Source organism: Agelaius phoeniceus, chromosome 5, assembly GCF_051311805.1.
Source record: "Agelaius phoeniceus isolate bAgePho1 chromosome 5, bAgePho1.hap1, whole genome shotgun sequence".
Taxonomy (NCBI): domain Eukaryota; kingdom Metazoa; phylum Chordata; class Aves; order Passeriformes; family Icteridae; genus Agelaius; species Agelaius phoeniceus.
Genome location: NC_135269.1, coordinates 70,654,826 through 71,808,258, shown reverse-complemented (window position 1 = coordinate 71,808,258; position 1,153,433 = coordinate 70,654,826). Strand labels below are relative to the sequence as shown.

Genomic DNA, 1,153,433 nt, shown 5'->3' with positions numbered 1-1,153,433 from the left:
CCAAAATCACATCCCATGTTCATTCCTGTCAAAACACCCATTCTGCTGAAACGTGGAAGTTTTTGTCTGGCCACAGACAAAACAAAAAGACAAACAGAGCCTAGAGAAGTAACAAAGGTTAGGCTGGATTAAAAGCCCAAAGCTTTACCCTGAACCTTCAGAGCCAAGTGTGGGATCACCCTGCACAAATTCAGGCACAGCCAACAGTTTGTAGCTGTAACCAGACAAAACTGGGACAAACTTGTGTGAATGGGGCAAGGCAGAGATACAGGGAAAGAACATGGGGGAAAGGGAGGAAACAGAGGCAATAATCAAACAAACCCCAGGTTAATGAGGCAGTGAAGATTTACCCCAGGGATAAACAGGCAGTGCTCTGCCCTAAACATATTTGTTCATCCTCTCTCCCTAACAATTCCCACCTTCCCAATATTCCCAGACTTAAACACCAATTCTTAATTCTGCCTCATCACCACTGAGGGTTTAAGCTGTTAATTCCAGCCCTGCTTCAGCTGAAACCCAGGTTTGTGCCCCAGATGTGAGTGGAAGGGGAACAGGGAGGGTGTGCAGGTGTTAATGTGACTCCACAGCACGAGGACAAACCCAGCAGAACCGAGTCCTTGATTAAGGCCTGAATGAAACCATCAGGGCCCATCAAGCACCCTGCTGATGAGCAGCTATTTGGCCACACACAGAGCTGTGATTTCCATCCACTTTAATAATCAGGGAGTTGGGGTTTACCGTTAATGTGACATTGATGAAGAGAAATGACGCTAATGTGACATTGATGAACCGGAATGACAGTTCAGCCTTGATTAAAATGAGCCCCAGTTCCTCAGCACAGGACCAACCAGGAGGGCTTGACACATAACTCAGATCTTCCAGAGAGGGTGAAACAAAGGCCAAGGTGAGGGGAAAGGAGTAGAAAGGTGCTGAAAAAGCCAACAAATATTCTCTGATGAAATCCAGGATGATTCAACAAGGTTCAGCATCTCAAATCTTCCCCTGCTCAATTCCCTGAATCCACAGACAAAAGAGTCAGAGTTGAAACTTAAGTGGAGGGCAGAAAGTGCCCACCTGGCTCATCCTCACCTTTTCAACACTGGGCACCAAAGTTTTGCTTTAGCAGGTTCACAGTGATGCCTCAGGGTACAGCTTTTATATTTTTCCCATTCTGTGCTGCTTTGGTGTGTGGGTCTGAGCTCCATATTATGGGATGGTGAGCTCTGTGCACAGAGCAGGGAGACAAAACAATTCCTGCTCCAGCTGGGCACCAAGGACAAATGCCCCAAATCTCAGCCCAGGAGCACAAACCCCGTGGGCTGGAGAGAGAAAAACAAGCAGGGTGGGACTGCAGGGGCTAAAGCTGGGATGGGACAATGAACTGCAAGATGCAAATGGAGCAGAACTGATCCCAGGGAGAGACCCCGGGAGCGCTGGTGCATTTTGGGGCCATTTTGGTTCATCTTGGGTGCAGCCCTGGCTGGGCTCTGGTGCTGCCCAAGGTGGACCCATGGAGGAGATCCTTTGAATGAATCCCCGCTTTATTCTTTAATTTTGTCTGGTCTCTGTTCTAGCTCAGCCTTCTCAAAGCACCAACAGAATCTCAGGATGTTTTAGGTTGGAAAGAACTGTAAAGATCATCTTGTTCCACACCTTCTACTTGAGCAAAGCTCACTAAGCCAAGGCTGAAAGTCCAAGGCATGGAGACTCCTCAGGAGCCCCAGGGGAAGCCAGCATTGGATGTGGAATCAGCACAGAGCAGTTCTGCTTGAGAATCAGGAAAATAAAGCTGTGACATTAAATAAGCCAAGCCCAGGCCTTCAAAATCAGAGCTGTAACAGCAAACAGCAAATCCTGTTTCTATAGGGAAATGCACAGTGGCTCAGCAAAACTGTCTGAAGGATATTCTGAGAATGCTAAGAAAAAAAATTAAGGAAAAATATCAAGATACAACTGCTCAAGTCTGGATTCTGTTCACCAGAACATGTTCATAAGGTTTGCACTTACAATGGCCCCTTCATGTATTTCACCATAAAGTTCATCTTAAACTCTCTCCACAGGGAAGTTCCTGAATGCTGGAAATACTCACAGGATAAGAGCCTTGTTCAAACCCCTCTAGAGCAGCTCAGAGCAGCCAGCACTCACACAGGAGTCAACAGCAATCACCCAGGTTTTCCTTCCAGCTGTGAATGAGTTGAAATGGCCCCAACCTTCTGTAGTTACACTGCTTGTTCCTTTTATAAACAGAAATATTCTTTCATTCATGATATAATTTCCTAGATTATCCATTATTAAAATTCCCCCTCTCCAAAACGAATTTACATCTGAGTTATCTCATTACTTCTGAACAAGCCAATTATTGCCTCTAGTGAACAAAATAATTAGACTTGTGCTCCCTGCATTTGAGATCTTCTCCAGCAGTCCCAGAACACAGGAGTACACAATGCAAAAATACAAATACACAGAACACATCAATGGAGCAGCTTTTTTTCCCTCCTGAGCATTGTTTACCAACTGAATAGGTTCATTTTTTTTTAATATATACACTCAGGTATTGAGAGCCCGACACAGAAGTGAAATTTAAACTCTGCCCTTCAGTCAGGTCTGAAAGAGCAGAGAACTCCCCTTGGTTGGTTTTTCCACCACTGGAGTCAGAAGTCTTCCCTCTCCTATGACATCGGTGTGGCCAAAAAAATCATAAAACACTGCCCAAAGCTGGGAAATGTTTCCTAGAGGTTGGTGGTGGGATTCATGGAATCTCAGGATGGTGTGGGTTGGAAGAGACCTTAAATCTCATCCAGTGCCACTCCCAACAGGGGCAGGGACACCTTCCACCATTCCAGGTTGCTCCAAGCCCCGTTCAGCCTGGCATAACTGGGCACTGCCAGGGATCCAGGGACAGCCACAGCTGCTCTGGGTACCCTGTGCCAGGGTTTCCCCACCCTCACAGCCAGGAATTCCTTCCCAATATCCCATCTAACCCTGCCCTCTGGCAGGGGGAATGCATTCCTCCTTCTACTGCCCCTCCAGGCCTTTGTCCAAAGTCCCTCTCCAGCTCTTTTGGAGCCCCTTGTCTTGGTTGAAGACAACTTAAAGAGGTGGACACTCTAAAATAAATAAAGTTACCTCCACTTAAATTCAACCAATCCCCTTCCACCAACAAGCAATGATTACTAATTGATATAAGTGAAAAAACAACAAGTGAAAAGGCAACAGGCAAAAATGGAAAAGTAAACAATCATTAGGTACAAAATCACTAAATCTCAGGAACTCCAGGGGAACAAAGAGACCCCAAAATGGCAGCAAGGCCCTTCCCAAGATGGCGCCCACGTGTAGGGAGACAAAGGGGAAATGGCAGCAGGGCCCCTCCCCAAGATGGGGGCGTTCCCTGGCAACCACAGGGCTCTAAGTGATGCCTGTTGGAATTCAGGACATCCCTCTGGCTGTTCTGGATTGCCCAAACCCCTGCCAGGGGGATCAGGGACCCTGGCACAGAGCCCAAGACACCCCTGTGACTTTGGTTATGACCCATGGAAAAAATTACCAACCTTATATGAGGATCTGCAAGCCATGAAAGTCTAAGTAGAAGAATAATTAGTTTGTCTTGGGGTGAAAAATGGGGTTTTTAGAACGGGGGTTCAGGGGGCAAGATGGAAGAATCTGGGCATGTCCAGCCTTTCTCCTTCTTCTTCTTGGCCTCCATCTTCTGGGTGATGGTGGCACTTTTGGATTGGTTTAGAGTAGAAGCTCAGTGTCTAACATAGGGGATAGGTATTGGGAAGTTATGGTAAATAATGTACATGTAGTTTTTAGTATAAAAAGATAACACTGCCCCAAGGTGGTCAGTGTGCCTGGAACTGTCCTGCTGAACAGACCTCAGCAGGCCAGAGATAAATTTTATAGATAAGAAACAATGAACAACCTTGAGAGTGAGAACAGATGAATCCTGAACCTTCTTTGACTGCTGGGCTGGGAAAAGAGACTTTCTGACACATCTCAGGGTCACTCTGAGCAGCACAAGTCCCAAGAATGCCTTAGGATTTTAGCTTTTCTATTTTTCATGTATTTGTAATCCTGCAGTTCTTTAGTGTATAACTCCAAACTCCACACACAGTGTCAGCTGCTGCTTTCTCATTTTGGGCAGACACAACAATTCCTCTCCAGGCCTGGCAATCAAGGACACCTCACTGCCTCAGGCCCTGAGAGATGGAAACACAAGGACATTGAGGGGGAGTAAACTTGGGGTAAATTACTTCATTACCTGAAGCTGCAACTGAAACATTAACCCCCAATATGCAAATGGAACAAACTTATAAAAGTGTGAAAACCTGTGACCCGTGGTCCATTTTTTGGGTGTAGGCCTGGGGTGGGTTTCATCTGCTCTAAATGTACCTGAAGGCCCTTAAAAAAAAAAAAAAATATATATATATATATAAAATAAATAAACCCACTTTTTATTCCCTTAATTTTGCCTGGCCTCTGTTTTTAGGTAGTCCCAGAAGGACAACAGGGAAATTGCATCAGCTCTCTCCCTCAGGAGAAAACATGGCTGACTATATTTTTCCCCCCAACCGTGTGGGCTGGGAGATAAAGGGAAAAAAGATGGTGGCCAAAAGAGCCCTCACAGTAAGGCTGGGGATGGAGAGAAGTTCCAGTGGCAGATAAAGCCTCACCAGGGCATGTGGGGTCAGCACTTCCTCTGGTTACCAGGACAAAACGCATCCCAAAGGGGAAAGAACACAAGGGACAGAGAAAAACAAGGCAGGACATGCCATAAAACATGTCCACTGCTCACACAAATCCTGGGAGAGAGGTATAAAACATCTCCTGTCTGAAGGAGTGTGCTGCTCCCAGATGAGGACAAGAGGAATTTTCCCAATTTCCACATCTCGTTGCCCTGGAGGAGGAAGGGGAGAGATGCTGCAGCAGCCCAGCTCACAATTCCATTAAGGACTCTCTGCCAGCTGTCAGGATGAACCCATGGCCTTACCCTCAAGAATTTCTGAAGCAAAAAAGATTCATTTTAATCTTCTGTATATGAGTTAACAAGCAGAGAAAATCAGATCCCTCACATCTGCTTCTGAGGCCTCTTGGATACTTCAGCGATTCCCTGCATGAGCTCGAGCAGGAATTTCTCCTGCCACTGAGCATTAACAGCACAGCAGAAAACATATTGAGGGCAATAAAAACAATGCAACCCTCATTTATCAGCTTGAGGAGAAGCTGTCGAGGCAACCAGCTGAGAGGGACCCACCAGCAAAGTCAGAAACACAAGATGAAGACGTTTGGGGTTTTGCCCTTTGGTTGGAAATGATGCTCAACTCCAGCACGAAGCGCAGAGAATTGAGGGAAAGCTTTGCCTCCCCTTCCTTCCCTCTATCCCCAGCACTGTTTATGTGCAGTGTTTGACAGGACTTCATGGACTGATTTTGCTGCCAAGTGAGGTTTGAACTTCTCTCCTTGGCTTGTGCCCTCCCCTGCACAATCCACAGCCTAATGCATTGCATTTCCCAATACATATTTATATATATTTTTAATGTACTATGTTTTTCGATAAGTATATTTTTAATTAATGAGCTATTTCAAATGGAAGATGAAAAGCAAAATCTCCTTTTCTTTTTGGAAGGGTGATCCACTAACACTGACAGTACCAGATGGCTTCCTCCTCAGAAAGCCAGACAAAGCAAATGCATCCATAAATGTCCAGAATGTCAGAAGCAGGCATCAAATAGAAAAGGTCCAAGTAAATACACACAGCTCTTGCTTCTCAGAAACCAGGAACATTTGCCAGTCCTGTCAAAGAACAGATTTATTATTTTTTAATAGTACTTCCCTTCTCCAATACACTGAAATTTCTGAGCAGGGCTGAAAGCATGGAGGGGCTTTGGTCTCACTGGGGAAATAGTTCTGCACAGCTGGTTTGGTTTGAAGGAAAACCTTCACCCAACAGCAGCAGCTGTGCTCAAAAAGCAGAGGATTTCTCTGTAAAAACCCAGCACTAACCATCTCATGTTAAAAACCCTAAAAATCCCCAACACCTTTAATTTGTGGTGTGGAGAAAAGCCAAGATCATGCTCAAGCAGTGAATCCAAGTTTAGGGTTATGGACTGGGAGCACAAAACACCAGCAGGTTCTTAATTTATCTCCATGGATTAGGTTATTCCTAATCCATCTCCATGGATCAGGTTAATCCTAAATAGTTCAGGTGCTCCTGGAGAACCAAAACCATTCCAGAGCAAGGCAGGCACCTGTGTCACTGCCATCTAAACCATCTCTACCTCCTGACTTAATTAGCTGTGAATACAGATGAGTTTTGTTGAGTTTTCCTGAGTAACCCCTAACAGCAATATCCACTCAATTTAATCTGAAACCCATGTTCTGGGAAGAAATCTGGTTTTGCCTAGGGGCACTTTTAGGGAAGAGCAGAACAGACCCCACAGGTGTGAAAGGCTTGTGCTCCATGACCTGCCAGCCCAACAGCCTCCTCTTCTCCTCCCTTGCTCTAAAGTACCTATTTCTTGTCCCCAAATATTTCTTTCCCTGAAATACCTATTTCTTTCCCAAAACCATAAATTTCGTGCCCCAAAATACGTATTTCTCTGCTGTCTCCACTTCTCCCTTGTGAATGCTGACCTAAACTTATTAAAAGCATATTTATGTGTTTTGTATAAAACTTTTTTTAGGTAAAAAGTTGTAACATTACCCTGGATTTTGAGCAAATTTCTACAGAAAGCAAGGCAGATGCAATTCCATTTATTGAGGCTCCTCAGTCTCCAAAGTCTGTCAATCCCAACAAATTCTGGGTCCTCAAAAAAATGATGAGATCTCCAGGACATGAAGTTGCATGAAAGACTTGAGCACTCCTTCACCCAGGGAAATTCAGAGCCTGTCCCTGTATTTCTTAAAAGATCAGGCACCACAATTGGAATAAAATTCTTTTTCCCCAATTTTGAGGGCTCAGCCCAAGCTGAACACAAATATCCCAGCTTAAGAGCTGGTTTAGGATATTTCTAAGACACTGAGGAGAAATGGAAGCATTTTTAAGCAAAATAGGTCAATTAAGTGACTTTGAAATTCAAATTCCACTTTAAATGAAGAAATGACACCTCCAAGTATGCACCCAAATTTTCAGGATTTGTTCACTTTCTCCAAGTGCCTCTGCAGCTCTCCTGGAGCCCCTTTATGCCCTGGAAGGGCCTCTGAGCTCTCCCTGGAGTTTTCTCTTCTCCAGGCTGAAAACTCTTGGGGAAAAAGGGAGGGAATGAGGGAAACAAGGGAAAGGAGGAAGCTTAGCAACAAATAAAATAAAAAAGACCACACTGGTCTGGAAGGCAAGCAGAGCCTTTTTCTCCACCTGAATATTTCAAATTAAAACCCTGCTCTGCTCTCCATGGGAACATCAGCAACTGGACACTGAGTGTGCCATATGTGGCTATTATCAAATTAAAAACAAAATCCCTTTTTCTGGAAAAAAAAAAAGAAAAGAAAAGAAAAAAAAAATGAAGTTTAAACACTTCCATCCTCTGGTTTTCTGCATAAGCACGATCCAAAAACATTAAGTGGGTTAAACACATTAAATAACTGTAATAATCTGCTCTCAGAGTGCAGAGTAATGGAAATCTTGCAGCAAGGCTTGGAATTAACCTGCTTAATTTCCCTGGTATTACATCCACCACATCCATCCCCTCATTCTGCTTCACAACTGCATCATTAACTTCCCATCCAGACATCCCAACCTCTCACTCCAACTTGCCACTTCTTCATCCAAATGTATTATAATTTGCTTATCCACTGCCATTTCCATCAAGTTCCTATTAAAACAGAGAGAAAGAGGTTTAAATCTTCTTCCTCCACATTTAATTCAATTGTCTGGCATGACTCTGTTGTAATGACTCAGTGCACGAGACGTGGTTTATGCTTGGCTTGGACTAATTTAGAAGTTTCTACATCCAGTAAGGGGGAAAAAAGACTGAAAAAGTAAAGATGAAATGAAGCATTTTTGTTCCTGGCATTTATGGCTGTACCCCACACAAGTGATTTCCTACAAGCTGAGAAGGAACTGGCTAATGCATCATCCAACACACCAACCCAACAGGGCTTTGCTCAGAACATTGCCAAGAAAACCTCCCAGACCAGTAAAAATCCAGGAAATCAGCCTGGATTGATGTGGATTTCCTTTATTCCAGTGGGGAAGGAGGGAAATTCATTCCTACTTTCCTTGTGTGATTTAATTCTATGTGATTTTATGGGTTCCATGCTCATGCCAGGGGTTGGAACTTGATGATCTTTAAGGTTGCTTCCAACCCAAACCTTTCCATGGTTCTCTCTCTGACTTTTTGTAGCTACTAAATGCAGAGTTAACAAACAACATTTAAAAAAAAAAGCAAAACCAAAACCCAACACAATCACTGTGGTTCCCACCTAAAGCAGATTTTGTGCAGCCCTGAGAGATCAGATTCAATTAGTAAACCAGGCCAGAAAGGCAACTTGGGGCTGATTTTTACTAATGAAAAGATGGTAAACCAAGTGTCCCCTGGATAAATTACACTAATTACATTTTAAGATGTTTTTTAAAGTGATAGGGATTGTGCTATTACAGCATGGAATTAAAAAATACAAAAGAAATGAAAGAAATTTTCAACTAAAATCTATTTTCTTTGGTCTTTTACGAGTGTGTTCACAGTGCACTATTAAACTAGGAGAACATAATATCCCAATTAACTTGGTTTTAATCACTCCTGGCTGAGGAGAATGTGAACAGAGTCAATAAAAGAGGAGGTATCAGAAATGGCACCTTGGATGGATGATGAAGCTTTACCTACCACACTCCAAATGCTTCAAAATTCCCTTGAGATGTCTCTCAAGGCTGGGAATTTTTTCCCTGGGACAGATGCATCCTCACCCATGGCAGAGATCCCCTATCCAGAGCAAACCCTGAGCAATTTGCTGGCAGTGTGTTAAATCCATCCTAATGAGATCCTCACTGTTAATTCCCTTAAACTGTTGTCCACTGAGGGGGGGGTCTGCCTTGTCCTTTTGGTCCCTGTGGAAATCATTCCAAATCGATTCCAACTCCATTTCCCTTGGGCTGTTTCATCCACAGAGTACAAGAGTAAACCCTAAATGCCAATTCCCATTTTTATAAATTCGGATTGTGTCATTTTTGGTGGATACCTTTGATGGTGATTCTTTGAGTGAGCAAAAAACCACTCCTTCATGACAGATGCTTAAACAACTACAAATAATTTTTTACTATTTTACCAAGTTTTCTATGCAAGGACTCCAGTTTTCCTAAGGAGTCAAAGCAGAGGCAGAGAAGGACACAATTCTGAACCCTGGAATTCCTTAATCTCCCTTTTTGTAGCAACTTTTAACTGGGAATGGGTGTCACAGACATATTTTCTGAAAAATCCTTTCATTAGGATCTTTTCTCCTGAGAAGCTGGGAAGCTTCAGCTTCTCCCTGTTTTGCTGCTTTGGAATGTGATTTGGAGAATTCTTTACCCAGGATGTGGAATTGTTTTTGCTTGATGACCAATGACAGCCACGTGTGTGGAGGCTGTGAGCAGCCACAAGATTTTATCATCATTCCATTCTTTTCTTTGCCAGCCTTCTGATGAAATCCTTTCTTCTATTCTTTTAGTATAGTTTTAATATAATATATATCATAAAATAATAAATCAGCCTGCTGAAACATGGAGTCAAGACTCTCATCTCTTCCCTCATCCTGGGACCCCTGTGAACACCACCACAAATGGGAATGGAGCATTTGCTCCTCAAGTTCCCAGACAAGAGATTCCCATATTTTTTCCTGCCCCAAGCAGGTTTTATCTCTGTATTTCAGATCTCTATCACCACTCAACAGAAGGAAAAATAAAGTCATTCTCCCCTTCCTGCTTTGTAGCTGCAGCACCTGAAATAGGAAAAGCATCTTTTGTCATTCAAAGGTAAAGGCCAAGCTCCAGCAGGTGACTTTTTGTTAAATTCCTAAATTGGATCCTCCAGTTACAAAAGTCATAAAAATAAAGCCTTTAGAGACACAAACACTTCATAGCTGCAGGCAACCAGGTGGATCTGAGGTGTGCAGGTGGCACAGGACCATTTTTACCCAGTCCAGTGGCTCAGGGCACCCCCAGCCCAAAATCCCCGTGAAAATCCCCAATGAAAACACAAAGCCTGAAGAGTTCAGACACACAAATGTGTGAACTGGTCAAAAATTCTGGATAAAAATCATAGGCTCTGATAAAGAATTATGGAATAATCAATAAAATCAATTATATAAACTTATATAAATGAAATGAGTTCTTGAAACAAAAAGAAGCGTAAGGAACTATAAATATTTGAATAAACCCCACCCCTGGCTTTTCTCTGTAATACTCTATTCTATATTCCAGAGAGGCTCTGGGGGAATATTCCAGCAGCAAGGCAGGATATAATGACAGAGACAATGGGAGAGCAGAGAGAAGTTTTGCTGGGATTGATGGAATAATGCCAAACCAATCCATTGAAACTCCAAGTGAGACCTGAGGTGTTTGTGAGAGGAGCTCGTCCAGGCTCCTACTCATACCTCTGAACAAACATTTGGCTTCTTCACTTATCAAGCAAGGAAGGGCCTTTTGTTGAGGCTTTTTCCCCCAGAGCCATAAAATACCAGAAGCCCCACCAAATTCCTCAATTAGGGTTAAGAGACATGAATTAAATGTCAGATATTTACATGGAAATGCATCTTGCAAAGCATCATCTCCTCTTTACACACACACACACGCCCCAGCCATTACCACTAATAGAGTTCAAAGCACTTTCCTCTTCCAGGGAACTAATTAGGAAGTAAAGATTGCAAGGAATTCATTTTTATCCACATTTTAGTGTGAAAGTTGCAGTTAGGAATATCTTGAGGTTGGTTTAAGACAGAGAAGGGAATAATGTAAGAAGTTGGTGGTGGTAAATTATTTTTGTTTTCTGCACCAAAATGCTTCACTTACAAATTAACTCACATGGAAAAATAATAAAGATGGAAACAATGTATAGAACAGCAGAGTCTGTTACTCCAGAGGTGGAATCCCAGGATGGGTGAGGTTGGAAAGGACCCCAGTGGGTCACTGGCCCCACTCCCTGCCCCAGCAGGGCCATCTCAGGGCACAGGGCAGTGTCCAGGTGCCCCTGGAATGTCCCCAGGGAGGAGACTCCAGCCCCACTCTGGGCTCTGCTCAGGGCTGGGCCCCTCAGTCTGGGGAGGACATTCAGATGCTGGAGCACATCCAGAGGAGGGTGAGAGGCTGGGAACACAAAGCCTGAGAGGAGCCCCTGAGGGAGCTGGGGGTGCTCAGCCTGCAGCAAAGGAGACTCAGGGCTGCCCCCATCGCTCTCTGCAGCTCCTGAAAGGTGCCTGGGCTCAGCTGCCCTTGGGCTCTTTCTCCAGCAGCACTGACACAACCAGAGCACACAGCCTCCAGCTGTGCCAAGGGAAATTCAGGCTGGAGAGCAGGAGAAAGCTTTTCCAGCAAGGGGGATAAAGTTCTGCAATGGCTGCCCGGGGAGGGGGTGCAGTCCCCATCCCTGGGTGTGTTTGACAGCCTGGATGTGGCACTGGGGGCCAGGGGCTGGGCTGGACTCCATGGCCTTGAGGGTCCCTCCCAACCTGGTCATTCTGTGAAGTTCTTCCCCACATCCAGGGGGAATTCCTGAGCTCAGTCCCTGCCCCTTCCCCTGGTGCTACCCTGCCCCTGGAGTAGAGCCTGGTCCATCCTTTGGGAGCTCCTGTGCCCATGGATCCCCATGGATGGGTTCCTGTGCCCATGGATCCCCATGGATGGGTCCCTGTGCCCGTGGATCCCCATGGATGGGTCCCTGTGCCCGTGGATCCCCATGGATGGGCTCCTGTGCCCGTGGATCCCCATGGATGGGCTCCTGTGCCCGTGGATCCCCATGGATGGGCTCCTGTGCCCGTGGATCCCCATGGATGGGCTCCCTTGGCCATGGATGCCCATGGATGGGCTCCTGTGCCCATGGAGCCCCATGGATGGGTCTCTCAGCCATGGATCCCCATGGATGGGCTCCTGTGCCCATGGATCCCCATGGATGGGCTCCTGTGCCCATGGATCCCCATGGATGGGCTCCTGTGCCCGTGGATCCCCATGGATGGGCTTCCTGTGCCCATGGATCCCCATGGATGAGCTCCTGTGCCCATGGATCCCCATGGATGGCTCCCTCAGCCGTGTCCCCCTGCCCTGAGCAGCCCCAGCTCCCTCAGCCTCTCCTGAGCATGGAGATGCTCCAAGGCTTTTCAGCACCTTGGTGGCCTTGGCAGTTCTGGAGGAACACTTGGACTTGATGACCTTTGAGGGCTTTTCCAAGTTTATGGTTCCATTTCGCATCACAGCTCCTGAACTCTTTAAGACTTTAAATTTTGTCTGCTTACAGTTCCAATAACTTGAAGCCAACCCCAGATAAATCCTCACGTTCCACAGCAGCTAAAAAGGCACCCACATTGATTTCTGTACAGCCATCCACTGGGGTCAGGCCACATGGGCATCTCCCCTTGCTGAGGGCACAGCCCTGAGTGTTGTAAATCCCTTTTTACTGGAATTACAGCTTCAGGCCACCACATGAACACATCCCCCATTTTGGAAGTGTTTCCATAGTCCTCCCTGTGTGAGGGAAGAGGCCGTTTGAAATCATTCATTAAGCAGACAAAGGAAGTGCCATTTGTTGCCACAAAAATCCCATTCCTCGATGCCATGGAGGTGCAGTGAATGCAGGCCTTGCAGGGAGCTCATCCAATAACTCCTGATGACAATTAAGTCAAACACAACCACATGATCAGTGCAATTAAAATCCCCAAAGAGGAGCACAGATGTACTCCAGGCCCCCAGTCACTTACAGGATTTTTTTGATATTATGTAAAAATCCAGCTACTGAGCAGCAAGGCTTTGGTATTATATTATTAAGTAATTACAATGAGATATGAAAACACTAATGAGATCTGTGGTGAGGATTTGCTGCACCCAATGTTTTGAGGGAAAATGAATCAGTCTGGCTTTCTCCAGCACGCTTGGAACAACCTCCTGCAGGCAGCTGCATGAGTTTTATGTGGAGAAAACACAGAAAAATATGGTTTCAACAACTTCCCCGCCTTTGTGGTGACTGCAAGGCTCAAAAGACTGGCAAAGGAAGCGAGAAAATTTGGGAAATTGATATCCAGAACATGAATTTAAATGCAGGCCTGGTGTGCACATTGATGTGGGGAATGCAAACACCACTTGGAACAGGGAACACCCTCCCTGTCCTCTTTGCTTTAGGAAATGACACAAATGTGGCACATTAATGACTATACAGGGTGACCAATCTCTGCCTGGTGTATGATCAGATGAATTCTTGGGGAGGAGGCTTCACAGGAGCCCTCCTCACCCAAATTGAGCCAATTAATGTGATCCTGGTCACCACTGGAGACACAAACCCCAAGGACTCTGTGACAGCACCAGACATTCGCTGAAACTCTGAAACCACTGATGAAAAGAGACCCCTTGTCATAAGGAAAAGGGGCCTCATAATTTTAGGAGGAGAGAGGAAATATCCACAGGAGAAAATCCCTGTCAAGGCAACAATCCTGGGACTCCCAAGAAGCCCTAAAACTCAAAAATGCTCTGGGAAACTGAGGCAGAAAAATGTCCCTCATATTGCCCAAAATCACATTTTCTGGTGACAGTTAATTGGGAAAGAACAACCCTAGAACCCTTCCAAGGCACCCTTCCCTCCTGCTTCAGCCAGCCCAGGTCCTCTCGGGAGCCAACTGCCAACTCCAATAATTTATCAGGTTCAAAAATAACCTTTGAGGCCTGGAATAACTCAAATGGATCCCAAAGCCCAGCCTTGCCCTTTGGGGAAGAACATGGACTCACCCAGGCCATGTCCCAAAGGAGTTGACCACAAGGATCACCCCATGGAGCCTCCACTCCTAACATCATTATTATTATTATTATTATTACTATTATTCATCTGGAGAGGTACTCAGGGCCAGTTGGAGAGAGAGGTTCTGTTTTCCCAGTGCTAGGTGGTCCACTCCAAAGTTTTTCAATTAATGCATCCAAGTTCACACCTCTTAGGCCGTCTAAATTGGAACAATCATCAAAATGAGCCCCTTTAAAGATGGATTCAACATGCACATGATGTCCTTCTATGACTTCACCTGGAGGACCTATAAATAGAATTTTAATCATGCCATCCCATACCATCATAGGGAACCACTCACTCTGGAATAGACAATTCCATTCAAGCTTCAAAACCAACAAAAATCCAGGAGATAAAAGATTTAAAAACCCATTTTAAACCTCAGGAGGATTCAAAGCTCAGGGAAAAAAAAATCTTTTCCTTGAGGGTGGTGAGGTCTTGGCACAGGGTGCCCACAGAAGCTGTGGCTGCTCCTGGAAGTGTCCAAGGCCAGGCTGGACATGGCTTGGAGCAGCCTGGGACAGTGGAAGGTGTCCCTGCCCATGGCAGGGGTGGCACTGGATGATTTCAAGGTCCCTTCCAACCCAAACCAGTCTCTGATTCCATGATTCTCACAGGCATTGCTTTTCTCCACCCTCCAGCCTCCATAAAAACACCCTTTTCCCTGCCCATCTCCTCACATTATTACTGGATGTAAAATCCAGTCCAAGGAAACTCTCCTCACCTGGAAAACATCCATATTTCTGTGTTCTGAAAAGAAAATACTCTAACACTATTCCATGATCTATTAAACAAATACTCCAACAGCAGTTGATGCACTTGGCTCACAGAGCCCTTGAGAATTTGTCAGCTTTTGTATCTTCAGACCCCTAAATCACATCCCTTCATTGATTAAAGTTCCATCTTCATCCTGCAGAAGAGAATCACCTCCTCAGCAAACATTTATCTCCACACAAAAGGCAGGGAATAATGGATCCATGAAAGCTGTTGCCTTTTTTTTGGCAGTGATTTCTCATCTATGACACACACATGGAAACACGGGAGAGCAACACCTCCAATTCCTGGGCGTGTAACATGGATAACAACCAACATTAAATCAAACATGTAGCATTTTGATCCTTTAATTAGGTAAAAAAATCACTTTCTCCCCAACAGTTTTTCCTTATAAGGAAAAAACTCAAGACATCTACAGATCCTCCAACTGTTATTCCAACTCGAAGCCACAAAAGTCTTTGGAGCATCTGGCGTGTTTTGTGCTCCGTGGCAGCCTCGTTCTGTGTGAATTGAGTGATTTATTACCACCTAACCCCAGCCTCTGATGAGATTATGCTGCCAATTTGTGCCTCCTTTTTGGAGAGAGGGCTCTGCAACCTGGGCTTTGGGCTGAGCGTGGCGAATCTCAATTAAAGGCTGACCTTTACAAGGCGAGGGAAATGTTAATTCATGCTCACCTAAATGGCTTCAGCCCTCTTTAAAAGCAGAATTTTTCTGAGCCTGCCCACTCCTCTGCCACTGTTGAGTTCCATTTCAACATTATGAAGATAAAAACCTCTTGGCTGCAAGGGAAAAAAACCCCCAAATGCTAATACAGCTGTCTGGGGTGCATTTGTTATGCTCCTTGAAAAACAACGGTGTCGCATTTTGAAGGGATTTCAGACACAGATTAGAGGCAGCAGAGTGACAGGGCCAGAGATTAAACACTTCTTTACCCCCTGAACAGGTACAAGAGCAGCAGCAGCTCCCTCCATGCTCACCCCCAAGGTCTCTGCTGGAATTTGCCATCCCCTGTGATGTGGAATTACTTCCTGGAGAAGCCCCAGCTTGAAAGGGATAAAATTTGCAGAAGAGGCAAGAAAGCGGCTCAGCCCCCACAGATAATTGCATTGGGCTGCTTTTTAAATTAGGATTATACACTCCATCAAATGGGAGAAAGAAAAGGCATGTTTCAGCAATGTATTTATCAAGGGCTTGCTAAGCAAGCTGGTGAAAACAAAGAAAATTGACCTGCAAAAACGTGGAGAAACTTCAAGATGAAAAGAAAAATTTGATGAAAAATTCCAATGTCAGCAAGATTTCAATAGAAAACATAAACATCCATGAGCATCTCAGGACTCTACACTGTCTAAAAGGCCAGAAGAAACAAAAGAAAAAAATATACAGTGTCAATTACTGTAGAAAGAAGATGGAATCACAGAATGTCCTCAGGTGGAAGGGGCCCACAAGGATCAGAGTCCAAATATATTGTATGTGTATATCTATATTATATAACTCTTCCCAACACAATGTATAAGGGAAATGTAATGCAGTTTTGGCCAGTCTGGTGACTCAAGATCTCAAAAAAAAAAGAAAAAAATCAGGATTAACTGTTCAACATCCACCAGGTTGAATTCAGACCCAGCTGATCTGAACTCCCATGGATATTTTATTCCTCATTTCACATCCTAACTCTGTGCTGTTTAAATAAATGGTTCACTACTGACATTTAGGCAAAGGCACAAATTCCATGGCTCAGTACTTCCAAAAGCACGTTCCTCCTGGAAAAAACTCCAGTAATTGATATAAAGCAGGGTATTATAATTCACAGGCATAAACATTCCCCACCTATTCTGTTCTAATCTGCATAATACAAGATAATTCCATGTTGTCTTTGTAAATTCACCACAAAGCCCTCAAATGCTTCACTAATCCAGATTCAAAGCCGGAAAAGAGCTGTAAATAAGTGCCTTGAAAATCAAGGATTGCTTTGTAAACAAGGCAAAGGGACACAGCGAGTCCCAACTGTAACAACACAACCCAACCAGTCCTGCTGGAGCAGCTTCCAGCAGAATCACTGAGAATGGAGAATTTCAGGGATTTTCATACAAGGAGGATGGTGCTTCCTCACATCAACAGGGGAGAGAAGCATGGCAGAGGTGGGAGAGTTGTGAGGATGGAGAACCCAGGCTGGTAACAGAAATCAAAGCTGATTCTGATGCCCTGTGCAGGCTGAGCTAGAGCAGAGGCTGGGCAGAGTTCCAGAATAAAGCAGGGATTTATTCCAAGCATCTCCTCCATGGATGCACCTTGGGCAGCACAAGAGCCCAGCCAGGGCTGCACCCAAGATGAACCAAAATGGCCCCAAAATGCACCAGCGCTCCCGGGGTCTCTCCCTGGGATCAGTTCTGCTCCATTTGCATCTTGCAGTTCATTGTCCCATTCCAGCTTTAGCCCCTGCACTCCCACCCTGCTTGTTTTTCTCTCTCCAGCCCACGGGGTTTGTGCTCCTGGGCTGAGATTTGGCTCATTTGTCCTTGGTGCCCAGCTGGAGCAGGAATTGTTTTGTCTCCCTGCTCTGTGCACAGAGCTCACCATCCCATAATATGCAGCCCAGACCCACACACCAAAGCAGCACAGAATGTGAAAAATACAAAACCTAAACCCTGAGGCATCATTCCAGCATTGATTCTCCACCTCTATTTGAGAAGCTCCTCTCCTCTTACACCACCTTGATGCCCATATTTTGGTTTTCCTGTTCCAAAAGGACCATGTGGCACCTGAGGGCTGTTTGGGCTCTGAACAGTGCAAGGGTTAAAGACTCAAGAAGAGGATCCTGAGGTCAAGACCCAGGTGGGGAGGCCCAGAGCAGGTGTGGCCTGAAGGGGCTCCAGGAGAGCTGCAGAGGGACTGGGGCCAAGGCCTGCAGGGACAGCACCCAGGGAATGGCTCCCAGTGCCAGAGGGCAGCCAGGGATGGGATCTTGGCAATGAGGAATTCCTGGCTGGGCTGGGATTGCCAGAGTAGCTGGGGCTGCCCCTGCATCCCTGCAATGCCCAAGGCCAGGCTGGACACTGGGGCTGGAGCAGCCTGGGACAGTGGGAGGTGTCCCTGCCATGGCACTGGGGTTGGAACTGAACTGGGTGATCTTTAAGGTCCTTCCCAACCCAAACCATTCCATGACAGTGATGCTCCTGGTGTTCCCTGGCACCAAACATCACCCTGACACCAAAATTCCTCCTCCTGCCTTACCTTGCTCAAAATCCCCGACACAAAGCAGAGATTTCACAGCCCCAGCCTGACTTTCAACACCTCCCAGATCCCTGAGAAGTGACAAGAATTAAGTGGGAAATTCAACCCCCCCAAATGTTCTCCAGGATTAACAGAGATGCCCTGATCCTTTTTCACAGACTCGACTGCTGGCTGAGGTCAGCCTTTAATAAGCAGCAATACACACATTTAGACACCTGGAAGGGATCAAAAACATTGTTGAAAAGGAAAGAAACAAACCCACATGGATGGGAAAAGGAGGGCTGACCCCACCCAGCAATGGGAACCTGTTGCTGTAGATGAAATGCCAAATGTGCTCTCCCCAACACCGGGAGCTCTTTGCACTGACAAAGCAAAGGGACCCTCCTGCCTCCTTTTTTTAGGCATCTCCTTCTGAACTGTTGTGGTTTTAATAACAATCTCTGAGGAAAAATCAAGAAACAAACGATTTCCTTACACATAATCCCCCTTTTGCTGTCAAGGGCCTGACCCCAGTTTGATAATCTCATTTCCCGAGAATCAAAACGCTGGAAATTTAAGCTTCCTAGAGTGTTAATTGCAACCCTGCTCCATTGCTAATCAAAAAATTGGATGGTTTGCATGAAAATGCTGCCCTAATTAATTCTCAGTCATAAAGCAGGCTGGTTTTAATAACCCCTCCTTGATTGGGCAGCCTTTGAAGAGGCCATGGCTCTAATCGGCTACACCGGGACCAACACACGCCGAGGAAATCAGGGGTGCATTTCCAGGGGCTGGGGGAGCTGATGATGGCTTCAGAGCTGGCAAAACCCTGAAAATCCCTGCTCTCCCCTCTCCCCAAGCTCAAAGCCAGCTGTGATGCTGCTCATCATGAGACAAAAGCAGTGGTGTGACAGGGAATTCAGGATATCACATCATCACATGATTTTTTCCCCCCGGTTTATTCCCCGTCCTTCCTTCAGGAATATTTTTCAACCAGCACAGGCCACTTGTCACCACATTTCCTTTAACCAGACATGAATCCTGCTCCCTCTCCCCCTCCACAGCAACCTCTGACTGACAACACATTATCATCCCCATCTCGCAGAGGTGCTGAACCGAATTTTCATTATCCCAAATGTCAGCTTTGGTTTCTGTCACCGCTGAGCACAGCTGGCTCCCTGCAGCAGCCCCTGGGTGAATCCAAATGGAACAAGGCACCTACAAATAACTGCATTTTCCCTGGACCTGGCCTTACATGGTGCCCTTGTCATAGCAGATCCTCTCTGCCTCTGCTGCTAATCTTAATTAGCAGAGTTTCTCATTGGGTTTTTTTTTGTAATTGCTTAAAACCTTATGGTAAGGAATTTTTCAGGCTTGGGTGGAAAGTGGATGAGTAGCAGAGTGGGGAGTAACACAAACCCACTTCCCAAATTTAGATTTGGGTCTGAGGGGTATTCAAGGCTTTCCATTTATCACCCAGGCAGCAAGAAAAAAAATCAGTGGATTTTTTAATTCTAAAAATTATTCACTATAATTTATTGTGTTATTATACCAGAGCTTTGTTTTACTGCCACATTTTTCATCCTTTCCCAGAGGTGAGCAACCTGCAAGTTTCCTAAAATCCCAGATTGGTTTGGGTTGTGATTAAAATCATCCAGTGCCATCCCTGCCATGGCAGGGACACCTCCCAGTGTCCCAGGCTGCTCCAGCCCCAGGGTCCAGCCTGGCCTTGGACATTGCAGGGATGCAGGGGCAGCCCCAGGTGCTCTGGCAATTCCAGCCCAGCCAGGAATTCCTCATTGCCAAGATCCCATCCCTGGCTGCCCTCTGGCACTGGGAGCCATTCCCTGGGTGCTGTCCCTGCAGGCCTTGGCCCCAGTCCCTCTGCAGCTCTCCTGGAGCCCCTGCAGGCCTGCAATGTGCTGGAAGCTCTCCCTGGAGCCTTCCCTTCTCCAGGGGAACATTCCCAGCTCTCCCAGGCTGGCTCCAGAGCAGGATCCATCCTCTCCTCACTCTCACCTGCTGCTCTAGGTTCACATGTGAGACCATGAGCTTGGTTTGAGCCAGAGGTGCAGAGTTTAGGATCACACTGCAGGAAAAAGGCAGCCTCTTGATTGATTGATTCTGAGGTTGGTGAAAACTGGCACCTATTTATTTGGATTATTTATAAATTGGCACCAGGCTTGGGCCATAGTTTTCTTGATCTTGCTTTACCTTAGCCCTGGTGCTGCCCCTCTGGTCAGAGCTCAGCTCTGGCACTGGGAGCCATTCCCTGGGTGCTGTCCCTGCAGGCCTTGGCCCCAGTCCCTCTGCAGCTCTCCTGGAGCCCCTTCAAGCCTGCAATGTGCTGGAAGCTCTCCCTGGATCCTTCTCCCCTCCAGGGGAGCACCCCCAGCTCTCCCAGGCTGTACCAGTCCTGAAGGAAATATTTCACTTCTGTACTTGCCCCCAGCTTTATTTTTTAATGACAGTTGTCAGAGAACTTGTGTGGCCAACTTCAAGGGGAAAACACATCACCAAAGCCTTTCTCCTGCAATTTCAGTGGAAGGAAACAGAAGAATTCCAGCTCTAAACCACTTGCAGCAGGTCCCTTTCTCCCACTGAGGGATAATGTGAGCCTCATGCTCTGCACTATTTCAGTCCAAATCAAAGGGGTTAATGACAAAGCATCACTCTGATCTTCACACATTTTTAAGGCTATTTAAATTAAATTCTTATGTCGAAAAGTTAGCGTGAGCTAAACTTTTATAAATTCCTTTCTTTTCATGCATATGTTTCTTTGAAGATCTTTTCAGGAAAAAAGATTCCCTCACAAGTCACCCTCCCCCTGCTGCCACTGAAAAATCATCCCTGTGGATAAGGCTGTTGGGAACAGAAACTGTGCAGTGTTCACAGAAGACAGAGTGTCACATGCCTGCTTTCCACTAACCTGATTGAACAATTAAATTGTATTTCTCTTTAAAAGGGATAAAAAAAATTATATATATATATATATATAAAAAATCCAAATGCAGATCTTGCTGTGGTCTGGGATTCAGGAAGATTAATGAGCAACCTAAAAGGGAACAGCAGCTCATAATAGAGACAGAGGTTACTGCATTTTTAACGTCAAGTTCAAAAGGAAACTTTTCTTGATGGTTCAACTGCAAAGAATCTCAGCAAAGTCATCTCATCTATTGTCCCCACTGCCTCCCCACACTGACTTTTTGTCACCTATTGCATCATGTCCAGGCTCTTCCAATTGAGCTGCAAAGGGCAGCAGCACCTTGGCCCTCTCCACATTAATTCCTCTTTTGTCCTTTACTTCTTTGTCAGCTCCTGGGCTTTGTTCTTGCCCAGCCAGGCTCTCTGAGCAGCTCTGCTGCATCCTTCTCTCCTGGAAATGCTCCCACTGTCCTGCTCATCCCAAATGCTGCCCCAAGATTTGTCTTGTATTCCTATGGAATCACTCTTCCATCAAATCTGGCTCTGAATGAGCTCCAAACCCAGGACCCTCCTTAAAACCCTGCCTGTAATAGAAATAGCCACAAATATAGAAATAATAGAATAGTGTAATAAAAATAACCACAAAAATCCCCCAAATCTCAGCCACGAGGCACCTGGAGGAGGACACAGGTATGGAGAAGGTCAGTTCTGCTCTCTGCTTGTTTTTAAAGCCATGTGGACAATTAGGAATGACAGAATGCAACAGGACTCATCCCAAAGGGATGGGAAATTCTGGAGCAAGTGCTGCAGGCTCCCTGATGGCCCTAAAAAGCTCAAAACGCTCAATGGCTGCAAAATTCTTGGCTTTGAGCCCACACTTGTCCCACACAGTTTGTAACAGGGAGCTCATAACTATGGGGAAGGACCTGAAATACTCCAGGAATCAAAGCTGGTTATGGGATGGAACCCTAACCTCATCCCCCTGAGCTGGGGGACACCTCCCAGCCAGTCCTGGCCATGGGACACTTTGGAAGGGGAGAGCCTGAACCCCAAAAGGCAGAGAGCTGTGAGCTCCACACCTGCCAGGTGTGTGAGAGGTGAGATCCCAGTTTAGCTGGCAGGTACCTCCACACCTCTTCATCCCCACAGGCTGTGGGGTCAGGGGGTGGGAGCTGTCACCTGTCACCAGGATATTGGGTGAAAAATCCTTTTGTTAGGATCTTTATCTCCTGAGAAGCTGAGAGGCCTCAGAAATGAACAATAAACAATGATATCTGCTGCTGTGGAATGCAACAGGGGCAGCGTTGATAGGTCTCATGGGGTTGTTTTTAATTAATAGCCAATCACAGTCCAGCTGTCTCTGGTCAGTCACAAGATTTTATTATCATCCCATTCTTTTCTATTCCTTTCTTTGCAAGCCTTCTGATGAAATCCTTTCTTCTATTCTTTAGTGTAGTTTTAATATATCATTTTCTTTTACTATAATATATATCATAAAATAATAAATCAGCCTTCTGAAACATGGAGTCAAGATTCTCATCTCTTCCCTCATCCTGGAACCCCCTGCAAACACCACCACAATCACCCTCAGGTTTTTCCTTCTCAGTCCACCCAAAAGGATCTCAGAATTCACCACAGAGCCACTACACCCCTGCTCATCAGTGCTGAGATCACCGCTGTCACTGCCATATTTTCTGAAAAATCCCTTGGCCAGGATTTCTTCTCCTGGGAAGCTTCAGCTTCTCCATGTTTTGCTCCTCTGGAACGTGATTTGGAGAACTGTTTACCCAGCACGTGAATTGTTTTTAATTAATGACCAATCCCAGTCCAGCTGTGTCAGGACTCTGGTCAGTCATGAGTTTTTATTATCATTATTTTCTAGCTTTCTGATATCCCCTTTCTCTTTCTTTAGTATAGTTTTAATATATCATTTTATTTTCATATAATATAATAAATCAGCCTTCTGAGAACTTGGAGTCAATTCTCACCTCTCACCTCATCCTGGGACCCCAAAAACCCCCAAACAATTAATAACCACACACCCCTGCAGTCACCCAAGTGCCTCAAGCTGTCCCAAGAACAATCTCTGCCTCTCAAGGCTTTTTTCCACACCCTTGTGGGCTTAAGTTGTCCCTGAGGACAGGTCATGAAAGAAGGAAGGGAACACAAAGGCATCCAAAAATTCTCTAGCAAATTATAAAATATTCTCAATTAACAGCCAGCTGAAAATTGTCATGGACAAGAGTTCCAGGAGAAATTCTGCCCTTGGTCATCACTGTAATATTTGAAGAACAGGAATTATTTTCCTCCTATGATTAGCCCAGGGAGAAACTGGAATAGATGACACAAAAGAATTTGTCTTAGGATATTCCCTTGATTCTGCTGCCAAACCCAACCACTGGATCATCCAGGAAAAAACAAGGGAAATGAAGCCATGCCTGGAGCAGGGAACACTTCCCTGGGCACACACAGCACCTGCCATGGGCAATATAAACCAGCAAAAGCAGCCCAAGTGCCCAGGTTCACCATCTGCAAACCCTGTGAAGCTCCTCAGGTGCACAGAACACAAAGAATTGGTCACTTTAGTCCATCCAGCTTCAAATTGGAGCTGCCTGAGCTCAGCTCCCAAAGCAATGCAGGGTAAGTATCACAGTAAGGAAATAAACTGCAGCAAAATATCCCAGGTAGCTCCAACAGCCAAACCCAGTGCTCAAGGTGAGGTTGTTTATATTCCACCTTTTGTTTTAGGAATATTTTTAAGACCTTGACCTCCAGCTGAAAATGCTGAGAGAATAAAGAGGAACCCTTCACAACCTCATAATAAACAAGAGCTTAAATCCTGGAGAGATTCAGGGCAGAGATCAATACCTGCCAGAGGCTGGGCAGGATATTCCAGCTCCTGCAGGAGGGAATTATCCAATTGCCAAGGATCCTTTTGCTTACCTTGCAGCTCCCCACTCCTGCTGTACAGCTCCCTCCTCTGCTCCCTCAGGTAGGCACTCATGCTGATGGCATGGGAGGAGGATTCAAACCTGGAATTCAAAGGAATTCAGTCAGTTTCAGGCACTGGAAGCACCCTGCAGCTCTTAATAATAGGAAAATATAAGCACCCTTCAGCTCTTAATAATATATAAAATTAAAATATAAAAGGTATTATTTATGAAATTGTATATAATATAAATATAAATATTATATATATTTATATATTATATAATATATATTATATATTATATAATAATATATATTATTATACTATATCATATAATATATATTATATAATATATATAATATATATTATATATAATATATATTATATATACTATATACTATATATAATATAAACAAAATTTTAATATAAATATAATATAAATAAAATATAAATATAATGTTAATATAAATATAATATTGATATAACTAAATATAAATAAAATATTAAATGTATTATTTCTAAAACTAAAATATAAAATGTGTATTATTAAAATATAAAATGTAAAATATAAGCACCCTTCAGGTATTAATAATAGGAAAATGTTCTCCTGGAAATTAGGGACCAATCAATTATTATTTATTGTATGGCTCTAATAATCCACAAGGACCAATCCAAATGTTTTCCAACCATTTCTGCCCCATCAAGAGGATTGTTGGCAGTTATAGTAACAGAAGCTGGTCCTTCTTCTTTACCTTCTTCATAAGTTTGGGTGGTTTTGTATAATTGGATAAAAAAGTCCCCATTTGGGTGGTTTTGTGTAATTAGATAAAAAAGTCCCCTTTACAAGCCACAAGTAGTTAGTTATTGGGTTAAAAGTAAAAATAATTTAAGTGACATTTCTTAATTAGACAGCTTATCCTTAAAAAACCTTGTAGAAAGAGATACATCATCATTTTTTAGCTTATTAAAATTAAGGGCTACAAAACTCACAGCTTGTGAGACTGTAATACAGATAACAAATAATAAACATCTGAGTGCAATAAGAAATACTGTCTCACACATTTCATCCCAACCTTAGCAGAAAAAAGAAGCAAAAATTCCATTTCCTGGGAGTGCCTGGATGGGCTCTGGGGACCAGAGAGAAGGGAGCTCGTGGTGGGGACAGAGCACCTTCAAACAGCCCCAGTGGACAAAATGCCTTGGGAATCTGAGCTAGGACAGAGGCTGGGCAGAGTCCCAGAATAAAGCAGGGATTCATTCCAAGGATCTCCTCCATGGATGCACCTTGGGCAGCACCAGAGCCCAGCCAGGGCTGCACCCAAGATGAACCAAAATGGCCCCAAAATGCACCAGCGCTCCCGGGGTCTCTCCCTGGGATCAGTTCTGCTCCATTTGCATCTTGCAGTTCATTGTCCCATTCCAGCTTTAGCCCCTGCAGTCCCACCCTGCTTGTTTTTCTCTCTCCAGCCCACGGGGTTTGTGCTCCTGGGCTGAGATTTGGATCATTTGTCCTTGGTGCCCAGCTGGAGCAGGAATTGTTTTGTCTCCCTGCTCTGTGCACAGAGCTCAGCATCCCATAATATGGAGCCCAGACCCACACACTAAAGCAGCACAGAATGGGAAAAATATAAAAGCTAAACCTGAGGCATCACAAGCACCAGGCTTGGAAAGGAAACTTCTGTCACAAGAAGACCTGGAGATGTTGAGGATTTGCTGTAGCACTCCTCATTCCCTCCCCAATCCCACAGCTCAGGAAGGTGGAATCAGCCTCAGAGGAACACTGGGAACGTGAGCATCACACCAGGGACAGGAGGAAAGCATTTCACAGCTTTCCTGGGCACTAGTGTTAAGATTATTACTATTAATGAGGCTTTTCTGCTTTTATTTGGACTCTGAGTGTTGGTGCTATTGCAACTGAACTAATAACGATTTATCAAAATACAACAAACCCTTCTGATTTTAATTAAAAGAGCTGTAAATTCTTGGCTCTGTGCTCCCCACGTGCTCCTTTCTGTCATCAGTGAGACAATAAGAGCAGCATTATCCCACAGCTCTTCCAGGCACCAAACCCAGACCTCATCCCTTCCTTTTCCACAGCCATCCTCCAGCTTTTCTCCCCTATTTCCCCCCTTCTTTTCCACACCCATATCCAGCTTTTCTCCCTTATTTCCCTCCTTCTTTTCCACACCCATATCCAGCTTTTCTCCCCATTTCCCTCCTTCTTTTCCACACCCATCCAGCTTTTCTCCCCTATTTTCCCCCTTCTTTTCCACACCCATCCAGCTTTTCTCCCCTATTTCCCCCCTTCTTTTCCACAACCCATCCAGCTTTTCTCCCCTATTTCCCCCCTTCTTTTCCACAACCCATCCAGCTTTTCTCCCCTATTTCCCCCCTTCTTTTCCACAACCCATCCAGCTTTTCTCCCCTATTTCCCCCCTTCTTTTCCACAACCCATCCAGCTTTTCTCCCCTATTTCCCCCCTTCTTTTCCACAACCCATCCAGCTTTTCTCCCCTATTTCCCCCCTTCTTTTCCACAACCCATCCAGCTTTTCTCCCCTATTTCCCCCCTTCTTTTCCACAACCCATCCAGCTTTTCTCCCCTATTTCCCCCCTTCTTTTCCACAACCCATCCAGCTTTTCTCCCCTATTTCCCCCCTTCTTTTCCACAACCCATCCAGCTTTTCTCCCCTATTTCCCCCCTTCTTTTCCACAACCCATCCAGCTTTTCTCCCCTATTTCCCCCCTTCTTTTCCACAACCCATCCAGCTTTTCTCCCCTATTTCCCCCCTTCTTTTCCACAACCCATCCAGCTTTTCTCCCCTATTTCCCCCCTTCTTTTCCACAACCCATCCAGCTTTTCTCCCCTATTTCCCCCCTTCTTTTCCACAACCCATCCAGCTTTTCTCCCCTATTTCCCCCCTTCTTTTCCACAACCCATCCAGCTTTTCTCCCCTATTTCCCCCCTTCTTTTCCACAACCCATCCAGCTTTTCTCCCCTATTTCCCCCCTTCTTTTCCACAACCCATCCAGCTTTTCTCCCCTATTTCCCCCCTTCTTTTCCACAACCATCCAGCTTTTCTCCCCTCTTTCCCTTCCTCTGCCACCTCCTTGAGCTCCCCCTTCCCCACATTCCTGTTCCCACTCAAGTCCTTGTAACTCCCTTCCCAATGCTGATCCTCCCACAGTGCTTTCAAAACATTTTTGTTTTCCTTAGAATTACACAGAATTACAGCCAAGTCTGGGACTGATTTATTGGGTGTTCAACTCTTGCCTGTACAATTCACTCCTGTCTTATTTCCTGATTTCCATCTTGGAAATCTGAGCTAGCAACCTGAGCATGCCCTTGGCTACTTTTGGGAAGAGAAAAAAGTAAAAAAAAAAAAAGTTTATCATGGCATAAATTATCCAAATTCCCCTTCATCTGAAGCTTTCCTTTTCAAGCCAACATTGCAACTAAATAAATATTTTTTTATTATACCCATTTTAAAGGAAATAAGGATTGTGAGTTTCTTCTAAATACCAGCTCCTGATTTCCAGAGAGCAGGACATGACTTCCCTCTATTCCTTGAGGACATAACTAGGAGAAATATTTAATATTAATTAAATTAGCTCCGTATTTAATATTAATTAAATGAGCTCACAGCTACCACAGGACACAGCACCAACACCTGCATCCCCCAGTGAGCAAAACACGAGGTGGAGCCCTGCCCTAAGAAACTGCTGAGGAATGAAATGCAGATTTTGTGGTGACAAGAGGAGAGATTTGGACAGAGCTAATGGAAAGGCAGGGAAAGGAGCCTGGCACAGAAAGCACTGAAGATGGGAGGGGAGACAAGAATAACACTCCATCAAACACGTACAAACCTCAGTGGGCTGAGAAATTCCATTTCAAGGGAGATTTCCATAGATATGGTGACAGCTGACAGATAACCAAATGAGAGATCCCAATAAGTGCTGCTGTCACTGCAGGGATGGCATCACTCAGTGACAGCACCAGGAGTGGGGAGAGATGCTGCTCCCACGAGGTGATTCACCTTCCCTTGAACAATTAGAGCCACCTCCTCTCTGCTGACAAACTCTACCCAGCCTCAGCCTGCTCCAGGTGAGCCACAGCATCCTCATCCCTCCAGCTTTAATCCCAAACTCAGGCCTCAAACCCCAAACTTGGGGCCTTGTGCACCCAGGGACAGACATGGGATGAGCTCCAATATCCATCTGCAGGTCAGAGTAAATTCCAAGTGGAGTTCTCAGCCCAAAACAGCCATAGAGGGGTTAAAAAAAAAAAAAGAGTGAGGGGTAATAATCATTGCTTGACAGGGGAAGGAGACAACACTTAACCTCTAATAACAGGAGGTTGTAGGAGAGCTCATCCTGGGAGAGTAAAGAAGACTTGGATTTCTAACCAGGATCTCAGGTACTATGAGAGGACATCTGCTCTTTTGGGACACCCACTCATTTTGGGAGCACAAAACAGCACTTTTAGGTCCTCTCCAAAATCCTTAAGAGGCCAAGAGGATGGCCAGCACAGGCAGGTGGTGGAAGAGAAGAAAATTCCAGCACAGCTCCCCCAAATCCAGGTGTGAATCTCCTCTCCCACCAGCGCTGCTCAGCAACTCCTCACTCCTTACTGCTGCACAAATTTCCTCTCCCAAATCCTTCCCTTGGCCACCCAGCCTCTCTCATCCTCCTCTCCCTTACACTCTCCTCCCAACCACTTAATTCTTTGCAGCCTGACCACTGAATTAAAGGAGTTAGTGACAGGATTAAGTGCTTAGTCTATGCAGTAATTACACAGTTATCTTAATTCCCTTTGTCCAGTGCCCTTTATCGCTCCCTCTAACAGCTCCTGAATTTACCATGGACAAAGAGAGGCAGAATGGATCACTCCATGCTCTGCAGCAGCTCCTGTAATGGGATTCCCAGCCCTGGAATGAGCCCAGCTCTAAAACCCAGCGCTGAATCCGTAACAGATCTTCAGCTCCGGGCATTAAATCCCCATCCAGGAATTTCCACACCTCTCACACTGTGAAACTGCCATTACCAGCAGCACTCCAGGCACCAAAGGCAGCTTAGCACAGCTTTAAAAACCCCAGCACTTACTTGAAGAGAGGGTTCTTGGGCCTCTGGGGCTTCTTCTTGGCGAAGAAGGCGGCGAACTCGCGGCCGGAGCTGGCGTAGCTGAGCTGGGCCGAGGGCTCCGAGGCCGCGCGCGTGTTCTTCATGTCCAGGTACTCGGTCAGCAGCATCTGGGGGAGGGACAGAGCTCAGCAAGGCTGCAGGCCAAGGGCACCATGCACACAGCACCACCAGGCAGCTCCAGAAGGCTGGAAGCAGCCCCCCACACAGAGTAACACCAGGGCACTTCAGAGGGCCACAAACATCTACCCTTGGTGTGGTTTAGGCCAGCCTTTTATCCCCTCACGTTCATGCAGTGCACCTGTGTGCCCTCTGCTCCCTCTGGGGATGGTCAGTGCCCCTGGGCACCTCATGGCTCATTAATTAACCCTTAATGCTGGTCACCTGCTTTAGCTAATTAGGGATGAGGCTGGGCTGCAGCCCAACTCCCAATCACCACAAACCCTGTGCCTACACCATCCTTCCATCCCTCCCTCCAGTCACAGCAGAGACAGCCACCACACCCAGAGCGTCACCACACAATATCAGAGGAATTCAACCCATACACAGTAACATCATGTCACTTCAGAAGGCTGCAAGCAACTGCCCTTCTTGTCCTTCAGCCCAACCTTTTATCCCCTCATGTTCATGCATGGCACCTGAGTGCCCTCTGTTCCCTTTGGTGATTGCTCAGCACACCTGGGCACCCCACGGCTCATTGCTGTCAGTGCTGCTCACCTGCTTCTCACAGCTGAGGCCAATTAGGGATGAGGCTGGGCCAGCTCCACTCCCAATTACCACAAACTCTGTGCCTACAACCTTCCCACCCAACCATTCCATCATGAGGTTGAAGCACGTTCTGGTGATGCCTTAGAATTTTGGCTTTCATATTTTTCAAATCCTGCACTGCATTATTGTCACAGCACACGTCACAGCAGAGACAGCCACCACACCCAGAGTGCCACCATACAACATCAGAAAGCTTCACCCCATACACAGTAACACCACCCCACATCAGAAGGCTGCAAGCATCTGCCCCTCTTGTTCTTTAGCCCAACCTTTTATCCCCTCATGTTCATGCATTGATCCTGTGTGCCCTCTGTGGTGCTCAGCACACCTGGGCACTCCATGGCTCATTGTTGTTCACCTGCTTCTCACAGCTGGAGCCAACTGAGCTTCAGCCCCGCTCCCAATCACCACAAACTGTACCTACACCTTCCCACCCAACTATTCCATCACGAGGTTGAAGCACATTCTGGTGATGCCTTAGAATTTTAGCTTTCATATTTTTCAAATCCTGCACTGCATTATTGTCACAGCACATGTCACATTTGAGATGACCACAACACACAGAGTGTCACCATATGGTTGCTCAGCACACCATGGCTCATTGTTGTTCACCTGCTTCTCACAGCTGGAGCCAACTGAGCTTCAGCCACCACCCCACTCCCAATCACCACAAACTGTACCTACACCTTCCCACCCAACCATTCCATCACGAGGTTGAAGCACATTCTGGTGATGCCTTAGAATTTTAGCTTTTATATTTTTCAAATCCTGCACTGCATTAGTGCTGCAGTACATGTCACAGCTGAGATGGCCACAACACAGTGTGTCACCATACAATATCAAAAAGCTTTACCCCACACACAGTAACACCAAACCACTCCAGAAGGCTTCAAACCTTGGCCCTTCTTGTTCTTTAGCCCAGCCTTTTATCCCCTCATGTTCATGCATTGATCCTGTGTTCCCTTTGTGGTTGCTCAGCACACCTGGGCACTCCAAGGCTCATTGCCATCAATGCTGTTCACCTGCTTTCCACAGCTGTCACCCACTGGGGATGAGGCAACCCCACTCCCAATTATCACCAACTCTCTGCCTACAGGAGAGAGCTCAGCAGCTGGGCTAAAACAGCCTCAGTGTGTCGCTGGAATTTTTAGGTTCTCTGTAGGAAAATGACCAATATTCACAAAAATTCTAAGTGACAGAAACACAGCTTTATTTTAAAAAAAAATATATCCTGAGGACTGGCTCAAATTTCATAAAAAATTAATTGATATTCCTAAGAATGGTTTGGGTTGGGAAGGATCTTCAAGATCAGTCCCACCCCTTGCCATGACCATGTTCCAAGTCCTGTCCAGCCTGGCCCTGGACAATTCCAGGGCTGGGGTTTTTGACCAACTCAATCTGCTCCAGGTCCCAAAAGGAACCTGCAAAAAGTTCCCAAAAGTGATTCCATCCATGGCAGCCATGGGAAGAGGGTGGGTGAGTTCATACACTGATTATAAATATAATTAATGCTCTTAAAAACAAAGGGTTGCAATAGTGAGCAATGCAGTTAAAATACCTTGGCTTATAAATGTATTTATTTAAAATACCTCGGCTTAGAAATGTATTGATGTGCTTAAATACTTCCAACATGTTTATATAGAGAAATAGGAAACATCCATGTGTGTGCTGGGGGTCCCACGTGATGGAAAATACCCTGGACAGCTGCAAAAATTGTCCTTTAACAGCTCCCAACCCAAACATGCCTCTTTCATCATCAAAAATATGAATTTTCATCATCAAAAATATGAATTCCCACAGCTGCCAGTGGAGTTTAGGATTGGTTTTCCAACCCCAAATCACTCAGTGAGGGGCTGGGGGCTCCCTTGGTGTCATCTTCCCCCCTGGGAAACCTTTGCAACCCAATATTTGATATTATTCAAGGTGCAGAAGTAAAACCAGACTCCAAGTGATTCCATTTTCATTTCCTTGTGTCTGAAGATGAAACGAAAGCCCTTGAAAATGAACTTTTGTCAGTGAATTTCAGAAGGCTGTTTATTTTCAGGAATTTTTACCTACTCACAGGCTGTTGGGAATGTGTTCCATGTGAATAATTAGCCAGTCAAAGCCCATCAAAGAGAGTTGGAGGTAATGAAAAGAATTCATCACTCCTGTGCTGCCTAAGTTGAAACAAATTACACAGGAATAAATATCCAGGCAAATGGAATCGTGCCCCTAATTAGAAACAATTTGGGATGGCTTGGAAAAAAAAAAATACAAACACACAGAGAAAAGTCTGATTCCTAAACCATCTCAATTAAAACTTTACCTGAGCACAGGCTTTGAAAATTTGTGTTTATTGGTAAAAATAATCACTGTGCTAATTTTTGACACTAATTTAGCAAACCCGTTTGTATTCACCTATTTGCATTTCATCTTCTCCACTTAAATTAACAACCCGAAAATCGCCACGAAAATCTAATTAAACCCTCAAACTTAATCAAGTTGGGGGAAAAAAAAGGAAAAAAATTAAGCAATTTGTTCTTCCATTATGGATGAAACCTACTTATGATGGATTCCACGACTCTGGTGTCACTTTGTATCCAGGAGTGGGGAATATTAAGTGTGAAATCCAGGACTACAATAAGCCAAGAGGGGTTTGGGTTGGGAGCAGAATGAATTATCCCTGTGGGTAAAAGGTGAGACAAAGAATTGGGATATGAGTTTGCTCTAAGATATTCAGAAAATGCCAAAAATTGGGAAAAATGAGAGAAAAAAATTAATTTGCTGTTAATTTACTCGATGAAACGATTTACTACACAAGGCTATGAAAAAGTCAGAAGCTGTAAAAGATGATTTTGATAATTATCCTCAAAATTCATCAGATTCCAGAATGGTTTGGGTTGGAAGGGACCTTAAAGCCCCTCCAGTGCCACCCCTGCCATGGCAGGGACACCTCCCACTGTCCCAGGCTGCTCCAACCCCAATGTCCAGCCTGGCCTTGGACATTGCAGGGATGTGGGCACCTCTGAGAAGATGAAATCAGGGAAACAGGAATTGGGAGTTCATTTTTCACTTAAAAATTTCAAGTGTAGCAGAAACTGGGCCAGGCAGATCAAAGCTCTTTCTGCTCCAGTGCCCTGAATTCAACAGTTCCACAAATTCTTTGGGATGAAGGAATTAACGGGAAATGTGGCTGAGCAGTGACAGGACACAGGCAAGGGGACAGGAGAGATCTCCAGGGAGGATTCAGGGAACCTCAGGGCCTGCAGGGGCTCCAGGAGAGCTGCAGAGGGACTGGGGCCAAGGCCTGCAGGGACAGCACCCAGGGAATGGCTCCCAGTGCCAGAGGGCAGCCAGGGATGGGATCTTGGCAATGAGGAATTCCTGGCTGGGCTGGGATTGCCAGAGCAGCTGGGGCTGCCCCTGCATCCCTGCAATGTCCAAGGAAGGATTGGAGCAGCCTGGGATGGTGGGATTGCAATGGGATTGAAGGTCCCTTCCCAACCAAACCATTCCAGGATTCTGGGATCAAGGAGGCTTTTTATGGAAGGGCTTTTATGCAAGTTGGGGATGGAAAAGGGGAGGGAGACCCTTCCTGGAGTCCTGAGATTCCCAGTGAAGCCCCCAGATCCCAAAATCCCTTCCTAGAGAGGAGTCGGGGTGGGGATGGATCCAATCACAGACTGGAGGAGCTGGAAAGGGAGGGAATTTCCTGGAGAGGGAGACTGGGGTGGGATTTTGGGAAGGGATTCCCAGAGCAGCTGGGGCTGCCCCTGATCCCTGCAATGTCCAAGGCCAGGCTGGACACTGGGGCTGGAGCAGCCTGGGACAATGGGAGGTGGCCCTGCCATGGCAGGAACATGGAATGGGATGAGCTTTAAGGTCTCTTCCCACCCAAAACCATTCCATGATCCAACACAGCATATTTGGCTTCAAACTGCAGCAGAAAATTGAAATCCTTTCTCATTTTTCAGCCATATTCACTCATGGGCCAGGCTGAATATCCCAGCAGCTCTTGGCCTCCAAAAGCAGCCTCAGGTTTCCCTTTCTCCCTGCCCTGAGACATCCCTGGTGCTCCCAGGAATCTCCATGGGTTCCCTGAGTCTGGCCAGCCCCAGCTCCCCTCTTGTGCTGCTCTCCTCATCCTCATGGAGCATTTTAATCCATCTCACATTCCAGTGTTCCAAGTTGTGCTCTGGCCCTGTACTTATTAAAAACCACAGCAAGACACAACCTGAAAATCCACTTTAAAGGCAAGAAAAACCCAGATATTAAAAATATCCACTTAAAAACCACCCAAACCAGGCCCTTCCTGCCTGTTTAAGCCAAAGGAACTTTCCAGAAGCAGCCAAGTAAGGGATTTCCTGATTTGATCCCACAACACCTGCTTAGGAATTGCTGAGGCATCAACCCAAAACCTCGTTAGACATTAATCACGTGGCTGCACAGCAAGATTTATGAGGGACTGTGGAGTTTGCAGCATCCCACTCATCTGGAACAAGGATTTGGAGTTTGTGCTCCCTGGCTGAATCCTGCCATCCTTGGGCTGTGTTTACATCCCTTAAACAAATAAAGCTGTGCATAAATGCAGGGCAACAGAGCACCCTGCATCCAACTGCTCTCTGGGAATGAAAAATAATAACAAGTGGTTTATTAAAAAAGGATTTTTTATGGATTTGGAGGTGTAATTAAATTTAGAAATTCTGAGAGGTCGGGGCAGTGTGTGTGGCCTGGCTGTCACATTGAGCTGGTGACACTGGCTCTGCTCTGTCCTCCTGCAACAGTGGCACAAGGACAAATCTGCTCCTGGGACACTCCACACCCTCATTTGTGGGAAATGGATTTGTAGAGAATTCTCAAAGCCTGACAGAGAGCTCACATCTGCATGCAAACGTTGAGATGAGAAATGCTGAGTTAGAAATGCCCTGGAATGGGACAGACATTGCTGAGAGAGAAATGGAACTGGAACCAAGTTCCAAAGGGTGGCCTTGCAAATAAGACTGGATACTTTGGAGAAACAGAACTGTCAAAGATGCATTGCAGTGGGACCCACCAGGGGCAATTTTAGATGATTGACTTTAAGGCATTTACAGCATGGTGTGGCTAAAGCTGACAGACCAAGAAACACTTATAATGTATTTAACACTTAAAATGTATTACAATGTAATTAGAAAATAGTTGGTAACAGTAATAGTAACAGTAATTATTAATTTACTCTGTACATATAAGGTAGTTACAATTCCACTTTTTTTTTCTGATTGTGATGGGGTGAATTAGAACATCTGTATTGTCTCACCCTTCACATGAGACTGAAAATGGAATAAAAGTTTTTAAAACACCTCTCAGGTTTTTTTTTCTCTCTGAATCAGATAAGGGACTAATCCAACACACATTTTCCTTCCTTGGCTGGGCCCAGGATAAGCTGGATAGGTTTTTATGCCTTTATACCCAAGATTGACCTGAACAAAGTAAAACACACCTGGCCAGGGTGACACATAAATTCATTCAGTTTTTTTGTACCTTTTGTGAGGTTTTAGACAGGAGGGCTGAGCTCTGAATAAATTCTATTCTATAAATTAAAAGCTTTCATTGGTATCTCACACCTCACTTCCCCTGAGTTCAGATGGAAGCTGCAGTGTGGACACTCTGCTCCATCACCAAACCAGTTTCAAACTCCACCCCATAAACCCTGATTTTCCTCATCCTTTCTGTACTTGGGGGGTCCAGAAAATCCAAGGAAAACCAACACACCACCAATTTTTCAAGGGTGAATGAGAAGCCCAGGTAATTACTGGCCTCTCCACCTCATATTGATCAGGGGCAATATCACAGAACACAAGATAGAAGAGTCTATTAAAAAAGAATTAAGGGGGAATAATAGAATTCATGTCCAGCAACAGGGATTTCCAGAAGATGAAAAGGTCCTGGTTAAATTATTCTTATGATGGTGACAAATTCAGCTTTAAACAAACAGAAAGAGATAAAGATTTGTGTCCACCAAGGATGTGACAAAAGCCAAAACACCACAAGCCAACAAGGAAATCCAGGCAGGTGCAGGACAATGTTCAACCAGAAATGAGAAAATCACTGACACTGGATTTTACAAGAAATCTTAATTCCTCTTTTTGCCCTCTGTATTCCAAGAGAAATCCCAGATTATTCCAGCCTCCTTTTCTTTTGTTGGATGGAAACCTTCTGATTTTCAGTCTCAATTCTCATTTTCAGTTTAAAAACAGCAGTAATTGGAAGGTGATCAATGATAGCACATGCAAAGAGCTTTTCCCAGAGCAGCTGTGGCTGCCCCTGGATCCCTGGAAATGTCCAAGGGCAGTTTGGATGGGGCTTGGGGCACCCTGGGATAATGCTGAGGTTGGAACTGGATGATCTTTCCAACCCAAACCATTCCATGATTCTTTAAATGTGGCTTTAAATGTTAATTAAACTTAAATTCTTTAAATGTTAAATTTATTTAAATGTTCTTTAAATTCTTTAAATTTAAATTATTTAAATTATTTAAATTCAAATTTGTTAAATGTTGCTTCAGTCCCTTTCTGGATTGAATGGACCTGGCTCACATTCCTATGGAAAATTACTAGAGAATGGTTATTATTATAATGTTTGGTTATAAATTATAATGTTTGGGTTATAAATTATAATGTTTGGGGATTAAAATTTATAATTTATAATTTACAATTATAAATTATAATGTTTACAGTGAACACAGCAAATCACATCTCCTGTTAGTGCTTTTTATTCCTATTTTCAATAATATAATCAATGTACTGGGAGGATTTCAATGTCAGTAGAGGGAAACTTCTACTCCTGCAGAAGTAGAAATTTTCTGTAGAAAGTTTCTGTAGAAAATTTCTATAGAAAGTAAAGGAAGTCTTGATCTGTGGGATTATTGTGTAAAGTTGAGTTTGGAAAATTTAGGGATATTAAAGGTAATGGTAATTAATCAGTTCACTGGAAATGGCTGCAAAGAGCAAAGCTTTGATCTCACATCTGCAATACCAAATCAAACCCTGGCATGACTGTCACAGACATATTTAATGAAAAATCCTTTCCTTAGGATCCTTTCTCCTGAGAAGCTGAGAGGAACAAAATGTAACCAATGGTTATCTGCTGCTGTGGAATGCAACAGGTGCAGCTGGGATTGGGCTCATGTGGTTGTTTCTAATTAATGGCCAATCACAGCCCAGCTGGCTCGGACTCTGGTCAGTCACAAGATTTTATTTTCATTCCATTCTTTTCTATTCCTTTCAAGCCTTCTGATGAAATCCTTTCTTCTATTCTTTTAGTATAGTTTTAGTATATCATTTTCATATAGTATAATATCATATCATATCATATCATAAAAAATTAAATCAGCCTTCTGAAACATGGAGTCAAGATTCTCATCTCTTCCCTTGTTCTGGGACCCCTGCAAACACCACCACCCATGACAAACCAAGAAATCAGGGAAAAGAGATGGAAGGTGCACAAGAGCACTCTGGAAATTTAATATTAAATCCCATTAAATGGTGGCTTCAGTCACCAGCCTGACCCACAGGGGGTCAGGTCTATTCTGACACTGGCAGTGGTTTGCTCTCTTTTCTGTACTATTGCATTTCTATTTTTAATTTTCCTATTAAAGAACTTATTCCTATTCCCATATCTTTAGCTGAGAGCCCCTTCATTTCAAAATGATAACAATTCAGAGGGAGGGGGTTTGCATTTTCCATTTTTTGGGAGGCTCCTGCCTTCCTCAGCAGACACCTGGCTTTCCAAACCAAGACACAAGCTCTGGAAACAGGAGAGCTGTTCACAAAGTGCCAGAACCAGGCAAGAAAAGCTCAGTGAGGCAGCAGTCTGTAGCTAATTACCAGTAATTTGCTGTATCAAAAGTCTTGATAATTGAAATGCTGCAGGAATTGTGGCATTTCAATAAAAAAAAAAGAGGAAGAGTTAATTGAATTGGAAGGGCTCTGAGCTTCCTGTGTCAGTTTTATCACATGGAGAACATGGGCTGAGCACACAGCTGGCAAACACACCAAAGGGGAAGCAAGAAGGGAAGGCTGGAGGAATAAAATTTAAAATTTTTAGGGGCTGTGAACACCTGTAATGCAGCTCAACCTGCTTTATCTAATCTTCTTGCTGCTCCTCTAATTCATTTAACTGAAATATAATAATAAAATCCCTTCCAGAATTAATTCTTTAAAGGCACCTCACAATTCTACTCCTGTAGAAGAAGAATTCTTTTTTTTTTTATTTTTGGGAAAGAGTAAAAAAAAATCCCTCCCAAACTCTGCAGATAATGCTATCAGTGCTCCCCTCATTATCAATGCTAATTGGGAATTACTGCAGACCTGGGAATTTTCATTTCCCTCCAGGGAGGAAGGAAGGGAAGGAATAAACCCCAAAATTACTTGAAAAGCACAACTTTCACCCAAACTGCCACAGCAGCTCCCACAGAAGGGACCCTGGCTCAGTAACAAGTGCCCGGTCTAAGGATTTAAATTGAGGTGGTTTTGGTGGTTTTTAAGTGGATATTTTTAATATCTGGGTTTTTCTTGCCTGTAAAGTGGATTTTCAGGTTGTGTCTTGCTGTGGTTTTTAATAAGCACAGGGCCAGAGCACAACCTGGAACGCTGGAATGTGAGATGGATTAAAATGCTCCATGAGGATGAGGAGAGCAGCACAAGAGGGGAGCTGGGGCTGGCCAGACACAGGGAACCCATGGAGATTCCTGGGGAGCACCAGGGATGTCTCAGGGCAGGGAGAAAGGGAAACCTGAGGCTGCTTTTGGAGGCCAAGAGCTGCTGGGATATTCAGCCTGGCCCATGAGTGAATATGGCTGAAAAATGAGAAAGGATTTCAATTTTCTGCTGCAGTTTGAATTTTTTTTAATTTTTTTTTTTAATTTTCTGTGCTGTGTTGAATCATGGAATGGTTTTGGGTGAGAAAAGGGACCTTAAAGCTCATCCCATTCCACTTGCCATGGCAGGGACACCTCCCATTGTCCCAGGCTGCTCCACACCCCACCCAACCTGGTCTCTACAAATGGGAACAAGATCTGAGCTGTCCTTTTTTCCCCCCATCCTTCCCAGGAGTTCTGCTGGTTTATTTATATATTTTAATAAAAGAGAAACAAACACTGGTGACAAATTTATTTCAGCTACCAATAGTCAATTTGACTAACTGGGTCATAAAACAATTGGACAGCATTTATTTGTCTCCAGGCACCTCAGCTGTTCTGCAAACACAGATTACAGTGGCAGAAACCATCCAAGTAACAAGGCCACTTCCTCATTTTGCTATCAGCCTCTTGGCACCCAAACAAAACACAAAACAAATAAAGAAAAATAAATCCTTTTGGAATTCTTGACAAATGAGCCCAGTCAGCTTCAGGGTGGCAGCTTGTAATTGCTGTGGTTTTGATGACCAAATAAAAATATCTTTGTGTGTGTTTGAGTGCGTGTTTTTACATCTTATGGCTGCACATACATTTACACAAAAGGAGGAGAGATTTAGATGGGATATTAGGAAGGAATTCCTGGCTGAGAGGTTGGGAAAGGGCTGGAATAGAATTCCCAGAGCAGCTGTGGCTGCCCATGGATCCCTGGAAGTGCCCAAGGCCAGGCTGGACATTGGGGCTTGGAGCAGCCTGGGATGGTGGAAGGTGTCCCTGTCCATGGCAGGGGGTTGGAATGATGATTTTTAAAGTCCTTTCCAACACAAACCATTTGAGATGATTTTTGAAGTCCTTCCCAACCCAAGCCATTCCATGATTCTACAATTCCAGTCCATGTATCTCTTTAGCACACGGTCCTTCTTGTGTGAGTGATAACTTGGTGAAATAAATCTGGTCCAGCTACGAGCCAAATGCAGCCTAAAATGCACCAAAACAAGGAATTTGACCAAAAAGGTGATATCACCACCTGCTTTGTAGATGGCACAAAATAAAGCATTTCCCTGAAGGATTCAATGCCCCTCTCAGTTTGACTGGACTTCCTTTTGCTCATGCAGCACACAAAAAGGTCAAGGAGGAGTGGAAAGAGTTGAACAAGTAATTGAGTAGAGATTTCTGCCCTGCAATTATAATTTAGCCAAGCTCCAGTGGCTCTGCACAATTTGGAGGTGGGAAAGAAGATGCTCCTAAGTGAAGTAAAGTTAAACATTTTTATATCACAAAGAAAGGAGCTTCCTCCACTCGTGTTTAGTACCATCCACCTTGCAGGGAAGAATTCTAATGCACAGCAAACCCAGGGCTGTGCTGGACCCAGCTGAGCTGAGCTTCTGCAGCTCAAACTGCCACAGAAAATCCAGCAAAGAGAAGGCAAAAATTAAATAAAATAAAAAAAAAAAAAGGCAGCATGTTGCTTAAATACCAAGCATGTTCAGTGCTGGGTAATACAGCACACTTTGTGTATTCCATGCCTTCAGCTAATTGCTGAAGACATCCTGCTCCAGTGTGGATGGTAACAGTAATGTGCCCTCAGTCTTCATTAAATGCCAGCTCTTAATAACAGACTCCACAAGGGCTTTAATTGCATTTAGTGGCAGCTTCTGAACTTTAAAAGTTGTTAATCAGATTTCTATGGAAATGGGATGACGAGGAAAGGTTAAGTACAGGTTTCTGAAATTTCAGCAGTTGCAGACGTATTGCCCTTAACAGGAAAGAGAAACTACCAACCTTGACAGGAACTAAACATCTTAATTAAATACTCACAAGTACAGTACTTATTTCTGCGTGAAGTTCTATTTTCAAATGTCAAACTTAATCAGGCACTTGACAAAAACATGTGATATCCCTCCAGCACAGGGGAACAAAAATACCTGGGGCTGCTTCCCTCAGGAAACACCTGCACATCTCCCAGCTCTGAGCTGCTCGTCCCAAACACCAGGAATTCAGGTTTTATGGCTCTGGAAGTGCAGGATTCCAGGGGAGAAACAGGATCTCCCATTTTTCAGCCTGTCAGCTCTCCCTGCTCGCTCCATTTATCCCTGGAACAAGGCTCACGCTGCCAAACAAACATAAGGGTCCTCATAAATCTGACTCGCAGAGATTTATGCCCCTCCAGGGCACAGCCCATCAATTAGCACCAGTCAAAAGTACACAAACTTCTCCAGCAGGAGGAAATTTAGTGTGTCTGCAGCAGGCTTTGGTGCCAGACACTCCTGAGAGCAGCCAGAGTGCTGCTTGCTGCTCCCAGCATGGTGGGCTGGGGTCTCTGTACAAATCACACAGCCATTTCACACAGACCTCTCCCTGCTGGATTTTCCCCTTAAAAGAGACGTGTAGTCCATTAAAAGGCCAGATATTAATTAAATCTCAACTTATTTCACCTCCTTCTATCTTTGTTTTATAAGTTTTTTTGATTTCTAACCCACCAGCCATCCTTCAAAGGTATAAACATCTGCTGGACCATCCTGGCCTCTTACTCAGAAGCTCTGCAGTCATTCCTGCAATAATTCCTACAGTAATTCCAAAAGTAAGCCTTGAGCTGGCTCCAGACAGGAATTCCTTTGGAGATCACTATGGGGGTCTGTGAACAAATCACAAATGGGACAGGACTGCTGGGAACGTGCCTTGAGCTATTTTATTTTCCAGCATCAGTTTTATTACATGATTATGACAATGGGAAGATGTCAGAACCCAGGACATCCCTCTGGCTGTCCAGGATGGCCCAGACCCTGCCAGGGGGCTCAGAGACCCTGGCACAGAGCCCAAGACCCCTGTGGTTTTCATTATGACCCATGGAGCAAATTACCAACCTTAGATGAAGATCTGCAGGCCATGACAGTTAAGTAGAATGATAGTGAAGTTATAATGGGGTGAAAAAATAGATTTTGGGGTTTTTAGCATGAGGGTTCAGGGGGCAAGATGGAAGAATCTGGGCATATCCAGCCTTTCTCCTTCTTCTTCTTCTTGGCCTCCATCTTCTGTGTGATGGTGGCACTTTTGGATTGGTTTAGAGTAGAAGCTCACTGTCTAGCATAAGTGATAGGTATTAAAAAGTAATTGTAAACATTGTAAACGTAATTTTTAGTATAAAAAGATAACACAGCCCCAGGGGCAGGCAGAGTGCCTCTGTCTGACCTGCTGAGCAGACCTCAGCTGGACAGGAGAAAAAATTTTATAGATAAGAAACAATGAACAACCTTGAGAATGAGAAATGAAGAGCTCTGACTCCTTCTTTGAGCGCCAGGCTGAGAAAAGAGACTTTAACACATCTCAGGGTCACTGTGAGCATAGAGACCCCGAGAGGAAGATGCCCTCAGCTCACATCCCAGGCAGCAGACACAGAACTCAATGTCACAACTCACTTTAGCAGTTTTGTGACCAATCCCACAAAGCAGAAGCACATTGTCAGTGGTTCCATCCAACCACTCTAAGCACAGGTACCTTTGGTTAAACAATGCCTGCTTATTTCAAATCCAAACCTGCTTGTGAGCCTTCAAACACAATGCACAGAGCTCTGCTATTAACTCAGATTAACTCCCTCATATCTCACCAGATGAACTTTTCTGCAGCTTAGGGAGTTATTCTAGCCAAGCATTAATACACAGACCATTGTCCTATTTGTCCTTGCTTTTCTACTCCTTACATAATTTTTCTGCTGCCCAATCTCATGGCTGCTGCTCAGCTCTAATCACAGTTCTGCTGTCTCTGAGGCTGCCTTTTGCAGCTTTCCCAAAACCCTCTGAATTTATGGATTCCCTCACCCAGCTCCAGCCCTGAGCCACCCACGATGCTCCCAGTGACCACTTCAAGCCCTGGGCTCCCTCCCTCGTGCTGATGATTTATTGGATTTGCACATTTATAACCTCCAGACATCCTAGAACCAATATAAAACCTGAACCAACAGAAAAACTGAATAACCTCCAGACCTGCTAGAACCAATATAAAAACTGACTCCTGCACTCAGACAGGAGTCCAAGCCCTTTTTTAAATCTAAGTTAAGATTTATTCTCTTGAACTGTGAGGGTTTCAGTCTCTGATTTCAACTCACTGGCAGGAACATGTGGATTTTATTATCACATCCTGCCCTCCCCTGCAGGGCTGTCCAGCAGCCACCACAGCTGTGGGATCCACCAAGGATGCTTCATGGCAAAATGTTGTAAAATAAATATTTTGTTCCAATTCTAATCTGAGGGAAGAGCAGCTGCACCTGGGATTAGCTGACAGGCTGAGCAAGGGATTTGAGGAGTAGAGACTTTGGCCTTGGCATAGCAAATAGTGAGAAAAGAGTGTAAATAGAGAGAAAATAGTGAGAAAGAAATGGTGGAAGGACAATGAAAGTTAATTAAAGTGAGCAAGAGAATTACAGAGCCACCAGTTGCTTCATCTTCCTCCAGATCAATTAAAAACATCATCAGAGTGACTTGAAAAAAGGAAGATGAGCAGGGAAACTTCCACCCCAGGAAACTCCCACCCACCTCTTCCTAATCTGCTGCTGTAACAGGAGACATCACCCAAAAAGGGATTTACAAACTGGTGTGAATGAGGAAAAGTGGAGGAAAAAAAGGAAATCTGCTACAGTTAAACTCAGGGTTGTTGCCTCATTATCTAGAAAAGGTTTTTAAACAGATGTCACAGGAAGGGCTGTGATTCTGCATTTGGAAAATCCCACATTTTGTAGATTCCTATTTCATCTCTTGCATGTCAGAACTGACTTTCAGATCTCTCCCCCTTTTCAGATTTAAGAGCCTGGCACCCACCATCCCCCTCCAACCAACCCCAAAATGCTTTCCTGACCCCTTTTAAACCCACACTGGCATTTTGTAATTGCCCAAACCCTCTAAGATCCAACCACATCTGAACTCACAAGGAAAAGCACCTAAAAGAGAGACACGGCCCCAAAAATCAGAGGCATGAAGAGTTCCTACAAAAGAACAGCAAAATTCCAGGGCAGGAATGGAGGTTTCTGTAGAATGAGCCCAGTGCCACCAAGAGGTTGATGAAAGGCCACATTCCCCTTTGACACCAACCCAGCAGCCACCATTTCAAGCCCAGCTTTAAGGCCACTGAGGTCTTTGAAATGAGAGCAGAACTACAGAACCTCTTTGTCAAACCTACAATAGCCATGGCTTTGTATCCATCCCCTGCCCAAACGGGTGGGAGGTGCAGCAGTGCTGGCAGCAGGCTGGTTTTGGAGGTTTAAAAATCACTTTTGAACGAGGAAAGTGCCCCTGAGCTCGTTGCAGAAATATCTGTAAGGCTTTGGGGTCTTTGACATTATTCCAAATACTCTGGAGCCAGAGGGGGGAGCTCACAGCATAGACAAAATTCCCATTTTCAGGCTTGGAGGGGAAAAAAAAAAACCCAATAAAAATTTCCAGCTGTTTCCAGCTGCTGTGCACGAGGCATTGCAGCTTTTAAAGCATCCATCAGGATTGCTCCCTTCTGCCTTTTATGCTGCTCTCTAAAGGTGCAGCACCAAAATGCCAGTGTTAAGCAGATTATAATGTTTGTGAACATGTTCCATTCCAGCAGATCCCTGAATGCCTTTCTGCATCAGGGAGCCTTTTCCTCCCCCTTTCATCAGCTTATCAAATGAAGCTCAACAGTACCAGCTCCATCTAATGATACCAGGGGCCTTGTAATGGGATTAGGAAAAACACCATCATTACTCTCAAGGAGGAATGTGACCTTCAAGACACTTCTGACTCCTTTAAAGGGATGGAGTAGGAACAATGAAATTAATTCCTACATAGGGATGAGGAATGGGCAGGGAGAAGCAAGAGGCTTTCAGTTCCCAGGTAGAGATTATCCTTCCTCCTCTATTGTTGGCAGGTAAAAAAACCCAATTGATTATCAGAAGGCAACTGAGAAGGAAAATGCAGAGCTGGGGGTGCTCACCTGGAGAAGGGAAGGCTCCAGGGAGAGCTTCCAGCACATTCCAGGGCCTGAAGGGGCTCCAGGAGAGCTGCAGAGGGACTGGGGCCAAGGCCTGCAGGGACAGCACCCAGGGAATGGCTCCCAGTGCCAGAGGGCAGCCAGGGATGGGATCTTGGCAATGAGGAATTCCTGGCTGGGCTGGGATTGCCAGAGCAGCTGGGGCTGCCTCAGCTGAGCCTCCAGCTGAACCCTCCACTTCAATTCCCAAGCACTCCCCAGCCCTGAGAACACTCTTTGCCCTGCTGGAGCCCACTGGATTCAGCAAGTGTTCAAATGATTTTAGATAAAATTTCTGCAGCCAGAGCTGCAGCCATCACTCTGTTTGCCCAGGAGAGTGTAAGTGCTGCTGGATTCACTCTGTGGCCTCCCACACCCAGCCCAACCACACATGTCATTGCTCCCTTCAGTAAAAACAGTCCCTCAGACTGCCAAGGGGAAGTGTAAATGCACTTGCAACAGGAATCCACTTTAAAGCTGAAAGCCTCACACAAAATCCCTCCACTCTGTGTTCTTAGAGGATTTCAGCCATGTATTGGTGCTGCTGCTCAGGAAGAGCCTCTCCTGAACAGCAGCCTGACATCTGCATCCTGCCTTTCACTGCAGAACACCTCTGTCATTGTTTGAGGTGTCAATTCACCCAGATTGTCCCCCCTGCCTGGCCCTTCCTGCTGGAATTCCACACAGGCCAATTTTAATGATGATCTTTGCTTCCACTGCAATTGCACGAGAGGGGTGGGGACAGGTTTGGTTTGGGAACTGAAGAAAAAGAGGTAAAATGTTTCATGTCAGCAACTAACGTGGGCCAGAAGGCTGGATATTTGAATTCAGGTTCCAACAGCCCTGAATATTCATTTTCTTGGTGCATGGCACTGAACAACAAAGACAGGAATGGGTAATTCCAGAATGGATCATTCCAAAAATGGATAAATTCCAAACAGAACTGACCCTGCCTGGGACAGGAGCAGGAAAACTCAGTGCATGTGTTTAACACCTCAGCCCTTACAAAACACCAAATCCTGCACTGGCAAGGTCTAGGTGGATGCAGAATTCCTTGGAATGTGTGTGCCACTGGCAGGGGAATGCCACAGGGTGGAGCCAGGACAAAGCAGATGGCTGAGCATCCACTCCTGCACTCTGCCAGTCTTCCAAGCACTGAAGTGCTGCTTGCTCAGAAGAAAAGCTGCCACTGCCACGGCAAATTCCATCCTTTGAGGTCCAGCCACTCCCCCTGCACCAGCTCCCTCCTGCTCTGAAATTTCTGAGGTTAAAAGTGCATTTATTTACTCACCCATCACTTCAAGCTACCCGCAATTACACAAAAAAACCCCTTCTTGTATCCCTTGTAAGTCAAAAAAAAAACTAAAAATCAAGAGGCCTGTCAGTCCATCAGTGTACATGTCCAGTTGTGTCACGGTACATTTAACATATATAAATACAACTTCAGCAAAAAAAAAGCTAATTACTACATGGCTGCTAACCATGAACAAGAATTAGAAGAGACAAACCTACATTAACTTGTCTCCATTTCAGATAATTACTTGTGAGGTTTTTTAAGACATTTGTGACTCACGAGGGAGTCTGTGAATTTACTGTCTCCTGCAATCTAATAATGTTGGCAGCCAGGAGAGTCACCTATTTATTGGTGTGTGACACCAATCCCTTCCCATGGATTAATAAAAGCTCTTAGTTAGGAGTTCTCCATCCCCCTCCCAGCAAATTATTCAGAATTGTTTCAAATCAAATAAATAAATTTAAAAAAATCAGTTAAAAATCCCCACAGCATGGATGTTGAGAGAGAAGAGAAGGAAGGAAGAAGTTCCATTACTCAGCTGGACAACAGGACAGGGAGATTTGTCACTTTTATTTACAAGGGATAAAAGGAACAGGCTTAGGAGAGACCACACAGAGTGGAACAAAGCTCCAGGCCCAGGAATCCAAGAGATCCAGAGTGCATTCATGAATATCTCAGAGATTCAAATAAAAATGGCATCGAGAAGAGAAGGATCCAAGAAAGGGCAAAAAAAAATAATAAAATAAATCCAGGTCCACAGGTTGCAGCCAGACAAAGGAAAGGCAACAGGCACATCCTCAACACTCTGAGCACTTGGAAATCCTGCAGACACACAAATCACTGTCAAGGATGAGCCAGCAGCTCCCAAGTGCTGCCTTTATTCCCTTCCATTAGTCTGCTGCAGCTCCCCCGCTCCTATCAGTCAGAAATGCAGCACTAATATCCACCTTTATTTTCCAAAAGTTTCAATGCATTACAGCCCAAGTGTAAATAATTGATAAATCAAGGCAAGTAGGATGCTGGGGCATGGCTGCAGTGAGGATAAAGCTTTCAAGAGGAGGAGGATGGGTGCAGATCCATATAAAACCACACAATTCCCCTCTGCCAACGGGGAGTTTGCAGGGAAACCACCCCCTCCCCTCCTCCTTCAGCTTCCCTTGATTTTAATATTGGCCCTTCAACCAAAAGCTCATTTTAATCCAATTTTAATGTCACTTGAGTTCTTACAAATAAGGAGACCACACAGGGAGCTGATGATTTTAATTCTGGCACTTAAATCACGAGTGTGAAGTTAAATGCAACACATCCCTTCCCCCTCCTGTAATTCCACATTTAATTGCCACGTTCCTCCCAGTCCCAACCTGCAGGAATTGAATCCCACAGGAAAAGTTGCAGAGCTCTGGCACCCCTGAGCTGGTGGATTGGCTCTCTGGTGTTTCACCCATACCTGTGGGTGGTGGGGCTGTTATCCCAGAGATTTTCCAGGAATCACAAAAAATTGGAAGAGACCTCAGGAGATCACCCAGTCCATCCCCAACACTTCCCAGGAATGTTGTCCTGTCTCAGAGAAGGTTGGAAGTTCTTAAGAGGGATACAGAAGCACAATAAACATCCCAAAATCACTCCCTCCTTACACACAATCTCCATTGGGACAGACAGGAAAAAAGGAAAACATTGAGTTTTTTAAACTTAAATCAAAAAGCTTTTCCTGTGTGGCATTCACATTCTCTGAAAAATCCCTTTGCCCAGGATTATTCTCCTGGGAAGCTGAGAAGCCTCAGAGAAAAGGGAAACAATTCTTATCTCATTTGCTTCTCCTGTGTTGTGCTCACATGTGGAATGTGTTTGGAGATTGTTTACCCACAGGTGATTGTTCCATTGGATTCTGCTGTGAGGTGTTTTCACTCTTTGGCCAATCAGGGCCAAGCTGTGTCAGGACTCTGGAGAGAGTCAGGAGTTTTCATTATTATCTTTTTAGCTTTCTCTAAGTATCCTTTCTGTATCCTTTAGTATAGTATAGTATAGTTTAATACTCTTTAATATAATATATTATTATAAAATAATAAATGAGCCTTCTGAGAACATGGAGTCAGATTCATCATTCCTCCCTGCCACAAGGGTCCCTACAAATACAATATTCCTGTTGGCTGAAAACAAAGCCAACCAAAGATACAGGGATGCACCAAGTGGCCTCAATAAAATGACAACTCCCCAAACAAGAGTATCAAACCTCCTCAAATCAGGCTGCAGAAGAGATTTTAAACTGTCTTCTCAATCTCAGGAAGCCCAAACCTTCCTGTGGTATTTTCTGAGTCCCCCATTGTAGGGAGGAATGATGAATCTGATTCCATGTTCTTAGAAGGCTAATTTATTATTTTATGATACTATATTATATTAAAGAATGCTATAATAAACTATACCAAAGAGTACAGAAAGGATACAGACAGAAGGCTAAAAAGATAATAATGAAAAACTCCTTTAATATATTAATATATTTAATATATTTATAAATATATAGATATAAAATATATTTTATTAAATACATTTATATATTTCTAAATATTCTATTTAAATATTTCTAAATATTTATATATATAAAAATATATATTTATATATAAAAATATATTTATATATTTATAAATATATATTTTTTCTATATTTTTACATAAAAGAGTGCTATAATTATCAATGGAGGTTTCATAATATTTTCTTCAGATTTTTCCAACTTTTCAGCTTATTTTGATTCCCTCAGACCTGACCTCATTTCTGGAACCACAGAGAGGGAGAGGAGTGTGACAGCCCATAACAAAATTCTCTGCAAGAGGAAACAAAACCCACAGAGAAGCATCTAAACCCCACGGATTTGATTTATCTCCTTAAATCTGACATTTGTCAGGCAGAGCAGACAAGGAGTTTCATTCACTTCACCTGTAAATCTGCCCATAATTCATGTGAAACACAGATTTTTGGAATGCATTTCATGCCTGAACATCTTCCCACTTCAGTCCATTTCTAGTAGTAAATTTTAAACGCATGCAGAGACAGTAAATGATGAAGAAATGGTGGAGTCACCATCCCTGGAAGTGTCCAAAAAAACGTGTGGATGTGGCATTTAAGGGCATATTTTAGTGGTGACCATGGTGGTGGTGATGCTTGGACTTGGTGATCTCCAAGTTCTTTTCCAAGAACATGGAGCTGGGTACAGGGAGTTTGGTTCAAGCAGCAGCTCCTCCACTCAGCTGCAGTCCCAAAAACCTTCCCCCACCCCTTCCCTGCCCCCCAGCCCTGCTGATGGCCTCTGTCCCACCCTGCCAGTGTCCAAGGCCAGGCTGGACAAGGCTTGGAGCACCCTGGGATGGTGGAAGGTGTCCCATGGACTGGGTGGGAACTGGATGGGCTTTAAGGCCCCCTCCAACCCCAGTTATTCTGTAATTCTGGGTCTTGGAGCAGGAAGAAGCAGGAATTGCCACTTCCCCTTCCCACCCATGATTTTATCATTCCTCCTCATCTGTTCTCTTCCTAAGGGAATCCAACCCAACTTTTCCAGCCTCTCTTCCCAGGGCAGAAGGTTGTCCTAAGATATTTGTGTGTTCTATCCTCATCTGTCAGAGCTGGGGCAGTTCTCTCTGCTCATGGGGCAGTTTTTTCTTTCTCTCTCCCACAGCCAATCCTCCCTGCAGGAGATCTCTGCTGTCCATGGCCACTGAGTGTCCCTGCAGGGCTGATCCAATCCCAGCATCCCATGGGGAGATGCTGCATTGCCCAGGGGAGGAGCCAAGCATTCCTACCTGGATCCAATCTGAGCCTGGGCACAGCCCAGCAGCCTTTGCCCAGTGCATTGGCAGAGGAGCAGCTTCTGCTGCCCTGCATGGCCAGAGGGAGCCCAGGCCCATCTGCAGCAGCCCTGGAGCTGCAGAGGAAAACTCCCCCCTTGTGCAGGATCCCTGCTCCAGCAGAGCCACAGCTGGCACTGCAGGAGGGCTGAGCCCCCATGGGATGGGGCTGTGCCACCCCCTGACACACAGGGGGCAGGGACTGCTCTCACTCTGGCAGTGGGTTGGTTTCTTGTTTGTACCATTGCATTTGCATTTTGAATTTTCCTAATAAAGAACTGTTATTCCTATTCCCATATCTTTGCCTGAGAGCCCCTTCATTTCAAATTCATAACAATTCAGAGGGAGAGGGTTTGCATTCTACATTTCTGGGGAGGCTCCTGCCTTCCTTAGCAGACACCTGTCTGTGCAAACCAAGACAGATTGCCACCAATACCCTGACCCACAGGCTGTCAGGTAATTTCTGCCTCTGTCAGTGTTTTTTTTGTACTAATATATTTGTATTTTAATCTTCCTAGTAAACTCTTATTCCTGTTCCCATATCTTTGCCTGAGAGCCCCTTCATTTCAAATTATAACAATTCAGAGGGAGGGGTTTATATTTTCCATTTCAGGGGAGGCTCCTGCCTTCCTTATCAGACACCTGGCTTTTCAAACCCAGACAAAGGTGAATGTGTTCCAAACACCCCTTGCCCCAATCCTAATCCCTTCCTGTCCTGCAATATCCTTCAGGATGAGCCCAGACAATTCCTGGCAGACACCAGTGAGGCTGCCAGCATTGCTTTGTATAAAATAATATAAAATTTCCTTGGATATCCATCCTTTACACTCCCCACCATCTCCCAGTGTGGATCACACTTTGCACATTCACAGCAGCTGCCACTGAGCCTCCTAAAAATGACACTTTCCTGCCTTTGCCTCTTTCAGAACCATGGAATCTCCACAAATAATTTTATTTTCCCCCTCAGTGCACTTATGTAAACATCTCACAGATCCATCAGACCCTTCCTGTCCCAAATAACACAGAAGATTTTGTGGCAGGCATCAAAATTTGCTGACACTCCTGCTGCCACAGCCCTTTTTGAAGCCCTGCTCAGCACCACAAGGATCATCACCAAACCAGAATTAACCTTTCTTCCTTCCTTTATGATAATTTTCCATCAATTCTTAAGTTTACATCTCCTGGCCAGGTTTTTTTTGTCAATTAAAAACAAAACAAAACACAAAAAAAAAAAAAAAAAAAAGAACCCAGCAACCAATAAAATAACCCCACTGCAAAGTTCTTTATCCATTTCAAGTGCTCTGAGTGATTAAATAAATAAATAAACCTCACAAGAGCCAATTTTTCCACTACATAAATAATTTGCAGGCTCTTTTGTAGATGTAAATAAGACATTTCTGCTTGTTCTCCAATCCTCAGCTGGAGGCTTTAAGGAGAGGCTGCTGATTTTTCCTGGCTCCTCAGTGACTTCAGACTCCTCCTTCCTAAAAAACTCTTCTGACATCGTGCCTTGGAGCTTAAATTCATTTTTGAGTTCTTTCTAAAGGCTCCAGCTCTGCCTGGGTGTTTTTATTATCAGAAGGGAAACTCTTATTTAAAAGAGTTTCTGGGTTGTTTCCTCGTCTACGCTCTCACAACTCCAGACTGGTTTCAAAGAAATCATTTCTCTTTCCCATAATGTTGATTTTTTTTTTTTTCTCCTTTTTTAACACAAAATCTTGTGCAATTCAACAAACCCACGATGCCTTCTGCAGGTGTCTTGTTTTTAAGGGTCTAAAGATCCATCAAATAGATTTGCTCCACAAAACCCACAACACTCATCTTCCCTCCTACAGCCTTGTCTCAAAAATATCTCAGCTTATCAGCTCTCCTGGGGCTCCATTTCTACATTTAAAGTTATTTGTGCAAATAAACACAGCTCCAGCCTTGGCAGCTGCAGTGTTTGTGTGTTTGGTGCTTTCCTTTCTCCCCAAAGCCAAGGTCATTCCAAGACTGGAAAACTGAGAAGCAGCAGCCAGTGAGGAATTTTGCCTGTTTAGGACTTTGGAATTTGGGTTTTTTGCTTTACCTCCTTTGCTGTTAATTTTATTAATTGATACTCAGCCTGCTCTTCTGGATGTTTAATCACAGAATATCCTGAGTGGGAAGGGACTCATCCAGTCCAAACACCCTAAAATCCCACCCTGAGAGCATTGTCCAAACATTTTTGGGAATGTGCCCATTCCCTGGGGAAACTGTTCAGTACCCACCAAAAATCCAACCAAAATCTCCTGACACAGCTTCATTCCATTAAAAGGAAAAATTCCACTCCATTCCCACTCCATGATCCCCAGACAGAATTCCTGCCTACACCCTCCAGTTACTACAGCACAGTTTTTTTTTTTGGTTTTTTTCTTTGTTTTTTTTTTTTTTTTAAATTTTTTTAAATTTATTTTTATTTATTTTTATTTTATTTTTTACTTTTTTTTCCCTGGATGTGGCCCCCTCTTAGTCTGAATTTTTCTCTCCCTAGACAGAGGAATTCTTTAAATAAAGGCATGTTCCCCCACCTCCTACAACAAGTCTGTCTTCCCTGCCTGGTCTGCAAACAGCTTTACAGATTCCCACTGACATTTGTCATCTCACCACCTTTGCATAATGCACTCTATAATTTGGCTTTCTCCATCACAAGGGAATCCATCCACCTCGTTTTTATTTAACTTTTAAGGTTTATTCAGTGTCTCCTTTTCATTCAGTGGCTTCATCTTTAATTCTTATGCCATTTTGTTCCTCCTCCTTGCAATATGGTGTTGTTTGCAAGCCATTTGCTCACTGATGGGGACAGGTAGATGGCAAATATTTACTTTACCACCCAGGACAAATATTTGACATCTATCACCACCCAGCTTTCAGATGGATAAGAAAATGGTCCCTTCTTGAATTATCATGACAACAAGATGCAGCCACATAATATCCCTTCATCCACCTGTGACTGAAGAGCCATCACGGATTTTAGGCATTTCCATTTGTAAAGATAAAACTGCAGAAAGTGTTTTCTTTGTCACTGTCTTACTACTTTTAAGATCTCTTATTTAAGTTATGTTTGCAGAAAGGGCCTATTATTCATTTTTGCTCTCTTAAAAGAAACAAAACAAAAACAAAACAAAAAAACCCCAAAACCACCACTTGTTCTCTCTGAAAAATAATCAGTAAAAAATCTCCTTTACTCTGTGCCCTGAAGCTGCTGGGTCACTGAGCTGTCTTGGATTTTATTAGCAAGAAGGTGTCTCCTGCCTTCTCTAATTGCTCCCTGCACTCTGCACAACTTCTCTGCAAAAAGTTCCACTTGAATCCAATTCTCTCAACCCAGGGCAGGGTTTGGAACTGAGGATTTCAGAAGTGCCTGAAACACGAATTTCACGGGAGCTGAGCAAGCTCTGGACTCAAAAAACTCTTCTCTTTTTTGGGGAAGTTCATGAGTTTGGAGAACCAGGGAAGGAAAAAAAACCCACGCAACCAAAAGCCCAAAACTTTTCTACTTTTCCCACATGCTCTGATGAGAGAGGTTGAGGGTTGGACAAGATGATTCTGTGATTTAACTGGAGCTGTAAATCAATCTGTAACTCTATTTAGGGTTGGGATTTCTTGGGAATCTGTTCAGCAGGTCAGAAATGGAGTTTCAAAGGTTTTAATGAGGACAGTGCAGGAATGCAGAACACTCCAGTTCTTGGAGCAATTAGGTGCCCTGTCTTTAAAAAAATGTCAATTCCCCATTTTCAGTGCAGGGCAATTTCCCCATTTTCCCTTTTTCAACAAGGAGAAAATGTTTTTATCCATTCCCACATGGAAACACAACAGCCCTGACACAGGTGCCTGGCTCCTGCAGTACATCCAACCCCTCTACTTCAGGAGAAATGACATTTTTAATCCCCAACGTGACAGATTTTGTTAAGTAAATAATGAACTGTTATCCCCAGATCCCCCTGTTTGCAGGTTGACAAACAGCAGAATACAAATGACAACTTTATTTCCTTATCCTCCCGGTCCAGAAGTGCCAGAGATACTCAATAAAACACACTTGATATTCCATAAAACACACTCTGAACCTTGGGAGATTCAGGCTGGGCTATTTCCCAGTAAAGATATGAAAATGAGCTGCCACTACCTTCTAGAAAAGGCTGGACTTGTGCTTATTTATTATAAAATTTTTATAATAATCACAGAATATCCTGAGTGGGAAGGGACCCATCAGGATCATCCAGTCCAACTCCTGACCGTGTTCACACACCTTAAAATCTCTAAGATTTTAGGGATTTTATAAAATTCAAATTACATAAAATTCGAATTATATAAAATTCAAATTACATAAAATTCAAATTACATAAAATATAGAATTAAATAAAATAGAATATATAAAATATAATAATTAAAACTAAATATAACTTATAAAAATATGGCCTTTATCCTGCAGGGTGCTGGGCAGCCTGGCCAGGAGCCAGCAGAGCCCTCAGCCCTCCATCAGCCCATCCCATTAATTGCTCCTCTGGATCAGGGCCAGAGCTCCCCACCCCATAGATCAAACCTCCCTGAAAACCCTGCAAATTCAGGAAAACCCAGCTCTTACATCAGATAGGAACAGGTGATTTCTAAACTCTTGGCTCTATCCTGGAAATAGAACATTTTGCAAGAAGCTGTTCCAATTCTGACAGATTATGCTGGATTATTCACCTCTCCCAACAATTCACATCTTGCAGGGCAATATTGGAAATAAATCTCCCTCCACCTCAAAATGCTCTTTTTCCCTGAAGTCCCCACAAGATTGATCTGACAGTGACTAAACTGATTTTTTTTGCTGTTTTTTGCTCTCAGTAAAAAGTTTGGAGAGCCCCAAATTGGAATATGAAATTTAATTCATAAGTTTTTTTAAACTTCAATGAAAAAGCTTTTCCTGCTGGCTGAAAACAAAGCCAGCCAAAGGGACAGGGATGCACCAAGTGGCCTTAATAAAATGACAATTCCCCTAACAAGAGTAGCAAACCTCCTCAAATCAGGCTGCAGAAGAGATTTTCAACAATCTTCTCAATCTTAGGGAGCCCAAACCCTTCTCTGAGCAAATGACTTCCAATTCCTCACAACTGTGCTCAGCAGAGGAAATCACCCCCAACACACACAATCAATAGGAAATATTGCAGACAATAATGCAGCAGAAAGGAAGGAGCAGAGCAGGAAATTCAGGGAAAATGGGAATTTGGGGAATGAGGAAAAGACACCAGGCAAGCAGTGAAGAGCTCCTGAAAATCCACTCCAAAATAACCCAGCCTGTTCCATCAACCAGATCACAGGAGAAGGATCTGAGAGGATATTACAGCACCAAAAGAAAACAAGATTTAAATCCAGGATGTTTTCAATCTGTGCAGGAAAGCAGCAGCATCAAGTTGTACAAATTGTATTTAAAATTTATGTATTTATAGAGGAGAACCTCACCCTCCAGTGAAACACAGCAACATGGAGAGGGAAATAACTAAAATATGAACAGATTATCCCAGCAAAAGTGATCCTAATCTGAAGCCTCAGGTTTTAGCTTTTATATTCCTCACATTCTGAGCTGCTTTAGTGTGTGGGTCTGAGCTCCATATTATGGGATGGTGAGCTCTGTGCACAGAGCAGGGAGACAAAACAATTCCTGCTCCAGCTGGGCACCAAGGACAAATTGTCACTGTCACATTTTCTGAAAAATCCCTTTGCCCAGGATTCTTCTCCTGGGAAGCTGAGAAGCCTCAGAGAAAAAGGAAAACAATATTATCTGATTTGCTTCTCCTGTGTTTGGCTGCTTTGGAATGTGGTTGGAGATTGTTTATCCAACAGGTGATTGTTTCATTGGCTTCATGGGAATTGTTTTGACTTAATGACCAATCACAATCAGGCTGTGTTGGGACTCTGGAAGGAGTCACAAGTTTTCATTATTAACTTGTAGCTTTCTGTCTGTATCCTTTCTGTATTCTTTGGTACAGTTTATTATAGCATTCTTTAATATAATATCATAAAATAATAAATTAGCCTTCTGAGAACATGGAGTCAGATTCATCATTTCCTCCTTCATCCTGGGGACCCAGCAAATACCACAACAAATGACCCAAATCTCAGCCCAGGAGCACAAACCCCGTGGGCTGGAGAGAGAAAAACAAGCAGGGTGGGACTGCAGGGGCTAAAGCTGGAATGGGACAATGAACTGCAAGATGCAAATGGAGCAGAACTGATCCCAGGGAGAGACCCCGGGAGCGCTGGTGCATTTTGGGGCCATTTTGGTTCATCTTGGGTGCAGCCCTGGCTGGGCTCTGGTGCTGCCCAAGGTGGATCCATGCTTTCCATAAATCCCTGCTTTATTCTGGAACTCTGCCCAGCCTCTGTTCTAGCTCAGATTTACAAGGCACCAACCCAAGGCTGGGATGGTTCAGAAGCTGAGGGAGAAGCCAGCAGGAGTTTGGGTGAGTGCAGAGGCCACACCTGGAGCATCCAGCACTAGGCACAGCCTGGAGAAGAGAAGGCTCAAAACTTACCAAAAGTGTGCCCAAATCACCCATTCTATGATTCTGTAAAAATACAGATACAAAATGAGGCAGATAAAGCTAAAAATTAATGTTTTCACCCCAAAGTCTCCTTTAAAACAAACACAACTACCCAGGGCTGCTCTAAAGGAACAAGTCAGCTCTGCTTAAGGGAAATTCTAATTTGGGCCCAACTTCTTTGCTCCAAAGGGATGGTCAGGCTCCCAGCAATTAATGAGCCATTTTCAGGATTGCAGAAATAAGCTGAGGTTCAGCAAATACTGAGGTGGAAATGATTTCAGATTCATTAAAGTGCATGGGCTCTGTTGTGCCAAGCCAGCACATCTCTGCAGTCAAGTCTCCCAGGCAGCCTCACTGGCCTCCCTTGCAAACCCAAATTAAGCAGGTGCAGAAATGCCAACATCATCAGGATCCTCCCGAGGTGCTGGGCCTGGGGTTATTTTGACACAGCCAAGCTATTTAGCAAGGCAAAAAACCCTGCAAATACAAATCAATTACAGCCCAAAAAAGATCAATTTTTTCCTTACAATGGAAAAGCCATTGCTTCTTTTTTTTTTGTTTCTTAATGCCACATTAGCACAACATCCCCAAAACCCCAGAAAATGGCACTGTGAAGCTTAAAAGGACCAACAACCCCTGCAACCACATTTTCACTGGGCAGCTCTTTCAACATCATGCAGAGCCTTTTCAAGCAGACACCCAAAAAACTCCAAAAGTTTCAGTTCTCTGCTCACAAAGGTATTTTAAACACTCTCCACACCCTCAGGAAGTTTTGCCTTTCCAACATCTCAGCCAGGACTACAGTGGAAAGACTTTTGGAAAGATAAAGACTTTTTCAGGAATTCATGGACACTGGATGACAGGGAAAGTGGAAGTGTGGAAGAGCCTCCTGTGTGTTCCTCAAATAGAAAAAAAAAATTCCAAATTACTGAATTCCCCCTAAATTTAACTGTATTGCCCTGCCCTGGATGTGTTTGCTCACTGTGCTAGCCCTGTTTGCCAGCATCTACTCCTTCAGCAGACACTGAGTTACAATTTTGAGGGGGCTGTAGCTTGGAAATGTCAAAGGGATTCACATTCCTTCTACAGCACCTTTCAAAATAAAGCCAAAAGCCCTCAGGATCATGAATACAGCACAAAATTATGCATCCAAAAGAACAATTCCCTACCAGATCACACAATAATCCTACACAGGCCATGAGGAAATATCACAGGAGGCTGTTTTTAGACCATCAATTAATCTGTGAACCCTCAAGTTGATCTTTAAGGAAATGGGTAATTTTATAGCTCCCAGCAAAACGAAATGTAAAAGGGAAGAATGTTTAAGCAAACCTTCAGTTTGAACTCCTGGCCTTAAAAAAGCACTGCCAGAAAATGCCAAGGCTGGCACCTCCCAGGGGGCTGAGCAGCACACGAAGAATGCACCCAATAAAGATTCCTGGAAAGGCAGAGCACATTTTGGTGACCTTGGGGATAAATATTGTAAAATCTCAACCTGCAGAATTCTCTGTTTGATGTTGGGATTTTCCTGCAAGTGACTTTGCAGCCAATGTCCAAGGGTGTTTGAGTGGGTTGTGAGCACCCAAAATCGTTCTGCTGCTGCTGTGGGAGCACAAAGCACACTGTCAGTGCTAAAATTCAGATTAACATCTGGCTGGCTCTCAGAAAACACAGCTAAGAGAGAAAGCAAAGGGAGCAGAGGCAAACCAGCAGATATGAGGCACAAGAAACAAAGAACAGAGCTCAAACTCAGTCTCTGAAGAATATTAAACCAAAGAACATTATGCTGAAAGAATCATTGCTAAGGAAAGAGGGATTTGGGAATAGCAGGATCAAATTCTAACCTGCTTTAAACAACCTGCAACCTCAGAGAATTCAAGGAATCACACAGGTTGCCATTAAGGGAAGGCTGACTGTACAAATTCCTGCAAATCACATCCTCTGATCTGCATAAACCCAGATGCACTCAGGTGCCTGTTGCACAAAGATCAGAAAATCACTGAAAGGGCTGGGAGGGGACCTTAAAATAATCCAGTTCCAACCCCCTCATCCTTCCAAACAGCTCCAAAAGAATAGGATCTGAAAATGACAAATTAATAATTAACAGAAAGAGTCACAGTTCTGCTCCAGGCAAATGAAGGAGTTGCTGCTGTGACAGCCCAGTCCTGAGCCACACATGAAGGCAGGGATGGAATTCTCTCTCCTTCCATCCCACTCCCCACTAAAAACTGGTCACAATTACAATTGTATTTGTAACCAATTCCAATCAGTGTAATTGGGTTTTTTTAATTTTTTTTTTAAATCCCTGGATCAGGATGCTCAAATTTTTCTTGCAGTGTGATGTTTTCCAGGGTTTTGGCCTGTTTGAAGAAGCAAAACCTCACCATGCTATGGAAATCATTTTCACAAATGTTGCCATCCTCTGGAATCTGTTTTTTCCCACTGTTCTTCTGAGTGTCACAGCAAAGGTGAAAATTTCCTGAGAAATACTTTCAAATCTCTGTTTTCTAAATGCCCAAGCAGTCCTGGTGAGCACTGAAGAACTGCAAGGCAGGCAGGACACTGAAAAATCAGGGTGGGCTTGGCAGAGATGAACCCTCACAAATCCACACTTCAAAACTGGTGCCACTAAAAAGAAAAGGGTCCTGTGGGAGAGCTGCAATCCCCCTGAAATGCAGGGTCTGATTCTGAGTTTGGTTCTGTTTTATTGCAATTGTTATATGTTTTTATGTATAGATATTGAATGGTTGGAAAGGTTTATACAATATATTTATTATATAAATATAATAATATTATATTTAATTTTTATTTATTTAAATAAAATTTATATAAAAATTAAAAATAAAAATATATAAATATATAAAATTTATATAAATTTTATTTATATTTTTGTAAATATATATTTACAAAAACTTTAATATATTTATTAAAGTTTTTGTAAATATATATTTTGTATCTATAAATAGTATATTTTATATATATAACATATATTATTTATATATACAATGTACAATATATATATATTTTGTATATTTTATATATATTGCAAACATATATAATATATTTAATAAAGTTTATGTATTGATAAAAGAAAATTAATTGTTTTGTTTTTGGGAGTTGTATGTTTTGTATTTTGAGTATTAATTAATAAATTGTTTAATGTGAGAGAAATGGTATAAGATTGCTTATTTAGTTAGCTCAATTGATTTAATTGTTTTAAGGTTGTTTTGAAGTAGTTTGAGGTAAAAAGAAGGTTGTAATTAAAAAAAATTAAATTTAAAGTCATTATTATAATTAGGTTTATATTGATTGATGAACTTTTTTATGTTTAAATTTTTTTATTTATTTTATGTAAGAGGAAGGAATCAGCATCACTTTTCCTGAGAGATCACAAAGTTTTGGGAACATTCTTCACCACAGCTGTCACATCCACAGAAATCTCTGGGAACATCTTCATTTTTTTTCATTTTTTCCACCTTAGGACCACGATGGGCTCTGAGGGAAAGTCACCCTCCTGAATTAAAGCAAATCATCAGGAGAGGAACAATTCAGAGGCACCATCATTTATCACCCTGGCAGGAAAAGGGGCTGGAAAATGCAATTTTTCTAGGAGGGCACCACCCTGATTAAGCAGTGAGGGAATGAGCACCAAATGACTGTAATAAAGTGAGATCATCCCTTTCCTGTGTCCCAGATAATTCTGTGTTGTTCCAGTGTCCTTTGTCAGTAAAACCAGACAGATTCTGGGTATTACACTTAAGGGACAGCTCTGATTTATTTATTTACTGACCTGCTGGGAGGTGTAACTAATTTGGATTATTCTCCCTGCCACAGGCAGCAAATTCCAACTGTTTGAGCCCAGGAGAGAAAATTAATGACACAATTAACCTCTGTGCAATTGGAGTGCATCAGACAAGAGTTTTCATCTCAGGTGTTGCACAGGTCAGCCCTTGGAAAAGGCAGCACCCAGCTCATCCATCCAACCTCCTGCTCCAAGCCTTTTCCAAAAGAGCTTCAACACAGGAGAGTTGGCCTGAAAAACAGCTCTACTGTCTGCTAAAAAAAGGAAAATATTACACCAAATGTTATTTTTCTTGGAGGTTTACCTTCCTTTAAAATCATGTTATTATAATATAAAATTAGATCTGGGATTTTCCAAAGAATCCAAAGTAATTAGTTGTCCAATTCCCACAAGATTGCCAAGGGAGTTAGATCCTAAATGCCTTTGGCTCTTTTTGGAAAACCTCATCCATCACAGAAATTCATAGGGTGGCTCACCAGAAACTGCAGAAAAGCAAGGTCTGAGTTAAAACACTGAGAATTAATTTTATAGCACTTTCCAGGGCCCCTCAGTCAATGCTGCACTGGGAATAGTGGGCACCACCACCACCACATTTTCCACTGGAAAATAACATTTCACCCACAGGAGCTGTGGCAAGAAGTGATCAGTGACATTCCAGGGCTCTGGAGCACTAAAAATAAAAGGCAAAGCTCCACTCAATAAAAGCATTGGGCCCATAGAGTAGAGCACACAGGGGTTTTTCCTTCTTTCCTTTAATATTTTGGTTTGTTTTTTTTTTTCCAAGCCAGTGCAAAGCAGAGGGAGTGCAGCTTTTCTGACTGGAAAATATGGATTAACAATGCACCACTGTTGTTTTTTAATCAGATTGCAGCTCCCAGCTTCACCCTGGGCACACCCACAGCCACAATTCTTCAGTCTCTGCCAGTAAATGAAGACCCCAAAGAGGTTTCCAAGGAATTTCAATTTCCAAACATTTTCCTTGGAGATAAACTCCTCTCTCCCATTTTCAGGAATTTGCCTGCATGGATCCCTCAGAGGAGGAATCCCTGCAGGGAGGACATGAGGAGTTTTTGGCCTTTTTCCTTTCACAGTGGTTTGATGGTGCTGGGAAGGGAAATAACGCCTCAGGTTTTAGTTTGTATATTTTTCACATTCTGTGCTGTTTCAGTGTGTGGGTCTGGGCTTCATATTATGGGATGGTGAGCTCTGTGCACAGAGCAGGGAGACAAAACAATTCCTGCTCCAGCTGGGCACCAAGGACAAATTGTCACTGTCATATTTTCTGAAAAATCCATTTGCCATGATTTCTTCTCCTGGGAAGCTGAGAAGCCTCAGAGAAAAAGGAAAACAATATTATCTCATTTTGCTTCCCCTGTGTTTTGCTGGTTTGGAATGTGGTTGGAGATTGTTTATCCAACAGGTGATTGTTTCATTGGTTTCATGGGAATTGTTTTGACTTAATGACCAATCACGATCAGGCTGTGTTGGGACTCTGGAAGGAGTCACAAGTTTTCATTATTATCTTTTTAGCCTTCTGTAAGTATCTGTATTCTTTAGTATAGTTTAGTATAGCAGTCTTTAATATAATATAATATCATAAAATAATAAATTAGCCTTCTGAGAACATGGAGTCAGATTCATCATTTCCTCCTTCATCCTGGAGACCCAGCAAATACCACAACAAATGCCCCAAATCTCAGCCCAGGAGCACAAACCCCGTGGGCTGGAGAGAGAAAAACAAGCAGGGTGGGACTGCAGGGGCTAAAGCTGGAATGGGACAATGAACTGCAAGGTGCAAATGGAGCAGAACTGATCCCAGGGAGAGACCCCGGGAGCGCTGGTGCATTTTGGGGCCATTTTGGTTCATCTTGGGTGCAGCCCTGGCTGGGCTCTGGTGCTGCCCCAGGTGGATCCATGGAGGAGATCCTTGGAATGAATCCCTGCTTTATTCTGGAACTCTGCCCAGCCTCTGTCCTAGCTCAGCCTGCACAAGGCTTTAGAACCAGTCACTGCCTTTAAAGCACTCACAGAGGGACAGAGTATGAGCTCAGCACATCAAAAGAGGTTTATAGTCCTATAAAACATGTCCACAAATGCTGATGAACTCCTTGTAGCACCTCCTAATTCCAGCTGACAGCAGGGATGAAGTGCAGGAGACACTGACAGAAAACAGAGGGGACTAAAATCCACATCAGAGCTGACAAAACTGTTCAAAAATGGTGAAAATAAAAGATACAGTGCAAATTTGCAGCAGAATTTCCATTTTTTTCACATCATCCCAATATTTATCAGCTCCAAGATGCTGAAGGCTAACAAGCCCTGTACAGGGTGGGAATTCTGCATCCTTTATTTCCAAAACTCATGTTCCTCTTGGAATCACAGAGTCTCATCAGGTGTGATGGTCACTTCACACCCCTGTTAGTCCTTGTCAGAAAATCTTCCAACTTGAGAAAGAAAAGCTTCCAAGTGGCATCACTGGGAAAAAAAAAAAAAAGCTGGAAAAAATTCTGTGTTCTCAAGCTGTATCAATTAAAAATGATTTAATGATGGCCCAGGGTTCACAAGGTACAGGTTTTGTGCCAACTGCCAAATATCAAAGTAGGGAATGTGTCATTCCCTATCCTGCTTTCCCAACCTTTTCCTCTCAGCCTAACACCCAGCAGAGCTGACTTTGACTTTCACAACTCCACCAAACAGCTTTTTGAAATTATTTCTCTCTCCAAGAATTTGGGCACCTTTTTCAGCACCTTCAGCAGAGTTGAAGTTGCTTTTAACTCACATGGATTGAGTTACATGAATATTTAGGCATAAACTCTAAAAACCCATTTAAATCTATAATAAAACTAAATATGATGAACAATTAAAAGGAAAATCCACCTTAAATGAAGTTCAGAGCAGCTTGGTGCTCTACAGCATGGAACAAAGATGATGAATTTGTTTCCTTGCTCATAAATCAGCAAATATTTCATTAAAAAAGTTAATATTTTTTAAAATCTCCCCCAAAAGCCCACTGACCTCCTCTACAATGAGCTGCACAAGTGACTGTGCATTGTTCAAACAAATAATTTTCATTCTGGGCTTGATTTCTTTGAACTTCAGCATAAATGTTGGTGTTTATGAAATGCATTGGATCAACAGCTCCAGGATAAGAAGTGTCCAAACAAAAGCTGTTAATGCAGGAGTATGGGAGAAAAATTCTGCTTTGTCACCCTGCTAACAGAATATCAAGTAAAATATGGCACAGCTTGGTCAACAAGGGCCATCCCTGGGAAAGAAAAGAATCCAATGCCTGCAGCCAGCTCAGCTCTGGAGCTCATCCAGGTACCTGTTACCACATAATTCAGTTTGTTTTGAGCAGAGCTCAGCCAGGATCATCCTGTCAAAGAGAAAACACATCAATCTGGGCCATTTCTACTTCATAGCCTCTGTTTTTAAAAGGCCAGGATGCCATTGCCATCTCCTGTTGATTCCATGATATTTCTCTGCACTTCCTGACACATTTTTTCACCTTTATCCAGACCATTTCCGCCATCCCAAATTCCAATTGCATCTTCTTAACAGCTTAAATAAATTACCAACTTACTTGCTGTTTGAAATTGCAAAAAGACCTGAAATTTTTAGGTAAATTGGAGCAAATCTAGAAAACATTTTAATAGAGGGGGGAGGCAGGACATTACAAACCTTCTTGGAAGGCCAAAATTTAAAAAAAATACCTTCCTGCAAAATTAGCTGGTCCCTTCTTAGATCCAGAAAGATGAAACTCTTCTTGGGCCATGAATTTCCCCAGAAATTCTCATGTTCTTAGCAGCACATATTTGCAGAAAACACTGTAACACCCTGCTGGATTTATTCCTGCATGTGCTGAGCTCATGTCAAATAACAGAGGGGGAGGGAAAAGTATCAAGTGACCTACTCTAATTATTTAAATTCCATTTTTAAATATCAGCATTCTGAGGAGTGGAATTCTCCCTCCTCACTGTCTCCTGCTGGAGCCTGAGTGAAGCTGTGTTTGTTTTTTAAGGCTGCAGACAAATCCCTTTTATGACCAATGTTCTCTCAAGGAGATGAGCATTAATGAGCCAAACCAGTCCAAGGGCAGCAGCTCCACACACTTCAGACCATTTAAAAAGAACCACAAAGACTGTCAGACCCATTATTTGGAGGGTGACCACAAAGCCATTAAATATCTGTGGAGCCACTTTGTGCAAAATAACTGCTCTGGGTATAAACCATCACCTGGTGAACTTCCCAGAGGCAGCAGCAATTTCAGAGATTGCTCTGGCATCCCAGCCAGGATTTATGGCACATTAACAGCTCTCATGCAAAGAGCTGATTTGACTTTCTGAGTACCAGCTGTGGCACAAACATGCTTTTAAATGCAAAGGTTCAGACCTGTGCTGAGCCACCCAGCAAAAACCACTTGGGTTTTCCATGAGCAGCTCCAAGGAGCAGCTTCAGCTGAAGGAAAAACCCTTCCCTTGCCAGGAAAAAACCTTTTCCCTTCCCTTTTCCACGGTGCCTTCCCTCCCTCGCCTGCTCCTGTGCCAGTCCTGCCACAGTTCAGGGACCTGAGCGAGCAGAAAAAGCAGCCAGGAGCAAACCTTGGCCAAATCAACTCCTTCAAATCAGATTCCTGACAGGAGAATCCTGCCAGAGCAAGGAGAACATCCTGGGCTGGGGAAAGGAGCAGTGGGATGGCAGAGGTGGGATGGAGCTGGAACCTCTCCACACCTTTCCCACCGAGTAACTGAGGCTGCCCTGGTGCTTCAGGGTTTAACTTTTCTATTTTTCACATTCTGTGCTGCTTTAGTGTGTGGGTCTGGGCTTCATATTATGGGGTGGTGAGCTCTGTGCACAGAGCAGGGAGACAAAACAATGGAGGAAATACTTTTAATAAATCCCTGCTTTATTCTGTGACTCTGCCCAGCCTCTGTTCTAGGTCAGATTTACAAGGCACCAACCCAAGGCTGGGATGGTTCAGAAGCTGAGGGAGAAGCCAGCAGGAGTTTGGGTGAGTGCAGAGGCCACACCTGGAGCATCCAGCACTAGGCACAGCCTGGAGCAGAGAAGGCTCAAAACTTACAAATGTGTGCCAAAATCACCCATTCTGTGATTCTGTAAAAATTCAGTTTTCTGGGCTACTTGTTGAAATCAGGTCTTGTGTCAAGTGGAAGTGATTCCTCAGGTTACAGCTTTTATATTTTCCACATTCTGAGCTGCTTTAGTGTGTGGGTCTGGCCTTCATATTATGGGATGGTGAGCTCTGTGCACAGAGCAGGGAGACAAAACAATTCCTGCTCCAGCTGGGCACCAAGGACAAATTGTCACTGTCATATTTTCTGAAAAATCCATTCGCCCAAGATTCTTCTCCTGGGAAGCTGAGAAGCCTCAGAGAAAAAGGAAAACAATATTATCTGATTTGCTTCTCCTGTGTTTTGCTGCTTTGGAATGTGGTTGGAGATTGTTTATCCAACAGGTGATTGTTTCATTGGTGTCATGGGAATTGTTTTGACTTAATGACCAATCACAGTCAGGCTGTGTTGGGACTCTGGAAGGAGTCACAAGTTTTCATTATTAACTTGTAGCTTTCTGTCTGTATCCTTTCTGTATTCTTTGGTACAGTTTATTATAGCATTCTTTAATATAATATCATAAAATAATAAATGAGCCTTCTGAGAACATGGAGTCAGATTCATCATTTCCTCCTTCATCCTGGGGACCCAGCAAATACCACAACAAATGCCCCAAATCTCAGCCCAGGAGCACAAACCCCGTGGGCTGGAGAGAGAAAAACAAGCAGGGTGGGACTGCAGGGGCTAAAGCTGGAATGGGACAATGAACTGCAAGATGCAAATGGAGCAGAACTGATCCCAGGGAGAGAGCCCGGGAGCGCTGGTGCATTTTGGGGCCATTTTGGTTCATCTTGGGTGCAGCCCTGGCTGGGCTCTGGTGCTGCCCAAGGTGCATCCATGGAGGAGATCCTTTGAATAAATCCCTACTTTATTCTGGGACTCTGCCCAGCCTCTGTCCTAGCTCAGAACTGAACTCACCTGGGTGCCCAAGGGAACCAGGATTTTATGCCATTCATTCCCTTACAAACCAGACAACTACTCAGATTCCCACAGCAGAGCTTTGAAATTCATCTCCAAATGCTCTCCCAGAACTCTTGGCCAAGTGTGACCCAGCAACTGCAATTTAAATGCAGCTTTTCTGCAAGATCACTCCACTGCACAGCACCATGCCCAGAATTGGGGCACAAAATGATCCCAGTTCCCTGCTCCCTCCTGCTTCCTCTGGATAAGGAAGGATATGGGGATGGTGGAGCATCCTTAGGAGAGGTTTCTCAAGGCTCAGTGTCTGCTATCCCCAGCTCTGCAGTAGCACAACAGGAGTGTGTGGGCAGAGAGGAGGCTTCAGTTCCTCCTTCCCCAGTTTCCTTATGGTTTCAGCAATGTTTGGGCTGCTAAATGACACCAATTTTGGAAAACACAGGAAAGCATTAGACAGAAAAACCCCCAAAAAAGGAACATATTAATTGTCAGTGTCTTCTCAGCAGACAGCTCACCAGAGAGCCTGCTAAAGAATTATGTCCCAGAGAAAATACGTGTGGGAGGGAGAAAAATATAGACCCCAAAAATTGGGACTCATCAACTACAAATTCACCACTAAGAAAGGAGTGAAGATTTCCTTATTGGAGGCAAACAGCTCCAGCCTGAGCCGTTAACTGCTCATGTCACCAACAGAACAAATCACTGGTGGCTTCTCCTGCAGCAGGGTCCCAGTGTGCTGTCCCTGCAGGCCTTGGCCCCAGTCCCTCTGCAGCTCTCCTGGAGCCCCTGCAGGCCTGCAATGTGCTGGAAGCTCTCCCTGGAGCCTTCCCTTCTCCAGGGGAACATTCCCAGCTCTCCCAGCCTGACATTGGATCCATCTCCTCTCCAAGACATTCATGGACCCAGGGCCTTCACTTGGAATCTCAGCAAACCATGAAGGGTCTCCCTTCCCTTCTCCTCTCTTTTCTCTCCCCATTTTCCATAAAAATCCCTCAGGATGGATTCTGAGTGTCCCAAATCCCAGAATCCCAGAGCAGTTTGGGTGGGAAGGGACCTCCAAGCTCATTCCAGGGACACCTCCCCTATCCCAGGCTGCTCCAATCCTTCCTTGGACATTGCAGGGATGCAGGGGCAGCCCCAGCTGCTCTGGCAATCCCAGCCCAGCCAGGAATTCCTCATTGCCAAGATCCCATCCCTGGCTGCCCTCTGGCACTGGGAGCCATTCCCTGGGTGCTGTCCCTGCAGGCCTTGGCCCCAGTCCCTCTGCAGCTCTCCTGGAGCCCCTGCAGGCCTGCAATGTGCTGGAAGCTCTCCCTGGAGCCTTCCCTTCTCCAGGGGAACATTCCCAGCTCTCCCAGCCTGGTTCCAGAGCAGAAGGACTCCAAGATTCCTCTATGATCCAGCACAGACACTGAATTGTCCAAGGAACCCTCAGAATTCCCTCACTCTTCATCCTGACCCAAGCACTGACACCAGCACGTGGCTCTCAGCTCTCTCCAGCCTGATCCTACATTCATGAGGATTTTCAGGAGGATGTTCCACCCCCTCCTGCACTGAAGAGCCCTGTGGTGGTGTTTGGGGGTGCCCAGGATGAGGGAAGAGATGAGAATCTTGACTCCATGTTTCAGAAGGCTGATATATTATATATTATATTATATTATATTATATTATATTATATTATATTATATTATATTATATTATATTATATTATATTATATTATATGAAAATGATATATTAAAACTATACTAAAGAATAGAAGAAAGGATTTCATCAGAAAGCTAGAAAAGAAAGGAATGGAAAAAAAAAATCTTGTGACTGCTCACAGCCTTGACACAGGTGGACCTGTGATTGGTCATTAAGGAAAAATAATTTCACATGCTGGGTAAACAATTCTCCAAATCACATTCCAAAGTAGCAAAACATGGAGAAGCTGAGGCTTCTCAGCTTCTCAGGAGAAAAAATCCTGGCAAAAGGATTTTTCATAAAATATGTCAGCGACAGAGCTCAATTAGCTCCACACAAAATGCCAAACTTTAAGCTAAAATTTAACAAATTTCCCCGTTCTCCCATTGATGGAACAACATGACCAAGGGCTATGCTGGCTGTGAGACAAGGGAATAACTTCAAATGGTGTTTTCCTGAACAAGGCTGCTCTAATATTTTGACAAACTGCTTTTGTTTGTTTGTTTTCTGGCACTCCCCTACCAACTGGAAAAGGTCACTCTGTCTTCTGTGTTACTCCTCCATTCTCAAAGAAAGTCAAAAATATTTCATATCTGCATGTTCTGTACCTCAGCACTGCTCAATGCTGAGAAACCTCTCACACTACACCAGAGTGCCTGGTACAGTTATTAGGGAGAAATCCAGAAATCCAGTTCCAAAATCGAGCTGCAGAAAACAACATCTCCCCCACAAACCCCGATTTGCAGCCCAGCATGAGCTCCTGTTATTTGGTGAAGACATGGAGAGATAACCCTGCTGTAATCTGAATTTTCCTCAATTTCACATGCAGAGATGCACAATGCACAGGTACAGAACATTTTCCCTGGGAACTGCACTTGTATGAGATTGTTCTGCTGTGCTGACTGAATTCCATTCATTGGGATTTGAAGGAATTGCATCCCTTGCATTTAAAGGAATCCTATTCATTGGGATTTGAAGGAATTGCATCACTTGCATTTGAAGAAATTCCATTCATTGGGATTTGAAGGAATTGCATCATTGGGATTCGAAGTAATTGCATCACTTGCATTTGAAGGAATTGCATTCATTGGGATTTGAAGGAATTGCATCACTTGCATTTGAAGGAATTGCATTCATTGGGATTTGAGGGATTGCATCAACAACTCCTACTCCACAAACCCCAATTTGCAGCCCACCACAAGCTCCTGTTACTTGGTGAAGACATGGAGAGATAACCCTGCTGTAACTGTAAGATAACCCTGAATTTTCCTGAATTTCACATGCAGAGATGCACAGTGCACAGGTACAGAACATTTTCCCTGGGAACTGCAACTTGTATGAGGTTGTTCTGCTGTGCTGACTGAATTCCATTCATTGGGATTTGAAGGAATCCCATTCATTGGGATTTGAAGGAATTGCATCACTTGCATTTGAAGAAATTGCATTCATTGGGATTTGAAGGAATTGCATCACTTGCATTTAAAGGAATCCCATTCATTGGGATTTGAAGGAATTGCATCACTTGCATTTGAAGGAATCCCATTCATTGGGATTTGAGGGATTGCATCAACAACTCCTATTCCACAAACCCCAATTTGCAGCCCACCACAAGCTCCTGTTACTTGGTGAAGACATGGAGAGATAACCCTGCTGTAACCTGAATTTTCCTGAATTTCACATGCAGAGATGCACAATGCACACATACAGAACATTTTCCCTGGGAACTGCACTTGTATGAGGTTGTTCTGCTGTGCTGACTGAATTCCATTCATTGGGATTTGAAGGAATTGCATCCCTTGCATTTGAAGGAATGCCATTCATTGGGATTTGAAGGAATTGCATTCATTGGTATTTGAGGAATTGCATCACTTGCATTTGAAGGAATGCCATTCACTGGGATTTGAAGGAATTGCATTCATTGGTATTTGAGGAATTGCATCAACTACTCCCCCCCACAACCCCCAATTTGCAGCCCACCACGAGCTCCTGTTATTTGGTGAAGACATGGAGAGATAACCCTGCTGTAACCTGAATTTTCCTGAAGTTCACATGCAGAGATGCACAATGCACACGTACAGAACATTTTCCCTGGGAACTGCACTTGTATGAGGTTGTTCTGACTAAATTCCATTCATTGGGATTTGAAGGAATTGCATCACTTCCCTGAGCAACCTCCTCCCAGTTTTCAGCCTCCCCCATCAGCTTTAAACACTTTTAAAACTGAGTTTTCTGCTCCCTCTGCTGCAAATGTAAGATCTCCTCTCCAAAAATTATCCTTACACAGAAAAGCAGGTTAGAGATAATTTAGGCTTTGGGATCAAAGGTTTTCTTACACTCTGAGGTAAAAATATTTTAAGCCACTCCAGTGGAACTAAGGTACAAACACCAACAAGATTTTGAACAAAGAAATGCAGCATTTCCTCCCTTTCATGCCAGTCAATGCTCATCTCTTACCTTAAACCAGCAAGAGATTATGGATCTTAAAGTGCTGCTTTTATGCATTGTAAAAGCTCTTCTGGAAGCTTTTCTAACTCCCCCTGGCACCCAGGAACAATGAAACCTTTCCAAGGGGGTTGGTTTTGTTTTTCTTGGAACACTTTTCCAATGGATCTTGGTCAGACATTGTCTGCCCAGCACAAAAAGCACTTTGAGTGCTCACACCTCCACAGGTTTGAGTTCTAGCAATGCTGCTCAGGAACAGCCAATAGAAATCACTCCAAATTTCACCACACACCAGGGCTGAACCCATCCCAAACTCCCACAGAGGACAGGAATATCCAGCCTTGATGTTCTGCTGCGCTGAAGGAACTGACTCAGGAGTGTTCTTACTCCAAGGTTTTGTCTTTCTGGAACAAAATCTGCAGAACTCCAACCTCAAAGTTTTTCTGGGCCTCATGGATCACAGGAAGATGGCTGCAGATTCCCCATCCCAAACCTATTCCACATATCCTTAAATTTAATTCTTCTCTTTTATTCTTCCCTTATTTATTCCCACTTCAGTTCTGTGATTTTTGTTGTTCAGAAAAGCCCTCCTGAACCTCTGGCTGGACATTTCCAAGCAAATTTTTGTAAGAACAGTATCTCAAACTGCACCAAGGGAAATTCAGGTTGGAGAGCAGGAAAAAGCTTTTCCAGCAAGGGGGATAAAGTTCTGCAATGGCTGCCCAGGGAGGTGGTGCAGTCCCCATCCCTGGGTGTGTTTGACAGCCTGGATGTGGCACTGGGGGCCAGGGGCTGGGCTGGACTCCATGGCCTTGAAGGTCTCTCCCAACCCAGGGATTCTGGGAATTCTGTGAAATTCTGTAAATTCTGTGAATTCTGTGAAAGGAGCTGCAAGTTTGTGGCACAGGGAAAAGTGATGGAGATTCCTTTGATAATAATTCCTCTAGAAAGACAAACATGTGGGTAAGGAGTCAGTGAAGGGGATTGAAGACCCATACCTTATCATGTCCAAGTATTTAAAGTCATTGGGATATTTGGGTAAGGAAAAAAACTGCATCACTGCACAGTCGAACAATCCTGCAGAGCAACAGCTACAAAGCAGCCCAAAACTGAAAAAGTGAGTTAGGACATGAGGCAGAGAGCATTTTCCATCACCAGCCCAGAGCTGAAATGACCAACATAAATCCTTCCACCTCCTGTAAATAATGCCAGGCTCACTTCTGTGACCTCCTGTTGTATTCATTGGGATTCTCGTGGCAGGAAGGAATGATGAATCTGACTCCATATTCTCAGCAGGCTAATTTATTATTTTATGATACTATATTATATTTAAAATAATATTTAAAAATGCTATACTAAACTATACTAAAGAATACAGAAAAGATACTTATAAAAGGTTAAAAAAATAATAATGAAAAGTCATGACTCTCCTTCCAGAGCCCCAACACAACTTAATACTCATTAGCCATTGAATCAAAACATTCACACCAAAACTCTAATGAAACAATCACCTGTCAGTAAACAATTTCTAAACACATTCCAAAAAAACAAAACACAAGAAAAGTAAATCAGATAATATTGTCTTCCTTTTTCTCTGAAGCTTCTCAGCTTCCCAAGAGAAAAATCCTAAGCGAAGGGATTTTTCCAGAAAATGTGAATGCCACAACCTCCTCTATCACATGGCAGGTGAAGTTCCACATCTGTGCGCTATGTATAGAGGTAATCTCCAAATAAATAAATTCAAAAAGAAACCTAAACATGTGTTTAGTGTACCACAAAACATACAACACAGCAAGAATGAGAGAACAGAGATGTGACAGATGAGAGCTCTGCTGCTTGAGAGAGCCTCAGATCCCTGGGTGAGAGGCACAGCACCTGAATGAAGCCTAAGCAAGGCACAGCTTTGGTCTCTTGCAGTTAAGAGGAAGAATCAAATAAGAATTTGCTGCAAACACGCCGGCAGCAAGTGTCTGAGCTGCCTAAAGCCAGCCATAATGACAGCAGAAGACAAGCCATTAGAGCTGTGACACTTTATGAGACAGGCATGACATGGTAACACAGAACAAAAATGTCACTTTGAAAGCTGCTGATAAATCACTTGCTAGGCAAAAAGGAATCAACCTTTCCAAACACCATAAGGAAGAATCCACGGGATTTTTTTTTTTTTTTTGCTGATATTTAAGCTCTTTGGAGTTTTACAATCTGTTGTAAATGTGGCCACTTACCAAAAAAACCCAAAGATAAATCCCAGCACTGCTGAGTGTTGAGCACTACAGGTATTCTCTGGCACGGTTCTGAAGGGGTTTTGTATTTTTTTTGTATTTTATGGGGGTTTTTTTGGTATTATTTTGTATTTGTTATGGCTGCAAGGTGAAAATGTGCCCACCTGAGGGATTCTTACCTGTCAGGACCCAGGACATTCCTCTGACTGCCCTGGAGGACTTGAGACCCTGGCAGGGGGCTCAGAGACTTTTGCACAGAGTCAAAAACACCTGTGCCTTTGATTTTAGCCCATGGAAACAATTCCCAACTTTGTGTAAGATTTACAAGCCACAAGAGTTTGAGTAGAATGATAGTAATTTGTCACAGGGTGAAAATGTAGAATTTCGGGGTTTTAGAATGGGGGTTCAAGAGGCAAGATGGAGGAATCTGGGCATGTCCTGTCCTTCTCCTTCTTCTTGTCCTCCATCTTCTGCTGGGATGGTGACACTTTTGGATTGGTTTAGAGTAGAGCCAGACTGTCTAACATAGGTGATAGATATTGGGAAATTATTGTAAATAAAGTACATGCAGTTCTTAGTATAAAAAGCCAACACCATGTTCCAGGTTGCAAGGCAAGATGTATTCTATTACCATCTGGATGGCAGCTGTCTTTTGTCATGTAGGCAGTTTGCTTTATCTCTTCCACAATCACTCCTCCCTCTGGGGAGACATCTGCTGATAACAGCTATTGAATGTCACTGCATGGCTGATAAGAACTACAGCATCCCACTGGGAGATGTGAGCCCAGAGGGAGGAGCCAAGCATTCCTACCTGGATATAATCTGGAGCTTCTGGAACACCAGCACGGCTTCTGCACTGGATTGCCCAGAGGAACAGCAGCTGCCTCTTCTTCCACTGGACCTTCAGAGGAAGAGACTGCACCCTTCTACAGGATCCCTGCTCCAGCAGAACCAGCCCTGGCACTGCAGGAGGGCTGAGCCACAATTCCAATGGGACTGCTGCCAACACCCTGACCCACAGGGTGTCAGGCTGGGTTCTGACTCTGTCACTGTTGTTTTGGTTTACTGCATTGTTTATTTTATCCTTTTATTTTCTTCCCTATTAAAGAACTGTCATTCCCTGCTCCCATATTTTTTTCCTGAGAGCCCCTAATTTAAAATGTAAAGGAATTTGGAGTGGTGGGGAGGGTTTACATTCTCCATTTCAGGAGAGGCTCCTGCCTTCCTTGGCAGACACCTGGCTTTCCAAACCAAGACACACCACCCCAAGGGCAGGGACTGTGCCACAACCCAACCTGCTGGACAGATCTCAGCAGGTCAGAGAAAGAATGTCATAGATAAGAGAAAATAAACAACCCTGAAAAGCAGAACCAAGGAATCTTGACTTCTTCTTCGGTCACAGGGCTGGGAAAAAAGATTTTTAATACCTCGGGGTCATCTCAACCACAGAAACCCGAGCCTTACCTGCAGGACATCCTGGATCTTCACCCACACGTCCACCATGTCGTAGAGCTTGATGTCCCCATCGTGCTGGCTGCAGGGGGAGGCCACAGTCTGCTGCAGGTGGCCCAGCACCACGGCGTGCGCGGCGGCCACCGCGTTGAACTTGTCAAAGAGCAGCTCCAGCAGCTCCAGCAGCAACCTGGCAAGACAGAAACACTCTGCTCAGCTTCTGGAACGTTCCACAGGCTCACAGCAGGGCAGGGGGACAGGGCACTGTGGGTTCATGTCCTGTTTTGTGACATCCTGAGGTCACCTCTCTGTGGTATTGTATTTTTGGGGTACCTCCGTGGCAGGAAGGAATGATGAATCTGACTCCCTGTTCTCAGAAGGCTAATTTATTATTTTATGATATTATAATACATAAAGAATATTAAACTATGCTATACTAAAGAATACAGAAAGGATACAGACAGAAGGCTAAAAGATAATAATGAAAACTCGTGACTCCTTCCAGAGTCCTGACACAGCCTGACCATGGTTGGTCATTAATTAAAACAATTCACATGAAACCAATGAAACAATCACCTGTGGGTAAACAATCTCCAAACACATTCCAAAGCAGCAAAACACAGGAGAAGCAAATGAGATAATATTGTTTTCCTTTTCCTCTGAGGCTTCTCAGCTTCCCAGCGGAAAAATCCTGGCAAAGGGATTTTTCAGAAAATATGAATGTGACAGGGACTCACTTCAGCTCAGCTTTGGTATCTGAAAATTCTTGAGGATTTTTCTCCTCACTCCCTTCCCTATATCAACATTGCTCACTTGAAAAGTGTCCTGTTTAGGGCTACAGGGAAGACAAAACCCATTAGTAATTCCACAGTAATTAAACTGGACTAACACAATATTAGAGCCCTTGTGAGAGCCCAGGCAGGAAGAGGAAGGGAAACAACCTGCTCTCCCCCCAGAAAAAAGTATGACTCCCAGGGCAATAAAAACTGACTTACCCACACAACCAGGATAAAAGGAATTCTTTTTGAGTTATTAAATTAATATGGCAGGTTTCAAATGACAGGAAATATCAGAAAGCTAAAATATTCAATCCTCATCACTTTTATTTTACTCCTATTGTACTCCTATATAGCTGGTATTGTTTTACTCCTATTTCTTAGAGCTATAACATCATCTAAATGCACTGCACTGTACCTGCTCCTATAGTTCCCTACTGCCCAATTATCATAATTAAAGCACCTTTGCAAAGTCCTGAACAGTTTGTGATGAGGCAGCACTGTCGCATTCACATTCTCTGGAAAAATCCCTTCACCCAGGATTTTCTCCTGGAAAGCTGAGAAGCCTCAGAGAAAAAGGAAAACAATAATTATCTGATTTGCTTCTCCTGTGTTTTACTGCTTTGGAATGTGGTTGGAGATTGTTTACCCACAGGTGATTGTTTCATTGGTTTAATGTGAATTATTTTGACTTATTGGCCAATCAGGGACAAGCTGTGTTGGTACTCTGGAAAGAGTCACAAGTTTTCATTATTATCTTTTTAGCCTTCTGTAAGTATCCTTTCTGTATAATATTATATCATATATCATATATTATCTAAGATAATCTAATATAATATCATATCATATCATACCATATCATACCATATAATAAAATAATAAATTAACCTTCTAAAATCATGGAGTCAAATTCATCATTCCTCCCTGCCACAGAGCACCCTGCAAATACAATACAGCACCATCACATTTTTTCCTGGTGGAGAGCAGCAAAATCCTGCTGGAGCTCCCTGACGTTTAATGAGCAACTCGAGTCCCCACATAACCCCACCAAAACGTGGAGATAACACTTCCCAAATCCATATGTTAGGCACTTGTAGCTCTGACAGACAGGCTCCATCTCATTTCCTGCAGCAGCTTTGGAGCCACCACATGCTCTGTGAGTCTGCCCAGCAGGAGCTGTGAGCCCCAGGGCAGGGCAGGAGCTGCTGCCACTCCTTCTGCAGCAACCCCAGTGCTCCCAGGAACAGGGAATGGGATTGGGGACACCCTCAGGATCATCCCTGAGCACTGTCCCAGGCTGCTCCAAGCCCCAGTGTCCAGCCTGGCCTTGGACATTGCAGGGATGCAGGGGCAGCCCCAGCTGCTCTGGCAATTCCAGCCCAGCCAGGAATTCCTCATTGCCAAGATCCCATCCCTCCCTGAGGATCTGAGTGAGCACTCAAAGAGTCATCACAAACCAGAAAAATCTGGAGTTTAAAAATCTGGGCGCAATTAACAATATTTTTATACACAAATGTAAAAGATGGCAGCACAAAGCTACCTGGAAAAGCTTATTAAGGAAGGAAGGGAAAGAGAATTAAATTTAAGAAGTAACAAGAATGAGACCAGCAGTGGCTGTTATCAGATCTGCAGCTTTTCTGGCCAGGTTCTACAAATCATTTCTGTCTTGTACAACCAGAGGGGCTCTAAATCATTGCTGCATGGGGTCTCAAAGGGAATTACACCACAGTTTCCCCAAGCAGATCCTCAGCCTCATCCTTGGTCACTGAATGGTTTGGGTTGGAAGGGACTTTAGGGATCATCTGACAGCCTAATGAACAGTTCAGCAGTTCTGGGCACTGCACTGAGCTCAAATTTGGGGTTTTACAGAGCTCTGTTGAAGCAGCAGGGCCTTGTTGTTCTGATTTATTTTTCCCATGACAGTAGGAAAGTCTCTGAGCTTTGATTTAAAAGTGAAGCTAATTTAAGGGGTGGGGACACCTTTCCATCCTGTAATTTATTCTTTTCAATATAAATGAATTCACCTGCTTGCTGTAAATTTCAGGTGTGATTTAGGTTTAGAACCAGTTCTAATTATGTCTGTACTGCACAAGAATTCAGGACACTTTCCATGAGCATCTTAAAGGCTCACACTCTGCAACAGATGCCAAAACCCATTAAACCTTTGTGTGCCTCACTCAACCCTCTGGGCAGGTTAATGGCATTGATATATGACCTGATCCAATTTATCAATTCCAACAGACAACCAGGAGCCACACAACTCTCCAGACTGGTTCATAAAACAAGTATCAAGAATATGTTCCACTTGTGGCATCAGAAACTAAAATTCTGTCTTCTGACCCATCTAAAAAAAATCTAATTTTCGCTGAGTTATCAGCACTGTAACTCTACAAAGTCTTCAAAGCAGACTTGTTTCCCCAGCAGTGCTAATGAGAGGAATTAAAAAAGAAGTTTTTATCAAGCTGATGTTTTCCTTGGGAGTGATTTTCCACTACAAATATTGCACATAATGAAGATACACACTTTACTTTTCTGCCATTAATTCCCTTTGGACAATGATCACAACAATGTGGAGATGAATATTTCAGTTGGAAGAGATTCCTGCTAGAATCCTTTAGTTCCAAAGGCCACTTCCAGTGAATTCTGAGGAGCAGCACAAACACAGCGCCCAGCTGGCTCCCACACCTTGCTATTAATGTAAAACAATTAGAGACTTGGCCATACATTTGTGATGGAATTAGTTCCATACATGATTTCAAAGCTTTGCACCTGCATCAGCTTAATTGGACTCTGCTACACTCGAAATCACCGAGCTGAATTTTCTCATTTCAAGCCATATTAGCAATTAAGACTTTTTCTTTTTTTTTTTTCCTTTGCAGCAATCAAGGGCTGGGAGTTGAAATCTCCTTACCTAGGCTGATTTTCCTGGGAAATGTTCTCCCCTCTCTGGTAGCCATTGTCAGCCACCTGAGTGGTGGAGCGCTTCACAATCTGCTTGAGCTCCTGTTCCAAGCGGTCCTGGATGGCTTTCACTGTTTCTGGGATCTTCTTCAGCTTGGCCAGCCCCTTGATGAGGATTCCCATGAAGACAGCACTGTTCTCCTCTGGATCCAGCTCTGTGTCCTCTTTGATTTCCAGCAGGCTCGAGTCTCGCACTGGAAGAGATTTTCATTTTAATTTTAGCAAGAACCCAACATCAGCACCCTGAAGAAGCAGCACAGGAGCTCCTCTGGCTCCACAGAACCCCCAGCACATGGAGGAACCAAGGATGAACAAGGAAACCAGAAACACTTGAATTTTGGGGGAAGCAGTGATGTTTCTGTTTGCTTGGGGGCTTCCCTGGACATAAACACAACAGCCTGCACATTGGATTGATTTAGGAATGTTGTCATCAATTGTTGTGGTGTTATTGTGATGGTCCCCAGGATGAGGTGAGAGATGAGAATTGACTCCAAGTTCTCAGAAGGCTGATTTATATTATATTATATTATATTATATTATATTATATTATATTATATTATATTATATTATATTGTATGGAATTATATTGTATGGAATTATATTGTATGGAATTATATTGTATGGAATTATATGGAATTATATTATATTATATGAAATTATATTCTATGAAAATGATATGCTAAAACTATATTAAAGAAAGAGAAAGGAGACATCAGAAGGCTAGAAAAGAATGAATAGCAAAAACTCGTGACAGACTCAGAGAGCTGGACACAGCTGGACTGTGATTGGCCATTAAATAAAAACAATTCACATGTTGGGTAAACAGTTCTCCAAATCACATTCCAGAGGAGCAAAACATGGAGAAGCTGAAGCTTCCCAGCTTCCCAGGAGAAGAAATCCTGGCAAAGGGATTTTTCAGAAAATATGACAGTGACATAGGAACAATTCATGGTGTAAATTCTGTGTTAGAAAATAAAGGAAGTCTGGTGCAATCATAGATATTCATAAATGAGAAGGTACAACAACCCTACAAATCCCCTGAATGTGTTTCAAGGAGCTACAGCCCCCTCAGTTTCCTCCCCAGCTGGTTTTCCTTGCTCTTTTCTTCACAGCAGAGGAATTTTCATTACAAACACTATCAAGCTTAAGAGACTGCTGATGAATTCAGCAAAGTTTACACTGCCCAAGTGACTGATTGTTTGATTTTATCTTTTTCTGCTTTATTACGTCTGTCAAGGGGTTGATGAAGTTCCTCAAATCTTCCAGCAAGGCTTCTGGAAGGGTAAAGTGAGAAGAATTAGAGAGGATATTGCAGATATGGTCCTGAAGTAACAGGGATTGCACAGGGAGAAATCCTGTTGCTAAGAGACAGGGGATGGGGAAGCAAGAGAGACTCTGCTTGTTTTAAGTAGGTTCATTAAGCAACATTTCTTAATTTACAGATAACACCCAGCAACAACAAAAGCATGGCTCTGTTAAAGACTGGGTGAAACATTTAATAAATATATTTAAACACTTCTGTGAAGTAAGTGTCTTCAAGGCAAACTGAATTAAAAGCATCTTGGAAGATCTACAGCCACTCTGTGCCATCCACCACTCCAGATCCTTGGATCAAAATTAAAACCCAAAAGCTGTTTTATCTGACTGGGGCTGAGCTCTGAAAAGGCTGCTGGGTGACAGATGACTCCCATGGTTTCAACTCCTCACCAGATTTTTTTTATTTTGAAACCTTTCCAGGAAGCTGAAGAAATGTCAAAAGAAGCAGCAGAAGGGTGGAAGGAACGTGGCAGGAGTGAGGAATGGCTGCCTGAAGCTGAGCTCTGACCAGAGGGACAGCACCAGGGCTAAGGTAAAGCAAGATCAAGAAAACGATGGCCCAAGCCTGGTGCCAATTTATAAATCATCCAAATAAATAGGTGCCAGTTTTCACCAACCTCAGAATCAATCAATCAAGAGGCTGCTTTTTTCCTGCAGTGTGATCCTAAACTCTGCACCTCTGGCTCAAACCAAGCTCATGGCTCACATGGTCTCACATGTGAACCCAGAGCAGCAGGGCAGAGTGAGGAGAGGATGGATCCTGCTCTGGAGCCAGGCTGGGAGAGCTGGGAATGTTCCCCTGGAGAAGGGAAGGCTCCAGGGAGAGCTTCCAGCACATTGCAGGCCTGCAGGGGCTCCAGGAGAGCTGCAGAGGGACTGGGGCCAAGGCCTGCAGGGACAGCACCCAGGGAATGGCTCCCAGTGCCAGAGGGCAGCCAGGGATGGGATCTTGGCAATGAGGAATTCCTGGCTGGGCTGGGATTGCCAGAGCAGCTGGGGCTGCCCTTGCATCCCTGCAATGTCCAAGGCCAGGCTGGACAGGACTTGGAGCAGCCTGGGAAGGTGTCCCTGCCATGGCAGGAGGGTTGGACTGGATGACCTTTAAAAAGACCCTTCCAACTCCAAACTATTCCATGATCCTCAGACAATGAACACCAGGAAGATCAAACAGTGCTTGTTTCTCTCTCACACACTCTTCTTTCAATTAAATGTGAACAAGTTGCAGGACAAGCAACTAGAAACACCCAGAATGCAGTAATTAATAATAAAAAAAACCCCAAACATCAAAAAAAGCAAAGATAAAATAAAGACATTTCAAACACCAATTGGAATTTAACAACTGGATGCAGAACTGTTCCTGCTCAAAGCTCTGCTCCATCTCAGACCTTTCACCTCACAGAGCTGCCAAGGACTTCGTGGCTGCAGGCCTGGTCTCTGCCCACTCTGTTATTGTAATTTGTTATTCTCCAAAACCCACAGCAGAACTCAGGCACAGACACAGAAAATGAGCTCTTTGGAACCAGAGCTGTGAAAAAACACTGGAAATGCTACAGGAGGAAAGGGTTAGACTTTAATTTTTTTTTTAAACCCCTAAGTATCTTGTTCCTCTGAGTTCAATGCAGATATTTCCCAGCCTCTCAGAGGACGGGTCCTGTCATGAGGCTGCACCCTCTCTGTAAGCAGCTTGTAAATTATTCTTAATATCACACAATGAACACCCAAGAGGGAGGAAATGGAGCTGTAGCCAAATGTGAGGACAGCATTTAGGAGGAGTAAAAGCAGCAATCTTGCTGAGAACTCTGCCAGCACACTGAGACAAACTCTTCCATTTTCCAAAGAGCAAACCAATTTCCAGCATCCTCAAATAGTCAGGACATTGATTTACATCTCTCACAAACAAGAGCAAAGTGAGCAATTCGATATCTGGGAGCTGCACATGGCTCTGGAGGCTCTGTCAGATCTGGGGGTTTGATAAAACAGTGGGAACACTGCAAACACTGTTTTCAGTGTGTTCCCTGCACATTGTCCCATTAAACAGAAGCCCTGGGCAGCTTTGGGGGCCCATCCATCTGTGAGATCTGACAAGATCCCAACCCTGGGTAACTGTGCTGTCCTTTTCTCATGTCTTTCACACTTCAAACATCCTCTCCTGCCATTTAATGTCATTAAGGGGATGTTTGATCACAAAGCTTTGGCCCAGGAACAAGATCCTCCTGTCCCCTTCCTTATTGTATTTGCTGGAAAATGTCCTGATGAAGGCAGGAATGATGAATCTGACTCCATGTTCTCAGAAGGCTCATTTATTATTTTATGATACTATATTATATTAAGAATACTATACTAAAGAATACAGAAAGAATACTTACAGAAGGCTAAAAAGATAATAATGAAAACTTGTGACTCTCTCCAGAGTCCTGACACAGCCTGGTTGTGATTGGCCAAAGAGTCAAAACAACTCACACCAGAATCCTGTGGGTAAACAATATCCAAACACATTCCACATGTGAGCACAACACAGGAGAAGCAAATGAGATAAGAATTGTTTTCCTTTTCTCTGAGCCTTCTCAGCTTCCCAGGAGAAAAATCCTGGGTGAAGGGATTTTTCAGAGAATGTGAATGCCACACTTCTTCCAGGAAGGCATCAAAGCACCCAGGCATTTATTAGAGAGTTCACCTGGAAAACTGCAGCCCCACATGCTGTTCCTTGTGGGCAGAGGAGTCCATGGGTGAGGAAAGCTGTCCCTGGAGATCAGCTCTCAGAAGGGAGAACTGTGTCTGTATTTACCCCTGAACTGGGAATATGAATAACTTTATTATTCTTTGGGATGGAGAAGTTATTCCTAGCTTTGATTCTTGGAAGGAAGTGGGGGGAGAGCAGATCTGCCACCTTGGAGTGTCAGAAGGCAGATTGGTCCTGCCCAGGAGCCTGGCTGAGACTCCCTTGGGAGCCTCTCCTAAAGGGCAGAGGAGTCCAGGAAGGCTGGACATCCTCCAAGAAGGAAATCCTAAAGGCACAGGAGGAGCCAGTCCCAGTGAGCCACGGCAGGAAAAAGACCAGCCTGGCTGGACAGAGAGCTTGGACTGGAATTCAGGGAAAAAGGAGAGTTCCTGGCCTTTGGAAGAAGCAGAAGGTAGCTCAGGAGGAATAGAAAGATGTTGTGAGGTTATGAAAGGAGAAAATGAGAAGGGCCAAAGCCCAGCTTGAATTTAACCTGGTTATTGCTGCAAAGGACAATAAAAATATTTCTACAAATACATCAGCAAGCAAAGGTGGGCCAAGGAGAATCTCCATCCTTTGCTGGATGCGGTGGAAATACTGACAAAAGGAAGAGGCTGAGGCACCAAATGCTTTCTCTGTCCAGTCTTCCACAGCAAAACCCTGTTCTCAGGGCAGCCAGGGGAAGGCAGGGGTGGGGAGCAGAATGAAGGCCCAAAATCCAAGGGAAATGGGCAGCCCATACCATCTGGACACTCACAGGTGCCTGGGGCAGATGGGATCCACCCAAGGGCTCTGCAGAGTTTTCCAAGCCTCCATGGCCTGGGTTGTAAGATGTGGCTGGGGGTGTTTATTCTATTATTATCTGTCAGAGCTGGGGCAGTTCTCTCTGTTCATGGGGCAGTTTTTTCTTTATCTCTCCCACAGCCAACCCTCCCTGCAGGAGATCTCTGCTGTCCATGGCCACTGAGTGTCCCTGCAGGGCTGATCCAATCCCAGCATCCCATGGGGAGATGCTGCATTGCCCAGGGGAGGAGCCAAGCATTCCTACCTGGATCCAATCTGAGCCTGGGCACAGCACAGCAGCCTTTGCCCAGTGCATTGCCAGAGGAGCAGCTTCTGCTGCCCTGCATGGCCAGAGGGAGCCCAGGCCCATCTCCAGCAGCCCTGGAGCTGCAGAGGAAAACTCCCCCCTTGTGCAGGATCCCTGCTCCAGCAGAGCCACAGCTGGCACTGCAGGAGGGCTGAGCCCCCATGGGATGGGGCTGGGCCACCCCCTGACACACAGGGGGCAGCTCCTGCTCTCACTCTGACAGTGGGTTTGTTTTCTTTTTTGTACCATTGCATTTGTATTTTAATTTTCCTATTAAAGAACTGCTATTCCTACTCCCATATCTTTGCCCGAGAGCCCCTAATTTCAAAAATTACAATAATTCAGAGGGAGGGGGTTTGCATTTTACATTTTCTGTTTCTGGGAAGGCTCCTGCCTCCCTCAGCAGACACCTGCCTTTTCAAACCAAAACACTCCAGCAGATCAACTCCCACCCAACCCAGTGTCACTGCTGGGAGTGCCCTGGATCCCTTCACCCAGGTCACTGATGAAGGTTAAACAGCTTTTCCAGGAGAATGTTCTGGGAAACAAAGGCTTGACCAAAGTCTGGGTAGACCTGCCACATCCCCAGCCCTTCCCTCATCCTCCAAGGGGTCACTTTGTGCACAGAAGATCAGGCTGGCCAAGCAGGACCAATCACCTGTGGCTAAACAATCTCCAAACACATTCCAGATGAGCAAAACACAGGAGAAGCAAATGAGATAATTCATGTTTTCCTTTTTCTCTGAGGCTCCTCAGCTTCCCAGGAGAAGAATCCTTGCCTTTCCTGAACCCACTCTGACTGGGCTGATCCTCTTGTCCTAACAAAGCCTGCAAACCTCTCGTGAAGCAGAACATTTAAATGCATCTCATCAAAAGCCTTTTAAGACAGCAGCTTGAAGGAATGATGATTTTGCCACATTCTCTAATAAAATTGCAGCCACTCTCACAAATTTTTCATCACCAAACCATTTCTCATCTGAAAATGCTCAACTCTGTGTTCAAGCAGGCAAAAGCTGAGCTGTGGCTTAAACCCTAAAAGCTGAACCATGTCCAGAGTTACAGAGGGGGGAGTTTCCTGATCCCTGCTCTGATGATGCCCTAGCAAAACCTCTGTTCCACCTGGGATTCATTTGCTCAATGCTGCCATTTCCCAAGGAACCACCCTGCTGCAAGGAGCTCTTTAACAGCTCCGTTCTGATCCCTAAAAAGCCAACTTTGGGAACTCATTTAAGCAAAGCAGCTGAAAAAAAGGCTCTTGGGTCTTGTTTTTCATTCCAGTGAACAGCCAAAATTTGCTGCTCCTCATTATGAAGGTTTCATTATCCACGAGCTTTTATGGGAGTCTTGTAAAATGTAATGTACTATTTTCCATGATTTATGTCCTTCTGGTGCTATCCTTTGTACCTTCAATCCTTCCAGAGAAAAGCACATGAGTTCCTGGTGGCCCAAAGGCATAATTGCAGATTTGAAGGAACATCACCTGCTAATTCCTGGTGCTGAATCCTTGTTCTGACATGTTCATGGAGCTACAAATGGGCAGTTCCTGCAGAAATGGGTCCTTGGAAGATTTTGGGAATTTTCTGCTCTGCATCACTACCAAACCCAGCAGAAAACTCACTTTAAAATCCTCCTAATCTATACAAGCATCAAAATTAAATCTCCAAATAAAAAAATAAGTGGACTGTAGCCAGTTATTTGATGTTGGGACCACACAGAGGAACAACTCTTGAAATTACACAGAACGAGCAATTATGTGTTACTTTCCTGGCTTTCACCACATGGATCTAAAAATCTCCTTGATTTTCCCTTTCCTTCCTCAAACACATCCCCAGATCATTCGATTCTAAGAAAAAAAATGATAAAGGCAATTTACCCAGGCCATAAGAAGAGAAGAAATCTTCTGAAGATTTATTGAGCACGTTTGGAGTAGAGGCACCTGTGACAATGAACTGGCACAAAGGCATTTTTTAGATTCACCTTGAAAACTGGATATTCCAAACTCTGGCTCCTGCAGGGATTCTGCAGGAGCAGCTTTGGAGGTCTCCACATGTGGAGAAGTCTCTGGTTCTTGAAGAAAAAGAACCAGGAGCAGTTTTTAGACCTGGCCTTAGAACCACCACATTGCCTGCCCATATAAAATCTTTTTGCTCCAAAAACCATTATAAATAAATATAAATAAATAAATAACATTTAATCAGCAAATAAATTAGCAATTCAACATAAGATCTACATATCCCACCCACAGCATTATTTATTGTCCCTGCCAGCTTATCTTCTGCTGGATTTCTAAGAATTCTTGTCCCAGATTTCCCAGGAAAAGGCACTCTTGGGTTTGTGAGCACCTTTTAGAGTTCCAGGAAGAGCCTGGCAAAGCAAGAACCTTTCTAAATACCCTTCAGAGTACAGAAAGTTCAAGCAGAGAAATATAAATTCATTTCTCTGAACTGGCATGAAGGGAAAGTGTTACTGGTGAGCTGCCACATCTCCAATCCTCAGGTGAGCATTTCCAAAGGATTTGTTTGTTTTACGTGCAGCAGGAACAGCTTTAATTTCCTTATAAAGATTCTACAGCACAAGGTAACATCTCCTCTGGGAAGGGAGAGCAGGAAGGACTCCAAATTTTGGCATCTTGGCTGGGATGGGATGAATGAGTCAGAGCTTTAGAATGACACCCATTAATATGCACAGACACTTTGTTTCATCAATAAAAAGCCAAAGAACTTAAGTGACTACAGGCAGAAACAGCTTTTGTTATGCATAGGCATAAGTTTGAAATTCTCTGCTAGTTGTGCAGTCCTGGAAAAGGCTACCTTTAAATAAAATTACAGGGAAAAAAAAATCTACATAAGTACATTGTGCACTTGAAGCAGAAGCATATGCATATTTTATGCAGATCAAATGTTTTCTGTTAAAATCCACATCTTTGCCAGGCTGAGGGACACTCGCCCAGCACTTCAGTGAGTGATGCAGAGCACAAGGAGGAGCCAAGGAAGAGATTTTCTGGTGCACTAGGTGAGAAGTGCAAGAAGAGATCTGCTAAAAAAAACCAAGATCAGGAGGGGCATCTCCTGCTCTGCTCCCCAGCTGTGAGGTGGGAGATCCCCATCAGCCCCAGAACTTCAGACCTTTTGGGATTTATTACTCTACAGAAGAGCAATATTTTAGGGGGAGAAAGTAGCAGACACTATAAATAGCACTGAAAAATGAGTATTTTAACATTTAGAGGGGCTGGAACTAGATGGTCTTTTAGATCCCTTCCAACCCAAACTATTCTATTTCCAGTGAGGCTGGCATTCAGGTTTTTGTGAACAGTTCCTCAAAATCCTGTGATCTTTTGCAAGAAAACTGAACTAAACTTCCCACTGATCACGGAGCAGAACAGGAATTCTTGAGTTTTTCCCTCAGAGTTTTCATATTTTCAATTTTCATTTTCTCTTCCAGATTTTGAGTGAGCAGGCTGCAGTTTCCAGCTCTGGAAGTTTGTGACTCCTCACAAACCTCCAGGACACAGAAAAACAGCCCCAGGCTCCAAGAACCAGCCTGGCAGGAGCAGAGCTGAAGAACAAAAGCCCTCCAGGAGTAGAAGATAAGAATAATCAGACAGAACAATCTGGGAGGCAAGTGTGACAAAACTAGAAACAAAAGGACAAAAGAATTAATAAGGCTGAAAAGAGAAGGAAATATTCTCTGCATTTGAGGAATACTGAAATAGGCAGGTTTGAAAGGGGGAAGAGACTGGAGGTCACTTCTGTATTATTCATCAAGGACAACCCCACTTATGAATCTCCTGAAACAATACAAAGATTAATTTCCCCTCTCTGCAGCCCTTCCAAAAGCTCAGACAAAAGCCCCCAGTGAAAAGAGTTTTCCTTGCTGTTTGTTTCAGTAACAGGAATAAAAGATCAGCCCCAGATTATTCCTGTGTACAGCCAGACCTTTAGTCAAAGTTACAAAGCTCCCACAAGGAACAGATTTGACCTTTTGGCTCCCACACAATAAAGAAACTTCAGTAATATCTACACAAACCTGGCTGCCTGCAGTAAATAATGCTGAGGAAACCACACAGAATGAACTCACTGCAAATCTCTGCTGCTCAAGAGATCAAGAACACGATCAAGGGGAGAACAGGCACAGGAAACTGAGTGCATTTAAGAAGCTGGAGAGGGAAAAGATGATGTTTCATGAGGAAAAAAAGCCAGGTTCTGGCAATGGACACAGCACCCACCCGTTTTGTGACACTGCAAAATCACCTCAAAGGTTTTTGTCTCCCCTGAGCCATGAGGGGATGATTTGTCTCCTCCTGCTCCAGCAAAATCAGCTGGAGATCTACAAATGAATATACATGGCTTAAATACTCACTGCTGGAGCCTCCAGGAGTACTGAACTGGGAAGTCTCGAGGAATTTCCGAGGTGTGGATAAATTGGTGACATCCATCAGAGGCACAGGAGAGGAGTCTTTCACAAGGGACCTGCAGGAGGGGGAAGAATTAAAGCAAAGAGATTATTATTATTTACAATATTTGTTCCCAACAAATATCCACTTACTCCTAACATGGTAAGCCTAAGAAACAGATTAAGCCTAACAGATGTTCCCATTTCCAGGCCTTCTGTTAACTTCTAATCCTCCAAACTTCTTTATTCCCTCCAGAAACCTCCACCCTTTTTTCCTGCCCTTCACACTCATGTTTTGAGCCCACCCATGTACATCATTTCCCAAATGAACCTCCTTACTCAAAAATTAAAACATTTTAAAAATTCACACTGTATCACTTGACCAACTGTGTCCCACTGCCCCAGCTGCTGGACGTGGCAGGGGGACACAAGCAAGAAATCATTTTTAGGAGAAAGAAATGTGGAAGGCTCCTACAATGGAGCTCAGGATGTTTGCTTAGAGGTCCAAATGCTCATGGAAATGTGAAAAAGCAAGGGTTAGGATTGGAATCCTGCATAAGAACCACCCAAAGCAAGCAGCCACCCTTGTTGCAAGAGCTGCTGTTATCAAATATCCACAATGTGCATCAGGGGAAGTGAAAAAAAAGAGAATCCAGAGTAAGAGAAAGGTGCCTGTAGCAGCCCCACAGAAGTGCAGTTAATTAGCAGCCCACCAGTCTGTGGCTGTTTTTAATTAAGATGAGTAAGGAAGAGACTGATGACTTGCTAGCAACCCTCCTTCCTAGAAATTTCCATTTCAACCAATTCTTTCTTTCATAAATTCATTTAATGCAACTGGCTACCTTGCCTTGCATTTTTGGCAAGCAGATTTTTATTCATTCTCACAATAAAATGCTGATTTATCTTTTCTCTGCATCTCTATTAAGTGCTGGCTCCCCTTTTGCTCCCCACCACTCCTACTGTGCAAAAATTATCTCCCAACCCAGTGTCTCTCTCTTTTCGAGCCACTTTTTTCCTTCCCTGAAACAACTCAGAATTAGGAAATTCAGGGGAAAATGGCCTATACTGTATAAATTTCCACTGACCACAAGCACCAACCAGGTAAGAAGCTTGAACCCCTTTAAAACACCTTGGAACACATCAAAACCAACAGATTTCAGCTCAGACACTGGAGTACTGTGGCCTCCATCTCGTCACCTTATGGTTGGGGGGGAGGCTTTAAAAACTTGGATATTTCCTACAAAATGAGCAGCTTTTCCCTGACCTGAGCCTCATGAGCATGACATTTGCAGGAGAGGGATAAGACCAGGGAAGGGAGAGAATGCACAAAGGAGATGTGGGAAGCAGCAAAACCCCAAGAGAGGAACAGAAAAAAGTGAAAAGAACGTGAACAGGCTCGGAGGTGCATCAACAAATCTGAATTTTCTGCTCTCCAAAGCAAAACTGCTGAGGGATCTGCATGTGTCTTGATTTGGAAATGGGGGTGTGTGTTCTATCCCCATCTGTCAGAGCTGGGGCAGTTCTCTCTGTTCATGGGGCAGTTTTTTCTTTCTCTCTCCCACAGCCAATCCTCCCTGCAGGAGATCTCTGCTGTCCATGGCCACTGAGTGTCCCTGCAGGGCTGATCCAATCCCAGCATCCCATGGGGAGATGCTGCATTGCCCAGGGGAGGAGCCAAGCATTCCTACCTGGATCCAATCTGAGCCTGGCACAGCCCAGCAGCCTTTGCCCAGTGCATTGCCAGAGGAGCAGCTTCTGCTGCCCTGCATGGCCAGAGGGAGCCCAGGCCCATCTCCAGCAGCCCTGGAGCTGCAGAGGAAAACTCCCCCCTTGTGCAGGATCCCTGCTCCAGCAGAGCCACAGCTGGCACTGCAGGAGGGCTGAGCCACATTTCTCCTCACAGAGAAAAGCAAGGCACAATTCTTCCCAAGAATATTTCTGGGTTTCACATTCTCTGAACCTCAGAGAAAGGAAAAACAATTCTTATCATTTGCTGTGCCTGTGTTGTGCCAAAGCAGAATGCAATATGGAGATGGTTTACCCAAAGTGATGGTGTTTTGTTTCCTTGGCCTATCAGATGTGTGTGTGTGTGTCAGGACTGTCAGGACAGTCATGAGATTCTGTGCAGTGTGTGCAGAGTTGAGTGCTTGGCAGATTCAGTTTAGATGTAATGTAATATAAGATAAAATAATAAAGTAATTAATTAGCCTTCTGATATCCATGGAGTCCTCCTCATCATTCTCTCCCCTTGATGGGAGTTCCCTCTAAATTTGATAGAGGAGGGCTGCAGCCACCATGGGATGGGACTGTGCCACCACCCTGACACACAGGGTGTCAGCTCCTGCTCTCACTCTGGCAGTGTTGTTTTGTACTATTACATTTGTGTTTTTATATTTTCTTTTAGTTTTTTTTTCCTAATAAAGAATTGTTATTCCTGCTCCCATATCTTTGCCTGAGAGCCCCTTCATTTCAAATTCATAACAATGCAGAGGGAGGGGGTTTGCATTCTACATTTCTGGGGAGGCTCCTGCCTTCCTTAGCAGACACCTGTCTGTTCAAACCAAGACAGATTGCCACCAATACCCTGACCCACAAGGTGTCAGGTAATTTCTGCCTCTGTCAGTGGTTTTTTGTACTATTATATTTATATTTTAATTTTCCTAGTAAAGAACTGTTATTCCTGCTCCCGTATCTTTGCCTGAGAGCCCCTTTAACAATTCGGAGGGAGGGCTTTGCATTCTCCATTTCAGGGGAGGCTCCTGCCTTCCTTAGCAGACACCTGGCTTTCCAAACCAAGACAGCATGGCAGAGATGCAGTGTGGGGTGCAGGGGTGTCAGGGAGGGGCAGCTGTCCCACCCGAGGCGGGCTCTGTCCCTGCCGCGCTGCCCCACGCGGTTGGTGGAGCGGATGTAGAGGTGCCGGTGCAGCTCGTCGATCAGCACCAGGTGCAGATTCATCTTCTTGCTGTGCAGCTCCAGCCTCAGGTCGCTCAGCCCCTCCACCTGCAGGAGGGGACCCTCCAGGGAATCCACTGCTGACACCTGGGGGGAAAACAGGGGACAGTTTTTACACTCTCGCCATCAATTCATTCAGTTTTGCAATTTTCTGTGACAATCATATTTTCTGAAAAATCCCTTTGCCCAAGAGTCTTCTGAGAAGCTGAGAAGCCTCAGAGAAAAAGGAAAACAATTTAATCTCATTTGCTTCTCCTGTGTTTTGCTGCTTTGGAATGTGGTTGGAGATTGTTTATCCAACAGGTGATTGTTTCATTGGTGTCATGTGAATTGTTTTCCCTCTTTGGCCAATCAGGGCCAAGCTGTGTCAGGACTCTGGAAAGAATCACGAGTTTTCATTATTATCTTTTTAGCTTTCTGTAAGTATCCTTTCTGTATTCCTTAGTATAGTTTAGTTTAGTATTCTTTAATATAATATAGTATCATAAAATAATAAATTAGCCTTCAAGAACATGGAGTCAGATTCATCATTCCTCCCTTTGTCTGAGAACCCTGCAAATACAATAATTTTCCTCTTGGATTAGGGAATGTGTGAACCCCAGGATTATTCTAGACTTAAAACCCTTCTAAAGCAGAAAATCTTGAAGTAATATTTCTTTATTTCTACTCCCAAATAAATTATATAGGAGGGTCAGACATCCAAATAATTCAGATTTAATGCGCAGCCTTCAAATATTAAGCATACGTATAAAACAAGTTAGTGAAAACACAGTTCTTAAATAAAAATCAAAGCACAGTTTATCCCCAAATAAGAGGATTATTAAGTAGAAAAGTGTTAGAAGAAGATAGTGACAATGCTGTTTGATGGTTGCTATTCTTTCCATTACAGAAACACCAAAAATACCCATTCTTCCAAATTCTGCAAATGGGGAGAAAATGGCTTAAATTTAATTTGTTTAAACTCATGACTAAAAAAGCTTAAGAGGCCTCATCCTTTAGTCTGCACAAGGGCTATGTCCTGTGGCTACACCATTTGAATATCTGAAATAATGACCAGCTGACATCCCATGGGCGCCGAAATTCCCTAATTTTCTTTTCTATCCTAAAAATAAATGTGGGCAAAACCCAAACACAGACAAACCCCACCAGGAATGACAAATCAGTGCCTAAAAGCAACACTCTCACTGTGCATCCCTCCCAGTTGGTTTTCTATTTAACAGAGATTTCCAGTTACTAATAAATAAATGATGGCATCCCTCTGCAGCTTCCAAACTCTCAGTGCTGATGTTGTAAGAAACTGGAAAGAGCATGTTTGGCATGCAGAGGTTTAAAATAAAATTTAAAAACCCATTCCCTGCTAACTGAGGATGCTGTCAGTGAAATAAGACATTTGCTTGGACTTCAGGATCTGGGTTCAGAACAAACCTGTCAGCCAAACATTAAAAATTAAAAGCCAAGATGCAGTGAGCAGCCAGCCCAGCCAAGGGCTGCTCCCTCAGTACCAGTAAATATTAACTCTGCTGAAAGAACATCCATCACCAGAGTATTCCTTTGCTGGCCTCCAAGCCCAGAAAAACTTGGAATATCCATAGGACAGCCAGGCTTTTTATATTAATTTTTAAGTCTCCTCACTTGCCACACTATACTGTCCATCCTCTGCCTTCCCAGTATCCATCTGGAAACAGTTGGGAAAGTTTGGCCATCACACACCATAAAACTACCCCAAAAATGAAGGAAAAACCCAATTTCCTTCTCTCCAGAGGAGGTGGCAGAGCTCACCCAAGTGGAGGAGCTCAGCACGTGGGAAACTCAGGCAGAAGTGGAAATGTTCATTCCTCTGCTCTTCCTTTGGAATTATTCCCCAAATTTCCCCATCCCAAAGGCACTCTACTAAAAGAACATCCATCACCAGAGAATTCCTTTGCTGGTCTCCAAGCCCAGGACAAAATTGGGATATCCATGGGACTGCCAGGCTTTTAAAATTAATTTTTTAATCTCCTCACCGTCCATCCTCTGCCTTCCCAGTATCCATCTGATAATAGTTAGGGAAGTTTGGCCATCACACACGATAAAACCACCCCACAAATGATGGAAAACCCAATTTCCTTCTCCCCAGAGGAGGTGGCAGAGCTCACCCAAGTGGAGGAGCTCAGCAGACACCATGTGGGAAACTCAGGCAGAAGTGGAAATGTTCATTTCTCTGCTCTTCCTTTGGTATTATTCCCCAAATTTCCCCATCCCAAAGGCACTCTACTAAAAGAACATCCATCACCAGAGTATTCCTTTGCTGGTCTCCAAGCCCAGGACAAAATTGGGATATCCATGGGACAGCCAGGCTTTTAAAATTAATTTTTTAATCTCCTCACTGTCTATCCTCTGCCTTCCCAGTATCCATCTGACAATAGGTGGGGAAGTTTGGCCATCACACACCATAAAACCACCCCAAAAATGATGGAAAACCCAATTTCCTTCTCCCCAGAGGAGGTGGCAGAGCTCACCCAAGTGGAGGAGCTCAGCAGACAACACATGGGAAACTCAGGCAGAAGTGGAAATGTTCATTCCTCTCCTCTTCCTTTGGTATTATTCCCCAAATTTCCCCATTCCAGAGGCACTCTACTAAAGGAACATCCATCACCAGAGTATTCCTTTGTGGCTTCCAAGCCCAGGACAAAATTGGGATATCCATGGGACAGCCAGGCTTTTAAAATTAATTTTTTAATCTCCTCAGTATCCATCCTCTGCCTTCCCAGTATCCATCTGGAAACAGTTGGGGAAGTTTGGCCATCACACACGATAAAACCACCCCACAAATGATGGAAAACCCAATTTCCTTCTCTCCAGAGGAGGTGGCAGAGCTCACCCAAGTGGAGGAGCTCAGCACGGGGGAAACTCAGGCAGAAGTGGAAATGTTCATTCCTCTTCTTCCTTTGGCAGGTGGAGCTTTTATCCCCAAATTTCCCCATCCCAAAGGCACCTGAATCCCCCCCAGTTGTTTCAGGGAAGCTACAACTGCCCTGAGAGTGGACCAAAAATCCCACCAGAGCAAGGAGCAGGAGCAATTTATCACATTTTAAACATTTGTCATACTGAGAAAATGAGAGATGAAAAAGCAATCAGAAAAGAAGTGAAAAGTGACATTAAAAAAACCCCAAGACATCCAGGAAGAGTTTTCTCTGACACACAAAGAATGGGAATTTAAACTTCCCACTCAGCTCTGGTTTTGTCTTGTCAGTTCCTAAAGAGTTCATTGCTCATGAAAAATATTAAGGTCAAAATACAGCTCTAAAGGACATCTTAAAAAAAATAAAATTGAACATTCAACCATTTACTCATGTTCATGGAAGTCAAAGGAAGGTTGGTTTAGATGACAATAGAAATATTATGCTAAAACCCAAACTAAATATTTTTCCTTTCTGCAGTTTGGCTCACAGAAAGATGATTTAGGTCCTGGCAATAAAGCAGCACCCAAGATTATATTCCACAATAAAAAATTTGAGATGAAAACCTTTGTATGCTGGATAAACCAGCCCAGAACTGCATAAGTGACCAAAAGGAAGCAAAGCCATCAATAAAAAAATGCACAAAATTAAATATACACTAAAGCCAGATCGACAGTGGAACTCTAGAAGGAACTTTTCTGACTTTATGGCCCCACTCAGCTCCTAACACACCAAAATTTGGATTATGCAAGAGATGCCAATCAGCTTTCCCCAATTTTTAACACTCCCAGCAGCTGCTGGCTGAGTCCAAAAGCCCTAAAAGATGTGGGATTGGATAGAGAGAGGAAGAGTTATCCTGCAAGACTCCAGTTAACACTGATAAGGGAAAAGCAGCCCAAGAAAACCTGGAAATGAGATGTCCAGAAGGACTAGAAGTAGTTCCAGGCTCCAGAAAAAGCAGCTGATGGTCACTCCTGGCTCTTCTTTCTACACACACAGCTCAGTTAAATAGAAATAAAGTTATTTTTTTGTTTGTTTTTCTGCAGGGGGATCCCAGCATTGTGTTAGACTGGCTGGACACAAAAGATAAGGACAGGTAAAAGAGCTCCCCCACATGAATCTTTTGGCAGGGGTGCAGAGAGAAGCCACAGCCACACAGAGCAGCTGGAAAAGGACTCAACAATAAACAAGTTGTTATTCTTGTGGAAAAAAACTGCTTTACAATGAGTAAATTGTACCAAAAGAATGGGCAGTGCCCAGCAGCACCTCCTTTAATTCCTGAATTCAGCTCTCTCTCCCATTGAAAGCTGCTCATGAACACACAATAAGGGTAATTTAGTCAAACACTAATTAAAATATTGGCCTGGATTAGCAGAGAATTTGGCTTAGATGATCTGATAGTAATTCCTTATGTTCAAATCTCCTTATCTCTCTCTACTTATTAGTACCTACAATGAGCAAAGACCCTTTAGGAAACAGAGATGAAATAAGGCTGAAAAAAGAGCTGTGCTTTGTAGAAGCTAAAAATTGCAAGTTGATAGAAAATAACCATGGCACCAGCACCATTAGGCAGCTTGTTTAAAGGTCACAGGCAGTTTAGAGCAGGACTTAATTGCCTTAAAAAGAAAACACAGCTAAACACTTGCTTAGTGTAAGAGGAAATTTGGAAGGGTTTAATTCAGCATTTTACAACAAATGAGAACCTAAGTGTTAACAAGGTATTTGTCAAAATTCTTCCTTTCCTGACTTCAGCCAAAGTTTCCCAATCTGCTTACAGTGGAATCTCTTTATTCCCTCAAGGGTTCTGCTGAACCCCCACAGGCCTGGAAGTCAGCAGAGATAAAGAGAAAAGTCTCAATTTTTTTTTTCAGGGTGGGGAAAATAACCAAAATAATGATAGAATTGTAAAATCATGGAATTATGGAATGCTTTGGGTTGGAAGGGACATTAAAGTTCACCCAGTCCCCATGGGCAGGGACACTTTCTGCTGTCCCAGGTTGCTCCAAGCCTCATCTAACCTGGCCTTGGACACTTCCAGGGATCAGGAATCCACAGCTTCCCTGGGCAAGCTGTGCCAGGGCCTCACCACCCTCACAGGGAAGAATTCCTCCCTCAATTATTAATTGTTTTACTAGAAAACCAAATCCTTTCTGGCTGGGAAACCAGTCTGTTCTGAATTTGGACAATGGATATAAAAACATGAACACAGAACTGAGAAAGGTTTAGAGGAAACAATGTGGTGGGTCATAATTTGAGATAAAAAAAAAAGTTGTACATAAACACAATCTGAGAAAAGGGAAAAAGCTGAGCCCTCAGAATAAAAGAGTAAATAAATAAGCAACAACCCAGAAGGTTGCAGCTGCCTCGCTGGTGAATACAACAATGCTGACATTTAAAAGGAGAATTGATCTGCTGCCTTTACAAGGGACTCACTTTCACAAGGTACAGGAAAAGAAAATGACTAAAAACCAGCTGAAATAAGTGTAGGCAGATCTAAACAAGCAGGTCACTGAAATTCATTTGCAGGAGATAAGGACTGAGCCTGCAAACTGCTGTGGAACAGCAAAGTCCTCACCCTGCAGCTCTGGGGACCTGGCAGGGGGCAGAGAGACACAAGAGCCACAAATTCCCTCTCTTCTCTGGAACAGAATTCCCAGAGCAGCCCCTGGGTCCCTGGAAGTGTCCAAAACCAGGCTGGACAGAGCTTGGAGCAGCCTGGGATGGCAGAAGGTCCATGGCAGGGGTGACACTGGATGGGCTTTAGGTCCCTTCCCAAACCTGTGAACCAAAGTGCTGTGATGTTGGATTAAGCCCTTTTCTGACCCACAGATGGGGCAACTAAAATAACTTATTAAATAAGTTATTAATAATTAAAGTTATTAATTAATAATCAGTGTTATTATTATAGTAACATTGATTGTTATAGTGACAATATTAGGGATAGTGCTGTATGTACTTCACTGTGCACAACAAACAATAAACAAAACCATCAAAGAAGTTTTTTCTGTTGAAGAGAGAGGGGGAAATGTGGGAAGTGGATTTGTAGAGAGTTCTCAAAGCCTGACAGAGAGCTCACATCTGTATGCAAACGTTGAGATGAGAAATGCTGAGTTAGAAATGCCCTGGAATGGGACAGACATTGCTGAGAGAGAAATGGAACTGGAAACAAGTTCCAAAAGGTGGCTTTGCAAATAAGACTGGATACTTTGGAGAAATAGAACCATGAAACATGCATTGGGGTGGGACCCACCTGGGGTAATTTTAGATTATTGACATTTAAAGCATTTACAGCAAGATGATACCAAGAAACACTTATAATGTATTGGAATTAAGAAATAATTGGCTTCTGATTGTGATGGGGTGAATTATAACATCTGCATTGTCTCACCCTTCACATGAGAATCAAAAGGGAATAAAAGTTTTTAAAACCTCTCAGCTGCCCCATCTCTGAATCAGAAAAGGCTCAATCCAACACTGTGAGAGGCAGAACAGCAGCAAGAAACACTCCCAGGTGCCACCCCATCCCTGTGCCACCCACTGCCTGGCACAGGAGCCTGACAGATGGAGCAAAAGCCATGGAAAAAACAACTTGAGAAATGGGAGGGGAATGAATAAAGCTGTTGGACCTGAGTTGTACCTGGAGAGCAGTGAGAAAATGTTTACTTCAGCAGGGTTTGTGTGTGTTCTCTATTTTTACCCACCTCGAACCTCCAAATCACTCCTAAGTCTATTAGCAATAAAATAAGCAAGGAGCTCCTGAATTTAAGGCTGCAAAATTCCCACTTTTTTGATGGACAATGCAGGGAATCACAGAATTCCAAAACCCAAAAGCCTGTGAAGCACTCACAGCCTCCACTGCTGGCAACACTTAACAAGCACATGATTAAACTTGCTTTAAACTGCATTTATATCTTTTAATACCAACCTTGACAAGTTTTATCAAGGCTGTGTTTTTAATTCCAATATCTTTTGGATATAATGGTTTTCAATTCCAGTATCTTTTGGATATATCTTTTGGATTTAATATCTTTTAATTCCAACCTTGACACAAGTTTTATCAAGGCTATCAAGTTTTTATCAAGGCTGTGTTTCATCTGTAGATTTGTTGCAGTATTTTGGTTGCAAGGTGAATCAGGATGAAGCTGAAAAGTGATGGCCTTTGAGGATGGGCCAGCCAAATGATGGGATACAAGGAAAACTTTGAAAATAATAAATCCAAGGCTTGGGAATTGTCTGCTACCAAATTGCCAGAGCACAGTGTGAGGTGGCATCCAAACAAATCAGTGAATAGGAATTATTAAGATGAGCCTGAACTTAAAAACCACCCTGGTGATCCTAAAGCAGAGAGTCTTCAGGTAAAATCATGGAAAACAGGAAAAGCACCAGAGATGAGTGATGATATTCCTGAAAATTCCTGATATTCCTAAAAACAGGGAAAGGAGCAAAGGAACCCAGGGGATGAGGATTAATGAGGAGCTGATGGACAGCACTGGGTGGATATTCAGGTGAGGAAAGAAATTGCTCCCAATTTTGTTGACCTTTCAAAATCTTGTAAGGCTCAACAAGCAAAAAGCAAAGAAAGAGCTGTAAATTATGATTATGGTTCCTTTGCAATATTTTGGGAAGAGCTGAACTGACTCCCCTCCATGGCATGAAAGGATTTGTGAGCAAATGAAGCACAAAAAGGGGGGGGACTGACACAGATGACTGAAGCTGAGAGGGTTGGAAAATCACTTGGAAAGATTCTTTGCTACACACACAAAAAAAGGGCTCAGTTTGCAGGAAAACAGCTCATCCTGGGACAAGCAAACTGATCTGAAGGGGGAAAGGAGAGAAAAAAATATACAAACAAAAGTAAAAGGGTGATTTTGGACAGACCTGGCTGAAACACCTTAACACAAAGGACAAACAGCTTTTATTTCTCTGAAGTGTTCCAATGGCAATGACCAAACACTGTTTTCCCTCTGCCAACTTTTAAATATTTATAAAATTATGTTCCTCACTTGCTGTCCTTTCCTCAAGCTAGAGAAATTTAATTCTTTTGCATTTGCCTCAGTCACCCATCAATCATTCTCCTTCCTCCTCCACTCCTGTAATTCATCAATGTCTTTCTAGCAACAAAGTGCTGGAACCAAAAGTGGAGCTCAAGGAAGAGAGGGGCTAAAAACAAGAGGTTTATCCAACTGCTCACTTGGACCTGAACACAAATTCTGCAATTTCTCCACCACTATGGACAAATGACTTCCCTGAAATGGCAGAATTATCCACTGGCATGACAGAATTACCCAAGACTTTTTCCTTTCACTTCTCATTTCCATTTTCATCCCAAATGTTTCAAATGCTTTAGTGAAAACTGAATTTATTACACCTTTCTGCCAGCTTTAAAGCTGCATTTTCAAAGCAGTTCAATCAGATTTATTTCTCCAGATTTATTCAATCTGGATTATTTTATAGTGTCCCATAACCCTTCAACAAGTTTTTCATGGTGTTGCTGCAATGTTTTATTGGGGATAAAATTCTCTTCTCCATCCCAGAGTTTAAAAAAGAATTCCTGGACAGCCCAATGGCTGCTGGAAAAGCATCCTCTGTATTCCAACTCTGCTCCACCTCCACCACAGCCTGATTTCTGATTAAATTTGTTAATAAATAAGCTTTTACCAGCTGAAATGAGGGGTTGTTATTAGCAGAGCCAAGAGCCCCCTGGTGATGCTCTGAGGAGGGCTGGGGTCAAGCATGTGGCCATGAAAATCAGCTTTAGGTACTAAAACTTCCTGCAAGAGACTGCCCTGATAAAGCAAATTACAGCAGTAAAGAGTGAGAGCAAGTCATTGAAACTATGTCCAGGGGAAATAAAATTAAAATGTTTTTAAGGGACAGAAATTCCATGTTCTAATGTGTTTAAAACTAGCCTAAAGTTTATTAAAAAATAATCAAAGCAGTACTTAAGGAAAGAAAAAATAAAAAAAATTCTTAAATATTAAAAAAATTTCTTAAATTTAAGGAAAAAACAGGAAAAAATAGAGAAGTGAGGTGAAAAGTGATCTAAGAATAAAAACCCAAATCCTTCTGCATAAAGAACTTATCAGTATTCTATCCAACTCAACTCAGATCCTCCTTGGGTGGCCCCAGACCTTTCAGACACACAAAGCCCACGATTTCTGTGGTTTTTGGAATCACCAGAACATATTCCAGGTCCACAGGGAATTAATAAAATTCACAAAAAACAAGGTGCCTCTTCCTCACCTTAAGAAATCAGATTTGCCAATCATTACCGATGAACAGAAACCTCACATGAAATGAGAGAGCTCTCACTTCTCAAAAGAGAATTTCAAAGCAGAGCCAAGATTTAAATTTACCTATAAAAACTCAGGATGCTCTGGATTTCTACAGGTAAATTTAAATAGGTTTCATTTCTGCAGGATCCCAAACAAACCCAGCTCTCTTATCCCCACTTAATTCCAAAATATCAAATTCTTCCACGGCAGCACCTGAATCCCAGAGCTGCACTAAGGAATGCAGGAACCAAATCAAAGTGGTTTTATTGATTTTCCTTGTTCCAGCTGAAAGGCAGGCAGTAAATAAAATGCAGGCTGAGAACTGCATTGTTATTTTTATTTATTTCATTATTCCAGGCTACTGCAAGTGTAAGAACTCTGCTCACTACAAGGCATTTTCAATTGAAAGGCTCTCCTTGTGCCATCCTGAGGACAGCCACAGGTGGCAGCTGCAGCCAGGGAATAAAAATGAGATTTTTACATCTCAGCCATGCCCAGGGCTACAAACAGCCAGTTTTGCAAGGAGATGTGGGCACTCCAAAGGATTTTCCAGAGGATTAACATGGAATGCAGAGGAGGTTCTTGAGGAGGACACAGAATCAGAATTTGGGTTGTTAAACCTCATCCATGGCAGGGCCACCTCCCACTGTCCCAGGCTGCTCCAGCCTGGCCTTGGACACTGCAGGGATGCAGGGGCAGCCCCAGCAGCTCTGGAATGAGATGCTCATTATGGGATGAGTAAATATTTTGCACACAGAGCAGAAACATTTCAATATTTTAAAGCCCTTGTTTGACTCCCTCTTCCCACAGCAACTGGGGCTCCTTGTCCTCACTGCTCTCCAGGCTGTCCCTGCCTTGATAAATTTCTCCTCTATCTCCTTTTCCTGTGCCACCTTCATTTGTTTCCCACAGCAGCTGGGGCTGCCCCTGGATCCCTGGAATGTCCCAGGAAGGATTGGAGCAGCCTGGGATAGGGGAGGTGGCCCTGGAATGAGCTTGGAGGTCCCTTCCCACCCAAACTGCTCTGGGATTCTGGGATTTGGGACACTCAGAATCCATCCCGAGGGATTTTTATGGAAGTTGGGGATGGAAAAGGGAAGGGAGACCCTTCCTGGAGTCCTGAGATTCCCAGTGAAGTCCCCGGATCCCAAAATCCCTTCCTAGAGAGGAGTCGGGGTGGGGATGGATCCAATCCCAGGCTGGGAGAGCTGGGAATGGAGGGAATTCCCTGGAGAGGGAGATTGGGGTGTGGGATTTTGGGAAGGGATTCCCAGAGCAGCTGGGGCTGCCCTGATCCCTGCAATGTCCAAGGCCAGGCTGGAGCAGCCTGGGACAATGGGAGGTGTCCCTGCCATGGATGGGATGGGATTTAAGGTCCCTTCCAACCCAAACCATTCTGGAATTCCATGATTTCTGCACAGCATTTCCACTTTTTAACAGCCCTTCCTGTTCTGCCCCTGCTGTCCCCCAGTCACTCAGCTGTGTTGTAAAGTCCTGCCTTTAAAAACACAAACCCACTTTTTTTGTAAAATGCAAAATGTGCAGGGAGAAAGTGATCAGCTCCAAAAAGTCCTCCTGCTATTACTCACATCACAAAGCAGAGCAGATATATATAAAAATATAATTAATTTCCTGACATTAAAAACCTAAAGTTTAGGTCTTTAACACTGGAAAAGAACGAAAAGGAGGTGCTGGAGCATTCCCTGCTTCTGGAGAAAGAAAATACTGACAGCTTTTTATTTCCTGGGAAAAAGACACGGGAGAAGGATGAGCCCATGAGGAAAACACCAATTCCTCACTCTGCAACACAAGGGTGGGGAAAGTGAAGTGAAGAATAATCAAAAAGCTCCATCCTTCCTTCTTCCCACCTTCATTCTTCCTAATAAAAAAAATTCAGGTGGAAATAGCAAAGATCCTCCCTCTTATCCCATGGATAGATTTCTGCAGTTTCAGTGTTTATTACCTGCCTCAAGGGCAAATCCAGACACAAAACCAAAGCAGCCTAAAGAGTTTTGTTCAATTCTATGACATGACCTTAAATTGCTTTATTCAACAATATTTCTTCACGGTTTTCAGCATTTCAGCACTTAAATTATAGAAACAAATGGCAAATATTAAGTTTTCCCTATGGGGACCTCATGGGTCAACAGTGGAATCAGAAGAATTAAAGCTACAGCACAGATCTCCACGATCTTGAGCTAATTAATTTATTAATTACTATGCAGAGCATAATCAGTGCACAGCCCAGTGCTGGGGAGATTGGACATGAAACTGTTTCCTGCAAGGGTGAATCCCCTGTCCTGGCCACTGCTGATCTCTGCTCTGGCTTCTGGTGCTGTGGAGCACTTCCAGAGCTTCTCCTCTGCAAGAACTTGGATTCCTCATGCCAGCAGCCAAGCCCAGGCTCCCAGGGAAGTGACATCAGTGTCCCTGATGTGACAGTGGGAAGTGACAGTGTCCCTGCCCCTGCTCACTCCCCTCCCTGCAGACTGTCCTCAGGAAGCTCCTCCTGGTTCAGAATTTGCCCTCAGTAGCAGATCACAGAATTATGGAATGATTGCGGTTGGAAAAGAGCTCTCAGATCATGGAGTCCAACCATTCCCAGCACTGCCAAGGCCACCACTGCCCCATGTCCCCAAGTGCCATGTGCACATGGCTTCAAATCCCTCCAGGGATGGGGACTCCATCACCACTGCTCTTTCCATGAAGAAATTCTCCCCAAAATCCCCCCTGAGGCTCCCCTGGCCCAGCTTGAGGCCATTTCCTCCTCCTGTCCCCTCTTGTCAGGGACTTGTGCAGAGCCAGGAGGTCCCCCCTGAACCCTTCTCTTGTTTTATATTAAACAAAAACCACCCACAAATGGCTGTACGTGCACTGAAGTGCCCCATAAAAGTGAATACTGCTGGCAGTAATTCAGTGTGTGAAAAAGCAGCTCCATTTCAGGCAAATGTACAAACTCACTCTATCAAAAAGGCACATAAAGAAATGGAAAATAAGTATAATGCATTCCAGCTCCAATAGGCATTTTAGCTGTTTCAGACATTCCCAAATTCTCCAAAGCTTCACAATTCAAAGGATGCTGGAAATGGGTTCTTTTAGACACCCTGTAATGTGCAATTATAGGACAGCAAACCTGATCCTACTGCCTGTGCTCCTGGAATTATCAAGATGCTGGAGGAACACACAACAGGAACACCTGATATTTGTGTGCTGCTCTGGCTGGATACAGAATCAGAAAGGAAAAAAAAAAGCTGTCACTTAAAAAAATTAACTTCATACAAATGTAAGCTGTCACAAAGTACCTCTGCATTGTGTTTATCCAACTGGGAAAAGCTGCCAGTCTTTTATTAACAATCCTTGCCTGCATTACTCAGTCACTGCACATTAGAACCAGCAGCTGGAGAGTTTTGAGTGATAATGAAACCTGTAACAAGCCATCCTCAGCCTTCTTTTCCAAACAATAAGGGAATTAAAATTTCAATTTAAATGCAGAGGTTTGAAACACGCTTCAGTGGCAAAATTACTTCAATTAATGTGAGTGGAATACAAAGAGCAGGCTGCAGGGATGGGATGCAGCAGGCTGGAATGATGCAAAGGTCTGATTCCTACTGCATGGATCACAGGGCTACAGGAACAGCATCAATCAGGGCTGCAAGTGCAGGGGGAGGGCTGCAAACTCCTGCTCAGAGCACTCTGGGCTTCTCCTGAGCCACCAGCAGCTGTTTACCTTGAGGGATGAAACCAAAGGACAGGCAGATCTATGGACACTGTGCCTCCCTGACAGATCAGCAATGATTTTACATAATGTTCCTATCATATCAAAGGAGAAGGGAATTATCCCCAGCCAGTGAGTGATTACAACATCACAGCTCTGTTAACACAAGATGGCAAAAGCCAATGAGCCTGCAGTGATTTTTGGCCAGGGAAAAGCTCCAAATGCAGGTGAATTACTGTTTCTTTATACAGGCACATTTGTCTTCAAATGAGAATTGCAAGTGTCAATGAGTGGCTGAAATTGAGTGTTCAATTTCCACTTGAGGTTTCTCTGCATTCCTTGATATATATTCAAAAAAGCTCATGAACTAACAGCTGCTTTTTATATCATTACTATTTGATTTATTAGAAAATATTTGCCATGCTGAAAACAAAAAAACAACCAGAGCAGCAGCAGAAATGCTGCAGAGGTCTATAAATCAGAGAGATCTAATGCTGTCTCTCCCTCATAGCCACAGGCAACTTTACTCAAGCACACATATTTATATACACAGAAGTGTTTATATTTAAAATAACCATATACAAAACATTGCAAAGCAGTAAATATCAAATACACAGGTTGAAAACCATTTCTAAAGCATAATGTATGAGAAATCTTAAGCAAGGTTATTTTTCTTTTTACATTTCCTAACACGGATTTCCAATAGGAAATAGATTATTTGTTCTGGCATTTTGAAAAGAATATTTTTAAATCAAAAAGGAACCCACAAAAAAACAAACAAAAAACCAACCAAACAAACAAAAAATAAAAAAAAAAACAAAAAAAACAAAAAAACAACCCAAAAAGCAACCAAACCAAACAAACTGATGAAAAAAGCACCAACATTTCAACTCATACTGATGGCAACTGTGAGTATCATGTTTTGGTACCTACACTGGACACCCTTAATTTCCACCTCCTTTTTCCCACCTGACAATTGAAAATATCAGGCAAACACCACACTTGGATTCTCTCATTTCTGGAGCTGCTCAGGGCCAGGCTGGGCAGGGGTTGGAGCAGCCTGGGACAGTGGGAGGTGTCCCTGCCATGGCAGGGGTGGCACTGGATGGGATTTCAGGTCCTTTCCAACCCAAACCATTCCAGGATCCTGTGACTGCAGCAGGGCTGGCACAGGAGAAGAGGAGGAACAGAAAAACAAAAGGAAGGAGGTGGCAGAATGGAAGCAGACATGAGGATGTGACAGAAACAACAAAAACCAGGTGGGTTCCACAGGCCATGGGATGGGAGTGGCCTCCAGCTGTGGGAAATCCAGCACAGAGAACAAGGTAAGGTTTACAAAATCATGTTTAAGGTGAAAGAAGATGAAGCAACAAAGGAGGAAATTAAAGCTCAGGGTGACAATTTTCAGTTCTTTCTCCTGTTGGGTAATGATTTATTAAAAAGACGTGAAGAGGCACAGCTAAGAGAGACAACAAAGGGCAGTGAAGGGGAAAAAAAAAACCAAAATATGGCAATGAAAAGATGGCCTTAAAGGCATTGTCTGGCAAAGAGGAGTAAGAAACAGAGACAGCACTTTTGCCTCTACTTTTTGTGGTTCAGGATGGAAAGGACCTGTGGAGAATATCAAATCCACTTCCCTGCCCAAGCACGGGCACCTAGAGCCATGTCCAGCCTGGATTTGGAAATTTTCCACACAGGGAGACTCCAAAACCTCTCTGGGTCTATGGAGCTTGAACTTCTTCAAGTGCTCAACCATCCCTACAGTAAAAAAGGCTGGTTTAGGGTCAAACTATTCCTTGTGTTACAGGTTGTGCCCATTCCTCTTCTCCCATCCCTGGGCACCATAAAGGAGAGTCTGGCCCTGTTTTCTTTGCACCCTCCCATGAAACCATAATAACCATCAAAAACATCTCCCTGAGGGTTCTCTCAGCCTCTCTCCACGTGTGAGATGCTCCTTAACCATCCCTGTAATCCCCCACTGGCCTGGAGCCAGGAACTCCACCTGTCTTTACTGGAGAGGCCAGGACTGGACTGAGCATTCCACATGTCAGGACTGAGAAGAGAAAAATCACCTCTCTTGTTTTTAATTCCTAAAGACAGTTCCAGGAAAGGAAGGACTGGAGCCTGGTCAGGAAATGTGCTTGTTAAGTTGAGAAAAAGAAAGATTGTTATTAGAGAAGTCCAGGAAACTCCTGGACTGTGGCATTCAAATTCTCTGAACAGAGAGACATAATTCTCTCTCTCAAAGTTTTTTGTTTCTAGAGAAGCACAGAGAGAAGAAGAGAGAAACAATTTTTTTCTCTATTTTCTGCTCCTGTTGTTTTTGCACATGTGGAATGTGTTAGGAAGATTGTTTACCTGAAGTGATTTGTCAATTGGATTCTGCTTAGAATTATTTTGCTTCCTTGACCAATTGGAAAAAGCTGTGTCCTGACTATCATGAGTTTTCTTTAGTATTTTTTGTAGTATAGTATCTCTTTAATGTACTGTAGTATAATGTAATATAATAAAGTTTTAATAAAGCAATTGTTCAGCATTCTGAATCACTGGAGTCAGATGCCAACCATTCCTTCATCAGGGGCACCCTGATTTTACTGTACTGGACAAGAATGGAACTGTAAGGCAAGCTAATAAAAGAGATGGAACTGAAGAAAAAAAACACTTGAAGGAAGGGAGAAAAAGAGATTAACCAGGAGCTGGAAGTAAGCAGAAAAGAAATCACAAAGTCACAAATCCAATTAGGTTGGAAAAGATGTGTGAGATGTCAAATCCAACCTATGGCAAATCCCCACTGAGTGCCACATCCAGAATTCCATGTACACCTCCAGGAGTGGGGACTCCAAACCCCTCCTGGCAGTTCATTCCCACCTCTGACCACCCTTATGGTGAAGAAATTCCTCCTCATACCCAACCTAAACCTTCAGACTTTGTCCTCTCATGCAGCCAATGAGGCAAACCCACCTAAACTGTGCAAGAACCTCCCCTGTGAATAATGCCCAAAGCTGTGAGTGCATTCTGGGGATGGAAGAGAGGGACACAGGACAGTTCCTTCTATTATAAAAATGAGTTTGAAATAATTGGTAAGATTTTAAGAAAAATGATGATCTAGGCAGGGGTCTGGAAAATTAATTTTGAAATAAAGCATAAGACTGCAAAAGAAGGAGGTGGGAGGGAAAAGGGGCCGAAAGGGGGCAAAAAGGGGATGGAAAGGGGGCAAAAAAGAGGTGGAAAGGGGGCAAAAAGGGAGCAGAAAGGGGGCAGAAAGGGACAAAAAAGGGGTGGAAAGAGGGCAAAAAAGGGGATGAAAAGAGGGCAAAAAGGGGATGGAAAGGGGGAAAAAGGGGATGGAAAAGGGATGGAAAGGGGGCAAAAAAGGGGTGGAAAGGGGGCAAAAAAGGGGTGGAAAGAGGGCAAAAAAGGGGATGAAAAGAGGGCAAAAAGGGGATGGAAAGAGGGCAAAAAGGGGATGGAAAAGGGATGGAAAGGGGGCAAAAAAGGTGGAAAGGGGGCAAAAAAGGAGCAAAAAGGGGATGGAAAGGGGACAAAAAAGGAGCGGAAAGGGGGTAAAAGGGGGACAAAAAAAGGGGATGACCAAAAAAGGAGGGACAGAAAAAGAGGGGGGGCAAAAAAAGGGGGGGAGGACAAAAATGGGGGACAGAAAAGGGGGGGACAAAAACGGGGGGCCAAAAAGGGGGGGCCAAAAAAGGGGGGGGGGGACAAAAACAGGGGGACAAAAAGGGGGATGGAAAGGGGGAGAAAAGGGGGAGAAAAGGGGGGACAAAAAAGGGGGGGGACAAAAAAGGGGGGGGGACAAAAAAGGGGGGGGGACAAAAAAAGGGGGGGGACAAAAAAAGGGGGGGACAAAAAAGGGGGGGAAAGAGGGCAAAAAGGGGATGGAGGAGGGACAAAAAGGGGAGGGAAAAAGAGGGGGAAAAAAAAGGGGGGACAAAAAGAGGGGATCAAAAAGGGGATGGAAAGGTGGCAAACAGGGGATGGAGGGGGGGACAAAAACGGGGGCAAAAAAAAGAGGGGCCAAAAAACGGGGGCCAAAGGGAGGGGACAAAAAAGGGTGACAAAAAAGGGTGCCAAAAAAGGTGCCAAAAAAGGAGTACCAGCATGTCAGTGGCGTTGAGGTAGCGCTTGCTGGCCATGCACTGCTCCAGCTTCTGAGGGACCTGCTTGATGTTCTCAATCTCATCCAGGAGGTTCAGGACGTGCTTGTGCTCGATGCCCTCGATCCACAGCTTGCGCAGCTCGTCCCGCTTGCAGTGCAGCAGCATCTTGCAGGACAGCAGGTTCTCCTTCACCTGCAGCAGCACAGCAAGGGTTAATGACATCTGGCCCTGCAACTGAGAGCAGCCCTTCCCCACTTTGGTTTCATTAGGAATTCCAAATTTACTTTATTAGGAATTCCAGAAATATCACCGGGGTAAAAGTAAATTTGGTTTTCTTCGTGCTGTCTTGGCTGAGGGGAACTTTCCAGACCCTAAAAACTGAACTTCTTTCACAGTGAAATGTTCTTCAATGTGAAAATTTAGCTGAAGTACCACAATCCAAACCCATTTCCCAAAAATCAATTCAGTATTTTGGCAAACAGCAAGAATCTAATTTTCTATGGAAGCAAATAAGCCACCACTAATTTTTCTGCTGCAAACATTTTCCATCTGCCTATTAAATCTTTTGGCAGTCTCCTCCTTTCTTCAAGTTTGGTGTTTTTTCTCTGAAACAAGACCAGCTAAGAGTAAAATCATTTTCCCAATAACTTGAGTAATACCAGGTTTTTTTAGAAGAGAAGTTTCAATCAGAACATTTATGAGCTCAAATCAGCATTTCCATTATTTATCAAGCCATTACAAACCCTTTCGTGCTGCCATGCAGTTTGGTTCTGAGCCTCATGCCATCATCCAAGTGACAAACTATTTAATTTTTCTCCATTTAGGCAATACCAAGAGTTTTCCTTCTCCATTCCCTCAGCTCACAGCATTCCCTGCTTTCAGATTCTCCCTGGTAAGGTCAGTGTAACCTAGCTTTTCCTGCTTAATGCAAATCAACAATCCATACTAAAATGTGGAAGCAATTAGCAGCACAGCTTCACACATTGCCTTCACACCACTCTTGTTTTGTGATAAGTTATGAATACTTGGGGCCCAACCTTTTCTCAGGCTGAACTCTCACTGAATTACACATGAAGAGAGACACTCAGAAGGAGCCCTTCAATTTATTTTTAAATAATGAGCCTTTAAAGCACTCCACAAATCCCACTTCAACTGCACTTTCTTCTACCTTGTTCACCTGAAAGCAGTTTAAAAAAAAAAATCTATGTGAAAAACACATCAGTGGACCAATACTGGACACTGGTAAATAAAAACTGCTCCATAAAACAGCCTCTGTCCAGAGGCAGGAGAGTTTGAGATTTCTAAACTGCACTCCAAAATGTCCTTCTGAAAAAGAGAAGCATGGAAAAATCCTCAGCCAACAAAAAACCCTCATCTAGGAGGGTCCTAAAAAGCAGAGGCAAAGAGAAACACACACTGAGATCATTTCACATCTAATCCCTGTTCAATACATTAATTGGAAATGTTCCACTGGCCTGGCACAGCTTCACCAGTGGACTGCTGCTACAGAGAGCCAAATTAGGTCAGCAAACAACCGTGGGGCCAGGAGGAATCTCAGCAGACATTCCTGCTCCTGTCCTTGCAAGAAAGATCAGCAACTCCATCCACATCTGGGTGTGGGAATCCATAAATTCAGAGGGTTTTGGGAAAGCTGCAAAAGGCAGCCTCAGAGACAGCAGAACTGTGATTAGAGCTGAGCAGCAGCCATGAGATTGGGCAGCAGAAAAATTATGTAAGGAGTAGAAAAGCAAGGACAAATAGGACAATGGTCTGTGTATTAATGCTTGGCTAGAATAACTCCCTAAGCTGCAGAAAAGTTTATCTGGTGAGATATGAGGGAGTTCTGAGTTAATAACAGAGCTCTGTGCATTGTGTTTGAAGGCTCACAAGCAGGTTTGGGTTTGAAATAAGCAGGCATTGTTTAACCAAAGGTACCTGTATTGTTTAACCAAAGGTACCTGTGCCTATAGTGGTTGGATGGAACCACTGACAATGTGCTTCTGCTTTGTGGGATTGGTCAAAAATCTGTTAAAGTGAGTTGTGACATTGAGTTCTTGGTCTGCTGCCTGGGATGTGAGCTGAGGGCATCTCCCCATTGTCACAGCCATGGAATGAGGCTGATGCTGGAAAATCAAACAGCTCAAGGCACGTTCCCAGCAGCCCTGTCCTGTTTGTGATTTGTACAGAGACCCCAGCCCGTGATACTGGAAGCAGAGCAAGGAATGAACAGCAGATCCTAAAAAAAATACCTCCAAAAAATACCTCCCCTTGTGAGCCCAAACTGGTTCTGCTTCATAATTCACTTTTTCAGAGGCAACACCTCTATAGCTAAACCCAAAACTAAGCCTTTCCCACCAGGAGTCCACACAAGAATTGACTACAGAAGGCAAATCCCCAGATGTCAGAAGCCAGGACATCCCTCTGGCTGTCCTGGATGGCTCAAGCCCCTGCCAGGGGGCTCAGAGACCTTGGCACAGAGCCCAAGACACCTGTGACTTTGATTTTGATGAATAGAGCAAATTACCACCTTTATATGAAGAATTACAAGCCAAGAGAGTTTATGTAGAATAATAGTTTGTCATGGGGTGAAAAATAGATTTTTGGGGTTTTTAGAATGGGGTCCCAAAATGGAGGAATTTGGGTGTACCCTGTCCTTCTTCCTAGCCTCCATCTTCTGTGTGATGGTGGCACTTTTGGATTGGTTTAAGGCAGAAGCTCACTGTCTAACATAGGTGATAGGTATTGGGAAGTTATGGTAAATAATGTACACATGGTTTTTAGTACAAAAAGATAACACTGCCCCAGGGGCAGGCAGAGTGCCTCAGTCTGACCTGCTGGACAGACCTCAGCAGGCCAGAGAAAGAATGTTATAGATAAGAAACAATGAACAACCTTGAGAATGAGAACAGAAGAGCTCTGACTCCTTCTCCAGCTGCTGGGCTGGGAAAAAGAGACTTTCTAACACATCTCAGGGTCACTGTGAGCAGCAGAGATTCTGAGCCCCAGAAGGATCTGGAATATCTGTCCCTTGTACAACTCCCACCTTGCACAGAGGGGAACATGAAGAGCAAGGCTGGGAGTGTAACACAGATTGATGACAAACCAGATCTGGGGCCTCCTGTGAGATCAGGTCAAAACCACTTCAATACATATTGACCAAAACCAATAAGCAAACTTAAATACCAAAAGGTGCCTCACCCTCACAGTCATTCTTGTAGGTGGGACCCTAAGGTCACACCACTCTCTGCTTGTGCTGACCTCTGCAAAGCTTTGCACACTGTGTGAAACCAGAACACTGCCTACAGTTGATTTCAAATGTAGTGGAATTGATCTCTGCTTTCAGAGTGCTGAGCTTTGTCCATAAATCCTGGGATGAACTCTTACCCTTGGAAAGCAGCAGAATGCTCTCATTTTCTTTGAAAATGTTAAATGAATTTTCAAAGCCAGAAGGGTCAGTGTGTAACCCACCAAGGGTAAAAATTTGGTTCTCCTAAAGCACTTCTGGGAAAGGTTTTAAGCTGAGACTGCCACAGAGCCAGGAAGCAAATTAAAGTAAGAAAAATTCAGTGCCTGTTTTGCAAAGTTTAGGTACAGCAAACTGCACAGGAAGTGCAAAATAGGAGCCCAAAGAACTCTGCTCTGCTGCAGGGACAGAGCAGCTCAAACAAGTCCCCAGCCACGAGTGCCAGAGTTATTTACTGGCACCATACCCTAAAGTGTGAGCACTCAAAATGCAGAAAGATTCAGGGGCACAGAGTTCATGGGCATTCACACAACACAGCTGAGCTTGGAAATAGCATCAAAATTCATATTCTGTGAGCAAAAAGCAAGATGATGAATCACCCAGACTATTCAGGAGGTGGCTGAAGGCCAAGATAGCAAAACATGAAAAGAGGAGATGGAAAGGTGTGAGCTCAGCAGCCCTGGAGACTTCAAAAACCTGAGAGCAACATGCCCAGACAATAAATGAACAGGGGCACTGCAGAGCTTTGTGCTTCACATCCACCTCTCAGTTTGACTTTTAACAACTTCTGTTCTCAGGGAGATCCTGCTGAAAGTGCTGCCAGTAAGACACAGCTTGGGACAATGGTGGGACTGGAAAGTCCTGCAGTGACAGAGTCACTGCTATTCAGGCCTGGCTTACAATTAGAGTCATGCCAAGATGTGGGGCTGAAAACTTAAAAATCATCTTTCAACCCCTGCCATGGGCAGGGACACCTCCCAGTGTCCCAGGCTGCTCCAGCCCCAGTGTCCAGCCTGGCCTTGGACACTGCCAGGGATGCAGGGGCAGCCCCAGCTGCTCTGGCAATCCCAGCCCAGCCAGGAATTCCTCATTCCCAAGATCCCATCCATGTCACTATGATATTTTCTGAAAAATCCCTTTGCCAGGATTTTTCTCCTGAGAAGCTGAGAAGCCTCAGAGGAAAAGAAAAACAATGATTATCTGCTGCTGTGGAATGCAACAGGTGCATCTGGGATTGGTCCAGCTTGGTTGCTTTTAATTAATGGCCAATCACAGTCAGCTGGCTTGGACTCTCTGGTCAGTCCCAAGATTTTATTATCATTCCATTCCTCTTCTTTCCTTTCAAGCCTTTTGATGAAATCATTTCTTCCATTCTTTTAATATAGTTTTAATAGATCATTTTCTTTTAATATAATATAATTTCATTAAATAATAAATCAGCTTTCTGAAACATGGAGTCAAGATTTTCATCTCTTCCCTCATCCTGGGACCCCTGCAAACACCACCACACATCCATGGCTGCCCTCTGGCAGTGGGAGCCATTCCCTGGGTGCTGTCCCTGCAGGCCTTGGCCCCAGTCCCTCTGCAGCTCTCCTGGAGCCCCTTCAGGCCTGCAATGTGCTGGAAGCTCTCCCTGGAGCCTTCCCTTCTCCAGGGGAACATTCCCAGCTCTCCCAGCCTGGCTCCAGAGCAGAGGGGCTCCAGCCCTGCAGCAGCTCTGGGGCCTCCTCTGGACCTGTTCAACAGGGTTGGACACAATATTCCAGGTGGGAATTTAGCAGGAATTTAGTGGTAACAGAAGTTTCTCAACTCAATTTTCATTCCATTGAAAATGATGCTGAGAAGCTGGAAAAACAGAGGGAGAAACAAAAGCATAAAACAGGACATTGGAGCTTCCATCACTGGTGGTTACTGGTGGCAAAACCACTACTAAAACAGCAGCCAGGAAAAATGAAGATTTGCAGCTGGAGCACAGCCTGTGGAGCTCATACATGTTGGATTATGGTCTTTTCTGACCCACAGATGGGGCAGCTGAGAGGTGTTCTAAAAACTTTTATTCCATTTTCAGTCTCATGTGAAGGGTGTGACAATACAGATGTTATAATTGACACCATCAGAAGCCAATTATTTCTTAATTCCAATACATTTTAGGTGTTTCTTGGTCTGTCAGCTTTAGCCACACCATGCTGTAAATGCCTTAAAGCCAATCATCTAAAATTACCCCAGGTGGGTCCCACTGCAATGCATCTTTGACAGTTCTGTTTCTCCAAAGTATCCAGTCTTATTTGCAAAGCAACCTTTTGGAACTCATTTCCAGTTCCATTTCTCTCTCAGCAATGTCTGTCCCATTCCAGGGCATTTCTAACTCAGCATTTCTCATCTCAACGTTTGCATGCAGATGTGAGCTCTCTGTCAGGCTTTGAGAACTCTCTACAAATCCACTTCCTACATTTCCCCCTCTCTCAAAGGGAAAAAACTTCTTTGATGGTTTTGCTCATCAATTGTTGTGTACAGTGGTTGAAAGACATGGCAGAGGGTGTGTATTCTGTCCCCATCTGTCAGAGCTGGGGCAGTTCTCTCTGCTCATGGGGCAGTTTTTTCTTTATCTCTCCCACAGCCAATCCTCCCTGCAGGAGATCTCTGCTGTCCATGGCCACTGAGTGTCCCTGCAGGGCTGATCCAATCCCAGCATCCCATGGGGAGATGCTGCATTGCCCAGGGGAGGAGCCAAGCATTCCTACCTGGATCCAATGGGAGCCTGGGCACAGCCCAGCAGCCTTTGCCCAGTGCATTGCCAGAGGAGCAGCTTCTGCTGCCCTGCATGGCCAGAGGGAGCCCAGGCCCATCTCCAGCAGCCCTGGAGCTGCAGAGGAAAACTCCCCCCTTGTGCAGGATCCCTGCTCCAGCAGAGCCACAGCTGGCACTGCAGGAGGGCTGAGCCCCCATGGGATGGGGCTGTGCCACCCCCTGACACACAGGGGGCAGCTCCTGCTCTCACTCTGACAGTGGGTTGGTTTGTACTATTGCATTTGTATTTTTCATTTTCCTAGTAAAGAACTGTTATTCCTATTCCCAGATCTTTTCCTAGTAAAGAACTATTCCCATTCCCACATATTTCCCTAATAAAGAACTGTTATTCTTATTCCCATATCTTTTCCTAGTAAAGAACTATTCCCATTCCCACATATTTCCCTAATAAAGAACTGTTATTCTTATTCCCATATCTTTTCCTAGTAAAGAACTATTCCCATTCCCATATATTTCCCTAATGAAGAACCGTTATTCCTATTCCCATATCTTTGCCTGAGAGCCCCTTCATTTCAAAATTACAACAATTCAGAGGGAGGGTTTTATTTACATTTTCCATTTCTGGGGAGGCTCCTGCCTTCCTCAGCAGACACCTGGCTTTCCAAACCAAGACACAACATATCTAAACTCCCCAAATCCATATCCCACGTGCCAAAGAGAGGACCCTGAGGGCTGGCACCTGCTTGATCTTGTTGCGGGAGTTGGTGATGCGCTCGGTGATGCTCTGGTAGGTGCGGATGGCCGTGGTCAGCTCCGTGTAGTGCTGCACGATCAGCTCGTCCAGGTCGCGGTCGCACTTCTCGTACGCCTCCTCCAGCCGCCCCTTCTCGTTCTCCCTGTCCTCCACGTCATCGCTGGTGGATAAAGTCCTGAGGGCACCAAGATGGCAAAAGTTATTTGGAGTTGATATGCACTGTGAGAAAATAAAACCCATCAAAGCTGTGGTTTGTTACTCTGACAGTTTTCAAACCCTTCATATTATCATCGTCGCCGCTTGTAATGAAGGGATGGTGTCACAAACATATTTTCTGAAAAATCCTTTTGCCAGGATCTTTTCTCTTGAGAAGCTGGGAAGCTTCAGCTTCTCCATGTTTTGCTGCTTTGGAATGTGATTTGGAGAATTCTTTACCCAGCATGTGAAATTGTTTTTGTTTGATGACCAATGACAGCCACCTGTGTGGAGGCTGTGAGCAGCCACAAGATTTTGTTATCATTCCATTCCTTTCTTCTATTCTTTAGTGTAGTTTTAGTATATAATTTTCTTTTAATATAATATATATAGTAAAATAATAAATCAGCCTGCTGAAACATGGAGTCAAGGTTCTCATCTCTTCCCTCGTCCTGGGACCCCTGTGAACACCACCACAGGATGGGACCATTTTGGGGCTGAAAACAATTTATTGCTCACATAAACATCAGTCTGAGAGGCTTTGAGATTTTAAAGGAACGAGCCATAGATCAAGAGTAGTCACAAATTTCTTTGTTACAAGGCAATATAGAACTTTCTAAACCAACAGACAATTGCTACAGGCTTTATTTTGCTTTTCTAACCTATCACCTACACTTACTTCTGTACTGCAGATACTTTTGTCTAATAGGCTTCTGTCTCACATGCACAAATATAATTCTATTATAACTTCTAAACTCTCAGCTTATTCTATACAACCACACCCCTAAACTTTTCACTATTTTATCAATATAGTTTCTCACTTATTTAAGGCATATTCTTACTTACAACTATAGAAACTTAAGTTTATTATTTTTCTGCTTAATATCTGTGCCTTGTATTTCTACATCAATCCAAGCTTCTCCCAAGGCTGCAAATCAAACCCTTCCATGTCTGTGGAAGTTTCTATTTTTCTGATTCCCACCCCTTCAGAGCTTTTCTTTTCCCTTTTCAGGGAAACTTCTCTGTTGATTATCACATTGCCAGACAGTCATTAATACAGGCACAATGTAACATCTGAAATAATTCTTGATTTATTATTTATGAAGAGCTATAAGGGAAAAATCCTGACTTTGGTCTTCGGAATCAGTACAACTTGTGCAACGTTGCAGTTCCTGTAACTTATCTGCCAAAGGTAAGGGATGGCACAGGGACACAGAGAAATCCATCACAAATCTATCCAGGTCTTCCATCAGTCAGTTTTCAAACATGTAGCAATACAACAAGAAAAGGCCCCATGACCCTATTTCCCCCCCTCAATTATTTTAACCTCTAACATCATGTAGTAAGATTATTTTTATTGAGATCAATTAAATTGGAGATTGCAACAAAACTGCTGAAAACTCTGTGAAACTGGACATAACTCAAAACTGCCTGATGTCACTCCAATCTTCTATCCAAGAATCAATGCAATCTTCTCCTTCTCCCTTTGAGAGGATAAAAATCCCAGAAAGAGCAGCCAAGAACCTTTTCCTGATATCCAACCTCAGCCTCCCCTGACACAGCCCCAGGTACCTCTAAAGCACCTGCAGATAATTGAAATGAAGTCCCTCAGGACCTGTCCCTGTCACAGAGAGCACAGATCAGAGCTGCCCCTCCTGAAGAAGCTGCAGCCCCCCATGAGTGTCCCCTCAAAGCAGCTTCTTCCAGACCATAAAACTCACTGCATTTCATGTTCCATGCTGCATGGTAGCTACAGAAACAGGAATCCTTTCTCATGCTACTACATTAATATTCTACTCCCAAGTCTTTTAATTTTGTCTTAAATCAGCTTTTCACAAAACAAAATTAAATTACATTTTAGCCAAAGCTCTTTAAAAAGGCTCTGAGAAGTAGGAACACTAGACAAGGTTGCTCAGGGCCCATAAAATATTAATTTTAGTGAAAGGCTCCCTGCCCATGATCATCTTGAAGTCCCTTCCAATCCAAACCATTGCAAGACTAAAATGAAAATCACGTGCAAGGCTGGCATAAAGTCATCCTCTGTTAAGAGCTCCTGCAGATAAATCCATTTTCTTTGTCAAGAACTGCTTATTTCTGCTGGAACAATGTTCTTCAGCGTGGCTACACTGGACACAAGGAATATCCAGCTCAGGAATTGCCATTTTGTTTGAGTTTGGAGCTGCCTGTCCCAGCAGTTAATGAAAACATCCATCCTCAGTGACCTGCAGCACAGAGCACAGGAGATCCTGCACAGAGACAGACAAGGGAGCAGCACAGACCCAGAGCACAGACTAGGAAAGTTGGTAGTTTTCATCAAACCAAATTCAATTTCCCAAGTCTGGATTTGCCACAGAATCCATCTGCAGTGCCAGCAGTTGGTTACAAAAGCTGAAGATCTCTCTCCAAAGCTAAGACCACATTGATGTCAGAGGATGCCATGAGGATTCCACTGCTCCAGCAAATTCCCATCCAACCCAGGCTTCCTAACAAATCCCAGCCATATTTTTAAAGCAGATTTATATTGTGTTGCCCAGTCTTTTTGTCCTTGCATTTGAATTTAGCTTGTCCTGTCTATAGGAAAAATCCATTTTGCTGAAAACATCTGCCCAGCAAAGCAGAGCTGCTTGGGAAGCCTGAGAGGTCCCAGCAGTTCCCATCTCAGAAACCCCAAAAGTGGCAGAAGGACAAGGCCAGGACAGCTGGAAATCAGAGACATTGGAGATCCCACCAGATGATTCCTACTGAGATCAAAAATGAGCATGCACAGCTCTGGTCTCCTCTCACCCTTGAAAGGGCAACTAAACCAAGATGAACCAAAGTTTCAGGCTCAGTCAATTGTCACACTCCAGGATTTCCAGCTGCCTCTGGTGGATGCAGAATAAACAGCTCTATTGGGAAGATCCTGCTTTTAATTCTTATTACTCCTTCTTTTAGTTACTATTAATAAATTTATCTTTATACACTTTTAAAATTTTAAACCTACTTTACCTTTCTTCTAATCCTATCTCACAACAAAAAATAAGTACATTAGTAATTAACCAACACCAAACCCAACACACTAATTAGTACATTAACCAAGAAATCTAAAAAGTAATGAAATCTCAAATTAACAAACCAAAACCACTACACTTAATTACCTGGGTTGGGAATATACTGTGGGAACAACCACCACTAAAAATACCACACTCACATTCTGACCAAAAATCTTGTCTTTATTTACAGTCCTTTAATCTGTTCTGGTTCAAAACACCACAGAATTATTAAGGTTGGAAAAGACCTCTAAGATCATGGAGCCCAACCATTAACCCAGCAATGTCAAGGTCATCACTAAATAATGTTCCCAGGCACCACATCCTACACCAAAAAGGATAAAAACTTCCACACAACAACAAATTTCCCCCAACAGGTTTTTTCTTAGCTCTCCACTCGCTTGAATTTGCCTTAAACACCTTAAATACCTTAATTTGTAGATTATTTCCTCGCAGACAGGGTAAGAGTTTAAACCAAAACCCAAGACCCAAATGGAAAAAAGTAACAGAGATTTTTTTTTTCCCCTTCATTTTACTGAAAAACACAGTAAGTTTTAGAAATGTGAGGTTTTGGGTTTAAGATTTGGTTATTTCCACTGGTAATGAGTCTGGATTAATCACTTGGAATTTGAAACTCTGTACACCTGAATTTCTCATCTAAGTCTCATGGTACAGGAGCCATTTCTTTTTCTTGCTCTGTACAAAAAAAAGAAGAGAAAAGCAAGGAATACTTAATATTCTTGAGCTTATCCATGCTCCTGCTAACACTGCAGAAAAGTAAGCCAAGGGCATCTCTGCTTATTTTAGTCCTATTAAAATGTGTTGCAAGGAAGAAGAAAAGTCAACACAGTGTTTGTCAAACAGAAAGGATCCAAATTGTTTGAGAAAGGAACTTTGCAGGAAGAACTTTGAAGGGGGAATCACAAAACAGGACAGGATTATGAAACAATGATAAATATACATCAGCATTTCAGAACTCCCTGAAAAATATTCCACACACAGGAGAAACAGAAGGAAAATCAGTTTAGATCCCTAGTAGCAGATGATGAACTCAGTGGGGGTTTCCAGGAGGGATTCCTGAGCACTTCACTTGTTTGTTGTGTTTTTTTTTTTTAATTTTGATTTTTTCCAAATGAGAATCCTCCTCCTCCTCCTCTGTAAGATACCTGGAATTTGTACTTGGCAGCTGGATGGCTGCAGATGCCTGTCTCATTAGCAAGAGCTCACCAGGATTACAATAATTCCAACTGGCTCTGAGTCTGCTGAGAGCCATTTTTATGCTACGGTGAAAGAGAAATTCATTGAGCCAAAACTCACAGACTTCTGATTTTACATAGTTAAAAATACAGATTACACAAAAGCAAAATGCTTCATTCACTGGAGTCACTCCTACAGATGGAAGACAGGATAGAGGAGATGATCAGACACAATCCTGAAATGTTTTTATCATGGGATGAACAGCACTTTCCTCAGGAGAAAATAAATGAACCTTGTTATTTCCCTGAGGTCACTGAATTTACACTGGAATTAGATTAATAAAAAAAGTCCTTTGGGACTATTCATTTTAGTAGAAGTTGATCTGTAGGTCACAAGCATTTTTCATCTCCTATTTCCAGCATCCAACCCAATGAGCAGAGGGAGGAGATGGAAAGATTTTTTCAGGAGTCCTGAAGCCTTGACATTGTGCAAACACCCAAAGCCTTCAAGTGCTTCCTCCAACAGCTCACATGAAAGCCAAGAATAGCTCATTTCCAAAGGTAAATACACAGGAAAAAGTACTGTTTTTATATATATATAACTGCCAGCCATACCACTTCTCCATGAAGCTGCACCTCTCTAAAAACCTGAATGAACTCCAAGCTCTCCAAGAATCTTCCTGCTTCAGCATCTCAGGTGAAGGGACAAAGTGCCACAACCCAGAAGTCTGAATTCACTCTCACCTGTCCTCTTAAAGCACCTCCACAGACTGTAACCATCAAAAGCTAGAGGGTAATCCACTTTTTAGTGAAGAGAAAGGCAAGATTTCTGATTTATGTACTTATTATAAATGCTCAACTAAGTACTCAGAAGCAGTTGAAAAACCCACTTGTGGTATTAAAGACTTCCCCTGCACAGACCTCAGAATTCTCCTCTGAGGAGCAAAATGAAATGGTTCTGTCAGTAAAATGCTTGGTTTTGAGAAGACAGGCTGGGAGAGCTGGGGGTGCTCACCTGGAGAGGGGAAGGATCCAGGGAGAGCTTCCAGCACATTCCAGGGGCTCCAGGAGAGCTGCAGAGGGACTGGGGCCAAGGCCTGCAGGGACAGCACCCAGGGAATGGCTCCCAGTGCCAGAGGGCAGCCAGGGATGGGATCTTGGCAATGAGGAATTCCTGGCTGGGCTGGGATTGCCAGAGCAGCTGGGGCTGCCCCTGCATCCCTGCAGTGTCCAAGGCCAGGCTGGACACTGGGGCTTGGAGCTCCTGGAAGGTGTCCCAGCCCACTGAACTGGATGGGCTTTGAGGGCCCTTTCAATCCCAGCTGTTCTGTGTCTCTTGAAGGAAGTCACACCATGTCTCATTTTTATAAGGTATAAAATTGTGGTGTGTACTTACCACAGAAATTCAGACAAGAGCTTCAAAAATGCCATGCATTCTACAGGGATAAAAGAATTTTTCTCTACAAACCAATGTAATTTATCTGGTCCCAGCAACATCTAACACCAGCACACTCCATACACTCTGCAGGAAATTATTTCACACTACAGGCAGTGTTGGATAGCTCTTTGTGCCTTTACAAATCAATGCTTTCCATAGATCTGGCCCAGATGTTCATGTGCCCAATGAACAACTACCATCTAGTCTCATCTTCTGTCCAAAATTACTCCCACACTGTGATGAATTAATTTGGGGAGGAAAGGAAGAAAAAGAAACCTCTCCAGCATTCAAACAACACAAGAGAACAACAGGCAGATGCTGTAAAAGGACAGAAAATAAGTTATCATTTCTCCACAAGCTAATACACTTCTATTATTGTTGGGAGCTGAGAGAACATGATGTTTACTGAGCTAGTCAGCAGCAAAAGGAAACAAACACCATTGTACCACTCATCATGTGGCACAACAGATAAATCCAGGAGCACAGCAATGCTAGAGGCATGATCAGCTGCAGAACTACGAAACCACTCACCTCCCTCTGTAAAAATGCTATTTTCCAGCCTCAAAAGCATCCCAGCCTCAAAACAAGATTTAACATTGTCAATCCCACCAGAAAACACACATCACACACAGGTTAATCTTTATTCTGTGTATCACTCCTGCTCCCACAAATGTGGGCAGCTTATCTGCACCAAACTCCTACAAAAAGAGCTTTGATGTGGATGAAATGCACACCAGATTTGTCTGCTCAGTCCCCAGACCAAGAAGCTCAGCACAAAGTGGGAAAACAGGAAATTGTATGAAGTTTAGTAAGTCCAAGTGCCCAGTGCTGCACTTTGGCCACAACAACCCCTGCAGTGCCACAGGCTGGGGATGGTGTGGCTGGGGCAGTGCCAGGCACAGAGGGACCTGGTGGGCAGCAGGACAGGAGCCCTGGTGTGCCCTGGTGGCCAAGGAGCCAATGGCACCTGGCAGTGTCAGCAGTGAGGGGCAGCACAGCAGGGAGGTCACTGTGCCCTGGCAGTGTCAGCAGTGAGGGGCAGCACAGCAGGGAGGTCACTGTGCCCTGGCAGTGTCAGGAGTGAGGGCAGCACAGCAGGGAGGTCACTGTGCCCTGGCAGTGTCAGGGATGAGGGCAGCACAGCAGGGAGGTCACTGTGCCCTGGCAGTGCCAGGGATGAGGGCAGCACAGCAGGGAGGTCACTGTGCCCTGGCAGTGTCAGCAGTGAGGGCAGCACAGCAGGGAGGTCACTGTGCCCTGCCCTGGGCACTGGGAGGGCTCAGCTCCAGGGCTGTGCCCAGCTCTGGCCCCTCAGCCTGGGAAGGGCCTGGGGACACTGAGCGGGGCCAGAGGGGCAGCGAGGCTGGAGAGGGGCTGGGAACACAAAGCCTGAGAGGAGCCCCTGAGGCAGCTGGGGGTGCTCAGCCTGCAGCAAAGGAGACTCAGGGCTGCCCCCATCGCTCTCTGCAGCTCCTGGAAGGTGCCTGTGCTCAGCTGCCCTTGGGCTCTTTCTCCAGCAGCACTGACACAACCAGAGCACACAGCCTCGAGCTGTGCCAAGGGAAACTCAGGCTGGAGAGCAGGAAAATGTTGTCATTATAGTGCAAGAGCTCTGTTGTCTTTACATTGGAAGGGTTCCATATTGCCAGAGTTTTGTACCTCCTTGATGGTTCTTGTAGGCAGCTCCTCTAGGCACTGACTCTTCCTCATCCTCACAGCAGCCAACTGACTCCAGTTCCCACCAATCCACTCTTTTATAACACTGTTCTTATTGGCTACAAGTGTGGCCTGTTAACATTAGGCCTGCTCCTAATCTTTAGTAATTGGTTCAGCTGCAACTCTTTAGGGGCTAAGAATACATTCTATACCACCTCCATTTACCCATGCTGTATCCCCCTACAGGAAAAAGCTTTTCCAGCAAGGGGGATCAAGTTCTGCAATGGCTGCCCAGGGAGCTGGTGCAGTCCCCATCCCTGGGTGTGTTTGACAAGCCTGGATGTGGCACTGGGTGCCAGGGGCTGGGCTGGACTCCATGGCCTTGAAGGTCTCTCCCAACCTGGTCATTCTGTGCATTCTGTGCAATGCTTTTCCTGGCACCATGGCAGGTCCCACAGGCAGTCACAGGCCCAGAGAGCTCAGCTGGTGCTGCCAAACTACAAAGCTTCCAGAGGATGGAGTGTTTTGTTCACAGAGATGTCCACAGCAAATGTGGAAAAAAACAGGTTCCTAAACAAATCTGGATTCTCCTCCACCTCTGTTTGCAAGCCTATCTCCTGTTTGATGGGGGAGATTCAGTTTTAGCACACAGCACCCTGTGGATGTACCTCAGACTGAAGCAGCTCTATTGCCGTGGGAAGGGACCTTACAGCCCCTCCAGTGCCACCCCATCCATGGCAGGGACACCTCCCAGTGTCCCAGGCTGCTCCAGCCCCAGTGTCCAGCCTGGCCTTGGACATTGCAGGGATGCAGGGGCAGCCCCAGCTGCTCTGGCAATTCCAGCCCATCCCCTCCCCACCCTCCCAGCCAAGAATTTCTTCTTTAAACCTCATCTAAATCCAACCTCCTCCACCTTAGAGCCATTCTCCTTTGTCCCATTTTCCCCTCTCTTTTATTCTACAAGGGTCAACAACAAAAATAGCTCAGGTAGAGACAAACCCATGAATTTTCAAGCTCCAAATGCCCACAATCCATCTCCATTTAGGTTTGGAAGGTGCTGAATACCTTTGGAGCATGCACAACCCAGTGTTGTGAACCTGAATTTGCAGTGCCATCCACACCCCCCCTACTGCATCTCATCCCCTGTCACTTCATTCCCTTCACAGGAGTATTTTTGCCACCAAATCCTGCATTTGCTGCCCCCCACCCCCTTTTATTTTGCACCGTGGCAAAAAATTCAGCTACAACCTTTAAGATGATCCATTTACAGGCATCAGCTTCACAATTACACTTTGAACAGCAATCAGATTTGAGATTCAGCAAGAATGTCTCTTTACACTGAGGACTCATTTTCCCCCACACAGTTTATATTATATTTTTTCTCTGTTTTCTAGTGCAGATGAGCAATTCCTTTTGCCAGCCCGCTGTCAGCTTCCTACCTGCCCAATAAAACACCAAGAAAATTAGATTATGTCAATTTTTAAGAGAAAACTGTTAACATTAATGAATAATAAACGTTTCATTTCTGTAAATTTGCTTTTCCTGATGCCTCCAGCCAGGCTGGGTGGATAACTGCCTGCCTATTTTACCTGCCCTAGGGCCAGCCCTGTTAAGTGTGATTACTGCTAAGCTATGGATGGCAAACTGAGGCTTAATTATCCATTTCCTGACTAGAAAATTTGTTTCACAGGAAGAACATTGCAGTAACAGTATGTGGGCATTATGCTTCTGCAGATTCTTTTTTATGAAGCAAAATTGAAGGAACAGATAATGCAAATACAAGGTTTAGGAAATTAATGCTCAGTTAGGACCAGATAATTCTTACAGGAAAAGAGGGTAGAAGACCCTGCTGGTTTTGTCCACAACTGTGGGTGTTCAGTGTCTTTGTGTCCCTATAAAAGCCTTTTTTCTTCTGCTCCCCAACATCTGAGCAGACTTATGTAAATATTTGTGGTTAAAGGCAGAAAAGAGTATTACAGGATGCACAGGTGCAGCTTGGAACTCCAGGAATAATCCTCTTTTCCTTCTGGATCAGGTTTCTTTGAGCGTGCAATTCACTTTTCTTCACTCACACTCGCTCATTGAAATGAAAATACTCATTAAAGACAGTGGGAAACACCACCAAAAAAAAAGAAAAGGCAAGGGGATCAAATTTAAATAGTTCTCATCTGATCAGGGAAAAGAACATTTTAGTGAAGTGCAATTGAACTGAGTGCTGAATCAGTGGGGGGGAATCAAACAAAGCTCCAGTTTTCACAGGAATCCACAGTAAACTTGCCACCACCTGTTCCAGGTGCTCTGTGCTGTATCACACACCTTGTTGAGGCTCCCAGTTCCTCACTTTCAAACACCTTTGAAGCTCCAAACACACAGTTTGTGGTACCAACTGCTCAAAGCAGCGTGGCTGAAAGCTTGTCCTGCTCAAAGCTCCAGCTGCTTTCATGTGTGGCCAAGGCAGGACTCACTGATGTACTGACCTGTTCCTCCAGCAAAAACACCAAAAATCTGTTCAACATCAGCAGCCCTGGGCAAAATCCAGAATTTCTGGGATACACAAGATCCGTTCCTCCCAAAGAAATTGGGTGAGATTTTCACTGTTTTATGGTTTGGGTGAGAGTTAAAGGATAATTCTTTTACTGCTCACTCAGAAATCTGCAGGAAATGAATGCTGGGGAGGTACCACACAAAAGTATTGTAAAACTCTGCTGAATATGTTTCACAATTTATCACATTAAGGCTGGAAAAGATCCATAAATTCATCAAGTCAAACTGTTTCTCCAGCACTGCCAAGGCCACCATTGACCCACATCCCCAAATGCCACATCCACAGGGTTATTTAATTAATTCCTGGAGGGATTTAATGTCCTCCTGGACAGTCCTTCACAGAAGGAATTGTTCCTGTTATCAAAATCTAAACCTGCCCTGGCCCAGCCTGAGGCCGTTCCCTCTGCTCCTGTCCCTGTTCCCGGCTGTGCCCTCCTGGCAGGGACTTGTGCAGAGCCACAAGGGCCCCCTGAGCCTCCTTTGCTCCAGGCTCAGCCCCTGCCCAGCTCCCTCAGCCCCTCCTGGTTCTCCAGACCCTTCCCAGCTCCCTCAGCCCCTCCTGGTTCTCCAGACCCTTCCCAGCTCCCTCACAGCCCCTCCTGGCTCTCCAGACCCTTCCCAGCTCCCTCAGCCCCTCCTGGTTCTCCAGACCCTGCCCAGCTCCCTCAGCCCCTCGTGGTTCTCCAGACCCTTCCCAGCTCCATTCTGGATCTGCTCCAGCCCCTCAATGCCCTTCTTATCACAAAGGGCTCAAAATTGCCCTCAGGATTTGAGATGGGACCTCAGCAGTGCCCAGCACAGGGGGATTCATGTTATATGTATAACATAAATATCATACACACACCAGTCCTTATAATAGAATATACAGTACAGCATTAAAACTATCAAAATCACCCCTCAGGAAACAAAATTAAGGGGATTATTTTGTCTTGTTATTCTCCATGTTACACCACACCAAAGACCTGAAATACAAACCAGAGTACAACAAGGTACAGAAAAGTACAGCCTTAGCCAAAAGACAATTGAGAACAACAAAGGATTTGTGGAGTTAAACAAAGGAAGCAGTTGCTAGAAGCAACAAATAATAATTTCAGCAGAGCATTGTGGATGTCTAGAAAGCTCAGTCTCCTCTCTGCGGGAAACAGCTGCAATGTGCCAAGGAAACTTCAGTATTAAAAAGTAGGAGGAAAAAAAAAGCAGAGTAAAAAGAAACCTAACAGAATGCAGTTACTCCCATTGCTCACGGCCATGGCCACACAGCAATTCCAGCATTTGTTTTTTCATTTGGGTTCGAGCCCTTGTGATCGCTGGAGCATTTGTGGTGCTCCGACAGCCGAGGCCGAGCACAGCCACGGGAGAGAGCAGCACAGAGCCCGAGGGTTCCGCCAGGCGGGAACGCCGAGAGCCGGGAACGGCGCCGGGGAAGGGAGGAGAGGTCAGCATGTGAGGGGGGGAACAAAATACCCGAGATGAGAGGAGAGGTCAGTGTGTGAGGGGGGAACAAGGTACCCGAAAAGGCAGGAGAGGTCAGCGTGTGAGGGGGGAACAAGGTACCCGAAAAGGGAGGAGAGGTCAGCGTGTTAGGGGGGAACAAGGTACCTGAAAAGGGAGGAGAGGTCAGCATGTGAGGGGAATAAGGTACATGAGAAGGGAAGAGAGGTCAGCGTGTGAGGGGCGGCAGGAACAAGGTACCCGAAAAAGGAGGAGAAGTCAGTGTGTGAGGGGAACAAGGTACCCGAGAAGGGAGGAGAGGTCAGTGTGTGAGGGGAACAAGGTACCTGAGAAGGAAGGAGAGGTCAGCGTGCGAGGGGGGAACAAAATACCCAAAATGAGAGGAGAGGTCAGCATGTGAGGGGAACAAGGTACCTGAGAAGGGAAGAGAGGTCAGCGTGTGAGGGGGGGAACAAAACAGCCGAGAAGGTGTGAGGGGAGGAACAAGGTACCCGAGAAGGGAGGAGAGGCCAGCGTGTCAGGGAGAGGAATAAAACACCTGAGAAGGAAGGAGAAGTCAGCCTGTGAGGGGGGGAACAAAACACCTGAGGAGAGAGGAGAGGTCAGGATGTGAGGGGAGGAACAAGGTACCTGAGAAAGGAGGAGAGGTCAGCCTGTGAGGGAGGGGAACAAAATAACCGAGAAGGGAGGAGAGGTCAGCCTGTGAGGAATAAATACCTGAGAAGGAAGGAGAGGTCAGTGTGTGAGGAACAAAATACCCGAGGATGGAGGTCAGCGTGGGAGGGGGGAACAAGGTACCTGAGATGAGAGGAGAGGTCAGTGTGTGAGGGGAGGAACAAGGTACCTGAGATGAGAGGAGAGGTCAGCCTGTAAGGGGAGGAACAAGGTAACTGAGAAGGAAGGTCAGTGTGTGAGCAACAAAATACCCAAGAAGGGAGGAGAGATCAGCGAGTATGGGGGGAACAAGGTAGCTGAGAAGGGAGGAGACAAGGTACCCCAGAAAGAAGGAGAGGTCAGCGTGTGAGGAGGGGAACAAAACACTGAGAAGGGAGGAGAGGTCAGCGTGCAAGGGGAACAAGGTATTTGAGAATGGAGGAGAGGTCAGCGTGTGAGGGGGAAAACAAAATACCCGAGAAGGGAAGGAAAGGTCAGCGTGTAAGGAACAAGGTACCCAAGAAGGGAGGAGAGGTCAGTGTGTGAGGAACAAAGTACCCAAGAAGGGAGGAGAGGTCAGTGTGTGAGGAACAAGGTACCCAACAAGGGAGGTCAGTGTGTGAGGGGAGGAACAAGGCACCCAAGAAGAGAGGAGAGGTCAGCGTGTGAGGGAGAACAAGGCACCTGAGATGAGAGGAGAGGTCAGTGTGTGAGGGGAGGAACAAGGCACCCAAGAAGAGAGGAGAGGTCAGCGTGTGAGGGGGAACGAGGTACCCAAGATGAGAGGAGAGGTCAGCGTGTGAGGGGAGGAACAAGGTACCCAAGATGAGAGGAGAGGTCAGCGTGTGAGGGAGAACAAGGCACCCAAGATGAGAGGAGAGGTCAGCGTGTGAGGGGGAACGAGGTACCCAAGATGAGAGGCATCATCTCCCACATTCACTGCCCAGCACACGCTGCCGTGGGCCAGAGCTCCACAGGCACTGTCAAGCTGAAAATGATCCCAGGAATTGCTGCAGTGAGGGAGTCTGAAGTGCAAGTTGTTGGGAGGATTGAGTGTTAACTTCCCAGAGGTGTGGAAGATGCGTTTAAGTGCTCTGCAAGCAATAACCCGTGACAAATGCACTCATTTGTTACTGCCTTCCCCCTCAAAGCTGGAAACACAACATCACGCAGTGGCTTTGACACTGAGCATTTCAAGGACTGGGCCTTGCCGTGAAAATGTCAAGCAACACCTGAGATCAAAGAAACATTTTGAACATGTTTACCTTGTCACTATTTAAGTCCCTGTGTTAATCAGAATAAAATGCATAAGTGAGGAAATAATAAAATCTGCTCCTTTCTGAAATTCAGGGGTTTATTCAAACTTCCCCCTGCTTCCAACCTTCTTTTTACGGGTGTAAAAAAAGAGCCTGTCCAGAGCAGTTCAGCACAAATTCTTCCTCCTGACTGCCCTTACACCCCACAAGACATCACAAGCAGCTCCATTTCAAGAGATCACATCGAAATTGTTTTAGAAAGCTCCCTGGGACAAGAACAACTCTACTTCAACCCACTGTGTCTCCACTGAGCTACAAATTTCCACAGGTTCATTAAACTAAATGGACTTATTTCAATTTTATAATTGAAAACTGTTGTCTTAAAGACAAGTCCCAAATGGGGTGATCTACAGCTTCCAGCACTATTTAACCTCAAAGTGTATAATCTGATAATTCATGTTTTGAAACCTCTCCAGAGGCTCATGGAAACCAATGTAAAAGTTGGGTCCTTATAAAACAAAGCCAGACAGAAGGAAAAAAAATAAGACTCCAAAAGGTATTTAACAATTTAACTTGGCAGCAACATATTGAATGTTTTCTCATTATTTTCATAGGTTAATGGATTGTTCCTGTGAAATTCTGGATTTGTGGAAATGAATTAAGGCATTCAGGAAAGATATTTCTTCTCAGAGACCATGAGGTGCTGGAAAGCAGGTAATCAAAAGCTGTGGAGTCCAAGTCAATGGGCATGGGGAATGTATTCTAAAAACTGATTGAACAATTATAAATAATAAATTTAAAAAGAAGTGAAATCCTGAGGCCAGCACCTTCCACCCTCACCAAGGGGAACAAAGGTACAGCCTGCAGGGAACTCCCTCTCCCTTGAGCAAAGAAATAACTCACTACAAGAACAGCAGCACCAAGTCTGTTCACAATCCTGTTAAGCACCCAGAGCAAACAGAGCATTTTAAAACATTTTCCTCCTCTACTTACATTCCATTAATCTTTCATGCTGTTTACACAGTTGGTTAGAGCATTTTCAACAGAAGCTGGTGATCTTTTTATCATTGAGGACTTGCAGATGGGTACAGGAGAAATGCAGCAAAAAGGCTGAGCAGCCTCCAGCCATCTAAATAAACACTAGCAGGGAATTCTTTATTTTGCTAAATTAATCAACCTTTAATCAAATTTCCTCACCCCAATGCAAACAATGCCAGGGGAGTGAGTGATCAGCTGGTTTCTGAAACAAAGACTGGACTGCAGTGGCTTTAACAGAATTCCCCTCCTTCAGATGGCTCCAACAGCAGCACAGGAAGAGTTTCAATCCCCCACACAGGAAAAGCCCAGGAACACCAAGCAGCTGCATATTTCCCAGGTAGGAACAGGGATGGAGGCTGCAGACAGCCCCAGGAGATGCCACTTACACCTCCAGGCACAAACAGAGGGACTCAGCTGCCACTCCACTGGGTGAGACCCTGTCCAGGACAGGAAGCCACAGGGACCAGCTCTTCTTTTGGCAATTAATTTTAGATCCAAAAATTAAATCAGCCATTCCGTGTATTACCACATTCCCAGGAGAAAGGCAAAGCCCTGAGGATCATCATTTCCAGATCTGCAAGAGCAGAGGCTGGACAGTGCTGCTCAGACCTGTCCCCTGGATAACTGAAGCATAAAGAGTATTTTGGGAGCTGTCATGGTTTAACACTGGCACAATGCCAGTGCCCCCATGAAGATACCTTCTCCCTGGTTTCTGCTGTGAGATGTGACCAGGAATAAGCAAAGCAGGCTCCTACTTAGGGAAAAAAGAACCAGAACTTTATTAACTACTCTACAACTACAGATAAAAAGGAACACACACACAGGGAAAATGAGAACCTCACAAATGCATTTCCTCCTCCCCCCACCAAATTTCCACACAATACATTTGTTTCTCAGATCACCAACTCTCGGTCCAGCACCACCCTTCAAACAATCAATCCTCAGTTCATCAAGAGGAGAGGAGTCCTTCTTGTGCCATGGGCTTCCCCTGGAAACACAATCGAAGCCTCATGTGTTCCTGTGTCACTTGTGGCACCGCCCGGAGTACATCTGCCGTCGTGACTTCTTCCTTTTCATGTCCAGTGCTCTCACCACTGAACACGGACCAGAACTGCTTCTAGGGTTGTCTTTTAAGGATGCTCTCTCGGCCACATGGCTTTTCCCCTCCCCCTGCCCACCCAGCAGCTGGGCCGGGGGAGAGACCCGAACTCTTTCCTGCCGGAAACCCAAGAGGGCCCTCCCAGGGGAGAGCTCTGCTTTTAACCCCGTGTTCTCAGAGGCGTGTCCATGTCCCAATGGCCAGGTTAAATGCCAATATTAAAGTCTGAATATCCATTGGCCAAAAACACAGCATCCCAAAAAACACATTTCCTGTCAAACCACCACAGGAGCCACTCCCCACGCTGCACCATGAACCCATCCTTGGGATCACACCTGCAGCAGGAGGCTGGGGGAATTTCATCATCCACCTGAAGGTTTCAAACCTGCACCACAACCAAGAGCTGTTGAAGGCAACACCTCTGAAAGAGTTAAAAGCACAATCATTTCCTAACAAAACCCAGTATTTCCACTTCCTGCTTTTGCCAGGGTGGGTTCAACTGCAGCTCTGCACTGGCTAAAGCTAAAATAAGAGCTGAAAAATAAAGTACTTGGAGCTTTTAACTTGCCACAGTCACACCTCTTGTCCTTTTCTATGTGGTTGTGTATTCACATTTACTCATTTTTAAATGCAACCAAGGGTCTGTATCAATCTACAGCCCAACACTTGCAAAATACCTAAACATTTTACACAAGTGCCTGGAGATCATTTCAAGGAAATTTATAGTTTACAACCACACTCTGCCATATACAATTTATTTTCAGGGAATTTCTGAAGTATTTTTCTCATACAAGAACTGCTACCTTTATAACATTGGAAAACACCATTTGCAATAAAAGTGGTTTTAAGAGACCATTACAGATCAGAATAACTCGAGTTTATTCCTTGTAGCAGCTATTTCTCAAATGCAACAGCTCCACATCCCTATTCCTCACTCTCCATCACAAACTGGCAACTCAGCTCTACTGTTTTAGACATAGAAAAGACCAAATGCCAGGTCATTAGCAAAAATCCATTCAGCAAGTTCACTTATAATAAAAATAATGGCCACAAGCACTAAAGAAAAAGAATCCCACTTGTGAAAAATAAAGCATGGTCAAGGTTTTTTGCCTGCAATCTCAACCTCTGCAGAGATCTGTTGGGTGCATCTGCTTCTGTGAAAGCTCAGCACAAAAATTTCACTGAGGTCTTATGGAGTCACTGTAAAGTTTGTTTTCCCCCAATTAAAGAAGCTGTTAAAGGCCAGTTTTAAAAAATAGCAACCTTTAATTGGGAAGAAAACCACTCAACAATAAATAAAAAGCAGACACATTCACCAATTAAAAATCTGACAAGATCTCTCTGTCTTAAAAAAAAAAAAAGCATTTGCTAAATGCCAGGTTGCTTGTTTCAGAATACAAAAGCTGCTTCAACCAGCTACCAACAAAACAAAAGGTTAAGAAAAATCAATATACAAACACATGTTAGTCCTCTGAGTGATAAAAGAAAATATTGCCTGAGTTGTCCTCCAGCAGGAGACCCAAATTTGCTCCATTATCTGCATTGTTTTTAAAAAGCCATTGCCAAAGCCCCTGGCATCAGCAGGGAATCTCTGTGCCAGCATCTTGACCTTACAAAGTAGCTTTTATTGAAGGAAATTGAGGATTTTTCTCCTCCACGAAGGAATGAGCAGGTTTTGGAGGTGGGTGTGCTGAGGAATGAGCAGAGTGCAGCAGCACAGGGATAGAAGCTGTAAAGCCCTGATATCCAATATCCACTCTGGAAGTCACAATCCCAGAAACTGTTTACTTGTAGCAAATAATGCTCATTTCTTCTCAGCACTCTGAGGACAAGAACAAATTGAAGCTACTTCCAAATTAAAGCTACTGCCAGCTGTGAAGGCACAGGGAAAAGAAGGAAAGGTCCCTGGAGCTGCAGCCAAAGTGGGAATTTAAGGGCAGACTTTGCAAACACTCATCAAGCTTCCCAGACATTCTTTATTTCCTAAAGATTTATTGTTGTGGACAATCCCTTTATTTCTCTTTTGGGAGAAACAAAGAGGGGAACTGGCCAAGAACTCAGTGTGACCCCAGCACTGCTGGGGGTGGAACTACACCTTCCTAAATCTGGGAATTCCCTGGGAGCTTCTGGCTTTTATTATGGCATTGATCAGTCCTGTCCTGGGACAGCTGCACACTCCTGACAGCTCCAAATTACTCCATCCTTGAGGCTGCCTTTAGTCTCTGTTCTTGGCAACAACCAGAAAACCAAGGTGAATTCCATGAGTGCAGGAATCCTCCTACAGGAAACAACTCACAAAGAGCAAATGTGTTCCCTGACACAACAGGAAAAAGTGACACTTCACAGGGACAGAAAGGGATCACAGGTGGGACTCTCTTCCCTGTTGGGTTTTCCTTCATCTCAGAGCTTTCTGTATTCAGAGCTGCTGAAAGCAGCACCACAGAAAGCAGGGATAACTTAAAATTCCCAAACCAGAGCCCATACAATTCCATTTCTGACTGGATTTTAGTGCTGCTATGCAAGGTAAACTTGGTCATGGATCTCACCCCAAACATTCTCCTTGGAAGTGAGACACTTCCTCCTGGCAAGTCCAGTCACAGAACTGCAAGAATCCCTAAATCTGGGATCACAGAAAAGGGAATTATTCAGTCTCTTGTGAGTAAGAGCTGCTGAGCTCAAGTAAATATCAGAAATTATCCCTTCATTAACAGAATAATTTCTGTTTACAGAAAGCCTTTCAGCTTCACCCTTCAAAGCGTTTCACAGACAATATGAAGAGATTTTGCAGACCTAAACAATGTTTATTTTTTGGAAAACATCCCTGTCTTTGCTATAACCAAGTAAAACATCAATACTTAAAGAAGCTCCTCTGGTTTTGTTTGTTTACAGCAGAAAAACGCAGTCAAAGTTTTGCTGTTTTTCATCCACTGCTCCCTTTATGGACCTTTCACACAGCAACAAGGGAGAAATAAACAGCCTACATAAACAGGGACATGCAAGAGTAAAACCACAAGGATTGGCAGAAGCCTCTATTATGCATAAATGTTTTGGAAATAAAGCCATCAACAAAAGGAAACTCAGCCACATTTCAAACCAACAGCTCGCTGTTAAGATTTGTAATATTTTTCTGAAGCTGAGTAAAATTACATTTAAGCCACACAGGCTTAGATTTGTCTGCAGTGGTATTTTATGACCATGCAAACCACTAAAAAATTCACCTGTTGCTTGGCAAGTGCATCCTCACCTGAGCTCCTACACAAAAACAACGTCTGGAGAAAAGTGATTTAAATTCCTTTTCACACCATTTGCTTTCTGCATTTGGTTAAGCCTAAGAAACATCAATATTATTACCACAACACTTTTTCCTTCCTCTGCAATCAGTTCTACCCTCAGGTTTTCATGGTCTGGCTCAACCTGCCATGTCAAGCTCTGCAGAGAATCTCTACATCCAAACCAAGTTCTAATTAAATTCTGGAAGTTTAGTTATCAGGCTGTTCTACTGAATAACTTTAATTTCATCAAGTCAATAACTCAATGTTGTGTCTAAAAACTGGTCCTAAACTAGCCAAGGTATCAGTGCCTGGAAGCCAAAGATTGTAAGACAAACATTTCTTTTATTTGGAGAACAGCGCACTGTGAGCTCACTCTTCTGGTTTTTAATAAATTTAATAAGCCTGGATTTATTAAAATACAGGTACAAAAAGAAGACCTTAAAATACTCCTGGAAATTACAGGAAACAGGGAAAAAGATGATTACAACAGGAAATGCTGCACAACCAGTGCATGTTTATTATTCTTCCACAGACAGTGGCACCAGCTGGTTTTTTTTTTTTTAATAGAAACAACATCTCCTTCAAGTTCTGCAAGATTTCAAAGGCCAGAGTGATGAAAAAATAATTGAATTTTGTCCTAAACATTATAATTTACAGAGGATATTTAAATCATAACTTTTCCTAGATACAAAACTAGTGCAACAATAACTTCTCCAAAGCAACAAAATGAATGCAGCTTCTCTCCAAGACATTGGAGTAGGAGCCAAAGTTTGGGAGCTCATTACAACTGCCAGCATCCTGCTGGTGTGACTGCAGCTGCCCACACCCACTGTGTGAGAACATCCAAAACATGTGAGAAGATTCAAAACATGTGAGAACATCCAAAAGCTTCAGCGTGGGCAATCAGCTGCCAATCCTCTGGGTTTAAGCAGCACAGAAAAGATTTACAAGCAGTTACAGAAAGTACTGGGGGGGAAACAGTGAATTCACTTCCAGGTCTATCACAGAACCATCCTCCAGCAGAACCAAGTTCAGGAATGTGGGCAGACAAAAATCAGTGGCTAAACAGGACTGGACACAACTTTATTTTCAATGCCCACAGGACAGACATGGAAGCAGCAGCACTTTGCCCACTCTGGCAGTCCCACACAGGATGGAGTCCCCCCACTGGACTTGCTGGTCCTCCAGATTTCTGGCCAGATGAATTTTACTCAGTTTGAAGGTGGAAGTCACTTATGGACCCCACAGCAACAACATGACAGTGCCCTGGCCTTCATGAATGGCATTAAACCATCAGTGAGTTTGGAAAAGATCTCCAAGACCATTGAGTCCAACCTGTGACAGAACCTCACCAGAGCACTGAGTGTCAAGTCCAGCATTTCTTCAAGACCTCCAAGGGATGGGGGTCCACCACTGCTCCTGGAGTGACAGAGTCCCTACAGTGTTTGAAGACCGTTCTTGTGTAGAAATTTCTCCTAAAATCCACCCTGAGGCCTTCCCTCTGCTCCTGTCCCTGTTCCCTGGAGCACAGCCCGACCCCCCCGGCTGTGCCCTCCTGGCAGGGACTTGTGCAGAGCCACAAGGGCCCCCTGAGCCTCCTTTGCTCCAGGCTCAGCCCCTGCCCAGCTCCCTCAGCCCCTCCTGGGGCTCCAGACCCTTCCCAGCTCCCTCAGCCCCTCCTGGGGCTCCAGACCCTTCCCAGCTCCATCCCCTGGACGCTCTCCAGCCCCTCAATATCCTCTGAGTCAAGGAGCCCAGAAGAGGACGCAGCACCCGAGGTGGGACCTCACCAATGCCCAGAACAGGTGAAAATAACTTCCCCGCTCCTGTGGTCACACAAACTCTGACACAGACCAAGTACCATTGTCCTTCTTACCCACCTGGGCTCGTGTTCAGCCACTGTCAGGCAGCACCCCCAGGTCCTGTCCTGCTGCACAAACCCCCAGCCCCTCTGCCCCAGGCTGGAGCAGTGCCGGGGGTTCCTGTGGCCAAAACACAGCACCAGGCACTTGGCCTGGCTGAACCTCACCCCGCTGGTCTCAGCCCCTCCATCAGCCTGTCCAGATCCCTCTGACCCCAGCATGAAACAAAACAGGAGGAAGAGCGCCGGGCAGGGCGGCAGGACAGCGGGACAGCCCTCAGGACAAGGCTTCCTCCAGCCCTGCAGCCTCCCAAGCACTCCAGGGCCAGCAGGGACCAAGCCTGGGTTCACCCCATGCCCAGGACAGACCCCACATCCCGGAAGCCCGAGCCGGGCAGGCCTCCCCAGCGCAGCAGAGCCCGCACCCGGCCCTGGGGCACCCTCAGAGGCCCGGAGGATGCAGAGCGAGGCCACCCCTACCTGATAACCGAGATGAGCAGCCCCGAGGGGTCCTTACTCCTGCCCACAGTACTGCGGTACCTCCCAACCGCGTCGCCCGCCGCCATCTTGCACCCCCTCAAACACGGCGCAGACACACGTGCTAGCACGCCGCAGCCAATCATAAGCGAGGAGAGTGGGCTGCCACCCAATAGAAAGCGAGGAGGGCGGGGCACGCGACATCAAGGCGGGGTGCTCCGCCGCGGAGTCTTCTGGGAGTTGTAGTTTTTGTGGCGGCGGCGATACAGATTCCCACGCAAACCTTCGACAGGTGGTTAAAAATGAGTAAAAGGTTAAAAAATTATCGACCTGACAAGATACACCTGCAAAGACACCTGTGCCCAAAAGCCGTCATTCACCCTGGGAGAGGCAGGAAACGGGGTGGGGGTATACAGCACCAAAGCATCCTCTCAGAGCCTTCACGGAGCAGGGTTGGTTGAACATTGAGGGATTTAAATGTTTAGAGTTAAAAGTGGGTAAAATGCGTGAAGTATTTAAATTAACGTGTTCTACGAATTAGTAATGCTAAATACTCACAGTGTGTCATAGCCTGAACGAGTCTGATCACAAATACACCCACAAGAGTTGCTGGCACTTCCCTGAATTTAATGTCCTTAAGCTATAATATTATTAAGAATAATTTCCCCCAGTTTTCCATGGGAAGGCAGTGAGGTGACCAAAGATGAGCCAGCCCAGGTGGTCCTTGAAGTGAGCTCTGGAAGCAAACTGGAGCGTTTGGCACAGGAATTGTGGTTTTGGAGCAGATGGAGGTGACGGATTGGAATCTGTTCACAACCTCAAAAATGCTGTGACACCCAACCCTTGCTGTGTGAGTCTCTTCCAACACTGGATATTCTGTGATCCTATAATGCTGGCATTCCATGATACTGAACAGCAACCTCCTTGCCCACAGTCCTTGCTTTACCATGGACCCACTCCATCCCTTGCCACAGGATCACCTTTGGGAAAAGGAAAGGTGCATGTGACCCTGTCCAGGGCTGGAAATCCAAAGCTTGTTTTTCACCAAACATCAAACAAACCTCTCCCAAGAGCTGCCTCGCTTTCCCCATTTCTAGGACACTTTCCCAGTCACATCCTTGTGTTAAAAAACACTGTACAAACCCCAGCATTGTTGTTGCAGAGGCGGAATTCCTTAGGAAAGGCAGGAACAACCATCATTTGCATCACTTGGAGCTGCTGGGTGTTTTCTAACCCAGGTTCATTCTATCATGTCAAACACGCTGCTCTTCCAGAAGTGGTTTTACTGCCCAAAGCTGCACCTTAACGATTTAATTGCATGGAAATTGCTGAAATCTGTAGGTGAGTCAAGAGTACTCATTTATACGAGCTGTATTTGAAACACGAGGTAATTAGAAGCATGATAATTCCTTACTTACAAGGGGAAGGATTCCACAGTAGCTGTTGAGGAAGAGCCTCTATTTATTACAATCAACAGCTGTATCTGTGATCGATCATTAGCAGAAGGGCAGAGTAAGAGCACGGGCACTTTAATTCTGAAATAAAAGACACTTTATTCCTGAATAAGCAATGTGTTTTCAGAACAGAAGAATTACTCCAAAGTAAAGTGATTTTTATCTCCAGGCAGGGTGTGCACTTCAGTGTGTTCCTGTGTAGCTGTTTTGCCACATTTCCCCTGTGCAGACGAGCTCTCAGCCCCACAATTTCCTATGCAGCTATGCCAAAATAAAAATCTCATTTTCTGTTTTTCTGAGCAGGTTTGCCAATGCCTTTGCCCAAGGACGGTGATTTGAATGGCAAGAGATTTGTGCACTGGCTGGAGGGAGTTTTTCCTCAAACTGCCGACTTGCCAATATTGTTTTTGTTAATTGGCAATTCCCATTGACTGCTCTGGACCAGCAGGGCCTGGAGCCTGCAGAGGGGGTGAAATCGATGGGTCCCACCTTTTCATCCCTGACAGTTGCAATAATCACCTCATTTAGGAGGAACTTCATCAGGACAAACAGCAGCAAATCTGCCTCAGAACTGTGACCTGGCTGCCTTTCAATCCTGGGCTCTAATTGCTAAACCACTGCCTGCTTTCATTGAGCAACCCTTTCCCTTCACTCCTCACCCAAGCAAAGCCGCAGGTGGGAATTTATGTTTTCTTTAAATGAAAGGGGAGAAATCGACAGAGGCCTGGCTGGTGCAGCATGTGAAGGCTGAGGTCTTTCTTGATTAATAATATATGATAAAATGAGGCTGAAGTGTCTTGAGAACATCATTTTTCCTTACACAATTTACAATGAAGGGTCTCAATCTGAAAACTGATGGAAGGAAAAACAGACTAAAGATTTTTTTTTTTTCACATTCCTTTCACATAGTATTTTATTGCTCTGAGGTGTATTGGGTAAAATGGGTGGTTCCTGGATTACTGAAACCAAAGAAAGTCCAAACTGACAAACAAAATGCTCGTGATGATGAATGAATCCTTGTCACAACTTGTCAACAGAGATCAGATTAGCTCAGTAGAGGATCCCCCATTCAGAAGGGACTGGGAATCACAGATGGTTTCACTCATCCTTCCCATCCATCCTCCCTTCAATAATAAAAAAGGAAAGGAGGGGTGAGCTTGTACTGAGCTATTCCTCATCAGCTGGGCCATTTTCCCCCATAGTGCAGAGATCTGCCAAAGAGAATTCTGAAGAGGCACAGGCAGAGCAGTTCTTTGGGAAATATGGTTTATTCCCTTGGGATGATGCCTTGTGAAGGAGCAGAGGCTGGGCAGAGTTCCAGAATAAAGCAGGGATTTATTAAAAAATCCTCCATGGATGCACCTGGGGCAGCACAAGAGCCCAGCCAGGGCTGCACCCAAGATGAACCAAAATGGCCCCAAAATGCACCAGCGCTCCCGGGGTCTCTCCCTGGGATCAGTTCTGCTCCATTTGCACCTTGCAGTTCATTGTCCCATTCCAGCTTTAGCCCCTGCAGTCCCACCCTGCTTGTTTTTCTCTCTCCAGCCCACGGGGTTTGTGCTCCTGGGCTGAGATTTGGGTCATTTGTCCTTGGTGCCCAGCTGGAGCAGGAATTGTTTTGTCTCCCTGCTCTGTGCACAGAGCTCGCCATCCCATAATGTGAAGCTCAGAACTGCACACCAAACCAGCACAGAATGTGAAAAATATAAAAGCCAAACCCTGAGGCATCGTGGGAAGTGTTTTACAAACTCCACTGGCCAGAGTTCTGTTCCCCATGTGACTTGTGTGACACTAAGGGATTGCTTCCCTCCTTTCCTGAGGTAATTTCACCTGCAATCCCTTTCCACAGTTTATCCTCTGATATTTTCTAAGTGTTTCCTGGGAATTCTTGGGAATTCCTAACCCTAATAGATTTAGGGCTGATGTACACATGGGGTCTCTCAACCACAGCTTTACCATTTGAAAAAAATACCACAAATGCTTTGTTATTTCATTTCAACCATTAGTGAAAATGTCAGACCAAAGGGTTCAGCCCACACCACCTTCTTACAGGTGCAATTGCCTTGAGTGTAATGCTTTAATATTGGTTATAAAGAAATCCCCTTTGACTTCCAGCAGTGTAGATGGGGGCAGAGTGAAGGCCAGAATTTCCTTCTAAGCTGTAGGAGCAGTTCTGCCTGTAGAAAGTGAGCCTAATCCTGTTGGCATCTCTCAGTCAGTTTAATAAAAATGATTTTACCCTTCTTCAGGAGTTGGTCACCCCCACATCAGCTGCACTAAGCTGAAATTGGTGCATGGGTAAAGAATCAGGTTCCAGCCACTCTCTTCTTCCAAATAATTCTGGTTTTCTTATGAAGCTTTCCCGAGCTTTGCCAAACTGCCTGAGTAAAGAATAGAGTACAAGTGTGCTGAAACATCAGGATTTGGCTCTAGGATTAGTCACACATCTGGATGACCTTGTTATTCCTCTTTACCATTGAATAAGTGTGAACTAAAGCTGGTTTATGTTGTTTTTTGGATTTTCTGCACAGCCACGATCAGTTTCTCTTTCCAGCACGTAGCTGCCATCAATTCTTTTTGTCTCTGTGAATAAGGAGAAACTCCTGGGGCAGGAGGAGAAGTTGCCTGGCTCAATGCTGGGAATCAAGGCAGAGATATGATTCAAATGTCTCCTTATTGTTTTTTGCCTCCTGACATTTCCCACGTTGCACTGTGTTCTGCTGCTGCAGAGAAGTAATAGCTAAGATTAAGTTAAGTGGAAAAATACTGCTGCTTTTCCAGTGTCAAAGCCACAGAACCTCTGGTAATGCAGTCCCTGAAGGAAAGCAGAGCAGGTGTGAGGCGTTCTCTTCACAGGCAGGTAAAATGCTGTAAGAGAGGATGTTCACCTCCTCTTAACCATTAAAAAAAAAAATCCAGTTATTTGGTTTATTTTTCCCCTTTATTTTACTTATCCTCACTCAGGGAATGTTGTTTTTACCATTGTCCAGAGGCATTTTCCAAGTCCTCAGGTTAATAGGTGTGGGCTGCTTGTTGGCTTCTTGAAATTAAAATCCTTAAGCCTTAATCTTCCTTTGGAACCATGAAAAACCTTGGGTATACAAGAAACATAGAAAACAACTCCCATTCCAACTCTCCCATGTTTAATTATAGCTTTTCCCCCCTTCTGTAAAGAAATTTTTAAATCCCACCCACAAACTTCTTCTTTTAACCCAGCTCCATTAAGTTCCTCATGACTTGAAGATTTGTTGGGCATCAGCTCTTGCCTCAGCTGATATCCAAGCCTAAATTCCTACAGTTTGGGGGAAAACAGGTGGCTGGATAGAAAAGGAAGTCCCAGAAGTCCTGCTGGCACTGAGCTGGAACCACTTGGATCATCTATCCCAGCAAATCAGTTTGGGAGGAAGAATTAATGGATGCCCAACCCCAGGAAAAACCCTCAGATCAGAGCTCCACCTTCTTAAACCACAGGCAGCTGAGCACAACAAATGCTGGAGATAAGGCTTCAGAAATTCCAGTGCTCACAGGAATATTTAATGCAGCTTTGGATATTTTCTGGTTTGTGTAAGTAGAAGCTCCAGGCAAGAGCAACAACAAGAACTTGAAGCGAAGTGAGTAAAAGTCCCGGTAGCAGCAACGCGCTCTTGTATTTCCAGGGGAAGCAGCGGTGGTATCAATCCTCCTGAAATGAGACATCAGCCAGCCAATTTCAAGGCTTGTCTTGCAGAAAATGGGGCACAAGATGCAGCAGCTGAACAGTCCTGCTGGCCTCAAATTTAATTTGCTCCGAGGTGATATAAGAGCAGGATAATACGATGGTTGTTGTACTTCTAGAGAGATTTTGACAAAGTAAATCTATCACTGACAGGCACCACCACCCCTGTTTCACAGGAGGAACTGTGGCCCACAGATGCTAAAATCAAGCACACAACAACAGTCCCCACTTACCTGGCAATCTCAAGGATTTGCTGCCAAGAGGGGTAGAAACTGGAATGATCTGTGCTCGGTTGGCAGTTCAACACAGGAATTTTGATGGATATTCCAAGGACCAATTGCCTGGTCAAGCTCTGCTCCCAGGGAACAAGTGATGGGATGAGAGGAAACAGCCTCAAGCTGCACCAGGGAACATTCAATGTGGACATCAGGAGGAATTTTTTCATGGAAAGGGTTGTCAAGCATTGGAATGAGTGCTCAGGGAGGTGGTGGAGTCTCCATCCCTGGATGTGCCCAAGGAAGGCCTGGAGGTGGCACTCAGAGTGGGGAACAAGGTGGGGATCAGTCACAGGTTGGACTCCATGGTTTTAGAGGTCTTTCCCAACCCAAATGATTCTATGATTTTACAGAGAATGAGAAGTGCCTTTGAAAGGGCTTCCCACACTGCTGTTAGAAATCTGAGCCACTGTTTGACCAGCACCTTCTTGTCCTTCATTTTCACTAAAAAATAAAAATCAGGCAGAAAAGGGATTTTTTTGGGGGAGTTTCTTTAAGAAAAAGCCCTTCAGACCTTCTGTACTGTAATATCCCACTCTGAGCTTCAATGATCCTGTGTCTGTCACATGTGGCTGATGGTTTTTGGCTCTGTTTCTTTTGATGGTGCCAGTTAAATTCACCCTGAGCACTGTTGTGATCCCTCCCCCTGCCCATGCCTGGGACAGCATGAGGTCAGGACGAGAGGAAACGGCCTCAAGTTGTGCCAGAGGAGGTTTATATTGGATATTAGGATTTTTTTTTTTTTCATGGGAAAGATTGTGAAGAATTAGAGCAGGCTGCCCAGGCCAATGGTGGAGTGACCATCCCTGGAAATGTTCAAAAAATGTGAGAATGGGGAACTTGAGGGCACAGTTTAATGAGGAACATGGTGGTGCTGAGTTTACAGTTGGACTTGATGCTCTCAAAGATCTTTTCCAACCTTAACAATTCCATGATTTTATGTGCCCAGACTCAGCTCTTCAGCTTAGGTGATGGAGAAGGGTTTTACTTTCCCCTCACCCAAAAACTTCATGATGCATCACGTTGGAATGATTCCAGTTTGGTGGGGAAGATGAGCCCTGAACTGCCTTGACTCTCAGGCTGGGCAAATCTAAAATTTCTGGACAAACCCATCAGGCATCCTCAACCTGGAACCTGTTGAGCAGCAACCAATCTGCAAGAGCTCAGTGATGGCAATTCCCAAATATTTGATGGTGTGAAGGGTTTGTGGGCAGAGTGAGGATGCTCAGAGAGCTGCAGGCTTTGAAAGCCTTGTGATAAAGGGCCAAGTGAAGCACCAAATCTACAGGAACAGACTTAAATCAACTTTATTGCACAGCAGCGTTCTGTGGGCACTGAATAAGGCTGAAGACTGATGCCTTCAATTTATTCTGTCAGCAAGAAGGACAAAATCAGCAAGACAGATCCTTGCAGGTGAACCCCATGACTCCTTCACCACTGCAGGGTTGGAGACACAGCAGAGTGGGAGATTTTGGGTTGTTTCACCCATAATCTTTCAGTCACCAAAAGATCTGACAGTGCTTTAAAAGATGTCAGTGGAGCAGAGGTGACCTTTGAGGTCCACATGACCTTTGGAACACAAGAAAGATGAGTCTCTTGCGAGATTCACTTGGAATTAGAGGAATTTAAGCTGTCAGGGCACCTGAAAAGTTCCCAGAGGTGGTGGTGTATCCAAATGATTCAGCAGAGGTTTTGTGATTCCCATTGAAAATCTGGTCAGGCAATAGTAAATGCTCAGCAAGAAAATGAAGTATTACCTGCTGTACATCTATAAAATGAAATGTAATGTGATAAAATGAACTAAAAGGTCTCCTCATCTCTGCATTAAAAACGGCATTGGTGTGACTGCTGTTGCTGTGTAACAATTCCCCTTCAGGAAAGGCAATTCCTACAATGTAGGATCATTTTTTTTTTCCTTGTGATCTTTATGGGTTTGGGAAAGAAAAACATTTCAAGGAGTACCCAGCTGCAGGGGTCTGGTGAAAAATTAGATCAGCACAAGTAACAGGTATTTCCCACAAACTGAGAGGTGTCTGTCAGAGCAGGTGCTGGAGATGACTGGGCACTGAAGGACATTCAGCTGCTCCTTTTGCTGCCTTTCATCACCCCTTCACTGCCACCCTCCATTCCCCATCCTTCCCCAAATCATCTCCTGCTTCCCACTGTGTCCCCTCTTCCTTCATCTTCACGTCTTCCACTAAACAGCACTGATATTTTTAAAATTGTAGTGGCACAACCTAAATTTTGCAAATCACTGTGCTGCTGGTTCCTGTGTTAGATCTTTCTCCTTAACTCATGTGCCTCATCTATTTGAATTATAAACTCATCAGGGCAGAGGCCACATTTTAACTGTGGCATAGTGGAGATTTATGTAGCATAATTAAGCAGCATAATAAAATACACCTCAGTGAAGGCTGAAATGGAAATTGTGGAACCCACGTTTGTTTCATTGCTCTTAAAGTGAACATGTGATGACTTTTTTCTTACTTCTTTCATAATTTAGGTGAAGGGACTTGATGCAGTGAAATTGTCACTGAGAAAGATCTGCTGGTGGGCTGCTCACCCAGTCATAACCTGTCCCAAAAGAAATTGTTCTTCTGACTGAAGCTGTGTCCCATGTGTCCTGTTTTACCTTCCTCAGGCCTTCAGCCATTTCCTGGGCCTGCAAGAGAACTGGAGAGGGACTTTGGACAGGGGTATGGAGTGTTAGAACAAGGGGGAATGGATTTACTCTGCCAGAGGGCAGGGATGGATGGGATATTGGGAGGGAATTCCTGGCTGGGCTGGAATTGCCAGAGCAGCTGTGGCTGCCCCTGCATCCCTGGAAGTGTCCAAGGCCAGGCTGGATGGGGCTTGGAGCAGCCTGGGATGGTGGAAGATGTCTCTGCCCATGGTAGGGGGTGGCACTGGATGGGCTTTGAGGCCCCTTCCAAACCATTGCATGATTCTGTGATTTGGTGCCACTGTGGCAGAAGATCCCCAGACTTCTCCACCTTCTTCTGTCCCAGTGCTTGTGACACCCTCATGAAACTGAGGTCAGCATCTTTCTTGTGTCAGGGGCTACAGAACCTGGAATGTGATAACAACAAATACCCGTGCTAGATTTGTGCTCTCCTGAATTTCTCTGTATTGGCAGCAAGATTCCCTCATGGATCACAGGGAGCAGAGTGGTCCCACCCAACTGTGCTCATGGCATTAAACAGGGCAGCCATGGATTCAGGCAGACAAGGAGAGTTGAAAAGTGCAGCACAGAGCACAGCCTTGGCTGTGTGCTTTTCACACCAAGGCAAAAAGGAACCAGAGGACATAAACACAGCCTCACTTTCATTTTTCCAAGGGAAGAAGCAATAAGTTTGTAGCCTTGGGTTATGAACTTCTTGGTCTCTCAATCACTGTCTTGGCAACCAGCTGTGGTCATTATGAGTTCAGTAAATTTTGGGAGCTTTGCAAAATGCTGCAGCCTCTTCAGCAAGAAGCTGTTTGTCTGAAGTGGGTTTAGTTCAGTGAGTACAGACGTTGCAGGAAAAGCCATGGGGGTAGGGATGCTCCTTAGTGTAATTTTTCAAAGTTAATGCTCCCCTGCTTCCATGGAATAAGAAGGGGCTGGAATATCTATGAGAACTTTATTCCCACCACAGCTGGAAATATAAATCAACATGCTGCAGAAGGAAAACAAAATCCAGAGATTATTTTCCCTTGTTTGGGTTCCTTCTTTCCTCAGTGTCTCCACGTGCTCAGCTCTCCCTGAGCTGGGAGAGAGCAGGGAATACACAGAGGAGCCTGGAGCCACCAAGGATCACAGCAAAGGGAGCAGCTGGGCTGGCACACACCTGGAACCTCTGGGTCCAGCTCTCTCCTCTGGAAGGTGTCCATGACAATGGATCTTGGGAATGCAGCAAAATTCTTTTTTTTTAATCCCTGCATGTGGTGGTGTTCACAGGGGGTCCCAAGACGAGGGAAGAGACGAGAATCTTGACTCCATGTTTCAGAAGGCTGATTTATTATTTTATGATATATATTATATTAAAAATAAATGATATACTAAAACTACACTAAAAGAATAGAAGAAAGGATTTCATCAGAAGGCTGGCAAGCAATAGAAAGGAATATGGAATGATAATAAAATCTTGTGACTGACAGTCTGAGACAGCCAGACTGTGATTGGCCATTAATTAGAAACAACCAACCCGGACCAATCACAGATGCACCTGTTGCATTCCACATCAGCAGATAATCATTGCTTTGCTTTTCCTCTGAGGCCTCTCAGCTTCTCAAGATTAAAATCCTGGCAAAGGGATTTTTCAGAAAATATCATGGCTACACCTGCAGGCTCTCTAAATGCCAACATTTTCACCAACAACCATCCCTTGAGACAGAAAGTTTTCATTCTGCTACTCAGAAGCCTCTTTACCCCAGCAGAGCTGCTCACTGCCCTTGTTCTCAGCCAGAATGAGGCAAGTCCTGTCCCCCACTTCAAAAAATCTGGTTTTGTCACCCTTTTCTCATCCAATACACACAAAGATAACACAGCTCACTGTCTGAACCCCTGTCACAGGAAGGAGTGGCCTCCTGTGGTGGGATTAGAGCACTCATCCAACCTTGAACAGTTCTTCTCACCTCTCCCCTCTTGGGGACCACACAACCCCACACTGAAATCAGTAAGGCTCCTGCAGTCCCAGGCTGAAGTTCTTCGAATTGCAAAACCCACCCAAAATGAGTGGAAAATGAGCAAAACAAATTTTAAAAAATGAAAGAAAAATTTGAGGTCTGGCATTAAGCCAGGTAAAATTGAAGCGTTTCAGACTCATGCAGGTATCAAAGGAAAAGGGAGACAACCCAGGCTGAGAATGAGAAGCCTCTTTACCCCAGCAGAGCTGCTCACTGCCCTTGTTCTCAGCCAGTATGAGGCAAGTCCTGTCCCCCACTTCAAAAATCTGGTTTTGTCACCCTTTTCTCATCCAATACACACAAAGATAACACAGCTCACTGTCTGAACCCCTGTCACAGGAAGGAGTGGCCTCCTGTGGTGGGATTAGAGCACTCATCCAACCTTGAGCAGTTCTTCTCACCCCTCCCCTCCTGGGGACCACACAACCCCACACTGAAATCAGTAAGGCTCCTGTAGTCCCAGGCTGAAGTTCTTCAAATTGCAAAACCCACCCAAAAGGTGAAAATGAGCAAAACAAATTTTAAAAAATGAAAGAAAAATTTGAGGTGTGGCATTAAGCCAGATAAAATTGAAGTGTTCCAAATTCATGCAGGTATCAAAGGAAAGGGGAAACAATTGAGGCTGAGAATGAGGGGTGCAGAAAGCCCTGATTAGGAGAGTGGCACCATGGGCCTGATGAAGAAATGAGAGGGGACAGCTTGGAGTTAAACATCAAAGTACAAACAGGTGAGATCATAACAGAATGAAAGCCAAGCATGGACTAATGTTCTGCTGGGAATTGTTCTACTGTGCTGCAAGGAGCAAATTTCCCATTGTCTCTGCTTGAAAATCCTCTGTGCAAAGAAGACCTTTGGCAACTCGGACCTGGACTTGGCATAGCAAAACAACATTAATCCTCAGCAATTACAAAGTGTTTTCAGGCTGACCTTCTCCTGCCACATGGAAGCCGGGCAGGAGGAAGAGCCAGGGGTTTGGAATGTGTCTCTGAGGCTTGGATCATAACGAAAACATTCATGCTGCAATCAGAGAGTGGCTGCAGACCATGTGGATGTGCCTGGGAGAGCTTTAAAAGCTGTTTGGGGAGGCAGAGAGAAGGGCAGCATCCACAATGTGATGCTCAGAGCCAGCTGCAAGCCCTGCCTGAGACACAGCAGAAATGAGTGTTTAGCTCAGCATCCCTCTAATTAGTGCTGCCGGTAATTGGCTCTATGGGTTAAAATGGAGCCTGGCAGCTGGGCTTCTTTGAAGGCCATGACCCAGGTGAACCCAAAAATCAGCTGGCAGCAAAAAGTGGGGTCCTTAGGTGGAGGTATCCACGTGTGGTTGCACTTCCCAGGACACACTGGCCCATGTGGGGACTTGGAGCTGCCTCAAGTGGCCTGAGGTGTGGGAACCCTTGGAGAAGAGATGGATCCACAAAAACGCTGATGGATCAGCAAGTTAGGACAAGTGCTTGGCTGATTTAGTGAGGAAGAAGGGAGATTGTGATGTAGGGGAAGACTCAGCCTGGATTCTGGAATGTTCCATGGATGATTCCCTGCTGTGTTGAGGGAAAGAGCCAGCAGCCATTCCAGGAGACCCAACTCTCATCTTTTAGGACTTGGCTTAGCCTTCCTCCCAGTGACTGGCCAAAACCCAATGGGAATGGGGCTCTGTGGGGCAGGGGAACACATGGCAGAGTGAGATTTCTTAGGGCAGTTTGAGTTATTAAGGAGTATCTCCAACAACAAGTGGCTGTGTTCCTCTCCCACCTTCCTTCTACTCACTTCCAGATGGGTAGCTCAAGAAATTCCTGTGTTTTCCTTATTGTCAGCACTGGGTGCTGAATCAGGAGAAAGTTCCCTGAAGCATTTGCCCAGCTACTCACCGCACTCAGGTCCCAAAATGACTTGGGCCAACAGAGGGAATTCAGGATTTTAATGAGCTATCTGATCCTGAGGTTGTAGTAGAACTACACCAGCAGCAAATCCTATTTGCTGTCCCATTCCATGCTCGAGGGCGCTGACACACTGCTCACTTCTACTGGAGAAAAGTCTTTTTGTGCTGAGAATAATGAATGGCCTGAGCCAGAGTGTGGCCAGATGGTCCCAATCAGCAGTTGTTTATAGCCAGACCTGGGAGAACAGGTCAGGCAAACCCCCTGACCCTAATGCTGTCTGTAGAAAAATAATCAATTTACAAGGCCAGGCAGAGCGACCTGTGAGCCCTGTTTGTTGATCCAAGACATAACGGCTCAATAGCTTTAATTATTAAAGCCAGAACAGACAACCATTGATCCTCCCATTTAGTGCCATCTCTGCAGCCTCAGGGCCAGGGATTTAGAGCAGGGGAATTTGCAGGGAAAGAGAGAGAACCAACTTTGAAAGGCTGATCCACTGGATCACCAAAATTTTGGACCCTGATTTTGAAATCTGGCTCCCACCTGTCCATCCATTCCAGTACCTCAGAGCAACCAAGTGATGACCCTTCCCTGAGAACACAAGTTCCTACTTTTCAGCTTAACAAGGCATTGAAAAAGTCATTTATAGAGTTGACCCAGATCATCTTTTCTCTCCAACAGTTCACAAAGCAATCGGTGTAAAGGACATTAATCAAGTTGGCGCCAAGAGGTAATTGAAGACAGTAATTACTCAGTTTTTATAGAGCTGGAAATGTAATAAGGATTTTAAGAAAGTAATAAGTGAAGCTTTCTGCTGAGAGATCCCCTGGTGCACACAGTTTAGCCAAGGGCCCATCTTTTTGAAAATACATTTTCGTGTAGTTATTACATCACTGTCTTGCTGGGACATCTCTCCTGAGCTTTTGTAAATGTAATGGGCTTTGCTGAATCTGAATCCATCATCTCTGCATCCCGAATTTCCGTGGCAGATTGACACCTCTAATGCAGCAATAATGCAGGAAGCAGCAAACACACATTTTTGTGCTTTACCTTCTCCCAGCTCCTGCCTTCCCTGCTCCAACCTGGTGGATTTCTGTCAGGCACCCAATTTTTCGCTCTGCTTTGGAAGCCATGACAAAAAGGATCTGATTAAATTCCCAAAGGCACATTCAGCTCATGCAGCAGCTCTGAGGCTTTTTGTGGTCAGAAGTGGAGGCAAATTTTCCTGGCAGGCTCAAAGGCCATTTCATCTGCTTCAATCACAAGATTCCTCAACAGAAAGAAAAACTTGGATGAAACGGGAAATTTACCTTCACTTAAACCTGATGAAAACTGATAAAAACTCCTTGTTTATGCAGAATACCCTGAGTTCAGTGAGATGCTGGTCCAGTCATTCCCTGAGTGGGGAATCCATCCCACTCCTGAGTCCTCTCCTTACCTGGTATTGGTTCCTTACGGGCTCTGAAGCACAAACCTAAACTGCTCCATGCCTTTGTTTCTCCACCTTTGCTTACTTTGCTCTGAATTCCATCCTTAATTCTTTGGAAATTCAATCCCTGCTTGCTGGGCACCTCTTTTGTCCAGACTTGTCCCTTGAGTTACTGATGGGGACTGTAAACTCTTCAAGGCAAACAGCAAATACACTTTAATTTGCTTATTTGCAAATTGGTTTGCACAGCGTGGTGGCACAAGCAGGTGCTGCTGGAATAGGAAGCCTCAGTCTTGGCTAAATGGGTTAATTAGGGGGAGGTGACAAAAAGCTCAGGGGATGTCCCAGGCCCACACACTCAACCTCAAAATTTCTACCACATTTGCTACTAAGGCTTGACATGACCCTGGTTCTTTTAAAATGATTTTAACATAAGTTCCAGCTACATCTGCATTCAAACACTCTGGGCTGGGAGCACACATTCCATCACTCCAGCAGGTAGCTGCAAGAGGAAAGCTCAAGTTGAAGAATTATTTGGGATATGTCTGGTTCTGTCTCTCCTCCAAGGGCAGACAGCTCATTACTAGCAAAGCACTTCTGTCCTACAGGGTTTTGTGGCTTTCTGGCTCTGATCTTTGATGAAATTTCATTTCATGACAGGTCTATTCACAATATCTCCTCCCTAACAAGGACCACTCCCTCTGGAGGGAGAAATCTTCCCTGATGTTGCTGGGATGGGATCCACCTGGCTCTGCTTCAACCTCTCCCCTGCCTCGCAGCCAGCAAAGTCCTCTGAAGCTCCAGGAGGAAAAAACTGGGCTTGAATTAATCACCTGTGGTTCTAGATGCATTTGCTGCATTGCACAACTCATCTCTGCATTCACTTGTTGGTCTCATTAGGTTTGATTAAAATTTGGTAGAGAATTCTAGGACCTTCCAGTGACCCATTGTGGTGTCTGCTGGAAATTTATTCAGGTCAATTAGACATCTGCCACGTTCAGCCTCAAAGGCCATGACACATGTTTGCTCAACAGGGTATGGCAACAAGGAGAAATTGAATTTGCATGCCGAGCAAGGTGCCACGACGGTGTATCAATATCGGTTTTTAATGAGATGTGCTGGCTTTCACAGGCAGCAAAAAGTGTAAATTCATGCTAAAGTGTCAACAAATGCCAGTCAAAGGAATCTCTCTGTGGTGCCTGAATGCAAAAGACACAGAGGGATAGGAGGAGTCATTTGGATCAGCTTGTGGACTCCAAGAATTGAATCAACTTGGATTTATTTGGCTGCACTTGCACAAGGTAAAATCCCCTCAAAACCTGGGGGGCTGTTTTGAGCCCCTCGTGACCAGAAAGCCACTGAGGGGCTGGAGCATGTCCAGGGAAGGGTCTGGAGAGCCAGGAGGGGCTGAGGGAGCTGGGAAGGGTCTGGAGAACCAGGAGAGGCTGAGGGAGCTGGGAAGGGTGTGGAGAACCAGGAGGGGCTGAGGGAGCTGGGAAGGGTCTGGAGAACCAGGAGGGGCTGAGGGAGCTGGGAAGGGTCTGGAGAACCAGGAGGGGCTGAGGGAGCTGGGCAGGGGCTGAGCCTGGAGCAAAGGAGGCTCAGGGGGCCCTTGTGGCTCTGCACAAGTCCCTGCCAGGAGGGCACAGCCGGGGGGGGTCGGGCTGTGCCCCAGGGAACAGGGACAGGAGCAGAGGGAACGGCCTCAGGCTGGGCCAGGGCAGGTTTAGGTTGGACATTAGGAAAGATTTCATCCCTGAAAGGATTGTCCAGCCCTGGCACAGCTGCCCAGGCAGTGGTGGAGTCCCCATCCCTGGAAGTGTTAAAAAAACCCATAGAAGTGGCACTTTGTGATATGGTTTAGTGGGCATTCAAGTGAAGGTTGGACTTGATCTTTTGAAGAGGGTGATGATTGATCATTTGAAGACCTCTTGAAGGTCTTTTCCAGCCTCACTAATTCCATGGTTCTGACTTTCCCAAGCCAAGGGTGGTTGCAGAGCCAGGAAGAGAATCCAGAATTCCTGAGTGTCCGATGACACCAGACTAACAGGGACCCTCCCACTTACTGCCATGTGTAAAGTGAGTGCAAACACAGACACAGCCTGCAGCCAGGCATGTTCAAATGTAAAAATGTGTAACTTATTAATGCAGCTCCCTCAAAAACACATGTCTGGTTCACTCAAAGAATCCCAGAATATTTTGGGGTGAGAGACCTTAAAGATCATCTCATTCCAACCCCCTGCCATGGGCAGGGACACCTTCCACCAGACCAGGCTGCTCAAATACTGAATTTTGGGCACTCAGGATACTGACCAGAGGCCACTGATTGATTTGAATGTTTCCTTTATTTCCAATTTCTTTGGTCTAAAAAGTAACTTCACCAGTTTAGCTGAGTAGCTGCTCCCTGCCAGTTGTCCCAAATGGAGAGTATTGTACACATTTTCCATAATTAGCTAATTTAACCAGCTAATTTAACATCAGTAGCAAATCTGTGAGTTGAACACCAGCAAATGAACTCATTAAAGAGAAAAAGACTAGTGCTTTCTCCTTTCTTGATCTTTTTTTTTTCTTGTTCCCTCTAGTTTTGCACTTTTAGCAAGATGCTCTGGGGAAATCAGGATTTCAGGGAAATTTGGATGATCAAATAAAGAGGGATTTATCGATGAATTAAAAAGGATGCATTGGAATGTCAAAAAGCTTTTTCAGGAAGATGCCAGCATTGTCTGTCTTGTTTAGGAGGGACCCAAGGCTAGAGGACCCCACATGGGCTTCTTTTAATTTGTTCTTCTCAGCCTCCTCAAGTGCTGCACCCTCAGAGTGTCCTCTCCAGCCCTGGGGCTTGCTGTGAACACTGATTATTTCAGAGATAAATCTGAGGACTTTAGAACACATTATTGTGGCTTTCACATTAGTGTGGCCCAGGACACAGGGATTTAATTGTCTTCTCACCCAAAGGCTTCCACCAATCCTTCACTACTTCAGATACTGCAGTTGGACCAGATGACATCCAGAGGTCTCTTCCCACCTCAGTCATTCTGTTTCCTTCTTTTTTGCTGCTGTCTGTTTGTAAAATTTTGGTGCTAATCCAAGGCACGAGTGTACTCGGGTAAAATGTTACAATACTCGAGTAGCCCACCCATGAGAGTGTGAAAATTCTGTTATCTCCAGACACCTGTGGCTAGAGATAACCTCTGTGTTATCTCCAGGTACCAGCTCTGCTCCTGATCTGTGCCTGGACAGACCCTGCAGCTGTGCTCAGGTGCAGGTGTGTTTCTACTGAGGGTCTGAGGCACACCAGAAAGTGCCTTGGGTGAGAAAGTATGTGGGAGGTTCAGGGAGCAGGAGGAGTTTAGGATGGACATTGGAAAACATTTCTTCACCAGAGGGTGATCAAGCATGGAACTGGCTGTGGTGGAGTCGCCAGAGAATTAGAATCATGGAATGGTTTGGGTTGGAAGGCACCTTAAAGCTCATCTCATTCCAACCCCCTGCCATGGCAGGGACACCTTCCACTATCCCAGGCTGCTCCAAGCCCATCCAGCCTGGCCTTGGACACTGCCAGGGATCCAGGAACAGCCACAGCTTCTCTGAGCACTCTCTGCCAGGGTCTCACCACCTTCACAGACAGGAAGTTTTTCCTAATACGCAATCTAAACCTACTCTCTTTCTGTTTTAAGCCATTCCCCCTTGTCCTGTCTCTCCATCCCTTGTAAACAGTCCTTCCCCATCTTGTTGCCTCCTTCAGGTCCTGGAAGGCCACAGTGAGGTCACCCCAAAGCTTCTCAGCTTTGTCTCCAGGCTGAACAATCCCAGCTGTGCCAGCCTTTCCTCCCAGCAGAGCTGCTCCATCCCTCTGCTCATCCTGGTGCCTCCTCTGGACTCTCTCCAACATCTCAAGGTCCTGTTTGTGCTGGGAGCAGAGCTGGAGGCAACTCTGCAGGCGGGTCCTCGCCTGAATGAGCAGAAGGATCCCACAGGAAGGGTTTAAAAGCCTTGTGGCACTTGGGGACATGGATTAGGGGTGGGCATGGCAGTGCTGGGGGCATGGTTGGATTCTATGATCTTGGAGGGTTTTCCCAACCTCAATGATTCCATGATTCGGTGATGGGCAGGAGGGTTGGCAGGAGAGGGCAGCTCCTCACCCCACCACAAGGTTAACAAAGCACAGTCACACCCACAGCTTCCAGAAAAACAGCTCAGGGAATTGCTCCAGGAACAACTGGATGTGATCTGGTGTGGCTGACAAGGTGAGGATCAAAGGTTGGACTCGATCTTGGAGATCTTTTCCAACCTCAGTGATTCCATGATTTCATGATGAGACGTTGGGCAGGAGGGTTGGCAGGAGAGGACAGCTCCTTCTCACCCTGTACGGGGTTAACAAAGCACAGTCACACCCACAACTTCCAGAAAAACACCTCAGGGAATTGTTCCAGGAACAACTGGACATGCTCTGGTGTGGCTGACAAGGTGGGGATCAAAGGTTGGAGTCGATCTTGGAGATCTTTTCCACCCTCAGTGATTCCATGATTCCATGATGAGACGTTGGACAGGAGGGTTGGCAGGAGAGGACAGCTCCTTCTCACCCTGTCACAGGGTTAACAAAGCACAGTCACACCCACAGCTTCCAGAAAAGCAGCTCAGGGAATTGCTCCAGGAACAACTGGATGTGATCTGGTGTGGCTGATAAGGTGAGGATCAAAGTTCGACTCAATCTTGGAGATCTTTTCCAACCTCAGTGATTCCATGATTTCATGATGAGACGTTGGGCAGGAGGGTTGGCAGGAGAGGGCAGCTCCTTCTCACCCTGTACGGGGTTAACAAAGCACAGTCACACCCACAGCTTCCAGAAAAGCAGCTCAGGGAATTGTTCCAGGAACAACTGGACATGCTCTGGTGTGGCTGACAAGGTGGGGATCAAAGGTTGGACTCGATCTTGGAGATCTTTTCCACCCTCAGTGATCCTGCGATTCATCCAGCGGGATGCAGCACCTGGAAGTGATCTCAGCCCTGCTCCTCTCCAAAGCTGACCCAGCTCCCACCCTGTTCCTTCAGCTGGAGATTCCACTCTTGGCTTGGACAGATTGGAACATCCTTGCACAACTTTGAAGCCCCATTAATCCTCCCCCCAGAGCGTGTGTGTATGAATAATAGATTTTCCGTGCTAAAACTATCAAAGCTCCTGCAGCAGCTGCTCGGCTCCCTTGGGCAAATATCCTGGGAAGGAGCTGCAGCAGCAGAGCAGATTTGCATGTTTGATGCATTGCTGTGTCTCAGTTTCAAAGCACACAATCTGTTGGCTCTCAGCTCCTTGCACACTTGTTGAAGCCAAGGTGCTGGACTGCAGCACAGTAGAAAGTGTGGATTTTTTTTTTTTTTTTTTTTGAGACACTGAGAAGTTTCTCCCTCCCAGGAGTGCAATTTATATCTTGATTAATCTAAAAGTTTGAGGCTTTTATGCTGAGGGGTACAAGGGGACTTTTTTTAAGGAGTGTGGGTAAGAGTAAAGAGGAAAGGAAGGCGTGTGTGGAGTTGCTTTCATCCTGGAAAATCAGCTATGCTGGAGGCAAATGCTGTGCCTCAGTGGAGCAGAGACAATTTCAGGTAATTAATGTTCTTCCTTTACCAGCACTGGGAAAATCAGGGATTTTAGTGGGAGATTTATACAACTTTATGTCAAAGCTTAGAGCAGCTGTGGAGAGGGGCTGATTCATAAGGGAAGGTTCAGAATCTGCACACAGGAGCTCAGCCCTGAGTCAAGGATGCTGGGTTGGAGCTGAGGAGGTTTAAGCCACTTTCTTCCATAGCTAGTGAGTTTTTCCAGTCATTTTTCTTATCCTGATTCAGGCATTCCCCTAAAAAACCCACATTTGGCAAATAAAGAGGCAGTAAATCCCTCACACCCCCATAGAGTAGGGAAGAAAACCCCCACAAACACAAGCTGACAGCAGTGCAAAAAGAGATTTTTAGCAGCTCTCTGGACAGCTTGACCAGCCAAGAAAGTTTCATCGTGGAGTTTAGAAAGCAAGAACTGCCAAAAATCGAGCTGACATAAAACCACTCATGGACATGAACCCTAATATCAAAAAGTCCCTATGAAGAGGCCTTGCTGTGGCATAAGGATGAGGACTTAGAGTGAAGATTAGCAAGATTTTGATCACAAAATCCTCTTTCAACCAGCCTGACCCACCACAGCTCCCTGTGGGTGTTTGCATCTGATTTCATTTCAGAACTGCCCACCCAGACACAGCTGCCAGTCCATGGTGAGCATTTGGCTCTGCTCAAGTGTGGGATGGGGTCATCCTTGAACTCTTCTCCCATGTGCAAAGTCTTTGGCCTCACAAAGTCCTTGGACCTACAAAGAATCCTCCAGAAATGTCCTGCTAGAAGTGCAGAAAAAGGCAGAAAAAAATCAACATTGTGGTTTCTACACCCTCCCCGGTTCTAATACAAACAATTTAATTCCCAGACTCTAATATAAAGAATTTAATTCCTGTCTTCCACCTTCTAATGTGTTATCTGTCCTACATTTGATTATGTGGGATTAGAGTGAGAAGATATTATCTTTATCCTTAACAAGAGGAGAAGAGGAAAATATTTACTTTTGTGGCTCATGTATCATCAGCTGGAAGAGCTGTGAAGGTGCCTATTGATATTCAGAGGTGACTCCTCTACTCTTAAAGGCAACCCTGAATGTGAGAAACCTCTTCCTCCAGGTTGTAGCTCCACTCCCAAGTTGCCTGACCTTTGGATTTGCATTTCTGGGAGTGCAATCAGTGCCTCAGCCCAGGAGTTGTGAGGGTGCCCTGAGAGCAGCACAGAGACCTTTCACTCCTGGTTTTCATGCCTGAAGATGATGCCTCAGGTTTTAGCTTTTATATTTTTCACATTCTGTGCTGCTTTAGTGCATGGGTCTGAGCTTCATATTATGGGATGGTGAGCTCTGTGCACAGAGCAGGGAGACAAAACAATTCCTGCTCCAGCTGGGCACCAAGGACAAATTGTGACTGTCATATTTTCTGAAAAATCCCTTCACCAGGATTTCTTTTCCTGGGAAGCTGAGAAGCCTCAGAGAAAAAGGAAAACAATATTATCTCATTTGCTTCTCCTGTGTTTTGCTGCTTTGGAATGTGGTTGGAGATTGTTTATCCCACAGGTGATTGTTTCATTGGTTTCATGGGAATTGTTTTGACTCTTTGGCCAATCAGTGCCAAGCTGTGTCATGACTCTGGAAAGAGGCACGAGTTTTCATTATTATCTTTTAACCTTCTGTCTGTATCCTTTCTGTATTCTTTAGTATAGTTTAGTATAGCATAATATAATATAATATAATATAATATAATATAATATAATATAATATAATATAATAATAAATTAGCCTTCTAAGATTATGAAGTCAGATTCATCATTTCCTCCTTCATCCTGGGCACCCAGCAAATACCACAACAAATGCCCCAAATCTCAGCCCAGGAGCACAAACCCCGTGGGCTGGAGAGAGAAAAACAAGCAGGGTGGGACTGCAGGGGCTAAAGCTGGAATGGGACAATGAACTGCAAGATGCAAATGGAGCAGAACTGATCCCAGGGAGAGACCCCGGGAGCGCTGGTGCATTTTGGGGCCATTTTGGTTCATCTTGGGTGCAGCCCTGGCTGGGCTCTGGTGCTGCCCAAGGTGCATCCATGGAGGAGATGCTTTGAATAAATCCCTGCTTTATTCTGGGACTCTGCCCAGCCTCTGTCCTAGCTCAGTCTTCTCAAGGCATCAAAGATCTCACTGCTCCCCTAAAAAGCAATTTGCACTCCCTTCCCTGGCAACACCTCAGAGCAGCAGGGAGGATCTGGCTCTCCAGGGGCACAGAAGATGGTTTTGTGCAGGGTGAGATCCTACAGGCAGCAGAAGGATGAACCAAAACCTGAGGCAGAGACTTCTCCCCTTTACCACCTGCAATTTGCAAAGCCATTGCTGGGGGCAGCCAACAAAGCCCAAACAAATCCCAAGTGCCTCCCAAACAAAAGGCTAATTTAATTTCAAATTGATTTGCGCTCTCGGTACAAGACACTTGATTTTGTACCTCTCAGCAGTAGCACAAAAATAAAAAGAGCATCTAACAGTGATTAACATCTGAGTCATGGCTTGCTGGGTATGTCACACCAGCTGAATTCGAGTGTTCCACTGGCACAGGAACTTCCAGACAACATTAAACTTTCCTGGCGGAATTGAGCAGCCCTCCTTCATTTGTGCATCTGCTCAGCACATGGTCCCTGGGCTCACAGGCTGGCTTTGCCATCTATAAAAGGCTGCTGACTTCCCATCAATAAGATGCACGTTGCTGTTTGACAAGAACAATGTGCTCAAAGAACGGGCTCACAATAGCTCCTATCAATCAGGCGCTCTGTGGAAAATCAAAGATGACAATGAAACCCACAGCATTAAATAACCCACGGTGCTGGAAATTAATCAGGAATCCTGGGTGCTTGAAAAACAAATGTGTTTTTAATAAATTGGATTTGAGCATCACTTAGAAGCCCTGGATTACCAGCTGAGTGGAGACTGGTTTGATTTGCACTGATAAACTCCAGGGGAGCTGGTGCCTCTCTATATCCAAGCCATTGATGTCACCCTGAGCCTGCTGGGCTTGGTGACATTTAAGCAATGTGGACACAATTCTTTTTAATACATACAGAATAGGTTTTATGAAAAAAACCCCAACCCAGGGCTCTGATCCTGCTCTCAGCAATCCCCAAACAATCCAGGGGTTAATAAGAACCTCTGAGCAGAATTTCAGTAACAGTTCACTCTTTGATGAAAGAGAATGAAGAGTGTGTGACATAAATTGGAGAGGGACATTGGAAAAGGCCTGCAGGGACAGCACCCAGGGAATGGCTCCCAGTGCCAGAGGGCAGCCAGGGATGGGATCTTGGCAATGAGGAATTCCTGGCTGGGCTGGGATTGCCAGAGCAGCTGGGGCTGCCCCTGCATCCCTGCAATGTCCAAGGCCAGGCTGGACACTGGGGCTGGAGCAGCCTGGGACACTGGGAGGTGTCCCTGCCATGGCAGGGCTGGCACTGGATGATCTTGATGATCCCTTCCAACCCAAACCATTCCATGATTCCATGATTCTATAAATCAGTGGTGTCACTGTCTGAATGATTTACCTCTGTTTTCATTGCTTTTCCTTCCTGCCTCAAAATTTCCTAAGTCCAAAAACAGAAAAGATCTTTCCATTATTTTCCAACAGACTCTTTCACTCCTTTCCTCCACCCTTTCATTCCAAGAAAACCAGATTAGTTCAGAGAGTCCCTTGCTTACCAGACTATGGACTGAGTACCCCCTCCCATATCCTGGGTCAAACAAAACACTATCCAAGGTCAGGGAAACACTGAATATAATTCCTGCATTTGGTTTTTGAAATTAACACCTGAAAGAAGATTTTCATCTGCCAAGGACATTAATAGCACAAAACAGAGGAATTTAGCCTGGAATTTGGGGAAGACTTGAGTTCCTTATCTATTTCACAGAGTGATGTCTCCTCCTAGGTGACTGAAAATGCAGAAGAGAACTGTACCTCAGAATTTTAATTATTTAATTGACAGAAATGTGCAAGAAAAAAGGAAATTTATGAAGAGCAGAGTGAGACAACGGTGAAACAAAGCTGAGAGGTGATAAATTCAAAGTTAATGTAAAAAGATATTTTATCAAAGATTGCTTAATTAATCTGCAAATCTCACTGTCCCAAAATAACGCTGAGGCTTGGAGACTTGAAGGACTGAAAGCAAAGGTGTGGATGCTATTTTGTCAAATTCAAACAGGCAGTTTAAACAATTTCAAAAGAGCTCAGAACAGACAAAATACTGCCAAGCTTCAAGGTATAAACCACATCTGGACTCTCAGAGGCTGGGGACAAATTCTTCCCAAGACACAGAGCAGGGAAGAGCTGAGCCAGCTGGGAGTCAAGTGGCAATGGCTGCCCTCAAAAGCAGCACCAGGAATTCCACAGCCACTGCTCTGGTCATCCATGGACATCCCCACGTGCCTATCAAAGCCTTCTTATCTGAACAGGAAACTCCTTGTTTGCCAGGACCAGCATCTCCAGCATCATTAGATGCAAAAATGGGAACATTATCTGAGTGGGTCTCATCTGTAACCAAATTCCCGTTGATTTCAGTGGGAACTATCACTCTAATCCACACAGGATTAGCAGACTTCAAAAAATATTTGAAAGCACAAAGCTTGAGTGTTTAAATCCCACTGATCTCAGCTGGAGCTGGGAGCAGATCCAAGGAGAAAGTGCTGAACCCCTCACTTGTGTGGCTTCTTGTCCAGCCCAGCCAATCTCATCCCTCTTGGACTCTTCCCTGCAATTAAACTGATAATTAAGAAATAATAGCATAATATAAATGGAGAGTCGCTGGCTAGCACGGTTAACATCAGGGATAAATTGAGCAGTAATCTGCAAAGGATGTTATTGCCATTATAAAAATAAAGATCTGTCTCCCCAGCCAATCAATTCAGCAGATATATACCAACAATCAAATTGTTAAAAATGACTTCTATAAATTACCCAGTGCTCCATCTAATGGAGCCAGAAACATCTGTGAGACAATTTAGAGCTGACATAACCATACGTCGGGAGTGCTTTTTCATCCTGCTGCCTTTCTGTTCTCTTCAGAGCTGCAGCAGGCAGCTTTGTTTAATGCCCCCCTGTGAAAGCAGCCTGGATTTTCACACCACAGTCAGTTTGGCTTGGAGAAACCTCCAGAATATATATGCATTTAATATGGGCGGAATAATTCCATTTCCTCAGTATTATTTCGGCTATGCAGTTACAATCTCCTTAATTCTTCATTAAACCCTCTGGGCTCGGGGTTGTTGCTGGGTTTTTATGATCAGCCATAGTTCTTTTGAATGAGTGTGGAAAGACACACAGAGGAGCAGTCCTGGTCATGTATTTTTTAGTCAGATATAGTGGTGATTTCAGATAAATCTGAGTGATTTAGCACCTTGCTTTGGCCAGGGAAGCCCTAGATAGGGCCCAAGTAGGGTCTCTGAGAACTTGGTCTAGTGGAAGGTGTCCCTGCTCATGGCAGGGGCTTGGAATGAGGTGATTTTTAAGGTCTCTTCCAACCCAAACCATCCTATGATTCTATGCTTATATGGCTGCTCAATCCCAGAAAGGATAAAGGGATTTAAAGGTGGAATGTTCTTCCTTTTGCAGCTTTGTCCTGCCCATGCCCCAGCCCAGCCCTCTCCAGCTGGAATCCACCAAGTGGCACCACTGAAAGCCACCAAGTGGAACCATTGAAAGCCACCAAGTGGCACCATTGAAAGCCACTGAGTGGCACCATTGGGAGCCACCAAGTGGCACCATTGGAAGCCACTGAGTGGCACCTCTGTGCCTGCAGGCTCCTACCAGGGTGTGAATTTTGGGAAGGGACAGGGTGAAATGAGTGATGTCCATGCTGGCTCCTGGACTGAGCTGTTACTGAAAGAAATCAGGAGAATCCTGGCTAGGAAGGGTGTCGTAGTTGAGACAGAGACAATACAGAGCAACACACTCCATCTCTAGAAGATTTCAAACTGGTTTTATTCCAGCATTCATGCTTTTTATACATTCTCACACAATTCATCAGTTTGCACTTTAATCATGGGTCACAAGAGACAAACAAGGTGCTCATTGGAACAGGCAGTTGCAGTTTCTCTGATTTATCCTTCTTTCTGTCTTGGGTTCTGTGTCAATGACCTGGGGAGGAAATTCTTTCAGGGGTAAACATGGATCCTCTTATCAAACATGGATCCTGTTATCAAACATGGATCCTCTTCATATCAAACATGGATCCTCTCCTTATCAACCACGGATCCTATTATCAAACATGGATCTTCTTCTCAAACACGGATCCTCTTCTCAAACATGGATCCTCTTATCAAACATGGATCCTCCTATCAAACATGGATCCTCCTATCAAACTTCTCTCTGGCTTACAGAATTTCCTGTAAAACCTTTTCCACAGAAGGGTGGAGATGTTGTTGTTTCCCATGTGGGGTGATTTCAGGGTCAGGACTCACACCTCAGGCAATCCTGTGAGCTGCAGGAGCGGAGCTGGTTTTTCCCAGTCCATAGAAAGTTTGGACACTGTTGTCCAAGAATCCCTCAGTAACCTTTGCTCTGCATCAGGAATTAAATCCCTGCCTGGCTTCCCAAGGCCCTGCTTCTCCACAGCTGTCAAACCAGCGCTGGTTTTTAATGCAGACAGCAGAGGAGAGCTCATTTCTCTGTCTGGGCACTATGTGTGATAATCCAGGCTCTGTAAATTAAATTTGGGCTGCAATTTAAGTACGCAGGGATTTGGCAAGGCCCAGAGCTGCCAGCAAGCAGACGTTGCCATGATCAGCTCAGTGCAGAGCGGACATGGAAGGGGAATAAAGCTGGGAACAGTTGGGTCTAAAATCTCATCTGTGTGCAAATGTGGCTGCTCCTAATTTTTCAAATAGGACATGCACAGGCGGGACCTGCTCCTTCTGAAGCTTTGCAGCTCTCGTGTTGGTTTAAATTAATTTTGCATGAAACTCACTTTCAAATCTTAAAATTAGCTCCAACTTCCCTGGCTCCCTCTCGTCTGCTCTACGGGCATTTTCTTCTCCCTTTCATACTTTAATTCCCCTTTCAAAAACACTCTCCCCTGCACAAAACACACTCTTCTAGAATCTTCTGTGATTCCAGTTATTGTCCCATCTCTTTTCACTTCTTTTATCCGTGTATCTCTCTTACATTCATTTTTTCCCCTCTCCATTCACCTTCTTCCACGCAGCATCATCTGTCTCCATGGAAACCAGTTTGTAATGATTCCTACCTGAACAAGTGGCCAAACCTTGCTTTATTTTTATCCCCCATTGTGATCTTTCCCTTCGAGTTCTTCCTTTCTCTTGCCTCTCATGGTTTAGTGGCGCTGTCATCTCTGTGGATATTCCCTGAGTATTTCTCTCTCTGCAGCCATCCCCTCCTTCCTCCCATTTTCCCCTGTATTTTGGAATCCTCTGGGGTTTTGTACCCCAGTGAGTGGTAGTTTCAATGCAAGGCAGGTGTGAAACTCTCCTGTTCATCAATGGCTTGCAGGGATCTGCCTTCTATTCTCCAGTCCATCTCTTCTGATTTGCATCTTCCCCCACTTTCCCGAGGGCTCAATTTGCATATTCTTTCATCTGGGGAGCACAAATTAGGTGACATTAATCTGCTTTGCCTGACCTCACTTGATATTCAGGATCTTGTTTATCCCATCATTCATTTTCACCTTCCACTCATCTGCAGTTGTTTACAGCTTTATCTGAATTTCCACTGGGGCACTCCAGGAGCTGCAGAATTCAGCTCCAGCTTCCCAAAGGAGTCACTTCCCTCTAAACTCCTTCTATTACCTCTGTTAACTAAACACACTTAATAACACCATTCTTCTTCTTGCCTTCTGGCTGATGAAACCCAAGATCATGTTTGACTTCTCTTTTCTCCCCTTTCCTACCGAATATTGCGAAAATCCACCCCTCCCTTATTTGTCCTGACAGCTAAATTACCTTCCCACCTTTCCTAAATCAATATGCCACTGTCTATCTCTGCTTCATCAATCCCTAAAATGTTGCTCCTGTGGCACTGATGACAAGGCACTGCTTCTCCTTGAGACGCACAACTGGTGCTCAGTGACTCCTGAGGCCCTGGCACAGGTTTTCCAGGGAAATTGTGGCTGCTGTGGATCCCTGGAAGTGTCCAAGACTGGGTTGGATGTGGCTTGGAGCACCCTGGGACGGTGGGAGGTGTCCCTGTGAATGACAGGGGGTGGCACTGGATGATCTTTAAGGTCCCTTCCAACTCAACCCACACCAATCTCAAACATTGTGAGACTCTGTGTTTAATAACTGATAGACATCCCAGCCTGTGCCCCATTTTCCCCAGACTCTCCAGACATGCTGAGATGCCTCACTTGCTTTTTGTGCTTCCTGAGAAGGGAGAAGTTCACAGAGCAGGTTAATAAATGCTTAATTTTCTTCTTAATTGCTTGGTATCCTCAGCCAGGTGTTGCAGTGTTGAGGGTCCTCAGGATGAGGTGAGAGATGAGAATTGACTCCAAGTTCTCAGAAGGCTGATATTATATTATATTATATTATATTATATTATATTATATTATATTATATTATATTATATTATATTATATTATATTATATTATATTATATTATATTATATTATATTATATTATATTATATTATATTATATTATATTATATTATATTATTATATTATATTATATTATATTATATTATTACATTATGCTATATTATGCTATATTATGCTATATTATACTATACTATACTATACTATACTATACTATACTATATTATATCATATCATATCATATGCTATACTAAAACTATACTAATCTATAGAGAAAGGAGACATCAGAAGGCTGGACAAGAATGAAAAATAAAAACCCATGACTGACCAGAGAGTCTGACACAGCTGGAGTGGGATTGGTCATTGAGTAAAAACAATTCACATGCTGGGAAAAAATTTCTCCAAATCACATTCCAGAGCAGCAAACACAGGAGAAGCTGAGGCTTCTCATCTTCCCAGGAGAAGAAATCCTGGCAAAAGGATTTTTCAGAAAATGTCACAGTGACAGCCAGGGAGAACCCATCCTGTAGTGGGCTGATTTCATGGCAAGGTGCATCTCTTTTATGCCAAACTCTGTACCTCGTTTTCTGGCTGGTAGAGTGACAAATAGCAGCAAGAATAATTCCAAACATCAACAGGCAGAGAGCCCTTGCTCCTCCACACCCTCAGTCCCCACACAGTTGCTTATCCCCAAGCACAGGGGGTGTTCCCATCCTTCTCTGTGTTATTCCCAGCATGGAATTTGCTGCTTGCACCAGCAGGCAGTGGCAGCAATGCTGATGTAACCACAGCAATCTGCCTTGGATTGTTTGTGTGGAAGGGCCCACAGGTGGTCTGTGAGTCACAAAGAGTTGGAGAAGCTGATAAGAGTCACCTTTGCCCCTGAAGGGAGTCCTACCAAGGCCATCAGCATGGAAATGGAGAAGAAGAGATAAACAAGGGCCCTGCAGTTGGATTTTGGTGGAAAACAGTGGTGGAAATCACCCTGCACCGTCCATTATGTTGATTTATTGTGGCCAGGGAATAGGTATAAACTTTGTGAGGGGGTACAAAAAGACAGCATGCTGCTAAAATGAACAAAGGAGAGAAGTTCTTACATACATGGTGTTCTTCTGTTTGTTACAACCATCTCAAGGACACATTTGAACCTGAAATCCCAACTTTTTGCACACATCTGCTGCCCATCTGAGCTGTCCTGGGAGCAGCTGGAGTGGATCCAGGGGGTCAGAGGGTTCCTGCACAGCACAGCAGGGCTGCCCTACATGCTTGAGATATCCAGAGAAGCAGCAGGGGCACCGTGCCTGAGCTTTGCATTTCTGCAGCAGCACAGCAGCTCAGACACCCAGAATAATGACAGTAGGATGATGAGCTGGGTGGGGTGAGGAGAGGGAGGAGGAGGACCCACAGCACTGCAGCTTCTTGCATTGGTACTGAGACATGGGAATGCTGGTTTAGGATCATATTTGATAATGCTGCATGTCCAAATGCTGCAAAGCCCACTGCTGTGAGTGTTCGTGCACTATTCATTATGGAGACAGCCTGGGAGAGCTGGGGGTGCTCACATGGAGAAGGGAAGGGTCTGGGGAGACCTTACAGCCCCTTCCAGGGCCTAAAGGGGGCTTCCAAAAAGGAGGCAGAGGGACATTTTATACAGGCAGATAGTGCCAGGACAGAGGGAGTGGTCTCAAACTGACAGAGAGCAGTTTAAAACCACTGAGACATATTGTATTAGGAATAAATTCTTTATTCAGAGCGTGGTCAAGCACTAGAACAGGGTGCCCAGAGAAGCTGTGGCTGCCCCTGGAAGTGGCCAAGGCCAGGTTGGAGAGGGCTTGGAGCAATGTGGGATAGTGGAAGGTGTCCCTGCCCATGGCAGGAGGTTGGAATGGGATGAGCCTTAAAGTCCCTTCCCATTAAATTTGTTTTTGTGGTTCTCTGGTGTACATTGGCTGATTTGTCTCTGCAGGCAATGGAGAGAGACTGGAGCTGCTCCAAGGGCATTGCTGAGCAGAAGGTTAAGACAGGTGAAACAGGGAACATCTCCTGCCCAGGACAAACCAAAGATGAACTCCCCAGCTAGTTTGGTTCAAAGTGGAGATGCAGATCCCTCACAAGGAATCTCTGTTGATCCCACCACCACCCTGAGTCTGGTCTGGCTGGAGATGTGTCTGTGTGCAAAGCTGAGCACTCCAGGGTGGGATGAAGCACTTTCTGTGATAACCTGTCCTGTTAAACACCTGTGGGAGCCAGGCTGATGTGATCCAGCCCAGCAGAGTGTGTTCCCCTCGTGTTACAGGCTGGGAATACATGCAATATGTCAGAGCACTTAGGCAAGGCAGTGATAACAATAAAACAAAACTCAGCTGTTCTCTTAGCATCTATTTCATTTTCCCATCTGCAGTCACAATTGGGGAATAACTAATTCAAATCAGAACATCCCCAGCATGGATTTAGCACTGCTGCTAAATTCCATGTCGTGCTACCACCACTTTCAAACCCCAGAATGAAAACACCAAGTGAAATCACCTTTGGGAGGAAAAGACAAATGAAGCATTTCCTAGACAGAGGAACACATCACATCAAGAACCAGAGGTCTGCATCAGATGCACCACGACAGTTCCCCTTCAGAAAACATCCCAGTGGTTCTGTTACTCCAATTCATGCTGTGAATTGTGGATTTGCTTCCAGATGAAATGAAAGTTGCCAGGTCTCCATTTAAAGCAGACACAGAAAATAGGGAAAAATTGGGTCATTCCACTGGGGGGAAAAAAATGCAGGCAGGCCTGACCTCTTCTTTAATTTAAGGACCTGAATTTTACAAATTCACTGACAGGAACATAAGAAAAATATCCCAGCTCACCCCAAAGGTGTATCTTGTTCAGTGTCCTGCTCAAACACCCAAACAGACTTGCTTGGTGTGCTCTCCCAGCCTCCAGGAATTTGTAGATAATGAATTTTGTATGTCTTAATTGCCATTTTAGTGTTTAATAACTTTTGGGGCTTTATCCACTCATGTTTCTCTGAGCTGCTTGGGACATTTCAGCCCCCACCTCTTGCAGTAGGGAGGCCTTTCCTTCTCTGCTCTGAACCAACCACCTCCTCATTTCATTGATGTTCCCTTAATTCTTGGCTTCAAAAACCGGTGAACAACTGTTCAAATTCACTTTCTCCAGGACCTTCATTTTTTTATAGATTTCTAACATAATTCTCCCTTTCCTCTTATTTTTTCCCCATTTTCCCTGTGGTACCTCTATGACCATTCCTGCTGTGGGAGCCACCCCACTGATCCCCAACCTTCCCATATATAATTTTCCTTCCCATGTATCCTTTTCCTTCCCATATAACATTTTCCTTCCCATATAAACTTTTCCTTCCCATGTATCCTTTTCCTTCCCATATAACATTTTCCTTCCCATATAAACTTTTCCTTCCCATATAACCTTTTCCTTCCCATGCATCCTTTTCCTTCCCATATAACCTTTTCCTTCCCATATAACCTTTTCCTTCCCATGCATCCTTTTCCTTCCCATATAAGCTTTTCCAGCTCCACTTTATCCTTCCCAAGACCAGGAACCCAGTGTTACACACAGTGCTCATGGCACACACAAAACCCAAGGAAATATTGGCAAAATCAGAGCTGTCTTGACCTTCTGTGGCTGGCTGCCCAAAGAAATGAAGGAGAGGGAATGGTGATAAATTGATCAAGAAAAAAAAAAGTTGGAAAACACAGACAAGGGCTGAGGGCCCCCAGCTTCTCAAAAGATGATGAAAAATCATAAAGAAGCAGCAAAGCATCCCAAAATTTGTCTCCTAGGGAGGAATCAGTTCTCCTGATTAAGGACATTGCCTTGCCAGGCCCCATACAGGCATTTAGTGTGAATTAGGATGTCTCTGGTGTTATTGCAGAAGGCAGGAAAACCTTCAGCACCTGGTCATTCATTTGCCAAATGTTCAGGGATTTGCAGAGGTTAAACAGACTCCATAAATGTCAGATGTCGACAGCACCACTTTCAGCAATAATAAACTTGAAGCAGAAGAAAGTTCCCTTAAAATATCAACCTTTCACCCAGCAGGGCTCCTTCCAGGCTTTAAAGATGCTGCACATTACTGGCCCATAAATATTGGTAATGAAAAGGTCAAGCAACCTGTTAGGAAAATCTCACTGCTCGGTGAATGAGCTTGGGAAATCACAACTGGTGTGAAAATCCAGTGTTATAGCCCTGGTTCTTTTGTGTCCAGCCTGTCCTAATTCACAGAGCTAAACCCTGTCCTTGCTCTGAAATGATCTTGAAGTTGCAGTGGCCGCACCATGTGCCAGAATTGGCTCAGGCTGAACTTTTAACCAGTTTTTCCTGATGAGCTTAGCAATGTCTTTCAGAAGAAAGTTTTGGTATTTAAAATAGCTTTTTCTTTCATGGGAAATTTTCAGAAGTTTTTTTTTAAACAAATATTTTATCTAGAGGCAAAAAAAAAAAAAATAACCAAACCAAAAAACAGCCAAGAAAGGATATAAGAAAAATGTAGTAAGGAGGATGCAGTACATGCAAGGTCAGGCTCTGCTCCCAGGGAACAGGGACAGGAGGAGAGGGAACAGCCTCAAGCTGGGCCAGGGGAAGCTCAGGGTGGATTTTGGGAAAATTCCTTCCCAAAGGGGTTGTTCAGCCCTGGCACAGCTGCCCAGGGCAGTGATGGAAACCTCTGAAAATGTTCAAAAAATGTGTGGATGTGGCACTTGAGGACATGATTTAATGGTGACCACGGTGTTCGGTTGACAGTTGGACTCAATGATCTTTTCCAAGAGTTCTATGATTCTATAAATAAAAAATATTACTCAATACAGATCACCCAATATATTTTTCCCAACGCTGCCAGAAAGCAGCATCTCTTTTTTTCCCCTGTTTCCAAACACTGAACATCCCTGGGAAAACAAGAAGGGAATTTACAGCAGGTTTTTTATTTTCCCCGCGTTAGATTGCAATAAAGATTAGGTCGGTCAGCTCTGTGCTGCTCAAAAGTTTATTTACTTCCCACTGTGATTTCTCCTTGAAAGAGTAAGGGCAGGGTAACCTTTGGATCTTCAAAAGCTCTGTCACTGCTGTGATTACTCCAAGAGAAATTTGTGTATTGTTGGGTTGGCAGCGAGCGCTCGATGCCGCCGGAGATTCCCGTTAACAGCTCAGGTGAGCCCAGAGGAGCCGCAGCTCCTTGGATGTTTCTATCCTGCATCTCATTAATTAATCTACTCCAGCCAGCTCTTCCTGATCCATTGTACATTCCCTGCTTATGCAGCCTTATCGACCCGACCCTGGGGAAAATCAATTCTTGTAATCTATCTTATTACATTTAAATATATGTACAGAGCTTGATACGCTACAGCAGCAGCGGGGCTTGGGAGAGGCAGGGGAAAAAAAGGCTGGGAAGGAGGAGGAAAAGCCCTGCAGAGCTGCCCCAATTTAGGGTTTTTCCAAGTTCAGGCCAATACAAACTAAGAAAAAGGATTTAGGGGAAGGGGTCACTTTCATCTCAGGTGAGGGCAGGCGCAACCTGGGATGTAAATTCCCAGAAATCCATGGTGGGGTTCCCAAGGCTGCCAGAGCCCAGGAGCATTGGACAATGCTCCCAGGGACAGGGTGGGATTGTTGGGGTGCCTGTGTCTCGGGATCTTTGGTTGCTGTGACCCTGAGAGATGTTAAAAGTCTCTTTTCCCAGCCCTAGTGCTTGAAGAATGAGTCAGAGCTCTTCATTTCTCGGTCTCAAGGTTGTTTATTGCCTCTTATCTATAAAAAATTTTCTCCTGCCCTGCCAAGGTCCATCCAGCAGGACACTTCCAGGCACTCTGCCTGCCCCTGGGGTGGTGTAGTGTCTTTATACTAAAAAATTCTGTACACAATGTTTACAATTGCTTTCTAACACCTATCCCCTATGTTAGACAGTGAGCTTCTACTCTAAACCAATCTGTGAGTGCCACCATCACAGCAGGAGATGGAGGCCAAGAAGAAGAAGGAGAAAGGCTGGACATGCCCAGATTCCTCCATCTTGCCTCCTGAACCCCCATTCCAGAAACCCCAAATTCTGCTTTTCCACCCTGTGATAACTTCACTATTATTCTACCTAAACTGTTGTGGCTTGCTGGTCTTCACATAAGGTTGGTAATTTGCTCCACAGGTCATAATCAAAACCACAGATGCTTTGGGCTCTGTGCCAGGGTCTCTGAGCCCCCTGGCAGAGGTCTTGGCCATCCAGGAGAGCCAGAGGGATGTCCTGGGTTCCCACACCTCTGCAGGGCCAGGAGCTGGATCCTTGTTGATCCCTTCTACCTCAATGTATTCCATGATTCCATAAAAAGCCCTCAGAGTTCATGCTTTTAACTCTGGATGTCCCTGCTATTTTAATCAAAATACAAAATCTTAAAAAGCAAACCCATTTTTATTCATCAGTCCAACAAAAACTGTATCATTATCCTCCTTTTGTTGTTATTAAAACTATTTTCATATTTAAGTAGACTTGATAGATAAGGTGACCTGAGTTTCCTCAGAGGTTGCTGTCCACAGAAGCTGGGGCTGCCCCTGATCCCTGGAAGTGTCCCAGGCCAGGTTGAGCACTGGGGCTTGGAGCAACCTGGGATAATGGAGGGTGTCCCTGTCCATGGCAGGGGGTGGCTCTGGATGATCTTTCAGGTCCCCTCCCACCCAAACCATTCCACGATTCTGTGATTAGGATGATAAAAAATATAAAAGGCCAAGAAAAAATGATCTGGGGATGTAAATGACTCAGATCCCTGGAAAAACCCTGGTGAGATTCTTGTAATGCATCCTTGGGGACAAGAAGGAGATTAAACAAGAAGGAAGGGCTGGCATGGATTTACCAAGCATAAATCATTCCTGACCAGTTTAACCAGGCTCTTCATGGTGATGCTTTGTGGGAGTGATGCCTCAGATTTTAGCTTTTATATTTTTCACATTATGTGCTGCTTTGGTGTGTGGGTCTGAGCTCCATATTATGGGATGGTGAGCTCTGTGCACAGAGCAGGGAGACAAAACAATTCCTGCTCCAGCTGGGTACCAAGGACAAATGACCCAAATCTCAGCCCAGGAGCACAAACCCCGTGGGCTGGAGAGAGAAAAACAAGCAGGGTGGGACTGCAGGGGCTAAAGCTGGAATGGGACAATGAACTGCAAGATGCAAATGGAGCAGAACTGATCCCAGGGAGAGACCCCGGGAGCGCTGGTGCATTTTGGGGCCATTTTGGTTCATCTTGGGTGCAGCCCTGGCTGGGCTCTGGTGCTGCCCAAGGTGCATCCATGGAGGAGATCCTTGGAATGAATCCCTGCTTTATTCTGGAACTCTGCCCAGCCTCTGCTCTAGCTCAGCCTTCTCAAGGCATCAGGAGGACTTGGAGAGAGTGGACACTGAAGCAGGAGAGGTTCAGACTGGAAAAAAGGACAAATTTTTCTATGAGACTGATCAGGAATTGGCAGAAGTTTCCCAGCTTTGTTCACTGCTGTCCAGGACAAAAGAATGATGTGAGGATAACTGAAAGCAGGAATTACATCCAGAAGGGAAATGATTGATTCTATTTTCTTTATTTTGACTTCCAATAAGTGAGAAGCAGAATAGAGCCATCAAGGAATCAGAAGTTGATATGCAGACACAAAACCCCTCCTAAGACAGAGGGTGGGTACATTGAAGCTGATTTGTAGAACAGATGGAGCTGTTGATGTGAGCTAATTTTTTGTTAAAAAGAAATGAATGCCTTTAGAAGTGGCCAATAAAAGCCCTGGGGATTATCCACCTAAGGAAAGGCAGCACAGAGTGCTGTGTCTGGTGTTGTTCCATTTTTCCTATCTACTCATTTGAGACTGAAAATGGGTGAGATTGCTGAATCCAGAACATCCTTCCTGTGACCCAGAACTGTTGAGTTTTATTTTCTTTTTATTCTAGAGTTGGGATTCAATGTGTGAGATGATATTTCTTGTTTGGATTTAGATGTTTATTAGTTCTTATTTATATTATAGCTTTACAAACTATGAGTTTTACAGTACTTCACTCTAATAAGTTAAAAATGGAGCTGTATCTCTCTCTCCACAAGGTCTTTTAAGGATAAACTGTCTTATTAAAAAAATGACACTTAATTTTACTTTTAACTTAATAACTAACTACTTGTGGTTTATAATGTGGACTTTTTTATTTAATTACAAAATACTAAAACTTATGAAGAAGAAGGTGAAGAAGAAGAAGGATTAGTTACTGCTCTAAAACTTCTATTTTGTTATATATATATTACTATATCTTAAACCCTTAAACTTTAGGTTTTCTACTATGTGATATTACACATTTCTATTCAAACTTCACACTCATAATCTTAGTTCTATTATTCAATTTTGGAAGCCCTCTCTACAGCCTCAGGTCAATGCAGTGTTCTCTTGGGGGTCAGTGTTAGCACAGAAAGTCTAAAATTTTCAGTAACCTGGGTTAAAACACAGAACCATCCAGGCATGGACAGAAATGGGTGCATGTACACCAAAAATATTGTAAAAATGGTGTTTTTTAATGGAAATCTGCAGGGCCTTCTCCTTTTTTGCCCCTCTCCTTTGTTTTTTCTAAGCCGACTTGAGAGAGAAGGGACAGAGGATGTGAAGCCTTGCTCTGGCTGCCTTCCCTCTGACAACAGAGGCAATGACAAACCCGAGATGCTGCCAGCCCTCCTTCAAGGGCTGGATTGATGTCCCTGCCTTGTGCTCAGACCCAGCTGGGAGAAGGGGAATTAGGCCTTGTCTTTCAATTACTGCTGTTTTGCTCAGGGCCGCACATTGAAGCCTCCCAGCGGAGAAGTCCCTCTTACCGCTTATCATCTCCGCATTGTATTTGAAAATAAAGCTTTTAATTAAAACTGGCATTTCTCAGCTTCCCACTGGCAGCCAACATCTGCCTGAGAAGGAATATCTTTTGTGACACTGGCAGTACAGAAGCCCAGTGTTAAAGAGAGTAAATAATTCACCCCTCTCCTGCCAGCAGAGGATTCGAGCTCCTCCGCACTTCGGGCCATGAAAGACCCCTCGGCACTTCCCAGCAGCCAGGGGGTTAATCCAGTGACCTGGCTGGATTCCAGCTCGAGTGATCTCTGTCTCAAATCCCCCACCCTGCAGTTCCACAGTGAAATAATCCCCTGCCCCTGTTCTGTCATTATAGAATCAGAGGATCATGGAATATCCAGAGCTGGAAGAGACCATGAGGTTCATCCAGTCAGGCTCCTGCACAGACACCCCAAGAATCCCACCCTGTGTGTCCCTGGGCTCCAAATGCTCCTGGAGCAGCCTTGGGAATGTGGCCATTCCCTGGGGAATGCCCAGCACCCTCTGGGGAAAGAACCTTTCCCTAAAATCCAGCCTGACCCAGTTCCACAGGAGCTGTCTGAATTCCCCCACCCTGCAGTTCCACAGTGAAATAATCCCCTGCCCCTGTTCTGTCATTACAGAATCAGAGGATCATGGAATATCCAGAGCTGGAAGGGACCATGAGGTTCATCCAGTCCAGCTCCTGCACAGACACCCCAGCAATCCCACCCTGTGCATCCCTGGGAGTGCTGTGGGAATGGGAATTTCTTGGGAATGTGGCCATTTCCCTGGGCAGAGCCCAGCACCCTCTAAGGGAAGAAGCTTTCCCTAAAACCCAGCCTGACCCAGCTCCACAGGAGCTGTTGATGCTCAGAGTTAAACAGACCTCGGCTGGCTCATGCACAACAGCATTTCCTAGCTGGGCTCTTCCCCAAAATCATGCCAAGGCATCTTTTCCCAACCCCAAGATGCTGCTCCTGCTCTGAAGACAAACCTTGTGAAGAAAGTCACCCCCAAAGCAATATTTTGGCAGAGTTTTCAGCAGCTGACAGGGACCATCTCAAACGCTGCAACCTCAGTAATGCCACAACACTGCCTGCATTATCTCACTTAATTAACACCCAAGGATGAAGAGAGTCTTAACAATTTTGGCAAAGCTCTTTAAGGGCTTGAACTGCACAATGACACAATTGAATCCTCTCCTGACATCTTTTAAATGTGATGTGGATCTTTTTGTGTTCAAAGTGAGGATCCTGACATGTAAGTTAATTTTATTATGCCTCTCCTGAGGGCAAGGGTTTTTCCTCTGCTCACAGTTGCATATTCTGATGTAGGGCAATCATCTCTCATCCTCCTCCCTGCACTTCAGGCACTTTCTGTACCAAATCTGTCATGTTCAGAATAATCCTGGTGAAGGAGAATGGGGAGAGGGCAGATGGGAATGACTTCTGGACAAAATCTCTGATGGTCATGTTAGAGGTCTGTGCTCTGACTTCTACAAGTTTCACGATATTCTAGAATTCCACCAACAAAAAAAAAAAAAAAAGAAAGAAAAAAACCCCAAACCCAGGTGGGAAATGGTGATGATACAATACCAGACAATAAAAATCAACATCAATTATCCTCCAGCACTGGCAACCCTGGAGTCATGAAAGTCAGGGAAAAACAATAAATAGAAAACAAATGTGGCCTCAGGAGCTTGTTCATAAATTTCCATGGCAATAGCTCTGCATGTTCCCAAACCTGGAATAGCCTCAACTCAGATATTAAAGCTCAGAATCACCTCTGCTAATGCACCATTTCTGTCTGACACAACTGACATCACCCTGCAAATGCTTTATGGTTTTAGCAGCTTTTCCCCTCCCATCATTGAATATATAACAGTTCTAATTTACCATTGGGTTATTTTGGCTGAGTTGTTCATGGACTGAACTGTACAGATCAGAGGAAATTATCAGTCACACGTTGAGGAATGACATTTTGTGTTTCCATCTCCAATCCCTGTTATCCCACAACCTCTTCTATCAAGGTTGGGGCTGCCCCTGCATCCCTGCAATGTCCAAGGCCAGGCTGGACACTGGGGCTGGAGCAGCCTGGCACAGTGGGAGGTGTCCCTGCCATGGCAGGGGTGGCACTGGATGGGATTTAAGGTCCCTTCAACCCAAACCTTTCCATGAATCTGTGATTTAGCTTTTCCATCTCTTCTGCTGACTGGATACATTTGCAAAAGAGAAAATGTTCTTCCAAACCCAACTGTAGCAGAACGTGGCCTTTGGTATTTTTGGGGTTCCCCAGATGGAGGAGGAATTGAGAATCTGACTCCATGTTTTTAGAGGGTTAATTTATTATTTTATGATATTATATTATATTAAAGAATACTGTACTAAAACTATACCAAAGAATAGAGAAAGGATATTTACAGAAGGTTTAACAAGATATTAATGAAAAACTCATGACCCTTTTCAGAATCTGACACAGCCTGACTGTGATTGGTCATTGAGTCAAAACAATTCCCATGAAACCAATGAAACAATCACCTGTTGGATAAACAATCTCCAACCACATTCCAAAGCAGCAAAACACAGGAGAAGCAAATGAGATAATATTGTTTTCCTTTTTCTTTGAGGATTCTCAGCTTCCCAGGAGAAGAATCCTGGGCAAAGGGATTTTTCAGAAAATATGATAGTGACAGTGGCCTGTGGCCCATTTTTGGGACAATCCTGACAAAAAAAAAAATAAATATCTGCTTTGGACACTTCCCAAAAGGAGTTGAAAGAAAAAGAATTGCATTCTCCACAGGGTCTTTTGAAAAATCTCACCCTTAAAGCATTTTAGGCCCTGGAAGAACAAATGTGACAGAAGTGGGCATTTCCCTGTGGATGTGAGGCCTCAGGCCCTGGCTGCCTTTCAGGGAGGGTCATTTAATTAATCCAGCCCCTCTCCAGAGCAGGGCCCTGCCACGGCTGCTCCGTGCTGGGCAACCATTAAAAGATAAGAACTGCAATCCAAATTTGTATAAAGATCTGAATAGACAGGGCCCAAGTTGCATGAAAGAAAGAAAAGCACAATCAGCATTTGTGCTGCTGAAAAAAAAGAAAAGCAGGCACGGGGTCTGAGTCTTTGCACAGGCTCGGTCATCTGTGGATGTGGCACTTCTGCAAGTTCCCTGATTGACTGGCAGTGAAAATCAGAGCTGAGGAATGGCCTGAACCTGCTTTGTGAGGTGGAAAATGGATGTTGGAGTAAAACTTGTCAAATACTTTGGTTACAAGGGAGTAGGAACAAATCACTCTTATATTTCTTCCTATTTACAAGTAGAAAATCTCTGCAAAACTCCCTGCAGGAAAGATGTGCTTACGAGACTAGACTGCAAAATGAGCAGAGACCTGAAACAGATCTTGGATCTTCATCAAAATTTACATTTTTTTATTTGAAAATTGAACCTCCAGACCCAAACCTGCCAGTGGTTCAGAGGCTGGGCTGAAACTGCAGCCTGGTAAAGGGGATTTTGGCCATCACTTGCAGAAGTCTGTGGACTGATCCAACACCAAAAGGTCTCAGGACAGCTCTGGACTTGCTGAGCTGGGTATCTCTGTGACCACAAATGTCCCCTGAAGAAGGGCCTTGTGTCTGAGCTCATCTCTGGGGACACCCCCATGGCCACTGCCCAGTAAAACCCAGCCCTGGGTGGGGACAGGAGGATGGACACACCCCTGGGGACACCCAGGAGAGAGGAGAAGAAACCCCCCTGTGGACATCACACCCCTGACAGGGAAGAAGAGCTCAGGGTGGTGGCAACCCCCCACACCAGAGTGTGGAAGGAGAACAAGGAGTTCTGCATTGCTGTTATCTCAGGGCTGAGATCTCAGGGAGCTCTGTCCCTTTTCCCTTGGAGAATAATTCCCAGCTCTGGTTTGGGTTTGGATTTTGCCAGGTACAGATCAAGGGTATCTCAGAGCATCTGTCCTCGGCTTGGCTGAATCAGAAATATCAGACCCTCATCTTGCTGAGCAGAATTTTCTATTATAGGCAGGAGTGTTATTAAGAAAATGTTCACCTCCTGATATTCCCAAGGGAATGAACCACCTCTCTCACCTCTCTCACATCTCAGCAGCCCCGCAGGCTGAAGAGATGCAGGAATTTTACTGCCCTTGGGAACAATCTTTCCCTGAGAACAAAACCCAACAAACTGTAATTTGGCAGCCAATGTCATCTTCAGCATAATCAAGTATTGACTTAATTAGAAACCCTTTAAAGTGATGCATTGGGAGAAAAACACTTTTTTTTTTTCAAAGTATTCCTCATTTGTAATTATTATTTCACTTGTGAATCTTCCACACTCCATTGAAAATGCCATATGGAAAACAAATTAGTTTGCTACAGTGACTAATGTTTATTGCCTCTGCTGCTCTGAAGTTTTGGGCCAAGTTTTTAAATCACCAGTGCTTTCTCTGGCAAAAGTGCCCGAGAAATTGGTGTGGATGAGCAAAGTGTGGAGAGGAGTAGGAGCAAGACTCCAGGGAGCAGCAGCATGTCCCACCTGGGCACTGGGAGAAATCCAGGAATTTCAGAGCAGGCAGCTCTTTATTTCAGCAGCTGCCTGAAGATGTTGGATGTGCTGAATAGGAGAGAACTGAAATGCTGCTGCTTTCTCTGAGAGAGGGATGATATCCCTGGGATGCTGGTTTTGGGAAGGTTCTTCTGAGCTGCATGGCTGTGCAAGGCCTTTGCACCTTTCTTTAGATGAGTCTTTCCACTTGGAATAATATAATAAATATAATGTAGCATAATATTATATGATACTATTGTATTAAATATATATTATTGTCTATTATATATATATAATATATTATAGGATTGTATTAAATATAATAGGCTGTAGTATATTATATAATAATATATTATATTATGATGTAAAATGATATTATATAGTATAATGTAATGTAATGTAATATAATATAATATAATATAATACAATCTAATACATTATATATGATATATATGATAAATAAGATATTATATATTATATATTATATATTATATGTTATATATTATATATATTATGTACATAATGTATTACATATATTTTATATATTATATGAATAATATATTATATGTTATATATGTTATATATGTTATATATATTATATTATAGGTAATATAATGCATTTTGCTTGTACTGCACCTGCCATTCCAGGCTCAAGTGTCTCCATTTCACTTGGCTCTCCTCTGATCCTTCAGTGCTTTTTTTCCTCACTCTATTCTTCCCCTTCATTAAGGGCAGGCATTGCTTTTACAGCACAGTCCCTTCCAGGGTTATCCTGCTTCCCTCTTTTGAAGCCTGTCCACAAGCTGGACTCTGTCCCACCTTCTGCTGCATTTTCCATGTGCTCTGTCCTCTTTCCAAACAGGAACATAAGAAGCTCCTTTGTTGGGCATGTTTGGCCTTGCACCACTCACTCACTCACTCACTCAGGTAGAAATCACTGGCTCTCCTTCCAGCCATGTCCAGGTTATTGTAACAACCATAAAAGATGGGATTTCACTTTGTCTTTCCAATCCTTCCCCTGGAGCTGGGAGGGACCATCTGGATCTGAGTGCTCAAAGCCGGCGAGAGTTTTTTGACTCCCATGCTGTGGGAATTTAATGGAAGCTCTGATCAGTTTCCATGGCAGAGTCCTGCATGAGCAAGCTCTGTTCCTGACAGCCATATGGAATTCCCACAGGAGAGGTGGCATCTGGAGGATGCCCACAGGACGTGTGTTCATAAAAGTGAGTATTGGGAACGTGGATCAAGCAAAACAACTCTGGCATCCAAAGGCAGGAGCACAAAGTCTTGGAGAGTGTGGGAGTTGCTCAGGACTAAGGACTCCAGGGTTTGGGCTGTTTGTATCATCATTAGGTATTATTTATTACTAATAATATATTAATCACTGCTTGGAGGACAGGACAGTTGGCAGCAGTGACTCTATTAGCCAAAATTATGAGTGTTTCAAAACACCATCTGTTGCTGGTTACCTCGAAGCCACGAAAATAGAAACTCAATTTACATACTGGACTCTGCTGAGGACACACTGCTGGGCACAGGCTCCGTGATTGAGGAGGAAATTGCCTCTTGCTGTTCCCATCCGTGTCTGTCTGGACCTCCCGCCTCCCTCTTCCAATGGATTCCGATGCTCTTGTCAGCTTCTGCATCTCTGAGCTGTGGAATCATTTATTTACTAACCCTAGATAGAAATACAGGACAAAAATCTTCTCAGTTATCACAGGCCACCACATCATCTGGAGGGAAAAGCACTCTGCTGCTGTTACCTCAGAAATCTTTGGAATAAAAGGACATGTATAAATTTAAGCTTCCCATTCAGGACTCAAATCCTGCATTAAAAACATACAGGACACAGCACACGTCCTTTAACAGGAAACCCTGTTAATGTGGCAAAGTAAAGCACTTGAAAATTAGGGAATGCCAGATTGATTGTTGCCATGGAGAAGTCCTTGAGAGCATTAATCACTGCCTGGAGAGCTGGGATTGAAGAGTGTGCAGAAAAGGAAAATGTGGGGCCACACACAGCTCCAGGGTGTGGAAACAAACCCTCCCATGGCTGGTGATCAGAGCCACCCTGTTATCCCAGCAGGGAAGGGATGTGTCCTACAGGGGAATCCCTGTGAGATGGGGTGTTTGGCATTCCTGCAGCAGGGAAGGGATGTGTCCTGCAGGAGAATCCCTGTGGGATGGGGTGTTTGACATTCCTGCAGCAGGGAAGGGATGTGTCCTGCAGGAGAGTCCCTGTGGGATGGGGTGTTTGGCATTCCTGCAGCAGGGAAGGGATGTGTCCTGCAGGAGAATCCCTGTGGGATGGGGTGTTTGACATTCCTGCAGCAGGGAAGGGATGTGTCCTGCAGGAGAATCCCTGAGGGATGGGGTGTTGGACATTCCTGCAGCAGGGAAGGGATGTGTCCTGCAGGAGGAATCCCTGTGGGGTGGGGTGTTTGACATTCCTGCAGCAGGGAAGGGATGTGGATCCACAGAGTGGATCCTGGTATATTAAATACATATTATATATATTTGTATATGTATTATATATATTTATATTTAGTGGATCCAGAGTGAAAACCCTGAGGAGCTCTCAGCTCTGCCAGGGCTGTGTGATCCCAAGCCAGACACTCTCCTGCTCTGCACCTGTAAAATAGGGATAGAAGTGCTTCACTTGCCAAATGCCTTTGTGAGCAAAATGTTATTCAATATAAATTAACAATTTATACATTATATATTACATATTATATATTACATATATTATATAATATATAATATACAATATATAATACATTACATAATATATAATATATTATACATTATATATAAAATATATAGTAGATAGTAGATAGTAGATAGTATATAATAGATAATAGATAGTATATTACATATTACATATTACATATTATATATTATTGATATCTTATTCTGATATCTGATATAATATCATATATTATGTATTATGTATTATGTATTATATATTATGTATTATGTATTATATATTATATATTATATATTGCATGGGTGCATTTTTCAATGTAAATTAAAGCTTTTTGAAACAATAACCATAGAAATACAGAATAGTTTGTGTTGGAAGGGAACTTAAAGCACTTTTAATTCCAATCCCCTGCCATAGCAGGGACCCTTCCACCATCCCAGGGGGCTCCCAGCCCTGTCCAGCCTGGCCTTGGGCACTTCCAGGGATCCAGGGGCAGCCACAGCCTTTAAAGATGAGGGATAGAAGAGATTGGAGATGGAAACACAAAATGTCCTTCCTCAGTGTGTGACTGATAATTTCCTCTCATCTGCACAGTTCAGTCCATGGCCCAAACAGCTCAGCCAGAGCAACCCAATAGTAATTTACAACTCTTAAATATTCAGTGATTGGAGGGGAAAAGCTGCTAAAACCAGAAAGTATTTACAGAGTGATGTCAGTTGTGTCAGACAGAAATGGTGAATTAGCAGAGGTGATTCTGAGCCCCAGATCTGGGCACAGCACCGAAGGTGGGGTCACAAAACTGCATTTTGGGGGCCTGTCTTTGTTTCCTCTCCCTGCTTTGTTACTTCTCCCCTATTGCAGCTGATTAAAAAAGATCTGTCTCTTTCACTGCCCTTTGATGTGAGCATTGGCTGCCCTTTACTCACCACTCAGGTTTAATATTCCCAAATTTTATTAACCAGCTATTTACAAACTGCCAAATCAAACAGATTAGCAAGCAAGACCGAAAACAAGACAAAAGATCCTGTGTTAGTGTCTGACTGAGTAAATAATCTGCCTGGGTCATGCATAATTAATCAGTTTGCTGTTTCACCATTCCTGATCATCCTGGCAAATAACACACAACTCTGGGTTTTGCTTGGATTGCCTCTGTTGCACACACAGGCAGTTGGCTGCATGATTTCTTCCAGAAAGGAAAAGAGCAAATTTCACAGAACAAACCTCTGGAGAAGCTGGCGACCTCCCCACACTAACCTGAGAGCTCTGGGCTGTGTGAGTGCAGCATTAGAGATAAAATCCTTCTCCAGAAAGGGATCAAACATCTGCAGAAATGTGGCATGATCCACCTTTCCCCAGTATCTGGCCACAACAGCTGCCACAGACAGAAATATTCATATTAGGTTGGTTTATTGTATCTTAACAAGAATCTGATTAGGAAAAAATCAGGAAAATGTTTAGTTTTAATCTGTTAGATCTGCTGAGGTACCAGCAAAGGCAGGAGGTCCTTGTCAAGGCTGTGCCAAAGGAAAGGACAACCAAAGTTCTTTTCCACTTTGATTCCTACAATCCTTTTTTATGCTGTTTCCCATTTCAAGCTCATCATGGAAGGCCCACTGCTCCCTCCCTGCCAGAGTGAGGCAAACTCAGCCCTGGAGCAGAGATTTCATCCAGCTCACACTGAAAGCTCTGGCCTCACTGGCAGGAATGTACTGGGCAAAAATTGGAGTGGCAGGATGGCTCAGTGAGGCTCAGCCAGCTCCCATTTCTGGGGATCACAGAATCCCAGGATGGTTTGGGTTGAAGGGACCTCAAAGCCCATCCAGTGCCATGGGCAGGGACACCTTCCACTGTCCCAGGGTGCTCCAAGCCCTGCCCAGCCTGGTCTGGGACACTTCCAGTGACCCAGGGGCAGCCACAGCTGCTCTGGGCACCCTGTGCAGTGTCACCACCTTCATAGTAAAGAATTTCTTCCTAAAATCACCATCTTCAGCAGACTCAGGTGTCTGACACTGGCAGTAAGATGGGGCAGTCCCCCCAAACTGCCCCTGCTGTCCCCAACCCAACCTGAGCAGACACCTGAGTTTTCAGAGCAGTGTAAGGGTCTGTTCCTCACCTTGATCTTCCACGTGCCCACAAGAGCAGATTAAAGCTCCAGGGACAGGATTTTTAACACCATTTAATCCACTTTGCCCTCCTGCCACATTTCCTTCCCTTGCCAACGCTCCTGAAGGAGAACCTGCTCCAGGCACCCAGGGTGGACACAGGGGATTTACTTTTCCTTCAGCTTTGTCCCAAATCCTTGCAGATCTGTCTCATAAAATGTATTTCTCCTCCTTTAACACCCACCCTCTGTTAGAATTCCTCCTGAGAGGTTGAAAAGCTCCAATATTTGCTCCTTGTGGAAGTGTTTCAGCTCTGTAATCAAATAACCCATCAGTCATCTTTCAGTCAAGGCACAAACACTGAACTCCCTGACTCACTGTGCAGCTTTATTTCCACCCCTGAGTTGTTTCCTGGGCTCAAATCCACAGTGCACCAACCCCTGGAATACATTTTTGGGGCAGAATGTCATCACTGGTGTCCCTCATGCTGCATTCAGAGGGAAATGCACCTCTTTCAATTAGTCACTGTTCTCCTGAATTGTTTAATCTCCTCTTTAATTATTATGGCACTTTAACAACGGAGCTGTCAGCCTGTTGGAAAATTTACTCCTGGAAAAGCAAACAGTGCCAGTGGAGTAACCTGGATGGCAAATAAAGGACTTTTCCCTGCTGATTCCCACAGACTGGGTCTTGTTTAAAGCTCCTATAATGAGCTGAAGGAAATACAGGCACATTTCAATTAAAGAACCACAATCTCCCTGGGGAAAGCTCTCCAAGAAAATTGTGTAAAGAAACAATCTGACTGCTCTCCATTTTGGGTTTGGATACACGGAATTAAGGTCTCTAGAAGAATAAAATATTTTATTAGGCAGTGTGGAGCAAAGTGATGCTGATCCATTTTCCTCTAATAAACTTTAGGCCACTGGATTGAATCAAGGGTTTCTCTTTCCCCCAAAGATCAAACCTAAGATTGAGGCTTGAATTTCCCTGTAGAAATTGAGGGGTTTCAATGAATGCATATCCAGGACTGCTAAGAATTGCTTTTTCTTTTGAACAGTAAACTACCAAAAACACTGAAGGATTTTACATGAATCCTACTCCATTTTAAACTGTATCCTATGCAATTTTAAAGTTGCATCCTTCACCATTTTTAAGTTTCTTACTTAGTTTGAGCTGCTGTTTCACATGATGTTGGATATTGGATAAGCTCTATTACAGAAAAAAAGTCTATTTTAGTGGCAGTGGAGGTGATGTCCCAGCATGGGATGATTCTTTTCATGTCTGCTGGAAGGACTGGAATGGGATTCAGGACAAGGGCAGTGTGGAAGTAGAAGGATCTCACCCATAAATAAAGAGACAAGGCACAGAAAATTTAATTCCAGGATGGTGAAGACTGTTGTGTTTGTATCCAAGAAAGTGTTTGAATCCTGATTTTTTTATCTTTTATTACTGGGGGACAGTAAAGACCTCCCCATCCTCTGTGACTTTGGAGCTTTTACCCACATGCTCCTTCAAGGAGATTTCTCTCACATTGGAAAATTAATTCCTCTTCTAATTCTTCCTGACTCTTCTTTCCCTCTTGAGCCTTTTTCCTGGTGGCCAGACCACCCCCAGGCTGAGGCTGAGCTCCTCAGCAATCCCCACATCCCCATGGACACCCAGTGACCCTTCCATGTTTCCATGGAGCTCCCCATGACCACTCTGCTCCTTCCCCTGGGCTCCCTGTGCACACCAGGCCTGGTCTTCCTTGTGGAAGAGGCTTTAAAGCCACTTCTGTGAGCCAGAGAGAAGGTTGGGAAGAGGATCCATGTTTGATAGGAGGATCCATGTTTGATAAGAGGATCCATGTTTGATAAGGGGATCCATGTTTGAGAAGAGGATCCATGTTTGAGAAGAGGATCCATGTTTGATAAGGGGATCCATGTTTGAGAAAAGGATCCATGTTTGAGAAGAGGATCCATGTTTGATAAGGGGATCCATGTTTGAGAAGAGGATCCATGTTGGATAAGAAGAGGATCCATGTTTGAGAAGGGGATCCATGTTTGATAGGAGGATCCATGTTTGAGAAGAGGATCCATGTTTGATATGAAGAGGATCCATGTTTGATAAGAGGATCCATGTTTGATAGGAGGATCCATGTTTGGTAAGAGGATCCATGTTTGATATGAAGAGGATCCATGTTTGATAAGAGGATCCATGTTTACCCCTGAAAGAATTTCCTACGCAGGTCATTGACACAGAACCCAAGACAGAAAGAAGGATAAATCAGAGAAACTGCAACTGCCTGTTCCAATGAGCACCTTGTTTGTCTCTTGTGACCCATGATTAAAGTGCAAACTGAAGAGTTGTGTAAGAATGTATAAAAAGCATGAATGCTGGAATAAAACCAGTTTGAAATCTTCTGGAAATGGAGTGTGTTGCTTTGTATTGTGGCTGTCTCAAGCACAGCACTTCCTGGCTGCTGAGGAAGCACAAACAATAAACAGAGATATCAGATAATGTTTTCCAGAGAGAAATTCTGCAGTTCAGCCCCCACAAAAATAAAAAAAACCAACAAGGGAGGGAGAGAGGGAGGGAGATGTTTAATGATGCAGTGAAAAAAGTGAATATTAACAGAGAGAACTTCAAATCTCTCTCTCTCTCTTCAGAGAAAGCAGAAAGGACAAAGAATGATCAAAACCCTGATGGTGAAAGCTCAGCTCCCAGGCCTTGTGACTCAACACCAGCAGCTCTCTCCATGTGTAGGAGCGTTGGAGGGTAGGACGGTCGGGATGGACGGAGACAAGAGATCTCTGAAGCCAGGTTGTGGAACTTGGGGTTTATTGCACAGGGCCTGGGTGCAGGGGCCTTTTGGGATTTGGGGTTTATTGCACAGGGCCTGGGTGCAGGGGCCTTTTGGGATTTGGGGTTTATTGCACAGGGCCTGGATGCAGGGGCCTTTTGGGATTTGGGGTTTATTGCACAGGGCCTGGGTGCAGGGGCCTTTTGGGATTTGGGGTTTATTGCAAAGGGCCTGGGTGCAGGGGCCTGCTGGGATTTGGGATTTATTGCACAGGGCCTGGGTGCAGGGGCCTTTTGGGATTTGGGATTTATTGCACAGGGCCTGGGTGCAGGGGCCTGCTGGGATTTGGGGTTTATTGCACAGGGCCTGGGTGCAGGGCCCTGCTGGGAGCTGCCAGCCACAGCTCAGAGCAGGCCTGAGAGAAGAGAGGGGCAGAGAGGATGAGAGGGTAAGAGAGTAAGGGAGTAAAAAAGGGTAAGAGGGCAAGGCTCCCGTTCCAATACCATAAATCTTCTTCTGTGTTGAATATTTTAATTCTCACTAACCAATCTCATACAATACACAAATCCTATAGCATTTCCATACAGCCTATAAGAATCATTACATTACCACACTGTGTTACATTTTAAACCCTACAAACTCCTCTTTGGGCCCCTTCTGCCAAGCTGTAGGGTCTGCTCTGCCCCTTGGGCCTGCCTGCAAGCAGAGGGAGTTGTTCCATCAAAAGGGGATCACCTTCAGCCAGCCATGCCATTGTTTCCCAGTTGTTCAGTAACTGAGGGATCTAAAGCTTGCTTTCATTTCAATCTCACTTATAGTTTCCATATTCTCAAAATCTCTTGCCAGGCAATCATATTCATAAGGCTTTCCTGTTTCATCTTCCCCAACATCCATGGAAGTCCCAAGCCCTTGATGCTCCCTGCAGGAGGCTCTGGGATGTGGCCTGGATGATGCCCCAGCCCAGCCAAGTTCTCTGATGAAAAACTCCACAGGAGGCAGAGCCTGGTGAAGGTCAGGGAACATTGGGGCTGGCATTGATGTTAAACATGAAATCCTCCTGCTTTTGTACCCAAGCAGCTGGATCCCTGTGGATGTGGCACTTGGGGACATGGCTCAGTAGTGCTTGGCAATGTTGGGGAATTGTCAGACTTTATCCTAAAGGGCTTTTCCAAACTTTTCTGTGATTCCCTGATTTGATGTTCCTGCTTGTTTTCCAGATGCTCAATTCAATACCTGGAGTTTGCCAGTTTGAGGTGGATTTTCTGCTTACACACATCTGAAGTGGGTTCAGATCAATCACCATCAGAAGCAATTAATAGATGGATTTTGATTGCTACACTTTTATTTGCCATTCTGCTTTTTTTGTTGCCTTTTTGCCTGGTAGAAATGCACTCTCTGCTAACCACTGAAGGGAACTCCTACAATCCCATGTACCACCAATTACACCAGTCCTGAAATGAGCCCATTATTTATGTGAACATATAAAATGTTCCACTTTTACACAGCCCAACTTCCCTTTCTGTTTGCAGATTGCTCCTGAGAGTTGTGAGCTGGACAGGAGTTTATTTGCCAGTAGTTAACAAATGATTTTTGAACTGCAAATTTGTGTTCAGCCCTGCCCTCCTGGATTTAGCCAGGCACAGGAGACCACCCCAGACAGGCAATCCCTGTCCTCAGGGATCACCTGAACCCATGGAGCTCCTTGTGGCATCCACTCCATCACTCTGCTGGAAACAGCCACTTTAAAATTCATTTTTGAAGTCCCTTGGTCATTTCTGTCTGTTAACAAGACAAAAACCCCAATACACAACATGCTCTATGTGACCACAACCATCTTAATTTATATTTTATTTGTACTGAGGAATGGATAAAAAGTTATCCCTAAAGTTCAGGTTTTGGGTGCTGGAGTGAAGCTTAATTTAGATTAGAGGAGCTTTATGCATGCTTGGGAATTCTGGATTATTCACACAGAGATTGCTTGGAATGAATCAAATCAGGTCCTTTTTTTTGGTCACTCATTCAGTAATTAGGCCTGAGTTCATCAGCTGAAGAGAAAACACAGATAAGAAATGTTTGGGAAAGAATTTTTATTGCTCCTAAGATTTAATATTCAGACATTATAGACTTGAGTAAATTCTAATTGTGTTTCTAACTCTTCATTTAATAAATGGACCATGGAAAAGGAAAGAAGAAAAAAAAGTCTGTGAGCAGTGGGAGGAAAAAGCAGGAAATGAGACCATGAATCAAATGTGGACTTGGAGATGACAGTCGGGCTGGCTACAAATCCCACAGCTCACTTGCTGCTGATGGGAACCACACCAGTCAGATAAAAGGATATCAACATAAATTATCACAGATTAATGTGACATTATGTTAATACATCACACTTTGAAGTCCACAGGTAAATCCGAGGGTCCTGCATGTAACACATCAAGCACTGAAATCAGCTTTTCTTTTTATTTTTTTTTGCTCAGAAAAAGAAAAATTCATCATTGATCAGAGTGTGAAACTGACAGGAACTGAAATTTGTGCCAAAAGCACCAACAGCACCAGGGTTTGGCACAGCAGGGCTGGAGGCCAAGGTCCTGCACAAGGGTCAGGGCAACCCAAGCACAAATCCAGGCTGGGGGGACAATGGCAGGAGAGTCCTGGCAGAAGGACTTGGGGGCATTGGTGGGTGAGAGCTGGACATGCCCTGGTGGGCACTGGGAGCCACAAAACCCCGTGGACAGCAGGGGAGGGAGGGGGATTCTGCCCCTCTCAGGTGAGACCCCACCTGCAGAGCTGCCCCCAGTCCAGCATCAGCAGCACCTGGAGCTGCTGGAGAGATTCCAGAGGAACCCATGGAGCTGCTCCAGGGCTGGAGCCAGGCTGGGAGAGCTGGGAATGTTCCCCTGGAGAAGGGAAGGCTCCAGGGAGAGCTTCCAGCACATTGCAGGCCTGCAGGGGCTCCAGGAGAGCTGCAGAGGGACTGGGGCCAAGGCCTGCAGGGACAGCACCCAGGGAATGGCTCCCAGTGCCAGAGGGCAGCCAGGGATGGGATCTTGGCAATGAGGAATTCCTGGCTGGGCTGGGATTGCCAGAGCAGCTGGGGCTGCCCCTGCATCCCTGCAATGCCCAAGGCCAGGCTGGACACTGGGGCTGGAGCAGCCTGGGACACTGGGAGGTGGCCCTGCCATGGCAGGGGTGGCACTGCAGGGGCTCTGAGGTCCCTTCCAACCCAAATAATTCCTGATTGTCTGCATGTCCTGAAGATACAATCCATGATTTACTCATTGTGATGCCTTGAGCTTTAGCTTTCCTATTTTCCAGATTCTGCATTAGTGTGTGACTCTGAACTCCATATAAAGTGTCAGCAAGTTCTCCTCACAGCTCAGTCACACAGAACAATCCTTTTCTAGCTTGAAAACCAAGGACACCACTGCAGCTTTAGGCTCAAGCAATAAAAACAGCAGTGAATTGAGGAGAGCAACCTGGGAGGATGGGACTGCATAACCTGGAGCTGGAATTGGACAATTAACCCCAATATGGAAATGAACTAAAACTTATAAAAGTGTGAAAACTCGTGACTCACCAGCCATCTTGGCTCCATCTTGGCTCCATCCATGGCTGGGCTCTTGCACTGCCCAAGGTGTATCCTGTGAGGGCCTTTGATAAATATCTTTATTCCTTTAACTCTTCTAGCCTCTGTTCCAGGCAGCCTCTCCAGGCTTCAGTGGTATCCCTGTTGAGTTTGTGAGGTCCCCAGGATGAGATGAGAGTTGAAAATCTGACTCCATGTTCCAGAAGGCTGATATGATATGATATGATATTATATTATATTATGCTATACTAAAACTATACTAAAGAAAGAGAAAGGATACAGACAGAAGGCTTAACAAGAATGAACAATAAAACTTGTGACTGACGCCTCAGAGTCCAACACAGCTGATGGTGATTGGTCATTAATTAAAAACAATTCACATGTTTGGACCACAGACCACATTCCAGAGCAGCAAACACAGGAGAAGCCGAGGCTTCTCATCTTCCCAGGAGAAGAAATCCTGGCCAAGGGATTTTTCAGAAAATATGGCAGTGAGAGGATCCCATTGCCAGCAGAAGGCTCTGTGTTCTGTGCCACAGCAAAGAGCTGTTTCCATGCTCTGAGACCTGGCAGATGTTGCTGTGACATTCAGTGGCTGCTGAGGAGGAGCTGAGGAACAATCCCAGCCCTTCCACACTGAACACTTCCATGGGGCACACAGGACTGACGGGGTCTCTGGTGTTGAGATGACCCTGAGGTGTTGGAAAGTCTCTTTTTCCCAGCCCCGAGACCCAAGAAGAACACAGGATTCCTTGGCTCTTGTTCTCAAGGTTGTTTATTTTCTCTTACCTAATACATTGTCTGTCTGACCTGCTGAGATCTGTCCAGCAGGTTGGGTTGTGGCACAGTCCCTGCCCTTGGGGTGGTGTTGGCTTTTTATACTAAGAACTGCCTGTACTTTATTTACAATAATTTTCCAATACCCATCACCTATGTTAGACAGTCTGGCTCTACTCTAAACCAATCCAGAAGTGTCACCATCACAGCAGAAGATGGAGGACAAGAAGAAGAAGGAGAAGAAGGACAGGGCACACCCAGATTCCTCCATCTTGCCTCTTGAACCCCCATTCTAAATCCCCAAAATTCTACTTTTTCACCCTGTGACAAATTCACTATCATTCTGCTCAAACTCTTGTGGCTTGTAACTCCTCACACAAAGTTGGGAATTGTTCCATGGGCTAAAATCAAAGGCACAGGTGTTTGTGACTCTGTGCCAAGGTCTCTGAGCCCCCTGCCAGGGTCTGGAATCACCCAGGGCAGTCAGAGCAATGTCCTGGGTCTCGACAGGGACCACCAAGGGACACCTGGCAAAGTCACTCAGTGTGACAGTGACTGAGCAGGAGATGCTCCACAGAGCAGAACCTGACAGCAGGAGTGCAATGAGCCATGAGCACCTCACCCATCCAGGGTTCCCATGGCATTTTAAAATTCCTCACACAAGAGCCTGAATTTTAATAGTCATTTGTTCCTGGGCTCATTAGGATTTATTTGGGAATGCCTGGCAAGGCTGTCCTTCAGTACTGGTTGAGTACATCAGAAAAATCGAGTATTGAGTGGTGGAAGAAATATTTCTGCCTCAATGGAATATGTTCAGACAAGGACAAACAGGACAAACTGGACAAGAGCGTTGTGATTTAACAAAGAATCAGGCATTTATAACCTGGCCATAAAAATGGAAAATGTGGAAAAGCACATGGCAGAACAAAAAGGGAAAGCTTTTAACCTAAAAATAAAATAATAATAATAATGACAACCTAATCATTTTCTGGGCACTGCTGAGGCCCCACCTCTGTCACTGTTATATGTTCTAGAAAAATTTCTTCACCAGGATTTCTTTTCTTGAGAAGCTGAGAAGCCTCAGAGAAAAATGAAAACAATAATTATCTACTTGCTTCTCCTGTGTTTTGATGCTTTGGAATGTGTTTGGAGATTGTTTATCCAACAGGTGATTGTTTCATTGTTTTCATGTGAATTGATTTGACTTAATGACCAATCACAGTCAGGCTGGGTCCAGGCTCTGGAAGGAGTCACCAGTTTTAATTAGTATCTTGTTAAGCCTTCTGTAAGTATCCTTTCTCTATTCTTTAGTATAGTTTTAATGTAACATTCTTTAATATAATAATATCATAAAATAATAAATTAACCTTCTAAAAAAATAAAGACAGATTCATCTTTCCTCCCCATGACAAAAGACCCCAAAAATTCCACACACCTCAATTCCCGTGTTCAGTTTTGGGACCCTCGTGACAAGAAGGACCTGGAGAGGCTGGAGCAGGTCCAGGGAAGGGAACGGAGCTGGGGAGGGTCTGGAGAACCAGGAGGGGCTGAGGGAGCTGGGAAGGGTCTGGAGAACCAGGAGGGGCTGAGGGAGCTGGGAAGGGTCTGGAGAACCAGGAGGGGCTGAGGGAGCTGGGAAGGGTCTGGAGAACCAGGAGAGGCTGAGGGAGCTGGGAAGGGTCTGGAGAACCAGGAGGGGCTGAGGGAGCTGGGAAGGGTCTGGAGAACCAGGAGAGGCTGAGGGAGCTGGGAAGGGTCTGGAGAACCAGGAGGGGCTGAGGGAGCTGGGAAGGGTCTGGAGAACCAGGAGGGGCTGAGGGAGCTGGGCAGGGGCTGAGCCTGGAGCAAAGGAGGCTCAGGGGGCCCTTGTGGCTCTGCACAAGTCCCTGCCAGGAGGGCACAGCAGGGAACAGGGACAGGAGCAGAGGGAACGGCCTCAGGCTGGGCCAGGGCAGCTCAGGGGGGATTTTGGGACAATTCCTTCCCAAAGGGCTTGTCCAGCCCTGGCAGAGCTGCCCAGGGCAGGGGCAGAGTCCCCATCCCTGCAGGGATTTCAGAGCCCTGTGGATGTGGCACTTGGGGACATGGGTGGCCTTGGCAGGGCTAGGAATGGTCAGACTTTATCCTAAAGGGCTTTTCCAAACTTTTCTGTGATTCTCTGATCTAAAGTTCCTGCTTGTTTTCCAGATGCTCAATTCAATACCTGGAGTTTGCCAGTTTGAGTTTTGCTTACACACATCTGAAGTGGGTTCAGATCAATCACCATCAGAAGCAATTAATAGATGGATTTTGATTGCTACACTTTTATTTGCCATTCTGCTTTTTTGTTGTCTTTTTGCCTGGTAGAAATGCACTCTCTGCTAACCACTGAAGGGAACTCCTAGAATCCCATGTACCACAATTACACCAGTCCTGAAATGAGCCCATTATTTATGTGAACATATAAAATGTTCCACTTTTACACAGCCCAACTTCCCTTTCTGTTTGCAGATTGCTCCTGAGAGTTGTGAGCTGGACAGGAGTTTATTTGCCAGTAGTTAACAAATGATTTTTGGACTGTAAATTTGTTGTAGCTTTTTCCAACATTAATTTCTAACAGTATTTTATTTTATTTTTTTTTCTCCATCTAGCAATACCCTCCAAAGAGCTCTCCAATGGGCCTGACAGCCCACAGAGAGAAGCTCCTGACATATAGATAGCCCTGGCCTGCAGCAAAGACTCTTTCATTTCCACCTATTAGAGGGGAGCCATAAATTCTGGGGTACCTCAGTCCTGCTCTTTCCACTGCCACTGAACTTCCCAGACACAGCAAAATCACCCAAAGCCATTTTGAGATTTAATTCTGCCCATTTGTCCCTTTTTTTTAACCCTCCTGCTGAAATCTCTGCATATGTTCTGTAATTTCCAGCCATAGAAAACAATCATAAAAAGCCCCTGGTAGGAAAGAGCTGTTGTTAAAACCTTAATTCCTAAATATAAATCTTCCTGTTCAGTGAGGCAAGGGTTGTGTCTGGACTCTGCCAAATAAATTGGGAAGAGCTGCTTCTGATTTGGAGCTGAGCGTTTCCACAAGTGCCATCACTCACTGAATAAACACAATTTGACCCTTTAAAAACATTCCCAGAGGAGAAAAATAAAGAAAACTCATTGCCATCAGTTTGTTGGTGCTCAAAATAAAGACAGAGAGATCCACATTTATTCTGTGAAAATAAAACAGTTCCAGGGATGGTGAATTCTTAACAGTGCTCAGAATGAAGACAGAGATCCACATTTATTCTGTGAAAAAAAAAACCAGTTTCAGGGATGGTGAATTCTTAACAGTGCCCCCTCATAGAAAGTGGTTTAACATCTATAAAAACAGCCCATAAACATCACATCACACCCCTCAGGAGAACAGCTTTGTGCCCTTGAAATATTCCCCAGCAATTTTTATTTGGTAGCAAAGTGGCCATCAGCAAGATCTTAAGCCCCAAGGAAGGCAGCCAGTGCTGCAATGGTGGCTGACAGACACTTTATATCCAAATAAAAACGGACTGGAAATGGATCAAGGAGGCAGGAGCAGCTCTATTGATGCTGGTGGTGGTGTGGGGACAGAGAACTGAGATGTGGCAGCTCACAAAGGCTGCAAAAAGCTGCTGGGATTGTGCAAAACCCACCTTGGGACAAAGGGGAGGGGAAGGTTTTGGGATCACTTTGGTGCAAATAGCCTTTCCCTCCTTGAGCCAAGAAATGAAGGACTTGGAAGGGGAAAAGAAGCAAAGAGGAAGTTTCCCAAATATCATGGTTGTTGGTGTTTGGTAGCATTTGACCAGCAGAAGATTTGGGACTTCAGGAGGAAAGAGAGGTTCCCAGAATGGCCAGAGCCAGATGCAGTTTATCTTGCAGGCTGAAAAGACAATTCATTAATAACATTATTAATCTGCTGGAAAGGAAATGACATGCCCAAAGGGACGGTGCTAATGGGAATTTCATGTGGAAAAGGGAATGAGGCACCAGCCCAGGCCCAGGGTGCAGCAAGGCCCTGGAGCTCTCACCCCTCAGCACAGCAGGGAACCCTGTGTGAAAAACACCAATCATTTGGTTTTAGAGTTTTAAAAGTTTAAGAGTAATAAAATGGTTGTAAAAATAGCAATATAATTAGAGTAATAATAATTTTGGACAATTTGGATTAGGACAATACGAGACAATAAAAACAAAGAGTTATGGATGTCTGGGTACCTTTTCTGGGCAAAATAAGCCTGAAAAAGGACACAGTTAACAGAGGATTAACCCTTAAAAACAACAACCTGTTGCATATTCATACACCTCATCCATGATGCATAAATTCCATTCAAACACAGGATTCTGTCTGGGCAGGGTCAGCTTCTTCCTCTTAATCCTAACCAGCTTCTTCATGGCTGAGCAAGGCAAGAGGAAGTTCATTTCTCCTGATAATGGAGCAATAAATTCTCTTTCTCTGAAAGATTCAGGTGTCCTGTGGCTGCTATTTGGTGTGAGTCCTTTCTTTAGGAAAAAACTATCCTACATAGCATAGTTTCTATTTTAACCTTAGGTTATAACCTAAAATTGTATTTAACACACTACTTAAGAAAATTACTACAGCATAACTTTCTAACAGAATACATATAATATTCATTGGAATATTTGAGAAAAGCCAATCATAAAATAGGCATTTTCCACACGTGGAATGGTTTAGGCTGGAAAAGCCTTCCCAGAGCATCGAGTCCAACCATTCCCAGCCCTGCCAAGGCCAACACTGACCATGTCCCCAAGTGCCACATCCCCAGGGCTTTGAATCCCTGCAGGGATGGGGACTCTGCCCCTGCCCTGGGCAGCTGTGCCATGGCTGGACAGCCCTTTCAGGGATGAAATCTTTCCTAATATCCAACCTAAACCTGCCCTGGCCCAGCCTGAGGCCATTCCCTCTGCTCCTGTCCCTGTTCCCTGGAGCACAGCCCGACCCCCCCGGCTGTGCCCTCCTGGCAGGGACTTGTGCAGAGCCACAAGGGTCCCCCTGAGCCTCCTTTGTTCCAGGCTCAGCCCCTTCCCAGCTCCCTCAGCCGCTCCTCAGAGGATTTTCAGCACCCCGGAGGTGCTGGCAAGAGCTCGGATACCGCGCAGTTCAGGGACGGCCATGACTACATTACCCAGCGCGCACCGCGCGATGGGCACGCCCCTCCCGCTTCCTCCCTCCGCGGAGCATCACGGGACTTGTAGTCCTCGCGCCCCACGTGAAGTTCGCCCCGAAAAACTTCCCGCACCTTTCCGGGTACCTGTCTCTCCCCGGCAGGGGCGGGCCGCGCCGTTTCTATAGCGACGCGCCGGCTCAGCCAATAGGGAGCGGCGTTCTACGGGCGGGGCGGCTCGCCTGGCCAATGGGGAGCGGCGTTGCTGCGGGGCGCGCTGGCAGCGTGCTCGCCGAGTCTCCTTGGGGCCGTCCGTGTGTCCGCGGGCCGAGATGGGTGGTGGCGGCAGCACCCGGCGCGTCACCTTCGAGGCGGACGAGAATGAGAATATCACCGTGGTCAAGGGCGTGCGGGTGAGCGCGGGGCCGGCCCGGGGCTCGCCGCAGCGCTGCGGGCTCGGCCTGCCCACGGCTCCCCTTCCCACTGTCCCTCCCCCGTGTCCCAATGGCTGCCCCCGCTCGCTTCCCGCTGCCCTCAGGGATTTCCCCTCTCGGGGGGGATAAGGAGCGTGTGGGCCGTTCTGGGGGCTCCGTGCGGCTGCAGGAGCTGCGTTTGTCTTTGCCTGACCTCCACACGGAGCTCCTCCCTTTGCCATGTCCTGCCCTGCACGCCTTGGATCCACCTTCACTGTGTGTGCCACCGCTCACTGCCCGGCTGGCCTTGCGAGGACATTAAAGTGCCACCCCTGCCATGGCAGGGACAGCTGCCACTGTCTCAGGCTGCTCCAAACCCTGTCCAGCCTGGATTTGGACATTTTAGGGATCCAGGGGCAGCCGCGTCCAGCTCCAGGGCAGGTGGCAGCAATGCCACCCCTGCTGTCTGTAACGCCCCTGGACCCCTGGGATGTCCCGTGTGAAAAATGCCTATTTTATGATTGGCTTTTCACAAATATTCCAATCAATATTATATGTATTGTGTTAGAAAGTTATGCTGTAGTAATTCTCTTAAGTAGTGTGTTAAATATAGTTTTAGGTTATAAAAAATGTTAAAATAGAAACTATGCTGTGTAGGATACTTTTTTTAAAGAAAGGACTTGCAGCGAGACAGCAGCCACAGGACACCCGAATCTTTCACAGAAAAAGAATTTATTGCCCTCTTATCAAAAGAAATTAACTTCTTCCTGCCTCGAGGGCACTTTTAGGATTCAGAGGAAGAAGCTGACCCTGCCCAGACAGAATCCTGTGTTTGAATGGAATTTATGCATCATGGATGAGGTGTATGAATATGCAACAGGCTGTTGCTTTTAAGGGTTAATCCTCTGTTAACTGTGTCCTTTTTTGGGCTTATTTTGCTCAGAAAAGGTACCCGGACTGTCCATAACTCTGTTTTTATTATCTCCTATTGTCCTAATCCAAATTGTCCAAAATTATTATTACTCTAATTATATTGCTATTTTTATAACCATTTTATTACTCTTGAACTTTTAAAACTCTAAAACCAAATGATTGGCGTTTTTCACATCCAAGGAAGGATTGGGGCACCCCAGAACTTGTGACACAACAAACTTCAGGAATTCCTGCAGCTTAGGAGTTGTTTCCATGTCAGACACTGTGTGGCCCCTTGCAGGAGTGATAATAATTTATCATTTATTGCTGCTTTTTAGGGAGGAGAGATGCAGGAGGAGCCCTGAGAGTTCATTCTGTTTCAGCAATCTGATGTTTTCCATTTCTGGTCATTTAATGCTCTTGAGTAAATAGGTGACAGGGATATAAATGTAATAAAATTTATATATTCTGCACAGTGGGGTTCATGTGCTCTGAAATGTGGCACAGCCTGCTCAGAGCAGCTGGGGCTGCCCCTGGATCCCTGGAAATGCCCAAGGACAGGGCTTGGAGCACCCTGGGACAGTGAAATACGTCCCTGCCCTGGCAGGGAATGGAATTCAAACTCTTTAAGGTCTCTTCCAACCTAAATAATTCTGTGCTTGGATGACAGAAGTTGGAATCCAGAAGTTCTTATGCTAATAATTCTTTCCCTTTTGTTAATGTTGTCCATGGGCTTCCATAGATGTGGAATTGGAGGCTGCTCTTACCCTGATGGGTTCTGCACCATTTGAATATTTTTCTGTGCTTGTGTCAACATCAGAATGAACTTTGTGTTCCACTGTGACACCTGTGTTGCACAAGTCCTTGCAGGGCTTTCCCAGGATGAAATTCTTCCTGGGTTGAGTGCTCTGCATCTCAGAAAGGCAAATTAAATCACAGAGAAAGGCAAAACCACTGATTAATTACCAGCAACACACCCAAAAGTGTTTTATTTCCTTTACTCTTCCCTGTGTCCTCTTTGAGCACCAAAATCATTTTATTCTGCTTTTTTTGTGAGGGGAGTGCTCTGAACAATGAAGGGCACTGTTTATGTCGGGGGTTGAATTGGAGCAGCTGCCATGTGTTGCAGAGAGGCTGCAGGCTGTGTTTTTATGGGGTTTTCCTCCATTTGGAGGGGAAATGGGGACAGGAAGGAGCTGAAGTTTCCTTGCTTGTGTTTTGCAGCTCTCCGACAGCGTCATCGATCGCATGAAGGAGCCCTCCTCAGGCAGTGGCAGACAGCACCGAGGGGCAGGTGAGCTTGGCTCCTCCTTCTCAGCTTTTCATGGCAAAAAACAAATCAGATTTGCCCTTCAGAGCATCACAATGAACTCATTGCCCTTTCACAGAGATGGGGTTTATTTGACATTAATTTTTCGGCTCATCTTTAGCTTGTGGACTGATGGAGGAGTTAATTCCTCTTGGTTTTTTTTTTTTTCTGCCTGATATTCAAGTGTAAAACACAAATTAGAGTTGGTTTTCCACACTGTTATCCGTTGTTAAAGACTTTAAAAACTCCAAAACAGCCCAGAACATGCAAATATCCAAATATGTCTTGAAGGGAAAGGGAATTTTCCCTTCCCTTCTGAAGGGAATTTTCTTGGTCCTTTAATCAAAACTGACTTTTAGTTTGGGAAGTGTTGGAATCCTACATGCCCTGGGTCCCTGGAATGTCCCAGGAAGGATTGGAGCAGCCTGGGACAGGGGAGGTGTCCCTGGAATGAGCTTGGAGGTCCCTTCCCATCCAAAGTGCTCTGGGATTCTGGGATTTGGGACACTCAGAATCCACCCTGAGGGATTTTGTGGAAGTTGGGGATGGAAAAGGGAAGGGAGACCCTTCCTGGAGTCCTGAGGTTCCCAATGAAGCCCCCAGATCCCAAAATCCCTTCCTAGAGAGGAGTCGGGGTGGGGATGGATCCAATCCCAGGCTGGGGGAGCTGGGAATGGAGGGAATTCCCTGGAGAGGGAGACTGGGCTGGGATTTTGGGAAGGGATTCCCAGAGCAGCTGGGGCTGCCCCTGATCCCTGCAATGTCCAAGGTTGGACCCTGGGGCTGGAGCAGCCTGGGACAGGGGGAGGTGGCCCTGCCATGGCAGGGGTGGAATTAAAAGCCCTTTAAGGTCCCTTCCAACCCAAACCATTCTGGAATTCCATGAATTGCTGGACCTTCCCAAGCTTAGAAAACTTTAAATGTGTTTTTCCTTGAAGAACTTGTGATTTTGGGGAAGTGCTTCTGTATCCCAGACAAATAACACTTTCCAAAAATAAGAAAAGATGTCTGGAGGGAGAAACAGTAAAATTCTTAAACCCAGCCCTTTCTTCCAGGCAACCTCTGGTAGCTTTTGGTGGAGGAATAATGGATTAAGTTCCATGGAAGAATGTGTGTCTTGTTGCTTGCCAATAATGATGAATTTATTGACTTCAGTTTGGGGTCAGAAATGAAATTACATCCACTTACATCTAAAGACAATGTCTGAAAGCATCTCAGCTTGCTTGGCTCACTTGCTGGCTTCTGAGTAATATTAAATGCACTAAAATATTTAACAAGTGTAAAATCTTTCAAGTCTGTCTGTGATTCCTAAAGCAATATTGATGGAAAGTAATTTGGTCAGGCAGCAAGGTTTAATTTTTTTTTTTTTTCTGGGTGTGTATTATACCTAAAGCTTCAGACAGAGGGAATGCTTTAATTCATTTTAGCTTAGTACATATTGGAAAAACTAATAGTTTATTAGGGGAAAAAAAGAAGAAAAAATGCTTAAATTATCAAGAGTGTCACTAGCTCAGACAGTAATTTTTTTCCCCTTTGCAGAAACAGATTCTATTAAGGACACAGAGGATTTTTCTCCTTTTTTTCACTGTATTTATTATTATGTCTTCATTAAATAAATGAGCCAAGGCTGATTTATATCACAAAATCTTGTGTAGGGGTGAAGTGAAATAAGCCCTGCTGGTGCCTCTCAGGAGCTGGGTCACACCTTGCTGGTTTTCATGGATGAATTTTTGTAGTTTGGTTTCTTTTTTTGTGTTGCTGTCTGGTTTTGGGTGGAGTTTCAGTGGATACCTTGTGTCAGAAACATCTAAAGATATTATTGGGATGTGAGGATTTCAAGTCTTGGGTTCCAATTGGAGACAAACCCAGGATTTAAGTGAACTTTAGGAGAACAAACTTCATCTTTTGGTTGTGAGGTCACATAGGAGAAAGCTTTCAGGGACACATTTGGGGAAAGGGGGAGATCCTTAAGGACATCCTATTCCTGCACATCCCAGTCCTCAGAAAAATCAGGATTATGAATTTTAAATTTAATGTATTTGAAGAGTTGCAGCATGTCCTGATGATATTAGTAATTCTGGATAGCTGGATACTGCATGGAAAACTGAATTTAAAACTGGAATGTCTGAGGAGAAGTGACAGGGAGGCTCTGCAGTATTGCTTGTGAGAATTACTTTGTGTTTCCAGTTTTTGGGAGCACCTGGAAGTTTAGAGAATTGGGCTGAATTTCTGCCAGTTAAGCAAGACTCCTCTGCAAATAAACCCTGGCAGTTCTTTGCCCTTTCATGTATTAATTGCTTCCATCCACCTTTTTTGTTCCAGCAGCACTTTTTCTCTGCATGAACTGAAAGATGAAATAAACTGACATTTGTGATGTTACTTTCTAGAACTCCTCTTATTTTTAGAACAGGAAAAAACCCAGAAGTTTGGCAGTGCTTGGGTTGATTCCCTTTGCTGTGAGACACCTGGGAAGCTCAGAAGTTCCTGATGTGGATTTTCCACCTTTTTTTCTGCAGCAGGAGCCAGGAGAGCTTGGGCTTTGCATTTGTGTTTATTTGCCCTCCTCTATTTACAGCTCTGGGAATTCTTCCTAAATTGTGTTTTAAACTTGTACTGGAAACCTGAAATAAATGGAGTAGAAGCCTCAGGCAACACTCAGATTGTGGATCACTGATAGCCTGAAAGGCCATTATTTTCTTGATATAAATTCATATTACTATTATTAATAATAATATCCATAATAAGAATAATAAAGAATAAAAATATAATATTATATTTATCTATATTTATGTATCATTATATATTATTAATATTATTATTTATATATTATATATTAATATATTACAATATCCCTATATAATATTATATTCTGTATTATTACATTACATATAAATATATATCTATAATACATGATAATATATATTTATTTGTATATTGTATATTTATAATCTTTTTAATAATAATATTATATTACAATATAATAGTATAATAGATTCTAATAATAATAAAATATTATAGTATTATAATAGTATAATATATTTCAATATTACAATATTATAATAGTATAAATTATTATTATTATTATTATTATTATTATTATTATTATTATTATTATTATTATTATTATTTTAATACTATTATTAATAATAATAATATTCCTTTTCAGAGAGGTGCCTTGATATCTTTTGGGTTAAAGGAAGTGGTTTATTATGCCAAAGGTGAAATGTTTTGTAACTCACCAGGTTGCTAAAGGTGCCAAAGTTGCAGTGCTGGCAGTGGAACAGCAGATTTTTAGTGGAGTTGACATTCCTGTTATTGGATTGCAGGAGAATAGGGAGGATGGAATTCTGCATTGGAGATGGAGGAAGTGCTGCTGGAATTAAAGTTTTTGCTGTCCTGGTGATGTGCAGGGTGTGCTGTGGGTGCTTTCAGGTGGCTGGGTAAGCCCTTGTCAAATGGTGCTGGAATTCCAGGGAAAAACTGGCAAATCAGGGAATTGAATATGGGAAATATCCATAATTGTGTAACAGGAATGTGCCCCTGGATCCCTGGCAGTGTCCAAGGCCAGGGTGGACAGGGCTGGAGCAGCCTGGGACAGTGGGAGGTGGCCCTGCTGTGTCAGGGGGTGGCACTGGATGGGATTTAAGGTCTCTTCTAGCCCAAACTATTCCATGAACATCCAGAACCTGGTGAATTTTCATCTTGCAAGGCATCAATGAAAAAGCTGGTCCTGTATTCCCAACATCTGTCTCATTCCCAAGCAGCATTTTGAATCTGCTGTTGGGATTTCAGCAGCCCTGCACCTCTGGGCTGCCTGGTTTTGGTGTTTTCTGAGTGCTGAGACATCCTCTGCAATGAGGGATTTTACACTAAAGGCAAGCAGGAATAAAAGGCAAAAGGTGTTGGAACATCTCCTGCAAATGTGATATTTTAACCTCTAATTGATGTTACAATGAACCTCATCTGCTCATTATCCTAACGTGGTGTGCAGTGATTTAATTCACCAGAAACTCCCCACCAGAACAGCTTAAATATAAATAAATATAATAAATATAAATATAACATAATATATAATTATATATTTTATATTTCTATTTACTATATTTAATTTTATATTTATTATGTTTATATGATTATATATTATATTAATATCTAACTTTCTGAGTGCTGGGACATCCCCTGCAATGAGGGATTTTACACTAAAGGCAAGCAGGAATAAAAGGCAAAAGGTGTTGGAACATCCCCTGCAAATGTGATATTTTAACCTCTGATTTATGTCACAATGAACCTCATCTGCTCATTATCCTAACGTGGTGTGCAGTGATTTAATCCACCAGAAACTCCCCACCAGAACAGCTTAAATATATAATTATATATTATGTTATAGTTATATTTATTATATTTATTTATATTTTATATTTATATTTATATTTACTATATTTAATTTTATATTTATTATGTTTATATGATTATATATCATATTAATATCTAACTTTCTGAGTGCTGGGACATCCCCTGCAATGAGGGATTTTACACTGAAGGCGAGCAGGAATAAAAGGCAAAAGGTGTTGGAACATCCCCTGCAAATGTGATATTTTAACCTCTGATTTATGTCACAATGAACCTCATCTGCTCATTATCCTAACTGTAGCCATGATATTTTCTGAAATAAACTTTCCTGAGGATTTTTTCTCCTGAGAAGCTGAGAGGCCTCAGGAACAAAATGTAAGCAATGGTTATCTGCTGCTGTGGAATGCAACAGGTGCATCTGGGATTGGGCTCATGGGGTTGTTTCTAATTCATGGCAAATCACAGCCCAGCTGGCTCAGACTCTCTGGTCAGTCACAAGATTTTGTTTTCATTCCTTTTCTATTCTTAGCCAGCCTTCTGATGAAATCCTTTCTTCTATTCTTTTAGTATAGTTTTAATATAATATATATCATAAAATAATAACTCAGCCTTCTGAACCATGGAGTCAGATCCTCATCTCTTCCCTCATCCTCAGACCCCTGTGGACAGCACCAGGATCCTAACGTGGTGTGCAGTGATTTAAACCACCCACAACTCCCCACCAGAGCAGCTTAAATACAGAATTAAATAGATTTAAACATGCTCCAAGAAATGCCACTTGTGTTAACATGAACCCAGAGTTTGACATGATACAGATTTGGATTGAAGGAGGTTTTTTCCAGTGAGGGTGGGGAGTTCTGGCAAAGGAGGGAAGTTGTGCCTGGCTCTGGCTTCCCTGGAGGTGCCCAAGGCCAGGCTGGAACCCCCTGAAGTGAAAGTTGTCCCTGGCAGGGGGGACTGGACCAGCTGAAAACTGCAAAATCCATCCCAACCCATTCTGAAATTCTGTGTTTGTGCCACTGTGCAGTTTGGCCAAGCTAAATGTAGCATGGATTTCTCTGTCTGCCCCTTCCTCTTTTTGTTTCTTTCCTTGGAATTTTATCATCCTGCTCGACTCTGTATGGGAAAAGTGGCCCCTGTGTGGGCTGGAATTGCACTGAGTGATTCCCAGCCCCCCTTCTGCTCCCACTGTTGCTTTATTGGTTGTTATTCAGTGTTGGAAAGGGAACTAAAGGAACAAATTCTGAGTTTCCAAGGGTTCTGCAAATGGAGGAATTCAGTATTTCAATCTGTGGCCTTGGGCTGTGGTTTTGTTTTCTTTCCCTAAAAGACTGCCAGGGTGCAAGCCAATTTATCCCATGCCTATTGTCAGATATCAGGGGGGCATTTAATTGAGTTAATGGTTTCTTATTTTACAACTAATGGAAAACTTGGGCTATTCCAGATAAAATTTCAAGGAAATTGAAATTTCCTGAGATGGCCCTGAATGTGCCAGGTCCTGTCCTCATATGTGGAAGTAAATAGGTCTCAGGCACACTCATTGCACTGACAGCCACTTTCTTTTGTAGTTTTTTGCCTTTTACAAATGATTTTCTGTGTGTGGCTTCTTGCAGAGAGGCAGAATTTATTTTTCAAGGAGCCTTCATTTATAAATGTCGCTTTTTGTTTCCATCTATTCTTAGAAACAGGTAATTTTTATGTACTGCCTTCCATGTGCTTTTTGGGTCTCTGGTGGATTTGGGGAAATTAAATTTCATGCTATTCTGCTTTAGGCTGCCTGTGCTCTATTAGGGTTTGCTGAGTGCAGACATTGCCTCTCCAAATCTTGTGTAGCACACAAATAAAGGGATTTTTGTCATAGCTGCTGTTTAACAAGCACATCCAAAGTATTTGCTTAGCAATGGCTTGTGAGTTAAAAGTTAAAACCTTCTGCTTTTTCATGTGGGAGCACGAGATTTGTGCTTGTTAAAGCCTCATCTTCCAGTGCTTAGCAGGAAAATAATTTTGGGAAACAGCTGTTGTGGCTGCTGTGTGATTTTTGTATTAATTTCTAGTGTGATTTTTGTATTAATTTCTAGTGTGAATTTTGTATTAATTTCTAGTGTGATTTTTGTATTAATTTCTAGTGTGAATTTTGTATGAATTTCTAGTGTGAATTTTGTATGAATTTCTAGTGTAATTTTTGTATTAATTTCTAGTGTGAATTTTGTATTAATTTCTAGTGTGATTTTTGTATTAATTTCTGCTAAGCTCAATTCAGGAGGAAGAGTTAAGTTCATGAAGCCCTTTGCAAAACATCAGGAAATAATGAGTTTTAAGGATTAGATCTTGATGCATTTATGGATGGAAGTGGTGCCATTGCATTTTACTAGTTCTGAGTAAATTGTTTTTGTAGTTAAATCCTGGCAAAGCTTTAGGACTTTGAGCCCAGCCTTAGGCTGAGCTTGCTGAAAATGCAGCCAGAGTTTATCTCCTGTTTATGAGCCAGACTTGCATGGTGGGGTTTTTGAGTTTGGGGGTTTTTATGTATGTTAACATTAATTAAAAACCTATTTAACAACATGGTTTGGGGTTTTTTTTTTCTTTCATTTTTCCTTAGTTTTAAAAACCTATCTAACAATATGTTTTGAGGTTTTTTTTTTTTTTTCTTTCATTTCTCCTTAGTTTTGGTTACTTCATGCATTAAAAATCAGAAAATGCCTTTTTGGGACCCATTTGTCTTTGTCAGAAATGTGCCACGTGTGTTCTTGCAGAATTGTCTGTGTTCTGTCCTATTCCTCCTTTGTCCTTCAGAGACCTTCCTGGGATTATAGGTCAGAAAGCCCAGATAGTTGGCTCAGATAAAGAGCTTTGTAATTTAAGGGATTGTTGGAATAGAAGTCATTTCGAGCAGTTTGAATGATTTTTTTTTTAATCTTCAAGAACAAAATAAAAACCATTGACCATTTGAAGGAGATAAACCCAATGAGTAAATTAGAGCTGTTTGATTTTACCAACACCAGTCTTGATAGCACCAAGCAAGGAAATTGTCATTCAGCTCTGTAGAATCCTCTCTGGTTTTATAGCACACCAGATATTCTTATCCAAATTTATCTCTGCACTGACTGAGGAGCAGAGGAGTTTAAGTGCATTTGTTTCTTGTGTATTATTGAAAAATAGCACTTGTTAGCTATAACACCCCTTCAGCAGCACGAGGAGACCTCCACCTACTAAAACCTTTAGGTTTAATAGTAAATTGCTACTTTTCTTCCCATCTCAGTTTATTTACAGCCAGAGAGACTCCTCAGTGTGGTAGAAAAAAACCCTTTAAATGGACGATTTAATCGCATTAAGATGAAAAGAAAAGCTTTGTTTTATATTCTTTCATCTTCAGGCTGCAGCAAAGTGTTCCTAAAGCTCTTCATCACTTGTCAGCTGAGGCAGGTTAAGTGTTTTGTTGGTGCTGCTGCTTGAAAGCTTTGTGCAGTTGTTTTTTAGTTAAACAGCAGGTACCACTTAGAGATCCTTTTCCTCAGCCTCAAGGGAATGGGAAAAACTTTTCTTGCCACAGTTTTTTCCCCCCCATCCTGCTTTGCTTGTGTTCTGAACTCTTTGACTTTCAATGATATCATATGAAAGTTTTGGCCAACACCAGGCTGAAAATTGGGCTTCAGATATTCCTACCTGTTGGTTGAAATAGAAATTTAAGGAGTAAGGAAAGGACATTTCTTCCCTTTTCTTGTTTTTTTGCAAGGTTTATTGTGTGCCTCTGGCAATGCTTCACAGAGCCAATTTATCAGATTCTCATTTTTAGCTTCATTAACCACGTTTGATTTCACCTCATGTTAATCACATAAAAACAAGCATTTAATCTCAGCTGCTTTTTTAGGGTGGGAGATGGTTCCTTCCCAGAAAGGTTCTGCTTCTCCTTTTATCTCTGGAACTTTTCACTGAAGGAGTTGAAGGTTTGTCCAAGATGCTTCACTTTTGGTTTCCTCCTCTTTTCCTCCTTTCCTCTTCCTTCCTTTCCTCTTCCTCCTTTTCCTTCTTTTCCTCCTTTTCCTTTTCCTCCTTTTCCTTTTCCTCCTTTTCCTTTTCTCCTTTTCCTTTTCCTCCTTTTCCTTTTCCTCCTTTTCCTTTCTTTCCTTTTCCTTTCTTTCCTTTTCCTTTCTTTCCTTTTCCTTTCTTTCCTTTTCCTTTCTTTCCTTTTCCTTTCTTTCCTTTTCCTTTTCTCCTTTTCCTTTTTCTCCTTTTCCTTTTCTCCTTTTCCTTTTCTCCTTTTACTTTCTTTCCTTTTCCTTTCTTTCCTTTTCCTTTCTTTCCTTTTCCTTTTCTCCTTTTCCTTTCTTTCCTTTTCCTTTCTTTCCTTTTCCTTTCTTTCCTTTTCCTTTTCTCCTTTTCCTTTTCTCCTTTTCCTTTTCTCCTTTTCCTTTTTTTCCTTTTCCTTTTCTCCTTTTCCTTTCTTTCCTTTTCCTTTTCTCCTTTTCCTTTCTTTCCTTTTCTCCTTTTCCTTTCTTTCCTTTTCCTTTCTTTCCTTTTCCTTTTCTCCTTTTCCTTTTCTCCTTTTCCTTTTCTCCTTTTCCTTTCTTTCCTTTCCCTTTCTTTCCTTTTCCTTTTCTCCTTTTCCTTTTCCTCCTTTTCCTTTTCCTCCTTTTCATTTTCCTCCTTTTCCTTTTCTCCTTTTCCTTTCTTTCCTTTTCCTTTCTTTCCTTTTCCTTTCTTTCCTTTTCCTTTCTTTCCTTTTCCTTTCTTTCCTTTTCTTTTCCTTTTCTCCTTTTCCTTTTCTCCTTTTCCTTTCTTTCCTTTTCCTCCTTTTCCTTTCTTTCCTTTTCCTTTCTTTCCTTTTCCTTTCTTTCCTTTTCCTTTCTTTCCTTTTCCTTTCTTTCCTTTTCCTTTCTTTCCTTTTCCTTTTCTCCTTTTCCTTTCTTTCCTTTTCCTTTCTTTCCTTTTCCTTTCTTTCCTTTTCCTTTCTTTCCTTTTCCTTTCTTTCCTTTTCCTTTCTTTCCTTTTCCTTTCTTTCCTTTTCCTTTTCTCCTTTTCCTTTTCTCCTTTTCCTTTTTTTCCTTTTCCTTTTTTCCTTTTCCTTTCTTTCCTTTTCCTTTCTTTCCTTTTCCTTTCTTTCCTTTTCCTTTCTTTCCTTTTCTCCTTTTCCTTTCTTTCCTTTTCCTTTTCTCCTTTTCCTTTCTTTCCTTTCCCTTTCTTTCCTTTTCCTTTTCCTCCTTTTCCTTTTCTCCTTTTCCTTTTCTCCTTTTCCTTTTCCTCCTTTTCATTTTCCTCCTTTTCCTTTTCTCCTTTTCCTTTCTTTCCTTTTCCTTTCTTTCCTTTTCCTTTTCTCCTTTTCCTTTTCTCCTTTTCCTTTCTTTCCTTTTCCTTTCTTTCCTTTTCCTTTCTTTCCTTTTCCTTTTCTCCTTTTCCTTTTCTCCTTTTCCTTTTTTCCTTTTCCTTTTCTCCTTTTCCTTTTCTCCTTTTCCTTTCTTTCCTTTTCCTTTTCTCCTTTTCCTTTCTTTCCTTTTCCTTTCTTTCCTTTTCCTTTCTTTCCTTTTCTTCCTTTTCCTTTTCCTTTCTTTCCTTTTCTTCCTTTTCCTTTTCTTCCTTTTCCTTTTCCTTTCTTTCCTTTTCTCCTTTTCCTTTTCTCCTTTTCCTTTCTTTCCTTTTCCTTTTCTCCTTTTCCTTTCTTTCCTTTTCCTTTCTTTCCTTTTCCTTTCTTTCCTTTTCCTTTTCTCCTTTTCCTTTCTTTCCTTTTCCTTTCTTTCCTTTTCTTCCTTTTCCTTTTCCTTTTCCTTTTCCTTTTCCTTTTCCTTTTCCTTTCTTTCCTTTTCCTTGTCTCCTTTTCCTTGTCTCCTTTTCCTTTTCCTCCTTTTCCTTTCTTTCCTTTTCCTCCTTTTCCTTTTCCTCCTTTTCCTTTTCCTCCTTTTCCTTTCTTTCCTTTTCCTTTCTTTCCTTTTCCTTTCTTTCCTTTTCCTCCTTTTCCTTTTCCTCCTTTTCCTTTCTTTCCTTTTCCTTTCTTTCCTTTTCCCCCTCCTTTTTCCCCTCTCCTTTTCCCCCATCCAGGAGAGGGAAGCAGTTTATCCTTGATCAAAATCTCCATTATCCCTGATCCTACTGATTGACATTTCTCCACAAGGGGACATGGCACCAACTTAGGAAATTTAAGGAGGAAAAAAAATATATCAGGAGAAATGGGTAGGAAGAATTAAAAGGCAGTGGCTATTCAGAAGAGTGATTTTGGTGTTAAGCAGAAACCTAAGGAAGCTGGAATTTTGGGAGGAGCACCACTGATACCAGATCATGTTGGTCAGAACTCGGTGATTTTGTGTTTCTGTGCCTGTGTTGAACACATTTATTTTTGCTTTTATTCTACTCTGTTGGCAGAAGAAAACAGAATGTTCTACTCAAAGTGAACCTTAGTAATTCCTGAATTATCTGGGAGCATCTTTGTGATAATCAAATTATTCTTTCTCCTTAAGATTTTCATATTTCAACTCTTCAGCCTCTTTTTTTCCCCTGTAGTACCTTGGTTTTCTTCCTGCTTACAATTTGTAGCACTAAAAAACCACCATTTTTAGTAAGTATTTCATCAACTGAGACCAGTCATTGGCACAAGTGATTTTGATTAGCAGATCTCATTGCAGATCATTAAAAATGCAGGTGTTGGATTAATGATGTTGTGAGAACTTCAAGCATTTCAGCATTATCTTTTATTTTTATACCGTTTCTGAATAATGAAAATAACCATAAACATCATAATTACATATTGTTTGCAGCCTGTTTTCAGTTATTATTAAAAGCAGCAATACAGGCCTGCATATTGGGCTGAAAACACACATTTCAAAGTTGACAATGCTGTAGCTGTGTGCTGATAATTCAATAAAAAAAGCTGCTTTGGCTGGAGTTGGAGAAAAAGCATCACAAAGTGTATAAATCACCTCCAGTTTCCTTGGGAGAAATAAATCCTTTCTAGGAGTTCCTTGAGGGTGCAGATATTTGAAATGTGAATATTGGCTATTTCCAAGCTGACTTCTTGGCTCCTGTTGTTAATATTACATGAAATAAATGTTTTTTCCCACTTGCTCACTGAATTCACTTCCAGATTATTCTCCAAAACAAGCTGCTCTGTGGGCTGTTGGACTATGGAAATCTTGTCTTCAAGGCAAGAAATTCTTGAAAATTCTCCTTTTTAAAAGCGATTCTCATGTCCAGGACGTTGTACAAATGTTTAAATTCTTTCCCTCATCCCTTTTCCAGTCAGCAATCCCAAACCTGAACGTGCTGCACTTTCCATCAGAGCTGAATAAACAAATGGTACAATTCTGCTTTGCTCTGCTCTGCTGGATCCTTTGTAGCAGCCTCTTGTTATCAGCTGACTGAATGAACAGGAGATGAGATTTGAGCACGCCACAACAGCTCCTAAAGATCCACTTATTTCTCACTGCTGCTTTCTTTGTCCCCAGTTTGAGATGCAGTGATTGCTTTCAGAATTTGTGCAGCCTTTTGGTGCCCCTGTCATCGATAAATGAAATTAGGACTTGATATGGAGATAGTCACCTGTTTTACTTTTCTCAATATTCACCTTCTACTGGGAACATTTTTTAAATCCCTTTAAAATTTAGTGTTAAATGGCTTTAAATGTACAATGTGGAAGCTTGATATCCTGATTTATCTTGCCATGCAACTCCAACCACTGAGAAATCTGTTTAATGGGATCAGCAGAGCTATTGATGAGTGTTATCTTCTTTTTTCTTTCATTAACCTTTACCTGTAAGGACACTTCCACTGCTTGTTTTTTTTTCACAAAAAAAAAAAAAAAAAAAGGATTATGGACTCTTATGTTTTTCTCCCCCAGAATAGCTTTGAAAGTTATTAAGCAGTTTTAGCCACAGAGGTAGATATGACAAGGATAATTCATTAACAATTACAATTGTTATTAACAATTACAATATATTAACAATTACAATATATTAACAATTACAATTTATTAACAATCACAATATATTAACAATTACAATTATTAACAGTTACAATTTATTACAATGAATTTATTGACATGTTTTTTGCTATCTTGGGAATGGTGCCAGTGGCACTGTTGCAGAGTTTTGTGGCATTCCTAAAACCTTCCTCAGAGGAATGTGCTTAGGACAGATGGGGAAAAATCATACTGGATGTGGATCTGCTGCAGAATGGTTACAAAACCTCTCTCAAAGCACCTTTTCCACCATTCTTGTTCACTTTCTTTTTCCATCATTCTTGTCTTTTCCTGGTTTAATTGTAGATTTGCTTCTCTGAGTCTCACCGCTTCCCCTTCCACCTTACCAACGCTTTTAAAATTCTGCATTATTCTTTCCATCCTCCTTCTTGCTGGATTTCCTCACTCATTTAGGTAGGAAAAGACCCTTAAGATAACAGAATTATGGACTGGTTTGGCTTAGAAGGACTTTAATAATTATTTTGTGCCATGGGCAGGGACACCTTTCACTGTCCCAGGTTGCTCCAAGCCCTGTCCAGCCTGGCCTTGGACATTCCAGGGATGCAGGACCTTCTCTGGGCCAATGTCCCCACTTTAAAAAAAGAATTAATGTCACACACATTTGATCTATGGCATCAAGGAACAACTTAATGAATGGCTTTAATTAACATGAGTCAAAATGAGTGCTGGGTGCAGGTTTGGGGTGTGCTGATCTATAAAAGCAGAGCCACCTGTCCCACAAAGAGCTGGAATGTGAATAGTTTTCAATAAAATTCCATGCTTGGAGCCAGTGTTTCTGCCCATGGAAAGGTATAAAAATGTCTCTATGAGTGAGTGATGAGCAGCTCTGTGATCTCCTTTTTCCTGCCCAAAGTGGCTCCAGGCCAGAGCTGAAAGGGGCCAAGGATGACTTTTCAATGCCACCGCTGGTGCACAATCCCAGCTGGAGATTCCTCCTTAGAGATGATGGTGGCAGATGAGCTGAACATCAAAATTTGCTATTTTTGTAGCCCTGGCAGTGCAGGGCTATTTGGGAATGTTGGACTGAGCAGGAGTGGTTGGCATTAGTTGTGATTTCTAAGAGATGTTTCAGTTAAAAAACCAGTTTTTTACTTATCTGCTACGTGTAAAAATCCGTAATTATTTCCCTGTTCTCTGCAGTGGTAGAAGGAGTTTGTTGAAATACACGTGAAAGAATTTAAAACAGATTTTTTTTCCAAGAAGACGAAAAGAACACCAGTAAATTTCCCTGCACTGTCAGATAAAATAGCTTTACAATAAACTTCTGAACCATAGAGATCAGGAAGTGGACAACTTAAACTGTCCTGAAAGGACACCACATGCTTAATCCTCTTGAAAGCAGAATCATCAAATCCTTCTTATCATTGCTTACAATATGATGATTATTTTTTTAATGTTGAATTACGGAATCCTGATGCTTTTATCCATTGTGTTCCACAAGAAAAGCCTTCCTCTGTGTGTGGAGCAGGGATTACTGAAACAGGTGAAATGGGAATTTTCTCCACTGCTGTATTCACTTGAAGGCAGGGATGATATTTTAAAGGTGTCTGATACTTCTGTTTCATTATTTTTATTAATTATTTTAAATTAACAGGAGGGCAAAATGACTTCAAATAACAAGTTATTATCTCTATATTTGATTACAGAGTTGGGAGTTATGAAGAAGTTTTGGTTGAAATAATTCCCTCCCTTCCAGAGGCATCGAGAAAAATTGAAAAAGTCACGTTAAAACTCCACACAATCATTTATCCACACAGCAGGAGTTCCTGCAGAAACTAAAAATTAGGGGAATTTATATTAACTGGCTTTTTTTAACTCACTGCACTTACTGGTGGGAAATACCTGATTTTATGGGCTCTCCCATATTTTGAGTTGTATTGAACATATTTCATGTTTTTTCTCTTGCACAACATCCCTGTGTCTGTCACCTGTTTATCAAATTCAACTCTTCCAAGACAGGATATTTCAAACTATCAAAAATATGTCAAACCCACATATTTTTGGTGGAGTCAATCTCAGAAACAAATTGTTTTTATAAAACAGAGCTGTTAGCACAGGCAGGTAGAACCTAATTCAAGGAGTCACAGGGGAAAACCTCCTCATCCTGTTTTTTCCAGCCCCCTCAGAAATCCAGTGTATTTTGCTTTATCCCAACATTAATGGGATATTGAAAGGAGAATATTCCAAATATAATAAGAACTGACTTTGTTTTGTTTCTTCTAGACCATGCACTGTCTTGTTTCTAATTGAAATTAGTATAAATTGATTGATACCCACATTTACATTGGAAAATAGGGAATGTAATCTATGCAAGAGCGCCTTTGGAAAGTAAAATATTAAATATTTTTAAATTATGTGCACTTAATTGCATTGTTTTTGTATTTCATTAGCCTATGAGCTCGTCTGAAATATTCCTGCACATTACCAATATTTAACAGTTCATAAAAATTTCTGTCCTTGGAGGGGAGCTGTGTTTGTACTGAATTCCTGATTGGAGGAAGTGCCTGGAATTGGGAATTTCAGTGGAAAAGTTGCTGGGTGTGTTGGTAGTTAAAATTGTATGAATCTGAAAGTAGAGTTTATTCTTGAGAATGCTCTTTAAAAATAATAATATTTAAGGAAGCCCACAGCAGGTTAAATGCTGGGTTTTAAAGCACAGAAATTACTTTTTTAGTGGTTTTAGGGTTTTCTTTCTGCTGGTGCACTGAAGGAATGGTTCATTATTGTTTCATTGAGTGCAAGGCTAATTTGGGTTATTTATAAGGTTAAAGATCAGGTACAGCAGTATTTGAAACCCACTAAATTTTTTAAAAATAATTTCCTATTTTCTCCTCTATGCTGCTCCCAGCAAATCCAGTCCTCTTTGAGAACTAAAAATTAAGGAAAGCAGGGTAGATTTCATGGTGGTGTTGTCTTCCCACCTGATTTAAACACAACAAATACATTTCCTACAGCTTTCATTGACATTGAAATTATCTCTTCCCCTATCCCAGGGTGCTCCAAGCTCCATCCAACTCAACCTTGGACAATTCCAGGGATGGGGCAGCCACAGCTTCCCTGGGCAGTGTCTGAGGGAAAAAATTCCTTCTGTTCTTACTGAAGATTTTTGGCCTGTGGAATTTAGATCTGGATCAAACCAGAGCTTTTATTAGGCAGAAAGAATAAATCAAGGCTATTTGCATATTATAATATTTGAATTGTACACATCTGGAGTTGAAATGTGGGTGGGAAATGGTTTTAATTGTGGAAGAGCCCTGATGTGTGTGAGCTGGGAAGGCACCAGGCACGTGAGGTTCCTGATCCAATATTTCTGAGCCTTAAGGTACAATCAGGAATTTTCCTGGTGATATTTTCATGAATTCCCTCACTGTGCCAGCAGCTGAGGCAGATGATGGGGCTGAAGGCAGCCCTGAGGTGCCCTGTCCCAAATATTCCTACTTCAAGGGATGGGAGAGCTTCCCCTTGGATGGATCCATGGTTTGACTGCCCTGATGTTGGTTTTCATATTCCTACTTCGAGGGATGGGAGAACTTCCCCTTGGATGGATCCATGGTTTCACTGCCCAGATGTTGGTTTTCATAATCCTACTTCAAGGGATGGGAGAACTTCCCCTTGGATGGATCCATGGTTTGACTGCCCAGATGTTGGTTTTCATAATCCTACTTCAAGGGATGGGAGAACTTCCCCTTGGATGGATCCATGGTTTGACTGCCCTGATGTTGGTTTTCATATTCCTACTTCGAGGGATGGGAGAACTTCCCCTTGGATGGATCCATGGTTTGACTGCCCAGATGTTGGTTTTCAGTGCCAGAGGGGAAAGGCAGAAACTGCAGGAATTCACTGGGATTTGGTTTTTGCAGCACAAAAAGGAGTTTTCCCATGGTTGGGAGGGACCTTGGAGCTGTGTTCTCTGTTTGGGGAGTGTTCCAAAGGGATTGTTGGGTTAAGTCCATGAATTTTGGTGGAAGTGAAAGAGATTTTAGCCAAGTTTATCCTGGCTTGGGGTGTGGCTGATTGAACACGGTGGAGGTGCCTCATTTCTGACTAATATTTCATATTCTTTAATTCTTTACACCCTCTCTTTCCCTTTAACCTTCTTCCTTCTGGAGGAATCTTCCAGAAACCACCCCCAGAGCTTCATATTATGGGATGGTGAGCTCTCTTCCCAGAGCAGGGAGCCAAAACAATTCCTTCTCCAGCTGGGGACCAAGGACAAATGATCCAACTTCTGTTGGATAAGTCCAGAGGAGGGCACGAATTTAATAAAGGGACTGGAGCACCTCTCCTACAAAGAGAGGCTGAGAAAGTTGGGGCTGTTCAACCTGGAGAAGAAACAAAGATTATGTGGAGAACTTGGAACAACCTCCCAGTGTCCTGTTCACTGGACAGCCTTTTTCTTTTAAATAGCCAAGCTTAACTAGAAGGAAAAACAGAACTTAGGCATTTTTTGTGTGGTGTTTTTTGTTTTAATTCATTATCTGAACATTACCTAGCTAAGTATTTTCTAAAAGACATTTGATTGTACCAAAGCTAAGTGTCTCTTCATTAATAACTTAATGCACCTGCCCTTTCCAGAGAATTTAGTGAAGGTGCCTGCCCACTAAATGCTGTTTGCATTAATGTTTTTTTTTTCCAAATGTAGGGCTAATGGGCAGATTCCCAGCTCTGCAGGCTGGAAGTTATTTGAATAATTTGTTCATCTCACATTGCTGATTTCTCAGGCTAACATTTCTGAGGCTGCAGGTGTCTGCTTTCCCTGAGGTTTGTTGTTTACTGCTCGGGGTGTAATCCTGCCATCCTGCTGATTGTTTCTTTGCTGCTTTAGAGAGAGAGGAAAAAGGTATGGATTTGGATCTTGTGATAAACAAAGGCTGAGGAGTTGGAGTCAAATACTTCAAGAGTTGTAAAAATCTTTCTGTGCCAAGCTGTTGTAGATGTGGAGGAGAAAACTGCTGATGGTTCCTCAAGAATTGGCATCATGTGAAGCTTTGCTCCCATCCTGCTCATGGGTGGCCTTTGGAATTCCAAAGCAAAGCACATTTTATGCATCTGAAACATCAGGAACTGATGGGAAGTGAGAAATGCTTCAGTCCCTTCTGCTCCTCTGTCAGTTGTCCTTGCAACTGCCCAAAAACCTTTTGGATCCTGTGGAATATCTTGGTTTTCTGGTTCTTTATTTGTCTGATTTTGAAGCACGAGTGGGCTTCAGATTAATAAAAATTAAATATTGAATAAATATTCAATAAATATTTATAAAAATAAATACAAAGGGTTAAGCAAATGGCTTGGCACACTCATACAAAGGGTTAAGCAAATGGCTTGGCACACTCGTACAAAGGGTTAAGCAAATGGCGTTGTAAACTCCTTATAAATATATTTTTAGTAGAAATCAGGGCTTGTGGCAGTTTAAAAAGATGGTGGGATGAGCCTTTCTCAGGTTTGCCAAAGGATGTTGGATGGATGGAATGTTGGGCTCTGGAGCAGACTGAATGGAGAAGTGTTGAAATCTGCTTTTCCACAAGGGCACAGGACAAGGAGGAATGGCCTTAAGCTGAAGGAGGATGGGTCTAGGTTTGATTTTAGGAAGAAATTGTCCTTCAAACTTTGCCTGAAGAATTAGTGGACAAATAAGAAAAGTCAGGGTGTTTCCCAGAGGCCACCAAAATGGCAAAAATTCCTTGTGCCTGGACAGTCCCTGCTTGGTCTGCCCAGATCCTGGCAGGAGCTTGCTGGATTTTATCACTGTTGACCCTGTGTGGATCCAGACTCCCACCAAAGCTTCTCCCTCAGTGCCCTCCACAGCTGGGAGGGGAGAGAAAATAAATTTAATGGAATTCCCATGGAATCTCCTGGGAATGTCAGCTCTGGAGCAGCTCCTGGGTTTCTGCAGGGGGTTCCTCTCATATTCTCGCTCCATTCTGCTCTGTCCAGGTGCACAATACTTTTTCTTTCTTTTAAAATCCGTTATCCCAGAGGCATCACCACCATTCCTGGCTGGCCCAGCCTGGTGGGCCCATCCTGGAATTGGCTCTGGATGTGGCGGGAGCTCCCAGAAACCACCCCCAACCCCAAACCCTGCCCACACAAACCCAGCACAAACATTCTGTGTCTGGGAGCACTTTGGTGCCTCTCAGAGCACTGTGCTGATGCCTCAGGTTCAGCTTTTCTATTTTTCCCATTCTGTGCTGCTTTAGTGTGTGGGTCTGGGCTTCATATTATGGGATGGTGAGCTCTGTGCACAGAGCAGGGAGACAAAACAATTCCTGCTCCAGCTGGGCACCAAGGACAAATGCCCCAAATCTCAGCCCAGGAGCACAAACCCCGTGGGCTGGAGAGAGAAAAACAAGCAGGGTGGGACTGCAGGGGCTAAAGCTGGAATGGGACAATGAACTGCAAGATGCAAATGGAGCAGAACTGATCCCAGGGAGAGACCCCGGGAGCGCTGGTGCATTTTGGGGCCATTTTGGTTCATCTTGAACCCTTGAGTGCATCCAGAGGGGCAGCGAGGCTGGAGAGGGGCCGGGAACACAAAGCCTGAGAGGAGCCCCTGAGGGAGCTGGGGGTGCTCAGCCTGCAGCAAAGGAGACTCAGGGCTGCCCCCATCGCTCTCTGCAGCTCCTGAAAGGTGCCTGTGCTCAGCTGCCCTTGGGCTCTTTCTCCAGCAGCACTGACACAACCAGAGCACACAGCCTCCAGCTGTGCCAAGGGAAATCCAGGCTGGAGAGCAGGAAAAAGCTTTTCCAGCAAGGGGGATCAAGTTCTGCAATGGCTGCCCAGGGAGGTGGTGCAGTCCCCAGCCCTGGGTGTGTTTGACAGCCTGGATGTGGCACTGGGGGCCAGGGGCTGGGCTGGGCTCCATGGCCTTGAAGGTCTCTCCCAAACCCAGGGATTCTGGGAATTCTGTGAATCTGCCCAAGGTGCATCCATGGAGGAGACCCTTTTCATCAATCCCTGCTTTATTCTGGAACTCTGCCCAGCCTCTGTTCCAGCTCAGCCTTCTCAAGGCATCTCTGCAGTCTCTTTGGGGTGCCCATCCCCATTATCCCAGTGTTTTTCCATCCCCATTATCCCAGGAGAACTCTGCCCATCAAACACCCGTCCCTGGCTGTGCTGAGGGGCCAGAGCAGCTGTTCCTGGTGTTTGCAGTGTGTTCCCTTCACTGCCCAGCTCACAGATGGGTTTGTGATGGGAGCTGTGCACTCTCACACTCACCTCACACTTTGGTTTGTCCTCCTGGAGGAGCAGGGGAAGCCCTGGGGTGCAGGTGTGACCTTGTAAATGTACCTGAAAATCTTCCCACTTTGCTCTGGGATGAAGCTGACACTGGTTTCAGCATCCTGAGGAACTTCTAGTGTTAAAGGGGGTGGTGGTGGGAATGGCTATGCAATAATAATTTAATGTTTAATAGAATATTAATATATTAATATTTTTGCAGTCTTGCACCCCCCAGGTTTAATATTATCTAGTATTTCAGTGGTCAGCTCTATGTTTTTAATGCCCTGTTGTGTGAGCAGAGATGGCCATCAGAAATGTTATTTAACATTTAATGTTAAACACTCTTTTCCTGATCCTCTCTCAAAGAAATTCCCTTTTCTTTTTTTAAATGCTTTTTCCCCTAGAACAAATCCCTCCTCCTTGTAGAACTACAATTTTTAATTTTTTTTTTTTTTTTTTTTTTGTAACTGAAATATCATAAAGCTCCCATTTGGGAGCTACCCAATTACATCTTACAATAATTCCATTGAATGATCTATAGCTCCACTTTTATTCCCTATTAGTATTTGCCTGATCGATGGGCAGCCTAATTGATTGTTCAGGTCAAATGTCTTTATTGGCTGCTGCCTGAATCCCTCCTCATTATGACATAAACCATCCTCTGGTCTCTTGGAGTTCTTGGACTCATTTTTGTACATCAGAACCATAAATTTCATTCTGTAGATGCTGGTGAACAAGATAATTAATGTTTGTAATAGTAATGTTTGTTAATAGTTAATGATAATTAATGTTATGTCAATCAAGGTAATCCCAATAAAATGGGGGTTTCCTTTTTCACCCAGCTTTTTGCTAGAGATCTGTGGAAAGGTTCATATTTCCCTTGGAATTTTAATTTTAAAATATTTTTTAGGCTGGGGTCTCACTGGTAATTTCGAAGTTTGCCCCCACTTTTCCCTCTGTTTCTGTGATCTCAGCATTTCCTGGGCCTGGCACGATGGATATCGATTCCTGCTGCTTTTCCAAAGATATTTCTAACTGGATTAGTTGGCCAAAACTCCCATAAAATTGATGAAGCTGCTTCATTCATTCATAAAACCCTTTTGTGAGGCTGCTTTAGCATGAGCAGAATTGCAGGGAGGCTGAACTAGAACAGAAATGTGGGAATAATGATTTTGGATAATCTTTGCAGATAAACCCAGCTCCTGGACATGAGGTCACAGAGACCCTCCAGAGCCTAAAAATGAATTTGAATTTCCCTGGGCTTGATTTTCCTGTGCAGGGTTTTTATGGCCCTTTTTGGGGTTCAGCAGTTCTGTTTTCCTGGGTGTTTTGGGGTGGGATCCCACCCTGGAGCTCTGGGCTTCCATGGAGGGGGATCTGAGGCGGGAGTGAGGGAATTTTCTGGAAATCCAGAGCATGGCACAGCTTCAGTTTGGTGTAGGTTGGGCTTTATTCCAGGCAGGATTAGGATTAAGATGGATTTTGGTGGTTTTGGAGATGTCTTTCAGCCTTGCAGGATTGGTGGCTCTCCCTCTTTTCTCCCTCCGTTTGTATTCTTGAAGAAGTTGCTTCCCTGGTTTTTTTGTTGTTTAGCAGAGTTTCACTGATTCATCTGACAGAATCTAAGTGAAGGAAATGTTCTTTCCAGATCTTGATTAAAATCAGGAGAATTTGGGGCAAAATCTTTCTGTAGGATCTAGAGATATGAATATTTAGGGTGTTGTAAGAGCTTTGTTGTGTAAAATGCATCTGATAATACTTGATTTGTTACACAAAGATACTTATTTTGGTTCTATATGAATAAAAAGCTTCATTTTATGGCTTTACTGTTTATGTCTCTGTGTCATCCCCATGGTTTTACTTTACAAAGCCATATTTCTGAAGAAAATATTTAATTTAATGTACAGTCCATGTTGTTTAATTTTTGAGAGATTGCACTAATTGAAAAGCTGTTTAATAAGAAAGTTTTTTAAAGGCTCACTGGTGTGCTAAAATTTCAAAGATGGTTAAACCACAAGAAAGCAACTCTGACTGCTCTGAGGAAAAAAAAGCAAATAAACAATTGAGGGCACTGTATTACGCAGTTGTTTCTGTAATTGGGGATGAGTTGTGTTCTGTTAACATTTCACTGAATTTTCTTTTAATTGCAGTTAGTGATGAAGAGCTGAAGAAAAGAATAGCTGAGGAACTGGCACTGGAACGAGCCAGGAGAGACTCTGAAGCTCAGAAGAGAAGGTTGGTTCATTAATAATAACAATATTTCAAACAAGCTTGCCTTTAATGCTTTTATTTTATTTATCTGCTTACTGGAAATAACTGAATTTTGTGCACAAACTGCCTGTGAGGGCTCAGGGGACTGCAGCAGGTTTGGATATTAAATCCATGTTCAACAACAAATGAGCTGGAATTTCCTTGTAAGAGCTGATCCAAACTGTTGCTCTAAATCCCCTTTGACCTCTGGAGCTTGGCTTTTTTTGCTGCCTTTTAAGCTCAATTTTGCTGATTTCTCTGGAGCCCAAATAATCACTTTGAGCTGCACAGACAGAACAGGGTGGGGTCCCTGTGACCCCAGGGCTTGAGCAAAAGTACCTTGAAATGGGAATTCTGGAGTTTTCTGGGAATTCTGGAATGCCCAGGATGTTTTGAGGTACTTTGAATATGTAAAATACTGTATTAAACCAGTTCACACCAGTAAAACTCTTTTGGTTCCTTTCTGTATATTGAAATATTCCTTTCTTAGGCATGTTTTATTCTTAGAGGTTGCAGTGATTCTGAAAGCCTGATCAGAGCCATTATTAATAATTAAAAATTCCTCTTTAAATTTAGAAATTTTGGTATCTGCTGAACTTCTGTGTTGATTTCTCCTTTCAGTGATTGTTGTAAATAGATAACACAAACACACTCAGTACAAATACAAATATTCCACACTGTCCTCCACTGAGAATGGGAAGAAAGGCTCATTATGATGGATTAAAAAAAATTAGGCTGTAATTAGTACTACTTCAACTGTCTGCATAGATCTCAGTTGTTTCCTACCCAGCATTCTGTTATTTAATTGAGTTAGGTTGATGGAGTATATAATTAGATAGGACTGTATTAATGTCTCAGGGAAAAAAAAAAAAATCAGGCTTTTCTGTTTTTTTTTTGCATCAGCAATAAAGGAAATCAATAACTTCCAGTGAAATCCCCCCTCTCCTCAACTGGGCTTTGGAAGGAAAACTTGGGTTATTTTGGAGCTTTTTGAATGCTCAAGACTTCAGCTAAATGGGATTAAAATCTGGAAATATTTGGTTTGCAACTTCAGCATTTTCTAATGTGACACTTCCAGTACCTTCCAGAATTCTCCTTGCAGGGGCTGTGCCTTGGTCTGTGAAAGGGAGGGAGCAGATGGGGTAAAATATCAAAGTAAATTAATGATGATGATGATAAAGAAAGGAAAAAGATCCAAATTTGTTAACAGCTTCAATTCTTTTCCAGTTCTGATTTATTTAATTCATTGGTTTTGGTTGTTTTATTATCATTTTTACACAGTATTTGCAATTATAAAAATCTGGTTTTAACAGAGCATGGAGGTTTTTTTGTCTTGGATGAAACAACTGTAAAAGATGCAGATGTTTTTCTATAAGTAAAGCTTAAAGTCTTTATGGGCTGAATTCTGGTGGAGGTTTGTGTTTTAAAAGCATTCAGGAAACTCACATTATTCATGTAAATTCTTTGTCTTTGATGTGCAGAATGTTCCAGCTAATAGAAACACGGAATATAAGCTGTAGTAATTTGTGATATAAATCCAAACACATTGATGCTGTTTTGGAAAACAGAACAAAACCCTCAGCTCTACATTTAAGCTTCTTGACCTTGCACTTGTGATTTATTAACAATTTCATTTCATAACCTGCTAATTTTAAGAGAAATCCTGTTGGGATGCAACATAAAAATTAACTTTTTTACCTCCATATTAATCTCATGGATTGTTTTACCATGGATGGTATATTTTACATATTTATATTCTCACTTCTTTCTCTAAACCAGGGTTTTTTCTCCAATATTTCAATGAAATAACATTTCAACATAAAAAATATCTGAAACTTTGGGCTGTTTGTTTGTCTGATTCCAACTGCCTAATAGCTGATTTTGGTGCTGTTCTGTGAGCAGTGGATGAGCACATTTGGGTTGGATTGCAAAATGTCTTTTACTCATTTCAGACTGTGAAGGGAAGAAATCTTAATTTGAACTTCCAGCTAAATTATTTATTCACACATCCCTACACAGTACAGATGGGCTGCTATATAAAGTTACAATCTGTGCTTATTTTGGGGATCAGAGCTGAAGAATGACTCTTAAATTGTATTTTAATGCCATCAACTCTCTAACAATATATGAATTACAGCTTCTATTTAACAGAACTTGGAATAATTAATAAAATAATGATTTAGACCCACCCTGGAATATATTTCCAAAATTCTGCATTGATTCCCCTTTACTCTTCCTTTTACTCAACCCAACTGTTGTTCCTCACTTTGGGTTTTTTAACATTTTGAAATGTTTCATCTGGAAAGCGTTTTCATTTTGGAAAGTTCATTTAGAAAATTGCTGATCATTGATTTACAACAGAATTTGTAGAGTTTGCAACAGTAACTGGGAGCAGTTAATGTGGCAGAGCTGCAGTCTTAGGGTGATACTCAAGGGAACATAAAAATGAGAGGATGGACACAAAAACTTAAACCTGACAGTGGTGACAGGTAATAAATGATAATTAAGAGAAGAATTCTGAATAATAAATAAGAGAAATCCACACAACTCAATGGACCAGTGGGTGATAATTTCAATTTTGCCTTTTCTCTGCTTATTCTAGACAAGCTCAGCAAATGTTTAGCATTTTTTTCTAATTTCCCTAGAAAATGAGGAAATTTTTAATGTCATGGCTTTGAGAACAGGCATTGGGGAAATAACTAAATTTCCTTCTCCCATCAGAGAGCAGAATTTATCCACTCCATCCATTAACTTTGTCCTTGGATACAAAGCTGTTCATTTGTTGGGCTCCACCATACTGATGGTGCTCAGTAAAATCTGTTTTTCAAGTTTGCTTTAAATGAAAAGTGCAGGCAAAGTAAAAAGTATTTTGAGGCAGCAAAAAGAACAACTTCTATCATCAGCATAATGATAAAATTTTAGATACTGCCAAGCTCATCAGAGTGCTGGATTCCTCCACTAAAATATACAAACCACTGCTTCAGAGGCAAGTGATGGATGTGATTTCCCATGGAAATTGAACGTTCCTGAATGATGACTTGCCTTTTTTTCCACCCCTGAAAATCAGAGAAATTTCAGACTTTTTATTTTGCTAATCATTTAGCTGAGGCTAATGATATTTGGGCGGGGTTCAGTTTCTTGCTTGGTGAGTGTTTCCCAGCTTCCACTTTTTCAATATGATTTGGCACAGGGCAAATATTAATTATATGTAGACTGAGGTGGTTTTGCAAGCTGCTGTGGCATGGTAGTGCCTTCAATCTTCAGTACATTCATCCCTGGAATGGTGTTGGTGTGCCAGAAATCTGTCCCTGCACTTTGGTTGGGAATGTCCTGTGACGTGCTCTGATTCCAGGGCTTCTTTCTTAGAGGAAAACTCCTGCTGGAAGGAGGAATTTTAAGGCAGGAAAAGGCTTAGAAATAGACTTTGGTTTGTTTTGGTGGTCCTACAGTAATTCTGCTGCCAGCTCTGCTCTAGAAGTGTTTAAGGTATGACAGAGGAGGAGAGGAGAAGGCTCCAGGGAGAGCTTCCAGCACATTGCAGGGCCTGAAGGGGCTCCAGGAGAGCTGCAGAGGGACTGGGGCCAAGGCCTGCAGGGACAGCAGCCAGGGAATGGCTCCCAGTGCCAGAGGGCAGCCAGGGATGGGATCTTGGCAATGAGGAATTCCTGGCTGGGCTGGGATTGCCAGAGCAGCTGGGGCTGCCCCTGCATCCCTGGCAGTGCCCCAGGCCAGGCTGGACACTGGGGCTGGAGCAGCCTGGGACACTGGGAGGTGGCCCTGCCATGGATGGGGTGGCACTGGAGGGGCTTTAAGCTCCTTCCCACTCAAACCATTCCAGGATTCTCTGGTGGCTTTTGATAACTGAGTTTTTTGTGTGTATCTGCCATCTCATCAACTGTGAGCAGGTGGTCAAACTTGGGTAACTTTTCTCTTGAAAAATCCTTTCCTTGAGTAATGCAGACGAGAGCTCATTGAGCATTGTGTCTTGGTTTGCACAGACAGGTGTCTGCTGAGGAAGGCAGGAGCCTCCCCTGAAATGGAAAATGCAAACCCCCTCCCTCTGAATTGTTATAAATTTGAAATGAAGGGGCTCTCAGGCAAAGATATGGGAATAGGAATAAGAGTTATTTACGAGGAAAACTAAAAATTCAAATGCAACAGTACAAACAAGAAACCAAGCCACTGTCAGAGTGAGAGCAGGAGCTGCCCCCTGTGTGTCAGGGGGTGGCCCAGCCCCATCCCATGGGGGCTCAGCCCTCCTGCAGTGCCAGCTGTGGCTCTGCTGGAGCAGGGATCCTGCACAAGGGGGGAGTTTTCCTCTGCAGCTCCAGGGCTGCTGGAGATGGGCCTGGGCTCCCTTTGGCAATGCAGGGCAGCAGAAGCTGCTCCTCTGGCAATGCACTGGGCAAAGGCTGCTGGGCTGTGCCCAGGCTCAGATTGGATCCAGGTAGGAATGCTTGGCTCCTCCCCTGGGCAATGCAGCATCTCCCCATGGGATGATGGGATTGGATCAGCCCTGCAGGGACACTCAGTGGCCATGGACAGCAGAGATCTCCTGCAGGGAGGATTGGCTGTGGGAGAGATAAAGAAAAAACTGCCCCATGAGCAGAGAGAACTGCCCCAGCTCTGACAGATGGGGATGGAACACACACCCCCAGCCACATCTTTCAACCTAAGACACATTCCCTGGGAATGAAGTGCTGGGTTTTGTTCTCTGTGGCTCTCTGGGCTCCAGAGGATGTGACATTTTATCTGTCACCAGCTGGACAGCTGATTGCAGCCTCTATTTTTGCCATGCTCATCTGTTTGGAGGAATCTTTTTAAACTGTAAATGAGCTTTGACTCCGCCCTGGTGCACGGAGTTGCTCTGTGATGGGTTATTAAAGTTGTAGCCATGAGATTTTTTTATTTGCTGTTTTGTTGTTGTGCTTCAAGGAGGGTCTGGAGATAACTGCTCATCACTCTGGGGTTTCATTGATGCTCTCAGTGCCTCCCCCCAACCTTTTTTTTTGTCGTGTCTCAGCAGTACATTGCATAAATGATGAGCTCTTAGTAAACCTGGAGTAGAGTGTTGGTGCAGAACAAATTCAGCAGTGAAATGTAAAGCGAGAGAAGAATGAAGAAGAGTATTGGACAAGAAACCTTTGGGAAACTGCAAACCAAAATTGTTATATTAAAATCAATACTGGGGCTTGACCTTTCTGTGCTAGTGGATACTCTAAAACTTCCTATTGATTTCTGGTGTAATGACATGTTTATTCCAGTTTCCTGGCACAGGTGTGGAGAACAAGGGGGAAAATAAAATTATGGATTTCTTTACAATATTAATTTTATATTTCAGTGAGTTAAAGATATGAGGAGCATCTTAATGCATCTTTAGTTCATATGGGGAGCTAATTAATTGTGATGAAAATTTCTTCAAAGCATTCTTTTCCTCCTAAATGATATTTTTTTTTTTTCCCAAGTAATCAACTATGTTGAATTGGGAAACCTGCTTTTTCCTGGAGGATTGTCCTCAGGGGGAGCAAAAAATTCCTTTTTAGGAAATAGCTGTTATTTTGTGTTCTGCCACAGGGACCTGTTGGTATTGTTTGGATTAAGTGGGGAAAGAGTCTGGGAAACTCCATCTTCTCTGCTGCTGGCAGTCAGAGGAAAAGCTGGGAATACTCCAAAGCAGTAAAAGTGATGATAATTGTTTTGACATAGGATAGCTCAAAAATAAGAGTTTAATATCTCCTGGTAAGAGTAGCTGCACTGGTTTGGTCAAACCAGAGATCCCAGTTGATAATCACATCAAGGAATGCCAAGGGGATTTTTATTTTATAAAACTGGTTTTATAAAAACTTAAAATCAACCCTTTTTCCTTGTGCTGGAGTTCTGGCTGCTGAGAATTGGAGATTTCTGTGCTGCCAGGCACTGACCCCCAGGAGAACCCTGCACTGCCCTGAGGCCTGGAGAAGCTTCCAGAATGGAATGATGGAACTGGAATTGTGGGGGTGCAGTTTGGACAGGAGTGTGTGAGATCACAGGGGGGAAACTCAGAGTTTAAGGGTTTAGAATGCAGTAATGGATATAAAGCCAAGATAGAAGTTTTAGGTCAGTGCTGGTCCTTCTTCTTCACCTTCTTCTCCATGGGTTTGGGTGGTATTTTGTAATTAGACAGAAAAATCTGCATTGCAGACTCCCAGTGAATAGTTATTAAGTTAAAAGTGAAAATAATTTAAGTATAATTTCTTAATTAAATAATTTAACCTTAAAAGACCCTATAACAAAAGATTGTTAATCATTTTGTACCTTACTAATGAAGAACTGCAGAACTCACTACCTATAAAACTATAACATAAATAAAAATAATAAACACCTAAATCTAAACACAAACTAAGGTCTCAAATACCTTCAATCCCAACCTCAACAAAAGACAAAAAAACCAGTTCAACAAAAGAAGAAAAAAATCCAAAAACCAACATTTAATGGATTGTGTGAGGATAACAACAACAACAACAACAGCAGCAATAATAATAATAATAATAATAATAATAATAATAATAATAATAATAAAATTAAATATAAGATTATATAGTCTTATGATACGATATTATTTTAATAATAACAGCAGCAACAACAATAATAGTAGTAATATTAATAATAATAGTAATAACAAGAATAATATAGTTAGGAGGAACCTAACTATAATAATAACTTTGAAACTTGAAATTAAAAAAAACAAAAACCCTTGGAGTGCCAAAGGGCCCCTTCAGCCTCAGGGCTGGGAAGATTTTGGCTTCACATCCCACCTTGAGTTCCTCCCCCCTCTCTCAGCAGACACTTCCCTTGTCTGATCTCACACTCAGCAAAAGATTTGGATTCAGATGTTTCTTAGGTCTTATTTATATTGCACTCTTTATAATTTGTGTGTTCTGTAGTATTTAAGTCTAATAATTTAAAATGGAGATGTATTTCATTTTTTATAAGGTTTTTTTAAGGATAAATTAAGAAATGATACTTAAATTATTTTTACTTTTAACTTAATAATTAATAATATGAGACACTTAATACTTGTGTCTCGTAATGTGGATTTTTTTATTTAATTATACAATATTATTTAAACTCATGAAGAAGGTGAAAAAGAAGGTAAAGAAGGACTAGTTTTATTTTAAAACTTCCATCTTGTTTTATATATATTATTATACTCTAAAACTTTAAGTTTTTTTATAAGGTCATATTATACACTTTTATTTAAACAATTCACTCATAATTTTAATTTTATCATTCAATTTTGCAAGCTTTTTTTACAGTTTTAGGTCAAATGCAGTGTTCTCTTGAGGGCCAGTGTCTGTCAGTATAGAAAATCTAAAATTTTCAGCAGTCAGGGTTCCAACAGGAGCCTTTTTGGGCAGGCAGTTCTTCAAAGCAGGGAAGTTTAGTGTGTGATTTTTACCTGCAAAATGCCAAGGAAGCATCAAAGTGTTTATCAAGTTGGGAAGTATCAAACTGCCTTAGAAGCCCGTTGAAGTTTTATTGTTTTCAGTAAAAAAATGCATTGTTTTCAGAAGAAAAAAAGGTGTTTGGCAATGGCAGAGTTACTCTCCAAGGTTTCCTGCTCTGATTCTCCATTAATACCATTATGTCTGGCTCTCAGGATATGGAGAGATGAATCTTGGAGATGGGAGGTGAAAATTGGAGAAAGCAGAGCTATAATTCACTCCTGCCTTTATAAACCCCAATTTTCAAGGGCTTATTTTTCACATGGATTTTAAAACCTGCCATCTCAGCTGACAACTTGGATACCGAGCTTCATCTTGATCAGTTTATTTCTAGGAGAGATGGGAAAATGACTTGGAGCATTGGTGAGAGAGCAGCCACAAAAATAATCCTGCTTCATAGTTTCAGATTCAGGTAGGAAAGAGGAAAACTATTTCCCCCCCTGGCAATTTTAAACAAACCTTTGCTTTCAAACTGCTGAGCTCTTTCATTTTGAAAAGCAGCAAATGAGCAGCAGAGAAACACTTAAAAATAGTAATAATAATAATAATGATACTAATAAAAATTTTTCTAACTGTCACTTCATTTTAATGGATAATTAATGTTGTCATAATTCCAGGACTGCTGTTGCAGATCCCAAGGGGAAGGATATTAAGTTGGAAAGTAATTTCAAGTGGAGTTATGTGGCTAGCTAAACATACACAAATTATGTAAAGCAGTTTTACTATTCTAACTCAGGTTCTCTGTGTCCCTCAGGCATAAAAGTGGGAATTTGCTCATCTATTTTGTCTCTGTATAATACTGATCTAAATGCACCTATTTTAAAAGCAATGGCTTTATGAAGTGTAATTAAAAATCCCCTCAGACAACCTGACCCCCTTCCTACTCACCCCTCCTCCTTCCAACACCAAACACTGCCCCAAAAACACTCCCACAACTCAGGAATCTCCAAGAAAACTCAACCACTGACAAGAGTCACTGTCCTTGTTGCTCTGAGTGTTCACAAGCTGTCCATGGAAGTGCTGCTGATAAATTGAATTAATTGGAGTGAGTTGAGGAGATAACTGAGATTTGAAACGAGTCTTGGATCTCCTGATCAAGGCCTGGCACATAAAACCACGTGGTCATTAGCAGGGATTTCTCCTTTGACAGATGTTAGGCTGGGGTTGGAAGGCAGCTGGGAAAGGGAGAGGGATAATGAGGGGGTTCTGCTGGATGGTGTGGCTTGGATTGAGAGTTTGGGTGATGTGACAAGTCTGGTGTTTGAAATAGGGTGACTGAGGCAGGGATGGTTATGTGGGACAAGGTGGAAAATAACCTTAAAATTATATTTTCAGTGTTGGCTTGGGTTTGAGAACAGACATCATGGAATCATAGAATCATGGGATGGTTTGGGTTGAGAGGGACCTTCAAGATCATCTCATTCCATAGGAGCAGGGACACCTCCCCCTGTCCCAGGCTGCTCCAGCCCCAGTGTCCAGCCTGGCCTTGGGCATTGCAGGGATGCAGGGGCAGCCCCAGCTGCTCTGGCAATTCCAGCCCAGCCAGGAATTCCTCATTGCCAAGATCCCATCCCTGGCTGCCCTCTGGCACTGGGAGCCATTCCCTGGGTGCTGTCCCTGCAGGCCTTGGCCCCAGTCCCTCTGCAGCTCTCCTGGAGCCCCTGCAGGCCTGCAATGTGCTGGAAGCTCTCCCTGGAGCCTTCCCTTCTCCAGGGGAACATTCCCAGCTCTCCCAGCCTGGCTCCAGCCCTGGAGAAGCTCCATGGATTCCTCCAGATTTGCTTCAGCAGCTCCAGGTGCTGCTGCTGCTGCTGCTGCTGAGGGTCCCAGAGCTGGACACAGAACTCCAGGTAGGAGTTCAGCCTAAAGAAGGAACAGAATCCCCTGCTCTCCTTGTTGCTGCTGTGGAACATGTCCCAAACTCGTGTGGGAGTTGTGTGACAGTGTGGGATGGACCAGGAATGAGGGAGGATTTATTGGGATGGACCAAAGGTGAGGGAGGAGTTACTGGGATGGGAAAAGGTCAGTGCCAGCTCAGGGATCAGTGCTGGAATCACTTCCCTGTTCTCAGCACTGTGTATCATGAGTTAAGAGCTAATTTATATTCATGTATGGCAAATGTTAAGGAGGAGCAGTCACCCTGAGGAAGAAGTGGATATGGAATAAAGAGATGGAGTTCTCATTAAATTTAATCATGAGAAGTTCAAGCATAACTACTCAGAAGGGTGATCCCTTCCCTCTTCTGCCTGTGCCAGAGTTGTGAGAGCTCCTGGTCACTTGTGATGGATTTGTCAGAGGGTTTTAATGGTGCTGGGTCTGGTGGGTAAAGTGGGGCCAATTTGGGTCTCTGTCATCACATTTGACTGGTTTTGCACTCATGAAATGATGATAAATCTGGGTTTGATGAGATGTGTGAACCTTTTTGAGTTCAGATATTCCCATGATTTTAAAGCTTCAGCATTTTGGATTTGGATTTGGAATCTTGAAATCATGGAATCTATGAGGCTGGAAATTCCTTTAAGATGAAGTTCAACCATTAATCCAGCACTGCCAAGCCACCACTAAAACAAGTCCCAAGGTGCCACATCTTCAAGTTGTTTAAATCCCTCCAGGGATGGGGACTCCAGCACTCCCTGGGCAGATGTGCCTGGGCTGGACAACCCTCTCCATGAAGAAATTTTCCCAATATCCAAGCTAAACCTCCTCTGGCACAGCTTGAGGCTGCTCCCTCTCCTCCTGTTCCTGTTCCCTGGGGTTAGATCCCAAATCCTCTCCCAGCTGTCCCCTCCTGGCAGGGAGTTGTGGAGAGCCACAAGGTCCCTCCTGAGCCTCCTTTTCTCCAGGCTGAGCAGTAGGAGCACCAAAAATTTGAAAGCAAAATGTCCTTTCGACACCACGGCTTTCATGTGCAGAAAAATGATATTTTCTGTTAATATTTGCATGATTTGAAAGGTTTAAAAGTGAAATTTTAGAACAGTTGTTAAGAATGTCATTGCTACTAATGTTAGGAACAGCTCCTGTCGCTTGTGCTGTGCAAAGTCTTATGTGAGTGGAGAATAATGTTTTTAATGAGCAAGCAGTGGTAGAAACTTCAGTTTTGAACAACTTCTTTGTGTTTTCTGTGCCTTGACCTCCCAGATAATTTGTTTCCCTCTCTCTGTCCTTCGTTAGGTGTTTGTAAAATCAGAAAAACTTGAGGTAATTTCCCCGACTTTGCAGACAGGTGAGATGGAGGCAGAGCAATCTCCATTTCACACCTCTCAGGGCTCAGCTCAGCTTGGAGATGTTTTCCTGACGTCTCTCGCATCCTTTCAAATCCCTGGGCAGCTTCGCCGGTTTCCAGCCGTGGCTTTCCTTGGCGCATCCCGCTCATGAAATATTGAAACTCAGCCCTCACAGACATCACTCTCTCATTAATATTGCAGCCTGCCCTAAACACATTGCTCCAAACATTTTGGGATCTTCTCTGATGTCGGGTTCGGCTGTCTGTCTCTGCCCCGACACGGGCAGGGTGGTTCTTGGGTGGCACGCGATGCAAAGGACGAGTCTGGACTCTTCAGCTTTTCCATCTTCAGATTGTTTATTATTTCTTATCTGCAAAATTTTCTGTCTGTCCAACAGAGGTCTGATCTGCAAGCAGTCACAGGCACTCTCTGACCACCCACGGGGCGGTCATGTCTTTTTATACTAAAATCTACGTACACAATATTTACCTTTATTTCCCAATGCTTTTCACCCATGTTGGCAAGTGCACCTTCACCATAAACCAATCCCCAAGTGCCAACATCACCACAGGAGATGGAGGACAAGAAGAAGAAAGAAGAAGGACAAGACACGCCCTGATCCCTCCATCTTGTCTCCATAACCCCCCTGTACCAAAAACCCCAAAGTTTATATTTCACCCTCTAAATGTGTCTCTTTTACACCTTTTACTCTAAAGTGATTCTCTTGTCCTCAAACTCTTGTCACTTCTGTGGATGGATCAAAATCAAGCCACCAAACACTCTTGGCAACATTCCAGGATTTCTGAGACCCCCAGGGGTTCTCCTGGCATCTCTGGACATCGGGAACGATGTGCTGAGATCCCACACTCTGAGTCCATCAGGTGCAATTAAGGAGCTTGTTGAGGTCCAAGAAAGCAGAAAACCTCATGAATGTTCCTCATATTGTACCATCTCCAGCTGGAGTGAGTTTTTGGGTTCCATATTGAATGATACCTCATTACATTTTTCCCTGATTCATAGAGGATAGGATGATTTTCCTGACAGTGGACTTTGGAAGGGGGAATATTTTGATTTTTGCTTGCTTGGAAGTAGTGAAAAATGACACCGTTCATGCTTTAGGCTTGAGTGAGTTTATGGTGGAACGTCACAGATCCATCAGATTGTGTAGCTTGGAGACTGTAATAAAGATAAAACAACTGGCAAGTAATCACTGCCCTGAAAAAATAGCAAAAAGGAAATGCTTAGGCTTTGATAGTGTAATAAATTTCCAATATCTGAAAATAAGGGTTGGAAATGACAAATCACTGCATTTCTCTAAGAGTATTGTTTGCCAGTTTTGGGTTTCTGTGGATTCTTGATTAATGGAGAATAAACTGTGAAGTGGCCATCAAAGCACAAAACTAATATTTTTCAGCTTTTCTCAGTGTGCTGCTGTTGTCTCTGAATTAAAAGGTGCTTTTTCCTTAATTAACATCTGCAGGTGTTTTTCAAGAACAACAGAAATGGATATTTTGAAGTAAACAAAAGAGGGAACTCTTGTGGATTTAGAATTAAATTACTCATCTTGTTATTGTGGCTAACAGGGGTCATGCTGGGCATGAGGAGAATCCTGGGCCATAAATCCACATGGCAAAATTAACAATTTGCTTTTCTTGAACTTAATTAAAAACTAGATATGAAAAGGATGGAAACCACTTGGAGTGCAGCAAAGTTTTATCAGTTTTTTTTTTTTTCAGAGTGTATTTTTGTTTTTCTTGTGATACAGAAAACTCCTTGGCCCTCAGAGATGATTTCTTGTTTGGGTCTTAAATTTCTATTTCTGTGTTTCAAATTCTAATTTCTAATTGGAAAGTGGAGCCAGTTTTATATTTCTGCTTCTCTTACCCTGTTTGACTTTATATGATGGTTGTCAGTTATTAATTTTAGGTTGTGATTTAATTGAGAAATTAGCTTTCCTCTTGTTTTGCCTTGTGTTACTATGTTGTTATTACTTGATTTTAAGGGATGTGGGTTAAGTGTTTCAGTCTGTTTTAGATCATGCACTGAAATATTTGATAAATTCACAGGTAAATTCTCTTGTGCTTAATCTTGCATGTAGGACGTTCATAGTTGAAAAGCTGTGCAATAACAAATGCCATTAAAATCCCATATTTCCTGCTCTTCCAGAAAAAAAAAAAGAGTGGAATAAAAAGATGGAATGCAGAAGCAGAAATGTTTTTTTGGTGAAGTATTTTCCCTTTGGTCTGAAGCTCTGCTGGAGAGGAGGTTGGAATGGGTGGTTTGATCACATGGATTTGATTTCTGCACCTTCTGCCCATATCTCAGAAAATCAAAGTTAACAAAACCCGGCTTTTTATTTATTTCTATTTTAAATATATTAAACTTTTTATATTTATGTATTTTTTATATCTGGGAGTGTCTTCCAGAATTCTTTTTGCTTGTTGTTGTGTGATTGCTCCTCGAGGTGATGTGGTGGCTTTTGTGTTCAACGTGAGCCAAATCTGATTTAGAGGTGGAATGTACTGCAAACATTATTTTGATTAAAGTGACTTCAGGACTAAAACAGTCCAAAATTTGTCTTACAGTGGAGCCTGAATATGACAATGTGATAACAAAAATACTCAAATTCTTGTTATGCTTCTCTGACAGGAATAAATCTTCTGAGATCCCTAAATCCTGCGTGATTGGTTTGTCAGGATTTACCCATCCTCTTACAAAAAAATACAGATATATAAATTTTCTTCACAGCATTAAGTTAAGAGTGTTGAAGTTTTCAATGACAGTGCTGGGGAAAGGCAGGAATTGTTGCTTTTTTTGTGTTAGTTGTGTGCTATAAAGCAGTTGAGAAATGAAATATTGTGAAGTGTTAACGCAGACTTTAACTGGAGCTGCTTCTTAATGCTTGATGTGTGTTTTCCAATAGCACCATGAGAAGTGATTGCCTTGCATGCCACACTTCATTAAATCAGCCACTCCACACTTCTTAAAGCAGTATTTCATAATTATTTCGAAGGATTTTATTCAAAAAGATATCAATTGTGTGGGGAAAATGTATAGCCAGCAGCCTTTTCTGCTGCTTCAGCAGCTTTTTTAACATCCTTTCTGTATAAATGATCAGTGTAACGCTCTCTGTTGTCTGGAGTTCTGTGCTCAAACACAAGAACCATTAACTTGAGCCTTTATTTCTGCTGTAATTAAAAATGCCACTTGAAAAATTCCTGTGGAATTCCTGGAGTAGTGACAAGTTTATATATATATACTTGTATATGTATATAAACTTGTATACTTTATATATATATACTTTTTTAAATTTTATTTTTTTATTTTACTTTTGCCTAGCTAATATAACTTATAGATAATAATATCATTTATTACTGTAAATCCAGCTGATGTTTGCCTTTATTTGGTACATGCTGAATGCCAGGAAAATGAATTTGTAATGCCAAGGAAAAAAAACCCTACTGGAGGTTGATGCAGGCGAATGTTTGCCATCAGCAGGATCTGCAGAATGTTTGTTTCATTAAGCTCCTACAAGCCACCCAATTATGGAACTCAAATAAATGAAAATGACTTCAAAATCCCGCTTATTTGTTAAAAACTCTGCTGAATTTCAATCAGTTGAGATGGCAGTTTAGGATATTGTTTTGGGAGTAAAAACTGCCCTAAATTAAAGTTTTTTTGAGGAATTTAACTCGTTGCGTTGTGTGATCCTGGTCACAGAAATGAGGGTGAGAGTTGATAAAAAAAGAGTTGAAATTTTTGCTTGAAGGTGCTGCCAGAAGCAGTGTTGGGCATGAAAAAGTTCCTTTTTGGCCTAAATTGTAAAAAATTTGATCATGAAATAGTGTCATTTTCTTTTATGGTAGAACACCCTGCAAGGAAAGGGAAAGGAAGGAAAAAACCAAACAGTAAAATGCATTTTTTTTCACTGAGGTGACTTGAGTGTTTTGATCTAGATTTAAATGAGAGATTAGGAAGAAGATCTAATTTGATAAAAAGAAGAATTAAATGTAAATATCTTAATGTTGGGGGGTTGCTTTATATTGGGCTTTTTTGGAGGGTTTTTTTTTTGTTCATGAGGGGTTTTTGGTTTTTAATTTTTCATAGTTTCGAATATTGAAACTTTTGACTGGGTTTTTCTGCTATTTTATATGTAAAATAAGTTTCATATCTTTTAATTACTCTGCTGTGTACAGCAGCATAAAGAAGAGACATTTTTAATGGAAAACCTCTTTTAGGAGGTCAAATCCAAGAAGAATGAGGAAGGATCTTCCTTCAGTCTTGGAAAGCATTAAATGCTCTTTATTGCTCACCAGAAAAAGGTGCTGAGACTACTATTTTGACACTTTTTTTCCTTTTTAGGCAAAACATGATTTCTCCAATCCAAAAGACAACCAGCATGTTTTGACTGAGCTGTGTGAAGGATTGTTATGATTGTATGAAGGATTTGTTATATCAATCCTGATGGAGTAATTTAGGGGACCTTGGGAAATCACTTAATGGAATTTGGTCCATGTCTGCATAATCTGACTTTTTTATTTTTTTTTTTTTTTAGCTGGAGTAATTGAAGATGCAGCTTAATAAACTTTTATAAAGATTCCCAGTTGGTAGCTGCATTTCAGAGGCTTTGGAGCTGAGCACTGAAGTAATACATCTTGTAATTGTCTTTTTTCCTCCCTACCTCACTTAAATGTATTCCCTGGGGAAGAATCTAATGTACTCTAATGCTGGTACCTTTTACAAAGTGACCCGACTCATTAGGATTTGTTCTCCAGAGCTCCCTTGACAACAGATAAATGCACTGAGAATATTGAAGCTTCCTCTCCATCACTCTTTCAAACAACAACAACAACAAAAAAAAATCTATTTGAAACCCAGTGTTTCATAGCTCCATTACTGCTCTGAGTTCCGTGCTTGGTGTCACAGCACACAGGTTTTATTCACTGAGTGTTCCCATGAAAATGAGACACGGTGTGCTTGTCTCAAGCACTCCATTGAAGGTTTCAAATCTATTTATGGCTCGTGACATAGAAACATTGAGAATTTTCTGGGCCTGAAGTTGCCTTTATTAACTCTGTTGCAACAAGTTCAATAACTTATTTTCTCTGCTCCTCTTAGGTGGCTGGGAAAGGTTGATGATGGTTCTTCGATCTTCGTGGAGCTTGGGAAATGGATGAAGTCCTTGGGTTTATGGTGTGTTTAGGGAGGAAAGCACTTCCCCAGTGCAGGAAAGCTTTTAGGTGGAAATTGAGTGCCTGCTGGCTGCTGGGAAAAGGATTTTCCCAGAAAAATGGTTCCATAAAACCAGACAAAAACCCAGCCAACCAACAGAGTTCTCTGCATCTTACTTAAAAATATATTTATTGAATCAGTTTTAATTTATATGATTTAACAAACAATTGTGTCAAAACTTGTAGCTTTTGTGTATTCAGATTTTGATACTTCAATTAGAAATAAACTTCTGGATTCTTTCAGTGAATATTTCTATTTAAGTGTCTTAAGAAGCCAAGAGTAAAAAGCATTGCTGTGACAGCTTTTAAAGCGACTTACCTGCTTTGAAACAACACTTGGAAAGCAGATTTTGTATTTTCCCTCAGCCTAAATCTCCCTGCACCTCCTGCAGGTTGAAACAAGAGCAAATGTACGTTCGGGATGAGTTTGGCAAGCTGCTGGAACGGGAGAGGATCTCCTCAAACGAGCACCTGACTCGAGCCATCCTTCGCGAGAGAGCGGCCACCGAGGAGGAGCGGCAGAAGGCTCAGCGCTTTGTGAGTCCTCACGTGCTGGGAGGGATGGGAGTGGGGCAGGAAAGTCTCACAGATGTGTGTGTGTGCTTGGCAGAAAGGTCTGTGAATGGAGAATTTGAGAGTGACATAGAGGTGGAAGCAAGGTTTGGTATAAAAGAATAGTGGATGTGTAAATTGAGGATTGCTCAGCCAGTCTTGCTGGACAACGGAGAAAGCAAAGGTTGTGTCGTGTCTCTGAATGTGGAATTTGAGAATGAAATAGAGATGGAAGCAAGTTTTGATATAGAAGAATAGTAGATGTGTAAATTAAGGTTTGCTGAGTCTGATTTATTAAAAATACGGATATTGATCTAGTACCGATATCCAGCTGTGGTGGACAAAAGCTCCCTAACAGTTTAGAGTTAGAAAGTGTGTGTTTATTGTGGGATAGCTCCCAAATACACACCACAATTCACAGGTGATTCCAGAGTCCTTTTATCTGTACAAGTATTGAGTACCCAAAATACAAATCCATATTCATATCTATGGTTCATCCCATTCCCAGATCCAGATCAATAAGGATATTGATCTAGTACCAATATCCAAAAACTCCCTAACAGTTCAGAGTTAGAAAGTGTGTGTTTATTGTGGGATAGCTCCCAAATACACACCACAATTCACAGGTGATTCCAGAGTCCTTTTATCTGTACAAGTATTGAATACCCAAAATACAAATCCGTATTCATAACTTTGGTACATCCCATTCCCAGATCTAGATCAATAAGGATATTGATCTAGTACCAATATCCAAAAACTCCCTAACTGTTCAGAGTTAGAAAGTGTGTGTTTATTGTGGGATAGCTCCCAAATACACACCACAATTCACAGGTGATTCCAGAGTCCTTTTATCTGTACAAGTATTGAGTACCCAAAATACAAATCCATATCCATAACTTTGGTACATCCCATTCCCAGATCCAGATCAATATGGATATTGATCTAGTACCAATATCCACAAACTCCCTAACAATTCAGAGTTAGAAAGTCTGTGTTTATTGTGGGATAACTCCCAAATACACACCACAATTTACAGGTGATTCCAGAGTCCTTTTATCTGTACAAGTATTGAATACCCAAAATACAAATCCGTATTCATAACTTTGGTACATCCCATTCCCAGATCTAGATCAATAAGGATATTGATCTAGTACCAATATCCAAAAACTCCCTAACTGTTCAGAGTTAGAAAGTGTGTGTTTATTGTGGGATAGCTCCCAAATACACACCACAATTCACAGGTGATTCCAGAGTCCTTTTATCTGTACAAGTATTGAGTACCCAAAATACAAATCCATATCCATAACTTTGGTACATCCCATTCCCAGATCCAGATCAATATGGATATTGATCCAGTACCAATATCCACAAACTCCCTAACAGTTCAGAGTTAGAAAGTTCAGAGTTATTGTGGGATAGCTCCCAAATACGCACCACAATTCACAGGTGATTCCAGAGTCCTTTTATCTGTACAAGTATTGAATACCCAAAATACAACTCCGTATTCATAACTTTGGTACATCCCATTCCGTGCTCCGTGTGGTAATTAGTTCAAAAGCTGTTAAGCATTTGTTCCTTGAAATGGGTCCGTGGTCCCTTTCATGGGGAGGGGTCCCAAAATGAGGAAGTAAATGAAGTCTTCCTCATTCTGACCTTTCTACCTTTTCAATGCAAATCTGACAAATGAACCTTTGATGGAACTCCCATTCCCTGTCTTCAATTGGTTTCAGAACAGAGGAGGCCACAATTGTCTTATGTTCCTAAAAGCCATTTATCAGTTTCTGTGTTCTTCATTATAAACCCAGCTAACCAAACATTGTGCTGACAAGCAATCAATTATTAGTTAACTACTAACTCTTAACTTCATCAAGGACTACCCATTTATTTTAATTAACTCCAATAAAGCTGATCTCTAACTAAAATCTTAGCTCCTCTAAAATCTCTAAATTCCTTAAAGTTTATGTCTCAAGTCTTGCTGGACAACTAAGAAAGCAAAGGTTAAGTTGAGTCTCTGAATGTAGAATTTGAGAATGGAATAGAGATGGAAGCAAGTTTTGATATAGAAGAATAGTAGATGTTATTTCCTGTATCAAAGCTGAATTCAAAATCTGTACCACAGGGAAATGCATTTCTGTGTATCCTTTGTCAGGATGCTTGAGAAATTCCATATTATGGATATGAAAGTCCTTTATTTAGTTATTTGGCTGGTTAATTATCACTTGCTTCAGAATATCAAAGTTAGCAGTTGTGTCATCTGGGTTTTGATCAATCTTCCTGGTTCCATCTGGGAAATTTGGAATTTGGAAATAGCTGGTGCTTCTTGGGTTCAGGTTTGTTATCACCACTGCAGATTTGCCATTTCCACTGTAGCCTGTTCATTCTTTGAAGTGGGTGCTCTAAGATTAGAAAATAGCAATAAAGTTTTGTTTATTTCCTTAAAAATGAAAATACTGAGTAATTCTCACCTTCCTGTAAGCCTGCTCTTTATTTTCCTTCAATTAATTTAATAAATTGAGGATTGCTCAGCCAGTCTTGCTGGACAACCAAGGAAGCAAAGGTTATGTCGAGTTGGAAAGAGGTTCTGTGACTTAGAGCAAAGAATAAGCTGACCACAAACAAAAAGATGTTTATACCAAGCAGAAAGATTCCACAGGCAAACAAGACATGTCCATGTGGCAAGTAGAAAAAAGTTTAGTTATCTGGCTGGGTAATTTTTAATTTTCACTTGTTTCAGAATATCAAAGTTAGCAGTTGTGTCATCTTGGTTTTGCTCAATCTTCCTGGTTCTATTTGTGAAATTTGGAAATACCTGGTGCTTCTTGGGTGCAGCTTTGTTATCACCAGATATTTTCCATTTCTACTTGTTCATTCTTTGATGGGTGTACTCTAAGATTGCAAAGTAGAAATTAAAGAATTTTCCACTGCAAGAAAACTGAAAAGCAACTTGAAGCTTAAACTGTGACATACTAACTCACGTGGTTGGACAGCATTGACCATAACATGGTAATTACAGTAGTTATGACAGGCTATAGGTAAAAGTAAAGGTATTGGTTGGTTCTTATGGATTAAGATGCTCAGCAAAGAAAAATTTATAATGCAATGTAACTAAAATTTAAGGGTCTTCAGGCCTGCCTGCAGCTGTAGTGTGCCTCTGTCACCAACCCTGGACTGTTGTAACATCTTGGATACAATAGAAACTGCATTTTGAAGACCCCATGAAGGCTGTTACTCTCAAATATTTGCAGAAATCACAGATATTCCAAGCACCTTTCTCCTCTGGCCTATTGGTAGAAGAGGAGAGCAGATCTCTTATTTTATTTCTTTTTTCATGACTAGGTAGCAGCATGTCATTTTATTTTGGTTAAATATCCCTCTTTTAAGGGGTTTTGCTGCTTGTTTCCAACTTTGGAAGCAGCTCAGTGAAAAATTCTGTTTAAAAGATTCATCTCTTGTTAGAGCTGATGTATTTAACCTTCCTGACAAGGAAATTGGAACATATGGTTGGCTGTTTTCCTCAGAAAACTGACATTATACAGTTCAGTCCATTTCAAATGTCTGCCAGATTTATAACTTCCTCTATGGAGTGTTTGCTTGCTGTAGTGAGTCTCTATTGACTCTTCTTTCTAACAATAATCATTATTGTATGAGGTGGGAATATGCTTTAAAAATACAAATATACTTGAGGGTGAATACTAAAGAAATCATTATTTTCAAGGCAAAAAGTTGAAAATACTTAATGTGAGCGTTGCTGTGAAAATAAATGGGAATGACTTATGTCAGCTGCAACATAAATATTTGTTGGGCTCTCTAAATCTGGAGTAAAATCCAAAGGTTTTGAGGTTTATGGGTTGGTATCTTAGTAATCAATCACTTCAATAAGCAATAGCTTTGTCTGTGCTGTGGGATTTAAAATCTGATATTCATGTTATTTTTCCAAATCCTGATTTTAAACCAAACCAATTCCACCTCAGTGCTGATATCTTTTCCAGCAATTTCTGGATTCTTTTTCACCTCTGTGCTAATGTTATTGTTGAAGAATAATTTCAGTGTTGTAAACAAATGTTTAATATTTTGTCATTGTAAAACATGGGAACAAAGGAGAATGGAAAGGAATTATGACCAAGGTACAGCATCAGTTATGTGCCTTAAATCCTTGGATTCTTAATGTTGTGTGGGAGAGATAAGGGTTTTGTGGCCTGGAGCTAATGAGGAGCTGAAGATTTATAATGGAGACTATTATTTGCATAATTACTGGGGGTTTGCATCTTTTTCTCCCTGTTGTGGTGATTTTGGGAAGCACAAGCTGGATTTCTCCTCAGCCAGAAGCTCAAGAAATTCCTTATTATGGATATGGAACTGCTTTATTTAGTTATTTGGCTGGTTAATTTTCACTTACTTCAGAATAAGATATATAATTTTATATATATATATAAATATATATATATATATAAAGTTAGCATATATATATATAAAGTTAGTTATATATATATAAAGTTAGTTTATGTCTTCTTGGTTTTGCTTAGTCTTCCTGGTTCCATTTGGGAAATTTGGAAATACCTGGTGGTTCTTGGCTGCAGGTTTGTTATCACCAAACAGATATTTTCCATTTCCCCTGTGGCTTGTTTGAAGTGTATACTCTTAATATTGCAAAATAGCAATAAGGTTTTGTCTGTTTCCTTAAAACTGAAAATAATGAGTAATTCTCACCTTCCTGTAAGTCAGCTCCTTTATTTTCCTTTAATTGGTCAGATTTTATTCCTTTGGCTTCATTGCTTACCCTAACCTGTGCATTTATTTCGTGTAACAGAGCAGAATTCCAAATCTGTACCAAAGGAAAATGCATTTCTGTGTATGCTTTGCCAGGTACTGTGAAGAATTCTGTGTTTTAGTAAACTGCTCCAGCAGGTTTGTATTTTATGGAGCCCAGATTTGATTTGTCAGACTCTTTTTGGAGAAAAACAAAAGTGTTCCTGAAGTGTCAGTAGCAAAATAAATTCCTTTGCTGCTGCTAAATTGTTTAAATAGTGCAAAGGAAAAGAAATTATGGTGAAGAAGGAAGAATTTGATTTTTCCTTTGTAAAGGGTGCTAATTCAGGTTTTATTAAATAGATGCAAAATGAAGTCACATTTCCCATTCTTGAAGAATAAATTTATAGTGTTATCCCAAAAGTTTAGAATTAGCTTTTTATACAAATGAGGGAATAAAAAAGGATGAAATGATGTGTTAATACCTGAAATACTTTTGTGCTGTGACATGTCCCAGGAAGTGCCCTCAGTTCAGGGGTTGGCAGGTGGCTGCTGGGATGTCAGCTCCTGCAAAAACACATTTTGGGCTAATCCAAAGGCTTGCCAAGCAGTAATTCTGACATTTGTGCCAGCAAAAGTAGAAATTATTGTTCAGAGTGGCATTTCCAAACCCTGGAAATCCCTTGTGGGGTTAGTGTGAGGATTTAATCAACTCTTGGTGCTTAACTCAGCAGAAATTAAGGCAGCTGCTGTCTGTTCCTGGAGCAGTCCTTGAAATGCCACTGGCTGGGAGCATTTTGGACACAGCCTGGGTTTGCTTATCCCACAGATTTGGGATTTTGTTATCCCACAGAATTGGGCTTTCCTTATGCCACAGATTTTGGGCTTTCCTTATCGCACAGATTTGGGATTTTGTTATCCCACAGAATTGGGCTTTCCTTGTCCCACAGATTTGGGATTTCCTTATCCCACAGATTTGGGCTTTCCTTATCCCACAGATTTGGGATTTCCTTATCCCCCAGATTTGGGCTTTCCTTATGGCACAGATTTGGGATTCCCTTACATCACAGATTTTGGATTTTCTTATCCCACAGATTTGGGCTTTCCTTGTCCCACAGATCTGGGATTTCCTTATCCCACAGATTTGGGATTTTCTAATCCCACAGATTTGGGACTCCCTTATCCCACAGATTGGGATTCCCTTACGTCACAGATTTTGGATTTTCTTATCCCACAGATTTGGGCTTTCCATACCCCACAGGTTTGGGCTTTCCTTGTCCCATAGATTTGGTCTTTCCTTATCCCACAGATTTGGTATTTCCTTGGCTCCCAGCACACCAGGGTTGGGTGCTTTGATGGTGAAGAATTTATTTTCTTCTTTTCTGTCATGTCAGTGCAGATAGGAGCTGAAGCAAATTCTTCACAAACCCATCCTGCAGCCCTCCCTAAATGCAGCCAATCTGCTTTATAACAACTCCAAAAGCAGCTCCATTGAGGAAATTGCAGAGTCTGTGTGCAGGGCAATTGTCAGGGGGGCAAAACGAGAACTGCTTGAAGTGGCCTTGCCACCAAACGAGGTGGTTTTGTACCTTTAGCTTTACTCACTTTGGAATTGTGACATTTGCAAAGCATCTCAGTGTGATTTCACCAAAGGACAAAGTGCATTGTGTGCTGGAAGTCAAGAACTGCAGCTGGTTAAAAATACTTCTTTTTTCCACACACTCTTAACATGGATATGATGTTTTTTTCTGCCCATTCCTCTTGAAAAAGAGCTTCGGAATAAATCAAATCTTTTATTTCAGCCCAGCCATAAAGAATTTTGATGTTGGTGTGGTTCTCTGCAGCAAAGGGTGAAGCTGAATGTCCTTATGATGGCTCCAAGAGTACTTGAATTATATTTCATCACTTAGACCTGTTCTCTGCCATATTTATTATTGGAGATTTTTGCTGCAAATCTCAAACTTGGGCCTGGTTGAGTTGGGCACAGCCTTGTAGAGTGGCTTTCAATGTGGTGGCTTTGCCATAAATAGTTTATTGATGTTCCATCACTTGAGTCATTATGAAAGTCAGGGTGAGATGAGGAGAATATGGAGTAGAAAATCAATAGTTATCCAAAGTGCAGAGGACCTGTTGTATTTCCATCTCCTAATAATGACCTGGAGTGTACTGTGAACACATTTGCTCCTCTGTCTGGACTGAAACGAGTTGTCATTAGAAGCCTTTATGTTAGAAAATGGTTTTATTGAGCTGCCAATGACATTAAAGTCTCATTTCCCTTTGAAGAGGCACAGAAATATTGTTCTGTTCATGTGCTGTAACCAGAACATTAAAATTTGATTATTGCTATCATTAGAAGTCTGTATCCATACTAATGCAATTACATCTATTTGCCCATGTGTTGTTCCAGGCTTTCATTGAAGCACCTGGTTGAGAGTGAAATCTGCTGGTGCTGAGGAATCTCATTGTTTTGTAAATTACTTTCTGCACAAGAAGTTCTATCAAAAAATTCCTCGCTCAGAAAAAAAAAAATCAATCTGGTAGAAGTATCTTTATATTAAAAAGCACTTTTTTTTTGCACTTTAGGTCACTGTGATAATCAGATTATTGGAGATTTTTTTTTTCCCTGGCAAAATCCTATTTGAGATGTGAAGTTCTTTTACTTGTCTGAGCCCTGAGATCAATAGACAAAATACATTCCTGGCCATATCAGAGCTGAAGTGTGTTGAGTTCTGTGAGGAGGAAATCTGACCTGTTGTCATAATTGAATACAGGTTGTTAAAATGGAGTCTTCTGCTCCTCTGGGCCTGAACTGGTTTGGTGTTTTCCCCATCACCCTGGGGTGACTGGTCCCAGTCAGTGCTGGGCAATGACCTCCCCTTTGGGCTGCATTTATTTTTCCTGTCCTCAATTCATTAACTCTGGCATGAGGACGTTTCCTATTTTCCATAAACAGATTAAATCCTGACCCTTCCTGCTCTTTCCAACCAGGCCTGGACAAACCATATTTTAAGGATGACTTCACTAGGAAATACCAGGGGGAAGAATTAAATGAGTTAAGGCATTAGTTCTCAGGAGAAGAGTCTGTTTACAAACCTGCAGTATTTATTACATACCTCATTTAGCTCATTCATCATTTTAATAGAAAAATGAATCTTTTTAGATGATTCTGAAATAATTTGAGGTAAACTACACAGCCTGAGGCAAAACAGGATTGCTTGGTGCAGGGAGGGCTTTTGGAGAAGTAAGCACGAGCAGAGACTGTAATTCACAATTTATGGCAGTAAAAATATTAAAGGCTCATATTTGAACATGAGATTTAAGGTTTGGGAAGCACATGGTATAAAATTAAATCTACTGACAGTTGTTTTGTCTCTCGTTCCTCAGTTTTATAATTTAGCAAGTAGAAATTTTTCATGAAACCTTGTTGAAAGTGGAGATTTGGGGAGATTCACTCATAAAACCTTATTTAGTCCTACACACATGGGGGTTTTTTTTGATGTTTTTATGGCTTGGAAGTGGCAGTTTTGTTGCAGCAAAAACTCTGTTTCCTATGGGCAAACCTGGATTTGGTTGTTCCTGTCATAGAAGACAGGAGGAAGAAGGTATTTTGGAATATTGAGGATGGGATTTGTCATTTTTTTTGTGTGTTTTGTTTTGGGGGAAAGAAGTTTGGTTTTTAGGGAAGGAAGTGAGCTACAGTGAGCAAGACATTTATATTTGGAATATACACAATTCTACTGCACTGACTGCACTCCTATTCCTTGGAATAAACAGAATGTTGCTCCTTTAGTTTATGTCTCTCCTGGCACACATTCCTTCTTCCTCTCCCTCTTTTTTAGTATTTCTACTGCAGCACTAAAATGTTTGGGATAGAAACTCAGGTTTTTGGGGTGGGTCTTTTAGGGGATCTTAAAACAGGTGATGTGAAACTACTGTGGGAGCAAGAAGCTCTTGCTAAGCAAATAAAGTTGATCATTTTCTCCCAAATAAGAAAAGGGGCTGCCTGTCACATATTTGCAAATCATGAGTGATTTTCTTATCTGGCCTTGAAGAAGTGAAGGCCCATTTGATTAAAATTAATTAATGAATTAATTAATAAGTGAACAGTTTTCCTTCCACCTTGATGGAGGAAAAGAGTAAAAAGAATTTCAAATAGCCTGTGAGTGGTGCTGGAGTTGGAATCCCAGTGTAATTTGTCACATAAACTGGTAAATAAATGTTTTATTTCCTCTCTGAAATTGCCATGAAGGGCCTGGGAACCAGAAGTTGCCTTTTCCTGGGTCTCTCTTCTGTCCCTTTACAACATCCATGCTGACATTCAAAATATTTGTTTCAGTGGAACAATAGAAATAATTTTCTCCTTCCTTCAGCTTTTCACTTGGCAACATGTTATAGATGTATTTTTTATAATTTTTCTGTGTAACAGTTAATGGCTTTTTTTTTTACTCTGTGTCAAAGTTTGACAGACAGGAAAACCACGGTAAAATGAGAATTTTGAAGGCAAGCAAAGTACAGAAAAGGAGCATTTATTCTCTTTAAGCTTTCTTTTTGAATGGTGAATGTGTTTTGATAGTCAAGCAGCATTTAAAGCATGTTATTTTTTAATTCCTATATAGCAAACCCCAAGATATTTGACTGAAGCAAAATTAATCAGTGTTATTTCAGCATTCAGATGAAGATCTAGTGCTTTACAAAGCCTGCTGCTCCATCAATTTGTTCTTTGGGTTGAATTCAAATTGAGTTCATTTTTATAGATTCACTGCATAATACTCTGCTCTCTCCTCCCTCATTCATTAACCAATTTGTTCGTGCTACTCCCTTTTTATTGAACGGGAACAAAATTGCCCTGCTATCTCCCCAAATGAATATCATCATTCCTTGTCATGCATGGGCAAAAAGTAAGGCTAATAATCCCTTTTTCTACACACCTTCCCTCTTGCAGGGACAAGTCTTCCTTCTGCCCTGGAGGTAGCATGAGAAGAACACTTAAAATCCTGTTCTTTGTCTATAAATATTCCAAGCCAGGCTCTGTCACCATCACATTTTCTGAAAAATCCTCTCTGCTCAGAATTTCTCTCCTGGGAAGCTGAGAATCCTCAGAGGAAAAGGAAAACAATATTATCTCATTTGCTTCTCCTGTGTTTTGCTGTGTTGTAATGTGTTTGGAGATTGTTTATCCAACATGTGAATTGTTTTTAGTTATTGGCCAATTATGGCCAAGCTGTGTTGGACTCTGAAGAGAGAGTCACAAGTTTTTCATTAGTATTTTTTTTAGCCTTCTGTAAGTATCCTTTCTGTGTTCTTTAGTATAGTTTAATATAGCATTCTCTAATATAATATAGTATCATAAAATGATAAATCAGCCTTCTGAGAACATGGAGTCAGATTCATCATTCCTCTCCACAACAGGGGATCCCAGAAAATACCACAAGGCTCCTTTTGATTACTCGTGGGCCTTTGGAGCGTGTACACCCTGCCAGTTGTGTGACACAACAGAAACCACATCAAAGCCTTGTCAGGGCTGCTCCTTGTACATGACAGGCTACAAATCCAGGGGAGGCATTAAAATGTGTTTGTTTGACACTGCGCTCGAAGCGTGACGCGGGCAAGGCTCCTCTGCTCAACAAAACCACTGAATCACAGAAGAATCCCAGAATGATGAGGTTGGAAGAGACCTCTCAGATCATTGAGTCCAACCCATGCCCCAACACCTCAACCAGACTATAGCACCCAGTGCCACGGCCAGTCTTTTTCTAAACACATCCAGAGATGGTGATTCTGCCACCTCCCTGGGAAGAGCATTCCAGTGCTTTGTTATTCTTTCAGTGAAAAACTTTTCCCTAATATCCAACCTGTCCCTTCCCTGCTGTAGCTGGAGGCTGTGTCCTCTGGTTCTGTCAGGGACCGACCCCACCTGTCTGCAGCCTCCCTTCAGGAAGGTGTAGAGAGCAATAAGGGCACCCCTGAGCCTCCTCTTCTCCAGGATAAACAGCCCCAGCTCCTTCAAACGTTCCTCACAGGGTTTGTGTTCCCAGCCCCTCACCAGCCTTGTTGCCCCCTCTGGACGTGCTCAAGCATCTCAACATCCTTCCCAAACTGAGGGGCCAGGACTGGACACAGCACTCGAGGTGTGGCCTCACCAGTGCCAAGTGCAGGGGAGGAACGACCTCCCTGGGCCTGGGCCTCTCTTCCTCTCACTTTTATTCAATATTTCCTTGCTCTCACATTAAGCTGGTTTTTTGGGTAGGGATATTCGCTTTAGAGTGCTCTGGTTGTCCTCATTTTGGGTTGAATTACCAGATTTTGGGTTGAATTACCAGATTTAGGGGTTTTGAGGGACAGAGGGATGGAAGTCATAGGGCGGTTTGTTTTAGGGCTGTTTTCAGGAGTGGCTGAGGTCACTTGGTGTTGAGTTTTTATCTTCTTTTTGCCAGGGTTGGGGCTAAATATGTGAGATGATATTTCTTGTTTGGATTCAGATGTTTATTAGTTCTTACCTATGTCACAGTCTCACAAACCCTGAGTTCTACAGCACTTCAATATCAAACTAAAAATGGAGCCCCATCTCTCTCTCTCTCTACAAGGCCTTTTAAGGATAAACTGTCCAATTAGGAAATGACACCTGAATTATTTTCACTTTTAACCCAATAACCAACCACCCATGCCTGCAATGGGGACTTTTTAATCCAATGACACAAAACCACCCAAACCCATGGAGAAGAAGGTGAAGAAGGACCAGCACTGCCCCAAAACCTCCATCTTGCTTTATATCTATTCCTGCATTCTAAACCCTCAAACTCTGAGTTTCCCCCCTGTGATCTCACACACTCCTGTCCAAACTGCACACCCACAGTCCCAGTTCCATCATTCCATTCTGGAAGCTTCTCCAGACCTCAGGGCAGTGCAGGGTTCTCCTGGGGGTCAGTGCCTGGCAGCACAGAAATCTCCAATTCTCAGCACCCAGGGTTCCAACAACTTGATTTGCTCAGCTTGGAGAAGAGCCTGAGGGAAGTCCTTTTTAGATGTAATTTCAAGTTTTTAAGGGTTTTTTAATATCTTTTTAATATCCTTTCCTATCACTGGCTGTCTGGAATATATTGAGTTGCTCCAGTGTTGTAGCAATAGGTGCCAATACAGCTAAAGCAGGTGTACACAAATCAATTAATATTTCAGGGAGAGGATGAGGAAAAATGTGGAATGTCATGGTGAAGTCTATAGGTTTTGAGGGATTTTATACAAATTTTAGGAAATTTTTCAGTCCTATCAAGTGTTATATAATCTGTTCTCTGGTAGCTGTACCATGATGTGCCTAGAGGAAAAACTACTCTGCCTTCTTGTTTTTTAAAGAAAGGAAGAGTTTAATGTAAGGCTTAATAAATTTGGGGATGTTAAAACACCTGTTTAGTTCAGTAATAAGAATAAATCTCCTGATAGCCCAATCTTCTTAAGGCTGAGGGTCTTTGATTGCACTCAGCCCTGCAAAGTGCAGGGGAATTTGGAGCTGGGAATTCAACCTCCTGCCAGGAACTGTGGTGCTGAGGGTGTTTGTGTGTACAGTTGGGTGTTTGGGGAATCTGACACAGTATTGCAAATGGAAAACAAAAATAAACTTGGAATAATGTAAATAATAGAAAGATTTTAAGACAAAGAGGCTCCTTCTGATGCCTTATGAAGGCTGAGCTAGAGCAGAGGCTGGGCAGAGTTCCAGAACAAAGCAGGGATTTATGGAAAGCATCTCCTCCATGGATGCACCTTGGGCAGCACCAGAGCCCAGCCAGGGCTGCACCCAAGATGAACCAAAATGGCCCCAAAATGCACCAGCGCTCCCGGGGTCTCTCCCTGGGATCAGTTCTGCTCCATTTGCATCTTGCAGTTCATTGTCCCATCCCAGCTTTAGCCCCTGCAGTCCCACCCTGCTTGTTTTTCTCTCTCCAGCCCACGGGGTTTGTGCTCCTGGGCTGAGATTTGGGTCATTTGTCCTTGGTGCCCAGCTGGAGCAGGAATTGTTTTGTCTCCCTGCTCTGTGCACAGAGCTCACCATCCCATAATATGATGCTCAGACCCACACACTAAAGCAGCACAGAATGTGAAAAATAGAAAAGCCAAACCTGAGACATCACTTTGACTTCACACAAGACCTGATTTCAACAAGTAGCCATCAGAACTTTAATTTTGAAAGCAGAAATTGGTTTCAGCTGTCAGTGCTGTAAAAAGTTTCACACAGGAGTGATCTGGGAGAAGTTTGTCAACATAAATTTGGGGTGGCTGAACCAAAAGAAGATGATAATATTTCTTGTCTCATTACTTTCAGTAATTTAGTTGAGTTTGGAAAACCCACCCCTCTGATCACATAACAAGATGCTGCAGTGTCTTTTTTTTCGAGATATTTGAACTCAAATCACGCTTCTAAATAAATAAATAAACCTCATTATTTCTCATTTTCCTAATTATCATGCAGATAAACAGTGGGAATCGTGACATTAGGATAAGTAAGTGGCTTATGATTTTGCTTCAGAGGAAGAAAGTCTTGCTGTTCCCCCTTTTCCTCCCTTGGGCCACACAGGAGTAATAAATGAGCAAACCCAGAGTAGTTTCTGATGGATGCTTAATGGGGCTGTGCTGGAGCCAAGGGCTGCTTTCTGCAGCAGCTGTCACAATTCCGAGTCATTAACACACCTTGAATGCTTGCATTCCAAAATCAGGGCATGTCAAAGCCATAAAGGCACAAAGCCATGACTTTGAGGAAGGACTTTGGGCTGCAGGCTGAGGGAAGTATTGGAGTTGTGGGGCATGAGGAGTGTGAGTGTGAATTAAAACAATTCAAGTCATTTTGGAGGTTACAGGTTGACTTTTAAAGTTTATTTATGTCTTTAAGCCTGTGAAGAACCCATTGAGGGACTTTTGCATCCTTTTTGGTGGTTCCTGCCTTTGGAGCCAGAAAATCTTGAAAATTTTCTTGAATTTCTTGAAAATCTTCTGTGAGGGAAGAGGATTATTGTGTGCAGCAATAACAAGTCATTTCCAGTGTGTAAAACAACTGAAATATTCAAATATCCCAAATATTCAAGTCATGCCAGCAGACTCACAGCAATGGCTTCATGTACATAATATTTTGGAGTGAGGAAATACTTCTGTGGAATAACTATCAGGTTTTCTTGTAATGCTCTGGAAAGAAGGATAATTAGTGGGGGTTGTTTCTGCCTTCATAAAGGGACATCTAAGAAGTGCTCAGATAAAGAGGTCAGCTGGATCTTTGTTTTACATCCTAGTAACTCATGTCATATTTTAATTTTCCTGCTTACTTTTATCTGCCTGTTTGAAGCAGGAGAAAAACCCCCAAACGCTTGTAGTTATTCTTTTTCAAAGTAATGATGTGGGAAGGAGATACTGAACTTGAGGAAATCGTTCTTTGAACCAACTACCTGCCAGTGAGGGACTGCACAGCACAAAAATAGCAACCTTTGATAGGTCTGGAAAGTGAATTTGAAATTTTTTTCTATGAACCAACTTGACCTTGAGGAAAATAAGGGGATACTGACCCTCAGCACATCTGCAGGTGACACCAAACTGACAGAGAGGAGGTTTGGCTTGGAGATTAGGGGAAGTTTTTTTCCTTGTGAGGATGAATTAGATGTGGAATATCATGGAAAAAGCTGTTTGTAATTATCTGTTCAGAGTGTTGACAGTCTGGTGCCTGAAAGTGGGTAAAGGTGATAAATAAATGAGAATTAAAGATTACAGAAATACAAAGTTCAGAACTGAAGTTCACCACAGAAGAAATAGCACACAAAGTAACTCCTGAAGTCATGATTTTCCTGTGTTTTGTTGTTTTGGTGTTGCTTGTTTGACAGTAATTTTGTTCTGTTTTAAAAAAAAAACAAATTTTCCTTCTCTTCATCTTTGCAAAGCCCAGAGACATTAATATCATATTTTAGATATCGGGGAGAGTAACAAAACTCTTATTCCATGTGAACTGCTGGACAAACCCAGGACATTCTTTAAATTTTCCAAGTTGTCCTGAAAACAAAAATAGTTTTTACAATTGGAATTGTGACTCAGTGCTGGTTTTGTGTAGGCTCATATCTGAGTTTTAATTTTTCTTTTTAAATGTGGTTATTTCTTTCATAAATTCTGCTCTTAAATTGTTTTTTTTTTTTTGAACATGTTTCTGTCTAAATTTTTTTCAATACCCCACTTCTTCCTCAAATCTGTTTCTTTCCATCTCTGCCAGCTCCTGCTGCTTCCTCCCAGTTCTTCATTTTTGCTTTCTTTTTCTCCAGCTCTCTCCCTTTTTTCCCTCTCTCTATGGAAGAACCACGACATCCTTTTGTCCCTATTTTCAGGACAAAACAAATTTCTGCCTCTTTTCTCTGATGCCTGGGAGTTTTTTCACTCTTTAATTTAATTTTTTCCTCTTGTTCTCTATTGTCTGATGCTGCAATGTTCCAGAGTTGGTGGAAGGAATAATTGCCAGCAGAATTCCCTATAATCCCTGCATTCCTGAGAGGACTTTTTGTGTTCTACAAAGCTCTGGAGATCTCTGGGCTCCCTTTTTCTATTTAATTTTATTTTTCCTTAGGGTCTCATGGACATGGTTAAGTTAAATTTGATTTTATTGGAGGTAGAAGGAGGAAATGGCCTGAAACTGTCATGGTGGGCACCTCTATGCTGGCTCTAACCAGATTCCTTGGAAAACTCCATGAATGCTGAAATTTCTCAGCAGGAGAAAATGAAATTCTGTTTATTATTAGTGAAAGGTTTTCTCTCTTCTTGACATGGATGAAATGAATTTGGCTTAGGCCCTCAGAAAAGGTGGAGATGAAGCGTGGAGCATCTTTGACTCTCTCTCGTGCTTCTGGAACTGTAGCTCGAGGGTCTGTGGAGTGGAAAATGAATGGAAAGTAATTTTATTTTATGGAGAGGGTGACACAAGGTTTTTGCACTGCTGGAACAGTAAGGAGACAACAATTTCTATTCCCAGTAGTTTTCAGTGCAAGTCTGATCATAATTTGGAAGGAAAAGAGGGGGTTTTAAAATCAGTTTTACTGTTCACATTTGGTTTTAAGGGTGTGATGGTTAATTATGCAGAGGAATGAAACTAATTATGGGAATCTCCAGTTTATGCTGCCTTAAAAGTTTATATTATTTGGATTTTTTCCTGTGCAGTGGCCTAGCTTTAAAGCTTTATTCCATAGTATCCCTGCAAAGAGAGGAACATTTTCCCTGCCTTCATTTCAGGTGCTTACAGGTGTCATCAGTTGTGCCAGAATTTTTCACCCTCAGATCTCTTTAGTATTAAAGAAAAACAGGTGTTTTCAGAGTGCAGTCTGAGCTGGCTCAGGTGTCAGCTTTCTGATAAAGTGCATTTTCCTGAAGAAGTGTCCATGTCTCTGTAAATGCCTGTCTGGCTTCAGGGCTTCTGGTTGTCTTCCTGTTACATAATTAAGGTGATTAAACTAATATAATTAATTAAGGTGTTAAACTTCTATATTTAAGATGCTTTTCACACAAATGATGTAAATATTATCATGGCCCCCACATCTATGGCACATGAAAGCTGCTGATTATAAATCAGAACCATCCATGTGACAGGACAAGGAGCGGTGGTTTGAAACTGATAGAGGATTTAGGTTGGATTGAAGAAGAAATTTTGTGTGATGAGGATGGGAGGTCCTGGAATAGAATTCCCAGAGCAGCTGTGGCTGCCCCTGGATCCCTGGAATCCAAGGCCAGGTTGGACATTGGGACTTGGAGCACCCTGGGACAGTGGGAGGTGTCCCTGCCCATGGCAAGGGGTTGGAATTAAATGATTCCAAAGGTGCCTTCCAACCCAAACCATTCTAGGATTCCCTCTCAGAACATTTTTTTTTTCCTTTTAATAATTTGTGAAGAATTGAGGAGAAGCAGAGGTTTTCCCTTTTTCCATCATTTGATGTGATGAGAGTGGGAGCTCCTGGAATAGAATTCCCAGAGCAGCTGTGGCTGCCCCTGGATCCCTGGAATCCAAGGCCAGGTTGGACACTGGGACTTGGAGCACCCTGGAACAGTGGAAGGTGTCCCTGCCCATGGCAAGGGGTTGGAATTAAATAATCCCAAAGGTGCCTTCCAACCCAAACCATTCCAGGATTCCTTCTCAGAACATCTTTTTTTCCTTTCAATAATTTGTGAAGAATTTGGGAGAATTGGGGGTTTTCCACTGGGCTCCCTTTTTCCTTTGGGATCTATTGTACACTCCATTGTTCTGTTAATTTAAAGTTTTAACTCTTTGGCCTTAAAATCCCAAATTTGTACTTGTTCCTGCATTCCTTGGGATTGGGGCATGTCCTGCAGGATTAATTATGGATGTTAATAATATTAATTATGGCCACTGGGGGGTGGAAGTGGATTAAACCCCTTCCCCCAGAGGGGTTTTAGTGTTGTGCTGCAGGTTCTCATGCAAGGGCTTCCCTAAATTTCTGGAGGAGCTGCCTGTGCTTTCCTGGGATTTCCTGCTGTGTTCTTGGCAGGGTGCTGTGATAGCACTTTAAGGGAGTAATAAATAGCTTGTGTAAGTTGTTCCTTTAAGTTAGAGTTTCTATAGAACAATTTTACAAATTGTTGCATGTCACAGCTGTAAATGGGTCGAGCACATCGCCGAGTGTGGAGCTGACAACAACAACAAAAAAATCAGGGCTTGTACTGCTCGTGAGAAGAAAAAAAGCTATTTTATACTCCATTAAACTGTTACACATCATAAATAATTTATGCTCAGCCTGCTCTGTTCTGTAGCAAAGATGATAAACTCGACATTTTTGGAGCATTTTAATGGATATCATCATTTCCATGAATTTCTCTGTAACAGAAACCTCGTTCCTGCAGTATTCCCCGGTCATTATAGGGATGGAAGTGGGTTAAATGATCAGAGTACATTCCAAAGTCAGTCCTTGAGTCTTGCTCTGAGTTCCACAAGTACTGGGAATGGATTTAAAATATGTTATAGAATGTATTTGGGTTGAAAAGGACCCTAAAGATTATTTAATTCCAACTCTCCTGTTTTAGGCAGGGATGTCACCCACTTGAGCAGGGTATATATGTAGTGTCTAGATCTAATTTTGCTCATTTTAATTAATGTTCTAATTTTTATTATTTCTATTTCTATTATTTCCAGAAGTCTCTGAACACCTTATGTAATATTATGAGTGTGTCTCTGTTTCCAGACCAGAATATTGATGATTTTTCTACTTTATACTGAACTTTCTGATAATTCATACATTTTCTCAAGCACACAGGAAGGTTTTTAGACTGTTTTATGTTCTTAAATAAGCCTTTTGCTTCGCCAGTGAAAATATCTTAATTTTTTCTTAGTGAAAAACTCTCCAAACAAAACAGCACTGTAAAAATAAAACATGCTTGGAGATTAAAAAAAAATACAACAAAACTGAAGCCTTTTGGACAGCATTTTTTAAAATGTGGAATTTAAAAGCTGACTGAAATGTTCACAGTTGTAGATGAATGCCTGAATGGAGAACTAGTTCTGTTTATGTTGTGGTTTTATTTCTGGAGTCCCATACTGTTGTTATCAGATCTCTAAAGTCCCATACCTCTTTGGTGTGTTCTTATGGCTGCAGATCTTCATAGCACAGACTCCTTCTTCTGCATCTTGCTCTTTCTCAGTTCAGGGCTCCTTCCAGGCTCTCCCTGACTGGTTAACCCACCCCCTTTTATCCCAGTTATCTTCATTGGTCACAGCTGTAGCCCAATTAAGGACATCACAGCTGCAGCCCATCAAGAACAACCGGGACCTTCCAGGGCAAAGCCTCTATACAGATATTCAAGTCCAATACATTTCCTCTACTATATTTCCCCCTTTTCTTTTACTTACAGAGCTAGGTTTTACATACAATACCTCAAGTACAATACATACATTTCCCTTTGACTCAAAGGCCATGTACAACCCACATATTTCTCTATGACTCAAAGGCCATGTACAACACACGTAGCTCTTTGCTCAAAGGCCATACTCTTTCACAGCTCCTTGACCCAAAGGCTATGTTCTTTTGCAGCTCTTGGCTGTCTTATCGTCTACTAACTATCACGTCGGGGTCACCAATGGTTGTTGTTCTATTTCTGGAGTCCCACACCTCCTTGGTGTGTTCTTATGGCTGCAGATCTTCACAGCACAGACTCCTTCTTCTGCATCTTGTTCTTTCTCAGTTCAGGGCTCCTTCCAGGCTCTCCCTGACTGGCTAACCCACCCCCTTTTATCCCAGTCATCTTCATATTGGTCACAGTTGCAGCCCATCAAGGACAACCAGGACCTCCCGGGGCAAAGCCTATGTACAGATATTCAAGTACAATACATTTCCTCTACTATATTTCCCCCTTTTCTTTTACTTACAGAACTAGGTTTTACATACAATACTTCAAGTACAATACATACATTTCCCTAAGACTCAAAAGCCACCTCTACTATATTTTTATGTATACAGGGTTTTGGTGCTTCTGAGTGTGTTCCTGCTGTGTTTTCCTGAGGTGTGGTGCCTGAGCTGAACATCCAAAGGGTTAAAATGGGGCTTCACTTAGAGCTGCCTGATTTTCTTCTGCTAATGAATAGATAAAATGTGATGTGGTATTTTTGGGGTCTTTTGTCATGGGGAGGAAGTGATTGAATCTGACTCCATGTTCTCAGAAGGCCAATTTATTATTTTATGATATGATATTATATAAAAGAATGCTATACTAAACTGTACTAAAGAATAGAGAAAGGATCCTTACAGAAGGCTTAATAAGATAATAATGAAAACTTGTGACTCCTTCCAGAGTCCTGACACAGCTGGACCATGATTGGTCATTAAGTAAAAACAATTCACATTATACAATTCTATATAATACAATAAATTATAATCAGTCTTGGATAAACAATCTCCAACCACATTCCAAAGCAGCAAAACACAGGAGAAGCAAATGAGATAATATTGTTTTCCTTTTTCTCTGAGGCTTCTCAGCTTCCCAGGAGAGAAATCCTGGGCAAAGAGGATTTTTCAGCAAATATCATGGTGACAATGTGATAATGCTGAAAGGGAACTGCTTCATCCAGTGAGTGATGCAGAGGAAGTGTCCAGAATTGATATTTGACTTGGGGTAGCAATGCTGGATTTAAGGGTGAATCCAGAGTGCCATTAATAGAAATTACAGTTCAGGTCCCAGCGTTGGTGGTGGGAGTTCATCCTGAAGTTAGAAATGAGATAACACCAAATTTTTATTTTCCTGTCAAGACTGCAAGCATCCCCCAAGGGAATCTTCTTTTTGACAAATCCGTTTTCATGTTTATACTCCTACACAAAATGCAATCAGTTGGGTTGGAAAAGCCTTTAAGATCCTCTGGTGCAGCCATCCCCCAGCACTTCCAAGGCCACCACTGACCCTGTCCCCAAGTGCCACCTCCACATGGCTTTAAACCCCTCCAGCTCTGAGGGCTCCACCCCTGCCCTGGACACCCTGTCCCAATGCTCATTATTTCACTGATAGTACTGATAAAACACTTGATATTTGTGTTGAACACCATTGTAGTGTTGAATTTTAAATGATGGCAGAGATTTTTTGGGGTTTTGTGTGTGTTCTTTGAAGTATTTTTGTGTAGATTTATAATAGAAATGTCACCTTAAACTTGTTTTGTATTAAAGGAATAATCAAGTAGTTTTGGTCTCTGTGAGAGATTGGGTGTGTAATTACACCTTGAATTTCTCTTTGTTGTTACCTGCTCCTTTAAAACTGCTTAAACCTGGGTAGAATATTGCAGAAAATATTTTCTAGATAATGAAATTCATGGTCCTGTGCCAGGAGATGACTTTGACTGGGGAACTGTCCTCGGACAAATTAGTGATGCTTCCCTTTGTGTAGAACATTGCAGAAACAGCAACAGCCATATTAAATCTTAATCAATAACAATGTTTCACTAATTACAGGAGCGAGTTTGTATATTGGATAAATTGCTGTTTGTAAACGTTGTATTATATTAACTAAACCAGCTAATTACCAGAGCAGAATAAACATAAGGTTTGCTAAAAGCTTCCATCCGTAGCTGGGAGCAGTGGCTGCTGTCTAATATTTCAGTCAATGTGGAAAATAAGGTAATGACATTATAAATACATTTATAACACAGGACGATTTCTTCTGAAATGCATGTAAGTATTATTGCTTTACTATGAAATATGATTTATTTAATGCATTTCAGCCCCCATAATATTAAGATATAATTGAGATGGGGGGAAAAAATTGCATGCAGTCAGAGTCTGCATGAAAGTGAATCACAGTCTAAATTGCTTGTAATTTTAAAAGCACTTAGGGGAATAGTGAAATTTAGCTAATGCAGCCTTTGGTGTAAAAAATGGGAAGAAAACAATTGGCCAGTCTTTCAAGTTTTATTTGACTTCACATGGTGGTGATTTTTTTTTTTTTTTTTTGTATCCTGGTGACTGCCAGTCTGGGAATGAATAAACAGAGCTGCTAAAATTTATCTCTGTCCTGTGGTGAGAAATAGCTGCAGATGCGGGGAGGGATGGACATTTGGGGTGAGCAGTCAGGAGCAGAGCTGGGGGGGAGCTGGCAGTGAATGATAGCACAGAGTGCTGATGATCTGAGATGGGAATTCTGATGGTTATTGCTTTCAAAAGGCTGGAGCTTTCTGGCCTTTATGAGCAGTTGTTGGTGATTTCACTAAATCACAGAGCTCCCACACGGGCACCACCAGCTGAGCTGTGCCAGAGCAATCCCACTTTCCCTGCTAATGGACACCAGCCTGGGCTTAGCTTAACATGAGCTGTCAGCTGGAGAGAGCCTGGCACTGCTCCTTGTCCTCAAGCTGGCTCCAAAGATGGAATAAACAAGTCAGAGTAACCCCTGGGGCTGGGCCATGATCGCTTGGTCTCAGTAGGAGATAAAACGGGTGCTTGTAAAATCGAGCTCATTTTGGCTTTTATGATGAGTAACTTCTGTTGAAGAGATGACTTCCTGCTTTTAAGACATTTGTCATTTCTTGTGTAAAATGTATTAATGATTCCATAAAATATAAATCATGGAATCACAGAGTGCTTTGGGTTGGGAGGGATTTTTAAAGCTCCATTCCATCCCCCTGATCACAGAGAATGAGAGTGTTCACCTAGAGAATCCTGGAATGGTTTGGGTGGGAAGGGACCTTAAAGCCCATCCTGTCCAACTTCCTGCCATGGCAGGGACACCTCCCACTGTCCCAGGGTGCTCCAATCCTTCCTTGGACATTGCAGGGATGCAGGGGCAGCCCCAGCTGCTCTGGCAATCCCAGCCCAGCCAGGAATTCCTCATTGCCAAGATCCCATCCCTGGCTGCCCTCTGGCACTGGGAGCCATTCCCTGGGTGCTGTCCCTGCAGGCCTTGGCCCCAGTCCCTCTGCAGCTCTCCTGGAGCCCCTCCAGGCCTGGAATGTGCTGGAAGCTCTCCCTGGAGCCTTCCCCTCTCCAGGCTGGACACCCCCATCTCTCCCAGCTGGCTCCAGAGGAAATCATCTCCCATTGCCCATAATTTCAGGATTGTTGGCAGGCAGAGCATCACAGGTAGGAGGTGAAACGAGGAGTCATGGGTGGCTCAGCCCCATCATCTCCTGGCTGGACAGACCCTGGGTTTTGGCCAGCACCTTCTCCATCCAGGAATTTCAGTGGAGGAAAAGGAAGCCTCCAGCAGCTCCTCCTGTTCCCCTTGCAGGAGCTGTGTCCCTCACCCTGCAGCCATTCATGCAAACTCTTCCCTGATTTGCTTTAGGTATTATCCCTGTACTGGAAAAGCTGGAATGAATGGTTTGAGCTAATCCCATTCCCTCACTGCTGGGTTGACACAGAACCGTGGCAGTGGGATCAGGAACCTTTGCAGAGGGAGCAGCTGCACCTGCAAGATGATGTTGAATCTCATTTGACCCAAATTAATTTAAATCTCCTGCAATGATTAGTTACTTTGTGAGTAGTACAGACTGGAAAATTCTCTAAGCCTTTCTAATATTAACTCCAGATTACTGGATGTAATCACTTTTTTAATAAAGGAGAACTTGGAGGCTGGCAAACCACATTTTATTTTGTGTGATTAATTAAAAAGCATAGCAAGGATGAATAATAAACATAAAGAATTGGTAGCTCCACTGAAGCACCACGGCTCCCTTGCCTCTGTGTACTTCTGCAGGCCGTTGCCAAGAGATTTTGTGAGAATTGATTAAAATAGTTTGAAATAAGGCACTGTCTATAGAAGTTCAAAGTAATTGGTATAAGTACTTTTATTAATAAAGAGAGCTTCCATAGAATGAATTCTATCTCCAGGGCTCTCAAAGGGCTTTTGCAAGTTAAATATATAATTAAGTACATTATCTCACACTATTCACTGAAATGTTTTTTTTTCCCTGGGATAGAACACAGTAGCAATTTATGGTGTGAAGATCTATGTGAAATTTTGCTGATAAATGAGAAAAACACAGTCCTTGTATTGTTGAAATCCAGTGTACAATGACAACTGAGTGTTAGAACAGAGAGAGCAAGACCAGTACAAGCCCAGCCTAAAATGAATCAGCAGCATGAGCTTAGGGAAGGCTTGGATTGCCTTCAGAGCAGAGGATGTGGAATTAACATCTGCCATGGTCTGCAGCTTTGTGTGGAGCTTTAGTGACTCCTAGGCAAGGACTAAGCTCTGACTGAAGTGGGAATTGGGAGCCTGTTGTTTTTCACCATGAGGCTGCTCAGGGGAGTTGTAAGATGTTGCTCATGGTTGTATTTTTGGGTTAGGTCTGCTCTGGTGCAGCAGCCAGAGTTTATTTGGGACCAGCTTTGTGATACTGATTGGTGAAGCCACAAAATTCCTATTTTGGAGTCAGTGGATTGTTCTGATTGTGAGGGGTCCCCAGGACGAGGTGAGAGATGAGAATCTGACTCCATGTTCTCAGAAGGCTGATTTATTATTTTATGATATGATATGATATTATATTAAAGAATGCTATACTAAAGAAAAAAAAAAGATACAGACAGAAGGTTTAACAAGAATGATCATGAAAAACTCATGACTGACTCCTCAGAGTCCAACACAGCTGATGGTGATTGGTCATTAATTAAAAACAATTCACATGAAACCAATCAAACATTCACCTCTTGGTAAACAATCCCCAGCCACATTCCAAAGCAGCAAAACAGGGAGAAGCAAATGAGATAAGATTGTTCTTTCTCTGAGGCTTCTCAGCTTCCCAGGAGAAGAGATCCTGGCAATGGGATTTTTCAGAAAATACGGCAGTGACAGTGGACATGGCTGGAGCAGTGCCTGAGTGAATGAGGTGGGACCTGGGGCTGCTCCTCCTCCTGCACTTGGGGCCCACCAACCCCATGGAGCTCCACAGGCTGGGCCAGAGGGGCTGGAAATGTCCCTGGAGGTGCTGGTGACAGTGGCTGCACATCCCCAGGTGTGCCCAGGTGTGCCCAGGTGGGCAGGAGGCCGATGGCACCTGGATTTTAGCAGGAATGGAGTGGCTAGCAGGGTCAGGGAAGGGACTGTCCCCTGAGCTGGCACTGCTGAGGGACCCCCTGGAATCTTGGGGTCAGCTCTGAGCTCCTCAGGTCAGGAAGGACCTGCAGGGGCTGGAGAGGGTCCAGGAATGGAGCTGGGAAGGGTCTGGAGAGGCTGAGGGAGCTGGGAAGGGTCTGGAGAGAACCAGGAGGGGCTGAGGGAGCTGGGAAGGGTCTGGAGAGAACCAGGAGGGGCTGAGGGAGCTGGGAAGGGTCTGGAGAACCAGGAGGGGCTGAGGGAGCTGGGAAGGGTCTGGAGAACCAGGAGGGGCTGAGGGAGCTGGGAAGGGTCTGGAGAACCAGGAGGGGCTGAGGGAGCTGGGAAGGGTCTGGAGAACCTGGAGAGGCTGAGGGAGCTGGGAAGGGCCTGGAGAACCAGGAGGGGCTGAGGGAGCTGGGCAGGGTCTGGAGAACCAGGAGGGGCTGAGGGAGCTGGGAAGGGGCTGGGAGAACCAGGAGGGGCTGAGGGAGCTGGGAAGGGTCTGGAGAACCAGGAGGGGCTGAGGGAGCTGGGCAGGGGCTGAGCCTGGAGCAAAGGAGGCTCAGGGGGCCCTTGTGGCTCTGCACAAGTCCCTGCCAGGAGGGCACAGCCGGGAACAGGGATAGGAGCAGAGGGAACGGCCTCAGGCTGGGCCAGGGCAGCTCAGGGGGGATTTTGGGGAAAATTTCTTCCCCATAGGGGTTGTCCATCCCTGGCACAGCCGTCCTGGCAGTGCTGGAGTCCCCATCCCTGCAGGGATTTCAGAAGCGTGTGGAGGTGGCACTTGGGGACATGAGCAGTGATGGCCTTGGTAAAGCTGGGAATGGTTGGACTGGATGATCTTAGAAGGTTTTTCCAACCTGAATGATTCAATGATTCTGTAATGGAATTATTCCAAGGCTTTGATCTAAAATCCTCTTTAAAACACCACTTAGAGTAGTGCAGTGTGTATCAAGTACTGGCCTCAGAAAGATCTCCTTCGAAATGGTAACAAAGTAAAATAAACAGGCATTGACATATAATGATGAAAAAATGGGATTTTTATCCGTGTCTTCTCTCACTTCCCTTGGGCAGTAAATGTTTTTAAACATTTTCATGTTTTTTCACTTTTCATGTGTTTTTCTCTTTGAGAGCAGCTGCCACCTGCGTGCTGGGCTCTGCTGAAGTCTGAGGGATGTTCAAGGGAATACAAAAAGCACAAATTAATGCCCAAATTCTTGGTACCAATCTCAGTTCTAGCAAAAACCGCTTCCTCCTTCCCACCCCCAGATCCACAGCAGTGAAGTCAAACAAAATTTAATTTACTCCAGGAATGAAATTTGGTTTGGTTTAGAGCTCAGGCTTACTCCTAGGTGTGAATAAGTGTGAATTCTTGAAATAATAGTGAAAATATTTAGCATGAAATAGAGATTTACCATGTGTGCTAATGCCCATGCATGCATTTCTGTGTGGGGATGCATTTACGGATGGAAAATTCATATTTAAGTTGACATCTCTGCAAAATAGAAAAGATTCAAATATTGAAAATCAATAAAATTATGGAATTTTTATTATTTTATACTGCTAGAAGCAATTTGCCTGTATAGCTCTGGCTTCAGAGGAGGGGAAAAAAGAGGATATTTTTCTAAAGCTGCTTAGTGAACAACACATTTTCATGTTTGGATTTGTCCTTTTTTAAATGGAAACCCTGAATTTTCCACCTTTTCCCTGCCATCATCCCATGGCTTTTCCCCCTGACTTCCTTTCAAGTCCATTCACTTTGGGATCCCCCATGTGGCAAATCCCTGCAGTGCAGCAACATTCCAGCTTTCATTTCCAGAATTCTTCATTCATGTCTTGAGCCAGAGAAGGCTTTGAGGGGCTGCAAACTGACAGGCTTTGAGAAAAAATAGTTCAAAAAGCAAATAAAATTTTCCCCCCCTTATTAGTTGTCTTTTATTTCTTTTTCTGCTTATGGGGGAATTTATTTTCAAGCTGGAGAGTGTGAAAATAAGCAGAATACAACCGATATTGAGTTAAATATTTAAAAATATTTTTACAGCTTTTTACAGATTTTTATATATTTAAAGATTTTTTTACAGATTTTTATATTACTTAATATATTTACAGATATTTTAGCTATTCTTTATTGTTTTAAAGTATTTCTTCCTTTGAAAATCAAATTGAGTATAATGAAAATGAACATGGCTTAGATCAATAATATGTTGTACTTGAAAAGAAAAGAATAGTTTTAAAGATGTAATTTTTCCCAAAACCCGTAATTTTGGCTGGTTTCATGGATAGCTAAAACCTGTGGATGACAGTTTAGCAATTCCAGCCCTGCACTAACCACTCCATGGAACCCCTTTGTCCCCAGCACAGGTATTTTAGTTTTGGATTATTTTTTAATAAAGTGCCCATGAGGAACTCTACACCTACAGGAATGCATTTTGTGTGTCTGGAAGATTTCTTTATCTTAACACTTCTTGCCAGTCCTTCCAAATGCACAGAATTACCTGAAATTGCAATTTTTTTTTCAGGCTCTTTAACTCAGTGGTTGGCAAAGACCTTTTGTACACAGAATTTCTTCCTTCATTTTATTTTCCAGCATGACCTGTAATGGCTCTTTAATTTCAAAACATGACTCTGTCTAGATCAGCTTGTTTTTACCTCAGCAAAGTTAATATTAAGAGCTGCAGCTAATAATAAAAATTTCTTGGAGGAAAGCAGGCTGGAACTGGAGCTGGTGGGTGCTGATGGGGGCTGAGATAAGGAATAATTTCAGAGAATGAGCTTCATCAAGCTGAGCCTTCCGTCCATAATCATTGTTCCTGCCTTTAATTTCCTTTTACATGACCTTCCCTGATCGTTTGGGTGTCATCCCTGTAACAGTTGTGCCCAGAAAAGATAATAATTAAACACAATTGGAGTGAAAAGAGAGGAATTGTTATGGTTTGGGTGTGCTGGACTTGTCAGCACCATGTCTGCAATATTTCATGGGCACAAAGGTGTAGGTGAGAGGAAGGAATTTTTTATCAAAACTTGTTTTCATTTCAGACAATGATGGAATGGTTTGGGGTTGAAGGACCTTAGAGATCATCCAGTGCCACACCTGCTAAACCTGGCTCAGCTAAAAGGGCTTGGTTTGCCTCAAAATTTGGTTTTAGCAGTCAGAATCCCAGGATGGGTTGGGTTGGAAGGGATCTTTGGGATCATCTCCTTCCACCCCTGTTATTGTCATATTTTTTAAAAATACCTTCACCAGGATTTCTTCTCCTGGGAAGCTTCAGCTTCTCCACGTTTTGCTCCTCTGGAAAGAAATGTTTACCCAGCATGTGAATTGTTTTTAATTAATGGCCAATCACAGCCAGCTGTGTCAGACTCTGGTCAGTCACAGGTTTTTATTATTCATTTTTTTTCTAGCCTTCTGATGTATCCATTCTCTTTCTTTAGTATAATTTTAATGATATGATGTAATGTAATATAATATAATATAATATAATATCAGCCTTCTAAGAACTTGGAGTCAGTTCTCACCTCATACCTCATCCTTAGAGCCACAACACCACCACAACAATTAATAACCACACACCCCTTCCTCCATCCCGGATTGCTCCAAGCCCCATCCAGCCTGGCCTTGGGCACTTCCAGGGATGAGGATATTAAAACAGTGAAAAAAAGTTTAATTCTGAGAAAAAACCCCAGCCAGTAAAACCCAAATAAACCCCAAACCAAATCCAATGAAAACAAAAATGTCTCCCCAAATCTATATTTTGAATTCTGATTTTTTTCTTGGCTTTTGGTGGAAATCTTCACATGATCACCACTAAGAAACTGCTTGGAGCACAGAAAATTAATGAAAATAAGTTTTGAAGAGACCAACTCAAAGTTACCCTGAGGCTGAATTAGCACAAGATTTTAATTTTAATGTGTTTAATACTTTACCTGGCTTGTTTATAAGAGTGAGCATTGATTGCTTTGCATTCCCAGCATCAGTGCTGATCAAAGATTCTATAAAATTATCACTGCCAGTTTTTCTTTCTGGAAATAGAGACTGAAATACAGAGGAATGGATTTAATTAACCCTGCTGTATTAACAGGTGGGAAAATGAAACTCCTGCCCTCTGATTTTTAATTTTAGAACAGAAAAGTTCCTGCTTCTGTTTCTGGATTGATTGAATTCTTAGTCACAGTTGCATTGGAGTTGGGGCAGAATGACACCAGGTACAGCTGATATTTACTGTGCATTCCTCCTTCCACCATGGCTTTCATGGATGTAGTGATTAAAAATAAATTTAGGACAAAATTCTGGAAAAATAAGGATCTGCCACGGTGGGAGAGCACTGTGGAAAATCCTTATTTTTATTTATATTCACCCTTTGACTCTCCTGAACACATTTAATCCTCAGAGCTCTCTGCCCTGCTTTCATTTATTAGGAGTGGTTTTAATTTGAAAGCTTTTTCTGTGACAATGCAGATCAGAGTGACACAGGTTCCCCACAAATGTTCTGCAGCTCTCTCCAGTCCTGGACCTTCAAATAATAAGATTAAATTAATTTGTTCCTGCCTTAGATCTCTCTGTGGGCATGTGGAGCTTGCATGGCCGGATTTTGTTGCATGCTGAGTGCTTGGCTTTTTAATTTTAATATTTTTAATATTTCTACATAAAAATAGACTCCATAGTTCTAAAAAAAAAACAAACAAAAATAAAAACCTCTGTTTATTTAAGGCAGGAAGAATTTGTGCTAACAAGAATAACTCAAAGCTGTTAAATAAGGAGTGTTTGTAACTTGATTATTTGACATAATTTTTGCTCCTCCTGAAGCTTTTAAGGCATTTTGGAAAAGAGGATCCCTTGAATTTGGCTCTTAAGCCAGAAGTGATGCTTGAGACCTGTCCCAAATGTGGGCACTGGTGTCAAATGGAAATAATTTTTCCTAAATAAATCAATGTTTTGGGGAGAAGGGGAGTTAGGGGCAGAGTGGAGCCAGGTTTTATGGTAATGACTTTTATTGATGGAATTCCAGAGTGCTTCCATTAGTGGGAATGGTTCCACAATAAATGGGGATCCAGCCTCCCCCTGCACTGTGCTAAGATGCTTCTGAGCTGGTATTTTTCATAAGCAGATCATTAATTTTTTAAAAATTTAATATTCAGGCAAGTGGGTAAGGTTATAGATGTAATTTCTCCTTTAAATCTAAATTTCCTTGCCATTATGGGTTTATGGCTGTCTAAACCTCAGTGATAAGATAATACAAATTATTAACCTACTCCATTTAACTTATTCTCTTCGATGTTTTTATTCCTTTTTATCCAGAGGGGTTTTTTTTAATTCCAAGGCAATCTTTGAATTGCTTACACGAGTAATTATGAATTTCTGAGCATTCCACACCTGGTTTGTTGGTTTTTTATTTTTTGTACCTCTGGAAATATTAGAAATCATTTTACTGCAGACATCCTGAGAAAAAGAGCAGCAGGATTGTATCTCCCATTCCTCATGCTGTGGGTGCATCTCAATTTTTAAAAATCCATCAATAGCTTAAAAAAAGAAAAAAAAAATCCACCAGAAAAGAAGAAAATTCCTTCTTCCTGCTGCAATTCCCAGGTTTTTTTGGTAAATCAGGTTCTCAAGCCATAATTTGGGATTTTGTCACCTTTTCCAGATCTATCTTTTTTTTCCCCCATTTTATTTTCATTTTTTCCATAATTCTTGCATTTCTGTGTCTTCTGATTGAGCAGTCTTGCTCTGAGAACATCTCAGGAGCAGGAGATGAGCTGTGGTTGGGGTTTTACCATCTCTGCTACCCAACTTTGATGAAATTTTAAATTTTTTTTCCCATGTAAATACATCTGCAAGCAGAGAGGGCAATAAAATCCTTGGCACAATTATTCCTCCTCTAAATAATAGACAGAAAATCTAAATTATACTCAGGGAATAGGAGGATAAAAGTGATTCCTCTCATGGAGCTCAGAGCATGCTGAGGGTCCCTGTGCTTGCACCCTTATCAGGTATTTTGTACAATTTTAAACCTCTAAAGGGTGAATCTTTGTCTTCAGATTTGCTTTTCTGTTGTACAAAAAAATTGAATTTAAAATATTGTTGTCACTTTTGAGCAGTTTGGGAATGTTTGTGTTAAAGCTTTGGAGTTTTTTGAGGAGCTGAGCAAAGAGGAAATCAAATATTCAGGGGTTTTGATACTCCCTGTTATATTAAAAATAAACAAAAAAATCCCTGTAAAAGTATCAATGTCTGGTTTTGGTCCCACAGAATTCAGGGGTAGATTTGTAGTTAGGTAGTAAATTAAGTATAAACATAAATATAAATAATTATATTTATAAATAAAATTTAAAATTATTTAAATGTAAATAAATATAAATAAACAAATAATAAATACATTTATAAATAATGAATACATTTATAAATAATACAAATATATTTATATCTAATCACACACACAGATGGTCAAAATTTTATACTCAGAGTGAGGAAAAAATCCACCTGTGTGCCTAAAGCACACACAAAAAAATTCACCTGTTCTTTTTCCAGCTTAATTTTGGTGGAATTAAGAATTCCAAATTCCTGCCTGCATTTTTATGTCACTTGAGCACAGCTCCATTATTGACTCTCATTTCATTTGAGTATCCTGAGCATTAAATACTTCCATTGAAAATCTGCCTGTTTGCTGCTAGAATATGGATTTAGGAATAAAAATAAAACTATTCCTTGAGTTGTCTGGAGTATTTCTCTGATTTTTAGAGTAATGTAGACTTTGGCAGAAGTAAAAGCACTGAAAGGTGACACCTCTAAACTCCCTGAGAGGAAAAAATCAAACATAATAAAAATAAAATGTCTGGTTTGAATAGGCAGATTTCACTCTGAGCATTGCTCATTGATTTTATCTCAAGTTTTTGGGGTTTTTAGGGTTTTTTTGAGTCTTCATTGATGCAGCAGCTCTGTTTATGTGAAGCACAGACCATGTGCAGCTTGGACTCTTTGGTACAGATTTAGAAAACTGAAAATTCATGTTTCTCTTAAGATTTTGAACCCTCACAGCTTAAATTTCAGGCAAAACTGCTGTGTCTGGTTTTTTCTTAATCAACTCCAGTCAAGTTTCAGGAGATGTGAGGTTTTTCCCCATCATTAAATAAGTTTATTACTCATTCTGTATTACAGATTAAGCTTTCACAGGAGCAAATAAGACACTCTTGAATTTCAGTTTACAGCAGCTGAATTTCTGCACCAGGAGTGATCTTGCACACAGCAGAGATTCCCAGTTCCAGGTCTCCTCTGGAATTTCTGGGAAGGGTTTTTCCCCATCATTAAATAAGATTATTGCTGACTCTGTATTACATATTAAGCTTTCACTGGAGCAAACCTTGAATTTTAGTTTACAGCAGCTGAATTTCTGCACCTGGGGTGATATTGCACATACCAGAGGTTCCTAATTCCAAGTCTCCTCTGGAATTTCTGGGAGCACTGGAAAGGTTGTTCCCCATCATTAAATAAAACAAGGCCCTGTTGAATTTCAGATTGCAGCAGCTGAATTTCTGCACCTGGGGTGATATTCCAGATACCAGAGAGTCCCAATTCCAGCTTTCCTCTGGAATTTCTGGCAGCACTGGAAAGGTTTTTCCCCATCATTAAATAAGATTATTGCTCATTCTGTATTACATATTAAATTTCCACAGGAGCAAATAAGACTCTCTTGAATTTCAGTTTACAGCAGCTGAATTTCTGCACCAGGGATGATATTCCACATACCAGGGAGTCCCAATTCCAGCTTTTCTGGGAGCACTGGCAGGAATGACAATTCTGCTTCTACCAGAGTTTCCTGGTCAGGATCTCAGTGCCCAAACACAATTTAACTTGGGCATGGAAAATACAGCCCTGTCTACCTAGAAATGGGATGGAATGGAGGAAATGCCTGCTAGAGCTCCATGGGATAAAGAAGGGAGTGAAAAATTGTCACTGCCAGGAACTGGCTGGGTTTGGAAAGGTAAAATAGAGATTTTGTCTGTATTTCAAAACAGAGCTGGAGCCTTCTGCCATGGAGAAAACTGGGGGTGCTCCCCTGGAGAGGGGAAGGCTCCAGGGAGAGCTTCCAGCACATTGCAGGCCTGCAGGGGCTCCAGGAGAGCTGCAGAGGGACTGGGGCCAAGGCCTGCAGGGACAGCACCCAGGGAATGGCTCCCAGTGCCAGAGGGCAGCCAGGGATGGGATCTTGGCAATGAGGAATTCCTGGCTGGGCTGGGATTGCCAGAGCAGCTGGGGCTGCCCCTGCATCCCTGCAATGCCCAAGGCCAGGCTGGACACTGGGGCTGGAGCAGCCTGGGACAGTGGGAGGTGGCCCTGCCCATGGATGGGGTGGAATGAGATGAATTTCCAGATCCCTTTCAACTCAAACCTTTCTGTGATTCCATAATTCCAAATGCACCAGAAGATTCCTGTATTTTCCTGCACGTAAATAATTTTTATATCACTTTGGATGGTCAGAGATTGCTACAGAATAAGAAACCAAAGATTGCTACAGAATAAGAAACGAGAAATTATTAATAAAAATAAAAGAAAATTATTTTGAGAAAAGCGGGATTTCTCTTGGAAAACCAGGATTTTTAGCCTCTCCATCCATGGGTATCTGTGTTAATTAAAGCTAGAGTGTCAGGTGAACTTGAATATCTGAGTTACCACGCTGATAGATGGGATAACTTACTGATAGTAGCAAGGCAATTAAATGTAATTATAGCTATATATAAAACATGTAATATAATTTCTTGTTTTCTGTGTTGAAAGAAGTATTTTTTCCCCCTTTTGAAATTTCTTTCTGACATCTCTTAAACCTCCGTTGTATTTGTTACTCCTCTAGCCCTAAAATTATTAAAAAGGAGAATGAATTTCTTTAGAGTGTGGCAGAAGGGAACTTGAAGATCATCCACACAATTCAGAGAATGACCGGGTTGGGAGAGACCTTCAAGCCCATGGAGTCCAGCCCAGCCCCAAGAGCTCAGCCAGCCCCTGGCACCCAGTCTGAGGTGCATCCACAGGGTGCTGTGTGCTAAAACTGAATCTCCCCCATCAAACAGGAAATAGACTTGCAAACAGAGGTGGAGGAGACTCCAGATTTGTTTAGGAACCTGTTTTTTTCCACATTTGCTGTGGACATCTGTGTGAGCAAAACACTCCATCCTCTGGAAGCTTTGTGGTTTGGCAGCACCAGCTGAGCTCTCTGGGCCTGTGACTGCCTGTGGGACCTGCCATGGTGCCAGGAAAAGCATTGCACAGAATGCACAGAATCACAGAATTTCACAGAATTCCCAGAATCCCTGGCTTGGGAGAGACCTTCAAGGCCATGGAGTCCAGCCCAGCCCTGGCACCCAGTGCCACATCCAGGCTGTCAAACACACCCAGGGATGGGGGCTGCACCACCTCCCCGGGCAGCCATTGCAGAACTTGATCCCCCTTGCTGGAAAAGCTTTTTCCTGTAGGGGGATACAGCATGGGTAAATGGAGGTGGTATAGAATGTATTCTTATCCCCTAAAGAGTTGCAGCTGAACCAATTACTAAAGATTAGAAGCAGGCCTGATGTTAACAGGCCACAGCTGTAGCCAATAAGAACAGTGGTATAAAAGAGTGGCTTGGTGGGAACTGGAGTCAGTTGGTTGCTGTGAGGATGAGGAGGAGTCAGTACCTAGAGGAGCTGCCTACAAGAACCATCAAGGAGGTACAAAACTCTGGCAATATGGAACCCTTGCAATGTAAAGACAACAGAGCTCTTGCACTATAATGACAACATTTTCCTGCTCTCCAGCCTGAATTTCCCTTGGCACAGCTGGAGGCTGTGTGCTCTGGTTGTGTCAGTGCTGCTGGAGAAAGAGCCCAAGGGCAGCTGAGCACAGGCACCTTTCAGGAGCTGCAGAGAGCGATGGGGGCAGCCCTGAGTCTCCTTTGCTGCAGGCTGAGCACCCCCAGCTGCCTCAGGGGCTCCTCTCAGGGTTTGTGTTCCCAGCCCCTCTCCAGCCTCACCATCCAGTGCCTCACTATCCATATTTTCCACCTTTATTCATGAAACTACAGAATGGTTTGGGTTGAAAGGGACCTTAAAACCCATCCTGTCTAAACCCCTGCCATGGCAGGGCCACCTCCCAGTGTCCCAGGCTGCTCCAGCCCCAGTGTCCAGCCTGGCCTTGGACATTGCAGGGATGCAGGGGCAGCCCCAGCTGCTCCCCACCCTCCCAGGGAAGAATTCCTTCAGTCCCCACCCAGGTGTTTTTCCTGTTTCATTGCAGAGCCACATCTTGTTGAATAACCTGAATCACTGCAGGGTGTCGTGTACTCTGTTCTAAAGGCTGAATAAACATTTTATGAGCTCTTTTCCTCTATTTATGATCAGTCATGTTTTGTTCTGCACATTTTCTTTCTTCCTCTTAAAGGACAGAGCAAAGTTGTAACTCTTCTATCATTTCCAAATTAATCTAATTTGAACAATTCTTTGCCATTCTCAATTTCATGCAAATACCAGTGCCATTACTTGTGCAAATAGTTGGTGTGTCTCTCCACGTTTAGAAAATTAAGCATTAATTCTCACTGTGGGCTAGGACAGCCTGTGTTGCATGACAAATAGATTGGAGGCATGCAGGAAAAAAAATTACACTTCACAAATCCAGCAGAGAGCTTTGCTTTTGAGCACTCACAGCGCTGGGTAGAAAAAAGAAAGATTGTATAAAAATTGACATGTTTTAGCAACTCCCAAAAGAGGGTGGTGGGGGTTTTTGTCTCCATTATTATAGAAGGGCTTGGCAGCTTCTATTTTCCTGAAGCATCCTATTGACTGGGATGAAACCTCTTTTTTAGAAAGCACTTTTAAGTGTTTGCTTTCCCTTCCAGATGCTCTCACCCACAACAGAAAAAAAAAAAAAAAAGTTAGTGTTAAAATAATGATGTTCCTTTGGAAAATGCAGGGATTGTGGAGCCTCCAAACTCTGCACAGACTGAACTCAGACTCCTGGCAGGTGCCCCTGGGAGCCTGGAAAAGGAAAGGAAGGAAAAGGAAAAAAATGAAAAGGAGGAAAGGAAAGGAAAGGAAAGGGAGGAAAGGAGAGGAGAGGAAAGGAAAGGAGAGGGAAGGAAAGGAAAGAGGAAAGGAGAGGAGAGGAAGGAAAGGAAAGGAAAGAAAGGAAAGGAAAAAAAGACAAGAAATCTTTCCTGAGGCTGCACAAGGAGTTGACCCAAGGGCACAGCTCTCCTCCTGTATGGGATGGTGCTTCCTCAGTTTTGGGGTTATCTTCAGGAGATGCAGGAAGGGCACCATGGATAACCTGGGTGGGGACACCTCCCAGTGTCCCAGGCTGCTCCAGCCCCAGTGTCCAGCCTGGCCTGGGGCATTGCAGGGATGCAGGGGCAGCCCCAGCTGCTCTGGCAATCCCAGCCCAGCCAGGAATTCCTCATTGCCAAGATCCCATCCCTGGCTGCCCTCTGGCACTGGGAGCCATTCCCTGGGTGCTGTCCCTGCAGGCCTTGGCCCCAGTCCCTCTGCAGCTCTCCTGGAGCCCCTTTAGGGGCTCTGAGTTTTCTCTGGGTCCTTCTCCTCTCCCAGAGTGGAAGTGGGAATGGAGAAGCCTGAGGAGCAGCAGTGGTGCTTTCCTTTGGTGAACCTGGGCCATGGAATCCCTGTCCCTGTCTCCCATGTGCTCCTCAGCACTTTTGTTCTTTTTCAGGCTGGAAATTGCTCTTTCTGCTGCCTGGAATTCTTTGGGTTCGGGATGATGAGGCTGATTTTGGGAAATTCACTGAGCAGAGACTTGCTCAAGGCATTGGATGCAGTCAGGGTTTGTGGCTCAGCAGTTTTAAATTCCTCACTAACTCTTTATTTTCCCAGCTGATGAGATTCTGTAGTTTTGTACCTTGAGTTCCATTTCCCAGCAGTTTCTCACCCCCTTTAGCTGCTGCCCCAAACAAGGAGAGGCAGCTCTGCACAAAGCTCTGGGTGTGGATCTGTCATCCCCACATAAATTCTCATCTTGAGTGTGGTATAAAAAGCTGGCAAGGTCAATTTTAAACTTATTTTGTTTTCCTGGCTGTGTAAATACAGCGTCACAGCAGCCGAAAGGGGCTGAAATTTAGGACTCAAATCAGGTTTTTTGTCAGACACCACCTGAAATAAATTAGTTCCTTGGAGTTTCCTTCTGCTGATGATCTCAAATAATTGACACATGCCACATTTCAGTGTTGTTCATTGTTTAAAATAATAATATATTATTAAAGGATGGTTGATGCTTCAAGGAATCCAGAGTCTGAGGCAGTTTAAAGGCAAAAGTGGGTGTTTTCAGAGGTAATACCAACATCTCAACTTTTCAGGTTTTGCTGAGCGATCGGCTTCGCTGATAACTTGTGGCAATGAGTTCTGCAGGTTAATTATGCATTTAATTGGTTTCAAATTTGTTGCTTTTCAATTTCACTGTTCACTGAATATTTCCTCGGTCTTGTATTATGAGAGGGAGTAAATAGGAGAGCCTGGCTCACCTTCTCTGAACATTTAATTATTTTGTGTACCTCTCTCCTGTACACACAGCTCTTCTCAGGGGTTTGCTCTTTATATATCTCCAGCTTTTTCTTTTCCAAAACTTTCTCTGCAGTGACCAGAATATAAATATACAGAGAGTGATCAGAGCTCTGGGAGGATCTGAATTTTATTTCTATCAAATCCTGTGATCTCATTGTGGTGCTGTCTTCTCCTTCCCCTTTTCTTCCTAAATCTCCTCCTGTTTTTATTTTGCTGTTTTAACACACAGGACAAGTTTGCCTTGGCTGTTTCTGTGGGAAAATCAAGGTTTTTTTCTCTAGGGATTTGTATTCAGGATAAAAAAGCTTCACCTGGCTGGTGCTGACTTTTGTTTCCAAGTTATTTTCCACTCATCCTCATTGGATCCACTGCTGGAAATGTCCAAGCCAGACTGGAGAGGGCTTGGAGCAGCCTGGGGTAGTGGAAGGTGTCCCTGCCATGGCAGGGGTGGCACTTCAAGGTCCCTTCCAACCCAAACCCTTCTGGGATTTTACCTGCCATGGAATTCTCTGGTTTGATCTTTTTGGCCATCCCAATGCAGTAATTTTCATGAAAACCTTGAGGATTTCATTGAAGTTCATTATTATTTGCTTTACATTGTTTTGTGCATAAGAATTATGCACAGAGTTAATAGAAATATTTTTCTGTGCTATTGAATTTTTTTTGAATATCCTCTTGGGCAGCTGCTTTATTCTTTCCAGGTGTGACAAAAATCTACACTAAAGTGTATAAACATTTTAGTAGAGCCATGTAGAACCATGTTTTTGGAACAATCCCTGCAGTGTTAAACCCTTTAAATGTTGTGTCAGCAAATGTTCATGACAGGGATGTCAGAGCATGGAATAGAAATGTCAGCATCAGTCCCTCTCTTCCCTGTTTTTCCTGCCTTCAATTACTTAATTATATTCATAACTTTGAGGGTTTGTTCAGTTGCCCATTCCCAAATTCCTGGCACACTCAGACATTCACCATCTGAACAGGGCAAAGTCTTATTAAAACCAAAAATTATTATCATTTATTAAAACCAAAAATTATTGTCGTTTTTTTTTTTTTTACTATGATCTTCACAAAGCTCAAGTCTTTGTTTCCCTTTCTGTCTTGCATTAAATCAGCTTTTCCCATCCAGTTGAATATTTTCAGTGCTTAGAATATTTATTTATTTCTGTTAGAATAACACAAACAGCAGCAGAGCTTGAAGCTTAATTCTGTTAAACACTGCACAGATGTGTAGTGAGTTCCAGGCTGTGCCCTGGAGACTCTGAAGTCAAATGAGAAGAGAAATCAAAGTGCAGTGAGTGGAAGTTGGACACAGGAATTCAATGACACGTGTTATAGGATTATATAAAAGGGAAATGCTCACCAATAATCGATGCATAAATCAATCCCAGCCCCTTTCAGAGCTGTTCTACTCAAGGTAATAATTCTCTGGTGCTTTTATTTCAGAATAAGTTGTTCAATCTTGAAAGAAAATGCTGAAAGACCGGCGTTGTAATTTAGTAATTAAAATACAAAGAGCATTAAATCCTGCTGTGTTCTCCCACTTTCCCAAGGGTTTGCTGGGTCTTTGTTTGTAGGTAGTAATTTAGAGAGTTATGGTAACTACATGGTATTAACTTAGGATTTTCACACTTAGTTAAATATTTTATGGATATAAAGTGAAGAACTGCAAACTATCCTGTTAATTGTTTGAATTGAGTTTTCAGAGTGCTGGAAAAAATGAAACAGAGCAAAAAACTGACTTATTAATTGGGATAAATGTTTAGTTTGATATATGTACACACCACTAGTGCAAATATTTTCTTTACCACATTAATTTTTTGTGAGTCTCAATGCCAAAAGGTCTTTGGGGAATGTTGGACTTTCCAAAAGTTCACCAAAATTATCTTCCCTTGGCAATGCTGAGGCTAATCCCTGAATTTCCCTGTTAAGTCAAATATTCTGTTTAGAGATGAATTTGTTTCTGAGTTACATCTGCAGTCTGAAATTACCTGCTGGTTACGATTCTTTTATTCTCCAGCTGAATAGAAAAATCTCTGGGAAATAAAATGGCTGCATAATTTGAGACTGAATCAATGAGTTTTGATGGTTTGTTTATTACTACATAGAAGAATTCAATTTAACAAGATCAAAATTCCAAAAAACACAGCTAAAATACCTTTAAGACAACAGATACCTTTATTTTTAGTGCCTTTTTGAACATCTAAAGATGAAGGTTCTGCTTGTGTTGTATCTTTCAAACTGAGAAACACCTGATGTAATTACAAGTGGCTCAGTTCTTTGTCTTGAGCAGAAATCAATCCCTTGAATAGCAGAGCAGCAATAAATGTCCTCTTATTTGCTATTCCAAAGTGGATTTCCCTCCTTGGGCATTGTCACTTTTTGCCTTCAGTGGGAATTGGTTCTCAGGATCACAGATTGAGCAATGAGGCACCTTGTGCTGGGAGGGAATGATCTCAATTCATGCAGAGTTTGGGTCACTTGATAGAAGGACTGGGATATTCACAGATGGAAAATAACCCTGGAGAATGGCCCCTGATGCTGAGAGGCCTCTAATAAACACAAAATACAGGAGGATTTCAATGGGATTCCAAATGAGATTGGCTTTGAAGTGCCTTCAATGAGGTGGTGAATTTTTATTGCTTTTATTAATGCTGCATCCCTAAGAATTATTTCACTCTTTCTGTGCATTCCATTGACTCTTCATTTTACAAAGCAGGAGAATTGGGGCTTTTAAAATGATGATAATACAGCATTGTTGATAAATAGTGCTGGAGTTTGGACACAAGAATGAAGAGTCCTAGGTGGAAAGCTTAAATTTACACATTTTCTCTGAATATTTGGGTATGAGGCAACTGAGGTGCAAATTTCTTCTCTCTGGCTTGGTTTTGGATTTCAGTGGTGAATTTTTGGAAGGGCAGTACTTCCTTATGTTTTGCTTTGTTTTACATCGTGTTTGGTTTAAAAACGCATCAAATATTGGCTCACTGTGCTTAGCAATAACTTTTCTTTACCCTTCTGTTGTTTAATCCAGGAATTGAAAAGTATTTCTGTAAAATCATCATTGATACCAATTCTGAACACGGTAAAAAATGGCAAAAATATTTATGGTTTGCTCCAATAGCAGTGGAAGAACAAAGATGGAAGTAGAACACAGTCCTAAATCAGTTTGCTGTCAGTTTTTTCCCTGAATTTTACAGGATAACGGTCCTCTTGCTCTGTTTCATCCACTTTGGCTCATGTGGAGCAGTCTGCTTTTTCAGTTTAGTGAAAAACTCCATATTTGACATATGACTGAAACATCAGAAGCTGTCAGCCACGGTTAGAGACAATATTTGAATTGCTACAAATACCTGGCAGCAGTACAGATAGTCTTTAAAATGTTTGATCTCCTTGGATTGTGTTGGCTGACTGAAAAGCATGGATAGAGTTTCAGGAATAAGTCATGCCTCTCTTTCATTCCCAGTGACACACAGAGATGTAATTCAGATTTTTTTCAGCGTCTCTTTTTCCTTTGAACCATGGTTGGATGGAAACATGAGGCTTTTCTGCCTGTTGCTAATCACTAGAATAGTCATGAGTGTATTTTAATTTTTATTTGCAAGGAAATCAAGTCTTCAGAGTCTGTTGTTTTGAAGCTGAGCTAACCAGATGGTTCATTGGGAGTTTGGTGAGAAGTGGCAGCTTTTCTTTAGTGCTGATATTGTACAAGGATGGGTTGGAGCAACCCGGGCTGGGAGCAACCTGGGCTGGTGGAATGGGTTGGAGTAAGGTGATCTTGGAAGTCTCTTCCACCCCAAATCAGGCTGGGATTCTGTAATTGTTCATTTCTGCTCACTTGGTACAAGTGTGTGATTTTTCTGCCCTTGTTTTGGGGTAGGATCATAAAATAAATCAGGTTGGAAGAACCCGGGGTCCTCTCAAGTGAGTGGTGACTCAGAACTTCCCTCCTGCTGCTTCTGCTCCATGGGCCCTGTCCCTTCATGGGGTCTGAAGGACCTTGCAGATGGAGGAGGCTCAGCAGAGCTTCTCTGTCTCCATGCTGGGAAGTTCTCAAACCCCAGCTGGACGCAGCCCTGGGGATGCAACCTCTGGGGTCTCTCTGGGTGTGTCTGCTCTCCCTAAATCATCCACCTCCTCCTTCTCCAGGGTCCCACGTCCTAGAGGGGCTGCCCAGGGAGGTTTGGAGTCCCCATTCCTGGAGGTGTCCAAGGAATGCCTGGAGGTGGCACTCAGAGCTCTGGGCTGGGGACAAGGTCAGGATTGGGCACAGCTGGGACTGGATGATCTTGGAGGGCTTTTCCAGCCTGAGGGATTCTGAGATTTTCCTTGTTCAGCTTTTTATTCTGGCATAGGAGAAGCTCTTGTTGGTGAGGGTGATGGCTCAGGGTTTAGCTTTTCTATTTTTCCCATTCTGTGCTGTTTTAGTGTGTGGGTCTGAGCATCATATTATGGGATGGTGAGCTCTGTGCACAGAGCAGGGAGACAAAACAATTCCTGCTCCAGCTGGGCACCAAGGACAAATGCCTCAAATCTCAGCCCAGGAGCACAAACCCCGTGGGCTGGAGAGAGAAAAACAAGCAGGGTGGGACTGCAGGGGCTAAAGCTGGAATGGGACAATGAACTGCAAGATGCAAATGGAGCAGAACTGATCCCAGGGAGAGAGCCCGGGAGCGCTGGTGCATTTTGGGGCCATTTTGGTTCATCTTGGGTGCAGCCCTGGCTGGGCTCTGGTGCTGCCCAAGGTGGGTCCATGGAGGAGATGCTTGGAATGAATCCCTGCTTTATTCTGGAACTCTGCCCAGTCTCTGCTCCAGCTCAGCCTCCGCAGGGCATCAGGGGCAACAACCTCAATGAATTTCTGCCTTGGTGGAGAGTGACGTTCCTGTGGGTTTTCCTGTGCATGTTCCCATGACTCACATTTGGATTGGAATCTGTAGCTCTTTTCTTGGCATTTGTACATTTCTGTTTTTCTCCTTTGGTCTATAATGAGATTCAGTAAATGAAGCTTCTTGTCACATCTTCTGTTCTACACTAGATCTTTACTTGTTCATAAATTCAATTTTTTAATTTTCTCCATTAGCCTCCTCCTCTCAATGTGATCTTTTTTATCTGCTCGACTCACTCTTTTAGGACTTCATTATTTTTAGAAAATGTACTGTAGCACATTTAGTGGTAATTACAAAAGCTTGTTTTAATTACACTTGTCAAAGACTCCGTTTTATGATGCATTATTGGTGCTGCCATTTCCAATTCCTAACAATTCTCCACCTTCACAAGTGGAAATGAACATCCCTCTTTTCAAGTGATGTGTCCACATGATTTTTTTGTGCTTAGGGATGATTTTGTGTGTACTGATAATTTAAAAGGAATTCTTTGAGGGGGAAGGGACCAGCATCTGTTCCCAAGAATATCCATAAGTTCCTGGTGTTGCCTGTTCAGTATGATGAGTGTATTTATATGCTGAAACAGAAGGTTAAAAATTAAAACTGGGCCATTAAATTTGGAAATTGGGAGTTATTTTTCTTGGGATACTCCATGCAGTGGAAGAGGAGAGTAGTTTTTCTGATCATAATAATTTATGCAAATAATGAAGCTTTATCTGATTTTATCTGTGCAAACGTGGAGGCACAGGGCCATACCTGGGTGAGTGGGAGAGGAATTCAGTGGATGTCAGATCCCTGGAAACATCCAAGGTCAGGCTGCACAGGGCTCTGAGCAGCCTGATGGAGTTGAAGATGTCTCTGCTTGTTCAAGGGTTTGGGAGATGATCCTTAAGGTCCCTTCCAGCCCAAACCACGATTTATGAAATGCCCCAAAACTGTTTTACAATGTGACACTCACAGCCTGGACCTGAATTCCCAGCTCTGGAATTCACACCTAGCTCTAACCATGAATATGCTCATCCAGCAAACCTCAGGCTGGAAAACACATGGAAAACCTCCAACAACGTGGTGGAGGAAGATCATGTTGTTTTGAGAGGATGATGGTTTGAGAAGATCATGTTTTGAGACAATCATATTTTGAGAAAATCATGTTTTGAGAGGATCATATTTAGAGAAGATGGTGCTTTTGAGAAGATCGTGTTTTGAGAAGATCATGTTTTGAGGCAATCATGTTTTGAGAAGATCATGTTTTGAGAGGATCATATTTGGAGAAGATGGTGCTTTTGAGAAGATCATGTTTTGAGAAGAACATGTTTTGAGAGGATCATGTTTGGAGAAGATGACGCGTTGAGAAGATCATGTTTTGAGAAGAACATGTCTTGAGAAGAACTTGTTTTGAGAAGACAATATTTTGAGAAGATCCTGTTTTGAGAGAATGATGTTTTGAGAAGACAGTATTTTGAGAAGATCATGTTTTGAGAAGATAATGAAGATGATGTTTTGAGATGTCTCTTGTTCCCACCCATCCTGAGCTGCCAGCAGATATCCTGTGGGGTGGTGCTTAGGGAACTGCCACCACTTCCTTTTAAACTTTAATCCATTCATTTTTCCTTCAGGCTCATCCCAAGACCTGCAGACACTCCATGTGGGCTTTCTCAGGAGAGGAGCCCTCATTGCTGTGCTCAGCATTTCCTTTGGAAAATCTTCCCTCACAAACCTGATGTGACAGGAGCTCTTCCAGCCCTCAGCCCCAAAGCCAGGTCTGGAATCCTTGGATGTGCCTTGGGAGGTCACCAGTCCCTTGGTGTCCACCTGCCCCATCCCCTGATGTTTGGTGAGATGAGCCTGAGGCAAGATCTTCAAGGGACTTTCACCTGGCTGATGTTAATTTATAAATTCAAACTGCAGTCTTCTTTTGAGGCAGATTGTTCTTTTCCCAGAACAACCCAAACTGGAGACATCTCAGCAGTTCCACTGTGAATTTTTGGGATATTAATGAATTTGGAGTTTGGACTCTGTGCTGAGGGGCAGCTCCAAACCTGGGACTGCCAAAGGCTTCAGGAGCTGAGTCTGAAATCTGCCTACAAACTTACATGCAACCAGATGATAATGATTTTTTTTTTTTATCTTCACCTTAAATTATAGCCATTTATGACCACACACACTTGGAATCTTGTTGCATCCAGCAGTAGATTCCTTTTTTTAATTTTAAAATTTAATTATTAAACATAAGTTTTCAACTGTTCCTCTGTTCTCCCTCACAGAGGACAAAATAAATGTGTTTTTGTTGTATCCAGTGTGAGCAGAGCTTGGTTTTGTCCCAGATGGCTCTGCCGGTGTCCCTGCAGTCAGGTACAAGGTGATTCCTGGAATTTTTTTGTAGGGAAGAAATCCATTTTTCCAGAGATGGCAACTCCTACCAGAGCTGTCCAAATCCAGGTGCTACCTTTGAAAACAAAACCCAGGTTGGCCTTTAAATCATGGTCCAATTTCCCTGTGATTGTGAGGAACCTGTATTCAGTATTAGTGATCTGGTTTGGGTATTAAATTTGGGTGGTTTTTCTTTAGAAAACACCCAAGCAAAGGTTTTGTCTGTCAGACCTTTTCATGAAGAAACAACCAACCTGTTCCAGTACCTCATTTACACCTGAAGTGCAGCATTCAGCTAATTGAAAACATGGCTGTTCTTAATTATTTTCTTGCAGCTCATTGACATTCACAAGGATCTTGTTGCTGCAGCCCCATAAATATAATATTACTTCACAGGTTTTTATTTTGGCACTCAGTTCTCCTCTATTGGCATATTTATAATCTCCTGTATAAATGAATAATTTTATTTATTATTAATTCATTTGAACTTTGCTGTGTCTGCGTTGCTATACAAGTGTTAGGGGTGGAAGAAACTCTTTTTTGCTGATTTTCTTACTTGCCAACCAAATCTTCCAGTTACTTTCACAAATCAGGGAAGCAAGCCTTTGGATAAACAGATTATTTAGTATTTTATACACTATAAATTACATATATATATATATATATATATATATATATATATACACACATTATATATACTATAAATACTATATATATGTATTGTATATATATATACACTATATATAGTGTATATATATACTATATATACTAGACTATAAATATATTTATATATATAAATATATATTTATATATACTATACTATAAATATATAAATATTTATATATATACTATATATATAAATAATATATATAGTATATATATACTCTATATATATACTATATATAGTGTGTATATACTATAGTGTGTATATATGTATATATATATATATGTGTGTATATATATATATATACTATAAATATACTATAGTATATTTATCAGTGGCAGATCACCACAGTGAGCAGTGTCACTGCAGAGCAGTAAAATCCAGTTGGTTTATGATTATTTTGGGAGGTCCCATGGAACCAAAGCTGAAAATCAACCCAACTTTCCCAAGTTACTCAAATTTCCAGAGCAAAATCTTCCATTCAGAGGAATATCCTTGGAATAAATGTTACTGTGATCAGGGAACACAGCAAGACAGAGGAAAAGGATTAAGCTCAGCTTAAATCCTGGAGGATAAGGATGGGTTTTGTCTCTTCTGTCGTCTCTGTGCCCTTGACCTGTTGTGCTTTACACCCTGCAAAGCTGTGCCCTCGAGAATTGTCAGAAATGGGGTGAGTGAATCCAGTCAGGAGGTTCTCCCCTAGGTTTTATTCCATCCCATTGCCTTTCCAAAGTCAGTTTTAGTTCCAGCTCTTGGATAGAATCATGGGGGACGCGGTTGGAATGTAAGAACTAAACATTAACTGAGTTCTCTTGAGCTTTATGGAATATTCAGTATATATTTTCTTTGTCATTAGCCTGTTTTGAACATCAGGAATATTCTGGAGATCTTCTGTGCTTTGGGGATCATGGGATGGTCAAACATGGAATATTTGCAATGGGTACCCATGAAGATGCCTTGCAGATATGGAATATGAGATCTGGAATTTGAGATATGAAATATGAGATCTGGAATGTGAGATATGGAACATGAGATATGGAATGTGAGATACGGAATATGAGATATGGAACATGAGATATGGAATGTTAGACCTGGAATATGAGATCTGGAAGGTTAGATATGAAATATGAGATCCTGAATGTTAAATCTGGAATGTTAGATATGGAATATGAGATCTGTAGTATGAGATCTGTAATATTAGATATGGAATATGAGATATGGAATGTGAGATATGGGATAATGGAATGTGAGATATGGGATATTTGATATGGAATGTAAGATATGGAATATTAGATATGGAATGTTAGATCTTGAATATGAGATATAGAATGTGAGATATGGAATATGATATCTGGAATATGAGTTAGGGAATGTTAGATCTCTATAATGAGCAATGGCATATTAGAGGTGGAATAAGAGATGTGGAAAATGAGATCTGGAATGTTAGATCTGGAATATGAGATGTAGAATATTAAATCTGGACTATGAGATCTGGAATGTTAGATCTGGAATATGGTATATGGAATGTGAGCTATGGAATGTGAGATATGGAAGATGAGATATGGAATAGTAGATCTGGAATGTGAGATATGGAATATTTGATATGGAATGTAAGATAGGAAACATTAGATCTGGAATGTTAGATCTGGAATATGGTATATGGAATATGAGATATGGAATATTAGATCTGGAATATGAGATAGGAAATATTAGATATGGAATGTTAGATCTGGAATATGAGATTTAGAATATTAGATATGGAATTTGAGATCTAGAAAATGAGATATATAATATGAGATATGAAATATGAGCTATGGAATATTAGATCTGGACTATGAGATCTGGAATATGAGGTGTTCTGGCACAAGTTTCTAGAGAGGCTGTGGCTGTCCCTGGATCCCTGGAAATGTCCAAGGCCAGGCTGGACAGGGCTTGGAGCAGCCTGGGATGGTGGAAGGTGTTGGGGTTGGAATGAGATGATTTTGCAGGTCCCTTCCAACCCAAACCATGGTTCCATGAATCCATATTTGGGAGAGGATGACCTTGGGGGGACACAAAACCTGCAGTGAATTTTAGAGGTTCTATAACCGCTGGATCTGGGGCGTCATCAGAGATTGTCTGTAAGGAGAAACAAACTGTGACCGATACAGAACATGGGAATTTGGCTGTGGAATAATTCATGGGATGAGCTCTGGAAAAGCTGTAATTAATGAGGCAAGGCTGATTTAAATGCTGGGGGACAGGGCACGTGCTCCATGGAATTCTGAGAGGCTGGCAGACGACAGAGTTTAATTCATCCAAAATATGGTTTTTTTAGAGTATTCTTGAGGAAGTTGCACAAAAAACCCCAGCAATTTCCAAGTAGTTTTCTGCATTTTTCCAGATACACCTGAAATGCATGTGGTGGAGTTTTTCTGCATTCTTTCTGTTCACGATGATAAAATAAATTTAATTTGAATTTTAACATTTTTTACATGCTTCAGGACATAGAAGCAAAGGTAAGGAATTGAATGAGGAAACAAGGGAAAATCCAAACTTTTTAATGTATTCCTTGGGTGTTTGCTAAAAAACCCAAAAGATTTGTCTTGACAAGGGGAATCAAATCTTGTATCTGTACAATCTGTGGTGTAATTGTTGTAATGACCTTTATTAGATGATTATTAGTCACTAAGATATTTTATTAAAAATGCTGAACCTGGAAAGTATTTGCACTGATAATTTAGGTGTTAAATCCTTCCTAGCTTGTTAAAAATCACTGGTCTGCTATTTACACTGCAGGACTTAGAGCTTTATATATATTTAACAAATTCCTCTGTGCATGTGTGCTTTTAAAATGTATTTTCTGATTTTTAATGAGTCCCCTTAATCCTGGAAAATGGGAAATACTGCAGATGAAAAGCCAAAAACATCAATTTGCTGGGAGCAGTATCTCTTAAAAGAACACTCAGGTCATATTGGGATTGAAAAGATAAATATTTTAAATTATTCTGTATTATTTTAGATTATTGGACATGGGAGTGATCCCGTGGTATTAGTGAATACTTCAACCACTCTGGGAGTTTCCAGAGGAGTGATTCCTAATTAAACAGAACAGGAGAGTTTTGGATGCACTTTTTAGCAAATATATAAAAGGATTTTGTTTTCCCAAATATCCACCTGTTTAGAATTAGGTTTTATTAAATTCAGAAGTGATTTGCCAAGTTAATTCAAATTAAAACCAAAAATAAATCCCAGCCTGATGCATTCTGGTGATGGTTCCAAATCCATTTGGGCAAACTCGGGCAGAGCTGTTGAGGAGGGGAGGAAAAAGCCCAGAACTATGGATAATATCCTTGATATTTTCAATATTTTTATTATTCTGTTCCTTTTTTTTAGGCCAGGCAGCTGGAAGAGAAGGACAGGGAGCTGAAGAAACATGATGCTTACTACAAAGAGCAGCTGGCTCGGCTGGAAGAGAGGGTAAAACCTTTTTTTTCCCCTTTAATGAACTTTTTTCCCCTTTTTTTTTCCCTTTCTGTTCATTTCTACTCCTGGTTATATTTACAAGATGACTTTTTTAAGGAGAGAAAGATTAAAATTCTGGCCAGAAGGGTTATTTTTGTATTGCTGCTGCTGTTTCTGGCTTAATATTGACAAGGTGGAAGGTTTGATGGGAGAATATTTGTTTTCTTTCCTAACAAAGTTCTCACATTTGCCGTGGGATTTCATCTGTCACGGTAATTACAGACAGAAAAATGAAATAATGAGGTTATTTTATCCCAACGCTGATGAAGAGCCAGTGGAAATGAAGAAGTGTCACCAAGTAAAATAATTTAAATTAAAATAACAACAACAAAAAAAAGTGAAGTGTGAAGGGACATAGCGAATTTCTGCTTTCAGTGGGTGGAATTAGTGACTCCTCCATCAGTACATGGAGAGTTTAATTTTAATTCCAAGTTTATGCCGTGTTTAAAAGGCACTTCTGTGTCTTTATCTCATCACAGACTTGAAATTAAACTGTAGAGAGCAGCTTGGGAAGCTGTGGGACTTGCTTACAGTGGCTTAACATATTGCTGTTAACATTCCTATTCTTTACAGGGTATTATTTTATAGGATGTTAATTTCAAATAATTACTGCTGTCATCATTTCCTGGCTCCCAGGTTGGTTGTAACCTCCAGCCTGAATACATTTGCCTCCTTTACCCCTCTGCCTTCTTCCTGAGCTTATCTATTGGTGATTAATTCCGATTTTTTTGTGTTAGTTGGTTGTGAAAATTGCTAACAAGATTCATATTCATTGATACAGCTTAGCAGGCCAGAAGAAAACTCCTTGTTTTTCTGGATTAGAAGGAAGAACATGTTGCATAAATTATCAGGGTGTGTAATTGGTCTTAATGAATATTTTAAATCAAGGGTACATCCGATAGCGTGTCGGTGTTTTGTCCTCTCTTTGTGAAGATGACATTAATGAAGTCCCATGTTCTTGGCAATGAAAAAGAGCTTGAAAGGATGAGGGAAAATCACTTTAATGATTCTAAATCGGTGCATTATTTAAACATATATTAAAAATATTAAATATATTTTAATTAAAAATTAAGATCCTGCATTAAAAAACTTCACAGGACACTTTCCTTTTTCTCCTATAACTGGCTTGGTGTTAGAGGAAAAACCTTCAGTGGGATTTTATCCAAACTGGATTTTTCTGGGGTCTTAGTGTGGAATAATTCATGGCAAAGGGTGTCTGATAAACCATGGGTCTCGGACAGCTTTTTCTTTCACCTTTTTTTACCTTTTACATCTTTTTAGGTGTTTTTCTTGGTCATTTTTCACATTCATGTAGGTCAGTGGCAGAGTGATTTCACTTGCTCCTGTTGGTGAAGACTCCAGTGTGTGTAAATACATTTTTGTGCTGTGCAAGGGAGATAATGAACTTTAAATAACTTCATTTGAGTTCTGCTGGAGTGCCACCCCCAGGGGATGTGAAATAGGAAATTCTGCCATCTCTTGGTTTGGAAATCCCTGAATTCTTGTTTTATACCATGGGTGATGTTTGCTCTGCATTCAGAGTGGAGTTTCTGTGCTTCCAAGCCTTCTCTTTTCATTCTGACTCCTATTTGTGAGGTAAAATCCTCTGCTTTTCCAAGTTGTCATCCACTTTGTCATCAAGGTAAATTTTCATCTCTCTCCTACACAAAAAAAGTGCTGTTCCAGCTCTGAGAGGAGTGAATTCTGTGTTCCAAATCTGACTTGGAATTTCTTCAGAGAGGTGGAGATTTCAGAGTGAAAACCTGGACAAGCAGAGGGGTCAGAGCTCCTGCAATTCCACCTTCCCTCATGGGGTCACCTGGGAGCCTCAGTGCTGGGAATTTTGAAAATTGGGATGGAAATAGGTGTGGAAATGACAGAGCATGGAAAGAGGCTGGTTTGTTGTTCCTGAACTGGTCCTGATTTCAGTGGAAGGTGCACAGAGACAGAGCATGGGCTGCTCAGCAGAATTGGAATTTCGGAACAGGAGGTGGGGTGGGAGCAAGTGGAGCTCGGAGAATTCGTGTCAGGATGAAGAAATGTTCAATCTGAGTCTGTCACCTGTGACAAAGAATGCTAATTACAATCTCAGATCATTCCCACATCAAATAAGCACACTTTAAAAACACTTCAGTTATGCCTATGTGGTATTTCTGGCTGTTGCATCATGGAGTGTCAGAGCTCATCTCGATGATTAATTGGCTTTTTGATTATTTAGCCTTTTCAATTAGAAGCATCATATTTGTGTTCTTCAGTGCTGCTGAAAAAACAATGCAGACGTTGATAATAAAGGGAGATGACAACAGAACAGATTAGTGTCAGCACAGTGTGCTCCTTATGGAGAAAATTATCCATATTCAGTGCCAGATGAAGCCTGTCAATTATAAAATATTTCAGTGACTGAGGGAAGATGCTCAACCTTTACAGGGTATTAATACAGGACAAAATAACTGTGCACAAGTGACAGCTGCGATAGTAAAACATCAACAATTCTATTCTCAGGGGGAATAACTGTTCATAAATTTGGTTTATGTGCTAAAAATCTTTTGATACTTCCCCAAAACCCAGCAATTCCCCGACCAGCTGCCAGTGTTTCTAGGTCAAAGATAGCACATAAGCTATTAGTTATTACATGCTCCACAGCAGCAGAGCAGGAGCAGAGAGTTGAACAAAGCAGTTAAAGAACAACCTTGCCCTGCTCTGCATCTGACTGGGGTGTGCAGCTGTGATTTAGGTGCTCACACGTGGGGCTTGGAAGGGAATTTGTCTCTGTTTTTCATTGTCCACCCACAGGAGGAAAGTGGTTCTTGACTGCAGTAAAACCCAGACATAAAACAGTGCTGAAGTCACTGAGTTTTTGTGCCCCACACTGTGTTAATTATTTTACTTACAAGTGCAAGGTCCTGCACAGGGGGCAGGGCAGTCTGTTGGGAAGGATGAAAGTTTGACAAGAAGGTCTCACAGATATGGATGCTTAGCAGAAAGATTTTTAAATGTAGAGTCTGATGAAGGAATAGAGATGGAAGCAAGTTTTGATATAGAAGAAAAGAATTGCTGAGCCAGTCTCACTGGCTAACCAAGGAGGCAAAGGGTGTGTTAGTTAGAAGGGGTTTTATGGCTTAGAGCAAAGGATAAACCCACCCCAAACAAGAAGATGTTTTTACCAAGCACAAAGAGAGCAGAGGCAAACAAGGCAGCAAATGGTGCAAGTAGGAAAAAAGTCTCAGAATTTTTCACTGCAAGAAAACTGAAAAACAACTTCTAGCTTAAACTGTAATGTGCTAACTTTGAGTGATTGGAGAACAGTGACATGAATATGGTAATTACAGTAGTTATGACAGGCTGTAGATAACAGTTCAGGTATAGATTGGTTCTACTGCATGAAGATGCTCAGCAAAGAAAAGTCTATAATGCCCTGTAACCAAAACCAAAGGGTCTGCAGGCCTGCCTGCAGCTGGAGCTGACAGCTGTGGGCACAGCTCTGTCACCCACAACCCTGGGCTGCTGTAACACCTTGGATACAATAAACTGCATTTTGGAGAGCCCCTGGAGGCCCACATCTCTCATTCAGGCTCTTATAGCAGTCCAAGCACAAATCCAGGCTGAGGGGTGAAAAGGATGGAGAGCAGCCCTGGGGGAAGGGACCCAGAACCCCCTGTGGGCAGCATGGGAGGGGTGGATTCTGTCCCTGTGCCCCTCTCAGGTGACACCCCCACCTGCAGAGCTGCCCCAGCCCTGGGGACAACAGCAGCAGCAGCACCTGGAGCTGCTGGAGAGAGCCCAGAGGAACCCATGGAGCTGCTCCAGGGCTGGAGCCAGGCTGGGAGAGCTGGGAATGTTCCCCTGGAGAAGGGAAGGCTCCAGGGAGAGCTTCCAGCACATTGCAGGCCTGAAGGGGCTCCAGGAGAGCTGCAGAGGGACTGGGGCCAAGGCCTGCAGGGACAGCACCCAGGGAATGGCTCCCAGTGCCAGAGGGCAGCCAGGGATGGGATCTTGGCAATGAGGAATTCCTGGCTGGGCTGGAATTGCCAGAGCAGCTGGGGCTGCCCCTGCATCCCTGCAATGCCCAAGGCCAGGCTGGACACTGGGGCTGGAGCAGCCTGGGACACTGGGAGGTGGCCCTGCCATGGCAGGGCTGGCACTGAGTGATCCTGGTGGTCTTTTCTAACCCAAGCCATTCTGTGACTCTCTAAGGAGAAATTTTTTTTTTTTTTTAATAAAGAAGAGCCCTTTATTTTTTTTTTTTTTTGGAATAAAGAGTGAAATCAGAGCCCTTTTTCAAGGGACGCCATTCCTACCCTGTGTGCCACATGCATCTCTGTCTGTCCTTACTCATGCACTTCCCTGTAGCTGAAGCTGTTCCATTTCTGGTGTTTATAGGGAAAATTGTTGATATCTTCACTCGCTTGTGTGGCATTCACATTTTCTGGAAAAATCCCTTTGCCCAGGATTTCTCTCCTGGGAAGCTGAGAAGCCTCAGAGAAAAAGGAAAACAATTTAATCTCATTTGCTTCTCCTGTGTTTTGCTGCTTTGGAATGTGGCTGGAGATTGTTTATCCAACAGGTGGTTGTTTCATTGGTTTCATGGGAATTGTTTTGACTCATTGGCCAGTCAGTGCCAAGCTGTGTCAGGACTCTGGAAAGAGTCACAAGTTTTCATTTTTATCTTTTTAGCCTTCTGTCTGTATCCTTTCTCTATTCTTTAGTATAGTTTAGTTTAGCATTCCTTCATATAATACAGTATCATGAAATAATAAATGAGCCTTCTGAGAACATGGAGTCAGATTCATCATTCCTTCTTATGTCTGGGGGCAGCCCAAATACAATACTCTTTGCCCTCTAATTGCAGTGGAGAGGTGCAGTATTTTTGCCTGGTTTCAGTGCCAGTCCCAGTGTCCATAGACTTTATTCATAACCAGCTCTACATCTCCAGTGGCCCCTTTGCTGTGCAGCTTCCATTCCCCATCATCCCTTGCAAACAATCTCCATGCAGAGCAGCTGCCATCCCAGCTTTCCTTCACCCCTTTGCTTTTTGCTTTACAACATTTTTTATGAAGGGCACACGACCCTCTCCTGCTTCTTGCTGTAGTTTTGGCATCACACAGACACTCAGTGAGCTGTGTGTGCTCCTGCTCTGCCTCTGAGACTGATGGGACTCCCCAGTTCCAATTTCCTCCAGCAAACCCAGCTATTTTCATGTTGCACTGCTTCCTAATGCTAATATGCATCATTAGGAGAATCCTGCCCCAAGTCATGGGAGCAGAAGGAAATTAATTTTAATACCCTGCTGTATGACACAACTGCTTAGTTTATCAGTGTGAATGAGCAAGATATGGATCCCCATATTAATCATAATATTTTCTACTGGAGCCAAATTTCTGTGCTCCTAGAAATACTTTTAAGTGTTGAGCAGTTTGGTGTGAAGGTGGATTTGGAGTGAGGTAATAGGATTATCCTGGAGCAGGAATCTGAGGGGTGGCTGAGGGAGCTGGGAAAGGGGCTCAGACTGGAGAAAAGGGAGCTCAGACTGGAAAAAAGGGGCTGAGCCTGGAGCAAAGGAGGCTCAGGGGGCCCTTGTGGCTCTGCACAAGTCCCTGCCAGGAGGGCACAGCCAGGGGGGTCGGGCTGTGCTCCAGGGAACAGGGACAGGAGCAGAGGGAACGGCCTCAGGGTGGGCCAGGGGAGGTTTGGAAATTGGGAAATTCCTTTCCTAAAAGGGCTTGTCCAGCCCTGGCACAGGTGGAGTTCCAATCCCTGCAGGGATTTAGACAACTTGAAGATGTGACACTTGGGGACATGGCTTGCTAGTAGCCTTGATGATCTCAGAGGGCTTTTCCAACCTGAACAATTCCACAATTCTGCCGTTCTGTGGGAATTTGGAGGTTTCAGTGTTACCTTGGATTCAGCACACATTTAACAGCCTAGGACTCACTGCTCTGACAGTCTCAGCCCATTCCACAGCCCCCACACAGCCTTGTGGTGGCTTTTGTGTGGGGACACTGGTGCCCCACAGAGGGCTCAGTGCCAGATCCCAGCCTGGGAATGCAGATATTGAGTTCAGGAAATGTTGATCCACTTCTCTGCACCCGTTTTTCCCCTGCCTTAAACATTGAGGAAGGATTTGCAAATCCCAAGCTCTGCACTTAATTTGGGGATTCTGCTTTCCATGGAGGCTGTCAAGGAGCATTAACCTTAAGGTAAGATGAGCACACAGAGCACAAAGCTCTGAGCTGATGGCACATTCTATCCCAGGTGTTAAATGGTATTATCCATCCTGCTTGCTACAGTAAATAGGATTTTGCTATTATGATGTGTCAGGATTTTCAGAGAAATCAAATTTACTAGACACTAAACTGCCATCCTCACTGCTGAGCAGCTTTATTCTGGGATCTTGTATTCATCCTAATCCTGTTGGTAGGAAATGCTTATACCAATTGTGTGGGGAAATTATAACTTAATGATCTCTTCCTTTTTCTATTCAAGGCTTAGGATGGCCCAACATGCTCTGCAGTGATAGCCCCAGTGCTGAGCTGAGGAGCTGATCTGCAGCTTCCCAGCCAGGAATTGGCTTTTGCTCATCAGCACAAGTGCTCAGGTGCCAGCAATGCCAGCCCCACATTTGTTGAGATGCTTCAGAGCCTTGTTTACCTTTTCAGATCTCAACAACTCAATACTCAGAAGCTGTTTGCTGGGCTTTTTGTAAAGTGGAGTTTGCAAGATGGAGATAACAGAGGGGGGACTGGTACACAGCAGGATAATAACCACAAACACTTTCATTCCCTACAAGGTAATTTAGCAATTTAAAGGGTTTTTTTTTTTCACTTCTATTTGTGTTCAGTCATCAGTGTGTTTACTCTTTGTGATCTCACGTGGCTGTAGCAGGGAGAATTCCATGAGCAGAGGATGATTCTACTCTCACCTCTCAGAGTGTTTAGAAGTCTGTGTTTGCCAGAGCAAACATGTTTACTCTCCCCACATTTGTGTGCATTCCTTCACACGTTCCAAAGCCAACTAGCAGGGATGTAGGTGCATGTTTGGAGACTTGAGGCTGCATCCAGCCAAGTAGGAAATTATTTTGGCTGATGAGCACTTAGGGAAGAGGCAGGGACAGCTCAACAAACCTGGTGTTCTCGTTCCCATGAAAGCATGGAATTACTCCAATATTCCCTAAATATCCGTGGTTTGAAAGAAAATAGGTCCATCATTCCCACTCTGCTCCTATTTTTGAGATTCTCTTGGTATTAGTTTCCTGTTTCTGTTTGCCTGGCTCTATTTCCCTTTCTGTATCAAATAAATAAATGTATATATGCACCCACACACACAGAGTCAATACTTTAACTCTATTTCCAAGCACTTTTCCAATAGAAGCAATAAAATACATTACAGCTTCCATGTGATGAATTCCACTGACTGCCATATCATCTCATTGTTAATGAATTGTGTTATTTCTGTGAAGTTAGTGGGGCCTTTTCCTTTTTAAATGGATATTCAGCTGCCACTGTGACTTCTTGCAGCTCTCCCAAATCGCTGCAGTGGGAGACCTGAGGAGAAAATCAAGATATATTAATTTCTCATTTTGTGCTTGGGCCAAGAGACTTTTCTATGTCTCAGCTCATGTGCTGCACCAGGGAGATAAAAGTAGGAGTTCATCAGACTTTCCCAGTGCTTTGTATTTTCCACATTGCTCCTGAAAAACCACCGTTTTTAGCACTGACCAGAACGTAATGTTTTTGTCAGTTTAGCATAATAAAGCTGTCAACCCAACCAGTGATCTTGCCAACATTAGAAAATTCCTCTTTTCAGATTTCATTCTGTTTGGGGGACAGAGCTTTTGTTGAATTGCTTCTTGCCTGGCAGGTTGAGATTAGGAAACTTGCTACCAATTACAATATCTGAAACCTCCACCTGATTGACAGCCCGGGCTGGAGTGTTGGATTTAATGCTCTGCCTCCATATCTTGCCCAGCCACAATCATTATTCTGAACAATTGGGTCTCAGCCTTGATTTCCTTTTTTTCCTCCTCATAATCTTCTATTTACCCTTTCTGACTAAGTAGCTAAGATGTTTATTATTAAACACACACCTCAGACATGCATTTTTCCCCCTAGTGCACCAAAAATGCAGAGTTTCATGTTTGCCATGAAAAATACCTGCTTCAGTCTCATCTTTCACTATCACATATCCAATCAATAGCAAGGCTGAAATGCTGCTTAATAACAAAATGAGGAGTTGTTCCACGCTGAATAGCAGCTATTGATGTTTCCCTAAATGTTTGTATATAGATTATTTTGCATTATGTATGTGTGTCTTTATAGAGAACAAAAAACCCCTGTGATAACCAATATTCCAGGATTTTTCCTGCTGTGCACTAAGATACCTGATCATTTTAACATGGAACCACAGTTTCATACAGGTTGTTGCAGTTTTTTATTGTGCCAGCATGTGCAAAAAAAAAAAAAAAAAAGGTTCAGAAAGACTTCTGGTTATTCTGTAGTTTCAATTCAGGGAAAAAGATGACTTAATTCCATGTTTTTATTTTGGAACAATTAGCACAAGTCCAAGGAGTGATGGTATCTGGATGGAAACTGATAACTCAGAGCCATGGAGCTGGGATGTGTTTATAGAATCACAGATTAATTTGGGTTGGAAGGCACCTAAAAGCTCATCCAGCTCCACCCCCTGCCATGTGCAGGGACACCTTCCACTGTCCCAGGGTGCTCCAAACCATCTGGGAATGCCCAACCTGGACAAGAGAAGGCTCCAGGGAGAGCTTCCAGCACATTGCAGGCCTGCAGGGGCTCCAGGAGAGCTGCAGAGGGACTGGGGCCAAGGCCTGCAGGGACAGCACCCAGGGAATGGCTCCCAGTGCCAGAGGGCAGCCAGGGATGGGATCTTGGCAATGAGGAATTCCTGGCTGGGCTGGGATTGCCAGAGCAGCTGGGGCTGCCCCTGCATCCCTGCAGTGTCCAAGGCCAGGCTGGACACTGGGGCTGGAGCAGCCTGGGATGATGAAATCCCAGTAAAGCCAAGTTTATCCAGCACCTGTCACTTTTTGAGTCAAAATTCCAGCATTTCCTCAGCCCCCTTGGTGATTGTGGGTGTTTTTTTGAGTGTAGCTTCATCTGAGCTTTTCCCCTTATCCTCCTTACAGAGCAAAAAAAGCTGTCACGAGAGGGAAATGTTTAAAACAGGCAAAAAGGACCAAACGGAAGGAATTTTTTGAATGTTAAAAGCTGTGTTTATCGCTTTACATAGGATATGGCAAAATGTTTTAACATATGGGGAGTTAATGAATAAGCAGCTTTTGCTTCACCCTGCTCTGTTCTCTCCTCCCACCATCTTCCCATCACAAGCTGAAGTTTGGGAACAAATACTGTGCTAAGTTAATGTTGGATTAAAGCAACCCTCAGGGAGGATTTCTTAATTGAGGTAACATAATTAGAAATGATTACAACTCTAAATTGAAGTGACCATTCCCCTGTGCTGGCCCTGCTGAGGGACCTCAGATCAGAGGGGCTGGAGCGGGTCCAGGGAAGGGAACAGAGCAGGAGAGGCTGAAGGAGCTGGGAAAGGTCTGGAGAACCAGGAGGGGCTGAGGGAGCTGGGAAGGGTCTGGAGAACCAGGAGGGGCTGAGGGAGCTGGGAAGGGTCTGGAGAATCAGGAGGGGCTGAGGGAGCTGGGAAGGGTCTGGAGAATCAGGAGGGGCTGAGGGAGCTGGGAAGGGTCTGGAGAACCAGGAGGGGCTGAGGGAGCTGGGCAGGGGCTGAGCCTGGAGCAAAGGAGGCTCAGGGGGCCCTTGTGGCTCTGCAGAAGTCCCTGCCAGGAGGGCACAGCCGGGGGGTCGGGCTGTGCTCCAGGGAACAGGGACAGGAGCAGAGGGAACGGCCTCAGGCTGGGTCAGGGCAGCATCAGGGGGCATTTTGGGGAAATTCCTTCCCAAAAAGGGCTGCCCAACCTGGCAGAGGTGGAGTCCCCATCCCTGGAAGGATTTAAAGCCCAGTGGATGTGGCACTTGGGGACATGGGGCAGTGGTGGCCTTGGAATGGTTGGACTCAATGACTTCAGAGGGGTTTTCCCACCTTAATGGTTTTATGATTAGAGGAAAACAGTCCCTTTTTGCCTGAGCATTAGATAGTAATTATTCTCATCAGAAAGCAATAATGTTTATGAGAAATTATGCTTTTTTTTTAAATTGTAAATAATCCTGCAAACCCAATGGCTGAAATCATGGAATCATAGGAACACTCTTCCTTTATTACAGGAAGACTCGCTGCCTTCATTTTCACTGCTGTCACTCTGAGTGATATTTTAATTTTTCCTGCCCCTAAAAATAGTCCAGTCCCATAACTGATGGACAAATTAAAGAATCCCCAGGAAATGCTGCTCAGAGTTTCTGTTTGCCAGCACAATAAATGCAGAAGGCAATAAATGTCCTCTTACATCAAGAGGAGGCGGGTAATGAGTAAATGATGGGAAAAGGGATTTTGAAAATAAATGATCAATCCACTCTAAGTTGAAAAACAATTTATTAATAGCTTGGCCTTCAGTGAGAGAGAGGGATCTGTGCAGCCAGAGGAGCTGGAGATGGACCACTGACACCTGGCAGCAGGAGATTTTTGGGAAGTCCATTTAGGTTTATGAACAATAAGCTGTGATTTAAACCCAGCTTTTTCCATATGAATTTTGCTGGTTCACTGTTGTGTTATAGGAAAAAAAGAGATTTAATTTTTGTTTCTGTAATTTAAGCACAGAGGATGCTGGCTTTGGGGAGAGCTTTGTGTAAAAGATGCAGCTTTTACAATGCCTGCGTGTAGGGGGATAGAACATAAGTAAATAAAGGTGGTATAGAAAGTAATTTTACCCCCTAAAGAGTTGCAGCTGGGTTAATTATTAAGGATGAGGAGCAGGCCTGATGTTAACAGGCCACACCTGTAGCCAATCAGAAGAGTGTTATAAAAGAGTGGATTGGATGGTTGAGAGGAACTGGAGTCAGTTGGCTGCTGTGAGGATGAGTCAGTGTCTAGAGGAGCTGCCTACAAGAACCATCAAGGAGGTACAAAACTCTGGCAATATGGAACCCTTGCAGTGTAGTGATAACAAACAGTGACCCCGACGTGATTTGGGAGAAATGACCCTGTGGATTTGAGACTAAACTGTATGACCCCATGGATTTGGGGAAACGGGATTTGACTATATTACCCTGTGGATTTGGGGAAAAGGACTTGAATACTAAACTATTGGTAAAATACATCAATCGCAGCTATTAATGTTTGTTAAATATGAGTATAAAAATTTTGAAGATAAGTACTTAGTAAACTGAGAAAAGCTGCAAAACTGAACCAACATTCAGAAATATATATGTATTTGTACTATAATATGTTGTCTGAACAGCTGTATAACTATTGGTTCTGAATGAAATATGTGAATATGTCATAATGTTAATTTATTTGAATATGTACTTCTAGAAATGCTGCAACTCTGTAATTCAAAAGGGGGAATTGTAGGGGGATACAGTATGGGTAAATGAAGGTGTTATAGAAAGTAATTTTACCCCCTAAACAGTTGCAGCTGGATTAATTATTAAGGATGAGGAACAGGCCTGATGTTAACAGGTCACACCTGTAGCCAATCAGAAGAGTGTTATAAAAGAGTGGATTGGTTGGTTGAGGGAAGCTGGAGTCAGTTGGCTGCTGTGAGGATGAGGAAGAGTCAGTGCCTAGAGGAGCTGCCTACAAGAAACATCAGGGGGGTACAAAACTCTGGCAATATGGAACCCTTGCAATGTAGTGATAACAGAACTTGTGCAATATAATGGCAACACTGAGGAAATGTGGGCTCTGCACTGCGTCCTGCTCTGGGTTTATCATTTTTTCACCTCATTTTGTTGTGCTTTTCATGTGCAGAGGTCAAACCCTGCCCAGGAGTGGCTGTGTCCAGTGACAACATCCTTTAAATCAGGGAGAGTCTGGCCACAGTGAGAGCTGAACCAAAATCCTGGGATTGTGGTGCAGAGACAAGAGAGCTGCACCAGCTCTTTCTGACATTGTTTGTGACACAGATCCTGCCTTTGGCCAGGCTTGGCCACACGAATGAAAGTGTAAATAAAGGTTTTTCTTCTGCCTTGAGAATTCACTACAAAAAGCAAAATTCTGTATTTTTCTGTGTTCTGTGGAACTCCCTTGAAACTTAAACAAGGAATTTAAAACTGGGAGAAGGAACTGTCATTAAAGATGATCAGAGGGAGTTGTAGGAAGAAAATAGGAGACGAGAGAAAATCAGAGTAATGGACTTGGTGACAAGCCTAGTGACAACTTTTTTGCAGCCAAATTTTTGCTTTAAAGAGCAAAACCAATTGGTTTTGGGCACTGCAAGTTTCCTTTAAAATCTCTGATCCCCCATTCCTTCAGGAGAGGTGAGATGGCGTCAAGTTTCTGTACTTGTGAGATCCTCCTGGAAAAATAATGTGCCATTTTTACACTCATCCTTACAAGGTGGAATTTTCTTCTCTTTTTTATTCTGATTGAACTTTTTTCCACCCTCTTTGTGGCTTCTGTTTTTGGGTGTGAAATAGGCCCAGCTCTGCTCTGTTGGTCTTGGTTTTAATTGGGCATTTGCCACAGTAGAAGTGGCTGAACCCTCAGAGCTGGGGTTGGGGACAGAAATGACCCTTTGAAATTCAGAAATGCTGGTGGCATGTTCAGCCCCTTCAGTGTGTCAGGGAGGAATGAAAGTGCCCAGATTTCACTCCTTTGGAACCCAAAAGCATTTTCATACCTGAGAGCTGGGGCTGTTCAATGCAGCTCTATTCACATGCATATTGCTGGCCCTCTAAAGGCATTGCCTTTTGAAATGGAGGAGGATAATCATGTGTTTGAAATCAGGAGATGCTCTCCTGCCACTTTAGAAATCTTGATTTTTTTTTTTTTTTTCCCCCCTATGTCAGGGAGTTTAACCCTTTGCAGGCCAGAATCACTAGGGGAATTTGTGCACAGGGAAGCAGCAAAGCAGAGCTGTGGTAATTGGGAAGCAAATCCAAATGAACTCTGGCAGAGGAGTTCAAACATTTGTCTGATTCTCAGAAGAGAGTTATCATTGTTTTCAATGTCTTACTTTTTTCATATCTGGTACCGCTTTAATCCAGTTCAGAGATTTTTTTTCCTGCAACAAAAATTGTCTATTTATTTATCAACTTAAAGCCCAAAGAAGATATTCTGTTTCCCACAGACTGAGACAATAATGCAGAATATTTTCTGTTGTTTGGTACCATATGTGTTTTTAAAAGCACTGCAGATCATTTTTGTTCCATGCCAGCTCTGATATGTGTTCATGCCAAGCTTCCTGTGGGTATCAGGAGTTCAGAGAATCGTGGAATCAGAATGGTTTGGGTTGGAAAAGACCTTAAAGCTCATCCAGTTCCAACCAAGGGACCCTTCCACCATCCCAGGCTGCTCCCAGCCCTGTCCAGCCTGGCCTTGGACACTTCCAGGATCCAGGGGCAGCCACAGCTTTTCTGGGAATTCCATCCCAGGGCTTCATGGAACTGCTTCTGTTTCATCCCTTGGGAAATTCACCATTTTTTCACTTTTCTCACCGTTTTTTCACACTTCTCACCATTTTTTCACTGCCTCACTTTCAGCAGGCAAGAGAAGAGCAGTGGAACCATGCAGATACTGAGTGAATTCTCTGATAAATTCTGTACCAGGAGGCAGCACACAATTCATTATCCAGAGGCATCAGTTAAAATGTGCAATCTTTTCCTGTAACCATTTTATTCAGCAACTTGTGAGGGCGTGATTTTCAATGGTTATTTACTCATTTCTGGCACTCCTTGTCTGCCATGTGTTCATCCTGCTTCCCTTTCTGGATCAGATTCCAGCTTTTAAGATGAGGAATTGTTGTTTTTCATATAGGGCAGCTCCTGTTTTACGTGGATTTGCTGTGCAGGGCAGTGAAACAGCAAAATGCAGTGTACAAAACTGAATATTGGGGACTTTTCTGGGTTGTACTGAAATAACTCCTGCATCAGTTTTCAGCAAATCCTGCTCTGTGGTGTTTGGGGCTGGATGTGTGTGTGGCTTTCTGGGATTACAACAATAATGGGAAGATTTTTCCCTCTTTTTTTCATTCCCATCTCCTGCTGGTTTTGGGTTTCTGGAGCTTTGCATTCAGCAGGTAAAACTGGAAGAGGACACAATGAACCAAAACAAAACTTTTTGGAAGCTCTGGATTGCTTTGTTAAGAGGAAGAGGGGAGGGAATTCTGTCCCTGTGCCCCTCTCAGCTGAGACCCCACCTGCAGAGCTGCCCCAGCCCTGGGGACAGCAGCAGCAGCACCTGGAGCTGCTGGAGAGAGCCCAGAGGAACCCATGGAGCTGTTCCAGGGCTGGAGCCAGGCTGGGAGAGCTGGGAATGTTTCCCTGGAGAAGGGAAGGCTCCAGGGAGAGCTTCCAGCACATTGCAGGCCTGCAGGGGCTCCAGGAGAGCTGCAGAGGGACTGGGGCCAAGGCCTGCAGGGACAGCACCCAGGGAATGGCTCCCAGTGCCAGAGGGCAGCCAGGGATGGGATCTTGGCAATGAGGAATTCCTGGCTGGGCTGGGATTGCCAGAGCAGCTGGGGCTGCCCCTGCATCCCTGCAATGTCCAAGGCCAGGCTGGAGCAGCCTGGGATGGTGGGATTGCAATGGGATGGGATTGAAGGTCCCTTCTCACCCAAACCATCCTGGGATTCTGGTATCAAGGAGGCTCAGAATTCATCCCAAGGAATTTTTATGGAAGTTGGGGATGGAAAAGGGAAGGGAGACCCTTCCTGGAGTCCTGAGATTCCCCGTGAAGCCCCCAGATCCCAAAATTCCTTCTTAGAGAGGAGTTGGGGTGGGGATGGATCCAATCCCAGACTGGGAGAGCTGGGAATGGAGGGAATTCCCTGGGAGAGGGAGACTGGGGTGGGATCTTGGCAATGAGGAATTCCTGGCTGGGCTGGAATTGCCAGAGCAGCTGGGGCTGCCCCTGCATCCCTGCAATGTCCAAGGCCAGGCTGGACACTGGGGCTGGAGCAGCCTGGGACACTGGGAGGTGGCCCTGCCATGGATGGGGTGGAATGGGATGAGCTTTAAGGTCCCTCCCAACCCAACCCATCCTTTCACTCTTTAAAAAGAAAATCAGAGTTGTTTGGAATGAAAGGAGAGCCCCAGTGTGAAATCAGAGCCTTTTTCAGGGAATGCCATTCCCTGTGTGCCAGAGCTCAGTCTGTCCTTACTCTGTCCTTACCCTGTAGCTGAAACTGTTCCATTTGCTGTCTTTAAATGATAACTGTTGATATCTTTTCTCCCATCTCCCTCTAATTCCATGAATAGGTGCTGTATTTTTGACTTTACACTTCCAAATAATTCCTTGGCAGCCAAACACACCCTGAGAAACAAATCCAGCCCAGCCTGTGTTCATTGCACCTCTCCAACAGCTTCCATGAGCCTCCTTCCTTAGAAACTGAAGAGTTTCTGCTGCTCCTGTCACTGCATTTTTTAGAAACTTTCTTTAATTATATGTTTAAAATAATGTGCAGAATGCTGATGGTTTGAGAATCTCTTGTGGCTGAGCAGGCTGGAGTTTTTCAGTGGGATCTCAACTGAGCAAAACAAAACAATTCTGTGTATAGGTGAGATGAGTTATTGGATAATAGTAGAGGTTGGGCTTCCTTTTGTTAGAAACTGTGCAGAAATTGAGGTTTTTTAAAGGGCTTTTAAAAAGCAGTAAATGACCCTTTTAAATTCAAAAAACATCAGTGAATTTTTTGCTTTGAATTGTTGCCATGAACTGACAAGAGATTATTTCAGGTACTTGTAAAATTGAAAGAACTTCATGAAAAACTGAGAAATCCTTACAAGACCTGTGCTTTTATATTGGAAAATCAAGTGTAAAGTGCTGTGTGTGTTTGTACCATGCAGCATGTGGGATGTTTTTGAAGTGGGAGTTTTACCAGTGGTTGACAGAACAAGGATTTAGTGCCAGTGTTTGAGGGGATATTTGATGTCTTTTTCCTGCAGTAGTTGCTGCAATTAAAAGTTTGCAGACATTTGAACCTCCTTTTATGTGACTGAGTTTACTGGCAGTGTTTTACTCCTCTTCTTGCCCAGGCTTAAAGAATTTGAAGACAAAATTACTGGGGAATTTCAGGGTGCAGGTGCCACAAATACAATTCCTGCTGGAAGGAATTCCTGGCCCTGCACAGGACAACCCCAAAAATCCCACCCTGTGCCTGAGAGAGCTGTCCCTATGAGGTAATTCCAGATTTTACAGTAGCAAAAGGGATGTTTCTCCTGTAGCTGCCCAGATTAAAGATGTGGGAGCTTTTGAGAGTCGCTTTTGTACTTGGAGGGAGAAAAAGGAGAAAAAAAATATTGATTATATCAAGTTCATCCTCAATGCTCTCATGCTTTATAAAGCAAAATACAAAAATCCAAATTTACAAGTATTTCCATATGTTATCAGCCAGCTGGGGAATCAATACAGAGATGGAATTTATCCAGCTGGACCTGTTGCTGTGAGGAGTGAAGGAGAATTGCAAATGAAGTGGTTGTGTTTGTGGCTTTTTGAAAAACTACAGCGTGGAATCCTTCTCTCAGCTGGGAGGTGTTATTTGGGCATGGCACAAGTCTGGAACAGAGCATTTGTGGGTCTAAATTCTGGTGTTTTTGTAAATCTCAGAGTGGTTTGGTTTGGGAGGGACTTGAAAGCTCATTTCCATGGCAGGGACACCTTCCATTATCCCAGGGTGCTCCAAGCCCCATCCAACCTGGCCTGGGACACTTCCAGGGGTGAATTCCATCCTAAAAAACAAATCCCAGGATGGGTACAGGGGTTGGCAGACCTCTTATAACCCTACACAGGGAAATGTTGAATTCACAGATTTGACTCCAAGAAATGGTTGCGGTAGAGGGTCAGAGTGTGTGACACAAAGTGAGTTCACAAAAATAGCTGAATGTCTGTTCAGGGAAAAAGGGGAATGTCTGGAGAAATGCAGGTGTGCAGCACAATGGAGCCCTTGGAATGGGAAAGAAAAATAAAAGTTACAGTAGAAAATAATCCAACCTGTAGGACAGAACATCCCTCAAACACCAGGGTGCTCCAAGCCCCATCCATCCTGGCCTGGGACACTTGCAGGGGTGAATTCCATCCTAAAAAACAAATCCCAGCATGGGTACAGGGGTTGGCAGACCTTTTGTAACCCTACACAGGAATTTCCTACAGGGAAATGTTGAATTCACGGATTTGACTCCAAGAAATGGCCGTGGTAGGGGGACACAAAGTGAATTCAGAAAAACAACTGAAAAGTCTGTTCAGGGAAAAAGGGGAATGTCTGGAGAAATGCAGGAGTGCAGCACAATGGAAAACTTGGAATGGGAAGGGAAAATTAAGGTTAGAGTGGGAAAAAAAGTCTGTTTGTAGAACAGAACATGCCCCAAATAGCTGTGGGATGGCTGAAATGCAGAATAACGGCTCTGGCTTCAATGATGCCCTGTGGGAGGGAGATGGAAATGGCCACTGGGAATAAACCAAACTCAGGAAGAATGCAGGAAAAAGGAGCCCAGGAAATGGTGGGAATCACCTTCAGAGGCCACAAAACCCAGTTACAGATGAGGAAGGTTTGTAGGAGTCTGTGTTTGAATTATTTGGCCTCGTGTGTCAGCCAGCTGTAGGAATTTGGTGGGTTTTGCCTCATTGAGAGCAACGCTGTGATTTTTAAACCTCCAGATCAATGTGCTTGGTGCTGATAATTCCACTGTGTCATGCTTTCATTTTCCTAGGTCCTGGATTGATTCTGAGCAGGTTTTTAGGGAGAGCCCAGCTGCCTTAGTTGTGGCTGCTTTTCCTTCAGGAGGCAGCTCCTGAGCTCAGTGGGTCTGCTGGGATCCACTCTGGGAAAAGCACTGCAAAATTCTCCCTTGCCCTTGATTTAAACATGCTCAGAGCTTGTTTCCTTTCTTGCTTCCCTAAATTTAAATTAATTAATTTCCCTAAATTAAATTTGAGCAGAGTTCTCCACCTAATCTGAGTGTAAAATGCAGTTTGCTTGGATTCAGGTGCTTATCACTCATCCAAACAAATACCTACATTATTTTTCAGCAGGGATTTTTTTATATCAGCATTTTTGTTTACTGATTCCTCCTCGCTGCTCTCACCTGGTGTTCAAAGCAGCTGCCAGAGACCATCCTTGAAGTCCTTTAGTTGCTTCAGCATCACCAAAACCTGATACAGATCCATAGATTTTTACAGTTTGGCTTTTGTTGTAGCAGCATCAGCTGTCAGTCACTTGGTATCAGATCCTCTGCCTTTTCTTGTGGCTGTTTTCACTTGGATCTTGAACTTTGCACAATGAAAAAACAGCTCTGCATATTCACCCCCTCTTTGCTCTCCTGCTGATCCCGACCATCAAAATAGCACCTGACAGTGAGACCAAAATTCAGATTATTTGTGGCAGCAACATTCAAAAAAGTTCATTGCTCTGACCAAATTAAAGTGGTTTTGAATATCAAACTCATCCTGTTTGGATGCTGCAGCTCATAATTCCACAAAATGAGAATTTGATAGGCTTGATCAAGCTGGTTCCTGAGGAAAGTTCCCACAAACACCAGCTCAAAAAAAAACACAGACAAAACTTTTTAAAGCAGCGAGAGAAACAGCAACGAGCCTGTGCCATGGCATTGTTTCCAGGGTTGTTGGATTGAGAGAGACAGAATATTTTAGGATTTTTTTTTTCAGGAACTTTATTCATGGTCTGTCTCAGGCTGGCGTGTGAGTGTTATTTGTGCTTTTCAAAAAATGGTAATCTTGCACTCATTATGGCCTGAGGCAGCCAATCTCAGGCAGCAGTGATGGGGGAGATCTAATAAACACAGCTAAACCCAGCTCTTTTCCATTGATTTGAAAGAAGACAGAGCTAATCTGTGATTCTTTCTGTTGGGCTTCTGCCACAAGATGAATTTCACCTCCAGCTGCAGAGCAGATTGCACATCTACAAGCCAAAAGAGATTTTCACTCTGATAGCAGATCTGAATTTCCATATTTATGGAGTTGTTCTGACTGCAGGGGGCCTTGGGAGGTCCAAGCACTTGCTCAGAGCAGGTTGGTGAGGGCTTTGACAGGGGGATTTTTGGGGACCTCCAGGGCTGGAGATACCAAAACCTCTGATGATCCCTGTCCCTCAGCTATCCTTGGAGGAATTATCAAATTATTTTTTTGACCACTTTCACGGGATCTCTGCCTCCAAAAACTGGCCAAAATGAGTTGGAAACAAGTGGTGGTTAAAGGGATTTCCCCAGATTTTCCTTGACTTTGAGATTTCCCCTTAAAATCGTGGCTGCTGTAGGCCATGGAAGGGCTGCCCTGGACTCTGCTGAAGTTTTCCCAAAGGAGCTTCATGGATGACCTCAAATTGTCTTCCTTTGGGTCTGCAACACCTCAGGACTTGGAAGATTTGGAATGGAAGATTTCACCTGAGCTGACTTTGTGCTGCTGTAGCAAAGCTGAGTGTTTGGGAATGATCCATGCAGAATGGACAGCTCTGTCCATGGAATAAAACTCTTGGGATTGCCTGTTTTGTTCCAAAACACTTGGGAATTCCAAACACTTGGAAGTCACAGCCATTCCTGGATGGGACCCTGAGCAACCTGGGCTAGCTGGAGATGTCCCACCCCATGGTAGGAGTTGGAACTGGATCATCTTGAAGGTCCCTTCCATCCCAAACCATTCCAGGATTGTAGAATTTATGCTGATCCTGCTTTGCTTTGAGCTGTGGTTTCCTGTGATGTCATTTTTGTTTTGCATAAGTGGCCACTGGACCAGTATTGAAGAATTAATTCCATAAAAGCAACCAGCACCAGGAATTTAAAATCCTCATTCCTGTGCTGCTGTCTGCACCTGATGCCACCAACAGAAGGGAATTCCCTGCTTAGATTTCTTGGGCATCACCCCTGGCAGCAGCAATTCCCATTCCTGTGTGCCTCAAAGATGTACCACACTCATTTTGGGGGCCGTGGAGAAATAACCCCATTGGGAAAACAGAATTTAAACCATGGAATAGTGACAGGGCTGAGCTGAGAGGGGAAATTGGAAATGGGAATGATCTAAATGAGGCTTCTCATCATCAGGAAGGGCCATAAATACACTTGTGCATTTTCAGGTGCATCTCTAAGCCTGAGCACATTTGTATTAATACCACTACTACAATTACATGCAGATTAGCTGCTTGGCTGAATAGCTGTAAGAGCTTGGAATAGATTTGTCCTTTTCACCAAGGTTTTCATTTTCTTTGGCAGCTCTGAGTGTTAACAAATTAGAGATCGATGTTCTAGCGGGGCAGAAAAGTGAAGTGAGCCATGGCTGGGGAGAAACTTCAGAGCCATTAATAGTTGCAGTTAAAGGTATTAGTTAGTGGTGCCTGAAAAACTGAGTTGGAAATTCAAAAGAAAAGGTCAAAAATCGTTCTCTTTTTCCCCATTTTCTGCTGATAACTGAGTTAAGTATTTTACCCTGCTTGCTGCACTTTGAATATCTTTGACATCTTTGAATATCACTGAAATTTTTGACAAAAACCCATCATGGAATCCAGCAAATACTGGTGGGGAGTGAATTTCCATTCTGCAGGTTGCTCCTTTGTGTTGTGGAATCACAGATTGGTTGGGACCTTAAACTTCACCTCATTCCAACCTGCCACGGGCAGGGACACCTCCCAGGTTGTTGTTTGTGTGGGGGTGTGGCATTCTCAACAACTTTGGGTACTTTTTGGGTTTTATTTCTCTGTAGGAACAGGCACTGGGTGGTTTCAAGTGTCCCAAATCCTCCCTTGAGTCTGTGACAGTTCAGGCACCCCTTTTGTTACAGGCACAGCCTGGTCCTGACCCAGCTTCTCCCAGGACACAGCAGACAACTTCAAAACACAGAAGTTTTGAAGTTCCAAAACTTCACTTGGAAGTTTTCTAAAGGTAGAAGAGAGGGCATTGCACTTAAATTTGAAACAGGGAGCTCTGTGCAATCACCACCAAAATCCTGATAATTGCCTTGATCTCAGCTTCCTTATCTGGGTGTCCTCAATAGGCTCAGTCCCAGGTTCCTTCCTTTGCTTTTTATTTTTTTTCTCTGTGGGGCTTCTCTTTCACTTTGAATTCCCTCTCCCTGCCTTGCAGCCACTTCTCCCACTTGTTGCACATAAGAAATTCTCCTGTGCTGTAAAAGCTCATCCCCTGCTCTGTCCATTCATCTTTAATCCCTGATCTGTCCTGAATTGTGCTGGGAGGGATTTGTTGGGTCCTTCCCCAAAGGCACCTTTGATGCTGTAGTTCAGGATTGGAAAACTGGCTTGCTTTGGGCAGTGACCATTTTTTTTGTGCAAAGATGCTCCATTTGGATAAATTTCATAAAATCCTGATTTTCAGCCCTATGGCAGAGCCACAGAACTTTGCCCAGTGAGGGCAGTCAGTCCCCTCATTAAAAAGGAGCTCCTAATAGGGTTTAAAAACAAGAATAAAAGCCTTAAGTGTTATGTAGGATCTCTGAATGTGGATTTGGACATCCTTAGTTTCATCTCTGGAATAAAAACTGCACCAATTGACTGACTAGAGCAGCTGGATCAAATGAGAGCAGTCAGAACTTGTAGAAAGAATAACTTATCTAAAAATTCAAGCACAGGCCTGATGTGCTGACATTTCAGAAGAAATTCCCTCATCCATAGATCATTTGGAGGCAGAATGAAGATGCAGTGTTACTTGGGAAGCTGTCTGATGTTAAATGCTTGGTTTTCCATAGCTTATTAAAATCAATTCAGGCACAAATAGAGGCTTTAAACTCAAATGAAAATGCCATTGGAATGGTCATATTTATAAAGCTGTAATTTAATGTAATTTGGAACTGGGGTGGAGGCACAAAGCAGCTGATGGCTTTATTGGGTTTTTTTTGGTCTTTTTTTTTTCCCTAATTCCTTCTCTCCTCGCTCACTTGGTGGCAGTTCCAAAGATGAAACATGACTGGAGGTTTTCAAGTTTATTTCTTCTAATCTTGCCTTTCTCTCTGTAGTCCAGAGGAACCCATGGAGCTGCTCCAGGGCTGGAGCCAGGCTGGGAGAGCTGGGAATGTTCCCCTGGAGAAGGGAGGGATCCAGGGAGAGCTTCCAGCACATTGCAGGCCTGCAGGGGCTCCAGAGAGAGAGCTGCAGAGGGACTGGGGCCAAGGCCTGCAGGGACAGCACCCAGGGAATGGCTCCCAGTGCCAGAGGGCAGCCAGGGATGGGATCTTGGCAATGAGGAATTCCTGGCTGGGCTGGGATTGCCAGAGCAGCTGGGGCTGCCCCTGCATCCCTGCAGTGTCCAAGGAAGGACTGGAGCACCCTGGGATAGGGGAGGTGTCCCTGGAATGAGCTTGGAGGTCCCTTCCCCCCCAAACCATTCTGGGATTCTGGGATTTGGGACACTCAGAATCCATCCCGAGGGATTTTTATGGAAAATGGGGAGAGAAAAGAGAGGAGAAGGGAAGGGAGACCCTTCATGGTTTGCTGAGATTCCAAGTGAAGGCCCTGGGTCCATGAATGTCTTGGGGAGGAGATGGATCCAATGCCAGCCTGGGAGAGCTGGGAATGTTCCCCTGGAGAAGGGAGGGATCCAGGGAGAGCTTCCAGCACATTGCAGGCCTGCAGGGGCTCCAGGAGAGCTGCAGAGGGACTGGGGCCAAGGCCTGCAGGGACAGCACCCAGGGAATGGCTCCCAGTGCCAGAGGGCAGCCAGGGATGGGATCTTGGCAATGAGGAATTCCTGGCTGGGCTGGAATTGCCAGAGCAGCTGGGGCTGCCCCTGCATCCCTGGCAGTGCCCAAGGATGGGGCTTGGAGCAGCCCGGGTCAGTCTTGAGTTTGGACTAAAAATAAGTGAAACAATTTCCTTGTGCCTTTGGAAATCTCTTTTGAGGCTCTTCAGATCTCAGGCTCTGTGTCAACAGGATGATTAAAACAAAATGCTCCCTATTATCCACAAATGGCTTTGTTAAAGATCCTGAGATGAAATGGCCACAAGTACAATTAAGGGAGAAAAGGAGCTTAACTGCGGCAGAAACCGATTTTAAAAAGGCACAGAAAACTTCCCAATTTGCCATTCAGGGAACAGGATAATCTTTGCCTGCCGATGCTTTGAGTCTTTTCGTGGGGGAGGATGAGAAGGAGAGCGAAGTCTTTAAATTAAAAATTCTCCCCTGATTCTCAAAGGTGCCAAACAGCCCAAGCCCTTGGTTCCTTTGGTGGGTGGAGCAGGTGCTGAGCTGAGCTGGAGTCAAGCTGGGCTCATTTTTGTCTTTCCCAGCACTGACTTGAAGCAAAGGGCAGATTTGTCTCTTTTGTATGCAAGTCAAAAGTCTTTTTTTTTCTTTGTCCAATCAGCTGTTAACTATGTAACTATTAAATTTAATTTTTAAAAAATTAAATAGATTGCATGAATGTTACTCTCCTAATGAATCTCTTCAGGGCTTTAAGGGCTTAAAAGCAAGAATTCAATGCCAAAATCAGTCGTGGTCTGTCTACAGTAAAAAACAGTTTCACCACATTTTTAATAAAATAGTGCATATAGGTGAAGCATCTCTGGTGAAATTAAATGAGGGATCTCAAGTTCTCCTGGTTCTTTTGATAATCTTTTATCAGCTTGGATGACACAGGATCTCTCAGAACTTTCCCTGCTTGCAAATCTGAAGATTTTCAGCCCAGAGTGAAACGTGTGCTTGTGCTTTGAGTTCCTCCATGCAGACAAAACACTGACCTTCTGAGGGGCTCCAGGGATTTATTTTCTGACACAGACCTTTGAAATCAGAGCTCTTGAGAGAAATAATTCTCCTCTTATTCCTCCAGCTTTAAGGAGCTTCTGCTTCCACTTTTGCTCAGGGAAAATGATTTCAGTGGCAAACGTGGTGAAAACACTTTCACCAGTGGCCACATGTCATTTTTTTCCTCCTGACTTATGGCATTATTTATATTTTCTGTGGCTCTGTGTTTGTATCAGGGCAAATTGGATGGATTTAAAAGTGAAATGGAAATTCTCTTTAACTTCTCATTCAGCCTCTGTTTCTTTCAGTTCACTTGGAGGCAAAAGGCACCACTTGTTACTCATTTTTACTGCAATATCTTCATTATCTTTGGGCCAGAACCTCTGGGTTTGGGTTTGAAGGGGACTTTAAACTCATCCAGTGCCACCCCTGCCATGGCAGGGACACCTCCCACTATCCCAGGCTGCTCCAAGCTTGGACAGGTGGGAAGTGAATTTCCATTCTGCAGGTCACGCCTTCATTTTGTGGAATCACAGACTGGGTTAATAATAAACCAATAATAAATGTCTGCCTTTATCTGGAGATGAGGAAATGATGCTACAGCACCATTTTTAATCTGTATTTAGGGAAATGACCACTGCACTTTTATCTGAAGGATTAGGGAGGACTTGGAAAATGAAACTTCATCTCTGGGTTATGGAGAGTTTTTCTCTAAAAGAGAATCTGAGTGAGTTTCAATAGCAGACCTGAGCCAACAAACAGCACACTTCAGCTAAGATAACAAATGATTTCTTGATAGCTTGTAGGATTAAAACTTCTGGGCATAGAGAGCAGCTCAGTTGATCACTTGAACTGCAATTAAAAAGCAGAACAAGTACACCCCAAATATTGTTTTTATGTCAGAAATGCTCCTTCATGCTTGAAAATGAGAAAAAATTGCAATCGATCCTTACAACTGTTGTGTTCATCTTTATTGACTGGCCCAAAGAAAGATAAATGGCAGCCTCAATAAGATTCCAGTCTGTGCTGGCCTGGGAGGGGACAGGGGGTGATGGAGAACCATTCATCATCTCAGCCCTGCCCTGCCCCGGCCACGCTCGCCCCACCGTGGGCTCGCCCTGATGCCTTGGGAATCTGAGCTAGGACAGAGATTAGATGGAGTTAAAGAATAAAACAGGGATATAGTAAAAGGATCTCCTCAGTTGTGGTGTTTGTGAGGGTCCCCAGGACGAGGTGAGAGATGAGAATTTAACTCCAAGCTCTCACAAGGCTGATTTGTTATTTTATGATGTTATATTATATTAAAGAATGCTATACTAAAACTACACTAAAGAAAGAGAAAGGAGATATCAGAAGGCTAAACAAGAATGAATAATAAAAACCTGTGACTGACTCAGAGTCCAGCACAGCTGATGTGATTGGTCATTAATTAAAAACAATTCACACGTTTGGATAAACAATCTCCAGACCACATTCCAGAGCAGCAAACATGGAGAAGCTGAGGGTTTTCATCTTCCCGGGAGAAAAATCCTGGCCAAGGGATTTTTCAGAAAATATCATGGTAACACTGAATGGATGCACCTTGGGCAGCACAAGAGCCCAGCCAGGGCTGCACCCAAGATGAACCAAAATGGCCCCAAAATGCACCAGCGCTCCCGGGGTCTCTCCCTGGGATCAGTTCTGCTCCATTTGCATCTTGCAGTTCATTGTCCCATCCCAGCTTTAGCCCCTGCAGTCCCACCCTGCTTGTTTTTCTCTCTCCAGCCCACGGGGTTTGTGCTCCTGGGCTGAGATTTGGGGCATTTGTCCTTGGTGCCCAGCTGGAGCAGGAATTGTTTTGTCTCCCTGCTCTGTGCACAGAGCTCACCATCCCATAATATGGAGCTCAGAACTGCACACCAAAGCAGCTCAGAATGTGAAAAATATAAAAGCCAAACCTGAGGCATCACTGTGAACCTGCTAAAGCAAAACATTGGTGCCCAGTGGTGTCCCCATGAGCTGCCAAGGTGAGGATGAGTCAGGTGGGCACTTTCTGCCCTCCACTTTAAATTTCAACTCTGACTCTTTTGTCTGTGGATTCAGGGAATTGAGCAAGGGGAGATTTGAGATGCTGAACCTTGTTGAATTATCCTGGATTTCATCAGAGAATATTTATTGGCTTTTTCAGCACCTTTCTACTCCTTTCCCCTCACCTTGGCCTTTGTTTCACCCTCTCTGGAAGATCTGAGTTCTGTGTCAAGCCCTCCTGGTTGGTCCTGTGCTGAGGAACTGGGGCTCATTTTAATCAAGGCTGAACTGTCATTCTGGCCCCATGCCATGCCATGGATCCCACAGATCCCATCCCACAGATCTCATCCCATCCCACAGATCCCATCTCATGGATCCCGTCCCCTCCCATCCCACAGATCTCATCCCATCTCTTGGATCCCATCCCATATCACAGATCCCATCCCATCCCTTCCCTTCCCATGGATCCCATCCCATCCCATGGATCCCATCCCATATCACAGATCCCATCCCTTCCCTTCCCATGGATCCCATCCCATCCCACGGATCCCATCCCATCCCATGGATCCCATCCCATATCACAGATCCCATCCCTTCCCTTCCCATGGATCCCATCTCATCCCATGGATCCCATCCCATATCACAGATCCCATTCTATCCCACAGATCCCATCCCTTCCTATGGATCCCATCGCATCCCACAAATCCCACCCCACAGATCCCATCCCACAAATTCCATCCCCTCCCACAGATCCCATCCCATATCACAGATCCCTTCCCATGGATCCCATCCCATGGATCCCATCCCATATCACAGATCCCTTCCCTTCCCATGGATCCCATCCCATGGATCCCATCCCATATCACAGATCCCATCCCTTCCCTTCCCATGGATCCCATCCTATCCCACAGATCCCATCCCTTCCTATGGATCCCATCGCATCCCACAAATCCCATCCCACCCCACAGATCCCATCTCATGGGTCCCATCCCATCCCCCTGGGCCTGCCTGGGGTTGCTGAGTGCCAGGGGGTCACTGGTGTGAGGAGAATTTCACTTCCATTTGCTCTCTGGCCAACGATGATTTATGAAAAAATAAATGAGGGTGCGTGGCAAGCTGGGTTTGAGTGCAAATGAGTGATGAGGAGTGGGGCTGGCACTGGGGAGTGCAGCACAGCTCTCTGCTCCTGCTGATCCAGGCCTGACCTTTGCCTGCAGTGCCTCTTACCCAATTTGTTATCATTTGTGAGAAAATATTAGCCCTGCAGTACAATTTTACCCCTGTCTGGAGCTGGCATTTTATTCACTGATTTTGGTACATTTCGAGATTATTGTTTGCAGGGAAGAGGCTTGGTAGATGAAATCTCATAGTGGGAAGGAAAAATGTTTTTCTTTGCAATTTTTCGTAGTTGGTGTTGCCTCTTTTGGAATTTCAGGAAGTGTTTTTGCAGGAGTGATTCCTGCACTGCTCATAAAATGATAAATATTCCTCAGGACATGTTTACTCACCCAGTGACCAAAGACCTGTGTCATCTGTGACTTTTATGGAAGAGTGATCTCTCTACTTACAGCCTTTTCCATTTTTTCCCCCCCTAAAAATGTTTTCATCCTATTTCTTTTCCATACATCAATGTCTTAAGCTAAACTGCTTTATTTTACCCAAAATTAAAATTGGAATGATGCTTCCCATGGACTGGATCGTGGCATCCATATGTGTTATGGAGTCATGGAATGGTTTGGTCCATCCAATGTCACCCCAGCCATGGCAGGGACACCTCCCACTGTCCCAGGGGGCTCCAAACCCTGCCCTTGGGCATTGCAGGGATGCAGGGGCAGCCCCAGCTGCTCTGGCAATCCCAGCCCAGCCAGGAATTCCTCATTGCCAAGATCCCATCCCTGGCTGCCCTCTGGCACTGGGAGCCATTCCCTGGGTGCTGTCCCTGCAGGCCTTGGCCCCAGTCCCTCTGCAGCTCTCCTGGAGCCCCTTCAGGCCTGCAATGTGCTGGAAGCTCTCCCTGGAGCCTTCCCTTCTCCAGGGGAACATTCCCAGCTCTCCCAGCCTGACATTGGATCCATCTCCTCTCCAAGACATTCATGGACCCAGGGCCTTCACTTGGAATTTCAGCAAACCATGAAGGGTCTCCCTTCCCTTTTCCTCTCTTTTCTCTCCCCATTTCCCATAAAAATCCCTTGGGATGGATTCTGAGTGTCCCAAATCCCAGAATCCCAGAGCAGTTTGGGTGGGAAGGGACCTCCAAGCTCATTCCAGGGACACCTCCCCTATCCCAGGCTGCTCCAATCCTTCCTTGGACACTGCAGGGATGCAGGGGCAGCCCCAGCTGCTCTGGCAATTCCAGCCCAGCCAGGAATTCCTCATTGCCAAGATCCCATCCCTGGCTGCCCTCTGGCACTGGGAGCCATTCCCTGGGTGCTGTCCCTGCAGGCCTTGGTCCCAGTTCCTCTGCAGCTCTCCTGGAGCTCTCTCTGAGATCCCCCAGAACATTTTCCTCTCCAGGCTGAACAATCCCAGCTCCCTCAGCCTGACACAAATTAAATATTTGGAAGATGCCAAATCAATATTGAGGCATCAATAACTCCAGAGCACAGGATAAAGTCCAGGTTGTTAAAAGAAGGGTTCAGCTGGTTTTGATGTAATCACACAGTGTGGGATTGTCAGGCTTTTGTTGCCATGTTAACATCACTCCCTGGGATGCCCATGACTCAAAGCCACACCAGAGTTCTTGCAAGTGCCAGCACAACTTTTTTGCTTCTCCATGCCCTGTTGCCAGCAGCACTCCCAGGAAAATGATTTCAGAGGAGTTTGGAGCTGCTCAAACTTTGCTTTCTCCCTCCAGCTGGGCAGCCAGGTGCCTTGGTTATTACAGCTGAGGTCCAGCTGTGCCCAGGCTATAAAAACCTCCTGAAAAATGCCACCTCTGTGTTATTGAGACATGGAGCAAAACAACATCCCAGTGATTTATCTCAGCCTGCAGGGTCACAGAATTCTTCAGGCTGGAAAAGACCTTTGAGGTCATCAAATCCAACCATTCCCAGCACTGCCAAGGCCACCACTGAGCTGTGTCCCCAAGTGCCACCTCCACAGGGCTTTAGATCCCTCCAGGGATGGGGACTCCATCCCTGCAGCTGTTCCAAAGCCTGACCAGCCTTTCCATGAAGGAATTTTCCCAATATCAAAGCTGAGCCTTCCCTGGCACATCATTTTCACACCTAGAAAACTTCTGTGGCTTGGTGAGCATCTCTCACCTGCACTTTGGAAATGAAGGATTTTGGAGAACTGAGTCAAAGCCATGCCTGGGTTTAGGAGAGATGCAAAATCTCTTCTGAAGCTGCCTGGCTTTAAAAACTGAAATTAGCAACTGATGGAAGCAATCTGGGAGTTTGGAATATTCCAGTAAATCCTCAGAGGGGCGTTTTAAAGGCAAAGAGCAAAAGGGAAATTGCAGCCACTGTTAATTTATTGTAGGATTTTGAAGCTTGAATCGAGTGCCACCCCTGAGGCAGGGGGGAGATGTGTGTGAGGAACACAAACAGGGCACTGCAGAGAAGTCCAGAATCACTATTTGGAGTTTAATTTCTAATGAAGAAGTTGCAAAGCCTCCAGGAGCACCTTGTGCTAAATATGGGATTCTTGCCTCATGTCCTTTTACACTTTCTTCCCCAAGAGCCATTCCTTCTGCATAATCAGGACACACTAATTCTAAAAAAAAAACACCTCCAAAAAAAAGTGATTTCTGAAACTCTGTCATTTTATGGTTAAGTTTTGACAGCTTTTTGAAACAACTTAAATCCAAAATCAGCTTTATTGACTAGATCTTAGCATGGCTGTAAATGATGCTAACTGAAATCTGTATTTATTCTGTTTTTCTTTTTTTTTTTCCAGAGTGCCCAGTTCTACAAAGTCACCACTGAGCAATACCAAAAAGCTGCTGATGAAGTCTCAGCTCGCTTCAAGTGAGTCCCCCCTCCTGTTTTCTCCTGGCTGAGTTCTTACCCCATTAAAATGCACAATCATTCCCCTTTCCTCCCTCACAGATCCTATCAGTCCCCCTGGCTGTTGAAAGGAGGGAATTTGGGAGAATTTGGAGGCCAATGTATAGGAACCATGAGCTGCAGAGAAATGGGATGCACACTTTGTACACATTGATTAATTTCTAGTTGATAAGAAGCACGAATTATTCTAAAAATAGATTTGATGGAGCACCAAAAATGAGATTCCAACTTTGCATCACAATGGCACCACGGGAAGGATTTAAATGAGGAATTTCACTCTGCCCTCAACAGTGAAGGTCAGATTAAATAATTTTTATTAGTGCTGAAGAAAGTGAAGTGAAGATCTGGTAATTGATGGATCAAAGTGACAGTGACCCTTGGCCTTGGACCTTCCCTTTGGGCTGCTTCATCCCTCAGGCTCCAGGGTCCATTTATCATTTTAGTGAGGACACAGAACTTTTTACAACCTCAATTCTCTCCTCTAACCAAGAAATGCTGCAGAAAAATGAATTATTCTGCCACGATTTTTGTAGATTTGTGGAGGGATTTTCTTCTGGTTTGTGTTTTGTTTTGGTTTTTCGATGAGCAGGAAGAGAAAAATCCTTTCTGAGCTGCTGATAATGATACAAATATAATTTTAAAGTATAAGAAAAACTCATTTTATCTCTAAACAGCAGGAATTGTTGAATATTCTTGGGTGTATATATAAAAATTTTGTAGTGTTTAATGGTCAGAGTATATTGAGCACTAAATTCATCTGTCCCTTAAACAGGATGACCATTGATCAAGGTCTGATTTAAACATAATTTGCAGGGTTTTCCAGCATGTCTGGAAATCCAGGAAGGTTGGGATGAAATTCCCACCTGGTATCTCCTTCCTCTGTTACAGGGGGATATTTTCAGCTTTCTAAATCAAATTATTTTCTCATTTCACATGCATTATTCCAAAAGAAGCTTTTGGTGGGATTTGAGGTTTTGCTGAAGGGCTCTGGGTGGGTTTAGTGGGCAGAGGTGGGTTTGGGATTGGGTTTTTCCTCCTGATACATAAAGGATTTCCTAAGTAAATCCAATTCTTTGGGTTCCTTTTTGTGCACAAATGGAGCTGATTGATGGAGCAGGGGCCAGTCCTGAGCATCAAAGAAATTTAAGAAAATTTAGAAATTTAAAAAAATTAGGAAAATTATTTTATAGGGTGCAGAAATCAAGGAATATTTACTAAGGAGGATTTGGACAAGGAACCACATTCCTAACCCTTGATGGGATTGGACTTTTCTTAATTTTCCAGAAACTAAAGGTATAAATTGAAGTCATCCATTTGACTGCTCTGTAATAGCAGTACTGCAATCACTGTGCTGTTTTTGCACTTGAAACCAAATTCCCTAAAACTTACTGGGAATTTTTTCATCTGTGGACCTGGTATTGGTCCATTGCCTTCCAAGAAAAAAAAAGGAAAGAAAAAGGTGCCTGAAATATGCACATAAATTGTGGCAGATTTGATGAAGTGCCTGAAACACCAATATTATTTATAATTTAAAGGTTTTTCCTTACATAAAATCCTTTCCAACACTGTGTCTTTTTATTGAAGGTTTCAGTGCAGGAGGTGTTATTTTATCACTGCCTCTTTTATGGAACTTGATGGATAAATGAGGAATGATTTAGTGGGACCTGAAGATGCTCTTTTGGCACTTCTCATGTGCAGTTTAATTGCATGTGAGGATTGAGAGGACAGAGGCTCCAGTGGTGTTTAAAGAGTTGTTTAATTGGCTGTAAAAGAAGAATTAAATAAGGTTGAGCTGCTAAATTTTGTTAATGCATGAAGCCATGTGCTGCCTGTGATTGCAGGTTCCAAGTGCAAGATTAATGGATCTAATTGTGGTATTACTAGCAAATAGTCTGACTTTATTTTAGGCATGTCTAGAATTAGGTACCCAGTTTTAGTGCTATAATTTCAATTTCTTCCACTTTTTAAGCTGCATCACTTCCCAGAGCAAGAAGTGGACGGTGTTGTTATATATTAAATATTTCCTGGATTTTCCTTCCTCCATTTAATCCCTGAAATTACATCAACTGTACCTTCATCAGTCTTTAGGGATAATTAAACTTTATTAAAAGGGGAAAAATACAAATACCCTGCATGGGTTTGGATCAGAGACCTAGCACATCTTGTGTCTGCAGTTCCTATTGCTGCCTGCATTAAACTGATATTCCAAATATCCATGAGGAATGTTTTATCTCCACCAAAGCCCTGATTCACATTGATCAAATTGGGAATTATCAAATGCTTCATCTCTTTACCAGCCTAATTCCCATTGATCAAATCCTAAATGAGCAGGTTCAGGCAGTTCCTGCAGTCCCCAAATCACATTAAAACAACATTACAGGGCCATGCTGCCCCTCCTAAAGCTGGAATTATCTTCCCCCAGTTCCATTATAACCCCAATTATTCCATTATGAACATGGCTCTGTTCTAATGAGGAGTTTACACAAGGAGAGAAGAATGCAACGTTACAGGAAGAGCTGGGCTTTGGGCAAAGATTTGAACTTTTCCTAATCAAATTCTCCCTTTGTTTTGTGGGTTTTTTCCCTTAATTTGGAGGGCTGGGAGCGGGAAATTCGGCAGCTGCAGCGGTGACATTTTATTCCCCCGTGGTGTCTGGAGCCAAGTGACATCTTCATTATTCATTTAAGAAGCAGAGAGGGCAAAGGCAGCCTAAAATAAATGTTTTTATCTTCGGTGGGTTTTGATTTCTGGTGGTGTATTTAGAATTCATAGCTGTGCAGCAGTGCTTTTTCCTAAATATTCTGCCTAAATATTCCTCTCCTGCTCTGCTGTCTTGTGGGCAGCATGGGATTCCTTCTTGCTGCTGGGGTTTTTTGGGAAAAACTTCATTCCCAGCCATCCAGACTGATGGAAACCCCAAATCCTCCTGGGGGATTGACTGAGCAGTTTGGGGTGAGGTTCCCCCCAATACTGGAATGAACTCCCCAAAGTTTGCTTGGACAGTGACAGCTGTGATCCAAAGGATGCAGCTGGAAGTGTTGGGTGTTTATTCTGAATTACAGATCCAGAATAAGTACAGGAAAAGTACAGTTTTGTAGTTAGGTCCCAAGTCTGGGCTCCTCCACTTTTACTGTGGATGTGTGGTGTAAATTTGTGTCAAACTACTTGAGACTGTTTCTTCAAAAACTCTGTTTGTGCAGTTGCAAATAGCTCCTCCACAATTAATCTCAGAGCCCCTCTAAAGGGGCTTTATTCCTTTATTATGAATCTTTTGGACATGATTGTCTCCATCAATTTGCATAAAGTGAATGGGAATAAATGACAAATCACCAATATAATATCTTCCTTTAATTAGGATTTCTCTATCACGAAGCCCAGGTCGTTAATGTTAACTGAAAATAAAATTTAAGGCATTGTTACCATCAGAAAATCACTGAGTGGTTTGGCTGGGAAGGACCTTAAGGATCATCCAGTTCCACCCCCTGCCATGGCCACCTCCCCCATGAAGTTCTGTTTGATGCTCAGCTGGGAATATTTGAGATGTTCCCAATATTTCCTGGGTGTTCTGACTGATGCTGTTGTGAGCTGTGAAGCTGAGAAGGAGCATAATGAAACCACAGTAAATTAATAACAGCAACACTTGGATATTCAGGTATAATTGTCTCACAAAGCAGTGGTGCCAATTCTCTGGATACTGAGAGGGGAAAAAAGCAGGGTAGAGAGAAAATCAGCATTTTATTGATGACTTTGGAGCGAGTCCAGGGAAGTGTGGCTTTATTTCCCTGTCCTCGTTACCCTTCTGATGTTGGGGCACATATGGTGACTTTTGAAGGGCTCTTGCACTGCCTGTAAATTAAAAATGTTGATAGTTTCTTAATGCAAATATCTTCAGTCACCATCCTGGTGCATTCACATAACTCTGTAACATAGAAATTTGTGGTGCAGAGAGCCAGGCAAAGAATTTCTGCTTTATTTCTCCTTGTGCAGAGCCAGACTTCCAGTTTGCACCTTAAATAACCTCATTGATTCCCAAAATGGTTTGGGTTGAAGGGACCTTAAAGCTCATCCCATTCCACCCCCTGCCATGGGCAGGGACACCTTCCCAAGACCAAATTGCTCCATCCTGGCCTTGAATTAAGACCAGCTGCTTTTAAAACCTAAAGTTAAAACTACAAATTACCAGTTATTTATGAAATACCACCTACTGTTTTGTCAATAACAGAAAATAGGAAGCTACAAAAATTCCTGCAGGCTTTGTGCCTTTAGTTCAGCTTTTTTTTTTTTGCTTAGCCAAGGGCAGTGAGCTCTGCACAGAAACCTCCTGAATTAATGTTTTCTTTTACAATTACAGCAAATAGAAGTGATGCTTTGTCAGGAGAGAGAATCACTGCAGGCTTGTTGGCCTTGATGATGCTGTTGCTGGTGGTATCCTTGATTTTTTTTGTCATGTGTTCTGTCTGGGGATGATGGTCCCAAGTTCCTCCTGACATCCCTTAGAGAGGTGTGAGCTGTTTGTAAGTGATGCTGGAAATTACAGAATTAAACACCATAGCTCAGCTCAGCCACCCAGCCTTTCTTAGCAACAGAGGTACCCAAAGGTCTCACTCCTCCTTCTGCTCTTGCCCCTCTTCACACACAGCTGTGCTGCCCCCAGGAGAGGTTTTTGAAGTGCTTCAAGCAGAGGTGTGTGATCTCAAACACATTTCACTCCACCAGCCAGGGGGAGGTGCAGCTTTCCAGCATGGCAGTGATGCTGTCACCCCTGTTAGCTTGAAACCAGCCCAGATTCTGAGTGCACAGAGCTGCTGTGTCACAGACATCTTTCATGAAAAATCCTTTCTTAGGATTTTTCCTTGTGAGAAGCTGCAGTTTCAGCAACCAAAGTAAACAATGGTTATCTGCTGCTGTGGAATGCAACAGGTAGACCCATGATTGGTCTCCTGTGGATGTTTGGATTTCCTGACCACTCATGGCAGAGCTGGCTCTTGCTCTCTGTCTGAGACACAGATCTTTGTTATTCATTCTTTTCTATTCTTACCTTAGCTAGCTTCTGAAGAAACCTTTTCCTTTCTATTTCTTTTTAGTATAGTCTTAATGTAACATATATCATAAAATAATAAATCAAACCTTCTGATCATGGAGTCAACATTCTCGTCTCTTCTTCATCCTGAAAACCCTTGTGACCGCGGTCACACTGCTGCAGCTGGGAAGAGACTTCAATAAATCTTTCCAGCCTCTTGTTTTTCCTGCACATCCCAGTTCCTTTTGAATCAACTCTTTTCTTTGCTCAGTTCTTTCACTCAGGGCTTGGATTCACCTGAGGGCTGCAGGAGGAGAGCTCACTCAAGAAATCTCTTGGACCTTTTGCTGCTTTGTACAAGAGATTGTGCTTTGACCTTTAAAAATCACCCAGTCCCAGTTTAAAGAGTGGGTTTTGGTGGGCTGGGGGCTGCAGGAGCAGAGCTGAAGCTACAGGAGCAGAGCTCACTCAAGAATTCTCTTGGACTTTCTTTTGTACAAGAGCTTGTGCTTTCACCCAGGGACCTTAAAAATCACCCAGTTCCACTTTAGAGAGGGGATTTTGGTGGGCTGGGGGCTACAGGAGCTGAGCGGACTCAAAAAATCTCTCAGAATTTCTCCTACTTTGTACAAGAGATTGTTCTTTAATCCAAGAGCCTTAAAAATCACCCAGTTCCAGTTTAAAGAGTGGATTTTGGTGGGCTGAGGGCTACAGGAGCAGAGCTCACTCAAGAATTCTCTTGGACTTTCTTTTGTACAAGAGATTGTGCTTTGACCCAGGGACCTTAAAAATCACCCAGTTCCAGTTGAAAGAGGGATTTTGGTGGGCTGAGGGCTACAGGAACAAAGCTGAGGGCTACAGGAGCAGGCATCACTCAAGAATTCTCTTGGACCTTCTGCTGCTTTGTACAAGAGATTGTGCTTTGACCCTTAAAAATCACCCAGTTCCAGTTTAGAGAGTGGATTTTGGTGGGCTGAGGGCTACAGGAGCAGAGCTCACTCAAGAATTCTCTTGGACTTTCTTTTGTACAAGAGCTTGTGCTTTGACCCAGGGACCTTAAAAATCACCCAGTTCCAGTTTAAAGAGGGGATTTTGGTGGGCTGGGGGCTACAGGAGCAGAGCTCACTCAAAAAATCTCTCAGAATTTCTCCTTCTTTGTACAAGAGATTGTTCTTTATTTCAAGAGCCTTAAAAATCACCCAGTTCCAGTTGAAAGAGGGATTTTGGTGGGCTGAAGGCTACAGGAGCAGAGCTCACTCAAGAAATCTTTTGGACTTTCTGCTCCTTTGTACAAGAGCTTGTGCTTTGACCCTAAAATCACCCAGTTCCTGTTTAAAGAGGGGATTTTGGTGGGCAGTAGCTGCCCTCTCTCAGTTGCTCTGCACCTCTAAACAAATCAGAGAATCCTTTGCCCTTCTCCAGTGATCCTTTGGATTCTCAGAATTCCCTGAAGGCATTTGCAGTTTGTTTATGTGTGATTGTCGCTTCAGCCATGACAAGTTTGGGTTTCCCTGCAGCCACTCAGGTATTTAACTTTGTTTCTTTGATCACTGCAGTCCATTAGGAGCAAGGGCTGGATAAAACATGAATTGTGCATTTGGGGCTGGAACCAAGGGGAACCTGATGGAATATTTGTGTGTTTGTCTTTCTCAGAGAATCTGGGCATGGGGATGTGTTTTCATCACATCTCTGAGCTCTGATGTGAAATTTCAACGTGCTTGTTTGGTCAGGAGGCAGGATTGAAGCTCTGACAGTGTGCTTGAGAGTTACATTAACTTTTAAAATCCATTATTCAAAATTTAGCACATTAATAAAGAGGGCAAGTCAGTTCTTTCCATCTTTGGCATAATCTTTTTTTTCCCCCTTTCTAGAAATCATGGATACATTCATTAAATCTCCCCTCAGGCTATCCCCAGCTTTTCCCACAGTGAGATCCTTTATTCTCTGTAATGGAGAAAGCAATCTTAAAATTAATGTTTCTAAAGCACCAAGTCAGGAGTAGGATTTTTTATTAAGTTTTCTATGAATTAATATGTAAAATAAAAGATTTTTTGGGAGGGGGGATAGGTAGAACAGGATAATTATTGTAAGATATTGTTATGGGGGGATAACTGAGTAGGATGGAGTGGGATAACTGTGTAGGGTATTGTGGGATAACTCCGTGAGAAAGCAATCTTAAAATGGAGAAAGCAATCTTAAAATTAAGAAAGTAATATTAAAATTACTGTCTGTAAGACACCAAGTCAGGAGTAAATTTTTTTTTAAATTTTATATTAATTAATATGTAAAATAAAAGATTTTATGGGAGGGGGGACAGGTAGAACAGGATAATTATTGTGGGATATTGTTGAGGGGGGATGACTGAGTAGGATGGAGTGGGATAACTGTGTAGGGTATTGTGGGATAACTCTGTGAGAAAGCAATCTTAAAATGAAGAAAACAATCTTAAAATTAAGAAAGTAATATTAAAATTACTGTCTGTAAGACACCAAGTCAGGAGTAGATTTTTAAAAAAATTTTATATTAATTAATATGTAAAATAAAAGATTTTATGGGAGGGGAGACAGGTAGAACAGGATAATAATTGTAGGATATTGTTGTGGGGGGATAACTGTGTAGGATATTGTGGGATAACTCTGTGAGAAAGCAATCTTAAAATGAAGAAAGCAATCTTAAAATTACTGTCTGTAAGACACCAAGTCAGGAGTAGGATTTTTTTTTTAATTTTCTATGAATTAATAGATTTATTTTAAATTAACTGTGTAGGATGGAGTGGGATAACTGTATAGGATATGGTGAGATAACTCTGTGAGAAAGCAATCTAAAAATTAAAAAAGCAATCTTAAAATTAAGAAAGCAATCTGAAAATTAATGTTTGTAAAGCACCAAGTCAGGAGTAGGATTTTTTTTTTCTATGATTTAATATGTGAAATAAAAGATTTTTTGGGAGGGGGGACAGGTAGAAGAGGATAATTATTGTAGGATATTGTTGTGGGGGATAACTGTGTAGGATATTGTGGAATAACTGTGTAGGATATTATGGGATAACTCAGTAGGATGGAATGGGATAACTGTGTAGGATATTGTGGGATAACTGTGTAGGATATTCTGGGATAACTCTGGGGGAAAATTTGCCTGTGGAAGGGGAATTGGAACTGGATGAACTTGATGATCTTTAAGATCTTTTCCAAGCTGAACCACTCTGTGATTTTATGGTGTGCAGGTCCTTTCCCTATTTAGGAGGTCTTTTTCCTGTTCAGGGTGGATGTGTTGGAAAGAGAAATGTGTTCAACCACTGCTGCTTTTCTCCATTTTCTGCTTCTCCATTTTCGAGCATTTTCTGCTTACAGAGAAACACAAAGTCATTTGAAAGACTTCCCTGTGAAAGAAGCAAGTGAAACTCTGCCCTCACACCTTGGTGGTCTCCTAGAATTGGTTCTGATTCTCCTTTGGAGATTTATGTATAAAAGTTTATTTATTCATAAATAAATGAATTATATTAGGAATATAATTTACACTGAGAATTGTACTGGGAATCAGCCCAGTGCTGGGGAAATTCCTGGATGCCCTCACTGGGACAATCCCTGCCCTGGCTGCAGGGTTGGGAGCTGCTCCTGAGTCATGAGCAGCTCCTCCTGGTGTGTTTGGCATTCCAGGGCACATCTGGCTGCCTCCTCCCTGCCCAGGTTTATTCCAAACAAGGAATAAAGCCTCTTGATTTAATACTTTATGCTTTGTTGGGATTTCCTCTGAACACCAGTCACAGATTTCCCAATTACAGCATTAAAGCTGGGAGGTTAAACCCCACAGCAGCTCCTTTTTATTATTAATTTGTTCTGTATTTCCTAATCTTTTGTGGCTGAGATTTACAAATACCTTTTCTAAGGATGTTTTTAATGAGGCCAAGCCATCTGTAGGATCAAATCCTACAAATCTCACTTGGGAGCCTCCAGCACAGACCTGCCTTTGGGGAAGGGAGAATATTTCCCAGAGCTGCTGGTGGGATTTTTTTAAGGAGAATTCACCTGTTCCAGGGTACAGGGTGAAGAATGAATTACAAATTATCTCTGTTACCACATGACATGTGGTTCCCCTCTTTTATTTTAATCTCCTTTCCAGCAGTGCTGGAAAATCAGGGCCAAAAATACACCACAGCCATTCTGCTTGGAGTGCACCTGAGGGAAATCACTGTTTAAAGGCAAAGTGGGCAGTAAATATTTGGGGAAATAATCTCAAATCATGGTTGCAAAGAGCTGTCAGACTCAGCAAATAAGGCTTGTAAAATGAGGATTATGGTTTCTTTAAAGTGGTTAAATCACAGGATCACAGAATGGTTTGGGTGGGAAGGGACCTTAAATCCCATCCTGTCCAACCCCCATCCATGGCAGGGACACCTCCCACTGTCCCAGGGGGCTCCAAACCCTGGCCTTGGACACTCCAGGGATGCAGGGGCAGCCCCAGCTGCTCTGGCAATCCCAGCCCAGCCAGGAATTCCTCATTGCCAAGATCCCATCCCTGGCTGCCCTCTGGCACTGGGAGCCATTCCCTGGGTGCTGTCCCTGCAGGCCTTGGCCCCAGCCCCTCTGCAGCTCTCCTGGAGCCCCTGCAGGCCCTGGAAAATACAAATTAACACAGATCAGGTCCCCCTTCTCCTCCTTCAGAAGGTATGGGTGCCACTGCAATAAGTTTATTAATTCTGTCAGATTTTCAGTTCACTACCTGAATATAAAACCCCTCAGTCCCACAGATTTGTGCTAAAAGAAATTCCTGAAATCCTGATAATTTCCCCTTCCAACTGCAGCTCCTTAAACACAACCCACGTTTTCCTGGGGTCTCTATTTTGTCTATTGTAGCACAATACACATTTTTCAAGGTGGAAGGGGAATAATTTCATCCTGCATGGAAAGAAATGAGAAAAGCAGTTATTCCTTTCAAACTTCCCTTGCCACTTAGCGTGGCTCCCACTTCCAAGGCATTTAGGAGCTCCATTAAGCCCCTGGGTTTGCTCCTGTGCATGCATTAGGAGCAGAGCTGGGGTAATATGGAACAGATTTGCTGTATCATGGACACATTTATGAAGATTGATAACAGCCAGGGCTCGGTGTTAACTTTTATTTTCAAACAGGCTGCAGGAGAAACTGCCTGGTATTGCTTTGAGGCTTTGATTTATGAAAAGGTTTGCTGCATGAAAAAGACATCCCATAAAGCAGCTCTGCTGGCAGGAGCATTATAAAGTAGGGTTGTGAGTAGAGCAAACAATAACTAACTGTAATTATGTTCATTATTGTCTCTATGAACTCCCTGTACCTTTTAAGGGGGGTTTCTGCACTTATTCCCTCCTCAGCTTTTAAGTGGACTCACCTTTCCCATGGAGTGGGATGAAGGTGAGAAAATCCTGCTGGTTTCTAGTGGCAGCACCCCCAGAGAGGCTTTTTCTGTTGGTATGGAATGAAAGAGGTCACTAAAATTATACCTGATTGCACAAATGATGCCAGGAGGAGGAGGAGGAGGAAAGGCCTGTGGTAAAAAATGTTGTTTCTTTTACAATTCCCATCACGGATTCATTTTCCCCTAAATTATGACTGTTCTCTGAGGGTTATTTCAGACTGTTGCACTTAAGCCCCTTCAAAACAAACCCAAAAACCCCAACATGATGGCAAAGATCACCAGGTTGCAGAACTATTTTCCTTCTCTCAAACCATCCTTTGTAACAGGATGAGCCTCAGGAGCAGCAAGATGAATTCTTCACTCAGCAGCAATTAGCAGAAAACTTTAGTGAGAGCAAATTGAAATCAAGGGGCACGACCTAACTGGGAGAAATGTGAGTGGTTAATCTAAAGTTTGTCAAACTTGAGCTGCTTTGACTTAAAAGCATCCCTTTACCAAACCACCTGAAGACCTTGCAAAAAGAAATAGGAGCTTGAAAATTGTGCTGAGGTTATAAAACACAAGGATGACTTTTTTGGAGCAGAGTGAAGCTCTGTTAAATAAGCCAGTGTCTAATTAATGCTGCCAGCACAGGGAGGAGGTGAGGAGAGACCTTGGAAAGGTTTTTGTGAGCTGGCACTGAGCTTTCCATCAGGATCCTCTGCCTTGTCCTCAGACTGTTCCCCTGGTGCCCTCACAGATCCAGGGAATGGTTTGGGTTGGAGGGAACATTCCAGACCATCCAGTGCCATGGCAGGGACACCTCCCACTGTCCCAGGCTGTTCCAGCCCCAGTGTCCAGCCTGGCCCTGGACATTGCAGGGATGCAGGGGCAGCCCCAGCTGCTGTGAGGGGCTGGGAACACAAAGCCTGAGAGGAGCCCCTGAGGGAGCTGGGGGTGCTCAGCCTGCAGAAAAGGAGACTCAGGGCTGCCCCCATCGCTCTCTGCAGCTCCTGAAAGGTGCTGTGGAATTTGCAGGCAACCCCGACAAGGGAAGAGATGAGAAACTTGACTCCATGTTTCAGAAGGCTGATTTATTTTTTTATGATATATATGAAATTAAAACAATATATTAAAACTATACTACAAAAAGAGACAGGAGACATCAGAAAGCTAGAAAGGAATGAATAATAAAATCTTGTGACTGACCAGAGTCAGACACAGCTGGACCTGTGATTGGTCATTAATTAAAAACAATTCACATCCTGGGTAATCAATTCTCCAAATCACTTTCTAAAGTAGCAAAACCTGGAGAAGCTGAAGATTCCCAGCTTCTCAGGAGAAAAAATCCTGGCAAAAGGATTCTTCATAAAATATGTCAGTGACAAGGTGCCTGTGCTCAGCTGCCCTTGGGCTCTTTCTCCAGCAGCACTGACACAACCAGAGCACACAGCCTCGAGCTGTACCAAGGGAAATTCAGGTTGGAGAGCAGGAAAAAGCTTTTCCAGCAAGGGGGATCAAGTTCTGCAATGGCTGCCCGGGGAGGTGGTGCAGTCCCCAGCCCTGGGTGTGTTTGACAGCCTGGATGTGGCACTGGGGGCCAGGGGCTGGGCTGGACTCCATGGCCTTGAAGGTCTCTCCCAGCCTGATCATTCTGTGATTCTGTGATTCTATAGGAATTAATAGATTTTTTTAGTTTGTTTGGGTTATTTCTCTTCTGTCCTCATTGCAATTAGTTCTTTGTTAGTTTGGCTCATCCTCCAGCTCTCACCAAGGTTCTCCTCCTGCAAGCTCCCAACTCCTTGGAGGTTCCTGACTTTGATGGAAGATGTGACCACTGAAGGTCACAGCCCAGTGGTGGCTCTTGAGTCAAGGCTTGGAGAGAAGGGTCCAGTCCCCAACCCTGCCGTGGGCATTTCCTGAGTCACATCCACACCTTGGAGAAGTCCTGGATGGAGTTAGAGCTGTGCTGGCTCTTCCACATCCTCAGTGCACTGCCAGGGGCCCATTCCAGCCCTGAGCAGCTCCAGGCTCTTCCAAGATCCCATCCCTGGCTGCCCTCTGGCACTGGGAGCCATTCCCTGGGTGCTGTCCCTGCAGGCCTTGGCCCCAGTCCCTCTGCAGCTCTCCTGGAGCCCCTTCAGGCCTGCAATGTGCTGGAAGCTCTCCCTGGATCCCTCCCTTCTCCAGGGGAACATTCCCAGCTCTGCCAGGGGCTCCAGCCCTGGAGCATCTTTGCTGTCGTGTCTTACAGCAGCCTGAGGGAAACACCCACCAGCAAGCAGTGAAAAATTACTTGAAAAATAATTTAAATAATGAGAATAATGAAAAAAAAAGTGAGTGTTGTCATTTACAACTCACCCCTCCAGCTCTAATTCCTGACCTGGTCCTGGTATGGGGAACATTTTCTTTTCTTGGGTGCCACAAAGGATGTTGAGGACATTCTGTTTTAATGTTTCTGTAACACATTGTATATTTCTATTAAAGTATGATTTTATTTTTATTTAAAATTACATTTATTATTTTATTATTAAAATAAATTTATTAATAATATTATTATTATTAAAATAGTAACTTTAAACTATTATGCCTTACATAAAATAACTCCAACATCAACACTACTATACCAAGCAGTACTATTTTATTTTTATTAATTTATTAAAATATTTTAATAAAATAATAAAATATATGATTTTATTATTTTATTAAAATATTTTATTTTATTATTATAAATGAATTTATTATTAACATTATTATAATTTTAAAAAATATTAGTTCTAAACTGTCATACCTTAAATAAAATATCTCCACCTTTAAATGCTACTATACCAAACAGTACTATTTTATTTTTATTATTAAAAAGAAATTTATCATTAACATTGTTATTATTTTTTACATATTAACTGTAAAATATCATACCTTAAATAAAATAACTCTACCATTAAACACTAGTATACCAAACAGTACTTGTTTTTATTATTAAAAATAAATTTTTTATTAAAATTATTATTATTAAAAAATAAAGATTAACTATGAACCACCATACCTTGAATAAAATAACTCAACCATCAAACACTACTATAGCAAACATGTTAAAACTCCAATACAAACTAGAATCCAGAACAACAAAATAACAAACCCTTATTAACATTACCAATACATTTTTCTCCATTCCTTTAATACAAACCTCACTTTACTTTTACCTAAAAAAATATACAGTACACCTAAAACCAACCACCCCAAAAATAAAAACACAACCCCACCATCTATCATAAACTGATCCAAACTCCATTAATAAAAAGTAAAACTCCAAAACATCTACAATACATCAATAACATCATTGTGTAGAAAAACACAACAAAAGTATTTTAAAAGAAGAAAAAATCATCCAGGTTTCCTAAGGCTAAAATATATTCTCAGCACCCTCTCAGTGGGATTATTGCTCTTGGTTGGAGTTGATGACAACATCTACAATAAATACATCAATAACATCATTGTGTAGAGAAACACAACAAGAAAAGTATTTAAAAAAAGAAATCTTAAGATTAAGATATCTTAAGACTGAGATATATTAGAGCAAGGTGCAGTGGCCACTGGTTCTCAGCACACTCTCAGTGGGATTATTTCTCTTTGTAGGAGTTGATGACGTTTGATTGTTGAATCATTTGATTGATGAATTTGTTGTTGCAGCCCTGCTGATTCTGTTTTATGAAAAGAGTGGCTCGACCTCATCCCAACCCAAGATTTGTAGAATCACACATGGCCTTTGTGGCTTAGCAGAGTGAATCCAAGCCTGTTTTCTTCAATAACTTCATGGCCAAATGAAAAATTGGCATTTATTTTGTTTTCTCTTAAGATTACAACCTTCAGTTCCCTCAAGTAATCGTCGCCCACGCGAGCGGCGAGGCTCGAAGTGTTTAACTGGTGATTGCTTTTTCTGGACGCTGCTTCTGCCCAAAATATCTTTGATTTTTGTGGTCACTTAACAGGGGTTTGGGGCCTTTTATAGCTGAAGAGAATAGTTAAATATATATTGCTCTGGAGAGTAATATTTGGATAATAATGAGTTAGTGTCTTGTGGTGCTTTGTGTTGAGTGCTGTAGTTGACCTTTGCTAGAGAGGAAAAAAGTGCCTGCTTGTTAGAACATATTATTTAGCACCTTTAGAAAGGCAAAACTGGTTGGTTTGGGGTGGTTTTTTTTTAGTGTGAGGCTCAGTGAAGGTTTTATCACCAGGGTTTGGGGATGATGGTGTGGTGTTAGGCCTTTACAAAGCCTGCAGTGAGTTGTAGCTCTTAGGAAATAAGTGGCAGTAATAAATCCACAGTGTGCTTTGCTGTCCTGCATTTGGTTTATGCTGCTCATTTGGATCTGTCTGGATTTTTTTTTTTTGTGTGTCTGTGCGCTTTACACACACAGTGATGTAAAGTTACTGTGGAAAATTTAATGCAGGGACAGGGAGAACACTAAAATAGATCATTTAAGTGGATGAAACTGTCTTTTTTGCCACCATCATAGAGAAGCAGATTTCAAACTGTTGCAGAATTATTTTTTCCTTTAAAAATTAGAAATATCAAGGTTTAATCTATCCAAGTAATCCTGCAACTGGCATCAGCCACTTCTATGAGAAATAACAGCAAAACATCAGTTCAGTCTCCCAGAGCCTGGATCTGCCTTTCCATGAGCTGGGGCTGGAGCTGAGGAGAGCTTTGATTCCTTTGCTTCCCTAAACCTTCAGAAACCCCCTCCAAATTCCTTATTAGGAGTAAATAGTAAGAAACTCTAGCACATGGTGTTGTTTGCAGTGATGATCCTTGACTTGTGTTCTCCTGAGCAGCCAAGTGGAATCTTGCCAGTCTTCATTAAATAATTCTTTTTTGGGGTGAGTAAGGCTGAGCTCAAGTGATACCACATGCAAGCTCTAAAAATAGTCTGTGATCTGGGTTGACATGAAGAGGTTTGGATGCAAATGTTGGATTGCTGATCATGAAATTGGAGGGGTTGGCTCCATCCCCTGAGCTGATGGGACTCTGGAGCTGGGAAGAGTTTGGATTTTGTCCTCAGCAGTGGTGGGACAGGCTTGGGAATGATCTGGGATCATTTTTTGGCTCTGAGCTTCCCAAAATTAAGAGCTGGGTTTGATCTGTGCAAGGCCAAGAAGTATTTCTCTATATATTTCTATTTATAACATTTAGGTACTACAAAATACTCCACAGAATTAAAACTGCTCCTCCTTGAGTTCCTTCTAATTAAAGCCTGCAGTTGCTAAATTCTCTTTCCTACTTTGTAGCAGCATCCATGCCCCTGTTAAAAGGAATTTGTATCATTGCCATGCATGTGATTGTTTATTTTAGTATCTGCTATTCACTAAAAACTGTCCCTTAAGCTAAAAAGAAAAGTGCATCCTAAATTTGGGTAATTCCAACACTCTGCTCCCTTTGCAGCTGCGGGAACCAGCTGTGGGAGAGGTACATTTGTGCATTAATAGTGGTGTGCTCTGGATTTGAAGAGGGTTTTTCTTCTATTTGAGGGTTTTTCTTCTATTTTTGGAGGGGAGGGGAATTTTATAAACAAATAGTGGTTTGGGATCATGCAAATTGGTTCATATCAGTTTAAATCAAAGTATTCAAACTCATTTTGTCTCTCAGGGTGGATGGGAATCCTGTCTTCATTTGTTAGCTTGCTTCTTGACATATTTGGAATTTAAGCAACCACAGCAGGTCAGATCAGAGTCTCCTGAGCTGGGAGTGGGTTTTTAGGGAATGCTGTAAAAATGAGGGAAGTGTTCAGTGGTACCATTTTGCCTTCAAACAAGGGGTGGTGTGGGGCTTTCCTTTGGCACATCTTGCTTGTAATCTCCTGCTGGGCACCTCACACCTTCCTGTAGAATTCTCTTTGAACTTTTGAACTAAATGTGCTTTTGATAACCCCAGTATGCTCTGACAGTGAGTCCCAGCTTTTCATTGGCTGTTCTTTGGGAAAGGCTTGGATTATTGAGTCCCAGCTTTTCATTAGCTGTTCCTTTTTATTTTTGCATTGTGAACCCACTGCTAGGAAACCTGTCTGTAATCCATTGATGATTTCATCCTGTAATTCATTGATAATTGAGATCCAGCTCTTGCAGTTGTCCTTCTCTGGGCTGAAGAGATCTGCTCCTCATGTGGTGTCCTGAGGGCCTGAAGGTTCTCCTTGGCAACCAGTTCATCCAACAAATTAGGATCCACAACCAGAATATTTTTTCCTGATCCTGATCCTGTTGTCTTCCTCTTCAGTCCTTGCCCGAAAAAGGCTTTAAGGATGTGCATAACTTTCCATGTGCAAATGTGAAATTGCTCAGTCCTGGAATGGTTTGGGTTGGTTGGGACCTTAAAGCCCATCCAGTTCCTTCCCTTTCCCTTTCCCTTTCCCTTTCCCTTTCCCTTTCCCTTTCCTTTTCTTTCCCCTTGCCTCTTTCTCCTTTCCTTTTTCCTTTTCCTCTCCTTTTTCCTCTCCTTTCCTTTCTCCTTCCCTTCCCTATTCCAAAGGCCAGAATGTTTGAAGTAGATCTTTATTTGCTTTTGACAAGGCTGGGTAAGAAATGAAATAATTGAGAGGGTGACAAACATTTGCCTGGGATTTTGGGGTGCAGGGGTTTTTGGAGAAAGGATATGAAATAACACAGGGAAGATTAACATTGGACTTGATTATGAGTAGCACAAAAGGTGGAGTAAGCTGCATTCCAACCTTTAAGTCATTTCTTTAGTATTCCTCTGTAGATTTTACATTCTCAATTGCAGAGCAGAAACCACTGTGGTTCCCTTGCAGCATTTCAGCAGAGATTCATTAGGAAAATTCTTTCTTTGACACCTTTTGGAGAAGTCACACTCAGCACCCGAGTGTAAATAAAAGCAAGAATCAACTCTGCAGTGCTTGATCTTTTGCTGGCAGCACTTCCCACGCAGTGATTGTGAGGGCTGTGTGTGGGCACAGCTTGATTAGGGACCAGCATTTGTAGATATTCAGCAATCAGATCTGTGTTTTTCCTTCCCAAGCACTGGGAGAAGAACTGAACCATTTGGTTTGTGCCTCACACGTTCCGTACCCTGCCTTCGAGTCATCACCTACTGCATGTGCAAAAACAAGCTTCAAAAATAGTTTAATAGAAAGAGTAAATTAATGGAAAAACTAAAAATAATGGTGCAGCAATGAGGACCTTCATTACCATATGCCCTTTTGTCTTTTTTTTCCCTGGGGTCTGTTCTACAATAATTTTCTGTGCTACAAACCCGTCCTGTGGATTCACTCAGCAGTGATGCTGCTGGAGGAGGCTTTTTGGGTGAGGTGATGTTAAAAAAAGAAGAATCCTTTCACCAGCACCTTTTTGGGTGGGGATAAAGAGCACAAGTGCCTTGCTGCTGTTTCAGAGGTGTCCTCCACACTTCAGCTCTGTGCTGCCCTTCCCTCAGGTTCTCCTGAGCTGGGCTCACATTTCTCTTGCTGCCTTCATATGCAAAAATCCCTCCACTGTGGCCTTTCCTGTCCATCTGCTCAGCTAAATCTATCTCTGCTCAGGCTACCAACCTTTATTTTCCTTTGTTTTTCCTCCTGTCCAAAAGAAATGGAATCTTGCCCTGACTGTGTCTGGTGAAAGCAGCGCTGCAGATTTTCCTACCCCAAATTCACATCATCCCCTTTCATCCTGCTGCTGGCTTCCTCACCAGTGTTCTCCAGGAAAAATCACACATCTTCACTTTCCCAGCCCTGCCTGTCCCATTTCTGCTTCCCTGCTGTTTCCAGTTCCCTACTGACCTCTCTCTGAAGCATCTGTGACTCCACCTTTACCCCCCACTCATCCCCATTTCAGTTTCAATCTCATTTCCAAAATTCCCAGAGCAGCTGGGGCTGCCCCTGCATCCCTGCAATGTCCAAGGCCAGGCTGGACACTGGGGCTGGAGCAGCCTGGGACACTGGGAGGTGTCCCTGCCATGGCAGGGGTGGCACTGGATGGGCTTTAAGGTCCCTTCCAACCCAAACCATTCCATGATTCCATGAAACACCTTTTGCTCTTTCTCAGAAGGAATTTCTGCTGGACACAGACAATGTTAATTGATTAAATTCCCACAAATCCCTCTGAAACCACTCTTCATAAAGCACCTGAAAACAATTCAGCTGTTACACACTTCATGGGCTGCCCACGGGTGTGGATTGCCTCTTGTTTCACCATTTGTTGTTCCTTATCCTTGTGTTTATTCTGAGAACACTGAGAAAAGAAGCACCTTCCTTTTTTTGTTGTTTATTTTGCATTCTGCCAGGCCTGGTCACAGCATGGCTCCTCTCCTCCATCAGTAGGACTGAATAAACCAGGTCAGAACATGTCTGCAGCACCCTCCTGTGCTGCTCCTCTGGGGCTCAGTGGGATCACCTTCATTTGTAGGGTTTTGTCTTCAAGTGAAGACTTCCCTGGACTTCCCCAGCACAGCCCCATGCTGGGAACCAGCCCCAGTTTGTGGTTTGGATGTGCTGAGCCACTCTGGGGAGGAGGCACAGCAAGATTTGATCTTAGAGAGCTGCAGGTTGGGCTGGGCTGGGCTGCTTGGACACAGAGCACCAGTGTGGTCTGTTTAATTCACTGCTTCAGAAGTAGCCAAGGGTTACACAAATAAAATCAGCTGCCTTTGATAGGTGTCAGCCCTTTAATGAGGAATTAAATTAAGCCCTGGGTACTCCTGCCCATCTCATGGCACTATTTTTATCTCACGCTCTCCTTTTTTGTTGCTATTTTTTTCCCCCCCATATTTTTTTATGACAATTGCTTGAAGTCCTGATCTGGGGGGGATTATGCCAGATACCTGCACAGCTGGAAACTCATCAGCCATTCAGATTCCTTCAGTGAGAGTGTCAGTTTTAGCACGAAGCTCGCAAAGCTCACTGTGGTGATTTCAAATTTCCTCTTTAGTAGACATTTTGTTTGAATGCCATGAAGGGGCTCCTCTCCCCAAGCCCCCAGGAGCACAATAAGCTATGCTCTTTGAGAGAGCCCAGATGAGTACAAAGTTCCCTTCATTAAATTTTCTTTTCATGCTTTAGCATAGAATATTTCTTTTTAAGACTGTCTCTCTCTCTCTCTCATTTCCTTTTGTGTTTTCATCCTATTACCTTTATGAGGTTGTGATGCATCAGCTCTCTGGAAATGGTGGGTGCACAGCTCCCTCAGAGGTTTATTCCAGCACTGAAAGATTATTCTGGCATGGGAGGTGCTTCAGGAGCAGCTGGAGAAGGGAAAGCAGATCAAGGAATTGCAAACTTAATAAAACCACGCTGTTCCTCACATGCCATGTGGCTGCTGCTCATCTTGACTTGTGCTGAGAAAAGCACAAGCTTGGAGATTTTGGGTGTGTTGGTTCTGTTAAGGAGTTCTGGAGTTGCACTGAGCTGGAGATCTGTCAGCATTCCCTGCCATTCCTGCTGCACTCCCATGGTTTGTGGTTTTCCTTAAGTTTAGTTGTGAAATCCCTGAGCAATTAATTAATTAATGAATTAATTAAATGTGGTGTAGGACACAATGTTGTTTATTTTACAGGGGCAGGTCGTGATAGGATAAGGGGCAAGAGGGAGGATTTAGATGGGATATTGGGAGGTGATTCCTGGCTGGGAAGGCACTGAGGCCTTGGGATGGATTTCCCAGAGAAGCTGTGGCTGCCCCTGGATCCCTGGGGTGTCCAGGGTTGGACATTGGGGCTTGGAGCAGCCTGGGACAGTGGGAGGTGTCCCTGCCATGGCAGGGGTGGCACTGGATGGGCTTTCAGGTCCCTTCCAACCCAGCTCATCCTGTGATACTCTGGTGACACTTTTCCTGCTGCATGTCCCAGAATACAGATCTCTCTCAGGGCATGGGATAGTTCAGCACCTCCTGCTCTGAGATCTCCTGGCCCTGCCTGGCACCAGACCAGGTTGCTTTATCCACTCAGGCATTTAAAACCTCCACATTTTCCCAATAGATTCCACATAATTGCTGAGTTTGCACTATTAACCTTTTCTTCTGAGCTTTTCTCTCAGTCAAACCCCACAGACCCTAAAGTACTTCTGTAAAATGACCTTTATTCATGGGACCACTGAATGGTTTGGGTTGGAAGGGACCTTAAAGCCCATCCAAATCCATCCCCTGCCATGGCAGGGACACCCTCCACTATCCCAGGGTGCTCCAAGCCTGGCCTTGTACACTGCCAGGGATCCAGGGGCAGCCACAGCTGCTCTGGCAATTCCACCCCAGCCAGGAATTCCTTCCCAATATCCCATTTAAGTATTAAATGATGTAATCATAGCAGCTTCAGGATGTTCTCTGTTAGGGAGATACTGCATTCCCCTTTGGAGGAATTTCCTTGCTGTTTTTTCTGACCATCCATCTGTGAGTGAGTCCAGAAATCAATGGGAAACCCTTCAGAGGGGTTCCCATAATGCACAATGGAACCTCCTTTCCCAACAGGAGATTCTGCAGCCTGTGGTTTATGGCCCTCTAATGCCAGGCAGTGATTTCATTTAGTGCTTTCCCAAAAGTGCCAACAGAGCATTAGGGGAGTGGAACAAGCACAGCTGATCAATACACAGACAGTGCTCACCTTCAGATTAATCCAGGAAATGGACCTGGCTGGCTTGGAGGAAGTGGCTGTGTTCTCACAAGGACAGAGCTGAGAGCAGGTTTACAAAAATCCCCCCTGAATGGGGGTAAAAAGTCAGAGTGTGAAAACAAATCACTGAGGGGCAGGAGATGATGTGGCTCACAGGGCTCCCATAGGGTTGGCAATGTACAGAATCCTTTGGAACATTCAAATAAGGAATTTTGGTCACTGATGGTGTGACTCTGGGGAAAACCCCACCATTTTAAAGCTCTTTATCATGGCTTAGAGAGTTCCCCCATTGAAATGGCTTTATTTACATTGACAGAATTTATGCAGCCGTGCTAGAGCAGCCATTCCTTTCTCTCTTCACCTGTGTATAAGAATTCATTTTAAAATCACTTGTGAATAAAGGCACAGCAAGGTTTACTGTGGGTATTTTTAGTTAATTCAGGCTCTCTTGTATTGATTTATCAATTCACACCAGGAGTTTGGGCATTTTAATGGAGCTCTGGTTTAGCTGGACCTAAATCATCACTGCTGGGAGATGTCTACAGAGAACATCCCTGCTGTTTCTGTGTTCCCTGTCCCAGTGCAGACCTTGCCATCCTCCCTCCATGTGCAGCAGTTTGTGGTTGCACATTTTGATGCCTGACATGCCTTTGAAGCACGTGCTGATCTCAGCACAGGGGGGATTAAGGGAAAATCCTCCCCTGTAAGAGTCTGCAGAAGTTTGAACTTGGAGATCATAAAGTGTGGAAGCACCTGGGACTGCATTTAAATTCTGGTTTAGATTTCACAGATTCAGATAATGAATGAAAGGAGGAAGAGATGTTTTATATAGGTACATGCTGTAAAATCAAGGTGACTTAACAATCTCTTTATTTTAGCACCACGTCTTCAGTGATTGTCAAGAAATCAATTCCCTGGAGGAGCAGCGTTTGTGCTTCGTGTTTCATTCCCCTGATGGAGGAAATCTGCCCTGGCCAATCAGCAAAATGAGAATCAGAATCACAGAGTGGGTTGGGTTGGGAGGGATCTTGAGGATCACCCAGTTCCAACTCCATTTCCATGGGCAGGAACAGCTTCAACTCTCCCAGGGTGTTCCAAGCCCTGTCCAGCCCAGCCTTGGACACTTCCAGGGATGGGGGTGATGCCTTGAGAAGGCTGAGCTGGAGCAGAGGCTGGGCAGAGTTCCAGAATAAAGCAGGGATTTATTCCAAGGATCTCCTCCATGGATGCACCTTGGGCAGCACCAGAGCCCAGCCAGGGCTGCACCCAAGATGAACCAAAATGGCCCCAAAATGCACCAGCGCTCCCGGGGTCTCTCCCTGGGATCAGTTCTGCTCCATTTGCATCTTGCAGTTCATTGTCCCATTCCAGCTTTAGCCCCTGCAGTCCCACCCTGCTTGTTTTTCTCTCTCCAGCCCACGGGGTTTGTGCTCCTGGGCTGAGATTTGGGTCATTTGTCCTTGGTGCCCAGCTGGAGCGGGAATTGTTTTGTCTCCCTGCTCTGTGCACAGAGCTCACCATCCCATAATATGGAGCTCAGACCTGCACACTAAAGCAGCACAGAATGTGAAAAATATAAAAGCCAAACCCTGAGGCAACAGGGCAGCCCTGAGCAGTCAGTGCCTGAACCTCACCACCCTCACAGGGATGAATTCTTTCCTCTGGAAGCGTCCAAGGCCAGGTTGGACAGGGCTTGGAGCACCCTGGAAGGTGTCCCTGACCAGGGCAGGGGGTTGAACTGGATGTGCTTTGTACCTTCCCACCCAAACTGATTCAATAATAATAATAATAAAATAATGCAAGTTTTTTGTCTCTCCTGAGATGTTTTTTGAAGGAAACCCTGAAGCTGTTGTCTGTTCCCACAGGAGATACGAGTCCCATCCCATCTGTGGGGAGCTGCAGGATAAAATCCTCCAGTGCTACCGGGAACATGCCCAGGAGACCCTGAGCTGCTCTGCCCTGGCCAGCCAGTACCTGCACTGTGTCAATCATGCCAAACAGGTGAGCTGGGCCTATTCTCACTGAGAAATGATGGAATGATGAGCAGAGGCATTTCTAATTAGTCCTTCCTCTGTGCCTAAGCATTTCCCAGTGTGTGCATTCCCAGAGCTCTGTGGAGACCACTCAGAGTTGATTTAAATGCTCAGGTTTCCATCTCTTCCCCTGGGAAGATGTTGTTTAGTGTAGCAGCTCTTGCTGTTGGCAGATGTTTCCTGTTATCTACAGTTTTAGCAGTAAAACAAGGGGATTAAAATACCTGGTAGTCTTTACCATAAATTTGAGAAACTCATGGATGCCTCAAACTACATCAGTGACCACTTGGAATTCTTGATTTCTTCTGTCTTGTGTTATACAAGACTCTAAAATTGCCCTTTACCTGCTCTTGCCCTCCTCTCCTCCAGTTTTGTAGGGTATGGATGCCACTGCCAATTAAAATCTTTATGCTTTATTAGTGCAGCATGAAGGAAAATGACAGTAATACACAAATCATTAAATTAAAAGGAGCTACAATTTCTCAGTTTTACTCTTTTTCATCAGCTTGCATCTTTCAAATGCAGAAATGCATGCATTGACCTCAATTGTGTTCTTAAACAAACCAGGAAATGCAGGATGTGTAAAAAGTGCTTCAATCAGTCTGTTGATCTTTATTTCTGCCCAAATCTGTGAGTTAATATTTGAGCACGTGAGCACACCCATCTTTATGTGATAGCAGAGACCTGGTGAGTACAGCTGGTGTTTGATCATGGTAATCACCTTCCCTGGGCTTAACTCTGCCTGGGCACAAAATCCCTGAGACTTTGCCTCTGATCCTTCTCTGTGACCTTTTGCTTTCAAATGCTGCAGCCTCGAGCTGGTATTCCCAAAGATCTGCTGGAATTAACACTCCTCGTTGTGCCTCAGTCACTGAGAGCTCCCTGTCCCTTCCAATTCACTTATTTTAATATATCCTTCATTGGTATTTGTTGTGCCATCCCTGCAAGTGTCCAAGGCCAGCTTGGAGCACCCTGGGATGGTGGGAGGTGTCCCTGCCATGGCTGGGGTGGCTCTGGATGGGCTTTAAGGTCCCTTCCCACCCAAACCCTTCTGTGAATTCCATGATTTCTCCTGCTGCTCATTTTGGAATGCACCAACATGAGAATCACAGAATCATTAAGAATCTTTAGCCCATCCAGTCCAGGACAGCCAAGGCCACCACTGACCCTGTCCCCAAGTGCCACAACCACATGGCTTTGGAATCCCCCCAGGAATGGGGACTCCAGCCCTGCCCTGGCTGGACAAGCCTTTGAGTGAAGAAATCTTCCACAATATCCAACCTCAGCCTCCCCTGGTGCAGCTTGAGGCTGTTTCCTCTTGTTCTGTCACTTGTAGCCCTGTTTTGGTTTGTTCTCTAGTGGATTTCCCCATGGCTCTGCAGCATCTGCAGCACTAATTTACTGCATGTATATATTTTTTTAATTATTTGTTTAAAGTAACCAGAAAAAAATGGATTAATTACTTAGACATGTTTAAGCTCTAAGTCGAGTTTGTATCTGATAGGAATTTCTTCGGAAGACTCTGATGGGGATGAATTAATTCATGTTCAGAAGGTGCAGGAAAAGCAAATTGCATAAATATGAGCATTAGGTTTTTGAACCCTTTTAAACACCTTTTTTTTTGTTGAAGATCTTTATCCAAGCCTGTCAAGTAGTTAAAAGTGTTTCCTAAATGTTTCTTATTCTGTTTCACACATGCTTCAAGATGAGAATTCAGAGAGGCTTCTCTCATGATAACAGAGAAGGAGAAGCCTTTTATGATGGAAATATTTGCAAGCAGGAGCAATTGTTTTTCATAATGAACTCCAGCCCATCCTCCACGTGCTGCAGCTGTAATTGTAATTATTTTTACTCACTGTTTGCCCACATGTCCAGACAGTTCCTTTGAAATAATTCTTAAACGCCGCTATAAAATCACTTCAAAATTACCTTCTCTGTGTGCCTGGTTGGGAGCCAGAGGAGGGGGATAAATGGCAGATTCAGAAATGAAAAAGTTAACTGACACTGGCTACAAGAAACAAAGGAAGAAGAAAATTTGCTAGAGGGAATAGAGCAAGATATTGAAAAGCAAATAAGTGAACTAATCCGATTTCCTGGCGGTGAGTCTGGGCACTTGTGCTCAGGCTGAGCACACTCTGTGCTTTTCATAAATTGAATTTATTGACTCCTCTTTCTTCCCTATCTTGCTTATAATTATCTCCCCCTCTCTTCTGTGTGCTCCTTATTTCTCATGCTGTCTGTAATCTCATGTCTCTATCTGTCCTTTTCTCCCCTCTTTAGAAAAGCCCAGAGAGTTGTTAATTCAGAGGGGTTTGACACATTGGTGTATCTTGCCTTCAAATCTCTTCCCAAAGTCATGAGAAGCTGGGGAGATAAATTAAACTCTGTTATTAATGTTTGCATGTTATTATAATGATAATGCCAGTAATGGAGAGGAAAACTTAACCTAATGGAGCCATTAAGGGGAAGATATTTGGATTGTGTCTGGCATTTATTTATGCTGAAGTAACTCCAGCCAGACCATCCAAGGCTTTTTAATCCTTTCTCCTGGTTTTCCAGCCATGGATATGGACTTTTAACTGTTAAAATACACATTTTAGGGGTGTTTTTCTCAATTTTTCTCCCTCCTGGGTTACAAGAAGTTCTGATTCTTACATAAAAACACAACTAGTCCATGGTTTAACAAATCTGTGCAATAATTTCCTGTTAAACCATCGAATTCCAGAAGGATTCAGGCCTCTGCAGGCAGGTGAGGTTTAAGAGTACTTAAAATAACAACACCAGCAGCTGCTGGTGCCTGGCAGCCTGGCTACAAAATGTTATCCTTTAGCCTTGGATAAAGTGTAAATAAATAGTGTAACCACTATTTTCATTTGTTGGATCAAGTGGGTCCTTAATTATGCATCCTAAATAGAATAAAACCAGGATTTTAGCCTCATCTTCCAGTATTTTGATAGCAATTTCCAGTCTAAGAGAAAAATAGATGGAATTTGTGTATCTGGAAACACTGAATTGAAATGAAGCAAAAAGACCTCATCATTTAGCCCTGCCCTCATTGAAGGAAGTTTATTGTGGACCAGCTTCCCTCCATGGGGTTATGTAAAAGAAAATAATAAATTAAATGCACTAATTTTAAAAAGCAAGGAAAAAATGCATTAATTTAAAAAGGGACCAGCTTCCTTCCATGGGCTTAGGTTAAAAAAAAAAAGGAAATATTTTAAATGCATTAATTTAAAAAGACAAGAAAAACACTAAAAACCCCAACATGTAGATAAAGCCAAAGCAAAGCTTGGAACACCCCTGTTTGTCTGAAGGTGAAATTTTGTGGGCAGAAATCTGAATGTGATGAACAAATATCTGCATTTTCTTTCCTTTGGACACTAAACAAAAGTAGACCAATTTTTCTCAGATCCCTTGGGAATTTCCTCTGTTAACTTGTGCACTGTTAAATCAACATAAAGTTAATATTCAGCTCAGAGATGGCTTGGAGTGAGTCTGTAACTCCTGTGCAAAAAGGAATTTTCCAGGTAGAGCTTTCCAGAAATCTCCATGGGGGTGCCATGGATTGGAGGTTTTGGTAACAGATGAAACTTCCCCAGATTTTTGTTTGCACCCAAGGAGCTCAAAACTGACTCCTTTTATTCCTCCAGCCTCTTTTTCTCCTCTTTGGATGCTGCTGGAAGATTTTGTGGGCACAAGGACAGGCACCACCTCTTTGTGTGGATTTCTTGGAGAATTTTTAAGTCAGAATTGTTAAGGTTGGAAAACACCTCCAGGATCATGGAATCCAAGCATTCCCAGCACTGCCAAGGCCACCACTGACCATGGCCCCAAGTGCCACATCCACATTTTAAAGGGTTTTAAATCCCTCCAGGAAGGGGGACTCCACCCCTGCTCCCTGGGCAGCTGGGCCAGGCTGGACAATCCTTTTGGGAAAGACATTTTTCACAAAATCCAGTCTGAGTGCAGCTCTTAACCCTTGCAGGAGCTGGGTGGAATAGCACAGTGTACTGGATTTTTTAGGAATAATATGAGAATTTGGTTGAAGCCAAACCTGACATGGTTTTAATTCCCTTTATTGTTAATTTTCCCTAATTTCCATGACTGTGTCAATGCAGTCCAGACTTCCAAGGTGTGTCAGTGTTGCTCAGACACCCGAATCAGCTGTTTGGAGGATTTCAAGGTTTCAGTTTGGGCTTGTTCCTGACATAAAGCCTCAGAATTATCAAATCTCTTCTTGCCATTTCTTGCGAGGAGAGACTCATAATTAGTCCTTACTCATTTGATGGGTTTTGTGGCAAGAAAAAGGGTTTGGGTTGGAAGGGGCCTTAAAGATCATCTCATTCCAAACCCTGCCATGGGCAGGGACACCTCCCACTATCCCAGGGTGCTCCAAGCCCTGTCCAGTCTGGCCTGGAACATTTCCAGGGACAGGAAACCTGGTCTATTGAAAAGAATTAAATTATTTTTAAGCTCCTTTCCAAGCCAAACCATTCCATGCTCATGAAGCCCACACTGAGTGCAACATGTTGAGACTGTTGGGGTTTGATTCTGACTCAGCACCCAGGAAGGAGCCAGGTGAGGGATACTCAGTGTTGGATGTTTCCAGGATATTTTTCCTCAAGAGTTTAATTGCTGGGAATGGGATTTTTCTTACTCTAAGGTCAGGTGTTTTAATTTCCTTTAATAGCCACAGCACTGAAGCCATGACAGCATGAGGGGAGATGAAAATGGATCATTAGTGAGACTCTTCAGGCCTCCAAACCACTGCCTTGTTGAGTGCTCAAACTGCTTCACTCTGCTTCTGGGACTTGTCTCTGGCGTGATGTGTTTATCAACAATGTTTTTACTCTGCATTTTTACTTTAAAAAATGAAGATTCTAGGGGGAGAATTGTAGCCAAACTTCAGAATAACTTGGAGTTACTGAAATGTGTGTTTCTCCCTGTCTCTCCCCTCCCCTCTGATGGTTTTTGCAGCAGAGAATGCTTGGGAGAGGAGGATAAAGGCATTGTCCGAATCAAGCACAAGACCATCAACTAATTTCAGCAGAAGAGCTTTTTTTTTTTTCCTCCCCAAGAACGACCCAGCAGCCCATTTGCAGGGCAGCCCAATAAAGAGAAGAAGTGGAAGAGCCATTTGAAGGGCAGCATGCTCAGGGCTCAATCAGCAGGAGCGCTCGGGAAGCCAGGCCTGGATCTCCTTCCATCAGAGCTCGCCCGTCCGAGGCCGTATCAAAGCCCACTTATTGCTGATTGAAGGCAGAGAAAGAAAAGAGCCTTTCTCTGACCTCAGAGAGGGGAAATATCCTTCAAATGCTGCTATTTCACTGGAGGATCTCCTCAGAAACATCTCTCTGTCCGAGGCAGGGGTGTAACCCTTGCAGCGCCGGGAGGGACGCGGCCGTTCCTCGGAGCAGCCCCTGGTCCCGCTGTCAGAGTTCTCCTCACAGTGCAGAATTGCAAATTGTGCTTTAACTTATTTCCCAAATGGCCTGGCTTGATGAAGTCTCTCTCTGCAGGCCTTCTGCTGGAATGATGTTTGTGACCCAACACTTTGGGTGCTCCATGGCCTTTGTTCCCATGGGATGGTTCTGTTGTGCTCCTTGCTCGTATCAAGTGCTGACAAGAACACCTCGCTCTGTACCAACAATAAATCTATTTTATGCACAAGATTGATGCTGCAGTCTGTCTCCCTTCCCACTCCTCGGGGGTGGATGGTGTTCCCTCTGCTGTGTCAATCACGCTTTCCCAGCAGATGTTGTTGCTGAAGCTTTTCAAGCACAGACTTTCATGCACAACCAGCCCTGGTGTCAGGAAGGGGGCTTGGATTGAGCTGTTTTCCATCACAGCCACCTAAAAGGATCCCACGTGATGGGAGTGTTGTGATTTATCCAGCAGCACTTCCCTCCTTGGGAAATGCTTGTGAATGGAGCAGCACAAGCTCTCATTGCCTGAGAGGGTGTGGGTTCCCCATCCCTGGCAGTGTCCCAGGCCAGCCTGGATGGGGCTTGGAGCAACCTGGGGTAGTGGAAGGTGTCCCTGCCATGGCAGGGGGGTGGAATGGCAGGGTCTTAAAGTCCCTTCCCACCCAAACCATTCTGGGATTCTGTGAAAGGCCAGAAACCCCCTCCAAAACCTCCAAACCAGCTTTGTGCAAGCACCCAGTTTCCTTTAATTCTTTTTCTTCAGCTAAAAACTGCCACACTCCTTGTCCCAAGCAATCTTAGAAAGGACTTTTTACACAATAGTGAAAGTAATGATGTCAAATGAGCAGCGAGTCTGGAGCCTTCTGCTGTTTATTTACCTGTTCTCCCTCTCTAATTGGCTGTGTTTGAACCTCATCCTCCTGAACAACTGCGGGTGCACCTGTGGATCTCATTAATTATTCATGCAAAATATTACCAGTGACTTTCCTAATTATCAAGATGCTTTGTGAGCACTGTTTAATTAAGGAATTTTTTTTAATGCTGCCCAGAGAAGCTGGAAATTTTTTTTTAAATTTTTTTTACATGCCAAGCAACCGTAATGTTGGTGGGAGGGGAGGATCCAGGAGTTCAACATCAGGTGCCAGGTAAACTGCTCAGGAGAAACAACAGGGACATAAGCACCGTGTTTACACAGTGCCTTGCTGTAGTGTTTACAAATCAGCTAACTCACAAATCCTTCTCTCTAATGTTCTCTTTTGTAACAGAGAGCCAAGAAGTTGGCAGAGCCAGCCTTGCCAGACTCAGAATTGGCAGCAAAATACAGCGTAGAGGAAAAGCAGACGTTTTTTCAGGCCAGATGATGCTGTAAAATCAGGGGAAGAGCTGTGTCGGGAAGGAAGGTCTCTGTTACTGCCAAATGTTTATTGGTTTCTCATCCTGACAGCCTTGAGCAATGAGAGTCAGCCTTGCCTGCTTTGTTCCAACTGTGTTTGAGGTGTTGTGTTCTTTAAACATCTTCTGTGGCATGAGGGCTGGCATCTGCAGCCTGCCGGGCTTGGGCTTGGGCTTGGGCAAGGCTGGTGGCAGCAGCAGGGTAAGGAGTTTAGAAATGGCCCTGGTGGTGGTGTGGGCTGCAGAACTGTCCATGGTGTGGGATTCAGAACTGTCCTTGGTGTGGGCTTTAGAATTGTCCGTGGTGTGGGATTCAGAACTGTCCTTGGTGTGAGATTCAGAACTGTCCTTGGTGTAAACTTTAGAATTGTCCATGGTGTGAGATTCAGAACTGTCCTTGGTGTGGGCTTTAGAATTGTCCATGGTGTGGGATTCAGAACTGTCCTTGGTGTGGGCTTTAGAATTGTCCATGGTGTGGGATTCAGAACTGTCCATGGTGTGGGCTTCAGAACTGTCCATGGTGTGAGATTCAGAACTGTCCATGGTGTGGGCTTTAGAATTGTCCATGGTGTGGGCTTTAGAACTGTCCTTGGTATGGATTTCAGAACTGTCCATGCTGTGGGTTTCAAAACTGTCCATGGTGTAAACTTTAGAACTGTCCACAATGTGGACTTTAGAACTGTCCATGCTGTGGGCTTTAGAACTGTCCTTGGTGTAGGTTCCAGAACTGTCCTTCTTGGTGTGGGCTTCAGAACTATCCATGGTGTAAACTTCAGATCTGTCCATGTTGTGGACTGCAGAACTGTCCATGGTGTGGATTTCAGAACTGTCCAGTGTGGGTTTCAGAACTGTCCATATTGTAGGCTTTAGAACTGTCCATGGTATGGATTTCAGAACTGTCCATGGTGAGAACTGCAGAACTGTCCATGGTATGGATTTCAGAACTGTCCATGTTGTGGATTTCAGAACTGTCCATGTTGTGGATTTTAGAGCTGTCCATGGTGTGGAAAACCTTTGCCTTTAAAGTAGAGCAGTAATTCTGGATATTTCTGGCGTTTCACCACCACCTCTGCTTGTGCCACCTACACCTTCTCCTTTTGTGTACCTGCACCCCTGTCCTGCTGTAGGTGCTTGATTTGATTTTTTCCTCCTCCCCACTTGCTGAAATAATAAAATCTTGGAAGTTTCCTTTTTAGCATGGAAAACCTTTGGAGAAATTTCCCTCCTGTTCATGATTTTAGGATTCTGTGACCTTTTTTAACACCTGCAGATCCCAATCCAACACCAGCTGTTGGTGACAGCAGGAACTGCTGGGACAGAGCAAGGCCAGCCTCCTTCACCACCAGCAGGGACAGAGACAGTGGAGAAGTGCCAGGATTTTTGTCCAGGGTGTCAGATGTGATTTGCAGGACCCAGAAATCATAGATTGTCCTGTGCCAGGTGACAGCACCCTGCAGTTCCCTGCCCGTGGGCAGTCCTGTTCCATCAAAAGCAGACAAGGATTTTGATTTGGGCACAAGCAGCTGCAGATGTGGATTTTGTGACCTGCTCAGTCCGTAATTTGTGGTGGTTTGTGCTGAGCTGACACTCTGGGAGTTGGCTGGAGACACAGGAGGGGACATGGGAGGGGAGAGCAGAACAGGGAGAGGTCCTGCAGCCAGGAGGGTCCTTTCTGTGCCTCTCTTCCCACAAAACCCTCTGGGGCCATGGCCAGCACTGCTGACACCACTCATGTCCCTGCTTTCCAGGAGAGGAGCTGGGGGCTGTTCCCACTGTCACAGCAGAGCTCAGGACAGCAGTGAGTGGCCCCAGGGCAGGATTGCCCTGGGGCAGGGGTGCTGAGCACGCTGCTGCTCTCAGCTCTGGGCTGGCTCTGTCACCTCCCTGGCTGCTCTCACAAGTGTCACCAGGGCCTGGCAGCAAAGGGCAGCTCTGCTTTGATCACCAGAGCTCTGGAGCAGCATCCCTGGGGAGGAGGGACAGGACCTGAGCTCGGCCATGGTGTCAGGGGGGACCTGGGTCTTCAGGTCCTTGAGGGAGGCAGCAAAATTCCAGGGGAACGTGGGGCACTGAGCCAGGGCTCCTCTGCAAGAACGTCAGCTCCATGTGAACAAAGACACTGGGTAATTAGAGAGGTAATTAGTTTGGTAATTACTAAGGTAATTAGTTTGATTCTCTCTCAAGCCAGTAACTGCTGGGAAGTGCTGGAGGGAGCACCTTGAGTTTCAGGCTGCAGCACCCCCTGAGGTTAACCCTTCACCCCCTGCTTGGGAACCTGCAGCTGGCATTGCTGGAAATGGGAAATTTTTGAGGGAAAATAACCCTAAACCCCCAGTTTGTCAGAGGTTTTGTGCCCAAAAACTTCTGAGCCACCTTCTGATGACACCCAGAAGTGCTTGTGCCATGGTGCCATGGTCAGGGCAGGAGTTAAGGCAGATCACCCAGCAGTGGTGTGTTTATTGCAAGGTTTTCTATTTCCTTTAGAATGCTGGGGACACCTTTGGGTGGGGACACTTCCTGGGGAGCTGTTTGGCAGTGTCCCAGTGTCACTGCTGAGGCTGATCCCTCCTCCTTGTGTTGGATCCCCCCCATCCCTTCACCCCTGGGCTGCTTTGCTGCTTCAGCAGAGGCATTCCATGGAACCCCTGACTGCTTTGGGTGGGAAGGTCTCGGGTTTCTGTGGTTGAGATGACCCCTGAGGCATTAAAATCCTTTTTTCCCAGCCCCACAACCAAAGAAGAAGTCGAGATTCCTCAGTTCTGCTTTTCAAGGTTGTTTATTTTCTCTTATCTATGACATTCTTTCTCTGACCTGCTGAGATCTGTCCAGCAGGTTGGGTTGTGGCACAGTCCCTGCCCTTGGCGTGGTGTTGGCTTTTTATACTAAGAACTACCTGTACTTTATTTACAATAATTTCCCAATACCTATCACTTATGTTAGACAGTCTGGCTCTACTCTAAACCAATCCAGAAGTGTCACCATCACAGCAGAAGATGGGGGACAAGAAGAAGAAGAAGAAGGACAGGACACACCCAGATTCCTCCATCTTGCCTCTTGAACCCCCATTCTAAATCCCCAAAATTCTCCTTTTTCACCCTGTGACAAATTCACTATCATTCTACTCAAACTCTTGTGGCTTGTAACTCCTCACACAAAGTTGGGAATTGTTTCCATGGGCTAAAATCAAAGGCACAAAAGGTGTTTTTGACTCTATGCCAAGGTCTCTGAGCCCCTGCCAGGGTCTGCAATCACCCAGGGCAGCCAGAGCAATGTCCTGGGTCCCGACAGGAAGGGACCTTCCAGATCATCTCATCCCACACCCCTGCCTTGGCAGGGACACCTTCCACTGGGCCAAGCTGCTCCGAGCCCCATCCAGCCTGGCCTTGGAGCCATTTCCAGCTTGGGATGCAGCTCAGCACCTGGAGATGAGTTTTTCTGCCTGTGTCCTATGAAACCAGGCATTTTCAGCCCAGGAAAACCATCCCTCCTTCCTCACCACATCCTGTGGGTGGACAGGGCAGTGCAGCTGTCCCTGATGATCCCAAAATGAAGCTCAAACTGCCAGTGCTCATTTGGGAGGCTGGAGCTGCAGGAAGTGGATCTAATTCCCCAGAAAACTGCAAACGAAGCAGATTCTTCCTCGTGTTCATCTGTTGCTGGTACAGAAATAGCAGGGCTGGGAGGGACTTGGCACATGCTGGAGTCCACTATTCCATAAAAACTGATGGAGGAAATTCACAGGTTCCTTCAGCTCCTTGCCATGTTGTTCACAAGTTTGATGGTGGTGGAGGGATCAGATCTGCAAAAGGTTCAGTGGGTGAAGTGTAGTGGGAGCAAGGAGATGAAAGTCCATTAATAGATGAAAATATTTTTGCCAGACATGAGAATTCACTGGGTCTCTCCTGTTTGTCAGGTGGTGAGAATTTTTTCTCCCCCCTTCTCAGTTTTAATGTTATTAACACTTGGCCTGCTTTGAAAAGGTCAAAGTCAGCTTGAATGTCCTCTAGTCTGACTCTTGGTGAAAAGCAGGCAAACAAGAAATCTGCATCCCAGAGCTGCCTTTAAACAGCAGGGCCTGATGAAGGATGAAGGAGTTCGCAGCACTGGGTGAGCTCTGGCTGATAGCCAGGCGGTGTTTGAGGTCAGGGAAAGGGCTCTGAGCTCTGTTCTTGCTGAAAGTCCCACTCCTGGAATTGGGCAGACAAATGAAACCTCTGCTTTTGCCTGAAAAAATTACCTTTGCCATGAGAAGTCTGTGACCAGGAGGCAGCTGCAGGAGCACAGGAAAGGAGCAGAGCAGGAGAGATTTTTGGTTTTACACCGTGGAAGTTGATCCTGTTGATGTTTTTGGGAATACTGTAAAGTGCTGGGAATGGGGAACCTGAGTGAGGCTGGAGCAGGTAGATGGAAATGATTTAGAAAGAAAACCACTTTTTTAGCATCAAACAGAAGGGAAATCTCCCAGCTCCTGTGCCTTGGTCCCAGTTTGGTCTGGGAGGAGCAGCAAGGGAATGTTGTGGCAAATGGGTGCCTGAGTTCTTTGTTCCTGCAGGTCTGGGGTGAAATTGCTGGAGAGAGGAGGTGGGAGAGGGACAACAAGGGATATTAAATACCCTGCAGTAAAAGCAGAGCTGGCTGTGATCCTCTCCAGGCCCTCTGGAGTGGGCATTTTCCTGGGAAGCACCGTGAGGTGTGGGATGTGCCTGTGATCAGAATCATTCACTCCAGCAGTGAACTCCATGTGCTCCTGGGTGTCAGAACCCAGGACATTGCTCTGGCTGCCCTGGGTGATTCCAGACCCTGGCAGGGGCTCAGAGACCTTGGCACAGAGTCACAAACACCTGTGCCTTTGATTTTAGCCCATGGAAACAATTCCCAACTTTGTGTGAGGAGTTACAAGCCACAAGAGTTTGAGTCGATTTAGAATGGGATTTAGAATGGGGGTTCAAGAGGCAAGATGGAGGAATCTGGGCATGTCCTGTCCTTCTTCTCCTTCTTCTTGTCCTCCATCTTCTGCTGTGATGGTGACACTTCTGGATTGGTTTAGAGTAGAGCCAGACTGTCTAACACAGGTGATAGGTATTGGAAAATTATTGTAAATAAAGTACAGGTAGTTCTTAGTATAAAAAGCCAACACCACCCCAAGGGCAGGGACTGTGCCACAACCCAACCTGCTGGACAGATCTCAGCAGGTCAGACAGACAATGTATTAGAGAAGAGCAAATAAACAACCTTGAGAACCAGAGCCAAGGAATCCTGTCTTCTTCTTGGGTCTTGGGGCTGGGAAAAAGAGACTTTCCAACAGCTCAGGGTCATCTCAACACCCTGGGACCTGGTGGCCTTGCAGGTCCTTCCCTTCTGCTGCCCAGAGAGGTTGGAGCTTCCTGCAGGTCCCAAGGGGACCCCGTGCTCAAGGTGAGGTCATGGAATCATCAGGTTGGAAAAGACCTTAACCATCATCAGATCCAACCCTCAGCCCACAGCCACACCATGTCCTTAAGTGCCACCTCCAGGGGTTTTTGGAACATTCCAGGCGGTGGGACTCAAGACAAGGTGGTGTCACCTCCCTTCTTTCCCCAGCTGAACCAACAAGAATTTGAGTTTTGGTCCATGAAAGAGATGCCAAGTGCACCATGGGTGTCACCCACGTTGGGCATCAGGAGGAATTTCTCCATGGAAAGGGTGGTCAGGCCTTGGAAGGGACCTCAGGCAGGTTTGGAGTGCCCATCCCTGGAGGTGTCCCAGGAATTCCTGGAGGTGGCACTCAGAGCTCTGGGCTGGGGACAAGGAGAGCATCGAGCACAGCTTGGGCTTGGTGGTCTCAGAGATCTCCAACGCCAGTGATTCTGTGATCAGGGGATGAGGTTTGTAATTTCAGCATCACTAAATGCATCATTCATCCTTTCCATGCCTCTGTCTCCGGGTGGAAATCACTCTGCCAGGCTGGAGAGCACCCCATGGGCTGGAGGACATGGAATGTGCAATGGACCCACCAGGGTGGGCTCTGGCTGTGTGGGTGGCTGTGTCTCTCCTGTTTCTGAGTTTTTCCTTGGACAAGCTGAATTAAGGAATGGTGTTGGGTCTGTCCTGGGGCTGTGTGGCCACCAAGTCCTCCCTGGGACACCCTGGGCTTGCTGGGAAAGCTGAAATGGTTGGCTCAGCTGGGGAAAGAGGGGAGGTGGCACCCCCTTGTCTTGAGTCCCACCACCTGGAATGTTCAAAAAAGCTGAAATGGTTCAGCAGCTCTGCTCTTGAGCTTGGCAGGTGAGAAACAGCAGAGTCCAAACAACTGCTTTGCCCAAAAAAACCCCAAAAATATCAGATTGTCACTGCTGTCCCCGATGTGGATCACGTGGGGTTTTCTTCCCTTGGATCTCAGCCTGCAACAATCACCTGCTCAAGACCATGAGGTGCTGAGGGCAGGCAAGGGCCCCAAAAGTTGCCTGTAGGAAGTTCATGACCCTCAAACATCAACAACCTTTTATTAAATGTGTTTAATGTTGTTGCATTAAGGGGAAAGCTGCTCTTTTTTTCAATGATTATTTAATTTTTTAGGGGGTGGTGTGATGGTGTTTGCAGGGGTCCAAGGATGAGGGAAGAGATGAGGATCTGACTCCATGTTCAGAAGGCTGATTCATTATTTTAGGATATATATTATATTAAAACTATACTAAAAGAACAGAAGAAAGGATTTCATCAGAAGGCTGGCTAAGAATAGAATAGGAAAGAATGATAACAAAGGCTTGTGGCTCGGACAGAGAGTCTGAGCCAGCTGGGCTGTGATTGGCCATTAATTAGAAACAACCCCATGAGACCAATCCCAGACCCACCTGTTGCATTCCACAGCAGCAGATAACCATTGGTTACATTTTGTTCCTGAGGCCTCTCAGCTTCTCAGGAGGAAAACTCCTAAGGAAAGGATTTTTCAGAAAATATCATGGCTGCAGGGGTGGTGTACAACGTGCCACAATCTGACTTCCAACCAACTAAAGGCAAGCAGCACAAACACCAACCTGGTGTTCTGGGGGTTCAGCCCTTCTCCTGGCTTTGCTCTTCAGTGATCTCTTGCCCCTGCCAGAAGTTATTCTCCACTTGATTTAAGGGATTGCAAACATTCCTTCTGCCCAGCTGCCCCTGGGGATGCCCCAGTTCCCTCCCTGGTGCAGGAAGGAGAAGGCTCAGGATCCCTGAGCGGGCTCCTTAATTTTTAAATGGAGTTTCTGCTCAGAGGTTAAATCATTTCAGCTCTGATCCTCCTTAAAAGTGGTGATTAATCCCCTCACACAGAGCAGGATCATGTACAAAAAACACCAACGTGGCCCTGGGCATTTTTCCCCCTCCAGTAATGAGAGCAATTCATAACCCAGCATCCCTTCAAGATCCCAGTTCCCCTGGAGGAGACAGTGCTGCTCATAAAAACAATCCTGAGATGCTCTGCCCCCCAGTTTCTGGTGGGGAAAAAGTCTGCAGAGAAAAGTAATTGTTGGTTTAAAACTTCAGCCTGCATTCAGCAGCAATCCATCACCTCCCAGCATGTTTGGGAGCTCAGGTTACTCAATATTCAGGCTGGGAATCCTCAGCAGGAAAAAAAAAGGGACTGGGGGCACTGTGAAATATTGCCAGGGAAATTCTCTCTAACCTGCTTGCATTTCACACCCTTCTCTTTGCTGGGCAGGGAGGGAAGAGGCACCAAAGCTCAGTTCTTGTTTCTGTTCCAGCCCTGGGAGAAGCAGCAGGAGTGTGGGGATGTGGAGAGCAGCTCCATGGCTGGGAGTGCAGCTCTGTGCCTGGGATGCTGCAGGGCCCTGGAGCTGCAGAGGGGCTGTGGTGGTGGGCACACAGCTCCTCAACACACCTGGGCTGGGGTTATAGGTGCTAAACACATCTGGGCTGGGGTTTAAGCTGTTAAATACATCTGGGCTGGGGTTTCAGGTGTTCAATACACCTTGGGCTGTGGATTCAGGTGCTAAACACACCTGGGCTGTACTTACAGCTGTTAAACACACCCTGGATGGTGTTGCAGGTGTCCAATCCCCCTGGGCTGTGGCTTCAGGTGTTAAACACACCTGGGCTGGGGTTACAGGTGTTTGATTCACTTTGGGTGTGGTTTCAGCTCCTAAACACACCTGGGCTGGGGTTACAGGTACTAAACACACCTGGGCTGTGGTTTAAGCTGTTAAATACATCTGGGCTGGAGTTTCAGGTGTTAAACACACCTGGGCTGGAGTTTCAGGTGTTCAGTCCCCATGGGCTGGGGTTTCAGGTGTTAAACACACCTTGGGTGTGGTTTCAGGTGTTAAACACACCTGGGCTGTGTTATCATGTGTAAAATGCACCTGGGATGGGATTTCAAGTGTTCAATACACCTGGGCTGTGGTTTTTCATGCTAAACACACCTGGGCTGTGGATTCAGGAGTTAAATACATCTGGGATGCAGTTTCATGTGCTAAACACACCTGGGCTGGGGTTTCAGCTGTTGAAAACAACTGGGTTGGTGTTGCAGATGTTTAACACACCTGGGCAGGGGTGTCAGTTCCTGAACACACCTGGGCTGTGGTTTTTGGTGTTAAATACACCTTGGGTGTGATCTCTCGTGTTGAACACACCTGGGCTGTGGTTTCTGGTGTTGAACACATCTGGGCTGGGGTTTCAGGTGCTAAATACACCTGGGCTGTGGTTTCTGGTGTTGAACACATCTGGGCTGGGGTTTCAGGTGCTAAATACACCTGGGCTGTGGTTTCAGGTGTTGAACACACCTGGGCTGTGGATACAGGTGTTGAACACATCTGGGCTGGGGTTTCAGACCCCTATCAGTGCAGTGGCCTTGTCCCCATCTCCCTTTAAGGCAGACTGGGAGAGAAGCCAAACTGCTGAAGAAGGAAACACAAAGGATTGCTGCCACTCCACATAAATTTACATCACCAAGGCCGTTCCAGGCTCCAGGGAGTCCCTTTGGCTGCAGCTTGATGTTAATTCTCTGTAGTTACAGCCACCTAAGGGGGTCTGAATGCCAAACTTTTCATTCCTTAAGGGTAATTTTTAAAAGCTGTTGTTGATCCGTGCTCAGGGAGGCTGGGGAGGTGTCTGCTCACAGCACTCATGGGGTCACAGTGGGTCTAAAACCAAACCTGACCTTTCCTCGCCAGGGTGTGGGGATAACACAGCAAACCCCACCCCATTTGGATGTAAAACTTCTCCTGAAAGATCCCAGAATGGTTGGGTGGGGTTGGAAGGGACCTTTGAGATCACCTCATTCCCTCAGTGACAGACAAAACTTTATTTCTGACCCAGAGATGTGTTTTAAAATCCTTTATTCCATTTCCAGTCTCATGTGAAGGGTGAGACAATGGAGATGTTATAATTTATGCTATTAAAATCAGAAACCAATTATTTCCTAATTACAACACATGATAAGTGTTTCTTGGTCTGTCAGCTTTTTGTTACTTTATGTTGTAGATGCTTTAAAGCCAGCCATCTAAAACTACTCCTTGTGGGTCTTACTGCAGTGTAAGACAAAATAAATCTACAAATCCACTTCCCACACCTCAGGAGTGTTCACCTTGACAAACCAGCTTCTCACTGGGAGAGGATCTCCTGTGGAGATGCCAGTGCAGGGCTGCCACTGCAAAAACCACCCAGCTCTTCCCTTCCTCCCACCTCCTTCTCCAGCACAGACTGCTGGAAAGGTGAGATGGAGGTGAGCAAGGCCATTTTCCACTCACATTCCTGCTCCATCATCCCACAGCTGGAAACTTTCCTGCTTTGAGACACATTGAGTCTGGATCTGTCCTGGACACTTCTTTACCCAGGGGAAGCTCTCCTTTGGGGTTTGGTACAGTTACCCTAAACCTGTTTGTCTTGAGGGAAGATCACTCAGCAACTCCAAGCTTCTCCTGAGAGATGTCAGAGACACAGGGAAAGAAAACACCAGGATAATTTTATTTCAGGGTTGTACCACCCTCTGTTCATCACCTACAGCTGGAAGCCCTTGAGCCAGTGCCTCTTCTTCCTGCAGCCCCCTCCATCCCTTCCAGAGGGGTTTGGATGCTCCTTTTCCAGCAATGCCATTTTTCTGCACGTGCCTCAGACTCTGAGCTTGGCAAAACCCAGGTGAGGGTGCACAGAAACAAATTTCAGAGTTTTTCTGCACAAAATTAACATCCCTTTGCCCTCAGGGAGGACCTGGGGTGGTTTCCCAAATGCTCCATCCCTGGAATGTCCAAGGCCAGGCTGGACAGGGCTTGGGGCAGCCTGGGACAGGGGGAGATGTCCCTGCCATGGCAGGGGTGGCACTGGGTGGGCTTTAATGTCCTTTCCAAGCCAAACCATGGGTTTCCATATTCATGGAATATCCATATTCATGGGTTTCCATGAATAAGACTTGGATCATTGTTTTGTCCATCCTGCAGCTGATGAACTGGATGCAGATGGAGCCAACTCCTTGTCCTGCTCTGGGACCTCCCTCAGCTCACTCCTCTCTCTGCTGGGAGATGCTGACACTGTTGGATCCCCATCCCAGTGAGTTCTGGACACCCCCCATGGCCCTGCACTCATCCCTGCTGCCCAGAGCTGCCAGCTCCTCTTCCCTTGCCTTGGCCTCCCCTCCTGCTGCAGCCCCAGCCAGGTAATTGATCAATAATGTGTGGCAGGAAGCTGGACTGTAAACCTGAGTGATGGGGCAGATCACAGAGCAGAGGGATTGAAGAGGCCATCCCCTGGGGCATCACAGAGGTTTATGTCTGGTAATATCTTGTGGAATAAAAATAAAACCTGACACAACATGCTGAATGATCCTCTGATGGGGGAGAGGGTTCCTGGCTGGCTGCAGTTGTTGCAGTGATGTCCACAGGGTAATTGTTGGCCATAATTAATTCCCCTGCTGGCAGGCTGAGCATGGAACCTGCTTCTGCATCCCTGACTCCTCTTTTCCCTCAAGCAACAGGATCAAGGCGTGCAGGATGTTCCCAAAAGGAGCAGGGAATTCTTTTTTTGGGTTAATTCAAACCCAGGATGAAGCAGCAACAACAAAGTTTTCACTCAGCTCTTTGTAAAGGGAAGGAAGGGACAAAAGCAGTGTTTCTTACACCCCCACAAGTTGTTTATTGGATGAGATTGACACTTCTGGGAACAACCTGTTTGCACACCAACCCCTCTCTTGTTAAACATCTTCATTAATTAACTCCATCTGGCTCGCCTGCCTTTGGATAGAAAAGCTTTCTTGCTTTGATCATTTGCTGTTTACATCTTTCTTGCCGTTTGGTAAAACACACAATAAATACTGTGTGGCACAAAACAAACAAACAAAAAAAAAAACAACCCTGAAACATGCTGAAAAACTGTCAAACACCAACAAAATGTAGGTTTTCTGATCCTGATCAGATCCTGATCCAGCTCAGTTCCCCTTGAGGACAATGGAGCTCAAAACCACGTGCATGGTTCAAGGTGGGGTTTGCCACCTCCAGGTGTTTTCTGGAGCCCCTCCAAGAGATGATGGTGTGTGATGGTGTGGCCCCAAAATTCCTTTCCTGCAGACCTGGGTCTTGCAAAGACTTGGGAGCAGCTGCTTGAGGTGATGGTGGGGTCTGGATGTCCCATTCGTCCTCCATCCTTCCTTCACCACTTTCCTGGGAAGCACAGTGGGATTTACATGGTTCCCTGTGAACTCCCTGTGAGTTTTGGGGGGTTTTTCTGTGCCCAGGATGGTGCTGGCTGAAGCATGGGGTGGAGAAGGGACCAGGGCTCTGGAGGATGTGATGGATGCCTGAGGACAGCTGCTGCAGGAGGCAATGCTGAGCTGAGCTTTTTTATGGAGTATTTTCCCTGTGCTGCTCTCCTGGTTTTGTGGCAGGTTCCCCATGGTGGGTAACTCCAGAGGATGGGACTAAAGGGAGTTTCCTTGTGAGCCTTTATCACTTTGCAGCACCCTGGACTGGCCCTGTTCCCCCCTGTGTCCCCAGGATGTCCCTGCAGCTCCTCAGGGGTGCCAGCCCTGCCAGGCAGTGCCAGGGCTAAGCAGGGCTCTGTGCCATTCACAGTCCCTGAACTTGAGTCCTTCACCCAGGGGTCTGCTCCTGGGAAGCTGAGAAGCCTTAGAGAAAAAGGAAAACAATATTATCTGATTTGCTTCTCCTGTGTTGTGCTCATGTGGAATGTGTTTGGAGATTGTTTATCCAACAGGTGATTGTTCCATTGGTTTCATGTGAATTGTTTTGACTTAATGACCAATCTGGGTCAGGCTGTGTTGGGACTCTGGAAAGAGTCAGGAGTTTTCATTATTATCTTTTTAGCATTGTGTAAGAGTATTTTCCCTGTCCTGCTCTCCTGGTTTTGTGGCAGATTCCCCATGGTGGGTAAAGCAGGGCTCTGTGCTATTCACATTCCCTGAACTTGATTCCTTCACCCAGGATTTTTCTCCTGTGAAGCTGAGAAGCCTCAGAGAAAAGGAACACAATTCTTATCTCATTTGCTTCTCCTGTGTTGTGCTCACATGTGGAATGTGTTTGGAGATTGTTTATCCCACAGGTGATTGTTTAATTGGATTCTGCTGTGAGTTGTTTTCACTCTTTGGCCAATCAGGGCCAAGCTGTGTCAGGACTCTGCAAAGAGTCACGAGTTTTCATTATTATCTTTTTATCCTTCTGTAAGTTTCCTTTCTGTATTCTTTAGTATAGTTCAGTGTAGCCACATTTCTCTTCCCAGAGAAAAGCAAGGCACAATTCTTCCCAAGAATATTTCTGGGTTTCACATTCTCTGGACCTCAGAGAAAGGAAAAACAATTCTTATCTCATTTGCTGTGCCTGTGTTTGTGCCAAAGCAGAATGCAGTATGGAGATGGTTTACCCACACTGATGGTGTTTTGTTTCCTTGGCCTGTCAGGGCCAGGTGTGTGTGTGTGTGTGTTGGGACTGTCAGGACAGTCACCAGATTCTGTGCAGTGTGTGCAGAGTTGAGTGCTTGGCAGATTCAGTTTAGATGTAATATAATATAGTGTAATATAATTTTGAATAATGTAGTATAATAAAGTAATTAATTAACCTTCTAATATCAGTGAAGTCCTCCTCATCATTCCTCCTTCGCCGAGGCCTTCTCAGCACAGCAATAGTATAGTTTAGTATTCTTTAATATAATACAGTAGAATAAAGTAATAAATTAGCTTTCTGAGAACATGGAGTCAGATGCTTCATTCCTCCCCTCATTGGGCTGCCTGCATTTACAGCAGGGCTCAGTTTGCCCCTTCCTGTGGCTGGGATGTGCAGTCTGACCCTGTCCTGCTCCTGTTCTGCTTCCCCTGTCCACTCCCACCCCAGGTGCTCTCCCAGGGCTCTGTGGCCACCATGAGCATCCCTGGGATGCTGGGGAAGGGGTTTCCATGGTGACAGCACACTGAAAATCTCCCAGCACGTTCCTTTCCTCAGTTTTTCCCCCAGCTTGGGTGGCAGGAGGGGATGGGGTCCCCCCAGGCTCCCCAAACCTGCCCCATCCAGCTGGGTGGGCTCCCTCCCATCCCAGCCATTCCCCCAGAGATGGGAAGGGGCTCCTCCTTCTTCCCATCTCCTCAGGGAAAATGTAAAAGCATCAGGCACTGAAGTTTGAGGTGCAGGGGTGGAGGGGATTGGTTAGAGCTCTCCCAAAGCTCTCCTGAGGCTGAGTGAGGCTTTTCCCTTGGCCAGGAGCTGTGCAGCCAGGGCTGATCTCAGGGTAGGACTCAAGGGCCATGCTGATCCCAGCTTTGGAGCTCCTGGGGAGCAGCCTGGAGTCTGTTTTGGTTTTTTACAGAATTCCTCCTTCAACCCTCTCTGTTTGAACAACTTCCACCCTTGCAGTGTGAGGAGGACTCTGCAATAAAGTGCCATTTCCAGAGCAGAGGGTGCAGAAGAGCCTAGGGCTGTTTGTCCACCACAAATAAAACAGGAAAGAGATCACTCAGCATGGCAAAGCTGTGTTTCCATGATGAAGTTTTCCAGAACAAGGTGACCAAACCCAGTCTGTGTTTTGGGAAGGCCAGGCTGGCCAGGGCTTGGAGTGGGATAGTGGAAAGTGTATGGGAACAAAATGAGCTTTAAGGTCCTTCCCACTCAAATCATTCCACGGTTCAGAGTCCTTTAGCCCAGGGAAGACCTCCCAGTGCCTGGGAGGCTGCTCAGGGTGCTCTGAGGCTGTGACAGAGCTGCCAGAGATAAAAGGATGTGCAATTGTGAGCTGGAGTTTGCTCTGTGCCCTGACCCTGCCTGGTTTGCTGGAACAGATGGAGCTGGGCCTGTCTGCTCCCGGGGAATGGCAACAGCTGGGAGTGACCTGAGGACACATCTGGCCACAGCTGCTGGGCTCTCCCCAGGGGCCACGGGTTAAAAAGGCAAATGTTTATTCTGGTCCTTTTCTGAGTGTTCCTGAGAGGTGAAAGCCATTTAGAAAGTCAGATTTAAGATATAGACAAGAACAGGGGGTTTCTGTAATGGGGATAAGCAGCAAAGGAAGGCTGGGCTGGGGGGAATCAGGGGATCAGCACCCACAGTTTGAGCTGGGGGAGCATGGGGTGCTCAGGGAGGGTTTTGGGGTAACTGCTGGGCACTGCATTGATGGGCACTGGTTTGATGGGCACTGGGTTGATGGACACTGGTTTGGTGGGCACTGGTTTAATGAACACTGGTTTGGTATTCACTGGTTTTCTGTGCCCTGGTTTGATGTTCACTTGTTTGATGTTCTCTGGTTTGTTGGGCACTAGTTTGATATTCACTGCTTTAATGGGCACTGGTTTGTTGTGCCCCTTGTTTGGTGGGCACTGGTTAATGGGCACTGGTTTGTTGTTCACTGGTTTGATGGGCATTGGTTTAGTGGGCACTGGTTTAGTGGGCACTGGTTTGATGTTCTCTGGTTTGATATTCACTGGTTTGCCCTGCACTGGTTTGATGTTCACTGGTTTGATGGGCACTGGTTTGGTATTCACTGGTTTTCTGTGCCCTGGTTTGATGTTCAGTTGTTTGATATTCTCTGATTTGTTGGACACTGGTTGGAAATTCACTGGTTTGATATTCACTAGTTTGTTGGACACTGTTTGATGGGCACTGGTTTGATACTCACTGGTTTGGTGTTCTCTGGTTTGATTTTCTCTGGTTTGAAATTCACCGGTTTGATATTCACTGGTTTGATATTCACCGGTTGGTTGGGCACTGGTTTGATGTTCTCTGGTCTGATGGGCACTGGTTTGATGTTCTCTGGTTTGCCCTGCACTGGTTTTCCCTACTGGCCCTGTGTTGGCAAAAAGAGAAGATCAGCAGGTGAGCCTGGCCATGGTGGGGAGAGGCTGAATGTCTCTGTGAGAATGGGAGCACAGCCCTGTTCTACAGATTTCAGAGCTTCCTGCAATTTCAAATATCCAGTAAAAAAACAAAATCACCTTTTGTTCACACCCAGAGCTGTTGTAATTTCCAATATTGGGGGTCTGGGTGCATTTTCTGTGGGACAAAGAGACCCCTGGGCCTGGCAGTCTGGGGAGGGAGAGGTGTCAGAAGGAGATGTCACAGGAAAGGATTTGGATGCTTTTGGACGAAGCCCCTGTGTTGTTCCAGACAGCTCCAGAAGATCCTTTCCCACCCTGGGGCAGGATGAACTTCACCTCACCCTTCCTGGCAGATGTCTGGCCAGTTTGCACCAGCTCTCATTCTGCCCATTAAAAGGGAATTATTTGGGATCATTGAAGCATCTCTGGTCACGCTTTGGTGGCTGGCACCACATGGGCTGGCACAAAAGCTGCTCCCTAAATCCAAGAGTTTACAGTGCCCTTGATGAGTCCATTTCCCAAACCTTCTGTTTTCACACCAACATTGGTTCAGAAAATGCTGCACTCACAGCCTGGGCTGGGGAATCCAGGAGAAGAGCTGGATCCTGGTTTTGGGGAAAAGGGAGGGATTGATGTCCTCTGCAGCAGGGATTTTATAGGGGCAACAGGGAGCCAGTGCTCCCCAAAAAATGTCTCCTGATCCTTGTAGGGAAGATGGGAATAGCCAGGGGGATGCTTCAAGTTTTCCCTTTTGCTGGATCCCACAGGCATTTGTAGGGTTTCTGCTCCAACCTTGTGAGCTGGGCAATGACCCCAAAATGTTGCAGGTTTAGAAATGAGTTTGTGGTTATAAATCTGAGTTTGACTCTGATTGAATCCTCCCAGTCTCTTTGTATGACCCAGGTGAGCCTTGGGAATGCTCAGAAGAGTGTTTTTTATGGATTTCAGTAGATTTCTGCATTGTGTTTCTGTCCAAGATTCAAACCAGTGGATCTGGGAGCTGCAGGTTGGTCCTGGTGCTTTTCTCTCCAAATTTGGTTAAAGGGAAGAAATTCTTTCTTGGCAGAGGTTTCCCAGAGAAGCTGTGGCTGTCCCTGGATCCCTGGAAGTGTCCAAGGCCAGGCTGGACAGGGCTTGGAGCAACCTGGGATAGTGGAAGGTGTCCCTGCCCATGGCAGGGGGTTGGAACAGGCTGATTTTTAAGATTCCTTCCAACCCAAACCATTCCATGGCTCTGTGATAAATCCAAATGTGTGCACTTCTGCATTTTCCTGGGCAAAGTCAGGTCACAGCCATGACAAAGCAGGGGCAGGCTGGGAGTGCCCACCAGGGTGTGCAGACAGACTGAACCTCTGCAGTGACTTCTGCCAGGTGGGAAAAGTCTCCCTACATGACTCCCACTATTAAAAACCTCCTTGTTAAATCTGATTTTTATAATTTTTTTCCTTGTTTTTAGGCTCTTTGAAACACTTAGATCAGTCTGACAGCCATGCTCTTAATAATAATCTTAAACAAACTGGTGCAGCAGTTGTTTGTTGGGGTGGATTGCTTGGAATTTCCAGGGAGAAGACGACATTTCCCTGTGATATTGCCAAAGTGTTCAGTGTCAGACAAAACTGACCATCCAAGCTCTCAGGAATCCAGCTAAAGCTTCATTTTTATGCCCCCCAAATGATGCTGATCTCTGACAGGGAAAAATAATCAATGTTTGGCTGGGTTTAATAAACTCCAGGCTGTGCCTGTGGGCTGCAGGGAGCTCCATCACCTTCATGAAATGGGGACACAGAGAGGGACAGGAGGTCCCTGGGAGCCTCTTCCAGAGCTAGAAAGAAAAAATGAGGATCTGTGGTTGTGGTCTGGCTTCTAATCCCTCTCTAGAATCCTGGAATGGTTTGGGTTTTAAGGTTAAGGAACCCTAAAGTAGTTTGGGTTTAAGGAACCTTAAAATGGTTTGGGTTTTAACCTTGAAATGGTTTGGGTTTAAGGTTAGGGAACCCTAAAATGGTTTGGGTTTTAAGGTTGAGGAACCTTAAAATGGTTTGGGTTTTAAGGTACCTTAAAATGGTTTGGGTTTAAGGTTAGGGAACCCTAAAATGGTTTGGGTTTAAGGTACCTTAAAACAGTTTGGGTTTTAAGGTTTAAGAACCTTAAAATGGTTTGGGTTTAAGGTTAAGGAACCCTAAAATTGTTTGGGGTTTAAGGCTAAGGAACCTCAAAATTGTTTGGTTTTTAAGGTTAGGGAATCTTAAAATGGTTTGGGTTTTGAGGTTAAGGAACCTTGAAATTCATCTCATTCCAACCCCCTGCCATGGCAGGGACACCTTCCGTCATCCCAGGCTGCTCCAAGCCCCATCCATCCTGGCCATGGACACTGCCAGGGATCCAGGGGCAGCCTCAGCTTCTCTGGCCACCCTGTGCCAGGGCCTCACCACCCTCACAGCCAACAATTCCTCCCCAATATCTTTCCTAACCCAAATTTATTGTTCCTCTCCAAAGCTCAGCCATGGGTAGGATTCATCCCCTCAGTGTCCCTTCCTTAAAGTGGGGCTAAATCCTTTTTTCTTCAGGAAAAATGGTGTGTCCCAATGATGACCCTGAAGGTGACTGGGAAGAATTTTCCTCTTAGTGAAGGAAAAGGGACCTGCCATCCTTTGAATGCCCATCCCAGCCTGCATTAATGCAGCTGCTCCACTGCTCCAAAGCTCTGCCAGCTCGAGTGGATGTGTGCCAGAGTGTGATGGATGTGTTGATTTTCCCTTTCTCTCTGGAGCTCAAACACTCTGCATTGATTTGTGTCCTCGTTTGGGTGCTGGGTGAGCAGCCAGGCTGGGAAGCAGCTCTGCCTGTCGTCCATCAAACCCTCCCAGGGCTTTGTCTTCATTCCCACTCTGCTGCTCCTGCATGGAACTGGGGCTGGGGCCCTGCCAGGCTGTGCTGGGGCTGGAGCTGGGAGCTCTTCACCACAGCCTGGAGAAACTGGGACAGACAAATGGCATTTGGGGTGTTCAAGCCAGCCCTGTGCTCTGTGCTGAGCTCTGCACCCAGGGGCTGGGAAAGCTCCTCTCTGTGGAGAGGGGTGGGTGAGATCCCTGTGATGCCTTGAGCTTTAGCTTTCCTATTTTCCAGATTCTGCATTAGTGTGTGACTCTGAACTCCATATAAAGTGTCAGCAAGTTCTCCTCACAGCTCAGTCACACAGAACAATCCTTTTCCAGCCCCAGAACCAAGGACAGCTTGGGTTTTGGGGAGATTTGTGCCCAAAAAGTGGAAACAACAGCAAATTGAGGAGAGCAAACTGGGAGGATGGGACTGCATAACCTGGAGCTGGAATTGGACAATTAACCCCAATATGGAAATATTGGGGTTATTTATAAAATGTATATATTATATTATATTATATTATATTATATTATATTATATTATATTATATTATATTATATTATATTATATTATATTATATCATATCATATCATATATAATGTAGTATAATATTATTTTAAGATTATGTTATATATAATATTATAATATTATAATGTTATAATATTATAATATTATAATAATATTATAATATATTATAAATTATATTATAAAATATAAAATATAAATATACAATATAATAATATATTCATATAATAATATAATTGATATAATAATATAAATAATATATATTATATATTATTTATATATTATATAATATAAATAATATATATATTATATAATATAAATATAATATAAATATATAAAATATTCTTTATATCAAAAATATATTTAAAATATATTAAATATTATATAACTATAATATTATATATTAATATATATTGTTTATATATATTTACCATAAATAATATGGTAAATAAAATATAATACTACAATAATATATAATATAATATAATATAATATAATATAATATAATATAATATAATATAATATATAAATCTATTATAAAATATATGGAAATATTTGGGTTATATTATAAAAGTGTGAAACTCTCATGACTCAGAGTCCATCTTGGGTCCATCTTGGGTGTAGCCACAGCCAGGCTTCTGCACTGCCCAAGGTGTATCCTCTGGAGACCTTTTAATAAATCCCCACTTTATTCCTTTAACTCTGTCCAGCCTCTGTTCCAGGCAGCCTCTCCAGGCATTACCTGGAGGGTGAGGATGATGCAGGGCATCTCTGGATGGAGCCTTGGCATCCTGGACATGGAGAGATTGATCTCCTCCCTCTTCAGCTCTCTGTGCTGCTGCAGATTGTGCTCCCTGGTTATCCCTGTCTCCATCAAACATGGGACAGAAGCAGGGGGAGCATTGGTCTTTGTGCCTCTAAGGGAATTTTTGGGGGCCATTAATCCCATCTTCAGGATCCTCAGGGAGCTGCTTGCCTGCTGATCCCTGGTCTTTTCTGGAGACAGCAGTTTTCTTTCATGAGACCATTTTTGGTTTTAATTCATTCACAAAAAAAGCTGGACAGGGAGAACCTGGAGCCCTTGGGGCTCATTGGATGCTGGGTTTTTCCTGTCCCTGAGCAGCCTGGCAGGAGCAGGAGGCTCAGATGAGTGACCACAGAATCACAGAATTGTTTGGACTGGAAAAGACCCAGAGGAGTGTGGTGGTGTTCACAGGGGTCCCAGGATGAGGGAAGAGATGAGGATCTGACTCTATGTTTCCAAAGGCTGATTTATTTTATGATATATATTATATTAAAAGAAAATGATATCTTAAAACTATACTAAAAGAATAGAAGAAAGGATTTCATCAGAAGGCTGGCAAGCAAGAAGAAGAATGATAACAAAATCTTGTGTCTGACCGAGAGTCCGAGCCCGCTGGGCTGTGATTGGCCATTAATTAGAAACAACCCCATGAGCCCAATCCCAGCTGCACCTGTTGCATTCCACAGCAGCAGATAACCATTGGTTACATTTTATTCCTCAGGCCCCTCAGCTCCTCAGGAGGAAAAATCCTAAGGAAAGATTTTTCATCAAATGTGTCTGTGACAGAGGGGTTTGTACAGAGGCACCCACTGCTCCCAGTGCTGGTGGCCTTGGCAGAAGAGCCAGGACCTGAATTTCTCAGGAATCTGCTTCTCCTCTTCCTGAGGAGCGCTCAGGCTCTCCCTGCTCACCCAGCTGTGCTGCTCTGGACACAGAAAACATTTGCTGGACACATGAAAAGTTTCTCCAAGGAGAAATACCCCAAAAATGCCCTGCTAGGAGGCACTGAGGTAAACTTTCCCCAGCCAGGCTGTGACATCCCTTAATTGGCCACCAGCCAGTCCAAACCGTGCTCTTAGAAGCACCTTCCAAAGGATGGGGTGGATTTATGGAGCATTAACACCACCAATTCCCAGGAAAACCAATTCCATGGGGTGCTGGGATGTTGGAAAACCTCAGACTGCAGCTGGGACATCCTGGGCTCCCTGCCTTGGCTGGGGGATTGTCACTGTCACATTTTCTGAAAAAATCCCTTCACCAGGACTTCTTCTCCTGGGAAGCTGAGAAGCCTCAGAAAAGAACGTAAATAATAATTATCTGATTAACTTCTCCTGTGTTTGCTGCTTTGGAATGTGGCTTGGACATTGCTTACCAACATGTGAATGTTTGATTGGGTCCATGTGAATTGTTTTTAATTAATGACCAATCACCATCAGCTGTGTTGGACTCTGAGTCAGTCACAGGTTTTTATTATTAATTCTTGTGAAGCCTTCTGATGTCTCCTTCTCTTTCTTTAGTGTAGTCTTAGTATAGCATAATATAATATAATATAATATAATATAATATAATATAATATAATATAATATAATATAATATAATATAATATAATATAATATAATATAATATAATATAATATATACATGGAGTCAGATTCTCATCTCTCACCTCATCCTGGGGACCCTCACAAACTCAACAGCTGGTGTGACACTGGGGCCATCTGTCCACACTGACAAGGCCATAACCAGCCAGAGCCAAACAAAAAGTCAGATTTGTGACCTTGAGTCACTGGAGGGAGAATCAATTCTCCCACTATAATGGTAATTATGAGGTTTATCTTCCCCTCCTACCACCTGGGAAGCTTTATTGGGACTATTGATTAGGTTTTATTCATTAAACAGCAGTGGTGGGAAAAGGAAAAGTTGAGGAAAAGCTCCCACAGCAAAAAACTTGCAGGCAACACCCCCAGGGATCTGCCCTGGCACTGGGGAGACCCCAGGGAGGGTGGGAGGTGAAGGCTCCCAATTTGGCTCTATTGTAACTTCCCCCAGTCAGGGGGTGGGTTTTGTTTGCTTTGCTTGAAATGCTTTTGTTTGTTAGGATTTTTTTAAACTACTTTGATGGTTGAGGGGTTTTCCAGATTAAAATCTTCCCCATTTATTTATTTATTTATTTATTTTGTTTACTTTCAAAGGATGTGCTGGAAGCTTTAAATGGTTGGGAGTTACATAACAAGAGTTCGATTATATTTTTACAGTGAAGAGATAAGCTCTGTAAAGCCTCCATGAGCTTAAAAGACACATCTTCCAACATCCTTGTGTGCTACCCATGCCAGCCAGCCCTGGGCTATCCCTGGATTTTATCCCAGCAGCTGCATTTGCAGCCTTGACTGTGAGGGAAGTGTCTCCTGTGGCTCCCTGTGCACACACAGCCCTCTCCTCACCCCATGGATTTGGGATCTTGGCTTCCCTGAGCTCACCCATCAGCTCCACAGAGCTTAGCAACACCAAATCTGTGTTTGCCAACATTTACACCCCACAGAGAGTGGGAATTTCAGTGTCCCAGTGGCTGTGGGGATGCTGCAGTCAGTGCTGAGCTGTCCTGGCTGTGGGTGATGCCTTGAGAAGGCTGAGCTAGGACAGAGATTAAATGGAGTTCCAGAATAAAGCAGGGATTCATTCCAAGGATCTCCTCCATGGATGCACCTTGGGCAGCACAAGAGCCCAGCCAGGGCTGCACCCAAGATGAACCAAAATGGCCCCAAAATGCACCAGCGCTCCCGGGGTCTCTCCCTGGGATCAGTTCTGCTCCATTTGCATCTTGCAGTTCATTGTCCCATTCCAGCTTTAGCCCCTGCAGTCCCACCCTGCTTGTTTTTCTCTCTCCAGCCCACGGGGTTTGTGCTCCTGGGCTGAGATTTGGGTCATTTGTTGTGGTATTTGCTGGGTCCCCAGGATGAAGGAGGAATGAATGAATCTGACTCCATGTTCTCAGAAGGCTAATTTATTATTTTATGATATGATATTATATTATATTAAAGACTGCTATACTAAACTATACTAAAGAATACAGATACTTACAGAAGGCTAAAAAGATAATAATGAAAACTTGTGACTCCTTCCAGAGTCCCAACACAGCCTGACCATGATTGGTCATTAAGTCAAAACAATTCACATGAAACCAATGAAACAATCACCTGTTGGATAAACAATCTCCAACCACATTCCAAAGCAGCAAAACACAGGAGAAGCAAATGAGATAATATTGTTTCCCTTTTTCTCTGAGGCTTCTCAGCTTCCCAGGAGAAGAAATCATGGCAAAGGGATTTTTCAGAAAATATGACAGTGACAATTTGTCCTTGGTGCCCAGCTGGAGCAGGAATTGTTTTGTCTCCCTGCTCTGTGCACAGAGCTCACCATCCCATAATATGGAGCCCAGACACTAAAGCAGCTCAGAATGTGAAAATATAAAAGCCAAACCTGAGGCATCAGACACCCCTGTCCCCAAGTGCCACAGGCACAGGGCTCTGGAACCCCCCCAGGAATGGGAGCTCCAGCCCTGCCTTGGGCAGCCCAGTGCCATGCCTGGAAACCCTTTCCATGGGGAATTGTCCCCAGGGTCCCCCCTGAAGCTGCCCTGGCCAGCCTGAGGCTGCTCCCTCCTGTCCTGGCCCCTGTCCTGGCCATGGAGCTCCCCAGAGTGACCTCGTGCTCCCTGCGGAGCTCGGCCTTCCCAGCCCCTCTGGGCAGGATCCAGCTGGGCCCAGAGCCAGGCCTGGCCCCAAAGGTTGGATTGTCCCTGGGCCAGGGCTGCTGGGCCAGCCCCACCTGGAGATTCCATGGGCTCCAAGGGGCACACGTGGGATCTGACACAGCAAAACCCACACTTGGACCCTCCTGAGCTTCAGCCCATGGGGTTTGTGCTCCTGGGCTGAGATTTGGGTCATTTGTCCTTGGTGCCCAGCTGGAGCAGGAATTGTTTTGTCTCCCTGCTCTGTGCACAGAGCTCACCATCCCATAATATGAAGCTCATACCCACAGACTAAAGCAGCTCAGAATGTGAAAAATATAAAAGCTGAATCCTGGGGCATTTTGGGTGTTCTCCTGTAAATTTTGGGGACTGCAGCCAGCAGAACAAATCCCAGCTCTGGGGACACCCAGGCTGGCAGGCACAGGTGGGTGTGCAGCTTTCCCAGCACGTGCAGGGAAATCCCAGATTCAGCTCCCTGGGATAGCAGGGAGGCATTTTCCAGCACAAAGAGAAAAAAAAACCCAGCAAACCCACAGTGCAGAACCCTGAGGGGGAACAAGCTCTGACCTATTTTATCTCATGGACTGACTGGAGATGAAGGCTCGACTCCCCAGAGAAAAGCCACCTCTCCAGGCCAAATGTGACTTGTCACATGAGGGAGGACGTGGTTTTCCACTTGGATGTCCCTCCCTGCCTCAGTGCAGCCCAAAATGTTTCTCTGGGTCTGGATTGAAAGCACTTGAGATGGGGTGGCTGCTGCACCTGAATGTTGCTTTTGTGTAAGACACAGCCCACAGTCCAAAGACATTTCTTTGATCACTTTATACCATTTTGGATAAGATATTTGCTGTTAAATCTTTGTCCCATTTGTGCCTCTCTGCACTCAGATTAACTCTTTGGTGGGACATTAAGGAATCAGCAATAGAACAAACAAAATTCTGGAATGGGAGGGATTTTCTGGCTGGGAGGAGTTCCTGGCTGAACTCTGGAGTCGGGACAGGCAGGATTTGAATGTCAGTTATTGGCAACACTTCCTAAAGTGCACTGCAATTTGGGAAACCCTGGGGTTTGCAATCACTGGATGTATAAAAGCTGGATTTCATAGGTTATCCATGTATTTAATCTTTTTTATTCCTTTTTTCCCCCTTCATGTACCACTTTTTCCAAGCTTCAGGTTCCCAGGAAAGGAAAATAAGGTTGGAATAAGCAAAATAAACAGGTCAAGATGAGACAGCTTAGGTGGTTAGTGGAGATTGGATCTTCTATGCACCTAAAAATGGATCTTGTATGCACCTAAAAATGAGTGTGGATGAAAATAATCCTAAACCCAACATCTTTAATCACCTTTTTTTTTTCTTTTTGTTTTCTTTTTATCTTTTTATTTTCAATTTTTCTTTTTATTTTCTTTTTTATTTTCTTTTTTTCTTTTTTCTTTTTTCTTTTTGTTTTCTTTTTCCTTTTTCTTTTTTCTTTCTATTTTCTTTTCTCTTTTTTCCTCTTTTTTCTTTTTTCTTTTTTCTTCTTTCTTCTTTTTTTCTTTTTTTTTCCATTTTCCTTTTTTCTTCCTTTTTATTTTTCTATTTTTTTTAAATAACTGGGATATCAGACTGTTACCATGGGCAAGATGAAAAGCAGAGGGTGGGAAGACAACATGGAAATTACTAATTGCCCCCCAGGAAAAGCATCCATCAGGAATATGCCCAGCAATGGACAGATGGCAACTCTTGAGTGATTTTATCTTTGGATGCTGAACACAAAGTTCCTGCTGAAAGTTTCCTCCAAACCTTCCTGTGGAAACTGTTTGTTTAGAAATATTGGCCTTCTGCACAGAATAACAATGTCAGGGAAAAAGTCCTCCTGGAATATTTGCCATTGATTCCCCTGAGCCTGTGCATTAATCCAGGTACCATGTTCATTTTTATCAGGTTTATTCTTCCCTAGAGGCTGAGCCAAAGAGCTTCCAATTTACCCAGGTCATTAGTGATTTATATGATAATTGGATCTAAGTTGATTTTAACTATTTGCTTTAAATCTCCTGGGATTTGTATTCTTGGACATTTTAATGCCACTGGAAATTTCACTGATTAAGCAAAGACAAGTATATGTACTTAATTAGTCCTGAAACCAATTAGTCCTTTGTCAGTCAAATTAATCTTGCATCTGGACTTTAAATGAGCTCCAAGAATTTTGGGGTTTGACCTTTGTGGGCTCGAGGGTGGAGTTCAGCACATTCCCCTGGGATGCTCAGCTTTGTCCTCCTTTGTTCCTGCTGCCATGGAATGTCTGAAATGCCCTCGTGGGTGACCATCGAAATGGGAAAAGGGACATGGGAATGATGGTGGAGCTGATCTCCTGAGGGTGGAAGGCAATAAGAACATTGGAGGGCTCTGTTGGGGCTTCCTGCCCCCATGGCAATGACCAAGAGGGTCTTTGTAGTGCCAGGACAGACTGACAGGAGTGGTCTGGCTGCAGCCTCCAGGATTAGGAGGCTCATCCTAATAAGGTTAGGCTCTGTAGGAACCTAATCCTGACAAGGATGAGGTTCTACAAATGAGCTATTCAAAAGATTAAAGACACATAAAGCTTTGCTCAACCTCACCTGAGGTGTTGCTTGGGCCACTCCCCCCTTGTGTTGATCTAGAGTGGGTTTTAGAGTGTGGTGTGAATTTTTAATGATTGTCTGACTTGTGGGGGAATAGGGAATTCTAAAAGTGTGGTGAAAACTCTAATCTATTAAAAATGTGGCTATTTTTTGTGCTGTGGATGTAGGAGTTGTTGTTGGTTTTTACTTTTTGGGGGACACTTAATGAAGTAAAAGTTTGTAAAAAATATTGGTAAGTGTGATTGGTCGTTCCCCTTGTGGGTGTAGAGGTAAAAGCTGTACTTGTGTACAGGGTAGGAAATGTGGCCCTCTTCCCATGCAGAGTGCAGGCCAACACCTTCTCCCAGTTTTTTTTTTCATTAGGATTGGGATGGATATCCCAAAATCACAGAATGGGGAAGATTGGGAGCAACAACTGGAGATCACCCAGTCCAGCCTGCTCCAGCAGCGACTCAGGATTGTGTCCAGACAATCTGAGTAATTCCAGGGAAGGAGACCCCACAGCTCCTCTGGGGAGGTCTGTTCCCAGATGATCCCTCCCATCCTTGCAGGACTTCCTGAGGATGGTGATGACCTACCTGAACTTCTGCTCTTGGGCCCACAAGTACTCTGGCAAGGTGAGCATCACACCCCCACTCATCAAACTCACTGTTTTCTTCCATTTGGCTTGATCTGGTTGGCCCACAACCAGGTTTTGGGTGTAGGACACAAACTCTCCAAGAATGTGGCCTGTGGACACAGAGACCAAATCTGACACTTAAGAAATGTCAAAATTTTGGTTCTTTTCCAGGTTTGAGGTGTGCAGCACCACAGGTGGAGGGGCATCAGTAAGATCAATGTCCCCAGAGATGGGGAGAAAGGGCAGAGATGGGGTCTGGATTTATCCTGCCCAGAGGAGGAGAAGAAAATGTGCTGGGGAGGGCTGGGATGTGCTGGTGGAAAAGGTCTGGGAGATGCAGAAGGTGTGGCAGTAAATCTGTACAATTCCTCTTGTTTCCTTGCAGTCCTTCTGAGACTCTGGAAAGGCCAGATTTGGATTTTAGGCTCAATTGCAGCAACACTTGTCCACCCAAATTTATCCTCTACTCTTTGATCCTCCTCCTGCTCTGAGCACAACTGCAGCAGGGAATAGACAGAGGCGGTCATTTGGCCAAGGGTCAGGGAGGAAGTCTGAGATGGAGCCAAGAATAGACCCCTGCTTCATTCAGCTCCCTGTCCTTCTTCCCAGCAGGACAAACAGCTGGACACATCCAGCCTGCTGGCACCAGGAGCTGAGCCAAAGGTCAGAGCTTGGGCACAAAGATGCTTCTGTCTGCAGGGCTCTGATCTGGGCTGAGGCTGGCAGTCAGAGCTGCCTCAGATGCAGATGGGTCTGGGGGCTGGGAGGCTGAGGCAGAGCAGTGAATATCCCAGGGAAAAGAAGCCTGGAGAGAGAGGAGTGTGAGGGGATGGACAGCTGGAGCCTGGGCAAGGTGCAGCCATGGGACAGCTCATCCCAGTGCTGGGGTCAGCAGGAGGAGCCATGGGTGGCTCAGGTGCCCCTCCTGACCCTGACTCTTGATGCCATCTTGTCCCACCTGGGCGGTTTGCACCTCCACAGCCTGAGCTCTCCTCCCTGCAGGTGATCCCACCACAATTCCATCATTTTCAGGAGAGGGCCTGCAGGGCTTTGTGCTGCTGCAGCCTCGTGGTGAGTCCCAGGTCTGAGTGCCCTGGCTGGGCCACAGCTTCCATCCACCCTCTCATTCCTCAGTAATGGGGCTCTTTGTCTTGGAGGAGATGTTCAGGACTGTCCCTCTGACCAGGGAAGGATTTAGAGGGTTCCCTGCAGTTGGGATAATCATTTTTGGAAGGTGAAGAGCACAGCATCCTGATGTAGATCCACCAGAGTGAAAGGCAGGGAGAGCAGACAGGGGAAGGGAGCCAAACCCACCCTCTTGGCTTTGGGGTTTCAGCCAGACTCTCTCTCTGTAGCATCTCTTTAGTGTTTTTAACCACTGAGAGGCCTTAAAACACATGAATTAATGGCTGGCCATTCTTTTCCTCTGATAACCATCCCCACTGTGCAGGACAGGACCTTGCCTTCCTGCCATTCCTGCAGCCTGCCCCATTCTGATCCCAAATCCTTCAGATTCAGTTGTTGCCTCATCCTGTGAATTTACCAGAGGACAGAATTTGGCTGGTGCTGTCTGGTCAGGGGTTTCTGTAACTAAACAGTGGCACCTTTCCCCTCAGGATAAACCTTTTGCAAATCCCAAATGAGTAAATCAGGAATTTAGGAAACTCCTCCTGCAAACATTACCCAGCCTCTCATCCAGCTGGAGAGGAGCTGTCTGCAGGGAGCTGGGGTTTAATTCACTCCTGAGCCTGGATGGATTCTCTGCTCCTCCACTCCAGTTGGAAACCCTTTTCTAAGATGTCTGAGAGCTGTCATTTATTACCCACAGAAACTATAAGCTGAAATCTATAGCTGCAGCTTCACTGAAGGGTAATTCCTGCTGGAGCTGATGCTGTTAAAAGGAGACTCTTCCTGCACAAAGCAGCCCTTTAATGACTCTCAAATGCAGCTCAGACAACAACCACACCACTTACACCCTCTCCAAAGATCCAGGCTCTGCTAAGTGGATTAACTGCTTAGGGAACTCTCCCAGCATGGTGGCCAAGCTCTGACCCTGTAATGGACCAATTAAAAGGTCAGTGTTACTTAGGGCTGCAGGAAGAGCTTCCACACTCCCCTCTCCTACCCAAGGCCAGTATTGACATTTTAATGTGTTAACAACACAATAAATTCATCCTTTGGATTCCTCTTTGCATTTTGGAAGGCACCAAAGAGTTGGGAAGCACAGGCAGCAGGAAAACCTTATTGTCTAAGCTTTGTTGGGAAACTTTCCACGGGGACAGATTCCTTGTCACCTGCTCTGACACTGGCTCCTGTGGCTCAAACTGGAGCCACCTTGGCTTTACGAGCACTTCATGTTGTGCTGGCAGCACAAAGCCACCATGGAGATTATTCCACCCTGGCCATGGGGAGCTTCCCAAGTCCTTGCATGTGTGGTGCCCCCAAATCCATGGCTGGATTTGATGTCCCCTGGCAGGAGAGCCCAGGGCATCCTGCTGTGACCACACCAAACCACCCAAATGAGTGATTCCAGGGCTGCCTGTCTCCCTCCAGGCTGTTTGAGGAAACCCTGCTGAGGATGGGACACAAAATTGTTGGGAAGGATGAAAGTTTGACAAGAAAGTCTCACAGATATGGATGCTTAGCAGAAAGATTTTTAAATGTAGAGTCTGATGAAGGAATAGAGATGGAAGCAAGTTTTGATATAGAGGAAAAGAATTGCTGAGCCAGTCTTACTGGATAACCAAGGAGGCAAAGGGTGTGTTAGTTAGAAGGGGTTTTTATGGCTTAGAGCAAAGGATAAACCCACCCCAAACAAGAAGATGTTTTTACCAAGCACAAAGAGAGCACAGGCAAACAAGGCAGCAAATGGTGCAAGTAGAAAAAAGGTCTCAGAATTTCCCACTGCAAGAAAACTGAAAAACAACTTCTAGCTTAAACTGTAATGTACTGGCTTTTAGTGATTGGAGAACAGTAACATGAATATGGTAATTACAGTAGTTATGACAGGCTGTAGATAACAGTTCAGGTATAGATTGGTTCTACTGCATGAAGATGCTCAGCAAAGAAAAGTCTATAATGCCCTGTAACCAAAACCAAAGGGTCTGCAGGGCTGCCTGCAGCTGGAGCTGACAGCTGTGGGCACAGCTCTGTCACCCACAACCCTGGGCTGCTGTGGCACCTTGGATACAATAAACTGCATTTTGGATACAATAAACTGCATTTTGGAGAGCCCCTGGAGTCCCACATCTCTCATTCAGGCTCTTACACAAAACTTTCCCATCTTTGGAGGCTTCTCCAGCACCTTTTTTTAAAAACATTACTTTGGCAAGCTGGGAGATGGGTGGGGGGGTTAATTCCTAGCAGAAACACTGCAATCCTTCTGCTGTCACCTGCCTGTCTGGTCCCTAACCTTGAATGATGCACCCTGGCATCCCCAGGGACTTCCTCTGATTGATTGATCCCTATCTGAGCTGGCAGATGGAGGAGGATATTTACTGCCCAGCAGAGAACCCTTCAGAAAGATGTTTTATTGAGGCTGCTCAGAGAACAGGAAATGCAATAAAGCACCGAGAGACAAAAGAACAGAGGTAAATACAACCTGCTACCTGCTAGAAAAGAGAAAAATACAGCCTGCTACCTGTTGAAGAAAAGGAAAATATACCCTGCTACCTGTTGGGAGAGAGGAAAATACACCCTGATACCTGTTGAAAAAAAGGAAAATATACCCTGCTATCTGTTGGGAGAGAGGAAAATATACCCTGCTACCTGTTGGGAGAGAGGAAAATATACCCTGCTACCTGTTGGGAGAGAGGAAAATACACCTTGATACCTGTTGGAAAAGAGGAAAATACACCCTGCTATCTGTTGGAAGAGAGGAAAATACACCCTGCTATCTGTTGGAAAAGAGGAAAATAAATACAGGCTGATACCTGTGGAAGAGAGGAAAATGCAGCCTGATACCTGTTGGTAAACAAGGAAAAGAGGAAAAGAGGAAAATACACCCTGCTATCCCTTGGAAAAGAGGAAAATACAGCCTGCTACCTGTTGAAAAATGAGGAAAATAGAAAATACAGCCTACTACCTGTTGGAAAAGAGGAAAATTCACCCTGCTACCTGTTAGAAGAGAGGAAAATGCAGCCTCCTACCTGTTGGAAAAGAGGAAAATACACCTTGATACCTGTTGGTAAATGAGGAGAAGAGGAAAAGAGGAAAATACACCGTGCTATCTCTTGGAAAAGAGGACAATACAGCCTGCTACCTGTTGAAAAATGAGGAAAATAGAAAATACAGCCTACTACTGTTGGAAAAGAGGAAAATTCACCCTGCTACCTGTTGGAAGAGAGGGAAATACAGCCTGCTACCTGTTGGAAAAGAGGAAAATAAATAGAGGCTGATACCTGTTAGAAGAGAGGAAAATGCAGCCTGATACCTGTTGGAAGAGAGGAAAATACACCCTGCTATCTGTTGGAAAAGAGGAAAATAAATATAGCCTGCTACCTGTTGGAAGAGAGGAAAATGCAGCCTCCTACCTGTTGGAAAAGAGGAAAATACACCTTGATACCTGTTGGTAAACGAGGAGAAGAGGAAAAGAGGAAAATACACCATGCTATCTGTTGGAAAAGAGGAAAATACAGCCTGCTACCTGTTGGAAAATGAGGAAAATAGAAAATACAGCCTACTACCTGTTGGAAAAGAGGAAAATATAGCCTGCTACCTGTTGGAAGAGAGGAAAATTCACCCTGCTACCTGTTGGAAGAGAGGGAAATACAGCCTGATACCTGTTGGAAAAGAGGAAAATAAATACAGGCTGCTACCTGTTGGAAGAAAGGAAAATGCAGCCTGATACCTGTTGGAAAAGAGGAAAATACACCTTGATACCTGTTGGTAAACAAGGAAAAGAGGAAAATACACCATGCTGTCTGTTGGAAAAGAGGAAAATACAGCCTGCTACCTGTTGGAAAATGAGGAAAATAGAAAATACAGCCTACTACCTGTTGGAAAAGAGGAAAATTCACCCTGCTACCTGTTAGAAGAGAGGAAAATGCAGCCTGCTACCTGTTGGAAAAGAGGAAAATACACCTTGATACCTGTTGGTAAACAAGGAGAAGAGGAAAAGAGGAAAATACACCGTGCTATCTGTTGGAAAAGAGGAAAATACAGCCTGCTACCTATTGGAAAATGAGGAAAATAGAAAATACAGCCTACTACCTGTTGGAAAAGAGGAAAATATAGCCTGCTACCTGTTAGAAGAGAGGAAAATTCACCCTGCTACCTGTTGGAAGAGAGGGAAATACAGCCTGATATCTGTTGGAAGAGAAGAAAATACAGCCTGCTACCTGTTGGAAAAGAGGAAAAGAAATACAGGCTGATACCTGTTGGAAGAGAGGAAAATGCAGCCTGATACCTGTTGGAAAAGAGAAAATACACCTTGATACCTGTTGGTAAACAAGGAAAAGAGGAAAATACACCATGCTGTCTGTTGGAAAAGAGGAAAATACAGCCTGCTACCTGTTGGAAGAGAGGGAAATACAGCCTGATACCTGTTGGAAGAGAAGAAAATACCCCCTGCTACCTGTTGGAAAAGAGGAAAATGCAGCCTGATACTTGTTGGAAAAGAGGAAAACACCCCCTCCTGCCTTCCAGGCCAGCCCAAGAGCTGGAACAGCCCATCCTGCCCACTGGCACAGGTCACTCTCTGGCCATCACCTGCAGCAAGGGATGGCTGCTGTTTGCCAGCTGATGTATTGAGCCAATAAAAGGCATTATTACATTGCCCATCATCACTGACAGCAGCAGAGTGCTTTGCAGAGAGTGATGGCTCCCTTTGGAGAGGCTCAGAGCAGGAAGAGGTGGGTGTGGATGTGTGTCAGCACGGGAGATTCCTCTGTCTGGAGGGAGCAGGGCTCTCCAAAGACAGCCAGCAGGAACAACTGCTTCATTCTGGAGAGGATTTTGTAGAAAGGGCAATGCAGCTTTCTGTGTTTTAAACTGAAGTGCAGAGCACTTCATGGGAAGGGAGCCAAACCCACCCTCTTGGCTTTGAGGTTTCACTCAGGCTCTCTCTCTGTAGCATCTCTTTAGTGTTTTTAACCACTGAGAGGCCTTAAAACACATGAATTAATGGCTGGCCATTCTTTTCCTCTGATAACCATCCCCACTGTGCAGGACAGGACCTTGCCTTCCTGCCATTCCTGCAGCCTGCCCCATTCTGATCCCAAATCCTTCAGATTCATCTCATCCTGTGAATTACCTGCTGGAAGAGAGGAAAATACCCCCTCCTGCCTTTCAGGCCAGCCCAAGAGCTGGAACAGCCCATCCTGCCCACTCACACGGGTCACACTTAGATCCCAAGGATGGATGCTCACCTGTTGGTTTCAGCAAGGCAGCTCTGAAGTTGTTTTTATCAGCAAAATTGACTGCAGCAATTTTAATTTATTTTATTTTATAAAATTTAATGTAATTTATTAATTAAATAAAAATAATTTTAAATATTTTATTTTATAAAATAAAATAAATAAAATATTTTATTTATTTTATCATTTTTTATAAATACAATATATTTTTTAAAATGCATTATTTATTTTATAAAATATTTCATTTATTTTATAAAATTTAATTTTTTTATAAATTAAAAAAGTAATATTTTAAAATATTTTCTTAATTTTATAAAATAAAATAAATAAAATATTTTCTTTATAATATTTAATAAAATAAGACATATTTTAAAAATATATTGTTTATTTTAGAAAAGATTTTATTTTATAAAATTTATACCATTTAAAAAATATTTTATTTATTGTATAAAATTTAATTTTTTTATTTTATAAAATTTAATTTATTTTCATCAGCAAATGGACTCCTGCAGAAGGTGTGGGGTCAGAAATGTGCTTTTTTGCCAGTCATAGGTGTGCATTTGTGCACCTGCACCCACAGGCACACCCTTCCTCCACAGCACACAAATCCATAGGGGATGTAAGAGTTTCTGGGACTTCTCCTGGGTTTTGCTGTTTGTTTGATCCAGGGGCTCTGTAGTGAAATGCAGGAGCAGCCCAGAGCCCAGAGCAGCTCCTCTCCCTCCCTCGGGTGCTCTGAGCACCCTCAGCAACCCCAGATTTCCTTTTCCCCTGGTCCTGCACTTCTCAGTGAGGCAGCCTGGCACCATTTATGGGCCTGGATTTCACCTTTGTCCTGGTTTTGGGCAAATTTGGGAGAAAACCTCGAAAGAGATTCTTTAGAAAGCAGATTCAAGTGGTCTCTCCCCCAGCTGGTTCAGGAAAATATTTCCTTGGAGAAAAGTGGAAAAAACCAGTTTATTTAAAAAACCTGAAAAGCATTCAGCAGCACAAAAAAGAAAAAAAGAACAAAAAGTTGTGGTTGAGGCCTGACCATAGCTGGTCAATGGGGTCACCTCTGTGTCACTGTCACATTTTCTGGAAAATCCCTTTGCCCAGGATTCTTCTCCTGGGAAGCTGAGAAGCCTCAGAGAAAAAGGAAAACAATTCTTATCTCATTTGCTTCTCCTGTGTTGTGCTCACATGTGGAATGTGGTTGGAGATTGTTTACCCACAGGTGATTGTTCCATTGGATTCTGCTCTGAGTTGTTTTCACTCTTTGGCCAGTCAGGGCCAAGCTGTGTTGAGGCTCTGGAGAGAGTCAGGAATTTTCATTATTATCTTTTTAGCATTCCGTAAGTATCCTTTCTGTGTTCTTTAGTATAGTATAGTATTCTTTAAAATAATATAGTACCTTAAAATAATAAATGAGCCTTCTGAGAGCAAGGAGTCAGACTCATCATTCCCTCCTTCCTTCATCGGGGCACCCCACAAATACAACACCTCTGTTCCATCGCTACAGGGACCCAAAGGTGCCACAGGGCTGGTGGCCCATGGTGGCCTCATTCCTGGAGCTCTGTACCTGGAGTTTGGCCTGAGGAGGCCCCAGCTGTAAGAACACAGCCCTTGGCAGGATAATCCTCCCTTCCTCTCCTGCCACGGGGCCCAGGGACAGCTCCAAGGCAAAGCCCAAGGGGATTATCCGGACTTTGTGGCTTTGTTCCCTGCTCAGGAGGTGCAGGGATTACACAGGCACTGTGGCTGGTGAGTCAGCACTGATTGTCTCATTCACAAAAACAGCTCCTTTGGAACTCCAAAGGGCACAGAGGAGTCTCAGGGAGATACAGAGGGATGCTAAACAATTCCATCCACAGCTTTTGTGCCCAAATGACCTGAAAATGCTAGACAGTTGTAAAACTTGCTGCACATTCCCAACCTGGCAAACACCCCTGTACCTCTCTGTTCAGCTAGGTTTGATTATATAAATATTACATTTGGTTATGTATATAATACATTTATATATAATAAAATAATAAAATAAGTATATATAGTATTAATTTAATATCTATAATTCTATATAATATATAAATTATATATAATATAATTTACTTTAATTATTTATATGTATAATATACATTTAAATATTTAAATATATATATAAAAAGATATATATTTATACATATATATATTTATACATATATATATTTATACACATATAAATATATACATTTAATATGTTCTAAAATATATTTATTTATATATATATACCAAAATATATATAAAATTTAAATATTTAAATATATACAATATATATATATTATATTAAAATATTTAAATATATATAATATGTATTATATATATATCTATATATATGATATATATAATATGTATTTATTTATATATACTATAATAATAAACATTTATTTTTTATAAATAAAAAAAATATTTTACACATATATATATATAAATACATAAAATAAAATAAAATAAAATAAAATAAAATAAAATAAAATAAAATAAAATAAGGGGTATATATATATATATATATATATATATATATATATATATATATATATATAAATAAAATTAAGGTTTATATAATATATATATTACATACACACAGACACACACCGAAAGCAGTTTTAAATTACAAATGGCTTTTCCCTGCCCATAAATCACACAGGAAATTGGCTGTAGCAGCCCCAAAGAAGCCTGCCCTCCCCACTGTGGCTGGAGGCAGAAGACACCCAGGGTGTGCAGCCCCCACTGCTCAGCCAGGGCCCCCTGTCAGTCCCCCTGCCCCAAAAACATTTTCAGCAGAGGTCAGAGCTGGTGCAGCAGCAGCCCCAGGTCATTGCAGATGAGCTCTGGCCGTAACCTGGAGGTGAGGCAGGGAGAGGAGCTGTCAGGGAGGGAGTGTTGATGGAAGTTTCCACTTCTGGATGAAGGCTCCTGGTGGTCTTTAGTTACCCCTGACAAGCCCTCGTGCTGCTGGATGTAAAATAAGTGCCAAAGGCAGGTCACAAACAGGGGGGCTGTGCTTGGGGCTGGTCCCCTCCCAGCACAGGGTCAGGCTGAGGGCTCTGCTCTCCCCCTGTCAGAAGCCAGGACATCCCTCTGGCTGCCCTGGATGGCTCCAGCCCCTGCCAGGGGGCTCAGAGACCCTGGCACAGAGCCCAAGACCCCTGTGCCTTTGATTATGACACATGGAAAAAATTACCAACCTTATATGAGGATCTGCAAGTCATGAAAGTTTAAGTAGAATGACAGTTAGTTTGTCACAGAGTGAAAATGTAGAATTTTGGGGTTTTTAGAATGGGGGCTTGGGGTCCCAAGATGGAGGAATTTGGGCGTGCCCTGCCCTTTTTCCTTCTTCTTCCTGGCCTCCATCTTCTGGGTGATGCTGGCACTTTTGGATTGGTTTAGGGTAGAAACTCATGGTCTAACATAGGTGATAGGTATTGGGAAATAATTGTAAATAATGTACACGTAGTTTTTAGTATAAAAATTCAACACCGCCCTGAGGGTGGGTAGTGTGCCACTGACTGACCTGCTGAACAGACCTCAGCAGGCCAGAGAAAGAATTTTATAGGCAACAGCAAATAAACAACCTTGAAAAGCAGAACAGAAGAATCCTGACTCCTTTGGTTGCCAGGCTGGGAAAAGAGACTCTCTGACACATCTCGGGGTCATCCTGACCACAGAGACCCCCAAGATCCCCCTTTTTCCCTTATTTTCCACCTCATGGTGCCTCTCCAGCTCTCTCCTGTTCCCATGAGAGCTGGGAAGAGGCAGAGCAGCTGCCTCAGGGCTGGTCCCAGGACTGGGACTGTACTGAAGCAAGGGATAGAGAGATGTGGATTAGAATTAATACAGAAAACTCTTAGAGATTATTGTGGTGGCTACATGGAGTAAAAACTGGTAGAAATCAAAGTGGAATGCAGGGCATTGTGAAATGGGATGAGCTTCCCACCAATTCCAACCTGCCCTTCCAGCACTGGGTTTACTGGAGGGCCCGAGAGGGGCTTGGTGTGGCCTTGGTGCTTTGGAAATTCCCCAAGCTTTGCTCTCCAAGTGTCTTGATTTGAAAAGCCAGGTGTCTGCTAAGGAAGGCAGGAGCCTCCCTTAAAGTGGAAAATGTAAACCTAAACCCTCCCTCTGAATTGTTACAAATTTGAAATTAAGGGGCTCTCAGGCAAAGATATGGGAATGGGAATAACAGTTCTTTACTAGGAAAATTAAAAATACAAATGCAATAGTACAAACAACACAACCCACTGTCAGAGTGAGAGCAGGAGCTGCCCCCTGTGTGTCAGGGGGTGGCCCAGCCCCATCCCATGGGGGCTCAGCCCTCCTGCAGTGCCAGCTGTGGCTCTGCTGGAGCAGGGATCCTGCACAAGGGGGGAGTTTTCCTCTGCAGCTCCAGGGCTGCTGCAGATGGGCCTGGGCTCCCTCTGGCCATGCAGGGCAGCAGAAGCTGCTCCTCTGGCAATGCACTGGGCAAAGGCTGCTGGGCTGTGCCCAGGCTCAGATTGGATCCAGGTAGGAATGCTTGGCTCCTCCCCTGGGCAATGCAGCATCTCCCCATGGGATGCTGGGATTGGATCAGCCCTGCAGGGACACTCAGTGGCCATGGACAGCAGAGATCTCCTGCAGGGAGGATTGGCTGTGGGAGAGATAAAGAAAAAACTGCCCCATGAACAGAGAGAACTGCCCCAGCTCTGACAGATGGGGATGGAACACACAGCCCCAGCCACATCCTGCATTTCCAGCCCAAGACACCAAGCCAACCAGGGATGGCTGTGTTGGCAGCTGCCAGCTCTCAGGCCACACTGAGCCAGTGCATCATCACTCTGCTGCATCCTTCTGACAGCAAAAAATACCTCTGACTTTCAAAAAATACCTTGAAGGCTTCATCTTGGCTCATTTCCTTTCCAGGATTTTTTTTTTCCTTAGAGGAAACACCCCCATGTCCTCTAAAGAACTGACATTTTCTCTGAACCTTCTGCCACACCATACTCCTGAGGAAGGAATTTCAATAATGACATATCAGTGTCCCTAAGTCCTGTAAAGTGTTTTAAAAACCAGCCCCAAGGGTTTGATTTACCTGAAGGGACCTCATTCATGCCCCAACAGGTTGGGGATTTTTGTCTTTCCCTCCTAGTTCCCCAACAATTGAACCTGGACTTTTTGTCCATCAAGCCCAGCATAATTAAAAAGCAATTTTTTTGTCTTTTTTCTTTTTCCTTTTTTTTATTTTTACAGTGTCTTGATGATTTATAGACAATGAGATTTTATCAGTAGAGCACCACATTAAGAAAATGCTTGTTAATTATCTTCTGCTTAATATGATAATTTAGCAAAAAAACAACACCTATTAAGAGCTCCTCATTAGGTGAAACGCTTCTCATTTTTTAACACACAAAGTGTCCAAGTTAATGAGGTTCACCTTCGATTTGTAGCTCGCTGGGAGATTAAAAGCTCCCTCCATTTATAACTCCTCACACAGCTCTGTTTCTAAAGGCTCCAACTCCTGGCTGGGGCTCTGCCTCTTCAAAGGCAAGGTGACAAACCCCTCTCTCCTCCCATGAAAGCCTTTCCAGCCTCTCCCACACCCTCCTGCTGCTTCTGTTTCTGTGGGGTTGGTGCTGCTGAGGTGGAAGTTGGACAGGACCAAAGCCAGCCCGTGGTGGCAGGGACAATCCAAAGCCTGTTTGTGTCACTGAGCCCCACCTCTGATCTCTGTGGCACCACTGAAACTGGTGGAGTTTGCCACTTTTCAGGAAAATCACACTTTGGCTGCATGGGGTGGAATTCCCTCCTTTCATTCTGTGTTGGAGGAGAAGCTGTTTCGGGGAGTAAACCTGGTATTTGTGTTTTACCTTAGGGTGGGGGTTATTGAGAAGGAGGGGTCTTGCCTTCTGGAAAAGTGGCTCCCTCATGAGATCCCTCCTTGTGAGTGTCATTTTTACAAATACAAACCAAATTCAGGTGTTGCTTCAACCTTTTATCCCCTTTCTCCTGGATAAGGCCACGTGGCTGTGCTGATGATTCTTCCCACAGGATCACATCATTTTCATGGAAACCTGACCTTTACAGGTGGGACAGGAGGCTGCTGCTACTGTTCAGGAGAGCTTTTGTAATTCCAAGGTACATCTTACCCACTTTGTCCAGCTGGAAAATGCTCTAAAATCCCAGTAAATGCTTCCAAATTCCACCTCAGTGTCTTCCTTTCTCATTGCAGGGCTGGGAGTTGAACTTGAGGGCCCTCCTGGGTCCCTTCTAATTCAGATTATTCTGTGATTTTGGAGCAGATAGTAATTCCATCTGTGTACCAAAAGCAGGCAGCATCCAGCATTTCCATTATAAATGTTTAGGGAAAATATTCGTGACCAGACAAACTCCCTCAAGTTAAGATTTCCTATTTTTCCCCCTCATCGTTTCTCCCAAACTTTGCCACCCACCATGAATATTCAGCCTGGCTTTGTACAAACCAAGAGATGAAAAGAAATTCCTCCATCCTCCCCTTTTACACCCTTCCTTTTCATCCCTCAGCCATTCAAGCCTGGCCTCTCTCCGAGCAGATCAGCCAGTTTAATTTCATAGTGGCCCGTGGATTAACGATGGTATCGAGCCTGTGAAATGCCTGTGAAAATCAGATTGAGAGGACCCACAGTTATCTCCCTTGGCGAGCAGCATCTTAGATAAGCTCCACACTGATGAGAAGGCCTCTTGCTGGTGTGGGGTTTTTTTCTTTTTTTTTTTTCTTTTTCACTCTTGCAAACTCATCCTGAAACGCGAGATGCGAGTTGGGTGCTCTCTGTTTTACAGCACGTCACGAGTAATAAAGGCTCGGCAGCCCAAATGAAGAACTTCTTGACAGCTCTGTAAAATATCCTGTCTTCAAATTATGCCTTTGGGGACCCGTCTCCCACCTCGCTGCTGTCAAGAGCCTGGTGAGTGTGGAGCTGCCTGGAAATGAGTCAACAATTTGAGCGGGCAACTGGAAGGAGTAAAACCCAGCGCGGGCTGTATTTGATTAACGCCGAGGCGATGAGAAGGAAGAGTGGGAAAAAAGCTTCCTTTTGTCACTGCAGTTAACAAATCTGTCTCTGAGCACAGGCAGCAGCTGCAGGAAGAGGGCACTTTATGCATTGCCCTTTTTCAGGACAGATCACTTGAAACACTTTAGTCACGCTGCTTTAATCATCTTCTGCAAAGCCCCAGTAATCGCAGTCTTCTCACGCAAGCCTTGTAAGCGAGCCCCTCCAGGCTGCACGGTCATGTAAATAAATAATTACATCCCAAATTCTGCATTAAAAGGACATTAAGGCCACAAAGATGAAGTTGGGAAGGGACAGGATGCTGGTGGCCTGTGCCCACGTGGGGACAGGCATTAGGAGAAGAGCTCTAATTGCACGAGGGTAAAGGATGGGAAGATGTCACCAAAGCCGCCCCTCATGAGGTGCTCCCGTGGCCTGGAACATCACCTTTGTCACACCTCTGGCTGGTTACATGCTCAGCACTCGTTTCTTTCATATATAGAACGTACAATGGATGCAATTAAATGTGTTTTAATTATGAGAGCTGTGAAATTCTTCAGGGAGAGCAGGAAACGTGGTTTGGGTTATCCCTCCGCAAAGCAAGGCAGTTTTGGTGACGCTTTCCAAAGCTGGGACATTTTTGGATTAGGGCAGTGGATGGACACATCCATGTCATGCAGATGGGATGTGGACAAGGCAATTTATTACTCTGGTGAATCAGGATACATTTATAGCCAGGAACATCCTGAGCAGAGGTAGAAGAGCTCCTGGACAAAAGTGTGTGCCCATGATTGAGGAGCCTTTCCAAGGGAAACCCCTGGATGTGCTGCTTTTGGCTGGTGTAAAGTAAATTTTCATCATAGCAGCTGGAATTGGGCTGTTTTGGATTTGCTAACACAGGGATGTTTGGTTATTGGTGAGCAGCTCTTGCACAGAGCTGAGGCCTCTAAAACTCCTCACCCCACCCAGCCCTGGGGAGGCTGGGGCTCACAAGAGCTTGGGAGGGGACAGCTGACCCCAGTGACCAAAGGGATATTCCAGACCAAGAGTTTGGGAGGGTTCACAGCCAGGACAGCTGACCCCAGTAACAAAAGGGCCATTCCAGACCATGTGGTCAGGATATAAAGCTGGGAGGAGGAGAGGGACGTGGGGATGGTCAGGGTGATGGTGTTTTGTTCCCAAGTCACCATTCCATGTGATGGAGCCTTGCTGTCCTGGCAGTGGCTGTGATGAGAATTGGGCAGTCAATTCCTCGTTTTGCTTTGCTCCTGAGTGGCTTTTGCTTTCCATATCAAAATATCTCCATCCCAGCCCATGAGTTTTGTCACTGTTACCCCTCCTGCTGTCTCCCCATCCCATGGATGTGTAGAGCTGTTTCCAGCTGGGATTTAACCATGACTCAGGATTGTTTCTCTGCTGAACCCACAGCCCAAGGAGATGACCTTGAGCAACCCCATCTGGATTCAGAGCTGATCCAACTTTGCAGCTGGCCTTGCTTTGAGTGGGGAGCTGGGCCAGACACCCCCAGATGTCCCTTCCAGCCCAAGGCATTCTCCAATTTATTCTTTGTTTCTTGCTGACTGCGTGGCATTTTCACTTAAAGCTTCGGGGTTTACCAAATCTCCAGTTTTCTTGACTTATTAAAAGAAGAAAAACAGTCCTAAAGATCCCATTTTTTCTTTTTTTTTAGACAAGATCTGTTTCCTCTATTGCAGAGGATCTGCAAAGGCTGTGGTCTGCAGCTTGATTCAGATCAGGGACTAAATTTTGGCCTAAACTCATTCCAGAAACACAACCTGACCACAACTCAACTTCTTTTTGCCCTCTCATCCTTTGTAGAAGGTCTCAGATTCATTAATGCATTTCAAACATTTAAATCCTGATTAGTAATTTTAAGAATCAAATCTTGATTTTTCATTTCTCCTCCTTCAAAAGAGAATTTTTGGGTTGTGACCAGCCCTATTTCAGCCCTGGCTCTCCCACAAAAGTCTCTTCATCTTGCACACACAGAAAGTAATTTAGACTAAAATCTTCTTTGTTGACCATTCATTGAAACCAAGCAATCCACTTTGTAAAAATGTTGAATAGCTAAAATTGCAGCTAAAACCTAATGGTACCTTAGAGATCTAACAAAGAAAGCTCCAAAAAAGGCTCAGCTTTGGGAAGAAATGAGTTTTTGCAGCTGAAATCAAGCAGCCCTAATGGATGTATGTTTTTTATCTATGTATCAGCTCCAAGAATTTGATGTGAGGATCACACCACAGCTTCATCTCAGGAGAGTGTTTTGAAAGGAAATTCATAATCCCATGGACAGAAGGGATGGGGTCTCCCCCTGAATGACAGGGAGAAACCTGGTGCCTGCCTCTGTAAGAAAGTTGTGTCCTGGGAGCCAAACTCTGCAGACAAAACCCATTCAGCCATGTAATCAGAATTATAATGTAATGGTATATTTGAAAAGGGTTGGATTCAAGTATCCACACTGGCAATTTGGGCCTTTCCTAGGTTTGATTTTAAAACACCTATGTTCATTTTGCTCAGGGTTATAAACACTTTCTTTCTTCTTTTTAGCTTTTCTCCTTTTTTTTTTTAATAAGGAAAAAGGCTGAATTTCCATGAATTGCCCCTCTGTGCCTGCTCTGTTGGTTGTCACCAGGACTCATCTCTGAGATTCATCCTGCAGAGTTGTGCTGAGTGTGATGGGTGCTCTCTGTTGAGCAGCAGGTGAGAGTAGAAAAATCTCATTTCTGTCGCCTGACAGTGGGAAAATTGTGGGATGGGAGCACCAGGCTAGGTCAGTGCTGACAAACATGGGCCAGGATTTGGGCTGGGAGCAGGATTCTTGGAGAGGTTTTGGCCCAAGCCCAACAGTGCATCCCAAAATGATGCCTTGTCATGGTTTGGACAATCAATATGTGTCCTATCAATCCACAGACTCTCAGCCAACACCTGCTCATGTCAAGTTCTTCTCTCTCATTCCTTCTCTGTTCTTTACTCTTGCTGGTGACTGTAAGGAATGTCCTGTGATGGATGTCCAAGGACATGGGTTTGTTTAGTTTGGAGAAAAGGAGGCTGAGGGGCTCTCTACATTTTCCTGAGGATTCAAAGCAGAAAGGGAGGTGCTGATCTCCCTGGTATCCACTGACAGGACATGTGGGAGTGGTTCAAAACTCTGCCAGAGGAGGTTTAAACTGGGTATGAGGAAGAATTTCTTCACTGAAATGCTGGAAAAGGCTTCCTAGAGAGATGATCAATGCCCCAGACCTGTCAGTGTTGAAGAGTCATTTGGACAATGCCCTTAAAAGCAGGCTTGAACTTTTGGACAGCCCTAAACTGGTCAGGCAGTTGGGCAGGATGGTGACTCTAGGGCCTTTCCAACTGAAATGTTCTATTCTATTCTTCTATTCTATTCTATTCTATTCTATTCTATTCTATTCTATTCTATTCTATTCTATTCCATTCCATTCTATTCTATTCTATTCTATTCTATTCTATTCTATTCTATTCCATTCCATTCCATTCCATCCTCCTTTTTTATTCTAAATTCTATATTCCATTCCATTCCTTTCCTCAGTCATTGCCTGGGAAGCCAAAAGGGGCCCAGTTTATGAGTTTATGGAGAAAAATTTTCTTTCTCCAAATTCCTCTCCTAAATAAGAGGGGACCATCACTGGGGTGGGCTATCAAGGCAAACCTTCCAGGGTTTATGCAGCTGCTTTCCTGGATGGGTGAGGGGAAGGAGCATGGCCAGTGCACACAAATGACTCAGGGGATGTGGCCACCATGTACCAACCAGCTTTTCTTGAAAGCTGAAGTTTTTGGAGAATTTTTAACTTAGCAAACACATGGCTCACGGGGAGTGGAAAAAGCCATTTCCCAGGTATCAGAATGACTCCACCTCTTTTTTCTCGTGTCAAAACCCTATTCCAAAGCATGGAAGAGCCAGCCCTGCTCCTCTAGAAAGCTGAATCAATCTTTTCTCATTGTTTGTCCCATACACTTTCACTCGGAATGCGTTGCACTCATTTTGTATTGAAATCTGAGCTCCCTCCCCTCCTCCCTCATTCCGCCTCCTCTGGCAAATAACAACCCAAATAAGCAGGTCCCCAGCATCAGCTGGGCCAATTAAACTTTGGCAAAGTAATGAAGATCAGGAGGCAGGGTGTGAGCAGCCCGGGTGGCCTGACAGCTTTGAGGAGCAGCTGAGGATGGGCCTTGTCATCAGAAAGGGAAAAAAAAAATGAGTCTTCCTCTAACTACCTTAGGGGTCATTAGCTGAGCCTGCTGGTGCCCTCACCTGCTTCTCCTGCTGACCCCCTGACCCCCCAGACATTATGTTACATCCCTGTGCAATGCTGAGCCTGTGGGTGAAGTCTGAATTTTACTTGTGTTGCTCATTCAGCATCATTTAAGCTGCACTTAACTTGAGGCTGCTCCTACCCCTGTGAGTTACTCCACACTTGGTCGCAGTAAATTTCGTATTCTACTCCTCACCTTCTCTGTTAAGATCAGCCTGCAAAATGGTTGTGTCCTCCTGAATGCCAACAACTGCCCTCACTTCATTGTCTCAAAAAAATTCAATGATCTCCCATGTCTGAATCAGTAGTCAAAAAACCAAACATTAGAGGGTGCCAGCCTCAAATTTGGTGATTTGCCCCAGCTGGAGATTTGATGCTTTTCCAGCTCTGCAAAACATCGTTTCAAACTACCTTTGTATGAGCCAAGATTAAAAAAAAAATAATTATAGAATCAGAGTGGTTTTGGTTTGAAAGGACCTTAAAGGCCCTCTTGTTCCAACCCCTCTGCCATGGCAGGGACACCTTCCACTAGGCCAGGTTGCCCAGAACAGCCATGCCTGCATTGCTTCCTTTCTATATTTATATATTTATTTCTCTAAATCTGTATGGATGATGCTGCTATAAACATGCTTCCCTGGTTTCCAGAGGAATGCTTTGCTCCTCACAGGATGTTGCAGCCATGGAGGGTGGTTTCAAACATGAATTTTTATCTAGCAGTGCCACATCATTTTGGCCACAGCCATTCATGGTGTCAGGCTGGCGTCAGGTGTTATGGTTCCTGTTTCTGGGTCCCAAATGAGGTCAGAGGTTTTGCTTTAATCCCTATAAATCCAGGCTGAGGGATCAGCTGCATCCCAAAGACAGACCCTGCTGCTCCCAGCTGGTTTGATGGGAAGTTGTCAGGCCACTGCCTTGCTTTAAATCAGCATGACTTTACCAAGGCTTGGGTTAAGTGTATGACATTTTGGTGCCATCCTCTCAGGTACCTGCAAGGTGTCTGCACATGGTGGTGGCACATATTCAGGGTGAGAAACACTATTTTCTGGAATGATCTCCAAATAAAAGTAGCTTTTTCTTGTGCAGCTACCTCCAAATGACCAGTGCTGTCAATTTGGCATAGTATAACCTGAATACTTTCACAAACCAGAATTATTCAGGGAAGAGCAGTGAGAGGATCAGGGAGCAGGTGTGTAACTCCACTAGGCAATGACAGGCAGGAGCACATCCTACAGCAGGTCCTAAAACACTAAAGACCCCTGAAGTCTGTAAAAATCAGAGAAGGAGGGATATAATGTTGTGCAGTAAACTGGGTTATGACTGGGGAGAGTAGCACTTCAGGCTAAATATCAGAGGCATCAATTCCTGATGGCCAGGGAAAGAAAAATGATAAAACATTCCAACACTTGGGGTATTTAAATGTGTCCTTAACAGGACAGTGCCACAGTGCTGCTGTGATTCTGCCTCTGGCTGGACACCACAGGGGCATTCCCAGCCCTGAACTAATTCCCAATCTGATTTTGGAAAGCCAGCTCACTTCTCTAAGTCTCTTGTTCCCTTTCCACATTTTCTTGACTATTTGAATTTTAAACTCGACAGGGCAGAGATTAAACTTTGAACTTAAACCCTGTTGTGCCTTGCATTGTGGCATTCACATTCTCTGAACAGAGAGAGACAAAACTCACTCTCTCAGGTTTTTTCCTGGAGAAGCACAGGGGGAAAACAGTGTTTATCTCTGCTTACTGGTGTCTTGCACATGTGGAATGTGTTGGGAAAATTGTTTACCTGAAGGAACTTGGTAATTAGATGCTGGTGGAGATTGTTTATGTTAATTAGCCCATCAGGTCCAAGCTGTGTGGACTGTGGGTTTGCAGGCAGTCACGAGTTTTTCAGTAGTATTAAATATGATATTGTATAGTAGTATAGCATCTCTCTTTAATGTAATACAGTATAGTTTTAATAAAGTGAGTATTCAACATTCTGAAGCCTTAGAGTCAGATACCAACCATCACCTTCATCAGAAGTCCTGATTTTACTATATTGCATAAGGTGGCCTTGATTTTTGGGCACTGCTGAAATAAAACCTGAGTTTTCTAAGATGCTCTGAGCAGCAGCCTTGATTTTTGGGCACTGCTGAAAAAAAACCGGGGTTTTCCAAGGTGCTCTGAGCAGCAGCAGCCTTGATTTTTGAGCACTGCTGAAATAAAACCTGAGTTTTCCAAGGTGCTCTGAGCAGCAGCCTTGATTTTTGGGCACTGCTGAAATAAAACCTGAGTTTTCTAAGATGCTCTGAGCAGCAGCCTTGATTTTTGGGCACTGCTGAAATAAAACCTGAGTTTTCCAAGATGTTCTGAGCAGCAGCCTTGATTTTTGGGAACTGCTGAAATAAAACCTGGGTTTTCCAAGGTGCTCTGAGCAGCACCAGCCTTAATTTTTGGGCACTGCTGAAATAAAACCTGTGCTCTCCAAGATGCTATGAGCAGCAGCCTTGATTTTTGGGCGCTGCTGAAAGCTGAAATAAAACCTGTATTTTCCAAGGTGCTCTGAGCAGCAGCCTTGATTTTTGGGCACTGCTGAAATAAAACCTGAGTTTTCCAAGATGCTCTGAGCAGCAGCCCTGCCATGGGCAGCCAGTCTGCCTGCGAGGAGGGTTGGCTTTATGAATACAACACAAAGTTTGCCCTTGGGAACCCTCTGTCTGCTGTTGCTAATGATCAGTGATTTTCCTGCTCATCCTGCTCACCGAAAGCAACAGGGAGAAGCTGTGAGCAGCCCAGCTGCATTATGGATGAGCTGGGATTGAGATGGGCTGCCCTGTGTCACTGGGATGTCACTGAGATGTCACCCTGGCTGCTGGCCCACCCCTGGAAGTGCCACTGGTCACTAATTGGCTCGGTGGGTGTGGAGCTGGCTGGAATGCTGTAGGGATGTGCTCCCTGTGGATGGAGTGACAAAACTGTTGGAACTCAGGACATCCCCCTGGCTGTCCTGGATGGCTCAAGCCCCTGCCAGGGGGCTCAGAGACCCTGGCACAGAGCCCAAGACACCCCTGTGACTTTGATTTTGATCCATGGAGCAAATTAGCACCTTTATATGAAGAATTACAAGTCAAGAGAGTTTAAGTAGAATAATAGTTAGTTTGTCATGGGGTGAAAAATAGATTTTTGGAGTTTTTAGAATGGGGGCTTGGGGTCCCAAGATGGAGGAATCTGGGTGTACCCTGTCGTTCTTCTTTCTTCTTCCTAGCCTCCATCTTCTGGGTGATGTTGGCATTCTTAGATTGGTTTAAAGTAGAAACTCACTGTCTCACATAGGTGATAGGTATTGGGAAGTTATGATAGATAATGTACACGTAGTTTTTAGTATAAAAAGACAACACCACCCTGAGGGCAGTCAGAGTGCCTCTGTCTGACCTGCTGGACAAACCTCAGCAGGCCAGAAAGAGAATGTTACAGATAAAAAATAATAAACAACCTTGAAAACTACAGCCAAAGGATCCTGACTCCTTCTTCGACTGCCAGGCAGGGAAAAGAGACTTGTACCTATCTCAGAGTCACTCTGACCAGCAGAAATGCCAAGGCAAAACAATCTTTTGTGCCTTTAAAAAGGAAATAAGCCCAGATGTTTCTCTCTTCCATTAGGTAAAAAAGGCATCTCATAGGCTTGGGGGACTTCACCTCAAACTAAAGGATGGCCAATTGGACAGGAGCCAAAAAGTCCCATCTGGGCAATTTACTAGAAAAAGAGGAGAACAAAGAAACCAATGGCTTTTGTGAGGTGTTGTACCAGGGGCAGGTGTGTTGTGCCTCTTGCACCTGGGTTGGTTTTTCTCTGTAAAGAGTTTGTTATTTTACCTTCCATTAAAACCTTTTTGCTTCCAACACTTCCACAGAAGCCATCCTGCTGATTTTATGCCTCCAAAAGTAGCTGAGCTGTCTTAGGTCTGAAATAGATCTCCAAGAGCTTATGAGACCTAAAAACTCAAAAAAGCTCCTATTTCAGAATACAGAATGTTCCAGCCCTGGGTCCTGCTCTGTGGGCAGAGGGGTGGGGAAGCAGGGCTGGAAGAAAGGCTGGCCAGCATCACAAGGAGCAAAAAGGAACATCCAGGCTTGGTTTGGATGCAGGGAAAGGTGTGTTTGTGGGAGTTTGAAGCTCTGGTATTGATCAGCACCTAAAAGGAGCCCAGAAACAAAGGCTTCCTCCTCTTTAAAGTTCACTTGCAGAAAATAGTAGGACTTGTTCCTTGGGAGTCAGCTTGCCAGGGAAAGGTTGATGTTCCCACCTTGCACAGGAGGGTGGGAACAACACTTTGTAGCATGGAGGATGAAGCTTGAAAAAAAGGAGAGAGATTTCTCTCTTCAGCCCCTTTCTCCACCTGAATTGAGAGGGAGGGCCAGGGGAGGCCTGAGAGGGGGTGATTATTTCTCTCTAATCACAGAGCATCTGCCTCAGAAATGCTCCACGGTGTGAGGGATTCCCTCACAGAGACTCCCTGTGGGTAAAGCACTTGGCCAACTTCCTTTTGGCCTCTTTGATGGCAAAACCCCCATTCCTCTGCCAGGCTGCTTTCAAATCCTGCATTCTGTGTAAAAAGAAGGCCACAGATGCAAATTCTGCAGTGGGAAGAGGACACCTGGATGTTCTCTATGTTCAGGTACAGGTTACTGTGGAAACAGATTGTCCAGAGAAGCTGTGGATGCCCCTGGATCCCTGGAAGCGTCCAAGGATGGAGCTTGGAGCAAGCTGGAATAGTGGGAGGTGTCCCTGCCCATGGCAGGGGGTTGGATTGGGATCATCTTGAAGGTCCCTTCCAACCCAAACCATTCCATGATTGGAAGCTAAGCCAGTGTTGGAGGTCCCCAAACTGTGAGCGTTGCTACACAAAGCACAAGCAGGGGATGGTTAGAGTTGGATGGAAGGCAAAAAAACAGTGAAGAGAGCATGAAACAAAATCAAGGAGCAGGGAAGGGGCAGAAGCTGGCATCAGGCACTGCATCAGGGAAAGGCTCTGTGCAAGCAGCAGGAACAGCTGAGTTCCTGCTCAGGGACAGGCACCAAGGAGCAGAAGCTTCAGTGAAGAAGGGATACAGGAAAGCCTTATAAATATGATTGTCTGGCAAAAGATTTTGAGAATATGGAAACTATAAGTGAGATTGAAATGAAAGCAAGCTTTGAGATCCCTCAGTTACTGAACAACTGGAAAACAATGGCATGGCTGGCTGAAGGTGATCCCCTTTTGATGGAACAACACCCTCTGCTTGCAGACAGGCCCAAGGGGCAGAGCAGACCCTACAGCTTGGCAGAAGGGGCCCAAAGAGGAGTTTGTAGGGTTTAAAATGTAACACAATATGGTAATGTAGTGATTCTTATAGGCTGTACGGAAATGCTATAGGATTTGTATCTTGTACTAGATTGGTTAGTGAGAATTAAAATATTCAACACAGAAGAAGATTTATGGTATTGTAATGGGAACTTCGTGCTCTTACCCTTTTTACTCTCTGATGCTTTTGCTCTCTTACCCTTTTACTCTCTCACCCTCTCATCCTCTCTGCCCCTCTCTTCTCTCAGGCCTGCTCTGAGCTGTGGCTGGCAGCTCCCAGCAGGGCCCTGCACCCAGGCCCTGTGCAATAAACCCCAAATCCCAAAAGGCCCCTGCACCCAGGCCCTGTGCAATAAACCCCAAATCCCAAAAGGCCCCTGCACCCAGGCCCTGTGCAATAAACCCCAAGTTCCAAGACCTGGCTTCAGAGATCTCTCATCTCTGTCCGTCCTGACCGTCCTACCCCTCGATGCTCCTACAGGGTGGGTTCAGAGCAAGGATTCAAAGCTCAGCACAGCCTTTCAAAGCTGCACATCACAGAGGTGCTTCCCACCTGCTTGGTGTCTGGCTGCTGGGTGTAGCCCTGGTGGGTCTGTCCTGGCTTGGATGGGCAAACAGCATCCCTGTGCCTGCACAAGGACTGGTCCCCAGATTGCTGTGGGGGCTCTGATGAAGCCACATCGTCACACAGTCTGGATTCCACCTCCCAGGGGGGTTGAGAGTGTGTTTTTCAGAGCTGATTTGTTATAGCACTGTGGCCATTTCAATTGTAGGAGTTGTTGATAATTTTTCATAATTCATCATGCCTCCGCCGGGCCTCTCTCCAAGAGCTCTGTGTGGTTTAAGAGGGGATTTTTCTCCATAACAACCCCTTGTCCCCTTCTGCCACTGATCCTGGGGTTTCCCCTCGATGGATTTAATAAAAATGCTCTCCAGGCTTTTCATCAGCTGAGAAAAATGAGCCCTCCTGCCTGGCTGCAGCTCTGCAAACTTTCCAGCTGATTTGGTGACGCTGCGGCCGATCCTGCTGCAGCTCCTCGTGCTGTGCGGAGCTCAGCTTTGAATTCTCTGCATGCTGAGAGCAAACAGGGGCTGGAGAGGAGGTTCCTGTGCACATCCTGGTAACTGCAGCAAGGAATTTATTTAACTGCAGCAAGGATTTCTATTACAGGGGGTTCCTGTGCAGATCCTGGTAAGTGCAGCGAGGATTTTATTTAAATAAAATGCAGGCATGGCACTGTGGCAAAGCTGGCTGGAGCAGATGGAATCCCCCTGGCCTGAGCTGAAGCTGCTCCAATGAGCACTGCATGCCCTACACTGATGACTTCTGATGGATTCTCCCTCCAGCCCAAATAACAGGCCCATAATTCTGTGTCTGAGCTCCAGCTCCAGGGAACAGCTCAGCGTGAGCTGTGGGTTTGCTGGGTTCTTTCCCCCCTAAATGGATCACATTCCAGAGTTTACCCAGGTCTCCTGACAGCTGTGTTTTCTGATTTGGCAGGTTTTAGAAGGGGGTTTGGTGGTGTGGCTCTGGTGCCTTGAGAGGCTGACCTGGAACAGAGGCTGGACAGAGTTAGAGGAATAAAGTGGGGATTTATTAAAGGTCTTCCAAGGATACACCTTGGGCAGTGCAAGAGCCTGGCTCTGACTACACCCAAGATGGACTCTGAGTCACGAGTTTTCACACTTTTATAAGTTTTGGTCCATTTCCATATTGGGGTTAATTGTCCAATTCCAGCTCCAGGTTATGCAGTCCCATCCTCTCAGATTGCTCTCCTCAATTTGCTGTTGTTTGCACTTTTTGGGCCTGAAGCTGCCCAAAACCCAAGCTGTCCTTGGTTCTGGGGCTGGAAAAGGATTGTTCTGTGTGACTGAGCTGTGAGGAGAACTTGCTGACACTTTATATGGAGTTCAGAGTCACACACCAATGCAGAATCTGGAAAATAGGAAAGCTAAAACTCAAGGCATCAGCTCCACTACCTGAAGCTCAATTGATGGTTCTGCCCCAGAAAAAATGCTGGAGAAGGCAGTTCCCTCATGGATCTTCTCCATTGTCTTGGGAAGGAGCTCCTCAGGTGGACAGAGCTGCTGAGCTGCACAGCCACAGCCTTTTGGATGAGGTGGTGCTGTGCCCACCTTGCCCCCTCCAGACTCCCACAACATTTCAGTGTCTGTCAGTGCCCTGGAACCCAACCAAATGGTTTTTCTGCAGCTCAAACCAACAAGTCTGGTGGTCCTTGCACTGGGATCAGCAGGAGGGGAAGAAAGAATTCAGGGCAGATTTGGGGAACTTCCACCCCCTGAGAGCAGCATGGAAATCTGGGGGATTGCCAGGGGAGGAACATGAAGCATTCAGAGATCAGCAGGTTACACCAGGGCAGGGGATGCAGGTGGAGCAATGACTTCAAGGCAGAACTTGGTAGAGATCCGAAGCCATTTCCAACCAAAACTGGTTTTGCTGCAGCTCAAACCAGCAAGTCTGGTGGTCCTTGCACTGGGATCAGTATGAGAGGAAGGATTCAGGGCAGATTTGAGGAACTTCCACCCCCTGAGAGCAGCGTGGGCATCTGGAGGTTGCCAGAGGAGGAGCAGGAAGCATCCAGGGATCAGCAGGTTACACCAGGACAGGTGATGCTGGTTGAGCCAGAACTTGGTGGAGATCCAAAGCCATTTCCAACCCAAACTGGTTTTGCTGAAGCTCAAACCAGCAAGTCTGATGGTCCTTGTGCTGGGATCAGCACGAGGGGAAGGATTTGGGGAACTTCCATCTCCTGAGAGCAGTGTGGAGATCTGGGGGTTGCCAGGAGAGGAACACAAAAGCATCCAGGGCTCAGCAGATTACACCAGGACAGGGGATGGTGGTGGAGCAACAACTTGGAGCCAGAACTTGGTGGAGATCCAAAGCCATTTCCAAACTAAAGCGGTTTTGCTACAGCTCAGCAAGTCTGGTGGTCCTTGCACAGGGATCAGCACGAGGGGAAGGATTCAGGGCAGATCTGGGGAACTTTCACGCCCTGAGAGCAGCGTGGGAGTCTGGGGGTTGCCAGAGAAGGAACACGAAGCATCCAGGGATCAGGACAGGGGATGCAGGTGGAGCAATGACTTGGAGCCAGAGCCTGGTGGAGATCCAAAGCCGTTTCCTCCCTGCAGGTCCCCAGTCCCCTGCAGTGACACGGGGACACTCGGGTGTGACCGTGCAAGGAGCTGAGCCCAGGTGACAATCTGTTCCCAGGGAGCCAAGATGTGCCTGCTGCTTGCCCAGCCTTGGAGCCTCTGGCAGGCTGCCTGCTCCACGTGGAGATGGGAGCAGAGTTAACTCCACCATTGCCACCAAGGAGGTGCACAAAGAGGGCTTGGAAGTGCCCGTGCTCCTCCTGTCTCATTCTGGCTCTTCCTGAATGGTCAGGGCCTGATGCCAGCTTCTGCCCCTTCCCTGCTCCTTGATTTTTTGGTTCATGCCTTCTTCACTGTTTTTTTGCCTTCTTCACTGTTTTTTTGCCTTCTTCACTGTTTTTTTGACTTCTTCACTGTTTTTTTGCCTTCCATCCAACTCTAACCATCCCCTGCTTATGCTTTGTGCAGCAACAGTCACAATTTGGGGACCTCCAACACTGGCTTAGAGTCCAATCACAGAACCATGGAAGGTTTGGTCTGAAGGGCTGAGAAGGATTTTAGGGGTGTTAAATAGGGTCTGGCCTGGCTGTCCCCTGTCCTTGGGGTTCAGTGGTCCCCACAAACACGTGGTTGTCTCCCGAGCCACCAAGGCAAAGAACAGCAGGAACTTTGCACCTCCTGGGTTACAGGAACAAAGTTATTTCCTACTTTATTCCACCTTCCAAGGTGATTCCAATCCCAATTCTTCCCCATCTATAATTTCTTTAAATTCATTCTGCAATGCAAAGAAAAGGTACTATTTATCTGAATTTCAGGCTGTGTCTGATTCTTTTCCCCTTAATTTATGGTCTCTACTGCCTGTCCTGTGTTGCAGGTTTTCTCTTTGTACCTCCCTTCCCACTCTCTCCATGTTGTGTGTCCCACCTATGACTGCTGGATTAAGAGAAATGGTTTTCCCTAAATATAATGGGGAATTTTCAGCCCTGAAAATACTGGAACAGCCCTGAAGAGAAGTATTTGTGTACATACAGACATATATATTAAATATACTTTTGAATATTTAATATTTTAATGTGCTTTAATTTTTTATATATATATTTTAATCTATCCATTTGGTCTCTTCTGCTCTTTAGGGCTAAGAACCAAATCTGCCTTGTGGTTTCTGGCCATATGAAGCTTTTGGCAGAAGCTTGTAAGATTTTATCTTTCCCTTTCAAGGCCATGCAGACAATGTCTTTTGTACATACTTTAGCTCTTCCCTGGTCAAAAGTGAATATAAAAATCCTAATGTAAAAGTTAAGCCAAAAGTGGATCTTCTTTGATGGCTCATCCCTGACAAATCAAAGGGAAGTGTGCCTGGCACTCCCATTCTGTGCAAATTTTCCCTCGTTTTTCTGTCTGTTTCTAAGAAATAGTTTTTCTAAGGAAGTGTTTTATTATGAAAAAGCCACTTGAGACTGGTGGCAACCCCTCCTGTGGTCTGGCTGAGCCCTTTCCAGAGGGCAGCACTATTTTTATGTGTGTATCCACCCCAATTTGCAGCCACCCTATAGTCCAGGATCAAACCTCCTCTTCTCTGGCAGGAGCTCCTTACTCCTCCAACTGACAAATTTGTCTTTTATCTTGTCTGTGCTTTCAAGAACTGAGACTAATGGTGATCTCAGGCTTATAAATCTCTGTCCATACTGCAAAGCACTAAGATTTGCTGTAGGACACACGGGTTTATCCATCCAGAGCGTGTAGGAAATGAGGAAATGTCCCTTTAAAGCTGCAATGTGAATTTGGGCATTAGAAAACATAATGATTTCTTGGGTAGGCATCTGTCCAGCCCAGTATCCACAGTTTTGCCATCTCCTTTAGGGATCATAGAATCATGCAATCATTAGGTTGGGAAAACCCTCTAAGATCATCAAATCCAACCATTCCCCAGCACTGCCAAGGTCACCACTGACCATGTCCCCAAGTGCCACATCCACATGGATTTAAATCCCTCCAGGGATGGTGATTCTGTTACCTGGAACAGCTGTGCCAGGGCTGGACAACCCTTTCAGGGAAGAAATTTTTCCCCAGTATCCAGCAGAAACCTCCCTTGGTGTAACTTGAGGCCATTTCATCCTGTCCCTGTTCCCTGGAGCACAGCCCGACCCCCCCGGCTGTCCCCTCCTGGCAGGGACTTGTGCAGAGCCACAAGGGCCCCCTGAGCCTCCTTTGCTCCAGGCTCAGCCCCTGCCCAGCTCCCTCAGCCCTCCTGGTTCTCCAGACCCTTCCCAGCTCCCTCAGCCCCTCCTGGTTCTCCAGACCCTTCCCAGCTCCCTCAGCCCCTCCTGGTTCTCCAGACCCTTCCCAGCTCCCTCAGCCTCTCCTGGTTCTCCAGACCCTTCCCAGCTCCCTCAGCCCCTTCTGGTTCTCCAGACCCTTCCCAGCTCTGTTCCCTTCCCTGGACATGCTCCAGCTCCTCAATGTCTGTCACGACCCCAGCACTGGACACAGGGCTGACCAGCTGAAGGATGGCCAGAGCAAATGGGTGACATCACCTGGGTTCTGTTCCCAGGCTGGCAGGGTGTCAGGACCCAGGACATTCCTCTGACTGCCCTGGAGGACTCAAGACCCTGGCAGGGGACTCAGAGACCTTGGCACAGAGTCACAAACACCTGTGCCTTCAATTTTAGCCCATGGAAACAATTACCAACTTTGTGTGAGGAGTCACAAGCCAAAACAGTTTGAGTATAATGATAGTGAATTTGTCACAGAGTGAAAAAGTAGAATTTTGGGGTTTTAGAATGGGGGTTCAAGAGGCAAGATGGAGGAATCTGGGTGTGTCCTGTCCTTCTTCTCCTTCTTGTCCCCCATCTTCTGCTGTGATGGTGACACTTCTGGATTGGTTTAGAGTAGAGCCAGACTGTCTAACACAGGTGATAGGTATTGGAAAATTATTGTAAATAAAGTACAGGTAGTTCTTGGTATAAAAAGCCAACACCACCCCAAGGGCAGGGACTGTGCCACAACCCAACCTGCTGGACAGACCTCAGCAGGTCAGAGAAAGAATGGAATAGATAAGAGAAAATAAACAACCTTGAAAAGCAGAACCAAGGAATCTCGACTTCTTCTTCGGTTGTGGGGCTGGGAGAAAAAAGACTTTTAATGCCTCAGGGGTCATCTCAGCCACAGAAACCCGAGAGCAGGGATTTGAATGTCAGCAGGACTCAGCACCTCTGGCTTCACCTGAGCCAGGTGGGTACGGGCCAGCTCCCAGCAGCTGGTGGCTACTGGGGGGGCATTGCTGTGCTGGGCTGGTGTGACCCAGCAGTCATGGAGTCATTGTGCCTGTCCCATGGGGAGGGGGACAACGGGTCCCAGTCAGGTCTGTCTGCCTCCATCCCTGCCCTTGGAAGCTGAGCACTCTCCGTGGAAGGACAAGACAAAGAAAACAGAGGGGGATGCTTCTTATAATGGAAGCTGTGCTCCCCTCCCCTTATTTCCAGTAAGTGAGCAGGAAGGCCAGCCCTGGCCACCAGAGAGTATTTAGGAGTAATTGAATCACTGGATTAGCTAATGCAGCATCCATTAGGAGTCCATGCCATCCCCAGAGGACTCAGCAGACATAAAGGAGCTGCAGGAAGCCGTGAGCATTCCATGTATGTACATAAACCTCCTGCTTCCAGACTATAACTTTCTTCCTGGCTGACAACACCAAGGTGCTGCTGGCCCTCCTCCATCCCCCTCGGCACCAGGTCTGAGCTTGTCCAGATGGCCCTGGAAGGTAGAGAGAAGCCCAGGCAGTCACTCAGTGCTGCTACAGCTGATGTGGGGGTAGGGGGAATGGCAGCAGGGCTCCCAACTTGGCTCCTCTGGGTGTGGAGAGGAGCAGTTGGGAGTGCTCGGGCGGATCCAGGCTGGGGAAGGTTCTGCCGGGAGAAGCAGCCGGCTCCAGACTTGGCCCGGGGCACGGCGTGCCTGGCAGATGGCAGGGAGGGGTGGGTGAGCGGTGTGAGGCAAGATTTCAACACAGAAGGCCAAAACACTGCTCACCCAGCCAGGGGGAATGTGCCATGCCCGGGGTGCGCTGGCAGCCGTCCCCGCGCTGTGGCCAGAGCTGGTGCGAGCCCACGGTGAAATAAACGCGGGCAGGAGACCTTTCTCCTTTTTAATGCCTTTATTGAAGGTGATCAGCTCGGGTGGGTGTTGGGGAAGATGAAACAGGAAAGCCTTATAAACATGATTGTCTGGCAAAAGATTTTGGGAATATGGAAACTATAAGTGAGATTGAAATGAAAGCAAGCTTTGAGATGCCTCAGTTACTGAACAACTGGAAAACGATGGCATGGCCAGCTGAAGGTGATCCACTTTTGATGGAACAACACCCTCTGCTTGCAGACAGCTCCAAAGGTCAGAGCAGACCCTACTAGCTTAGCAGAAGGGGCCCAAAGAGGAGTTTTTAGGGTTTAAAATGTAACACAGTATGGTAATGTAATGATTCTTATAGGCTGTATGGAAATGCTATAGGATTTGTATCTTGTACTAGTTTGGTTAGTGAGAATCAGAATATTCAACACAGAAGAAGATTTATGGTATTGTAATGGGAACCTTGCCCTCTTACCCTTTTTTACTCCTCTTACCCCTTTTACTCTCTTGCCCTTTTTACTGTCTTACCTTTTTTACTCCCTTACTCTCTTAACCCTCTCATCCTCTCTACCCCTCTCTTCTCTCGGGCCTGCTCTGAGCTGCAGCTGGCAGCTCCAAGCAGGGCCCTGCACCCAGACCCTCTGCAATAAACCACGAGTTCCATGACCTGGCTTCAGAGACCTCTTGACTCAGTGTGTCTGTCCTGATCATCCTACCCCCGCAACGCTTCTACACGTGGGAAGAACCGACGGGTCCACGCTCATGACGCCGTCCACGCTCATGACGCCGCTGCTCCTAGGAGTGACTCTGAAGAGAGGAGAAAGAGTGCAGCTTTGCCCACTGGTCTGTGGGCAGAGCTGGGGATTCCATCCTCACCAGAACATATGAAAATTCCCATATTTTGCATTTAACATTTGAGCTCCTCTGGCTAGCCAACATCCTTCGGTTCGGGTGAGGGGTAAAAAGGGTCTTAGCAGATACTAGATTCTGTTCCTCGTGTCTAGTCATCACTTTGATTCATCAATTTTGTGTTGGCTTGTTGTTTTTAGGGGTTTTTGGCTAGGTTTGGTGAGGGGTCTCTCCCATTGCATGCTGGATCCAATGTCATTTGCATGCTGACTCAATGTCCCTTCCCCTTCACTGTCTGGGTGCCATCCTCCAGGGAGCAGCAGGGTGTCACTGACAAAAGGGGGAATTCTTAACCATCAACGACAGGTAGTTAATGAAAACAACAGGTGATTACAACAACAAACAGTTAGAACTCCACCCTGGCAGCAACTGGCCCAACCTGTGAACTCTGCAACCTTTTAAACAAAATGGGCAGCTGTTCTAGTCATAACACACAGTGTTTGTGGGCACCCAAGCTGGGCTGGGCATTTTCTGTGTGTGTTTGGAGCTGCTTCTCCTCCTTAAGGATGTTAGGAAAATTAATCTACAAACACCAGAGGTTTATGTCCAAAAAGGAGACAGAGGAGTCCTTTTACTTTATTGGAATAAAGGGAGAGGCCATGGGGCATTCCCCTGGGATCTCAGATTTTTGGAGGATGCAGCCTCCTTTTTATCCCAATTTCCCAGCCGCATTTCCCTTCTCTCTTTCCCCATTGGCTGAGGTACTTGAGAGGTTCAGACTTCCCAAAATGCCTGATACCAGAGATTTCCCTCTAATGTACAACCCTCCCTTTTCATTTTTAATTCTTGTGGAATTTAAGGAAGTTTTTCTTCCCCATTGTTTCTTTCATCTTTCAATGTCTAATTTCATTTATCAGCGACCCTAAGGCTTATTTGCAAAAGCAAATATCTTTTTCCATTCATCAATCAGTGGAATCCTTCCCATTGTTTCTTTTATCTCCCAGTGCTGGTTTTATCCATCAGCAGACTCAGAGCTTGTTTCTAAAGACAAATCCACTATTCCTCTCAAGGAGCAGCAACACCCTCCAGATGCTGCAAAGTTAAAATGTGTGTGCTCTGAATTCTGGAGGAGGGAAAGGAGGAGCTGGCCTGGGTGATGGAGCAGGGATTGGAGTGCTGCAGGTGGGTCTGAAGCTTCACTTCCTTCCAGCTGGGCCCACTGGGTTCAGGGTGCATAAAATTGCTTTAAACAGCATGGATTTCATGCTAAGCTTTCCAAAGAGAGAAGCACAAGTCCCACTACGTGAGAGGCTTAAATCTCAGCAAAAACAACACATGGGGCTGGTAATCCTAATTCACTTACACAAGCTGCTCCATCCTTTCTCCCACTTTGAAGTGTCCTTATTTAACAGGCAAAATAGCTGGAAGTTTGCATGATGGAGCCTTTCCCAAACTGGGTGAGCTGTTTCCCTGTCTGTCTCTCCCATGGTGACCAGTTCACACGTTTTTGTGGGAAGGGGAGGCCCTGTGGCAACCTAAATATAGATGCACAAAAGGAAACAAATGCTACCCCCTGTAAATTTTGCCATCAGCAGCTGGAGTGGGACACACCATTGCTTAGCAGGAGATTAGTTTTGCAGGCTCCGTGTGTCTAAAGGGAGAATCATCTATTGTTTGCCATTTAAGATTTATGGCATCTCCGTTCAGACTGAATAATTTATCCTGAATGAGCCCTGAAACCCTTTGGCAGTTGCAGGGAGGAAAAAAACACACCCCAGAAAAAAAAAAAAAAAAAGTTTCACCCTAATAGGAAAAAATCAGCAGGCATTTGGAGAGGGGGGAGGAGGGGGTGGTGAAGGCTTGGTTGCACTGCTGGAGACCTCGGTGGTTCTGTATCCTTTGTCATTACTTTATAATGATGAACTCCGTCGTTAGGAGCCATTCATTCCCCCTTAGCCTGTGTGATCTGAGCCTGGTTTGATGGGATCCAATTTAGCATTTCACTCTGGGCTCCATTCCATGGCCATTTGGGTTTGGAAGTGAAAGGCAGTTTGATGGTGCCTTGATGGTGCTTTAAACTGCTGTAAAAAACGCTGGCGAGGCACTTCAGTGAGGATCATCAGCCCGGGCCTGCTCTTTGAGGCAGCTGCTTTTCTTTGTCCTAAAACTTGGGCTGAAAGTGGGTAGGGGTGCCTTGTGCCCTGTTCTGGATTGTTTATGGGGTGAGAAGGAAAAGGGGGACCCTGTGCCAGCCCCTGGGGCTCACCCAGGTGAAGGAAACTTGAAAATTGCAGGAGACTTCTCCACTGTGGTGTTTGTGGGGTCCCCAGGATGAGGTGAGAGATGAGAATCTGACTCCATGTTCTCAGAAGGCTGATTTATATTATATTATATTATATTATATTATATTATATTATATTATATTATATTATATTATATTATATTATATTATATTATATTATATTATATTATATTATATTATATTATATTATATTATATTATTACATTACATTACATTACATTACATTACATTACATTACATTACATTACATTACATTCATATCATATATCATATCGTATATCATATCATATTATATTATATCATACTAAAACTGTACTAAAGAAAGATAAAGGATACAGACAGAACGTTCAACAAGAATGAATAATAAAACCTCATGACTGACTCCTCAGAGTCTGACACAGCTGATGGTGATTGGTCATTAATTAAAAACAATTCACATGTTTGGATAACCAATCTCCAGACCACATTCCAGAGCAGCAAACACAGGAGAAGCTGAGGTTTCTCATCTTCCCAGGGGAAGAAATCTTGGTGAAGGGATTTTTCAGGAAATATGACAGTGACACTCCAGCACTGAGGTCTGCACTCAGGCACAGCTCCCAGTTCCATCCCAGTCTAAAAGTTGAGAATTCATCTGGATTCTCCTGGTTCTGGGGATGGAATATCAAGCACTGCCTTGGTTGTATCCCATGTCTTGGTGACTCCTGAGCTCCAGCTGTTCCCACAGCCAAACCACTGGGGCTGGGATTATGGAATTGAACAGAGCAAGGCTTGCCCCAAACCTCAGCATCAAGCTGGTTTAGGATTTTTTCACCTTTTTTCCTCTCAAATATCTGACTTTAACTCTGGTTTTGAACTTCCTGGTTCTGGAATCAAACGCAGCAAACTGCTTTTGTTTCCATTTCCATCCAGGCTGAAGTGAGGATGTGAAATATTCCCCTGTAAACTCAAAGGCACTTAAGAGAAGCTTTTCTCTAGATAAGCCTTTGACCCTCCTCTGGGTTACTCAATTCAGTGTCCAGAGGTGATTGAGCTCTCTAAACATTGGGTTCAGCCCAAGGCACTCCCTCAAATTGAATAATTTTCCCTTCTTCCAAGGCCAGCACATTTCATTAAGCTGTTGCCATCAGACTCCTCTAGATTTTTTAGGCTGGTGTGAATCAGGAATAAGTCAGGGTAAAGCTCTTTTTTCTTTACTTACTTCCACCCAAGCATGTTATTTTCAGAGCTATTCTCCGTGGATTTAGTGGCTCTTTGATGTTTGGGACTCAAAGTACTCATGGAGGTGCTTTGCTATTTTTCCTGTCACCATGTCCTACAAGACCCTTTGGCTTGACCACGATTAGTAAGGGAACACCAGAGGATTTCCCTTCCAGGTCACTGCCTCAAAGTCAATCCAGCCAAAGGATATTTCTGCTGTCCAGGTCACAGGGTCACTTGTTCAAGGGAAATTGGATGACTTTTCCAGCCTTTTGAGCAGTCATGAGAAGCAGTGACAGAGCAAACCCAGAAATGGCATCACTGAAATCATCCAGCATCTTTTCTGTCATCCCCAAGCAGAATGCCAAGCTCCCTCCAGAAGAACTGACTTTAACAGAAGTGTGAAAGACAGTTGGAAACCCCCTTTTTATTTTTATTCCATGGGATTCCATTGCAGTTCCAGCTGGATGAAGACATTTCTAACTTTACATGCTTACAAGTTTTCGGTTCAGTGAAAATGTTAACTCGGGAAGACAAAGGCTGGGAAATGAGAAAAATTGTTTCCAATGGATCATTCTCTGCTGCCTAAAGAGAATTGCTCCATTTTTTTTCTGGATATATTTCTTGATAAGCATCTTCCTCTAGGATCTTAGAGGAAAAAGGGTGGTGGAACCTTGTTAGAGATTTCATGTCCCTGCTTATGGCAGGGGGTTGGAACTACAGGAACTTTCTGGTCACTTCCAACCCAAATCATTCTGTGATTTCTTTTTTCCTTGGTTTCTTCCTAGTTTTTTTTCTTTTTTTTTTCTTTTTTTTTTCCTTTTTTTTGGTTTTGTTTTGTTGTTGTTGTTTTATTTTGTTTTTCTTTCTTCTCTTTACTTTTTTCTTTTCTCTTTTTTTCTTTTGTTTCTTTTCTCCTTTTTCCTTTTTTTACTTGTTTGTTTGTTTGTTTTCCAAAAACAGTATCAGCAACAGAAATCAAGCAAACAAAAATCCAACAACTTTCTGTAGAACAAGTCCCCTGACCAAGGGGATGATTTATTCCAGGCAGGAAATCTCCCACTGTGGGAGAATAAGGCTAAAGGCAGGTGAGAAATTCTCCCACCCAAACATTTGAGGTTTGAGCCACTGAGCTGCTGGGTTTGATGTTGAAGATACTACTGGGAAAAAAAAAATAAATTACTGCTTTGAGAAATAATTTGTGATGGGAAAATTACATTTATTGCTAAATGCAGGGCTGAAAAAGGAATCCTCCCAGAGGGTGGTGGGGCACTGCCCAGGCTCCCCAGGGAATGGGCACAGCCCCAAGGCTGCCAGAGCTCCAGGAGTGTTTGGACAACATTCAGGGGTGCAGGGCCAGGAGCTGGACTGGATGATCCTGGTGGATCCCTTCCAGTTCAGGACATTCCATGATTCTGTGAAACTGTGAATACCATTTTAACTGTACACTATGGATGAGCTCATGGCCAAGAACTGCCAGCCTCCAGCCATCCCCTGCCTCCAAAACCATACATTATCTTTATTATTTTTGTTCCCAAACATCATCTGCTCTATTCCCTTTATAAATATTTTGGGATGTACAGCACCACAAACTCCAGAGTTCCACCAGAGCTGAAAGCAGCTGGGTCAGGAGCAATGCAAACACAAACCTGGGGAAGGCACTGCCTCCAGCTGGGGATAACAAAGCCTTGTTGGAATGGACAGAATGATCTCTTGGAGGCCAAATTGACTCAAATTGGAGCTATTTCAGCTCAAGTTGTAATTATTTATTCTCTGTTTACCCCACTGTAATTTCTTTGCATCTCAGCTTTGCAACTGCAGAGTTCTCACATCATTTTTATCCTGGGGAATCTGAGGGCACTTTGAAGGGCTGTGTGAAATGATTGTGGACTGGCTGTCACCAGTGGAAACTGATGTTAGGGACAGAAACCAAACCCTGCAGGGCTGATGGAGAGCGCTGCAGATGATTTGGAATTTTACCTAAATGTTAGCTTAACTTTCCCCTCATCCAATACTATCTCCCAGTTTCTTCAGGCTCTGAATCCCTGGGAGCATCAGCACAGGTGTGAGCCAAAGCTTGGACTTTACCAAGGAGATTTTGTCTGGCAAAACACTCCTGGTCCAGCCCAGGCATAGAAATGGATGGGCAAAAATGGGGAAGAAAAGATTCTTTTTGTTTGCCCGGCAGGGAATTTCTGTTTAATCAGCAGTTGTTTGCAAAACCAAACACTGGCTGCCATGAGCCAAGGTCCAGGAACATCAATATCTGGGCTCTCTTCCAGGGCTGTGGCTGAGCTCCAAATGGTTTGTGAGTGAGGAGGAGGAGGGAAAGTGGCTCCCAGAACTCTGCAGTTGGCAGGATTGGTGTTTGCTGCAGTGCAGGGACAGGGACAGGGACAGGGACAGGGACAGTATTCATCTTGCTTGAGTGAATCCCCTGGAGAGGGGCTGGGAACACAAAGCCTGAGAGGAGCCCCTGAGGGAGCTGGGGGTGCTCAGCCTGCAGCAAAGGAGACTCAGGGCTGCCCCCATCGCTCTCTGCAGCTCCTGAAAGGTGCCTGGGCTCAGCTGCCCTTGGGCTCTTTCTCCAGCAGCACTGACACAACCAGAGCACACAGCCTCGAGCTGAGCCAAGGGAAATTCAGGTTGGAGAGCAGGAAAAAGCTTTTCCAGCAAGGGGGATCAAGTTCTGCAATGACTGCCCGGGGAGGTGGTGCAGTCCCCATCCCTGGGTGTGTTTGACAGCCTGGATGTGGCACTGGGTGCCAGGGGCTGGGCTGGACTCCATGGCCTTGAAGGTCTCTCCCAAGCCAGGGATTCTGGGAATTCTGTGAATTCTTTGAATTCTATGAACCTTCTCTGACCCCAGCTGAGGATGGGCACAGCTGCCCAGGGCAGGAGCGGAGTCACATCCCTGGCATTTCACAGCCCTGTGGATGTGGCACTTGGGGACATGGTCAGTGGTGGCCTTGGCAGTGCTGGGAATGGTTGGACCTGATGATCCTGGAGGCTTTTCCAAGCTAAGATTCCATGGCTCTGTGGTTGGGGTTGCTTTGGGAAGCACTTCAGTTGTTCCTGTTGATGGAATTCCTGCATTGGCCACCCAAACCCAAGCACAGATCTCCCCTCCCAAGGAGAGGACGGAGCTCTCAGAGAGCTCTGACTGAGTCCTTGTAAAAAGCCAGGAATGGTTTCTGATGGATGCAGAATTCCTGATAAAAATCAGGAAAATTTCTGATCAAAATCAGGAATATTCCTGATAAAAATCAGCCCAGGGGGCTCCTGCATGTTCTTTGGGAAATCAGATCTCCTCTCTTGAGTGCTTGGTCAGGAGCCCCCTTGGTCAGGGGGCTTTTTTCTATAGGAAGTTGTTGGATTTGTTTGCTTGATTTCTCTTGATTTCTGTTGCTGATACTGTTTTTGGAAAACAAACAAATCAAGAAGTAAAAAAAAGGAAAAAGGAGAAAAGAAACAAAAAAAAAAAAAAAAGAAAAAAGTAAAGAGAAGAAAGAAAAAGAGATGGAAAAAACCCAACAACAACAACAAAAAAAAGGAAAAAGGAAAAAAGAAAAAAGAAAAAAAGAAAAAAACAAGGAAAAGCACAAGAGAAAAAAGAAAAGGAAAAAGACTAAGAAGGTAAAAGGAAAAAAAAAGAAAAATAAATGAGAAAAAAAAGATAAAAGTGAAAAGAAGAAAAAAGATAAATATTGAAAAAAGACCAAGAGAGAAAAGAAAATAGGAAGAAAGAAATAAGAAAAAGAACAGAAAGTAAAAGGGAAGAAGAAAAAAGAACAAAAAGGTAAAAAAAAGAAAAAACAAAAAGAAAGAAGAAAAGAAAAAAAAAAGAAGAAAAAATATAAAAAGCTAAAGAAGATGAAAAAAGAAAAAGAGAAAAAAATTAAAAAAGAAAAAGAGAAAAAAGATGAAAAAGAAAAAAGGAAAGAAGAAAAATATGAAAAGAAAAAAGGAAAAAAAGAATAAAGAAGAATAAGCAAGAAAAAAGAAGGGAATTCTCTGAATAGGCACATTTTTAATCAGAAATATTTTTTTAAAAAAGAAAGCTCCAGTTTCCCTACAAACCGATAAAATGCTGTTTCCAAGTGTCCATATTTTTAACAAATCCTCTCCATGTGACAGAGTGACACAAGCCCAGTGTTCTGCAGCTGCCCCAGGAGCTGGGCTCCCATCCCTCACCTCAGCCCCTGTTCCCCATCCTCTGCCTTCCCCTTGGGGACCCCACAGCTCTGAGGGGCTGCAGCCTCCTGGGGCATCATTGGGGCATTCAGGCTTTGTCTTTGCCAAATGTGAGCTCTGGAAATCCCTTCCCAGCTGAGTTGGCCAAACTGCAGCACTTAGGACCAGAGTGAGAGTTACCACCAGCAGCACGAAAATTCAGCATTCACCAGGTGTTTGTTTTATTTCTCTTTTTTTTTTGAACCCACTGAAAATGTGATATGTCTTCAGCAGTTGATGCTTTAAGTGTCTGTGGCTTTTCAGATATTTTTTACCTTATTTTTTCTTTTTGCTGTTGTTTGTAACATCTCTGAAAGCCTTGAAAAATGTCAAATTTCCATCAGTTTGCAGAGGATGAGGTTTGATATCCAAATTCAGGCTCAGATGCCATGGTGGCTAAATCCCAGGAGTGCTAAAAAAAAGACTGTAAGAGTCATAAGCTGACAAATACATTTTAAATCTTATGGTATCTTTTCCATATTAATAAATAAACAACCCAAAATCATGAGAGCGAGGTGGTTTAAGAATATCAAGACTGCAAACAGGTGAGGAAGAAGGTGAGGAACAACCATTGATTATGATAAGAAAGGGTAAAAAGCTGCCTAGGAAATTCTTTGTAGGGCAAATGAAGGTGGGAGAAAGAGTAGGGAAGTTGTAATTATTTATTCTCTGCTTTCCCCACCATCATTTCTTTGCATCCAAACTGACAGGAGATGATCAAAGCCAGAGAAATTTGCTTTGGATTGACCAACACTTTATTTAAATTAAAATAAAAAATCTGTTCTGTTTTGTTTTCCCTCCAGATGAATATTAAAAGGTGACATAGCTGACATTCCAGCCCACTACAACTTCACCTCCTGTTTGGAGCTAAAATGGAACAAATTTAAGTAATTTTCTTACTGTGGGCATGAAAGGGACTGTGGGCCTCTAATCACTGCCTGTGGGTTTGACTCAGCCATCCATAAACTGCAATATCCACTCGTTTATTCCTTCTCATTCAATTGCCTCCAAATTGCTTCAAACTGGCTCCAAGGCTGCTGGGGAAAGAGGAATTCTGCCTGATCCTCATTAGACGGGCAGGAGTGAGGAGGAAATGGGAATTCTGGGCTCCTTCCTTCCTTCCTTCCTTCCTTCCTTCCTTCCTTCCTTCCTTCCTTCCTTCCTTCCTTCCTTCCTTCCTTCCTTCCTTCCTTCCTTCCTTCCTTCCTTCCTTCCTTCCTTCCTTCCTTCCTTCCTTCCTTCCTTCCTTCCTTCCTTCCTTCCTTCCTTCCTTCCTTCCTTCCTTCCTTCCTTCCTTCCTTCCTTCCTTCCTTCCTTCCTTCCTTCCTTCCTTCCTTCCTTCCTTCCTTCCTTCCTTCCTTCCTTCCTTCCTTCCTTCCTTCCTTCCTTCCTTCCTTCCTTCCTTCCTTCCTTCCTTCCTTCCTTCCTTCCTTCCTTCCTTCCTTCCTTCCTTCCTTCCTTCCTTCCTTCCTTCCTTCCTTCCTTCCTTCCTTCCTTCCTTCCTTCCTTCCTTCCTTCCTTCCTTCCTTCCTTCCTTCCTTCCTTCCTTCCTTCCTTCCTTCCTTCCTTCCTTCCTTCCTTCCTTCCTTCCTTCCTTCCTTCCTTCCTTCCTTCCTTCCTTCCTTCCTTCCTTCCTTCCTTCCTTCCTTCCTTCCTTCCTTCCTTCCTTCCTTCCTTCCTTCCTTCCTTCCTTCCTTCCTTCCTTCCTTCCTTCCTTCCTTCCTTCCTTCCTTCCTTCCTTCCTTCCTTCCTTCCTTCCTTCCTTCCTTCCTTCCTTCCTTCCTTCCTTCCTTCCTTCCTTCCCTTTTCAGACAAAAGCTAAACCACTTTTTTGGGCGATAGCTTTCACATTTCAGGCAATTTTGAGATTAAAAAAATCTATCAAAAATGTAATTTTTCTGTCTCAGAGTGATGGACAAGCCATGGGTCAGGTGCCCTGTGGTGAGGACATCATGGACACCACAAGGGTGGTGCACATGGGCTTTTCCCTATTGCTGGACAGAAAAACTCTGGAATTTACCCTTTTATTTTTTTTTCCATCCTAGATATGACAAGCACTGCATAATTGATGCCTTCCCTAATCCCTCTCCACACCAGCTGATGGATGAAGAAACATCTTGAGATGTTTTCTGAGCTTCTCTGAACACAAAATCCTCAGAAACTGGGCTGCCCCACTGGACAGCTTTGCTGGTTCTCTATTCCCAGTTTGATAAGAGCAGCAGAGCCAGGGTGTAAAAAACCTTCTGGAGGCTTCTGCTCCATCCCTGGGCTGAGCATGGATGCTCTGGAGATGGGAATGGTGGCAGCTTTGCAGAGCAGCTCCCTCATTTCCTCCAGCACTCTCAGGGCTCCACTGAGCCAAGCAGCCAGAGCAGAAAATGCTGCATTGCACCAAAGGCACCGAGACAGGGAAAGAGAGAGAGAGACAGAGAGAGAAATCCCCCAGTCTGACAGGAAAAGGCTGTGCCTGTCCCACTCCTGACAGGCTGTGCTGGGCCATGGAGCAAGGCACAGCTTCCACCCAAACACAGCTGGGGAAAGCTCAGCCCCAGCCCTGGGAGGGTTTTTAGGTTCTGCATTTCATGAGGAGCCCCCCTGAAAGCTCCTGTCTCAGCTCAGGCACCTTTGGCATCTGCAGAGAGGCAAGGAAACAGTTCCAGCTTGCTGCCTGGAAATGAGAGCTGCAGTGTTGGCTCGGCTGGGGAGGGGTCAGTGCAGGCAGGGACAGATGATTTTCCACAGGATGGGTCTCTGCCCCATTTCTGTCCCCTCTGCTCCCTGTCCTTGGCACCCTGCAGTGGGCTGGGTCAGCTGTGCCCTCTCCAGTCACCCCTGCAGGAGTCTCTGTAGATAGGGAGAGCAGGGGCTGGCCCAAACAGGGGCACAGAGGTGGTGACAAACACCAGAAATTAAATTTAATCCATGTCAGCCTTCCCCAGCACCCTCAGACTGAAGGAACATCCCTCACATCATCATTCCTGCTGGAACTGGGCTCAGCTCCTTCTGCCACAGCTGTGGGGTGGAGGATGAAACCAGGCTGGTGCCCATCCTGATGATCTTGGCCAAGAGTCCAGACCCTAGAACTGACTCCAGGACAAAAATCCAGACCCTAGAACCAATCCCAGGACAAGAATCCAGACCCTAGAACAGACCCCAGGACAAGAATCCAGACCCTAGAAGTGAATCCCAGGACAAAAAACCCAGACCCTAGAACTGAGCCCAGGACAAGAATCCAGACCCTAGAACTGACCTCAAGACAAAAATCTAGACCCCAGAACTGACCCCAGGACAAGAATCCAGACCCTAGAAGTGACCCCAGGACAAAAATCCTGACCTCATAACTGAGCCCAGGACAAGAATTCAGATCCTAGAACTGACCCCAGGATGAAGATCCAGACCCTAGAACCAATTCCAGGTCAAGAGTCCAGACCCTATAACTGACCTCAAGACAAAAATCCAGACCCTGGAACTGACCCCAGGACAAAAATCCAGATCTTTAATGAGCCCAGGACAAAAATCCAGACCCTAAAACTGACCCCAGGACAAGAATCCAAACCCTGAACTGACTCCAGGACAAGAATCCAAACCCTGGAACTGACTCCAGGACAAGCATCCATACCCTAGAACTGACTCCATGACAAGAATCCAGACCCTAGAAGTGACCTCAAGACAAAGATCCAGATCCTAGAACTGAGCCCAGGACAAGAATCCAGATCCTAGAACTGATCCCTGGACATGAGTCTAAACCTTAGAATTGACCCCAAGACAAAACTCCAGACCCTGGAACTGATTCCTGGACAAAAGTCCAGATCCTAGAAGTGACCCCAGGAAACCTGCAGGAAATCTTGCCAGATGAGGAGTGCTTCCTAAAAAAAAAAAAAAAAAAAAAAAACAAAACCAACAAATATGCCTCTTTTGAAAATGCTCCTGTATAATCAGTGACCAAGCTGAGGGCTACAGCTGATCTGTCACCTCAAAGCCATGGAGCCAGTGGATCTCCCAGCCTCATCTCCTGGCACTGCGTCCCTCCCTCAGGAAGAACAGCAGTGGTCCATTGGCACCCATGGAAATGAAGGTCACAGAATCCCAGGATCACTGAGGTGGGAAAAGATCTCCAAGGCCATGGAGTCCAAGCTGCAGCCAATCTCCACCATGTCCCCAGCCCAGAGCATTGAGTGCCACATCCAGGCCTTCCTTGGACACCTCCAGGGATGGACGGGGACACCAAACCTCCCTGAGCAGTCCCTGCCAGTGCCTGGCCACCCTTTCCATAAGGAAATTCCTCCTGATGTCCAAAGTCATGGATGAAGTCATTGTGAGGTCTGTCCATTCCCTCACTGCTAGAAGACCATCCTGATCTTATCAAAATCAATCTCTTGTCCTGGAGACAAGTCCTGTCTCATGTTCAGGTGATTTGGTCTACAAATGGTTAAATTTGGGGGTTTTGTCCCCTTCACCTTGTGGGTTATCATGGAGGGGAGTCCCTGAGTAGCTCTTGGCTGTTGAGGTTCCATCACTGAGGTACCAAAACTGGGCAGCCAGAGCAACCTCTGACCATGAGCCCTTGTCCTGCACACCTTTAATATCCTAAGGTTTGTCTCCAAAGAAGTTGGAATATCCGCGTGCTCTGGAAATGGAGGCAAGGAGGGAGGTTGGAGATGGAAAAACACAAACAAACAGGGAAAAAAAATCATGAATTTAAGCTTTGAGAGGCAATAGTACCTCCTGCAGAGACAGTAAACAGAGATGAGTTGTTTCCAAGGAATACCCAGTAACAGATCCTGGAATCAGTGAAAGCTCAGAGTAAACAGGGGGAGGGAGGCAGGAGCACAAAATGTGTCACATGAACAGAGAAAAATTAAATGAATCTTTTCCTTCTTGTCTTCTTGATTATCATTGTTCATCTGCACATCAAAATCACACAATATTGTGTGTCTGGGGAAAGATAAATCGCATTGCCAGCAGGAAATGGGGTGGGAGGAGCACTCCAAACCCCCATTTGTCCTCAATCTGCTTCAAACCCTCAGCTGAAACACAGTGGGACAAACCTTGAAAAGAGTCAGGCACTAGAGATGATGGGACACGTGGAAAAATCAGGTGCAGACTGGAGCACAGAGACTGGGAATCAATTCCTGAGGGAATTTGGAGGATTAATATTTAGGTGGCCTGTGGGAAACCCTTCAGGGGGATTTGCCTTTCAGAGCGTTAGGCTTGGGCTTCCTGTAGCTCCATCCTTTTTGAGGGGCAGGAAATTTGCCCTGTGAAAAAGAAGCCCCCCAAAATCTCTGGCTCTTTTTGATAATTGGAGAATTCTTGTCAAGAAAAGGTCGAAGCCAGAAGTTGGGATGCATTTGAGGTGTTGGGGCTGGGTTGGACTCGATGATCTTGAAGGTCTCTTCCCACCCAGTCATTCTGTGAATTCTGTGAATTTCATTGTCCTATGTAGCAGAGTGATGCATTCCCATCTCTCCTCCACTTGGTTGGAGACATCACATTGCAATCATTAAAGGTCTTCGACATTGCAGGGTGCAGGGGCAGCCCCAGCTGCTCTGGCAATTCCAGCCCAGCCAGGAATTCCTCATTGCCAAGATCCCATCCCTGGCTGCCCTCTGGCACTGGGAGCCATTCCCTGGGTGCTGTCCCTGCAGGCCTTGGCCCCAGTCCCTCTGCAGCTCTCCTGGAGCCCCTGCAGGCCTGCAATGTGCTGGAAGCTCTCCCTGGAGCCTTCCCTTCTCCAGGGGAACATTCCCAGCTCTCCCAGCCTGACATTGGATCCATCTCCTCTCCAAGACATTCATGGACCCAGGGGCTTCACTTGGAATCTCAGCAAACCATGAAGGGTCTCCCTTCTCTTCTCCTCTCTTTTCTCTCCCCATTTTCCGTAAAAATCCCTTGGGATGGATTCTGAGTGTCCCAAATCCCAGAATCCCAGAGCAGTTTGGGTGGGAAGGGCCCTCCAAGCTCATTCCAGGGACACCTCCTCTATCCCAGGCTGCTCCAATCCTTCCTTGGGCATTGCAGGGATGCAGGGGCAGCCCCAGCTGCTCTGGCAATTCCAGCCCAGCCAGGAATTCCTCATTGCCAAGATCCCATCCCTGGCTGCCCTCTGGCACTGGGAGCCATTCCCTGGGTGCTGTCCCTGCAGGCCTTGGCCCCAGTCCCTCTGCAGCTCTCCTGGAGCCCCTGCAGGCACTAAAATGTCCCAATAAACTCTCCCTGGAGCCTCCTCCAGGCTGAGCAATCCCAGTCCTCACAGGGGCCGTGTTCCAAGGCTCAGCCTGGCTGACCTCTTTCCCATCTTGTATTTTAGGATGTGTTGCTGTCCTAGGTTGATAAGGAAGTGAGTTCTTTGGGAGGTCGTGGTCAAACCAATGGGTGCTCAGTTATGAATATTGGCACCTGGTGTGGCCACTGAAGACATGGATGTGCCTCTGAGAACATGGGGGGTTTCAACTCTGTCTCCTGTGGTACAAGAGGGACTCCCCTCTCTCCTTGCTGAACTGGGAGTTGATTATCTGAGGGGTGGTAACTTGACTGGGAATCCAAGGTTTTGTCTCACTGTGCTTGGGTGGAAACTGGGTGGGAGGAGGAGGAATGTTTTGGAAGGTTTTCATTTTGAATTTTGTGTGTGTTCCTTTTATTATAGTTATAGGTTAATAAAGATTTTTTCCCCTTTATTTCTAAATTTGAGCCTGCTCTACTCTATTTCTGGTCACATCTCACAGCAGCCATTAAGGAGAATATATTTTCATGGGGGCACTGGCATTGCACCAGCATCAAACCATGACAGTTGCATTACCTGTGATTGTTTGTCTTGAGGAGGGACCAGGGGATGAGTTTGGATTTTGGTGGGACAGGAAGGCACCCTTAGCACCCATGGATTGAACAAACAAGAGGAGGAATGTGCAGTGGGGGGAAATTCTCTGTTGTTCTCAGGCTTGCCTGAGGGCAGACAATGAGGATGGGCACGTGTCACTGTTATATCTTCTGAAAAATCTTCTTTGCCCTGGATTTCTCTCCTGGGAAGCTGAGAAGCCTCAGAGAAAAAGGAAAACAATATTATCTGATTTACTTCTCCTGTGTTTTGCTGCTTTGGAATGTGGTTGGAGATTGTTTATCCAACAGGTGATTGTTTCATTGGTTTAATGTGAATTGTTTTGACTTAATGACCAACCACAGTCAAGCTGTGTCTGGTTTGGAGGAGTCATGAGTTTTTCATTATTATCTTTTTAGCCTTCTGTCTGTATCCTTTCTGTATTCTTTAGTATAGTTTAGTATAGCATTCTACAATATAATATAATATAATATAATATAATATAATATAATATAATATAATATAATATAATATAATATAATATAATATAATATAATATAATATAATATAATATATCAAATTAGCCTTCTAAGAGCATGGAGTCAGATTCATCATTTCCTTCCTGCCACGGGGAAGGAAATCAGGAATTTTCCTACTCCAAAATAGGGGGAAGGAATTTTCCTACCCCAAAAATACCCCAGTCATGGAGATGCTCTCCTCTGTTCCTGATGCTAACTGGGAATGTCTGGCTGTAGAATCAGCTTTGAACCCCTCCATTGGTGGCTCAGCAGTGCAGCCATGCCCCCACTCTTCCCCACAGAGCCCCTGGAGATTTGTGCTCCCAGCCCTGGAAGCTGCAGGTTCAGATCCCTCCATCCAGCAGACAAGGCACAATTATATCTGGAAGGCAGGTGCCAGGTACAGATCCTCCTCACATCTCCTGCTGCCTTCCCCCCATGGCCCATTAATATCTGTATTATCCATCTTCCACAACCTTCCTGGGGCTGGGGCCTTGCTGGGCTGTGCTGCTGCCTCTGGATAAATCAGCCAGAGGTGTCCAAGCCCTGCAGGCCCAGGGCTTAGCACACTTTGTCACAAAGGCCAGGGGGTCACCAGCCACGCTCAGCTCCACCAGCTGAGCTCCAGCCCTTCTCTCCCTGCTGGGAGGGGTGCCAGGCTGTAAGAGCATCAAGGGGGTAGCACGGTTGGGATGGATGGAGATGAGAGATCTCTGAAACCAGGCGGTGGAATTTGGGGTTTATTGCAGAGGGCCTGGGTGCAGGGGCCTTTTGGGATTTGGGGTTTATTGCCAAGGGGCTGGGTGCAGGGGCCTTTTGGGATTTGGGGTTTATTACAAAAAGCCTGGGTGCAGGGGCCTTTTGGGATTTGGGGTTTATTGCACAGGGCCTGGGTGCAGGGGCCTTTTGGGATTTGGGGTTTATTGCACAGGGCCTGGGTGCAGGGGCCTTTTGGGATTTGGGGTTTATTGCACAGGGCCTGGGTGCAGGGGCCTTTTGGGATTTGGGATTTATTGCACAGGGCCTGGGTGCAGGGGCCTTTTGGGATTTGGGGTTTATTGCACAGGGCCTGGGTGCAGGGCCCTGCTGGGAGCTGCAGCCACAGCTCAGAGCAGGCCTGAGAGAAGAGAGGGGCAGAGAGGATGAGAGGGTGAGAGAGTAAGGGAATAAAAAAGGTAAGAGAGTAAAAGGGTAAGAGAGTAAAAGGCAAGAGCTAAGAGACAAGAGGTAAGAGTACAAAGTTCCCGTTCCAATACCATAAATCTTCTTCTGTGTTGAATATTCTGATTCTCACTGACCAATCTAGAACAATACACAAATCCTATAGCATTTCCATACAGCCTATAAGAATCACTACATTACCATACTGTGTTACATTTTAAATCCTAAAAACTCCTCTTTGGACCCCTTCTGCCAAGCTGGCAGGGTCTGCTCTGCCCCTTGGAGCTGTCTGCAGGCAGAGGGTGTTGTTCCATCAAAAGGGGATCACCTTCAGCCAGCCATGCCATTGTTTTCCAGTTGTTCAGTAACTGAGGGATCTCAAAGCTTGCTTTCATTTCAATCTCACTTATAGTTTCTATATTCTCCAAATCTTTTGCCAGACAATCATATTTATAAGGCTTTCCTGTTTCATCTTCCCCAACAACAGGCAAAGCTGCCCCTCTCCTTGTCATGTCACAGGGCTGTGTTTTGGCTCCCCAGGACACATGGGGACAGTCCCTGCCCCAGACTGAGCTGCTGAGGGTCAAGCCCAGGCTGTGACACTTGCAGTGCCCACAGGTCAGACCATCACTATTAACAGGAAGCCCTGCACAGCTCCCTCTGCTCCCAAACCACCTCTCCTTGCTCAGTTTTCAGAGCAGCTGAGCTGAGGGAGAGGAGTTTGGAGTCAGATGTGAGAAGGAAAAGTGCCAGCACCATCAGCACAGGTCACTGAGTGTGTCTGAGCATCCCTCAGGCTCTCAGCAGCACATCTCACCCTCCCTGTCCCTCACAGCAGCACCCTGCACTGGGTATTCATGAGGTCCACCCAGGGTTCTGTAGGGAGATGTTTTTAGATGCCAAAAATGTGTTTTTTTCTGTACTTTTTGAGCTGCTCTGGGCTTGGCCATTGAACCTCTACAAGTGGCTGCTCTCACTGCTGTTTACGACCACTCCATGGGAGCTCACCCTGCTTCCCTGCAGGGATTTGTTGCCTTGGTAGTGAGCAAAGGAAACTCAGACAGCTTGAAGGGGAGATGATTGTGACTGTGTGATGCAGCCCCCACAAACCAGCCACTCAAACAGACTCACTGAACTCAGCTCCTTTTCTTGTCCCCCTGCTCCCAATCCCCCACCTTCCCCCAAATCCCACACCCACAGTTTTTTCCAGAGGACTGATGTGTTTATTTGCACAGTGCCAGGCTGGGATTCCTGACTTTTTTTCTGCTTTTTTTTTTTTCTGGGTTTTTTTGAAGCACTGGGCGAGTTATTTGCCTGACACCCTGTGTGTCAAGCCCTGCTCCTGTAAAACAAACAGGGGATGATGCTGGGAAAATAAATACAGAGCTGGCTGGCTGTACATAAAAATAGCTGAGGTGGTGGGGGAATTTAAGCACCAAGCTGTGTGCTTGTTTTGGTAAGGACTTGCAATGAATTGTGCTTATTTCATCTGGAATTTGTGGAGCTTGGTGGGGAATCCTTGGGCTGCCATCATCCATCCTGGCCTTTGGAAATGCCTTGCTACAATTTTTACACCAGCTGAGGAAATATTCCCCTGGTAAAACAGATTTTTTTCTCTCTTTTACAGGCTACCCACGGGATGATTAAGTCTGCAAAAGACCTCAAAGATCATTAAGTCCAGTCATTAACCCAGCACTGCCAAGCCCAACCACTAAACCACATCCCCAAGTGCCACAACTGCACATTTTTTGAACATTTCCAGGGGTGGTGATTCCACCTTTTGCCTGGGCAGCCTGTGCCAGGGCTGGAAAACCCTTTCAGGGAAGAAATTTTCTCAAATACCCAACCTGAGCCTGGGACTGCAGGGGCTGGTCTGTGCTAAAAAATAAGGGAGAGCAGCTGCCTTCACCTCAGGAGGGAAGGAGAGATTTTGTGCCATCACAAACTTGGTATTTTTGAGTAGGGATGATTTTGAAAATCTGCTTAAATAAACCTTAAATGCACAACCCCTCATCCAAGAGAGCACCAACAGAACAACCCCCAGCAGGTATTTTTTTGCCCAGATGTTTCAGGGATGTGATTTTGGTGTGGTCCCACAAGCAGCTGTGCTGGGCCACTTTTTGGATATGGGAAAAATGAGCTGCACGGGGAGGCTGAGGTTTCCTGAGCTGATTTTGCACCAGGAAAAGAAATTTTGTGAAATTTTTCTGTAAGCAAGATGCACAGACCTGCAGATGTCAGGGGAGGAAATCCATGGATTTCTCCATAAATTCATGGAAAAAGCCCTGAGAAGACAGGGCTAGACCCAATCCTCTTGAAATTCATTAAATCCTCCCTCCTCCTGGGGCAGGTGCTGGTCGAGGGAAGGGGCAGGAGGTGGAAAATGCTGCCATTTTCGATCCCATTTTGATCCCATTTTGATCCCATTTTTGATCCCGTTTTTGATCCCATTTTTGATCCCATTTTGATCCCATTTTTGATCCCATTTTGATCCCATTTTTGATCCCATTTTGATCCCATTTTGATCCCGTTTTTGATCCCATTTTTGATCAAAACCATTTCAATCTCAACAAAAACCAAGTGGCTCTTTTTCCAAGTGGCTTCTAAAGCCTTACAAAGAGGGTAATGACCCTATAAAGCTCAGCCTTGGGTGATTTGGGGTCAGCCCAGGTCAGGCCCCAAAATGCTGAGAGCCCCCAAAGGACAGGGGAGGAAATCCTGGATTTAGGGTGCTGATCTTGAGTACAGGAACACCCACAATCTTAAAAACTTCCCCTGCAAGGAAACTCTTTGCACAAAACATGGCTTTGCCTTGCTCTTCAGGATAATTTCCAAGACTTGTGCACAGCCAATATTTCTTCAAGACAGAAAAGGACTGAGCCTGTCCCCAAAGCAAGGAGCTCCTCCAGGGTGCCCTGGACAATAACAGAGTGAGGAAGAGGAGGAGGAGGAGGAGGAGGCTGGTGCTGCCCAGCTCCTGGGACAGTCCCCTTTGGGGAACCAGGCCCATCTGTGGAGCAGCCACCAATTGGGATGGGGCCATTAGAGATCATAAATAACATGGGATGTGTGGAGCTCCAGGGAAATAAGCCCTGGATCCCAGCACCATGCAAAGGGATCATTTTTCCTGTTATTTACAGCAATGCTGTGCCTGCCTGACCCCTGCTCCCTCACACACTGATGCATGCTCACAGTTCCAGGGCCAATCTTCTCCTCAAGCAATGGGAAATATGCACCAAGCAGCAAGAACCAATTGCTTCATTTGTTTCCTTCAGAAACCACTGACCTCCAGCCATTTCAGACCTCATAAAATACATGGAGAGCTCTGGGTCCATCCAGAACTGGAGGAGTAGGTGTACTACTAGGATATACCTATATCCAGGTATCTTCTGTAAGGAAAGAAAGAGAATAACCCTCCTGACTTGGATATTTGCTCAAAGCAATTCCTCCAGAGAAAGCAGGCAAACTGTTTTACAGCCTACCAAAAGCTGCAGGCAGCATGGGAACAAATTCATCTCCTTTTATGTTTTTTTTCACAATGAAATGTAGACTTTCATTCCCAGCACTGCCAAGAGTTGTTGCAGCACCATCACTTTCTGTCTGTCTTAATAAGTGCAGTCCTGTTATTTCACAGCCTTGCTCTGCTCTTTTTTTCTCTTTTTTTTTTTTTTTTTTTTTTTTTTTGAGTGCTTTTACCATTTCATTATTGATATTTCCTTTCTGCTTTTAGGTGGGTGATGCTATAACTGGGAACTGCCACCTTAACCAAGCTTGCAGTCAATAGTCATAGATCCAGCAGGCTCTGGCTGTCAGTCTTTCTGCTGCCTGCTCTGTTTCATTTCCCACAGTTTTCATCCCCCCGAGGAAGATTTCATTCTTCCCTTCCCTTCCTCCCAAGCAGAATGAGCTTCTTTTTTCGGGATTTGGAGAGCTAGAAATGCTTCCAATAGCTGATTCTTGAGCACAGGTGAGATCAGAGAATTGTTTAGGTTGGGAAAAACCCCTCAGATTGTGGAACCCAACCTTCAAACCAGCACTTCCAAGCCCACAACTCAACTGTGTCACCAAAAAATACAATGGTATGGATAAGTGTTGCCATGATATTTTATGAGATAAAATCCTTTTGCTAGGATCTTTTCTTCTGAGAAGCTGAGAGGCCTCAGGAATAAAATGTAACCAATGGTTATCTGCTGCTGTGGAATGCAACAGGTGCATCTGGGATTGGTCTCATGGGGTTGTTTCTAATTAATGACCAATCACAGCCCAGCTGCCTCAGACTCTCTGACAGTCACGAGCTTTTGTTAGCATTCCTTTCTATTCCTTTCAAGCCTTCTGATGAAATCCTTTCTTCTATTCTTTTAGTGTAGTTTTAATATATCATTTTCTTTTAATATAATATATATCATAAAATAATAAATCAGCCTTCTGAAACATGGAGTCAGATTCTCATCTCTTCCCTTGTCCTGGGACCCCTGCAAACACCACCACATTTGGTGACCCCGAGTGAAGAATTCTACAGATAAGCAGAGTTCTTCCCTGCCATTGCCAAGCCAGTTCCTGTCACCCTGATTTTTTAAGATTTTCTAAGCCTTCTGATGTTTATATTCCTGTAATGAACTTTCTCACACACCTTCTGTAAATAACTCGTTGTTTTACATTCTTTTGTGGAAGAGGAAAAATTTTATGGACTGTTGGATTGCCCATTGTCATTGGAGAGGCACTGTCTCCCTCCAATCCACTGTCACTTTTAGGAAACTATAAATGTTGAAGTTAAAAAAATAAACTCCCCTTTTTTTACCTTGAAAACAGCAGTGTGTGCACCTTGTGTTATTTTGTGCCCTATAGTGACAAGATCCCTCTTGGAAGGACAGTGTGGAAATGGAAAAGCTGGGAAATGGAGCTGCAAAAGCCTTGCTGGGGGGTGTTCATCTCACCACGCCAGCACAGGATGGCCATGCTCTTCTTGGAAGGGTTGGTTTCAACACTTCAACAGACAAATAAATGCTTTTAGACATAAAAGTGCTGAATCCTGAGGAATTTGGACAACACCCACTTCAACAGCCAAATAAATGCTTTTAGACATAAAAGTGCTGAATCCCGAGGAATTTGGAGCATAAACATTGCATGTATCACAAAATAAATAAAAATATAGATAAATAAATAAATAAATAAATCACCCTTTCCTTCTGTTTGGACTGGAGCTGTTTGAAAGAAAGAAAAATAAATTCTTTTGAGACATAAAAAGGGTGGCAACCCAAGAGAACACAAAGATTGTCTCTATCACTGAATCAATAAATAAAGAAATGAATAAATAGATAAATAAATAAGCCTTTCCTTCTATTTGGACCAGAGTTGTTTGTGAGACAGGAAAATTAAAATAAGACACGCATAAGTGTGATTCAAGTCTCATCAAGTGTAATTCCTCTGAAGGTTGGATATCCAGCCTGAACAAAGTTTGGGTCTCTCTCCACAAAGAGCAGAGTTTCATTCCAGCCTAAGCTCAGCATCTGGGACAAAACATCTCCTGGAGATGTTGCTTTTTGAGTTTTTATTAAAATCAACCCGGGGTTTCTGAGTTCAAAATCCTCTCAGCCTTTTCCTGGGAGCTCCCTGGAAGCTCGAAGCCATGGCTGATGCAGAGAGTCCTGTGATAACCTCCAGGGTCAGGCAATAAAATTCAGTTTGGGTATCAGCCTAACCCCCCAGCACTTCCCAAAAACCTTCCTCAGGCTGCTGAGACACCAGGAGCAGCTGGATTCAAATTCCACGTTCCTCTCAATGCACTTTGTGCTGGTGGGGAAAAAAGCAACCTGCAGGAAAGATTCATGGAAAAAAGTCTCAGAGCTCCTGGCTGAGAGGGGCTCTGTGCTCAGAGGGAAACCTCTCTGGCAGTTTGATTGCTTTTGGAATCAGCAAAACAGGCTGCAGGAATTGTATTTCTTCAGCCAAGGAAACAGAAGCCAAGTGGAGATGGAATAATAGTCTTCCAGGAGGCTGGAGACACTTGAAAAAGTGATGAGAGCAATTCTGGTGTTTCTAGGAGAAAAATAAGAAGAAGTGAGTTTAATTTTCAGCAAAAAGAGGTTCAGTTAGGATCTTAGGAGAGACTGGAATTCATGTTCACAATAAAATGCTAAAGTGGCTAGACAGGGATGGCTGTGAGATTCCCTGATTAGAGCTTTTCATCTGGGATAAACTTCTGTTGAGCATGAGCCATGTCCCTGGTTCAGCTTTGATCCAAGGGGCTCACCTGTGATTCTGTGATAGATTTCTTGCAAAGAAAACTGATCACCTTAACCCCAAACTGATTCCACAGTTCATTTCTCCCCTTAGTACGAGACTTGGGGTTTGGCCCAAGGGTAACAGGGCAAAGCTTCTCTCTGCCTTAATTTAATTCATCATCTCTGCCCATCCAGGCTGCTGGATGATGAGGCTGATTTTAGGTTGGAACCCCTCAGTCTGGGGCTACACTCAAATTCTATCTATATCTCTACAGAGAAACGGAAAATTCAAATTTGAATTCCAATTCTAATTCTAATTCTAATTCTAATTCTAATTCTAATTCTAGGTTGGAACCCCTCAATCTGGGGCTATAGTCAAATTCTATCTATATCTCTACAGAGAAATGGAAAATTCAAATTTGAATTCCAATTCTGATTCTAATTCTAATTCTAATTCTAATTCTAATTCTAATTCTAATTCTAATTCTAATTCTAATTCGGAACCCCTCAGTCTGGGGCTACACTCAAATTCTATCTATATCTCTACAGAGAAATGGAAAATTCAAATTTGAATTCTAATTCTAATTCGGAACCCCTCAGTCTGGGGCTATAGTCAAATTCTATCTATATCTCTACAGAGAAATGGAAAATTCAAATTCGAATTCGAATTCGAATTCCAATTCAAATTCCAATTCCAATTCCAATTCTAATTCTAATAATTCTAATTTTACTCTAATTCTAATTCTACCTCTACATGTGAGATAGAATTCCTGTGGGTTAATCTCTCCACTTCTCTTGATCAGGTCTCTCCAGGAGGCTCTCCAAAGGCTCTGCTGGGAAATGCTGTCAGGTTTAGAGGGAATTCAGTCCACCTGAATGTGCCTTTTTAAAGGTTTCCAGAGGGTACAGCTGGACTGATCCTGCATGGGCTGGCTTGATAGCAAAGGTTTCTGGAGTCTGCTCCCATCCTTGCAGCTCTCACTTCCATAATCATGTATCTATTTAATGACTTGGCTGGAGATGCTGCCTGCAAGGCAGCCTTGGGAATTCTTCCCTTTTCCAGAGGCCAGGTTAGGATGATAAAGATATTCAATGATCAGTGCATGCTAATGCTGAGCTATCACATTACTGACAATTGTCAGGTTGCTTCCCTTTGGACTGGCTGGATCTGGTGTTTTTGTACAGTGTATTATGGGCTAATTAATGCTGTTAATGATAATGGTTCTCCTGCAAGAAGCCTGGAGTCTTATCTCTATTAATCTCCTTGTCACCATCCTTTTATCAACCCATTAAAGGCAAGCAGGCTGCCGAGTGGGGCTATCAGCCCCAGCAGGATAATTCACTTACACCCAGATGGAAAGCACTCCACAGAGGGAGGATGGAGCCTTCCACTCATGGTGGGGCCCGGGCTCTGCTCTCCTGCCTTCCCCTGCCCTCCTTTTCCCTGCACTTTGAGCCACCACCCAACTCTGCTTGAGGTTAGAGGGTGATTTATCATCCACAGGGCACCTTGGCAATCTTTAATATCTGCTGGAGACACGGGTGTTGGACATTCTTCTAAACCACAAATCAGCAAAGCTGCTTCTTCTTCTTTTTTTTTCTTCTTTTTTTTTTCTTCTTCTTCTTTTTTTTTTTTTTTCCTTCTTTTCTTTTAATCCACCACGAAGAAGAAAACACAGTGTTTGGAGAGCATTGGTGTTCAGGGCACTGGCAAGAGGAGGGTAAGTGGTGTTTCATCTGGGGAAACTCAATTGAGATGTTCTTTCCCAGTCAGTCCCTACCCCCAAGTGGGAGAGCAGGAAATTCTCCACATTGGCTGCCTGACAAAAAAAAGGAAAGGGGTCTTTTGTGTTTCTGTGGTGGTGGAAAGAGCCACAGACACCTTTCCCAGGGGAGAAATGATCACAGCAACAGAAATCCATTGGACAGATAAAAGCAGATTCTGCTTATGCTCAAAAGCAGCATAAATAGGAGCTGGGGAGGTCTGAGGCTGCAGAGAGAAACCCTTTCTGATACGTGTCTCTTCTCTGTCAAAACAGCTTAATATTTTTTTCTCAAATGCAGGCTTGAAAGCTGCCTTTGTAAAGGAAATGTTTAAACACAAAGAGCTTGAAGAAGATGTAGGGATAATCTTCAGGGATCTGTCGTTGCAGAGAGGGACTTTGGAGAACACAGGCACGGTCCAGCCATTCATGTCACCATCACCACTCCGGAGTGGAAAAGGAAAACAGTTCAGGGTTTGAACTGTTCTGGGGTCCTTCTGCAGCCCTCTGGCTTCACAGCCTGCAGGGCTCACCTGTGCTGGCTTTGCTCCTCAGCCACATCCACCCAAAATTTGCTGCTCCACACAAAACCGTTCCACTGGTTCAAGACACCCTGAGACGTTGTGAGGCCACAGGGAAATCACAAATGCTGGCAGAACAACATCAGTGCCTCCCACCAGCACCCTGCAAACTGCCAGCCTGTTATTTTACTCTTTTCCTTCGTGCTTTTATATCTGGGGAGCTGGGATTCCTGTGGGCCATGCAGGACAGAGCCAAGTCTCATCTGTGTGTGTGACCTGTCACCGTCACATTTTCTGGAAAAATCCCTTCACCAGGATTTCTTCTCCTGGGAAGCTGAGAAGCCTCAGAGAAAAAGGAAAACAATTTTATCTCATTTGCTTCTCCTGTGTTTTGCTGCTTTGGAATGTGGTTGGAGATTGTTTATCCAACAGGTGATTGTTTCATTGGTTTCATGGGAATTGTTTTAATTAATGACCAATCATGGTCAGGCTGTGTCAGGACTCTGGAAGGAGTCACAAGTTTTCATTATTATCTTTTAGCCTTCTATAAGTATCCTTTCTGTATTCTTTAGTATAGTTTAGTGTAGATAATATATGATATGATATGATATGATATGATATGATATGATATGATATGATATGATATGATATAATATAATATAATATAATATAATATAATATAATATAATATAATATAATATAATATAATATAATATAATATAATATATATCAGCCTTCTGAGAACATGGAGTCAGGTTCATAATTTCCTCCCTTCATCGCGGGACCCCAAAAATACCACAGGGACCTGTTTGGTGTGGCAGCAGCCAGAGACAGATGCACAACGCTGCTCCTCATCAGCTGAGGGCAGAGAGCCAGGAGCAGCCAAGGGCTGAGAGGTGTGAATCAACAGCATCCCATAAAACAGCTAAAAAATCCTCTTATTCAGGTTAAGACAGGCAGTGCACCAAGGCACCCTCTTAGGATGATGTTTCCCCAGTTATAGAGTGAGGGGAGATCCATCCCATCTTGTGGAGGAGCTGTAAAAGTCCCAAATCTTTCCCATGATGCAGGGGCTGCAAATGTTCAGCAAATTAAGATCCTTCTCATTTTGCAGGATGAGTCCTTGACTTGCCTTTTCCCTGTGCCACCAGACTCAGCAATAAGAAAAATAACTTATTTCACCCTAGGAGACAAATCCATAGGAAATTCATGGATTTCTTTACCCCTCATCCAGCTGTCATCTTGTGCACCACACCAAAAAAAAAGGAATTTCCCAAATAATCACTTCCATCTAATCAGGCAAATGATATCCAGCCTTGTCCAAAGATGGATGGATCAAGGAAAATGTGCAAGTGGTGTATTCCTGGTGTCTCCAAAACACCCAGCTCCTGTATGAACAAAATTCCTTGACAACAGATTATTTTGGAAAAATTCTGAGTGGGGCGTAACTGTGGGGATGCCATCAAATCCCAAATGATCCTTTTTTCAAGTAACAAAACCCTGTTGAAATGTTTTACCTCACCTGGAATTCTGAAGAAAAATACGTTAAAAAATTACATCTATCATGAAAAGCTTGATTTGAGAGGTCAGGTTTTCCTAAGCTGGGCTTTGTCTGGCTATGGTTCAAGCCTAGCACAAATCTCCTGGGTGACATAGAGGACACAGCTGGCACAGCTGGCAGGTGACTCTGCAGAGGGGCTGATCCAGACTCTGTGGCTCCACCAGTCCCTCTGGATGTGCCCAGATGGAAAAGTTCTCAAATTCAGCCCCCTGGTTGCAAGGCTGCAGTGAGAAAAAGAAAATCCTGTTTCCCTACACACGCTGAGGATTTGAGGAATTGTTCTTATTAGGGAGAGCTGGTGGGAAAACAGAACAAAGAATCCCAAATCTGCACCAAACTTCCACCCCCCTCAGGCTCTGAAAGTGCCCAACAAATGGCTCAGCTCCTCCTAGATGAAGTTTTGGACACCTGGAAATTTTCTGGAGCTGCATTTCATCTTCATTTCAGCCCCAACCCCCCCGATTCAGCCACGAGTTTTGATGGGATCTGATTGAAGTGTGCCCAGGAAAAAATATGAAACATAAACATGGGGATGGCAAAAATCAGCTGGACATGCCTGCTCATCTATTTACCTCAGAAAGCCTCCCTGGAGACAATGCCTGATTTTCTTCCACAAATGAGCAATAATCAGAAAGGGAATGTTGGCCAATGGCTGCCAATTTTTGCAAACACCATCCCTGGCTTCAACATTTGTCCCCATTTATTTTGCATAAGTATTTTCTTTTTTTCAGACTCTGCTAACTCTCTATCTCTGTCTTTTTTTGTTTTTTTTTGTTTTTTTTCTCTCTTGCTGGTGTCTTTCTTACAGCTCTGAAATGCAACAGGTGAAACATCTTAGTCCAAAAGCTGCTGGAAACAACGGGAGCCTCTGGTGTCCAGCAGGCTGTGAGGTAGGGATGGAATTAATTAATATCTAATTAATAATTAGAATAATAATAACAAAAAGTGCCATGTGATGATTACAGCTCCTAGCTGGATTATTCCATATATCCAGATGTGCTCCTAGACAATCCATGAAATCTTCTCTCAGTTCCTGCTGCTTGCTTGCCATGCTGTTCTTTCCTTCCATTATCTTTATTTTTTGTTTTCCCTGCTGAATAAATTACATTTTTTGGGATGTACTTCCACTGGAAGCAGGAGATATTATTGCAAAGTGTGTGGGAATACAAGAGCTGGTCTTCCACAAGTTTTGTGGATGTGGAATCCCTGTCCTAATGCTGGATACAAGGTCTGGGAAGGGTCCTGTGATCCAGTTTGTCACCCCTGGTTTTTTAATCTTTATAACAATTTTAACCATTAAACCCTCTGCAATCTTCTATCTCTGCTATTAATTGTTGTGATGATGTAAATTGGGAGCAGTTTTACTCCTGGACAAGTCAGGAGGAGCCTTGATGTCCAAGGAAGTAAAAAAGAAACTTTCATAAGTGATCCTTGGCACATTCCTTGCCCACAATCCCATCCAAGGGCAGGGCACTGAATCCTTGGTTCCCTCTGATAAGGTAGATATGGATAAAAAATGTCTAAAACAGTGGTTCTGTAAAATTATTCAATAGTTGTAACCCCCCAGCCCTGCTCACAGGGCAGGAAAATAAATAATAACAGTTTAATATTTGTCCAATGCTCTGCAAATCCATAAAAAGTCATTTTCTCTTTCCAAGATCATTAAATAAAACCCCAGAGTCTTCAGGGGCTGGAGAAATGGGGCAAACACTCGATGTGGGAGCAGAGGGAGCCACAGAGATTGCTCAGAACAAGAACAAAGGAGGAAGGATTTGAGGAGAGGTGAAGCTCAGAGGAAGGACAGAAAGGTGGAAAAATCCCCTTTACTAAGAACACACAGCTGTGATTTTTACATATTTAAAAAAAATTCCACATGAAACAAAATGAAGAAAGCTCCTTTGATGGGTTTATTGCTCTGTTTTTATGGATCTGATTCTTGTTCCTACAAAGGTCTCATTCCATCGTTGACCCTCAACAAAGTGATTTTATGGTGTGTTCACCCTCCCTTAAAATAACCCCAAAATGTGGGGTTTTGTATAGGAATTGAGTCAATCTCTCCAGTTTCCCCACATTTTAAATGTCACTCTCAAACCCTTCTCCAAGTTAATTCATTGGGATAAAAAAACCAATTGTTTCAATGGGCGAAAAAATAAGAAAAACCCTTCTCTTAATGCAACATTAAATTATGATTTAAAGCCACAAGAGCCAGAAAATGCAGGGTGAAAGTTCCCAGAGCCCACTGAACAAGCCCTACCCAAAAAGGAGCTGTGATTTATTGATTTAGGCCTGTTCACATCCACCCAGCACAAAAATCCCAGAATGGACGTGGCACATGGGAAGTTCTGGAGTGGCTGGGAGCCTTTTGACCCACAAGTATCTGGAAAATCAGAATTTATCTATCTATCAATCACTCCAACAGCCCTGCTGAGCTGTGGCCAAGGACAATCCCCCACATGCTGAGTTTTAATTTTTTTTTTTGTTAAGGTTGGGATTAAATGCGTGAGATGGTGGGTTTTTTTTTGGATTTCAATGTTTATTAGTTTTTATTTATGTTATAGTTTTATAAATTGTGAGTCTTCTAGTATTTTATGCTAATAAACTAAAAAACTGGAGTTGTGTTTTTTATAAGGTTTTTTAAGGATCAATTGTTCATTCAAGAAATTATACTTAAATTCTTTTTATTTTTAACTTAACAACTAATTACTTTAATTAATTTTTAACTAATTTAATTAATTTTTAACTTTAAAACTAATTTTTTAACAACTTAACAACTAATTACTTGTGGTTTGTAATGTGGACTTTTAAATTTAATTATATAATATTACTTAAACTTATGAAGAAGGAGGATTAGTTTTTGTTCAAAAACTTTTATTTTGTTTTATATATCTATTGTTATATTTTAAAACTTTAAATTCTAACTTTTTTTTACTATTTGATATCACACACTTTTATTTAAACTAATCACTCACAACCTTAGTTTTATCCTTTATCTTTGGAAGCTTTTACTATGGCTTTAGGTCAATAGCCTTCTTTTGGGGTTTGGTGTTTATTAGTTTATTTTAAACAAAAAGTTGAAAATTCTGTTTATTTCAACTTATTTATTTTAAGCAGAAAGTTTAAAATTCTGTTTCTTTTAAACAGAAAGTTGGAGAGAGGTTTGTACCTTCCTCACTTGTCTGGAGTCAAAAATTGTGAATTTCTCATCCCTGAAAGTGTTCAGGGCTACCTGGATGGGGTTTGGAGCAACCTGGGACAGTGAAAGTGTCCCTGCCCATGGCAGGGGGTGGCACTGGATGGGCTTTTCAGTCCCTTCCAAGCCAAACCAGTCTATGACTCCATGATTCCATGAAAAATAACAGTAACAGTTTTAGCTCACCTCCCCACTGATTTATGACACTAAAAACTGATCTGAAAAGGTCTTTTCCTGCTGGTTTTTGGTTTTTTTTTTTTTTTTTTTTCCTTTCCCACCTGATTTTTTACCTTAGAAATAGCAAAACCAGCAAAGACACAGGAGAGTCACTGTGGTGCCCTGGAGAGGTTTTTTTTGCTCTTTATCAGAGACATTCATAAGTCCACAACAAAATTTCTTTCTCCTACCGTGTTCTCAGGCCCTGGAGCTGAAGGGGAGATAAAAATGAAGCAAATGCCAGCTGGAAGGTGAATTGGAATCCCATCCCCTTCTCACTTACTCATTGTCCATCTCTTTTGACACCTTGGGCCCTTCTAGCCACGGGTTTGTCAGGTGGCTTTGATTTTTTTTTTTTATTATTAAAAAAGCCATGGAAATACTTCTGCTCCCGTGGTGCCATCCATCTTGGCAGCACTTTGAGGCCATTAGTTAATTGAGTTTCTGCACAGTGCTGTGAGGGGGGGAAAGCTGCCTGAGTTTTAGGAGATTTGTGGGAAGGAGGAGGCTGAATTTCCCTCCCCAAACCCCACAGCTGGGATTCAGCCAGCTCAGATAAAGGTGCCCCTGCAGGAGGGGGTGGATGGCGTCCTGTGACACTTTGCAGAAGGTTTTCTCTTCCCTTACAGCAAATCTCTGTGTTTGGCTGGTAAAAAGAGTTTGGGGAGGCGAATCCAACGTCAAGGAGTTCGGACAGGACTGAAAAATAAATTTGTGTTGGAGGCAAGAGTGATTTGCAGCAAGCCAGGAGCACAGGCACTGCGAGGTTTTGTGTTTCCTTGCAAACCTTGCTCAGTTTGTGGCTTAGAGCCAGAAATGACATCCTGGAGATGTCTGTAAAACCACAGATACCACTGAGAGATACAATAACCAGGGGGCATCCACTCTGACAGGCAGGCAGCACTTTGTAAAAACCAAGCTGAAAACAAACACCAGGACATCCTCCAGGTGGGAGCTGCCTCTGCTGCCTGCATCCTCACAGCAGGGATTTGCACAGGGTCAGAAAGCTGTTGGACAAATTCCTGAGAGGAAAACCCCAAATTCTGAATGCTTTGTAAATATAGAGGGCCCTTTCCCAGGCATCTGTAGTGGGGGCTCTTGCTGGATGGAAGCTTGTTAGGGTAATTCTGGGGTTTAGGGGATGGGGAGCGCTGGGTAACATCAGCATCCATCCATTCCTCCATCCAGCATCCATCCAACCATTCCTCCATCACCCACCCACCCACCCATCCATCCCTCCATCCATCCCTCCTGGTGCCCTCAGATCCCACCTGGGACACCCCTGAGCTGCCAGACCTCCAGCACAAACATTCCCTGCAGCAGAACCTCTGCTGGCTGGCAGAGAGGGCAGGGATTGTTGTTCCCACTCCTGATCCTGCAGGGATGGGTTTAGGGTCAGTCACCTTGCAGGCAGACTCTGGGCACACAGGGGTGAGGGAAATCTGCAGAAGCACATCCCAAAAAGCACCTGCTCTGTGGCTGAGTGAAGCTGCAGTCCCTGGCAGTGTTTGCAGCTCTCAACTTGCCTCTTATTGAGGCTTCACAGCAGAGGCAGGGCTGGGCACCAGAGCACAGAGGGTGGATTTGGGCTCAGGCCCATCCATGCACCACTGAGTGTGACAATCCACCAAATGTGTGACTGGAAAGAGCAGGGAGAGGAGGGGGAGGCACCTCTGCCAGCCAGATCCAGCCTGGGCTGATGCCTTAAGTTTTAGTTTTTCTATTTCCCAGCTCCTGTACTGCATCAGTGTGTAGCTCTGAACTCCCTGCAGTGTTTGTGAGCTCTCTTCACAGTTTGGGCCCACAGAAAAATCCCTCTGCCCTGAGAACCAAGGACACCTCACAGCCTCAGGCCCAAAAAGTACAAACAAAAGTGAACTGGGAGGGGCAAACTGGGGGAATGTGACTTCATCACCTGAAGCTGTAATTGATCAATTAACCCCAGATATGCAAATGGACCAAACCTATATCTGCCCAAAAAAAATTGGAACCCTAATTACAAAATACCACTCAAACCCGTGAAGAAGGTGAAGAAAAAGGTGAAGAAGAAGGACCAGCTACTGCCTAAACCCTCCATCTTAGCTTTATATATTTTACTATATTCTAAAACCCCAAACTCCAAGTTTCCCACCCTGTGATATGACACACTTCTAAACAACTACACACTTATAATTCCAGTGCTATCATTCCATTCTGGAAGCTTCTCCATGGCCTCAGGTGAAACGCAGTGCTCTCCTGGGAGTCAGAGTCTGTCAGCACAGAAATCTCAAATTCTCAGCATCCAGACCTCCAACACTGCCTCTGCCAGGCTCTTGCACTGCCCAGGGTGTATCTATTTAGGCCTTTAATAAATCCCCACTTTATTCTCTAACTCTGTCCAGCCTCTGCCCTAGGCAGCCAGTCCAAGGCATCGGGGCACCCCTGGAAATGCCTCACTGGGGCCCAGGCAGGAGCACAGCAGGATTTCCCCATGAATACAGCAGGGTTCCCCCCTTCTGCTGTCACAGACATTCACAAACACAAATCTCACCCTGCCAAACTTCACCCAGACACTCTCTGGCTTTCTCAATGCACAGCTTGGAGTGTCAGGCACCAAATGGATCAAGGCTGCTCCAGCATCTCCCCTGCATTAACAGCTCCTCTCATGTCCCTTGTTGTCACCCCATCATCATGACTCCGGCAGCTCTAGAGCTGCATTTTGCTGTCACTGTGCAGCTCCTGCAAAGCCTTAGAGAAGCAGCTATACAAAATAGCCCTGAGGTGCAGGGGGATACAGCATAGGTAAATGAAGGTGGTATAGAATGTAATCTTACCCCCTAAAAAGTTGCAGCTGAACCAATTACTAAAGATCAGGAGCAGGACTGATGTTAACAGGCCACAGCTGTAGCCAATAGGAACAGTGTTATAAAAGAGTGGATTGGTGGGCACTGGAGTCAGTTGGCTGCTGTGAGGATGAGGAAGAGTCAGTGCTAGAGGAGCTGCCTACAAGAACCATCAAGGAGGTACAAAACTCTGGCAATATGGAACCTTTGCAATATAACGATAGTAGAACTGTTGCACTTTAATCGCAACACTGAGGGATGAATATCTGCTCTGATATCTCCCCTCATCCCTTGTCTTGGCCACCTCTTGTAAGAGGGGAGCCTGGCCTGTGAGACTAAGATGGGAGGAGAGAGGAGGATGCAGCCCCAAAGCGCTCCTGGTTTGTTATTTGGGGCTTGGTTTGGTTTTTTTATTTGTTTGGGTTTTTTTGGAAGTGTCCCTGAAGATGCTATTCCTTGGTGAATTACTCAGCACCATATAAATTCCTACTGGACATTCCCTTTGGTTTTTCTTGGGTACCAGAGCATTGGAGAGGAATAGAGGAGTCCAGAAACCCTCTGAATGGTTCCTTTCAGGCCTGATTTCCATGAAGCAAAGCCCTGGATGGTTTTTTTTTTGTTCAAATTCACATCAGGTGGTGCCTTGTGCAGAAGGTCTGAGCTGCAGCTCTCATGCTAGCCCTCTTCCCTCTGACATCCCCAGCACATCCTGGGACAGAGGGAGGGACAGCAGGAGTGCCTTGCTGTCACTGCAGCTTGTGATGACTCCAGGAATGGGTTTCAGAGCAGGATTCATCCCAGCTTCCCTCTGAAACCTGGCCTTGTGAAAGGTGCCCCTTCCCATGGCAGGGCAGCTGGGACTGGGTGACCCTTAAGGTCCCTTCTAATCCACTCTATGATTCTGTGAGACAAAATCTGGTGGAAAACTGCAGGTTTTGCAAATCTGGAACTGTCAGAGATAATTTTAACCTCTAACCTCACCCACATTTCCCTTCAGGCTATCACACTGAGCATTGCCAGGATGAGGGATGCCATTATTCCCATGGGAATGACCCTGGGGCTCTGGAGGGAAGGATGCTTCACATGGAGCTGGTCTCTTGGCTCCACACCATGTCCAGGGGCCACCTCCAGCCTGCTCCAGAAGCTGTCTGACCCCCAAGTCCATCCCTGGGCAGAGCTGGGAATGAGGGCTGCAGAATTTCCTCTTTTCCATTTGCCTTCTTGGAGCTTGGAAGGAGCACACCAGGGCTGTGCCCTGCCTGAGGAGCCAAAGTGTCACCCTGTTCTTCTAAGTTCTTCTGAGCCTTGTGATGTTTACATTCTTGTAATGAAGTTTCTCACTCACTTTTATGCAGATAATTATTGGTTTTACATTCCTCTCTGGAGGAGGAGAAATTTGATGGACTGTTGGTTTGTCCAGTGTCATTGGAGAGGCGGCAATTTCATCCTCCAATCCACTGTCACTTTTGAAAGTCTATAATTATTGGAGTCAGTGTGAGAGCCTGAATGAGAGATGTGGGACTCCAAGCAGCTCTCCAAAATGCAGTTTATTGTATCCAAAATGCAGTTTATTATATCCAGGTTGTCACAGCAGTCCAGGGTCATGGGTGACAGAGCTGTGCCCACAGCTGTCAGCTCCAGCTGCAGGCAGGCCTGCAGACCCTTTGGTTTTGGTTACAGGGCATTATAGACTTTTCTTTGCTGAGCATCTTCATGCAGTAGAACCCATCTATACCTAAATCTATAGTTATCTATAGCCTATCATAGCTACTATAATTACCATAGTCATGGTACTGTTCTCCAACCACTCAAAGTTAGTGCATTACAGTTTAAGCTAGAAGTTGGTTTTCAGTTTTCTTGCAGTAGAAAATTCTGAGACCTTTTTTCTACTTGCCACATCAGCAGGTTTGTTTGCCTGTGCTCTCTTTGTGCTTGGTAAAAACATCTTGTTTGGGGTGGGTTTATCCTTTGCTCTAAGCCATAAAACCCCTTCTAACTAACACACCTTTTGCCTCCTTGGTTATCCAGTAAGACTGGCTCAGTGATTCTTTCCTTCTGTATCAAAACTTGCTTTCATTTTTATTTCTTCTTCAGATTCTACATTCAAAAATCTTTCTGCCAAGCACACATATCTGTGAGACCTTCTTGTCAAACTTTCATCCTTCCCAACAAGTCAGGAAATAAACCTCCCTTCTTCTTACCTTGGAGTTCCAGTGTCTGTGTTGTTTTACTTCGTGTCCTATTGCGACACTGAAGCATCACATGGAGTAAATAATGATAATAACAGCAGAGCTATTCTGGTGTGGCACGTGCCCTTTTGTGTCTGATTAATGCTTCCCCAGGGCACAGAGCTTGGTAAAACATCTTGTTTGGGGTGGGTTTATCCTTTGCTCTAAGCCATAAAACCCCTTCTAACTAACACACCTTTTGCCTCCTTGGTTATCCAGTAAGACTGGCTCAGTGATTCTTTCCTTCTGTATCAAAACTTGCTTTCATTTTTATTTCTTCTTCAGATTCTACATTCAAAAATCTTTCTGCCAAGCACACATATCTGTGAGACCTTCTTGTCAAACTTTCATCCTTCCCAACAAGTCAGGAAATAAACCTCCCTTCTTCTTACCTCGGAGTTCCAGTGTCTGTGTTGTTTTACTTCGTGTCCTATTGCGACACTGAAGCATCACATGGAGTAAATAATGATAATAACAGCAGAGCTATTCTGGTGTGGCACGTGCCCTTTTGTGTCTGATTAATGCTTCCCCAGGGCACAGAGCCCTCCCTGAGCCCATCCAGCAGTGCTGTCCCCGTTACCATGATACTGCTATTGTTGCCTGCTTCTCCCCTCTCCCTCCCATTGATGAGAGCAGAGAGATGATGGATGGCTGGATTAGATGCTGCACACCTACTTCAGGCTGACAAAGTGATATTTTTCTGTCCTGTTGGATGCATCTCTCTCCCATTGTGATCAGGGAACAATTGTGGCAGGGCAGTGACTGTGCTTTACACTGACGTGTGCTGCATCCTCCCATTCATGGCATTCAAAAAGAGAAAAAGCAGGCTGGCAAATATCATCAATTACAGCAGGAGTGCTGCAAGGTGAAATGGAATAACCATGTGCTTCACTGTTCAAGGTTCACTGAAGGTCCCAGGCAGGAGAAAGGAGGCATTGCTGCTGGCCTTTAAGGACAGCTACCTCTCTCTGCTCTGAGGCTGAGTCCCATGTAATCCAATTTCACATCCTGCCTTTAAAATGTTATTGGATCTTCCTGGAATTCACAAAGGTTGGAACTCCCAGGAGGGGTACAGCAGAAGCCCAGGACTCCAAAATGTATTCGCAAGCTGGAGCAACACAGCAAAATTTCTTTCTCCTATCTTGTTCTCAGGCCCTGGAGCTGAAGGGGAGATAAAAATGAACAGGTGGGTTCTAGAGAAAAGCTGGCAATTAAAAGTGTCTTCTCTGGGGCTGGATTTGCTCTTGAGGGGCTACACTGTGCAGCTGAGTTTCCAACAGAGCTCTTGGTTTCAGGTCTATCATTTCCCCAGTATTTCCCCAATCATTTCCAGCAACCTGGTCCAGTGGAAGGTGTCCCTGCCCATGGCAGGGGGTTGGAACTGAATGGGCTTTAAGGTCCCTTCCAATCCAAGCCATTCTTTGATTAAATTATTTACTACTGGTAACAGTGACTAACTTTCAATCAAGGATCCTCTTCTCACATTCCCACCTCACTGAGACCTTCTGTAGGGTCTCCCATTGCCCTTGGGTAACACTGCCTGATCTCCAGAGAGCTGGAAGATCATGGGCAAATAAACAACCCCATCCCAGTGCATTCCACCAGGGGAATGTGGCCTCAGAGAGAGGAGGAAGGATGGGTGACACACCAGAGCCATCCTGGGATACCAGCCTCTCTCCTCCTACCAAAAATAAACCACAAGTGACCAAAAGACCTGTCTGAAGCACCACAGAGCTGCTGGGAAGCTGCTGGAGTGGCTGGGCCTTGCAGCACTGCTGTCACAGCCGAGAGAGGAGAGAGGATGGATATTTCTGAATTCCCAGCTGTCACAGCAGCAGGATTTCTGTGGGGAGCATTTATTTGGAAATCTTGCGGTGACTTCTTTTACAAATATAGGCCCAGGATTTCCAGGGAAGGAGCTGTATCAGGAAAGATCTGGCACACCCTAAATAATAATCATTATTATTAGCGTAATTATATTAATTACTGTAATTACAAGCAGGGCAAGACACTACAGGAATTACAGATGAGTAGGGTGCACGCAGATGCCAAATGTTAGTGGGTTTTCCCTTCCTCTCTGCAGTCTGAAAGCATCTGCAGTGCTTAGGAAGAGGAATGCACACACAACACACCCAGCACACGCACGGCTCCAGCCCGGTGTCAAGATCAGAGTGTCAGGTAGAAAATGCTGCCAGAGCCTGGTAGGCAAAAATTGACAAGGGAATCCAGTGTTATCTGGAACTGCTCTCTCCAGAGAGGCTGAAAATCTTTGATAGGTTCACTCCAGGGGAAATAACTTCGGAGGATAAGAGGCATTGATGTGTGCTGAGCAAAGGCAGCCCGCGTGCGGCAGCTTGGAGCTGACATGCATTCTTCTTTTTCCCAGCTCTCTTTTTTCCCTCTGCTCATTTTCCCTGGGTTTTTATTTTTTTTTCTCTCTCTCTTTTTTTTTTTCCCCCCTCCCTTTTTTCTAATTTTGCTTTATTATCATTTTTCAAAGCAGCCTGGGATCTCACAGTGATGGTAAAGGATAGAAAGGATTGAGCTGTGCCAGTGGGGGGAATGAGGACCAGGAGATGAGGGGAAATGTCAACAGGCAAATCTGAAAAGCAAACGTGGGGAAGGGCTGTGTATCTAGGCTGGTGTGTGTGTTTGTGCTGATGGAGCCTCTGATGGAGCACAGGAAATATTTTCAGGATTTTTCCCCATCTTTGGAAAGGAGGGAAAGGTGGACCCTTGTAGGAATGTGCCCCTTGTTGATGTGACATAACCTTTGTCACCTTGAAAAGGAAATAAGCCCAGAAGTTTCTCTCCTCAATTAGGTGAAAAGGCATCTCATAGGACCTGGGGGACTTCACCTCAAACTTAAGGATGGCCAATTGGACAGGAGCCAAAAAGTCCCATCTGGGCAATTTACTAGAAAAAGAGGAGAACAAAGAAACCAATGGCTTTTGTGAGGTGTTGTACCAGGGGCAGGAGGGCCTCTTGCACCTGGGTTGGTTTTTCTCTGTAAAGAGTTTGTTATTTTGCCTTTTAATAAGCTTTTTTTTCCCAACACTGCCACAGAAGCCATCCTGCTGATTTTATGCCTTCCAAGGTAGCTGAGCTGTGTTGGGTGTGAAATAGATCTCCAAGAGCTTATGAGACCTGGCTTGAGGAGACTCCTATTTCAGAGCCTCTTTAGCCAGGAAAACCTGCAGCAGTATTCCCATCCTTTTGCAATCCAATGGTCTGTCCTTGTACCTCAGGGAATGCTGCTCCTGCCATGGCACAGCCCACACCACTCTGTGAGGGTTTGCATCCTCTTTAATACCTTCCAGCTTCTCCACTGCTGCAAAACCATGATGTCTCCCTGTTCTTCTAAAGTTCTTCTAAGCCTTCTGATGTTTGCATTTTTGTAATGGAGTTTCTCACGTGCTTTTCATGTAAATGATGATTGGTTTGCGTTCCTTGATAGATTTTGCATTCCATTTCTGGAGGAAGAGAGAATCGATGGACTGTTGGTTTGACCAGTGTGGTGTGGAGAGGTGGCAATTTCATCTTCCAATCCATGGTCACTTTTAGAATTCTATAAATATTGAGGTCTGGAAATAAAACCCCCACTTTTTGCCTCGCACATCTCAGTGCGTGAGCGTCATTCATTTTGTGTTGTGTGGTGACGCCACGACCTGGGCAAGCACCACCCCTCTGGCACAACACAAATTCTGAATTCTGCTCCAGCACAGCCAAGCTGTTGGATGAGCTCACTGTGCTCACAGGCTCTTGGAATCTCTGCTGCTCACAGTGACCCTGAGATGTGTCAGAGAGTCTCTTTTCCCAGCCCAGCAGTTGAAGAAGGAGTCAGGATTCTTCTGTTCTTGTTCTCAAGGTTGTTTATTGTTTCTGATCTATGACATTCTTTCTCTGGCCTGCTGAGGTCTGTCCAGCAGGTCAGTCAGAGGCACTCTGCCTGCCCCTGGGGCAGTGTTATCTTTTTATACTAAAAACTACCTGTACAATATTTACCATAACTTCCCAATACCTATCCCCTATGTTAGACAGTGAGCTTCTACCCTAAACCAATCCAAAAGTGCCACCATCACCCAGAAGATGGAGGCCAAGAAGAAGAAGGAGAAAGGCTGGACATGCCCAGATTCCTCCATCTTGCCTTCTGAACCCCCATTCTAAAAACCCCAAAAATCTATTTTTCACCCCGTGACAAATTAATTATTATTCTGCTTAAACTTTTGTGGCTTGCAGATCCTCATATAAGGTTGGTAATTTTTTCCATGAGTCATAACCAAAGTCACAGGGGTCTTGGGCTCTGTGCCAGGGTCTCTGAGCCCCCTGACAGGGGTTTGGGCAATCCAGGACAGCCAGAGGGATGTCCTGGGTTCCAACAACAGGCTTTGCTGGTTTGAGGTCTGTGGGGGAAGCACGTTGCTCTCACCCTGCTCCACCCTTATTTCTGTTTAGGGGAACTGGTGTGTTTTGGGGGCTTATTTGGGGCTTTTTGCATCTGCCTGCAGCTTGCTGAGGGCTGGGTTATGTCTGAGCTGCTCTATGGTCAGGAAAGAGGAAGATTCACGATTCTTGTCTCCCAGCTGGGCTGGGTTGCACAGGGGATGTTCCTCTTTCTCTCCATCCACTACAAAAGACACCCAGACAGCTCATGCAGATTCACTCATCCCAGCTGATGGCACAGAAAGTTGGATGGATGGAACCTGGACAGGGATCATTCATTCCCTTTCCAAGCCTGAGGATTTTTCTTTCATCCTGCTCCAGTTTTGGGGTTTTTTATGCTCCTGCAGGACAGAAAGGACAGGAAAATGGTGCTGTGGGGGTTCAAACACCTTGGGGACATTGCAAAGTCTCTGGATGGAGAAGGGGGATCTCTAAATGTTGCTATGGGGCATCCAAAGTTCGGGGATGTGATTCCAAACCTTTCCTTTTGTATGAACCCACACAAACCTGAACCCGGACGTGGGCACGGGGGGATGCAATGAACTCAAAGCCTTGTGGGACCACCACAGCCTCTCCTCACCCTCCAAACCTCCCTCCCCTGGGGACACTGCACCCCAAAGTTCTTCTCTCACTGCACCTGCCCTTGGAAGAGGATTGTTTTATTTACAGGTGTAGCACAAGGCAGGAGCTCAGTTTCTCACCAGGCTAAAATAAAGGAAAAGACCATTCCCAGGTCCAAATGGCTCTTCTTTGTTTTTTTTAATTTCCTGTTTTCTTGCATTCACCAAATCCCAGACAGACTCAAGGGGCTGTAGCTTCACTTCCATCATGTGGTCCAAAACCTGTGCACCATCCTGGCTAAACCAGTTCCCTGTGCTCTCTGTGTGTAAACTTCCAATTTCAGAGCTGTGCTGGTTTCACCAACCCCAGAAAGGCTGAACAAAGACAATAATTGTTACTATTCATTGCATTGCAGCAGATTTTACATATGCCAAGCAGAACTGCCATTCCATCCTTTTGGGAAGTGCAGCTTGGCCTCCTGCTCTCCAGCAATTCCCACTCCAAGTGCCCAAACCCTGCAATCTGATCTGCAGAAGTGGGAGATGTGGCAGGAATTGCCCTTCCTGTGGATATAAACCCATGTTTTAACAACAAGGCCATCTCTGTTTGCTGTCCCTCTTCCAGTCTGAGGATCTGGAATGATTGCTCAGGGAATGTGGCTGATTTATCCCCCAGGGATTCTCAGAAGGATAAGGACTTATGGAATTTGGGAACAACAGAGAGCCTCTGTTAAGTGTCCCATCAACATTTCTCTGTCCTGGCTAAGCACAGTGCACATCCTCACTGGGGTTATAAAGGGAATTATGGATTTTAGGGGGATGAGTACCCAAAAAAGCTGCCTGTTGTTTGAAATCACCATGGATTGCAGTTCTAGGGAAGCTTTCGCTTTACTGGAGCAGAATTCCCTATTCCTCTAACTCACTCCGTTCATGACATCTTCACAGGGCAGAAATTTTATCACAAGAATCTGTGAATTTGGCCAATCTGGCACCAGCAGCTCTCCAGGCATGGGGGTGTATTCATTTCCAGCAAGAAATCACGGGGTTTGCTGCACAGGTGGAGAGGTGGTTCCAGCCCTGCAGCCTGTGCAGACACATCCCAATCCCACCAGCAGATTTGTCCCAATCCCACCAGCAGTTTTACCCCAATCCTACCAGCAGATTCGTCCCAATCCCACCAGCAGATTCGTCCCAATCCCACCAGCAGATTCATCCCAATTCCACCAGCAGTTTTACCCCAATTCCACCAGCAGTTTTGCCCCAATCCCACCAGCAGATTCGTCCCAATCCCACCAGCAGATTTGTCCCAATGCCACCAGCAGTTTTGCCCCAATCCCACCAGCAGTTTTGCCCCAATCCCACCAGCAGTTTTGCCCCAATCCCACCAGCAGTTTTGCCCCAATCCCACCAGCAGATTTGTCCCAATGCCACCAGCAGTTTTACCCCAGTCCCACCAGCAGTTTTACCCCAATCCCACCAGCAGATTCATCCCAATCCCACCAGCAGTTTTGCCCCAATCCCACCAGCAGATGTGTCCCAGTTTCCCCAGGATGGCTGAGCTGGTGGGATGAGGTGGTCTGGGCCATCAGGAGCTTGGGCAGAACTGTGGGTTGCAGGTAGCCCAGCTCCTTTTGGCCAGGAGCCTGCAGCCTCAAAACTCACAGGGAAGTCATCTGAAAGCTCACAAAGTATAATTGGTTCAGGAGCCAGCTCAGAAGTCATCTTTGTGTCCCAGGAGATGTCTTCCAGATTAAAAAAAAAAATAAAATTAAAAATTAAAAAATCCGGCCTTGCCTTTGGAAAACTCTCAAATGTCTTCCTGGATTGACTTCTTACAACAGTGTGGGCTGAGCTATGTGAAACATTTCCTCCCAGCTATTGCAGAAGGAGGCAGGCTGGAACTGGAAAAGCCTTTCCCAAAATCACCCAGCAGACTTGGAGTTTCCTGCACTGAGAATTTTGGAGCTCCTGGATTCTGGTTTCATGCTCAGGAGGCCACGTTTTGTCTCTGGATGAGGGAAAGCAGCCACATCCAGGGAAGCTTTTAGCCTAGGATCAGTTTCCACCTGGAAGATGCAAGATTTGTTTTGGAGAAATTGTCAGGCAACAGTTATTTAGAAGGAAATAATTCCCAGTGAGGGATTGAACTGACCTTATAAACTGTGCAAGTGAACTTGTGGGCTCCTTCCCTCCCCTGATGGAATTAGCTCCATAAAATGCTTCGCAGTCCATTTCTTGTGGTCTGCATTTATACATATTTTACTCCATAAACATACATTTAATGTCCCCTTGGAAATTATTCCCTGCCCGTACTTAAAGCTCCACATCATCCTAGGGCAGCAAGTGGATGAAAAATAATTGAAACCATTAAGATCAGCTTTTATTTCAAAGGAGGGGAAAGAAAAAACCCCACAAGGTAATTGTTGGAATGTGTCTTTTTTAAATTACACAGTCCCTGGGATGCCTCTGCCACCGATGTGTTTTAATGCTGTAACAAAAATGAGGTTTTCCAGTGAGTTGTGATATTACATTTCTGACCACGTGGCACCAGAGGGACCTGGTGACATCTGAGTTGTGCCTCCACCTCCAGCCTGGCACTCACCTCCATCCTCAGGCTGCTTTCCAACATTTCCAACATTTCCGACAGTTATGCTCCCACCCTTCCCTCAGAACTGCAGTTCTTTGGGATTCCTTCTCTCCAGTTTTAATCCTAATGTTATCCCTAAAATTATAACCCCTCACTTTTCCTGGTTTGGCATGAAAAGGGTAACCCTGACTGGAGTGAAGCTGTTGTACTGATCCTAAGAAATTTGAGCTAAGTTAGGTTCTTCTTTTTCCTCTTTTACCAGTTTTCTGCATCACTCTAATTTCAGGTGAGTCTGCATGAGATTTAACACAGGTTGGTATTTCTGTGGGTAGAATTGATGTGAGTGAAGATGTGTGAGGGACTGAAGGGTGACAAGATGGGATCTTCAAAATGAAACTGATGGTTCAGATTGATCTCAGGTGTGCACATGCCCAAACAACAGAATTGTATTTATTAACTGTATCTCACCAAATTCACCTGTAACGGCATCTATGACACCTACACTGGGGTAAATATCACATTTTTTGAGACAGTTAACACAACCCTTTGTCCACAGTGAGGGTCCTGGTGGTCATTTCCCACTGACCCTCTGACCTCCAGCTGTGCCAAAAATTCCCACCTGAGTGAACTCCCCCCGGCCCAGCTCCCTGGTTTGCTTTAATTACAGCTGCTCCTGCTCGTTGTGGGCTCCTAATTAGATGTAAGTGGCAAAGAAAGAGCTGATCTGAGCTGCTGCTTGAGAAACACAGCCTGAAATCAAAGAAATTGGGGTCAGCACCTGACTACACTTCTCTAATGCTGGCTGCTGATTAGCTGCTGTTTACATGAGTGGCTGCAGCTCCTGTTTCTGGGGGAGGCTCCTCTGCAGTGCTGGGCAGTGGGCACTGATGGATTTGTCAGCTCACAGCTTTTAATTGGCTGGAGGGGGTGGCAGGACTCGAGGGAGTGGGAGAAATGTTGATTATAACGTTGGTTATAACATTACTAGGACCCTGTGGGGGAAAATGAGGCATGGATGGGGTGAAATAGGAATAAGAGCAGAGCCTAAATCAAGCAGTTGGGTTCTTTGGGTGTTGTGCATTGTCCCCCAAATGATGGAGGGGTGGTTTGGATGCCCAGCTCAGCCTAATTCCTTCCTAACTCAGCATGGCCTGGCCATGGTCCAGCAGCACAGAACCCCCAGCTTGGGCTGCAGGGGAGGGAGGGGGGATTCTGCCCCTCTCAGGTGAGACCCCACCTGCAGAGCTGCCCCCAGTCCAGCATCAGCAGCACCTGGAGCTGCTGGAGAGATTCCAGAGGAATCCATGGAGCTGCTCCAGGGCTGGAGCCAGGCTGGGAGAGCTGGGGGTGCTCACCTGGAGTGGAGAAGGATCCAGGAAAGGTCCCAGCATCCATGGCAGGGGTGGAACTGGATGGGTTTTAAGGTCCCTTCCAACCCAAACCATTCTCTGAAATGAATGAAGTTTGAGGATTCAAGACATGGAAAAGAATTTGAGAGATGGTAAATTGTGTTTGGTTCCATGTGGAAATAATTGAAATGTGTGTGAGTGCCAGTGCAGTGAATGAGTGCAGGAGAAGCAGAACCTGGTGTTCCTGTCCTGAAACAGAACCTGGAGAAACAGAACAGGAGAAACAGGACCTGGTGTTTGTGTCCTGAGTGGTTCATGGAGCCAGGCTGGGAGAGCTGGGAATGTTCCCCTGGAGAAGGGAAGGCTCCAGGGAGAGCTTCCAGCACATTGCAGGCCTGCAGGGGCTCCAGGAGAGCTGCAGAGGGACTGGGGCCAAGGCCTGCAGGGACAGCACCCAGGGAATGGCTCCCAGTGCCAGAGGGCAGCCAGGGATGGGATCTTGGAAGAGCCTGGAGCTGCTCAGGGCTGGAATGGGCCCCTGGCAGTGCACTGAGGATGTGGAAGAGCCAGCACAGCTCTAACTCCATCCAGGACTTCTCCAAGGTGTGGATGTGACTCAGGAAATGCCCACGGCAGGGTTGGGGACTGGACCCTTCTCTCCAAGCCTTGACTCAAGAGCCACCACTGGGCTGTGACCTTCAGTGGTCACATCTTCCATCAAAGTCAGGAACCTCCAAGGAATTGGGAGCTTGCAGGAGGAAAACCTTGGTGAGAGCTGGAGGATGAGCCAAACTAACAAAGAACTAATTACAATGAGGACAGAAGAGAAATAACCCAAACAAACTAAAAAAATCTATTAATTCCTATGGAATCACAGAATCACAGAATGACCAGGCTGGGAGAGACCTTCAAGGCCATGGAGTCCAGCCCAGCCCCTGGCACCCAGTCTGAGGTACATCCACAGGGTGCTGTGTGCTAAAACTGAATCTCCCCCATCAAACAGGAAATAGACTTGCAAACAGAGGTGGAGGAGACTCCAGATTTGTTTAGGAACCTGGTTTTTTCCACATTTGCTGTGGACAGCTATGTGAACAAAACACTCCATCCTCTGGAAGCTTTGTGGTTTGGCAACACCAGCTGAGCTCTCTGGGCCTGTGACTGCCCGTGGGACCTGCCATGCTGCCAGGAAAAGCATTGCACAGAATGCACAGAATGACCAGGTTGGAAGACCTGTTTTTCTCATTGAATTGTTGAATGGTTTGGGTTGGAAGGGGCCATCAGGATCATCCAGTTCCATCCCCTGCCACGGGCAGGGACATTTGTCATTGGACCAGGTTGCTGCAAGCCTGGCCTAGAAGGGAGGGAATAAAACCTGGGGATGTTTGTGCAGCCTCTGGGAGTTGTGTTGAAGAAGGTTGGTTTGGGGAGGGTGTAAAATCACATAAACTCAAACTTTGCCTTTCTCCTTCACACACAGAATTCCCAGAATCCCTGGGTTGGGAGAGACCTTCAAGGCCATGGAGTCCAGCCCAGCCCTGGCCCCCAGTGCCACATCCAGGCTGTCAAACACACCCAGGGATGGGGACTGCACCACCTCCCCGGGCAGCCATTGCAGAACTTGATCCCCCTTGCTGGAAAAGCTTTTTCCTGCTCTCCAGCCTGGATTTCCCTTGGCACAGCTCGAGGCTGTGTGCTCTGGTTGTGTCGGTGCTGCTGGAGAAAGAGACTGAGGTTTGAACTAATTGCTACAAGGAAACAAACAAAAAAACCCAACAAAACCAAAAACAAAAACCGGAACAATCTAAAAGAATCTGTCAATTCCTGTAGCTGATGTTTGTGTTCTGCCACAAGCTCGAGGCAAGAATCATTGTCACACCCAGCCACGGACAGTGTGTGGGTTTCTCTCTGTGCAAGAGCCATAAGTTTAAAAAATTTATTGATTTTATAATTAAGGAACTCTGCAATACATAAAGTTAAAAGCCGTGCAAGCGTCTACACAGAGACCACATAAAGATAAACAAACATTTAGATTTAACACAGCATAAGTGCAATAATCACCCATAAATGTAGTCATCACCAACTGTTTAATATAGATCAGTAGCAAACAAAAGAATAGATGGGATGGAAATTATTATTTGTACTAGGGGAGCTGCAGGGGCCACAGGCAAGATCACATCTCTGCTGTGGCAGGCAGCACCCACATGCATAATGAGAGGCAGCTCTGGTGAAAACAGCTCCAAAATTAAGTCCAAATTCAAGAAGAGGAGCAGTGGAAGGAGGGACATGGTCCCATCTGGAGGTCACCAGACTGCCAGGGTGAAGCTGAGTCCTCCTGGTGCCCAGATCCACCCCAGAGCATACAAATGAGATTACACTGGCAATTGGTTTTATTTCTTTTATATAACTTTGATATAACATAAAATCATCAGGAAAAATAACGTGATTTCTTCCCAGGCTGTTTTGGCAGGGGTAGAAGCACTTTTTCAGCTGAGTTCATGGACCACCTGCCCAGTGTGTGAGGAGAAACTCTCCCTCTTTCCTTCTCTGCTTTTTTTTTTGCTCTTTAGACATCACAAAATGTTCACTGAGCAGGAACTCTGGACATGCTGTCCCAGCAAGGAGCTCACAGGGTCGTTTTTCTTCTGCTGTTGCAGTCACAGGGTAGGATTCGTCTCATTACACTGGAGATATTTATATTTAAGATACCTCCCTTGATGCTCAGCAGAAAAAAAAAAAAAATTAAAAACCCTTTTTTTAGCTTTATAGGGAATGTTCAGACATTTATCCAAGGCATTGCAGCCCCTGAGTGTGAGCTGAGGGCTGTCTGCAGTGGGGTGATGCCTCAGCCAGGGGTGCCCATCGTGGTGGAGGTGTCCCAAATCCGCAAACCTTCCTCTCATTTAACTGGAGAGATTTATATTTAAGGTACCTCCCTTGATGCTCAGCAGAAAAAAAAAAAAACCCCAACAAAACAAAACAACTTTTTTAGCTTTTGCTGGGTGCCAGGGGTGCCCATCGTGGTGGACGTGTCCCAAATCCCCAAACCTTCATCTCATTTAACTGGAAATATTAATATTTAAGATACCTCAATGCTCAGCAGAAAAAAAAAAATTAAAAACCCTTTTTTAGCTTCTTAGGGAATGTTCAGAGATTTATCCAAGGCATGGCAGCCCCTGAGTATGAGCTGAGTGTGAGCCTCAGCTGGGTCCCAGGGGTGCCCAACATGGTGGAGGTGTCCCAAATCCCCAAACCCCCAAATCCAAAGCCTCTCCCTTCCCTGCTGCAGCAGAAATTTGGAGCATGCTCTCCCAGAGCATCCCACAGGGCACAGGAGGGATGAGGAGTGGGATGGACTCGCTGTTGGTCACCACCTCCTGCCTTTGCCCCATCTCTGCTGCCTGGGACATTTCCTCTGCCATGTGCTGCCCCTGGCATCATTGGCCTGGTGAGCCTTTCATGGTTTCTCCAGCTCCTTGAAAATAATGGAGGTTAATTTACCACCTTAAATTGCTGCAGCATCTCAAAGCCATGAGGAAAAAGCTGTGCATTGTCTCTCCTGTGGCCCAGCCTCCCTCTGCTCCAGTGAGGGCTGTGGTCCCAGGATGTGCAGAATATGTCAAGTTTCACGTTGTCTAATTCCCCCCCAAAACAGATTTTTCAGAAATAAAGACAACTCCTGTGGCTTTGCAATTAAATATTAAAAGGCCTTGATTAAAGAGCCATAAATCACTGAAAGGCCTTTAAATTTCTGTGATGTCTCCTGGCCTGGCATTGCAATCCCTGACTGCAATCTCATTTTGCAGTGGTGAGAGACAGGTACCTCCAAATATTGGCCATCAGCTGTTGATGTCTACAAGGTAAAGGATAATGGGGAAGGAGTGAAAGAAATATTTAAATCAGGGTAATAAAAATGTGCTGGTGGGACAAGAAGTGAGCAGGGGAGCTGGAAATGGGTGCAGCAAGTGCAGGATGGAGCAAAGTGTGAGTTTAAAATCTCCTGGTGTGGTGGAAGGTGGCCCTGCCCATGGCAGGAGTGGAATGAGATTTTCAGATCCCTTCCAACCCAAAGTGCTCTGTCATTCTCTGATTTTCACCTGTGGCTTTGTCCTGCTCAGGTCAGGGATTCCTGTGCAGAATGGAAGCAGAGCTGTGGTGCCTGCAGGGCTGGGGGCTCTCCCTGCAGTCCTGTGTGCTCCAGACCTGCTGCCCTGGAGAAGATCCTGATCACATTCCCTCTGCTGTGGTGCAGGAATGAGCTCCAGAGTGTTCCATGAGCACAGCTGGCCCTGGAGTGGAGCAGGGGAGGGATGAGGAATATCCTCATCATCCCCATAAACTCCAACTTTGCCTCGTTCAGCTGAGACCCATCTGATGCTCTTTAAGCTCTCCTTTCAAGCCCACCATGAGTCCATTCCTGATGTTCTGGGATGCAGAGGGAGATGGAGAAACATCCTCTTCTGCACTCTGGGCACCAGGACTGACAGATCCAGGATCTGCTCCTGGTCTGTGTGCAGAATCCTGGGATCTTCAGGCCTGGAAAAGTCCTGTGCAGGAGCACTGGCTCAGGGACATGCCAGGAGGATATTGGCAAATTCTCCTTCTGTTTTGGAACCCCCAAAACCCTCATGCCTGGTCTATCACCAGCCAAGGGGGTGAAGAGGGGATCCCCACTCCTGCCCCTCCTGTGCTGCAGAATTTAATGCAATGTCTCGAAACGTGGCAAGGAAATGAATTATTTGGAAATGATGTGCAGGAAGGGAGGGTCAAACCTAGTGGATAATTTATTCATTACTAATATCTCCAGCAGCTGTAATTGAGGTGCTCTTTTAATTGTCCAAGCCACTCCAAAAAAACCCCAGCTTTTCTAATAATGGCTTGGAAGGTAACTTGTCATTCAGCTGTATAAACCTCTATCAAAGCTGGGTTTTGACTGGCTGATGGCATCACCCACTGCCTTGACTTTATTTTAGCTTATTAAAATTGATCCTAAATAAACCTGATCTGTCCCAAATTTTTTTTTTTCTTAAATTAATTTGAATGCAATTTGTTCTCAACGAGATTTTCTGCCATGTTGCATCTCGCAATGCAAACACGAGTTTGTTGGGTCACTCTAATTAATTTGATTTTGTATCTCAGCCCTCCCACCCATCACCAGCACTAAATGGAATTATTTAGAAATAACAGAGATAATGCTGGCAAAATAACATGCTGTGACAGGACCAAGCTTTGCTTCTTTAGGAGAGAAAAAAAAAAATAATAATACACAACATATTGAGGTGGTTTATTTTTTGATTAAACGCTTCTGCTTCGCCTCGGCATTTATCTTTCTGAGACAGCTCCAGATCAGAGCAAATGCATCATTCCATTACCATTATCTCCCTGTACATTTGAGTGGGGGTCCCCAGATAATAAAGGGCTACAACGTGCGTGGCCAGCTCACACCTCCAGCAGCTCTGATTCCTTCAAGAGGATTTCTACAGGAGGCGTTGGCAGGGAAGGGAAGGGGGAGGAGGTTTCTTTGTGGGGGGGGGGAGGCAAATGGCTTCAAAGAGATGAGTGGAACAACTTAATTCAGAGATTTTTATAGGAATATTGGTGTCAGGAGCTGCACACAGCGACCTGGGCTTGAGGAGATGGTGTTGGGTGGTTTTATTCAAAAGCTTTGACACAAGAACTGAGCAACTTGAAGATGTGAGATATCCCCTGCTCCTGGAGGGTTTGGAAAGAGGAAGGGGAGACAGGCAGGTGTTGCAGGTGATGCAAAGCATGGGAGGGATTTGGGATGAATGAATTCCCAAAAGGAGCGTGATGGTGTAGTAGTTTTGTGCAGATTCTTTGTTTCATTTTTCTGTTAAGGTCAGGATTAAATGCCTGAGATGTTATTTCTTGTTGGGACTCAGATTTTTATTAGCTCTCACCCATGTCACAGTCTCACAAACCCTGAGTTCTACAGCACTTCACTCTCACAAACTAAAAATGGAGCCCAATCTCTCTCTCTCTCCAAGGCCTTTTAAGGATGAACTGTCTAATTGAGAAATGACACCTGAATTATTTTCACTTTTAACCCAATAACCAACAACCCCTGCCTGCAATGGGGACTTTTTTATCCAATTACACAAAACCAGGAAACCCATGGAGAAGAAGGTGAAGAAGGAGAAAGTGAAGAAGAAGGTGAAGGAGAAGGAGAAGGAGAAGGAGAAGGAGAAGAAGAAGGAGAGGAAGAAGGTGAAGAAGAAGGACCAGCACTGCCCCAAAACCTCCATCTTGCTTTATATCCATTCCTGCATTCTAAACCCTTAAACTCTGAGTTTCCCCCCTGTGATCTCACACACTCCTGTTCAAACTGCACCCCCACAATCCCAGTTCCATCATTCCATTCTGGAAGCTTCTCCAGGCCTCAGGGCAGTGCAGTGTTCTCTTGGGGGTCAGTGCCTGGCAGCACAGAAAGTCTCCAATTCTCAGTAATCAGCATTCCAACATTTTGGGTTCACCAGTTTGAGATTTCCCTGCCAATGCACTGGTTTGGGTGAGTGGTGGAATAAAATAATCCCGAATAATCCTGGGTGAGAGAAAAATCCATCGTGCCCTTGTTACTCCTGAATTAATGGGAGTTTTCCATGAGGTGGGGCAGTGGGGAAAGCAGAGAGGGGAAGGTCTCAGCATGACCCAGAAACAGAATAAATACTGGTGAAGTATTATCATAGGGATAACATGTGTTAAAGGGTGTTCCCCTATAGAGGGGGGATTTTGCTGATGTGAGTGTGGGTGGTGGCCCCAAGCACCCCCAGTGGCTTCTGGCCAAAGGCTGAATTCCAGACCATTATCCCAATCTGCTTGGAAATAGACATTGAAGTGGAAGGAGGTAAAAAAAAAATGGAATTAGGAGGGAAAAAATTGGAATCTGTACACTTGAGGCGCTGCACCATCAGTTTGTAGCACTGCAAAGGGAGCACAGGTCTGCAAAGGTGTTTTTGGGCACAGTCCATTTTCACCACAGAGGAATCCAGCCAGGATGACAGCAGAGAGAATTCCCTGTGTTTGGTACAGGTCCTACCAGTGAACAAAGGGGAGAAAGCAGATGTCTTCATGTAAATATTCACTTATATTGAATATATTTCTATTTTTACTGAAGTTTTTAGGAAGGGTTGACTGCACCAGCCCCAGTCCAGCATTCCAGAAAGGACCTGCTCTTGTGAATTTGGGAACATGATAAGAGGTCCTTTCTGAAGGGCCCAGCAGCATTTCTCAGTCTGTAAGCCCAGGGTACCCCACACCAGCTCTTTAACAAGTGACACTGCCCATCAGGGAAATATCTTCCTCTTGCCCTTCCTGTGTGTCTCCTCAGTCTCTCCCCCTTCTTTTCTGTCATTTCTCCCTCTGCTCTCCCTCCCTGATGCCATGGTGATGGAGCTGACACGTAAGAACAGCTATTCTTCACTGGGGTTCCCACAGCATCCCGAGATGAGCTCCTGCTCCTCCCCCTCTCCTGTCTCCCACCTTCCCTAAGTGGGTAAATCTGAGTGCTGCCAAACCCACGTGCTAAAAAAGATGGGCCAACATTCCCCCTCCTCCCTCCCTGCTTCCAACTGGCTCTAAAAGCATGAATTGCTGCAAGGAAAAAATAAAAAATAGCATAAACGTTGGGCTTGGTTTGTGGGTTTTTCTGGTTTTCTTTGGAGCTTGGGGTTCTAACAAAATAAATCTTTCACTCCCTGCTGTCTGCAGGGGCCACTGCTGGTTTGGGGCATTTTCAGCCAGATTTGACAGGCAGCAGGGAGATCTTATTCCTGAAAGTTTTTGGAAGTAGTTTTTGGCTGGGTGGATGTTCCCTGAGTGAGAGAAATGCCAAGGTGGGATTTACAAATCCCCCCTATTCAGGATTAGCCTCCAGCGACATCCACAATTAGCTGTGAGATCTGGTAGGCTGACAAGTACATTTTATGTATCCTTTCCCCACTATCTGAGGGAGGCAAACTTCCCAAAAGACCTTTCTAGAGTGTTACCAACTGCAGATTCTGTGAAAATCCCTGCAGCTCTATCCTGGCTCCTCATCTCTCTCCTGGTACCCACTGGAGCTGCACCAGCAGCAAGTCTGGCCCAGGTTCTGCAATCCCAAACCAAAGCCCTAATCTGTGGATAAGGCCCTTCCCTTCTTCAGGCTGTCCTATTTCCCTTTGGATTTATTCTGATTTAAGGGCTGCTTCTCCTCAGATGAATCCAGCCTTCCCCTCTCTCCTTCCAGACACTCTCCAGCTCCTCCTGGGTGTCCCTGGGCTGTTTTCCTCTGATTTCTCCATCTCATCCCTCCATCCTCACTTCTCCTTCTCTTCTCCCTTTCCAGACGGTCTCCAGCTCCTCCTGGGTGTCCCTGGGCTGTTTCCCTCTGACTCTTTATTTATTTCTCCATCTCATCCCTCCATCCCCACTCCTCCTTCCCCTCTCTCCTTCCAGACACTCTCCAGCTCCTCCTGGGTGTCCCTGGATTGTTCCCCTCTGATTTCTCCATCTCATCCCTCCATCCTCACTTCTCCTTCCCTCTCTCCTTCCAGACACTCTCCAGCTCCTCCTGGGTGTCCCTGGATTGTTTCCCTCTGATTTCTCCATCTCATCCCTCCATCCTCACTTCTCCTTCTCCTCTCCCTTTCCAGACAGTCTCCAGCTCCTCCTGGATGTCCCTGGACTATTTCTCTCTGACTCTTTTTCTATTTCTCCATCTCATCCCTCCATCCCCACTCCTCCTTCCCCTCTCCCTTTCCAGACACTCTCCAGCTCCTCCTGGGTGTTTCTGGACTGTTTTCCTCTGAGTCTTTACCCATTTCTCCATCTCATCCCTCCATCCCTACTCCTCCTTCCCCTCTCTGCTTCCAGACACTCTCCAGCTCCTCCTGGGTGTCCCTGGGCTGTTTTCCTCTGACTCTTTACCCATTTCTCCATCTCATCCCTCCATCCCTACTCCTTATCTTGCCCCAAAGCTCTCCAGCCCTCCTGAGCAGGGATTGATTGCTCTCCCTCCTGGTATTGTCCTCCAAAATGAAACAACAATGAATTCCTCCGACTTTCTGTGGTTGTATCTTATCACTCCACCTGCCTGCTTCCAATATTATTCCCTTTCACTCCTTTCCCGTTGTCCCCTCTCAGATCCCCTCGTTTAATTGGCCAGCCCCAGCCTGGGTTTTGTAGTCTCCTTATCATGATGGGCTGAGTGCTCCCCTGGCTCCCATCTCACCCTGCCTCCCTCCACCTGCCCCTCTCCCCTGTCCCTCCTCCTGCTGTTTTGTTTGGCCAAATGACAGCCTGGGTGTGACCAGAGGCGATAATGGTCGGCAAATATTTGAAGGGGGAAGGAGAAAAATTGTCCCTGGGGGAGTTTGAACGGGGAGGGCAGGGATGGGGAGGGTTGGGATGGGGTTGGGAAGATGTGCAGATGATGCTGTCGGCCTGAGGACATCATGAATCCCCTCTGGGTGGGAGGATGGGGATGGGGAAGGAGCATCTCTCTCATCCCTGGGTCTGCTTGGCATGAGCAGGTCCTCTCTGGAAGGGGCATTTTGCTGGGGAGATTGGAGTTGGAGCAAGGGGGCAGAGAAGAGGGGATGGGAAGGGAGAAAACAGGAATGAAATAGCAGCAAAGAGGGGAAACTTGGGCTGGGAACTCTGGAAATCTTTAACTTGAAGGGTTGGTGAGCTGGTGCCTGAATCCAAGTGCTAACATGGACTGGAGCACACACTGATGGGAAGGAGCTCTGGAGAGGAAGGGGACCGTCAGACCCTGCAGGTCTGTGGCTCCTGTGAATTGCTGGATTTGCCCCTGGGACAATATAAAAGGAGATTTTGCTTCCCTCAAAAACACCCAAAAAAGTGATCAAAAAAAATGAAGGCAAACCTCACCTCTGTTTGACATCGTGCCTGCTGAAGGGCTGGGAAGAGGGAGATGCTGCATAACTGGTAAAAATGTTATTTATAAATATTCTACTGAAAAATCTGCCCCAAAAAACATCCCTGCAAAGAGTGGCAGGGGAGTTAAGGCAGTTGCCAGAGGCTGTGCAGCAAAGCAGTGACAGAGGAGAAAGGGCAGGTGACACCACTCTGCTCCATGCCAGGACACCCTGGACTTCCCAAAAAATCCAGTGTGCAAAGCCCCAAGACTCCAAGGAAATGTTGGGCAAAGCACAAGCAGAGGGTGGCTGAGATGGACCCTCCCAAGAGCTTTTTTCTCCACCCATCACCCAAAATTGGTTGTACAATGCTACAAAGGAGGGGGAGGCAAGGTGACCAAGTGACACAATCCTGCTCTTCCCTGCAAACTTCTCTTACATTTTTTTGGGCAGCACTCTCATCCCATTTTCTGTCAGCACAACCCTCCCTGAAGCTGGCAAAAAAATGAGAGAGTGACAGCCCTAAAGGTGTCACTTAGGGGCAGAGCTCACCCTGAGCTCACCCAGAGCCCTGGCCCAGCTTTAAACCAGCTTGCACAGCATTTCCCACCCTCCACAAGCACGATAAAGACATCCTTTGTCAGCAGCAGGGATGGTGACAGCTACCCAGGAGAGGCCAATTTTATCCCGTGTACCAACAGAGAGGGGCAAGCTGGAAGCACCTGAGAGACCGGAGGGCAGGAGTGGGTGACAAAGAGACCTGGAGGGAGAAGATTTCGAGTTGGCAGCCGCGTCCCCGGGCTGTTTTGTGAAGGACTGGCCGGGTTTGGGGGGTTTTGCCGGTGCCACCAAGCGCGGCCGCTGCAGGTGGCGCTGCGATGTTGGGTTTGAGCGCTGCCTGCGCTGCGCTCGCTGCAGCCCGAGCTGGAGCAGCCAGCGCCGGCTTCCAGCCACTTAAACACCGCGCTGCTTTAACAAACTTGTAAAATGGCGGGGGAAAAGAATCATGGAAAAAATCTCCGCACAAACGAACTTAGATTTTCCGTCTCTCTCCCTTTTTTCTTATTTTTTTTAAATTTTTTTTTTCCTTTTTCTTTCTCCTAATTGGCTTGTCCTGTGTTGTTGGAGCCTTGAAGTGTACAGGTGGATGTCCTGGCAAAAATGATTTTTTTTTTCTGTTCTTTGGGTGTTGGTGGAAGTGATTCCTATGTGCCACTGTGTGTGGCTCAGATAACAAGGCAAGAAATGAAAGAATGCATCAGTGAGGGAGGAACCACAGAGAGATTCAGGGGGGCTGTTGGCACACAGGGCTTCAGGGGCATTGGGGGATCTTTTGGGGCAGCAGGAGGGGAATCAGGTGTGTGGGGTTGTTTGGATGGAGACAAGAGGATTTTGCCTCATCCCCAATGATGCTGAGGCAGCTTTGGTGCTGTTTGAGCAGAGCAGGGGGTGCCCAGCACCTCTCTGTGATCTCTGCTGTGACTTGGGGGGGAAATACCCACTGGATGACACCAGGGTGAGCCTGAACCCTCCTCGTCCTTGGGCCCTTTTGCTGCAGAAATTCCCAGGTCAGGGGAGGTCATTTGGGTTTTGCAGCCCTAACCCTCTCCCGCCCCCGCTGCCCGGTTCATGAGCAGGCCTATAAATAAAGTCTCATTTGTCACTCACTCCTTCATGAACCCAAACAGCACGGGCATCTATTGACTCCTGCCATTGTCTTAAGAAGCAGAAAGAGCTGGTATTCATTTCTTCCTCCCTACCAGCTAGTGGGAAGTAATCTGGGCATATCCAGATTATCCGTGTTTAGGGAACAGGTTTTAAATGTGAGGCCGAATTTCCTTGAGATTTTCATATGTTTTTATTAAATGGAGCTGTGAGCTAGGCTGGACACTCAATAATGCTGTAGCACTCAGAGCAGCAGTGATCTTTAGAGGTTACTAACCTGCCATTGTATCTCTCAGATTCCTGTCTGGCTCCTCCGTTGTCATTTCGCTGTGTTATTACTCTTCAGGCTTCACATCGCATTCATTTCTCTGAATGAAAACAAATGACTCCTTGCGAGAGGTAGGAGATAAAGAATAATAAATACATTTTATGCACCACCTTAAAAAAAAAGGGAAAAAAAAAAAGGGCTCTGAATCCCCCATCCATCCATCAGGAAATGTAAACGGGAGCTCAGGCAAAACACACACGCACACACAGAGGAGCGCGCCGGGGAGATAAAACTTGTTTTAAGGAAAACATGATATTGTTTCTAAATAAATATCTTGGAGGATGCAAATAGACAGCCCCCGGCCCCCGTGCTTTGTGGCATAAATTTAAGATAATTAAAAATACTAAGCTGGGATTAAGCCTGATTTTCTGTCAGTGGTGGAGGCTGTGGGGAGGAGGGGGGAGTCCTGCTGTGCTTGGTGCTGCACAACCCCTGGAGAGGCGATTCCTGCCTCTGATCTCGGGTCTGGATTGCCGAGGGTGCTGGGACCCCCTTCCCCAGGCACCCCCTGCCTCCCTGCCTGATGCCTTTGCCTTCTGCTGGGGAAGGGGAAGCTGCAGGGCTGCTTGCAGAGTTTTCTCCCCGGCCTGAGCATGGGCAGCCCCCCTGGAAGCAGAGGAGATCTCCCCCAGCTGCTTCTCCTCTTCTGCAGACCTTTGTGAGGAGCCCATCCTCGGGGAATCGGGGCTCCCTGGGGAGCAGCCCTGTTGCTATCACCACCCTGAGAGCATCCCTGCCCTTCCCACACCTGCCGGCTCTGGCATCACCTGCAGGGAGGAGTGCGGCTCTCACACGCGGAATGAACTTTTGGGGTGGGCTCTGGGGGACACCAAACTCAGGTAGGAAGCACCAACAGCTTCTGAAAAAATCCCTTTATTCCTGCGGCTGCCGGGAATGGAAGGGAGCCGGGGCCAGGGGAGCAGCTCGCAGCCGCTCTCCGGGATTGTTGCTCACCCCAGCTCGGGGACTGATCGTCCCCGGAGCCTCCCCACGCCCCGCTCCCCTCCTCGCTGCCTCCGAACCGGAGGAGAGCCTCAGAGAGGGAAGGGAAGGCACGGAAAAGGGAAGGGAGATACCAAGCAAAGCCGGGAAAGGCTTTTTTGGAGGAGCAGATGGGGGCAGGCAGCGAGATGCTGTTGATTCCGCGAGTGGGTTTTGGGTTTTATTCCCTTTTTTTTTATTTTTAAATTTTTTTTCCTCTATTTTTCGGGGAGGGCAGAGACGTTTCCCAATTAGCCCAATCAGGCTGGAGATCCTAGGTGTCAGTAGTGAGTAGGAGCGAGGGAAGGCACCGGAGGAGGAGGAATCCAGGCAGCCGGAGTTCCAGCCGGGGGAGAGCGGCGGCGGCAGCCCCGGGAGGCGGCCCCGCTCCCTCCCCGTCCCCATCCCTTGCCCCAGCCCCTGCAAACTTTAGGACGACGAAAAGCGCCTTGGGGGACCCCCTCCAGAGACAACCTGCGCTCCTCCGCCTTCTCCCCTCTCCCGGAGGTGGGTGGGCTGGAGAAAGGAGGAGCAAGAGCGGCCACTCTCTCTGCAAAGCTAAAAAAAAAAAAAAAATAGGAAAGAAAGAGAAAAAAGGATAGAAAGGGATTTTTATTATCGCTTCAATTTTTTATTTATTATTTTTTATTGTCCCTCCCCCGTGCATTGGGCTGCTGTTGCCACAGCACTTCTACACCTCTCTCCGGCTATTTTTTTTTTTTTTTAATTTTTTTTTTTTTTCGGAAAGGGGTGTGTGCCTGTGTTTGCAAAAGAGCCTGGGTGTCCAAGCCGGCTCCACAGCCACCATTGGAGAGGAGGGCTGGGGAGGAAGGAAGGGCTGGCTGGCGAGACAGCCGCAGTGCGAGCCCTCCCCGGCGGGCGGGCGGGAGGCCGCGGAGCCGGGCATGGCCCCGTAGCGCATCCCCTGCCTGCATCCCCTGCCCGCACCCCGCCCGCAGCTCCGCTGCCCGGCTCCCCCCACTGCCGGCTGCTTTAGAAGCGGAGGGGGGGAAGGGCTGGGGGAGGGAGGGAGGGAGGGAGGGGAGGGAAGGGGTGATTTGGGGGGGGAGTGAAAACTGGAGCTGCTTCCCCCCCCCCAATCCCCCCCCCACCATTCTCCCCCCCCTCCTCCGGCTCTGGGCGAGCCAGACACGGTTTGCCCAGTGCAGAGAGAGGGGCTCCGTGTTCCGCCTCCGTGGAGTATTTGGGATTGGAGAGAGACACACACGCGCACACACACACACACACACACGCACACAGAGACCATCTGCAGTGTCAATGCGGCGCCTGCTCTGAAGACTGAAGTGGGGGGAAAGGAGAGGAGAGAAATATAATATATATATATATACACACATATATATATATATATATATATACACACACCAAAACCCACCCAAAGCAAGCCAGGAGCATTCCCAGGTAAGGAGCCCCCCGCCCCGCCCGGGCAGCGGGGGCTGCGGGAGGATGCCCCGGAGGATGCCCCGGAGGATGCCCCGGCAGGGCTGGCGGGGCTGCAGCGGTACCTGCCCTCCACACCTGGCGGCAGCCAAGGGAGGGGGTCTGGGAGGTGCCCCCACCGCTGCTCGCCACTCCCGAGTCCCGGCAAGGGGGTCTGGGATGGAGGGCAGGGACCCCCGCGGGCAGCGGGCTGAGCCGGGGGGCTCGGGCACGGCCCCTCCCGGCCCGCCCTGGGAGGATGCTGGGCGGGGGGCGCGGCGGGGACCCCCCTGCTCCACATCCCCGGCGCGGAGGGGACGCGGTGCCCGCTGTCCCCCGTTCCTGATGGCTTTTTCCCCATGCACAAGGCTCAACTTTTCTCCCCGGAGGTAGCGGCTCAGCCCGCAGCCCGTTCCTCGTCACCCCCGGCATCCCCCGGCTGCGGGTTTGCCTCCCCTCGGGGGGTGTTTTCCCCCTGCGATGCTCCGGAGCTCTCCTCGGGCGAGGAGCTGGAGGCATTTCCAAACTTTTCCTGCTCGCGGTGAGGTTGCAGCTGGACGGGGCTGGAGGCAGAGCCCAATTCCCGGGGAGGATAACAACACCTCCCGGGTGACCCATGGATGGGGAGAGGGGACAGCGGCCATCCCTGGTAGCGAGCACCTAAGAGGGAAGGGCAGACCCTCGCGGCTTCCCTTCCTGCAAGGTGCTGGAGAGTTTTCCTGCCCAAATCCCGGCTGCGGAGTCAGCGCTGCCGAAGCTGCCTCCTTTCCCTCGGTGCATGTGTGTGCTGCGTATCGATGCTCTGCGTTTATCAGACATATGCCCTTAAATGATGTACACCGGGAGAAGTGATCTGAACACCGAGCCGCGCGTTGTTTTGCTGGAAATCCACGTTGTTTTGCTGCAAATCTAATGCTCCGGCAGCAGCTGAGTTCCTCCCAGACAAACAAACCCGCTTGCTCAGCCCCAGCAGGGCTGTTTGGGTTTGTAGCGGCTGCATGTGGCTGCTCCATCCCCAGCCCGGAGGAAATCCTCCTCCCGGGGCTCCATCTGCTCGCTGTGCCGGGAAGGGATGGATGAAGGGATGCGGGGCTAGGACCCCCGAGAGGGGCTCGCCCTAATGGCAAGGAGCCGCTGGAACGCGGGTGGCTCCGCACCTCTCCCGCAAAACTTCCCCACCCGGCTCTGCTTCCCAGCCTTGCTCGCTGCGAACGCACCTGACTGCCCACGGCTTCCCTCCGCCGCCGGGAAAAGAGATTTTGGGAAAAGCGAGGGGGGGTGTGCCGGGAAAAGAGATTTTGGGAAAAGCGAGGCGGGGGTGTGGTGCTCCCCGGGTCGTGGGGTGAGTGGTGCAGAGAGGGGAGGTTCGGAGCGGGACCCCCGAGATGCCGGGGGATGCTCTCGATCCGCGGGAACAATGACGGTGCCAGGGGATTTTTACAGCCGATGCAAACTGCTCGCAGCCTTCTAGGGACTTGAGCGTGCACGAATATTTCGGAGGGCGGAAAGCGTGCTAACTTATTTTCCTCAGCTGCCCTCTGTTTCAGCCGGGTGTTGTTTGTAGAAATCCGGGAGCGGGCAGGACCAGCGGGGCACGGGGGGCTCGGGCTCCTCTGCTTCTAATTTCTGTGGTTTTAATTACGGCGTGTGCCTCCCAGAGTGGGATTAGGTGCTTCCTCCCCCCGCCTAAGCCTCTGGCTGGAGGTGCAGGGGATGCGAGCAGCGTTTTGCTTGTGGTTTTGTGTTATTGTTTTTGGGGTTTTTTTTGCCGGGGGAAGTGCGTGTTTGTTTGTTTGTTTGTTTGTGTGTGTGGGATCCTTCGCTAAGCCGGGTTTCAAGCGGTGCAACAGATGTGTGTGTGTGTGTTTCTCGTGTGCAGCCAGGTTTAAACACGCAACCCCAGCCCCGGCACGAAAAGCTGGGCTTTTCTCTCCTCCTCTGCCCAGACCCACCCTCCGTGAGGTGTCTCCTTTCCGAAAGGGTCACTCCAAGGCTTCTTCTCTCCCTGTCCCATCCCGAACGTGCGGCGCTCGGCGGTATCGATACCACGCGAAATGAATGCCAGCCGCATGATCTAAGTGTTGTTTCTGTCCAAGACGGGTGTTTTAGATGCTCAGTCGCGGTGCTGTAGGGAAGCATTTGCTCGAGGATCGCAGGCACTGCTGTCAAACGCGCTGTGCGCGGCTGGGGAGGGATGCTGCGAGCCCAAAGGGACGCGCTGAACTTCTCCGCAGGGAGAGCGAACATTTGAGCTTTTCCTCAGCGGATTCACCTGCCGGCACCCCTCCCTGCAGCGCAGAGAGCAGAGAGGGGGTGGGTGAGGCAAAGCCAAGGGCTGAGCAGAGGCAGGAGAGCGGCTGGGCTGAGCTGCACTGCTGGGAAGGCAGGAGCCGTCTGTGGCAGCTCCATCCCGGGGGGCTCAGCCTTGCCGGAGCCGCTTTCATATCAATTCCTCCACTTTCGCAGGCTGACGAGGGGGAGGAGAGATGCCGGCGCCCCTTTTGTGTTGCATCTTTTTCCTTTTCCCGAACCGCTTTGTCTCTGCCTCCCGATGCCGAGGGGATGCAGTAAAACCGAGCTCCCGCTCGCCGTGCCGGGGCTGGATTCGTGTGATGAGCCCGGCAACATCTTACGATGCTCGGGGTGTGCTGAGGGTTAAAGCCATGTGGGAATCAGTTTTTTTGTGAATAAGGGAACCCTGAGAAGGATGCTGCGGTGCTCCACGCTGATCTGACCTGGGGAGGGTGTCAGAGGTGGGGCTGCTGCTGAGTTTTGGAGTTTGCAGTGCCAGAGTTTGGGGCTTGGCACTGCCCACATGTGTTTGGGAGCGGGATGGCGTGGTGTCCTGGGAATCATTTGGCTGCTCTTGACATGTTTATTATTTATAACCCCTCTAAAGCGGGCTCCCACATAGCTGAGACTCCAAAGTCTCATGTGCTGCCCATGAATCCCCCTCCCCACCTAAGGATGCGTTTTGGGCTGTGACTGTTCCCCCTAGCAAAGCCCTCAAACTGCTTCATGCTCTAACACAAAGCATCTGGGGAACCTTTCTGGCTCTCGGAAAGGCTTCAGAGGGCTCTTTCTTACTCCTTCCTTCTGGCTGGTGAGACTCGGGGAAGGGGCAGCAGCGCTCCAGGCGCCCAAGGCAAGGAGACTTCCCGTCTGTGCAGAGAGTCGGGGCAGCCCAGCGCCTTCCTGCAGGGCATCAGTGATGAGCGTGCTTCCCTGCCTGGCTGTCTTCCTGTGAAAAGTGCTTTATATCCCTCGGCTTTGAGCTCTCAAGGAGCCTGTGACAAAAAGAAAAAAGAAGAAGGAAAGAAAAAAAAAAAAATTACGTCGTGCTGCCCACATGTTTTTCACTCAGGCTCTGAGTGGTTTTAAAACAGAGCTGTTCACTCAATTCCTGTGGTATGGATGGGGAAACTGAGGCACAGGGTTTTAAAACAGAACCATTTACTCCATTCCTTGGTGTGGATAGGGAAACTGAGGCGCAGGGTTTAAAACAGAACCATTTACTCCATTCCTTGGTGTGGATAGGGAAACTGAGGCACAGGGTTTAAAACAGAACCATTCACTCAATTCCTGTGGTATGGATAGGGAAACTGAGGCACAGGGTTTAAAACAGAACCATCTATTCCATTCCTGTGGTGTGGATAGGGAAACTGAGGCACAGAGTTTAAAACAGAACCATTCACTCAATTGCTGTGATATGGATAGGGAAACTGAGGCATGGGGTTTAAAACAGAACCATTCACTCAATTCCTGTGGTGTGGATAGGGAAACTGAGGCACAGGGTTTAAAACAGAACCATCTATTCCATTACCACGGTGTGGATAGGGAAACTGAGGCACAGGGTTTTAAAACATCACCATTCACTCAATTCCTGAGTAATTGGGAAACTGAGGCACAGGGTTTTAAAACAGAACCATTTACTCAATTCCTGTGGTATGGATAGGGAAACTGAGGCACAGGGTTTTAAAACAGAACTATCTGCTCCATTCCTGTGGTGTGGATAGGGAAACTGAGGCACAGGGCTTTAAAACAGAACCATGCACTCAATTCCTATGGTATGGATAGGGAAACTGAGGCACAGGGTTTAAAACAGAAGCATTCACTCAATTCCTGTGGTCTGGATAGGGAAACTGAGGCACAGGGTTTAAAACAGAACCATCTATTCCATTCCTGTGGTGTGGATAGGGAAACTGAGGCACAAAGTTTTAAAACAGAACCATTCACTCAATTGCTGTGGTATGGATAGGGAAACTGAGGCACAGGGTTTAAAACAGAATTATCTGCTCCATTCCTGTGGTCTGGATAGGGAAACTGAGGCATGGGGTTTAAAACAGAACCATGCACTCAATTCCTGAGTGATTGGGAAACTGAGGCACAGAGAGGCAAACAGCTCAGTCCACATTTATTGATGAGGAATTCTCACTCACCAGCCTGAAATGCAAACTGAGCCCCCAGTGGGATTTTGATGAGAGCAGGGAGTGGTGCCTGCACTCCAGTCTGTGCTTCAACAGCCAAGAGCAGCCCTTGGACACAACGGGACATTTCCAGGATTGAATTTTTTTCCAGTTAAAATGGCAAATGGGTGCTTTGAAGTGAGAAAAAATAATGGAATTACAGAATAGTTTGGGTTGGAAGTGACTTTAAAGATCACCTAGTTCCAATGCCCTGCCATGGGCAGAGATAACCAAACATTTTGGGTTAGAAAACTGGCCTGGGAGCAGCTGTGCTTTCATGGATCTCAGTCCCAGTGCCTTTAAAATTTGCTGCAAAATGTTTTGAACCACCTTTGGGAATGGAGACACCACTGCAAAAATGATGTGCTGAGTTCCCCACAGCCTGTGTGGTGATTCTCTGTACCTGGCATTCTCCCTTGGGGTTTCTTTGACTCATCCCAAAGAATAGTCTGGGTTTTTCTGTTGGTGCATGAGCTCTGTGAGTTTGCCTCATCCTTCAGGGGCTGAGCAGCCACTCATGTACGAGGTGCCAGCTCTGTGTCCCCTGCCAGAGCACCCAGTGCCGTGTGGCTCCATCCTGAGCCCTTTCCTTGGTAAACACCTCTGGGAGCCCTCAGAGATGATCTGAAGGCCCTGAACATTGGTTTGAAAGCCCAATGACCACTTTATTTTAGGCACCTGTAGCCCTCCAGCTCCAGCTGATGTGAACATTGCCAGGGACATGCTCCCTTCCAAGGGGATTCCTGGAGCCATGGAGGAAGCCAACTTGTTGCTGAAATATGATGATCCCTGCTGTTCCTACCTCAAACACTAATGTTTGTAGAAGACACCAAGTTCTCAGAGCCTGAAGACCTGGGGGAGAGCAGTAACTGGGTTCAAACCCCCATCCCACTCTGCTGCCCCTCAGCAGGTGGCTCTGGCCTCACCTGGAATCACCAGAGAGGGAGAGAGATCATTTGCAGACTCTGTGACTTGCTTTTGCTCCAGGCTTTGCTGCTGAGAGGGTTTGCCCCCCTTTAAAAAAGTGGTTTTCAAATGCTTCATGCAGTGAAACAAAAATCCAGCCCCAAAAGTCAAGTGGCTGAGACTCCCAGGCTTCTTTTGCATGGGGATAAATAAAAGGTCCTGATGAGTGTGGCAGGATTTGCACTTGTGACCCAAAAGGGAGATGTGGGACCCCTGCTTCTCCTGCTTTTCATGCCTGATCTCTGGGTTTCCTTCCACCTCTATTGTCCCCACACTGATCTGCTGGGGCTTTCCCACCCAGCCATTGGCAATAAATAAATTTCTGGGATTTGAACTTGCCAGGAGAAATGTGTGGCTCTGATGCAGATAATACAGGTTAGCTTTCCACTACAGGCATTTGCACGATCTAAACCCACACAGTTCCCCCTCCTCTGCTCTCCTGCAAGGTCCAGAGGGATAAATCTTGATCCTTGAGCCAAATGAACATAAATGTTTGTGAAATGAGGCTCCACGACCTCTGTGTTATTTCTCCTGGAGCTTAAAACACTCCACGAGGGAGGAAAGGTGAGGCTGGTGAAGATGTTTATTCTCAGTAGTGCTTTCCTGGGAAACAGTGAGGTGATGCTGGCCTGGTGACCGCCTGTGGATGGTTAATATTTATATATTTGCTGGTTTTTCTGAATGAGGAACTCACACTTGCTGCCAGCAGCCCCCTGATGATCATTCATGCCGAGCCTCGCTGGGGACCGGCCGGGCATTCCACTGCTTGGTGACTTGGTTTTAGAGTTATAGGGATCAGGAGGATGAATTAGCAGTAAATTACAGCCTGGATGGCTTCATCCTCAGCAGTGACAGGGTTTAAATTAAAAATATCTTGCTGGGATGAAGCACCAGTAAGTCAAGCTCTGGTGTTGTGTCAGCGAGAGCTCAGCCCCGGTGGAGCAGGAACACGAGGAGCCCTCACATCGATTCCCAGCTGAAATGGGAAATTGCCACTTTGTTTCTCCCATCAAATATTCTTCCTTTCCTTTCCTTTTTGCCTCTTTCCCCAGCTGGAGGGAGGATGGCCAGGCTGGGAAGGTGGGGGAAGCTTTGCGGATTCGCTGCACGCGCGTGTGGCCCTGTTTGACTTGGTTAGAGCATATTTGATTGTGAAAAGGGATTTATTTGTTTTTTGTGACAGGGGATTTGTCTATAATGTAGTGCTGGAAAGAAAACTCATTTAGAGACTAAGGAGGTGTATCCTGTTACAATTGCCTATTGATGGAATAGCAAGTGCTTGGTGTGCTGCACAGCTTCATTTTACTTTAGGGAAACTTCTCCTGGGCTGCCAAAGGGAGACTTGGGTTTGATGGAGAGCTGTCCCACAGCCCTCAGGGGCTTCTTTGGCTTCTTATTTCCCCATCTATCAAGTGGGGGAGGTCTCCTAGAAGTGACTGTCCCTTCAGCCACCACCTAATTCTTCCTTTGCTCTAATGATCTTTAAAAATGACTCATTTTTTGTGAAATGAGTAAAACCAGGGGGAACTCACTCACCAGCTGAGGAACGGCATCATGTCCATGGATAATTGTCACTAATGGGCACTGTCCCACCCCTGGGCAGTGCCACCTTCTTCTGCTGGCTGGGAAGAGGCTTTCAGAGGTGCTGAGGAACAGGAGGTTCTGTATTCAAGGCAAAGGCTCTGCCCCCACAGCCCTGACAGGGAGGGGAGGTGAGCTGGGAATACAACCCCACCAACTGTGGAACCAATCAAAAGCTTGGGTTTTTCTTTAATGGACAATCTAGGGAAGAAAAACCCACAGCCAAATCAGGGTGGGCCATGTGTGCCTTGGAAAAAAGGAGTTTTGGGGCTGTTTTGGGAAATTCCTCCTCAGAAAAAAGGAGTTTTTGGGCTGTTTTGGGAAACTTCTTCTATTTGTCAGGGTTTTGGTGCAAATTTCTGGGTCTTGGTAAAAGCAGAGCAATATGTGGAGTTTTTAAGCTGTTCTGAGTTGTGTAAGTGTTGAGGGCTATTTGCATGGATAATTTTGGGTGTTTCCTCCTTTTGGTTGTGCCTCAGCCTTTGCACTCTCCTATTTCCTCCTGGCTGGACAGTGAGTGGAGCTATCCCCTGTCACAGCCTCCTTTCCTTCCAGCCCTCTGGATCCCAGCAGGGATTTGGATTTGGGGGGTAGTAATGACCTCAATACCTGATGCTTTTGAGACGTTCTACCCCCATCCTTCCTTGGATCCCAGCAGTGATTTGGGGGGTTGCAATGACATCAGTACCTGGTGCTTTTTAGACTTCATACCTCAGCCCCCCTGGATCTCAGGAATTATTTGGGGGATTGCAATGACCTCAGTACCCAGTGCTTTTGAGGCTTCATACCCCATCCCTCCTTGGATCCCAAGAATGATTTGGGGTTTCTAATGACCTCAATACCTGGTGCTTTTGAGACTTTCTACCCCCATCCTTCCTTGGATCCCAGCAGTGATTTGGGGGATTGCAATGACATCAGTACCTGGTGCTTTTTAGACTTCATACCCCAATCACCACTTGAACCCCAGCAATGATTTGGGGGGTTGCAATCACCTCAATATCTGATGCTTTTGAGACTCCATACCCCCATCCCTCCTTGGATCCCAGGAATAATTTGGGGATTTCAGTGACATCAGTACCTGGTGTTTTTGAGACTTCATACCTCAGCCCCCCTGGATCTCAGGAGTGATTAGGGGGGTTTCAATGACCTCAATACCCAGTGCTTTTGAGATTCCATACCCCCATTCCTCTTTGGATTCCAGGACTGATTTGGGGATTGCAATGACATCAGTACCTGGGGTTTTTGAGACTCCACACCCAAATCACTGTTTGGATCCCAGCAATGATTTGGGGATTGCAATGACCTCAGTACCCAGTGCTCTTGAGCTTCCAGCCCCATCCCTCCTTGGATCTCAGGGGTGATTTGGAGATCGCAATGACTTTGTGTTTTGAGACTCCATGAGACTCCATACCCCATCCCTCCTTGGATCCCAGGAGTGATTTGGGGTGTTGCAATGACCTCAATACCCAGTGCTTTTGAGACTCCATACCCCATCCCTCCTTGGATCCCAGGACTGATTTGGGGATTGCAATGACATCGGTACCCGGTGTTTTTGAGACTCCACACCCCAATCACTGCTTGGATCCCTGACTGCTCCTCTCCAGCTCATCCACACAGCTTCCCCAGGGGGGGCAGTGCTCAGGGACAACCTGGAGGGGGACTTCTTGCTCTAAGTCCATCTGTGCCACCACTGAAGCCACCTCTGGGAGGGCATTCACCCTGAAGACGGCGGGATGAGCTCTGAGTTCTCTCCTGTGCCGAGCTGCTATGGTGATGAGTTGCTATAGAAACACATATTTAGCATTATTATTTATTATTGAAAGGTGCTCCTTTTCATCCCTTAAAAGCAGGGTTGTGCCCAGCAGACCCCAGTGGTGGCTGTGGGACACTGCCCACCCTGTCCATGTGGGATGGGGGGGTTAAGCTTCCTGGGAATGCAGGTTTATCCACGCTGGAGGCAGGGAGCCGTGCTGTGCTGGCCCAGCAGGCTGATCTGGTTAAACAAATCCCCCAGTTTGTTCCTGTCACAGGTCCCTTCCCTCGTCAGATCCCTCCTTTGGAGGGGGATTTGAGTGTTGTAATGAGCTTACTCATCTCCAAACTGGTAATCTCGTGCCACCACTCGGGGTGCATCAAGTTCTGGGACAATGTCTGCTCATCCAGCACAAATGCTGCATTCACAGCCCCTCGTGGGCATTGCCTGGTGAATACCTGCTCTTATCTCTGCCTCTGCTGCTCCTCCTTGCTTGCTGGAGTCCCTCCCTGTCTGCAAGCCCCTCCTCTGGTGCTCCTGTGCTGGGGTCCTGCTCAGCTGAGCCCCTCTGGATTTGCAAGGGCCAAGCAGAGCAAGCCCTGCTCAAGGCATGGCTCTGCCTGCTCTCACCATCACTTTCCAGTGCCCATGGGTGGGATGGATCCTGCTTTGGGGGGTCTTGCTCCCCAGGAATGGGTGCAGGTTTTCTCTGCAGCAGAGACCCGTTTATCCAGCACATCCCTGGGTTTTTATCCACCATCCCTGGGATGCTCAGATCCCAGGGATGGTGGATAAAAGGTGCAAGAAGGATGCATTCACAGGGATTCACAGCTTCCCCTGGAAGCTGGCAGTGCTGCAGAGGTGGCTCTTCAAGAAAACCTCCCTCCTTCCCTCCTGCTGTCCTTGACAGCCTGGCAGCCCTGAGGATGCTGCAGTGGCTGCACAGGGGTGGCTCAGTGGGGACAGGAGGTGCTGGGAGGATGGAGAGGTGTCCAGGGGCACTGGGAGGAGTGGGGCTGCTTTCCCTCTCTGGCTGGGGCTTGTCTTGCAGCAGGGATTAGCTGTGCAGTTCTTTTCTTGTTCCCTGGAAATTGCCTAGTGGGGAAAAAAAAGGCAAAAAAAAAACAACAAAAGAAAGGAAAAGGGAAAGAGAAAAGGAAAACAACACAGCTTTTCTGGATGCTGAATGAACAACTGGGAGGTGAAGTTGTGGAGCAGCTGCAGGGGGTGGCTCAGCCCCTCCTCTCACTCCCTGCACAGGTGCTGCAGCTGCAGGTGCTCCCCTGGAGACGGGGTGGGGAGGGATGCAGGAATGGCTGGACCACTGCAGGATGCTGGGGAGGCAGAGCCCTGGGCTTGGGGGATTCTCTGCTGCTGCTGCTGCTGCTTGCAGGGTGAGTTCCCTGAATGCCTGCAGGTCTCCACCTTTGGCAGCCTTTGAGGAAACAAAAGGAGGTTCTTGAAAGCACCCCCTGAGGCAGGAATAAAACACCTTCCTTTGCAGAGCCCTCTCACTGCTTGAAGTCGTTCCCTTTGGGCTTTGCATTTTCCTTCTTGGAAGCTCTGCTCCCTGCAGGGAAGAGGAAAAAAAATTCCTGGGGTGAAGGAGCTGGGCTGAGGGGGATGGGGGCCCTTCCTGGAAATGGAGGAAGGGATAAAGGGGTCCAGTGGAGGGGTCTAGGGGTGAATGGAGACCCCTGTAACCCCTTGTGTAGGGTCACATCCAGCCTGGCTCTGCTGTAGGGATGGTTGGGAGCATCCTGTGGGGTGGGAGGTGCTCCTGCACATCCCAACCCCTTCTCCTGGTGAGGGGAGGCAGCAGAGTGGGGTTTCTCTGAAAGGAGGAGGGCTGGCTGTGGGAAATGAGAGCTTGCTGTGCCCTGGTTGGGTCACCCTTGTCCATGTGGGTCAGGAGGGTTTGGGGTTTGCCTCCACCATCCCTGTTTTCCACTCTGAGCTGCACCAGCTGCTTGCACACGTGATTTGGAGAGGCATCCAAATGATGGAATGGATTTGGGGCCGATTTGGGACCCCTGTGAGTCCCACCAGCCCTGAGACCGCCCAGTGTCAGATCTGTCTCCAAAAGCCCACTGAGGGTGGAGTCATTTTGGCCACCTTTGCATCCTCTGGCTTTCCCTTGCTGATCTCCAAGGTCACTCCCAGAGATCAGGAGCTGCTCACCTGGGCCAGGAGGGACTTTGGAGCTGCACCCTCTGCCTGGGTGAGGGATGGAGAAGGGAGGAGAGCCATGGCAGGAGCTGGGGACTTAAACCAGCACCCCTTAGAGCCACTCAGGAGGGATTTCCTCCCTCCTTTATGAAGGAATTGCTGCCCTTGCCTGCCTCAGCAAGGCAAATGGGATGCCCGAAAATGAAAGCACTGACTTTTAGGACAAATTTCTCTCTGCATAATATCTCAAAGAAAGCAAGGAGAGGAAACAGCAAGCAGGCCTAATTAGGTAAGTATTCCCCATTAGGAAGGGGAAGGAGCTATCAAGTCGATTTCCATTTCCTCCTTGTTTTACATGCCTGATTGTTCCGCCTCTCCAGGAGGCGGTGTGTGAAGTAGGTCTCTCCTTAGCTTGGAGAAGTAAATAATCAGGGCACCACGAGCTCCTGAAGCTCTTCCCAAAGCTTTCCAAATCTGGACTGAGCTGAGGATTTTTAGCATCTTCACCAGCTTTCCAGGAGCTCCTCAGCATCCATGAGACCTGGCAGGGACTCGTTTTCCCCCCTTCATGCTGAGAACCAAGGTGGGCAGCAGGACTTGCATATTCCTGCAGATATTTCTCCCTGTTTGACCTGTTCTGGGTGGAATTTCTGCAATTTCCTGGCTGCTTCCCAGTATAAACCTGGGTGTGGGTACATGGAGGTGCATTGGGAAATGAGATTGGGATCACCACCCAGTCCAGCCCTACCTGAGCCCAGCGTGTCCCCATGATGTCCCCATGTCCTGCAAAGCTGCTCTGATTGGGATCAGCCCCTAAACCAGCACTCAGGCCACCCCTACCTGAGCCCAGCATGTCCCCATGATGTCCCCAGTGTCCCCACGATGTTCCCACGTCCTCCTGGCTGTGTACCCAAAGCTGCTCTGATTGGGATCAGCCCCTAAACCCCAACTCAGGCCACGCCTACCTGAGCCCATGGTGTCCCCATGATGTCCCCATGTCCTCCAAAGCTGCTCTGATTGGGATCAGCCCTTAAACCACCACCCAGTCCACCCCTATCTGAGCCCAGTGTGTCCCCATGTTCTCCTGGCTGTGTACCCAAAGCTGCTCTTATTGGGATCAGCCCCTAAACCAGCATTCAGGCCACCCCTACCTGAGCCCAGCATGTCCCCATGATGTCCCCACGTCCTCCAAAGCTGCTCTGATTGGGATCAGCCCTTAAACCAGCACCCAGTCCACCCCTATCTGAGCCCGGCGTGTCCCTGTGATGTCCCCAGTGTCCCCACGGTGTCCCCACGTCCTCCTGGCCGTGTACCCAAAGCTGCTCTCCTGGCTGTGCTCTCTACTGCCTCTTAGAACAACACATTGCAGCGTGGGCTGCAATTATGGAGCCATCAACGGGTTCTTGTGACACATTTTGGCGAGCCTGGGGACGCTTTGTGTGCACCAGCCTGCGAGGGAAGCTCTCTCCTCCCCCCCTTGTGCTGCCTCCCCCTGCTGCAGAGTCTGTAAGTGGTGTTATTAAAGGCTGTCATTGGCACAGTCAATGGCTGACACAAGGCAGCCCTCAGACTTTGACTCATCACACACACACACACACACACACACACACACTTTGCAATGCATGAGCCACAAAAAAAGCCCATTTCTCACCAGCATCACCCTTTCCCCAGCTGCTTGGGCCCTTTTCTGCATTCATTTCAGAGAAGAAGCCTTGATTGTCCTGCAGTGTGAGGAAGGGATTGGAGTTGCATCATGCTGCCTGCACGTTTCCCAGCTCTCTCATTATCTTTTGCTGGAAGTTGTGATGCCTTTTTTTTCCCTAAATACAACTCCATATATATAGATATATATATGTGTGTGTGTGTGTGTGTGTGTTTTATACATATACATAAAAATACACATTTATATGCACATTGCTACACACAAATGCAAACTGCACATGCTTTGGAAATGCCAATCTGTTCACCCTGCACTTTTCACAGATCACTGCCAATTTTCCCTCACAGTTCAGGAAAGGTTCTGCAGGTCCAGATTTTTGGAGAAGGAGGAGCAGCCTTGCTGCAATAGCTGGAATTAGGAGGAATTTAGGCATTAAAAAAACCCCAAAAATTTTACTTTTTCCTCCAGCATCCCTTGATCAGATGCTGATGGCAGAGAGATGTTTTCCAGCTGGTAAGGAGGAGAGGGAAGAAAGAAAAGAGTTTGAGGTTTTCTTCCACTGCAGAACTGGGAAGAAAAAGAGCAAATTTGGACAAACCTTTGTGTCTGGGCATGTGCTCCAGTTGGGCTTGGCTGCCTCAGTGCTTTTCAGAAGGTGCTGGTCCAGGCCCTGCTGGTGACAAAGGAGTCTCTGAGGGGCTCTCAGGGGTAGGGGATGATTGTGCAGCATTTCTCATCCTTCCCAGTGGCTCAGCTGGACCCTGGCCACGAGCACTCAAGTGGGGCAGCACGAGGTGCCACGAGCCTGGAGGAGATCCCAAGCAGATTGGAGCTCCATGACAATCTGCTTTTCTGCTTTCCAGTCCTTGGCTGTGCCTGGACACGTGCAGAGGTCTCCCTGCCTCCAGCTGGTTGATGCACAAGGTTCTTGGAGCCACATTTCCCCCACTCACAGCCCTGCTGGCCACTCAGGCTGCTGCCCTGTTCTGCTGCCCTGCTCTGCCTTCCCTCCTTCAGGGGATTTGTGTGGGAGGATAATTCTGAGGCTTCTCCAATACTTGTACAAGGGTATGGAGAAGTGACTGTGAGATGCTTGTGATGCCTCAGGGTTTAGCTTTTATATTTTTCACATTCTGTGCTGCTTTAGTGTGTGGGTCTGGGCTTCATATTATGGGATGGTGAGCTCTGTGCACAGAGCAGGGAGACAAAACAATTCCTGCTCCAGCTGGGCACCAAGGACAAATGCCCCAAATCTCAGCCCAGGAGCACAAACCCCGTGGGCTGGAGAGAGAAAAACAAGCAGGGTGGGACTGCAGGGGCTAAAGCTGGAATGGGACAATGAACTGCAAGATGCAAATGGAGCAGAACTGATCCCAGGGAGAGACCCCGGGAGCGCTGGTGCATTTTGGGGCCATTTTGGTTCATCTTGGGTGCAGCCCTGGCTGGGCTCTTGTGCTGCCCAAGGTGCATCCATGGAGGAGATCCTTTGAATGAATCCCTGCTTTATTCTGGAACTCTGCCCAGCCTCTGTCCTAGCTCAGCCTGCACAAGGCATCACTTGAAGCCTTTTCACTCAGTGATTTGCCTCTTAGTTTCACTTGGTCCTTGTCTTCTCTCCTGTCTTGCTTCTCCCTCCCTGGGAACACAGGCAGCAGAATCAGCTTTATTTTCTAAAAAGCAGAAAGGTCTCCAGGTGTAGGGTTGTGCTCACCTGTCTCTCCTGCACTGCTCTCTGCCAGTGAGTGACTTCTCTCACCACCCATAATCAGCCTCTCCCCAAGGTCTCTCTGTTGCTGGGCTCAGGGTGAAGGTTTTACAGCCACTGCCTCTTCTCAAGCACAGGAGAAAAATAATCCCTTCCTCAGCTCAAGGAGCAGCTTTTAAACTGGTTCCTGCTGCTGCTGAGGCAGGGTGGCTGCAGGAGGGGCCCAGCCCAGCCCCTGGCAATGCTGGGATGGATGGAGGATGTGTGTGTCAGGCTCCCCACGCAGAGGAAGGAATCAAATATCTGCCCTATCTCAAATGCCATGCTGGGCTCCTCTGGGACAGAGTTATTGGTGAGGAGGAAGCTGACCTTCTCCTGTGTTTATGAACTGAATCTCTGGTTCACTTTGGGTTTGATTTCTCCCCCCTCCCCTCCTGTTACAGAGTGCAGTACTCCATTTCAAAGGAAATAACATTTTCTTCATTTTCTCTTCTGCTGGGATTTTTTTTAAAGTGTTGCTCAAGATGAACAGGATTCCTTCCCCTCAGCTTTCTGTGCTTTACCCTTGGCTTGTCACTCTGGAAGTGGATGTTGCTTGCCCATGTTTTTTGGGGCACCAGGGATATTCCCCTGTTACAGCTGTTGAGGTTGCACAAATTCTCCTGGAGCTGGGAAAACACATAATTATTTTAGTAGTCAGACCCCAGCGAGTCTGAGAATTAAAAATTCTCCTCATTTCCCTCAGTGCCACATGGATCTGTCCTTCTTCCTCCTGGCTGACTTATCTCCAGCCTTCCCTGGCACAGCTTTTGCTGCAAATCCTTTCCTGCAAGGGCTGGTCTTGAGCATCCTTAGAGCAGCAAGTCCTTTGGAGCCCCATTTCCTTTTCCTTCTGCTTCTGCCTGTGGAGAGCAGATTTTAGGAAGCTCAAGAGCTCTGTCTCTCCTGTGCACAGGTCCCTTGGAGATATTTAAAGGCACTTTGCTGAAGTTCACAGGTGACTTTTGAAAATCTTGGCCATTGCATTCATGTATATATATATATATATATATATATATATATATAAAAATATAAATATATATAAAATATCCGTTTTCTCTTCCCTCCTGTTTTCTTTCTCTGTCAGGAATCCAGCTGTGCAACATGTGGCACTTGTAGGGCTTGGAAGGCAGGAAGATCAAGCAAACACAGAGCTTTCAGCAAGAAGAGATAAATTTCCAGAATAAATTCAAGCCACGTAGGCCCAGTCTGTTTTAGTTTTAATGCCCTGCTGGTAGTGATGTGTGGGAGCTGCAGATATAAAGCCAGGGAGAGAAGAAGAGTTTATTTGTATTATTTCTGGCACCTTGATAGAAAGAAAACCCCAGCTCTGAGTTCGTGGGGCTTGGCACAATGTTTGTCTGCATGGTCTGGAGCAGCAAACTGCCTGTTGAGCTCTGTCTTTGTGCCTGGCTGGAAGGCAGAGGAAAAAAAGGGAATTATCTGCCCTGACTGTTGTAACTGGAAGAGGAAAGTGCTGGATTTGTGGTGGTGTGTGGGATGCAGATGGCCCCAGAGGAGAAATATCTTGTTATTAATAACCCCCAGAATTGTGATAACAATTTCCCACCTGTGTGGAAATGCGCCGCTCTTTTTATCTCAGCACAGGAGCTGGGGGCTCCCTGCTCAGGCAGCTGCTGGGGTTTCCTATTTACTGTGGAGATAGAGGGCAGGATTTGGGGTGTTGAGCCCTGATCATAAATTTGCCCCAGAGTAGAAATATCTTGTTATTAATAACCCCCAGAATTGTGATACCAATTTCCCACCTGTGTGGAAACGCCGCGGTTTTTATCACAGTGCTCTGGAAGGAGCACAGCTGGGAGCTGGGGGCTCCCTGCTCAGGCAGCTGCTGGGGTTTCCTATTTAGTCCAGAGACAGAGGGCATGGCAGAATTTGGGGTGTTGAGCCCTGATCATAAATTGGCCCCAGAGCAGAAATATCTTGTTATTAATAACCCCCAGAATTGTGATACCAATTTCCCACCTGCGTGGAAACGCCACCGCTGTTTTTATCTCAGCACAGGAGCTGGGGGCTCCCTGCTCAGGCAGCTGCTGGGGTTTCCTATTTACTGTGGAGATAGAGGGCAGGATTTGGGGTGTTGAGCCCTGATCATAAATTGGCCCCAGAGTAGAAATATCTTGTTATTAATAACCCCTGGAATTGTGATACCAATTTCCCACCTGTGTGGAAACGCCGTGGTTTTTATCACAGTGCTCTGGCAGGAGCACAGCTGGGAGCTGGGGGCTCCCTGCTCAGGCAGCTGCTGGGGTTTCCTATTTAGTCCAGAGACAGAGGGCAGAATTTGGGGTGTTGAGCCCTGATCATAAATTTGCCCTAGAGTAGATATATCTTATTAATAATAACCCCTGAAATTGTGACAGCAATTTCCCACCTGTGTGGAAATGCCGCCCCGGTTTTTATCACAGGAGCTCTGGGCTCCCTGTTCAGGAAGCTGCTGGTGTTTCCTATTTTCTGCAGAGACAGAGGGCAGGGCAGGATTTGGGGTGTTGAGCCCTGATCATAAATTGGCTCCAGACCAGAAATATCTTGTTATTAATAACCCCGAGAATTGTGACAGCAATTTCCCACCTGTGTGGAAATGCCTCGCAGGTGACAAATTCTACATCTTACAATATAGAATATCTAAGACAAATCTTATGAATGAAGATAAGAAATCTTGAAAATCTTATGGAATGAAGATATCTATATCTTATCTTTCTCTATAAGATAAAAAGCACAGCAGCACCCAGCACAAAACATTGTTGTTTTCAGCCTAATTCCAGCACTAACAACTCAGACTTCATCCCTCTTTCCCTCTGCCTTTTTCCTCTAATCCAGAGTTCATTTCCATCCCTCTTTCCCTCTGCCTTTTTCCTCTAATCCAGAGTTCATTTCCATCCCTCTTTCCCTCTGCCTTTTTCCTCTAATCCAGAGTTCGTTTCCATCCCTCTTTCCCTCTGCCTTTTTCCTCTAATCCAGAGCTCGTTTCCATCCCTCTTTCCCTCTGCCTTTTTCCTCTAGTCCAAACTAAAACATTACAGGGTCCTACTCTTGAGTCAAGGGCAAAATTCAGCCCAGCCTCCTGCCTGAGTGATGCTGGGTCATTAAAACCCACCTGCATCCAGTCCCCAGACATGTCCCAGCCACACAGGAGGCAGGAAAAGGCCCTGTGTCCTCCAGCCCTGGACCTGAGCCCGGGGAGATGGAGCACAGGTGATGCTCTCCAGGAGCAGGGAGGATGCTCCTGCCTCACGTCTCAACAGCTGTGACTGCATCCCCAAGGGTAATGGGCACAGGTTTACAGCTTTTCACAGCATTTGAGGCTTGTGTGGCATTCCAAGTGCAGCTCTGGGGTCCTGTGAGGAGAGGGAAGAGAGCAGCAGGTCCTGTTTTGGAGGCAGTGGAGAGGGGCAGACAGTGCCAGGTGAGGCTAAGGGGCTGGAGCACACATTGGTACAGTGCTTGTGGGTTTTACTGTTTTAGCACCTGGGCATCTGCTTAATAGTGTTTCTTCAGCTCTTAAAAGCTGTGTTATCAAGGCCTCCATTTCCTGTGAGCAGGATTTTATGAACAGAGGTGACCTTTGCACGCCCCCCACATTAAAAACACCTCTTGTCTCAGCCACAGGTGCCTTTATCCTGTGTGAGCAGAGATGAACAAAGCAGATGGTGTTTGGATCTGGATTAAATTAGAGTTCTGCTTGCAGCTGGCTTAGCAAACAAATAACTTTCTTCTGGGTAGCACAACCCAGATCTCCAACCTCTCACTGCAAACTAAAGTGTCCTTTGCAGCCTGCCCTGCTCACGTGCCCCTCTGTGCTGCTGGGTTTCTGTGTGCCACCTGTCCTAACACAGCTAATGCTTTGTGGTGATGCATCTGCAATGATGAGGCTGTGCAAACAGCTAAAACAATTGCATCACCCTCCCTGTGGCTGCTCTGGGGTGTGACCGTGTTCACAGGGGTCCTGGGATGAGGGAAGAGACAAGGATCTGACTCCATGTTTCAGAAGGCTGATTTATTACTTTATGATATATATTGCATTAAAACTATACTAAAAGAATAGGAGAAAGGATTTCCTCAGAAGGCTAGCTAAGAATAGAATAAGAAGGAATTATAACAAAGGTTTGTGGCTTGGGCTCTGTCCGAGCCAGCTGGGCTGTGATTGGCCATTAATGAGAAACAACCACATGAGCCCAATCCCAGATGCACCTGTTGCATTCCACAGCAGCAGATAACCATTGCTTACATTTTGTTCCTGAGGTCTCTCAGCTTCTCAGGAGGAAAAATCCTAAGGAAAGGATTTTTCATAAAAGATGTCTGTGACACTGGGGTGATTTGTGGGGCTGCTGATAGCACCAAGCACGATCCGTGCAGATTCAAGGGTCAGGGCCATGAAGTGCAGGGCACCTGCAGCTCCCATCTGTGTCTGAGTGGACATGGGGAGATATTTATGGGAGGAAAAGTGGGGATTTTGCCTTTTTGCAGCAGCAGCAGCAAGCTGCCCACATGGCGCAGAACGTGCTGGCTGTGTCTCCTCTCATTGCTGGTCAGTGTGGGGGAGCACAGGGATGAACTGCAGGAAGCTTGAGCAGCAGAGCAGCAGGAGCAGCAGGAGCAGACACCTTCTCCCTTCCTCCCCCTGGCCTCCCAGGCTGGGTGCCAGCAGCTGGGCTCTGCTGTATCATTTCAGGACATGCTGGATGCATCCCTGCATCCCACAGCTGAGCTGGGTGACCACTGAACTATTTAAAGTCGCCCCAGCGCTGACACTCGGGTGTGTAATGCAAATTCTGCTGATGCTGGGAAAGTGCTGGGGCAGGGGATGGGTTAGGACTGAGGGGAATTTATCACTTTTGGGTGTGTGTCCCTCAAACAAGCACCAAAGGAGATAAGAATAGAGAAAATCAGAGGTGAAGGAGCTTCCCCGTGGTGCTGCATGTGTGACTCTGTGTTACAGTAACTTTTTTGAGTTAGGTCTAACAAACTCTTAGAAGCTTATAACACACTTAAGATAGCTCAGCTACCTTTGGAGGCATAAAAATCAGCAAGATAGCTTTTGTTGCAGTGTTAGAAACAAAAAAGTTTCATAAAAAGCAAATTAACAAACAGAAAAACTGAGCTGGGTGGCAAACGTTTTTGCTGTTAGTAAAACACTTTACAAAAGCAATTAGTTTTTTTTGTTCTTTTCTTTTTCTATTAAATTGCTTAAACAAAACTTTTTAGTTTTTGTCTGATTAACTATCTTTAAAGTCCCCTGGGTCCTATAAAGTGTCTTTTCACTTAATCAAAAAAAAATTAAAAACTTATAAAGTTCTTTCCTTTTAAGATGACAAAAAATCATTTTGTCACTCTATCAACAAAACCCACACTCCTACAGCTCTGCAAAATAGAAGTTATTGCTGTGGCACGGAGCTGGGAATTCAACCTGTGGGATGAAGATTTGTCTCTGCTTTTCTGGCTCTGTGTGACCTTGGGCAAGTCACAGAATCACAGACTGGTTTGTGTTGAAGGGACCTTCAATAATTTTGGGCAGGGACACCTTCCACTAGCCCAGGTTGCTCATCAGGATCGAGTTCTCCTCCTCTCTTGGTAAGCTCAGGTGTTGTCTGATCCATCCTAGGAGCAGTGGGAAAAGCAAAACTTTTCCTTGCAATATTTGTGTTATTAGATGTTCAACTTGGTCAGATTTAGACAGACTTTTAACCATGGCCACAAGAGAAGGAGCATTCTGATTTTTCCTCCCTGCTCCAAAGCGTGCCACCTTTTCAGTGAGGCAGAAGGAAGAATCTAACGGAGGTCAAATATAGAAAAAAGGAAAAAAAAAGTTAAAATCAGTAACTTGCAAAAACTTTTCCCCTAATTTAGTTCTCAGCATTGCCCAAGTCATTCTGAATGCAGCTTTCCACAGAGCTGGTAGCCTGAGGCAGACACTGAGCTCAGGAAATTGTCCCCTGAGTGGTTCAGGTCTGTCAAAGTAATGAGGACCTTAAAAGTGAGCCTTGGCACAGAACATGTCAGACAAGCTGAGCTGTAGGTGTTGCTGCTAATGCTCACTGGAATTATGCATGCACACAGTGCCCTGCACGGGAATTGCATCATTTTGGTGCAAAAAATAAATGTGTCTGTACAGGATGGAGTTGTGTATGTCCCTGCAAGCACAGCCTGTGTGTGTTTGTGTGTACAGCAGCTCCTCTCTAATCTGCTTGTTAACAACCAGAGCATGTGATGATCTCCTCACCCACATGAGCTCTGTTCTGTCTCCTGCCTGCCTCTGATCCTGGCCATAGGTGTCCTGTCCAGCTCAGCAGCAGCTCAGGACTCTCAGGCACGATTTGGGATTATTTATCCTGCAGCAACAGCCGGGCTGGGCTCTAAGAATAACTTTCCATTGGCCTTTGGATGTGTTGGCAGGAGCTGGGCTCGTCACAAAGTCACTGGGAGAAAAAATTAGCAGCAAATTAATAACAATTTATCCATGGTTTTATTTCTGGAAGCCGGAATTGAGTTTTGCTGCTGGTTCTCTGCTTTTGTGGTCCTCCTGTGCCACCTGTAAATTGGGACGTCACAGGACAGTGGTGGGACAGATGTCAGGCTGCTTTTTATTTTTTCTTTTCCCTTGAAATGCTCCCAAAGCTGCAGCTTATCAGGGCTTGTGTCCACAGTGCCTCATTACTGCTCTCAGCACAGAGAGTCCTTCCCCAGTGCTGCTGCTGGGCTGGAAATTGGGTCTCAGCTGGAAGTCTCTGCTTGGAAAACGTGGGGCTCTCCATCAGTGCTGTCCCTGTGCCTGCCTCTTGGCTCAGGAGCAGCTCAGCTGCCCTTCAGCCTGCTCAAAACATCCAAGTCAAGTGGGGACAGAAGTTTTTTTTTTTAACCAGAATGCTCTGAGGGGAAGTGTCTGAAGAGGGCAGATCTTGTTTGGTCTGATCTTGGGTGTTTCTTCTCAGGGAGCATCTTGCTCTGGATGCAGCAGCTGTGCTGTGCCGTGCCCTTAATTTTGAACATCACAAAAAGTACTGTTATGCCAGAATGGTTAAAAATGATAAACAATTGTAATGCAGTTTTTATGGGGTTTGTAAAGGAAAGCCAAGAATAGCACACAGGAGATTGGCATTAGTTTAAAAAATGTCTATTTGGTGCTGTATTATTTGTGAAGGAGAGGTCGTGCTCTGTAGCAATCTCGTATCTGCAGAAGATGCCTGGAATTAGGGACTAGTGAGATTTGGGGCAGAAATATGGACTTTTTATCCTTCTGACACCCCTTCAAGAGCCCTTTCCAAGCCCTTGGAGGCAGCAGGAATAGACACTTCAGCTGACATGTGAAAGTTTTGAACGTCCAGACTGGGACCTAATTGCCCTGGGTGCTACAAGATGGAAAAAAAAGATTCACCTGACCTCATCTGACCTGCTGGAGGGCTGAAAGACAGGGAGCAGTTGGTGGAAGAGCTGTCATGCAGAAGGCAGAGGGATAAAATGAACAGTACATGTCTGCCCAGGAGGTTCAGGGTGCCTAAAAACCCACCCAGAAGAGTTTAGGAATTTGGCCAGAGTTAGGAAGTGCAGAGCAAATAAAAAAAAGGAGGTACCTGAAAGTTTCTTTTTCAGAATCTCCTGTCAATATCAAAATTCTGCTAATGGTTGCAGCGAAGTGCAGCTTTTTTTTAGGGTTGGGAGAGCAAATGCCAGTCAGCACTGCTGCTTCCCAGGGGTGTGCTGGGCTGGAGATCTGGCTGGGATTTGGGATGGCCCAGCCACCCCTGTTTTATGGGGCTGGCTCATCTGCTCCCTTTAGCCACTCGCAGGAGAAGCTGAGGATGAAGAATTTGCTGTGTCAGATCTTTTCCCTGGCCCTATCCAGAGCTGGTGGCTGCTGCTCCAAAAGGGGCTGGATACCTGCCATAAATGAAAGCAGGAGATTTTATGCTGAGTAAAGCATAAAGAGAGACTCTGTTCTCGCCTCTGCTGCAAACCTTGCACCACAGAAGAGAAATTATCACACCTCTGACTCTTCCTGCCAGCAGTACAGCACTGCTAACAGCATTTTCTTGATGTTGCCTCTCCTGCTGTGTGTCCAGCCCATTTCCTGCGAGGTTTGGTGCAGTTGCAGGATTGATGGTGCTTCCCTGGGGGATCCTGGCTCTCCAGGAGCACACAGCTGTGCCCTGCATTAACCACATCAGCCTGGCCACTTGTCAACTCCTCATCTGGGAGGAGTTCCCACGTTCTGTGAGCCAGCAAGTGCTTGATTTCCAAATCTTATTCCCCATCCCCATCCAGGCATTGAGCAACCTGGTCTATGGAAGGTGTGCCTGACGATGGCAGAGGGCTGGAACAAGATTTCTTTTAGGTCCCTTCCATCCCAAACTGTTGAGTTTTTATCTCCTTTTATGCAAGGGTTAAATGTGTGAGGTGGTATTTATTGTTGGAATCAGATGTTTATTAGTTCTTATCTATGTTACAGTCTCTCAAACCCTGAGTTCTACAGCACTTCACTCTAACAAACTAAAAATGGAGCCCATTCTCTCTCTCTCTCTCTACGAGGCCTTTTTAAGGATAAACTGTCCAATTAAGAAATGACACCTGAATTATTTTCACTTTTAACCCAATAACCAACCACCCATGCCCTGCAATGGGGACTTTTTTATCCAATTACACAAAACCACCCAAACCCATGGAGAAAAAGGAAAAGAAGAAGGACCAGCCCTGCCCCAAAACCTGCATCTTGCTTTATATCCATTACTGCATTCTAAACCCTTAAACTTTGAGTTTCCCCCCTGTGATCTCACACACTCCTGTCCAAACTGCACACCCACAATCCCAGTTCCATCATTCCATTCTGGAAGCTTCTCCAGGCCTCAGGTCAGTGCAGGGTTCTCCTGGGGGTCAGTGCCTGGCAGCACAGAAAGTCTGAAATTCTCAGCACCAGGGTTCCAACACCAAACCATTCTGGGATTCCCTGATCCTGCTATCATCTCTGATTTTCCCAGTCCTGTTGCTTTTACTTTTTCCCTCAGAGCACTCTGCTCCAGCTGTGTTTTGAATGTATAGCAAAATCTCAGACTTTGAACGCTGGGGATTCTCTGCTGCCTTCTTTGCCAGTGTTTTCCCCTGCTCCAAATTTAGATCTCAGTGCTTCCACAGCCAGCTGATCAAGGTTTTGGTTTATTCCCTTGAAGTCTCATGCTTTATCTCACAGAGATCTGGAGAGTGAAGTAGCCAGTGGCCACCAAGTCCCTGTGAGTGCAGAGTGGCTCTCCCTGCCAGGAGGCAGCTGAAGAACAGTGAGATTTGGCTCCTGAGGATACACACAGTGCTAATTGTGAGCCTTCAGCCTCAGACAGGGGACTTGTGTCTCACAGATCTTCCCAAAATTGCCAGGCAGGGGGAAACATCCACCCACTGCCATCCAGAGCAGCATAAACTCTGCTAAAACAGCTTCAGCCAACAAGGAACCAGAACAGCTGCCTGGAAATTCGTGGGGAAAGCCAGGTCACAGACCCTTCCTGGCTGTGCTAGGGCTCCCCCCTGAACCAAACCCAGCAAATTCTGATTTCTTTTGGGCTTTTTCAGAGCCCCCAAAGCCTCAAAGGGAATGTGTGAGCATAAACTGAGCTTCTGAGGAAGGAAATGCCATTTTCCTCAAGGCTGTCCTAAAATGCTGGAATGGATACACGAGCTGGGGAGACCTGCTGGGATGAAACCCAGTTCATTTTCTTTTCAATATTCATCACTCCTTTAGGGGCAGAGGCTGGGTTTATTCCTCTTTGTGTCTAGAGCTCATCAGGGTCTCCTTCCCAGTGAATTGCTGTCCTGGTTTCTGCTGGAATAAAATTAATTTTCTTCCTGGGATGGTGTGTTTTGGATTTGGTGTGAGAATAGTGGTGATAACACACTGAAGGTTTCAGTTGCTGTTAAATAGGCTTTAAATGAACTCCAGGACTTTTCAGCTTCTCATGGCCTGACAGGCAGAAGGCTGGAGGTGCACCAGGAACTGGGAAAGCACAAAGCTGACCCTGAATATTAGGAATATTCCATAAAATTTTAATTTTTTTGGCCAACCTGGCACTGCCAGCCCCATGAGAGCTGCATGTCAGTGAAATACAGCAGAGAAACTCTTAGTGCTGGGGAGAACAGAGTGCCAGCACTGTGTGATGGCTTTGCTGGGGACAGGAATGAGACAGAAGTCAACCTGACACTCTGGCTTTTGGCACTATTTCCCTTTTCTCAGTGCCTCTATGATCTCACACCCACAAAAGGTGGGACCAGCCAAGCTAGGCACTGCTGTGACATGAAATCAGTGACCTTGGGTGCTCTTGCTACACCAGTTTGTTTGTTAGGGGGGGTTTACATTTCTCCAGTTACTGTGATAAGGAGTAATTTTCATGGATTTGTCCTCAGGACACTTTCAGGAGGCTGGGAAATACCTGTGTCATGTCATTGGAAGGTTGGGTCCCTTCCAGTTCTGGATGTTCCATAACACCCAGCCCTGGGGACTCACATCCCTGTCTGCTCCAGAAAAGAGAGTTTAACTCCAGTCTTTGGATTTGTAGGTTATTTCCATGACCTCAAAACTCCATTCTCGTTTCTGTGACGCTGAATATTTGTGTTCTTTCATTCAAGTCTCTGTAGCAAATTCCTGGAGGAGCAGAGAAATCATTACAAACCCCTCTGCTCTCCCAAGCACAGAGGAGCACAGCTCTGACCTGCTTTTGCTGGTAGAAAACCAAATTTGAAATGCAGGCAGAAACAACATCCACATGCAGTTTTATCACATGGGAAGAGCTGGGAAAAAAGGGAATAAAGTCCCACTCATGGCATGTGTTAATCCCATCATTTAATACTCTTCTGGCACAGACACAGGTAACAAGGTGATGGGCAACATCTGAGTGCCTGAGAAAAATAATCTGTGTGATGAGGGAAGGCTGTGTTGTCCCTCTGTACTTTAATTCTCTTGCAAACAAACCACTCCTGAAATAAATCCCTTTATTTGGGACAAGCTGCAGCTCTTGCAGGGATCTGTTCTTTTTGGTGAGCTCCAAAGTAAAGCTCCTCTGGTGTGGGGTGTCCCCAAAGTGAGACTTGCCTTCAGCTTGGGCAGGTTGTAAGTTCAGGGAGAAAGGATTTAGCCAATGTTAGAATCCAGTCTTTGTTGGGGAAGCTGTTGACAATGTCCCTTTATGGGTTTTTCTTGCCATGTTGGCTCCCAAAAAAAGCTTCTGTCCATGGTAATCAGGGTTTATTAAAGGAAACCATGAACAAAAGTCTTTAGATGAGATTAAAGGGATTGTGTAGCTGCACTTGGTGCTGAATTGCTCTGTGCTGGCTCCAGCACTTGGAGTCTGCCTCATCAGCATCTCCTGCATCCCAGGCATGAACAGCTTGTGAAAAATGCCTATTTTATGATTGGCTTTTCACAAATATTCAAATGAATATTATATGTGTTGTGTTAGAAAGTTATGCTGTGTTAATTCCCTTAAGTAGTGTGTTGAATATAGTTTTAGGTTATAACATAAGGTTAAGATAGAAACTATGCTATGCTATGTAGGATACTTTTTTTCTAAAGAAAGGACTCACACCAGATAGCAGCCACAGGACACCTGAATCTTTTAGAGAAAGAGAATTTATTGCTCCATTATCAGGAGAAATGAACTTCTTCCTGCCTTGCTCAGCTCTGAAGATGCTGTCAGGATTAGGAGGAAGAAGCTGACCCTGCCCAGACAGAATCCTGTGTTTGAATGGAATTTATGCATCATGTATGAGGTGTATGAACATGCAACAGGTTATTGTTTTTAAGGGTTAATCCTCTGTTAATGTGGGTCCTTTTTCGGGCTTATTTTGCCCAGAAAAGGTACCTGGACTGTCCATAACTCTCAGTTTCTATTGTCTCATACAGTCCTAATCTAAATTGTCCAAAATTTTTCTTACTCTAATTACATTGCTATTTTTATAACCATTTTATTACTATTAAACTTTTAAAATTTTAAAAACAAGTGATTTGTGCTTTTCACAAGCCTGAGTGCAGGAAAAGTGTAGCCACATTTCTCTTCACAGAGAAAAGCAAGGCACAATTCTTCCCAAGAATATTTCTGGGATTCGCAATCTCTGAACCTCAGAGAAAGGAAAAACAATTCTTACCTCATTTTCTGTGCCTGTGTTTGTGCCAAAGTGGAATGCAATGTGGAGATGGTTTACCCACAGTGATGGGGTTTTGGTTCCTTGGCCTATCAGGGCCAAGTGTGCAGCCCCACATTTCTCTTCACAGAGAAAAGCAAAGCATGACTTCCCAAGAATATTTCTGAGATTGACATTCTCTGAACCTCAGAGAAAGGAAAAACAATTCTTATCTCATTTGTGGTGCCTGTCTTGTGCCAAAGTAGAATGCAACATGGAGATGGTTTATCCGGAGTGATGGTGTTTTGTTTGCTTGGCCTGTTAGGGCCAAGTGTGTAGGCCCACATTTCTCTTCAGAGAGAAAAGCAAGGCACAATTCTTCCCAAGAATATTTCTGGGATTCACATTCTCTGGACCTCAGAGAAAGGAAAAACAATTCTTATCATTTGCTGTGGCTGTGTTTGTGCCAAAGTAGAATGCAACATGGAGATGGTTTATCCACAGTGATGGTGTTTTGGTTCCTTGGCCTGTCAGGGCCTATCAGCGCATGCGTGTCAGGACTGTCGGGACAGTCACCAGATTCTGTGCAGTGTGTGCAGAGTGAGTACTTGGCAGATTCAGTTTAGATGTAGTGCAATATAATACAGAATATTATAGTATAATAAAGTAATTAATTAGCCTTCTGATAAGATGGAGAGCTCCTCATCATTTCCTCCCTCGTTGGGGCCTACTCAGCCCAGCTATAGAAAATCAAACACAGGAGCGTGCTGCCTCATTAGCTGGGCTTCATTAGCCACCCTGGCACTGCCCAGGAGCCCTGGGTGCTCCTGGCTTCCTCCCAGCCAGGTGAGGAACTCACCCCACCAGGGCTGCCAGGCCCACTGTCCACAGGGATGGGCTGAGTTCTCCCTCCCTTCCTTCCTCCCTCCCTCCCTCCCAGAGCTGTGTTTCAGCTCATTTTGGTTGTATTCAAGGCTTTAACATATATTTTTTTGCACTGAGCTGGACCCAGAGTGGGATTGTTTCTATGGCTTTCTGTATCCAGGCTCTTCCTGCTGACTTTGTGGTGTCCCTGCTGCCACACGTGGCCGTGGCTGGGGACCTGGTGAGGTGGCTCTGTCTGACACCTTTGATGGCAGGAGGGCTGTGTGTGTGTGTCTCTGAGGGAAATGCTGTGGTAATCACATGTTCTCTGAGCAGAGAGAGGCATAGTTCTCCTAGGATTTTCCTGGGAAACTGTGAGAAGCTGTGGAAAACTTGGAGAGAAGAATTCAAACAATATTATCTCTCTTTCTGTAAAAATATCTATTAAAAACCATTATTATAATAAATAGAAATAGAAATATAAAATAAACAATGGGGTTTTTACAGATATTTGGTTTTTTTATAGATATGCTTCTCCAGAGTGTGCTGTTCATAGGTCACCAATAGGTGAGAGAAGATTCACCAAGGCCAATCAGGTCTTAGGTCCACCATTGTTTCTATAAGAACTGTACATTTCTAATAATAAGGTGTCTTTTCATACCCTTTGAGGATGGAGTCTCTGTATCACCTTTGGCTGTCCCTGATACCCCTTTGGTGATAAAATACTCCTATGCTCACCCAGTGATGTGTTCCTCTCAGGAGCTGTCGTTGGAGTGGGGTGGATTTGTCCCAGACTCCAGTTTAGGGACATGACCATGGATTTTGTGAGATTGTCAATCAAAACCCAGCTCTTTCTTTCCTCTCTCCCTGTACACTTCCTCTTGAGTCCTCCCCTCTCTCTCAGCTGACAGATCAGTCCTTTGTGTCCTCTTTATTCCTGATTTATTCCTACTTCCTCAGGCATAACTCATCCTTGACTTTGTCCCCTTGCACGCTGCTGCATTTTGAGGATGTATTCATCATTCCCTAAATTTCCCATCTAATAATCAGAGTTAAAAGCCATTTGGAGTGTTTTTTCCTCTGAGACTCTTTCACATCCAAGCTGTTTTTGCCCAGAATCCCATGTATTTACCACAGTTTCATGTTCTGGAGTCTTGGGATTGTGTCCTGGAGATGGCTAAGCAGATCCAAACTGCAACCTTTAACTCAGTGGTCTCAAACCTTTGCTGGAAATGCTCAATAACAGCAAAAAGAAAAAGTAACCAGGCTGTGGGGTAGCACCATAACTTGCTGTTTTCCAGGGGGAAATCAGTACTTAAACCAAACTCTGGGAGTTCAAGGCATCTTCTGGGCAAGGTGTTGTTTGCAAGCCATAATGCTGTGATTCCACAGGCAGGACAGTGGTGTGAAACCTCTGAAACAGCTGTCTGAAACAGCTGGATTTGCTCTGTGACCTTCCCAGGGACCTTGGATGTGCTGATGGAGAGGTGATGTGGCAGGAGCCACGTCAAGGGATGACCTGGCCTCACACAGGAGCCCTGTGGTGGCTCATGGCATCCCTGCTGGCCATAACCCCAGTGGAAAAGGCACTTTGGGTTTATTTTGGAAACAGCCAGCTCAGAGCCCAACTCCAGCCCTTGCTGGCTGTGGCCTTTTGTTTATTTGCTTTGTTTTTAGGATATAATTACTCTCTTGTAGTCTCTGCATGTCCATGGCAGTGATTATTGCCTGCCCAGCTGCTGTGATTCCTGCCATCCAGACACAGGGAAAAAAACCCATCCACAACCCTCTTCTCCTTGGTGCATCCTCTGAGGGCTTGTACAAACCCTGCTCTATTCTGCAGGCTAAACATCCAGGCCTCCTTGCCCCTGACCTCTGCTGGTATTTATTAATTAAGCCAAATTATAAATTATGAGGCTCCAGGACTGATTGGGGCTCCAGGACAGAGGGTACAGCAGGAGCAGATGGGAGAGGAGAGAGTGCCAGCAGCAAGCAGAGAGAAAATCCTGCTCCTAGGGTCACTCAGATGGCTGCTGGAAGATGGCAAAACAGCCCCAGGCTCTCCCTGCTTTGTCCCAAAAAGCTGCTCCTGGTGCTCTCAGACTGCTGATGCTCTTTCCTCTGCAGGTGAACTTCCCCCCCCATGAGGTTCAGTGATTTGGAAAGCATCCTTGCCTGCTGTAAAGCCTTCCTGCAGTTTCTCACTGGAGTCTCTCTGGTTTCCAGATGAAATTTTCTGTCTTTTCCTGGAGGGATCACAGAATGGTTTGGGTTGGAAGGGATCTAGCAAGGTTCTCCTCACCATTCATTTCTCCTGTGAGTGATAGCCTGACCTCAAATCAATTCTCACCTGCATGGGCCTTGAAGAATTTATGTCTGGAACCTGTCTCTTCCCATTTTGTGTTACCTGTTTGTTTGAATGGGCAGATTTTATCCCATTTTTGCAGGTGCTGTGATGAATTTTGGGCAGAGGGGCTGCTCGGTATCAGCCTTGGGATTGCAGCAGTTCCCATTTCCCTGCAGCTCTGCTGACTGTGCAGAGCAAAATACAGTAAAACAGAGCAAAATACAGAAACTCCTTCCTGGAGTTTCTCACTGGAGTCTCTCTGGTCTCCAGATGAAATTTTCTGTCTTTTCCTGGAGGGATCACAGAGTGGTTTGGGTTGGAAGGGATCTAGCAAGGTTCTCCTCACCATTCCTTTCTCCTGTGAGTGATAGCCTGACCTCAAATCAATTCTCACCTGCATGGGCCTCAATGAATTTATGCTTGGAGCCTGTCTCTTCTCATTTTGTGTTACCTGTTTGTTTGAATGAGCAGATTTTATCCCATTTTTGCAGGTGCTGTGATGAATTTTGGGCAGAGGGGCTGCTCACTATCATTCTTGGGATTGCAGCAGTTCCCATTTCCCTGCAGCTCTGCTGACTCTGCAGAGCAAAATACAGTAAAATAGAGGGGTAAAACAGATACCTTTTTAGTACTTGAAAAGAATAATTTCTCCCTAGATCTGCCTAGCTCCTGATCAAACCAGTGCCTGTTAGAAAGGTGGATCATAACTCATCAGTGACGGGAGCTGGTGTTCAGGGTCACCACGTGATGCTTCTGAACACAGGGCTCAAACAGGGACAGCTTCCCTCTTCTGCTGCTCCCTCAAGGATGGGTCCTTTTGAAAGAGGAATGGTTGTGTGGGGGGAGCTCATCCCACCACTGCTCTATCCATCATTATAAAGGTTATTAACAGCCTACGTGACCAGCCTGCCTATCCCTGCAGAGCCAGTCCTGCAAACTCTGCACTATAAGCTTGGTTTTATTAAATATTTGCTTGACCAGAGAGGCAAAGCAGAACAGGGTAAACATGACTAAAGTAAATGTGGGCTGACCTTTGTCCATCATCCATGCAATGCCTGCGGCTGCTGCAGCAGGGAGGGCAGCAGGAGGTGAAGGTGATGCTACAACAGACTGGGAATTCTGGCTGCTGTGAGAGAATTTTGAAATATTTGGGGTGGCATAAAAGTGGTGGCTGCTCTACAAGCCCAGACTTATCCTTTCCACTATCAGATCTTGGGGTGTTGTGAGGTCCCCAGGATGAGGTGAGAGATGAGAATTTGACTCCATGTTTCAGAAGGCTGATTTATTATTTTATGACATTATATTAAAAGAAATGCTATACTAAAACTATACTAAAGAAAGAGAAATGATACATCAGAAGGCTAAACAAGAATGATAATGAAAGCTTGTGACTGACTACTCAGTCAGACATAGCTGATGGTGATTGGTCATTAATTAAAAACAATCCACACGGAACCAATCAAAGATGCACCTGTTGGTAAACAACATCCAGACCACATTCCAAGCAATCAGATAATTATTGTTTACATTTCCTTTCTGAGGCTTCTCAGCTTCTCAGGAGAAAAATCCTGGCAAAAGCATTTTTCAGAAAATATCATGGTGACAAGATCTAATCAGCCTATGGGTCAAAAGAATGTGGGATTTATTCTCCCTATTATTTTTGAAGTAAATTTTTCAGTTCCACTGGTGTTAGCAGAGCTGCACAGATATGAAAAAGCTGCACATCCAGGCCTGTGTCACTGTCACATCTTCCTCCCTGCTGGGATCTGCAAGCAGGGATTTTTTCCTTGCCTCCTACTTGTGCCAGCCTGGCTGCCACCACTGATGACACCCCTGATTTCAGCAAAGTCACTCTGTGACAGAGGGGCTGGGACACTGCAGGAGTGGAGCTGTGTTTGGCTTGTGTCCTTTCTAAAATCAAGAGCAGCTTTGTGAAGTTCTGATCTGTATGACAGGGGGGTGAAGGGCCTGGCCACCAGGTTTGTGTGGTCAGCACTCAGTGAGGAGCTTGGCTTGTGAGGCCTGAGCTGGTAGAACTCCATGTCCTACATGCTCTGTGGGGCCATGAAGGGGTAAAGCTGCTCTTAGTACAGAAGCAACCAAAAAAGTGAAGGAAAAAGGAGCAGATGGATGTGCTGAGTAGGAAGAGGTGTTTCCATAGGGCTTGGTGATGTGCCCACTAAATGTTTGAACGCCACACTGCTCCCATCACCATGATCAAAACCTGGGAGACTTTAAGGGACTGAGTGGTGCAAGGAAAGCCTCTTCCCTCTCTTTGGAAAGGTACCAGGCTGGTTCTTGGGTTGTTGTTTTTCCTACTTCATGGTGCTTTAGGCTTTTTCACTGCTGGTAGATAAACAACCCCTTTCTCCTCAGTCAGCTGAGATCCCCAGGAGAGCTGGAATCTCTTTTAGATGATGTTCCCTTGGCTGTGAAGTGAGTGGAGAGTGGTCTGTGGTGAGAGCCCAGAGCAGAGAGGACACCCAGCGCCCCTTTTGGTCCCAGCCCTTTGCAGATGTGGCAGTGACAGCTGGCACACCACAACCCCTGTGTCTGTACTGCAGGCTGGGCTGCTGTGAGGCAGCTTTGATCTGGATTCACAGAGCTCCTGCCCAAACAGAGCTGTTCTGGGCTGGGATCTCCCTGAAAGGATGTTAATGTCACACCAGAGCTGGCTCCTTCCTGGCAAACTTCAAGGGCTGCGGGAGAGCTCAGCATCCATCTGGCCCCATTCCTGTAGGCAGATCCCTGACCTTCTCCAGGCTTCAGTGCCTCGTCCAGAAGAGCAGGATAATAATCCTTCTCCAGTTCTGGTGTCTCAGATAGCAAATCCACAGCTGGGCTGGTGCTGGCAGTGCAGGCAGCAATGCTGGGTGATGTTTTTACCATTACCCTTCTGCACTTGCAGTCAATATTTATGCTGCACCGTGGGGCACGTGGGTGTGTAATGGAGAGGGAAAGGGTGCTGATTTATTACTCTGCTGTGTGATTTCTGCTTTTTCTCCCAGCATCTTTTCTGTCAGGAGGGTTCCCTTTGTGCTGGTTTTAAGTAGAGAGCTCAGAGTGGAGAAAGGGAGGATTAGCAATTAAATACGCTCTGATGATGGCATGGTTGTGAAGGAGGGAGGAGGAAGGAATACTCCATAGTAATGTACTTTTGTTTTCTTTTTTCTCTGCTTGTAGGACAGAATCTGCCAGGGAATTGGCGTTTTGAAGAGTTTTACAGCTTCTAATCCTTGTTGCCTTGGGAATACAAACCTCTCTAATCATGTCGCCGGCCATGTGGAAATGGACTTGCCTGGTTTCTCACCTCCTGCTGTCCACCACAGTGTCACCTCTGGGCAGACAGCAGCCACCCCATCCAAAGAGGCCCTTCATCACCTTCACTGGAGAGCAAGCAGAGGGAAACTTCAACCACTTGGTGGTGGACGAAAGGACTGGGCACATTTACTTGGGGGCTGTCAACAGGATCTACAAACTCTCCAGTGACCTGAAGGTCCTGGTGACCCATGAGACTGGTCCTGATGATGACAATCCCAAGTGTTATCCTCCCAGGATAGTCCAAACCTGCAACGAACCCTTGACGCCCACCAACAACATAAACAAAATGCTCCTCATAGACTACAAGGAGAATCGGTTGATAGCCTGTGGGAGTCTGTACCAAGGCATCTGCAAGCTCCTGAGGCTGGATGACCTCTTCAAGCTGGGAGAGCCCTTCCACAAGAAGGAGCATTACCTCTCTGGGGTGAACGAGAGTGGCTCTGTTTTTGGAGTCATTGTTTCTTACAGCAACATGGACGACAAGCTGTTCATCGCCACGGCCGTGGACGGCAAGCCGGAGTATTTCCCCACCATCTCCAGCAGGAAGCTCACCAAGAACTCCGAGGCTGATGGGATGTTTGCATATGTCTTTCACGACGAGTTTGTGGCCTCCATGATCAAGATCCCCTCAGACACCTTTACCATCATCCCTGACTTTGATATCTACTACATCTATGGCTTCAGCAGTGGGAACTTTGTCTACTTCCTGACTCTGCAGCCTGAGATGATCTCCCCACCCGGCTCCACCACGAAGGAGCAGGTTTATACCTCCAAGCTGGTGAGGCTTTGTAAGGAGGACACGGCCTTTAACTCCTACGTGGAGGTGCCCATTGGCTGTGAGAAGAACGGGGTGGAATATCGATTGCTGCAGGCTGCCTACTTGTCCAAGGCTGGAGCCATCCTGGCCAGGTCTCTGGGAGTTGGTCCTGAGGATGATATCCTCTTCACAGTCTTCTCCAAGGGGCAGAAAAGGAAGATGAAGTCCTTGGATGAGTCTGCTCTTTGCATCTTTGTCCTGAAGAACATCAACGACCGCATCAAGGACAGGCTGCAGTCCTGCTACAGGGGAGAGGGGACGTTAGATCTGGCCTGGCTCAAGGTCAAGGACATTCCCTGTAGCAGCGCGGTAAGTGGAGCCCTGAGCACCCCACCTTGCCCTCCTCAACTATCAACAGGTCTTCCCAATTTGACCAGTTCATGCCCCAGTTAGCTCATGGACAAGCTGGTGAAGGTATCAGAACAAGTAGAAAGTCTGTGTTTGCTGATGAGTTAAACCAAGGGGCCTTGGGATATTTGGGAGGAATATGCCTGTTGTAGTTACCTCATGGTGCAAATCACAGGGGTGAAGTCCCTGAGCTGGCTCTGACTCCAGCTCACCACACCACCCGATTTAACCAGCTCATGCCCCAGTTAGCTCATGGACAAGCTGGTGAAGGTATCAGAACAAGCAGACATGCTGTGTTTGCTGAACTAAGGGGGCCTAGAATATTTGGGAGGGACATACCTGTTGTAGTTACTTCAAGGGTGAAATCACTTAGACCCAGGTGCACTCTCGACTCAAACCCAAACCAAAACAAGACCTAGAGATGTCACAGCTTGTGCCAGTTTCTGTGCATGCTGGTGTCATTTTGCTTCCCTGGGCTGTAGCTGGGGCAGGATTTATTCAGGGAACTTTATGAAGCCAGGGCTTCATTTCTTCCAGGGCTGAGAAGCACTGGCCATTAACCATCAAAGCCCCTCGCCTTCCGGTCTCCAGCCAGCTCTGCACTGAGAAATTAAGGCCTGGCTGCAGATCAAGGATTAAACACTGCAAGATTTAAGGGCAGGATTGGGGAAGAGGCTGGTCTGTCTGACCTACAAATGGTCTGAAGAAATTGCCTCGGTTTATTCTGAGTGCCACTGCAGGAATGTGCACAGGGCTGGCTTTGATGGCAGGCACAGACAGGGGCATTACAGCCCAGGGCTGCAGGAGCCTCTCCCCAGGCTTTGATTCCCACCCTTAATGAGCTCTTTCAAGTGAGAGGCCAGTTCCAGTCTGAGCAAAGGTAATAGGGAGAAAAGTCAGAGTGCTTTCCTGCCCCAAAATCTCTAGGCAGGCAGTGCTCAGGATATGGGATTGCTCCTTGGTGCTCCAGCCTTGTTTGCTGGGGGATTCTCCTGATGCTCCAAGGATGGGCCATGAGGAATGTGGATGGCAGTCTCATTGCAAGGACACTGATCCTGCCTTACTCTGCCCTAATTCCCCTTTACACCCCTCAGTGTCCTTGCTTGACCTTGCCCTGCCCTCATTCTCCCACACCAAAGGGACAAATCCTTGATTTCAGTTGGGATCTCCTCTGCCTAGACCCTCAAATCTCCCTGTGGAGCATTGCACAGGGAGAAAGGCTGTGCCCAAATCTGGCTTTGATTTTTTTGTTTAGCCTCAAGGCCTGTGCACATTCAAAGAGCTGCCTTTAGATTTAAGCTGGGAGCTTCCCACTGGAGTTTCTTTCCTGGGCTCTTAAGCCTCTCCGTGTATTTGCATATTTGCTCTGCTTGTGCTCCACACTAACGTTTGCAGTGCTGGACCTCTCCAATTAGGAGGCTTGAAACCACTCACTCCTGCTTTCTGTGGCTTTAGACAGGAGCAAAAAAAGCCAGCAGCTTTCTTGTGTCCCATGGGGTGAGTCCCAAACCAAGAAAACTGGTGTCAGACTGAGCAGGGACAGGAGCGCAGAGCTTGGAGAGAGGACACGGTGGGGAAAAGTGTTGGAGCATATTTATGAGTGTACATCTTCACTGTGAATCAGAGGCACTGCAAAAGGACCTGGAGATGCTTGAATTAAAAGCAGCAAGCCTGAAGTGTGTAACTTAGTAGGCTGAACTCCCCTTAAATGAGCCTGCTTAGAGCTGCTGGCAAGCCCTGCCTGAGATCAGCTGTGCTGCCTGAGGGAAGGGGTATTAGTGACTTGGCTGCTGAAAGGGGCTGCAGAGTCCAGCTGCTAAGCTTGGAAAATATTTGATGGTTGGTGAAGTGTTTTGGAGGCTGGATGTGTGTCTGTGAGAGCCTGGTCTCCTCTGCTGGTGTCCTGCTTGCCAGCCAAGCCCCAGCTCTGCTGCTCTGCCACTCACACATGTGTTAGAGGCAGCTCTAAAAGCAATCACAGAGCCATCAGTGAGACTTTCCCTGTGTTTGTGGGGATGTCAAATGTTTATCTGGTGGTGAAAACAGAGCCTTAGCCTACCTATGGTTCAAGCTGGAACTGAATTTCAGCTTTGCTGCCCTGCCTCTGGCAGCTGAAATCCTGGATGAGAACAGGTCCTGCTGGGCACTGAGCATTCCAAAGGGACAGAGGAGAGATTTGGATTAGGTGTTAGGGAGAAATTCTTTACACAGACGATACTGAGGCATTGGAACAGCTTGCCCAGAGAAGCTGTGGCTGTCCCTGGATCCCTGGAAGTGTCCAAGGCCTTGGAGCAACCTGAGATAGTGGAAGGTGTCCCTGCCATGGCAGGGGTGGAACTGGATGATCTTTAAGATCCTTTTCAACCCAAGCCCTTCTGTGATTCTTTGTAGGACTGAGGAGCTGGTTTCACTGCTCTGTCCTTGCCTATCAAGGCACCAATTTGTTTTAGCAACAAATATTCTCCTAATGTTTCTAATATTTCTAACAGGGCAATAACTGACTCAAGGGGGATCCACATGCCTGGATACTTCTGCTCCTGCCTTGGTGTAATCCCTGCTCAAGGCTATTTCAGGGCTAGAGAAACCTCCTGGGGACTATTCCCAGCACAACTCTGCACACAAATAATTCCAGGGATGTGGGGGAACAATGCTCTGGTCCCCAGCAGCAGATTCTGTAGCTCCTCTGGTCAGGCAGCTTGCTTACAACTGGAGCTGAGAGAGCTGAGGTCAGGAAAGACCTTGGCTGGAGAAACTTTGTCTCATGGTCACAATTCAGCAGGAGGCATTGAGTCCCCAGATGTCCTGCAGGGTTGGATGTCCTGAAGGCTTGTTCCAGTCTGGTTTGCAAAGGCCAAGGCAAAGACAAAACCAAAAAAAATTCTGTGATGAGCCTGTGGTTGCCCCCAAGTGCCTGTTGTAGATGGCAGCAGGGTGGTAGCAGAATCTCTAGGGTAGGAAAGGTGAAAGTCCAGAGATGAATGGAGAATCCTCAGTATTCTTTCTTCTCCCATCCCTGTGTTACAGCTGTCCTCCCATTCATCTTCAGCATAAATCGAAAAAAAATGACAGATTTTTATGTCTGGGCAGTTGATTTGCAAATTGGTGATGTTCACTCAGGTGATGAATGGTCTCAGGTAATACCTCTCTGCAAAAGCAGGATGATAGCTTATATTTAAGCAGTACACTTGACCCCAAATGCTTAGAAATTCATATAATCAGAGAAAAACGAGGCTGGGAAAAAAAGGATTCCTCTGAGGTCATCTGATTTGCCCTTCTGCCCTACTTATAACGCTTCTGACAGATGTTTGTCTCACCTGTTCTTAACCTCTGGCTATGGAGATTCCTCTCTCTCCCTAAAATCTGTCTGTGCTGTGAGGAAGCTTTCCCTCATGTGGAATCTAAATCTCCTCTCTGGATGCTGAAGCCCTTCCTGCTTATGCAGTCAGAGGGCACCTTCAAACCCTGTGGACGTGCAGGGTGTTGGCAGAGGCAGGGCTGCTCTGGAGGGGGAAAAAAAGGCTTCTTAAAACAGAAAAGCAGCTTCATGTTGGGTAAAGAAGGCTGTGGTTTCAATGTCCTTCATAAACTTTGTAATGGAGCAGCCTGACCTGGTTGAAGTTATCCCTGCCCATGGCAGGAGGCTGGACTGGGTGAACTTTTAAGGTCCCTTCCAACCATTCTGGGGTTCTGTGACAGTGTTGTGGAATGCTTGATTTCTTAAAAAGTAAAAGGGGGAGAAAATAAAAGGCAGTTTGAGAGGAGAATGGAGATGTAAAAGTGTTATTTCTGTCCAGGACTTGATCATTGGGGCATTTGTTGATTGCCATCACAATGAAATAAGATTATTGGGTGCATTTTGAAGCCTGGTGAGAGTTCCACTCCTGGGATGCTCAGCAGAGGAGGCAGGGGAGCCTTTCCCTCTACCTTGGGGACCAGGCAGGTGAAAGCTGTGAGACAAAAAGTGGATGAAGAAGAGGAGGGTGCTGGAGACTGACCCCAAAGCAGCCTGAGGGTGTCAGGGCTGTGGGGAGAGGAGAGGAGCAGGGATCCTGCTGGAACTTTGGCTGGCAATGAAGCCCCAAACCAGGGGTGCTGCTGGTCTGTGACCCTGGCTGTCAGCTCAGGAGCTGCTCACATCCCAGGGCTGCTCTGCTGGCAGATCCTGGCCTCATCCTCATCCTCATCCTCATCCTCATCCACCTCCCAGCCTAAGAGACTCCAGTCCCTGCCATGCAAAGCTGTCGCCTCCACCACTGCAGCTTCCACCAATATCTGCCCAAGATAATCAGAATGTCAGTCCCCAACTCCTGCCTGGCTTCTGCCTTTTGCTGGTATTTTCCTTTCCTTTTGGCAGGAAATGGGGTTTGACTGTTTAAATTGCTGCATTCAGTCTCTTCCTGTTTTTCATGGCAGCGCTGTCACTTGGGGGAGAACAGAAATGTTTTCAGAGCTGACTGGCCAACAAAAGGCCTTGTGTGAAGAGCTGGGCAATATTTTCCCAACACTTTGCTACCAGAAGTGGATGTTTGGGTCCCAAGCCATTGTCTGAGGAGTGACTTGGCTGTGAAGGCTTCTTGTGGCTGTTGGTAACTCCCCAAAACCTCTCTGCAGATGCTGCTGGTGAAAGCTCTGAGAGTCCTGCACCATCTCCATGCATTTGTTCCTCAAGTGGGCTCCTCCTGCTCTCTCCTGCCCACCCCTGATGCAGCACTGCTGTTGTCATGGGGTTTAGCTGCATTCAGGAGGAGTTTTTGGGGATTAGTTTTTGGATTTGGGTATGTTTGGGGGCCAGCTGGGTGCACAGACATTTTCCTTTGGCAGCATTGGGATGAACACTGCCTGCTCCTTGGGGATCACCCTTGGGCTCCCTCCTGTTCCATCCCACCAGGTTAGGAAGGGCCATTTCCAGCTCAGGTGGTGGAAAGACTTTTTGTAAGGTATGGGACAGTCAGCTGGACTCCTGGGAAGGGGAGAGATGACTGAGATTTTGGTTTTTTCAGCCTATTTCATATTCCTCTTCCTCCCAGGGCTTCTCTTTGCAATCAGTGGTGTTAACAGGGGTGGCCAAGATTTTTCAGCCTGTTTCACGTTCCTCTTCCTCCCAGGCTTGTGTTCACCATCCCTGGTGGTGACAGGACACAGAGCACCTCTGAGGCACCAGGATGGGGAGCAGCAGGAGGCTGTTTCACAGGGGGGTTGGCAAAGGCAAAACCCCTCAATTTGTGGCCCAGGGTCTCCTGGATCTTGGTGCTGTGCCCATCTGTGGCAGGAGGAGGAAATATCTTTGCTCTTACATTTCTCTCTGGCATGGTGGGAAGCACAACAGGGTCAATAGAAAGAAGGACCAGCTGGATTTGCTGGAAAGAAGGGGTGTTTCAAGGGGGAAAAATCACTTTACAAGTAAAAAACCAGGAATTGCCATCCCTATCTGTCATTTCTCCCATTTTCCCTTAAAAGAGAAAGGTTGGGGGAAAGGAATGTTAGCTTTTGGTGAGTCCTTGGGAAGGGGAAGGTGTGGAAGGAGGTCCAGGGGCTTTGGCAGCCCTGCCCATTTCTTCTGGCTGCACTGGTGAGGACGTGAGCCTGACTCTTTCCCAGGGGGATGGATCAATCCCAGGGATGAGTTATCAGCTTCATTTTACCTCACAGTCTCCCTGTTTGCCAGTTGGGCTATCCTAAATAAATCCCTGTGTGTGTCAGTGCCACTGGTGCTTGCACTTTTTGCTCATGCCAATGTTGCAGTGTTGTGTCCCCAGGATGAGGTGAGAGATGAGAATCTGAATTCCAAGTTCTTAGAAGGCTGATATATTATATTATATTATATTATATTATATTATATTATATTATATTATATTATATCACATTACATCACATTACATCACATAATATAATGTTATTAACATTATTATATTATATTATATTATATTATATTATATTATATTATATTATATTATATTATATCACATTATATCACATTATATTATATTATATCACATTATATCACATTATATTATATTATATCATATTACATTATATTCTATACTAAAAATATATTAAAGAGAAAGGAGACATCAGAAGCCTAGACAAAAATGAATAATAAAAACCTGTGACAGACTAGAGAGTCTGACACAGCTGGACTGGGATTGGTCATTAAGTAAAAACAATTCACATGCTGGGTAAACAATTCTTTAAATCACATTCCAGAGGAGCAAAACATGGAGAAGCTGAGGCTTCTCATCTTCCCAGGAGAAGAAATCCTGGTGAAGGGATTTTTCTTACAATATCACAGTGACATCCCAGCTGGACAGACCATGCACAAGTTTTGTGTACATGTCTTTACTCCAAAGTTTTCAGGCTGGTGTTTCTGATTCAAAGGTTTTGTGGACAGCTGAGGTCAGTTCCTGGTCAATTTTTAACAGCATTTTCTTCTTCTTCCTCTGAAAATGCAAATAAGAGCAGGAAACCCCCACAGAAATGATAAAGTTCAGTTTTTGGAAGGGCAGTACCCCGAGTAATGCCTCTCTGGGAATGCTCACTGGAGCAAACAGGCTGGTGGCTGCCAGATCTGTGTTTGTGCTCTTGCTCACATCAGTTTGTGTTGGATGCTGAGTGTGCAGAGCTGGTGCTGTGATAAGAGGTGACAAGTGTCCTCCTCCTGACACTGGGGCTGGAGAGGGTGGGATCTGAGCTGGGGAGGAAGAGGGACACAATCACTTCTGATTGTGATGGGGTGAATTATAACATCTGTGTTGTCTCACCTGTCTCATGAGACTGAAAAGGGAATAAAAGTTTTGAAAACACCTCTCATTGCCCCATCTCTGGGTCAGAGAAGGGTTTAATCCAACAGGTAGGGCTCTGACTTTAGGGTTTCTGCAGCTGAGCTCTGGGATTTGCAAACCTTCCCCTGCACCTTCCACCTCCAGCAGGCCTGAGCCTCACCTCCCCTGCAAAGCTGGCTCTGCTCTGGGGTGAAAAACTTCCACAGAGAGGAATTCCAGTTATTTCCCCACAGGAGGCAGCTCAGGGAGATACACAGCTGGTATTTCTCATGGTTGTGGTGGAAGTGGCCAGAGATGTCTGGGGCTGTGCTCTTTGGAGAGCAACTGAGTTCATGTCTCCAGTGTTCCCAGTAAGGTCCTGGCTCCTCTGAACTGGGATTGGGAAATTCTCCCCACTGTGGGGTGAGCTCAGGCAGAGTGTGGGTTCATCTCTTTGCCCTGGGGGTTGGTTCTCTCTCCCAAGTGCCACCTCTCTGCTTTCAGCCAGCAGGGATAGAGACTGGTCTCTGCCTCTGCAAAGTGCTCTGCGCTCCAGGCAGGGAGAAAAGGGGCTTTGGGTGCTCTGAGGGAGAGCAAAACAAAAACTCCTAATCCCCCACATCAACAGAAGCTTGCACTTAAGGGCTGTAAATCAGGGCCTAATTGCTTGGAGAGGATGATTGCATTTGAGGTATTAAGTAGGTTTCTCAGTATTAAACACCTGTCCTTGAAAGGATACTGCCTGACCAGTGGATGCAGAAATAATTCTGGCAGTAATTAATTACCTTCACCCTGAAACACCCCCATGCTGAAACCTCTCCACAAATCCTCATTGTCCTGAGGGGAAAAACCCAAACATGCACTGGAAACAACCTTCTCAAACCCACTTATTTCCTTCCAAAGCACAAACCAGGAGGAAAGCCTGTGTCTGAAAGTGGCCGGGTGCCAAACCCTCTGACAGAGCTGCTCTCTCACGTCGGGGTGACCCCGCTCGCACAAAATGTTCATTGAGGGCAGAGCAGGGCCCAAGGCTGCTGTGTCTGAGATATTCCAGGCACAGCTCCCTCCCCCAGCATCCCTCCCATCCCTGCACCAGCTGGCTGTGCCTGAGCAGCTCAGCATCACCCCAGGTGCTGCAGCTCCCTGGTGTGCAGGTGAGCAGAGTCCCAGACCCTCCATCCCTGCGCCATCTCCCCACCACACCGACAATTAGATTTATTCCTGGAAACTGCTCTTTGCTGCTTCCTCTGCCAGCAACCCAGGCTGTTTTCTTCTGTGGTCGAGCCCTGAGGTCGTCTGTGGCTCAGCTTTGCATTTTTGGAGGCCTCCACGTGATCTGCTCACATTCTCTTCCTCGCCAGGAGATTGGCGACTTCGCGAAGCTGACCTCGCCTTGCCTCGCCAGGAGGTCGCCTGTCAGGCCAAGAGACTTGTGCAAGAGGGTTTTTTTTTTTTTAATTAGAAAAAAAAAATGCAGAGAAAGCAAACCCCAGATGTCCTGGAAGAGCCAGAAGCAAAATGACTCCAGCTCCCTTGGTGAGGCTGCTGCTATTTAAAGCAGCCGGAGCAGGGGAGGTTGTACAATGCCCATTCTGTTGAGGAGGGGTTCGAGGGGGTGCTGGATTCAGCTTTGCTCTCTGGGATAAATCCTGCACAGACCCTTCCTCCCTCTCCTGATGCCAGTGGAGCTGTGGGGGTGAAACACAGTGCAGACTCTGTCTCAGAACTTGGAGGCTCAGTGAAGATATTCAGCCTCCGGGAGCGCTCTGATGTGTGTGTCTATTTATTGATATTCCAGGAGTATAACATAAGACTTATCTGTTTTTCCCTCCCTGAAATGTCTCTATTTATCCAAATTGCATGGATGGGTTCCTATTGTACCTGCTAGGATAACACAGATATTGGAAGAGTGGATAGAGTGGAGATGGAGATGAAAAAAGCTCTTTTACTCACAGAGAGATGCCTGAATCACATCTGACCATATTTCTGCCCCAGACAATCCCAGCCTGGCACCTGCATGGCTTTGCTGTTGGAGGATCTAGTTTTTGCTCTGAGTTTGTTTGAAAAGCATTTTACTGAGAATGGGACTATGACCCTGTTCACAGGGGTCTTAGGATGAGGGAAGAGATGAGGATCTGACTCCATGTTTCAGAAGGCTGATTTATTATTTTATGATATGATATGATATTTATTATTTTATGATATACTAAAAGAATAGAAGAAAGGATTTCATCAGTAGGCTGGCTAAGAATAGAAATAGAAGGAATGAATAAGAAAGGCTTGTGTCTTGGACAGAGAGTCTGAGCCAGCTGACTGTGATTGGCCATTAATTAGAAATATCCAACATGGACCAATCCCAGATGCACCTGTTGCATTCCACAGCAGCAGATAATCATTGTTGACATTTTGTTCCTGAGGCCTCTCAGCTTCTCAGGAGGAAAAAATCCTAAGGAAAGGATTTTTCATAAAAGATGTCTGTGACATGGGACAATCTTTGGGTAACCCTGGCAACAACTTTAGGACAAAATTTGGTGTTTGCAGAGCCAGCACAGACCTGGTTGTGCAGCTGTATCCAGGTTCAGGATGGAGCTGGAGTTCCATCTCTGGAAGTGTTCAAGGCCAGTCTGGATGAGGCATTGAACAACCTGATCCAGTGAAAAGTGTCCCTGCTCATGCCACTGACTGGTCTTTAAAATTCCTTTCAAGCCAAGCCATCCTATGATTCTTTATTTAAAGAAACACTCAACACTAGGAAAGGCAAGACAGCCAGATAGGCCTGGAACTGAATGGTAAAGACAGAGTGTGCTCTGTTTCCTCCATGCAGCACTGGGAGCTGGTGCAGCTGATGGAACATGTGGGTGACATTAGATGAGTACATTGCATTTCCCCGTTTCAATGTCATTACCCCGTTGTTGTCAGTGATCCAAAATATAATAGGATTTGTACAGCTGATTTATCCTGTAAACAAGCAATATTAGCCAGGCACGTATTTAGACAAGGAGAGAGAGTGGGAGAGGCAGAGTGAGGGAATGTGCAGCAGGGAATAATAAAAATTCACTCCTCCTAATGAGGGAATGACCCAGTGTGGTGGTGTTTGAAGGTCCCCAGGATGAGAGAAGAGATGAGAATCTTGACTCCATGTTTCAGCAGGCTGATTTATTATTTTATGATATATATTATATTAAAAGAAAATTATACACTAAAACTATACTAAAGAAAGAGAAAGGAGACATCAGAAGGCTAGAAAGGAATGATAATAAAAACCCATGACTGACCAGAGTCCTGATACAGCTGGACTGGGATTGGTCATTAATTAAAAACAATCCACATGGAACCAATCAAAGATGCACCTGTTGGTAAACCATCTCCAGACCACATTCCACAACCATCAGATAGTTAGATTTACATTTCTTTTCTGAGGCTTCTCAGGAGAAAAATCCTAGCGAAAGGATTTTTCAGAAAATATGTCAGTGACAACCCAGCACTCTTGGGTTGGGGCTGTTGGTTGGGAATCCCACTCCAGGCAACACAGGGCTGTGGTTGTGATGGTGTCCCTGCTCCCAGGGCTGCCTGCAGCCTCCCAATTGCTCAGTCCTGCTTCCAGATTCGGGAGCAGTTGGAATTTCAGTGAATTGACACTGCCTGGTAAAAACGCTCTGAATTCCTCAAGCACCAAGATCTGCCCAGATAAGCAGCTACAAGCAGGAGATTTTCCCTTTCAGGGCTCGAGTGCTTTAGTTTGTTGTTCAAACTGATAACCAGGCCTCTTTAAATGCATCTTCTGTGAGATGATGGCACCAGACACATCTCGATTCTCCCCGATACAGGATCTCCACTCTCTGTTATTTGTTGAGCAGAGCCAAGCTCTCACCATTTCCAGCAGCACATACATCTCACTCATTACAGCACTTAAATCACCTTTGCAGGACCGTGGTGAGGCTTAATTAATGCTTTTAAGAGGCTCAGGGCTCTCGGGGTGAAGGTGTTGCCTGCATGCAAAGCAGCCTCGTTGTTTAATTTCTGCAGCGCCGTTGGCGCGGGTGGCACTTTGCAGCCCAAATGATGATTTTTTTTTTTTTGTTTTTTTTTTCCCTGTGTAACAAAATAATAATTATAGCAATTGTGATTGCAGCAACAGTGAATTGCTGGTGGTGCCATCAAAGGGAGGCAGCCAGACTTTATCTGACCAGGTGCTGGTGTATGTTCAATAGGAATGAGAGGGCTGATCAAGGACATCCTTTAGGATAAATGCAGCACCTTCTCTCAAAGGTGTTTTTCTGATACCCAAAACCCCCTTTTCACCTAAGATTTCCTCTCACTGAGACTCATTCTCCCCATCTCACCTATATATATACCAATACCAGTATTGCTGCTGTGTTTCAGGTGTGTAGCAGAGCTTTGCTGCTGGAATAAGTTCTTACAGAAGAGCTCTAGCAGCTTATTTGATCAATACTTCCCTTTTGAAAAATCCCTAAATGCTTATTTACCCAACAGTCCGTGCCACTTTCAAAGGCAGAGTCTCCACACTCAATAATCTCTTTTTTTTTAGGGGTGTGAAAAATTTTGAGTGAATTTTTCAAAGCAGTGATCTGAGAGCCACAGAGATTATATTCCTCTGTTTATCCCTCAATGCTGCAGCCACACGATCCTCTGAGCCAGCAAGGGGAAGTTTATGGGACCACAGGAAAGCTCAGCTTCCTTTTGCACCTTTTACAGTCACACTTGCTGCTCTTCAGGTCACATCCATCCTCCTGGCTTGCAGGAATGAACCTCAGTGGCCACACAGCTCTGGGGTGTAGTTTTCACCCCACCTGCATGGCTTGGGGTGCTGATGCTGAGATTTGGAATTGTGATGCTGGAAATTTTCTGAAGAGATGGAAATGCAATATTGTGAAAAACGCCAATCACTTGTTTTTAAAATTTTAAAAGTTTAATGGTAATAAAATGGTTATAAAAATAGTGATGCAATTAGAGAATCAATAATTTGGACATTTTGGATTAGGACAATATGAAACAATAGAAACAAAGAGTTACAGACAGTCCAGGTACCTTTCTGGGCAAAATAAGCCTGAAAAAGGACCCACATTAACAGAGGATTAACCCTTAAAAACAATAACCTGTTGCATATTCATACATCTCATCCATGATGCATAATTTCCATTCAAACACAGGATTCTGTCTGGGCAGGGTCAGCTTCTTCCTCCTAATCCTGACAGCTTCTTCATGGCTGAGCAAGGTGGGAAGAAGTTCATTTCTCCTGATAATGGAGCAATAAATTCTCTTTCTCTAAAAGATTCAGGTGTCCTGTGGCTGCTATCTCAGTGCAAGTCCTTTCTTTAAAAAAGTATCCTACACAGCATAGCATAGTTTCTATTTTAACCTTATGTCATAACCTAAAACTATATTCAACACACTACTTAAGGGAATTAATACAGCATAACTTTCTAACACAACACATATAATATTCATTTGAATATTTGTGAAAAGCCAATCATAAAATAGGCATTTTTCACAAATATGCAAGAGGGAGATTTGGCTGACACAGTGGTGTTTGGGATTTGGGATGGGAAGGTCTCCATGAATCTAATATTTTATTTATTATGTTTTATTATCTCAGTCTGCATTGCTGCTGGAGGTACTTTCCCTTCTCAGACTTCTGGGGTCTAACCAAGGCACTGGAAATACCACTGAGTTTCCTTCATGGGGACATGAGCAATTTCCCTCTAATCACAGCATCTTAAAATGGCTAGGTTGGAAAAACTCATCCAATTCCACCCCCCTGACATGGATAGGGACACCTCCCACCAGACCAGGTAGCTCAGAGCCCCCAGCAGCCCAGTGCTGCTTCCAGAACAGTCCCAGCAAATGTGGGAACCAGAGATGGAGAACAAGCAAAAAACAATCTTTGCAATTGTGTCACCATGGCTGTGACAGGGTCAGCTGAAAGCAGGGCTCTGCATCTCTGAGGTGTGACACAAAAAGTAAGGAAAGCAGCCAGAAGTATTGAAATTTTGCATTATTGAGCTCTAGAAAATTTGTAGGGGCTCACTAATGGATTTAGCTTGCACACATCTTTGGGCACTTCAAAAGGCAGGACTTGGAGGATGTTACATTTATAGCACAAATTTACAGCACAATTCCTTTTATCCACAATTCCTGATAATCACCCAGCTCTGCTGAGCAAAAGGCCTGAAGACTGAAGGAACCTGTTGCTCTCTGCAAGAAAGGCAGCCTCCTCTTCAGGAAATTGCAAATTTTACGATGTGGAGGAACATGGTGCGGACTGTTGGGGAGCCTCACACTCCCAGCAGAGCAGGAACATAAATGCAGGCATAAAAAGTCTGTACTCCATTAAGATTCTGCAGCACTCTGGAAACTTGACACCAGCCCTTGAACTGATGCTTAAACTCCAGACCTAAAAACCAAATGCCCTGTAGAAGTTCTAGTCAATTTGAGTAACTTTCCCTCTTGTTCTTTTGTTCCTGAGATGTGTCTGAATGAAAACCTCTCCAGCATAGTGGGTGCAATTTCTCTATAATTGGTAAAGTTCCTGTAACTGCACTGTCATTTGTATATGGTGACATGTAATTGCACAGCAAGCACTGCTGTGGGTGCACAAGTGGAAAGCAGTGTGCAATTAGAATGTGTTTCCAAATGCTGGCTCTTGATCTGCTCTGTCACAGAGCACCCTGGGGAAACAGGGCTGGGTATTTTTGGATGTCATCACACTCCAGACTGACCACTGAGGAGGGGTGGGTTGGTGACCTGTGCTATCTTTGGTCGCTGCCTATCTCTTTGAACACAAAATTTTGAGATGCAGATGACAAAGATCTGCAACCAGGCAAACCTGCAGCCTTTTCCTGACCTAGGATAGGGAGTGTTGGAATCCTGGATGCTGAGAATTTTAAACTTTCTGTGCTGAAAGGCACTGACCCACAAGAGAACACTGCATTTGACCTGAGGTCGTGGAGAAGGCTTCCAAAATTGATTGAAAGCTCTGGAATTATGGGTGTGGAGTTGGTTAGTTGTGTGATATCACAGGGTGGAAAACTTAGAGTTTGGTATTTTAGAATATAGAAATAAATATGAAGCAAGATGGAGGTTTTAGGGCAGAGGCAGGTTGTTCTTCTTCACCTTCTTCTTCCTTCTTCTTTACCTTCTTCATCTTCTTCTTCCTTCTTCTTCACCTTCTTCCTTCTTCTCCATGAGTTTGGCTGCTGTTTTGTAATTGGACAGAAAAGTCCACATTGCAGGCTTTAGGTGATCAGTTATTGGGTTAAAAGGCAAAACAATCTAGGTTTCCTTTCTTAATTGGATAGTTTAGTCTTAAAAGACCTTGTACCAAGAGATTGTTGGCCATTTTGCGCCATGTTAATGAAAGGCTGCAGAATTCATGGTTGTGAGACTGTTTTAGTGATAAGAAATAATAAACACCTGAGTCTGAACATGAACTGCCATCCCAAGTGCCTTCAATCCAGACCCAGAGAAGCCAATAGGGGAGGGCAGTGACAGGCATCAAATGCTAGGAATGATGTGGCAGGAGGGGAAAGGCAGAGAGGGGCCCTGTCCATCCTGCACTGGGATTTCACAGCTCAGCCCAGCAGCAGGATGAAATGGGATGGTTCTGCTGAGCTTCTGTGGGGAGAAAGGGCAGGTGGACCAAAATCCACTGATTTCAAAGGAGGTAGGATGGCCAGAAGCAGAGATACTGCAGGAGGGAGAGTCAATCCCAGTTTCAGGAATGCCAAGTACTAATGCCATGGGCAGGGCAAAGCAGCACCCAACCAGGAATTCACCTTGCACTCAAACATGCTCAAACCACCAAGAGAATGTGTGCAGGCAAACAGGAGCAGCACAATCCTTGGGCACCATCCTGCTGCTGCTGGAATTTAAATTCCTGTGATTTGCAGGGAGATGTTTTCCATTATTTCCAGCTCCGCTCTGTGGCGATTTATGGTTCACCCCTGCTGCAGGTGTCCTAGACCCTAAATTTCTAAGCTTGTGTCCCTTCAAATACCATGAAGTTCCTGCTGAGAGGTTTTTCTATGTCTTCCATCTCTCTAGATTTTTAAATATCCTATTGAGTGGACATGTGCCCACCTTCACCCTCATTCAGCTCTTGCAGCTAGGTGATGGAAAAGACCTTGGATGTCTCCTTGCAAAGACTCAAATGCCTGTAACTGCTGATTTCTTACTGCTGCTGGCTGCCTGGCCCTGCTGGCAGCACAGACATCCATTAATGTGTGTTCCCTCCATCCTCTGCCTCAGCCAAGCCTGAGATAACAGGAGAGAGGAGCCAAGTACCTGCCACCACATGAAGACAGGGCTGTTAGGTATTAGCTGTAAATCAAAGGCAAGACTTGGCCACTGGGACAGCCTTTATCCCTGGTGAGTCTGTGGAATTGCTTTGGAGCCTGCTGAGATATCTGGGAAAAAAAAAGGCTCCAGTGCTTTGATTGAGGAGGAAGGTTCTGCTGGAGTGAAAGCAAGGAGGAGTGAGGCGTGGCTAATCCTTTATCAAGGCTCTTCCCCAAATGTGGATTAGGCTGTGTTTGATTATCAGGGGCTGTTTCAGAGGCAAACAGTGAAAGCAGATGTTTAAGGGACAGTTGGTGTATTATGAGCACTGTTTGCTCCTGTCCCCTGATATTTGGTGCTTCTGCCACTCCTGCAGTGCCAGCACAGCTCATTCCTGTTGGGAATGAGATGAGGACAGGCAAGGAGGTGATGGAATCAAATCTCCAACCCTTCTGCTGAATTTGGGGGTTTTGGGGGCTCAGTCAATCCCTCCAGGACTGAGCCAGCACCAGCCTTGTAAAGCCATCCTCTCCAGGAGGGCTTGGATGTGTTAATTATTTATTTGATAGGTTTAATCCTGGAGGAGGCGAACTCCTGCCAGAATCCTGTAAATCAGGGCCATTCTTTTGCATATCCTTCCTGTTTCAGTGGTGACTGTGACACTTGGCCATGGAGTCAGGGCTGCAGGTGGTTGGTGACACAGGCAGAGGTGGCAGGAGCAGAGCACAACCCGGTAGAGAGGCAGCTGGTGGGACTGGGGAGGGCATTTCTACCCTGGGAGCTGCCAGTCCATCTCAGATGAAGATATTTTGGATATGCAGACCACCTGTGCTTCTGAGTTTCCCTGGGGCAGGGTGGTGGTGAGAAATATTCCCTCATTTGCAAGTGGGAATTTGGCGTGGGATGATGAAGTGGTTGATCCCAGCCCAGCATTCCAACTGCAGGGCCCCCATTCCCTTCCAAGTTACCTCTGGCTGTGACTTTCTGGGTTGGATTTTAACTGCCCAGGATGTGAGAATTGCTGATATCATTCCCACCTCTTTTAGACCTTCCCTTTGCCTCTCCCTGCTATCCCAGCCACCGCTAGAAGTGAATTCCTGCCCTCACCTCCCCCTTCATTCTGCAAAGTCGTTAATGTGAAATTGCCAGGCAGAGAAGCTCCAGAGAGTTTAACGTGGCTACTTTATATTGCTGCTAGGAGTGTCTGGAATTGAAAATAAACCTGTGCTTGCAACTCCTGACCCTTTCATCATAAATCCAAACTTCCTTACGTGTCTGTCTTTGCTGCAGAGGATGACTGTATTTCTGTATTTCTGGCTCTACAAAGGCCTGTGTGCAGCTGAGAGGCACAGCTGTGCAGGAGCTGGGTGCTGTTTATTTGGAGGGTTTTGCTTGCTGGCATTTTTTTTTTTTTTTGGCAGATGATCCCCCAGAGGAAATAACCCAAATATGTTCAATGAAAATAGTTTTCGTGTGGCTTGCTGGCCTTGCTCCTGTTCCTGGGGGAGGGCTGTCCACAAGGCAAACCAGCAATGCTCTGATTGCTTCTCTGGCACCCAACCAGCAGCACACAGAGTTCTAGAATTGTTTGGGTTGCAAGTGACCTAAAGACCATCAAATTCCACCCCCTGCCAATGGGCAGAGACACCTTCACCTCTCCCAAGTTGCTCCAAGCATTGTCCAACCTGGTCTTGGGCACTCCCAGGGATCCAGGGGCAGCCACAACTTCTCTGTTCCAAGGCCTCCCCACCCTCATCATAAACAATTTCTTCTTTAAACCTAGTGTGACTTTACCTTCTTTAAAAAATCTGCCCCTCTATTTCTGTGTAAGTCCTTCTTATAAGGATGTGTTCTCCTGTCAGTAATGTCAGAGGAAAAAAGATGACATAAATAAGGCTTAAATTTAATTTTGTGTCTGTGTGAGATTATCAGCCCCATTAAGGGCAGGTCTGAGTTCAGCTGGAGTCCAATCAGGTGCAGGAGGAGCTACCCAGTGGCAATTAGATTAATGAAACCTCAACAGGTTGGAGACAAATCAGCCACAGGTGTTTGTGTTTAATGCTGTGATTTTGGGGGCTGTGTCCTCCCAGGCTCCTGCCTGGATTGGGAGGGTCTGGATGGAGTAGAAAGGCAGCCAGAGGATGCTGTGGCTCCTTTCTGGTCTCTGCTTCAGTGGAAAGGCTGGTTTTGGCTGTACTCCTCTGACTGTGCCAGCTCTGCTGGATTCATCTCATTTCATCGTTTGTCTGAGTAATTTTCTCTGGTTTGGGATGGAGCTTTGCACCCTGCACCTTGGGTAAGAAGTCTCCTGGCACTATGAAGCTTTTCATCATCTTGGTGGTGAAGAAAGCTGTCTTGTTTTCCTTGGAAACATTCCTCCCTTTCCCCTCTTTCTGCTGTTTGGGATTTTCCTGCTTTCAGCCTGAGGTGATTCTTTCCAGCTTGTCAGAGTGAGCACTTGGGCAGTTTGATTGTACCCCTGAAACACAAATTGTGCTCATCTCTGAGCTTAAGGGTTTCTGGGCAAGGTGGGCCTAACTTTGGGGACCTGGACTCTTGGATCTTACATCCACAGGAAAATTCAGCTTGGAGGGACATCAAGGGGCCACACAGTTGGGCTGAGGGCATTGAAGTTTGGGGCCGATTTTTGTGGGCGGAAATTTTTTGGGGCCGATTTTTGTGGGCGGAAATTTTTTGGGGCCGATTTTTGTGGGCGGAAATTTTTTGGGGCCGATTTTTGTGGGCAGAAATTTTTTGGGGCCGGTTTTTGTGGGTTGGAAATTTTTGGGGCCGATTTTTGTGGGCGGAAATTTTTGGGGCCGAGGGGATCACCTGGAGTAGTTTTATGGCCACCTGGCTCTGTTGGAAGGTGCATTTCCAGTTTGGTTGGGTGGTTCCTTCTCTGGCACACCTCCTTTCCCTGCTGATTATGGATTTCCTCGTACTGAAGCTGGGTTGCAGATTTATCTTGGACTTGTTGCTGTCATTTTGGACTAGCAGCATCCTGCCTGCTGCTGCTGGAGGCTGCTGATCTGCTCCCTAATTGCTCTTTTAGCTCTGCTAAAAAGGGCAGTCCACAAACACTAATGACTCCTGCAGGCCAGAGCTCAGGCTAGCTGATCCCTCCTAATGGCCCTTTGAATTCCTCCTAGGTTTTATGTATTTATAAACACATTTAGGACGCATTATTCTTCTATTCAGCAAAACCATCTGTAATTATTGCCCGTAATTGCTGGGTGAGGATAAAATGAATCAACTATCAGGCTTTTACTGCTGGTGAACTCACTTTTTTTAACTGTGTTTCCAGGAAGATGTGAGCTCAAAGAAAATTGTCATGGTCCTTTAGTTCTGATATATCAAAACTAGGCAACCTTCCTGTACACTTAATTATTGCTTCTCTAGGCCTTAGCAAAAATCTTAAGTGTTGAAATCTGTGAGTGACTTCAGAGAAGTTAATAAACTCCAACTGCTCTGGCAGTTTGTGCTGGGATATTTGGAGTTTTATTTGATTTATTCTGTGGAGATCTGTGACCTGTATTAGCTTCACCTGCCTTGATGGTGCCTGAAGGTGGAAGAGCTGACAGTGCCACGTTCCTGCTGTGTTTCTGGAACTCCCTGAAGCCCAAGGAAATGCCCATAGGGACAACTGGACATGACATTAATTTAAGTGAAGGGATCCCAGTGGAGCATCCATGTGGTGAAAATGCTGCTGAGTTCAAATGTGGTGGGTGTTGGAGCTCAGGCAGCAGTATTGATGGATAGGGGCTTTCCTCTGGTTGTTGGGAGTTCATGGGTATCTCAAAAAAAAAAAAAAAAAGCTGGAAATTCCCCGTGGTAGCTGTGGAAACTTCCCTTCTCTCCAAAGAACTTCAGGGGTTTACAGCATCCCAGTTAAATCTCAGAACGGTTTGGGTTGGAAGGCACCTTAAAGGAAGGAAAGATGGATGTTAATGTGCTTACAAACAATTCGATGGGTGAGGGGTCTTTAGGAGGAATGGGTGTTAATGTCTTTGAAATGGGCCTCAATGTCTGTACCAACCACAAAACCTGGGAATTTTAGCTACGGTTTGAACTCCTGAGCTTTAGGGTTGGACAAATGGGTCCGGGTAAAGTCTGTGGCACTTCTGGATGGTAGATTCCCTGAAGGCAGACTGCCAAAGCTGCTGAGTTTTGGGGGGAATGATAGGTTCAGGGGGGGATATGTGGGAGGTGGATTGGGAAGGCTGCACCTTCCTGGTAATGGGGAAAGGAAGAGGGTGAGTTTAGGATAAAAGGAGGCTGTGTCCTCTGAAACCTAGAGAGTGAAACCCCATGGGGGTATGCCCCAGTGGGCTCTCTCTTCATTTATTCCAATAAAATTGCAGAACTCCTCTGTCTCTTTTATGGACACTTGCATTTCACAGAATGGTTTTTTCCACACTATGGGTGGGAACACCTTCACCTATCCCAGGCTGCTCCAAGCCCTGTCCAACCTGGCCTTGGACACTTCCAGGGGCAGCCACAGCTTCTCTGGACCATGCGTGCCAGGACCTCACCACCCTCACAGACAACAACTTCTCCCCATCTAATGCTGCTCTCTGGCAGTTTGAAGCAATTGCCTCTTGTTCTGTCCCTCCATCCCTTTTCCCAGGTTCTGCTCCAGCTCTCTTGGAGCCCCCTGAGGTACTGGAAAGGGCTTTAAGTTTACGATATTTAATTCTCTCCCTTCTGCAGATTTGGCCGGGGCTGACCATCTCTTTCTTGGACAATGCCTGGACACTCCTTGGAGGATGATAATTTCCAAAGATTGTAACATAAGCAACTTTGCTGAGTTCAGAATTAGGAGAGGAGTGGTTATTTAGGCTTTGTAGATGTGATCCTTAGTGTTGGATCCTGGGTCTAGAGGATAGGTCAGGGTCTATTTTATTATTTGCCAGTGCAGATTTAGCTTAGTATTCCTTAGTCTGGATCTACAGGAATGGTGTACTTTTTTTTTTTTTTTTTTTTTTTTTTTTTTTTTTTTTTGACAGAACTTAGGGATGTTTAAGACATTTTCAGCAGAGTTTCACTTGATTGGTGAGTCTTGACTGGTAAAACTGACTGGTACAGCAGTAGGAAAAAGGCTTAATGTAATGTATCCTGCTGGGCTGTCATTCAAGAGAACCAACTTTCCAGTTCTCCTTCTGGCTGTAACTCATTGTGTAACTTCAGAGAGTTTTTTTTTCTTTTTTCCACCTCTTTCTCCAGTCCTCCTTGGTTTTTGTCAGCCTGTATAAATTACAGGCATGTTACGCAACGGATGGATACTTCCCAAATGGCTGAAAAATTGGTGACTTCAGCTGTTTACCCCCTTTTTCTTTCTTCCTTTGCAGCTGTTAACAATTGATGACAATTTCTGTGGCCTGGATATGAATGCCCCCTTGGGAGTATCATCCATGGTGCGAGGGCTCCCCATTTTCACCGAGGATGGGGACAGGATGACCTCGGTGATTGCCTACGTCTACAAGAACCACTCCCTGGCTTTTGTGGGCACCAAGAGTGGGAAGCTCAAGAAGGTAAGACCTACATGGCCCTCTAATTCAGATTTTCATGTTTTTATGGTGATTTAACTGTTGCGTCGAGCACGAGCGCGGTCCTTGTCCTAAGGTGCTCCTATTTTGAGGATAAAAAATGGATTGGTTGGCAAAAAAATTGGTTTTCACCCTCGAGGGATAAAGATGATCTGAGAAAGGATAAAATCCTCGTTCCAAGTGGTTATTCATCAGGAAATTAATGCTTCAGAAGTCAAACCACAGTTGCAGATGGACGTGATGTGATTTGCATCCAAGAGAATTTTTGGTGTTCAGACCGTCTCTAATTGAGTCATTGATCACAGGGTGTCTGTGCATGCTGGAGAATATCAGACTGGGGCTGAAGTTTGGGAAACAGGATCCATGCCCTGGAGATCTTTCTTCAGAGCAGCGTGACTGGGTTGTGATCTCACCACGAGCCCAGCACGGGATCGGCGGCCGCCCCGTGGACATCAGGCTGGGGTTTGTGCTGAAGGAAGAGGGTTTGCTTCAAAGGAAAGCTGTGTCCTGAGCCATAATGAGCTTTGTGTTTGTGGCTGGTGCCACACAAACAGAATGAAGAGTGTGTTTGTGCTCCTCTTTGGGCATTCTCACTGAAGTGTGGCCATTGCATGGCTGGGGTTTGCCTCGTGAAGCCCCCAGAGAGGCTGGGGAGGTGGAATCCTCCACCTGTGGCTTTCCCAAGGAAAGAAGAGTTGTTGGAAGTGGGCCAGTGATGGGCACTGGCTCCATTTCAGCCCCTCTGTGCCAGTCTGACAGTGTTGGTCTGAATGTTCAGCCCAGGAGTGTTGTAAGACATTGCCTGTGCGAGGAGGTGGTGGCTTGGCCATGGTCATGGAGATGGGGGAGAAGCTGGGAAGGGAGGTTGGCCAGAGCCTGGTGATGTTTTAGGATGTTGTTTCCTCTTTAAATCCCTTCTGTGAGTGAAGACTTCCAAGTTGGGGCAAAGTAAGGTGATGTGAAAAGATGACCCACTGTGGCTTGTGGGGAGTAAAGGGAGTTGTTTGCATACAGATGCTTAAGGATAGTCTGGAATCTCTGTTTTTTTTTCTCTACCTGTTTCTTCACTTGAAAAGCAAATCTGGGCTGTAAATTCAGATGGCATTTCCCCCATGCTGAGGGAGGAATGGGATCCTGCCCACTGGCAAATGTCTCTGGCTTTGCTCGAAGCAGAGGAAAGACTGCTCGTGCTTTTGAAAATAAAATATGGTAGTTTTTTTTATTATTATTCAGGCATGTGAAAAAGGAGCCAAATGGTTTTAAAAAATGGTCATAATAAAAATAATCTCCTCCCCTGGCTAATTAGCTTTTGCTTCCCTGTCATGTGTGATATCATAATAAACTGTTCAGTTCTCCAGTCAGTCTCTTGGAGGGAGGGAAATGGGGCAGCTGAGATCTGAATGGTAAATATCAAAAAGACCTAAACTCTTAATGACTGCTGTCCCTGCACTCACAAGCTTTTGGTTGGGGGTTTTTTTTGGCTTCAGGAGAAGAAAACTCAGCCACAGCTCTGTCTTTGCCTTTGCAGGTCGCACTGCAGAGTCCAAGATCTGATTCCTTTTTCCTTTTTAATAGGGGAAAATAGGAGAGAAAGCTTTCTGTGCTTTATGGAGTGTGGTAGGGAGCGGGGACAGCCTTATAGGGTAAAGAATGAGCGGAGGAGAGCAGAAGTGGCTGGTGTAACTTGAGAAAGGGAATAAAATTAAGCTTTTTCCTAACATGCTGAATATTCTACTTGTGGTAGTTCCCGCTTTGGGTGAGTTGGAGCAGGGCTGGAGCCCTGGGCTGAGATTTGCTCAGGTGAATGAACTTCCCCCAAAGAGGCAGAACAGAAAGCAGAATGAGGCTCCCCTAACCATGTGTGATTGTTTTGGACCAGTTGATCCAGACTCCTGGAAACCTTTAGGTCCAATCTTTGCTGTGTCTACTGCAATCCCTGACTCTGCTCCTCACATTGTCCCCCTCCAGTGCTCCTGAGGGTGTCTGACTCTGGGACAGCAACCTGTCACCTCCTCTGGGTTGTTTGGCACTCAGGACTTTCCCTTGATGCCCCTTGGCCCCGGCCATGGCCCTTTGGAATGCTTTGTTTTCCACCTTGGCTCATCAATCAGGTGCTGCCAGTAAAATGCTGCATTGGGATTGCAGCTCCAGCATAATCCATTATTTCAGCACAAAGTTTGTTTTCTGTTCAAAAACACCGGTAAACTGGAGTAAGCCTTGTAGGATTAGATGAAACTCCTGGATATATCCCAGGAGCTGGGATTTCTTTTTTTTTTGTGCTGTTGGCTCCTACCAGGCATGTCACACTCTACTGCTTCTCCTGGTGCAGTGCAGCTCCTCGGTCAAGCTGCAGTGGAATTTTTGGGATGGCATGAAAGAAGAGTTCTGAGATCATCCCCAAGATAGCAGGATTTATTCTGTGCTTGGAAGACTCACTGCAAGTCATTACAAGATGCTTTTGGAGAAATTTTGCTGCTTTTTTTTCCCTGCAGTTTCAGTATTTTCCTCTCTATGTGTGGTTTTTTTTTATGTATGAAAGTGGCAGACTGTGTATCAGATTTTGATTTATGTGATCCATGAATGCTCTGCAAAATACCCACAGTCATAAAGCAATATCTGTTAGTTGATATACAAATGTCACATGTGTCAAAGGAATTTATCCAGTGGCACACACAACTGAAGGAAAATATTGTGCTTTACGGGAACATATCATTAAAATGAATACTAGCAGAGTATCAGGAGTCTGCCCATGTAACCAAGACAACAAAGAGGAAAAGAAAAGGAAAAACCAAGATAGAGATAGGGTAGGGAAAGTGTGAGTGAAACCGAATGACACGCTTGGCCCCAGCTATTTCACTGCCCCAGGCAAAATACATTTTGCAACTCCTGCTCATTCACAAAGCTCCCTGTGCAGTCCATCAGGAAGGAACAGAATAATGTGCTGGAGAAATATTCCCTCCAATACTGCTGCCTTGTCCACGGCACAGCCCTATTGTATTTGTGGGGTTCCCAGACGAAGGCGGGAATGCTGAATCTGACTCCATGTTCTCAGAAGACTAATTTATTATTTTATGATAGTATATCATAGTAAAGAATACTAAACTAAATTATACTAAAGAATACAGAAAAGATACTTACAGAAGGCTAAAAAGATAATAATGAAAACTCCTGGATCTCTCCAGAGTCCTGACACAGCCTGGCCCTGATTGGCCAAAGAGTGAAAACAACTCCCAGCAGAATCCAATGGAACAATCACCTGTGGGTAAACAATCTCCAAACACATTCCACATGTGAGCACAACACAGGAGAAGCAAATTAGATAAGAATTGTTTCCCTTTTTCTCTGAGGCTTCCCAGGAGAAGAATCCTGGGCGAAGGGATTTTTTCAGAGAATGTGAATGTGACACAGCTCAGCCCTGCAGAATGAAGAAATAAATAGGATAAAAATGAAGAGCTGTGGAAAAGGAAAAATTCTCCCTGTCCATATAAAAACTGTTGTCCTTGCATTAAAGGTTTCATGGGGATTTGTGGGTTCTTGAAGATGGAGAAGGGTGGCCCAGGGAGGAGAAGTTCAGTCCTTTGCTCTGCCAGGAACTTCTGGTGTGTCTCCACATTCATTTTCTCTTCTGCAAATGGCAGGGAATGTTTTCCTTGCTGGAGAAAATGAATGGATTAAGTGCTGTGAGGTGTGTGATCACCTCAGCAGCTTAATTCAACAGATCAGGTGGGATGGAAAACCAGCTCCTGACCCACTCGTGGCATTGTTTAATGAGAAATATTTAATGTTGCTGTGCTTTGGTTAGAACCCAGTGTCTGATTTCCTCCTGTGCTGGCTGTCCCATGTGTCTGTACCACTTTGGTGGTGAGTGTTCCCACAGTTTAGTGCAATCCAGGGATCCTGATGGGCTTCCTTGGCTGCAAAGCCCTCTGCACCCTGGGGAATGCTTCAGGCAAAACCCGTGGCTGAAATGCAGTTGGCAACCCTGGGAGTTTTTAGTGATTTCTTCCAGGAGATGCAAAAAGAAACTTGAGTTTAGCAAATGTCTGGTTTGTCTCCCTGCAAACAGCACAGGAGCTATTCCTGGGACTGTTCTCCCTACAAACCACTCTGCCATAAAACAACCAGGTGCCAAAATTCCATGCCTTTTTATTTTTTCCTTTGCTCACTCTCTCATTCACACTCAGCTCTTCAGTGGCAGGAGAAAAGCAGGGATGTACCCATGGCCTTGGTTTGGAATTTTCCTGGTGCCACTTATACCTGGCATCACTAAGAGAGTGTAGCAGTATTCCATATTCCTTGTATTCCTTCCCCAGGCATTTAACTTATGGGTCACTACTTCTGTAGAGATCATTTCCAGTCAAAGAAACACAACTTAGCTGCAATAATTCTGTGTGGAGATGCAGGTGTAAAGGGGGAGTTGAGCTTACAAAAATGTCAGCCTGGGATTAGCCCCAGGAATTGCATTTCTCACAAAAAAAAAAAAAGAAAAAAAAAAGATCTGGTCTATTTTGAAATGTTTATTTGATAATGGAGTAGTAGAAATTTTCATTTATTTGAAACTTCCCTGTAAGAAATTGTTTGGTTTCTTTTTATTCCATCCAAATATTTCACTCAAAGCCTTTTCTGTGCTGAATTCCTTGCAGAGAGAGAACTATAACTTAAAAACCAACACTTTCACTCTGCGGGCTGTATTTAATTTTTCATCAAATCCAATCAGTTTGTGGTCTTTGAAGGATTTTTAGATGTGGAATGTCATGTGGGGTGAAGGTTTTCTTTTGGATCCAACAGCTCTGAAATCTGGCCAGCACTTGCAATCAGGTATCAACTCTGTTTAGGAGAACATCCCCAGTTCCATGGTTATCCATCCTCTGGATAACCCAGAGCCCTTGGGACTCTGCTTTCCTTGGATCCAGAGACACCACAGGGAGAATTTAAAATCAGAGAGCTCGGATTTGCAGTTTTCATTTTGGCCCCTCTCACTGTGGTGTTGGGGAAGTGCTAAGTTGTGACTGGAAGTGTTCAAGGCCAGGTTGGATGACGAGGTCTCTGGTGTGGAGATGACCCCAAGGTGTTGGAAAGTCTCTTTTTCCCAGTCCCAAGATGAAGACAGGATTCCTTGGCTCTGGTTCTCAGGGTTGTTTATTTTCTCTTATCTATGACATTCTTTCTCTGACCTGCTGAGATCTGTCCAGCAGGTTGGGTTGTGGCACAGTCCCTGCCCTTGGGGTGGTGTTGGCTTTTTATACTAAGAACTACCTGTACTTGATTTACAATAATTTTCCAATACCCATCACCTATGTTAGACAGTCTGGCTCTACTCTAAACCAATCCAGAAGTGTCACCATCACAGCAGAAGATGGAGGACAAGAAGAAGGAGAAGAAGGACAGGGCACACCCAGATTCCTCCATCTTGCCTCTTGAACCCCCATTCTAAAACCCCAAAATTCTACTTTTTCACCCTGTGACAAATTCACTATCATTCTACTCAAACCCTTGTGGCTTGTAACTCCTCACACAAAGTTGGGAATTGTTTCCATGGGCTAAAATCAAAGGCACAGGTGTTTTTGACTCCATGCCAGGGTCTTGAGTCCTCCAGGACAGTCAGAGCAATGTCCTGGGTTCTGACAGTTGGACGTGGCTTGTAGCAGCCTGGCAGAGTGGAAGGTGTCCCTGGCCATGGAATTGGTGTCCCAGTTCTAGCCAGGGGGTTGGGATTTACCTCCCATCTGAGGAGGGGGCAGCTCTGGGATTTCCATGCTTGGAATGTCAGTGGTAGCTGTAGGCACAGCCACAGATCCCCACTGCTCCCCAAGGCCAGAGGGGGTTTCTGAATACACACAAAACAAGAAGCCCTGCTCAGTTTGGATGCTCCCTGGAGGGAATTCTGCAGCTGACAGCTCTGTGTGAATGCCAGCAGGGAAACTCAGCTCCCTTCTCCTTCCCTCTGCTGCCTTTAAAGACTTGGGGATCTTTTGAATTTTATTTTTTTTTCCCCCAGCTGTTTGGCAGGTGGACTTGACTGCTCTGAAAATGTGCTGGAGAGGCTCTGGCTCCTGCTGGGAAGATGGTTTCTGCAAGAGGGGCTGGTTCACCCAGGCCTTTCCTCACAGCTTCCTGAGCCAGCAGGAGTCCAGGTGCTTCACTGACTGGTGATGGAGTGATGCTGGTTCCTGTCAGAATTTGATGTTTGTAGTTGTCTGTGCTCTACCTTGATGTGCAGTCTCTCTTTGAGAGGTTGGTGCCAGCTTAGACACCTGGAAATTAGTTAATTTTTCTGGCTGAAGCACTCAAAGTTGTGGTTTTGGTAGCTGTGGTGAACTCAGCACTTGGTACTTGTGCTGGGTGAAAGGGGTGGTGGGAAGTTGTGGGTTTCTCTGGGTCTGGATTGAAGGCACTTGAGATGGCAGTTCATGCTGGGACTCAGGTGTTTATTATTTCTTATCAGTAAAACAGTCTCACTACTGTGAGTTTGGCAGCTTTTCATTAAAAGGCACAAAATGGCCAACAATCTCTTGTTCCAAGGGCTTTTAAGACTGAACTATCCAATTAAGAACTTACATCTAGATTATTTCACTTTTAACCCAATAACTGATCCCACAGAGCCCACAATGGGGACTTTTCTGCCACCCAAACCCATGAAGAAGGAGGAAGAAGAAGCATGAAGAAGAAACCCAGGACAGCACCCTGTGCCCTCCATCTTGCTTCCATCCACACCACACTAAAAATCCCAAACCCTAAATTTCTCACCAAGTGATACACCTACACTGCTCTCCATAATCTATTTCACTCTTTTGTGGATTCCAGTCTATCTTGAAGTCTGGGAAACTTTCTCCATGAATGAGGGCCAAAGTCAGTGCTGCCCTGGGGGTCAGGGCACCCCAGAGCAGACACAGAAATATTCCCTGTGCCCTGGGTTTCCACAGGAATCAATGTGGACATTGGGCAGTGGCACAATTTCTCCTGGGTCATGCAATAATCATTGTCTAGTGATCATAAAGTCCTCAAACATCACCTAAACATGAATAGACTCTGTTCCCATGGGTGAAATCAAAGATGCAGGATATGCAAATATGTTGCCAGTAGATGGAGGGAAGGTGATCACCTTGGGCTCAATTGCCAGGCCACATCCAGATGCTGCCCCCAGTTTTAGGCTACTCAGAGCAAAAGCTTTGTTGACAACCAGAACAGGTTCAGGAAATGGTCAAGAGTTTGGCCAGGAGCTGGAGAATCTTCCTTGAGAGGAGGGGAAGAGAGGAATGAGCTTATTCAGGCTGGGATGAGAAAATGTGGAGGGACCAGGTTACAGCATTGCCGTGCCAACAGGGAGGTTATTGAGGAGCTGGAGACAAGTTCTTCATGTTGGTGAGTGAGGAGAGGATGTGGAACAGCAGCCATAAGTTGGCATGAAAAAATTCCAATTGGACACCAGGTAAAGCTTTTTGTCCATGAGGACCTTGAAGAAGCAGCTCCTGTTCTTGGAGACTTTCAAAGTTCCTTCTTTTCAGAAAGAACAGAACAACCTGGTCTAATCTCCCAGCAGAACCTGCTTTGAACAAGAGGCTGGGTTAGATCTTGGGTCTCTAGCTGCTCAGAATGACCCCAGATGTGTTAGAAAGTCTCTTTTCCCAGCCCAGCAGTCAAATAAGGAGTCAGGGCTCTTCATTTCTTGGTCTCAAGGTTGTTCATTGTTTCTTATCTATAAAATTCTTTCTCCTGTCAAGCCAAGGTTTGCTCAGCAAGACTGACAGAGTCACTCTGCCTGCTCTGGGGTGGTGTTATGTCTTTGTACTAAAAACTACATGTACAATATTTACAATAATTTCCCAATACCTATCACCTATGTTAGACAGTGACCAATCCAAAAGTGCCACCATCACAGCAGAAGATGGAGGCCAAGAAGAAGAAGGAGAAAGGCAGGACATGCCCAGATTTCTCCATCTTGCTCCCTGAACCCCCATTCTAAAAACTTCAAAAATCTATTTTTCACCCCATGATAAGTTCACTATTATTCTACTCAAACTTTTGTGGCTTGTAATTCTCCATATAAGGTTGGTAATTGTTTTTTCCAAGGGCTAAATCAAAGGCACAGGGGTCTTGAGCTCTGTGCCAAGGTCTCTGAGCCCCCTGACAGGGTCTCGAGCCCTCCAGGGCAGCCAAAGGAATTTCTGGGTTCTGACTGTTAGAGACCCTGCGAGGTCCCTTCCAGCCTGGGTTACCTGTGATCCATCCTCTGCCCTAAATCCACACCAGAGGGGCTCTGTCCAGGCTCTGCTGCTGAGCTGGTGCAGCCAGCACTTGTTTGAAGCACCCTCTAAGGTATTTCCATCACTGCAGGTGGCTGCTTTGCCTCTCACATCCCTCATTTCCCTCATTTCCATTGCTCTGGGACTTCCAGCTACAACTTCTCCACGTCTCACACTGCAGCTTGTTGCAGTGTAAAACTGCAGGAGGAAAACTCCATTTTTTTTTCTTTTTTTTTTTCCATGTGACACGAAGGCTGCTGTTCCTGGGAAGAACTGTAGCCTGCTTTTTTGGCAGAGAGCAATTAATTTTCCATGTCTCTCCTTCGAGTACCCCTCTCTGCTTTCTGACTACTCAGCAATCTCCGTGCTGGTGTGCAGGGTTTGGCTGAGCTGTGCTTTCGCTGGGTGCTTTTCCTACATGTGTTGAGTGCTGCTCTTTTTTTTTTTTTTTTTTTTTTGGATATTCTGGTTTAGCTGTGACTCAGAGTCTTGTCAGAGATGGAATCTTGTGATCATGCAGCGAGATTTGCAAATAACTGTCTAATCCCTCCAAATTCTACACCAGCAGTTCTGCACTGTGTGTTTTTGCTCCCAGCTCCAGGAGATAGAGCAGGCTCCAGTGAGCCCAGGGGAGGCAGCAGGCCGTGCCTTCACCTCTTCAAACCCTTCCTTTAAATGCAGCCTGCATTTGACAGCTTTGCAGAGCTGGGTTTCCCCTCAGAGGGGTGCTGAGCAGGCCAGGGGGACGTTAGTGACAAAAGCAAACAGGAGGGGACAGGTAACAATGTCCTGCTGCCGGTTCCTTGCTGGAATCCATGGGTCCTGCAGCCTCTGGGGGGACAGCTGGCTGTGTCACCTGCCCTGTGGTGGTGGCAGGTGATGTTCTGCATGGTGTCAGGCCACAGAGCCAATGGAAATCGTGCAGGGGTGGGATACAAGGAAAAGCAAATCCATTCCCATGTCCCTCTGGTCCATTTGCTTCTCTTTGTCCCTTTGTATTCAGGGAAATGCTGTGGCTGGGACATCAGGCAATCAGCTTTGGTCTTCACCTGCTCCTTCTGCTCTCCAGCCTCCAGAGAGGCTGTTGAGCTCTCCATGCACTCCAGTGAATTCCCAGATGGGTGCCCAGCCAAAAAGGCTCTTGTGATGCCTTCCTCCTCTCTAGCCCCTTCCTTTTTGACTGGGATAATGACTTTTCAGGGAGCCCTTGAAGTGCCTCTTGCATCTGCCTTTGATTTGAATGCCTCTTGCCTGCTGACCCTTCTTAAGGGAAGTCGGCTTAAGTGTGGTTCTCCTAATTAGTTTTGCTTTAATTTAATCTTTTGAAATCATTTTATCAAAAAGAGGAAACCTTCTCCCCACTCCCTTATTTTATCGGCCTGTTTTCATGCACGGTCTCTGGGTTTATTTCTCTGTTTCCCTTGTCTCTAGATAGGACATCATTTGCATATTTGATTAAGCTCCATATGTTATCAGGGAGCCAGTTGAAAGAAGAGCAAGTCCCCGATAAGGTGCTGTGCATCCATCTCTCCTTTTCACTTTGCATGTGGTTGTAGCAAGATGATCTTTTTAAGAAGTGGTCCTGATGATTTTTTTTTTTTTTGGGTGATTCTTCACATTGTCTAAATTTTTGTCTGGACTCCTCACTAAGTAGTTAGTGCTAGGAAAGCACTGAAGCTTTAGAAAATGGATGTAGTTCATTGAAATGCTATCTTTCTACAAACCCTTTGCAGAAGACCCCAAATGAGCCTGGATGCTGATCACTGGCCCTTGGCTGCTCGTTTTTCACTGTCCTCCACTCCATCCTCCTCACCACCCTGCTGCTGTATCTGTGCCCCAAATCAGCTCCTCTGGCCAGATGTCTGATCTCTGCCTCAGCTGCTGGTGGGGGCAATGCAGACAGCACAGTTTGACAGCTCCTGACCTTAGGAAGGGATGGGCAGAGGAGAGGAGCTGGGCACTGTTGGGGATGTGAACTGGGCAGTGAGATCCAGGTTCAGTTTTGCAGAATCCACAGAATTCACAGAATCCCTGGGTTGGGAGGGACCTTCAAGGCCATGGAGTCCAGCCCAGCCCCAAGAGCTCAACCAGCCCCTGGCACCCAGTCTGAGGTACATCCACAGGGTGCTGTGTGCTAAAACTGAATCTCCCCCATCAAACAGGAAATAGACTTGCAAACAGAGGTGGAGGAGACTCCAGATTTCTTTAGAAATCTGTTTTTTTCCACATTTGCTGAGGACATCTATGTCAACAAAATACTCCATCCTCTGGAAGCTTCGTAGTTGGGCAACACCAGCTGAGCTCTCTGGGCCTGTGACTGCCTGTGGGACCTGCCATGGTGCCAGGAAAAGCATTGCACAGAATGCACAGAATGACCAGGTTAGAAGAGACCTTCAAGGCCATGGAGTCCAGCCCAGCCCCTGGCACCCAGTGCCACATCCAGGCTGTCAAACACACCCAGGGATGGGGACTGCACCACCTCCCTGGGCAGCCATTGCAGAACTTGATCCCCCTTGCTGGAAAAGCTTTTTCCTGCTCTCCAGCCTGAATTTCCCTTGGCACAGCTGGAGGCTGTGTGCTCTGGCTGTGTCAGTGCTGCTGGAGAAAGAGCCCAAGGGCAGCTGAGCCCAGGCACCTTTCAGGAGCTGCAGAGAGCGATGGGGGCAGCCCTGAGTCTCCTTTGCTGCAGGCTGAGCACCCCCAGCTCCCTCAGGGGCTCCTCTCAGGCTTTGTGTTCCCAGCCCCTCACTTCCTGCTCAATGGCAAGTGGAATATGAACCAATTATGTCCTGGAGGGCATCAGGCACAGCTTTGCTGGGTGGTGGAGGGAGGGGGTTGTCCTGCCTTGCTCCCACTCTGAGTCCTGTGTGCAATTTTGGATGCCACTGTATAAGAAAGATAATGATAAAGCCATTAGTGTCCAGAGGAGGGCAATGAAGATGGGGAAAAGCCATTTGAGGAGTTTCTGGGGTCATTTGGTTTGCTCAGCATGGAGAGGAGGAGTCTGAGGGAGACCTCATTGCAGTCTGCAGCTTCCCCCTGAGGAGCAGGAACTGCTCTCCTCTCTCTGTGACCAGGGACAGGACCCAAAGGAACATCTGGAGCTGTGTCAGGGATGGTTTAGGTTGGAGATTGGGGGAAAGTTCTCCCCCAGAGGGTGATGGGGCACTGAACAGGCTCCCCAAGCAATGGGCACATTCCACATTCCTCTGTCTATGACCAGGGACAGGACCCAAAGGAACATCTGGAGCTGTGTCAGGTTTAGCTTGGAGATCAAGGAAAAGTTCTTCCCCCAGAAGGTGGTTGGGCACTGAACAGGCTTTCCAAGCAATGGGCACATTCCCAAGGCTCCCAGAGCTCCAGGAGCACTTGGACAACGCTCTTGGGCATGCACAGGGTGGGAGTTTAGAGTGTCTTGAGCAGGACTGGAAGATCCTTGTGTGGGTCCATTCCAACAGAGGATATTCTGTGGTTCTCTGAAGCTCTTTGCAGGATCCCGTTGTGCCTGTGGGGAATGTTCTGCACAGAAATTTTGTGACCCCACTCTTCCCGTGGACTCTGCTTTGTTGAGTCTCAGCTGGGCTATTTCCTGCAGGTAGCTGCTGCACTCTGGGCTGACACCTTCTCCCAGGTGCTGGAAGTCACTGCTGTGCAGGCAGCAGGGCTGGAGGGGCTGAAAACAGAACAGCCACGGATGCACAATTCTGAAATGTATTTTGTACAAATACGTGTAAGAATGCAAAAAAATCTCTTTAAGTAAACACATGCCTTGCAGCTTTTGTTCTCTGAGTATTGCACTATGAAAACAATTTGCCTTAAGCTGCTCTCCCAGCCCACCCCAAGGAACCCTCTAATTTGAGAGCAGCTGTGGGATGCCCCTGAGGAAATACAGGGGAATGAGCATTTAACAGTCATTTTATCCTCCTTTCTGCTGATGTTCCAGCTGGAGGATGCTTTGTTTGGTTTGTGACCCATAATTAGGCATTTGTGGTGGTGATCGGAGTCCAACTCCTGGCCTGGCAAAGGCAAGGCGAGTTCATAGCAAACAAAAGTAGTGTAATTAGTTGTGTTGGAGCTGGAGAAGGGACCACAGCTTGGAAAAAGAGTTTTTCCCTCAAATGACAACGAAGTGTAGGAACCAGAGGTTTGATTTACGAGCCAGCTTTTAATTAGAGGGCAAAAAGGAATGTGCCTCTCTTTGTTAGGATAAGCAGCAATGGGCTGGGGATGGTTTGAAGATCTCTCTCCACATCTCCCCTGCACACACCCCATGTCCTGATCAGTGCAGAGGTTGTGAACCCCTGAGAGGGAACTTCAGTGCCACCAGCACATCCAGGAGTTGTGAGTGCTGCTGGTGGGGCTTGAGAAATACAAGCAGGAACAAAATAAAATAAAATAAAATCCCCCTTGCTCCTTTCCAACTTGAGCCCTCCCCTCATGCTTCTTTCATTTTGGTTTAAGGACTCTGGATCTGTCGTGTCCCATTCTGTGGTGGCAGCCTGGCTGGAGAGAGCTCAGGCTCTGGTGGATTGCTGGGGGTTGGACTGGTGTGTGAGGAGTTGTGCTGGTTTTGGAGACAAGCCTTGATGGATTGCTGGTGGTTGGACTGGCGTGTGAGGAATTGTGCTGGTTTTTGGAGGCAAGCCTTGATGGATTGTTTGACTGTGAGGAATTGTGCTGGTTTTTGGAGGCAAAAACCTGCTGGTTGTTGTGCTGGTGTTTGCAGGCAAGCTTTGCTGGATTGCTGTTGTGCAAGGGGTTCTGCTGGTGTTTGGAGGCAAGTTTTGATGGATTGCTGGTTGTTGGGCTGGTGTGTGAGGTTGGTTGTGCTGGTTTTTGGAGGCAAGCCTTGATGGATTGCTTGTCTGTGAGGAGTTGTGCTGGTTTTTGGAGGAAAGTTGATGGATTTCTGGTATGTGAGGAGTTGTGCTGGTTTTTGGAGGCCCCAGCCCACCTGGTGTCTGTGGGAGTGAAGATGTGCTGCTCTGTGGGACTCAGGGATCTGTTCCTGCTTGTTCTGACACTTGTCTTTTTGTTTTGCTTTGGGTTTTTTTTCCTTTAACCTCCCAAACCCTGCTGATGACCTCTAAACTATCCTAAATGAAACCATATGGAAGAGCTGCAGGTTCCTGGCCCTCTTTGGAATTAGGAAGGCTTTGATTGCTGGGTGAGTGGTGTAGAAATATGGACTGAAGGCCAGACCAGGGCAGTCCATCAAAGATGAGATTTTCCAAGTTCCCCTGGGATGCTGTGCCCAGGGTGACCCAAAATAATCTTCCTGGCTGTGACAGCAGCAGCTAAACCTATAGACCCGCCTGTAACCTGGTGGTGTCAAATCTAGGTTGATGTCAATGACTTTTTTCTCATTATTTGACTCTAATTTCTTGGATTGGTTCATCCTGGCCAATGTCACTATGGCACCATGGATGGTCTTTCCTCCTCTAAACTAAAAGAGGCATTGAATTATAAAGAGTTGGAGTGATATTTGAATTCAAAACACTCCCCAAAAAAAAGATTTGCCAGCTGGGCTGGTGTCCACACTTGACTAGAGATGGCAGGACAGTGTTTGTGGAGATACCCCTTAATCCATGGAACATCACCCCTGAGAGCTGTTCGCCAAGCTGGGATCCCCCTTGGAGCAGCCAGGCTAGAAGTGTGTGCTGGAATCCACTGGAACACTCCAAGGCTCTAAAGAGAGATGGTTTGGGACCCCAGGGGGTGCCAAGAGAAGCCAAGACTTTGTCACTGTCATATTTTCTGGAAAAATCCCTTCGCCCAGGATTCTTCTCCTGGGAAGCTGAGAAGCCTCAGAGAAAAAGGAAAACAATATTATCTCATTTGCTTCTCCTGTGTTTTGCTGCTTTGGAATGTGGTTGGAGATTGTTTATCCAACAGGTGATTGTTTCATTGGTTTCATGTGAGTTGTTTTGACTCATTGGCCAATCAGAGCCAAGCTGTGTCAGGACTCTGGAAAGAGTCAGGAGTTTTCATTATCTTTTAAGCCTTCTGTCTGTATCCTTTCTGTATTCTTTAGTATAGTTTAGTTTAGTATTCTTTAATATAATACAGTATCATAAAATAATAAATTAGCCTCCTGAGAGCATGGAGTCAGATTCAGCATTCCTTCCTGCCATGGGGCACCCTGCAAATACAATAAAGTCTGGAGAGGAAAGTTGGGAGCAAGTTCCTCTGTGGGTTTGAGCTCTGGTTGCACTCTGTCATGCTGAACGTGTTCTGCTGGTGATTCCCAGGGCTGGGTCACTCTGGATAACAAAGCAGCAGCTCCTGGGGGGTTCTGGTGGCTTTGGGAAGCTCTGCTGAGGGTTGTTTTTGCAGCTGATGTGGTGCATTGGCAGAGGAGCCCAGCACGCTCCATCTGTGGCACCCTGGCCGCTGTGCTGGCATCCCACCCTGCTGAGATCCTCATGGATGAGCTCTGGAGTCATCCTCCCGACTTCTTGTAATTTTATTAATTATTTTTAAATTGAAGCTGGCAATAAATTCCAGTGATGTCAGAGGAAAAAGGTTATCACTGAGACTAGCAGAATTCATCATATGAATTTTTCAAGACCCCTCCTGATGAAATCTAATTAAACACCACCACTGGCACTGTGCACATCTCCCTGTGTTTGTCATGTGGCTGATCAGGGCTGGGTTACCAGGGGGAGTTTATGGCTTGTGATATCTGCTGGGGTGGATGTGGTTTCACACAGCACAGGCACTTTGATCTTTTCCCCCCCACTGCTCACAGATTTCTGTGGGTTTTTCTCGGGTTTCCCGTGCCACTGATTGATCTCCTTGGGCTCTAAGGGAAGGTGTTGAGGACAGAGAGACAACCTGAATGACAAGGACACTTCTCCTGCCCTTCTGGAAAGAGGTGGGACCCTGGCACCCTGTGAGCTTGGAGTGTCTCTTACAATGAGAATAACTCATTTTGTTGTTTTCTTATGGAACGGAGCAACATTTTACAAGAAATAAATAAACCCAACCCAAATGCAGCCCCGTGCCAAATCAAAACTGATTGCTTCTCCCTCCTCTCTCTTTCAATACAACAAACAAGCTGTGAAAGTTGTGTGGTCTATGAAACAACCACTTATGGTTATTTGACCTCCTCCCCTCCCTTTCCCTCCTTTCTTTTTTATTTAATTAGTTCTCTTCTCACAGATATTTCTACTGTGAGATAGAAAAGTCAAAATGTTTTGATGCTTTCAAGCCCCTTCTCCCCCTGCGATGATGTAAATTAATTCCCCAAATCCCACCTAAATTCTGAATTTTTAGCTAATTTTTCTATTAATGGAGAGAGAGAGAGGGAAAAAAAAAAAGAAAATGTTTGCAAATTTGTATGTCTGTTTTCCTTGCACGTCTGTCTTAGTCTGCAATATGTGGAGAGGTGGGAGATCTTATGAGACTGCTGCCTTTAGTCTCTTTGTTAAACTTCTTCTGCCGGGTTAGCATTTTTGTCTGCTTGGAAGCTGGAGGATTGAACTCACCTGGGAGCCCCAGTAGTGAAATAAATTATCATAATAGAGCAGGAAAAGAATATATTTTAAGATGGTGAGCAGTGCAGGACTGCCCTGGTGTATTACATCTGTTCATGTAGAGATGTAAGATGTGGCTTTGGCTTTGGGGCACACGGCTGGGATATTCTTGTTTTGAGGGGAGGGGGCTGAAGGGATGCAGGTAAATATAACATAAATACAGTCCCAAACACATCCTGACACTGATAGCAACTATAATAGCAAGCTAAAGCTGAGAATTGATTGTTAATTCTTGATTTTTAAGCCAACCTCTTAAGAGTATTTAGAGGAATCTGGTTCTTCTTAGGGGACTGGCAGAGAGATGGAGGGCAGGAGATTGGAAGATCTGTTGTAATTAATATTCCAATGCTCTGCCTTAACAAATTGTCAGCACAATGGGTGGAAGTGAAGGTGCAGGGCTGTTCACCAGGGTGTTTTATGCCCTTCTGTTAAAAAAAGATTAAGCTTTAGCTTGAACCAGGGTACCTGGCAAGGGGGATCTGAGCTCAGAGCAACAGGAGCTGAACACCCCCAAAGTCATTACACAGATTCTGTCATGTTTTTTTACCAACATTGATGTTCTGTGGGGTTATTTTTCCCCCTGGGGTTTTCACCTTGCTCATTTTGCAGCCCCTGCCCCTGTGGTGGAGCCTTTGTGCTGCTTCCTTCCCTGTTAAGGAAATCTCAGGCTCTTTCCCCTCTGCAAGCCCTGCCTGACATTGCCATGGCAGTGCTGCCCTTCTCTTCACTGCTAGGAAAGATGAGATCACTGGCACTAAATATATCCCCTTGTCCATGCCAGGGATGCTCTAGCAGACTCTGCAGTGACTTATTTTCTATGTTTTGTCAATTCTCTGTGGCAGGTGATTTCATTAACTGCTCTTTGATTTGTCTTGCTTTTTGTTCTTTTCACTCTCCTGATGGGAAGGTGCTGGTGGCCACCTTGCAGTTCCTCCCTCCAGGTCAGCCTTGTCACCTCGTTCCCAAATTTACTTCTCTGTTTTTATTTTTTAAAGAAAAATAAGCTGCAAAATGTGGAATTGGAGTCAAACTGCCCAAAAGTTCCCTCTCAGGGTTTCAGGCTGGGGTGGGATATGCTCCCAGTTATGTTCCATGGGTGATCTCTGGATGATCTCAGGTTTGTCTGTCTGCTCTCCCTGTTTATCCTGCAGTTATTAAGATGAGGAGTGGGGTGGGAAGATGATGTTTGGGGCAGGACTGAGTTCCTCCTTTACAATATCTGGGCTGGGGATGGTGTCTTAGCAAGGTTTTCCCCATATACATTCACTGGGACAGTCAGTGTGTGCTCCTTGTGGATCATCCTCACATCTGCAGTGTTTTATGAGCAGTGTGACCCCCAGCTCTGCTGTTCTGTCATCTATCCCCTTTCTTCCACTAATCACCTTGCCTCAGTGTCCTTTTAACTTGCTTTTTAGGATATTGCAGTTCTCCCTCCTCCATGCCCTCTGTTCCTTACCCATAAGGAGCTTCCTTCAAGCCCCCACAATATTTTACTGCTGGGGTGACCCTTTGGCTCTGTTCACCTTTGATGTCCATCTACAGTTTGATCAGACTAAAATATAAGAATCCTGAACTCACTTCCTGCTTTGCTACTGACTTTTGTGGACCTAGCTTTTGGAGAGTGGGGTTTCAGCTCATTAAATGGGGAAATCTCCATTCCCAGGAAGTTCTGTCAACTTCCTTCCCACTCCAAGGAGAGAAATCAGACCTTTCAGCACACAGCTCATCTCATTCTGCAAGAGAATGAAACTGCCTTAAGCAGGGCAGGTGAATTATGTCCAAAAAGGTTCTTTTTCTCTCCATTAGAGCTTAGGAGAGCTGAGGACAACTTGTTCAGATGTGAACATCCCTTATTTCACTGTTCCCTGGCTGTAAGTGACAGTAATGGTGTTTCTCTGCTTTGATAAGGGTCTCATCAACAGTTGGTGGTCGTGAGGTGCTCCAACATTATGATAATAGAAAAGCTCAGTGCAGGCTTATTTTTTGCAGGGTTTTCCTGCTGGAAATTTGATTAACATGTTCAGATGGGGCCAATTTTTTTGGTCCTTCAAGTTTTCTTCATTCTACAGCAGGTGGAATTTAACCTTTTCTGTGAAGGTCAGGGTCTCTTACCTGGGGCAGGCAAAGAATATAGAGGAGGTGGCTCAAGAGTAGGGACACTGGGCTGCAACTTCAACTCAGGTGATTTAGGAGGAAAAAGGGGCTGGAACAGACCCGGCACATCAGCACCCCCTAATCCATGGTTTCCTTTTGATGTCCTCACAAACTCTCCCTAAACTGCTAAAAGCTGAGGGAAAAACCTTTAGTCTTGTTTAAAAGGGAAAGGAAGCCTGCAGGATTTATGGCACCTGCAGTGAGCAGGGGCACTGCCAGTGAGTCCAGGGAGGAGGCTGGGGTCCCCTTGGGATCACACATCTGACACTCACAGGTGAGTTTTGCTGCACTGATAGCTCAGGTTTTGGGTTTTATATTTTCACATTCTCTGCTGCTTTAGTGTGTGGGTCTGAGCTTCATATTATGGGATGGTGAGCTCTGTGCACAGAGCAGGGAGACAAAACAATTCCTGCTCCAGCTGGGCACCAAGGACAAATGACCCAAATCTCAGCCCAGGAGCACAAACCCCGTGGGCTGGAGAGAGAAAAACAAGCAGGGTGGGACTGCAGGGGCTAAAGCTGGAATGGGACAATGAACTGCAAGATGCAAATGGAGCAGAACTGATCCCAGGGAGAGACCCCGGGAGCGCTGGTGCATTTTGGGGCCATTTTGGTTCATCTTGGGTGCAGCCCTGGCTGGGCTCTTGTGCTGCCCAAGGTGCATCCATGGAGGAGATCCTTTTCATAAATCACTGCTTTATTCTGTGACTCTGCCCAGCCTCTGCACAAGGCATCAGCAGCAGCAACACGGGATGCTTTGGGTGGCACAGCACATTTGAGGATATTTTGGAATGCCCAAATTATTTCCACGTGATTTGGAGACTGGAGTTGGCAGGATGGGGTGGATTAAAGAAGTGAGAAAGTATTTAGGCATGCAAAGATGAAATCAAGATACTTTCAGGTGCATGCTTGCACTTACAGGAGGCCCTGACACCCAGGAACTTGCAATCAAAAGGGCACAAGTAACTGGAGCAGACCCTGAAAGGGGTGAGTGTGGAGAGGAGCAAATTCCATGAAAGGAGTGGATGGGAAAGGCCAGCTTGTGGTGGGGGGTGATGTGGAGAGCATGAGGAATTGTCACGGTCATATTTTCTGGAAAAATCCCTTCACCCAGGATTATTCTCCTGGGAAGCTGAGAAGCCTCAGAGAAAAAGGAAAACAATATTATCTCATTTGCTTCTCCTGTGTTTTGCTGCTTTGGAATGTGGTTGGAGATTGTTTATCCAACAGGTGATTGTTTCATTGGTTTCATGTGAGTTGTTTTGACTCATTGGCCAATCAGGGCCAAGCTGTGTCAGGACTCTGGAAGGAGTCACAAGTTTTCATTATTATCTTTGTAGCCTTCTGTCTGTATCCTTCCTGTATTCTTTAGTATAGTTTAGTATAGTATTCTTTAATATAATACAGTATCATAAAATTATAAATTGGCCTTTAAAGAACCTGGAGTCAGATTCATCATTCCTCCCTTCGTCTGGGAACCCCACAAATACAATAAGGAATGGTCAGAAAAAACCCAGTGTGACATCATGGCAGAGCAGGAAGCCTTGATCTATTCCTGGCTCTGTTGCTGATTGCAGCATGACCTCGGGCAAATCACTCCCCTCTCCCCATCCCTGCCCTGCTCCTCCCCGAGCTCTTCAGGGGAATGGGCTGTCACTTGCAATGAGCCTGTCCTGAGCACAGCCACCCTTTGATTTCATCCTGATGCTTCCCAGGCTGCTGAACCCAGAGTTCAAAGCTGGGTGCTGTTTGTGGGCTTCAGCTGCCTTCAGATGCAGAAATTTCCACGTGCAAAAATTCCCACTGGTGGGAGTGGGGGCTCCTCCCACGTGTGTTTGTGCAAGGGCTTGGGCTGAGCTCTGTCAACACAAGGCTTTCCCCAGCTCCCTCAGTATCCCTGATTTCCTTGCCCCCTCCCAACAGGTTGGTCATAAATTAGGTTCTGATGTGGGGATTGGATTTCACTCCAGCTGCCAGAGCTGTGGCACATCTGGGGTCCTCCTGTGGTTAATGACTTCACAAAAATGAAGCAATAAAGGTTATGATGGCTGTGTTTTAACCCCGTGGCCCTCGTTCTGCTCAACAGGAAGGTTTCCCTGGAACAGTTAAAAACCTGCTGTCTGCATTTAAATATCTCCCAGTGATGTGCCATCTCTGAGCAGCTTTTTATGAAGTGATTTGAGTTTTGAAATTTAACAAAGCTGAAGCATTTTTTCATTCAGGTTTTTCTTCATAAAAGATGAAATGGTTCTCTTAAAACTGGAAAAAAAGTCCTGTCTCTAATTTATGCCATGATTTAGAATTTACATACAACAGAGCAGGCAGTATAAAGAAGAAAGGGGGAAAAACCCACCTAAAATTGAGGATTTTTGGTGTGAGTCAATAATGCTTTTTTAAGGGATTATTTATCTGTGAAGAGCAGTTCCCAGCTCTGGTCACCAATGATCCCTTCAAGGGATGGTGCTTCCACTCTCTCACAAACTCAAAGCCATGGTGAGGAAAGCTCAGATGTGACTTTGGGCACTGAGCTCATGCTGCATCAGAAATGCTGACATTTCAGAATGTGTAGATTCTTAGAAATCAAGGTGTCTTTTCCCAGTCTTCCTCTCCTGATAAATACCAGTTGCCTAAAGAATAAATCTACTGTTTTTTATTGAAGGGAAGTGAAGTTTTGGTGCTCCAACCAAACCCTGGTTGTGTCTGTTGGGTGTTGTGGATGCTGCTAAAGCTGCCACTGTAGGATTTGGCTGCCCAGCAGATCAAATCAATAAATGTATTTATCCTCCCAGCTCTGCTGATAGGTGTGGAACTGGGACTGTGTCTGAGTTGCAGAGGGAGCAAACCCATTCAGGCTCTGAGCTAAAGTGGATTTACCTGGAAAAAAGGCAGATATTTAATTTTGAGAGTGGTTCCCATCACCTCCTAGCCAGGATGTCCTTGTGTACAGTCAGTGGAGTTAAAAGCATCATTTGTGGATCTATCTTGGAGATATCTGCCTATTTTCTATATAAATAACTCCAGTCCTTAAGGGGAGAGTCACAAAATTCCCTTCCTGACTTGCTGCAGGGGTGGCTCCATGGGGGCAATCACAGCAGAAACTCTGGGTTTGCACCAAGCTGCACAACAGGAATGAACCTCAAGGTCCTTGGGCTGACAGCAAAATTATTCCCTTAATCACAGCAGTTGTCCTTAACAAGTTATTCTGCCGCACTTGGGGAAGAGGGGTTCTTCCCTGACCCTATTTCCACCCTAAATTGTGTTTTACCCTTGCTCCCGACATCCTCAGGATGTGCTGGTGGTGCTTGATGTGCCAAATTCTTGTTAAAAGGCAAGAAAGGCATGGCAGACACACACCCAGAGGAGATAAACATCTCCCATTTATTTGTTTAACACTTTATTCATTGCAGAGGACACTCATCTCTTATGAAGTGTATTGACTTCTCCTCCACAGGAGATTTCCAGGAGATTTGCTGCTCCAGCACAAATCCTGAGAGGGCCCTGGGTCAGTTTTTGAGGAACAGGGGGGCTGATGTTGGAGCTAATGAGCTTGTTATGAGACATATCCTGGGATCTCTGGCAGCTCCAGCCTCTGCCACCGTGTCCAGCCAGCCTGCAATTAGGAACAAGGTCTGTGACACTGCTTTATCCTAAATCTGCAACCAGAAATAAATGTTTGATTTTCACTGAACACACAGAAACTCCTGATCTGCAGAGCGGGAACAAATTTTTCTTCTTTATGACTCAAAAATCTTTAGAAGTCCAGAAGTCCTCAAGGACTTACCTTTAAAAATTAGGTAAAATTGGAATTTTTTTTTTGTTTTTTTTTGGCAGAGCTGCTGCCCATTTTTTGCAGGGATTCAGAAATCAGAACAGTGTTACCTCAGGTAGCTGGAGCTATAAGCCAGGGCAGAGTGCTCATGAGAGCTTGTTAGGTAATTGGTATTGGGTATTGATAAATTGCTGTGGTGGAAGGTAAAAGATTATCTGGATGCCTGTGACAGATGCAGACACGCAGACCTGGGGCCGTGTTGCCTCCTTGCCATGGAATCGTGGAGTGGTTTGGGTTGGGAGGGATGTTAAAATCACCCAGTTCCAAGCACATCTCCCACTCTGCCAGGTGCTCCAAGCCTCATCCAGCCTGGCCTTGGACATGTCCAGGGATGGGCAAGATGGCTCTTGGCTGGAGCTGGAAGAGCTCAGTTGTAATTCAGAATGCAAATCCAAGATGCCAGAGCATTCCTGCAAGTGATTCCCTCTCCTTTGATCCTGATTAGTTAAATCAGGGAATACAGGTATGGAAGTGACCTCAAGAAGTCCCCCGTGCCCCAAAGCAAAGCCACTGCAGCCAAACCATTCCTCTGGGATGTTCCCATTAACTCAGCCACTGCAGACTCTCAGGCCAGGCCCCTGGAGTCCAGTGGCCTCTGCCTGACTCGGATCATTTCTGACTGTTGGGTTTGCAGGTTTCACCCTTATTTTATTTTAATGAATGTCACAAGCCTGCAAGCTCTGTCCTATATCTGGGGACGTGCTCTTCTGGGGGATTATCCAGCCATTGTCAGAGCATTCATCTGAATTACCCCATTCATTTCAGCCCTATTCACTCCCAGCCATCCATTATCCTCACCTTTCTTTCCCTACCCAGAATATCACCCCAGCTGCTCTTTCTTCTTGCCCTGGAAACTTTAAATATAGATAGATATGTTAATTGGAATCATTGCAACAAACGGTCCCAGTCACCCTGCAATTCAGGGAACATTTCGTGTTGCCATTTAAATGATGAAGGTTTCTTTCCTTTTTTTTTTTTTTTCTTTAATGCCACTGACAGCTACTTGTGTTTAATTCATTTTGATTTTGTTAGGAGGGGGAAGTTATCAGGATCGTATCATTAAAAATGCATGCTTGGGTTATTCATGCATGTTTCACATATCCCTGTGTATGATCCATCATAATTCAACATTAGCCAATGGGGATACCAAGTGGAAAGGGTCTGCTGAGCATACACATAATTCAATTACACCTGTGACGTCACATTGATTGGATTCTTAATGACACCTCTGAGCTGTGCTGGGAAAAAGGAGGGTCTGGGAAAAAGGAGGGTTTCCACCCAGGCTGCAAGGTTTGTGCTCCTGATCCTGGCTGGCACAAGTTTTGGCCTGGGCAGGAGCTGGGCAGCTGCTGGGAGCTGAAGGACAGATGTGAAGCAGCTCAGGCAGGAACCCTGAGTGCCACAGGAGTTGTGCTGCTTGGGCTGTAGTAAAGAAATGAGATGTTGTTGCTGGTGTTTTATCTTAGCAGGACAGCAGTTCTTGTGTGTCTTGGTATGAAAAGCCAGGTGTCTGCTAAGGAAGGCAGGAGCCTCCCTTGAAATGGAAAATGTAAACCCCCTCCCTCTGAATTGTTATAATTTTGAAATTAAGGGGCTCTCAGGCAAAGATATGGGAATAGGAATAGCAGTTCTTTAATAGGAAAATTCAAAATACAAATGCAACAGTACAAATAAAGAAACCAAGCCACTGTGAGAGTGAGAGCAGGAGCTGTCCCCTGTGTGTCAGGGGGTGGCCCAGCCCCATCCCATGGGGGCTCAGCCCTCCTGCAGTGCCAGCTGTGGCTCTGCTGGAGCAGGGATCCTGCACAAGGGGGGAGTTTTCCTCTGCAGCTCCAGGGCTGCTGGAGATGGGCCTGGGCTCCCTCTGGCCATGCAGGGCAGCAGAAGCTGCTCCTCTGGCAATGCACTGGGCAAAGGCTGCTGGGCTGTGCCCAGGCTCAGATTGGATCCAGGTAGGAATGCTTGGCTCCTCCCCTGGGCAATGCAGCATCTCCCCATGGGATGCTGGGATTGGATCAGCCCTGCAGGGACACTCAGTGGCCATGGACAGCAGAGATCTCCTGCAGGGAGGATTGGCTGGGGGAGAGAGAAAGAAAAAACTGCCCCATGAACAGAGAGAACTGCCCCAGCTCTGACATTGGGAATAGAATATACATTTATTTTACAATCCAGGACACTGTGGCAGAGGGACAATATGTCACCTTGCAGCAAATCCTCCTGATCTGGGATAGCTCTGCTCCTACTGGAGCACTGGTTTGGTTAAAACCCCTGTTCTCCTTGATGGGTGATGTGGAGCAGTGCATGGTGGAATTCTCTGCAGCTGAGGAGGGAAACAGATTGATTTTTGATTGATTGATTTAAAGACAATGCAGCTGGTGGCCCTTTTATCTTCTGCTCTTGTCATAGATCCTGACTTAGGATAAATCAGTAATTACACCTTCCTTCCCCTTCACCTCCATGATGGTCTTTCACCCTGTTAGTGAAATGAATCCCTTCTTTCCAAAGCCTGATAGCAATATCCACAAAGAGGCAGTGCCATTTCTGGGCCTCCAGGTTCCAGAAGTCAGGGAATGTAAAAAGGTTGTAAAAATGTCCATTATTTTGATAGCAAGGATGGGCTCCCTCTGTGACAGGAATGTTTGGGCTGGATATGAGGAAAAGGTTCTTCATCCAGAGGATGTTTGGACCCCAAGGCTGCCAGAGCTCCAAGAATGTTTGGGCAATGCTCTCAGGCACAGGGTGAGATATTTTGTGTGGTCCTTTTTGGGGCCAGGAACTGGACTGGATGATCCCTGTGGGTCCATTCCAAATTGGGATATTTTATCTGTAATTCCACCTAAGGCAGCACTAGGATGCTGAGCTCAGTTGGGATGTCCTGGCACTGCTGCTCCTTGGCATCAGTCAAGTGGAGCAGGGATTGCTGATGCAGAGTTTTCTTTGATGGTCCTAAAAAAATAAAAAGGAGGGAGGCTCGGCATCCCTCGCTGCCTCTCGCTGCAATATATTTAAAAATAACTCCTCTGTGAGCGTGTCCCAGCACCTCTCTGCCTCAGCACTTTTGAAGCTCTGGTGCATTCCAACCCAACACTGGATTATCTCCATTTTACTGGTGCTGGATCATGAGCTGAGAGAACTCAAAAATATCTCTCCTTATGGTCATGGCTGGGAGGAGAAATCACTCCTGACTCCCAGAGCTCTGCTTTAAGCACATGAACATTCCAGCTACCAATCCTATTGATTTTCAATTATGGCTCAAATGGAAGTGGTTGTAGCTTTGTGCTTACCCTCAGGAGGCTTTGCCTTGTCATTGCTGCTGGAGGAGCAGGCGTGGGGAAATGCTGATGTGGATGTGTGGTTTTGGGGCTGGAGCTCACTCCTGGGCAGAAATGAGGGTTAAACCAACAAAATCCCTTTTTATGGCACTGGATGTGCTCTTGGGGGGTGTGGCATGGAGAAATCATGGCTATAAATACAGAGCCAGCGTGGTGTGGCACAGAGTTATTGCTGGCATGAGAGTGGGGTATTTTTAAATTACGTGGGGAGACTTGATTTCAAATGGGAGCAATGCTGAACCTTGCTGGCATGTCCAGGGTGGGCCAGGCAGGAGGCACATGAGAAGCTGGAAGCTGCAAAATTCACACTCTCCCTTCCCTGATTTGTAGCTTGGTCAGTGTTTGCCATGGCTGCTGTGAGCAGGTGGGTGTGAGGGTGGCCTGGAAAAAACACAATTTGAGTTTTGAAGGTACCTTCCTCCTTGGATTTCTCAATTTGCCAAAGGCAGGAAATACTGGAAATACAGGAAATACTGGAAATACTGGAAATACTGGAAATACAGGAAATCCATTCCCTTGGCTGGGGATGCAAAGGAGTTAAACAATTTACAGAGCCAGGTTAGGATTATGGAACCACAGACTGGTTTGGGTTGGAAGGGACCTTAGAGATCATCAAATTCCACCCCCTGCCATAGCAGAGACACCTTCCACTATCTCAGGTTGCTCCAAGCATTGTCCAGCCTGTCCAACCTAAGATGCAAATGACTTAAATAATTTATAGAGCCAGGTTAGGATTATGGAATCACAGAATGGTTTGAGTTGGAAGGCACCTTAAAGATCATCCAATTCCAATCCCTGACATGGCAGGGACACCTTCCACTATCCCAGCCTGCTCCAAGCCCTATCCAACCTGGATTTGGATGCATCCAGGGATCCAGGGGCAGCCACAGCTTCTCTGGGCACCCTGTACCAGGGCCTCCCCACCTGCCTGTGTAAAAAGTCATTTTTCCTCTGTTCTAAAAGCTTCCTTTAGTCCCTGGAAGGGGCTCTGAGGTCTCCCTGGAGCCTTCTCTTCTCCAGGCTGGACACAGCAGAGGAGCTCCAGCCCTTGGAGCATCTCCCTGGCCTCCTCTGGATCCTCTCTCACAGGTCCAAGTCCTGAGAGCTGTCAGTCTCACAAGGGCTGAGTAGAGGCCCCATCTTTCAGAGATTCCCTGAAATCCCTCAATTTTCCCCACCAAACCCAAGGATTGTTATTCTCCCCAGCCTCAAGAGCTGGGATGAGTTTGCCAGGGTTTGGATTTGCCTGGGCCTTGACATGCCCTGCCCCACATGTGTGGGGTGCCCTGCTCACTGTGTTTGTTGCCCTGGCTTTCCCTGAGAGCCATCAGGGTGTTATTTATAGCAGCTGGGGCAGCTGGAGCCCAGCTTGGGTTTCCATCACCTGCTCCCCTGCCCTGCAGCAGGGCTGGGTTTCAGCCCAGGGTCAGGAGCTGACCCTGACCCATCGCTGCCCTTGGCCACAGGGCTCTGGCTTCATCCTCTTCATCCTCTTTTTTTCCCTCAGGGCAGAGCCTGCATGGAGTGAAATGCAGCAAAAACCTGAATTGTATATTGCAGGATGATCTTAGGAAGGACTAAAGGGAATATTCTTCAAGGTTTTATACCTCTGTAGTTTGCGTGTTTGCCTTGAGCCAAACCCATTTCTTGTTAATAATATTAAAAATGAGCACCTTTTCTGTGGAGCAACCTCTCTTTGGGATATGCCCTCTTGAAGGTCCAGAAGATCTTTTTGGGGTCCTGCAAGTCAGTGCTGAGCATTCCTGAATGGCAGGAGGAGAGAATCTCTGTTAGATGGAATCAGGATCCTCACAGGGAAGGTTCCAGGCTGCTCTGATCTGTGGTTTTTATCTCACTTCTTCTCCCTGGAGGGGAGCAAGCAGCCCTACCTGCCTCTTTTCCCTCCCTTATCAGCAGCATCTGGCATTATCACATATGCTGTATCTCCTCCTTGCAGTGCTGACATGAGGGACATCTCCCAGGGTTGATAACAGCATAAAAAAAGTGGGGAATTAGCAAAGCCTGGATGAGTGAGTCTCCATGACTGCTTCCTTTCCAGCCTGAACACCACCCCTGTGGTGTTCAGGAGGTGACCACACTCCTCCTGCCTCTTCCATGGATATCTGGAGAGTGCAAACTCTGTCCACGTGCTGGCAATAACCAGGAGACAGTGGCCAGAGTGGCATGCAAAAATAAACTGACTTTTTATTTTGCCAGGGAAGCTGCTGAGAGCCAATTTGATTTTTTCAGCCTGAGTGTGCCTGTGAGGAGGCCTAACAGAGGTGGAAGGGCTGCAGCTTGATTATAGGCTCCCTTTCCCTGTTTTTTTGAGTCCCAATTGGAAACAGCTCCCCGCAGTGGCTCTGCTTCAAACCCTGCTCCTTGGAGCTGACTCTGCATCCCGGTGGGAGGCCCTGGCTTCCCTCAAGTTCACAACCTTCCCTCCCTGCCCCTTGCAGCTCCCTGGAAAAGCTCTGTGAGCTCCCTCCTCCCTCTGCCTCGCTGGGGAAATGCCCTTTGTAATGCTCCCAGCTTTTGTTTTTTGCATGAGCTGTGTTGGGGTGAGCTTGGCAAGCCTGCCAGAACATCATGAATAAGTTAGGAGGGAAGCAGAGCTCGGGGTGTGCACGGGCAGGGAAAGCAGGCTTGGTGCTCAAACAGCCTCCAGAGTGCCTTGTAGTGGCATTTTATACCCTCTTTACTTCTATGCCCTTGTTGATCCCAGATTTCTTCAGGAGTCTTCACTGGTCTTGTAGCTCCCCAGACATGGCTGTCTTCATTTTTCAAATTTGGTGCCCTATCCTGATATTCTGATGTCTAAGAGATTTCTTGCCTCAAATAAAACATCCTCAACCCACAGAGTTCATGGCAGAGTTTTGTGTCTCCTCAAAGCCTCTGCCACCACAGCATCCCATTGCCCAAGGCTCCTCCTGCAGGCTCTGGTTCTCCCACTACAAGAGAGAAATGGTTAAAAGGGCAGAGGGGACACTGTGGTCATTCACTGCCACCAAATGCACATGGCCTTGTAATTATTTTTATTTTTTAATGGGATTTTCCCAGGAGACGTAACATCTGTGATGTTGAGGTGAAATTTCCCAAAACCATCTTTGGACAATTGGCCAAATGGGGAGCACCTTCCTCCTCCTGGAAACATCTCAGCTCCTCTTCTACTCAACTGCTGGTGCTTTTTGATTCCTGAAGGAATCAAGGAGTTCTCAACCTCAGGGATGCCTCTGTGCCAGTGAGGACAGCCACACTTTGCCCTCAGCCTCTGGTGCATCAGCCAGATATTTTTGCATTTTATCCCATTCTCCCTCTCTCTTTGAGCCCCTTGTCACCATGATTTCATTCATGCTGTCCCTGGAGGGTCATTGCCAGTCACCTCTGTGCAGTTATTTCTGCACAGTTGGGGCTTTGTCATGAAAAACAAAACTCTCACTCTGCTTCATTCCCAGAGCTGCTGGATCAGTTCCTGATTCCTTCCTTGGCTTCATTTCAAACCACAGCAGGTCAAGGAAGGAGGTAGATCAATGTCCTCTCCAAAATGTGACCTGCTCTGGATTAGGAGGACTTTTCTGACTGCTACATCAGGACTTGTTGAAGGGTCAGGGAGCAGAGCTCCTGTATAGAGATCTAGAACTGGAAATGGCATTTTGGGTCAAATCTCTGTCCCTGCCATGTCATCCCCTTGTGTGGCTCTGATTGCAAACCTTGCAGGCTCTGTCCTTACCTTCAAAATTTTCTTCTTGGCCCATTCTTGGCTTCATTCTTTCTGCTTGGCCCAGCCCAAAGGTTCCTCATTGCTGGTGAGGGAGAGGTGGGATCAGCTGGACCTAAACTGAGACCCAGGAGCTGGACACAGGGACTGGGCCTAAAACTGAGGCCCAGGAGCTGGACTCAAACTGAGGCCCAGGAGCTGGACCCAAACTGAGGCCCAGGAGCTGGACCCAAACTGAGGCCCAGGAGCTGGACACAGGGACTGGGCCTAAACTCAGACCAGGAGTTGGATACAGGAACTGGGCCTAAACTCAGACCAGGAGCTGGACACAGGAACTGGGCCTAAACTCAGACCAGGAGCTGGGCCTAAAGTCAGACCAGGAGCTGGATACAGGAACTGGGCCTAAACTGAGGCCCAGGAGCTGAACACAGGAACTGGGCCTAAACTCAGACCAGGAGCTGGGCCTAAACTGAGGCCCAGGAGTTTGACACAGGAACTGGGCCTAAACTGAGGCCCAGGAGCTGGACCCAAACTGAGGTCCAGGAAGGTGCCACCTCCACCAGATGTCCTTGCTGGAGCCCAGAGGTGACATCCTAGGGCTGGGCCAAAGGCACTTTTCGGTTCAGAGTCAGGAGAGAAGATCACCCCAAACAAGAAGAAGGTTTTCATCTATTTGCACAAAGCTGGTGAGCTCAGGATGCCCAAATGCTGCCCTGTGCAAGGTGTCTGTGGGATGCAGCTGCTCCTTTGGGGGTGTGACCCCAGCCCCAAAGCCACAGGTGTCACAGAACCATTGTCCCAGAATTATTTGGGTTGGGAAAGACCTCCAGGATCATCAAGTCCAACCTGTGGCCACCTTTTCAACTAAAGCAGAGCACTGAGTGCCTCCTCCAGTAATTCCTTGGACACTTTTAGGGATGGGGACTCCAACCCCTCCTTGTGCAGCCCATTCCAGTGTTTGACAACCCTTTCCATGAAGAAATTCCTGCAGATGTCCAACCTGAGCCTCCCCTGTTTGCTGTGATGGAAGTGATCCCAGATTTGGAGTGATGCTTAAAAATTGCCTCTCCCATGTTTTTTTTTTTTTTTTTTCTATAAAAAGCAGCAAAACCAGTGCATTGAGCATGTCTTTTCTGCAACTGCTTCCACCAGGAATATTTGATAGAGACGTGTGCTCACTTCACACAGAGGAGCTAAATGTGATGAAGGGATTTATTAGCAGATAATATGAAATGTGCTCCTGCTGCTGCCTCCTCTGATTTCATGGTGCAGGACAAGGTTAGTTTTGCCTTTTTGTTTGGTTTTCCTTCTGAGTGCTCCTCTGATGGCTGCTTTTCCTTCTGCTCTGTGTCCTGAGGGAGCTGAGTCAGCACAGAGCACCCAGCCCTTGCTCAGAGGAATTTGCACTGGTTTTGTTTGTTATTTTGAGTACAGGCAGTTCTGCTTTGCCTTTAATTGACAAGCAGGAAATATCTCTTGGTCTTTTCAGAGAGCTGAGTCCATTGCTTGGAGGAGGGGGGAAGCTCATAGGAAACTGGGGTTTGAGTGATTAGCAAACAGAACATGATTTTGTTGCAAATGTAGCTCTTAATACTCAAGGTGTCAAATACTCTGAGTAATGATCATGTTTTAAATATAGTTTATAACTTTCTTCTCATGCATACACCTCCTACTGTATCTGCATGGTGGAATTTACACCCAGGGTGGCTGTGTATAGATGATGTCTCTGTATAATTACACCTCCAGAGGAAGAGAGAGATCTGTCGCTGTTTATTTTTAAATATTATCTATATCTGTGCATCTAAAGAGAGAGAGGGTTTTTACACAGATGGAATCCCTTTTAGGTCACATTTCAATAATAATTACAGCTTAATGATGCTGCAGCTATTTTATTTTATCTTGTATTATTTTAGCTGCTTCTAATAATTGCTAATTTCCCTACCACAAAGGTCATGGCACGGATGAGAATAAACACGTCGTAAACTGGGTGTAGTAAATAAATTCAGTCCCCAGAAGCTGTGGTGCTGAGCACAGTTAGAGTGCAAGGACTGGGAAAACAGCCTTGCCAGTCATTTTCTGCCTGTATTAATGGCAGTTGTGTAATGAAAGATCAGACTGTGGTAATTGATTGAGGTGTCTTTGATGTGGGGTTAAACTCTTAGTAAATCATGTGTAGCTACAGGACCCTTTTTACAAGACCTGACTGTCTGGGTTTGAAAAGCCAGGTGTCTGCTAAGGAAGGCAGGAGCCTCCCCAGAAATGGAAAATGTAAACCCCCTCCCTCTGAATTGTTATAATTTTGAAATTAAGGGGCTCTCAGGCAAAGATATGGGAGTAGGAATAGCAGTTCTTTATTAGGAAAATTAAAAATACAAATGCAATGGTACAAACAAGAAACCAACCCACTGTGAGAGTGAGAGCAGGAGCTGCCCCCTGTGTGTCAGGGGGTGGCACAGCCCCATCCCATGGGGGCTCAGCCCTCCTGCAGTGCCAGCTGTGGCTCTGCTGGAGCAGGGATCCTGCACAAGGGGGGAGTTTTCCTCTGCAGCTCCAGGGCTGCTGGAGATGGGCCTGGGCTCCCTCTGGCAATGCAGGGCAGCAGAAGCTGCTCCTCTGGCAATGCACTGGGCAAAGGCTGCTGGGCTGTGCCCAGGCTCAGATTGGATCCAGGTAGGAATGCTTGGCTCCTCCCCTGGGCAATGCAGCATCTCCCCATGGGATGCTGGGATTGGATCAGCCCTGCAGGGACACTCAGTGGCCATGGACAGCAGAGATCTCCTGCAGGGAGGATTGGCTGTGGGAGAGATCAAGAAAAAACTGCCCCATGAACAGAGAGAACTGTCCCACCTCTAATAGATAGGAATAGAACACACCCCCCTCCTTTCCAGCCTAAGGCACTGACCCAAAGTTATTCACTGGTTACACCTCCACCAATGCCTCCAGCTTGGATTTGTAAAGCTCCATCACCTATCCCCTTCCTCCTTGCTGTTGTGTTTTGGTGTTATGTGTCTGCTGAGATTTTCCTGAGCTTATTTCCTGCACTGGAGAAAAAAATCAATCCGCTCCCCGTGCCATCATCTCTGATTGCTTTTGGAGACAGGAGACAAGATTTGGATAGACTCAGTACCACCAAAATCTGACCCTAAAACTTGTGAGAGAGTTTCTTTGGTTTTATTTGTTTGGACTCCTGGATGAAGATTACTGGTAGACTCTGGTTTAGATTAGATTCTGGTTTAGATTAATGGTTGAAGAAAATTTGATGGGCCACAGAGGGCTGGGGCTGAGTGGCTGCTTGGTGTAAGGAAATGATCAGAGAATCCCAGAATGGTTTGGGTTAGAGGGGACATTAAAGGTCACCTTGTTCCACCCCCTGCCATGGCAGGGACACCTTCCACTATCCCAGGCTGCTCCAAGCCCCATCCAGCCTGGCCTTGGACATTCCAGGGGTCCATGGGCAGCCACAGCTTCTCTGGGAAGCCTGTCCAGGAAATTCAGGAGCAGTCTCTGATCAGCACTGCCAGGGATGGAGCTCATGGAGGGTGATGAGCTGCTGGCTGTGCCAAGGATTAACAGGAGAGGGAAGGTAATCCCAAGGCAACAGGTGGGATATGCTGAATTTGCAGCACAGAGAGCCCATCCCAGAGGGAGGGATTGGGCTGCTGAGGTGCCAATACCTTCACACAGAGCAGCTGATTTTGGGTGTGTGTCTGGGCCCTGTGAAGCCATCATGTGTGACCATGCTCACAGGGGTCTTAGGATGAGGGAAGAGATGAGGATCTGACTCCATGTTTCAGAAGGCTGATTTATTTTATTATGATATATATTATATTAAAACTATACTAAAAGAAGAAAGAATTTCATCAGAAGGCTGGCTAAAAATAGAATAGGAAAGAATGATAACAAAGACTTGTGGCTCAGACTCTCTGTCTGAGCCAGCTGACTGTGATTGGCCTTTCATTAAAAACAACCACATGAGACCAATCCCAGATGCACCTGTTGCATTCCACAGCAGCAGATAACCATTGGTTACATTTTGTTCCTGAGGCCTCTCAGCTTCTCAGGAGGAAAAATCCTAAGGAAAGGATTTTTCATAAAATATGTCCGTGACAATCATGGGTTTGGAGTTTTTTTTTAGCTGAATGGGTAAAATCCTGGTTCTGCTGAAACTTCTGTCAGAGTGAACAGCCCTGGGGATGTCTGGGGGAATTCTGTGGCAGTGGAATGAAGCATCTTTTCTGGAGAGAGTGCTCGTGGGAGGAGGGGAGTGGATTGTTCTCACCTGCTTCCATCCTGCTTTCTGCACTGCTGCTCCCATCTCAGTTATCTCCACCACGGTGCTGTTTTTTCCTCCCTCCCTTCCAACTGTGCTGGCTCTGGAGGAGATAAAGCACAGCCTGACACATTTCTGTCTGCAGCTCTCCCTCTGCATGGCTGGGCTCCTCACACCTGCCTGCTGGGAGGAGCAGAGGTGGGAGCAGCTTTGGCTGCTTGGCTCCTGCCACATGATCCCACTCCAAGGTGGGATGTTCCTGTGAGACAGGGAACTGAGGCAGGAAAAACCTTAATGTTTCAGGGACTGCTGGTTGATCTGGCTGCTTAAAAAAACCATTTTCAGGTGCTGGTCCGTTGAGGGTAAATGTTTCTGCAGGTCAGATATTGGACCTGAGTTTTTTGGCCCCCACAACTGTGTGATCAAACTCTCAGCCATGCCTGATCCTTCATTATCCTACCCAAAGCATTCCATGACTCTGTTTCTATCCACCTGGCTGGGATGATGAGGTGGGTTTGAGGTGCCTGGAGGTCTCTTTGGGCAGCAGCAGCCTCTTCCTCTCTCACACACCTCTATTATGTCAAGCAATACCTTCACATAGCATCTGAAGGGATTATTATTATTTTTTTTTTGCATGCAGAGAACCTCCTGGACACATCCTGGATATTCTGGGGGTTTCCAGCAGTGAGAGGTGGTGTTGCAGGAGCTCCTGAGTACCCCATTGGGCTCCTGGCCCTTTTCTCCCTCCTGTCCCATAGTTTGGAAACACCAGAGAGCAGTGACAGGCAGTGCTGTGTGAGCACCCTGTGCTTGTGCTGCTGCTGCTTTCCATTGATAATTCACCCCAGGATCAGCATTCACAATTAATTCAATTAAAGGGGCCTCATCACTCATTTATGAGGAAGGGAGGCTTACAAAGGGCTGTGCACAGGGAACATCTCTTTGTGTGCTAAGGATGGAGCTGTTTCTAGCTGGGTGCTGCTCTGGTGGGGTCTGTGGTGGGGGACTGGGCATCTTCTGGCATGGGGAGGGCATCAGACATGGGGGGTTTATGCAGTGATATAGCAGAGAAGCCTGACCTAACACTGAGATGTGCTTTTAGCATGATTTGTGAGAGTTTGGGTCCAATCTAAACCATTTTAGTGGGGCAGTGCAGTGCAGGGATCCCTCCTGGGGGTGCACAGGTGTATCCGCCTCTGGAATCCCCAGTTCAGCCCTTCTAACTTTGATAACAGCCCCAAATTTTATATGTTTTCCTCTCCAGCTCTGTGATGAAAACACTTTTTGTGTCTTTAAAATCTGCCTCTCACAGATTTTAACTCTCTGTCCCTGTCCTCACTTGCATCCTGCCCTTCAGACCCTCTGTCCTCTCCAGCCAAAGCTGGAGATGATGATCACAAGAGCTCTTCTCTCTCTTCTTCCACATCCACATTGAGTCTGTAGCTGTTCTATCATCAGGGAGAGACTTTTCCAGCTGGGGATTTGGGGATTTACTTGGGAAATTTGGGGATTTACTTGGGGATTTGGGCTCACACCATTGACCAGCTGGAATGTGGGTCTTTAGTTTTCCAGATTCTGGCTCACAATCTTTCTCCTGGAATGAGTTGGGAAGGGAGGGAAATGTTTGGCTTTTGCACTCAGGTGAGGCTGGATTTTTTTGGGAATTGGGAAATTTGCCTGACAGTACAAAGGTGTTGTAAAAAAGGTGATTACTTCACCCCTGGTGCCCTTGGGAACTGGGTAAACACTCCTGGTAAATCAAAGTCCACCAAATGCCAACAGAATTGTGTCACCTCCTGGGCAAAAGCTACCTGTGAAAATGATTTCTGGGTGGCTTTTGCCTCAAATTGCTTTTCCTCCTTCTGTTGTGGCTGTTTGAGGTTCTCCAATCACCACCACAGCTCCACACCATCTCCAGGATAATGAGGATGGAGCACCTTGCTGTGCCCAGCTCAGGGTGGCAGCTGCTGGTGCTCCACATTTCCTAGAAGTGACTTGACAGGGAGCTGTTCCCAGACTCTGTCCTTTTCCTTCCTTATTTCTGAGCAAAAACATAATTTTGACAGGCCAGTGATGCAGAAAATAACTTGCTGCTCTCCAACTGTTGCATCCCCTGACCCCAATTAGAATGTGGTGCATGTGGAAGTGTCAGCTTCTTGCTTTCTCTCCGCTCCCCGTCTCCCTGACCAAAATTCCCATTACAAAGATGACACCTGAGTGCTTCACGGGGCAGAAAGAGCCGCTGACCAAAGAGAGAATCTGAGTGGATGTGAAGTCCAGCTCCTCTGGGGGTTTTCTGCCCTTGGTTCCAGGACAAGGAGCAGGAAAACTGTCAGGAAAGGAGTGTGGTGGTGTTTGTTGATGGTTGGGTTGGATGATCTTAGAGATATTTTCCAACTGTAGTGACTTTATGATGGAATTAGATATTCCAACCTATGGGAATATTTCCCCTTCACCTGCCTTTGTAGGGGTGGATCCATAGGATTGAAATGTTAAGTTCCATTGAAATGTAAAGTTTCAAGGCCAAAGCCTTGAAGCTGTGGCTGCCCCATCCCTGGAGGTGTTCCAGGCAAGGATGGATTGGGCTCTGAGCACACTGGGATAATGGAAGGTGTCCCTGCCCATGGCAGGGGGTGGAACTGGATGGTCTTGAAGGTCCTTTCCAACCCAAACCATTCTGTGATTCCATGATAAATCTCTGTGTTCCTTGCAGACCTCCAGAGCTTTTCAACAACTGATGCCCTGAGGGCTGTGAAGGATAAGTAATAGTGTCTGTGGAAGGGGTGTGAGGCAGTCCATGGACCAGTGGGATTCAGCCCATTTCAGTGGGATTCAGCCCATTTTAAAGGTATTTCAGTGGGATTCAGCCCATTTCAGTGGGATTCGCCCATTTCAGGGGTATTTCAGTGGGATTCAGCCCATTTCAGTGGGATTCAGCCCATTTCAGTGGGATTTGCCCATTTCAGGGGTATTTCAGTGGGATTCAGCCCATTTCAGTGGTATTTAAGTGGGATTCAGCCCATTTCAGTGGGATTCAGCCCATTTTAAAGGTATTTCAGTGGGGTTTGCCCATTTCAGGGGTATTTCAGTGGGATTCAGCCCATTTCAGTGGGATTCAGCCCATTTCAGGGGTATTTCAGTGGGATTCAGCCCATGTCAGGAGTATTTCAGTGGGATTCAGCCCATTTCAGTGGGATTCAGCCCATTTCAGGGGGATTCAGGACCATCCAAAACTCTTCCCCGTGTTCTTTTGCCCACCCCATGACCCTGCCCTTCACGTCGAGCACCCACTGGCAGCTCCCTCACGTTCTCCTGCAAGCTTGGCATGAACTCAGGCTGAGAGAGCAGAAAGCAGGGCTGGATTTGTGCCTGAGCTGGCTCTGGCTTCTCCTCCCACTGCTCTGAAAGTTGAGTTTTTGGGATGGGACATTGGGCACGTTCCAAAGTGAGGCACAGCCTCTCCTCAGGTTATCTGAGTGTGATTCAAGGGGATGGCAGGAGGGCAGAGCTCCAGCCTCTGACTCATTCACTCTTTTCCCACTGCTGCTGTAATTCAAGTGGAAATCTCAGGAGATGGTGAAACCTTCAGGCATGTGAAAGATGCCAGGATTTGAGTGCGTGTGAATGAATCCAGGGCTCATTTCTGAACTTGGAAAAGCAGGGTAGCATTGCTGGGATCTGCCTGCTGCTGTGGAGGGGCAGAGCAAGGGAGAATGGCTTTCAGCTGGGGGAGAGAAAGTTTAGATTAGATATTAGGGGGGGGAAAATCATTATTGGAAGGGTGGTGAGGCCCTGGTTGAGGTTTCCCAGAGAAGCTGTGGATACCCCATCCCTGGAAGTGTCCAAGGCCAGGTAGGACAGAGCTTGGAGCAACCTGGGACAGTGGAAGGTGTCCCTGCCCATGGCAGAGGGTGGAATGAAATGATCTTTAAAGTCCCTTCCAACCCAAATCATTCTGTGATCTTAATGGTTGGGTTTGATTTCAAATGTCTTTTCTGACCTAAGGGATTCAATGATTCTGTGATTTTTATCATGGTAAAGCTCAGGACCAGCACAGGGACACAGCTGAGCATGCAGAGCATGCAGAGCAGAATGTTCCATCAAAGCTCCTGTGGGATTTCCCTCCCTGCTGGGTGCCCTGGGACCTCCTGTAGTCCCTGAGGATGGACCTGGCCATGAGTTTCCCTCCCTATCAGGCCATTGGGATTCATCAGCATGCTCTGGATATTCCTGCTGGATTCCTTTGTGCTCCCTCTGACACTCCCTGTGGCCTTTTTAGGCAGGTATTGAGTTGAAGGTGGAATATCCTCCTGCCATGGGGTGATGGAGCTTGCTGCCAGGGTCAGTGCATCCAGACCTCCCTCAATCCTGCTCCTGACATTGAGTTTCTAGTCAGGCTGCTCATCCTGACCTTCCCTGCAGTGCAGGGCACAGGGAGGGTCCATCCCCCAGGCCGGGGTGTTGGCTGTTCCTCCCTGCTTGGAGGAACCTCAAAGAGTTCCAGAAACCCTCCAGTGCTGCAGCAAGGAACATCCTGCTGGCTGGAAGCTCTGTGAAGAAAATCCAAGCTGTGATCAGAAAGCTGATCAAAATTTTCAAATCAAAATACCATCAGGATTTTGATTTGAAACAACTGGAGTATAAGTCACGCCAGAAAAAAAAAACAAAAACAAAAAACCCAAGTGTGACCATGTTCACAGGGGTCCGAGGATGAGGGAAGAGACGAGGATCTGACTCCATGTTTCAGAAGGCTGATTTATTTTATGATATATATTATATTAAAACTATACTAAAAGAATAGAAGAAAGGATTTCATCAAAAGGCTGGCTAAGAATGATAACAGAGGTTTGTGGCTCAGCTCTCTGTCTGAGCCAGCTGACTGTGATTGGCCATTAATTAGAAACAACCACATGAGACCAATCCCAGATGCACCTGTTGCATTCCACAGCAGCAGATAATCATTGTTTACATTTTGTTCCTGAGGCCTCTCAGCTTCTCAGGAGGAAAAATCCTAAGGAAAGGATTTTTCATAAAAGATGTCTGTGACACCCAAGCACCTTTTTTTTGGCCCTGGAAGAGTTCTTTTGTCCATTAAACAACAGCAACAACCACCACTGCAGCTTCCAAAGCTCCTGAATGAACTCTTTCCTTTGTTCCTGCTGTGTGAGGAGCAGGGGATGCTGAGGTGTTTCAGAGTTTCAGCTCTGAGGAGGTCTTTAATCTGAAGGAATCATGTAATCTGTGAGTGACAGGAGTAATTGTGACACTGATTGAGCTGTGGTGGCTCCACTCAGAAGACTTTTGTCTCTGTACTTGGGATGAGTGGCAGATGAAAGATCTGCTTCCTAATTTGTGCCATGAGAGCAGGAGAAATGATGTGGGAGGGAAGAACTGAGCCCTCTGAACGGATCAATCCCTTCATTCATTTTCTTCTGCGCTCTGCATTGGGATGGTGAAGACTGCTGCTCTTGGAAGGACCACTCCAGATGAGGAATGGTCTGCCATTCCATTTCTGATCCTTCTTTATTCTGGAATGAAGAAGGATCAGAAACTCCCCCTTTTTCTGACCATCTTCCCCAGAGATGATAACCAGAGGGAGAAAACAGAAAATCTGTTCTGTTCAACACTGCTGTCAACAAAGCCCTGCCTTGGCTCTCTGGCTGGAGAGCTCAGAACGTGGTGAAAAATTTCAGTAATGTTTATTTCACAGAAGATAAGCTTTAAGCTGAATATATGATGGTGTTTTGGCTGACAGCAATCAGAGGTTTTTTTTTTTTCCCCCTAAAATAAGAAAAGAGCTGCCCAATCTCCAGCTTCATTTTAACATGAAAAATGTTGGTGGCTTGACAATGGTTTAAAAAAGGATTTCTGGATGAAAACCTAATGAATGGCTCAAAAGTTGATTAAGAAGGAGGGGAGATGCTAAGTCAAAGTTTTCTAGCTAGAAATATTGATTTATTATCCAGCTATCTTTACAAATGACAAAATAACTAATTAGATACAATTTTTCATCAGAACTTAAAGCTGCCATGGGTGTAAGATGGAAGGTTTTATGTAGAATTCATAGTCTCAAATTCTGATTTAAATGTAGTATAATGTGTATTGAGAGTTAGTCAAACACACTGAGGCACTGGGAAAGGCTTAATCAGATTCTACAGTTCTGACCCCCTGTAGATTTTTATTTTTTTTCTGATGAAGGATTTGAAAAGGGCGTTTTGGAAAGATGTTTTATATGGTAGTAGTCTTCTCCCATAAAACATCAGCCACAATAATTATTTTTATGCAGATCCTGAGGCACAGAAAGATTAAATGACTTTCTCAAGGTCAGACAGTGAGTCAGAGGCAGATCCAGGGAATGAAGGTGAGTTTTGATTCAGGTTTTGATTCTCAAGTAGCTCTCACTCAGATCTCCAGGGCTGGATGCACTCAGTCATTCTGGGTCTGATGCCCCAGCATTTCCTATCCCAGTCAGGAGGATTTCAACCCTGGAAGTGGATAATCCCAACCATTTTTTGATTTGTCTTTGGAATCAGCATGACCTTCATGAAGCTGTTGATGAGCACGTTGTCCTCGGTGGGTGAACTCCCCTGGGATCACTGTGGTGATGAATGGCTTCTCCAGTGGCCTCTCAGTACTTAAAAGGAATTATAAAAAAGGGGAGAGTGATTTTTTCCATGGGCAGTTGGTGATAGGACAGAGAGGAATGGTTTCATAGAGGCAAGAGGGCAACTTCGGATCAGGTGTTAGGAAGAAATTCTTTATTCACAGGGTGGTGAGGCCTGGAGCTGGTTTCTCAGACAAGTTGTGGATATCCCATCCCTGGAAGTGTTCAAGGCCAGGTTTGATGGGGCTTGGAGAAAAGTAGGGTAGTGGAAGGTGTCCCTGTCTGTGGCAGGGGCTGGAACTGGATGATCTTTAAGGTTCCTTCCAACCCAAACCATTCTGTCATTCTTATTTGGCTGTGCTGCCACTCAATATCCGAGGTGAATATTGTGGGAAGGGATCAGGCAGAGACTTTTCTGCATGGCTTTCTACTGATAAAAAACCTGTCCTTAATTTCCAATCCCCACTGGATGATATTCAGACTATTCCCTGGGACCACCTGGAGACTGGAAACCTCAGATCATTCCTGGATCGCCTGGAGAGTGTCACAGACTGAAGTGCTGTGACATTGCTGCCTGTAAGGACACATGTAGTGGTGAATCTTGAATTGTTGCTGCTGCTGGCCAGTGCTGGGGAGGGATTTGCATTCTGGCCTTTTTGCAAATCTCTGTGCTCAGCCAAGTTCAGCTGCACCAGCTCCCAGGGGACACATGAGCTGGAGAAGTTGCTCGCTCGCTTGGTGAAGTCAGATATGTCAACTGCATTCCTCTCTGGACATTGTTTGTGTCTCCAGATACCTCCTCATGAATTATTAGCTATGGAAAAGACTTATTGCCAAGATACTGAGCTTAGTTTAGTCTCCTGGTCACTGCAGGTTTCTTTGCAGATATATTTTGTTCTGAGTGTCTCGAATGCTGCTCCTCCCGAGGTTTCCCCCCGGCCTCTCGCCTGCAGTCTGGTGGTTCTTGCTGTCAGGAAGTTATCCCTCATGCTCAGACTATTTCTTATCAGTCTGTCACTTTTTCAACTCATTGAGCTGATAGTTCACCCAGTGCTAGAGCTGTCTCTCTGTGTCCTTTTGCCCTGATCTCCCCAAGGGAGCCCCTTCTTGCACTAAAAGAGACTCAATGACTTTACACGTCTTTTTACACGTCTTTTTCTGCCCTTGTGCTCTGGCTGCTTAGAGTCTCAATCTCAGAGTCTCAAATTCAGAGTCTCTAGATCCAGCCTCAAAGATTCTGGATCTGACCTGCAGTGAACTCTGACAGAATGAGCTAAAGAATAGATTTTACCAAACAGAACAAGGGAATCATTTAGGTTGCAAAAAACCCCTCTAAGATCACCAAGTCCAATGATTCCCTCAGCACTGCCAAGGCTACCACTACACAGTGTCCCCAGGTGCCACATCCACATGGCTTTTAAATCCCTCCAGGGATGGGGACTCCACCCCTGTCCTGGCCAGCCTGTTCCCAGGCTTCACAACTCTTTCCATGAATTTTTTTTTCCCTAATATCCAACCTCAACCTTCCCTGGTGCAACTTGAGGCCATTTCCTCAAGTAAGCGATGAAGATATTGGAGTTCATAAATCCCAAGGGTTTAGACATTCTCATAAACATGAGAATTGTACCCATGAAGGTGTGAAATGGTCCTTTCTGTCCTGGATGTACATTATTTCTGGGGCCATGGGGAAAGCCTGAGTTATTCCAGCACTGAAACTGTTTCTCAGATTTGCAGCAGGGATGTGAAGAAACAGGGAAGAGAAGGCAGGAAAAAAAACCCCCAAAAAACACAAGAAAGATGATTTTTGATGCTCATCTGAGGAACCAGGAAAAGGCTGAATCTGAATCTCCTCATAGATTCAGTTCAGGGCTTGGACACCACAGAAATCTTCCAGACACCCCATCCATTCAGGGCTCATAAAGGCAGCTATCCCATCTTGGCTCCAGATGTGCACAGATGTTGAGCAGAGCCTTGCCCTGCCGTGCACCATCATCTGGCATCCCCATCCTCCTCTCTGGAGGACACCTCAGCAGCTGAGCAGCTGGACTGGAGAGGAGAGCAGCAGTGCTCAGTGCTGATGAAGCACTAATGTAATTAATAGCCTCTTACCGTCCTTACATTACCAACAACGTCAGCGTGTCAGGAACTATTTACAATATAACTTACACAAATGTCATTTTGCTACACTGAGCACTTCATATTTTGCAATTCTCTGCCACAGTAATAAAATCAGTCAGCCAGTCGGAAGGGAAACACACCCAGGAGATATCATTATTAATGGCACTGGGCCAGGCTTTCCACGAGCTGTGCAGGAGGCAGAGGAGCAGAGAGGAGCTCATTCCTGCACTGAGATGCCCTCAGGTCTCTGCAAGGATCACTTTGAATCCAGCTGAAGGAGGGCTCAGTTGTCCACTCAGCAAACTTTGGAAGGGTTTGTCAATTATCTCTCCTCGTGGTTAACATCATCCCAGTGTGTTACCCAGGGCTCTGCACAATTGGGTTTTAAAGGTCTCAAATAATTTCATTTGTCTTGAATTGATTGTTTCCTGCACTAAAAGATCTTCCTGCTTAACATCCTGAACCATCCAAAGGCCCCTTGGCCTCGTGGGCTGGGGATTCTGCACTGGTGCTGAGTGAAGGTGGCTTTGATGCCCTGGTGCTTTGTTTTAAAGTCATAAATTAGTAGATGGATAGGACCTTGGCATCCCTAATTGGTCATTTGCAGGGAGTGCTGGTCTCTGACACTGTAGTCCTGGCTCATTGTGGCCTTGCAGCTCTTAGAAAAAAGGGAGGAAGTGACTTTATCCCCAGGCAGAGGGTGAGTGGAACAGTTTTAAACTAAGAGGAGAGGTTGGCATCAGTTGTTAGGAAGAAATTCTTCCCTGTGAGGGTGGGCAGGCCCTGGCACAGGTTGCCCAGAACAGCTGGGGCTGCCCCTGGATCCCTGGAAGTGTCCAAGCCTGGCTTGGATGGGGCTTGGAGAAACCTGGGATAGTGGAAAGTGTCCCTGTCCATGGAAATGGGGTTGGAACTGGGTGATCTTTAAGGTCCCTTCCAACCCAAACCATTCTGGGATTCTATGATTCATGGGGGTGTGAAGACACTTTATTACTGAAGGTGCCCAAATCTCATTGTTTTAAGGCAGAATATGCTGAAATATCCTAAAAATCTTCCATCAGGATGCAGCTCCCAGTGATAGCAGTGCAAAAATTCCTGCTGATTTCCCTTGGAGCTGCACAGATCCCAAAAGGACTTTTCATATCCTGTTGTCTTCTCTGATGAGAAGAAAGACTTTTCAAAGTGCCACCTTTACATGGATTGTCTGTTGGCATTGATCTTCCAGAAAGGCCCAGCTTTGCAAAGCTGGGATCAAATGATTTCCTGCTGTTGTCCCTCTATTTTCCTCTGCAAAATCCTAAACTTCTCTATGCAAGTCTGCCATATCAGGATCCAGGAACATTTGTGATTTTTGTAATGGGTATGAGACCCATTATTATGGATCTCTATGCAAGTAAATTATGTGACAGCATTTGAAGGTATTTTGCTGTGGTTTCAGATCTAACAGCAGCCATGGCAAATTCACATTTGTCTGTTAAAAAAAGAAAAAAAACACATAGGAAAAATGAAAAAAATCCCAGCACTTGATGGATTAAATAGTGCATTGACTGCCTAGAGCATTGGAGGTCTGGGTGGGATAAAAATGCACATATTGAAATCAGTGGAATTACATGAAATGTAGAATTTGCCCCTTCAGTCCTCACTTTTCACTGTCACATTCTGATTCCAAGGCAAAGCAGGGATAAATCATGTACAGAATGGGGAAATGTGGAGCCTGTGTCAGCTAACACAGGTGCCCGAGCTCCTGCAAGCTCTTGAGCTCTTGCAGAAGAACTGATGAGCAGAAGTGGCTGCAGGGAGAAACCTCCAAGGGCTCAAATCAAGCAGAAGTGTCAGTCAAGTAGCCTGACAATGCCTGGAAATCAGCTCTGAATTCTCCAGGAAGAGCATGAGGGGAAAATGATGCCATTTGTTTGCAATTCTATTACAATGCATCAACAGATTCCTTGCAAAATGCTCCTAATGAAAATGGGCATGATGGGTGTGCACAACCAGAGGCTGTGAGGAGAGAGGGGATCTGGGCCTGGATTTGCTGCTGAAATTTGGAAGTGGTTTGGTCAAGCTCAGGTGGATCTGACATATCCATAAAGTCAGGTCCTGGGAAAGCATGAGGGTGAAAAATGTCAGGTTTTGGTGCTGAAAAGGAGGTTTTGGTAAAAAAGGAGTTGTTATGGAGTGGTTAAGTGGTAAAAACAGCAAAATGTGGACAAAAGATATAAAGTCTGAATGGATTAAAAATCACCTGGAACTGAGAGAGGTCTCCTACCAGACATAATTCCTCTGTTTTCCTTTCCTGCTGAGAAATCCAGCTTTTAGCACTGTTTGATTTTTGTTGTTGTTGGATTTTGGTGAGTTCTTTTTGGGGCTGGAGGAATTTCCATGGGAATTGGATAGAGATCAACTGTTCATTGTCTTTTTTGCTGTAAGAATGAGGGACTTTTGCAGGGAATGAGTCACCTCTGGAATGATCTGGGCCTGGATTTGCTGCTGAAATTTGGAAGTGGTTTGGTCAAGCTCAGATGGATCTGGCATATCCATAAAGTCAGGTCCTGGGAGAGCATGAGGGTGAAAAATGTCAGTTTTTGGTGCTGAAAAAGAGGTTTTGGTAAAGAAGGAGTTTTTATGGGGTGGTTAAGTGTTTGGTAAAAACAGCAAATGTGGTTTTGGTGAAGAACAAGTTGTTATGGAGTGGTTAAGTGGTAAAAACAGCAGAAGTGGACAAAAGATATAAAGTCTGAATGGATTAAAAATCACCTGGAACTGAGAGAGGTCTCCTACCAGACATAATTCCTCTGTCTTCCTTTCCTGCTGAGAAATCCAGCTTTTAGCACTGTTTGATTTTTGTTGTTGTTGGGTTTTGATGGGTTCTTTTTTGGGGCTGGAGGGATTTCCATGGGAATTGGATAGAAATCAACTGTTCATTGTCTTTTTTGCTGTAAGAATGAGGGACTTTTGCAGGGAATGAGTCACCTCTGGAATGATCTGGGCCTGGATTTGCTGCTGAAATTTGGAAGTGGTTTGGTCAAGCTCAGATGGATCTGACATATCCATAAAGTCAGGTCCTGGGAGAGCATGAGGGTGAAAAATGTCAGTTTTTGGTGCTGAAAAGGAGGTTTTGGTAAAGAAGGAGTTTTTATGGGGTGGTTTAAGTGTTTGGTAAAAACAGCAAATGTGGTTTTGGTGAAGAACAAGTTGTTATGGAGTGGTTAAGTGGTAAAAACAGCAGAAGTGGACAAAAGATATAAAGTCTGAATGGATTAAAAATCACCTGGAACTGAGGCAGGTCTCCTACCAGACATAATTCCTCTGTTTCCCTTTCCTGCTGAGAAATCCAGCTTTTAGCACTGTTTGATTTTGTTGTTGTTGGGTTTTGGTGAGTTCTTTTTGGGGCTGGAGGGATTTCCATGGGAATTGGATAGAAATCAACTGTTCATTGTCTTTTTTGCTGTAAGAATGAGGGATTTTTGCAGGGAATGAGTCACCTCTGGAATGATCTGGGCCTGGATTTGCTGCTGAAATTGGAAGTGGTTTGGTCAAGCTGAGATGGATCTGACATATCCATAAAGTCAAGTCCTGGGAGAGCATGAGGGTGAAAAATGTCATTTTTTGGTGCTGAAAAGGAGGTTTTGGTAAAGAAGGAGCTGTTATGGAGTGGTTTAAGTGTTTGGTAGAAACAGCAAATGTGGACAAAAGATATAAAGTCTGAATGGATTAAAAATCACCTGGAACTGAGAGAGGTCTCCTACCAGACATAATTCCTCTGTTTTCCTTTCCTGCTGAGAAATCCAGCTTTTAGCACTGTTTGATTTTTGTTGTTGTTGGGTTTTGGTGAGTTCTTTTTGGGGCTGGAGGGATTTCCATGGGAATTGGATAGAAATCAGCTGTTCATTGTCTTTTTTGCTGTAAGAATGAGGGATTTTTGCAGGGAATGAGTCACCTCTGGAATGATCTGGGCCTGGATTTGCTGCTGAAATTTGGAAGTGATTTGGTCAAGCTGAGATGGATCTGACATATCCATAAAGTCAGGTCCTGGGAGAGCATGAGGGTGAAAAATGTCAGTTTTTGGTGCTGAAAAAGAGGTTTTGGTAAAGAAGGAGTTTTTATGGGGTGGTTTAAGTGTTTGGTAAAAACAGCAAATGTGGTTTTGGTGAAGAACAAGTTGTTATGGAGTGGTTAAGTGGTAAAAACAGCAAAAGTGGACTCAAGCTATAAAGTCTGAATGGGTTAAAAATCACCTGGAAACCTAGACAGGTCTCCTACCAAACATAATTCCTCTGTTTCCCTTTCCTGCTGAGAAATCCAGCTTTTTGCACTGTTTGATTTTTGTTGTTGTTGGGTTTTGGTGAGTTCTTTTTGGGGCTGGAGGGATTTCCATGGGAATTGGATAGAAATCAACTGTTCATTGTCTTTTTTGCTGTAAGAATGAGGGACTTTTGCAGGGAATGAGTCACCTCTGGAATGATCTGGGCCTGGATTTGCTGCTGAAATTTGGAAGTGGTTTGGTCAAGCTGAGATGGATCTGACATATCCATAAAGTCAAGTCCTGGGAGAGCATGAGGGTGAAAAATGTCAGTTTTTGGTGCTGAAAAGGAGGTTTTGGTAAAGAAGGAGTTGTTATGGGGTGGTTAAGTGTTTGGTAAAAACAGCAAAATGTGGACAAAAGATATAAAGTCTGAATGGATTAAAAATCACCTGGAACTGAGGCAGGTCTCCTACCAGACATAATTCCTCTGTTTTCCTTTCCTGCTGAGAAATCCAGCTTTTAGCACTGTTTGATTTTTGTTGTTGTTGGATTTTGGTGGGTTCTTTTTGGGGCTGGAGGAATTTCCATGGGAATTGGATAGAGATCAACTGTTCATTGTCTTTTTTTGCTGTAAGAATGAGGGACTTTTGCAGGGAATGAGTCACCTCTGGAATGAAAAATTGCAAGTTTTAATTATTTTCACATTATAATTTTTTTCCAGTCATACCAAGGACAAGCAGAACTTAAATCCTTCTCCCAGTCAGAAAAAAAGCAATTAGGCTGCCATAGGAAAATAGTTGATATGGGATGACCTGTTGGGGATCTGAATAAAACTTCTGAGCCAGGTGACCTCAAGGATTACCTGGGATTTGTGCTCTTTTGGGGAATTGTTCTGTGGACAAGGAACAAGCTGAGGTTCTGAGGGTTACTGGTGATCTTCTGGTCTCTGCTTCTTCTGGAGTCTCACCTTTTCAGAGAGGTGAGAGGTGGGAATTGCTCAAAACTTTCTGCAGTATAATCTTAGTCCTTGTTGGAGGTTACCAGCGTTTCCCTACGAGTGGAAAGGTTGAGTGAGGCTGGAAGCAGGAGTGTGATAGCACAGAATTCCCACTGTGCAGTCCATTTGCCCCACAAATTGTGTGTCAAAAATACCAGATTACAGCATGGAACAAAATGCCAGGTCTGGAATGCTGGAATTTTGTAACATCACACATCTACTCATGTTGGCTTCAGATCCAGAAGGATCCATTCCTTTCTCCCTTAAAGGACTATTGGGGAGCAGAACAACAAATTCCTTGAAGGATTGGCCCAGAGCATCTGTATTTTTTTTTCCTCCACCGTGCAAATATGGGTATTGTGGCATTAAATATAGCCTGGGATGGTGGGAATACTCTGCTGCTTTGGCACTGAGAAGCTCCATTGAAGAAGGGCAGGAAATTGTGTTCCCTGACCCTTTTTCCCTCCCTAGGATGATGCCTAAAAGATCAGGACTAATTTGTGTCAGGGCAGAATTTCTACTAATTATATATTTTATTTATGTAGATTTTTTTCTCCTTCCTCTTCATTAGTTTTTTTTTTTCTTTTTCTCCCACTTCTGCTTCTTCCATTTTCTCTTTTCCCTAATGCTTCCCTAAAGCAAAATAAATGAACTTATGGTAAAACACAGTTTTTATTGTCTGCACTGAAATTTCACTGACATTTTACACCTGCTATTTTTTTGTCTGGACTGAGACAGAGGTTAAATAAGAGGTAGAGTTGTCTTTCATCTTCACACTGGTCCTTGAAGTGCTGCCTGGGCAAGGTCACTTTTAGGACCAGTCTATCCCCCTGTGCATCCAAAAAGTGAGCAGGGCCCTGAGGAAGAGTGTGAAGATGAAGCAGCTCCATTTTCCCAGCTTCCAGTAGGGTGGGTGTTGTAAGGAAGAGTTCTGAAGGAATTTTTTTAAAAAAAAGTCTTTGGGATTTGCCTCAATTTTTCATGAGGGGCAGCTGAGGTGTCTGAGCATCCTTTGGAGCATGGAGGTGGCTGATGTCTCCTGGGAGGGTGGAGCTGCTCTCTTCCTTTCTTTTCTCCATGCTTTAGGATGGATGATGCTTTTATGAGCCCCAGGAACATAAAAGAGACCTTCTGGCCCAAAGTGGAGGAAAGAAGGGGGAAAAGAGTGACTTTAGGGCTGTTTGGAGGGAAACTGGGCAGGCAGGAGGGTGCTTTTAATTAATTGTTTCCATCATTCATGTTTCTGAGAGCACCTGCACAACAGAGGAACTGAACTGGACTCACTGCTGGATCTTTTCAAGATTGAAAAGCCCTTGACTATTTCATGGCTTTATATGAAGGGTAAACACAACACTGAGCTATTTGACAGCAGGACCTGGCTGTTGTTATCACCTCTTGTCCTTCTTCTACTTTAAATTTACATTTTTATTTAAAGCTATTTTCTCTCCTCCCAGTAGATGGAAAACCTGGAGTTATCTCCAAGGTTATCACTGGCTGTCCCTTCCCAAGGACTGTAGCACAGGTAATTTGGGGAAAGTCAAGCAGCAGGGAGAATGTGAAGGGAGCTCAGAGCAGACAACAAACAGATTTAAGTGGGAGGAGAGTCCAATAACCATGAGATGGAGATTTGCCTTTGGAACAAATAAAGAAGGCTCCCTCTTTAGTCAGATCTTTTTCACCCTTTTAGAAATAGCAAAACCATATCAGCCCTGGGAGAAAGGGACAGCCCAGGCTGTGGTTGATGCTCCAGATGTGAGGAGGACACAAAGAGAAGGAAGAGCTGCAGATAACTTCTCTCCTATCAGCACTTGAGGGAAATTCATTGCTTGGATCTAGACCTGGGGGGGTGAAGCCTGGCCTATCACAGACCTGCTGTAAGGCAGCAGCTCCCCCCCTGTCTAGGTGGCATGGCAGGTGAATAATCTCTTTCAAACACTTGCTTTTATTCATGGGGATTGAAGCTTCCTTTTTGAAGCATCAAATCCCACAGTGGAATTCTGGGTGGTGTACACAGGAGAAATCATCTTTTCTGTCGCTGCTTGAATTCCTCAGAACGGGGTGTGGGGAGAAAAAAGAGGCTCCCAGGAGCAGCTCAACTTTTGTGGAGGTTTGATAAAACCATCCCTGCTTCTTGTTGGTTTTCATTTTCTTTTAACACTCTGTAATAAAGGGAAAGGATTTCCAGGGGCTGTTTCTGGCTAAGGTTCTGCTGGGGATGGCTTTGTGCTCTTGGTGCTTTTTCCCCTCGCCTCTCCTCTGGTGTGGCTCTTGCCTTCAAGCCTCCTTCTTTTTTAATTTTTTTTCCCCCTAAGAAGAGATTTTTTTTTTTTTCTTCTGCAGAGATAAACATGATGACTATTTCATGAGCATGGAAAAGCTCAGAAGCACTTGCAAAGTCCCAGCTCTTGTTTGATTTGTCCTTTGGACAAACAAGGGACAGTTCATAACTATCCATGGAGGAGAGATTTGTTTGATTCCATCAGCAGCATTGCAGGGAGTTATGGTGGATTTGGGCTTTATTTGTCTTTTTGTTTTGTTTTGTTTTGTTTTGTTTAAGTGGAAATATATAAGGGAGAATTATTTATTTCATTCTCCCACAACTGTTACATTAAACTTCTCTTCCACAGGTTTAACTCTTTTCTGATTCACTTGAAGACCTCTCATCTTTATGGGAAATTATTTTATAAAGTAAAAATTACATGTCAGACTGTTTTTAGGCACTTTCAGGCTGGTTAGTTCAGAGACAGCACTGCAAAAAGGAGGCAAATTGGGTTTTATTGGGGGACAACTTCCTTTCTCTCCCAAGCTGGCTGTTTTGTTTCATAATGGAATTTCTGACCTGCAGTCGAGTGTGTGGCTTGACAGGCCTGGGCAAATGTGATATCCCAACAGGATCCACGGCAGCTTTTCTGTATTATTTACTCTTATTTACTTATTTATTCTATTCCTGAAGTGGAAGTGGCTCTTACTCAATATAGAAACCCACACTGTGCTGTGTGATAATGGAGGATTTATTCCTGTAGGGTGTAGAAAGGAGCCCCAGTGCACAACAACATCCCAGTCACTCGTGTGCTGCATGCGATATTTCCAGAAATACTTCTCCATCTCACCTCTTTTCAGTTCTTTTTCCTTTGTGTGAGGCTGGAATAACCCTGGGAAGAGGGTTTACCATGGATCTCACTCACACTTTGCTCTTGGGAGGTGACACAAGAAGATTTTGTGGGTTTTTCTTTTTGTTTCACTTGGGTAACACAGCTGAGATCCACAGCCAGGAGGTGGGAAGGGCAGAGAAGGGTGACAGAGAATAGGAGGTCACTGGTCCATAATTTGCCAGTGGAGGTTCAAGGCTGAGAGAGCAGGAAAATGGGCATGTGTTTGTTATGAATGTGGATTTCAGAGGGGAAAACATCCCTCTGCCCATTTCCACCACAAGGTTTCCTTCAAGGGGAAAGCAGGAGAAATCCTAAAGCTGATCTTCCCTATCCTTAGGTGCCTTTCTGCCCAGTCTGGGTTCAGCTAAAAACAGTGTCTGGTTGGTTAGCCTGGGTTTGGGTCTTTTTTTTTTTATTTCCCAGTGCTGACAACACAGGTGTCCATGAAGACTTGAAAAATCCATCAATTCTGGAATAAGTGCTGAAAAGTGGATGTAGGCAGGGTTCAGATTTCAGCCCCTGGGCACAAACCTGTTAAAAGCTTGAAAATTAAATACTTCAGGGGGATAAGGAACTTAGAGCTTGTAGGTAAATGCAGCTTTTAAATAATAATTTATGTCAGTGGTTTTAGTTCTGTATATTTTATCCTTTTGGTTGTTTCCTCTCTCTCTGTACATCAGTGTCTTACTGGGGATGGAATGAAACCTGAGCTCAAAGGCAGACAGAAAACTGGAGGTAGAATATTACTCACCCCTGTTTTACAACTGACTGAATTTGGGGATTCATCTGTATGACTGTAGGACACAAAATATTTCCTCTGAGTGCCTGATTCTCCATTTCTCCCCAGCTGACAAAAATCAAGCAAAACCTGTATTTTCCGCCTGGGAGGGCAGAAGGTTTCCAATAAAGTCCCTGGTGCAGGGAAATGAGGGATGCAGAATCTCCCAGGGCTGGGTGTAGGATCCAGTTAGCAACACACTGGACAAGCTGTTCTGATTTCAGGGTTTTCTCTGTGCCATTGCCACCAAATTTCTCAGAATCCTTGGCCAAATGCCTCGACCTGGTGTTCAGGTTCATCTTTTTAGAAAGTGAGGCAGTTCTGATAACATGCATGTGACAAAGGGGGAACCTTGAGCCCTCCAGGATGCAGCAGCAAATCCAGACTGAAGGCATGGCTTTCTAACATTGTCTAACATCATTCTGGGTTTTTTTGCTTGGTTTTGCTTGTGGTTTTTGGGGTTTTTTTTCCTCATGAATGTGCTGGTCTGACCTTGCAGATATAACCTCACCCTTGTAGCCATGCATGTACCCTGAGAAATGCTGGAGTGATTATGCATGAACATTAATTAATCCCCAGCATGTTGGGTGTCAGGGTATTGGGGGACATCTATTCTCTTCCACTGCTTGCCTCATGGATGAAAGTGTAGAAAAAGCCCACAACACTTAGAATTTTGTGTGGTTTTTTTGCCTGTTCCCAGGAACTCCTATTTAGATGGAGGTTTTCTCAGCCAGGGACCACTTCCAGCAGCGTGCAGTGCCTGGCACAATGGGCCCCTGCTCTTGGTGGTGACCTCCAAATGTTGCCACAATAATAATAATAATAATAATAATAATAGTCTGTGGCTTTTGGCACATCACCTATTAATCACAGCAGCTGTCAGGCAAAGCATTAGATGGGAATAGCTCCCTGCAAGAAAAAACAAATACAACAACACCCTGTGGCTTGTGGAGCTCGAATCCACACTCTGGAGGGTGCCAGGGAAGGAAGGAAGGGCTAAGCTGTGACATTTCACTCTGATTTGTTAACCTTGGCTGCTGTTCAGCTGCTCACTGCTCAGCCCAGGGGCTCCCCAGGGACATCCAGCATTTGAAATATTTACAGTGAGCACAAGCTGCAGGGAAGGTGCACAGAGGCACCAGGGACACAGCTTGCCATGGGGAAGAGGCATTCCTGGCATGGTTTATGTGCTGATCCCGTATTTAAGGCAGGTGGTGAATTTTTTCTCCACTGAATTTTGTTTTGTGCAAAGAATTTTTTTTTTTTTGCTTCAGGTCCACAGGGTGATCCCTGCTGGAAAGAGCAGGGAGCTTTATCAGGCACTTCCCTCAATCCCATGAAATGTGGGGGTCTGATGCCACAGACCACTTGTTTCTCTGCTCAGAAAAGGAGGTGAATGTGTTCAAAATTCACCCTCCAGAGGCATTCCCTGAAAATTGCTCCCCATGTTTATGCTTGAAAAATTTCCTGGTGCTACACTGGTCCATCTGCAGAAAGCAAACTGGTCCATTAGAACATCTGCAGAGAGCAAACCCAAACAAATGAGATTATTGTCAATTTGTGCTTATTTGAATTACTGGATAAGTCCTAGTCATGGATCAGGGCTAAACATGTACAAATAATTGATTTTAGGTTCAGTGGCTCAAAGCAAAAACACATGGAAAATCTTCTGGTTGACCTAAACTACTCTTTTTTCTCGGTTTTCTGTTAAAATGAAGGCATTTAAAAAAGCAGCAAGAGAATGCAATGCTTTAACACAGAGCATTGCTAAATATTTTAAGCTTTGGGAAATATTTTTCTCTTCACTTTGATAATTTCTAACTTTTGTCATTTAAAAAATCTACTAAAAATTCCTTCAAAATGAAATGTCAACATCTTCGATGCTGCAATTTTACAAAGAAACTTCGCAAACTTTTCCCAGCTATTAACAAATATTTTGCTATGGGTAATGCTTGCCCTGTGTTGATTGATGCCAAGTCAACATCTCTGTCCAGTTGTAACTCAGACCCCAATGTGAGAGATGCTGTTCAAGGAGTGAGCAGGAAGATTTTTAACTGAGGATTCTGACACTTCCTGCTTGAGGAATTTATTTTATTTATTTTATTTTATTTTATTTTATTTTATTTTATTAATTTTTTTTGCAGAGGCCAAGGGCATTATGGAGTTTTGATCAGCTGGGTTAATTTTGCACTGTGAAATATTGGGAGAATTGGGGTGAACTTGAACTGGAGGTTGATTCGAACCCTCTAACCAAGATCTGCTGTTCTGGGGTTGAACCAGAGCTGAATTTCAACCTTTTCTTCTTAGAAATGACACCACTACAAATCCATGGAAGATTTGGCATCTCACAGGCTCCAGGCAGGAAAGAGCAAAGTGTGCTTGGACCAGACCAGTGGGAATAACCCAAACCAAGATCCCCTGTGTGCAGTGCTGAGGACTGAGCTGTTCACCTCCTCCAGGTGCCACCTCCATGAGCTCAGTGTGTCCCTGTGTCCTCCACCCCAGCAGCTCCCTCTCACAGACATCCTTTATGAAAAATCCTTTCCTTTGGATTTCTCCTCCTGAGAAGCTGAGAGGCCTCAGGAACAAAATGGAAACAATGGTTATCTGCTGCTGTGGAATGCAACAGGTGCAGCTGGGATTGGGCTCATGTTGGTTGTTTCTAATTAATGGCCAATCACACTCAGCTGGCTTGGACTCTCTGTCCGAGAATGATAACAAACCTTTGTTATCATTCTTTCTTTTTCTATTCTTAGCCAGCCTTCTGATGAAATCCTTTCTTCTATTCTCTTAGTATAGTTTTAATGTAATATATACCATAAAATAATAAATCAGCCTTCTGAAACATGGAGTCAGATCCTCATCTCTTCCCTCATCCTAAGACCCCTGTGAACACGGTCACAGCTCCCTCTGGACCTTTTCCACCTGGTTTGTTCCCTACAGCCAGCAATGCCAGCTGAAGGCTTTTGGGGCAGCTTTGCAAACCACCAAGGGCTAAATTTGCTGGTTGAGGAGGCTTTGGAGCTGCTTGGGTTGAGGTTTTCCAGGAGGAGAAGTTGTGAGAATGAGGATGGTGGCAGAAGTGAGTGTGCCCGGAGCATCCCTGGCACCCCATCCCTGCCACGGGGGAGGCATCAGGGCAGGAGGCCCCATGGAACAAACATGGAACAAATCATGGAACAAAGAATTTCCCTGTTCCCTGCCTCTGGGAATACCTGGCCCCACCCATCCCAGTGCAGGTACTCTGGGAAGGGAGTGCAGACCCCAGCAGAGTTTATTGGTAAATGCTACCACTGATTAAAACAGGCTTGAGCTGCTGTAGGAACAAGAGGTTGCCATGGAAACAGTCTCTTGATGTGTCCAGGTTTTGAAACCACTTTTCCCTCCTCTCCCACCCTCAAGGCTTCTTTTCTGCTGTTGTTTTGTTGGAGATTTGCTCTCCTGGGGTGAGGTGGTGCAGGTGGGCTCTGGGGACCAGGAAGGTGCCAAGAGGAGCTGCTCATCCCAGGGAGGGCTGGGAGGGTGGGAGACCCTCTCTGCTTGTAGGGACCCTGCAAAATGAGGTGTGGATGGACCCTGGAGGGTCACAGTGTTGTGGGGGCATGTTGGAACTCAGCACATCCCTCCAGGTGTCCAGGGTTGCTGAGGACCCTGCCGGGGGGCTTGGAGCTGGCATGCATCCCAGAGCACCTGGGGATTTGATTTTGACCCGTGGAACAAATTACCAGCTTTGTATGAGGGCCTGAAAGTCACAGAAGTTTAAATAGTATAATAATAAAATTATCACAGGGTGAAAATGTAGATTTTAGGATTTTTGGCATGGGGGTTACGGGGACAAGATGGAGGAACTTGGGCGTGTCCAGCTTTTCTTCTTCTTGGTCTCCATTTTCTGCTGTGATGTTGGCACTTGGGGATTGGTCTAGAGTAGAAGTGCACTGTCTAACATAGGTGATAGGTATTGGAAAGTAATTGTAAATATGTTATTTGTAGTTTGTAGTATAAAAAGACAGCACCGCCTCGGGGGCGGTCAGAGTGCCTGTGGCTGCCCTGCTGAGCAGATCTTGGCTGGGCAGAAAGAAAATTTTATAGATAAGAATTAATAAACAACCTCAAGACCGAAAAGTGAAGATCTCTGACTCGTTCTTCAGACATGTGGGCCGAAACAGAGACATCCTGCACATCTCAGGACAGCAATTAACAGCCAACAACCCAAGAGGGGCAGAGGAGAATATGCCAGGGAAACCCTCCTGCCATCAGAGCTGGGATGCTCTGAGGCTCTGCAGTGCAGGGCTCTACCCCACTGGAGCGCTCATCTCAGTGGTGACTCTGCTCCATCCCCTCTTGGGAATGGTGGCAGTGATGGGAAGCCACCTTTGGAGCAATGGCAAATCAAGCCAGTGCCGTGAGGAGTGGTTCTGAGAGGCAAAAGAGGAGCCCCCTCCTCCTTCCCCAGCCCTGCCCGGGCTCCCCACCTTGGGAGAGGAGCTTTCATTCCTCTCAGGTGGGTGAGAAGCAGCCCCTCCCCTGTGCTGGTGTCATTATGCAGCTGTGCTGAAGGGCCATTGAGGGCCCCTGCAAAGCTCTGAGGAGAATTTTCCTCGTGGATCATTCAGCCCTCTTTTCAGATGTGGAATTTTTTATTTTTGCCAATATCCTTCTTTGTTTTTTGCGGTTTTTTTTGGAAACACAGAAGCATCTGCATAAGCATAGGCTCCTCCCTGTGTGTTGCTGCTTTTGTCTCTTCCCTGGGAACTCCCCTGGCTCTTTCCAAGTCCATCCTAAGCTCCTCAAATCCTGCATGAAACTCCTCTCTGCAGGAGCTATTGAGGATATGATACTATAATGTTTTATATTATTTTACTATATTGTATGAAGGAGTTATTTCAGTGTTTTACTGCATCCAGAGCGGGCCTGGGAAATCCTAAACCTGGGGTGGCTTTTCTGTCAGGTTCTAAAAGTTCCAAAGATTTTCCTCTACAACTCCCTGGAGGGTGGAGCCAGGTGAAGGTTGGGCTCTGCTTCCAGGGAATAAGGGACAGGACAAGAGGAAACGACCTCAAGTTGAGCCAGAGGAGGTTTAGATTTGATGAATTTCTTCACTGAAGGAGTTGTTGAGCCCTGAGAAGTGCTGGAATTGCCATCTCTGGATGGATTTAAAATCTGTGGATGTGGCACTTGGGGACATGGGTCAGTGGTGGCCTGGGCAGTGCTGGGGGAGCAGTTGGACTCGATGCTCTTGGAGGGCTTTTCCAATCTAAATGATGGCAGGAGTTATGAAATCCGAGGTAACCTTCCATGGACTTGCTAAAATACATGGAAAATCTGTTAATTTTTTTCAGTATTGCATCATTGTCCAGGCTTCCTTAGCAGGAAGGAAGCTAATGCCACAGCAGTCCCTGTTTGTGGTTTATTTTATGTATTTATGGTAAAATCCCCAAGAAACAGAGGCCATAAAGATAAAGAATAGAAAGAATGACCTGCCAGGCCTCCCCTGGGCTTCGTGGAATCACAGAATGGTTTGGAAGGGACTTTAAAGACCATCAAGTTCCAACCCCCTTGCCATGGGCAAGGACAGCTCCACCAGAACCTTCCACAGGCCCTGCTGGGCCATTTCTGCATCCAGATGTGTGCCTCACTTGGGTCTGAGATGCTCTCCAAAGGTGCCTTCTCCCTCTCACTGCCTGATGCAGCAGCAGTGACTGGTTTCCTAAATTACCTTAAATTTATGTGAATCCAGGTCTGAACACTCCCTGTGATTTCAGAAGAGTTAATTTGGAAACTTCTGTGTCATTTATCTGTGTAATTCCCCAAACTTGATCTGCACTGACTTATTTTAAATGACAAAATGAGTCTTTTTGGACAAAGATCTCCTAATGCTTTGCTTGCCCAGCAAGACCTGATGATAAAATGGGGAACACCCAGCAGCCAAAATTGGAGAAGAAACCTCCAAAAAGCCCATGCCTTCTGCTCCAAGCTTGTAGGAACTTCTGTACATCCCCATGTTGTGTGTTATTTCTCAGGTTTTCAAATTTCAAGCCCTCCCTGAAAGCTTGGACAGTTCCTCACTTTCATGGCATCTTAAAAGGGAGCAGGGAGGCCCTGGAGTCCTTCAGCAGGAACGTCTCAATCAAAGGTGCCATGAAAGGGGTTTAATTTCAAAAAGCTCTGAATTACACCTCGATCAGGAAGGACGTGGCAATGGTGGAATTGCTGAGCTCAGGAGGTTAAAGAATGAAGGGGAATTCACAGTTCACATCTATGACACACCAGGATGAGAGAGCCTCCATCCTCAGAGCAGCTATCAAAGCCATTTCCCTGTTCCCCTGCTTTTGGGAGATTTTTAATTACTCTGATGTTGGTTAAGAGTCACTTTATGGCCAAAGAAGTGGATTCTTAAATTCAAGGATGTTTGTTTTTTTTGCTCCCAGCAATAATGGCTGAGCAGCAAACCAACCCCAGTGAGGCAAGGAGGATGCAGTGAGCTCAGAGCTGCTCTGAAGCCAGATCAAATATCAGTTCACATTGCAGCCCCTGCCTCCACCTGCACCAGCATGATGACAGGAGAATTGCTTTGAAACCTTCTTAAAAAAAACCATCCAAGATAGTGCTCTCCTGGGAAAGCCTCTCCTTTCCAAACCTTCTATTCCCTGCAGCTCTAATGCCAGAGGTGGCAGGTGGTGAACCTGTGCTGTGGGGAGGGCCAGGGGAATTGGAGAAGGGGAATTAGGCAGGTGTTCAGCAAGGCAAGCAGCAGCCATTCAGCACTGCAATTCCTGGCTTCACCTCCCAGCCACCTGGAGGGACCTGGGCTCTGGTGTCACAGCAGAAAATTGGGAAAATACTGGAACAAGGAAGGGCTGGGGCCACGCAGGTGAAATGCCCAGCAGGACTTGGCTGGGAGGGCTGTGTTGTAATTGTGGGGTGCCCCGTGGCAAGGAGGAATGATGGATCTGACTCCATGCTCTCAGAAGGCTAATTTATTATTTTATGATGCTATATTATATTAAAGAATGCTATACTAACTATACTAAAGAATACAGAAAGGATGCAGACAGAAGGTTAAAAGATAATAATGAAAACTTGTGACTCTCTTCAGAGTCCTGACACAGCTTGGCCCTGATTGGCCAAAGAGTGAAAACAACTCACACCAGAATCCAATGAAACAATCACCTGTGGGTAAACAATCTCCAAACACATTCCACATGTGAGCAAAACACAGGAGAAGCAAATCAGATAATTATTGTTTTCCTTTTTCTCTGAGGCTTCTCAGCTTCCCAGGAGTAAAATCCTGGGTGAAGGGAATTTTCCAGAGAATGTGACAGTGCCACAGGGGTGGAGGAGAGGTCAGGGGTGTAACCTGGCTGAGTTACAGCCACACAAGCAGATTTCCTTGGAGCAAAACGTCCTTGGGGGAATGGGTTTGGGGTGGTGCATGTAATACGGGCACAGCTTTGTCCCAGTGTGTGCAGCTGCCCTCAGTGTCTTGCTGGCAGTCCATGATCTTCCTGCTGGCACATCAGAGCCTGGCTTAGCTGGGGAATATTGCATAAGCCTCACTGGGGACCTCAAGAGCAGATTAAGTCCTTGAGCATCTTCCTCCTCAGTCTGCTGCTCTGAGGAGATCCAGCTGGGCAGGGCTGAGACCTCCCCCAGACAGGCAAGGCATGGCAGGAAGAAAGATTTCCCTTCCTCAAGAGCCCAATTCTGGATTTTTGGGAGAAATCCTTTCTTGTGGCAGCTTGCAGTGTCCAGCTGCAGAAGGGACCTCTCTCCAGGTACCACAGTGATGATGATGATGGTGATGGTGAGACAGTCAAGTTAAGGCAAAGACAGAGTGTGATGAAGTCCCTCTCCCTCCCCCAGGCAGAGCTCAGACTGGGGAAACGCTTTGGATGCTGTGGCCTGTAATTATGTAATTCCTCCTCGTTATCTTTTCTAATTGTTCTCAGTGCTGTTTCCTAAACTGATTGGAAACAATGGCAGATGGGGGTGAAGTGGGAGGCAGACGTGAGCATGGCAGGCTGCCAGCATAGTACAAGGCTCTCCAGAAAGAGAGAGAGGAAAGGAAAAAGAGAGGGAAAAAAATAAAATATCCACGGTGGAGACTTGGATGCCAGGACCTGAATGGAGGGGACACCTGAACCACTGCCAGGCTGGGAGGTGCTGCCTGGGGATGTCTCATTCAGGCTCATGCATATGCAATTTTCTGTCTTGCATTCAAGAAATCCCAAGCCTTCCCCCATGCCTGGCACACCTCTGCTCCCCCAGAGCTTTGCTCTCCTCCTTTCTCTCCAGCACTCCAATGATGCACTTGGAGCCCTCACTGGGAGGGGCTTTGCCAGGACAATCTGTGGCCTTCTCCCTCTGGCACTGAGTTGTTTGTTTGCTTGTCTATGGGAGAAATAGGTTAAAAATAGGAGAATTAGGCTTGCTGCATTTGGGGGTGAGTGCAGGGCAGAAGGAGGGCTGTGGGGGGAGGTACTGCAGTGGGATTTTCTCATTTTTCGCACAGGTTTCAGGGGAACCACAGGGTGCAGCTCCCTGGGAGCTCCTTTTTGTCATATTAACTCATTTTCTTTGCTGCTCATCCCCCACTGCCCTCTCCTTGTGTGGGTGAGGGTTTTTTTTCAGGGATGTGCATCCCAGAGGTGCTGGATCCAGCAGAGATTTGGGGATCCAGCAGAGCCCCCTGCTCTCCTCTCACTGCCAGTCCTCTTTTGCAGCACAGTGGGAAGGGGGAGCTCACACTGCTGCTGTAATTTTTGTGTGGAGAAGGCCAGAACAAGCCTGGGTGCAATTCTGAGCACCAGTTTCCTGTGGCAGGGGGAGAGGACAGATGTCTGTGGGGTGATGGGGCATCCCACAGTGGCAACATCACCACCCCTGCAGGGTAAATCTGGGTAGATCTTGTCTGCAACTCATCTTTTCCTTTCTCAAGAACACTGCTTCAGTACCTGTTGAAGCCATTTGTGTATCTGACCCATCTTGCATCCCTAGTGCTGCTCATTTCGACTTTTTCTTGTTTTTTTTAATGCTCTTACAGCATATCTGATTGTGAAAAATGCCAATCGCTTGTTTTTAAAATTTTAAAAGTTTATTGGTAATAAAATGGTTATAAATATAGTAATACAATTAGAGTAATAATAATTTGGACAATTTGAATTAGGACAATATGAGACAATAGAGACAGAGAGTTACAGATGTCCAGGTACCTTTTTATGGGCAGCACAAGCCTGAAAAAGGACACCCATTAACAGAGGATTAACCCTTAAAAACAACAACCTGTTGCATATTCATACACCTCATCCATGATGCATAAATTCCATTCAAACACAGGATTCTGTCTGGGCAGTGTCAGCTTCTTCCTCTGAATCCTAACAGCACCTTCGAGGTGGGAAGAAGTTCATTTCTCCTGATAATGGGGCAATAAAAGACCTGGCACTGGGATGCAGGGGCTGGTGTTTGGGAGGAGCAGGTGTGGATGGGAAGGAAATATCACCACCTCCTTCCCAGGTGCCAACCTTCCCTCTGCAAGAGGGAAATCACTCTCCCTCCAGCTCCAGGATTGATTATTTATTGTGTGTGTGTATGTGAGGTGTGTACTTCCATCACTTTCACCACACATCTGCATTACTTTCTTCTCTCTTTTTGCAGAACACAATCCCAGGACTGTCTGTTGGGAAATACAATCAGAGAAACTCATGTTATTTCACACAATTGTTTTTCTTCTATTAGTAGTATTTTTCTTTTTTTCTCCCTTTTTTCTCCCTAACTCATGTTATTTCAGTGTGTTTCACACTATTGTTTTTCTTCTATTATTAGTATTTTTCTTTTTTTCCCCTCTTTCTCTTCCTTTCTTTCCCAGTGTAGAACAAACACAGCGAGACTGCCAGAAAACTGGCAAGCTTCAGCAAACCAGGGGCAGTGATTTTTTTTTTAAAGTATCTTAATGGAGTCTGTATTTTTTTAATTGTTTTCTCAGCCTGCAGAGAAAACAATTAAAAAATTGTTTTTCTCTCTTTTTTTTTTAAAATACCTGCAGAGAAAGCCTGCAGGTATTTAATAAAAGAGGGAGAGAATTCAACAAACCCCCTCCCTTCCTCCTCTTACCAACCCCTTTTAGAAAGTCCATGAACCTACAAGAACTCTTCTGAGTTATCCATATTTCAGAATTGGATCTGCTGAATTGCTCACAGGCATTCATGAAGGAGGTGGAATTATCCTCCAGGTTAAGTTTTGGATCAAAATATTTACACAACAACCAGACTCACCTGCATCAGCACCCTTGCAGCACTCCTGCTGTCCTTCCATCCTTCTGCCTGTTTTTTAAGCTGGAATTTTCTGTCTTCCAGTTAAATCTCCTCCAGGTCCCTGCAGACCTTGTTTCCTTCTGCACACAGGCAGCAGCACCAAAGCTGTTTTCCCCTCCTGGTCTCATGTTGTGCCAGGAAATGTTGGATATCTGGAAAATTCCTTCACCAAAAAGGTTGTCAAGCACCGGAAGAGGCTGCCCAGGATAGTGGTGTCCCCATGCCTGCTGGGAGTTGGGGATATGGGTTAGTGGTGGACTTGATGATCTCAGAGGGTTTTTGGAGCCTAAATGAATTTGTGGTTGGTTCTGCCTGGATTCCTTGTGTGTGGGGGAGTGCTCAGCTCAGAGGTGATCTCTGGATCCACCCTCCTCCTGTCCTGGTCCCAGGTTTCCCCATTTGAGCCATTAAATGGAGCTCCTGGGAGCTGCAGAAAGCTGTTGTGAGATGGTTCCTGTTCCTCCTCTGCTTCAGTGCAGCACAGGGAGGCTGTGGAGGGCATGGGGAGAGTCAGCCCTTGGTTGTGGGAGCAGTCATGTCTTGATTTCTGGTCATCAAAAAATCCAGAGATATTTCCTTAGAGCTGAGCAGGGAAATCCCAGCCTCTCTCTTCCAGCCATGTTCCTCTGCAGGACCTTGCTTTGGTTCTGTTTACCTGAATTCCCCAGCTGCCTGTGGATTTGCAACTCATTTTACCCAGTACAAAATCCTAAGCTGTTTTTTTAGGTTTTTTTTCCCCCCTTCAGGAGCAATGTTTTTGTTTGCTTGCTGTTTTTAATGCCTTTCTCTTTGGGGAGTCTGAGTCAATACACTATATATTTTTTTTGTGGTGAATAAACTTTGCTGTCTCAGTTTATCCTTGTGAATGATTTTAACAACTTGCCAAACTCTCTCTGCTTTGCTTCTGTGGCTCCAGTCTGATTTCTTGTGGTCCTAAACCCCCATAGGTTGCTCCCAACTCCATCCTGTAAATCCATATCACTCCCATTTTCTGTGTCTCTCCTACCAGGGCACTGAAACTTCTGGAAAATAGCTTTCAACCTTGAAAATGAGCATTCAGAGCTGTCTGTAGGTGTAAGATAATGAGGCAAAACATTCACCAGGGGCTGTCATTTACTCCTGCTCCTCAGTGATGATCCAAAATCCAGGGCAGAGGGTGAGGCTCTTGCTGGAATGAGCTTCCTGATGCTCAGTTCATCTCACAGAAGTGCATTAAGCATTAAGGTATGGGCTTAAATCAACAACACAGAGCTCAAAGGGCAATCCTTCATGTGATGAAGCCCTATTGAATGACTAATTTGATTTAAAACCAGGCCTCAGAGCCATCCTCCAAGAGCTCTGTGCCAATATTTCCAGGGAGCCTGGGTTTTTCTGTCTCTGCACAGGTCAATGCTGCCATGAACTCTACAGGAGAGGGGCTGAGCTGTGTCCAGGCTGTGGCATGTTCAGCACTAACACAAAATTATAGATTATTCAAAGCTGTCAAGCTCTCTGTGGCCTACAGAGCAGGGGTGCAGGGTATCCATCTTTTGGATCCTCCTTGAACAACATCAACCCCCTGAATCAAACCCCTGGACTGAGAATCTCCTGAAACACAGCTGAAATGGGCTGGTGCCATAAAAATGTTGCCAAGGTCCCTCACAATCTCTGTAGTTTCATCTCATTTTCCAGACCCATGTTAAACTCTGACACAAAGATCAGGAGCCCCTAAACCTTCTTCTAAAACCCTTGGGAAAGCCCACTCGCCTCTGAGCCCTGAGAGGAAGCATTTGCAAGGCAGAAAAGCTGCAGTAAAAATCCCCACACGAAGCTGAATTCCTGGAGTTTATTTTCTAGGTCTGAAAGTGACAACTTGTTGGCCTTGAAGATTTTTCACCAGCACCAGAATAATCCGGAGGGAGAGATTTTCTACTTCTTTCTCAGACCATGGGATAATTAGCAGATTTTAATGACTGCTAGAGAAAGCTGGCTAATGAGCTATTAAAAACACCCCTTACCCAGCCCCTAAGTGAAAGCCACAAAGCAGTTGGTCATCATTCTGACTGTGTGCATCTTAAAGATATTTTTCTTTTCAAGCGAATTGTGGCTGCTTGGTGTTTGCTGGGGAAAACTCCAATTGGGAATGCAGCAGGATGAAAAATGGTCTGTTCTGCTTCCACAGAAGTGTGGAGTACAGCCAGAGCCTGGTGCAGGAATTGCAGAATCCTTTAGGTTGGAAAAGGCCCTTAAGGCTGAGTCCAACCATTAATCTAACACCACTAACATTAACTACTAACTCAGCACTACTGCTGATTCACTCATGAGAAATCCTTGGCTCTCTGTGGCCTCTTGAAGTCCAAATGTGTCCTGTGAGCCAAATTCCTGCCACATGGATGCTGATATCACATGGTAGCACCAGGGCTGGGACCCTTTGGTGCCATGAACTCTTGTTTTTAGAGCCATTTTCACACTTGGTTTAGTGACACCTTGGCAGCCAGGCTGCTCTGCCTGGCCTTCCTTGGGGTTTTCTCTTCAGGTAACAGGAAGAAATTCTTCCCTGGGAGGGTGGGGAGGCCCTGGCACAGAGAAGCTCTGGCTGTCCCTGGATCCCTTGAAGTGTCCAAGGGTGGCTTGGATGGGATTTTGAGCAGCCTGGGATGGTGGAAGGTGTCCCTGCAGATTTTGGAAGATTGTTAAGGTCCTTTTCAACCCCTAGAGAGGGGCTGGGAACACAAACCCTGAGAGGAGCCCCTGAGGGAGCTGGGGGTGCTCAGCCTGCAGCAAAGGAGACTCAGGGCTGCCCCCATCGCTCTCTGCAGCTCCTGAAAGGTGCCTGGGCTCAGCTGCCCTTGGGCTCTTTCTCCAGCAGCACTGACACAACCAGAGCACACAGCCTCCAGCTGTGCCAAGGGAAATTCAGGCTGGAGAGCAGGAAAAAGCTTTTCCAGCAAGGGGGATCAAGTTCTGCAATGGCTGCCCGGGGAGGTGGTGCAGTCCCCAGCCCTGGGTGTGTTTGACAGCCTGGATGTGGCACTGGCTGCCAGGGGCTGGGCTGGACTCCATGGCCTTGAAGGTCTCTCCCAACACAGGGATTCTGGGAATTTTGTGTGTGAAGGAGAAAGGCAAAGTTTGAGTTTATGTGATTTTACACCCTCTCCAAACCAACCTTCTTCAACACAACTCCCAGAGGCTGCACGAACATCCCCAGGTTTTATTCCCTCTCTTAAAGGCCAGGCTTGCAACAACCTGGTCTAGTGGAAAATATCTCTGCCCGTGGCAGGGGATGGAACTGGATGATCCTGATGGTCCCTTCCAACCCAAACCATTCAACAATTCAATGAGAAAAACCTGGTCTTCCAACCTGGTCATTCTGTGCATTCTGTGCAATGCTTTTCCTGGCACCATGGCAGGTCCCACAGGCAGTCACAGGCCCAGAGAGCTCAGCTGGTGCTGCCAAACCACAAAGCTTCCAGAGGATGGAGTGTTTTGTTCACATAGATGTCTGTAACCATGTTCACAGGGGTTCTTGGATGAGGGAAGAGATGAGGATCTGACTCCATGTTTCAGAAGGCTGATTTATTATTTTATGATATATATTATATTAAAACTATACTAAAAGAATAGAAGAAAGGATTTCATCAGAAGACTGGCTAAGAATAGAATAGAAAGGAATGATAACAAAGGCTTGTGGCTCAGACAGAGAGCCTGAGCCAGCTGGGCTGTGATTGGCCATTAATTAAAAACATCCAACATGGGCCAATGACAGATGCACCTGTTGCATTCCACAGCAGCAGATAATCATTGTTTACATTTTGTTCCTGAGGCCTCTCAGCTTCTCAGGAGGAAAGATCCTAAGGAAAGGATTTTTCATAAAAGATGTCTGCGACAGATGTCCACAGCAAATGTGGAAAAAAAACAGGTTTCTAAGCAAATCTGGAGTCTCTTCCACCTCTGTTTGCAAGTCTATTTCCTGTTTGATGGGGGAGATTCAGTTTTAGCACACAGCACCCTGTGGATGTACCTCAGACTGGGTGCCAGGGGCTGGGCTGGACTCCATGGGCTTGAAGGTCTCTCCCAGCCTGGTCATTCTGTGAATTCTGTGAGTTCTGTGATTCTTCCTGAGCATGCTGAGTGCTGAGGTGAAGGGAGGACACAGCCAGGGTGCTCCGTGCTCCCCACGTGTCTGTCCTGCGTGACTCAGGCCGCGGCAGGAGATCGCCCTCGGTGCCTCCCGTCTGTGCTCCTGCAGACACTGACAACTGCTCCTGCTCTCCACAGCAGAGGTGGACAGCTTTGCAGAGCAAAATAGCTCCACACCCTCTGGCTGTGAACTCTGATGCTTCTTAGCTCAGCTCTTGGCATGTTCTCCCTTCATTAGTGCTCCTTGCCTCCTCCCAGGGTTGTTCCTCTCCCTCTTCCCCTCTCCCCTGATGTAAAGTGGTTTCAGAGGGACAAAATGTTAGCGTGACAAGACTGAGGCCCCTTTTGCTTTTTGAGGTGACTTCTTCTCCTGTCACTTGCCATTCCCTTCAAGAGCACTGGGGTTGTGCAACCCATTGAGCTGGGGTGGCAGCTCCTGCTCAGGGGCTGTCGCTCTCCCCATCTGCTCCCACCACAAATCCTGCCCTGCCATGCCAGGGAAAGAGCCTCTTCCCTGCTTTTGGGGAGATGCTCACCTCTTCCACCTCTTACATGAGGACAAAGGACTTCACTATGACACAAATGAGAGCATGTGGGGTTTTTTTAGGGATTGATAAGTGACAGGGTTTGTTCATCTCCTCCAGCCCTGACATCAGCTGCAGAGAGGTCTCTGAGTCTCAGCTGCTCTGAGTGACCCCATGATGTGTTAGAAATTCTCTTTTCCCAGCCTGGCAGTTGAAGAAGGAGTCAGGATTCTTCTGTTCTCATTCTCAAGGTTGTTTATTGTTTCTTATCTATAACATTCTTTCTCTGGCCTGCTGAGGTCTGTCCAGCAGGTCAGACAGAGGCACTCTGCCCACCTTGGGGCAGTATTATCTCTTTATACTAAAACCTATGTGTACAATATTTACAATAACTTCCTAATACCTATCACCTATGTTAGACAGTGAGCTTTTACCTTAAACCAATCCAAAAGTGCCACCATCACAGCAGGAGCTGAAGGCCAGGAAGAAGGAGGAAGAAGGACAGGGCATGCCCAAATTCCTCCATCTTGGGATCCTGAGCCCTCATTCTAAAACCTCAAAAATCTATTTTTCACCCCATGACAAACTAACTATTATTCTACTTAAACTCTCATGACTTATAATTCTTCATATAAAGGTGGTAATGTGCTCTATGCATCAAAATCAAAGTCACAGGGGTCTTGGGCTCTGTGCCAAGGACTCCGTGCCCCCTGGCAGGGGCTCGAGCCATCCAGGACAGCCAGAGGGATGTCCTGGCTTCTGACAGAGAGGCTCCATATTTGCTCCTTCCTTAGGTGTCGGTGGGCAGGAGCTGGAGTCTGAACTGGAGTAACTGGTGTCACCCCAGTGACTTTTCATGGGGTAGTTTGTGTGTTGCTTCTCCCCAGGTCCCACTCAGCAAACAAGAAACATGGAGAAATTAAGTCCTCCTACATGGCTGATTTCCTTTTCCAGCCCCTCATGTGCAGCTCTCTGATCTCACAGTCTGTTGTTATGGAAATAATGCAATTACAGTCACTGTGAGTAACGAGGAAACACAGTCTGCCACAGGGAAGAAAAGGAGACCAATTTTACAAGGTTTCCTTAAGTATTTGGTGAGAGGAAGAGGAGGGAGAGACACAAGTGCCACAGGGCAGACCTGTATTGGTTTCCAGCTCTTATCCTCTTTCTCCCCAAGAATTCACATCATTTTTTTGCTCTTCTGTAGAGAATGGCCAAACCTTGGCCAGTGTGTTCACTGCTGCTTGGCTAATTAATATTTCTTAATCAAGCCAGTGAAGGTGGACAGCGTTTCAAAACAAAGCCAGTCCCCAGCCTGTGTGCAGCTGTTGCCTCTGATGCTTTTCAGCTTTGGCTCTTGATGTATTAATTCATTATTGCTCCCCCGACCTTCAGAGGGCTGCTGGCACCTCCTGCCATCGTCCTTCCCTTCCACTTCCATCCTTCCCTTCCATTTCTATCCTTCCTTTGCACTTCCATCCTTCCTTTCCACTTCCATCCCTCTGCACTTCCATCTTCCACTTCCACTTCCATCTTTCCCTTCCATTTCCACTCTTCCCTTCCACTTCCATCCTTCTCTTCCATTTCCATCCTTCCCTTCCACTACCATCCTTCCACTTCCATCCTTCCTTTCCATTTCCATACTTCTCTTCCATTTCCATCCTTCCCTTGCACTTCCATCTTTCCCTTCTATTTCCACTCTTCCCTTCCATCTCCATCCTTCCCTTCCATTTCCATCCCCTTCCATTTCCATCCTTCCCTTGCATTTCCATCCTCCCCTTCCACACCACTGCTCCATCAGCTGCTCTCACAGGTACCTGCTCCTAGGCTGGCTCCTGTAGTAGAGTTTCCAGCTCTCTGCTCTTGCAAACCTCTGGAATTCTTCCAGACCATGGTACCGGGAGTGGTCTGTGCTGAGGGGATGCCTGAGAGCCTGCGGGAAGGCTGATGGAGCAGCCCTATGGAGCCTAAATGCTGCTGCCCTTTCCAGTGCCAACACATCAGACAGGGGTGCATTTGCAAAGATAATGTAAAAAGAGATGTGAAACATTGAGGGATGAGGCACAGAGGAGGAGATGGAGGCTCCGTTTGAGTGTTGGTTATCAAGTCTGTAGGATATACGGAAAAATATTTTTATTTCCTGTGCCTTTGTTCAAAGTCTTTAAACAGGGAAGATGAAACCTTGATTTTAACTGTCCTAGGGACAGGGACTATTGCTGTCTCTGGAAGCATCTGACTTGGGGTGATCACTGATTTCTCTGAAGATGAAAATGTTCTTTTCTTTAAACTATTTTCTGTCAAGCAAGGGCTTGAATGGCTCCGATTGCTCAGGCCTGGGGCAGTGACCCGTTCCTGAGGCCAGTTTGCAAACGACTCTGTGCTGCTCAATCCGACAACATTCATTCCTCTCTCCTCCTTCCACCCAAAAAAAAAAAAAAAAAAAAAAAAAAGCTTCAGGGAGAGAAAGACAGGGAGAAACAGAGTGGAAGCTCTGGAAGGGTTGTCTCAGTTCCCAGCAGTCACATTGCTCTCGTCAAAGCCAGCCAAGTGGAACTGGTGACACTCACCAGAAGAGCTGCTCTAAATTAAGCAAAGCTGTACAAAGTTTGTAAACAAGAGCTGGGGGCTCCAGGCTGCAGGAGGGAAAGGTGGCAAGTGTGGTTTGTCCTGTGGAGGAAACCAGAGTGGAGCAGAGCCCTCTGAAATGGCTCTGCTGAGATCTGCATGGTGTAGGAGTTCCATAGGTCTCCCAGTTTGCTGGAAAAGCAGATGCCCCATCCCTGGAAGGGTTCAGGACCAAGTTGGAGCTGGGCTTTGAGCAGCTTGTTTGAGTGGAAGGTGTCCTTGTGATGCCTTGAGAAGGCTGAGCTAGAGCAGAGCTAAAGAATAAAGCAGGGATTTATGAAAGGGATCTCCTCCATGGATGCACCTTGGGCAGCACCAGAGCCCAGCCAGGGCTGCACCCAAGATGAACCAAAATGGCCCCAAAATGCACCAGCGCTCCCGGGGTCTCTCCCTGGGATCAGTTCTGCTCCATTTGCATCTTGCAGTTCATTGTCCCATTCCAGCTTCAGCCCCTGCAGTCCCACCCTGCTTGTTTTTCTCTCTCCAGCCCACGGGGTTTGTGCTCCTGGGCTGAGATTTGGGTCATTTGTCCTTGGTGCCCAGCTGGAGCAGGAATTGTTTTGTCTCCCTGCTCTGTGCACAGAGCTCACCATCCCATAATATGGAGCTCAGAACTGCACACTAAAGCAGCACAGAATGTGAAAAATACAAAAGCTAAAACCTGAGGCATCACCTGCCCATGGAAGTGGGCTTGGGATGAGATGATCATTAAGGCCTCTTCCAACCCAAAACCAATCTGGGATTCCGTGGTGTCCTCTGGGCCAGTGTGAGGAGCAGGGATCTCACTGGGAGCTGGACAAGAAGCTGACAAGATGTACAGGAACAGAACAAGTAGAGGAAGGGTTGATGAGATTTTGCTTAGGGAATTATTCTTGGTTTTGAGTGTCCCATCCTTTATTGCAGTGAGGATATTCACCCTGTTCTGGAAAACAGGACAGAGATGGACTGGGATGGAAGCTCATCATATTCACATCTTTTTATATCCATTTTACAACACTAGGCAGAGTAAGGTGGCTTTAATGTGAATTGGAGCCCCTGTTTTCCCAGTCTGACCTATCCAGGTGTGTTTGACACATTGTCTGACTCCCTGAAGAATCCCTCTAGAGGGTAGGAAGAGGTTGAATTTGCCAGGCAGGTTACAGTGCCCTGTGGTTACCTTACTCTGTGGAAATGCCCTGCATTATGTTTATTTTTGATGATTTCTTCTTGATTATGATGGAATTTGATGATTTCTCCATAGGCTCTCCTACAATTGTTGGAGATACTTGGAGTTTTTTCCCAGCCTTAACAATTCTGTGATGCTGTGACCTGGTGATTTGGTTTGTGGGCACCGAGGGCAGGGAAGGATAAGTTTGAGTGTGCCAGCAAATTGTAATCTTCTTTTCCTTGTTCTGCTTCCCCTCTTCCCAGCTAGAAAAGAATCTCTGTTGTGTGCAAGGTTTATCATGCATTGGCTGTGTCTCATCCTGGAGAAAACCACTGCCCCTTGTGACTTGGGGGATCTTTCAAGATAAAAGAGCCCTGTAAGAAAATGCTTTTACTGTTGAGCATTTCATTATAATTACAATTTATTTTGAATCGCGTCTTACAGCAAGAATTTAATCTAATTTTGATTATCCAGAGGATTTAAACCTCTTCAGCTCCTGTTTTAACTTGCATAAATAAAACTCCTATCTTCCTTAACTTATATTCCTCAGCAAGCCCTCCTGGTAGGGAGAAATTTCTTTATTGTACCCCATTTCCAGAGCTATTGGCATGAGGATATTGTACAGAATGAAACACAGAGGTCTGGATAACTTTTTCCTCAAAGAAAAAGCTCCCCATGGCTTTTTTTTTTTTTTTGTTGTTGGGAAGGCACTTTATCTTGCTGATGTATTGCATTACTCAGAGTGCCACCTTTAATTCCTACCAACTGCTAAATGGAGGATCCTAAATATTCCTCCCTTAAGGGGCCCTTGCCAAGCTCAGTGCAGCCCAAAGTATGCAGTGAAAAAGTGGGATGGGAAATGAGAGTCAGGAAGGGCCTGAGCCAGTTGCTGGTTTCCTTATTAACAATTAAAGTTTGAGGCAGAATCGAAGAGGGATGTGGTTGTCTCTGTCTGAGACAGAAAATTGCTTCTCATTTCTGATGGATCCTGCCAGTCTGTGCCAGGGGCAGGGCTGCTGTGGCTTACCTGGAAAAACTCCTGCAGCCAGCATGGATTTCAGCTGTAAATGCCTGGGAAAATGCTGCATCCAGAATGTGGAGGGGAGGGGTGAAAATATTTGGAGTGCTGTGCTCAGGTCCAGAATTTGACTCTTCCACCAAAAACCCTCCTGCCACAAAGCTTTGTGTTCCATTTACTGGAAAAAAACCACTAAATAAATCCCTTTTGGTGTTGACAGGCACTATAAAATATTGACTGCAACCATGATAATTATATGTCTAATTTATTATTTAGCTGTGTCCATTTCCACTGTATAAAACCAGCCTGAAGACCAGGGTGGTGGGTACAATAACAATAAATATATGATCTTCTAAATGTCTAATGTGGGTTTAGCCATGGTGATTCCAGATTGATGGAATGAGTGTGTAAAATCTTCAAGAAGAAGTAAAAAAATCTTCTGCATCTCCAGATAGATCCCAAAACAAATGGGCCCCTGGTTTTCTATAGAAATCTCTTCATAGGATCTGAAAAGAAACAGCAAAATCCCGGTTAAATACTAGTTAGACACAATTATTGTTCTTCCTTTAATCTAATTAAGCCTTCAATTTAGTGAGAAAAGCAATTAGCATCTGAAAAGCCAAGAGGGGTGGTAGAAACAGTGGAGGAGGCAGGTCCCACACAGTGGGAGAGAGGAAAAAATGCTCTCAGTACCAGTGCAGAAGGGAGATGCCATCACTGTATATGGCACCAACAGCTCTGTGCAGCCCATGGTCTTTAATTCCAGTGAAAACAGGAATTTTAGTTCCCCAAATTGATTTTGAAAATATTTTATGAATTTACAATAAAGGCCAGGAATGAAGAAACAAAAATCAGAGCAGGGTTGTTATTTTTTTTCAATGAAAAAATGTTCCTCCCATCAGTTCTGCTCATGATCTTTTTTAGCTCATTTTTGTGGTAGAGTCGTGGTTTTGTGCTAACTCTGTAGTTTCCATGAGGACGTTGGGTTCTTTGGATGAAATGAGCTGTGTTTTGGAATGATCCTGCATGGAATGATCCAGGGGTTTGCATGGATATCTTGTAGAGCAGAGTTACAGCAGAGTTTGAGCTCCTTCCCAGAGAAACAAGGCGAGAATGGAAAGTGCCAAGGTCTGGTTTAATTTGTGATTTGTTGGCTTGTGGGAAGTTTGATGGAGGAAGTGATTGCAGTGGAGACTGCTGGGCTGCTTGGGAGCTGGGGCACGGATTGGGAGAATGCTGCCACCAAGGCAAGGTCTTCACTCAACACAGCTTTTAATTATTTAATTGTCTCTGGCAAAATCCAGCATGGGGCAGTATTTGGCAGTAAAAGTTTAGAGATATTGGGAGATTTTTTTTTTAATGTGTGCGGTGGTTTTAGTTTAACAATGGGCAGAAACTTCCGTGGTGCAAAACCAGCACATTGTGGTAGTTGTAGGAAAATACAATTTAATTAGTTAATTGTCTCTGCATGAAATCCAGCGTGGGACAATATTTGTAGTAGAAGTTCAGAGATATTGGGAGATTTTTTTTTTAGTGTGTGTGGTGGTTTTAGTTTGAAACCAGGCAGAAACTTCTGTGGTGCAAAACCAATTGTGGTAGTTGTAGGAAAATACAAGTGGAGACTCAGAAAATGGTGAAAGGAATAAGCAGTTAAGGCTAGGAAAGGAAAAAAAAAAATGGAGGGAAGAGTGGAGAGGCAGAATAACCACACTTGGGAATATTATTGCAAGGGTCTTAATTCCAGGACATGGACACAGTGATTCCAAAGGTGTTTTGAGAAAAATATTGCTGCATAGGGATGCTTTTGAGAGATGTGACCCAAATCCATATTAGCTGGATGCTAGTTATCCTAGCAAAGACAGGATCCATGGGGTGGCACTGAGGGATGCATTGGCCAAGCAGCGAAGAGCTGCCGTAAAAACTGCCAAAATGTGAGCCCAGCTCAGCAGTAAGAGGATCCCAGCCTGGAAAGTGCTGGGAATGGGATTATATCAAGTGCTTTCCACACACAAATGTATTTCAGAAGGTGTCACAGGAGTAATTGAAAAACATCAATAACCATTGATAAAAACACAGGACTGGACACGCCTGGCGGAACCTCTGTCCTCTGGTAGCCAAGAGTGAGGATCCATAAAGGGCTGAAATGAATTGTTATTCTCTTGCTACTTAGATGAGATTCACGGGAAAGTTGCTGATTTTTGCATGAAAAGATGACCTTGTCCTGCAACCAGATAAATCTCTAAAGTCTTTCCACCCGTTGGAATTGCTTTATTGAAGTTGTGAGAGGAATTTATTTGGTCCTCAGTCAGGTAGTTTTGCTGGAAGCAGCATCCTTAACTGAAGTTAGGGATCCCAAAGGATTAATTTTTCTCTAACTTTTAAGCTAAAATATCTGGGCTGGGTTAGCATTTGGACAGGAGCTTTAAAACCCCAAAGTGGCAGAAGTTGGAGCAGAGGAGCAATGGGGTGCATGGTATTTGCTGGAATGTGCTGAAGTTTTGGCAGGATGTTAATCTGGAGTTGTTAAAGTTGTTAAAGATTCAGTCCTGACGTCCTTGTGGTTGTTTTAAATGGACAGTGCCCCACAGCCCAGACCAGCAGACTGAGGTTATGGACCTCAGCATCCTGGCAAAGTCCAGCTTAGGTCTTCAAAGCAACTTGAGTGGGATTAACTGTTCTGTGGGCATTTTCTGAGTTCTTGGATTTATGGACTATTTTTTTATTAGGACAGTCATGCACAGTGTTTTCCTCATAGTATCTATGGATTACTTGGCTTTTTTCTCACCTGTTTATGTGGCTCAAGAAGGTGCCTGTGGACCAGAGACTAAAAAACCACTGAGTCCTAATATTCTTCAGATCTTCAGGTGTTGAATAGGAAGGAGTATTAAACTGATCATCTAGAGATGATGTGAAGGGGTTTTAAGACCACCTATGGAAACCTCTCTGGGAGAATTTGGGTTTATCTTCATATAAACCAGGGCTGAGATTCAGAATCCTTCTAGGAGATTGAGTCTAAGGTCTTCACTAAATGAGCCCTTTTCTCTTTTTTGGCTGTTTTCTATCCATGGCTGAGAAGGGAAGAGTTAGGACAAAGCTGTAGGAAGAGAGACAAGGAAAGAGTGAAGGCAAAAGTGATGTGCACTTTAGAATCATGGGATGCCTTGGGTTGGAAGAGACCTTAAAGATCATCAAATTCCAAGCCCTGCCATGGGCAGAGACACCTCCCACTATCCCAGGTTTCTCTAAATCTTTTCCAACCTGGCCTTGGACACTTCCAGGAATGGGGCAGCTACAATTTCTCTGGGCAAACCTCACAGAGAAAAATTTCTTCCTAATATCCAACCTAAATAATCCCTTTTTCCCAGGTGGATGTTGCATGGGTAGGCAGAGGGTTGGGAAGGCTGTAAAGATTAAGGGATGCTGGATGACTTGTGCAGTTGCAGAGAGAAAAAAAACTGTGTATCAGGAGCAGGAAAGCAGATGCAGGAACGTTATGGGATGGGGAATAAAGATTTGGTTGTTTCACCCTGGCACATGAAGTGAGGAAATGTCCTGACACTGTTTTGTTGTGGGAAGCAAAGGGGTAGAAGTGGGACATTAAACCTGGGACAAAGCAAGCAAGAGGAGAGGCACTTGTGTCCCATGGGAATGTGGGGCTGCAGGAGGCTGAATCCCTGGGTCAGGAGCTCTGCTAGGACTGGGCTCTGGTGTCTTCTCATGTGTAACAAAACATTTCAGCTGTCTCTGATGCTGTGCTGCTGATTCCTGCCTGAAATCCTTGTCTGATCACTGAGCAACATTTGGAACTCCTGTTCCTGCCCTCGCCCTCCCCATGAATTTTGGATTTATTTATTCAGCCTGCATCTCAAATGTCCAAACCTCTTTGGTGCCTGATTGCTGTCTGGTGGTGGCTGCTGGTCCCTCCCAGAGCTCTGATCCTTTTTGCCCATTTCCATCCCCCATCCCAGCAATGGGTCAGCTGGGAGAGACAGAGGGTTGATTCCTTTAGGAATCTCTGTGCCTGTGATGGGAACTGTGTTTGCACTCAGATCTCCTGTGGGTTGGTCAGTGCAACAGGTGAGTGTAGTTTGCAAGTGGTGTTTCCTCAGACATTATTTTTAATGCTTCTGCTTAGTCCACACTGGAATCCCCACATTTTTTCCTTTTCTCTCAGATGTATTTGATCAGAGGCTTTCATGTAATGCTGGGAAAGGCCTCCCTCACCAAAATACCTCTGTTCTTGAAAGCTTTGTTTGAAGGATTTAACACAGATCTCTCCACTGAGCCACAGTCTTGGTGGTCCTAGGAGGGACCCCGATTCTGCTGAGATTTCTGCTCTTGCTTTCAGCTGGCAGTGCCACCTCTGTGCCCTGAAAGGTCAAAGTAAAGCCCTGACCTCATGTGGGACAAGGTAAAGCACTGGCCTCATGTAGGACAAGGTCTGCACTCTGAGTTTTGTCCTTTGCCCCAGCAGAGTCTCTTGTGCACCTTTGGGAGGAGAGTGTAAAAGCATCTGGTGAAGCTGAGGCCTGAAGTTTTAGCTTTTATATTTTTCACATTCTCTGCTGCTTTGGTGTGTGGGTCTGAGCTCCATATTATGGGATGGTGAGCTCTGTGCACAGAGCAGGGAGACAAAACAATTCCTGCTCCAGCTGGGCACCAAGGACAAATGACCCAAATCTCAGCCCAGGAGCACAAACCCCGTGGGCTGGAGAGAGAAAAACAAGCAGGGTGGGACTGCAGGGGCTAAAGCTGGAATGGGACAATGAACTGCAAGATGCAAATGGAGCAGAACTGATCCCAGGGAGAGACCCCGGGAGCGCTGGTGCATTTTGGGGCCATTTTGGTTCATCTTGGGTGCAGCCCTGGCTGGGCTCTGGTGCTGCCCAGGGTGGGTCCATGGAGGAGATCCTTTCCATAAATCCCTGCTTTATTCTGGAACGCTGTCCAGCCTCTGTTCTAGATCAGATTCTCAAGGCATCAAACAGCAGCTCTTTAAAGGGATCTCTAGTGCCTGGAATGTTATAAATCAGCTCCTTCCCAGGGTGCAAGCAGTGAGGATCTCAGCCTCACTGTTCTGGGAGTTTGGAGGGTTTTCCTCAGACCTTTCCAGACCTCAGAGACCCTGCAGGGGCTGAGTTCAAGAGTGGCTAAATCCCCTGTCCTCTGCCAGCAGCCTGCAGTCACTACCCTTTCCTAAGGACCAATTTCATGGGTGGCATTTCCAAATCCAGCAGAAAATCCCAAACCATGTGAGCAAGGAAGAGAGGAAATCCAGGTCTCTATTCATGCCACTTAAAGGAAATTTGTGTGTGGATGCAGCTGCAAATTCTCCATGTAGCTGAGTTTGGGCTGAGGGTGGTGGTCCTGCAATGTCCCAGTACTGAGAAAATGAGAACTGGGAATGGAATGGGAACTGGACCCCTGGATCCATTTGGGATGAAAAGGCAGCACAGATAAAATCCTCAGTAATATTGATGTGGGTAATGCCAAGGTCAGCCTGTCCATCCCTGACCACTGTGCTGTGAGCCAGGCTCAGTGGGGTTCAATGAGATGAAACTTTACCCTGAACTTGATGCTGGAGACAAACCCAGTTTTATTTCCAGTCTGCCAAAGCTGCTGCAGCTCCACCTCAGCTCCCCCATGGCAGATCCCTGCTGCTGCCATACGGAGGAGTCTCGCAGAATTAAGCAACAAACTTTTCATTTTAGCCAACTTCTGGCCTGAGGAGCTCTGTACCTACACTGAAGTCCTAGAGGATGTTAAAAAATACCCAAATATTGTAACTCTGTGCAGAGGGGCTCATCCTCAGCTGTGCCATAGAATCACAGAATATCCTGGGTTGGAAGTGAGCCAAAGGTTCATTAAGTCCAACTCCTGCAGAGACACCCCAAAATCCCACCCTGCCCCTGGGAGCAGTGTCCAAACTCTCCAGGAGCTCTGGCAGCAATGAGGCTGTGCCCATTCCCTGGGGATCCTTTCACCCTCTGGGGAAAGAGCCTTTCCCTGATATCCAGCCAAAATCTCCCCTAACACAGCTTCATGCCATTCCCCCAGGATCTGTCATCTCAGTGACACTTGGATGCACACCAGGGTTTGTCTCTGCTAAAATCCAGAGGAAGTTTCTCTATTGAGCACCCTCAGTGCTGCTTCAGAACCTGCTTTTCATCCTCAGAGGTTCCAGTTTGTCAAATTTTTTTCCTTTTTTAAATTTTTTCCCTCTACACTTCTAAGCAATTCTAGAGAGCAAGAGGGATAAGAGGACTGAAGCTGGTAGCTTGGGACTTGATAAATATTTTCCCTCTGGAAGATTTAGTGTTTGCAGAAGGTGAGTGATTGATTCTGCTGGTCACTTAATTGAAGCAAAATGAAAAGCGAATTTCCAATAAGCTAAACCATTATTCATCCAGGATCTCCAACCTGCACCCAGGCAGCCCTCACTCAGCAAACCCCAGGCTCTGTGTGAGTTTCCAGTGGAGGGCTTGGGAGGATCTCTCTTTTTCATTCTTGTGCACTGGAGGGGCATCACAATGCCAAAACACTGCTGAGGATTTTCCTTCAGCTTTGGTGGGGTGCTGTGAGCACTCAGATATTGCAGTGACAGGAGATCCAATAAATATCCTGGGAGATGGATGGCTGGAGGGGAAAATGAAGTTGGACTCTGTGGCATTTTATTTTCTGAAAATTCCCTTTGCCCAGGATTTTTTCCCTGGGAAGATGAGAAGCCTCAGAGAAAAAGGAAAACAATATTATCTCATTTGCCTCTCCTGTTTTTTGCTCACATGTGGAATGTGTTTGGAGATTGTTTATCAACAAGTGATTGTTTCATTGGGTTTCTGTGAATTGTTTTCACTCTTTGGCCAATCAGTGCCAAGCTGTGTCAGGACTCTGCAAAGAGTCACAAGTTTTCATTATTATCTTTGTAGCCCTCTGTCTGTATCCTTTCTGTATTCTTTAGTATAGTTTAGTATAGCATTCTTTAATATAATAAAGTATCATAAAATAATAAATCAGCCTTCTGAGAACATGGAGTCAGATTCATCATTCCTTCCAGCAAACACAATAGGACTCCACTCACTCTGTTCCTTGATGTCTTGGGGGAAATTTTGCTGGTGCCTGGTCAGAGTTTCAGAGTTAACTTCAGCAGAGTTGGGGGTTGGCTGCTGGGTTTCCAGCACAGTGAAATGAGATGAATTAAAGAAAAACAAGCATGGCACTTAATTGCAGCTCCTCCTGGGACCAAATCTGTCAACCTTCAAACAGTGACATGACAGCAAACAGTGCAATACTCCATGCAGATGCAGCTGGGATGGGTAAAACGTGCAGGCAGGAGCTGGATTGGTTTTTATTTCCATTTGCAGTGAGCTTGTATAGAAATTATAGGGTGTCCCTGTCATGGGAATGATTGATATTTCACTCTGAGGTTTTGGAATGTTGAGTATTTATTTTATTAAAACTATATTAAATGATACTATACTATACTAAACTACACTGCAACACTATACTATACTAAACTATATTATACTATACTATACTATACTATATTTATATTACAAAGCATATTAACGAATACTTGCTACTAACTAAAAACTTGTGACTGTCTGTAGTTTGACAGTCTACACAGCTTGGACTTGATAGGCTAATTAACATAAACAATTTCTACTAGAATTTAATTATTAAATTCTTTTAGGTAAACAACTTTTTCAACACAGTCTACATGTGCAAAACACCCGTAGCAGCAAGCAGAGATAAAAATTGTTTTCTCTCTGTGCTTCTCCAGGAAAAAAACCTGAGATAGAGAATTTCGTCTCTCTATTCAGAAAATGTGGATACCACAAGCCTGGAATCCAGGAAGGCTGTGGGCAGCACAACCCACATCCCTGCCAGGCACTGAGTGCCAAGTCTACCTGGCCGGGACCCAGAACTGCTCCTCCTGAATTGTGTCATGAGAGAGGAGCTGGTGATGAGATAGGGTCACAAAGGCCTGCCAGGAATGTGGCAGGAGGTTTATGCAGCCAGGTAAAATGTCACTGAAGGATTCCACAGCCCTGGAAGTGCCCAAGGCCAGGTTGGATGGGGCTTTGAGCAACCTGGGATAGTGGGAGGTGTCCCTGCCCATGGCAGGGGATTGGAATTGGATGATCTTGAAGGTTCCTCCTGACCCAAATCCTTCTCTGTAATTCTATTATATGGTTTTATGATTAGTGTTAACAGAGGGGTCTCCTCTCTGGGGGGAAATTCTGGGCAGCAGAGAGGCTGTTCTTGTTGAGCAGCTGCAGTTTCATGTCAAAGCCCAGTATAATCCCTTCAGAAGTCCTGCTGCAGTGCATGTGGGCAGGGTGGTAACTTGTGAGGAAAATGATAGGAGTTTGGGGACTAAAGTTTAATATACAGCTCCTATAAAATATAATAATCGTGGCCTCCACATGTGCAAGCCAACCCCCACACATGGTTTGGATTAGTGCGGGGGTGGGTGGAATGACCATGTTGGAGAAGCAGAGCACCTTCAGCACTAACACCACATCTCCTGAGCTAAAATGTGATCCCAGCAGCCTTAAAAATGGGATATTCATCTTTATTCAGAGCCAAACATGAGTAAGGACTGTAATCCCAAGTCTTGATACAGAGATCACGGGTGCAGAAGGGAAATCTTGGAGCTGAATGGGGATCCCACAGTTAAAACCCAACCCGCAGCAGTGTGTTGGTGATGGTATTTCTTATTGTGGCAAATGGATTGTACAGAGAAACTAAAGCAATGCAGAGCCTGAGCTGCTCACAGAATTAAGATCTGCCTTCAATGTGGGACTGAATTTCTGGGGCTGGCTTTTGTCATGCTTCCTTTGGCAACCATCCCCGTTCCTCTTCACTTTCCCTGTAGCATTCCAGTTCAGACTGCCAGGACATCCCATGCCTGATGGGATGAATTGCCCAGACCTGCAGCCTTCCAGCCAGAGTCAGAGGAGCTCAGGGAACCATGGGGACAGAGCTCAGGGATCAGCTGTAACCATGGGCTGTGCGGCAGCAGCATTTCTCAGCTCTGGCTGATCCAATTAACTTCACTCTTTGGCCATTGTGCTCATCAACTCCCCTTTATTATTAATGTAAAAACACACAATGGCAGGAGAGCTTTCTTTGGGGCTGGGTGGGGATGTGTTTCATTAAAATAAGCAGGTCCTGCTTAGTTCTAATTCCACAAATTCATTCCTGAGTGGTACCTGAGACAGGTGAGCTGCTCGAATGCTTTGCCATCTGTGACACTGGGGACTATTTTTGGGGAAAAGCACAGGTTTCTCACAGTGCTCTAGAGAAATGCTCTTTTTTAGGGGGTTAGAAGGTGAGGGATTATGGGGATTTTTGAAGGAATTTTGAATGAGTTAGAGACAGGACCTCTGAGTTGTTTTTGATGATGCAATTTATTTTCTTATCTTCTATATAGACAGGAAGGGTGAGTTCAACTCATATCTTCACTGCATGGCTCAGAAGGTCAAAAGACCCCTAGTTAGAAGCCCTTTTAAGGAGTTATTGACCAATAAAACACTTCCAACAAGGATATTTATGTTTTTGACCCAATCCTTAAATATTTGGTCTTATGGACCCATGTCACAGTGTGAGCTTTCTTAGCCAATCATGTTATAGCACACAAACCTACAGTACTGCATTCTAAACTCCTTGTTTACCTCTGTAACTACTTCTATTTTTTTCTAGATCTTAAACTCTAAAACTCTAAACTTTCCTCTACTTAGCTTAACGTGTCTCTGCTTCAAACTATAAATCCACATTCTCGCTTCTAGCACCTCAGTTTGGAAGCCTTTTCCAAGGTCTCAAACCAAACCTGTGCTTAATTCTAAGCTTTGGCTTAGAATTAAAACCAAAGTTTATTTGGCTTTAATTTAATGGCCAAAGGAATTCTCAAAGTTCTGAGAATTCCTTACATTTCAGATTCCAGCATGGGGTGGATCATGAACCCCATGTGAGTGTATGTGCAGAGGTAATCAGAGCCTTCACCGTGTGTGATTTTATGTCCATACCTGCTTTGTTGCATCTATAATATTTGTGTGGTGACTTGCAGGTGTTTTTTTTTTTAAATGAATTGGGCTTGGAGGGGTCACCCCCTTGGAGGGGTCACACTGACAGCCACAACACAGCCTTGCTGAGGTGTATTGTGGCTATCAATGGCTCTGGCACCACTTGCCCTTCTCATCCTTGGATGGAAAGGAGCTCAAAGCCCTCAGCCCAAGCTGCTGCAGCATCCCTGTTTCTCTGAGCCTGTCCACTCAGCTGCTGTCTCCACAAACCCACAGGCTGCTGAGGAAGGAGGCAGGTGAGTGATGGCAAAGTTAGTTGTATTTTCCAGTGGCTTTCCCTCGGCGCTGCCGCCATCGACCTGGGCTGAACCCACGGCACTCACAAAAATGAGAACCATTTCTCATCCCCAAGCCTCTGCCCCGGGCTCTGTCATTTTTTTTCAAGAGAAATGCTTAAACACCTACCAGGCTCCATGTGCTGAGGGAGGCTGGGGAGCAGGTCCAGCCAGCTGAGCTCCTGGGAGCTTTGGGATGAAGCAGAAAAGGAGCTGCTGCCCTCAGCAAGGCCAAAAAGTGTCTCCTCACCTCTGAAATTTGGTCCAGTAACATGCTGGGTTTTTCTGCCTTGTCCCAGCCAGCTCTAGGTTATAGAGAAGGAAATGAAAATTATGTATGTTTGTAACCAGAGCAGCCCAAAATATGGGCAGAAGGGCATTTTCATGCTCCACCATGGAATGATGCTGCTGCTCAGCTGCTGTGGTTGACAGGGAGCAGCAGTGGCACCCAGGGTATCCTGAAAAGCCAGCAGCTTTCCTTCTTCCAGCCCTGTTGGGTCTGGCAGCATGGCTCACAGTCCCCAAAATGCATCCAAATGAGTGGGAATACCCACTGCTGAATCAGTGCCTGTTTTTCTCATTGAATTGTTGAATGGTTTGGGTTGGAAGGGGCCATCAGGATCATCCAGTTCCATCCCCTGCCATGGGCAGGGACATTTTCCACTAGACCAGGTCACTCCAGACCCGGCCTTGAAGAGAGGGAATAAAACCTGGGGATGTTTGTGCAGCCTCTGGGTGTTGTGTTGGAGAAGGTTGGGGGATCATATAAACCCAAACTTTGCCTCTCCCCTTCACATACAGAATTCACACACAGAATGACCAGGCTAGGAGAGACCTTCAAGACCATGGAGTCCAATCTGTTCCCTGACACCTCAGGCAGCCCCTGGCCCCCAGTGCCACATCCAGGCTGTCAAACACACCCAGGGATGGGGACTGCACCACCTCCCCAGGCAGCCATTGCAGAACTTGATCCCCCTTGCTGGAAAAGCTTTTTCCTTCTCTCCAACCTGAATTTCCCTTGGCACAGCTGGAGGCTGTGTGCTCTGGCTGTGTCAGTGCTGCTGGAGAAAGAGCCCAAGGGCAGCTGAGCCCAGGCACCTTTCAGGAGCTGCAGAGAGCGATGGGGGCAGCCCTGAGTCTCCTTTGCTGCAGGCTGAGCACCCCCAGCTCCCTCAGGGCCTCCTCTCAGGCTTTGTGTTCCCAGCCCCTCTCCAGCCTCGCTGCCCCTCTGGCCCTGCTCAGTGTCCCCAGGCCCTTCCCAGGCTGAGGGGCCAGAGCTGGGCACAGCCCTGGAGCTGAGCCCTCCCCGTGCCCAGGGCAGGGCACAGTGACCTTCAGCCTCTGTGGAAGTTCAGTCCCTCAGAGTGGCAGCAATCTCTGAGCTCCACTCGTGTCCCTGGAATCCCATCACAGCAAGAGAAGGGATGGTAATGTAACTCAGTGCCAGGTTATTCCTTCACTTATTTTGTCCAGCCAGAATGTTCCTGCTGAGGGTAATGGAGTTTCCCCTTGTTGCAATAGGACATGAAATGAATGACACGCAGAAGCTGGGACATCCAAGGTAAAAAGAGTGTAGCTTACTTCTGACTCCAATATTTATAGACTTTCAAAAGTGACCATGGATTGGAGGATGAAATTGCCACATCTCTAACCACACTGGTCAAACCAACAGTCCATCAAATTTCTCCTCCTCCAGAAAGGAACACAAAACAGTCATTATTTACATGAAAAGTGTGTGAGAAACTCCATTACAAAAATGGAAACATCAGAAGGCTTAGAAGAACTTAGAAGAACAGGGAGAGACCCCTCTTTCCCCCCCTTCTTGGAGAGTGTTTCAGAGTCTAATAGATGCTACTGTCAGTATATTTTCTGTAGATACCACTCAAGTTTCTCTCAGCCATCCCTCATGATAATCAGTCAATATCCTTCTTTGGAGCCCTTTCACCCTCCTGCTTCTCACCTTTGCTGTTTATCTGAGCCCAGCTCCACAGCTGAGCCCTCCTGAACTCCACACACTCTTTTCCCAATTTGCAGAAAGCTGGATTGGCTTTTCAGTAGCCTGGGTCATCTTGTGAGAGGGAAAAAAAAGGTGTGTTAGAGGGCAACCAATTTATTTGTTTAATATTCTGAGAGCAGCAGCCTCTTGTTTCCCCCGTCGCGTGTGCCTGTGTATAATAAATCTTCTGGGAAGCAGGGGTAGGATAGATTGGGGAGCTTTTTTAAAACAAGCCCGTGGTGTGTGGATTCATTTGGTTTGCTGAACGCCCAGGCTGCAGCAGAGTGCACAGAAAATTGCTCTGGCAGGATCAAGAGGTCTGGGATGTCTGGCAGCAGGAGCCGTGGAGGGCAGAAAGTTTCGCAGCTCCTTGGTGCTGCAGGTGGCAGGGAGCCCTCAAGGACGTCACATCTCATAATATCCAGATTTGTGTTGGTGTTTGCTGCAGTTTGGGATCACACCCAGCTCTCCTGAGCCCCAAACAGGGACCTGGGCACCTTTTTCATCCTATATCTTCAGTTAACAGGCTGAGTGTGGCCTTTGCTTGTGATTGGCGTGGCAGCACACGAGCCACAGGAGATGCTTTTCCCAAAAAATGCAGTGGAGGTTTGTTTTTAGCCCAGCTGTTTCTACAGCCTGTAAAATACACTACAAACTCCTCATCTTAATGCCCAAAAGGATGTAGCCACACACCCCTCCAGTGGCACTAATAAAATAATGTAAAATGAAATTAATCCACCTGCTAAACCCCGACATGTCACCAGATAATTATCAGCAGCATACAATCTCCTCCAAGGAAGATCTTATTGTATTAAAGAGAAATTGGCCTACACTTGAGCTGCAAGAATGACAATGTGCTCTTTAGATGAGGTTTCCAGCCTTGGAGTTAAAGCATACAGAGATCTCTGATAAGCATCTTTTTTTTTTTTTTTTTTGTCCAGAAAACTCCAAGGCTTATTCTGAAATAAGGCGATTATAAATATTTTCAATAATGATTGTTTTTGCAAACTTGCATCTGGGGTTTAGATGCCATCTAATCTTGCACAGTTAAGAGTTCTTGAAGGTCAGGTCCATCAGAGGTGATGGACTAACACAGAGTTGGTGGTTTCTGGAGTGAGCCTGCAATACCTCCAGAGGAGTTAATTTGCAAATCCCACCTGACCTGAGTAATTAAGGGATCCATGATACACTCCCAGGGATTGTTGGTAGGAAGGATGTGATCACCAAGGGAATGAGCAATCCCTGGCTTGCTGGGTGATGTGGGAAGTGCCCTCTCTCAATTTCCCTGCCTTTTGGCAGGGAGGTTCATTCTGCTGTCCCTCTATCCCTGGAGCCTTCAGCTGGTGAGATCAGCATGGGACAGATTTTGCTGGATTTTTTTGGAGTGATGGGACCACCCCAGTGCACTCCTGGCAGCTGGTACTATTCTGTCGAGTTTCCCATGTGGATCAACTTAAGTTCAGTCTCATTAAGGGCCTCTAAGTGAAATCAAATGCCACTTTCCCTTTTTTACCAGACTTTGCAACATTGTTGTGTGAGATCCAGTGGAGGAATGAAGATTCTTCACCCCCCTTCTCCAGCCTTGATGGGGCTCTGAGCATCCTGGTTTAGTGGAACCATGGCAGGGGTTGGGATGAGATGATCTTTAAGGTCCTTTCCCACCCAAACCATTCTGGATCATGCTTAGAGCTGAGTCAGGACCCTCATTGTTTTTGTTTTGTCTTCTCATTGAATGCCCTGGCTGCCCAAGCTCAGCTGGAATCTCACCCTGTCCTACATCACTGCAAAGCATGGATCAGCTGTGGGATGCTCTGACTGAGCTGCTTTTTCCTGAAACATCAGCATGAAGCCTTGTCTTGGTTTGGAAAGACAGGAGCCTGCTAAGGAAGGCAGGAGCCTCCCCTGAAATGGAGAATGTAAACCCTCCCCACCCCTCTGAATTGCTATAAATTTTAAATTAAGGGGCTCTCAGGCAAAAATATGGGAGCAGGAAATAACAGTTCTTTAATAGAGAAGAAAAAAAAATAAAAGTATAAAATAAACAATGCAGTACACTAGAACAACACTGACAGAGTCAGAACCCACCCTGACACCCTGTGGGTCAGGGTGTTGGTGGCAGTCCCATTGGAATTGTGGCTCAGCCCTCCTGCAGTGTCAGGGGTGGTTCTGCTGGAGCAGGGATCCTGGAGAAAGGTGCAGTCTCTTCCTCTGAAGATCCAGGGGAAGGAGAGGCAGCTGCTGTTCCTCTGGGCAATCCAGTGGAGAAGCCGTGCTGGTGTTCCAGAATCTCCAGATTATATCCAGGTAGGAATGCTTGGCTCCTCCCTCTGGGCTCACATCTCCCAGTGGGATGCTGTAGTTCTTATCAGTCAGGCAGTGACATTCAATAGCTGTTATCAGTAGATGTCCCCTCCCTTGGGAAGTGTGAATGTGGTCACTCAAAAAGAGACATGAGGCAAACTGCCCACTTGACAAAAGATAATCTGCCCTAGAGATGGCAATAGAAAACATCTTGCATTGCAATCTGGAACAAGCCCTGCCAGAGGTGGGATGGAGGCTGGAGAGGGATTTGGCCCCTGGCTCCCAGCATCTCCCACCCCTCTGCCAGCAAAGTGGTCAGTGAGTGGATAAATGAAGGAAATCATCTCTCTTCCCACCAGGAGGAAAGGGGCTCCAAGATTTTCAGTTCATCTATGGAAGCAGAGAGACACAAATCAGAGCTGTCCCCTGGGGCAAATCTTAGTGTAAGCACAGCCCTGTTACAGGACACCAGAGGCTCCACAGTGTGGGGCTGGCAGGAGAACCTGTTCTGAGGGAATGGCAAGAGGAGTGGGCCTTTAAAAGCTGAGCTTTGCACTCAGGTATTTGTTTAATAAGTGTGTGGCCAGATGCTGGTGCTTGGGAAGGCAGAAATTCCCCTTGCACATGCAGCAGGAGCAGATGAGGTCTGCAAAGCCCTCAAATTATGGTGAGAGTTTATGAGCCTTTCTCCAGAGACTCAGAAACACTGGGTTTAAATAATTTTATTCTTTTTAAAGTATGAAACTCTCGAGTGTGGGGACCTCTGTTCTGCCCCAGCCCATGGAGAAGGGAACAATGCACGGACAGCAACAGCAGCTGGATTTCTGCTTCCAAGGAGGGGATGGGATGGGATGTTGGTGTTTCCTTGATCTTGAATGCCTGCTCACAGGCAGCCAGATCCCTGCAGCTCTTCCTGAGCTCCTTCCACCCAACAATCATCTCTTTTCCCATGGCCACCATGCTCCCAAAATCCCAGCGCAGCCAGGAAGGGGTTTTGGGATGGCAAAGCAAGGTCAGGTTTTATTGGAAGGGGTGTTTAAGAAGAGACACACGAACAGACTGTGGGAGCAGGTCCAGAGGAGGCCACAGGGATGCTCAGAGGGCTGGAGCCCTGCTCCTCCCCAGCCAGGCTGGCAGAGCTGGGGCTGCTCACCTGGAGAAAGCTCCAGGGAGAGCTCAGAGCCCCTGGCAGGGCCTAAAGGGGGCTGGAAGAAAGAGTGGACAGACTTTTTATCAGGGCCTTTTGCAACAGGACAAGGGGGGATGGTTTTAAAGTGAAGAAGGTTGGATTTAGATAAGTTATTTAAGAAAGTTTTTTACAATGAGGGTGGGGAGGCCCTGGCACAGGGTGCCCAGAGAAAGCTGTGGCTGCCCCATCCCTGGAAGTGTCCAAGGCCAGGCTTGGAGCACCCTGGGACAGTGGGGGATGTCCCTGCTTAGATTAGTTGACCCTTAAATGTCCCTTCCAACCCAACCCATTCTGTGATTCTGGGTTCCTAGATAATGATTGTACTCATCCCACCTTCCTCCCCTTCTAGCATTTCCCATTTTCCCTCAAAACACCACCAGCAGCCCACCAAAGCACTACAAACCTCTTGGGATCCCTGTCCCCTGTGGCTCTGTTCCTGCAGGGCTCCATGCCTGTGGCAAATGCATTCCCAAGGATAACCCTGCACTTAGAGCTTGGCTGTGATTGGAATCTTTCCTGCAGAAAAAGGGGTCCCTGATGGCTGTCAGAAACATCACCCAGCTCGTGTGACATGGAAATGGGGGTGCAGGCAGGGTCTCGGGTTTCTGTGATTGAGATGACCCCAAGGTGTTAAAAGTCTTTTTTCCCAGCCCCATGACTGAAGAAGAAGTCGAGATTCCTCAGTTCTGCTTTTCAGGGTTGTTTATTTTCTCTTATCTATGACATTCTTTCTCTGACCTGCTGAGGTCTGTCCAGCAGGTTGGGTTGTGGCACAGTCCCTGCCCTTGGGGTGGTGTTGGCTTACTAACAACTACTAACAACTACCTGTACTTTATTTACAATAATTTTCCAATCCCTATCACCTGTGTTAGACAGTCTGGCTCTACTCTAAACCAATCCAGAAGTGTCACCATCACAGCAGAAGATGGAGAACAAGAAGAAAGAGAAGAAGGACAGGACATGCCCAGATTCCTCCATCTTGCCTCTTGAACCCCCATTCTAAAACCCCAAAATTCTACTTTTTCACCCTGAGATAAATTCACTATCATTCTACTCAAACCCTTGTGGCTTGTAACTCCTCACACAAAGTTGGGAATTGTTTCCATGGGCTAAAATCAAAGGCACAGGTGTTTGTGACTCTGTGCCAAGGTCTCTGAGCCCCCTGCCAGGGTCTTGATTCCTCAAGGGCAGCCAGAGCAATGTCCTGGGTTCTGACAGCAGCATGGGCAGTGCAGGAAGTGTGTTTCCTCTCCCAGGCAGGCAGAGCAGGAGCTCCAAATCAATTTGGGAAGGTGCAGGGGCTCAGGCACTCTGGCTAATCCCTTTTCTGAGCACAGCTCACCTCTGTGCTCTCCTCCTCCCCTCTCCTCTCCTTTCTCCCCAGTGATTGATTCCCATCCCCTCCTCTCCCCTCCCCACATCCTCTTTGAACTCTGCCTGCTGATCCCTCCTGCAGTGGCCCAGGTGTCCTGCAGCTCAGGGTTTGCAGGTGACCTGTTCTGGGGGATAAATCTGTAGGGGGATGCAGTATGGGTAAATGAAGGTGTTACAGAAAGTAATTTTACCCCCTAAAGAGTTGCAGCTGGGTTAAATATTAAGGATTAGGAGCAGGCCTGATGCTAACAGGCCACACCTGTAGCCAATCAGAAGAGTGTTATAAATGAGTGGATTGGTTGGTTGAGGGGAGCTGGAGTCAGTTGGCTGCTGTGAGGATGAGGAGTCAGTGCCTAGAGGAGCTGCCTACAAGAAACATTAAGGAGGTACAAAACTCTGGCAATATGGAACCCTTGCAGTGTAGTGACAACAGATCTCTTGCACTATAATGACACCATAAATCCTGCTGGGACACTCCAAATATTGTGTTATCTACAATAACAATGGTCAGGAGTGAAGGCTGTGGGGATGGGGGACACCCCTTTGCCAGTCCCTGCAGCATCCTGAGGAGCACTGTGGGCTTTTTGGAGGGGGCGGGATTTATGTTTGTATTTCCAGGTATTTGTTTTTAAGGCAAGGCCACACAAAACAGGGACTTTTGAGTAGAGCATGGAGTGAGAGGATGAAGGGGAATAGTTTCAAACTGGTGGGTTAGAGGGGATATTGGGAAGGAATTTCTGGCTGGGAGGGTGGGGAAAGGCTGGGATGGAATTCCCAGAGCAGCTGTGGCAGCCCCTGTATCCCTGGAAGTGCCCAAGGCCAGGTTGGATGGGGCTTGGAGCAACCTGGGACAGTGGAAGGTGTCCCTGCCCATGGCAGGGGGTGGAATTAAAAGCTCTTTAAAGTCTCTTCCCATCCAAACTATCCTATGATTCTATAAATCTTTCTGTGAGAGTTTATTGATTTTGATTGGGGGGACTTTTGTGCTGAAAGCAGCTACTTTGTCTTCGATCAGGAGGTAAAACTATGTACTTTGCCTTTTTTAATGAACTCTTGCCTTGCAAGGAGTGGTTTTTCCTGCCATGTTCATTTAAGGAAACCCAAAGTGAAGCCTCCCCACTGACAATAAAGAAACCTCCCAGTGTCACTCACAGAAATATCCAAAATGACATTTTATCTGCTTGAGCAAATGCAAATAGAAGCCCAAACTTGTGGAATTTGCTGTGAACCAGAAGTTGGGGTCCCCACATAACTCTGGTTTCCCAGCTGTAGGGCACAGAAATTTGGGGTTTCAGACCCAAACCTTCCTATGGCTCAGGTGGGAGCTGGGATTTCAGATCTGTTTTGACAGGAGGATCCTGAGCAAATCCAGTCCTGCTGGAACCAATTTTCTTTGAAACCTCAACCCTTGTCAGTGATATTTCTCCTTGTGGATTTTTCCAGCTTCTCTGCTCCTTTTAGGCTGCAAAAAAAGCAGGGGCCAGGCTTGAAGGCATATTGCAGGTGTCCAAAACTCAGTGCCCATGGAGGTGTTTTTGGTGCCTGATCCCAAATGTCCCCTCATGTTATGTCACAGACATCTTTTATGAAAAATCCTTTCCTTAGGATTTTTCCTCCTGAGAAGCCTCAAGAACAAAATGTAACCAATGATTATCTGCTGCTGTGGAATGCAACAGGTGCATCTGGGATTGGTCTCATGTGGTTGTTTCTAATTAATGGCCAATCACAGTCCAGCTGTCTTGGACTCTCTGTCAGAGCCACAAGTCTTTGTTATTCAGTCTTTCTTTTTCTATTCTTAGCTAGCCTTCTGATGAAATCCTTTCTTCTATTCTTTTAGTATAGTTTTAATATAATATATATCATAAAATAATAAATCAGCCTTCTGAAACATGGATCAGATCCTCATCTCTTTCCTCATCCTGGGACCCCTGTGAACAGAGTCACAATGTTGACAGAAGCCTTCCCCTGCCTTCAGCGTGTTTCTGCTCATGGGTTCAATCAGGGCTCTGCTAATTATTCCCCTTGATTAATTGCTTGGTAATTTTGCTGTGTGTTATGTGTTTGTTAGTCCAGTGGTGCAGCAGCTGCTGTGTCCTCCTGCCCTGTGTGTTTCTCCTGGCCCTGCTCTCCCAGGAAAAGCAGAGGCTAAGCAGGGACAATCTGCTAAAATGGAAGTGGCACTGCTGGCCCCAGAGCCTGTGGTCACCTCTGCAATTAAACCTTAACGAAGGCCAGACCTGGCTGGGCAGGAGATCAAGGCAGGTGCAGAGGATGGAGTCAATTTTGGCAGGTGCCTGAGAGCCCTGACCTTCACATTTGAGGTTGCTGGTGGTTTGTTGAGATCTCTCACCCTGCTGAGGGCTGGAGAGATGCACCAGGTAAAGCCTGGCTTGGATTTTCAGGCTGTGCCAGGGTTAGAAATTCCACCATGCACAAGCTGTGGCCCATGGCTGTCCCCACAGTTTCATTCCCAGCTCATGTCCTGATGAGGTTTGGGGTAGTTTGGGCTGGAGTTCACCCCAAGACAGACTCCCTGGTAGGAGTGTGGGCATGAACTGCTTTAGGAAGCAAGGAGAATATCAGCTCTAATCTGATTTATTGGCTTCTCCACCGATGTAGCCACCCACTCCTCCAGAAAACACAGGGGGAAAAGGGTCTAGACCTGCTCTTCTCCCTGCCAGCAGCTGCTCCCCCAGAACTGCTGGCACCATGTGTAAAACCACAAAGTTTGGCCATTTTTTGTGCAACTTCTTCATCATCTGGATGTCCCTCTCATTAGTGAACAAAATGCCTTTTTTGAGATTTAAGTCACACTTGGCCAGAGGCCTGAGCATGATCACTACAAATAAAGCTTCCTCTACTGAGCCTCCCAATAAAGCATCTGTACTTATTTAAAAGAGCAATAAAATAACCCTCCAAAGCCCTATGAACCCTGGGAAATCATTGAATTATCCAGAAAATAGTAAATGCTGTTTTCCACAGAAAAATCACCCAAATTCTCAAGATTGTTTTGGGGTTGTTTGTTTGCTTGTTTTGCTGTCAGAAATCAGATAGATGGGGGAAATTGGGCTTTTTGCAAGTGGTTCATTCGAAATCCCCATTCCCCATCCTAATAATGCTTGATGGGAAATTTTCAATTAGCCCCGATCATTATCAACATTTTGCAAATTAGGGAGACTCAGGCACAGAAGCGTAATCATTTGTTTATGGGCGTTGTGCATGTCAGAAAGCAGATTAGGGCTGTCCCCTGGGCCATTCCTGATAGCCTGGCCAGTTCCACTGGGGCTGAACTCCACGCAGGCCTGTTCAGAATGAGAAGAGGCTGTTTGTTCAAGGCTAATTTTAATTATTTTTGTGTCTTTTAAAGAGGAAGCCCTGTCATAGATCTGGGAATCCAGGCTGTCTCTGCATGTAGTTGTTCCTCCAGCTCTGGTCTCAAATTCAGGTGATATGGGAAGTGTAGAATGTGTGACTGCAGTTTTCCAATTAGACCTTCCTGCTATGGTCTGAGACCTTAATTTTGTTTGATCTCCAAAATTAAACTTTGAAATTAAAAGAATCTTCCAAATCAGAGAGAAAAATAATCCCTAAACTCTGTGTCTTTTTGCTTCATAGAATCATGGCATGGTTTGGGTTGAAAAGGACCTTTAAGGCCATCTCACTCCAAGCCCCTGCTGAGCTCAGGCACACCTTCCACTACACCAGATTTGTAACTGCAGCACTCCAGAGCAGCTTTGATTCAAACCATAACATTTGGCAGGTGATCAGTCCATAAATATCCTAATTGCTGATAGAGTTTTAAATTAAATATGTAATGAGATCCTTTTCCCCCTTTCCATCTATTTTTCACTACAGTTGCAGAAGGAATTTTTAATTTTTTTTAAGTGAATTGAGTGAGAAAGGGGAAAACAAAGTACAACAAATGGGCTGCAGAGCTCAATTCAGCTCTGCTTAGTGCCTGCTCATGCTTTATTAATTGTGAGAGCGCTGCTGCCCCTCATAGGTGTTGAGCTGGGTCCCTGGGGAAGCTCATCTGTGTTTGTGTTTGTGAGGAAAGACACGGCAGGCTTGTTTGGACAGATCCTGGGATGCACTAATTAGAAGTTAAAGATCCACATTCTGGCACGAGATGGGAATGCATTAGAGCAGGGAGCACTTCCTAATGCTCTGATTCCTCCGCAGCACACGCCGCATTAAAGCCCGTGGTGCTTCTTTGATCCACGCCACCAAAATAATTCCAGGGACGAACACAAATGAGGGATGATAACTAATTTAACTGGACTTATTGGAGAGAGACACTGCAGAAGATTAGGATATCCAGAGCAGACTGTAATTGCTGGGAGATTGGGGTCTGATGCCTGTTTATCTATTCTATTAATCTTTCTCTGCATCTGTCCTTCCACTCGATCAGTTGCCCATTAGCCATCATTTAGCTCCTGTTCCTGTCTTTCCTGCCTTCAGTGTCTCACCCTTTCTGTCTGCTTGTTAGCTAGAACAGATGTAAGGAAATTGCATTCTGCACAGAAGGTAAATGGCACCTCTGAGTGGGCCAGATTTGGGTTTTGAATGTTCTGGTGTGACTTTGAAGAAGTTAAGAAACTCTTCAGCATTCAGAGTAGCACTGTGGCACCAAAATTGGTCCCCCACCAGTGATCCACCCTTCAGTACTTGTTAAATCATCTCTACAGGATGCTGGTGGATAAGTGAGATTCCAGGTTTTAAGCCATTGGGATCATGACTGGATTGAGTCCATTTCTGGGGAAGCACTTTCCCCCTTGCAGCTGATTCTTTCCTTTTTTTTTTTTTATTCTCTTCTTGTGAGCCTGACTTGATGTTCAAATGCCATTTTTAGGGAAGTGCTGAGGGGTGAAGAGCCAGGACAGGTCTAGGTTGAGCACAGTGGAATTGCCAACATTTGCCATCCATCCATCCATCCTCCTGCTGTGCCTCTTCCTATCCCTGCCTCTCCCTGTGCTCTCCCACTCCTTAGCCTGTCATCCCTCTGCTCTTCTCCTCAGCCCTGGACTGTTCATTTAGACTCCATTTACCTATTCACTGTTGATTTTGCACGTTAAAATCCCTGCCCATCTTTGCTTAGCTAATGGGGATATTCTCTGGATCTCATTTTCTAATAGGGCATTAATTAGACTTTTCTAATGGGATCCCTTCGGAATCGCACATTGCATCCACAAGAGACCTTAATGCTTATATATTTATTTATTTTTTTCTTGAGGGAACCAAAGGAATTGGACATGTTTTCACTCTGGTCTTGAAGCCTGGCCACCAAGCTCCCAAAAAACAAGGTGTACCTCAAGAGTGGGGCAGTGAATGCCCCTGTCTGTCATCAAAAATTCCCTCAATTCCGTCTAGAGGGAACACACACTACACAGGAGGAACAAGGAGATGGAATTAAGGAGATATATTGATGTGTCTGTATAAAATGAAGAAAACATAGGCCTTGGAGACTTCTGGGAATCTTAGGCTTGAGTATTCTTAAAGCTTCCATGGATTTTTGCCTGTGTGTTAAAAATATTGTTAACCCCTTAGGAAATTCAGTGCCTGGAATCAATGCACATAACACACAGGTGCCTAATAATGGAAAATGGGATTGATGGGTTGGGCTGGTAAAATCAGCCCAGCAGTTAATTCTGCTGCCACAACAAGCCTGTCAATAATGCTCCCTGCTGATTCCTGCAAGGATTTAGGGATACTGCAAGACATCTGGGAAGACAAGAGTTGAGTTTCCCTCAGCAGAGTTGGAAAAAAGATGGGAGTTCAGCTCCAGCAGGGAGTGTGTGTTCTCTAGAATAGGTCTGGGCACTGAATCAGGGACAGCACATGGCAGCACCTCCCACTCCCAAATGCTGGGAAGATATTCCCCAAAACCCCCACAGCCCCAGCCTCTCGTCTCCCTCCCAGCTATTCCTGGCTGCTTTGGGGCACACTGACAGACTTTCTGATCTTTTCCAGGTTGGTAGACTGAAAGAAAGTTTTTCACTGCGTTTCAGTTCCCTCTGGATCTGACCTAGCACTGATTCTGGAGTGTGAGCAAAGCAATCCAGAATTTCTTGTTTTATCAGGAAGGATAGAATCTGAGAAGGAATAAAAGTGATTTTTCTTTACCTGACCCCTGTATGGTGGTGCTGAGACCATGTGTGAAAGGAAGAGAGATTCATTTTGTGGGAGGCAGCATTTGGAAGACCCTGTCCTGCAGGAAAACATCCCAAATGATGGGACCTTGGGAAGGTGAGCTGCTGCCCCTTCCAGTCTCAGCACATCACAGTCATCTCACTCCTTGGAGCAGATCAAGTTGCCTCTGGGTTTCTCTTCAGGTTATGAAGTATTTGGCTCTCTCCTGCTTCTGTGCCAGGCTCTGAGCTGGGATTTGTCTCCTGGATGTGTTCAACACCCCGAGCCATGAAGCAGGAGAGAGAGCAGGATTGCACCATGCTGATGTAGCCAATCTTTGGGTCCTGTGCCCAGGGGTTTTGCCTCCTCCATGCCTGGTGAGCAGGAGTGGGGTTGGGATTGTGCTTGGAAAGAAAACATCTGGCAATATTGACTTACAGATGTTGCTCATTTTTCTCTCTGTAATATCCTCCATCAGAGATTTGGTTAGACCTTTAAAGATCACCAGGTCAAATCGCCCTGCCGTGTTCATCAAAAAGAAAATGTTGCTCAGAGCCCTGTCCAAGCTGACCCTGAACGTTTCCAGGGATGGGGCAGTCACCACCTCTCTGGGCAACCTCTGTCAGTGTTTCACCACACCATCATCAAAACATTGTTCCTTATATGGATGTTTCACCAGCCTGAACTCTTTGTTTGCTCAGAGGTTGTCCTTGTTTTGAAGTTGATCCTCTTTTTTCTTCCTTAAGCTCCGAGCTCTTGAGGAAATCAGCTGTTGGTTGCTAGGCTGCAGCAAGCCCCAAAGTGCTGATGGAGCCGGGCTGTGTCTGAGAAATTTGGGTCTGAGGCCAAATTTCAGACACCCACAGATTTCAGGGCAGTCTAGATGTGACTCTTCAGTTCTTTCCCTTTGTGGGAGGTGAATCTCTAATCTCTTCCTCGGCTCTTCCCAGACACGGGGATTTTGGGGTTACGGATCAGATCCACCTCTGTGTCTCTAAATAACAATAAGGGGATTATCCTCCTTGAGGGGGTGGGAATTGGAGGCAGGAGTGGGCTCTGCAGGAGACTCTCTGGGACCCATATGTTGGGTGGATGGTTAATTTTTGCACTAGGCCAAAGACCAGCAAATCTGCCTTGTGTCGATGCTGGGTGCCCCAGATCCTGTCCTGCCCATGGTTTATTAAGGATCAGGAAAAAAAAATTGCTGATGGTGCCCACTCCATGGAGAGGGGGGAGGTGTCTGGGCAAGTCTATTACATCTGGGCTTCTTTCCAGCGTGAATAAAAACGTTCTGTATGTCCAGAGTTATCAACATACTCTTTTTTATTCCTGTCAATTAATCTGATCCAAATAAGTCGCTGCTGCTTGTGGAATAATAGCCTTGAATGTAAAGTCTTATTTCTCATCTGCTTCGTGGACTAAACTCCAATGTTGCTGGCCCCAGAATGATGCTGTTCAATTATTTTGAGCTAAATCAAGCCTTCTTTGGCCTAAAAACCTGCCAGCCTTGCTGAAGGAGCTCAGTGGTGAGGAGGGAGCATCCCAGCTCTACCCTGGTTCACACACTGCTTTTCCAACCCTGTCCTGGCTCTTGGCACCTCTTGCCCTTCTCCCCGTGCTGTTTATTTTTCCTTCCCACAGATGAAAGGCAGGGAAGCAAACAGCACCAGGGCTAGATTGTTCATGGCTTATTGAACAATTAGTTTCAGCTCAGGGTCTAATCTTCCAGCATTTCTTTTCTTCCCTTTGTGTGCCAAGCGTGCCTTGCAAACTTGTTGGCTTCAGGACTCGTGTGGTGCTGGGGCTCTGGGCTCCAACTCGGCTCAGAGGGCTGCAGTGCCCACAGCAAAGCAGGTGTGAACTGCTCTGGCTGCTCTGACAGGAGCAGGAATGGGGCTGTAAGCAAAAAATAAGGAATAAAAGCTGAAAAAGGAGCATTTGCTCAGGCTGGGGTATGCCCCTCTGGCATTCCTCTTCCTGATGTCTTTCCATCAGCTGGATTCTCAGAATCTCTGCTGGTCAGAGTCACTCTGAGATATGTACAAGCCTCTTTTTCCCAGCCCAGCAGTCAAAGAAGGAGTCAGGATTCTTCTGTTCTCCTTCTCAAGGTTGTTTATTATTTTTTATCTATAACATTCTTTCTCTGGCCTGCTGAGGTCTGTTCAGCAGGTCAGACAGAGGCACACTGACTGCCTTGGGGTGGTGTTGTCTTTTTATACTAAAAACTACATGTACTTTGTTTACCATAACTTCCCAATACCTATCACCTGTGTTAGACAGTGAATTTCTACCCTAAACCAATCCAAAAGTGCCAACATCACCCAGAAGATGGAGGCTAGGAAGAAGAAAGTAGAAGGACAGGGCATGCCCAAATTCCTCCATCTTGGGACCCTGAGCCCCCATTCTAAAAACCCCAAAAATCTATTTTTCACCCCATGACAAACTAACTATAATTCTAGTTAAACTCTCTTGACTTGTAATTCTTCATATAAAGGTGGTAATTTGCTCTATGGGTCAAAATTAAAGTCAGAGGTGTCTTGGGCTCTGTGCCAGGGTCTCTGAGCCCCCTGGCAGGGGCTGAAGCCATCCAGGACAGCCAGAGAGAAGATGTCCTGGCTTCTGACACTGGATGAGGTTTTTTCAACCTTAAGCCCTTTTCAAGGCTCTCCGTGGTTCCTTTGGCTGGTGGGCTGTGTCAGGAATGCAGGATCTGGCTCCCTGGAGTGCTGGGGGGGTGTCAAGCATCAGGACATGTCTTGGCAGGGTGGGACAGTGCCAACACCATCCTGTGGCACCACAACAGGGCTGCACGTGCTCCTTGCTGCCTCCTGAATGAGCTTTGCTGCCGTGTGCCAGGAGCTGGAGTGCTTGTGCTTCTGGAGGAGGAAGGGTTTGGATGCTGTCTCTCAGGATCTCAGGGCCATCCCAAGGCTTGGGACTGGGGGAGAAACCTGACTGAGAGGAGAACTGTGCCTCATTTCTTGCCCAGCACCTTCCTCCTCTGGGCTCTGCTCTTACTCCAGCCTGCCACATTTCTCATCCCCAGCGTTTGTGGCACTGTTTGTTTGGGATTTTTTCCAGCTGTAGCAATTCCTGACCTCTCCCTACACAGGCTCACACGTGAGTGGATTTTTTTTCCTCCCACATTTGGGCCCTCCTAACCCCAGCTCAGCAATCTTGCTACTGTTCACTACTCCATAAAGAGGGTTCAGTTCACGTGACCCCCCCCTCCCATTAGCTGCTCCAACTTAAGCCTCGGGCAAATAGTCATTGAGGATTTATTTTTATTAAAAAATAAAAAAAAGTTGGATTAAATATTCTGATGAACAAGAATAACATTAGCAGCTGTGCCTGCTCAGCCAGTGTGATCCCATCCCTCAGATCATAAGCTGATTGCCTGGATGGGTCAGTCAGTTGTGCCAGCAGCCCTGCACTGATAATGCTTCACATGTTGTTTTCATAGTGCACGAGGGATCTGGGAAGGGTTGTGATATCCAGAGAGGCTCCATGGGTGCAGAAATCCTTTCTTCAGATGCCTTTGAGTGCTGTTGACCACGTCTGAGGTCTGTGACTGCAAGAGCCCACCTGGCAGAGGTGCCATGCACGGCCAGGGTGTGCTCCCTGCAGCACAGAAACTTCTCCATCACCTGGAGGGGGTGATGGGGACCTGTCGCAGACATCTTTTCATTAAAAATCCTTTCCTTAGGATTTTTCCCTTCTGAGAAGCTGAGAGGCTTCAGAAACAAAATGTAAACAATTTTTTTTTTGATTGTCTGCTGCTGTGGAATGCAACAGGTGATTGGTCTTGTGTGGATGTTTGGAATTAATGGCCAATCACAGCAGAGCTGGCTCTCTCTCTGTCCAAGCCACAGACCTTTGTTGATTCATTCTTTTCTATTCTTAGCTAGCCTTCTGATGAGAACTTTTTCTTCTATTCTTTTAGTGTAGTTTAAATATAATATATATCATAAAATAATAAATCAGCCTTCTGAAACATGGAGTCAGATCTGCATCTCTTCCCTCATCCTAAGACCCCTGTGAACACGGTCACAGGGACATTGGGGAACCTCAGCTCAGGTGGGGAGAGGTGACCTGGGGCCTTCTGCTCAGGCAGTGTGGAGCTTTGCCTCTGATGGCTCAAAGGGAGGCACAGGGTGGAGGGAATGTGGGGCAGCAAATCTCCTGCCACACCCTGAGGAGCAGGGCATGGGTGATGCTGTCACCCCCCGACACGAAGCTGAGCAGTGTCCTTGGGTCACTCCCATTTCAAGGTGCTCAGTTATTACTGGGTCAGTAAAATCCCTTCCTCTGCCCCCACAGCAGCCAGAATTAGGGTTTCTTCTCCCTGAGGAGCAGTCCCCAGGCCCATGCTCTCCCTGTTTGTGTTCCAGTGTTTGTATCAACACCTTAAATCCTGCTGCTGCTGAACCCTGGGCTGGCTCCTGCTTCACAGGGCCCTGCCAAAAGCTGTGGGATGCCCTTTGAAGATGGGGAAGCAGGAGCCATAAAATTATGCAGCCTTATTAGTGGTGTTATTATTTCTTCTCTGCAAACATCTGAGACTCTTCTTATTCCCCCTCCCCCTGCTCCCAAATCCTGTGGCAGCTTCCAGGAACCTGCAATCAGAGGCACCACTCAGCAGCCCCAAACTGCACGTGGGGGTCCCAAGGGGGGAGAATTCATGTCCCCTTCCCAGATTCATCTCTCCAGGAGGGCCATGTGTGCCTCAGAAGCTTCTGTGCCACGTAGCTCTGCTGCCAAGAGATAAATCCCAGCGTGGGCACTCAGCCTGGCAGAGGGGAGCATCCTCCTGGGGTGCCAGCCCTTGGGAGCTGGGCAACTCCCAAGAGAAGAAAGCCCAATTTTCACTGGAAATCATGGAATTACAGACTGGTTTGGGTTGGGAGGGAACTTAAAGTTCATCTCATTCCAAACCCCCTGCAGGGACACTTTCCACTATCCCAGGTTGATCCAAGCCCCCTCCAACCTGGCCTTGGACACCTCGTTCTCAAGGTTGTTTATTATTTTTTATCTATAACATTCTTTCTCTGGCCTGCTGAGATCTGTTCAGCAGGTCAGACAGAGGCACAGTTACTGCCTTGGGGCAGTGTTGTCTTTCTATACTAAAAACTACGTGTACATTATTTACAATTATTTTCCAATACCTATCACTTATGTTAGACAGTGAGTTTTGGGGAATTGACAATTGGGAAGCCTTTTCCCAGCTGGAAAGTGGGATCTTGTACCCTGCAGATCTTGCCCTGAAGTGTGGGAAGGTGGATGAGGTCTTGCTGGGGTTTTCACCCTCATTTTTGTTATTTGAGGCTTTGCCACAGAGGAAACTTCCCTGTTGGAAGTGGAAACTGCCACAGAGGCACTGCTGAGCCACATTCTCCTTGTGGGACTGGTGTCACCTCCAAAAGATGGATCCTGCATCAGCATCAATAGCTTCTAGCTGAAAATCTGTTTGGTTTTTTGTTGTTTTGTTTTGTATTTTTTGTGGGCTTTTATTTTGCTTGTTTTGTTTTTGGTTTGGTTTTTTTTTTGGTGTTTTTTGTTGTTTGGTGGCTGGGTTTTTTTTTTTTTTGTCTTTTTGGCTTTTTTGGTTTAATTTGTTTTGTTTTTTAGTTTTGGAGGATTTTGTTAGTTACAGTGTATGAAAAACAAGACTGTGACTTTGTCCATTTGTTGGTCTGGGATTTTCTCTTTTATCCTGGAATATCTTGCATTATTTTAGGACCTCTGTCTGGATGTGTTTAAAAAAAGACTGGACATGGCACTTGGTGCTATAGTCCAGTTGAGGTGTTAGGGCATAGGTTGGACTCAATGATCTGAGAGGTCTCTTCCAACCTCATTATTCTGTGATTCTGTCTCAGTGCTGCAAACTAGACAAACTGCAAATATTACATTTCTGCTCTCTGTAATCTTCTAAGAATTCCTAGTGGATGCAGGACTTCCATCAGGATTTTCATCCCCATGGCAGGGAAGTTGGAATCAGAAGATATTTCCAACCCAGCCCATTCTGTAATTCTGTTATTTTATGATGTTTTTTCTCTGTGGGGAGGACACTGTCACAGAGATGAAGAGCAGAGTGTGATTCTCTTCAGAGAGTGATGGATGTGGTATGAAATTGGTAGGAAATGCTGCATGAAGGTGTTGCTCCCCTTATTCTGCAGAGAAAACCCTTTTTTTTTGTGATTGGAGAGAAGCAGCTGCTCTGTCCCAACAAAGCAGAGCTTCTCTGATGCTTCAGGAGTTGTTCTACAAATATCCCTGGGTTCCTTGTGAACAGGACTCGTGTAAACCTCGTGATCTGTGAGTTGAGGTTGACCAGAATTTAACAGGCAAAAAGAGTCAGGAGAGGCTCTCCCAGCCTGGGACAAATATCCAACATAGAATCATGGTGATGCTCAGGCTGGAAAAGTCTTTTGGAATAATGGAATGAAATTGTAGAATTGTTTAGGTTGGAAAAGCCCTTTAAGATCAAGTCCAACCTTTCCCCAGCACTGCCAAGGGCACCACTGACCCACGTCCTCAAGTGCCACATCCACTGAGCTTTTAAATCCCTCCAGGAATCATGACTATGATTATGGGAATGGGATAAGAGCAGAGAGTGGGCCTGATACCTAACCCTTGGCTTGCACCAAGATGAGGAAGAAGAAGAACTTTCATACAGAAAGTTGCATTGAGATGGTTTTGTTGAGTTGCTGTGGATGATTTTTCCACCCCTGCACATGTTTAACTCATTTTCCGAACCCTTCCCCCAAATCTCCTGCCACTGGCACCCAAACTGCACCAGGGAAATACCTGTTCCATATTCTAGTGTGGGAGAGAATTGGAAGGAGAAAAAAAAAGGGGCAGAAAAAGGAGCAAAAGACCCACTTATGACACAGGAGATTAAATAATTAGCAAATGTGGCAGGAAAGACGATGAAAAACAAGTGCAGTGATTCATGTTCTATGTCTCCTACTGCAGAGAACACTTTCAAGTGTCAGACAGCATGACAGTCACTCTTTAAAGCCAATTAAAGTTTTATAATAAATAGAAGCCTTTTATTTTTTTTAATCTCTCTCTCCCCATGAGATGATGGAGTTCACTGGCAAGAGCTGGGTGTGATGCATTTGCCAGAAATCCACAACAAATGGATACAGAGACCTGCTTTTCAAAAGCCTCTTTTATGCCAATTATTTACCTTCCTTAAATTCAGCTCCGGAGGGGAAAGGAGCCGTAATAATATCGCATTTTCTCATTGTGCTTTTCATTGGAGGAGATTACAGCCGATAACCTGGAGAGGGCAGGGAGAGGGGCTCTCTTTTCATGCTTGGGCAAGGTGATTTTCAGGAGCTCGGAGAACAGCAGAGCAAGACGTGAGCTGGCAGCAGATTTTGGGATCCCCATGGGCGGGGATTTCGTTTGGAGAAGGCAGGTTGCTCTGAGCTCTGCGGGTGGAGGTGGGTTTGGAGGTCAGGTGGGGGTCCAATTAAGTGAAGCAGGGTCATTTTGGAGCCCAGGAGAGCAAAGGATGCGAGAGAAGGAGCTGGAATTTATTTTCTTTATGCACCATCTCTCCGAGGGAGACTTGTGCTTGTTGACCTCTTGGACTGGTGATACTGGAAGATGCTGTGAATTGTGAGCAGCTCTGGTGAAGGCTGTGCAGGGGAGGGGACTCTGGTTTTGTGGCTCTTTTTCCTTCCCCTCTAAGGTAGCATGGACTTGCACAGGATTAATTTCACCAAACTCCTCCTTGGCTGTTCCTCCTGCACAGCTCATTGTTGTTTTGTCTTTGTATTAATGGTACTTCTTGACAAAAAACAAACAAAAGAAAGGATTTCCCACCACTCCAGGCTGGGGGTAAGATGAAGTTCACAGCTCTGAATAAAGAGATCTTGCTGGGGAAGAAGCTGTGGGTGATGCTCCTCTCTGAGCCACCACGGCCTCTTCATCCTCCTCTTTCCCCATTTCCTCTCCCATCGACAGCGCTTGCATTGGCGCGCCTTTATCACACACATACAAAAATACACCTCCAACCAATTGAAATGTTAATCCAATTAACACTCAGAGAAAATGAAAGGACACTGAAATGGAAGGTCCCCCTCGCCGTGGCCCCCAGTCTCCCTTGGCTGCAGTAGCTCTGTGAAGCTCCTCAGACTGGAGCCCGCGATTCCCCGAGCGGCGCCACTTTCATGTTTTGGAGTGGGCAGGTCTGAGATGCAGGCAAACAGCTCCTTTGTTCCCCATCTCCTCAGCTTTATTCGGGAGGGTGATGAAATTATTCCTTAGCTTTGCTGCCAGAGGGGAGCTGGAGGAGCGGTGTTCCCGCTATTAGGCAAAGATCCCTTTAATTGGACAGAGTGAATATTCACTCTTTAATAATGCCGGGGCTCTAATCCTTCATTAGGTGCCTGCATCCCCCCTCCCCAATGGTTTTTAATGACCCGTTGCCTGCATCATTAATATCACAAGTGCTGACACTGGGAGGAAATGCAACAATCAAAGGGACACCCTCAGAGGTCCGGGAGCAACAACATTTTCCATCTCCCCTTTGTTGTGGGAAATGTCCTGCACAACCAAACTGGCTTCAAGTTCTGGCCTCCCGCGGTGGGCAAGGGTAGGGTTAACTCCTGCAAATTGCAGGAGCTCAATTAGTTCAATTAGGAGCTTGATAACTAAAGCAGCTCTTCCTGAACACTGTCTGGGACCCGTGGGCTCTGCCTGCAGGCTCTGAGCACTCCCACACTGCCCCGTTCCCTGGGGCTTGCAGCTTTTGAGGGCAGCTTCACTTCCAGAGGGAAGGTGGGATTCCCACCACCCTTACTCCATCTTGGGCTGGAGCAGCTCTCTGTAGGAATCCATGCCACATTACTCCAGCATATTCTTGAAGGAAGAGTCTGGTCCAGAGAGTCCCAACTGGGAGATATTCCATAAATCAGAAGAAAAATTGTAAAATCCTTTTTTCCCTCAGTTTTTTTTCAGTGTTCTTTTGAGTGCCTTCCCAGCAGTGCATGAGCAATAAGCACCAGTCACATCCATCCATCCCCAACTGTAATTTTTTTTTTTTTCCTGCGTGACAGCACTTGCCTTTTGATAATCTCAGAAGGAGACGAGGGGGTATTAACATAACAAATCTGTGGCTGTCTAGAGAGTTCCATGTTGCTGGCACGTCACAGGATGTGTACGTTGAGCGCTGCTCAGTTCTCATTGTTCTAAATCCACCCAGTGTATTAAGACCTAATGAATTACTACCTGACAAATTAAGCAGCTGCTGCAAGGAGCCCGTGTTGGCAGTGTCCTTCTCCCCCTCCTCCTGTGCTATTTGGATTTTACAGCTTTTTATCCTCGTGCTGTCAGTCTTGGGGAACACTTTGGTGACTCTGCATCATGGTGAGTGTGGTGGATGCTCTGCAGAGCCACTGAATTACAGGTACATGTGGTGACACTGGGAGCTGGATGTGGCCAGTGTGATCCTTTATGAGGTTTTTAGGCTTAAAATGGGAGGTTTTGTTCATAGAATCATAAAATATCTCAAGTTGGAAGGGACCCACAAGGATCACAGAGTCCAATCCCTTGTGAACAACCAAATCTGGGAAAGGGCACAGGGAAGGGCTCTGGTCTATCCCACTGTGCTGCACTCAGGAGAGAAAACCTGCTCTCCCTGCAGTGGGGGAACAGCCCAGCAGTGCTTTTGACAGCTGTGGAGGGGGAGAAGTGACTCATCTCTCTGGGTTACATTAGATGAGAGAAAAGTGTTTGTCTAAGCTAGAATTTAATGAGAAAATAGGGGTTAATAACCTCCAAGTCCTGGCTGTTCTGGGAATATTAGCTTCAGTTTTCATGTCCTTTTCCATCTAATTTATACCAGGGTGGGTACAGCTCACAGAGATGCCCCAGCTGTGATCTCTCCCTGGTGCAGCACAGGGCTGGGCTCGGAGCTGTCACCTTCTTCCATCAAGGCACAAGGATGCTGCTCTGGGGAAAAAATTATGTTTACTCCCAAGTTTCCTTTCACTTTCTAAAGTGCTCAGTGATTAACTTCCCAGTCTCCTCGCAGTGCAGACAGTGTTTGTGCAGCTTTTATTACCTGAGCTGCTCTGGCAGGGGAAGTTGTGTGCCGTGGGTGAGCCGCTCGTCTCTCCGGAACGTCTCGAGCGGCCACACGGTCTCTCCTTCCATCCTCATCCCTCCTGTCCCCTCGAGCTGCTGCAGGAAGGGAGGCAGACTCCTCTTGCAAACCACAGGAAGATGCTTTCCTCCTCCACCCCATCAGTCCTCTCGTGGCTGGCACCACCACAGAGCGTGCCAAGCCAAGGCTTTTGTGCAGCATGCTGGGGTGGATGCTGTGTGCAGAGTGCCTGTCTCAGCCCTGCAGGATGGATGGGGTCAGAGCTGGGGGGATGCTGATACCTGCTTATCTTTCCATGCCTGCTTGCCCCAGCCCAGCATCTGTTTGCAGCAGGTTCTCTGCTCTGCCCTTTGTTACTGTGCTGTGCACTGAGGGGTGTGGACTGGAAAGGGTGAGGAAGGTGGGATGTTGGAATTTAGGCTTCTGAGGTCTAAGCCTGATGCTGGAGTGGTTTATAATCACACCAGTCTCCTCCCACAGACCCTCTAGCCTCAAAGGAGCTGCTCATGTGAATACATTCACAGCCAGGTGGGATGGGACTTGGAGCAGCCTGGTCTGGTGGGAGGTGTCCTGCCCATGGCAGGGGTGTGACCGTGTTCATGGGGGTTCTTGGATGAGGGAAGAGATGAGGATCTGACTCCATGTTCAGAAGGCTTGATTTATTATTTTATAATATATATTACATTAAAACTATACTAAAAGAAGAGAAGAAAAGGTTTCATCAGAAGGCTGGCTAAGAATAGAATAGCAAAGAATGATAACAAAGGTTTGTGGCTTGGCTCTCTGTCCGAGCCAGCTGGGCTGTGATTGGCCATTAATTAGAAGCAACCAACATGGGCCAATCCCAGATGCACCTGTTGCATTCCACAGCAGCAGATAATCATTGGTTACATTTTGTTCCTGAGGCCTCTCAGCTTCTCAGGAGGAAAAATCCTAAGGAAAGGATTTTTCATAAAAGATGTCTGCGACAGAGGGGATTGGAACAGGTTGAGTTTTAAGATCCCTTTCAACCCAAACCACTCTGTGATTCCTTTTCCTGGAAGGTGTGAACCTCCAGGCTGGGCTTTTCTTTTGAGTTATAAAATCAGGCACACCTCAAATGGAATATATCCAGATAGTGAGGCTGTGACACTGCCCAGGGACTGCTCCATGCTCCTTTCTGTGCCACAGAAAACAGGTGGCACTGGCTGGGTTATCATCTGTTCTCAGATCATGTGAACATCATATCCTTCAAAATGGACACATGGATTCACAAACACACCTCATTGCAGAGCTCGAAATCACACCAGGCACTTTGTCTGTGCACAGTTCCCTGCTGAGCTGCTCTAAGAACCAGCTCCCAGGGCAGAAGCACGCTCAGATATCTGTGTACAACCTTCACACGCAGGGAACATCCGAGGGCATGCTCCTCCCCATGCAGAGCTGGAGGCAGTTCTGCATTTTTCCGTGGCTCCTGGATCCTGGCAGGCTTCCCCACGCCAAAAGGCTCTGACTGTGCCTACTTTGCAGGTGCCACACTCTGTCTGCAAGCACAGGCGTCCCACAGAGGGATCCTGTGTGGCCAAGAAGCCCAGCTGTCCCCAGTCAGTGTGACAGCTCCGTGTGTGACATCAGCCACAGCCGCCCCGAGCACGCGGAGTGACGCAGATCAGCCTGGGAAACGTGTGTGCACCCTGGGGGAAAAATGGGAATCTGGGAGTCCTGCTGCCTTGGCAGATATGGGGAAAGAGCTGGAAATCCTAAGGAATGCTATCGTGGCTTGCTGTAATGTCACAGCTCTTTTTGATCCCTTCCATGCATGGGGTGATAGAATAATTTGGGTTGAAAAGGACCTTCCAAGGTGTAGTTCAACCCACAGCTTCCACTGCACCAGATTGTCCAGAGCCCTGTCCAACATGAATTTTTCTAGGGATGAAGCATCTGAGCAACTTGTGCCTCATCATGCCCACTGTCAAAAAATTTCTTCCTTACTTCTAATTTGAAGAGCTCCTGCCTGTGTAGCTGTGCCTGAATAGTCCCTCCCTCCCCAGTGCTCAGGGAGAACACCCCCAAATTCACAAAATCTTTGTCCTGGTCCAGCTGGGACCCTGCTCCTCCAAAACCTGTGGAGGGGACTCCTTTGTAAAGGGGTTGCACCATTGGTGCCTCTCTGGCAAAAAGATGAAAGAAGAAGATGGAACCTCTAAGAGCCTCTGGCAAAACTCCTGATCCTTGGAAGGAGTCCTATTACAACTTTTTGTCATATGTCAAGTCCAATAAAAGACGCAACCACATGAACTGGAACAGCTTTACAGGCCACTAGGGACTATTTCTTGATTTATTTCCTTGATCTGCTGCAGACAAGTGTCCCTTTCCTGCATTTGATGGCATTTTATTGGTATCACCTTTTTTGCCAGGCCATGTTCAATCATAACCATCCATGACAGCGTTTGAAAAGCTTCTTACAGTTAGTACAAACAGAAACCAGCTTCCCAATTGCAGTGCACTGCCTTCCCCTTCCCAGACTCAATTCTCTCCCCCAGCTAGCCCAGTTTAATCCACTTGATTATTTTTTCTTCCCCTTACCCCCTCTATCTACTCTGTCCCATCTTCCTTCATTCCCACCATCCTTCCCTCTTCTCTTTGCACTCCAACCCTGTAACCTGTGGCCAACCCTTCTCTGATGCTGATCCCTCTTTGTCTTCATTCATCCCTGCCTTCCCTCCCTGCTCCATCCCTTCCCCAATCTGTTCAAGGCTCCTGTTGCAGACACTCTCTCAGCTCTGGAACAGCACATGACACTCCTGGCAGTCGTTCTGAGCTTGGCTGCTGTCCCCAAGTTGTCTGAGGCTCTTCTGAGAATGATGAGAAGCTGCTGTGTGCCTTCAAAGTCACAGCTAATTGCATTAGCTCCAGATCATGTAACTCCTGTAGATGACAGCTGCCAAATTTAGGAGCACTTGAGAGGTCTTATAGAAGATGACGGGGATGGTGTGCTGGATTCAGCAGAAGGGAAGTCCTGGGTGTTTGTAGAGGCACTGGTGGTGGGTTCTGTGTTTTTCAAAATTTTATGCTCTCTTATTCTGGCTTTATTGGGAGTATTATCTAAATAATCTATGTATTATCAACATTCTCTATATATTATCTCTATATTATCTATTTTTCTGCCCATTCTTAAGCCCAGCATTGCCCACCATCCCCACTTAAAATTCAGGATATGGAGGAATATAATCTAAACAGAGTAAAGCCTCACCTCCCTCATCTCCCTGTGTCTGTTCTCCTCCCTGTTTTTCTGGTGGTGTCTGAAAGCAAATTGCAGTTTCCAAATCATCTCAAACCCCAAAGTGCTTGCACCAGAGGCATCTTGGTGTTAAATACTGGCTTTGAGACCTGCTTTGATCATCTCTGTCTCAGTGCTTTTTATATCCCTGTGTTGGCAGAATTTAGGAGAAAAATAATGAAATTAAACCACCTCCACCAAAAGCTTGAAGTGGCTTGGATTAATATTTCCCTCTCCCATGACACTGAAGCCTTGAGGTGGGAGTTTTCTCCTTTTAGTCAGTCTCACAAGACCAGCTGCTGTGTTTTCCTCCTCATGGAGGATATTAACAACACCTGAACTTGAGAGCACAGCTTTCTCTGGGGAGGTCACACGCAGAAGTTCACAGAAGGTGGCATCCTTTTTCTCTGGGATCATTGATGATTCCTCTGTCTGGAGCAGTCCTCTCAACCTGAGAGCAAAACAAGCATCCACAATGCAGCAGGAGATCTAAACCCAGTTCTGGCAGTGCTGAAATGAAGGCTGTGATCACCCAGCCCCTGTAGCTGGAGGGCAGAAATGTCACAGCCAGAGTGATCTGGGGATAAGGCAGAAATTTTATCTGCTGAGATCTCACACAGCTCTGTTCCTGTTTATCTCAGGATCTGATTGGAGCTCACACCCCAGTATCACAAAATCCTGTGCTTTAATTTGGCCTCAGAAAAGACATTAATAATAAAAGACAATATTAAATATAGCATGGTTTCTATTCCTCCCTGCACTTGCGCTGCTTCCTTTGGTGGAGCCCACAAGAGATCTCATAGCAACTTTAGCTCCAGCTGCATGGGAAGACCTAGGAGAACTTTTATATCTTGTCCAGTTCCAGGTCACCTGAGATGTCTGAGTCCTGCTGAGCAGGATGATTGGTGTGAAGGGATGAGTGCTTGGTGTTTGCAGCTCATTTCTGTCGGCTCTGTCTGGACACTCTCACAAAGTGTTTTTTTAGCAGTCTTACAGATGATTGTTTTTTTTTTTCAGGTACCACAGTTTATGTTCATTTTTACAATGAAATTTGATTCTCAAAAATCAGTTTATGTGGTCAGGCTGTGAAATTATATTATGGGGACCATGCCTTCAGTCCAAAGAACTTGAAATTCATTAATGATCACATAGAGCAGTTGGATCTGCTGCATGGCTGCATCTGCAACCCAAGCAGATTAGGATTGAGATATTTGAAGCCACCTAACAGATTTAAGAGAAATGGAAAAAAAAGCCCCAAATCAACCCCTAAGTAAACCCTTCCTGCTAGTTTGAAGGAATATTATTTTAAATCCCCTAATCGGCTCTGAGATGAACCTCTAAGCAGCATGTTCAGGGTCAGATGGGGAGTCTGTCACAAGGGGGGCGCTAACCCAGATCTGTGGGGCTCCAACCCCACAGCATCCTCCACTCACCTGCCTTAGGGAAGAGGCAATCCCTCAGAGCAGGCTTTTCCCAGGGAGGAGAGACCAAAACCACCCTCCTCCCAGCACTCTGCAAGACCATTCACTCCCTGGAAAGCATCAGCCACTTGTGGGCCAGCTGGGAATAATTAAAAAAATAAATAAAAAACCCACTAAAAATTAAATCTTAAGGAAATTTTTGTTTAGTTTTCCATGCAGTAGATGAGAGGAAAGGCAGCAATGCCTTGCCTCACTGGAGTGTTGGATCCAGTGAGCATCACTCTGATGCTTCCCACGTTTTGCAGCCTGACGGCTCAAGGCTGTGTTAATCTCCCTTCCCTGCCTAAGCCTTTCCCAAATCCCTGTGCTCACAATCCTCCCATGGTGAGAGATCCCCCTTGTTAGGGAAGGAGGCACTGAGGTGCAGCTCTGGCAGGGCACAGATGGGAACTCTGGGTATATCCCAAATTTCCCTAATGCTGACAACTCGCATGCAGAGCTCTCCCATCAATAATCGTGGGCAAAGCAGAGATTGCTGATTTTTATTTATTATTTTTTATTATTTATTTTATGCAGAGAGGAGCAGAGATAAAAACAACCTGGTTGATTCAGTTGTGGGTCTTGTATTTTTGGGGTGCCCTGTGGTAGGGAGGAATGATGAATCTGACTCCATGTTCTTAGAAGGCTAATTTATTATTTTATGATACTAGAATATATTAAAGAATACTATACTAATAGATACTAAAGAATACAGAAAGGATACTTACAGAAGGCTAAAGGATAATAATGAAAACTTGTGACTCTTTTCAGAGCCTCGACACAGCTTGGCTCTGATTGGTCATTAATTAAAACAATTCCCATGAAACCAATGAAACAATCACCTGTTGGATAAACAATCTCCGACCACATTCCAAAGCAGCAAAACACAGGAGAAGCAAATGAAATAAAATTGTTTTCCTTTTTCTCTGAGGCTTCTTGGCTTCCCAGGAGAAGAATCCTGGGCAAAGGGATTTTTCCAGAAAATGTGACAGTGACAGTGAGCACCAAGCTGAGGCTCTGGGTTGTATTTGTATTCAGGGCAGGGCATGGGGATGCTCAGAGGGAAACATCCCAAAGGTGACTCCCAGTTCTCCCGATGACAAATGGCTGCAAACTGATCCAGCAGATTCTTCCCAGCGTGGAGCAGGCTGAGGGATGTCAGCAGTGCTCAGAGGTGATGTGAGGGCATTCTGTGCCAGAGGTTTTTCAGTCAGTGCCCACTGTACTGTCACATGGGCACAGAGCTGTTCAGCATCTCTGTCAGGCACGGCGAGCTTGTGCACAAGATGCTGCCACGGCCTCTGGGGATGTGGGGAAGGTCAGCTGGTGTAATTTACTCTGCATTAATTCTCCAGAGATATCAGTCTGTCTGCTGTATCCCTGATGCTCCAGGGTGCTCATGGATGTCTGGGAAATGCCAGGACATCCTTCAGTATGGACTGAATCCTCCCAAGCTGGCACTGCCAGGTGAACTGCACCAGGGAGAACAGGAAATGTGGTTAATAAGGTTTATAAGATTTTCAGCACAGATTTAAGAAGATTTGTGCCACGTTGGACAAATCTCAGAGGATTCATTAAGTGTTTGAGGCTCAGTTCTTATCTGGTGACACACATGAACCTTTGGGATATTTGGTGGTGAACGCAATGTGCCCGATTTGCCTCTGAGATTTTCAGGTTTGCCACTGAGCTAGACTTCACATCTGAAAAGTCTTTCTCATGTGAGCTCAGATGGCTCAACTTCTGGCTGAGATGGAGCTGTGAAGAAACTGTGAAAGGAAAAGCAAGGGAGTCGATAGGTTTGGAAACAGTCTCGTGAAGCAGAGGCAGCGTTGAGGGGAGGGAAAGCTCCATTTCCTTTTCAGGTCAGCTTTGATTTTCCTTGTCATCATCTGGGCACGGGCAGTCCCTGGAAAGACATCCCAGTCTTGGTCTGGATGTGCCTTGCTGATGTCTCGTGTCTTCCAGTGCCATCTGGACCCCGTTTAGCTCAATATCCCCAGGGGCTTACGGCGAGCTGGAGATTGGCTGGGCAAAGCTTCAGAGAAATCACATCTTGGTGTGTGATGAGCTGTGCTCAGAAAGGAAATCCCACAGCTCCCAAACACCCTTTGGAGAGGGCCACAGACGTGTCATGTGTGCAAGCTGGCAGAGCTGGCATTGGAGCTGCCCAGCCAAGCTCTCCGGGCATGTGGAGCATCCCACACTGGCAGAGGAGCAGGGATATTGGAGCAGGGATGGACCAAATGGATCTGAAAGCTGATGAGTGGGAGGAATGAATCCTGGGATCAGGAGTGGATTGGGATTCTGTGTCTTCTGTTGTGAGCTGAACTCGGGTTTAGAATGTGAACTTTGAAAAAGCCATAAGCAAAATGTGGAGCCTTGCCTGAGCTCAAAGAGCCCCTGCTCTCTGTAGGAAGCTGAATCCAGGCTGCAGCACATCCAGCATTTACCTGACAGCCCTAAACTCCAGGACTGACTCATTAATTCAAGACCATAATGAAAGGTAAATGCAGATACAAATTTATGCTTCCCATCTCCGATTCCTCAGTTTAAAGAAAACCCAAGCTTTGGGGTTAATAAAATAATACTGAAAGGTACAATACAGATACAATTTATGCTTCCCATCTCCAATTCCTCAGTTTAAAGAAGACCCAAGCTTTGGAGAGGCAACAGGACCCAAATACCTGAGTTTTACCATTTACCCTTTCTTTGAACTTTTGCTTCTTTTTTATAGAATCCTAAAATGGTTTGAGTTGGAAGGGGCCTTAAAGACCATCTCATTCCAGTCCCCATGCCATGGGCAGGGACACCTCCCACCAGATATTCGCTATCTTTAGATCCCTTCCTGCTTCCCTCCAGAGAGAGACACAGATTTCACTGGGCACAGTGGCTTTTTCACTGTAAAAAAATTAAAATTCTTGCTTCACTGCTGTTGTAGAAATAAAGCCCAGGAGAGGCTGGATTAGACTGGGCTCAGATCTGAAACAGGAGACAGGATGGAAAGAATATAATCCTTTTCCTGGTCCTACATGCTGACCTGGACCTCACTCTTCCTTCCCTTCTGATGTTTTCCTTTTCACTCTCCTCTCCCTTCCTAGGAGAGATTTAAGGACAGATCTTTAACAACCCTAAACTCCAGGATTGACTCATTTATTAATTCAAGACCATAATGAAAGGTACAATACAGATACAATTTATGCTTCCAATCTCCAATTCCTCAGTTTAAAGAAGACCCAAGCTTTGGAGAGGTAACAGGACCCAAATACCTGAGTTTTACCATTCACCCTCTGTCTTTTCTTTGAACTTTTGCTTCTTTTTTTATAGAATCCTAAAATGGTTTGAGTTGGAAGGGGTCTTAAAGACCATCTCATTCCAGTCCCCATGCCATGGGCAGGGACACCTCCCACCAGATATTTGCTATGTTTACACCCCTTCCTTCTTCCCTCTAGAGAGAGATTTCACTGGGCACAGTGACTGTTTCACTGTAAAAAAATTAAAATTCTTGCTTCACTGCTGTTGTAGAAATAAAGCCCAGGAGAGGCTGGATTAGACTGGGCTCAGATCTGAAACAGGAGACAGGATGGAAAGAATATAATCCTTTTCCTGGTCCTACACGCTGACCTGGACCTCACTCTTCCTTCCCTTCTGATGTTTTCCTTTTCACTCTCCTCTCCCTTCCTAGGAGAGATTTAAGGACAGATCTTTAACATGCAGAATTTTGGGTTCCTTATGATATGGGAGGGTGGATAGGACAACAAATCTCCCCCAATTTCCCGTGTGCATCCCTCCCAGAGCCTGTGTGTGTCCCAGCAGGACCTGCCGTGTCTGCAGCCCTGCCTTTGGCTCTCAGTCAGCCTTGGCTCCTGTCCAGAGGCTTGCACCAGGTCTGGCATTGCTGGGATGGACTGCCAGACACAATCCTCAGATCTCCCCGCTCCTGAGTTAATTCAGGGCTCTCCGTGGATTAATTCCAGAGCCAAAGACAGATATGGAGAGCAGTAATTACCTCTCTCCCACACGGATCTGTTCCCTGAGATGGCACACGGTATTTTCGTGTCACTGAAAGTTTCTCAATGGCTGAGATCCTGCTGTGCTGCCTAATGAATTTAAAAAAAAAATAAAATTGAGGGAAATAAAAGGGAAAAAGGGAAAAAATGGGAAAATGGAAAAAGAAGGATAAAAGAAAAAAGGGGGAAAAGGGAAAAATTAAAGAAGTGGTAAAAAGGAAGGAAGGAAGGAAGTGGCGGGAGAAAGGAAAGGAAAGGAAAGGAAAGGAAAGGAAAGGAAAGGAAAGGAAAGGAAAGGAAAGGAAAGGAAAGGAAAGGAAAGGAAAGGAAAGGAAAGGAAAGGAAAGGAAAGGAAAGGAAAGGAAAGGAAAGGAAAGGAAAGGAAAGGAGGTAGGTTCAGGATGTTATTGTAAATGGGGTAATAGTTTGACTTGATCTTAGAGGTCTCTTCCTATCTTAATGATTCTGTGACCAAACTGCTGTTTCCAGCTAATAATCTCCCCATAAATCCCCATCCCAGTTTGCTTCTTTGTGACCTGTGCCCTGTGTAAAAGCAGTTTAGGTGTCAATTTGAAGTGCCCAGACACAGCCTGGGCATCCCAACACGAAACTTCAAGCATGGAGAGAAACTCCAGGAAGATTTGATGTCCTGGAGAGCTCCCTGGGTGGAGGGGATGAGGAGTCTGCCTGCTCAGCTGCTTCCCCTTGGGGGAAAACACCCTGCTTGGCTTTGCTGCATGCCCCGTGGCTGGGTTTTGGGGCTACAAAACCACGTCAGATGCCCTGGTGTGTGTCCAGGTGGCCCAGCCAGGCTGATTCCAGGCTGCTTGGAGAGGGAGATGCTGCTGCAAGCAGCTCCCCTTCCAGGCACACATTTGGGCGGCTGTTTTTAGAAGCGAGCAGATGATGTGCTAATTAGAAACAGGGCCAGAGCCATCCCGGCTGGTTTCAAGTGTCTCTCCTTTCATCAGGGCCCAGACGCGAAAAGGAGCTCCCTGGCTGGGGAACAGAGCTCTCCCTTTGCTGGGAGGAACAAAAGTCCCACAGAGAGAGATGGGAAAAGAGCACCAGGGCTGGAGGCAGAGAAAGTTCACAGCAGTGAAAGGCTCCCAGCAGGGAGCTGGGGGTGCTCAGCCTGCAGCAAAGGAGACTCAGGGCTGCCCCCATCGCTCTCTGCAGCTCCTGAAAGGTGCCTGGGCTCAGCTGCCCTTGGGCTCTTTCTCCAGCAGCACTGACACAACCAGAGCACACAGCCTCCAGCTGTGCCAAGGGAAATTCAGGCTGGAGAGCAGGAAAAAGCTTTTCCAGCAAGGGGGATCAAGTTCTGCAATGGCTGCCCGGGGAGGTGGTGCAGTCCCCAGCCCTGGATGTGGCACTGGGGGCCAGGGGCTGGGCTGGGCTCCATGGCCTTGAAGGTCTCTCCCAACCCAGGGATTCTGTGAGTTCTATGAGTTCTGTGACTGTGGGAAGAGGAGGAGGAAGCTGGAGTTGGGACTTTGGGGCTGGTGGTGCGACCCCATGTGGACTGAGGGTACCAGCATGTGCTCTTGGGCTTGGTCCTTGGCATCAGGGCAGGAAAACACCTGCCTTGGCAGCAGAGGGTTGGTTGGTTTCGGTTCACAGGACAGGGTTTGGCAGGGCTGGACTCGATGGTGTTTGAGAGCTTCCCCAACCTCAATGGTTTTGTGATTCTGTGATTGTAGGACCCATCGCAGCCCACATCAGTATTGAAATCAGTGCATAGTACTGGGTCAGATGTGAATGTGAGCTGTGTCCTGGCTGCTCTTCCAAACCCATGAAGGAAAAGGCTTCCCATGACTGTTTTACATCTTGGTTTTCACTGTTGAGTTTGACTCAGTCCTCCTGAATTGCTGATGCTACTCAAAGGCAGGTATAGAATTAGGCAGGGGATGGAGGGGGCCCAGACTTAGCCTAAATCTTAAGCCTGGATTCTGTAGCGCTCCAGAATCCCCTCTACTTTGCTTACATGCTCTGTGCTTGTGGATGAACTCCAAGTTTCCTTTCAAGTTTATTTTCCTGGTGCCTCTCCCAAAGACTAGATTGTACCATGTAGGAACAGCCCATCTGGGGATTCCCTGCATATCACAAAAGGAGGAGGAGAGATTTGCTCCAGTTCCTGCAACTTTTGGTTTTCTGGCAGCACAGGGGAGTGAAAAACTCTCTGTGGGTTTTGTCTACAGCCTTTTGAAGTCAGTGGGAAACTCCTGTTACTTTGGGAGGCTCCAGGCAATGTGCAGAGTAATTTTCTTGCAGCAACATTGGGTGAATTTTATTCCAATCCCAAAAATCCTCCCCTCCTCCTGCAAAGGCAGCATCTACCTGTCACTCCCTTCTTTTTTTCTTCCATGGTGCCTTTTGCTCTCTCTATTATCCCATTCGAGTCTCACAAACCACAGGGGAGTTTCCAAACACACAATTTTAAGGCCTTGTGGTCAATAAGAAATTTATTGACAGACCCTACTGAGGCCAGAATGAAATTCAGCTCTTGCACCCAGGTTTTCTTGGTGAAGGGTTTGGCAGCTGGATTTACCTGACAGCCCTGAAGTCCAGGATTGACTCATTTAATAATTCAAGACTATAATGAAAGGTACAATGCAGATACAAATTTATGCTTCCCATCTCTGATCCCTCGGTTTAAAGAAAACCCAGGCTTTGGAGAGGCAACAGGACCCAAATATCTGAATTCTACCATTCACCTTTGTCCTTTCTTTCCACCTTTGCTTCTTTTTTTTATAGAATCCTAAAATGGTTTGAGTTGGATGGTGGTTCCCACTGACAGCTCTGGGAAAAAGGGATGGGAACAGAAAATCACCAGGGATTGAAGAGGGTTGTGCCCCTTGTAGTGCAAATTCACACCGAGGCTCTTGATTTACCATGTTTCTGATTAAAAAGGCAATCCTATATCCATGATTTTCATGTCAGGGTCATGGTGGGGTTCTTGTGGGTGTCCTGTGCAGGGCAGGACTCGATGATCCTTGTGGGTCCCCTCCAACTCAGGATATTCTGTGATGGGCTGAGGGAGATGAATGAGGAGCAGGAAAAGCAGCTTGGCAGCCCAGGCCACTGAGCCAGCACCTTCCACAAATCCTCAGTTCACTTTGCCCTGAACTCTGGAGCGGCTTGAACTCCGTCTGCCCCCCTCCAGAGCAGTCATTTGCTCTGTTCCCATCCTCTCCCAGCGAGCTGCACAAACCCTCTTCCTTCCCTGCTTTAAATAAGTCCCTGTTGCTCTCTGGGCTAATAACTTCCCCCTCATTTTTGCAGCTGTGAGGTTGCTTGATGGAGAGGATAATAAGTATGTCTGAGCTTTCAACTAAAAACCCAAACCAACTGAAAAACAACCCAACCAAAACCGAAAACACCCAAAGGAGATAAAAAAGAAATCTTCATTGGAGAGAAGTGAACTAAAGTTTCCCATGCAGAGCAGCAAAGCAGCTCTGCAGCCTTCTTGCTGCCACTATAATCAGAAAAGCATTTCTTTTTTCTTGTACCAGCGTGCATATCAGCACTTAAAAAGGGAAAATAAATTACGAGGAGTGGAGCTGGAGGCAGGAATCATCTTCCAGGAAAGAGGAATGAAGCCTGCAGCTCCATTTAGTTAATATGTTCTCACGAGGCGGGGGTGCTTGAGCGTTTTATATGAGCTCCTAAGCCACTGCAGGCAGGGAGTTTCTAGAGGTGGTGCCACGGAGAGTAAGTCACTAGGAGAGCAGGTGTTATTTCTAAAACAAAGATTATGGTTTATGGCATTGCAATTACAGACTTCTTTCCAGCACTGTTATTGCTACTGCTGTTGGCTTCTGCATTCAGGCAATGTTTGGGTTTCATTTCAAAGGAGAAATTGATGATGCAGTTATTATCCCTTTGATGCAATCCCACTCTCGTATAAAGGATGCATAAAGTTCTGCTCCCTGAATACGTCTGGCAGCCGAACAACGGGGGTGAAGTTGCTTGTGGTTCCTTTTTCTAGTTAGCACTTTGCCTAAAAACTTTCCCTCCACCCTTCCAGCTATCTATGGGGAGCCCAGCCTGATTTCTTTATGGCTCTGGCACTTCATCAAACCCCAGGATCTGAATCCATCCAATTCATGCCTTCCAATCGGGCTTGGCCTCTGGGGCTCCTCTTCTGACATTGCACATGGACTTAGTTTTGGGCATTGCCTTCTGCTTCTTCTCTTTCCCTCCCCTCCCTGGGTGCTGAGCAAAGAGCAGTTCTCAGGCTTTCCAAATTTAATGAAGTTTTACCCAGCCCTCAGTGCATTGTTATTTATAGAGGTTTACCAGGAGGAGAACTCAGAACTGGTGTTCACCAGAGCAGATGTTCTTTAGAGAGGGTTGTTGTCTGCAGACAGTACCTAAAATATCTGTTACTTCAAGGGAAATTTGAGGGCAGATGTTGGTGTTTTTTTTTTTTTTGTGGAGCCAGGGCTGTCACCTCCACTTTTATCAAAGCAACTCCTTGCCTGCTGGTCAGCTTCCAGTCTGGAGAGGGGAAGGAAAACACAGGCAGAATTTGGTGTTTCCAAACTGCAGCCATTGGGAGGAAATGGATTTGATTTTTGAGATCTCAGCCCACATCCAAGCAATTTTATCCCACTGGGACTTGGCAATGCACTGCCTGGAGGGAACAGGAGTGAAAGGACACGACAGGTCCTGGAAGTGTTTCTTGCCATGAGCAGGAAAGAACATTAATTTGTGTCCTCAACTATTTGCTTGAAAAATCAAGCTCCTAAAAGGGGAGCTTAAAGCCTGTTGTAAATACTAAGGGAAGGACTTGCCTGGCTGTGCAGGCAGTGCAGGAGCCCTCAAATCCCCACAGCTTCCAGGAGTTTTAGTCCTCTGTTGTTTAACAGAGACCTGGGAAATCACAAGCAAAGCCTGGTTCCTAATGGTCGATGATATCAGCAACACGGTTCCAGTTCAGCAGCACCAAACATTCCACGTCTGATAATGGAACTTCCTGGTGCATTCAACCAGAAAAGTAGAAACTAGATTGAAATAAAGATGCTACTGCCCCTGCCAGGCTCGGGGAGTGGGGTTTTGCTGCTTTCTGCACAGGGACACCCAGCCTATCTCAAATACATCGGGACTCTGCTGCTGTTGTTACTCCATCGAAGCGTGTCTGGCCAGAGATGAAGTAGCTGGATACTGGTGAATGCACCATGCTGGCTTCTGACTCCTGGGTTTGAGTCCACAGCAGGTCAAAAGGAAAGAAAAGTTCTTTTTTTTGGTGTGTTTTCTTATCCCAAGGGTGGAGTTTGTCCACATCATGTAACCAGGCTGACAATTTGACCTCGGTGGATTCAAGTGTGCAAGAGGAAGCCAAGGCTGTCCATGCATGTGAACACAGAATCAAGCTCTGCATCCTTCCTCTAGGATTTTAGAAGAGCCATACAAGCATTATGTGCCTAAAATAGCTTTATTCCTTCTTCTTATTATTATTGTTTTCAGCACAAAGCCAGCTTTTTACTGAGCAGGTTTTATTTTCAGAAGAATGTGGACTATGCAGAGATTTCTGGTATTTCTATCAAAAGCAAAAAACCCCAATGAAATAAAGAAGAAAGAAAAGAATACTGGAGAAGAAAATATACCAGCTGGGAATGGTGATTGCTGTGGTTTGGTTGCTTGTCCTCCTTTGCTCCAGCAACAACAGCTCCAATTTGCCAGAGAATCACAATTTTCCTTATTTGAGACAGAATTTGCCAATTTTCCCCATTTGCCAGGGAATGACATGATGCCTTTTTTCCTACCACTCACAGTGTCCTGTAATGAGGGGTGATGTTCATCTGGAGACCTCAGGCTGCCCAGGAGCATGGAATGTGAGGATAAACTTAAATTGCAGCTTTGAATGGGCTGCCTGGATTATAGAGAAACATTTTTTTGGGGTGATTTCTCTGGATACATCCAGTACCTTATGGCTTTCCATAGCTGAAATCTGTTCTTGCTCTGTGTTTTCCAGCAGATCCTTTTGCCTCCCTCTGCTTTCTGTAAACCCCTTGGAAAAGTTCCACTGCCCTGGAGGACATCTCATGGTTGTCTCCAAAAGCCTTGTGATGTCTCCATAGGGTGCAGTCATTCCATACCTTTGTGTGAGGAGGGATGGGAATTTCTGAACTGAAACCCTCTCATCCCACCTCAAAGAACTCAGGCAGATGGTGCCCAGAGCTGCCCATCTCTCACTTTGCTGAGGGTGATGAGTGACCAGCTCAGGATGAAGGAAAGCACAGTGGAGCCTGAGTTTAGGGTATCTAGACAAAGCTATGAGATCTGAGGGGTCACGGAGAGATTTGGGACCAGCACATTGACTTCAACACCTGCTTGTTTCTAAGCAAACCCCAGCAGGAGCTGAGAATAAACTGGCCCCACTCTTCCCTTCTGGTGACCAAGGTCAGGACACCTTTGAGGTGTTCAAGACCAAGCTAGACTGGGCTCAGAGCAACCTGCTTTCGTGGAAGATGCTCTTCCATGGCAGGGAAGTTGGGATTTGATGATCTCTTAGGCCCTTTCCAACCTGAGCCATTCTGTGATTCTGTGACCATTTTCACTGACCCACCTCGTGAGCAGCTCCACTTTCATTTCTGATCTTCCCAAGCTGAGCTTCTCTCCTAAATTTCAGAACCCCTGAGACCTGCACAGGCTTCACAAAACAGAAGCAGTTTAAACAGAAACAATGCAAAACCAAGTGCTGGGCTGAGACTTTTTTTTTTCTGATACCCTGCAACCAACCTAAAATCTTTATATCCTCTGTGCCCTGCTGACCTGGCCTCAGCACCTTTGGTGCAGAAAGCATCCCAAATATTGATCAGGAGCACGATGGGGACACTTCCTTGCCTGTCCCTTCCTGCACACAACACGTCCACAGGCACACATTGACATGCAGGGTTTCCATTGCTGCTCTTAACCCAGGCATTTACAATTCCTCTCGCGCTCCTTGCGCTTTCTTCTTAAAGAAGGCAAATAAAAGTGTGAATAATCAATTTCCTAACTGGAATTAAAAACGGCTCCAGTTAAAATAAGGGAAAGCGTGAACCAGCATGTAAAGTAGGATGGAGGGGTTATCTGAGCCCCCATTAGTATCCTGCTCATGCAGGAGAACAATTAACGTGTGCATGAGAACGATTAAGCAGAAGGTAAATTACACGGAACGCGCCCATCCACCAAACAGGAGGGCTCGTGGTCAGGGCTGGTGTGAGAGTTTTTATGGCTCAGTTGAAACAAGTGCCAGAAAAAAAAAAAACAAACCTTGCTTCTCTGCTTGCTCAGGGCTGGAGACCAAAATAGGGTGATAAAGATCCGGTCTCATCTCGGGCTTTTATCAGAAGTCAGGCTGTTCTGTCTGAGTAAAGGCAGAATTGGGGTGGGTTTAATGAGCTCTTTAAAGGGAGATTTTAAATTCTCTTGCTTGTGGAGCGTGATGTCAGTGCTAGACCAGGGGCTGGGAATGGGGTTTTGTGTGTGACTCACCAGTGAACATTTCCTGGGGCAAATCTTTGCCTTTGATTGTCTCCTGGGTAGAGCAATGAGGGCAAAGGCTCCTTGTCAGCTTGGGATGCTCTTTGAAATATTCCTGTGGAAAAACTACCAGACAAATGTGAAATGTGGGGCTGCCAGCCTGGAACCCGAGGGATGCAGGAGGCTGGATGACCCCAAACCCTGTGCACAGCTTCTCAGGTATGGTGGAAGGGATCACGAGAGCTGTGGCCTGCAAAGTGGCCAATTTAAGGAAGGATAAGTCCTACCATAAAAGAGAAAATGGAGCAACAGGATGTGTTTGGTTGCTTCTCCATGTGGAAGATTTCCAAGATCTCTCTAGTGAAAGCAGGTAATGGATTTTGAAGGTGATCTCAAATATAAGAACAACTCTGCTCATTAAAGTCTCCACAGCCACTACAGCAAATCACAGCAGACGCCTTCCAGGAGTTTTGACAACAGACATCAACCATCAACAAGGATAAAATAAGGACAAGTCAAAGGCTAGTATTGATTCCAGGAGCCTTTGAATTAAATCCTTGTTGGCCCACTCAGCATGTGGAGCTCAGACCAGTTTCAAAATGCCTGTTCTTTGTGGCTGTAAGGTTCAGTGATATATATCCTTAAAAAAAAAAAAAGGGTGAAAAAAGCAGAAAAAATAGATTGGCTCTTGCTGTAATCAATAAACAGAGAAAGGGCAATAGAAACAAAGTGGTAATGGGAGAAGTGTGTGTAGGGGAGCCACTCTACTGGTATTTGTAACAAAAGAGGGTGATAAATGAAGAATAAAGATGAGATAGTTCTCAGTAAAAAAAAAATATTAAGAAGAAATAAAAAGCAAAAGCCTAATTTTTAAGTGGAAAATTTATCCTAATGAGGGCTTTGTGTGCAATAAAAAGATTATCTCCATGCTGTCAGATAAAGGTAAAAATGTACTTTGGTGCAATTTAAAGAAAAATCACAATTTTAAAAAGTCTCCCCAGTCTTCCACTTTTTGTTTTCTTGTTGGAATTAACATTTTCCTCACGGGTTAGGAAAGCTGTTTCAATAGTACAGCTCAGATCTGTTAGAATGAGACCCTGAAAGGACTGAAATCAGTCAGGCTCATCTCATCACCCGAGCAGAAGAAAGTGCCCAAAGTAACTCAATCCCAGTGCTGCAGAGAGGGTGAATTCAGATGCCAAACTTGCAATTTCACAGCCTGGTTGTTTACAACTTCCTCATCATTTATGGCTCATTAGGATGTGAATCAGAGGCTGCCTCGTCCAGGTGATGTCCTCATCCATGGATTTGCCGGGTGTTAAACACCCAGGGGTGCTCCTGGCCTCTGGAAGGGAAATGTGCCTTTTCCTTCTTCCCTGGGGTCTGTAGCTCCTTTTCTTTGCTGCATTTGAGGTCTGTGTGCAGCCTCTGCTCATCCTCTCTCCTGGGGGGTTGTTGTATGATTGGAGTCACGTGGAAGGCTTTTATAATAATTTTATAGGGGGTCAAGAGGCAACGAGGAAGGCTGTGGACCATCAAACTCACAGGCCTGACGTAGTGACCTCTGTAATAAAACTCAATCATTTCCCTTCTGCGAATCCCAGGGGAAGGGGAGGAAGAAATGAAGGGAAAAAAAAAATAGCAGAAAAATAGAAACCAGAAAGAGCTCTTTCAAAATTCATGAAAGAGGAAAGTGAGGTTTTTGTTGACATTCATGTTTGATGAAGAGCAAGCACGCAGGCAGGACGAGCTCCCCCGTAAGCAAACACTGCTCTGGGCTGTGTCCCGCTTTTCCTGCTCCAATCAAGTGATCTAATTAGCTCCAGGAGACTTCAAAGCGTGGGGGGCAACAGCAGGGGGACGGAGGGGACAGATCTCAGGTGGGGTGAAATCTTAGATGGCAGGGGAAGAATGGTCTTGGGGTGGCACTTTGTGGGTGGGAGAGGAGGGGGTCTGCAGGAGCTGAGCACAATCAGCGAGCGGAAAGGAGCTGATTTCATCCCTCGCCGTTCCCCACCAAGAATGAAAGGGCAGGGGATGTTAAATCGAGTCCATTGAATCAGATTAAGGGAGATTAGCTCTTATGCTGTTGCTAGACTGGGAGATCAGTTGACCAGTTTTTTACTAATTTTCCCTCTTGGGGTTCGGCGTTATCTGAGATTGATCAAAACCCTGGGAGCATTTTATCTGGAAGGCAAGGGCCTCCCTCCCGGGCCTCAGATCTAAGCCCTGCATTCTGAGCCTTGATGAGCTGCATCTTGCTCAACGCCCCTTCGTTACAAAGCCTGTGTTCACTTGACACGGCTTGAAAGGTGCTCATTCAAAAAAATTTTCTTCCTTCCAGACGTATTTTGAAACAACTCTGAATGAGTTGTTTCAGCAGGTTGATGGGGGATGCTGTGGGCTCGGGGTTCCTCATTGTGTCTATTCATGTAGGAAATGGAAAAAGGGATTTTTGAGGTTGTCTTTGTCTGATGCTATTATTTTTTTTTAATTTTTTTTTTTTTTTACAATCAGGGGAATAGGAAACAGTTATCTTTAATCATTTTTGCTTAGCTGTTGACATATGAACGTTCTTCCAGAGCATAACAGAGTGTGAATTTAAAGGCAGTGAGTTTTTCCAGAAGACAAGTCCTCAGGGAGGCAATGTTTCCACTGTTTTAATATAAGTGGATGAGCCCCTGGTTAATGCTTTGGGCTGCAATTTAGGAGTTCAAGGTGCAATTCCCAGCTCTGATGTAAAATATCTGCAGCTTTTGATGAGTCCCCAAAGGTCCCATCTGTTGCTGACCAGGACCATTTACAGAAGCACAACGTGGGTAAAAACCACACAGAGCAGGGGATTTCTGGTTTGCAGCAATTATTGCAGCTCTGCAAGGAGCTGGATGGGATTTCACTCTTAAGACCATTGTTCCCTACCTGTGACATGAGACAGTCCTGTCCTCTTTGCACCTTTGCCCACTTGATACCTTCAGCAAAACACTGAATTAGAAATGGCAGCTGCAGTTTCACAGAATCATGGAATATCCTGAGTTGGAAGGGATCCACAAGGATCATCCAGTGCAGCCCCTGGCCCTGCACAGACACCCCAGCAATCCCACCCTGTGCATCCCTGAGAGCATTGTCCAAATGCTCCTGGAGCTCTGGCAGCCTTGGGGCTGTGACCATTCCCTGGGCAATCTGGGCAGGGCCCTAGCATCCTCTGGATGGAGAAACTTTTCCTGATCTCCAACCTAAACCTCCTTGGCACAGCTCCAGCCATTCCCTCGTCCCCCGTCCTTGGTCACAGAGAGCAGAGATTGGAGCTGCCCCTCCACTGCCCCTCAGGAGAAACCTGCAGCCTTTGATGAGTCTCCCTTCAGTCTCCTCCAGGCTGAAAGAGCCAAGTTGGCTCTTAAAGTGGTGGTTCTACTTTTGGGAAGGATTTTAGGCTGTGTTTTTCTTCATCATCTGGGTTCACCTTGTTGCAGGTGCATGGAGGGGCACTGTAGTGGGGGTGGTGGTTTTCTCCAGGACAGGAGGGAGGCTCAGGAACATCAGCTGGAAGTAGGGAGCTTGGCTTCTGAGGGAAACACTGAGGACAACACACTTTGGAGTCCCAGTGGAGACCTGCTCCCTCAACAAGCATCCATATCTTATTGCAAAGTAATGTTGGAAGCAGAAAAATAAGGTCTGGGTCCTCTGCCACAGATCCTGACATTTAAAGCTTCTCTGCCTCATGGAATCATAGGATGGCTGGGGCTGGAAGGGAGCTCTGGAGATCAGAGAATCCAGCCCTGCTGCCAAAGCTGGAGCAGATTGCACAGAGTCACATCCAGGCACATTCTGATTATCCCCAGAGGAGGAGGAGACCCCACAACCTCCCTGGGCAGCCTGTTCCAGTGTCCTCAAGTTCCCTACCTCCACATGCAGGATGGTGTCTTGCTGGCTTCACAGAGGAGGTTGAAGTTCCCTCAGGTTGTTTGTGGTCAGAGAAGATGGATTTGTCACCTTTCCTTGCTTGGGCATTTCCTTTCATTCACCAACCCCATCCCAATAATTGCACTTTAAATATCCTCACTACTCAGTCCTGGCTATGGGAGGGCTCCTTTTCCCCTGTCCTGGTCTGAAGGGACCTGTTTTGACCTTGACTGGGATGACCAGTCAGTGCAGATCCAGTTAATCCTGGCCATCTCTGACTGTGAGATCCTATATTTGGAAGGCTGCAGGCAGGGCCAGAAATTCCTAAATTGTTGCTCAGCAGGGCACCACAGATCCATTATGTCTTTTTTAGCTGCCCCCCTGTTCTCCCTTCTGCAGCATCAACCTGGCTGTGCCTCCTGGAAATGCATGGAGGAATATCACAGGGCAGAAAATGCTGCAAATATAATCAGAAGTTGGCTGGACTCAGCTTTACAACCAGAACAAAGAATTTCCTTCAGTGCAGCATCAGCTCTGGAAGTTCCTTTTGGTGAGCTGCTCTTAGGAACACACAATTTAGTGGAATGCATCCTTGATAACAAACCAAGAAAATCAAAAAACAAAACGCCCCAATGCTCTTGGGTGGTGCTGAGGCAGAGAATATTTCTCTGTACTGAAATCCATCCCAATTCAGGGATATTTCTGAAAGATCTGGTGAGTGATGCTGTGTGACAAAGGATCACCCTTGGAACTCTAAGTGAAATCCATTTATGGAATCATATGTGACAACAAAAATGAATTCATCAGGACCAGTGATCCTAATGAACATGATATCCCTGTCCTAATGAAAACCTAAAGGAGTTCTGCAGGGAATAAAACTGTAGAGGTTCACAGAAAAAACATATACCCTTGAAAATAAAAAAATAATTTCAAAAACCAACCAAGATGCAGCAATCAATCATTTGTAAAAATCTTGAAACTTTTTTTTTTTTTTAATTTTCATTTCTTTGTTGCTTCCAACAAGGAAAAGTGAGTGTTGATTGTGCTCCCTCCCTTCACAGCTGCATGCATGTCTTTTTGATTTGGGCTGGCTGGCTGGATCATTAATTGAATATAGTAAGGTCTTTTCAGATCTTGGAAAAGAGAAAGAAATAAAGAAAAAAAAAAAAAGGGAAGAGTTTTTTATTGCTGTTTATATTCCCCATCAGGGCTTGACAATCCAGCCTGTCTGTTCCAGAGGGCTTGGACCACCTGAGTCTAAGTTTAGATCATATCCTGCTACATTAAACTCCACACATAATACGTTGGCCACATGGGAAAATTTAAGGAAAATGAGATTTTATTAAAACCAGGAGACCGCCTGACTGCAGAGGGATATAATAACAGTGTTATGAGGTTCTTATCTCACATGAAAGTTTCACATTTCCCTGGTTTCCTTTCCTTTATGCTACTGTGGCCTCCCCCTCCCCCAATTCCATATGGGTGTCTCATTATTTAATGCAACAGCTGAAAAGGCAATTAATAACCCTATCACCACAAATGTTTGATTGTTTAAGGAAAGCCCCATAGAAGTTCTAAATTAGCACAATGGCATCAAAGATTCCCATCAGCATCCCAAACACTGGTGGGTCATGCAATCCCCCTTCCCAGAGGGAAGCAGATGGAAAGGGGAGAGCAAAGTTGGTTTGTGTGTCAAGGAGAATGTTTTGGGCGTTGAGCCTGAATTCCTTCTGCTTTCACATTTTGAAGATGCTGTTCTGTGAGGTTTTCCCAGGTTCTGGAGGACATCTGGATTTCATGGTCTGCCAGGCACATCATGGTTTGCTCTGGAAGCACCACAGATCTCGTGCTGAGGTCTAAGCAAGCCTCTGTCACAGACATCTTTTATGAAAAATCCTTTCCTTCGGATTTTTCCTCCTGAGAAGCTGAGAGGCCTCAGGAGGAAAATGTAACCAATGGTTATCTGCTGCTGTGGAATGCAACAGGTGCATCTGGGATTGGGCTCATGGGGTTGTTTCTAATTAATGGCCAATCACACTCAGCTGGTTCAGACTCTCTGTCTGAGCCACAGGCTTTTGTTTTCATTCTTTTTCTATTCTTAGCCAGCCTTCTGATGAAATCCTTTCTTCTATTCTTTTAGTATAGTTTTAATATAGTATATATGATAAAATAATAACTCAGCCTTCTGAAACATGGAGTCAGATCCTTATCTCTTTCCTCATCCTCAGACCCCTGTGAACAGGGTCACAATCCTCTTTGTACAAGTCTGCTGGAGCTGAAGGTAACATCCCCCTCCTTGGGGACAGCTTTGGAGTCCCACTCTTGGATGGCTCCATCAGTTCACGTTCACACCTGGTGTCCTGTTCTGCCCTGGCCACACTGCCTGTGCCCATCCTGAGACATTTCTGGGATGTCAAAGGAGCTCTGACAGCCTCAGCTCTTCTCAACACTTGGCTCTGGTTGGACTCCAGCAGATCTTCTTTAGCTGATGGTGTGGTGGAATTATCAGAAAAGGGGGACAAATCCAGACTGGCACTGACTGTTGGAAGAGAAAAAACTCCATAATTCATCTTCCTTGAATGAACTTATGAACTTCCTTCATGAAACCTGAGGATTCTTCTCGGGATTTCCCCCCCCCGCCCTTTTACCTCCTTCACTCAGATAATCGCAGAAGTCACCAAAAATCACTAAAAAAAACATGTGCTTGATCACCCCAGTCTTCAGAGACTCACCTCAGCCTTCCCCAGGGAACATCCCTCCAGCATTTCCCACAGGTGCTCTGATCCACACATCGCTCTGCCTGGGGTTTGCTGCTCTAATTATCCTCCTGAGATCCATTCCGTGGCTGGGAGCTGTGGGAAGGCTCTCCAGAGGCAGCAACAGGCAAACCTCTGGCATTCCCACTATTCCAGATAGGTGAAATCTGAGGGAGGTTTTCTAATAAAGTTCTTCGAGTGGGGAAGGGTTTTGTAGCACTGCTGGATTACATCTGTGCTCCTTCCCAGGCCATTCCCAGGGCTTTGTCAGGAATAGATTAGATATTAGATTAGGCATTCTGGAGAAATTGTATGAGAACTAAATGCTTTTGATGAGTTTTATGTTCAAAGCAATGCATTCAGGGCAGGGAAGGAGCGCTGGCTGCACACTTTGCACAGTTATTACTTTTTATCAGTTCGAGTCACTTATCTCTTAAACGATTTCTTTTATCATTTCTGGGTTACTCCACTCCTGGCATTCTGCATGGGCTGGTGTCTCAGGGACAGAAATGCAGCTTCTGTGGCTTCTCCAGTCTCACCTTGGAGTTGGGGACACTTTTTCTGGGTAGCCCATCTGGGGAGTCCTGGGTTGCCTTCTCTGGGGATTGGCTGTTTACAGAGCAAGCAAGGTATTTAATTATGGTACTTGCACCCTGGTGGTTTGCTGGGAATTGTAATCAAAAGAGGAGGCTTAGTGAAAAGCTTAATACAGCCTGTGCAAGTGATTTTTGCCTGAGGGGACGAGGAGAGTTGAAAGGAGCTGCAGTGGTCAGAAAAACAAACATACAACTCAAACTAATGAGACAATTGCCTCTTCCTATGCCAGAGCTCCTGTGGAGACCTCGCTGCTCCCTCACAAGGTCCACGAGACCTTCTCAGGGTGCAAGGTCATTTCCTTTCCCTTCCTAATGAACTTCCAGGGAGGAAAAGGTGGGGAGAATGTATTGCTGTGCTTTTGAGGGATTTGTGCTGTTCTGAGCACAAACCCCAGTTTCCTGGGCTGTTCTCTCATGGCCCTTCTATCCCTCGGATGAGCTGGATGAAATCCTGCTCTTAGAGATGGATGCTGTGTTCCAGTGTGTTCTCACAGAATTCCCAGAATACCTGGTTTGGGAGAGACCTTCAAGGCCATGGAGCCCAGCCCAGCCCTGGCCCCCAGTGCCACATCCAGGCTGTCAAACACACCCAGGGCTGGGGACTGCACCACCTCCCCGGGCAGCCATTGCAGAACTTGATCCCCCTTGCTGGAAAAGCTTTTTCCTGCTCTCCAGCCTGAATTTCCCTTGACACAGCTGGAGGCTGTGTGCTCTGGCTGTGTCAGTGCTGCTGGAGAAAGAGCCCAAGGGCAGCTAAGCACAGGCACCTTTCCTGTGGGTCTTCCTCAAAATGGCACCACTCATTTTGGGCAGGCAGGAGGAACCTGGTCTGCTCAGAGATATCCAGGGATGGACACATCAGCCCATTCATGGAAGAAGGGATTCATCCCCTCTCTGTGCCTGCTTGGAGTGGGATGAGAAATCAGAGGACAAAACTGCAGCAAAAGTGGGGAAAATGGGGAGAACCCCAGGGGTGGCAGCAGGCTGGAAAGGCTCCCAGGGGGACAGGTCCTGGTGTGTCCCATGCAAAGGGAGCTGGGCTGGCTTTGGCCAGCTGTGGAGCTGTGGGTGTCAGAGGGCTTTTGGCACAGCAGGGCTCCCTGATGTGGCTCCTCTTTGTTCCACAGGGTTCAGAGCACAAATATGCAAGGACCCAAATGCCAATGGATTCCTCCCACTGGCGGCCCCAAACCATTCCCAGCCCATACCCCTGACTTCTCTCAGAGGGAAGAACCACTGCAATCACTCATCTTAATCACTCCAGCCCTTCCAGTTCCACCCCTCACAAGCTCCCACTGACACAGGGATGGCTGTGGTGTGGTATTTGTTGGGTCCCCAGGACAAAGGAGGAATTGATGAATCTGACTTTATGTTCTTAGCAGGCTAATTTACTATGATGTGATATGATATGATATTATAGAATGCTATACTAAGATTTTACTAAAGAGCAGAGAAAGGATACTTATAGAAGGCTTAACAAGATTCTAATGAAAAACTCATGATTTCTTCCAGGGTTTTGATACAGCTGGCTGTGATTGGTCATTAAGTAAAACCAATTCCCATGAAACCAATGAAACAATCACCTGTTGGATAAACAATCTCCAACCACATTCCAAAGCAGCAAAACACAGGAGAAGCAAATCAGATAATATTGTTTTCCTTTTTCTCTGAGGCTTCTCAGCTTCTCAGAAGACGAAATCCTGGTGAAGGGATTTTTCCAAAAAATATGACAGTGACACTGTAGGGCTGCTGTGACCACTGTGGGGCAGGTTTTGGGTGGGATAATCCAGGTGCTGAGGTAAAAAACTGGGGACATCCCATTATTTTTTGCATGGAACTGGTTGCTGCTGTGAAGAGAACTGTGTCTGAAGCTTGTGGTTCCTCTGCTGAGAGCTGATGGATCAGGAAGGGTTTGTGTCCCTGGATAGGTAGCATGAAGGATTGGGAAATGTCTTCACTCTCTGTCCACTCTGGGGATTGCAAATGCAGTGGTGGAAGAAATGCATATTTGGGGAAATAGAATAATTTGATCATATTTCCCCAAATCATGATGTTTGACTTTACATTTATGGGATTTTTTTTTTCCCTGCAACAGGAATCCCAAATTCAAGAAGGCATTAGCCCACCTTCTCAGTCAGGTACTTGGCTGTGTAAGAAGGTCCTTCCCTTTGGATTTTAGTGTTTAATTTGTCACTTGGACAAGAGGTGGACACGCTGATGGATCATGTATCCCTGGAATTGGGATTGCTGGCTGGCTGGGAGACAGTGCCACATAACCTGGGAGAGAAACACCTGGAAAGAGGAGGGAGGAGAATCCTCCCCCATGGGAGGATGGGGTTGGGATGAAGGATCACCCTCATCCTCTTTTGTGTCTCATCAGTGACCCTTGTCCCAGCAATGGCAGATGAATTGCAATACATTGCAATTACATGAATTGTATTACAGATGAATTTGCTCTACAGGGAGCAAAGAGAAGGATTTTAAAAGCAGAAATCTTCCCTGTTTGTTTTGTTTTTTAAGGTTAAGGCTGAACACTTTAAAATTTCCCACTCTTGCAATTTGCATGTTTGTTTCTAAAGGTTTAATGAAGGAGGAAGGGTGTCATCACTTCTAATTTGTAAATATAGATGTGTGTGTGTCCCTGGTTCAGTGAGGGGTGTCCCTAATCATGGCAAAAGGGCTAGAATTACATCATCATTGGGGTTCCTTCCAACCCAAACTATTCTGTAATTCTGAGTGGATAGTGGTGCTGTGACCTGGAAGTGTCCCAGGCCAGGTTGGACAGGGCTTGGAGCCACCTGGGACAGTGGAAGGTGTCCCTGCCCATGTCAGGGGGTGGAATGAGATGATCTTTAAGGTCCCTTTCAACACAAACCATTCTGGGATTTTGTGACTTGTCCAGCACATGTTTCAGCAGAGTTGGGAATGGAACTGGACTCATGAATCCATTTTTCCATACACATCTGGCAGCCTGGGACCCAAGGTTTATATTTACATACATTTAGATTTATAAATTATATTTATATTTATTATTTTGTGTTTATAATTTTATTTTTATTTTTTATTTTTATTTGTCTCTCACAGGAACTGCCAAGAGATGCAGCTCCAGGGCTGCTGGGAGGCAGTGTCCCTGTCCCCTCTGGGGCAGATAAAGTTTGCTCTGGTGGCCACAGCAGCCTGGCTGCACTGGGATGGGGGCAGGGAGCAGAGCCAGCCCAGTAATTTGGTGTTATTGGAAATATTGCTTTTTGCAGCCCAGCATTTGGTTTTCATTTGGTGCCTTGCTCAGCTCATTTCTGCTGGCGCTTCACTTCTGATCCAATTGAGTTATCGATGCAGGCAGGGAGAAGGAGGCAAACAAGATTGGTGTCACTTTTTTTTTTGTGGTTTTTTCTTTTTTTTTTTTTTTTTGTTTCTCTACCTCCCTCTTGCTTCTTTGCTTTCAAAGATCAAAAGAGGACAAAATAAAACTTTCTATATAATGAAACACAGGCAGAGGGAAAAATTGTTTTCAGTCTTCCTTTAAGGTTGCTGTTGGTATCTTTGATTTAGGCACCAAGGCTTTAATCAGAGTGTTGGAGACGACACAAAAATTATTCATCTAACCAAGTTCCCCTCTCACTCTCTTTCTCTCTGTTTTTCTGTCTCTCTTTTTTTATTAATGTGGGTTTAAAAAGATTCTCAAACTACAGTGCTGGCTCAATTTTGTTTTCCCAACTAATAACCCAAAGCAGGATCAGCTATTTTGCAGCTGACAGATCTGTCTCTAAACTAGATTGTCTTTCTTGCTGAGTTCATCCATCATGTATGAAGTTAAAAAAAAATATAGAAAAAGATAGAAAAAAAAAATAATAAAAAATATTTCTTTTCCACGGGCTCATCTCTCCCTGCAGCAGCAATGACCTGAGCTCATCCATGCCTTGGCAATCCCACTCCCAGCATGGGATAACCAGGACACCACTGCAATAGCAGACATTTTTTGGGGTGATTTTCCTGCTCCCAGGGGGCTCAGTGGGGTATTTATGGGATATTTTATAAGGCATAGCCACGGAGCAACCAGTGCTGCTTGTGCCTCTGAGGGAGAACTGGAACATCCTTGGGCAGCTCTGTTGTGGCTCTGCCCCTTTTGTGGCACTTGGACCTTTGTGGTGTTTTCAGAGTCCCCCATCATAGGGAGGAATGAATGAATCTGACTCCATGTTCTCAGAAGGGTAATTTACTATTTTAAGATACTATATTATATTAAAGAATGCTATACTAAACTATATTAAAGAATACATAAAGGATACTTACAGAAAGTTAAATGATAATAATGAAAACTCGTGACTCTTTTCAGAGCCTCAACACAGCTTGGCTCTGATTGGTCATTAACTAAAACAATTCCCATGAAACCAATGAAACAATCACCTGTTGGATAAACAATCTCCAGCCACATTCCAAAGCAGCAAAACACAGGAGAAGCAAATGAGATCATGTTGTTTTCCTTTTTCTCTGAGGCTTCTCAGCTTCCCAGGAGAGAAATCCTGGGCAAAGGGATTTTTCCAGAAAATATGACAGTGACAGACCTTGTTGTGGAAAGGATAAAAAATGTTGGTGGTGAGCACTGATGTGCTTAACCTGCACCAAGGGCACCTGTTGGAGATTAACACAGAAATTCAGCTTGTCCTGGATATCCTGTGGACTTCCAGCAGACAGTGGTGTAAGGACTTCCTGAGGTGAAGGTTATATCCTGAGCAGTGTTTAATAGCTCTTAATGGACTCATCCTCCTTCAACCACCCGAGCTTTAATTTATTTTTTCTTTAATTCATTCATATTTTGTTGGCCTGCCTGACATCCTGCCCAGACCAGTTCTGTAATTTAATTACACACTGGATGAAAAAGTGCTTCCCTTCTTTTGTCTTCAACCTGCTGCCTGCTGCTGCCTCTGCCAGATCCCTTTGCTCCTGTGTGCCAGAAAAGGAAAATATGTTTGCTCTTCCCTGCCTCTGATCTGTGATTTCATAGACACCTCATCACTTCTCTCTTCTCCAGGCTAAAAGCTACTGGTCCAATATCTCCTTTTCTGAAGCTGTTTTGTACTTCTGCTTATTTTATGCCCTTCTTCTGCATGAAGATAACAAAATAAATATGAGGCATAAATATAAAAGCACCTGTTTGTGTCAGGCCTTCACTCACACTGGCTGTAGCAGATCAATTCTGCATGGTACCAACCTGGAGCAATCTGAGCCGTGTTTTCCCCTCTGAGGGACAGGAATTATCCACAGGGATATGAGGAGGAGGAAGGGGAGAAAATTAACAAAGAGGTTTTTGAGGAATCATATCCAATTTCCAGGCAGCAGGGGCTGTTAGAGGGGAGAACATCCTTCCTTAGAGGGTGAGGAGAGTCTGGTCACAGTCTTTAACCCAAAGCTGTCAGATCTCTGTGGTGTTGGCTGTGCTTGGTTTCACCTTTTTCTGTAAAACTACTTTTTCCTTGGTTCATTTCTTAGTTTAGTCTTCTTTTTTTTTCTTTTTTTTCCCCTGAAATCTTTGCCTCTCCAGGCAATCTTTGCCCACCTTCCAGGACAAAATCCAACCATTTTTTGGAAGATCAATGAGAAATTCCAGAAGGGAGAGGAAACCCTCAGAATCTGGTGGTAGAAGTGCACCATGAGGGGAAACCAGGACATGGTATCTCTTAACTGCAGTCCCCCAAAGGGAATATATTTGTTAAACATTATAATTACCCTTCAGTGCTGAACTCCACAGCAGTTGAATCCACGGCAATGCACATTATCATTTCTGAAATGATGCTTTCATTTAGATAAGGCATGCAATTATACATCTTGATTAGGTCACTGTTCCCAGGAGCTCCAGCTTATTTATGATGAGTTGCCCCCTTTTGTAAATCATGTGGTGAGGCTGTGAATAAAGACAGATTCCCTCCCTCTGCTCCTTACCCCTTCCTTACCCTCCACAGACCCTTTGGCTCTTCTTCTTCTTCCCTCAATGCACACTTTTGTGTGGCAAAACCAAAAATCCATCCATCAGAGAGAGAAAAATGTCCTGTACATAGTGGGGACATTGCCATGAGAAGGGAGATCTGGGAGTTCTGCTCATCCCTTGGTTTCTTTGTGAGACCTGCTAGGGGTGGTATTGAGGCTGGGATTCCCACCCATGCATTTTAGACCTCTAAAATTGCCATTTTGGACCTCTAAAATTGTCATTTTTTTGCACAGCAGTCAGCTCAGTGATCAGTGGCACCTCCTGAGGGTGCCTTGTCTCAAGCCCTGACCTGGGGATGTGGTTTCCAGCCCAGCCCATGAGCTGTGTGTTCTCCAGAGCTCAAATAACTGCACTGGCAACAGACCCCACACAGGATTCCCCTTCCCTCCTCACTCCCCAGTTCCATTGAACCAGTGCTGAAAACTCCCCCAGTTTCCATAGGACAAGTGGAAATGAGGTCTGATCCTGTTGATTAACAGGGAAGTGTTGATTGAGGCAAGGAAAGTAGGATGAGAAAGTTCCCGGGGAAGACAAGTGGTGTGGAAAGAACTAAAGAGAAAGAGCAGGAAAATTATATTCTTGAACTGTGTCTGGAGTGCTTCTGTCACAGACACGTTTTATGAAAAATCCTTTCCTTAGGATTTTTCCTCCTGAGAAGCTGAGAGGCCTCAGGAGCAAAATGTAACCAATGGTTATCTGCTGCTGTGGAATGCAACAGGTGCATCTGGGATTGGTCTCATGGGGTTGTTTCTAATTAATGGCCAATCACACTCAGCTGGCTCAGACTCTCTGTCTGAGCCACAAGCCTTTGTTATCATTCTTTCTTTTTCTATTCTTAGCCAGCCTTCTGATGAAATCCTTTCTTCTATTCTTTTAGTATAGTTTTAATGTAATATATATGATAAAATAATAAATCAGCCTTCTGAAACATGGAGTCAGATCCTCATCTCTTCCCTCATCCTGAGACCCCTGTGAACACGGTCACAGCTTCTAAGGAGCACCTTCCTGCTGGAAACTGGAATGGCCTTTTGTTTCTCCAGGCTGTTCTAGTAAATCCAAGCTCAGGGAGGGAATATTGAGGAAGCACAGTCAGGATGAAGCCAGTCTGCTTCTATGATATCATTTTAGATGAATAAGGATCTTATCAGAGAATTATTCAGGCTAGGGAAGAACTTTGAGGCCAACCATTCCCCCAGCACTGCCAAACCCACCCCAAGTGCCACATCCCCATGGCTTTTGAACACTGCCAGGGATGGGGATTCCACCACTGCCCTGGGCAGCTTGTTCCAGTGCTAGACCACTCCTCTAGTGGAGAAATATTCCTGATATCCTACCTAAACCTGCCCTGGCCCAGCCTGAGGCCGTTCCCTCTGCTCCTGTCCCTGTTCCCTGGAGCACAGCCCGACCCCCCCGGCTGTGCCCTCCTGGCAGGGACTTGTGCAGAGCCACAAGGGCCCCCTGAGCCTCCTTTGCTCCAGGCTCAGCCCCTGCCCAGCTCCCTCAGCCCCTCCTGGTTCTCCAGACCCTTCCCAGCTCCCTCAGCCCCTCCTGGTTCTCCAGACCCTTCCCAGCTCCCTCAGCCCCTCCTGGTTCTCCAGACCCTTCCCAGCTCCCTCAGCCCCTCCTGGTTCTCCAGACCCTTCCCAGCTCCCTCAGCCTCTCCAGACCCTTCCCAGCTCCATTCCTGGGCCCTCTCCAGCCCCTGCAGGTCCTTCCTGACCTGAGGAGCTCAGAGCTGACCCAAGATTCCAGGGGGTCCCTCAGCAGTGCCAGCTCAGGGCACAGTCCCTTCCCTAACCCTGCTGGCCACTCCATTCCTGCTAAAATCCAGGTGCCATCAGCCTCCTGCCCACCTGGGCACACCTGGGCATGTCCAGCCACTGTCACCAGCACCCCCAGGGACATTTCCAGCCCCTCTGGCCCAGCCTGTGGAGCTCCATGGGGTTGGTGGGCCCCAAGCACACAACACTTGGCCTTGGTGAACTCATCCAGCTGCTCCCAGCCCATGGATCCAGCCTGTCCAGATCCCTCTGCAGAGCCTCCCCACCCAACTTGGTGTCCTCCACACACTGACTGAGGGTGCCCCCAGCCTCCTCATCCAGATAATTGATAAAGATATTAATGTATGAAAGAGAACTCTTCTCCTAAAGATTTCAGTGTGGGATGGGCATAGATAGAGGCAATCCAGAGTGAATCAGGGTACAGGAATGAGAAGTGGGACAAATTCACCAGGCTCAGGAGAGAGTGAGCAGGACCTGAGCAGTCCTGAGAGGCAAGACAGTGCCAAGAATAATCCTACATGGTCGGGGGAGAGATGGGCTGTTATTGATGGGATTTTAAACAGCTCTCAGTTGCCTTAACTGTTTCCATCTGCCACCTTCCAAAGCTGCCTTGGGGCCAAAGTGCAAGTCCCATCCCAGATGACCTGGAGGCTCTTTCCTGACTCTGGCTTCTCTGCATCCACAGTTCCTCAAAGAACACAGCACATCTTAAGCAGATTAGTGTAATCTTGATCTTCCTCCCTTGCAGATCTGTGATCCTTTCTCCCCCTCTGTGCATCCCAGCAGCTCATAATCACCTTTTGGGGTATTAAAGAGGTGTTTTCACTTGGTGCACTTGGCCAACCCCACTCTCCCCTCCCAATTTTCAGAAGCAGAAGCAGAGAGAGGAGAGGTGCAGTCAAATGGGACAGTGTTTCCCATTTGCAAATATTTATTTGCAATAATTATCCATTTTTTTTGAGATTAAAAGAGCCATTCACATGTGGAAAGCAAACTGTCTTATCTCTCTTTTTAAATAATATGTTTAGAAAGTTTGACCGAGCATGAAAGTTCATCCTTCAATATTGCGACTTGTAATCCAACAAGAAATATTTACTGTGTTATAATTGGCATCATTAAGCTTAGGTGACGTTATTAATACTAATTAATACTAATTAAACTGCTATAAACCTAGTTTGCAGTTACATAAACACATCATCTCCTGAACCGCCTGCCTACATGTTCTGGCATTGGAGGGGGGGGGTTGGATAAAAGCAAATTCAAATGCAAATGATATGAACATACTTTAATCAGAGGATCAGAGAAATCAGACACAGGGAAGGCTGATTAGGGCTGCTCTGTTCTCCAGAGGCAGGGCCAAGACTGTCTCCCCACAGAGACTCCCAGGAGCTTTGGGCAGTCTCACTCGAAATGCCCCAAGCCATGGGACTTCTCCTCTGTGTCTCAGGAAGAAATATTCCCAAAATCCCCCATATCAAGAAATGGGACTTGATATTCTGTCAGAACCCAGGACATCCCTCTGGCTGTCCTGGATGGCTCCAGCCCCTGCCAGGGGGCTCAGAGACCCTGGCACAGAGCCCAAGACACCTCTGACTTTGATTTTCACCCATGGAAAAAATTACCAACCTTATATGAGGATCTGCAAGCCACGAAAGTGTCGCAGACATCCTTTTATGAAAAATCCTTTCCTTAGGATTTTTTCCTCCTGAGAAGCTGAGAGGCCTCAGGAACAAAATGTCAACAATGGTTATCTGCTGCTGTGGGATGCAACAGGTGCATCTGGGATTGGTCCATGTTGGCTGTTTGTAATTAGTGGCCAATCACAGCCCAGCTGGCTCAGACTCTCTGTCTGAGACACAAGCTTTTGTTATCATCCCATTCTTTTTCTATTCTTAGCCAGCCTTCTGATGAAATCCTTTCTTCTCTTCTTTTAGTATAGTTTTAATGTAATATATATCATAAAATAATAAATCAGCCTTCTGAAACATGGAGTCAGATCCTTGTCCCTTCCCTCAACCTGAGATCCCTGTGAACAACATCACACGAAAGTTTAAGTAGAAAGATAGTTAGTTTGTCACAGGGTGAAAAATAGAATTTTGGGGTTTTTAGAATGAGAGCTTGGAGTCCCAAAATAGAGGAATTTAGGTGTGCCCTGTCCTTCTTTCTCCTTCTTCCTAGCCTCCATCTTCTGGGTGATGGTGACACTTTTGGATTGGTTTAAGGTAGAGATGGACAGTGCAGTATAGGTGATAGATATTGGAAAATAATTGTAAATAAAGTACATGTAGTTTTTAGTATAAAAGACAAAACTGCCCTGAAGGTGGTCAATGTGCCACTGACTGACCTGCTGAATGGACATCAGCAGGTCAGGAAAAGAATGTAATAGATAAAAAAATAATAAACAACCTTGAAAAGCAGAACAGAAGAATCCTGACCCCTTCTTTGGTTGCCAGGCTGGGAAAAGAGACTCTCTGACACATCTCGGGGTCATCCTGACCGCAGAAACCCCCAAGCCATGGGACTTCTCCTGTGTCTCAGGAGGGAGCTGCCTGCAGACTGACAGAAATGGGACTCGAAATTCAGCCTCTGCTTTCCTGCTGGGGCAGAATTCAGCTGCAAAACAGAGAAAATCCATTCTCGACTCTTGAGGAAGGGCTTGAGATCACACCCAAGGGCAGAGGGGAAGAGAAAGGCATTTGTAAGGCATCTCTAAAGCTGTCTGTTAGTGCAGCAGAGCTGGAAAGTCATCTCCCCCTCTTGGTTTGGCTTTCTGGCAGCACTAGGCAGTCCTGTCACTGCTGGCAAGAAGTGGCCATAGGCAGCACCCAAAAGCTCAAATGTTTGACCCAGTTTCTCTACAGCTGGGAAATCCATCTTCTGTCTAGAATTTCCCTGAGTTTGGCTACTTCAGGAATATCATGAGGACAGCATTTTCCCTGATCCATTGGTATTTGGGTCCCATCTGGAGCCAGAAAAGTGCAGAATCATGTGGAGCATTAAAAATAGGAGTGCCCTGAGGAGGCAGCTCCTGCTTGCTCCAAGTTCCTGCTCTCTCCTCCTTTTCAATCACCTGTTTCCCATTGGACCAGAAGGGTGTGGGAGCATCTAGGGCAGAGACCAGAGCAGCCCTTTCAGGATGGTGTTTTTCCAAAGGAGCCCATGGCAGAGGCACTTATTTCAGAAACTGCTTTAAAGCATTGCAGCTCCATTCCTTGGCCTGTCTGTGGCTCATCTGCAGAGTGGCACAGATCACCAAAAACTCCTCTTAAACAAGATTTTCTCAGTCCAAACTGATGGGGAAAGATCCCTACAACCATTGAGAAGTAGCTCCCCAAAGCAAGGGTATGTTTTCCATGATGTCTGCATTACAAACATTGCTCTGTTGGTTGCTGGTGAGGTAAATGAATAGTGGAGGCTGCTCAGAGAGACTTTTGGGTCTCAGATTCACAGCTGTGACTCTCAACCAGCAAATCCATCTTTATTCCAGATGTTCATTAGCAAGTTGGGGTTCCCAGCTTTGTTTTTCCTTCCTCTGGCTCCCTGGGCACTGCCCAATGAAGTTATCTGGGCTTTTCTAATGGATGTGGTTAAAGCCAAGCACAAAGATTGAGATCTCAGTGCAATCAAAGATTTTTGTCCAGCTCCAGCTGCTCTCATGTAGTTTTACTGACCACTGAGTCCTCCCTGAGAGGCAGGTAGGTCCCACAGAGTTCAGACTGGGCTGGGTGAGTGTCAGGACAGCAGGGATAAAACTGTGTCCATTCAGGCCACTGGGAAGGGATGTGACAGCAAAAGCTTTGTGGCAGCTTGGGAACCACAGAGCATTGCTGGGCTGTGCTGCCACCCTGGATCCATCAGCCCCATTTGGCCTGTCTGAGCTCCCCAGATACATCTTGAAGCAATCCCCAGGCTGTTAGGAAAGGAATAAGGTTTGTTTCATCAGATGAAAAGCATAATCTTCTTGGGCAGCTCCATGTTTGTGCTAATGGGCTGCAGCTGCAGAGCTGTGACATGTCAGATCTCACCACACACACACACACCCCGTGCGTGGACAAATGCGCCCACATCTGGGACATGGAATAACAAAATTTCTCCTAAAATCTACTTCACAAAAATGCCCATCCCCACCTGGGAGCATCCTTTCAAATTTCTTTGAAGAGAAGGACCAAACTCATTCCTTTTGTTAATATTCCACTAATGATGAACATGTTTGTCTAGGGTTTATGAAGTGAGAAGTTCAGAAAGGAAGCTTTGGTAGCATCCCCCAAAACTTAAGAGGTCATGGGTTGGGAGAGGAAAGACTCTAAAGCTTCTCTAAAAACTTTCATTTCTTGGTAAAATGGATCTTGAAGCATCCTGTCAGGAAAACCTTAAGTTTGGCTGGACCTGGAGTTAAACTGCTTTCCCTGATGCCTTGAGAATCTGAGCTAGAGCAGAGGCTGGGCAGAGTTCCAGAATAAAGCAGGGATTCATTCCAAGGATCTCCTCCATGGATGCACCTTGGGCAGCACCAGAGCCCAGCCAGGGCTGCACCCAAGATGAACCAAAATGGCCCCAAAATGCACCAGCGCTCCCGGGGTCTCTCCCTGGGATCAGTTCTGCTCCATTTGCATCTTGCAGTTCATTGTCCCATCCCAGCTTTAGCCCCTGCAGTCCCACCCTGCTTGTTTTTCTCTCTCCAGCCCACGGGGTTTGTGCTCTTGGGCTGAGATTTGGGTCATTTGTCCTTGGTGCCCAGCTGGAGCAGGAATTGTTTTGTCTCCCTGCTCTGTGCACAGAGCTCACCATCCCATAATATGAAGCTCAGACCCACACACTAAAACAGCACAGAATGGGAAAAATAGAAAAGTTAAAACCTGAGGCATCCTCCCCTTTGCAGGATCTGCTTTATGGGAACGCCATCCCTGACACAGCCAGATGTGGAGTGGTTGGTGTTGTAAAAAATGGCTTTTATTGTTTAACAAAATTGTCACAAGATGTCACCAGGATGTGGATAAGCTCCTAACATCAGTACCGAGGTACAAAGTGGTATTTTCATGGTGGAAGGCTCCTCTGTGTGTCTGGGGCTTCAGGAGGGCTCAGATGCCCTTTGCTAGAGCCAGTGTTGGCCCATTTGGATGTGAAGTAAGGGACATCTCTCAAGGTGCAGGGTGAATGATCACTCAGCCTCTGCCCCTGTTAAACCTGAGGTGCTGCACCCTGTATTTAAGTGAGCTTTATTATCTCCTTCCCAAGTTTCCACATTTCTTTCCACATTTCACACGGGGTGGGTGACTCAGGAGCAGACAGAAAATAAAAACTACTAATTTCTGCAACACCTTCTTCAGAGGAGAGCAGCCTGGGGACTGCTGAGTGCAAAACCCACCACGTTCCACATGTCTGTGCACGTCTCAGGGCTGCTCTCAGTGTTTTTTTGGGAGAGGGAGGGACGTGTCACAGAGAGCCCCTGACCTCCAAGCTCCTGAGACCCTCCCGTGTCTAATCAGGGGACACATGAAACAAGCCAGGTCGTGGCAGTGACTCCTGACTCACCCTCCCAGCACGGGGGGGACCAAGCAGGGTCATGTTTTCATTACTGCCTGTGGCTCTGATGCTCTCAGCTCTCTGGAGGTTAAGCCAAGGTCTTGGCTTTGAGATTTTTTGTTGTTATAACCTTACACGGGCAAATACTTCACGTGAAGTTCTGGCAGGCTGGCTGTGGCCAAGAAAATGCCATTTTCTGCCCAGGCTGCCAGAAAAGCAGAGCTCTGGCCATGGCAGCCAGGCTTTGGCTAACAAACAGGGGTGAGTGCTGTGTTTTGGCAGCCAGCTTGCTTATCAAATTGATATAGGAGCCTATAAGCAATTGCATCTGGATTTCAATGGGTTCCCCAGCCTGCTCGGCTGCTTGGGATCCACGCCAAGGGAAAGGAGAGGAGTTGTGAGGAGAATACCCAATTTCCCTCTGTGAGGACTGATTTTAGTTTAATGCAGCCTCCTCACCCTTAAATCCAATTAAAAGCCTATATTATGTCAGTGGAAATTTATGCCAATCCTAATATAGTCTAATAAGCCTCAAAATAGCACTTTGCTAGTGAAAAGTCCTGTGGTTTAATTTGATTCTGAGCCTAATAACAGGCTTAATATGAGGGAATTGGCCCCTTTTTCTCTTCTAACGGGGCTCCACATGCCTGCTCCCTTTTTAGGAAGGAAAAGGTTCTCTCCAAAGCTGGGGCAGGAGACAGCTCACCTCAGCAGGTTGCCTCTTTTCCACTTGTTTCATTTGTTGGCTGTGGGAAGTCTCTCTAAAGGCATCCCAGGTTGGAATTTGTAATGAAAAGCAGTGAATATCAGACTGCAAAGGCTCAGGTCTTTCTTTCAGGTTTTCTGTGCCTTACTTTTCTTAGGCACTGTGGTCAAAATCATTACCTTGACCATCACTCAGTCCCAGCTCAGGATCTGACCTTCAGAACAAGCTTTTTGCAGGTGCCTTTCACTGACAGCTTCAGAGACACAGCTCTTTCTATCCATCCATACCCCTAAAACTTTCCCTGGCCCCATCCTCTTTCAGGGTTTCTGTTCCTAAACCTCCCTGTGCCCTCCCTCTATGCCAGCGTTGCAATGTCCATTAGCAGCCCATGGTGTCCTCTTCCCTGGCCATTTGGGAGGTGTTCATTCTCTTAGAGTATTTCAGAAAACTTCTCTTCAACAGCCTCATTATTGTCCCACAGCTTGTTCTCTGGGATAAACTACATAAATCCCTGATTCCTTTAGGCTCCAGCATTAACACTTCATAGAATCACAGAATATCTCAAGTAGGAAAGGACCATAAAGCTCAGGTCCAATTTCCTCCTCCTCCTCCTCACAGATCTACCTGAAACTAAACCAGCATTGTCCAAATGCTCCTTGAAATCTGACGGGCTTGGTGAGACTTCCTTTCCCTGCAGGGTGTTCTCAGGAGATAAAACCTGCAATGTTTAGGCAATGGTCATTCTGGGGATGCTTTGAAGGAGCTTGTTTGGGTGGGAATCTGATCTTTTCAAGATGCTGATTAGAATCAGAGAATCACAGGATGGTTTGGGTAGGAAAGGACCTTCAAGATCATCCAGTGCCATGGACAGGGACACTTTCAACTGTCCCAGATTGCTCCAAGCTCTGTCCAAACTGGCCTTGGACACTTCCAGGGATCCAGGGGCAGCCACAGCTTCTCTGAGCTTCACCACTCTCCCAGCAGAAAAATTCTTTTTGCAATGTTTAATCTACAACTGCTTGGACCTACTTCTGGCTGCTGAACCCTTTGCTGAGCCCATCTGCTCTGAGGTACCACTTGATTTGGAGGGGGGCTGTCAGCTCCAACCTCACACCCTGCTCCCCTGCCCTGGCTGTCCTGCTCAGCTTTCCTGCACACACTTACCCAGCTGCTGCTCTGCAGTCCACAGATGACTGAATTTCGGGGGTGGGCGGGGTGATTTTGATATAGCACTTACTAAAATGTGTGGAGATAAAAGCCTCTGCAGGAACATAAAAGGCCCTTTGTACTCGCAAGTTGTTGCTGTTATTTTTCGATTAAGAACAATAGTAAACAGAGCTGCCTCCAGGAAAAGAAATAAAGGGGAAATAAGGAATGATTTGATCTTAAAATAAGAGAAAACACTTTTTTTTTTGTTTGGAGCACCTAGTAGATTTAGGTGCCTAAACCCCTTTGAGTCAAGCAGTCTGACGCCCAGCTGGCACAGCTCTTCTCTTCTGCCTGAACCAAAGACCACAAACCCTCCCCATCGGGTCCAGTCCATCTCTGGGCTACTCTCTTGGCATCAAACAGATTTATGCTGGTAGGAAATTTGGCCCAGAGCCCTGATGAGCAGCGCTGTGCCTCGGCAGTCCCAGGTGGCAGTTTTGTGTCTCCGGCACCTCTTATTCCTCCTCTCCTTTGTACAGAAGGCGACTTCACGCTGCCACCCCTTTATCCCTGTCCCTGCCCAGCCCAGCCCTGTCCCCCCATCTACCTAGGGGCAGGCTGGTGGGTTAAGGGAGCTTTGTTAATGCCCTAATCCTCACGTGTGCTCAGCCTGACAAAGCTCCGTAAATGTCCCGTGTCCAATCGATTGCCGCGCTCGCTCCGGCTGCTCGGCAGCTCCTCCAGCCAGGGCCAGATTGCTCTGGCAAGCTCATCCATCCTGCAGGGATGGATGGGGGCAGAAGGGTGGGGGATGGATGCCTGGGATTGGGTGTTTGGGATTGTGGGGGGAGGGAGAGCTGGCGGGCAGTGAGCAAAGGCAGGGTTGGAGTAGTGCTGGAGATGGCGACGGGCACGGAGCTGTCGTCTTCTTCATCCCAAAGCCTTCCCTGCTGATGGTGACCCCATGCCAGATCTCATGGAGCATGTGGGATTTAATTGCACCACTCCTCGTGGCCATGGAATGCTCAGCTGGCCCCTCCTCCTCCTCCTCATCCATGTCCCTCAATTCACTCTGAGCCCCCCAAATTCTTGTGCATCCTCGGCGACCAAGGACATAGAAAAATGAAATTATTCTGCCAAGGTTGGTACTTCCCATCTCTGCCCCAAATTCTGCAGTTTCAATTCCTTGCCTAATCCTTCCCATAGCTCAGGACAGGCAAGTTTCCAAAATTTCTTGGGCCTAAAAATGTCTTTATATGCGAGGTGGAGACGTGGAAGTTCTCTGATCCAAGGGACTGGGTCTGCATTAGGAAGTGTCATATTTATTTCTAATCCTAGAAGCATTTAAATGCTAGATATAAAAATGTGATTTTTTTTTTTTTAATGCATAGTGGAGCTGTTCAGGATTCTTTTCAAGGGTTTTATGGCTCCTTCTGTGCTCTGCACATTTAAGCCCAGAGTGACTCAGTCATCCAGTTTCATAGAGGACAAGAATCCTTGTCCCAGTAAATTACTTTACAAACTTCTTGAAAGGTTCCTAAAGTTTCTTAAATGTCTCTGGCTTATTGAGGCAAGATAGAAGAATGTGAGAAGCAAGGGGGAAATGGATTTATTTCCAAAGGCTGTGCACTGAGAGCCTCACATGTCAGGAAATTGCATTCCCTCCTTGTTTTAAAGCTTTGTGCAGCAGCACAGCTCATGCTGGTGTGTCCTGTGCCCCTTCCCTGCACTGCTCTGGCCAGGAGTAGGCTTTGGGGTGCTCTTCCATGGGAAAAGGTGACATGATTTGGGAAGTTTCCATTCCTTGCATTTCCCCAGCCCTGGTGCTGGGTATTTCATCTCTCCCTTATTTACCCTTATTTTCTTGTGTTCCCCAAGGCTTGTGAATGCAGCCCAGCAGCAAAGACTGACCTGCTCCAAGAGGGCTGGAGAGGGGCTTTGGACAAGGGTTCTGGAGAGGCAGGACAAGAAGGAATAGCTTCAGACTGACAGAGGGCAGGGCTAGATTGGATGTTAGGAGACAATATTGTGGTTGATAGGAAGGAAGATGTTCAAAGCCATGGTTTGAACCTTTCATGGGGTTATAAAGCAGCACTGAAAGCCAGTGGCCACCTGGGGCCATCTGCTCTGCAGCCCCTCAGATTCTGAAATCCTGAGTCAAGCATCAGGAACCATCAGATGAAAAAATTGTCATCAATTTGAACTTTTTTTGATTGTCCTATAGTTTCTCTGTTTGTGGCTGATTTCCAACCTCCTTTCTTTAATTTGGCTTCTCCTTGTATTCTGGAACGCCTCAAGAGTTCAACAGAGCCTTTCTGTTTGATGGTGTCCATAAATGGGTGGCTGCTTCAAGACTGGCCCTGCTCAGTTTGAAGTAGGTGAGGTCGTATTTTCAGGCCTCACCTACCCAAGAACTCAGAATTTCCTTTTGCACAAAGAAATCAGCACTGGGGTTCCAAATGAAACACTTGAATCCAGAAGCTGGAGAATCCAGAAGCCTGGAAATTTTTGAGTCAGGTTGGATGGGACTCTGAGCAACCTGCTCTAGCTGAAGACATCCCTGCTGATTGAAGGGGGGCAAGATGACCTTTAAATGTCCCTTCCAACCCAAATGGTTCAGCAATTCCATGATTTCCAAATAAACTCTGAGCTGCCACGAAACCTCCCTGGAGTCAGGAGAGCAGACAGGGAATATCTCACACCAGACAGTGCCTTGGATGAAGCCAAACTCTCTGGAAGGCTCCAGGTCAATCCTTGCTCCGTGATGGTTTAGTTGCCATAGAGACAACCAGGTCTCACTTCATCCCCCAGCACTGTTGCTATTCACTGGTGACCCCTCTGGATTAAAGTTGGAGTGTTTTGGATCATTCTCTTTATTTTATCAGTGCTGTAGCACACCGCCTAATCCTAGCTGTACCTCTCAGGAACGGAAAAAAATAAAAAGAAAGAGACAAAAAGGAGCCAACCTCCTTCCCCACCATTTGTTGTAGAGGCCAATTATCCGAAGGGGTGACAAGTAGAAAAATGAATTAACCAGAGCTTTGTAATGTCAGCGTTATTTATCATGTCTAACTTTGCCCAGCTCAGCTGTGGATCAGCAAAGAAGTGCTTTTATTCTCTCCTCCTCTTTTTGATGCTGTTTTTACCTTTCCTCCCTTCCTTGGCCTTCTGTAGGTCCTTTGCTCTGCCACACCATTGTGACCATGTTCACAGGGGTCTTAGGATGAGGGAAGAGATGAGGATCTGACTCCGTGTTTCAGAAGGCTGATTTATTATTTTATGATATATATTACATTAAAACTATACTAAAAGCATAGAAGAAAGGATTTCATCAGAAGGCTGGCTAAGAATAGAATAGGAAAGAATGATAACAAAGGTTTGTGGCTCGGGCTCTCTGTCCAAGCCAGCTGGGCTGTGATTGGCCATTAATTAGAAAAAAGCAACATGGAGCAACCTCAGATGCACCTGTTGCATTCCACAGCAGCAGATAATCATTGTTTACATTTTGTTCCTGAGGCCTCTCAGCTTCTCAGGAGGAAAAAATCCTAAGGAAAGGATTTTTCATAAAAGATGTCTGTGACAGACCATCCTTACGGAATCTTTTTCTCCTGCTCCAAACCAGGTGGGTTTCCCAGCTGAGATGAGGGGCTGGGGAAGAGATGCCCTGCAGGAGGTGCAGGAGGGGAGATCTCCCATCTCTCATCTTCCCCTCTGCCCCTGTGATAATCAAACCACTCTGTTGGGTTTATCTCCTTTCATCTCCAACTCACACAAGCAGTAGGTGCTGAGACTGGAACCTCTGTTCCCCTTTTTTTTTCCCCCCTCTGCCTTTTCCTGTGCTCACTTTGCTGAGTCTACGCCCTCTCCCACCTGCTGCAGTGAGGACTTTTCAAAAGGAAAAAAAAAAAAGGCACTTGCTGGCAGGAGGCAGGAAAACAAGGGACACTCAAGCAGGATCCAGCCTGAAAGCAATGCCCTGGCAAGGAGCCCACAAACACTTCAGATGTGAAGCACCGAGTCACAGAGCAAAGAGGCAAAAAATGCATCCTTGTAAAGCCACAGTGAGGCTGCACCTGCTCCAAACGGCTGCAGCCAGTACACTGTGACACTTCAAAGCTGCCAGGGAATGAGATACTGGAATCAGATACCCCTGGCAGGGTGTAAAAGTAGCCAAATCTTGCACTGAGGCAGCCGGAGTGCTGCTTGACGTAGGGAGCAAGCCTGGAGGATAGTATGTGTGTATCCAAATGACAGATGATGGGGAAAGAAATAAATTATCTTGCAGTGTGTCTGTCCCTGTATGAGTGTTGCTGGCTTCCCTGCATGGATTTCGAGACCATCTTCACTGTGAATTTCTCCTTCCAACACCCACAGCCTGCAGAGCCTACACATGCATTAATAAATCAGTCAGGTTATTGGCTCCAGAGGTGATAGCTGGATTTGCTGGTTCAACTGGGCCGGTTTTTGCTGTTTAAAATCCAGTTGTTTCCTCTCTGAAGGTATCTTGGTGGGGTAGGCCAGCCCAGATCCGACAGCACGTCAGGAATTTTCCTGGAGGAGTGGGCAGCTGCACCAGTGTGGCATGCAGGCTGTCAACTGGCAGTAAATCTGCTTCAAGCTCTTTTGTTGTGCCAAGCAATTGCTGAATAACTTCTCTGAATTACTTCCAGTCGATATCTCTTATATGAAAAGCTCACAGAAAGCTTATTATGTTCAAAATTCGCCAGATACGGATTCTCACACGCTAAACATCCATTAGCAACTGGATAAAGGCAACTCTTGGGATCACATTTCTATAGGGGCAGCTTTTTGCAGACATGCAGGTGAAGTTGGCTTTGTGTGAGGCATCTTGGATTTGTTCTCATACAAGTGAAAATAAATTCTTAATAAAATCTGGTGGTTGAGGCCGGGCATGAGATGAGCAGGACTGCAGGCAAAGCCAAAACGTGTAATAATCCTGAAGAGGAGGGGAAATTTTGTTTGTTTGTAGGTGATTTTTGGCCCCGTCCTTCAAGGGTTAATTTTTGGAGAGCTGAGATCTTTGAATGGTGAGAAGAGCATCTCTATCCTTGCTGCCTGGGCATGCTCTCAGTGCACTCCTTGCCACGAGGCTGCTGAGTCTCAGGATCTCTGGTTGGTCACAGTGACCTCGAGATACGTTAGAAAGTTTTATTCCTCAGCTTGGTGGTCAAAGAAGGATTCAGAACTTTTCATTTCTCGGTCTCAAGGTTGTTTATTGCATCTTATTTATAAAATTCTTTCTCCTGTCTTGTCAAGGTCTGCTCAGCAAGACAGTCCGAGGCACTTTGCCCACCTGAGAGGTGGTGTTATCTTTTTATACTAAAAACTACATGTACAATATTTACAATTATTTTCTAATACCTATCACCTATGTTAGACAGTGAGCTTCTACTTTAAACTAATTTAAAAGTGCCAACATCACCCAGAAGATGGAGGCCAAGAAGAAGAAGGAGAAAGGCTGGACATGCCCAGATTCTTCTATCTTGTTCTCTGAACCCTCATGCTAAAACCCCCAAAAATCTATTTTTCACCCTGTGGTAAATTCACTATCATTCTACTTAAAATTTTGCGGCTTGTAATTCTTCATACAAGGTTGGTAATTGTTTTTTCCAGGGGCTAAATCAAAGGCACAGGTGTCTTAGGCTCTGAGCCAAGGTCTCTGAGCCCCCTGGGCAGGGTCTCGAGCCATCCAGGGCAGCCAGAGGAATTTCCTGGGTTCTGACAACTGAGTGGGCATTTCAGTGGATTTTTTTTTGTTTTAAATGTGAGGTGGTTGTTAACATACTGGGTAAAATGTCGTGGCAGGGTTTTCAGATGTGGCCAACACAGGGCTGATGCTTCTCCAATTAGAGATCCTGGGATGCTGGGGAAGCAGCAAAGATGACTTGTCCCAAAATGACCTCTTCCAAAGAGCTGCCAACAGCCAGATTCTTGCTTTAGAAGGAACAAGAGACTGTACAGCTGGATCCCATGAAGGTGAAATTATTTCCCATTGTCCAGCTGCTAGAAATGACTTTAAAATAACCGGTTAAGTCAATGCACCAATTACTCTGTGGTTACAATCTCTAGAAGGTAATTGAGATCTCATTTGTCCTGGCAAGGGATCTGTCTTTTTCCTGTTGACTGGATGGGAAGCCTGAGATGACAATTTCCAGCTCAACATTGTGGCTAGCTAAAGCTCAGTGGGGTAAAAGCAGTCACAAGCTTGGTTTTGACTTCATTTTTCTATGCTAGGTTCATTTTTTGTGAAAGGGTTTGTCAGGTCTCAGAAAGAAAAAGAAAAAGTGGAGTGTTGGAAAAGTAAAAACTAATAATTTATACAGCTTTTAGGGCCTCCTATTTGAACCAACTTGTGTTTGAAACAAAAATTATCTCTGTTAGGCTTGATATTGATTATGATGGATTCAAAGCAGAGCCCCAAAACCTCCAATCTTTCAGTTTTGAGGAGCTTTCAATGATGAATCAGACTATTTTTCTGGCCCCTGCAGAGTTGATGTTCTGCACCAAAACCCACCATCCAAACTGCCACCAATCTGCTGCTGTCTGTGAGCTGAACTTCTCTGAGTTAGTCCTTACTATTTTCTTCTGAGAAGACAAATCTTTAGATGACTTCAGGCTGAGTCACAGCTGAAGAAGACCCTGAGATCAGCTCAGTTGGTTGGAGGATGGTGCTAATAATGCCAAGATTGAAGGTTTGGTCCCCCCATATGGGCTCATTTAGGAGCTGGACTTGATGATCCTTGTGGGTCCCTTCCAGCTCAGAATATTCTGTGATTCTGTGTGATTGTTGTGGTGAAAAGCTGGATTTGGCCACAGTGAAGGAGGAGATCTCCTTCACTTGGGCTGGTGGCTTGGATACCTCTGCAGGGACTCCGAAGGTTGCCTTGAAGGTTGGTCCACCCAGGCTTGGTGACCAATTGTTTTGACCTCTTCCAGCCAGAAGAAGGTTCCACCTTTGCCATCTTCTGCAATTGGTCACCAAATAATTGGTCACCAAGCAATTGGTCACCAAGCAATTGGTCTTCTGGTCTTATCCTCTTGATGCTCCAGGCCAACTGGACACCAGTCTGCTGCAAACTGGAAGCCATGGAGTGGTGCTGGTTTCATTTTCATCCCATGGCTGTCGATGCCACTGGGAGCCCAAAGCACAGCCAGTGGTGGCAGCAGGGGCTGGGAAGGGGCTGGTGTGATGTCCTAAATTGCTCTGCTTTTTTATGCCCGTGAGTTCATTCATCTGGGACAGAAATCTGAGCTGATCTGCATTAACCCCTGAGCAGTGACTATGGGTAACATGGGAAGGAGGCACCTGCACCTCTGCATAACCTCTCATGTCACTGGTCTGGCTTCATTGCCACAGAGGTGGCAGGGAAAGAAATGAGTGGTGATTCAGGCCAGTCATAGCTGGTATCATCCAGGCTCTTGGCCAGCAGGGATTTACCCAGGGCTGATCTTCCCTCTGCATTCAGCAGCTTGAGTGATTTGGCCAGCAAAACATCCAAAATCCCAGCATCACCTGATGGATTTTATCCATCTCTCTCCCCACTCTCCCGTCCTTTCATCCTCCTTGGTGCTGGCAGAGCAGGAGTGCAGGCTGCCATGCAGGCAGCAATCTCATGGCCAGGGGGATTAAAAGGGTCTGGGAATGTGGGATGATCCCTGGAGCTCCTAGCCTTGGCTCCCCACTGCTCAGAGCTGGATGGTGCCGTGCCTTGCAGGCAGAGGATCACAAACCATCGTGTCCCTTGTCACCCAGCTGTCACCAGGCTCCTGGCTGCAGCAGGGCACAGGCAAGGATGTGGTTTGTTTACTCACTGCTGAGGGTTCATTAGCTCCAGCCCTTATTCCTGGAAGTTTCCAGGATCCCAGGGGAAGCTGACACGATGCCCTGGGCACCCCTGAGTGGCAGAGGAGGAGAGCAGAGGGAGGATGGAGCTGGAAGCACCCAAGGCAGTAGGGCTGGGAAAGGACATTGCTCCATTTCCACAGCAGACATGCCCCTGAGAGCTGGAGCTCCTTGCCCAGGGTAAATGCCTGCATTTATCATTGCCAGGGTGATTTCTTGGCCACCCAGGCTCTTCTGGTTGTCCCACTTTTATTTATCATTGCCAGGGTGATTTCTTGGCCACCCAGGCTCTTCTGGTTGTCCCATTTTTACTCTTCAGTTGCCACCACCTCTGGAGAGCAGGGCTGCCCAAGCTCTTAGGGAGACCAATCTCCATTGCCTCTTGAACAGCAGCTCCCCACTTCCATCAGCTGCATTCCTCTGACACCCCTAAAAATGCCCTCTCCCAATGGGGGAAATAGATTTGTAGAAAATTCTTAAGTCTTGATAGAAGGTTTATATAGTATGTATGTGCATGTAAATGTGTGTGTATGTAAATATGTGTATGCTTGTATGTAAATATGTGTATGTTTGTATGTAAATATGTGTGTATGTTTGTATGTAAATATGTGTATGTTTCTGTGTAAATATGTATGCATGTTTCTATGTAAACATGTATGGGGGGTTTTTTTGAGTATAATGATGTGTTTTGGGTTTTTTTTTTTAAGAGTTGTGGTTCTTTTCTTCTGATGGCTGGAACTAGAAAGGTAAATTGAGGAGCATCCTCTGGATGCAGTGGAATGTTGAGAGAACATTCTGTTAAGTTGATGAAAACAAGAGGTTAGTTTTTGGAACTATTGAAGGAGAAGGAAGTCTAGGTTGTAGATGGTTTATGTTTTCTATGATTTTGTTGATTGGGCTTAATCCAACATCCTGAGCCTTGCCTGTTTGCTTCACCAGACTGGAGATGGATCAAGCTCTAATTTGGGAGAAATGGATCCCACATCCATTATTGAGATCTCCCCATGCCTGTGCATGGGGAAGTGTGTTTAACATATTTTGTTATTTTGGTGCAGGTTGAAATACACCTGTTCCTCCTGACACTTTGATCTCCACAACTCCCTGATGTTGTAGAGAGCTGAGGGTTGGCCCTGTTTCCCAGGTAACAAGTGATAGGACAGGAGGAAATGGCTTCACTGAGCCAGCTGAGGTTTAGATTGGATATTAGAAAAAAAAAATTCTCCATGGAAAAGATGGGAACAGGCTGCCCAGGGAAGTGGTGGAATCACCGCCCCTGGAATGTCCCAAAAATGAGTAAAAGTGTTGCTTAGGGACATGGTTTAGTGCTGAAGATGGCAGTGCCAGACTGATGGCTGAACTCAATGATCTTTTCTGGCTTTAATGACTCCTTGATTCTGTTCTTTGATGGTGTCTCTTGGTTTGAAGCCGTGGCTTTGTTTGCATATTCACTTTCCCCATGTTCACTGCTCATTTAGGCACCCTGGGAACATCTGTGAGAATTTCAGAGGCTGAATGAATTTTCCATTGCTGCTGTGTCTCACCCTGAAACCAGCTGCATTTCTCCAGTGGATTAAGGGATTTTCTGTACTTTCTAATTTATACCAATCTTGATATTCTCAGATATGAGCTGGGTTCTCCCCTCAGTCGTCACTGCTGTAAACTGGGAGTGAACTTGACTGAAAGTTTTACACGGGCATGTATTGACAGAACAAGGATGTTTTAAAGTTTTAAAGGGTGTTTTGGGTGTTTTAAACTAGGAGAGGAGATTGGTTATTAACCAGAAATACTTGTGAGGGTGGTGAGGCCCTGGCACAGGGTGCTCAGAAAAGTGGTGGCTGTTCCTGGAAGTGTCCAAGGCCAGCTTGGATGGGGCTTGGAGCAACCTGGGATAGTGGAAGGTGTCCCTGCACATGGCAGGGGGTGGCACTGGGTGATCTTGAAGATCAAACAATTGTCTGATTTTAAGAACTTTTCTTTCTTTCTATCTATCTATCTATCTATCTATCTATCTATCTATCTATCTATCTATATCTCCAAGAGGAGGAAACAACTCTGATTATGCTATTTAAAATCACAATGTGCCCATCTGAAGTATAAACCTGGCATACTGGTGCACACTGGTTGATTTCTAACCCTGGATGTGCATTGGCTGTAAATCCCCTGGAGGGATTTGGGCTGGAAGTTCCTTTAACAAAATAAACTGTTTAAACTCTCAGTTTTCCACCATGTGATATTACACACTTCTATTCAAACTATACACCCATAATCCTCATTCTATAATTTAATTTTGGAATCTTTTTCCACAGCTTCAGGTCAATGCAGTGTTCTCTTGGGGGTCAGTGCCTGGCAGCACAAGAAGTTTAAAATTCTCAGGAACCAGGGTTCCAACAACTATTGTCTGATTTTAAGAACTTAAAGAACTTAAGAACATCCTACTTGGGATGGAATTTCCTTTAACAAAATCATCTGTGCTATATTAAGTTCTGTGTGTAAACAAGTGCACAAGGTTTGGCTTTCTAGAAATAAACCCAGAGGCAGCAGTTTGGGGTGTGCTGTGTACTAGGGCAGCAAAGGGCAAGGGAAATGAGAGACCAGAGCCTCGAGGAGTTAAATGAACACTTTGGAGCTTAAGAACCTCCTGATGCTTCATGGGAAAATGGGAAAATATTCTATTTAGAGGCTCTACTACTCACACATCAGATGTTTTCTCCAGTTCTCTCTCTGTGTAATCTTTTTTTTTTTTTTTTTTTTAAATTATCATCGGGGGCAATTTGCATGAGAGGGATCTTTGTCTGTGAAGTGCCCATCTGCTGTGCAGCCCCACCTCCCCCCTGACGACAGAGCCATCTGCTTTTGACATCACAGCCACGCAGGGCCGAGACCCAGGCAGCCTCAGGCACCTGATTAACACCTTGCCTCCATGCCACCCTGATACCTGAAAGGGTTCCCAGCTGCTTTCCCTGGCTTTTTCCCCCCAGACAGGGATGAGTGTCTCAGGCTAGGCTGGGCTGGTAAGTGGGAGGTGCACACAACCAAAGTCAGGAGCGGTTTTGAGCAGGGACTGTGATTTTTGATTTGCCTTTGTGTGACACGTCATGTGAAGGAGAAGTCCCCTTGTCTCTGCCTCCTGGGAATGGAATAATAATAATTATGAGGCTGATGATCACTCTTGTGAAGCAGTGCTTGATTAGCTTCACTTGCATCTGCTTGAGACACTTCTAATTACACAGCAGTGTCCTGGTGTCATTCATCCTCCAAACTAAAACTGATTTGCCCTTCAGAGCTCGTCCCACCCCAGTTAGGGATGCTCAAAACCAGACTAAGAGAAAATATCCACTACAGACCTCATCTCTGACTGATTTACCTGCTCAGGGCTTAGGTACCGCATGGATAAGCACAACATGTCTGAAAAAAAACTGTATCCAACAGCCCAGATGGTCATGGCTTGGTGAAAACAGTGGCACCTTCCAGAGTGCCAGCACTTGTCTGGCTGTGTGTCCTCGGGTGGGTAACAGCACGGGCTGTCACCAGTGCTGCACATTGAAGGAATTTGCTGTGCTGAATTAAGAGAGTTGCCTTCAGGTTAAAGCCCTGCTGCATCTGGATTTTTGGGCATTTATATTCATTTTCCTGCCTAGAGTCCTTGTCCAGGTGGTGCTTGAGGTTTGAGGTTTTCATGTGTGCTGTGGTTTTTTTTGTTTGCTTTTGGTTTTGGTTTTTTTTTCCCCCCTCTGTATAAATCTGCAGTGGGTTTCTCTCCTTTGGGAAGGAGCAGAACCACTGCAAAGCCTCTCTGGTCTGGCTGCCATCCACCCAGAAACCCTGAGCAGCTCCCAGGCACGTGGAGGGATCAGCTGTAAATCCAACACGTCCGGGAAGGGCTCTGCTCTGCACAGCCCCCGCTGGAGCAGGCTGGGAGATCCCACTTCATTTCATGGAGTGTGGAAGTGCTGCTGCAAGCTCTTTTTCCTGGTTATTTTAATCACCAAAAAGTGCAGGGTGATGCTAACTGAAAACTTGTCTCAAATTCAATTTTGATTTACTTTTTTCAATGAAAGCAATCTGTAAGCAAGGCTCGGATAGGAATTTGGAAAATGTTGTGGGTTTAGGGTTTTGAAATGAAACTTGTGAATTACTCCTCTGGGAACCGAGCTTATCTTCAAAATTCACTGAAACAAAACAAGCCAACTGTAATATTATTGATTAACATCAGCATGGGGGTGACATTGGTTTTGATGATAATAATAAAAGACTAAGAACAGAAGAGGGAAAAAATATGTTTTGTTTCAGGTCAAGCAAGTTGTTTTGTTTTACCTGACCCATTTCCCTTCAATAGTCTTTCATTTAACTAAGAAAAGCTCAGGAGACAAGTGGTGTGGATTAACCCTGACCAAAATTAAGACCAACAAGAGAGGTTTTCCTGGGCTTGTAACCAGGATGTTTGATCCTGGGAATGACCCTGGCATTCAATGTGTGCACAGCCACTCCTCACCACACTCCCTCAAGGCAGGGAGGTTAAATCCTGGAGTGAAGTGCTTCTGAGCAGGTTCCCAGCCTCTCCAGCCTCTCCAGCTTTGCATGGGAAATACCAATGCACGATCCCAAATTCCTCTTGAATCCAGACCTATTCTTCCCCCTTCTGCCACAGCCGGGGGGAATTGAAAGAAGCAGCAGGACAGATTGTTCCCCAAAGTTTTCTTTGCTCGCCAGCAGGTCCATTAATCTCATTGCAGAGCTGCTGCTGCACCAGGTGCCCAGATTATTCTAATATTGCCACCGTGCCTGCCAGGAGAGGCTCGTGCTGGATGATAACTCTTCTAATCCACTTACTGAAGGTGCTTTCTGGCTGCAGATTGAATACAGCTTCCCCCTCTGATTGTGTCTCTGCCAGTGCCAATGGAAACTCTTAATCCTTTGCAAGCATCTGTCAAATTCTTCTCCCGCCCAGGACCCCCTCTTCTGGTGAGCCCTGAATTTCGTGGGAGGTGAAAGCCAGCAGCACCTTGGGGGATCAAATGTGCATTTACATTGAGCTATGCTGGAGGCACATGGGTGCTTTGAAAGCTCCATGGAGCGGGAAGAAAATCCTTTACTTCCCTGTTGGAATCCAGGACATTGCTCTGGCTGCCCTGGAGGACTCCAGACCCTGGCAGGGGGCTCAGAGACCTTGGCACAGAGTCACAAACACCTGTGCCTTTGATTTTAGCCCATGGAAACAATTCCCAACTTTGTGTGAGGAGTTACAAGCCACAAGAGTTTGAGTAGGATGATAGTTAATCTGTCACAGGGTGAAAAAGTAGAATTTTGGGGTTTTTAGAATGGGGGTTCAGGAGGTAAGAGGGAGGAATCTGGGCATGCCCTGTCCTTCTTCTTCTTCTTCTTAGCTCTTCTTCTGCTGTGATGGTGGCACTTTTGGGTTGGTTTAGAGTAGAGCCAGACTGTCTAACATAGGTGATAGGTATTGGAAAATTATTGTAAATAAAGTACAGGTAGTTTTTAGTATAAAAATATAACACTGCCCCAAGGGTGGTCAGTGTGCCTCAACCTGACCTGCTGGACAGATCTCAAAAAGTCAGAGAAAGAATCTTATAGATAAGAGAAAATAAACAACCTTGAGAACTAAGGAATCCTGTCTTCTTCAGCCTCAAGGCTGAGAAAAAGAGACTTTCTAACACCTGGGGGTCACCTCGACACCAGAGACCCCATCACTTCCCAAATCTTGTCTTAGAGAGGGCGTCCTGGAACAAACCCACGAGCAGTCGAACGCTGAGGCATCCCCCTCCCTTTCCTTGTCCTGGAGCTCGGGGAATGCCGGTGCTGGTGGGAGCTGGCAGCGTGCCAGGGCTGCACAGAAGGCTGGGGGGCTTGTGCCATGTGGGAGCCGGGCAGACTGGGAGCAGCTGTTGGAAATGCAGCGAGTTTGGGTTTGTTTGCAAAGCAGGACGTGGGGGTGAGAGGCTGGGGGGGAGCAGACAGCCTCCCCGACTCCCCCTCTCCGGGGTGGAGAGTTGCTTTTCTTCTCAACTTAGAGAGGTTTTTTTTTTTTCTGTGCCCCGTGAAATAGGGGAGTGATGGAGTTATTCAAGTCTATTGAAAGCAGCGTGCAAAAGCTGCTTCACTTTGTGGTGCAGGTCTCCACCCAACAGGCTGGTGGGGCTTGAGGGCATTTTTAGCTTTATGCTAAAAATGGGGGATTTTTCTCCACCCATGCTCGTGGCTGGTCCCTTTCCATGCAAGGGTGGCCTTCGCCCAATTTCCTTAGTTGGTCAAATTAATTGACTCTGTTTTATTAAACAACTCATAATTGAAGTATTGAAGGCTTTTGGGTTGCCTTAAAGCCTTGATCTATTACTGTGCTCGTCATTGTTTAAAAGTAAAAAAATGTCTCAGTTATCCCTTTCTTCTCCTTGGGAAGTCCAAAGCAGTGAAGCTTTGCAGATTGTGGATGTCACAGAACATCATACATTTGTTTTCCCCTTTTCTAGCAATTTAACACATTGTGCTTTTGCAGAGGTTCAAAAGTTCGCTCAGCAACAGTTGGTTCCTGGAGCTCGTGCAAAGGCCTGTGAGGAAACTAAAAAAAACCCCCAACCAACACCATTCCATGGCTGCAGGACATAACAGCAACAAACCACATGTAATGCCCTTAATGTTGCTCAAATCATGCAAGAATGCAACCCCTCAAACCCCAGCAAACCCATGTTTTCTGTTTCCTCACCATATGTCAGTGTGTTCTGTGAGTTGTTAGAGGTAAAGCCTGACCTTTACATGGGGCGCTTTCTGACTTTCTTTTAATTTGACCCAGCAGCTGGGATCAAAGCCCTGGTACGTTGAAACAGCCTAAAAATATGGAAAAAATCCTGTTTGTCCTTCAGCACGCTTTAGTGTGCAGTGGGGAGAAGGGCTGGGTGAAGGGCTGGGTTAGCAGATGTTGCCCACACAGCGCCTGCCATCGGTGCCACCTCCAGAGCCCAGAGCCAAGTGTTGAGCTCTGCTCTCCTAAATGCATGCAGATGTTTGAGGGCCTGACAGATGGGACCCAAAATCGTGTGGAATAGACCCAAACAGTGAAATCACTGAGTGGGGATGGCTGCTGGGGTTTGATGGATTGTGGGGCTGGTTAATGAGTCAGCTGGAGGGAAAGGGGCATCCCCTCCTGACAGGAGAGGTGAAAAATGTCATGGAGTGTCTGTTGGTTGTGAAGGATGGTGGGTGAAGGTTCCTCCTCGAAAGATGGTTCAGGGAAATCATTAATTTACTGGGTTTTATCTTGTTCTGAGGTAATTCAGGAGTGGGCAGCAGTGCACAGCCTGCCAGGGAAACTGGGATGAGCTGGGTGCTCCTGTGGAGTGATTCTGCCCTCTGGTTTGGTGTTGGGAGGGCACTCAGGGGGATGGGGCCAGGCTCTTCCTGAAGCTCCTAAGGGTGACAATAATGCCCCCAAAGCATAAAAAATTATGACAGATCTGATGAGCAGCCCTGAGTTCATTAACATTGCCAAAATCAGGCCCTGACCCTGATCATTGCAGGGGAGCTGGACTATGTGACCTTTAAAGGTCTCTTCCACCCCAAACCATTCTATGATTCTGTAATTCTACAATCAGGACTTGGACGTGCCCATGCATTTATCCACAGACTGTTGCACACAGCAGTCCCTGGGTACACTCTGCCACCCCCTCTTGTCCCAGCTCCAGCAGAGTTTTCCCCACAGGTCCCTTTTGTAGTTGTAATAGAGTGCCCAGAGCATCCCAGCCAGGCTGGTGACACGGGGGCTCACACCGTGTGTCCCCAGACCTCTGAGCAGCCCACAGGAGCCCTCTGTGCACAATGAAGGTGGCAGACTGTCAAAGCTTTAGCTCTGCTTTCCTGACTCCTCAGCCAGCTTCCAGAGAGGGGCTGCAGTATCTTCTGGGCCGTCAGCCATGCCAGAGAGCCGGAATTCTGGAATCTGTCTCTTGGCACTGCTGCTGGCTGCCGTGCCTCCTCTGTCTGCTGCTGCTGCAGGCACTTTGCAGGTCTTGTCTCTGGGAGGATGCTAAACACCCTCCCCGCCCCTTTGAATGCCCACTTTGTCTAATTACCAGCACATTTGCCAATGTGGTTTTGGCACCAGCCAATCTGTTGTGTCTCAACAAGGGCTGAGCTGCTCCAAGGGTTAACACCTCCCAAAACCCATCCTCAGTAAGCAGAGTTGGGGGCAGTCCCTCTGGTTTGGTAGCAAAAGGATCTGAAAGCACAAACCCAAGCTGTGCCATGTCATTTGGGGACAGCAGAAGTGATTGTGGCTCGTTTTATGTTCCAGCTGGGAGTTAACAGAGGAGCCAGGATCTGCAGTTTGACTTTTTGCTCGGCAGCATGGCAGTGCTCCTGCGCTCCCCCAAGCACCTTCCCTCCAACAGGAAAACCAGCAACACCTCCTTGGAGGAGATTTATGAGCCAGCAGAACTGACACCACTTTGCTCAGTCCCTCAAGGCACAAGCATGGCCCCAACCCTTATTTTTTAGCAGCGTGGAGGGTCCCCTTAGCGGCGATAAACGCGGCGTGGCGTCGAACTTCAAAGGCTGCTGGAGCAAACTTCTCCAGCCTGGTGCCACATGGCGAGGAGGGACAGGGCTGGAGTGACAGATGCACCCACAGATGCACAATCAGGGGACAGATGTGCCCCTTGGCAAGGGGCAGGGCTGCAGGAGAAGAGGTGCAGACCCCAACTGCTGTTTCACGCTCCATCCCTTTACAGGCTACCCTATATTTTGTAGGGATTTTACTTTGGTGGAAATTTAGTGGCAATTCCTGCTGTGGGGTGGAGCCTGTTCGGGGTGTTCCCATCTTCTGGTTGGGTTTTGCTCTAGGGGATTTGGTTTTTTGTGGTGTGACCTGGTGAGCAGCACGTGGGGACAGCTGCAGGGTGCCGGTGGAGCCACACCTCAGAGCATCCACTCCTCAGGATGGCATTGAAACAAAAGGATTGAGACAGTGTGAAATAAATGCCATTAATTTCCCCTTAAATGGAGATTTCTTTCGCTGCCCTCTCACAGCACTTTCTCTGCAGAGTGCCCACACTCGCTGCTCCTTCCTGGGGTGCACTGGGACCTGCTAATTCCACCCTGGAGGTGTTAAACTGCATCTGCACTAGGTGCTAAAAGGTGTTCAGTCTGAGGAATAAAAGGAAACACGGAAAGAAAGAGCACTTATTTCTCCTGTCTGTGCACTGTGTGTGTGGCTGGGACATCTCCCTTGCTGCTCTTAGTGTTTTTCAAGTCTGGAAAAACACAGAAAGCAGGAGTTTGTGTGTCTGTGAAGGCAGGAATTCTCCCATAGCCTGGCAGCAAATCTCATCTCTTGGTCCAGGCTGGGAATAAGCTTTATTGTCCCTGTGTCGTCCCTTGTTTGTTTTCCATATTTTGCCATTTAACTGCAAATCCTGGTGGACCTGCCTGACAGGAACACTGATGCCATGTGCCCTGCAGCCACGCTGCTGCAGCTTCTCCATGGTGAATTATCCAGCATTGCAGTGCTGGGAATGAGTATAAAAGTGTATAAAAGTGGAGGAAAAGAGTACAAAAGTGGAGAAGACAAAGCTTTTCTTGCCCTATTCTCCATGTTTATCTCCCAGGTGTCCACAAGCAGGTATCCACCACCTTCCCTGGCTGCAGATTGACTCCCTGCCTGGCTGGCTTCTCCTTGGACTCTGGAATTTCCTGCCTTTGCTCCTTGACCAGAGCTCAGGCTGCCCAGGGCAGACCCTTGGAGGCTCCTGGGCAGAGCTGCATCAATCTTGGCAAATTTGAGCAGGTCCAGAAGCAGCCCCTGCTCTTATACCCCAACCTGCAAACACTCAGGGAGGCAAATAACCACAATTCACAGCAAAACAAAGCTGTTAGGATTCTCCTTCGTGCTGTTAATGAAGGTAATTAAGCTGCACGCAAAGAGACGGAGGTTGGAAGGCATGGAGAGCAGGGCATGTTTTCACCAGAACATGATGTTCATGGTTTCCTTCTTTAGGAGGACCTTTTATCCTTTCTTAGGGTGAGGGGAAGGGGTTGGCAGGAAGAGCAGAGCTCTTCCAGGGTTCTGTGAGATGTGCTACAGCTGCAACAGGTTGGAGGAAGGGTTTTTAGGGGTGGGTGTGAACAGGGCTCTTCCTGCATCTGTGAGCTGAGTTTTTCTTTACTGTCAGTGGTTTCCTCCTACCCTGACCCTGATGGTGGGGAAATTTTATCAATTCTTCCACTGGGACAGCACTGGCAGCCCCCACCACCTCTGGCTGCATCCATTTGGAAGGCTGGGGACAGCAGGGTGTCCTGTCTGTCCATCCTGACAGGCAGGGGGAGGCTGGAACTTGATGGTTTTCAAGATCCTTTCCAACCCAACACCACTGCTCAGGAAAAGGGGGGGGTGTGACTTCCTTACCACAACACAATCTCTCCTCCCTTCCTACAAAAAGAAAACCCCAAACCACCAGCCAATAAATAAATAAATAAATAAATAAAATAGATAAATAAATCAGTGTCCCACTGCGATGGTGGCTGAAGGTGATGATGATGATGATGATAAGGAGGAAGAGGCTTTCAAGGCAAGTTGTGCCAGTGGATCCCAGGCAGCAGAGTTGTCTGGTGCCTGAGGGGGATGTCTATGAGCAGAGGGAATTTGTGAAGCTGTGTGGAAACCCAGGGCACAGGGAATATTTCTGTGTCTGCTCTGGGGTGCCCTGACCCCCAGGGCAGCACTGACTCTGATCCTCATTCATGGAGAAAGTTTCCCAGACTTCAAGGTAGACTGGAATCCACAAAAGTGTGCAATAGATTATAGAGAGCAGTGCAGGTGTATCACTTGGTGAGAAATTTAGGTTTTGGGATTTTTAGTGTGTTGTGGATGGAAGCAAGATGGAGGGCACAGGGTGTCATCCTGGGTTTCTTCTTCATGCTTCTTCTTCCTCCTTCTCCATGGGTTTGGGTGGCATTTTGTAATTGGGTGGAAAAGTCCTCATTGTGGGCTCTTGGGGATCAGTTATTGGGTTAAAAGAGAAAATAATCCAGGTGTCAGTTCTTAATTAGATAGTTTAGCTTTAAAAGCCCTTGGAACAAGAGATTGTTGGCCATTTTTGCGATGCTTTTCCAGTGCGCTGAGCCTGGTGTGAACAGCATGCAAAACTCTAGATAAGACAACAACAAACAAGAACCTGAAGACTGAAAAAATCCAGTGGGTCTCTCTTTCCTGACACAAGACCACTCCAGGAGGGTCTCCCTGGACAGGGGAGTCCCCTGGGAGGGCCCAGCCTGAGTCCCAGAAGTCGGGTGTGAAAAATGCCTATTTTACGATTGGCTTTTCACAAATATTCACATGAATATTATATGTGTTGTGTTAGAAAGTTATGCTGTATTAATTCTTTTAGAGTAGTGTGTTAAATACAGTTTTAGGTTATAACCTAAGGTTAAAATAGAAACTATGCTATGTAGGATACTTTTTTCCTAAAGAAAGGACTCACACCAGATAGCAGCCACAGGACACCTGAATCTTTCAGAGAAAGAGAATTTGTTGCTCCATTATCAGGAGAAATGAACTTCTTCCTGCCTTGCTCAGCCATGAAGATGCTGGTCAGGATTCAGAGGAAGAAGCTGACACTGCCCAGACAGAATCCTGTGTGTGAATGGAATTTATGCATCATGGATGAGGTGTATGAATATGCAACAGGTTATTGTTTTTAAGTGTTAATCCTCTATTAATGTGGGTCCTTTTTTGGGCTTATTTTGCCCAGAAAAGGTACCTGGACATCCGTAACTCTTTGTTTCTATTGTATCATATTGTCCTATTCCAAATTGTCCAAGTTATTATTACTCAAATTATATTACTATTTCTATAACCATTTTATCATCATGAAACATTTTAAAATTCTAAAAACAAGTGATTGGCATTTTTCACATCGGGGAATCAGCAACAGGTACCCCAACAAAGCTGCTGCCACATGCTCCAGATGAGGTGTGTGAACACAAATCCACCTCACCCAAATTTGGGGATTTGTGAACTCGCATCCATCCCACCCAAACTTGGGGATTTGTGAACTCACATCCACCTCACCCAAATTTGAGGATTTGTGAACTCACATCCATCCCACCTAAATTTGGGGATTTGTGAACACACATCCACCTCACCCAAACTTGGGGATTTGTGAACTCACATCCATCCCACCCAAACTTGGGGATTTGTGAACTCACATCCACCTCACCCAAACCTGGGGATTTGTGAACTCACATCCATCCCACCCAAACTTGGGGATTTGTGAACTCACATCCACCTCACCCAAATGTGAGGATTTGTGAACTCACATCCACCTCACCCAAACTTGGGGATTTGTGAACTCACATCCATCTCACCCAAACTTGGGGATTTGTGAACTCACATCCATCTCACCCAAATGTGGGCATTTCCTCCCCAGTCCTGCGGGCTGTGGAAGCAGAGCTGCTGCACAAGGCGGCTGCTGCAGCCTCCCACACCTCATTGTGGATTCCTGGGGAGTGCACGATTGGAAGGGGGAGCAGGTGCAGCCTTTGGAGGAGGTGGGACCAGCAATTATCAGCCCGAGCGTTAATTGTCGAATTAACATCACACTGTGTAACACGAGTAAATAAGAGTCGGCAGTTTGGGTTTCTTGTGGAAACCTTCATGGCAAGGGCTTTGTGTCTGCTCTGATCTCTCTTACAGAGCCTAGCAGGAGTGGCTGGTGTTGTCTGAAATAGCCTGGATAGTTTTTCCTCCCTACAAAGCAGGATTCAAAGTGGGATGAACATGCAGAACTGGCCTGGACATAATTTCTGCAGAAGTGCCTATGTTAACACAGTCTATTATCTGGCTGCAGGTTGGGTGTGGATGGCTCTCCATCCTTTTGGAAATTTCTGTGGGTTTTCTGCTGGTAACTTTGACCAGAAGCTGTTAAAAACCCACTGTACATGCCACACTCAGAGGCAGCTGCATTTCAGGAGTGGAGCGACACTGGGAGCTGAAGCCCCCTTTTCTCCAGGCATCTTCATCTGCCAGGCACTGCAGGTCCTTGGGGATGATTATAAGGTATTTATAGTTGAGGAGATGGATGACTTGGTCCTAACAGCCTGAGTGATATCTCAGCGATGGCAGCCTTAAACACAGACAGCTAGAGGTCACATTTGATTACATAAAAACTGGATTTCAGCCCAAGCAGCTGGGAAAGATGTTCCTCCCTCCTTGAGAAATGACAAGTGCAAAAAAAACCCTCCATCCTTCCTGACTTGGGTTCCTGAGGCAGCCAAGAGCAGAGTGCAGGGTTGGGTGCCAGTGGCTCTGTTCTCCTTGGCAGCAGGAAGCAACTTGTTAGTGGTGGCAGCAGAGCCCCAGCTGGCAGGGTGGAGAGGCTGGGTGTCCCCAGCATCCGTGTCCCTGTCCCCTTGCAGGGAGGGCACCAGGACGTGTCTGCTTTCTGTGCTGGTTGTTCATTTGTGGGTGTGTAAATTCCTGCTGCTATTACACGGTGAGGTGATGCAGAACAAAACTGCTGATTAACACATGCAGGAGCCATGGATGCTCCTGGGAAGGGACAGGGACTCTGCTCCATCCACTGCCAGCTGGGCAAGGGCCTGGCCAGTCCCTCCAGAAGGAAAATCCTAAGGCTCAGGCATCCCTCATGCTGGGGATGGTGGGGTGGGGTGTGCAGGTTGGTACTAGAATAAAATAAAACATGTGTGGGACAGATCTCCCGCCCTAAATGAACTTGTTGGCATCTTCTCTGTGGTCAGCCCTTCTCACAGCCTGGCAAAAAGGGACTGGTCCAAGCTGGAGAATGTGACCATGTTCACAGGGGTCCCAGGATGAGGGAAGAGACGAGGATCTGACTCCATGTTTCAGAAGGCTGATTTATTATTTTATGATATATATTATATTAAAACTATACTATAAGAATAGAAGAAAGGATTTCATCAGAAGGCTGGCTAAGAATAGAAAAAGAAAGAATGATAACAAAGGCTTGTGGCTCAGACAGAGAGTCTGAGCCAGCTGACTGTGATTGGCCATTAATTAGAAACAACCACATGAGCCCAATCCCAGCTGCACCTGTTGCATTCCACAGCAGCAGATAACCATTGGTTACATTTTGTTCCTGAGGCCTCTCAGCTCCTCAGGAGGAAAAACCCTAAGGAAAGGATTTTTCATAAAAGATGTCTGTGACAGGAGGAGACCTGTTTTTGTGTGGAGAGGGCAAGAATAGAACAGGAGAAGGGACAGGAGGGTGGGAAGTGAGAAGAGAGAGCCAGAAACCAGAAAGCTCTGCTGGTTGGGAGCCAGGCACCTGCACCTGAGGGGAAGAGAACAGGACAGGTGAGAGCAAAGTGGGGCTGGCTCTGAGCTGTTGAGGTTTGCTGGCTTGGTTCCCTCTTGCAGAGACAGCAGAGAGCAGAGCAGATCCATCCCTGCATGGATTTTAGCTGGATGCTGCTCAGATGGAGAGCTGCCAAAAAAGTGACTGACCCTAGAAGAAGCCTGGGTCTGGGAGGGATCAGCTCCTGCAGGAGCCACAAGATTTGCAGTTGCTGTGCTCCTCTGGCTTTGCCACATCATCAAAACCAAAGAGGCTGAAGCTGCATCCAGGTGGAGACCAGGGCTGGAGGTGCTTCCAGCCAGGAGGGCAAAGAAGGTGTGATGGTGTCCTGCTTATCACCTTTCTCCTTTCCCTGTCACAGTTTTCCTGACTCTAAGTCCCCAATTCCTGCAGCTCCAGCAGGAGCTTGCCTGCAATCCTTCATCCCCTTCCAATCTGATGTGGTGCTCAGCCAGGCTGGGCTTTTCCAGACCCTTTTCCAGGTGTGCTTTGGTGTCTGTTGAATAAGGCTGGGACAAAAAGGAAGGGCTGGAGGTCCCTCTGTCTTGCCAGAGCTGAACAATGGTGGGGAAGGGAGGTCAGACCTGGCCCCATGCAGGCAGAGCTGCAGGGAACACATCAGCAGCAGCTCTTTTGTGTCCTCCTGCCCTCCAGCTGGAGGGGTAGTGGCAGGCATGAAATTCCCCCTGCAGTCCTGTCAGCCTGATGGACAGAGTGGCCCCTTGGCCCTCCTGAGGGTGTGGGGAGGCCAAGCAGAATGGAAAGGAGTTGTGCCCTGAGGGAAGGAGCAGCTTTGTGTGTCTGGGGTCCCTTCTGCAGCCTGTGCTGGGCTTATCTCACACAGTTATATCACCAGTGCTGGACACAACCTCAGCTCCTGGGGCCACAGGGCTCATGGACACGAGTGCTTGCATTCTGTATGTCCCTGTGGATGGGGAATGTAGAGCACAGCTACTCCAGGTTCATCATCACCTGTCCAACAAGCTGCTCTGTGAAGGCTGAACATTTTTCCTACCTCTTAAGCAAGCCCAGATCCCTGTCAGGAGCACAGCCAAAGTCTCTGAGGTTTTGTAGAAATAAACAAAAGCCACGTAGAGTGAGGCCAGCTGCTGAGCCCAGATGTGGGATGGTGGCCACATGCTGCTCCTCTGTGCAGACCTTGCTGTCACCTGGAATAATACTCAGTGCTGGGAAGCAGGAGGTGTTAATCACACTGATGTGAGAGACCTGACCTTCCCCATTTGTGCAGCTATCCAGCCTCCAGCAGTGGTATTTGACCCACCAGAGGCAGGGAGATGTAGATATCATAGTCAGGGTGCAATAGACCTATTCTTCCCAAGCTGTCACTCTGTTTAGAGTTTTGTCACAGAGCTGGTTCTCCACAGCTGGAAAAGTATGAAAATATGTGTTGGATGTCTTGATGGAGGCCCAGGTAGTCCTGAGCTGGTTGTCTCCAGCTTTGTGTAGTAAACCAGAAACCAGAATTAATTAAACCAGAATATTTATGTAATAAACTAGAATATTTGTGTATTAAACTAGAATATCTGTGTATTGAACCAGAAACTCACAGGTGCATGAGCACAGGACCCACTGCAGCCACACATGGGCAGGCTCTGACCTGTCCACTTGGCACTGGACATCTGCATCCTGCTGGGAATGGAGTGACTCCTTCAAAAGTCCTGAGGGTTCCCAGCTTGGAGCACTTGGTGTCAGACAAAGGAGAGGTCCCAGACATCACAGAGCCATAGAATGGTTGGGGTTGGAAGGGACCCTAAGGACCCCATGGTGTTGTTCTGTGTTCACTGGTAGCCAGATGGACCCCAAGGCAGAACCCTAGAAATGAAGCCCAGGCTCTGGTAATTCCTTGGGGCTGACTAAACATGGATTTTGGGTAAGTTCTTCTGGCCAAAACCTCTGGCTGATGTTTGCATTTGCTTCCTGAGGATTCAGTGTCCAAGTCAGCTCCCAGCACTCCTCACTTACTGCTGACTCTCGAGCTCAGTGGTTTTGCTGCTCTGAGAAGTTATTCCCACCATCAGACTCTCTCAAAATGATCCTGCCAAGATGCTCTGAGTCCCCCTGTTAAGCAGCAGGAGAGTTCAGGCTGTGCCTCAGAATAATTATGCACAAGTCACAGTGTCAAAACAAAGGCAGAGGATCCTAAAACACTCATGGCTGTGCTGCACTGTTCCCATCCGTGTCCTTGAGACACTTCAGCACCTTCCAGAAAAAGAACTATCAGGTGCCAAATGCTGGCTGAAGTCCCCTTCTCTCCCAGGTGCTGCTTCTCAGGAGATTCAGACTTGGCTGGGAAAGGAGCAGGGGTTATTCAAGGCTGTTTGCTGTGGGATGCTGGGGTGGTGCTGGGACAGGCTGTGGCACTGGAGCCTCAGGACAGACCCTCGTGGGGTCAACACCAAACTTTTCTGTGGGAAGGATGCAGGCTTGTCACAGACATCTTTTATGAAAAATCTTTTCCTTAGGATTTTTTCCTCTTGAGAAGCTGAGAGGCCTTGGGAACAAAATGTAACCAATGGTTATCTGCTGCTGTGGAATGCAACAGGTGCATCTGGGATTGGTCTCATGGGGTTGTTTCTAATTAATGGCCAATCACAGTCCAGCTGTCCAGACTGTCTCGGTCAGTCACAAGCCTTTGTTATCATTCTTTCTTTTTCTATTCTCAGCCAGCCTTCTGATGAAATCCTTTCTTCTATTCTTTTAGTATAGTTTTAATGTAATATATATCATAAAATAATAAATCAGCCTTCTGAAAGATGGAGTCAGATCCTCATCTCTTTCCTCATCCTGAGACCCCTGTGAACACGGTCACACAGGCTCTCCTGTGAGAGAACCCTGACACAGAGGAGCCAAGGTCCTTGCAGTCTAAGCAGGAGCACTTCAGGTCCCTCCTGTTTCAGACCCTCAAAGTCTGTTTGTATTTGCAGTTCTCTGCTTTTGGAGGTGAGCTGTGGTGGTGTTCACAGGGGTCTCAGGATGAGGGAAGAGACGAGGATCTGACTCCATGTTTCAGAAGGCTGATTTATTATTTTATCATATATATTATATTAAAACTATACTAAAAGAATAGAAGAAAGGATTTCATCAGAAGGCTGGCTAAGAATAGAAAAAGAATGAATGATAACAAAGGTTTGTGTGTCGGACAGAGTCTGAGCCAGCTGGGCTGTGATTGGCCATTAATTAGAAACATCCAACATGGGCCAGTCACAGATGCACCTGTTGCATTCCACAGCAGCAGATAACCATTGGTTACATTTTGTTCCTGAGGCCTCTCAGCTTCTCAGGAGAAAAAATCCTAAGGAAAGGATTTTTCAGAAAACGTGTCTGTGACAGTGAGCCACTGCAGCCTGGAAATGCTGGCTCCAAGGCCATTTGGGATGTGGAGACAAGTGACAACACCACATCTTTGGGTTGCCCTTTACATCAGCTCTTTCCTCCTTTGCCTCAATTCCCACACTTTTATTGCATTTATTTTTTATGGGACCTTCTGAGGGAGGTACAGACATGAGGCTATCATGGAGCAACTGTCCCATGGTCCTCCAAAGCCAGGGACACCAAATCTGCCAGCTGGGGTGAATTTAGGGCTCCTTCCAGCCCATCTTCCCTGTTACCACTGACAGGAGGAGCTTTGGGAGAGGCGTGGACATCACCAAGACATTTTCCAGACTATTTTGGCATCAGGCAGTGCCAAAGGAATCAGCAGAGCTGTTTCTCTGGAGAATGCCCCGTGGGGCAGGGCTCTGGCTCTCCATCCTGCTGCCACCATCCAAGGCAGTGTCAGCACTGCTAAGGGAGGTTTATGTCACTTGGGGCCCCACGTTGTGCTCAAAGCCCTTCAGCCTCAATTTTCAGCATGGGGGCAGCCAGGGCTGTGTCCCTCTGGCACAGATTCCATCATCTCCATTCCCACCCCATCATCTCCATGATGGGTATACACATCAAGGTGGATCCATCCTCTCCTGCTGCTGGTGGGGCCACTACAAGCCATGGAGCCAGAAGTTCCTTTAATCAATGTTCTTCCTTGGGGTTTTCAAATGTTGCCAGGCAAGGTGATTTTTAGGCTAAAAAAAAAAAAGCACAAATTATCTCAATAATTGATGTGTTGCCACTGTCTGAGGCCCTTTGGGTGCTGCAAGCATCCCAAACTGGCTGTCACTGGAATGCTGGTCATGCTTTAAGCTGTCATCAGCCAGGTGAGACCACCAGGTACTGGCAGATACCATCCAAGGAGAGGTTATTTTATCCAGCCTATTCCCCTAATCCCTTTGATACACACTCCTGGGGCTTTGAAGGGGATTTGGGATCCTGCAGCAGGGATCATCCTGTGGGATCAGCCCAGGGATGGAGGAGGGGGGTGGTGCCTCTGCTCCCAGGGTTTCCAGCTGCCTGTTGTTCTGCTCTGATGTCAGGGAGGCAGCTCTGCCAGGGAAATCACAAAGGCAGCCACAAGTGGGGCTTAAAATAGCTCTCCATGGAGGAGAGAGGGGAGGGAGGGGGGACAGAGCTCTGCCTGCCACATTGACAGCTTTCCCAGGGAGCCTGGACTCTGCCTGCCTGTGCTCTGCCTCTTCCCAAATGGAAACCCCCCGGGGCAGGAGGAACCTGGTGCCTCTTGGATTCTGCAGAGAGCTGAATGGGAGCCAGCAGCGTGCCTTGGTGGCCAAGAAGGCCAATGGCTCCTGGTCTGGATCTGGAATTGTGTGGTCAGCAGCAGCAGGGAGGTCATTGTTCCCTGCCCTGGGCACTGGGGAGGGCACAGCTCGGGTGCTGTGCTCAGTTCTGGCCCCTCAGTTTAGGAAGGTCTCAGAATCTCTGCTGCTCAGAGTGACTCTGAGATGGGCACAAGTCTCTTTTCCCAGCCCAGCAGTCAAAGAAGGAGTCAGGATTCTTCTGTTCTCCTTCTCAAGGTTGTTTATTGTTTCTTATCTATAACATTCTTTCTCTGGCCTGCTGAGGTCTGATCAGCAGGTCAGACAGAGGCACTCTGCCCACCCTCAGGGCAGTGTTACCTTATTATACTAAAAACTATGTGTACAATATTTACAGTAACTTCCCAACACCTATCACCTATGTTAGACAGTGAGCAACTACCTTAAACCAATCCAAAAGTGCCAACATCACCCAGAAGATGGAGGCCAGGAAGAAGAAGGAAAAAGGACAATCTTGGGGTCTCTAGCTGGTCAGAGTGACCCCAAGATGTGTTAGAGAGTCTCTTTTCCCAGCCCAGCAGTCAAAGAAGGAGTCAGGATTCTTCAGTTCTGTTTCTCAAGGTTTTTTATTGTTTTTTGTCTATAAAATTCTCTTTCTGGCCTGCTGAGGTCTGTCCAGCAGGTCAGACAGAGGCACTCTGCCTGCTCTGGGGCAGTGTTATCTTTTATACTAAAAACTATGTGTACAATATTTACCATAACTTCCCAATACCCATCACCTATGTTAGACAGTGAGCTTCTACCCTAAACCAATCCAAAAGTGCCAACATCACCCAGAAGATGGAGGCCAGGAAGAAGAAGAAAGAAGGACAGGATACACCCCAATTCCTCCATCTTGGGACCCCGAGCCCCCATTCTAAAACCCCCAAAAATCTATTTTTCACTCCGTGACAAACTAACTATTATTCTACTTAAACTCTCTTGACTTGTAATTCTTCATATAGAGGTTGGTAATTTTTTTCCATGGATCATAACCAAAGTCACAGGGGTCTTGGGCTCTGTGCCAAGGTCTCTGAGCCCCCTGGCAGGGGCTTGAGCCATCCAGGACAGCCAGAGGGATGTCCTGGCTTCTGACAGGAAGGATGTTGAGGTGCTTGAGCACATCCAGAGGGGGCAACAAGGCTGGAGAGGGGCTGGGCACACAAACCCTGCAAGGAACCCTGTTTGAAGGAGCTGGGGCTGTTTATCCTGGAGAAGAGGAGGCTCAGGGGTGCCCTTATTGCTCTCTACACCTTCCTGAAGGGAGGCTGCAGACAGGTGGGGTCGGTCTCTGACAGAACCAGAGGACACAGCCTCCAGCTACAGCAGGGAAGGGACAGGTTGGATATTAGGGAAAAGTTTTTCACTGAAAGAATAACAAAGCACTGGAATGCTCTTCCCAGGGAGGTGGTAGAATCACCATCTCTGGATGTGTTTAGAAAAAGACTGGACATGGCACTGGGTGCTATAGTCTGGGTGAGGTGTTAGGGGATGGGTTGGACACAATGATCTGAGAGGTCTCTTCCAACCTCATCATTCTGGGATTCTCTGTGCTTCTGTGATTCTGGGAGGTTTCCAGGCAGCTGGGAGAAGGAGACAGAGTCAAAGTGGCATCCCGGTGGAGGGAGGGGGACAGCCCCTTCCTGGCTGGTGGCTGGGTTCATTCCAGGGCCAATTCCCCCTTCCCACATTCCCACTCCTCCTGTGGCATCCCTGAGATGCCAAGGGCACTGATTCCATGGTGTTTGCTCAGCCAAGTCCCTGCAGATGCCAAGATTGGGGGCTTCAGGGATAAATGAGGTGGCTCTTCAAGCAGAGGATGTGGACACCACACTGAGGGCTGATAAACCAAGAAACACTTATAATGTATTGTAATTAAGAAATATTTGGCTTCTGATTGTGATGGAGTGAATTATAACATCTGTATTGTCTCACCCTTCATATGAGACTAAAAATTGAATAAAAGTTTTTAAAATTCCTTGTGGTGTTGTGAGGTCCCCAGGATGAGGTGAGAGATGAGAATTTGACTCCATGTCAGTCAGGAGTTTTTATTCATTCTTTTCTAACCTGATGTATCCTTTCTCTTTCTTTAGTGTAGTTTTAGTACAGCATTCTGTAATATAATATAACATCATAAAATAATAAATCAGCCTTGTGAGAACATGGAGTCAAATTCTCATCTCTCACCTCGTCCTGGGGACCCTCACAAACACCACACTTCAAGAGCTGCCATCACACTTGGTTAGTGCCAGCTTGGAGAGGTGTGAAGTTCATGCCAACACACTTCCTTATGTCTGAGCAGAGGAGATGTCCCCTAGAGAGGGTGGCCAGCCTGGGGTCCCTCCTGGCCACCCAGCTGTGGCAGCAGGGGCATTTTATGGTCCACGGATGCATTTCCTGCATCCCTTTTTGGCAGCACCCAGCAGAATAATGCCCTCACAAGCACCCTGGCTCTGTCTTCTCTCCACAGGCTGGCAACTCTAGAGCTGATATCCCACCCCTCCTCCAACCAGCTGGGTTTTTTTATCATTCCTTTTGCCAAGTTGCAACCTGTGTTGTGTGGTTGTGCTGATCCTTGTCTTGCACTCATAAATATTCAGTGTATGCTGCAGGAGGCTTTGGGCTGGAGCGTGTCACACAGCAAGGAGCCTGATTTTGCTGGGCACACAGCACTACAGGAGCTTCCCTGACCCTCCTCCCAGGGGATAATGCTCCCATTCTGCACGTTTTTGTCCTTAAAATGGAAAAAAATTCAGCCAGATAAACCTTTAGTAGATCAGGGCTGAGGGGGTTTTGTGTTGGGGCAGGCAAGGTTTGCAAACTTCTGGTGCAGAGAAATTATGAAGTGCTCTGAGATAAGGTACCCGCCCTCTACATGACTCCAAAAATGCACTTTTCCCTTTATGATTGTCCCAAACCCAAAATATCCTCAGTTTTTGCCATCTGGTCCATGTCCCCTGTGTCCCCAGCAGTGCCAAACTCGACCTGTTCCAGCCTGGCTGCTGGAAGCTCTCCTTGGCAAGGAGGCTGAACGTGACTCATGGCAGTGTCCATGTCCATGTGTGCAGCCTCAAACATTCTGTTCCGCTCTTTCCCCCATTTGGGGCCCTCCTTTGGGGATTCCACATCTGCTGTTAACCCAAAGCTTTAAGCTGATGTGAGGCTGCAGCCAACTTTCTGCTTTGGAATTAAAATTTACCAGGGGTTAAAGAAGATCACTGCTCTTCTCTGTCCTGTGTCCCAAACTGGATTTGGGATGTATTGCATCCAAACTGGGATTTGGGTGTATCACAGAGTCATGGAAAGGCTTGGGTTGGGAGGGACTTTAAAGATCACCAGGGACACCGTCCACTAGAGCAGGCTGCTCCAAGCCCCATCCAGCCTGGCCTTGAACACTTGAAAAAGGTATTTAGTGCAGCATCACTCTCAGGCTGTCTGTCCTACCTCCCATCCTCTAATTTAGGGACTGTCTTGGCTGAATCAGATGAAATTCTCCCTCAAGTTTCCTATAAAATCAGACATTTTGTGAAACTAATTGGGAATTTTATAATATGAGAATACTGCTTTAAAATCATGGAATCATTGAATGGTTTTTCTTGAAACAAACCTTACAGATCATCTTGTTGAGGGCAGGGATGCCACACTCTAGTCCAGGTTTCTCCAAGCCCTGTCCAACCTGGCCTTGAACACTTCCAGGGGTTTTGAGCACCCTGGGATAGTGGGAGGTGTCCCTGCCCAAGGCAGAGAGTTGGAATTGGATGGTCCTGAAGTCCTTTCCAACCCAAACCATTCCATGATTCTATGATCTCCCTGACAAGACCTTTTCAATAGCTTGGTTTGCAGTGTATTTTTACTTTGAAGCCTTGGAGCTCAGGCCTGCTCTCTCCAGGATGGGAGTTTGGGGCACACTTGTCATTTTGTTCTGCTTTCCTGGCTATCCAGAGAAGATACACTGAGAAATTCTGCTCATTTCTGGTTTTATCATCTTTATCTGCAGCATTTAGAGTGTGACCATCACACCTTCCACACCCACTCAGCCCACCTGGGTGAGAGATTTGCTCTGGCAGGTTTTCCATCCCCAAATCTCCTTGGCTGGCTCCATTTTGCACTTTAACAAGGAACAAGCACTTCATAACAGCTGCAGACATTAAACTCTGCTGGACCTTCAGACCATGAACCTAAAGGAAACATAACCATGAACTAAATGCATTAATGAACTTGCACAACAAGCTCTGGATTGGTCAGGTAAATTGTAGAGTGTTTGACCACAAACCTGACTCAGCATGATCCATTACCAGGGAGGTTTGGGAGCTGCAGGTGGGGATGGATACCAGCATTCCTCCTCCATCTGTGTGCCAGGAGGTTCTTGTATGTCCAGCCTGGGCAGCCATCCCTAAGTCCAGCATCTGAAGTGAAATTCCACCTAAATAGATTCACCCTGTCCCCAGCCTGACTAGGAGGGGTCCTGTGTGGCTGCTGTGTGTTTTTACTTCTTTGAAGCCTTGGAGCTTGGGCCTGCTCTCTCCAGGATGGGAGTTTGGGGCACACTTGTCTTTTTGTTCTGCTTTCCTGGCTATCCAGAGAAGATACACTGAGAAATTCTGCTCATTTCTGATTCTATCATCTTTATCTGCATCATTTAGAGTGTGACTATCACACCTTCCACACCCACTCATCCCACCTGGGTGAGAGATTTGCTCTGGCAGGTTTTCCATCCCCAAATCTCCTTGGCTGGCTCCATTTTGCACTTTAACAAGGAACAAGCACTTCATAACTTATTCACTTCATAGCTGCAGAGATTAAACTCTGCTGGACCCTCAGACCATAAACCTGAGCACATTTAATTCATGTAACAATGAACTAAATGCATTAATGAACTTGCACAACAAGCTCTGGATTGGTCAGGTAAATTGTACAGTGTTTGACCACCAACCTGACCCAACATGACCCATTACCAGAGGTTTGGGAGCTGCAGGTGGGGATGGATACCAGCATTCTGTGTGCCAGGAGGTTCTTGCATGTCCAACCTGGGCAGCCATCCCTAAATCCAGCATCTGGAGTGAAATTCCACCTAAACAGATTCACCCTGTGAATCTAGGAGGGGTTCTGTGTGGTTGCTGAGTGTTTTTTGGGGGACCAGCAGAGGTTGCACAGCCTCCAAGGTGTTTTTGCACCCCAAAGGGTGTTTTGGCAGGTGGTGTTACCTTTTCCATGGATTATGCTGGGAAAAGGGCCTTGTGGTGGTACTTGTGATGAACTCTAGGGACTGCTGTCCATTGCCTCTCATTCCCTGTCATGGGCAAATACCCTTTGGTGTGCTGGTGCTGTTTAATCATTCCAGAAGGGATGCAGATGGAACAGGCTGAAGCACAAACCTGTGACAACACAACACCACATTTTCCCCCCAAAATCCTTGCCATATTTTGCCCCCAAGTGCACAGAAAATCACCTCCTATGGAGTCCAAGGAAAGAAGCAATTAAAAAGTGCTTGGTTTTCCTGCAGCACTGAGAACAACAGGGTGCAGCAGGATGCAGCCCATGCCCCGGGATAAATGTCCTCAGGAGAGCTGTGGCTCCCTGGAAGTGCAGGTGGCTGCTAATTTGAACAGTATCCACTCTTTGAATGAAGCCAGCAGGGGTGAGGAACAGGGATTTGTCATTTCTAGGAGGTGGCTTTGGGTCCCTGCCAGCTCAGCGGGGTTGGGAAGCTCCTCTCATCCAAAGCAGCAGCTGCAGAGTCAGCCCCAGCCAGAACCTCCCCTGTGCATGGGGAGGCTCTCCAAAAACAGGGGATAATTGGGTTGGGAGACACCTGACAGCTTGCCCAGCCCATCCCACTGAAGGCAGGATCCACTCTTACCCATATCCAGCCTGACAGAAGCTCCTCCAGCCTGTTCATCCACTCCCAAGCTCCCCAAACCACTAAAAAGCTTCTTCAGTGTCTAAAGCCAGCCTCCCTACTGTTATCCACAGAATACCCACCCCAGACAGGGAGAAAGATTTATTTTCTTCATTTTTCTGCTCCACATTTGAAGCTGATTATTCTGCTTCCCCTCTAAACAACTCTCCAGTTCCTCCTGTGTTGCCATGGAATTTCTGGCTCTCCAAGGTCCCCCCTGAGTCTGGTGCCCTGGAGTGCCCCATTCCTGGCCTTGGCAGCACCATCAGGACAGCTGGACTGTGCCATGTGCCCACATGCTCTGGGATTGGGGTCTGTATCTCCTGCAGCAGCTGATTTTAGCACATTTATCCCCCTTTTGCCTCAGTCCCACAGTGCCACCGAGCCTGTGCTCTCATTTCTTGTTTCCTGAGGGTATTTGCCCTCCCTAAGTCCAGTCCTGTTTCTTTTTCCTTTTCCTGAACTGTTCCTTCTGTTCATCCAGCTGCTTTTGCATCCCAGGCTCTCCAATCAGCCTTTCCTGATTTAACAACCTTCTTCCTTCATCCTGGTCACCCAGGGAGTATCAGCCAGCCAAAGGGCTTGGCTGCCTTCCCACAGCTCCCAGGAGCTTGATGCACCCTCCAAAAGCTCAGGCTGCCCTAGGCTGGTGCTCTGCAAAGGAGGGATTGAATTCCCAGAGGCAGCAGAAGGATGAGGTCTCTTAGAGATTGCTCACCTACATTTCCTTCCTCCTGCATCCTGGGGTGGGAAGGACTCCTTCCCTCACCCAGGACTCTGGATCCACATGCCCAGGATTTCCCAGCTTGTGGACAAGCAAGGAAAGATGGTTTTGAGGCAGGCAAGAGGATCTGGGTCAGGGATCCTGAAAACAATGGAGAGTTTTCCTCAGCAAGGTGCCAACCACCCTTTGAAGTGTCAATCACATCATTGGGCATTGATTTTTCTGTGAAGCTCTCCCTGCTGCTGCCCTCCCAAGAGCCAGGCTTTCTGCTGACAGGCTGTCTGGTGTGGGAATTTCGAGGATGTGCAGTGCAAAACTTCCACAAGTTGCCTGCCTTGGATTTGGGTTCCTGGAAATGGGGCCACCCCTGCTCCCCAAATGAGAGTGTTCCCATATCCTGCTGCTGTCCTGGCTGGGAACTGGGTTTGCACCAGCAGAGCCTTGGATGCCTGGTCCTGGGGGCTCTTCTTGGCAGGGAATGGAATTTAGGGGGTGATTTTGCCATTGATGCTGTGGGATAAACTCAGAAAACTTCCACGTGGCACAACAGTGGGGTTTTCCCCATGGCCTTGGATGGCATTGGACTGACAAGAGAATAGGTGTAGATTTGATATTAGCATGAAATTCTTCCCTGTGAGGGTGGTGAGGCCCTGGCAGAGGTTGCCCAGGGAAGTTGTGGATGCCCCAACTCATTCAAGGCCAGATTGGCTGGAGCTCTGAGCACCCTGGGCAAGTGGAAGGTGTCCCTGCCCATGGAATTGGATGATCCTTAAGGTCCCTTCCAACCCAAACCATCCCATGATTTTATGATTTTAGTTTTCAATATTTTTTTCTTTTTTGCTGGATCCCATCAAACCTCCAGATCCCTCCAGGACATATTTAAATTACTTTTCACGTGTTGTAGCAGGGATTCTACTTTTACTCAAAGCAGTGGATGTCTCTGCATTTAAATGATGACGTTTTATTTTCCTGGGACTGACAGCTGGGAAGTTCTAGGTGGCTCCAGCTTTATAATTACCTCTGTCTGTCTTGCCTGTGTGTTCATGCACACTCACACGTGCACTTGTGCTCAAGAGGAAGCAGTGAATGCAAGGAACAGCTGGATCCACTATGTGACACGTCAGGAAGGATTGTTTTTCTTTAAACATCTTTTTATCTCCATCTCAATGCTGCTTTTCCTGAATGAAAAACCCTGGAAATCCTCAGCCTGTTGAGGGGAAAAAAAATAATGGAGGTTTGCTAAATATTGGTTGTGTCTGTGTGCACTTGGCTCCTGCCTGGGGATGGTGTATCAAGGAGAGTTCCCCAGGGGCTGGACTCCTGGGACTCTTGTGAGGAGGATGCCTTCAGGTTAAACTTCATGACAGGCAAGGCAGAACAGCCCTGGGGATGGCTGAGATTGAGCCAGAATTGTGTTTGTGCAGCATTCCTCCTCTTCCCTGTGTCCTTCCCACTCCCCACTCCATCCCAGCTGGATTTCCTCGTGTTGAACCAATCCTATCCTTTCACTGCAAAGACATTTAAATGTTCCAGCTTCAGAAATGGAGAAGATCTCCATTTCTCTCTCCAGAGCGTCTATCTCTCCAGCAGAGAGATATCTCCTGGCCAGAGAGACCTGATCCCTGTGGATGCCCTTCCCACTCCCTGCTCCATCCCAGTTGGATTTCCTCATGTTGGACCATTCCTATCCTTTCGTTGCAAAGACATTTAAATGTTCCATCTTCAGGCAGGTGTCCAGCAGGGAGATATCTCCTGGCCAGAGAGACCTGATCCCTGTGGATGTGTGGGCAGGCAGAAGGTGGGGGTGAGATTTTGGGAGTGAGGCCTTTCCCCATCAGCCCGAGAGGCCGTGGAGTGGGGTTTGGAGAGGCCTCATCTCACAGTCTGTTTCCTTTTCCTTTTAATGTGTTTGCTCTCTAATGTGTGTTGACACAGTAAACACACGTGTTTGTACAAACATCCCAGCTGAGGGCTGCTCTGAGAGCCCCTTGCAGGGGGTGGGAAATGTGCCTGGCAGATGTTGAGAGCCTGGCACGCTCCACTTGTGCCAGAGGTGCTGGGAATGGTCCCCACTGGGAGGAATTCCGTGGGACAGCAGGAGGAAGAGTGTTGGATTTTCTGGGTTCCCCAGATGGAGAAGGAAATGATGAATCTGCCTCCATGTTCTCAGAAGGCTAATTTATTATTTTATGATGCTATATTATATAATACTATACTAAACTATATTAAAGAATAAAGGATACAGACAGAAGGTTAAAAGATAATAATGAAAACTCCTGACTCTTTCCAGATTCCCAACACAGCCTGACCCTGATTGGTCATTAAGTTAAAACAATTCCCATGAAACCAATGAAACAATCACCTGTTGGATAAACAATCTCCAACCACATTCCAAAGCAGCAAAACACAGGAGAAGCAAATGAGATAATATTGTTTTCCTTTTTCTCTGAGGCTTCTCAGCTTCCCAGGAGAAGAATCCTGGGCAAAGGGATTTTTCCAGAAAATGTGACAGTGACAGAAGAGGAGGCTTTTGAGGGATTTTTTTGGATTTCTGCTGAAATACACAGGAGCCCAGTGCTGTCCAGGGGCAAAAAGTGTTCCATTGTGGATTTGAATGTGAGATGGTGAGGAAAACATGGATAAGGGTGGGGAGAGGTGGGGGGAACTGGACAGAGCTCCCATGGAGGAGGCACTTGGATGGAGATGGAGCTGAGATTGCGGGAAATGAAGGGCAGAGCCAAAGCTTTTTGTGAGGTGCTGCCAAAGCTCCCTTCAAACCCAACGCTGGGAGTTGAATGGGGCAGGAACCAAGTTTCCCCATGGAAGTGGTGGAGTAATCATCCCTGGAAGGGTTCAAAAAGCAAATAGAATTTGTGATCTGGCTCAGTGGGGTGGTGGTATTTGGCTGAAGGCTGACTTGATGATCCCAATAATTATCTGATTTGCTTCTCCTGTGTTTTGCTGCTTTGGAACGTGATTGGAGATTGTTTATCCAACAGGTGATTGTTTCACTGGTTTCATGTGAATGGTTTGATGGTGACTTGATGATCTTGGAGGTCCTTTCCAAGCTTAATGATTTTATGATTGTAATTTCTTCCAGATTCCCCTCACAGTTGATCAATGTGCTTTGGCACCTGAATTGATGCTCAGAGTTGTCTGTGGGATTTTTTTCCCAACCATAAAATGCAGGAACCAGGGTCGTGGGGGGCTGAAAATTGGTTGAATGATGTTAAAACTGATCCCATTGTGAAATGATAGAATATCCTGAGTTGGAAGGGACCCCCAAGGATCTTCAAGCCCAACTCCTGGGCTTGCACAAGACACTCCCAACGCCTTGCACAAGACACCCCAACAATCCCACTGTGTGCCCGTTGAGTATAACAAGAAAAACAGAGATTAAAGCACAGTTCTTGGACCCTCTTGTTGCAATAGGCCACATTGAGCAAACAAACAAAATTAATTAATTAATTTTGCCCTCAAAATTAAGACTTTCTGTACTAGCCCATGCACACCTTTCAGCACAGGGAAGCCAGGAAAGGGAGAGATGAGTGAAAGTGAGCCTGGCCCAGCTGTGAGAGATGCCAGACACTCACTCAGCCTGAAATTTGTCTCACCTAATGCTGGTCATCAGCACTGAATCGAAATGAGCTGCTGTTTATAGATAATGGAGAGAGACTGGCACCTCCAGAGAGCAATTCACTCCATCTGCCTGAGACACCTATTTAGGATGGCACAGATCAGCCCTGGGTGAAACCTGTCTCTTCCCATCCACTCCAGGGGAAACCTGCCTGACTCATTAGGAGAGATGTCTAATTTTGGGGAGGACCATGTTAAACAAGATGAATCCCACGTTTAGTGCGTGCCTGGAGGGTGACTCTGGTGACAGCAAAATGTCTCTGGAGCCAGCAGAGCCTGGCTGCTCTCTCCTCAGCTGTTTTCAGGTTGGTTTTTTTGCCCCTCTTTGCACCCAAAATATCCTGCTTTGAGCTGGGTTGCTGTGAGTGACACCTCATTTTGTCACAGTCAGGGGGAGTGGATGGGGCAGTGTTTGTGACAAAAGTGGAAAAATTTGGAGGATTTCTGCCACGTTTCTCCATCCTTGAGGCAGCTCCTGCTGTCCAGGCTTTGGAAGGGAGAGAGAAGTCACTGCTCCCATAATGGGACAGAGGAGGCTCAGAACAAGTGACAGGGAAGGGCAGGGTGGGACTGGCACAGGGTTTGATCCTCCTCAGCACCAGGGATGGCTGTGCCCATGGATTTTTCCCTGCTGCTTCCCTGCCCTAGGAAGGCCAAGGGCAGTTTTTAACTCTTTGGTGGGTTAGAAACCTCTGTGGTAATGAAACCATACAGGTGGTGTTTGAGGTGGGAATTGGCTGTCCCCAGTCCCACTGGTGTCCCCCTGGGAATATTTCCTGGGAGTTGGCTTCAAAGCTTCAGAAATACGGGAATTAGAAAATTTAGTCCATTTTCACGCCTGTCATCTCTGGGTTTTTCCTCCTTCTAAACCCCCCTTCCAACCCTAAAAACCCCTTCTGTGCCAGGACATTCCACCAACTCAAACTCATGGATCATTTTGGATCATTTTGGATAATTTCACCTCTGGGGAAGAGCTGACATCACCCTAAAACCCCCCAAATCTTCTGTGTGGGCGGCTTGGAGCAAACCCTGGCTGCAGCCTGTGGGACAAAGCTCTGCTCTTCCCACTGGGATCTCTGATGGGAGGACAGGGCAGGATGAGACCCTTCCCAAACCATTGCTCCAGCTCCGGGACATCTCAGGGAATTGGGAATCCCTTTAGGAACCCACTCCATAGAGCTGCTGACACCCTGTGGCTGTCGGGGAGAAACGCAGCGACTTTCACGGCAGGGTTGGGCAAATTTGGGCTTGAAAAAATGTTCTTCCAGGAAAAAGAAAAAAAAAAAAAAAAAAGCGACCGTTCTAGGAATTAAAAAGAGGGAAACCAATCCAGCAGACATTTCCCAGCTGTGCTGCCGCAGGGACAAAGGTGGCAGCTGGCTGGCTGGCTGCCTGCTCGTGGCTGTCCCTGCTCCTCTCCCAAGGCCATGGGCTGAGGGCAGGAAGCTTTGAAGAGCTCCCAGTTTGGGGTGGGGAAAGGCCAGGGCCAGCAGAGATATGAGACATGGCCACTTCTTCACCAAAATAACTTAAACTCTTTCTCCTTCCTTCTCCTCTCGTGGTTAGTCACAGCTTCCACACAGAACAGTATTTTCCTCTTGGTGTTTTCCTTCCCAGCCTCCAAGAGGTCTGTGTGAAAACAACAATCTCTCCCTTTTATAAGCCACCAACTCCTCCTCCTCCAGGAGAGAGCAAGAAAAGGACAGGAAGAGTAAAAAAAAAATAAGGAGAAGGAGAGGCAGGATCATGCTCTGCCCCTCGACACAAAAAGGGATGGGGGGAGTTGTTGGCCTGGGATAAAATTGGCAGTGTGATGAGTTTTAGCTGCAGCCTTTGAAGATGAGAGGAGAAGCAGCTGATTGTCATGGAGGGAGCAGGCTTGGCCCTTTAAACAACAAAGCCTGCAAAGATAGATAGCCCCAAAAAGAAAAGGCTTCACACTGCCTGCCTCTGTCACTGCCCCACAGAAAAATGTTCTGAAACAGAAATAGCAGCCCAGGGGGAACCATTAAGGGCAGGATGAGAAGCTCCAGTCTCCTGCCATGAATGCTGTGCCCAGGAGGGTGCAGGCAGTGGGAGGGGGATGGCTGCTGGTTCCTGGGGCAGCTGGATGGGGTCTGGCCTCCATCACCCAGGCTGGCACTGCCCTGCCCCAGGGATGCAGCTCTGCGCTCCTGCTGTGGAAATGAAGCACCTGAGCCAGCCCTGGATTGCTCCCCATGGTCCCTTTTGGGGCTTTGTCCATTGTCTCACCCTGTTTTAAACAGCCTGGGAAGAGCTGCAGGGCTCAGGGCTGTGAATGATGCCAGGGCCCCAGGAGGCACCGAGATGGGGCTTTAATGGCACATCCATGATGGAGCTGTGCCTCCTGCATCCCTGGTGGGATGGTCCCTCCTCTCTGGGACAGCTGGTGTGGCTTTTCATCCCTCTGAACTCCTTGGAGAGTGCTAAAATCCAGTGCTGGGGCCAGAGTCAGCCAAAAAAGGGCAGGAGGGACCCCCAGATGTGACAGTGTTCACAGGGGTCTCAGGTTGAGGGAAGAGATGAGGATCTGACTCCATGTTTCAGAAGGCTGATTTATTATTTTATCATATATATTACATTAAAACTATACTAAAAGAATAGAAGAAAGGATTTCATCAGAAGGCTGGCTAAGAATAGAAAAGGAAAGAATGATAACAAAGGTTTGAGAGAGAGTCTGAGCCAGCTGGACTGTGATTGGCCATTAATTAGAAACAACCACATGAGCCCAATCCCAGATGCACCTGTTGCATTCCACAGCAGCAGATAACCATTGGTTACATTTTGTTCTTGAGGCCTCTCAGCTTCTCAGGAGGAAAAATCCTAAGGAAAGGATTTTTCATAAAAGATGTCTGTGACACCCAGACAGAGGGACAGCCTTTGGATGGTCCTGGGGCTGGCAGGGGGACAGTGGGGACAGAGGTGGCAGTGGGACAGCCACTGCAGCTGCGCCATCTGCTGCACACGTGGAGAAGCTCCGGCCAAAAAGGAGCATTTTGGGTTGGTCGTTTCCAAAAATAATCAGCAGTCCAGCCCCAGCCCCTTCTCCTTCCCTGTGACAGTGTTCACAGGGGTCCCAGGATGAGGGAAGAGATGAGGATCTGACTCCATGTTTCAGAAGGCTGATTTAATTATTTTATCATATATATTACATTAAAACTATACTAAAAGAATAGAAGAAAGGATTTCATCAGAAGGTTAGCTAAGAATAGAATAGGAAAGAATGATAACAAAGGCTTGTGGCTTGGACTCTCTGTCTGAGCCAGCTGGGCTGTGATTGGCCATTAATTAGAAACAACCCCATGAGCCCAATCCCAGATGCACCTGTTGCATTCCACAGCAGCAGATGACCATTGGTTACATTTTGTTCCTGAGGCCTCTCAGCCTCTCAGGAGAAAAAATCCTAAGGAAAGGATTTTTCATAAAAGATGTCTGTAACACTTCCCCTCCTTTTGCAGCCAATGTTGAGGCAGAGCTGCTTTTTTGCCATCTCCCGTGGACCAGGAAAACTTTTGATGCAGTTTGGGAAGGGTTAGTTTAATACCTGTTAAAAAAACCTTTTTTCCCCTCCTCCTTTTCTGTCCTATGAGGCAGATCTGGAGAGAGAGAATAAAACAAAGGAGCTCCAGGCATTTGTCAATCAGTTTTCCCCAGGGCTCTGTGGAGCATCCTCAAGGGATTGTGATGATCTCCAAACCTGGGGTTGCTCTGTTTTGTTTCAGTTTCGTGGAACTGATCCCATTTCACCACAACAAAATGCCAGAAATGTGAAAGGCTTTCCCTGAAAAGGAGATGAGGGTTTGAGAAAGAAGGAGCAAATGGCAATTCCTGTAAAAAGTCTGTTTTTCAGGGAATCCTCAATATTGCAGATGTTTCAAGCTGTTGTTTGGGTAAGGTCAGTGTGTACCTCACAATGCAGAGGGTTTTGCATGTTATGTCTCCTTCACTCAGGATTTCAGTACAAAATACCCCAAACTTTGGGAATATGAAACACCTGCACTATTCCACTCTGGCAGCACTTCAAGGAAAAGGAGTCACTCCTATTTTGGAGGTTTAAAGTCCTTTTTTTCTATTTTTTTGCTGCAGTTGCCAGCACACATAAATGTCCTGCAGTCTCTGGTGCTTCTGGTGTGGGGTAACCTTGGGAGAGCTGGGGGTGCTCCCCTGGAGAAGGGAGGGATCCAGGGAGAGCTTCCAGCACATTGCAGGCCTGAAGGGGCTCCAGGAGAGCTGCAGAGGGACTGGGGCCAAGGCCTGCAGGGACAGCACCCAGGGAATGGCTCCCAGTGCCAGAGGGCAGCCAGGGATGGGATCTTGGCAATGAGGAATTCCTGGCTGGGCTGGGATTGCCAGAGCAGCTGGGGCTGCCCCTGCATCCCTGCAATGTCCAAGGAAAGGCTGGAGGGGGCTTGAAGCACCCTGGGGACGGAACTGGATGAGTTTTAATGTCCCTCCCAACCCAAACCATTCTGTAATTCCATTATTTGCTCCACCCCAAAGCTGGAGCTGATCCTGGATACAACTGGCTGCTCTTAGGAGTGATTCTGCTGAAACCTTCAATGCAGGGGGGGCTCAGCTCTGACACCCCTCACCTTCCAGCCCCTTTTTGCTGTGTCTGTGGGGATGGGGGGGACCCTGCTGGGACACAGCCCGTGCAAGGACAGAGCCAGGAGAGCCGTGTGAACGAGGGAAGGAGCAGCAGGGATGAAAGGAGCAGTAATTATGCATCTCAATGCCCTCCCTCCCCAGCAGCCCTCTCAGGTACATCTGATCCCAGAGCTTTTGTGTCCTGACTGGCACTGGCTGTATTGATGCTGAACTCCTGACCTTGCTTTGTCTCCAGCCACGACCTGATGTCAGAGTGGCTTTGGGTCGGGTTTCAGTGCCCGGGTTACCCTGAGGTCCCAGAGAAAAGTGATCCCTCTGCTTGTGTGAGGGACATGATCCTGCTGTCCCTCCCTGCCCACAGGACAGGGTGGATGGCTGTGGAGACAGGAGATGCTGCCCAGGCTCTTCTTCCATCACCTTCCCATCACCAGAGGTGCAGCTGAGCTTGCTGCATGCTCTCCTCCTTGATGGACATGCTCAAAAGAGTGGGAAAATATCCAGTTTGGGAACCCTGGTGCAGTGCTGTGATTGGCTCGGGGAAGCAGTTTTTTCCCAAATTCTGCTGTCCAAATGCACCAGGGGAAGTTTAGGTTAGAAATCAGGAAAAAATTCTTCACTGAAAGAGTGATTGGGCACTGGAATTGTCTGCTCAAGGAGGAGCTGGGGTCACCTGTTGGAACCCTGGGTGCTGAGAATTGGAGATTTCTGTGCTGCCAGGCACTGACCCCCAGGAGAACCCTGCACTGCCCTGAGGTCTGGAGAAGCTTCCAGAATGGAACGATGGAACTGGGATTGTGGGGGTGCAGTTTGGACAGGAGTGTGTGAGATCACAGGGGGGGAAACTCAGAGTTTAAGGGTTTAGAATACAGTAATAGATATAAAGCAAGATGGAGGTTTTGGGGCAGTGCTGCTCCTTCTTCTTCACCTTCTTCTCCATGGGTTTGGGTGGTTTTGTGTCATTGGATAAAAAAGTCCCCATTGCAGGCATGGGTGGTTGTTTATTGGGTTAAAAGTGAAAATAACTCAGGTGCCATTTCTTAATTGGACAATTTATCCTTGAAAGGCCTTGTAGAGAGAGAGACACAGCTCCATTTTTAGTTTATTATTGAAGTGCTGTAGAACTCAGGGTTTGTGAGACTGTGACATAGGTAAGAACTAATAAACATCTGAGTCCCAACAAGCAATCCCATCTCATTTGATGAGATCTACATTTAATCCCAGCCTTAACAAAAAAGAAGCACAGACTCTGCACAGTCAGCATTCTGAAGGTGTTTAAAAGAGCCTGGATGTGGCACTCAGTGCCATGGTTTAGTGGATGAGGAGGTGTCTGGTCATCGGTTGGACTTGATGATCTCAAAGGTTTTTCCCTACCCAGTTCATTCTGTGATCCTGTGCCTCAGCAGTGGTGTCTGGGCCATGGCAGTGACCACCCCAGCAATGTTTGCACTTTGTCCCCACAGGTTTTCAGGCAGGTCCCTGTTTGTTGGTGTCCCCTGATGTGTCCCAGGGATGAGCAGCTTGCACAGAGGCAGCGAGCTGTGTAAGTAAACAGCAAACCCCAGCAAACCTTCAGAGGATGGGGGAGTTCTGCAGCTCATGGGATGCTGCTTTTAGAGCTCAGACATCTCAGTCTGGCATCAGAAGAGCACCTGGCTGTTTGGCCTCAGACAGGACATTGTTCTGCTACTGACACAAGTTTGGGGAAAGATCTGAGGCACAAAGAGAGCTGCAAACCTTTGAGTTGGCCCTGTTGGTAGGGTAGTGACACTTCTCAGCTCTGCTCTGACTCCCCTGCTGGGCTGTGGTCCCCTGAGCACCACTTGGCTCAGCTGAAGCATCCTTGGAAATGGTCTGTTAGGTCCTTTTTGTGCTCAGCTTTTCCAGACTCTCTACCTCCTGCATTTCCCTACGTTCCTATTTTGCTTCCTGTGAACAAGAGGTTTTGGGCTGAATCAATGCTGCATGATGGTGATGCCTTGAGGAGGCTGAGCTAGAGCAGAGGCTGGGCAGAGTTCCAGAATAAAGCAGGGATTCATTCAAAGGATCTCCTCCATGGATGCACCTTGGGCAGCACAAGAGCCCAACCAGGGCTGCACCCAAGATGAACCAAAATGGCCCCAAAATGCACCAGCGCTCCCGGGGTCTCTCCCTGGGATCAGTTCTGCTCCATTTGCATCTTGCAGTTCATTGTCCCATTCCAGCTTTAGCCCCTGCAGTCCCACCCTGCTTGTTTTTCTCTCTCCAGCCCACGGGGTCTGTGCTCCTGGGCTGAGATTTGGGGCATTTGTCCTTGGTGCCCAGCTGGAGCAGGAATTGTTTTGTCTCCCTGCTCTGTGCAGAGAGCTCACCATCCCATAATATGGAGCTCAGACCCACACACTAAAGCAGCACAGAATGGGAAAAATATAAAAGCCAAAACCTGAGGCATCAATGTTGTTAAATTCACAAATACCATTCTAACCAATTTATGGGGCAACTTTGCCTCCTCACCAGCCTGATCCAGGGTTTGATTCCCAGCTCACCTGCATGGCTCCCAGGAGTCTCCTGCCTCTGCCTAAGTGGAATAATATGCCAGCACTCCCCTCCTAAATCCCTCTGGCTCTGTTAATTCTCCCCTGAACACGCCTTGTGCCTTGCCCCCTGTGCCATACAGCTCCTCAGGGCAGTTCCCAAATCCTTGGGAGTGCACAATGAAGGGCTCTGCTTCCTCCACAGGGTCATCAGCTTCCCTCCCATACACCTGGCTTGGTGCTGGGTGTGCTTGGCTGAGAGGAAATCACTCCCTGCCACCCTCAGCCCCTGCATTCTCACCTTTTGTTTCCCTGTGAACGGGGGCTTCACACTGATGGTCCTGGCTGGGGATTTACTGACATTAAAAATGGGCCTGCCACACTGTTATTTTTAAATTCATTTGAATTAGTTTTGGATAATTCAATCAAGGGGTCTGAATACACTTCTGGTTAATTCTGATTGATGTGCCAGGCACCCCTGTGATTAAGGGTCTGGGGATATGTGCCATTCTTGCACTATTGGAGGTAATAATTAAAATTATACAATGATAGAGTTGTTAAGGTTGGAAAAGAACCTCTAAGATCATGGAGTCCAACCTAAGACCACCACTAAATCATGTCCCCAAGGGCCACATCTACATGGCTTTTAAATCTCCCATGGTTTGTGTGGGGGCTGGAATGAGATGATCTTTGAGGTCACTTCCTACCCAAACCAGTCTGTGATTCTCTGAATGGAGAGGACCAACAATTTATCTGGTGTTCCTGGAAGGAAAAAAAAAGCATGAGAGACATTTTTGGGTCCAGAGTCTGCTGGGTGTGATAGGACAAGGGGTGATGGCTTTATCCTGAAGGAGAGTTGATTTAGGTGAGATATAAGGGAGTTTTTACAACTGGCTCACGTTGTCACTAATGAGGGAGCAGTGGGAGGTGAGAGGAGCTCTTGGGGACACTAGACCTCAGTGAGACCTTTGCTGAGGTTGGCTGGTGGAAGAGCTGGGGCTTGATGGGTCAGTGCTGCTCATTTGGGGCTGGATGGGGAGAAAGGGGGTCTGTGCTGGGGCTGGGCTGCAGAGAGCCCTCCTTGGTCGGGTGTCAGACACAAAATCAGAGGTAGATTGGGAGCATCCTTCAGTCTATGGGAGGTGAATGGAAGAGGCCTCGTCCACTGTTTCAGTGCTGGATCAGTTTTCTGGCTGCTTTCATGAGAGGGGAGAAAGGTCAAATGTGAAGTTTTGTCCCCAGATGGTGCTTCCCTTTTATCTGAGGCAATATTGGAAGATAAGCATTCGCTTTCTCTTTTTCTCTCCTCCTTCTATTTTCTGTGGATAAACATAGATTATGAAGGTTAAAAAAGCTTTGAGGGATGTTCTTTTTATCTGATATTAAGTTCTTAATAGGTCACCTTGGCATTGAGGAGCCCAGGAGCTGAAAGAGTCAGCAATTGAATCACAATAACCTTTGCAGAGCACAGCCCTGTCAGTGGGGCTGGGGCCCAGAGATATGTGGGACCTCATTATCTCAACCTTAGCCCCAGGGGTGTCAGCTGACAAAAGGGGCTGGGGACAGCTTTTCTTCCAGGTTCCCCTTTCCCCTGGCCCTGGAGATAACCTGTCCCCATTTTGCTGGCAGGAATTGTTCCCATGACACCCACCCAAACCCAGTGCTCTCAGTGAGGCAGTGAGGAAAGAGCTGTGGGTCCCAGATTTCTCTCTTTTCAGTGATGCACTCACAGCCCATCACTCTGCAATTCTGAAGCCATTTAGCACCAGCATCTGACACAAATATCAGTGCAAGAACAGCCAATCTCACTTGACCGGTGATAGCATCTCTGGGATACGGTTTTTGATTTTTTTTTTTTTTTTAAAGAAAGTGCCCAAATCCTCAGCAAAGCAGGAGCTTTGGTCTGCCTCTCTTAAGCTTGAAAGGGAAATTGCAAATGTGTCTCTCTATCTCCAAGATTGAATGTGACAGGCTGTGATTGAGTTCGCTGCCCTCGCTGGTGCCTGGAGCTGCCCAGGGCCCTGCACCACCCGAGGTGTGGAAATGCCCCCCTTGGGATCAGATCCCCTGGGTTATCTATCCCAGGTCCTTTTGGGGGAATGCCTGTGGTCTCCACAGACTCTGCTGGGTGTGATAGGACAATGGGTGATGGTTTTATCCTGAAGGATGGTTGATTTAGATGAGACATAAGGGAGTTTTTACAACTGGTTCACGTTGTACAGAGAGCTGGTGGATGCGCCTTCCCTGGAATCATTCCAGGCCAGGCTGCACGGGGCTCTGAGCAGCCTTATCCAGTTGGAGATGTCCCTGGCTGTTGAACCAGGTGACCTTTAGAGGTGTCCCTTCCAACCCAAGCATTCCATGATTCTGTTTTTCTCTCATTTCAAGCCAGCACACACATGTGCTCATCTCTCCATCACCCCTTGGTGACCACATCCTCAAGCCAGGAGGATGATCCTGGATGATCCAGGTGTTTCTGGGTGCCTCCACACCCCCTGTTTTGCCTGCCTGGGTACCCTTTCACACTGCTGTGCTGATGTATGCCTTGTTGCCTGCATCTCCACAAGAATTCCCGTGTCTCCATGAGAATTCCCGCGTCTCCATGAGAATTCCCGCGTCTCCACTCGTCCCTCCCGTTGCCAAAGGGCAGCTGGCTCCCTCTCAAGTGCCACAGTGTGGTGAGGATCCGTGGGTGTCTCCAAGCTCTCCCTGTCTGCCCACACTCAAAGGACCCTTTGTGGTGCTGCCCTGCACCCCCTTCCCCACGGCTCCCAACCCTCGGGGTCAGCGCGTTCCCGGAGGGATGAGCTCATCCCTGCGGGAGTCTGGTCCCTCAGCCCCATGAACAGACACTTATAAAGGGCTTGCATTCATCATCCAGCCTGTCTTGTGCTGCATCTGTCTTCATTCCATCCCATATTACTCCCTGCCTGGGTTTCTGAGCTGTCCCACAGAAGGGTTTGTGCTCTGGGCCAGCTGCGTTGGGAGCGTTGTGTCTGGTCAGTCCTGGTCACACACACTGGGTGAAGTTTCTGAGGCAAAACTCTGAGTCTCTCTGGTGTTGCAGCTTGTCTGAATTATTTTTATCTGGGGTTTGAGCCCTGCTGAAGAGCTGACCAGATTTGAGGGAGCATTTTGGTTTCTGCACTCTCGAGCTGACACCTGTGCTCTCACATATAAAAAATTAATTTTCATACTTTTTTCATTATTGTTCCCTTAATCCCAATCAGAACCAGTGTGACCCAAAGCAGTCTCTTTATGAAGAACCAGGAGTGATGGCAATAACAGCTATAAATATTTAAAAGTTAGCAAGTTCCCAAAATACTTGCCTTGTGAAAGAAATTCCACCAGTTTGGGAGAAACAGAAGCACCTGAGTGGCACTGGGGTGACCTTTGAGATTATCCACTGGGATCATAAATATGAACATCCAGCAGCAGGACCCTCTCTGTGAGACCTGAACTTTACCTCTGGGAATGTCAAACAGAGAATCCTTATTTTCCATGAAGTACCTGGAGTGGCTCTGCAGAGCACCCATGGCAGGATTTGTGCCTAAGAACGACCCATGGATGAAGAGACAGCTCTGTTTCCAGTGGGACTGAAATCCTGCAGAGCTTGGGAGGCACAGAGCCTGGATGGGCTCCCGTGGGGCAGGAGCAGAGTTGTCCCACCCTTGTCCCTTCCACAGGATGCTGAGTGGTGGCTTATCCTTCCCTGATGGAGTTTCATTCCCCCAGAGCACTCACTCAGCTGGACAGAGCTTGTAAGAGCCTGAGGCCAGAAATTTGGGTGTTAAATCTGGTGGCCGAAGCATTCCAATGGCCTCTTCATTTGGCCAGGCACAACTTGATGCAGAAATTGTCCTTTAGAGATGCCACTGATGCCAGCATGGAGTTTCCTAGGACCCACCTGCAGGTCAACACCTTGAATACCCACCTTCATTTTCCACTGATAGAGGACAGAACACAGTTTTTCAGGCTTAAATAACTTTAATTTCAGGTTGCAGGGTTGGGGTAAGTGGAGAACAAAGGTCCAGGTGATTCCTTGAGAAGGCTGAGCTAGAGCAGAGACTAGACAGAGCTAAAGAATAAAGCAGGGATTTATTAAAAAATCCTCCATGGATGCACCTTGGGCAGCACAAGAGCCCAGCCAGGGCTGCACCCAAGATGAACCAAAATGGCCCCAAAATGCACCAGCGCTCCCGGGGTCTCTCCCTGGGATCAGTTCTGCTCCATTTGCATCTTGCAGTTCATTGTCCCATTCCAGCTTTAGCCCCTGCAGTCCCACCCTGCTTGTTTTTCTCTCTCCAGCCCACGGAGTTTGTGCTCCTGGGCTGAGATTTGGATCATTTGTTGTGGTATTTGCTGGGTCCCCAGGATGAAGGAGGAAATGAGTGAATCTGACTCCATGTTCTCAGAAGGCTCATTTATTATTTTATGATATTATATTATATTAAAGAATATTATACTAAACTATACTAAATAATACAGAAAGGATACAGACAGAAGGCTAAAAGATAATAATGAGAATTTGTGACTCTTTCCAGAGTCCCGACACAGCTTGGCACTGATTGGCCAATGAGTCAAAACAACTCACATGAAACCAATGAAAAATCACCTGTTGGATAAACAATCTTCAACCACATTCCAAAGCAGCAAAACACAGGAGAAGCAAATGAGATAATATTGTTTTCCCTTTTCTCTGAGGCTTCTCAGCTTCCCAGGAGAAGAATCCTGGGCAAAGGGATTTTTCAGAAAATATGACAGTGACATTTTGTCCTTGGTGCCCAGCTGGAGCAGGAATTGTTTTGTCTCCCTGCTCTGTGCACAGAGCTCACCATCCCATAATATGAAGCCCAGACCCACACACTAAAGCAGCACAGAATGTGAAAAATAGAAAAGCTAAACCTGAGGCATCATAGAACAGAATCTGAAAAATATAAAAGCTAAACCTGAGGCAGCACAGGGTCTGTGGGAGCAAGTGCACTCCAAATGCCTGGGTCTAGGGTGGCCACTGGCAGCAGGAGCTGAGGAGGAGGAGGAACAGCAGGTTTGGAGCCCTTGCACTGATCCCAGCCCTTGGTGGGGACTGGACTGCAGAGGCCTCACTCAGCCTGGTGCCATAGGTGAGTGCCAGCAGCCCTGTAATGGATTGCCTGGCAGGGCTGGGAGCTGAACACGGATGCTTGGCAGGCCATTACCTTGAAAAATGAGCTGTGCCGAGCTTGCCTTGTGTTGTTACAAACTAATGATTTGCATTGATTAGCACATGGCTCATGAGTGTCTAATTTATCAATCAGGGAGCGCCAGGGGAGCGCGTGTAAACCATGCTCTCAAAAATGATGTCATCTGTCAAGGGGCTCCTGCATGTGAGAGCTGCACATACCTGACAGCTCTCCCTGCTGAGGGACAGGGAGCTGTTCATGTCCTTCCCTTTCCCTCTGCTGTTTCACGTTGGGGTGAGCCCTGCAGTTCAGGTACACTTCAAGCTGTAATTGTTAATTTTTATGGTGCTGGGAGCAGCAGCCAGAAACCCACTGTGTTAGGTGATGTCCAAGCCCAGAATGAAGGGCTTGAAGAGAAAGTCATTCTTTGTGGGGGGATAGAATATAAGAAAATAAAGATGGTGTAGAAAGTAATCTTACCCCTAAGGAGTTGCAGCTGGACCAATTAGCAAAGATTAGGAACAGGCCTGGCTTTAACAGCTGTAAGCAATGAGAAGAAGAGTGCTATAAAAGAGTGGGGTGGCTGGTTGAGAAGGGAACTGGAGTTATTGGAAACACCAAGAAGGTGTGAAACTTTTGTGATATGGAACCCCTGCAATAAGATGCCAACAGATCAAGGGCACCTTCAGTCAGTTCTGGGATCACATGAGGCATCTGCCAGAGGGATCTGGACAGGCTGGATCCATGGGCTGAGGCACAGCAGGACCCTGTGCTGGGCTGTGCCCTTCAGTGACCATCACATCCAGTGCCACAGGCTCCATCCCACAGCTGGACTTTGGATGGGAAAAGCAGTTTATTGTGGGGGGGATAGAATGTAAGAAAATAAAGATTGTGTGGAAAGTAATCTTACCCCTAAGAAGCTGCAGCTGGACCAATTATCAAAGATTAGGAACAGGCCTGACTTTAACAGGCCGCAGCTGTACCCAATGAGAAGAAGAGTGCTATAAAAGAGTGGGGTGGCGTTGAGAAGGGAACTGGAGTTAGTTGGGTGCTTTGTGAAGGAGAGAGTCAGTGCTCTGAGGAGTTGCCCACAAGGAACACCGAGAAGGTATGGAACCCCTGCAATAAGATGATGGTAATTCTTTCACTTTGTCTAATTTAATTCGTAACTCCATTGCAGCCAGGGGTAGGTCTTGCAATAAATGTTAGTGGGGGTCCACAGTGGGATGGGACAGCAGTCCTGTGCTGTGGACTGGGAGCAGCAGTCAGAAACTCACTGTGTTAGGTGATGTCCAAGCCCAGAATGAAGGGCTTGAAGAGGAAGTTGAAAAAAAGGGGATCTCTGTCAGCTGGGAATTTGTCTTTGGGCTTGAAGAACCTTCTGGCCCAAAGCAGGTGGCTTTAAGATGACAAAGGGTCGATTTAGGTTGGATATTAAGGAGAAGTTCTTCCCTGTGAGGGTGGGTAGGCCCTGGATCCCTGGAAGTGCCCAAGGCTGGGCTGGATGGGGCTTGGAGCAGCCTGGGATAGTCAGAGATGTCCTTGCCTATAGGAGGGGGTGGAATGAGCTGAGCTTTTAAGATCCTTTCCAACCCAAACCAGTCTATGATTCCATGATCCCAGTGGATCCCACTGTGCTGGATGTGTGTAGGACAGTGACCCACCATGGAACCACAACACCCAGGAGCTCTGTGATGCACAGTGACCCACATGTCTCCAGAAAACCAAGCAGATGCCCACCAGCATCTTGTCTCACGTTTCTTTGGCCCTCCTGAAGCAGGAGCCCTCTCTGCCCTCTGTGCTATGCTGGCTCTGCAGGGCTGATCTCCTCCTATCCAGCAGCCAGGCACAGCTGTGTTTGACCCAATTTTCCAGGATTACACCAGAGGTCAGTGGATGACTCCAGTGCAGGGATTAAACCCTGTGGCCCTGCCCAGTGAAGGCCCTGTGCCCCCTGGCCTGGGGTGGGGATTACACTGCAGTGCCTGCAGATGATCAGGATTAGCCAGCAGTTATTCTAGGAAAGCTGTCTTCTTCAAAACCCTCTATTGCTGCTGGGAGAAAAGGCCCTGGGGGAAGGCTGAGGAAGAACCATTCTCCCTGGCTGCTGCTGTGCTGTAGGTGCAGCAAACAAGCCTTGTTTGCTGACAACAAGATTTGTTCTGTGAGATTGGATTTGATGATCTTGGAGGTCTTTTCCAACCTTAGTGATTCTGTCACATGAGACCTTCTGGACAAAGGAAATACAAACCAGGAACCTCATGGAATTGCAAAGGCCAACCTGCTTTGCTGTCCCTTCTGTTTTGTGGGGTGCACTCAGGGGCACCTACATTTTGGGAGGGTGACTTTTACTGGGTGATAGAGACAGGACAAAGAGGAATTCTTTTAAAGTAAAAGAGGAGAGATTTAGATTAGATATTAGGAGGAAATTCCTGACTGTGAGGGTGGGCAGGCCCTGGCACAGGTTGCCCAGAGAAGCTGTGGCTGCTCCTGGATCCCTGGAAGTGCCCAAGGCCAGGTTGGGATGGGGCTTGGAGCAACCTGGGACAGTGGAAGGTGTCCCTGCTTATGGCAGGGGGGAAACTGGATTGTCTTTAAGGTAACTTCCCACCCAAACCATTCCATGATTCCATGACTCCTGTCCAGATCAGCTCTCCCCTCTGCTCGGAGTGGCTCCTGTCATGACAGGAGTTTGGGTTCTGGACAGCACTGAGAGCAGGAGCTTCAAGAACACTGTAAACACCTCCACATGGCTGGGGGTGCTCTGAGATCTGTGTTTGGATGGGATGGCAAGGTCCAGGCACACAGCACTTTAAAACATGTGTACAGGAGAAGAGAGAGAGCTGCTGGCTGAGGCAGGAGTTAAGGGTGTACCTCATGCCTTGCTTTTTCAATTAGTGTTTCTAAAAGCCTTTAGGATCAGTGGATAGACAGGGCTATTGAAATGCCATGTTTTATTAGGAATTGATCTCCTGTTAATAGGCTTTAGGCAAATTAGAACAGATTATTTTACTGGAAAAAGGAGGGAAATGGGCAGAACATGGAGTGTCACCAGCCCCTTCCCTGTCTTTGCTGAGATCAATAGAGCTCCATAATGAGACCCAAATCAATGAAAAAGCAGGAATAGGTGATCATCAGAGGGGCCTGACATGAGCTCGTACACTTCATGCTGTGTCCTTTCTCCCTCTCCATACCAGGAACAGCAGCCAGCAGTCCTGGCATCCTCTGGGGAACATTAGGTTCATAAAACAGGGAGGAACTGCTATTGGAAAAGCAATGAAGTATTAGTGGCCCCTGTGCAGTCGTAAGGCTCTGGCTGGGCCCTTCTCAGAGCAGCCTGGATTGATGTGCTGGGCTCCAGGGCTGCTTGGATCCCCTGGAAATGCTGTTTGCAGATCCTTAATCCAATAGTGAGAAATGATGATGGTGATTTCAGTGAGATGCCCTGCAAGAAGGAGAGGCAGGGACAGCAAAGGAAGGATGCCTCAGAGGATGGGGAGGACAAAGCTTCTCCTCCCACCTCTTGCTTTCCCTGCCCAAAACATTTTCCCTACTTTCCGAGGCAGTACCACAGTCATGGTCGCTCCCTCTCACCCTGGCAGGGCCTGATTCCACGACCTGAAGGATTTTCCCTTTGAAATCCACCCTTGCAGCCCATTTAATCCCCTCCCTGGGGAACTGGGGCAATTTCATGGCCAAAATAAGGCACCAGCATGACTTGAGTGAGAGCGGCTGGAAGCGCCAGGGCAGGAGGTGATGAATTCCCTGGAACTCCATCGGCCCAGGGGCTGCTGACACTGCACAAAAGCAGAGTGGTGGGGAGGGATGGCTTGGCCGAGCTTGCCATGGTTCACCAAGCTCCTCTTCTGCTTGGTTATTCGTTTAATTATTTGTAATGACTCTCATCCACCCAACGTCTGCTCCTGCTGCCCGCCTGGCCAGTCATCGTGATCTGCTCCCCACCACGCTCCCAGCAGCCCTGGATGGTTTTAAAGTGCTTTATGCAGAGATATTAATTGAAGGGGACCTTATTTTAACTCTGGTGGGCCAGGAGTGATGGTTTTAGAGGAGCAGGAAACAGCTGAGCCCAGTTGGCACAGTGGAAATGATCCTTTTTTTTTTATTTTGCTGCCAGAGACCAGTCCAAGCTGCTTGGACAAATAAAATAGAAGTGAGGTTGTAGCAGGAGATTGGGTTAGGAGTGTGTTTCTGAAGTGAGTCTGAAGATAATTTTGAAAGGACCCATTGCACTAGATCAGGCTCCAAGTCCCATCCAACCTGGCCTTGAACACTTCCTAGGATGGGACATCAAAAACCTCTCAGAGCAACCTGTGCCAGTGCCTTTTTCTTGAATAAACCAAAACTGGACCATGTTAACGTGCTCCAAACACTGATTCATTCTATGGGACAGGCTTTGATGGGCCTGGAGTAAAGCTCCTGAAGTACATCTGTGTGGATGGATTTTAGCAGGAAATGTCACTTTATAGGAAAGAATAGAGGTGCTAAAAGAGGTGTGTGGCCCTCTCTGGAAGGAAGGTGTTTCTGTTGCTCTGCTGAGTTTAAAGATATTTTCTTTTTTGCCACAATCGTGATTTGTCTTCCAGCAAAGGCACCAAGTGCTTGCTACCACCAATTCCTTTTGTTCCCCAATCCTGCTGCTCTTTCCTTGACAATTTTGAGTCCATCCCCATGATTTGGAGAGGGTTACTGTGTCCCTCTCTTTGATAACTACGTGATACCAACCTCTATGTCCCTCTTAGAGGTGTGATTGAGGCATCTGCCACCAACTTGCTGGGGAAACTGTCCTCGAGCATCAGCCTCCCGTGGATCCCTCAGCAGCTGGGGAGGCCCAGATAAGGCTGAAAACCACCAGCCAAGTGATGGAAGGTATCTTTTACCCTCTTTCATCTACCAGACCCGTGGGCTGCTTGCCAGGGATGCCTGTGGGTGTAGCCATGGCCAGGGTGGGAGCTCAGAGAAGGCCGGAGCCTGTGTCTTTAAAGATTAATGGTGTTGTTTGCTCATTAAGGAGATCGTTTTTGAAGCCAGAACATTCGAGTGCAAGCATCTGTTTGCTACTGGGAGAGGATATTTATTGTCTGATACTTCAATGGATGTAAATAAACAGCCAGCCCTAGATAATGTTCAGACAAACAAACAAACAGCTGCCAGAATGGGTCCCTTGGTAGTTGACCTTCGGGAAGCATCACGCTGATGTTTTAATAGCAGCCAAGCCCAGGGAGTGAAGCCTTCCAGGAAGAAGAAGGATTAATGTGCAGCCTGAGAGTGCTGGGCCCTGGGAGCTCCCACATGTCCTGGGTTAAAGGAGGACAAGGGAGCTGAGCTGAGTGTGCCCGTGTTCACAGGGGTCTCAGGTTGAGGGAAGAGATGAGGATCTGACTCCATGTTTCAGAAGGCTGATTTAATTATTTTATGATATATATTACATTAAAAGTATATTAAAAGAGTAGAAGAAAGGATTTCATCAGAAGGCTGGCTAAGAATAGAAAAAGAATGAATGATAACAAAATCTGTCTTGGACAGAGAGTCTGAGACAGCTGGGCTGTGATTGGCCATTAATTAGAAACAACCAACATGGGCTAATCACAGACCCACCTGTTGCATTCCACAGCAGCAGATAACCATTGGTTACATTTTGTTCCTGAGGCCTCTCAGCTTCTCAGGAGCAAAAATCCTAAGGAAAGGATTTTTCATAAAAGATGTGACAGCTGATCATCTGGGGCTCTGAGGGGTGGGCATGTCCAGGACAGACATTCAGGGAGGGGGAGCAGGTGGATGATGCCATTGTGGGGGTGATGGGGGTGTTTGTGGACTGTGGGTTGTGGTGGACTGGGCATTTTGAGACTCACATGTAGTCCTGGAGCCCCCTGTGTCACTCATCCCCCTCCAAAGGAGCTCATGGTTCACAGGTAGCTCCCAAAAGCGACCCCAACTGCGCTGTTAGCCAGGTTCTCATCTCCTACAGCCCCCAAAAACATCTTGAATGTGGGAATGCCCATCATTCAGTCAGAAGGAAACTCCATCCATGCCAGCACCCCAGCTCCAAGTGGGGCTGGGGGCTGATGCCAGCAGAGAAGAGCAGGAGCAGAGGGAAGGGGGGGTACATTCTTCAAATTCCCTGCAGCTGGAAACTTGTGTTTCCAAGCAGAGATTGTTTCTGGGTCCCTGACTTTAGTGGTGATCACCTGCAGGGTTTGATGAGAATCTTCCCATTTTTCCTTCACAGACTCTTCTCTGATTTTTTTCACCAGCCCAAATGCCCTGGTTCTAGCAGGAGCCTCGGAGCCAGGAATAAATCTCAAAGAGAAAATCCAGTTGTGTTGTCTGATTCTCAGTACTGTGCAGAATGTGTAGAGAAGGTGGAGATCCTCGGGGCTCTGTGCCTGGGGTCCAACATAAGAAAGAGAGTGTTTAAGACAGGTAAAGGGATGGCTGGAGTTAGGGGCTACACTTGTGGCTGCAGTCTCCCATAATCACCTCACTGCTGGCACAGGGCTTGCACAGGCTGTGCAGTGTGGCTTGGTGTCTGCCAGATTTTCTGGCCTTTTTCTGAATTTTCCTTTTTATTAGCCACCAGATTTAATAGAGAGAGGGGTTTCTGCATGTAGAGCTGTTGGGCTGTGGGAGTGTGACACGTGTGTGTGTTTGCACATGTACAGCACAACAAGCCCTGTCCTTCTTTCCCTCCCTCCCCCTCTGCAAAATAATGAATTTTCAGGCTATTAGGCCAGCAATAGCTGTTAAATCACTTCCGAGTAGCTCTGCATTCCTGGTGTGAAGCCTCTGCAATCTTTTACCTGCACCAAATGCACAGGGGAGATCCCTGGGGGCTGTGCCTCCTGTCTCCATGGTTTGTTAACTCCTCTCCAGCCTGCCTCTTCCATCTCCGTGCTCTTTCCCCTCTAATGGGGCCTGGCAAAGGCTGAGGACAGTGACTAAGCCCTGGGGTGATAATTGGCTGCTTACATATCTGGCAGCCTGCAGATCTGACCACGGTGGTGCTGGAAAATCAAGGTCAAAGTGGAGATGTGAGGTTTGTTTAGCACAGGGATCAGCAGAGAGCGAGGATGCTGTGACAGGAATGAGAAGCCACCAGGGACTGAGGGGAGGCAGAGTGGAGACAGCAGAAAAAACTCCCTGAATGCTCCTTGAGAGGGAGAACTTGGAGCTGGAAAGCCTCAGAGGGAAAGAGGAAAGGCTCCTGCTTTGGGGGTATTTGGTGTGTTGGAGCAGAGCCCCAACAGGGAGCCTCCTGTGCTCCTCAGCCTGCAGCTCCTTCTGCCTCCTTCCTTTCCCCTGCCTGTCCCAAGGGGAATGACTCAGCCCAAGCCTCTTGGCATCTTTGCCCTTGGCCTCATGGGTGATTTACATCAGGGTCCATTTTCAAGAAGGAAGAACTCAGAGGAGCTGAATTTCCCTGTGAGGGACCACAGAAATGAGCAAGCCCCTGCTTCCAGGCAGCCAAAGCTGGTGGGAGTCAGGGATGTTCAGCCCTGGGCTTCAGACCATGAATTCTTTGTGTTTCAGGGATGTTCAGTGCTGGGAAATAGGCTCTGGATTCTTTGTGGTTCAGGGATGTTCAGTGCTGGGATTTAGACCCTGATTCTTCGTTTCAGTGATATTCAGTGCTGGGAATCAGACCCTGAATTCTTTGTGCTTCAGGGATGTTTAGAGCTGGGATTCAGAACCCAAATTCTTGGTGTTTCAGGGATGTTCAGTGCTGGGCTTTAGGCTCTGAATTTTTTGTGTTTCAGTGATGTTCAGTGCTGGGCTTTAAACTCTGAATTCTTTGTGTTTCAGGGAAGTTCAGTGCTGGGATTCAGACCCCCAGTTCTTTGTGCTTCAGGGATGTTCTGTGCTGGGCTTTACACCCTGAATTCTTTGTGTTTCAGGGAAGTTCAGTGCTGGGCTTCAGACCCAAAATTCTTTGTGTGTCTGTGATATTCAGTGCTGGGCTTTAGGCCCTGAATTCTTCATGTTTCAGGGAAGTTCAGTGCTGGGATTCAGTCCCTGACCCCTTGGTGCATCAGGGCTGCTCAGTGCTGGACTTTATGCCCTGACCTCTGTGTGTGCTGATGCTGGATGTGTGCTGCTCTCATCAGCAGCTCCATCAAGATGACAAATTAACTGCAAATCCTCCCCTGTCATTGGAGCAGCCAAGGCCAGCACGTGCTCCCACTTCTGGGGAGTCTGATGGATAACATGCAGGATCTGAGCATCCCTGAGCACCCTCCACACCCTTTGCTGGCACAGAGAGCCCCTCTACATCCTTTCTGCTTCATTTTCTTTATCTTTCCTGGGAAAATAATATTCCTTTGTTGTCCCACAGCAGGTGAGTAGATCAAGGAAGGACAAAGATAACAATCTGTATATCACTGCTGTCCTTTACTCATACAGGCTTTCCAGACCCTTTATCGTTCCCTTCTTTTTGACTTTCCAATACAGAAGATGATTCAGGCTCAGTTTCTTGGCTGAGAGGTTGATACAGAAGGAACAAGCTCAAGGACTGTGCCAGGGAATAGTGGGAACAGGTCTTGACACCATAAGTTCTCCACAGCTTGTTATTTCCCTTGGATGGGAAGGGTGCTTTTTGCTCAGCTATCCAACTGCAGGCTGGTAATCTTTGGTCAGGAAGGAATGGAGATGATAATGTGGGGCAGGATGAAGATCTCCTACAACTTTGTTTCCTTTAGGGAAAGGTACTGTGGTGTTTGTGTTGCTGCAGGATAGAACATTTTCAGAAAGTGAAAGGCAACACATGGGAAACAGAGGGAGATAAGGAACGTGGAAACATGAAACATGTTTCATGAAACATGTGGAAACATGAAACTCTGAAACATGACTGTGGGGTTTGCTGCTGCACAGAGCCTCACAAGGTTCAGGAGAACTCCTGAGAACAGCTGTTTTATCATGACTTGTTCTATATTGAAAGGGATTGCAAACCTTCTCCAGCTGCTTTTGAGCCCAAACTCCAGAAATCGTTTTTAGGCAGGCAAAGAAAAGTCTGTAATTTTCTGCATTTTCTTCTGCATCACTGGATCACTGTCAGGGACAGACTGGGACTGTTTGTCTGGTTCCTCCTCATAATCCCAGTTATTGATGTCCCTAAGTGACACCCTGTTATGAGAGGTGTCTGGAATCATAAGGTGCCACGTTGGTGCAGGACTGATTTCAATACCTGATATATGCAATCAGCAAGAGAAATAGTCTGTGTTGCACTGAACACTCTGCAATAATAAATTGCCCTGTGGAACATTAGCAATAAGAGCAATAATATTATCTGAGTGGCATTCCAGTGAGTCACTCCTGCAGATTTGTGTGGTTTTTTATCTCCTGCTCATCACCACCCCAGATCCTTCCCTCATTGCCATCATTTTGAGCATGGTGGATTTGTCCAGGCGCTGACAGGAGCACAGTGACAGTGCCAGATAAAAGCCAGCATGCTCTGCATTGTTCTCACAGTGCTCTTGTGTTGATGGGAGCAGCAGAAGTGATGAAATCTGCTTCTTCCTCTTGGTGGGGAGGCTGGGAAAAGTTCACTTCTTGTTGACAGTGGTTGTTGTCTGAAAGACCTGGGGCAGAATACATTTGTCCAGTAATTATTTTGTATATATATAATATATATATTATCTATATATTATATCTACATATCTATATATCTGTATATATATAGACATGCATATATATGTCTATATACATATATTTATAATAATATATGTCTATATACATATATTTATAATAATATATAATATACATGCATATAATATACATAATGTATATATAATCTATATAATATATACATTATATAATATAATATGTAATATATAATATAATTATATAATGTATTATATAATTATAATATATATTATATTATAATTTATATATAAAATAAATCTATTAAATATATAAAATATAAATACTATAACTATAACTAGAAGTAAATGTATAAATATAAATAAATATACAAATACAAATAGAAATATAGATAGAAATATAAATGTATATATAAATGTATATATATAAATTTTTATATATATGTATATATATATGTATATATAATATATATAATTTTGTGTATGTATTAAAAGTAGATATATATTTCTGTGAGGGTGGTGAGAGAGAAGGCTTCCCAGAGAAGCTGTGGCTGCCCCTGGATCCCTGGCAGTGTCCAAGGCCAGGCTGGACAGGGCTTGGAGCAGCCTGGGATGGTGGAAGCTGTCCCTGCCTGTGGCAGGAGGTTTGGAACGAGATGGTCTTTAAGGTTCATTTCAACACAAATTGTTCTGTGGTTCTGTAATTATTTGTTTTCAGTGGAAGGAGGGAACAATGCTCACTCTGTGCCTGTGTTCTTGTTGCTGCTGCACAGATCCGTGTGGATGGCACCAGCAAGAACACGCTGGAGTACGAGATCGTGCAGGTGGTGGACACTGGCCCCATCCTCCGGGACATGGCCTTCTCCATGGACCACGAGCATCTCTACATCATGTCTGAGAAGCAGGTAAGGAACTCCAGCAGCCCCTGCTGCTTTATAAACCTTTACAAACCTTTCAGCTCCGTCCTGCTGTGGACATCAGGCTGCTCATTAATCCTGCCAGTGACCACACTTCCCACAAGGATGGGCTCTGTTGTCAGTCTCAGGGTTTTTATGCTCATAACCCCATGGCATTTATATACTTTTGCAATACTGAGGGGCCAGGGGCACAGAACTCAAGTGGCAGGAACCACCCCCAGAGTTGTTTTGTCCTGCTGGCTGCTGGACAAGGAGTTGTTGCTGCATTGTTCTCCATCCCCACCCAAACTGTGGCTGCATCTGCCACAGACACAGGAAGGTGTAGCACTAAATAACTGCCTCTAACTGGAGTTTTTGGAGAGGCTGCAGCCTCTTTGGGACACTGGGCAAGAGTGCAGGATGCTGCCAGCCAGGATGCAGACCCAGTTTAGTGTGGTGTTCCTGTTGTGTTGTCAGCATTGTGATTGAAAATGCTGGCAGCCAGATCCCAGGGAAGGAATAACCTGGGCATTCAGCATGGAACCCTGGCTGATTTCAGTGGAATTCATGGCCTTGGGAAGTTTGCTGCTTGGGCTGGGGGTGGGAGGAGGAGATACTTTTACATGAAGAATGCACTGTTTATACTGAGTCCTGTGGGTGTGCAGGATTACTTGAGCTATCATACCTGGCTGATTCACAGATGCTCGTGAGGAGCTCTAAATCCACAAAAAGAATGGGAGCAATGAGAGATTGTGGTGGGTGATGGTAGTTGCCCTGGAGTGGAGGCCAGCAGTCTGAGGGGGACATGTTCACCCATACATGTTCAGTGATTTATTAAACAAGTATTACTGGTTATATTTTTAATCTACAAGGGTCATTTCTTCCTCCTGCACCACTAAAAATCAAGTGGTTTGTGATGTCTCCAACCATTTCCCTCTACTGTGCATATTTATACCTGAAATTTGGTGTGGGGAGGGGAGCAACTCTGTAAATTCCTCCTGATTAAAGAAGCTGAGAGATGCCATAACTCAGGAGAAAGGACAGGACGACAGAGCTGGGATTCCTTCTCATCTGTTCCATGCTGGGCAAAGAGGGGATTTCACTTCCAGTCCCCAAGTGAAAACAGTTCCAGTCACTTTTTGGAATGGGGTGAGAAGCTGGAGGCAGGTGATACTGAGCTCCTGCAAGACTTTGAGCATGACACCATTCCTTTTCCTCATCCTTTTGCTGCCTGGGCCCTTTCTTTTTCCTTCTGCACAGAGTGGGGCTCCTTGAGGGCCAAAGCCCTGGAGCAGAACAATGAATGCACCAATAACCAACCCAGGGTTTTCAGGTGTGCTCAGTGTCCTCCTTGTGCAGGCCCACCTGAGGTCACCTCAGATGTCAGGACCCAGGACATTGCTCTGGCTGCCCTGGGTGACTCCAGACCCTGGCAGGGGGCTCAGAGACCTTGGCACAGAGTCACAAACACCTGTGCCTTTGATTTTAGCCCATGGAAACAATTCCCAACTTTGTGTGGGGAGTTACAAGCCACAAGAGTTTGAGTCGATTTAGAATGGGTTTTAGAATGGGGGTTCAAGAGGCAAGATGGAGGAATCTGGGTGTGCCCTGTCCTTCTTCTCCTTCGTCTTCTTGTCCTCCATCTTCTGCTGTGATGGTGACACTTCTGGATTGGTTTAGAGTAGAGCCAGACTGTCTAACATAGGGGATAGGTATTGGAAAATTATTGTAAATAAAGTACAGGTAGTTTTTAGTATAAAAAGCCAACACCACCCCAAGGGCAGGGACTGTGCCACAACCCAACCTGCTGGACAGATCTCAGCAGGTCAGAGAAAGAATGTCATAGATAAGAGAAAATAAACAACCTTGAAAAGCAGAGCTGAGGAATCTCGACGACTTCTTCAGTCACAGGGCTGGGGAAAAAAGACTTTTACTACGTTGGGAGCCATTTAAAACAATGAAACCTGAGACTTGGACACCACTGCTGCCTTTGCACAGCCCTTCAGATTTACAGACACTCCCAGGGGCTGTAACAAGCCTCTGGGGGAAAGGGCAGTGGGACAACAAACACCATTCCCTCACATCCTTAAAACATGAAATCTGGAACAAGAGGAACAGTTCATTTTTCCTCTAGAGATTTCAAAAAACTTCTTTTTGCTGGTCCATTGACTTACCTGCACTTCCCTGACCATGACAGCATGAGCAGCTTCATTTTGGGCTTGGCTGTTCCAAAGCACAAGTCAAAGTTGGTGTTTTTAGGACCCCAAGTCCTGTAGAGAGCTCTTGGCACCTTAGTTAAGGTGTTTTGGGCATGGGTTGGACTTGATGATCTCAAAGGTCTCTTCCAACCCAGATATTCTGTGATGATTCTGTGGGCTCTGAGCCCCCTGTGATTTATCAATCATCTCCTCCCACCCATCTTTGACGCCCATGGGTGTCTCTGTGAGAGAGGCTGGTGAAAAAGGCAGTGGCTGTTGTTATTTAAAATCTGATGTGAGCCTGTGAAACACTCAGCGCTGCATCAGCCTTTGCCAAAATCTGATTTTATCTGAGGCAGGCAGAGTGAGTGACAGCGCTGCCATCCCAGCAGTGCAGTCACTACCTGTGTGCTCGTGACAGAACACACTTTAAATGCTGGAATAAATTAACATTTGGAGAGCCTCAGTGAGTGGGTGCAGGGGTTTGCCTTTGCTGGAGGCAGGATTATGAAGAGGCTGCCCTTGGGGAGCAAATATCCCACCCACTCTACAAACCACGGATAGATCTTTTATAAAAGGGTGAAATCTGACTTATCGGAGGTTTTCACTGCCCCCAGTGGTACTGGGAGATCTGATCTGTGGAGATGAGGGACAGGAGGGTGATGGCTTACCCTGACCTTTTTAAAGATAGACAGGCACCAGGGCTTGTGCTATCCCTGGGGAAGGAGGAGGTTTCTCCTTGTTTTGTTTTTTTTTTTTTTTTCCTCAGCTCAGCCCTGTCTGTGCCCCAGAGATAAGAGTGGTTCTGTTATTACCTGTGTAGTTACTAAAAGCTGTTTTCATAAAATCATAAAATCATTAAAGTTGGAAAAGGCCTCCAAGGTGATCAAGTCCAACCTTTGACCAAATACTCCTGTGCTCACTGAACCATATAATGAAGTGCCACTTCTACTTGTGTTTTGAACACTTGCAGAGATGGTGATCTCCACCACTGCCTTGGGCAGCCTCTTCCAATGTCAACCAGTGCCTCTTCCAATGCTTAACCACTCTTTCACTGATGAAATTTTCCCCAATATCCAACCTGAGCCTCCCCTGGTGCAGCTTGAGGCCATTTGCTCTTGTCCTGGGGGTGGCTACCTGGGAGAAGACACAGACCCCACCTCACCACAAGCTCTTTTCAGGGAGTTGTGAGGAGCAATGAGATCCTCACTGACTGTAAGAGCCGAGATGAGGGATGTGGGACTCCAGGGGCTCTCCAAAATGCAGTTTATTGCATCCAAAATGCAGTTTATTGTATCCAAGGTGTCACAGCAGCCCAGGGTCTGGGTGACAGAGCTGTGCCCACAGCTGTCAGCTCCAGCTGCAGGCAGCCCTGCAGACCCTTTGGTTTTGGTTACAGGGCATTATAGACTTTTCTTTGCTGAGCATCTTCATGCAGTAGAACCCATCTATACCTGAACTGTTATCTACAGCCTGTCATAACTACTGTAATTACCATATTCATGGTACTGTTCTCCAATCACTCCAAGTTAGTACATTACAGTTTAAGCTAGAAGTTGGTTTTCAGTTTTCTTGCAGTGAAAAATTCTGAGACCTTTTTACTACTTGCACCATTTGCTGCCTTGTTTGCCTGTGCTCTCTTTCTGCTTGGTAAAAACATCTTCTTGTTTGGGGTGGGTTTATCCTTTGCTCTAAGCCATAAAACCCCTTCTAACTAACACACCCTGTGCCTCCTTGGTTATCAGCAATTCTATTCTTCTATATCAAAACTTGCTTCCATCTCTATTCCTTCATCAGACTCCACATTTAAAAATCTTTCTGCTAAGCATCCATATCTGTGAGACCTTCTTGTCAAACTTTCATCCTTCCCAACAACTGATCCTCCTTTTCTCCAGGCTAAACAGCTCCAGCTCTCTCAGCCACTCCTCACAGGACTCGTGCTCCAAACCTTATGGTTTTGCCAGACTTGGCTCCACCTCTCACAAGAATGGAAGCCCCTGTGATAAAGCAAATTTCTCCAGCTTGTCCCAGTCTGGACATCCCAGTTAAAGGACATCCCTTTGACTTGGGACACCTAAAAAAGAGCTGTCACTGTAAATCTGGATAAAAGAACATCTATCTCACGCTGCCAGAATAATCCCCTGGCCTTTTTAAGGTCAATTTCTGCATGGGAGAGTTTTCCCCAGTGAATTTGGGAGCCCTTGGTTTGCACATGGGGTTTTCCTCTGGAGCTGAACTCCCTGGGCTCCAAGGGAGGTGGAACCCAGCTCAGCCTTGTGGTCTGTGGCTGAAACAGGCCCTGCCTTGCTGCTCCCCTGGGCACTGAGAGGTGACAAGCAGCATTGCCCATTCAGTCAGGGGTGCAATGCTCCGAGGAGCAGAATGCAACAGCTTTTCACCATTAGCTAGAAATCCATATTTTATACAGACAGTGATTGAAGGAGGGAGAGGAGATTTGTCACTGAAACCCAGAGACAGGGTCTACAGAGGTCCCATCATTTCCCAGAGGTGTGGACATCCCTGTGCTTTAGGTGTGAATGTGTTTCAAGTCCCTGTTGACAGCACAGCAAAGGGTTGGTGCACACATGGGAGCTGCCAGGATGGATCAGGACATCATCCCTGTAATTCCAGCCTTCACAAACACCCTGAGGGAGCTACAGCCACTATCCCAGCTTGCTCCAAGCCCCATCCAGTCCAACCTTGGACCTTGCAGGGGTCCAGGGGCAGCCACAGCTTCTCTGGGCAGCCTGTGCCAGTGCTCATCACCCTCAGAGCCAAGAATTTCCTCCTGATATCCCATTTAAAGCTACTCCCTCTGTCTGAAGCCATTCTCCCTCTGTCCTGTCACTACATGCCCTGCAAACAGCTCCTCTCCACATTTCCTATGGCAGTGACCTGGAGGCTGGGGCTGCTCCTTTCTCCTTTTTCTGTTTCTGGAGTGCAGAGGAGCCCTGTGCCTCACATGCTGATCTCAGGGGATGAGGAGCAGATGGGAAATGCTGGGAGAACAGGAGGGTCTCTGCTGCAGCTCCTCTGCATCTTCCCTGCTCTTCATCACACATGCCTGGGCTTCCTTCCCTCCCCTCATCATCTCTGAATTTCTTTCTCTTCCCAGCTGAGAAACTCCCTGGAAGTCCTTGCAGGGATGGAGATAATTCTTCCACTCCTTTCTCATTCTCCCTGCCTTTCTCTCTGATCCTTTGCAGCCCTTTCCTCTCATTTCCAGGCTTGCACTTGCTTTTCCAGCCCTCTTGCATTGCTGGCATCCCTGTTTCTCTGCTCTCCCAGCTGTCTCCACACTGCTGTCTCCTTGTTCCCTTGCTGCTCAAGTGTTGACACACACACAGAGCCCACCTCTGCATGCCAGGAGGTGCAGGATGCTCACTCCCCTGTCCCACCTTTGGAAGGTCACCTCCAGCACTCCCTAAATAACTTTGTTTTAGCAAGTTGGGCTCCTGGGTCTCTCCCAGCATTTTACAAAGCTTGTACAACACATGGAAGCAACTCCAAGACAGGAATCTCAGCCCTTCCTTTTGATAGAGAGGGATCAAAGGCAAGAGCTGCAGGAAATAACCTTAAAGGCTCAAAATCCAGAAGGTAAAGAGAAAGAAGTGTCAACTTCATATTATTTAAACCTCATGGTTTTGAGCTTTCTTGTACTTTTGGTTTACTGAAGGTTAGAGAAGACTGTTCTGCAGCCAGGTTTTGAGCAACCTTGTGTTACTTATGAGCAACTTTACCCGTCCCTGGAAGTGTCCAAGACCAGGTTGGACATTGGAGCAACCTGGGCTAGTGGAAGGTGTCCCTGCCCATTGCAGGGGTGGAAATGGGTTTTTATTTAAACCTCATGGTTTTGAGCTTCCTCTTACTTTTGGATTACTGAAGGTTAGGGAAGACTGTTCTGCAGCCAGGTTTTGAGCAACCTTGTGTTACTTATGAGCAACTTTACCCATCCCTGGAAGTGTCCAAGGCCAGGTTGGAAGGGGCTTGGAGCAACCTGGGATGGTGGAAGATGTCCCTGCCCGTTGCAGGGGTGGAAATGGGTTTTTATTGTGCCTTAAACCATCCTGTGCTTCAGTGTTTGCCTCAAGGAAGGAGATTTGCTGTCCCTCCCTGTGCAGGCAGGTTTGTTCTGTGGGTCAGCTTCACGCTCCAGTGGAAAGCTGTGCTTTTCCCCTGTAAATTAGCAGAAAGTCACCCACAATCTGTGAATAAATCACATCTGTGCAGTGCTATCATTCCCTAAAACCATTACAGTGTGTCGGAGGTGAGGCTGGTAGGGTCATGCGTAGCAGAAGCAGATGGGTATTTTGGAGGCTCTTTTAAACTTTGCCAGGGAAATATCAAATAAATATGTACTTCAACTAAAGCGTGGCAGAAAGCACATTTGGTAAAAATTAAGTAACTGTACTGCAAATCATGTTGACAGGGTCTTTTTGGCCTTTTTGTGTCTGTTCCTCATTAAAATGGGGAAGGCTTATACCTATTTATCTCCTGAGATTCATTCTTCTCCCCTCAGCCGCTGAGTCACTATCAGCAGCAGAATTATTGTTTGCAAATTAGCTGCCAGAGAGGAGGGGGTGTCTGGCCAGTTTACTTCTGGTTTCATGACCACTGATTAAAATCTTGTCTGCTGCTTATGTTATTGTATCAATTAGTTAAAGCAATCATTAATAACTTTGCTTAATTATGGCTTAATTTCTTCAAATGTGGTCTTTGCACAAGATATCAAGCAGCATTAACTCCTGGTTTTGGAGTGGCTGTTTCTAGGGGATTGTCAGTTTAAGGCTGTCCCCAAAAACACTGGCTCAAGATCACAAGTTTTAAAAATAACTCAAGAGATTTTGTTTGTTTGTTTTTGCATTTTAATTTGCATTTGTTTGGTTGTGAGCCATCAGGTTGTGTGCAGACCACGTTTTTCATCATTGGGCCAGAACCAGAGAATGCAGAAAGATCTTGTTTGAAAACAGAAAGCTGAGATTATCTAATAGGTGTAACTTTTTAACCTGGGGGTTTAAAAGCAGCAGAGACTCCCAGAAACTGTAAATTTTGGTGCCGTCATTGCAGATTTCTGTTATTCTGCTGTCTTGGAGTGTTGGTTTAGGAGGGGCTGTTAAAGATGACCGCTGTGCACATCCACTCTTTGGAGGTGGTCAGGTCTCCTGCAGGACTTCACTACTCAACTTCTGGAAGGTCATTGGCAGCATCATCTCTTCACTGCATTAATTATCTGGCTGTTAGGAAGAAATTTTTGGCTGTGAGGGTGGGAAGGCCCTGGCACAGGGTGCCCAGAACCAGCTGTGACTGCCCCTGGATCCCTGGCAGTGCCCAAGGCCAGGCTGGATGGGGCTTGGAGCAACCTGGGATGGTGGATGGTTTCCTTGGTGGAACTGGATGATCTTTGGGGTCCCTTCCAACCCAAACCATTCCATGATTCCATAACTGGCTGTTCCCAAACCAGACTGGCATCCTACATAAGATCAGGGCCACCAGAGCTTCCAAGGCACCCCAAACATGGTCGAATTCACTGTCATTGCAAAAATGTGTCACATTCCTTCTAAATCCTCCAAAGCAGAGAACTCCAAACCACCCATCTCCTTGCCAGCTGCCCCACTCTTGGGCAGCCCTGCACAAAACTGATAGGCAAGAGCAGTTCCTAGAGTTCACTCAATGCCTCTCAAGCAATGGGTGTAATCCCAGTTGGCAGCAAAGGCAACTTTTGTTCTCTTTGATTGTTCTTTGCTGCCCCTGGAACACTCCTGGGATGGTTGAAGGTGTCCCTGGTGGAACTGGATGATCTTTAAGGTCCCTTCCAACCCAAACCATTCTGTGATTCCATAACTGGCTGTTCCCAAACCAGACTGGCATCCTACATAAGATCAGGGCCACCACAGCTTCTAAGGCACCCAAAACTTGATCGAATTCACCATTCCATGATTGGCTGTTCCCAAACCAGACTGGCATCCAACATAAGATCAGGGCCACCACAGCTTCTAAGATGCCCAAAACTTGATCAAATTCACCATTCCATGATTCCGTAACTGGCTGTTCCCAAACCAGATTGACATCCAACATAAGATCAGGGCCACCAGAGCTTCCAAGGCACCCAAAACTTGGTTGAATTCACCATCTTTGTAAAAATGTGTCACATCCCTCTCCCTCTAAATCCTCCAAAGCAGAGGGCTCCAAACCACCCATCTCCTTGCCAGCTGCCCCACTCTTGGGCAGCCCTGCACAAAACTGATAGGCAAGAGCAGTTCCTAGAGTTCACTCAATGCCTCTCAAGCAATGAGTGTAATCCCAGTTGGCAGCAAAGGCAACTTTTGTTCTCTTTGATTGTTCTTTGCTGCCCCTGGAACACTCCTCATTACCCTCAGCAATATCAGAGGCTGAACTCCGCTCTCCCTTGCATTTGCTTTCACCTAATTAAGGGCTTGTTAAATAAGGTCAGATGCCCTCTGAGAAATGGCTGAATAGATGGAAAATCCCGCATGGATGCTCAGCTATGGATGGAAAAGACACTGTGTGAGTGAGTGCCTGTGTTTCTCAGCCAAGAAGGATAAAAGTGATTTGGCCCACTGGCAAAAACAGCAGTGCATTGTGCTGCTGACTCTTTTGAAATAATTCTTTATCAGCAAAAGGCAAATTATTGAAAAAAAAGTCATCATTTAGCTTGATTTTAACTCATTTGCTGCTTTCATGTGGGTGTTTTGGAGTAAGCTGGGATAATTCAAGGAGTAGGGAGTCCCTTAACCTCCTGCTGGGTTGGCTGTGTGTTCCAGAAGGGATGTGAATAACTGAGAAAGCTGAGCAGGAGGGGAACAGATTCGAGGTCTTGGAGGTGTCCCAAATGCATCGTTCATGGCAAGGGAAGAAATTCCACTTGGGGCTGTCTCCATCCCATGAGATAAACGGGCAGCTGGAATTCCAGCTCTCACTGTCCCTCAGCCTTGGGTTTTTCACACTTGAATTAAGCTCTTTTTATGCTTTGGAAAGGTTTTCATGAGCCAGTTGATGCTGTATTGAAGTTCCTCACTTTGCCCTAAAACCAGGACTCTGCAAAGTGCACTGGAAAGGAGGAAAGGCTGGGAGAAAGTCCAGGATTTGGGAGACCTTGAATCATTCCCTGCCTTGCTCACAGATCCCTGGTACTCTCAGACACACAATATGACTTTTGGGCTTGGACTTGGTGATCCTTCCAACCCAGGATGTTTAGGAATTTATGATTCAATAACAGTTGAGGGCAACAAGGCTGGAGAGGGGCTGGGAACACAAAGCCTGAGAGGAGCCCCTGAGGGAGCTGGGGGTGCTCAGCCTGCAGCAAAGGAGACTCAGGGCTGCCCCCATCGCTCTCTGCAGCTCCTGAAAGGTGCCTGTGCTCAGCTGCCCTTGGGCTCTTTCTCCAGCAGCACTGACACAACCAGAGCACACAGCCTCCAGCTGTGCCAAGGGAAACTCAGGCTGGAGAGCAGGAAAAAGCTTTTCCAGCAAGGGGGATCAAGTTCTGCAATGGCTGCCCAGGGAGGTGGTGCAGTCCCCAGCCCTGGGTGTGTTTGACAGCCTGGATGTGGCACTGGGGGCCAGGGGCTGGGCTGGACTCCATGGCCTTGAAGGTCTCTCCCAACCTGGTCATTCTGTGACATCAGCTGTGTGCAAACCTCTGTAACTCCCTGTGCCCTGAAGGTACAGAAGATATTTCCAAGATAGGACCTCTTTTGGAACTCTCTGTAGCACCTGCCACTGACCATTAAAAACTCAGCTCTCCTCCTGACCTGTGCCCATGCCCTGATGAGAGCTTTGGTTCCCAAAGGTCAGAAGGACTTTTGCTTTGTCACCATCAGATGTCCAGTCTGAGCTTTGCTGTGCATCAGAGAGAGAAATGCTCCTTCAGAGAATAATTTGTGGCCACCTAAGTGACATGAGTGAAAGCTTCCTTGATCCCATCTAGAGGAACCTTGATGAGCCCAAGCTGTGTGGAGAGGACCAGCAGGGAGCAGTTTGACAGCTGTTCACTGGAGGGAAGGATTTCACACAAAATGCAGGTTGGGATCCCTTTGCTTCATGCTTGGCTTTGCTGATCCATGCCAGAACCATCCCAGAAAAATTACCTCCCTGCAAGCTCAATGCATTAATCACTGGGCCCAGCTGTGGGGGAGGATCTGCAGCTGCTGCAGTACTTTGGGTTCATGGATCCTGGTCGTGGGCAGAGTCTAAACCCTCCCTGCTGGCAGGACATCAATTCCTCTAACTCTGGGTCGGAGCACTGCTGGTGAAATTTTGCATCTGATGAGCAGAGGGGCCAAGTGACACATCCTTGGTTGTGCCTGTGACAGAGCAGAGCATCAGGGCTGAGTCTCTGGGTCCCCCCTGGGCCAGGATTTGGGTGCATTTAGCCCACATGAACACAATTTATTGCCTGTCACACTAAAAGACCTGTGTTCAGACACAGTGGTGGCATATTTGTGCCTGAACTCTCCAGTTGTACCCTGCTCTGCGTGTTCAATATTTGAGGGTAGAACCACAGCTTTCCCAGTGCCATCTGTGGATCTGCATTTGGCTTGAGCTGCAGCCTGAACTAATGTCAGCATCCATCTCTCAGCCTGCCAAAAAAGCCATGTCCCCATGCCAGGATAGTTCCTCCACAGGCTGCTCAGAGAAGCAGCACAGGAGCTGGAGGATTCTCAGAGGGTTCTGAGGGTGCTGTGTTATTTAGAGATTGGTTTAATTCATCTTTGGGATTCCTTGCCTTAAGGCTGGGGCGGGGGGGGAACACACCTGCAGGGCTTTTCCTGCTGTCAGGACATGAGGTATGGGATGGGTCATTCAGTCTAACCAGGTCTCCTTCCTCCTGCACCTTGTTTGTAGGTTTTAATTATTCCCTCTAGTTCGTGGGGTCTGCTGACAGCTCCCCCCTGCCTTGTAAAAAATGAGTTGTATTGGGTTGTATTGTTTAACAAAATTGTCACAAGATGTCACCAGGATGTGTGGCACAGGAGACAGAAAACAAGGAAGGGTGGAGGAAGGAGTGAGCAATGCCCAGAAATGCAAAAAAAACCACTTGCAGAGTCACTCCCTGGGTGAGGAAAGGCAGGGACTATTGATCCTGGGGTGGGAAGCCATGGAGATGTGTCCCCTGGGACACAGTGCTGGCCAGCACATGGCCTGGGGGTCACCTGGCACTATTGATTGTGCTGCTGCTCCTCTGTGCAGTCAAACACAGGCTGCTCACTACAGCTGCTGGGCTGTTCTGGGAGAAACAAGGTGGATGTGTGGAGTTTAATGCATCCCTCTCATGTTTTAAACAAAAAAAAAAAAAACAAACTCCCCACTCTCATCTCCCTGAGTGAGACTGGTAGGTTGAGTGAGACTGACCAGCTGTCAGACTGGTAGGTTGTGTTTTCAGCTAGGAATAGGTCAGAGTATTAAGGGCAGCTCAAGGAATTTAGTTGGAAATCTGAAAATCTCCCTCCACCCTTCCCCCAGCCCCTGACCCTGTGACAGACCCAGGAGAAGGGGAGAAGAAAGAGGAAACCTAAGAAGTTGGTGATTACATGTGAAGCCTGGCAGATGTGTAATCCTGGGCTCCATTAAACATCTGTCTGCTCCAATCTCCCTGACAGCCAGGTCCCCTCCTCTGCTGCCCTTGCAGGTCACCCGGGGCACAGGGTGTTAATCACCATCCTCTGCTTTGGGGTTCCACGGCCCAGACGGGGCAACAGAGCTCCCAGGGAGGGGGATTTGGGCAGGACAATGCCCAAATTGGCAGGATAGTGCCCAAAAAGGCTCAGAGCTACGGGCACATCCACAGCTCTTGGGGTGGAGTTTTCCATCTAACACATCCTTGAGTGCTTCCCCAGATCGGTGTGATGCCTCAGGTTTTGGGTTTTATATTTTTCCCATTCTGTGCTGCTTTAGTGTGTGGGTCTGGGCTCCATATTATGGGATGGTGAGCTCTGTGCACAGAGCAGGGAGACAAAACAATTCCTGCTCCAGCTGGGCACCAAGGACAAATGACCCAAATCTCAGGTTTAACAGGGGCAGAGGCTGAGTGATCCTTCACCCTGCACCTTGAGAGATGTCCCTGACTTCACATCCAAATGGGCCAACACTGGCTCTACCAAAGGGCATCTGAGCCCTTCTGAAGCCCGGAGACACAGAGGAGCCTTCCACCATGAAAATACCACTTTGTACCTCAGTACTGATGTTAGGAGCTTATCCACATCCTGGTGACATCTTGTGACAATTTTGTTAAACAATACAACCCATTTTTTACACCAAAAACTCCGTGTCTGGCTGTGTCAGGGATGGGGTTCCCATAAAGCAGATTCTGCAAGGGGAGGATGCCTCAGGTTTTGGGATTTATATTTTTCTGATTCTGTGCTGCTTTAGTGTGTGGATCTGAGCTCCATATTATGGGATGGTGAGCTCTGTGCACAGAGCAGGGAGACAAAACAATTCCTGCTCCAGCTGGGACCAAGGACAAATGACCCAAATCTCAGCCCAGGAGCACAAACCCCGTGGGCTGGAGAGAGAAAAACAAGCAGGGTGGGACTGCAGGGGCTAAAGCTGGAATGGGACAATGAACTGCAAGATGCAAATGGAGCAGAACTGATCCCAGGGAGAGACCCCGGGAGCGCTGGTGCATTTTGGGGCCATTTTGGTTCATCTTGGGTGCAGCCCTGGCTGGGCTCTTGTGCTGCCCAAGGTGGGTCCATGGAGGAGATGCTTGGAATGAATCCCTGCTTTATTCTGGAACTCTGCTCTGCATCTGCTCCAGCTCAGCCTCCACAAGGCATCAGGTGCCTGTCTGGGACCATTCTCTTAATTATTGCATTTTAAACATTTTTCCAAAGTTCTTTCCATTTCAGGCTCATGTGTCTTATTACTTTCTTTGAGGCAAGTATTTGCTCTCTTGGGGCATTTCCTTGCACCATAAGTGCACAGAGTTATCATTTTCTAATGCATTTTCTATTTTTCATGTGATATCCCTGAACTCCTAAGCACACTCCACGTTAGTGGATTAATAGGAATTTCATTGTAAGACTCAGGGAGAATTTTTTTCAATGCTCCAGAGTTTGCTGTGTCTTCTGCACTCATGGCTTTGAGTCTTTCTTGCTGTAAGGCCCCTGCTAAGTATCTTTCATCACTTTATATTACTTGATACAGTCATTATCATCATATGTAGTAGGGACTCGAAAATGAAATCCATTCCAGAACCTGCCCTTGAAAGGCAAACTGGCTTTTATGTTCTTTTCTATTAAAAAAACCCTTTAAAGTCATACTGTAATGTTATTTTTTCCCTATTTTTTTTCAGGGTTTGGGTTTTTTTCCTGGGTCTTGTGATTTTTTCATCTTGTGATTGGAGACAAGAGTACTCAGCTACCCTGAAAATTATTTTCTTGTTGTATTTCCTAAGTGGATGAAGAAATAATGGGAATACTTGAGACCTAGATTCGTCAATTAGTCTGTCTTGCTTTGTTGTTTGTTTTTTGCTTTTTGGTTTTGTTTCTTTGGTTTTTGTTTTTGGGTTTTTTTCCTTTAGAAAGACATTTTGAACCAGCAATCTGAGCACTTGGTCAATACTCTGCTGTAATTTAGTTTGCAGTGTAAACTTGGCTTTCACTCGTGTTTGGGTGGTTGGGAAAATTTGAGGGGACAGCAAAATCCATGCAAAAAGTTGTGTGGATGAATCAGTGGCTGTTTGCACACAGAAAAGGGAATTTCTCTGCTAAATGTCCCTCATGTCATTGCCTGGATAAAGGCCATGTTAAGATTTTTTTTAATAATGGGATTTTTTTAAAATAATGGTCTTTAAACTTTTAGTTTTACAGTCTCATCCCAATTGCAGCATTTCTCTCATCAATCCTAGGAATCCTTTCCTTCAATTCACCTCCTGAATTTCTCACATCATTCCTAGGAATCCTTTCCTTCAATTCACCTCCTGAATTCACTTATTTTCCTACATAAACACCTGCTCTTGTCCCCCTCCTCTGAGAGTCTGGATCCATGGATGCCTTCATGATGGATTTATAACTTGCAAAGCCCTTTGGGATTCTGGAGGATGAAAGACAGTGTTTGTACAAGATCCCTGCCCTCGTGACATAATTTGGGAAGCTTTCCCTGGAAGGAACCTTCCAAGCACTTGTGGGTTCACGTGTCAGTGGTTTCTGGCCCTAGGAGGGAAGGTAACCCGTGTGTTCCCTCCAAGCATCACACCAGGAATGTGTTTTGATGGAGCATGGACTCCAGGGTGATTCACATAATTAATGCTGGGCTCACGGAGCACTGGAAAGAGGGAGATGTTTGCACTGACCTGGGCTCCATCAGGACAAGGCTTCCTTTATTCCCACATGTTATATCTTTGTTTTATTCCACTTTTTGGTTAAATGCAATGAAACAGTGAACAGTTTCTGGCTGTGAAGCCAAATCGTGCTTTGTGCCCATAGATCTCAGCTTTCTTCCTCTCCCCAGAAAAAGGATAACTCCATTCAAATTGATAGGTAATAAACCCTAAAGCCATTCCTGGGCTCTGGGAGGTTTCCTCCTCCTCTCCAAGAGCATTATCTCCTGCTGAAACTTAATTCACATAATTAATGCTGGGTTCATGGAGCACTGGAAAGAGGGAGATGTTTACACTGACCTGGGCTCTATCAGGACAAGGCTTTCTTTATTCCCACAAGTTACATCCTTGTTTTATTCCACTTTTTAGGTTAAATGCAATAAAACAGTGAACAATTTTACTACCTTGTGCCTCTATATCTCAGCTTTCTTCTCTCCCCAAAAAAAGAATAACCCCATTCAAATTAATAGGGAATAAACCCAAGTAATCCATGAACACTGGGAGGCTTCCTCCTCCTCTCCAGGAGCATCATCTCCTGCTGAAACATCCACCTCAGGCCATGAGCTGGCAGCTTGGCCATTAGGATCCCCTTGGCAGTGACTGATTGTGGGGATCTCTTTTGCTGTGGAAAATGTGCAACTGATTGTCTGGGCGACCCCGCTTGACCTGGGCAATTCTGCATTTAACCTGGCTTCAGACATAATAAACTGGAGTAATTAGCAGGGAAATTCAGTGGTGACACTTGTAATTGATTGGAAATGCCAGTCCCCAATGAGAGCAGAGCTGTGGTGAGGGCTGTGCTGGGAAGGGGTGGTGTCAGGAGGCAGGAAAATGCAGGGAAGGAATGTGGAGCCTGCTGGAGGTTTGCTTTTCTTTGCAGCTGAGAATGCTGCAGGTTTGCTTTTCTTTCCAGCTAATGGCCTTGGTGAATACACTATCCATCACTAATTACTGATCCATCCACTCAGCACTTTCCCAAGGTTGAGCTCACACCTCTGGGAAAATCCACCTCAATCTCTGTGCAGCCCATCTCAACCGTGGGCTTGCAAAGAGAAAAACACCTTTTGTGCTGCTCATCTGAAAATCCAGCAGTTTGTGGCCCACCAAGGAGGCAAAGATGGGGCCTTTTTGGGAGAAAATTTATTTCAGATCATGGATTGATGGCATCTTATCTCCTGTGTCAACGTGGATCTGTTTGAAGCACAAACCTTCCTGGGCTTTGTGCTTCTAGATTGATGACAGCTGAAAAAGAAAATATTTAAATTAATTTCTCTTTCAGAATTGTGTTTAAAAGTGGGAATTTTGCTGTCCTGGCTTGAGGCAAGGCCTCAGGACTGTGTGTGTGCACACCTTGGAGCAAGGTACCTGTGGCATGGGAGCAGGAATGGCCTGGGAGTGTCCCCCAGTCCATCTTGGACGTGGTTCAGGGATGACCACAGCCAGTGACAGTTCCTGAGAGGCATTTTGGCTGCAGCTGCTCCATTTGCAGGTCAAGGGAGCCAAATGAGGTGTAATTCTGGTATTCTGTGTTCACTGGCCTGAGGAGCAGAGTGAGGGAGGCACATGAAACTTCCCAGTGCAGGCACAGCTGTCCAGACTGGTACAGAATTGTATTTGCTGGGAAAGGGCCTGATGAAGGCAGGAATGATGCATCAGACTCCATGCTCTCAGAAGGCCAATCTATTACTTTATTATATTATACTAAAGAATACTACACTATACTAAAGAATACAGAAAAGATACTTAATGCTAAAAAGATAATAATGAAAACCCCTGACTCTCTCCAGAGTCCTGACACAGCTTGGCCCTGATTGGCCAAAGAGTGAAAACAACTCATACCAGAATCCAATGAAACAATCACCTGTGGGTAAACAATCTCCAAACACATTCCACATGTGAGCACAACACAGGAGAAGCAAATGAGATAAGAATTGTTTCCCTTTTCTCTGAGGCTTCTCAGCTTCCCAGGAGAAAAATCCTGGGCCAAGGGATTTTTCCAGAGAATGTGAATGCTACAGTACAGGGCTGTGTGATTTGTGTAGGAGGATTCAGGGTCTCTGCTATTCTAGTACTTAAAGAGAGCTTGTAAAAAAAGAGGAAGAATGATTATTTGCATGGACAGGAAGTGATAGGATAAGGGGACAATGGTTTTAAATTTAAAAAAAGAGAGATTTTAATTAGATAATAGGAATAAATTCTTGCCAGTGAGGGTGGGCAGGCCCTGGCACAGGGAGACCAGAGAAGCTGTGGCTGCTTCTGGATCCCTGGTAGTGTCCAAGGCCAGGTTGGATGGGGCTTGGAGCAGCTTGGGATGATGGAAATTGTTCCTGCTCATGGCAGGAGTTGAAATTAAATGATCTTTAAGATCCCTTCCAACCCATTCCATGATTCTGTGATACTTCACAGGACAGGAGCCATTGCAAGCTGTCAAGAATTTAGTGGGTTTTTTCTTTTGTAGTGCTAATTAAACATTTAAAATCTTGATGAAGAGCTTCTTATAAACAGGAGTAGAAGAGAAAAGTGGGTCCATGTTTAGGGAAAGCTGAAGCAGCCACTGGGAGAGCTTGGCAGCAGCCTCTGGAGGGGGATATATCAACCATATCTTATGGAAAAAGGTGAGAAAATAAAATGTGGGGGTCATTGGCCTCTTTTATCTCATAACAGGGACACAGCCTCAGAGGTTATAGCTGTTACACCATGAGAAATCTCCATTTGCTGAGGTTTTTTTCTTCAAGGAATGGTTTTCTTGACGTGCACCCTCCTCCCACCAGAAGGAGCCTCTGGAAACCAATCCTGGGCTTGGGGAACACTTTCCTGTGCTGGATCAATAAATAAAAAGGGAAAAGGCAATACAGTGACACCACCATATGCACTGAAGCATCCCATGGAGATTGTGGAGTCTCCAAACAAACATTAGATGTGTAAACAGTGGAACAGCATTCCTTCACTGCAGACCCACTTATTGCCTTCCTGATGATTTATTTTCATTAATTTTCATTGCTAAACAGACAAAAGTGCTTGTGGCAAACATCCCTGCTCCCTCACAACTCAACATCCCCCCTTCCTCTTTTCCAGATTTTCTTTTTCAGCTGACAACCAATCCATCAGCTGCTTCTTTGTGACACAAAGTTTGCACAGCCCAAAATTTGCAGAGGCTCCTTTCCCAGTCTTCAATACTCTGACCCTTTTGGGATGTTATTCTTTCTACTTAGAGGAGCAGTGGTAACAGTGAAGATGCAAAAAGATCTTTTAAATACTGAAGTATTTGTGTCTGATGGGTATTTTTGGGTTTGTAGCCTTTTGTTTGCTTCCTCCTGTGCAGTTTGGAAGGAAGGAGGATTCACACATGACAACTGCACTTTGGAATAATTTTTCCTTAAATCAGAGGGACTTATGTGTAGGTTTAGGCATTGGCAGTTTTACCCCAGGATCCTGGAAAAAGAGAGGAAGCATTTTTACTGGGTGCCTGGATGTGGCACTGGGTGCCAGGGGCTGGGCTGGACTCCATGGCCTTGAAGGTCTCTCCCAACCCAGGGATTCTGTGAATTCTGTGAAATTCTGTGATTCTGTGCATTCTGTGCAATGCTTTTCCTGGCACCATGGCAGGTCCCACAGGCAGTCACAGGCCCAGAGAGCTCAGCTGGTGCTGCCAAACCACAAAGCTTCCAGAGGATGGAGTGTTTTGTTCACAGAGATGTCCTCAGCAAAAAAACCAAACAGGTTTCTAAACAAATCTGGAGTCTCCTCCACCTCTGTTTGCAAGTCTATTTCCTGTTTGATGGGGGAGATTCAGTTTTAGCACACAGCACCCTGTGGATGTACCTCAGACTGGGTGCCAGGGGCTGGCTGAGGGGTTGGGCCTGGGCTGGACTTGATGCTCTTGAAGGTCTCTCCCAACCTGGTCATTCTGTGAATTCTATGAAAGTCATGTCACAGAGGCATTACCTGGCACTTTTAGACATTTCTACATCCAAACCCAGTGGGATCACCTTATCTGCCAGGGAAGCCTGGCTGGGCTGGAAGGCAGCCTGGGCCTGGCAGGGCACAGCACCATTCCAGTAATGCATCCACAGATGGGAGGCTGCCCAGGGGCTCTGGGATAATAGAGTGCCTGGGCTAATGAAATTAACCTGGCATTCACAGCATGAGTGGGGAGGAGGGAAACTGTCCCTTTCAGTCTTCCCAATCATCCCCTGACATCTCATTCCAGCCCAGAAAGGGAAGGAGGCAAGGGGGAGCCTTCCAGCAGAGTGAAAATGTGCTGCTGTGTTGGAGTCTTATTTTATAACTAACTAACCAACCATGGCCTGCAATGTGGACTTTTTAATCTAATTATACAATAACACCCAAACCCATGGAGAAGAAGCTCAAGAAGAAGGACTAGCACTGCCCCAAAACCTCCATCTTGCTTTATATCTATTACTGTATTCTAAACCCTTAAACTCTGAGTTTCCCCCCTGTGATCTCACACACTTCTGTCCAAACTGCACACCCACAGTCCCAGTTCCATCATTCCATTCTGGAAGCTTCTCCAGGCCTCAGGTCAGTGCAGGGTTCTCTTGGGGGTCACAGATATCTCCAATTCTCAGCAGCCAGGGTTCCAAAACTGCTGCACAGATGCAGTGCTGGGGCTTTCTGGAAAACCACAGGGGGCTGGGCTGTGGTGGCTCCAGCTGGGTGACAATGCCAGCACAGGCTCGGGGAGCCCTGAGCCACCATCACTTGGCAATACATTTGTCACTCCAGCTCCAGACAGCAAATGAGGCTGATTTAATTAACCCAGGGAGCCCTGCTGGCCTTGTCTGCAGAGCTCAGGACAGCAGGATGTGGATGAGGGGAGGCAGGGAGAGGAGGGAGAGGGGAAGAGGGCAAAGACACGAGGCTGGTAGAGCATCAGGAGCCATCTCAAAGCACTTTGCTTCTCACCACTGAAAGCCCTTCACAATTAGTCTTGATGTGATTTACATTTACTTTAAGGCATCTGCATAATGGGATGTAATGCACAGGAAATGCAGTCATGAGCTCCTGAAAGCTTTTGGGGACTGACAATTCCTGCAGGGCACAAAATCTCCCTTTTCCCTGCAGCTGGAAGTGAGTCTGGCCTTTACAGAGAGTGTGCTCATGGGCTAAAATGCCCAAAATTTACCTTTCAGTGTGTCTGAACAATCAGTTCTATTCACGAAGCATCCAGACTTGCCCTTCCTTTTCCACTTTTTTGATGGATTTCTTGGGACCTTGGACTTCTTACTTAAGCACCAAGCAGGAGGATTTTCATCTCTAGATTTTAGAATTCTAGATCTAAATTCATCTAGATTGATTTTTCAATCTCTAGATTTCCATTCTCATCCAGGTGAATGTTGCTTTGCTGTCAGTCAGGGGCTGGGGGAACTGAACCACCTCTGCCCACACCTGGCAGAGCTTTGGTGGGCAGGTTTGCTGTGAGAGACGTCCCTCCTGCTTGTAGAAAGTCACCTTGGCCAAGGAGCTCTGAAATTTTAATGCTCCCCACCAAATATTGACTCTCTGAGGGCGTCTGAGTAAGCCCTTAGTGGAGAAGTCGATATTTGTCTGATGTTTCAATGGATAATGTTGCTTTTCTCTGAATTTCCCCTGGACTCTGCTGGCCTCTCCCAAACTCTCTGCACAGTGGCAGAAGCAAGATAAAAACGTGGGAGGAGGAGGGAGTGCTCCTCTTGGAGGGTTGTTTAGTGCTGTCCACTTCTCCCTGCCTTAATGAGGCTCTTTGTTGGGTTCCTCTCTCTAAACTCAGCCTCTGAGCCTGGTGTAATCACTTCCAGCACACAGCAATCCTTCCCCATTTGGCTCTCCCTCTCTCTCTGAGGAATTTGGACAGCCAAAATTTACCATGGACACACAGAAACGTTGCAAGAAACGCAATTTTCCATGAACAAACATTCCTCTTTTCACTGGAGATCAGTGCAGGATAATCTTGCCACTCCATCCTGAGTGGGTCTCACCTGTCCTGCTGGGAAAAGAAGCTCCAGGTGAGATTTTAGGCAGGGTTGTAGCCATAAATTGGTAATAGAAGACAAATGTGTCACTTTGCTTTACTACACAGCAATCCTTCCCCATTTGGCTCTCCCTCTCTCTCTGAGGATTTTGGACAGCCAAAATTTACCATGGACATACAAAAACGTTGCAAGAAATGCAAACACATCAGCAATTTTCCATGAACAAACATTCCTCTTCCCACTGGAGATCAGTGCAGGATAATCTTGTCACTCCATCCTGAGTGGGTCTCACCTGTCCTGCTGGGAAAAGAAGCTCCAGGTGAGATTTTAGGCAGGGTTGTAGCCATAAATTGGTAATAGAAGGCAAATGTGTCACTATTTCCCTGCTTTACTGAAGCTCCTCAGTTGAACTCTGCAGCAAAGGCTCCATCCTGCCCTTGGACATGGTCATTCTGCCTCCTTGGGTAATTTAACATCTGTCCCCTACAAGTCTGAGCTGCAGAAGGATCCCAGTGGGGTAGAAGTAAATACATTGCCTTGCAGGTAGCAAAATCACTGCTGCAGGTTAAATTTCTGCCAATTTACCAACCATTAGGGACTCAGTCTAAGTTGGCTGTGCCTCCTAAGAAAGAATAAACCTGTAAGCAGTGTAGCTCTAATATACTGAACAATTAAAGAACTTGTTTCTGATTGAAGTTGAAATTCATTATATTTCCATTTGCAAGGCGAGCTGGGCAGGTTTCAAAATAAGTGCAAAAAGGAGCTAATTTATATTTTTGTTCGTGCTTGTAGCAGCTAGTAAATAAATCCAGGTGCTCAAGGGGAGCTGGGAGACTTTAATTTCAATGGCAGCTTGGGTGTTTGGTAACTGTGGGAGTCTGGAGCTAAAATAAATGCAGAGGAACAGTTTTGAGCAGCAAAGAGCGTTGGATTTGTGGGTGCATCTTCTTTGTTGTTTTGAATTTGTTGATGGAATCTCAGAATGTTTTCTGGTGGAGGGGACTTAGGGATTCATTCCAACGCCCTTCCAGGGGCAGGGACACCTTCCACTATCCCAGGGTGCTCCAAGCCCTGTCCAGCCTGGCCTTGGACATTTCCAGGGATGGGGCAGCCCCAGTTTGACTCCCCAGTAGAGATTTTATCCCATCCAATTGCTGCTTGATGCCTTCACAGATCTGTGGCACATCTGGAAGACATCCCTGTCTGGGATTGACGTTTCTGGGGTGGTCACCTCAGCAGGGCAGCCTGGGCTGGCAGGAGGTCTGATCAATATTTATGTGGCCAAGAAAGGGAGTGAGTGATGCTGGTATGAGCAGTGTCATATTTAAAAGGTGTCTCCACTTAACTGGAGGTCACAGTGTACACTCTCCTTGAGTGGTGGCATCATTTCATAAAAAAGCTTTTTCATTAATTAAAGTCCCTTAACTTTGCGTCGTGCTCAGGGTTTGGTATAGAAGCTTATTTTTTTCTGATCAATATATATTACCATATTTCCTAGAAAGAAGCTTTCACCCCCTCAATTAGCTGAGGAAAAAATAATTGTGTGCATTTGAAAGCATTTTTGTGCCTCTAGTATCCATTAAGTAGATCAGAGCTTCAGTTTGCTTGTTCTTATGGACTTTTGTCCATATCAGTTACCCAAAGGAGCAGAAAGCATTGTTTGCTCTCATTCAGATGACATTTCAATAAATGCCAGGGGAAAATGATGATTCTGTTCTGCCTTTTTTTATTTTTATTTTTATCTTTATTTAAGCTTGCAAGAGAGGGTATGAACTCATGAAAATACCCCAGCCCATAAATCAGGAGTTTTTGGGTTGTGATTCCTATGTGGTCTCCATATGATCCCCCACAAGTCACTAAAGGCCACCAAAAGCTCCTTGCAGCAAGGTCTGGCATTTATTCTTATGTAACACCCAGGGCCACTGATTTTGGTGAAGTTTCCAGGCAGGAACATGCTTATTAATTTATTCTCAGAATTAATGGAATCGAGCAGGAGAGGAGAACTGTTTCATCTCCCAAACCTTCCCTTGCTTCCAACTCCCAGCACTCTGGGAAGCCTTTGGGCAACTTTGCACTCCCAAGCCATGGGCAGAGCCCTGCAGGTGAACTCACCCCCTCCTCCCCAGCAAAATGTCCTCCTTCCCTCCTGCTGGGCTGGAATTAATATTCTTATTTCAATCCCTTTGTACAGGAAAAGCTAAAAATTAATTGCCTGTGCACAGGAGAGGTGAACAAGCAGATGCCCAGGAAAGCACAACAGAATTATTGAGTGATTCTGCTTTAATTAAGTGCATCAGAGAGCTGGGAATGGTGGGGCCCCGTGCTTGGTGCCAGTAACATCATTGAGAGGAGGATGTGAAGGGATGGCTGCTGCCAAGGCATGATGGAAGGTACTCAAGGAATATAGAAAGCTGTTTTAATTCTGGCTTCCTTTGAGAAAGCTGCAGCTACAGCCAATAACCATAAAACTACTGGGGCAAAGCTGCAAAAGCACCAAGGGCATCCCTCAAGCACTTATCTCTGTGAGTCCTGTGAGCAGGGACACCTTTTATCAATGAGAGGGGAGCACAGCAGAGCTGCAGATGTGAATTCCTTGCCAAAAAAAGGGGCTGCAGGCAGCATTTTTAACCTCTGCCTGAAGCTGGCACCATCCAAACCCATCCAAGAGGGAGGAATCTGGGGGCATCCTCCCTTCTGAGCAGGTGAAGCATCCAGAGAAAGCATCCAGACACCTGCTGGTGGTGGGAGAGGAGAATTGGTGGGAATTGGGTGAAATACACTTGATTTCCTGCAGGTTCAGCTTTAGGATAACATGAGGGACCCCAGCAGTGGCTGCTTCACAGCAGTGCTTTGCAAAGAGAGACAAAGCAGCTCATTTTAGGGAGTTATTTGCAATGTCTGTCAAAAATTATTTTTACTTCAAGTCTTTATACCACAGCTAAGGGATCTTGGCTTGTCTCCAGTGTCTGTGTTTTTCCTCCTCGTGATTCCCTGTGATCCTTACAGAGATGTTGGAGACTCTGGCTCTGCCACCAAGGAGCAGCTCAGATTTTTGTCCAAAGCTCACACCCAAAGCAGAGACCAGGTTGTTGACAATTATTCCAATAATTCTGCCACAGAGGCAGCATGTGGCCTTGTCTCTGCTGGGCAATAAATAATTTTTTTCTCCCCAGGGAATGAATTCTCCTCCCTTTGGGAGGGTGCAGCATCTCCCCTTTCATTTCTTTCCATCCCCAGCTTGCCCAGGTCGTTGCTCTGTGCATCTCAGGTGGCCTGAACAGTGATGATTTTGGGGTCTGCCACCCAAAAAATGGCCAGAAATGGGTTCTGAGAAGTCACATAATTACATCACTTCTTCAGCTTTAACTCTGAGTGCTTGGACTGAACATTCTGGCAAGCTCAAGCTGTGCTTTACTTTGGAGTGCCATGGTTTGATGCTGGTGCAATGCCAGGGCCCCCATGAAAATATATTCTCCTTAATGTCTGCTGTGAGATGTGACCAGAAATGGGGCAAAGCAGGTTCAACTGGGGAACTTCCTGGGGAAGCCTGTGGTACAAGAGGGACTCCTCTGTCCTTGATGAACTGGGAGTTGGTTACCTGAGGGGTGGTGTTGAACTGGGAGTTGGTTACCTGAGGGGTGGTGTTGAACTGGGAGTTGGTTACCTGAGGGGTGGTAACTGGATTGAGAATCCAAGGTTTTATCTTATTGTGCTGTGGTAGAAATTGGGAGGAGGAGTCTTGGGTTCTCTAGCTGGTCAGTGACCTTGAAATGTGTTAGAAACTCCATTTTCCCAGCCTGGCACTCGAAGAAGGAGTCAGAGCTCTTCATTTCTCAGTCTCAAGGTTGTTTATTGTTTCTTATCTATAAATTTTTTTCTCCTGTCCTGCCAAGGACAGACAGGAGGACAGACAGAGGCATTCTGCCCATCCTTGGGGCAGTGTTAGCTTTTTATACTAAAAACTACCTGTACATTAGTTACAATAACTTCCCAATACTTATCACTTATGTTAGACATTGTGTTTCTACTCTAAACCAATCTAAAAGTGCCACCATCACAGCAGGAGATGGAGGCCAAGAAGAAGAAGGAGAAAGTCTGGACATGCCCAAATTCCTCCATCTTGCCTCCTGAACTCCCATTCTAAAAACCCCAAAAATCTATTTTTTCACCCCATGATAAATTCACTATCATTCTATTTGAACTGTCATGGCCTGCAGATCTTCATCTAAGGTTGGTAATTTGCTCCATGGGTCATAATGAGAACCACAGGGGCATCTTGGGCTCTGTGCCAGGGTCTCTGAGCCCCCTGGCAGGGGTCTGGGGAGTCCAGGACAGCCACAGGGATGTCCTGAATTCCAACAGAGGAGGAGGAGGAATGTTTTGGAAGGTTTTCATCCTGAGTCCTGTGCGTGTTCCCTTTCAATATATGGTAAATTAATAAAGTTTTTTCCTTTATTCCTAAGCTGGAGCCTGCTTTGCTCTGTTTCTGGTCACATCTCACAGCAGCCATTAAGGAGAATATATTTTCATGGGGGCACTGGCATTGCACCAGTGTCAAACCATGACATTAGCTATTGAGATTTTCTTCTCACCTTCTTCTATTCTGGCTCCCAGGCTCTCTGTGAAGGACACATCACACTCCAGGGACACAGATCCCACACTGGGAGATGACCCACCTGGAATTAGCAGTGTGGCTCAGACATCAAGGGGTGTCAGGATGACTGCACATAATCTCCCATTAATTAAAGCATTTTCGCCCTCAGTTCCAAGGCTTTAAAGACCCAAACCCACATCACTGCTGTAGGAAATGTGTCTGGGGATGCCAGAGGTGAAAGTGCTGACAGAGAACTCCAGAGAAATTAGGAAAATCAGTGATCCATGGCAAAGCCCTTCAAGGACATTTGTGGGGTTGTTTCTCAGAGTGCATCAGGCACAGAGGGAAGCAGGGAATTTGTGGGAATGGCTCCCTGGGGGTGCTGAGTTGTGGAAGTTCCTTGGCTTGGTTCTTATGGACAAATTGCAGTAGGGATCAGGACATTCTTCCTAAAATTTTGTTCATCCCCTGGGTTATTTCCATCCTCCTCTGACCTTCTGGGCACTGCACTGATTCAGCTGCTGATCCTTAGATGTTGGAGGATATTCTGTTAAACGTTGCAGTTGTGCTTCAACGCATAAAGTTGTTCTTCAAAAAAGAACAAAGTTGTTCTTTTTGAACAAGTTGTTCAAAAAGTAAAGTTGTTCTCCAAATCACAGAATCATTAAGGTTGGAAAAACCCTCTAAGATCATCAAGTCCAAGCATTAACCCAGCACTGCCAAGCCCAGCACCAAATCATATCCTTAAAAGCCACATCCATGCATTTTTTGAACACTTTCAGGCTTCTGTGTAACAGGAGGATAAATTTAACAAAAAGCCCAGATCAAGTGCTAAGGGTCTAGAAACGGCTAAAGATGGACTTAAAGTTTAAACCACACTGAAGGAAAAAGAAAATGTAAATTATCTCCACTTATCATCATAACTGGAACCTCAAAGGTGCTGTCAAGGTTTGGTAGAGGTGCAATGGGGAAGCTGGGCATGGCCTGTGAATGGAATGACAGAGCTGCAGGAGAGCAGTAAAACTGAAAAATAACTTCAAAACCGTGGAGATTTTGGCACATCCACTCTGGTGTTGCTACCAACAAACCTGGGACCACAGGGAGCCTTTGGGCAGGGTTAGGATTGTGGCCAGAGAGGAAACTGCAGGGAAAAATTAGGGGGATAAAGGGGTCTCCACTGGAATTTTGTGCACAGTGGCCTTTTAGGGCAGCCCTAATCACATTTTGTGCATTTTGTCACACTCTGGGGCAGTGTCCCAGGTCTAGCACAGCATCTCAGTGTCTGAAGGTAGAGAGGAGATCATCTGGCAAAAATCAGCTCCATAACCTGAACGTGAACAGCCATTTCCAGTATCCAAAGCAAACTGGACCTCTTCCTTTTTATGTGCCCACAAAAATACTGCAATTCTGCACTGCTCCTTTAATTTTTATGGCATTTTGCTTCTTTCTGTGGCGTGCAGGAACTTGCAGTGTGCTCATAACAACATAAGATCACAGCATGGTCTGCTTTATATCTGCATATGTACAGAGACACACAATGTTTCTCCCAGCATGCAGAAAGAATAAATTCTTGAGTAATTTTTCATTGTTGCCTTTATGAGCTTCAAGAAAAGAAAAAAAAAAAGAAAATAAACTCCAAAAGCCTCTAAAACTAATAAATAATTTATTCTGAAGAAATTGCAGTTTATTGTGCCAGATTTTAGATAGCTTGGAGTGCCACATGTGGGATCTGGGACATCTTGTCTATATTCTCATTATATAATTTTTATTATTTTTTTTCAGGGAGTCCATGAAGTTTGTGTGTGTGTACTTGCATTTGTGGGAGAGCATGTGCATGTGAAGGCAAGAATCAGGAGCAAAGAGATGTAATTTCTATCTGTACATGAATCATAGAATGGTTTGGGTTGGAAGGGACCTTAAAGATCATCCAGTTGAATATTTGTAAAAAAAAAAGAGATGAAACCCTCTGTTTTGGATGTGCAGGCTCCCTTCATCATCCAACACAAATGATGGATTCTTTATACCTCTCTCCAGAGCAGGACAGGTCACTGGTGGTCACTGGGGCTCCTGGTGAGCTTTTTTTTTCAATCTAAACAACCATTTAAAACACACCAGATGAAATGTGTCCTCTTTGTATAGGTAAACACATGTGGGGTTTGTGCTGTGGACCATAATAATATGATTTTTTGTGGCTGCATAATTAGCAATTGCAGTTTTCCAGGTGAGTACCTGGGGTGGGGGTGCTGCATGGACAGAAGTGTCTGACCACAAGGCACTTTATAACATTACCCAGTGAAATGAGACACTAGGGAAAATAAACCCAGAACAAAATGACAAAAAACCCTCATCTGTGTGGGCTTTTTGAGGGTCTGCCTTAGAAACACCAAAAAAGTGACATTCAGGGTCATCTTCTTGCTGTAGCTGAGGGGCTGAGGTTACCTGTGGAGTCACAGAATCACAGGATGGTTTGAGATTTTAAAGCTTATCCAGTCCAAGCTCTGCCATGGGCAGGGACACTTCCCAGCAGCAAATCAGGGAGCCCAGGGTCTCATCCAGCCTGCATTGGCAACCAGGCTGCTGGGCCTGGCCTTCCAGAAACAGGGCTTTGCCACTGACCTCTGGGGTAAATCATTTCTCTTTTCTCTCTTTGTCATTCTGATCTGTAGGAGATCAATCTGTTCAATTTCCAGTGCCTTGAAGCTCCTTTCTCCCTGAATTTTCTGCCACTCTCATCATTTAGATGTGGACCTGAATGTCTTTTACTCCACGTGGGCAGCAGGGTTGGGGTGGACACCGGGTGCCCTCCACCCAACCAGTCCATCACTCCCTTCCTCAACAGGACAGAAAATGAGATTTTAAAAACTGGTGAGTGAGGCTAAAGGCAGTTAAATAAAGCAGAAAGGAGAATTGTGCACAGAAGCAAAGGAGAACAAAAGATTTATCCTCTATTTTCCATCAGCAGGTGATGTCCAGACACTTCTCAGGAAGGAGGACTTCAGTATGTCTGACAAATATTTTACTAACAAATCCAACTCCTCTTCCTCCTTTTTTCTTAGCTTTTCTTGCTGAGCAGACACCATATGGTCTGGAATGTCCCTCTGGTCAGTTTGGGACAGCTATCCTGGCTGTGTCCCCTCCCAGGATCTTGCCCACCCCCCGAGCCTGCTGCTGAGGAGGAAATGTTGGAGAGACAGCCTTGATATTGTGGCCAAAACACTGGAGTGTTACCAACACCTTCCCATCTGCCAGTCCCCAGCACTGAGAGGGATCTGGGAGAATTAACTCCATCCCAGCCAGGCCCAATTTGAGGGCACAACACCTCCCAGCAGGGAAACCTTGGCACATCAATGAAATAGCAGAGATAAACGACTGCTGTGCCACCAGGCTCGTGTCATGGCTGATGCTTAAAATGAAACACCCCCAAATTCACACGGAGTGGAAAACAGAGAGCTGGGAAAAGCACTGCCTGAGCTCCTCCCTTGCTGATTCCAGGGGCTGGTTTGCATTGGTAAAGCCAGAGTAAAGCCTGGGATGTGACATCCCTGCAAGATGAGGTCTTAGGGAGATGAGGCAGCCAAAGCAGAGGGACACAGGGTCACTGCTGCTCCCGATTGCTGCTGCCCCTTGCTCAGGCACGCTCCAGGATCAGCATTTCCAAGCAAAGCTGGATCTGTATTTCCCCTTAATGTGCCACTGGCTGCTTGTCCTGACCTCTTCCATGCTGCCTATTACCTCAGCTCTGCTTCCCCTCCCTTCTGATCGAATTACTAAAGCACACAGTGGAGTCTCTTGGCTCAACAAAATTTAATGACAGTGACAACAGAGGAGGATAATAAAGATAAATCAGCTGCTCCCAGGAAGGAAAGATGAAGTAAGAGCAGAGTGAGTTAGAAGGATACACCATGTGGTGACCCTGGCGTGTGCATGCCCCTCATCATCCCTTTTCTCCCAACATCTGTGAAAGAAAAAGCAAATTTTTCCTGCTTTTTGGGGGGATTTGACAGGAAAAGCAGAGAGCAGAAGGGACCAAGGCACTGGAGATTTCTGCCTTAGGCTTGTACTTGCCGTGGAATTTGGGGTACATCACCACCTCTTCTCCATCTCCTCCCCAGGCTGGAGGCTGAGAAGAGACCAGGAGAAGTTTTTCATTATGGAAAACTGTAACAAAGATCAGATCTGGGGTTTTGATCTCATCCCTAGCCCTGTGTATTCATGTGATCCACACAGTTAGTAAAGGGAAATGGAGTTGGTAAAGGAGCTCCTTCATTCTCAATGCCTATAAACGCCTGGCCACAGCAAATCTTGTTAATCCAGCCTTTTCTGACAAGATTTCTCATGGAAGCCAATGGAAGCAGAGCCTGCAGTGACTGTGACTACTGAAATCTCTTCTCTGACATTCAACGTTTCCAGTTGCAGAGCATTTAGTTTTTAATGATAATTCCTGGGAAAAAAAAACAACCTCACCCTTCAACTGCAATCCTCTCTCCCCTCCCACCAGGTTGTTAAATGTTTGCAGCCTTGCCCTAAACAGCCCAGCACAAAACAGTGAGCTGTAGCTGAGACCTCCTGCAAGCTCAATAAACTTAATGGACGTCCTCAAGAACTTTTAACTGGGAAGATTTAGTTCCTGAAGAAGAAGAAGGAAACAAACAGCCAGAGCAGCTTTGTCTGCCTGTTGTCCCTCATTTTGCCAGAAACAGCTGTTCACGCTGGGATTAGCTCAGAGGTTTGTACTGAGCAGAGTCTGACTCACAAGAACAAAAACAGGAGATCATTACATCTCAGTGCAGGCTCCAACTGCTGCGGGCTGCACGGGGAGAGAGAAAATTAAACTGGAGTGGGAGTTCGATGTGCAGAGATGCTGCACAACTTCTGTGTGTGACAGAGCAGAGGGAGGAGGGAGCACATCCAGCTCTGCAGGGCTGGGATGGAGCTCCAGCCAGGGGCATGGAGGAGATGACTGCCAGACTTCCCTTCATGCAGCCCCTTTGGTCAGGATTCCTGTGAAGCAAATGCTCAGAAGAGGAGGAACAAAGTTAATTATTTTACAAAGATGCTGCTTACGCACAAATTCTGCTTCCCTCCAGACAGTGAGTGATGGGAACAATTTCCCCATCTTTTTGAGGCAGGTGGCACAGTCTTCACCCTCACTGAATTTCTCAGTGAAGGATAGTCTCTGAGTTAGGTTTGAAGCATTATTTCCACACTTTAGTGGACGGTGTCCCTGTGTGTGGCATTCACATTCTCTGGAAAAATCTCTTCACCTGGGATTTTTCTCCTGGGGAGCTGAGAAGCCTCAGAGAAAAGGAAAACAATTCTTATTTCATTTGCTTCTCCTGTGTTTTGCTGCTTTGGAATGTGTTTGGAGATTGTTTACCCACAGGTGATTGTTTCATTGGATTCTGCTCTGAGTTGTTTTCACTCTTTGGCCAATCAGGGCCAAGCTGTGTCAGGACTCTGGAGAGAGTCAGGAGTTTTCATTATTATCTTTGTAGCCTTCTGTAAGTATCTTTTCTGTTTAGTATAGTATAGTATTCTTTAATATAACATAGAATTATAATATAATAAATTAGCCTTCTGAGAGCATGGAGTCAGATTCATCATTCCTGCCTTCATCGGGACATTTCCCAGCAATGTCCTCACACTGTGAGATGACAATGAATCTGTTCCAGAAGGTGCTCAAAATAACCCTTGGAGACTTAACAGAGGGGAAATCTGAGCTTTCATCTGTCTCCCCACTTGAGAAGAAAGAGATGGAGCTGGGGTAAAAATAACCATCCCTGCAAGGCAGAACTGGTGTGGCTGAGCACTAAAACACAACTCCAGGTCTTTGGCCAAGGTGGAAGGGTAGCCAGGGCTTCAGGAGCATTAATTACAGCCAGCCAAGGTGCCTGGTACCCCTGAGGCAGCAGCTCCAGGGCTTGTTGTCAGGAGGTTTTTCTCATCAATTTTGTTGCTCTATGGTTTAGCCATTGGGCCATGACAATACTGAGTTATTTGATGAGGAGTACAAAAATAAATTAAGGCCAAAAAAAATTACTTAGCAGCAGCCATCAGCAGATGATGGAAGTGCAGCCTGCTCTGTTCCAGGCAATGATGACTTACCCATGGAGGAATGGGCTTACTGAGCATTTCAGGGCACTGTTTATTATGTTACAGGGCTGAAGGGTGGGGGGGAGTCCAGCCTGAAAGATAGAAAGACAAAGAAAGGTGACCCCGAGTTCACATCAGCACTGAACTGGGGCTGAGAGCCTGTCTGGTGAAGCCCTGTGGGCTCCTCAGGACTTACAAGAATAGTCTGCAGAGCTGTTCCCACCCACAAGCCATCCCCTGACAAGGATGGGTAGAGCAGAGCCCCTGAGCTGCAAGCACAGATTTAATGTGAAAGACTGTCCAAGCAACCTTTTCATCTCCTGCTTTCCTCTCCTCCCCTCCAGGGCTTTCATCACTGTTAGAAAAGAAGTTATTCGAAGAAAGGAAGTTGTTGTTAAATCAGTAGCTGCTCCCTGATATTCCACATGCTATTTAATTGTCATGTTGGGTAGAGGGATGCTGGTTCCTTGTTTATAGCAATAATAAGGTGAGGATGGAGAGCTCTCACTCGATTCTGTCTTGTGTTTCAGCCCATTTTTTCTAACCCTTATATTTTGTCCAACATGATTTCCTAAACCAGACCACCCATTTCCATGGAAGCATGATGGAATGGTTTGGGTTGGAAGGGACCTTCAAGGCCATCTCTTTCCAGCCCCAATGCCAAAATTGATGAGAAAACCCTCCTGACAACAAGCCCTGGAGCTGCTGCCTCAGGGGTACCAGGCACCTTGGCTGGCTGTAATTAATGCTCCTGAAGCCCTGGCTACCCTTCCACCTTGGCCAAAGACCTGGAGTTGTGTTTTAGTTCTCAGTTCTGCCTTGCAGGGATGGTTATTTATACCCCAGCTCCATCTCTTTCTTCTCAAGTGGGGAGACAGATGAAAGTTCACATTTCCCCTCTGTTAAGTCTCCAAGGGTTATTTTGAGCCCCTTCTGGAACAGATTCATTGTCATCTCACAGAGTGAGGACATTGGAAGTCTCTGCCACGTGCTGTATTGATCCCTTGACTTGATTAGTTGGTGTATTGAATACCCCTGCTTTTCTAATCTAATTAATGCAAGATAAATACTCCATGCAGGGGCCTGGAGTCACGTTCCAAGAGTAATCAGGGACTGGGACTGATTAAAACCAGAAGGCTTCAAGGATAATTTATGGACTACTTGACACTGCTGGCAGTTTGGGGTATTTTGGAGGTCTCTGTGTTGTCTCTGGCTCAAAATTTCCTCCTTGGCGGGCTCCAAATCCAAATTCCTGCTCAACCCTCAGTAAGACAGCTTTGGGTTTGGAGGGGTTTCATCTCCGGGGTGAGACACCAGCCTGGAGGTGAGGACATCTGGTTTCACATCTCACCAGCAGTGAGGACACTGTGCCAGAAAGGCAGATGTGTCACTTCATCTCTGACCTTCAGAAAATCACATGTCATGGTCTGATAAAAATGCTGAGCACCAGGCATGTGAGGACTTCGCTCTTATTTGGGAATCTGTAAGGAAATATGGCTCAATTATTGAGATGGAGCTCAGTTCCAGTTTGTCCCTATTTCAGTCCAGATCTTGGTGTTTCAGGACAAAAGAAGGCTCTGGATAAAGAGGGATAATAAAGAGGGATAACCGGAGCAGGGAAGGTGAGAGTGATAATTCATGTTACGTGCATTAATTAATTAACTCACTAGGAGGGAAGGAACACCATCACTGCTGTGAGGAGCAGGGAAAAGAGACAGAGGGGATTTTCATGCCCAAACCTGTGTGCTGCAGATGTGGTTGAGATCTTGGGGGTGAATTTGGTTCCAGTCCCCTCCTGAGGCAAGGCCTAACTCCTATGGAAGGAAGCCTGGCTGGGTGGATTGTGACAGAGGATTCATCTTCCCTCTGCTTTGTGCTCCAGCTGTGGTGGCTCCTGTGACACCTGGCCATGGGATGTTCACCCTCCCTCACTTTGATGAGCAGCAGGAGAAGTGAGGAGTTCAGGGGTGGAATTCCAGGGCAGTCTGTAGAGAAACTGCTCTAAAATGTCTCCAGAGTGTGGGACAAGAGTCTTCTGTGAGAGGTGGTTGAGCCAAGCTCCACCTGCCCCAATTGCAATTACTCTGTGTCACTCTCATATCTTCTGGAAAAATCCCTTTGCCCAGGATTCTTCTCCTGGGAAGCTGAGAAGCCTCAGAGAAAAAGGAAAATAATCTTATCTGATTTGCTTCTCCTGTGTTTTGCTGCTTTGGAATGTGGTTGGAGATTGTTTATCCAAGAGGTGATTGTTTCATTGGTTTCATGTGAATTGTTTTGATTTATTGGCCAATCAGAGCCAAGCTGTGTCAGGGCTCTGGAAAGAGTCAGGAGTTTTCATTATTATCTTTTTACCCTTCTGTCTGTATCCTTTCTCTATTCTTTAATATAGTTTAGTATAGTATTCTTAATATAATATAGATCATAAAATAATAAATTAGCCTTCTGAGAACATGGAGTCAGATTCATCCTTCCTGCCTTTGTCAGGACATTCCCAGCAAATACAATAATGTAATGGTCCCTTCTAATCTTAAAAGTTATTAATTTGTATGATCCCTGAATTAAATATCCTTGGGCTTTCCTTTTATGTCTGGGAGCCCCACAAATACAAGAACTCTGTGGTTAGAACAGCATCACCATTTTTTCCAGGGAATAGGGAGCCTGAGCATGGGGTCACTGATAGGAATGGCAGGGCCATCTATCCCAATCCCTTCCTTTTGCATGGATGTTTTCCCAGGCGGGAGCACAGCTCGTACAGCCAGGGGAAGGCAAGGGCAAGTTCAGCAGCCAGATGTAATTGCATTTTCTTCCACAATTGCCTGCAGGGCTGAACCACGGCCCTCCTGCGCCTGCCTCTCTCCTCACAATGCATCAGAGAGAATTGGTGTAAAATCCAGTTAAAAGGCCACTCTGGGGTCCCAGCTGCTGCTGCACAAATTGCGGATGAATTTCCCCTCTCCCGTATCCGCCTGATGGGTTTTGTCACCCAGCCCCATATGGCTGGGTTGGATTTCTGCTCCCAGCCTGCTCTGTTGGTCTCTCCTCACAGGCCCTGTAGCTGAGCTCTTTCTGCACTTCAGGCTCCCTGTTTTGCAGCGCTGTCATTACACCAAGATTTCTCTCCCTACACGTGTAAAAGGGAGCCTGAGATTAATGGGGTGTTGGAGTGGATAATCACAAATCCAGCTGCCCCAAGGTAGCTGAGAACAGAGATGGTGCAGGGCAGGGGGAAAAGGGTAGTGGGGCCTGAGGGAGCTTTGTAGGGTACATTTATCACACTGTTGGCAGAGAGATGCAATTTATATGGACGGAGCATAAATCCTGTTGGAGTTGCAGGAGGCTCCATATGGGCAGCAGAGCACCTGGGCCTGTGCTGGTGCTGGAGCCTGAAATGTGCTGCTGTGGCCATCCTGCCAGCTCTCTGCTGCTCCTCTTCCCTTTCCTGCATTTCCTTTTCCTTTTCACATCCTGGTAATTTCCATTCTCAGCCCTCCCTCTCTGTGGGTGCAGGTGAGCAGGAAGGGCATTTCCCTGTGCTCTGCTCACAGGGACACATCTCTGCTGGAGTTACTGAATTATTTGGAATAACTGGAGTTAGTGGATTACTGGAAAAGCTCTGCTCACCAAGCTATTCCCCGGGAACAGGTTCTGCTCCAGGGATTTTTCTCAAAAGACCTCCCAGAACCACAGAATTGTTTCAGTTGGAAGGGACCTTAAATCCCATCCAGTGCCACCCCTGCCATGGCAGGGACACCTCCCACTGTCCCAGGCTGCTCCAGCCCCAGTGTCCAGCCTGGCCTTGGGCATTGCAGGGATGCAGGGGCAGCCCCAGCTGCTCTGGCAATTCCAGCCCAGCCAGGAATTCCTCATTGCCAAGATCCCATCCCTGGCTGCCCTCTGGCACTGGGAGCCATTCCCTGGGTGCTGTCCCTGCAGGCCTTGGCCCCAGCCCCTCTGCAGCTCTCCTGGAGCCCCTTCAGGCCCTGTAAGAGGCTCTGAGGTCTCCTTGGAGCCTTCTCCTCTCCAGGCTGAACAGCCTGGGAATAAGGATGCTGTTGCACTGATTCTTCCTAGGTTTTGTGCTGTATCTTCATACCCTTCCCAAAAACCTGCCAAGCACATCTCCCCTATATCATTAATTGTCCTCCTAACGTCTTTGCCTTTTCACAATCCTGAAAAATACTTTTCCTTTTGGTTTTACATTTTAGAACACAGAGCACCAATATCTCCATTATTCTGTCCCTGTCACTATCCAGTCACTCTTCCCTGGATTTCAGCCATCCTTTGTTGCATCCCCAGCTTCTACTCCCAATTTAACAACCACAAATTCGTTATTCAGCTCCAGTCTGCAGACACACACACACACACATGGAGAGGTCCCAAGAACTTGGAATAAGGCTTGGAAATGAAATAATAAATAGAGACCCTCCTCCCTCCCTTCCTTCCTCACACATACTACGTGTTGCTCCAGCAAACGTTGAATAAATCACTGAGCTATGGGGTAATAAATCTTTCATGAGATTAGGACCATCTGAACCTCAGCGATTGTGTGGGGAATGTATAAATTCACATGCAGATATAGAGTGCAGGAGGAGAAAAAAAAAAAGAATCTTTAGATTAGTTATTAACTTTGGAAACACTTGATGAGTTTTGATTCATTAAGTGTTTCAAAGTCTTGTTAATTTAATAAGTACCGATGAGGCTGTAATGTAAGACAACAATCAGTAATTTGGAGGGGGGAAATAATAAAGTAGTCATTACACAGCAGAATGTTTAATCAAAGAATGTGGAAACTTACAGTTTCACATTAATTTGAAAAGGTTGGAGATTTAAAATTAATATTAGCTCTGACACAGGGAGGCTTTTTCTACAAGCAGATAGGGTTTATATAATTGCTTGGAATTAAAATGCCTGTAAATTTAATGGCTTCACCTCTATAACTGGATCCTCAGGCTCTATAGGTAGAATTGAAATGGACCTAAACCAGTCAAAATCCTTCAAATCCATTTGGACTTTTGGCTGCAAACCTCAGGCTTTGGTATTCTTCTGGTGTCTTGTGCTGGGATGGAAAGAGCTCCCAGGAAACTGAGACACACCAAGGAAAACTCAACTAAACTTTTGTCTACCATGGAAACATCTCTTCTTGCCCAGAAAGTTTTGGATGATCTTGGATCCCTGGAAGTGTCCAAGGCCAGGTTGGATGGGGCTTGGAGCAACCTGGGATAGTGGGAAGGGGGAGGGAACTGGGGGGTGGAACTGGATAATCTTTAAGGTCCTTTTGAACCCAAACCATTCTGGGATGATTTTGTGATGATGATTTTCATCTGATTTGTTACCTGAGACTCCATTGGCAGAGTTATTTTTATGCTGCGACCTCTCTCACTCCCTTAGCTGTCCGTACCAGGATTCCACAGATCCTTCCCCAGATCCTCCCCAGGATCCTTCCTGTGTCTCTGTGCTCCCCAGGGAGGCAGCATGGACAGCTTGTTTGCACACAGCCACAGGCATTTCACACATCCAATTTTATCCCCAGCTCTGTGTCTGCCTGTACCTGTGAGCGTGTGGGATGTGTTTGTGCTGTACCTGTTTGTGGGACAGGGAAAGCAAACCCAGGTGGCCACTGGTGCTGAGTGTCCAGCCCCAAGACAAACAAAGTCATTGCAAAACTCCCTCTGGAAAAAAAGGGCAGCTGGATGAGTTCTTGGAGCTGTTGGTGCTCCACCTTTTTCCAGGCAAGCCCCATAATTCTAAGACTTATTATTTTCACATTTCTCCCCATCCTGACAGGGTTCACTCTGCCCATGACTCTTCATTTGGTGTGGTTCTCTAGAGGACAGGGTGACACTGTCCAGCTAAGCAGAGTGGGAATGATGGTCTGACAAGCAGCAGGAGCAGATAAATGTGATTTAATTTGTCCTCTGTCTAGACTCAACTTAGGTAAGCAGGACAAATCTGTCCAGACACAGTTTGTCACTCTTTTAGTGTCTGTCCAGGCTTTCTCCTCTGCAAGGACAGAAGGAGAAGGAAGCAGGCTCCTCTCACAGCCAAGCTGCTGGAAAATCCAGTTGGGATTCAGCTTGGATTCACCATTAGCAGGCTGGAAAGGTGGACTAATTAGATGGATTTCAGGCCTGTGTGGGCTCAGCTTTGCCTTGCTGCTGCTGCTGGTGTCCTGTGGGACTGCTGGATATGGAAAGGAGCTGACTTGGGGAAAAGCAGAGCACAAGCCTTGCCTGGCTTTGCAAGGCTCTGCTTCCAGCATGCAAACCACCAGCTCTGCTCTTTGGGTGCAAAGGGAATTTCCCCTCTGCAGAAACTCAAAAAATTCACTGTGTTTCTGCTCTCCCTGGGGGATCCTCATTGTGCTCTGGAAAGAGAAAACCCTGGACAAAACACAGTTGGGCTATTTGAAGGAGTCAGGATTTTTTTGTAAAGGGAGAGTCTATGTTCAACCACTTTGGAGAACAACCAATCTTGGATGCATATTTTGTCCTGAAAGCTATTGTTTAAAGACATGTTGACTTTCTCCTCTCTTATATATAGAAGTTCAATTCTTCCCCTTCCTTGCAGGAGACGAAAATGAAATTATATTTTCCTTTACAGACCACTTGAACCATTCTCATTGTTTTTCGTTAATGTCCTTTTGGTAAGGGGAAGGGAAAAAACCCCAGAAATATCCAAATTTCAGTTTGATCCCAGTTCCTATATTTATTCTGAGGGCTGGCAGACATAACAAGAGAAAATTTGTTTACTATAATTTTTTTCCCCTAACTTCTGCCCTTGTACAGCTTCAACATCCTCCCAGTGTTTGACATTATTTCCTGTGCCCACTGAACACTTTTGCTCTGTATTTTTGACCCAGTTTCCATTGGCTGCACCCTTGGGTTGACAGGTCATGCTTTTAAATGATCTCTGTTCTTCCAAATAATGTCCTCTCTTAAGATTTTTTTTTTAATGATTATTTTTATTATGTGCTTTCATGGCACCAGGAGATGAATAATGATAAGGAGACAAAGACACCTAATATTTATAAGATTATTTCAAACTACTGTGTGTTCTCAGGTGGTTTTATGCTCAGCAAAGAGATTTATTTTGGGGTGAATAGTAGTTTCCAAATATATCTATATGGAGGCATGGATGATTTGTAAGCTCTACTGATCTTCCCACAGAAAAAAAAAAAAAGAGATTTTTTTTTTTCCCTGAAAGAACTGAGTTGTGTGATTTTTATGGCATTCCCTTGATGTAGGGATGCACTTTGTTCTTCCTGTGCTATCCATTAATTCCATGCAATGTTCAGGTAAACTGGAGGGCAGGCAGCCTCCAGTGCTGACCTGCAGCATCACAGCTCCTGCCACATTCTGGGCCAGTGGATAGGGAAGGGGATGAGATGAATTGCAATGAAATTTATCATTTTCCTTTGTCCAAAAGTCCCGAGTCCTCCCACGACAATGGAGTGGGAATGAAAGGATTGGCTTTGAAGAGGGAACTAGAGGGAGCAAAAAGCTACAAAAGCCTCTAATGACCATGGGCACAGGGAAAAACGTTGATGTAGGTGAGGGAAGATGAAACTGATGATTCCTGAAGTGAGTTTGATCAGAAAACTGGCACAGAAGGAACCCTGGAGGGGCTGGGAGTTGGGTTCTGTGTGCAGGCACATGTTGGGGTGTTGGCTTGAGTGTTCAGACACCTGGTTCAGCAGCAAGTTGTTACAAGAGTTATTTTGAGGCTGGAATTGAAAATTCAATTTATTCTGCTGTTCTGTTTTATTTGTGGGGGGGAAAGGAGCATATCCTGCAAGAGAAACTCTAAACACAGGGTTTTCTCTGGCCTGAAACTGCATTTTTAGAGCCTCTTCTGTGCAGCTAAATGGACAAAGCCAGACAGGGAAAGCTCTAGATTTGAGTCAAATTAAAGAATAGGAAGAAAAGTCTTGGAATGCTGCATTGGCCACCTGCAAGCTTGGAGAATTACTTTGATTTTTTTCTTTGAACTTTAAAAATTATGGAAGTTACGATATGGATAGAAAAGATGAGAATAGGTTAAAAAATGTTACAGTGCTGCAAAACACTCTTCCCATTTACCTGTCTCCATAAATTCACCAGTGCTAACCCATTAGTACAAATAAATGATGGTATGCATGGGGAGATGTTTTCAGCAGCAGAGGTCAGATTATACCACAGAATGAAGGTAAAAACCCAAATTTCCTGGTGGTTTTGGGGAGCTCTGGTGCCCAACCCAGAGCCTACTCGGATCTCAGCTCTTTGGCTGCCCTGTGGGATGTGGGGGGAGCACTGTCCTCACTCTGACACGATTTCAGGATGGATTTTGTTCCTGTAGCCAAACTGTTTGTGTCCCTGACTGGCTTCTGTCATCATCACAAAGGTCCAGTTTCAGGGAGGGATGGGCAGTGCTGAGGTTATCGAGAGCTGTATCTTGCACCTGCAGAAAATGCTTCAGAAAGGGGGAGAAGCTCAGATCTTGCAGCAGAGAGGTGGAGGAAGGAGTGCTCAGGTGACAATGACAGCTTTCAGTGATGGGGATCCCTTGTGCTGGTGTTCACAGGGGTCCCAGGACGAGGGAAGAGATGAGAATCTTGACTCCATGTTTCAGAAGGCTGATTTATTATTTTATGATATATATTATATTAAAAGAAAATGATATACTAAAACTACACTAAAGAATAGAAGAAAGGATTTCATCAGAAGGCTAGCAAAGAATAGAAAGGAATGCTAATAAATCTTGTGATTGCTCACAGCCTCAACACTGGTGGCTGTCATTGGTCATCAAGCAAAAACAATCCCACTTGCTGGGTAAACAATTCTCCAAATCACATTCCAAAGCAGCAAAACATGGAGAAGCTGAAGCTTCCCAGCTTCTCAGGAGAAAAGATCCTGGCAAAAAGATTTTTCAGGAAATATGTCAGTGACAATCCCTGGGCTGTGTCTTCATTGATCAGCCCCCGTCATGGCTCAGGGACTCCTCACAGGGTGGGGAAGGTAGGTGTGGAATGAGAGCAGCTTTGTGTGTGCTTGGTGGTGGATCTGCAAGGAAATCCTGCAGGGAGGATGCTCTGACCCCACATTCATCCAGCACTCAAAGTGTCAGGCACAGCCAAGAGCTCTGAACAACCAGGAGCTTTCAAATCCACCATCTCCCCACCACCTTCCCAGGAGGGATGGCCCAGAGCATATTTTGGCAGGAGCAGGGCTGATTTTATCTCTCACACCTAAGGATTTGGCTCTCTCACCTTTGAGGTGCAGCCTGAGCTGGTTGGGATGGGGACAAGGACATTCTCTGTGGTCTGGTGTCACTGTCATATTTTCTGAAAAATCCTCTTTGCCCAGGATTTTCTCCTGGGAAGCTGAGAAGCCTCAGAGAGGAATGAAAACAATAATTATCTGATGGCTGCTCCTGTGTTTTGCTACTTTGGAATGTGGTCTGGAGATGGTTTACCAACAGCTCATCGTTTCATTGGTTCCATGTGAATTGTTTTTACTTAATGGCCAATCACCATCAGCTGTGTCGGACTCTGAGGAGTCAGTCACAGGTTTTTATTATTCATTCTTGTTAAGCTTTCTCTTTCTTTAGTATAGTTTTAGTATAGCATTCTATGATATGATATGATATGATATATACTATAATATACTATACTATACTATACTATACTATACTATAATATAATATAATATAATATAATATAATATAATATAATATAATATAATATAATATAATATAATATAATATAATATAATATACAATATAACATGACATAACATAACATAACATAACATAACAATCAGCCTTCTGAGAACATGGAGTCAGATTTTCATCTCTCACCTCATCCTGGGGACCCCACAAACACCACAGTCTGTGCTTGGCCATGCTGTGGAGTTTGGGATGCTGTGGTGAGTCAGTGGCAGCATTGCTGATGGGGAGGCTGTTCCTGGGAGTGTTTGCAAAGCAGAGGCTGGCCTGGAATTCTCTCCATCTGCTGCAGAAGCAGGGATGGTGCTGCCCATGCCATTTAATGCCAGGGATTTCACACCGAGCTGAGCAGTCCTGGGTCACTTTCCAACAAACTCCAGAAGCCTTTGCAGGACAGCTGTCCCAGAGGGAGCATCCTGCTGTGTCCTGGATGGACACACAGACCAGGCCAGACGGGCTTCTTGATCAAACCCTGCAGGAATTTCTCCAATCCCTCCGTGGTCCCAAACCATATTTGGCACACCAACTGTGATAACGTTAAGGGACAGTCAACAACCCAGCCTGCTGCTCCTCAGTGCTGCCAGACCCTGCAAGCAGCACAGAAATGCCAGAATTCTCCTCAAAACAGCCACATATTTCAGGACTGTTTCTCTCTATTCACCCTACCAAGAGCCAAAGTCTGGCATTCCTGGCCAATTGTCCATCTGAAAGGGTCATCAGGGGCACTGGAGTGGATGTTGGGTGTCTGATTGTGGCACAGGCAACACATTTTGGGGGCTGATATCCTACCCCCCTCTAAGATACTCCATAGACCATAAGATGCTCTTATTTTTATGAATTTTGAATGGCGCGCCTGGCTTTATCCATGACTTAACCTCTCTTGCTCCACTGTCTCTTTTTACCAAACAAGGTGAATTAAACAACCCTCTGTCAACATTTTCAACCTTCCACTATTTTTCCTGGGATGTTCAGTGTTGGATTCTACAGAAGAGACCCCTGCTGCTGCCCAATATTCCAGGCATCACCTACTACTAAATTTCATAATTTTCTTTTGGGATACCTCAGCCATGAAGGGATCTTAAATCTATTGATGCTGCATCTATGGAAGGGTTTTAATTCTGCTCATGAGGGACAAGTCCATCCTAGCAGCACATGCCAAAATGCCACACAGCCAGCACTTACTTTGAATAATAATTAAGAAAACCAGGAATAAATAGCCTGTATATGCCACAGGAAAAATGTGGGGGGATTTTTCTACATCTACAAGTCAGATAATGTGTTTAGAGAAAATGAGTTAAATGGAAGCATCACCCTGTAGCAGATCTAATAATCAGCTTAAATGTCTGCAAAAGAAATGGAGAAAAAAACCATTGTGGATATTCAAGTCTAGCCCGAAACTGCACATGATTTATTCAATTTTGGGTTGATCCAATAAAAGGTGGCAATTTAATCCATTCTATTTAACATTTTATACACAAAGACACAGATAAAGAGGAGCAAGAGATGGGTTGGAAATGGCTGGTCAGCTTGAGATGGGAGTTGGACCTACACAGTCTGAGTTCCTATGGATATCCCTGGAGTCTGTGCTAGAAAAGGTCATTTCTAGCAGTGAGCACCAATCCTTCTGTCATTGTAGGAAGAGAAGACATTCAGGAGGTGAAGGATGAGATGGAAGACAGACAATCAACACTGTCAGGGGCAGTGTGACAACCCAGCTGCTCTGATCACAGCTTTGTCCTTTTGTTATTTCATTTCCATTACTTATATTCACATTTATAACTTCCTCTTTTACTTGCCTTTTTTTTTTTTTTTTCCTATTCTCCTGCCTCCCTCCATGGCTGATAACATTTTTTTGGAAGGAATGAGACAGAGAGTGAAGGTTCAGAGTGTCTCATGCATGCAGAGCTTTCCAGACTGCTGCTTTTGCCATCCCCATCCTGGAGATGAGATGCAAGATGGATCTTCTTTTCCCTTGACTTGTTTGACAAACCTAATGTGCAGCTGCATAAAATATTTTCCCTCCAGGCAGTGGAAATGTCAAACTGTGTCTCTGTTGGTGACATGGGCATATTTAAATTGGGTTTTTCTTACCAGACAGCACTTTAGGGGACTTTGTCCTGTCAAGTATCCCCCAGTGTTGGGCACTGCAGGGGATCTGGGGCACAGTGCACACGCACATGCCTGGCACAGGGGTGATGCAGCACTGCCTCTAATGTGTATTTGAACATCATTTCTGCAGGATTCGTGTGGTTGAAGAACACACCTCAATCTAGATTAGAAACAGAGACTCTCCTATGAAGGTAGGCAGAGAGAGTTGGGGAATTCAAGCTGGAGAAGGGTCTGGGGAGACCTTCCAGTGCCTCAAAGGAGAGCTGGAGAGGGACTTGAGACAAGGGCATGGAGTGATAGGGCAAGGGGGAGTAGCTTTATATTGACAGAGGGAAGGATTAGTTTGGATAATGGGAAGAAAATCTTGTCTGGGAGGGTGGTGAGGCCCTGGCACAGGGTGCCCAGAGCAGCTGTGGCTGCCCCTGGATCCCTGGAAATGTCCAAGGCCAGGCTGGATGGGGCTTGGAGCAGCCTGGGATAGTAGAAGGTGTCCCTGCCCATGGTGGAGGGATGGAATGAGCCCCATCTCTCTCTCTACAAGGTCTTTTAAGGATAAACTGTCCAATTAAAAAATTACACCTAAATTATTTTCACTTTTAACCCAATAACCAACAACCCATGTCCTGCAGTGGGGACTTTTTAATCCAATGACACAAAACCACCCAAACCCATGGAGAAGAAGGTGAAGAAGAAGGACCAGCACTGCCCCAAAACCTGCATCTTGCTTTATATCTATTCCTGCATTCTAAACCCTTAAACTCTGAGTTTCCCCCCTGTGATCTCACACACTCCTGTCCAAACTGCACACCCACAGTCCCAGTTCCATCATTCCATTCTGGAAGCTTCTCCAGGCCTCAGGTCAGTGCAGGGTTCTCTTGGGGGTCAGTGTCTGGCAGCACAGAAAAGTCTGAAATTCCCAGCACCCAGGGTTCCAACATTCTGTGGATGAGTTTTCTGGGAAGGATGAGTTTTCCATGTGCTGCAGATGTCAGCTCATGTTGTGGGGCACGTTCCTCCTTGTTTCTTACGTTGCTGCCCCTGAATTTTTTTTTAGTCCTGGAGGTGTTTTCATGCAGAAGAGGAGGTTTTAAGCCTGAAGGGGAACACATAAAAAAGAAACCCACAGGGGAAATGGTGAATCAGGCATTAAAACATGCTGGGAGTCAGGGATTTCATTCTAATGCCATGGGACAACATGCACATGCTTCCAGGATGGCCAGAAATGCCTGATTTGCCCAAAGAATCTTGTTCTGTTGTCTCTTCTGATTCTTTTCTGATCCCTTAAGCAGAAGAGGACTGGCTTCCTCTGTTGATGCCCATTTGAAAATAGTGTGATCACACAGTGCCATGCTGAACTTGGGCTCCCAGCTCCTTCTCTCCAGGGAATCAGTGTCAAGCAGCTCTGGCTATGAGCTGAATGGAATATTCCATCCTTTTCTCAAGAGAAAGCAGAGAAAGAGATTTTCAAAGCACTCCTAGGTGCCACACTAAAATCCAGACACTCGAGATTTATTCCAGGGTCCATTTTGAAACTGGTGTGTTTAGATGTGCTCAGCATTTTTTATGGTGCTGTTCTATTTATCTATTCATAGTTTCTATGTCTGTTTAGCTGCTGTTGGATGATTCAGAGCAGTAGCTCAGCTGAAAAAAAAACCCCACAAAATAAAGTTTTAAACTGGAATAAAAGTCAATGAACAACATGCTCAGGTTGAAATATGCTGGTTGAAATTAAATTCTGGTTGAAATATGCTAGGTTAAATTAAATTCACATAAAGCTTGTGTGTAAACAAGTCCAAAGTCTAACTTAACTTCTGTGGACATATAAACTGGTGGTTTTCGATGAGCCCAGCACTCAAATATACAATTTATAGTGCTAAAGTTTTGCCCCACAGTGTGTCAGCTCTGGTGATGAAATCCACATTTATACCATGTTGTAAGAGGAGAAACCAATGAAAATTGAGGAGAAACCAATGAAAAACCAATGAAAACACAGTTTTCCTTTGCTTTTACTGGTTTATGATATTTTTACTGAACTGCACAAATGGAAATTAAAGGAAAGCAATGCAAGCAAGCCTTTTTCCAGGGTGGGGACAGCAAAAATTGTGCAAATAGAATTTGCAAAAGCAGCCCTGCAGGTTTTACATCTTGTCACCAGCACCTAGAGCATATCAACATTTTGGAGTTGGCTGTAACACAGGCCTGGGGGAATAAACACAAGGATACAGCTAAACCAGGAATATAAATATCAAACTAAATATAACTCAGAGGAAGAAATGCAGGAGCTGTAACTTGTCAGGTATTTGCTCTAATGAAGGTTGATCTGTGAGGAATTAGCACCAGGGAGATCTGCACACCAGATGCTCCACAGTCCAGGGCTGGGGAGTTTTAACTCCAAAGTCCACCCAGGGCCAGCTCTGTGTGGCACAGAGGTGTCAGGAGCTCTCAGCTGCCTCTCACCACTGTGGATCTGTGGTTTTACTAATCCAGGACTCCACCAGCCCCTGGCTAACAATATGCTGATGTAGGTCTGACCACTTCTCCACAGCTGATCTTAATTTTTGGCTTTGTGGCCAGTTTAGGTTGAAATCAAGGAGCAAAATCTGATTTGTTTTTCCTGGAGATCATTAATGTGCAGCTTTTTGGGTGGGGGGGAAGGGTTGTTTGATGATCAGCAAGTTCTGGAATTCAGCAGTAGGTAGGAGACAGCTAAAAACTCTCCCATGGGAGAAGGAAGTCTTTGGTTTTACGTAGAGCAGAAAAGACACCACAAAAATCAGAAGTACAAACCCCCTTCTGTCAGTGGAACAGATGTGGCCCAGTTTCCCACTGTGTTAAACGACCTTGGTGGAAATGGAGAAAATCAGGCCAGTGGTTCATTTGTTCATTTTCATCCTTGGACCTCACTGACCTCCTGGCCTTCAGGCCTTGCTAGTGCTGTCTTGAGCTGTTTGCCCTCCCCTGATGCTCATCTCTCTTCTTTCCCCTCTGACTGCTCTGTTCTTCTTCCCATCCTCCTGGATCTGGTATCCAGAGGTTCCCTGTGTCCCTGCCCATGGCAGAGGGATGGAGCTGGATGATCTCTAAGGTTCTTCCAGGCCATTCTGTGATAACCCACAGAAACCCACAGGTTTCTGTGATAATCTGACTCAGCACAAGCAATTCTCTAAGCTGGGTCCTCTGGATTTCTGGGATGGTATCAGCCACAAGGAAGTGGGTCCAGGACAAGCTGAGTTACAGATGTTTTATCCAAGCAGCATCTCATTCCATGTCTCTCCAGCCGGCTTTCAGCAATTCCTTGCAATTCTGCACTCATTCCTCTAAGTTAATTTCAGTGATAAATACCTGATATGCAGTTTAACAGGGAATCTGCTAATCAGGTAAATAATAGACTGTCAGCCAGGATTCTTGGAAGTCTTGCTGGTATTGCCTCTGTGGGGACACAGCAATGCATGCCACCAACAGGATCCTTACCTGGCATGAAACCATTTATTAAAGCAGGATCAGGATTATGAAGCATAAATTGCTCCTAATTTCATCAGCTTTCTCTGCTGCCCCAAGAGCCTTTCCTTGTTTGTCTTCCAGACTTTGTTATTTAACCAGACACTGATCAGGTGACGATGAGATAATTGCTAGGTATCAAAATTAACAAATCAATTAATTAAGAGGAGACCTAGGACTTCCTCTGGCCAGCAGTTCCCCTCCACTTTGCTGAGTTGGAACAGAAATCACTGCCAGCTTTATTTGTGCAGAGTTGTGTGATTATCTGGGCAGCACTTGCCCTCTTGGGAAAATTACATTTGTTTGTATTTGCTATGCTTTTCCAGAAGTCCTCCAAAGGTTTGTTTGGGAATACTAGCCAGCTCCAGATGAACAAGCTGAATAGATAAGGTTGTCCCAGCCAGCTGGGGTCCAGGAGTTTGCTCATTGTCCCCTGCCATTGACCCTGCTGTCACCACCCAGCCCATGGAAATTGTGGTTATTTTCCATTCAGAGACAACTGGGAGAATTTTCTGGAGGATATTCAGCTCCCAAACTTGTAGGCTCCTGCCTGCCCACGGTCCTCATTCCCCATCTGCTGCACAGCCTCCCATTATGCAAATAGAGGCAGCTCGCTTCAAGTTTATTTCTTAATTTAATAAATGTAATTTAATAAATCTTAACACGATACATTTCTGGTGAATGGAAGGATAGCTAAGTGCACAAAACAGCATCAGCTGTCAGACAGCCTGAGTGTTCTCCAGGAGCTCAGACTGCTCTGAGAATTGTTTCTTTTCAGAAGATTTTGCCAAATCAGATCTGTAGTCATGCCTGGGCCTTGCTTTTGATCATGGCCAGGAGGAAAAATTACCTGACCCATTCAGTTCCAGGAGAAGCAGGAGATGGCTGGAAGGAGAGGGAGCTGTGTGCAGTGTGACACTGGACGTGGTTTTCTGCCTAGGACAGCAGTGTCACCTCTCCTTGATCTCCCCTCTGTCCCTGCACTAGAGATTCCAGCTCAGACTTCCCCCCTGCTTGTGACAGCACAAGTGAGTGGGCATTGCATTTATCCCCTTCTGCAGAATTAATTCACTTCCTGCTGCAGCCCACCCAGATTTGGGTGTGCAAGGCAGCAGGTGTTTGAGAGCATCTTCTTTTGGGGTGTGACAGTTCAGCCTGGTGATCCCTATTTCCCAAGAATACCCTCAGGATCTCATAGGACTTCAGTCCTGCAAGGTGGGAGTGGACTGTGGCAATCTCCTAACCAAAAAAAAAAAAAACAAAAAAACCAAAAAAACCCCAACAAATCAAACCAGGGACTTCCCTGAATGAGCTCCTCTTTGAAACAGAGCAAAGGGTAAGAGGGGCTCAGGTCTTTTTTATGTCTCCACCAAGGGGACACATTAAGGTGTCCACTCTGGGCTAGACACCTGCTTGAGGGCCAGCAAAATTCTTGTCTCAAGAGCCAGCTCAAGTTAGGTTTAAAGTCCAAATCCAAAGAGGAGGGTCAGCATTTAGGAGATTTTGCCATCTTGCATCAAGGCACCCTAAAGAAGTTTTAAGCTTTCTGCACTGGGGGCTTTACTGTACGTGTTTGGATAATAAAACAATCCCCATGCTGATAACCATAAAACTGTCTAAATATGATAAAAAACACCATCCACAAGTAAAATTTCCCTGCCAAGTAGCAAGGATATATCCTTTTGCTGAAGCAGGAAACCAAACTGGGAACTGAACGATTGAAACTTTGGCAAAAGTAAAGAGGAAAGAAGCAATTCATTTGAATCTCATTCTTTGGATGCCATTCCTGCAAGGATGATTTTTCTGACTTGTCCTGTGTCATGATAACCTCATGCAGAAAGATGGAAGAGTCCAACTTTTGTTTTTCCCCATTTTCCTCTTTTTTCTTTTTTTGTATCATTATCATAAAAAAACCCCCAAAACCCAATCAACAAAAAACTGCCCTGCCTGCATAAGGAATCTTTGGGTCAAATGTTCAGCCACTTGAAAAAATATATAAAATAAAACACATGTATGTGCTGTGGAGGCAGTTGCTGGGTGATGGGTAACATATGCAAAAACCCGGCATCCAAATGCAAGAGGAGGCTCTGGAGGCACCAACAAAGATAGATATTTTTGGTCACAGAGACAATTGTGCCTTTTATTTTTTACCTCATTCAAAATTTTTCATGAATGCATTCATCTCCCTCTTAATATCAGTCTTTTATTTATAGATTTTTATTGAAAACTTGACTGTCATTGTTTGGGGAAGACAATGAAACCAAATTTCAGTCAGTTCTTACTCTTGTTCTGTGATTTTCCAGGAAGAAAAAAAAATTCTGTGTAAAAATGTCTCTGTGTAAATTTATTAAAGTGGAAAAAACCCAAAGAAATGCAAATCAGAAAAAAAACCACAAAAAAGCAACCAAAATACCAAACCCAGAAAAACCTTAGATTTCTTTTACTACAAAGAACTGTTTAGGTTGGAAAAGACCTCCAAGATCATCAAGTCCAACCATTAACAAAGCATTTCCAAAGTCATAGCTAAACAATGTCCCCACATGCCATGTCTATAAGTCCTCAAACCCGGAGCAGAAAAGCCATTGTTCCATCTGATGGTCCCTTGTTAGGCTTTAGGATTATTAGGAGGATAAAAGAGAAAATTCCTCTTCCTGTTGAGTTTGAGTGTGTGGAGAAGGGTTTGAAAACTCATATTTCAGGCCCAAAATTCTTTTCAACCATCCAGCAAACCCTTGGCCTCTTTCCTGCAGGTGCCTCTAGCAAAACTTCCATGGTGTCTTGGTTTCAAAAGACAAGTGTTTGCTAAGGAAGGCAGGAGCTTCTCCTGAAATGGAAAATGTAAACCCCTCCCCACCTTTTTCTGAATTCCTGAGAGCCCCTAAATTTAAAATTTTATAAATTTTAAATTGAGGGGGTCTCAGGCAAAAAATTATGGGAGCAGGAAATAACAGTTCTTTAACAGGGAAGAAAATAAAAAGATAGAATAAACAATGCAGTAAACTAAAACAGCACTGACAGAGTCAGAACACAGCCTGACACCCTGTGGGTCAGGGTGTTGGCAGCAGTCCCATTGGAATTGTGGCTGCAGCCCTCCTGCAGTGTCAGGGGTGGTTCTGCTGGAGCAGGGATCCTGCAGAAAGGTGCAGTCTCTGCCTCTGAAGATCCAGTGGAAGAAGAGGCAGCTGCTGTTCCTCTGGGCAATCCAGTGGAGAAGCTGTGCTGGTGTTCCAGAATCTCCAGATTATATCCAGGTAGGAATGCTTGGCTCCTCCCTCTGGGCTCACATCTCCAATGGGATGCTGTAGTTCTTATCAGTCAGGCAGTGACATCCAATAGCTGTTATCAGCAGGTGTCTCCCCAGTTGTGGAAGAGATAAGGAAAACTGCCCCCTGAACAGAAGACCACTGCCATACAGATGGCAAATAGAATACAATTCTCTTGACAACCCAGGACACATGGGAAGCATGGGAATGGAGTGCCTGGCTGATATTAGCATCTGGGGAGGGCCCTGAGCACAGAAATCCTCTGTGGAAAGGAGCGCATGGCAAGAGGGACCATCTGTGGAGGAGCAGAGTCATCCTCCCTTGCAATCACTCAGCGCTGCAAATTCCCGGAAAATTCCTCCCTGTGCATCAGGCCCGGGCGCTGGGAGAGGACACGTGGGGCCGTGGGTGGGTGAAAAGCACACAGACTTCCAGCAGCTGGCACTCCTGCTGCCACCCACGGCAGAAAAAGGGCAAGGGAGTTGGAAAAACACCAGGCCCAGCAGAGGGAGGCTGCCAAAAATCCACCTCGTTCCCGTCGGCCGGCTCATCCGCAGCGGGGCCTTGCTGACACAGGACTGGGTTTGCCCTGTCCTCCTGCACCCTGATGCACTCAGGGAGAGCTCCTGCCCCAAATGGAGGCTCAGCTGGTCGAAATTCTCATGGTTTATAGGATAGAGAGCTGAGATGGCCTCGTGAGGTTACAGAGAAAAGGGATGCAGGCCCTGGAAGCTGCATCCAGCAAGGGCCCAGCTGTGTGTCATCCATGCAGGGTGAACAGGGGGGGATGCAACGTGAAGAGATGGGCTGTGAGGGGGAACTTATCACCTCCAATAACTCCTGGGGGTTTAGCACTAGAGGAAACTGCCAGAGATCCAGCCAGGAGCTGTTAACACCTCTGGTGGGAAGATCTGGCTTGGCCCTCGCTGACCTCATTTCCCTGGCAGCATCATCTGGGTGCTCATAAAAGTATCAGGGAGATAAAGGAGGTATCTTTGCAAGAAATGTCTCTGTTGGCTGCCAAGGAAGCTCTTTTTCCTCACAGGAGCTTTGTTTTCTCCGTCTGAGTTTGATTTTGTCTGACTCTCTCTGCTTTGGATACAGTTCCCACATCCAGGATGCAGGAGGAGGGTTCAGGAAGTCTCTGGGCTTTTCTCAAATTCTCCATTTCTCACCTCTCTTTTTTTGGAACTGCTTTCTGTGTTCCTCCTGTTTCTGCCCTGATAGGAGTCCAAGGTGGGGGTTACCATTGATTCCATTAAATTCCAATTAATTTATTTATTTGCTCCCTGGTACCCTGCCTGATGTATCCATTAGAAGGGAATTGAGAGCCAAGGGAGAAGAACTCCGATGGATGAGACAATGTGTGTCTGTTCCCAGGTGCTTCTGGACAGCTCTCTGAAGACAATTTTTTCCCCAATTTTTCACCAAGTGTCCCTCACACTTGGTCTAATTTTGCAAGGGAAGATGCAGAAAGTCCTTGGCAGTTATGCATCAGGAAAAAAAAAAAAGACAAAACTCAAGCTTTTATTTTAATTAGACTTTCCGCAGGAGATCCAAATGTATATAAATCCCCAGGGTTTGGCTCTGATAATATGAATTCCCAAAGGGCTCAGCCCCAAGTGCTGAGAAGTGTACAGGGAAAGGGTCTGGGGTTTACAGGAGCAGTGAAATGCTTGTGTCTGTCTTGGAGAGTTGGTGTGATCATGGCTTTCTGCTCTGGGCTGATCTGAAAAGATTATTTAATCTTTTTCTTCACTCTGTTGTCAGTGATGGTGACCCTCTACATCCCTTTGTGGATCTGGACACGAAGGTGCCTAAATAATTGTCAAATAATAATTCTCAAATTAGGCTTGATTTGGCTCTGGTGGCCTCTCCGGGGGTGCCTGAAGTTTGGCACTGGGTGAGCCTTGGGTTCCTTCTGAAAAAGGATTTATCCTTTATCATGGTACAGGAGCCAAGTACCTTTTGGGATACCCCATATCCCAACCACCCTCTGGGCTGGAGCCTCTTTCCTCTTCCAGTTTTGGGCCTGTATTGAAAAATAGAATAGAAAGAATAGAAAGAATAGAAAGAATAGAAAGAATAGAAAGAATAGAAAGAATAGAAAGAATAGAAAAAAAGAAATGGAAATAGAAAGAAGAAAATCTCTTGAAGCAGCACACGTCCCAGTAAGGCTGACTCTGGTAGAAATGGTGATGGGTAATCACAAGTATCCTAAATATATATTTTTTAAAAAGCTCTGGCCAGGAAGTCACTGGTAAATCAAGTTTCAGCCAACATTATTTGCTTAAAACTGGATCCAGTTTTATTCATGATCTTTTTTTAGCCTTTTGCATATTAATACAAAGGATAATGACACTGATGAATATTGTCCAGTGAATGCAGGGAGGGCCTGAGGGGAAAATGAGCCATTATCTCCCCTTCCCTCCACATCCAGGTGCAACCTTCTGTCTGTGTCTCCAAGAGGCCCCAAGTGATTTATTGATACAGCAATCTGATTTTGGTAATTAAAATTGATTTTCAGCTTAAGCTTTGTAAATACAATGATCCATAACAGACGTGGGTCATGTTCTGGGGGAAAGGGGGAAGAGGGAATCAGGGAATTGAGGATGTGATGTGGATGACACACAGTGCTGGAGGAGGAGAGAGGCAGGGTGAGGTCTGTGAGCTGGGCTGGGCTCTGCAGGGCATCCCCTAAAAGCCTTGCAGAGTCCCTGGGAATGTGCTGATCCCACTGTTGGGTGGCAGCAGGGCTGCCCTGAACCTGGATTCCAACATTATCAGCTCTGGAGGCTCCAAGGGCTGCCAAGAAAAGCAGCTGGGCCTGGGAGCAAAATCCTGCTTGCTGCTGAGACGTGGAGTGGAAAAGGAGCACAGGGAACAGCTGGCTCCTGGGAGAGCTGGGGGACTGTGATTGAAATCCCATCACTCAATCCCTCTCCTTTAACCTCCTCCTGATGGAAATCCACTGATCTCAGAGCAGGCCCAGAGTTGGGAGAGCTGGGGGTGTCCAGCCTGGAGAAGAGAAGGCAGAATTTATTGTGGCTTTTCAGTACTTAAAGGGAGCTTAGAAGAAAGAGAGAGAGTGGCTTTGTACTGGACAAATCCTCATAGGAAGTGGTTTAAAACTAGAAGAGGAGAGATTTACATTTGATGTTGGGAGGGAATTCCTGGCTTGGGAGGGTGGTGAGGCCCTGGCACAGGGTGCCCAGAGAAGCTGTGGCTGCCCTGGATCCTTGAAAGTGTCCAAAGCCAGGTTGGACAGGGCTTGGAGCAGCCTGGGAAGGTGTCCCTGCCATGGTAGGGGTGGGACTGGATGATCTTTGAGGTCCTTTCCAACCCAAACCCCTCTGAGACTCCATGAAATTTGTCTGTGGCTACAGCTGAGGGCTGAGAGCAGAGCATCTCCTGCTGCAGGGCTCTGCCCACTCACTCCTTGAAGCATCCATCTTTTCCCAAAACCTTTCCTCTTTCCCTGTGGCAAGGACAGGCTGTGCCCACCCTGCACGTGCACAAAACTCCTCTGCTTTGAGCCAGAGGGATTTGTGCCCCTTTTGGCACAAATCTGAGCTCAAGCACCTTTTCCTGCTTGTGCTTCAATTTCCTCACTCATTCAGGACAGGGAAAGTTGGTTTTCCTTCTGTGAGCAGCCTGTGCTGCCTTTGAACAGTCTGGAGGAGGAATGATGCCCCTGGGCTGTCCCCATCCCGGGCACTGATAAACTGAGCTCTGCTGGGAGATGTGCACGTTGCAAAGGGCTGGGAGCTCTCTGAAATCCCAGCAGAAGAGATCTCTAAGCCTGAAGCCCTCCACCTCCTTCTTCCCCAGGCCAAGCACTTAAATCACTCCCTTTTGAGGTTGAGAGGGAACATGGCAAGCCAGCCCACACACTGGCTGTTTTCTGCTTCTGAGCCATTTTTCCAAGCCAGCCCACTTTTGTAGCAGGGCTGCTTCCATTAGCTGATAATCTCACTGTACAACTTCTGCAATTGCTTTTGGGAAATCTCAGTGCATAACATCTATTACATTTCCCTTGCCTACCTTGGCAGTAATGCTGCAGCTTCAAAGAACTCCCCATAAGTTAGTTAAGCAAAAAGACCTCCTGCTTGTAAATCCATGCTGGCTGTCTCCTCTAATCCAATTATGCTTTACAAGGTGCTTCCCTCACTAAATCCTGAAAAATTGTTTCTGATATTTTTACCCACAATTTATGTTAAGCTCCTCGGTGTATAATTGCTTGTCTAATCTTGTGCTCCTATTTTTGAATAATGGGGTTAGGTTTGACATTTCTGCAGTTCTCCTGTGTCATCTGAGAACTGCTAAAATGTTATTACTCAAGACTTCACTCACGTGTGTGTGCTTATTTCCTCCAAAACTGGTGAAGTTCATGTACCTGAACCATGTCTGCACTGATGGCTTTGGTTGCCATTAATGTTCACTCATCAGCTGAACCCCCTTTTTTGAAACAGGTGGGAAATGCAGATGAAGCAGCAAAAGTCCTACTCACAGTAGTAATTCTGCTTTTACTCTGAGTATGAGAGCTGGGACTTAATTCAGTCTCCATCTTCAGGCACCAGGAACCATCAGCAAAAGATGTGGGGCTTTGTGCTGAGGGTCTTTCTGGCAGAAAAAAAATCATTCCTATAATTTCTGGAGAAAATGATGCTCAGAGGAGACTTTATTACACCCTACAGTTACCTAGAAGGAGCTTGTGGGGCTCAGTGGGTCAGGCTCTTCTCCCAGACAAGTGACAGAGAGGAAACAGCCTCAAGTTGTGGCAGGGGAGGTTCACGTTTAATATCAGACAAAATTTCTTCACTGAAAGAGTGGTTAAGCTTTGGAAGAGGCTGCCAAAAGCAGTGGTGGAAACATTCAAAAACTGAGCAGATCTGGCACTTCACCCTATGTTTTAGTGGGTATCAGGGGTATTTTGATTGAAGGTTGGATCTGTTGGTCTTGGAGGTCTTTTCCCACCTTAATGATTCCATTGCAAGGGATCATGAAATGGGTCCCCCACACCCCAGAATCTGAAGGTTTTGCCACTCAGATCTGGGATTCTTTGGGGTTCAGGAAGACACAATACCCCTGATTATGAAGCTGGCTTTAAATTTTGAGGACACCAGCAGGTAACAGGCACTATTAGAGGAGGGAGCTGAGCAGGAGGAGCTTTATTTGCCTGCCCTTTTCCTGTTTTCAAAGGCAGCAGCAACTTCCCAGGCAAATGTCTCTGTCTGTGACGGTGGCATCAGCTGGGAGTGTTTTTTCCACAGCATTGGCAGGGAGCTCTGTTGAGATGTCACATCATCACACAAGCAAGATTTAGGGAATAATCCGTGCTGTACCATCAGCAACACCATGGGTTTGAGCCAGATGAAGGAAAGTGGCATCCTCTGTGCTGGCAGCCAGGCAACAAAAGGGATGGAGCTGCACTGGGGATGGAGCAACAGATGGGTTTGAACCTTAAATAGACTGGTCTTTTCAAACCAAGAGGAAGAGTTGTGGTTCCTCATGCTAGAATCCTTCCTAGCCAAATATCACATTTGCAATCCTCAGCCTTTCCTTAAAGTTTAACTGGAAAAAAAAAAAACTGAGGAGAAAAGAGCAGAACAGCTTCTCCAGCAAATCCCTCCTTTAAGGCCAATGTTTTTAACCTCTAAAAAGGAGGAAACAGCTCCCCAAGCCTGAGCTCCAGGTGAGATCCTCCTCATAAAAAGCACTGAGCAGATTCCAGTTGCCAGTCCTGCTGGATGAGGGAATGGTGGCTGCAGGGACCTGGAGAAAAACACAGCAGAAAAGGTAAAAACTGAAATCCAGTTTGTTAAAGGTGGAGCTGCACTCTGACCCCTCTCCTTTCCCAATAACCCATGGGGTTTGTCCTGAGCTTATCAACATCCAGCAGCCAGGGGAGCTCAAGGATGCTCTGGGAATTCAGCTTTGTTTTCCAAGCCTGGGAATTCTTGTCTAACAACCAGGAGAGGTTTTAATTTCCTTCCTTTTGGTGGACAGTTTGAAGAGCATCTCCTGTTCTCATGAAAGGTGAAAATTAAAGGTGAAAATTAACTGTCCTCACGCACCATTTCTGCCTCTCAGGATGTGCAACCCAGGATTTCAGTGATCTCTTGTAACAGGGACAATCATTTCTCAAGCAGGGACAGGTTCTGCAGAGAGATCTCCCAGACTTCTACTCATTAATGACTTATTAATGCTGGCTCATATATATTTATCCAAATTATGATCTCTGGAGGATTATTCTGCATCAGACCCTTCATCTCCTGTACTTTGGGTCCAAGTTCTGCCCACCTCCCACCCTCCAGCTGTCCCAGATAAATTGCTACCACTGGTATTTCCAGCAGAACTCCTGATCCTCTAATTCCTTTCTGGGGGGAAAGGTTTATTTTGGAAAAAAAGATTATTCTTATTGCTCCAAAACCAGCTCAGCATTTCTAAGTTCAGGTGCACAACTTGCAAATTACAAGTTTTTTTGCCTCCACTCTGATGTGCTGAGCCTAAAAACAGCTCCTTGCAATCTGTCAGGGCTCAGTGGACTGAATTCTGTGAGCCAGCATCTCCCCATGGAAATTTAATTTTAGCCCTTGCAGTGGGTCCTGGCAATGATTCTCTCCATTGTTGGACAGAATTTCCCCAGGACAAGGACTAAGGTGGTTATTTATGTTTTTATCCTCATTCTTTCATTTTAAACAGCATTCCTAGAGATGCATTTGTAAGCAAAGGCAGGAAAAAAAAACACCCTCAAAAAAAAATTGAAACATTTTGCAGCTTAATGCTTTAATGTGATTTTTAATTTAAAAAATAGTATCTGTCTAGACATTTAGAAGCCTTAAATTATTCAGATTATAAACCATTCTCTATGTGCTAGAAAATACAGACACCTAATACAAGGCCCTGGCTTTTATAGGATACTTTCCCCTTTTATGAAGCATCTCACTGGAGCTGACAGCAGAAACAGGAGATGGAGAGGGCTGGATATTAGTTTTTATTAAATCTGTCAATTTCTAAATAATTAAGGAAGCATTTGATATAAATTGTACTTCTAAATCATGCTTTAATCTCAGTTATTTTGCCAAAATGGTTTCTTAGTGAGCCTTTATGCCTAAAAGCACCCCTGGGCATTTGCTCCCCATCTGTGGGGTAGTGGGGGAGCTGGTGGCCTTTAGCTCAGCTTTTGTCTCCCCCCACCTTGTCACTCAGAGGATAAACCTCCTGATAGATGGCAGAGCCAATAAAAAAGGTTAATACTTTTAAAAGCTAGATAGATCTTTGTTTAGCTGCCATTTTGTGGCAGTCCTGCAGTTCTGTTAGGAGGAGTTTGCCCATCCCTGGGTTGACTAATTGGTCTCTGAGCTATCCTTTGCAAGGAGGGCCATGCATCAACTTCTGCTTGACAAATTGTATGAAAAAAATAAATTAAAAACCACAAACAAAGCCAGGGAAATGGAGAAGTTAATTCTAAACTATAACTAAATGTTCTGGTGAAATGGAATTTTACTGAGATCTGACCCGTCTGGAGTCACAGGAAAATGAACCAGATTCTTTTATGAAAGGATTATGATTTCTGCAGACATTATCTGGGGTGGAACTGTTCAGCCTACATTCAAAAAAACAATTTTGATGATATTTCATGGGCTACTCTGAATTTGAAGTTAGGGATTCAGATGTGGTGGTCAAGTTGTAGGAACTACCAGTGATGGGCTCACTGATGCTCCAGACCAACATCTTGGAGGAAATGAGAAGCTGGGGCTGCCCCTGAATCCCTGGAATGTCCCAGGCCAGGTTGGATGGGGCTTGCAGCACCCTGGGACAGTGGGAGGTGTCCCTGCCCATGGCAGGGGGTGGCACTGGATGGGCTTGAAGGTCCCTTCCCACCCAAACCATTCTGGGATTCTGTGAAATCAGTAGGAGAGGACTGGGGGCTTTTTTGAAGCCCTGGTCTAATTAGGTGAGAATTGAATTAATTACTCTCAACTTGATAAATATCTTTTACACCACCAGCCAACATCCTCCTCTTTCCCAGAGTTTCCAGCATCACAAATGCTCTAGATTTGTGAGAGATTCCAAAACAACAAAGAATTCAGATTCATGCACTAATATTTGAGGAATTTTGCTGGAATTTCCATGGAATCACAGAATCGTTCAGGCTGGAAAAAACCCTCCAAGATCATCAAGACCAACCATTAATCCAGCACTGCCAAGGCAAACACTGAGCCATGTCCCCAAGTGCCACATCCAGGTGTTTTTTGAACACTTCCAAGGATGTGATTCCTTGGGCAGGTTCCAATATCTGACCACTCTTTATTTCCCTGTGAATTGTCTTAAAAGCCTGTGCTGTCAATAGCCCACAAAACCTCTGACATGAACGGGAAAATGAGGTGGAAAAGGGAGCCCCTAACACAGCAAACTAATTGCTGGGATGTTTATGCATCAGCAGAAAACAAAACACGTCTAGGGCGATGATAAACTTCATCTCTGCTGTCTGTGTGGCTCATCTGGAAGAGGCAATTCATCCTTGTCTGGCAAATATGGCAATTACTGTCCCAGTCCCATTACAGGCCTGGTCACAGGGTCAGACAACTTGTCTTGTGAAATCTGCATCCTGATGGAGAAAATGGAGTTTAAAGCTGAGCGAGACGAAACCCGTCTGCAATAAAAATAAAAATAATAATAATAATAATAATAATGAAAACTTTTCACTTCACATAAAGCCTGTGTGCCTAGCTAAGCTCTTTTCAGCCCAGGCTGACAATTATGGTTGGAACTATTTGGTGACTAGTTATAAATTCATGGGATTGAAAGCTAAAAGAGACTGGTGTGATTGTCTAATGTGATCTGCATAACTCAGGTCACAGAGCTCCTCGGGGAGATGTCTGCTCTGAGCCCTCAGCTCAGCAATATTTCATATCTTTTAGGAAAACAAACTGAGCTGAGCTAAATGTTTCCAGGGATTCAGAACATGCTTTTCTAAACATCCCCCATTAGCACCAGGCAATCCCAGCAGTCCTGGAGCTTCACAGCATCCTTGGGAGCTGCAAATAGGATCTAACTCTTGCTGTGTATGGGGAGGAGAAAAAAAAAAAAGACTGCTCCAGATTTATCCCCCCTCCCTTCATAAGGAATGGGCAGAAATAGTCCTTGGTGGGGTTTGTGTCCATCTCAGAGATGCTTCGGCTGCATGGAGGGAATTGGAGATTAAATAAATTCTAAATAAAGGGTCTCTGGCCAGGGAGGGATTAGAGCTGGGCTCCTACCTGGCTTGTATTCCTTTCTTCCCTGACTATTTCTGTTTGCAAAGGTATAAATAAGATCTTCAGACAGGAAAGGATGTTTGGAGTTGCTGATTCAAGGGGTACTGGGTGAAACAAGAAATAAAATAAGTGTTAAACCTCATTTTCCCTTCACCTCCTTTTAGGACAAACTCCTATAAAATCTGTGTGTCCTCTGGAGGAGATAAAGGAACAGGAGCATGAACTCTTGTGTTCCCCTGAAACATGAGCCAAAAAGGTGATATTGTAACTCCTGGCATTAAAGCAGGACATCTATAGTTCTCCTTAGGTAAAATCCCAGGCAGCTGCAAGCAAACTCTCCTCCTCACCTATTATTTTGGTGAGATTTGAACCTGATCCTCATCTGGCTTGATAACACATCCCTAATTTCCTGCTCTCCATAAATGCTGAGGAAACCACTCTCCTGCCTGCGCCGGGTGAGGGCTTTTCTCCACGCCTGCTGTTGGGTTAATAAACCAGGGGCAGGGATTGCTGCTTTGGGAAGAGGCAGCCTGTAATCCTGGGGAAGCAGAGGTGAAATTGCTCCTTCAGGACATCCATTATTGCCACCAGGCTGCACCCGTGTGGGTAGGAGAGAGACAGACAGACAGATGTCATAGATCCTGTAACAGGCCGGGGAAAAGCTGTGGTTATAATTTTATGGTTCACTGGTGTGAAATGGAATCTGAGAAATAAAAGAAATGTTCCCCACAGCCCCTTTGCTGTGCTGTACAAACCTGACAGGGCTTAGGAACACCGTGAGCTGGCTGCCAGGCTGGGGGTGTGCACAGGAGGAGTGGGATTGGGGACCATCAGTGTGAAAAACACCAGTCAGGTTTTTTTAAAATTTTAAAAGTTTAATAGTAATAAAATGGTTATTAAAAAACAATGTAATTAGAGTAATAAAAATTTTGGACAATTTGGATTAGGACAATACAAGACAATAGAAACAGAGAGGTATGGACAGCCAGCCAGACAGACAGTGGGATTGGGGATCATTGGTGTGAAAAATGCCAATCACTTGGTTTTAAAATTTTAAAAGTTTAATAGTAATAAAATGGTTATAAAAATAGCAATGTAATTAGAGTAATAAAAATTTTGGACAATTTGGATTAGGACAATATGAGACAATAGAAACAAAGAGGTATGGACAGTCAGACAGACAGTGGGATTGGGGATCATCAGTGTGAAAAACACCAATCACTTGGTTTTAAAATTTTAAAAGTTTAATAGTAATAAAATGGTTATTAAAAACCAATGTAATTAGAGTAATAAAAATTTTGGACAATTTGGATTAGGACAATACAAGACAATAGAAACAGAGAGGTATGGACAGCCAGACAGACAGACAGTGGGACTGGGGATCATTGGTGTGAAAAATGCCAATCACTTGTTTTAAAATTTTAAAAGTTTAATAGTAATAAAATGGTTATTAAAACCCAATGTAATTAGAGTAATAAAAATTTTGGACAATTTGAATTAGGACAATACAAGACAATAGAAACAGAGAGATATGGACAGTCAGACAGACGGACAGTGGGATTGGGGATCATTAGTGTGAAAAACACCAATCACTTGTTTTAAAATTTTAAAAGTTTAATAGTAATAAAATGGTTATAAAAATAGCAATGTAATTAGAGTAATAAAAATTTTGGACAATTTGGATTAGGACAATATGAGACAATAGAAACAAAGAGGTATGGACAGTCTGGGTACCTTTTCTGGGCAGCACAAGCCTGAAAAAGGCCCCACGTTAACAGAGGATTAACCCTTAAAACAACAGCCTGTTGCATATTCATACACCTCATCCATGATGCATAAATTCCATTCAAACACAGAATTCTGTCTGGGCAGTGTCAGCTTCTTCCTCTGAATCCTAAGGGCGTCATCCTTCCCGAGCGAGGTGGGAAGAAGTTCATTTCTCCTGATAATGGAGCAATAAATTCTCTTTCTCTGAAAGATTCAGGTGTCCTGTGGCTGCTATCTGGTGTGAGTCCTTTCTTTAGAAAAAGTATCATACATAGCATAGTTTCTATTTTAACCTTATGTTATAACCTAAAACTATATTTAACACATTACTTAAGAGAATTAATACAGCATCACTTTCTAACACACAACTTTCTAACACAACAATATTCATTTATTTATATAATATTCATTTGAATATTTGCGAAAAGCCAATCATAAAATAGGCATTTTTCACAATCAGCACCTCTGCTGATCCTGTGCATGCCACAAGCCTGTTGTGGCTGGAAGGAGGCCAGGGCAGTGTCCAGAGCTCAGGAGAAGGGATCTCAGCTTGCCCAGCTTCCCTGCACTTCAGCCAGTCTGTGCATCAGAGGGTTTCTTAGCCAGGCCATGTGTGGCCACAGCAGTATTTAGACAGTGGCCAGATTGCTTTAATAAAACTTGTGTCAATTCTCATGCCAACCAAAGGATGTGTGTGTTTGACCTTCAGGCAGCCACTTCAGTGCTAGGCCTGGCTTTCTCCTCATCCCTGATGTTTTTTATTCCCTGTTCCCTTCCTGGAAGGGCCTGAAAGCCACAGGCGAGAAGCACTGGCCCTGTTGTGAGTGTGTCTGCATTGGCTGGAGAAAAGGAGGAGTAAGGAGCAGCAATGAGAAGGTCACCTTTGCTACTGAGATGGAGAAGCCAAGTGCCCTGAGCTCCAAACTCTTTGAAGCCAGTGGCTTCTTTTTGGGGTGAGAGTGAGACATGGATAAAGGGATTCAGGGGGCTCCAGACTCTTTGAAGCCACTGGCTTCTTTTTGGGATTAGGGTGAGACATGGATAAAGGGGTTTAGGGGACACCAAACTCTCTGAAGCCACTGGCTTCTTTTTGGGGTGAGGGTGAGACACAGATAAAGGAGTTCAGGAGACTCCAAACTCTTTGAAACAAACCACTAGCTTCTTTTTGGGGTGAGGGTGAGACATGGATAAAGGGATTCAGGGGGCTCCAGACTCTTTGAAGCCACTGGCTTCTTTTTGGGATTAGGATGAAACATGGATAAAGGGGTTCAGGAAGGTCAGCAGTGTCCTGCCAAGAGGCACAAATGTCACCTGCCTGTGAGCCAGCCCTGCAGGGAGGTGCTGGGGCAGTGAGGAAGCTTTGCCCTCCCATCTGCTGGAGGTGGAGGGCAGGAGAGAGTCCTCTGAGCTGCACAGGGTGTGTTGTGTTTCAGAGGTGCTCTCTGAGCACCTGGCACTGCTCCTTGCTCTCCTTTCTGTCCCCTTGCATGACATGCCAAGCACGGCTCCCTCCTTTGTGGCCAGGGACAAAAGGGTATGTGGGGAGTGTATCATTTCGGGTTTTTTATTTTCTGGTGAGCACTGTGAAACACACCTGAGCAAATCCTCCAGCCCAAACCCTTTTGTAAGGGCTGGCCACAAGGGAGGCAGGTGTAACCAGAGCCCTGGAGCCAGAGTGCCTTTGATCTTTGAAGTGGAGGGCTCCTTTAAGGTGCCTTAGCGGGCTAATCCCGCTCCCTTTCAGGGTGCCAGTTTGGGAACCACCTGGATGGAGTTGGCAGGGGCCTTGTGGGGTCTCTTGGGTCTCTGTGCTTTGTGCACAGGCCAGCTGGCAGCGTTCACCTTGTTCATGAACGTTTTCAATAGATTTGGGCCCAGTATTGATCCCTGGAGAATACTACTAGGAAAACCCTCAGGCTCTTTGAGAGCTACCAAGTATTAAGCCATTTCAGAGATCTCTTCATGCTATTTTTAGGGTTTGGGACTTTTTTTTTTAAAAGGGAACAGGCTGTGGAGTTGACTCCAGCACTGTGTGGAAAGGTAAAGACAGGGCATCCACAAAGAAAACTCCATTATTTCCTTCAAGAATGGATCACCTATTTCCTTACAGATTGACAAATATGCTATTTTTTCCTAAAATCATACTGCCCAGATGTCATTTGGCATCCAAGAACACCATCCCCCTGTCCCTGCCCCCCTGGACAGCGGCTTTTGTGAACTCAGGGCTTGGCTGGCGGAGCTGAAACGGGATCTCCCTGTTATATACAGCACCAAAGCTGTACCTCAAATCAAATTTGAATAGTTCCCTGCAGGGACAAAAGTTCTGTTTCTCTGCAGAGCCTCATGCCAGCTGTTTCTTTTCCCCAGGAAATCTGGGCGCCGGGTCTGTCGCTCCATAAAAAGAAAGGTGTGGTGGGAGTCTCGTCTTTCTGCTTTGGCTGGGGAGGAATGTGAAAAAAACTCACCAGGGTACAAATGAAACTAATTGGAGGAATAAGAACCTTGTGTGCTGCTGCACAAGCTCGGGGATGGTGCAGAGGCCTAAATTTGGGGTTATTACCAGGAGTCAGGAGGGTTTTACAACTCCACAGGTTTCCCAGGTTGATCCTGTCTAACTTTGGGCTCTTCAGCAGGGAATTTAGGTGTAAAGCTGCAATAAACAGGCACTGGTTAATGCATGGCTCTTCTGAGGATGACCTTGCACACCTGAGACCTGAGTTATCCTACATCTAAAATGCTGGGGACTACATTCATGATTTAGGAGCATTCAGCCTCCCATTCTAAGGATTCCTGAGGGCTAGAAGGGGTAATATTAAGGAATGTTGAATAAATCTGAAGGCCCTGATTTGGGCCAAATGGCATCTGGGCAGTATGATTTTAGGAAAAAATAGCATATTTGTCAGTCTGTAAGGAAAAAGGTGATCCATTCTTGAAGGAAATAATGGAGTTTTCTTTGTTGATGCCCTGTCTTTACCTTTCCACACAGTGCTTGAGACAACTCCACAGCCTGTTCCCATTTATAAAAGAAAAGTCCCAAACCCTAAAAATAGCATGAAGAGATCTCTGAAATGGCTTAATACTTGGCAGCTCTCAAAGAGCCTGAGGGTTTTCCTAGTAGTATTCTCCAGGGATCAATACTGGGCCCAAATCTATTGAAAACTTTCATGAATGAGCAGGAAGTTGATATTAAATCCCACAGATAAAATATTCAGTGGAACAATGATTAGCTCAGCATTAACCACAACCAGGGCACAGAGGTTGGGCCAATTTGGCTCCCGCAGACAAAACAAACACAAACTTTGCTGTGTCACAGGAAGGAATTTAGGTCAGGCTGGGAAGTGGGAGACTGAAATGGATGAGGGGCCCATTTCTTCACATCTTTCTAATGGGTTTTTTCCTTGTCTGGCCTGTTGTAGAAGCAGGTTGACATCATCCTGCATCCTTGGAGGAGTGGGAGAGCTGTAGTCATGCTCTGTGGCCAGATGGGAAAAGCAGGACTAAAGGCCCACAAAAATAATTTGTAGGAAGTGGGAAGGTTCTCGTAGGGTTTGAAAGCATCTCAGTGTTAATTTATCAGTAGGAATGTTGAAGAATAACTTGATCAGGACCTCTGAGCATCTTCATGGGGTGAAAACAGCAGGTTAAAGGGCTTTACAACCTGGAAAAGAAAACCAAAATAAACATCAGTGGTTGGAAGCCAAAGCCTGATGAATTAATGAAAAGTAAGGTGTGTGCAAGCTTTTAATGGTGTGAGTGATGAGCTGCTGGGCCAAGCTGCCATTTGGAGGATTCTCCCTCTTGTGGTATCTTCCCATCATCATGGGAGATCTTTCTAAGGCAAGATGCTTCAGCTAAACCCAGATTATCTGGTTCAGCCTAAGAGTAAGTGGGTAGTGGCCTGTGATGTACAGGAGGTGAGGACAGATGATGTAGTGTGGCATTCACATTCTCTGAAAAAATCCCTTCACCCAGGATTTTTCTCCTGGGAATCTGAGAAGCTTCAGAGAAAAAGAAAGCAATTCTTATCTCATTTGCTTCTCCTGTGTTGTGCTGCTCTGGAATGTGTTTGGAGATTGTTTACCCATGGGTGATTGTTTCATTGGATTCTGCTGTGAGTTGTTTTCACTCATTGGCCAGTTGTTTTGGTCATTGTTTTGACTCATTGGCCCAAGCTGTTTTGGGACTCTGGAAAGAGCCACAAGTTTTCATTATTATCATTTAGCCTTCTGTAAGTTTCCTTTCTGTATTCTTTAGTATAATTATAATATAATACAGTATAATATAATGCAATATAATATAATACAACACAATACAATATAATATAATAATAAATTAGCCTTCTGAGAACATGAAGTCAGATTCATCCTTCCTGCCTTTGTCAGGACATTCCCAGCAAATACAATAATGTTGTGGTCCCTTCTAATCTTAAAAGTTTTGCATTTATATGATCCTTGAATGAAATATCCCTTGGGATTTAGTTTTATGGCAAGATGAATGCCTGGGAAAGCTGGGAAAACACGTGTAGTGCTTTATCCACTGAAATATGGGCACTGGGATGGAGCAGCCCTCACTGTACTCAGTAGGAATTCTGCATTTCAAGCCCCCTTTGTGAGTTAAAACCACACAGAGAAGGAGCTGGGTTTTGCTGGGGGTCTTCTTCCCTCTAATTCCATGCCAAAACAAACAGCAGGGATATCTAAAGACAAACGGATGTGCCCTAAAATAGTGACCTGCATCTCTGCCTGGCCACTGCCCCTTTTGGTAGCATTAATTACCCCCCAAACCTTGAGGGGGCTCCCACAGGTGCCAGCTGAGCAGGGAGTGCTGTCTGCTTTTCCCTCCTTTAATAAACTGACACATACATGTAAAGGTTTGGGAATTTTCACATTTTCTCCCTGAATCCTGCTCAACTCTGGAGTGAAACCCTCAGGAAGGCTGCTGGTGGTGGGAGCTCTGCAGAGGCAGAGGTGCTGTGATAGCCCTGAAAGCCCCAGTTGTGGGGCTGTGGGTTGGGTTGGTGTGTGTTTGCTCAGGAACAGCTGCAAGCAAACGTTATCACGGCTCTCCCTGCCTCACATCTGGAGATTCTGGGCTGCAGATTAAGCAGTGTGACCTCAGAACTCTTCAGCTGATGTTATCACTCTGATTGATGCTGCCTGTGGAGCTCCTTGTCAGAGAGATTTGAGTGCACTGCTTGGAGAATTATGTGTGAAAGGAGAGGGGGTAGTGATAGGAGGAGAAAATTTGGGGTGGGGTGTGTGTGAGGGTGTCTGGCAGCAATCCAAATGCCCCTTTTTGTGGCAAGAGATGTGGGCTCTGGGGAGCTGTGTGAAGATCAGTGCCACTGCACCCTCACTCAGCTGAAAGCAATCGAGATTTCTGAGCTACCTGCCTCTGATAAAACAGTCACAGGTCAACCTGATGTGCTGTGTTTGTCACCTGGGATGAGCCTGAGGGATGTGGACACCCCTGTGCTCAAACAGAGAGGTGACACCCTGCTAAAGGCAGTGATTTACTAAGTGATTTAATAGCTTTTGGTGAGATAAGGCCCTGAGAGCCCAGGGAGGGGACAAGATGGTGAAGGCTACAAAGAAATGACCACCATGTAGCCTCTCCTTTTGCCCAACATGTGGCTAAAAATGGTAAATAAATGGTTAAAAGAGAAAGGATCAGGACAAGTCTGATGAGGAGAGGCTGAGGGAGCTGGGAAAGGGGAGCAAAGGAGGCTCAGGGGGCCCTTGTGGCTCTGCACAAGTCCCTGCCAGGAGGGGACAGCCAGGGGGGTCGGGCTGTGCTCTAGGAAAAGGAACAGGATGAAACAGCCTCCAGTTACACCAAGGGAGGTTTAGGTTGGGTATTTGATAAGATTTGTTCATGGGAAGGGTGGTCAGGCATTGGAACAGACTGCCCAGGGCAGTGGTGGAGTCCCCATCCCTGGAAATGCTCCAAAGCCCTGTGGATGGGGCACTTGGGGACACATCAGTGGCGGCCTTGGCAGGGCTGGGTTGGACTCCATGACCTTGGAGGGCTTTTCCCACCTTAATGATTCTTAATGATTCTTCACCTTAATCTGATCAGAGGTGCAGGGTGGTTTCCATGTGGGAGGTGACTGGAGAAGCAGGAGCTCCTCAGCCTTGAGGGAGGTGAGCTGGGGTGCATGGAGACATTGGCAAACTTAGGAGTGCCAGGAGGGGATGGATAGGACCTGACTGCTCAACACCTCTGCAAATACAAGAATTACAGGGCATGAAATTAAACTGTTGAAAAATCAAGCCCTGAACAAATGAAAGCAGGTGATTCCTCCAAGCAGTGGGCGCTGTGGATCTGTGAAAATCCCTGGCAAAGCATGCTGTGGATGCAACAATGCAATTTCAAGGATAAACCAAAATAATAAATTATTAAATAAATAAACAGCTCTTGAGGTTATGATGGTTATGATATTTTCCCTGAATGAAAATAGCCAAAGGCTGGGCAGCTGCTGGGGACATAAATGTGTTTACTCTGGTCTTATTCTTTCAGGCCATGGCTGGTGGAACTGGGATATGTGGGGTGTTGGTCCCAGCCAGTACAGCTGCTCCTGTGTGGAATTATGGGGGATTCAAAATCTGATTGTGCCTGAAAAAGGGGCATTTATCAAACTGCCCCAGTTCCTGTAGCCTGATAGTGCTGGCAGGGTTGCATCCTGCACCAGGGAGTTGGATCAACACAGTCCTTCAGGAACTGCCTGGGTCAGGAGTGGTGGAGCCAGAAACCTGGGAGAGGGTCAGGGTGCCAGGGGAGAGAGAGGAGCAAAGCTCCTCCAGGCAGTTGGATGAGGATGAGGATTAGGATGGAACTTCATAGCCCAGGGAGATATTTTTCAGGTTTTGTGTTGTTGAAATGGCTCCCAAGGAATTAAAGAGTCTTTTTTTTTTTTTTTTAACCCTTTGACCAAAGAAGTTGAAATTCTTCAGCTATGGTTTTTAAGGTTGTTTATTCTTTCTTACCTATGACATTCTTTCTCTGACCTGCTGAGATCTGTCCAGCAGGTCAGGCTGAAGCACACTGATTGCTCTTGGGGTGGTGTTGGCTTTTTATACTAGAAACTCTGTGTATTTTATTTACAATCATTTTCCAATACCTATCACCTATGTTAGACAGTCTGGCTCTACTCTAAACCAATCCAAAAGTGTCACCACCCCAGCAGAAGATGGAGGACAAGGAGAAGGAGAAGAAAGACAGGACACACTTGGATTCTTCTATCTTACTTCTTGAACTTCTATTCTAAATCTCTAAAATTTTATTTTTTCACCCTGTGACAAATTCACTATCATTCTACTCAAACTCTTGTGGCTTGTAACTCCTCACACAAAGTTGGGAATTGTTTCCATGGGCTAAAATCAAAGGCACAAAAGGTGTTTGTGACTCTGTGCCAAGGTCTCTGAGCCCCCTGCCAGGATCTCAAGTCTTCCAGGGCAGCCAGAGCAATGTCCTGGGTTTTGACAATATTAAATGTGTAAAGATGGAATTTGCAGTGGTGACAGCATTGAATAAATGGGAATAGACACAATGAGATACCTGAGAGGGCTGCTGAGAATTAATTTATGGGAAGATGCTCACTGATAACTGAGGATAAGGATCCCTTCCCATGATGGGGTGTTGGAGCCAGATGATCTTTAAGGTCCTTTCCAACCCAAGACTTTCTCTGATTCTGTGGTGGGAACATCTGGAAAGAACAACATGACCTGCAAAGCACCATCACCAGCAGAAACAACTCCTAACTTCTCCCTGTGTTTTTTAACTTTCCAAGCCTCCACCAAGAGCCTTCAAGGGATGCTGAGCTTTGACAAACCCATTGCAGTGGCATGAATTTCTTCAGAGGTCCCAATTAAATCTATTTATAGCCTTTTTGGAGCTTGGGTAACAACCTCTCCCTTGCTCAGCAGCCACGCTCCAGTGGCCACACAGGCACCAGCTCTCATTAAGCCTGCCTGGTCCTGCATTAATTGTGACACGAATCTCTTTTTTTGAAGGCTTTTGAACACAAATGTTTAGCCAAACCTCATTTGTTTCACAGTTTACAGAGTGAAACACTTGACCAGGGGATCAAGATTTAGTGTAAACAAGGCAGGGGGAGTGTGAAGGTACCTGGATGAAGAAGGGACAAACAAGGATGGAATGCTGCAGGCAGAGGAAATGAGGCAGAGCTGATGGTTTGTAGGGTGGGGAAGAAGGTGTTTGGTTTCATCAGGTTTGGGTAAAATCACCTCTCTCTCCTTCCACACCTCTGAGCTGGTGAACTCTGATTTTTACAAAGAAATTTAAAGATTTCCCTCTCTTGTGCCACTGGGATGCAATCCCAGCTGAGGAAGGGTTTGGCAACCTTGGTGAGGGAAAAATGGGTGAATTTGGTGGAAATCTGAACTGAAACCTTTGAGTGTGTGAAACACTTTTCTATCGCCGGCCGGGGTCTCTGTACAAATCACAAACAGGACAGGGCTGCTGGGAACCTGCCTTGAGCTGTTTGATTTCCAGCATCAGCCTCATTCCATGGTTATGACAATGGGAAGATGCCCTCAGCTCACATCCCAGGCAGCAGACCCAGAACTCAATGTCACAACTCACTTTAGCAGTTTTTTGACCAATCCCACAAAGCAGAAGCACATTGTCAGTGGTTCCATCCAACCACTATAAGCACAGGTACCTTTGGTTAAACAATGCCTGCTTATTTCAAATCCAAACCTGCTTGTGAGCCTTCAAACACTGCACAGAGCTGCATTATTAAGCTTCAAACTTCCTAATATCTTGCTAGATAAACTTTTCTGTAGCTTAGAGAGTTATTCCAGACAAGCTTTAATACACAGACCCTTGTTCTGTTTGTCCTTGCTTTTCTACTTTTTAAATAATTTTTCTGCTGACCAATCTCATGGCTGCTGCTCAGCTCTAATCACAGTTCTACTGCCTCTGAGGCTGCCTTTTGCAGCTTTCCCAAAACCCTCTAATTTTGTGGATTCCCACACTTTTCAACCCCCAGGATGCCAACCAAGCTCCCAGCAGGACACTGTGTCCCTGCTCCTCCTGGAGTGGGGTTTTTGGGAGAGGAGTCACTAAGAGAGGAGGAATTCTTTGAAGAAGGGACAGCACAGGGCAGAGGCTGAGCAGGGAAAACTGGGAACTTGCCAAACCTTTAAGAAAAGGGCTGAGATCATCTTTGTTATCTGTCTGTTCCCTTGTAAATACAGCCAGGAGAGAGAGCAGGGATGAGGTTGGTGTGAGGGCTGTGACAGAGCAGATGGGGAAAAGCTCCTGCTCAAACCCCTGGCACCACACAGGGGTTTTGGAGTTCTGCAATGGTTCACAAGCTGTGGAACACAGGGGATTTCCTACAGCACTCCCCAGGAAATTAAAGAAAATATATTTTGTGTTGTGACTGGTTATTCTGGTGCTGTGATTAAGGAGAGGCCTGAACATATCTGAGGATTATTCTCAGTGATAAAATTTGAGGAAGAGCAGAAAATGAAGTGTGGCATTGGTGTGGGAGTCACCTCACCCAGTGACTGTGGTGTACATTGTGTCTCCACCTGACCTGGCTGTCCTTTATATCCACTGAACAGACACAGAAACATCCAGGGTGTGATTTATCTCATCCCTGCTTGACATCTGAAACAGAGAGCAGACAGATCCTGCCCTGCAAAAGGTCTCTCCTTCAACAGAGCACGAGTTCCTAGCTCAGAATTGGACTCTGATGTTGTAGACAGAGTTTAGTGAGAAGGCAAAGCCCTCCCTCTTCACACCTGCCACGACAAAGCTGTTCCCTACAAGCTGCAAGACAGACAGACTTGATAGATCAGAAATGAAGCCCAGCATGGTTTACATAGAAAACCCCTGATCTGAGGGGTTTTCTGGGCCAGCTGCAGGGCAGGGTCCTGCCAAGGGGTGGATGAAGAGAAGAACTGCACTGCAAGGTGTGCAAAGCCAATTTCACTGCTGTAGGAGCAGAAATCTCATCCTGGGAGCTTCTGATGGGAGCTGCCAGCACTCAGCCTCACCTCAAAGTTTCCTGGAGCTGTTGCCACAGAGGCTGTGGGCACCAATTCATTCCCTTCATCTTTTCATCTTCTTGGTGTGCCTCTGTTGGTGTGAGTGGGGATTTGCTCTGGCAGTGTCAGAGTGGAGAAATCTCTCACCAAAGGTGCCCAGAACAGAGACAGGAGAGGAGGAGGAACAGCAAACACACAACTGGAGGTAGGGGTGGACAAGGATATTTGATCAGGTAATTTATCCTGTCACACAGCAGGACACTGACCCCCACTTTAATTATTGTGTCATTTGTCCTTGACAGCTACTGCTGCTTCCAATTAACACCCTTAATTAAACCCCCCAGTTTTCCAAGGATGTAAGCATGGATTTAGTGGGAAGAGGGCTACAATGGAGAGGCAGAGCTTGGAGGGGTCTGATGAGAAATGACATTCCCTGTCCCAGTGGGACTGGCAGGTTATGTGCTTATCCTGCAGAAGTGGCAGGCTGGGATCACACCCAGCTCCTCAACCAGCAGTCTGACATCTCCCTGTGTGTGAGTCCTGTTTCTCACCAGGGTAAATAAATAAAAATTATTTTTATTATAATATAATATATTATAATATAAATATAATATATATTTATATTTATATTTATTTACCCTGATGGAATATAAATATAAATATAAATATAAATATAAATATAAATAAATATAAATATAAATATAATTTTTTTGCCTTCCTCTATTTAATAAACTGTATTATCATGAACACTCTATTCAGGGCTTTGAAATCAAATCAGCTCCACTCTTAATCTTCCTGCAGTTTTTTTGGGGTTTCTCACCAGGGTAAATAAATAAATAATTTATTTTTTTTTTATATTTATTTACCCTGGTAAGATATAATAGTCCTAATACTAGTACTAATACTAATAATTTATTTTATTTAATTTTAATTTTATTTAATAAATTATTAATTAATAAAATAATTTATTTTATTTAATTTTAATTTTATTTAATAAATTATTCATGTTAATAAAATAGATTAATATTTATATTAATAAATTATTTTATTATTTATTTTATTTTATTTTTTATTTATAGATATATACTTTTTATTTATTTTCCCTCTCTGGGCTCTGCTTTTCCCTGTTCCTGCTTTATTATTGGGTCTCTAGGTCAGGTAATAAGGCACAGGATATCAAACATGACAGAGGAAATCCAAGTCCCTTTGTCCATAATTCAGGCCAGAATAAAATCAGCATCTTGGGATGCTGTGCAGGTGACTGAACACCCTCACTGACTCTCATAAAGGTGCAGAAGTGCTTCAACCTGTGCTTCCTTCAGGTGGTTTTTTGCCTTCCTCTATTTAATAAACTGTATTATCATGAACACTCTATTCAGGGCTTTGAAATCAAATCAGCTCCACTCTTAATCTTCCTGCAGTTTTGTGGGGCTGGCTGAGCCTTGAAAGATAGCAGCATTCACAGAACCCACATGGCTTGACAGAGCCACTGTTCAGTGTTTTGGAAATGTATCTTTTGACTGTTGGGAAGGAAATGGGCTACTTAAGATGCCTTTTTGTACATTTAAATTAACTTAGTCCATCAGACTGAATAAATCCTGTTGCTGTATTAACATCCAATTATAACAACAGAGATTGAGCAGTGATTCAGGTTTTGACCAGAATGTTGGCAGTTTAAGGGGGAAAAAGGAGTAATGTATATTGAAATAAAAAAAGTCAAAAATGGGAGCCAGAAAATTGTGACTGAGCACATAGCAGGAGCTTTTGTGAATGCATAATGGCAGAAGCAGGAGCCAAATTTCTAACAGGATTAGCTGTTCCTGTCTATCAGATCCAAAAAACTCAATAATTTTGTTTTAAATGACTTTTTGTAACTCATTCATACTAGGAATAGGGAGGGGAAGTGAGGCTGGGAGCTGGAGAATCTGCAGTTTGGAATTTAGGCAGGATCAGAGGTGAGGTGTTGTGTGAAACACCCTGAAGGAGCAGTTGAGCTCTGAACCATTCAGCACTTTGCAGATTTTGCCAGATTTTTAAGATGTCCTTGTGAGCCAGAAACTCCTGTGTGATTTCTTTGGGGAGCAGTGAATGAATGTGTTGATGAGGTGAAATATCTCTGCCAATCCTGCTGCAGCCATGGCAGCTGGGCCTGCTCATTGTCCCTAAGAAGGACACAAGAGCCACCTTCCCCTTGTCCAGCCCTGGCTCTGGGATTGCATCTCACTGGGACAGGGACCATCTGCCCCTCTGCTCTGCCCTGGGCTCACCTTTGGAAGCACAGCAGCTCCTGGATGCCCACCACGTGTGTGGACAGGCATCTGAAGGGACCTTACCTTTTTATCTTCAATATTCAATGAATCCAGGGCCCGAATATGTTGTATTTAATAACCTAATTTACAGCACTTTGCCAAGAAATGGCAAATTCCAGTCCTCTAGGACTTCTCTCTTGTTCCTATATCAGAGCCAGCAGCTCCTGGATGTCCACCAGGTGTGTGGACAGGCATCTGAAGGGACCTTACCTTCATATCTTCAATATTCCCATGAACCCAGGGCCTCATTATGTTGTATTTAATAGCCTGGTGCTCACTGAGGAGGTGTTAGCTGAACTTCCTCCTCAAATTTGCTCAGATGCCATAAACCCCCACCTTCAGAGACACTGAGGCAGCTCCTCCTTCTGCTGCTGAGACCTCACTTCCAGCTTCAGCTCTCCTTGATGAAATGGGGAGATGTGGGGATGCAATCAGGGAATCTCCTGAGCTGGAAGGGACCCGTGAGGATCATCCAGTGCAGCTCCTGGCCCTGCACAGACACCACTGATCCCACCCTGTGCATCCCTGAGAGCATTGTCCAAATGGTCCTGGAGCTCTGGGAGCCTTGGGGATGTGACCATTCCCTGGGGAGCCTGTTCAGTGTCCCACCACCCTCTGGGGGCAGCAACTTTTCCTGATATCATATATTTTCATAATATATGGGATTTAATCCCTGAGAACAACAGCAGTCTGTTCTTACATCCATATATTGCTCTGGCACAGTGAGACTAAAATACCAATGAAGCTGTGACCACTGCAGGAATAGAAATTACTCCAAACTGGCTCCTAATGCCCCAAAATGAAAGAAAGACATTTTCCTTTTCTAATCCTGCTGAATCCCTGGTTATTTCTGGGCAGCACTCTCAGGCACGTGGTGGATTCTTGGAGTTGCCCTTCAATCAAGAATTGAACTTCAATGATCCTTGTGGGTCCCTTCTAACCCAGGATATTCCAGGATTCCGTGGTATTTGCTGGAAAATGTTGAATCCAGGTTTCAGTCCCACAAAGAACCAGGGCTAGGGACCCTCACTCACTCTCAGGCACGTGGTGGATTCTTGGAGTTGTCCTTCAATCAAGGATTGAACTTCAATGATCCTTGTGGGTCCCTTCTAACCCAGGATATTCCAGGATTCTGTGGTATTTGCTGCAAAATGTTGAATCCAGGTTTCAGTCCCACAAAGAACCAGGGGTAGGGACCCTCACCAAGGTTGGGAAATGACCTTGAAGAGTTTGTCAGGCTCTCCAAGGATGGAGAAGGGGTGGAGGGAGTGAGCACAGCCTGGTTTGCCATGGAGATTTCCACCTCCAGCACTGCCTTGGTCCCTTCATCATTATTCATCAAGTGAATAATGGCAAGGCTCTGTAACTGGGAGGCTGCATGGACTTCCCTTCTGCTGACATTTTAGTGGCTGTTCCCTGGAGGGACACAGTCAGCTCTCAAACCCTTCAACGTGGAAAGCTGAGCTGAATTAATTACAGTTTATGCTCCAAAAAAGAAAATAAGACCTCTGATGTGCCTTATTTGCTTGATGTTCTTCCTCTTTTCAGCAGACGACCCTTAGGTGGCTTTTCTTTCTGCTGCAGCTCCTTTGTTTTTTGTGTTTTCTTTCTGCATTAACTGGGAGGTCTGACACTTCCAGCCCAAGACATTTATCAGCGTGGTACAGTTTTAATTAATCTCACCATAAAGCTGCTAGAGGTGAGCTCCTAAAAGGACTTTTAGGGCAGGAATAATGCACACAGAGACACACCCTGGTGGGATTGACAGGATTTGGGATGTGGGGAGCTCGTGACAAATCCCTGTGGGCCCTGGGACAGCAGAGCAAGCCAGGTGTGCTCCTAAAAGCAACACATATCCCACAAAATATCCCCAAAAACACTGAAAAGAAAACATTTCTGCAAAGATGAAGTCTGGGTTCCCAGTAGGTTTCTCCTGCCAATGAGCTTGGCTATCCTTTGATGGCTAATTAACTAATAAAAATAAAACATACAGAGACCACCTTTTATCTACTTTTTTTACAGCAATTTGCCAAGAAATGGCAAATTTCAGTCCTCTAGGACTTCTTTCTTCTACCTATATCTGAGCCACAGGTGGATTTTAACTCTGAGCATTCAAGCCAGGATCAGCAGGTGTTGGAAAAGTTCATTTTCTGATCTAAACTTCTCAACCATGGCTCACTTCTACCAGACAGGTGTAAACTGGCTCAGAAATGAGGTTGGATGGAACTATCTAGAGCTAATGAGGATAAATCAAGCAGCACCATATGTCAAACTGGGGGTGGTTTGGGTGGGAACTTCAGAGCCAAACCCAACTGTGCTCACAAAATTCTAATTACCAGGTGGGAATTGCATCTGGATTGAGGAATGGCAGATTTAGAGTCTTTCAAAACTAAATTATCTGCTTCTTCTTTGAGTCCTCTGGTGGCCACAGTGCAGACATGGCCAAGCTTGATGTGATTGAGATAACTCACAATATCTTTTTCTCAGGTGGAAATACAAGGTGGGAATGGCTGACATAATAAATGATAATGCGAGCCTTATAACTTATAAATTATAAATGGTAAATTACAAATTATAATGTGATATATATTATATATTATATATTATATATTATATATTATTATGTGATACCTTTTGGTATCTTTTTGTAAAAACTTTTGTCTGTTTGGAATTTGGATTCAACACAGACTATTGGGTTCAACAAGTTTAATTGGGTGAAAACCTGAGGCATAAAATTTATTCTTCATGAATAGGTGATAACTTCTTGATCAGAAGCTTAAGGAAGGTGAAACAACCTCATTCATGGCCAAACAATCTTAATTTTTAAACTTCTTGAAAGAATCATAGAATCTTGGAAAATACCTTTAAAATCATCAAATCTAACCTTTAATAATTGACACAGCCACCATAATTAGAGAAATCTGAATGACTCCTTCCCTGTCTTGTTCTTATAACTTTTACTGCTCTGTGGTTTGTTCTGATTGTGTTTTTATGCTCATGGCTATAGATTCACTTGAGAAAAGTGAGTTTGTGTTGGTTTTTGTTTGAGTTTTTTCCCCTCATTCTCACTTTTTCATTAAAGGCTTTCAGTAGCCGCAGTTGGCTCCTCTGGGTGACTTGGCACAGGCTCTGGTGCAATGGTAAATAAACCCCATCGTGTTTCTACCTGAAGTTTTCTAAAGCTTCTGCCATTTGCCAGAGGCAAAGCTGCACATTTTCAGCTTTTGCTTATAGACTATCAACTGGGATTTGGGGGTGAGAAAAACAATTTCTGATACAACCAGAAAAAGGTCTTCATACGGAGCTGGAATTTTGCCTGATACATATTTATATTAAAATAAAAATATAAAAATTAAGAAGCCAGTTCTTGGTTCATTTACAGATGCAGTTGAGATGGATCTTAGTCTGTCACTCCACAGCTCAAACTCTCCTGAATGCAGTGCCAAGTAAAAAAATTGTCCCTGGGATCCAGGTGCATTCCCTCATCATTTGTCAGGAGTAACTGTTCTGCAGTTTAGAGCTGGCAGCTCTCAGTGGTGTTTCATCAGGATAATGCCTCACTCCATCATCTGAGGGAATAAACTCTCCCTGCTGACAGGAACTGGGGTGAAGACACCAGCAATTGACTGGATATTACAGAGGCTCTCTGAAGCTTATTCAATGGAAAAGGGACTAGCAGGTCATTGGGCCCAAATTGTGTGTTTGGCTTCAAAAGCTGTGAGGGGCTTACAAAATGTAAGAGGAATCAAAATCTGTGAGACAGGAGGTCAGGCTGGGCAGTCCCTTCAACCTTTGAAACCTCTCACTGAAACACTTTAATTAAAAAGGAAAAATAAAAGAAAAAATAGATGATAAAATGCGGTATTTTGGCAGTACCTGGGTGTTTCAGGTCCTACTCTAATGCCTTCTGAGCTGCGAAAGCAGGGCTACAGGAAGAAAATATCCAGCCTGGTAGCCTTTGTCCCTTCCCTGCTGGGAGCAACCTCTCCAGGGATGGGACAAGAGATGGTTGGAAAAATGCCCAGGCAAAGGGGAGTGGAGCTAATGCTTCCCTGGGACCAGCAGTGGTGGTGGCAGTGGGGACTGGTGGTGGCAGGAGGTCATGGGAGGGAGACAAAGACATCACAAGACCTCAGTTCTCACAGGAAGCCAGAAAGAAACAGAGTCCAAAACCAGAGAGATCAATGAGATCCAGGGAGTTTAACTTACTGCAGAAGATCTCAAAATGAATTAACTTAATTTCAAGGTACCACATCCCCCCGGCCTGCCTGATTTGCTGATTGCTGGGAAATCCTGCAAGTGATGAAGGGCTACAGGGAGAGGGAAAGGCCACAGGGGATGTGAAGCAGGATCTGGATAGGGATTGCTCCAGGCTGAGCTCTGGAGCAAACCATCCCCATCCCTCTGCCTGCCCTGCGCTGCAAGGGTGTTCCTGAAGGAGGACAGGTGTAGCCACATTTCTTTTCACAGAGAAAAGCAAAGCACAGTTCTTCCCAAGAATATCTCTGATATTCACATTCTCTGAACCTCAGAGAAAGGAAAAAAACAATTCTTATCATTTGCTGTGCCTGTGTTTGTGCAAAAGTGGAATGCAACGTGGAGATTGTTTACCCACAATGATGGTGCTTTGTTTCCTTGGCCTGTTAGGGCCAAGTGTGTAGCCCCACTTTTTTTTCACAGAGAAAAGCAAGGCACAATTCTTCCCAAGAATATTTCTGGGTTTCACATTCTCTGAACCTCAGAGAAAGGAAAAACAATTCTTATCTCATTTGCTGTGCCTGTGTTTGTGCCGAAATAGAATGCAATATGGAGATGGTTTACCCAAAGGGATGGTGTCTTGGTTCCTTGGCCTATCAGGGCCAAGTGTGTTGTCACAGACATCTTTTCTGAAAAATCCTTTCCTTAGGATTTTTCCTCCTGAGAAGCTGAGAGGCCTCAGGAACAAAATGTAAACAATGATTATCTGCTGTTGTGGAATGCAACAGGTGCATCTTTGATTGGTCTCATGTGATTGTTTCTAATTAATGGCCAATCACAGTCAGCTGGCTCAGACTCTCTGTCCGAGCCAAAGTCTTTGTTATTCATTCTTTCCTTTTCTATCCTTAGCTAGCCTTCTGATGAAATCCTTTCTTCTATTCTTTTAGTATAATATAATATAATATATTCTTTTAGTTTTAATATAATAGATATCATAAAATAATAAATCAAGCCTTCTGAAACATGGAGTCAGATCCTCATCTCTTCCTTCATCCTCGGACCCCTGCGAACATGGTCACAGTGTGTAGCCCCACATTTCTCTTCACAGAGAAAAGCAAGGCACAATTCTTCCCAAGAATATTCTTATCTCATTTGCTGTGCCTGTGTTTGTGCAAAAGCAGAATGCAATATGGAGATTGGTTACCCAGAGTGATGGGGTTTTGTTTCCTTGGCCTGTCACGGCCAGGTGTGTGTGTGTGTTGGGACTGTTGGCTGAGATTCTGTGCAGTGTGTGCAGAGTTGAGTGCTTGGCAGATTCAGTTTAGATGTAATGTAATATAATATAAACTAATACAGTATAATAAAGTAATTAATTAGCCATCTGATAAGATGGAGTCCTCCTCATCATTCCTCCTTTGTCGGGGGCGAAAAACATCCACTACAGACAGGCAGGAAGGGGACAGGGAGGGTGGCACCTCCATCCAGCCATCCTGAGCTGTGTGAGAAGCCTGACAGGTTTTCCCTTCCCTCCTGCAGCTCACCAGGGTGCCCGTGGAGTCGTGCAGCCAGTACGAGACCTGCAGCGAGTGCCTGGGCTCGGGAGACCCGCACTGCGGATGGTGTGTCCTCCACAACACGTGAGTACCAGCCCAGCCCTGCCTGTCCCCACCACCTGCCCTCATAGAAACACAGCTGATGCCTGGAGAGGCTACCTAGAGCAGAGGCTGTTCAGGCAGGTCGTAGTTTTCTTCATTAAGTAGGGATTTAAGTGGTTACCTGAAGGTAATACATGTACCTGAAATCATGTTTCATGAAAAAACACAACTTACCTGGTAGCAAAGCCATATCCAGCAAAATGAAGTGAGCAGTGGCATTATTAAAACCTAAGAAAACAGTGATGGTTGGATGATAATCCAACCCTTTAAGATGATAATCTTAACCCTTGATTCTAGTGCAAACTCAATAATGGAAATGTTTTGAAACTAACAGGTTCAGGGTATTTAATGTAACAGTTTTCTTAGGACCAAAATATTCTTGCTTACCTCACTGCATCATCTATTACCACTATGAGGAAAAAAGTAAATATGCTTCCTTTTTCTTATGTTTTGCACTTAGCAGCACACCATACATGGTTTATTTTCAACAGCCTAATAATCAGTCAACTCAATCCAGATTATTAATCTACTTTCCTGCACAGGAATTTCCTAATTAAGTAGGGATTTATTAAAAGGCCTTCAAAGGACACATCTTGGGCAGTGCCAGAGCCTGGCTCTGGCTACACCAAAGATGGACTCTGAGTCACGAGTTTTCACACTTTTATAAGTTTTGGTCCATTTCCATATTGGGGTTAATTGTCCAATTCCAGCTCCAGGTTATGCAGTCCCATCCTCCCAGATTCTCCTCTCCTCAATTCCCTGTTGTTTGCACTTTTTGGGCCTGAAGCTGCAGTGGTATCCTTGGTTTTTAAGCTGGAAAAGGATTGTTCTGTCTGACTGAGCTGTGAGGAGAACTTGCTGACACTTTATATGAAGTTCAGATCTACACACTAATGCAGCACAGAATCTGGAAAATATGAGAGCTAAAACCTAAGGCATCAAGGTAGAGGGGCAAAATGCTGTCTCAGTCCCTGGCTGAGCCAAATACCTCCAAAAAAGTCTCTGGTGTTTGCTGGAGAGAGACTTTGCCTAATTATGAAGGGTTTTTTGGAAGACAAGGGGAAAGAAGGGTGGCAGAAGCTGGACAGAGCTTCTCCACCAGTTTGCTGGTGTTTTGAATTCAGCACTCCAGCAGCTCTTCTCTGGGTCACATTTTCCTGGTGGTTCCCATTCCATTTGAGGGAATTTGACTCTGGCCCATTCCATTTGAGGGAATTTGATGCTGTCCCACCACCTCCAGCTTTGCAGTGCTGACCTGACCCTCTCCTCTTTTGGACATGTCAGGATCTCCATTGCCCTTAGAGAGGAATCCATGGGGGTCCACTCCAAGGGCTCCACTCCAAGGAAGTTTTCATTGGGACCTTATGGTTTAACAAGCCAAGCAGGGGCCTCATTCCACTCTCCCATTATTTTGTTGCACTGGTTTATCCACTGCCTCACAAGAAATGTTGGATCCAGGTGTCCTCAACATTGGGATATCAGTTCATTCTTGTTTTTCCTTAGGCTTTCAATGTAAGTGATGCCAAAGCCCTGGGAGGGAGGTGTCAGCTTGGCTGAGCTCCTGGCCCTGAGTGGCAGGGAGGTCTCCTTTGCCAAGCCCCTCTGAGCACAGACAGGGGCTGGAAGTGCTGGGATCTGTCCAGCCCAGGGCTCCAGCTGAGAGTGGCTCTGCAGGGTGCTGTCACTCCGAGGCTCACCATGTCCTTGGCAGCCTTGGAGGGTTTTTCTGATGGCCTTGTCGGTCTTCACCCTCTGAGCTCACCTGAATTCTTCCTGTTGAGTTGCAAACTCTCCAGGTGGAGACAGGGATCCAGTTGATGTGATAGACTTTGCTACCTCTCCTTGCTGGAACAGAAGGGAACAAACCTGGACCATATTCCAGCCTTCTGTCGATCCTCTGAATGCTCTGCTTCTGTCAGCTTGTGTGACCCTCATCCAAAACCACGGCAGTCTGCCTAATTTCAAATCAGATCTGGGGGATCCATCCCAAAACATGCCCAAAAATGGGGCTCATGCTCTGGAATTGTTCAAGAGAACCTTGGCAAACCAGTCCTGAATTGTGGTGTGGTGGGTAAGAGCCCAGAAAACTTTCATCTTGCTGAGTTGAGGATATTTCCATTTGACACAGAGCTTTATAGTGTGTTCCCACCCCATCTCACCCTGCATCCATCTCCAGTGTGTTTGCTGTCAGTGAAGGGACAGCACAGAGATCTCCAAGCAGCATAGAAAGGCATTAATTTGTTCACTGATTGTACCACAGCAATGCTGGATATTTCATCTCCTTGCATCCAGGGTCAGTGGCAAGAAAGAGTCAAAACATGCAGCAATAAATCCCCAAAAGAGAGAGAAGGGGCACAGAGAGCTGCAGAGTGAGGAGTACTGGAAATGAAATGGAGGGTGATGGGTGGGGCTGGCAGATTGAATTTGGTCAAAAACATCTCTGTGCAGGCTCAGCCCTTGAGGGAGGAGTGTGGCTGGAGTCTGGACCTGGCTGAGGGCACTGTGTCCTCCTCCCTCTGGCCACTTAACCTCTGATTCCTTATCTGGAAAAGAGAAACACCTCTTGTTTATGTACCTCGAAGCAGGGTCACTGAGATTGACTCCCTGAGGGGATTTTTTGAAGCACTTTGAAGGCAAATGTTATCAAATCCCACTTCAAGTCTTTTGCTTCCCTCTCAGTTAAGAAATCTGATTTTCAGTCCTAGTTTGGGAGGGGTTTTCAGGGCAGCCTCGGGTGCTCCTTTCTGAGTCTCAGTTTCCTCATCCTTTTGGGCAGCCCTGAGAGCAAAGGAGCCAATTACATCCCACTCAACAAGTTTTGGCTGCACAGGATATTCAGGGTAAGGATATTGGAATACTGAGTCTCTAATTAGAAATTTTTGCACATCAGGACCCCTCAAGCCTCATTAACAGACTTTTCCTCAAGTGGGATACGTCATCAACAACTCCTGCACGAGGATCCCTGGGGAAAAATGCCATCAACGTTTCCCATCCTGGCTGCCAGCCCTTCCCTCTTCCCTCCCAGTCAGGAATCCCAGGGGATTCCCAGTGCAGGGCTGAATCCAGTGATAGGGAAGGCAGGGAGGAGGCAGCTGGGCTGCGCAGGAGCTGGGATAGGGCAGGGTTGGGAGCCAAATTTTTGGGCAAAGCCACGCTGTTCCCTCATCCTCCTCCAGTATAAACCATTAAAAGGAGCAGAGGTGGACTGGGAGACAGGTGAGAACTGTCCAATGGGTACAGCAGGGTGGTTTTGTCTCTCCCATGCACACCACATGAGACACTGTTGCTATAGGACACGAAATAAAATGGCATCTACACTGGAACTTTTAAGGTAAAAAGAAGGGAAGTTTATTGTCACAAACATCTTTTATGAAAAATCCTTTCCTTAGGATTTTTTCCTCCTGAGAAGCTGAGAGGCCTCAGGAACAAAATGGAAACAATGGTTATCTGCTGCTGTGGAATGCAACAGGTGCATCTGGGATTGTCTCATGTGGTTGTTTCTAATTAATGGCCAATCACAGCCCAGCTGGCTCAGACTCTCTGTCCAAGCCACAAACCTTTGTTATCATTCTTTCCTTTTCTATTCTTAGCCAGCCTTCTGATGAAATCCTTTCTTCTATTCTTTTAGTATAATTTTAATATAATATATATCATAAAATAATAAATCATCCTTCTGAAACATGGAGTCAGATCCTCGTCTCTTCCCTCATCCTCAGACCCCTGTGAAAACGTGTCACAGACATCTTTTCAGTAAAATCCTTTCATTAGGATTTTTCCTGCTGAGAAGCTGAGAAGCTACAGCAACAAAATGTAAACAGTGGTTATCTGCTGCTGTGGAATGCATCAGGTGGATTCTTGATTGGCCCATCCTGAATGTTTACAATTAATGGCCAGCCACAGACCAGATAGCTTGGACTCTCTGTCCGAGCCACAGATCTTTGTAATTCATTCCTTTCTATTCTTAGCTAGCCTTCTGAGAGGAAACCTGTCCTTCTATTTCTTTTTAGTATAGTTATAATGTAATATATATATATCATAAACTAATAAATCAAGCCTTCTGAACATGGAATCAATATTCTCGTCTCTCCCCTCATCCAAGAACCCCTGTGAACACTGTCACAAACATGGTCACAGTTTATTTTTTGCTTTTAACATTTATAGATTTTCAAAAGTGGCAGTGGATTGGAGGATGAAAGTGCTGCTTCTTTAATGACACTGGACAAACCAACAGTCTGTTAAATTTTTCTTCTTCTGTAGAAGAACGTAAAACAAAAATTATTTACATAAAACTGCATGAGAAAGTTTATTAGAAGAATGTAAACATCAGAAGGCTTAGAAGAACAGGGTGACACACCTCTCTTATTTTGGAATATTCCCTACAAGGGCTGATGCAACTCCTCTTCCCCAGACCCCCATTTCCAGCTCTCCTCAGCTCCCACTCCCCATCCATGTTTTCCCAGCAGAGCTGGGCTGTCTGTGCCCAGGGCAGCGTGCCAGGGCTCAGGAATTGATTTCCACAGCTCTGCTGTCCTAACCTTACACTGAGAAACTCGAGTCCTCTGAGAGAGAGGCAGAGACAGACAGACCCACAGACAGGAGAGAGGGGGGAGGATTGATTGGCCTCTGCCCCGAGGAGAGGAGCTGATACAGAGCAGGTTAACCGAGCTTTTCATCTCTGTATCTTTACCCCCATCTTGCCCCCCCTCCTTTTCCCAGCCCTGCTCCCTCCCGGGCTCTCTCAGGCCTCTTTAGGTGGTGATGAATCATTTACTTGGTGTAAATTGAAATTGTGGCTCTTGCTGGTAGGGGGAGGGAGAGGGGCTGTGGTTGGGAGCAGTGGGGATGGAGCAGAGCTGGCACTGGGTGCCTGCTGCAAGGTCACAGCAATGTCACCAGCCTGGATGGGGACTGCAGAGAGGGCTGGGAGCAAAGGGAAGTTTTCTGCAAGCCTGAAATGAATTCAGCAGCTTCCTCCTGTGTCAGAGGCAGCACTGCCCAAAGATGCCACCCAAATCTGGCCACTCTGGTAATCCCCTGGCAAGTCACTCCTGCCTCACCCATTCCCAAGCTGTAACCACCCCTCTTCCTTCTTTCCCACCAATAGCTCAAACTCTTTATACCCAGAGCAGGGGTAAACCCCTTCAGCTACTGAAAGAGCCCTCCCTAATTCTAGATTGGATATTTGGAAGGAATTCTTCCCTGTGAGGGTGGGCAGGCCCTGGCACAGGGTGCCCAGAGAAGCTGTGGCTGCCCCTGGATCCCTGGCAGTGCCCAAGGCCAGGCTGAATGGGGCTTGGGGCAGCCTGGGACAGTGGAAGGTGTCCCTGCCCATGGCAGGGGGTGGGATTGGATGATTTTGAGGTTCCCTTCCAACCAAACCATTCCATTATTCTATGTACATTCCCTGGTCCATCTGCATGTGGTCACCAGGTAGGTTTTCAGCCCTGCACAGCATCCCTGGGTTGTGTTTGTCATCCCAGACTGGAAATTTGGGGCAGAAAAGCAGCATCCCTGTAGAGAAGGGCAACATTTTATTAGAGGGAAATCCACTGCTGGGTTCAAAGGGACCTGTCCCAGGCTCTGCTGTGTTAGTGACACTCCTGGATTTTGGCTTTGCTGCCTCATTTCATCCCATGCAACATCCATCTAATTCCAGGAGGAGTAGCTGAGCACACACAAGCTGTCCTCAAGGAGAATGCAGCAGCCCCAGGCAGAAGCCTCCTTCTGCTCTGGAATCTGCCCTTGCAGGTCTGGGGACTCCTTGCCTGGCAGGTCATTAATTGCAATCAGAGAGGGAAACAGTCCCATTTTCTGGGAGAACTTGTGATATTTCAAAACTTTTTTTTTTTTCCCCTCCAGCTCGCAGTGGCCAATTATTTTTTTTAATAAGAAATGTTCTTGAAAGCTGTTCTGGAAGGGGCTGATTCCATTTAGTAATTGGAGAATGATTCATTTAGGCTTTGGAAGTCCTCGTTTTGGGGTTTGATTTCATTTTTTAGCAAATTGTGTGAGATTTCAAAATAAAAAGTCATTCTGAAAGGAAGCATTATTATTTTTTTTAATTTTATTTTTTTCCATTAGAACGAAACATTTGGGCATCTGTGATTTCTTTCTCCCCCAGAAGCCTTTACCAGCCCTAGAGACTGAGCAAAGCAGTCAACAAGAGCTGTTGGTTTAGAGGAGCTGACATTTGCTGTGGAGGGAAGAGGGATTGTTTAAGCATCTCCAGTCTGTCCTGCTTGGAGATATCTGAGCCAGGAGCTGGCTCTGCTCCCTGCACTCCTCTGCTCAGCTCTGAGGAGCTGCTCCTGTCCTCTGTGTGTCCTTCTGGCACCCAGAGCCTCCCCAGGACACCCAAGCTGGCTCTGTTGGCGTTGCAGAGCATGTGCCAGCAGATCCTGCTGCTCCTGAACCTTGGGAATGGGAGCCAGTGGCCTCCTGAAGGCATCCTCACCCCATGGAAGAAGCAATGACATAAATCTCTCATGTCTGGGCCACCTTCCTGGATCCCTCTGACTCTGGGTTAGTCAAGGGATGGCCAAAATCTCCCTCACACAATTTCTCAGGTGGAGCTGGTCTGGATTGACTATTAATTTTTTGGATCCTGTTATGAGACACCTCAGAAGTCACTGTGATGTCTTGAGAAGGCTGAGCTGGAGCAGAGGTTGGGCAGAGTTCCAGAATAAAGCAGGGATTCATTCAAAGGATCTCCTCCATGGACCCACCTTGGGCAGCACAAGAACCCAGCCAGGGCTGCACCCAAGATGAACCAAAATGGCCCCAAAATGCACCAGCGCTCCCGGGGTCTCTCCCTGGGATCAGCTCTGCTCCATTTGCATCTTGCAGTTCATTGTCCCATTCCAGCTTTAGCCCCTGCAGTTCCACCCTGCTTGTTTTTCTCTCTCCAGCCCACGGGGTTTGTGCTCCTGGGCTGAGATTTGGGTCATTTGTTGTGGTATTTGCTGGGTCCCCAGGATGAGGGAGGAAATGATGAATCTGACTCCATGTTCTCAGAAGGCTCATTTATTATTTTATGATATTATATTATATTAAAGAATGCTATACTCAACTATACTAAAGAATACAGAAAGGATACAGACAGAGGCTAAAAAGAAAATAATGAAAAACTCCTGACTCTCTCCAGAGTCCCAACACAACCTGACCATGATTGGTCATTAAGTCAAAACAATTCACATGAAACCAATGAAACAATCACCTGTTGGATAAACAATCTTCAACCACATTCCAAAGCAGCAAAACATAGGAGAAGCAAATGAGATAATATTGTTTTCCTTTTCTCTGAGGCTTCTCAGCTTCCCAGGCAAAGAAATCCTGGTGAAGGGATTTTTCAGAAAATATGACAGTGACAATTTGTCCTTGGTGCCCAGCTGGAGCAGGAATTGTTTTGTCTCCCTGCTCTGTGCACAGAGCTCACCATCCCATAATATGAAGCCCAGACCCGCACACTAAAACAGCACAGAATCTGAAAAATATAAAAGCTAAAACTTGAGGCTCAATAAGAGAATTTTTTGGTTTTCCAACAAAAAACCAGCCTTGTTCAGAGGGGTTTGATGCCATTCTCTGGCACAGACACCCACCCTGGTGTCCAGGGCTGACCCTCCACATCCTCCTGCCCTCCACCTCTTCCCATCCACCACAGCCCCTTGTGTGTACAACTCATCCACCCTGAAACTACAGCTCTCCTTTCTAACATGACATGAAGGGGGGAAAAAAAAGCCATTTAAAAAAGCTGTTTTCCAGTGATCACAGTGGAGGGGGAGGGAGGTTTGTTACCCACGCTCAGACTCACTGCCAGACCAGGAAAAAAAAAAGGGAAAAGTTCCAAAGTGGAGCTCGTGGTGCCTGGGCTCAGCAGGTAACCTGATGCACTGCCTCTGGCAGAGCTCATTGATCGTCCCTGGCTTTAACTTTCTTGGTTTAAGTCTTCTGAACCACCAGAGAGTCTCAGGTAACCCCAGCTGCCTACACAGGCTGCAATAAGACCTTTCTTGAAGGGTCTTTTTCTTGTTCGACTTTCTGCTGTCTGAAAGCCCGTGACTCTTTCAGGCTGAGAGGTTTTGTTCTTTCTTTTTTCCGCTTTTTTACCTCCTTGTTTTTGCCTCACAGTCTTTTCCTCCAGTGCTGCTTCCAGAAGGGGCTGTGTGGGTCAGGGCTGCAGGGTCTCAGAAGGGCAGGAGGTTGGAATATCACTCCTGAGCTTTAACAGTGAGAAACGAGGGATTTCCTGACTCTTGCAGGGGTTTGTGAAGCTACAAACCCTCAGCTGTCCCTGCCTGGTACTCCCCATGCTGTTTTTTCCCAAAGTGCAGACTGGAATCCCTCCAATAAGGCAGCAATTTGTGGGTGTTTTGCACTTGCCTGGAATGATGAAAAAGTCATAGAATTAGGGAATATCCCAAGCTGGAAGGTACCCATATTGTCACAGACATCTTTTATGAAAAGTCCTTTCCTTAGGATTTTTCCTCCTGAGAAGCTAAGAGGCCTCAGGAACAAAATGTAACCAATGGTTATCTGCTGCTGTGGAATGCAACAGGTGAATCTGTGATTGGCTCATGTTGGATGTTTATAATTAATGGCCAATCACAGTCAGCTGGCTCAGACTCTCTGTCTGAGACACAAACCTTTTTTATCATTGTTTCCTTTTCTATTCTTAGCCAGCCTTCTGATGAAATCCTTTCTTCTATTCTTTCAGTATAGTTTTAATGTAATATATATCATAAAATAATAAATCAGCCTTCTGAAACATGGAGTCAGATCCTCGTCTCTTCCCTCATCCTCAAACACTTGTGAACACCATCACACCATATGGATCATCAAGGTCCAGCTCCTGGCCCTGCACAGAAGAACAGCCCCCAAAATCCCACCAGGTGTCTGAGAACATTGTCCAAACTCTTCCTGAGCTCTGGCAGGCTTGGTGCCATCACCACATTCCTGGGGAGCCTCTTCCACTGCCTGACCACCCTCTGGGTCTCATATTCATGGTTGGTGCCACTTTTATAGAAAAATCTTTCTCCTTTCCTGCCCCAACCCAGCCCCATTCTAAATCCCCAAAATTCTACTTTTTCACCCTGTGATAAATTCACTATCATTCTACTCAAACCCTTGTGGCTTGTAACTCCTCACACAAAGTTGGGAATTGTTTCCATGGGCTAAAATCAAAGGCACAGGTGTTTGTGACTCTGTGCCAAGGTCTCTGAGCCCCCTGCCAGGGTCTGGAATCACCCAGAGCAGCCAGAGGAATGTCCTGGGTCCCAACACTTATGGGAACTGGAGCTGGTGTTTCAGAGGGAACAACAGCAGGGGAGTATCAAAGCATCCTGCCCCAGCCCAGGGAATCTCTGATCTGCCTGCTGAGGTACAGCTAAAGTACCCATCCTTTCACACCTTTGGACAAGGAAATAGCCCCAGATGGGACAGCTCTGCAATGGCCTTTTGAAATGAGATCCCCAGGGAGGAGGAGGAGGGAATTTTCAGCACTGGGATGGTGGCTATTGATGGTGATAAAGCCCTGGGTGAATCAGAGGCTCCCGGGAATCCTGTTTCTCTGCGGATAACACTGAATAAACCCCTCTGAGCAGATCCCCAGTCCTGGAGTGTCACCACATTTCTCCTCACAGAGGAAAGCAAGGCACAACTTCCCAAGAATATTTCTGGGATTCACATTCTCTGAACCTCAGAAAAAGGAAAACCAATTCTTATCTCATTTGCCTGTGTTTGTTCAAAAGTGGAGGAAAAGGCTGACGTCTCATTGTCAGTTCAAAGTGCTGGAAAGCCACGAGTCAGCCTCAGCCCAACTGGTTCAATTAAGGGCTGTGGCCAGGGCATTCCAGGAATTTTCTCAATATTTTTCGATACTATCAATGGATTTCTAATAGTTATTGGTGACTTTCTTTTTTTTTTTTTTTATTTTATCAGAACCTTTCTCTGAGGTCCAGAGAACATGAATCCCAGAAATTTCTTGGGAAGCTGTGCCTTGCTTTTCTCTCTGTGAGGAGAAATGTGGCGACACCAGAGAACCGACCCTCAATGCCATCGTGTCCCCCTTGGGAGCACTTTTGCTGCCCTGGTGAGCCAGGCAGTGCAGGGCAGAGCTGTGCCCTTCACAGGTTGATTATCTCAGTGCCTGTGACTGCCTGAGGCAACTCAGGGACAGCACTGGGCACTGTGGGCCATAAGACGCAGGCGTGTGGTAAATGTGTTTTGATAACAACCTTTCCTTTGATTAGCTTATTTTGCTAGAGGGCAGTGGGGAAGGGTGGGAAGATAATTAGTTTGTGCAGTGGGTTCCAGCAGAAGCTTTCTCCTCCTGCAGCCTTGTGAGTTTGGTGTCCTACTTGGGATTTGTCTCCGTCACAGGAACGTTGGCAGTTCGGGTTTAGCGTTGCAGAAAGTTCAGCCCCTTCAGGGGAAGGTTTCTGGGTGAAATACCCACATATCCCACAGGAGACATCCAGGGAGGGAACAGGGGCTGGGGAAAGCTGCCTGGCCACCCCAAGCAGCCTTAAAAATCTCAAAAATCACTGGAGATGAGATGCAAAGTTACAGGGACTGTCACACGGAACGAGTGTTCCCTGACTGGAATTGCAACATGGATGTTGGCAGAGCCAGCAGGGAGATTCAGACCTCAGGAACCAGCAAAATAAGGAATAATTCAGGTGCTTAAACACAGATAGATTTGGAATATAACGAGACTTTGAATTATAGGTGGTTTTATGTACACAAAGAACTTGATTCAGTGCTGCAACTGGGGAGCCTCCGGTGTGAGACCTGGGGCTGACAAATATGGCACAGAGTCTACATTTCTTCTGTAGGATGAGATCCTGAGGCCATCTCAAGTGACTTTAGAGCTCTGCATGTTTGGGATGTTCTGCCCTCTCAAATTCCCGGAACGGACAAAATTCTGTGGTTTTTGCGATGTGACCCCTCTCATTCCTCCCCTGATGTTTGTAGGGAATCTCTCTCTTTTAAGGAATCTGTGTTGCTGTCAGGTACTCCCTGGTGTTTCTGCAGCCAATGAGGGAAAGTAGCACATAAAACCAGCCCTCCCCAGGGTGGGGGGACATGGCCTTGTGCTGCCACTGCTGCCTCTGTGACATTTCATCAGCCTCCACCTGTCACAAGTCTCAGACGGGAATGGAGCAGGAGAGGGTCGGGGAGTAATTCCTCCTAAAGAAAAGCACAGCAAACCTTTAAGGTGTGTCTTTGTCCAGCCTCAGTCTCTCACACTCCTGCCCGTACATTCAGGCCATCAGAGAACCATTTGTGTGAGAAGAACCCTTCAAAAATCATCCCATTCCACCCCCTGCCATGGCAGGGACACCTTCCACTGTCCCAGGCTGCTCCAAGCCATGTCCAACCTGGCCTTGGACACTTCCAGGGATCCAGGGGCAGCCACAGCTGCTCTGAGCTCCCTGTGCCAGGGCCTCCCCACCCTCACAGCCAAGAATTCCTTCCCAACATCTTCTGCTGCATATTCCCATATTCAGTGACCTGCCACCCAATCTCTCCTTGTGCCACCAGCACAGCCCCTGAATCTCCCCATTGCTCCCACATCCCCTGCACTCCATCCCCCAAGCAGAGCTGCAGAGGTAGATGCTTTCCCTTTGACTTCTGTACCAGGGAAGAAATAATAATAATAATAATAATAATAATAATAATAATAATAATAATAATAATAATTTGGATACAAGAATTGGGTTTTTTGGAACCGTCTCCACAGGGCAGTGGTGACACCATGAAGCCTGCCAGAGCTCAGGCAGATTTTGGGCAACACTCTCATGCACAGGGTGGGATTTTTGGGGTGTTCTGTGCAGGGCCAGGAGTTGATCCTTGTGGGTCCCTTCCAACTGAGGATTCCCTTCCAAGCAGAACTGTGGTCCAGGAGGGAGGTTCTGAGAGTTCACAGGAACTTCTGGGCTTGATGCTGATTCTCTCATCCTGCTGTGGGGCTTTTTTTTTTGTGGGGCATCCTCCTCAGAGTATTTTTTTCCCTAGGCCCAGCAACATCTGCATTTCTTTTGCTTGGTGAGTTGCTCTGAGCAACTCATGTTCCTGTTTCCTTGAGCATCTTCTCTTCCATCGCTTCCAACTTCAGATATGGATGTAAGAAACCAGGATATTCAAAGAAAACGTGTTTTCTTGCCATCCTCTGCAGGGAAGGCCAAATTCCCAGTGAAGAACAGAAGTATTGGCTCTGAATTTCTCCTGCCACTGCTTCCTTGTGTGCTGTAAGGACATGGGGCAGCCCCAGAGCAAACAGCTTGGCTGTTTCTTTCAAGAAATCATCCACCTGGTAATGGAAGGAAGAGCAAGTTTCTTTTAATTTCCCTCCAACATTTTCTTCCCTGCCTGGGAAGTTTTGCCCAGAAATTAGCAAGACTTTTTATGGGAAAAAAAAAAAAGAGGAAGCTGAGGAAAAGTTGAGATAAATATTCTGAGGAGGAGGGGAAATGCTGGGACAGAGTGGAGGAGCTGGAGGATGATCCTGCCTAGCCTGGATAAAGGGATTTGAGAGGTCAGGGATGTGGGAATTGCTGTGGGCTGAAGGACTGAGTCACTGTTGTAAGACAAGATCTGGGACAGGTTCTGGCTGCAGAAAACACGTCCTGAAGCCCTTGGAACATTGAGAAAGGAACATCAGCATGATCCACTGCTCACAGGATTTTCCTTAGGCAAGAGAGAGCAGAATTAATTTCCTTGCTCTGCCGTGGTACCTTACATGAATCTGGACAAATTACTGAGGATGGGATTTATCTCATCTGCTCCTCGGTTTCCTGTCTCTGCAGACAGTGGAGACAAGGACTTTTCCTGAGCACATTCCTCCTAACCCTGAGCTGTTGAAGGCAGTGGAATAATTGCCCTCTGGAAGTGCCAGTTTCTTTTAGAAGCTACCGAGGAGGCTTAAATGAACATTTCAAACAATGCCTGACTTAAAATGACTCAAATCCTTAATTTCCCTGTGTTTTAGTCCCTTGTTTGTAGGACAGGAGCAGCAGCTCCTCATCACTTGAGTGGGTGTGAGATCCTAAGGCTTAAAGTTCTTTGGACAAGGGGTGGATTGCAGAAGTCCTGTAGGGAGCTGGATGTGATGACTGCAGTAAAATACATACATATATATACATATATATATATATATATATATGTGTGTGTGTGTATAATGTATATTATAATGCATTTTTATATATATATAATACATTATAAAATACATTATAAAATTATTTAAATATAATTAAATATATAAAATAAACTTTAAAATTATATTATAAAATACATTATATATATAGAAAATATAGATATATATGTATATATAAAAATGCATAAATATCTATAAATGCAGTAAAATATATAAGTATATATAAATAGAAAACATATATAAAGCATGTATAAAGCACAAAAATAATAGTTCCATCTCACAAGTGTCTGAGTAGGCTTTGAGTTTGTTTAATTAGAGCAGAAGGAGCCTTGGCAGACATGACAAGGTGCAAACACACATGCAATTCCTTGATTGTCCCAGTGAACCCCCTTCTGTCAGAGCAGGGGTGGCAGCAGAAGGGTTAAGGCAGACAGGGATGAAGCAAACACTCCCCATGCCTTGCTTCTCCCTCCCATATCTCATTCCCAATGCCTCCTGCCCCTCTGCCCCAGGCAGTGGAGGAGATCTGCATTTTAATTGAGACATGTGAAGAAAATAACCTCAATCTAACTCAGTCTAACTTCCCATGCCTGGAAGGCCTCTCCCTTGGTAGCTTGGTGCATATTTTGGGGTGAGGGTGGCTTAGAGCCCCATCCAACCTGACCTTGGATGGTCCCAGGGACCCAGGGACAGCCACAGCTGCTCTGGGCAGCCTCCGCCAGTATTTTACCACCCTCATTGGAAAAAAAAAAATTCTATATCTCACCTAAATTGACCCTCCTTCAGGTTAAAACCAGCATTAATGAGGGCCCTGCATTAGTGGGACCCCTGTATTAATGAGTCCCCTTTATTAAGGAAACTTCACTCTAATGGCTCAGAGCTGAGGTGAGAAGATGACCACAAGAAAACCAAGCTCTTTTTGTCCTTCAGACCCAAACCCCCACCACAAAGAGGTTTTGCCTGCAGATTTTCTCAGCTGTAGCTGAGGGACAGGAGCCTCCCTGTGTGGCATTCACATTCTCTGGAAAAATCCCTTTGCCCAGGATTTTTCTCCTGGGAAGCTGAGAAGCCTCAGAGAAAAAGGAAAACAATAATTATCTGATTTGCTTCTCCTGTGTTGTGCTCACATGTGGAATGTGGTTGGAGATTGTTTACCCACAGGTGATTGTTTCATTGGATTCTGCTGTGAGCTGTTTTCACTCTTTGGCCAATCGGGGCCAAGCTGTGTTGAGATTCTGGAGAGAGTCACGAGTTTTCATTATTATCTTTTTAGCATTCTGTAAGTATCCTTTCTGTATCCTTTAGTATAGTGTAGTATTCTTTAATAATATATTTAATAATAATTTTTAAAATATATTTTTATTTCTTTATTTATTTATGTTTATATATAGTTATAGATTCAATAATAATATATTTGAAATAATAATAATAATAATAATAATAATAATAATAATAATAATAATAATAATAATAATAATAATAATAATAATAAGTTATAAGGTAATAAATTAGCCTTCTGAGAACATGGAGTCAGATTCATCATTCCAGCAAACACAATACCCCTGGACCTGTCCTTCCCTGTGGCTCCCCAGAGCTGGGAACAGGCAGCCAGACACGTCCTGCCCCCAAGACCACTTTGGAAGGGCTGCTAGCCAGCCCTGCCAGGGAGCACAGGGTGATTTTGTGCAGGGCAGGAGGGCAGGGTTTCAGTTCAGATAACACTTGCCTGCTTTGTCTGCTCCCAGTGTGTTAGAGCTTGCCTAGCCTGATAAGGTGTTATCAAGAGCAGAGCATCTCTGAGATGTGGCAGGGCCAGAGGTGGCTTTTCTGCAGGTGGCCCTGGTCCTTTTCCACCCAGCACCCCTGAAGAGGCAGCCAGTTAATAACAGGAGGAGGAGGAGGATGGTGTTGGGATGCTTGCCAGAAGCTTTAGCTCTGTGCTTTTCTCAGGGAGAAGAGAAAATGCAAACGTGGATACAGGCAAATCAACCTGATCCCTTCCTCATCCTCACCCAGCCCCAGCCCTGCAAACAAGCTCACAAATAACTTTCAGTGTATGATTAGGCAAGAAAGCAGAAATGATTTTTCCATCTTGAGGCTATTGCCTCATAAAGTTTATTTCCAGAAAATTTTCTGAATTTTGCAGTATCTCTGGGCAGGGTCTCAGTGTACCTGGACCTGTGTGGTGGAGAGTTAATTTTTACCAGAATTGTAGGGCAGCAGTAAATCTTTGTTCTCTGTTCTCCTCTCTGCTTTTAAGGACATTAAAAAAAAAAAAATCTGGACCTGAAGAATTCCCTCCTGGGCTTATCTGATAGAAGATCATAGAATTACAGAATCCTAGGATGGTTTGGGTGGAAAGGGACCTAAAAGATTATCCAGTCCCATCCCCTGCCATGGGCAGGGACACCTTCCACTGGTATTGGACACTTCCAGGGATCCAGGGGCATCTGGATCAGGATCAAAAAGGGCTGATGAGAAAGGAAGGGGAGTGGACCCACAGCATAAACTCATCTGTCCAATTGACAAAATATCATTTGATGGCCTCTTGAGCTGTTGAGGAGCACATCAGTTCCGTTATTGAGTGTTTTACTTGATCTGCTATTGACTGGGGTGAGCTGGAGAGGACAGCCTTCCCCACTTCCCCCATCCCCAAATTTAAAAATAAGAGAAGTAAATGCTTTGACTTTTTTATTCTGCCTGGATGTTTAGGGAATTTACTGCTAATAAAAAAACCCCAAAAACCAAACAAGAAAAAACCCAACCCTTAAGCATGAAAACATGAGTAGAATGAATTATAGCAAAATCAATTAATACTAACAGTATCTATTAAATATTGCACTCTGGAGCTTTGCAAGAGTACATTGCTGCTCTGATATGATCATGACATCATTAACATAATATAAAGAATCAAAAAATCAATAGCTTGCTGGAGCCCAAAATTAAGGCCAAGCAGTGTGTTATAGCATATCTTTAAAAATCTGAAATAGCAACTTGTCTCTGTCATGTACAACCCATTTGCAGATGAAACATCTCTCCCAAAGTGGATGGGAATTTGTTTGGCCTGCCTGCCACTCCTGCAGCTGCCCCTTTAGGATACTTAGCATGAAGTTATCTCACATTTTCCAGCACAAACTGAGCAGGAAAACTGAGCAGGGTTACACTCGCATAACCCTGGAGGAGAAAATCTGATCAGGGTTACATTGGAGTAACCCTGGAGGAGAAAATCTGAGCAGGGTTACATTGGCATAACCCTGGAGGGGAAAATCTGGTGCAGGGTTACATTGGAATAACCCTGGAGGAGAAAATCTGGTCCAGGATTACACTGGCACAACCCTGGAGGGGAAAATCTGGTCCAGGGTTACACTGGAATAACCCTGGAGGAAAAAATCTGATCAGGATTACATTGGAGTAACCCTGGAGGAGAAAATCTGGTCCAGGGTTACACTGGCATAACCCTGGAGGAGAAAATCTGGTGCAGGGTTACATTGGCATAATCCTGGAGCAGAAAATCTGAGCAGGGTTACATTGGAGTAACCCTGGAGGGGTCCAGAGCAGGCCCAGGGTCACTGCACTGCTGGACAGACTGACAGATCTCTGCAGGGTGGGAACATGCACCAAGTGCCTTCTGCTGCTGCCTTGGTTTCTATTTTACAGTGCTCATGTCGAGGAGGTTCTTTTCCTTGGCTTACCAGGTTCAACTCTTCTGCTTGCATTGAGGAAAAAACAAAAAAACCCACCACAAATAGAGATAGGAGAGGCTTTCAGGTGGGCTGGGAGAGGTGTTTGGGCAAGAAGGGACTGGTGTGGGTCTGCCAGAATCATAAAATGGTTTGGGTTGGAAGGGGCTTCAAGGACCATCTCATTCCACCCCCTGCCATGGGCAGGGACACCTTCCACCATCCCAGGGTGCTCCAAGCCCTGTCCAATTTGGCCTTGGACATTCCAGGGATCCAGGGGCAGCCACAGCTTCTCTGGGCTCCCTGTGCCAGGGCCTCACCACCCTCACAATAAAGAATTTTTTCCTAATCTCCAACCTAAATCTGCCCTCTGTCAGTTTGAAGCCATTAGTTGGTGGCAGGAGAACATCTCTGCACATTTCTGAGGGCAATCAGAGAGACTCCAGTGGAGGGAATCCTGTGGTCATATAGCATATATTTACAGCAGGAATTAAAGCAACTCCATAGAATATTTTATTAGGCACTGGAAGACAATTCCTATTGATGCAAATTTATTAGGATGGAGCTTGGCTTGGGCCAGCTATGGCTCCTTCAAACAATTCCTGGACATGTTTGGGCATGAAAAGGATCAGGGAGGGTTTCCAGGAGGTGTTTTGGAAGTTAATAGAGTTCAATAACGTGGCTGTGATCAGACCATGCCATTTGGCCCCAGAATTAGGGAATATTTCCTGGTATTGTTCAGTGCACTGATGGGATGTTGCCACAGCTCCCAGTTGCAGGGGGACAGTGGGAGGAAAATCCTGGAGGAAAGACTCACACTGTTGAGATAACGGGCTAAAACATTTTTATGGAGGCATTTTCTCAAATGAAAAGCCAGAGAAAATGTTTCAGTGCATTAGTTAAGAAAACAGAGTAGGAAAATTTGGGAGGAATAAGGAAACCTTTCAAAGAATGGGACTGACAGAGGAAGGAAGATATTTGTTGCCAGTTAAATAAAAATTAGGCAGGGAAGAGGTTTTAAAGGTTGAAACTCATTGTCTAAAGGTGAAGTCATAACATGCCTTTATCCTTGGAAGGCAATTGGATTGGAACTTGATAAAATTCAGGTTAAAGCATCAAAAATCAATCCCAATGAATGTCCCTTTTAATCAAGGCACGTGAGAATAGGCAATCAGACAGAATTAAATATATACTTGCTCCTTTGCACTGTCTGCTTCAAATGAAGATGCTAATGGGATACACAGCCTGAAACCTCGATAAAGGGAAGCTCATTTATGGCATAAATCACCCAGGAACAATAGAGGAGGCCAAAATGATAAAGGAAGGGCTTCCATGTTAAAGAAAATGTAAAATCAAAGAAAGAAAATAAGGTCAATGTGCGCACAAGTGACAAGGTGTCCCCAGGGAAGGGCAGGGTGTTAAGGCTGCTTTATTGACCACTTGAAGGCTGTGACAGTGACAGTGACACGCTGAGAGAAATGCAAGAGGTTGGGAGGGCAGAGAATGTGGTAATGAGAGGCTTCAAGTGGCCTCAGTACTGAGCAAATGTCACAACGCCCGGAGCTCCTACCTGCAAACCCAGGAACAGAGACACAAATGTGGATTTATTCTTGATTTACTCCCAGGATGTGCTGCAGGACACAGATATTCAGTGCATTGCTCCGAAAAGGCGACCACGTGCTGCTCAAATCCTGTAGAGGCAGAGTAAAATAAATAAATAAAAATTAGCGGAGTTCAACTTCAAAGTGGAAATAACGTAAAAATTGAGGAGCTTGTTAAAAGAAGCAGACAGGGTAAAAAAAAAAAAAAGGTGCAGTGCCTCACAGTATCCTGCATAAAAACATGATGTAACAGGCTTGTGAAGTTATATGAGCTGTGAAAAAAGACCTAAAGATAGTAAAAGTGAATGAAAAAAAGAATTAAAATACCTACTTAAATGGCAAAGTCAAGAGACATTATTTAAAATAAGAAGTTGCACTCAATGAAAGAAAAAAAACAAAGAATAAAAAGATCACTGAGTCTGGGGTGTGAATTGCAAAACAATCATCAGGCAGCCCACATAGGAAACACATTGCTAACCTCATAAAAATAACTGATTAAAATTTAACGAGGTTCCCCCGGAAGTTTACTTTACAAAGGGCACAAGCTGTGTGAAGTGGCTGCTGCTGAGGCCTCAGCAAAAAAATGCTTTTACAGCATAAAAGTGATGTTCACTGCAAGATCTTGGGAAACTCTGGTGTGAAATTGCCGCATTATTAAATCTGCTCTACACCTCATTGCCTATTCTGGCCTTGATGGAAGAATGAAAGGTGGAAAACATATATATTTGGTTGTTTGGTTTTTTTTTTTAATCAAACTCCTGAAAGGATCAAGATCTGGAATTTGAAACCATGAAATCTGAATCCAGGCTGTGGCTGCCCCATCCCTGGAAGTGTTCCAGGTCAGATTGGATGGGCTTTGGAGCAACCTGGGATAGTGGAAGGCAACCATGGCAGAGGGATTGGAATTAGATCATCTTTAAGATCCCTTCCAAGGCACCATTCTGGGATTCTATGATTCTATGGAATATTTTTATTCCCATTAATTTGGTTGAGCCATGATTGAGAATAGATGAATAAAAAAAGAAGCACATGACACGCTGGGGGAGGGCGGTGGGTGTCACAAGTCAATTATTGCTCCTTAAATAAATCAAAGTCCATGTGATAGGGATGGTGTGGTTAATACAAAGGAATTTATCCTTTTCCCATAGCTAGGAACCTCAACAATGCTGTCATGGGACAGGAAGATGAGCCCTCTGATAGATCAGCAGCCAGTTCAAAGGTGGGAAATAAAGACCATGAATAAAGGGTTGTGGTGGAGGGAGGGAGTCTCTGAGAGGGTCCCATGGGAATGTCTGCTGAGGGTGTTTGGTGTATTTATAAATGGGCTAAAAAATGGGTGAAGAATGAAGTAGAAAAGGTAATTGGTGCTAGAGAGGGTTTTTCAGGGTTGTCAGAGGTACACAAGGAGAGATTGTGTGACTTGGCAATTTTCATCTTAAAAGAGAGATGACTGAGAGGGCCACAATAGATCCAGACAATCAGGAGGGCAATGAAGACAGGGAAGAAGGGATGATTACTGCCCATTTCTCATAACACAAGATCTGGGGAACTTTATATGAGATTATCAAGCGGAATATTAAAACAAACAGAAGAAAGGACATTTTCATACAGTGTATCATTTATCTGTGCAGCACTGAGAGGCACATTATGGAGGCCAGCAACACAACTGGCTGGAAAGCAATTAGACAAATTAATGAAAGAAAGATCTGTTGAGAGCTGTTCAATACAATGACATCAGTGCAGGCTCCAGGGCAGGCAGCCCCTTGCCAATGCTGGCTGGAAGCTGGGAGCTTAAACCAGGAGAATTTTCACTTTATTATCTTTGTTTTGTCATTTTTTTTTCCTGCCATTGGAGTGGGAGAATGAATGAAGGGCTCTATGGATGTTTGGGCTGAGCTGTTGCAGCCATTTCTACTTTTCTGCATTTTCAAGAGCCTCTGAAATGTAATTTTGCACATGAAAACCCCCTGATCTGTGTCCTCAGCTCTCTGAGTCTCTCTCCTGCCTTCACCCAGGTCTAAGTATGTGTCACTGCAAAGTTAAGAGGAGATGGCACTGTCACTCCTCAGATGTAAGGATTTCTCCTCTGAATTTTGGGTCTTTTGGAACTAGGGAAGGAATTAGGGCTGGAATTAATAGCCTGGGCCTGGCTGAGCATTCCAGTTCATCTCTGTCCTCCTTGGCAAGTCCATGGGCAGAAATCTCTGATTCTTTCCTTTAAACACCCATGAAATCAGAGGGAACAACTCAAGGTCATTACAGAAGCACAAAAAATAGAATCTGTACCTCAGGGGCTGTGTGAGACCAGAGAGTGGGACATTCCTGGGTGGGAATAGGGATTAAAACTTCTCACAAAGTTCTGAACCAACTGGTGCTTCCTCAGAGCAGCTCCAGCAAATCCCTCCATGGGTGCTGCACATGCTTTAATTAGACATTGAATCACTGACTAATAATGAGACCCCTCCATAAATGTGTCCTTGCTCGTGCAGTCCCCAGCGCTGACCCAGAGCTGCTGATGTAGAGCCTGATGAGCACCTTGGCCTTGCCCATCCAGCCAGGAGGAGTCTGGACACCCTTCGCAGACATGGAGCCATCAAACTGCTCCTCCCCATGCCCAGCACTCCTTGGAGGTGGCCCTGGCTCTGCTCTTGGCAGGGTTGGGTGCTCTGGCTCTTTGGGGTGGTGTTTGGCCATTTCCCTGTGGCGTTTCCCTCCCATTCAGCCACCCCGTGCTCCTGCTCCCAAACTGCCTCTCACCAGCTGTGGATTTTGCTGGCTCACAGTCCAGACTGAATTGTGTTTGATTAGCTCAGTAAATCCAGGAAGGGGCAGCCAAGATTGTTGCAGAAGCCTTTCAGCAGCAGCAGCGGGGAGTCCAAATCCCCATTAAAATGTGTGCTCGGCTCATCTCCACTCTCTCATTTTTGCTGTGTCCCTCCATCCCCTCCTTTGTTTTCCTGCCTTTGATTGCAGCTGATGAAGTTTGGATCAGGGCTGTCATGCTGGGTTCATTATGAAGTGGCCTTTTCCCTGCAGAATCCATCAGGATTCCTGGTTTTTCCGTCTAAAACTTGAGGTTCCATGGGCGAGTGATGTTTCTCCTGTGGATCTCAGGTTCTACAGCCTGAAAAATAAAAAAGTTGACGCAAAGTTTTGCTCCTCCCTGGCATACAGGGAGGACATGTGCTGGATTTATGGATTTCCTTTGGATGTGTGATGGGGGATGCTTTAAGGGTGGATTTTGAAGGACAACTTTATCCGCTCATCTAAACGGTTCCAGCGTGAGGTGTGTCAATGTCACAGCCACCAGCTGAGCTAAAATTCAACCTGCCACTCACTGTGACAAGGTCGTGAGAGATAGCAGGGTGGAGAAATCCCTGAGCTGAGCTGCAGGAAGCCTTCAGGGAATTACTGCATGGATCTTGCTGGACCCCAGACTCAATCACAGATTTGAGAAAACCCTGAATGTGGATGTCTTGTGAGATCTGCGCCCACTGTGAGCTCTGGGGTGAGCTGGTGGGCTCCTATTCTGGTCAGACTGGGAATAAAGGAAGAGTTATTTTAACAGGATCAGTTTCTTGTGCCAGAGAGGGATCTGACTTGCTGCTGCTGGCTCCTCTTTTCCAGCCACCTCCTTGGTGCTGAGGATCCCCTTTCTGGAAAGAATCCCCTTTCCTTCCATGTGAGAATTACCAAAGACCTGAGGGGGAAAGTAAGGAAAGGAATCCATAAAGCAAACACAAACTGGGATTGAGCTGTGTTTGAAGGGATGGAGGGAAGCTGCAAGGAAAGAAACACCAGCCTTGCAGCAGGATGGAAATAATCATCGACCACCTGAATCACCCAGCATCCCACAGACCCTCCAAGAGAATTTCCTCTTGTGTTACAAGAAAAGCTCTTTAGAAGAGCTTCTCAGGATGAATCACAATTCTTGTTCCAGAGGAATTAAGTTATTAAATATCTTTAGAGCTCTCTGAGTCTCTCTCCTGCCTCCACCCAGGTCTGTGTATGTGTCACTGCAAACTGGCACTGTCACTCCTCAGATGTAAGGATTTCTCCTCTGAATTTTGGGGTTTTTGGGACTAGGGAAGGAGTTAGGGCTGGAATTAATAGCCTGGGCCCGGCTGAGCATTCCAGTTTGTTCCTGTCCTCCTTGGCAAGACCACGGGCAGAAATCTCTGATTCTTTCCTTTAAACACCCTTGAAATCAGAGGGAACAATTCAAGGTTATTACAGAAGCACAAAAAATAGAATCTGTACCTCAGGGGCTCTGTGAGACCAGAGAGTGGGACATTCCTGGGTGGGAATAGGGATTTGCTTCTCACAAAGTTCTGGACCAATTGATGCTTCCTCAGAGCAGCTCCAACAAATCCCTCCATGGGTGCTGCACATGCTTTAATTAGATATTGAATCACTGACTAGAAATGAGACCCCTACATAAATCTGAGGTCAGCATCTCCCACCTGCTGTGCCTGAGCTGGCTGCCTCAGTGCAGGCAGAAGGTCTGTACCTGCCCCTGACCTTCCTCTAATTATTTGGAATCCATATTATGGACCTTGCTGCACAAGGCAGCCAATGCCAGGTGTTAAATTAATAAGCTGAACCAGGTTTTCTGATCAGTGCTCTGGGCTGTTTGCCATTGCTTTTTCTCCTCAACATCTGACAAAATAACCCAGGGCTTTGGTCAAAAAGTATTTTGTGATATTGATAGGACTTTGAAAGTGTTGGGTATTTTTTTTCCTGCTGGGTAAGAAAGAAAAAAAAATATGGGGGAAAACTCATCAAGTCAGGGGAAAAAAATAGGGGGAAAACTGATCAAGTGAGGGAAAAAAGTAAGCAGAAAGCTGATGTTGGGGTAAAGTGTGTAAAGGTGGTCACAGACATCTACTGCAGGTGCAGTGCTGGTAATTTAGTGCTGTTGAACTGAAAATACAAGGAGATAAGGTGCTGGGAAGATTTTAATCCATACTGGCACAGATTCAGCCATGGGATGAGCAAGGACAACTGCCCAGCTCCTACCCATGATTGTGGATTAAAGTCTTACTCAACAGCAGGCTGAGGAACATCTCACCATTATGGCCAAAACAGCTAAATCCACGTGCTGGAGGTAAACAATTAACAGTCTGGGGGAGGGAATATCAGTGGGGGACAGGGATTCTGCAGAGTGGCTGGCTGGGAGTGAACCTGTCACCTGAGACTGCCACCAGGGAAATCCCTGACACGGGCATTCATTTGCTTGTGGAGTACTTCCCCTAATAGAAGAGGCAGCAACACATCAATAGAGCATCCAGGAGGGGCTGGAGAACATCCTGGAGGAGATGCCTGGAAAACACAGAGGGGGTGACTTGGGATGTTGGCCCCAGGTTCAGATTTTTGGGGTGAATAATTGAGAGGGGCCCAAGGAGCTGCTGCAGGCAGAGCTGTTGGGCTGGACCTACAGTGTCACTGATTTGCTGGTTCTGTGGAGAGATTTTATGGCTGGTTTTAGGGCTGTGTTTGGGGTTGGAAGGCTCTGGTGTGCTCAGTGTGGTTTTTGGGATGGCTTGGCCACCTCCTCCCTGTGGAGGAAGGTCCTATCACTCTCACCCTGCAGGGTCTCCCATGGGGAATCTCCTTTTGGACTCAATGATCCCTGAGGGTCCCTCCCAGCTCAGGATATTCTGTGATTTTCTGTTTTTATGCTGCTTCTGGCAGCAACAGTTCAAGGTTGAACAGTTTGAGGCAGAGCATCCTCCTTGTGCACAGTACCCTCTGCTGCACAGAGATTTTTAGCATCAGGACAGGAGGTAGAGGACAAAAATAATTGAGAAAGTAATAGTTGATTGAGGTCTCTAAAGTTCATTGATATCTCTGTTTTTTACATCCAGCACCCTCCTTTTGGTCACTGTGCCTGCTGCAAATGTGTTAAAAAGAGAAAACACAAAGATTACAGAATTGTGGTATTTTTGGTGTCCCCAGGATGAAGGAGGAATTGATGAATTTGACTCTATGCTTTTAGAAGGCAAATTTATATTATATTATATTATATTATATTATATTATATTATATTATATTATATTATATTATATTATATTATACTAAAACTATACTAAAGAATAGAGAAAGGATACTTACAGAAGGCTAAAAGATAATAATGAAAACTTGTGAACTTGTGACTCCTTCCAGAATCCTGACTCAGCTGATTGTGATTGGTCATTAATTAAAACAATTCACATGAAACCAATTAAACAATCACCTGTTGGATAAACAATCTCCAACCACATTCCAAAGCAGCAAAACACAGGAGAAGCAAATGAGATAATATTGTTTTCTTTTTATCTCTGAGGCTTCTCTGCTTCCCACGAAAAGAAATCCTGGTGAAGGGATTTTTCAGAAAATATGACAGTGACACAGAATTTGTGCTGGAATGGACCAAGGGGAAGGTTCTCTCTAAAAGGCAGCAGTGATAAAAACAGATCTTCTGTCCATCCATCCATCCATCCATCCATCCCCCACATGTAATAATCCTGATTGCAGCAGACATCTACCTCCAGGTATCTCTCCACTCCTCCCCATCAGAACAGAAATCCATTCAGAGCACAGGGAGAGTGATTGGTGTTGTGTGGATGCTCCAATGGATTTTTTATTGCACTTTCCATGCAGTTTGCAAACCCCCAGCCATCCCAAGGCTGCCTTTGCTTCATCAATTCTTGTGACTGCTTAATGCTGATGCTGTAGAGTTTGGCAGCCTCCATTAGGAATGGCTTTCCCCATGATATTAACAGGCAGGGAAGCTTTGTGCTGATGGATAAAGCCTGGTGTAAAACCTGATTGGAATCAATCAGAGTAATTGTCTGGATGTGTGGTGGTTAATAGGAAACCTCCTGCATATTATTGGCTGGTTTATGCAGCACAAGGATTAACTTCTGCTGCCTTTCATGGCTCACATCCTCTCCCGAGCTGCTGGGGAAGGTGATGGATCTGTTGGGAGGCTTGTGGAGCTTGGGGAGTGCCCTGCAGCTTTTATTTGTCCCACTGATTATTCTGCTTTTCTGTCTGTGGCTACCAAATGGGCAAAAGGCAGCTGGCATCCTGTTCCTTGGGTGAGCTGAGCCCAGAGCAGGGCTTGGGGAGGCAGCAAGGAACAGAGGTTCTCTGAGCCTCATGTGTGCCTCAGACTCACACACTGGCCATTAAACACAGCCCTGAATCCATCCAGGTGTTCCCATAGCTGTGTTGGGGAGGAAACACAAGGAGACACCCACCAGGAGCCTGGGATCCCTCAGGATCAGGGTGCAGAGCCAGCCTGGCAGGGCTGAATGTGAGCAGGCACTGTCTGATCCAGCCAGGGACCACCACAACCACCCTGGAACAGGCTCCAGAGGCAGCAAACACTGTGAGGTGTCACCCACAGCCCAGGAGGACCCAGACAGCTTCTGCCTGATGAGGAACTCTGTGATCAGACACTCAGCTAAACCCTCTGTGGCTGCAGGAAGCAACTGGACCACAGCACCTGGCATGGTTACACATAAACTGGGAGCAGCTTCCTTTTTCCTTTCCCTCTCCTCTCCTCTCCTGAAATTTCCTTTCCTTTCCTTTCCTGAAATTCCCTTTCCTTTTCCTTTTCCCATTTTTCCTTTCATTTTTCCTTTCCTTTCCTTATTAAAAAGCACATTAAGCTTCCTCAGGGAAGCATCTCCCTAGCTGTCTGGTAGCTGTGGGTGCAGCATCCTCTGACCTGCATCTGCACCTCCAAATTCTACTGAGGGTGTTCTTGGCTGGCCTCTGGGTTAGTGAGGACTCAGTTTTCTCCCTGACACAAAGAGTGGGCTTTTTCCCCACTCTGTTTTGGAGAATTTATAATGATTAGGGTTGATAAATCCCCACAAAGCACAGAGACACCACTGGCATTTCATGAGTAAGGGGCTGACTCTTGCCTCAGGTCAGGAGTAGTAACTTTAATTTAAATTCAGTGCTGGAAACTTCTGAATCCCTGGAAAGAGATCTTTCTTGCCAAAGAGCAGGAGGAGAGGGAGAGCAAGGTTTGGCCAGGAGAGGCCAGTTCCCCTCAATGACCAGAGCCCTGGGTACCACCTGAAGTGCAGCAGGCTGGGGTCTGAATTAAAGAGCTTCCTGAGCATTCCTTTCTTCCCTCAGTGAGTCGAATACTATTAACCTTTAAGGCAAAATTATATTTTGTGCCTCTGGGAAGCAGTAACATTTCACAGAGCTGCACTGGGGAATCAGGTAAACAATTGTTAACTCTCTCCAGCCCTGTTTCGAGGCCGCCTGTGCAAACCCAGCCAGGCTGAGAAGGTCCCTGAGCTCAGGAACCCCTGAGATGGAAGGCCCAGCTGGAGATCCTCTGTCCCTGACTCAGCCTGAGGTCCCAATTTCATGTGGCTGTTCAGTTCAACCCACAATCCTGGCACAGAATCATAAAATCCCAGAATGGTTTGTGTTGGAAGAGACCTCAAAGATGATCCAGTTCCTACCCCATGCCATGGGCAGGGACACCTCCCACTGGAACAGGCTGTGACCAAAAGCTCTGAATTGTTATTTTGCCATTTCTGAGGCCCACACAGATTTTGGGGAAGAGGCCTGGCTTTTCACAGCTGAGGATGTGGTTTTTGGGAGTCATGTCATAAGAAACCATTCATGAACCTGTGCTGTGATATCTCTGACAACAAATCTGCTGTTTGTATCACTGCTATGAAATAAAGCCATGCTGGCTTTGAATTAAACATCCAACTGTGCTTAGAATCTGCTTCACCCAGCAGCTGTGACAGTCCAGAGGCTCTGACCAGGTCCTGTCCTGCCCTTGGACAGAGTGTGGGACCCCAGCCCACCAAAGGCACGTGGACATTTTACTGTCAGGGTGGAACTGGTGTTGAACTCCACCAAGCCTTAGTGTGCTTTGCAGAAGAGCTTCTGAATCTGTTGGATACTGGGATCCATTCCTGTGGGGAAGAATTAAAAAATAAACTAACAAGCAAACCCAAAGAGAATTAAAAAGTGAGGCCTTTCCCTTCAAGCCAGTGCTCCCAACAGCAGGCAGTGCAGGTTGGGCAACCAGCAGCAGTGAGGGGGCTCTGAGCCACTCCAGCCTTGGCAGGAGCCACAATCCCAGGACAAAGTCAACACCTTGGGTGGAAAATTAAATCAGTGAAGCAGCAGGAGCCAGAAAGCAAACGATGCACCGGCAGCAGAGCCGGCTTCCAAATTGAAATATGTTTGCTGGGGATTGTCCATTGGCTTGGGGAGTTATTATTTCCATTTCTCTAGTTATGAATTAATTTCTAGAGGACTTAATCATCCCCTCCCTTTTCCCCTCCACAACCCCCTCTTCCCTTCTCCTTCTAATTTTCCACTTGACTGGGGATCCTCTGACAGTGAAAATTCAGGCTTAGAGGAGGTCCACGCAAGCTGCTCCATTAGGTTGGATAATCTCATTGGAACCAGTGGCTTGGATAATAACACCTTCACCTCCTGCACAGCACCTGATTCCAGTGGCACTTAACACCCTGGGCTGGAGGGATGGAAACACAGGAGAAGGGGAAGGGGCAGAGCCTGCACCCAACACCCTTTGTCCCCTGGATCTGCCCATCTGCTAAGGACGCTTCTGCAGTTTGAGGTAAAAGCCTTCTCCACTGCTGGGGAATCACAAAATCATTGTGTTGGAAAGACCTCAAAGATCATCAGACTCAAACTTTGTCTTGAACCCCCCTGCCCATAGAGCCAAGTGCCACATCCACTCATTTTTTTAACATTTCCAAGGATGGTGACTCCACCACTTTCTTGAGAAGCCTGTTCCAATGCTTAACCACTCTTTCAATGAAGAAACTTTTTCTAATATCCAACCTGAATCTCCTGGCACAACTTGAGGCCATTTCCTCTTGTCCTGCTGCTTATTACCTGGAAGGAGAGACTAAAAACTGGGAGGTGCAATTAAAAACCTGAGTTCTGCCACCAACCCATAAGATGGATAGCTTGAATCCAGGGTTCTGGATTGGATGTTGATCCTGAGGGACTTCAGGCAGGACATTTTTGCCCTTCAAGTGCATAATGGGACTTCTGTCCATCACAAATTATCATGTTGGGAGAAGATGTCTCATATGGGTGCATGAGGGACATCATGAAACTGCACTTGAATTCCTGCCTCCTTCAGCATTCCCAGCCTTTTCCAACCACCTACCCACACTGGATCCCTCCTGTGTTGTAGCACTGCATTGTATTTGCTGGGAAAGGCCTTGATGAAGACAGGAATGATGAATCTGACTCCATGTTCTCAGAAGGCTGATTTATTATTTTATGATACTGTATTATATTAAAGGATACTAAACTATACTAAAGAACCCAGAAAGGGTACTTACAGAAGGCTAAAAGATAACAATGAAAACTCCTGACTCTCTCCAGAGTCCCAACACAGCTTGGCCCTGATTGGCCAAAGAGTGAAAACAACTCACAGCAGAATCCAATGAAACAATCACCTGTGGGTAAAAAAGTCTCCAACCACATTCCACATGTGAGCACAACACAGGAGAAGCAAATGAGATAAGAATTGTTTTCCTTTTTCTCTGAGGCTTCTCAGCTTCCCAGGAGAAAAATCCTGGGCAAAGGGATTTTCCAGAAAATGTGAGTGCTACAGCACTGCCCCCCAGCCAGAAGGAATAACCTCTTCCCATGGTCACTCCCATCACATCCCCCTGTCTGGCTCACTCCAGGTGTGACCAGAGAGCAGCACCATGTGAGCTGTGTCCAGAAATTCCAAAGGGCAGGGAACTAGGGAATGAGCCTGGGAGAGGCACACCTGGAATGTGTAATGGATGGCTCCATCACCGTGCATCTGACAGCCCAGGCTGCTGGAGGTCACTCCCAGCACCAGGGCGATTTCTCAGTGCTTAACCCACCCCCTCCAGCCATGCACAGAGGGGGGAAATCCATCCATCACCTGCTGACATCGTTTTCCTGGCAGCTGGAGCGTGAGCAGGGGTTCCTGGGGTAGCCTCGGGTCAGGGAGTGCTTCCCAGAGCCTCACGGTGTGAGGGGGGCTGTGCCTGACCTGATTGCTTCAGGAGAATTACCCCTAAAATAGTAATAATTAAAATTTTAAAAAAGCCAAAATTACCACCACCACCACCACCACTAATAATAATAATAATAATAATAATAATAATAATAATAATAATTCCTTTTGGCTGCATGTTTAAACTACCAGAGGGATGAAGCCAGGATTGGTTTTAAGGTGTTTTGGAGCCCCAAAATTTTCTGTTTCTGTTTCTTATGGCTTGGTTCTGGATGGATCCTCCCTCCACTCCAAACCTCTCTGCAGACCCAACTCGAGAGGAGGCTTAGGAAGAGAGAAACTCAGCTTGTTCCTTGGCTTTTTGGCTGGATCAGGCTTGGGCAGAGAAAGGCAGAGAAACTGAAATTAAAATACTTCTTGCTCTAGTTTTCCTCTAATCATTCTGCCCCCAAATTCCCGTTCCTAGAAGGAGCTGTGGTGTGAAAGGCAGAATTCTTATTGTTGTTTTTGTCAGAGCTGGGGCGAAATGCTGATTTAAGTAGCTGGGAAGCTGCAGCTCTGATCCAAAGCCTGTGCATTGGTCATGTGAGGGTCTGAAAACTGCCATGGAAACACAGCTTCTCTTTATTTCTGGTCTCTGTTCACCTGTTGAAGGCTGTGCATCCAGCTCAGCCCAGCCTTTTTCCTTGCTCCAAGGAAACAAATAGCTTAGGGATGGATCCAGGGCTTCAGGCATGGCCTGAGTGGGGTTGGTGGAGGTGCATGGGTGCCTTTTTCAGGTAGCAAATCCCATCCCACTGATTTCACAGCCTGCAGGGAAAGCCAAGCCAGGGCTGAGAGGTTCCTTGGCTTATTTTTCCCAGCTCCCTGCACAGTTTTCTCTCCCACCAGAGCCATGGAGTTTCTGGAGACTCCCTTCACAGCCCTGTGTGGGAATGGGGACACAATGCAACTCCCTCTGTGCTGTCCTGTGGCTTTTCCTGCAGAAAAGTATGGACCCAGAGGGAGGAATTGTCTCTGCCAGGAGCAAATACTGGAGTTACAACAACCATCAGTGTAGGCTCTGCTGCTGGAGGACAGAGGGATGGATGGATGGATGGATGGATGGATGGATGGATGGATGGATGGATGGATGGATGGATGGATGAGGAAGAGGAAAGGAGCTTATCAGCAGTGTAAAAATAGAGATACTGATGAATATTAAAAGGAGCAGTGGGTTGGGAAGAATCTGGTTTGAGGAACTCTGTGGGATCCCCTCTGCCTTGCACCTTTCTGGGTAAAACGGCTCCAGAAGTTTCCAGGGGTGGGGGATTTGGATGAAAAGTGTTCAGGCTTGATCAGTCTGTGGGAGTGGCATTGTCATATTTTCTGGAAAAATCCCTTTGCCCAGGATTCTTCTCCTGGGAAGCCGAGAAGCCTCAAAGAAAAAGGAAAACAATATTATCTGATTTGCTTCTCTTGTGTTTTGCTGCTCTGGAACGTGGTTGGAGATTGTTTATTCAACAGGTGATTGTTTCATTGGTTTCATGGGAATTGTTTTGACTTAATGACCAATCAGGGACAAGCTGTGTCTGGACTAGAAGGAGTCCCGAGTTTTCATTATTATCTTTTTAGCCTTCTGTAAGTATCCTTTCTGTATTCTTTAGTATAGTTTAGTTTAGTATTCTTTAATATAATACAGTATCATAAAATAATAAATGAGCCTTCTGAGAACATGGAGTCAGATTCATCATTTCCTTCCTGCCATTTGGGGCACCCCACAAATACAATATGTGGGAATGCTTTCCCTCTCCTTGCTGTGCTCCCCCAAGGCATGACAGCAGATGCTGACAGCAAAAGAGCAGTGAAATGAGGTGCTGGTGAGCCTGGCAGGGATTCAGTGTCTGTGTGAGTGGGGACTCCTTACAGTGCCCTTCCCATGGCTCCCTGACCTCCTGGAAAACCTTCTTGAACACAAATCATCCTTGAACACAGATCCTCATTTGCCTTTTAAGAGACAAGGCTGAAGTGGCACCAAACCCTCCCACCTGGATGACTTTTTGGCTACGTTTTCAACAATCACTTCAAACCCTACTGCCTTGAGAAGCAGTCCAATCATCTGGCTCCAGCTGCTCTAGTTGTTCCTGTGTCTTCTCCTTTCCTCCTGCTGGCTCAAGTGTTTGTGGAGCCATGTGGGAAGGAGCTGGGGCTGGAAGGAGCCATTTTCTCTGCTGTGCTCATGTGGGTTGGTTCCCAGTGTGGATCACCCAAAAGCTGTGGGGCTGCTGGTGCCAGCAGGAGGAGGAGGGCAGCACACAGGGCTGGGTCACTGCTCCTTCTGTTGGCTTGCATCTCTTTCGAGTGTTTAAGGCATCCTTTTACGTTGAATTTTGAGCATTGGTTTCCAAATTCTTGTTACTATTTTGCCCTTTGTCTGCTGCAACAAAAGGACCTTGAAGGTCAGCCTGTTGTTTGTGAGTGTTTGCAAGTTGTTATTTATTTATTTCATCCTTGAACACAGACCTGATTTGCCTTTTAAGAGACAAGGCTGAAGTGGAACCAAACCCTCCACCTGGAGGACTTCCAGGTCTCACTGCAACCTTGAGGAAGCCTTAGCACCATTAATCAGCCCCAGTCTCTGAGCAGGAGACCCCAAATTTGACCTTTCTGAAGGCAATGGCACCTCCCATCACTTTCACCAACAGATATTTGGCATTTGGACCACAGTGACAGGGAAAACACCCAATTAATTTCCTTGGAGTTACTCGAGAGAAGCTCCCACGAAGAATTTGGGGATGATGCTCTGAATCAGGCCAGGAACAAAGAACCTGAGCCTCTTTGAACAGATTATTTGCATCAGCCCTTGCAGAGGAGAGCATGTAGGAGCAGGGGAGAGTGTAGGTGTTATCAGCCCAGGTTCTGGGGAAGACACTCACAAATATTATTAGCATGAATAGGAAGCACCATGATAGGATGCTCTCTGGGAAAAGTAATTTTGTTCATTAATTACTTGCCTTATCTAGCAGCCTCGTTCCCTTTTCTCTCTCTTTCTTCTTCTTTTAATTTTCTTTAAAATGGCTCTAAGTGAATTCAGCGCGGGGAAAAGAAAGTTATTTTGCTGCCTCCTCAGAGACAGGAGCTTGTATTACTCAGGTAGCCTTCAGCTGAGCCTCCAGGGGTTTCTCCACCTCCATTTGAAGCTCAGCCATTCAGGGGCAGATTCCAGGCAGATTCCTGTGATTCCTTTCTTGTGGACCACCTCAGTGCTGTGGACTGAGTGCAGTTCTCATGCCTTTGGCTCAAGTTCTGCCTCTTTTCTGTGGTTTTTCTGCTCTGCGATTTTCCTCCTCCTTTAAGCTACCAGGCTCTTGTTGTGCCTGGTAAGTTCAGCAGCAAAAGGAGCTGGAGGGCTGTGATTGAAGGGGCAGCAAAGCAGAGATCCTGCAGCTTCAGAGATGTCCTTTCCTTGTGTCTTTGACCCTTGCAGGAGGTTGGGAAGGTCAGAGGATGGAGGGAGGAGATCCCCATCTGTGCTGGCTGTTTTCAGGCTGCTTTTACAGCAGGAAGTGATTTAGGAATGGATTTTTGGAGGGAATTCTTGGCTGTGAGGGTGGGGAGGCCCTGGCACAGGGTGCCCAGAGAAGCTGTGGCTGCCCCTGGATCCCTGGCAGTGCCCAAGGTTGGGTGAGGCTTGGAGAATCCTGGTGTGCTGGAAGGGTTCCTGCCCATGGATTATCTTTATTGTCCCTTCCAACCTGAGCCTGTCCATGAATGCACAATCCTGTGATTCACTGAGGAACTCCACTTTTCCCTATTAACCAGCTGAGGAGTGGGTTTCAACAGCACCTTCCACAGAACCCCTCCCTCATTCCCACACCCTCCTTCCCCCTGTGCCAGCAATCGATTTCCACTCTTCTATTGGACAAAGGGTCCAAATTTCCAGGGATTTGCATGTGAAAAATGCTCAAATTGCTGGTCCCTGGCTACACCCCAGCCATGCATTACCTGTGTGGTTCTTGGGGCCACCTCTGAACCTTCCTTCAGCCCCTTCAATAACCCCCTCTCAGATTTCAGCCCCCAATTTCTTGATCTGTTCAGTTTTTCCAGTTGGACTCCTGCCTGCAGGTACAGCCTGGCTTGCGGTGGGCTCTGGCTGGGCTGGGAATTCTCAGATTTTCCCTTGGAGAGGGGAGAAATGGAAAATCATTGTCTCTTAGCCTGTCTTGATGCAGGACAGGATCTGAGCTACACATGGTTGCATTTGATGCTCCAACCCCACCTCCCCCAGGCAAGATTAGCAGAGCCAAGACAATCCACAGCTCTGGAAATTTGGGGAGGGGGGAAAGGAGAAGGGGCAGGAAATCCCCCAAAGCAAAGGGGAGGGATGCTGAAACTTGGGGAGGGGGCTCAGGGAAAGGAGAAGGGGAAATAAAATCCCCCCCAAAGTGGGGGAGAGGGATACTGGAACTTGGGGGAAAGGAGAAGAGGCATGAAATCCCCCAAAGCAAAGGGGAGGGATGCTGAAACTTGGGGAAAAGGAGTAGGGGCATGAAATCCCCCAAAGTGGGGGAGAGGGATGCTGAAACTTGGGGAGGGGGCTGGGGGAAAGGAGAAGGGGAATTAAATCCCCCAAAGGAGAGGAGAGGGATGCTGAAACTTGGGGAGGGGGCTCAGGGAAAGGAGAAGAGGCATGAAAACCCTCAAAGCAATGGGAAGAGATGCTGAAACTTGGGGGAAAGGAAAAGGGGCATGAAATTCCCCCAAAGTGGGGGAAAGGGATGCTGAAATTTGGGGAGGAGGCTGGGGGAAAGGAGAAGGGGCAGGAAATCCCCCAAAGCAAAGGGGAGGGATGCTGAAACTTGGGGGAAAGGAAAAGGGGCATGAAATCCCCAAAAGTGGGGGAGAGGGATGCTGAAACTTGGGGAGGGGGCTCAGGGAAAGGAGAAGGGGCAGAAAATCCCTCAAAGGAGGGGAAAGGGATGCTGAAACTTGGGGAGGGGGCTCAGGGAAAGGAGAAGGGGCATGAAAACCCCCAAAGGAGAGGGGAGAGATGCTGAAACTTGGGGGAAAGGAAAAGGGGCATGAAATCCCCCAAAGCAAAGGGGAGTGAACTGAAACTTGGGGAGGGGGCTCAGGGCAAGGAGAAGGGACATGAAATCCCTCAAAGCAGGGGAGGGGGATGCCGTGTGTGGATCTCTTGGCTTTGTAGGGCGGGAGATGGAGGAGCAAATCCCTCGCCCCCACGCCTCGGGGGGCTCCGGGGGTGGGCTGGCACAATTGCTGGGCTGGAGGGAGGAGCCCACCTGGGGACAGAGATAAGGGGCGGGCGGGGGGATTGCGGTTCCGCAGCGTGAGCCGCACGAGTTATCAGGGCAGAAACTCGGCTTCTATTACCATGCATTAGAATAGATTAGCAGGCAGAGCAATTAGCAGCCTCGCTCCCCTTTGGCCAGGCGACAGGGGCGGTGGTGCTGGGGGGAGGCAGCTTTGGCAGGGCAGATTTTGCCTCCCCAAACTGCAGCACAAGGACAGGGATGGAGTTCTGCTCCTTCCACCCAGGACTGCCCCACTGGGACATTGAGAAGAGCAGCTTTGGATGGTGGGCTGAAGAATTTTGTGGCTTGTGGTACCCTTAAAAATTGCATCCCTGGGAGAGGCAAAGCTCCAAAGAGTGAAATTCCCAGTGATTATTCCCAGCAATAATCCAGATTTTTTGAGTTTCTACTTCCAGGTCCCTTTGGAAAAATCTACAGATCTCTTGGTGCCCATATAGTACCTATTAAAGATCCTACAGCTTTTACTTCCCCCAGTATCTTTCCCCCCCTTTGTCCAGTTTATCTCAATACCCTACTGGGACATTGAGAAGAGCAGCTTTGGATGGTGGTCTGAAGAATTTTGTGGTCCCTTAAAAATTGCATCTGGGGAGATGCAAAGCTCCAGAATGAATTCCAGATCTTTTGAGTTTCCATGTCCCTTTGGAAAAATCTACAGATCTCTTGGTGCCCAAATAGCACCCAATAAAGACCCTACATATTTTACTTCCCCCAGTATCTTTCCCCCCCTTTGTCCAGTTTATCTCAATGCCCTACTGGGACATTGAGAAGAGCAGCTTTGGATGGTGGTCTGAAGAATTTTGTGGTCCCTTAAAAATTGCATGCAGGGGAGATGCAAAGCTCCAGAATGAATTCCAGATTTTTTGAGTTTCTACTTCCAGGTCCTTTTGGAAAAATCTACCTCTTGGTGCCCAAATAGCACCCAATAAAGACCCTACATATTTTACTTCCCCCAGTGTCTTTTCCTCCCTTTGTCCTGTTCATCTCATTGCCCCACTGGGACATTGAGAAGAGCAGCTTTGGATGATGGTCTGAAGATTTTTGTGGCTTGTGGTCCCTTAAAAATTGCATGTGGGGAGATGCAAAGATCCAGAATGAATTCCAGATTTTTTTTAGTTTCTACTTCCAGGTCTCTATGGAAAAATCTAATGCTTGGTGCCCAAATAACACCCATTAAAAACCCTACAGCTTTTACTTCCCCCAGTGTGTTTTCCCCCCTTTGTCCAGTTAATCTTTGATGCCCAAACAGCATCTTCTGGGTAGTTGAGCCTGTTTGTGGTTAGAACCAATGATGAAATATTCAACTCCTTCCTCAGATACTCATGAAGTTGCTGAGAAAACTCCTTGCCAGCAGGACAGGTTTCCCAGCAATAATCCTGTGCATTATCCCAAATTTGTCACTTTTCCTGGAGCATCTCCTGCCTTTTTTTTTTTTTTTTTTTGGTCCAGAATGGAGTATCCTGGGCAGTTGGTCAAATTTAACTTCTTGGTGCCAGGGACAGCTAAATTTCAGCCATGCCCTGGGCAGCCTGGAGGCGAAAGAGAGAGGGCAGGGAGGGAGTGGGGTATTCACCACATGGCCATGTAAAGTTTAAGGTCAATTATGTCTGTGTCTCGACATTTATGGCATTCCTGTTCTCAGGACCCCCAGGGAACCTGGAAATGTCAAAACATTGCTAAAACTGACCTTAAACTTTACATGAGAGTGGGACTGAGTCTTCTCCCTTTTGCTGGCTCCAGCCAGAAAATTGCTTTGGCTGCAGCAGAGGGAAAGGCAAATTTCAGCTGCTCCCTCCTTCCCCAGCCTTGCTCCCCCTTGGTGATAAATGCACCTCAGGAGACCCAAAGCTGGCTCTGAACATTGGTCAGATTTGAGCTAAAACAAACCTCTTCATCCATCCCCAGATTCCTTTAATTGCTCTGTTCTCCTCTCACCCTTCTTTCTGACTGGAAAATCAAAAAAAAAAAAAACAACTTTTCCCCACTAAGGAATGAAGCTGTCACATTGCATCTTACCCTGAAAGAGGGACCAGACTGATGAGCCTGAGCTGGATAATTTGGATCTCCAGAGCCTCCCAAAGCCAACCATCTCTGTCCTGAATCTTTCCCAGATTGCTGCCCCCAGCCTTGGCTGAAATTGCCATTCCCAGCGTTTGCACTTGGCTTCCACCGAGCTCCCTCTGCTGATCACTCCCCAAAGGCACCTCGGACCTGCCTGTTCCTCACGGGAACAGGGACAGGCACCCCTGGGTGATGCTGGGCAGGCTGCTCTGGGATCCATCAGCCTCTGCTTGCTTGGGGAATGTGGGGCTTTGTAGAGAGAGAGGGGGAGCCCCAAGGGCTGCAGCAGTGCCAGCAACACCTCTGCCACTTCCTAGGTTCTGTGCTGCTCCAGCTTATAGTATGTCCTGGTTCAGGGCAAATTTTGGAGAGAACCCCCAAAGGGGCTCCTCTAGGAAAGCAGATTCAATCGGCCTCTCCCCCAACTGGTCTGGGAGAAAATACCTCCTTGGAGAAAAGTGGAAAAAAACTGTTTATTAAACAATAAAGCCTCTTGCTGTTCCAAAAAGAGATGACAAACTGAGAAATCCCCTCCCTGGGTTGCAGTTCAGCTCACTCAGTCTCTTATCAGTCCCTCTGGTGCTGGAAATGTCGCAGGCCAGGCCTGGCCCCATGGCCACAGGTGGGAGCTGCTGATTCTCTGCTGGGTGTTCAGGCCAGAGCAGGTTTAAACAGCTCCAAAGAAAAGGGAAAAAAGAAAAAAAAACCAAAGTCCAGGGAACTTCTTTGCCTCAGCAATGGACTATAATAGAACCTTGAGTTAACCAGGACTTTGAGATCTTCTTGATGTGACTGGGCAAACTCTATTGGCTGGATGGACTATGAGGACTTAGTCTCTCCACGTTTGGTGGCTGTACTCCTGTCCTGGTTCAGGGCAAATCTGGGAGAGAACCCCCAAAGGGGCTCCTCTAGGAAAGCAGATTCAATCGGCCCCTCCACCCCCAACCGGTCCGGGAGAAAATTCCTCCTTGGAGAAAAGTGGAAAAAACCTGCTTATTAAACAATAAAACCTAAACAATATTAAACAATAAAACCCTTTGCTGCTCCAAAAGAGATGACAAACTCAGACAGTCCCTCCATGGGCTGTAGCTCAGCTCACTCAGTCTCATCAGTGCTGGAAATGTCGCAGGCCAGGCCCGGCCTGGTGGCCACAGGTGGGAGCTGCTGATTCTCTGCTGGGTGTTCAGTCCAGAGCAGGTTTAAACAGGTCCAAAGAAAAAGGAAAAAAACCCCACAGTCCAGGGAACTTCTTTGCCTCAGCTAGCTAAAACTAACTAAAAGCAAAGGAGAGCTCTGTCCCGCTGTCTGTCCGTCCGCAGACAACACAGGCCAGGAGCAGGAATGTGGAGGAGTGAGTGCAGTGTCTGAAAACAAACTGCTGCTTCTTCTCTGCCCCCTTCACTCTCTGGAACAAGTCTTAAAGGTGCAAAACTTATTATTCAGCATAAACAGAACAAGATGATTGGGGATGAAAGCATCATATAGTCAACCTAGGACAGGTATTGGCAGGGAAATGCCCCCACGAAGGAGGAATGATGAGGAGGACTTCATGGCTATCAGAAGGCTAATTAATTACTTTATTATACTATATTATTCTATATTATATTACACTGTGTATTCTATACTATATTACACTATGTTACATTACATCTAAACTGAATCTGCCAAGCACTCAACTCTGAACACACTGCACAGAATCTCGTGACTGTCAGCCCACAATCCCCACATGATGAGGTCTCTGGTGTTGAGATGAGCCCAAGCTGTTGGAAAGTCTCTTTTTCCCAGCCCCAAGACCCAAGAAGAAGACAGGATTCCTTGGCTCCTGTTCTCAAGGTTGTTTATTTGCTCTTCTCTAATACATTGTCTGTCTGACCTGCTGAGATCTGTCCAGCAGGCTGGGTTGTGGCACAGTCCCTGCCCTTGGGGTGGTGTTGGCTTTTTATACTAACAACTACCTGTACTTTATTTACAATAATTTTCCAATACCTATCACCTATGTTAGACAACCTGGCTCTACTCTAAACCAATCCAGAAGTGCCACCATCACAGCAGAAGATGGGGGACAAGAAGAAGAAGAAGAAGGACAGGACATGCCCAGATTCCTCCATCTTGCCTCCTGAACCCCCATTCTAAAAACCCCAAAATTCTACTTTTTCACCCTGTGACAAATTCACTATCATTCTGCTCAAACTCTTGTGGCTTGTAACTCCTCACACAAAGTTGGGAATTGTTTCCATGGGCTAAAATCAAAGGCACAGGTGTTTGTGACTCTGTGCCAAGGTCTCTGAGCCCCCTGCCAGGGTCTGGAATCACCCAGGGCAGCCAGAGCAATGTCCTGGGTTCTGACACCGACACACACACACACCTGGCCTTGATAGGCCAAGGAACCAAAACACCATCACTGTGGGTAAACAATCTCCACATTGCATCTACTTTGGCACAAACACAGCCACAGCAAATGATAAGAATTGTTTTTCCTTTCTCTGAAGTTCAGAGAATGTGAATCCCATAAATATTCTTGGGAAGAATTGTGCCTTGCTTTTCTCTGTGAAGAGAAATGTGACGACACTGCTTGGCCTAGGAGAAAAGTTCTGGTGTGTTACAAGACCAAAGACTTGACAAAAAGTCACTATTGCTGTTATTTCTTTTTGTGGGAATCAGAAAATCACAGAAGGGTTTGGGTTGAAGGGACCTTAAAGCCCATCCAGTGCCACCCCTGCCATGGCAGGGACACCTCCCACTGTGCCAGGGTGCTGCAAGCCCCATCCAGCCTGGACAGGAACAATTCCAGGGATGGGACATCCCCAAATCACCCTTCCCCTCATGCCTGCACCCCCTCTTAGATTTCAGATCCCAAATTTGTTGATCTGTTCAGGTTTTCCAGTTTGACTGGTACAGCCTGGCTTGCCATGGGCCCTGGCTGGGCTGAGAATCCTCAGATTTTCCCTTGGAGATGGGAAAAATGGAAAATCATTATCTCTTACCCTGTCTTGTTCCAGGACAGGGGGAACCATCTGGGCTACTCATGGTCTTCCAACTGAGACCTAGATCCCTGAAATCCACATCTTCTGTAGCCTGCTCCTGATTTTTTTTCTAGAAAGGAGACCACTGGAGGCGGTGGTGGGAGTGAGGGAGGCAGATGGATAATCTGAGGGAAAAAAGAAGGGAACAGGTTGAATTTTAAGGAGAAAAACTAAAGAGAGGAGAAAAAAGAGTGGGAACTTTGCCCAAGCTGCAAACGCACCACTGGGAAGAGGTGAGGATTGGGATGGGGCAACATCTCCATCTTGCACAAGGGGAGGACCCCAGTGTGAGGGACCCTGCACCACAATAAGCTCAGGAATGAACAGTTTGGGCGTGAAAATGAGAATTCCAACATTAAACTTGTATCCTACCAAAATATCCCACCCTGGCCTGGTGACCCCTCCTCACTGGTGTGACTGGGGGTGCCCTGACTGCCCCCCAGCACTGGAGGGAAGGTGTGAGGAAAGGGGGGCTGAGATCATCCATCAGAGGGTGAGAGAATTCATCCCCTGAGGGAAATGTCACTGTTTAGAACCAGAAAGGAAAACTGAAATGTCAAAACCTTTTGCAAAAGAGTGATTCCAGCAAATTACCTGTTTGGAGGTGGTGGAAAGGTGTCATTTGGGGCTGCTGGGATGACCCAAACCATTGAGCTGTCTCTGAGCTTTGCCATCAAACACAGATTTTTCACATCCCTCTCCTTCCCTGAGAACCCACCTGAACAACCATGATCAAAAGAAAGCTGCTGTGCATCAAATGGAGGCTTCTCCAAAAAGGATTCATTTCTTTAGAATTTGTTTCTGGGAATTAAAAATTTTTGATGGTGTTTTTTTTTTTTTCCCACTGCATAAAAAAAAAAATTACATTGTGTGCTAATTGCCACTTGTAAAAAGGCCCCAAATACTCTGTTCTGAGTAGCAATTTCTGATCAGATCCAATCACCACTCTTTTGTCTTGAAATTTGTTATTAATTAACAGAATTGCAGATAAGACCTTTTCCATTGCCAGAAAACTGACTTTTTTGGGTCTCACATTCAAATAGCTGGATATTTTAGTCTTCTTCTTGGGAAATTATGGGGAAAAAAGTAAAACAATCCAAATCTTCTCCTTTTTCAACAGTTATGGTTATGAGCAAGCAAGGCTTGGTCAGGGGAAAAAGAAAGGTAATTTTTGGGGGGCTGGGAGGGGTTTATGTTTGTAGGGTGGTGGTTTGGGGGTTTTTTGTCTACAACAGGATGATGGAGATGAGAGTCTGGGCTTGGTTTGGCCAAGATTTAGGGATTCAATGGCCTGATTTAGGGATTTAATGATGATTTCTTGTGTCCCAACTGGGACCTCCACCTCAGGCTTTGCCCTGCTCTCAGTCTGTGCCTCACTTTCCTGTCTCTACCTGCTGATTCCAACCTCATGGAGGTACCCTGAACTTTAATTAGCTGCAGGCAAAGCCCTCTGAGATTCTTGGGGGAGAGACACGAGAGAAGAGGAAAGTATTAATTGAACATTATTAAAATAATTGGTTGGTGGCTGGCGAGCAGAGGGTGAGCAGCAGTGGTATTTATTCTTAATGGGAGCTGAGGAGGAAATCCCATTCCTCATGGCTCAGTGGTAGGAGCAGCTCCTCAGTGTTTGTGCTGATGGTTTTGGACCAAGCAGGACACTTGGAATTGTTGAGGACACAGCTGATGAGGAAAGAGCAGCTGCTGGTGAGGCACCCAGAGGTGTGTGGTGTCTGCACCACAACCAAAACAAGCTCAGGGGTGGGAAATGCTCTTTTAGGAGCCTGGAGTGTGGTGCCACTGGGTGGGAGCTACACATCCCCCAGTTATAGCAGGGAATTAGGGAATGTGGCAGTGGAAAGGGATTTTGGTGTATGGGCACCCTTGGAATGTTGGGGCTACAGGTATTTTATTTGGCAGTAAAAAGGGGATTTTTTTCTGTGTAAACAATAATAAACACACCAGGTGAGAGTCACAGGAGCTCCCAGGGCAGACAGTGACTGTCACCAGGGACAGCAGAAATGATGAGTTGAGCTTGGGATATTTCATCATCCCTCCCTCAGCCCAGCTGCCTTCCAGGTGACCACTTTCATAGGCGGGGCCTGGAAATACTTATTTATTAAAAGTCCATCTGCCTTTATTTACAGTTTGCTGAACTTCTGGGGCTGCCACGTCCCCTCTGGGCAGATCCTTCTGTGACCAGATCCTTTGTCACTTTTGTTCCTGCATCTCAGCCTCACCACCCAGGGATCTGAGGCTGGTGCTGGAGGGAAAGACTTCTCTGCACATGTTGGAACAACTTTTTCTGCTGTTTTTTCCTCTCTTTGGAGAGGACAGAACATTTTTAGTGGTGTAGAGGAAGGCTGGAGGGAGAAGGTTTCTTTGTGTCAGGTATCTTTTTCTACTCACCTGAATTGAAGGATCACAGAAGGATTTGGGGTGGAAGGGACATTAAAGATCATCCAGTTCCACCCCCTGCCATGGGCAGGGACTATCCCAGGCTGCTCTAAGCCTCGTGCAACCTTGGACACTTCCAAGGGCAGCCACAGCTTTTCTGAGCAACCTGTGCCAGGGCCTCACCACCCTCTGAGCAAAGAATTTTTTCATAATATCCAACCTAAATCTCCCTTCCTTCAGTGTAATCCATCTCCATCACAGGAGATCCCACCATGTGGAGAACCTCAGCTGCAGGTGCTGGGCAGACACCTTGGGTGATGTGTGAACCCACAGGGTGCTCCAGCTTAGGAGAGGTGAGGTGGTCATGGTAGAGGAGATGGAGAAAACCATGGACAAAATGATCTGAAGAGGAGCTCTTGGAGTCTCTGTGGTCAGGAGGACCCCAAGATGTCTCAGAGTCTCTTCTCCCAGCCTGGCAGCTGAAGGAGTCAGGATTCTTCTGTTCTGGTTTTCAAAGTTGTTTATTTGCTCTTATCTATGACATTCTTTCTCTGACCTGCTGAGATCTGTCCAGCAGGTTGGGTTGAGGCACACTGACCACCTTGGGGTGGTGTTAACTTTTTATATTAAAATTACCTTATTTACAACAATTTTCCAATACCTATCACCCATGTTAGACAGTCTGTCTCTACTCTAAACCAATCCAAAAGTGTCACCATCACCCAGAAGATGGAGGCTAGGAAGAAGAAGGACAGGGCACGTCCAAATTCCTCCATCTTGGCTTCTGAACCCCCATTCTAAAAACTCAAAATTCTACATTTTCACCCTGAGATAAATTCACTATCATTCTATTCAAACTCTTGAGGCGTGTAACTCCTCACACAAAGTTGGTAATTGTTTCCATGGGCTAAAATCAAAGGCACAGGTGTTTGTGACTCCGTGCCAGGGTCTCTGAGCCCCCTGCCAGGGTTTTGAGTCCTCCAGGGCAGCCAGGGGAATGTCCTGGGTTCCAACAAGGAGCCCCCATCACCCCTTTCTGCATGCACAAACCTGCCAAAGCCACTGGCAGGTGGCTCCATCCCTTCAGATTTGATTCCTGAGGCAGCTGTGGTCACTCACCTGGGGTGTTGACCCCAGAGCCTGAACCCTGACCCAGAGCCCAGCTCAGCAGAACTCCCTCACCACCAGACTCCAGCACCAGGCATTTAGAACTTTTCCAACTGAGGAACTGCATTCAAAAAGTCAGACAGTGAAAGTCAAAAGTTAGGAAGTGGTAGAATTGAGGTCACCGTGGAAAAAAGGAATAATAACCTGTGATCCTGTAATTAAAATCTGGCTTGCAGTGTGTGAGTGCAGGCAGCAGATTTGGAAGTACAGAAGCTGCTTTCAGTCTGGCAGTCCCTAATTCCTGAGACCCTGACACAGCAGCCTTAACATTATGTTAAACCCAGGCTTAGTTTGGTTTGGTTTTTCATAAATTCATGCTTTGGATGACGTTATTTTCACCCTATGGCAGACATCAAGGCTGCAAGGCACATCAGTCTAATATGCAGCAAGAGTTTGGTCTGAAAAGTTTCATTTTTTAAATGTGTATGACCTGTAAACAGCAAGGTAAAATGTGGATTATTATATTCCTCCTTAGTGGTGGGATTGGGAATACAAACCACATTCCTGGATGCTTAATCCATATCCATAGATTTGAACTGAGGCTGTTTAATTTTAGAAAATCCAGATGTTTCTGTTGTACTGCAAATGAAGGAAATAAATGGGAGATAACAGAACATCTTGAAGAATTTGAGCACTTGCGTTTCGATTCTGAGCCCAAAAAGGTTTCCCTTCCAAGCTATCCCCAGGAGAGGAGCTCCCACACCCTGTGGAGCTTTAATGGGATTGCTGTGGCTGTTTGTTTTATGGAAGTGCTTGGAAAAATCTCAGGTCAGCATTTTGCCTCTTGGCTTTCATGCCACCATGGGGGAGTTAGAGTTTTGGGGGTATTTAATGGGCTATTGGTCCAAGCCTCTGGAGAGTGCCCGTTTAAAATTCCTGATCCAGCATGTGGCAGTGCCAGAGGAGATTTAATGGGATGAGGGTTCCTGGGGAGGAGAGAGCAGGAGCTGCAGTGCTCCTTTTGCTCCCTCAAACCTGCAAAGTGTGCGGAGAATGGCCTAAATATCCCTTTATGGGTTCTTCCTCTGGAAATACAAAACTTTGCCAGAAAGATGGAGAAATTTGGAGTTGGGGTGTTCATTTCATCTAGTCATTCCTTAGAGAGAAGCCAAGCCCTGAAGTTTTAGCCAGCCCCAAGCTTTGTAACATTTGGATTAACCACATATAGAGATTTGTGGCATGTGTTTCCATGGATCCTCATCTGCAAATCCCCGTGCACAAGGATGCAGTCTCTGCTCCAAGGTGTAGGGATGCTGAGGGGTGATCTTGGAGCTCCAGCAGCCCCCAGGCTCTCTCACAAGTGAGACTCTGAAGTCTGGGAGCAGGTGAATAATTTAACATCCGCACTTAAGTCTTTATAGCTGCTTTTAATGGGGGGTAATAGCACTGCTAATAACAAAATCCATTGAAGACACCCTGTGCAAGTCCATAACATTAACTTAATGGCAGGAGGTAATTGGCATGCAGCTGGAGCTGTCCTTTTGGATTAACCCTGAGGATTTCCAGGCAGACACCTTCCTTGGAGCAATGGCCTTGGCAGCGGGCGTGGAGTGAAATACAGATGTGGTTTTTGTTAAACGAGAGCAAACCAGGGTGGAAGCAGGGCAAACAGCCACCAATCTACTTTTCTGGGTTGTGTTTGCACCACACAGGTGAGATGAGGGGTAGTGACAGCACTGAAAACATCAACAGTTAGTGGGTGGTGTGAACTTCAGGCATTTGTGCAGCCCGGGTGTGTGCACACACAGATTTCACTGGGCTGTCACTTGTTGGAAACACCTGAATTTTTAAGATTCAACTCTCAGCACTTCTAGTCAGCCATTTTCAAGACATGTAGAATTATACTCTTTTCTGACCTGGAGATGGGGCAACTGAGAGGTGTTTTAAAAATTTTTATTCTATTTTTAGTCTTATGAGAAAGGTGAGAAAACACACATGTTATAATTCACCCCATCACAATCAGAAGCTAACTACTTCTGAATTACAATACATTTTAAGTATTTCTTGACCTATCCCAAAAAGGCAGATGCAAAAAACACCTTAATCTGCAGGGACAGTTGTTTGGGAGGGTGGCTCCATCCCAGAGGTGAGGTACCAGCAGCCCAGAGGCACCACACAAGTGTGCAGCATTCTCAGGAGGGACAAAAAACAACATGGGCTGTGCATGGCCTCTCTTTAAGGACAGCCCTGTCTGAGGTGTCCCACAGCCCTTGGACAGCAGAGTTGGAAGGGCTGAGGGTTTGGCCTAGGGAAGGTTGTGCTGATGGGTGGAGAGACAGAGAATTCCTGCAGCTGGGATGGAGCTTTCACCCACCACCCTCCCTCCTCTTACAGGCTCCTTGTGACTCCCCAGCCTGCTTGAGCTACCCCACAGCTGCCAGCAGCAGAGTTAATGCTCTCAGGCACGTGGTGGGGCTCTTGGGAGTGTCCTGTGTGACCGTGTTCACAGGGGTCTGAGGATGAGGGAAGAGACGAGGATCTGACTCCATGTTTCAGAAGGCTTGATTTGTTATTTTATGATATATATTATCTTAAAACTATACTAAAAGAATAGAAGAAAGGATTTCATCAGAAGGCTAGCTAAGAATAGAAAAAGAAAGAATGAATAACAAAGGCTTGTGTCTCAGACAGAAAGTCTGAGCCAGCTGACTGTGATTGGCCATTAATTAGAAACAACTACATGAGACCAATCAAAGATCCACCTGTTGCATTCCACAGCAGCAGATAACCAATATTTACATTTTGTTCCTGAGGCCTCTCAGCTTCTCAGGAGGTAAAATCCTAAGGAAAGGATTTTTCATAAAAGATGTCTGTGACAGTCCTGTGCAGGGCCAGGAGCAGGGCATGATGATCCTTGTGTGTCCCTTGCAGCTCAGGATATTCTCCACGATCCCATGAGCGCACCAGGGCACGAGTGTGGTTTTCCACTTGTGCCGTCCCTAAGAGCACAGAGCCGACTTTCTGTCCACACTAACTAAAATAAACATGGGCAGGAGACCTTTCTCCTTTTTAACGCCTTTATTAAAAGTGATCAGCTTGGGTGGGGAAGAACCGACAGTGACTCAGAAGAGGAAGAAAAGTGCAGTTTTGTCTACTGGTCTGTGGGCAGAGCTAGGGGCTCTGTCCTCACAAGAGCATCAAGAGATACCTGTGTTTCCCAGTTTAACATTTGAGGTTCTCTGTCTAGCTGATATCTTAGGGTAAAAAGCATCTTAGCGGATACTAGATTCTGTTCCTCATGTCTATACATCACTTTGATTCATCCATTTCATGTAAACTCATTGTTTTTGGCTAGGTTTGGTGAGGGGTCTCTCCCATTGCATGCTGGATCTGATGTCATTTGCATGCTGACTCTATGTCCCTTCCCCTTCACTGTCTGGGTGCCATCCTCCAGGAAGCAGCAGGGTGTCACTGGCAAAAGGGGGAGTTCTTAACCATCAACGACAGGTAGTTAATGAAAACGACAGGTGATTACAACAACAAACAGTTAGAACTCCACCCTGGCAGCAACTGGCCCAACCTGTGAACTCTGCAACCTTTTAAAAAAAAATTGGCAGCTTTTTCTACTTATAACACCCTGCAGCTCAGGATATTCCCCACCATCCCGTGAGCCGGAGCGCGCCAGGGCGCGAGCAGGGTTTTCCACTTGTGCCCTCCCAAAGAGCACAGAGCTGACTTTCTATCCACACTAACTGCTGCTCCCACCCCCCAGAGCTGTCCCCACGCTGCCAGCCTGGCCGTGTGCTCACCCTGTCCCTGTGTGTTCCTGTTTCCCCAGCTGCACGAGGAAGGAGCGGTGCGAGCGCTCCAGCGAGCCGCGCAGATTCGCCTCGGAGATGAAGCAGTGCGTCCGCCTCACCGTGCACCCCAACAACATCTCCGTGTCCCAGTACAACGTTCTGGTGAGCAATGACAACCCCCTGCCCCCTCTCCTCGGGTTTCACCTGCCCGTGCAGCGTGGCAGATCCAGGGATTCAGCAGCAAGAGGTTCTCCAGACTCCGTTAACTTCCGTAGCGGCTCTGCTGGCGCAGGGAAAGATTCGCCACAGGAGGACGTTTTGGCATTGGTTATTCTCTGACATTTTGGCATTGGTTATTTGTTTAAAAGTCTTGAAGTGGACTAGGGAGAGTCTTCCTTGTTGTCTGTGAGGGCAGGTCTGAAGGGACTCTGTGTCCTGCAAGCGCTGTGTGGTGCCCTGGGAGAGGAGTTAATGAATAGCTCTAGGCAAGGGACATTTTTGTGGTTAGAAATTGCATTCTAGAAGAAAGCCAAGTGAAGGATGATATGAATTATTTCAGTGAGCTCCAAGATCCTGTCATTTTGAATGGAAATGTCTCCTTCTAACCCCCCAGGAAGTCCATCCTGCTGCAGCACTAGGCATGCAGAACAGGGAGGCAGGATGCTGTGCAGAGGAACCCAAGGTTTCCAGGGCTCCTGCTGTCTCCTGTGACCTTCCACAGCACAAGGTTTAACCTTTCTGGCCTCGAGCTACTCAGTCAGCAGCCAAGGAAACCACACAGTGAATGCTGGCAGAGCAGCAGATGATGCTGATCATTCCTGGGCTTGAGGCAGGAAATCTCTGCTGAGGATCTGACCAGTTTGTGGTTTCCCTCCTGACTCATGGCAGCAGCACCAGGTGTGGTGACATCCCAACATGCCCCAAGAAGGAGACAAGAACTCATTTCTCTCAGGCTACCAGTGCTCTGTCTTTTTGACCATGCTAATTTGGGCTGCAATTAAGTTAATAACCCAGGCCCTAAAAGCTCTATCTCTAGGCAAGCTGGTCATTAGCCCCACACCCTGAAAGGCCTAAATGGAATTTAGGCAGCTGCCAGACCCCTTCCAGGTGACACGTTTGGATTTCTCCAGGGATAATGAAATCAGCCTTTCAAAGCCTGCATGTCCAATCATTGCTGCTTTGTTTCAGCCTCTTAACTTTGCTGTGACTTTACTTTCCCCAGGCTTCAAACAAAACTGATCTGAGACATCTTAGGTTCTTTGTTCTTCTGGGAGTTCAAGGTTTCCTTTCCGTATTCTCTCAGTAGCTGTTGAATTCTTTCATGTTGGAATAAATCCTGGGGGACTGGCTGGCTCGGGGAGACTGAAAATGATAACAGAATAAGAGACCTATTCCTCTGGGTTACTCCCAGGGTGAGTCAGCCCAGAGCTGCTGGGATCAGAAGTTGCCATCATCTGTTACCCAACAATCTGCATGGGCCTTTTGATGGAAGTCTCAGCCCAGTCCCAGCTAAACTGGTGACCCAGTTCATCCCATCAGCAGAGGCAAACCAGGAGGGGAACAAACAGAGGGTTGATGGTGTCCTGGGCAGATCTCAAATCTAGAATGCTAGGATCTTGAATTCTAGCAAAATGTCAGTGAGTTCTTGCCCATGGAGGCAGAGCAGGCATTTGTGTGGTCAGCCACGCTTTTAAATTTTGGGCACTGACAGGGCCTTGGAAAACCTTACCTGAGTCTGTGTCACTGCTCTGGGCTCTCTGAGAAGAGCTGCTTGCTGAGGGAAGGCTCCATGCTTTCCCTGCTGTCCCAGGAGTGTGGGATGTAGGACTTCTTGTCTGCTTGGGCTGTGCACTGGCTCATGGAGCTTGTGGCCAAGCGCTGGTCTGCCCACCAGTGTCATCTTCTGCATGGCACAGCTTCCTCCTGCATCATCCATGCCCAGAGGGAGATTTGTTAAGGAAAACAGATTGCAGATTCCACTTCTCCACTGCTAGCAGGGAGAATGAATTCAGCCTCAGTGCTAAACTCATCCAAACAACCAAACTTTTTTCCTGTTCCCCATCCAAAACAAAAAGTAAAAAAAAAAATCACCTTTCCCACTGCCATTCCCATGTCCCCAGAATGATCCTATTCTCTCAAATGGCATCCAGGGCTAAGGCCTGTTTGCTCAGCCTTCCTCCCTGATGGTCCTCAGTGTGGAGAAACAGCTCCAGCCTTTCCCTAAGAGAGGGAAACACACTGTGTGCGAGCACTGAGTGCTATGTCACCTTCTCATCCGTCCTGCTTTGTCACCTGGACTGACCCTGCTCTTTGTGCTGGTACAAACAACACCTCAGCATGCACCTGTGTCTCCTTTCAGTGCCTGTCACCTCAGAGGGACCTCAGCCAGCTCAGGGATGAGGCAAGTGTGGAGAACACCTGCATTTGAGCCTGTGCTGAGTGGTTGGAGCCAGTGTTTGGTCACAAAAACACTAAACTTACACCAATTACCAGGTGCTAGGGGTCCCTGGGGTGCCCCTCTGTGTTAGGGGATGACCTGGTCAGTTGAGCAGGACCCTCAGTGATGGAGAGCCGTGGGACAGGACCTTTGTTTGGGAAGCTGACAGCATGACTGTGCTCTTCCAAAGCATGGACATGGTGCAAACCAGCCCCAAGATTCATTTTCCCATAACCATGAGCAATGCCAGAGGGTGTTGTGAACTCCAAAAACACGGCCAAATCCTTCTTCATGGCTTTTTTCCCATATGGAACCCCAGGATAGCACGAGGAGCCAGCTGGTTCTTTGGTGGGATGGGCAGGAGAGGTTTCTGTGCCTGTAGAGACAGGGGATGTTTTGGTGGTGGACTGAAGGCTGTTGTGACCGTGTTCACAGGGGTCTTAGGATGAGGGAAGAGACGAGGATCTGACTCCATGTTTCAGAAGGTTTGATTTATTATTTTATGATATATATTATATTAAAATTACACTAAAAGAATAGAAGAAAGGATTTCATCAGAAGGCTGGCTAAGAATAGAAAAGGAAAGAATGAAAAACAAAGGCTTGTGGCTCAGACAGAGAGTCTGAGCCAGCTGACTGTGATTGGCCATTAATTAGAAACAACCCCATGAGACCAATCCCAGATGCACCTGTTGCATTCCACGGCAGCAGATAACCATTGGTTACATTTTGTTCCTGAGGCCTCTCAGCTTCTCAGGAGGAAAAATCCTGAGGAAAGGATTTTTCATAACAGATGTCTGCGACAGGCTGTAACTAGACTCTCCTCACACAGGAAACTTGGGGACAGAGTGCTCCCCCCTGCTGGTGCTGGCAGAGCAGCCCGTAGAGAGTTAGACTGGAGCGCTCCAGTTTCTCTGGAGTCTGCAGAGTGCCTCTTGTGAGTAGCAGTCACCTTCCTCAGAAACCCTGGGGGCCACCACAGCCCTGGGGGCCACGGCTGGCTCCAAAGACTCCCTGCCTAACCTGACACCTGCATGAGAGACAGCGAGCACTCCCTCCCCTGCACCTCCCAGCCAGCACTGGGACACTGTGCAGCTGTCCCTGCACAGCCACCTGCCACCTGTGCCAGCACCAGCATCTCGTGCCCTCCCCTCCTCACTGGTCCCTCTCCCCAGTCGCTGCTTTCTGCTGAAGGAGGATGCTCTCTCTCTAGCAAGAGGCTCTTTGTCCGACCTCTCCAGTGTAATTCTCTCCTGCTGGCCCAGCTCTGTTGTTTGGCTCAGTGTTCTCTCTTCTCTCTTTTTCTGCTTCTCCTTCTCTCCCTCCATCTTTGCCTGCAGCTGGTCTTGGAGACCTACAACGTCCCCGAGCTGTCTGCAGGAGTCAACTGCACCTTTGAGGACCTCTCAGAGATGGATGGGCTGGTGGTGGGCAGCCAGATCCAGTGCATCTCTCCAGCTGCCAAGGAGGTGCCCCAGATCATCACAGAGAATGGTGAGTACCCCACAGCTCCTCCACCTGCGCCTCTCCCTCCCATCCTCACCCCACACCCTGTGTCTGTCCTTGATACCCTGAGAATCTGACCTAGAACAGAAGTTAGACAGTGTTACAGAATAAAGCAAGGATTTATGGAAAGGATCTCCTCCATGGATGCACCTTGGGCAGCACAAGAGCCCAGCCAGGGCTGCACCCAAGATGAACCAAAATGGTCACAAAATGAACCCAAGATGAACCAAAATGGTGACAAAATGAACCCAAGATGAACCAAAATGGCCCCAAAATGCACCAGCGCTCCCGGGGTCTCTCCCTGGGATCAGTTCTGCTCCATTTGCATCTTGCAGTTCATTGTCCCATTCCAGCTTTAGCCCCTGCACTCCCACCCTGCTTGTTTTTCTCTCTCCAGCCCATGGGGTTTGTGCTCCTGGGCTGAGATTTGGGTCATTTGTCCTTGGTGCCCAGCTAGAGATGGAATTATTTTGTCTCCCTGCTGTGAGGAGACCTCACTAATATGAAGCTCAGACCCACACACTACAGTAGTACAGAATGTGAAAAATATAAAAGCTGAACCCTGAGGCATCATCATCAAAGGAGGATTTGGCTCATGAGAGCCTGAGGAGAGGGCAAGGAAAGCCCTGGGAGCAGGAGGGACTCTGGAGCTGCACATCATGGCAATGTTGTGTGGATGTCAGAGTGTTTCAGAAGTGCCTGCCTTGAGCTGCAGCCCCAGCAGCTGCCTTGAGGTGCTCCTCTGTGTGACACGAGGTGTTTGCAGGCTGCCACCGAGTGGCAGTTGCACGAATCCAGCAGAGACACGACATGGATGTGAACTATTCCCTCTCCTTTTGGCCAGGCTGTAGTTACACACCAGGGGTACAGGCTCTCAACGCATCCCACCCCGTGTAACAGACCGAAATTCCTGCAGAGCTGGACAATCCTGCCTGTAATTTCACCCTGCTCCTCCCAGATTTAAGTCTGTGTGCTCAGCTCTCTGTCTCCATTCCTGGCCTTTGCTGCCTTCAGCTGTTCCAGGTTTGCTTCTGGCTCCTTCTCCCACAGTGGTCCAGCACAGAAAAATGCTTTGTCTCCAAGGGTGCTTCCCCTATCCACAACTTCCTGCACTTTTCCCTTTCCCTTTTCTAACAAACTTTCTGGGTAATTTCAAGAACTCCTGTGGCTCTTTACGGGGCTTATTACAAAAACCTTGACCTTGCTATCACCCCCATGAGACACTGAGAGGATGCTGCCAATTTTTGTCCTTGGCTTCCTGTGAAAATTTGCTGTAAAATTTGCCTCTGGGGCTCCTCAGACCGCAGAAAATGAGGTGACATGAACTGTCACCATCACCTGTGCTCTCCCTGAGCTGCACACAGCTGCTGTGCTCTCTGCTGCAGCCCCAAAACAAGCTCCCAGGAGGTTGTCACCACTCTCAAGTCCCACTGAGTTATCAGTCATGTTTGCTTACCAAGACAGGCACCAGAAATTCTTTCCTTGCCATGGACATCTGTCCCAGGCCAGGCTATCATCAACCAGCAAACAAAAACAGCAGTGAAAGGTGGAGACAGGACAAGAGGGAGAGATTTATCTGCTTTCAGGGCACCTGCAGCTTGTCTCAGCTTCAGAGCTGCTGCTCTGAACCTCTGCAAAAACCAAGTTCTCCCTGCAGTGCCAGAGGCTGGATTTGAACCAAAGGACGTGTGACTATCACACCTGGGGCCATCCAGTCCTCATATCCTGGTTTAAAATACCTGCAAGATGCTGGCAAAGTTGTTAAATATGGCAGAGTAGACGTGCAGCAGGGCCAAGCAAGATGTGTCCAGTGGTGTGTGTGCCCCAAGGTGGGTGAGTGAGCACCAGGTGCTCCTTGTGACCCCTTGTCAAGTTTGCTCTGGCCTCACTGATTAATGAATCTCTCAGGTGAGGAGGAAAATTATGCAATTATAGACTGGTTTGGGTTGGAAGGGCCTAAAAGATGATCTCATTCCAACCACCAGCCATGGGCAGGGACACCTCCCACTGTCCCAGGCTGCTCCAAGCCCTGTCCAGCCTGGCCTTGGGCACTGCCAGGGATCCAGGGGCAGCCACAGCTTCTCTGGGCACCCTGTGCCAGGGCCTCCCCACCCTCACAGGGAAGGATTTCTTTTGTAATATCTCATCTAAATTTGCCCTCTTTCAGTTTGTAGCCATTCCCCTTTGTCCTATCACTCTGTGCCCTTTTACAAATAGCAGGGAAAGGGCCACCCAGGTAAATCTTGAATTAAACCTGGATCACTTCCCAGCTGACTGCCCAGCTTGGAGCAGTGGGAAAAGGGATGGGGAAATGGTGTGGAGGAGCTGGGGTGAAAAGGGAAAGGTGCAGAAATGGGTGGATTCCCCTATAAGTGCAATGGATTTCACATCTCTCACACTGAGATGGGTTCTTTGCAGCCACAGGCAGAGGGGAATGGAGCCTGGGGTGAGTGAACATGGAAGGAATGTCCACATGCCCTTTTTCTCTGGGAATGTTGAGTGAACCAGCAGTATGCACCAACTTTAAGGACAAAATTATATTTTAATGGCCCCCAAATTCCAGGCATCTGCACTCATTCTTTGAGCTTGGTTTTCCAAGCTGTCACTCTCCAGTCCAGACCCTGCTACCAGGCACAATAATTTCCAGTGGCAAAGACACACTGTACCTGTGGGAGAACTGGGCTCTAGAAGGATTTTATAACACTTTTTACATCTCTTTTACATCTGTACTGAGGACAGCCCAGCCAAGGTGCTGTGGGGCAGCTCCAGGCTCAGGCTGGTGGCCTGGCCACCAGGGCTAACAGAGCAGTCACACCCTGATGTGCCTATTTTTCCCTCCAGGTGACCATCACATTGTCCAGCTGCAGCTCAAGTCCAAGGAAACGGGGATGACCTTTGCCAGCACCAGCTTTGTCTTCTACAACTGCAGCGTCCACAACTCGTATGTTCAGTTCCTTTGGCAGCATTTTCTCGTGGGCACGTGTCCCTCGGGAGGATGTTCAAGTGTGGAGGTGACCAGGGGCTGGGGTCACTTGTGTGGTGCCCACAATGGTGGGTCCCTCCTGAGATGACTCAGTGCATAGGGACCACTTTTCCTGCAGGCAGAGCATCGAATTAGGAGCAATTTGCTACAGAATTGAGTCAAAACTGAATTGTGCCCTCAGCACGTGGCCCCCTAATCTTCCTATTGCTCATTTCTCTGTGGATTTTCGGCTCCTCATATGCACCTCCAACCCTCATCCATGCTGCCAGTCCCACCAGTAGCCCACCCCAGATGGTTAACATAGACTTAAACCCTCCCATCTGGAAAAATAAAGCTTATGGTTCCTGCAGGATATGCGCTGAACCCATCTGATTCCCTCAAGACCATGTTACCCATGATGTGAGCGCCTTTCCTGCCTCACATCCCGCTTTTCTCAGATTTTGCTGCCACCCAGGGCTGCTCAGGAGCTGCCCCAGTGGAGCAGACCCACAAATGCCTGCAGAAGATGTCCTTGCAGCAGGCTGCTCCAGCCCTGAGCAAGGCTGAGTGGCTCTGTCCCCACCACTGAGCCGTCACAAGTGCCAAAAGCAGATAATTACTGTGGCTCAGCAATTCGCAAGGAAAGGCAAATCTTATTTCCATGTTCCTGCTGCTTTGACAAACAGTGTCAGAAAGCAAGTGTTGGGGAAGGGGGGGGGAGAGCAGCAGAGATGGTGCTGTTAAATATTTATGGCGTGTTTTGGTTTCTTACTTGACAAACTATAATACGCTATCCATTTTTAATTCGATGTATCAGAGCAAGCACTTGTTACCAATTTGAAGAATAAGTTGCTGTACCAGAGCTGAGAGTGGATTGGGGTTGAGAAAGATTTCACAGAGACAGGAGAGAGGGGGTGTGTCTGCCTGTTGAGCTCACACACAGGAGCTCTGGAGTTTTCCTCTCCTGCCCATTAAAAACCCAGTGGCGTAGAAGGACCAGGAAAATTCACTTCCCTGAAGTCTCCTCAAGGTACCCTCCAGGCACTGCAGCTGCATAGAATCATAACATTGTTAAGGCTGGAAAAGCCCTCTAAAGCTGGGCCCTCTAAAAGCCCAACCTAAAATTGTTGAGGCTGGAAAAGCCCTCATAGAATCATAACATTGTTAAGGTTGGAAAAGCCCTCATAGAATCAGAAAATTGTTAAGGTTGGAAAAGCCCTCTAAGGTTGAGCCCTCTAAAAGCCCAGCCTAAATTTGTTTAGGTTGGAAAAGCCCTCTGAGGTTGGGCCCTCTAAAAGCCCAGCCTAAAATTGTTAAGGTTGGAAAAGCCCTCATAGAATCAGAAAATTGTTATGGTTGGAAAAGGCCTCTAAGATCACCAAGCCCAAGTCAACCAGCACCACCACCATGGTCACCATTTAACCTTGTCCCCGAGTGCTTTTTAACACTTCCAGGGATGGTGACTCCACCACTGCCCTGGGCAGCCTGTGCTGGGCAGCCAGTGCTTTACAACCCTTTCCAAGAAAAAAAATTCCTACTATCCCACCTAAACCTCCCCTGGCACAGCCTGAGGCAGTTTCCTCTCATTTTGGCACTTGTTACCTGAGACAAGAGCCTGGCTGTCCCCTCCTGTCAGGGACTTGTGCAGAGCCACAAGGTCCCCCCTGAGCCTCCTTTTCTCCAGGCTGAGCCCCTTTCCCAGCTCCCAGACCATTCCCCAGCTCTATTTCCTTCCCTGGACACTCTCCAGCCCCTCCAGGTGTTTGTCATGAAGGTCTCCAGAGTGTGAACGACCAGGACTGTGCAGAGAGCTGGGTTTGGTTGCTGCTGAGCAGACATCACATTAAATTTAAAGGGAGGTGAGATGTAGGTCCAGTCAGTGCTGTAACACAGCCAGGGGAGGTGTCTGCAGCTCTGACTCTGCACAGCCCCTGGGCACAGGAGAGCAAAACCTTGTAAGATGAAGGGAATGGATCTTTCCTGCACCCAGAGGAGGTGATGCCCTAAATATGCCCTCTGCTTCTCAGCTACCTGCTCCAGTAGTCTTTACTTCTCCTCTGAGATGAAAAATATGAGTTAATATATTGGCAGGGACCTCATCACCCTGAGCAGAACTCACACCAATAAAGCTGTGGGACCCAGGGGGAGAAAATTCCCTGCTTCATCTTTGGTTTTCTGGCTTTGGTACATCCCAGGTTGTCTCTGGCCTCTGTGTCATGTGTGGGAAAATTAACCAGACTTGATTGCTGTGCTGGTGCCCAGGGCAGTCAAAATACAATAAATATTTATTATTCCTCTAGTTGCAATGATATGAATGCAATCTAAATTATTTAATCCTATCAGACATTTGAGATGCCAGTGGCAACCAGCTCAGGCCAGAGTAAATCCAGCTCTTTGGGTCAGTGCAAAGCCTGTGTCCTCCTGCAAAAGCAATGTTCTCCAGGCTGTGGAGAACATTTCCCATTTTCCTCTGGGAAAGGCTGTCAGTGATGCCTTGGACTACCTGGAACAGAGGCTGGACAGAGCTAGAGAATGAAGTGGGGATTTATTAAAGGCCTTCAACAGATACACCCTGGGCAGTGCAAGAGCCTGGCAGAGGCTACACCAAAGATGGACCCAAGATTCACAACAGTCACGAGTTTTTTGGGCAGATATAGGTTTGGTCCATTTGCATATCAGGGGTTAATTGTCCAATTGCAGCTTCAGGTGATGAAATCACATTCCCCCAGTTTGCCCCTCCCAGTTCAATTTAGTTTGTACTTTTCAGGCCTGAGGCTGTGGGGTGTCCTTGGTTCTCAGGCAGGGCAGAGGGATTGTTCTGTGTGCCCAAACTGTGAAGAGAGCTCACAAACACTGCAGGGAGTTCAGAGCTGCACACTGATGCAGAACAGGAACTGGAAAATGTAAAATCTAAAATTTAAGGCGCCGTAAGGACCCAGCTGGCCAAGTGATTGCTCTCTGTGTCTGTTGCAGGTGCCTGTCGTGTGTGGAGAGCCCCTACCGCTGCCACTGGTGCAAGTACCGGCACGTGTGCACCCACGACCCCAGCTCCTGCTCCTTCCAGGAGGGACGAGTCAAGATGCCCGAGGTAGGCACAGGGAATGTGCCACACATCTGGGATGCTCAGGGCTGGTGTCACCTGCACACAATCCCTGGGTTTGGGAGAGACCTTCAAGGCCATGGAGTCCAGCCCAGCCCCTGGCCCCCAGTGCCACATCCAGGCTTGTCAAACACACCCAGGGATGGGGACTGCACCACCTCCCCGGGCAGCCATTGCAGAACTTGATCCCCCTTGCTGGAAAAGCTTTTTCCTGTAGGGGGATACAGCATGGGTAAATGAAGGTGGTATAGAATGTATTCTTATCCCCTAAAGAGTTGCAGCTGAACCAATTACTAAAGATCAGGAGCAGGCCTGATGTTAACAGGCCACAGCTGTAGCCAATAAGATCAGTGGTGTAAAAGAGTGGATTGGTGGGAACTGGAGTCACTTGGCTGCTGTGAGGAGAGGAAGAGTCAGTGCCTAGAGGAGCTGCCTACAAGAACCATCAAGGAGGTACAAAACTGTGGCAATATGGAACCCTTGCAATGTAATGACAATAGAGCTCTTGCACTATAATGACAACATTTTCCTGCTCTCCAGCCTGAATTTCCCTTGGCACAGCTCGAGGCTGTGTGCTCTGGCTGTGTCAGTGCTGCTGGAGAAAGAGCCCAAGGGCAGCTGAGCCCAGGCACCTTTCAGGAGCTGCAGAGAGCGATGGGGGCAGCCCTGAGTCTCCTTTGCTGCAGGCTGAGCACCCCCAGCTCCCTCAGGGGCTCCTCTCAGGCTTTGTGTTCCCAGCCCCTCTCCAGCCTCGCTGCCCCTCTGGCCCCGCTCAGTGTCCCCAGGCCCTTCCCAGGCTGAGGGGCCAGAGCTGGGCACAGCCCTGGAGCTGAGCCCTCCCCGTGCCCAGGGCAGGGCACAGTGACCTCCCTGCTGTGCTGCCCCTCATCCCTGACACTGCCAGGGCACAGTGACCTCCCTGCTGTGCTGCCCTCATCCCTGACACTGCCAGGGCACAGTGACCTCCCTGCTGTGCTGCCCCTCACTCCTGACACTGCCAGGGCACAGTGACCTCCCTGCTGTGCTGCCCTCATCCCTGACACTGCCAGGGCACAGTGACCTCCCTGCTGTGCTGCCCTCACTGCTGACACTGCCAGGGCACAGTGACCTCCCTGCTGTGCTGCCCCTCACTGCTGACACTGCCAGGGCACAGTGACCTCCCTGCTGTGCTGCCCTCACTGCTGACACTGCCAGGGCACAGTGACCTCCCTGCTGTGCTGCCCCTCATTCCTGACACTGCCAGGGCACAGTGACCTCCCTGCTGTGCTGCCCTCACTGCTGACACTGCCAGGGCACAGTGACCTCCCTGCTGTGCTGCCCTCATTCCTGACACTGCCAGGGCACAGTGACCTCCCTGCTGTGCTGCCCTCACTGCTGACACTGCCAGGGCACAGTGACCTCCCTGCTGTGCTGCCCTCACTGCTGACACTGCCAGGGCACAGTGACCTCCCTGCTGTGCTGCCCCTCACTGCTGACACTGCCAGGGCACAGTGACCTCCCTGCTCCTGCTGACTTTGTCAGTCCACAAAGCCTTCTCCACCTCCAGTCCCACCCTTTCCCTCCTCTGCTCTCCCCTCTGCTCTGCCAGACCTCAGGGACCTGATCCCTCCCTCCTGCACACCACAGGCAGTGTAGTGTGGGAAATGGATTTGTAGAAAATTCTCAAAGCCTGACAGAAGGCTGGAATGGGACAGACATTGCTGAGAGAGAAATGGAACTGGAGATGTTCCAAAGGGTGGCCTTACAAAGAAGAGTGGAACTTTGGAGAAATAGAACTGTGAAAGATGCTTTGCAGTGGGATGCACCAGAGGTAATTTTAGATGGTTGGCTTTGAGGCATTTACAGCATGGTGTGGCTAAAGCTGTAGAAGTGGCAAGAAACACTTATAATGTCTTGTAATTAAGAAATAGTTGGCTTCTGATTGTGATGGGGTGAATTATAACATCTGTATTGCCTTACTCTTCACCTGAGACTGAAAATGGAATAAAAGTTTTTAAAATGCCTCTCAGCTGCCCCATATCTGGGTCAGAAAAGGGCAAAATCCAACAGTGTGTGACCTTGGAAACTCATCACAAACTCCTGGTACCAAAGGTCTGGGAGGGATGGCAAACACTGGTTGTGCCTCTCCTCCAGGAGAGAAGGAGGTGACCAACCCGAGGCTGCTGAGACCTGGGGAGGATTTAGGGCTTTGGCCATGGGGTCAGTAGATTGCAGCTGTGTTTGGAACACCACTGGGGCTTTGTGGGTTTGGTGCCTAATGGCAGAGGCATCCAGCTGCCCCCAGATTGCCACTGACTGAGCTGAACTGCAGCTTGGGTGTTAACACAGAGCTGCAAATGCTGCCTGGCTGGTGTTGTAAGCAAGGAGCCCTTGCAGGCAAGGAGAATACAAATTGGAAGCCACTTAATTCCTTCCTGGTGCCACATGTAGTGTCTGTGACATTGCCATTCCCTCCCACCCCTTCTGTAAATGCTGGTGGAGCTGTCACATTTGTGCTGGTTGAGATGTCCTGCATCAGATGTCCTGACCTGCTCTGGCACTGGGAAAAGCCATAAATACTGATGAGTTCTCCATCTAGCAGGATTCAGGATTTTCTGTAGAACTACTGGAAAATGTGCTGAGGAGCTGGAGGGTTTGATGCCCTGAGCTTGGTGGTGGAGAGGTGAGGAAAGGCAGCCCAGGGTTATTCCAAAATTTGGGTTATTCCAAAGCCTTGTCACACTTTGGCCAGTCCTGCTGGCCACAGGTTTCTGTCCCATCCACTCCAGGCCCTGTGGGAACCTCATTTTCTTGCTGAGGGGAATGTTCTGGGTCACTTTGTCTCAGTTTCCCACTGTGCAATATCACAACCACCACCACCACCCCTGCTCTCCTCTGCTGTGCTTCAAGCACAGGACTCACCCTCCCAGCTCTCCTCCCCTCCAGTCCCCTGCCCAAAGGGAGATGCCCACGAACCTCAGTGGATCTCCTGATCCACCAGAAAGGAAATCATGAGAGTTATCCCAGTTTCTTAGGGAAGGGACGGGGGGGATGGCACAGCCACTGCTCTTTGCTTTGTCCTCTCCAAGGTGTTTTTCTGCAGAACTTGGGAGAGGGAGGAATTCATCAAACTCTGCCTGGTTTTTAGCTTCATCACCTCTCTTCCAGTTCTGTTTCTGAAAGATGTCCTCTTCAGGAGGCAGCTCCATTCTGGGGGGCTTTGTCAGCAGAGTTTGCTTTTCCTCTCTTCTGCCCCCTTTAACAGAGAATTCCCTGCTAAGCTTTGTGTATTCCCTTTCTGATCTTGTAAAAGTGAGATTTTCATGGCAGCAGGAAGAGGCACAGACCTGACCTTGGAAAGCCACAACTGATCTACAAGGCAATGACAGCATCATGGATGTTTCACTGTGTATGGGGGCTGCAGCATTTTTTTTGCTTTCTCTGGGCACAAATGGGACCTCATTCCCCTGGGATACAACATTTGGAATAATCTGCTAAACTCAGGAGCTGGTTTTGCTGTCTGCTCCACAGAGGAAGCAATGGAATGACAAAATCTGCAAGGATAAAGGCCTGGCAACTCCCAGAACTTTCAGAGCTTGCTGTGTGCCTGGCAGTGTGAGAAACACCCTTCAGCTTCAGGCTCCTTCTCATTCCCTCTGTGTGTTTGTGGCTCTCAAGGGCTGGGGAAGGATGGCATCACAAATGCCCTCTGACAAACAGATTTGCAATCACTCTGTGGCCAGAAAGGTTGGGTTTTTTTGTTTTTTCTTCTTTTTTTTGTCAAATGGCACTTTGAAGGAATGTCTATCTCCCACGCTTCTCCTCAAAGCCATCTTCTCACTGACTCACTGATCTCACTGAAACTTCCTCTGCCTACTTTTCACTGTCACCTGCAATTCTATCATTTTCTGTCCTGTGCACTTGAGTGGGTTCTCTGAACAACAGAAACCATTCAGAACCCTGGAGAAGTCCAGCCTGGCTCCTCATTGCCAGCCCAGACTGTGACAGTGTTCACAGGGGTCCCAGGATGAGGGAAGAGATGAGGATCTGACTCCATGTTTCAGAAGGCTGATTTATTATTTTATGATTTATATTTAAACTATACTAAAAGAATAGAAGAAAGGATTTCATCAGAAGGCTGGCTAAGAATAGAAAAAGAAAGAATGATAACAAAGGTTTGTGGCTTGGCTCTCTGTCCAAGCCAGCTGGGCTGTGATTGGCCATTAATTAGAAACAACCACATGAGCCCAATCCCAGATGCACCTGTTGCATTCCACAGCAGCAGATAACCATTGGTTACATTTTGTTCCTGAGGCCTCTCAGCTTCTCAGGAGGAAAAATCCTAAGGAAAGGATTTTTCATAAAAGATGTCTGTGACACCCAGACCTTCCCCTGGTTCCTGGTGATGCAACGTGACTCACATGTTTGACAGGACCCAGGTCTGTTCCCATCTTCAGCAGAGCTCAAAGTCACCCTCACTATAATAGTGGCTCCATTTTCACTGGCCTCTCACATCCATTCTCCTTTCAATCCTTTCCTCTACCAGCATTTGGAGCCCTGGAGGATGAGGAGAGGGAAGGCTTTGCCACCACCCAGGCATGAGTACCTGCTAAGTAAAACTTACTGGGAAGCATGGGGTGGCTGCACCATCCCATCTGCTGTCTCTCCATGAGTTTGCTGAGCAGATTAACTCAGGCATCTTCCCAAAGCAAATATTGGTGTTACTCTGTCACATGGACCCATGCCAGAAACTCCTTCCCTCTGGAGCCATCCCTGCTGGCACACCAAGCCTTCACCCTCCCCATCACCGTGGCCTTCAGCTTCTCTTGCTATGCCCACCCTCAGGTGATTTTTTACTCCCTCTGTTTTCCTGTACAACATCTTGCCATCCTGTGGGAAGAGGCTTCCCACTCTCCAGATGGTCTGGGTTGCAAATGGGCTCATTTGGGCTGGCACCCCTCAACCCTGGGCCAGTCTGGAGCGCTCTCAAAAGAAGGTTGTGCCCTTGTGTCCTCCTGATTCCATCATTTCCTTCAGATGCCTCACAAATTTCTGGGCTCAGCCTTTCATCTAGGCCTCATTTATGTTCTCTGAGAGGATCTTGGGGTTTTTGTATTTGTATTGTATTTCCTTGTAGTATGAGCTGCTGGTTGGTGCAGGATGCTGAATGGATGTGAGAGTGATCCAGAGGGACAGCAGAAAGGCTTTGGCAGTGACCCACATTGTCCAGAAAATGCTGTAACCTGCCACCCAAGGGCAGCCTTTGAATTGTCTTGTGGATAGCTGGGATCAGCCAGCCCCAGGCTGGGAATGGCAAAACAACCAGAGAAGGAGAAAGGACAGAAAATGTCTGTTCCCTCACCATCACCTCTGAGATATGACTTTCTTACTTGTCAGGTGAATCAGTTCTGTCTGTAACAGATCTGGATCAGCCACTCTGGGAGCTTTGGGAAAGCCCAGGTTTGCTCCAGTGAAGAGCTCCAGCTTAGTCATAAAGCAGGAGTATTTATGATTATGGCACTGATCTTAATCACAGAGGGTTCATGATGTCCCCAGATGATTTGTAGAAGAAATACTTCACCTTGGCGTGTAATTTCCCTTTACAGCAGGGTTTTGAAAGCCTGGCCCACTCACTTGAAATATACTGGGTGACTTCTTGCTTTAGAAAGGGGAGCTGATATTATTGTTACTGAGGCAGGAAGGGAAAGCAGGAAGGAAAAAAGGACATTTTAATACTGGAGTGGATTGTTGCTGCTGCTGTTGTTGTTTTTCCCAAAGAGCTGATGGCAAAAGTAGAGAGAATTAGTCTCAGAGATAAGTGGGAGGGGACTTCTTGGGGTTTTATTTTGTTGTCCTGTCTCTGCTTTTGACATCTGCTGCTGACCAGAGCTGAAGTCAGAGTGCAGGCTCAGAGTCTGAGCACAAACCATTGCAGATTCCCACTCTGAAATCAACCCTTGCCTGACACAATCCCCAAGCAAGAGACCTCAGCCACTTCCTTCTGTAAATGGGCAAGACAGTCAACAAGAACTGGGAGGAAACTGAGGCAAGAGGGGTAAAACAATGGATTTGAGGATATCCAGTGTGCCAGGGGCTGTAGAAACCACACCTGTCTCCTGACATCAATTACCCAATGCTGATTGCATCATCTGTCTTGTCTCCATTCAGATCTGCTCTGATCCAGGGAGAAGTTTTCATGTCAATGTTTCTGTACAAGGAAGGGATGCTGGGATAGCCTGCTTGAGTTGATGGGATAAAGGAATAAATCTTTTATTTGTGCCTTTTTCTCTGAGATGAGCATTATCTTGTTCCAGGCCTTGCAAGGATTTTAGCTTTGTGTAGGGAAAAAAAGAAGGGGAAAAATGGCACAAGCCAAAAGCAAGCCTAGATAACAAATCTGTTATTCACCAGGTTTAACAGATACATAATAATTTAATTACCTTGAAGGAGGTTTTCATCTTTCCCTGCTCAGCCGACATGTGCGTGTGTTTTTCTTTCTCCCCCAAACAAGCCTTTCATTAAAAGGATTTTCATCTGCTGCCTAAAAAGGGGAGAGAAGAAAAGATCCCTCACTGAGGTGTTTTATGTGGAGTTGTACGTGCTAATGACAGCAAAGCCCATATAAAAGGAACAACTGCTTCAAATATTCATTTGTCAGGAGTGATGGGGAGCCCTGTGAGCTGCGTGCTGGAGAGCAGCTGCTGAGGAGCAGAGCATGGCTTTTGCTCCTGCCTTGGGCCAAATCAAGAGCTGTCCTGGTGGCCTCCATCACCACTGCACTGATTTGGCTCTGCCTGGCTGCTGGTCCTTCTTGGGAAGGTGTTTGTTGGGAAATGGAGTGGAAGGAAGGGGGGGAAAAAGCAGGTGGAGGGTGATGATACCTGAACTGACAGGAATTTGAGGAACACAAGAGGAATTTGGATAATGTTGTTAGTAACAGGCTCTAAATTTTTGTTAGTTCTGAAAGTGGTCAGGAAGTTGGGTAGGATGGTGGTTGTAGGTCCCTTTGAACTGAAAATACAATATTTTATTCTACTCTGCTCTATTAGGGAAAATTATTCCATTCCATTCCTGTCCCATCCCATCCCAATTTATTTGTTTAATGTCCATGTCTCCTCATTGTGGACTTTGCAATAAACTCAGCAGTGCCTCCCCCATCCTGCTGCTCTGTCTCAGGCTCAGAGGGGACTTTGCCCCAAGGTCTCCAAAACCCAGACATGTTTCCAGGCCCTCCAAATGTCCTGTTCTGTCCTCTTTGTCAGGTGCAGAAGGAAGTCACAGCACCCACCTGCTCCCAAAATGCACCCCAGTGAACTGGGTGGCTGCACTGGGGAGGGGACAGAGGACCATTGGGGGAGCATGGCCAACTCCTTGCTCTCTTGCATCAAAAACCCTTCTGGTGATGCATCTTCAGCTGTTGCTGTGGCAACTGCTCGGTTTTCATCCCTCTCCTCTTTCCAGCTTCACTTAACCCATCTAGAGAGGCGACTGCTGGAAGCCTCAGCCCGGGGAGAGGAGAAAACCCATCCCTGCTCAAATGAATGCACCTCTCCTTTCTCGGGGGCTGCAGTGACAGCTCCAGCCAGGCCAATCCCAGAGCTCCAAACCCTTTCCTGGCTTGTCAATTATCCCTTCACTTCTCCTGGCACCTGTCTGTCATTAAGGGGAGGGTGTGAGGTGGAGTTTCTATGGCAACTGCAGGCAGCTTGCTGGGCAAGGCAGGGGTGATGCCTTGTGCAGGCTGAGCTAGGACAGAGGCTGGGCAGAGTTCCAGAATAAAGCAGGGATTCATTCCAAGGATCTCCTCCATGGATGCACCTTGGGCAGCACCAGAGCCCAGCCAGGGCTGCACCCAAGATGAACCAAAATGGCCCCAAAATGCACCAGCGCTCCCGGGGTCTCTCCCTGGGATCAGTTCTGCTCCATTTGCATCTTGCAGTTCATTGTCCCATCCCAGCTTTAGCCCCTGCAGTCCCACCCTGCTTGTTTTTCTCTCTCCAGCCCACGGGGTTTGTGCTCTGGGCTGAGATTTGGGTCATTTGTCCTTGGTGCCCAGCTGGAGCAGGAATTGTTTTGTCTCCCTGCTCTGTGCACAGAGCTCACCATCCCATAATATGGAGCCCAGACCCACACACTAAATCAACTCAGAATGGGAAAAATATATGCAAAATAATATAAAAGGCATCTAAAATATGCCTTTTTTATACCTTTTATATGCCTCAGGTATATTATTTTATACCTGAGACATCAGGGGCACTGGCAGCCACCCCATGCAGGTAGGATCTGCACACATTTCGTGGCACCTGCAGCACAGGGGGTTGGTGTTTAGCATCTGTTTCACTCCTAGGAGGGTTTCCAAGCACGTGTGATAGAGCTTGGTCTGCTCTGCATCATCTCCAGGGAAGGCAGGGGTAATCCAGGAGGAGGCTGCAGCTGGTGGTTTGGATCCAGCTGTGCCTTGGGTCTCCTGGTGGTTTGGCATTTCAGGCTGTGGCATTTCAGCCCCCATCCATCATTACAGCACTTTCCCAGAAAAGGAGATGTGTCCTGTAGTGGGTACATCCTCTTCAGATGGGGTGCTTCACATAATGATGAGAGGAAATTAAACACAGAAAATTGAGGCTGGGCAAAAAGCTCCCCTTGTTCAGGGAGCCTTGTTAGAGCATGAAAATGCTGCTCACAACCAGCGTCAGAGCCACAGGTTTGATTTCAGCAGATGAGAGTTGTATTTCTGACTCTGAGTTGGCTTGGACATGTTCACCTTTCCATGCCCCTGGTTCCCTCACACCTTCTGATTTGGGTAAGCACTTCCAGTTAATGGGTGCTTGTACCATCCTTAGTTCCTGGAGCTGTGATCTCACAGTGGGGGCTGCTCATGAGAAGCCTTTGAACACGTACAAACCAATTAGATAATTTGCTGTTGTTTGCCAGTCACGATGACTTGCACTGAGGTGAAGAAGAAGGAAAGTGTGAAGAGGCTTCTTCTGTTATTTTTGGGTATCTTTTGCCATCTCTGAGCTTTTCTGCCCTGCAGTCATCCAGCTGGCAGGGGAAAAAGCTGGTAACTTGTTCCATTTCTGCAGTAACTTTCAGCAGAGTTTGAGATGCATTCATTCTTAGAATCATAGACCAGTTTGGGTTGGAAAGGACCTTAAAGATCATCAAGTTCCAGCCCCCTGCCATGGGCAGGGACATCTCCCACTATACCAGGGTGCTCCAAGCCCCAGTGTCCAGCCTGGCCTTGGACACTTCCAGGGATGCAGGGGCAGCCACAGCTGCTCTGGGCACCCTGTGCCAGGGCCTCCCCACACACAGAATAAATAATTTCTTCTTAATATATATCTCATCTGTCTAATATCTAATCTATTTCTGATCATTACGGTGGTGAATCTTCAGGAAATCTGCCCTGATGCACAACAGCTCCATCCTTTCTCCTCTCATTGAGATGTCCAACCAAACCACCACAGGATCTGAGAAATGATGGAAAGGGTTTTTCTGAGAGCAGTACATCCTACCTTAATGCACATCTTGTTTTCTTAGAGCTCAGCCTCACCTTGTGAGTGACTAATCAAGGACCTGCTCGTGTGATTTCGAGGAGCGGCTCAGGGTTGGAATGAGAGATACAAGAAACATCTGACACTCAGCACTGCGTCCCTGCTGTTTTTCATAACAGTTGGGATGCTCATCTTTGTCATGCAGGATTATCTATCCCACAGGACAGAGTGATCTCAGAATGCAGCAGGCTAATGTTCATCTGTCCCTGCCAACACAGCATCCTTGACAAAACACCGGGAAGCGCTTATGTTGTTTTGAAAGCCCAGCTCAGTGCAGTGCTATTGTAATGCCTCAAGTGGCTACAGGGTTTTCTGGCTCTCTGGATATCTGTCAGGACTGCTGGGATCCCTGTGGCACCCTGCAGTCTGAGGGAGGAAGGACAATTCCCCATTCAGACAGTCCATGGTGATGTCTTGGCTTGGAAGAATTTGCTTTTCTCCATTGTAGCATCAGCCGCATTCACTGCTTTGGGGGCTGGCCAAGGAGAAACATTCTCAGGATGTTGAGGCTGCAGATAAGAGGTGAGGCTGGAATGTGTGTCCTGCCTCTCTTGGGGCACCTCCAGGAGCCCAGGCCCTCCTTCCCTGCCTACTCTTTGAGCACAAGTCCATTTGCTTTGGCTTGGGTGTTATCTCATGCTGCCGTGGGTCTCAGGGAGGGAGAGGATGATAAGAGCTGTGATATCATGGTCCTGACCTTCCCATTGTGGAAGACAAGCTGTGATGATTCCCTGGGCTTCTGTCCTGGTTTCTAAAGGAAGTGACCTCTGTGCAACCTCCAGCCCATCTGTTCCTCTGTCTCCTCCATCCACTGCCAAACTCACTGACCATTCTGGGCCTCGTTGGGCCAAAGACTGGAGCCCCCAAAGTTCCAGAAAGTCTGGAGTTCTCAGGTTCCTACTGGCTGTAAAAATGCACAGCTTTAGAGGAGAAATTGGCTTTCAGTCCTCTTAGGAAGAAAGCACTACAGCTCAGGCTGAATCCTTGTTAGACCCCAGAAGTCCCCACGGGAGAGTGTTGTCATGGGAATGCCTCCCACTTCTGAGGAATTCTTAGTTGGATAATGTCCCTTATGTGTGCCAAACCCATTTCTTGGCACTGGTTAATAATGAACTTCGTTGAGGAGTGACAGGTCAATGTCATTATTGTGGAATCAGAGTGATTTGGGTTGGAAGGGACCTTAAACATCATCCAATTCCAACCCCTCTGCCGTGGGCAGGAACATGCACGGAAGTTCTTGTGAACTTCTGGTAGAACTCCTTATAGAAGGACAGAAGGCTGGCTGGGAAGGGTGCAGATTTATATAGGCATAATTAGGGAAGGAATTAATTACTGTTTTATGAGCTGCCTGTGCTCTGCTCCGTGCCTTCCACAGCTTTGCATGATCCAGTTTTCCTGTGTGAGTTGTTTGGAAGAACTCCCTTACTTAACCAGGGTTTTCCTTTAACAAAAGGCAGATTGCCCAAGTAAATACATGGTTTTCTTGTCTCTTGCACACACACCACCTTCCTCAATGCACATATTCATATTATTTATTATTTCCAAGCTCAGGAAGCATCAGGACTGAGGCTACTCACATGTCCCCAGTAGCCTCTTTCCAGCAAGCAGATGGACCTCACGACAAAACCATTGACTATTTTTGTCACTGGTCCACTCCCCTAATCCGGTGACCAGAAGGCTCCTGCTCTCTGGATCATTACTTCTCCTTCTGAGAGTGTGTCAAAGCAGCAAAGGGCTGAAAGAAAGCTAATGTTGTGTCTCTATTTAAAAAGGATAAATGTGGCACTTGGATAATTATGGCAGCCTGACCTTGATCCTCGTGAAATAATGGACCAGCTAAGAAAGACTCTATTAATAAAGAATTAAAGGAGGGTAAAATCATTAATGTTCATCAGCAGTGATGTGTGGACTGACTTCAGAGGCAGAACAGTCCTGGGTTAGGATCAAGCTCTCAACAGACCTGGGTCATTTCCCAGCACTGCCTGTCTGGCCTTGGGGGAATCACTTTGGTCCCAATCACCAGGAGTGGGCAGTGAGCCATGGCAGGGGAGGTTGCTTATCTTCATTTAGATCCTGCTTGTGAGCAGCCACTCTCTGGTGATCAGCATCACTCATCACTCCCCAGCCTCCACAGTACCAGGCCAGGGACCCAGCGCAGCTGAGATGATCTCCTGTCCATCAGTGAGGAGGCTCTGCTAGAGGTTTCCCTGAGAAATTTTGGATGTCCCATCCCTGGGAGTGTTCAAGGCCAGGTTGAAACCACCTGGGATAGTGGAAGGTGTCCCTGCCCATGGCAGGGGGTGGAACTGGATGATCTTTAATATCCTTTCCAGCCCAGCCCATTTTATGACCTGCTGGTCTCCCTCCAGCTGTGGTATCTGTGCCCTGATCTGTGCAAGCCACCACTGACATGTGTCACAGTCACAGTTTCTGAAAAATTCCTTTGCCCAGGATTTTCTCCTGGGAAGCTGAGAAGCCTCAGAGAAAAAGGAAAACAATATTATCTCATTTGCTTCTCCTGTGTTTTGCTGCTTTGGAATGTGGTTGGAGAGTGTTTACCCACAGGTGATTGTTTCATTGGTTTCATGTAAGTTGTTTTCACTCTTTGGCCAATCAGGGCCAAGCTGTGTCAAGACTCTGGAAGGAGTCAGGAGTTTTCATTATTATCTTTTAAGCCTTCTGTAAGTATCCTTTCTTTATTCTTTAGTATAGTTTAGAATTCTTTAATATAATACAGTATCATAAAATAATAAATGAGCCTTCTGAGAACCTGGAGTCAAATTCATCATTCCTTCCTGCCACGGGGCACCCCACAAATACAATAGACATGTGCAGCTGCCAGAGTGCACAGAGCTAAAACAGAACCAAATCTTTCCCTACCCTGGTCACCAGCCCCTCTAGGCCAACCCCCTTTTGTCAGGTACCAGAACCCCTTGCAATGCCTGACAAAAGAGAGCTGGAATTTGCTCCTGAGTACTCTTGACTAGAAAGGAGCCGCCAGAAGTGACAGAGATGCAGGGACTCAATTATTCCTTTGTTGTCTCTGCAGATGTTTACACTTCCCATAAATCCTGTTGCTTTCTCCTCATCAGCTGCCTTTAAAGTTTGGAGCGTTTTCCTCATGTATTATTACTTTTCCTGTGCCAATAAATAAGCACACCATCAATCAAGCTAACAACACTGTAAACTTAGGAAATGCAGATAAAATATATGGTGCATTAAAAAATTCTTTGACCGGGTGAGCTTTTTTTCAGAGCTTGTATGATTGCTGCTGGTGCCGATGTAAATTTGGGAGAAGTATATCCAGAAATTTATGGAGCTTGGATTCCTGCCTACAAGGCATTGACCTGATTCCACTTTATAACATAATAATGTTCCCCAGCACTGTTTGTGTAAATTTTAAATATAATTTTTACGACGCTAAGAATTAGTGGTATAATAATGTAAACACAGCGTGGACTGTAACTCACCCCTTCTCCTCCTTCACTGGGGATGGAGAACTCCTTGCTGCTTCCTTCTCCAGACTATCCAGGATCTGGGAAGCTGTGCAGGAATTTAAAAGGCACCAGCTTGGCAGCCCTGGGTTTGCAGCAGTACAGGGTGGTGACCCCGTGTGACTGTGCAGAGGTGTGTGAGACAACTTCAGGAAACAAATTCCAGGCAGTCCCTGCTGCCTCTCATTTGTAAACTTGCTTTTTTTCCTGTGTTTTATCCAGGTGAAATCTGATTTCTGCAAGGTCAGTGAAAGGTCAGGGGGTTTTTGCCTCTCTTTTGCCTGTTTTCCCTCTCCTTTTTCTCATTCCTTGTCTGCCTTTTCTTTCTCTTTCCTTGATCTATTTTTGTTTTGAATCTAGTTTTTTTTTTTTTGTTTTTTTTTTTTAATCTAGTTTAATTTACAGGGCATCCAGATGCTGTGGTCTAGATATCTTTATAAAAACCCAATCCCTGCCTCTCAACTCTTACCCTCTTGACTTGATTACAGCAGAGTGGGTGGGTGACAAAGCCAGAGGGAACACAGAGAAAACAGAACATTGCAGCTCGGCAGAGCAGATGAACAAAAGATGTATTTATTTACGTAATAACTGAGTAAATAACATTCTGAGTTTCATTTCTTATGGGGTCCCAAAGGGCCTGAGTGAGTCAATCTTGGTCACCGCTTAGATTCACAGTGTGGTCATTTATTTTTTCAGGCAAGATGCCTTAGATAAGGTACAAAGATGTTTGCTGGATGAGGGATATTGAAAAGAAAGTCTTAAAAAAACCCTGTGAAGTTAAAGAAATGGATTTTAATGGCAGAAGAAAAGAGGAACTGGATGCTTTGAGTTGGTGATGGAGTTATGTGCTGGAATTAAGTAATGAAGGAGCAGTGAAGGAATTAATGGTCTGTTCCTGAATGGAGGTGACTCCTACTCTTCTTGGAGAGGAAGGGTAAAAACCCATTGCCAAGGGTTGAGTAAAGAAATAAAGAAAATTATTATCTGGGCAGTGGTGCCCCCAGTGCCCTCAGCATTAGGTGAGCTTTATTTTCCTTCCATAGAAAGTGGAGATCCAGCCAATGCTGCCAGGGATGGTGAGGGAGGAGTATGAAGGAAAACCTGGAAATGTTCTCTCCCCTGGATGCTCTGGCTGACAAGAGATGCACAAGTGGGGATGGTGAACCCCAGTAAAAGGTGGGGGCTGTTGGTAGGTGGGGGGTTCATTGTATTAAACCTCCATGGATGTGTTCCCTGTTCCCATGTGGAATGCCTGCCACCCAAGGTAGATAAAACTCCTTCTCTGCTGGGAACTGGAAAACACTTTGATGATCCTTTGGATCATAATCCTGGCCAAAAACACTAACAGAGAGTGAAACTGTGAAAATAAGTTGGGAGAAAACCTGTGCAGTTTGCGCAGGTTTTCTCCCAACTTGCGAGATGTTGCGAGACATCCTGACACGCCTTTTCCTAGAAGAGAAACTTGGGGTATTTTGTAGTCTACAGCTTATAGTGGGAAAGAGCACAGTGAAACCTCCATAAAATCATAACTCTGGATGTATGAAGCACCATAAAGAAACCAAACTAATTAGTTGAGGGCTAAGACCACACAGCCTCAGAGAAGCCTCCTCATCCTCTTTAGCAGCGTCCTCTCAATGGCTCTCACTGGAGACCAGCTTGAGCTCAGCTCTGATGAAGGCCATAACACACATGTGAGAGAAAAGGTCCTCATATTTCTGAGACTTTATTATTCCTGCTAGCTACAACAAAAACACATTTGCAGGCGCTCTATGAGGAGTTATAAATAAAGAAAATTAAACTACCATCGACCCAATGAGTACAGCTCATTTCGTGCAGTGGTTTCACTGCAAAAGCTCTCTGACTTGGTAATTGGCAAAATTTTGGTGATGTGAGGTGTGCATCACTGCTGATACCAGTAATTGGCAAGGGTGGAGGATATTATTTTAAATGGACTGACTCATTTGAAAGCATTCAAGAACTAGAATGAAGCTACGCACACAAAATGAATCAACAATGATTCTCTGGATTGCCAGCTCCCCTTAGAGTCAGGCAAAAGACTTAATTTATTATATATCAAAGGCAAAAAGGGATGGGATTGTGCCCATCCTTGGTGCAGTTGTTGGCAGTCTATAATTTTATTTCCCTACATCCTGTGAAAATTGTATTTTTCCAACTAGGTGATGTCCATAGCAAAGGAGAAGGGTGAAGAGAAAGTGTCTCCACTGCAAAATGTCCAAAATAACTCTTTTTTAGAAAGCCTTCTGCTTGGGTCTACTCTGGTCAGCTTGATGTTTTACCTTCAAAAATACACACCTGGCCTGTTTTACTCCCAAAAATACAAACCACCCAAAGCTTGACAGAGGCTGCAAAATGAGTTCTGTGTTTGAATCTGAACCCAGAGCCTGGTCCAAGCTCTGAGGTTTTATGCAGTACATCACCCAATGAAATTGCCTTTTCCCCTCCCCGTTTCAATTAGAAAGAACATTAGGTCAATCAGATAAAGCCACATTGGGAGGATTTCCTCTTTATGGCGCTTGCCTCTTCAATTATCTATAATGAACTTCCTCACAGCACTGCAAAGCTTTTTATATGCAAACGAACCCTGTTTTGGGGCTGCCTCAATCACGGCTCGTTAATGAACTTGAAACAAGTGTTATCGGAAAGGTTACAGCACCAGTGGTGGAGGGGGACAGGATAAAGCCACACAAGAAAGACCAGGCTGGAGGGCTGGGATTGGCCTGCAGGTAGCAGAGTGGACTATCTCCATCCTCCATGCCACAGCCCCCACCAGAGGCTTTTCTCTGTGACACACATCAAGTGAAATGCCCGCTCCTGGGAAACAGCTGCTCGGCGGCTGATAGGGCTTCCCCACCCTCCTGCCCCACTGATTCCCTCTGCCACGGCATCTCTCTCTCAACTCCTGGAAAAAAAAAGACCAAATCAAACAAGGAGAGGCTGCTGCCAATGTCTTTCCTTGTGCCAGGAGAAAGAGAGGGAGCTGAGGCAGAGGCCCCAGGATTTGTTGTGCAGGGGAAGGGGATGGGGAAGGGTCAGGGGTGTTGAAGACATAAGGTCCCAAATGGTGTTTGCATCTGCTGGTGTGATCAGTAATGAAAACTCTTCAGCATAGCCTGGATCACCTCCTTCTTCTGCCCTCTGGGGTTTTTATTGGTCTTAAATCAGCCAGAATTATAGATTATGCCTCCCTTTTTTGTGCTGAGTAGCTGCAGGGAGCCATAATGCTGGTGTGCCATGGTATGGTAGAACCATTGGACCCAAGCTTGGGAAGACTTCTCAGATGGTTAAACCTTGCTCTTTTATCAAGAAAAATGCTTCAGTGACACTTTACCCATTGTGTCTCAGCACTAGGAGCTCCCTGGAAAGGTTCCATCACAGAACAGAATAGCAGCAAGGACAGGGAGGGCTGGAACAGGGAGCATCTCCTCAGTCCTGCAGCCCCAAGAGTGCAGAGGGTGGCAGTGATAAAACTCATCCCTTCATTGCAGTACCCCATGGCTTTTCCACCTCCAACCCTTCCTCCTTCCAGCCAGGTTAATGGGATGGCCTGTGAAGCCTTGGCAGCACACATCAAGCCAGGCCTTGTGCCAGATTATCTCAGGCAAAGAGCCACTGGATCCAAGGTGATTCAGCTCCACCCAGCTCCAGGGGGTGTGCTTGGCTGTCCTGGTTCTGGTGCTGGCCCAGTTTAAGCCCATCAGTGGCTCTCAGTCACTTCCACCATGATCATCACCCTCTAAATGCAGATGAAAAATCATCTCTCAGGCTCCTCAGTCTGGCAGCCCCTTAGGACAGATCCTCAGATGCTCTTTGGGCCTGGGGAAGGTTCTGGACTTCATTGCAGGGATGTATTGGGTGGTTACTGGATTTTCTGCCTGCCTCTGGCCAGGGATGAGCTCACATCCTCCACATGGTGAGTGTTGGCTCTGGTAATTCTGTCCCTGGTTGGTGTAACTACAGATGTTGCACATCTGATCCATTTCTTTATCTCCCTCAGCTACTTGCTTCATTAAGATGCTCCCACCATCTGCTCTAACAAGACTCCAGGCTCTCCATGAGCCATAAATTCCACTTTTGTACCCTTCAGTCCCTTTCCCTACTTTTCTGCCCTGAATCAGTAATTTTCCTCCTGCCCTTCCCCTGTCTCTGCTGGAACCAGCTGGACCTGGGTTTAACTTTGGGCAGGACAGGCAAAGGCTGCAGAATTTCCTAAAGAGCTGACATCACCCCAGAATCCATGAAAGGGACATCTTGCAGCTGTCTGACTGGGCTATGAAGAAGCAAAGCATGGCCACTCTGACTAATTAAGCTGTGCTAATTAATGAAATTTTAAATGCAGCCACCTGCTAGGCTGCTTTGGGTGCCCAGGGTTCACCTCGTGTGAGGGACCCATGAAGAGGCACCACATTAGCAAGATCCACTTGGCATTTCTCCTTTTGTGAGCCAGTGGAAAGCTTTTCCAAGAGGTCTCCATGCTTTTTGTGACCATTGTTTCTTGGCAGCTGGGTCTAAATCTCTGTAATGAATATTTTCTCATCTTCTGAGCCAAAATAAATTCTCTTTTTAACAACCCTGACTCTGTAGGTTCCAACAGGTCTTGCTGGAGCTGTGCCTTTTGTACAGTGGTGTGCTGGCCGTTGGGAACTGAGGAATTGTGCTCAGATTTTTGCTTTATTCACTTTTATCATGGCATTGTGACTGGGTTAAGTCTGTGGAGAGAACATGATTGCTTTTCCATTACCTGAATAAACAGAGCAGGTGTGAGAAAGCACCAGAGGTGGCTTCCCTGGGTCCTGGAGGCTGAAACAAGCCAGGGAGATAGGAAAGGATGGTGTGCAGGAAAGGAGGAAGGAAAGCAATCCTTGCTCACCTCTTTATCTGAGCCTTCCCAGGAATGCTCCTTGAATAGCTCAGTAATAAACCAAGGCCCAGGGAGCTGCAAAAACTTTGTACCCAGGCACACTGAGAAGGCTGGGAAGCACCACAGGACTCTTCCTGAGGCTGGGAAACCCGTGTGCTGACTTGGTTTGGTGTCTGCTCTCTCCCCAGGACTGTCCCCAGCTGCTGCAGGCCGGGAAGATCCTGGTGCCCGTGGAGGTGATCAAACCCATCACTCTGAAGGCCAAGAACCTGCCCCAGCCCCAGTCAGGCCAGCGGGGCTACGAGTGCATCCTGAACATCCAGGGCAGCGAGCAGAGGGTGCCGGCCCTGAGGTTCAACAGCTCCAGCGTGCAGTGCCAGAACACCTCGGTGAGCTGCAGGCGACACACGTGCCCACAGCACTGTCCCCAGGGGAGATGGGCTCCTCTCACAGCCCTTCTCACCTCATTCAGGCTGCTGGAGCTGTTAATCAGGAGGAAAGAAGGCTCAAGGGAGAGTTTGTTGCTCTCTAGAACCACCTGGAGGTTGTGGTGAGGTTGGGGTTTGGTTTTTCTCCCAAGCAGCTGGTGATAGGACAAGGGGAAATGGCCTCAAAATGCCAGGGGAGGTTGAGGTTGGGTATTAAGAAAAATTTCTTCACTGGAAGAGTGGTTAAATGTTGAAATAGGATGAAGGCAGTGGTGAAGTCACCATTCCTGGGGGAGGTTCAGGGTGGATATTAAGAAAAAATTATTCACTTGAAGAATGGTTAAACATTAAAATAGAATGAAGGCAGTGGCGGAGTCACCATCCCTGGGAGAGTTCAAACGAGGTGCACACTTCACAATTTGGTCTAGTGGGTGCAGGTTCAGTCAAAGATTGGATTTGATGATCTTGGAGGCCTTTTACAGCTTTCATGACTCTGTGGTTCCAAACACAGGCAGGAAAAGGTTGGCTGGTAGCTTGAGATGCCCTTTTTTCTCCTTGGGCTGGCTGGTGCCACCACTCAGTTGTTGCTTCTCCCCCTGGATCCCATCCTCAGCTGTGACCCACAGGCAGCAATATCAGCTTAACCTGCTCTTATTCCCACAAAAAAGGCTTCCAGTGGGACAGGTGTTGATGTCAGGGTGAGAGTGAAGATTATTTTGGGGGAGTTCGATGATAAAACCCCATAGAAACAGTCTGACAAGTGCCAGCATGTAATGGGTCAGGAAAAAGGTGAGAACACAAAATCCCAGAATGGGTTGAGTTGAAAGAGACCTTGAAGATCATCCAGTAGAACCTTAAAGATCATCCAGTTGAACCTTGAATCTATCATCATAACCTTGAACCTATCATCCAGTTCCAACCCCCTGCGTGGGCAGGGACACCTTGCACTGCACTGGGTTGCACCAAATGCCTTCAAAGGATGGATGGGATTAGGCTGAGTCAAACCTTCCTCCAGCCCTCACATTGCCCCCATGTCTGTCTGTCTGTGCCCACCTCCAGTTCCCCACCTGAAGGGCAGGACCTGTGACTCTCCTTGCAAGGAACCTGTGTGAGGCATGACAGTGCTGTCACCACAGCAGTGTCACTTTTGGGGACAAACCCAGTCAGCACCCAGTGCAATGGAGGCCTCTGCTTCTCCAGAGGTTTATCCATGTCTCCAGGATATGCATTGAGTCATCTCCGTTGCTGCTGCTGCGAGATGATTTATTAGTCAAAGAGCTAATTACAGGCTTTAGCCACTCCACGCTGGGCAGTGCTTGTCACAACATATTCTGCTGCATTAAGCAGGGCTGAGGACTGCAGGCACTTCACACATTTTACATCTGTTGCAAACAAGCAACTTCCCAACCGATGCTGCTCTTTTATTTGTTCCTTTGTCTCCCTCCCTCCCATCTCTCCCTGATTTCCATTACTGGTTAATGACCTGTGAGCATTCAGGTTTCAGGTTAGAAATGGACAGACTGGGAGGTTCAGGAGGGATGCACATTTTCTTTGGAGTGTTATTTTTAAAATGGTGGAAGCTAAGGGGGAATTGCATGGTGGTGGGCAGAGATTATATCTGTCCAAAGAGTCTTAGCAGGCAAGACAGACCTTTAATGACCCTTTAGAGTCAGGAATTCTCTGGCACACGTAGGCATTCCAATGAACTATCCCATTTAAGGATTATTTAAGCATAGTTGGGCTGAGCAGGAAAGTAACCCCAGCCAGCCTCTGCATCCCACTTTGCAGAACCCAATAAAAGAGTGGTTATGACAGGTAATGGGGATTATTCCCACACTACCTGCATGCTCCAAGAAATTGCCAGTGCCTGGGAATGGAGAAGTGGGGTTTGATGAGTCCCCAGAGGGATTTGTTCATAGGATGCCTGAGTGCTGTGACTGCACCATTTTGGCTTTAATGTCTGTTTTCCTAAGGCTCTGCCAGAGCTGCAGAGGGTGGCAGGGCTGAGCCTCAGGCTGGTGCCAAGGCACTCCATGACCTCACTGCTGGTGCTGTCTGCAGGAGGCTTGTCCCGTGTTTTTGGTGGCCCAGGTGGATTTAATTCTTCTCCAGAGACAGAGGCTCATTTGGGAATAAAACCAACTCTTTTCTATCCTGTTTCTGCCTATTCTCTCCCTCTGCCTTCCCCTTTCACTTGCTTTCCTCCTTTTTCCCTCTTTTTGCTTCTTTTGTCTTTCCTTTCCTCCCCTTTCCTTCTCTTGTCTTTCCTTTCCACCCCTTTTCTTTCCCTTCCTTTTGAAGGAGCTTTGACTCTCTGATTTGAGGTCTTTCTTCTTTTCTTTCTTTCTTTTTTTTTTTTCCCTGAAAAATGTTATTTCATTGTTGCTTGGAATTTGCCAGACACTGAGAGAAAGAGATGTGGAAGGGAGAGACAGACAAAAGAGAGCAGCATTCAGAGAGATACAAAAAGGCAGCAGAGAAGCCCTGGCTGGTGGAGCAGGTGGCAGAGGACACAGACAATGGGGAAGGAGTGCTGGAGATCTGTCTCCATCATGATTATTTCCTTCCCTGCCAGAATTAGCATTCAGGCTGGAGCCACTGCAGCACAATGAGCCTCTGCTCCGGGGGTCACCTGGCTTTGGAAAGAGCTGTCTGAGCCTGTTTGCAAATCCAACCAACCCCCTCTGACAGAGCTTTTTACTCAGCAGAGTTGCTGGAGGAGGCACTGAATGTAGCACCTGCATTGCAGGCTTGGAGAGGGTCCAGGGGAGGGTGGGAGGATGAGCTGTGATGGTGTGTCCCTGAAGGGATGCTGTCCTGCCAGCAGATCCCTCTGTTGGTGCTGCATGCTAGACTAAGCAATCAGCCCTGCCTTCTTTTCCAAGATCTGCCCTCTCCCATCTCACACGAGGCACCCAGGAGCTCAAATTTGCCTCTCACAGAAAAACGTCTGCAAAACTCAGGATTTTTTCTACTTTCACATGGGATAGAGTCAGGGAAAGAGCCTTAACTTTTGCTCTGCATCTCCTGATCCCTCAGGATTTACACCAGGGGTCAGAGGCAGCTTAAGCACCTTTTCAAAGTGGCTCCAAGTTCAGTGAAAGATGCTCTCAGGACACCCAGGTGTGAGCAGCCTGTCTGTCAGTAATGCCACATCCAGCACTGATGATCCCTGGGTGCTCAGCCCAGTCAGGAGCCAGATCTGCCTCTCTGCCTGTCTTTCCCAGAGATATTTCATTTGATAACAGCAATAAGTCTCTGCAGGCAGCACCATTCGGGACAATTATTGTTCTTGTCAAGTGGTTTGAGACTCTCAGCTCTGGGCTTTGTCCTCTGTCACACCACCCAAGGCACACAATTATCACTCAGAGGGACCCTTCCTGCCATCCCTTATTGCACTGGTGATAGCTCTGCCAACAGCCTGGACGTGGAGGGATGGGAGGGGATGAAAAGCAGGGGAGCTGAGGAGACACAGAAATAAGGAAGTAAAAATGTCAGCAGGAAGGGCTGAAATTGCTGGATGTATCAGGGCAGAGTGCAATCTTCCCAGTGGGAAGCAATGGGAGCCCCAGCACTTGCAATCAGCCCAAAATGATCAAGGAAGAGGGAATGGGGAGGGCTGACCCACCTGAGCATGCCATGATCTGTGCCATTACCTGCTCCAGTGGCTGATCCCTCATCCTTGCTTGGTTCCTGCTCACCCCTGGCCTTGGCACCCCCTGGTTGCCACCAGCAAAACCCCTGCTGCTGATTTTGTCCTGAATCCTTCTCAGCTCTGCCTGCTGTGAGACCTGAGGAGGTGCAGCTGGAAGTGCTGTGTGGCTCGGGGACAGGAGAGCAGGTCAGCTCTATTTGTCACATCATTGCACCTCAGCAAGAGATCTCGGTGGCATTTGACTCCGTGGTGTGGCTCACAGTGAAGGGAGTGATAAAAAAAAAAAAAATAAAAAGTTCCAATAAAAAGCAGAGCTGAGAAAAAAAATGAGGAGCTATTCACAGAAATCATGGGAAAACACAGTTGTGGGTGGCCAAAAGACAAGCACAGGGCTGTGAATTGCAGAATCAGGGGATGGTTTGGGTTGGAAGGGATCTTAAAGATCATCTAGCTCCAAACCTCTCACTGGGAGTGTCACCCTCATGCATCCACTTCTCTAATTATTATTTATCTATATTTACATGAAAGAGAAACCCCAATAATCACGTGGACCCTGTTTGTGGGTGATACCCAAATATAAAAATTCAGTCCCAGCTCTGGGAAGCAAAGGTGCAAGGAAACAGAATGACAGTGAGCAAGAAGTTTTCTGCCTTTGTATGGCTGGAAAATTGATGCAAGGAAAGATTAAATGGTTTCCATAGGATCATGCAAGGGGTTGATGGCAGAGCCAGGTACAGGAATCAATCCCTGGATTTGAGCTCTAATCACAAAAGTCGTGTCAGAGAAAACAGACCAACACTAAAATTCTGCTAAAATTCTGCAGAAGTTTCCACACTATTGGACATGTTTGAGGTACAAGGAGGGATATACCATGAAACCACTCTGGATTTATCGTCCTGTGTGTCCTCAAGCCAAATTACCAGGACAGGATGCTGCAAGTGGTCAGGCATGGATATGGATTTGCACAAACTGCAGGAGTATCTGATGCTACTGGAGAGTTTAAAAGGCAAAAATAAGGATACTTGTGAGCTCTAAACATTGCTCCTGTGAAGTGCAACAGCTCCTTCTAGTAGATTTTTGTCATTTCCTGAAGAGAGCCAGTTTGTGTTCCAGGCAGCCCAGCCTTTCCTTCTCAGTCAGCTCCCCAAATTGCCCATGATTTCCTGCTTTGATGAGATTATTGTGATTAGATTCCAGACTGGGCAGACTTAGGGGTCAGATTTGCATCTTCTGGGATGCTTTGCCTGTGTTGGGGGCAGTTGTGCCAGGGAAGGTGGAGGGACAAGCCCTGATGGTATGAGCACTGCTCAGGAGCGTCCGGGAAGCTCCGCTCCCCTGGAGATCGATGCTCCAGCCCTTTTTTCTCCCCTGAAACACATTTCCATCTTATTGTCATGGCTGAGCAAGTCCTTTTCAAAGACTCCTGTTGAGTTCAGTGGGCTTTGAAGAGGGGTCACAATGAGTGAGCAGCTCCTGTGGTCTGAGGAGGACGGAGCATTTCCTCGTGGCTCCTTTGCAAATTGCTCTGTTCTGCTGGCCTGCAGCCCACACAGCACTGGATGGGGTCAGGCAGGGCCAGTATGAGCATCCTCATCCCAGCTGGCTTCATCCCCACAGCTCTTCCATGGGATTCATCCCCTCACACCCCTTTCCAGCTCTGGATCGAGCCTGCTGGGTTAAAAAGTCTAATTTGTCTAAAAGTCACCTCCAAGGACAGATAAAAGGAAAAGGACTTCTTGGAGTCACTTGTTTCTTTAAGCAAGCCTGTAGTATTTGTTTTTTGTTATTTTTTCTTTAAAACAAAACAACCCCCCTTTGCTGTTACCAGTGACAGCTGAGATCTACTTTTCTGAGCTTTTATTAGGGGAAATCTTTTCTCTGTTAGTGACATGTGGTAAATAGCTTTTTTCTTTATTAATATTATTTTACTGTTGTTATTCATTGTGGAATTTCCAGCAGGTGCTGAGTGTTTATTAAGGAAACGTGCTTGGTTGGGGGATTGGCTCTGCTGGTGGCTGGGTTCTTGTGTTGTGTCAGTGGAAGCCCATTCTCATGAGGTCCCTGGAAGACTTGCTTACACTCTCTAAGTGCCTTGGCAGGCTCACTTCTGAGCTGCAAAGCACATACAATACTGAACATTGCTGGAAACAGAAAATATGTACTGACACCCAGACACTTACTGAAACTTGTTTTAAAAATACATATCTATGCTTACACTAGGAAAAAAAAAAGCCATAACTTGCTGAAATCAATGATCTCCAGTTTTTAATACCAGTACTTGTCTTATTTTTTTAGAGATGAATATAGAATTTTTCAAAACTAGGTTACTTCTTACGAAGAAAAGTGAAGTTCTTGCTAAAGCGAAACAGCGAAGGTGGTGTCAAAATTACAAAACATTTCCTGGTGATTCCTTTGCAAATTGCCAGTGTGAGCATCCTCATCCCAGCTGGCTTCATCCTCAGAGCTCTTCCATGGGATTTATCCCCTCACATCCCTTTCTAGGGGGATGGATTGAGCCTGCTGGGTTAAAAAGTCTAATATGTGTTTGCCCCTGGTGCTGCAGACAGACAAGATCTAAAATCCCAGCTGAGCTCCTGCTGCTGGGATCTTCCATGGGAAGAAAGGCTCCAGAGATTCCAGCTGCCTGTCCCTTGGCACCCTGCCTAGGCTCTGCTTCCAGCTCAGTCCCAAAACACACACGAGGCTCTGGTGAGGCCCTTTCTAAGACTCATTTTCTGACTTCAGGATGACCAGTTATTCTGAATATATCCCATTTTCCATTCCCAGTCAGCGTTTTCAAAGTGCTGTGCAAAGCAGGTGTTCCTGAGTGGCAGAAGTTTAATTATTCACCACTCTTCAGGCACTTCCCATTCCTGTCCCCCATCCTTGCATCCAGTGGTGTGGGTCTAGACAGCTCTGCATCATCTTGGATCTGGCAGTGCCACCCAAAATTGTCCAAAAAATGCAAATCCTGAATGAGACTGTCTACTGCAAAGGGCCTGGCTCACCTGGGCTGCTCTTTACCTCCATGGAAACCACAAATACCCATCAATTCCCTACAACTGGATCATAATCACAGCGTTTTGCAGATTAATGGCTAATTGTGTTTAGTCTGTGCAAAGAGGAATTACTGTGCAAGCAGCTCCCACTCTGCTGTAATGGACAGAAATCACCAGTTACCATTTACTCCCCAATTATACAGCAATTAATGGATCCAGGAAAATCTACCTGCAAAGCTCAGAGCTTTGGCATCTCTGTGGATAATCACAACAGGGGTTTAAGGGATGGGGAACTCCTTAGTGACTTTTTTGGCCCAGCCAAACCAGCTTGCTGAGTTATATCTAACCTTGTAGTGGGGAGAGTATTTTCCTTTCAAAGTGGGACTTTGTCCTACTGTAGATCCCAGTGCAGTGTGAGATCCCTGCTCTTAAAATTCTGCAGAAGTTTCCCCACTATTGGAAATGTTTGAGGTACAAGGAGGGATATACCATGAAACCAGTCTGGATTTATCATCCTGGGTGTGCTCAAGCCAAATTACGAAAGGCCAGGATGCTGCAAGTGGTCAGGTATGGATATGGATTTGCACAAACTGCAGGAGTATCTGAAGCTACTGGAGAGGGTAAATCCTATTGTGCACTGTGCTCAGCAATAGTAGCAGGCACAAAATGTTTCTCCCCTTCTTTCTTGCTCCCTTCTGTCCTTTCATCAACCATCTCCTCTCCCACCATCAGGCTTTGGCCTTTTGGTGAGGTGTTGGGTGGGAGCTGCTGATGGAGCTGGGCAGTGGGGTGAACCCTGGGTGAACTGGCTTGAGATAAATCAAAATCTAGGTGGAAAAAAGCTCTCAGCACCACGTGGAGAGGGCCTCCAGAGAGCAGCTTCCATTTCCTTCCTTGGGGTCACCTCTGTGTGCCCTGACTGCCCCTGACAAGTGTTTGTTTAATTCTGTCCAACTCTCTCAGAAGTTTTTTGCAGCTTTTTAAGACATATTTGCTGGAAACTGGATACTCCTTGTTCCAGCTGAAGCTTTTCTGGATCCAAGTAGGGAAAAGTGATTGCCTCCTGGGGTTTACACATGTAACGAGCTCTATCTGCTCCATCCCCAAAGGAGAATTGTTTGGGTTTTGGCAGCAATATGGCATTGTTGATTTACAGTCTGTTCATGATCTCCAGCAGTCCCCAGACCCTCTCCTGCAGCACTGCCCAGCCACTCCAATTTCAGAGCAGTTTGCATCAACTCCTCCTACTGAAAAAAATAATCCCCATTTGCCAGCATTGAATTTCATTTGGTTGATTTTGGCCCAGTTCTACAAGTTTGTTTTGAATTCTTAACCTTGCTGTTGGAGGTTCTTACAGCCCCTCCAGAACAGTCATGAAATCATCCAAGTCAGTAGTGAAAGTACTGAGTAATGCCAGACTCAGGACAATATTGCTTTTGAAACATCCTCCCAGCTTGACATGGAATTATCTGATATTTTTTTGTTTAATGGTTTTTGCATAAACCTTATGGTGGCCTTTCTTAGGTCATATTTCCCTGGTTTGTTTATGGGGATCTGCTGTAGGATAGTAGCAAACACTCTCCTGAAATCAGGATAAATCACATCTGCTGCCTCCCCTTTATCCACAAAGTCATTAAGCCTGTCAAAAAGGAAATTAGATTGGGTTGACACAATTTGTTCTTGACAAATCTGTGCTGGCTGATTTTTATCACCTTATCATCTCGCAGGTGCTTATAAATTGATTGTTTAATAATTTGATGTACTTTCTTTCTGGAAAGCCAAGTTAGGCTGACAGGTCTATAATTAAACAGTGGCTCCATTTTCCCCTTTTTCAGGGGGTTTCCCTGATCTTGAGACTTTACTCAGCTTCCAAGAGTTCTTCAAGACATCCCTAGTGTAAATAACCTCACCTACCCTCTCAGCACCTATGGGATACCCAGCAGAGGCACAGCTGGATGGAAGACCCAGAATATGGAATTTACACCTTAAAGTTGCTCCCAACTTTGAAAAATACTTTTCAAAGCTGTGCTCTATGTCCAAAAAATGGATTTCAAAGTTAAGGCCCATCACATGCAAACACACTTAGATCATGGAATATTTTTCTGGCTGATAGGCCAAGAGGGAGTGGCTCTAAGTTAAAGAAAGGTTCAGATCAGATATTAGGAAGGAATTCCTGGCTGTGAGGCTCTGGTTGTCCAGAGCAGCTGTGGCTGCCCCTGGATCCCTGGCAGTGCCCAAGGCCAGGTTGGACAGGGCTTGGAGCAACCTGAGATAGTGGAAGGTGTCCCTGCCAATGGCAGGGGTGGAACTGGATGATCTTTAAGGTCCTTTCCATTCCCATTGTGGGATTCTATGAATGTTCACCTAATGGATAAATGGATTTTTATGAGGGGCATGGTTGGAGCTCCACAGCTTTGGGAGGATCCCATTGCATTCTGGCAGGGGCTGCTGATTAGGGAGGTGAGTGACAGCTCCATTTCTCTTGTTCTCCATGCTCAGCACCACCCCTTGCCTCATCCCATCCCCTCCCCACCTCCAGGCACTCTCTAAGTCTTTGGGGTTTTTTTTTTTTTTTGGTTTGTTTTGTTTTTCCTCTCCCACTTCTAGTACTCGTACGAAGGGATGGAGATTAACAGCCTGCCAGTGGAGCTGACAGTCGTGTGGAACGGGAATTTCAACATTGACAACCCAGCACAGAACAAAGGTAAAGAGTTATTTCAACTTGTCCTTGGAAGCAGTAACCTTAGCAACGGGCCCTCGCTCCCTACACTTAACAAAGCCGCCACCGTCTCCCCGTGCTGGCTGCTGCACACTTGTTCTCTGCACTCTGCAAATTACCAATTTCTGAGTGCTTTGTGTGCCTCCCCCCAGCCCTCCAGTTCTCTCATTCCACCTGAGAAATGCGACTCTCCCTCCCACTTGTGTTGCTCTCCCTCTCCCTTCATCGTCCCTGCCTCCCGCTTCTCCCCGCATCCTCGTGCCTGCTTTTCACGCCCCTCCCTCTCCAGGTTTTTTCTCCCCCTCTTTTATTTCTCCTGAAGTGATGCTCTTCAAGTTAACATGCCAGGAGAACGGGCTCTCTGCTCAGAGGCAATTTAGTAATGAGCAGGAGAAGGCAGAAAGGGAGCAGGAAGACTGCAGCTCTCCAGTGGGAGAATTCTGAGCAAAATAAAATGATGATGATGATGATAAAAAGGATCTGAAAACCACCTGTGTTTAACCACCACTGATGGCACAGGTTTGGTGTGCCCCTCACAGAGGGGGCTGCACATCCAGCCACAGCCCTGGGGCAGGCTGGGTGTTTCTGGAGATGGATGGTCTGCCTACATCTTCTTCTTCCTTCTTGTCTTTCCACCCTGGAACCTTCCCCCCAGGCAACCCCTCCCCTTGGCTGCCCTGCATTTGCAGCTCACACCTGCAGATTCTCTTCTTCTCACATCATCACCTCTCAAAAATGTCTCCCTCCCTCTCTTTACCTTGTCGTGGACACTTCCCACACCTTCTCCCACTCAAGCTGTCCCCAGCAGGTTCTGCCATGGTGCTGTCACACAGTTCCACACTGTTTTGGTTTGGAAAGCCAGGTGTCTGCTAGGGAAGGCAGGAGCCTCCCCGGAAATGGAAAATGTAAACCCCCTCCCTCTGAATTGTTATAAATTTGAAATTAAGGAGCTCTCAGGCAAAAATATGGGAGCAGGAATAACAGTTCTTTACTAGGGAGGAAAATAAAAATAAAATAAACAATGCAGTAAATCAAAACAAGACTGACAGAGTCAGAACACAACCTGACACCCTGTGGGTCAGGGTGTTGGTAGCAGTCCCATTGGAATTGTGGCTCAGCCCTCCTGCAGTGTCAGGGGTGGTTCTGTTGGAGCAGGGATCCTGGACAAGGGTGGAATTTTCCTCTGAAGATCCAGTGGAAGAGGCAGCTGCTGTTCCTCTGGGAAATCCAGTGGAAAGGCTCTGCTCGTGTCCCAGAATCTCCAGATTGGATCCAGGTAGGAATGCTTGGCTCCTCCCCTGGGCGGAGCATCTCCCCATGGGATGCTGGGATTGGCTCAGCCCTGCAGGGACACTCAGTGGCCATGGACAGCAGAGATCTCCTGGAGGGAGGATTGGCTGTGGGAGAGAGAAAGAAAAAACTGCCCCATGAACAGCAAATAACTGCCCCAGCTCTGACAGGTGGCAAATAGAACACACATTGCTTGGCAACCAAGGGCACACACCCACCCTCATGCTGAGGGGTGAGGTTCCCACCAACACCACGTTCAGCCTGGAGAGCAGCACAGAAAGCAGCTGTTCTCCCCATGGCACAACCCTATCCTCCCTTCTCCCCCTCTGAATGGCAGAGATCTGGCAACAAAACCCCAAAACTGTGACTTTTGAGGGTTAAATCCACTCAGCAAACACAACAGGCTGGAGATTCCTGCCCAGCTCTGGCACTCAGGCACAGCCTGTGCTGAAGGTGCCACGCTGCCTCTGCTCTGAAGTTTTCTCCTTCTCTCCAAGCTGTGTCAAGGTGTTTCCAGGACAGTGCTGATTTCCATGGCCCAAAGAGTGCCATGGGCTGGGAGAACCTTTAACAGTGTGGCTCAGAGGTCAGAATTTGAATGCTTGCCCCAGTCCTGCTTAGTTTTGTGCTACCATAAAATGAACACCCCTGACACAAGGTGATCCACACCAAAGATGTAAATCCTTTTCTTGGGCTGCACTGAGCTATCCTAGGTGATGTGGGAGGGAAATAAATCTCATAATCATGATGACCATATTTTAGGACTGTTTGTGCCACTAACATAAAACAGACTAGGGGTGAACTCAAGAATCATCTTCTGCACAGGCCTTTTTTGGGTTATTCCAAGCCAAAATGTTGCAAATAATGACTAGGAAGAAATCTGGGAAGCAGCACTGGCTGGTGGCTCTCCCAGATGAGTAATTTCGATATTATCATCATATTTTGTGTCAGGAAGAGAGTTTAGGCATGTTCCCATAGAGATACCACATGGAAGCAGTGCCACACAGAGGTGACCAAGATGCCACTGCTTTCACATCCAGCATCACCATGGGCTGGGCTGGGAGGTTCAAATTCCAAACTGACCCAAACCTGCTAAATTAGCTACAGAGATCCCTAATTGTAGCAGCTCAAGCAGAACAACTCAGCAAATTTGAAATCTCACAAAAAACTAAGGAAAGAGGTGTATCCCATGAGGTCTGGAAAACACTGTGTTTGACTGATGTTTTGCAGGCTTTTTGGGGTACTTTTGGGTACTCTTCTTGCACCCAGCATGGAGAAGTAAAGAGTTTCTGAGTTTTTCTTACATTGGCCAATACTTGCTGACTTTGAGGGGGAAGGTATGGAGAGACAGGGCCTTTCAGCATAAATATTTCCAAAGCCTTTGATTTGGGATTGTATAAAGATAAAAACCACTTTAATAACCCACAGACACCGTGAAACAGAAGCACAGAGGGAAAATCTCTCAATATGCCCACAAATGAAGGAAAGAAAAAAGTCTGAGAGCCTTGATTCTGTCACCTTCATCTTCCAGGAGGAGAATTCTGCTATCAGTCTCCTGTGCAAGCCAGGCCTCAGTTTCTACATCTGTAAAATAAGGATAAATAACGTGATCTCATTTTGTAGGAGGACTTCAATATTTTTAGGTTCTATTAGAAAAAGCTCAGAGTGCTTCTAATCACTTAACAGCTCAAAATGGAGCTAAGCATTAATCACTGCTGTCTGTATTAGAGTGGAATCAACTCTGCTTCAAAGTGGGAAGCAGACTGAATTTCTGGAGCAGAAGGAAGGGTAAAGGCTGGTTGTGAACCCCTGGAATCAGCCTAATAATGAACCACTGTGTATTCACTGTTACCTTTTGGGATTTCTGTCAAGTGAGAAACCTGAGTGGCATCACCTTAACACAAAATCCTGGGGAGATTCACACCCAAGTTTAATCTGTGGGTTGGCCAGTGTTGCTATAGGACACAAAAGAACACAAGCTCAAACCACTGCTCTCAAGGTGAAGAAAAAGGGAAGTTTATTTTCTGACTCTAACATTTATAGTTTATAGTGACTGTGGATTGGAAGGTGACAGTGCCAACTCTCCAATGACACTGGACAAACCAACAGTCCATCAACTTTCTCCTCCTCCATAAAGGAATGCAAAACAATGAGTTATTTACAGAAAGTGTGTGAGAAAGTTCGCTACAAGAATGTCAACATCAGAAGGCTGAGAAAATCTTAAAAAACCAGGGTGACAGGCCAGGTCTACAAAATTCTTTTAAGATGAAGTGCTGAGTCTGAGGCAGGTTGTTGGTGACACTTTATGACATTCAGTCCATGAGAAAGGAAGGGACTGAGGCCAAATCACTGCCCAGGCATCATTTCCTCCAACCTCGTGCTTGTAGATCCTCACCTTACCTTCTGTTCCCATACCTCTTCCTCTTCATAACTCTTCCTCTCCTATACCTCTACCTCTTCCCCTCCATTACTCTTCCTCTCCCATACCTCATCCCTCCTGCTCTCAGTTTCCAAAACCACCTTTGATGAAGAATGAGCTAACGAACGAACTTTATTTCAAGGAGGATGTCCATGGTTTTTCCCCCATTACTCACCCCCCTGGAGAGTTGCTGTTGTACCTCTGACATGAGCAGCCCAGAACACTTTCCCCCCTTTCTCCCACTGCCATCCCACCCTCCCCTGAGCTGCCTGCCTCTCTCAGGCCCTGTGTGTTTGCTGTCCCTGCAGTTCACCTGTACAAGTGCGGGGCCATGCGGGACAGCTGCGGACTCTGCCTGAAAGCCGACCCCGACTTCGAGTGTGGCTGGTGCCAGGGACAGAACCAGTGCACGCTGAAGCAGCACTGCCCAGCCCAGGACAGCCAGTGGCTGGAGCTCTCCAGCACCAAGGGCAAGTGCACCAACCCCAAGATCACGGATGTAAGTCGCGGTTCTGCGAGAAGCTGGGGATTTCCCTTTCCTTGGTTTGTTTTCCTGGTTTGGGCTTGGGTTGGTGATGGGGAGGTCAGGGCTGAGTTCTGATGGGCCAGGAAAAGCCTCTGGGGATATGAGGCCATGGTGGCTTCAAAGGCAGGAACAAAATTTTTACAAAATTTTTTTTTACAACCCAGGGGTGACCTGGGTGTTGAAACCCTGGGTGCTGAGAATTTCAGACTTTCTGTGCTGCCAGGCACTGACCCCCAAGAGAACACTGCACTGACCTGAGGCCTGGAGAAGCTTCCAGAATGGAATGATGGAACTGGGATTGTGGGTGTGCAGTTTGAAAAGAAGTGTGTGATATCACAGGGTGGAAAATTTAGAGTTTAAGGGTTTAGAATACAGTAATATAGATAAAGTAAGATGGAAGTTTTAGGGTGGAGGCTGGTCCTTCTTCTTCTTCTTCTTCTCCTCCTTCTTTTTCTTCTTCTTCTCCTCCTTCTTTTTCTTCTTCTTCTCCTCCTCCTTCTTCTCCTCCTCCTTCTTCTCCTCCTCCTTCTTCTCCTCCTTCCTCTTCTTCTCCTTCTTCTCCTTCTCCTTCTCCTTCTTCTTCGTCTTCTTCACCGTCTTCTCCATGGGTTTGGGTGGTTTTGTGTAATTGGATAAAAAAGTCCCCATTGTGGGCCATGGGTTGTTGGTTATTGGGTTAAAAGTGAAAATAATTCAGGTGTCATTTCCTAATTGGACAGTTTATCCTTAAAAGGCCTTGTAGAGAGAGAGAGAGATGGGGCTCCATTTTTAGCTTGTTAGAGTTCCCTATTGATCATGTTGACTGGGCCAAAGTAAAAGCTGGAGGAAAGGTTCAAAAAGGAAATGAGAGAATAGGAAGACCATTAAGACAAAGAGCAGAAAAAGGGAGACAAGGCAGGGGAGGCAAGTCAGGCCTGAAATATAAAGGGATTTTTTTCTGCTGTCTTAGGATGCCTTTGTCATAATGCCAGGTATGTTTTCAGGGTCACAGGACTGGCAGCAGGACTGATCTGAGCCTTGAAAAAGAGGGCTCCATCCCTTCCAGCTGCCTCCTGCCTTGAGCACCTCTCAGTCACCAGGCCTTACTCAACATGAGCACCTTTTCAACGTGGCCAGGGCCTGATTTACAAATGGGAAAAGTCAGGAGGGAAATGAAACAGGGAAAACATAGGAAAATGCAAAAGAGGAAAATCCAACCTCCACAGTGGTGCTTTAATAGGGATAGTTAGGTGTGTTATTTTCCTAGAAAGCAAGAAAAGCTTTTTAAAGTTATATTTGATTCAGATTCAAAAAGTATGGGTGTTATGGAAGAGCCCTAAACCAATATCTGTGCTTGAACATTTGGGGAGAGCAAAGGCTGGGTTAAATCTGTTTTCCTAGATGTTACTGAAAATAACCCTTTTCCCTGTGTTTTGATCCATCTCCCTCCCATTCACCAGCTTTCAAAGCTCTCTCTCAGTTGAACTGTTGGAGTTCAGTTTATTCTGATGTTTATGGCTCATTCTGGTGTTTCCAAGGTGAAGGTCTCTACTTTGCTTGGATTTATCTGAGACTGGTAATTCTGACCCCACCTGGACCACCTGAAGCTGTGAAATCAAACCCAGGCAGTCAGAAAGGACAGCTACATTCAACTGAAAATTCAGCTTTGAGTTCTTGAAAATCACTTGGAGCCGGGGGAAACATTTAAAAATATTTTCAGATTCTCAGACCTTTTGAAACAATGATAGAATTTGGTATAGGGCAGCTGATGCATAGATCAACTAAAGCAGAAATCCAAAACACAAGGACCTGGGTTTTCAGGGGTTCTGAAGGTTCACCCACATTTCCCTGCCATGCTTTAACCCTAATCCTTCATCTCCAGCCTCATTTTGAAGAGCAAACCCCTCATTCTCCACCCTGCAGCTCCAGAGTGCTTCATTTCCTCCAACAACTCTCTGAGCTCAAACAGATCATTGCAACACTCACTCATGAAATATTCCAGCTGCCTGCTGCAATCCTAAGTAGCTCTTGGAAGGCCTTTTTCTGAGCCATTAGCATGGAAGTAATCTCAAGTGACTGGATATATATTGCAGCTAATGGTAGGACTGGAGCTGTGGGGTGGGAGCATCCAGAGCCTGGAGAGGAGCCAGGGCTGGATCTCTGCAGGGAAGAACACGTGTACTCACACTTGTAGGGGCACTCACACCCCCTGCAGCACTGATCTCCCCGTTTCTCTACCAGCTCTGGCATTTACAGAGCCACTCAGGGAAATTAAGGGACTTAGAGACTCGCTGAGCCACAAAAACCTCCTTTAGGAGTGACAAGCAGCAGTTGATGTGAGCAGAGACTGGAAATTGAGATGCAGCTCTGGGTCTTCCAGAGGAAGCTGAGGCTTCCTGGCAGCTTTTGTTTCCCTGCCTGGATTTTCCTCTCCAAAACTGACAGGTCTCGTGCCACGTTTTTCAGCTGTGGTAGAACAGGCTCCTCCTCTCCTGCTGTGAAAACAACCTGGAAATACCTTCCTCTTGGTTGAATCTATGCCAGAGCTGTGAAATAGGGTTAAAAAAATCTTCCATGGGATCCTGGGAGAATCCCAGGCCCTCCTGATTCCAGGAAATAAGTGGTTTTTAAGGAAATAAGTGGGTTTTGAAGCTGGCCTTCACAAATTAAATATTGCCCAGGGAAGGATTCGGTGGTGCTGTGTTGGCTTTGCTCTAGGAAGTTTCCTGTTGATGCTTTTTGAGTCACAGCAAGAATTTTTTGAAATCTTGTGCTTTAGACAGCTTTCCCTCTCCCTTTCTCTCTCCCTTTCCCTTTCCCCTTTCCCCTTTCCCTCTCCCTCTCCCTTTCCCCTTTCCCTCCCCCTTTCCCTTTCCCTCTCCCTCGCCCTTTCTCTTTCCCTCTCCCTCTCCCTTTTCCTTTCACCTTTCCCTTTCTTTTTTCTTTCCTGGAAAACTACCACAAATACCTCCTGGTTCTCTTTAGAGTCAGACATAAGTCACACTCACCTTGGAGTTGGTTCACAACACCTAAAATTAATATCCTAAAGTTAATATCCTAAAATTTAATATCCCCTAGAGGTGCCTGGCTCTCCCTCCTTTTATTAAAGGTTGGCCCTTCTAAAATTCACCCTTTGGGTGGGAATTGCACCAACCCTGGTGCCAGGCTGGGTGCTGGGAAGGGGTTGGGAGCAGCAGGGCATGGCTGCCAGCCCCAGGTTCCCACCTGGCAGAGCCAGGGGCAGGTGGGAATGGCCCTGAGACAGGGAATTCCCATTTGCTCACTGCAGGGAGAGCTGTGCCAGCCCTGGCAGATGGCAGCCATGGCATCCTGAGCAGGCAGCAGGGAACACCCTGCTAGGGAAGTGTTTGAACCCCTCTCAAGTGAGCAGTGGCATGGCAAAGAGGGCAGGATGAGGAGTTGGAAGGGCAGGATAGAGATAATTAAGGGCCAGCCCTGTGATTCTGGTGTTGTTCCAATGCTCAGGAGACAGTTCCAGTGCTGATTCTCACCTGGCTCTGGACAAGGGGGATGGAGCAGGACCCAGTGAGGGTCTGGTGCAGGGCCAGGCTGGGATGCAAAGACCATTCCAGCAGCCCCCAGGCTGGTTGGGATGGTTGCTCCTCTCATGCTGAGACCCAGAGGCTCCACAAATAATCTGTCCATGCTCCCTGCATGCCCTTCCAATGGCCCCAGCTGTCCCAGGAGGGAAACTGAAGCTCTTTCAGGAAGAGGTGTTGGCACAGAGCAGCTGCTGCTGTCTCAGTCACCATCCACCTCCTCCACACCTAACCCAATACCCTGTTCCTGCTGTGGCTTGGCTGGTTTTTTTTCCAGGTGGACATTTTCAGCTGAATTTCTGATGCATGACCATTACCTCCATGTGCTTTGGGCTGGGAATTTAGGATTTCAAGTGACTGGCTCAACCCTTTATGTCCTTGTCTTGTCCTTTCTCCCATTTCTCTCCACCGTGTCCCTCTGCTGCCTTTCCATGGCTCACATCTACAAAGTGCAAAGCTCAGCTGCAGCTCCACAAATCCCCACAAAAAAATCTTCAACTCATCTCTGGATGTTTTGCAAGTAGTTAAAAGAGAGTGAATGAGGTCTGGGGCAGAATTTTGCATACTCTGTGTATCTGAAGTAGGTTTGTTCAGCATTTATAGTAAGTGTCCCTAGTGATCCCCAAAAGTTGTCTGTTCTTTCACCTGACAGGTTTTGTATTTTTGCTGCCCCCAGACGAAGGGAAGTAATGATGAATCTGAGTCCATATTCTTAGAAGGCTAATTTATTATTTTATGATACTCTATTATATTAAAGAAAGCTAAACTATACTATATTAAGGAGTGCAAAAAGGATACTTACAGAAGGCTAAAAAGATAATAATGAAAACTTGTGACTCTCTCCAGAGTCCTGACACAGCCTGGCACTGATTGGCCAAAGAGTGAAAACAACTCACAGCAGAATCCAATGAAACAATCACCTGTGGGTAAACAATCTCCAAACACATTCCACACATGAGCACAACACAGGAGAAGCAAATGAGTTAATATTGTTTTCCTTTTTCTCTGAGACTTCTCAGCTTCCCAGGAGAAAAATCCTGGGCGAAGGGATTTTTTCCAGAAAATGTGAATGCCACGGACAGGATTCTGGTGCCTGCTTTGATCGTTCTCCTTTCTCTTGGCTTGTTTCCCCAGATCAACCCCGTGACAGGCCCTCGTGAGGGAGGCACCAGAGTGACCATCCGTGGGGAGAACCTGGGGCTGGAATTCCAGGATATCGCCTCCCACGTCAAAGTGGCCGGCGTGGAGTGCAAGCCCCTGGTGGAAGGGTACATCCCAGCAGAGCAGTAAGTGGGGTGTGTGGCACAGTAAAGGCCACAGCACACCTAATGACATTCCTACCTGTAGAGCCTTCCATGGAATCCATTCCAGTCTGGGAACTGAGGGATGGAAGAGGCCATTCCTCACATGCAGCTTGGGATATTGCCTTTATTTAATAATCCAGTTATTACTGTGTTTGGAATGCATATTTAGGTGATCCTCATGGCAAATGCCTTGAAGTTATCCTGGTTTTCACCAAGCAGTCACTCCAAAGTGTTCAATTCCAGTTTGGAAGGCAGCAATCCTGAAAAGTCTCTTGCTAAATGCAGGAGTGATCATTAAACCTTAGAGCTGCCTCCACCATGCCGGGCTGGAGCTGAGAGGGATGGAGCCAGACCTCAGCCCAACATTCCTCTGTGTGTTTAAGTGGATTTAACTCCACCTCAGGACTTGTCCCACGCAGAAGCCACCACTTTCTCAAGAATAACTTCATCCACAATTTGGATTCTGGATGGGACAGTAGAGGGTGGATTAATCTTCAGTCCATCCCCCAGCTGTGTGCACTCTTAGCTGCAATTCCATCTTACCAAAACCACTCCTCAAACTCTGCTCCTCTTGGTATTTTCCCCTCAGGATCGTATGTGAGATGGGGGAGGCCAAGCCCAGCCAGCACGCCGGATTCGTGGAAATCTGCGTGGCCGAGTGCAAGCCCGAGTTCATGGCCAGGTCTTCTCAGCTCTACTACTTCATGGTAAGTTCCTGAAAAAGTTCTCCTTGGCCCTGAACTCCTTGGCCTTGCTCCTCTTTGCTCCCTCTGTCCATTGTCCTTCACCACGTTGAGCCTCCGAGCTCTTCGCTGCCGTTCCGGTGCACCAGATTGTTCATTCCATTTCCTTTCAACATCTTGTTCCCAGCAAAAATAGCTGGTCTAATTAAAGTTTTAACAACCTAATAATAGTCCAGATTATTAGTCTAGTTACAGTTCCATGCAGCCGCGGTCCAAATTAATACAGAAAATTCTCATTAATAGTTAAAAGTGCTGTACAGGAAAGAATAAAAAAGAGCTAAAAAAGGGAAAAATTTCCCTAGTATCTTTTTTTTTGGGGGGGGGTGTAATGATTTTGCTACCAACACCCCTCTGCTTGGAGCCACCAGTGTTGTCCAGAAGAAACTTGGGGGCTGTCACTACTCATTACAACCCCGGGATCTTCAGCAGCATGAGTGTGATGGTCTTGATTGGGTTTCTTTCTCCTCCCTCCTGGATTCCCCCAGGTGTTTATTCATCCCATCCACACCAGGAGCACTGGGATCAGGACAGATCCAGCTCAGGCTGCTGGTGAGCTGTAGGATGTGACTGGGGCTCAGTGCTGGTTTTGGATGCTCCATGATGAAACAGGAGACACCTGCAAGCTTCAGCTTCAGTTCAAGTGCAAACGCATGTTGTACACTCAACCTGTGCTTTATTCCTCCCTTCTGATGATGTTTCTTGTCCAAGAGACCTGATTATTCCTCTAAGGCCCCTTGCTGGGGACATGCAAGCATTGTCTGGCCTTGATCTGTTCAGATCCGTGCAGGTTTGAGATGAGAGGGTCCCTTTGTTCCCATCAAAAGCTTTCGGCTCTTGCAAGAGAATGGGTCTCTTCTGAAATTATTCACATGCCTGAGCATTTCTTTATGGTAAAGGGAACTTGTAATGAATGCAAATGTCTTGGATTCCCCCCTCGAGCTACAGAGGTTTCTCTGTTCTCTGCATTTCCCGGTGTCACTCGGGTGTTGCAGTGGCGGGGGCACAGAAAACACCTTGAGAGAAAGCCCCTACCAGGCAGCCAGAAGGGCTCTTTCCACGACATTGCACTTCAACGTGTCACCTTTGCTACTCCTGGAATTACTGTCTGCTTTTGATCATCCGTGTCCATCTGTGACAGCTTTTCCCTCCGCTTGCCGCCTTCCCGGCTGCCAGGGCACGAGCGCGAAGCCACCGGGGTTTTTCTCCTCTCAATACCTCCACACCTTTGTGCTAGACAAAAAAAAAACAACCCAAAATACAGGCACTCTCCAGCCTGCCCATCATATTCCCTCTGCCGTGTCTGCTGCTTTCACAGTGGGAGCTGTGTTTTTTTGGCTTCCTTGGGTTTTTCTGCCAGGAGGGCAGAGATGCTGTTGCAGGAATCTCGACACGCCTTGGCATCCTGCAGCGGTGCGTGGCAGCTTCAAGGGAAAGAAGATGTTTGAAAAGCAAGGAAGGGGCAGCACCTGGGAGATAAATGTCACTTCTTGACTCACAGCAAATCTTCTGGAAAATTGGTTTTTGAGAGGTTTGAAGGAAAACTTGGTTGGAGTTGGCCAATTGGTTCAGCCTTACCCTGTCTTGCAAGAATTCGAAGAGATGATGGTTTGGGCTCAACAGAGTATTTGATTTCAGTGTTTTAAGAAAGAGGTGGCTTAGTTTAGAGATGCCAGAATGGTTCTTCTCCACCTTTCTAACCAGAACTTTTAAATTCAAATAGCTGCTCGTTTGTTTTAAACTCAACTGTGATCAAAACCTGCAAATTGCATTAGAAAGTACAATAAGCCAAGAGGGAAACAAAGCTGAAATGAAATTTATGATGATCTAAATGAAATATATTTTTTTAGTTATTCATTTTCTTGCTGTGATTATTGTCGCAGTCTTTCAATGAAAAAAATATTAGATTTACTGAAAAGTTTACCTTTATTCTGGCTTTAGATGAAAATATTGTGTCTCAGTGCAGGTGTTGTGGGCTGCTCCACATTTCTTCTGATTCTGCTCCTAAAATCCTTGTTTTGGGGAGCATTTCCCATCCATCCCTTTCATCTTTTCCCCTCTTGCTGCTACTGTGGAACCTCTAGAAAGGAAACCCAGGTGCAGAAGCTGTGTTTGAGTCACATCTTGCTCCTCCTGTGTTCCCAGGAGCAGTGGAATGGGAACCAAGGTCCTGACAAGCTCCATGAGGGGCAGTTTTGACCCAGCTCTGATGGTGCTGCTCTGTGGAAAACCTGTGTGCAGGAGATGCTGGAGGAAAGAAAGGGTTGGGGAGCTGAGAAAAGTTGGTAAAATCCTAGAAAATGCATAAAATTTCCTGTCCTCTTTCCCTCATTGTCACTCTCCAGCCTATCACAGATCCACAAGACTCTCTTTACATTTTCCACCACCTTCCACTGGTGAGGAAATGCTGAATAATCTGGAGTTTTGCTGTGAATGTGCTGTGCAATATTCAGGAAGGCCACTGTGAATAATTAAAGGTTGATCACAGCTTTGAAAGCTGAGCCACAAACCCATTTGTAAGATTGGCTCCAGGCACAGCAGGGCTTTGCCAAGGAGCCTTCCTGCTGTGGCTGTGGCCTGTGAGGATCCTCAAAATGCCATGGCTGCTTTATCTACCCCAAGGAGAGGGCAGGGAACCCACCCAGGGGTGGGACAAAGCTCTTTTGGGTCTTTAACTCAGATGTTCTCTGTGATTTTTGAATCAGATGCTGCTGCAGTGCTGTTGTGTAGGCTTTGGGCATCGAGTTGGCCATTCCCAACCCATTTTCTGCCAGCATCAGCCATCAAGGTCAGCAGGAATTTGTACTGGTGGGGGTGTCCATCAGTAAGGGAGCTGCCATCAGAGCTTGAGGTGGTATCCAAAATATAAATTAGCGGTCCTGAAGTGCACCCTTTGCATTTCCATACTCTTCCTGCAGTTTTTATCCCATTAAAAGAGAATGGTAGAGAATATTTCCAGAAAACCACACTCCAGGCTTGGAGAATAGCTGGAATGCTGCCCAGTGGAAAAGGACCTGTGGCTGAACATGAGGCCAGGTGTGTCCAGGTGGCCAAGAAGCCAAAGGGGGATACCTGGATTGTATCAGGATTAGTGTGGCCAGCAGGACCAGGGCAATGCCCACCTTACTGTGCTGGGCACTGCTGAGACCCCACCTCAAATCCTGGATCCAGTTTTGAGCTCCTCAGGGAAGGGAACAGAGCTGGGAAGGGTCTGGAGAGGCTGAGGGAGCTGGGAAGGGTCTGGAGAACCAGGAGGGGCTGAGGGAGCTGGGAAGGGTCTGGAGAACCAGGAGGGGCTGAGGGAGCTGGGAAGGGTCTGGAGAACCAGGAGGGGCTGAGGGAGCTGGGCAGGGGCTGAGCCTGGAGCAAAGGAGGCTCAGGGGGCCCTTGTGGCTCTGCACAAGTCCCTGCCAGGAGGGCACAGCCGGGGGGGTCGGGCTGTGCTCCAGGGAACAGGGACAGGAGCAAAGGGAACGGCCTCAGGCTGGGCCAGGGCAGCCTCAGGGGGGATTTTGGGGAAAATTTCTTGATGAAAAAGTTGCCAAGCACTGGCACAGGCTGCCCATGGAAGTGGTGAATCATTGTCCCTGGAAGTGTTAAAGGTGCATAGGGAGGTGCTTTAGTTGTGGCCTTGCCAGTGCTGGGTTAATGCCTGGACTTTTCAAAAACCTCAAAAATTCCATGATTCTAAGTATAAAACCAGATTCCAAGCCATCAGGTGAAAACCAGCCAGGTTTAAACACAGAAAGTGCCCAGCTCTGACAGCAGATCCTTCTACAGAGCTGTACATCCGGTTTTCATGTTCTGCCCTTCCTCCAAGAGCTGCATTTAGAACAGGAGCAAAATGGAAAAATGGAAATCTTGCCGCTGTTTTTCAAAATGATTAAACCAGAGGGGCCTGGGAACAGAGGTGGCTCTGTGTGTGCGAGAGTGGGAGCTGTGGGGTGTGTCAGGTGGTTTTATAAACATGGATTAATGGTCTCCAAAGCTCAATAAGGTGACTGCATGATGTACCTGCTCGCTCAGAGGAGCTGAGAGCTTCAAGCACTTGTGTCATCATTCTTAAAGAGAGGGGAAAGAAATAATCTTCATTTAAATGCATATAGTAGCTTTTCACTTGGGACTGAATGGAAAGTTTTTCTATTAAAATGCAAATGAAAGAATAAACTGTAACACCAAATTTCTCCCTGAATATTGATGTCTCCTCTCTGCATTGTGGTAACAGGGTGATCTGTGCCTTCAGAGAGCGAGTATTTTATCTTGATTTGGGGAAGAAGGGAGGGTGGCAAGGTAAGAAAAAGAGTTTTGAGATTTGGGGCCTCTAAAGGAATTGTGCCCCTTTTTTGATATATTAACACAGTGCTGTGTTAGGCTGGGAAAAGAGGCTCAGAAAATCAGCAGGAAAAGGGAAAAGGTGTTCAAAGGACAGTGCTGCTCCTGTGGCTGTTGCATTTCAGAGAAGCACCACCACCATGTCTCAGTGAAGGACAGCTCAAGGCTGCCTCAATATCCAGGTCAGATAAGAGAAAGATTTAGGGTCGTGAATGGCCATTTTGCACCAGGGCAGGTCCAGGTTGGACATCAGGAGGAATTTCTTCATGGAAAGGGTTGTTGAACGTCGGAATTGCACCAGGAGGTGATGGAGTCCCATCCCTAGAGGCGTTCAAAGAACAGCTGGATGAGCTCTGTTCTGGTTGTCAAGGTGGGGATGGGTCACAGGTTGGACTGGATGACCTTGGAGGTCTTTCCCAACCTCAGTGATTCTGGCATCCTGTGTGGGAGAGGCAAGAGCAAACCCAGACGTTCTGCTGAGCCCTCCTCCATCCAAGGGGGAATGGCTTCCCACTGCCAGAGGGCAGGGTTAAATGGAATATTGGGAAGGAGTTGTTCCCTGTGAGGATGGTGAGGTCAAAGAAGCTGTGCCTCATCCCTGGCAGTGTCCAAGGCCAGGCTGGACAGGGGTTGGAGCACCCTGGGATAGTGGAAGGTGTCCCTGCCCATGGCTGGTGTGGGACTGGCTGATCTTTAGGTCCCTTCCCACCCAAACTCTCCTGTGATTCTGAGAATCAATAAAGTTGAGTGATCTTCTCAAAACCAAACCATTTTCATCACTTGTGAGTCCCACAGTTTGGAGGTGGAAATTCCCCATTAAGCTCCAATCAAACCAGTTCAGTGCCTGAGTTACCCTGCAGAGCTGGTGGTGTGTGACAGCAGAAAGAGCCCTGGGCTGTGCCAAACAAGCAGTGGAGATGAGAGGTTGTGACCCAAGGTGCTCCAGGCATGGACCTGTCCTTGTAGGAATATTTCTGAGTGGGTACAAGGGCAGATCTCATTTTGGAGGAGTGAGAACAGACTGGGGTTGGGTCTGAACTCATCCCACCAAAGCTGGCATTCGAGCAGAGGGTCTCTGACAGATCTGGTGTCACCCCAGGCTCCTTTATCAGCCAAATGTGGCTAATTTCAGAAGCCCAGATTAATCCTTGGGGTTGCCTCCCTCTCTCCAGCACTAACAGGAGAGGGAAGGTCTCTGTGCTGTGTCTCCAACACCTCCCTTTGCCTCCACAGACTCTGACCCTCTCTGACCTGAAGCCGAAGCGAGGACCAGTGTCGGGTGGCACCCAGGTGACAATCACAGGCAACAACCTCAACGCTGGCAGCAATGTCATTGTGACCTTTGGGAGACAGCCCTGCCTCTTCTACAGGTACAGATGAGCCCTCCCTGCTGCTCATGCCTGAGTGCAAAAGATTAAATGCCACTTAAAGTCAGCAAACTTCTCCTGCAGCCCTGACACCTTGTCCCTCAAGCGCCTCCTTTGCTGCAACAGGACTTGTGCATTCTGCACCATGCACAGCCTTGCTGGCCATGTTTTGGGGAGAGAAAATAGGATTTATTTCATTGTTTTGACTGGTATTTGATGTGCTTTTTCCCGTGGCCTCTTGTCAGATTTCAGTACAATTCTCCACGGTCCTGCGCTCTGCTACTTGCTCTGGGAGTGCGTCGTTTAAAAGATTCATTTTCATGTCCCTGCTTTAGTGGAGGTGACAAAGAAAATCTGACAACATCAGTTCGAAGTACTAAACCACCTCCCTTTTATCCCAGAATAGTCCTGTAGTGCTAAGAAATGGATGATTTGCAACATTTCAGCTCCGTGTTGGCTCCTGCTCAATGGCGCTTCAGAGAGGCTTAATGTCAGTGTTACCTGCTGGATGTTCCCTGATCCCTGTGAGAATGAGTCTGAATCCCATTCCCAGGGGCTCCTGCAGCTCCAAACTACCCTGAGCAACACATTTTGCTGCCAGTAGAGATGGGGGCTGAAGATGAAGTTGGCACATTTCTCCCAAATATGTCCTTGGCAGAGGAAAAGCTCATTCACAGGAGACCTGGGAGCACTGCCCTGGGGCAATGCCCTTCCCTCTTCTGGCTGTGGGGATCCTCTTTAGCAGCCTGTCATGACTGTGGAGCGATCCAGCATCCAAAATTCAGCAGGGTGAAGTCACAGGCTGTGATTTGAAATGCCAAGTGGGAGCCACAGCTGCTTGGAGATGCTCACTGAAGGCTGGGGAATTTTAGGAGGGATTGGGCATTGTCTTTTGGGGGAATTTAGAGGGCACCTGGAGGGTGCAGTCATTGGAGGTGGCTTACACCCCCATTTTAGGGGTATAAGGTGAGGCTGCATCACAAATCACAGGACTGGGAAGCCTGAGAATGTTTGGTGCCCGGATTTTTGACTCATTTTGAAAGGAATGCAGTCCTGGAGCTGGTTTTGAGCCCTGCCAAAAAGGAAAAGTTTATGCAGAATCCTCTTTAATCATAAAATGCTTCCCACTATATTAGCACTTCCAGAGGTCCCAGGCATGCTGCAAACTGCACTTAAAACAAGACTTACAGTCCTAATGCAAAGCAAACTTTATGATCCCAGACCGCAAAGCTGAGGTGCAAACACCCCTTTTACGAGCTGCTGCTGCACATGTCTGCAGGCAGGAAGGAAACATCCATCAAACATTTAATCACAGAGAAATACTTCTGCAGAGAGGCCTGGTTTGGACTGCCCTTGGGGTTCAGATTTTACTTTGAGTCCTGAGAGATGAGCGCTCTTGTGGTTTTATTCAAACCAGTGAAAAGGCAATGCCACTTCCCCAGACACTGCTACAGAAACATAAATGGGTCACACTGAGTTCCACCTCTTCAGTGCACAGGACATAAGAATAAATTTGGGGCCACAGGACATAAGAATAAATAGTTGGGCTCTTTTTGGCACCATCTTGCTGCTGGTATCACCTGGTTCACATTTACTTTCTCCACCTCCCAGGAGATCCACCAAGCACATTGTCTGTAACACCACAGCCTCCTACGAAGGCTTTGAGAAGGTGAAGGTGTCTGTGAGAGTGGACAAGGCCAAGATCCATCAGGAGCTGCACTATGAATATGTAGAGGATCCCACCATCCTGAGGATCGAGCCTGAGTGGAGCATCTTTAGGTGAGAATCCCAGGAAAACCCTTCTCCCAACTCCCATGGTTTTTTAAAGGAGCACTGTACTGATAACTTTGGCCCTTGGTGTAGAAAATTGATTTCCAAGCGTTGTGTCCAGCAAGAATTTGTGCAGGGAAACTTTCCAGAGCCAATAGATCCCTCAGGGTGGATTAGAGTGAAGTGACACTGAATGATCAGCGTTTGTATAATATAATATATATGTAAATATATGTATACATAAGTAGATATATACATTATATATGTAAATATATATATTATATATATGTATATAGGTTTATTTTAGAACAATTTGGTTTTAAGGGGAAGCAGCTACAAAGCCATTTTGGTTGTTATTATCTCTAGCAATATGAAAATACAAAAAGCCTAAAAATATCACATAAGAAAATGGGTAGGAAAGAAAAGGAAAGGATGAGAATAGAAAAATTGCACTACTCATAGGCTCCACAGAACTTGGTCATTGCAAGTTTCATGTCAGTCATTTGAAGTGATGGTCACAGACTGAATCCATCAGAGGACAAGGGGCATCACAAAGAAATTATGAGCAAAATCCCCAGAACACAACCTCTGTTGGGTTTATACTCAGCTGGAATACCCAGTGGGGAGTTTCCCACTGGATGATGGAAAGCTGTGGATCAGGGACACCTCGATGATGGAATGTGGTGCATCACGAATTTTTGACACCTTCAAAGTCGACACAGCTGCCCCTTGCACCAGCCCAGTTGGCTCCACTATGTCCCATCCTGGCCCAGCAGCAGAGTGAGCACCTCAGGGGCTCTGTGTGAATGTCCCAGCACTGCCCTGGCCGGGGAAGTTACCACAGCTGAGCTCACTTGATGCCTCAGGTTTTAGATTTTATATTTTTCACATTCTGAGCTGCTTTAGTGTGTGGGTCTGGGCTCCATATTATGGGATGGTGAGCTCTGTGCACAGAGCAGGGAGACAAAACAATTCCTGCTCCAGCTGGGCACCAAGGACAAATGACCCAAATCTCAGCCCAGGAGCACAAACCCCGTGGGCTGGAGAGAGAAAAACAAGCAGGGTGGGACTGCAGGGGCTAAAGCTGGAATGGGACAATGAACTGCAAGATGCAAATGGAGCAGAACTGATCCCAGGGAGAGACCCCGGGAGCGCTGGTGCATTTTGGGGCCATTTTGGTTCATCTTGGGTGCAGCCCTGGCTGGGCTCTGGTGCTGCCCAAGGTGCATCCATGGAGGAGATCCTTTCCATAAATCCCTGCTTTATTCTGTGACTCTGCCCAGCCTCTGCTCTAGCTCAGATTCTCAAGGCATCACACTTGATAGGGACAAAGTTCCCACCTCCCAGGGTTGGCTCCAGCCTGAGCTGAGCTGAGCTTGCCCCTGGCACCTGGGTGGATGCTTTGCCCATGGCAGCTTCCCCCGAGTATTTGAGCCACCAGCATCCCAGTGTCTCTTCTAGAATCACATTCTCCTCCCTTGACCTGGGACGACTGGACAATAGTATCACGTTTATCTCATCCCAAGTTCCCTCCACACTCCAAATTCTGTTTGTAGGTGTATTTGCGGAGGGGTGGCTGAGGTGGTCACAGATGAGCAGCTGCTTCTTTGCAGTTTGCTACAGTGGGAAAAAGCCTTTCCATGATTTTAGCAATATTTAAGCCATGAAGCATTTCATTCTCTCACACTTTGCAAGCTGTAATTCCTACAATTCCCACAGCTTTCATGGACTTGAAATTCCTACAATTCCCACAGCCCTTATGGACTTGAAATTCCCACATTTCCCACAGCCCTCATGGACTTGAAATTCCTATATTTCCCACAGCCTCCATGGACTTGAAATTTCTACATTTCTCACAGCCTTCACGGCCTTGATTCCTCAGGACCAAGCACTGCCTGCTTGGCCATGGTGCCTGGAAGCCCCAGGGCTCTGTCCTGAGATGAAACACAATGGGAGCCCTGCTCCCTGCCCCATCCAAGAGCCTTTCTCCTCGTTAAGGATCCCTTTTTCTCTTCACCCCCTTGATGCTGCTTTGCTGAATTCACAGGGCTCACATGAAAGTGCCTGAGAGCAGCGTTTGCCGTGGTTGTGGGAAGCATCCAAGCGATCCCCAAACTCTCAGAAGCCTGGAGGAATGGCCTCAGGAAGGGAGAAATTGGTCATTAAATGCCCTGGTATTTCCTTGAAAAGATACAAAATAAGAAGTCTTAGTCTCCCCTCATTCATCCAGGCAGCTCTCTGCTTCCCTGTCAAACTGGACTGATTGGAGTCCCTGGGGATTAGGAGCAGGGCTTGTAAATCCCCCCACTTCAGCTCCCATCCCAAAGATGTTTTCACAAATCAATTAGTGCCTTTAATTACCGTGAGGGAATTTACTGATTTAGCCGGATTGAGTCTTTGCACATTGGGCTTGAAGCTTTAATGTCAGGATTTTCCATTTGGGGCTTTTATTTCCAGTCAGAGTCCAGGTTATCAGTGAAATGAGAAATCACTTTACTCCCTTAGAAAGCCAGTTCAGTGCTGCTTAAAAAGGTGCAAGATTGACAGCCTAGGAGAGTGAATTCCTGAAAATCCCCTGGAAAGCTGCAGCACAGGGACCTTCCTCTTCCTCCTCCTCTCTGGCCTCAGGTGTGGCTGGGATGTGAGGAGTTCTCCACAGCCTCCTTGCTCCTTGATTTCTCTGCTGAAGCTGCCAGGCAGAGGAGAAGGAGCAGCCAAGGAGATGCCTCAGGTGTGATAGCAAAGCTTTGCCCAGCCTGGAGGTGCAGGGACTCTGTGTCCCATGGCTGGATGGGTGGGATCTCCCATCCCAAATCCCAGAAAAAATGTAGATAAGGGTGAGGTGCTTGTTTAGGGGATACTGGGTTATTTGTGGGGTGTGTAGCTGCTGGAATGGATGGAATCTCCCATCCCAAATCCCAAATCCCAAATCTCAGAAAAATGGAAATAAGGGTGAGGCATTTGTTTAGGATGTAGTGGGTTATTTGTGGGGGGTGTAGCTGCTGGGATGGATGGGATCTCCCATCCCAAATCCCAGAAAAATGGAAATAAGGGTAGGTGCTTGTTTAGGGGGTACTGGGTTATTTGTGGGGGGTGTAGCTGCTGCGATGGATGGGATCTCCCATCCCAAATCCCAGAAAAATGGAAATAAGGGTGAGGTGCTTGTTTAGGTTATTTGTGGGGTGTGTAGCTGCTGGGATGGATGGGATATCCCATCCCAAATCCCAGAAAAAAATGGAAATAAGGGTGAGGTGCTTGTTTAGGGAGTACTGGGTTATTTGTGGGGTGTGTAGCTGCTGGGATGGATGGGATATCCCATCCCAAATCCCAGAAAAATGGAAATAAGGGTAAAGTGCTTGTTTAGGTTATTTGTGGGGTGTGTAGCTGCTGGGATGGATAGGATCTCCCATCCCAAATCCCAGAAAAAATGGAAATAAGGGTGAGGTGCTTGTTTAGGTTATTTGTGGGGTGTGTAGCTGCTGGGATGGATAGGATCTCCCATCCCAAATCCCAGAAAAAATGGAAATAAGGGTGAGGTGCTTGTTTAGGGGGTACTGGGTTATTTCTGGGGTGTGTAGCTCCCTGTATGGATGGGATCTCCCATCCCAAATCCCAAATCTCAGAAAAATGGAAATAAGGGTGAGGTGTTTGTTTAGGGGGTACTGGGTTATTTGTGGGGTGTGTAGCTGCTAGAATGGATGGGATCTTCCATCCCAAATCCCAGAAAAATGGAAATAAGGGTGAGGTGTTTGTTTAGGTTATTTGTGAGTTGTGTAGCTGCTGGGATGGATGGGATCTCCCATCCCAAATCCCAGGAAAAATGGAAATAAGGGTGAGGTGCTTGTTTAGGGGGTACTGGGTTATTTTTGGGGTGTGTAGCTGCTGGGATGGGTGGCTGGGACTGCACATGTCTCATCTCTCATGGAATTAATAAGGCTGGAAAAGACCTCTAGGATAATTGACTCCAATTCTTTACCCAGCACTGTCACATTCACCACCAAAATGTGTCCCCAAGTGACACATCCACACAGCTTTTGCACACTTCCAGGTATTATTTGAGCATTTCCAGGGATGGAGCATTTTTTGGGTACAACCTCTCCCCTTTGCTTTCTTCATCTGAAATCAGGAATCATCAACTTGAGCATTTTTAACCAGACCTCCCCAATTTCATCCTCTTTCTTAAGCACTTTTGAGTCACTCCAAAGGTTGGGCAACCCTGGAGAGCAAAGATGGAATATTCAGGATTCCCATGGGGGTTTGTGGTGTCAGGGAGAGTTTTAGGTGCTGTAACTGTGGGGCTGAGCTGCTCCCAGGGAGAGATGATTGCCACTAAACCAGCTTTGCAAGACCAGTGAATGAATGCACCAAGCCTGGCTTAAAACCTTTATTTTTCAGAACAATAAAGAAAAGATTACTGCTAATTTATTTCCATAGCCAAAAAAAAAAAAAAAAGTCATGCTGGGCTGGCAAGTAAATAAAATTTTATGAGCTCCATTAATACTTTTGATCTGAGTTTGATTTGAGTTACATCCAGCAATTACCTGAGTCTGAAGGCAGAAAATGATACTCTCAGGGTTTTTTTGGGGCAATAAACTGTTAAATTCTGAGGGCTTTTGGCACCTCTGTTATTTTGCTGGGCAGCAGCAGGTCTCCAGGCTCTGCTCCCACCTGGCTGAGCATCCAGATGCAGGCACAAATGCCATTGGCCGGCGATTTTCAAGGCAAGAAACTGTTTTATTTCCTTTCTTTTCAAGCCAGAGAGGGTTTAGGGGTGATTTTAAGTCTTCAGCAAACAAAAAAAACTGCTTTATCTTTTTTCTTTCCCTCTCTCTGGTCAGGTGCTGTGGCTGTGTTTATTACCTGTGGTCTGAGCCTGCAAGCTCAGATTCCAACCCAAATAGAGGATTTTTAACTTGTGGGTTTAAAGCTGTGTGTACAGATTTGGTTGATTAAATAAAAGGATTTGTCTTTATATAGACACACATACCTGTAGGTGTGTTCACACATTGGATTTTTGTGGAACACATAAAACTTTCAGCCAAGTAAAGATATAAAATCCCATCTAGCTTGAATCAGCAGAGATTAATTGTATTCGTACTGATATAATTATTAAATTATACAATAATAGCAGTAAAATTGTATTTTTATTATTGATATAAAGGCTCGCAGTCAAAATTCAGAAGATCCAGGACAGTGGAGAAAGAACAATTTGGTTTATACACTTCTGTGTTTTGAAGAATTCTCTCTGGATGATGTCAGGAATCTTTACAGGGAAGCTGAATTTTGGAGAGAGGATTTTTTTTTCTGTAAAGCAGGGAAGGTCTATTGTAAGCAGATGTGTGACTTCATCAGGATCCCTTGTGCATTCAAAAAAACTCATCCAGATCTTATGGAAACAACAAAATGTGGGTTTGCACTGTAAAATTTCCCATTATAGTTGATATTTCAGAGAGAAAATACTTGAGATACTCTGCAGAGCTCAAGGTCAAATATTGCCCTAACCATGGACCAGTCCAGCCCTTGAGTGAAAGACCACGAGGAGCCTCCCAGAGAAGTGTCCCCAGACATCTGCTGAGAGATGTGGTTGTGCCAATTCTCTCTGGATGAACCCCAAAAGTGTTTGGTTCATCAGTGTGGGTGCCACTGCAGGGGCTGGAGCAGAGCTCACCCAAACCTGGCATCTCTCCTGTGTGTGTTTGCATTCACTCCTGCCTCCCCAGCTGATTAATAATGGAAGATAAATCAGGAGCACTGCAAACAAAGGCCAGAAACGGGGGAGATTTGTTGCCTTCTTCCTCCCAGGGTGTTTATTCTCTGGTGTTTTCTCATTTATAATGCACATGCTTCACCTTTCCTGTTCGTGCAGCTTTACCTGGGGGCAGGAAGGGGATTCTGAACATTCTTCTCACTACCCCATTGATTTCCACATGGCCTCCCCTTCCCAGCAGGAAATAAACTGCATCCTGGACAGTGTCCAAAGGGAGTTACAGAGGCAGGTGCTGAAACTGCTGAGAGCACTACTCACCCTGGGAAACCCTCAGAGATGGGGCTGTGTGCTGATGGCATTTCCTCCTCCTGTCTTGGCTGTGTCAGCCCTGACAGGGGAAGGTTTTGCTTTCTTGGACATCTCTTCTCCTTTCAGCCCTGGATCACTCTGCCCCCACCTCCTGCTGTACCAGCCCTGCATCGATACCCAGAGGCTGCCTGATATGGCAGTTTCAGCAAGCATTTATCTTCACTTATTGTAAGAGCCTACATGAGGGATGTGGGACTCCAAGCAGCTCTCCAAAGTGCAGTTTATTGTATCCAAAATGCAGTTTATTGCATCCAAAATGCAGTTTATTGTATCCAAAATGCAGTTTATTGTATCCAAGGTGTCACAGCAGCCCAGGGCTGTGGGTGACAGAGCTGTGCCCACAGCTGTCAGCTCCAGCTGCAGGCAGCCCTGCAGACCCTTTGGTTTTGGTTACAGGGCATTATAGACTTTTCTTTGCTGAGCATCTTCATGCAGTAGAACCAATCTATACCTGAACTGTTATCTACAGCCTGTCATAACTACTGTAATTACCATATTCATGGTACTGTTCTCCAATCACTCCAAGTTAGTGCATTACAGTTTAAGCTAGAAGTTGTTTTTCAGTTTTCTTGCAGTGGAAAATTCTGAGACCTTTTTTCTACTTGCACCATTTGCTGCCTTGTTTGCCTGTGCTCTCTTTGTGCTTGGTAAAAACATCTTCTTGTTTGGGGTGGGTTTATCCTTTGCTCTAAGCCATAAAACCCCTTCTAACTCACACACCCTTTGCCTCCTTGGTTAGCCAGTGAGACTGGCTCAGCAATTCTTTTCCTCTATATCAAAACTTGCTTCCATCTCTATTCCTTCATCAGACTCCACATTTAAAAATCTTTCTGCTAAGCATCCATATCTGTGAGACTTTCTTGTCAAACTTTCATCCTTCCCAACAACTTATTTCTCCCCTTATGAATGAATGAAAACTTGTTTTGTTCTTCCTTCCCTCTTTACGGGACCACGAGACGTGGTCAGACACTTTGCAACCAACATTTAGGAACACAGATCACCCATTCCTGGTGTGATGGGTTCTGATATCCATCACCTGGGTTCATTCTTTAATTCCATTTCTTATTCTCCAGTGGCAACACTCCCATTGCTGTGTGGGGAACTCACCTGGACCTCATCCAAAACCCCCAGATCCGAGCAAAGCACGGTGGAAAGGAGCACGTCAATGTGAGTATGACTGCAGAGCTGGAATATTGGTAATATTCCAATAGGAGGGGACATGCCACGCTGGGGACAGGGGCTGGCTGACACCTCTGGAGCTTGAAATCTCCTATTGCAGCCCAAAAAAGAAGTCATGGTTTGTTTCCAGAAATATTACCCCATCCCTGAAGGACACACACACAAAAAGAAGGTTTTTGGCAGGGCTGGAACCAAACTTCAGGGTCTCCTGAGACCTTCACCTTTGTCTTTGCTTCTCCAGATTGCTGGGATTCATTTCAGGTAACCTGATATCCAAACTGGAATCCTGAGCACAACTGAGCATGCACTGCACAAACACTTGTGGAAAAACAGCCAGAGTGTGAGACCTAATTGCAAGGTGGTAGTGAGGTTTTGACTAATCTGTGCTGTGCAAAAAATCTTCTTCAAGGGAAGAATCTTCTATTTCCAGAAGGAAACAAAGTCAGGGGAAGATGCTGACACTGGCAAGAGAGGCTGAGCTCTCTCTCCAGAGGCACAGGAGGCCCTGTTGAAGTGCAAACTGCTCCACACACCTGCCCCAGCAAGGCTTTCCTAACCCCTGCCCAGCCTTGATTGTGTGATGGGGAATAAGAATAACCCATTCTCCTCCCTCTCCCTGAGAGCCATCTGCCCACCAGGAAGGGTGGGGGCATTTCCCATAAACACTCCTTGGTTTTGGTCTCTTTTCCCCCAGATCTGTGAGGTGCAGAACAGCACAGAGATGATCTCCAGGATCCCTATTTCCCTAAAGACTCCTTGGTTTGGGTTTCTTTTCCCCCAGAACTGTGAGGTGCAGAACAGCACAGAGATGACCTGCCAGGGTCCCTATTCCCAATTAATATTTTGTGTCTCTTTCCCCAGAACTGTGAGGTGCAGAACAGCACAGAGATGACCTGCCAGGCCCCAGCTCTGGCTGTGGACCCCAATCACCAGTCTGAGCTCGCCGAGCGCCCGGAGGAGTTTGGCTTCATCCTTGACAATGTGCAGTCCCTGCTGATCCTCAACAAAACCAACTTCACCTACTACCCCAACCCTATCTTCGAGGTTTTCAATCCCTCAGGGATCCTGGAGCTGAAGCCTGGAAGTCCCATCATCCTGAAGGTGAGATGGGCACCAAGGACTGGACTGAAATTCTGCTTCTTGCCTCTCTGTGCCTGCCAGCAGCCCCATAAATCATCCTGATTGCACCCCAGAAATTTCCTCCATTCCAACAACATCAGAGTCACCATCAGCAAGCACCAAGCACTGCCCACACTCATAACTAAAAATTATAAACTCCCATGTGCAGCTTAAATTTGTACCCACTGCTGTTCACCAGAAAACATCTTCTACCCTTGCAATGTGGCTGATAGTGAAATACTCAACTCTGTTTCATTTCTTGTTCATTCAAGACCTTCCTCTCCCCCTTGTTTTAACCCAAATCAGTCCCTTGCAGTTTCTGTAAACTTCACAGCTGTACAGAGAAGGAATTTTATGATGCAGCATTCCTGTATCACTATTTTTACTCAGTGAATATGCAAAGAAGTTATTTTACCTGCGGATGCTTTTTGCATGTTTGGAAAGGGGTCTGCCTTGCTTGCCTGCCTATGTTTAGTGAGGGCTTTATTGTGCAGGACTTAGATGGAGCATTTCCCACTCAGCTGCAGAGAGGGAGGAGCAGGACAGGCCGTTGTGACTGCTTTGAGTCTGTGGCCACTCATGCTGCTCTCTGCGTGAGTTTCTAAATTGCCTTTTCCTCTCTGTGTGAGCAAATGGCGAGCTACAAATGTCATAATGGAATCATATTTAGCTTGGAAGGGACCTTAAAGACCATCTCATTCCAACCCCCTGCCATGGGCAGGGACACTTCCCATTAGACCAAGCTGCTCCAAGCCCCATCCATCCAACCTGGCCTGGAGCAGTGTCAGTGCCCAGCCATCCACACCTATCAAATGCAATATCAACACTTGTATCCCAAGAAGGAACCAGAGGGGGAAAGAAAGCTCTTTGCTGACATTTATTTGGTTATTTTGGGGTGTGATGTTCCTTTCTGTGCAGGGCAGGAATCTGATCCCACCTGTGGCAGGAGGCAATGCCAGGCTGAACTACACCGTGCTGGTGGGGGAGAAGCCCTGTGCGGTGACCGTGTCAGACGTGCAACTCCTCTGTGAGTCCCCAAACCTCATTGGGAGGCACAAGGTGATGGTAAGTGATGCCTGACCCCCAGCCCCTTCTCCCTGGGTGGCCTGGGAGGGCACAGCAGAGCTGCAGAGCTGGCAGAGGGCTCCAAGGGGTTTGCATCACTGTTTGAGTTCCCAGAAACATCAGGGTCCCTTTTTGGTGTAATATTCTCATCAAAGGTGAGAACAGGGTGAGAACAGAACAATATTCTCATCAAGGGTGTGGACAGTGAGACACCTTTCATGATCAAGTCCCTGTAGGAGAGTTTGCCTCTCTTCTGTTTTTGTTTGGGCTGTATGAACCCTGGATTCTCATGTGAGATCACATTTAACATGTTCCTACATGAAATTGTTAAATTCAGCACAGTCCCCATCACTTTGTTGACAGGATGGTGACTAAAATTTGCCTTTATGTAAGAGAGAAAAAAAAAAAATAAGAAGCAGCGTGTGGACAATAGTGTGACTGGACTTCAGAGTTTTGACTTCTATAAGACTCAGTGTGCTCCTACAAATCCTTCCTGAATGAAGAATGGACCTGGTGATTACATCAGAGGGAGCTTCTCCTCCTCTCACCATTTATTTATTTACTCCTTTTTTTACTTTCCTCTCAATAATTTGAATTCCTTGATGCTGGTGCTTGATAAACATCATATCAGCAAACAGCCTGGAGTTGTACCAAGCTGTGGGTGGGAACAACAAAAGCTGACAACTGACATCAGTGTTTCTCATTCCTTGTGAACAACTGTTCTTCTGTTGTGCCTCCCAAAGCTGTATCTGTCACATATTAATTTATTTATTTCGGTGAGACTCAGAGAGTTTGATCTTTAAAAAGATTTTTCTGGGAACCGTTAAGGAAGCAGAGCTCATGATGACCATTTTGGGTCTTGTTTGTGGCTGCTGATGGGATCCCTTGTAGTGGCTACTTAACTTCTCTGTGCCAAAGTTTGTCATCTGGAAAATAGAGGCAATAATCCTCTCCAGCCATGCAAATACACCATGACTCTCGATTCATTGCAAAGCACATTAAGACTCTCCAAGAAGAGCAATAATGAACTGAGAGATTTTCTCTGTGTGAAAACCAAAGCTTTTGAGCACGGCAATAAATGTTTCCTTTCATTTTCATGGATATGATTAAACATATGGTTAGTCAGAGACGGACAAAGCCAATCCTGGGGAGACAAAACTCAAAGCCAGGTGAGCAATAATCAACCCCTGGGGATCCTGGATGATGGACATCTGGCCAGGCTGCACTAATTGGGAAGACTCCCCTGCTCCTGCAGCTTTGGACAGTTTAAGTGAAGCAAAGATTAAAAAACAATCCTTTTTTGAGGATGCTGGACTGCTGGGAAACTGGGAAGATGATGGAGGTGCTCAAGGATGGACTTTGCATCTGGAACCAGGGCTGGAAAATGCCTCCTCCAGCACGGCACAGCATCTCTGCTGCTCAGGCTGGGACCATGTTTCACACAAACTGATGTCTCAAGGTTTAGCTTTTTTATTTTTCAGATTCTGAGCTGCTTTTGTGTGTGGGTCTGGGCTTCATATTATGGGATGGTGAGCTCTGTGCACAGAGCAGGGAGACAAAACAATTCCTGCTCCAGCTGGGCACCAAGGACAAATGACCCAAATCTCAGCCCAGGAGCACAAACCCCGTGGGCTGGAGAGAGAAAAACAAGCAGGGTGGGACTGCAGGGGCTGAAGCTGGAATGGGACAATGAACTGCAAGATGCAAATGGAGCAGAACTGATCCCAGGGAGAGACCCCGGGAGCGCTGGTGCATTTTGGGGCCATTTTGGTTCATCTTGGGTGCAGCCCTGGCTGGGCTCTTGTGCTGCCCAAGGTGCATCCATGGAGGAGATGCTTTCCATAAATCCCTGCTTTATTCTGGAACTCTGCCCAGCCTCTGTTCTAGGCATCAAATCATCTCTCTGATGCCCGCCTCCCGATTTTGCCAAAGATTTACTCTCTGACCTTGAGGAAATTGTTTAACAAACCATTTCTTGCAAAGTGAGGTGGCCACAAGCTGAGAGGGAGCCATGGGAATGAATCAACTGGTGCAACACAGAGATTATTTCTAAGTGAAGGGGCAGTGGCAATGACACACGTTGATGTCAGCACGCTTTTGATCTGTCTTCTTTTGAGCTGTCTGATTTTGAGCTGTCTTTTACACAATGACAGAATTAAGTATTTGAAAAAAACATAGCAAGGAAATAAAAGGCCTGGGTGATGGTTAAAAACAAGATTGACTAAAACTCAGAGGCAAGTTTTTCCAAGGAAAAGAAAGAGATGTGAGAAAGATCCACAAGTGGCTATGCCAGAGAAGGTCTGCAGGGAAGATGTGGAGCATATTTGAAGGGTTGCTGGTTTCTGACACAGCCTGGAAAGTACACCAGACTCTTTATAATGAATGGAGAGATGGTCAAATGCAGCAGCTGAAGGTCAGGGCATAATTCATTTCATCCTTAGAGGGATAATTTTATTTGCACCAGGAAAGACACTCCTTCAGAACTCCTGAACTCCTACAGGTGGCCACTAGGACTTCATTGGAGAAAGCCAGGCTCTGACAGAGCCCATTTAGAACATTTAGTCTAATTCAGGACAAATTCATGACTCATAGTTTTTAAAAATGGGCAGATTGTTGCTCCTTGGTGAGTTCATGGTCGGTCTTCTGGAAGGTAAAAAGAGCTTCCTCCAGAACCACTTGGTGGATTAAGAAGTAAAGGACAGCTGTATGTGCATATTTTCTTGTGTTTCTTTTAAAAGCTCACAATAACACTGCAGCCTCATAGAACTTTCTTCTTCAAGAGCCAGATTCCCTCAGATCATGGCAGCTTCACTTGTGGATTGTGAGACCTTCCCAGTGATGAAACCACCTTTGAAGGGGAACACGCTGGGCCTGACTTTGAACACCTGCTTTTTTGGAGCTTAGATCCCCTTGTCATGAATGGAGAGAAATGGGAACTTCTACTGAATGAAACGCCTCATCCCAATGTCAAAGGTGTCGGGAGCAGCTCACATGAATCACATCCTGAAAGTGTTTTTTCTCTTTGTTGGCTCTGGAATCGTGCTGCAGTGTCAAACTCGGATGTGCACGCGGAATATTTGGTGAGAGAAATCCCACCCGTGGAGAGGGGCTGTTCTTCCAGCTTTGAGGATGGATCTGCACTGGGATTTGGGATTGGGATTGTTTGAGTTTAGTCTGATATTCCTTGAATGGACTCGTCTGACTGCAGGGCTTGGAGAAAGAGAAAATGAAAAAGAATTAAGCAATTTATTGATCCACTGACAGCAAGGAAAGCGTGTGCGCTGGGAGAAAATTTTGGGACAGTGGTCTAGGGCAAAAGGGAGCAACTTCCAGTGCATGGATTAGGACGTGATTTTGGCAGTTTGCCTTCTCAGTTGAGCAGGCCACATTCCAACAACAAACCTCAGGATTTATAAGTGAGTTGGATCTTGGACCTTGTATCTTGAAATAGATGGGAAAACTCATTACTGCTGCATCCCAGCTGTATGCCTGAGGTTCCTTCATCACTGAAAATGCTCTGCAAGCCATCAGTGTCATGGTAGTAATTGGTCATTTTGAAACTATGACCTGAACAGATGAGTTTAGGATTGGTTCTTTTTTTCATTGTGGACATTTCATCTTTCCAGACCCCCTCCCAAAATGGCATGAGAGGGATGGATGGAAATTAGCTGTTTTCAGACATTCACTTTGCTCTTGTCCATGACATAAGGATTGTAGTTGTGTCTCTTTGGCCATCCTACACCTGGTGGTAAAGCAAAACAACCTTCTTCCTTGAGGCTGCAACTGGGGCTGCAGGAACTTCTAGGAGATGACAAAGTCACTGAGATTCATGTCCCCAGAAAGGGTTGGGGTGGAGAGCACCTGGGAAAATTCATTAATTCGTGATTCTGCCGTGTAGTCCCTTCTGCTGGCTCCAGCTGGGCCAGTTTCTTTCTTCCTCTGCAGCCTAGAGAGGAAACCTGAGTAGGTGCCTGAGCTGAGATGGAGGAAGCCCTGGGATTAGTAAATGCAGGCAGGCTGGAGATGAACTGAGAGCCAGTGGGATGCAGGACAAGGCTGAACACCAGGCTGAGGTGTGGGGGAGAAACGTGAGGAAATGTGAGGGAGAGCTCCTCACAATGGAGGAAGAAAACAGTTTAATTCCACACTGCAGTGATCCCAGGTGCAATGGGAGCAGGAAACAGTCATTCCTGGGGTCTTAATTGCATTTCTGCCTGGCAATAAGAGTTTGCCCTTTGTGCAGGGCCAGCTGTGCCTCTCTGTGACATGATGGAGCTCATCATCCTTCAAGCTCTTTGCATGGCACCTTCCCAGCTTTCTGCTGACCTACAACCAGCATTCCCAAACCACAACACAGCCCTAGAAGCCTTTTTATACTTCAGTCCAGCCAGAACACCTTTTCTCCCACCACTCAAGCTTTGCCTACTCTTCAAATAGCTTTGAACAGCCTTGTAGTAGCCTAAAGCCAGTGGTGTCCTGTGGGATTCCTGCTGGGAGTGGTGTTCATGTTGTAAAAAAGGCCTCTAAGGGACTTGCTTCAGCAGAACATTTTGCTCAGAACAGGAGTGCTTGCAGGGTTTCTTTCTGGTTGTTAAAACCAAGGCCCTCTCACAGCAGCTTCTTCCAGAGGCTGGAAGCAGCTCTGGGAACCTCTGGAAGTAGATGGAGAACAAAAAGCTGTGTTCAACTCCTACTGGTGAACATCTGCAGTCACCCTGACAACGTACAGCTAAGACAGGGGCTGTAAAGAGAATGGGCCAGGCTTTGTGGAGTTTGTGGTGGATTTTCACTATCCCAGAGGCTTCCGAGTACAGTTTTATCTGGTGGGAGAGTCAAAAGAAAATAGTGACTCTGATTTCTGCAGTCCCACTGTACTCAATGGGTCAGCTCTCCTCTGCCCCATTGTGGGGTTAGGACCCATCAGACCATACCTCAAGCTCTGTTTTCTGTGTGTATTTTGGGCCTGAGTGACATCAGTGCTCCACACATCAGGATGGGGAATGAAAAATCCAGAATGAAATCCAAACTGATTTGGAGAAATTGTTACTCGTGACTTATCTCACCATAAATCCTTTGGTGGCTGGATTCATGGTGACTGCCAACAGAGGTGATTCTATCATTTCAAGTGTTTTTAAGGTGTTCCATATCCAGATACCTCCCCTTTTTGGCTTGGGAGACAAGGGGCTGTCACCATTCACCCTCGGCCAGGACGATGACAGAGCTCCTCTGCGCTCCTGCTCAGTTTGACAGTCTCTTCGCTGCTTTCCCTCTAGGCTCGTGTAGGAGGGATGGAGTTCTCCCCAGGGATGGTCTACATCTCCCCAGACAGCCCTCTCAGCTTGCCAGCCATCGTCAGCATCGCGGTGGCCGGCGGGCTGCTCATCATCTTCATCGTGGCCGTGCTGATCGCCTACAAGCGCAAGTCCAGGGAGAGCGACCTCACCCTCAAGCGCCTGCAGATGCAGATGGACAACCTGGAGTCCAGGGTGGCCCTGGAGTGCAAAGAAGGTAGGGTGAGGGAGGCAGGATGACACTGTGTCAGTGTTGGGAGAAAGGAGACATCCAGCCATAAAGCTTTGAGACAAAATACCACGGTGTTGAGCTACGGTGTTGAACCCTGTGGGTGCAGCTCAAGCCTGGATCTAATCTGACTTTCCCTGTTTTCCCTTAGTTCAGACTTTCTCCACTCTCTCCCAGAGTTCAGGAAAGCTCAGACTTTCTCTCACCCAATCCTCTCCTAACTGGATTTGATAATTCAAAATCCACAGAAAGCCTTGGCACACATCCCTGGGGAAAGGCTGTGTGGTGGGAAAGGCGACCCTGCTCTCGTCCACCTTCTTCCTCTCCACATGTTGCCTTATTCCTTATTCTCATTCATGAGGGTCAGGGGTTTTTCCCATTCTGGTGAGGCTGATCTGGATTTTCACTGCTCCCTGAGTTGTTCTGGTTTTGTGCCAGCCTTTGCAGAGCTGCAGACAGACATCCATGAGCTGACAAGTGACCTGGATGGAGCTGGGATCCCTTTCCTTGACTACCGAACCTACACGATGAGAGTCCTTTTCCCTGGCATTGAAGATCATCCAGTCCTGAGGGATTTGGAGGTAAAACAAACAACATTTCCTGCTTCTAGCTCCTCTCATGCCTCCCTGTTCAGTCCTGAATGTCAGAGATTCTGTTTCAGTGGTGGGGATGTGATGACTTAATTATGCTGTGTCCTACAAGGGGTGAAACAGGTCTTCATTAAAAATCTGGGTTGAAAGGGGAAACATTTGCTGTTATCTTAGATCATATTAGATCATAAAATCATTTAGGTTGTAAAAAACCTCTAAGACCATCAATTCCAATCATCAACCCAATGCTGCCAATTCCATCACTAAACCATGTCCCCCTGTGTGACATTCACACACTTTTTGAAAACATCTAGGGATTATGATCCCACAACTCCCCTGGACAGCTTGTTCCACCATCACATCATCCTTTCAATTAAGAAATTTTTTCCAATTTCCAATCTAAACCTCCCCTGGCACAACTTTAAGGCCGTTTCCTCTCATCCTGTCACTTGTTACCTGCTAAATTCTGTCTGATCACTCACTTATTTGGAAAACTCATAAATCATAGGTCTACTCAATTAAGCTTCTCTTTGGTCTTAACTCTTCTGTGGCTTGAGTTTTAGACTAGATTTAATATTTTCTGCCATGCAGGGGCAAGGAAAACCTCTTGTATGACAGAGGAGCATGTTTGCCTGTGTCATTCAGCTTTTCATGACCCTCACACTACTATGAGGCCAGGTTTTCTTTGTGGCAACCCCTATAAAAATAACCCACCCCCATAAAAATAACCCCCTGCCACTGAGGTTCGCCTTTGCTGCATTCTGGTTTGCAGTGAGGTCAGAAAACCACAGTGTCAGTCTGTCCATACCCTCCCCACATCTTCCTCCTCCACCCCAACGCTCTGGATGGAGATTTGTGTGATACTGTCCACAAATCTTGAGGTCTACACAGATCCTGTATCACCTGAGTGGTGACAGGAGCTTGATGGGAGCCCAGGTGAGTTCTGCCAGGCTAAAATCTGCTCCAGGCTCTGGCAGATGGACAGGCTCTGCTCTAGGAATACCTGGGCTGGAGAATCAGGAGCCACACCATGGCCAAGGTGTTGGCTGAGCTCTCTGCAAAGCCTTTGGCAGGCTCTGAGCTCCAGAGAGGTTCTGGCATGGGTCTGGGAGATTGCTGGAGGCCAGGCCTGGGCTTGGTTGGCAGGAAGGAGGAGCAGGAGCTGGCACAGGCAGGCCCACGCTTGGCTGGCTGTGTAATCAGAGATGCCTGCTCGGCTTTGCTCCTGCCACGGGGAAGAGCCAAAATTCATCCGACTGTGTGGAGAGAGACATTAAAAAACCTGATCTGTCAGCAAGGAGGGCTTGTGGGACTGGGCAGGAGGCTGAGTTACACATAGCTACCATACAGATTTGGAGTGCAGGTTGAGTGGCATCCAGCTGCTTTCCCTCAGGATGAGCAGATCCAACAAAGGAGGAACGAGGGGTGCTGAACCTCTCTCTCACATGTGTGCGCACACACACAAACACTTCCATCATCTCCACAGCCAATTTCCATCCCTACATTCATTAACCCCATCCACAGAACAGCATCTGACCCCTGCAGAGGCCTTAGCACGGATGCTCCCCTATGTAGATACACACTGAGCTAATGTTTCAATCCAACACCTTTGATCTCTTCTTCCTTTCATTCCATTTGTTGTTTTTTTTTTTTTCCCCTTGATCCTTTGTAAAGCTTCACCAGCTCTCTCAGTGTCAGCATCTTTGGCTACCAATGTGAGGGCAAGCTCCCATTCTGCTCCCTTCTCTGAAGCACCCAGAAGGAATTGCTATTTATTGCAAAAGGCCCCAGCACAGATCCCACAGTGAGGTCTTATTTATTTCCAGTTCATTTGCTAATTAACTGCTTCCAGATGCAGCACAAAATACTTTTCTTGTTATTTTGTTTTAATTCTCCATAATAACCCTGGGATAGACAATATTAAATGTTCAAGCGAGTGAGTTAAAAATAATTATTGGCGGGATGGGTGGTGGTGGTTTGTTGGTTGGTTGGTTGCCTCAATCTATTTAGGAAGTAATTTATTTGTTGGATGCAAAAAGAGTTCAGAACTCTAATTTCCAGAATTAAAAAGTAACAACTCTATAAGGGGCCTTGCATTGCTTGGCAGTTTAAGCAAGTCAACTTCTTTTGAATTAAAGTGCCAAATTTGGGTGGTTATTAATTCACATATGCCTTGGTGACATGTGTTGCTCTGTGGTGAGACCTTCCAGCTTCCAAGAAAGGTTTTCAAGGGCTAGAACAGCTTCAGCAAGTAGAGGGATGAGTTTGGGGTTCTCTGTTTAGTTTCCATCTTTGCCTGGAGCCAGAAGGATCAAAAAGACCTCTGTGGAGCCCAAGGTCCAGCACTGAGGTTCTAAATTGTTCTGTATAAAAATGAGTTCATCAGCCTCTCACAGCTGAGAAATTCGAGACTTATCACTCACTCTGTCTCCAAAACACCTCAGCTCCCAAGCCCAGGGGTTCTGATGGAGCTCAGGGTGTCCTCTCACATTCACCTGCCTTGCTCTTCAAACCAAGGCCCAGTTCCATGGTCACCATCTCAGCCACTGCCTCACTGCCTCTCTTCATCCTCTCAAAACCTCACCCTGGGCTCTCTCTCCCATTCGCTCTCTTTCTGCCTCTCTCAGCTCCCTAAAGCTGAACCCCAAACTTTTGCAAGCAGGATTCTTTCAGGAATGAGAAAGAAGTCTTGGATGAAATCAGAGTAAGACTTCAGTCTGACTTAAATAAAAATATAACGTGGCATGGTGACACATTTAGGCACCAGAAATCCCTTTTGGATGTATTGATAGCCCTTGAAAACCTTTCTTGGAAGCTGGAGGGTCTCACCACAGAGCAACACATGTCACCAAGGCATATATGAATTAATAATCACCCAAATTTGGCATTTGAACACAAGTGGGCCCCTGGCTGGGTAATAATCAGCATAGACCCCATGCATTTCAGAAGGCTGACCATAATAATCTTTATTAAGAAACCCATACTTTTATACCCTAGTTCACTACAGGTAGACCTAATTTGTCCTCTAATTAAAACACCATCACCATTGGCTAATTAAGAAACCACCCTTTGGTAAACAAATCTCCATAACACATTCCACACATTCACAATACCAGGTTGCAGCAAGTGAAGATAAGAATTGTTTCTCATTCTTTTCTCTGCTCCTCTCACAGCCTTTCCCACAACAATGCCTGGGAAAGTTGTGTTTCTCTCTGTGGCCAGAGAGCTGCTGCCTCAGATGTACTGATCAGAGAGGGGAATACAGGACTGGAAAAATCATCTGGATGTGGCTGGGAGTCTTCTCAGACTTCCTAATCTTTAGATGATCTATGGATTCCTATCTTGTCTTTCCTTAGCTGTGGAGCTGGAGGAATGAGAGCAGAGAGAGAGTAACAACAGGACAACTGACAGTGGGAAAATGAGGGAAAGGGAAAAACTCTTGCTGGAACCCAGGACATTCCTCTGACTGCCATGGAGGACTCAAGACCCTGGCAGGGGGCTCAGAGACCTTGGCACAGAGTCAAAACCACCTGTGCCTTTGATTCTAGCCCATGGAAACAGTTACCAACTTTGTGTGAGGAGTTACAAGCCACAAGAGTTTGAGTAGAATGATAGTGAATTTGTCACAGGTTGGAAAAAGTAGAATTTTGGGGTTTTAGAATGGGGGTTCAAGAGGCAAGATGGAGGAATCTGGGCATGTCCTGTCCTTCTTCTTCTTCTTCTTGTCCTCCATCTTCTGCTGTGACGTTGGCACTTCTGGATTGGTTTAGAGTAGAGCCAGACTGTCTAACATAGGTGATAGGTATTGGGAAATTATTGTAAATAAAGTACAGGTAGTTCTTGGTATAAAAAGCCAACACCACCCCAAGGGCAGGGACTGTGCCACAACCCAACCTGCTGGACAGATCTCAGCAGGTCAGAGAAAGAATGTCATAGAAAAGAAAAATAAAGAAGAAAAGAAAAAATAAACAAACTTGAAAACCAGAGCTGAGGAATCTCGACTTCTTCTTCGGTCACGGGGCTGGCAAAAAAGACTTTTAATACCTCGGGAGCCATTCCAGCAACACAAAACCTGAGAAACTCCCTTTCTTCTTGCACAGGTCCCTGGCTACCGTCAGGAGCGGGTGGAGAAGGGCCTGAAGCTCTTTGCCCAGCTCATCAACAACAAGGTGTTCCTGCTGTCCTTCATCCGCACGCTGGAGTCGCAGCGCAGCTTCTCCATGCGCGACCGCGGCAACGTGGCCTCGCTGATCATGACGGTGCTGCAGAGCAAGCTGGAGTACGCCACCGACGTCCTCAAACAGCTCCTGGCCGACCTCATTGACAAGAACCTGGAGAGCAAGAACCACCCCAAGCTGCTGCTACGGAGGTAAGGATGGCTGGGCACGGAGGGAGCCGGGCTGGGAGGGCTGTGCCTGTGTTGAGGTTTCTCATGAGCAGGATGGGAGTGCTGGGAGATGTTCCTTGAGGTTTATTGTAGCCTCATTACATTTTTGAGACAATTGGAAGATGGCAATAGCTGATGTACAACCAGCAGGGGCCTAAGATTGCTTTGTGTCTTGGTTTGAAAAGACTGTCTGCTAAGGAAGGCAGGAGCCTCCCCTGAAATGGAAAATGCACACCACCTCCCTCCAAATTATTATCATTTTGAAGTTAAAAGGCTCTCAGGCAAAGATATGGGAACAGGAATACCAGTTCTTTAAAAGAAAAATTAAAAATACAAATGCAATAGTACAAACAACAAAAAGAAACACTGCCAGAATCAGCACATGCCCCGTCCCCCTGTGTGTCAGGATGGGGGCCCAGCCCCATCCCATGGGGGCTCAGCCCTCCTGCAGTGCCAGCTGTGGCTCTGCTGGAGCAGGGATCCTGCACAAGGGGGGAGTTTTCCTCTGCAGCTCCAGGGCTGCTGGAGATGGGCCTGGGCTCCCTCTGGCAATGCAGGGCAGCAGAAGCTGCTCCTCTGGCAATGCACTGGGCAAAGGCTGCTGGGCTGTGCCCAGGCTCAGATTGGATCCAGGTAGGAATGCTTGGCTCCTCCCCTGGGCAATGCAGCATCTCCCCATGGGATGCTGGGATTGGATCAGCCCTGCAGGGACACTCAGTGGCCATGGAGAGCAGAGATCTCCTGCAGGGAGGATTGGCTGTGGGAGAGAGAAAGAAAAAACTGCCCCATGGACAGAGAGAACTGCCCCAGCTCTGACACATAGGAATAGAATATCTCATTTCCAACCTAAGACACTTTGTTACAGAGCATTTAAAAAACTTTCTAGCCAATAGCATATTGCTAAAGCTTACAGACAATTTTTCTAGCCAATTACTAAAAGCACATGTACACCTGCTTTACACAATGCTTGCTTGTATGCTTTCTATTAGCAAAACACACTTAAGCTTAAAACCTTCTACCTAAACCATTATTAAGCTTAAAAGCTTCTACTATCTTGCTAAGCTTATTTTTCTGCAGTCTTAAGGTCTTTCTTAGCCAAGCCTAAAACTCAAGCTATTGTTTCATGTCCTTGCTTGCTCGTACTATTGTAACTTTTTCTTCTTTCAGACTTTGCAGCTGCACCTAGTTCTAAGTTTTCTGTTCTTTCTATTTCTAAGGCCTCCTTTTACAGCTTTCTGGAAGTCTTCTTACCTTGACTATTTCCCACAGTGCCCACATAAACATCATAATCATCTTTGGAGATGTAGATCTTGCTCTGTCTCCTCCCTAACCAAAAAGTAGTCAATGATCAAAAGTTACAGAATGAATCCACCTCTGGATTTTCATGTGGATACTACAGAAAGTTTCACAAGGAGAGAAAGAGCTCAATCCTTATTTTGAGCTCTTTGCATGCTTACAATTTTAATTTATGCTTACATTTCCTTTTAATCTGAAAGCTCCAGTCATGTTGTGTAGGAGCTATAGGAATATCACATATATGGTCTATTAAATCCCTGGTGAGAGGATGTCAGCTTCCATCTCCTGCCTGGGATATGGATTTCCCGGCTTTGTTTCTTGTTCCTGAGTTAACTACAGGCACCTGGAGAGTCTTCAGCTGCATTTTGGGATCTCATTTCTCTCCCAGAGCTGGGAGTTTGTGGAAATCAGCAGAGGAGAGAGGCAACAGAACTGGTTTCATCCAAGGAACAAGTTTGAATTGATGCTTCTTGGCCTGGCCTAAGGTCTAGACTCCACAGTTCTGTGGGAAACCTCAAGTTTGGAATCTACTGCTGTGTAATTAATGTCCTTTCCTTGCCTAGGGAAGTGCTCCCTCTTCTGCCTTTAGGATCAGATTCCTCTCCCTTTCACAGACTGGATCAACCCTCCTGGTTCAAGGAGCCTACATACAATCAGGGAGGGTTTCTGGAGACGAGTGGCCTTTGCCACAGCTCAGAGCTGACTCTGAGGAGCCCCCAGATGATTACAATGGACAGCTTGGACACAGAGGAGATCTCTAGTGACCGCTGGGCTGGGGGGATTTTTCATCTGCCCACTGTGCAGAACCAGCAGAAAAGGAGCAGAAGGCACTTCCTGGCATTCAGGGCAGCAATGCCAGGGGCAGAGGCTTTGCTTTGGTGTCACTTGACTCCCTGATGTGATCAGGACCTACAGCCTGGCTGGTGACACCCTCCAGCTGTCCCCAGGCTTCCTGCCTGTGCTTCTTCTCTGATGCTGGATGGCACTGCCTCCCCCCTTCATTTCCTCCTTTTCCTTCCCCTTTCTCCATCTCTTTGTCTTCCCTTCTTGCTCACTCTGAGCATCCCATCTTCCCTCTTCCTCCTTCCTCCAGCCTTTTTCTAAGTCTAATCCTCTCTGCTGGACATTAATTGTGGCCTTTGGAAGGAGAGCCAGTGAACAAAGAAGGCACATCCAGTGTTCCAAACCCTGGGAGCACCAGGAGAAGTCAGAGAAGTCCTGCACTGAGCAGCACCAGAACAGAACGTGTGAATAGCTCAGTGCCTTGGGTCAGATGTTGGTGTGAGGCCCTCAGACAGCTCTTTGGAGAAGCTGGATTCAGCTTGGTGCTTCCCTTCCCTCCCCCATGAGTCTGTGAAAGGGAATCTTTTGAAGTTTTGGAGGAGTTTGACAGAAGAAAGGAGATGAACACTGTGTCCAGTGTTCATCCTGCATGACATTTGTGGCCCCAGAGAGATTTTCTGGGCAGTGAACAGCAGCAGCAACAAGGAAGAACCTCTGCATGGCTTATGTGAGACCCGCTTTAATGCTTCTAGGCAGGGACTCTTCTTTTTTTCTTGGTTTCCCCAGATTTCTCTTGTTTTTTCTCCAATGCATGTGCTGAAGCCAGCACAAGTTTCTGCAGGAGAAGCTCACCCTGAAGCCTGGAGATGGATTTTTGTTTGATTGAGGACAGAGCACCCAAGGGCAGAAGGATGAGCTCTGTGTATGTGCCACAGTGACACATTGAGGAGTGTAATCACTCCCAAATGCCAGGGAGATAGGCAGTGCCAGATAACTGCTCCCCAGAGACTGAGATCTGTCTCTCCTGAGTATTTATCCAGCCTCCTTGACATATGGCCTCGCTCCGAGCTCCTCAGATTTGATGGATTTATCCGCCCTGAGCTCTTTGGAGAAGATTCCCTCAAATGTCATCAACTCCTCCTCCTTGATGGAGACACTGGAAAACAGACACGCACAGGGACTTGTAGTCACAGGAGAATCAACAGGGCAGCAAGGGTTTTCCTGCAGGTTTCCTAGATCCAAAACTAAAACAGGGATCCTAGGATGTGCTAAATCCTGATGGTGCCAGACTTCCCACTGGGCTGGAAGATGGACAAAGGCAATATTTTGATAGGACCAGCGTGACAAACTCATTCCCAATTCTCTTTTTTCTCCACTTTAGGACAGAGTCTGTGGCTGAGAAAATGCTCACCAACTGGTTCACCTTCCTCCTCTACAAGTTCCTCAAGGTAAGAGGAGGAGCATGCCTGGAAAAACAGCTGCTGTCAAGCATTTCTTCTTGGTGAGGATCAGTTGGGGTGAAAACTTCCCAGATAACAAGTTAAAGGCTTTTTTTTTTTTTTATTTTGCCTCTGGAAGGAGGTCACTGCCTAATAGGAGATGGGCTATTTTCTGACCCAGGGAGAACAAAGAGGGACACACTGTTAGAGAGGCAACTTGTTGGTCCCTCTCTTGTACAGAGGTGGGATTTAAGGGTCAGTGTGGAAATGGGAAGGATTTCAGAGCCTGCCTGAGACCTGTGTGGAAAACGCTGTCCTTTTAACAGCAGACTGAGGTCTCCATCATGTGGTGACCCATATTTCCAGTGCACAGGGGATGGAGATCTCCTTCCACCCCAGCTCAGAGGCAGCACTGAGACACAGCCCCACAAGGAGTGGAGGGGCACCCATCAGCAAAGCTGTGAGAAAGAACTTGAGTGCAAGGATTTGAGGCACCCCCTGAGCTCTCTCATTCCTCCTGGAAGGTCTCCTTGGGCTTTGTGTGGTTGAAAAAAGTCTTTCAGTCTTTGAGCCCTGCCTCTGACTGTGGAGGGATCCAATTTCCCCTGCAGGACCCACACTGAGCCTCAAGAATCACAATTGCCAAGCTCAGAGCCAGCCTTTCTGGAAGGAGCTGAGCTCTGCACCGCTATCCCCACTCCCACTGCAGCTGCTAAATATCCTCCCACCTCACATCCTCATTTGGACAGGATAACCACCTCTGCCAGGCAATTTGAGGCTGTACAAATAAACCCCAACCCCCCTGAGCCTTCCCCAGACACAACCAGTTCAAGGACGAGCACATGGGAAAGTTTTGAAGGTCCCTGGAAGGTAATTTCAGTGACTCCAGTATCAGATCCCTGCTTTCAGCTGAAAGGAAAGGATATAAGGAGGTGACTCTCTAAAGAGCTGCTTTTATAATAGGCTTTTTTCACCCCACTCAGCTACTTGTCTTCTTGCCTTAGCCTGAACAGAGGCCTGATAAGGGCAGGAGACAGGCACACAGAAGCAATATGCTGCTGGCAGATAAGCTAATTAAGTGGGAGACAGGTGTAGGGACTGAAAAAGGGGCCACTTTGCCTCGATTATTAACTTGTTTTTGCTGGGATTTACACTAGAGGAAAATGACCTGGCTGGTTGAGCTGGGACACGAGAGGAGAGGGCGAGGAGGGCAGGAAGGAGGGAGGGAGGAAGGGGAAGGGAGGCAGGAGCAGAAAGCTCCTCGGGGTGCAGCAAGGGAGGAAAAGTGTGGGAAGAGTGAGTGGAAATGATGAGGAGGAGAAATTAGGGACAGATGAGCTGGGCTGTGCCTGCCTGGGGGTGCTTTTTGCTATCCTGTGCTGGGCCCCACACTTCTGTCACCTCCACATGGGTCCAGGGGCACATCTGGGCCTGAGAATTGCTGTTTGCCTGCAAATTCCTGTTTGCCTGCAGCATGAGAGTGCTTGGGGAGTCTGTGGACTCTGCCCAGACACCCAGGACGTGGCACCAGCCATCCATCTCCCTTTAAAACCTGCTTCCAGGCCATTTGGGACCCATCCACTACCTGCTCCACCAGTGCAAAGCCCTGGCCTGGTGGCAATCACCTGAACAGGCCCAGCATTGCCAGGGAACACTGACACCATGACACTCAAAGAGTCACAGAATAAGCTGAGCTGGAAGGGACCCACAGAGACCATCAAGTCCAACTCCTGGTGCTGCACAGGACCATCCCCAAGGGTCCCACCATGTGCCCAAGAGCTTTGCACCATCAAGTTCAGTTCCTGGGGCTGCACAGGACCATCCCCAAAGGTCCCACCATGTGCCCAAGAGCTTTGCACCATCAAGTTCAGCTCCTGGTGCTGCACAGGACCATCCCCAAAGGTCCCACCATGTGCCCAAGAGCTTTGTACCATCAAATCCAGCTCCTGGTTCTACACAGGACCATCCCCAAGGGTCCCAAGGCTCGGAGATAACTTCTCCATGTGCTCCCACTCCCATTCCCTTCCACATTGACCCCACATCCTGACAGGACACAGACTTCTTAATGACAGAACAGTGCTGGTGTCCTCTCAGTGCCCAAATAGTCCCATCCTTGAGTGACCCTGAAGCCCAAATGAAGCTGGTGGGTGATGGAGCAGCAACACTGCATTTGGGAAATCCACATCACAAAACTTCCCTCGTTTGCCCAAGAGCTTTGCACCATCAAATCCAGCTCCTGGGGCTGCACAGGACAATCCCCACAGGTCCCACCATGTGCCCAAGAGCTTTGTACCATCAAATCCAACTCCTGGGGCTGCACAGGACCATCCCAAGGGTCCTACCATGTGCCCAAGAGCTTTGTACCATCAACTTCAGCTCCTGGGGCTGCACAGGGCCATCCCTAAGGGTCCCACCATGTGCCCAAGGGCTGGTTGCACTCTGTGGAAGCTGGGGGTCACCTCTGATCCTGTGCTGTTGGAATGGACTGGTTCCCATTGATATCCACCATGAGCCATTTGGGTTGGTGAACCGAGGCACTCACTGGGATGCCCAGGCTGGACTCTCAATTCCAGCCTGCAGTTTCACCTGGTGGTTACCTCTCATCCCTGCAGGAGTGTGCTGGAGAGCCTCTCTTCTCCCTTTTCTGTGCCATCAAGCAGCAGATGGAGAAGGGCCCCATCGACTCCATCACGGGGGAGGCGCGGTACTCGCTGAGCGAGGACAAGCTCATCCGGCAGCAGATCGACTACAAGACCCTGGTGAGTGCTCTGGGCACACCTTCCCCTGGGCTGATCCACAACCTTCTAATGCCTAAAGGGCATTTAGACAGCAGAAACCAGTGGTTGAACCTCTGGGGTGATTTATTCTTGTGTTTTAGTAGGGTAATTCTGCCTAAGGGTGGGCACGAAAATTTAAAAATTATGAGGATTTCAGCATCAAGGAATAGTCAGAGGTGCACAGTGCAGGTCAGCTCTAGAGCTGGTGCAGCCCTCCCTCCTGAGAAAGCACAAGTCAAAGAAAAAGGAACTTGATTTAAAGATTTCAAGGGAAAGAAAACCAATCCCTGTCACTGAGCCATTTCTCCCAAAATGGAATTGTCTGCATAGGGTAAGATACACATTGCATATGTGCAGCTTTAGCTTCTGCTCTGAGATTACACCCTCTTCCCACTTGATTAAAGAGCATCAATTAAAGAGCATTAGATATCTCTTCTTAGGGTGTTTGTGGGCCTTCATTCTTCCCTGGATGCATTAAATCCACTCTAAGTCTCTGCTGGATGAAGAACACTTTCTAAGCCTTCAATGATCCTTGTAATTTTTCTATTTCCCATCTTTATTCTCAGCAAATCCCAAGTTTAAGGACAGTCAGAAGATGCTCTAAACTGATCAGATTATTTTATTTGCACTTTCAAATGAGGGAAATTCATCTCACTTAGCTCCAGATACCTCTGAGGGCTGTGTCCAGTCACAGAATCATGAGGTGGTTTGGGAGGGGACCCTAAAAGATCATTTAGTGCCAAGTCTTAGACCTTAACCTTAGACCTGTCTTAGACTTTAGCCCAGGCAGGCTGATGCTAGAAATGCCCTTCCATGTTCTTCAACTCCAGTCTAGAGCTGAGCTTTGATTGAATCCAAGTCTGATGAGGGGGTGGACTTAATTCTTAAATAAGGCCACGGTTGTATTCTGCATATTAAAAACGTGACTTTCCTACTGAATTGGCAAGAGTGCTGCTTCTCTGCTGTTATGTGTGGCTGTCTAAAATTTCAGAAGACTGATCACACATGGAGAAAATGAGCAGAAAAGAGGAAAAAATGCAGCCACAGAGCGATCACTTTCACCAAAGGAAATCCCCCCCGATCCTTTTAGGCTTGATCTGAAGCAGCCAGCAAAGGGTAGTAATTATACATCAGGCTGAACAAAGCTCTCCTCTGCTGGCTTTGTGCTGTTTGATGATAATCAGCTCTCCCTCTTACATCTCAAGAGCAGACAAATATACCCCGATAGGAATCTCAGCAGATTTACAGAGATCAGCTCTGGTGAAGGAGATTAGGAAGGAGCAGAATATGAATAGGATTGTTCTTCGTTTCTGTTTCTCTTTATTTCTGTTTTATTTTGTCCTTCTTCTACCTTCCTTGAGCTGCCTGACATCTTTTATTAAAAATATAGAGTAATGAAATAAAGCCAGAACTGATTCAGTGGTTGCAATATGGGAATTCCAACAGAAAAATGGAGAGAGAATATTTACAGAGGCCTGGAGTGACAAGACAAGAGGGAATGACTTCAAACTGAAAGAAAATAGGTTTAGATTGGAAATTAGAAAAAAAAAATTCTACCCTGTGAGGGTGTTGAGGCCCTGGCACAGGGAGCCCAGAGAAGCTGTGGCTGCCCCTGGATCCCTGGAAGTGCCCCAGGCCAGGTTGGATGGGGCTTGGAGCAGCCTGGGATGGTGGAAGGTGTCCCTGCCCATGGCAGGGGTATAGAATTAGATCACCTTTCAGGCCCTTCCAACCCAAACCATTCTACAATTCTATAATTCTCAGAATGCTTTCCTATGCTTGGCTTTTTTGGGGTCTTTCTCCTTTTTCTCCACCAAGCCTCACTGTATGAAAACCCCATGGAACATTCCAGCCTAATACAGAGGTGAGAGAAGGATTTCTGTCCCTGAGACTGGAACTGCAGAGATATCCTGGTCTCAGGAAAAACCACACAAACTCAGAACCATGGGAGTAATCACAAGCTGTGCCTTTATTATTTAAATGCCACTAATGTGTAGTGGAAATCAGGGCTTAGCTGAGCCAAGCTTTGCATGTATACAGACACTCAGAGATAGATCATGGCTGGAAGAGCTGGCAGATAAAAAAAATGCCCAAGGATGGAGTAAAAGGTCAATAAACACAAATCCAGAGAAATGAGATGTCCCAAGGCCACACAGAGTCAGTAGGAGAGCAGGGCTCGGAGATAACTTCTCCATGTACTCCCATTCCCATCCATGCTGACCCCACACCCTGATGGGACACAGAGTGACAGAACAGTGCTGGTGTCCTCTCAGTGCCCAAAATAGTCACATCCTTGAGTGACCCTGAAGCCCAAATGAAGCTGGTGGGTGATGGAGCAGCAGCAGCCCTGCATTTGGGAGATCCATATCACAAAACCTCCCTCAGAGTGACCAATCCTGTAGGAGCACAAGCCATCATGGGGTCTCTTCCCCACCAGCTGACATCAGAGATTGTGTTGAAGGCTCTGAGAAGCACTGCCGGAGCAGTGGGATTTGTTTTTGGCTTGAGTATGGAGAAAGGTTTCATACTCCACATGAGAACAGCTGGAAAACTCCACTGGAAAGATGGGGAATATGTGCCAAAGCCACTGTGCTCTGGGAGTGGGGTTGGCTTCCTTTACTGGGGTTTGAATTCCCTAAAATGTTGGAGGGACACCCTTGACAGTCATTGTAAGGAACACAGAGGTGTTTTGGGGTTTTCAGGGGTCACCAACTGCCCCATCTGTGCTTGGAGCACACGAACAGCCCTTGGGAGAATTGCCTGCCCTGCTCCTTCTTCCAGCTGAGCTGGAAAAGAGGGAAGCAAGGATTACTGCAGCCAGGGTGGGACTGAGTGTGGCTCACTCAGGCAGAGTTTTCCTGGCACCTTCTAAAGTTGATGCATCCCTGTGAAATTCCAGGATAACCCAGATCAAGTACCCATTGTCACCTTCCAGCTGGGTGCTGGTGTGGGGACACTGCTCAGCACCTGCAGGAGATGTTGGGGTCTTCTGCCCCAGCTGCTGGCCTGGCAGGGCAGCTCAGATCATTTTAAAGAACACCAAGTGCCTTCTGTGGGGAGCTGACCCAAAATCCAGCTGTTTTTATCAGAGATTATAGCACCACAGAACTTCCCCTGACTGGCACCAGCTGATTTTAGCTGAGCTCAGACCACTGAGAGAGAAACCTGGAGAGTAACTTGGTCCCCAGAGCCAGGTGTGACCCCAAGGAGCTGTCCCAGGCTGCCATCACTGCTCCATTTCCCTGTGATAGAATAATTTTATCTGGAAAACATCTTTAAGATCATTAAGATCCTAAACTAAACACCAGTGCAGGCTCTCAGCAATCAGGTGGGATTTTCTGGATGCACCCAAGAAGTTTGCAGAGGAAGAGGTTCCTGTGGGCTGGGAATGGGCATAACCCAGGAGAGAGCTGCAGACCAACTAATGGCCTTCAACACTGGATTCATTTCAACAGTTTTGTGTACAATTCTGTGATCCTTTGAGATGAAAGATGCCCCAGAACTGTAAATCTCTGCTGTTATTATGATCTGAATTGATGATGCTTTTTCAATACTTCTGGAAGTGACATACAAATAATAACATTATGATCTAATCAATATCTCCTATTTACATCTCCCCTTTCATCCAGCAAGATCACAGAGCTCTTTGTAAGCAGTATCTTCACAAGTCCCTCTTGGCTGAGCACAACATCACCAAAGGGAGCCTGGTGAGGCAGTGTGTAATTAGGCTGATAGGATTTCACCCCATTTTTGAGTTCCCACTGTATTTTTGGAGGTGAGGATGGAAAGTGATGGACAGTCCAGCACCTCTTGCATGCTACAGAAGGGAATTTAAGTCAAGGTAAAATTTGTCTGAGGCACCAAAACCAACATATCTGCGCTTGTAAAAGTGCCACAGGAACATTTTAATGACCATGTACAGCCTGGAGCATCACTGAACACCCATTTCAAGTGCAAAGGTGTGCTAAGTTTATAAAACTTTACAGACTTCACACCTGTGCCACCAGAAATGAGCAGAATGGTCAAGAGAGACACAGGCAAGGCTTAGCAGGGAGATTGCTGTTAAATACTCTGTATTTAAGGTATCCCCCCTCACCACATGCTTTGCATTTATTCTTGGACAGAGCGGAGAAAATCAAATTTTCCTTCTGAGAAAAGAGAGGCCTCTCCACTTGGGTTGATTTTCTTCTTCTGTATGTGAAAGCAAAGGTTGCTGATGTTGGTTTGTGTTTCATTTCTTAAGGAGCCCTGCATTTCAGATTAATAACATTCTTCTGAGGAGGGTCTGCTCAGCTCCATGGCTGTGCAGATGGACAAACATAAAGATTTTCACTGGGATTATCAAAACCAGGTGGCAGTGCAAGGAGGCCACTCCTGAATTATGTCACCTTGACATCTCAATGAACATTTTTTACTGAAAGCACTCAGCTGGTGTTCATGGATTTTCTGCTGTTAAGAAAGAAATTCTTCCCTGTGAGGGTGATGAGGGTTAGAGGTGCCCAGAGAAGCTGTGGCTGCCCCTGGATCCCTGGCAGTGCCCAAGGCCAGGCTGGAGGGGGCTTGGAGCAGCCTGGGACAGTGGAAGGTGTCCCTGTCCATGGCAGGGAGTGGAATGAGATGATCATTGAGACCCCTTCCGACCCAAACCCTTCTGTGACTCCATGATTAAATAGAATGAAGACCCTCCCAGGTGAAACCACACCTCTGTGCCTGTGTGAGGGAGGGAATACCCTTGGTACCCATTTTTATGGCAGTCATATTTTCTGGAAAAACCCCTTTGCCCAGGATTTTCTTCTGGGAAGCCTCAGAGAAAAAGGAAAACAATATTATCTGATTTGCTTCTCCTGTGTTGTGCTGCTTTGGAATGTGGTTGGAGATTGTTTATCCAACAGGTGATTGTTTCATTAGTTTCATGTGAATTGTTTTAATTAATGGCCAATCAGGGTCAAGCTGTGTCAAGGCTCTGGAAAGAGTCACGAGTTTTTCTTTAGTATCTTTTTAGCCTTCTATCTGTATCCTTTAGTATAGTTTAGTATTCTTTAATATATTCTAGTATCATAAAATAATAAATTAGCCTTCTGAGAACATGGAGTCAGATTCATAATTTCCTTCCTGCCACAGGGCACCCCATAAATACAACAGTTTTTTGCACCCTAGACCCCTCCTGTAGGATGCAGACACCACGAGGGGGGGCAGCCAGAGGGTTTCAGTGCCCTGTGCAAGGTGTGGTGCCTCTCCCTCAGGTGCTGAGCTGCGTGAACCCCGACAACGTGAACAGCCCCGAGATCCCGGTGAAGATCCTCAACTGCGACACCATCACCCAGGTCAAGGAGAAGATCCTGGATGCCATCTTCAAGAACGTGCCCTGCTCCCACCGGCCCAAAGCTGCTGACATGGACCTGGGTAGGAGATTGCTGCTGGCCAGGGGGGGGACAGGGGAGCTGGGAGATGGACAAACTCCATCCAGAGACTTTGCTCTGGACAAAGAGCAAAGAGGTGTTTTGGGGTTTTCAAGGGTCACCAACTGCCCCATCTGTGCTTGGAGCACAAGAATTTTGTCTTATATATCAAGAGTTCTATTATCATTGTAGTGCAAGGATTCCATATCACCAGAGTTTCATACCACCTCAGTGTTTCTCATAGGCAGTTCCTCTAAGCACTGACTCTTCCTGGTCCTTGCAGCAACCATCTGACTCCTGATCCCACCAATCCACTCTTTTATAACACTGTTCTCATTGGCTACAGGTGTGGCCTGTTAACATCAGGCCTGCTCCTAATTTCTAATTTGGTTCCGCTGCAACTCGTTGGGGGATAAGATTACATTCTATACCACCTCCATTTACCCATACTGTATCCCCCTACACAAGAACAGCCCTTTGAAGAATTTGCCTTCCCTGCTCCTTCTTCCAGCTGAGCTGGAAAAGAGGGAAGCAAGGATTACTGCAGCCAGGGTGGGATTGAGTGTGGCTCACTCAGGCAGAGTTTTCCTGGCACCTTCTAAAGTTGATGCATCCCTGTGAAATTCCAGGATAACCCAGATCAAGTACCCACTGTCACCTTCCAGCTGGGTGCTGGTGTGGGGACACTGCTCAGCACCTGCAGGAGATGTTGGGGTCTTCTGCCCCAGCTGCTGGCCTGGCAGGGAAGCTCAGATCATTTTAAAGAACACCAAGTGCCTCTCTCCACACCCCCTGCAAGGCAGAGAAATCACAGTGAGAGGGCAGAGGGGATATTTTGGTGACGTTTATGCTCCTTGCTTAGGAAATCTTTGGCCTTAAAAAGACCAACACCATGCTTTTCTGCCCAGAGAATTCATCCTTGGCAAAGGTCTGGAAAAAGCATGAGTGGCGCTGTTCTTGTTCTCTTGCCAAAGATCCCTGGGAAAAAGATACCTGGAGAGAGAATACTGGGAGTAATCTGAATTTGGTGTCCACAGGAAGGTGTTGTACCACACCTGGAGAATATGGAAAAAATGTAGAAAAATCTGGAGGATATGAAAAATTGTAGAAAAATCTGCTCAGGCCATTGCTGAGATGTCTGGTGGAGAGCTGGGGACTCCATTGTGGCTGAATCTGCCAGAATTTGCTCTCAGTGACCTTCAGTGAAAGTGACTGGGCTGTAAAATGATGAAGTCTATAAAACCAGCTGAGCTGTAGAGGAACCAAAAGGAGAAGGAATGGACCAAGGCCAAGAAACGATTCGCAGCAATAATGAAGGCAGCAATGAGAGGTCAGGGATTGAAGTTAAGTGTCTGAGTGTGCGTATGTGTAGGGGAGGGAGGAGTTCCTGACAGAAATTGCCCATCAAAGGCAGTTAGAATAACGAAAGAAGCTGCCAAAACCAGCAGCAGTAAAGAGCAGATCACGTACATCATCCAGAAAAGGACCCACGATGGCTCTGGAGTGCTGAGAGGTGGGGAGAGCCTGGGGGAAGGCAGGGCAGGGTGCCAGGGCACAGCACACCACAGGAATGGGGCTCACAGCCACATCTCCTGGCCCATCTGGTGGTCACAGAGAGCAATTCCTGCAGATCTCAGGCTGGGTGTGGCTGGGGATTGTTTGTTCTGCTGTGACGATGAAGGATGTGTCCATAATGAGATGCAGGAATTTTACCTGCACACTGTAAATACAGGGATTAACTGGATTCCACTTTAGTTCTGGGAACCAGAAGTGTGTGTGTGTGTGTGTGTGTGTGTGTGCAGGTTTCCAGCTGGAGGCTGACAATTCTGCATCCAGAATTGCTGCTGGTTTAGGAAATAGTGACCTCTTCAAGACCAGACTGCACAGGGCTTGAAGTAACCTGGTCTGGTGGAAGCTGTCCACAGAAAGGGGTTGGAACTTTCAGATCCCTTCCCACCCAGCCCAATCTGTGATTTTATCACATCCTGAGTGGTGCTGAGGAGCAGAAAGTTCTGGAAAGTTGGCATGAGCATGTGCACCCCCTCAGAGAACAGGCTTGCCCACAGTGACAGCAGACTTGCTATTGGGCAGCTCTGGGAAACAATTAAATTAGTTTATATTTTAATTGTTAAAATATAAACTAATTTATATATACCTCTCGATGAGGCAGCTCGGGGGGGGGAAACAATTAAAATATAAACTAAAAACCCCTTATCCAGTAGAAGATAGCAGCAATGCAGATAACAAGGTGGGAGGAGCATGGGTGAAACAGGAACAAGAGTGTGGCATTCACATTCTCTAAAAAAATCCCTTCACATAGGATTTTTCTCCTGGGAAGCTGAGAAGCCTCAGAGAAAAGGAAAACAATTCTTATCTCATTTGCTTCTCCTGTGTTGTGCTCACATGTGGAATGTGGTTGGAGATTGTTTACCCACAGGTGATTGTTTCATTGGATTCTGCTGGGAGTTGTTTTCACTCTTTGGCCAATCAGGGCCAAGCTGTGTTGGGGCTCTGGAGAGAGTCAGGAGTTTTCATTATTATCTTTTTAGCATAGTGTAAGTATCCTTTCTGTATTCTTTAGTACAGTTTAGTATAGTATTCCATAATATAATATAATATAATAACCTTCTAAGAACATGGAGTCAGATTCATCATTCCTTCCTTCATCTGGGGGGAGCACAAATACAAGAGGGTCCACACACCCAGCCACAGCTCCATCCCAGCTTTTCCTCAAGGAAATGATGCTCCTTGGCACCTGGCATCCTTCAGAGATGCTGAAGGCAGCAAGGGGAGTGCAGAAAGCCCTGCAGGCCCTCAGGAGCCATCCCAGAGCTCTCAGGATCAGCCTGCACTGAGCTCAGGGCGGCAGAGGGGCTGGAGCAGAGCAGGGCAGAGCAGATGGCTGCAATCTGGCCTTGGAACCCGTGGCTTTCAAACAGCAGCATCATTTCCTGCTCCCATCACCATTTTCTGGGCTTTCTGTCCACGCTCAGGCCAGATTGCTCACATGGCAGAAAGCAAACAAGCTAATGAGTTGTTTTGAGCTGTTAAATGCAGGGTAGCTGCAGGCAGAGGGACTTGTGTGTGTGGCAAATGTCACAACGTTTGGCAGTTGCCCAGGCAACTCCTGGAGGGGGTTGTCAGCTGAAAGCCTTGATTTTTGGACACCCTGAGGTTAGGTTTTAGTCCAAACCCCCAAATTGGAGCCCTCTGAGTAATGACTTCTTTCCACGGTGATGATTTTTGTTATTATCATTTTTAAAAGATCTCTCCCACACATGAAACACCCCATCTTTGGGAAAGCAGCAAGGTGTGAGGGTCACAAAACAGGAATGTGGCTTCATGCCGAGGTGTTTGCTCTTCCCTGGGCTCTGGATGCTTTTTGGAAGGTGGTGCTGAGGTCAGAGGTGGAGGGAGGGAGGGAGCTGTTGGCTTGGCTTGCTCTCAGTGATGCTGTCCCAGGTTCATTGTGGACCATGCCAGGTGAGATTTCACTGCCTCACCAGCCCTGCAGTGCTGGGATGTGGGCTCATTTAAACTGGAAGGATTTAGACTGGGTCTAACTGCAGTATGTGTAGGGTAAGACAGAGAGTTTGCATTCATCTCTCCTGAAGACAGGCTGGGAGAGCTGGAGGAGACCCCAGAGAGACTTCAGAGCAACTTCCAGTGCCTAAAGGGGCTTCAAGAGAGCTGGAGAGGGACTCTGGGCAAGGGCCTGGAGTGACAGGACAAGGGAAAATGGTTTAATACTAAAAGAAGGGGAGTTTTAGATTAGATTTTAAGACAGAAATTCTTCCCTCTGAGGGTGCTGGGGCCCTGGCACAGATTACCCAGAGCAGCTGTGGCTGCCCCTGGATCCCTGGAATGTCCAAGGCCAGGCTGGATGGGGCTTGGAGCACCCTGGGACAGTGGAAGGTGTCCCTGCCATGGCAGGGGTGGCACTGGGTGATCTTTAAGGTCCCTTCCAACCCAAACCAATCTGTGATTCTATGATTCACTCCATACAGGATGAAATATTTCTCTGTCATTTTTCAGCTCCATGTTCTGAGATAAACTTTTGTTCCCATCCCTTTCTCCACCCCAGAAACAGAGCTGAGTTTCACCTCTCTTCCTAGGCCTGGATCAGAGGGAGATGTAACATTTCCTGTGGGATTTGAGGTGCAGGGTGACATCTCCCCATCTTCCCTCTCCCCACAGAGTCACCCCCTTAGCCAGGCACTGCTGCATTCACCTCATTGCCAAAGGGGCCCTGGAATTTCCTTTTTCCCAGTCAAGCTGAACAGAAAGGTTGTTCCTTAAAAAAAAAAAAAAAAAAAAAAAAAGAGAGAAAAAAAGGAGCAAAGAAGTAATTCCTGCGTGCAATAAAAAGATACACTATCTGCTGAATGAAATATAAAGGCTTCACAGCAGCTGTCTCCTGAGTTTGCATTTACCACTGCTCCTGATTGGAAGGCTTGATAAAGTTAATGGGATTTTTACCTCCCTCCCCCTCTCCTCCCTCTCCCTGGAAGGTGGGAGTGTAACAAATTGGATTGGAGTGTGTCTGTCCTTTGTGCTGGATCCCAGCAGAGAGGGGACAGGGTGCTGCCAGCAGGACAGAGCTGGCAGGGCTCACTTAATGCTGTGAGCATGGATGGCAGGGTCACCTTCTCCCTTCCCATTTCCTTGCAGGTCTGTTTGTGGCCCCCTGAGCTTGTGGAGAAGGGGAGCAGTGAGGCCAGGAAGAGTTGGGGACAGCTGGGGATCCTTTCCCTGTCATTGCTCAGGTGCTCAGTGAACTATCAGAGGTGAAGTGATTTGTGTTTGGGCAGGGAAATCAGGCTGTAAAACTGAGACTGGAGACTCCAAGCCAGCCCTGGAGGTTTTCCTCCTTGTTTTGTGCAGTCAGGCTGGCCCTGAGTCTTCCTCACACAGCCCTTCCCTGCAGGAAGGCCAGGAAAGGGCTCAGGAATCCCCTGAGTCTGCACAAAAACCTTGAGGAAACATCTCAGGGTGTCCCTGGAGCAGGGGGAAATCTGCTCTGAGCACCTTGCTCAGCCCTGGGATAAAGCCCAGGATAGCTCAGTGAACTATCAGAGGTGAAGTGATTTGTGTTTGGGCAGGGAAATCAGGCTGCAAAACTGAAACTGGAGATTCTAAGCCTGCCCTGAAGCTTTTCCTCCTTGTTTTGTGCAGTCAGGCTGGCCCTGAGTCTTCCTCACACAGCCCTTCCCTGCAGGAAGGCCAAGAAAGGGCTCAGGAATCCCCTGAGTGTGCACAAAAACCTTGAGGAAACATCTCAGGGTGTCCCTGGAGCAGGGGGAAATCTGCTCTGAGCACCTTGCCCAGCCCTGGGATACAAATAAAGCCCAGGATAGGGAAAGCTGTGCTCAAAAACCTGTGCATCCCTCCCAAAACACGAGTGTGTGTCTCTCCGAAGGTGAGCCAGGACAGAAAACATTCAGAAACAGGAATATGCAGAGCCATGAAGGAGGGAGGTCAAAGTGACTCTGTCCTCATGACCCCATGAGGAAAGCACACAAGAAACACTCTGTGACAGCAGAATTGACTTTGGCCATGAGTGGGGCACTTTCTAAGAGCACCATTTCCCATCCCAGCCCAAAGTTCAGCATTTTTTGCTCTTCTAAGCAGTGTCTGGGAGCAGTTGAATGGCAGGGATGTGGCCCAGGTGGGAATGAGCAGAGAGCATCATCCTCAGACCCCACAGGGGTGATGTAGGTGCAGTGGTTTTCAATAGTTTATTCTATTTCTTTACTTTGTATTTGGTGTATGGTAGGGGATATGGTACACTCAATGTTATGTTCTTTAGTTTGGGTGCTGATAAGGTTGGTTTTGAAATGAGTTTTGTTGCTTGATTCAGTTTTTTTAGGGGTTTTATGTTTTTAAAATATTTGTTTTTTAAGACCTAAGATGGTGTTACAGGACATAGCATGAAGTATAGGGTAAGTCTCTAATTATTTAGTGGTGGTTTTAATTATTGTGAGTACACAGTGTTTACCTTGGTGTGTTTGGGGTAGTGTGATGTAGTTAATTTGTTAGGCTTTTCTATATTCATATTTGGAATATTGTCTGCTATTCTGTATGGCTTTTATTTGTTTGGTTTGTTTGATGGTAGTCTCACAGTTATGGATAATCTGAGAAATACTGTTTATGGTTAGGTTTATTCTTTGGTCTTGTGCTTACTTGTAGGTGGTATCTCTACCTCCTTAACGTTCCTGAGCTTCTTTCACCTTTAACATTTGTTTTTCACAAGAGTGTGCACAGTTTTCTAGTAGCTAGAAGCTCTCCATCCCTTCCATCAATGCCTCCCATGCAAAACCACCCCAGCAGGTGAGGATGTGAGGAGCTGCAGGAGCTGAAGGGCAGTTCAGGATCAGTTCTCAGCCAACACAACCTTTGCTCACCCTCAGTGTCTCCAGCCAAAGTAACACCCAGCAATAAACACAGTTGCTGACCTCTCCCTGCTAATTTCAATGAATAATAAAGGCAAGTGCAGCTTTCCCATTGCATTTTAATTATGTGATAAGAAAAGTGCTGAAACCAAAAGAAATTCGCAACGGTCCTTGCATTTTTATATTGGGAAAAACAAACAAGCGCGGCAGGTGAAGTCTCCATATCCAAGAGTTCATTTTAATTAACTCCTCCAAATGAATGGACTTTTTGCTGTGGCTCTGGCTAAGCTGTATTTGGTTGGGTCACTGTGACTGAAATGTGGCAACCAAGAATGGTCCAGGTTGATGAAGGCACAGGAAGAATTCCTCTCTTTTTGGTCATGTTCATGTTTTCCTTGCTTTAGGCAATTCCATGAGTCCTCTGTGGGGAAAGCTGTAGCAATCCTCCTCAGGGCTCCAAGATCTCAGAAGTCTTTTCTAACCTTAATGATTCTGTCATTTTATGGAGTGTTCTTCAGGATTTGAGCAAAAAATGGCACCCTGGGAAGTGGGGGGCTGCTCCAGTGCTGCAGGAATTCATCATTCCAGAGCAGAGGCTGCAGAAGTGGCAGCAGCAAGAGCCCTCCTGCCCACAAGCTGGTGCTGAAGACCCTGGCTTTTCCCCCTAGTTGTGCCCCTGCTACTTTTGCCTAATATCAAAAGAGAAAAACTCTTGCAATGGTGTTAAAATACTAAAATAAAAAGCAGACCTTTATCTGGAAACTTCCAGGGGTCTCAGTGGTCATGGGTACACCCAGTGTTGCCTTTTCTAAGTTTTATAAGTTTAACAAATTATCATAACTAACAAACATTTGCCAGTTGGAAGAGCAGTTGGTCAGACAATTTTTCCCCTGGATTCAGAATTCAGGCAATTTTCCCCCTGGATTCTGCTCCATTGGAGTTGATCCAGGGCTTCTTTGCCCCATTTCTTGTTGTGTCTTCTCAGATTCTGACCAGAAAACAAAATGTTCTTCTTGTAGGTCCTCTCCTTGAAAATAAGACTAAACAGTATTTCAGGAATGTGTTAGAAGCTCAGCTTATTATTTTAAAATCTAAGAGAAAGGGCAGGAAAAATCCTAGGGGATAGGTAACTATGGAATAGCAGTCTACACAGCTACAAACATATGAAAAATATATAAAAAATTTTTGGACATTGCTATGCCTGTACCTAAGGGCTTTCTGCTGCCCATCAATGGATTTGAGATGGAAGAAGGATTTTGGGAGCACCAGTGGGCATGAGATGAGCTCAGCACAGGGGTTCTGTGCCCAACCAGACTCTGCTGTGCCCAGGGGACCCCTGTCTGGGCTGGGTCCTGGTAGAGGCACAGATCTCAGGCACTGCTGAAGGCTCTGTCTGTGCTGTGAAAGGAGACAGCACCAGGATTTCTGTCCCTGGAACAAGTGGCATTTGCTCCTGTCCCATGGGGATGACAAACACAGCAAGGGCAGGCTGGTCTTGGGGACAGCCGTGTTGGAGCACGAGCAGAGCTGTGAGTAAATCAAGAGCTAAGGACTGTGAATAATCAGGGTGTAGAGATGATGAGTGATGTGCCCACACAGGTGTGTCCACGTGGATTCTGGGCACAGAGAGTGCCAGGGCTCTGTCCCTGTGATGCCATTTTTGTCTTTTTATTTCTATGCTCCCTGTATTATTCACTCATCACTCTCTGCAGCTCCTGAAAGGTGCCTGTGCTCAGCTGGGCCTGGGCTCTTTCTCCAGCAGCACTGACACAACCAGAGCACACAGCCTCGAGCTGTGCCAAGGGAAATTCAGGCTGGAGGGCAGGAAAAAGCTTTTCCAGCAAGGGGGATCAAGTTCAGCAATGGCTGCCCGGGGAGGTGGTGCAGTCCCCAGCCCTGGGTGTGTTTGACAGCCTGGATGTGGCACTGGGGGCCAGGGGCTGGGCTGGACTCCATGGCCTTGAAGGTCTCTCCCAAGCCAGGGATTCTGTGAATTCACACATATATTGGTAGCCCTGTAGCCTATTATATTTGTGGCTAGATTTCCCAGTAATTTTCCATGGCCTTTCCCTAGGCAGAAAGACAAAACAAATCCCAGAGCCCCAAGCCCCAGGAGGTGCAGGGTCCCAATGCTATCTTGGTTCTTCCTGGGAATCAAGGTTGAAAACAACTTTTTGAGTTACATTCTCATGGACAAAGTACATCCAGTGCCAAGGGGAGGCTCTAGAGAAGGGACTTACATCACCACTTGTCCTCTTAACTGGTGCTTTTTATCAATTATGCTAATTTCCTAAAACCTATACAATCATACTCACTCCTGGGAGGGGTGCAGACTTTTGTGGACATCTTTCCACAACTGCCCCTGAAGGTCTTCAAATCAAGATCAGCTCTTGTATTACTAAATATTACTAAAATTATCTCGAGTTTCATTTCCAGGTTGGGAAAAAGGCAACAAACACCTGTCTTATTTATTTATTTATTTATTTATTTATTTATTTATTTATTTATTTTCTCCTTGCAGAGTGGCGGCAGGCGAGCGGGGCGAGGATGATCCTTCAGGATGAGGACATCACCACCAAGATAGAGAACGACTGGAAGAGACTCAACACCCTGGCACACTACCAGGTATCTGTGGGAGAGGGTGGGCAGGAGTTGGGTCTTCTTTCTGCCAAAGCAAAAAGCAAAATGTTATTGTCTTGCCCAGGGAAGTGGTGGAATCGTCACTCCTGGGAGCGTTCAAAGACTTGTGGATGTGGCACTTGGGGAGGTGGGCTGGTGGTGGCTTTGGCAGTGCTGGGTGAACAGCTGGGCTTGATGATCTTAAAGGTCTTTTCCAACCTTAAGAATTCTGTGGTTTTTATTGTGCTAGGGAGCAGAGGTAAGGAGTGGTTGAGTGGGAAGTAACTGGGCAGAACCCCCATGCTGTCCTTGTCCCATTTATCCTGAACAGCACTAGAGAGGAAGCCAAGGGTAGAAAAAAAATCTTTTTTTCCCTCTCAAAGGACACCCCTGGTGAGTGGAGGTGGTGAAGAGGAGATGAGAACAACACAAGCTAACATTTCTCATGCAGGCAAACAAATCAAGGCCTCTCATGCCCCTTTTTCCAATGTATCCATGACCTTTTAATGCAAGCAGAAATCAGAAGGAAGGAAGAGGGAAAAATGGAAAGAGGGAGGCTTAGTGGTTGGAAAAGGGAGGTGGAAAACAGCATGGCAGGAGAGCATGGAGCAGTGGAGTTGTTATTGCAAGGAACTTTTTGATCTTTAACCTGGTCCAGGTGACCTGCTCTGCTTCCCTTCCTCCCTGCATGACCTGAAATTCATAATAGAGGGTCAGAGATGTCTGAAAATGTCTTACACAAGTGGTAGATTTAATGAAAAAAGTGAAGTTTTGGTCAAAGTCTTCTCCCTTGAAAAAAAAAAACACCAGCAAAAAAGACCTCATTAAATTTAATCCGATGCTGACGATTTTGTCATTTCCTCCATCACACCTCAGCAACCTCTGCTTCATAACAAGATTATTTTCTCTTGTCACTTAAGAGCTGAGCTGAGGAGGCAGCAAGCAATAATTTGAAAAGGAAACAAAACTTTTACTTCAGATTGACTAAAGCATTGCTGGCTGATTTTGATTTGATTTTCTTTTTCCCCCAGACAGAGCAAGGATGTTTCCTGCTTTATTTCATCAGCAAACCAGGCATAATTTTCTTCCCTCTCTGTGCTTTTTCCATGTTTTCTTTGCTTCAGGCAATGAGCTCCCAGCTGTATGATGAGCTGGGCCAGGTCCTCAGGAAACATCATTTTCCTGGCTGTCCTGGAGGCTGACACAGATCATGCTGGGACAGACACTGAGATTGCCTTTGCCTCAGTTTCCCCATCTGCGGTGTGGGGCTAAAACTACAAAGAGCCAATAATTGCCTTCCGTGATAGCTGAGGGGCTATTTAATTAGCCTCTGCAGTGCTTTGAAGATGAAAAACTCCATGCAAGTGCTAATTATTATTATTATTATTACACAGACAAGAGTTAGATGTCATTAGAAGGGATTTTTTTTTACCCATCTCCTCTTTATGATGTCTTATTTATCACAGATGTTCCTGATATGGCTCTTTTGAGCCATGGGCTTGTTAACATTTCTGACATGGGACCCACATGATTTGCCTTGTTGTAGAAACAGAAAGCCTGGCTCCTTTAAAAAAGTCCCGTGGTCCCTCAAAACATTGTCCCACGACATCCTGGACATCAGGCACTCCAAACCTGCTGCTTTTTCACCCTCTGACACCACAAAGAGAAAGAAATTGTGGCTGTCCCTTCAGCCCAGCAGTGCCTTTGTCACAGGGAAGGCTGACAGGATCATAGTGGAAAATTGCAGACAGGAGTTTTTGAACCAGGCACCCAGATATCACCTGCAATCCAGGAGGAAGGAATGGAACATTTCACATCAGTTTTATCATCCTAATGGAACAGCCAAGCCTGTTTGCAGTAGCTCAGATGATTTTATTATTCTCATGTTCCTTCTCTTCCTAAGAGCTTCCCTGGGATGAACCTATTGTCAGATTTACTGAGGTTAATGCAAAAACCACCCCTGGAAGCGCTTAAAAGGCCTCTGGATGTGGCCCTTGGGGACATGGCTTAGTGGTGAACACAGTGGGGCTGATTAATGGTTGAACTCCATGATCTTAAAGGTCCTTTCCAACCTAAATGACTCAGTGACTCACACTGTCGTCACTGGGCTTTGAATCAGGGCCTGGATGGAGCAGAATCTGTCACCACTTGTCCCTTTGTCCAAGTGCAGATTCTGGCTGCAGATTTTGTCCCTTTTTATTACTAGACCAACTCAACAAAGCAAGAAATCAAAGCTTTGAGGGTAAACTGTGCCCTGCCTACAGAGACACTGATTTGCAGCTCATGCTGCCCTGGGCATGGTCCTCAGCCACTTTTCAAAAGTTCATTGACTCAGTTTATCCTTTTTTTAATGCAGGTCCCAGATGGATCTGTGGTGGCTTTGGTCTCCAAGCAAGTCACTGCCTACAATGCAGTCAACAACTCCACGGTGTCCCGGACGTCAGCCAGCAAGTATGGTAAGGGTTTGTGTGTCTTGGGTTTCTGTGGTTGAAATAACCCCCAAGATATTAGAAAGTCTTTTCTCCCAGCCCCACGACCAAAGAGGAAGTCGAGATTCCTCAGTTCTGCTTTTCAGGGTTGTTTATTTTCTCTTATCTATGACATTCTTTCTCTGACCTGCTGAGGTCTGTCCAGCAGGTTGGGTTGTGGCACAGTCCCTGCCCTTGGGGCGGTGTTGGATTTTTATACTAAGAACTACCTGTACTTTATTTACAATAATTTCCCAATACCTATCACCTATGTTAGACAGTCTGGCTCTACTCTAAACCAATCCAGAAGTGTCACCATCACAGCAGAAGATGGAGGACAAGAAGAAGGAGAAGAAGGACAGGACACACCCAGATTCCTCCATCTTGCCTCTTGAACCCCCATTCTAAAACCCCAAAATTCTACTTTTTCACCCTGTGACAAATTCACTATCATTCTACTCAAACTCTTGTGGCTTGTAACTCCTCACACAAAGTTGGGAATTGTTTCCATGGGCTAGAATCAAAGGCACAGGTGTTTTTGACTCTGTGCCAAGGTCTCTGAGCTCCTTCCCAGGGTCTCAAATCACCCAGGGCAGCCAGAGCAATGTCCTGGGTCCTGTCACATGTGCTGAGATGGACTGGGAGAGCACTGGGAAGAGATCTCAAACATCACAGTGGTCACCAGACTCTGAGCACCAGCAGGGAAAATGATGGGTGGGTGATTAGTTGGTGAAATGAGGCAGGAGGAGAGGATTTAGCCATCTAAAACTCTGGCAGTTCATTCAAAGTGTTGGTCCAAGTGGTTGGGTTGTTCTTGGGAGGTTCTCCTCCCTCATTAATGAAAGGAGGAGTCTGTATAATTAGCTGCCTCTCTCTTAGATCACCAAATGTCACTCTTTAGAGTTTGAGGTCTTTATCAGCAGATCTCAAGGCAGTGGATTGTTTTTCCCACTGTCCCCGTGAGACAGCAGAGAGTGACACAGCTGTGGAAGGGACTTCAGGTGGGAACTCTTCTGGAGGGCCAACAGGGACCTCCTGAGTGTCACCCACCCCCTCCACACCTTCCTCCCTGCACTAGAACTGCATCCAGCCCGTGTCTCACTAAGGTGATGCTGGACAGCAAAGCAAAATACCCCTGATGCACAACCAGAGTGCTGCAAACCCCCCTCCAACCTGAATGCAGCTGTCATATCACTTTATTAATATATTTAATTTATGGAAGCATCTCCAATCCTCCTTACTCCCTTTATCTTAAAGAAAAGAGCAGTTACTCAATGTCCAGAGGTGCCCCCTTCCACTTTCTCCAAGGACATAAATGATCCATGAGGCCTTATTAATATTCATCCTCTTTGCCATGTTGTTGCAATTACTGAAAGACACAGTGACCTTTGGAAAGTAAGACTTGAGGGGGGTTAATTTCTGTTGGATTTCTTTAATTCTTTTGCCATTTGATTTTTTCAGGAGGAGGGAATAGGGAAGGAGGCAGGGGGAGGGGAAGATGTGGTGGGTCAAAAAGTGATTGTTAATTGCAATTAAGAAAACAGCATCCAGAGAGAAAAAGGATATTCCATCTGATAATTAATATGTAGAGATTGGTAATGCATTAATGAGGCTGATTCAGATCTTGCTATAGAAAGGTGCAACACTTCTGATAATTATGGTTGGAAAAGGCAACATTGCTGGAAGGTCAGGGAGAGGGGAATGCCTTGTGCCATCACTCGGAGGCAAAGAAAGGTAAAATTTGGAGCCTAAAATATTCTTGGAGAGGAAATTTGTGGCTGTCCACCTGGGGTTCTGGCTGATTTCTGTCAAAACAAGATTTTGGAGCAGGGAGTGAGGATGGTTGGGCAGGAATTGTTTGCTTTGATACCAAGGGAGGGAGGGGAGGCAGCTCTTTCTAAATCTGGGGATGAGGAGCTAAAAAAGAGATCACATTAGAGACATCAATATTTTTTTGTTAAGCTGCATGGCATGGCATGGATAAAATATGGGAAAACCAGTCACATAAGGAACTGGTTACCAAAAAGAACTGGTGCTACCCCTGAACCAAAGTGTCTGACAGTGACAGCACCACTTACCAGGGAACATGATAAAGATTATAGAGAGCTGGAAATCATTGTTTGAACCTCACTTAATTTAGTAGTGTAGACATTGACATCACACCTGGCTTGTGGTTGCTGAGCCAACCACGTGGACAATGCTTTGAAAAACGCATTTGGGGGCACGTCACAAACAGAATTCCTGAAAACCCCAATGCCAGTGTTATGAATATGAACGAGGCCAAACTTTCTCTGGAGAAAGAGGTTCTCATTTATTAAAATAGCTGCAAGGAACAGAGTACCCAGGATAAGCCCAAGCACCCACACAGCGAGCCAAAAACAGAACAGTGCGCTAACCCCAAGTGCACTGGGTTCTCCCCAGAAAGCAAGGATCCAAAAAGAAGAACTTTGACCCAACTGAACTTCCTCCATTTATAGCGCCCTTCGAGTCCAGGATTGGTCCATTTTGGATCCGCATGGTGATTGGTCCATTTCCAGGCTTCTCATTGGTCTTTAACGCCGTTCATTCTGGACCAATTGTTTCTGCAGGGCTTCGAATGATGATCAGATCTTCCATCCAATCCCTCTTCGACCTCGCCTTGCCCCACCAGACCGCCCCTTCCACCAAACCCTGGATGCTTCTCCTAGAACATTCTAATAACCCCCTCCACTCTTAATGTAATGCAATTAATATAACATAATTAATACAATAGAATTGAACTATACCCTAATTTAACATAACTTAACTTTTCCTTATAACACCAAGAGCTGCTGAGACACGTGGGGGACCCCTGTTTTTGTGTGTCCCTGCAGAAAACATGATCTGCTACATGGGCAGCCCCAACAGACTCTTAACATAATACAATTAATATAACATAATTAATACAATAGAATTGAACTATACCCTAATTTAACATAACTTAACTTTTCCTTATAACACCAAGAGCTGCTGAGACACGTGGGGACCCCTGTTTTTGTGTGTCCCTGCAGAAAACATGATCCGCTACGCGGGCAGCCCCGACAGCCTCTTAACATAATACAATTAATATAATTAATACAATATAATTGAACTATACCCCAATTTAACATAACTTTTCCTTATAACACCAAGAGCTGCTGAGACACATGGAGACCCCTGTTTTTGTGTGTCCCTGCAGAAAACATGATCCGCTACACGGGCAGCCCCGACAGCCTCCGCTCGCGCACCCCCATGATCACCCCCGACCTGGAGAGCGGCGTCAAGATGTGGCACCTGGTCAAGAACCACGAGCATGGCGACCAAAAAGAGGGTGACCGAGGCAGCAAGATGGTTTCTGAGATCTACCTGACCAGGTTACTGGCCACCAAGGTACGTGGTGAGGGCAGGGGACAAGGGCAGTTTGAGAGCGGGGTGGAATTTCTTGTCGGCAAGAAGTGAGAGGCCGCTCAAAGGATGCCAAAGTTGGGTGAAAAGAGAGGAACGGAAGGGAAATAAGCAAGGGGAGAGTTCTGAGCATGTGGGGAAGGAGATTGAGCTTTGGAAGCAGAGTCCAAAAAGAAACACTGGAAAAGCAAGGAGGAGTAACAATCCAGGGCCATGAGATTGTTGGAAAAAGCACAGCAGGAGGTGCTGGACTTGTCAAATATACTGGTTTGTAATTTGTACCAAAACTGAGCAAGTGAGGACCCAGGGTAGGTGCTCAGAGCAGGCTCCAAAGATGTGTCAGGCTTCACAGTCTGAAATGGCTCCTATATCACAAAATCCTGAGTTTTGTGGTACAAATCCTCCTCCACATTTTCCCTGGGCCAGTAAAGACTCTTGTGCTGATGACTTGGAGAGGGTTACATTGACCTTACAGTGAGACATGAAAACTCAGCATGCACAGAGAGAAAATAGAGATTAAATCAAGCGGGGGCAGAGCAGGGACATCCTGACCTGAGTCTCCAAACACATCCATAACTTTTTCATTTTTGTCAGGTATTAATAGGCACAAACACAATTCCATGTGTTCACGCAAATGCTGCCTGAGTTTGCCCATCAGACACATTTCCATCACTAGTTTAAGTCCTACTTTCCAGATTTACCTGCTCATTTATTCCTCAGCTCATTTTTCCTCTGATGTCTGGCTCTCCCTGCAGCCTCACTCAGGCTGGCTGAGCTGCAGAGGGATTTGGAGGAAAGGCAGCTTTGTCTTTAGCCCCTGGTTCATGCCCCATTCCCTGGCATCAGGAGGCTTTTATGGATCACACAGCATGTGAAAAATGTTGAAAAAGGAAAGTGTTGCTCCCCAGGGCTCAGGCCCCAGCTGGTGTAGACCAGCAAGCATTGGACTGGTGCTGATTTATGTTGTCTGGGGATGCAGCCCCTACCCCACCACTGAACTGCATTTTCTTTCTGTTCTGGGTCACAAACTCAACACTTGGGTTGGGTTTTTTTGTTGGGTGTTTTTTTTATTGTTGTTGCTTTTTTTGTTTGGTTGGTTTGGTTTTTGTTTTTGGGGTTTTTTTTATTTGTTTGTTTGGGGTTTTTTTGTGGAGATATCTGGAAAGCAGCTGCAAAACCTGCACTGCAACAGAAAGAGTAGGAAGGTTGGGGTTTTATTGTTTCCCCTCTTGGGCCGAGCAATTTTCTTTTCTCATTGTGACCATTTGAGGGAGGGAAGGAGAGAGAGCAGTTGCTGTAATACAATCCCCAGGAAGACTTCGTTAAACTGACAATGATTTTTATTCTGGTAAATCCCTGACCTCTGATACCCAAGAGCCTCTCCCCTAAAAGCCTCAAAGGTTTTTGTGGCATTTGTGAGGGTGAGCATGTAGAGAACTAATTCCCTGCAGGAACTGAACCTGAGAGCAGCTCTTCCATGTCAGACCAAGAGGATTCCCCCTCCTGAGCCCTTTCTGAGTCAGATGTGCTGCAGGGCTTTGTTCACCCTGCAGGAGCTCACACAAACAAAAGGTGCCTCTGTTTGTTTCCCAAAGAATAAATCAAGTGGTGAATCAGCCAGAGACACCAGCTTTCTAATTAAGTGTTTGTTAGCTCTAGGTAATCTTGAGTCACTCTGGTGGAACCTGGGGCTTTGTTTCTAGAAAGGAGACATTTCTTCCCTAGGCCCTTGGAGAAAGGGCAGAGCTGTATCTTGCAGGAGAGGAAATTTTTCATATCAGGGAATGTTTGTTGGAGATTCAACCGATTTTTCGTTATTTTAGTGCCCTGCCTGGTTCCACCCCAAACCCAGCCTAGAACTCCTCAGCTGTCTCCTTCTCCAAGCCTGGCCACCCTCAGACATTCCAGCTCCTCTCCTTCCTGCTGAAAGTCAATTGTCCTCACAAGGGTGACTCCAAGCCCTCAGTCTGGGATTCTCCTGCCTGTGGGGAATAAAAGATGAGGAGGCCTCTTGGGAATGAAGTTTGTGTTATTTAGGACACTGGTCACACATTAACCACTCTAGGTTCTCTTGTCCTTTTTGTCTCTGCGACACCTTCTGCTGTGCTCTACAGCCTTCTACAGGCTTCTCTTCCCAGTTTAGATGGCCCTGAGTGAAAGCCAGCCTGGAAAATCACTGGGTTTTGTCTCATGGATGCACTAAAGCATTGAGGATGGGATGCAGAGAGAGGAATCAGTGTGGAAATGAGGTGTAATGGTTCTTGTGATGATAAACATTCCTGCTTCAAGACATTTGTATTGAAATTCCCAGGTCATATCACATTTAACTGATATTAGAGAGCCCTCAATTTTCAGTCACACCTTGGTTTATCTACAGACCTGCCCTGTTTTAGTGGGGTAACAAAATTCAACATCCTCTGCCCACTTGTACCTCATGTTCTTCTTTCCTTCCTTCCTTCCTTCTCCCACCAGGGCACCCTCCAGAAATTTGTGGACGACCTCTTTGAGACCATCTTCAGCACTGCCCACCGTGGCAGTGCCCTCCCCCTGGCCATCAAGTACATGTTTGATTTCCTGGATGAGCAGGCAGACAAGCACAACATCCACGACCCCCACGTGAGGCACACCTGGAAGAGCAACTGGTGAGTGAGTGAGACAGCCCAGCACAGCCCAGCATGGACACTGGGCTGGAAGGAGACTAGAGGGAAGTGTGGTTGGCATCTGGCTGCTGGAAGAGCTGAGGACCCTGGTGTGGGGCTCAAAGGACGAGGCTCAGTTCTTGTCAAACCAATGGAGAAGTCAGAAGATCCCAAAATCTAAAGGATTAGCACTTTGGCTAAACAGGTCCCAGTTTGCCCTGTGTTACATGGAAATGGCAGGATTTGTGAGGGATTTGATGAGGAAAAATGAAGTTTTTAATTGCTGCAGTGCCCAGGCTCTGCATAGGAATATGCACAATATGCCAGAATATGCCCAGGCTCACATAGGAATATCTAGGGAGGCACAGGACTCAATTCAACACCACTGCCTTCATCTGCACTGGGTGTTTTAATTCCCAGCTCTATTTGTTTGCCCACACGAGAGAGGTATCGCAGGGCAGCTGAGAATTTTAAGGTATCCAAGACATCCTCAGAGTATGTGGAGCACCTACAGGAGATTTGTACCCTCCTGGGTAGAGGCCAGGAGAGCATCTCCAATGGTGCAAGGTATTTAAAGGGCCTGGAGCTGGATGTGAGTGTTCTTTGGAGTGAGTTACAAAGGGTGACATCAGTGGCAAAGTGAGAAATCAGTGGCAAAGTGTGACATCAGTGGCAAAGTGTGACATCAGCCCCCTGCTCCAGCTCCTCATCCCTGCAATGGGACAGTGGGAAAAGCCAGGATCGGTGGAGAAAATTCTCCTTTCTGCTGAGTTTCCCGGTTGGAAAGAGCTCCCTGGGGAATGGCTCCCTCCCCTTCTCCTGTGCAAACACAGGGACTATAAAAGGAGCAGCAGAGGAGAGCCGTGGGGCTCCCAGCTCATGCATTTTTTCCTTTTCCCAGCCATGCAGTTGGCAGATCGTCACAGCGCCGGTGACATAAAAAAAGAAACCCCATGCACCAAAGAGGCTTTCAACTAATGAAACATTAGCATATTATTAACATTATCTGCGGCACTAATCTAAGGCTGATTGCAGCCACTCAGCCTAAATGAGCAGGAGGTTTATTTAAGGGGGGAGGGGGGAAGGCAGAGTGTGTGTGTTTGTGGGAAAAGGGGCAGTGTGAAGAAATCTGTTCAATCAGATCAAATTAACTCAAAGTCACATCACAGGGCTCCGTTATTCCCAGCCAGGGACATGGTCCCCTCTCAGCCAGGCACACAAACACACACTCTGCTCCTCACCAAACACCTGCACAAGGACTTGTGCAAGGTTCACCCATCCACCTCATCCCCCCAGTGATGATTCTCCATTCCCAGCCTAAATTCCCACAACTCCATTGTGTCTCATTGCCCTTTTTTACTTATTCTTCCCTGAGGCCTTGTGGGACAGGCTGTCCAGAAAAGCTGTGGCTGCCCCATCCCTGGATTGTTCAAATCCAGGTTGGATGGGGCTTGGAGCAACCTGGGATAGCAGAAGGTGTCCCTACACCTGGATAATCTTTAAGGTCTCTTCCCACCCAAAGCACTCTATAATTCTCTGTTTTCCAGCATCTCCCTCTTCTCCTGAACTTGCCTGACCAGATTCCCTGTGTGGGGCTTTCCTTTACATTTGTTCTGTGATTTTGCTGCTCAGGAGAACACACAGAGGTTTAGGAAAACACGGTGTCAACCCTCTGTCAGGAAGGTTGTTACCCAAAATCCATCAGGCTTGGAGATGAGTTTTTTACAGTGTTGTGAATGCAATGAGCAAATGGGAGGAACTGGGGAGTTTGTCCTGGATATCAGGAGAATTTGCTAAGCTGAAATGATGCAGAGTGAAGGTAGATTTAGAAATCTGCCTGAGAAAGAGACAGGGGCTGGGCTCTGTGCTCAGTGACACATCCCAGCTCCTGGGCCTGATCACTGCAGTGCATCTGCCCTGACAAAAGGCTCCAGGCAAAGGCTGGTACATGTATGAGGTACATGTACCTCAGGGCATCTCATACAAATGAGCTGCTCTTTGGAGAAAAAGGGGGAAAGGGGCTTTGGATTGCAACTGGAATAGCATTTCCTTGGTTAGGGCAGATATATTTTCATATCAAAGGCTGTGATACTTGTTTCCCAGCTCCTTTTTTTTTTTTTTTTTCCTTGAGGCAATGGGGCTTTCCCTGTCATGTAGCAACTGCTTCCTGCTCAGGGTACTGGGATCTTGTGCAGGCTTGGGCTGGAGCAGCAGAGAGTGACAGGACATGGTGTCCTAGCACACAGAGTGTGCCATGAGCAATTCCCAGTCTCCACCTGAGAGCTCTACCTACCTTTCTTCCCATGGGATTGCTGTGAGGGCTAAAAGCCAAGTCCCTCAATGACAAATGTGTAGAATCCCAGAATGGTTTGGGTTGGAAGGGACCTTAAACTCATCCAGTGCCACCCCCTGCCATGGCAGGGACACCTTCCACTATCCCAAGTTGCTCCAAGCCCTGTCCAAGCTGTTCTTGGACACTTCCAGGGATCCAGGGGCAGCCACAGCTTCTCTGGACAGCCTGTTCCAGTGCTTTATAACCCACACCATAATAATTTTTGTGGGTTCAATGCCTGACTTCATGTGATGGAGCAACCAACAGGGTCAACTTTCCATTGCAACTTAACACAGAGAGATTCAGCGTGTTTGTCATCATCACCTAAATTTTACTCCCAATAATTTATGGACACCTTCAACAAGATTGTATTAAGACTGAGAAAAATCTGCCTTGTAAGGATTACAAGGACAAAAGGTGATGTCTCCACCATCCCTAGGCTTGGTAGGGGAGGGATTCATTTCATAGCAATGTTTATCCCAGAATCTTCATATCCAGATCCAGAGTGTTTGTCCTCACCTAAATTTTACTCCCATTAATTTACGAGCACCTTCAACAAGACTGTACTGACTCGAAGACTCACAAAATCTGCCTTGTAAAGATTACAGGGACAGAAGGTGATGTCTCTACCATCCCTGGATTTTTTAGGGGAGGAATTCATTGCATAGCAAAGTTTATCCCAGAATCTTCATATCCACAGCGCGATTTTTGATCCCCACCCTCCATTTGCTGCTGAGGTGTCTCCTGTGAGCCGTGCCCTGACTGTGTCCCCTCTGCCACCTCTCCTGCAGCCTCCCCTTGCGGTTCTGGGTCAACATGATCAAGAACCCCCAGTTTGTGTTCGACATTCACAAAAACAGCATCACAGACGCCTGCCTGTCCGTGGTGGCTCAGACCTTCATGGACTCCTGCTCCACCTCAGAGCACCGCCTGGGCAAAGACTCCCCCTCCAACAAGCTCCTCTACGCCAAGGACATCCCCAGCTACAAGAACTGGGTGGAAAGGTGAGTTTCAGCTATGGAATTATGTCGATTCTTTACCTTATTTTTCTGCCTGGGTCAGGGTCGGGATTAAATGTGCAAAGACGGCATTTCGTGTTGGGACTCAGATGTTGATTAGTTCTTATCTGTGTTACAGTCTCACAAGCTGTGAGTTCTACAGTACTTTAACAAGGCTACAAAATGGTCCCATATCTATCTCTACAAGATCTTTTAAGGATAAACAGTCCAATTAAAAAATTACACCTACATTATTTTCACTTTTAACCCAATAACCAACCACCCGTGCCCGCAATCTGGACTTTTTTATCCAATTACACAAAACCACCCAAACCCATGGAGAAAAAGGACCAGCCACCACCCTAAAACCTCTATCTTGCTTTATATCTATTACTGTATTCTAAACCCTTAAACTCTTGAGTTTCCCACCCTGTGATCTCACACACTTCTGTTCAAACTGCACCCCCACAATCCCAGTTCCATCATTCCATTTTGGAAGCTTCTCCACAGCCTCGGATCAAATGCAGGGTTCTCTTGGGGGTCAGTGCCTGGCAGCACAGAAAGTCTCAAATTCTCACCATCCAGGGTTCCAACAGAATGACACAGAGTGACACAACCAAGCTCTGCTTTGTGGGTGGAGGTAGGAGGCAGCATCACTGTTACTTTTGGAAACTGCCCCTGGGGCTTTTTGTCTTTGGCTTTTGCTAAGGGGAAATCTCCACCTTAGCCTTTTATTCCTCCACCTTGCAGCAGAGATGAAATTTAACTAATGGTGGGAGCTGAAGGTGTTTGCCATCATTGTTTCCTTTGAGGAGAAACTCTTGAGAAGTGGCAGAGGGAGGAAGGAAGGGGAGGTGATGTGTGTGAGCCCTGGGAAGCACCCAGGCTTCCCAGCCTTTCCACACAGGCCTGGAGTGGTTTGCTGCTCTCAGCACCATTGTGACAGTCCCCACACTGCCCAAATCCCAAGGGATTCATAATTATCCCCCAGAAAATTCCCTTGGAGGCTCTTCTGTGCCTTGAGTGAGACGCCAGGCAATTGACAGGCTGCTGACTGAAGCTCTGCAGGTATTTTATGTCAGGTCAGAGGTCTTTCCAAGCATTTTGTCCACACTCCCAAGACCTGTGGCTGTACTTCCTCTGCTGTACCAAGGCAGAGGTGCCTGGCAAAGCTGCTCCACAGGGAATACAACCAAAACATCTATTCCTGCAGCATGTTGGGGCTCCGTTTTCCATAGGGTTTCCCCCAGGACAAGCAAACAGCTCATCCCGTTCTTCATCCAGCAGGAGCTGGGCTTTGCTTTCCAATATTCTGCCCTTGCCCGGTGTTATTGACAGGTTTGGGAACTGCACAGATGGGGAGCAGTTGCTGCTCTGTAAATACAAAGGCGGGTTTATCCCACAGATCATTCCTGTGCACTGCATCCAGCTTCCAGCCACGATTTCCTCTGGATGACTTCCCAGGCATGGCCTAAAGTTGACACCATGTCCTGCAGGCTGTACAAGGCCTCTGCTGCTCCAGACACCTCACACTGTGCTATAAATCCCTGTGTTGCCTTTGCCGGGGATGATTTTCTCGCGTTTTGTGACAGGAGTGTGGCTGATCAAAGAGCTCCGTCCCCTACTCGGCACGAGGCAGCTTTTTTTTCCAACAATTCTCCCATTGGTCTGTGATTTGTCTGGACAATTATTTTTAGATGTGGTTAAACACTTCAGCAAATGTCGTTTCCAGGCAACCTGCAAGGCTGTTATGAGCTACCTTGCTTAATTATGACCTACTTTTGGTACCGTGTCCAAGTTTCTTAGAATGTATTGAGGCTGATTGCTGGATTGACCTGGATAATGGGAAGCAAGTGTTGGAGGTTCCATTTAGAAATCAAGTTTGCACCAACAGTGACCCAAAGGTGTCATTCTCTAGTGATGCTTTAGCAACACTCTGTGTGGTTGGGCTGTTTCTGTAGACAAATAATGTTTTTCATCTCAAAGTGGTTGATTTTATCCTGGGAGATGCTACATTTGAGTGACAAACTGAGGTATTTAAGTGGAGGATAGGATATTTCCTTATGCAACAAACACCTTTTTTTCCTCTTTTTTTTCTCTTTTCCCTCTGGATAAACAAAAAGCTGCAGTTTCCATTTTGGTTTTTTTTTCCAGTATTGATTTCACTTTACAACTTTTTGGAGCTAAATCCTGCTGCCCAGTGATCTTCAGCAATAGGTGCTGCATTTCCTTGGAAGTTTTCCCAAACAACTGGGTTTGCAAACGAGGTACATAACACCTCCTGCTGCTTGTAAACAGCCCTGGATTCCTGTCCCCAGCATGTGCTGGGTTGTTATCTGCACTGATGTCTGACAACTTGAACTGAAGCCCAAGGGGAGACTGCAGGTTTTGGAATATGGTTAGAGCTTCCTCCCTGCTTTTATTTTTGTGTGTCAGTTCCACTGACTCAAGGCAGTGGCACCTGGATGCTGTGGGAGATGAAAGAAAAAACCTATCAGGGATGAATAAAATATAATTTGAGTTCTACCCCGAGCTAATGAATTCCTTCTCTCCGTTCTGCAATTGTGCTTTGAGGGAGTTTTTCCAAATCCAAAGGCTTCCAGTGCTGGTTGGAGCTATTTCTGTAGTCAGCATCAGCTGGAGATGGCATCCTTCAAGACCACTAGACTTCTTCAAAGAGTGAATCAGGAGATAAAAAGTCAGAGAGTTTAAGAAGTGGTTGAGTAAATCAGAAAAACCTGAAATCAAACAAACTTCTTTGACAAACAGGAAACTCTAAGAGGGTAATTAGTCAGTGGTAGATTGTGCCCAACTTGAGGCACTCTGGATTAAAATATGCCTGGATTTAGAGGTCTGGAAATGGAGCTGAGCTGGGTTACTCAAAGCCATCTCTTTTTCTTTCTTTCCTTTCTTTCCTTTCTTTTCTTTCTTTTCTTTCTTTTCTTTCTTTTCTTTCTTTTCTTTCCTTCCTTCCTTTTCTTTCCCTTCCTTCCTTCCTTCCTGGAATCCTTCCTTCCTTCCTGGAATCCTTCCTTCCTTTTCTTTATTTTCTTTGTTTTCTTTCACCTTTAGGGCTCACAAAACTCAGAGCAGGGAATGAGAAGGAGGGCATGAGAAGGAGGAGGCAGGGATGAAAGAGCTTCCCTCCAATCCTTCAAATATTTGTTTTCCACCTGAGATTGTGCCTTGGGAAGGGAATAGTTGCAGCTTCTGGCCTCATCAGTGGTCTATGTCCACAGGGTGGACAACTGGAAATTTTATTCCAAAAGATTTCAACATCAAGAATCTTCAGTGTTTTTATTTGTTTGTTTGGCTCATGTTTTAGCGTGGGTTTTTCTCATGTTTTCAGTTACTTCTTTGTGGTGAGTCAAAAGTTGCCTTCAGAATTGGGATGCATGACAATGACTAATTAAGAAATTTTAAAATTTACCAATTTTTGTAATTTCCTGTTGACCTAATGGAAGACTATATAAGAAATGGACATCTTCCATGACATTTTGGGAGCTCGGTTGTTTTAGTGCCCATTTCTATAATTATTCTAGATAAAGGATTTGCTGACAACAGCAACAAAAAAAAAATTGTGCATCAGTTAAATTTAGTTGAAGATTCTCCCTGCTCATTGCAGAGGGGTTGGACTAGATGACTTCTAAATGTCCCTTCCAACCCAAACTATTCTGTGATTTTTTGAAAGTCCTTTTGTAACATTGTTGGAAGCAGAGGTTGACTCTGCCTGCTGAAACAATCCAGCTGAGAAATTCTGGCTTTTGGGAAAAAGCAGGTTCCCTGTTCAAATGAGACACAGAGAGCTGGAAACACGTGGTTAAAAAGTGTCCTGGTGCAGGCACATCTTGGATTTCCTGCTGCAGAACACGAGGCCTGATGAGGCAGGACAATTAACCCAGGAAATTGGGACAGGCTATTTAGCTTTTGTTGAAGCCACCACGAAGAGTCAGGCTGTAGTTCTAAAACAAAGTGGAGGCTTTTCAATTATCATTTAAAAAAAAAAAAAAAAGGAAAAGAATGGTAACGATAGAGCAGAATCTCATCTGACTTCAGTTAGTAAAACTCCATAGGCTCTGCTGAATTTACATTAGAGCAGCTTCAGATCTGCATCTTTTCAAGTTTACTTCAAATGTCCCCTTTGAGCCTGGAAATCTGGAGAACTTGGGAGCATTTGATGCAATCCCCAAGCAATACAAAGGGGAGCCTGTTCTAATTGGGACTGTCTCATTAGCATTCAACACCACACTGAAAAATGACAAAGGGCTGTGGCTGACCTTTCATTTCTCTCCATGCTGCCAAGCTTATGATAACACTTGTTTGAACTTCATTAACACCATTTAATTGCCTGCATCACAATCAATATGATGTTTCCCTACTGAAGCCTGGCACGGAGGCAAGGATGTGAGAGACTGAAAAGGGGCAGAGCACAAAAAGCAGAAGTCAAAGAGTTTTTCCATTTCACACTGGTGCCCAAAACACCTGCAGGGCTGCAAGGAGAGGATCTGGTGCTCGTTTTTTTTTTTCCCTCATCCCTGCAGGGACTTGGTCTCCTTTTGGCTGCTTATTGTGCATTGAAAAGGGCCCCTCTAAGAAAAACTTAAAGGAGACATCACAAGTGTTCTTAACTTAGGAGTCATCCAATGAAGACCATTCAAAATACGTTTGACAGATTCAGCATCAAAAGAAGCCTAAAGTGATCAGATATGTGGGATTCAGAATTAGAACACTTGCATTTCATTGTGTTAACCTGGGTGCAAACAGTGCTTGACACAGCTGGTGCTACTCCTGACGCCATGATCCCATCTACCTTTTATCCTTACAAGTACAGATACTTTTAGGATAAGGGGGAACAGTTTTAAACTAAAAGGGAGAGATTTAGGTGAGATTTTTGGAAGAAATTCTTTACTCAGGGTAGGAAAGCCCTGGCACAGGATGCCCAGAGCAGCTGTGGCTGTCCCTGGATCCCTGGCAGTGTCCAAGGCCAGGTTGGATGGGGCTTGGAGCAACCTGGGATAGTGGAAGGTGTCCCTGCCCATGGCAGGGGATGGAACAGGATGATCTTTAAGGTCCTTTCCAGCCCAAACCATTTTTGAATTGGTGATTCATGCAGCATCCCCTATGACTTCCATCCCATTATCCTTTAGATGTTGAGGTCTAGGTCCTGTTAGGAAGAGCTTTATGAGCATGTTTGGAGTACACAAAACAGACATCCTGTACCCATTTGGGATTTCACCTACCTGCTGTGTCAGCCTGGGGTTTCAGGGCTCTCAAGTCACTAGGAAATCTCTGTCTGTGCAGTGCTTGTGATGTCTGCTGGCCACTTTGCAGCTAACTTTAGAAAGAAACACAAACTGGACCAGTTTAAAGCAATAAAAAGTTGCGTGTACCTTAACATTGTGAGTTATTGAGGTTTTAAGGAGAAACTCTGAGGGCTTTAAAAAAGAGCATTCACACGAGGGGTGCAAATCCTGGCTCTACTTTAAAAAATGAGTTTTCTGTGCCCCCTCTCTCTCTGCTGGAGAGAAGGCTCAAGAAGTAGCATACCAAAGGTCAAGGCAGGGGGTGTTGTCGGTGGAGATAATAAAAAACAGTGCTGGAAGGGGCCTCGGGAGGTCAACCCGACCATCTCCTGCCTCAGGGCAGGATCAGCTCTGTCTAAAGCCTTCCTGACAGATGCTTGTCTACCCCCATCTTAAAGGCCTCCAACAACAGAGCCTCTGCTGTCCTCGGGCAATTCATTCCCGTGCTTCCCTGTCCTTCCCATCAGGGTTTTCCCTGCTGGGCAGCCAAAATCTCCCTGGCTGTAATTAAAGCTCAGGCATCGCCATGGCAGGGGGTACAGCTCATTCCCTGCCTCTCTGGGGCAGCTTTTGGCATGTCTGAAGATTGCTCGCTTGTCTTTCTTCACTTTTCATCTCAAAAAAAATAAAAAAAATCACCCCCATGTTTTCTCATCACACTAAAAAAAGCTGTTCTTACACAGTGCAGCTTTCAGCTGGCAAGATGAAAACGCATCCATATGGGGAGGGTGCAGCCCCACACATCCTCTGCTCTGAGGTGGTGCTGGGTGATCTCCTCTCCCAGAGGCTCTACCTGTGCACAAATTCACTCTTCAGCCACTGAGGCAGAGCTGTCCATCAGCCCTCCACTCTTTATTCCCAGGGGACAAGCAGCAGGAAAAGCCATGGAAAAGGCAAAATAAAAGCATTACCCTGTCTAGGGCTTGCACACACAGAATTGTTCCCTCCAACAGCTTGGGTTGGAAGAGACCTTGAAGCTCATCTCATTCCACCCCTGTCATGTGCAGGGACACCTCTCACTATCCCAGGGTGCTCCCAGGCCCCATCCTGTTGCCACATTTCTCTTCACAGAGAAAAGCAAGGCACAATTCTTCCCAAGAATATTTCTGGGATTCACATTCTCTGAACCTCAGAGAAAGGATAAAACAATTCTTATAATTTTCTGTGCCTGTGTTTGTGCCAAAGTGGAATGCAACATGGAGATGGTTTACCCACAGTGATGGTGTTTTGGTTCCTTGGCCTATCAGGGCCAAGTGTGTAGGCCCACATTTCTCTCCACAGAGAAAAGCAAGGCACAATTCTTCCCAAGAATGTTCTTATCTCATTTGCAGTGCCTGTGTTTGTGCCAAAGTAGAATGCAATATGGAAATTGGAGATTACCCAAATGGGGTTTTGGTGATGGGGTTTTGTTTCCTTGGCCTGTCAGGGCCAGGTGTGTGTGTGTGTGTGTGTGAGGACTGTGGGTTGACAGTCACGAGATTCTGTACAGTGTGTGCAGAGTTGAGTGCTTGGCAGATTCAGTTTAGATGCAGTGTAATTTAATATAGACTAATATAGTATAATAAAACAATTAATTAGCCTTCTGATAAGATGGAGTCCTCATCATTTCTCCCTGCCACGGGGTTCATCCTGTTTCGATACCGTCCAGCCTGGTCTTGGACACTTCCAGGGATGGGCCATCCCAGATTTCCCTGGGCAATCTATTCCAGTGCCTCTCCAGCAGCTCAGATGCTCCCCAGGAAACTCCAAGTGCCATTCTGTGTCAGTGCATGTCCTTGCACTGCTTCAGTGCATCCCAGAAAAAAAGAGCTGGTCGTTCCCAAGCTTTCCAGCAGCCCTTCCCTGCTGGAAGAGTCCCCCATATCCCTTTCACACACCTCTCCATCCTTCAGTGGTCTGGATCCAGCCGGCTATTGCATAACCCTAATTATGTTATTGCTGTAATTGCGTCTGCCGTCTGCAGCACATGGATTCGTTACAAGCTTTTCATATGCTAAAATGATTATTAATGAGTGCAGTCCCATCCCAGCGACAAACAACAGCCATGACAAAAAGATCTTTTGGAAGGCAATTAGCTCCATGCTAAGCTGCCTAAACCATGGGCTGTGCTGGGAAATTTCGGGCTGGGGAGGGAGCACTGGCAATGTGGCTTTTCTCTTCTCTTTTGATGAGTTAATGAGTTACTGAACGGCAGCAGGCACAGTCATTCTTGTGAAACAGCTCCACTAAGGAGCCTTTCCCTGTCGGTGCCGAGGGAAAGAGCATTTATCCCTGGATAAACAGAGGACAAAATGTATTCCCAGGTCACCGTGATGGATGCCCAGGTCACTGTTGTGTCGCTTTCCTTGGGAAAACAAAACAAAACAAAACAGAACAAAACAGAACAGAATAAAAAACAAAATGCAACCCAGGGAAAGATGAGGTTGGAAGGAACAAGAATAATTATTTTTTTCAGTAGAAGAGTACCAGCTGTATCCTGGTACGTCCCTTCTCCATCCTCCAGTGGCAGTGGAGGGTCTCCTGGGCTCTCTCTCCATTCAAGGCAGGTGGAGGTGAGTTGCTGTTCCCGTGATATCTGTGAGGACACATCCCATGGCCTGGTTATCCTCACATCCTGGAGTGCTGGAATGATGGGTTCGCCCCAATTCCTCATGATTTTAATTGCCTATGAAGTCTAATGAAAAAAATTTCCTGTGGTCACATCAGAGGATGGAGAACCTTGAGGTAAGAATGGAGGCTGCTCCTGTGAATTCAGGGAAACTCAGACACATTAGGCTGAATCTTCTGATCTCCATCTGACTATCCTCTGGAAACAGCTGGAGAAGGATCCACTGGAGATGAGCAAAACTGGAGTACAGCAGTAGCAGCAAATCTGCTCAGGATTCTCACTCCTGACCCTTTGGGGGCAGATTAAATTGCACTTACTGCTTTGCTTTGCTATTTTCTGTCTCATTCAGAGAGAATAAAGCTCAGTGTTGTGTTCCCAACCTTCTGCTGGCTGTGGAAGTGGGTCAAAGCCCTGTCCCTACCTCAGGTGAGACCTGGTGTCCCTCCACAGGTGACAGGACACCTCTCTGCCCCTGGCACTGCCTCCCAGCCCAGCTCTGCTGCGGGAGCTGTCACCTGCAGGGCTGATGGAAGCAGCACAGGCAGCCCTGCAGATTCCAGCAGTGGGAATGGAAGGGCCTCTGGGGTTTGGTGACAGCTCCTCAGTGGGTTTTGCATTAGGGGTATGCAAATGGCAGAGAGGCTCTAAGTACCTCGGAGGATCTGGGCTGGAATGGAAGGTAAATAAAGACTCAGCAGGGATGTTGTCATCTCCCTGCTAGGATGCTTTAATACACACATTCATCATTTCTTAAGAGAGCACAGTGATGGCTTCATTAGAGACTCTTCTGCATAAATAAGTTACTGGGCCATGGCAGAATTTGGATGGAAGTATATTATGTCTTCTCACTCAACTAGATTGAGGCATTGGTACGTGTTTGCTTCCACTTCTTTTCCTTTTATTTTTGCCACAAAACACCTTGGTTGAATGGGAGATGTCTTTTTAGGTGTGTGCTGCCAGGGAATTGAGTCTGGAGGAGACCAGGATACTTTGGTGGGTGATGGCCTGTGACCCCAGAACACTGAGATCACATCCTGGCAGTCTGTCATGGCCAGAGCCCTGAAACTGTGATTCCTGAAACTCAGATCTGTGCATCCCATCCTTGGCTCCAGGGAACATTTCCTGCTGCTTTTCCTTGTTTGGATGAGTCACAGGAGTGTTGTGCTGCTTGGAATGATCTCTGCAGGGCTGGAGAGGGGTGGGGAGCTTTCAAACCCTTGTGAGTCACAGACTCAAGAGTCTGTTTTCTACCAGGTGGAAAGGAAACAGGACAAACTTGCAGAAGGAGTTGATAAGTGTGTCTGTGCTCCAGTTTTTGGGAGCACCCTGTCCCTACACCCACTATCCTGCCACCACTTGGTGACAGCTCAACCAGAGAGGAAAAGGAGAATTTTAACTTCTTGTAAGAGCCAGACTGGCACCTCTCATGTCCTCCACCACCCCCATTTATTTTTTGCTGTGATGAGCCCCCTTCTCATTTCAGCCATCAGGAGGGTGTCTATCCAACATTCATGAGGAGCTGCTCTCTTTTCAGGGGCCATAAATCAATGTATTTCACTGTTTTGCAGCCTGTTTTCTTCACAGGTCTATGAATTGTGCTGGTGGCACATGGATTTTTTTTTCCAGTGTCAAGGCACACCTTCCTTTTTGACCCTAAAATTCCTTGCTCTTTGACCCTAAGATCCCTTGTTTTCTCAGCCATTTTATGGATGCCACCAATTCCTGTGTGCAGCTCAGATCTGATCTTCTCCAGCAGGTGATGCCAAGACCTGTTTAAATTTTCCTGTGCGCAGCAAAGGTCTAAGAAATATTTATTCCTCCTGCTCAGCATCTTCTCCTGGGGGTAATTCTGCAGGACAGAGCCTCCTGGGATTTCCAGGTGTTCACTTTACTCACAGACAACTGTCCAAGTCCACCTGGGGACTGAGGGCCAGGCAGAGTGTAAAGAAAATCAAACCCACACCACTTTTCACTGGAGCACTGGCAATGAGGAATATTTAGACCACAGGGCTGAGTTAGCCTAACATTTCTGGCTGGTCCTAAGCCCAGAAGACAAAATGCCAGGACTCCAGGGAGAGAGATGTTTTTGTGCCTGCTGGAAGTTGCAGTAAAATTAATGAGGTTTGCACGAGTTTTTATGGTGAAACAGAGTTTAGCTTTGGAAAATGTCAAGCAAGAAGGACCTCTGCCCCCTGAGCCCCCCTCTGCCAAGGATTACATCAGCATCCCACCACCAAAACCAGGTTATCAACAGAGACTGACTCATTGGGGTAAACCAGGGTGGGATTGAAGGGCACAAAACCAGACTGAGCACAGCTGGAGCCTCCTGCTGTGGAAGGGTTTCCCCCCATGCTCTTGCCCTGCTCTGTCTTGCACAGGCCACTCCAACAGCTGCTCATCCTGCTCTGTCATGGAGTATTTTCCCACTCACCCACCTCAAGCATGCTCACCACACAGCATTTCCATGTCCAATTCCCCTGCAGTGGCACACAGCCTCCATCTCAGCAGGTGTCTCCACGCTGTTTACAGGACACCTGTCAGCTCTTTTGGCTCCCCGTCCCCTCTGCCTCCTAATTATAAAATTGTGGATTGCTGCAGCTATGGGCTTTTTTTTTTTTTTTCTCCTTCTTCTTCTTATTTTTTTTTCCTTGTGCACAAAATGTCAAATTGCAGAAATTAAAAATGTAAATGATGGTGTCTAATTAACCAGTTGACAGCAGAGCACAGCTGCGAGTGACAGTGACTGATTACCTTCTGCAAACCTTGTCCTCCAAGACCTGCCTTACCCAGGGGAGGAAGGACATCAAAAATAGCAACTTCCTTAAAGAGACATCACTCTGCAGATGAAGCCTGCTGGGCAATGGTTCTGGGGGATCCAGATCCTATGGATGAACCCCCCCCAGTCCTCCTTAGCTCCAGGGGAATGCTGTTGACTAGGAAAAGCAGATTCTTCTAGGAAAAGCATATTTTTTCCCAGTCAGACTGGAGTTGAAGGCTGCTGCCACAAATATCAGGCCACCTTAAAATATGGGGCAAAAAGGAGATGCTGAGCAAGAGAGTTGTTGGGATAGACTGGATTGAGTGTGGGTGATGTTAGCAATGGGGGCAGATGTAGTGGTGAGAATGGTGCAAGGAAAAAATACAAATATTTGGGGTTTTTCTGTGTGTGGGAGTGAAATCCTGAGCTGTCAGTGGGCAGCAAGGTCTCTCTGGGAAGAGAGGCAGGGCTAAAAAAGCTTAAATGTCTGACAAAGTGATCCAGCTTCAATCCAGCTCCTATTGACTGGGAAAGTTCACAGGATACTTTTTGGGGCTTCATTCTCAGATTGAGGTGAATACAAGACATATGTGGTGTTCAGGATGAGTGCTTAGTCATTTCTACCTTGGCTAAGTCTCCTTTCTTGCTGTAAAAGAAGAGCATGAGCAGGTATTTCACTGAGGAACCAGAAAAGCCCAAGACAAAGCATGGGGGTTCTTTTCTCCATTTTGTTTGCAGATTTGGGGATTCATTCTCAGATTGAGGTGAATACAAGACATATGTGGTGCTCAGGATGAGTGCTCAGTCATTTCCACCTTGGCTAAATCATCCTTTCTTGCTGTAAAAGAAGAGCATGAGCAGGTGTTTGACTGAGGAACCAGAAAAGCCCAGCACAAAGCGTGTGTTTTTTTCTCCTTTTTGTTGGCGGATTTGGGGATTCATTCTCAGATTGGAGTGAATAAAAGATATAATAAAACCTGATGCTCAGGATGAGTTGCTCAGTCATTTCCACCTTGGCTAAATCATCCTTTCTTGCTGTAAAAGAAAAGCATGAGCAGGTGTTTCACTGAGGAACCAGAAAAACCCAACACTATGCATGGAGTTTTTTTCTCCTTTTTGCTTGCGGATTTCACTTCTTGATCTCCTGCTCTTCCCCTCAAGAAACCCCTGTGTTTGTGCCCCTCAGGTACTACTCAGACATTGCCAAGATGCCAGCAATCAGTGACCAGGACATGAATGCTTACCTGGCTGAGCAGTCCCGCATGCACATGAACGAGTTCAACACCATGAGCGCGCTCTCCGAGATCTACTCCTACGTGGGCAAGTACAGCGAGGAGGTGAGAGCCTGGGGACACCTCTGGGGGCCAGGGGAGAGGAGGTGAGAGCCTGGGGGGCACCTCTGGGGGTCCATGGGACAGCCTACCCATCCACTGGTGGGTCACTGATACCTGTCTGCATCCTGGCTGGGAGGGTGGAGGATTTAAGGAATGAGAGACAAGGTTTGGGGTCTTGAAAGGGAAGGTCTGGGATTCTGGATCCCTGTTTTGTGTCTCTCTTGTTCAATCAGGCTCAGCTGAAGTTTTTGATGGTCAGATGTTAACTCACTGGAGCCCTACGTGAGCTTCACATCCACAATGGGCAAAATTTGCTTAAAGACTGTGCCCAACATCATTCCAGATACCCTAAAACACCCCAAAATGGTCCAGCACAGACTTCAAGGTGTCCAGCATGGTTCTATATATTGAAGGCCATGTGAGACTCCTTAGGGAATCTCAAGTGGCATGGCCAGGTGATGGATAAAGCTCATAAATAGATAAATAACAGATCTCCAAGATAAGAATCCATTTGATTGGTTGCAATCCAGAGGTCTGCACTGAGTCAGATCAAACCCAAACTCCCTGCCTAGTTCCCTCCTCGATGATTGACTTGCCTTGCATGATCTAAGCTAAGCCTGGGACCTGCCTTAGAGAAAGCTCAACCTCCTCTGCTGCTTTAAGATGCTGGACTCAGCCATTTTGGGGAAAGAAACTGAAATCCCAATCACTTCTTCCTCTCTCCTTTTCCAGATTCTCGGAGCCCTCGATCAAGACGACCAGGCTGGGAAACAGAAACTTGCCTACAAACTTGAACAAGTTATAACCCTCATGAGCATAGACAGCTGAGAACTGTCCTGCCAGGGACACCCTGGGAAGGATAAACCAAGTCGTGCCTCACTCAAGATCATCATCTTTACCAAGTGCAAGTTTTGATGGGCTGTAAGCAGAGTCACCCGAACAGCGCTCCTCTCTCTCTCTCTCTCCTCCCCCTCTCTCTTTCTCTCTTTTCCTTCTCTTTCCAAATCTATGGACAAAGCAACAGAGCCCCAGGGGTTAAAAGAAAAGACTGCAGAGGAATCTTGGCTCTGGGGCCATGAAGACATTTGGGTGGAGCTCTCCTTTTCACAGCTTCCCCTCTGCCTTTTGCCCTAGAGAGAAACTATTGAACACACACGAAAACCCCACCAACCCTCGCCCAGCATCGCATCCTCGCTCTGCAGAGGTGAAACTGGGAGGTAACTTCTGTCATGCTGCTTTAACTGCCCTCTGAGGGCTGTAGCCTCTGGAGAGGACATGGAAATGAACTCAGTATTACTCAAGTGTCCCAAGGGGAAGGCAGTGTGCCTGCAGGGCAGAGCCAATCCAGCTCCTCTCCTGCAGAGCCATTGCAATTCTATCCCTCGATAGCGACCCTCTGGGAGAGGAGGCTCCCCGAAAAATGCCACAGCTTTGTCCAGAGCAGGGCCACCATGGGTCATCCTGCCTGGGCAAACAGCTGCTCTCCTGGGGCAGGGAAAGGGTCAAGAGGGGACAAGGAGACCGACGCTGCCCTGCCCATGTGTTTCATATGGTTCTTCTTATTTTCCCAAGAGCCGCGTGTCCCCCTCCGTCTTTCCCGTCGTGTCCTGTTGGTCGTAGCACTGCAGCAAAACGCTCTCTCTGCTGGGTGCCATCCTGTCTGTGGTGGTGGTCCTGCTCCTCCTGGCCGTGGAGAGCACAGCATCGTGCCCCCCTCGTTCCCACCTTGGCTTGGAAAGCGGGAGCCACAGGCCTCGGGTTGTTCCAGGCAAGGAGCTCAGCCTCAAAAGAAGAACCAGAAGGATTTTTGTTTTGTTTTGTTTTTTAAGCTGTTCTTTCCATTTTGTTTCCTCCACTGGAACACAGCTGTTGTTTTCCCACAGTGGAATATCAGAGGGTTACTGAAATGCTTGCTGTGAAGTGAGGTGGTGCACGGGGCTGATGGTGAAGCCTTCCTTCCAAGCCGCTCCTAAGAGGAAATGTCACCACACGCTTTGGAAGGAAATCTTGGAGGAAATCCAAATGAAACACTGCAAAAAATTCTTCTACCTAGATCCCCCCAGCCGAACTGCCTGTCTCCTGGAGGTCTCTGAACTGCTGTGAGCCCATCTGCCTTTTGGTGCCAACTCCTGGCCTTTCCTCTCCTCCATTTCTGGAACCAACAGGCCTTGCTGAAGGCACAGTTGCTGCCTAGGAAGGATTTTATCTCTCTTTGCACTTCTTATCCCTTCAGGGATCGCTGTCACCATGGGACAATTGTGGGGGATCACCCTGTCCCTGTGCCATCCTCTGCTCAGCTTCTGCAGAACATCTCGACTTGTTTCATGGCCAACCAAAGGGGAGTGAGCTCCTGCATCTCTTTTGCCTTCAGCTGTTCCATTCACACAGCTGCCAGCCCAGGTAACACCATCACTAGAGACCCTCGGGGTGTGGAGAACCTTCCTTGTTCACCAGGGAGGCGAGAGCTGGGTCAGCATTCATCTCCCCAGCCATGAGCAGAGCTCCCTGGCAGATGGAGGAGCGGCTGGAGGAAGCCCACGTCCACCTCACCCCATCCTTGGAGCAACAGCCTGGATCTGCTTTGCACCTGGAGGGAGGAAGGGGTGCAGGGTGTATAAATTGATTACAGAGCGAGTTTTTTTGGGTTCATTCCTGTCTCTTGCTGTCAAACCAGAACCTCTTGGGAGTGACAGATCCCGAGTGCGTGTGAGGGATGATGTGGTGCAAGCAGGAGTCAGGCAGCGGGAGGGTTTCCTTCAGCCAAGCAGATACACACGTAGGCGAGTCCAAAACCACTCAGTCCAACACTGAATGTGTCTGTGGGGAGAAAAATCACCAGATTCACGTTGAAACAGCAAACTTAGGGACACGTCTTGGTTTTAAACCCCCAGACATTTCTCTCTTGATTGCAATTCCAATTATTTTGTGCGTGTGCGTGTGTATCTGTGTGCGCGTGTGCGTTCCTTCCTCTTTTTTTTTTTGGTTCTGCTTGCTTTCTGTGGGATTGCTGAGCTGATGGACTCATCATGCACCTTATGGACATCTCAGCAGTTTTAAGAGGCCTGCGCATTGGGGATGGTTTGGGTTTGGTTGGTTCTGCCATGGTTTTGTTGATCCATTTTAGTAACGTCGGCGCATGTTCCAGATCCATTGATTAATGGCTGTGAAAGTGGGAAGTCCCCACCAGAGCCAGTGGTAAGAAAATGACAACAAACAACACACAAACACAGTATTTTTTATAAGTACGTAAATTTAAGAAAAAGAAAAAGAAAAAAAAAAAGGGGAAAAATTAAAAAAAAAAAAAAGGAAGAAACCAAAGGTTTTGACAAACAAAGTGCCACAACAGATAAATATGGACCCTATTGTCATGCCTTGTACTCACAGCTGGATGGTAGGAGTCTAAGGACAAAGAGCTGGCTTGGAGGGAAGTGGTTATGAGTGATGGGCGATCCTGCCTGGACATGCGCACATGAGAGGAAGAAGAAGCTGTTTAACAGAAAAACAAAAAAAAAAAAGTATCAAAATGAACTGGTGTGATCCTGTACTGTTACTGAAGTCAGAGGAACACCACAGGGGAAATCTGAGACTCACCCTGTTTCTTTTCGATGTTTTCAGGGCTGTGTTTTTGGTTTGTTATGGTTGTTTTCCATGGTTGTTATTTTATTTCTTCTTGCTGGTACGGAGTTTTTTCATCTGTATATTATATATATATATTTTTCGAGGAGAAACTTGAACACCTCAGAGACACTGAGAATGAAACACTTAGGGGAAATGGGAAGCACCAGGAGATTGGTGTCTTAACCCTTTCCAAACTTCCCATTTAGGCATTTCTGCTTTCCCTCCACCCTCTTCTTTCCCCCATGCCCAGGATTTGAAAGAAAATCTGCGTTTTGCTTCTCTTTCATCTCCTCTTTATTTCTTTGTCTTTCTGTTTCTCTTTAGTTTGGTGTTTGAGCTGGATTTGCTTTTTTGCTTGGAAAATGTGCCAGAATTGTGATGTAAATGCGTGGGCTTCCTCCCCTGTCCCCTTCAGTGCCCTTCCCATTTCCAACCAGTGTCCCAGAATCCCCCAGTCTAAGAGAAGTCTTGGCATCTTTCTTCCCAGCCTCACCTGTTGAGCTAACTATTTTTTAAGTGCATGTAAAATACAACTTAAAACAAAGACACAAGCAGAAGAATGAGCCCTACTACAACACGGATGCTTTATTTTCCTTTGATTTCTGTTCCCCCCACCTCCCTTTCAACACTTGACCAAAAATTCCTGATAAATAACTAGTGTCCCACACTGTTTTTCAAGCCCCATGGAGAGAACTGGAGCCAAAGTTCCTAGAAGCCCATGGAGAGGCTCCTAATATCCAAAATATTCCAGATGATAGGCTGATCTTTACGGGCATTTCTCAAACACTGCAATCAAATAATTAATGCTGGCACCTGCAGCACCATCAGAAACAAGGGAAAGGGAACTCTTGAAAACTCTTTGAGGTTCTATGGAGAGAGTCAAGATTATTTCTTCACTGCAGGGTTTACAGCACAGAAGAATCGAGGAGAAATTCAGCCACCTTCCTCTCCTAGCACAGAATCATAGAATGATTTGTGTTGGAAAAAACCTCTAAGATCACAGAAGTCTGAATGTTAAAACATGCCCCAGTCCTTCTCTTCCCACTCTTCATCCTGTCCTGAACTTATCCAAAGGTTTGGTCCCACCCCACCACACATCAGCCTTGCTCCATTAGGTAAGAGGGCTATGCCAATTTTCATCCCTGTAGTGGTACCACTGCAGTTGTGTTATCTTGCCTCTTTGACACTGAAGACCATAAATCGATTGGGTCATGAAGGAGATTTACCAGCAGAGTTTTGCTTGGTAATTGCTTAGATTGAAAAGTGTTTCCCAATCTTCTGCATTCACCCACAAGAAAATGTTTGCCATGAAGGGAATGAGACCAAGCAAATCAGATAATTTTAATTATTTTTAATAGTGCTGTTGAAAACCAATAGATCAAATTTGAAGAATCCAGTCAGTGATCAGCCTTAATGTTGAGTCCCCTTTGAATTTCCTGGAGTCTGGGATTCCTGTGAGGTAAAAACTCAAGCACACAACAGTCAATATCAGAAGGACAATTGTTCAGAACTAAAAAAACCATGAAATGTAGATCTGTCCTTCTCCAAGGTTTTAACAAAGTGCTTTGGGAAGAGACACTGCAATTTGGGGACTCTTCCAAAAAAGGAGAAATGAAGATATAAGTAGTGAGAGTTGTCCTTCAGGGCAGGTGGAGGCTTTGGGATGTCCTAACTCTTGCCATCCCAACTTGGTGTGCTGTGGAGCAGGAAATTGGTCAAATACATGAACCTCAACATCATGGTGTGAACCTCAACCTCCTGCCCATTCCCAGCCTGAATTTTCCTGCTTTGCACCTGATGCAGCTCCCATTTCAGGGTAGTGCTTGGTCCATTAAATCCTGCAGTTTTCCTTCACCTCTGTGACTGTGCAATGCCCCTTTCCCCCAAAAAAATCTTGCTGTCTTACTGGGAACAGCTACTTTGTGGAGAATGCTTTGAAAATAGAGCTTGTCAACTGTGTTTTATTTGGGATGGCCCAGTTCTCTACACTTGGCGAAGCAGCCAAGGGGACACAGGCTTACAGCAAAAAAAGAAAAGAATTTGTAGAAAGATGTCAAAAAAAAAGTTAGAAATAAAACCAAACAGGATTTATACTTGGAAAAATAAATAAACCCACCAAAAACCCCACAGAAGTTACAAAGCTGCTCAGTCTAATCAACCTGTCACGTGTTTGATTTCTGTTGTTGTCGCTGTTTGTTCATTGTTTGGTTGGTTTGGTTTGGTTTTTTGTTGTGTTGGTTTGGTTTGTTTTTCTTTTTTTAATCTTCTGTTCTAAAAATGGAGAGTTTACCTCAAGAAATTCTTTCTGCTTGGAAACAGATCACCTCAGAGATGCTCACAGCAGAGAGCAGTGTGCAGGGAAGCTCAGTAAAGCAAACTTGGGTGTGGAAAACAGAGGGAAAACCAGGACATTCAGGCTCTTCTCAGCATTCCCTTCTTTTACTGGTGTGGTCTGGCATTCCCCAGTGGAGAAGTTGCTGTTCACTTTCACACAGACTGAGGCACAAGAGCCAGTTGGAGAAATCAAGGCACATGTCCAAGCTTGAAGTCCTTTCTGAAGTATCTTAAGAGAAACTTGGTGTTATTTAAACTTTCTATGCTGCTCTTTCTCCATTCCCTGGAGAAATTCCGCTTTCCAGCCCAGGCTGGGGTAAGGAAGCAGAGAGATTAGGTGCTAGCTAAATGCTCCCAGTGTTTTCCCCAAGGATTAGAGAGGCCACTGGATTATTTAAGGTCACAAGAGAGGCCCTTCCTTGTGTCTGCCCCCGTGTCTTGGACATACACGTGAGCCCAGAAGTCTCATTCTCTGTTTTGCTAAAGCTTCCAACTCAAAATCAATGGAAAGACATTTCCTTTCACCACAGTGTCACTAACAGCCTCAAAGAGATGTCAAGACAGCATTAGAAAGGAGGTTGGGATCCTTTTTCTTAGGTTGTTGTTGTTGTTAGTTTGATTTTCTTTTGAACTGATCCTAGTTAAAAGAGAAAGAAATAAAATTATACTATTTAAATTGGAATCCCGTTGTTACTTGGTAAAGGCAAAGCTTCTGTACCTTTGTTATAATTAATTGTATACCTGTGTATGTAAATATAAGGCATTCCTATTTTGCAGTCCAGAACAAAAAAAAAGAAAAAAAAAAACACAACTATTTGTAATATAGAATAAAGTTTATTAAAAAAAAAATAAAGAAATAAAAATGCCCCAGGCTGTGATTGCTGATTTCTGTGTTAAATGGAGTCAGAGGGAGGGAACTGAAGTCAAAGAAAAGCTGGAAAAAGACCTTAAAGATCATCGAGTCCAGCTGTTAACCCAGCACTGCCACAGCCACCGCTAAACCATGTCCCCATATCCACATTTTGGAACCAAACCAACCTTCCTTCCTTCCTTCCTTCCTTCCTTCCTTCCTTCCTTCCTTCCTTCCTTCCTTCCTTCCTTCCTTCCTTCCTTCCTTCCTTCCTTCCTTCCTTCCTTCCTTCCTTCCTTCCTTCCTTCCTTCCTTCCTTCCTTCCTTTGTTGTCATCTCTCTTTTCCTTCCCCCATCACACAAAAATACATTTATTGGATTGTTTGATTTTTTTTTTTCATTTGCAGAGGTGGGATCCAGACAGGTTATTCTTTTCCATTTGCTTTTGAGGTGTCATCAGCTCTATTAAAAAATAAAAATAAATAAGAAATGTTGACAAGCTGACTAATTCAGGGATGCTACTAAAGGAACCACATATGAGGTTTGTGGAAGGCAAACAGCTTTCTACAGTCTCAGCTCCATGGAGACCATGAAAAAGAAGTGAGAGAGTGGATTTCAGAGAGGGAAAGGAGTTGAATGAAGCCCTGAGAGCTTCAGGCTAGTTCTGCTTAGCAATGCCTGGGTACCTACAGAGGAGCAGCACATGTACACCTGTAACTGACCACATCCAGCCATGGAAATGAGACACCTCTGTCCTGCTGCTCCTTGGGACACAGAGGAAAAGGCTTGGGGCTCAAATCATGTCAATTCTTTTGCTTCTTTTCTCTGCCAAGGTTGGGATTAAATGTGTGAACGGTATTTCTTGTTGGGACTCAGATGTTAGTTCTTATCTGTGTTACAGTCTCATAAGCTGTGAGTTCTACAGTACTTTAATAAGCTACAAAATGGCCCCATATCTATCTATACAAGGCCTTTTAAGAATAAACTGTCCAATTAAGAAATGGCACCTGAATTATTTTTACTTTTAACCCAATAACCAACAACCCATGCCCGCAATGTGGACTTTTTTATCCAATTACACAAAACCACCCAGACCCATGGAGAAGAAGGTGAAGAAGAAGGACCAGCACTGCCCTAAAACCTCAATTTTCCTCTCAATATATTGTCATATTCTAAACCCTTAAACTCTGAGTTTCCCACCCTGTGATATCACACAGTTCTATTCAAACTGCACACCCACAATCCCAGTTCCATCATTCCATTCTGGAAGCTGCTCCATGGCCTCAGGCCAATGCAGGGTTCTCCTGGGGGTCATTCCCAGCTCAGCCAGTCCCAGCAGTGTCACCCTCACGTGCATCCCCCACCAGACCCCTCAGGCCAGCAGGGTCAGTTGTGGGAATTGATGCTAAAAACCTCTGGGTGCAAGGAGGAGCTTCAGGTTTGGGCTCTTCTGAATTATCAGTGGGTTTAGGGTAAAACCCAAAACCACCTCCAAATAAAGAGCTATGAAGTGTTTTGTTTTTCAGGGCATTGCTTAAACCTAAACTAAAGTATCTCATTAAAACCTTCCTTTCAGACAAAGTGGTTGTATTTACACTTCCACCAGAGCAGTTTTAGGCTATGTCTCCACCAGAAACTGCACAACAAGAGAGAGAATGTCCCTGTAGAAGTAACAGCTTCCATGTCAGTAAGACCAGACAGGAAAAGGAAAAGGAGGAGAGGAACCTGAGGCATGAAAAGGTGAAATGGATTGCCTGGAATCTCAGAAGCAAAGCTCTCTGCAGCCCAGTACCAATCCCAAACCACCCAGCCACTGTTTTTGTGGCTGGCCACAGCTGAGTGTTGCAGATTTGGGAGAATCCATAGGGCAGGGCATGGTTGGCACCAATATTGTGACCCTGCTAATAAATCCTGGACCAGTTTCCTCTTGTCTTCCATGCCAAGACTGGAGAAACAACAAAACACCAACTATTCCCACGAAAACACCCTTCCAAATATTAAATGGAGCTGCAATTACCGAGCACAGCCAAGCAAACAGACTCCAGGCTTGTGGGAACTCCCTGTTGTCAGCTGGAAAATGTTTGTTTTTGGGGGGATTACATGTGTGGGCTCGCTGCTGCTGCTCAGCAGAGAAATTCCATGTGGATTTAATGAAAGAATGGGAGGAAGGAGGAAAGGCTCTGACATGGATCTGTCTGCAGCAGGGCAGGGCATCACTCTGAGGCTCCCTGGGACCTTGGCTGTGGTCACATCTGTGTGACAGAGACTGGAGGCAACAGCCTCTTCTCCCAGTTCCAGCCTCTGGAATGCCTCTGTCCAGCTCCCAAATGAACTGAGCTGGATACTCTAGGCCAAGCAGGTGGCAGGAGCCACCTTGCCATCATTAAAGTTGGAATAGCACTCTAAGATCACCAAATTCAGTTGTTAACCCAGCACTGCCAAGCCACCACTAACCCACATCCCCAAGTGCCACATCCTTTCCCTAAAGTTTCTCTGTCCATGCTGGATTCTCCCTCCCAGAGGCTACAGAAAAGAGGCATTTTCAAAGCTTTCAAAGCTTTCCTGTTTTTATGGTCCATGAGAAATCAGGGCCATTTCCTGCACCTCAGTCCTTGCCTTCCTCCAGCTCCTCCAGTGAGGAAATGGTGACCATTTGCTTCAGGTCTGTGACATCCCTGGAGTGAATAACATCCCCCAGGTGTCCCACAGAAACCTGGCAGGGGAAAAGGCCCTGCAAAGCTCAGAGATGGTCTTTATCTCCCAGGTAACTCCTCTGCAGCTCAGCTTCCCAAAGCAATCCCAGATGTCAGCTGAGAGGGACCATTTCCAGCACCCTGGGGAGGATTCAAATTGCCTTTATTATTTCCTGTTTCCTGCTTTCTGACTCTCCCCAGGCTCAGCTGCCTGGATTGCATTAAGATGTCCCCTCACCATTCCCCATCCTGCTTCAGCAGAGAATGACTCCAGCACCAGCTCTCTCTGGATATCACTTGTCCAAGGGGTCCCTGCCCTGTGTTCAGCCCCAGGTGCACCTCACCAAGGTGGTGACAGGGGTAGGGAGCATAACTCTGAATCCTTTGCCATGCAGAGAGCTGCCAGCTTTAGTGCCAAGGTGTTCCAGCTTATTGAGTGGCAAGAAAATGACCCTGGGATCAATGAGGCTTTATTCATAAAACCACAGAATGGTTTGGGTTGGAAGGAAAATTAAACATGATCCAGTTCCATCCCCCTGGAATGGGCAGGGACACCTCCCACTAGATCAGGTTGATCAGAGCAGGATCTCTGCAAAATCACCTCTTCTGATGAGGACTTTTCTGAGTGGCCGTGGGTGTTTTGTCCTGTGGGGCTTGTCCTGTCTCTCTGTGCAGCCACCAGTGAAAACTGAGCCCTTCCAGGATCCAGTTAATGTCATTACAGCCCTGCTGGCCCAAACAGATCAGTGACTGACAGAGGGAAATGCTGGAATTTCCTCTGGCTGGCTCCAGGGAGGAGCTCACCCAGCTGCAGAGGATTGCACTGTGCCTTTCCAAAGCCAGGTGGGATGAATCCCAGCAGTGGCTCTCCCTTGACCTTTTTTGCTGTAATTGTTTTAGGAACAAACTCTCTTGTTCTCTGCACAGCAGAGTCCTGAACTTCTCTGCCATGTGCTATGTGTTCCCACAATGAAACAAACATTTGGGAGGGAAGCAGGAATCAATTTGGTCTTTTGCCTTCAGCAAAGACATTCAAGGAAAGAAAATTGAGAGAAGAAAAACAACAACTTCTTCTTCTTCTTCTTTTCTTCTTCTTCTTCTTCTTCTTTTCTTCTTCTTCTTCTTCTTCTTCTTCTCTTCTTCTTCTTCTTTTCTTCTTCTTCTTCTTCTTCTTTTCTTCTTCTTTTTCTTCTTCTTTTCTTCGTCTTCTTCTTTTCTTCTTCTTCTTCTTTTCTTCTTCTTCTTCTTCTTCTTCTTCTTCTTCTTCTTCTTCTTTTCTTCGTCTTCTTCTTTTCTTCTTCTTCTTCTTTTCTTCTTCTTCTTCTTCTTCTTCTTCTTCTTCTTCTTCTTCTTCTTCTTTTCTTCGTCTTCTTCTTTTCTTCTTCTTCTTCTTCTTCTTTTCTTCTTCTTCTTCTTCTTTTCTTCTTCTTCTTTTCTTCTTCTTCTTCTTCTTCTTCTTTTCTTCTTCTTCTTCTTCTTCTTCTTTTCTTCTTCTTCTTCTTCTTCTTCTTCTTCTTCTCTTCTTCTTCTTCTTTTCTTCTTCTTCTTCTTCTTCTTCTTTTCGTCTTCTTCTTCTTTTCTTCTTCTTCTTCTTCTTCTTCTTCTTCTTCTTCTTCTTTTCTTCTTCTTCTTCTTTTCTTCTTCTTCTTCTTCTTCTTCTTTTCTTCTTCTTTTTCTTCTTTTCTTCGTCTTCTTCTTTTCTTCTTCTTCTTCTTTTCTTCTTCTTCTTCTTCTTCTTTTCTTCTTCTTCTTCTTCTTCTTTTCTTCTTCTTCTTCTTCTTTTCTTCTTCTTCTTCTTCTTCTTCTTTTCTTCTTCTTCTTCTTCTTCTTCTTCTTCTTTTCTTCTTTTCTTCTTCTTCTTCTTTTCTTCTTCTTCTTCTTCTTCTTCTTCTCCTTCTTCTTTTCTTCTTCTTCTTCTTCTTTTCTTCTTCTTCTTCTTTTCTTCTTCTTCTTTTTTTCTTCTTCTTCTTCTTCTTCTTCTTCTTCTTCATTATTATTATTGTTATTGTTATTGTTATTGTTATTGTTATTGTTATTGTTATTGTTATTGTTATTGTTATTATTTACCCCTTTGAATTTCCTGCCTTCTCATAAATTCTAGTGGGCAATGTACTCACTGACCTCACAACTCCCCAAACCAAACATGATGCCAAGACTTCTCCACGGGCCAGCTTTCCTTCAGTTTGCCATCTGGGATGCAGCCCTGGTTCCTACAGCACAGGCAGGCAGGTCAGCACTCAGGCACAGCTCATGACACACAAACATGTGGTGGGCAGGGACGTGACAAGCAGAGAACACCAGCAGGCATCATGTTTTTCCTGTCTACATCTGTGCTGGTAAATAAAAGGAGGCCAAGGTGGAGAACCAGGCTCTGTGATGAGTTGTCTGTGGTGTTCAGCTGTTAGCAGGCCCCCAGCACAATTTTTTGGATGATTTTCTCCCAGAAAATGGCCAGGCACAGCTTGGGATGAGCATCTATCATGGATTTTTTTTTTTTCCCTTCATGGGTAAAAATGCATCCAGTCTGGCTCTCTCTGTTCCATAGGCTCTAAGACATTGTGGCTTCAGAGGGCCAAATATACAGAACTAGACAAAAAAAAAATACTGGGAAAAGGTCGACTAGGTCAGGAGGTGTTTGTAAAAAAATATTGGAAAATGAGGTGCTTTAAAGGGTCAGTCTGCTCTGACAGTGAGAGTGTGGTGTTCGTTTGTTTGGGGCTGGTGAGGGAAGAGAATGAGCCCAAAAAAATGGTCTGGAGTTGGATTTAAATTTTGAAATGCAGAGTTTGGGGACAGAGAGAGGATGCCAGAGGGAAATCTATCCACTGGAAAAAGTGCTCCATCCCAGGACAGCCCAGCTTTGTCTCAGACTGGCTGGTGTCAGGTTAGTCCTGGACATGGTGTCCTGTTGGGTTGGATGAACTTTTGCTGGAGGAGCACTGGGGTGCCAAAATACAGACCCTGAGCTACCACCAGGACCTGTCCTTCTCTGCAATTTTATGGACCAGGGCTACAGGTGTGGAACTGAGCCAGATCTCATGTCCTGGATTGCAGAAATGCATTTGCAAGGTTTAGGCCACAGTGTGCTCAAAACAGCTTTTGGTTATTCTTACTAGAATAAGAATAACTGGAATTCCTCAAGGTTACTAAGACATAAATTGTGCTAAATTAAGAAAAAAGAGGCTGAGGAACAGAATGCCAAGACCACAAGAATTAGGTAAAAGAGGGTGGTGAAGCACCTGGACTGTAACCAATCACATATCCTGAGAAGTGCATGCAGAACATGTGGACAAGACAGAGGCACCAGTCAAGAAATGTGTAATCAGTGTGTGCAGTAGTTTTAGAATGTAGAAGTCTTATTTTAGTATAAATACAGCATAATGTAAACAATAAAACAGCTTCTGCTTAATTATATTGGGTACTTGTCCAGGAGTCCTGATCTCACACACTGGATCAGGACTGGTGGCCCTGAGTTGGGTCTTGCTTGTCTGCAGTTCAGGACAAACCTGCAGTGTTGGGAAGGATGAAAGTTTGAAAAGAAAGTCTCACAGATATGGATGCTTAGCAGAAAGATTTTTAAATGTGGAGTCTGATGAAGGAATAGAGATGGAAGCAAGTTTTGATATAGAGGAAAAGAATTGCTGAGCCAGTCTCACTGGATAACCAAGGAGGCAAAGGGTGTGTTAGTTAGAAGGGGTTTTATGGCTTAGAGCAAAGGATAAACCCACCCCAAACAAGAAGATGTTTTTACCAAGCACAAAGAGAGCACAGGCAAACAAGGCAGCAAATGGTGCAAGTAGAAAAAAGGTCTCAGAATTTTCCACTGCAAGAAAACTGAAAAACAACTTCTAGCTTAAACTGTAATGCACTAACTTGGAGTGATTGGAGAACAGTAACATGAATATGGTAATTACAGTAGTTATGACAGGCTGTAGATAACAGTTCAGGTATAGATTGGTTCCACTGCATGAAGATGCTCAGCAAAGTCTATAATGCCCTGTAACCAAAACCAAAGGGTCTGCAGGGCTGCCTGCAGCTGGAGCTGACAGCTGTGGGCACAGCTCTGTCACCCACAGCCCTGGGCTGCTGTAACACCTTGGATACAATAAACTGCATTTTGGATACAATAAACTGCATTTTGGATACAATAAACTGCATTTTGGAGAGCCCCTGGAGGCCCACATCTCTCATTTTGGCTCTTACACTGCAGGCAGCTTTCAGCCCTTGGGAAGAGCCACATGGAAAAATCTCCAGGGCTCACCAGGGTCACCTCAGGGGCCACACCATGGCCTGTGCTCCTTCTTGGTGATGGATACTCACAAAGAAGAAGTTCAGGCACTGATCCAATTACATTAACAGCACCCAAGTTTGCTCTGTGCTTTCCCAGTGCCCCAGCTGAGCCAGAATCCAGGGAAACTGGCTCATAAACCTGCCCTGCTTTGCATTAGCAAAGGCAATCTGATTAACTCCCCAGCAGGAGCAAGGCACAGCTCCCAGCCCCAGCTCAGCTTCCACATCAGAGACCTCTGGTGAATTGGATCCAGAGGAGGCAGCTGTGAGTTATGGGGCTGGAATTCCATCAAGGGCTTCTGGGGAGGTCACAAAACCACCAAACAGCTCTCACAGCCTCCCCCCCTCTTCCCATGCACCATCCCCAAACAGAATTACAGCCCCATAATTCAAAGGGGGTCTGTTTGTCTGCAGGAGTCATCTGGGGCTGTAAATCCATCCCCTTTCCTGCCACTCTTCCATCTTCACAGGGGCTTCCAGCCTTCACCCAGGGCTCCTCACTTTCCCCACCCATCCAATCTTCATCTGCTTTCTCTTTCTTTTTCTTCTCAATGGAGTCATAAAAGCAGTGGGTGTCTCACACTGCTGACCACTCACAGCCAATCCCCTTCCCTTCACCCTGGAGAGTGAGAGCAGCATTCACTCTACCCCTCAATCCTATTTATCCACAACCCATTCCCTGGCACCAGCCAGACTGCAAACACCCTAAACCTCCTCAATGAAAACACACCCTGGTTCTTTTGCAGTTGGGCCAAACAAGGGCCAAACAACAATTTCACCTTAATTGTATTATTTTGATGGTTTAGGGGACAAGGAGGTATTTGAGTACACCCCTTTATAATTTTGCTGGCCTTTACATGCAGATGTTTACAAAACTAGTCTGGAATATTTCAACATTATAAATTAGATAAAATTAAGTGATTCCAAATTTAATCTGTTTCCAAACAACAATTTCCCCTTAATTGCATTATTTTGATGGTTTAGGGGACAAGGAGGTGCTTGAGGACACCCCTTTATAATTTTGCTGGCTTTTACATGCAGGTATTTACAAAACCAGTCTGGAATATTTCAGCATTATAAGTTAGATAAAACTAAGTGATTCCAACCTTGTTCTGTTTGTGGGGTGTTTTGGGCACCCTGGGCTTCAGGGCTGGTCCATGTTTCCCAAAGGAAAATCCATCGTGTTTGTCTGTTGACAAACCAGACTGCAAATCCTTTGGAAGTTAAATCTGGGAAGCATCATAAAATACCCTCAGCACTAATTCAGCAAGAAAAAAAAAAAATAAATAAAGTCCATAAAGGAAGGATTTTCTAGGGTCAGGCACAAAGCTGAGACTGGAAGATGCTGGTCACCCCATCTCTTCTACCAAACCTGCTGGTCAGTCTGAATAAGATAAAACTGGGTTTGGGCACTTCACATCTCCTCAGTCTCCCTTTTTCTCCTTCCACCAGATCTTTAACAACGTCCTGCCTTCAGGAATTTGGTGGGATAGGTCAAGAAGCAGGACCTGGAAGTGCTGGACATCCCAACATGAGATAGGACAGGGCTCAGGGATTTCTCTGTCATTTTTGTCACCTTTCATGCATTTTATGATATAAATGATCACCAACTCCCTTGAAGACAGGAGGGAGTTGTGCCCATGTCAAACCACAATGAAACCAGCAGCAGATTTGCTGTGTTTGCTTAAACTTAGTGCTCTTGTGAGCTCAAAGGTGAAAAGCCAAAGGGTTTGTAGTGCTCTGACCTAGGCAGCCGCTCCAGAACACTTGGAATGGTTTTTCCTGACAAATGGTACAAATTTTGAGGGTATCTTGTGCTCCTGACTCTGAAAACAGCACTCTGGGGAGGTTTTTTTCACTACTCAAAAGTACAGGTAGGGTCATACATGGGCTTTAGGCCATATAACAAACCCTGAAATGTTATGGGACAAAACATCTGGGACAAAATAGATGAAATTAACTCTGAACTCTTAAAAAAACCAACTGATAAGAAACCATCAAGAGTCTTGGTGAATCCCAGCAGAAAAGTGCTCTGTACACTGGATTGTGCCCTGTGATCAGCATTGTGCAGTTTCATTTACATGTATAAACTCTTTAGTTACTAAGATTACCCCATGTAATATTTGACAATACAGCCCCTTTGGGAAGCTGGCTGTAAGGGGAAGGAATAAAACATTGTTCCAGATTTCTAGCCTGGGGAATTGCCTTAGAGGCTTGTTTTGGTTTACTTTTTTTTGCTTTGCTATTTCTTGCCCCCCTTTGGAAATCTCTCATTTTTTTCTTCCTTAGGACAGAATTTCAATTAGCAGAAGGACAATGCCATTGGGAAGCACTGAATATCCTTGGAGATAAATCTAGCTGGGAATTGTCAATGCAATATCTGAAGCAGCCTGACAGCAGAGGTCCTGTAAAAGCTTAGATTACCCTTAAAAATAATAAAAATACCAATAATCACTGTGCCTTTCAGAAGGGGAATGAAATGGGTGGGAAGGAGGTTGTTTTTTTGAATTGCTACATTCAACTGCAAAAGAGGACGATAAAAGAAAAAGGAGTGTATTAGAGACACCCAAACTGCTGCATCTGACTCATAAAATGTCTAGATAAACCCCTAGGCACACCTATAAACTCCTTTTGGGTGGATATTTCCATCAGCCAGCTGAAAGTTTCTTGTTGAACCTTCCCCCATGAGAGGGTTGACAGAGACCCATGAAAGCTGCAGGAACCCACATGGGGTAGAGGACACTGAGATGGTTCTGGAGCAGTCCTGAGCATGCAGGAGCATTCATTTGGTGTTTTCTCATTCTTAAAAAACAGGATTTTCAATGAAAGGCAACTTTCCTATTTTTGAAGTATGGGCTGATCCTAAGATGTTTTACATGACCAGTTAATGGCAGATTTGGGCTTTAAAACTGTGTTTCTTCAGTCACTGTTGCAACTGAATGGGCATTTTCATACTAAAACCACTGATTTTCAACTCCTTCTCTCTTTTTTTGCAATTAGTCAGCTTGGTTGAGAGTGGGATTTCTGCAGTAAGTTGAGTGTTTGTACCATTGCCATTTTGCCAATATCTCCTTTAAATATTTTCAGGATAAATACCTGCAACAGACAACTGTGCACAGCTCCAGGCACCTGGCCACTGTCTTTGAATATTCACAATCAGCAAGGAGAAAAACCTTTAGGCACACCTATAAACTCCTTTTGGGTGGATATTTCCATCAGCCAGCTGAAAGTTTCTTGTTGAACCTTCCCCCATGAGAGGGTTGACAGAGACCCATGAAAGCTGCAGGAGCCCACGTTGGGTGGAGGACACTGAGATGGTTCTGGAGCAGTCCTGAGCATGCAGGAGCATTCATTTGGTGTTTTCTCATTCTCAAAAACCAGGATTTTCAATGAAAGGCAACTTTCCTATTTTTAAGGTATGGGCTGACCCTAATGACCAGTTAATGGCAGATTTGGGCTTTAAAACTGTGTTTCTTCAGTCACTGTTGCAACTGAATGGGCACTAAAAACATTGGTTTTCAGCTCCTAAAAACATTGGTTTTCAGCTCCTTGTCTCTTTTTTTGAAATTAGTCAACTTGCTTGAGAGTGGGATTTCTGCAGTAAGTTGTGTGTTTGTACTATTGCCAATATCTCCTTTAAATATTTTCAGGATAAATACCTGCAACAGACAACTGTGCACAGCTCCAGGCACCTGGCCAATGTCTTTGAATATTCACAATCAGCAAGGAGAAAAGAGGAGGAAAAAAAAAAATCTTTCCAGTCAGGAAGCAGAAACAAAAATCATAATTAAAACATTAAATGCAGAACAAACCATCATTGCTTTTTTGCAGCAATTTGGAGCCTAAAACTCCTGTTCACAGAAATGCTGGAAAACATGTGACTAGCATAGATTTGATGAGGAATGGGACATAATTCACAGGAAAAATGGCAAATTCTCAGCCTGGGGGATGAGTTAAACCTCAAAAATAATCTGTCTAGTCCCACAGTTTAAGCCTGCATGGGGCCAGCAGCAGTTTTTGGAGGATGAACTCTTCCCTGAGACTTTTCTCAGGGTTAGATTTTGGCTTCTTTAAGAACAGCAGGAATTTCCTTGTGATGGGATGGGAATCCCTCTACATCTTCATCTCAGAGGAGAGAGGACAAAGTGTAACTCAAAATAGTGGCATCAAAGGGGAGGAAACCACTCCAAGCACACAGAGAGAGGGTTCTGATCTGGGGAGATGCTGTCAGCAGCAGAAGACTGAACACAAAGAAGATTTGGGTTTCCCCACAGGCCTGCTGAGCAATTTTTTTGGGACCTCTGCTTTGGTTTAAGCCCATATTAACCCTTCAAGCACTGAAAAAAGCCCAGCTCAGCCATCACTGCTCCCTGGTCCTGCTGGTGGCTTCCCTGTGCTTAGAAAAATCTCCCATTTTTCCCTTTCTCAGTGACATGAAAAGACAAAAACCCCAAAAATCTTTCTAAAACCATGATGCCAGTAAGTGCTGGTGAAGCAATATTTCCTTTTCCAGTCACAGCATGATCTTAGGGGAAAATAATCCTGTTTCTGCCTTTATCCACCTCTATAGAGATCACTCCAGCAACATCCAGTGGGACTGAGTGTCACCTGCAGTCTGAGCCTTGCAGGACTGAAATACCTCAGCTCTCCTCCTCTCCTGGCTGCTGTGGGCTCAGCAATGCATGAAAGCACCTCTCAAACTCAATTTATTTCAAGCACAAGCAACCCTGATGGATTAACGTGCCCTAAGACACCAGCAAATCGTTTGGGGGACTTGGGAAAGGAGCTGAGCCATCCTCAGACACCAAAGCCACACTGGTTTGGCCATGGACTCCAAACTTGCCAGCCACCAGCATCACAAAGATTCCAGGTGAAGTTTCCTCTGGAGAGATGTCATGGCCAGCCCTCTGAGGCCAAAAAGTGTCCCTGGAAAGACCCCAGGTGAAGGTGACTTGGTGCTGGAAGGCAGATCCAGTCCACAGGCACCCAGATGAGAAAAGTGCCTGGGGTTTTGTCTCCAGGAGGGAAAAGGAAGGTTTGCAGCTCTTCCCCTTGCCCAGGGGGGAAGTTACACAAGCCTCAGGAGCAGCAAGCTAAGATCAAAGGGGAGAAAATGAGGAAAAGAGAGAAGAATGGAGAAATGGGAATAAATTTTGCTAGGGTAGTGCTCCAGGGTTTGCTCTTTCTTGTGCTGAAGTTTTCAAGTCAACAGTCCTGTGGAATGCAGCTTTTCTTCTCTTCCTTGTCTTGTGAAGGGATCCCTCCTCTCTCCCTTGGCTTGGACACGAGGTGCAGGAATTAAAAATAACAGAATTAATAATAAATAATAAAAAATAATAGAATTAAAAATATCCCTCCATGGCTGGGCTGGTCCCTTGGAGTAGATCACCTCCTGGTTCCCAGGTGCACCTGAGCCACACCAGATGTCTGTCAGTAAGAGAGAAAAAACGAAATTCTTACTCCTTGTTGCACATCTTGTTTATCCCCTGGGGTTTTATCCTGTTTTGGGCTCAGAGGAACCTCCTCACCTTAATTCATCAGCAAGGCTGAGCCATCAGGTGGATTCAAGAGGGCTGAAAATGCCAACAGCCCCACACAGGGCTGGTAAAGGAGACATGGGAAACAAAGATACAGAAACCTGTGGCTCTGCAGAAGCACCTGGAGGCTGGGCACATAATTCAGGGTGCTAGGAATGGTTAAAGAAGTGAAATACAAGATTTATCCATCCCCTTCTCTTCTTCTGCCACGGATGGTTTTACAGTGAGAAACAACAGGAAAAAGGAGAAGGCAGATACAGCTCACAATACTCAGCACTGAGAAAGTGAGGGCTGAGCAGCACCTTTTGGAAGCAGAACAAAACCAAGAATAATACAGGGCCCAGAGGGCCCTGCAGCATTACATTTTGTAATCAAAAATCTGCTTCAAACTTTGCCAGCTTCTCCCTTTAGCTGCCCACCTGCTTCTCTCTGTGCCCAGGGAAGGAGCAGAGCAGAGCAGAGGGCTCTCCCTTCCCACTGCAGTGTTTGTGTACTGGAAACACTGCCTCCCCTTGCACCAGGGGATCTGTCCCAGCTCACTGCTCACAGCCCAGGAAAATTGCCAGGGATGGGTGATGGCTGAGAGGAACCCCATGGGGACAACAAAGATGACAGCAGCAATACTGAAGAGAGTGTGTTTGGCTTCCCACTTCAGCCTCAAGTCTGCTTGGGAAACAAAAAAACAAAAAAAAAACACCTTGGAAAACAAACAAAAAAATCTGTTTATTTCCCAGAGAGGAAGAGGAGACAAGTGACTTGGATAATGCATATTCAGGGTTTGATAATAAGTTGCTCAGAAGCTTGCCTGCAAAATGATTTTATTCTTTTTAGGTAGGTCCACAATACTTGCAAGATCACCTAAGACTTGATCTCTCCATGGCAATGAAGTGAGACAACTCCCCAAGGGAGCCCAGACTCAGCTGTGGCACAAGTGGAAGCAAACAGGCTCCTGATGACTGATTGCTGAAATATGTTCAATATCTCTGGGGAGCATCAGCTGGCAGCAGCAGAGCTTGTGGGCTTGGGGTCCTGCAAACCAGGCTGGGTGGGAGGGAGGTGAAATCCCAGCTCAGGTGACACTTGGGTGGCACTCTTGGGTTGTTGGCTGTTAATTGCTGCCCTGAGATGTGCAGGGTGTCTCTGCTTTGGCCCACGCAACTGAAGAACGAGTCTGGACTCTTCACTTTTCGGTCTTGAGGTTGTTTATTAATTCTTATCTATAAAATTTTCTTTCTGCCCAGCCAAGATCTGCTCAGCAGGGCAGCCACAGGCACTCTGACCGCCCCCAAGGCGGTGCTGTCTTTTTATACTACAAACTACAAATAACATATTTACAATTACTTTCCAATACCTATCACCTATGTTAGACAGTGCACTTCTACTCTAGACCAATCCCAAAGTGCCAACATCACAGCAGAAAATGGAGACCAAGAAGACGAAGAAGATGAAGAAGACGAAGGAGAAGAAGACGAAGAAGACGAAGACAAAGAAGAAGACGAAGAAGAAGATGAAGAAGAAGAAGATGAAGAAGAAGATGAAGAAGAAGAAGATGAAGAAGAAGACAAAGTAGAAGACGAAGAAGACTAAGAAGAAGATGAAGATGAAGAAGAAGACGAAGAAGAAGAGAAGAAGACGAAGAAGAAGAGAAGAAGAAGAAGAAGAAGACAAAGACAAAGAAGAAGATGAAGAAGAAGATGACGAAGATGGAGGAGGAGGAGGAGGAGGAGGAGGAGGAGGAGGAGGGCTGGACACGCCCAAGTTCCTCCATCTTGTCCCTGTAACCCCCATACCAAAAATCTGAAAATCTACATTTTCACCCTGTGATAACTTTATTATTGTACTGTTTAAACTTTTGTGACTTTCAGGTCCTCATACAAAGCTGGCAACTTGCTCCAGGGATCAAAATCAAATCTCCAGGTGCTCTGGGCTGTGTGCCAGGGTCTCCAAGCCCCCTGGCAGGGTCCTCAGCAACCCTGGACACCCGGAGGGGTGTGCTGAGTTCTGACAGCACCAGCTGGGCATATATCATTTTTTGGGGGGTACAGGCTGGGTATTTTGGCTGTCAGGATCAGAATCCAGCTCTCTGCAAGGCATTTGGTGTTCAGGGCACTCCCAGCAGCAGATCCAGAATGTTTTCCTTCTGCTGGTCACTGACAATTTTACAAGGCATTTTCTTTACCTCTGAGCAATGTCTCCTCACATATAATCAGAATTATAACATACACATAATTTCTCCAGCTACTACTTCCTAAACTGAATGGGTTTTGCACAGCTTTCAAGGGTTTCCAGCACAGCAAACTGTTCTTTTATCAAACTGCTCTTAAATTGGGCACAAATGTTTCATGTGCTTTCAAATTTACAGCACATCACAGGCCTTGGGTTTATAAGTGACAGGGCTTAAACCTGAATGAAATTAATAAGACTACACAAATCAAACAGGTGCTGAAGTATTTGGGTAGTGATTTATAGAAGTCAACAAAACCAACATTTCTGCTTTCAGGGTAATGATAGTTATACTTGAAGTGAGGAACAGCATTTTGAGGTCTGGAGAAAATACAGAAAATCAGGGGGGGAATATAAAAATATGGTCTGGAAAAGGAAAATTTTGGGGAACAAGATGGGGGAAAATACCAAGAAGCAGCTTTCTTGCTGGTGTCAGGTTAATTACACCTTCCTATGGTGTCACAAAAGAACGGAGAGCTGTAAGAGGTGTCTGTGTTGCTTGTGGGGTGTTTGAGTCAGGAGCCAGCCCAGCACTGGCTCTGATTAGGGCCTGTAAATGCTGTTATTATCATCAGTAATAATCAGAATCCCTGAAACAGAGGCAGGGGGCAGCTCCTGCTCTCACTCTCACAGTGGCTTGGTTTGTATTACTGCATTGTTTTATTTTATTTTTTATTTTCTTCCCTAGTAAAGAACTGTTATTCTTATTCCCGTATCTTTGCCTGAGAGCCCCTTAATTTCAAAATTATAATAATTCAGAAGGAGGACGTTTGTATTTTCCGTTTCAAGGGAGGTTCCTGCCTTCCTTAGCAGACACCTGGCTTTCCAAACCAAGACATTACCTCTCTTCATTCCTTTTTCCACCTCTGCCACCCACCTGGCTGCAGCACTTCCCCAGCTCTGTTTCATCCCAGCCCCTCCAGCAGTTTTTCCCTCTCCCACCCCCATTCCCTGCACCTCCAGCAGCCTCCTGAATCTCCATTCTCCAGAAAAGCCAGAGACCTTTCCTCTGGCCGCCACCCCCAGTTATCCTTCCCCCAGCTCCACAACACCCTGCAGGTGATGTCCCTGGGTGGTCAGGGTGGACATTCCCTCCTTCCCCCACAGATTCTTCATGCCCTATTTATTCCTTCCCTGCCCTCAGCCCCCTCAGGAGGTTTCTGTGAGTCCCTGGCTGGGGACAAGCTGAGCTGTGCCATCATCCATCACAGTGACAGACACGCTGTGGAAGGGCTTGGTGGCACAGAGCCAGGGCTAATGGCCCGAGACACCACTTGCCTTCACTCCCAGCTGCTCTGGGAGCACTCCCAGGTGCCAATCCCAGCTCCCCATGGCCCCTGAAGGAAGGATGAGGTCGTTCAATGTCACATTCACATTTTCTGGAAAATTCCCTTCACCCAGGATTCTTCTCCTGGGAAGCTGAGAAGTCTCAGAGAAAAAGGAAAACAATGTTATCTGATTTGCTTCTCCTGTGTTGTGCTCACCTGTGGAATGTGTTTGGAGATTGTTTATCTAACAGGTGATTGTTCCATTGGATTCTGGTGTGAGTTGTTTTGACTCAATGGCCAATCAGGGCCAAGCTGTGTTGAGACTCTGGAAAGAGTCAGGAGTTTTCATTATTATCTTTTTAGCATTGTGTAAATATCCTTTCTGTATTCTTTAGTATAGTTTAGTTTAGCATTCTTTAATATAATATAGTATCATAAAACAATAAATCAGCCCTCAAGACCATGGAGTCAGATTCATCATTCCTTCCTGCCATGGGGCATCCAGCAAATACAATAGTTCAAGGCAGGGGGAGATTTGTAACAGTGGAGCTTGGGAACAGAAGCTGCCAGCAGCTCTTTGGTTGTGCCACAATCAAGACACAGTGACTTTGAAACCCTCCTGTGTGCCCCAGGAGAGCTGTGGTTCGTGGTCATGCTCTGTCCAGAGCCCAGGGCTTCTCATGGGTGACCAGCATGGAATGGCCACAGCCCTGCTCTGCTTCACCAAAGGACATGGAATAAGCACGGCATCAACATCTGGAGTAAAATTACCTAGAAATGGTATTTTTGAGCTGAGAATATCTCTTCTCCCTGAGGTCAGGTGTCACTGTCCATTATCCCATGGTATTTCTCCCTGGTTCTGGATGCCTGCTCACCTCTGAAGGCAGCAGGAAACACCAATGGGGCCAGGAGGAATCTGTCTGGCTGAATCTGGTCCTTGCTTTCTGTGGCTTTGCCTTCACAGAGAGCCAGAAACAGGTTTTTTGCTCCCTATTTTATTTCCTTCTCCCACAGCCTTCAGATTAATGCTGTTACACAGCCTTTATTTCTTAAATGGCCTATCTTGCAGAGGGAGAGATGATCTTGTCAAAACTGAACAAAACCCCATTTTCACCATGAATCTGTGAGGGAACAAAATTGTGAGGGAACTTCAAAGTGCTGTGGCACCAAAAATTGCTGCCTCCACAGCCTGTTCCTGCACTCAGCTCAAGGATTTTGCCTTCCACCAACTCAGCCCCTGGGAGTTTACCTGATCATCACTGCTGGCACTTCCCCTGACGTGTTCACTGATGGATTTGCTGCCCCTCACCTGCACTGACAGATTGGTTATTCCTAATGTGAGGCTGGGATGGATCCCTTGCAATTCCATCCTTTCCAGAGGGCTCAGAAAGGAGAAGACTTTAAGGGGCACCAAGAATTGAGTGAATCTTATTTGTGTGAGGTGAAACTGTAGAGATCACTTTGGCTTTTCAAAGGCAGCAAAAAGTGTTGTGATCCAGTATAAAAATTATCTTTTTGTGTGGGAGTGGGTGTGTAGGAGATGGAGCCATCACTACCAGTGTTCACCAAGCAGCCAATAGAAGGGTCCATAAAACCACCACCTCTTCTACCTACCATGAGCCACAGAAAATTCCCCAGTGCCTTCAGCTGACATTAAAAGCCTGTAAAACCTGTGAACCCTTCTGTGAAGACAGCTCATAGAGTTCTCAGCCATGGAAGTGTTCAAAAGATGAGTGAATCTGGTATTTTGTGATATGGTTTGGTGGGCAGGGTGCTGTTCAGTCAAAGGTTGGACTTGATGATCTCAGAGGTCTTTTCCAACCTTAATAATTCTATAATTTTGTGCAGCTCATTAATGGCCCCAGTAAATTCCCCTCCCTTTCCCTTTCCTGATGTTGGGACAAATGCTGTGACCTGTGGGGGAGGCAGACACTCACTGACTGATCCAGCCACTGCAGGGTTTAGGGGCTGTAACTGCTTTCTCTTTTCACCTTTTATGTGTGTGACATCCCCACCTGCATCCCCATTCTCCCATCCCAAAAGAACCCCGCTGCCCGTGCTGATCGCTTTGCTCAAATGAAACCAACCTTGATTCCAGCTCCAAATTCTGTTTGCATCCCCTTCCAGGCTCATTTGCTGCTCTCAAAGCTGGGATTAAGTGGAGGAAAAAAAACAAACAAAAAAACAAAAAAAACCAAGGGAGAAGTTAGCAACATTTGAAAGCAATTTAACCAGAGAGCAACTTTTAAATGAAGCCATTTAAGGGCAGATCCTCCCAGCTGTCTGGGTGTCCCTGCTGAGCCCACTGCAAATCAGAGTTCAGGACATCCCTGTCACTGACTGCAGGCTGCCAGGGAAGATGCATTAGCCAGGAATGTCCAGAGCATGATTAATCTCTCCCTCCTCATTGGGATGCTGCTGCAGTTGCCACAGATGTTCAAGAGCCTCCTGGCAGTGACAGATCCCTGCGTGGTCCTGACTCCTTACCAGGCAAGGAATGACAACAGCCACGGATTCCCAGGGCTGTGTCAGCTGGATTTTATGGGTTTCTTCCTCCTCTGGAAAGTTCTGTGTATTTTCTGGGAGGTTTCTTTATGAGTTGTGATGTGTTGGAATCATGCTTTGACTCTTTCCCACAGTTCACAGGGGTAGATTGGAGATCTGGGGAAAACATCCTCCTCTCTCATCATCCCAGCCTGGAACTTCCCCATGGAGGAGGGAGGTTGTATCAGAGCAAGGAGGGGAGCCCAAGTTCTGTGTTTTACCTCCAACCATTATTTTATTTTTAGGGAGAACTGGTCAATCCTGCAGGCAGCTTTGCTTTCCTTGCCTTGCCCTTCCTGATGTGGCAGCAGAGCCAAGAACCTGCAGTGGGGCTGAGCCTGCACCTCCTGGGAGCCCATGGAAAACCAAGCATGAGGTGGGAGAAGCCATTCCCTGGGAGAAGGGGAAGTGACCAGTTCTTCAAGATGCCTGAGAACCACAGAATCCCTGAAAAGTTTGGGTTGGGACAAGAAAGACTGTCTCAGACATCTTTTATGAAAAATCCTTTCCTTAGGATTTTTCCTCCTGAGAAGCTGAGAGGCCTCAGGAACAAAATGTAACCAATGGTTATCTGCTGCTGTGGAATGCAACAGGTGCATCTGGGATTGGCCCATGTTGGATGTTTGTAATTAATGCCAATCACAGCCCAGCTGGCTCAGACAGAGAGCCCAAGCCACAAGCCTTTGTTATCATTCCTTTTCTATTCTTAGCCAGCCTTCTGAGGAAATCCTTTCTTCTATTCTTTTAGTACAGTTTTAATGTAATATATATCATAAAATAATAAATCAGCCTTCTGAAACATGGAGTCAGATCCTCGTCTCTTCCCTCATCCTGAGATCCCTGTGAGCACCATCACAAAAGACCAGCTCATTCCAACCCCCTGCCATGGGCAGGGATGCCACCCACTAGCCCAGGTTGCTCCAAGCCCCATCCAAACTGGATGGACACTTCCAGGGGTGGAGCAGCCACAGCTTCTCTGGGCAGAATTCCCTTTATTCCTCATCCTGAGTTCTCAGGATGCCCCTTACTGCCCTCAGGTTTGCTTCCCCTGTCCATAAACAGGGGTTCTGCCCTGCAAGGTGAGATTCCTTGGTGTTAAAACCAGAAGATCCTGTCTGACCTCCAGAGAAATCTGACCACTCTCTCTTGGCCTTTGAGGCAGGCAAAGTTTTCTCTCATTCTTTAAAGGTCTCAAGGGCAGGACTTATCAACTCATCTCACTCCTTGCCCAAGATGATTCATTTTGCTGATGATCCATCCCACCAAAAAAAAAAAAAAAAACAACAAAATGACAAGTTTGCTTCACATTTTCATTTTAAATTTTCCACCTTCATTCATTTTCCACCTTCGCCTTCATGCCATCAAATCTCATTTTGCATTTGTCTGCCAGCTGCGTTCACTCAGTGCTGACAAGAGCCTTCAAAGGAAAACCCTTCAGCTCCTCCTCCTCAAGTACAACCCTGTTTACAAATCAGCAATGAACTTATTTTGTGTAGAATTACAAAGCTGCAACCCCTGCTTGGCAGACAAAAAGTCACTCAGAATTCTTCCCGCTTCTCATATTATACCCAGCAAGGTGTATCCCACTGTCAGAGATGAAATCTTAGCAGCAACCATGAGAAAAATTACTCCCCACACTGCAGTGGCCATGCAAGCCTGAAATGTGAGCAATGTCATGTGCATATAAAACACTTCTGGCCTCTGTGGATAAAATCCTGATGTGGAGAGAGGCAGCTGTGAAGCACAAGGACTCCAGCAGGTCCTGAGGCTCTGAGTCTCCTTTCCTGTGGATGTTGCTGCCTTTCAGCTCACTCTTAGCTCTCATTCAAAGAGGAAAATATCCACAGGGCTCATCCAACCTTCTTTTAGCCAGATCCAGGACATGTGGCTGCATCCCATCCTTGGCACTCTTTAAGGTCAGAACTTTATGGTCCTAAATCAAGAAGCCTCATGCACTCCCCAGGCTGTAAAGGCAGCTGTAGGTGATTAGCCCAAAGAGAGGTGCCCATCTCATGCTTTAAATTGAAAGAAGGTAGGTTTAGGCTGGGTTTTGGGAAGAAATTGTTCCCTGTGAGGGTGAAGAGACCCTGGCACAGGTTGTTCAGAGAAGCTGTGGTTGCCCCTGGATCCCTGGAAGTGCCCAAGGGCAGGGCTTGGAGCAGCCTGGGATGGTGGGAGGTGTCCCTGCCATGGCAGGGGAGTTGTAATCAGATGATCCCTCCTTCCAACTCAAACCACCCTGTGAGTCCATGATTCTGTGATTCTATGATTCCATGATTCCCTGCCCACACCCAGCCAGACAAATTCCAGGCAGGTCCTGGGTTTGCAGAGAAACCCCTCAGCGGCGCAGCAGATGAAAACAGAGCCAGCAGCATCTGCAGAGGGCAGGACCCCACATCTCTGAGGCACAGCTGTCTCCATTCCTCTCAGGGGGTTGCTGTCTCCAAGCTCTGGTACAAGCCATGATTGCCAGTTGCTTTGATGCTGATTAAAAAATGCATAAAAGGAACCCCCGAGAGCCAAAGCTGTGCTGGCACCGCTTCCTTATGGTACCAGGCGTGATGGATCCCGTCTCAGGCATGGTCTTGGGAATAATATCCAGCCTGTCCCATCTGTCTTCCACTCCCATATATTCCCTGATAACTCTCTCTGTGAAATTGACTTTCCTTGCAGGTCAGCACAATCTCATTTTGTGTTGGTGAGGAGGCAAATACAGTGTGCAAAGTGGGACATGAGCATTGTCTTGGTTTGAAAAGCCAATTGTCTGCTAAGGAAGGCAGGAGCCTCCCTTGACATGGAAAATGCAAACCCCCTCCCTCTGAATTGTTATAATTTTGAAATTAAGGGGCTCTCAGGCAAAGATATGGGAGTAGGAATAACAGTTCTTTATTAGGAAAATTAAAATACAAATGCAACAGTACAAAAGAGAACCCAACCCACTGTGAGAGTGAGAGCAGGAGCTGTCCCCTGTGTGTCAGGGGTGGCACAGCCCCATCCCATGGGGGCTCAGCCCTCCTGCAGTGCCAGCTGTGGCTCTGCTGGAGCAGGGATCCTGCACAAGGGGGGAGTTTTCCTCTGCAGCTCCAGGGCTGCTGGAGATGGGCCTGGGCTCCCTCTGGCCATGCAGGGCAGCAGAAGCTGCTCCTCTGGCAATGCACTGGGCAAAGGCTGCTGTGCTGTCCCAGCACCTCAGATTGGATCCAGGTAGGAATGCTTGGCTCCTCCCCTGGGCAATGCAGCATCTCCCCATGGGATGATGGGATTGGATCAGCCCTGCAGGGACACTCAGTGGCCATGGACAGCAGAGATCTCCTGCAGGGAGGATTGGCTGTGGGAGAGATAAAGAAAAAACTGCCCCAGGAACAGAGAGAACTGCCCCAGCTCTGACAGATGGGGATAGAACACACAGCCCCTGCCACATCCTGCATTTCCTACCTAAGACATTATTCTATAAATTAACTTTTCCTGGGAACAAGCACAGGTAAAGGCTGATCAGGTGATTGAGGGGCAGCAAGGCACATTTTAGGAGAGGAGATTCACCACATTTCATTTCCTGAAGGAAGTTATCACTCAGAAAAATCCCACTGGACTGCATGAAAACAAGGGAAGTTGGTAAAACCTCTTCAGACAGGTGACAAGCAGGGCAGGACTGACACCATGAACACTGAAAGAGAGAGATCAGGGAGCTCATGAATAAATTTGGGCTGATAATTAAGAAAAATCAGTTAAATCATCAGAACCAAAAGGTTTAGAGGAGATATCAGAGGAGTTAGGGTAAGGAACCAAGCTGCTTAAATGGATCTTAATGCCTTTGTTTAAATGATTTTATTTAAGAGATTTTATAACAGATATCATAACAGCAGAGGACAGACGCATCTCGCCTGGTCTTGTGTCCCTAAAACCATCCCTCTTCATTCCATCTTCTGTTTTCCTTGCAGAAATGCAGAATAAAGGAGCCAGAAACTCCACAGCAGCCAAGCCCAGCCTGGGTAAAGCCAGCCCAAAGCAGGGCTTAAAATTTAGCACAGAGGCTTGGGATGAGGGAGCAGGTGGAAATACCTCACATCCCAGACAAGCACCTGATTAATGCTGGCAGCCAGAGGGAGTCAAAGGGAGGACTTCATAATTCCTAGGCCACTAATCTCACCATCATCTAACATCCAGGAGAGGATGGATCCTTCTTCTTCCACGAGGGGGTCTGGCTGAAAAATGTGAGTGCCAGAGTGAGCAGCCATTGATTATCTTTATGAGCCAGCTCCTCTCTGGCTGTGCCGTTGGATTCATGGTCACAGCCCCATTCCCACTGCCCTTCCCTGCTTCCAGAGCCTCCACACCTCCCTGCCAAGCCTTTCCCTGCTGGATGATCCCAGCTCTGCAGAGGTGGGGCAGCTGAGAGGCGTTTTAAAAGATTTTATTCTATTATCAGTCTCATGAAAAAGTGAAACTTAAGAGGTGTAAAACTCAACGCCGTTCTATCAGAAACCAACTTATTTCCTAATTATAAATGTTTTTCAACCTATTAACTTTTGCCACACAATGCTACTCATACTTCTAACACCGATCAACTATTATTTTACCCACATGGTCTAACTACAATACATCTTTCACAGTTCTAATTCTCTAAAATATCTGGTCTTTTTTCAATGCCATCTTTAGAGTTGTTTCTAGGTTTTTTTTTTCTGCCAAGCCTTTCCCCAGCACCTCAGCATGTCAGGAGTGCTCCTGTCTTCCCTGCAACACAAATTTTCCTGCTCATTGCTGGGTGTTAAAGACAGTTCTCCTTCTCCTGACCTCTGCAGTGCTGGCTCATCCATGCAGAGAAAGTGGATGCATATCCCATTATCCCTTGAAGTGTTTTATAGCTTATGTTAAAGCTTTGGAGTTTGGACCCAATTTTAGGATCATGATACCTCTAAGGGGAAAGTGATGGGATGTTATCTGAAAATCATACTAACCATCAGAAGACAGATCAAAGTATTTATTTTATTTATTTATGAAATCTGAACTAGATGGTACAGCTAGGAAAAGAATGAATAGAAGAAAAATAAGCCAAACAAAAATGAACAGAGAAACCAACAAACCAACCACAAATATACCTAGAATTTAAATGATGTGTAAACCATCTTTTTTCTCTGAATTCTTCAGCTAGCAAGAGGACAGACATTTCCCTGGTTTCCCACACAATCCTCACTCCCTGGAGGAGCCCATATCCATTTTTGGGGATGTTATGAAAAGGAACTATTTACAAGTGATTGAAGTGATAGAAAGTAATGGTTTGAAACTGATAGCAGGCAGGTCTTGATGTGATACTAAAATGGAATTTTTCCCTGTGAGGGTGGGCAGGCCCTGGCATAGATTCCCAGAGCAGCTGTGGCTGCCCCTGGATCCCTGGAAGTGCCCAAGGCCAGGCTGGATGGGGCTTGGAGCAACCTGGGACAGTGGAAGGTGTCCCTGCCCATGGCAGGAGATGGCACTGGATGAAATTTAAGAACCATTCCATCCCAAACCTATTAAGGACTCTATGACCAAAATTCAAACTCTCATTCATCAGCTGAAGCAGTGAATCTCCTCACCATCATCTCACTCCTCTGGGAATACTGGTGTCAAACATTCAGAAATTATATCTTGAATGATTTTGTGGAAGCACATTGCTGCACAGGCAGGAGAGACCTTGTAACAGCCTGATCTGGGTGAGGTCTACAAGAATAATCCATATGAAGGATGGATTAATAATTATTCTACAAGAATAATCCATATGAAAGATGGAGCAACTGGTGTCAGCCCAACCCTGCAAGGGGTGTCAGTGCCAATTCAACACCAGAGAATCCACTCCTGAAGCCTAAGGGATGCTTGGCCAGGTGCCATCGGCAACATTAATGACTAAAATTGCTCTTTTTTCCCATATGCAGCTTAGTTCACATCCCAGCAGGGGCCATTTCAGCAGCTGGTGGCTTTTCTTGCAGTACCCGAGTCAATCATTGACTGCAAATTAATTCAAATAGGTTTGGGTACTCATTTTCTGCAGTCTGTACTTGGAATCCATTTGTTTATCCCATAAGGCAAGAGAAGATTATTTCCTTCGCCAGACAGGCCTTCACCATGAGTTAGACTTGAGTAGAGGAGAAATGCATCAGAGGACAAATGTGCAGACCCTACTGCACCCAGGAATTCACCCAGAGCCCTTTTAAATCCATGCTCATAAAGAAAAGACAACCAAACACTGATTTCCTTGTCCAAACACTGATTTCCTTGTCCAAACACTGATTTTCACTGATTGTCCCTGGTCCCCAGTGCTGCTGTCAGATTCCCAGTGCCCAGCCCAGGCACACCCAGAGCTGATATTTTTCTAAACACTGCCCTGGTCCTCAGGACATTTGTGACCCCAGAGATACCCAGCTCAGGGCACAGTAAGCCCAGAGTGGTTTTGTTTTTTTTTTTTTTTTTTGCCCCCAAAATAATCCTTCCATGCTGCATTTAGGATAAAACTGCCCAGCATCATTGTCATGAGTTTTTAAAAAAATGAGAGAACTGAGGGTTGAAAATAGCCCCAGAGTAAATGTGTTTCAGAGATAGGTCCTTGATGAATGGGATTTTCCCTGCTGAAATCAAATTGTGAAGTCAAGCATTAGAGAACTAAAGTCCTTTTCTGTATTTTCTATTTTGTCATGGTTTGTTTTCTGATAGGAGTTACCAGTGTGACAAAAGGATTTATCATTTTTTTGTTTTAACTTCACTCTTCAGCGAACTCATTATATCATAAATTCCTTCTCATGCAACATCAGGCTGTTTTACTTTTATGACTGTGCCATTAAAGAAAAGAAAAAAAAAAAAAGAAAGAAAATCAAGAAACTCCACAACCCAGATCAGCTTTTAACTTTCTGTGAAAAGCAATGAAATCAGCTAGAGTTCCTAAAAGTATCATCTCCATTTTCATCTTCCTTCAGGAGTTTGAAAATTGTATCTGATCAATTTTCTTCTGCCATAATAGTTAATTTCTAATAACTGGGAAATGTCGTAAGACTCACTCAGGTTATTCAGCCATCCATTTACCGGTGCCATTCCTCAGTGTTTTCATATATTCCACAGTGAAAGCTATTAAGTCTCTTCTGTCATTCTGAAACCTTTTGCTAGATGAAGAAAAGTGAATTAAAAGTTAGTTATATAACCTGCAGAACCAAATGACAACTTAAATATAGCACACTCTGCAGTATGTGAACTTAGCAATTAATCTGCAGCTAATATTCCTCTTATTTGTCATTAATTTGTGGACAAAATGGTTTCTCCCAAGGTTAACATTTTCATTATCATCTGCAAACGATGGTACATCACCAAAGTTCAAGCCATTTGAATGTAGAGCACTTTTTACATTTTTTAAATATTCCTAATTCAGTTTTTATTGCTCTCCTGAAAACAATTAGGCAGAAAATGGATTATTCCTCTTTCAATGAACAACTATTGGAAACATTCTGAAATTTCATGCTTTCAGGCACCGGTGGCCACAGAGAGAAATATGCCCTTTCAACCAAGCCCTTAATTATTTTATCAATTGAAAGAGGAGCTAATATATTGTTGGCAATACACAAAGCACCGTCCTCCAGATCTGTGTGATTTTATCCATGGGCTAATCCTGGAAAACAATTACCTGCCCCAATCCAGTGATCTACACAAAGAGCTACAATAATGACACTACAGTGCACCTCTGTCCCTCCTCCAGAACAAAAAAAAAACCTTTCAAGGGTTTTGTTTTTAGGAGCTGCAATAGAACTATTTTTGTCATCTTTTACAATCCCCTGCTTTCCTGTATTTGCCAATCTATGCCAAGTAACTCGGAGACAAGTTTAATATTTGTTCTGGAGAAGGCTTTTTGCTTTCCCCAGTGATCCATTCCCATTCTTTGGGCAGGAGCAGAGGATTCTGGCTGAGTGTGTTTGGACCTGCTGATTGATAAGGACAGGTCCACGTGGGGGTTTAATTCAATTAACTAATGGAAACCATGGGCAGACCCCTCAGATTTGACATGAGGTCGTGGTTGCTTTCCTTGATTCATCCCCTGCATGTGCTGCCCAGTGATTTTTAGAAAATGTGCCACATCTGGACCAGATTTAGCACACAATAAACACATGAGATAAAGTTTTCTTTGGAGACCAAGGGGTTGGATGTCCAGGGCTACCCTCCCCTGCACTTCCAGCAGACTGGATCTGTTCAGCTTTTTGTATTTTGAGGAGGAAAAAAGTCATTCATGTAACATTGGGAGAAGAGACTCAGGATGCTGCCTAAGGAAAAAGATGGGAAACAACGAATTTGGTTTTATTTAAGAGATGGACAGTCACAAACTGAGGCCAAGTGCACCCCTACATGTTCAGTTGCCATGGAGATGGGCAGGTTTTTATGAACCTCTTCCCAAAAAAATCACCCCAATTAGATCTGCCTTCATGCATCACACATGCCTAAACTGTTCCCTGAGGTTCCTTAAGTACTTGTGACTGATTCATTCTCCTTGCTGACATCTAAAGAAATAACCTTTACTTCCCAGTTCCTGGGCCAGCTTCAGTTCTGGTTTCATCTCTCCACCGTTTCCCCACAGCCCAAAATGGGTCACTCATTGCTGTAATCCTAAATTCCTGCCAGGGATCACCCAAGGAGAAAGGCCTGTCAAAAAGCATGGAAAAGAACAAAGTTTGGAGGCAGGAGCATGGGGAAGAGGAGGAGGAGGCACCAGGGTGTCTCTCTTGTGCTGCTTGACAGCTGCAGAGGTTAAAAACACTGGTATTTCCCAACCTGACAGTGCTCAGCATGGCAGAGGCAGCTTTGTCTGGAGCAGGGAGTGGGACAGGCCAGCTTTAGGTTTCTCTTTTTTATTCTGAGCTGTTCAGTTCAGCCCTGAGTGCCTCGAGGTTGCACATCTGCCATCAACAGGGCAGCACTCTGTTGCTCAAATGTTGTCTCCCAGCACATCCCATCACCTTCAGACAAAACCTTGTGAGACTGGTGAGTCCTCCCATGATTTCAGAGCAAGAAAAATGAGCACAATCGACCCTCTGCAGACCTGGGTGGGATTCCTTTGACTGAGTGCAAACGTCTGTGCAATAGGTGATCACATTTGGAACTTTTTAGGGAAATCCTGGCATTTCCAGGGAATGATTCAGCTCACCCAAATGCAGTCAGGATTAAGGGCAAGGCTGATTTTACTCCAGTGCCTGTCAGAGGAGAGTTCAGCACAGCTGGAGGCCCTGGCAGTAAGGCTTGACTAAAATTAATTTCATGCAAACCCCTCTGAATTCAGCCTCATGCTGGACCCACGAGCTCACATTGACTGGTACCAATCATGTTGGGAAATTCTAATGACACTGACTAATTTAGTTTTACAGAGAAATGCCACTTTTAGTGATTAATCTTCAGTGAATTGTTGCAAAATTCAGGGGGGTGGATGAAATGAACATTTTGGAAGGCAGAAAGAGCATTATGTTAATTAGCTGCAATCATAAAGGGAGGAGAAAGCTTCTCCAAAAGCTGCACTCCTCTGATTTACAAGGATTTCAGTTGATTTTGCTGAAGCTGATTTTGTTCTCCATCTGAAAGGTCATTTCCAGCCTAAATGAGCTTAAGTTTTAAGGGGAGAAATTACTATTAAAAACTCACATTAAAGTGCAAGATTCTTGCATAACTGCATTATAACTGGTTACCAAAAGAATAATGGGAACTCTTCTGGTGGCCAAAGCAATTTTTCCTGCACATTTTGTGGTGATTTGGAAGCTGAAAGCCACGGGATTACAACTCTGACCTCCAGAAGTTATCACAAAATCAGCTTTGAGAGTTTGTGGTCACATGAAGAGTTTCCAGATGCAACACAAAGATTTTCTCTGGTTGGGCTGATATTGCTTCTAAACACCCCCCAAAAAAAAAATTCAGGCTTTGTGCTGGTGATTCTGAAATCAGGTGAGTTCACAAGAAGCTCTTCACAGGGATGGTTTAAGTCAAGGCCAGAGGACATCTTTTGTGTTGTTTAAAACCACCCAAGCCATAAAAAAGACTCTTCACTTTGAATTTATGAACCCCATTAACTTCCCCAGGAAAAGTCCCTCTCTCTTATTAAATCATTCCCTGGGAAGAGACAACCACACAAGTCATCCTTGGAGGAGGGAAAACCACAGCACTGCTTTAGAGGCTTCCAGATAAAAATTAATTAGCAAAACATACTGTGTAAAATCAGCAATATGTAAATGAGAGCAAATCCGAAGGCGTGTGTGCAGGGCTGAGCTGGTGCTGAATTACTGTCATATTTTGCATAAAAAGTATAAATAGTTTACCTGTTTCATGAAATTTTCAAAGATTTGTGATGTAATTGGGGATAATAATGATACCATTAAATATACATACAGAGATAAAAAATATTTTGTATAATTTATGGCTTCTGTGGGTTCTGCACTCCCAGTTTATAGATCTAAAAGTGGAAATTTTTTTTTTCAATTTTAATTAAGGTTTAACAGGTTGTGTGCTTATGTAGGTCTTAATATTCTCAGCAATAGGGAAATATATTTCTTGAGAAGGGTTGAGGATGAACTTCACTGAACATTTTTGATGCTTTTGAACCAAACTTGCTTCATGAGTGTCCTAGGCAGCATTTTTCCCTTAAAGGTGTAAATCTTAAAAGTGTAAAACTTATTTCTGGGCTAAACAGACCAATGGGGATATGAGGATCATAAAGTCAGCAATCATGTATGTGTCTTGGTTTAGGGTAAATCTGGGAGAGAACTTTTGAAGGGGTTCTTCTAGAAAGTAGACTTGATTGTCTCTTATTTTAACTGGTTTGGGAAAAATACTTCTTTGGAGAAAAGTGGAAAAAAAGTGTTTATTTTACAGGTAAAGTATTCACTAGCACAAAAAAAAAAAATTAAACAATAAAACTTCTTGCTGCTCTAAAAGAGATGGCAAACTCAAAGTGTGTTCCAATCCAGACCCTTTTCCAGAGCTGGCAGCTGTGGGTTGGGGACAGCAGGGTCAGCACTTAAAAGGTGTGTGGGTATCCACTCTTGCTAAGCCCAGACATGAATTTTTCTCATGTACAAATTTTTCTCGTGTACAAATGTGTTATGCTTAAAATAACAACTTTATCTACTGCCAGGAGGAGAGGAAAGAGCAGGGAAAGAGTCCTGGACTATGGGAATAAATCACACAGACTCCATTTTCTTTGTGGTGGAAAAAAGGCCATTCTTTATTCACATAACTCCTTTTTATACAGTTTTACAGAGCTCGTGTGGGACTCCAATTGGTTAGGAGATTTCTTGCCAATTACTTTACTAGTTAGTAATTGTTATTCTGTATTGATTGGTCACTCAAATTCTCATGTGTGTCTACATGTAGAAAAAGTTGTTTGTGTGAAAGATTTCATTTTTCTATGACTGTAAAAACAGTTTATACAGGTGCTGGCTGTTTTTTACCCAGGAATAGATTGTTATGTTAATGAACTGCTCACACCAGGACTGCTTTCACATGGGAACTTGCAAATGCCAGCTTTGACAAGGCCAGCCACTGATTCCAGGAGAGCAGGCCTGATTTTGTGAGGCCTTTCTCTCGGAATCTCTGCTGATCAGGATGACCCCAAGATTTGTTAGAGAGTCTCTTTTACAGCCCAGCAGTCGAAGAAGGAGTCAGGACTCTTCTGTTCTGCTTTTCAAGGTTGTTTATTTTTCTGTTATCCATAACATTCTTTCTCTGGCCTGCTGAGATCTGTCCAGCAGGTTGGGTTGAGGCACAGTCCCTGCCCTTGGGGTGGTGTCAACATTTTATACTAAAAAACTACATGTACTTTATTTACAATAATTTTCCAATACCTATCACCTATGTTAGACAGTGAGTTTCTACTCTAACCAATCCAAAAGTGCCAACATCACCCAGAAGATGGAGGCTAGGAAGAAGGAGAAAGAAGAAGGACAGGGAAGGACAGGGCACACCTAAATTCCTCCATCTTGGGACCCCAAGCCCCCATTCTAAAAACCCCAAAAATCTATTTTTCACCCTGTTATAAGCTAACTATCATTCTACTTAAACTTTCGTGGCTTGTAATTCCTCATATAAGGTTGGTAATTTTTTCCATGGGTCAAAATCAAAGTCACAGGGGTGTCTTGGGCTCTGAGCCCCCTGGCAGGGGCCTGAGCCATCCAGGACAGCCAGAGGGATGTCCTGGGTTCCAAAACCTTTCTTTATGATTTTTCTACCTTACTGCAACACTGGACAATTATCCATGAGCAATCTGGTCTGGTGTTGAGGAGTGCAGATGCTGGATGGAGCCCAGTTCCATTCCAGGTGGAATTCCTTTGGTTTGACCTCAGACATTCCCTAGCCACTGAGCAGAGTTTGTGTCTGAGCCACCCAGCCCCCAATCATTCCCATATCCAAGGCATAATCCATAATTTTCTCCTGGTCAATTATCCATGACCTGTTTGGTCTGGTGTTGAGTGCAGCCAGGGCTGGATGGAGCCCAGCTCCATTCCAGCTGGGATTCCTTTGGTTTGACCTCAGACATCCCCTAGCCACTGAGCAGAGTTTGTGTCTGAGCCACCCAGCCCCCAATCATTCCCGTATCCCAGGCAAAATCCATAATTTTGTTCTGGACAATTATCCATGACCTGTCTGGTCTGGTGTTGAGGAGTGCAGATGCTGGATGGAGCCCAGTTCCATTCCAGCTGGAATTCCTTTGGTTTGACCTCAGACATCCCCTAGCCACTGAGCAGAGTTTGTGTCTGAGCCACCCAGCCCCAAATCATTCCCATATCCAAGGCATAATCCATAATTTTCTCCTGGAGGCCACAGCTGCAGGATGAGGTGTCTGGAGATGCTCCTTTCTCTCACTGCTCACAAGGTTTGTCCAAGTAACCAGGCAAGAGTGGATTTTCTTTTCAGGGTCCCTTAAATCAGGACTGATGGAAGCTTCTCAAGCTGCTCAGCAGCCTGGAGAAGAAAAAGCTCCAGGGAGATCTTACAGAACATTCCAGTACCTAAAGGAGCCATGAGAGAGCTGGAGAAGGACTTTGGACAAGGGATGGAGGGACAGGGCAAGGAGGAATGGCTTAAAACTGCCAGAGGGCAGGGTCAAATGGGATATTGGGAAGGAATTCCTGGCTGGGCTGGAATTGCCAGAGCACCTGGGGCTGCCCCTGGATCCCTGGCAGTGTCCAAGGCCAGGCTGGACAGGGCTTGGAGCAGCCTGGGATGGTGGAAGGTGTCCCTACATGGCAGAAACTGGAACAATATGATCCTTAAGGTCCATTCCCACCCAAACCATTCCAAAATTCCACAATTAGATAGCTCATTATGAGCAGACATAATTTAACCCTGCTCCCACACTGGGCACAGGTGAAGCCCTTGTACCACATCTAGAGGAAATATTTCAAAATTTCAAGATTTCAGTGCCTTTTAGCCAGGAAAATAGTTCCAGTGATTTTCCAGTTCATGTTGTGCTCCTAAGAAGAGCTGTGCAGAGATTGCTTTGCATAAAAGACATGAATTTGAGTTGTGGGTACTGTCATCAGACATCTGAGATGGGGGAAGATGAATCCCATCACAATTCCACTCGGGCAAGTGGGCAATTAACCTTTCTTTCCCCTTTCCACGCTGAGTTACGGATTTATGTGGTAAAAGGGGCAACAAAGAAGTGCTTTAACGTGAATTATTTACCCCAAAGAATTGCCATGTGCCCTTCCATCATCTGAGTCGCGGCACGGATCTGATTAACAAAATGCATCATGTAGCAGTCTGCCCTCAGGCACCTTCCTGGGAGGAGCAGGGGCTCTTCTCATGGAGAGTGGGGCAGGAGGGAGCAAAGTCTGGGATTTTACTGTGACAGGGAGGTTTAGCCCATGAGGAATGACAAAGGACAAGAGAATCACGGTGCTGGAACAGGGAAAGGTGCCTTGACCACCAGGGATCAGGAAGAAGTTGGACAATGGTTTAGCTCCCTGACAAACAATGAGCAGGATTGCTCCAAGGGTCAGAGCAATCTTCCCCAATTTCCCTCACTTTTCACTGTTTCCTAATATCAAAGTTAATCTTTCTGCTGCAATTTAACCCCATGGCTTTCCTCTCCTGCCTCCAATGTCTGTGGAGAATCCTGATTTATGTCATAAAAGGGACTGTGAGGTGGACACCGCTGTCAGAGAAAGGGATTTAAATTTGAGTGCTCGTCCACCCCATATGGATGTAACAGAGAAATTGGCAGGAACCAGCAGGAAGAGCAGTGGAACAGGGAAAAAAATAGGTATCTTGTTTGTTTTCCCTTTTCATAAGGGGAAAAAAAAATGAAACTTATAAAAATTGCACGAGCTGGGTCACACAGGAATTCTGCAACAGAGCTGGAAACTGCATCCAAGCCTCGTGAGAGCCTGCAGGAGCTGTAACAGCTTGGTGGCCAAAACTTTCTCCTTTTCCAGCAGCTGCAAAGGGCAACCACAGGTCCAAACCAACAAAAAAAAAATGGAAAAGTGCAAAACATTCCCTTCCTTGGTCAGAAAGGATGGCCACCTGCAGAAAACCAAGGGACAGCAAATACAGATATGCAGGCAGGAGTGTTTAGGACATGGAGCAGTGCTGGGTTTGGCAGTGCTGGGGTAACAGCTGGAATTGGTGATTTTAGAGGTCCTTCCCAACCTAAATGATTCTGTGTTAGAGGCACAGCAGAGATCTGGCATGGAAGGTGGTGGCCTGGCTGATTTCCATTTACCCTGGGTCATTTTTGTACAGCTGTGTGTTCCCAGGGTTCTGCTTCAATCCCAGCTGATGCAAAATCCCAGACTTGTCCTACCTGGTGCTGGAAAATGAAGGATACAGAGGATTTCCCTTATTTGTTGTCCACCACCACTCAGATGGTGCCCATAGCACCTCATTCCTGCCCAGGATCAGGCAGCACTGGTGCATTTTCCACACATTCTGCTAACTGGGATAGGTCTCGAGAGAGAGAAAAAGGTGGGGACACACATAAACCAAAAACCAATTTATCCTCTCCTGAGCATTCCTCTTGCCTATTGGCCTCCCTGTGCTCACATCTCCAAACAGGGGTGGAGAACTTGACCACATCCTCAAATTTCAGACAGAGAGCAGGAAAAAGCTGAGGTTAATATTGCCATTCCAGGTTGTTTTATCAAGGAAAAGGGGATTAGCAAGCAGGAGATGAAAAGGAGATGAAAAGTCTCCCCTGCACGAGCCATCTGGCAATTCCAGTGAATACAGACGTGACCAGGAAGCTTCTCCTGACCTGGCAGCCTGTGGGACAGTGGGCTGGGAGTGGGACCAGCCAGGATGGGTGTGTGACCCCTACAAGAACCCTCAGAGCCTTCTCAACTGTTGGAACAACCCAGATCATCCCTCTGGCTGTCCTGGATGGCTCCAGCCCCTGCCAGGGGGCTCAGAGACCTTGGCACAGAGCCCAAGACTCCTGTGCCTTTGATTTTGACCCATGGAAAAAAATTACCAACCTTATATGAGGATCTGCAAGCCACGAAAGTCTAAGTAGAATGATAGTTAGTTTGTCATGGGGTGAAAAGTAGATTTTTGAGGTTTTTAGAATGGGGGTTCAGGGGGCAAAATGGAGGAATTTGGGCGTGCCTTGTCCTTTCTCCTTCTTCCTGGCCTCCATCTTCTGGGTGATGTTGGCACTTTTGGATTGGTTTAAGGTAGGAACTCACATAGGTGATAGGTATTGGGAAGTTATTGTAAATAATGTTCATGTAGTTTTTAGTATAAAAGATAACACTGTCCTGAGGGCAGTCAGAGTGCCTCTGTCTCTCCTGCTGAATGGACCTCAGCAGGCCAGAGAAAGAATGTTATAGATCAGAAACAATAAACAACCTTGAAAACGAGAACAGAAGAATCCTGACTCCTTCTTCAACTGCTGGGCTGGGAAAAGAGACTTTCTAACACATCTTGGGGTCATCCTGACCACAGAGACTCCGAAACTCAACCCCTTCTCCACAAGAACAGGAACAGAGAGAAGAAAACAACCCAACCCAAGCTCCCCCCCAGAGACTGATTTATTCTGTGCTGGCAGGAAAACGAGGAGCCAACGTGAACTGCAGACAAGAAATGCAATTAAAAGGGAAAGGAGGCATTGCCTGAAATGGCTGTTTCCAGCAGGCAATATGCTGTGGATTACAACGGCTCAGGCCCGGAGTGGCAACATATGGCAAAACTCCCTCCGTCCCACATTAAATCCTGGCATTTTGCAGCTGTCAAGATTAAGCTGTTTGTATGAGTAACATTGTAGTTTGCTTATAGGGAAATAATATGTAGCCAGTTATGATTAATCAAGGTGTCCAAAAGCTGCTGTGGGCGACTGGAAAAGATTGGGTTCTGTGGCAGGAGCTTTGTCTCTTAAATTACTGACATATTTTTCCTTTTTTTTTTTTTCCTTCTTTTCCCTCTCCTCCCCAGGGCACACAGGCAGTTGGGAAGAGGCAGATTTTATGCCCGTAGTCCTCTCAGGAAAAATCCAACAGATAGGGCTGGCTCCAGCCATCAGCTGAGGGATGATGCCTTTGCTTCATTGACCCAAGTGGGCACAAGGCTGTTCCTTCCAGAGCAGAAAATGTCCCTTTTCTGAAAAAAAAAAAAAAACAACAAAATCCCTGCCTTTGGAAATCTGGAGGCTTTTCTCTGCACAGGATCATGTTATTTTTGTTGCTAGAGATGCTGGCTACCCCTCTCTCCTGCCAAGAGAAGTTGTGGATGCCTCACCCCTGGAAGTGTCCTTTGGACAGGTGTTTGTGTGCCCTTCCTGCTGGATTCTCCATTTGGGAGGATTCTCTTGTGCTTTTTCCCAGTCTTGCCCAAATCTTGTTTTTCAAATTGCACATAAGGCAGCCAGCAGCTCCTGATGGGAAGACAAAGAAGCAGCTCTGTTCCTGGCTATGCCTCTTGGCAGGGAGGCTGTAAATCTTGGTTATTTAAGGGCAGAGAACAGGTGATGTACAGCAGAACAACTCCATAGAAATCAATGGGAAGTTATGCTAGAAAATGCTGCAGGATGTTCTGGAGATCCTCCTGGGAAGGGTTTTACAACCAGCATGTCCTGGCTCTGACACTTTCCTCTGTTCACTTCAACAGGGCACCCAAATCTCTCCCTCTTACCTTGGGCAAGGTTTTTACCCAGCTTTCTACACAAACACACAGGACGAGCTTTGGGATCTGGCCTAAAACACTTTTACACATCCTATCCTTTCCTAATGATAACTCAACAGCCTTTTAATCTGCAGATTCATCACTATTGTCCTCCCCCCACAAGCCCCCGAGGATATTTATCCCTCCTCCTCCTCCTCTGCCCATCCACATTTGTTGCTGATTAGTCAATATTTTCAGGCTGATGGTTTGGAATAGGACGCCTGGCAAAGGCAGCCACCCCATCTCCCTGGATGAGCCACTTATGGGAAACAATCCTCTCCATAGGAGGCTGTTAATAGGGGCTGCAGGGAGAGTTATAGATAATCAATGCAGAAATCACATTTGTAAATGGCCCCTGTAGCTGCTTAATTAAGCACGGAGTTCTGGCATCAGGCATTAAAGCGCTTTAAGGCCTATTTGTCTTCACAGAAAGTATCCCAATAATATATTTGCAATTCTCTGCCAACCCAGCCTAATCTCACCTGCCTTTTGTGGATTAACAGGATAAAGTGATTTGAATAACAGTGAGGAACTTCTGGGGCAGGTGTGGAATCAATGACAGTGCCAAAGGAATATTTGCTTTTGATGCTCCGCTGAACAAATTTTTTCTCTCTTTTAACTTTCCTCTTGCATCTGACACCTGGGATGTGCTCTGCAAACCTCTGAGACACCAGGAAACTTTCCCTTCCTGACAGAGAGCTTGGGATGTGGCAGGGAGCAGATCCTCAGCCAAATTATTCCTGCAAGAGGGAGAAAATGAGGGATTCAGAAGCAGGTAGGAGAGTCAAGTTGTTTATGCTGCTGTTGTTGTTGTTATTATTATTTTATCTCCCACACTCCCTTCTAACAGATGTTCATTTTGAAGATGTCTTTGGGGATTGTTTTTTACCCTCCTCCTCTTCTTATCTCTCTTGCAATTCCTCCTTCTTCAGTCCCTCTCCTGCTTCCATCTCCGGTGGAAATTCAGTCTTGGAGCGTGTGATCAGCTGCTCCTGGGAGACTGGGCTGGATCTCAGGAGCACCTCAGTCCAATCAATGTCCTTCCCAAAATCCACCTGCTCCCCAGGTGCAAGACATCCAAATTCCCTCTCAGGTTTCCAGACAGACAACAGCTGGGACAGAGATAATAAATTGCACATTTCCAAGGGAAGCTCAAACCTGCAAAGTTTGACCAAAACAAATCCCCAAATGTTGAAGTTTTTCCTCCTTTCTCTCCACTTTTCCACAAGTCACAGCACATATTTTTAATTTTTTTTTTTTGGTAAATTTTCAGTCTAAAAATGCCATGATGAGGTGCAAGCAATGCCACAGAAAGTAGAGTTGGGATCCTGGACAAAAGTGACTTCATCCCATATTAATAATATCAATTTTCATCTTGCTGAGAACCTCAGCTATTTAAAATAACTTCTTGCTCTCTGACATTTTTATTTGCCTACTGCCAGAAAATCTTGAATAAACCCGTGGTGGTGGCACTCTTTCAGTGAATAAACCTGTCACGACTTTTGGGGGTGACTTCAGACCTCCCTTCTGCCAGGAACTGTGAAATTTGAAGGAATATTGTGCAAATCAAGTGGTGGGAATGCTTCCAGGCATTAGGAAGAATTTACTTGGCTGCTGCTGAGCCTGGGAGAAGCCAGGCCCGTGGGTTGTCTGCAAATAGGTGTCATTTTAGACATCCCATTCCCTACCTGGCCCCAGCACAATTTCCAAAGGGTTTGGGAGTCTCAGTCTGTGTCACATCTGCTAGCCTGGAGCATCTCAGATGGCACAAGGAAAGGAAAGGCATGATACTTGTCTAGGAAGGAAATTCAGATGTATTTTCGAAGATTATGTCAAAGGGAGCTGCAAAACAAAGCCAGGCTGTGCTAGACAAAACAATGAGGTGTGGAAAGCCCAAAATCTTATCCAGCCTCCTCCATACTACAGCATCACCCCAGGGAAAATCCCATCCCAGGGATGTGATTGAGCTTATCCCAGCCCTGTGTTTAATGATCAGGGTCCCTTTTATCACCAGTGCTCACCATTTGTCCTGCACCTTGTCAGGGGTGGGGGGGAAATTGAGGCAGAAATCATCCCTGTGCCAGAGGGGTGTGTGGTGCTGGGGTCTGGTCGTGGTTCATGGGCTGTGACCCCCTCTGTCCTCCCAGCTTTCATTAATCTGCTGGTGACAAGGGTCATAAAACACTGGGTGCTGCCCCTGCCTGCACGGGGAGGAGGTGGCAGGGATGTGGGAAAATCCTGGAGGCACAGAGCTCTGGCAGCAGATAAATCCTTGGGTGGGAACAAGGCTGGTGTGTCCTGAGTGTCTGCACATCCTCTGCAGGGAGCATTCCATGGGGGTGTAAGAGGGACAGGGAAAAGTGGGAATTAGTGATGGGAAAAAATTAAAACAAACATCCTCAGGCACAGGGTGGGGATGGTCCTGTGCAGGGCCAGGAGCTGGACTTGATCATCCCACAGGGTCTCTTCCAACTTGGCCTCTTCTGTGATTTGGGATAAAGAGAGGAAGGAAGTGGCGGAAGGAAGTGGCGGAAGGAAGGAAGGAAGTGGCGGAAGGAAGGAAGGAAGTGGCGGAAGGAAGTGGCGGAAGGAAGGAAGTGGCGGAAGGAAGTGGCGGAAGGAAGTGGCGGAAGGAAGGAAGGAAGTGGCGGAAGGAAGGAAGTGGCGGAAGGAAGGAAGTGGCGGAAGGAAGTGGCGGAAGGAAGTGGCGGAAGGAAGGAAGTGGCGGAAGGAAGGAAGGAAGGAAGTGGCGGAAGGAAGGAAGTGGCGGAAGGAAGGAAGTGGCGGAAGGAAGGAAGTGGCGGAAGGAAGTGGCGGAAGGAAGGAAGTGGCGGAAGGAAGTGGCGGAAGGAAGTGGCGGAAGGAAGTGGCGGAAGGAAGTGGCGGAAGGAAGTGGCGGAAGGAAGTGGCGGAAGGAAGGAAGGAAGGAAGGAAGGAAGGAAGGAAGGAAGGAAGGAAGGAAGGAAGGAAGGAAGGAAGGAAGGAAGGAAGGAAGGAAGGAAGGAAGGAGGGAAGGAGGGAAGGAGGGAAGGAGGGAAGGAGGGAAGGAGGGAAGGAGGGAAGGAAGGAAGGAAGGAAGGAAGGAAGGAAGGAAGGAAGGAAGGAAGGAAGGAAGGAAGGAAGGAAGGAAGGAAGGAAGGAAGGAAGGAAGGAAGGAAGGAAGGAAGGAAGGAAGGAAGGAAGGAAGGAAGGAAGGAAGGAAGGAAGGAAGGAAGGAAGGAAGGAAGGAAGGAAGGAAGGAAAGGTTGGTTAAGGAAATAAAGAAAGTGAACAAGCAAGAATAATTAAGAGGGATATTAAGAAAGAAGGAAGGAATCTGAGTCCTAGAAGTAGGTGTGAAATAGAATGAAGAGCTTTTCTTTGTCTGCTCAGACTCCCTTGACACAGAAGATCCCACAAGGACAGATCAAAGCCTCTGGGGATCTTCCCAAGCTCCTGTTGCTTGCTAGGCTTTAAAGGAGGAACTCCAAGGAGGTTCAGCCCAGGGACCATGACTGCCCAACCCCATTCCATGAAGGAGCATGTGCTGCTGAAGCCTCAGAGCTGCACAGGCAGAGCTGATTGACGATGGGGGAAGCTGCTTTGAAGCTGCATGGAGCCCTGGGTTGGAGTTTTATGAGGAGAGGACTCTCCAAAAATGTATGCAAAATGAGGTACCACTCTCTACCTTTAGTCCATCACTTCTTTCATGGCCCTGAGCCATATAGGACCAAATGCAGCAAGGCCAAAATCTACCCAAAAGAGAATCCCTTGTCCCTCCTGGTGTCATTTACAGCTCTTGTACTGGACATCAACTCCAGAGGATGTTCGGGAACACCCTTTGGCTTTTGTGGAGGAGGAGGGAGTGAGCAGACCCATGGGGGTGGATTTCTGGGTGGTATCTCCAGCCAGGGATAAGAATTCTGTATTTTTTACTGCTCCACCTCTCCTCTCACGTCCTCAGGCTCTTGTCCTGTGGAGTGTGAAAAGTTTCCTCACGGATACCAAACACTGGGGCTCAAAACCCACAAAGGGTTTGCGGTGAGCAGGGATTTGGTTTCTTCCGTGTATTTCAGGCAACGTTTTTCATCCACAAAGCAACAGATGAACACAGCTGCTCCCTGCTGGGCTCCATTACCGCTCCCTGGCTGAGCTGTTCCCTACTTGAAGACAGCAAAGGGGAAAGATTTCCGTACCCAGCTCAGAGGAGCGGGCAGGCTGGGTCAGGGGGACAGGCAGGACCCACATTAACCTCTCAGCAACTGCAAAATTCCCTGCAGGATCACTGATGGAGACAGCAGGCCAGTTTAAATCTCCATTTCCTCTTTTTCCCTTGAAGATTTAGTGCTGTACACACCACAGCTCGTTGGTTTTGGGGGAGGTTTGCTCCCATTTGGTAAAAACAGCTGTTAAACTTGCAGACAGGTTCCAATCCAGATGCTAAATATCTTCCCCTTCATGTCTCTTCCTGCTCCCATAAAACCCTTCTCCTCCTTCCTCAGTAGTGTAAAATATATGAATAAAATATATGAAATAAATGTAAAATATATGAATGAAATCAGATTTTGCACTCCTGTATTCATGGCTAAATGGGGAAATCTTTAAATTTGTCCTCACCATGTGCTCTATGACCCTGGTTCTTGATCTAATGGTTATTAGTCTACCAGAAGACTGAATTCCTAAGGTTATAATGAGTCTTAAGAGCTTAAAGCAGAGATTTTTAAAACTAAATACCTCAAAAATACCTGTAAGTGATCACCTTTACTCCTAACTATTGAAATAAACTCAAAATAGACTTGAAAATACTTTGGAAAATGAATATTCCCAGGCTGGGGGCCAGATTGATTGACTCCATCATGTTAAATCCTGGACATGGGAGATGTCCCAGGAGATGGGGCAACAGCTCAATTGCTCTTCAGTGCTGGGAAATGTCCTCCTGGCCTCTCATCTCTGGGCCTCAGTTGCTCTGTCTGGAGAAAGAAATTCAAATTACTTCTGTTTCCAAAGTCCTCTGTGCCCTCCCATCCCTCTAGGGTGCAAAAGCTTTCTTTTTCAGTATTTATGCCAAAGATGCCCATCCTTTACTTAGTGACTATTGCTCCTTTCAGTCCTAACACTGCACAGGTAAAAGCTTCAGCTCATCCCAGGACTGATTTTCTCCTAAAGTTGACAAAATTCTGCATAAGCAATGCCAGAGTTTTCCTGGAGATGCCAAGGGATCAATTAACAGCAGAATTTGATTTTTTTTTTCTGAACAACAACAAAAAAATCAATTAAAATATTTTGGGAATACAATGTAAATACTTTCCAAGTCCTTACCATAGGTGCTGTTGGATTTCCTCCAGAGGGTTTTTTGGGGAGGGGGTGAAATTTTTACAGTTTGTTAGCTGAGAGTTCATCAGAAATGTCATTTTTCCAAGGATGTTTATCAGCAGGAGGCATGGGATGCACCACATATTTCTGGGAATTAACTTCTCATGCCCTCCATCACATTCCTATGGCCAAGGTTTGTAGAACCTGGGATCTGCAGCTCACTGGGCTCTAACTTCCCACTGTGCTCTGTCTTGCACAGAGAGTCCTGGGATCATCTCACATGGATATTTCCACCTAAAATTTAGCATCTCCTATCACAGAATCAGGTTGGAAAAGAGCTTTGAGATCCCCAAGTCCAACCTATGACATATAACACCACCTTGCCAACCCAACCATAAAACACCTGAGTTTTGGGGTCTGTGAGGAACAGGTCTCCATGGGATTTGGGTGTCCATCCCCTGCCAAATCCAACAAAATCCTAAAGCCACCAAAAAGTGCTTTATCTCACCCTAAAGTAGAGGATTTTGTGAGCCCTGGGTTGATCACTGACACTGATGCTGAGATCTTCATGAGCTCACACCTGGGTTTGTTTATAAATCCATCCTTAACTACAAAAGCCATTGAACATCTTTGTTCACACAGCTAAACTCCCCTCTCCTCTGCAGAATCTTTAATCTACAAATAATGTGCACCTGAGCTGAGTGTCCTGGCTCCCTGCAGGCAGCTGGGCTCGAGCTGAGATCATCAGTGCAGTTAAAGCTGTCGTTCAAGCGACGAGAAGCGGATGAGAGATGAACCACACGGAATTTCAGTGCCCACATCAACTGTCTCTCCTGATGGAGATCACTGAGGGTGACGTGCTCAGAGGCAGATTCTCTGTTGTATCCCTGGGTGATTGTCCAGACTCCTTCCCTAATCACTGCTGAGATTGGCACCTGTATCCTGCCTCCCTTCTGCATGCCTCATGTGGTGACATGTCTTGGTTTGAAAAGCCAGGTGTCTGCTAAGGAAGGCAGGAGCCTCCCTTGACATGGAAAATGTAAATCCCTTCCCTCTGAATTGTTATAATTTTGAAATTAAGGGGCTCTCAGGCAAAGATATGGGAACAGGAATAGCAGTTCTTTATTAGGAAAATTAAAAATACAAATGTACAAAAGAGAAAACAACCTATTGTCAGAGTGAGAGCAGGAGCTGCCCCCTGTGTGTCAGGGGGTGGCACAGCCCCATCCCATGGGGGCTCAGCCCTCCTGCAGTGCCAGCTGTGGCTCTGCTGGAGCAGGGATCCTGCACAAGGGGGGAGTTTTCCTCTGCAGCTCCAGGGCTGCTGCAGATGGGCCTGGGCTCCCTCTGGCCATGCAGGGCAGCAGAAGCTGCTCCTCTGGCAATGCACTGGGCAAAGGCTGCTGGGCTGTGCCCAGGCTCAGATTGGATCCAGGTAGGAATGCTTGGCTCCTCCCCTGGGCAATGCAGCATCTCCCCATGGGATGCTGGGATTGGATCAGCCCTGCAGGGACACTCAGTGGCCATGGACAGCAGAGATCTCCTGCAGGGAGGATTGGCTGTGGGAGAGATCAAGAAAAAACTGCCCCATGAGCAGAGAGAACTGCCCCAGCTCTGACACATGGGGATGGAACACACACCCCCATTTCCAACCAAAGCATGACAAACCTGCAATTTTCCCCAAGCCATGGGACACCACCACCACCACCATGGTCAGCTTGAGGGTGTCACCTCAAATTCTGGTTGTCCAACCCAAGAATGTGAGGAACCCTGGAGACACCACGTGTGGATTGAAAAGCACCTCTCAGTGGAGACTGATTTCACTTGCTCTGTATAATTTTGTTCTGATACTCAAAATCAGGGCATTATAGAAAGGTGTGAGGTGGAAGGGGCATTAAACATCATCTTGTTCCAAACCCATGGGCAGGGACACCTCCCACTAGACCAGGTTTTATTCCAAGCTCTTTCCAACTTGGCCTTGGACATTTGTTGGGATGGGACAGCAGAGCCCAACTCTTGCTGTAGCCTTGAAGGAGTGAGGTGGAAATATCCACAGATATTCATGTGGATATCCATGAAGGTGTGAGCTGGAAATATCCATGGATATTCATGTGGATATCCATGAAGAGGAGGAAATATCCACAGATATTCATGTGGATATCCATGAAAAGGAGGAAATATCCACAGATATTCATGTGGATATCCATGAATGTGTGAGCTGGAAATATCCACGGATATTCATGTGGATATCCATGAATGTGTGAGATGGAAATATCCACAGATATTCATGTGGATATCCATGAAGAGAAGGAAATATCCACGGATATTCATGTGGATATCCATGAATGTGTGAGGTGGGAATATCCATGGATATTCATGTGGATATCCATGAATGTGTGAGCTGGAAACATCCATGGATATTCATGTGGATATCCATGAAGAGAAGGAAATATCCACAGATATTCATGCAGATATCCATGAAGGTGCAAGGTGGGAATGATGCACTTGGATTCTCTGCTGTAAATCTCAGCATCCTTCCACCAACAGACCCCACCCTCCTGCAGTACCAATGGCTTTCAACCTCACCACAGGAGAGAAATTAAGTATATACTGACAAAAGAACTATTTTGATCCATGTCAGCTGCAGATTGGCCCCACCCCAGGCCTGCACATGCCCATAGAAGCAGAAGATGAAGCAACTGTTGTGAAAGATTCAGTAAAGGAATACAAATGCACATTTGTTGATTAAGAGTTCCCTTTGGCTTTGCCACTGAATCCCTCTACAAAAATACTCCTGTTGTTCTCCTCAGAGGGATTTTTTTATCCTCTTCTCCACCAAAAATTGAGAAATATGTTGTGTGAAATATCAAGACTAATTAGACCAAATGGTGCTCAGATCTGTTGCTGGTTTTCTGGAGGATTGCTGACAGCTTAGGAGACTTTATTTTTCTTTCCTGTTAACTGATTACGAACAATTCTCCACACGGTTGAAAATTCCTATGGAGGCATTAATGAATGTGGGATGGCTGTGGGAACGAAGAAAGTGTGACAGCATGTGTGGAAGGGTGTGGGGTTGAGAAAGGGGATGGGATTGTTTCTGGGGTGCACATGTGGGGAGGGAAGGAGTGTCTGTCCTTTAAAGTGTGTGTTTGTGGTTTTCTGAAGCAGGCAGAGGTTCAGGGCAGCATTTCTGAGGGTGGGGAGGTTCTCTCTTGTGGTGGGAGGGATGGTTTGCACGGGGAGCTGCTGCTCTGTGGGGCTGGGGTGCAGATGGTGCTGCAGATGTGGAGGAACACGAGGGCTTGGGATGCAGAGCTGGCTGTGGGATGGCCTGGAGAGCTCAGGCACAGCTGGCTCACTTGTCTGAGAATGGCAGCAAATAATCCAGGAGTGGCTGCAGAAAGGACCACGGCATGGAGCTGTGCCAGGGAGCATTTGGGGATCGGGAAAAGGTTCTTCACCAGGAAATGCTCGCAGCCCCAAGCCTGGCAGAGCTCAGAAAGGGTTTGAACAATGCTTGCAGGAACAGGGTGGGATTTCTGGGGCGTTTTGCAGAGCCAGGAGTTGGACTCAATGATCCTTCTGCGTCCCTTTCAACTGCCATGGTTCTATAATTCTATGAAAGTTGAAATCACAGAAACCTGGGGTAAGCACCAGGCAGGATGAAGAGGTACTTCATAAAATGACAGTGCTAGCATCAGTGAAAATGAGGATAAAGAGCCCAGGAATTGGTTTAGGGTGGGAATTAGAGTAAAAACTCACCCTTTGCTGTAGATCAGCCTCCCTTCAGGACCAGAAACAGAAGTGTTCATTTGCCTCCTCCTCACCTGATCTGATGGAGTGAATGTGACAGGGGAGAGAATGACCTTACACCACAGCTGATCCTGGACACGCTCACAAGGATTGTTTCTGAGAGGAAATGTAGAAATCATCTCACTTCTGCAAGAGAAACTCCAGCTCTGCTGTTCATAAAAGCTGTGACTGGGCCTCCTTGACTTTTGGGAGGGCTCCTGAGCTGAGCAAACACCTCGGTGTGGAGGCTGAATCCTCCCTCTCCATGGCCCATGTGCTGTGAGTAAATGTCAGCCCTGCAGTGAATGCACAGAGCTGAGTTAGCCCCAGATTCATGCCCCAAGGAGGGAGCTGTTAAAATGAGTGCCCCACATAGAGGAGTGCTTCAAATCCTCTCAGGCAAATCCAAAATACAAAATGCCTCTTCAGCATCCTCTTCCCATCATGCCAGACCTTGCAGAGTGCAAAGCTCCACCATTTCTATGAGCAGGGTTGGTGCAAACCCTGAGGTGAGATGTGAGAATCCAAACCTTGTCTCCAGCTCACAGAGGTCCCTCAAGGAGCAGGATCTAAGCAGCACCCCTGGCAAACCTGGACTTCACCTTCTCCTGTTCTCATCCCAAATTTGGCCCAGTCCTGGCCCCTCTCTACCATTCTACCAGGCTTCCATTTGTGTTTTTCTTCTCCTTTCCTTTTTTTTTTTTTTTAATTTTTTTTTCCTGGTGTTAGTTCCCAGCACACTGAGCTGACAGCTGCATTAAGAGACCTGAAAATACCATAGCAGAACTAAAGCAATTATTGTAATGTAGTTTAACAGAGGCTGTAATGAGAGAGAATTAAAAATGTGCCAGTCTCATCACAATTTGGTGTTCCTTTGACCTTCCAGGGGTACTGTCAGATGAGGAACTGAGCAGCCCCTCTGCTGTTCCCTTCTTTTTTTCTTGTAAGAATAAGGAACAAGCAAGGAAGGCAGCAAAACCCAACCAAATGCACCAGTACCTTCTCCAGGGCAGTGCCTGGGTCACCTTTACCCTGATAGTCAAGGGTAGAGAGGTGCTAATTTATCATGGAGTAAAGTCCATCAGTCCCTGATCCATCCCCATCAAGTCTGCCTGGTAGACCCTGCCACTGCTAAGGTGAAATTTAGGATATAAAGAGGCAGGAGAGTGATGTGGGTCTGGAAGAGGCCCCTGAATCAGCAGGCAGAGGTACATTGCTCACAAGCAATACCCTGGAGGAAAAAACAGAAAAAAATTTTCAAAGTTTAGAGATGAGACACAAAAAGGGTGTTAAAGTGGTGCCTTTTGTCCCTGTAATGATGACTCATGAAGATGCAGTCAGGTCAGGGAGGGGGCTGAGGTCCCACAATCCCCATCCCTCAGCACCAATTCACCCCTAATTTTTTGCATTTCAGGCTTTTTCCCTTCCCTGCAGCCTCTCTGGACCCCCCAGCTGCTGTTCACCTTCCTGACCAGTGAATCCTTTCAGAAAGGTCTCACCAGGGTGACCCAAACCATCCCACACCCACCAGGGCCCTTCCCTTCCCTGCCTGCTGCAGACCAAATGTCCCAAGGCCTCCACACCTGCACCACAGAAAGCAGCAGGGCAGGGCATCCACCTGAAAATAAGATTTGCTGGGAATTTATCTCCCCTTCTCCCCAGTGCTGTGAGTGTGCAAGTGCCCTGACCAGTAACACCATCACCAACACCTTCCCCAGGCTGTGAGTTGGAAAACACGCTAAAAATTAGATTTTTCTCATCCAGATAAAATCCAAGCCTTGCAAATGGAGGAAGGATTCCTCATCTCAGCTTTAAATAGGCTGTATGGAGAGGCCAGGTGAGTGTTTCAGCAGCCACCAGACCAGCACCTGCCACCAGATTGAAGACGTGAGGCAGGGCTCACTGTCAAGTTTATTTGCAAGGCACAGGAAGATTTGTGGACTCAGAAAAGCCAAATTTCACTCTGGGGACAGACACAGAAGGGCTGTGGCTGTGCTCTTGGTGTAGTTTTATTTTCAACACAAAGTTTATCCCAGGCACTTGGAACAAAGTGGACTTCCCTGTTTTCCTGCCTGGAGGCAAGCTGTGAGACTGTCAGGGGCAAGATCAGGACCAAAGAACCAACATCTGAAAAGGGGAGCAGCCTTGCTGGTAAGATCAGGACCAAAAAACCAAGATCTGAAAAGGGGAGCAGCCTTGGAACTCTTTGGAGAATTCAAACTACTTAAAAACACCAAGTAAGAGTGGGAGCAACCCCTGGGTCAGGAAAGGGATGGCATGGAAAGCATTAGAGCATCCACCAGTGTGACTGCGGTCACAAGGGTTTTCAGGATGAAGAAGAGACGAGAATGTTGACTCCATGATCAGAAGGCTTGATTTATTATTTTATGATATATGTTACATTAGACTATACTAAAAAGCAATAGAAAGGAAAAGGTTTCTTGAGAAGCTAGCTAAGCTAAGAATAGAAAAGAAATGAAATAACAAAGATCTGTGTCTCAGACAGAGCAAGAGCCAGCTCTGCCATGAGTGGTCAAGAAATCCAAACACCCACAGGAGACCAATCATGGGTCTACCTGTTGCATTCCACAGCAGCAGATAACCATTGTTTACTTTTGGTTGCTGAAACTGCAGCTTCTCACAAGGAAAAATCCTAAGAAAGGATTTTTCATGAAAGATGTCTGCGACACACCAGCTCAGATTAGAGTGCTGGGGGGTATCATGAGGAGGTGAAATCTCCACAGATAAATATCTGCAGGGTGTGCTTTGGCAGCAGCCCTCAACTGCACGTTCCAGGGAGACATCTCTGTCGCCCTGATTTTTAAAGATTTTTTTAAGCCTTCTGATGTTTACATTCTTGTAATGAACTTTCTCACGCACTTTCTGTGAATAACTCATTGTTTTGCATTCTTTTATGGAGGAGGAGAAATTTGGTGGACTGTTGGTTTGTCCAGTGCCATTGGAGAGGTGGCACTGTCACCCTCCAATCCACTGTCACTTTCGGGAAATCTGTAAACGTTGGAGAAAATAAACTTCCCTTTTTTCACCTTGAGAACAGCAATGTGTGTGTGGTGCTGTTTTGTGTCCTATAGTGACACATCTCCTTGGTTATGGACCTCCACAGGGCAACCTCTGGGCTCTAGAGCAGGGAAGAGACTCTGATCCTCCACACTGCTCTTCTGTGGCACATCCGAGAGCGAAAAGAGGCTTGAGAAATTCTAAAACCAAGGAAGAGATCAGGAGGAGGCAGTTTCCACGTGGCAGAACCCAATGTGTTTGTTTTGTACTGCTCTGAGGCTTCTCCCTGTAGGAGCAGGGCCAAAAACCACAGGAAAAGATGTTCTTTGAAAAGCAGGCTTTTTGTGCTCATCATTAAAAGGGGCTGTGGGAAGTTACGGCTGAAGGGATGAACCAAAATGCAGAATGAAGTGGAAAACAGCCTGGCATTCAATTATGTTCTCATGAAACCAAGACAAACAGGTTCCTGAGCCCAGCAGTTATCAAAAAATATTCCTCCTTTTTTTCCATTTCTGACTTTGGAACAGCTTGGAGACAACAGCCCCAGACACCTCCTCTGTTTCCTGCCTTGATTTTGGAAAAACAGTGGGTGCCAGACAGCTCACCTGGCCTGGAGGTCACAGGAGTGGTGAGGCACTTTTCTAAATGCACCACCTGAGGGTGGGGGACATGGCACAGGACCAGCTGGAGAGCTGTGCCCCTCTGGGCTGGAATGCAGGCCAGGTGGGACACGCTGGGACATCTCCGGTGGCATTTGCTGGCTGTGTGGGTGCCATGGTTTGATGCTGGTGCAATGCCAGTGCCCCCATGAAAATATATTCTCCTTAATGGCTGCTGTGAGATGTGACCAGACATAGGGCAAAGCAGGCTCCAGCTTAGGAATAAAGGAAAAAAAACTTTATTAACTTACAATATGAACAAAGGAACACACAAAACTCAGAATGAAAACCTTCCAAAAACATTCCTCCTCACCCCAATTTCCAACACAACACAGTGACACAAAACCTTGGATTCTCAATTCAGATACCACCCCTCAGATAGCCAACTCTCAGTTCATCAAGACCCTTTAGATAATCAATTCTCAGTTCATCAAGAGAGGAGTCCCTCTTGTGCCATAGGCTTCCCCAGGAACCTCTTCTGCTTCCATGTCACACATAGCACCACCCAGAGAACATTTGCCATCCTGACATCTTCCTTCCATGTTGTCATGGTTTGATGCTGGCCCAGTGCCAGTGCCCCCATGAAAATATATTCTCCTTAATGGCTGCTGTGAGATGTGACCAGAAATAGGGCAAAGCAGGCTCCAGCTTAGGAATAAAGGAAAAAAAACCCCTTTATTAACTTACAATACATAAAAGAAACACACAGAACTCAGAATGAAAATCTTCCAAAAACATTCCTCCTCCTCTCCCCAGTTTCCATCACCACATGAAATAGAACCTTAGATTCTCAATCCAGTTACCACCCCTCAAATAATCAACCCTCAGTTTATCACCACCCTTGAGATAATCAACTCCCAGTTCATCAAGGAGTCCCTCTTGTACCACAGGCTGCTTCCCCTGGAAACACAGTTGAGACCTTTTGTGTTTCTATGTCACACGTGCACTGCCTGGAGTACATTTACCATTGTGGCATCTTCCTTCCATGTTGTCATGGTTTGATGCTCACCCAATGCCAGGGCCCCCATGGAAATATATTCTCCTTAATGGCTACTGTGAGATGTGACCAGAAATAGGGCAAAGCAGGCTCCAGCTTAGGAATAAAGGAAAAAAAAATATTAACTTACAATATATAAAAGAAACACACAGAACTCAGAATGAAAACCTTCCAAAAACATTCCTCCCCCCACGAAATTTCCAACACAACACAGTGACACAAAACCTTGGATTCTCAATTCAGTTACCACCCTTCAGATAAGCAACTCTCAGTTCATCAAGATCCTTTAGATAATCAATTCTCAGTTCATCAAGAGAAGAGTCCTTCTTTTACCACAGGAAACACAGTTGAGACCTTTTGTGTTTCCATGTCACACGTGGCACTGCCCAGAGATCATTTGCCATCCTGACCTCTTCCTTCCATGCCCAATGCTCTCACCACTGCTCATGGACCAGAGCTGCTTCTAGGGTTCCCCTTTTAAGGGGGAAGGGTCTTGATGAACTGAGAGTTGGTTATCTGAGAGGTGGTAACTGAATTGAGGTTTTTTTGGAACTGTTTTACGCAGTTCCAATAAAAAAGCACAGTCTCTCACTTTCGGGACACCTGTGCCCCCTCAAATTCACCCCCTGGGGCCAAGGGGGTCTTGAGAACAGAGATCTTCACTGAAGGTTGAGGGCACCACCACCCTCCTCACCCATCATCTCTGCTCACACCACTCCTTCTCATGGGCAGCTGGATCCCACTCCTGCAATTCCAGCCATGATGAATGCAGCTGGCTGTCTCATGGAAGCCTTCACCCTCCTTCCTCTGTCATCTGCTCTCTTCAGCCCCATTGAGGGGAAAGCTGAGCTTCCCCCAACTCAGTTTGGAGCATTCCATGTCACACATGGCACCGCCTGGAGATCATTTGCCATCGTGACCTCTTCCTTCCTTGCCCAGTGCTCTCACCACTGCACATGGACCAGAGCTGCTTCCAGGGTTCCCCTTTTAAGGATGCTTTGCCCAGTTCCAAAAAGCACAGTCTCTCACTTTTGGGACACCTGTCCCCGCCCAAATTCACCCCCTGGGGCTGAGGGGTCTTGAGAACAGAGATCTTCACTGAAGGTTGAGGGCACCACCACCCTCCTCACCCCTTGTCTCTGTTCACGCCACTGCTTCTCATGGGCAGCTGGATCCCACTCCTGCAATTCCAGCCATGATGAATGCAGCTGGCTGTCTCATGGAAGCTTCACCCACCCTCCTCTGTCATCTGCTCTCTTCAGCCCCATTGAGGGGAAAGCTGAGCTTCCCCCAACTCAGTGTGCAGCGTGCAAGGAATGGTGATGATGCAGAGCAACCGCTCAGAGAGGAGAGGGTTTTTCCAGGAGACCACATGTTGCTTTTGAGACACTTCTGGGTTCAGTTCTATTGCCACAAGACACTTAATTGCAGGGTGTTCTCCTGTGTTTTTTTCTGGCAGTGATGGGAGCAATTTTAGGCAGCAGTGCATCCTTACAGCACCTGTGGAAGCAGAGTGGTGAAGGCTGCAGAGACAGGTATGTCACATAATGCTTTTGATTTCATTATTAATGCTGTTTTCTGTGCTGCTTTGCACTGTTAGTATAACCAGACTAATAATCAGTATTTTGATCCAACTGCTAATACTGTAATTAAGCCAAAAATAAGAGTTGTTTTTTTTTTTTTCCTGCAGACAGAGTGTATCCTGTTAACAAGATTCTGAGGGTCAGGAAATGAAGGGGCCCTGAACCTGCAGAGCTGCCTCTCTGTGATCAGCCACTTTCTCTTTTTTATCTAAATGAACATGCAAATACATACCACAGGCCCACTCTTTTTGCCAGTTACTCCCTGCAATCCTCTCCAAAACTGGCCTATCATTTTCCAGAAGGCTCAAGAAGAACTGGGTAAAATCTTTGCAGGTTTGTGTCCTTTAAAATTAAAAAATCCTGTGTCTGGGGGACAAAAATGCAGTGAAAAAGATTGGATCAAGATACCCTTGCTCATTAAAGTCAGGAAATGGTACAATCTGTAGGGTCTTAACTTTCAGTCCCAAAATAAAAACGCCTTTTCCTCTCCCTTTTATTTCTTCCCAAGCCGTTTCAACGCTGCTTACTGCTGCAGAAGTGATCCTGATAAACTTTAAAAATGCTGCAGATCCCCTGGCTTTATTGGAATTCCCCGTTACAAAAATATCTCAGCTGAGGACTGAGTGTGCTGGGCACTGAAAGTGCTCAGCTGTGTGCTGCAGCTCTCAAACAGACAGCACAGATTTGCTGTTGGGTCTTGGGTTTTTCAGAGCAGAAGGAATTATTTATTTTTTTTAAGGAAGAAGATTGACAGCTTGTTGAGGGGGATGATCCTTCCTCTCTGCTGAGGCCACATGTGGAATGCTTCCCAGTGCAAGAGAGGCATGGACATGCTGGACATGTAAATATAAATAAAGAAAATCTGTTTAAAGGAATTAAAAAAAAAAACAAAACCAACCAACCAACCAAACAAACAAAAAACAACAAAAAGAATCCAAAAACCCCAAAAAACCAAAAAAAAACCCTAAAAAACCCCCAAAAAACCAAAACACAACACTTATTTCTGTGAAGGTGATTGAGCACTGGAAAAGGTTACTCTGAGAAGCTGTGTCCAGGCTTGGAGCAACCTGGAATAGTGGAAGATGTCCCTGCCCATGTCAGGGGTTTGGAACTGGATGGTCTTTAAGGTCCCTTCCCACCCAAACCAATCAATGATTTAATGTTGCTGTGAAAAACTGGAGTTTTATCCCAAACTATAACCAAAAGCATGAATCATCCACGGAGCCAGATGGGTGACAGCAGGAAAGGAGCTGTGCAGGAATTATTAGACCACTGGTGTTCTTGTGGTATCCAGAAATAAGAGGTATCCCACAGAACCTGATGGAGCAGCCTCTGGAAAGAAGGAGGGATCTCTGTGTGAAGGAGTTTTGATGTTAACTGGTTCTTTTTGACACATTTCTGTCTCCCTGCCACCTGCACAGCCACACTTCAAACACCTCCCCAGCTGGAAATAAGCTGAAAAATAGTAGATGTTTTCCACCTATTAAAGCACTTTCCTAAATAAACCTGGCGTAAGCACCAGGGAGGATGAAGAGGTACTTCATAAAATGACAGTGCTAACATCAGTGGAAATGAGGATAAATTGCCCAGGAATTGGTTTAGGGTGGGAATTGGAGTTAAAACTCACCCTTTGCTGTAGATCAGCCTCCCTTGAGGACCAGAAACAGAAGTGTTAATTTGCCTCCTCCTCACTTGATCTGATGGAGTGAATGTGACAGGGGAGAGAATGACCTTACACCGCAGCTGATCCTGGACACGCTCACAAGATTGTTTCTGAGAGGAAATGTAGAGATCATCTCACTTCTGCAAGAGAAACTCCAGCTCTGCTGTTCATAAAAGCTGTGACTTGGGCTCCAAGCACTCCTGAAGCTGGGAGTGGATTTTTTCCTGGGAGAAGGTCGCTGCAAACTGCAGGAGAAATGCAGAACTGCTTTTACAGAGGCCACAAACCCAATTTTCTTCAGAGCATCTCCATGCTTGTTGTCCATGTGGCAGTAAAGGCTGACATGGCAGCTGAGAATTCATCTTTTCAGAAAGAAAAACTCAGATTCTTTGCCCTTTACAAAAACGTTTAACATCAGGAATTTTCCACTCTCGAGAGTGAGCAGATGGGAGGAACTTCCCTTAAATGCCATCTGCAGCATGACCATAATTTCATAACTCTCTCTGTCATGAAAGATCCCTTTTTAAGTCAAAAGAAGCCTGATCTGGGGGGAAAAAAGGGACATCTGAGCCTGCATTCCTTGTTTCCCTGTATTAGCACACAAAGAGGAGGTAAACACTGTGAATCCAGCTTTGGCAGACTGACAGGTGGCCTGAATAGGTACAGATATTTTTGGTGACATGAAGGAGCATGAGGGCCCCAAGACACCCAGGTTTCTTCCTCCACATCTCCAGTGACCACTCCATGACACCTGATCCTCACCTGTTTCAGGAAAGGGTAATTTTCTCCTTGGAAACTCCTCTCTCTCTCCCCATGGACACTAGAAAGCCCTTGGAAAACCAGCTTGGATGAGATACCTGTTACATGGCTAAAATTGGACATTTTATCCAAGCCTGCACAACTCAACCCAAGACCAGGCAGAAGCAAAGAACTGATATACTGGGGCACTCAGCTGGCCTCTGGGATAGCTCTGGAAATGCCAGATCCCAAATATCTTCTCTCTTGGAGATGCAGACAGAAAAGCCAAGACCCTCCACCACAACACTCATCCTGCAGGACAGTGCAAGATGGTTCAGTGTGCATTACTGGGAAACATATTTATCTCAGAAAAACATGGCAGGAAGGGAAGCTCTGTGTGTGTGGTGAAACTAAAATTCTAAAAATCTAAAATTCAGTCTCCACCTGATATAAATAAAACAAGTTTTGGAGCAAGGCAGAAGGAAGGAAGTGGGCAGGAGGAAGGTGTCCGTGGAGCAGTTTCTCAGCAGAGACTAGGCCCCTCTGCTTCTACTTAATTGATTAATTCCCCCTTAGCAGAGTCATCTGTTTGATGTGCTTTTCCATGAAAGCAGTTCAGGAAGTTCATGGGAGTTAATCCGTGAAGATGGCTGGAGCTGCAAAGCCGAGCATCTGATTAAAGGACGCCGGGATCGCTCACAGCTTAGCTGCTTTCAAAGTTGTTCCCAAAGTCTTTGCTCACCTTCATATTTCAAAGTTCATTTCTTGGCACTGGGGAATTTAAAGGGGAAGGTTCCTTTTTAGCAGTGGGATTATTACTGTGATCAAAAAGCCAGGGGAATAAATTCTGAGGGAGGCCACACGCGAAGTCGTGCGCGCCCGTAAAACACAGCGGATAAAAGATCCAGAGGAAAACCCACACACACAGGCTCCTGTTCCACAGCCTTCCTCTCTCAGGTTTAGCTGGGTGTGTGTTCTATCCCCATCTGTCAGAGCTGGGGCAGTTCTCTCTGCTCATGGGGCAGTTTTTTCTTTCTCTCTCCCACAGCCAATCCTCCCTGCAGGAGATCTCTGCTGTCCATGGCCACTGAGTGTCCCTGCAGGGCTGATCCAATCCCAGCATCCCATGGGGAGATGCTCCGCCCAGGGGAGGAGCCAAGCATTCCTACCTGGATCCAATCTGAGCCTGGGCACAGCACAGCAGCCTTTGCCCAGTGCATTGCCAGAGGAGCAGCTTCTGCTGCCCTGCATGGCCAGAGGGAGCCCAGGCCCATCTCCAGCAGCCCTGGAGCTGCAGAGGAAAACTCCCCCCTTGTGCAGGATCCCTGCTCCAGCAGAGCCACAGCTGGCACTGCAGGAGGGCTGAGCCCCCATGGGATGGGGCTGTGCCACCCCCTGACACACAGGGGGCAGCTCCTGCTCTCACTCTCGCAGTGGGTTGTTCTCTTTTTTGTACTATTGCATTTGTATTTTTAATTTTCCCTATTAAAGAACTGTTATTCCTATTCCCCTACCTTTACCTGAGAGCCTCTTAGTTTCAAAATCATAGTAATTCAGAGAGAAAGTGTTTACATTTTCCATCTCACAAGAGGCTCCTGCCTTCCTTAGCAGTTTTCTTTTCAAACCAAAACACTATCCAAGCCATTCTGCTCTGAATGCAGCACTCATCCCACCCATAAAGTCAGAGCAAGCCCTCGTGCCAGGGCTACCTGCCTGTGCCCAAGGACCTGGAGAAGCAACCAGCACAGGAGTGTTGTCTCTGCAGGGGTGTGCATTGCTGCTGCTCCCAGCAGAGCCTGGCCAGCAGCATGGAAAGGGGAGCAGGAGCTCCAAGGGGGCCATAACTCAGGTGTGCTGGTGCTGAGTGATGTAATGAGGTGACAGAAATCCTCTGCTGGTGCCCTGAGAGGCAGCAACGACGCGGGATGATGTGGGAGGCTTGCAGAGGGACGTCACACTGCCGAGCGATTCTGTGACTAAAGAGCAGCTGAAATTCAGGGGAAATAAGTGCAGGGTGGTGCACACGGGGAAAAGAAAGCAATCCTAACTTTATCTACAGTGATGGGCTTTGAATGGGCTATTACTTACTCAGGAACGAGTTGGTGTTTATAATGAGCAGTTCTATGAACATGTCACCTCCGTGCTCAATGGCGGTGACAAAAAGCAAATTGAATGTTAAGAATTAATAGCAAAGGAATGGAGATCAAAATAGAAGCCATTATTACACCCCTGTGTAAATTCAGTGCGTGTCTGCCTCGGGAATGTTTTGAGCAGCTCTGCTGTTCCACCCACAGAAAGAATGCAGCAGAACTGGGAAAGATGTGTAGAAGGGCAATGGAGTGATCAAAGGTACAGAACAATGAAGTACTCCAGGAATATTTCATCTGAATAAGAGATGACAGCAGCAGAGTATGATAATAGTATATCAGATTATGAGTGGCATGAAGAGGATGAAAGAGAGCAACTATTGTTTTTTGTTCCTTTGAAAAGACAAAAAAAAAAGGGTGCTTGAGATGATAGCAGGTCAGAACAAAGGACTTGCTTCACACAAGGTGAAGGTAATCAAGAGATAATCCCCCCTTGCCTAGGGATACTGCAAGTGCTGGAAGTTTACTCAATGGAAAAATGTTCAACAACTTAATGGGAAAATATTCATGGGGTTCCTAGTAAATACAAAGATACTTCAGGAATAATTATGATTTTGTTCTCTAGAGGGTATAAAAATATCTGCATTACCCAGTGTTTCACCTTATACTGGGTTGGGCAGACCCAGAGTGTGGGTGATGTTATCAGTGCTTGATTTCCTGTCTCCTCCAGAGGATTTATTCCCCCAGAAGATTTATGGGGGAATCACCATGCCAGGAAGAGTTCAAAAATGTGTAGATGTGGTGCTTAGGGACCTGGTTTAGTGATGGGCTTGGTAATAATGGGTTAGACTCAATTATCTTAGAGGCATTTTATAACCCCAACTATTCTATGAATCAGTGGTGAAGAACTTGGGACTTAGTCCTGGCTTTTCAGGAGGGCAGCTCTCTGGAATCTTTTCTGGATCAGCTTCAAGGCTCCTGAAGAAGTTTTTCCTCACTAATTTTTCACATTTCCTGAATTATATTATGCCGGATTTGAAGACCTCAACATTTTCTCAGGTTCTTGGAGTTTTGAGGACAAACCAAACCTCACTGCTCTGCAGTTGTGTTATGAAGCTGATATTGCCTCTCTGAATTAGGGGCAGATCAGGAGAGGAAAAGGATTTAACTCTATTAAAGAATATTTTCTGTGCCAGAATTCAATTCTACAGGACCACATAAGGCCCCAGAAGCAGAGTCACAGTGCAAAGGGAATGAGATCTGCTGTCATTCCTGTATGACCTTGTCCATGGCACAGCACCTCCTTCATCCTTCTCTTCTCTTCTCTTCTCTTCTCTTCTCTTCTCTTCTCTTCTCTTCTCTTCTCTTCTCTTCTCTTCTCTTCTCTTCTCTTCTCTTCTCTTTCTCCTCTCCTCTCCCTTTCTCTTTTTATGGAAAAAACCCATTTTATTATGGGACATTAGTGAGCTAATCTAAAGAAATTTAGGCAGGCAGATGATTCAGAAATCTTTCTCTGTCCTCCAGCAGCAGAAACAATCAGTGGGACCCTTGTCTGCTATGGACAGAGCTGGATATTTTCACTGGTGAGGCACAAGAGGGTTTGAAGAAGGCAAAGCCCTTCTGAAAGAGTAGAAATGCCAGAGTTCAGGTTATGAAGTTCAACCAGGTCATGGAATGACTGTGGACAGGTGTTTTACAGCCCTACAAGTGCCCTGCCTTGTTCCCTCTCTCTCCATCCCTCATGAAGGCTTAGCTGAGGTACAGGTTAATTTTTATGATGGATTCACCTTGTCCATTTGCAAGCCAAGGTGCACTGATGTCTTCAGCCCTGGAGAAGTGATGAGGGGCCACACACACACTTGAGAGCCTGCAGCACCCAGGCTGGTGCCAGAATCTTCTTGGGACCCCATGGGCTGGGTGTGGAGGCAGAACAGATGGTTGTGAGTTCTGTGTTTAGAAACATGGGACAAGGAGGTGCAGCAGGAGTCAACAATTTGAGGTCATGCAGCCAGTGGAGATTCAAGCCCTGTGTCCTGCATGACATCCCCTAAAACTCTTTCCTTCTGACAGCGCCTTGTTGGAGAGCAGCACGAGCAGCACCCAAGCTGGGCTGGACATGGGAATTTGGAAATGATAGCCCAGTGGACAGGTGGAGCAGTCACACAGAGTTATCATCTGTGGGGAAAAAAAAATCTCTGCCCAAAGGGGTTGGGATGAGTCAGGCTAAGGATGCTGTAATTGAATAAAAATACTTGTGCTTTCCTGCAGTTCAGCTAATCCACATTAGCAGTTCACTCAGATTTTCTTCCCTCTGACAACAAGAGCACAGAATTGAGGGATTTTAGGGCAAAAAAAAATGCACCAGGTACATTTTTAACAAAAGATGATTTAAGTGAAATGTGCTGGCCACCTTTCCCCTCTCCACTCAGACTGACCTTCCCCCAGTCTGGCTTTAGAGAAGAGTTTATCTGGGAAGTGAATATGCAGCAGGTTGCCCTTCCCTGGGCAGATCCCTGTCTCCAAGCACACAGCAGGCTGAGGTCAGCACAGGGAGCTGAATTTTCATCAGGAACAGATCCTTTTATTGTGGTTTGCAGTTCTGGACACAGAGATCAGGAAGGAGATCAGGTTGCCCGCTCTTACCTTTATCAGGACTTTCTTTCAGCAGGTGACATCATCTTATTGATAAAGGTCAGCTCCTTTCTGAGTCATTGAATATTAGAGATGGCTGGAGGCAGGGGGAGGCAGTGATTTGATGTGACAGGGCAGGAGGGAGCACACCAGCAGTGCAGCAGGACACAGGCTGCAGGAAAGGGCCACGCCATGATCCATTGTGACAAGGGGAGAGCTGTGGATGGATGGTCCAGCAGCCTGGAGTGACCCAGCAAGGGCAGGAGAGAGAGAGGCAAAATCCTCATGGTGTGTGTGCAAATGGGACAAATATAAAGAGGCAAAACCCCCATGGTGTGTGTGCAAATGGGACAAATCCAGAGAGGCAAAAACCCCCATGGTGTGTGTGCAAATGGGACAAATCCAGAGAGATAAAAACCCCCATGGTGTGTGTGTAAATGGGACAAATCCAGAGAGGCAAAAACCCCCATGGTGTGTGTGCAAATGGGACAAATCCAGAGAGGCAAAAACCCCCATGGTGTGTGTGCAAATGGGACAAATCCAGAGAGATAAAAACCCCCATGGTGTGTGTGTAAATGGGACAAATCCAGAGAGGCAAAAACCCCCATGGTGTGTGTGCAAATGGGACAAATCCAGAGAGGCAAAACCCCCCATGGTGTGAGTGCAAATGGGACAAATACAGAGAGGTAAAAACCCCCATTTTTGCAGTGTGATATACCCCATGATGTTTGTGCAAATGGGACAAATCTAAAGAGGAAAAACCCCCATGGTGTGTGTGCAAATGGGTCAAATCCAGAGAGGCAAAAACCCCCATGGTGTGTGTGCAAATGGGACAAATCCAGAGAGGCAAAAACCCCCATGGTGTGTGTGCAAATGGGACAAATCTAAAGAGGAAAAACCCCCATGGTGTGTGTGCAAATGGGACAAATCCAGAGAGGCAAAAACCCCCATGGTGTGTGTGCAAATGGGACAAATCCAGAGAGGCAAAACCCCCCATGGTGTGTGTGCAAATGGGACAATTCCGGAAAGGGAAAAACCCCCATGGTGTGTGTGCAAATGGGACAAATCCAGAGAGGCAAAAACCCCCTTGGTGTGTGTGCAAATGGGACAAATCCAGAGAGGCAAAACCCCCCATGGTGTGTGTGCAAATGGGACAAAAACAGAGAGGCAAAACCCCCCATTGTGTGTGTGCAAATGGGACAAACCTAAAGAGGCAAAAACCCCCATGGTGTGTGTGCAAATGGGACAAATCCAGAAAGGCAAAACCCCCCATGGTGTGAGTGCAAATGGGACAAATCTACAGAGGCAAAAACCCCCATGGTGTGTGTGCAAATGGGACAAATCCAGAGAGGCAAAAACCCCCATGGTGTGTGTGCAAATGGGACAAATCCAGAGAGGCAAAAACTCCCCATGGTGTGTGTGCAAATGGGACAAATCCAGAGAGGCAAAAACCCCCATGGTGTGTGTGCAAATGGGACAAATCTAAAGAGGTAAAACCACCCATGGTGTGTGTGCAAATGGGACAAAAACAGAGAGGCAAAAACCCCCATGGTGTGTGTGCAAATGGGACAAAAACAGAGAGGCAAAAACCCCCATGGTGTGTGTGCAAATGGGACAAATCCAAAGAGATAAAAACCCCCATGGTGTGTGTGCAAATGAGACAAATCCAGAGAGGCAAAAACCCCCATGGTGTGAGTGCAACTGGGACAAATCTAAAGAGGCAAAAACCCCCCATGGTGTGTGTGCAAATGGGACAAATCCAGAGAGGCAAAAACCTCCATGGTGTGAGTGCAACTGGGACAAATCTAAAGAGGAAAAACCCCCATGGTGTGTGTGCAAATGGGACAAACCTAGAGAGGCAAAAACCCCCATGGTGTGAGTGCAAATGGGGCAAATCCAGCATCACCTTCCTTAGCTGAGGATGGGAGCATATTTATTCTGTGAGATCTTCTGACATCATGAACCTGGTCCTTTCCTTAAAGCTCATCTCATTCTCCCCCCTGCCATGGGCAGGGACACCTTCCACCATCCCAGGGAGCTCCAAACCCTGTCCAGCCTGGCCTTGGACACTTCCAGGGATCCAGGGGCAGCCACAGCTCCTCTGGGCACCTGTGCCAGGGCCTCACCTCCCTAACAGGAGAGCATTTCTTCCTGGCATCTCATCTAAACCTACTTTATTTCAACATAAAGCCATTAATTCTTTGTTTTAAGATCCAGAGCACAGCAGTCCAGGCTGGACCCAGGATGTGGATGCAGCAGAGCAGGGGAGAAGCAGCAGCAAGCAGGGACTCTGCTCTGTGGAAAAGAGCCTGTGATATCCATCACTTGCCATGTGCTGCTTGACTAACCTGAACATGCATTTAAAGACATCAGGTTTGCTCCCAGGAGATTTCTCCTTCCTCCAAAGGGCTGTTTCTCATGCATTCAGCATCCAAGCATCTTGAGGAAAGGGCTCTCTGCTCCTGCAGGCTCAGGAAGGCAGGGACAGCTGGCAGCTGTTTCCTTCCAGCCCTCTTCCTTTCCCATCCTGTGAAATTTCACACCAGCTGTGGTCACCTGTTTGATTTCTCTTTGAGTGCCTGCCTTCCTCCACAAATTAATTTTGATTATTGTCTTTCCCAGCAGGGAGGGAACTCTTAGTGGTGTGAGCCTGCAGCATTCACTCTCTTTATACTTTTCTCTTTTTCCCCTGCACTGAGGCTAATTTTGAGGCTGCCTTGCCCAAAAACAACCCTCAGACCCAGTTCTGAAGTGTCATCTCCATTACATCACAGCTGCCTGCAGACAGGGCTCGTGGCTCCCAATCCACTCAGTTACTTGTGATTAAAACTGATTGCAAACCCCATCCTGGCTGCTCAGCCCGGGAATTGGGAACATCTTCATCATTTCTGACAGCTGATCTCGAGGCCTTTAGATGAGCCTGCCTGGCAGGACAAGATCTTCACAGGCTGCTGGGAGTTGGAGAAGAATATGGATCTGTGAGAAACACGTGGTGATTTAGGGGAAAAAAAAAATATATAGGTTAGAACCTCCCCAAGCTGAAATTTGGCAAAGGAGGAGGTGAAAATAAAGCTCAGCTCTTTGGACTGCCAGGAACATCCCTAGGAACAGGTGATGGAGGAAACGGTGAAGCAGAGAAAAGCAGACCCCTGTACAGCCTTCACTCAGTTTGGGGCATCAGAAACTCATGGAATCAGTGTGAATGTTCCTGGAAAAACAAAAAAACAACTGTTTTGCTTCTTCCCAACAGCAGCAGTAGCACATCACAGTCTCAGGACTCTCCTGCACTTCTGCATCTGCTGCTGCTCCATCCTCTTCCCTTTGTGCAGCTGCAGCCAGGCAGCCCCTGCTGGGTCAGAGCAGGGCTGCAAAATTAAATTTTGCAGAGTGATGGAGCCTTAAATGTGCTCAGAGGGTATGGATCTTGCTCCAGACTGAGCTTCACCACCTTTCTGCTGGCCTGGATTTTGGCTTGATTTCGGAGTTTTATATACTTAGAATTAACTATGGACTTTACATTTAGTATATAAGAAATGTATTTTTTAAATTAATTTAGAAAATATTTTAAAACATCATAAGTATTACATATCTTTATATCATAACCCACTTGTTTTTCCCCACCCGGAATTAACTATATTATTTATTATTTATTATATAATTATATAACATTTATTTATATAATTATATAATTTATTATATAATAAATGTAATGTTTTAAATTAACATTTATTATATAATTTATTATATAATTTATTATATATTAAATTTATTATATAATAAATGTAATGTTTTAAATTAATAAACAAAATCTTGTGAAATATCATAAATATTACATATCTTTATACAATAACTCACTTGTTTTCCCCTACCTGCTCTTGTCTGAGATCCAGTGCTTTGTGTTGAACTACAGCCTGATTTCCAGAGTTTGTTCTGAGGTGACAGAAAATCCACCAGATTGCTCAGGACCTTCTCCCAGCACGTTAAATCCTCTCCCTGATTCACCTCAGTCTTTACCTCCTCCAGCCTGATTTGAGCAATGTTTTCTCTCATTTCCTCTGAAACTCCCCTGCAGAATCAGCCAAACATCCCCATAAGGAGGTGCCTCTCCAGTGTCACCCCCAGGAACCGAACGGGGTAAATTTGAGGCATTTCCCTCTCAGAGTTTGTCCTCCAGACTTCTGAGTCACTTTTGCTGCTCTCTGCTGATGTCTCTCCAAGCACTGGATGCTCCCTTGCAGGCACAGACATCAGAGCAAGGGTGTCCCCCCTTCTGCCATGCCCAGATGAGAAATGATTCTCCTCATCTCGCTCACCACGTCCCGGTTCTGCATCCAGGGGCTGAGTCAGCCCTGCTCAGGGATCTCAGGCTTTGCTCTGAGGTTTTTTTCTCAAATCATTGCATTGGAGTTGCTGCCTTCCAGCACAGATTCTCCCGCTCCTGCCCATGCTCCAAGAGATTTTTTTTTAATTAAAACAAACCTTTGCAGGGGTCTGTGCCCTGGGACCATCCAACTCAAGGCATGGAGCTGATGTGCCCCTGCCAGCAGCCCAGTCACAAAGATTGTCACCACAGAGACCCAAAAAAGTCGCATTTTCTGCATCAGCAGGGGCTCTCAGGATTTCCCTGGATCCCTGGCGGTGTCCAAGGCCAGGCTGGACAGGGTTTGGAGCAGCCTGGGACAGTGGAAGGTGTCCCTGCCATGGCAGGGGTGGCACTGGGTAGGATTTAAGGTCCCTTCCCACCCAAACCCTCCTGGGATTCTGTGTTGGTTGGAACAGGAGCTGAGCTGAGCCAGCCCAGGCACAAAAGGCGTTCGTCTCATGTTCCCCTAGAGCTCATTACCTCTGCCTCATTAGTATTCAGCTAATTTGCATACCCAGGGTGCACCGCGGGCCAGTTGCACAGCTCTGCTCAAAATTCCCATTTTTGCCATGGGAACACTTGGGTGGGGACACAGCACAGGCTGTGACACTGCCAGGGGACCCGTCTGGGGACAGCACAGGGTCAAACTGGGGGTGGCACAGGTCACCCTGTCCTATAGAGGAACATCCATGCAGTGCAGGGTCTGGGGAGGGGCACAAAGGCATCCTCTGGTTTCTCTTCAGATCGAGTAAATCTTTCGCCTTTTACTAAAGATTTCCGTGGAGAGGAACAGTCATGAGTGACTGGGAATTTTTGGTGGCTCTGCTTTGTCAGAGCTGCTCTTTTGTGGTTCAAAAATAGAGTAGATCTAGTACACTTTCCAGTACAAAGTGTTTTGGAGAGGGGGTTATGATGGGTGGGGTGGTCACCCAGGCTGTTCAAACTGAGGGAATGAATTATCTGGGTTTTTGGGAAGGATGAAAGTTTGACAAGAAGGTCTCACAGATATGGATGCTTAGCAGAAAGATTTTTAAATGTAGAGTCTGATGAAGGAGTAAAAAAGAAAGCAAGTTTTGATATAGAAGAAAAGAATTGCTGAGCCAGTCTCACTGGATAACCAAGGAGGCAAAGGGTGTGTTAGTTAGAAGGGGGTTTTATGGCTTAGAGCAAAGGATAAACCCACCCCAAACAAGAAGATGTTTTTACCAAGCACAAAGAGAGCACAGGCAAACAAGGCAGCAAATGGTGCAAGTAGAAAAAAGGTCTCAGAATTTTCCACTGCAAGAAAACTGAAAAACAACTTCTAGCTTAAACTGTAATGCACTAACTTTGGGTGATTGGAGAACAGTACCATGAATATGGTAATTACAGTAGTTATGACAGGCTGTAGATAACAGTTCAGGTATAGATTGGTTCTACTGCATGAAGATGCTCAGCAAAGAAAAGTCTATAATGCCCTGTAACCAAAACCAAAGGGTCTGCAGGGCTGCCTGCAGCTGGAGCTGACAGCTGTGGGCACAGCTCTGTCACCCACAGCCCTGGACTGCTGTGACATCAATATAATATAAATTGAATAAAATACAATAAACTGCATTTTGAAGAGCTTCCTGGAGTCCCACATCTCTCATTCAGGCTCTTACACTCCTCCCTGGACTTCTTGCAGTGATTCCAGAGGAGGCTTCAGAGATGCTGGAGCCCCTCTGCTCTGGAGCTGGGGGTGCTCACCTGGAGAGGAGGAGGCTCCAGGGAGAGCTCAGAGCCCCTGCCAGGGCCCTAAGGGGCTGATGTAAAAGGAGGTGTGTGACTTTTTACCCCAGCAGATACTGATAGTACGAGGGGAAATGGTTTTAAACTAAAACTGGGAGATTTAGGTGGGATATTGGGTAGAAATTCTTTATTGTGAGGGTGGGCAGAGAAGCGGGGGCTGCCCCTGGATCCCTGGCAGTGCCCAAGGCCAGGCTGGACAGGGTTTGGAGCAGCCTGGGACAGTGGGAGGTGTCCCTGCCATGGCAGGGGTGGCACTGGGTGGGCTTTAAGGTCCCTTCCAACCCAAACCATTCCTTGGCTCTGTTCTTACCTCTGAAGCAGCCCCTGGTGCCAAGGGAAAGAAATAGCTCCTCCTAAAGTGATGTACATCCAAAATTATGGGTAAGATTTGCCAAGTTAAGGTTGTGTGTTTACCAAAGTGGCACCTTTATCTTGAATTCAGTATGCCCACTCTTTGGGACTGTTTTCACCACAATTAATGGTGAAAGGAAGGGAAAGAAAAGGAATACTTTAGACCATTTGCACCCCTCTCCTTCAAGAAATGAGTTTCCTGCCTTTATTTTTTGCCTGCCTTCATTTCCTACCTTGATTTCCCCAAAATTTTCTGTTTACACAAGTGAAACCCAGGGTGCCCAATTTTCCCTCCCAGAAAACCCCTCCATGTCTGGGTGAAGTGTGGCATCTGTCTGAGAGCACAGGGAAATGTTTTCATGTGTTCACAGCAGCCCAGAGTCAGGTCCTGCTGCATTAATTGTGACACTGAGCATAGCACTGAATTTATTTGGAATAATAAAGGGAAGTCTCCCAGGTGGGAAGCGTCCAGGGCACACTACAGACCCTGAATGAGATGCCTGGCTTGCAAGGTCCTGGCTTGAAGTGTTTGGCTGCCAACAAATCATTGCTGGCATCTTGGCAGTGCTGTGAACACCACAGACATCCCATCTTTTCCTTTGGTTCCTGCCCTGGGAGCCTCTCTTGTCATCATCTCTTGGTCATTCTCCACAGACACAATTTGGATGCATTTGTGGCTGTGGTTGTGGTCCCCTTGCTGTTCTGGAGGCTGTAAAAATCACCTTGGAGACCTGCATGGACTTCCCTGGTGAGTGGAAAAGGCTGGAGGGAAAGATGCTTGGGTTTACAGGCTCTTAAAAATGAAAATAAACCGTGTTGCATTGGATCTGTGGGAGGTGGATGATTGTTCTCTGCAAAGGCAGAGTTTGGAGGGAGAAAACATTCCCACATCTGCTGTGGGACCTGCAAACAGTCCCTCTATGGCACAGAGTCAGAGCCACTCATCCCTCACATGAGTGGGACGAGGTGGAACAGAAATCCAGGGGAATTTGCATCACCAGGCTCACATTTTCCCTACAGCTTTTTATGGTTTAGGCTTTCAAACCCAGCCTGGCTACCCAAAGCTGACTCCTGCTTTTAAACAGCACTGAAATTGGGGGCAGAGATTCCCCCACAGGATTCCTGGGGTGCTCAGTGTCAGTGCCCAGCCAGATTTAACATGCAACCTGCAACCAAGAGGCTGCCAGGGACAAGCAGCAGCTTTGAAGGTCACCTCGCCTTCAAGTAAATAAATAAATAGCAAATAAGAAATCAGGCAGCAATGAATAAACCAGAGACATTCCACTGGCTTGGACTTGATTTTTTTTTATATATTTCTTCCCTGCTCTTTTCACTTTCACATCCTCAAAGGTTGGTGCTAATAGGAGACCCCTCTTATTGCTGATGCCCACTGCAGCACCCTGGCCTGTCTCAGAGGCCCTGGGACCAGCCCAGAGCCCAGGCTGGGAGCACAAATCCTGTCATCCCTGCAGCTGATGTCAGTCCTGATGTCAGTCCTTCTGTCAGTCCCAGCCCATGGCAGGTGGGAAGATGCTCTGCAAATGCTGGGTTTGCCTCTTAGTAGTAGGGAATTATTCCATCTGGGAATAATGTGCTCTGACTCCATGATTCAGGAATGCTGAACAAATGCTTTATTAAGCTATACCATATTACACTAATACTATGCTAAACTACATACGAAAGAGATGCTGCACTAAAGAATATTTGTGGGATTCACATTCCCCGAACCTGAGAGAAGCAGAGAAAAGAATGATCAAAACAATTCTTACCTCATTTACTGCTCCTGTGCTGGTCACAAGTGGAATGCATTGTGGAAGATTGTTTACCTGAAGGGAATTGATAATTGGATTCTGGTGTGAGTGTTTTGATTCAGTGACCAATTGAATCCAGGTGTGTGTGTGTCGGGACAGTCATGAGATTCTGTGCAGTGTGTGCAGGGTTGAGTGCTTGGCAGATTCAATTTAGATGTGATGTAACAATATAATATAATATAATATAATATAATATAATATAATATAATATAATATAATATAATATAATATAATATAATATAATATAATATAATATAATATAATATAATCATTAATTAGCCTTCTGATAAGATGGAGTCCTCCTCATCTTTCCTCCCAGACATCAGGCAAAAATATCACCTATAAATACTAAAGAGATACTATACTAAACAGATACTCAAGAAAAACCCATGACTGCCTCCAACCATCACAACACAGCTTTTACCCAACTGGCCAATCAATCCAAACAACCCTCACCTTCAGCAAACAATCTCCATAACACATTCCACACGTGCCAAACAACAGGAGCAGCAGGGAGAGATAAGAATTGTTTTGTCTTCTTCTCTGAGCCTCTCACTGCCTTCCTCAGGAGAAATCCTGGAGAGAGAATTATAAGTACCACAGTCTTTGCCTTTTACACCACAATCCTCCTTGCTGAAGGGAAGTGGTGGTGCCAGGTGTTTGTTTTCCTGCTCCTCCCTGCCGTGCCTAATGAGATCCTGGCTCTGCAAGCTCGGAGTTGACTTTTTCCAGCAGTTCTTGCAGCATGGCCACATGGCCACTGACGAGACAGTCTGAAATCACACAGGGAGCTGTTCCAGAGCTATTTCTGATTGTGTTGGTGCCATGCTGGACCCATCTGCTGCCTCTGAAGGGCTGCTCACAGAAGAAGCGCAGGAGATGGAGATTTGCTTCAGCTCCTTCTTCTTGATCAGAGAGGCTCACAGCCAAGGGAGGGCTGTGCCTCACCTCTCAGAGAGCCCAGGTTTCTTGGGCACCCATCCATCATTAATTATCAGTAATTTTCCTTTTCCTTCATCACTTTTTTTTTTTTTCTTTTAAGAGCCACATCCAGTGGCTCTCTGCAGGCAGGAATCTGGGTGAGCTGACAGGACAGTTTCCCAGGGATGGTCTCCATGTGTAGATGCTGCACTAATTGAGCCCAGTGCTGTCCCAAAAGGGACAACGCTCACTTAGGCAAATTTTTGTCGTGCTCCAGGTCACAAAACTCATTTCCTGGCATCAGACTTGGAAAACAGCACATTGAGGGGCATGACATTCCTAGCTGCCAACCAGCACAGCCTTACCAGGACTCAATATTTTGCCCATGTCACTGGCTACTCCCACAGGCAGTCCAGCAGAAGCCAGAGGTGGATGACAGGGAAGTTTTGTTCCTCTTAAAGAAATGCACCCTTGAAACGTGCTCCTCTTCACAGATCTTTCCTTTTTGGTCTGCGTGTCACTGAAACTTTTGAAAGGAGACCAAACCATCCAGATGGAGTTGAGGCTCAGGACACTCAATCAGCATCTCACATTGCTGCTTTCCACCTCTCCCCTTTGTGCTGGATAGATTTATATATCTATAAAAATAAGGGATCCCATATACTTTAGGATCCCTGACCAGAAATGTGAGGAAGAGCTCTCATTCCCCAGCAGTGTGAAGAGGAGCTCTCCATATTCTATGGGAAAATTCCATGTTTTTCTGCAGGCTTGTAACCATGGAGTTCATCCTGCAGTGCAAGGAAAAGCAGGATGCCTGGTTAGGGAAAGCCCTAACCCTGAACCCCATATAGTAAGAAACTATAACTTCTAGAAGCAATAAAAAGAGCATCCCTGAGGGAATGAGGGACTGTGGGGACAGGCAACAGATCTTGTAGACACTCTAGGAATAAACAAAACTGGTTTTGTTATTAAAGAAATACAACCTGGTGATGTTTTCTTCTTTCTGTTGTAGCAGGAAGATGTCTCAGTTTCTTCACATCACAATGAACAGAGTGCCCAGAGCAGCTCTGGGTGCTCCTGGATCCCTGGAAGTGTCCAAAGCCAGGCTGGATGGGGCTTGGAGCACCCTGGGATGGTGGAAGGTGTCCCTGCCCATGGCAGAGGGGGCACTGGATGATCTTTAAAGTCCCACCCAAACCATTCCATGATTTTATGATAACCAACCCTTTCCCCATGAGTTAATGTGTGTGATGACCAACACTGGGAACAACCAAGCTGACACATCTGCTAACTCCTCACCTCATGGGCACATCCATCACCTCAGGCTGATCCACCCCTCCAAGCAGCTGCTTCCCAGCCCTGCACTGAGATGTTCCCAGCAGGAGCATTGTCACTTCCAGCTTTCCCAGCAGCCCAGGACGGACAATGAGGATCCCAACATAAATCAGAACCCACCAAAGCTCTCCATTCCCTACCTGCGGCTCTGAATGGGGTGGATCCAGGCCTGACCCTCCCTACATGAGTGGCAGTGCCTGTGTCCCCAGACTGGCAGGAGTTGTCTCCTGTCGGGTCCGGCTGTCTGTCTCTGCCCCAACACGGGTAGGGCGGTTCTTGGGTGGACGCGATTCAAAGGACGAGTCTGGACTCTTCAGCTTTTCCATCTTCAGGTTGTTTATTATTTCTTATCTACAAAATTTTCTGTCTGCCCAACAGAGGTCTGATCTGCAAGCAGCCACAGGCACTCTCTGACCACCTACGGGGCGGTCATGTCTTTTTATACTAAAACCTACGTATACAATATTTACCTTTATTTCCCAATGCTTTTCACCCATGTTAGCAAGTGCACCTTCACCATAAACCAATCCCCAAGTGCCAACATCATCACAGGAGATGGAGGACAAGAAGAAGAAAGAAGAAGGACGAGACACGCCCTGATCCCTCCATCTTGTCTCCATAACCCCCCTGTACCAAAAACCTTAAAGTTTATATCTCACCCTCTAAATGTGTCCCTCTTACACCCTTCACTCTAAAGTGATTCTCTTGTCCTCAAACTCTTGTTACTTCTGTGGATGGATCAAAATCAAGCCACCAAACACTCTTGGCAACATTCCAGGGTTTTCGAGACCCCCAAGGGTTCTCCTGGCATCTCTGGACATCTGGAACGATGTGCTGAGATCCCACAGTCTCCTAGAAAGTAGAAAGTGGCTGGCAGGAGACCAGGTGATCTTGTCCTGATTTCCTCACTATTGACTCTTCCCCAATTAACATGATAATTGTTACCCTGTGGACCAGACATGATTAATCAGTAATTTTCCTCTTCCTTCCTTAGTTTTTTTTTTCTTTTTATTTAAGAGCAGCTGGGAAATGTCATTCTCTCCTCCAGTAGAGTTTGAAAGCTCCTCCATCTGGACAATCAAATTCCCGATTTTGTAAACACAGGGAAAGGAGGAGGGACCAGAAGAATGGGGATCCCCAGGGAGCCCCTCCACACCCCTCCTGTCCCTGCCTGAGGTGACTTTCTGCCCCTTCCCTCATTGTCCTGGCCTTTAGGAGCAGAGCCAGCCACTCCACTGAAGGGGAACTGAATAAGTGACTGTAAATTAAAATTAACATCCAGCAGCAAGGAGTACAAAGCCATGATTAATGGCCTTTTAATGCTCCACTGTTCCACACTCAGAGCACTTTGTTTTAATGGTGCATGTGGGGCATGGAGGATGAAAAGTGAGTAGATGTGAGAACAAAGCACATCTCAGGAATTCTCACCTTTAAGAAGAGATAATCCAGCTCTCTTTAGCTTAGAATTACACAGAGAAGCCTCATATCCACCTCATCTCATCAAGTGCATCACAACTAAAAATGGAAGGGAGCAAAGTCATTAAAAGAAATGTCCTCTAACCAGCACTTACCCAGATAATTGTTTTTCTGCTTTGGGTTTAATTATAATGTGGGCCAATTGATTAATTGAGTAAGTTTCTATAACCTCCTCCACCCTTGCCCTAAGGAAGGCTCCAGTCAGACTTGCTGAATGATAATTATTTGTCTTTCAGCCTGTTTTAAGAGTTACAGCTTCTTCAGGGCCATGTCCATGGGTAACACTTCCAGCTGTTCATCATCCCATGTGTTGATATGTGCCAATAATTATCCACATCAAGTGGCTACAGGAAAACTTGGAAGGGCCATGCAGGCAGCAGTCATTCTTAAACAATCCTTTTTTTTTTCTTTTTTTTTTTTCTTTTATTTTAAATTAAAAATTGCCTCCTAAAAGCATTTTCAAATAACTTCTGTCCAAGAACATGATCACACCACGCTCAAGTTTATCCAGTGTGACTGCAGCCAGCACCTAATGACAAGTTGTGATTTGCAGCAGGGATGATCAAGGTCAAACTGGATGAAAGTGTGATCAAGTGAGATAGCTATTAGTGAGATAGTTATTAGTGAGTGAGATAGTTATTAGTGAGTGAGATACTTATTAATGATCCCCTCAGCTCTTGGAATAGCTACTCCACCTGCTGTTCTGTGATGAGTAGACCTTTCCTCGTGATCCAGTCTGGATGACTTTTGGAAAAATGAATCAGGTTCTTCAGGCATTATCTCGACTGTAATAACTCAGATTATTGATTCCCCTGGAGCAGATTTTCCCTGGGGAGGAAAGGGTTGGATGAGGAGTTCATGTGGTGATGTCCACACGCAGATTCCTGCAGCTGCTGGGATGAGCTCCATCCTTCCACTCAGGCTGACCACACGACCTTTGGCTTTGGGAAGAATCTGCTTCAAAACCCTCCTGCTCAATAATGCACTGCAAAAGGTCTCTGGTGATACAGATCCCTGCACTTCCCCAGGGATAAACTCCTGCTAAAGGAATAATCTGCATCAAAGACAGACTGTTAGAAAGAGAGCAGCAATACAACAGCATCAAACTTGGCAAGTGGCTCCTCCAGGAAACCAAAGCATTTTGAATTTTACAGCTCCCCACCACACTGACCTTGCTGAGGTTTCTTTTTTTTATTTTGCAGGAACAAGTACAGGGAGATTTATACCCGGGAATATTGCTTGACACAAATTGAATGGTGGGTATAATTATGTATAAAAGCTCTCTTGTTGCAGAAAAAAAAAAAAAATCTGGTTTGTGGGTTAAAAAAGGAAAACAAAGCCAGTCTATTCCACAGTCAGACAGAGGAGATGTTTGTTAGTGCTGCTATTGATCAGTAACTATGGCAAAGCCCTGAGAAGCTCTAATATGAGTTTAATACAAGGAGTAACTGCATGATCTCATTGCAGGATTCATGATCCAGAGCAGGATTTGAGCTGCTGATGGCCAAATCTTTGACCTCCTCTGCTCCCCTTGAAAATATCTACTGGCAAAAACTCCTTGACAGTCTCTTGGTGCAGCTGGTAGCCCTGGATTCCCAGCTGGTTCCCCTGGGGAGTGCAGAGGTCCAGCTGGTTTTTCTGGAAGGGAGGCTCTTCTGGAGCATCCCACGTCGTTCTGGATGGCAGAATGTGCACAGCACTGCTTCCATCCCAGCTGGGAAAGCTGACAGCACTGGGAACTCTACCAAGCACAGGAATAGCAAACAGGATGCTGTGATGGCTGACAAAGGCAGGGAAATATCCAAAGGAGGCAAATCACCAGCCCATGTAGCCCATAAACCTGATGGTACCACATTTTGGAATTTTGGAATCAATACTTCACCACCACAGGCTATCTCCCTACAAAATCAGAGCACATTTGGGATCTACCTGGGGCCTCTTCAGGGCTCAGTGCCCCAACAAACTTCTTGAGAGATTTTGGGTTTTTAAGAGGTTTTGGGTTTCTCCTTGGGAAAACTTTGGCAAAGCAGGAGGACACATATTCTATGAGTGGTGTTATTTTCATGGCAGTGCTGCTGATGGTACCAGGAAGGGTTTGCAAACAGCAGGAACACTTGTTGTAGGGTAAGAGGCTCATCACTGGTTTGATGAAGCCTGAAAACACATCCCATGTCCCAACATACTCTGCTCAGGAATCACTGGCAAAGGCTGGGGACAGCTTTTCTCTGCTGTGCTCTTACCAAAGCTCTGGGTTTTTGGAGTAAAATTGTGATTCTCCCCCTTTGTAAGATGGGGAAGGCACCTGTGCCAGCTCACTGCTGCTCTCCCTCCATCTCATCCCATTTATGCTGATACCACTCACTCACATCCACACACAGATGTGATCCTCACAGTTTTCCCTTGTGAAAATGGAAAGTATTCCAAAATGGAAGGTATTCCACCTGGGAGGCATGGGATGGATTATACCAGTCTGGCACATCAGATCCTGATGACTAAAAAATGCAGAACATTCATAAATTTCAGAATTCTCATGCCTGAACCTTTCTCCCTGCTGTCTTGGTCAAGATCTCTGGATGTTTTGGAAGAGAGACAACTTGCCAAAGTGGAATAATTTGCACTTCAGTGTAAACTGAATTCATCCTGAGTGCTGCTCTTTCTCTAATTTTCCTGTAAGTGTCAACCCCATCCATGTATTTATGCACAGGAGTGACCTCCCTGACAGAAAATCAGCATAGTTAGAGAGATGGAGAGTGCTGAGATTGTGGAATCATAGAATCATGGAATGTTTTGGGGTTGGAAAGGACCTTAAAGATCATTTAGTTCCATCTCCCTGCCATGGGCAGGGACACCTCCCACTATCCCAGGGTGCTCCAAGCCCTGTCCAGCCTGGCCTTGGACACAGATATGTTGTGTTACATGCTCCATTCATTAGAGCCAGCAAGCAGATCTGCTAATTGCAGGGGTCCAGGGGCAGCCACAGCTTCTCTGGGCACCCTCTGCCAGGGCCTCCCCACCCTGACAGGGAAGAATTTCTTCTTAAAATTCCAATCTAACCCCATTCTCTGTCAGTCTAAAGCCATTCCCCCTGTCCTGTCCCCCCTGCTCTTGCCCATCACCCCTGCTCTCTCTCTGTCTGCAGGAACCACCCAGTCCACCATGGCACAAACCTTCCCCTGCTGCTCAGACCCTGTTCATCACCTCTGCCTTAACTTCCCTTTTCATTCCAGCCCTCCCCTGCTGACAAGGGGTGTGACAGTGTTCACAGGGGTCTTAGGATGAAGGAAGAGATGAGAATGTTGACTCCATGTTTCAGAAGGCTTGATTTATTATTTTATGATATATATTATATTTAAACTATACTAAAAGAATAGAAGAAAGGATTTAATCAGAAGGCTGGCTGAGAATAGAAAAAGAATGAATAACAAAGGCTTGTGACTGACCAGACAGTCTGGACAGCTGGACTGTGATTGGCCATTAATTAGAATCAACCCACATGGACCAATTAAAGATGCACCTGTTGCATTCCACAGCAGCAGATAACCATTGTTTACATTTTGTTCCTGAGGCCTCTCAGCTTCTCAGGAGAAAAAATCCTAAAGAAAGGATTTTTCATAAAATGTGTCTGTAACAAAGGGCTCTCTGTGGCTGTCACTTGCCAAGGGATCTCTCCTGCAGATATGATGTGTTACACACTCCATTCATCACAGCCAGCTTGCAGACCTGCAAATTGCATGGCCAGACCTACAGAGGGCCTGACAAACTGCACTGGAGGGCAGCTCCTTCCCTCCAGCATTCATCTTCCCCTCCTCAGTCCCTGCGTCTCCCCATCAGCTCTGTGGCTGTCCCAGGGCTCACTCACCTCCCCACTGCTCTGGGTTTTCCCTTATCTGCTTTGCTGTGATGCCAATCTGAGATTCATGGCTCACTCCCAGCACAGGGACTCAGGACCCAGCAGCAACAGGCAAATAGATCATGTCCTAATGAAGGGAAGCTTCCTCTGAGCCACTCTGGCGCCTTTGCCAGCAGTTCTTCACCAGGACAGCGCTGGGCACAAAGATATTAAAGTAAAGAGTTACTGGAACATAAGTGGTGGCAATGATCAGCCCCTGACACCAAAAATAATGTGAATATTACTACTCCTAACAAAACAAACCTGTTCACGTGGCAGGCTGGTGAGTGGGCTGAGTTCCCATGGCAACTGTCGGGCGCTGGAGCTTGTAGGAAGAAAGTAAATATTCCGTTTGAAATGGTTCAGATTCCTGCCACCAAGTTCACACAGCACGGAAACATTCATCAGATCCCTTCGTTAGCAGCACAAAATGCCCCCCATCCCCCCTGGCAGCTTCCCAGACTGAATAATCCATGTCTGCTCTGCCTTTGAGGGCTGAAACTCGCACAGAGGTTTTAGGGAAGGGATTCCAGATGTTGGATGCTTTCACTCGAGCTGTCTGCCTACTCCTCCCCTTCAGCCCTCCTTGCTGTTGGCTCCCTGTTCCCTCCTGAGGTGGGAGCAGGAGCTCCATCAGGATTTCTGCTGCTCCCTTTGGGTGTGGCACAGGCAGCCCGGAGCCCCTCCCTGGGCAGCCCAGTGCTGCACACATCTGTGTCGCTGTCATATTTTCTGAAAAATCCTCTTTGCCCAGGCTTCTTCTCCTGGGAAGAAGCTAAGAAGCCTCAGAGAAAAATGAAAACAATAATTATCTGGTTCGCTTCTCCTGTGTTTTGCTACTTTAGAATGTAGCTTAGACATTTTTTACCAACAGGTGAATATTTAATTAGTTCCATGTGAATTGTTTTAACTTAATGGCCAATCAGGGTCAACTGTGTCAGGACTCTGGAAGGAGTCATAGGTTTTTATTATTGATTCTTGTGAAGCCTTGTATCTGTATCCTTCTCTTTCTTTAGTATAGTTTAATAATATTTTATATTCTTTATATTTATATTCATAATATAAATAGTTTTGTTTAGTAAATAGTTTTTAGTATAGTTTTATAATAATATTTTATCATATTTATATTTATATTTATATTTATATTTATATTTATATTTATATTTATAGTATTTTTAGTATAGTTTTATAAATATAATATATATTATAATATATATTATAATATAATATAATTATATATAATATATTATAATATAATATAATTATAAATATATATTATATATTATATATTATATATTATATATTATATATTATATATTATATATTATATATTATAATATAATATAATATAATTATAATATAATATAATATAATATAATATAATATAATATAATATAATATAATATAATATAATTATGAATATAATAATAACAACAATATAATATAATATAATATAATATAATATAATATAATATAATATAATATAATATAATATAATATAATATAATATAATGTCATAAAATAATAAACCAGCCTTCTGAAAATATAGTCAGATTCATCTCTTCCCTCATCCTAAAAACCCTTACAACACACATCTGGACTTCAGGACTTGTAGATGGATAGAATATAAGAAAATAAAGATAGTGTAGAAAGTAATCTTACCCCTAAGGAGAGAACAGTATGGAATCCCTGCAATAAGATGACAACAAGGACTGGCTTTTGATGGATTTCTCCAGAATTGTGGAATCTGGCCTTAAGGCTGAAAAAGACCTCCAGTGTCATCAAGTCCAACTTCTGACCAAACAACAGCGACTAAACCACAGTCCTGAGTGCCACATCCAGTCATTAGTGACACCTCCAGCCATTAAAATATTATTAAAGTATTGCCCAGGGGTGGGGATGGATGATTTGTGCCTTTGCCTCTCGCACAGCTCCTTCCAGGGGACAGAGGAGTTGTTGCAATGTTGATTTAACTCAGTGAGAAAGAAATCCAGGGCACTGCAATGCCAAGGACTCGGAGAGAGCTCTCACAGAAACCAATGTCCTCAGTAAACGCTGTAGGGACAGCACAGAAAGGGTTTGGCTGTGGGATTTCCTTCGTGGTGGAGCTAATGGTGCTTATCCTCAGAAAGAACTGGAAATTGCAGCTCACAGGTTCACCTGCCTCTGTGCAGATCCACCCAAGCTCTTCTGAGGAACTTTCTGGTGATGGCAGCTCACGGCTCAGGACAAAGCCAGTTGCATCCAGAAATTCTGATGGGGAAAAAAAGGTGATTAAATCATCTTTCTGTAGTTTCAATGTACCAACACTCCCCCGAGCCCCCTCCATCCCTCTCCCCCTTTGATACCTTCTTCCACAAGGCTGAGATAACCTTTGACACCCAGAACAAGCATTCCTGTGTTAGATTATTGAGGGATTTGAATAGGAATGGCAGCACCCACCTCAAGCCCAAAAGCAGCCCTTGAAGTGCTCAGCCCTGGCAGAAGGGATGGTCAGGAAATTCTTCTGCTCTCCACAACATGTAGGGTCAAGGACCTGTGGTTGTCACCTATACCCAAGCTGTGTGTCCCCAGCATGGTCAGGAGGGTGGTGGGGACAAGGAGAGGTCACAGCTCTCCCGAACCCACCAGGGAAAGGGAGATTTAAGGAGTTTTTGGGGAATGCAGCCACCCACCAGTCCACCCACAGCACCTGCAGGGTGCAGAGGGCCTGGAGAGAGGGAGACCATCAGTTCTCCTGCTCTGGAGCATGGCCAGATCCCTGAGTCAGTGTATAAAAACCACTGGGAATGAAAATAAATTTGATTTCGTATTTGGTTTGCAGAATCAGAGGGTCAGACATCCAGCCTGCCTCTGTGCCACATCCTTCTCTCTTCTGAGGAGGTGGGAAAAGAAAAATCCTTCACTTCTCTGCTGGGAAACAGAGACATAGTGACTTGTCCAGGGCAAGCAAGGGAAAGGAAGATTCACACATTTCATTAAAGGCTGGTGCCTGCAGCTACTTCTGCTCTGTGCACCCTGTACATTGCTGAAAAATCACCTCTGTGAGAGAGAGCTCCTCTCAGGACAGGCCAGATTAATCAGGACCCAGGAGTCGCCATCTCCTCCTTGGCAATGAACTGGAGCTGCACATGCTGAGCTCTGACAGGAAATAAACTCAGTTAATTCCAGCCAGGAAAAGTGGGAATAGATCCAGACTTGGATCTCTGTCCAGCAAACCCAGCCTGACCGTGATGTGCTACCTCCCCTTTCTCATGGAAAGCACCAGGGCAGGAATGTTCCTGGGGATAGCAACACAAGCTCTGCCAGGGTTTTGGGGTTTGGAAGCTCCTGAAATAGTTTGAGTTTTTTAGTTTTAATTTTAGTCTCAGTTTTAGGGTTTTTTTTTTATTTTTAGTTTTAGTGTTTTAGTTTTAGCTTTAGTTTTTTAGTTTTAGTTTCAGTTTTTTAATTTTAGGTTCAGTTTTAGTTTTAGTTTTTTAGTTTTAGTTTAAGTTTCAGTTTTTTAAGTTTAGTTTGTTTTAGTTTTAGTTTTTTAGTTTTAGCTTCAGTTTTTTAGTTTTAGTTTTAAATTTTACTTTCAGCTTTTAAATTTTAGTTTCAGGTTTAGGTTTTTTTTAGTTTTAGTTTTTTCATTTCAGTTTTAGTTTTTTAATTTTAGTTTCAGTTTTAGGTTGGTTTAGGTTTAGTTTTAGTTTTTAGCTTTAGTTTTTTAGTTTTAGTTTTAGTTTTAATTTCAGTTTTTTAAATTTAGTTTCAGTTTTAGTTTTAGCTTTAGTTTTTTAGTTTTAGTTTCAGTTTTTTAATTTTAGTTTCAGCTTTAGGTTTTTTTTAGCTTTAGTTTTTTCATTTCAGTTTTAGTTTTTTAATTTCAGTTTCAGTTTTAGGTTTTCTTAGTTTTAAGCTGTTTTAGTTTTAGTTCTACTTTTTTATTTTTAGCTTCAGTTTTAGGTTGTTTTAGGTTTAGTTTTAGTTTTTAGTTTTAGTTTTTTAGTTTTAGTTTTAATTTCAGTTTTTTAAGTTTAGTTTCAGTTTTAGTTTGTTTTAGTTTTAGTTTTTTAGTTTTAGTTTCAGTTTTTAAATTTTAGTTTCAGCTTTAGGGTTTTTTTTAGTTTTAGTTTTTTCATTTCAGTTTTAGTTTTTTAATTTCAGTTTCAGTTTTAGGTTTTCTTAGTTTTAGGCTGTTTTAGTTTTAGTTTTAGTTGTAGTTTTTTAATTTTAGTTTTAGCTTTAGGTTGTTTTAGGTTTAGTTTTAATTTTTAGTTTTAGTTTCAGTTTTTTAATTTTAGTTTCAGCTTTAGGTTTTTTTTTAGTTTTAGTTTTTTCATTTCAGTTTTAGTTATTTAATTTCGGTTTCAGTTTTAAGTTTTCTTAGTTTTAGGCTGTTTTAGTTTTAGTTCTAGTTTTTTATTTTTAGTTTCAGTTTTAAGTTGTTTTAGGTTTAGTTTTAGTTTTTAGCTTTAGTTTTTTAGTTTTAGTTTTAATTTCAGTTTTTAAGTTTAGTTTCAGTTTTAGTTAGTTTTAGTTTTAATTTTAGTTTAGTTTCGGTTTTAGTTTTAGTTTTAGTTTGTTTTAGTTTTAATTTTAGTTTAGTTTCGGTTTTAGTTTTAGTTTTAGTTTGTTTTAGTTTTTTAATTTTAGGTCCAGTTTTAGTTTTAGTGTTTTAGTTTTAGTTTCAGTTTTTTAATTTTAGTTTCAGCTTTAGGTTTCTTTTAGTTTTAGTTTTTTCATTTCAGTTTTAGTTTTTTAATTTCAGTTTCAGTTTTAGGTTTTCTTAGTTTTAGGCTGTTTTAGTTTTCGTTCTAGTTTTTTAATTTTAGTTTCAGTTTTAGGTTGTTTTAGTTTTAGTTTTAGTTTTTAGCTTTAGTTTTTTAGTTTTAGTTTTAATTTTAGTTTTTTAAGTTTAGTTTCAGTTTTAGTTTGGTTTAGTTTTAGTTTTTAGTTAAAGCTTTAGTTTTTAGTTTTAGTTTCAGTTTTTTAATTTTAGTTTCAGCTTTAGGTTTTTTTTTAGTTTTAGTTTTTTCATTTCAGTTTTAGTTATTTAATTTCAGTTTCAGTTTTAATTTTTCTTAGTTTTAGGCTGTTTTAGTTTTCGTTCTAGTTTTTTATTTTTAGTTTCAGTTTTAGGTTGTTTTAGGTTTAGTTTTAGTTTTTATTTTAGTTTTTTAGTTTTAGTTTTAATTTTAGTTTTTTAAGTTCAGTTTCAGTTTTAGTTTGTTTTAGTTTTAGTTTTTTTAGTTTTAGCTTTAGTTTTAGTTTAGTTTTAGTTTTAGTTTTAATTTTAGTTTAGTTTTAGTTTTAGTTTTAATTTTAGTTTAGTTTTAGTTTTAGTTTTAGCTTTAGTTTTAGTTTTAGTTTTAGTTTTAGTTCTAGTTTTAGTTTTAGCTTTAGTTTTAGTTTTAGTTTGCATGCTCTGGTGCAATTCCCAGGCATGATTTGAGGCTTGGCCATGGATATGTGCAGCCACCTCAGGCAGCAGCTTTGGAACTGGGCATTGTTTGTTTGTTTTTAAGTAATTTTCAAGTATCTGAACTAGATAGGGCACAAATACTGAAAAAAAAGAGATTTTATTGAACCCAAGGACTTCAGAACCAGCCTCTGGAGACACCAGAACTGCAGAAAGTTGGGGAAAAGAGGCTTCAAAATGGACTGATTTTCCAAGAAAAAAGTGGATGGTGCTTAACTTGTGTTTGCAAATGATGTCTCTGACTGGTGAGATTCTGATCCAAGGGAAATGTGATGGCTCCTGTGCGATATTAGGGGGAAATGAGGCCAGGGAAGGGACAAGAGGGTGACCTGAGGACATCTGGCAGCAGGGAGAAACGGGAGGCAAGAGCAGGAGCACAGAGTGTCAGCAGGCAGGGACAGAAGTGAGCAACCCTTCAGCCTGAGGACATCCAAGTTCTCACTCAGCTCCTAAAATTCATGGAGGGGGATTAAAGGCAGCGTTAATATGCATGCAGCAGCGTGCTGCTCCTCTGTGATCTCCTGACTCCGGTATTTTTAGAAAATTTGGGTTGCTGAGGAGCAGAACCTGTCCCTCAGGGTTTGTCTGCCTGTTGGGATCCTTGCCCTGCCTAATGAAATCGTGAGAGGGAGGGGAGGACATTGACCACTGTGGGGAGAAACTGGAATTAACAGGTTGGGAGGAAGGGTCCCTCTTTCAGCAGAGGTTCTCAGCCCAAGTGTGTGGTTTTACCTCCATGGCAGGGCTAGGAGGGCTCAGGGAGCTCTAAACTAGACAAAAGCAGCCCAAAACCTGTGGAGAGCACAGCTAAAGGTGTGTGATGGGGCTTTTCTGGAGAAAAAGAGCCAAATTATTTCAATATTATTTTCTGTCCCAGTCTGGCAGTGCTGGTCCAGCCTTGGTCAAGTCAGGCTCAGAGAGAGGAGTCCCTGCAACATTTTTGGCTCCTGAGTGCTCAGGGGTCTCTCTCACATCCATTTTTGGTTCAAAGGACAAATCCAGATGTCTCCACCTTGCTCTAGAGCTCAGGGGTCTCTCTCACATCCATTTTTTGGGGACAAAGGACAAATCCAGATGTCTCCACCTTGCTCTAGAGCTCAGGGGTCTCTCTCTCACATCCATTTTTGGGACAAAGGATAAATCCAGATGTCTCCACCTTGCTCTAGAGCTCAGGGCTCTCTCTCACATCCATTTTTGGGGACAAAGGACAAATCCAGATGTCTCCACCTATGCTCTAGAGCTCAGGGGACTCTCTCACATCCATTTTTGGGGACAAAGGACAAATCCAGATGTCTCCACCTTGCTCTACAGCTCAGGGGTCTCTCTCACATCCATCTTCTGGGACAAAGGACAAATCCAGATGTTTCCACCTTGCTCTAGAGCTCTGGGGTCTCTCTCACATCCATTTTTGGGGACAAAGGATAAATCCAGATGTCTCCACCTTGCTCCAGACACTGCAGGAACACTTCCAGGGGTGGGACAGCCAGAGGATCTTCCTGAATTCCTACAAAATCCCTCTCAGGCATTCACAGGATCCTTCTGAGCCTCATATTCTGGGTTAAATTCCTGTGCATCAGTTCCTGCCTCTTGTCCTCCTGCTTGGAATCCTTGGGGTCACTTAAGCCCAGAATCTGTCCCAGGGTATTTGCCCTGGCCCTCCACCCTGGGTTTCTCTAATTAATAAGTTGTCTCAATGTAATCTTAATGTGATGTAATCATCATTTTGAGCAGACAAGATATGCATTACTGACTTTTGATAGGGTTCAAACACCAGCTCTGATTTTTGCCTCTCTCCATTATACTTTTTTTTTTGAAGTGTGCTGTGAAAATGTGTCACCCCTTGTGATTACACTAAGGGGAAAAAAAATGCAGAAGTGACACAAATTACTAATTACTTTATTATGCAGTGATTAAAGAAAAAAAAAGGAAAAGAAAAGAATTAAAAGCTAGAAGTTGCTTCAGCAAATTCTATTTTTAAAGGAATAATTATTGAGTTTCAAATGTATTAAATTAGGTAATTCTCTGCCAGATTTCTTCCCCACTTTTAATCTTCATTCTTGGCTGCGTGGCTGGCTCTGCAGTCAATGCTCTGGTGGGGTGATGTGCTCAGCCCCATATTATTATTATTATTATTATTATTATTATTATTATTATTATTATTATTATTATTACATATTGTTAATAATATATTAATATATTAATAATCTAGTTGTCTATATTTTCTCCATAGCTAACAGGCAAAACTAGTTATCATCATCTCTTCCTTCACAGGTGGCTCTTTTGAGCTTGGGTTTGTTATCTTTAATCTGTTGCTTGTTGCCAACAGACAGAACTAAGGAATTAATTTTAGGCACTTAGCTAGAGTTATGTGAGATGGTACATATTAATTAATATATATATTAACATAGAATATTAATAATAAAACAATAACTAATAATAACAATAAGAATTATTATTATTATTATTATTATTATTATTATTATTATTATTATTATTATTATTATTATTATTGTTGTTGTTGTTGTTGTTGTTATTATTATTATTATTATCAGTATGGGAGCACTGTGCCAAACACAGAGCCTGTGAAAGGTGCTGTGCAAGCACAGTGCTGGAGAGACAAGGCAGCCTAAGCTCCCACATTTTCCAGAGATGCCTCATTTCCTACAATTTCTATCTATGTGGTCAGAGGGGTCTGGGGACAGACCACACCACAGAGAAAAATCACTTTTGTGCCTGGCTGTGTGTTTCTGGAGGGTCTGAAGTGGGAATTCTCTGCTCTGGGTCTGGGAGGATCTGAGCTGCCAGGATTTCCCACTTTCACCACGCCAATGGTGAATTTTCTCCTTGCAGGGGATGTGGGAAAACCAAGTGGGATGTTCTCACTGACTCCAAGGGAGATCAGGGAAGCCAGCAGGGATGGAAAGGGTGCAGGAACAACGGAGCTGTGCCCATGGAGGAGCTCCCAGGCCACCTCCAGGACTCTGGGGAGCTCTAGGTCATGGTGAGCACCCCAGGAGACACCCCAGGATGTGCTGGTGATGCCCTGAGAAGGCTGAGCTGAAGCAGAGGCTGGGCAGAGTTCCAGAATAAAGCAGGGATTTATGGAAAGCATCTCCTCCATGGATGCACCTTGGGCAGCACCAGAGCCCAGCCAGGGCTGCACCCAAGATGGACCAAAATGGCCCCAAAATGCACCAGCGCTCCCGGGGTCTCTCCCTGGGATCAGTTCTGCTCCATTTGCATCTTGCAGTTCATTGTCCCATTCCAGCTTCAGCCCCTGCAGTCCCACCCTGCTTGTTTTTCTCTCTCCAGCCCATGTTGCTTATACTTTTTGGGCCTGAAGCCTATAGTGGCTGTCCTTGGTCTCAAGCTGGAAAAGGATTGTTTTGTCTGCCTACCCTGCGAAGAGAACTTGCTAATACTTAATATGAAGCTCAGAGTTGCACACAAAAGCAGCACAGAATCTGAAAAATATAAAAGCTAAAACATTTGGGGATGGAGCAAGGCTGGAGGAGGTGACAGGCCCAAGTGTGGGTCCTGCTGAGGGGAAAGAGCAGCTTAAAAATCAGGAGGAGAGATCCTGGTTAGTGAGAAGGCAGCAGTGTGAAGTCTGCTTGGAGATACCATTCCCCAATATCCTAGATCCTGGATTCAATGAAAGACACTCAGGTTTCTTCTTGATGAGGTCTCAGATTTAGGAGGGACAACAGCAGTGATTTTATCCCACCTGAAGATAATGGCAGTGACTTTATCCAACACAATGCATGATGAATCTCAGCTCTCTAATGATCAGCTCTGTAAAATCCCATTTCTCTCCAATCCCAGGCTGCAAGGAGATGTTTCCTGTCCCCCTGGATCCCAGCAATTCATGCTGGCAGTTTCACAGCTCTTCAGCAACGCTTAGGTACCCTCTCTGCCAGGATAAGTGCTGCCTAACTTCATGCCAAGCTCACTAAGTCCTGTTTTTCTTTATTTTTTTCCTGTCATGCATATTTTGGTGAGCCTGTGTCCCCCAGAATCTCCCAGGACCTCCCCTCTCCCCCTTCTCTGTAATTAAACAAGAACTGTTGACAGATGCTGTCGAAGCCAGTTCCAGCTCGCCAGAAATTTTCAGCAAATAATAACAAGAGCTCAGAAATGAGAAGTCAGAAGAATTCAATTCAATATTCAAGAGACAAATTCTCAGCAGTACCTTAATTCAGAGAAGCATCACTGACACCACACAAGAAAAAGGAAAAACAATGCCTTAATCTTTTTTTTTTTTTTTGCTCTGTGTTGAGACACCAGAATAGAGAAGGGGAGAGTTTCACAAGGTTGGGTTTTTTTCACTTTTTACCTTCAGATTTGGGTCACTTGCCTTGCACAGGGTGTCTGAGCTGGAGGATCTGCTGTAAATCAGGGGATTTCAGTAAAAGAGGGTGCACACCCAAGATTTGCCATGGAAAAGTCACCAGGGAGACAAATGAGGTGTGGAAAAGGATAATGTTTGGAGTGAACTCCCTGACATCATTTTCCTTGCCAGGAGTTTGAAACACCACAGGGTCAGAAAGGATTTGTGGTGGACATTTCTCCAAGCAAGGAATTTGACAGATATTCCTGCTCTGCTGAACTTGCTTTGCTGACTGCTCCCTAAGTCCTTTAAACAATGCTGCTGTGATTTGAAATGTCACATAACCAAAAGCATCATAATTGCAAAAAACATCCTCATTAACAAAAAAAGTTCTCCTTTCAAATTCCCCTATTCAGGCAGCTCTGTAAGCTTTTAATCCTTCAAGCACCAGTAAGTGACATCTTTGCTAAGAATGGCCAGTTTACATCAGCTGGGGAGGGGATCTGGGTTTGCTGCAGATGGAGGGGAAAGTGTTTAATGTCAGTTCTCAACTTCCAAGAGAAATTCCTCTTTTCAGACTCACAGCTACAAGTTGAGAGGCTCAAAAGCTCAAGACCAAGATGATGGGATGATGATGATGATGGTGATGATGATGATGATGATGATAAGAGGAAGTGATCTATGACAGAATCCCAGAATATCCTGAGTTGGAAGGGATCCCCAAGGATCAGCAAAGTCCAACTCCTGATCTTTTTCTGGGGGATGTGATTTTTCATTTGTGCCAGTGCATGGGGAGGTCACATCCCTGGGCTCACAGGGAATCACCTGAGTAGGTCAGGAGGAGACATGAAAAATAATGGGGTTTGTTTGTCAGTGAGACCCAGCTACAACCTCAACCAAAATGAACCCAAATTCAGATTAAATTCTCCCAAATCAAGCTCCATTTGGTGCCCAACTTCCAGACTGGCCTATTTGTTGTCCTCTGTTTTTCCTCCAAAATCCAGAAGGCAACAGAACAGCTTTCCCAGAATCCAGTGACACTCCTGGGGCCATCACCTCGATTATATGGGACAGCCAGACCATGCTCATACTGAAATATCCCATCCATGGAGGTGTGGTGTCAGCAGAGTGATCCAAGATTCATCCCAGAAGGGTTGGGAAGGATTCCCTACCACCAGTGTGGTGGGATGTGGGGTGCCCCAGTACTGGAAATAAGAAAAATTTAAAACAAACAAGGAAAATACCTCTTCTGTTGACTTTGGAAATGGCCAGAAATAGGTTCACTTTACAGCAAAGCTGAAAAAGAACCCACAAGTGTGAATGCCAAGTTGGTTGCTTTTGACCCAGAATAATTATTTAAAAGGGAAATAAAACCTACAAAATCTGAAGAAGTCATGTTTGTGACTCGCTGCCCTGAAACCAAGCAGTTTTGTTTGCATTTGTGTTTTAAAAGCAAAATATTTCAGTCAACGGGGAAAAATAATTTTCCTCCATATTCATGTTTTCAGATTTGGTCCTTTTCCTCTTCGAAAATTGGGTCAGTTCTTTGAATTAAAATCCTACTTTGAAACACCTGAAACATTCTTCTTGAAATTGTCCAAGCACAAAAGGTTTTTTTATTATTTTATTCCTGGAATTCCCCTTTCATCTCCTCGTTCTAAATTACTCATTAAATTCAATGTGAATTTAGACTCATTTGCAAACTGCTTGTTTTGTTGGGAGCTTTTTTAAGGGTATTTACCACTCTCTGTTGGCACACCTATGTGAGAGCGCATAAATATCCGTGCATGGAACGTGATTCAATTTTGAGTCGTGGAGAAAGATTCTCAGGGAGTCTGAGACAGAAGGAATTGCCTGTTCAGGAGGGGGGTAGAACTTATTTCTTTGCAGCTACAAGGACGAGCAAGGAGAAGGCATTTCAGACATCCTGCTGCCAGTGCCTGCCAGACTTTGGCTCCCTGGAGAGACGAGGCAGAGCATCCCAAATATCAAGTGTCTGAACGTGTCCCTCTGTCACCACCAAATCCTGCCTGTCCCAGCTGGCACCAGGGAATTGCTCCTTTCCCAACTCTGCTGAAAATCAAACAATCCATTAGGGCTTTGCTAAATGGATCTGACATTCCCAGGTGTGGATTAACACCCCCTCAGGGCCATAGTGCTGTGAAAATCAGTGAAAATCAGCTCGTTGAAAAGTCAGCTCATCGTTTGTGCCTCGCTGCCCATCCATGCTCTCAGTGAGGAGGAGCCCCAGCACCTGCCAGCCCAGTGCTCAGGGCCTTCCACAGTGGTTTTCCAAGGTGTTTGACTTTCCCTGGAAGGGATGAAGGGGAAATGATGGTATGCTGTGAGGTGTTCAGGGATAAGAGGAATACTTTACCAAAACTGCAGGAAAAACAAAATCTCTCCAATAACATTTTTAGTGTTAATTAAGGCATTACTCTGTTCTGGCCAGGATGGGCAGCAGGACTCATTTCATCCACACATTGCCTGGCTTGTGAAGAGAAAATCACTCCATCACACACGATCTTCACTAGATTTTTCACAAACTTTATACAGTCAAAATCCAGACAAATTCATTGGTTCAATGTTCATTGGTCCCAAATTGCACAATTTTTAGTATATGATTTCCTATTGGTTATTGATTTGTTTGTCAGTGAGACCCAGCTACAACCTCAACCAAAATGAACCCAAATTCAGATTAAAGTCTCCACAACACCTGCGATGTTAATGAGGTCCTCATTCTCTTATGTCTCCTTTCCCAGGGCAGGAGTCTTGCACCATGCCAGGGGTGATATTTGGAGTTGATGTTCATTAATGGTTGTTATCTTGTGTGGGAGTTGATGTTCATTAGTGGTTATTATCTTGTGTGTATCTTTTGTGCTACTTCCAGCCTGTTGAAATGTTAAGCTCATCAGGCCTCAAGTCTTTTGAAAAGAAACTTCAACTCCTTTCCCTCTGGGCAAAGATGAACAAAAACCCTGACTAAAGCCATTTTAAAATTGTAGGAATTGTGTAGTTTCCAACAGTAGCTCAGGGTATTCCCACCTTGATGTGGTTATTCCTTTGGGTTGTGGTTATTCCTTTGGGTTTTGGTTTCACAATGTCTTTGGAGGTGGAAGCAGATTTAAATTCCCTTCTCTTGTAAGACTCCCTGTCTTGCACATCACCAACATGGAAATCAGGGTTGTTTTCCTCCATCCCTCCTTGGATAATGCTGAGCATCACTGTTGGAAATGATACAACTTCCAAAATTTTTTTAACTAACTAAGAATTGTGTCATTTGGGACCAATGAACATTGAAACAAAGAATTGGTTTGGGTTTTGTGTGGATAAGTATGTAAAAATCAAATAAGGAACCATCTGGGCAATGTGTGGATGAAATTATTTCTACTGCACATCCTGGCCAGAATAAAGTAATGTCTTAATTCAGGAACACTAAAAAAATGCAGCTGGAGAGGTTTTGTTTGTCCTGAAGTTTCAGTGACATCACCACGATGGTTCTTGCTCTGGACTCTCTTCCATTCTTGTTACCTCTGCCTTTCCAGGCACAAAGCTCCATGGAAAACACCTAGATGTGGTTATTCCTTTGGATTGTGGTTTCACAATGTCTTTGGAGATGGAAGCAGATTTAAGTTCCCCTTCTCTTGTAAGACTCCCTGTCTTGCACATCACCAACATGGAGATCGGGGTTGTTTTCCTCCATCCCTCCTTGGATAATGCTGAGCATCACTGTTGGAAATGATACAACTTCCAAAATTTTTTAACTATCTAAGAGTTGTGTCATTTGGGACCAATGAACATTGAAACAAAGAATTGGTTTGGGTTTTGTGTGGATAAGTATGTAAAAATCAAATAAGGAACCATCTGGGCAATGTGTGGATGAAATTATTTCTACTGCACATCCTGGCCAGAATAAAGTAATGTCTTAATTCTGGAACACTAAAAAAATGCAGTTGGAGAGGTTTTGTTTGTCCTGAAGTTTCAGTGACATCACCACGATGGTTCTTGCTCTGGATTCTCTTCCATTCTTGGTTCTTCTGCTTATCCAGGCACAAAGCTCCATGCAAACCTCACCAGCACAGCTCCATCCCAAAGCTCTCCTTGTGCTGTTGGAGACTGAGACCAATCCCACCCCTCACAGAATCCCATGGGAATGCAGGGGAGCTGCAGATCCCATGCTCTGCCAGAGGAGCCACTGCTCACATAAATAAGGGATCAGTTACAGAGCAGACAGGAGTAATAGGAAAAGAACAGCCAGAGCAGATCCAGCAGATCATTCCAGCTCAGTGTCCTGCTGCCAGGAGTGGCCAGAAGTAGGTGCCAAGAGATTATCTAAAAAAACCCATATAAGTGTGATTTTGGTCCCAGTGAGCCACACATCATGAGTTTTTATATTTAACAGCCCTGGCTGGGTTTTTCTGCCCATAAATTTGCCCAGTCATTTATCTATGGGAACACTGACATGGATTCAGGAGATGAAGGTCCTTTGATGTGCCATGTTGGACAGCAATCCCAGGCAGGATCTGAAGCATCATGTTTAGTGTCACTGCAGCACTCAGGCTACCCAGGACACCTGCAAGGGAGTGGCAAAGGTGACATCAGCCCTAATGGGCTACAAATGTACTGGCCTGAAGCAGGACTGGTGTGGAAGGCAGCTCAGGGAAGATTTTTTGGTATCTCACTCTCCTGCCCCACTCTTGCTTCTTCCCTTCCAGCACTTTTTTGCCACTCCAAGTGTCTGTTGTTCATTTGCAGCCCAATCTCATCCCTCCATGTACAAAAACCTGCACCAGGGGCTGTCACACTGAGGGGCTTTCACCCCCACCCTTCACTGGGGCCAAACTCAGGCTGGGATTTTTGGATGTCACACCAAGGGCTCCATGACAGAGGTGAGAGCTCTTGGGAGGCCATATCCTCCTGCATCAGCACAGGTGAAGGTCTCATCCTGCCCTTCTTTCTCCTTGCATTTGGATGCTGTGGGTATTGTTTCACCTTTTCCCAATGATGGCTCAGGGTTTAGCTTTTATATTTTTCACATTCTGAGCTGCTTTATTGTGTGGGTCTGAGCTCCATATTATGGGATGGTGAGCTCTGTGCACAGAGCAGGGAGACAAAACAATTCCTGCTCCAGCTGGGCACCAAGGACAAATGACCCAAATCTCAGCCCAGGAGCACAAACCCTGTGGGCTGGAGAGAGAAAAACAAGCAGGGTGGGACTGCAGGGGCTAAAGCTGGAATGGGACAATGAACTGCAAGATGCAAATGGAGCAGAACTGATCCCAGGGAGAGACCCCGGGAGCGCTGGTGCATTTTGGGGCCATTTTGGTTCATCTTGGGTGCAGCCCTGGCTGGGCTCTGGTGCTGCCCAAGGTGCATCCATGGAGGAGATGCTTGGAATAAATCCCTGCTTTATTCTGGAACTCTGCCCAGCCTCTGCTCCAGCTCAGCCTCCACAAGGCATCACCAACAGCTGAACCTTTCTGTGAGGCTGGCCCTGGAAATGAGCTCCTGCAGCCTGCAGAGGATGCATTCCTTACCTTGTGCCTCTGGAAGGAACCAGGAGGGCTCAGGGAGCACCCAGGGGCAGAGGCACAGCTCCATCCCCTCCCCTCCCAGCTGAACTGGCCTTGCTGAAGTCACCAGAAGCTTCCCAAGCCCATCCCAAGGTAGCTGTACTCCAGCAGAGTTAACCCCTTCCTCAGGAACACAAACCAGCTCTGCCCTGCATTACAATCAGTGCCTTTTGAAAGCCCTGAATTGCCCCCTCAGCTTCCCAGCATCCTGCTGCTCCTTCTGGCACTGCTCAGGCTGGATTCTGTCATTTAAATCCATGGGGAGGCAAGGGCTTAAAACAACAAACCCACTTAAATTCAGGCATTTTGTGAGGAACACAAAGATCTATTCCTTCCTGTAGCCACAGCTCTCTGCATAGAGGGCAGGCACAACTTCCCAAGGATATTTCCTGGGAATTGCAGCGAGGAACCTCAGAGAAAGAGAAAACAATTCTTATCTCTACTTGCTGCTCCTGTTGTTTTTGCACATGTGGAATGTGTTAGGAAGATTGTTTACCTGAAGTGATTTGTCAATTGGATTCTGCTGAGGATTGTTTTGTTTCCCTGGCCAATCACTCAAAGCTATGTCCTGACTGTTGGGAGACAATCACAAGTTTTCTTTAGTATGTAATTTAGTATAGTATAGTATATTTTTAATATAGTGCAGTATAATGTAATATAATGTAGTTTTAATAAAGCAATTGTTCAGCCTTCTGAATCAATGGAGTCAGATGCCAATCACTCCTTCATCAGGGGCACCCTGATTTTACTACGCCTTCCCTGCCTGCCCCCAACCAAAAAAAGACTTCCCCCAAATCCTACAGGATTTTGAAATAAGTTGGGAATGTTGGTAGTGCTTTGTCTGTTCTGACAAACCTCAGTGAAGGAGTGTTTCATTTGGTTGGTTTTTTGCCTTATTCCAGTCACTATTCTGGTGTGATCATGCAGCTCAGGGGATGTCACAAATCCAGAGTGTCTGAGGGGTGTTTAACAAACCACACAACCCTACACAGGGGGAGTGGGAGCCCTTTTTGCAGCTAGGAAAGCAAGGGACAGACTTTCCTCTTTTTTTTTTTTTCTAATCATTAGGTTGGAAAAGATCTCTAAGATTGTCCAGTCCAACCATTAACCCAGCACTGCCAAGTCCACCACTAAACCATTTCTCCAAGCTCCAAATCTACACTGATTCAGCGACATAACAGAGTGACAGAGGCAGGAATTCAAACCAAGTGCCAAGCTGGTCCCTAGCATTCTGTTCTAATAATTCAAGGTGCTTTAATCTCTCCTGTATCCAGAGACAAAAGGGTTTGGAAACCCCTGGATCCTGCTCTCTCCTGTCTGCATGGAAACCAACAATTGTTCCTTCACTTTGCCCCTTTAAAAGGACAAGTATTTTCCCTTCCTGCATCCCAGACAGGAGCAGGGGTGAGAGCAAAGGCTCTGGGAGAGGGTTCAGAGTGGGATGCACAGCGGTGTTCAGCCAGCAGCACAAGGACATTGAAATGGAGTGAGCAAAACTGGCTTCATTAGCTGGCAATTAGCTCTAAATTGATGATCATATGCTGCAATTGAGCTTGGAAGGGAAAGGTGGATCTGCCAGCTGGAGACAACAGAATCTTTGGAGGTTGATCCCTGCTGAGTGGGGCAGGATTTATGGGCAGATCAGTCCAGCTTTATGTGCTCTGGACACCTGAGAAAAATGTTGACTCCACTGCTGTCAAGAGAAGGCTTTGGACAGGAAGAGGGGGACAGTGTTTTCCCTTTTTTCTTGAGTCCAAAGAGAATTGCAAGACCAAGCTGGACCACCCAGCTGCAATCCCAGCATTTTAGTAATTCCAGTCACTTAATAATCCTGGTGGTTTCCTGATCCCAGTTTCCCCAGAGCCATCCCAGCCAATCTGTTGCCTCATCCTACCAGCTCTCCAAATCCAGGTGCCTCCCATCCCTGGTGCCAGTGTAGCCTGGCCATCAGCAGTGCTTCCCTTCCCTACCACAGCTTCCTCCTCTCTAATTCCTCCAATCCTGGCTTTTCCTCACTCTCTCTCACCCCAGAGCACGTATATATTATTATATTATATTATATTATATTATATTATATTATATTATATTATATTATATTATATTATATTATATTATATTATATTATATTATATTATATTATATTATATTATATTATATTATATTGTAGAATGCTATGCTAAAACTATAGAGAAAGGCTACAAACAGAAGGCTTAACAAGATATTAATTAGAAACTTGTGACTGCCTAGAGTCCCCACACAGCTGGACTGTGATTGGTCATTAAATCAAAACAATTCATCTGCTTTATTCTTTAAATAAAAATAATAAAGAATAAAATTCTTTCTTTATTATTTAAAGAATTAAATTAAATTTAAGAATTAAATTAAATTTAAGAATTAATTTAAGAATTAAATTAAAAATTATTTATTATTTAAAGAATAAAAACAATAAAGAATAAAATTCACCTGTTGGATAAACAATCTCCAAACAACATTCCAAAGCAGCAAAACAGGGAGAGGCAAATGAGATAATATTGTTTTCCTTTTTCTCTGAGGCTTCTCAGCTTCCCAGCAGAAGAAATCCTGGTGAAGGGATTTTTCAGAAAATATGATGGTCACACTGCATCTCCCCACCTTTGAAGGGCCAGAAAAGGGCTTTTATTGGGAGCCAGCTCCCGATGTGAGCAGCTCAGAGCAATTGATGGACCCTCAAAGCCATTGCCAGGCTACCTGATGCTTGAGGCCTCTTCCCCAGCCTTGCAGAGGAGGAATCCCTCCCTCCCTCCTGCTGCCAGACCTTCCTCTCTCTCTACTGCCCTCCTCCTCCTCCTGCAGCTGAAGACAAGCACCCAAAGCTCTCCTGCTCTGTGCTCTGTCCTGGGCTCCCTCCCACCCTGCTCCTCCAGAGCCCAGGTCCTGCTTGTTCTCACACTGGGGGCAAACACACCTCATCTCCAGCTTCAAACAGATCTCTGGCCAGCCAGGAATCTCTGGGGGCTGCCACCAGCCACCAGCCCAAGCAGTTTTGCAGCAGCTCGTGGAGCTGGAGGCCTCCTTCCGCCTCCCTGCTCAGAGAGGGTGTGCACCCAGAGGGTGGCAAAGCAAGGCTGGAGAGTCCTGGTGCCTCAGCAGAGGTTGTCCCCACCACCCTGAGGAGCTGCAGGAGGGCAGAGCCTGGTGACATGTGGGGCTGGGATGAGCAGGGAGTGTGTGAAAGAAAGGGTGCACAGAGAGCAGACAGTGGGGAGAAGTTAATCATGAATGTTTTCCTTGCAGGTTACTGATCTCCCTTGCACATGGACTCCCCTGGGCTGGGAACCTGGTGAGCATGAGCTTGAGAAGGGTTTAAAATGAGTAGGTGTTGTAGTCATTAATTTGTGGCTCGGTCTAGAGCCATCCATCAATTAAACCTCAGCCACTGCAGGCTGAGCAGCAGCCAGGTCCTGTTTCCCTGGGCACAGAGCAGGGAAAATAGATGGTCTGGAAACACCTACATGCCAGGGGCTGCAGTGGCACTGCCCAGCCCTGAGGGCACAGCTGTCCTTGAACACACCCAGTCCCTACTGGGGCGAACTGGGCCATGGATGTGGGGCTCTGTGTGTTCCCCCTAGAAATCCCATCCCTAAATGTCAGTCCTGCAGGCCAGGCTCGTTGACTCCTGCACACAGCTGAGATGAATGCTCCTGGTGGTCCATCCATCCCAACGTGCCTTTCCCATTGTTCTCATCCCTCCAGGCCCCTGGTGACAGACTCTTGCCATTAGATATGATGGAGAGGGCTGTTGCCCCTACACAGGCACACTCCTGTGCTAGGGAGGCTCTGGGAATAATGGGAGCAATGAAATAAATGAAATAAATCACCCCAAGAGCAAGTGGCTGTGATGAATTAGGAGGTGTTAAACACTCAGAGCAGACAGGGCACTACCAGCCCTTTTCCCCAGCAAAGCCACAAAGACAAGGGGCTCTGGGGCTTGCAGAGCCTGTAATTCCCTTTTCATATTTTGCCAGGAGTGCTTTCAGAGCAGGTTTGTTGATTGAATTTGTCAGCCACCATTCTGGAGATGGCAAAGCTGCTCTCGCTGCCTTTATTGTGGAGCTCGCACGAGGCAATTCCAAAGCATCTGTATTCATTCCAGGCAGCATTAGGTAGCTGATGATTCAGCCAGCTGCCAGCAGATAGCTGCTCTCTCCTTGAGATGACTGAGTAATACAGGAATAACCTGGGGATTTTGCTCCCTTCCGGGTTTTATTTATTTATTTGGGGTGGATCTCATTTATCACCGGCGCGCAGGAGCCGAGTCGGGAGCGCTGGCATCCCCTTGGGTGTGGAGAGCAGGGCAAGGCTGCTCCTCATTTCCTTTGGACAGCTCTGTCTCACCCATTGGAGATGAAACCTCACTGAGCTGAGGAGCTGGGCTGGGAGATTGGAAGGTGTGTGCAGAGAAAAACACAAATTCCACACAGATGGGAGTTGTAGGGAGAGAAAAACAGGGATTTCTGGGTGTGGGGATGGGTGAGAAGGGAAGAAAGTGGAAAAATCAGGTGGGAAGAAGGAAAAGGGAGCTCTGTAGTTCTACAGGGGAATTGGAAGTTGTGTGGGGAGAGAAAAACAGGGATTTCTGGGTGTGGATACGAGTGGATGTGTGAGAAGGGAAGAAAGTGGAAAAATCAGGGAGCTCTGTACTTGCACAGGGGAATTGGAAGTTGTGTTTGGGGAAGGAAAAATAGGGGTTAAATAGGAAATAGGTTAAATGAGAAAAATAGAAAGGAAAAATAGGGGTGAAATAGGTTAAATAGGAAAAATAGGAAGCAAAGGTAGGAAGGAAAAATAGGGGTTTCTGGCTATGGATATAAGTGGATGTGTGAGAAGGGAAGAAAGTGGAAAAATCAGATGGGAAGAAGGAAGAGAGAGCTCTGTACTTCCACAGGGGAATTGGGAGTTGTGTGGGGGGAAGGAAAAACAGGGACTTCTGGGTGTGGGTACAAGTGGATGTGTGAGAAGGGAAGAAGCTGGAAAAATCAGGTGGGAAGAAGGAAGAGGGAGCTCTGTACTTCTACAGGGGAATTGGAAGTTCGTTTTGAGGAAGGAAAAATAGGGGTTAAATAGGAAAAATAGGAAGGAAAGACAGGGTTTTCTGGCTGTGGATACGAGTGGATGTCTGAGAAGGGGAGAGGTTGGAAAAATCAGGTAGAAAGAAGAAAAAGGAAGTTCTATGCTTCTACAGGGGAATTGGAAGCTGTGTTTAGGGAAGGACAAAGAGGGGTTAAATAGGAAAAATAGGAAGGAAAAATAGGGATTCCTGGCTATGGATATGAGTGGATATGTGAGAAGGGAAGAAAGTGGAAAAATCAGGTGGGAAGAAGGAAAAGGGAGCTCTGTACTTCCAGAACAGGCTGGTGTGGTGGATGCTGAGGGTTCCTGGGTGCATGGAACCTTCTGGAAGCAGGCAGAGGTGACTGTCTATTGCAGGAAGTCCTGACCAGCTGATCAATATGATCAAGCAGAAGCCATTTATTGTTTACATTACACACATATTTATGGACTCTACAAACCACTAAGTACACATTTCTTAATTGGTGCCTTTGTCTTGTTCCCTCATTTTCTGCCTGCATTTCTCAAGTACATGACTGGTCACAGTCCAGGTGTTTCATATCCCTCTGTTATCCAATTTTTGCTCTCCTGGTATTTGGTTTCTCAGCCTCTTCTTTCTTAATTTAGCACAATTTATGTTCCAACAGCCTTGACGAATTCCTGAGGCTTTGATAACAAACTTAGGAGCAGGCTGGCCGGTGCACCCTTGGAAATCCATTGCCACAATTGTCCCTTGCTCTTGAAGGGCTGGGCTTGCCCCTGAGTGTGTGCTGGGACTCCAGTGGGTCCCAAAAGCCCTGAGCCTGCTCTGGAGCCTGCAGGATCTGGAGCAGAGCTCCTGGCCTTGGATGCATCCCTGGGATCTCCTCCTGCCTGCAGGAGTTCAGCTCCTTTCCCAAGGCCTTGGCCTGGCCCCCATCTCCACACTCTGGAAGGAGATAGGGAAATTTCAGCCTCCTGAGAGAGGTGTGTGAGATAAGTGGGCTTGAATCTCCCTGAAGCAGCTCTGATTTCTCTGTGCTGATTACAGAGGGAATTTGATGACAGCCTTAGAGCAGACAGAGCCACAGAGCAGCCCTGGATGCAGGCTGCACTCACAGCTCCTCTGCCCCCACTCTGGGCACTCTGGATTTCTCCTGCCTTTCCTCTGGGAGCCATAAACCAGTTTTTGAAAGTGGGATTGTCAGTTTTCTGTGCTCCCCCAGTGACCCCAGGCACAGGACAAACCTGCCCTGAACTCAGGACACTTTTCCACAGGAGCACACTCAGATTTTCCTTATTTCTCTCATTCCCTGAGTTGGACACTGGTGTCTTTCCAAACACCACGAGGGTGCAAGAGGGAAAACCATCTTTCCCTTGGATCATCAGCAAGGCCAACTTAGCACTGACAATTTCCAGAAATTAATCAACTTGCCAAAACTTGGACACAGGCACAGAGCATCAGGAAAAGGAGCATCCTTTTCATCATCATGGCCAGTGTATGGTGCCAGACAAGTGCAGATCCCAAATCCTTTGTCCTGGGGGTAAAGTTCACTTTGGTCACTCCACGTGGTCAGTGCTCATGGCTCTGAGACTCACAAGTGTTCTAGGTTGATAAGGAAGTGAGTTTTTTGGGAGTTTGTGGTCAAACCAAGGAAACCTCTGGCAGAGCAGGTCCTTATCTCCATCTCCACTTCAGGACAGAAAAACTTGAGTCTCATCCCCTAAATCACCTTTTCTCCCGAGATGTTCCTGCATGGAAGCCTGGGGATGTTGCTACAGCTCTCAGGGACAGAGAAAAGGGTTTGGTAACTTCCTCCTGAGATAACCTGAAGGATCTCCTTCCACATCCATAGCCTTTCACTGCCTCTTTTTCTGACCTTTCCCCACCAGCACGTGTTGAATTTCCTTTCCAGAGGACAAAAGTGGAGCTGTCCCTCAGGGTCAGGCAGTGATGGGCCACAGCCCAGCTCTTCTGTCCATCCCTGCATTCACTGGGAGGAAAACTCCTCCTGTCTGTGAGGCAGGAACAGAAGGGAGAAGATGAAAGGGGGAGAGAGAGGGAGCATTTCAGGCTTGTAATTCGGTTACAGCACAGAGAATCAATTCGCTGCAGCTCAGGGGCCTGCTTGTTTCTGCAGGAACACAGGAATGAGTCCAACAAGGCTGCTGTGACAATCCCAAAGGCAGGGGAGGATGCCAGGCCAGCCCTTCCCCAGGTGCTGCCCAAATCCAGCCTGTGGAATCCTGCACACAGGTGAGATGGGGTTATGGAGGGGGAAGCATGGCAGCTGGTCTGTACCAGACACACTGGGGGGAAAAAAATCTGATTTTGGCAAGGTTTTCTCTGGCTGAAAAGAGAGCAACAATCTCTTGGGGATCCTACACACACTTAATAGCATTTTTGATGGCCTGGAAGAGGGAGCATCTGAATGGGATTGCTCGTGGCTGAGCTGAAGGGATGTGGCATCCTGTTTGCTTCAGGCACCTGAGAAAAATAAATTAATCCAGGATCAAAATTTATCCAGAAATGTACAAGAGCAGAGAGAAAATAATGGGGAGAAATGTGGGGCAGAGGGTGAGTTGTGTCCCCCAGCAGTCCCTGTCCTTCCAAGAGTTAGGTGGGTGTCACTGTCACATTTTCTAAAAAATTCTCTTTGCCCAGAATTTCTCTCCTGGGAAGCTGAGAAGCCTCAGAGAAAAAGGAAAACAATATTATCTCATTTGCTTCTCCTGTGTTTTGCTGCTTTGGAATGTGGTTGGAGATTGTTTATCCAACAGGTGATTGTTTCATTGGTTTCATGGGAATTGTTTTAATTAATGACCAATCAGTGCCAAGCTGTGTCGGGACTCTGGAAGGAATCACAAGTTTTCATTATAATCTTTTAGCCTTTTGTCTGTATCCTTTCTGTATTCTTTAACATAGTTTAGTTTAGCATTCTTTAATGTAATATAGATCATAAAATAATAAATTAGCCTTCTAAGAACATGGAGTCATATTCATCATTTCCTTCCAACAACGAGAGCCCCAGAAAATACCACAGGTGGGCACTTTTCATTTCTCTTGTCTGTGACAAAACCTGGCCACCAACTTCCATCAGTGCTCAGCGCTGAGGACCCAGAATTGCACCCAAATTCCTTTAACTCTCAAAATCTGCCCAGAATATTCCTGAGGAATCTCTGTGTGAAACTGCTGATGTTCCTGGCTTTGGGACACAACCCTACCTCTGGCTGGGCTGGGCAGCTCTGTTCTGTGTCCCCTGCACTTGGCAGAGACCTCAGGAGTGACAAATCCCAAAAAGGATGGGAAAGGAACAGAAACAACACCAGGCTTGAAGCACAGAGAGCTGAAAGGTCTCAGGTGGTTGGGCCTGGCTGAAAACCACCAGGCACTGCTGCCACCCTTCCCACTGAACCTCCCTGGAAAGGGAAGAATGAAACCCATTCCCTTTCCTTGCCCTTCTCTAGGGCAGACAGGGCCATGCCAGTGGCCAGGGTATCACCTGGCTGGGGGCACATGGGGTCACACAGGACAGGGGAGGATGTGCTGGGAGCTCAAGAGCTCCTAAACCACTCAGGACTGCAGGGGGGATCAGAGCTGCCTTCCTTGAAGAGCTTGAACACTCCAAGGACTGGAGTTATCCAGCATTTCTGGTCTGTGAAGAAGGAGCAGCACAAAAGATAAAGGCAGAGCAGTGAAAAAATGTGGGTGCTGCAGGAGCAGGTGGGAATTCACCAATCACATTCCCTGAGTTTGGGAAGGAGGGAGAACAGCTTGGCCCAGCATCCCACTGTGCTACCTGCAACACAAAACCTTCATTCTGAACATGCTTTTGAAAGCAAAACAGTTTTAATCCCAAGAAAGTACAAGAAGACAAAGCAGAAATGAGCATCCTTTGACCAAGCACCTTTTCTCTCTTTTTTTACCTTTTGAAGCTTTCATTATTCAAACATTGCAGTCAAGAATGGAAAATTCAGCCTTGCAGGGGCAGGTTGTTGACCATCCTGCTGTTCTCAGTCTAACCTTGCCTTGTATTTAACAGAGGCCTAGGGGTGCTGGAGTGACTCTGACACAGAGCGTTCAGGATGGAAAAATCCAGAGATGCCCACTGGAGCTCTTCAAACCAAGGATTCAAGAGCCTGAGCTGTTGGCTGCTCCTCAGAGTCAGTCTATAGCTTGATATCAGCCAGTCCTAGGCAAAAATAAAAGGAATGCTGACTCCTAAAATGCATTACAAACACTCCCTCTGGTACAGTGTCCATGGGTATAAAGCAGCAACTCCAGGGCTGTCCCTTTTTGTCACAGAGATCCTCTGGGAATTTAGGTGGAGACTGTGGGGAAAGTTTCCCAGATTGGGGCACTTTTTTGGGAAGCTGGAGGTGAAAAGAATTGCAGTTAGGAATGGGACAAAAGCTCCAGCAAGCCCTTTCAGAGCTGTCTCCTAACCCTGAGGGCACCTGGTGGCCTCTGCCAAGGGGACAAATCTCAGTGAGAAACTTCTGAGAGCTCCTTGTATTGACCTGGCTGGCCAAACTCTGTCCTTTGTCAGACAAAAGACACAGGAGAAGCACAGAGTGAAAGAGGAAAAGACAAAAAAAAAGAATGATGGCCACACCAGCCTCTTGCAAAGCATCTGCTGTGGTGGTGCCAAGTGTCACCTGTATCACACTCCTGTCCCTACAGGGAGAATGCTTGCACCAAACCCCCTCACCCAGAGCCTCACACTGAGGAAGGGGATTTGGCTGCCTGGTTTTTGCTGCTGAAAGTTCTTAGGGAAGGTCCCTGCCCCTGTCTGCCCCACACTTGGGCAGGGGGGGCTGGCAGTTGTCCTGCAGATGAGGCAGAGGTTGATTCCCCTTGGGAATTGATATCCACGGAGGATTTTAAGGGATCTGTGGGGGTGCTCCCGTTTAAAAAGTGGAATTCCTTCAATCTGGACAGCAAGAGAAGGATCAGCCCCTTTTCGGGGAGCTGCCAGCCCCAGTGCCCCAGCGCCGCTGCTCCCCATCCCCTGCAGCTGCGGGATTTGGGATGGCTGCGGTGCAGGGTTCCCTCTGCTGGCCTGAAAACCCCACGGCTCCGAGCCCACGGAGGCTTTCAGCCCAGGGAAATGTCTGTTTAGAGACATTTATGGCATTTATTTTATTTAGACGTTTATTTATTTTAGAGAATCAAAGGGGAGCGCTGGCCCCAGAGGGTCCCTGACCTTCCCCCAGTGTCAGGACCCTTTTTGGACCCAGGGCAGATTCCATTCCCTCAGCACTGAAGCTTCTGATCCTCTTCCCATCCCAAATAATTCCTGCCTGTTTCTGTCTGATTTAGCAATGCCACTCTCCTCCTGATGCAGCACAAATCCCACATGTGCAGGGAGGATACAGGTGACCAAAACCAAAATACAACATTCTCTGTGGCTGGCCAAAATTCAGGTCTGGACATCGCTGGGAGCAGCTGGGGATAGCCAGAAGAGCTAAAGGCAGTGGATATCCAGGACCTGACCCTCCTGCCTGGGATGAGGAACCTTTCCCTGCTGTCCTTCATGCCACAACCCCTCTGTGGGTGTTTTAGGAAAGGAAAATGTGTGCAAAGGGAACTTATCTCCATCTCTAGGAAATGCTGATAAAGAAAAGAAGGATTGAAAAAGAGATAAAGCGAGTATTTAACTTTACTGAAAGGTATTTGACCAGCCCAAGCAGAAGCACAAGGTCTTAGAGGTCAGAACATGGAACAACCAACACAAATAGAGGGGAAACTCCAGCCCTGTGATTGCACCCCAGTGCCTCTGCTCCATCCTTTGTCCCACACACGAGCACCTATCTCTCTCCTCCCCTCTTCCAACCTCTGTCTTTATTATTATCAAAGTGAAATTTATGAAGAGCTCGAGGCACTGGCGATTTCCTGGATTTCAATATAACTTCTTGCAATCTTAAGTGAACAGCTTGGTTGCTTCTGCCTGTCAGGGAATTTAAATTGCAAATTGAATAGTGAAATGCAGCAGCCAAGGGTCTGTGTCAGTGACTTTGGAGAGCAGAGATATCGCTTAGCAACTGGAGGCAGAGAGGGATGGAGGCTGCTGTGTAAACACGGCAGTGGAGGATCTGGATTTTGGGATCCCCTTTGCCCCTGGGGTGCCAGAAGAAATCACCCATTGGTGAGCTGGGGGTGTGACTTGGGAAGGAAACACCCCAATCCTGGCTCTGCTCAGCCTGGGCAAGGCTGGCAGCTTGCAAGGAGAAGTATTTTCTTTGTAGGCACCAGCTCCAGCAGGTGACAGAAAAGGCAGGGCTGTCCCCAGAGAAGCAGGGAAATGGCCAGAGCTGGCAGCCACTGGCTGAGATTTCCAGTTTCAGCTGGAAATAAGGACAAAATCATCACAATTTGGCCAAGCACCAGCACTGGGGCCCACACAGGTTATGCAAACTCTACATGAGAAGTTTTTTGCCACTCTTGTGGAGGAGGTATGGCCCAGCTTTGAAGGTGGCCCTGCTTTGAGCTGGAGGCTGAACCAGACACCTCTAGAGGTCCCTTTCAACCTGTGCTATTCAACAATGCCATCCAATGTCCTTTTTTTAATTAAAGATGTTAAAAACTGGCTTCCATACTGCCAGAAATTATAACACAGAAGAGTCCTGAGGAATCACTTAAGCCTCCCCCTGCTCCTGGCAGGTTGAGGGACATCCAAAACTGTGCTGTCACCTCTTTACTGGGGCTTTTCTTGCAGGAAGGGACATCCCACATCCCCCATGGACATTCTGTTCCTATCTGTGTTGTTAGAAAATGTTTTCCAATGTTAATCTTGCCTAAATGAGCTTCAGCAAGCTTTCAACCCACTGGCTTGAAGTTATTGCTTAAAAACACAAACCTTCAGTGCAGCCACCATTTAAAGGCACAGCAAACTCTAATGTCCTGCAGCAGTGCATTCCACCAGCCTGTTGTGCTCTGAATTAAAATTAATAATGGCTCTTCATGGAGAATCCAACAGGCCAAGAGGGAAGGGATTCTCCTAGTCTGTTCTCCCTGATCACAACCCCTGAAATTTTGCATGGAGAAATCATCATTCAAGTCCACCTCATCCTAAATATCTCCAATAAGCAGAAACAGAGCTCTGTGGCTCAGTGGACCTTGTCCAACACCCTGTGATCATGGACATCTTTCCTGAAGAAATTCAGGAAAGAAATCTCTGGGTGAGATTTCCCAGAGCAGTTTCCCTGTAGGACCTGTAGAAGGAGAGACATAGGCACTGTCCAGGAGCTGTTCATCTCATCCTTTCCATGGATCTATTCCCAGGTGGGTTGGACTGCTCCATAATGGTGTTTTTTCCTCCCTACAAAGGGATGAAGAAGGAGGAAGGTGCCTGCAGTGCTTATTTCCAAAAAAGCTTTAGGAAAATGAGCCCCGGCTCATATATCCCACACAGGGAAATGACCTGTGGGCCTGGAAGCTGTAGGACCTCACAGGAAAAGGCCTGGTAAAGTAATTGGAAATAATGGGATTAATTGGAAATAATTGGAAATAATTTTCCAATGGGAAACATGTGTTTTGGGAAATGCTACAATCAACAGGGAGAATTTATTTCCACTGAGGCTGTGCTGAAGCAATTCCTTGGTGTTCTCCTTGGGGGACTGCTCTTAGTGCCAGAACAATGTGCTCCTGAGGAGAACAGGTCCTGGAAACCTTGGCAAGGAATTTTTGTGTGAGAATCAAAGAACCAACAGCCACTAGATCATAGAATTCTATCAAATTCAGGGTGACCTCAACGTCTGGGAATGATTGGCATCTGACTCCATTGATTCAGAATGCTGAACAATTGGTTTATTAAAACTGTATTATATTACATTAATACTATATTATAACCATACTAAAGAGAGACTATATAAAAGATACATACTAAAAAAAACCCCATGACTGTCTGAGACAGTCAGGACCCAGCTTTGACCCAATTGGCGAAGGAATCAAAACAATCCTCAGCAGAACCCAATTGACAAATCACTTCAGGTAAACAATCTTCATTACACATTCCACATGTGCAAAAACAACAGGAGTGGCAAGTAGAGAGAAGAAATGTTTTCTCCTCTTCTCTCTATGCTTCTCCAGAAAAAATCCTGTGAGAGAGAATTATGTCTCTCTCCATTCAGAGAATGTGAGTACCACGTTATATATGTACATAATATAAATAAATTATTTATATTATAAATTATAATTATTATTTTATTATTATCTCTGTTCAGAGAATGTGAATGCCACAGTGGCTTGGGTCAGAAAGGACCTTAAAGATCACCTGGTTCCACAATAGGCAGGGGTGCACATCCAAGGCTATTCAGGGAGTATTTCCTGTATTTCTCCACTGTTCCAGAATAACCCCAAATTATTTCCCCCATTGTAAAACACCCTCATAGGCTGTCACTTGAAAGGAGCAGGGATATTTCTCTGTCCATCCCTCACCCCCATGGGTACAGCATTGTTTGCTGCCTGGCCTCAAATGCTGGCATGGCTCCAGCCGTAGGAACCAGAAAGACTCACCCAGGAACCAACTGCAATTTCCCAGTCAGTGCTAAATTCCCTGAAATCCCACACTTCCTCTGGAAGGGTGTTGACATTTGCTCAGCTGCTTGTCAAATGTCTGGAGATGTGAGCGTCTCAAACAGGAGCTGTTGTCATGGAAGGAACACAAAGACAGGTATTTAGCATGATTTGGGGAGAGGTGTCTGGTGAGAGGGTGTTTTGTGTCTGCCTGCCTTTCCCCAGGAAACAGTTGGTGCCAGGGTAGCACATCAGATGGCAGAGGAGTTTTGTGGGATAAGCAGAGAACATTTCGATGTGGAAGACCAGCAGAGATGTGGAAAATTCCCCTGTCTCTGTCATTCATTTTCTTTCATGAAAAAAGGACTTGACAGGAGGTTGTAGACAGGTGGGTTTGGTCTCTTCTCCCAGGAAACCTGCAAAAGGATCAGAGGAAACAGCCTCAAGTTGCACCAGGTGAGGTTGAGACTGGATTTTAGGGAAAATTCTTCACTGAAAGGGCGATTAGGCATTGGAAGAGGATGCCCAGAGAAGTGGTGAAACCACCAGCCCTGGAAAGGTTCCAAAAATGTGGATGTGGCCCCTGGGGACATGGTTTTGTGGTGGTGAATCCACCAGCCCTGGAAGGGTTCCAAAAACATCAATGTGGCCTCTGAGGACATGGTTTAAAACCACCAGCCCTGGAAGGGATCTGAAAATGTGGATGTGGCCTCTGAGGACATGGTTTAGTGGTGGCCTTGGCAGTGCTGTTTAGTGGTTGGAGTCAGTGATCTTAGAGAGTTTTTCCAACCAGTGATCCTGTGTAGCATCAGTGACACTCAGGTTTGGCTCACCCAGGTGCCAATCACAGCTCCTTAAATGGGGGGAAAACAGAAGTTTCCAGCATCTTTTCTGTTTCAGGATGAGCTGAGTCCTTTCCTTGTGGTGTAACCCTTAGGAGCTAATTAGTCTTTGTGCCCTTCATTCCCATGGTGAGAACACCATTCCTGTGATTTCTTTATTGAGCCTGGGCCTTGGGCAGTTTTTTATCCTCCATGAACCTCTCCAGGTGAGAGAGCTCTTGACACCACCCTTCACAAACCACCTTGAAATGAATTATATCCCTGTCCCCAGGAATTCCAGTCCTTAACCCCTCAAGCCCACAGCAGCCTGAGGGAAGGGGAGCAACATCCTGGGGGGGCTTCAGAGACCCCAGTGTGTCTATGTCTCAGGTTTTGTGTTGCTGAGATGATCCCCAAGGTATTAAAACTCTTTTTTCCCAGCCCCACGACCAAAGAAGAAGTCGAGATTCCTCAGCTCTGCTTTCCAAGGTTGTTTATTTTCTCTTATCCATGACATTCTTTCTCTGACCTGCTGAGATCTGTCCAGCAGGTTGGGTTGTGGCACAGTCCCTGCCCTTGGGGTGGTGTTGGCTTTTTATACTAAGAACTACCTGTACTTTATTTACAATAATTTTCCAATCCCTATCACCTGTGTTAGACAGTCTGGCTCTACTCTAAACCAATCCAGAAGTGCCACCATCACAGCAAAGATGGAGGACAAGAAGGAGAAGGAAAAGAAGGACAGGGCATGCCCAGATTCCTCCATCTTGCCTCCTGAACCCCCATTCTAAAACCCCCAAATTCTACTTTTTCACCCTGTGACAAATTCACTATCATTCTACTCAAACTCTTGTGGCTTGTACTCCTCACACAAAGTTGGGAATTGTTTCCATGGGCTAAAATCAAAGGCACACGTGTTTGTGACTCTGTACCAAGGTCTCTGAGCCCCTGCCAGGGTCTGGAGTGCTCCAGGGCAGCCAGAGCAATGTCCTGGGTCCCAACATCCATGGAGTGAGTAGAGCCCCATGTCCATGTGTGTGGCATCCCTGGGGAGGTTTGTGCAGTGCTCTGTGCCTGGGCTGGAGTTTCAGAGCCTTGTGAATTTAAATCCCCTACGTCTCATTTTCCAAGAGCCAGCCTCTAAGAGAGGGGCTCTTTCCCTGCAGGCTGAGGTTAATTGGCTTGTGCTTTTAAAAGGATAAAGCTGCGGAGGCTCGGAGTCAGGGCTGTTCTCCAGATTTCCATTATAATCTACATTGCAGGAAAATAGCTTTCCTGATCAAATCATCTGTCCTCTCGGAGCAGAGGATAAAGAGCTGGTGATGTGGGAAATCTGCAGTGTCTCTGTACGACCTTGCTGGACAGAGGAGAAAGAAGAGGCAAAGACTTTTCTCTGCTGTGAGGAAATGTGAGAGAGGTGCACAGCGGCAGTGAGCTGAATTAGGGCCATTCCTGAGCTTGGTGTTATGCACCTCTTGAAAAAAAAAAAACCAAATAGGAAAACAAGATGGTGCACAAGAGTGGGAATTCTCTGGGAAATTATGTGAGTTTGGGACCAAGCCCAAATAATTATTAAAACCTGTGGCACTCCTGTGTGACAGTGTTCACAGGGGTCCAAGGATGAGGGAAGAGACGAGGATCTGACTCCATGTTTCAGAAGGCTTGATTTATTATTTTATGATATATATTATATTAAAACTATACTAAAAGAATAGAAGAAAGGATTTCCTCAGAAGGCTGGCTAAGAGTAGAAAGAATGATAACAGAGGTTTGTGGCTCAGCTCTCTGTCTGAGCCAGCTGACTGTGATTGGCCATTAATTAGAAACAACCACATGAGACCAATCCCAGACCCACCTGTTGCATTCCACAGCAGCAGAAAACCATTGTTGACATTTTGTTCCTGAGGCCTCTCAGCTTCTCAGGAGGAAAAATCCTAAGGAAAGGATTTTTCAGAAAATATCATGGCTACACTCCTGGCCCTTGAGAACTGCCTGAACCTTGTCCAGGTCAAAGACAGGTCTCAAACACCTTTGGAGAGAGGAAGCAAGAGGTGGCAGTGGAGCCTCCCCAGAGCCAGGGCTGCTGTCTCAAGCTTGTAGCTCATTCCCCAGAAAGCCTGGAATATCCCCTTTCCTTTCAGGACTGGGGATATATGGTTTCCATGCAGCTTTTTTAAAATTAAAACAAAACCAAAACCAAACCACCATTATTTTGGCCAAGAAATCAATTTGTTCTATATTTCACAAGAGCAGCAGCAACCTGAAGGAAGACAAACGAAGAGTGAGGACGAGGACTGGGAGGAAGAACAAAGAGTTTTTCACCTCTTCATTCACCACCTGTGAAAAGGGAACAGCAAGATTAACTTCCCAGATTTGTCTACTTCAAACTCTTGATTTTGATCTTTTCCTTTGATTTTTCAAACTCTTGACTCTGGTCAGCACCCAGTTCTCCAGGCAGCCTTCATCCCAGCAGAAACTGCAAGGAAAGCTTTTTCCCCAGTCACACACAGCCCTCCTGGTCCTTTCAGCTCCCATCTCTGGGAATTCTCACCAATGAACTTGGCCTTGCACACCTGGCACCTGAACATCCCTGTGGGTTCCCATCCCGGACCCAGCTCTCACAAGCACACAGCACCTTCTAATACAACTTCTTTTATGGCACAGGAAGAAAGTTCACTCAGAGAAGTTCACCTCACCATTCTAGCTCTCCTGAAAATTCCTTTTTCTAAATTTCTAAAAATCATATTTAAAAAATTCTTTAAAAATTGATGGGACCAAAACACCCAAATGCTCAAAGCCTGTGGTGAAATTCCTCATCTAGCTGGGTTTTTTCAGGTCCAGTTGTGATGGCTGCAACCCATTTCCCACAGAAAAAGAGGAGTGCCTGGCAGTCTCTGGGAAAAAACTGCATTTCTCCATCCATCCCCTATGTGGAGATGGCCTTGGAAAAGAGGAGGATTCATTGCATTCTGTGGGCTGCAAAGCTCAGGGTCAAGTTTGCCTGGTTCACCTTCCCTTGAAGTTTCTTTTCTGAGGCCACCAGTTCAGACTAGAAAAGTGAGTAAAGTACTGAGTGTTCAAGGCTGGGCTGGATGGGGCTCTGAGCAGCAGAAGGTCCCTGCCCATGGCAGAGGGCCTGAAATGAGCTGATCTTTAAGATCCCTTCCAAACCAAAACATTCCATGATTCTATTCCATGGAAAGGGCCTCAGTTTTCCTTTCTCCTCTAGCTCTTACCTGGCACACACCCAATCTCGGGTTTCTGTGGCTGAGATGAACCCTGAGGCATTAAAATTGTTTTTTCCCAGCCCCACAACTGAAGAAGAAGTTGAGATTCCTCAGTTCTGCTTTTCAAGGTTGTTTATTTTCTCTTATCTATGACATTCTTTCTCTGACCTGCTGAGATCTGTCCAGCAGGTTGGGTTGTGGCACAGTCCCTGCCCTTGGGATGGTGTTGGCTTTTTATACCAAGAACTACCTGTACTTTATTCACAATAATTTTCCAATACCTATCACCTATGTTAGACAGTCTGACTCTACTCTAAACCAATCCAGAAGTGTCACCATCACAGCACAAGATGGAGGACAAGAAGGAGAAGGAGAAAAACAGGACATGCCCAGATTCCTCCATCTTGCCTCTTGAACCCCCATTCTAAATCACCAAAATTCTACTTTTTCACCCTGTGACAAATTCACTATCATTCTACTCAAACTCTTGTGGCTTGTAACTCCTCACACAAAGTTGGTAATTGTTTCCATGGGCTAAAATCAAAGGCACAGGTGTTTGTGACTCTGTGCCAAGGTCTCTGAGCCCCTGCCAGGGTCTGGTGTCCTCCAGGGCAGCCAGAGCAATGTCCTGAGTCTCAACAACCCAACAGCCACATAAATTAGCACCAAGGCTGACCAAAGTTGTACTAGGTACTACAAGGGGAAAGAAAATCCTCCCCTCCTGAGTGTTGCATTCACATTCTCTGAAAAATCCCTTTGCCCAGGATTTTTCTCCTGGGAAGTTGAGAAGCCTCAGAGAAAAGGAAAACAATTCTTATCTCATTTGCTTCTCCTGTGTTGTGCTCACATTTGGAATGTGTTTGGAGATTGTTTACCCACAGATGATTGTTTCATTGGATTCTGCTGTGAGTTGTTTTCACTCTTTGGCCAATTGGGGCCAAGCTGTGTCAGGACTCTGGAAAGAGTCACAAGTTTTCATTATCTGTTTAGCCTTCTGTCTGTTTCCTTTCTGTATTTAGTATAGTTTAGTATAGCATTCTTTAATACAATATAGTATCATAAAATACTAAATGAGCCTTCTGAGAACATGGAGTTGGATTCATCATTCCTCCTTGCCACGGGGCACCCCACAAATACAATACCTGAGCATCCCACTCACCCACTGACACCCAGAACTGTCATTCACCTCCCCTCTGCTGCTCAGCACTCCAGGGAAGTGCCATCCAAAGGCCATCTCCACCCCATCCACCCTGTAAACCGTGCTTAGGATTTGGGAGAATACAAATGTTGAGATTTCTCCCTCTCCTGCGGCCGTATATTCTCACTGCTGAGCTTCTGCCCATAAAGTTTACAAGATGTTTGCCACAGGGGTGATTTGTATCAGAGAGGATGTTTACCTATGGTAAATCAAAGCCTGCTTCTTTGTGTTCTCCTGAAATTTCAATTACTGAAACTATTCCTTTATTTCTTGCTTTGCTGTATGTTTTTCTCATTTAGGCAATGAGCACCACCGTTCAAGTTTGTTCCTGTGTGACTCAAGGTTTTATATGACCCTCATTTTGCCTTGATGCTTTATGCTCTGCCTGGGTGTATTTCTCTCTTTGTATTCCCATTTTCTGCTTTGAGCTATTTTATAACACCTTGCTCCCGATGAAATTGCTGCTGCAGTTCCAGGTCAGGTTGTTTGGGCTCAGGAACAGGACTGTGAGCTTTATGAAAGGTTGCAGCTCTTTCCCCTCCACTTTGCATCACTTTCTGACCTGAACTGCCACGTTCCACCCCTGTTGGGAAAGGTGGTCAGGGCTAAAAAAGAGAATTTCCAGGGAGAGCACTGGCAGGGAAGTTTAAGGCTGGTGTGCATTGCCCACCTGGAGAAATGGCTTGGTTACACTGTGGAGAGTTGGCTGGAGAAACTTAAAGGGCACAGGACTGATGCAGACCCAAATCCCAACAGGGAAAGCTCTGCCTGTTCTCTAGGACTGATGCAGCATCCATGGCAAACAGAATAATCCTTTTATCAATTTCCTAACTTGTAAAATTGCTTCCTTCTCCAGGCAGAGCAAGCTTAATAACCATGTCTGGGCCCTAGGTCAGGTGTAAAATCAAGAGTCCAACCTGCCTGACATGGACCCTGAGATCAGCTCAGGTGGCTGGAGCGTGGTGCTGATAATGCCAGGATTGTGTGTTAGATCCCTGTGTGGACCATTCACTCTAGAGCTGGACTTGATGATCCTTGTGGGTCCCTTCCAGCTCAGAATATGCTATAATTCCAAATCCAAGCCCATCCTGACTGGTACCTAAGTGCTATTTCTCTTTCTCTGTTCTTTTAACATTTTGCAGGGGCTCTGCCATCAGAGCTCTCCATTCTCACACCCATTTTTGCATGGTTTCCATGCAGCTTTTTTAAAATTAAAACAAAACCAAACCCAAACCACCATTATTTTGGCCAAGAAATCAATTTGTTCTAATTATTGTGCTGCTTAACAATCCCTTGTCTGTTTTGGAGCATAGCTCTGACCATAGCACATCTTGGCCCCTTGCCTGCAATTATTGTTGTCTGAGATAATGTTTATGATTGAGTTCAGCGAGTTGTGCATTTCCTTATCTTTCCACATGTCTGTGAATGCCAGTATTTGGAGTCAATCCAACAGAATCCCAGGATGATTTTTCAGAGACAAGCCAACAAGAGAATATGAAAAGGGAAAATGTGATGGCAAGGGCGAGAATATGAAATTTCTTTTACAGATGCAGCGGGTTTGATAAACCCTGGGCATTGCAAGCTCTGAATTTTGGGGTCCAGAAAGAACCTAAACAAGACACAAAAATGTCCTGTGTGCACTGGGACGTAATGGGAAATCTCCTTGTCCTGCTGTGTCCTCTCCACAAACACAGAAGAGTAGAAATAAGCTTTGTAAAAGAAGAATTAATTTCACATTAATGAAAAAAATATTCCAATACAGTTGGACTTCTCATCAATTATAGAACATTGAAGTCATTTTGGAGGCAGGGACATCAGTGATTGTGGTTCTCTGAGGTGTTGTGCAATCTTCAGGATATCCTTAAATGATGTTCCCTGTTCCATCAGCAAATGGGAATATCAGCAGAGACTGAGCAGAAATATTTGCTATCACCACGTGCAAAGTGCTTTGAGATCCTGGTATGAAAGAAATGGAAGATGAGCAAAGCATCTTCCTCACTAAACTCCTTAGCCATGGTAATTCTACACGGTCATCATTCACAGGAAGAATGTTTTATTTGGGAAGGAATAATCACATCTTGCTGCCAAAACATGAAATCCAATTATGCTGTGAACTAAAGGCTGTTTTAAAGGGTTTATAATTTCTCAGCTTTATCCTCATCAGGATATAAAGTGGGTTTTCTTCCCTTCCTTCCTTCACTTTTAGAAGGGCTTAGTCCATTTCCATCTTCCCTGAGTGACAAATTTCCCTTCTCAATGGTAGAGTTAACAGTTGGACTTTGCTTGGGATTTTACCTCACACCTTCACTATTTCCCCCCAAAAAATCAAGGCAAACCTGTGATCCCTGCTCTGGTTTTATTGTTTCCCACTGAATATGAAATGTAAAACCATGGGAGTATTGAAATTGGGAGTTTCTGCCTGTTTCATCCTCCTGAACAGACTTTGTGGCTAAACTTTGGATCCAGTCCCTGTAAAATATCCATCCATGGGGAAATACTTTTTTAAAGAAGTGGTCCTTTCTCCTTTCTCCTTTCTCCTTTCCCTTTCCCTTTTCCTTTCTCCTTTCCCTTTTCCTTTCTCCTGTCCCTTTTCCTTCCCCTTTCCCCTTTCTATTTCCTTCTGTCTTGAACAATAAATAACAGCTCCCTAAGAATGGAAATTTTGTGTTTATGGTGTGTCAAACTCCTCTCTATACACTACTTTAAAACAGAAGGACTAAAAGCTCATCAGGACTGAGAATTTAAAGGCAGGAGAATGGGGTTTGTTCCTGTTGCTGCCACAGATTTTTATTAAAAACACAGGTTTGGGAAACATATGGAGTAAAGGTGCTCCTTGAGGTGAGACAACAGGGAGATGGGGTCAGGGTGGGATTTGGTAAAATTCTGCTGCTCTAGAGAAGGGTTTGTCATACATGAGAGGAAAGAATCTCATCAGTGGATAAAGCAAGAAACTGATGTTTTAAAGAATGGCTCAGGATAAGAAACAGCCCTGGTGGCATTGGTGTGTTTAGGGAGGTTGGCAAGCAGGTGATGGCAGTGGTAGGGCTGCCATCCTCCAGAGGCTGAAGAAATACATTTGTCAGGAACTAATTAGGTGGAAATGACCCTGCCTTGCTGTCTTTCCACCTCTTCACAGCCCTAATTTCCAGTGACTGAGGAAATCCCTTGCTGGGTTAAGCCTCCCTCTATTAAACCCTGTCTGTATAGATTGTAAATCCTCTCAACCAGGCTGAGCCTAAGCTCAGGGCTGCAGTGGAGAGTCACAGGTACAGCCAGACCTAGTTCCAGTTCCAGGCAGCTGCAGGAGACCCCAGAACCAGCCCTGTCAGCAGGGACAGATGAGCACTGGGCTGGACTTCTGACAGCTCTGCCTTGTGGAGTCCACCTGCCTTTTCCCTTAAATTAAAATGGGGAGCTCCTGACCCCCAAACTGGGCTCCAAATCCAGTGTTCAGAGCTCCCAGGACTACTGAAAACACTCCTGTGCCTTCAGCCACAGAAACCTCTGGCTTCTCCTGCAGTTGCAGTAGCCTGGTCTGAATCCCGTGACAGCTGGAAAGCTCAAGATGGATGAGCTACTTGCCTTTCCTCCCTGATTCCTTGATTCATTAGTTAATGTCTGAAAAGCACTTTGGAGCTCAAGAGTGTTAAGTGCTATTATTATTAGAGACCTTTCATATGAATGTTGATTGAAAAAGATAATTGTTACCTTTCTACCTTTCATTCTTTTTTTTTTTAATTTTTTTTTCCACATTTTTATTAAAGAGAACAGTAACTGGCTTCCCCAAGAGGTGGAAAGGAAGAGTTGGATGTGCTACTGACACAGGAGATGACGGTGAAGTTCTGATGGAGGACACTAAGAATGGAAAAAAATTGGAAAAACAGGATGGGGGCTCCCATCTCCAGAGGATGTAACAGAACTTATGGAGCAAGGCTTCTACTGCTTGCACATTCCAGGCCATTTCAGTTCCTCTTATATGAAAGAGAAGGAATGGTTTGGTTGTGCTTTGCCAGTTGGTTCAGCTGCCCTCTCACAGGCATTGTGTCCTGGGGTGTCCAGGCTGGGTGTCCTGTCTGACACTGGGCAGGGGATGGATGTGTTGGATGTGCTTTTCCCTGCATGGATGCCTCCCAAACCCCAGCTCCACAGACCAAGACACTCTTATCAAACCAAGTCAGAAATGGCTGATGTTGCACCTACTTCAAATACAAAGCACTGAAGTGTTTCTTTCTTTGTTCCCTTGTTCCTTTGGTCCTTGGGTCAAGAGATAAAAATCAGGGCAGGGACCCAAAGACTCTGCAGGCTCCAAATCCATGGATATTTCTGAGCTTGGCTGGGTGGGACCTTTGGGGAAGCAAATTTAACTGGCACTGTGTCTTGGATGGTGGTGGACTACGGACCTTTTAAGGTCTTTTACATCCTGAATTATTCTGTGATTCTTAGCATGGGAAGACAAACTGGATCTCTGGGTATCCATCCCTTCCTGCTGGCTGCAAAGGGAGATGAGTGAAGGGCTAATTCAGACAGAGGGGTCTACACCAGAGACCTGTGAATCTGTGGGTTCATTATCATGCAACCAAGTTTGAATGTCTTTTCACAGCTGTAAATCAAGATAGGCTTGTAAGTGGGAGAGTGGAAAGCAGGGTTGCTACCAGTGATGGTTGAATCACCCCCAAGAGGTCTTTCTCCACCAGGAGTAGGTAGAGTTTGGATAAATGGAATAAAAGTCCTATTTTTGCATGGAGAAAAGGAAAATAATCCTTCCACTGTCTTCTGCCTCTAGGAAGTTTTGCCATGATGGGTTTGAAGGATTTGAAGGATCTAACTTGAAGCTTTAGGCAGAAAATCCTGAGTTAACTTGAGTTGTATCTGTCCAGTGCTTCCCTGACCTTCCTGGATGCTCAAATGGCTGTTCTGACCCACCTGAACTCAGGGGAAGGTGAACTTTGAGACCTGGAACATGCTCAGCCATGGAGGACAAGCAGATACCCCTGGAGATCTGCAGCTGGAAATGCCCGGCCTGCAGGAGGAAAGATGAAATTCCCTCCAGGGCAGTTCCCGTTTAGCACACTGGGAACAAGCCAGACTGCCCAGGCTCAGCTGCATCCATGTCTTGTCTGCCCTCACACCATCATCTTCTTCACTCCACATGGGATTTCCATGGAAAGAAGCAGAAGAAAGAGACCCAAAACAGAGGTCAATTATGCTCTTTGCATGGATTCTCATTCCATGGAAAGAAGCAGAAGAAAATGACCCAAAACAGAGGCCATGATGCTCTTTGCATGGATTCTCTTTCCATGGAAAGAAGCAGAAGAAAGAGACCCAAAACAGAGGCCATGATGCTCTTTGCATGGATTCTCATTCCATGGGGACCAAGACTGCCAGCATTCCACTCTCCTGAGAGGGGCAGGAAGGGGACCATGGGACCATGGGACCAGCCAGGCCTCTCCTGGCTCTAGGACAGGTGGGACCAACCATGGGCACAGTGCAAAATTGGTGTTTAAACAGAGGCTCTTCCTCTGGAGCCCTAGAGTCATTTTTACCCTGGATCCACCACAGCATTGTCCTCCCTTTTTCCAGCTTCACTTCCCCTCTGATGGCTCCACCAGGTTGGAACTCACCTTTCACTCTCCCAGGTGGAAGCAAGGAACAAAGTGAAAAACCTGTTCCACTTCCCCCTGCTCATCCCTGCCCAGATCCTTTCACTTTGGGTTAATGGGACCCAGAGATGCTCATTTTGCACAGCTGTGGAGTAAAATCATTTACACAGACCAAAGATATTGCTCTCACAAAAATAAATTTGCCAAACTGCTATTGCCCCATCTTCCCATTTTTATCGAGCTGGGGCTGCATTAACATTAATGAGATGTTAAAGGAGAAGGGGAAAAAAAAGGAAGAAAGAAAGTCTTCCTGAGCAAATAATAACTACTCAGTCATAATTCAGAGGAAAATTATGGCTCTGTTACATGTTTGAAACTTTCCACTGTATTTCACTCCTGCTTTTGCTAAATTATGTGCAAATGATGGAAGTCCATACATACACATGAATGTGCTTTGCAAAGTTGAAATGTTTTCTTTGCCTGGAAATTATTTCCTTTTCCAGCAGCTCTCTATCTTGTTTCTTTCTCCTGTTCTCTTTCTGTCCATGCAGTGCAGATGAGGGGAAATTCCTCTTTCTTCCAAGTTCCAGCCTTGTTTAACTGGGACAAAGAAGTCATTTCATGACTGAGTGGAAGGGACAGCAACTGAGATTCTGGACTACAGAAGAATAATCCCAGAAATCCAGATCTCATTGCATTGTTATTTTTGTTGAGATTGGAAAATGGCAACACCACTTGGTTGAACTCTATCAATTTTTCTTCTCTGCATCATGGGCTTGTCATTCTGGCCCAGAAAAGCTTTGGTTTATTTTCAGTCTATTTTCCTGTTGTCCTGTAGGTTCTCAATCACCTGGAAAATACAGAATGAAGCAGCGAAAGCTACAGGTGTAAAGAGAAAATTGTAAGTTGTTTTGGACTTTCTTGATGAAGAGTCTTAGGGGGAGTTATTCTGGTGTTATGGATGGGCTCAGCTTGTGCACATCACACCAGGGACCTGACAAAGTGCTCTGAGAGAGGGCAGCCAAAGCCAAAGGTAATTCCCACCTTTCCTGCTTCAGAAAAACTCTCTGACAGCAGCAGATCTGAAGGAGAGCTGCTGACACAGACACCTCAATGATGTGTCTGTACTTGTTTCTGCAAAAACACCAGGCTGCTCAAAAACACACGGGTTTTGTAGGGAGAAAATAAAAGAGTCCAAGCTGGGATTTCCCCTTCTCCCAAGAAAAGGAAAACAAAACAAAAGCAACCCCAGAAAACCTCATGGCAAAGTCTTTCTCAGGGAAGTCAGTTTGCTCTATTCTCCTGGGACAAGAAAAGCCTCAACACAACATCTCCTTTTCATCTGGCTTGTGGTCAACTCTGGTTACCTTTTCCTGCCATGGATTAGAGGTCCTCCTCTAATTTCCCATCCTCTCCATTGGCAGGGAATGCAGATAAAGCCAGCAGCAGAACCCTGCAGTCCCAGCTCCTACCTGGCAGATAATAATGCAAATTACATGTGGTTTTGGAGGCCAGGGAATGTGGGAATACCTCAGGAACACTCATCCTTTGCTGACAGCAAAACAGAGCAGCCCTATATCAGAGATGTGCCCTGCATTTACCCTCAGGAGCGGAAAAAACACTTCCAGCCCATACAACCCACGGCTCACCAGGAGACAGATATGCAGTAATAATTCCCCTATTTAAAAATTTAAAAATTTAAAAATACATCTAAAATTATTTAAAATTTTTAAATTTAAAAATTTGTGATTTATTTTAAATTTTTGATTTTATCTTATGTATGATTAATATATTTATTACATATCAATTATATAGATAAATATATAGAATCTATATATATTATAGATTTAAAATATATTAGATTATATATATGTTTATAGATATAATTTATATATAAATAAATAATATATATAAATATATATACACAAATATATATATTATATAAATATATATTATATATAGATTATATATATAATATAATATATAATAAAGATAATATATAATAAAGATTTCATATATATATATATATATATATATATATATATATATATATATGAAATCTTTATTATTATGAAATGATAAAGGGCTTTGTTTAGGAAAATGACACAGCGATCTGGTTCCACAGTAATAATTCCGCTATTTAGTCTTCTGCAACCCACAAAACTTATCTCTAAATGTGAATAACCACAGACTTGGGGTGCTGCATGGAGCACATGATGCTCTGGACCTGTTTGAAACCCTATTTAAAGCCTGAGAAAGCAGGTTTGGTTTTCCTTGTGTAAGTTGAACTTTAGCCCATGATGCCTTCCTGGGCTTTGGCCACAGATTTTTCCTGCACTGAGCCTCAGGACTCCTCAGAAAGTCTGGAATTTGCTCCCATTGCTGCTGCAAATGAAGCTGACTGAAAACGTGATCCTAGTCTACCTCGTTTCATACAAACCATCTTTTCTCTTCATTTACCCAAAGCCTCTGTTTGAAATCTCTGGCCAGATCCACTCCAGACCGGAGGCCACGGGTTCATTCTCAACTTCTTCATTTTTTAATAAACTTCTCAGTAAGCCTCACCTCTGTTTCAAAGCTGGCTACAGCATCCCTGAGCCCCGGGGCTTTGCAGAGCTTTGGCTTTCCAAATGAAAGCCTGATGCTGGCTCATTGTTCCACAACCCCTGCTCCAGCCTGACCTAAGCCCCAAAGCCTAGGATGCAAGGCGGTGTCAGGATTACTCCTGCCTTTGGCAGGGAAAACACATCAGAAAAGAACAATTAACACTTTGTTAATGTGCCAAGGAACAGACTGATCTGTGTGCTGGCCAAAGGCAACAGAGCGACTGCTGTTTACCTTGATGTGTCTGTGCTGCTGTGCAGCAGCTCTGATAGCACAGCTTAGTCCCAGCCTTAGAGCACAATGACAGATGAGAGGTCCTCCTCTAATTTCCCGTCCTCTCCATTAGCAGGGAATGCAGATAAAGCCAGCAGCAGAACCCTGCAGTCCCGGCTCCTACCTGGCAGATAATAATGCAAATTACAGCGACAAAAAGTGGCGAAAATCCGCGGCAGCAAAATAGATGAATAGGGCTGGTCTGGGCTCCGTGGGACAGCACCAAATGCCCCTCCCAAGGGAGGCTCAGGTTCTGCTCAGATCTCTGCTGCTTTCACCAGGCATTAACATTCATTCCCATCTGGGATTGCAGGCTGCCATCGGAGCCCTGGCATGCTGCTGTCACCAAATGTGACACAATACCTCATCAGAGAATAAAGGAGTTTTTGCAAGTCTCTCAAAAACTATTTCTGCCTTCGTGTTCTGCATCCTGTGCCTGGCTGGGAGAGTTGAAAGGAGTCTGATACTTAGGGCAGATCCCAGATTAGGGTCAGCAGATGTCTCTGCATCCCACTTCACATCACCATCCTGCCTCCAGTCCCTCCCATAAACCCTTCTTCATATGGACAATTTAATACCAAACAAGGAATATTCAACTCAGATCAGCCCAATTTCTCTGCTGCCTCCCTTTTACCCCAGGCTGCTGCTTTCCTGCCCCTCTGGGACTGTTCCCTCCAAGGATGCACCCACTGTGCTCTCGGGGGTCTCTGTGGTCCTGGCTGACCCCAAGATGTGTTTGAGAGTCTCTTTTCCCGGCCTGGCAACCAAAGAAGGAGTCAGGATTCTTCTCTTCCTCTTTTCAAGGTTGTTTATTCTTTGTTATCTATGACATTCTTTCTCTGACCTGCTGAGATCTGTCCAGCAGGTCAGGTTGTGGCACAGTCCCTGCCCTTGGGGCAGTGTTATCTTTTATACTAAAAACTATGTGTATTTTATTTACAATAATTTCCCAATACCTATCACCTATGTTAGACAGTCTGGCTCTACTCTAAACCAATCCAGAAGTGCCAACATCACCCAGAAGATGGAGGACAAGAAGAAGGATAAAGGCTGGACACGCCCAGATTCCTCCATCTTGCCTCCTGAACCCCCGTTCTAAAAACCCCAAAGTTCTACATTTGCACCCTGTGATAAATTCACTATCATTGTATTTAAACTCTTGTGGCTTGCAGATCCTCATATAAGGTTGGTAATTTTTTCCATGGGTCATAACCAAAGGCACAGGGGTGTCTTGGGCTCTGTGCCAGGGTCTCTGAGCCCCCTGGCAGGGGCTGGAGCCCTCCAGGACAGCCAGAGGGATGCCCTGGCTTCTGACACTGTGCCTCTGGATAATTCAGGGATTCCTGGAGAGAGAGGGGCCAGTCCTGTCCTGCTGAATCCATGGTGGGGTTGCTCTGCCCGCAGCAGGAATTGCTGCCTTTGCTCCTCTCTCTTTTCATTTTCGCTCAGGCTCTCCCTGCCAAACCTCGGGGCTGAGGAGAGGCAGTGATTGATCAGGGGAAATTTCACCAGCAAAGATGCAGTCCTACAACCTTCACTCGAGATGGAATGGAAGTCACCAGGATAATAAAGATGGATAGGTGGATAGACAGACGGACAGATATGGAGATAGACAGATAGATAGATGACAGCTTGAATTCTGTACGTTAAAATTGTGGACAATCTGTCACCCAGCCTCCCTTCCCTTTTTTATCCCTCCCCTTTCTTAAATTATGCCTATTACTCTGGTGAAATTTATTACAATGTAAGAAATAATGACTTTTTAAAGATATTTTTTACTTTTTATGCAGAGGTGTGAGGGCTCCCTGAAAACAAATGGATGAAGATGTGAAAGCTTATTGGATTGTCACGTCGGATACATTATCCCCAGGGCTCTGAATGAAGAATTAGACCATGGAGATCTTATTTGACATTAGATGTTTCAATTTCTCCAAGAACATTAGGCATGTTGGATTCAGCACTGAATTCAATAATAAACAACAAGCATTGACCCTCCCCCCGTCCCCTTTTACCCCTTAGCATTTTAAGTCCAAGACATGCTATTAAGATTTATTTTACATTTTTATTATTGTGCTCACAAGGAAAGGGAGATCATATTTGCATAATTCATTTTTATACAAACCTCTCTGTATTACTTACAGCTGCCCATTCTTCCCCCCTCTAATATATGTGTTTATGTGGCAGTAAAACAATGACATTGGAACAACACACTGGGAATTATTTACCCCAACCCTGCAGGTATTGCTGTCTATTTATTAACCCCTGGGAATTATTTTGATGGAAATCCCTTTGGATAATGCTCATCAAGAGGCTGAGGTTGGGCAGTCTGTTCCTAGAGAGGAGGCAGGAGTTTAACATCAGCCCCTCTTGAGGTGCTCACGGAGTGGCCACTCGCCCATGGAAGCAGTTTGGGCATTTTTAGGGGTGGATGTGGCTGGGATCAGGGTGCAGGATGAGTGCTGGGGCAGGTTCCCTGGGGTGCTGAATGTGGGCATGGGCACTGGATCACCCAGCATTGTACAGACTTTAGAGCTTTCCCCATGGATTTCTCCACATCCTCTGGACCACACCACCACAGCCCCACACACTGCCCTGCTGAGCCTCACCAGACACAAATCCAGGTTCTCCACAGCACCTCAACTCCCAAGAGCTGCTCAGACCTTCCCTTGTCAGGCTGTTTTGTTCTCTGGGAGCTGTCCTGGTCCTTTCCCAAGGGAAATGCCCACTCCCCCAAACACACCCAGGGAGCTGCACCCCAAACTCCCTATTTTTTTTTTTGTGTATTTTCACACTCTGCACTCACTGGTGGTGCTGGTGGTGCTGGTTGAAGGTGGTTGTCATGGAAACTCCCTTTTCTCTTTCTGCTAATTCTGCAGGATTTCTTTCTGCAGCATCGATCTGTGAACGTGCCTCCTTTTCTTGCTCACCCTTTAAAATAACAGCTATTGGGAATATTTGAGGAATGTAAAATTTGCCTGGCCAGGGAGCTTCTCAGAGTGGTTGATATTGAAATTGTACCTACATCCAATAGCTGCACCCTCCAGCTGCTTTCAAAGGCAGCCCAGGAAATCTCAAGGAGGAAGAATTTCCTGACCAAAAGGTTTTTCCCTCAACCCAGTGGGAGCAGTGATGGGTTCTGCCCCTCATGCCTGTCCAACCTACAGAAATTCCCACTCTTTTTCTCCCTCACAGCCTAGTCCTGCTCTGAGACCTAAATTCATGGTATTTTTGACATCCTGGCACAGCATCTCCCACATTTTAGTTGTGGAGAAACCAAACTCGGCGTTGAGTTTTTCACTTTACCGTTGCTCCACTCACTTGGGAAGAGGCTTCACCCTCCCTCTAATACTCAGAATGAAATCTGTGATTCACTTTATTAGCTGCTATTTTAGATACCTTCTTTTACTCTCTAAAACATCTTTCCTGATGTTTTCCAGGGTCTTTGTCTGGTTGTGAGCACGAAGACAGGGTGTGTCTTTTGAGGAGGGACAGCTCTTTTTGACAAATGATCCACTCATTTCACAGAAATTTCCAGGAAAACAAACAGGAAAAAGAAAACCAGGTTTTAAACCTTTCTCTCTTAAAAGACCCACAGATGAGGGATCCCCCCAAAAGCAGGAGAATCATATTATGAAATTATTCCATCAGGGGCATGGCAGATGGATCTGGATTTCTTCACTAGAGGAAATTTAATCTTAAAATCTCTCTCCAGTTTGTTTCTCTTTCCTAAAAACATGGGTGGCCATTTTTAGGCTGCCATCAGAGTCCCCTAAGGTGAACACAGACATTTTCTGTGGTGTTTGAGGTCAGGGCAACAATGAGGAGCAGGGACTATCTGCACTCCAGCATGCTGGATTTAATGACACTTCCATCAAGAAACACTCCCCAGAGCATCGCTCACATCTCTCCTGAAGTCAAATTGAGAATTTATTCACCCAGCCGGGGATTTATCTCACCTAGCCTCTCCTATTTCAGTGCAAGCATCACCCTCTGAGCAAGCTGTCTGGATGCTCTTTATAATCAGGGGAGAGAGATGGGCACTTCCAGAATGAGATTTGTCGGCCCTGCTTTCGACAGCTCTGTCTCCAGACGAGATGCTCTGAACACCAGCAGGGCACGTTTCTCTCCAAGAGTGATAAAAGGGCTTAGAAATGCTGTCAAAATCCTGTTGTGGGACAAAGGGAATGTGGGAATCCAGGACATTGCTCTGGCTGCCCTGGGTGATTCCAGACCCTGGTAGGGGGCTCAGAGACCTTGGCACGGAGTCACAAACACCTGTGCCTTTGATTTTAGCCCATGGAAACAATTACCAACTTTGTGTGAGGAGTTACAAGCCACAAGAGTTTGAGTAGAAAGATAGTGAATTTGTCACAGGGTGAAAAAGTAGAATTTTGGGGTTTTAGAATGGGGGTTCAGGAGGCAAGATGGAGGAATCTGGGCATGTCCTGTCCTTCTTCTCCTTCTTCTTCTTCTTCTTCTTCTTCTTGTCCTCCATCTTCTGCTGTGATGGTGACACTTCTGGATTGGTTTAGAGTAGAGACAGACTGTCTAACATAGGTGATAGGTATTGGAAAATTATTGTAAATAAAGTACAGGTAGTTCTTAGTATAAAAAGCCAACACCACCCCAAGGGCAGGGACTGTGCCACAACCCAACCTGCTGGACAGATCTCAGCAGGTCAGAGAAAGAATGTCATAGATAAGAGAAAATAAACAACCCTGAAAAGCAGAACAGAGGAATCTCGACTTCTTCTTTGGTCACAGGGCTCAGAAAAAAGAGTTTTAATACCTTGGAGCCATTTCAGCAACAACAAACCTGACAAGGGAAGACCATCTATCCAAGCTAAAAAATTATTCTTATACCAGTAAGTGTTTTAACAGTCTAATAGTTCAAGTTATCCAATTAGTACGATAAAATTTCATTAATGATGCTGTTCAAACTGGTGTACAGAGCCATTCCTGCCTTCCCAGTGTCCATCCCCCACCTCTGGTGTCCTGCTTACCCTGCTGTCAGAAGCCAGGACATCCCTCTGGCTGTCCTGGATGGCTCCAGCCTCTGCCAGGGGGCTCAGAGACCCTGGCACAGAGCCCAAGACTCCTGTGACTTTGATTTTGACCCATGGAGCAAATTACCAACCTTATATGAAGAACTGCAAGTCAAGAGAGTTTAAGTAGAATAATAGTTAATTTGTCACGGGGTGAAAAATAGACTTTTGGGGTTTTTAGAATGGGGCTGGGGGTCCCAAGATGGAGGAATTTGGGTGTACCCTGTCCTTCTTTCTTCTTCTTCCTAGCTTCCATCTTCTGGGTGATGTTGGCACTTTTGGATTGGTTTAAAGCAGAAGCTCACTGTCTAACACAGGTGATAGGTATTGGGAAGTTATGGTAAATAATGTACACGTAATTTTTAGTATAAAAGATAACACTGCCCTGAGGGTGGTCACTGTACCTCTGTCTGACCTGCTGAGCAGACTTTGTCAGGCCAGAGAAAGAATGTTTTAGGTAAGAAACAACCTTGAGAATGAGAACAGAAGAATCCTGAGTCCTTCTTCAGCTGTTGGGCTGGGAAAAGAGACTTTCTAACACATCTTGGGGTCACTCTGAGCAGCAGAGATTCTGAGACCCTGCCAGTGTTCCTCTTCACCCCAAAGGGGACAGATCCAGTGTTTCTCCATGGAATGAGGAGGGGGGATTTAAAGCCATCACCACCCTGAGCTCCTCCCTGGCAGGGGTGTGATGGCCATGCTGGGGTTTCTTCTCCTCACTCTTGGTTTGTCCATCCCTCTGTCCCCACCCAGGGCTGGGGTTTACTGGGCAGTGGCCATGGGGGTGTCCCCAGTGCTGAGCTCAGGCACAAGACCCTTATTCATGGGACACTTGTGGTCACAGGGACACCCAGCTCAGGCCACAGCACGTTTAGAGACATCCTGAGCTCCCCCAGTGTCAGGTCAGCTCAAAGCCTGTGGCCTTTCACTATCAATGGCTAAAATCACATTAGTTGGGCTGCAAAGGACAGCACAGAGATGTCCCAGGGTGTGTATCCAGCGTTATTCCCAGTGGCATTAACCACAGGGCACTGACCTCTTCTTGTTCATGACCACTGTTCCATTCTCTCCACGGCATCTCCAGCCTAAAATGTGCTCCAGACTTTCCTTCTGTGTTTATTTTTTTTTTCCCCACTGAGTTGTAGAATAATCAGGCTTAAATCAGGTTTCAAGTGACCCATGGCAGCCTTTGCTCCAACCCCATCAGGGTCAATAGAGAAAGTTCTCATGTCAGAGTTAGATGAAGTTGCTCTGCAGGAGAAGCATTTTTGTGGAAAACCTCTCCAGCTTGATACTAATGGTGAAATAAGAAATATCTGCTCCATTTCTGAAGTTGATTCTCAACCCTTTACACTCAGCAACTGTTACAAGGAGAGGTTTCAGGTGCCCTGAGCATTTATCTCCTGGCACAAAAGAGAGGTCAGAATCCAGTGTTAGCTCCACTTATCTGTCACCAGCATTGATGGGAAGCCTGCTCTTCCCCCAGCACCCGGAATTGCATTTCATGGACACGGGATCTGAGAAAGCATTACCCTGGAGTTTGATCCTGCCTTGTTTCAGAGCATGTAGAGATGTGCCTTCAGCTTTGAAGGGAAAAGGAGAAGGCACTTAATCAATAGCCATGTGAGTGATAAGCACATAAAAAAGATGAGCTTGGCCAGCCTGTATAATCATCAGCAGGACCAGATGGGAAATGTATTATTCAGGAAGAAAGATGACCATGGTGGGGATGGTTTTTATGAGGGTCAAGACTGCTTAAGGAGTACTCAGTTATCTCATGGAGCCTCTTACCTGGAGCATTCAAAGCTCTTTATTAGGATGAGGAGTGAAATAACAATGAATATTTTTGGCTGTGTCCTGGAGAGGACAGAAACAGAATATTTTGACTTCCAGAATCTCCTGTCCGGAGCATAGAAGAGAGCAGAAAAATGTTATTTTTACTTCAAAATGTTATTTTTACTACAAAATCTCCTGTCCAGAGCACAGGAAAAATCAGAAACCAGGTTGTTTTAACTTCCAAAATTTCCTGTCCAGAGCACAGGAAAAGTCAGAAACCAGGTTAACTTCCAAAATCTCCTGTCCAGAGCACAGGAAAAGTCAGAAACCAGGTTAACTTCCAAAATCTCCTGTCCAGAGCATACAAATATGCAGAGGCCATAAAGATAATGCAACAGGAATTTTTTTCATTTTTAATTTTTTTTTCTCTTCCATGACAAACACTTTTACACTGATGCAGTGTTGCTGTAGAACTGGAACCCAACAGGCTGAAATCTGTAACCTGCTCTCAAAGAACCTTTTCTTCCTCCACCAACACCAGCAGCTCCTTGTCAGGTTTAAGCCTGCCTGACTTCAGCCTTGCTGCAGCTGTGCAGTGCTGAGTGAAGAGGAATACTCGGGATGCACTTCCAGCTCCAGCTGTGCTTCTTGAAGTGCTTACAACTCCCAAAGGCACCTGCAGCTCTTTATCACCTTCCTCCTGCTTCCTCCAGCTGATCAGCCCCAGTGCTGGTGTTGCTCCTTCCTAACTCCCCGCCTTTGATATGAACTGGAGTAGCAGAAATGTACTTTTTAAAGTGTTTTTAAAGCAGCCTGGCTCACTTTGGCTGTGACAGGTTGGGGAGCAGGATCACAGACAGCCAGTGCCTCTTGGATAGGGATGAGGTGATAACAGCCTCCAGCTGAGAGTATGGCAGAGGCAGGGCTCTCTTCAGACCACTCAGAGGGATGCTCATTCCAGACAGAGAGAATTAAAGGTGCAGGGCTGTTTAAGCAGCTCCCTTCTGTACCAAATCCATGTTGTTGTTTAAAAAAAATTAAAATACATAATTGTCACTGTCATATTTTCTGGAAAAATCCCTTCGCCAGGATTTCTTCTCCTGGGAAGCTGAGAAGCCTCAGAGAAAAAGGAAAGCAATATTATTTGATTTGCTTCTCCAGTGTTTTGCTGCTTTGGAATGTGGTTGGAGATTGTTTATCCAACAGGTGATTCTTTCACTGGTTTCATGTGAATTGTTTTGACTTAATGACCAATGATGGTCAGGCTGTCTCGGGACTCTGGATAGGCACAAGTTTTTCATTACTATCTTGTTAAACCTTCTGTCAGTATCCTTTCTCTATTCTTTAGTACAGTCTTAGTACTTTTAATTTTTAATTTAATTAATTTAATTTAATTAATTTAATTTAATTTTTAATTTAAATTACTTAGTATTCTTTAATATAATATAATATCATATCATATCATAAAATAACAAATCAGCCTTCTAAGAACGTGCAGTCAGATTCATCATTCCTTCCCATGATGGGGGACCCCAAAAATAACCACAAATAATCACTCCAGTAGTCATAGTAAGAATCACAGAATTATAAAATCATGGAATGATGTGGGTTGGAAAGGACCTTAGAGATCATCTCGTTCCAACCCCCTGCCATGGGCAGGGACACCTTCCACAGTGCAGGGTTATTATCTGAGTTCCAGGCAGCTGGCTGAGAGCAGGGCAAAGCTGCCTCTCTGAATACACAGGGCACCATGAGCCTCCCACTGATGTGCTTCTTTGAGATGGAAGCTGTGATCCTGATGATCCCACAGTCCCCAGGAAGGGCATTACAAACCAGAAATGTCTCTTGGTCATGGAAGATGCTGGAAGTAAAGCCTCATCCTGGGACCCCGTGCTCAGCAGAGATGATTCCCACTATGGGAGAGAGGCTTTGGCTTTCCACTGCTCTGCAAAAGTTGTTAAAAGCAGGCAGTCTTGGCAGGAAGGAGCAAAATCCAGGAAAAACAGAGGAGAAGAATCCCCTGCCCAGTGCTTTCCAGATGATCTCTGCATCTGAAGCTTCTCTCCACCCCCCCAGACCTGCCCTGGCTTCTTTGGCTTCCTGACCCCACCTGCAATGCTGTGCCCACTTCTGGAGAGCCCAAAATCCCAGATTGCTCCAAGCCCTGTCCAACCTGGCCTTGGACACTTCCAGGGATGGAGCAGAAGAGCCAGGAACACTGATTTTCCTTCAGTATTTATTGACTATGGTGACTCTGCTCTTGTGAGACAACAGTTCTCTCCTAGCACAGGTTGATACATCACAAGAAAATCATGATTCCAGAACTTAATCTGGAGCAGGCTGAGCAAACCTGCCCATTCAGACCAATGGTTTTACACCCTGGAAGGGACAAGGGCTGTGTGATAAAGCCACCCAAGTGTCCTCTCAAATCCAGGTGTTGTGTGCCTGATGTCACTCAGGGCCCAGAAAAGCCAAGCAGTGCTCCTTGAGTTGCCATTCTCGTGGCTGGTCCCTCCCCATGGTGGAGTTTGTGGTGACAGAATTAATGTGGCTCTAAAGGTAATTTGAAAGCGTCAAGAGAGGGAAATTATCACATGAAAATGCAAATCGTGCCTTTTCTGGGCTGTTCCACAGCTGCTATGATTCATCATCATTTCTTCATCTGTTTTTTTTCTTTTCCAGGTGAGTTCTCAATTAAAAAAAAAAAAAAGAGAAAGAAAAAGGAAAGAAGGAGTAGTGGTAGAGCAGAACTTCAATTGCCAGGAAAGATTTATGGCTCATTTTATCTGAATGTGAAACATCCTTCAACAGTGCAGGAATATTAAACATTTCAAATCACCATCTATCACTCAGCCCTGTCTCTGATGGTGACCACACATTCCTCACACACAGCTCAGGTAGCTCTGCCTTGTCCCCCAGGTTCAGGGCAGCACCATCCTCCCACCAGCTTTCCACACTGGACCAGGGGTGTAAAACTCTATTTACACCTCAAATTCCACTGAAGCTGCACAAATCCACCCTAGCAGAAGATCCACAGTGCTGTTTTCCACATTTCTCCTGCAGAACCTCTTTCTTTAATGCAAGGCACGGTGTGATGGGGTCACATCATCCCAGCAAACCTCATTTCCTGAGGGCTGTGTGTGGGATTTACAGACCTGCTCCATTTTACGCTGGTTGCTGATGAGTGTGAGGTGCAAGGAAAGGGAAGCAGGGTCTGATTGCTCCCAAAAGAAGGGAGAATCATCAGAAGGTAAATTCAGCGTAACTGGGTGGAGATATTTCACACACAAAAGTTCACCTCTGAAATTCCTTGTCTTAGGATGCTGTGGTGGCTGAGCATACAAGTGGTCCAAAACTTAAGGAAATTGATGAAATAGAAACATAGAAAGTGCATTAAACATGAAAATATAATTTCAGGCCTCTTACTCCCAGAAGGCAACAAGATGTAAAAATGCCACAATGTACCAACCTCATTTTTTTTTCTATTTTCCTCCAGTCATTTTTGGAGAGAGGACACAACTCCATGGATTGAGAACATCCTCTCTTCTCTCTACAGTCTTGGATATTCTGCGGTGACCTCCCAGTGCAGCACGTGGGGGAGTGGGAAACAAAGCTGCCCAAACCTCCCTCCAGCTGTCCTTCACCCCAGCAGTCCAGACCAGGAACTGCCCAGGCAGAAAACCAACCCTGTGGATGCTGTGACATTTCCCCCCAAGTAATTCTGACACATCTCCCCATCCATTTTCTTAGGGACAAAGACATCAGGCAGACATCAGTGCTCCCAGCACTGCCCTTCTGAGCAGACACAGCAGTGACCCAGCAACAAGGACACCTTGGGGAAGAGGCTCTGAGGGAGGGATCTCAGGGAATTGTGACAATCTGAATGGTCAGCAGGCTGAGCAGAAGGTTTCACCTCAAGCTGATAAGGCACTGGGGTCATGCCCTGCCTGCACCAGAACTGTGGGTCCTTACAGGATGCAATCTGCCCCCGGCGGTGCTGAATTTTACTTTTTCTGCCTTTTTGGCCAAATTATGGAAACTGGGATAAAAGATAAACAAGATTCTCACAGTTGAACTGTCAGTTGAGGAGTTGGACTTGATGATCCCTCTGGGTCCCTTCTAACTCAGGATATTCAATGATTCTGTGATTTATATTACACCCTGCAGCATAAATACTTTCAGCTCTCATTTGGAAGTGACAAAGAATCACAGAATGGTTTGGGCTGGAAGGGTCCTTAAAGATCATCCAGTTCCAGCCCTGCCACCTGTTCTGACACCTTCCACTGGACCAGGCTGCTCCAAATCCCATCCAACCTGGCCTTGGACACTTCCATGGTGTAACAGAGGTTAGCTGGAGTATCCACTCCTGCTCATGAAGGCAGAGCCTCCAAACACAAGGTTTTAAGAAACAACAGTTCCATGCAGAAAATGCAAAGAAAAACACCCCATAATTCCATGGAGGGACACCACGGCACTCTGGAATCATCCTGTGCATTTCTGTGGGCACATTTCTTCACTTGATTGGCTGTCACACCTCAGGTACCCCCAGAGAATGCAGATAAAACACCATTAACCCACCCAGGTGCACGGTGTCAGTAAATGCACCACTCACAGGCAGTTAATCTGCATTTGCCACCGGTGGTTGACATTGCAGATCGGGTGTGATGTGCACAGATAAATGGCAATTAAGCATCAATACCTTCAGATCCCATAGCTGGCCAGGCTCCCTTCCAGAGCAGGGCCTGAAAGGAAAGCTTTGCCATTATCTGCACCCTGCACTGTGAGCATATCCATATCCAACAGCACTTAGGAACCACTCCAACAAGTGATCATCTTAACAGGGTCAGCACCTTTCCTCCCCAGGACCCCGTAACAAACTTAGCATCAGCTCCTAACTAATTGAATTGGAGCATGATCAACAGTCTAATTGAAGACTGCCTCACATCCATTTCAAGCTCATAGGATTTCCCAATTTGCTTTCTGAGCTTCTGCTCAGAGTTAGGAAAAAGGAAAGGAAAAAAAAAAAAGAAAAGAAAAGAAGGAAGGGAGAAAAAAAAAAAAGGAGAGGGGAAAAAATCGGCTTTACTTAACAGTTGCTATTTTGGTATCAAAAGGAGTCTGCATTGTTGATTAGAGAGAGAGATCATTATCCCTCTTAGGAGCCCGATGAAGGTCGTTGTGTTAACCTTCAAATCACTCTGTAACTGGAGGTTGCTTTTTTCTCCTGCTGAGCCACACTGGGAGGAAAAAAAAAAAAGAGAGAGAGCAACTCAAAGGAAACAAGTCCAGCTCTGCTGCTGCAGACTGGAAAAGCAGAGTGACAGGGTGGGATTAGCTTTGGATCTTCTGTATTGTTCATGTGTCATCAGATGAGGCAGGATGGAGGGAGAGGGAAAAAACCAGATTTAAATGTTTCATCTGTCCTGGTGCTGACTGGACAGCAGCAGGAAGGCACCCTGAGTGATTGCAGACAGCTAAAAACCAGCTCATTAAACACTTATGTGTGGGGAAGAGTTTATATATTTACTCCAGTGGTAATTATTGTTATTTTACACCCAACAAACTGCCCGTGACAAGATGATTCAGGTCAATGCACAGGGAGATTCTTGTCTGCTGCACTCTGACTGATGCTGCTGCTCCTTATTTTTTTGGTTTTATCCTGTTTCCTTCTTTTGTCCCTGTCCTGGCACAGCAGGTCCCAGCTGCACAGTGCAGGGTTATCTGAGTTCCAGGCAGCTGGCTGAGAGCAGGGCAAAGCTGCCTCTCTGAATACACAGGGCACCATGAGCCTCCCACTGATGTGCTTCTTTGAGATGGAAGCTGTGATCCTGATGATCCCACAGTCCCCAGGAAGGGCATTACAAACCAGAAATGTCTCTTGGTCATGGAAGATGCTGGAAGTAAAGCCTCATCTTGGGACCCCGTGCTCAGCAGAGATGATTCCCACTATGGGAGAGAGGCTTTGGCTTTCCACTGCTCTGCAAAAGTTGTTAAAGCAGCAAGTCTTGGCAGGAAGGAGCAAAATCCAGGAAAAACAGAGGAGAAGAATCCCCTGCCCAGTGCTTTCCAGATGATCTCTGCATCTGAAGATTCTCTCCGCCCCCCCAGACCTGCCCTGGCTTCTTTGGCTTCCTGACCCCTCCTGCAGGGCTGTGCCCACCTCTGGAGAGCCCAAAATAAGAAAGATGTGGATGTCTTGGAAAAAGTCCAGGGGAAGCCACCAGGATCCTCAGAGAGCTGGAGCAACTCTGCAATGGAGCCAGGCTGGGAGAGCTGGGAATGTTCCCCTGGAGAAGGGAAGGCTCCAGGGAGAGCTTCCAGCACATTCCAGGCCTGCAGGGGCTCCAGGAGAGCTGCAGAGGGGCTGGGGCCAAGGCCTGCAGGGACAGCACCCAGGGAATGGCTCCCAGTGCCAGAGGGCAGCCAGGGATGGGATCTTGGCAATGAGGAATTCCTGGCTGGGCTGGGATTGCCAGAGCAGCTGGGGCTGCCCCTGCATCCCTGCAATGTCCAAGGCCAGGCTGGACACTGGGGCTGGAGCAGCCTGGGACACTGGGAGGTGTCCCTGCCATGGCAGGGGTGGCACTGGATGATCTTCAGAGCTTGCACCCTTTTTGTGTCTCACACTCAGGCCGTGCTTCTCTCTCCCCCCGACCCCTTGTGATTTATTTATGATTTAATTTTGCAGATTCCCCCATGGATGTGATCCATCCTGTCCCTGGGAGGATGGTGGCTCTCTCCATTTGCTGTTAGGAATGCTCCTCTATTTTCTGTGCAAGGCTGGAGCAGCTTTGCAAGACATTGGATCCACTTGTTGCCACCCATTTCCCTTCCCTGTGGTGCTGTTGCCCTTGCATTGCTAATCCTCCTCAGATAACTTCTATTCTAAATCAGCCATGTGTCAATTTAGCATTCACCTTTTGTTGAATCTTAAATCCTTTTAATCCCTGTCCTTGCTTCTCCATGTTAAACAAACAAAGCTCATATTTCCTCCTGTCTCTCTGCCTGCTCCCCGTGCCTGGTGGGGAGCAGGCTCTGAGGTGACATCTCCCAGGCAAGGCACACAGATGGAAATCTCTGGGACAGGGAATGTGTGCAGGGCAGCTCTTGTATTTGCTGGATGCCCTGATGAAGGCAGGAATGATGAATCTGACTCCATGTTCTCAGAAGGTTGATTTATTATGATACTATATTATATTAAAGAATGCTATACTAAACTATACTAAAGGATACAGAAAGGATACTTACACAATGCTAAAAAGATAATAATGAAAACTCCTGACTCTCTCCAGAGTCCTGACACAGCTTGGCCCCAGTTGGCCAAAGAGTGAGAACAACTCACAGCAGAATCCAATGGAACAATCACCTGTGGGTAAACAATCTCCAACCACATTCCACATGTGAGCACAACACAGGAGAAGCAAATGAGATAAGAATTGTTTTCCTTTTTCTCTGAGGCTTCTCAGCTTCCCAGGAGAAGAAATCCTGGGTGAAGGGAATCTTCAGACAAGGTGAATGCCACAGAAAGCCACCTCAGTCTGGTGACAAGGTGAAAAAAATCCCTGCAAAAAAAAAGGAAAAGAGGCTGGTCCTGTCCCTGCCCTCACCTCCTGTGACCCTCTGAGACATTGCAGTGGGAGGAAGCCTCTTCAGGGACAACATTGCTGCCAGTCCAGGAAAGGAAATGAAGAGAAAAATTAATGTCCTGCTAGGTTTTCACAAAAGCAGCTCTATTTCCACTTGTATGTGAGCTGCCCTTTTTCTCTGTGCCTCACTCCTGATCTGCAGGCTGTGGGGTGCTGCCACACCAAAGAGGAATTTATCCAGGTTTTCCCTTGGTTTTTGTGGTAATACAAGACATCTTCCTCGTGCAGACAGGGGAAAATGCAGGGAATTTCACCTGCTCACCTCTGGGATGGGCAAGGAAAACTCATCCAGATGTGGGTGGATGAGAAAGGCACTGGTGCATCTGCTCCATCACTGCTGCTCTTGGCCACAGCACCTAAAAATGGCAAACGTGTCATTTTTATTATCTATGACACATATATATTATATATGACACATATATGGCACATAAACATCATAAACGTGGCATTTTTGATGTGCTCAGTAATTCACACTTTGCCACCATAGCCCCACAGGAGCAAAACTTCCTCTTTCTGATGTTGTTGTTCCTGAGCAAATAAAGTTCTGGTCTATTTGGCAGTCAAGGGTTTCAACCTAAATTCTCCTTCACGTTCGTGCTCAATAAATCTCAAAGATTTTTGGAAGAGCCCTGAGATGGGAAGGGTTAAGTGAGGAAAATGGTATTAAGTGAAATGAATGGGCAGAATTCCTTCACCATGGGTGCCTGAGATCCTGCCAGCCATGTGGGGAACACAACACACACCTCCACTGGCTCCTGACTCCTGTAATTCCAAGGGAATGGCTCTGTCTCTAATCAGGGGTTGGTGCTGGTGCTTGGACATCCTGGTTTTCCATCAGAGGGTTCCAATAAAGGAGCATTGAAATAGAATAAAAATAAAATAAATTAAATTTAAAATGAAATTACATACAATTAAAATAAAATAAAGTATAAAAATGAATTGAAATGAAATAAAATAAAATAACTGAAGATAAAAAACAAAAAATGAAATTACATAAAATTAAAATTATATAAAATAAGATATAAAAAATGAAATTCAATGAAATTACATAAAAATGAAATTACATAAAATATAACAAATGAAATGAAATTCAATGAAATTACAGAAAATAAAATAAATAAAATAAAAAACTAAAATAATATAAAAAGCAAAAAATGAAATGAAATTACATAAAATTAAATTAAAATAAAATAAAATAAATTAAAAAATAAAAAAAATTAAAATAAAATTTTAAAAAATTTAAAAACTAAAGTAATATATAAACAAAAAATGAAATTAAATGAAAGGAAATGACATACAATAAAATAAAATAAAATAAAATCATATTTAATATAATATATCAATATATTTAATTTAATATATTTAAAATATTTAATATTTTATATTTAATATATTTATTAAATGAAATAAAATAAAATGGGAAAACTAATATAAGATAAAAAACCAAAATTGAAATTAAATTAAATTACATAAAATAAAATATATAAAAAATAAAATAAAATAAAATAAGCAGAATCTTTTTCTAGGCAACAACACAGCTCCACAGAAAGAATCAGCCTTTCCCATCAGATGTTGCATGTGGAGAGGGATTATATTATTTAGACTGACAGGGCACTGAACCTCTCAGGGTCCTGCTTCCTGACTCCAGACCTTCAGTGTTCCTGGGGCATGAATTAGAATTTGGGTGACTGGGTTTGCATACCTGAAGAATGTTTGTAAATTCACCTCTTGAACACCTTAGTGACTAAGGTGTGACTAAGAACCACAATCTCAGCACTCCTTTTGTGGATATCTCCCAAATTCTTCTTGCTCCTGCCCCAAAAGTGAGAAATCCCAATATTCCCTCTGAGCTCCAGGTGTGTTGGCAATTCCAGCCAACACCAAAGTGATTTAAACCTTGAACTCACACAGAGAAGGAGGATTTACCTCCCTTGTGGGACACAAATCTTCTCAAGACTATGGAGAGGGATTAGAAGAGCTTCATGCTCCCTCTGGAAAGGAGAATTATAGTGCTAAAACCTAAAAGTGCTTTTGGGCTGGGCTGCCACACTCCTCCTGTCACTGCCCAACATCCATCCCTCACCTCAGGGGCTTCTAGCAGCTTCTCCCACTGGCTGGGGCACGGGCTTTTCCAATTAACCTGTCAGGAAGAGCAATGTATTATTTTCCAGCACTTGAGTAATTTAAAAGCCATCAGATTTCAGAGATCTGCCTGGCATGCTAAACTCTCAGCCAGTGCTGAGGAGCTCCGTGAGGTTGGTTTCATCAAAAATGCAGAAGCAGAGAGACCCATGGCCAGCAGAAGGTGTTGCACCTGTGGAAGAGGGGGACAAAACCACACAGCCAAGGTGCTAAAGCATCTTTTGGGAAGGTTGCTGAGTTTTTATAAATCCATGTTAATTCTATCACTGGCAGAGCCCCAGTTTGGAGTGCCATGCCCTGGTCAAGAGAATCCAGGATGCTGAATGGTAACTCTGATGACTCAGACAAATCCATATCTTGACTAAAGCTGCTGAACCAAAGGGATGTTCTCCCATTATTTATCACATCCCAGCACTCTGGAGAACCTCAGGAAGTTTTGGATACATCCAAGGTGCTCATGACTGTCACTGACATATTTTATGAAAATCCTTTCGCTAGGATTTTTCTCCTGAGAAGCTGAGAGGCCTCAGAAAAGAAATGTAAACAATAACTATCTGATGGCTGTGGAATGTGCTCTGGAGGTTGTTTACCAACAGGTGCATCTTTGATTGGTCTCATGTGAATTGTTTTTACTTGATGATCAATCCCAGTCCAGCTGTATCGGACTCTCTGGTCAGTCACAAGATTTTATTATTCATTCCTTGCTAGCTTTCTGATGTCTCCTTTCTCTTTCTTTAGTATAGTTTTAATATATAATTTTCTTTTAAAATAATATATATAATAAAATAATAAATCAGCCTTCTGAAAGATGGAGTCAAGATTTTCATCTCTTTCCTCATCCTGGGGACCCTCAAACACCACCACATTTGGTGACCCCGAGTGAGTGACACCCCACCACATGACCACTCTGTTGCCCTGGTCATGTTGGTGGAGATAAGCCCCTCACCCCAAAACCAGCCAATTTCTCCTCTGGCATCTTTCCCTTCCTGGAATCAGCCATGCCCTGGCTGATCATGTGCCAGCAAAGCATTTCCAGACAGAAACTCACACCTGAGCTCTGGCCTTCAAAGCACGTGTGCATGCCTGGGGACCTGAGGAGGGGTAAATGGGTTTCTTTGCAGGCTCCTCCTGTGCTCCTGGGGAGATGATGTGGTTTTTTTTGCTTGTCTTCCATCACAGAACAAGAGCTAAGTGTTATTGATCTGGGACCTAGGGGGAATATTTCTGAGCAGCTCACCCTGGCATTAGTCCATCACTTAGCTGGTATTTATTATTCAGGGCTGGCAAGGGATTCCTGGCAGCGTGCCCTGGCCAGACAGCAAACTGGTGACAGAGGAGCTGAGCCAGTCAAGGGCAAATGAAGAGGGAAAAGAAGGGAAAAAAGAAACTGCAAACCAGATTTTCCTTCCTTAAATTAACTTAGGTGGGTCCCAGAGCCTCTCTCTGCAAAGTTGCTCCTGTGTGCATGAAAAACCCCAAGCAGGGTGTGCACACAGAGCTTGGCAGATGGTCAGTGTGAGATGATTTCTGGCTGAAAGATGATGGAAAAATGCAGATAAACATTACAAGAACAGGACAAGGTTTCACCCACCAAAAAAACATGAAGGGTGCATATGAGAAGGCAAAGTGGCAGCTTTGCAGAGGGGAAAGCTGCTCCCCACAGCTGGAAGGTCCAAGAGGAAGAGCCATGGCAGTGAACGATGCCATTTGGGTTATTCCCAGCACTCCAGAGAGGTTTGTCCTGCCTTATAATGAATGGAAGGATGTGTTGGTAGATCTACCTAGTCCCCTCTGAAGGCAAAACCATCCTTTATTCCATGATTTGACATGATCTGATAAAGGAATTCCTCTTGAAGGCTCACTGGAGCAACAGCCCAGCAGAAGCAGAGCATTTCTGTGTGTATAAAGACCTGGGAAACAACTGAGTCTGAAGCAGGACAGGAGGCTTTAATGACATCCCTGGTGTCCATGCCATGGAGAAAAGTGGGGAAAGCACAGCTTCAACAGCCCATTTCTGTGACAATTCCCTGTTCCTTTCTAATGCCAGTCCAGTGTTGATCCAGGGGTTCATTCTCTGGTGGTCTGAGGATAGAAGGGGCAACCTCTCAAGGATAAATTAGATGAAAAAACCATCTCTGATCTCAGCTCCAGGTCTGCTGTCCCAATGCCAGATTTGGGGGCACTTTGCAGAGCTCCTGGCTTTGAAGAGTTGTTGTAAACCAGCAGCACACCCTCCAGTGCAGGGAGCTGAGTAAGGTTCTTCCCAAGGGATTGTAAAAAGGGTCAGAGGACCTCCTGGCAGGAAGGGAGTTAAATCTCTGCTTAGCCTAACCCCAAACATTGCAGCAGGGCTATGGCAAAGCAGGAACAGCTCAAACTCTCTGTGAAGTTACAGGAAAATCCATAAAAATCATCTTCTGACAGAGAGCAGGCTGGGCACAGCCTTTGGGAAGTTAAGCACATGGCGCCTCTTTCTCCTTAGGCAGTGAACACGTGTGTGTCTTCACAGGCAATAATTTTGCCAGTTTAAGAGTTCTTGTAACCTCTGCACTAAGATAACAATGGCAGAAAAAAGGGGGGAAAAGTCCCTCAGGCTTGGTCAGATTAAAGAGCCCTGTCTGCTAAGGTGTAGTGAATTCTTCTGTTATTGATCCCTGGGGTCATCCTTGAGACAGTGAACTAATGGACCAGCACATTTCCTTGGATTTCCTTTAACTAAAAATTACATTAAGGTCAAGGGACATTAATGATGATGATGATAGTAATATAATAATAATAATAATAATAATAATAATAATAATAATAATAATAATAATAATAATAATAATAGTATCAGCAGCAGCACACCATTCCATCTCTCTCAGACAAACAGCTGCAGGGCCAATCCAGCTCTCAGTGATTTTACAAGAACCCCCAGGTTCTGAGTTTTCACATCTTGAATATTTCTGTTCCCTCCTTCTGACTGTTTCACACCTCTCCCAGTGTCCATAGAAAGACCACAGAAGAGCAAAAAATTTCCCAATTTGGCTTCCACCTTGGAAACAGCGTTTGATTTATTCAGCTCAGGGGTCTGGTAGCCCAAGTCTGAACTTGGCCTCATTACAGATGTTGATCTGAAAATGCCCTATAAGAATCTCTCCAATTGCTGCTAAACCAAAACAAAACCCGTCAAACAGAGGAAAAAACAGCACCAACAGAGTTCCCTGAGCTCATGCTCTGTCAGGTGAAGGTTCCAGCAGCAGCAGCAGATGTGGCTGCTCCTCTCTTCGTGGCACCAGCTCTCCCCTGTCCCTCACATCAGTTATTTGTACACAGGTGTAGAGAAAAAGCTGGAAAACTCAGGAAAAAGTGATGGATGCCTGTCCCCACGAGCTGCAGAGGCATCTTTTGCCAGGAATGGTGCAGTGCTGCCGTGTCTCACACCCTGAGTGCTGCCTCTCCCAAAGCAAGGCCCACGGAAATGAAGCGATCAGCGCGGCTCCGTAATTGCGGTGGCAGCTCGTGTGTGCTCAGTAGGTTTGGGCTGAAAGGAGGTATATTTTAATTATTAGCATCCAATTAAATATTGAATAAGTTCCATTATTGAAGGGGGATTTTGTGCCTCTCAGGGACCCTCCAAAGAGTTAATTAGAGAGCCTGCACACTTGTAGACATAATGTGTATGTGCCTCCACCCCCTCCGGTGCTGCTACAGATCCCAAGCTTGCAGGTGTTTTCCACTCTGTGAGCCTGAAACTGGATTTTTCCATGTTCTTTAAATTGTAAGGTGTCAATCTTCACCAGCAGGAATCTTGGCATAAACTGCCAAAAAAAAAAAAAAAAAAAAAAGAGAGCTGACCAGTGCTGCTTTGGCTGAGGAACTGAATCATTTCAATCAAGCATGTGCATGTCAGTCCCTGCCAGCCTGGAGCAGTCTCCAGAGTATGGGCACATCCTGCTGGTGATAAGAGCATGTCCAGAGTGAGCTGTTCCCTGGCTGGACACAGCTCTTGCTGCTGAGCCTAATCCCAGAAGCCTCCCTGGGAGTTAATTTCCCACCAGGCCATTCCTGAGCTTTGCAGCAGCAGCGAGAATGGGTCAGGATTTATTTATGTAGGAAGTGAGCACAGCCCTGTCCTTTCATTGCTGGCATTTTCCTGATTTTTGACTGATGTTGAACAGCCCAGTCCTAGGCATTGGACAGGGAGGTGTTACAGGGGTAGTACAGGTGGGGAATGAGTTATCAGGGATAAAAGAGATCATTCCTGGCAGAGAAACCAGCAAGAAGAGCAGAGCCTGCACATTGCATCTGCTGGAATAGATGTAGCTATAAAATATAAATTAATATATAAGGTTAAAAATATAAATAAGGTGGCAGAGGTGAAGAATTAACCAAACAGAGGCACTGGGCCATGATCCATCAACACTTGAGGGTGTTTCAATGTCCAGTATCAGAGGGAAGAGAAGCAACCTGAGGTGTCAGTGGACAGGAGTGCAATCCTCTCATGTGGTGGGGAGGAGGAGGAGGAGGAGGAGGAGGATGTGACTCCAGCTGGAAATCAATCCACACGTGGCATCCATCAGGCTGCTGGAAGGCAGGCTCCAAATGGAGTGCTTGTCATTAGGAGAAGATGCATGGAAGAGCCAGAGATGGGGAAATAGTCCATGGGGGGCTGTTTGTGAGGCAGCCCCATCAGGCAAATAGGATTATTTGGGAGTGATGAGATAATTCACCAGGAGGTCCTGTTAGGTTTAAGTGACCCTCCCAGACAAGGGAATGCTGGGGAAGAGGGGACTGAGAGCTCCCAGCTGGGGCTTGGCCTTCATTCAGAGCCCAGCACAGCCTCTGCACTGGGAAACTGGGTGAACTGGGAGTGGAGGCTGCCATCTTTCAGAGAGAAATAATCCCTTTTTTTCTTGAGGGGACCCCTAAATTTTGCAAGCAACATTTCACACTGAAACTGAGTTTACCTCCAAGGGAGAGTTTGTCTGTGTTTTTAAGCCTTCTGTTGTGCCACAGCCCATCTGTAATGCATTCATCCCAGGAGAATAATCCACCCCAGAGGAACCAACACAAAACACAGCCAGGTTCCACAGGCAGCACTGAGGTAAAGGTTCTAAATCCAAACCACTGGCCACTACATGACCAGGCAGCCTCTCCAAAATTCAGGAACCCTCCCATGGAGATAAGCCAGCAGAACCTGCTCTCTTCAAATCAAATCCCCAGCAGAAAAGTTGTGCTCATAGCTAGGCTGGGCCTAAAATAAGAGTCACTCCAGTTTCTTCACTAGTGTGTAAAGAACTTAGATTTTAAGTCCTTTAAAACTCTGACAACACTTGGATAAATCTGCTGCTCTCCTCTCCATGAATGGAGAGGACCCTCATACCGTGGTTCTTTGAAAAGGAATATACTTATTTTTTAAAGAAAACAAAGCTAAGAAATGCTTTAAGCAATGGAGTTATTTAATTATTATTTCATTCCTAACATTTTTAGGGCAGTTCTCACTGGATGGATGCACAAGTAGGAATGACAAAGCTGCTGTCTCTCCATTCATAGCAGCAGAACCCAGCACTGGGTTGTTTTTGTTTTGTTTTGTTTTTTTGATGACAGCCCTTTCAAAAGCTTGGGGATGCCTGCAGGAGAGATGACAATAATTAGATTCATCACACATTAAGGATGGCTGTGGCTGTGTGGGCTGTCTGGAGCAGGGAAATGAAGTGACACCCAAGGCTGTGGATCTGCAGCCATTCTGTTCCCAGCTCTGCCCCTCCCCAGGGGAACCCACCACTGATACAGAGCTGATGGACACAGACAGCTGGCATGAACCAAACCACCCCAAATCACCTTGTGAGGAACTGCCAGAATTTGTCAGAATTTGAGCAATGTGGCCTAGTGGGAGGTGTCTACAGCAAGGGCTTGGAACTGGGTGATTTTAATGTCATTTCCAACCCAAATCATCCTTTGATTCTATGGCAATCAAACAAACTCAGTTTTCTCCATATTTTGCAGATTTCTTGGCCCTTCAATCTATCAGGTCCTGTACAGACCTCATACAAAAGTGATAGTTCATGCCCCATAATAAAATAAAAAGAGGTAAAAACATGCACAACTCAAATTTCCAAGCCCACCTCTTTCCCAAAATCTTATTAATAGGGAGAAATCTCATGCTGAGTTTATTTTTCTTCTTCACCTGACAAGTTGTTCTAGGAACAGACACTGTCTTTCAGAAGAAGAAAACAAATTGATCCCATTTAAAATTCCTCTTCATCCATGACCAACCCAATTTAAAATGTTATCAATCTGCATGGTGGCTTCCCCACTGGAAAAGGTGCAAACCAAAGGCTTGGTGCTTTTATTTTGGCTTGTGTTGGATTTCTTCACTCATGTTGTTTGCATTCTGATGTGTTTTTAATAACACACAGACACAACTGCATCGTCTAGGTGAGGGCAGCTCACCAGCTGCCACTGTTTATTGATTTGTTTATCTTCATTTACCTTTTCAGGACAAAAATAGGGAGCACAGTTTGTGTCCTTGCTGTGGCCAGAGTCACAGCAGCAGGGATTCCAGGCATGTGCCTGATGATGGAGAGAAAGACCTTGAGGAACAGGAGAACGACAGCCTTTGAACACCTGGTGGCCAAATTATTTCAGCTGCAAAAGTGCAACTGGAATAGAAATTGCTGTGGAGGCATCACAAGCAGCAGAGGAGTGGGGAAAGTCACCTCATTGCAAAGTGGGGTGGGTCTGGCCTTCTCCCTGGTCCTACAGAGGGGTGACAGCTCTGCCTCTGATCTACAGGAGCAGAGTGGGGAAGTGTCTCAGGTTGAAAGTGCAGCTGGGTGTGTGTTCTATCCCCATCTGTCGGAGCTGGGGCAGTTCTCTCTGCTCATGGGGCAGTTTTTTCTTTCTCTCTCCCACAGCCAATCCTCCCTGCAGGAGATCTCTGCTGTCCATGGCCACTGAGTGTCCCTGCAGGGCTGATCCAATCCCAGCATCCCATGGGGAGATGCTGCATTGCCCAGGGCAGGAGCCAAGCATTCCTACCTGGATCCAATCTGAGGTGCTGGGACAGCCCAGCAGCCTTTGCCCAGTGCATTGCCAGAGGAGCAGCTTCTGCTGCCCTGCATGGCCAGAGGGAGCCCAGGCCCATCTGCAGCAGCCCTGGAGCTGCAGAGGAAAACTCCCCCCTTGTGCAGGATCCCTGCTCCAGCAGAGCCACAGCTGGCACTGCAGGAGGGCTGAGCCCCCATGGGATGGGGCTGTGCCACCCCCCTGACACACAGAGGGCAGCTCCTGGTCTCACTCTCACAGTGGGTTGGTTTCTTTTTTGTACCATTGCATTTGTATTTTTAATTTTCCCTATTAAAGAACTGCTATTCCTGTTCCCATATCTTTGCCTGAGAGCCCCTTAATTTCAAAATTGTAATAATTTGGGTTAAATTATATGGATAAAATTATATTATATAAATTCTATAATTCATATCCAAATAAAATAATATTATTTGGATAAAATAAATTTATAATAATTTACAAATTATAATATATTTTCCATTTCAAGGGAGGCTCCTGCCTTCCTTAGCAGACACCTGAATTTCAAACCAAGACAGGAAGGCCCAGTGCAGATGAGAACACACAATGTACATAATTTTTAGGATGCTGTGGACAAAAAGGCTGTTGGCTTTCAATGCAAACCTGAGAAAAATTACCCTCAGGAGGAAAAGTGAGGCTGTTTAGACTTCAGGAGCTATTTGCCCTGTCCCCAGACAAAACCCCATAATCTGGTGGGCTTCTCTGTCAGAGGCTTTGCAACATTTGGGGAGCAGGACTGAGCCAGAGAATAAATATCCTGCTCAAAACTGATCAGAACTTTACATGGCCATGGTCAGACTTAGGTATGAATTGTTGAAGGGAAATTGGACTGTAAAGGGGAAACAAGGATCTGTGTGTTTACAGAATCACAGAACAATGAGGTTGGAAGTGACCTCTCAGATCATTGAGTCCAACCTTGTGGCCTAACAACTCAACCAGACTATAGCACAAAGTGCCATGTCCAGTTTTTATGACAAGTTTGAGGAAAGCCCTTTGTAAATTCATGTCTGTGTTGACTTGTACACCCTCCCCTCACTCTTAACCATTCCTTCTTTGATTCTGAGCAGTTCCTGCTGCTGGCAAAGGGAAGTGGGGCTCTGGCAAGTTTGGGAGTGACTGTCGGTAAGGCACACAAGTCAACCTTTGCTCTGAGAGAACCTTCACAATATGAGTTTTACCCCTCACTGGGATGAGTGCATTCCAGTTGTCCCAAACCCAAGTGCCTGCATGGGTTTCTCGTGTCGTTTTGCCCTCCAGACTGAGTGCCAGGAGAGCCCCAGTGCAACCCTTGAAGCTGGCAAACCTGAGGGCTGAAGTGTCCCATTCCCAGCTGACCTTGAGCTTCTCTTGGGACTGAACCAAGAGCTCTCTGCTGGAGGGAGAAACCCCTCATGAGCCAAGGGGAAATCTGTCAATAATGGGAAACCACAGCCATTTAGCATCAAGCATAACAATTGATTCTGCCAGGGAGGAGGGCAAGGGGAGGGAGCTGTTGGCTGGGGGGACCTGGGACACATCACTTGACCCTGGGACCGGGGCTGTTCCTGCACTTTAACACGGCTGGAGCAGAGCGAGGAGCCATTAATTGACTTTTAGCTCCAAGTGTAATCCTGATGTCTCTTGGATGTCAATTAACCAGCAGTAATAGGTGGCTAATTGCATGAGATGGCCTTTCAAATGAGATGTAAGACACAGACCCAACCACTGTGGTCATTAAGGGTCCTTCTGCACATTGCACAGGAGCAGGGGATGCTCAGGGCACTATTCTCTGGCTCTTTTCCAGTGTCTTTCATTACATCACACCCTATGTCTGCTCTGAATAATTTTTTACTCAGGCTCTACCTTTATTATAGCTCTTTTCTTGTGCTTTTATCCATTCAGGGGGGTACAGAGCTGTATTATTGACATTTTATTTAAAGGTCAAGGCAGAAGTATCTCACAGGTGCATGTTATGGAGTCTCACAAAAACACTGTCTCTCAATACAGGACAGGGTGAGAAAAGCATCTCACAGCTCCTCCCATGACCTGAAAAGTCAATTTTGTAGAGAGAAACTTCTCCTGCCTGGGTGTCCCAAGGTCTAAACAAGCCCAGGTATCCATCTCCTCACATGGGGAGAGCAAGGGCAGGTTAGAACATCAACAGAGGAAGAGAGAAGGTAAATCCCGACCTGGCAAATCCAGGGGATTATCGGTAGGAACTGTGCTTGGAGAAGGATATCAGGGTCTGAGCTTCTGTCCTCCCACACCCCTGGCAAGTGCAAACCACAGACTGGACATTCAGCAGCACCATTTACCCCTAAAATGATGATTTTGTAAGAGTTGACAGAAAAATTTGCTTTCAACAATGTCAATATTTTCTCTTTTTTTTAATCTGTATGTTCCTCAAAGTCCTCTGAAAGTCAGCCAATCCAGTTTTTGTCACTAGAGCTTCTATGCCCAAGTAGAGCACAAAATTTTCCCTTTTGCTGCTGTGGTAAACTGGAGATGGAGGAAAGTTTCCTTCCCAGAAACAGACAAATTCCAGAGGTGGGGACTAAACTCTGCTAAGCCCTGCAGAAAGCAAGATGTGCTGTCACTGCACAGCTGGATTCCTGTGGCTCTGAGATGCAAATCTGATGCAGTCACTGGAAGTTGCAGCTCACAGAATCACCCAGCTGCATCAAGAGCAGAGACGTGCTCAAAAAACCCTCCAGACATGACATCTACCACAACAGACAGACTGAAACCCCATCATTGCAGCATTTAATGTGATTTTCCAGTGCCAGAACATCACCACAAAGCCAGGCTACAGCCACAGCTGAGGTTTGTGATTGCCTGGCGCCTGACTCAGCTCACCTGACAATTCCATCAATCCAGGGCCTTGCACCTTCTGCTTCAGTGCCTCCTTGTGTTCTGACAGCAGGCTGGAGACAGCAGCACTGAGCAGGACAGGTGACATCAACACTCAAGTGTGAGACTGATAAGAAAATCACTCAGGATGTCACTACAGGAAAAATTACTCTTGTGTTTAAGGAGCACTTTCCCAGAGTGGGGGGTGCATTGCTCTGCGCAAAGGGAAAAAAGAAAAAAAAACCCGTTTGCTGAGTGGAGTTTATTGTCCAAGGAATTGCCATTCTCCACAATTATCCAAAACTTTGCACCTGCAGGTGATGGAGACCAGATGCAAAGTTGACATTGAGGATGCAGGGTGGCCCCTGGTGCTCCAAAATCCTCACCTCCCCAGGAGGAAATGCCTGGCTGAAATTGGTATGGCCATGTCTCCCTCTAGAGACTGCATCCTCCAGCAGTGGGGATTTGCATTCTGCTGGTGTTCCAACAGTTCAAAGAGCAGGGATGGGGCTTTATATCCAGCAGCTGGAGGTTGTGCCCCTGTGGATATACCATGAACTGTGTTAGCATGGTGCTGCCACAGGGAGAGACCACAGGAGGTGCAGCAGGAGCTCACAGACAGCATTCACCTCCCCCTGCCAGAAGCCTCATGATTTGGAGCTCTCCAGAGGGAAAAAAAATATGGGAAAAATATAATTTTCAGGGCAGTAAATAGGAGGCTGAATTGTATGGCTGGGTCACCCAGCTACACTTGCTAGACTGGTTTTAATGTGGGATAGAGAGGCATCAAAGAATCAGAGAAGGGTTTGGGTTGGAAAGGATCCTAAAGATCCCCCTGCCCAGGCAGTGACACCTTCCACTAGGCCAGGTTCCTGAAATCTGTGTCTAAACTCACAGTGCCCGAGGAGTTGGATCTTGCCTGCAGGATCTGTTTTCCCCTCTGTTCAAGCACCTGAACACTGTGTTGAAAAATACCATGCCAGGGGGAACTCAGAGCCTGGACAGGTGAGCAGACAAAGGGGGAAAGCTGGGAGCACAGAGGTTCCTTGAGGGGAAACTGAGGCACCAGAAGAAACCAAGCTCAAATCTGCAAAGCTTTATGGGATCTCGTGTGACCTTGATGCCTTGGGAAGGCTGAGCTAGGACAGAGACTAGACAGAGCTAAAGAATAAAGCAGGGATTTATTCCAAGGATCTCCTCCATGGATGCACCTTGGGCAGCACAAGAGCCCAGCCAGGGCTGCACCCAAGATGAACCAAAATGGCCCCAAAATGCACCAGCGCTCCCGGGGTCTCTCCCTGGGATCAGTTCTGCTCCATTTGCATCTTGCAGTTCATTGTCCCATTCCAGCTTTAGCCCCTGCACTCCCACCCTGCTTGTTTTTCTCTCTCCAGCCCACGGGGTTTGTGCTCCTGGGCTGAGATTTGGGTCATTTGTCCTTGGTGCCCAGCTGGAGCAGGAATTGTTTTGTCTCCCTGCTCTGTGCACAGAGCTCACCATCCCATAATGTGAAGCCCAGACCCACAGACTAAAACAGCACAGAATGTGAAAAATATAAAAGCTAAACCTGAGGCATCATCCTGAGATTCTCACATGGGGATAATCTGTGACATGAGCCCAACTGGAAATCCCAGGTTCTCTGCAGGGGCATTGGGGATGCTCTAGGAAAAAGACTCAGGTAGGAGTCTGTGTTTGAGCAGGTGAATTGCACCCTCTCCACCTGCTGACTTACAGGAGGCTGCACAGAGGCAGCCAGACTGGCAGGAGCACTCAGCCCAAGATGAAGGTCATGTGCTCTCAGGGAATGTCAAAGCTTTTCCCCACAATTTGGTTTTGCATCAGCAAACGCCAATTCAGGGGAGCCAAAAGTACTCACAGCTACAGAGAGCTCCCAATGAATGTGACATTAAAATGGTTTCTCAGGTTCTTCCTGGGCCAGGGCAGCCCATGTCACATCCCACATATTTTCTACTCTGGACATCCCAGAACTCACACATCAGGTGAGTTCTGGGATGTCCAGGGCAGAAAGTATCTCCCTTCCCCTCTCTGGGGAGGCACATCAATAGCTTAGTGTTTTCACAATGCACAATAAAAAAAATTGGTTTACATTTGAACTATTTTCCTGCACAGAAAAATGGTAGATTTCTGTTTGCCTGATGTTTAAGTCATTTCCTTGAACCTGTGTTTGAAACAGCAGGTTCAATCTATCATGGGCCAGGGGGACTTGGGGAGGAGAACAAGCTGTATAAGAGCATTGGGAAACTGTTGTCATTATAGTGCAAGAGTTCTATTGTCACTACACTGCAAGGGTTCCATATTGCCAGAGTTTTGTACCTCCTTGATGGTTCTTGTAGGCAGCTCCTCTAGGCACTGACTCTTCCTCATCCTCACAACAGCCAACTGACTCCAGTTCCTCTCAACCATCCAATCCACTCTTTTATAACACTCTTCTGATGGGCTACAGGTGTGGCCTGTTAACATCAGGCCTGCTCCTCATCCTTAATAACTGGCTCAGCTGCAACTCTTTAGGGGGTAAGATTGCTTTCTATACCACCTTTATTATGTTCTATCCCCTTACAGGAAACTGAGAAGAAAAGTGGAAGATATCCCACATTTAAAAGTGGTTTGTGAAATTCTGGGCTGAGATTGATAAAATACGAGGTGAGGGTCCTTCTGAGGCTCTCTGAGCTTCACACAGTCCCTGGTTCAAGCAGAGGACTAAACCCAGCTGCAGGGTGGCGTTGATCACAGCAGAGAGCACAGGGCCAACAAACCAGGGGCTTCACCTGCTCCTCCCCTCTCTCACTGGACACACCAAACTCCAGCTGTGACTCCATCAAACACCCTCATCCAGCTCTTTCCCCATCCCAGCTGAAATAAACACGGGCAGGACACCTTTCTCCACTTTTATTAAAAGTGATCTGCTTGGGTGGGGAGAACCGACGGGTACGCACTCATGTCGCTGCTGCTCCCAGGAGTGACTCAGAGGAGGAGGAGGCAGAGTTCAGCTCTGTTCACTGGTCTGTGGGCAGAGCTGGGGGCTCCATCCTCAGGAGAACATCAGGAGATTCTGGGATTTTCTGGTTTAACATTTGTGGTCCTCTGTCTAGCCAACATCTTTAGGTTAGGGTGAGGGGTAAAAAGGCCTTGGCAGATAGATACTGGATTCTGTTCCTCACGTCTGGTCATCACTTTGATTCGTCAGTTTTGTGTTGGCTCATTGTTTTAGGGGTTTTGGCTAGGTTTGGTGAGGGATCTCTCCCATTGCATGCTGGATCCAATGTCATTTGCGTGCTGACTCAATGTCCCTTCCCCTTCACTGTCCGGGTGCCATCCTCCAGGAAGCAGCAGGGTGTCACTGACAAAAGGGGGAATTCTAAACCATCAACTACAGGTAGTTGATGAAAACGACAGGTGATTACAACAACAAACAGTTAGAACTCCACCCTGGCAGCAACTGGCCCAACCTGTGAACTCTGCAACCTTTTAAACACATGGGCAGCTGTTCTACTCATAACACCAGCCCTCACCTGAAGTGCCTTTGAAGCCCCCTTGCCATGAAGGGCTGGCTTTGCTCAGAGGCCCTGGGAGATGGAGCCACTCTCAGCATTCAGAGTGACATCCCCAGCGTGAGGCAGACAGACAGACAGGAGACAGCAAGGGCAGCACAGGTCAGGGGGGCACAGTGCCTTGTGCCTCTGAGACCTCTGAAGCCTCTCTGCCCAAAGAGCAGGGCCACAGATGAAACCAAACTGGGGCTTTTCACTCCTGCTTTAAACACTTCTGAAGTTTCTCCCTAAACAAGGATTAAAACAATAAAAATAACAACAAAGAAAGAAAGAAACTGTGTGTGTGTGTGTGTGTGTGTAGGAACTGCAACAAGAAGCACGAAAAATAAAGGAGGAGGCAGCAAAAGTTTCCCTGAGCAGCTGCCTGAGCTGCTTTGGGGGGCTTGGAATATCTGCTTTGCACACATAGAAACACACAGTCCTATAAGCAGTGATAGTATTTTGTAATTAAAGGTGCCCCACAGCAAGGCTGTTCTCAACAGAATAATACCATAATCTTTACAAATGCCTTTGCTTCCTTGAAAAGATGCAACTAAGTCAAAGACGGAGACATAGGGAAGAAAAAAAAATAATAGCACCAAAGGCACTCAGGATGCAATAAAATAGAGGATTAGATCTACATTACTTTCATTACATTATATTGTATTTTTATTATTAGGTCCACAGTTATCATTTAATCTTATAGCTGCTGTGTCTGATAGAGTGGAACAAAAACAAATGGAATTCATCCCCCACACACACACCAAGGAATTGGAGATTAAGGAAAGATTAACATCACGTGTAAATGAATGAAAAATGTAAATGGGAAAAGAAAAAGGGAAGAAAATGAGGGGTGCTGGGGCTGGGGAAGCAACCCTGGTGTGAGGTTAACTCTCCTTTATCTCTGCCCATTTTCCTATGGCAGGAGGGAGAACCAGGGACCCTGGCCACTGCTGGGCATTCCTGAACTAAAGGAATGAATTTCATTGAGCATCCATCCCCTTGTGATGGAGCCAGGCCCTAGAGAGCAGGACTCCAACAGCAGGCAGATCTCAGCACCCTGGTGGTGTGACAATACCAGGGTTTGCCTCTCTTTGCCCTTACCTGGTTTACACGGGGATTCATTTCAGCTTGGGAGGCTTAAATCTCATTTTTCCCTCCCTTTTCCCTTATTTCCAAGAGCAGTGTACAGGCAGCATCTCTGCTGCTCCATCCTCCTGCTGCCACTGTGTGGGGCTCAGCACAGCCTCACCAACCCTGACTCTTTTGCAGGATTAATTTCTGGAGGAGAGGAATGGCTGACACGATCCAGGTATTTCTTGGCAGCAATCCTATTTACCCAGAGCATTCACAAAGGATTTACAAACCTAAAGGGGGATTTAAAGGGAATTTGGGCACCTAACTCTGAAACAGCCAACCTGAAAATCCCCACTCATTCATCACCTTATCCCCGAGGTTCCTCAGCTGCACAGGTACCATTTTTTCCCCCCTGATTTTTTCCCCCCTGTACTGGCATGTTCAGAAGATCTTTGGTCATGGAAAAGCTGAGCAGTTCCTAACCAGAAATCCCCCTGCTCTTTAGTTAACCTACCCCAAGCATCCCTTTATCCCTCAGCGGTTCCCAGACAGCCTGAGGCTCTCTGCAGCCACAAAGGCAGAGCTGCTACTGGTTTACTTTAAAATGCAGCAGCTCCTTCTTCCCTCCATCCATAAAATACCTTGGGAGAGTCTCCTGGGCTGTGGAGATCCCAATCTTGGTTTTTCCTCCACCTGAATCAACCCCTTCTCTCCTGTTGCACACAGAGTATCAATGAAGAGGATTTGTTCAAGCTGAGGTTTTTCCCCATTTTTCCACAGCAATGAGTTGTAGCATTCACGTTCTCTGAAAAAATCCCTTCACCCAAGATTTTTCTCCTGGGAAGCTGAGAAGCCTCAGAGAAAATGGAAACAATTCTTACCTCATTTGCTTCTCCTGTGTTGTGCTCACATGTGGAATGTGTTTGGAGATTGTTTACCACAGGTGATTGTTTCATTGGATTCTGCTGTGAGTTGTTTTCACTCTTTGGCCAATTGGGGCCAAGCTGTCTTGAGACTCTGGAAAGAGTCAGGAGTTTTCATTATTATCTTTTTAGCATTGTGTAAGTATCCTTTCTGTATTCTTTAGTATAGTTTAGTATAGCATTCTTTAATATAATATAGTATTATAAAATAATAAATCAACCTTCTGAGAACATGGAGTGAGATTCATCATTCATGCCTTCATCAGGACATTCCCAGCAAATACAATAATGAGGGGCAGCTTCCTGCCTCATCCTGAGTCCCTTAAAGCTGAAGTTTGTGAGAGGTTAAGGTGTCATTTTGGGACATGACAGAGGTGGACATAAATGCTGTCAGGCAAAAGCAGAACACCAGCTATGCCTTTGAGCATCACAGGAAAATTACCTGGAGACAAGGAATGAGGAAGAAAATGGTGGGAAGAGAGGGATGAATTTATCCTGGGGACATTCATGAGGGAGGAGGAAGAAACTTCAGCTTAAAGTGTGAGGAGCAAACTACCACATTTCCCTGCTTTGACTGCAGAAGGAGTTGAGAAAAATAGATATTTAATCCCTGGATAACTAAAGTGAGGAAAGAATGTGTTCTCAGGTCACACAGCTCAGCTGCTGGGTGGGCCATGGCTTTGGGCAGTGGATTCTGTTCCTCCCAGTTCCAGCACTATAAAGTGATTTAATTGCTGTTTTCACCTTGTTTGAAATCAGGGTGATGATCATTCCTTATCTGTGCCTACAAATGTCTCTCCCCCAGACCTGGTGCTGGCCACTGACCCTTTTCAGATTAGTGGTGCAGCCAGCTCCAGCTGTTCCTGCCTGCAAGCACGACTCGATGGAGATTTTTAATTTAATTGAGGTTTCTCTGCACATTCTTCCTCCATGGCCGAGGGATTCCCCTCCGTCCTTCCCACCTGAGGTTGCCTCTCAGCACACTGAAATCCACTTCCCAGAGCAATCTGAATTCACCTGAAGCCACACCAACAGCAAGATTATATTTATTTTCCCCTTCCATTCCCTGTGCAATGCTTTGCCTTGCCCACACACGTGTGGTGAGTGTCCTGTGCTTGGAGTTACAATCAGGACAGAGCAAGGAAAATTAATTGTCACATAAGTAGGATGCTAATGACATTGATATTCCTGCAGCTGAATTATTCTGGTGGGTTGTAGGATTATCACAGAAGATCCTAAAACTTCATAACAGGCACAGGTTTGTCCCATTCCTGTTGATCTATCATTTTTTCTTTCAATAGGAAACCCCCCAACCCTCAAGCCTTCAGACATCCAGCTTTGGAGGAAGCCAAAACCAATTCCAGACAGTTTGTATGGCACATTTCATAAAGCCTGAAGTGACCAGACTGAGAGCAGCTTACAGCTACAAAATCAGTCATGTCCCCTGTTTTGTGATGTGATTATTTATTCTATGTCTTTCAACAGTGCTGCAATCAGCAAGGACAGAGCAAGGAAAATTAATTGTCAAATAAGTAGGGTGTTAATGACATTGATATTCCTGCAGCTGATATATTCTGGTGGGTTGCAGGACTACCACAGAAGATCCTAAAAGTTCATACCAGGCACAGGTCTGTCCCATCCCTGTGATTTATCATTTTTGCTTTCATCATTTCCCAACCCTCAAGCCTTCAGTTTTGGAGGAAGCCAAAACCAATTCCAGACAGTTTGTATAGCACATTTCATGAAGTTTGAAGTGACCAGACTGAGAGCAGCTTACAGCTGCAAAATCAGTCGTATTTTGTGCTGTGATTATTTATTCTCTGTCTTTCAGCAGTGCCCAAGGTTGCATGCAGGATCAGAATCCCATGGGATCCCACTCAGACACTGGGATGTGTTCACTAACATGGGAAATATTTTCATCTAACGTATGAAATACCTATCAGGGAGCTAAAAGGGAAGGACAGCTCTCAGTCAGGCAAGGTGACACAATTTCTTCAATTCCTCAGCAAGCTGAGAACCAGGAAACTTTAGAGCAGTCGGCCACTGCATGGGGTAAAGAAGGATGTGTGAAGTTTTAGCTCACTTGAAGCCATCTAAAAGTTCAGTGAGGATCTGGTCAAAACCCCACAGAAATCAGCAAGAGCCTTTCGACAGGTTTGCATCCCCTGAAGGATTGTGCAGCAGAGACAAGACTGCAAGTTCCAACTACAGAGAGTTGCAAATCACAGGGCATCAAAGTTTGGGAAGCCTCTGAACATCCCTCCCTGCAGCAATTACTTCTCTGCCAGCTTTTGTGCTGGGGGGAGGTATCAGCTACCTGAAGTTCTGTTTGCAAACACATTTCTCTCTCTGTGTGACTTTCCAGGAGGCAGGCAGGAATAGAAATAAAAGCAGCAGCCCAGGAGTGGGCATGGCTTGCTGGGGAAGGGAAATTCCTGCAGAGCAGGAGGATTCCTGCAGTGGTTCCTGGAGTTTGGAAGGAGCTGCGAGTCCCTGCAGGTGTGGTGGGATGGGGAAGGGGGAGGTGGAAATACCCCTGAGGGTGGGACCCATGAGTGAGGAGGTAAAAACAGCACCAGGAACATCACAAATCATCCAGGAGAGTTCTCAGGATGGTAACAACCTTCATAACCTTCCTCTGATGGTGCTGAAGGGACTGGAATCTGTCCACCCTTGGATGCAGAGGGATGTTGGCAGGACCAGAGAAGGAGGGAGGATGCTGGAAAGCTTCCTTATATAACAGTTTAAATGTAATTATAACTGAGTTTCATCAGCATGGATTATGAGTGTGAGTTAATTAACTTCCACATTACACTTAGATGGGCTAATAATAATATTTCTTTGGCGTGGGAGCTGCTCTATTTCACACACAACAAAACTTTTGAGTGTAATACCAGGACCATTTTTGAAGGAATATGGTGGCAAATGACCCAAAAAACCCCAACAATTGAATTCCACAGTGCAGTTTTGTTGTAGGAAAAAGAGGGAGCTGCAGCTGAAGGAGAGAACAAGACCATGGGAGTCCCAGGGGATGTGAATAATTATTGGAGAAGAAATGCAGCAGCATCTGACCTAGGAAGAGCTGAAATTTTTGGTCTTTTTTTTTTTTTTTTCAATTTCACAAAGGTAAGAAAAAAAAATGCAGGGAGAAAAAATGCTAAAAATCTAAAGGTGAAAGGTAACTTCTCCCAGGAAATATTAGTGGCAGTAACTGTCACTTTATTAAAGAAGCGAAGGAGTAGAAACAGCAAAATAGAAACAGGCTTGACAAAGTGGGCAACAAATGTGAAATAATGCTGCTTCCTTGGTAAACAGGCTCAGTAGCAATGAAATAAATATTGGCTCTTGCTGAAAGGGTCCATCAAATCCATATCAGCAAACCTCAGTGTCACAGGGGCAAAACAAGGCAGGAGACCAAGATGGTTGTACCAGGAATGCTTTAAAAGCCTGAATATTTGGGCAAGGAAAAACAAAAATTGCACATAAATTGGGAGGGAGGCTGCAAATTTAATGAAAAAATAAAGGAAAAGTGCAACTATGGAGGAATAAAATCAGGGAGTTTAATGTAGATGGTGAATAGAAGTGAGCTAACAACAATAAAAGAAAGATCTGGAAATCATTCAAAATAAGGGGATAAAAAAAGAGCAAGTCTAGTATTTTATTGGGAAGGAAAATATATGTCCTGTGATGCAGAGATGGCATGAAGCAAACCATATCTTCACAAAGTTGATAAGACATTTTTATCTTCTTGCAAAAAGAAAAACAGAAAGGTTAATCGTGATCTGATAGATAACACAATTAATGATAAAATTGATGGAGAAGAAGGAGCCCTGTGAGAGAAACAGAAGTGCTGTAGGGGTAACACAGATGGAGCTGAGCCACCAGGACCTTGTGGAATCTTCTGGAATGCTAAAGGAAGTGGCTCTGAGCAGTTTACTCCTTTTAATAATCCAGGGATGGTAGGGGAGGTCCCAGAGGACAGAAGAGCAGTGAGCATGGAAGTGTCTTAGAAGGCAAAGAGAAAAGCAAAAGGCTGGGCAGCCTAATCTCAATGCCCAGGATGATCTTGGAGGAAATTTCTGAGTTATTATTGGGGGTTACATCTGCCCCACACATCTGTTTGATTTATACTATGATATAAATCACATTTTACATGCAACCCACCATGAAGAATGTTTGATAGCATAGCTTTTCCCTGGATCAGGGAAAGCAGGAAATGTGATGGGCAACCTGAAATTCCATCCTGAAGGATTTTCTGGCTCCTTCAATAGAGTGAGGTTTTTGTGAAATCATGGTCCAGCTGGTAGAATTGTTAAATGCCAGGCTCAATGACAAAATAATTTATTGTATAGCAGAAGGGGATCCCACTTCTCATGGGATCAAGCCTTATGGGGGATTCAAATGTTCAGTATTTCCTGATGACTTCCACAAGGATGTTGACACCTCAGAAAGCATTCAGAGGTTTAGGTTGGTGAATAAGGAAAATTTCACTGAAAGGGTGGTCAGGCTGCCCAGAGAAGTGGTGGAGTCACCAATCTTTGGAAGTGCTGAAGAGATGTGAGGATATGACATTTGGAAATATGCTTTGGTAGTGCTGGGCTAATGCTTAGACTTGGTGATGTCAAAGATGTTTTCCAATCTGAACAATCTACAAAAATAAATCTTTTCCCTTCAAATTGTTTTCCCATCTCACCAATCTGCCTCAGCACCCACACATTGAGATATTTTGACCTTCCACACCCCAGAAGCAAACCCAGGTCTGTATAGGAGGGAGTAACAGGTTTCAAGGGTCACATGAACATTCTGCCTGAGATCCCATAACTGATGTCACTCATGATGCTGCCAGGTGTAAGCTTCTATTTTTACAGCAATATAGGCTGCCACAAACAACAGTTTTCCCTGCTCTCATGTGCCAGAAGAGATCTCAAGAGGAAAATGGAGTGGAGAGAAGAGAGAGGTTTGGAATTATAGTGTAAAATACCCATTTTTAGGCCATCTTGCCAAGTGGATGCATTTATCTTGTCTCTAAGGCCTGTTGGCAGGATTACAGAAGGCACACAATTCCCGTCCTCTGGTTCCAGCAGTCACAAAACCCACCTGTCCTCTTTCCCCTCTTACACCAGGAACTAATTCCAACAGATCAATGCAATGCATCCTTTAACAACTCAGCTTCTAGAAGCCTTCTTTGTTTTATTGATTTAATACATCCCTGTTACATCTTTGAAAGGAAAAATTACACCAGGATTGCCCCATCATGTGGCATTCACATTGTCTGAAAAATCCCTTTGCCCAGGATTTTTCTCCTGGGAAGCTGAGAAGCCTCAGAGAAAAGGGAAACAATTCTTACCTCATTTGCTTCTCCTGTGTTGTGCTCACATGTGGAATGTGTTTGGAGATTGTTTACCCACAGGTGATTGTTTCATTGGATTCTGCTGTGAGTTGTTTTGACTCTTTGGCCAATCGGGGCCAAGCTGTGTCAGGACTCTGGAGAGAGTCAGGAGTTTTCATTATTATCTTTTTAGCATAGTGTAAGTATCCTTTCTGTATTCTTTAGTATAATTTAGTATAGCATTCTTTAATATAATATAGCATCATAAAATAATAAATTAGCCCTTGAGAACATGGAGTGAGATTCATCATTCCTTCCTGCCATGAGGGTCTCTACAAATACATGACCATCACACCAAAGAAAGCAGCTCCCGTCTCTGTGGCCACTTCCAAGAGGCACAGCAGGAGTTTGGGACTGGTGTGGTGCCCCAGGGGGTTCTTTGTCCTCTCCTCCTTTTCCATGTGTCCAGACAGGAGTAGGATGGATTTACCATCTAATACTAATATGGACATAGAGCAGCTTTGATTCTGAAACTAAAGAAAACAAAACTAACCCAGGGTTCTTGCTCTCTTAGCTCTGATGACTGGATTTTCCTCTCTTAAATATCCCAAGGATATTATCAGTTATCCTGGTTTTGCGTTGGGTTTTTTTTGTTGTTGTTGGTTTTTTTTAGTGTTTTTGTTGTTGTTGTTTTTGTTTGTTTGTTTGTTTGGGGTTTTTTGTTTTTTTTTTTTAACAGATAAAAAAGCAACTGAGCAAAGTTCCTGACATAGTCTGGCCCACCGCTGGTTTATATGATGAACACAGGCAGTTTTGGAGGTGAAGATCTCCCTGTCTCACTGAGGCAAGATGCCCACAAATCCCACCAGTCCATGAAGCAGGGACAGCAGACCCTCTTGGCAATCCCACCACAAGATCAGATAGAGTGGGTGGCACCTGCTGTGGGTGACATTACATGCTGGAAGGAACATTGGGTTCCCAAGCAGGTCCCCCTGGGATCATTCCAGCTTGTAAATCATGTCAAAAAGGGGAAAAAATATCACCTTTATATTCAACCTTGAGCTATTCCTGTACAGCCATAGTCCATGAGGAGCAGGAGTCACAGAGTTATGGAATGATGGAATGGTTTGTATTGAAAGGAGCCCTAAAGATCATCCAGTTCCACGCTCTGCCATGGGCAGGGACACCTTCCACTATCCCAGGCTGCTCAAAACTCCATCCAACCTGGCCTTGATCTTCCAGGGATTGTGAGGAGTCCACAACATCTCTGGGCAGCCTGTGCCAAGGCCTCACTACCTTTATAGTAAATATAAAGTAAACACCTAATCTAAATCTGTGGTGGTGTTCAAGGGTCCCCAGGATGAGGGAAGAGATGAAAATCTTGACTCCATCTTTCAGAAGGCTGATTTATTATTTTATGATATGATATTATATCAAAATTATATACTAAAACTATACTAAAGAAAGAGAAAGGAGACATCAGAAAACTAGAAAAGAATGAATAATAAAATCTTGTGACTGACCTGAGTCCTGACACAGCTAGACTGGGATTGGTCATCAAGTAGAAACAATTCACATGAGGCCAATCAAAGATGCACCTGTTGGTAAAAAACCTCCAGACCACATTCCACAGCCATCAGATAGTTACTGTCTACATTTCATTTCTGAGGCCTCTCAGCTTCTCAGGAGAAAAATCCTAGTGAAAGGATTTTCATAAAATATGTCAGTGACACTCCCCTGGCTACCCTCCTAAAGCTGAAATAACCTCAGAGTCATTTCTCCTCCTTGAAATGCCCCCAGCAAAGCAAACCCCCTTTCCCCACAGTTCTGCCACCCTAGAGCAGACCCTGGCCCAAAGGAACCAGGATTTATGGTCAGCTCATCTGAAAGTGTCTCAGGGCAACCGGCCTGACGAGGTCTCTGGTGTTGAGATGACCCCGAGGTTTGGAAAGTCTCTTTTTCCCAGCCCCAAGACCCAAGAAGAAGACAGGATTCCTTGGCTCCTGTTCTCAAGGTTGTTTATTTGCTCTTCTCTAATACATTGTCTGTCTGGCCTGCTGAGATCTGTCCAGCAGGTTGGGTTGTGGCACAGTCCCTGCCCTTGGGGTGGTGTTGGCTTTTTATACTAAGAACTACCTGTACTTTATTCACAATAATTTTCCAATACCTATCACCTATGTTAGACAGTCTGGCTCTACTCTAAACCAATCCAAAAGTGCCAACGTCACAGCAGAAGATGGAGGCCAAGAAGAAGGACAGGACACGCCCAGATTCCTCCATCTTGCCCCTTGAACCCCCATTCTAAAACCCCAAAATTCTACATTTTCACTCAGTGATAAATTCTCTATCATTCTATTTAAACTCTTGTGGCTTGTACATCTTCATATAAAGTTGGTAATTGTTTCCATGGGCTAAGATCAAAGGCACAGGTGTTTTTGACTCTGTGCCAAGGTCTCTGAGCCCCCTGCCAGGGTTTTGAGTCCCCCAGGGCAGCCAGAGCAATGTCCTGGGTCCTGACACCAGCTCAGCTTTGGCTGGCTACACTTAATCACCCAAATCCCATCTGCAGTGACAGTGTGGTCCTGCTTCCCTCACAGTTGAAAAGGTCCCTGTAATCTCCAGGAATAGCAGCAAGAGTTGTTGGCTTTTGCTGATAACCCAGCCATGTATTATTTTCTCCCAACACCAGTACAGTTTGTTTCGTTTCCCTCGTACAGGACTCTTTAATCTTTGTTTTGACCTTAAAAGACCTGCCAGTGTTAGTCCATGAAATCAGCTTAACAACTTTCCCATCCTTTCACTCCTGCTTTATGAGAATAATTTCCCCATTGGTTCCACTTTCCTCCTTCATCCCCTCAATTTCGCGTTTGTTGTTGTTGTTATTGGTTATTTCTCTTTCTCACCCCGGTCCCCTGCAATTCCACTTCCCTGCAGAGAAATTACAGATTGCAGTAATAATTAGTTGCTAGTGTTATCTGCTTCTGTCCCTCTGATAGCTCTCAGAATAAAGCTGTCACCCAGCACTGACCGTCTCATGTAATCAGAATAATATAAAAATAACCTTGCTCAGCACTGCCAGAGGTTTTCTTGCTTTGGTGCCTTAATAGTGTTTGTTAATCAGAAAACACAATTAATTTCCCTGTTTCTGCATCTACAGGTTTTTTGGCTTTTTTTTCCCCCTTTCCAAGATGAGATTGTGATCCTATTTATTTGGCTATTTGCTACCACTTTTCTACTAAAGAAACCATCATCAGTCTGGGGGTGGGGAACTCCATTATTTTGTTTGAGTGGATTTGTTTGCTCACTTTTTGCCAAGTTTCACCAGTTATCCTGGTTTCATTCTGACTGTGATTTAAACCTATTTTGAAACCTGTTTGGGACTGCACCATTTTAAAAATCATCCCTTGGAATCTGTTCTCAGTCCATCACTCACATCTCCCCATGTGACCTGCAGCCTTGATGTCCTCAGCTGCACCCCTGACCCTGACTGGTGCTTGGTGACATCCCCTGAGTTCTCCAAACCACACTCCTGCAGTCACCACTTGGGAGCCTTGGTTAGGATCTTCAAGCAGCTGCTGATTCCAGTGGGAAGAAATCTGAGGAAATTCTGGGTCTTTTGAGTGCAAAATGAGGACAAAGTGAGCTTCCTGTGGGTGCTGGTGAAAGGTTCTGTGAGGACCGATCCTTCCAGGAGAGGTTGCATGAAAGCCAAACCAACTCTCAGAATTGTGTCTGCTTAGAGGAAATTTGGATCAAGTGTTGGAAACACAGGCATAAATCCTACTGTGAGCAAAGGAAGTGTCCCAGTCTCACTACAGAAGAGCCATGGAGATGGTCCATGAGCATTCCAGCAAAAAAAAAGAGCCAAAAATCCTCAGCTGCAAGATCATCACAGAGGGAACAACTCAGAGGAACTGAGCAGCAGTTCCTCATCACAGCCAGAGTGGTGGGAGCACATTCCAGGGGTACCCACAAAGTCCTTGCTTAAAATTCACTCCAGCAGAGGATGGTGCTTGGAAAACACCTGAAGTCCATTCTGTGAGCAGGACTCTGGGAATTTCTTCCTTTAAAATAGCTGGGCTGGACAGCTCAGCTGTCAAATGTGAGACACATTCCAGGAAATCACTTCTGAACAATCCACTGAGAGAAACATCAGCAGGGATTGCTTCAAATTCAAAGTAGCTGCAATCAACTGATAGGCAAATTATTATTCCCTGCCACAATTATCCACCTGGTTTCTGTTACAACCCCTACCAGTTTTAAAAGTCAACATCCCTCTTTCCTGGTGCTAAACCTGGTAGGAAAGAGATCAGGGAGCAGAGAAAATGGACTGAGAAAGAAAATAGGGGCAATTTGAACAGGGACAGAACATTTCTTGGGGCAATGTGTTGTGTGGAGGGCAGGGCAGCAGCGTTCCAGAATGATATTTGAAAGCTGTCACAGACCACAAGATAAATTTCTGGAAGATATGGGATGAAATCCTTGGGATAAAGTTGTTATTCTTGAGCACATGAGCTTCCAGCAAAAGCTATGTTCCTCCCCAAAAAAATGTGGGATGAGTGGAGAGTCTGGAAATGCCACAAAAGGGCCCAGAAAATAAATCCTGCTGGGCAAGTCAATGCTGCTCAGCAGAAAGGAGACAGGACTGAGGAGGTGGTTTGAGAATGGTCTTCAACAGGCAAAAAATCATTGTGAAAGCAACACTGCTCCCTGTGCCTGCTGGTGATGGGGATCTCCATGGAGGACACAATAATGAGCTTAAAGGGCAGAGAGAGACATTCAGGGAAGAAACTGGGAGAATATTTATTGCTTAAGAAAATGCCTTTGATAGGTATAAAGATCTCCTTGTTGAAGGTTAATGAAAGCAGGTACAGAAACCAGGGTAGGATGGGCTCTGTCCTGGGACAGAGAAATAGACAAAATGAAAAAACTCTGGGTTTTTTTGGCTGTCTTCAGGCTTCTGCTGGCCCACAACCTACATCAGGTGACATGGCCTTCCAGATCAGCTTGTGGGAGTGAACAAGCACAAAGATTTCAGGAGTCACAACACAGTCCAGGAGCCCAAAAGGCTGGAACCATTGAATTGATGGAGCAGTAAAATCCAAGTAGTGGATGTGTAAAGCTCCTGTCTCCTCCTGAAAGTTTTGCAAGACTTTTCCTCAGGTCAGCAACAGCTTTTCCCAGTGTCCCTGCTTAACCCATGAGAGGGAAAACCAAATCCACAGTTCAGGATGATGCTTGCCTGTATCCAAAGGCTGTCACCCTGTGATAATTCTCCCAGTTTCTCCTGGAAGCCATCCTAACTCACCTTCTCTGCTCATTATTTTCCAGCCTCACAGTCTCAGGGCAAAGATAACATCCCGGAAATCAGCTTCAGGTGGTAATTACAATATATATTGGTTTACAAATTCAATTGTTTAGCGGGGCAGGCTGCAGTCAACATTCATGGGAAGAGGAGGAAAGGAATCAGATTAGAAATCAGGTGGAACAAAAGAGGCTTGGAATGAGAACATGAGGGAAAAAGAGGAGGTCAGCACAGAAACAAAGGTACCACACATTGGTCATTTAGCCCTAAGGTCAAATTTAGTCTGGACTAGACATCTCTGACTGTGAAAACTGAGTGGGTGTTTAAAAGTTGGTTTAAAAAAATTAAAAATTAAAAAGAAAGGTCAAACAAAAGATTACAGGATTTAGATACATAATTTTCCCCATAAAACTAAGGGACAAGGCTTTTGTTTCTATCAGCTTTAATCAGAGACCAGAGCAGCACAGGGACTGAAAAAGAAAATAGTACCAAGCAGAGGGTACCAGTGAAAGGAGATGGTTTTAGAGAAAAGCAGCCTAGATTTTGTTGGATTTTTCCTCTTTTGTTATGGATTAGGGTTTTTTTAAGAGCTGTGCTGGGATCATCTGAACTGAATGGACATCTGACTTCTTTTCTTGCTGTCAGTAACTCAGCAGATGAGTCAATCTGAGGTTGATGCCCTGGCTGGTTGACCAGCCTCAGTCCCCTGATGAGGAAGCACAAATTGCTATTAAAGGTAACACGAACAGGCTCGCAGGCTGGGTGCATCTGTAACAGCTGGATTTTGGCAGCTGGCTTGTTAAACCACTCCAAATGCAGAGGGAGAAGTGCTGGTGAGCAGCTGCAGCCACTGGAAGCTGCTGTGCAAATCCACAGGAAGCGCTGGCGAACAGCTGGAACGCGCCAGATTTCCCATTTTTGTGTCTGGTTGATGAGCTGGTTGGTGCCAGTCCCGTGCTCCTGCTCAGCAGTCAGTTTGACAGAAAGAAAAACACATCTTCAGCTCAGCAGCTCCATCACCTCCCTGCACTGGAGCTTTCACCATTTCTTGTGTCTGTGCCCCAGAGCAGGCTTGAGAACAGGGTGATACTGCTCATCTTAGGCCAACACACCTGGGTCTGGATGGTGAGGCAGAGATTAAATTCTTCTCTTCTTAAGGATCTGTGGAAGAAAGATTGGTCTAGAGAGTTAAAAATTGCCATTTGCAAACTGCTGGAGGGAGGATGGAGGAACCTCTGGAGATCATCTGGCCAAATCCCACTGTTCAAGTAGGAACATTTTGACCAAGGGCTGTGTCCAGTTGGGTTTTGAATATTGCCATGGATGGAGAGGCCACAACCTCCCCAGGTAACCCACAGCAGTGTAAGGTCACTCTCACAGTAAAAAAAAATTGTTTTCTTTTTTTGTTTAAATAGAATTTCCTGTGTCTCATGGGAGCTTGACCACTCCCTGAAATGCTTGTTGTTAAAGCCTCAGAGAAAAGAGCCTGTAAAACCTCTCAGGCTGAGCTGCAGAAAAGTCTTATTTCAGCTCAGAAGGACCAGATTTGCAACCCAAGAGCAAGCAAAGATGAAAAGTCCCATCCCCACATGAGACTTTTCTCTCCTGCCTACATAGCTGCAAACATCAACTTTTTATTTTTCTTTGTCCAGGGACATTGTAAAATAAACTGGCTGATAGGAAATGGAGATTTCTGATTGCTCCAAGCATTTCACAAGACATTATTGCTTCAGCTGCAGCTATCCTGCCTTAAATATTGCATTTAAGTCTATTTCATAAATGACCTTTTCAAGGGAGAGGCTAAAAGAGAGGATGGCACGGAGCTGATTTAAAGTTTTCTCTTCAACGCTTCAAATCAAAACACAACCACAGTAGGAGGCACGTGAAAATGTGTCTGAATTTTCACCTGCCAGACTCAGGAAAAGCCTCACCCTGATGGTAAGAGCAATAATCCTGTAGTAATTTGCATGCAAGGCCCCTCTCAGACTTTGTGTGAGTTTTGTGTGTTCAGTCTCACGTTGGTGCCCCAGCCAGCAGGCGAGGGTCCCTCTGCCCTTTGGCAGATGGCACTGAAACCTCCCAGTCCCATGGCAGGAGCCAGGATGTTGGAATCAACAGCAGGTCTTTCCTTGGGGACTGCAGAACCAGACTTCTCTGCTTTCACAAATTTCACAGAGCTAAAACCAAAGCAAATGAATTCCCAGTTCTAATCTGCTCCCTCACACATCAGCACAGGGCTGGATTTTACCCAGACACTCTGAGTTGGAAACCTTCAAGTGACCCAGTTGCAAGGTGCTTTACAACCCCCTGCAGGGCTGAGAGAATGAACTCTCCCAGCTCATCTGCAGCTCAAAGGGAGGGAGGAATCATCTGCTACATCAGCTCATGCACCTGGAAGGAATGGACGAGCTTCAGGGTGCACAAACCCTCCGTCAGATATTTTCCAAGCAATTAAAACCAGCAGAGAGGGAACAGAACTCCCATGGTGAGAGCATTGCTGGGAGAGTCTCCATCCCTCTCTACCAGCTGAGTGAGGCTGATGAAGTGAAAGACCAGGCATGGGAAAAAGGAGCTCTCTTGTCTTGGATAACAGCATGTCCTCAGAGGCAGGAGGGATGGTAGGGTTGGTGGTTGATAGCTGATGGCTGCTGAGCATCCTGTGAAATGATGAGGCCCTGGCACAGGGTGCTCAGAGAAGCTGTGGCTGCCCCTGGATCCCTGGAAGTGTCCAAGGCCAGGCTGGATGGGGATTGGAACAACCTGGGGTAGTGGAAGGTGTCCCTGCCCATGGCCCTGGATGATCATGAAGGTCCCTTCCAACCCAAACCTGTCTGTGATCCTATGATTTTAAGAACCTATTAAATGATTATTTTTTTCTCCAACCTGTGCTTATCACTCTGCTGACCATCTAAGAGCACCACAGTGGCAGCTGGCACTGATAGACACTCTTCCAAAGTGTCTTGGGGAAGTTCAAGAGCGGAAAAGTCTTTGGAAGATAAACTGGGGAGAGAAGGTGCCAGTTCTGGGCAGCCTGATCAGGGCACAGACCTGAGCCTCTTTGTGCACAAACACTGACCTGGCACCTTTCACTGGCCCTAAATGATTTACAGAACAGTTCTGCCTGGGAAACCTACAAACCTGAACAAGCCATATGCATTATTTATAGCAATTTCCTTGAATTCCAGATGCTCATCACAATTCATTTGCATCTCATTCAGCACAACTCAAGATAGCCAAAGGCTGTACAAGGGCTCGAATTCCAACCATATGCCAGGGCATCATGACCAGCATGACTCTGCAAACACCTGGAAAGGTCAGTGATGGTTTGCTCTCCCTGCATGTTCCTGCACTTCTTGCAAGCCCTGTCTGACCTCTCCTGTACAAACACACGCCAGGAAAATGCTGATTTCCCTGGAAGATCTCTGCCTCGTTTATCCCGGCAGGGAGAAGGGAAGAAGCAAAGCCGCAGCACCTCAGCCATGCTGCAGCTTCTCTGCTGCTTTCAGGTGCTGCATCAAAGATTTTCAGAGGTGTCTGTCAGGGAGGTGGATGATTTTATTCCAGATCTGTTGCAGCTGGGTTTTAGCCTGGATCAAGTCACTTCGAATCCTGCAGCAGATGAAGGCAGCTCAGCTCCCCATCAGCTCAGGCTGGAGCCTGTTAACAGCCACAACATGGAGAGAAAGGCTTTTGTGGTATTTTCTGGATCCCCTGTTGCTGGGAGGAATGAATGAATCTGACTCCATATTCTCAAAAGGCTCATTTATTATTTTATGATCTATATTATATTAAAGAATGCTATACTAAACTATATCAAAGAATAGAGAAAGGATACAGACAGAAGGCTAAAAGATAATAATGAAAACTTGTGACTCTCTCCAGAGTCCTACACAGCTGGCTGTAATTGGAGAAAAAGTAAAAACAATTCACATGAAACCAATGAAACAATCAATCACCTGTTGGATAAACAATCTCCAACCACATTCCAAAGCAGCAAAACACAGGAGAAGCAAATGAGATAATATTGTTTTCCTTTTTCTCTGAGGCTTCTCAGCTTCCCAGGAGAAGAAATCCTGGGTGAAGGGATTTTTCCAGAGAATATGACAGTGACAGGCTTTGGTTCATTATTCTGTATAATTCTGTTACTCTGAGCAGCCACAGCAGAGTCAGTGAGCTCAAACAATCACAGAGTCACAGGATGGTTTGAGTTGAGAGAGACCTTAGAGATCATTCAGTTCCAACCTGTCTTGGTTTGAAAAGCCAGGTGTCTGCTAAGGAAGGCAGGAACCTCCCTTGACATGGAAAATGTAAACCCCCTCCCTCTGAATTATTATCATTTCGAAATTAAGGGGCTCTCAGGCAAAGATATGGGAATAGGAGTAACAGTTCTTTATTGGGGAAATTAAAAATGCAAATGCAATAGTACAAAAAAGAAAACAAACCCACTGTCAGAGTGAGAGCAGGAGCTGCCCCCTGTGTGTCAGGGGGTGGCACAGCCCCATCCCATGGGGGCTCAGCCCTCCTGCAGTGCCAGCTGTGGCTCTGCTGGAGCAGGGATCCTGCACAAGGGGGGAGGTTTCCTCTGCAGCTCCAGGGCTGCTGCAGATGGGCCTGGGCTCCCTCTGGCAATGCAGGGCAGCAGAAGTTGCTCCTCTGGCAATGCACTGGGCAAAGGCTGCTGTGCTGTGCCCAGGCTCAGATTGGATCCAGGTAGGAATGCTTGGCTCCTCCCCTGGGCAATGCAGCATCTCCCCATGGGATGATGGGATTGGATCAGCCCTGCAGGGACACTCAGTGGCCATGGACAGCAGAGATCTCCTGCAGGGAGGATTGGCTGTGGGAGAGATGACGAAAAAACTGCCCCATGAACAGAGAGAACTGCCCCAGCTCTGACAGATGGGGATGGAACACACAATATTTTGCAACCCAGGGTACAACCTCTCCTGGTCCCTGTCATGGGCAGAGTTGCTCTGTCTCAGTTTCTGTGAAATGAAGCTGATGGCATTTATTTTCCCCAAGCCAGTGCCTGCAGGGTTTAACTGTGGTCTGAGGTGCTCAGCCTTCCGTCAGCTGTGGAGGAAAGAGTGGAGCAGGACCCTCAGTGCTGTCTGAAGCAGGGTGGAGTCATTTCCTCTCATAATCTCATCATATTCTCTGGATTTTCCCTAATTTGTGTGGCTGCATCTCCCAAATGACTCACACTGTGATCCAGACCTCCCCAAGGCTGGTAGGCAGCACCTGCCCATGGCACAGCCCTCTGGATAGTACATTCCTCTCCTGGCACTTCCCAGCCTCCCAGATCAGATTTTTTCATGCTTTGGATTTAAATATTGCATATTTATACAGCCAGACCAGGGCAATGGGTTCTGTGTATTCCTTGTGCTCAAATTTGCTGTTTTTCTAACAACTCTGAGATGCCACCTGACTCACACACCTTTCCCCTAACAACCATCCACGTGCCTCCCCCCAAAAACCAAACACTGAATCACTGCTAATTGAAAATAAATTGAGTTTGAAAAAGACAGGAGACATCTGCATATGATGTTGTTTTATTATTACAATTAGGCAAATGAGGTTTTCAAGCAAACTTGAAATAAATTTGGGAGAATTTATGCCAGCATTAAGTCAAACATAATAAAAAGTCATTTGCAGAGTTGAATTTTTTGGTGTGTTTTTATTTTTTTGCAGCAAAGCAAATCCATTTAGTGTTTTCTTGGGACAGGAATGGCGATGTCTTCAAGCATCCAAAGAATTCAAAGCTCTTCACAAAGCTGGGGATGGTTGGGGAAAATGATGAGCATTTTGCTGTGCTCATGGCTCTTTGGGAAAGAAAGCCCAGATGGAGGAAGCCTTACCTTCCTTCCTAAATTCCCTGTTTGTCTGAGACTCAGCCACTCAGCCAGCTTAAGGAAAGTGCTACAGAGGGAGCTGTGGAGAGCCAGTCCATCAGAAATACTGGGCAGAAGGACTTGTTGGGAATTGAGTTGGGCTGAATGAAGGCTTCAGATGTTTACAGGGAACTGGAGTTATTCTGAGAAATTGTCCCTGAAGGGATGGAAACTTGCAAATGCTGGTAGGAATTTAAAGCAACAGCATCTCCCAGCCAGAACTTGTGCCTGCACACACACACAGAGAAACTCCAAATAAAATCGGAGACAAACCCCAGATATTTGGCAGATCTCTGTGTATATGACTGTAAAACATTCTAAATTTTATTATAGATGATCTCCCTGCAGTAGCATTTGTATTTTCCCATGCTGCATTACAGCCAGGGCCACACACAGCCCCAGCATTGCATTGAAGACCCCGGGGAGCTGCTGAGGTTCCCAGGACCGATCAGGTCTGCCTTCCATACACAAACCACCAGGACCACTCAAAAAGCAGGTGTCAGGGGTTAACAGGAGCCTGGCACTCTGCCCTGTGTCTGCTGCACATCAGCAAGGGGGCCTTTGCTTTGTCAGAGCCTGGATCTTTATTGGTGTTGATATCTCCCTGACCTTGTGTGTGGAGAGACTTGGGGAAGGAGGGGGAACACTGGGAGTGTCCATGTCCCAGTCTGACAGCTCTGTGTGGCCAGAGTGCCAAGCACAATCAGAATCACACAGAATTGGGTTGGAAAGGACCTTAAAGATCATCCAGTGCCACCCCTGCCATGGGCAGGGACACCTTCCACTATCCCAGGTTGCTCTGGGCCCTGTCCAACCTGGCCTTGGACAGTTCCAGAAATCCAGGGACAGCCACAGCTGCTCTGGGCACCCTGTGCCAGGGCCTGCCCACCCTCATAGTAAAGAATTTCTTCTTAATGTCCAATCTAAACCTGCCTTTCATCAGTGTGAAGCCATTCCTTGTGTCCTGTCCCTCCAGGCCTTGTCCCCAGTCCCTCCCCAGCTCTCCTGGAGCCCCTTTAGGCCCTGGAAGATCTCCCTGGAGTTTTCTCCATGTGAACACTCCCAGCTGCTCCAGCCTGGCTCCAGAGCAGAGCTGCTCCAGCCCTTGGACCATCAACAGTCAGAGTTTTGCTGCTTTTTTTACCCTTCATGCTACAAAAGGTTTCCAAATGGAACCAAGATTCTGGCTAGGTTTACACAATAAACTCTGGCCTGGAATTATTCACCCTGTGTTTTCACCTGAGACAACATCAAGCACTGTGTGAGGCTGAGGCTTTTTTCCTCCCCTCAGTGCCACAACACTAAATGTGTAATTTCTAACACTGCTTTCCTCCTCAGCACCATTGCACACAGCAAGTCCTCAGCCTCCACCAGCAGTGGCACTGGCAGAGCCTCCCCTGTGGCTTTGGAAGCTGATGGAAAGCTCCTGCTGGGTGGGAAGATGGGGCACACAGGAACTTTGAGAGGAACCAGAGCTGCATTTGTGGCTGAGCTCAGATGTAGTTTGACATTAGCAAAGCCTGCAGTGTAGTTCCAGAGCAGCACTGCTCATTTCAGAGATGATTTGGGCTCAGGAAGTGGGAGCCATGTGAGGGACAGTTATCTGCTGAGGGAAAACCTCATAAAAATGTTGTGAAATTAAAGAAAGGTGGGAACTTTAAAATAACAAACCAGCCACAGCTGAACTTGCCAGGCTGCCTTTTTCCAGCTCACTCACACCTGTACCTCCAGCTACCATTTCCAGGACAAAGAGACTAAAGATGCAGAGAGGGCATAGTTCAGGGTGCTCTGCCAGTGCTGTCTCTCCCAAAATCTGTCTTTTGAGGAGGTCACAGATACCCTGCCAGGCTGGATTTCATGACACCCAAAACAGTTTCCTTCATCCATTTTAGATGTGGACTTGAACTAATCATTCCCCCAATGTGCCTCCTTCCCTCCAGTGATGGTGAAAGGATCAAGGCTTCCTTGGACACAGGTAAGTGTCCCTTAAGGCCAGATGAATTTTTAGAAGTACCCTTGGGCTGTCTAGAAAACAACAACAACAACAACAACAAAAAAAAAAAAAAACCAACCAAAAAAACCAACCAAACAAACAAAAAAAAACCACCCCAAAAAAGCCCAGCAAAACAAACCAAAAAAAGAAAAAAAAAAAAAAAAAAAAAACCAACCAAACGAAAACAAAAAAGAAAAAAAAGAAAAAGAAAAAAGAAACAAAAAACCACCAAAAACCAAATAAAACCCAGGAAAAGTTCAGGAAGGAGAAAGGAGAGGGGACATTTTAGTATGGTAGAAGAAAGTCAGAGAGTCACAACGACACTGCAGAGAAAAAGCATCAAAGCAGGAGAGGTTTAAGCTTAGCTCTGCTGCTGTCAGGAAACTTTGAGCTATGCTTGAGCACTCCAGAGCTCCTGAACAGCAAGTCCTGACATTATCTATCCATTATTTCACTTCAGCTTTGTCCTGGAGCCCTCAGGTGTAATAATATTGTATTAAACAAAGTGTTAAATATTGTAACTAAGGCAGGATGCTCCTCATCAACAACACCCCTGCTGTCCTCACTGATAAAATGGGAAAAGTTTCATATCTAAGACAAACATCACCATTAAGCTATCACTGGCTATACCTAACCAAGCACTCACCCTCCACCACCCCACATGCTTGGCAATGGCTCTGTGGCCAGACAGGACTTTCCTGAACCCCACTCAGGGGTTGTCCCAATCCAGGGCCATTCCAAACAGAAATTGATGTGGGGACAAGGAGAGCTCAGCAGTGTGGATGCAGGGCATGAAGGATGAGAAGGCTGCCTCTGGATTGTTTTCCTTCTGTCTCTGTGGGCATAACCAGAGCAACTCATGACCCACCTCCACTACCTGTGTTATAGATGGATACTGAGATGATTGGCTCTTGCAATTAAGGGATAACTATTGTGTGAATATTAAGAAAAGCTTTAGTGATGTATGGTTATGTTATTGTGGTTTAGATGTCCTCTGTTCTCCCCATAGTTCCCTTTCCCCCCTGTATTGTTGCCATCAGACAGCCTGGGCTGTCTAGGACAGGTACAAAGAAGCTGCACATGTGTCCCTTGCATGGGGCAGTTGGGAATGGAAAAGCTTGGTGCTTAGGGGGTGAGGCATGGCAACACCTCCAATCCAGTTACAAGAAAGCAGTTTCCACTGAAAAATGGCAAAGAGCTGACTGACAGACTTTGGGAAGGGCCAGGGCTGGCTGATGAACCCCCAGGGGTATAAAAGACTGAGCATCCATCTTGAAGATGAACTGGCCACGTAGTACCCATGAGGGGCAGTTCCCAGGGCTGTGAATTTTTCCTTATATATTCCTTTTGTTGTATTTTGATCAAAGTTTAATAAACCTTTTTAAATGTTCAAAGTGAGCAATTGTTTCTCACACTAAGCTCTGGCTATACCTAACCAAGCATTCACCCTCCACCACCCACATGCTTGGCAATGGCTCTGTGGCCAGACAGGACTTTCCTGAACCCCACTCAGGGGTTGTCCCAATCCAGGGCCATTCCCAACAGAAAATTATGTGGGAACAAGGGGAGCTCAGCAGTGTGGATGCAAAGCATGAAGGATGACAAGACTGCCCCTGGATGTGGCATTCATATTTTCTGAAAAATCCCTTTCTCCTGGGAAGCTGAGAAGCCTCAGAGAAAAAAGGAAAACAATTCTTATCTCATTTGCTTCTCCTGTGTTTTGCTGCTTTGAAATGTGTTTAGAGATTGTTTACCCACAGGTGATTGTTCCATTGAATTCTGGTGTGAGTTGTTTTGACTCAGTGGCCAATCAGGGCCAAGCTGTGTCGGGGCTCTGGAGAGAGTCACAAGTTTTCATTATTATCTTTTTAGCCTTCTGTAAGTATCCTTTCTGTATTCTTTAGTATATTTTAGTATAGTATTCTTTAATATAATACAGTATCATAAAATAATAAATTAGCCTTCTGAGAACATGGAGTCAGATTCATCATTCCTTCCTGCCATGGGGCACCCCACAAATCCAATACCTGGATTGCTTTGTCTCTGCCTCTGTGTGCTTGGCAGACCCAGAGCTACTCCTGACCCACCTCCACTCCCTGCACCACGTCCCCCTCCTTGGCCAAGTGCTCACAGGAGGCTGTGGCTGCTCCGTTTGCTCTGCAGCCTGGCATTTGCAGAGGTTTTCCAGGAGGCAGATGTAATCTCTCTCTTGGCCTCCCAGGAGAGCTCCCAGCTAGCAGATCTCTGGCGAGGCCATAACACAGACCTTTTGCTACCTTTATCTACCCAAACAGAATTTATGAGCAGGGAAAAAGTCAGAGACCACCTTATTCTTTAGCCTGAGTTCACAGGAGTCCTGGTTTCTTGCAGCTTGGTCAGATGAGAGTGGAAATGTGGCACCCTCGCAGCTAACAGGATTTTGCCTCAACCTTAAAATAGAAAAAGAAAGAGCTGAAAAAAAAAAAGCTGGATTGTTATTGTTTGGGGGGGGAAAAAAGAAAGCAACTTTCTGTCATTTTGACAAGGTCTCATGATGGAGGCCCCCTGAAAAACATTTGCAAAGTTGCAGCGAGCAAAGCTTCCAAGTGAGGAAGCCACAGCAACCCGTGCCAGAGACCAAAGGGGATGATCAATGTTTGCAATTAAAATCTCCTTTGTTTCGTGCCATTCACACACGGCAACCCTTACATTTTGGCCATCAGAGCGTACTCCACGAGATGGTGAGCCCGGGCTTTGTTCTGTGCCCTGCTCATTCTCTCCAGGCAGGGAACAAGAGCCATCCCAGGCAGCCAATTGTCTGAACCCTGCTTGCTTTTGTTTGCAGCAACAGCAGCCAACACAAGGCCCCCCCCCTCGCCTTTATTTTTTAATTCCCCGCAATACATCCTTCAAAACTAAATTAGCAATACTGTGTTATACTCTAATTGTGTTTTCAGAGGCCCAACAATGCGGGCGCGGGGAGAGAACAATGCAGCGGCTCGTTATTAAAGGGAAAAAAAATAATTAAAATCTCAACAGAGATGATACTTGGGTTGGACAACAAAATAAAAGAAAAAAGGGAGTTTGTGTACATTTTTATTTCCCTGCCTGTCTTCTGTAACAGTTTTGCCTAATAAGAGGTTGGTTTGATTTAAACACAAGCAAACAAGGAGTGGGTTTCCCAGAGCTTCTCCTGAGAAATTGTACCGGATTGGGGCAGAGCTGCCCCACTTATCTCTAGGATGGGGCAGCTAAAATCACTGAATCTTCAAATGATGATGTGCCCACACCCCACGGGAAGGACCTTCAGCGCTGCAGAACAACCCTCTGTCAATTTGAACCTAAAGGTCTGGTAGAAATGTAAAGCTATTATCACCTAGCAAATGCATCATCCTCCTGAAAGAGAGTAAAAGGAAAGGAGAGTCTGGGGAATTAGGGACAAATCAGCCTGGCTTCAGTGCTCAGAAAAATCTTGGAGTGAAGAGTCAAGCAACCCGTCTCTTAGCACCTAGAAAATGGCAAGGGGATAAGTAGCATCCGGCCTCAATTTCTAAGGAACAAATCACATCCAACCAACCTAATTTCCTCCTGTGACAGTGTAATGACCCTCGTGGGTCAGGGGAGCAGCAGCAGATGTAAGACAGCTTAACCTCAGCAAAGCTCTTGACATGCTCACGCAACGTCCTCTCCATCAATAAATGCCTTGGTGACTTGGTCACCCCAAACTGGCAATTGGTGTGATCAAAAATCAGCCAAATTATTTGGGGCAGTGGGGAAAAATCTGTTTGAGGGTCCCTCTCTACCACATTTTATCTTGCTGAGTCAAATACTTTGGGGAGCTGCCAAGGGGGAGCAGGAAGAGGATGAGAAGGAGAGAAAGAGAAAGAGAGGAAGAGTTGGAGACCTGGCTGGAGTCTGGAGCACAGCCAGCATGAGGAGAAGAGGTTGGAGCTGATGACCCCACTGTTCCTTTCTAATCTTAACCATCCTCTCACCCTGGAGGACACAAGAGCCACCACCTCAAACCTGTGGTCAGAAGCACTGACCATTTAATGATCATTTCCCCAGGGTGCTGGTGATGAGATGCAAATGCTCAGGGGAGTCTCAAAAACATCAAAAATACCCCCAAAAACATTCTCATGCCTCTCCTGACACCTGCAGGTATTTCTGTTAAAGTGATGGGATGGATCTGCAGACATGGCCATGATTTAATCCCTTGGTGGGAGGCAGAATGGATCCTGACTTTCTACTTGGAAGGAACACTCAAACAATTGACTAAAAATGCAGTGCAGACTTCTGCAAGCTTCTCCAATCCCACACACTGGTCTTGGGACTGATGGAAAAACATCATTACAGGATTGGAAAACTTAAAAAAAAAAGTGGGGCAAAGAAAATATTTCACATCTGGCTTTGAAACACATTTAAAAATAAACTTTGAACTCCCAGTCATGGAGATGGAAGTGAAATACCAACTCCCTACCCTCCTGCACTCAAATTGGGAGATATTGATGGCTTAAAGACCTTGTCTTAATTTTCTCCATGACTAATCTATTCAGTTTTCACTTAAGGAACCCTCTGTGGTATAATGAGACAGCTGTTGCCTTCTATCCCTCCCCCAACTCCCCCAGCTAAGAAATTAAATTTAAAACCACTGCTTTAAATAGGGCTGGCACTGTTTCATCTCCTCTTGAGCTGCTCTGGGAGCTTCTTATCCGTAAGTGCAGGTGTCAGGTCAATCAAAATTCACCCAGCTCTTCAGGTCTGCCCAAGTCAGTGATTTGTAAGGAAATGGAGAGATAAAACTTATAGATCTCACCCCTGTGGGCTGTGGGTTGAGTTGGGTTTATTGGTTGTTTATTCGTTTGCGTGTTTCTAAGTGGTAAATGGATTTGCTTTGGGGTTTTGAGGTGAATCATAGGATTCTAGACTAGGTTATAACAGGATAGAGATAAGGAAGGATTTTTTTTCATTATGAGGGAACCTAAATGTCATCTAATTCCAACCCCCTGCCATGGCAAAGTTCCACTGTCCCAGGTTGCTCCAAGTCCCGTCCAGCTTGACCTTGAACACATCAAGAACCGCTGGAACAGCCACAGGTGGGAGTCACTAAATTGCCTCTGGTTACTCCAAGCTGGGGACTAAAACCTCGTGCCTCTTGTTGGCCTCCACAGTGGGACCTGCAGGCTCAGAGTGGACACTCAGTGTCCCAGGGCCACCAGAGTGGATGGCAGGGCCACCCTCACCCCGCAGGTTTGGAGATTTGGTCTCACAAAAGCACTTCAGTCTAAGGTGCCTTGGCAATTGCTCCCCTAATGACTCTGGAATTAGCAGCTGCAGACAGAAAATGAGAGGCATTTTAATGTAACATAAGATATTCTTTTGCTTCTTACTTCTAGGCTCTGAGTGGGAGGAAATCACATGAACAATAACAGAGTTTCTGCAAACTTCCCTTTCAGGTGAACAACGTGGTTTAGGCTCTCACGTGAGCCCCCCCTTTCATGCTGCTCCCCTCTCTTGCTCTTGCATTTCCCTCCTCTCACTCACCTTTAACTCCCTTTGATCTCCCTGCAGTGTCTCCCAGCCTGTTTAGCTCAGTCTTCAGCTTGAGCCAAATCAGGTCCATTAAAGAAATCTTGCTTAAAGGAATGAAATACAGAGCCCGTGGGAGTGTCAGTGTCACAGCCTGTCCCTAAATTTCTGAGAGGCTGGGAGGCTAGTTGGAGAATTTTTCTGCCATCCCTTTTTTTGCACATATTTAACACCCATTCACATCCCATATTCACCTGTCCTTACCCTAAGAAGTTCAGAGCATCTTCTACAGAATTCCTCACCCATCAGATTCTCCCAATAACTCTGGCAACACCAGGGGCTGCTTCAGGCAGCTGGAAAATCTACTCTGCCAGAATAAAACATCATGGATAAAAATAAAAATAGGCTTTTCACTGGCTTTTTTGACCTCTCATTTAACTATAATTATACCAAGAAGGGACCCAGTCAGCCCAGCAGAGGCTCCAGATCCATGGACAGTTGTATTCCAAAAATTACCCAGATATTGCATTACAGATTTTATGCCATATTTTTACAGACCAAGCCCCTCCTTATACCATATCCTTATGGCATTTCCTTATGGCACATGGAAAGAATTGGTGAACATTAGAGAACATCTGGCATTGCAATCATATAAATCACTGCAGCCATGATTTACCTGGAAGGTCACCACATCTGTAGAAGGACACAGGGGAGGTTTTGGGGAAAAATAAGAAGGATTAACTTCCTGAGAAATGTCTTCTGCAAATAAAGCAAATGAAATTACACTTTGGTATATTGGAAAGAGGGGGAAAGGGCAGAGACAAGAGGATGCACGTAAAATGAGGGAGGTAGGCTGAGAATGGCTCGCTCTGTCTCAGACGACAGGAATGAGACAGATATTCAATGCAAAGGAAATCTCTTGTCTTCTAAAGTGTAATTAGACTGAGGGACTCATTTCCATAAGATGTCAATGAGGCCAGGAACTCAGCCAGACACAAGGATGGCTCAGACATTTGTGAGGATAACCCGAATATCTGAAGTCGTAACAGCTGATGTAAAATAAAAAAACTCTCAGGAGGGATCTAACATCCTATGTTTCAGACTTTAAATTAATCTCTTCGTTATTAGGAGGATACCTTGTTATGGGGGAGCAAATTATTTTCCCTCTGTCCTGGAGTGTACCAAAACTTTTTTTTGAACCTTCTGCCAATGACCTGAGCCAGGAGCAGTGTCCTGCTTTGACAGCCCAGATCCCTGGGTGCTGGGAGAACCCCTGGGTTTGGAAAGCCAGGTGTCTGCTAAGGGAAGCAGGAACCTTCCTTGACATGGAAAATGTAAACCCCCTCCCTCTGAATTATTATCATTTTGAAATTAAGGGGCTCTCAGGCAAAGATATGGGTACAACAAGGAATAACAGTTCTTTACTAGGGAAAATATAAAAATAAAATGAAAATGCAGTAGCACAAACCAACCCACTGTGAGAGTGAGAGCAGGAGCTGCCCCCTGTGTGTCAGGGGGTGGCACAGCCCCATCCCATGGGGGCTCAGCCCTCCTGCAGTGCCAGCTGTGGCTCTGCTGGAGCAGGGATCCTGCACAAGGGGGGAGTTTTCCTCTGCAGCTCCAGGGCTGCTGGAGATGGGCCTGGGCTCCCTCTGGCAATGCAGGGCAGCAGAAGCTGCTCCTCTGGCAATGCACTGGGCAAAGGCTGCTGGGCTGTGCCCAGGCTCAGATTGGATCCAGGTAGGAATGCTTGGCTCCTCCCCTGGGCAATGCAGCATCTCCCCATGGGATGCTGGGATTGGATCAGCCCTGCAGGGACACTCAGTGGCCATGGACAGCAGAGATCTCCTGCAGGGAGGATTGGCTGTGGGGAGATAAAGAAAAAACTGCCCCATGAACAGAGAGAACTGCCCCAGCTCTGACAGATGGGCATAGAACACACACCCCCTGCCTAAGTCACCCTGTGTGACAGGGGAGAAGATATCCCTTAATTCTGTGTATTTGGTGATCTAACTCAGATGCCAAGGTGAGAGCAGAAGGCAAACTCTGCACAGGAAGGCAAAATCTTGCGGGTGCCAGCTCATGGGTTTTGTACCCTGAAGTTCTTCACCCTGAATTCTCTGTGTGGGCCAGAAGAGCAGGGATCTATCTGTGCCCTCAGCCCACAAGGAACACATTACTTCACCTTGGTTATCCTGTTGTATTCCCCCCTCTGGACACCCAGGAGCCCTCACTTCCCCAGTCCTTCCAGCCACAAGGAAACACCAACCCTCTTTGCCTTTATTCTGCTTCTGCATTGCCATCCCCTGTGCTCCCTTTCCAATTTGAAATGTTTATGGCTTGAGACAGAGCATTACTGGTGTGAACTCTGGGAATAAGTCAGCCAGAGAGTTTGCACTAAACACAGGGATTTTACAGGCCAGGAATTTGGAGGCCAGTGGGTCTCACCATGAAAATCTGTGCTGTGGTAAGGAAATCAGCCTCATCATTAAAATCTGTTAATCAGTTCACTCCTTCAAACCTGGAGCAGGTGTTTTACCCGGTGGTTGAGGTGGGTTGGTTGATGGTGTGGCAGGAGGGAGCAGGAATGTTCATGGGCTGGGGCTTGCTGGTGCTCCTCAGGCGATTTTGAGCAGCAAAACATCCCCTGGGATGAGAGTGACCCATGGTGAGGCTGCTGTGGGACCAAACATCTCCCACTCCAGGTGTCTGCATCCATCAAGCCTTGGGATTTGATCTCCCACATTTCCTCTGCCCGAGCTCTCTCTCTCCCTTCATGTCCCTGAGAGCCCTACAGCACCAAAGAGCAATTTCGGATGAATTGCCCATTTCCCAGTGGAAAAGGCCAGGAGCCCACATCTTTGGTTGGGTGATGGGAATCTTCAGATGTATTCCAGCTACAGAAAAATGAAAATGTTCTTTAGATCAGGGTAACTAATCCTGCTTATGCTGTAAAGCCCTGGATGAACAGTCGATTCCACTTTCTTGTCAGATCCTAATCTGACATGCTGATAATGAAGAAAGGGAGGAGAAATCACAGGGAGGAAATCAGGAAGAAAGCTGTGTCATCAGGGAGGGGTGGGGGATTTGCAGGTCAGGAGGGGAAGGGGAAGGGGGAAAGGGAGGGAGCACGGACAAGCTTTAAAATTAAATTGAATATTAGGAGCTGGAAAATCTAATGGAGACAGGCTGCCCTGAAAGTGATACAGGCTGGAGATGGAGAGAGACAAAGGATGACAGGGGATCAGTTTAAGCATGAAAGAATAGAAAGGAAAAGAATAATAATGTTGGCTTGTCAGGCTGAAATCAGATTACAGTTTCCTCCAGTGAATTAACTCTCCTCTAATGTAGTGCAGGAGGCTTTGCAAAGCTGGTGAGATTCCCCTGTTGGGTGGCACTGGGACATTAAACTGAGATGTGTGTGTGTCTCATTATAACCCTGCCCATGTTAAATCTCTCAGAGGACACCCATGCATGAGGCATGCTCTGGGTATTCCTGTGGGGAGGGAGATGTTAGAGGTGTTTGGGCTTTGGAGAAGGCCACACGGTGAAATGGATACCTGTCTTTGTGTGAACATTAAATGTCACTGGGTGTTTTTGTCAGCCAGAGTCACCCTAAAATCCCAGGCTGTCTCCTCAGGATGGGGCTGACAGGGAGCCACCTGCAGCTGGGGATCCCATGGTCCTCAGAAGCTGCTGGCCCATCCCCAGCAGGGGAGATGACCCAGCACTGGCATGGAGGAGTGTCTTGGTTTGGAAAGCCAGGTGTCTGCTAAGGAAGGCAGGAACCTCCCTTGACATGGAAAATGTAAACCCCCTCCCTCTGAATTATTATAATTTTGAAATTAAGGGGCTCTCAGGCAAAGGTATGGGAACAGGAATAACAGTTCTTTACTAGGGAAAATATAAAAATAAAATGAAAATGCAGTAATACAAACCAACCCACTGCCAGAGTGAGAGCAGGAGCTGCCCCCTGTGTGTCAGGGGGTGGCACAGCCCCATCCCATGGGGGCTCAGCCCTCCTGCAGTGCCAGCTGTGGCTCTGCTGGAGCAGGGATCCTGCACAAGGGGGGAGTTTTCCTCTGCAGCTCCAGGGCTGCTGGAGATGGGCCTGGGCTCCCTCTGGCCATGCAGGGCAGCAGAAGCTGCTCCTCTGGCAATGCACTGGGCAAAGGCTGCTGTGCTGTGCCCAGGCTCAGATTGGATCCAGGTAGGAATGCTTGGCTCCTCCCCTGGGCGGAGCATCTCCCCATGGGATGCTGGGATTGGATCAGCCCTGCAGGGACACTCAGTGGCCATGGACAGCAGAGATCTCCTGCAGGGAGGATTGGCTGGGGGAGAGATAAAGAAAAAACTGCCCCATGAACAGAGAGAACTGCCCCAGCTCTGACAGATGGGGATAGAACACACATCCCCAGCCACATTTTGCAACCCAGGGCAAGGAGGCAGCTGGAGATCAGGAGGAGGGTGTGGGATCTCACAGTTCTGGTGTTCCTCAATGGACTGACAAGAGTTGGAGTTGTTATGGGGGCACTGGAGAATCCAGCTAACAGCAGCAGCATCCTCTCCTTGGTGGAGATTTGGCTGGGAAAGAGAAGCCTGGGTGGGAGCCAATATGATTTTTTTGTGTCAGAGCCAGCAGAGCCCAGCCTTTGGGTTGTTGTTTCTCCAGCTCTCCAGGATCTTAGATTAGGATGACAGTGGGATGAAGTCCAGCTCAATAGGCAGCCTTCCCTCTCTCCCTCCTGCCAAATCTTCTCATTTGTTTTCTTGTGGCTGTGGCCTGTTAATCCTGCCCAAGCAGGATTATCTTAATTTGAAATTATCAGTGCAAACACCTGAGCCCTCCCAGTGGTTATTTGTTAAGGGGGGACATGGAGAAGGTTTCATCTTCATGAGACCTGCTAGGATCCCTCTCCTTACTGCTCCCAGACCATCAGGTATGAATGGAAAACCTTTAATCAAAGAGGGAAAGAAGAGAGGGAGTCATGGGACTCAGGGAAAGACAAATGCAGGGGTGCTCAAAGAGCTGGAATGAGCTCTCCATAAAGGAGTAAGAGTATAATCTAGGATGCTGCAGGGATGACTAGGAAGGCATGAGATGGAACACATAAATCAAGAGTGCCAAGGAAAGGATGAGTGGATAATGGTTGCTCATGGACTTTTCCAGAGCAGGAACTTGGGGGTCCCAGAGAAAGTGCAATCAAGCTGTGGAGTTCCTTGCCAGGGATATATAGTTGGTGCTCAGAGTTAACAAGGGTTCAGGGAAGAGCAGAGAAGTTCAAAGAAAAATCCAGACAGTGTTACTAAATTCAGGGAGAACATATGGAAGTCCCTGAGTCTCAAATGGCTGGAGGCAGGGAAAGTACCAGGGAGGAAACTCCACAAACCCTCGACTTGTCCTTATGCATTATTCATGTGCCTGGAGCTACTTTTGGAGAGAGCCAGTTGGGAGGAACAACCTGTGGAGCTGCTCTGCCATGGACAGGGACACCTTCCACTATCCCAGGGTGCTCCAAGCCCATCCAACCTGGCCTTGGACACTTCCAGGGATCCAGGGGCAGCCACAGCTGCTCTGGGCAACCTGTGCCAGGCCCTAACCACCCTCATGGGGAAGAATTTTTTCCTAATGTCCAAATCTAAATCTCTCCTCTTTCTTTTTTCTAAACTCCTTTGGAGTTAAAAACCATTCCTCTTTACCCTATCACTACCTGCTAATGTAAAAAGTCTCCCTCCCACTTTTTGATAAGCCCCCTTTAAGTACTGAAGGGATAAACCTTGGATGTCTGAGAAGAGTTAAAATCACAGCTTTTTTTCCTTAGATCAAGCCTGACTAAGCATGAGTGGTGTGACAGCACTTGAAACCAGAGCAAGGCTTGGCTTTTCCCCACGGTAACAGAGATTCTGGATGGCAAAGAAGATGTGACTCTTGCAGTGGGGTTTTTTGGTGCCTTCTTTGTGGCCCTTGTCTCCTCTGCATTGCAAACACAAAGCAATCCCCAGTGTGCTTCAGATAATGGCAGGCCCATCCATAGCTGGGTGACACCGTGCTGTGATAGTGACACACCCAATCCAATTTTCCTCAGCAGCTGCTGGACAGAATGCCTGAGGAATTCACTGTCCTCTGGGATAATTAACCCTGTCACTTGTGCTTATATGGAGTGCTTTGTTCCACCAGGGCCCTTAGGATTGCTTCTCTCTGGTCATTTCCTCCCAGATCCCTCTATGTGCTGGTGATAAATGTCTCCCTGCTAACCACTCTCTGCGTTTCTGCAGCACCTTGAGGAAAAGTTATCATTGGAGGAGCCTGCAGATGATGCTGAACTTCAATTAGGCCTCAAATTAGTTGTGCAGGGTGACATTTTCCAATCATGCAACATTAGCATCCTCCCTAATTATGAAAATGCAAAGCTAACTTCTGTTTCATAATAAATTAGGCTTGTTCTCTCTATCTAAAACACACAAGCCCTCACACAGCACAATCTCCAGCAGGTCTTGGCTTCCTGTTTTGCTGATGCTCAGGGACAGACTGAACCACAGTGACCTCCCTGTCCTCTGAAGGTCAGGAATGGTGTCTGGTCAGTGGGCACGGGATGGGAAATCAGCAAAAAGGAGAAAAAGACACTGAAGGAATGAGGCTTTATCAGAGCTGGGCACAGCCTTGGGTGATCTCACAGCAACCAGTTTCTTCGAGGAGCAGGGAGAAGGAGCAGGAGGAAAAATCCTCTCCTCTCCCTTCTACACTGAGCTTTGGCACCTCAGGTTTGCTCAGCCCACTTGTCCAGCCCTGAGAGAGGTATTGGGGCCTCCCTTCCATCACAGTGCTGGCAAATCCAGAAGGGAGTGAGACTGTAGGTTGACACACCTGATCCTATTTATTCCCAATTAAAATGATGCAGCAGAGCATGCAGGTGAAGGACATAATTAAAAAAAAAACAACAAAGGAGCAACCAGCACAAGCTTTTGTATCAAAGAGCAGTTTGCGTAAGCACCACAACTACTGAAGGATCAGGAAAAAAAGATCAGAAGAATTAAAATAAATGTCTTTTTTAGAGCATTTCCACAATGGCTGGGGAGTGTGTCTCTATTTAAGGGACCACTTAGAGCTGCCTCACTGTGGTTTATGCTGGAAAAGGGATCAGGAGCTACCTGGCTCTTGCCAGAGAAGTTTTGCAGCACTGCTGCGTGTTTCCTGAAGCAGAGATTGTTGAAAGTAAATGAAGTCACCTTTGTGCAGGGTCTGGGCCACAGATCCTTCACCCCTCCACACATCCCAAGCTATTCTGTGGCACTAAAAATAATGGGGCCTCTACCAACAGCCTGGAAACTGCTGGATTTTCAGCCTGGCTGAGTTTAGTAGGTTCAAGTAATGCTGAAGATGCCTGAAAAACAAAGCAGCCAATTATTGCATCTCTGCATCAGAAGGAACAGGGAGCTGCAGAGAGTGGCTGACAGGCAGCTAAATAATGCACTAACAAGCAGGGTGGCTGGAATCTGTCACAGCACTAATGAAGGTCAGGATAAGACACCTGCATATTTTAAGGAGTGAGGTGTGTGCATCTGAAGATGCCCAGATGTGACATTTAAAGGCAGAAATCATAAACTAAGTGCAATCACTGCTGAGAACTGGAGCCTGGCATTGCACAGGATACCTGGATAAAGGAATTAGGAACAGTTTAAGAACTGGAAGTGGAGAAGCCTTGGAGTCTGTGGAGAAGCTGGAGAACCAGCAGCTTCTGAAGTGAAACTAATCCAAGGGAGAAGCCAATTCTGCTGTGTAGAAGCCCCCACGACGTGGATTAAATTTTCCAAAAACTGGAGGAAGAGAGAGGGCACTCAGCCTGCCATGCAGGGAAAGGGGAGCAGCTGAAGCAGAGAAGGGGATTTGCAGTATCCTTTTCTACAGAGTAACCTAATTCACCATGAGAGCACTGCAGAGGCACTTAAATAGGGCAAGGGAAAGCACTGTGTAAGCAAACTCACTGCAAAGCCCAGGGAATGCTGGAAAGCACAGAGAGTGGGCTGCAAACTGCAGCTCATCTGCTTTCAGCTGCAGTTTTCATTTGAAGGCTCATTTATTGCTGCAAAAGCAAAAAAAAAAAAAAAAAAGAAACAAACAAACAAAAAAAAACAACCAAAAAAACCCTAAAAAATCAGGGCTACTTTGGTTCAGTAATCAGTTAAAATTAAACTTCCTAAACCTCCCCTTTAGGAGCCCAGGATGTGAAAGGGCAATGTCCTCCCCAAAACTACCTGCAAAAGTGCTAAAAGTGCTGTCAGGCAAATCCTGTGGTCTTTGTGGTTTTGAATATCCAATTCTCAGCACAGCCACAGCTCTGAGCGCTCCTTCTCAATCCCACGTGCTACACATAAGTAAAAACCCAACAATATCACAATAATGCAATAATAAAGCAAAAAATTATAGGTACTTGATGGAAGATTTGTTCCCTTCAGACATCAGGATGTTTCCTCTGCCTGTTCCTTTCCCATGCTCTGAAATAATCTGATTTTTATCTGCCACAGCGGGAGTTTTTTTCCTCTTTTTTTTCCCCCAATCAATTCAATTGCTGCAGCGAGCCCAACAAGCATTTTGAATAATGAGTTTGTTTTCGGGGTTGAAGGGTTTTGCTCGCTCATCCTGGCTTTGGAGAGAGCTGCCCTTGTGTTCACAATGCCAAAAGGGAGCCAGGGCTGCAAAGCACACACGAGGAAGGATCAATACTTTAAATGCATTAACACTGGTGAGTTCCAAATGAAGTTAGTGGCTGCTGAGCATCACTGATTTCACAGTAAGTCTCAGTTCAGTTGGTTAATTTTTCTGAAGGATCAATGCCACAGCTGATGGTTACTGAAGTTTCTTCCTTCGCCAAGCGCAAGGGGGTTTGGAAATGAGCTCCGCGGGGGATCACAAACCAACTCGGCCGTGTAAATAAGAGGAGCATGGGTAATTCTCTTAATCTGTCAAGACCAGCACGGAAAAGACAGGAATCATAAGACCTGAACTAAACCAGCTTCGAATTTTGGATCTAAATTTCACAGCTCCTCTCATTGTACGGGGTCAGTCAAAACCGCTGGGTCCGACCTCGCCAGAGCTCACAGGGAAAATGGACTTGGAAAGCCACGACTTCCCTCCAAACAGAATGCAAATTTTGTGTACAGTTCTTGCAATATTGGGTCCTTCAGGACCTTAAACTCTTTAGGCAATCTCATGGAGATACTGTAAAGTGATGCCTTTATACTGTCAATAAACTTTAAATTGATCTTTTCTTTTCACTGGGGTTGGAGTCAAGTCTCCTTCACAGAATGAACAGCGTGTCCATAGGCAGAGTGCATGATTCCCACTCCAAGAGAGAGAAAGGGGATGGAAATATGGATTCAAGAGGGCAGGCAATGGTTTAAGAGCGGATTGTATGTCAGGAGGAGAAAGAGACCCAAGATCTGGAGGGAAATAAGAGGCAACAAAGCAACCAATGTGGAGAAACTTTGGTGGCACAGAAATTTTGGGAAGCATCAGTAAGGGAACTGGAGAACAGAAAAATTCATGTGTTTATACTGTCAATAAACTTTTTATTGATCTCTTTTTTTCCCTGGGGTTGGAGTCAAGTCTCCCTCACAGAATGAAGCTGTCATAGGCAGAGTGCATGATTCCCACTCCAGGAGAGAGAAAGGGGATGGAAATACAGGTTGAAGAGGGCAGGCAATGGTTTAAGAGGAGACTGTAAGTCGGGAGGAGAAAGAAACCAAGCTCTGGAGGGAAAGAAGAGGCAACAAAGCAACCAGTGTGGAGAAACTTGGGGAAACATCAGTAAGGGAAATGGAGAACAGAGAAATTAATCCCTTTTTAGTGATATTTATGCACATCAGCAAAACAAACTCACCAGTCAAGACCCAAAGAACCCAGGAACTCAGAGTGACGAGTTGCATTTGGAGCCATGTGGTAATTAAGCTAATCTAGACTATCTGAAGGAAGGTTTAATTCCATTACTCCCAGTTTAGCCAGGAGGGCTCCATCATAGCTCCACGTTTATCACGGATTTGAGTCTCAGTCATTTAAAGAACAGGAATGCTCAGCAGAGAATTCCAGCTGAATTTAAGGCCTTAAAGACATAAGTCTGTACCCACCATAGCTCCCCTTTTAGGTATCTGAAGAACTTTTCATATCAGTTTTCAGACCTAAAGAGAAGGAGATCTACCAAGGAGCACAGCAATGGAAATGTTCACCCACAGCTGACCTAGATACAAAGCCTTGTCATTGTTCTGATTTGATTTTTTGCTTTATTTTTGCTGATTGTCACAACTTCAAGCTGACAAAATTCCTACCTTCACCTGGAGGCAATTGCTACCTTGCTGCAACCTTCACATGATTACCCTGTCATAAGAAATACCTTTGGTTCTTTCTTGTAAGCCTTGTTCTGGATTCCCCAGCCCTGGAAGTGCTCCAGGCAAGGCTGGGCAGGGCTTGGAGCAATGTGGGGTAGTGGAAGGTGCCCCTGCCCATGGCAGAACTGGGTGATCTTTAAGGTCCTTTCCAACACAAACCATTCTGTGGTTCCATGATTTCCAAATCCAACACATACAAAAGCTATGGGGCAAACTCCTTATTTAAAAAAAAAACCCCATATTTAAATAATAACTAATAACTAGCATACTTTGCTTTACTGGAAATGGCATTCCAAGCATTTTTTGCCCTACTGTATGAAGGCTTGGAACATTCTTGCCTCCTTTTCCAAGCAGAAGACAAGAATCACAAGTAATCTTGTGATCCCCGTAAAGGTGGTGGATCTTTAAATAGAGTTGCTTGATGCACTTGAAATTTCTTGACTAAAACAAAAAGAAAAAAAATGAAAATAGACGTTTTCATGCATATTTTCACCAAAAGAAACCAAAAAAAACCAAACAAAAAAACTCCCCAACAACAAAAACAACCAAAACCAACACATCTTTTATTTTGGGATAGGTGGCCTTAGCTTAAAAAATAGGATAATGAGACTTGTGCTAAAATTGGAGAGCTGTCAACACTGTGCGTTCTTGCTATACATTAAAAGTCACTTAGAAAGGAGCAGGAACTCATGTATGCACAGAACAGGTGGGGAATTTGCAAAGTGCTGACAACATTTTCAAATTTGACAAAAAAAAAAAAAAGACAAAACAGAAAACTTTGCCCTACCCCCCCCCCCCCAAAAAAAAAGTTTGTGTTTGTCCTTCCTTCATTTCCAGAAACTGGAATATGTTAGATTATTGTTTTCTGGCTCTGATATTAGAAGATTTTCAGTCCAAAAGGGAAAATATGTTCTACTACCCTCAGCAGCAGGGGTATTTAAGCCTTTATTCATAGACCCACAGGATCACAGAATGGTTTGGATTGGAAAAGATCTTCAAAGCCCATCCAGTTCCAACCCCTGCCATGTAGGGACACCTTCCACTATCCCAGGTTGTTCCAAGTCCCATCCAGCCTGGCCTTGGACACTTCCAGGGATGGGGCAGCCACAGTTTCATGGACAACCTGTGCCAGTGCCTCCATTGTGTTACTCTTGGCTGGATGTTTCCTTCTAGGTGACAGGAAGACTTTGGAGCTGACACTCACGAAACAATTTTCCCAGGCAGTGAAATCCTTCCCCAAGCTCATTAGCTGGACGTTGGCTGGCACTCTGAGGACAGAGACTGTGTCAGGCTGTTTAATCTCTTTCCTGGATGGCCTCGTTCCCCACAGAGATGCACAAGGCTTTGGAGAAACCCACAGAGGTTCAGGCCTCAATGCTGATATCTCCTGGAAATAACAGCCACGGCCTGATTGTGTGGAGCTGTGTCTGCTTTCATCAGTTTGGAGTCTGGCACCTGGAGACCTCAGTGAATATCTCCTTTTTTTTTTTTTTTTTTTTTTTTTTTTTTTTTTTTTTTACTGCTGTATTCTCTCTGCAATTGATGCAGGGGAATGAAAAGGAGCAGGTTTGCACTGGCAGGAAGAAAGCTGCAGGTGCTGGGAAGATAAGCACTGCAGGGTTTGAAAGGCTTTTAGGTGGCTTAACACTTGCTTAACCAGCTGTTAATTAAGCAAAACATGCAGATAAGTTACAAAAGTGCCTCCAGTGCCCCCTAATGCTCTTCCTAACTATTGGTACAGGCTGAATTAAGGGACAGAACATTTTCAAAGGCCACAGCACCAACTCTTTGATCCTCTGAGGTTCACCAGCCAAGTTCTCAACTTCGATTGACCCCTTTTAATTAACAGTATCCACCAGTGTCATCGGAAAAAGTTGTTGGGGGATTTTTCTTTAAGAAAAGGTCCATGAGTTATTTTTTGAGAAGAAACAAGGAGTCCTAATTTCTCTGGGGTAATTACTGCAAGACAGGCTGAGGCAAAGCAGTTGAAGTACACTCATTTCATCACAGGCACAATGCTAATTCAAAAGCCGTATTAAAAATGACAGAGACAGGAGGAGTTCAGCCTCCTCCATCCCTTCACAGCTTTACACTTCCTTAAATTCTTTCCCATGTGTGTTGTATATTCTCCCTGAACTAGGCAGAATTTTGTATCCACGCAGTCTGACCAACGCTGAAAAGTCTCTGTTCTTTATTTCCCAGGCCATTAGCAAGGGAGCAGACATCCATCTATTTTCTGTGACAGGACAAGAGGAAATAGCCTCAAGCTGTGCCAGGGGAGGTTCAGGTTGGATAGTAGGAAAAATTTCTTCTCTGAAGTGTTACCAAGCATTGGAACAGACTGCCTGGGGAAATGGTGGTGTCACCACCCCTGAAAGTGTTCAAAAAACATGTGGATGAGGCACTTGAGGATGTTGTTTAATGGTGAATATGATGGTGGTGCTGGGCTGTTGATCTCAGAAGTTTTTTCTGTCCTTAACAATTCCGTAATTTAAACAACGGCTGAAATGAAGTAGTGTCATGAAGCTGGGACATTTAATTATCACAGATTTTAATTTTTTGAATGTTCTGCATGTATTTTACAGCCCTTTCCTCACTTCCCTATCAGCAACAGCACTCCTGCTCTGGGGTAGGAGTCCTCCACACAAAATGGATTAATGCTTGTAAGGAAAACCAACTAATTCTACCCATGATCAGCATCTGACAGCAAGACTAAATAGACCTCTTTAGCAACTGGATAGCCTTATACTTCTGTGGTATTGATCCACTGAAGTGTTATTTTGGCCATATTTCTGCCTGCAAAAATCTTTGATGCCATGCAAAATTACTCAGCAGACAGGGTGTGAATTACAGTCTATAGCCATTAGCAGACTGCTAAAAAAGATTTGTTTTAATGCTCTAAAAATGGCACATGTGGTCCTGAATCTATTCATATTAATGCAAATCTGGGGGGGG

At 45.6% G+C, this 1,153,433-nt stretch overlaps 3 protein-coding genes, 2 long non-coding RNA genes and 1 other non-coding gene across 11 annotated transcripts in view; 3 read left to right on the top strand and 3 right to left on the bottom strand.

The window, feature by feature from the left end:
• Positions 1-135,169, bottom strand: part of EXOC4 (exocyst complex component 4) — a 365,227-nt gene extending 230,058 nt beyond the window's left edge. The window contains exons 1-9 of the mRNA XM_054632077.2: positions 135,047-135,169; positions 113,862-114,051; positions 107,128-107,322; positions 89,989-90,173; positions 87,099-87,208; positions 77,564-77,807; positions 73,889-74,066; positions 28,886-29,031; positions 23,799-23,887 (exon numbers count right to left, since the gene is read on the bottom strand). Of these exons, the coding sequence (XP_054488052.1) occupies positions 23,799-23,887; positions 28,886-29,031; positions 73,889-74,066; positions 77,564-77,807; positions 87,099-87,208; positions 89,989-90,173; positions 107,128-107,322; positions 113,862-114,051; positions 135,047-135,132 (1,423 nt within the window). The 5' untranslated portion in view covers positions 135,133-135,169. The remainder of the gene's footprint in view (positions 1-23,798; positions 23,888-28,885; positions 29,032-73,888; positions 74,067-77,563; positions 77,808-87,098; positions 87,209-89,988; positions 90,174-107,127; positions 107,323-113,861; positions 114,052-135,046) is intronic.
• Positions 135,170-191,097: 55,928 nt separating this feature from the next.
• Positions 191,098-193,215, bottom strand: LOC129120042 (uncharacterized). Of its 3 annotated transcripts, none has more exons than XR_008534173.2 (3): positions 193,092-193,215; positions 191,601-191,830; positions 191,098-191,220 (listed from the first exon to the last, which is right to left on the bottom strand). It is a non-coding gene; the product is annotated as an uncharacterized LOC129120042 (long non-coding RNA). The 3 variants fall into 3 exon arrangements; XR_013182521.1 differs by lacking the exon at positions 193,092-193,215 and adding an exon at positions 192,231-193,063; XR_013182520.1 differs by lacking the exon at positions 193,092-193,215 and adding an exon at positions 192,250-193,062.
• A 96-nt stretch (positions 193,216-193,311) lies between these two features.
• Positions 193,312-340,702, top strand: CHCHD3 (coiled-coil-helix-coiled-coil-helix domain containing 3). 2 transcript variants are annotated; one of them, XM_054631442.2, is made up of 9 exons: positions 193,312-193,483; positions 195,620-195,689; positions 217,383-217,467; positions 233,814-233,958; positions 281,181-281,195; positions 282,073-282,156; positions 311,898-311,968; positions 334,863-334,998; positions 340,008-340,702. In XM_054631442.2, the coding sequence occupies exons 1-9, from the start codon at positions 193,403-193,405 to the stop codon at positions 340,032-340,034; spliced, it is 714 nt and encodes a 237-aa protein (XP_054487417.1). In that variant the 5' UTR covers positions 193,312-193,402; the 3' UTR covers positions 340,035-340,702. The 2 variants fall into 2 exon arrangements, with proteins under 2 accessions (XP_054487417.1, XP_054487418.1); XM_054631443.2 differs by lacking the exon at positions 281,181-281,195.
• A 116,322-nt stretch (positions 340,703-457,024) lies between these two features.
• On the top strand, positions 457,025-967,289 carry PLXNA4 (plexin A4). The gene is made up of 32 exons (XM_077179282.1): positions 457,025-457,335; positions 490,198-491,461; positions 511,908-512,090; positions 714,748-714,879; positions 793,731-793,831; positions 841,024-841,147; positions 844,762-844,915; positions 847,769-847,868; positions 850,863-850,977; positions 869,084-869,284; positions 878,585-878,681; positions 882,714-882,904; positions 887,605-887,756; positions 888,364-888,481; positions 894,080-894,216; positions 895,825-895,992; positions 903,133-903,226; positions 904,100-904,339; positions 905,276-905,422; positions 910,696-910,930; positions 911,381-911,523; positions 915,633-915,901; positions 919,380-919,446; positions 922,050-922,196; positions 927,458-927,617; positions 936,527-936,630; positions 938,981-939,080; positions 942,289-942,479; positions 944,967-945,136; positions 948,257-948,469; positions 960,319-960,469; positions 961,199-967,289. Exons 2-32 carry the CDS (start codon positions 490,283-490,285, stop codon positions 961,292-961,294), a joined length of 5,679 nt encoding a protein of 1,892 aa, XP_077035397.1. The 5' UTR covers positions 457,025-457,335; positions 490,198-490,282; the 3' UTR covers positions 961,295-967,289.
• Positions 967,290-1,015,985: 48,696 nt separating this feature from the next.
• On the bottom strand, positions 1,015,986-1,020,396 carry LOC143694175 (uncharacterized). Of its 3 annotated transcripts, none has more exons than XR_013182517.1 (4): positions 1,019,940-1,020,396; positions 1,018,545-1,019,145; positions 1,016,698-1,016,825; positions 1,015,986-1,016,380 (listed from the first exon to the last, which is right to left on the bottom strand). It is a non-coding gene; the product is annotated as an uncharacterized LOC143694175 (long non-coding RNA). The 3 variants fall into 3 exon arrangements; XR_013182518.1 differs by having other exon boundaries at positions 1,015,991-1,016,380; positions 1,018,545-1,018,678; XR_013182519.1 differs by lacking the exon at positions 1,018,545-1,019,145 and having other exon boundaries at positions 1,015,994-1,016,380.
• Positions 1,020,397-1,030,517: 10,121 nt separating this feature from the next.
• On the top strand, positions 1,030,518-1,030,632 carry LOC129120130 (U5 spliceosomal RNA). Its single transcript, XR_008534191.2, has one exon. It is a non-coding gene; the product is annotated as a U5 spliceosomal RNA (small nuclear RNA).
• The last annotated feature ends 122,801 nt before the right edge of the window (positions 1,030,633-1,153,433 follow it).

Bases quoted from the DNA above. Each gene is read 5' to 3' on its own strand.
- CHCHD3 (XM_054631442.2), top strand. From the start codon at position 193,403: ATGGGTGGTGGCGGCAGCACCCGGCGCGTCACCTTCGAGGCGGACGAG. The intron at 282,157-311,897 runs GTAAAACCTTTT...TTTTTTTTCCAG, and splicing joins TGGCTCGGCTGGAAGAGAGG to AGTGCCCAGTTCTACAAAGT. The intron at 334,999-340,007 runs GTGAGCTGGGCC...TGGTTTTTGCAG, and splicing joins GTGTCAATCATGCCAAACAG to CAGAGAATGCTTGGGAGAGG.
- PLXNA4 (XM_077179282.1), top strand. From the start codon at position 490,283: ATGTCGCCGGCCATGTGGAAATGGACTTGCCTGGTTTCTCACCTCCTG. The intron at 793,832-841,023 runs GTGAGTACCAGC...CTGTTTCCCCAG, and splicing joins TGGTGTGTCCTCCACAACAC to CTGCACGAGGAAGGAGCGGT. The intron at 844,916-847,768 runs GTGAGTACCCCA...TTTTCCCTCCAG, and splicing joins CCAGATCATCACAGAGAATG to GTGACCATCACATTGTCCAG.